General features: G+C 45.3%; 7 protein-coding genes across 18 annotated transcripts; 4 read left to right on the top strand and 3 right to left on the bottom strand.

Moving 5' to 3' along the window:
* Window positions 1-132454: 132454 nt before the first annotated feature.
* On the top strand, window positions 132455-165271 carry ctxn1 (cortexin 1). 4 transcript variants are annotated; one of them, XM_043721046.2, is made up of 3 exons: window positions 132456-133185; window positions 133613-133716; window positions 157724-165271. In XM_043721046.2, exon 3 carries the CDS (start codon window positions 157839-157841, stop codon window positions 158118-158120), a length of 282 nt encoding a protein of 93 aa, XP_043576981.1. In that variant the 5' UTR covers window positions 132456-133185; window positions 133613-133716; window positions 157724-157838; the 3' UTR covers window positions 158121-165271. The 4 variants fall into 4 exon arrangements, with proteins under 4 accessions (XP_043576984.1, XP_043576981.1, XP_043576982.1 ...); XM_043721049.2 differs by lacking the exon at window positions 133613-133716 and having other exon boundaries at window positions 132455-133185; XM_043721047.2 differs by lacking the exon at window positions 132456-133185 and having other exon boundaries at window positions 133554-133716.
* A 21854-nt stretch (window positions 165272-187125) lies between these two features.
* On the bottom strand, window positions 187126-627854 carry fbn3 (fibrillin 3). The gene is made up of 65 exons (XM_087976092.1): window positions 627506-627854; window positions 441476-441558; window positions 440213-440311; window positions 435105-435200; window positions 434067-434162; window positions 388619-388816; window positions 371426-371551; window positions 343748-343873; window positions 334403-334555; window positions 331784-332047; window positions 329738-329881; window positions 316422-316541; window positions 314474-314599; window positions 307381-307503; window positions 305415-305537; window positions 304285-304437; window positions 301510-301563; window positions 300645-300770; window positions 298820-298945; window positions 298225-298344; window positions 291691-291828; window positions 289372-289422; window positions 288365-288490; window positions 284838-285065; window positions 283446-283571; window positions 283025-283153; window positions 280741-280866; window positions 279066-279191; window positions 277875-277997; window positions 275191-275316; window positions 274265-274390; window positions 272494-272616; window positions 271275-271397; window positions 268663-268788; window positions 267992-268114; window positions 261237-261359; window positions 259796-259957; window positions 258882-258950; window positions 258678-258803; window positions 256232-256357; window positions 253386-253535; window positions 251424-251495; window positions 250345-250470; window positions 250094-250219; window positions 249316-249441; window positions 248588-248704; window positions 245994-246122; window positions 233142-233261; window positions 228124-228249; window positions 226053-226205; window positions 224334-224399; window positions 222725-222850; window positions 219942-220061; window positions 219522-219644; window positions 217546-217677; window positions 215215-215340; window positions 210537-210743; window positions 208573-208698; window positions 207111-207233; window positions 203100-203216; window positions 199778-199906; window positions 195710-195829; window positions 194522-194753; window positions 192277-192448; window positions 187126-190856 (listed from the first exon to the last, which is right to left on the bottom strand). Exons 1-65 carry the CDS (start codon window positions 627679-627681, stop codon window positions 190482-190484), a joined length of 8697 nt encoding a protein of 2898 aa, XP_087832218.1. The 5' UTR covers window positions 627682-627854; the 3' UTR covers window positions 187126-190481.
* Window positions 627855-858786: 230932 nt separating this feature from the next.
* On the top strand, window positions 858787-927655 carry LOC122565553 (ceramide synthase 2-like). 7 transcript variants are annotated; one of them, XM_087976237.1, is made up of 12 exons: window positions 858820-858877; window positions 859458-859503; window positions 889574-889747; window positions 902248-902365; window positions 906552-906670; window positions 912551-912608; window positions 914791-914841; window positions 915975-916067; window positions 921049-921177; window positions 922543-922649; window positions 924040-924196; window positions 925569-927655. In XM_087976237.1, exons 3-12 carry the CDS (start codon window positions 889575-889577, stop codon window positions 925740-925742), a joined length of 1179 nt encoding a protein of 392 aa, XP_087832363.1. In that variant the 5' UTR covers window positions 858820-858877; window positions 859458-859503; window position 889574; the 3' UTR covers window positions 925743-927655. The 7 variants fall into 7 exon arrangements, with proteins under 7 accessions (XP_087832362.1, XP_087832363.1, XP_087832360.1 ...); XM_087976232.1 differs by lacking the exons at window positions 858820-858877; window positions 859458-859503 and adding exons at window positions 859549-859581; window positions 862295-862398; XM_087976236.1 differs by lacking the exon at window positions 859458-859503 and having other exon boundaries at window positions 858787-858877; window positions 925569-927654.
* An 11843-nt stretch (window positions 927656-939498) lies between these two features.
* On the bottom strand, window positions 939499-948878 carry LOC122565269 (kelch-like protein 23). The gene is given in 4 exon segments (XM_043721050.2): window positions 939499-940477; window positions 940955-941366; window positions 947689-948211; window positions 948214-948878. Coding segments are annotated over 4 exon segments (1641 nt in total). The 5' UTR covers window positions 948601-948878; the 3' UTR covers window positions 939499-940158.
* Window positions 948879-958954: 10076 nt separating this feature from the next.
* Window positions 958955-986446, top strand: LOC122565270 (CDC42 small effector protein 2-like). Of its 2 annotated transcripts, none has more exons than XM_087976091.1 (5): window positions 958955-959168; window positions 973918-974192; window positions 977766-977870; window positions 981290-981434; window positions 986191-986446. In XM_087976091.1, the coding sequence occupies exons 2-4, from the start codon at window positions 974139-974141 to the stop codon at window positions 981389-981391; spliced, it is 261 nt and encodes an 86-aa protein (XP_087832217.1). In that variant the 5' UTR covers window positions 958955-959168; window positions 973918-974138; the 3' UTR covers window positions 981392-981434; window positions 986191-986446. The 2 variants fall into 2 exon arrangements, with proteins under 2 accessions (XP_087832217.1, XP_043576987.1); XM_043721052.2 differs by lacking the exon at window positions 958955-959168 and adding an exon at window positions 972908-972928.
* Window positions 986447-997082: 10636 nt separating this feature from the next.
* On the bottom strand, window positions 997083-1003756 carry lsm7 (LSM7 homolog, U6 small nuclear RNA and mRNA degradation associated). The gene is made up of 4 exons (XM_043721057.2): window positions 1003733-1003756; window positions 1003290-1003380; window positions 1002560-1002631; window positions 997083-997930 (listed from the first exon to the last, which is right to left on the bottom strand). Exons 1-4 carry the CDS (start codon window positions 1003739-1003741, stop codon window positions 997788-997790), a joined length of 315 nt encoding a protein of 104 aa, XP_043576992.1. The 5' UTR covers window positions 1003742-1003756; the 3' UTR covers window positions 997083-997787.
* A 190-nt stretch (window positions 1003757-1003946) lies between these two features.
* On the top strand, window positions 1003947-1050801 carry sppl2b (signal peptide peptidase like 2B). Of its 2 annotated transcripts, none has more exons than XR_015751845.1 (16): window positions 1003947-1004068; window positions 1005487-1005606; window positions 1009889-1010071; window positions 1012995-1013084; window positions 1019935-1020074; window positions 1020872-1021011; window positions 1021723-1021819; window positions 1021950-1022060; window positions 1026796-1026877; window positions 1029513-1029587; window positions 1031522-1031584; window positions 1034162-1034261; window positions 1034925-1035002; window positions 1042100-1042322; window positions 1044171-1044230; window positions 1047594-1047672. XR_015751845.1 is itself a non-coding variant. In XM_043721053.2 (16 exons), exons 1-16 carry the CDS (start codon window positions 1003958-1003960, stop codon window positions 1047789-1047791), a joined length of 1809 nt encoding a protein of 602 aa, XP_043576988.2. In that variant the 5' UTR covers window positions 1003947-1003957; the 3' UTR covers window positions 1047792-1050801. The 2 variants fall into 2 exon arrangements, 1 of the variants encoding a protein (XP_043576988.2); XM_043721053.2 differs by having other exon boundaries at window positions 1042100-1042260; window positions 1047594-1050801.
* Window positions 1050802-1059662: the final 8861 nt, after the last annotated feature.

Here is a 1059662-nt window from a genome sequence, read left to right as displayed (position 1 = left end):
ATATTCCTCCAAACTCTTCCTATTCATATACCCATCCAAATGTTGCAATTGTACCAGCCTCCACCACTTCCTCTGGGAGCTCATTCCATACACGTACCACCCTCTGAGTGAACAGTTGCCCCTTAGGTCTCTTTTATATCTTTCCCCTCTCACCCTAAACCTATGTCCTCTAGTTCTGGACACCCCCACTCCAGGAAAAAGACTTTGTATATTTACCCTATCCATGCCCCTCATGATTCCGTAAACCTCTATAGGGTCACCCCTCAGCCTCCGACGCTCCAGGGAAAACAGCCTCAGCCTGTTCAGCCTCTCTCCCTACAGCTCACATCCTCCAACTCTGGCAACATCCTTGTAAATCTTTTCTGAACCCTTTCAAGTTTCAGAACATCTTTCCGATAGAAGGAGACCAGAATTGCATGCAATATTCCAACAGTGGTCTAACCAAGGTCCTGTACAGCCGCAACATGACCTCCCAACTCCTGTACTCAATACTCTGACCAATAAAGGAAAGCATACCAAACGCCGCCTTCATTATCCTATCTACCTGCGACTCCACTTTCAAGGAGCTATGAACTTGCACTCCAGGGTCTGTTTGTTCCCTAGGACCTTACCATTAAGTGTATAGGTCATGCTAAATTTGCTTTCCCAAAATGCAGCACCTCGCAATTATCTGAATTAAACCCCATCTGCCACTTCTCAGCCCATTGGCCCATCTGATCAAGATCCCATTGTAATCTGAGGTAACCTTCTTCACTGTCCACTCCACCTCTAATTTTGGTGTCATCTGAAAATTTACTAACTATACCTCTTATGCTCACATCCAAATCATTTATATGAATGACGAAAAGTAGTGGACTCAGCACTGATTCTTGTAGTACTCCACTGGTCACAGGCCTCCAGTCTGAGAAACAACCCTCCACCACCACCCTCTGTCTTCTACCTTTGGGCCAGTTCTGTATCCAAATGGTTAGTTCTCCCTGTATTCCGTGAGATTTAACCTTGCTCACCAGTCTCCCACAGGGAACTTTGTCGAACGCCTTACTGAAGTCCATATAGATCACATCTACCGGTCTGCCCTCATCAATCCTCTTTGTTACTTCTTCAAAAAACTCAATCAAGTTTGTGAGACATGATTTCCCATGCACAAAGCCATGTTGGCTATCCCTAACCAGTCCTTGCCTTTCCAAATACATGTACATCCTGTACTTCAGGATTCCCTCCAACAACTTGCCCACCACCAACGTCATGCTCACTGGTCTATAGTTCCCTGGCTTGTCCTTCTTAAACAGAGGCACCACATTAGCCAACCGCCAGTCTTCTGGCACCTCACCTGTGACTATCGGTGATACAAATATCTCAGTAAGAGGCCCAGCAATCACTTCCCTAGCTTCCCACAGAGTTGTAGGGTACACCTGATCAGGTCCTGGGGATTTATCCATCTTCATACGTTTCAAGACATCCAACACTTCCTTTCCTGTAATATGGACATAGATAAGCTGCAGAGCTGGGCTGAGAGGTGGCAAATGGAGTTTAATGCGGACAAGTGTGAGGTGATTCACTTTGGTCGGAGTAACCGGAATGCAAAGTATTGGGCTAATGGTAAGATTTTTGGTAGTGTGGATGAGCAGAGAGATCTCGGTGTCCAGGTACACAGATCCTTGAAGGTTGACAGGGTTGTTAAGAAGGCATACAGTGTTTTAGCTTTTATTAATAGAGGGATTGAGTTCCAGAACCATGAGGTTATGCTACAGCTGTACAAAACTCTGGTGTGGCCGCACTTGGAGGTCTGGTCACCACATTATAAGAAGGATGTGGAAGCTTTGGAAAGGGTGCAGAGGAGATTTACTAGGATGTTGCCTGGTATGGAGGGAAGGTCTTACGAGGAAAGGTTGAGGGACTTGAGGCTGATTTCGTTGGAGAGGTGACTTAATAGAGACATATAAGATAATTAGAGGGTTAGATAGGGTGGACAGGGAGAGCCTTTTTCCAAGTATGGTGACGGCGAGCACGACAGGGCATAGCTTTAAATTGAGGGGTGATAGATATAGGGCAGATGTCAGAGGTAGTTTCTTTACTCGGAGAGTAGTAAGGTTATGGAATGCTTTGCCTGCAATGTTAGTAGATTCGCCAACTTTAAGTGCATTTAAGTCATCATTGGACAAGCATATGGACGTACATGGAATAGTGTAGGTTAGATGGGCTTCAGATTGGTGTGACAGGTTGGCGCAACATCGAGGGCCGAAGGACCTGTACTGCACTGTAATTTTCTATGTTCTATGGACATTTTTCAAGATGTCACCATCTATTTCTCTGCATTGTATATCCTCCATATCCTTTTCCACAGTAAACACTGATGCAAAATACTCGTTTAGTATCTCCCCCAGTTCCTGCGGCTCCACACAAAGGCCGCCTTGCTGATCTTTGAGGGGCCCTATTCTCTCCCCAGTTACACTTTTGTCCTTAATGTATTTGTAAAAACCCTTTGCATTCTCCTTAATTCTATTTGCCAAATCTATCTCATGTCTCCTTTTTGCCCTATCTGATCTCATTAAGATTTTCTGAATGTCTTGCTATGATCTCCTTAATAGTCGATTTTGAATTTTCCCTATGATCGATGTAAGAGTAATAAGCCTTTTACTTGTTCCTTTCTGTTTCCCTCCTTTTTTGAATTGAGTCTCATTTGCTGTTTCCAAACTGATAGGACCTTTTCAGAATCTGGGGAGTTTTGAAAATTAAAACCAAAGCATCTACTATCTCAGCAGTCACTTGTTTTAAAAATGTATGATGAAATCCAATAGGGCCAAGACACTTATCATTTTATCAGTTCTAATAATTTTCTCAGTACTCTTTCATTGATTGTTTTCTATTCTTGCTCCTTTTCTCTTTGATTGACAATTATTTCTAGGGTCAAAAAGTGTGATGCTGGAAAAGCACAGCCGGTCAGGCAGCATCTGAGGAGCAGGATAGTTGACGTTTCTAGCATAAGCTTTTCATCAGGAATGCTTTTCTTGAAATGTTGACTCTTCTGCTCCTCGGATGCTGCCTTGACCTGCTGTGCTTTTCCAGCGCCATACTTTTTGACTCTGATCTCCAGAATCTGCAGTCCTCACTTTCTCCTAATTATTTCTAGGGTATTATTTGTTTCCTCTATAGAGAACACAAATGTCAACAATCTGTTTAGTTCATCTGCTATTTCCTAATTTTCCATTATTAATTAGATTCTCTCTGGAAGACCACATTCACTTTACTTATTATATTTGCCTTTTTAGTTTGAGACTTAATGCAAAATGTTTGATTCTTAATCCTCTGTATTGAAAGAAAATGGTACAATGTTTCATACTACTGTCTGGTTTTTACACCTGGCTTAGCATCAGCGCATGGAGTGATCTCTAACTGGATGAGGGGCTAAGGAGGACACTGACAGAACAGTTGGCTCTGTAGAGGTGATTCAAGGTGTTAGAGTCATAGAGATGTACAGCACGGAAACAGATCCTTCGGTCCAACCTGTCCATGCTGATCAGACATCCCAACCCAATCTAGTCCCACCTGACAGTACCCGGCCCATATCCCTCCAAACCCTTCCTAATCATATATCCATCCAAATGCCTCTTAAATGTTGCAATTGTACCAGCTTCCACCACTTTATCTGGCAGCTCATTCCATATACATACCACCCTCTGAAAAAGTTTCCCCTTATGTCTCTTTTATATCTTTCCCCTCTCACCCTAAACCTATGCCCTTTAGTTCTGGACTCCCTGACCCCAGGAAAAAGGCTTTGTCTATTTATCCTATCCATGTCCCTCATGATTTTATAAACCTCTACAAGGGCACCCCTTAGCCTCCGACGCTCCAAGGAAAACAGCCCTAGCTTATTCGACTCCTCTCTATAGCTCAAATCCTCCAACCGTGGCAACATTCTTGTAAAACATTTTCTGAACCCTTTCAAGTTTCACAACATCTTTCTAATAGGAAGGAAACCAGAATTGCACACAAAATTCCAACAGTGGCCGAATCAAGGCTCTGTGCAGCCACAACATGACCTCCCAACTCCTGTACTCAATACTCTCACCAATAAAGGTCTCCTGAATGGGATTTGTGGCACATGCATACACTTCAAGTGCTGGCTACACTGGCTGTTATTTTGATGTTATTATGTGATACTATCTAGCCACCTCATCTTCAGTATTTTTTCAAAAGTCTCTGAGTCATGTTGTATTTGTTCTGCTATAAGTGAAGAACACTTGGCTGTGTTCCAATTCTCATTTTCCTCAATTACATGAAGGATGTATGAAAAGTGACTTTTTGTTGCTGCCCTTTGTAGTTACTTACTGAAAGGTGAGTAGCAGCTGAATCACTGCAGAATGTAGATAAGGCAGGATTGAAGCATCTGGTGAATACATGATCAAATATCTTCAACCCTAAGAGGACAAGGACTCTGACATTCGTAGGCTTTGTGCCTTTTTATAGCACTGTGCCTTTTTGTCTCCTGAATGGGATAGGTGGCACATGCATACACTTCCAGTGCTGCTACACTGCGTGTCATTTTGATGAGGGGGTCAATGAACAGAGTCGCACACAGTCCATGATCAATAGCAGCATATGATGCAGATTTAATGTCAATGCATTAATTTTAGAACTCAGTGATTGAACTAAAACCTTTTAACCTTCACGTCCCTACCCCCACACCCATTCAGTGTGACTTAGATAGATCTGCAAATAAGTGTTTGGTTTCTAGAGTTAGTTAAAGTTCAGGGTGTGGTGTGGCACCTTCTGAAGGACTTCTTACTGACTTCAAGGTTTCCACTCAGGTACTTGTTCCTAGGCACGGGTGCACTATTTTCCAATCCCCCCTTAACCTATACCACAACAGGACGAGCCAGCCTAGGTGATACAGAACAAGGAAAAAATGACGAGCTCCCTGTCAGAGACTCCATCAGCTCAGGGGGTTGAGGGAACAATTCACCCATCTGAATCTTAGTAAGGAACAGTTCTCAAATATTTCTGCTTTATTAAGAAGGTCCTATCTCAGCCATGAGTACAGCGTTTGAGAAGGGCTGGGCTGGCATTGCCAGGTCCTGCAAAGGTCGCTGTGTCCATACGTTTTATCCAACTGGTGTTTGAACAGGCAGTGTTTGAACTACTTTTGTCTCTGGCATTGGCTGCAGTCTGCCTTACACAGTGCAGATCCCACCTCTAACCTATCCTCTGAAGTACTCACAATGTTCATGTAGAGTCATAGAGCTGTACAGCATGCAAACAGACCCTTTGGTCCAACTTGTCCATACCAACCAGATATCCTAAATTAATGTTGTCCCATTTGCCAGCACTTAGACCATATTCCTCTAAATCCTTCCTCTCCATATAGCCTTTTAAATGTTGTAATTGTACCAGTCTCCACCACTTCTTCTGGCAGCTCGTTTTGTACGTACACGACCCTCTGTGTGAAAAGGTTGCTCCTTAGGTGCCTTTTATATCTTTCCCCTCTCACCCTAAACCTATGCCCTCTAGTTCTGGACTCCCCCACTCCAGGGAAATGACCTTGTCTATTTATCCTGTCCATGCCCCTCATGATTTTATAAACCACTCTAAGGTCATCCCTCAGCCTCTGACGCCCGAGGGAAAACAGCCCCAGCCTATTCAGCCACTCCGTATAGCTCAACTCCTCCAACCCTGGCAACATCTTTGTATATTTTTCTGAACCTTTTCTGAGCTAGTACTGTGAATGTGAAAACGTGACATAAGAACCATGAGCAGGAGTCAGCAATTCAGCTCCTGGAGCCTGCTCCTCCATTTAATACAGCCATGGCTAATCGCATCCCAACCTTGACTTCCTGCCTAATCCCCATAACCCTTTAACTGTATACTAATTTAAAAACTGTCTAACTCCTCCTTAAACTTATTCAGTATCCCAGCATCCATTGCACTGTGGTCTAGTGAATTCTGCAGATTCAAAACTTTTTGAGTGATGTAATTCCTCCTCTTCTCTGTTTTAAATCTGCCACTACTTAGCCTAAAGTTATGACCCCTCTTCATTCTAGATTGTCCCAGAAGAGGAAACATCCTCACTACATTAACTTTGTCAGTCCCCTTTAGCATCTAAATATACCTCCATTAGATCTCATCTCATCCTCCTAAACTCTAGTCAGTATAGGCCCAAAGTGCTCAATTTCTGAAGAGAAGTCTTTTGTTCCTGGAGTTAATTTAGTGAACCTTCTGTGAACTGGCACCAAAGCAATTACATCCTTCATCAAGGGGTACAAACTGTATGGAGTACTCCAGTTGCAGTCTTACCAATGTCTTGCACAGTTACAACAACACCTCCTGCTGTTTATATTCCATTCCTTTCGCAGTAAATGCTGAAATTCTATTTGCCTGACTTGCTACATGTTGTATCTGTATACTGGCAGCCTGTAGTTCATGCACCCGGATATCTCTGCACCAAAACATTTTGAAGTTTCTCTCCATTTAAATCTTCAGACAGGAACTTAGTTTCACTGTCTTCCTCTCCTGGCTCTTTTACTACTGCCATTCCCGAGTCTCTGCAAGGAAAGCAGCAGAAGGATAAAATAGTATTGAAGGGAATATGGGGAAGCAAGCGATTTCTATTTAGACCATCTGAAACTTGTAAAGAAGAGATTCTGGAACAGAAGAAAGTGAAATGTGAGGAGGAATATACTTGACTAAGTGAAAACTGTTAGCCTCACCACTGGCCACAGTCTTAGTCATGGCTATTGTAATGATAATGACCATTTTGATGGAGATAACGATGTCCCTATATTAACTGTCTGTATTTCTGCAGACTGCTCATGTTCTATTCAGCTTACTTTCCTGCCTATCTTTGTGTCATTAGCAAATGTAACAACCATTCATCTGATTACTTCATCCAAGTCATTGATTTAGAAAATAAGTGGTTGAGAGCCTGGTACTGATCTCTGTTTCCTTCCATTTATCACATATTGCTGATCTGGAAATGACCCATTTATGCCTAGACAGTCTCCTGAATAGATTCCCTACAGTGTGGAAACAGGCCCTTCAGCTCCACAAGTCCACACCAACCCTCTGAAGAGTGACCCATTTCCCTTTGACTAATGCACCTAACACTATGGACAATTTAGCATGGCTAATTCACCTAACTTGCACATCTTTGGACTGTGGGAGGAAACCAGAGTACCAGGAGGAGACACACGCAGACACGGCGAGAATGTACAAACTCCACACAGATAATCGCCCAAGGCTGGAATTGAACCTGGGTCCCTGGTACTGCGAGGCAGCAGTGCTAACCACTGAGCCACCAAATCTTTTGTTTCGTGTAGTAATCTTTAATGTGGCAACTTATCCAATGCCTTCTGGAAATCTAAGTACACCACATTCACAGGTTTCCCTCACCTTCATTGCTTGATATTTCACCAAAGAACCACAATAAATTGGTCAATAATGCTTTCTTTTTCACAAAACCAGTTGACTAAGTCTGATTCCATTGAGATTTTGATTTCCCTGCTATAATCTTCCTAAAAATAGATTCCAGCACTTACCTAAAAACAAATTTTTTAATTAACTAACCTGTAGTTTCCTGCTCTGTCTCCCCCTTTTGAAAAGAGGAGTAATATTTGCTTTTTTTCCCAATCTGATGGGATTTTTCTAAAATCTCGGATATTTTGGAAAATCAAGACTAATTCATTTATTATTTCAACAGCCCCTTCTTTTACCCCCAGTTAAAATCCTTCAAGAGCAGATTCGTCATCTTTTAATTCTAATGATTTTCTCAGTTTTCTGTCCCTGGTGATTGTATTGTCATTCCTTATATTATTAATTCCCCTGACTCGGTCTCTGAGCATTGGTCATTCACTTTTTTCTTTTTGCATTAACTGTACGCACACTGTCTGTTTTTATATTTCAGGCTAGCTTTCTATGCTCCTCTAATTTCTTCTTCATTATTCTTTCTCATTGTTTGCAGTTTTTTTTTAATATTCTGTCCAATCTTCTGACCTGTTACTACTCAGTGCAGAATTATATGCTGTTTCTTTCAATTTGATATGATCTTTAACATCCAAGTGTGAAGACCATTTGAGCGGTTTTATCACTGGACTGTTAATCCAGAGCCACAGCGATGTGGTTAACCTTTAACTGCCCTCTGGGGAATTAAGAACGAGCAATAAATATCGGCCTAGCCAGTGAAGCCCTCATCCTGTGAATGAAAAAGTATTTAAATTTCTAAGGAAAACTTAACTTTAGTGACCTTATAGAGGTTTACAAAATTAAGAGGGGCATGGATAGGGTAAATAGGCAAAGTCTTTTCCCTGGGGTCGGGGAGTCCAGAACTAGAGGGCATACATTTAGGGTGAGAGGGGAAAGATATAAAAGAGACCTAAGGAGCAACTTTTTCTCACAGAGGGTGGTACGTGTTTGGAATGAGCTGCCAGAGGAGATGGTGGAGGCTGGTACAATTGCAACATTTAAGAGGCATTTGGATGGGTATATGAATAGGAAGGGTTTGGAGGGATAGGGGCCGGATGCTGGCAGGTGGGACTAGATTGGGTTGGGATATCTGGTCAGAATGGACAGGTTGGACCGAAGGGTCTGTTTCCATGCTGTACATCTCTATGACTCTATAATTGTGAGTGCTCACAATCTTACATGCTTGCGCTGGTTAGTTGTGCTTTTTTAGATCTGTCTGACAGGCTATCAATGAACTAAATCTCTTGCTTCTGGGGCAGCCTGGTTAGCACTGCTGCCTCACAGCACCAGAGACCCTTGGAGAAAGTGAGGACTGAAGATGTTGGAGATCAGAGTCAAAAGGTGTGGTGCTGGAAAAGCACAGCAGGTTAGACAGCATCTGAGGAGCAGGAGAGTCGACCTTTCGGGCATAAGCCTTTCATCAGGAATGTAGGGGGGCTTCCAAGGGGGCTGTGAGATAAATAGGAGGGAGGTGGGGCTGGGGGGGAAGGTAGCTTGGAAGTTGATAGGAAGATGAAGGTGGAGGCTGATGGTGATAGGCCGGAACGGAGGGTGGACCAGATAGGTGGGAAGGAAGATGGAGGGGTAGGACAGTTCAAAAGGGTGGTGCCGAGTTTGAGGGTTGGATCTAGGATGAGGTGGGGAGAGGGGAGATGAGGAAACCAGTGAAGTTGACGTTGATGCCATGCAGTTGGAGGGTCCCAAGGCAGAAGGTGAGGTGTTCTTCTTCCAGGCATCAGGTGGCTTGGATTTGGTGGTGGAGTAGGCCCAGGACTTGAATGTCCTTGGCGGCGTGAGAGGGAGATTTGAAGTCATCGACCACAGGGTGGTGGGGTTGTTTGGTGTGTGTGTCCCGGAGATATTCTCTGAAATGTTCCGTAAGTAGAGGAGACCACATCAGGAGCAACAGACACAGTAGTTGAGGTGTTGGATGTACAGGAAAGTCTCTGCTGGATGTGGAAGGATCCTTTGGGGCCTTGGATGGAGGTGAGGGGGGAGGTGTAGGCACACAGGCTTTACACCTCATGCGGAGGCAAGGGAAGATGCCGGGAGTGGAGGGTGTGTTGGTCAGGGGCGTGGATCTATCGAGAGAGTTGTGGAGGGAATGGTCTCTGCAGTGCTTTGACCATTCCCTGCAGAGAGGGTGGGGTCTGACTATTGGTGGTTGACATAAGTTGATGAACTGTTCGATCTTTGCATGGGAGTACAAGGTGGCACCGATACAATCATCAATATAGCTGAGTAAAAGGTGGGGAATAGTGCCAGTTCTACAGAGCTATGAAAGTTGAACTATTCCATGTATCCGATGAAGAGGCAGACATAGCTGGGGTCCATGTGGGTGCCCATGGCTACCCCTTTGGTTTGAAGAAAGTGGGAATATTCGCAAGAGAAGTTGTTGAGGTCCAGTTCAGCCAATTGAATGAGTGTGTCAGTGGCGAGGTACTGGTTGGGTCAGCAGGAGAGGAAGAAATGGAGCCCTTCATCATGGCGGATGGACGTGTACAGGGACTGGATGTCCATGGTGAAGATGAGGCGTTGGGAGCCGGGGAATAAAAGGTCATGGTGGAGGTGGAGGGTGTGCGTGATGTCCTGAATGTATGTGGGGAGTTCCTGGACTAAGGGGGACAGGACATTGTCAAAGTATGCAGAGATAAGTTCGGTGGGGCAGGAGCAGGTGGAGACGACGGGTTGACTGGGGCGGTCAGGTTTGTGAATTTTGGGTGAGAGGTAGAACCGGGCGGTGTGGAGGTCCCAGACTATGAGGTTGGAGGCTTTGGATGGGAGATTCCCCCGAGGGGATGAGGCTGTGGATGGTATGGGAGATGATAGTTTAGTGTTGGGCGGTGAGGTCGTGGTCGAGGGGGCAGTAGGACGAGATGTCCGTGAGTTGGTGCCTGACTTCAGCGGTGTACAACTTAGTCCAACCTGGCATCGCCATCTTCAACTGTCCTACCTGTCCACCTTCCTTCCCATCTATTCACTGCACCCTCCACTCCGACCTATCACCATCACCCCCCACTTGCCTCTATCTATAGCCTTCCATGCCACCTTATCCCCTCAGTCTCTGCCCCCTCCTATTTATCTCTCAGCACAGCCCCCCACCACATTCCTGATAAAGGGCTTATGCCCAAAATGTTGACTCTCGGATGCTGCCTGACCTCCTGTGCTTTTCCACTGCCATACATTTTGATCTTGATTCCACCCTTGGGCGACTGTGTGGAGTTTGCACACTCTCTCCATGTCTGCGTGGGTTTCCTCCCACAGTACAAAGATATGCAGGTTCAGTGGACTGGCCATGCTAAATTGCCCATAGCGTCCAGTAATGTGCAGGCTAGGTGGGTTACCATGGGATGACTTAATGGGCTGAATGGCCTGCTTCCATGCTGTCGTGATTCTTTGACTCTATTCTGCAATTAGAACCTAGCATCCAGACCAATGCACTGGACAAAGATATACCACTGCATTTCAGGATTACTCTTTAATATTTCATCTAAAAGGTGGAATGTTGTTATCTGCCATTTCCCAGTGGTCATTGCAGTATTTGTGTATAAAGTTATTCCAAATCACTGTACTTTCAGAAAGCAACACAAATTTGTTAAGTTAGCTATAGCTGCCCCACCTTAATGTGCCCCTGTAAGTATCAGAAAATGTTAAAGCAGTTCAATACTTTTCAGTTACAAACTTGACTGTTATGTGCTGTAAAGCAAAACATCATATGCAATTTCTATTCACTGGTTTAAAAAATGGATATTTGACATGGACCCCAAAAAGCTAATGGATCATCAGGAACCTCAGGGACTGTTTGTGGGCTTGACCTTTACTGACACACAATCCATCTGTCTCGAGACGACGAGTATATCTCAGGAATCAAAGCCACTGCAGTGCTTTGAGGAATCACTTTTCACTCAATGACTTTGATTTGGGTCTCTTAATACTGAAAAATGTCTCAAGAAGCTTCCTGTGAAATCTTGCCACTTATATTAATTAGGAGACATTCAGTTCTGATAAAAGTCTCAATCTCTATTAGTCCCCCTTGTCCGTAGTTTGACAGTTATGTTAAAAATTTAAAATGCTTGAGAATTTGTGTCCGTACTGATGTCTAATGATACATGGTTTAATTGCTCCAGGAAAATACTTTATTAATTTAGCTCCCTGCTGGGAAGTACTGAGAGTTGTATAAATTGCCACAATATGTAGATTTGTGATATTTTAGGATTTTTTAAAAATTAATCATTTTCCTTAATTTGTTACAATCGATTTTCTTATTTAGATGAATTAAGATTTCAGCAGTTTTTATTTGTAATGCCTATTTGATTCTGGAAGAGGAAAAATCTAATTATTCTCTTTCAACATTGAACTTAGCTTCATTTTAGTTCTCAATTAATCCATATGAATCTTGCATCAAAAACAGAAAATGCTGCAAATTCTCAGCAGTTCTTGCATTATCTATGGATGCAGAAACAGGGTTAACCATTCAAGGCAATAATCTTTCATCACAAGTAGAAAGGTTTGGGATATGAACATGTTTTAACCAAGTGCAGATATAGAGCAAGGGAATGGAGGAAAGGAATAAGTGATCTCATGTTTGAAGATGCAAAGGAATGCTTGTACTTGGCAAAAGGAAATTGTAATAGACAAGTAAAGAAATAAAAGGAGGATCTAGAGGTGATGAAAATAGCAGTAGCAAAATTCTTACTTCTGTGTCCATTCAAAATGGGACTGATGTTTGCGACCTGAAATTGTTGAATGTAGTGTCGAGTTGGGTCGATAAAAATGTATAATTAAAAGATGAAATGTTATTCCTGAAGTTTACATTGAGATACATTGGAACAGGGTAAGAAGCTGAGGACGGAGATCAGATTGCATGGGAATGGATAGTCATTATTCTGATAGGTAACTCGAAACTTGGAATCATTTTTGAGGACTAAATAGAAGTGCTCAGCAAATGCACCTTATCAGTAGAGTGTCTCCTTTTAAAAGCAGACAGTACCGTATATTAAATTGAAATAAAAGTATAAGTTAATCATTGTTTCACTTGGAGTCCCAGACAGTGGGAATGGAAGGTCTGGCAAAGTACTGCTGGAAAGGGAAGGGGTATTAGAGGTGACTGAAAAGTAGACTATTGTGTTGTGGAAAGAATATTTCTTTTGAAATGGTGGTGGGCACCAAACGGCAGTTGGAAAACGATGGGTGTGAAAGTTGGTCAGGTTGAAGCTTTGGAGAAAATGAACCATTTTGTGATTCTGTGAGGGAGGGGAAGGGGTGAAAGCAGGGATATAAGAAACAGAATAGACATAGAAGCCATGTCAGAAATACTACCATGGAAGGTAGCATCATTAGAGCAGATGCAATGGATACAGAGAAACTATTAAATGGAATAGAATCCATTCTGAAAAAGGTTTAGGAGGAATAGTAATCAAGGTAGCCATAGGAGTCAATAGATATCGGTTGGCAATCTTTTCTTGGAAAATGTAGATAGAAAAAATGTGGGAGGGAAGAGTTGGCGATGAGCAATGAATGTAATGGTGGAGTGGAAACGCACTGGAGAAAGAGCGGACTGCGATGGAAGTGGAAAAAACAATATTTCACCTGTCCCAAGGAAAGTCAGATATGGCTGGGACCCAGTACAACAGCAAAATACTGTAGGTGCTGAAAATGTGAAACAAAATAAAATAAATGTGGGGAGGGACAGAGTTAATCTTTAATGTCTGAGACTTTTAAGCAGAATGCATCAATATTTTCCGTTAGGAAATTGATGATTGAAGGAGCTCCCAGTGAGGGTGAGCTTTCAGTAAATATGGGTTGGGAGCTGGAGTTCCCCTTCACTCCACGGTCTACATTCAGGTTTGAAAATTGACCAAACATGCTTCCCTTGTACGTAGCTGGCTTACCCAAGGTTTGGTTTCATTGACTTTAGCTGCCTTCAGGAAGGTGGCAGCAGGGTAGGTAGGAAGTGATTGGGCTCCTGAGCCCAGATGCTTCTGATCACCAGGTCTGCCACATCCTTCTTTTTTAAACTTTTTCATTTATTTATGGTTAACATAAAAATTCATCTTTCCTTCTTTTCTTGGCTTTGATGGAGGAAGGATGATTTGGGAGGCTGTTGCAGTGGTGAAGGTGGTGTGGTCCGTTCCTCATGGCCATTGCAGCCACATCCTGGTGGGTCCTATGGAGCGATGGACTACTTCAGCATCTTCAGCGGGAAGGGTTCAGCCCAGGATTCCAAATCCTGGGATTCCTTGAGGCAGCTTCAGATGTGTCTTCCGTCCCGGGATTCCAACAGCCAGAGATTTGGCAGCTCCCATGTTGCTTTCTGCAGCAGTGGAGAATGTGGTTCCTGTCTTTTCCTTCGCCTTGGGAACCCATGAGCTGTGAATTGAACAAAGATTGACTTTGGCTTAATTTTTTTATATATGATTTCTGTTGTTAATATAGGTATGTCAACTTAAATATTTTTAGATTAGATTACTTACAGTGTGAAAAGAGGCCCTTCGGCCCAACAAGTCCACACCGGCCCGCTGAAGCGCAACCCACCCAGACTCATCCCCCTACACTTACCCCTGCACCTAACACTACAGGCAATTCAGCATGGCCAATTCACCTGACCTGCACATTTTTGGACTGTGGGAGGAAACCGGAGCACCCGGAGGAAACCCACGCAGACACGGGGAGAACGTGCAAACTCCATACAGTCAGTCGCCCGAGGCGGGAATTGAACCCAGGTCTCTGGTGCTGTGAGGCAGCAGTGCTAGCCACTGTGCCGCCCACTTATTTTATTTTTCATTTTTGTTTTCACTGCATTTTTTGTAGAACTACAGGTGACAATAAATTACTATTCTAGGTGAAAATAAGTTTGAAATAGAGGCCTCAGACAGACATCAAGTTCCTTATTTACTTATGAAAATGATATGTTATTTGTTCTAAGTGTTACCTGTGACAACAATTTTGTGTCCTTCAACAATATGGAGCCATCTGCACTGTTTGGTAGGTATTTGTGTACTTGCAGTTCACTTTAATAGGCCAGATATCACCTTCTAATATGGATGCTGTACGGCATCTGAACTATACTGAGCAACAGAAAAAACCTTGTTTCTTCAAAATTTATTGTTAGAAGTCTCAACCCTCAGAGTCAAATTTTAATCCTAGAATCTGAACTCTGTAAATGAAGAGATCTGTCAACGTTTACAGTTACATTGTTAAAGTTTAAATTTAATGAGATTGTTTGCTAATTTATGTACTGAATATTATAGGCAGCCGCAGAAAATTGAAAGTCTTGCTTTCCTTAATTGACATGAAAACCTCAAGCAACTCTCTTTGTTCCAACAAGGATGTTGCCAGGGTTAGAGGATTTGAGCTACAGGGAGAGGCTGAACAGGCTGGGGCTGTTTTCCCTGGAGCGTCGGAGGTTAAGGGGTGACCTTATAGAACTTTACAAAATTATGAGGGGCATTTCACACAGAGGGTGGTACATCTATGGAATGAGCTGCCACAGAATGTGGTGGAGGCTGGTACAATTGCAACATTTAAGAGGCATTTGGATGGGTATATGAATAGGAAGGGTTTGGAGGGATAAGGGCCAGGTGTTGGCAGGTGGGACGAGATTGGGTTGGGATATCTGATTGGCATGGATGGGTTGGACTGAAGGGTTTGTTTCCATGCTGTACATCTCTATGACTCTAAGAGACACCATGCAAAATTATTTATGCTGCATTTATTAAAGCAGCTTCATTTATAACATGGCATGAGAATGACTGAAGAAGGTGTACTTTTTACTGCTAAAAATAGGAACAGGAGGCGGCTGTTCAGTCCCTTGAGCCATTTGATAGGATTATGGCTGATCTGACACTCCTTATGTCCACTTTCCTGCCCTTTACCCATAACCCATAGATTCTGCTACTGATCCAGAATCAATGTCTCTCGGCTATAAATATACAAACGGACTCTGACCTCTTGGCTCTCTGTGCCAAGGAGTTCTAAAGTTTGTCAGTACTCAGAAAGCAGAAATGACCTGGGCAGCAGGCTGCTTACTTTGTGGAGCTGATCAAGTTTCCAGTGATTCCCATCAATTCTCTGCCAACTGTCAAAGAATGAATATTACAACAGGCCATTCAGCCCAACAGGTCCATAATGGTCCCATCTCTCTAACTACAAATGGGACCTGTCCCAGTGACAAGTGACATTTGGTACATCATCGATATATAGGTGAGCATATTGAAATTATATTTTAAAATCAAGGGATATGGGGATTAGCTGGGAAATTGGAGTTGAAACAGATTGTCTTAGATAATTAATAATGGAGCAGGCTCAAGGAGAGGTATAGCCCATTACTGCTCCTCCTTATGTTTCTGTTACAGGAACGTATCATGAGATGTGTTTACTCACTGCAACAGGGATACCTGTAGACAGGCAATTTAAAACTGCAACAAAACCAAAAAACTGCAGACATTGAAAGTCTGAAATTACACACGAACTGCTGGAGAAACTCAGCAGGTCTGGCAGCAGCTGTGGAGAGAAAAACAGAATTTATGTTTCGAATTAGTATGACTTTTGCAGTTTCAAAGAAGAGTCCTTTCTGACTCGAAACATTAACTCTGTTTCTCTCTCCACAGGTTTGGCAGCATCTGTTTTTGATTTACTTTAGAACTTAAATAGTCCAAAAGCAAAGACTTTAGGATTTTTCACTCTTAAAAAAGCTGGAACCTCCTCAACACTGAAATGGTTACAGACAGAGCGATGGCTCTGGAAAACGTTTGCACTCTACCATGCTCTTCCAGGTGGAGTCTTTGGCTGAGGATATTGAACTGCCATAGATATACTGGAGCTGTGCTGGAAAGGAAGGACTGTAAAACTGGACATTATTTCTTATTTTTCTGCCTTTATATTTTTCCGACAACTGAATAGAAGATGAAGTTCTATTTAATTAATTTCTTCTTGTTGATTTTGTAATCCAAAATGACGCTGGTTTACGGAGTTAAAACACTTCTCAGCGTATTTTCTCAAATTCATAAAGCAATAAAATAATTCATTAATTCATTCAACGGGCCACAGACCAAAATATTGTTAGGATCACTGCTGTGCCTTTGTGAATATAAATGCTGCAATTTTAAAGTTGTACTCCAGTTCTGGAAAAATGGTATATCTGGGCAGTTGTGGCTGTAATCATGACGGTCTTATTCTACAAAAGGGAAATTTCATATTGATGCGATTGAAGCATTCTTCTGATATTACAAAGACTTGGTTTGCACAATGCTGAGAATGTTATCTCTCCTTTAGATAGTCCTGCTCCTGATCATGGAGTGTCTGTTGCTGATATTGTGTGGAAAGTTAATCCATTTTCTGCTGTTTTCCCTCTCCACGTGCCCAACTTTCAACGAGAATAAGTTTCTTTAGATGAGATTCCCTACAGTATGGAAACAGGTCCTTCAGCCCAACAAGTTCACACCCACCCTCCGAAGAATAACCTACCCCGATCTGATATTTACCTCTGATGAATGCACTTAACACTATGGGCAAATTAGCATGGCCAATTCACATCTTTGCATTGTGGGAGGAAACCCACACAGACACAGAGAGAATGTGAAAACTCCACCACACAGTCACCCGAGATCGTCCAGGAATCGAACCCGGATCCCTGGCATTGTGAGGCAGCAGTGCTAACCACTGAGCCACCATGCCGCCAACAAGTCTCAAGCAACACTCTGTGTTAGATATGCAGATATCAGTATGATGTTTCTGGAGCAGTCCCATCAATGATGCCTACATAAGATCCTGTGAATCCGCTGAGAAGAAAGACACACCAACTCCAGCGTCCTTGACCAGGCCAATATCCCCAGCATTGAGGCACTGAACTGCTCCCCTACCCCGCCTTCATTGGCGCTGCTGGGCTGAGCACATCGTCCGCATGACCAACACAAGACTCCCCAAGTTGGTGCTCTACTCCCAGTTCTGAAACAGCAAGCGAGCCCCAGGTGGACAGGGGAAGTGCTTCAGGGATCCCCTCAAGGCCTCACTGGTGAAATGCAGCATTCCCACAGACACTGGGGAATCACTGGCCCGAGATCGTCCAAAATGGAGGAGAAGGCATCGAGCACCTTGAGACTTGCCGTCCAGAAAAAGTAGAAAAACAATGAAAGGAGTGTGCTGCCATACTAATGCCCCACCCAGCCCTTCCCGTGACCACCGCCTACCCCACGTGTAACAGAGCCTGTAGTAGCTGTATCAGTCTGTACAGTCGCCTACAGACTCACCCTGAGAATGGAAGAGTCATCCTCAATGGCAAGGGACTGCCAATGAATGAGTGAATATTTTGTTAACTGTTACAGTTTGATTTTTGTTTCCTGGCAGTTTCTAATGGTGATTTGTGGTATACCCAGTGTGATTGTGTGTACTCTATTAAGGTGATATTTGCTTTGATGGTACTTTTAGTTATTTTCCCTTTTCCCTCAAACTCACCTGCTTTGCAAAATGCAAGTGCCTTTCATGAGACACAGCAGCTGAAACTAGCCACTGGGGAGAAAGAGAAAGATTGATTTATAACCATCAGGATCAAGGCCCTCACATGAGGGAGGAACTTGAGAATTCCAAGTCAGTTATCTGAGCTTCAAAGGTGAGTATGATCCTGGAAGGCATTAAAGAAACTGGTCATCATCAGCCCCATGAGAACTGGATGAAGTAAGTGAGATTCTATGTGGGATTGTTCAAAAGAATTCATTCTGAATCATGTTTAAAAGAATTTCTTTCCAAGGCTGTAACTAATTGAAGATTTGAAAGAAGTTGTCTGTTCATTCTTTACCTTTGACAATCAAAAAGCATTTTCACAAGTTTTCTTGGTGATATTATTCTATTGTAAAGTGTGGAGACATGGGAGGTGAACCTGCATATTAGCTACAAAACAGACTTGACTACCAGAAAGCATTGATCAGATAGAAAATGATAGCACTTTGAGGAGAAAGGAGGGGGTTAATTTTACTAATGTGAGCTGTTCGTTGGACTTGTTTTTCATACCCGTTGTTTCAAGCAGTGACAGACCCACTGTGTATTTTCAGCATTTCATATGTCTTGAATTCCCAGTTATTATTTTATCTATAAATAGGATTATTTTGAGCTGGGTATGTCTTGCTGATGTCCTACTGGGACAAGTACTGACTTTTTGCTTTTTGCAAACAGCACGGACAGAGAGATTGTGAACAAATGGAACCCCATGAAGAACAGTGTGTGCTGAGATGACAAAAATAATTCTAAGGTAGAGGCAGCACAAAGTTGAGTATTAATAAATGTAAAGGATTGCAAGTAATAATAAATATTCTGTGAGATTCTGACATGGCAGCTGCTAAGCGCAAAATGTTTTACCAGACATTTTCACAGTGTGAATGCATGATTGCTGAGAAAATGAGAATATTAAGTGAACATATAGGCATACAATGAAGAGCTGCACTTGAAGTGCAGATCAGGAAGAATCGAGATTACAATTTTGTTGTACAGTATTTCTTCGTCCGTTGAGCGTCAGCTTAGCTTAGTAAGGCTTTGTTTCGAAGCTTGTGTTTGTATGACCCTACAGATTTAAGCACATGATTCTGACTCACAGTTGAGAGTGTAGTTCTTTCGAAAATGAAACCAACTAATCAAAATAATTTGTTAAAAAAAATTTTTTAAGTAATCTTTTTAATTGGCGCAATATTCCCTTCTTCTTGCAGATCAGATGAAATTCTGGTGTATAAGGCAGGAGACAGCCCTCAAACAATTGCACCTAACCAGTTTCCCTCCTTGTTGTTAGTAGGACCTTGCTGTGCTCACATTGTCTGCTGATTTTGTTTATCAGATAACTGTGACTACACCTCAGCAGTGATTAATTCGCTGCAAAAAAAATTAATTGGTTGCAACGTGCCTTGGGATGGTCTGACGTGTGAAAGGTGCTACATTATCTGCAAATCTTTTTGTTTATGCTTTCCTACAGAAGATTTTATATAGATTAAATTCAAATAATTGATTCTTGTATATAAGGTCCAGATTTTGAAATGTTCAAATATTAATTGTAATGCTTATTCAATTAGAAACTGGCTGATGGACAGCAATTGTTGGGTTTGACTTCCATTTAAAACTTGTGGATGTGAGACATTTCAGCGAAACTAAATTTGCCTTTGGGTTTCTCTCCCCGTCTTTCCTGATAAGGCTCTTACTGGGAAATAATTCAACATGAACAAAGAGACCTTGGAGTGCAGGTTCATAGTTCCTTGAAAGTGGAGTCGCATGTAGACAGGGTATTGAAGGAGATGTTTGCTTTAATGGTCAATGCATTGAGTACAGAAGTTGGAAGGTCAAGTTGCAGCTGTACAGGACATTGGTTAGGCCACTTTCGGAATACTGTGTTAAGTTCCAGTCTCCCTGCTATAGGAAGGTTGTTATGAAACTTGAAAGGGTTCAGAAAAGATTTACAAAGATGTTGCCAGGTTTGGAGGGTTCGATCTATAGGGAGAGGTCGAATAGGTTGGGGCTATTTTCTCTAAAGTGTTGGAGGCTGAGGGGTGACTTTCTAGAGGTTTATAAAATCATGAGAGCCATGGACACGGTCTTTTCCCTGGGGTGAGGGAGTCCAAAATTAGAGGGCATAGATTTAAGGTGAGAGGGGAAAGATTTAAAAGGGGCCTAAGGGCAACATTTTCATGCAGAGGGTGGTGTATTTATGGAGTGAACTGCCAGAGGAAGTGGTGGAGGTTGGTATAATGACAACATTTAAAAGACATCTGGATAGGTACATGAATAGGAAGGACTTAGAGGGATATGGGCCGAATGCTGGCATGGACGAGTTAGATTGAAGGGTCTGTTTCCGTGCTGTACATCTCTATGACTCTATGATTATGTGCTTTAGTCCTTTGGCAACAATTGTGCACAGTGAGCCTTAACATTGAATGTCTGTAGGCTATTGAACCATGTAGGGCATCATACCCAGCTATTTTTCATCATGTCTCACAAACTTGAGTGTTTTGAAGAAGTAACATAGAGGATTGATGAGTGCAGAGCAGTAGATGTGATCTATATAGACTTCAGTAAGGTGTTCGACAAGGTTCCCCATTAGAGACTGGTTGGCATGGTTAGATCTCATGGAATACAGGGAGAACTAGCCATTTGGATACAGAACTAGCTCAAAGGTAGAAGACAGAGGGTGGTGGTGGAGGGTTGATTTTCAGACTGGAGGCCTGTGACCAGTGGCATGCCACAAGGATCGGTGCTGAGTCCACTTCTTTTCAATCATTTATATAAATGATTTGGATGTGAGCATAAGAGGTACAGTTAACAAGTTTGCAGTTGACACCAAAATTAGAGGTGTAGTGGACAGCGAAGAAGGTTACCACAGATTACAACAGGATCTTGATCAGATGGACAATGGGCTGAGTAGTGGCAGATGGAGTTTAGATAAATGTGAGGTGCCTCATTTTAGGAAAACAAATCTTAGCAGGACTTATACACTTAATGGTAAGGTCCTAGAGTGTGTTGCTGAACAAAGAGACCTTGGAGTGCAGATTCATAGCTCCTTGAAAATGGAGTCGCAGGTAGATAGGATAGTGAAGAAGGTATTTGGTATGCTTTCCTTTATTGGTCAGAGTATTGAGTATAGGGGTTGGGAAGTCATGTTGCGGCTGTACAGGACCTTGGTTAGGCCACTGTTGGAATATTGTGTGCAATTCTGGTCTCCTTCCTATTGGAAAGATGTTATGAAACTTGAAAGGGTTCAGAAAAGATTTACAAGGATGTTGCCAGGGTTGGAGGATTTGACCTATAGGGAGAAGTTGAATAGGCTGGGGCTGTTTTCCCTGGAGCGTCAGAGGCTGAGGGGTGACCTTATAGAGGTTTATAAAATCATGAGGGGCATGGATAGGATAAGTAGACAATGTCTTTTCCCTGGGGTGGGGGAGTCCAGAACTAGGGGGCATAGGTTTAGGGTGAGAGGGGAAAGATATAAAAGGGACCTAAGGGGCAACCTTTTCATGCAGGAGGTGGTACGTGTATGGAATGAGCTGTCAGAGGATGTGGTGGAGGCTGGTACAATTGCAACATTTAAAAGGCATTTGGATGGGTATATGAATAGGAAGGCTTTGGAGGGATACGGGTCGGGTGCTGGCAGGTGGGATTAAATTGGGTTGGACCGAAGAGTCTGTTTTGGAGCTGTACATCTCTCTGACTCTATCTGGCAGTATTAGAGTTTTAGAATTAGATTTCCTACAGAGTGGAAACAGGCCCTGCTGTTCAACAAGTCCACACTGACCCATTCTTCTATCCTATATTTCCCCCTAATAATCTATACTATACATTCCTGAAGAAGGGCCTGTGCCCGAAACGTCGAATCTCCTGTTCCCTGGATGCTGCCTGACCTGCTGTGCTGTTCCAGCAATAAAGTTTCAACTTTGATCTCCAGACCTCACTTTCTCCCCAATCTATACTATGGGCAAGTTAGCATAGCCAATTCACCTGACCTGCACACCTTTGGACTGTGGGAGGAAACCAGAGCACCCGGGGTACCCCATGCAGACATGGGGAGAATGTGCAAACTCCACACAGACAGTCACCTGAGGAGGGAATCGAACCCAGGTCCCTGGTGCTGAGAGACAGTAGTGTGAGCCACTGAGCCACTGTGCTACCCCTTGATCAACATGTGACATGATCAACTTGCAGTAGGAGTTGTCGGATAGCAATTGGACTTAGAAAGCTGAACTGATCGTCATCTTCCCATGTCCTAGGAATGTAGCTGAGATCATTAGATACTGGACACAGGGCCTGGGATCTGTAGGACTCAGAGTTGAAAAATGTGGTTGATGTTTCAGGACATCTTGAAACGTTGACTCTCCTGCTCCTCGGATGCTGCCTGACCTGCTGTGCTTTTCCAGCGCCACCCTTTCCAGTGCCAGCACTGTATTGAATAATCAGACCGCAGAGGAGACAAAAGCAAAACACTATGGACATTGGAAATGTTAATTCTGTTCTCTTCTCAATTCACTGCCTGAGCTGCTGATTATTTCCAACATTTTCTGATTGTTTTTCAGGCAAAACATTTTGTTACCTTGTCAGGATGTACTGATAAACTAGTTACAATTCTCCCTCTTGTGGAACTCAGAAGCTGCTCATAAATCAGCAGTGGGTTGACGATCTACTAAAGGTCTCTTTAGTTCATTTGGAAGGTTCCCATCCAAATAATGATGAGAATACATGGATCCAAATGAAGAAAATCATTGGATGGTCAGTGTGGTTCACAGAATCCCCACAGTGTGGAAACAGGCCCTTCGGCCCAACAAGTCCACACCGACCCTCTGAAGAGTAACCCATCCAGACCCATTCCTCCTACCCTATATTTACCCCTGACTAATGCACCTAGCCTACACATCCCTGAATACTGTGGGCAATTTAGTACAGCCACTTCACCTGAGCTGCACATCTTTGGACTGTGGGAGGTAAATGGAGCACCCGGAGGAAACCCACGCAGACACTGGGAGAATGTGCAAAAACCAGACAGACAGATGCCTGAGGCTGGAATCAAACCTGGGTCCCTGGCACTGTGAGGCTGCAGTGCTAACCACTGAGCCTTACCCATAAAGTAGAATGTGTAAAGGGAAATAAATTATCAAAACCCGATGGACAAACAATGCCCAGACTCTGCAAGTCAGTATTGGTCAATGCCAAAACTGGATAATGCTGAAGGTAGATGGGGAGAAACTAACTAAAATGATCTACCATTACATGTGGGCGGCACGGTGGCACAGTGGTTAGCACTGCTGCCTCACAGCGCCAGAGACCCGGGTTCAATTCCCGACTCAGGCGACTGACTGTGTGGAGGTTGCACACTCTCCCCGTGTCTGCGTGGGTTTCCTCCGGGTGCTCCGGTTTCCTCCCACAGTCCAAAAGATGTGCGGGTCAGGTGAATTGGCCATGCTAAATTGCCCATAGTGTTAGGTTAAAGGGGTAAATGAGGGGTATGGGTGGGTTGCGCTTCGGCGGGTCGGTGTGGACTTGTTGGGCCGAAGGGCCTGTTTCCACACTGTAAGTAATCTAATCTAATATGTTTATTTTAAGTAATTCACAGGTTGTGGATATAACTGGAAAGGTGACATCAGCACGAGGAATCAATGAGATGCTGTGTGCCATCAGCAACAACAGAGCTGTATTCAACCACAACTTTTACCTCATGGCCTGGCACATCCCCCACTCTGCCTAAGGACTTGGCCAGCCTGGGCAGTGGTGGTACCACCAAGCGACTCTTGATAATGATCATTGGAGTTCTTCAGACAATGTATAAGGTGTCACATTGTTATCTTCAACGCTTCTTCCAAATGGAATTCGAGGGGAGCACTGATTTATCAGTTGAAGGAGGGTGGCAGGTTAATCATCAATAAGATTTTTTTTCAAAAATTTACTTGATCCATAAAAATATTTTAATACACACGGTCATTGAAGCAGTTCTTTCGGTGCAGTAGCATCTGGAGAAACAAACATTGGAGTTTGATTCTATCCAACAAAACACATCAAAGGCACTTTTTACTTGCACAAGACTACATTTACATGCATTTGAGGCACTGGGAGAGTCTGATAACTGAATGGACCCCCATTTACCTTCAGCAGAAAGACCTCAGATGGTGGTGTTTCCCTACTGCGCCTTGGCAGCAACTGCCCTATGCTTTCGTGTGTCCCTCAGCAGGTGGTCCTGGACCCTGGACTGTGCCAGTCTGCAACACTTGGTCGAGGTCAACTCCTTGCTCTGGAAGACCAACACGTTTTGGGTACACCAAAGAGTGTCTTTCACTGAGTTGATGATCCTCCAGGAGCATTGAAGCCTGTCTTGGTGTGCATCCCATAGAGCACAGAGTCCTGCATCTTTCTTTCCTCAGGTTGATCTGATGCCATGAGACTTCATGAAGTCTGAAGTCAGTATTGCCGATACCTGGGGCAACTCTTTCCTGTCTGTATGTGACTGTGCTATCACTCTGGTGGGTCTGAATTGCCAGTGAGATAAGGCATTTGTGCACTTGGTGACGGAAGAGTCTGCAATGTTGAAATGAAAGACATGGTTCTAAGAGTATAGTTGTCAGGCTGTTATTTGAATCATCTGTGAATCAGCTCTCATCTTTGGCACAATCCCCAAATGTTAGTCAGGAAGATTCTGCAGGTTTGGACGGGTGACTTTGTCAAGTCTGAATCCTGTGCTTTGGTTGGTGCTGGGTGATCTGTTCACTTTTCTTATTATACTTCCCATAGCTGTTTGATACATCTCAATGATTTGCTTGTCAGTTTCAGAGAGCTGTTAAGAGTTGATAAATATAAATGTGTCTGGTGTCACGTCAGTAAATTCCCTTAACAAAAAGACAGTAGTGAACCAGATAGGTTTTATAACATTCCAGTAGTTTATAGTCTCCATTACTGACAGTAGCTTTTTATTCTAGATTTATCTAATGAATTAACTGAACTTAAAATCTTCAATTGCCGTGACTGCAAATCATTTGTGAGGCACTTGCCTACTGTTTCAGTAATCTTTCCACCATGCGCCTTGTGATGAAGCTTGTATAATATATTATTATTTCTGAACTTGTATTCTTAACTAGAGGCATGTAGGATTTTTGTTTTTTTTCTGTGAAGCATTTTTTTTAAGAATTAGAAAGTAGTTATTTTAACAGTAGACCAAAGCAGCATTTTCAAGAAATCATGCTTTTTTTCCCATTCATTCACAGGATGAGGGCATCACTAGCTCGGTATTCATTGCCCATCCCTAATGTCAGGAGGGCAGTTAAAGTCAGCCATATTGCTGTGGGTCTGGAGTCACACATAGGCCTAGACCAGGTAAAGGATGTTAGTGAACCAGATAGGGTTTTCCTGACAATTAGCAATGGATTCATAATCATCATTAGATTTTTAATTCCAGGTTTTCATTGAATTCAAATTCTACCATCTGCAGTGGCAGAATTTGAACACAGGCCCCCAGAATCTTACTTGGGTCCCTAGATAATAATTCCAGCAATAATACCACTAGGCCATCTCCTCCTCTAGTTTATATGATGAGAGAAGCTACAGCTGAAATGTCTATCCTAAGCTCAGCTTTTATAAGTCACAGCGAGACCAGAAACAGTGACATTGTCAGAAAAAAAATCCAAGCTAGCAAAAAGGCTGTTTAGCTGGCTGGAAGCAATCAAAGCAGCAATTTTTCCTTCAGATTCAGTCAGAGAAGTGAGTTGGTTATCCTGTGGCTGTGCCTCTTGAGGGGAGACAGAAAAAATCATTTTGGGCAAACGTGCAGACATTCACTGAAATGAAATGCTCATGATGTCATCAGATAAGACAGTAATTTAACTTCACTGGGGTTGAATGGATATTGCTGGTTAAAAGATTAAATCTTTCTTTTTGAAATTTTGGATAAGACCTTTCCCACTTTGAATTTTTATTTTCTTTTTGTATAATAAATTTTGATGTTCATTAAAAGTACATCAACAGCCTCTTGTGAATATATTCAGTATCTGATCATTATATTAACCAAATTGCAAAAATGAAAAAAATTTTGGTCATTAAGTTAGGTTTTATTCTGGAATCTGACTTGTCCTTTATTACCATCAGGTAGAATCTAAACACTACTCCACTCATAATATTAACAATACCACTCTCTGGTTCCAATCCTCAATGACCCATCTTCCAAGCAAGAAACTCAGTTCATCAAAATCCTCTCTGCTGCACTTAAACTGCTGACTGTCACTAGAGTTACAGAGTCCAATGGTGCTGCCCACCTCACACCCGTGGCCAGGCTTCATATTGAGTCTAGACAGTAGTGACAGTTATTCCCGTATTCCAGGTGCACCTGTTTACAGTAGGGTTCAGATTTCTGGATTCCTGTTCACACTCGTGTTCAGATTTCTGGATTCCTGTACACACTCTTGATTCCTGTACACAGTGGGGTTCAAGTTTCTGTGCTCCGCTTTATGCTGGAATTCTAGTTCCTAATATTCTTGCTCACGTTCGAGTTTAAGTTCCCCATGTTCCTATTTGTGCTGGGATACAGGATTCCGGAACTTCTGCTCACGTTGGAATACAAGTTCCCAGGGTTCCTGTTCATTCTCAGATTCTAGATCCCTGGGTTCCTGTTCTCAGGTACAGGTTACCTGGGTTCTTGTTCATTCTCAGATACAAGTTCCCAGGGTTCCTGTACATTCTCAGATACAAGTTTTCAGGGTTCCTGTTCATTCTCAGATTAAAGTTCCCAGGGTTCCTGTTCATTCTCAGATACAAGTTCCCAGGGTTCCTGTTCATTCTCAGATACAAGTTCCCAGGGTTCCTGTTCATTCTCAGATACAAGTTCCCTGGGTTCCTCTTTGAATTAAGGCATAGGTTTCCAGATTCTTCTTGCTAGGGTCCAGGTTGCCTGTCATCAATTAAATGTCCTTCCTTTATTTTGGCAGTGAACCCAGAGAGTGTCAGCGGGGTACTCAGTAATGGCGGGACCCCAATGTCCAGTCTGATTGTCCGAAACTGGCATCCACTTGTAAGTACTTCCAGAGTACAGAACCTTTCTTCCAGCCTGAGCCTGTTGTGGCTTTGAGCAGCCAACCAGTCAAGCTCTGACTGGAGTTTATTTTTCATTTGACTCTCTTGCTTTATTCCTCGGCTCATTGTTTTTGGCGATGAGAAAACTCGAGAATTCCATTAGAAGATTGATGAATTTTTGTGCAGTTTTTATGATGACTGCCCAGCTACTTCACACTGCTGTCTGTAATGGATATTTTTACATTTTAATAGAAAAACTCTGAAGACAAGTCCTGCCTGAGCATCAAGTTATCTTTCAGTTGATTTATGAAATAATAATTACTTTGATTGGTGTAAGTATTGTAAATGAATCTCCACAAGGTCATTTCCTCAGCAAACGGTAAAAGCCTGATTGTACAACCTGTCGATGAATATTGGATGAGCTCTGTGCCCATTTGAAGTTTCATCCTTAGGTGTGATGAAACAGCTGACTGATGTAACATATCTATATTCACTGTTGTATACGGAGGACAGACCATGGACACTTGGGACAGGCAAGCCAATGCCTCAGGAATCATTGCCTTTCCATTTTAATTTTCCTATTTTTCTGTCATTAGCATTTAAATCCTCTCAATTAAACTGCATCAATTTTGCCCTGCATAAGAATATGCAAAATTGTGTTTAGGAACAAGTAAAACATGGAATATTAAATAACATTATAGGTTATAATTCCTATGCTTTCAGTATCCTTAAGGAGAAAGTGAGGTCTGCAGATGCTGGAGATCAAAGTTGAAACTTTATTGCTGGAACAGCACAGCAGGTCAGGCAGCATCCAGGGAACAGGAGATTCGACGTTTCGGGCACAGGCCCTTCTTCCTGAAGAAGGGCCTGTGCCCGAAACTTCGAATCTCCTGTTCCCTGGATGCTGCCTGACCTGCTGTGCTGTTCCAGCAATAAAGTTTCAACTTTCAGTATCCTTACCCTAAATGTTGCTGCTTGTGTTCAGCAAGTTTTTATATTGCAATCCAAACAGAAAACCAGATCCCTAAAAAATGTGAATCTGTACAAGAGGATTGCCCCGAGAGGAGACTTGAGAATGTCTGATGGAAAAGCTCATGTACACTTGCTCAGATGCAGATGGACAAGTATTTTCAGCATTTTTTGTTTTGATCTCAGTACCAGGCACGAAGTAATTAATTTTTTCAGTGCCTTGTTGGTGTCCATGGAATATGATGCAAAGAAAAGAATATTATTGTCAAATGGAATTATAGATATATATGAACATTTAAAATGTAATGTTTCTAAATTAAGTCTTAAACTAAAGTCATAGTCTCAATAGTTTGAGAATTTGGTTACTCAGTTAGATTTTGGATTCTGCAGATAGTAGGAAAACAGGTTGCAGAACAACAATGGTGACCAATGAGTACATCATATTAGCAAAAATATAACATGAGCTGTTCTGGGAGATGCCAGTGAAGAAGTAGCAAAGTGGTTATGTTACTGATTTAATGATCAAGAAATTGGATTCATGACCAGCACACATCAATTCACATCCTACCAAGGCAGGTGGAGAATTTAAATTTAATTGACTATTGAATTGTGAAAGTAACTCACCTCCTGACACCCTAAAGTCTGTCTACGATCTACAAGACAGAAGTCAGGAATGGGATGAAATACTCCCCACTTATGTGGATGGGTGCAGCTCCAACAGAAAGCAGCCCACTTGATTGTAACCACATCCACAAGCATCTGCTCCCTCCACCACTGACACACAGTAGCAGCAGTTTGTAACATCTACAAGGTGCACTGCAGAAATTCACCAAGTCTCCTTCAATAGCACTTTCCAAACGTACAACCACTACCATCTGGAAGGGCAAAGACAGGAGATATATGGAAACACCACTGCCTGCTAATTCCTGTCCAAGTCACTCACCATCCAGACTTCAAACTACATCATCATTCCTTCAGTGTTGATGGGCCATAATCATGGAACAGCCTCCCTAAGAGCATTGTGGGTCTACCTACAGTGCAGGGACTGCCGTAGTTTAAGAAGGTAGCTCATTACCACCTTCTCAAGAGCAACTAGGGACTTGCAATAATTTCTGGCTCAGGCAGTATTGCCCATTTCCCATGAACTCATAAAAACAAGTGGAACGCGAAAGCTAGCAATCAGCAATGTAGGCATTAAAAAGATTGGATTACTGTAAAAATTCATCTGATTCATAAATATCTTCAGGCCTATATTTGATGCCAGATCAACAGCAATATGCTTCACTATTAACTGCCCTTTGAAAAGGCCTAACAAACCCATCCTCACATTCTCGAGGAATTAGAGATGATGTGAATGAACTGACAAAGGCTTTTTCCTATTTTTGGAAGTGGGTACACTCTCCTGGAGGTACATTATGGGCTGAATCTTAAAGATCTTTGGCAAAATCTGTTAATTAGTTTGGAGGATTCTCACAATGAAGCCCAGTGAGCAGTCTTGCCTTATATTATCAAATGCCCCTCATTAATGACCCATCCAGCACTGACAGCATCCCTCACATCCAGCCTCACGTTAACACACGCCAGTTCTAGAGCAACTCATCATTTAGTGGATATCCACTAAAAGGTCAGCATCACTGGCACTGGTGCCATCTTTGAAAGGGTGCTGGGCACCTAGACAGGTTTTGGCAATATAATAACAAAGTGGCATAGAACTAGGTTGCACACAACATATAGTTGTCATGACTGACACTCCCTCACACACATACAACCCCATTCTCTAATCCCTGTTGCCTCCCCACCTCACCTCACCACCTCATCCCTCACCACCAAGCCACACACTTTATCTGTGGTTAGATACATCCCATCATAAACAGCCAGTCTGAGTTCTGGTATATTTTCCCCGATGGGCCAGAGGTCATCTGCGCTTTGTCATTGTCCAATGGGCGAAGATCACAGACAAGTGGGCATTCGGTCAAATCTAACATTGAACATTTGGCATTGACATCTTTTTGAAACTCTGCAGGAATGGCTAAACCTGTAAGAAAGATAATAGCGCTGACGATTAGAGAAGTTGATGCAGCAAGTGGAAAACTGTAGAATGAAATGAAAAGTGGGCATCATTAAGAATGAGACATTCCATTGTCAAGGTCACCAGCCATTCTGAAGAACAAGATGGACATTTTGGAACTGTGCAATAGTCAAAGTTCTCCACAGAAAGGATATAGAGAACAGTTGCCTATTCTGATGCTGAAGAGTCTGCTAAAATGGCTCACAGCATCTCAAGCAGACAATGTTCCCATCACTGGTCCAATCCTGCAAAAAAGGGAATCACTTTGGCAAAAGTTTGCACCCCTGTCATTCACCTGAGGTGACGGATGGCCGAACCAATTCAAGACAAGGTACAGCAACACCTTCTACACAGTAAACAGTGAGGGTGTGGCAGCCACAGCAGCAATAATAGATGATTGTCTACAAAATGGTATTGCCCACATCTTAGAGTCGTAGAGATGTCCAGCATGGAAACAGACTCTTCAGTCCAACTCATCCACGCCGAGCAGATATCCTAACCTAATCTAGTCCCATTTGCCATCACTTGGCCCATATCCATCTAAACCCTTCCTGTTCAGAAACCCATCCAGATACCCTTTAAATCTTGTAATTGTACCAGCCTCCATCTGGCAGCTCATTCCATGCAAGTACCACCCTCTGTGTGAAAAAGTTGCCCCTTAGGTCTCTTTTATATCTTTTCCCTCTCACCCTAAACCTATGCCCTCTAGATCTGGACCCTCCCATCACAGGATAAAGATTTTGTCTATTTATCCTATCCATGCCCCTGAAGATTTTATAAACCTCTATAAGGTCATTCCTCAGCCTCACGCTCCAGGGAAAATAGCCCCAGCCTATTCAGCATATAGCTCAAATCCTCTAACCCTGGCAACATCCTTGTAAACTTTTTCTGAACCCTTTCAAGTTTCACAACATCCTTCCAATTGAATGAACCTATGCCAAGGGAGGTTTTTTACTGTGAGTGAACCTGGACTTTTTGATCATCTTTTGCTGATCACTCTTTTAATGTGTCATGACAAAGTGTGTAATGCTGGAAAGTGAAGCTGAAGGTGTCACTGCAATGGATGGCTCCAGGAAGCTGCCTTGTCTTGTGATAGGACGGTCAAAGAAGCCATGTTGCTTTGCAAATGTCAAGAAGATATCCACAGTATGAGGCTAACAAACCACCTGGATGACCTCCAGCACTTTTGAGGCATAGATTAGAAAAGTAGACAAAATGGAAGTAAAGAAGGATTATCACCATTACAGATAACTGCCCCCTTCTGTCTCCAAGAGGGTCAAACCTACGTCCTTGCATCTCAACACCACTGCCAATGTTCAGAAAAGGATGTTGGTCTGATTAGGAACCTGATCACGAACCACAGCCAATGACAGTTGATGCCTCAGGCTATCAACGCCATTGATTAGAAACAGGAGTAGAATCAGAATTCTACAGGCCTTTTTCATGATGAAGAAGGGATGGAGGGTGATGATGGAAACCAACTCTTTCCACCATGCAGGGTTTAAACAGCTCTCTCCAGCTGAGAAATTCACCAAATGAGGAAGCCCAGGCTGAGGCAAACCAAGCTGATAATGAGGCTCTTTTCACTTGCCTGGACCTAGACCCCAGACACAACCACAGCAACCAATGCTCAAGACAGATGACGCCTAAGCTGCATATAGGGATAAAAGATGAAGTAATCATGCTGTTGTGTCTGATGGCTGTAATGACATGGCAGACTGGATCACCTATGCTAAGTTGAAAACTATTTCTGCGATTTTCCAGAGCCAACTCCGAATGCTTTAATCTTTTTCACATGTACACCAATGTGAACAAATTGAAAAGTAAAGCACGTATATACTTCTTTGCTGTGTTTTCCCTGTTTTTGACGTTGAGCACATTTGTGGACAAAAATCAGATTGACATCAGGGCCTCCTTGAAAATCTCGAAGCTTTGCTCAACACAAGTTGACGGAGAGGCCTGCTGTGATTCGACTTGTCACGATTTTACTGTATTTCCTGTTTCGGCTCAGCACCTTTTTGGTTGTACCTTTGTGAAGGACCTGGGGATATTTATATTGCAGCTTTGCAAATAAATGAGAGCTGTTGCTGTTTCTGTGGAATAAGAGTGAATGGCTCTCACTGTGCCTCAGGGAGAATGCTGCAATCTCCACAAGTTACAGTGACTGCCAACAGCTGGAATGGGCTCTGGATGGAAGCCACATAAAGCACTGTTCAAAATCCTTACACCCGTACTTTTAAACTAATTAGATCATTTAATCTGTCACCATAAATTCTGTTTTTGATGTAGGAGGGGTCAAGTTGGTCTTTGACAGTCTTATTCAGCAAATAGACTGGCAATATACTACAGATGGAGTTAAGGAGACTGAAAAGATCGGTTAAGTGTTAGGGGATATTGTGCTGAGTGAGCTTAACAGGCAACTCGTCTCGCAGCGAGTTGTCACTGTTCAAGGACTGCCTTGGGTCTAGCTGGCTCTGCAAACTGTCAGTGATTTATTATGAAGAAAAATAACAGATGTTCAGTAAATCTTCTTTTTACTAAAGGAAAAACACAGAGACTTTTGTCATAAATGAGCAATCATACTGGATGGCGTGACGCGACAATTCCAAGGCTAACATGAGACAACATCTGGTTTCGAACATATGAGAGTGAACCCTGATCAACATTGGGATGCAGACATGATTCTTGATGACACACTGTATTTGCAAAGCTGGATCGTGTGAAGGAACAATTATGGTCTGTGCTGAGGTGTTATATTCTCTCTACTGTCTTTTTCCCTCATGTGATTCAGTACGATTATTAAATGTCACTGCTGTATATATTACAGTCAGAAACTGCACATCATTTGAACATCAGCATCTTCAAATACACTTTGCACAAAATTAACTAAAATGTGAAAGAGCACTTCTTTGTGAAGTACTATGCTAACAGGAATGGGCCAGTCCTTTAGTCAGTTATGAATCACAGCTGAATGCCTGAATTGCCAACATTATCCGATATGTTCGATAGATTGCCATTTACTTTGCATTCCTGCTCAAAACGGGATCTACAGTGTGAGTTACATGATCGCTCTGAACCACAGGAACCTGACCAGCAGAGGGTCAAAACTTAATGTAGAGAAAGCTAACGAAAATGTGTGGCCTTGACCTTTGAAGGAAGGTCAATTGACATGTGTACTGCTCTCTACCAGTCCCCAGCATGTTCAATGAATTATTCGAAGGAAGTTATATCCATCTGCAGTCTTTTCTTGACCAGTTAAATATTTGACACTAACAGAAACCCATCATTGTGCTTAAACATCTTAAAACTACTGATAAATCCGTAGTTGCCTGACAGCTTCCTGTTGTCCAATATAGGATACAGATATAGAAGATAGGAGAAGGAATAGCCCCTCTAGCCTTCAATATCATCATGGCTGATAATCTTCTCAGTCCCCTATTCCCACTTTCTCCCCTTTGAACTCCTGAGCCCAAAGAACCAGATCTAACTCTTTCTTGAAAACATTCAGATTCGTTGGCCTCAACCACTTTCTGAGGCCGAGTGGTCCTCAGGATCACCACCTTTGGGTGAAGAAATGTCTCATCATCTCAGTTCTAACTGGCCTCCCTGTAACTTTAGACTGTGACCCTCCTGGTTCTGTCCTCAAATTGGGAACATTCTTCCTGCATTTCCTCTCTAATCATGTTAGAATTCTATAAGTTTCTATTAGATGCCCCTTCATTCTTCTAAACTTCAGTGAATATAGTCCTAACTAATCCAATTTCTTTTCATACATCAGCTCTACCATCCCAGGAATTAATCTGGTAAACAATTGTTGCATTTCCTCCATCACCAGAATATCCTTCCACCAAAATTGCACACACTACTCCAGGTATGTTCTAACCAAGACTCTGCACAATTGCAGCAAGACATTTCTGTTCCGGTCATCTCATTATAAAGGCCAACAGACCGTTTGCCTTCTGAACTGCCTGCTGCACCTGCAACACCTCCTTACCCAATCCCATTCAAATAATCATCTGCCATCCTGTTGTTGCAACCAAAGTGGATCATTTCCCATTTAACCACATTGTGCTCCATCTGCCATGTGTTTGCTCACTCCCTCAACTTGTACAAATCACAACAGAGCATCTCTGCATCCTCCTCCCAGTTCACCCTCCCACCCAACTTTGTGTCCTCTGCAAAATTGGAGATACTATATTTAGGTACCTCATCTAAATTATTAACATAGTTTATGAATAGCTAGGGCCCAAGCACTGATCCCTGTGGTACCCCATCAGTCACTGCCTGCCACTCCAAAAATGACATGTTTATTCCTACTCTTTTGATGTCTGCCAGCCAGTTCTCTGTCAATGACAGTACGTTACTTCCAATTCCATGTGCCTTAATTTTACATGCTAATGCACTCTCCTTGTTGCTGCCTGTCCTGTTTACTTCAATCCTGAGCAATGAAGTACAGGGCTCAAGTATATGTTGGAATACTACTGGAGTGTTACCCAGCCAGAGGGTCAATAACCAGGGGGCACAGATTTAAGACCATATGAAGTAGGAGCAGAACTAGGCCACTCAGCCCATCAATATTGCTCCACCATTCAACGAGATCATGGCTGGTCTGATAGTCCTCAATTTAAGGTAAGAGGTAGAAGGATAACAGGCGATTTGAGGAGAACTCTTTTCATTCAGAGAGTTGTCAGAGTCTAGAACTCATTGCCTGAAAAAATGGTTGAGTTGGAATTTCTCGTAACATTTAAACAGCATTCACTGTAGATAATCACTTGCATTGCTTTCGCCTCCAGATCTATGGGCCAAAGCTGGAAAATCAGATTAGCATAATCAGATCTTCATTGATTGGCATGGTCACAACGGGACAAATGGTCACCTTCCACACTCCAATCATTGTCTATGATTCTACAGCAAGACAGCTTACTGACCCCTGGTGAACTTCTAAAAACTGAAAGAACTGTGGATGCTGTTTTTTTTTATTCCTGATAAAGTTTTCTCTGCTTGTCCAATTCGCACCATCCTATCTGGTAAAACTTTGACTTGCAAGGTTCTAAGAAGACAAATAGAAAGTCTCCCAACCTTGAGAATGAACCAATTGCTAGGCAGTTGCCAGTATTGAAAACAAAGAGATGCTCCCTGCCTCCACCCTTCCTAGGAATGACACCATTGATCAGTTCAACGCACTGTTCAGCTGCAGGGAATATTTGTTTTCTCTCTCTCAAACTCCTCTCATTAAAATCGGCAAGGTCACATTTTAATCAAGTGGCAATATAATCAGACCTTAAACTAAAAACCTTTGACCAGTCAGTGAAGGAGCCTGCATCACTCAAGCAGGAGATAGATTCTAATTTCAGCAATTTCTTCAGCTCTCCATCCTGTGGTTGCATTATGTTGATATGGTAATGACATCAGTACAGTTAGTGAGTCATTCGTTTAATGAGCCACTAATGAAACAATTCAAATCTTTAACTTTTAAAAATCCAGTATTTTTTGTTCCCAATTTTCTTTTTGTTTGAAGATGTTGACTTTTTCTGAGTTCACTCCCTCAGGCTCTCATTGGGATGCAGTTCCCTTCATCCTGCCCCTTGCTGGGGTTAATTCCCTGAGTGGGTCTGCTATTGTTGGTCGCTTTGAGAGTTTGTGTTGCATCTCTGGACTTTGCGATTGGGAACTTCTTCACCACTTGGATTATCTTAGATTTGTGTGTTAGGTTTGTGAACGCTAGAAAATGTTAAATGCACATCAGTCGATGAAACAAAATTCATTTTCAATCCAGAGAGGAATCTGCGAGCGAGTTCTCTGTTACTGCAATTTGTTCTCGGAGGGTGAATGGAATCAATTAATTTACACTTCAGTGTTAAAGTAGCAATGTTTATTTTCTAAACGTAACATGAACGACAACACTACCCTTGTTGTTATGGAGCTTACCACTCTTTAGCATTCCTGGGTGGTCTCAAAACTACAGATTTTGTTTGGAGTGAAGGGAGTTGGGCATTTTCTCCTTAGTGCTCTCTCAGTGTCAGTAATCCTTGTATTTTCAGAATTGCTGTCGTAACAAACAAGTTGTTTTGCCTGAACTAATTGTAGACACTCTGCTCCGTCCTGGACAGTATTCCACTTTGCCTCTCTTTCCAGCAATCCCCTGCAAAACCCCTCCAAATATAAATGAGACAATTCAGTTCTTCTGAGAGTTACTGTGAAACATTGAGTATCTTCCAACTTCTTGAGGTAAAAGTTTGCTGCCTCAGGCTTTAGGGCTGAAAGTCATTGATCATGATCTCGCTCTGCAAGAAACTTTACTTCAATATTGTTTTCCAACTTATTTGTATTTGTCCCCTTGTTGGTCCATTGTTTTCTTTAAAACATTTGAAATCCTTCGTGAGCCATTCCTTTTCACAACATCGGGTACTCATAAAACAAAATAACTACATGACTCCACCCCACAAACACTGCTACTAGCTCTTGTACTCAGTTACATTAAAACCAGAGATAACACACACGCAAATCTCACAGCTGGGCAAAACGTTAACATTGACAGACAATATAGGGGGAAAGAGAATAGGAAAGAACATAGGAAAAGGATGTTGTAAACACCACTGTCCTGTGTGATATACATAGATTCGCCGACAAGGTACTGAAGAAAGAAAACCCATAAATGACCCCTCAATATATATTTCACAACTGAAGATTTTGCCTGAGGTTTATTTGTGAAATAGCTCCACAGAAGCTGTTATCCTGTCACCAAGTCACTCTTTATTTACATGTGGAGATTCCTGGATACTGATCCAGCTCCCTCAGAGTCAGCTCAGAGTAAGCAAAACCCCTGACACTCCTGTTTCTATCTGTCAGCCAGGGCTCCCTGACTGGACCAGGTTAACAGCCCCAATCAGGGAACTCATACTCAATGACGTCCACCTGGCTAACCCTGTTACAGTCACCATATTCCCCCCCACCGCTGAGTCTAGGGACATAGGCCAGTTCTTTTTTTTTAACCTCCTTCTGGGGTATTTTAGCACTGGGTCAGTTTCCTCCAGTTCTGGCTCTGATAAGGACTGCGTGTAACACACAGTAGCTCGCATCTTGCACTCAGAATATCTCGGAAGAAATCCAATCTCTTCTTCAGACGGCAAAGGCGTCGAGGCAGTGAACTCTGCCGTGTCCATCTCAGATTCCGAGGGATCTTTAACACTTGACCAAGGGGAAGAACCCATGGTTTCTGGAACAGTCAAAAAGGCTGGAGAGGAGCTGGGCATGTTCTACTTCTGTACCGTTGGCATGTTTGTAGCTTCGTATAGTCCTCATGCTTGTTCAGGACCATCACACCACTGCCTGAACTTTATACATCACTGGACCTAACCTCACATTGGCCATGCAGGGCCATTCCCATGGTTCCTACACTAGCTTTGTCACCTGAAGGAAACTGTTTCTCTTACTTAGTGAAGTCTTGTGTCCAGCATTGGTGTTCCTGATGCCAGTTCATCCCCCCCTCCAAGGTCCAGGAAGATCATATTGAACCTGGTGCAGAGTGTTCTCCCCATTAGCGACTCTGCTGGAGCTATCCTTGCAGTTGCATGAGGGGTGATCCAATAATCAAATAGGAACTGGGACAGTTTGGTATCCTGTGCAGCTTTAGGTTGTTTCTTTAAGCCTGCCTTCAAAGTTTGGACTGAACTGTCTATCAGAGTATTGGATAATGGATGGTATGGAGCTGGCCTTTGACTTTAGGAAATACTCAAGTTTTATGCTAGTAAATGATGGTCTGTTACCTGTGACCGGGAGTCTGAGTATTGCAAAAGATGCATGCAGTTTTTCTATCATTGTCCCCATGTGTGATGAATGAACTGTATGCATATCCAAGCAGTTTGAGTGACTAAGAACAATGAGCCAATGAAAGGATCTGCATAGTCGATGTACAACCAAGTCCAGGGTTTACCCAGCTATTCCCAGAATGTGACGCTGCTATTGGTGGTAATTTTTGTCCTTGTTGGCACTTTGGGCACTGCCCAACCAATGCAGCTATGTCTGCATCCAAACCTGGCCACCAGATGTAACTTCTCACCAACATCTTCATTTTGGAAACCCCTGGATGACCCTGCTCGAGTTCAGCCAGTGACCTTTACTCAGAATAATCACTATTGCTCCCTATAATAATATGCCAGTCTCACTGGGTCCAAAAAGGTTTCAATTCTGGTTGTGATGGCCCTTTGGTTTCCATCATTACCACCAGCTGTTTCAGTTTTTGCCAGTTTCAGGTCTTTCTGTGTACAAAGGTTGTGAGAGTCAGTGGGTTTATAGCAAATATTTGTGGCCAGTATATTCCCAGACATGGAAATAGAGAAGTCGAGGAAGGGAAGGGAGCAGTCAGAGATGGACCTGGTGAAGGTGAGAGCAGGGTGGAAATTGGAAGTGAAATTGATACACTTTTCCAATTCCAGACCAAAGTGGGAAACAGCACTGATGATGTTATTGATATGCCAGAGAAAGAATTGTGGGTGGGGGCTGGAATAGGACTGGAACAAGGAATGTTCCATTTTAAACCCACCAACTCCCACAGATGCCTGGGCTATACATCCTCACACCCTGCTTCCTGTAAAGACTATTCCATTCTCCCAGTTCCTCTGTCTCTGCAAATGTTCCAATGATGCTAACTTCAATGAGAGAGCCTCCAAAATGTGCACCTTCTTCCTCAACCCAGGATTTCCCAGCACATTGTTGACTTGGCTCTCAACTAGGTCTGACGCAGCTCCCACCCTTTGGCTCTCACATCCTCTCTTCCCTCCCTCCCCAGTGATAAGAGTTCCCCTTGTTCTTACCTACCATCCCACCAGCATCCACATCCAGAGGGTCATCAGCTGTCATTTCCACTACCTTCACCCAGTTGCCACCACCAGACACACATTCCCCTCCCCTCCCTTGTCCGCTTTCTGCAGGGATCATTCCCTCTTGGACACCCTGGCCGATTCCTCCTTCATTCCCAATGTCCCCGCCCCCTCCCCAACAGCCCCACAGCACCTTCCCCTGCAACCACCGAAAGTGTAACACCTGTCCATTTACCTCCTCCCTCCTCAGTATCCAAGGGCCAAAACATACCTTCCAGGTGAAGCAACGCTTTACCTGCACTTCTCATAATCTAGTCTACTGCATTCGCTGCTTACAATGGGATCTCCTCTACACTGGGGAAATGAAGTGTAGACTGGGTGACTGCTCGCAGAACATCTACAGTCTGCCTGCAAAAAGACCCTGAACTTCCAGTTACCTGCCACTTTAATACCCCACCCCATTCCCTGGTCAACATCTCTGTCCCAGGCTTGCTGCGGTGCTCCAGTGAAGCTCAGCTTAGTGAAGAACAGCACCTCATTTTCCACTTGGGGACCCTGCAGCCCTCCAGATTTAATATCGATTTCAATAACTTGAAAAAAGAACAAAGAAAATTACAGCACAGGAACAGGCCCTCGGGCCCTCCCAGTCTGCGCCAATCCAGACCTGTCGCCTATTTCCAAGGATCTGTATCCCTCTGCTTCCTGCCCATTCATGTATCTGTCTAGATAAATCACAAATGACGCTACCATGCCCGACACTACCACCTCCTCTGGCAATGCTGGCATCACCCTCTACATAAAGAACTTTCCATGCATATTTTCCTTAAACTTTTCCCCTCTTACCTTGAACTCCTGACCCCTAGTAATTGAGTCCCCCACTCTGCAAAAAAGCTTCTTGCTATCCACCTCACATGATTTTGTGGACCTCAATCAGATCCCCCCTCAACCTTTGTCTTTCTAATGAAAATAATCCTAATCTACTCAACCTCTCTTCATAGCTAGCACCCTCCATACCAGGCAACATCCTGGTGAACCTCTTCTGCACCCTCTCCAAAGCATTCACCAGCTTCTGGTAATGTGGTGCCCAGAACTTCCCACAGTATTCCAAATGTGGCCGAACCAAAGTCCTGTACAATTGTAACATGACCTGCCAACTCTTGTTCGCCATACCCCATCCAATGAATGCCATATGCCCTCTTGACCACTCTATCGACCTGCATTGCCACCTTCATGGTACAATGGACCTGGACACCAGGTCTCTCAGTACATCAATTTTCCCCAGGGCTTTTCCATTCACCATATAGTTCACTCTAGAGTTGGATCTTCTAAAATGCATCATCTCCCATTTGCCCAGATTGAAATCCATCTGCCGTTTCTCCACCCAACTCTCCAACCTATCTATATTCTGCTGCATTCCCTGGCAGTCCCCTTCACTATCATCTACTCCACCAACTTTAGTGTCAACTAAACATGCTAATCAGACCACCTATACTTTCCTCCAGATCATTTATGTATGTCACAAACAACAGTGGTCCCAATACGGATCACTGTGGAACACCACTGGTCACTGTTCTCTACTTTGAGAATCTTCCTTCCACTACTACTATGTCTCCTGTTGCTGAGCCAGTTCTTTATCCATCTAGCTGGTATTCCCTGGACCCCATGCGACTTCACTTTCTCCCTCAGCCTACCATGGGAACATTAGGGCTTGAACTCTCCCATATCCTTGTCCCCACCCCCACACACCATGCCTTGTTATTATGCAGTCTGCTATTACTCATAGCCCATTGTTAGCTACTAACAGTCTCCATTAATAGTTATTCACCTTCCCAACCAGATTGTTATCTGCTCCTTTGTCTGTCCAACTGTTTTTCTATTTCTTTGAGCTCTATCCCCACCTATCATTTATTCCTTAACCCCTCCCACCACCCTATCTTCTGCATAAAAACCCACATTTCTCTAGCTATCATCAGGTCTGAGGAAGGATCACCATACTCAAAATGTCAACTCTGAATTCTCTCCACAGATGCTGCCAGTCCTGTTGAACTTTTGCAGCAATTTCTGTTTTTGTTTCTGATTTACAATATCTGCATTTCTTTCAGTTTTTATCTCGCTTGGGATCATGGTGTGCCAACACCTTAGAGGATGATAATTATTTCATCACTTCCCTGAAAACTATGGCTTGGCTATGGAACCATTTCCAAGGCTGACCCCTTTTTAAGAGTTGATGCAAAGGTGCCACGATGGAAGCCAGGTATCAACTTTCCGTAATAATTCACCAGCCCGAGGAATAACCCAAGCTCTCGGACAGACATGTCAACTCTGTAGTCCACATAGGTCATTTGGAATGTGCTTGGAACACACATTTTTCCTTTCTAAGGTGTACGCCCACTGGGGAGAAATGTTTAAGAACTATGTCCAAGTTCTCTAAGTGTTCCTTACCAGCCTTCCCTGTTCTTAGCATGTCATTTAGATAGATGGTGACCTGGGGTAGACCTTGTAAAATGTTCTCCATTGTCCATTGAAAAATTGCACAGGCTGATGATAGCCCAAGTGGCAGTCTCGCAAATTGGTACAATCCCTAATGGGTATTAATTGTAGCATACGTCTGGGAATCCTCATCTCACTGCAATTGCAGGTACGCATGGCTCAAATCCAGCTTCGTAAAGGACTACTCCCCCCTGATATCTGTTGCTGGCAAGCTGTTCCATGCCCCTACTACTCTCTGAGTAAAGAAACTACCCCTGATATCTGTCCTAGATCTGTCACTCCTCAATTTAAAGCTACATTTCCCTCATGTTAGCCTTCACCATCTGAGAAAGAAAGCTCTCACTGTCCACCCTATCTAACCCTCTGATTATCTTTTATGTCTCAACCTTCTTCTCTCCAACGAAAACAGCCTCAGTTCCCTCAGCCTTTCCTCATAAGATCTTCCTTCCATACCAGGCAACTTCCTAGTAAATCTCCTCTGAACCCTTTCCAAAGCTTCCACATCCTTCCTATAATGTGGTGACCAGAACTGTACATAATACTTCACATACAGCCTTACCAGTGTCTCATACAGCTGAAGCATGACCTCTTGGCTCCAAAACACTATCTCCCTACCAATAAATGCCAACACGCCTTCTTAATGACTTCTTAACACCCCATATCAACCTGGGTGGCAACTTTCAGAGATTTATGCACCTGGACACCGAGATCTCTCTGTTCATCTACACTGCCAAGAATGTTACCATTAGCCCAGTACTCTGCATTCCTGTTATTTCTTCCGAAGTGAACTACCTTGCACTTTTCCACTTTAAACTCCATTTGCGACCTCTCAACCCAGCTCTGCATCTTATCTATGTCCCTCTGTAACCCACAATATCCTTCGGCACTATCCACAGCTCTGTCTACTTTAGCATAATCTGCAAATTTACTAACCCATCCTTCTATGCCCACATCCAGATCATTTATAAAAATGACAAACCGCAGTGGCCCCAGAACAGATCCTTGTGGCACCCCACTGGTAACTGAGCTCCAGGATGAACATTTCCCATCAACCATCATCCTCTGTCTTCTTTCAGCTTGCCAATTTCTGATCGAAACCGCTAAATCAACTTCAATCCCGAAACTCCGTATTTTGTGCAATAGCCTACCGTGTGGAACTTTATCAAATGCCTCAGTGAAGTCCATACACCCCACATCAACCACTTTACCTTCACTCACCTGTTTTGTCACCTTCTCAAAGAACATGACCTACCCTTCACATAACTGTGTTGACTATCCCTAATCAAATTATTCCTTTCCAGGTGATTATAAATCCTATCTCTTATAATATTTTCCAACACCTTACCCACAACCGAAGTAAGGCTCACTGGTCTATAATTTCCAGGATTGTCCAGGCTCCCCTTCTTAAACAAGGAACAATATTTGCTATCCTCCAATCTTCTCGCACTACTCCTGTCCACAATGACAACGTAAAGATAAAGCCAAAGACTATGCAACGCCCTCCCTGGCTTCCCAGAGAATCCAAGGATAAATCTCATCTGGCCCAGGGGTCTTATCTATTTTCAGATCTTCCAAAATTGCTAAATCCTCCTCTTTGTCAACCACAATCCCATCTAATCTAGTAACCTGTATCTCCATATTCTCACTAACATTGCCCTTTTCCAATGTGAATACTGATTAAAAGTATTCATTAAGCACTTCCCCAACATTTTTAGATTCCACATGCGGCTTTCCACTACTACCTTTGATTGGCTCTAATCTTACTCCGAGGAGAAAGTGAGGTCTGCAGATGCTGGAGATCAAAGTTGAAACTTTATTGCTGGAACAGCACAGCAGGTCAGGCAGCATCCAGGGAACAGGAGATTCGACGTTTCGGGCACAGGCCCTTCTTCTGTGCCTGATTCCTGAAGAAGGGCCTGTGCCCGAAACGTCGAATCTCCTGTTCCCTGGATGCTGCCTGACCTGCTGTGCTGTTCCAGCAATAAAGTTTCAACTCTAATCTTACTCCAGTCATTCCTTTATTCCTGATATACCTATAGAAGGCCTTAGGGTTTTCCTTGATCCTGTCTGCCAACAAATTCTAATGTCCCTGCCTGGCACTTCTTAGCCCTCTCTTTAGGTCTTTCCTAGCTAACTTATAACTCTCAAGCCCCCTAACTGAGCCTTCATGTTTCATCCTCACCTATGCCGTCTTCTTCCTCTTGACAAGTGTTTCAATTTTTTAATTAAACCATGTCTCCCTCTCTCGACAACTACTTCCCTACCTGATAGGTATATTAGCAAGTTTTAAGAAGATTTGTATCTCAGGTTGAGGTTCTGCATGTAAATTTGCTCGCTGAGCTGGAAGGTTCATTTTCAGAGGTTTCGTCACCATACTAGGTAACATCATCAGCGAGCCTTCAGTGAAGCACTGGTGGTATGGCCCACTTTTTAGTTATGTGTTTAGGTTTCCTTGGTTTGATGATGTCATTTCCTGTGGTGATGTCAATTCCTATTCTTTTCCTCAGTGAATGGTAAATGACCTCACCAACACACTGAAACAGTATCTAATGAACTTGAAAGACCCTATACAGACAACAAGTAAAACTAATGTCATTTACAAAATACCTTGCAAGAACTGTAACAAACACTACATTGGACATGCTGAAAACTAGCCACTATGATACATGAACATCAACTAGCCACAAAAAGACATGACCCATTCTCACTAGTATCTTAAGGAAGGATGCCACTTTGACTGAGACAACACATCCATCCTAGGACAAGCCAAACAGAGACATGCGTGAGAATTCCTGGAAGCATGGCACTCCAACCGGAACTCTATCAACAAATACATTGACTTGGATCCCATTTACCACCACCTGAGGAAAAGAACAGGAAATGGCAGCACCACAGGAAATGACATCACCAACCCAAGGATACCTAAACACATAAATAAAAAGCCAGCCATACCGCCAGTGCTTCACCAGAGGATCACTGATGATGTTACCTAGTACGGTGACAAAACGTCTGAAAACGAACCTTCCAGCTCAGCGAGCGAACTTATATCCACATCCTGAAAGGTATATACTTATCAAGGACCACAGTAGCTGTTCCATGAATAAGCTCCACATTTCACGTGTGTCTATCCCCTGCAGTTTCCTTCCCAACCTATGCATCCTAAATCTTGCCTAATCGCATCATAATTGCTTTTCCCTCCATTATACCTCTATTCCTGTGGTATATACCTATCCCTGCCCATTGCTGTTGTAAAACATAATTGAATTGTGGTCACTGTCACTGAAGTGCTATCTCCAAATCTAACACCTAGCTGGGTTCACTCCCCACTACCAAATCCAATATGGCATCACCCCTTGTTGGCCTGTCTACATACTGTGTCAGAAAATCTTCCTGCACATATTGAACAAAAACTGACCCATCTAAACGAATTGAACTTTGGTATTTCCAGTCAATATTCGGGAAGTTAAAGTCCCCCATAACAACTATCCTGTTATTCTCGCTCCTATCGAGAATCATCTTTGCTATCCTTTCCTCTACATCTCTGGAACAATTTGGAGGCCTATAGAAAACTCCCAACAGGGTGCCCTCTCCTTTCCTGTTTCTAATCTCAGCCCAAACTACCTCAGTGGATGAGTCCTCAAACTTCATCTCAGCTGCTGTCATACTACCCTTGATTGACAATGCCACCCCCCACCCCCTTTTACCACCTTCTCTGTTCTTGCTGAAACATCTAAATCCTGGAATCTGCAACAACCATTCCTGTCCCTACTCTAGTCATGTCTCTGAAATGGCCACAACATTGAAATCCCAGGTACCACTAGAATAAGTGGATGCTGCAAGTTCACCCACCTTATTCCGGATGCTCCTGGTGTTGAAGTACACACATTTCAAACCAATATCCTGATTGCCGGTGCCCTCTCGTGACCTTGTAAACCTATCCCTGACCTTACTACTCTTAATCTCCAATACACTAGAATTACAATTCAGTTTTCCATCCCCCTGATGCATTAGTTTAAACCCTCCCCACTCCCCACCAAAGAGCATTAGCAAATTTCTCCCCCCCAAGATATTGATACCCCTCTGGTTCAGGTGAAGGCCATCCTGTTTGTAGAGGTCCCACCTTCCCCAGAAAGAGCTCCAATTATCCAAGAATCCAAAACCCTCCCTCCTGCACCATCCCTGTAGCCACGTGTTCAGCTCTGCTGTCTCCCTGTTCCTCTTTTCACTAGCACGTGGCACAGGCAACAAACAGAAATAACATGCAAGTTGGCCTTGGCTCCATTAATTGTATCTCGGCATTCCTGAAAAACTTACAGGTATTTAGTTCGGAATTCACTTAGGCAGTCATTTTCTATTCGAAAAATGTTGAGCCAATTCAGGTGATTCTTTCTCAACATATCTTTCCCCATCGAGCTTGGGCCTGAGCCTTTTACTGCAGTCAATGGGAACTGAACCAGCTGCTTCTTATAGGAGACCAGAACTGAAGTCGTACTCTTAATCTATAAAGGTGTCCCAGTATAGGTTCTCACTCTAGCCGAGGTCTTGTGTAGACTTAAGGGTTGGAATACAGAGCAAATTTTGTTAAAGACCAGTTCTGTGATTACTGAAGCGGCCGCACAGGTTACAACCTCCATTAGAATTGGGTGACCATTTAATTAGACATTTATTTTGATTGGTTCTGTGTGGATGTTGCTAAGCAATTTAACTGTTCCAAACAGCTATGGGGGACTTTCCAGGGAGTGGGTTCTCCTGGACACTGGCCTATGAGTTCCCTTATTCCATTTAGGTCGAGTGGGACTGTTTGCTACCTCGAGTCCACATATCAGCAGCAACTACAATGGCTTGCCGGCCCAGATCCTGAAGAAAATGTTAACCATTTGGCCGAGGTTTGGCTTTGTTTTGGGGTTTTGCTGTGGGCTGGATATGTCCTGAATGAGGCAATACAATTTCCTAATTTCATGTGGTGTTCCGCTCGCTCAGTTGGATTGGCTAAGTTGTCCACGTCCTCCGGAATACGCTCCATTTTCCAATGATGAAGCCAGTTGTAGTCCCTATTTGAAGTCCAGTTGGGCTTCAGCACTTTTGCATGGTTAGACCATGAATCCCACATAACAAAGTCTCTCAGCATCTTATTAAAGGGTAAAGCAAAGTCACATGACTTTGCCAGTCTTAGTCAAGTCAAAAATCCTGATATGCGTTCCCCGGTTCTTGAATTGCTAAATAAAACCAGTAGTGTCTCAGACTAAGATGAGGCTTGTGATTGTAATATTCCTTAGCTAAATCCATCAACTCTTGAAAGGTTTTACTATCTGGTGCCCGAGATGGAAGATGAGGTGTTGTTCCTTCAATTTGTGGTCAATGGAGAAGGACAGGGATGGTCATGTCAGAAAGACAGTGGCAAGGGGGAGTTCAACACCTTTAAACCGTGAACCATTTCTTCCCTTTCTTTTCACTTGTTATCATGTTCCCTCTGCCCCTCTTCCTATCCCAGTTACTGTCCTTCCATACTGGCAGGAGACACACCATTGTTCTGCCATACTCACATACCAATCACTTAATCTGAACTATCAACATCTTTTCTCCACCAGCAACCTACACCCACTACACCCAGCTCCCCACACCCCCCAAGCCCCCCATGACCCCCCCACACCCACTCCCAAACTATAGCATAAATGCTGTCCCCTCCACACTTTACTCGAAATGTTAGCTTGCTCTCTCTCCATGGATGCTGTCTGACCTGCTGTGATCTCCAGCATTTGTTGTTTTCAGTACAGATTCCAGCATCTGCAGAGAATATAGGCTCATTTCAGTCAGCCTCCATTCTCATCCCAGGAACCTGAGTAAGTATCTCATTCATTTATCAATGAGACCAGAGCCGTACATAGAATGCCAAGTTTAGTTTTACCAAGGCATTATCTCTTTGTGCAAAGCTGCATTATCGATGTACTTCAACACCTTTAGAATATAAGTGAAAACTTTGTAAACCAGTTTCAGTTCACTTTTCTTGTCAGTGAAGATTTCCTGCTGTGTTTTTGCACCACTGGAATGGTCATTTCCAAGTTTTACATAATACATTTTTGCTCTTCTATTAGTCAGTCATGTGATGCTATTTGGGGGGCAGGAGTTGACAATGCTAACTTTATTGACCAATGGCATCATAGGATATAGTTAAGGCACAAAAATAAGCCAATTGGCCCCACAGGACCACACATGTGTTGATGTTCCACTGTGACTCCTCCCATCTTTTGCCATAAATCTACCATTGCAACTCTCTACTTCCTTATTCCTCATATACTTCCCAGCTCCCCTTTACCCACAGACTCATAAATGCAATTAACCCTCGGTTCTTCCCATGCTTTAGGCCTGTTCCCACCCCAAATCAAAGTACGTGTTGGAATCTATATTACCCTTCAACACTGGTCACTACGGCACTGCTGTTAGGAGGACCTTGCTGTACACAAATTATCATTTGCCACAATATTAACATTATGACTGTGAGAATACGTCAGAAAATATTTCTTTGGTTGTAAAGCTGTCGACTTCTCCCTGAGGTTGTGAAACACAATGTACAAATGCAAGGTCTTTTATTCTTTTTTTATTTGTAGGAAGCGCATTAGTTGATTTGCAGTACTATCCTAGAATGACTCATAGGCTGAGGATACTGGGGGCCTTGCCAACCTTTTATTACAAGTTGGCTGCAGGTGTCCTTACTGCAGATGGTAAGGCTCTGTAATTGGTTTTTATTGGATTTGGAGAAAGCTTTGGGGGGGGGGGGGGGGGGGGGGAGCTGACTCTCATTAGGTCTTAGCTGGACCAAGATGTAGCCTGATGATTCTCGATCTTCCTGGTTTCCCCGCGGATATCATTTTAACCATGAAATATTGTATTTGAGGCATTTTAAGGAGTTATTATCTTAAGGAGGTGCAAAAATAACTCTCCCAAAATTCTTTCTCAAAACTACATCTGAAACAAAACTCAGAAATATTTCAAACATTCGGAATACAGAAATTATGTGGTAAACACTGCAAAACAAAACAAACCTTTGTGTCACTTTTACAAACTCCTCCACTCAGGACATTCTATTCCATATAGTTGAACAAGGGCGAAGGGAAGTTGTTGTATTGAGCTGACTGTTTGTTTACATAATTTTACTACAAATCTGGGCCATTTAGCAGGCTGAGATATCAAATGGGCAAGAGCACATTGTCTCTCAGAATCTAGAAGTCACTTACTTGCAGCTCAGTAGGAATTTGGAAGGATGCTACTCTCCTGATTCCTTCTTCCTCTCTCCTCCTCCCCCATCTCATTCTTCACTTTTCCATCTCTACTCCTAATTCTCTGATGCTGCCTCTTTTCCCCAATATCCTTCTCGCCCTCTCCACTTGCCCCCTCACTTGCCCCAGTCCCTGTCTTCCATCTGTCCTCCTTGTCCTCACCCCTCTTCTCCTTGCCCTCACCCTTCACCTCCTCCTCTTTACTTAGTCTTACCCTCCCTGTCCCCGTTCCACCTTCCCTACCCTCTCCTCACATCTCTCCCATTGTACACTTGTTATCACATATCCTCGGAATCAGCTACAAATTTACTCAGAGTAGAATCCCTGAGTTAAAACATTGTTAAATATCAATATATTGAGTAAGAGTGGTTTTTGCACCACTCCCTGTGTGTTACCCCACACAACCGCCTGGCAGATAGCATTCTGCCAGGATAAACAGTGTACACAGGTAGATCTCCTGTGTGAGCATGCACTGGAAAACGTCGTTTTGGCTGCATCTTGAGTTCACACTTCCATCTGGCTGATATGTTGCCAGGAACCTACATTTGGACAATGAATGTCCAGACTGTGTTCGAGCTGTTTACTCATGAAAAAAGAAAACAGCAGTGTCATCTGTCAGCTCAGCCTGTGGAGGGCTGGAGACAGTTCCATCCATTACTCAGGCTGCAGGCTGCCCTGCCTGGGTGATGCATCACATGCTGATTCTCGCTTCACAGCAGCCTCCAGAGTACAGGCAGAGCCTGTGCCTGCATTGGGAACTGTAAATCAGTTGACAGCAATACTTTATCAATGCTGCACTGTTTGTCTTCTCCCTCCTTCTGGGACACCCCAAGGGACAGCTTCTGGGATCTAATTAATAAAGAGGAAGATGAAGTTCAGGATCAGGACAAAGGCTGTGGAGAGGAACTCAGGTATTTCTGTGATTGCAGCATCATCAGCTTTCATTCAATGTGTCCTCCCAGGATGAGAATGAGGAGGAAGTTGAAAAAGGGTAGAAGGTGTCACTTACTAGCACCCTGGGACATCCTCTGCTCTGGCAGCTATAACAGTCTCTGGTGCAGAACAGCACTTTGTCCAGGGACCTCAGGGATTGGTGTCTGCTCTCTATCTATCTCTACTTCCTTTTACAGGCTCCTGTAAGAGAGGAGCAGTGTATCTGTGATTGTGCAGCCCTGAATTTGAGTGATGTTTGCCATAGCTGAATAGTTGGAGCAGTGTAAAGACAGAAAGAAGTGAGTGTGACGTCGGTAGTATTGGCAAGTTGCACGTGTCTAGGGCGTGAATGTTTTTGTAGAATCCAGAAGTGCTATCACATACAACCAGACGGCTTTTCCCACCACCAACTCAGCTGTGGCAACTTTCACCTCTTTGTTACCATTATTAAATCACTGGTGTTTCCAATCGTTCAATTTACCAGCAGAGTCCATTAAAGGCAATGGATACAATTATTGCACAATCATTGCATTGCATTGTTATTACAGATAACACCAAAAGTTCGGGAGAGAGTTAAATCGAAATGGATTTGGAGGTGAGGTGAGGTGAGGTACCTCTGCTCTGCAGTGCCTACCTATCTCTAAAAGCATAAAGAGTATCAGTGGATACCACATGCACCCTCTCCATTAACCCCCAGGCAAAATGTAGCTGTTGAAGAGCGGCAGTCAGCAACGATAACATCACCGTGGCCCCCACACCCTCACCCGCCTACTGCCTGGAGGCAACGTGAATGGTTAAATGCAAGCCTCAATTGCCAGAGAGTGCTGCATGCTGAATGGTGCCAGAAGCACAGAAAATGGTTGGAGATGTTCTGGGAATGGGATGTATGGTGGAAAAGCATTCACTCACCTTGACCAGCCTGGGAGATTATTGTGTTTGCTCCTTCAGGGCACCACGTTCCCTTTGTCTCTTCAGACATTCCTGCAATCTTTCACAATGGCCTCCTTTTAATGGGCAGTGAGTCTTTAAGTGGAGCCAGTATCATGTGATCATCCTCGTGCTACTGGGTCCTTTGTATGTAGAAAGGGTACAGACAGCTGGAATGATAGAGAAGCAAAGCTCAAGGCTCTCAGGCCAATACTGAGATCATGCAGGGAAGCTGGGCAAACTGATATTTCATCCACCACCTCAATCTACTTGGAGTGGGCAGGTCACCTATCATGACTCCAGTACCAACCATCAACTGAACTAATTCTTCATCCTAAAATCTCAGCTAGACATATCCCCACACCCTCAACAAACATTCCAGCTGTAGTGATTATTATGAGGTTGCCCATGGACATCATAGAATATGAATTCACTGATTGGGGCTGTTAATCTGGTCCAATCAGGGAGCTCTGGCTGACAGATAAGAACAGGAGTGTCGGGGGTCATTAGGGCCGACTGCCTGCCCCTCTTCCGCGGTTACGTTAGAGCCCGGGTGTCCTTGGAGAAGGAGCACGCGGTGTCCACCAACACCCTGGAGTTGTTCAGGGAGAGGTGGGCGCCGCAGGGAGTGGAGTGCATCATTTCTCCCTCCAATTCTATTTTGATTTAGTCCCTACCCTCCCCTTCACTGTTTTGATCACACAGCACTGCCCTTTGATGTGAGGGGCAGTGCTTGTCACTGGCCACCCGGGTGTTTTCCTATCTTCCTGGTGGTGGAAATTGAATAAAGATTCGTGCACTTTGTGTCTCTCACTGTGTCTCACACCTGCACACACACACACCATGGGTGCTGGGGATAAAATAAACACTACCGCACTTAGGTGGTAGTGTGGGGGTTAAAAAGAAAAAAAGAAAGAAAAAAAAATAAAAAAAAAATAAAAAAAAGAAAAAGAAAAAAAAAAAATAAACACAAAAAAAAAAGAACAGGAGTGTCGGGGGTCATTAGGGCCGACTGCCTGCCCCTCTTCCGCAGTTACGTTAGAGCCCGGGTGTCCTTGGAGAAGGAGCACGCGGTGTCCACCAACACCCTGGAGTTGTTCAGGGAGAGGTGGGCGCCGCAGGGAGTGGAGTGCATCATTTCTCCCTCCAACTCTATTTTGATTTAGTCCCTACCCTCCCCTTCACTGTTTTGATCACACAGCACTGTCCCTTGATGTGAAGGGCAGTGCTTGTCACTGGCCACCCGGGTGTTTTCCTATCTTCCTGGTGGTGGAAATTGAATAAAGATTGGTGCACTTTGTGTCTTTCACTGTGTCTCACACCTGCACACACACACCATGGGTGCTGGGGAAAAAATAAGCACTACCGCACTTAGGTGGTAGTGTGGGGGTTAAAGGGGGAAAAAAAAAGAAAAAGAAAAAAAAATAAATAAACAGGAGTATTCCCCCAGCCATTCGTATTCCTGGAAAGGCTGGGGGGAGGGACCCCGGACCCCATGACCACCGAGGCGGGCGGGGAGGGGAAGGCCCATAAATCCCCCCCGGTCTCTCTGGGGAAGAGGCACCGGCCCTTGGAGGGGAGGGACTCTCCTGCAGCGCGCCGGCGGGAGTGAGTGACTGTCTGTGTGATGATGATGATGATGATGATGATGATGATGATGATGATGATGATGATGATGATGATGATGATGATGATGATGATGATGATGATGATGATGATGATGATGATGATGATGATGATGATGATGATGATGATGATGATGATGATGATGATGATGATGATGATGATGATGATGATGATGATGATGATGATGATGATGATGATGATGATGATGATGATGATGATGATGATGATGATGATGATGATGATGATGATGATGATGATGATGATGATGATGATGATGATGATGATGATGATGATGATGATGATGATGATGATGATGATGATGATGATGATGATGATGATGATGATGATGATGATGATGATGATGATGATGATGATGATGATGATGATGATGATGATGATGATGATGATGATGATGATGATGATGATGATGATGATGATGATGATGATGATGATGATGATGATGATGATGATGATGATGATGATGATGATGATGATGATGATGATGATGATGATGATGATGATGATGATGATGATGATGATGATGATGATGATGATGATGATGATGATGATGATGATGATGATGATGATGATGATGATGATGATGATGATGATGATGATGATGATGATGATGATGATGATGATGATGATGATGATGATGATGATGATGATGATGATGATGATGATGATGATGATGATGATGATGATGATGATGATGATGATGATGATGATGATGATGATGATGATGATGATGATGATGATGATGATGATGATGATGATGATGATGATGATGATGATGATGATGATGATGATGATGATGATGATGATGATGATGATGATGATGATGATGATGATGATGATGATGATGATGATGATGATGATGATGATGATGATGATGATGATGATGATGATGATGATGATGATGATGATGATGATGATGATGATGATGATGATGATGAAGATGAAGAAGAAGAAGAAGAAGAAGAAGAAGAAGAAGAAGAAGAAGAAGAAGAAGAAGAAGAAGAAGAAGAAGAAGAAGAAGAAGAAGAAGAAGAAGAAGAAGAAGAAGAAGAAGAAGAAGAAGAAGAAGAAGAAGAAGAAGAAGAAGAAGAAGAAGAAGAAGAAGAAGAAGAAGAAGAAGAAGAAGAAGAAGAAGAAGAAGAAGAAGAAGAAGAAGAAGAAGAAGAAGAAGAAGAAGAAGACGACTTTGTGGTCTGGCTCCTGGTCTTGGAGCTGCGGCCTAGGCCTCGCCACTGCAGGTCTCTGGGGCTCTGCCCGGACCTGTCTCGGCTGTTGCTGCTTGGGGCCTGCCTCAAATACAGTCTGGGACTTGCCTTGGGGCCCCTCGCGGGACCTCCACCGCTGCTGCTGTGGTCTGAGGCCTGCCTCCGCAACTGCTGCCTGGGACTCGCCTTGGGCCCATCTCCACCACTACTGCCTGGGACTCGACTTTGGGGCTGCCTGGGACTTGCCTCGGGGACTCTCCCCAACAGATCTGCCCCCACCACTGCGACCGAGGGCTTACCTTGGACTCGCCCGAGGTCCGCTTCTGCCACCGCTGTTGCCTGAGACAGGTCTCCGCTGTCGCTGCCTGGGACTTGCCTTTGGCGACTCGCCTCGGGCCCCTCCACCACTGCTGCTACCAGGGGCCCACCTCCACCGCTGCCTGGGGCAGAAGTACAAAGCGGCAGAATATGGCGAGCCCCAAAGTCGCCGGGCCCAGCCGCACCTACGCCGGGGTAGCCGCTGCCTTGGGCTCGGCTCCCACAACCCCGGTCTCTAACATGAGCCCCTTCAGGCACCTCACCAAACGCCTGGGGGTCAAGGCCTATCCCCACCCCAACATGACCATCGAGGCCTGCAGCAAGGCCATGGCTAGTGTGGTCGGCCCACTGGCTATCGTCGCTGCGGCCCGCATGTACGGGAAGGCCGTATTTTTCTTAAAGACAGAGCAGGCGGTCCACCTGGCCGTGGAGAGGGGGCTCGCTGTGGGCGGGACACATTTGCCCGTCGACCCTCTGGAGGTTACGGCCCAGAGGGTCGTGATCTCTAACGTCCCGCCCTTCATTGCCAGCGAGCTCCTTCTCCCCCACCTCACCACCCTGGGGGAAATCCGGTCGGGTGTCCAGCCGCTCCTGCTCGGTCTGAAGGACCCTGCCCTCCGACACGTTTACTCCTTCCGACGCCAGGTGTTTATTTGCCTGGCCCGGGAGGAGGTCACCGAGGGCAATTTCACTGTCCTCCATGAGGGCGCGGCCTATCGCGCCTTCTGGACGGCGGACGGCGTGCGGTGCCACCTGTGCCGCGAGGTGGGGCACATTAGAAAAAACTGCCCCACCCAGAAAGCCGCCCAGCCCACGCCAACGGCTGATGGTGGTGCCGCCGCACCCACTCCCCCTCCCCCGAAGTCAACACCACAGGCCCCGGCACCGGAGGCTAAGCCGGGGGCTTCCAATGCTCCAGCCTCTGGCAGGGAGGGGGGTGAGCGTCCGGCAGGCCAGAAGGCGCAGAAGAAGACGTGGCGCGTCAAGGCCGCCCACGGGGAGACCACCCTATCCCCTTCCCCGACACCCAGCCCACGACCTACCCCGCCCCGGCACGACAATGCCCCTGCGGCCGTGCCAGCGTCGCCCCGGCGCGGGAACCCTGACCCCCACACTCCTGAACCCTTACCTGATCCTAACCCAGCTGACCCCACATCCACCCCCCACCCCGATGGAGAAACCCCTCGGGCCTTGACGCCCGACCTTGGCGCCGTGACACCTGGCCCGGGGGCCCCTGAGCCTGAGCCCGAGCCCTGCCCAACCCAGCCACGCCCTGGCACTAACCTGGGGGAGGCCACCGCTGGCCCGCCTCCTACAGCGACCGTGTCTCCGGGCTCCGGAGGGGGAACCGGGCCCCTGCCCCGCCCGCCCTCACCTGATAAACCCAGGGCGGGACAGGAAGTGACACGGCTGGCCCTCCCCACCTTGGCCACGCCCCCTGTCTTCCCCCAGCCGTTCGTATTCCTGGAAAGGCTGGGGGGAGGGACCCCGGGCCCCGTGACCACCGAGGCGGGCGGGGAGGGGAAGGCCCATAAATCCCCCCCGGTCTCTCTGGGGAAGAGGCACCGGCCCTCGGAGGGGAGGGACTCTCCTGCAGCGCGCCGGCGGGAGTGAGTAACTGTCTGTGTGCTGGGACTCTCCTCCGCTATCGCCGAAGGAAGGAAGGAAGGAAGGAAGAAAAAAAAGAAAGAAAAGAAAGAAAGAAAAGAAGAAGAAGAAGAAGAAGAGAGGCAGGAGGTGGGAGCCTTTTTGGTCTGGCTCCTGGTCTTGGAGCTGTGGCCTAGGCCTCGCCACTGCAGGTCTCTGGGGCTCTGCCCGGACCTGTCTCGGCTGTTGCTGCTTGGGGCCTGCCTCCAATACAGCCTGGGACTTGCCTTGGGGCCCCTCCCGGGACCTCCACCGCTGCTGCTGTGGTCTGAGGCCTGCCTCCGCAACTGCTGCCTGGGACTCGGCTTGGGGCTGCCTGGGACTTGCCTTGGGGACCCTCCCCAACAGGTCTGCCCCCACCACTGCAACCGAGGGGACTTCCCAGGACTCGCCAGAGGCCTGCCTCCACCGCTGCTGCCTGGGACTCGCCTTGGGCCCATCTCCACCACTACTGCCTGGGACTTGCCTCGGGGACTCTCCCCAACAGGTCTGCCCCCACCACTGCGACCGAGGGCTTACCTTGGACTCGCCCGAGGTCCGCTTCTGCCACCGCTGTCGCTGCCTGGGACTTGCCTCTGGCGACTCGCCTCGGGCCCCTCCACCACTGCTGCTACCAGGGGCCCACCTCCACCGCTGCCTGGGGCCGAAGTACAAAGCGGCAGAATATGGCGAGCCCCAAAGTCGCCGGGCCCAGCCGCACCTACGCCGGGGTAGCCGCTGCCTTGGGCCCGGCTCCCACAACCCCGGCTGCGACGTCGACCCCCTTCAGGCACCTGACCAAACGCCTGGGGGTCAAGGCCTATCCCCACCCCAACATGACCATCGAGGCCTGCAGCAAGGCCATGGCTAGTGTGGTCGGCCCACTGGCCATCGTCGCTGCGGCCCGCATGTACGGGAAGGCCGTATTTTTCCTGAGGACCGAGCAGGCGGTCCACCTGGCCGTGGAGAGGGGGCTCACTGTGGGCGGGACACATTTGCCCGTCGACCCTCTGGAGGTTACGGCCCAGAGGGTCGTGATCTCTAACGTCCCGCCCTTCATTGCCAGCGAGCTCCTCCTCCCCCACCTCAACACCCTGGGGGAGATCCGGTCGGGTGTCCAGCCGCTCCTGCTCGGTCTGAAGGACCCTGCCCTCCGACACGTTTACTCCTTCCGGCGCCAGGTGTTCATTTGCCTGGCCCGGGAGGAGGTCACCGAGGGCTCATTTACTGTCCTCCATGAGGGCGCGGCCTATCGCGCCTTCTGGACGGCGGACGGCGTGCGGTGCCACCTGTGCCGCGAGGTAGGGCACATACGAAAAAACTGCCCCGCCCAGAAAGCCGCCCAGCCCACACCAATGGCTGACGGTGGTGCCGCCGCACCCACTCCCCCTCCCCCGAAGTCAACACCACAGGCCCCGGCACCGGAGGCTAAGCCAGAGGCTCCCAATGCTCCAGCCTCTGGCAGGGAGGGGGGTGAGCGTCCGGCAGGCCAGAAGGCGCAGAGAAAGACGCGACGCGTCAAGCCCGCCCATGGGGAGACCACCCTATCCCCTTCCCCGGAACCTAGCCCACGACCTACCCCGCCCCGGCACGACAATGCCCCTGCGGCCGTGCCAGCGTCGCCCCGGCGCGGGACCCCTGACCCTCAAACCCCCGAACCTGTACCTGACCCTGACCCCAATGACACTACACCCACTCCCCACCCCGATGGAGAAACCCCTCGGGCTTTAACACCTGGCCCGGGGGCCCCCGAGCCCGAGCCCTGCCCAACCCAGCCACGCCCTGGCACTAACCTGGGGGAGGCCACCGCTGTTCCGCCTCCTGCAACGGCCGTGTCTCCGGGCCCCGGAGAGGGAACTAGGCCCCTGCCCCGCCCACCCTCACCTGATAAACCGGGGGTGGGGAAGGAAGTGACACGGCTGGCCCTCCCCACCCTGGCCACGCCCCCTGTCTTCCCCCAGCCATTCGTATTCCGGGAAAGGCTGGGGGGAGGGACCCCGGGCCCCATGACCACCGAGGCGGGCGGGGAGGGGAAGGCCCAGAAATCCCCCCCGGTCTCTCTGGGGAAGAGGCACCGGCCCTTGGAGGGGAGGGACTCTCCTGCAGCGCGCCGGCGGCGCTGCCCCTCTCCGGGGGACGAGCCAACGGTGCCCCTCGACTGTCCCGCACCGCGGCCCGACTCGCCCAAACCCCTGGGGGCTACAGCAGGGCCTCCTGCTGCCTTGACTCCTCCGGCCCCTGGGGAGGACCTCGATGACCACGAGGGCCGTGGTGCGGGCGACGACGGAGGACCCTCTGCTGGGTCGTCGAGCGGTGGAGGGGAGGAGGGTGTTATCCTCGCTCCTCCCTCCCAGACTGTTTTTCCGGGGGCCTTGGCCCTGGGGGATGACCTTTTCCTGGGGGATGACCTTTTCCCCGAGGAGCCAGGCGTCCCGGTGTCGGGAGAGGAGCGGGGCCCCGAGCCTCTGCCGCCCGACGACCCGAACTCGGGGCGTTCCGGGAAGGGGTGCGTCGAGGAAGGTACCGCCGGTGACCCTGGGGGTGGGGTCGCCGGGGGTTTGAGGCCGGTTGGCGGCGCCGGACCAGCCCCCATTCTCTCGGTGGGGGAGGGGTCGGTGACCGAGGGCGACCTCCCGGAGGAGGGTTCGGGATCGGTGGCGGACACCGGGGACGACGCGGACTCCGTCTGCAGTGACTTTTTTGAGTCCCGGGTGCCCCCCACCGATCTCTCCCTCATCCCCCTCGAGGAACTCCGGGAATTTGTCGAGGAAACTCGGAGTCGCCGGGATAGAGCCCAACTGGCGCTCGACCGCTGGAGCTCTTTTGAGAAAGTTTACTGGTCGGCCCTCGCTGCCCGCCAGGCGCCTGGGCTCGATGTCAATGAGCGAAAGCGAGTCAGGAACTTCCTGGGAGCACTCCTGGTGAGGGCGAGGGACTTCAGTGCCCCTCCCTCGTCCTCCCTGTAAATATATACACGGGTTTGTTAATTGTACTGGTGGTGGTTGCACAACGCTTCCGACATGGAGACAACTATAGCCAGCCTCAACATCAACGGCAGCAGGGAGTCGCAGCGCAGATTCCAGACCCTCTCGGTCCTTCGGGACGGGAGGTATGCGGTGTGCTTCCTGCAAGAAACCCACACTACCCCGGGAGACGAAGCCACCTGGCTCCTGGAGTGGCGAGGGGGGGTCTACATGAGTCACCTCACCCGCAGATCTGGCGGGGTGGCTATCCTGTTGGCCCCGCATTTTCAGCCGGAGATCTTGGGGGTCAGGGAGCCAGTGCCAGGCCGTTTGCTTCACCTGACGGTTCGGCTGGGGGGCGCGGTGCTTCACTTGGTGAACGTCTACGCTCCCCCGGCCGGGCCGAGGCAAGCGAGCTTCTTCCAAGAAGTGTCCGCTCATCTCGCTTCCATCGACGAGGGCCAGTGCGTCGTCCTCGGGGGAGATTTTAATTGCGTCCTCGAGGGCAGGGACCACGGCGGTGCCCGCACTGACCGCGCGTCAGGGAAGAGGTTGGGGGACTTGGTCAAGTCCTTCGACCTGGTGGACGTCTGGCGGAATCTCCATCCCGACTCCATCGCCTTCACCTTCGTGAGGCCTGGGGTCGGAGTGTCCAGAATCGACCGCCTGTACGTTTCGCGGGCGTACGCCTCCTGTTTCCCGAAGGCCTCCATGCGGCAGGTGTCGTGCACGGACCACCACCTGGTGTGGGCGGAACTCCTTCCGTTCGGCGCCAGGCTCGGCTCCGCGTACTGGCACTTTAACAACCTGCTGCTGGAGGACGAGCGGTTCCGGGACTCGTTTCGTCGCTTCTGGGCCGGCTGGAGAAGGAAGCGGGGAAGCTTCCCCTCCCTGAGGCTATGGTGGGACGTGGGCAAGGCTCACGTCCGCGTCTTCTGTCAGGAGTACGCGAGGGGGTCGACGAAGAGGCGGAAATCCAGGATCGGGGAGTTGGAGAGGGAGTTGCTCGACCTGGAGTCACGCCTCGGTCAGCCCGACGCGGACCCGGCCCTGCGCGGGGTGTACGAAGAGAAGAAGGCCGCGCTCCGGGACCTGCAGCTCGTCGGGGCTCGGGGCGCGTACGTGAGGTCGCGGATCCAGCTCCTCCAGGACCTGGACCGCGGCTCCCCCTTCTTCTACTCGCTGGAAAAAAGGCGTGGCACCCGTCAGCAGCTCCTTGTGCTGCTGGCCGACGACGGGTCCCTCGTCTCGGATCCGGAGGGCGTCAGGGCCCACGTCCGAAACTATTACACAGCCCTGTTCTCTCCGGATCCGTCCAGCGAGGATGCTCGCAGAGTTCTGTGGGAGGACCTGCCGCAGCTCGGCCCGGAGGACGCCGGAAGGCTCGACGCTCCCGTCACTTTGGAGGAGCTGACCGGCGCCCTCGACCGGCTCTCGAGGGGCAAAACCCCGGGGCTGGACGGGCTGACTGTGGAGTTCTTCAGGGCGTTCTGGGACGTCCTGGGGAGCGACTACGCACAGGTCCTGGGGGAGTGTTTAAATGCCGGACAGCTGCCCCTTTCTTGGCGCAGGGCGGTCATCGTCCTGCTGCCAAAGAAGGGGGACCTTCGTTCCTTAAAGAACTGGCGTCCGGTCTCCCTCCTCGGCACGGATTACAAAATCTTCGCCAGGGTGTTGTCTTCTCGCCTGGCCTCCGTGCTGGCCCACATGATCCACCCGGACCAGTCCTACACGGTCCCGGGCCGGAGGATACACGATAACGTCCACCTGGTCCGGGACCTGATCCATTTCTGTCGACGGGCTGGTCTGCCGAGCGCCTTCCTGTCTCTCGACCAGGAGAAGGCGTTCGACAGGGTCGATCACGAGTACCTGCTCGGGACTCTGCGGGCATTCGGGTTCGGGGCGCAGTTCGTCGCCCGGATCCGACTTTTGTACGCCGCCGCAGAGTGTCTGGTTAAAGTTAACGGGTCCCTGACGGCGCCCCTTCGCTTCGGGAGAGGAGTGCGTCAAGGCTGCCCCCTGTCCGGCCAGCTGTATTCCCTGTGCGTGGAGCCTTTCCTGCGCCTCTTGCGGAGGAGGTTGTCGGGGCTGGTTCTGCGCGGCGCGGGCACGGGGGTGGTCCTCTCGGCCTACGCCGACGACGTGCTCCTCACTTTCACCGACCCGGCTGACCTGGGGAGGATGCGCGAGTGCCAGGCCGTGTACTCGGCGGCGTCTTCCGCCAGGATCAACTGGGCCAAATGTTCCGGACTACTGGTCGGCCCGTGGCGGGTGGACTCTCTGCCGGAGGAGTTACGGGGGTTCAGCTGGAGTACCACCCATCTCCTCTACCTGGGGGTCTACCTCAGCCCGGCTGAGGAATCCTGGCCGGCCAACTGGCAGGAGCTGGAGGCCAAAGTCTCGGCTCGCCTAGGCCGCTGGACAGGACTGCTCCGAGTGCTATCTTACAGGAGTCGAGTGCTGGTCATAAACCAGCTGGTGGCCGCCATGCTGTGGTACCGGCTGGTCACTTTGGTCCCTCCTCTTGGCTTTGTCGCTGGCATCCAGAGAACGTTGGTCGATTTCTTCTGGGACAAAAAGATGCACTGGGTCGCCGCGCAGGCTCTGAGTCTCCCTATTGAGGAGGGCGGTCAGTCGCTGGTGTGCGCCCGCACCCAGGTCGCGACGTTCCGCCTTCAGACCTTGCGGCGATACCTTTACGTCGAGCCTCCTCCTAGATGGTGCGCCCTGGCGACGTATTTTTTCCGCCAGGTGCGTAACCTCAACTACGACACGCAGCTCCTGTTCGTCGACCGTGACGGTTTGCAGGTCGCCCTCAAGACGCTGCCTGTCTTTTACCAGGACCTGATCACTGTCTGGAACATGGTCGAATCGCGTCGCGCCTACCCTCCGGCTGGAGTAGCGGCTGTCGTCAGGGAGCCGTTGCTCAGGAATCCGCACCTCCGTACTCGCGGGTTCGAGTGGCTGTCGGAGGAGAGGGCCGCGGCGGCGAGGGTGACCAGGGTCGGGGACGTGCTGGGTGCCGGGGGCCTGGGCTGGACGCTGCCGCAGGACATAGCAGGCAGGGCGGCGGTAGACGTCCAGTACGTGGCCACCGCCATCCGACGCCTCAAAACGGCGGTGCTCGGACCCGACGTAGTACACCAGTTGGAGGACGCTCAGGCGTGCGGTGGGATCCCGTCCGAGCTCACCCCAGCCCGGACGGAATTTCACATTGGCCCCAAGGTCCCGTACTTCCCGCGGGAGCCTGTGCCCCACAACCTGAGCCGCCTCCGAAATTTTAACTTTGTTTCGTTTAGGGAGGTGAACAGGAGAGCCCTGTACAGACTGCTGCTGCACACCGTCCACCTCTTCTCCCTCATCCACCGTCCGGACACGCCTTGGCGTGCCCATTTGCCACCGGGCGGTGGGGATCCCCAGTGGAGGGCTCTCTACGCGGGAGTCCTCCCCCTTTCTCTCGGGGATCTGGGGTGGAGGGTGCTGCACGCAGCAGTCCCCTGCAACCGCAGATTGCGGTGGTTCACGGACTCCCAGCCCAACTGCTTGTTCTGTGGCGCTGTGGAGTCCGTGGACCACGTGTATATTGGGTGTGGGCGTTTGCACTCCCTTTTTGATTTCCTTAAAAACCTTCTCCTCTGTTTTTGGCTGCACTTCAGTCCCACGCTCCTGATCTTTGGGCACCCGGTACGGAGGAAGGAGGGCAGGTCTGAAGACCTCCTCGTGGGTCTGCTCCTGGGCCTGGCCAAGCTGGCCATCAACAGGTCCAGGCAGCGGGCCGTGGAGGGGGTCGTTAGGGCCGACTGCCTGCCCCTCTTCCGCGGTTACGTTAGAGCCCGGGTGTCCTTGGAGAAGGAGCACGCGGTGTCCACCAACACCCTGGAGTTGTTCAGGGAGAGGTGGGCGCCGCAGGGAGTGGAGTGCATCATTTCTCCCTCCAACTCTATTTTGATTTAGTCCCTACCCTCCCCTTCACTGTTTTGATCACACAGCACTGCCCTTTGATGTGAAGGGCAGTGTTTGTCACTGGCCACCCGGGTGTTTTCCTATATTCCTGGTGGTGGAAATTGAATAAAGATTGGTGCACTTTGTGTCTTTCACTGTGTCTCACACCTGCACACACACACCATGGGTGCTGGGGAAAAAATAAGCACTACCGCACTTAGGTGGTAGTGTGGGGGTTAAAGGGGAAAAAAAAAAAAAAAAGAAAAAAAAAAAAAAAAAAAAAAAAAAAAATAAATCCCCCCCGGTCTCTCTGGGGAAGAGGCACCGGCCCTTGGAGGGGAGGGACTCTCCTGCAGCGCGCCGGCGGGAGTGAGTGACTGTCTGTGTGCTGGGACTCTCCTCTGCTATTGCCTCACACAGGAAGGGAGAAAGGAGGAGGAGAAGAAGAAGAAGAAGAAGGAGAAGAAGAAGAAGGAGAAAGGCAGGAGGTGGGAGCCTTTTTGGTCTGGCTCCTGGTCTTGGAGCTGCGGCCTAGGCCTCGCCACCGCAGGTCTCTGGGGCTCTGCCCGGACCTGTCTCGGCTGTTGCTGCTTGGGGCCTGCCTCCAATACAGTCTGGGACTTGCCTTGGGGCCCCTCGCGGGACCTCCACCGCTGCTGCTGTGGTCTGAGGCCTGCCTCCGCAACTGCTGCCTGGGACTCGGCTTGGGGCTGCCTGGGACTTGCCTTGGGGACTCTCTCCAACAGGTCTGCCCCCACCACTGCAACCGAGGGGACTTCCCAGGACTCGCCAGAGGCCTGCCTCCACCGCTGCTGCCTGGGACTCGCCTTGGGCCCATCTCCACCACTACTGCCTGGGACTTGCCTCGGGGACTCTCCCCAACAGGTCTGCCCCCACCACTGCGACCGAGGGCTTACCTTGGACTCGCCCGAGGTCCGCTTCTGCCACCGCTGTCGCTGCCTGGGACTTGCCTCTGGCGACTCGCCTCGGGCCCCTCCACCACTGCTGCTACCAGGGGCCCACCTCCACCGCTGCCTGGGGCCGAAGTACAAAGCGGCAGAATATGGCGAGCCCCAAAGTCGCCGGGCCCAGCCGCACCTACGCCGGGGTAGCCGCTGCCTTGGGCCCGGCTCCCACAACCCCGGCTGCGACGTCGACCCCCTTCAGGCACCTGACCAAACGCCTGGGGGTCAAGGCCTATCCCCACCCCAACATGACCATCGAGGCCTGCAGCAAGGCCATGGCTAGTGTGGTCGGCCCACTGGCCATCGTCGCTGCGGCCCGCATGTACGGGAAGGCCGTATTTTTCCTGAGGACCGAGCAGGCGGTCCACCTGGCCGTGGAGAGGGGGCTCGCTGTGGGCGGGACACATTTGCCCGTCGACCCTCTGGAGGTTACGGCCCAGAGGGTCGTGATCTCTAACGTCCCGCCCTTCATTGCCAGCGAGCTCCTCCTCCCCCACCTCAACACCCTGGGGGAGATCCGGTCGGGTGTCCAGCCGCTCCTGCTCGGTCTGAAGGACCCTGCCCTCCGACACGTTTACTCCTTCCGGCGCCAGGTGTTCATTTGCCTGGCCCGGGAGGAGGTCACCGAGGGCTCATTTACTGTCCTCCATGAGGGCGCGGCCTATCGCGCCTTCTGGACGGCAGACGGCGTGCGGTGCCACCTGTGCCGCGAGGTAGGGCACATACGAAAAAACTGCCCCGCCCAGAAAGCCGCCCAGCCCACACCAATGGCTGACGGTGGTGCCGCCGCACCCACTCCCCCTCCCCCGAAGTCAACACCACAGGCCCCGGCACCGGAGGCTAAGCCAGAGGCTCCCAATGCTCCAGCCTCTGGCAGGGAGGGGGGTGAGCGTCCGGCAGGCCAGAAGGCGCAGAGAAAGACGCGACGCGTCAAGCCCGCCCATGGGGAGACCACCCTATCCCCTTCCCCGGAACCTAGCCCACGACCTACCCCGCCCCGGCACGACAATGCCCCTGCGGCCGTGCCAGCGTCGCCCCGGCGCGGGACCCCTGACCCTCAAACCCCCGAACCTGTACCTGACCCTGACCCCAATGACACTACACCCACTCCCCACCCCGATGGAGAAACCCCTCGGGCTTTAACACCTGGCCCGGGGGCCCCCGAGCCCGAGCCCTGCCCAACCCAGCCACGCCCTGGCACTAACCTGGGGGAGGCCACCGCTGTTCCGCCTCCTGCAACGGCCGTGTCTCCGGGCCCCGGAGAGGGAACTAGGCCCCTGCCCCGCCCACCCTCACCTGATAAACCGGGGGTGGGGAAGGAAGTGACACGGCTGGCCCTCCCCACCCTGGCCACGCCCCCTGTCTTCCCCCAGCCATTCGTATTCCGGGAAAGGCTGGGGGGAGGGACCCCGGGCCCCATGACCACCGAGGCGGGCGGGGAGGGGAAGGCCCAGAAATCCCCCCCGGTCTCTCTGGGGAAGAGGCACCGGCCCTTGGAGGGGAGGGACTCTCCTGCAGCGCGCCGGCGGCGCTGCCCCTCTCCGGGGGACGAGCCAACGGTGCCCCTCGACTGTCCCGCACCGCGGCCCGACTCGCCCAAACCCCTGGGGGCTACAGCAGGGCCTCCTGCTGCCTTGACTCCTCCGGCCCCTGGGGAGGACCTCGATGACCACGAGGGCCGTGGTGCGGGCGACGACGGAGGACCCTCTGCTGGGTCGTCGAGCGGTGGAGGGGAGGAGGGTGTTATCCTCGCTCCTCCCTCCCAGACTGTTTTTCCGGGGGCCTTGGCCCTGGGGGATGACCTTTTCCTGGGGGATGACCTTTTCCCCGAGGAGCCAGGCGTCCCGGTGTCGGGAGAGGAGCGGGGCCCCGAGCCTCTGCCGCCCGACGACCCGAACTCGGGGCGTTCCGGGAAGGGGTGCGTCGAGGAAGGTACCGCCGGTGACCCTGGGGGTGGGGTCGCCGGGGGTTTGAGGCCGGTTGGCGGCGCCGGACCAGCCCCCATTCTCTCGGTGGGGGAGGGGTCGGTGACCGAGGGCGACCTCCCGGAGGAGGGTTCGGGATCGGTGGCGGACACCGGGGACGACGCGGACTCCGTCTGCAGTGACTTTTTTGAGTCCCGGGTGCCCCCCACCGATCTCTCCCTCATCCCCCTCGAGGAACTCCGGGAATTTGTCGAGGAAACTCGGAGTCGCCGGGATAGAGCCCAACTGGCGCTCGACCGCTGGAGCTCTTTTGAGAAAGTTTACTGGTCGGCCCTCGCTGCCCGCCAGGCGCCTGGGCTCGATGTCAATGAGCGAAAGCGAGTCAGGAACTTCCTGGGAGCACTCCTGGTGAGGGCGAGGGACTTCAGTGCCCCTCCCTCGTCCTCCCTGTAAATATATACACGGGTTTGTTAATTGTACTGGTGGTGGTTGCACAACGCTTCCGACATGGAGACAACTATAGCCAGCCTCAACATCAACGGCAGCAGGGAGTCGCAGCGCAGATTCCAGACCCTCTCGGTCCTTCGGGACGGGAGGTATGCGGTGTGCTTCCTGCAAGAAACCCACACTACCCCGGGAGACGAAGCCACCTGGCTCCTGGAGTGGCGAGGGGGGGTCTACATGAGTCACCTCACCCGCAGATCTGGCGGGGTGGCTATCCTGTTGGCCCCGCATTTTCAGCCGGAGATCTTGGGGGTCAGGGAGCCAGTGCCAGGCCGTTTGCTTCACCTGACGGTTCGGCTGGGGGGCGCGGTGCTTCACTTGGTGAACGTCTACGCTCCCCCGGCCGGGCCGAGGCAAGCGAGCTTCTTCCAAGAAGTGTCCGCTCATCTCGCTTCCATCGACGAGGGCCAGTGCGTCGTCCTCGGGGGAGATTTTAATTGCGTCCTCGAGGGCAGGGACCACGGCGGTGCCCGCACTGACCGCGCGTCAGGGAAGAGGTTGGGGGACTTGGTCAAGTCCTTCGACCTGGTGGACGTCTGGCGGAATCTCCATCCCGACTCCATCGCCTTCACCTTCGTGAGGCCTGGGGTCGGAGTGTCCAGGATCGACCGCCTGTACGTTTCGCGGGCGTACGCCTCCTGTTTCCCGAAGGCCTCCATGCGGCAGGTGTCGTGCACGGACCACCACCTGGTGTGGGCGGAACTCCTTCCGTTCGGCGCCAGGCTCGGCTCCGCGTACTGGCACTTTAACAACCTGCTGCTGGAGGACGAGCGGTTCCGGGACTCGTTTCGTCGCTTCTGGGCCGGCTGGAGAAGGAAGCGGGGAAGCTTCCCCTCCCTGAGGCTATGGTGGGACGTGGGCAAGGCTCACGTCCGCGTCTTCTGTCAGGAGTACGCGAGGGGGTCGACGAAGAGGCGGAAATCCAGGATCGGGGAGTTGGAGAGGGAGTTGCTCGACCTGGAGTCACGCCTCGGTCAGCCCGACGCGGACCCGGCCCTGCGCGGGGTGTACGAAGAGAAGAAGGCCGCGCTCCGGGACCTGCAGCTCGTCGGGGCTCGGGGCGCGTACGTGAGGTCGCGGATCCAGCTCCTCCAGGACCTGGACCGCGGCTCCCCCTTCTTCTACTCGCTGGAAAAAAGGCGTGGCACCCGTCAGCAGCTCCTTGTGCTGCTGGCCGACGACGGGTCCCTCGTCTCGGATCCGGAGGGCGTCAGGGCCCACGTCCGAAACTATTACACAGCCCTGTTCTCTCCGGACCCGTCCAGCGAGGATGCTCGCAGAGTTCTGTGGGAGGACCTGCCGCAGCTCGGCCCGGAGGACGCCGGAAGGCTCGACGCTCCCGTCACTTTGGAGGAGCTGACCGGCGCCCTCGACCGGCTCTCGAGGGGCAAAACCCCGGGGCTGGACGGGCTGACTGTGGAGTTCTTCAGGGCGTTCTGGGACGTCCTGGGGAGCGACTACGCACAGGTCCTGGGGGAGTGTTTAAATGCCGGACAGCTGCCCCTTTCTTGGCGCAGGGCGGTCATCGTCCTGCTGCCAAAGAAGGGGGACCTTCGATCCTTAAAGAACTGGCGTCCGGTCTCCCTCCTCGGCACGGATTACAAAATCTTCGCCAGGGTGTTGTCTTCTCGCCTGGCCTCCGTGCTGGCCCACATGATCCACCCGGACCAGTCCTACACGGTCCCGGGCCGGAGGATACACGATAACGTCCACCTGGTCCGGGACCTGATCCATTTCTGTCGACGGGCTGGTCTGCCGAGCGCCTTCCTGTCTCTCGACCAGGAGAAGGCGTTCGACAGGGTCGATCACGAGTACCTGCTCGGGACTCTGCGGGCATTCGGGTTCGGGGCGCAGTTCGTCGCCCGGATCCGACTTTTGTACGCCGCCGCAGAGTGTCTGGTTAAAGTTAACGGGTCCCTGACGGCGCCCCTTCGCTTCGGGAGAGGAGTGCGTCAAGGCTGCCCCCTGTCCGGCCAGCTGTATTCCCTGTGCGTGGAGCCTTTCCTGCGCCTCTTGCGGAGGAGGTTGTCGGGGCTGGTTCTGCGCGGCGCGGGCACGGGGGTGGTCCTCTCGGCCTACGCCGACGACGTGCTCCTCACTTTCACCGACCCGGCTGACCTGGGGAGGATGCGCGAGTGCCAGGCCGTGTACTCGGCGGCGTCTTCCGCCAGGATCAACTGGGCCAAATGTTCCGGACTACTGGTCGGCCCGTGGCGGGTGGACTCTCTGCCGGAGGAGTTACGGGGGTTCAGCTGGAGTACCACCCATCTCCTCTACCTGGGGGTCTACCTCAGCCCGGCTGAGGAATCCTGGCCGGCCAACTGGCAGGAGCTGGAGGCCAAAGTCTCGGCTCGCCTAGGCCGCTGGACAGGACTGCTCCGAGTGCTATCTTACAGGAGTCGAGTGCTGGTCATAAACCAGCTGGTGGCCGCCATGCTGTGGTACCGGCTGGTCACTTTGGTCCCTCCTCTTGGCTTTGTCGCTGGCATCCAGAGAACGTTGGTCGATTTCTTCTGGGACAAAAAGATGCACTGGGTCGCCGCGCAGGCTCTGAGTCTCCCTATTGAGGAGGGCGGTCAGTCGCTGGTGTGCGCCCGCACCCAGGTCGCGACGTTCCGCCTTCAGACCTTGCGGCGATACCTTTACGTCGAGCCTCCTCCTAGATGGTGCGCCCTGGCGACGTATTTTTTCCGCCAGGTGCGTAACCTCAACTACGACACGCAGCTCCTGTTCGTCGACCGTGACGGTTTGCAGGTCGCCCTCAAGACGCTGCCTGTCTTTTACCAGGACCTGATCACTGTCTGGAACATGGTCGAATCGCGTCGCGCCTACCCTCCGGCTGGAGTAGCGGCTGTCGTCAGGGAGCCGTTGCTCAGGAATCCGCACCTCCGTACTCGCGGGTTCGAGTGGCTGTCGGAGGAGAGGGCCGCGGCGGCGAGGGTGACCAGGGTCGGGGACGTGCTGGGTGCCGGGGGCCTGGGCTGGACGCTGCCGCAGGACATAGCAGGCAGGGCGGCGGTAGACGTCCAGTACGTGGCCACCGCCATCCGACGCCTCAAAACGGCGGTGCTCGGACCCGACGTAGTACACCAGTTGGAGGACGCTCAGGTGTGCGGTGGGATCCCGTCCGAGCTCACCCCAGCCCGGACGGAATTTCACATTGGCCCCAAGGTCCCGTACTTCCCGCGGGAGCCTGTGCCCCACAACCTGAGCCGCCTCCGAAATTTTAACTTTGTTTCGTTTAGGGAGGTGAACAGGAGAGCCCTGTACAGACTGCTGCTGCACACCGTCCACCTCTTCTCCCTCATCCACCGTCCGGACACGCCTTGGCGTGCCCATTTGCCACCGGGCGGTGGGGATCCCCAGTGGAGGGCTCTCTACGCGGGAGTCCTCCCCCTTTCTCTCGGGGATCTGGGGTGGAGGGTGCTGCACGCAGCAGTCCCCTGCAACCGCAGATTGCGGTGGTTCACGGACTCCCAGCCCAACTGCTTGTTCTGTGGCGCTGTGGAGTCCGTGGACCACGTGTATATTGGGTGTGGGCGTTTGCACTCCCTTTTTGATTTTCTGAAAAACCTTCTCCTCTGTTTTTGGCTGCACTTCAGTCCCACGCTCCTGATCTTTGGGCACCCGGTACGGAGGAAGGAGGGCAGGTCTGAAGACCTCCTCGTGGGTCTGCTCCTGGGCCTGGCCAAACTGGCCATCAACAGGTCCAGGTAGCGGGCCGTGGAGGGGGTCGTTAGGGCCGACTGCCTGCCCCTCTTCCGCGGTTACGTTAGAGCCCGGGTGTCCTTGGAGAAGGAGCACGCGGCGTCGACCAACACCCTGGAGTTGTTCAGGGAGAGGTGGGCGCCGCAGGGAGTGGAGTGCATCATTTCTCCCTCCAATTCTATTTTGATTTAGTCCCTACCCTCCCCTTCACTGTTTTGATCACACAGCACTGTCCTTTGATGTGAAGGGCAGTGTTTGTCACTGGCCACCCGGGTGTTTTCCTGTCTTCCTGGTGGTGGAAACTGAATAAAGATTCGTGCACTTTGTGTCTTTCACAGTGTCTTACACCTGCACACACACACCATGGGTGCTGGGGATAAAATAAGCACTACCGCACTTAGGCGGTAGTGTGGGGGTTAAATAAAAAAGAAAAAAAAAAAAGAAAAAGAAAAAAAAAAAAAAAAAAAGAAAAAAAATAAATCCCCCCCGGTCTCTCTGGGGAAGAGGCACCGGCCCTTGGAGGGGAGGGACTCTCCTGCAGCGCGCCGGCGGGAGTGAGTGACTGTCTGTGTGCTGGGACTCTCCTCCGCTATCGCCGAAGGAAGGAAGGAAAAAAAAATAAAAAAAAATAAACCCCCTAGATGCCTGCCCCTCTTCCGCGGTTATGTTAGGAAAAAAAAAAAAAGAACAGGAGTGTCGGGGGTCATTAGGGCCGACTGCCTGCCCCTCTTCCGCGGTTACGTTAGAGCCCGGGTGTCTCTGGAGAAGGAGCACGCGGTCTCCACCAACACCCTGGAGTTGTTCAGGGAGAGGTGGGCACTGCAGGGAGTGGAGTGCATTATTTCCCCCTCCAACTCTATTTTGATTTAATCCCTGCCCTCCCCTTCACTGTTTGGTCACACAGCATTGCCCTTTGATGTGAAGGGCACTGCTTGTCACTGGCCACTCAGGTGTTTCCTTTCTTCCTGGTGGTGGAAACTGTGCACCTTGTGTCTTTTACTGTGTCTCACACCTGCACACACGCAACATGGGTGCTGGGGAAAAAAATAAGCACTACCGCAGTTAAGCGGGAGTGTGGGGGTAAATATATAAAAAAAGAGAAAAAAAACAGAAACAAACAGGAGTGTCAGAGGTTCTGCTCACTCTGAGATAAAAAAGAGAAAATAAAAAAGAACTGGGCAGCCAGCAGCCCAGGGGACTCAACATTGAGTTCTCCAATTTCAAATAACCTCTCTTTCCATCCCCCCAACTCCTTTCCCAGCCCTTTCCCCTTCCTTCCATTCCTCTGACTGACCCTTCCTTCCAGCTACCAACCAGATTCATTCCTCCCATCCCCCAACCAGGTTGTACCCTCTACCTGTGCTTACCTACCCCTACCTCACCACTCCACCCCTCTCCCCACTCAAAACCCTCTCCCACGCTCCTCTTTATCTGCAGCTCCCCTTTACACCCACCCCCGGTCCTGAAACATTGTCTTCTCCGCCTCCTGATGCTGCCTGGCTTACTGTGTTCATCCAGCCTCCTGCTTGTCTACCTTGATTCCAGTATCTGCAGGGTTTTTTTGTCTCTCAACATTAAGTCCAGAACGCTGTAAAGTTCCTAGTCTGAAGATAAGATATTGTTCCTCCAGTTTGTGCCGTGATTCACTGGATCACTGCAGCATGCCGAGGACGAACATGTTGGCATGTGAGCAGGAGGTTGTGTTAAAACAAGTGGCTACAGGAAGGTCAGGGTCTTGCTTGCGCACAAATTTTATACAGATGTTCCACAAAGTGGTCACCCAGTCTGCGTTAGGTTTATTCAGTTATAGAGTAGGCCACATTGAGTGCAGCGAGTACAAAACACAAGATATGGAGGAGGTACAGGTGAAATGTGGCTTCATTTGGAAAGACTGTTTAGGCCCATGGATGGTGAGGAGGGAGGAGATGAAAGGGCAGAGTGTTGCACCTTATAGAGGTGCTCTGGCACTTCTATGATTGCGTGAAGCCATGAAAAGGCTGAAGTTTAAATGAAATGACCACTGATGCTGTTTTTATCTCAGCTGATGGTGTTACTGGACAAGTCAGATCCCTCAGCTGAAATCTGGCTTGGAGATCATATTTGTTTTTATTAACAAATGATCTTTCTCTGAGACAGAAACACACACGTGACAGATTTGGTTTTAACAATAAAACAGAGGATAAAATAGAATAAAGCAAGTTTTTATACAGAAAACATTTTGAAAAAGTTTGAAACACAGAAATATGCAGTCCCATCTAACTCAGCACCACCATGCAATAGTTTGTGGGCGGCACGGTGGCACAGTGGTTAGCACTGCTGCCTCACAGCGCCAGAGACCCGGGTTCAATTCCCGACTCAGGCGACTGACTGTGTGGAGTTTGCACATTCTCCCTGTGTCTGCGTGGGTTTCCTCCAGGTGCTCTGGTTTCCTCCCACAATCCAAAAAATGTGCAGGTTAGGTGAATTGACCATGCTAAATTGTCCGTAGTATTAGGTGAAGGGGTAAATGTAGGAGTATGGGTCTGGGTGGTATACGCTTCGGCGGGTCGGTGTGGACTTGTTGGGCTGAAGGGCCTGTTTCCACACTGTAAGTAATCTATTATCAAGTAATCTATCTAATCTATCTATTATCAGTACTCAAACACTAGACAGAATTCCTTTTCTATTACATCTATAGATTTGACTGAATTGTTTCTTTCAATTTCTGGTCTTAAGTTTGATAGTCTCTTCTTTAAGTATTCACACAATTGTGCTTAGATTTTCTCAGCTTTGAATAACACCTTTAGTCTTGTAACCAAACACTTCTGGTCTGGAATGAACTCCTTTCTTTGGGGAAACTGTTTCACATATGCACTTTCAACCAGAACCTCTGCAAACTGAAACCAAAAGCTTTCCAAGCAATGCGTTTTTCTTCCAAGCGGAAAAAACCCTGACTTTCTAACTGAAAGCAACCTAATATTCTTCAATGTTTACTCTACCCACTCATAAACCTCTCACATCACAAATTCCCATTATCAGCCCAGGAAGTCTCTCTCCCTCATACTGTTTTTAAAAAAGATCTTGGGTCCAGAAATACTGATCATTACGCTCCTTGATATTACAGATCAAAATCCATATGCCATTAGTTCAAAATCTGACCTCCAAACTAAATACTAAAGTGTATTAAAAAAATAAGCCATACATTAAAATGCTGAGGAGAGTTCCAGATTTCCTCACATTCATCCTGAAGAAAAAGATAGAAGAACTGGAAAAATAGGCAAGAAACCAATAACTCCTACAGACTAGATTAGTAATGCTAGCAGTGAACGCATCCGAAAAACTGAGAGTATGAGTAGATCCAAAGGATCTCAGTAAAGCGTGAAAGAAATCTCACTACCTCATGCCAGACACTGAAGAAAACTTGTCTCAAATTGTCAAGGCAAAGGTAGTTATTGGCAAATGAAGCTGGATGATCACTGCAATTTTCTGATTACATTCTGGACACCATTTGGGAGATTCAGACAGTTGTGCATATATAATGAGAATTATAAGAATAATTATCATTATTTATGAAAGAAATCGGAGTAACTTTTGGCACCTTATACAGCTTGAATTACCAATAATCAAGACTACACATACATTATTCTCCCTTCATTTTCGTCAATTAAAGTGTGTTTTATGCAACAAAGTATGGTGCAAAAAAAAGGTTTGATTTCTGAATTATTTTGTTATTAATTGGTTGAACAGATTGTGAAGAAACACCTTAAACTTTTTCAAGATGCTTAGAATATTTCAAATGCATGTTCGGATCAGATTTTGAAACATTGATATTAAACAAAATGCTGGTTCTGTAAGGTGCCATTTCTACGTCTGATCCATAAAAATTCTGGGTCAAGCACTAAAGAGCATTTGAATACTTGTTAAAGTCATAGGTTTTAGCAATTGTTTTTGCACATTTAGCTGTTGTGGAGGTCTTTAAGAATATCTGAATCGAGCACTAAATGATTCATCAGTTTGTTTTTTTTAAAGTTTAACATTTGATATGTTAAACAATAGCCTACAAATTATATTTTATTTAATACACACTATACCTAGTGTTATGAAAACACTAGGGCAGCACAGTAGCTAGCACAGCTGCCTCACAGCACCAGGGACCCAGGTTTGATTCCACCCTCTGGCTGTGTAAAGTTTGCACATTCTCCCCATGTCTGTGTGAGTTTCCACCGGCTGTACCAGTTTCCTTCCACAGTCCGGAGATGTGCAGGTACACTGGCTTGGCCATGAGATATTGTCCATGGTGTCTAGGGATGTACAGGCTACGTGGATTTCCCATGGGAGAATGCAGGGTTACAGGAATAAGATATGGGGTTGGTCTGTTCTTTGGAGGGTTGGTATGGACCTGATGGGTCGAATAGCCTGCTTCCACACAATAGGGATTCTATGATTCTATTTGGGAACTTGGATTCAAAAGGGGATGAAAAAGAATTTCGGTTTTCACTTCTGTGAAGGTGACATTGTTTGAATTGGAAAGTCATTTGGAGCAACGAACCAAGGACAGCCTTTTCAAGAAAGCATGTGACTTCAACAAAGTCATGTGATCAGCTCCCTGGGAACTTCATTACTGAATGTTTTCAAAGTTGAGTTTTATGATCTATAGAAGCAGATGGCCAGGGACCACTAGCAGATTGAGGTCAGAAGAAGTGAAGTCATATCATAGGCAGGTTTCAGTATAATAGACATTTCCAAGCTGTGACAATGTAGTTTGCACAAGCCTTTGGCCTGGATTGAAGGTTTTAGTTTTTGTAGTCAAACGAGAAGGGCTGGGAAGGGCCCTGAGTTTGTCTTAAGGTTCAATAAGAAAAATTCATGAATTAACCCACACTTTTTAAGGAGGGAAACACATCTGATGAATATGCAGAAAGTCTGAAATGAAATCTTTATAACCTCATCAGTTAACGGAGTAAGAATGGAAGTGGTACTTCTCTGAGGTTACACATCTGTGGAGGATGTTGTTGGGAAAAAAGTGTTGAATTTTTTTTTGCTGTTTCTGATAAGATACTTCTAAATTGACTTATATAAATATATATTTAGAACTTTTTTCTTTTAACATAATAAACCTGTTGTCTAAGAGTCTGTTGGTAGCCTCAAATGTAGATGTTCGATGGCTGACCAAATTGCCAAATGCAAACTTTTGATTTAGCATTTCAGCTTTCAGTTTGGGATCTGACTTTATCCAGTATTGCCATCAGCTATGATCATAATACATGCTGTTTGGTATTTCCACTGCTTCAGAAGAGTATCAATGCTGACAGGATGAGATAACCACTGATCTTTCTGCAGTGGAAGCTATTGTGGATGATCTGTTAGTCTATGGATGTCAAGACACAATGGAAGAGGCCATCATGATGAGAATCTAGAGTGACTGCTGGAGAGAGCTCATCAGATTAACCTAAAGCTGACCAAGAAAGAGATGCAATTGAAGATGCCTGAAGTCAGGTACATTAGTCATCTACTGACAGAAAATGGACTGTGTCTGGATCCTGACAAGGTGAGAGCAATAACAGAGATGCAGCAACTAACAGATGTGCAAGCAGTACAGTGATCTGCGAACTATTTAGCAAGGTCCTTGCCTAATTTGTTATCAGAGTGTGAACTTCTATTCAAGTTCACTGCCAAGGATATATTGGGTATTGGGATATATACCAGGACACAGCTTTCATTAGAATCAAACAACTAATAATGACAATGTCAGAGCTGAGGTAATGTTGGTGTGTCACCAGACCATTGGGGCTGCTCTCTCATTAGAGAGAAGGAACTGGTGGCGATTTAACCTGAGGGCCACCAGACCTCAGGCAAGGGAAGAGGTTAGAGAGCCCTTCATGGTAACCTCAAACTGGTGATGGGAAGTTAACCCACGCTGTTGGCATCACACTGCTCTGTAAATTATCCATACTAGCTATCAAAGAACTGAGTTTAGCCTGAAGAAAACAAGAGAAGTGTTTGGCTGGCCAAACATGAGCAATGATAGTAATGACCACTCCAGATAGTGCAATCTTTGGAATGAATATAGAGCTAAGTGAGCTAAAGGATCAATTACAATGCATGACATCTCAGACCGTGGATGAACCTTTGCAGTAGGTCTCTTTGCTCTTGCAGGAATGGATTATATTGCCACCGTTAAGTACTATTCTGAGCATCAGGACAGAGAGCCGCTGGTGTTAATGACAACCAGTGAATTTGCAGAATGCCTGAAAGCTCACTTTGATTGGTAAACCCATATCAGACATTGTGACAAATGGCAGTGACCCTCAATTCATGTATGAAGTATTCAGCCAATTCATAAAGGATTGGAAAATTTAATACCACATATCATCTCCACAATATCCCCAGTCAAATGGAAAGGCTGAGGCAGCTGTTAGGATCGCCAAAGGGACTATAAAGAAATTAAATACAATCAATGGAAACACTTTGTGCAGACAGTCAGGACTCTGTCTTGGTAAATTCAGGAACTCAACACAGCACTTTCAAAAACTACATAGTTCAAAAGTAAGGACCATTTTTTAAGGAGAGGAGAATGATTTAAAAAGGACCTGAGAGGAAAAGTTTTCATACAGGGTGGCCCGTGTGTGGAATGAACTGCCAGAGAAAGTGGTAGATGCAAGTACACTCACAACCTTTAAAAGACATTTGGATAGGTATATGAATAGGAAAGGTTTAGAGAGATATGGACAAAATGCTGGCAAATGAGACTAGGTTAGTTTGGGTAACTTGGTCAGGGCATGGATGAATTGGACCGAAAGGTCTGTTTCTGTGCTGTATGACTCTATGACTCTATACCCAAACATTTTACGATATCAAGTTCTTTAAAGATTCCCTGAGCTGTAATTTAGGTCCTTTACTAGTGCAGGCCCTATCTTGCATTCACTCCTGTTGTTCACAGAATGTGGTATCTCAGAGTCTCAGTGGTTAGTCAGGTAATGAGTGAGAGGTACAGGTAGTGTCAATTCACAGTTTGGGGGGGGGGGCAGGGGGCGGGGGGCAACACACACAACCGAAGAGCTTGGTGGCAGCAAGATGCAGAAAAATCTCTGGGCCTAAAGATGGTCATGTTAGCAAACATTATGGGTTCAAATGTCATGCAATTAAATCTCCATGCACACATCAAACAAAGTTTTTTTAAAATGCGTAGTGTGGGCAGACCCGGTGACATAATTTAGTTGCTCCTGCTGTTTGAAACATATGCTGAGGCAAATAACAAAGCTGTAAAGAGGATCTGAGCTGGACCTAACAAGTAACTTATCTTGTCTGAATCTGCAGTGGTGTTATTTTCCACTTTCAGGGTCTAATGGGGCAGTGCAGCTTTGGATAGCTCCTTCGAGCATTCTCCAGGGGTTTGGTCCCTGGGGAAATGTCCTTCATACAGTGATCGATGTTGGACAGAGCAAATCCTGTGACCAATTTGCAATTTAACCTTTATTTTTTCTTATGGGAAAGAGCCCTTCATCAGGATTCCTGATGAAGGGTCTTGCCTGAAATGTTGATTCTCCTGCTCCTCGGATGCTGCCTGGCCTGCTGTGCTTTTCCAGCACTACACTTTTTGACTCTGATCTCCAGCATCTGCAGTCCTCATTTTCTCCTCTTTTAAGCCCATTGTGCATCATTCATTACATTCTGTGGAGACAAATTCTTCCAGCAGATTTTTTTCTGTTACCAGAGGCAGTGAGTTTATCCAGCACAGTACTGTGTCCTGAATGTGATGGGAGTCTGTCAATCAATCCATCACATAAGGTCTAGTGTTTACTATCTGTATGGTCTGAGTGCTCTGTTACCTGCACAGTTCCTACCTGTTCATGATTATGTCATCATTATAAAGATTTGTCTCCAAATATCAATCACACCTAGAACAGAATCCGAATTAGAGCATCTATAGTACAGACAATGTCGGCATTGTGACTGGGCAGATGAGCAACAATTTAAGTTTGAGCCCATTATGTTTTTAATTAATTTTTTGGCGTAGCTCTGCTCCATTTATCTTTGAGATATTTCACAATATCTTTCTCCTTACTCAAGTGTTTCACCACAGGACAGTCCAACAACTATTAGAAGATGATTAGTTTTCATTTCAGATGATTTCCTCCACTTATATAATGAAATGGCTGCCTGGTCAGCTGCTTCGATTTACACCAGAACATTTTCTCTTCAGAATCCATAAAATGTGTGCCTCACAGAGAATTTGTGCCGTCAGTACAGGGGAGAGCTCATTTGTTCAGGGATTGGCTGACTGTTAGCTTTTCACCTTTGAAAAGTAACTCTAATGTGGCTTGAGCTTTCTTCCTGAGTTGATGGAACGTAAGTATTCAAACCGGGGTCTCTGATTCCTAAAATGATCTTCCAAGGCCACGAGATTTTCTGTACTTACTAACACATTTATCTGTTACTGGATAACTAGGAAAATGTTTTCTGTATTGAAAGCAGTTTTCCTTTTGGGAACTGTGACAGTTTCTTTAGGATAGAGGATCACTGGGAGATTTTCTCCCCTCATTGTTCTGAGAGTGCGGCTGCTGCTGGTCAAATCCAAGGTAGATAGGCAGGAGGCTGGAAGAACACAGCAAGCCAGGCAGCATCAGGAGGTGGAGAAGTCAATGTTTCAGGTGTAACCCTTCTCCAACCCTCTGGATGCCCTGAAAAAGTGGTGATGGGATGATAAACAACAGAGTGCACAGCCTTTGTGGCATTCCAGTTGAGTTCTTCACATCCAGGGGGTTTTTGCTCACATCAAGCCTCCTCATTTTCACTCTTCTTATTCAGGACGAAAAGTCCACCCTCAATTCATTGACTGTTTGATTGCTGTCACATAGAACATCTACTAAGATACAGTGAAGGGTGTTGTTTTGCGTGCTATACAGGCAGATTGTACCATACAAAGTGCATCAGGGTAGCAGAACAGAGTGCAGAATATAGTGTTACATTTGCAGAGAAGGTGCAGAGAGAGAGAGAGAGAGAGAGATCAGAATTAACATTCGATAGGTCCGTTGAAAAGTCTGATAACAGCGGGGAAGAGGCTGTTCTTGAATTTGTTCATATGTGTATTCAAACTTTTGTATCTTCTGCTCAAGGAAGAGGGTGGAAGAGAGTCCAACCAGGATGGGAGGGGTCTTTGATTATGTTGGTTGTTTTCCCAAGGCAGCAGAAAGTATAGATGGAGTCAATGGATGAAGGTTGGTTTGCTTGATGGACTGGGCTGCGTTCACAACTCTCTCTGTAATTTCTTCCAGTCTTGGAAAGAGTAGTTTCCAAACCACGCTGTGATGCATCTAGATAGGATGCTTTCTATGGTGCATCTATAAAAATTGGTAAGAGTCCTTGTGGACATGCTGAATTTCCTTAGCCTCCTGAGGAAGGAGAGTTATTGTTGTGCTTTCTTGACCCGAGCATTCAGAAATATAATAATTATAACTATTTTCAAGGTAAATCATGCTTTGGAAACTCTCCTTGACCATCATATGGAAAATCCTGACAACCATTCTCTCAACCGCTGACATTCGGTGACTGTAGACTTTCAAGGGAAATCTTGGGCATGATTTTCACTGTCAGGCCAATCCAGGAAAGCTCTCAAGAACAAGACCAGGAGATCTGCATTGCGTTCGTCGATCACTCAGTAAATCATGAGGTTGGTTGATTATGCTCCAAAGATTTGTCTTTGATCTTATCTTGAAAGGAAGGGCATCAGATGGAAAGAATCAAATTGCCTGTGGACTGGCATCTGTGATCTTGGGAACCTCTGGAAGAGGCTGCGATGGATCACCCATTCAGGACTTTTGGCTGAAGATTGTTCCGATAATCAGCAATGGTTTCATGATGGTTATTAAACTTAATTCCAGATATTTATTGAATTCAAATTCCACCATTTGTCATGGCAAGATTCAAACCTAGGTCCCCTGAGTTTCTGGATTAATAGTCTAGCGATAATACCAGTAGGCCATCTACTCCCACATACATTGACTGTGGAAGTGGTGCCCATCTTGTTTCTACTGTCAAAGTGTCATTTTGAAAAGCAGATAGTGAAGTTTCCATGATCATTGACCTCGTGAAATGATACATAGTCATTCCAACCTCATAAGGACCACATACCTCAACATCAATAAATATTTGTACTTTCTTCACCTCATTGCCATTTCAGAGTTACCATCCTCCAGACTAATTTGATAGGTTAACACCATTTTAAAATGAGCACTACACAGGATTATACAATGACAGCCAATGTCTTTCAGGCATTTACTGTCAACATTTTTGGGCGATGTTAGTAGATGGCTCTAACAATTGAACTTTCAAAGTTTGGGGAGACAAACTGATGAGCTTGTTATTTTTCTCTGCTTCTATCTGAACAGCAGTTTTGAGTTGCTCCCTCTTGTGATATTAAAAGGAGCTACTATGTTCCTTGATGTTCTATCATTCTTATCTGTTGATTCATCTTGTTTTTCTTCGATGCATATTTCTAGTGTTTGATGAGTTTTAAAATAACGCAGCTAATAGTGGTGAGGATCCAGTAGAGTCTGATTCTGTGACACAAACAAAAATCACTTTCTAGAGACCTTAATGTGGAGACAGACTCTAACCTCACATCTTTAATACATTGCCTGAGCTGAGACATCAACTTTTTTTTATAAAATCTAAAGTTTTCTCAAGAATGTGACTTAAAATAAGTTCTGGAATTTACATATTAATGAACCGAAACCTGCAACTCATTCTAAAAGATGAAAGACTTAACAGCAATCTAGGTTTGCTCAATATATCATTTCAATTGCATGACACTGTGATCTTTGGCTATAAATTCTGTGTCTTATGATCCTGCCCCACTAGTTAGCTGATGAAGGAGCAGCACTCAAAGCTAGTATTTCCAAATAAACCTTTAGGACTATAACCTGGTGTTGTGTCATTTTTAACTAGAGACCTTGAGGTTAGGGAAAAAGACTAGATGCATTTTATGCTTCTTATAGTTATCCCAGATTGCAAAATGCTAGTACCTGGAAATCAAATATGAATGAGATGCAGCATGGTTATGATATACCCTCTAATTGAATGTCCTGCCAATGTTTACTCTGACCTTCACAGGTGCTAAGTGGCTAGATTGAAGGTCAGGCAGAGCAGGAAATGGCTAAGGAATAACAAGAGTCAAAGCCTTCCCGGGGGAAAGGAACTGGAGGGTGGGGCGCTGAGACAGTGAGATTAACTTTGAAGGAATGTTTATGCCAGTGAGCAGGATAGGAACCCTCTTAAACACCTTGAAGTGGGTGTCAGAGATTAATGTTTAATTATCAGAACACAGTACCTTTAAGATGGTGGCAGAAGGGGTTCAGTCAGTTCCAGTTAATTGCCTTCATTATTAGGTTACTCATAAAAGTTGAAAAGATCAAATACTGATTAATGCAGCGATCTGAACCCTACATACAACAAATGAATTCGGAGCATTAATAGACCATTTGTAATAAAGGTGGTAAAAACAATGACTGCAGATGCTGGAAACCAGATTCTGGATTAGTGGTGCTGGAAGAGCACAGCAATTCAGGCAGCATCCGAGGACAGGCAAAATCGACGTTTCGGGCAAAAGCCCTTCATCAGGAATAAAGGCAGAGAGCCTGAAGCATGGAGAGATAAGCTAGAGGAGGGTGGGGGTGGGGAGAGAGTAGCATAGAGTACAATAGGTCAGTGGGGAAGGAGATGAAGGTGATAGGTCAGGGAAGAGAGGGTGGAGTGGATAGGTGGAAAAGGAGCTAGGCAGGTCGGACAAGTCCGGACAAGTCGAGTTGCTGGAGGTTAGAAACTAGGATGAGGTGGGGGAAGGGGAAATGAGGAAACTGTTGAAATCCACATTGATGCCCTGGGGTTGAAGTGTTCCGAGGCGGAAGATGAGGCGTTCTTCCTCCAGGCGTCTGGTGGTGAGGGAGCGGCGGTGGAGGAGGCCCAGCACCTCCATATCCTCGGCAGAGTGGGAGGGGGAGTTGAAATGTTGAGCCACTGGGCGATTTGGTTGATTGATGCGGGTGTCTCTGAGATGTTCCCTAAAGCGCTCTGCTAGGAGGCGCCCAGTCTCCCCAATGTAGAGGAGACCGCATCGGGAGCAACGGATACAATAGATGATATTAGTGGATGTGCAGGTAAAAGTTTGATGGATGTGGAAGGCTCCTTTAGGGCCTTGGATGGAGGTGAGGGAGGAGGTGTGGGCACAGGTTTTACAGTTCCTGCGGTGGCAGGGGAAAGTGCCAGGATGGGAGGGTGGGTCGTAGGGGGGCGTGGACCTGACCAGGTAGTCACGGAGGGAACGGTCTTTGCGGAAGGCGGAGAGGGGTGGGGATGGAAATATATCCCTGGTGGTGGGGTCTGTTTGGAGGTGGCGGAAGTGTCGGCGGATGATTTGGTTTATGCGAAGGTTGGTAGGGTGGAAGGTGAGCACCAGGGGCGTTCTGTCCTTGTTGCGGTTGGAGGGGTTGGGTCTGAGGGCGGAGGTGCGGGATGTGGATGAGATGCGTTGGAGGGCATCTTTAACCACGTGGGAAGGGAAATTGCGGTCTCTAAAGAAGGAGGCCATCTGGTGTGTTCTATGGTGGAACCGCTCCTCCTGGGAGCAGATACGGCGGAGGCGGAGGAATTGGGAATACGGGATGGCATTTTTGCAAGAGGTAGGGTGGGAAGAGGTGTAATCCAGGTAGCTGTGGGAGTCGGTGGGTTTGTAGAAAATGTCAGTGTCAAGTCGGTGGTCACTGATGGAGATGGAGAGGTCCAGGAAGGGGAGGGAGGTGTCAGAGATGGTCCAGGTAAATTTAAGGTCCACGCCCCCCTACGACCCACCCTCCCATCCTGGCACTTTCCCCTGCCACCGCAGGAACTGTAAAACCTGTGCCCACACCTCCTCCCTCACCTCCATCCAAGGCCCTAAAGGAGCCTTCCACATCCATCAAACTTTTACCTGCACATCCACTAATATCATCTATTGTATCCGTTGCTCCCGATGCGGTCTCCTCTACATTGGGGAGACTGGGCGCCTCCTAGCAGAGCGCTTTAGGGAACATCTCAGAGACACCCGCATCAATCAACCAAATCGCCCAGTGGCTCAACATTTCAACTCCCCCTCCCACTCTGCCGAGGATATGGAGGTGCTGGGCCTCCTCCACCGCCGCTCCCTCACCACCAGACGCCTGGAGGAAGAACGCCTCATCTTCCGCCTCGGAACACTTCAACCCCAGGGCATCAATGTGGATTTCAACAGTTTCCTCATTTCCCCTTCCCCCACCTCATCCTAGTTTCTAACCTCCAGCAACTCGACTTGTCCGGACTTGTCCGACCTGCCTAGCTCCTTTTCCACCTATCCACTCCACCCTCTCTTCCCTGACCTATCACCTTCATCTCCTTCCCCACTGACCTATTGTACTCTATGCTACTCTCTCCCCACCCCCACCCTCCTCTAGCTTATCTCTCCATGCTTCAGGCTCTCTGCCTTTATTCCTGATGAAGGGCTTTTGCCCGAAACGTCGATTTTGCCTGTCCTCGGATGCTGCCTGAATTGCTGTGCTCTTCCAGCATTTGTAATAAAGGCCAGCATCTATTAGCCTTCCTGAATAGTTGCTCAACCTTTCAGAACACATAGATCCCTCTGAATCTTAGACTTCTGCAGTCATTCCCCATTTAAGTCAGTGATCTCCAACCTTGATAAGCACAAGATCACTTTTTGAATGTAAGTGCAACCTGGGATGTACTCCTAAGAAAATATGGAATAAACACTTTATTCTTAGTGCTACATAAATCTAAAACCAAGTGTATGTAATTTTTATTGTGTCCTCTATTCACCAAGTGTCCGTGTGACACCAGTGACTGCACATTACCTACCAGTGCATTGAAGTTTGGATTGTGGTTGGAACCTGCCAGTTGTATATTAATATCTGTAAGGAGAGTGTAATTGGATTTGAATCTCTTCATTTGGAGAATGCTGTCACATAAGATACATGGAGTCAAACTAAGCTTTTACTTTAAAAACACAGAATGATACGAGTGGGCATTTTATTCTCTATATAAGTGCTTCAAAATCACTGTTCCTTGATATGATTTTGCAAGTAATTATCACAAAATCAACTCCACTGCTTTGTAAACCAAACAGCTGATGGAATTTGGTAGCCAGCCCACCAATGTCTACTTGAGGGAATGGATTGGCAACAAACCTGATGACCTGCTCCATTATATCTAATTCCTGAAATTGCCTATTAAATTTCCCTGCTAGTGTCCTTGGGTGTGCACAGAGATTTTCTGACTGGAACCATTTTTTTGTCTTAGATTTTTCTTCATCTAGCATTTTCTTCAGACTTAGGAAGTGTTTCATTTTTATGTTTTATTTGGGAGGACCACAGTCTGCCTTCACACATTAGTTCCTCATACAGTTCCTGTTTATTTATTTACACTGCTACCACAGACAGTTTAAACTTAAATGCATTCATTGCATTGATTATCTGTGTTAAGTCTCTGTGCTTTCACTACATGTTCAGTTCTGACATTATGTCTGAAAGGAACCTAAAGCTGAGCAACCATACATTGCCTGACAGCTCACTGCACGTTTGATTCCTTGAAATAGGTAAAGTGACAATTTCAGGCATCAGATCTAAAAACCTTTACAGGATCTTCCCTTGACTTAACCACCCCACATCTGCATGGAGGATTTGTTCACTCCAGGCAGTACTAAGTTTGTCAGGTAAGGATTTTAAAACATGATGCTGAAGAGTTCTTGAACAAATCTAATTTGTAATCTTAACTACTTTCGTTAGATGAGGAAAATCCATAACCTTAATCACTAATGCTTGATGGTGGACTATTGCCATTCCAATTAACTACCAATTGCCAGTTGATAAGAGAGGAGATATCAGGATCATTTCTCCAAAGTGCAACAAATCCTACACTTGTGTCTTGTATAGCTGGTGCACTATCCATTAAGACAGAAACCAGTTTCTTGATTGGAATGTTTTTTTCAATCATATACCTTTTGAACTTGTAGATGTCCCGACCCTTTGTTCTCTCTTTAAGGGACAAGAGGCTGAGAAGATCTTTCTTTAGTTTTTATGTCCTTAAAAACCATAGCACAGAAACCATCAGCTGGGTAGTGTCAGTCATGTTGGTGGAGTCATTAAACCGCAGTGAGCAGCTTTTCAGGTTGGATTTTGGATGTGGGATACATCGTCATTCCATGTAATTTTTCTTCCGCTTGCATGGACCTATCAAGTAAGCAGCCAAAGAAAACAAATTGCAGGTCTACAGAGAATGGGCAGAGAAGTGGAAATAACTGAGCTACTCTTGCAGAGAGTCCACATTGACATGATGGGCTGAATAATCTCCTCTGTTTCTAGTAAAGTCATATACTGCCTTCACACATTAGTTCCTAATATAGTTCCTGTGTATTTATTTGCATTGCTAACACTAAGCATACTTTATTCTGCAATGATAGACCACCTGAACCAAATTGAAACATGGTGGAATAACCTGGCAAAGCCAGCACAACTTCCGGAAGTGGATGGAGTTCATGCAGCGACATGACAATTGATGGGAATGTGGTGAGGAAACCTGGGCGATTGATGAAATCAACTATCATAGACTCTGATTATGTTTTGTGTTGGATTTGATACCCTGGTTTATTTATTCTTCCTGTCAAAGTGAATAATGTCACATTTTTCCATATTATGTGCCATCTTCTGGAATTTTGCCCATTCACTTATCCTATATCTGCCTGCATCCTTGTAATGTCAGGTTCGCAACAGCCTTCCTACCAATCTTTATGCCATCTTCAAACTTAGCCACTATGCCTTCAATCTAGATATCTATATCATTCACATCAAGGGCCCTGAGAATCTGAAAAGGTCCCATTTATGCCGACGCTGTTTTCTGCCAGCCAGCTTATCTTCTATCCATGCTAATACATTGCACCCTACCGTATGCAACTTTGTGCAACAACCCTTCATGTGGAAACTTGTTGAATGCCTTCTGTAAATCTAAATAGAGTACATCCACTGGCTTAGCTTTATCCACAATGCATGTTACTCCTTTGTAAAATTCCAAAAAGTTAGTTAAACAAGATTGGCCTTTCACAAAACCATGCTGATACTCCCTGAGGATTGGATGTCTAGTTATGACCTCCGTGATGACCAATTCTGACAGCTTTTCCATTATGGATGTCAAGCAATCTGACCTATAGTTTCCTATTTTCTACCTTCCTCCCTTTTTTTGAGTATTTGCTATTTGACAGTCTGATAGTATCTTTTCAGGATCTACTGAGTTTTGGAAAATTACCACCAATGGTGCCTCATTAGCCGTCTCTTTTAAGGCCCGACAATGAAATCCATTATCACCTGGAGACTTATCAACCTGAGGCTCCATCAGATTGGTCAGTATCACCTCTTGAGTGATTATAATTTCACCAAACTCTTCTCTTCCTTCAGTACCAGATTCCCAGGCATTAATGAATTGTTTCTTTTATCCTCTATTATAAAGACAGAAAGAAAATATTTAGTCATTACATCTGCTGTTTATTTATTAACAATATTAAATCCCCATTGTTAGCCTCTAGAGGACCAATACTCACTTGACTTATCTTTGCCTTTTTGGTACATATCAAAACACTTGCTATCCATTTTTACAATTCTAGCAAGCTTTCTCTTATGCTCAAATGTGTTAGTCCTGATCTTTTATTCATTCCCTGTCATTCTTCATGTTCTTATCAGTCATCTGACTTGCTACTCACCTTTGCACAATTACATTGTAGTCCTTCTACAGGTAAGTGCTCAGCTTGATTAATAGGGATTGTTTATAACCAGTATTCTGTAAAATGATAATGACAATCCTAGGACTGGCCAAATTTCATCCATGTAATAAATAGCACAGTCTGCATGGAGGTGCTGGAGGTACAGAGCTACATTGGATTTCTCTCTCATATTATAATAATTGGAAATCCAAATTATTCATCTAATTAGCACGTTACATAAGAATTTTTTTGCTGAAGCTAATTCGCATATTTGTTCAAATTCACTTTAAATCCTCTGCGAGTTCAGTTTATTAGAACATTATGCAATAGGGAGTGAGTGTTTCATGGAAAGAATGATCAGGAACAAAGGCAAATCGGGGAATTAATGATGGCAGGTGGAGCAGTAGGTACGCCTTGCTAGAGAGGAGCCAGCATGCATAAAACATTGTGTTCCTGTGGCAGATTCTGCTTCTGTCAAAAAAGTATACCCTTGTCTGTGTTTGAAGTCTGTGCCTGCTACTCAGCATTTCTGCACTCAATCCCAATCCATATTTATGCACACTGCTGTGTTTGTAGTGTTAAGTGTTGAGAGATTATGCAGTTTTAAGTGTTCTGTTGACGAGGCAGAAAGCCTCTAGTTACACTGCTCCTCATGACTCCTCCTGACTTTGGCTGCACTTATCAAAAGTGAATGAGGATGCAGTGTTCAATCTAGAGTCGAGGAGATACCCCTGAGGGAAGGATTTTCCTCTGCAATGCTGGAGATTAATGGTAATAAATACCAAACTTATGATCACACATGGTGATCGTAGAGTCTGAGTAATCACCCTAACTATCTATTGGCCATTCACCCTCTGACATCTCACTTACCAAGGAGTGTCCAGCCCAGCCTCAGTGTAACCCCCCAGCTCACACTTTACAAAACCTAACTCACTCAACACAACAGCTAACTCACTTAACCTGCTAACCCAGTGCCAATGGCACCTTAAACTGTCTAATATTATTTGGTTTCATCACCAGGCCTTGTAGTCTATACCAACATTTGTCAGGCTTCAAGAAAAGGTAATATTTCTGTGAATAGTTTTATATTTATTTTACAGTAATTTAAATCTATCTTCTTTCTTTAACTGACCTTGAAGAAATGATTTGAGTGTACTTTCCTTATCCTGTTTAATATTCAATATCATTCAGTCAGAGTGCCCCTGAAGTGACTTCCTCGCCAAATTGCCTTGCTGGGATCTCTCTAATCTTCTATCCCTGCTCATCCCCTTTGGACAATTACCTTACTGTCATTATAGATGTAGAAATCTGCTCGCTTGAGTTTTGCTGAGCATGAAACACAGCACAGATTAGCAATTAATACATTTATCAAAAGCTGACCTGCAGAATCAAAAGCAAGACATTGTGTTTTAAATAATAAAAGAGAAATGGGGGAGAGATATAGAAAGTGAGAAAAGTAGAAATGGTAAAGTGTTCTGGGTCTACAAGGGGGTACAAAAGGAGAAAACTGCAAAAGGACAAATTGGATTTCTGGAGAATGTTGTCAGATAAAGCAATGGTCAGTTTGCTCACTCGGCCTCAACACAGGGTTGATTCCTGTCCTGGTTGAGATAGGCCTGAGGTCTGCTTCATATCCAAGCCCTCAGAATGAAAGGCAATGGTAAATCATCTCTCGATGGACCAAACAGCCAAGGAAATGGTTCAGGATGACACATCAGCAGTTACTAAGCTAAGGACATACCTTCAGGCAAAACACAAATGAATTAATGACTTGCCAGATAATGATTAAATTAACCAATGCAAGACAATTGAGTGCTTCCAGTGTGAGTTATTTCAAACAATTTGGTTGGATATTTACTTCATATATTCTTACAAGTATACTATAAAAAACATACGCAGAAATACAGCATTGTAGATCATAGACCCATTTGACCCATTGTGACTGTGCAATGTTTGAAAGATCTATCCGATTTATACCATTCTCATCCATTTACCTCTGAACTCTGCAAATCCTTTGGCTTCAAATTCTTCTTAAATTCCATTTTGAATCTGATGCCAGCACCCTTTCTGGCAGTGCTTTTGAGATTGCAACAACTTACTGCATAAACAATTTCTTATTTCTCCTCTGGGTGTTTTGACAATCAGCTTAAATCTGTGATTGTTCACCTTCTTGTTACTGATCCTTACTTACTCTGTCAAAACCTTTTGAACACCTCATTCTCCTTATCTAAACATTTCACTTCATACTTGTTGAATATCAATTGTATCTGTAAAGTGCTTGCCAACTTCTCCAATCGTTTATCTGAGGACTTTTGTCTGTTTTTACTTCTAGAGTTAAGTATTTGAATATACCCCTGATTCCCGATGAAGGGCTAATGCCCAAAACGTCGATTCTCCTGCTCCTCGGAAACTGCCTGACCTGCTCTGCTTTTCCAGCACTACGCTCTTGACTCTGATCTCCAGCATCCGCAGGCCTCACTTTCTCCCAGCCTCCAATCTTCCACTTTACAAAAATCACAGTCATCTAAACCTCTGTTGCTCGTACCTTAACACCATTGTATTGTGCATAATGGCCTACATTGGGTCCACACCCAGAAACACCTCACTTTACAATTTCAATCCTTGTTTTGCAATCTGTCCATGGTCTCACTCATCTCTCTCATTAATTACCTCCATCCTTCAGAATAATTTGAAATTTCTGGTCTCTTGTGCATCCCCGATTTTAGTTACTCTGCCATCATTAGCCATACTTACAGCTGCCTAAACCCCTAAGAATTCCCTCCAAAAATCCTGCATTTTATATGAATGAGGAGGCCTGACTCCACCCAAATCCCAGCTGATAGGTCAAGAGCAAACTCGTTTTGGACCGTTAATTAGCTCAGGGACAAGACTTGCACCTCCCATCTGAGACAAAGTCCAGTTTCTGAGTGTTGCTGACCAAGGACTCTGCAGACCCAGTAACGCCACCAGGAGCAGTGGCCACTGCTGGGATTGCAGACAGAAGGAGTGACACATGCACAAAGATAAGTACAGGGTTGTGCTGGGCTTGCAAGGTCTGACAAAGAAAGATGGAATGTCGGTGTCGATGGCAGGGTCTGCATTTACTGCTCATCCTTGATTGCTGACAAAAAGATGGAGATGGGCCCACTTCTTGGATTACTGTCATTTACATGGTAAAGATACTGACACAGTGCTGTTTGTGAGGGTGTTCCGGGATTTTCAGTGCTGATGAGGGAAAATAATATATTTCCAAGTCAGGCACCCACTGCCCTCTCCACTGGCACAGTGTGGTTAGTTGCTGCTATGCGTCTGGTGGATGGGAGACACTGTCACTGTGGTGTCGGTGATAGATGGAGTGAACGCTTAAGGTAGAGAAGAGTTTTCTAATCCAGTGAGCAACTTTGGCTTGGACGTTGTCAAGATTTTAATGTATTTTTTGAGATGCACTCCTGAGGAGTGTTGCTGAACAAAGAGACCTTGGAGTGCAGCTCATAGCTCCTTCAACATAGAGTCACAGGTAGAAGGATAGTGAAGGAGGTGTTTTGTATTCTTGCCTTTATTGGACAGTGCATTGAATGTAGGAACTGGGAGGTCATGTTGTGGCTATACGGGACATTGGTTAGTCCACTTTTGGATTACTGTGTGCAATTCTGGCCTCCCTCCTAAGGGAAGGATGTTGTGAAACTTGAAAAGGTTCAGAAAAGATTTACAATGGTGTTGCCAGAGTTGGAGGAATTGAGCTATTGGGAGAGGCTGAAAAGGCTAAAGCTGTTTTCCCTGGAATGTCAGAGGCTGAGGGGTGACCTTATCAAACTTTCTAAAATCATGAGAGTCATGAATAGGGTAAGTAGCCAAGGTCTTTTCTCTGGGGTAGGGGAGTCCAAAATGAGAGGGCATAGGTTTAAGATCAGAGGGGAAATGGACCTAAGGGGCAACTTTTTCACCCAGAGAGTGAGCTGCCAGTGGAAATGGTGAAGACAGGTACAATTATAACATTGAAGAAACATCTGGATGGGTATATGAATAGGAGGCGCTGACAGAGGTATGGCCAAATGCTGGCAAATGGGACTAAGCTAATTTAGGATGTCTGGTTGATATGGATAAGTTGGACCAATGGGTCTTTTTCAATGCTATACAGTCTTTTGACTCTGCAACCAGCGGGCTGCTCTCTCATTTGATAGAGATGACTGGTGTGAGTTTAGTCTGAGGTTTTCTATCCTTAGGCATTGGGAGAGGTTGAGAAGAAGAGTCCCTGATGGTAACCTTAGTCAGTGCAGGAATTGAACCCACGTTGCTGCTGTCACTCTGCATTGCAAAACAGCTATCTAGCCAACTGAGCTAGCCAGAAACCCTTTTGAGTAGACTGTCTAATTTGGAGATAATCATTTTCTGGCATTTATTGCATTTAATTTATAAATGTTACTTGCCACTTGTCCATCACTAGCCTGAATTCTGTCCAGGCCTTGCTGAATGCAGGCATGGACTGCTTCAGCATCTGAGGAATTGTGAATGTGACTGAACATTGGCCACCAGACTGGCCAGTTCCTGAGGAATAAATTAAGCTTTTGCATATGAGTAGGTATGGGGAGTGCACAATGGGGGGACCTTGCAAAGCAATGAACTGGGTTTCTGTGGTGTTCTGGTCGTGCTGTGAAATAGGCGTGGGCTGGTGGGGCAAGCTGTCTGGCAGCAACAGGGAACCTCACCATGACTGTCCAGTGAAACTTGCTCCATATATCATGCCTATTCTTCCCAGGTGGAAAGTTAAAGTTTCAGAAGGTTAGTGCTATGGATTCTATTGACTCAACTAATAAACCTGTGATACGGATTAGGGATTGGGTGGGGGAAGTGCAGAACGTCCTTGGGCACACAATCTCTCCCCTCTCTCTCTCTGTCTCTTTCCCCATGAACTGTAAAAGTAGCACACATGTACACACAGTCAGAAAACAGAGTTAGCACAAAAAAAGGAAAAAAATGCATCCTGGGAATGTCTGATATGGATGGTAGGATGAACGACCAAATTACACCATGGTCCCCCATCACTAGCCATCCACATGCAACCTCGTTTCTGACCTTAGGTAGATGGAAGACAGTTGAAGAAGTAGCTGAATATGGTTGGTGCTAATGCATTATCCTGAGGAACTCCTTCCATCACTACCTGGGGATGAGATGATTCACGGCCAACGAAACATAACTATCTTCATTTTCATTATTTCCTGGAAGCAATTTTGATACTCACCTGGCCAACTTCACATTCTCTGTACTCTAAAATATCAGTTTATTAAAGCTCTTCTGTCTGTATCTTATTCTGCATTACATCTCACGCATCACTCTTCCTGTCCCCATTGGGCTAAGTTGTCCTCTGCTTCTCCAGCAGCTCAGACTTTAAGATCTCATCCTTATATTTAAATCTTTCATGGCCTCACTTCTTGTCGTCTGTGTAACTTTCAATATCCACTACAATCTCACCCTTTCATCAATGATAGCCTTTTTACACATTCACTCCATCACTGGTGACCGTAACTTCAGTTGCCTGGACCCTGTAATTTGAAATTCACTTATTGATCTCTTCTATCACTTGCCCTGTCAGACTATTCTCAACATCAAGCTTTTGATAACCTTTTCCAATGCCTACTTTATTTTATCTTGGTCTTATCTTTTGTCTGGTTATGCCTGCAAAGTGCTGTAAGATATCTTGCTACATTAAAGATGCTGTATAATTGTGAGATGCTGTTTTTGTAAATCAGATGATCCTTCTTAATTTTTGGTGCAGTGAGACATTTAAACATCTCCATGTGTTGTGACTTACCAAGTGCTTTTTAATTAAAGTTTTTAATCCCATTGAATGCTCTGTTGCACCATGCTAGAGAAACGTGTGCATGGTTCAGTTAATACACACAATCCCTATTAGCTCCAGTTTTACATTAACACAACTCACAATAAACAATTCAGAGGTGAGGTTGCTCAAATCACATTTACTGAGGGCGTGACAGTGATGAATAAAACACTGGATACTCTCTAATATTGGCAGATCTGTGGAGATGAAATCTCCCTACAGTTAAATAGATTCTGTAGAGAGAAGGGTCAACAACTTTCCAACATTGACCTGACATCTTCTGGAATTAAAGAGTATTGGAGATGGCTGCTTGACCCACAGTCATAAATCAATCAGCTAACAAAGCATCTGTTTGCTGATTTATGTGGGGTGTTGGTTGGCCAAGGATAGGGATGTTTCTCACATTCTCACATTCTGATCATTTAAACTGAACTATCAACATCTTTTCTCCACCAACACTCGACACTCCACCACCCCACACCACCCCTCCAAATACAGCATAAATGCTGATCTCTCCACACTTCACTTCAGCTCTGATGAAGATTCATCTGGACTCGAAATGTTAGCTTGCGCTCTCTCTATGAATACTCTCTGTTGTTGTGATCTATAGCATTTGTTGTTTTCAACAGGGATAGTTAGTGGTAGGAACTCCTGTGATGAAATTACCAGGATAACATTGGACCATAATTAGGAAACATGAAGTTCAGGCTTCATGGGAGACATAAAGGATTTCTGGCCACTACAACAGAATGAGGCCAACCTAGCAGCAGAAAGAGTTCGATCCCAAGTGCTGGCCAATTCGTAAGAGTAGCTACTCTCAAGCTGTGGGTCATGACTCCAACTGAGGTTACAGTAACAACAACAGGCGCCATGATCATCCCCTTCTCTCTGACAGCACCCTACCCCATTGCTAAGGCTCAGGTGACATCCAGACCTGTCCTTGGGGTGCTCATTTCTCAGCCTCTGTCTCTCTACCTCTCTCTCTTCCCCCCCTCTCCCCCTCCCAAGATGCAGATTAAGCTGATCGTGATGGTAGATGAGCAGGAATCTGGAAGAACACAGCTAGCCAGCCAGCATCAGGAGGTGGAGAAGTCAACATTTTGGGTGTACCCCTTTTTCAGGACTGAGGGTGGGTGTAAGGGGAGCTGCAATAAAGGGTGTGGGGAGACAGGGTGGTGAGGTGGGGAATAGGTGAAGGCAGGTAAAGGGTACAATCTGGTTGGTGAATGGGAGAAATGAATCCAGTTGGTGGCTAGAAGGAAGGGTCGATCAGAGGAATGGAAGAGAGAAGGGGAGGAGCTGGGAAGGAAGTCGGGGGGTGGGAAGGGAAGTTATTTGAAATTGGAGAACTCAATGTTGTGTCATCAAGGCTGTAGGTTAACCAGGTGGAAGATGAGTTGCGCCAATCTCCCCACTGACCCCCCAACCCCCCAGGTACCTTCCACTGTAACCAGAAAAGATACAAAACCTGCTGGTGCACCACCCCCCTCACCTCCATCCTGGACCCCAAACAGCCCTTCCAGGTGAGACAGAGGCTCACCTCCTTCTCCTCCAATCTGCTTCACTGTATCCGGTGTTTCCGATGTGGTCTTCTCTACATCGGGGAGACTGAACATAAACTTAGGGAACATTCCGCTGAGCATCTCAGCTGGGCCCAAAGATGCTGACCTGACCTCCCTGGCCCACCCATTTTAATTTCCCTTCCCACGCTCTCTCCAACATGACCATGCTTGACCTCCTCCATTGCTGCAATGAAACACACCACAAATCGCAGGAACAACACCTCATCTTCCGCCTGGGCAGCCTACAGCCTACTCAACATTGAGCTTTCCAATTTCAAATAACCTCTCTTCCCATCCCCTGACTCCCTTCCCAGCCCCTCCCTCTCCCTTCCATTCCCTTTAGCCACCAACCTGATTCATTCCTCCCACCCACCAACCAGGTTGCAGCCTTTACCTGTCTTCACCTATCCCCACCTCACCACCCTGATCCCCCCACTCCCTTTATCTGCAGCTCCCCCTACACCCACCCCCAGTTTTGAAGAAGGGTTACACTGAATCATTGACTTCTCCATCTCCTGATGCTGCCTGGCTTGCTGTGTTCTTACAGCCTCCTGCTTTTCTACCTTGGTATCCAGTATGTGCAGTTTACTTGTCTCTAAGCAGGTCAAGCCTGTGGCTGCTTCATTCTGAGTATTGAAGCCCAGTCTTGATTATGCACTTGATGGTAGTGCCTCCTTGCTGAACTTTGACCTTCTGAATTCTCATTTTGGAGTTGCATTATGATCTAGTTTCCAACATCAACCCACTCAGGATTCTCAACTTGGGCATTCAGTGCTTTCTGGCCAAGGTTCACGATTTGAAGCAGTTCAGATGAAATAGTGGTCATGTCAATAAATTGAGTTATAACATTTTCACAAAGTATTTTCAAATTACAGCTGAAGTTTCTCTTTATATTTTCATATTTATCATATGTTGATCTCTGATATGCAAAGTTGTGGTTATGTAGTAAATCACTTTAAATTTGCTTTGTTTGCATTATCATAGAACATACAAAAACCAGCACAGTAAAGGCCCTTCGGTCCTCGATGTTGTGCCAGCCTTTTGATTCTACTCTAAGATCAGACTAACCTACATACCCTTCATTGTACTATCTTCCGTGTGCCTATTCAAGATAGCTTAAATGTCCCTAACGTATCTGACTTTATTATTACCGCTGGCAGTGAATTCCAGGCACCCGCCACTCTCTGTGTCAAGAACCTACCTTTGACATCTCCCTTAAACCTTCCTCCAATCACTTTAAAACTATGCCCCCTCGTGATAAACATTTCCGCCATGGGAAAGAGTGTCCACTCTATCTATGCCTCTCAACATCTTGTACACCGCCATCAAGTCACCTCTCATCTTTCTTTGCTCCAATGAGAAAAGCCCTAGCTCCCTCAACCTTTCTTCATAAGACCTGCCCTCCAGTCCGGGCAGCATCTGGTAAATCTCCTCTGCACCCTCTCCAAAGCTTTCACATCTTTCCTATAATGAGGTGACCAGAAACTGAGCACACTCTGAGTTCATGTTAATTTTTGAGTGTTAATGGAAGATGCCTTGGGAAATTTTATCCAAGAGGATCCGGATAAGTTGTAGAAAGTGCCATATAAAATGGAATGAGAAACTGAAAAAGATCCAGAACAATACTTTGGCTCAGCACAGTTAACCCAAGCAGTCCTACCAGGTCAGGTTGTCAATGACTAACATCAGGAAGCAAACTTTATATTAAGGGCAATCAACAGATAGATGGATGGTTGAGGCCAGAACATTGGATTCAGGCAGGGAACAGTATGATGGTGCAGTGGTATGTCTGGTGCTCAGAAATGTGTTTTCCACCCAAGTCTTACAAATGGTGAGAGCAGTTCATTGAAGCAAATCATAGAATCCCTGCAGTGTGGAACCATTTGGCCCAACAAGTCCACACCGACACTCTGAAGAGTATCTCACCCAGACCCATTCCCCTATTACTCTACAATTACCCCTGACTCATGCACCAACCCTACACACCCCTGAGCACTATGGGCAATTTAGCATGGCCAATTCACCTAACCTGCACATCTTTGGACTGTGGGAGGAAACCGGAGCTCCTTGAGGAAACCCACACTGACACGGGGAAAATGTACAAATGCCACACAGACAGTTGCCCATGGGTGGAATTGAACCTGGGTCACTGGTGCTGTGTGGCAACAGTGCTAACTACTGAGCCATCATGCCACCAACTCTCCAGGAGACTGTAATCATGGCTTCCCTTTGTTACCATCACTTGAATGCCCCATCCCTAACTCACGGTAATAAGTGCAACTGGAAAACTGCACTTAGTGAACAGTATATCACCTAGGCATTTTCCAAGCATCACTTTTCAACATGTTGATGGGAGATGTTTTTTGGACATTGAGTTCCTGGTGCCTGCGGGACCACTACATTAGCCGTGGAAGCAGTTTTAACAGATCGTCACTGGGCTCTGTGCCGTCTTAAATATTTACCAGATCAAAATAGGCTGATGCCTCTCGGTGCCTGTAAAATAATTGCAAAGCTCAACCTTCTCTGGGTAGCTTGAGATTCCTAGCTGGCAGTGTAATGCAGGGTGTGAGATGAGAAGGTTATGAGGTCAAGGCCCACACTGCAGACTGAAGCTAACACTCCCAATGCAGTATTGAGTGAGTTGCTGCACTTACAGTGGTGTAGTTTTATTGCATTTGAGATTCCTCTGCTTCCTAAGGTGGACATTAAAGATTTATCCCTCAACCAAGATCATTAAAACAAAAGCAAAATCCTACTTTCTGAGTCATGAAAGGCAGGTGCAGTTTACATTTCTTCAACTCTGTGAAACCGTGTTCCTCTCCAACTGTCCCACATTACAGCACATCCGATGGTAGATGGATTCTATGAAAAGGCTGGATTGAGGTTTTGGGTTCCAGATTGCAATCCTGTCAACGTTTTGTTAACACAGCAAGTATTTGAAAGCATTGACCTTTTAACCACTGGAATGAGGATCATTTAAAACTATTTTTTGTGCTAATTAGGAGTGGTTCAGCAAGTGGGAATGATTGGCAGTTGCTAACATTTAAAAAGCACTGCAGTATAATAAAAAGCAGCTTGTACATAATCAGATGTTGCTGCTGGAGAGACATTCACTGCCGTCTGTTGATTGGTGCCTTTTGCATTCGTGACAAACAATTGCTTTTCATTTCCAAAGTGTGTGACAGTGGCATGTGAGGCAAAGGATGGGAGTGTTAAAGATCGGCAAACAAAAAGAGATGAAAACATCTCATGATTCAACATTTATTATTTGGCTGGAAATTTCAGGTCATTTAAATGAAGGTCAAGTTATCATCAAGACCAACAGTCCTGACACACAGGATTGATTATTTTCAGTGTCTCCGGGCTAGGATGGGACCTCATTTTGACTTTCATCAAATTCTAAATGAAGGATTAGATTTATCTTCTAAAATTGGAATCTAACTGCCTTCTATTTTTAATTTAGTCAACGCATTTAAACTCAGTGTCGCTGCATCATTCAAAATGGCCAGCCCGTGGAATCCCTACAGTGTGGAAACAGGCCATTCGGCCCAACAAATCTACACTGACCCTCAGTTGGTCTAACGTTAGAAACTCTAATACATTCATGCCTCTTAGTCACAAGTCCTGCATATGATTTCCATCACATGCCAATGAAAATCTCTAAAAATGGGCTTGGCTGATAGTGTCCTGAACACCAGCAGTAATTCCTGCAGGGAATCTCTCCCAAATCCTGTTGAAACTCTGATGGAAGGTCAACAGAACCTGTTGGAACTGTGTGAACAGTTGTATCTGTCAGTTGTCTGGGGTTTACATGAACTGATGGTCTGTTCAATTCAGACAGAGACGGAAAAAGAATGTGAGCTGGTCTTTTACAGTATTTTACATTGTTTTAGGTGAATGCTTCTTGACCTTATTGTGGGAGATCCTATCAGTGATACTTAAGCACTGCTCATCCTGATATACTCACTGGATCGTGAATTGTAGCTGAAAAGAGTGAAGGGTTTGATTGTGTAATTATTCATTGAGTATCTGTTGTAGTTCCCTAATTTACATTAAAATAAAAGAATCAGATATTTGATTGGTAATAAATAATGCCGTTCCTTCACCTTTGCCGGGTCAAAATCTTGAAATTCCCTTCCTAAGGGCATTGTGGGTCAACTCCCACCAGGTCGACTGCAGCAGTTCAAGAAGGCAGCTCACCATCACTTTCTCAAGGGATGGGCAATAAATGCTGGCCTAGCCAGTGAAACCCACATCCCACAAATGAATCAAACAAAAAAATTGCAAGGTGGAGTAAAGTTAATATCACTGGAGTAGCAATCTAGAACCCCAGGCCAATAAATGGGCAACATGTTTTGAATCCCATGAATCAAATTAAGAGGCAGGTTTGGATTAGGCGCCTAATGATGACCAGTGTTGAGTGTCATAAAAACTCTTCTGGTTCACGAATGCCCTTGAGAAAGGTGACAGCTTAGCAGGTCTGACGACCTTTGACTCCAGACCCATGGCAATGTGCTTGACTCTCAGTTTGCCCTCTGAGCAATTAGGGTTGGATGACAAATGCTGGCACAAATAGTGAGACCTACATTCTGTGAATGAGTTACAAAATGGTAATGGTAATGGTAATCACTGATAGAAATCTTTCAGATGTTAGACTACCTTGTAACAATCTGAGGTTTAATTGGTTGAATGGAGCAATGCAATATGTTAAACATGTACAGTTATCCCGGATTGTCTGTCTCTCACAAGAAAAGAGGATACAGTCTGACCATAATAAATAGTGGGGCTTTGTTAGTCCTCAGCCAAGAACTGAGAACTAATTTGGTTCTTATTTTCTCTTTCGATAACCATTAGTCTGGGAATGTACCAGCTTTCTATGCTGGCCTCTCTATGTCAAAAGTCACCTCACAAAGAATCAGTGCTCTGAAAGCTTGTGATTATAAATAAATCTGTTGAACTATAACCCGGTGTCATGTGACTTTTGACTTTGTCCACCCCAGTCCAACACCGGCATCTCCACATCATGGCCTCTGTATGGTTTGTAGAAGTGCTGGAGAAATGCGACTGAAAGTTTATTGAATATTCCTCAATTTGAAAATGGAGATGGCTGGGGGATGCCAAAACAACAACACCAACTGGCTTGCCAGTCTTGCAATCCTTGAAGGCACCACTCATTTTGGGAAGTTTCAGATTCACAGCTTGTCCACCTGTATAACAGGCAGAATGTTAGTCTCATACAGGGACTTGTTGAAGGTAAGTTTAGGAGGTCGACTGAGATTTTCCAGTTTCCAGAGATGATGAATGAAACACTTCCACTATTTGAGAATGAACTGCTGCTGTGCTCCAGGTCCCCCTTGAGCTGCCTGGGTAGGGGACAAACCAAAGATCACCATGTGCAGGTATTGTTCCCCCCACCACATCTCCGACAAGCGCTGAGCAGAGCTGAATTCACAGCTTGATCAGGCAAACTTCCTGTTTCTCTTTCACTTACTTTGTACTGCAGCTGCTTTGAAGATCCATGGCATCTGACTGACTGTCCAGCTTCGAGAGCTTGCCTGGCACCTGGAACCCTGTGTCCATGCCAATTGAGGACTCACTCTTGTGAAAATCTTAACTTTAACCAGCCTCCTACAGGGGACAATTGGATGACCATAATTGCTGTTGTCCGTGTTGTGACTGGAATGTCTGAGTATGGGTAGTTTGGAAAAGCACAGCAGGTCAGGCAACATCCGAGGAACAGGAGAATCGATGTGTCGGGTATAAGCCCTTTATCAGGATTCCTGATCTCCAGCATCTGCAGGCCTCATTTTCTCCTATGGGTAGTTTGGGCCTTGGATGTTTTAAGATATTGAAGTCGTGGCTAGGATTTGATCTGTGTGAACAGAAATTTTAAGAATGATATCATTAAGCTACGTTCCAACTTCTGTTTTATAGGAGCTGCATTTGCTGTGGCACTGTAATATTTCCTCGCATTAGTTTTTTTCTCATGAACGGTTATAAAATGTTTATGTTATAAAAACCCAGTGAAGTAGTGTAACCCTACATTCAGGGAGGACAGATCACAAACAATTTCCAGTTAGCATTCTGTGGTTTAATTAACATAAAATGATTCATGAAGTATTAATCCATATAAGAATTAAGATCATCAAATGAAAAAAAGGCCATGATTTAATGTAAAAAACCCAGACGCTATGTTACTGGGATACAGTTCAAAAACCTCTTAATCAATTAATAGACAAGATTTGGATCAATTCCTAAACCACACTGTTATAATACAGATTTTATGAACTAGACAATTTTTGACCTGATTTTATTCATGACAGTCAGATATTTCCAAACTTTCATCACAGCTTGTCTTCCAAACTGGATTTATATTAAAGATGAGCTAATTTTTGTCTATTAAAATGATTTGAAAATTACTTTGGTTTCCCAGATTATTCCTTTTCAGCTTTTCTCCTGGTTCTCCTGTACTTCACTGTCCTGCCTTTAGGAGGGTTCCATGTTTACAGAATGGACAGACACGCTTCCTTCTGGGTTGTAAATCTTAATTGTTCCACAACGTTCCAATTTTGTCAAAAGGAGAAAGTCTAAAGATTTAAAGGCATTGGTTAACCACAAGTGCTTTCCTTCCTTATTTTAGTTAGATGTAAACCATCCTGGTCTGTTCTTTCAGTTCTTTAATTCATTTTCTGTGGGATGCGGGCATCACTGGCTGGGCCATTTCTAGTTGCCCTTGAGAAGTTGGTGGTGATTTGCCTTGAACCACTGCTGTCCAGCCACCTGCTGTGATTTGACCCTAATGCCCTCAGAGAGGGAATTCCAGGATTTTGACCCAATGACAGTGAAGGGCAGTGATATATTTCCAAGTCAGGACAGTGAGTGGCTTGGAGGGGAACTTGCACGTGGTGGTGTTCCCACCCCCATGTGCTGTCCTTGTCCTCCTAGATGGAAGTGGTCACAGGTTTGGAAGGTGCTGTCTGAGGATTTTTGGTGAATTTCTGCAGTGCATCTTGTAGATAATACACACTGCTGCTACTGAATGTCAGTGGTGGAGGGAGTGGATGCTTGTGAATGTGGTGCCAATCAAGCAAGCTGCTACGTCCAGGATGGTGTCAAGCTTCTTGAGTTTTGTTAGAGCCGAACCCATCCAGGCAAATGTGGAGTATTCCATCACATTCCTGACTTGTGTCTTATAGATGGTGGACAGGCTATTAAGGGTCTGGAGGTGAGTTACTCACTGCAGTATTCCCAGCCTCTAACCTGCTCTTGTAGCCACTGTGTTTGCGGGAATGGTCCAGTTGAGTTTCTGGTCAATGATAACCCCCAAGATGTTGATAGTAGGGGATTCAACGATGACAACACCATGAATGTTGAGGGGTGGTGGTTAGATTGTCTCTTATTCGAGATTGTCATTGCCTGCCATTTGCGTGATGTGAATGTTACTTGCCACTTGCCAGCCTAAGCCTGGATATTGTCCAGATTTTCTTGCATTTGAGCATAGTGCTGCTTTAGTATTTGAGGAGTGGTGCTGAACACTGAGCAATCATTGGCGAACATTCCCATTTCTGACCTTATGATGGAGGGAAGATCATTGATGAAGCAGCTGAAGTTGGTTGGGCCTAGGACACTACCCTGAGCAACTCTTGCAGAGATGTCTGGAGCCGAGCTAACCAACCTCCAAAAATCACGAACATCCTCCTATGTGTCAGGTATGACTCCACATCAGAAGAGAGCTTGCTCCCTGTAACCCATCGATTCTAAATTTGCCACTCTCAGTCAAATCCAGCCTCAATGTCAAGAGGTGTCACTCTCACCTCACCTCTAGAATTCAACTCTTGTGTCCATGTTTGAATCAAGACTGTAATGAGATCATGAGCTGTGTGGCCCTGGATGTCACTGAGCAGGTTATTGTTGAGCAGGAGCAGGTAGATGCCAGTCCTATAACTATACTGTAAGCACTTGGCTCGGGGAGCAGCAAGGTCTGGAGCACAAGCCTTTAGTACTAACACCGGAATGTTGTCAAGGCCAATAGCATTTACAGTATCCAGTGTCTCCAACTGTTTCTCGATATCACGTGGAGTGAAAAGAATTGGCTGAAGACTGATTCTTTAATGCTGGGGACCACTGGAGCAAGCCGAGATGGATCATCCACTCAGCACTTCTGACTGAAGATTGCTGCGAATGCTTCAGCCTTATCTTTTGCATTGATGCACTGAGCTCTTCCATCACTGAGAATGGGTATAGTTGTGAGCCTCCTCCTCTAGTGAGTTGTTTAATTGTCCACCACCATTCAGGGCTGGATGTGACAGGACTGCAGAGCTTAGGTCTGAACCATTGGAAGTGGGATCGCTTACCTCTGTCTTTCACTTGCTGCTTATGCTGTTTGGCGTGCAGGTAGTCCTGTTTGGTAGCCTCACCAGGTTGACCCCCTGTTTTTAGGTATGCCTGCTGGTGCTCCTGGCATGCCCTTCTGCACTCTCCATTGAACTAGGGTTGGTCCTTTGGCTCAATGGTAATGATCGAGTGGGGAATATGCTGGGCCGTGAGGTTACAGATTATACTGGAGTACAATTCTGCTGTTGATGACCTATGGTGTCTCATGGATGCCCAGTCTTGATCTGTTCGAGGATCTGTCCCATTTAGCACAGTGATAGTGCCACACAACATGACGGAGGTTATTCTCAATGTGAAGGCAGGACTTTGTCTCCAAAAGGACCGTGCGCTCTTACCAATACTGTCATGGTCAGATGCATCTGCAACCGGCAGATTGGTTGGAAGGAGGTCAAGTATGCTTTTCCCTCTTGTTGGTTCCCTCATCACCTGCTGCAGATCCAGCCACATCTGACATAACATTAGTGACACCATTTTCCTTGGCCAGAACGGAGATGATTAGTTGGTTTCCCTGTCAACCACACCTGAAAAACATGTGGCTGAGATTGACATCATGTGGGAGGGCATGGCATAGTTTGGGAGGGTTTGGGAGGCTGGGGTCAGTGTGGGAAAGTGGAGTACAGTATGGAGTGGCAAGTAATAATATGGAAAAGCTGTGTCAGTGTGTGAGAGCAGGATTAAGCTACAGGGGTCAGTGTAGTAGACTAGGGTTATAGTGTGGTAGAAAGGAGTCATAGTGTGAGAGGGTTGGGTATTGTGTATAAGGGCAGGCCATGGGATGATAGGTTCAGTGGGGGCGTGGGAATTCAGTATGGGACACCGGGGGAGTAGAGTGGAAGGGTAGGATCAGTACAGCAGGACGGGTTATTTTGTGTCTTTGGACAGATTTCAAAAAGGAATCATACCTTTAATTTGGCTAAATGACATCACGACTTGTATAAGATGTCACCGTCTTACTCTTTGTATACTCAGCAGTTGGCAGTAGTCAGCCAGGAAATAATGTTAATTATGTTTAATAGAGTTAAACTATGGATGTAATATAATAGTGATCTAAGTGGGTTTCCTCCGGGTGCTCCGGTTTCCTCCCACAGTCCAAAGATGTGCAGGTCAGGTGAATTGGCCATGCTAAATTGCCCGTAGTGTTAGGTAAGGGGTAAATGTAGGGATATGGGTGGGTTACGCTTCGGCGGGTCGGTGTGGACTTGTTGGGCCGAAGGGCCTGTTTCCACACTGTAATGTAATCTAAAATCTAAGTAGGCATATAACCAAGCAGTGTATATAAGCCTGAAACATAATATTAGTGCGTATCATCCAATGTTAATAAACTTCCAGAAATCCATCTCAATATAAACTCAAATCTCTGTAGTATATGTTATGTGGGCTAATAGGTACAGCATGGTGGCAGCAAGTGAGTCCCAGAAGATGATGACAGCCAATGGGTTCTCGAGGCTGGTAACAGAAATCTGATCCCAACAACTGAAAGAAGGTTTCAACAGTGGCAGTTGCAAGAAGTTATTTTCCTAACATTTATCCATCATATGTTGGAGCTCAGAGCTGAAGTTCACAATTGACAACCAAGCTTGGAGTGTATAATTGTATTGAAGTAAGAGATACTTGAGAATATTCTCTCTTCAAAAAGAAAAGGAGGCCTCCGCTGATCGAATTTAAAAATAACAGTAGTTTTACAGGTACTGAAGGACAGCTCCAATATAAGAAAGCATTCTAGAGCAAAATACAGTGAAAAAACTCTGGAGAAAATGTTCTCTGCAACAAAAAGACCTTATCGGTGTCCGGACATTGGTCAATTTCACCATCTTGTTCTCGGAAAAGGCACCAAAACAAAAACAAAGGTGTGTATGATGTTGCCACATTTCTTTGGCGTGAAAGGCACTTGTAGGCACAAGCCAGCTACCTTAACAAAGCAACTTTTAAAATTACAACAAGAAAACGGGAATTGAAGCCAACAAAAAGCCGAATCATTATAGTGCAATGTTGATCCTGTGTATATTCGCAAGGTTTGAACAGCACAAAGTAGCATGGTAAGAATGGAAAGTAAACATCTGCACATGGCTAGCATTCCAGCAACATTCTGTCAGAATTTCAGTTACTCGAAGAAAGAATAAATCTTCACCTTGTAAATCAACAGATAACTGATGAAGAAAGGCAGATCGTCAAATTTCTTATTGATTTGGGAAACAAATAATTGCAAAGAATCTCCATTATTTTGAGTGAGGGCCATAAAGATCTTCCTGATGAAGAGTTTATGCTCAAAATGTTGACTCTCCTGCTCCTTGGATGCTGCCTGTCTGACTGTGTTTTTCCAGCACCAAAGTTTTGGACTCTGGTTTCCAGCATCTACAGCCCTCACTTTCTCCCACCATAAAGATCCTGACAACATTTTCCAGATTTTACAAGATCAACTTAAGGTCCAAGTTCAACTTTAGGATTCACAGGCCTGTGCACACGTCATACTGCCAACAGCCAGGGTGAAAATATCAAAGATTTTATAGTCAGATGTTGATGAAAAAATATAGAATGTGATGCCCAAATTGGTGCTCAGCATTTCATGATACGTGCAAATTATGTTCCACAAGAGGACATTGGGCTAAAATGTGTAAGAAATCCAATTGTATGGAGAAACCCAAAGTGCAACACAATTCTCAACAGCAGCCTGTAAAAAAGGGTCAACCCCAGAACAATACCAAGGATGTTTCCAAACTCTCATCCATGGCATGCAAACACATCAGTGAAGAAGGGCTTATGCCCGAAACGTCGATTCTCCTGTTCCCTGGATGCTGCCTGACCTGCTGCACTTTTCCAGCAACACATTTTCAACTTGTGAAATATGTCAACTCCAATAATCTCAACAGTCAAGAGAATTTCTCATTCCACACAAATTCCTTTCTGAGCCCTGATGCAAAATTGCAACTGATGTCTCAGGATGTCTCAGGATGCCACTACCCTGGTGACTGACCAACTAATTCACTGAATTCCCTTTTGTGAGGCAACTTAAAGATATCTTGAGCTCTTTGGTGTTCCTTGGCAAACTGTGTCCAACACCAATGCATAATACACTAGTGCAGGGATTTGGGGAAATGCACTGACATAGATAGAGAACTGTCTGGCAGACAGGGAAAGAAAAGAATAGGAATAAATGGGTACTTTTCTGAGTGACCAGTGGGATGCTGCAGGGATTAGTGTTTGAACCCCAGCTATTGACAGTAAACAGTAATGATTTCAATGAGGGAACTAAATATAGTGTCTTGAAGTTTGCAGATGTCACTGGATGGGACGGTGAAGTGTGAGGAGGATGTTGAGATGTTTCAGTATGATTTGGAATCTGATTTCAATAAAAATCAGGCAGAAGAGTCTGATGATGATCATGAAACCATTGTCAATTGTTGGAAAAAAAACACTTGGTTCACTAACGTCCTTTAGGGAAGAAAACCATCATTTCTACCTGGTCTGGCCTCCATGTGACTCCAGACCCACAGCAATGTAGTTAACTTTTAACTGCCCTCTGGGATTAGGCAATAAATGCTGGCCTAGCTAGTGATGCTCACATCCCACGAATGAATGAAAAAATAATTTCCTCACTATCCTCAATCTAATGGTGTTGCAGAATACACTGTTCATATAGTTAAGTTCATGGTCATTAGATGCCAAGCTGCTGGCTGACAGTTTCCATTTAGTATGCTAAATCTATGCAGTACTCTTCAAGGCAATGATTCTGATAAAGAATCACCAGACCTGAAAGGTTAATTCTGCTTTCTTCCCACAGATGCTGCCAGACCTGTTGAGTTTCTCCAGCAATTTCTGATTCTGTTTTAGATCTTCAGCATCCACAGTTCTTTGTTTTATTTTAATGGCTTACCCTTATCAGAAATTATCATATTTGGAAGAGAGGTCCACATAGTTCTTCCATCATATATTCTTGCCACCCAGTGAATGTGCACATTCCTTTGTTGGAAAGAATGGTACAGCAGAGGAGAACCTGAGGACTGCAGATGCGGGAGATCAGAGTCCAAGAGAGTGGTACTGGAAAAGCACAGCTGCTCAGGCAGCATCCGTGGAGCAGGAGGATCAACATTTCGAGCATAAGCCCTTCATCAGGAATGGTACAATGGCATGGTCAATGAGCATGCAGCAGCCAGTTGAACCAGCTACTTGAACCAGAATAATGTCTCAGCACTCAAGATCTTTGTACAAATGATGTTATGATGTCACTCTAACCTAGCCCAGTTTGAATGATGTTACCTCTAACAATGGTCAAATCCTGAAATGAAACAGATGATACATCTAAGTGTGATCAAACATCTGCCATACAAAATGATGACTTTGATTCTGGAAGTATCACACCAGACAACAGCCAGACATTATAATACATGGGAGCAGGGTTCAGTAGTCCAGTTGACTGGATGGTTGCTTTGCAATACAGAGTCACTCCAATAGCATGGTTCGATTCCTGCTGAGTTTACTATGAAGGCCTTTCCTTCTCAACCTCTCCCCAGCCTGAGGGTATGGTGACCCTCAGATTAAACCACCACCAGTTACCTCTCTGTAATGAGAAAGCAGCCCCATGGTCTGGTAGGACAATGCTAACTTTACTTTTTACTTTACACATGCTATCCATCCATTCACAATGACAGGACCACCACAACATGAAGCTATGCTGCCTAAACTTGATAGTTCTATATGGAATAAACCTGACCTTGTTGAACATCTACCAAAGCATTATCTGAACATATAAAGATAATGCACTGATATGCACTCTTGAATATTTATCAGAACAGGTTTCTTATTCTTCAAAGGGAAAAAGGGGATGTTGTATTATTGCACTGATCTCTAAAAGACATTGTATCTTCAAGGCATGCATCACAACATGTGATGCTCTAACATAAGAAGTCTCCATCTTATTCTCTATACCTTTAGTCAGTTAGTTACTTGACAACCAGCTAGCTGGACAGTCTGCTTGTAAGATTCTTATAAGAATCGTCCAAATAAGCATATAACACAGACTGTGGAAGTCAAAAATATCATGTTAGTGTACACAGTTGTTAATAACCTTCCAAGTATGTGTCTTAATATGAATGCGAATCACTACGGTATAGTGGGATAACATATAGAAAACCTGAAGTACATCAGGGTATAGTGTGGGATGGCAGATTGGCTGTGAAAAGCAAAATATAATGTGGAAGAGAAGATTAGTGTATAGCGTGGGAGATATAACAAAATAAGATTAGTGTGGGAGGGTGTGGCTCAGGATGAAAGAATAATTCACATACCTATATATGGTCAGTTCTGCTATATCTGTTCTCATGCAATCCTGTGTTATAAGAAGATCACACAATAGCAGCGCCACTTAAACTAATGGGGCCTGAATCGCATTATAACCAATACACACTTTAAATGTTTGCACTGTAGAAACATTGTCCCCAATTCATCACTTGCATTATAGTGAATTTGCTTTAACAAAACGTGTATTGTAGCAGAACCATCTGTAAATGGTTAAGTTGGCATTGGCCTGCCACTGTTCATTGCTCCTGTCCTAGGTGTGGTAGATGGTGACACTGTGCAATAAACTCTTCTAGTTCCTAGCAATAATGTGTCTTCTCAACCCACAACAAAATTTTCCAGAAATTAGTAAATAAATCTATTTAGCACCATCTGGTAAGGTGATAAGCATGTGTCCGTAGCAGAAGTTCACTTCAACAATGTATGCTTGGTGTAATGATGCCGTGAGTGTTAATTTCTACTGTTGACCTCCTGCTGCTGAGAGAACAAGTCCTGGGGCATTCAGTAGAAGGTTATCCATGTTGACTCATGCTACCTTCCAGAGAACTTCCTTGCTCAATGTCTGTAATATCTTGCCAATAAATTATGTGAGATGGAATTTTCCCTTTCAACCCTCTTTTGCTTTTATTTTATCAATACTACATGGTGAGTGCTCTTCTCAATTTTACTTTCTTGGTCCTTTCAACTTCCAATTGACTCACTGCCATCTGAACTTCAACCTGAGGAGTGGAACTTCAGAAAAGGTGTCTGTCAGTGGCTGCAGCTTCTGCAACTGGAACTGCAAGATTCAGGAGAATGTGGAAGGACAAGGGCTGGTGGGTAAGGAACTGGGAAGTAGAAGAAAGCTGCTGACAACGTTAACTTGGAGTCATAAGCCTTCAGTGTGATTCAATGAACAATGTGGGATATAGTGATCAGTATGTTAACAATACCTAGCTTTACCTTATCACCACCTCTGTCCACCACTTCACTGTCGCAGATTTGTCAGACTGATCGATGTCCAGAACTGGATAAGCAGAAAATTTCTTCAAGTAAATACTATAAAAATAGCAGTCATCATTCATACCTTCTTCCAGATAACGTGGTTCCTAGACTTTGATTCCATCCTTCTTCTTGGCAACTGTCTGAGTCCGAATCAGACTTTTCAAATCTCGGTGTTGCTTTGGTCCAAGATGAGCATCTAATCATATATTTAGTTCATTAGCAAGGCCTACTGTCACTTCAGTAACACCAACCCCTACCTTAGCTCATCTGCTGCTGAAACCCACATTCATGTCATTTTTACCTGCGTGCTTGACTATTTCAGTGTTCTCCTGGTTGACCTCAGTCCCATGGTGTCTCTTACTGTGACAGTACAAGGGACAGAGTGGAGCAGGGCGGTGTTCTGTTTGTTTCCTGGACTTGTTCTCAGCCTCGCTTGAATAACCCACTTCCCCCAGGTTTAGATTCGTGCTGAGTTATGCGAATTAAGTTCTTTTTCCCAAGAGTCCTCTCAGGTCTCGGTATTAATTATTTTAATTTATTCTCGTTGCCTCCTATCTTCACGTTTCTGCCACAGGGCCAGGTTTGATAGATTTGATTGAGGTATTTAAAATTATTAGGCAAGAGAGGGAAAGAGTTCTTTTAGCAGAAGGATCGAGAACCAGAGGGCAGAGATTTACGGTAATTGGCAAAAGAAGCATTGAAGACATGCAAAAACCTTTTCCAGCCAGTAGCTGAGATCTGAAATGCATTGCCTGAGAGTGAAGCAGGTTCAATCAAGTCATTTAAGAGGGAATTGAATTGTGAAAAGGAGAATGTGCAGGGCTGGGGAATGGTGTAAGGCAAATTACTCCTTTGAAGAATCAGTGCTGATATGATGATTCAAATGGTCTCTTTTTGTGTTGAGGAAGGGTCACTGGACCCGAAACGTTCACTCTGATTTCTGTCCATGGAATGCTGCCAGAACTGCTGAGCTTTTCCAGCGATTTCTGTTGTTGTTTGTGGACATTTTCTGTGCCTAGCTACTCAGAACTCTTTCTCGGTTTGTTCTACAGGCCATGACCCTTTTCTGCTAGTCACACATCACAGGGAATCACAGACATGGTGCTTGTCATCCTTGATATAGGAGGCTGGTGAGTTTATAACTTGAACTGAGAAAATAACCCTAACTCCTAATAGCTGTAATAGCAGCGAAGTCAGCTCTTCACCAGTTCTTTAATTGGCTGCTGTCCCAGCCCTGTTCTCCTTTGAGCACATTTCTCTCCCTGACTGAGACGATTTTTGTGCAACATCCAACAATATTGTAACCGTTCCTAGTTTTTAAAAAGACCTTCCCATGATCCATCAAACCCCTAGGTGGGTGGTTGGCAGTGGCTATGCCTTTGGATGGTGTAAAATAATTGCAATTGCATCAACCATTCAATAGTTACCTCTCCTTGATGAAGATTGGACACTGCAGGCCGCATATCACCCATTTTGGATTTGTAGCCAAAGTCAGAATTATTTGCAATAGCTATCTTTTTATCACAGAGGTTAGCATTTATAACCTCAGACTTTTCCTTGCTATTCACCTCCGTTCAGTCCTTTATGGGTGCCTCTCATCTTCCAATTCTGGAAAGAGTTTCTATTCAAAACGTTAACTTGTCTTTCTCGTCCTGCATCAGTGACACACTTTCACTTGCTTGTTTTATTTTTTGACTATAATCTGATCAGACCTGATGGGGTAATGTACTCTCCTATCATTCTATAGTAAGTATATTTTGTGAAATAAAATGGGCAGAAGATACAATTAAAATGAAGAAGACGTACTTTGGAGTAGCGGATTTTGGCTCGGTATCATTGTTGTTTGTAAGTCGGCTCTTCCTGAATGTGTAATGAAGGGGGTGAAACAATAGATTGAGAAGCAGTGAGTGGGTGAGTCACCCTGGAGCTTCCACAATCTGGTTCTGATGGCTTGGCAGAGGCCAGGCTGCTTGTTGAACTAGAATCTGCTTTCTGTAATACTTTTAGTCCATTGCTTAAAATGCTTGTATCAAATTGTGGTGTAGCTCACTTTGGCAAGTCTGTTAACCCAGTGATGTGTTAATGGCTTCAGTAGAGTAGCATATACAGGATTTAATGCAAACACATTAATAAATGTATTTTTACTGCTTTGTCCACAGAATGGACTGGTTCACTTACACATAATTACCTCTCTAAAAGAGCTAAAGAAAAACAAAGAGGAACACTACTCCACAATGAATAAGAATAGGGAGAGAAAATAATAACAACACTGTATTCTAGGCAGATAGAATTCAAGATAACGGCTTGTAAGAATTCTTCAGCTTGCTATTCAGTGGATGATTTGCAGAATTTGACAACAAAATGTCGGTTGAGGTAATGCCCTGACGTTCCCTTCGCAGATGTTCCTCATCTGGTAACAATTATGCAATTCAGGAAAGTGAAATTCAACAACAAACCATTTAAATTGGTGGGAGGAGCTCTGTGAACGAGCTGATTTCATCTGAATTTATCTCTCCATTTATGTGTAAAATAATGGAATTAGCATCAACCATGCTGTCATAACATTCAAAACAGAAAAAAATCATGACATGAGCATCAGGACATGAGAAAGTTCCAGACCTTATTAGCACTTAATTAATAAAAGGATAAATAATATAACAGGTGCGTAATAGACCTCTGCTGGGTGAGGTGAGAGGTGGCCACTGAATGGGGTTGCTAGGCAGCCTAACAAGCAATCTGCTCTTGGCATGTCTGTCACAGAGGTATAGTACAACCATTGTCAGCCCTTAGAAGCAGGCAACCCACATGGGACCTGGAGGCTAAAGAGAGCCCCATCTGGCTCATAATAAATAAATTAACACAGAGAAAATGGTTTCTCTATGCTTTGCGCAGGCTGTGGGACAGCAGGATACTTTTAGCCCTTCTCAGATGCTAAATATTACAAAATAAGAGAATCTACATAATTTACCATTACGCAAGCAATAACACTTTGTCAATTACATATTTTTTTCTGCAGTGGGGTGCAGACTTTAAAAGTTTAATAACTCCTCATTTAAGATTATTGCATAAACAGTTCAGTTTACTGGTACTGTACCTTACTGTGTTTGAAAATTTATTAACATGGTTACATATAATATGAAAATGATACATATGTTACCAATATTGTGTACTGCATGGCACTGCCTGTAGATTACAGTCACCATGGCACATGACAAACAGTGCTGTTGATGCAAGGTTGCTTTATACTGTATCTAACCTGTGCTCTCCTTGACTTTGAGGAATTCAATGAGACTTTGACAGTACATTTTAAAGGACAGTCATCTTGTTTTTGAGTCAGAAGGCTGTTGCTTGAAGTTCCACTCCGGGATTTGAGCACAGTGAACAAGGGCTTACAATCCAGTGTCGGACCTCAGTACAGGCAGAGTGCAGCACTGTTGGAAGCACTGTCTTTCGGATGAGACGGTAAACGAAGACCCTTGTCTGCTCAGGTGAATGTAGAATGTCTCACGGCACTAACACAAAGAAGAGTAGTGAAGTTATCCCTGGTGTCATGACAAGATTAATCACTCAATCAACATCGAGAACGCAGATGGCCTGGCTATTATCACACTGTCATTTGTGGGAGCTTTCTGTAGGCAGACTGAGTGTATGAAAATCAATCACAAGTCATTACACTTCAAAGGTATTTCATTGGAAGTGTTGGAAGACACCTGTGGCCATGAAAGTTGCTATATGAATGCAAGTCTTTTCACTGATGTAAATACACCCATGCTGTACAAGAGCTATGAGTGCTTGATGAAGGAGGGAGTTGCTCTGGGGTTGAGGCTGTCCTGTTGATGTTCTGAGTAAACACTTTAATGACACCTCAGCCCCAACACTAACATCCCTCATGTTATCTTGTCCCTAGTGTCAACATCCCTCATTCCAATCCCAAAACTACCATCCAACATCCCAGCTCCAATATTAACCTCCTTCACTCTAATAAACACTATTTCATAAAATAATAAAAGCATAACAGGTCAGAGCAAGAGTAGGCCATTCAGTCCTTTGTGTCTGCTTTGCCACTCAGTTAGATAATTTTAAATGATCTAACTTTGACATTAAGAATAAAACTAAAATGGAATAAATTGCTGATATCTGAGTAGCTGGTGGTGAGGGGTACATCAGCTCTTGGATCACAGCCTAGTTCTGGAGCAGCAGCTGGTGTGAACAAACGGATTGCCTGGCTGCTAACACCCTGTTTAATTGCTAGAAGCAGTGGGACTCATGTATAATGAGAGTGTCACACTGCTCAGTATGAGAAGACCCACTTGTAGAATCTCAACCGCTCTTGTGGTGGCAATTGGCTTGGATGAGTTTTATTTTCTATTTTTAGTCAGTGATGATTCCCACTGTATTTCGGCTTCTGAAAGCAGAGACTTGCACTTGAGAGGAGAGTTTTAGAGAGATGCGTCTGTGGAGCTGGTATGTAAAACTGTACCACTGCCATTTTGGAAACTGTTTTAACCTAATTTTCCAATTTGGAAACTGATTGCATCAGATGATATGTTGAAATTAGCCTGCCTGATATTATCCTTTATTGAAACTAGTATTATATATAATCCCATCTATTTCATGACTGGTAAATCAGGTTTCAAAAGCCATTTCTGTGTGGAATTACTTTGGACATTAAATATCAGGGTGTCAGATGCTCTTGTGGTTTTGACTCAAGCTCCAGCAGCATTTGGCCTGAGCCTGATAGAAATAACCTTTATCAGGACCATTGTGGGGGACAAATCAGCCAGAAATAATTTGATGAAAATAAAACACTTGCATTTCCACTGATGATAAGTAGGATGAACTTTCTTAAGGATGCTTTCTTCCTTAACCTTCATCATCATTTGTCCACCTCATAAACATAATGTTGAAAAGCTAAGTGGACAATATAATGGAAATGACACTGAACAGTCTATGTCTAAGATATAAATGGTTTATCCACGTGCATGCAAGGAGCAGCTCAAAGGCTCTCCACTGAGTTACAAATAGTCATGATGTTTATACACAAAATACAGTTACATGCCTCATTCCAGGTGGTCAATCTACTTACTACTAGCCTTGGTACAAAGTCACATGTTCTAACTGCGAACAAAATGTTCAAACTTGGCTGTTCAGAGTCTGAACAGACTTAAACTAGACAAAGCTTGACTTGAATTAAGTGAAACAAACTTATTCAAAAGCTAAATATATGCTCCTGAGATGAAGAGAAACTAAACATATTTTCCAACTAATATTATATTGTAACTTAAATGCCTAACTTTAGCTATCACTAAACATCATGTAATGTCCTGTTAGTCAAAAGGTGCAAACTCAAACCCTGAGAGTTACCCCAATCAGTTTCCTGGTCCATTAAGTAATGGGTTATTGCCTGGTAGCCACCACAGGCCTTTGAGTTATGACCCCATTACCTCTCGGAGTCCTATATATCTAAATGCATCCGATCTCAACAAATTACGGGCTCAGTATCTGCTTTTCCTTCATTAGTGCTAAGCTTTCTCTGGCTTTTGAAACAGAAATTAACCAATGACACATCAAACTAAAATGTAGTTAATTAAAATGAAGATACCAGTTGCAAGGTTTTCTTGAAGGAAAGGAGGAGAAATTTGTTTCTCTCCAGGAAATAAATAACAGGAATCCATCAAACACTAACACAGGTAATAAATTTAAAAAAGAAGAGTTTCTAGTATAAGACAGGAAAAATAAAGATGATGTAGTGATGTAGAGGTCCTGAATTGTTAGATTTCTGACCTGAGCCCAAGGTGTTTAATGATTGACTTGTAATCTGTAGATATTTTTGAGTTCTTGGTGAATGATTGTTTTCACAATTTGCTGTTTCTTTTGGTGCTGCCTCCCAAGAGGATGAACAGGAAGCAATGAGAAAGAGAAAGAGAGAGAGAGAGACAGAGGGAATAAAAGTCTTCTGTTTCTGTTGTGAGCCAATCATTTCTTCTTGTTGCTCTGCTGCCCAAAAGCAGCTAGTGAAATATGACATGCTTTTTATTCTCAAGTCTGACTCCATTGTCTTTCCAAGTTGGACAACTACAGACAACCTTGGATGTCCAACATGTCATTTATCATACAAATGTGAATCAAAACAGGAGATGTGAGTTTCTTGATGCTGACTCAATTGCCTGATTTCAATGCATTTAGATAAAATAGTAAATTCAGAGTAGATGGTCTTGTTTGTTTTATATTGGTCTCCTGGACTTGCCTCAATCAATGGTCAACTGTTCACTGAAGTTGTCTGAAGATCAATATTTGTCCCTTCTTTGAAATAATTTTAGTCATAAAGTCATAGAGTCATAGAGATGTGCAGCACGGAAACAGACCCTTCAGTCCAACCCATCCAAGCTGACCAGATAGCCTAAATTAATCTACTCCAATTTTCCAGCACTTGCCCCATATTCCTCTAAACCCTTCCTATTCACATACCCTTCCAGATGTATTTTAAATGCTGTAATTGTATCAGCCCCCACCACTTCCACCGGCAGCTCATTTCATACAGACACCACCCTCTGTGTGAAAAAGTTGCCCCCTTCATTTCTGAAGGTCAATCCACAATTAGCACTATCTTGATGGAGATTGTAAATCTGTCAGTCATTGGGGCATATGGTTTACAACATTTCTTGAAAAGGCCTTTGCGTAAGTACAATGCTAAAAAGTGCACATTTGATGTAACGCAGTGAACATAAGTGCATGTGAATTCAAAGCAGGGGTAGGCAATTTGGGCCCTTGACTCTGCTCTGCCATTTGGTAAGATCATGGCTGATTGTAACCTCTAATTTCCTGTATACCCCTATACCCTTTGACTCTAAAACACCTAAATCATTCTTAGAAATACAAAAATATAATCATAACTCTGCATCTAGTATTTTCTTGGGAAAAAGAATTCCACAGACTTACAACCTTCTACTCTCTGTCTTAAGTGGGAGAGAACTTATTTTTAAATTGTGTCCCCGGTTCAATATATTCTCCCAAAAGTAGAAGCATCCTTTCAGCTTCCAAACGATCAAGTTCCCTTTGGATCTTATATGTTTGCACAAGCTCAGTTCTCATTCTTTTAGCCTCTAATAGTATTTACCCAAACTGACCAACCTTTCATCCCAGAAGTCAGTCAAGACTTCTCAGTGCTGCTTCAATGCAATTATATCTTTTCTCAGTTATAGAATGTACATGTACTCCAGATCTGCAGTCACCAATACTCTATACAACTGCAACAAAACATATCTACTTTTATATGTCATTCCATTTGCGTAAATGACAACATTCAATTGCTTTCCTAATTACTTGCTTTACCTGCATGCTAACATTTTTATGATACATGTACCAGATACCCACCTCAGACTTCTGCAATCTTTTTTTACAATTAAACATCACTTTGCTATTCTTCTTTCCAAAGTGGGCAAATTGACATTTTCCCACATTATACTTCAAATTTTGCACTTTGTTACATCTTGCTCATGCACACATGATCCATTTATCTCTCCTATCTGTCATACCTTCTTAAGCAGTCACATGTTCAAGTCAACAGAATGCAGGCACAAGAGATTGAGATTATTTGGTTCAGGTACTTGATAAGTGTCATATGGTCTGAAGGTTCCACCATTGAGAGTCCAGAATGGGAAGCAGGACAGCCATCTTTGGTTTCTGTGGCTTCCTGACACTGTATGACTACCTCCAGGATGTTAACTCATTTTCACTCATAATCACTTAAACCTGTAAGGGTAATTTAAATGCAAAGCATGTGATGATTTTCTCGTACATTCGTGCTGCCTCTGGGTGTCTTTATTCCTGATATTATCATTGCAGAACTAGTTCATGTCTGTCTTGTTCTTATTGTTCTTGAGTCTTTATCAATATAAGGAATTTCAAGGAATTTTCCCTTTAAACTAAAGATAGTGGTTCTATTAAGAATGTTAACTGAGCCCTAATAAGGGGCTTGGATTATGTCTTTTCTGAATGACGCCCTATTTGGATCTCTTAAGATTTCAACTTCAACTTTAAAAAAAATGTTTAGACACAAAGTGATCTCAGCGTATGAATCTCACTACAATCTCTGGACTTCACAGTTCCAAACATGGTAGGTAACAGTCAGCAGTTGAAAGATATGCCTTTACCTTAGTTGTGTGCATTTTATGTGAACTATTATTGATGTGAATTACAATCAGTGCGAAAAGATTGAAATCAGAGCATGATCTAATGCAAATTTAATCAAGAAAACTCTGTGGGTGGCACTGTTCATTTGTAAAAGAATTTGGTACCAGTTGTGAGATTGTCTTGTAGCCCTGTAAGCAAAATGTAGCCAGTTTTGGTGTGGACCAGTTTGTGATGGTAAGATGTGGAATACGGAGGACATCAGGATGAAGGGAGAATTTTGACCAAACACATTATCACTCTGTGTCGTGTTGAACTTATTAAAAATAATGACAGTTTTAACTAAACAAGGATGCAGACATGTCAGGATATATCATTAAGGCAGTGACCCAGACAAATTACACTATCAGACACTCTTCCCACAACAACTTCCAAGGATAAAATTAGCTTCGGATGTGTGTAAATGGCTTTCTTTCTGCCCTGTCAGGACACGGATATTGTATCCATCGTTTGATTGCACCTCCACCACCTCCTCCTCCCAACAGAAAGCATAAAATGACAGTGTGCATACAGTTTTACAAGGCCATGCTTATTGGAGAATGTAGGGAAGCTGCAGAAGGGCATGGATAGTGGGTAATGAAGTGGCAGATGGAATACAATGTGGGGAAGTGAGAGGCTATGCGCTTTGGTAGGAATAATAGAAGCATAGACTATTTTCTAAATAGGGAAAGGCTTCAGAAATCTGAATCATAAAAGCATTTAAGAGTCCTAGTTCAGGATTCTCTTAAGGTTCACAAGCAGGTTCAGTTGGCAGTTGGCATGATAGAAACCCTACAGTGTAGAAGCAGGCCATTACACCCATCGAGTCCAGACTGACTGTCCAAAGAACATCCCACCTACCCCCACCCCACTCCCCCACTGGGAGTCCACACTGGGCCTCATGCCAAGGCTGGGATTCTGCACTGGGCTTCACATCGAGGCCGGGAGTCCATTTGTTGCATTTTAGTAAAACAAACAAGGGCAGGACTTAAATTAATGGTAGGGCCCTGGGTAGTGTTGTAGAACAGAGAGCTCTAGGAGTTCAGGTACAGTATACTTTGAAATTTGTGTTACTTGTAGGTAGGGTGGTTAAGAAGGTGTTTAGCACACTTGCCTTCATTACTCAGATCTTTGAGTATAGGAGTTGGGGTGTCATGTTGCGGTTGTACAGGATGTTAGTGAGACTTCTTCTGGAGCACTGCGTGAGGTTCTGGCCACCCAGGTAGAGGAAGGATATTATTAAATCGGAGAGGGTTCAGAGAAGATTTACCAGGATGTTGCTGGAAATGGAGCATATGAGATATAAAAATAGGCTGGATCTTTTTTTCACTGGAGTGTAAGAGGTTAAGGGGTGACCTTAGAGAAGTTTATAAAATAATAAGGTGTTTCGATAAGGTCAATAGCAAAGGTCTTTTCCATAAGGTGGGGGAGTTCAAAACTAGGGGGCATATTTGTAAAAGGAGGACAGAGATTTACAATGGACATGGGAGGCAACGTTTTTACACAGAGAGTGGTTAGTGTGTGGATTGAATTGCCAGAGGAAATGGTGAATGCAGGTACAGTTACAACATTTAAAAGACATTTGGATAAGTTCATGAACAGGAAAGATTTAGGGGGGATATGGGTCAGAAACAGGCAGGTGGGTCTAGTACAGTTTGGAAACATGGTCAGCATGGACCGGTTGGACCGAAGATTCTGTTTCTATACTGTATGACCCTATGATTCTGTGGCTCTATGGCTAGCATATATGATTAGAGATGTATTGCTGACATTGGTCAGATTGCATTTGGAAAATTGTGAGTAGTTTGGGCCCTATATCTAAGGAAGGATGTGCTGACCTTATAGAGGATCCAAAGAAGGTTTACAAAAATGATCCCAGGAATGAAGGGCCTGTCATTACGAGGAGTGGTTGAGGACTCAGGGTTTGTACTCGATGGAGTTCAGAAGCATGAGGTGGGATTGACTGAAGCTTAAACTGAGAGACCTGGATAGAATGGATATGGAGAAGATATTTCCACTAGTCAGGGAGACTAGGACCTAAGGGAACAGCCTCAGAGTGAAGGGGGCAACCCTTTAGAAATGAGATGTGGAGGAATTTCTTCAGCCAGAGGGTGACTAATCTGTGGAACTCATTGCCGCACTTGGCTTGGAGGCCAAGCCATTGAGTGCATTAAGACAGGAGTAGATAGGTTCTTGATTAGTAAAAGGATCAAGGGTTACAGGGAGCAGGCAAGGGAATGGGATTGAGAAGCATATCAGCCATGATCGAATAGTGAAGCTGACTCGATAGGCCAAGTGGTCTAATTCTGCTCCTATATCTTATGGTTAGTTTGAAAGGCTCTGAAACCCAGTCAGATGACTCAGTTTGAAGTATTATCCTTTATGCCGGGAGTCAGAATAGCATAGCCAGTAGGACACCACTGTGGCAGCCAAGGAAGTGTTACTTGGCCATTCACAGGAAATTGTGCAAAAAGAATTTGTTCAGCAGTTTGAACACCCAAGAATGAGCTCCTGAATGTGGGTCGAAATAAGCAGCCAGTGTTGTAAGGGTATGCTATTGCTGGGTGACTCAAAAAAGATTGTCCACATGAGATGGAACTTTCATCCAAAGCTTGTTTCCTTATCATTCATAATTGGAGTAGAGTCAAAAGAGTAGATTAGATTATCTACAGTATGGAAACAGGCCCTTCGGCCCAACAAGTCCATACCGACCCTCCGAAGAGTAACCCACCCAGACCCAGTCCCCATGTGTACCCCTGACTAATGCACTTAACACTATGAGCAATTTAGCATGCCCAATTCACCTAACCTGCACATCTTTGGATTGTGGGAGGAAACCAGAGCACCCAGAGGAAACCCATGCAGACACGGGGAGAATGTGCAAACTCCACACAGAGAGTTGCCCGAAACTGGAATCAAACCCGGGTCCCTGGTGCTGTGAGGCAGCCATGCTCACCGCTGAGCTGCCCCAAAGAAGTTGATATGAAGTCAAAAATTCACCACTGAGTCTGCATCAACCATCCCAACCAGACCTAATCCCCTACCCCCACATTTCCCATGGCTAATTCACCTCAGCTGCACATCTCTAGTTGCTATGGACAAGTAAGCATGACCAATCTCCCAACCTGCATATCTTTGGATTATGGGAGGAAACCACAGCACCCAGTGGAAACCCACATAGACACAGGGAGATTTTGACAAATTCTATTAAGACAGTCTGGAATTGAAACTGGGTTCCTGGTGCTGTGAGACACCATGGCAAACCACTGAGTTACCACATCAGCTCATGTAGAGGATAGTGAGACCTCCTCTTTAAGAAGGGCTTCCTGAAGAAGGGCTTATGCCCGAAACGTCGATTCTCCTGTTCCCTGGATGCTGCCTGACCTGCTGCGCTTTTCCAGCAACACATTTCCAGCTCTGATCTCCAGCATCTGCAGACCTCACTTTCTCCTCCTCTTTAAGAATCTTACACAGAAGATATCATATAGTCTCAACAAGAATGGTCCTCTCATTTACCTATTGGGGAAGAAAAATCATTGGGTGAGGAACAGATTCAAAAATGATTTGTTATAAGTTATAACTTAATGTTATTATGATCTCAGACGGCCAGTTTATTTTATGAGCCCAGGCGTTAACACCAACTTTATGTTATGATCTTGTTAGGGACAGTAACTTTTATTTTTAAAGTAGACAGGAGATGAGATCCATGGCACTTACCAAGAGAACAAAGCCACAAGATTTAAACAAACAATAAGATTTTACTGTATAAGTTAGAAGATTAATACAATCCATAATACATGCACAAATTATTTTCAACATTCAAAATGACATGTATAACATACCATGACTGAACACTCCTCAGCAGACATCAAACAGCAAATGAGATCAAGACAGATTCCATGGATTTATCAGCCACTCCTCCCAGATGTTAATGCTATGCTAAGTTATCACATCTCATTAAACTTCACAAAAGATGTCAGTTCTTCACTTTTGCTGATCTGGCCACGAATCTCCTTCTCAAGATCGTTCCGTTACAGACTGCCTCAGTGTTTGTGATTGTTGACTCTCCTTTCCCGGGTCTGCATCTCCCTGAACTCTGATAACTGAACTCTAGTACTTATTCACTGGCATAACTCCAGCCTTTTGTTGACAGCGAGGTTCACCATGTTAGTTCTGGGCCTTGGGTTTTCCCTGTACTCTATAATCTTGCTAAGTTATATCAAACAAACACAGTTTGTGGGCTTTTCAATCCCCGCTTTCAGCTGTACTGACCCATAAGTGACACTCTGATTCTTATGTGCAAGCACAACTCTCAGGACTGCAACACGTAGCTGCCTGCTTAATCTTATAATTTGGCTTCAATTACAATGGAACAGTTTGGGGATTGTTGAACTGCTCTTGAGACTTAACTCACTAAGTCACCTACATAGAACCAATGTAATTCAGCTGCCTTTCCCGCAAATAATACAGCTAAAAACCCAAAACTCTCAACATCTCTCAATCTCCCAAATATTTAATGATTTTTAGTCCCTTTTAGCCATCTGATCTAGTCTGGTCCACTGATCCCCAAACTGACCTGAGTGACCTTTCAAAAACCTTGCAATAAATCTCTCTTCCATTGCCGGGCAGAATTGAATATTGCCACTTACTAATTTATGGAACAGGTTGTTCCATAAATGTTACTAGTCGTAGATTGGTAGCTTTCACTATACAAAAAGTAGATAATTAGAGGATTTTATCGCAATGTTGGATGCCCCATCCCAGCAAACTCACACATTGTATTATGTTTAGAGTGAGATAACTCTGCATCATTTCTGAAGCAGGAACTGCAGAGGAAGGATGTCAGAATGTGTTTACCAGTGGATAATGCTAGCTTTGGCAGCAACCAACAAAAGTCAAGATAAAACAACAGAACATCTGTGTGATGGGGTTGAACACCCAGAAAAATTGCCTGCTGTCACAATTATGAAGAATTACTAGAACTGGCCTGACACTAAATGCGAACTCAAAATGTGTCAAAAATTAAGAACATGGCAATTACAAAAGGTAATACAATATCAACAGCTTTAGATCACTGAGCTGTGTTTGTAAACTGTTTTTTTGTTTCAGTATTCTGAGGTCTCATTTGGGTTTTGTGTTTTGTGGATGCTGTAACATAACAGGTTTTAACCTGGTCCTCTCTCTCCTCTAAGGAAATCCCCCTGTGGTAAGAAGAATCCTCACCACTGTTCATCGTGCAGGAGAAGTTATCTGGTAGGTTTGATTCAACCATCCTCTTTCCTGATAGGGATCTACAGGGCCTGCTAGTCCTAGTCTGGGAGAGGAAAACCACTTGGTACCCTACCAAGAACAGGCTCTTTAAAGTAGATGTAGTATATTGCATGATAGCAATCACATACACTTACACTGATTTGAGAGATATTGTTACAAAGATAATGAGCAGTAAAATTGATGTTTCGGGCAAAAGCCCCGGTATTCCTGATGAAGGACTTTTGCCCGAAACGTCGATTTTCCTGTTCCTCGGATGCTGCCTGAACTGCTGTGCTTTTCCAGCACCACTCACATCTAGACTCTGGTTTCCAGCATCTGCAATCATTGTTTTTACTTACAAAGATAATGAGGAAGTCTCAAATAGTAGGCATCACTCTTCCAAGATCTGAAGCCTTTTATCCCCCAAGACTGTGTAGCATCCTTGTAGTGGGTGGTGTTTAAGGGAGTCCTCAGTATTAACTCTTCAAGGCCTAACACTTTCTAAAGCACATTGGTTAACCAAATGGCTGTTAGAAAAATCCAGCAGTTTCATGGTCACCTTTGTTGAAAGTAGCTTTTTTTTAACTGACTGAGACTTTGAAAAAATGAATTTTAATTTCCCACCTGCTATGATGGGGGATTTGAATTCTCAGCCCAGATTTCCTAGTTGAGGTATTTGAATTACTATCTCAGTTACATAACCACAAGGATGTGGGTCACTGCTTATACTGTTACACTCCAAATGCATCTAAACACACATTTATGGGCGGCACAGTGGCACAGTGGTTAGCATTGCTGCCTCACAGCGCCAGAGACCTGGGTTCAATTCCCGCCTCAGGCGACTGACTGTGTGGAGTCTGCACATTCTCCCCGTGTCTGTGTGGGTTGCCTCTGGGTGCTCTGGTTTCCTCCCACAGTCCATTGATGTGCAGGTTAGGTGAATTGGCCACGCTAAATTGCCTGTAGTGTTAGGTGAAAGGGTAAATGTAGGGGAAGGGTCTGGATGGGTTGAGCTTCGGTGGGTCGGTGTGGACTTGTTGGTCCGAAGGGTCTCTTTCCACACTGTAAGTAATCTAATAGTCCAAAATCACCTCAATGGATAACCAAGTGATTTTATATTTTATTGATGATCAGACTGTAACTTTATGGAGCATGTTCTCAATCCACATTCATATTGTATCCAGTGACTGATGGTGATGGCAATATCAATGTTATCCATCAAAGTTATAGCATGCAGACATTCTGGCTGCGAATTGGACAGGGTTGGAAAACAGATGAGAAGATTGTGATGTGAGGTTTCCCTGTGTCTGGTGCATCTGCAATCATTGTTTTTACCTCGTTGATTTTAACCCTACTGCGAATCCTCTTGCAAGGATGCCTGCCTTGAAGAAGTTTTCCTCCTCTCTCTACAAGAATCTCAGGGAGTCCCTCTCCCACTGCAACTCCCAGGTCATTTCTATGCTACTTTCTCCCCACCCCTACCCTCCTCTAGCTTATCTCTCCATGCTTCAGGCTCTCTGCCTTTATTCCTGATGAAGGGCTTTTGCCCGAAACGTCGATTTTGCTGCTCGTCGGATGCTGCCTGAATTGCTGTGCTCTTCCAGCACCACTGATCCAGATACTTCTGATGCAGGTAACTCATAAATTTCATTCTGCGATCTAACTTTATTGGGCCAATAGGTGCTAAGCATGCTGAAAGGGAGCTGAATATCTGACAGAAGGCACAGAATTACAGAGTCATAGAGTCATAGAGATGTACAGCATGGAAACAGACCCTTCGGTCCAACTCGTCCAAGCTGACCAGATATCCTAATCTAATCTAACCTAGTCCCATTTTCCAGCCCTTGGCCCATATTCCTTTAAATCATTCCTATTCATATACACATCCGGATGCCTTTTAAATGTTGTAATTATACCAGCTTACACCACTTTCTCTGACAGTTCATTCCATACACACATCACCCTCTGTATGAAAAAGTTGCCCCTTAGGTCTCTTTTATATCTTTCTCCTCTCACCCTAAACCTATGCCCTCTAGTTCTGGACTCCCCCATCCCAGGGAAAAGACTTTGTCTATTTATCCTATCCATGCACCCCACTATTTTATAAACCTGTATAAGGTCACCCCTCAGCCTCTGATGCTCCAGGGAAAACAGCCCCAGCCTGTTCAGCGTCTCCCTATAGCTCAAATCCTCCATCCCTAGCAACATCCTTGTAAATCTTTTCTGAACCCTTTCAAGTTTCACAACACCCTTCCCATAGGAAGGAGACCAGACTTGCATTCAATATTCCAGAAGTGGTCTAACCAATGTCCTGTACAGCTACAGCATGACCTCCCAACTCCTGTACTCAATATTCTGACCAATAAAGGAATGCATACCAAACATCTTTTTCACTATCCTATCTATCTGCGACTCCACTTTCAAGGAGCTATGAACCTGCACTCCAAGGTCTCTTTGTTCAGCAACACTCCCTAGGACCTTACCATTAAGTGTATAAGTCCTGCTATGATTTGCTTTTCAAAATGCAGCACCTCTCATTTACCTTAATTAAACTCCATCTGCCATTCCTCAGCCCATTGGCCCATCTGATCAAGATCCCATTGTACTCTGAGGTAACCTTCTTCGCTGTCCACTACACCTCCAATTTTGGTGTCATCTGCAAACTTACTAACTGTACCTCTTATGCTTACATCCAAATCATTTATATAAATGATGAAAAGTAGTGGACCCAGCACCGATCCTTGTGGCATTCCACTGGTCACGGGCCTCCAGTCTGAAAAACAACCCTCCACCACCATCCTCTGTCTGCTACCTTTGAACCAGTTCTGTGTCCAAATGGCTAGTTCTCCCTGTATTCCGTGAGATCTAACCTTGCAAAACGGTTTCCTATGGGGAACCTTGTCGAACGCCTTGCTGAAGCCCTCATCATCCTCTTTGTTACTTCTTTAAAAAACTCAATCAAGTTTGTGAGACATGATTTCCCATGCACAAGCCATATTGACTATCTCCAATCAGTCCTTCCCTTTCCAAATACATGCAAATCCTGTCCCTCAGGATTCCCTCCAACAACTTGCCCACCACCAACATCAGGCTCACCAATCTATAGTTCCCTGACTTTTCTTTACCTTTCTTAAACTGTGGCACCATGTCAGCCAACCTCCAGTCTTCTGTGACTATCGATGATACGAATGTCTCAGCAACGGACCCAGCAATCACTTCCTAGCTTCTAGGGTGTGTTCTAGGGCACACCTGATCAGGTCCTGGGAATTTATCCACTTTTATGCATTTCAAGACATCCAACACTTCCTCCTCTGTAATATGAATATTTTTCAAGATATCACCATCTACTTCCCCACCTTCTATATCTTCCTTGTCCTTCTCCACAGTAAACACTGATGCAAATACTCGTTTAGTATCTCCCCCATCTCCTGCGGCTCCACGCAAAGGCTGCCTTGCTGATCTTTGAGGGCCCTATTCTCTCCCTAGTTGCCCTTTTGTCCTTAATGTATTTATAAAAACCCTTTGGATTCTCCTTAACCCTATTTGCCAAAGCTATCTCATGTCCCCTTTTTGCCCTCCTGGTTTCCTTCTTAAGTATACTCCTATTGTATTTATACTCTTCTAAGGATTCTCTTAATCTCTCCTGTTTATGCCTGACATATGCTTCTTTTGTTTTCTTAAGCAAAACCTCAATTTCTTTAGTCACCCAGCATTGCCTCCATCTACCAGCCTTTCCTTTCACCCTAACAGGAATATTGTGTCTGGATTCTCGTTATCTCATTTCTGAAGGCTTCCCATTTTCCAGCCATCCGTTTACCTGCGAACATCTGTGCCCAATCAGCTTTTGAAAGTTCTTGCCTAATACCGTCAAAATTGGTCTTTCTCCAATTTAGAACTTCAACTTTTAGTTCCAGTTTATCTTTTTCCATCACTATTTTAAAACTAATAGAATTATGGTCATTGGCCCCAAAGTGCTCCCCCACCTCAGTCACCTGCCCTGCCTTATTTCTCAAGAGTAGGTCACGTTTTGTACCTTCTCTGGTAGGTACATCCACATACTGAATGAGAAATGTTTCTTGTACACTCTTAGCAAATTCCTCTCCAACTAAACCCTTAACACAATGGCAGTCCCAGTCTATGTTTGGAAAGTTAAAATCCCTGACCATAACCATCATATTGTGAGGAGCTACAACAATTTGAGACTAGCCTGCAGGATTTAAAGCCAGCCCTCACTTGGTACAGCCATTAATTCAAATAACTGCATCAGATGACCCACAATGATCTTGAAGGTAGAGGGGAGGAGAGATGTCTTTTATCCATGGGGTCAGGAGATCCTCCAGATAAACTTTATGGCGTCAATGGTGGCTGGATTACTGTGACAGTCCATGCTCAGGATCAAGGCCTGAGAACCTAAATAAAGGTCAATCACCTCACATAAGCAATTGAGATCGGAGATTGTTGTCACTTAAATTACTTAGGATATAACCAAAGGTTGGAGAGTTTTTTTTTACTGAATTGTCTGTTATAAGGTATAAAGGAACATTTCTCCACTCTAACTAGTGTGTCACAGTCAAACTGCTATCTACTTACTGTCACGTGCAGGACAATGCTCTGAGGTGGGACAAATCTCTGTGCAGTCATGCCTTAATCCCTCAGACATTTGGATAAATACTTGAATAATAAAGGTTTGGAGGGATATAGGCCAAGTGCAGGCTGGTGGGACTAATTTAATTTGGGTTTAAGGTCAGCATAGACCAGATAGGCTGAAGAGTTTCTGTGCTATGTGGCTCTATGACTCTATCTATGACTCTAATATAGCATCAAATGTCATATTCTATTAACTGCACCTAATGCAGTGCTCAATATATGCCTCATCACTCACCCACCAACAACCTTTATCTTACAGGAGTTAGCTATAATTCTTAAGGCTAAGAGGATCAAAGGGTCTGGGAAAGTGGCGGGAACAGGCCACTGAGTTGGATGATCTGCCATGATCATAATGAATGGTGGAGGAGGCTTGAAGGTCTTACCTCTGCCCCTATTTTCTATGTTGCCAAACATAACTTATATCTAATATTCATGGCTTCACCTCCCCCTCACACACTTAGCATTACTGTAAACCTCACACCCACATCTCTCGGCAGCCAGTGAAATATGACAGCCCCACCATTCACAAAGATTGCACCACACATATTGACCCTCATCTGCTTCTCTTGAAAGGCTGTGCAGACATGGTGTCTGCAGTGGCTCTCCGAATAAACAATGATTCTCCCCTGTACATTCTTCCTTTGAATGTAATAATCTAATTCTCTTGAGAATGCTTCAACCGAACATTCTCCACACACTTTCAGGCAGTGTATTCCAGACTGTAAACCATTCTTCTCCATGCCATCACTCCTTTGCTCATTGCCTTAAATACGTATCCTCTTGTCCTCAATCCTTTCACGAGTGGGAGTGGTTTCTCCTTATTTAATCTGTCCAGACCCCTCAGTGGCCTTCTCTTTACAAACGAAAAATGTTCTAATTTCTCTAATTACTGAACAGCTGAAGATTCTCACCCTGGAATCAGTCTCATGAATCTCTTTTGCACTCTCTCTAGAGCTTTCACTTCTTTCCTGAAGTTCACTGTTAAGAACTGGAGATAAAGATGCCTTATACAAGACTAACATAACTTCCTTGCTCTTCTACTTGGTAGGTCTATAGGTAGAGCCAGTGTCAGTTCAGGGAAAGGCACATAGAAGACAGGCACTACAAGGATGATTAGGTTGTGTTTCATGCAGAGTGGCATGTTTTGACATAGTTTAGAATGTTATTTTGTAATGACTTTTATTTATACATTGTAGTCAGGAAGTTTGGTCAGTGACAGAGGGAAGATAAGCTACTAAAATGGAATGTGAATGTTGAAAATTTGAAAAACAGTACAGGAATTACTGGAGAAATCCAGAGGAAACACAATTAACATTACGAATGCAGTGAACTAGCAAGATCTACTGAGTTTCTCCAGCAATTTTTACATTTAGACTTATAGAATCAGAACCTTTGGACCAACTAATCCATGCTGACCATATTCTCAAACTAACTAGTCTCACCTGCCTGCATTTGGTCCATATCCCTCCAAACCTTTCCTATTTACATACTTTTCCAAAGGTATTTTAAATGCTGTAACTGTACCTGCATCCACCACTTCCTCTGACAGTTCGTTCCACACAAGGACCACTCTTTGAGTAAAAACATTGCCCCTCATGTCCTTTTTAAAACTTTCTCCTCTCAAAATTGTGCCCCCTAATTTTGAACTCCCCCACCTGAGGGAAAAGGCCCTTGCTATTCACCTTATTTTACCCCAATGATTCTATAAACCTCGATAAGGTCACCACAAACCTCATATTCTCCAGTGAACGAAGACCCAGTCTATCCAGTCTATTTTTATACCTTAAATCCTCCATCCCTGGCAACACCTTGGGTAAATATTTTCTGACCCCTTTCCAATTTAATAATATCCTTCCTATTTGTTGTTGAGGGAAAGCTAGTGTTGGATGAATGGGGAATTAGGGTTCTGCTTACTGGTTTTGTAGAGCAATGATTGATCATGGACAGACTGGGTAGAAAGGAGCTTTGTTGTTAGTATCACCTGCATCCCAACCACCCACTTCCTCCTCTTCCTCAGATGCTCGCTGTACCAAGCAATGGTAAGGTGTCTTTATTTACGATGTTGGGTTGCGCAGCATACAACAGGTGACCACAGCTTGAACCATGCTCTGTAGAACCATTCCTGATGAAATGCTTACGTCGGAAATGTCGATTCTCCTGTTCCTCGGATGATGCCTGACCTGTTATGCTTTTCTAGCACCACACTCTCGATCCATGCTCTGTAGAGCTAAGTATTGCTGGTCTTCAATAATAAGCACTCCATCAATCAACACATTGATTTGGACGCCATTTACCAGCTTCTCAGAAAAAGAACCAGAAGTGATATCACCCACCACAACAGACCAAGGCATATAAATAGCAATCGGGACAGAACACCAGCACTTTTTCGGAGGCTCACTGATGATGTTACCCAGCATGATGACAAAACAGCTGAGAACAAACCCAGCTCAGCGAACAAACTTACGCCCTGATCCATGACCTGAGCTACAAATCTTCTCAAAAATTGCAAATTGCTGGTCTTATCTAAAATTGTATAAGATTCCCAGTAGTCTGCTCTATCACATGAATGGTTTCCCCTGTGCGCATCTTGTTGATTTCTGTGTGCCTTGTGCACTGCAGTCGTTCACCACATCTTCAAAGAATGGCCCTTGTCACCAAATAGCTACTCCTGGTTTATCATGTGGCTCCAAATGCAGAAGAAAGAGCAGCTGGATGTTGACAGATTGGAATCCCTTATTGGTTGTGATGTGTTGACAAATGGTGGATATAAAGCAATATGCACCTAGACCATGATCTCCTCAGCATGGTAAAGCTGCATCGTCAGTCCACACTGGCAGGAGAGAATGAAATGTATTCAGCTGTCTCTGTACTTTAATGACCTCCCTTTATCCAGCAGTGGATGGCAAGCTGGCCCACTCCAGTCTGAAAGGAGCCACATCCATGATCAAAAGCAGCTTTAGAGTCACTGAAAATAAAATCTGATCTGAAGTTGCTGCTTTAGCTGCTGGAAGATTTTAGCATAGGTGTCCCTTAGGGTAATGGAGGGGGTTTAACAGACTTGCTATGATCGCTGCATCACTCAGCTGAAATTAACCTGGTGGAGGCAGATGGCGAGGGGGTGTGAGGTTAAGACAGGGTTTTAGCTTGGATATTACTACAGATGGCAAGGCTGGTGACAAATTGATGTGACAAGCTTATTTATGTCACAGTCTACCCACTATTCATTCTTCCATTCAATTCTCCCTACATGTGTGATTATGTCCTCACCAAAGTCACACCCAGTATCATTGGTACCAGAGTTGTACACATATACCACAGAAAACATTTTGGAAACAAAATTCCACTCATGGCACTGAACGAGGAGGCTCAATTGCCTAATGGTATTATCGCTGGACTAGTAATCCAGACTTGGGTATTGTTTGGCAATATAGGTTTGAATTGATTGTTGTAAAATCTATCTGGTCAACTGGACGAGTGGGCCAAAGGGTCTGTTTCCATGCTGTACATCTCTATGTCTCTATGACTCTAATACCTTTTAGGGAAGGAAAGCCACCAACTTGAGCTGGTCTGACCTACATGTGATTCCAGACCCACAGCAACATGGTTGACTCATAACCTCCCTCTGAAATAGCCTAGCAAACCACTCAGTTGTATTAATTGCTGGAAGTCTCAAAGGAGAAAGGAAACCTGATGGAACACCTGGCATCAACAAAGGCGTAGGAAATAACAATGGCAAACACAGTTCTGTCAGCCCCACAAGTCCTCCTTACCAACATCTGGAGACTGATACCAAAGTTAGGAGAGATGCTTCTCAGACAAATCAAGCAACAATCTGACATAGTCACACTCATGGAATCTTAAGAAAACAGACAAACATACTTGACCTTATCCTCACTAATCTATCTATCACAGATGTATTTGCCTATGACAGTATCAGTAAGAGTGACCACTGCACAGTCCTTGTGGAGGCACAGACCTATCTTCACATTGTGAATACCTAATGTTTTGTTGTGTGGCACTATCACCATGCTAAATGGCTAGAGTTAGAACAGATCTTTTGAAGCTTTTGCAACAATCTTCAGCAAGAAGTGCCAGGGCAACTAATGCATCTCTGCCTCCTCTGGAGTTCTGCAGGATTACAGACGCCAGTCCCCAGTCAATTTGATTCACCCCACATGGTATTAGGAAGCATTTGGAGGCATTGCATTCTGCAAAGGCTAGGGCCCTAACAACAATTCAGCAATAGCAGAATATGGGTAATTTAGCACGACCAATCCACCTGACTTGCATATCTTTGGACTGTGGGAGGAAACCAGAGCACCCAGTGAAACCCATTCAGACATGGGGAGAACATGCAAACTCCACATATACAGTCACCCGAGGCTGGAATTGAACCCAGGTCTCTGGGCTTGTACTCTAGAACTGGCTGCTTCCCTAGCCAAACTCTTCCAGTACAACTACAACACTGGCATCTACCTGACAATGTGGAAAATTGTCCAGGTATGTCACGTTCACAGATAGAAAGACAAGTAAATTGTGCAGTTTCTACATAAACTCTATTACCAATTTTCAAAACCTTTTTAGTATAGTACTATAGTATGAAATATTTTTGTGAAATAATACTCATCAGACTCATCAGTCTGCACCATCATTAGTAAAGTGATGGAAGGTGCCATCAACAGTGTCATCAAACAACACTTGCTTAACAATAACTTACTCAGTAATGTTCAGTTTGGGTTCTGCCAGGGTCACTCAGCTCCTGACCTCGTTACAGTCCTGGTTCAAACATGAACAAGAGAGCTGAATTCCAGAGGTGAGTTGAGAACGAGAACATCAAAGATACATTTGACTGAGTATGACATCAAGGAATACAAGCAAAACTGAAATCAATAGGAATCAGGGCAAACTCTCTACTGGTTGGAGTCAAACCTGGCACAAAAGAAAATGTTGTGACTGTCGGAAGTCACCTCAGCTCCAGAAATCAGAGTCATAGAGTCATACAGCACGGAAATAGATGCTTCGGTCCAACCTGTCCATGCCGACCATAATCCCAAAATAAACTAGTCCCACCTGCCTGCACTTGACCCATATCCCTCCGATCATTTCTTATTCATGTCCTTATCTAAATGCTTTTTAAACATTATAAATACACCCACATCAACCACATCTCTACAGGGTTTCCTCACGGCAGTTGCTTCATCAAAGACCTTCCCCCCTCATAAGGTCAGAAGTGGAGATGGTTGTTTATGATTGCACATTGTTCAGACCCAGGTGTGACTCTTCAGATACTGAAGCAGTCCATGTTCAAATGCAGCAAAACCTTGACAATACCCAGGCTTGGGATGAAAAGTGGCAAGTAATGTTCATGCCATTCACTGCCAGGGAATTACCATCTTCAAAAAGAGAGAATCTAACCATTGACATTCAATGTCATTTCCATCACTGAATCCCCCACTATTGACCTCTTTGGGGTGACTATCGATCAGAAGCTGAACTGGGCTAGCCATTTTAGATACAAGAGCAGGTTAGAGGCTTGGAATACTGCAGCCAGTAAGTCACGTCCTGTCTCCCCAACAGTTGCCCACCATCTACAAAGCACAAGTCAGGGGTGTGATGGTATACTCCTCACTTTCCCACTCAATAAACTTGACACCATGCAGGACAAAGCAGCTCAATTTGCACCACATCTACAAAACTTCACTCCCTCCACCAGTAGCAGCAGTGTGTGCCATCTACAAAATGCACTGCAGAAATTTATCAAGGTTCCTTATACAGCACCTTCCACACCTACAATCTCTACCATCTAGAAGGAAAAGGACAGCAGACATATCAGAATACCACCCCCTGTAAGTTCCCCTCTAAACTTTTCACCATCCTGACTTGTAAGTATATTATTGTTTATTCAGTGTCGCTGTTTCAAAGTCCTGGATCTCACTCCCTTGTGGCATTGTGGGTCTACCTACAGCAGATGGACTGCAGTGGTTCAAGAAGGCAGCTCACCACCACCTTCTCGAGGGCAACAAGGGACAGGCGATAAATGCTGGGCCAGGAGCTATGCCCACTTCCCATTCCAGACTATTAAAAAAAAATGTATTAAGGAGCTGAATTTTGAGGCTTCTTATAAGCAAATTGATTCTCAGATAATATTTGGGTGACACAAAAGTGAAATATTGCTGTTGTCGGAAATAAAACTTAGCTGCTCAGGCAGCCTCTGTGGAGAGATTAAGATGTCTATTTTTCAGGCTCATGAAAGAAGCATATCTGGAAGCTGCCATAACTACTGATTATTTCCAACATTATTATTACTTGTACAATACAGCTTGTGTTTACCGTAGCCCTGTAGTCCAGATGTCTTTTTTTTTAAACTTTGTGATGTTTGTAATGTTAAATATTTGTAGCCTTACTACGGTCAGTGCTCCAATGTGTCAGAAGGATTTTCTTTCGAGCTTGCAGCACAGAACCCGAGACCGGGACGTGGATTAAAACAGAGACTGAGACAGGAAGTCTGGCAGTGCAGATACCGAGACACAGACTGGGATATAGAGACTGCAACACACACTGACACACAGAGATCGATAGGCAAAAGCCTGTTACACAGAGACTGGCGCAGAGACCGGAGCCTGAGGCTGACACACCGAGAACCTGTAGAGTTTGGTTTTGGGTGGGGGCGATCGCTTCTGCTTGCTGATGCTTTTTGCAGATAAACCACAAATCAGGGTCTGCCGGGTTCAACAGTTTCTAGAATCGAACGAGCAGGAATGAGCCAGACGGGGTATAAACCGCTGGAAATCCTTATTGTGAGTAAAGCTGCCTGGCCATTACCTCGGGCACAGCCCCTGGATTCGGGGCTTGTTTCCGTGTGTGTGTGTGACTGACCGGGGCTGGCGTCTGGAGCCTGATCGCCTGTTTTCCTTTAGATGACAATTAACTTGGTGCGCTGAAGCAATGCTTTCTCATCCTGAGTGAGGCGGTGTCTTCGCCCCACACAGTGTTGCCATCTGGCGATTCCTCATTGTGGCTGTCATCAAAACTTATTGATGAAGTGCAAAAGGTGATTAAGGTGAGATTTTTCATTGCTAACTTCCTCTGCCCGGGATACTTCCAACAGCAACTACAAGTTGACTACCTTGGCGCTTACTTCCACCCTTTTGGGGAATGCTGCTGATGTTAAGTCCATAAGACCATAAGTCATGAGTTTTACCCTGTCCTTTGCAGCACATCACTGTAGGATTGGATTCAATGGAACTCATAGCAACCAGTTCTCAGGGTGGGAGTGGTGGTAGCACAGGGGAATGAGAGTTGCTGTTACTAACCTGCAAAGGCTGGGGAGGGCTGAGCAACAGAAATCTCAGTCAGAGTGACATGAGATGACATCATTAGCGGTCAGTAGGAAACCTGAGTGGGCTATAATCGTGGTCTGATTCTGAGCTTGTTGCTTCTTGCTCACTGTTGTATACTCCCTGGAACGCTGCGTCTGGTTTTATTAGGTCACTCCAGCTCCCTCTCGGGTCACAGCGTGGACCGGTCAAGGCTGTTGCTGTACGCAATCCGTCGCTGCAAATTTTAACAACCGCAGATTGTTAATAACCAGGTGAGTTTATCGAGCAACATTCTGCTATCGCTTTGACTCGCCTCCTCCCCACAATTGTTGGAGGCCGCTTATTCTGTTGTAACAAGCTTTTAAAATGTAAATATTGTACGTTTTGTTCCTTCTACGCCCTGTTTCCATAAACACTAAAACGACAGAGGCGGGGGGGGGGGGGGGGGAATACCCTCACGGTGACGCTTAATTGTCAAAAATACAGTTTTTTGTGATCAGAGCTTGTTGCCTGCTTTGTAACCATGACAACTCATTAAAACTCAGCCCAGTCCGAAGTCTCAGGTAAGTTGATCTACAGTCACTAGCCGTTAACTCCTTGGACTGTAATAAAGGCCATTCCCAATTTTTAATCCTCACTGTTAGCTCTAACCCACACTGTCGTTTACCTGTTGGACTATAAACTGATGTTGTGTGATTTTTAACTGTTGTTTATGCTCTTTATGAAACCAGTGGCCAGCTTCCAATAAATCTGGAATACCCTGTAACCCAACAGGTTGGTTTTCACAGACAGAAAGTAAATCTCTGGAATTATAAACCAATTTAGAAAACATTGATTCTCTTTTCCTTTCCTCCTGCATTTGGATGCCTAGCCATGCTAAATCCGACCTTTCTGCCTCATCAGATTTTTTAATGTTTTGCTTTGGGATATGTGAATAGGCTTTTTTCAGATTCTTGGGGCCGGTTTTGTTCAAATTTGAAATCACTGAATATTTGCTCTTATTTAACAGGGAGCGCTTTGGTCTTTTAAAATGTTCACTGACTATTGGGACTGAATTCTTGATAACTAATGTGGTATTTTCCATTTGCAAAGACACCTTTAGTTTGATGTGAAATGTGCTAATGTCCAGAGGAGATGGAATTGGTTCTTGTAAATATGAGCCTGCGGGGGTGCCTGTGTAATGTCATCAAAAGGATTGGATCTCTCATTTATCCTGAGGTATATTATCTCAGCCAAGGCATTAGAGGGGGCAAGAAGAAGGAAAATTAAAGAGGTTCCTGCTCCAGATTGCTTCCCAGTGACCTTTTACTGAGAATTAACTTAGGTGGGGGTTGAGTAACGACTGGCAGAATAGTTTGTTGATATTTTCTCCAGACCTCACACATAAACAATTACTTGAACATAGGGCTGCAGGATAATGGCATGGGTCTGATGGGCTGAATGATCATCTTCTCTGGTATATTTTATTTTGACAATACCAACACTGCTTGTGCCTTATAGATAGAAAATCAGCATCTTTGTAGGTGGCGGGGGAAGGGCATAGAGAAACAAAGCATGAGGCTAAGGTTAGAAATAAATGCGCAGCTGTTGTCTCTTGTCTGTTATCTCTTTCTCAATGAAATGTCTGGAGCACAGAAGTACAAATAGAATATTGTGAGGGAAATCTAAAAAAACCAAAGGTTTTAATTATTGACTTTAGAAATATAAGCGCTATGCTGGAATTATTAAATTGTAATGTTGAGGCAGTGAATCTCAAAAATACTCAGCTTGTAGACTGCCTTGATGCTTATTGGATGGGTGATCTATTTCCTTCCCTTTGATGTATGATCAGTGCCTGTAAACCTTATTTAGCCTCTATTTTAATATCATTGTGAAGTTAGTAACCCTGCTGAGGTCAGCGCTGATATATCGCCATTAAGACTGCTGACTGAAGTTATCCTGCCACTCGTTAGTTTGTGTGATTTAAATATCTTGGAGCGTTAAAAGATCTTTTCCTTCAGTTCCACCGCCAGTGGACAGCAAGGTGCAAGTGAAAAGTTTTGCCTTGTGCAATCAATGGGAAAGGTGAGATTTTAAAGACCAGCTTTTATGAGTGAGCAATGATTTGATTCTGAGGGTTGGTGTGTGAGATTGCCCATTATAATCACAGTCACAAAGTGTAGAGCTGATTATATTCACCTTGGAATAAATGTGTTATAATTATAGAAAGTTATGTAATTTGAAATATTTCCATTATTGGGAGTATGGAGTGAGTAACAAGATAGGATTTTAGATTCTTCAACTGCATGTACTTTCTGAATTCTAGGATTAAGGGTTCAGGCTTGTAATCTCTCCCTATTATTCAGATTGGAAGCAGTCAGCTTTTTTTTCCTCTCGTCTGCTGTAAAGGTACATCAGCTTCCCAGATCTTGTCTGTGGTGCTGTGCCTGGAAGTTTCAGGAGTAAGGGAGTGAATGGTCAATTTCAACATCTGTGATGCTATCTCCAGTTCAAAGGCAAGTAGCCAAAGCTTAAACATTTCACATCTTGTCAGCTGAACATATTATAGTGTGATGTTCATGAAGGGTGCGATAACGTGCAGTCTTGCAGTTGATTATGGAGGAGTGAATTAGTCTGTGCTGCTGCTCGAAACAAAATCCAAAGTATATATTTTTTTCTTTTATGGAGGCATGTACCTTTTTATGTTGTATATTTCAGTCTCTGCCCGGTTTTTGCTTTCACTAGAGAAAAATTAGCACGAGGAATGATGCTTTGCCACCTACGTCCATTAGCTCGCCAAAAAGAGGGGCAGAATGCAATGCAAAAGATTCATCTGCCTTTCCTAGCTGAGCTTCATAGTCGAGGCCAGGAATTAAATTGCGACTCCACCTCCACCTTTATTCTGAAGCCAGCTGTTGACATTCCAAGGTGGCATTGAGTTAGCTAAAGACAGAAGAGTTTCAGGGAACATGTGTAAGATGTTGGACTGAAGAGATCAAGGGGTAAGGTTAATGCTTAGTTATTCAGGCTGGGCAGTCTGTTGATTGGTATTTCATGGAGATCTTTGTTGATCCTAATCTTCTTAACTGTATAAGTACATGATCCAGACTTACGAACTGATGAAACAATATTGAACTTTGCTGGTAATGCCCAATCTGGGGCAAAGAATTACAATGAAGTTTGTAAACAAAACTGAACAAGATTTAGATTAGCTAGCAGGTGGCATGTGCAGTTCAAAGTACTGAAAGTAGCCTGTGAATACTGGTCTAATTTTGAATTATCGGTATATTATTTGCATAGATTAATGGCATTTAGGGGAGGGGGAGTGACTTTAAGATTTGTTGTTAACTTCAGATTACAGAATTTGACAGGTTTTGGAAGATCAGTAAAAAGAAAACATTAAAGGATAAGATTCTAAATGTAATACAAAAGCTGGGTCTTCAGTGTAGATGCATAGCAGCATACAGAGATAAGGCTTGGTTAATTTCTTGATTTTAAGGGGAGAAACTTTAAGGGATTGTGAAACTTAATTGCTAGAATAATCTGTATTTACCAGAGGAGAAACAAATATGCAAATAATGATACAACTTGCAGATTTATTAAGGCATTTGAGCAACTATTATGAATGGAGTCATGGCAGGTATTAATTAGTAAGTGAAACATCAATATTGTTGTAAAATGTAGTTTTTCATTTATCCTCTTGTGATCATTTTTCTTAACTCTTCAGTTTCTTTTCTACAACTCCGACCTTTTAAAAAGAACACAGAACAAAATCTATTTCAAGGTCTGATTTCTGGAAATATTCCTTACTTCCAGTTATCCCAACAGGTCTTGATAGGGGCATCATATCACAATGATAGCTTTGATGATAAATTGAATTTAAATTTTCCTTAAAGCTATCATTGTTTCATTGTCTGCTTAAAGAAATCCATAAAGTAAATACAGTCTGTTCTACTATAATGCAATAATTGTGTTCTCGTGCAACTTCATTTTATAGAAAATTGTGCAATAGGACCTAAGGGAAAAACAAGGGTGGGGTGAACCTCCAAAAATATCAGTAAAAATTGCAACAAAATAATGGTTAGCCTAACACGCAGGAATTGCAAAACCTGCAGCCACACCTCCCCCCTCACCTCCATCCAAGGCCCCAAAGGAGCCTTCCACATCCATCAAAATTTCACCTGCACTTCCTCACACGTCATTTATTGTATCCGTTGCTCCCAGTGTGGTTTCCTGTACATTGGGGAGACCAGATGCCTTCTTCACAGAGCGCTTTAGAGAACATCTCTGGGATACCTGCACCGATCAACCCCACTGCCCTGTGGCCGAACATTTCAACTCCCCCTCCCACTCTGCCGAGGACATGCAGGTCCTGGGCCTCCTCCATCGCCACTCCCTTACCACCCAACGCCTGGAGGAAGAACGCCTCATCTTCTGCCTCGGGACCCTTCAACCCCATGGCATTTATTTGGACTTCACCAGTTTCTTCATTTCCCCTCCCCCCACCTTACCCCAGTTCCAAAGTTCCAGCTCAGCACCATCCTCTTAACCTGTCCTATCTGTCAATCGTCCTTTCCACCTATCCACTCCACCCTCCTCTCCGACCTATCACCTTTACCCCCACCTCCATTCACCTATTGCACTCTCAGCTACCTTCTCCCCAGCCCCACCCCCCCTCCCATTTATCTCTCCATCCCCGAGGCTCCCAGCCTCATTCCTGATGAAGGGCTTTTGCCCGAAACGTTGATTCTCCTGCTCCTCAGATGCTGCCTGACCTGCTGTACTTTTCCAGCACCATTCTAATCTTGTCTCTGATTTCCAGCATCTGCAGTACCCACTTCTGCACAAACGATAGCACAGTCTAAGTAAATGTTAAAATCATACATTTTAATGAAATAATACAGCAAATGTAACACTTTAAGGGGTTCTGAGTTTGCTGAGTTACAGTATTAAGTCAGGGGCTGAGGGTTATCATCAGCATCATCAATACTTTCAGGGGTAGTTCTGGGTGCAGAGTTATGACAAAAGAAAATATGCAGACCAGTTTGGCTTACATCAGTGGTGGGCAAATTATTGGGAGAGGATTCTGAGATACAGTATTTTTAATTGTTTGGAAAAGCATAGCTTGATTAGAGATAGTCGGCATGACTTTATGAGGGGCAGGTCATGCCTCACAAGCCTTATTGAATTCTTTGAGGATGTAACAAATCACATTGATGAAGGGAGAACAATAGATGTAGTGTATATGGATTTTAACAAGGCTCCCCATGGATAAGGTTCCCCATGGTACGCTCATTCAGAAAGTAAGGAGGCATGGGATACAGGGTAATCTGGCTGTCTAGATACAGAATTGGCTGGTCCATAGAAGACAGTGTGGTAGTTGACGCAAGACATTCAGTCTAGAGTTTGGTGACCAGTAGTGTTCCGCAGGGACCTGCTCTGGGACCTCTGCTCTTCGTGATTTTTTATAAATGACTTGGATGAGGAAGTGGAAGGCTGGGTTAAGTTTGCTAATGACTGAAAGGTTGATGGAGTTGTGGATAGTGTGGAGGACAGTTGTAGATTGCAACAAGACATTAATAGGATGCAGAACTGGGCTAAGAAGTGGCAGATGGAGTTCAATCTGGATAAATGTGAAGTGACTCATTTTGGAAGGTCGAATTTGACTGCAGAATATAGAGTTAAAGGCAGGATTCTTGGCAGCAAGGAGGAACAGAGGCACCTTGGGGTTCATGTCCCAAGGTCCCTCAAAGTTGCGATCCAAGTTGATAGAGTTGTTAAGAAAGCTTATGGTGTGTTGGCTTTCGTTAGCAGGGGATTGTGTTTCAGAGCTGTGAGGTTTTTGCTGCAGCTCTATAGAGCCCTAGTTAGACTGCACTTGGAATATTGTGAACAGTTCTGGTCACCTCATTATGGAAGGATGTGGAAGCTTTAGAGAGAGCAGGGAGGAAATTTAGATTTAGATTAGATTCCCTACAGTGTGGAAATAGGCCCTTCGGCCCAACAAGTCCACACCGACCCTCCGAAGAGCAACCCACCCAGACACATTTACCCCTGCACCGAACACTAGGAGCAATTTAGCATGGCCAATTCACCTAACATGCACATTTTTGGACTTTGGGAGGAAACCAGAGACCCGGAGAAACCCTCGCAGACACGGGGAGAATGTGCAAACTCCACACAGACAGTTGCCCGAGGCAGGAATTGAACCCGGGTCCCTGGCAGCAGTGCTAATCATTGAGCCACCGTGCCACTCCAAATTTGCCAGGATGCTGCCTGGACTGGAGGGCATGTCTGATGAAGAAAGGTTGAGGGAGCCAGGGCTTTTCTCATTGGAGTGAGGAAGGATGAGAGGCGACTAGATAGAGTTTAACAAGATGATGAGCGGCATAGGTAGAGTCAGATACTTTTCCCAGGGCGGAAATGGCTATCACAAGGGAGCATCGTTTTAAGGTGATTGGAGGACAGTTTAGGGCAGATGCCAGAGTGCTGGGTGCATGGAATGCACTGCCAGCAGTGGTAGTAGAGTCAGATACATTAAGGACATTTTAAGTGACTCTTGTTTAGGCACATGGATGATAGTAAAATGTAGGGTATATAAGTTTTTGATCTTAGAGTAGGACAAAAGGTTGGCATAACGTCAAGGGCCAAAGGGCCTGTACGGTGTTGTACTGTTCTATGTTCTATTTAGCCCTGAAGTGGAAGATATGGTTCATTGTTCTCAGACTGTTTCTTGGGGATCAGCTTAAAAGAAAGCTGCTTTGCCATCTTTCTTTAATGAAGAAGCTGTTCACTGGGTGCCAGATAAGATGCTGTTCACTGGGTGCCAGATAAGATGCTATGCGAGGACCTGATATCCTGCTGCGTTCTTCATTATAATCATTGTCTTCTAAGAGCTGCAACTGCTTCTCAACTTCCCTCAGGATAGAAGCCAAAACCGAAGTGGAACGTTCACGTGGTGTTACATCCTGGACTTCATTGTCTTCATCTCCAGCTTTCATTTCCCCAGCAGCAACATGTTGTAGGTCAGTCTCTGCTTCTTCAAAGCTACTTGCTTTGCAAGAGCGACATAATGGTCTTTGATCACTGAAAGCTCCTCTGATAGTTAAAAGCCTTTAAAATCATCAAGGAAATCTAGGAGAAGCTTCTACCAAACTGCATGCAAGCAGTCATTACTGACATTACCCAGGCCTCCACAATTATGTCACAAGCACTCTTAATGTTAAAGCTCTTCCAAAATTGAAGAACACTGTCATCATTACCTCCCATCTGTAGCTGCAATCAGCTTCCAAAATAATAATCTTTAAACGCTGCTATTGCACCCTGGTCTGTGTGTTGAATGAGAGAGGTTGTGTTCGGAGGTAGAAATAGCACTTTGATGTTTTCAGGAAGCTCACCAATGGCTTGGTGCATTGTCCAGAATGAGACGAATCCTGAAACCCAAATTCTTTCTCCTGCAATAATTTCTAAAAACATCCTCGAAACATCAACAATAAGATCAGAAAAATTTTGCCTTGTCATCCAAACTCTTTTGCTTGACTATAAATAAACGCCTAGACTGGACTGAAGGTAACCAGGGATGGAATCACATAATAGCCAAAGGGAGTCCACGTTTTTAAAAAAATCGTTTCCCAAATCACCAATAGCGTTGTGGCCAAATCATGTGGATGAAACATGCATTACAGGAAAGCAACCTGTAGAAATAAAATCTGAAAATAATAATTCTTGATGTTGATCTTCTTCATATTTTAACCTCAACCATGTGTTACAGAAAAGTCTTGATTTCAAAGAGTATCACAGCCTACCTTATCATGGGCTCAGCTAACATATGTATAGCTTTGAATGAGAGTCAGCAGATGGTGATCAGGAGCCCGGTACTGGCTGTTTGTTCACTTCTCGTGCTCAGGATGTTCAGGCTGTTCAGACCTGATCAAATACACCCCAGAACTTTGTGGGAAGCTAGAGGAGAAATGGCTGGGCCCCTTGCTGAGATATTTGTATCATTGACAACCACATGTGAGGTGACAGAAGACTGGAGTTGGCTAATGTGATGCGATTATTTAAAAAAGGTGGAAAGAAAAGCCAAACTATAGACCAGTTAGCCTGATATCAGTGGAAGACAAGTTGTTGGAGGATTCTGAGGGAGAGGATTTACATGTATTTGAAAAGGCAAGGACTGATTAGGTATAGTTAACATGGCTTTGTACATGGGAAAGCATGCCTCACTAACTTGATGAAGTTGTCTAGTGTGACTCGAGTGTGGTCTAGTATGAAAAAAACTCAAGCAGCTACTTGGTCCAGAAAGTGTAGTATTTAAAATTAAAGTTGGACTACAAGCAACTCAAGAACACAAGTTGTCACACAAGATGGCAGATAACTTATACTAATTTCATGATTTGGAGATGCCAGTGTTGGACTTGGGTGTACAAAGTTAAAAATCACACAACACCCCCGTTATAGTCCAACAGGTTTAACTGGAAGCACTAGCTTTCAGAGCAACGCTTCTTCAACCACCTGATGAAGGAACAGCGCTCCGAAAGCTAGTGCTTCCAATTAAACCTGTTGGACTATAACCTGGTGTTGTGTGATTTTTAACTTTATACAAATTTAACAATCATAAATTCTTTGTCTTGAGTGTGAATGTATTTTGACCTGAATCTTCTTCAATGGCAGAATTAGTCAAATTAGTTAAAATCAAGAAACTGCTTGACTGGTAAGAAACTAGTCATGGAACAACAGATTAAAGAGCATTTTCTTAAAGAACAACTGGTCTTGGAGCATCTGGTCAAAGGATAACTAGTAGAAGATTAGTTATGTTGGCATTAGAAATTTCTTTCCTGCTGTTGATTATAGACAGTGGCCGTATTTGTTTCCACCAAACACAACAGGAGCAGAAGAATGTGTCATCATTTATTGATATTATGCAGAAGATGACAAGACAAAATGTTTTGAAGGGGAGCTACATCCTACTTTGGGAAGGTGCTGGAACTAATTGTACACGAAATTGGGTGGAAAAAGGTCTCTGAACTATAGAGCTGTAGGATAGGAAGCGTGTTGAGGTTGTCTCATGTTGTCCCTGATATCTCGGTGGTGGAACTGGACAAATGGAGGACAAATGCAAGCAACTGTGAGGCTCTCCAGATAAATTGTGGGAAAACAGTGACAGTATAAAGCTTTGACATTCAATGCCAGGAACCAATGCCACAGGACTGGATGCAATGCCATGGGAAGCTTAATTACCTCACCCAAGTGGTCAAGGTCAGTGAATAAATCTTCAAATGCTAGATTCTACAAATGTCCTCACAAGTGCTCAATGCATCATGCCCCCATCTATCAAACATGACTCATGACTACCATTATTAGCTGCACTTCTCCCTCATTTATATGACACCTAATGCACACATCTCACTCTACAATATTCAACTATGATAACCAATTGCTCAAAAACATTGCACCATACTCATTGACAGGTTTCCTTCTCTTTTGCAGGGCAAGATGATGCACAACTGGAGGCATCTAACTAGTGGGAGTTGAGCATGTCCTCACCAGATGTAGGAGTCAGCGATCACTGTCACTGGAGCAGCCACAGAGGAGGCTATGGTCAGAGGTGTGGCTGAAACAATTGAAGCTGATGGGATGTTCATGTGAAATTTTCCTTAACTCCCAACACCTCTGTATCTCACAACCACTTTTGATTTCAAAGGCATGGATGACCCAAATGTTCACCCCTTGGTTCCTGTCCTTCTGTCACCATAGCCTTTACCTTGTCACTCCAGAACTGCAACCTGGCTGTACATTGATAGAATAGCAAGAATTGGGAGAGCAAGAAGACATTGGTGAAGAAAAACATGTTTTCTATCAAACTCACAGCTGCTCGTTGATACTGTGATACTGACACTGAGCCTAATTTAGAGAATATCATAGAGGCAGTCTGCACATGGCTTAGGTAATCTGTAGTTTTGCCAAGGGACCAGGGAAGCACAAGTGTCAGGAGGGCAAAGGTGTGTTCAGGTTCTCCTAGAGGGGAGGACTCAGCTGAGCACTTCAATAGGCAGTCAACAGGGGGATAGTGAGTACTGCAGATGCTGGAGATCAGAGTCAAGATTAGAGTGGTGCTGGAAAAGCACAGCAGGTCAGGCAGCATCTGAGGAGCAGGAAAATCGACGTTTCGGGCAAAAGCCCTTCATTAGGAATCAGGTCAACAGAAGCAGGCTAAAGGCTGTCCACAGTGAAGCCTACCAGAAAGGTTACAGTCACTATTAAGGAGCATGGATGAATCTAGCACCAACTTTGCTTTGAGCTTGGACCACACCTTTTCCATTCTCGAAGTGTTGCCCAACTCTATTACCACTGCTCTGGACCTATCATAATGTAATGAATGATGGCCAAACTTAGACAGTTGTTATCATGGCTGCTGTTCAAGGAGCTGGCAGAATCTGTCAATTTTTCCTCGCGAGAGCAAAGATGATCGAGGCATCATTCCATTTAGCAGGAAGTTGCTGCCCTCTGTCAGCTGGAAGGTTTCATCCTCCTGCGAATGCCATTTCATTCATGCACTTGGTACAGCCGTTCGGCCAAGCAAGTGGTTCATTTTCTGATGTTGCACGTGTTTGGCTGCCGAAGTCATGCTCCAAGACTTTCTAAGGCCCCCACTGCCTCTGAAATTCAGCTATTTCCCACCTCTCATTGCATCTGAAAAATCAGATTGGCCAAAGCTCACAGAAAGCATGAGATGGAGCTGTTGGTGTTTTGATGCAATATGACATGATTTAATTCATAAATTCAATTTGGAATGCTTATCTTGTGGCAGCTTTTATATTTGTACTATGGCTACGATGGTCAATAACAGAGAAAATATGAGATCTGTGATATTGGTGAATGAGATATTAGCCTGTTTACTGATATTGCAAACAAATGAGTTGATTATTCAGCCTGAATGCAAAAGGGCTGTGTTGCAGATGGAGTATAATATGTGAAAATGTGAAGTTGTTCACTTTGGCAGGAAGAAAAAAGCAGAGCATTACTTAGACAGAGATGACTACAGAATTCTGATGTGCAGAGGGATCTAGGTGTTCCAGTTCATGATCACAAAAAAATTAGTGTATAGGTATAGCAAGTAAGTAGACTAATGGCATGCTATTATTTATTAGGAGAGGAATTAAACATAAAAATAAGGAGGTAATGCTTCAGTTGTACAGGTTACTGGTGAGACCACATCTACAATGCTGTGAACTGTTTTGGTCACCTTATTTAGGAAAACATGTAAATGCATTGAAGGTGAATCAGAAGAAATTTATCTGATTTTTACCTAGAACAAGGCATTTATTATATGAGGAAAGATTATTTGGGCTGGAATTATTTTCACTGGAATTTAGAAGGGTGAGGGTGTTTTGAATGAAATTAATAAGATCTTGAATGGTCTTGACAAGGTGGACATGGAAAGGATGTTAGGAACAGAGGAATGTAGGAACAGAAGCAGGCAGTTCACGATTTTCCTGCTCCTCAGATGCTGCCTGACCTGCTGTGCTTTTCCAGCTCCACTCTAATCTAGACTCTGATCTCCAGCATCTGCAGTCCTCACTTTTGCCTAGTTCAGTCTTATCAGCCTGCTCTGCCATTTGAAATGATCAATATGACAATACAATTTAAGTGTTCAATACTTTTTACCCACACTATCCCCATAACCTTTATGGTAATCAGTAACTGATCAGTCTTTAAGTTAAATATAGATAAAAGACTAAGCTTCCACAGCCCTCAGGCATAGAGAATTCCAAAGACTCGCCGGTCCCTGTGTCAAAAAAAATTCCTTATCTCAGTCCTAAATGACATCCCCCTTATTTTTAAATTCTGGACTTCTCAACCAGAGAAAATATTTTGCCTGCCTCTACTCTGTCTCTTTATGGAAATATTTTATAGGTTTACTTGCGATCAACTCTCATTCTTCAAAACTCGAAAGAATATACACTCCGTTTGCCCAATCTCTCTTGATAGGACAGTCCTACCAACCCAGGAACAAGTCTGGTGAACCTTTATGCACTCCCTCTGGGACAACAAGATATTTACACAGATAAGGCAATCAAAACTGTACACATTAGCCCATGTCTGGTTAAACCAAGTTTCTGTACAACTGAAGCAAGGCTTCACTACTCCTATACTCAGATCTTCTTGCAATAAAAGCTAACATTTAATTAGCCTTGCTAAATATCTTGCTCCACCTACATGTTAGCCTGTAATGCCTTATTGACAAGGATACCTAGGTTTGTTTGTACATCTACACTTTCCAACTTCTTTAATTCTAACCTCTTACCATTAAGGAAATTCTGTGCACATCTATACCTCTTAGTTGTTGGGATTCTGTACCTTAAATCTATATCTATACCTATCTAAAGTTAGTAACCTCACATTTTTCCACATTATATTCCATCTACCATTGTCACTCATTAAACCTGTTCAAATCCTCCTAAAGTGACTGTACATATTCTGCACAACATACATTCCTGCTTAGCCTTGTATCATGTATAAATTTGGAAATATTATATTTCCGGATCATTGATAGATAGGCCAAAATACTGATTCTCCACTAGGCACAGCTTGCCAATGTATTAACAACTTATTTATTCCTACCTTAGGTTTACTCTATTAGAGTGAGCACGACCCAGGGGAAACAGTTCCGAAAATTAGGGGTTGCATTTTTACAACACAGTTAAGGGAGAAAAGAGTTGTATGACTATGGAATTCTGGTTTGGAAGATGGTGGAGGTGGGTTTTTTACGGCGGATACAGGTAGATTCATGGACGAAAGAGAATTAAAGATAGTCAGGAATAGATGGGAATATGGAATTCAGAGCACAAACAGATCAACCATGTTCTTATTTAATGGCAGAGCAGGCTTGAAGGGCCAAATGACCCACTCCTGCTTCTAACTTGTCTGATCGTATGAATGTTACCACTGAAGCATTATCACTGACAGGAGGTGACAGGGGTTTGTGAGTAGGTACATAAAATAATAAATGGTTAAACAGTTATAGAGTCCTACAGCATGGTGACAGGCCCTTTGACCCAACCTGGTCCACGCCGACCAATCCACGCTAACCCCATTTCCCTGCAATTGGCCTATATCCTTCTAATCCTTCCTATCCATGTATTTGTCCAAATGCCTTTTAAATATTTTAATGTACACGCCTCAACCACATCTGCGTACCATCCTCTGTGTAAAACAGTTACCCCTTTTATTCTTTCCTCTCTAACCTTAAACTGATGCCCTCTGGTCCTTGATTCCCCAACCCTGGGAAAAAGACTGAGTGCATTCGCCCTATCCATGCCTGTCATGATCTTGTATACTTCTACATGGTTCCCTCCTCAATCTCCTACACTCTTTAAAAGTCTTTTAAAAAAAAGTCCTAGCTTGTCCAATCTCTCCCTATAACTTAGACCATTGAGTCCAGGCAACATCCTTGTAAATTTCTTTTGCAGTCTTTCCAATTTAATAACATCCTTCCTATAACAAGGTGACCAGAATTGAACACAATACACCAAGTGCAGCCTCACCAACGTCCTATACAACTGCAACATAACTTCTCAACTTCTATACTCAGTGCTCTGACTGATAAAGGCAGTGTGCCAACATCCTTCTTCACTGCCCTGTCTATCCGTGACTTCACTTTCAGAGAACTGTAAACCTGAACTCCTCATGATCTCCCACGCACAAAGCCATGATGACTACTCCGAATCAAACCCTGTCTTTCCAAATGCATGTATATCTGATCCCTCAGAATCTTCTCAAGTAACTTACCTACCACAGATGTTAGTCTTACTGGTCTGTAGTTCCCAGGCTTTTCTTTGCAGCCCTTCTTGAATAATGACACAACATTCACTACCCTCCAGTCTTCCAGGACCTCACCCCTGGCTAACGATGATGCAAAAATATCAGCCAGGGTCCCCACAATTTCTTTTCTAGCCTCTTGCAGTGTTCTTGGGTATATCTGGTCAGGACTAGGAGATTTATTCACCTTCATACATTCTCATAGCTCCTCTACTGCGATATGGACTGTCCTCAAGATATCACTACTAATGGGCCCAAGTTGCCAAGTCTTCATGTCTTTCTTCACGATAAACATAGAGGAGAAATATTCATCGAGATCCTCACCCACCTCCTGCGGTTCTAAAGATACATGTCCACTTTGGATCTTGAGGGGCCGTATTCTCTAGTTATTCTTTTTCCTTTAATGTACTTAAGAACCTCTTTGGATTCACCCTAATCTCCTCAGCCAAGGCTATCTCGTGCCCCGTTTTCGTCCTCCTGATTTCCTTCTTCAAGAAGCTTCTGTATTCCCTGTATACCTCCAGGGATTCCAGTTAATCAATAATTACAGGTCTTGCCATTAATATGGCATGATGTGGAGGTGCCGGTATTGGACTGGGGTGGACAAAGTTAAAAATCACACAACATTAGGTTATAGTCCAAAAGGTTTATTTGGAAGTACTAAGTTGCAATTAATGTTTAAAACAGATAAGAAAAAAATGCTACAGAAAAGTAACTTTCTTTTTGGAAAGACATTAGTCGTATTATGTATGATATGGAAGCAATTGCTCCTATACATTTACTCATTATTTGTTTTCATCTTTGATAACAAACTACAGAGCGAAAAGAAATGTCTCAGTATTTTAGTTTTACTAAATACACTTGTTAACATATAAGCTGAAATCATTTTAATAGCTTAAACAGGTACTTCTTACACTATATTTACAAACCACTTAATGAGCATAACCAGCAGCATGTGACACTGATGTGGAGTGGTCTATAGAGGGAATTGTAAAATAATTTGAGTCTTGCAAAAAACAGATTTATAATTCTATTATGTATGTAGATCTAATCTGTTTTTAAAATGGATACGAAGAGCTGTACAAAATGGTTTCCAGAAGTCATGTGACTATTCTTATGGATTCAGTGGGAATTGGGACCTGACTGTACTAACCTCAAAAAGAACCACAACAGACCTTTTGAAATTCAAATGAACACGGCCAAGGATAAACAGAAACTCCTTTCATTAATTTCCCTGGAGGTGCTAAGAGCTTTGCCTTGCTTACATACACTCCAGTCCCATGCAGGACAATGGGCAAATTGCTTTGCCTATCACAAGTTTTACAGGAAGAAACATCCAATCCAGTGGCTGTGACTGTTAAATTGTTAATGACCTCAACTTAAAAAACACAATAGAATTTTATATGCTTCAGATCTAGACTAACGTAGCACCCAATGTAGAAGCAGAATGCAATAGTTGTGCATTAGCATCCAATGCAAGTTTTGAACTATAGAGAGCTCTGTCTGACAGTAACCATTTTGTGCACTGTCCTTTGGAGCAACATTTTGAAGGAGTCACTGCTTCTCAACAGGGGGCCAGAAGGAAGTATTCAGGCCTGCAATACTAAACCAGACTATGGAACCTCAATCTTCAACATAGAAAGAGACTCTTGGACAAAGCCAGCTCTGCAACAATAGTAGAGACCGACCTCATTTTAATTTTCATGTGTCACTTTTATCCTTACTTAGTTTAAATCTTTATCTCAATATTTTAGCTAATTATATCAGCAGTTTTTAATTAAATATCTTTCAGCCATAGCTGTGTAGTAAACACTAACCTTTTACTATATTTAAAGCATTAAGCTGTCCTGCTGGTTATTTGTAAATTGAAACACTCACAAGCTAACATGGGGCTATATATGACCTTATACAAAATCTTTAATTCTTGGACAACACTTGGGGTATGATTGTGACAGATTCAGTAATAAGAATATAACTAGAATGAAATAGCCGATTCCACTCAGAAAATCTCCACACAGTCTGACAGGAGAAATTGAAATTGCTGTGAATCAGCCTGTGTGCTGAACCAAGATATGCTGATGACAATTTGCTGCCTAAATTTCAAATCCACTTTTTTTTAGTTATTGACCCACCTGCTGTACAATGCTAACATTTACATTTTTTGAAGTTATAAATAAATCACTTTGTCACTCTCTACAAACATTTACCAGCTACCCTACCTCCTGCACATCTTAATTTAATTCACCATAGACCATGCTCCCCAGATTTCAGTCACCATGTGCTGTGTATTCCTACTTCAGAGGTCTTGCGGGTCTTCATCTCCACCCTGTAGCCTCTATGTGACCCAGGAATAAGGACCGTATTGGTCTGTTACACTGTGTTACCTCACCACAGGCAAATAATTCTCTTTCATGCATCGGTGACTCACTTGTACAGAATCACCACACTATCATAATGTACTTGACAGCTCAATGCAGAACTTGGCAAATAATTGAAGGACAGACAGACATCTCCTGCCTGCCTTCAAATAATGACAACCCCTGGCAGGGTTCTGTCTAGATTTCAATAACCTTATCTCAACCTCCATTATTTTTGTGATGATTCAATTACTTCTCATATCCAAAATGGAATTAAAATGGATTAATCAGTCCGGTCTGTCTTAACTAGGTACCCACCAGTTATATCAACTATTGGAAAGCTTTACGATGGCTGATATTGGATTGATATTGCCTGTTAGCAGTGTTGTCACACAGCACTCACCTTCAGCCCAGTCCCTTTGCTGTCTGTGTTGCAGGGAGCTACACCCAAGGGTACTGAACTGGCCATTCAGAAGTGTTCAAGATGTTCAGATAGTCCAGTTAAGACTGAGTGATCAAGAATATTATTTGCAGAGGTCAAGACATCACATGCAATCAGATCATCTCTAGTGTTCTGTCTCAGTGCCTAGGTTTGATGAAAGTTAAAAATCACACAACACCAGGTTATAATCCAACAGGTTTATTTGGAAGCACTAGCTTTCTGAGCGCTGCTCCTTCATCAAATAGCTGTTGGACTATAACCTGGTGTTGTGTGATTTTTAACTTTGTCCATCCCAGTCCAACACTGGCACCTCCATATCATAGGTTTGAAGAGTTAGTGGCTGTTTCTCACTAGATATACTTAACACCGTGGCAGTAACCAGTGTTTTTCTCCCACGCCATCTTAAACCCATTCATGATGCAACTTAAAGCACAAAAATGAGTGAAGTCAGCCCCGAAGTCTTGCAGATGCTGATTACCCAGTACCATCAGATTGCCTGAATTACCTTTCTTCATCCACTTCAGGTTCTATCCAACATGGTTATTTTCAAATTTATATCTGATGTGCATGCTATGCTGCAAATTTTATTTCCCTGTCACATTTCTGGTGAGTGCTATTGCATTAACCTTGGCATTTGTTTTGACTTTATTTCAGCACATTAAATCCTTCTATGCAATCATTTGGCACTTTGATAACAAGTTACCCCTGATATTATTCAGTTGATGAATCAGAATCCCATTTTCAGCTTTGTAAATGAGTAGCTATTTTCTTTATATTACATCTGTTTTATCTCTTGCTACAGCAAATCATTGATTTTAAAATTTTTGTTCTTGTTTTGAATGTATTGCAGTGGTCTCACCTTTTTCTACTTCTCTAACCTTCTCCAACCCTAAAACAAACCACAATCTGGTTCATTCTTCTAGTTCTGGCCATCGTGTAACCCCAGTTTTAGTCACTTTACCATTACCCATATCTTCAGCCACCTGCGTGCTAAGCTGTTGACTTACAATGCTTCTCCACCTTTTTATATTTCTCTCCTTGCTTAAAATGTTCCTGTACAGTGTACAGTTTTCATCATTTGACAAACTCCTGGTGACATGCCAAATAGTTCCACATCTGAGATGGTATCAAATTTTATTGTGAAGGGACCTGGTAAATCTTCAGGTTATAAAAGCCACTATAGATATCAAACCTTTTAACAGCTTAATTCCTTGTTTCCTTTGGAGTAGTTTTTCAGATTCACCAATTCTGGATGTCTGGAATTATATTTATCCAAAAGATCAATCTTAGTCACTTCCTTTCAAGTCTGAACAGTTTGTGACAACAGTTGTCCTTCATTATTCCTGTGATTCACATCCTTCTGTTTATCAGTGGTTTTGATTGTATGGGGTGGGCAGATAGGATGCATCTACTCATGTTTAGGACCCTGTATGTTCAGGTCCTACCCAACCTGTAGCCCTTCCACCACAATGTGGGAGTGTCAGATTTTCAGTCCCAGCTCCTCTAAGAGGCACTTCTTTCTGTTCCACAGCAAATACCTTATTCATCTACGGTTTTACTCTCAAGTCCTCATTTGCCAAGTTAAAACTGTGTTTCACAATCCATCAGAACACTTCACTTTCCTCCAATGATATAGCAAGTATTTTACTTTAATGAAGGTCAGTTTGTACTGGCTGTCTGACAGTTAATGTGCTGTTTGATCTCTCAGTCTATGTTATTTTAATTGGTTTGCCTAAAGGTTCTGAGGGCAGATGGATATTGATGCTCTTTTCTCCAGGGTTCTGTCTGTATCACAAACTGAGAGGTTCAGTGTGTGACACTCACTCTATTCTTGGACCCTCTTTTTAAAAGACTGGAAGGCATCAGACACACACTTACTGAAAGTTCTCATGCCTGCAATCTGCAATTAGGAATGCAGATGGTATGTAATCCAAAGAAGGATTGGGGTGTATGAGTAAGGAAGTTTTCCTGCAATTATAAAGGCCATAGTGAGACTCTACTTGGAGTACAGTGTACAGTTTTCATCTTAAACAGGGAGGGAGATACTTGCCTTAGAATTGAAGATGTAATGAAGATTCACTAGCTTGATTTGTGGGATATTGAGTGGAATTGGCTAATTTTCTGGGGTGTGGAAAAATGAGTGGTGATTTAATCAAAATATATTATCTTTTTAAGGGGCTTGATGGGTCAGATGGTCAGAAAGTATACTCTCCAGCTTTGAGTCTAGGACTCGGGTCACAGTTTTACCATTAGACTTTACACATGGAGGATTAAGTTGAGATGAAATTTCTTTTCTACAAAGGTTTGGATCTTTGGATTATCCACCCCAGTCACCTGAGTCATTTCGGATATATCAAACAGAGATTAATAGATCTTTGGTACTAGGTGAGATGGACACAGTATGGCAAAGTAGAGTCGAGGTGGAAGTTTAGCCACAATCTTATTAAAGGATGGAGCAGGTTCGAAGGGCAAAATGGCCAACACCTGAACTGGTTCATGTGTTCTATTCACTTATACAACATTGACTTGGATCTTTAGGTGGGCCCTGTAATGGTCGCTTTGTCTGCAGGTGTTCAGTGAGAGTGGGTGTCAGATCAGTGGAACTTTGTGTGGGAGACAATATTGATGGCAGAGTTTTAGACAAGTTGTAATTTGCTTAGCATAGAACCCAGAAGCCTGGAGAAAACTGGAAATCTAATTCCCTTTTCTGCTGCTTTTGAAAGGCTGAATGGTATAGGAGAAGATGAGGAATTGATAAGATTCTGATGGTGTGCCAGTGAAATGTCAATGGTATGTGAAAAGATCTAAGATGGCGCTGAAACTAGGAGACTTTTTGCAAGTTCTCTTCAGCAGATCTTATCCTCACATTTCTTACAATCGTTATCTGTATGTCCTTGTTTGTTATGATCTGCTTGTACTGCTTACAAAACAAAACTTTTCACTGCACTTAGGTTCATGTGACAACAATAAACCAAATCAAATCAAAACTGACTCAATCTGCACCAGCAGTAGATAGATTCAGTCAAATGGGTACAGGTTTTGGGTGGGTGAATGGAGTGTTATTGGGAAGTCACTGAGGTGAATGAAGTGAAGATTGGGGAAAGGGATGTTGTTGTAGAACTTATATTGTTAACATGATATGTAAGGTGGATTCTATGGAAACAAAGCAGGGTGAATGAAGTCTTGATGGGAAGATGGGAAAGAGGGAGAATGAGCTGGATTGATGGGAGAGGTAGGGTGAATAATTGATTGAGTGTGGGACACTGATTGATGAATGCTAAGAGGAGTGTGATGAAACATTGAGATTTAAGATTTTTAATCTATTAATGCTCTTACCAACAATAGCTGCACACGCTGGAAAAAGACAAGCATGTGACATTGTGTACTCGGAACATCTCAACCTCATAGTTGATGTACTGGTGCTAATTTCAAAATTGCCTCCCTCCTGAACAGTCTGTTTTTCAATACATTGGTGTGTTATCTTTAAGGAACAATGATGCTAATATTAACCAAATCATGAAAACTCCCAGTAAGAGCTTGAAGAAGGAGCTTGGATTGGATCAGTCAGTGCCAATACTTCAGACTGGGGGACATAGACATTTTGGAAGATGTAGGGATTGCTGTACACTCTGCACTGGTTCATGTGTTCTATTCACTTATACAACATTGACTTGGACTCTCTGTCTGGTGAAGGCTCTTCACATTAATGCAGAGTCCTGAGGGCAGGTTATAAAGAAAAAGAAGGAAGCAATAACCAGACACTAATGTTGGATGACATTTGCACTCTGAAGATATGTTGTAAAACAAAGCACTGCAGGGAGAAGCTGTAACAATCCAAATGTATGGTTGCAGGTTGCATTCAAATGAGTGAGGCCCAGTGTATAATAAGTATGTAGAACCACAGAATGGACATCAGAGGCCAGAAACAGAGTGTGATCCGCATTGGATTAGGTCAGAGCATTGTTCGGGATTGAGTTTTAAGGTTTGAGAAATTTGGCTTGAGCAGTAGGGTAAAATGAATGTTATCAGATTGTCAGTCTGTTGGACGCAACACATGATTTCATGAACAGCAAAGAATGTGAAAGTTCAGTAACGATGATTTACCAAGTGACTGATTTGATTCAACTCTTTTCACATTGCTGGCCAGGACCTATTTTGAACCCATAGTGTTTTGTTGATGAAAATTCATTAAAAATTGTTAAAATTAATGACATCTAAATAATGGGGCAAAAAAAATCATTTTGAAAACTGGCTCGCATCTTGATTTCAGAAATTTCGTAATGTCCAGTCCCACATTGGAGAAATATGGCCAAATTCAGCCATGATCCATGAATCCGAAACATTTCCATGATTTAGATACACATTGCACCACTTAACAATGCCTTGAGAAAGTTTTTTAAAACTACATGATGCAAGATTCCAATACTGACCTTTATTAACTTCTTAAATATGTAGTAACAGAATAAAAGACTGCCTCCTGGATTAAGATATTTCAGCAGCAATGATTATTTAAAGATTTACATATTGACCAATTGCCTATATTTTTGGGCAAATGGTCATGGTTTATTTAAGCTTACCTGTAACAAGGCAATTTTGTATTCGTTGCCTCATAATTAGAGATGGGTTTTTTTTATTAAATTCTTTGACAAGGTTATTTGTACCTGATTTATTGATGTCATGACACCATAAAATGAGCAGTATAATTTTAGGACAAGAGATGATTCAACATTTGAGTTTATTTTGACATTTAATTAGATCATGGCTAATCCATACCTCAATGATATGATCACTGTTACTGACTCCCGGCAAATGCAATTTTAAATGATATAGAGGTCAGGCTTGGCTGTGAAGCCCTCAACTGTCAAAAGTCTTCTACGTTCATAAGAATTGGTGGCAGCAGGAGGCCATTTGGACACTGAAACCTGGTCCACTATCCATTAAGGATCATGTTTGATCTTACTGTGGTCTTAACTCCACTTTCTCACCTGTCACCCTATCCCTCACCTTTTTGTAGATCTAGAATCAGTCCTTACTTAGACTTTAATATTTTCAATAATCCAGACTCCACTCGTCTCTGGGGAAGAGAATTCCAAGTGTTAATGACCCTCTAAGAAGCTGCTTTTCTCCCCACTATGACTCCATTTTGAAGCTTGAAATTGCTGCAGCCTCTAATTGCGAGAGCAGGAGTCTGTTTTGGGGTTGGGGGGGGGAGCATTGCTGTTCTAACTCGGTCAGAACTCTACCACAGAGCATGTGACTGCAAAGTTTCAGCTCACGACCCTGCTTGGGGTTCCAACCTCTGTTTGGGAAGCTGTGCCGGACAAGAAGAAATTCCTTCTCGTCTCTCTGTCTGAAATGGGAGAGCCTTTGTTTTAGGAAAGATAACATCCTTTCAGCATCTACCCTGTCAGACACCCCCTGATATTTCAATAACATCATCTTTCATTTTCTAAACCTGGATGAACTAAAGACTTACAGTACTCAACCTTTTCTGATAGGAGAGTCCTGTTATCCCACAATCAGACTAGTGAAATCTCTCTGAAGTGATTCCAAAATAAAGGATAACTAAGGAGACCTAAAGTTAATGTGTTGACTAATCAATTGAAGACTAAGTGAGTGCGATACAGAGATTGTTGACAGCACTATATGCCAGCAAAAAGAAGGGTAAAATGGACAAGAACAAAAACCAAGCATGACTAACAACAGTTGCTTACTCCTTCTCATTTTCTATGCATGCTGAGTTTGTACTGTCTTTTCAATTCTATCCCAAAGTTGCATGGAATCCTCAATTCTTAAAACAAAACTCCTTTAATTCTTTCACTTAGAAGGTTTTAGCACAGAAGAGACCTATTTTAGACAACAAAATCTATTCACCAAACTACAAACACATTTTAATTAACAATGTCTTTAAGTAATAAAGTTTAAAAAAATCACACAACACCAGGTTATAGTCCAGCACGTATATTTGGAAGTACTGGCTTTCGGAGCACTGCTCCTTATCAGGTAGCAGTGAAACAAGATCATAAGACACAGATTTTATAGCAAAAGATTACAGTGTCATGCAACTGAAATATATTGAACAAGGAGAAAGTGAGGACTGCAGATGCTGGAGCTCAGAGTCGAGAGTGTGGTGCTAGAAAAGCAGAGCAGGTCAGGCAGCATTTGGGGAGCAGGAGAATTCCTGATGAAGGGCTTATGCCCGAAACGTTGATTTTCCTACTCCTTGGATGCTGCCTGACCTGCTGTGCTTTTCCAGCATCAGACTCTCGACTCTGATGTATTGAACAAACTTAGATTGCTGCTAAGTCTTTCATCTTTTAGAATGGGTTGCAAAAACCACTGAAGTGTTCCCTGACTGGGAGGGAACACCCCTGTCTGGCGATTGTTGAGCATTGTCCATTCATCTGATGTCATAGCGTCTGTTTGGTCTCAGTTGGTGAACACTTCAGTGGTTAGGGACATTTGGCTTTGGATGTTCAGATGACCATCCTTCAAGGCAGACTTCGGGATTGGGACCTTGGGTTCATGTCACACAACAGGTGACCCCCACTACACTATACACTCTCTACTCTCTCTATCTCTCTCTCTCACACACACACACACTCTTATATCCTCACGCAATCACTGCAGACTTTCTTTCATACACTCACTTTACATACACACACATCCTCTCACAGACTTATACTCTATCACATCCACTCACACTCAGGCACAACTTACATGCACACTCTCTCTCTCTCTCTCTCTCTCTCTCTCTCTCTCTCTCTCTCTCTCTCTCTCTCTCTCATGCACATACACACACCAATAAGTCAATGAGATGAATTTGCACTTGCAGAATTATATTTGCAGATACATTCTATTTTACTTAAAAAGCACACAACCTGCAGGCAGTCAATGCAGGCAGACAATCCATGGAATATTTTATAAATTCCTACTTGGAAATCGAACCAAATCTGACTCAAGATTGGGATACAGACAGTCTCTAACCTCACACCTTTAATGCATTGTCTGAGCTGAGATGTCACCTTTTTTTTAATAAAACCTTATGTTATCTCGAAAATGTGACTTAAAAGAAGTTCTGGGATTTCCATATTAATGAACCGAAACCTGCAACCCATTCTAAAAGATGAAAGACTTAACAGCAATCTAGGTTTGTTCAATATATTGTTTCACTTGCATGACACTGTAACCGTTTGCTCCAAATCCTGTGTCTTATGATCTTGTTTCACAGTTACCTGATGAAGGGGCAGCACCCTGAAAGCTAGTGCTTCCAAATAAACTTGTTGGAATATAGCCTGGTGTTGTGTGATTTTTAACTTTGTCTGCCCTAGTGCAACACCAACTCCTCCACATCATTTCAATGAATAAACTGTGTTCACCAGTACATTAATACTGCATGTATTCTGATAAATAGAACTTGCAGAATTTCATCAAACCATGCATGTTGATATCCACTCATGCATCTGATTTCCAAACAATACTTTCCTTCAGTTTCTAAGTAAAGATTGTAGGAGGATACACGCGACACTTTCCCCAGTAGAATTCTACAATTCGATAATGGTGCATTTTAAACCAAAATAGAATCTGACTGTCACAAATTAGCATAAGGCTCTGGAGAACTAGCATTTGTGGGGAGTACTGTATGAATTATCAATGGGCTAACTGTTTATTGTTTTGCAGAGGGAGTAAATAGCTCAACTTGCTGGTGTGACCTTGACAGACTGATGACGAATAAAGCATCTACTTTTCGCGTTTTGAAGAGCTAATTAACAGCCCAGCAGGAGTACGCCTGGCGATGAATGATGTTACCACAATGAATGACATGTCTACGGTCGATGATGAACTATTGGCTTCAACAACTATGGATCTCAATGGGGACCCCAACTACTCAGTGCCTATGGGAGCTGAGCAAAAAACTGTATTTGCATTTGTAATTTTCTTATTGGTTTTCCTGATAATCCTGGTGGTTAGGTGTTTTCGGATATTGCTGGACCCCTACAGCAGGATGCCTGCTTCATCATGGTCTGATGGCAAAGACGGGCTGGAGAGGGGACAGTTCGACTATGCCTTGGTGTGAAGTCAGGAATGATTTCTGAAACCTTTGCCTCTGCTCAGCTGCTAATTCTCTTTTCTGTTTTAGTTTACAAATAATTGGCTTCTTAATGTTTTGAAGGTACATTCTGGTCAAGATACAATCTGTTCCTTGAGCTTGCATTATTATCTAGGCACAGTCTCTTTCTTGGTCTTGCTAGCAGTGTTTTAAATCACTGGTACATGTGGTATAATGCAACATGAGTGACATTGTTAAATCAGCTTGCAGCTCTTGAATGGCAGAGTGTCTACTGTCCAGCTCTGGAACCTGGGGCTGTTGCAAACCAGTGACTGTACCCCTTTATTGGTTGTGTTTGGAATCATTTTCTCATTAGTGATTACAAAGAAGAATTTCAATTAACTTGAACAGGGCATAGGGTTGTTTGTAATAACTCAAAAAAAGTAGAATGGGAATTCTCATTAGTGAAAGAACAGAGGAAAGCAGAGCAAAATATGCAGAAAGAGATAAAGAAATGGAGGGATCCAGAAAGACAGTGGGTGAAGTTGCTAATTAATTTCAGAACCGAGCTCTCTCAGAGCCAGGAGAAAAGCAAGCGATGTCAAATTCTTAGATTGCTTTGCTAGCCAAAATGTTAGTATGATTAATGTTAAATTTGAAGAGGTTCTGAGTTTCCAGTTTTTAAAAGCTCCTTTGATCATTCAGTTTTGCCATAAATTGGTGTATCAATTGATCGAGACGACATGCCCGGCAAGCTGCAGAGCACAAGGACACACTTCCTGGAATTTTCTGGAAGATTGGATTTTTAATGGCATTCATGGAGCATAAATATCGCTGGCAAAGCCAGCATTTATTGTCCATCTCCATGGTCATCAAGAAGCTTGCTGCTTTCTTGAACTACAGTAATTCTTGTGGTATAGGCACATACCCATAGTGCAATTGGGGAGGGAGTTCCAGGATTTGACCCAATTATGAAGTTAAGGCAACATTGTCCCAATTAGAACTTTCAGAATTTCAGTAAGCCGGCCATGTTGATATCCACTCATGCATCTGATTTCCAAACAATACTTTCCTTCAGTTTCTAAGTAAAGATTGTAGGAGGGTGCACGCGACACTTTCCCCAGTAGAATTCTACAATTCGATAATGGTGCATTTTAAACCAAAATAGAATCTGACTGACTGCCACAAATTAGCATAAAGCTCTGGAGAAGTTGCATTTGTGGGGAGTACTATTTAAATTATCTCGAGGAAAATTGGTTTGGAGGTTTGGAGGAAAAAGCTGCTTTGATCAGGATAATTGTTGTATTTTGGATCTTCTCCCATCCAGGGAAGTGGAGAATATTCCATCACTCTCTTAAATGAAACCATGTGGAGTGGTGGACAAGCACTGGGATGTTGGAAGATGCAGTACATCCAATAGATGTCTCAGCCTCTGACCTGCTTTTGTAGCCACAGTATTTATATGGCTGGTATTGTTACATTTCTGGTCACTGGTGACCCAGGATATTGATTGGGTGGGTTGTGGTGGAGGGATGGAGGGTAGAGGTGTGTCAATGATGGTAATACCATTGACTGTACAAGGCGTTGGTGAGATTCTCTCTTGTTGGAGATAATGTTTTATACAAGTGCCAGGTAATGATTATTTGCCACTATCAGCCCATTCCTAAATGTTCTCCATATCTTGCTGCATATGGACATGGATTATTTCAATATCCAAGGAGTTGTGAATGGCATTGAACACTGTGCAAGCATCATACACATATTTATTTCTAACCTTGGAGGGAAGGCCATTGATTGAACAGCTGAAGATGATAGAGCTTAGGATAGTACTCTGAGGAGCTTTAAGGGCTCTTATGGTGCAGTGGTTGTGTCCTTACATCTGAGCTGGAAAGCCTGGGTTCAAGGCCACCTGCTCCTGAAGTGTGTGATAACTTGTCTTGAACAGATAGATTAAAAAATATCTACTCTGAGCAACTTCTGCAGGGGCTTCCTGAGATTGAGATGATTGGCCTCCAACAGCCATCTTCCTCTGTACGACTCGAATCAGTGGAGAATTATTTCTGATTCACACTGATTTCACTGCTGTTAAGACTTTGATACCACAAATTGTCAAATACTTCCTTGATATACCCTCACTTTATCTCTGGAATACAATTCTTTTGTTCATGTGCTGACTATGTTTTCAGTGAGGTCTGGAGCCAAGTGGTTTCCCTGGAAGACCCAACAGCATCAGTGAATCAGTTATTGCTGAGTAAATGCCATTGAGTAGCTCTGTTAATGATACGTTACGTCATTTTGCTGGTGATTGAGAATAGACTGACAGAGCAAAATTAGCTGGATTGGATTTCTTCTGCTTTTTGTGGCAAGGATGTACCTAGGCAATGTTTGCACATTGCCAGTTGATGCCAATGTTATAGTTGTACTGGAACAGCTTGGCTAAGGATGTGATGAGGTCTGCAGAACAAGCCTCAGTATATCTTTAAAGTAAGATTCCAAATTCCCTGACCTTACTGAGAAGATCTTTGCATTGACTCAAAAGAGTCATTTACATTTCAATTTAGATTAGAATGAACTGTGTTTAGAATATATAGAACTAATATTGGTTAGTTCCAGTCTTATGGTTCTTAGTGGCTGTTTAGACAAGTATTATCCTTATGCTTTCTGGAGTGAAACACAAGGTCATGTAGTCCAGTCTTAAAAACAATGGTTCAGAAATCTCAAACTACATTGTGCATGTGTGCACTCATTGATTTTCTGTTAAGTCTAACTCCAGTTTATTTTATCAGAACCCTCTCATTGTTGGTCTGAAGTGAAATGTTTAACCAAATTATGTACGCAATGAACTTAGCGTAGGACAATAACTCAGTGGTTAGTACTGCTGCTTCACAGCATCAGGAGCCCAAGTTCAATTCCATTCTTGGGTGACTGCATGGAGTTTGCACATTCTCCCTGAGTTTGCTCCGATTTCCTCCCACAGTCCAGAGATGTGCGAGTTAAATGGATTGGTCATGCTAAATTGCCCACAGTGCGCAGGTTGGGTGGATTAGCCATGGAAAATGTAGGGATGGGGTGGGTCTGGGTGGGCTGCTGTTTGGATGGTTGGGATCAGCTGAATGGCCTGCTTCCATAATGTAGGCTGTAGCCATTTGTTAAAACAAAACCAATTTTCACATTTTTGCATCAATAGGAACAGTAGTGAGATGTTCAGAGTTTGCATCCATTGTGCCATTAAATTTGATCGTGACTGATTTGTCGTTTAAATTCATTTACCTGATATTGCTCCATATTCACTGTTGTCATTTTCTAATCTCAGTCTAGAAAACTTCATCTGATCCAAAAATGGCCGTAGATGCTGGTAGTGCATTCTCCATTCCCACTGCCCAGTTGCTTTTACACGAAAACATTCATTCTGATTCAGTTCCTAATGGGGTGCTGTATTTTAAGATTATATTGCCTTGGTCTGGATTCCCTCATCAGATAGGGATGCGGAGGAAGTGAAACCTAATGAAGGGGATGGTGGCAGTATGGATAGACATTAGTTAAAAGACAGGAAAGCGGTTATCAGAAGTTAATGTTGGGTGAGTTTCTCTCTCTCCCTCTCTGGTTTCCACTGCAGAATCCTATCAATATCTTGTTTCAATTCCAGACCAGACAACTGGATGTAAATTTCCTCCGAAAGGAACTATGTTAAGGGAGAATAGGACATACCATTCCCATTCCTACATCATGTATGTCTATTGCTCAAACATCGATATATATAACAATGACAGACAAGTTAAGACTTACCTGTTTATTTCAGCTGTCCTACACACTTGTGATGCCCTTTACCCCACCTAAGAGCCATGTGCTCTGAGAGAGGAATAAAACCAGATTAAAAATGCAACAAATAGAGGGAAAAGCAGTGAAAAATTTCTCTCCATCTCTCTTAGACATCATCCCCAAACATTTACTTGCCTCACCATTGATAGTCAGTAGCAGCAGAGTGTACCATCTACAAGCTGTATTGCAGAAATTCACCAAATGTCATTAGACAGTATCTTCCAAACCAACAACCAACATTATGTGAGTTTGTCTACACCAAACAGAATATAGCAGTTCAAGAATGCAGCATCTCGAGGGCAATTAGTGATAGGTAATAGATACTGGCTCAGCTAACAACACGCACACCTTATTGAATGAATTTTAAAATATACTGATTGGCAATCTGACAGAATTCCTCATTTTGTGCATAGTTGAGGTTCCAGTGCACTCTTGGCTGGGTTTGGAAACCAAGAACAACATTAATACAAAGCACAGGAATATATATTGATTAGTTATGGCTCTGGGTCCACTCTACAAGATTCTTTATAGCCATTAGGGAATGGCACAGCTTTCAAATTAATTCTTAGATTGAACAGAACTATTAGGAGTACTGTTTGTGATCTGCTCAGCAGACTGTTACCGTGCATTAATGTCTGTTTCTGGGCAATTGGATTCCTTGATTTAAATTTATTGATTCAGTTTGTGCACAAGCAATTGCATTGTATGAAATCAATAAGTGTCGGATGCTCCTTATAAAAGGAAATGATTAACTTAGTTAAACTAATTAAGAGTTGAGAGGGGATGTCCAGCCTCTTAATCTCTAGCCACATAGCTATCTAATTCCCTCTGGGATAATTTTAAGCTCAGAATGACCAGACGGAATGACAGGGATGGGTGAATCCACACTCTGGGGTGCTCCTTAATTCTGAAGAAGGGCCTGTGCCCGAAACGTCGAATCTCCTGTTCCCTGGATGCTGCCTGACCTGCTGTGCTGTTCCAGCAATAAAGTTTCAACCCTGCTCCTTAATTCTAACAGGGTTAATTTGAGTCACTAGAGTCAACACAGATCTCAGCTGAGATATGAGATGACTCTTATTAAATCTATGTTTTATTCAAATCCCATCGCCCTGCTGATGTTGGAGGTCACCTCTTCCCCCAACAAGTATTTGTTTATTATTGTTAGAATATGGACGGCATGGTGGCTCAGTGGTTAGCACTGCTGCTTCACAGCGCCCAGGTTCGATTCCAGCTTCGGGCGAGTGTCTGTGTGGAGTTTGCACATTCTCCCTGTGTCTACGTGGGTTTCCTCCGGGTGCTGCGGTTTCCTCCCACAGTCCAAAGATGTGCAGGTCAGGTGGATTGGCCATGCTAAATTACCCATAGTGTTAGGTGCCTTAGTCAGAGGGAATTGGGTCTGGGTGGGTTACTCTTCAGAGGGTCAGTGTGGACTTGTTGGGCCGAAGGGTCTGTTTCCACACTGTAGGGAATCAAATCTAATTTGATTGTTAGCACATTGATTGTTTGGAATATGAATGATATTGTTTCACAGCACAATAAAAATCAAAAAACGAAGAGGTACAAACCTGTGTTCAGCTTTACTATCCAGTGATATAGTGGTTATAATTGTTCTTACAGTTTACAAGCTGAGGACTAAAAGTGAATTTTCTTTATATAAAGATCCAATTCAAACATAACTCTGAGCCACTGTAATCTTAACCCTCACCTAAATCTATCATCCTAAATCTAATCCAACCCTTAACCCTAAATACTACAAAACAATAGTCTTAACAGCCTCAAACTTATCTGTAATGGAAGTTCCATCACTAATTATAACCCTGCCTCCAATCTGAACCCCTGCCATATTCCCACCCATTCCCAATATGAGCCTTCACTCTGGTCTTCTCCAGCTCTAATACAATCTCCATCCACAAATCTAATTCCCAAATTTAACCCTGGCTATAAATTCAACTTTAGTAATAACAATGAAGCCAAACATAATGGCTGTTCCTTGATGTTGCATTGTTGTTTCCAGGCTGGGTTCAACAGTGGTCCAGGAGATGTGTTGATCCACTTGGGGGGTGACAATGAGCTGCAATTTGGATCGTTAACTGCCTCACAGAGGGGAGATAGGTTGGGTTACTCTGACTGAATTGCAGAGAGCTGTGGCTCAGTTGGTAACATTCTCACTTCTAAACCATGAGGTTGTAAGTTCAAAGTCCAAAGTGTAAAGTTATGCTTGGATATGGTACTGAGAAGATACACTGCACTGTCGACGATGCAATCTATTTTTGGATGAGCTGCTAAGAAACAGCCTCATCTACTCTCTTGGGTAGATGGAAAAGATCTCATCACACATTTTCAAAGAATAGCAAGGAGACAGCCTTGTACCCTAGTATTTATCCATCAACACCATAAACAAAAATCAGCTGATCTTATTACCACATTACTGGTTGTGGGAATTTGCTGTGTGCAAATTAAATGCCACATCGCAACAGTGACCACTCTTCAAAAGTACTTTGTTGACTGTAATGACCTGTAGAATGATCTATGTTTGTAAAAGCATTGAATGAATATGAATCTCTCTTTCTTTTGTTGGCATTGGTTAATGTGCCTTCAGGTGCTAAGACTCTGAGTTTTAGAATCCCTCTGTTTGCGTGTACACCTCACTCTCTCCTTTTAGCGTCCTCTGTAAAGCCTTCCTTTTTGACCAAGCTTTAGTCAACTGCCCTGATACTTCCGTACGTGGCTTGGAGTCAGATTTAGCTTTTAACTATCCTGTGAAGTATCTTGGAATGTTTTATTTATTATGTGCTACAAAAATGTTTATGTAAACTGATGGGTGATTTTGGGTATTGATGGATGGGAGATGGAAAGGCATTTTTTGCTTCTTGCTATTTGAGAACATCGAGTAGTTGGTGCCTCCCCCAACCCATGACTCCCACTGATACATTAGACTTAGCTGTAAAGAACAATTAATTAGGATTTTCTCTTACACTTCTCCCATTCTGACATTCAAAACTTAATTCTTATCATTTAAAATCATGCTTCTCTTGTATGTAAATTAGCTCGCTGAGCTTGAAGGCTTGTTTTCAGATGTTTTATCACCATATTAGGTAACATCACCAGTGAGAGTCTCTGGTGAAGCGTTGGTGGTATGTCCCACCTCTCTATTTATAGGTCTTGGTTTCTTCAGGTGGGTGATGTCATTTCCAGGTCTTTTTTTCAAGGGAAGGTAGATAGGATCTAAATCAATGTATTTATTGATGAACTTCTGATTAGAATGCCGTGCCTCTAAGAATTCTTGTGCGTGTCTTTGTTTTGCCTGTCCTAGGATGTGTGTGTTGTCCCCACCTTAAGAAACCAAGACCTATAAATAGAGAGGCAGGACATACCACCAATGCTTCACCGGCAACTCTCACTGATGATGCTACCTAGTATGGTGACAAAATATCTGAAAACAAACCTTCCAGCTCAGCGAGTTAGCTTACATACTTATCATTCACCTGAGCTACAAATCTTCTCAAAAATCATTAATGCTTCTCTTGTGTTAAATCAGACACCTATTATGAAAACAGGAAATGCTTGGCTTTCAATGACTGGAATAGAAGTTACTTGTTAAACTCTAATTTGTGTGTTTGACTTTATATAAGTGAGGTGATGGTTTTTGTCGTGTTAGTATTGTAATATTGACTCTGTTCTTGTATTAGGTTCCAGGCTGGCCTCTATCCAAAGGTGCATGTTTTGCTCTACTCTGTATAGCGTCATTTCTTGCACAAAATCTTTTGTAACTGTCTAAAATATACTGTTGCCAATGCAGATTGTAATGGAGCTCTGTGTCTATCTGTCAACCAGGGTGAAAGCTTAGCCAGATTCTATAACATGCTTGAATTCTAGTAACAACCTCTGGCAAGAGGGATAGTTATAGATGGTAAATTGTATACACTGTATTCTGTGTGCTTGTGACTATTGTCAACTGTGTGTTTTAGTGTAGCAAAAACAACACACTGTAACCCTCTAGAAACACACACACACATAGAGACCATGTTATCTGAGGATATAAAACTAGATTCAGTTAATTATGCCACCTCAGTGTTCCAACTTTCTACTTCAGTGCGCTATCAGTTGGTTTGAGTTATTCAGCTACTGATTGATGCTGGGTCTGCCCAGGTAGAACAGAAAGAGCCGATGGGATTGAACAGTCAGTGATTCTGCTCTACCTGCTGCGTCCAGGGGCTGAAGGATACCCATCTAGGTGACAGCAGGCAATTCCACTTTATATTGGAGACATTTCACACGATAGAACTGTTCTGTGACAGATCCCCCATCTATGATTTCCACATGGCAACTAGAAGTTGAAAACAAAATCCATTGAGGAAGCAGTCTGGTCCTCAGCTCTGAAATCATGCTATTGAAACAAATAAGTTAATGTCTCCATAAAGCTGAGAGACATCAGATATCATTAATCTTAGTGTTTTTCAGGTCTGCTATACATGGCATAATCTATCTGCTGATATATGGTTTTAGGAAAGATGAGTGTAAACCATATGAAGATAGTTGGAATTCAAGTAAAAGCTGATTTTACGAATTAATAGACTAGCATTTTGAATATCAAACTAATTATAAATAGAGTCCCTTCTATAATCGATCTTGTTTAACAAGTATTATTAGACTGGTCGAAGATCATGAAGAAGATTTGATTTATTAACATGGGAGTCTTGGTTTTACTTCTCCTTGCTTAGTTCCTGAATAACCAGGGCATCAGGAGTAGTATTCTTGATGTTAGGGAACAAACATATTTCATGTTGGAAAAGCTCTGCAGGTCTGGCAGTACCTGTAGAGAGAAATCAAACATAGCGTTTCAGGTCCAGTGACCCTTCCGCAGAACAGGTTCCTCAGATCAATTCTGAGGAAGTGCCACTCAATGTGAGGCATTAACTCTGATTTCTCTCCACAGCTGCTAGCAGACCTGCTGAGCTTTTCCAATAATTTCAGTTTTTGTCTCTAATTTTCAGCATCAGCAGTTCTTTCTGTTTTTATATTTAATGATGGTCCTTTTAACCAGGTTAAGACCGCCTTAAATCTGGGAATGGGATTAATAATTTTGAAAGCTCTCTTTATGAGGTTTAGGAGTCTCCGAGGTTGTTGCTGTGATGGAATCAATTGTGATTTTTCTTTGGTTTGATCATTGAAAGGTTTTTCCAATTAAACCTGCACAAAATTTACATATCCCTCCAATCTCACTAAATATTAAGAAAAACTAACAGTAAATGCCCTGGAATTTGCACAGTTTTGAAACCAGTGGTCAATTTCCTTTTCTTTCACTTGTGGGTTGTGGGTGTTGCTGGCTGTTAACTCACCCGTCCTCTGAGAAGGTGGTGATTGTACAAAAGACCACTTTGTAGCCATATTGTTTTTAAAATTGTCAGTGTCATGTTATGGAAATACTGAGATAAAACAGTTTTTTTACGAAAGAGAGGCAGATTCTCCTAAGGGCCCGGCAAGGCCTTGGACGAGCTGTGAATTTGTTCCCCTGCTAATATTTATTCACACGCTCTTGCTCCCTTCTCACTGCATTGAAATGAATATTTCTCTCAAAGTCTCCTGCTCCATCTCATTCTTCCTCAGAGCTTCAAACTGTGGAACTCCTTTCTCAGTCTTTGGGTCATCCTAGTCTGCAGGCTCCCAAAACTCGAATTTACTACCTGTTGCTATGCTGGGTGTCCTCTTTAACCTTGGTGTTCTGTTCTTCATCTGACTTCTGTGTAGCAATGTCAACAAACAAAGTTTCCAATTAACATGATTTTCTAAATCATGGGAAACTCTGCATCGGATCAGTCAGGATAAAGAGCAGCAGTATGGGATGGTGAACCAGAGAGCACTCTTAGACCATGATTTGGAGGTGCCGGTGTTGGACTGGGATGTACAAAGTTTAAAACAATCACACAACACCAGGTTATAGTCTAACAGGTTTATTTGGAAGCATTAGCTTTCGGAGCGCTGCTCCTTCATCAGGTGGTTGTGGAGTATAAGATCATAGGACACAGAATTTATAGCAAAAGGTTACAGTGTGATGTAACTGAAATTATATATTGAAAAAGACCTGGATTATTTGTTAAGTCTCTCATAAGATTCTCTTAAGTCTTCATAAGTCTCTAAAATTCTGTGTCCTACGATCTTATACTCCACAACCAACTGATGAAGGAGGAGTGCTCTGAAAGCTAGTGCTTCCAAGTAAACATGTTGGAGTATAACCTGGTGCTGTCTGACTTTTAACTCTTAGACCAGACACATTGGCTACCACTGTTCTCTGTAAGCTGTGTGTGTGGCTATGCAGAGCAAGATAATGTTCCTTTAGCTATCAATGTTCAAGGGACCACACAGTCAGTCATCCAGAGCAGGCATGTTACAGGCAATACTGACATCTGCCCCGTGATCAGCCTCAGAATAGCTACAGTGTAGCTGCAATCTAAGACCATTCTGAGTGTAGATATTTTTCCCAATCAACCTATTCAGAGATGTTATTACATGACTCTGCAGCAGGCAGGACTTGAACCAAGACCTCCCCTGTGAATGTGCATCCAATGATCAGGCTTAAATCAGGTACTGTGTAAGCTTCCAATAACTTGTGTTTATGATTTAGGGATCAGTCTTAAATTACAATTTTTGCAAATTTATTTTGACAGTATGGATTGATGATGTTCCATCTCAAATTGCAGCAAGCAGCTTTGCATAGTTAAATTATCGTCACAATGCTGTTGTGAACTAAGGCAATGGATGATTAACTTTGGAAGATAATAAATGACCGAGTTATGGCAGCCACTGTATGGATGTCACGACTGTGCTCACCCAGTACCAGATCATTAATTTACACCACACGTGCATGCCACAGATGAAAAATCGTTAATTTTAAAGGAAAAGCAGGTGTTCATGGGATAAATGATGTTGAAAATGTTCAGAGTCTGGATGGTTTTGTATGGGTATGTGACAAAAGAGTCAGCAAAGGCTGTTATGACTTAGTGGTAGGGTCCCATCCTCTGAAATAGGAGGTCTGGATTCAAGTCCCATCCGCTCCAATGTTGTGTAATAATGTCCCTGAAAAGTTTGATTAGAAAGTATGTGTGAAGAGTTGATGTGTATTTTTGAACAATTAAATGAGGGAGGAAAACCGCTCATGCTCACTTACACCCGCAATCTGTTGTGTAAAGCTGGGGAGATGGCATAATGCCACTGAATGAAGCGGCCTGCCTTTTGGGTGTTGCTGCATTCATTGTGAGGTTCAGTACTGCTCTGAAATGTTACCAGTTTAATGACATTTGGCACAGGGTGATTTTGTTGTAATTGTGTTCCCTTTGTGACTAGAACCATCCATTGGAACACACTGTGGATATGAGTGCTGTATGGATTAGGGTTTATTTAAACCTAGTTTGTGTGCACATGGGAATGGGTGATGTGTTGTATTTCTAGTCCTTAAATAAAATTGTACACATTTAAAAATGCTGGTGTTTCCTGATTTTTGTTTGTGAGCAGCTGAATTTTCTCTAACTAAATTTTTAAAAACTATTATTTTAATTCCTGCAACCTCAGTTTGTGAATCAAAGCAAGAGTGCAATTAGGCTACGTCATGGCCCTGTTACCTGTAGCTTGTTCATTTACCATTATCACAACCATTGAAATTTCCATTGGACAGTGTCAGGGTTTGGAAGGGAATGCTTACATTATATTAGTAAATTGAAGTCACCATAACCTTAGCAGACCATAGGGTTGCTCTCTCATTAGAGAGAGAGAGAGAGAGAGAGAGAGGATTACTGGAGGTCTAACATGAGGATCATCAGACCTCAGGCCAGGGGAAACGTTGAGTAGAACAATCCTTAATATTAACCTCAGGCAGTGCGGGAGTGGCATCCATGCTGTTGCCATCACTCTGCATTGTAAACTAGCCATCCAGCCAACTGAGCTGAAAATGTGTTGCTGGAAAAGCGCAGCAGGTCAGGCAGCATCCAAGGAACAGGAGAATCGACGTTTCAGGCTTTTATGCCCGAAACGTCGATTCTCCTGTTCCTTGGATGCTGCCTGACCTGCTGCGCTTTTCCAGCAACACATTTTCAGCTCTGATCTCCAGCATCTGCAGTCCTCACGTTCTCCTCCATCCAGCCAACTGAGCTAACTGACCCCCTTACAGAATACAAGACTGAGGTTGTGGCAATATTCCAATAATACTGGGGTACCACAGACAGTACTGGGGTATTGCAATGAAAGTACAGGTCCTCAGTAATGCTGGAGTAACACTTTGGAAGATACACCCAGACCTAACAGTTGAGAACAGTTGTGTTACTTAGGGGAAAGTGGGGTAAAACAATGTCAGCTGTGATTCAGTCTATCATTCTTACCTCTCAATCAGGAGACTGAGTTCAAACCTCACTCCAGAGCCTTAAGCACATGCTGATACTACAGCAGGAGAACAGCACTGTCTGGAAGCCAAGATGGCACATTGAAGTCCTGCATATCTCAATTGGTGAATGTAAAAGATCATATGGCACTATTCCTGGCAAATATTTATTCCTCATTTAACATCAAAACACGCATCTTGCTGCTTGTGAGAGCTTACTGTGTGCAAACTGACTGTCACATTTTTTATATTACACAGTAATGTCGACATTTCAAAGTACTGAAGTAAAAACAAATTACTGTGGGTGCTGGCAATCTGAAATAGGAACAAAGAACTGGAGAAACTCAGCAGCTATCACAGCATCTGTTGAGAACCAGCTAATGTTTCAAATCCGACACGAAATGTAGACATTATTGTAATATAAGAAATGTGACAGCCAATTTGCACACATTCCTGATTGAGATGTGAGAGCAACAGACTGAATCACACCTGATACTCTCTTACCCCACTACTGTGTGGCAATTTTTACAAATTGCTCAGCTGTTAGTTCCAGGTGTAGCTCCCAAGTAGTTACCCCAGGTTCTCAAGTAAACTTCTAAGTAAGAGTTCTTGTTTATTTTAGAAAACATGTCAAGCGGAAAAGGAGAGACTATGAAAGAAGCACAAAGACTGAGAGACCTTAACATCACCTTCACTGCCTCCCTTCCCACACCCCCTTGGTTTTACCATGCCCTAGTGATCTCCATTACTGCTCCATATTCTGGTACCCTCAGTACTAATAGCATCTCCTGTACTCCCCATTGGTCCCTGCTCATGGGCCCTTCCTTAAATGGTGCCGTAAGGTCAGGCTAAATATCCCTGGATTATCTAATTAAGTAATGAAAAGACAAGATCACCAGCCAATTAGGAACAGCAGGTAGGCAGTTGAAGCTGGACATCCAATAGGATGCTAATAAATGGAAGGTGCCTGCAGTTGTTGGTAAAGGAGACAGTGTTTGTCTCTGCCTTGATTTGCACTCTCTGTACTGTTATAACTTTGGCTGCAGTTTCCACATCACCTATCGTGTGGGAAATCCCTCCTCAGGACGGACTGCAGCTGTGGACAGGTAAGCTGAGTGTAATAGGGAGCCTCAAAGTCATCCTGGAGCACCAAGTCTTATGGTGAGGTAGTTGCATCTAGCAGCTCCCAACACCGTAGATGGCTTGTGGGATCATGGGAAATTCAATTCTGCCTCAGATCATTGGCTTTTCAATGCTCTTAGAGTCACAGAGATATACAGCATTGAAACAGACCCTTCAGTCTAACTTGTCCATGCTGACCAGCTATCCTAAATGAATGTGGGTCCCTTCACCAGCATTTGGCCCATACCCCTCTAAAGCCTTCAGATTCATGTACCCATCATGTTGTAACTGTACCAGCCTCAACCACTAAGAGGTTACACCCAGCTTGTGAGTAGGTGGTCATTTCACAACCAAACTTGTCTCCAGGAAAATGACCTGGGGACTGGATACTGCCAACAAACTAGCAGGCTGTATGGAGCTATACATTTGCCTGTCTCCATTTGCACCACCATATTGTGGTGAAGATCCTGCTTTAGAGCACAAAGTTTACACTGAGCCTACAGCAAAGAGGGAGAGCTGCACTGTTGGAGGTGACATCTTTCAGATGCAATGTTAAACTAAAGTCTTGTTTGCCCTCTTGAGTCAGAGTAGAAACTTAGTGTAGATTATGTAAAAAGACCGAAGAGGTAGGTTTTGAAGTGCAGCTTAGAGGCCAGCAGAGAGCTTTAGCAACAGAATTTGACAGAATACTGCTGAGGATCAGAGCAAATCAAACTCTACCCCAGTGGAGCCAGCTGAAAGATTCACCCTCCACAGTCCAGCTGCAGTAGAAGCATGTTGTGTTAGTATTCCAGTGCCTAACCCCTCACCTGCCACATACATTACACACAATCTGCTGCATATCTTAATATCATGATGTGGAGGTGTTGGACTGGGAGGGACAAGGTCAGATGTCAGATGACACCAGGTTATAGTCCAACAGGTTTATTTGAAATCCCAAGCTGTCGGAGCTTTCATCAGGTCACCTGACAAAGGGGCAATGCTCTGAAAGCTTGGGATTTCAAAGAAACCTGTTGGACTATAATCTGGTCCATAAAACATAGGAGTGGAAGTAAGGCCATTTGGCCCATCGAGTCCACTTTTTAAAATTTAATTTAATCATGACTGATGGGCATTTCAACTCCTCTTGCCTGCACTCTCCTCATAGCCCTTAATTCCTTGTGAGATTAAGAATTTATTAATCTCTACCTTGAAGACGTTTAATTTCCCGGCCTCCACTACGCTCCGTGGCAATGAATTCCACAGGCCCACCACTCTCTGGCTGAAGAAATGTCTCCTCATTTCCGTTCTAAATCGACGCCCTCTAATTCGAAGGCTGTGCCCACTTCCTTAACTTTCTTATCCCTATGCCAACTAGCACATGGCTCAGGCAGTAATCCAGAGATTATGGCCCTCAAGGACCTCGTGCTTGATAATCTCCAAACAGGTTCTTCTTAGCCTTGCCAATGTTGTTAGTGCCGACATGGACCACACCAACTGGATCTTCTCCCTCCCACTCCAATATTCATTCAAGCTGGCCAGAGATGTCCTGCACCCTTGCACCGGGCAGGCAACATGCCATGCAGGGCTCCCGATCCGGCTCACAAAGGATACTATCTGTCCCCCTAATTATAGAATCCCCTATAACAACTACTTGTCTTATTACTCTCCCCTCTTTAATGGCCTTCTGCACCATGGTAGTGTGGTCAGCTGGCTCATCCTGTCCTCGGCCATTTTCCTCATCCGTACAGGGAGCAAGAATCTCATACCTGTTGGACAACGTCAAGGGCTGAGGCTCCTCCACTCCTGAACTCAGAATCCTCTTACCTCCCTCACTTACAGTCACACCCTGTTGTCTCTGATCACTAATTGAATTGAATTACTTAATCTACCGGGTGTGACTGCCTCCTGAAACAAAACGTCCCAGTAACTCTCCCCTTCCCGGATGTGCCGCAATGGTTTGCCGCTCAGATTCCAGATCATCAATTCTGATCCGGAAGTCTTGCAGCAACAAACACTTGCTGCAGATGTGGTCACTGCCGTTCACAATGGGATTAGCCTGCTCCCACAACATACAGCTACAACACATCACCTGTCTAGCTATCTCTGCTTATTTAATTAATTTATACAAATGTATGAGTTAAATAATTTGTTGTACTTCTCTGTGATTTAATTAAACTAACCAACTAACAATAAACTTTTAATTCATCACACAATACATAAGACATATCAATTGAAACGCCTTGCCTTAGCAACACCTGAGAGTCCTTTTTATTTTGTTAGAGGAGGAGGGTGGGTGGGAGACACTATACATATAGTGTTTCGGGATTCAGCTACTGTCAAGATATAAACCCAGCAGCCCTCGGGCCCTCACTGTGGCCTCTCCCTCAACTGCCCCTTTAAAAAATGGTTCTCACCCTCTCCCTTCCCGGCTGACATCTGAGCATATCTTAATGTGTGAGAGTAAAAGAAGATAAGATCTCAAAGTCAACTATATGAGGTGGAGTCCAATTAAAGACTTTCATCTATGGTTTATCAAGTCAGAGATTTTGATCATTAAAAGTCTGAGTAAAAGCCTGGTTAACCTTATGAAAACTGAATTTGCAAGATACAGTCACTGCAGATCATTGGCCTTTATTACACACTTTACATTATAGGAGCTGTTGTTATAAAATTACTTATCATTCAACACAAATCATTGGAGGTTTGCTAAAATGCTTAAAATTACAGAAGTACTGTAGATAATTTCAGTTGATGGCCTTTAGATGGCAGAAAAAAAGCAATTTATTGTATAATTTCAGTGCTAAGGAAAAGCCAAGCACGGTGTCACAATGTTCTTTCTCCCCAGCTGCTGCCAGACTCATTGAGTATTTTTGTTTCAGATTTCCAGAGGTGTAGTATTCTGTTTTTATTATCTTGTACAATCGGGTTGTCAAAACAGGTTATCAGGGTGGACTGGAATCTACAATACTTCTAGGAGGTGTACAAAGAGGTTTAATGGATCACGTAGAATCTCAGATACAATGGAGGTGGTTAGTGGGTTCACTCATCCTCTGTCAGTGCAAGGGTTACATTCACTTTAATTCCATTAACCTGCAGAACCCTCAATATTGACAGTTTACAATTGGTTTTAGCAGTGTGAGGCAATCAAGGATTGGGGGATACCTATTCATCCCAAGAGAATAAGGTGCCCTTCCACATACTCCACACTCCTCAGCAGAGTGAGTAGATGGTGGATAAGATTCTGGTGTGATCTGCCCCATTACTACCTTCTACAATGTTGTTTTTAGATGTGGTTAGAGTGTATGAGGTGCAGGATTGTTTTCAAGCTATCGAAAAGTGATACCTAAATCTCCTGTTCATGCTTATTTCACAAACAGTTTAATCCATGCAGGGTTAGAATTTGAAGTTGAGTACTCCGATGGTAAGGACAATCTGTGTCTCCTTACCACAGGCAGTAAGTGACTCTGTCCAAAAGGAAAATGTCAGTGTCCCAGGCATAACAACCTGACTCAGCCTCTTTATCCAATAAAACTGGACTGTGGAGAGATTGAGCTGAGATTAACCAGTTTCCTGTCAATGAATCCCAACTAATCAGTGAAAAAATGAAGTGGGATTTGGTGCAAATTGGACCCGTCTGGTGTTTAAGAAATTGTGTTGGTTTGTTTGAAATCAGAGAGAAGCTGAGGGATCCCACAGATGCACTTCACGTTAGTTAGTTATTGGGGTATCAGAGCTAAAGAATCTGGCAGCAGATGAGAGGCGATTGATCCAGCCCAGACTGACATCTTTCTTTCTGATGGGACTCCTTGGGAATCTCTGTACTGTGGGCCTCTGGACATGATACAATGTGACAGGGACGTTGATATTGGTCAGCCTGTAGCAGGGATCTGTAGGATGGTGCAGAGTGGGTTCTGGGTAGATGTGATTAAGGAAATATCCAGCTCTTGGTTTCAGCCTGGCACTTTCCCAACTGTCTGATCCAAGGGCAGATTCCATATGAATTTCCTGGGTTCCTGGAATCTTAATTGATGGTGTTTGCCAGAACACAGAAAGGGCATTCCATCACACCATTGCTGGAATAGTCAATATCTTCGAGAATACCATTGACATAGTGCTGAGGATATGCCTTTCATTGCTGAACTGATGTTGGAAGAGTACACTGGCTTTCTGCAGTGCCACTTACTACCCTGCTCACAACATATATTTAAATGTTTTGCCCTGTTACTAATATGATCAATTATATACTTTATCTAATTTGTTTCAGAATTACTGATTTATTATAAAAAGACTTATTCAACACAGATGCAAAGGTGATAAACAGTTTGAAATGTTGAAGTATAAAGATTAATCCTTCTAAATAACTGTGTGTGTATACACACACTCACACACAAAATGTCTAATTCTTGAGGAAGAAAAAATATAAGATATGAAATGTTCCAGATAGCTTCAGTGTGGCATCCTAGCACACATACATGGGTGTCACTAGGCAATTGTCAATGGAATCTTTTCAGAAGCAGGAGTTGCCAAGCAGAATTCTGTCAGAAGCTTTTTCAGGGTAAGTGCTGCATCATTTGTTTCAGTTCCCAAAAGACTTTTCACAAACATATGGGAAATGGTGAGCTTCTCTCTTAGCAGCCTACACCCCACTGCCTTTCTCAACTACATCCCAAACCCAAAACTCCTGACAACCATAAATGCAAAAACATGTAACTGCTCAATAAACAAGTCTAAGCAGTTCCATAGCTTATAAGGCTGTGATTATTTACTTAGCTTAATTGTCTCACCCAGTCAGTGATCTCAAAAAAGTCCAAGGTGTCCTCCTAGTAACTGCTTCCTTTGTACAGATTTGCTCACATCCATTCAAAGCTGTTTATTTTTAGACGCATTGAGTCACAATTTCTCCCTTGTGTTTAATCTGTGACACATTGTGAGGAGATTGAACATTTTCAATATCAGAGGGTCTGCATCCAGGGCCTCTGAACTATTCTGCTGTCATTGACAATGATGGCTGCCTGCATTCACAATGTCTGCCTCCTCCCAACTAATTCCTGCATGAGGCCACAGTACAGTATTGGAGAATCTTGGACCTTGCTATCTGGCCAGTGTCTGAGCTGTTTGTGTTTTGCAAGGCACAGGAAGAGAAAGAAGGAGACAGCACAAATAACTCACTAGTGGAAAGACTATACCTGAAACCATATCGAGAACCATGAATTTGCCATAACATTCAAAGTTTAAGAAATCCCAGCTTCCATATGCTGGTAATATGAATCTAAATCTAAAAGGGTCAGTGGCAGGAGATGGGTTTATTGAAGTGGGACAGTGATCTATTTAATCAGTTGTGGAATGATAAAGAGATCAGAGGGTTTCATGGGAAAGTGAGTGACTGGGGAGTTCAATTTAATGATGTGCTGGTTAAGGTTGGGGCAGTGAGAAAGGAAATGATCTTAATTTTGTGGGTGAGTTTTAAACAGGAGTTGGGGGATTAGGCAAAGAGCTACTTAGCTTTAGAAACGTGAAGTCAATAGAGCAGTGCAGATGTCAGAGCAAATCATGAGGTTTTTTTCCTTTTTACACTGACAGTGTAAGCGAACAATTTGAAAGACACTTGGAACTGAAACTTGGGATTGAAGAAGGAAATGCTGTGAATATGGCAGAAGGTCAGGAGATGAATTAGATTAACTGAGGTATGGAATTAGTAGAGAAGCTTTGAATCACTCCATATTGCAAATGCTTCGATTTTACTTTCATATTATTCATAATGTCACTGGAGAGAATAGGTAAAAGCTGTCACTGTGCTGCTGCAAAATTCTGCAGCAAAATCTATCCATTTCCATAAGAGAGCTGGAAAGTGATTTGGCCTCTAGTGGACAAAGGGAGTGCCTTCTCCTCTGAAATTAGTCCCATAGTGTGTGAGTTTTAATTTGACCCCAATCCCTCAGATTGCTTGTCCAGCCCATAGGGCATATATTGGAGCGATGTTTTTGTTGCTTCTTGCTAATTGGCACAAAGTAATGATGATTAGTGGCACTATGCTGCATTGCTGCAAGTAATTATATGCACTGATCTGGCAATTTCCTTGGTCTGAATTTATTTTTGAAGGGAAAACACTGAATCATAGGAATAGTATAATAAGAACAATCAAATTCCTATGACGTTCAGCATCTCCAAAGTCTTTTGTGTTGGTGAGTCAGAGAAAGAGGCTTCACAAGTCTAGTTCAGAATTCTGTAAGAAAATGTTGACAATCCTTCACTGTTTCATTTGCAGCATCATGGAGAGAAAGAAGAGACTGGAGAGAAAGGGCAAGAAAGGTATAGAGGAATGAGACAGGGACAGGAAGACGTGAAATAAAGGATTGTCACTGTATTAGGGGAAAAGATAACTGTCACAGTCATTGAGTTTTACAGCACAGAAAGAGGTGCTTTGGACCACCATGTCCATATTGGTCATCAAACACCTATTTACTTCTAATCTCATTTTCCAGCACTTGTATGCTACGGCATTTCAAATGTTCATCTAAATAATTCAAATGTTACAATGACTTCTGCTTCTACCACCTCGTGAGTTCCAGATAGCCCCCACATCCCCTGTGGGTGTGAAACCCCCTCCAGACCTCCATCCCTTGATCATAAATCTATGCCCCTGGTTACTGATTCCTTTATGAAGGGAAGAAATTAATTTCTATCACCCTCATAATTTTGTACCCTATCAGCCTTCCCTGCTCGAAGGAAGATAACTCAGCCTGTCTAGTCTACCTTCACAGCTGAAATGCTTCAGCCAAGACAATATTCTGGTTGATCTCCTCTGCATCCTCTCTAGAAAATCACATCTTTTTATACAGCTCCATCATGCTCTTGTATTCAATGCCTTGATTAATAAAAATCAGTATCCCCATGCATCTTAGCTAAGTTATCCAGTCGTCCTGCTGCCTTCAAGGATCTGAGGACATGTAGCCAAGGCCCTCTGTTCACTTGTACTTGCTAGGGTTCTACATTCATCACATATTCCTTTGCCTTGTTAGTCATCTCAGCATATCTCATCTCAGCATATCTCATCTCAGCATATCTCATCTCAGCATATCTCATCTCAGCATATCTCATCTCAGCATATCTCATCTGTCCCTTTTCAGGATCAGATTTCATTTGCCACTATTCTGTCTACCTGATCAGTCCTATAGTCAACGGCTTTCCTCTCCAATATTTACCATACTACAAATTTGTTTGTCATTTGCAAACTTGCTGATAAACCTTCCTACATTCATGTCAAGATCATTAATGTACACTGCAATCAACAAGGGACGCAGCACCAAACCCTGCAGTACCTCACTGTACACAGACTTTCAGTCACAAAAAGCAACCTTTGACTATCATCCCCAGCGCCTGCCACTATGCCAATTTTGGATCCAATTTACCAAATGACCTTGAATCCCATTGGCTCTGACCTTTGTGACCAGTCTCTATATAAGACCTTGTCAAATGCCTTACTGATGTCCATGTAGACAAATCAACTGCATTACCTTCATCTGCAGACCCACTTTCCTCCTTAAAAAATATTCAATAACATTCAACAGAAGCATGCTGACTTTCCTTGATTAATCCTTACCTCTCCAAGTGGCAATTAACTCTGTCCCTTAGATTATTTTTCCAACAGCTTCCCCGCCACATATGTTAGACTCACTGGCGTGGGGTTTCCCGGTTTACTGTATGACCCTTCCTGAATAATAGTTCCACATGGACTGTGCTCCAGCTCTATGGCATGTCTCCTGTGGCCAGAGAGGATTTAAAACTAACTTCAAAGCCTCTGCAATCTCTTTCCATGCTTTCCACAGTAGCTTTGGATACAACTCATCGAGGCCTGGGTTTTATGCACTTTTTAATCTGTTAAAACCACTAATATCTCAATGCTAATTTGTTCAAGTATATCACAGTCTTCCTCCTTGGTTTCTAGATCTACATCATCCTTCTCCACTGTGAATACACAAATGCTCCCTATCTCTCCCTGACTGTGCAATGATCTATAATATCCACCCAGCAATGTGTTTGCTCTCTTTATTGAAGGAGGTTAATCCTGTTCTGGTTCAGGTACAATTCTACAATTCTCCCCAGGAATGGTCCCAGTGATCCAGGAATTTTGAGCCCTCCCTCCTGCACTAACTCTTCAGCCATACATTTGAGCCTATTCCCTTACTCACTAGCAAATGGCAGTGGGAGCAACCCTTGAGGTTGTGCTTATCAATCTGGTATCTTGCTTTCCAAATTCTTGTTGCGGGACTTCATCCCTCTTTCTACATATGTTGTTGGGGTCCTGTGTAAACCATGATCTCTGATTGTTTGCCTTTCCCTGGAGAATGTCCTGCAGTAACTCAATGACACCATTGGAATCCCCCGGCCCCATCCTGGAGTTATGTTACAGCCATGGAAACATCTGTCTATAGTCCTCACTACTGAGTCTCCTACTACTTTTTCTCTTTCTCCTGCCCCCCTTGTGTACTCTGGTTGCACTGCTCTGCCCATCACTCTCTCCATTTTATAACACAGAAAATCTGTTTTTGAGTGAGTTGTAATCTGGGGCTTTCCTGTCTGCCTGCCTCCCTACTAGTGACTGGTGGTCACTATTCCCTCTCGGACTGCTCTTCCTTAAGCAGTAGGCTAATTATTCAGGAATTGCTGAAGATAGATTGAAGGACAGGTTATGCCTTGCTTACCCGTACTGAAGGATGGAGATGATGTACTGGCCTATCACTGAGAAGGAGATTGTAAACTGATTTATAAATGTTTACCTAGGAATGCTTAAGTCAGTTTAGTATTGGAATAATTATTTTATCTTGAAGTGTTATCATGCAGTACACCCACCCATTTAATTTCCTTGCACGATCCATACATATGTTAACACATTCATTTAATCTTCTTCTATTGCCTACAATAACTCACCCATTTGGATTCCTCCCACAACCCAGCTACGTTCTATACCATTTATTTAATCCTCTTGTGGCTCATGTGCACAGTACTTGTCATAGAGTCTAGGCCACCATTTAATAGAGAAAATGAAATGTAAAATATTAGGACAGAAAGCAGGAGAAACATTCATCTGGCAGATGATTTTGAGACTATGGAATGTACAAGTGAACTTGATGACTGAAGCAAAGGTCATATCAAATTTTAAGAAAGCTGAGTGAGAAGGTAGAACTGGCTAAAGGAATATGAGAATACCCTGACTGTGTGAGATTAGGGCTACAGTTCATGTGGAGGAAGACCCTGACAGGGCTGAACAACACCTATCATAACATCTATACATTTCTATGTAACTTCTTTGAACAGCTCGATGCCATTGAAATGCTTAACAATCTGAGGGAGCTTTATGAATACACAAAGCCCAAAGAAAATAAAATTAAACTTCAGAATATTAATTCATCCTTAGATCTCCAGTAGGTAAACCCAGTCTGCTGGGCTGTGCAGACAGTACCTCCCATCTCAGTCACTGCAGGATGGCAAATATCATTCCACTGCAGTGCTTAATAGATAAAATGGGAAATGTAAAGAACATAGCTTTCATGATTGGGCGGCAGTTTAATGTTCTCGATTCATTTGGTTTTATTGTAAATTCACTCTTAAATTAATCATTTGTTCTGTTGAGAATCTTATTGCCGAATTTTCACTGTTCTTACAGGTGATTAGAGTCATAGAGTCATAGTGGTGTACAGCATGGGAACAGACCCTTCAGTCCAACTTGTCCATGCCAACCAGATATTCTATATTAATCTTGTCACATTTGCAAGAATTTGGCCCATATCCCTCTAAACCCTTCCTATTCATGTACCCATCCAGGTATCATTTAAATGTTACTATTGTACCAGCCTCCACTACTTCCTCTGGCAGCCCATTCCATACATACACCACCCTCTGCATGAAAAAGTTGCCATTTGTAGCTTCCTCTCATGTTAAACCTATGCCCTCTATTTTTGAACTCACCCACCCCGGGGAAAATTTCTTGGTTATGTACGCTATCCATGCCCCTCACGATTTTATAAACTTCTATAAGGTTAGCCCTCAGCCGCCAATGCTCCAGGGAAAACAGCCCCAGCCTATTCAGCCTCTCCCTATAGCTAAATGGATTAATGGAAGGACAAACCCCAATCCCACCTCTAGGAACCTGAAAGCAAATACACTTCTTGTTGTGCTTCCCAAATGGTAGGGTCCACATTAATGGGTGGCACGGTAGCTCAGTGGTTAGCACTGCTGCCTCACAGCACCAGGATCTCAGGTTCGATTCCAGCCTCGGATGACTGTGTGGAGTTTACACATTCTCTCTGTATCTGCGTGGGTTTTCTCTGGATGCTCCGGTTCCCAAAGATGTGCAGGTCAAGTGAATTGGCCATGCTAAATTACCCATTGTATTAGGTGCTCTAGTCAGAGGGAAATGGGTCTGGGTGGGTTACTCTTCAGGGGGTCGTTGTGGACTGGTTGGGCTGAAAGGCCTCCTTCCATACTGTAGGGAATCTAATAATTAATTTCCCACCTAAGGGCCTCAGTGAATGGTGGGGTGACAAGGCCCACCTATACAATAACTTAGATTCCTCTCATTATTCCTTATGTTCTAACCCATTCATTTAATCCCCTCCTGCAGCTCATGTGTGCTGTACACTATCAGAGTCTAAACCACCATTTAATAGATATGGACATAATTTGGGTGGAAGAACAGGAGAGGACACAGGATACCACACCAGGTTTCTGCTCCGTGATCGAGGCAAGTGGAAGTGTGATGGTTCTTGAGCAAGTAAAATTCTGGGAGTGTGGGAATAAAGAACAAAACGGAAGACTTATGATTGAGTAGGACAGGAAAGATGAAATGACAGAAGGCTTAATGCTGTAAAGCCAAAGGAAGTGCAATAGGACAACTAAAGAAATGCAAGATTTGCCTGGAGGAGGTGTGAATGGCAGGAGAGCTGACCCAAATACAAAGTGAAAGAAATAAGAGAGAAGTGAAAGAAAACCAAGTCTGTGAAAATAAAATTGAGGCAGAAATTATTCACTAAAATTGTTGTACCTTTAAATTATATTGAAACTGATTTGTTGGCAATATTAGTCAGGGCCGTGGGAACCTTTATGGGCACTCGTGGGGCCCCGGGAGGAGGAGACTGGAAGGAAAGGAATATGGGTACTGTAGGGGGTACTCCCAGGGATGGGAGCCTCAGTGGAGGTGTGATGAGTAAGACAGAATAAAGTAGTAAGACATTATATAATTTAAATAACTTGAATGTAATTTAAGCTAGTATTTATTCAATATGTAATTTAGTTTTAGTTAAGTAGATAGGTTTGTTTTGGGAGAATAGTGGGTTGTTTAGTAACAGTGGTACTATGTTATGACCTTGTTCTTTGTACTATTTTTCTGTTCTGACGTTTTTTTTTCTTTATATATAAATGTTTTTTTAAAGTTTTTCAATAAAAATATTTATAAAAACAAATAGTTGTACCTGACATGAATTCTGACTCAATGTTGAGTACAATTCTGTATAGTTCTCAAACAAAAACAGAAGTTGCTGGAAAAGCTCAGCAGGTCTGGCAGCATCTGGGCAGAGAAATCAATGTGAATGTTTTGGGTCCAGTGACCATTCCTCTGTATGGTTCTGTTTGATTTTCTCAGGTCAAATCCTGGCCATTAACCTTGAGGCTGGGAGGCCCATGTTACAGACACGAGTGAGGACAGGAATTCCCATTTCTGAGCGCTTTCTTACCCAGATGTAAACAACCTGTAACAAGGAGCAATGTATTAGACCAGAACACATTCTCTCCTCACATTTTTATACCATTATGCAAATCAAACATTTGTACTCTTCAGAAGTTAGAATTAACAGATGGAGAAATAGTTCCATTCGTTCTGAGGGGGAGGAGCATTCTGATTTATGGGTTAATAATGCACACTCCTTGGAAGTCTGTCAGGATGGGCAGTTTGCCCTTTTTGACTGCACTCCTTTTTTATTTCAACTAATTATCCTGACAGATCTAAATAAAGGGTATGTATTATAAACCTATAAATCAGAATGCTCCTTTTACAGTCAGTACAGAATTATTTCTAATCCATTGATTCTAACTTTTGAACAGTACAAATGTTTGAATGGTATAACTATGTGAGAGAAAGGATGTGGTACTGAAATTCACTATCACACTTATTACTTTGGTCTGTCAGGAAAAAAAGTGTGGCAGTGACTCTCAGTAACAAGTAATTAGGAAGGAATTTCAGCTCTGGATCTCCACAATGTTCTCTGCTGATGAATACACGTGTGGATATTGGATTCAGATAGGATTGGGTTTCTCTTTAAAGCTGATGTTATAGCTTGCTTGATATAAATTCATGTCACAAAGAGTAGCTTAGTTTTTAGATCTATATCCCTGCACAATTCAACATTCACTGGCAGTGAGAGAAGACTGGGGAATAGCCTGCAGTTTCTGAAATCTGACCTGAAACTAAAGCTGAGCTGAAATAATCAGGTGACCATGCACAGCAGAGATTGAATTAACTCTGTGCTATCTCATCCAAATGTTTAAGCCAGAAATGCATTCTCATGCACCTGGTCACTTATCCAGCTAACATGTTCCTGTCTATCGTGGTATGTTCTGAATGACCTGTTTGGAATTTTTACACTGGTTTGTTTTGTATATTGTGAATGCTAATCTCACATCAGGATTTTAAGAAAAGCAACATCCAGCTTCTTACATGACAGAAGATGTGGTGGTTAAGAGATCTTCACGTTAGATAACTATTCTTTTTCATTTAAAGAGAGAATACCTCTACCTGGTAATCCTATATCCAGACAAATTCACTGATGCACTGTATCCTAAGGACACTCCAGTGTGGGGAGTAATCCAATCTGAACTTCTGAGTTTCTCTTGATAAAAGGCCTCCCTCAGAATATGGAATGTTACAACTTGTGTCTCTGAAGTGCCCTCCATGCCTTTCCCACAACTTTTTCCACAGCTTCCCGTTCAGAATCTCCTAATTCCCGACATTGGACCCGCCCTGGATTCCAACAAGCAGAAGTGGGGCCCCAGTTGAAGAGGTTTAATAAGAGTCTACCTCCATCACTTTAGGAATTTGATGTGGAGGATGTTGTGCGGGTTACTGTAACAGTATTATTTAAGTAGATTCATGGACACCACTTTAAACACTTGTGGTGTCAATAAGTGCGTTTCACACAGATATGGGGATATGAAAGGATCCTCTTCTACTGCTGGAAAGAGTTTTTTTATTTGGTCATGGATGTAGCCATTGCTGGCTATTTATTATCCATCTCCGATAGTCCTCAAAGGCTGTGGAGAAGCATCTTCTTGAACTGTAGCAGTTCATAGACTTACCCACAGAGCTGATGTAAATGAAGCTAACTTATTACTCATAAGTTCTCCTGAATTTCTGATTGTGCTTCCAGGCACTTGCTACTGTTGTTCAGCCACTCATCTTGGAGGACAGGAATTCCCATTTCTGAGCACTTCTTACCCAGATGTAAACAACCTCAGCTCTCCCAGCTTTGAAGAGAGAATGAGGATCTAATCTGCCATCTTGTTTACTGCTCCTTTTGGGCAGTTTTTGCAAATCAGAGAACCTTGGGTCAATCTGGGCTGAGGCACAATGGTCATCAAAAGGCTAGGCAGAGTATGATTGATGGGACTAGTTGCACCCATCTATAGTTATGTCCACGTGCCTTTTAAGAGGGAACTCCTGTATCTGCCCAATGTCTTCAGTAAACAATGGGCATGGGACTGGAGGGCATTGGGGACATTATTAATTTGGAGCTCCTGTTTGTGTATCTTTAAATGTATTTTTTTCTCATATACATTGAATTATGACTGATGTCACATCATTTCACAAAATTCCGGTCCAACCTTCAACTGGAAGTAAAATGAGTCAAGTGGAACTTTGTGACTCCCCACCATACCAGTGTACTTTTGTTTTAATTGGATAAATATTTCTGGATGTTCTGATCCTGAGAGAATGTATTTGCACAGTAGGCAGTGTTAAGGTGAATCTATTGCGTATAAAGGTTCCCACAAGCTGTGAAACATGAGCAATTAAATAAATCTGTGCTTGCGTAGAAATTGCGTCTGAAGTGTTCTTTTCTAGTCTCGGGTTGTGTTCACTATTCACACATACAAATTGTTCAAGTTTAAATAATGATCTTTGCAGCTAATTGCCGAGATGTACTTTCCCATCAGCAGTACCTGGAATTGGTTAACACGTGACCCTTTATTCACTCAGAGAGACTTTGCTCTTTGGATGTCAAAAGTTGCAATAAACTTTTGTTATATTTAATGCTGAGTTTGGTAACTTTTTAGATGCGTTGATACATGCATTATAGTTTCTACCCTGCTGCAGGTTTAAAATAATTATTGCTTTCATAGTTTACATGTTAGCTTAGACAGCCACAGATATTGGAATGTGGTTTTAAACTATTGTTTGATAGTGAACGGCCTGATTTTTCACACTTAGTTCCCTAGACCACAAACCAACAGGCAGAGCTCCACTGTCATTGCTTTGAAGAGACAACGAGGATCTAATCTGCCATCTTGTTTACTACTCCTTTGGGGCAATCTTTGCACAGGCACACCCATGAAGGGGTCAAGCATAATGTGTTCTTGAAATTCTCTTGGAGTTGCAGCCAAAGCCACCCTCCATAACACTGTTTCCCAGTGTCTCCTTATACAATTTTGGGAACCCAGAAGTGATGGGATTGTGTCCCACTGGATCTGAGGTACTTTGTATCTCCAAACCACCTTGCCTGCCAAACCAGATTGCAGGTCAGGCCTAGGTGTACATGTAATATGATCATAAACAATCACTACTTATTGGCAATGATTTTATGGAGTTTTGTAGGTACAAGGGAAAAGAAAGGGCAATCTAACTATCTCCACTTGGCATTCAATGGGCTTCCCATGACTGAGCCCACTATCAGCATTCTGGGAGTTACCAGTGACTAGAAATTAAAATGCACCAGTCATATAAATATTGCAGTGTGAAAAACTAAAAATAAATGAAGCATGCTGCACAGCATCATTAGATTTGTAAGTGCCTCAGATAATCTGTAGGACTAATAAAGGCTTTAACTGTTAACTTTCACACTTACTGTCTTGACCAGAATCCAATGACCCCATTTTCTAGAAAGAACTCATTCAGTGGGTGAGGCCATGATCAAGCGGACCAGGACTTTTTTTTTCAATTGAATGTGCTGCTCCGATTACTGTCAAAGTTCGCATGCAAATTACAGCCATTCAGGTGAACTACTAGAGAACGCCTAGTGCTTGTTGGGTTCAAAGTCAGCAACTTTCAGGAAGGTGGGGAGAAAATTGGCAGATAAAGAAAAGCAAGCATTTCCTTGTTAGTATTGAATAAAATTTATACCCTTTTCCCAAAACCCCTCATTAAAAGTTACTAAAGCTTTGCTAGGGAGCTTTACTGTAGCAACTGGAACCCGTGATAATGGACTGCTGATGTACAACTCCGATAGGATGGCAAAATGAAGGTAAACCCGCCCCACAGGAGCCTGTGATGGAGGATCAGCCTCAGGCCCTTTGGGTGACACTATCATCTTGCTCTTTTGTGTAAAAACATCACCTGAGTCAGCTCCAGGCAAAATCACAGCGGAGGCTTAGAATGTAACCCAAAATAATCCATTTTATTGCCGAGAATGTTTCTCGGTACAAATCCAATTCCCCAGATATATATTATGTGCTGAATTCCACCCCCCCCCCCCCCAAACCCCATGCATCAATAACAACACCAGAACACAGAGGAAAGGCTGACTTGGGCTTGTAGTATAACAGTACTTCATTGTTTGGCAGTCCGGGCTTCACATCGTTAGTACAAAGTTCATCTCAAAAAGTCAGGATGGTCAATTCAACAGATGTCGAGGGTCCAGTGTTCAGGCAGAATTATTATATTCATAACCCTCTTTTCTTTGCAGTAGAAAAATCTGTATACAGTATTACAAGTTTACAATAAAAAAATTGTTTTTCAAGTTTGTCACTAAATGATTACAGTATAAACACGTCCTCTATTTTACATGAAGTGGCAGTTTACAAAAAAAAGCTACAAGATATGAGCTCACAAAAAAAAACAAACAGTACAAAATGTCGGTTATACATAAATATAAAATGGGATGGACAGTGCAGGAACCCTGAATTTTGATACTAGCACCATTGTATTGATCAATTGCACTACTGAACAAAAGCACTTCAGGTAGTCTGAGGTTGAACAGGTAAATCTTTTAACATTAGCACCTTTATGAAACAGTAACTTGCCTGCACTATGCAATGTCCATGTGGAACCATTTAAAGAAGATAAGACAAACTTATTGTTTATTGAATAATCAAAGAAAGCATACTGAGGGACAATAGCTTGGAGGATGTCCAAATCTTCCAGTTGCAGTGTGCCCTGACACAATCATTGTGAAGAATTTCTTCAACTTGTACTATTAAACTCCATTACATTTAAACTTTTTGTTCCAATTCTGCCACACACAGCAACCAATGGAACCCTCTGTATTTTTGAATGCAAATTGAAAAAAAAGCTTATTAGCATTGTACTTCTTGTTATAACCATGAAAGAAAAGAGTCAACACTTGCAGGATGGGTCAAATGGTTATCTTCTGTGAAATTCTGTGAAAGCACACACATTTTAATGTGGAACAGCTGCATTATTAACTATCTGAAAGATATGCCATTTTTGGGGGTTTTACTCCCTGACAGGACAATGCTTTGATTCAGGTCATTAAAAATAATATCAACTAGGAGATGTACTTATTAAACACATCTCAGAAACAGTAAACATAACACAAATGCATGAGTAAAATCAACTGGCACTTGCACTGGCTCTGTCAAACAAACATTAGCAATGTGGTAATGAATTTTCTTTGGTTTATGTGCCCTTATTTGGGGCAAAGATAGGAATAGGTAATTGAGGAAAATTACTTTCTAACTCTGAATCTGTGTTATAAAATGGTGAAATGCTGGGAAATTGACACCCTTAGAATCTCACCCATTAATACCTGGCTCTAGATTCTTTGCTTTGTCTCAATCATCGTAGTTAGAGATAATTATCAAATACGAAAAAAGAAAGGGTTGTCCTGTGGTTTTCCTTTCAGAAGAACCTGAATGTTTAGTGCACTGTCAAAACCGAGGATGTGGGGTTGATGAGGAGTTTTTTTCTTCATGAACTACTTTGCAGATTAGTGGCATATAACTGTCACAACCATCTGGGTGACTCTATCATTTACAGAACTTAATCTAGTGTTCATATCTCATGCAGTGCTTTATGAGAATCGAAGCAGAGAACCAAATTTATCTTCCACCTGCTTTGTGGAGTAGTATCAGGATACACCAAATTTCAAAGATAATATTCCATGTGCTTCTCACTGTCAGATAGGAAAGGGACAATCCTTTTGGGCACTAGGAGGATGGGGGGGGGGGGGGTCAGTGCTGTCAACCGTTACGAACGAGCATAAGGAACCAATCCTGTCAGCATTGATGGGGAGTAATGCCTTCTTGTGAAACTACAGTTAAAAATAAATTTTCTCTGTGTTAAAACTATTTGCTTGCACTCACTCAGAGTTGGTGGGCTTTGGTGGGTTTTTTTTATTGAGGTCCCAAGTGAGGTGGCTGCACCTTCGACTGGAATGCCTACACTTAGGATTATGTTCTCATCTTAGGGTTTATGGAAAACAGCAAGTTTGACTGGAGCAGCAAATACACCCAAGCCAAACTTGCACAATGCACACGGAAGTGATACAGAGAGACTCAGTTGTCTGAGATCCACATGAAAACTGCATCTGGGTAGCACACCAGCACATGGATAAGATTCTTAAACTTAGGTTATTGCAGCAATTTCTGAAGATTGCTTTTATCGCTGATGGTGTTGATAGGAAGAGAGTTTCTCCCAAAATGTGGATAGAGTTAATACAAAAAAGGATGGTGGGATATATTGCTATGCCTACTCAACAAGTGTTTCCATGGATACTTGGAAAAGCTCCTATGGTAACACACACACACATATACAAAGTTTCTTTTAACCCCTGACAATGTAATAATCCTTAATTCTTGATCCCAACTCATTGAAACCTAATAAGCACTACCTGCACAATGGATTGATTACTGCTGTTTGCCTTATTAAAAGGGGAAGAACATGCTTTAAAAAAGCTTTATGCCACCTACCTGCTGCACTAATCAGAATTGTAAGGAATGAGCTGGAAATATCTCCCTTCCTTTGTTCTCATCCTAACTTCACAGGTCAGGTTCCTCACTAACTCATTGATTGGTTTTACTCAAAGAACGTTATTACAAAATGGCTGTCCATGCTGTATCTTCCTAAGTCAACATTTTTTCAACTGATTACTTTGGACAGAGATTCCTGGTTAACTAAATGATTCCAAAGTCAGAAGTGAATGATTCAGAACAATGCAAATTGTACAAAATAAATTTCTCCACAATTCAACAGTACTCAGGTCAGAACAATTAGCAACAGGGTATCCCTCAGGACAGAACAGGTCAGTCCCTGAAAGAGGGCCTGTTAAATGGTTAAAAAAATCAAGATTCCTTCAGTTTTTCAATTCAACCTCTAATGGCAGTATTTATTAATATAATCCCAAATTAGAATTTATTTCTCCCCTAAATGCAAAGCAAATTCCCCTTCATTGCTGATTCTACATCACTAATTCCTTCAAATCCATTAATGCCCTTGTCCTCGCTGATCTGCTGTCTCCCAATTTATTTTGCTCTAATAAGAGGGGACTCCTTTACGATATACATTCCAATTTGAATCACTGTACTACAAAATAAATCTGGTTAAGCACATGGAATTTTCAACCTTTAAATATTAATTAGTCCTTTTCAATTGGTGTCAATCATCAGCTGTAAGTGTGACAACAGTGACACACTCCAGAAAATGCCATTCAATCCCCAATACATAGCCTGAATGAAAAGGACTATTATGTAAAGATTTTGTTGAGCTGACACAGCCCAGTATCCCATCATCAAGTTTAGTGTTGAGAGGTTGGTGCTGAGGTGCTGTTTAAAATGGTGGAGGCCTTTTCCCCACCAAGGGTGACAGGAGAAGAACATTAAAGAAGATGAATCTGAAGTTTCATGTGGAGGGCCTCGCCGAGATCACCCACGAGGTAGTCAACGTCATTCTCATCTTCCAGTTTCAGGAGATCCTTCTTCCTGTACAGAGGCATACTGGAAATCTCGAGCATGTACTTCCCTCGCATGGCCTTTTTACGGCTTAGATGGAGGTAACTGAGTCCGTTTTTCTGATGAATTCGGAAGAAGTTGGCTTCATTCCCACTGGAGATGATGTAACGCACGTGGTTTTCCAGAGTCTCAATGGCCGGAAGGAATTCCATGATGTGATCATGGATTCCCATGTCGGAGATATTCACATTCAATGGGATTGGTGCATCAATGTCCAAACTAGCCAGACTAATCTTGAGATCCTGTCATGAAAATAAAAGCTCAGTGAGCTTGTTTCAGGACCTACTTTTGACATTTCCATTAAATAACTAATCAATGAAAACCTGTCATGTTCAAAACCTGTTGCATTGTTTAAGCTTACCTTCTTGTTACAGTCCTCAGTATCACAAATCCACCTCCCAAACATAATGCTTAACCCTATCTATCAATTAGGAGAAAGTGCAGACTGCAGATGCTGGAGATCAGAGTCGAGAGTGCGGTGCTGGAAAAGCGCAGCAGGTCTGGCAAGATCGAGGAGCAGGAGAATTGATGTTTCAGGCAAGAGTTCTTCATCAGGAAATGATGAAGGGCTCTTGCCCGAAACGTCGATTCCCCTGCTCCTCGGATGCTGCCTGACCTGCTGTGCTTTTCCAGCACCGCACCCTATTTCCCTGTTGAATCAATCATTATTTTTCTCTTCAAAAGGACATCTGGTTGTTTCAATATCTTTATCTACGTACATATTCCAGGAAACAAATCTCCTTTGAGTAAGAACATAAGAGCATAAGAACCAGGAGCATGAGTCGGCCATCTGACCCATTGAGCCTGCTTGGCCATTCAATAAGATCATGGCTGACTTTTCGTGGACTCAGCCCCACTTATCTGCTTGCTCATTGTAACCCTTAATTCCTTTACTGTTCTAGCTTCGCTTTAAAAACATTCAACGAGGTAGCCTCAACTGCTTCACTGGGCAGGGAATCCCACAGATTCACAATCCTTAGGATGAAGGAGTTCCTCCTCAACTCAGTCCCAAATCTGCTCCCCTTTATTTTGACGTTACGTCCTAGTTATAGCTTCACCCACCAGTGGAAACAACTTCCCTGCTTCTATCTTATCTATTCCTTTCATAATTGTATATGTTTCTATAGGATCCCTGATTTCCCTTTTTATTCATCATTTTTAGATTGTGCCCCCTGGTATGTGCATGCTTCAAAGTGATCAATTTTCTAATTTACCTTCAAAATCTGGACAATTTCAATTCAAACTTTGAGAGATTTCCTTTCCAAATGAAGTAAAACGTCTTTAACCGTAATTGCTACTTTTCAGTGCTGATTTCCTGATTGATTTGGGAATCTAACAGTTAGAAATTATTTCCACACCAGTGTCATATGAGATGAGACAGGATACCAGGGGATCGGTGTTGACCTATTCAGGCAGCCATTATCTAAAGAAGAGTAGTTTCTATGCTTCTTGAAGCACTGCCATCAAAAAGCTGATTAATGACCCATTCATCCCATTTACTGTTTTGGGGATTTCACCAGATACAACAATGACTGCTGCATAACAAATAACTACAATCCACAATTAGTCATTTTATGTGAAGTACAGTGAGATGTTACTGAGCCACACTATACACAAACATATGCCATTCCTATTTTGGTCTTGAGCAATTCCCGAAATTACCTCATGTGACACAGTGCCATTTGTGCTTCTCCGATGCCTGCCTCTCTTGGGGTAGCCATTGATCTTGCATTCATAGCATGTCTCAGGGGACAGCACATTCTCTGCATCACCCTCTTCCTCCTCCAAAGGTAGATATTGACCATTCCCGAACCCCATTCCTGATATACAGTGTCTGAACAAGGAATCAACAGCAATACAGACGCAAGGAAATATTTAGCACAAATACTTTCATGACAATTACAAAAACTGTATTTTGAAGTATCTTGGATATATCATTCTGTACTTGGGTATGTAAACCTCTCCTTATCCAGTTGCACTCTTATGTATAGTTTGGTGGGACACAATGACCTTCTCATTCCTCTGGAGTGCTTTACACTCCCATTGAAGCCCATCCCTCCCATATGCTCATTTTCCAATATAATGTCTAGAATATAAAATCATTCCATCCACTTCTGTCTGTAATATTCTGCTTTCTTCTTCATTTCAGATTTTGAGTAAGATATTTCAGAACGGAAAAAATGGAGATGGAGGCAATTACAGATTTGAGGATCTTAGAGAGGAAAAGGCTGTTAGAGATCACAGAGAAGAATTTTAGGGAGGGATGTAAGGAAATCATTGTGAAAGGATGAGAAACTAGAATTACTAGGAGAAAGTGAGGACTGCAGATGCTGGAGATCAGAGCTTAAAAATGTGTTGCTAGAGGAAGACGACTCATCTTCTGCCTAGGAACCCTAGGATGAATGCGGATTTCTCCAGCTTCCTCATTTCCCCTCCCCCCACCTTATCTCAGTCCCAACCCACGGACTCAGCACCGCCTGCTTGACCTGCAATCTTCTTCCCGACCTCTCCGCCCCCACCCCCTCTCCGGCCTATCATCCTCACCTTAACCTCCTTCCACCTTTCGCATTCCCAACGCCCCTACCCCAAGTCCCTCCTCCCTACCTTTTACTTAGCCTGCTTGGCACACCCTCCTCATTCCTGAAGAAAGGCTTATGCCCGAAACGTCGATTCTCCTTCTCCTTGGATGCTGCCTGACCTGCTGCGCTTTTCCAGCAACACATTTTTAAACTAGAATTACTGACAATGTCAAATTGTACGAGGGCTGAACAAGGAGTAGATTGAGGGGATGGATAAAATTAACTTTGAGTTGGAAAAGGGTGAGCTAAGTCAGAAATCACAAAACAGTGCTTTACATTCAAGGCAATTTATTTAATAAGTTATTCCTCTTATTGAAGGGTGAAAACAAATGATGTTACAGGGAATGCAACTCTGCATGTCACACCCTCAAAGAAGCCAGAGGTCTGGCAGTCAGCATCTTCTTGCTAAACCAGATATTTTATCAGATGGTAACAATAGGACTATTGCTATAAAGCTCCTTCAACTAACTCTGCACTGTTTTCCATTATATGCCCATATTGATTTTAGGCCATCAATAAAACCTTGCGTTTGTGTAGCAACTTTAACATTGTATACTGTCCAATAGGGCTTCACAAGAATGCAATTAGTCAAAAAGGTATTGACAATGATTCAAGGAAGGCAACATTAGCATAGATGACGTATTTGGTTTTAAGGGGTCGGGAGAAATGTAAAAAGGTTTAGAGAAGAAATTGTAGGTGTTATGGTCTAGATGACTAATGTGTAATGGTTTTAGTGCAGGTTTTCTATCCTTTTTAAACCTAAGCACTGTGTTTGTTGCTTTTCCTCACTTGTGCCTAATAACTTCTGCTTAATATTATCCAACATGTGTCCTGTGTACAAACTGGCACCCTCAATGAGGATATGGCTATTTGATTAGAACTTTTACAACTTCCTCGGCCATTTATGATCTTGTATTCCGACAAGAACGGAGTTTTGTGAGGGCAAAGTGAAGAAGAAGATGGTGTTCCTGCACAATGACACGGAGATAGTTATTCACAAAGAATGGGATTCACAGGACGTGTTTAAATAAAACAGGCCCCTAAGGGAATTCACTTGTTAGAGAGGGTGAAGAGTTATTTATACATAGCCATGGATAGGACAGTGATAGCAGCATTGAAAGAAAAATTGTCCAAAGAATTTGATTGAGCTCAATTTATTTTCTATTTTGGGAAATCCTTGTTGACTGTCCAAATCTTTTGTCCCTTTGCATTTAACCTGAGACTAGAAATTTCTTGAACCATTTAAATTTTGGGCTTTATTATTCAACAGTACAACAGCACACTAGCTCTCCTTCCCGTCTTGAGTCCATCATTGACCTGTCACTTACCCTTGACCCACCCTGAAGTAGCCCCCAGGGCAGCCGCAGAGGTAACCACCGTCTGTGTTGGAGCAGCCATACGTGCAGGGGTTTCCAGAGACTGAGCATTCGTTCACATCCTGACATCCCCCAGAATACTGGTCAAAATCAAACCCAGACGGACAGAGGCATTTGTAGCTGCCTAGAGTGTTATAACAGGAGGCAGCTCCACAGGCAGTGGGATTGCTGCACTCATTCTCATCTGCAAAACAGTCAAAGGGAGATTAGCAATGCAACATCTTCAATAATATTCACACTTGCTTCCCTGAAAGTACTGACACTTCCTGCGATATGGTCCCATGGACATATCTATGATCCTTCATTCCTGGCACACTGGGGTAGATACTTAGCCATCCTGTATTAGCGACATGGTCAATAGTATATGACGACCCTGAATGCATTCATGAATTCTCTTTTTTTTTTGATTTTCAAGCCGGAATTGTGATTTGATTTGATTTGTTATTGTCACACGTACTGGGATAATGTGAAAAGTGAAGTTGGAATTTTAATCGACTCCTCCCGAGCCCATGGACACTGGAGGCCAATTGCCATGCTCCCGATGCTGCCTTGACAAAGGCTGGCTGTCTCAGTACAAACCTAATACTGAGTGAGGGAACTTCCTGAACAACCCAGTACCTCAAAGGGCGCAGCATTTTCCACTTGTCTCGAGTTACATTTGAGCCAGTTTCTTTCTGTGTAATTATTCAACAAATTAAATCCTGAACTTCACTTCAACAATGGGTAATTGCTGAAGTTGATTTCTGAAGCTAAATTGTCCTGAATGAGAATCATCATAATTATTCTAAAATTGCAACTCCGATGAATTAATTTTCAATCTTTATTTCAATTTTTTCTCTTTTCCCCTCTATCCTGCCATACTGCACACGATTCCCTGAGGTTGAAGGGGAGGTAACCCGCTCACATTCAGACATTACCTCATTCCATTTTACCAAGATTAGAGAGTCGCTCCTTAGGCATAAATCTAAAGTTAACAATGTGTTCCAGAGCTGTCCAACAGCTGACACTCATTTGCTGCTAACTATTGCTGTACCAACCCTGTATTATTGACAAGTAAAACAGGACTTGCACTGACTCCCTCACTTTCAATAACACTGAAGTTTCCCAGATCTCCTGAGGTATAAGAACTCGAATACTCGCCGACACACTGGTTCCACTGGTAGTGTTGCATGTAGCCTTGAGGGCAGCTGCATCTATATCCACCCAGCATATTCTGGCAGCCGTGCTGACATCGATGGTTCCCATCACACTCATCAATATCTGGGGGTTAGAGAGTAAGGAAAGCAAACTGAGTTGGTGAGATGTTAGATGCGACCTGACATTAAGAGAAGATGAAACAGAGCTACTTCTGGATGTAGAGTTATTTACAGGGATCAAACATGAAGTCTCAAGATCACTAGAAACTTACAAGACTTGGGACTTGAGCCTGAACCAGAAATCCATTCAACCTAAAATGGGTCACGTATGGTCCTTAACCCATAATAGGAGCAATTGGCTTTGACACACCTTTATGCTACAATCATTAGTTCATAATTCTCCTTATATACAGATGAGCAAAAGTATGTCTGATGTTCTGTTGAATCTGGTTCAAAACTAGTGACTGTAATCAACTTTGTCTGTAATCTTGGCATGAACTAATGAATGGGAAGAATTTGCTTTGGAACCCATTGTCACTGGGTTTCCATTGTCCTGACCTGTGATAAGGTCTGGCAGAACTGGAGAGAGAACTGGAACCTGTGACAGAGTCAGGGTGAGGGTTGATGCCCTTTCAGTGGCAAAAATGGGGATTCTGAAACTTCTCAACCTAAAAATACATCAAGGCATGAACAGACAGCAATAAAATAAATCTCAGGATAACTAAAACAGCAGAGGCTGCTAAAACGTTTTAGTAAAAAAAGACTGTAAGAGACAATTCTGGTATTGAACATTTAACCTCCCAACAAGACTATTAACAGCATCTCTGTGTGGATTTAAAACCGACTCCAGTTTGGCTTGGATGAATAATGGTGACTTGATCCTTTCAGCAGTTGGTACAATTTTCAATTCTTGTGCAAAAGTCTTCAAGCTTTCTTTTCCTGCAGGACTATGGGGGGAAATATTAGAAACTGGATAGCTTTTCAAAAGATCTGGAACAGGCATGGATGGCTGAATGGCTTCCTTCTTGCTTTGTAATTCTATGGCTTGATTCATGCTGTTGCTTTGTATGATTTCATTCTTGGCCAGATTTAAGGACAAGTCTATTGTTTTCAGGGTCACGGGAGTCTTGGATGATTCTTCTAGCCTCTCCAGAAGATAAGACATATGCTGATCCTTCCTCTGAAAGGAAGTTGGTGGAGACTGAAACACAGTTACCCATTCTGCAAGGCAGCTACCCAGGAACCATTTCTCCACGTTCCCCTCTCTCCACTTTCTCTCTGCCATTTACATCAATTCAGGAATGTAACCAATGAACATGCACATGAGGAACATGTTCCTGCTTATCCTGATGACCGTCCACCTTCTTGCTTATCAACAACCACCCTACATTTGCCTTAATAGTTTTCAAAGACTGTGCTGCCTTCATCTTTTGAGAAAGAGATCCAAAATCTCACAACACTCAAAGAAAATAAATTCACCTCATCTGTTTTAAACATTATTTTTTTAATTGCTAGTGACCGCTAATTCTAGATTCTCCCACAAGATGATATATCTTTTCCACATCCACAGGTCAAGTCCCCTCAGGTTCATATAATATTTCAATCAAGTCGCCTCTTAATTATTCTAAACTCACATGATACAAACCTAGCCTGTCCAACTCACACATTCCAGATATTAGCCCCGTGATTCTCTGAACTGCTTCCAATACATCTACATCCTTCCTGAAATAAAGACAGCAATATTGTAGACGAATCAGATGTGGTCTCATGTTTGCATTCAATTTCCCTCACAACAATGATGATGTTCTATCAGCTTTTCTAATTACTTGCTGTACCTGCATACTAATCTTTTGCAATTGTTTTTGTTCTTCGTACCAAAATGGACAATGACATTTTTCTGTTTATACTCCATTTGCCAGATCTTTGTCAACTCACTTGTCTACATTCCTTTTGAGCAGATTTAGACCCACACCTTCTGTCCCTTCAGATTAGTTTCCCTACAGTGTGGATAAAGGCCCTTTGGCCCAATAAGTCCACACCGACCCTCCAAAGAGTAACCCACTCAGACCCATTTCCCTCTGACTAATGCACCTAACACTATGGGCAATTTAGGTCACCTGACCTGCACATCTTTGGACTGTGGGAGGAAACCCACGCAGACACAGGGAGAATGTGCAAACTCCACAGTTGCCCTAGGCTGGAATCAAACCTGGGTCCCTGGTGCTGTGAGGCAGCAGTGCTAACCACTGAGCCATTCAAGTTTTTCATATAAATTGTAAAAACTCAGTTCTGAGAAAGGATCACTGGACCCGAAACGTTAACTCTGATTTCTCTCCACAGATGCTGCCAGAACTGCTGAGCTTTACCTGCAATTCCTGATTGAATATGAGTTTCCTTTTGCTAAGCCATATTATCTCTGCCTGATTATCTTGAATTTTTCCAAGTGCCCGGATAATAACATCTTCAAATTAGCTTCTAACATTTTTGTTAAACCAGATGTAAAGCTAGCTAGCCTGTCATTGGGTCTCTGTCTCTCTCCGTTTCTGAATAAAGGAATAACACACTATTTTCCAATCTAACTGAGTCTTCCAGGAGAAAGTGAGGACTGCTGATGCTGAAGATCAGAATCGAGAGTGTAGTGCTGGAAAAGCACAGCAGGTCAGGCAGCATCTGAGGAGCAGGAGAATCGACGTTTCGGGCATAAGCCCTTCATCAGGAATGGTTTATGCCCAAAATTTCGATTCTCCTGCTCCCTGGATGCTGCCTGACTGGCTGTGCTTTTTTTTAGCACTACACTAACTGAGCATTCCCCAAATCTAAGGAATTTGAGAATTAAAACCAATGCATCAACCATCTCACTATCTAGTTCCAATGTTATAGAACATAGAACATTATAGCGAAGTACAGGCCCTTCGGCCCTCGATGTTGCACCGCCCTGTCATGCTAATCTGAAGCCCATCCCACTACACTATTCCATATACGTCCATTTGCCTGTCCAATGACGACTTAAATGCACTTATACTTAGTGAATCTACTGCCGATGCAGGCAAAGCATTCCATACCCTTACTACTCTCTGAGTAAAGAAACTACCTTTGACATCTGTCTTATACCTATCTCCCCTCACTTTAAAGTTGTGTCCCCTTGTGTTTGCTGTCCCCATACTTGGAAAAAGGCTCTCCCTGTCCACCCTATCTAACCCTCTGATTATCTTGTATGGCTCTATTAAGTCACCTCTCAACATTCTCTCCAACAAGAATAGCCTCAAGGCCCTCAGCCTTTCCTCGTAAGACATTCCTTCCACACCAGGCAACATACTAGTAAATCTCCTCTGCACCCTTTCCAAAGCTTCCACATCCTTCTTATAATGCGGTGACCAGAACTGTACACAATACTCCAAGTGTGGCTGGACCAGAGCCTTGTACAGCTGTAGCATAACCTCCTGGCTCTGGAACTCAATCCCTCTATTAATAAAGGCCAAAACACTATATGCCTTCTTAACAACCCTGTCAATCTGGGTGGCAACTTTCAGGGATCTGTGTACATGGACACAGAGATCTCTCTGCTCATCTGCACTCCCAAGAATCCAACCATTAGCCCAGTATTTTGCATTACGATTACTCCGGCCAAAGTGTATCACCTCACACTTGTCCACATTAAACTCCATTTGCCACCTCTCAGCCCAGCTCTGCATCCTATCTATGTCTCTCTGCAACCTTCTACATCCTTCATCACTATCCATAACTCCACTGACCTTAGTGTCGTCCGCAAATTTACTAACCCACCCTTCTAAGCCCTCACCCAGTTTTTTAATTCAGGCGCACCAACGTTGGACTATCTATATTGCACATTATGGGGACTACAATCCTTGACTCTTTTTACCATCTCCTAATAAATCATTGAGACTTGCTTCATTCTATAAACGTCTTAAAGGGAGAGGTGGAGTGAGGTGCCACTTTTTAAACATCAACAAGGACAGTGTCTATTTCATTATTATAGTCTTTCTTCAGGCCCTGTGATAGAAAATGTTTTCTCTTCAGTTCAGTGCACTGTAAACATTTTAACTCTTCTTACCTTCACAGTTAAAACCGGTGCCATCCAATGAGAATCCCTTCTGGCAGTCACAGCTGAAACTTCCTGGTGTATTTTGGCATGTGCCCTTTGAACCACAGATTGTGGGCTGACCCATGCACTCATTATTGTCTGTTGTCAAGATATGATAAAGTTACTTTACTAAGAGGGCTCAGTGCAGAACATCAAATTACATCAAATATTCATGATGGTTGGGAATAGGGAATGTGGTGAGGAGAGATGTGAATCAAAGCCAAGTTGACCGAGTCATCAATCGCTGTCCACACAAGTGCCTCTCATGGAGTTCAGTGGTCAGGAGCAGGGACTATGGTTATTTTGTTCACAGAGGCAAAGTGGCAAACTTCATCATGCTCATTTCAATCCCAGCTTGAACCAGCTAACCTACCAGAGCTCGGCAAATAGACCTGGGATGAAACTACTTTGCGTGAGGCAAACAGTGAATCCACTCAGGCACCAGGCAGAGGGAAGTGGACTGATCTAATCACACATACTAGCCAGCGGGCATTCACACAACACACACTGGGCAGTGAGCATACCCACCCAGCTCACATTGGGCAGTGAGCATACACCCACAACACACTGGGCAATGAGCATACCCACCCAACACACACTGGGCAGTGATCATACCTACCCAATACACACTGGGCAGTGATCATACACCCAACACACACTTGGCAGTGAGCATATCCACCCAACACACACTGGACAGTGAGCAAACATCCACAACACACTGGGCAATGAGCATACCCACCCAACACACACTGGGCAGTGATCACACCCACTCACACACACTGTGCTGTGAGCGAACATCCAACACACGCTGAGCAGTGAGCATACACCCAAAACACAGTGAACAGTGAGCATACACCCAACACACACTGGGCAGTGAGCATACCCACCCAACACACACTGGGCAATGAGCATATACCCACAACACCCTGGGCAGTGAGCATACACCCAATACACAATGGGCTGTGAGCGTACCCACGCAATACACACTCGGCTGTGAGCATACCCACCCAACACACACTGGGCAGTGAGCATACCCACCCAACACACACTGGGCAGGGAGCATACACCCAACACACACTGGGCAGTGAGCATAGACCCATCACACTGGGAAGTGAGCATACACCCAATACACACTGGGCAGTGAACATACACCCAACATACACTGGGCTGTGAGCGTACACCCTACACACACTGGGCAGTGAGCTTACACCCAACACACTGGGCAGTTAGCATTCCCACCCAATACACACTAGGCAGTGATCATACCCACCCAACACATACTGGGCAATGGGCATACACCAACACACACCGGGCAGTGAGCATATACCCAACATACTCTGGGCATTGAGCATACCCACCCAATACACACTGGGCAGTGAGCATACACGCAACACACACACCCGGCAGTGAGCATACACCAACACACACTGGGCAGTGAGCATACACCCAATACACACTGGGCAGCGAGCATACACCCAACACACACACCCGGCGGTGAGCATATACGCATCACACTGGGAAGTGAGCACAGCCACTCAACACACACTGGGCAGTGAGCATAGCCACTCAACACACACTGGGCAGTGAGCATAGCCACTCAACACACACTGGGCAGTGAGCATACACCCAACACACTGGGCAGTGAGCATAGCCACCCAACACACACCGGACAGTGAGCATACATCCAACACACTGGGCAGTGAAGATACATCCAACACACACTGGGCAGTGAGCATAGCCACCCAATACACACTGGACAGTGAGCATACACCCAACACACTGGGCAGTGAACATACACCCAATACACACTGGGCAGTGAGCATACACCCAACACACACACCCGGCGGTGAGCATACACCCATCACACTGGGCAGTGAGCATAGCCACTCAACACACACTGGGCAGTGACCATACACCCAACACACACTGGGCAGTGAGCATACACCCAACACACACTGGGCAGTGAGCATAGCCACTCAACACACACTGGACAGTGAGCATACACCCAACACACTGGGCAGTGAAGATACATCCAACTCACATCTGGGCAGTGAGCATACACCCAGTAAGCATTGGGCAGTGGGCATACCCACCCAATACACACTGGGCAGTGAGCATAGCCACCCAACACACACTGGACAGTGAGCATACACCCAACACACTGGGCAGTGAAGATACATCCAACACACACTGGGCAGTGAACATACACCCAACACACACACCCGACGGTGAGCATACACCCATCACACTGGGCAGTGACCATACACCCAACACACACTGGGCAGTGAGCATACACCCAACACACACTGGGCAGTGAGCATACACCCAACACACACTGGGCAGTGAGCATATACCCAACACACTGGGCAGTGAAGATACATCCAACTCACACTGGGCAGTGAGCATACACCCAGTAAGCATTGGGCAGTGGGCATACCCACCCAATACACACTGGGTTGTGAGCATTCCCACCCAATACACACTGGGCAGTGAGCATACACCCAACACATACAGGACAGGGAGCATAGCCACCCAACACACACTGGACAGTGAGCATACACCCAACACACACTGGGCAGTGAGCATAGCCACTCAACACACACTGGGCAGTGAGAATACCCAACCAACACACACTGGGCAGTGAGCATAGCCACCCAACACACACTGGGCAGTGAGCATAGCCATCCAACACACACTGGGCAGTGAGCATAGCCATCCAACACACACTGGGCAGTGAGCATAGCCATCCAACACACACTGGGCAGTGAACATACACCCAACACATACTGGGCAATGAGCATACACCCAATACACACTGGGCTGTCAGCATACCCACCCAATACACACTGGGCAGTGAGCATACACCCAACACACACTGGGCAGTGAGCATACCCACCCAACACACACTGGGCAGTGAGCATACACCCAATACACACTGGGCAGTGAGCATACACTCAACACACTGGGCAGTGAGAATACCCACCCAACACACTGGGCAGTGAATATCACCACTGAATATACACTAGGCAGGGAATATCATACTGCACAGGGCATTACCTACCCAATGTAGAGGCCCACTCTCTTTGTGGAGAATCCTAGATTCTGAAGCAGAATTCCCGATCATGTCAATGGTTTGGGTCATGAATTGAGTTACACAGCAACTGAGTTAACCCAAACAGGCAAGTAAGAGTCAACTCTGAACAATTCTAACTGACTCAAACAGGAATCAATGCAGAATTGGAAAGATTATGGAATTTAAAGTTACCCTTTGCAAGTGTTCACATTTACTCACCGATGCACGATGTGTGGTGTTGTGTGAAACCAGGTGGACATTTGCAAGCAAAGGATCCAATCGTGTTAACACACAGGAACTGACAGTTATGCTGTTTCGTTGAACATTCATCAAGATCTAAGGAAGTAAAAGAGAAAAAAGGAACAATCAGAAGGGACATGAAATAGAAATCATTCCAGAGAGATAAGAAATAGGAATAATGCTGGGGAACGATTAACGGGAGTAACACTTTAGGATGTGAAATGGCAATATTCCGAGCAAGGGGATTGTGAGTTTTGGTTTTAAAGGACAGTGAAAACCAGGGGATTTTTTGAAGCACCTTTTCTCGAATAAATTTCATAATCTTAGTGCTTCAGTATTAGAAGGATTTTCACCCTGCATTCAGGCAGCTGCCTGGCTTTGTTGATTAAATCTCTGAAAATAATAAGCGGGTGAGTGCAGGTCCAAGACTCCCAAACTTTGGACAGGGTTCGAGTTTATAAAATCATTTTTTTCCTAAATAGGATAATCTACGTAGAACAGGTTGTTGGAGGAGGGAGCTGATAGAGATTGATATCACTAAGGGAGCTCAATCAAATTCTATTGGGAAACCAATTGAACTTGAAAATTCTATCTGAGGACACAAAGTGGAATTCTCAAAAACAAAACAGAGATTTTCATTTCACCCTTGCACCAGGTTGAAATACATCTTAAATACAATTTAAATGCATCTGTCAATTTCAGAAGGTCCTTCTCTGTCTCCAATAGGGATGATCCTCAACCACAAAACAATCTGTGTGGGTAGAATTGAGGAACCGCAAAGGTTTAAAAAAACGCCATAGTTTTAGAGTAATGTACGAACCTCCAAACAGCAGTTAGGAGCTGGGGTGCAAGATACATCAGTAGATAGAAAAGATATGTAGGAAAGGCAAAGTTATGGGGCTTTTCAAAATGCAGGTGGACTGGGAACATCAGATTGGTAGTAGATCGCAAGAAAAGAAATTTGTGGAATGTCTACGAGATGGACTTTTGGAGCAGCTTGTGATGGAGCCCACTAGACAACAGGCAATACTGGATTTAGTGTTGTGCAGTGAGGCAAACTTGACAAGGGAGCTTAAGGTGAAGTAACCCGTGGAAGCAGTGATCATAATATGATAGAATTTTCTCTGTAATTTGAGAGGGAGAAGTTGGAATCATAAGTAACGGTATTCCAGCTGAATAAAGGCAACTACAGAGGCGTGAGAGAGGAGCGGGGAAGAGTTGACTGGGAGAGAAACCCAACAGGAAAGACAGTGGAACAGCAATGGCAGGAGATTCTGGGAGTAATTCAGAAGACACAGCAGAGATTCATCCTGAGGAAAAAGGAGCATGGTACAGGGAGGATGAGGCAACCACGGCTGACTAGGGAAGTCAAGGACAGCATAAAAGTAAAAGCGAAAGCATATAATGTGGTGAAGAGCAGTGGGAAACCAGAGGATTGGGAAGCTAATAAAGACCAAGAGAGAGCAACAAGAAAAAATGAGGGAGGGGATTAAATATGAGGGTAAGCTAGCCAGTAATATAAAGGAAGACTGTAAGAGTTTCTTTAAGGGTAAAAGAGGGGCAAAAGTGGACATTGGGCCACTGGAAAATGATGCTGGAGAGATAGCAGTGGGGAAATAAAGAAATTGCTGAGGAACTGAATAATTTCTTCGCATCAATCTTCATGGTGGAAGACATGAGTAATATCCCAAAAATTCAACAGAATGAGGAGTCAGAGCGGAATATGGCGGCCATCACTGAGGAGAAGGTACTAGAAAAGTTAATGGCCTGAAAGTGGCTAAATCACCTGGACCAGGAGGACTATACCCCAGAGTTCTAAGGGAGTCAGCTGAAGAAATAGTGGAGGTGTGAGTGGTGACCTTGCAGGAATCACTAGGATCAGGGAGGGTCCCAGAGGACTGGAAAATCGCTTACGTGACAACCCTGTTTAAAAAGGGAATAAGGCAAAAGATGGAAAATTACCTACCGATGAGCCTAACCTCGGTTGTGGCTAAGATCCTGAAATCCGTTGTGTAGGACGAGATTTCTGAACACTTGGAAGTGCATGGTAAAATAGGGCAAAGTCAGCATGGTTTCATCAAGGGGAGATCATGCCTGACAAATCTGCTGGAGTCTTTGAGGAGGTAACGAGCAGGTTAGACCAAGGTGAGCCAAAGGATATTATTTACCCATTCTTCAAGAAGGCCTTTGACAAGGTGCCGCACAGGAGGCCGCTGAGTAAGATAAGGGGCCATGGTGTTAGAGGCAAGGTGTTAGTGTGAATAGAAGCTGGGCTATCTGACAGAAAGCAGAGAGTGGAGGTAAAAGAGTCTGTCTCAGAGGACAGCCGGTGACAAGTAGTGTTCTGCAAGGCTCAGTGTTGGGACCACTTCTTTTCACTTTATACGTTAACATTCTTCTAGATGAAGAAACTGAGGGCATTCTGGCTACATTTGCATAAAGAGGGACAGGTAGCATTGAGGAGGCGGGAAGGCTGCAGAAGGACATGGACAGGTTGGGAGAGTGGGCAAAGAAGTGGCAGATAGACTATAATGTGGGAAAATGTGAGGTCATGCACTTTGATAGGAAGAATAGAGGTGTTGAATCCTCTTTCCTCCTGGTAATTGTTGGAAGTTGCTGGTTGGGCATGTGTACTGTGCATGTTTCAACTCAACAATTAGGTGACTGCCATTTGTTGGTTCAGTTTTCAAGGCAAAGCCTGAACGAATCAGAGTCAATTTGCTGGTTTAAAATTTAAACAAATTTAGCAGTTTGGGAGTCTTGGACCTGCACTCACCCGCTTATACTTGATGGAGTTTAGAAAGATGAGGGGAGATCTGATTGAAACATACAGAATACTGAATGGCCCGGACAGAGTAGATGTTGGGAAGATATTTCCATTGGTAGGGGAGGCAATAGCCTAGTGGTATTGTCACTGGAATCTTAACCCAGAGACCCAGGTAATGAATCCTGCCAATTTAATAAATATCTGGAATCAAGAGTCTATGATGACCAGGAATCCATTGTTGATTGTTGGAAAAACCCATCTGGTTCACTAATGTTTTTTAGGGAAGGAAACTGCTGTCCTTACCTGGTCCAGACCCACAGGCCCACTGGGATGGGCAATAAATTTTAATTATCCAGTGACATATTCATCCCGTGAATGAGTGAAAAAAAGAAGAGATTGGGACCCGAGGGCATAGTCTAAGAGTAAAGGGAAGACCTTTTAGAATGGAGATAAGAAGAAACTTCTTCATCCAGAGAGTGGAGAGTCTATGCAATTCACTGCCACAGAAGGCTGTGGAAGCAAGATCACTGAGTGTGTTTAAGACTGAGATAGATAAGTTCTTGAGTATCAAGGGGATCAAAGGTTGCGGGAAGAAAGTGGGAGAATGGGTTGAGAAACGTATCAGCCATGATTGAACAGCATAGCAGATCTGATGGGCTGAATGGTCTAATTTCTGCTCCTATGTCTCATGGTCTTAAAATGTTTGGATATCAGTTGTTTCTATCTCTTCGCTGAAATCCCCTGTAGAACCAGGTGCTGGGAGATGAAGTTATTCTGTCCGCAGTCACTCATAACTTAGGAAATACCAATTAATGCTCAAAAAGATGCCACAAATCGAATCCCAATAATAGTCAGGTAATCTGTTTATTTCTTTATATTAGTTGAGGGGTAAGCATTAACCAGGTTACGGTGGATAAATGTTATGGCTCTCTTCAAAGTAATTCCATGGGATCTTTTATTTTACTCAAGAGAATATACAGGAATTCATTAACTGCCTTATTCAAAAGATGTAAACCCTAAGCAATGCAGCACTTCCTAATTACTGTAATGTGATCATCAGCCTAGATTTTCAGAGATTTAAGTCTCTAGACTGGGACTTGAATCTTTAACCTTCTTACTTGGTGGAAAAGAACACTTTTGTTTGAGCCCCTTGTCATACATAGGTGTTTTGCAATGACCCACCAAGCAGAATACTTCTGATTTACGGCTCCCCAGCTCCTTACCTTTACACGTCTTTCCATCTTCCTGCAGAATGTAGCCTCGTGGACATGAGCATTGGTAGCTACCTTCTGTGTTCTTGCAGATGAAGTTGCATGGTTTGGGTGACAGCGCACATTCATCAAGATCTGCAAGGAAGCAATGGGGACGAAAGTGTTAATGCTGTGAGTTACGTTTTGTAATCCCATATAGCCAGGTTAATGGGATTGCGGTTAGTGTGCCAGTTCTAGGTAGCCATTGAGTGTATTGCTCCAGACAATCTATTGGAAGCCCTCACTGCTGCTGTATCTGTTTAGGAAGAAGCAATGGAGTACAGAACAGCATTAACTAGGAATTGAATCAAGTTTTTTCTCCACTGTTTTTTTTACTGGAATTACCAAATAGAAAAGTACTGATCGTGTTTCATTTCCTTCTTAGTGATCATCACTCGAGTTCTCATTCAATCACCCAAAGTTGTTCCCACTGCAAATGATGAACATGACATACTGGTTTCCATTAAACCTTATTCTTGGGGTCCCTTTCTCAATAACTGCTAGGTGTCTGTGGAGGCAAAATCCCAGGTAATTATTGAAACCTGTTCCAAAACTGTAGAAGCTTATTGAGGTCACTTTTAAACGTGCCTTGTATGGGTGGCACGGTGGTTTAGTTGTCAGCACTGCTGTCTCACAGCACCAGGGACCGGAGTATAATTCCAGCCTGAGGTGACTGTCTATGTGGAGCTTGCACATTTTTCCCGTGTCTGCGTGGGTTTCCTCCAGGTGCTCCAGTTTCCTCCCACAATCCAAAGATGTGCAGGTCAGGTGATTGGCTGTGCTAAATTGCCTGTAGTGTTCAGGGATGTGTAGGTTAGGTGCATGCGTTAGGGGTAAATGTAGGGGAATGGATCTGTGCGGGATACTCTTTGGAGGGTCAATATGGACTTGTTGGGCCCAAGGGCCTGTTTCCACACAGTAGGGATTCTAAATCTAATAGGCAATTCATCGCTTACTTCTTGCTCTCTGACACATCTGACCTTGCTTTTTTTTATTTTATTGATGTTATAGTAGTCAATGTTTCTCAGAACTTTCTCTCTTTTGATCTTCCTGAGCTCCAAATGCCCCAATTCAAGTCCACCATTCCTGTTCCTTGCATCCTCACTGTGCTCAAATGATCAGTCTCCCTCAAACCCTAATCCATTATATTCTAGGATCTGAAAGCTTGGGCGTGTCTTACCCCTTCTCCCTCCACCCCTAATCTGAAGCTTTTTAAAATCTAAACTTGGTAATTTGACCTCTGTTTCCCAACTTGCCTCAGTTTCTCTCCTATAATTTCCGACCTTAGTGACGTCCAGAATGTTAGCCTTGAGCTGTCACTTGGATGTCTAAATTCAAAAACAGAATGTACTTTTCCTTAAAAAACAATGCTAACAATGTGTGTACAAGAAGTTTGTAGTTTGTACTCTGAAAGGGTGACAGAAAGAGTTCTCACCAACACAGGAGGTTGCTGTTAGATCAGTGGTGTATCCAATATTACAGAAACAGCGGAAGGAGCCCATGGTGTTGATGCACTGTCCGTTCTTACACAGGTTCGGTACTACTCTACATTCATCGATATCTGAAATGTATAAGAAATATCTGTAACTGTATGCTATTGTGAATATCTAATTCATCGTTCATCTGTTTTAAGAATACAAACTCAGTTTCAGGAATATATCTTATGGTTTTAGTTTTAAAAAAGTCAGCATAGGAGAGAGCTGTAAAACAGTAGCTGGACCTACTTTGGAAAGAGCTGGAAATGTGACGTCAACAATGATCGCCACAGGGGCATTCCAGAGAAACTTGGAACTAAATTAGTTGAAAAGCATGCAAAGAACCCTGAAAGGTTGAAAAACCCATTTACTTCATCAGATCAATGAAGAAACTTTATATGAGGGATAATTACTCTAAAGGTTAGTTCGCACTCAGCCCAGAGCAGGATATAACATTATGAAACTTTCCTGAGCGGGAAGGCAATGGCCTCATGGTATTATTGCGAGGCTATTATCTAGAGAGCCAGGTCATTTTTAAATTCTGTCACAGCTGATGGCGGAATTTGAATTCAGTAATAATGTGGAATTAAGAGGCTAATGATAACCATGAAATTGTTGCTGATTGTTGCAAAACCCCATCTGGTTCCCTAATGTCTGTTAGGGAAGGAAATTTTCAGTCCTTATCTGGTCTGGCCTACATGTGACTTCAGACCCATAGCAACGTGGATGAATCTTAACTGCCCTCTTGGTATTTAGGGCTGAAAATGTGTTGCTGGAAAAGCGCAGCAGGTCAGGCAGCATCCAGGGAACAGGAGAATCGACGTTTCGGGCATAAGCCCTTCTTCAGGAATTAGCCCTTCCTGAAGAAGGGCTTATGCCCGAAACGTCGATTCTCCTGTTCCCTGGATGCTGCCTGACCTGCTGCGCTTTTCCAGCAACACATTTTCAGCTCTGATCTCCAGCATCTGCAGACCTCACTTTCTCCTCTTGGTATTTAGGGAAAAGTAATAAATGGTGGCCTAGCCAGCGATGCCCACATCCCATGAACAAACAAAAACAATCCAGTAAATCCAGAGATACAGAACTTCTGAACTGTAATAGGCTCAGGGAAAAGGACTCAACTTTATAACAAACTTTGTGTGAGCCTTTAACATGGGCTGGAGTAAAACAGCATCACGTTCCTGGAAAAGTATTCCACAATGGCAAAATACATTCAATTCTTCATTGTATTGTTGATCTATAACTTCACCTGTGATACTGATGCATGGTCCTATGCACTCATCTCCCTCTACAAATAAATGCTTGTCAGACAATGTTGTATCAATAGCAGGACTGGTGTCCTCCAGGGCCGTACCAAAGTGTCGGTTAGAACAAATCCACCAAGAGATAATGGAGTACAGTCAGTCCACATGCTGTGCAACAGAACGTACTGTGGATACTGTCATCGGACTGAAACATGCTAACAGGAAATTCCTTGCAGGGGATTAATGTAGTCTGGAAAGACACCTCGAGGTTCTGGTGAATCTTACCTTTTCCATGCTGGCATCACCTTTGCATGGTGCCAGTGGTAATAGACTCAAACAAGTGTTTTTGACAAATGTGACATTCAAACTGAATGAGGGCAATCACAATGCAGTGAGGGACTGATAAGGTGGCTCATGGAGCACTTTCTTACCAGTAAACAGTTGGGAGTCGACTGACACAACCAATACACAGAGGAGGTCATTTTCCTACCACGTGCATCTGACCAGAAGCCACATCCATTAAAAACACATTTTGGAAATGTAGGTACGTGATTTTCTGATTGTTAACTTGAAATCACACACATTAAGTTCCAGCGGGCTCAGCTGGTGCAAAGTTGGAAAATTACTCAAATGGCATCTACTTTTGAAAGACCGAGAGGATCTGAATAGATCTGCTTTACCTCTACCATCTGTGGCATATCCAGGTCCATGTGGGCACATCTTTTTGTAACGGGCAGTGCCTGGCAGTGGGCATAGCTCACACTGGTTACCCCATCCTCTGCCTCCATTGCAGCAGCACTCTGACTTGGTGACCAGGTTGCGGTTGGTGGATGACATTTGGCACATGGTTTGCAAAACTTCAATGAAACAGAATCCCTGACGATTATCTATATTAGAAGAAAGAACGTTAGGTTGGATTACAGAGGGGATCAACAGACAACAGGATAGGAATCACAATTTTATTGTTAAAAATTGTTAAACATAAGAAAAATGATCATGTATTTGTCATCTTATTTAATTTCTTCTTCCTGTTATTCTAACTTCTAAAACCATGAAATATCTATGACTATCTGATATGGGACTGAGTTATAAATACCCCAGTGTGGGGTGATCGACCAGGGAACTGGAAGTCAACAACTTCAGAAGAAGTGGAGATGGACTTTGAGAAAGAGGAAGATCAGTATCTATGTTTTTAATTATAATTGAACTTTCCAGGGTCTGATGCATATTCAGAGAATACCATAAATGCAAAGTCAAATTAGTCATTTTAACCTGACAATTCTTTTCACGTAATTAAATATTCAACATAGAGTCATAGAGCATAGAAACAGGCCCTTTGGTACAACTGGTCCAACCAGCCTGCGTTTGGCCCATATCCCTCCAAATCTTTCCTGTTCATGCACTTATCCAAATGTCTTTTAAACTTTGTAACTGTATTGCATCCAATACCTCCTCTGTAAGTTCATTCCACACAGATACCACTCTCTGTGTAAAAAAGTCACCTTTCATGTCCTTTTAGGAGATAGTAAGGACTGCAGATGCTGGAGAGGTCAGAGTTGATAAAATGTGGCACAGCAGGTCAGGCAGTACCTGAGGAGCAATGTCCTTTTGAAATCTTTGGCCTCTCACCTTCAAAGTACGCCCCCTAGTTTTGAACCCACATCTTAGGGAAAAGATGTCTGCTATTCACCTTATCTATGCCCCTCATGATTTTATAAACCTCTATAAGGTCACCCCTCAATCACCTACACTCCAGTGAAAAATCATGAATGGAGATTTACACACACCCACAAAAACACCAAAAACTATACACCCACAGTGTGACTCAACCCAAAACATACACCCACAGTGTGACCCAATCCAAACTATACACCCACAGTGTGACCCAACCCAAACTATACACCCACAGTGTGACCCAACCCAAAATATACACCCACAGTGTGACCCAACCCAAAACATACACCCGCAGTGTGACCCAATCCAAAACATACACCCGCAGTGTGACCCAATCCAAAACATACACCCGCAGTGTGACCCAATCCAAAACATACACCCGCAGTGTGACCCAATCCAAAACATACACCCACAGTGTGACCCAATCCAAAACACGCACCCACAGTGTGACCCAATCCAAAACATACACCCGCAGTGTGACCCAATCCAAAACATACACCCACAGTGTGACCCAATCCAAAACATACACACACAGTGTGACCCAATCCAAACTATACACCCACAGTGTGACCCAATCCAAAACATACACCCACAGTGTGAACCAACCCAAACTATACACCGCAGTGTGACCCAACCCAAACTATACACCCACAGTGTGACCCAATCCAAAACATACACCCACAGTGTGAACCAACCCAAACTATACACCCGCAGTGTGACCCAACACAAACTATACACCCACAGTGTGACCCAACTCAAAACATACAACCACAGTGTGACCCAATCCAAAACATACACCCACAGTGTGACTCAATCCAAAACAAAGACCCACAGTGTGACCCAACCCAAAACATACACCCGCAGTGTGACCCAATCCAAAACATACACCCACAGTGTGACCCAATCCAAAACATACACCCACAGTGTGACCCAACCCAAAACATACACCCACAGTGTGACCCAATCCAAAACATACACCCGCAGTGTGACACAACCCAAACTATACACCCACAGTGTGACCCAACCCAAAACATACACCCACAGTGTGACCCAATCCAAAACATACACCCGCAGTGTGACACAACCCAAAATATACACCTGCAGTGTGACCCAATCCAAAACATACACCGGCAGTGTGACCCAACCCAAACTATACACCCACAGTGTGACCCAACCCAAAACATACACCCACAGTGTGACCCAATCCAAAACATACACCCGCAGTGTGACACAACCCAAAATATACACTCGCAGTGTGACCCAACCCAAAACATACACCCACAGTGTGACCCAACCCAAAATATACACCCACAGTGTGACCCAACCCAAAACATACACGCGCAGTGTGACCCAACCCAAACTATACACCAACTGTGTGACCCAACCCAAAACATACATCCACAGTGTGACTCAACCCAAAATATACACCAACAGTGTGACCCAACCCAAAACAAAGACCCACAGTGTGACCCAACCCAAAATATACACCCACAGTGTGACCAACCCAAAAATACACCAACAGTGTGACCCAACCCAAAACATACACCCACAGTGTGAGCCAACCCGAAATATACACCCACAGTGTGATCCAACCCAAAACATACACCTACAGTGTGATCCAACCCAAAACATACACCCGCAGTGTGACCCAACCCGAAATATACACCCACAGTGTGATCCAACCCGAAATATACACCCACAGTGTGATCAACCCAAAACATACACCTACAGTGTGATCCAACCCAAAATATACACCTACAGTGTAACGCAACCCAAAATATACACCCGCAGTGTGACCCAATCCAAAATGTACACCCACAGTGTGACCCAACCCAAAACATACACCCAATGTGACCCAACCCGAAATATACACCCACAGGGTGACCCAACCCAAAACACACACCCGCAGTGTGACCCAACCCAAAACACACACCCGCAGTGTGACCCAACCCAAACTATACACCCACAGTGTGACCCAACCCAAAATATATACCCACAGTGTGACCCAACCCAGAATATACACCCACAGTGTGACCCAACCCAAAATATACAGCCACAGTGTGACCCAACTCAAAATATACACCCACAGTATAACCCAATCCAAAACATACACGGGATGAGGGACTTGGGGGAGGGGCATTGGGAATGCGATAGGTGGAAGGAGGTTAAGGTGAGGGTGATAGGCCGGAGAGGGGGTGGGGGCGGAGAGGTCAGGAAGAAAATTACAGGTCAAGAAGGCGGTGCTGAGTCTGAGGGTTGGGACTGAGATAACGTGGGGGGAGGGGAAATGAGGAATCTTGAGAAATCTGCATTCATCCCTTGTGGTTGGAGGGTTCCTAGGCGGAAGATGAGGCGCTCTTCCTCCAGGCGTCCTGTTGCCATGGTCTGGCGATGGAGGAGGCCAAGGACCTGCATGTCCTTGGTGGAGTGGGAGGGGGAGTTAAAGTGTTCAGCCACGGGGCGGTTGGGTTGGTTGGTCTGGGTGTCCCAGAGATGTTCTCTGAAACATTCCGCAAGTAGGCGGCCTGTCTCCCCAATGTAGAGGAGGCCACATCGGATGCAGTAAATGATGTGTGTGGAGGTGCAGGTGAATTTGTGACAGATATGTAAGGATCCCTTGGGGCCTTGGAGGGAAGTGAGGGGGGAGGTGTGGGCGCAAGTTTTGCATTTCTTCCAAGGCACACCTCCCCCTTCACTTCCCTCCAAGGCACACCTCCTCCCTCACTTCCCTCCAAGACCCTCCCGCAACCTTTTCTTAGTCCCAACCCTCGGACCTAGCACCGCCTTCTTGACCTGCAATGTTCTTCTCGACCTCTCCGCCCCCACTCCCTCTCCGGCCTATCACCCTCACCTTAACCTCCTTCCACCTATCGCATTCCCAACGCCCCTCCCCCAAGTCCTTCCTCCCTACCTTTTATCTTTAGCCTGCTTGGTACACCTTCCTCATTCCTGAAGAAGGGCTTATGCCCGAAACGTCGATTCTCTTGCTCCTTGGATGCTGCCTGACCTGCTGCGCTTTTCCAGCAACACATTTTTCAGCTCTGATCTCCAGCATCTGCAGTCCTCACTTTCTCCAAAAAATATACCCGCAGTGTGACCCAACCCAAAACATACACCCATAGATGCAGAAGGATTCAGCCCCTGAAATGCATTTTCTTGCCATTGGGATGGATGGTGTCAGTAATTCTGCTCAGTGAGTCTATGGGAAGTGCACTCTGATTCTGGTTCTCCAAGCTAGCCTGTAGCAAATGAATCCAGCTCAGTTCAGAACGAAATCCCATCCTCAATATTTAACCACGTCACCTTTTAGCTCTTTGGCATAATGCATGACTATAAGCAGTCAAAAGGGAGTTAAGGTATGAGTGATTCAACTGTTCAAATGGTAAACGGGCAGGTTTTGTGTTGCTGCTTTGGCAAATGCCAATCACCAGAATAAAGCAGAACAGTCCAGGTTTCACTCGGTATATCTAAATATTGGGCACTGAATGGGAATACAAGCTGGGAAATCATTGCTCAATATCTCAGTCAGTCTGTTCACTCTGTGTAGTATTTGATTTTATGATCCATCACCTCTCTTGCCGCTCCTGATAATTCCCTGCAATATTCCTGAGACAATCAAATTTCATGTTAATTAGCAACAAGTTCCCAATGGAGCTTGTGGATGCTTCGAGGTTCCCCACTTACCCAGACATTCTGTAGCTGATGGACCTTCCAAGAATCCTTCGTTGCAGTCACATCGGTAGCTGCCGACTGTGTTGATACATCGGCCATTCTGACATATCCCTGGTTTAGTGCGACACTCGTTTTCATCTGAGAATGTTCCAATAGAAGTTTAACCATGTGTGAGGATGAAAGAACTGCATTTACAGAAAGCATCTAATCCAGTCTCGCAGCAACTCTTCATTTAATGCATAGTTACTGTTGTTATGTTGACCATTTTACACGCAGATTGGTTTGAGGGGTACTCATTGGTATGTTAGTCATGACATTGGGAGCACTCACTGCTGAGAAATCTTTATGGACATAAGTGACAGACAGGGCTTTGCTTAATCTAAAAGAAATGTCTGACAATAGAACACTCTATGAGTACTGCACTGAGTGTCAGTCTGGATTATGTTCACAAGTCTTGGTCTGGGGTTAGAACCAACAAACATTACGCAGTAGCATCAGTGCTACAATTGAGCAAATTTGAAATTTAGACTTTCCTTGAAACCAAATTTAGATTAAACGCACAGAGCAATTTCTCTGCTGAACATTTCTGTTTGTCAGTTAAGATGATTTGTAATTTAATTTCTTTTTAGCCTTAACAGGTTGGGAACATGTTTGGTACAAGATCATTCTCTCTTAACTACAACGCCCAAAACATCAGAATATTCCAAAGTTAAGCACCAACATTTTATGGTGACATTTATCATGAATGAAATCAGAAGTATGTAAAGACAAGATACACCACATTTTGAGAATTAAAATGAGTTCACACTTCCCACATCATAAATTTCACACACGCAGAATCATTTGTTTGCACTAACTGGTCCAAATTAGTTAGGGAGTTTCTGGTCAGACTTCTGCCCAGTAACTCAGCCTTCACTGACTACGTCACTTGAAGGTTGGAGGGGAGTGGACGTAATGCCAGGCGTGCCACCCAATTTCTCTTGGTGTGGTTCTTTATTGCCAGAATCACGCAGAGTTTGAAGACCATGCACCCCATCATGTCTATAACTGGCTTTCCAAATGAACATCTCAATTAATGCCATCCTCCTGCCTGCTTCCTATCTTTGCAGATTGTTCCTTTTCAAATAACTGTCTCATTTCCTGTTGAATGCCTCAATAGACCTACCTCCACTACATCCTGCATTCAAAACCCTAATCATCTCTTGTGTGAAAAAGATTTTCTTCACATTGCTAATCTGCTCTCAATCCTTTCATGAGAAACATTTGCTGACTCCCATCCCATCCCATCCATTCTGTATAGATCTCTTTTAATAAATCACAGGAAATTGTAGCTATGTTTTAATCAATCTGTTTGGAGATGTTCTTATGCACCAATGGAGCAGGTGGGACTTGAACGAGTGCCTCCTAGGTCAGAGATAGGACATGCTCCTCAGGAGATTGTGTGTTTTGTTAGCTGCTGTCTGAACCTGTTCTGCTACCTTCAATGACCTATGCACATATACACCAAGCTTCCCTCTCCCTCTGCACCCACGTTAGAGAGTTCCATTATTTTATCTTATTGCTGTTATAACCTCCCAACACCGAGGTCTGGAGGGAAAGGGCGGCAGTAATCACCATGACAGTGGTGATAGAACCCTATTGCATTGGTTGGAAGAAGAAAGTGGATTGTTGCTCTCCCTTCTCTCTGTACCAACCTCAATCATTAACCTGCTGAAGAGTCTAGACCAGTCCAAGGCCTGCAGTAAAAAAAAACAATGTGTGAGGTGTAGATCCTTCTTCTTATCCTATACAGTGGTACAGTTAGATGTTTTGCACACCTCGGGGACACACAGGTGCCTCCTGGCTCAGAGAGTAGGAACACTACTATTGCAATGGCTCAGTGGTATTGATGCAAGACTATTAACCCAGAGACCCAGATAATGTTCTAGAGGGGCTCTGGTTTGAATTCCACAATGGCAGTTGGTGACATTTGAATCCAATAAAATTCTGGAGTTAAAAGTCTAATGATGGCCATAATGCCATTGTCAATTGTTAGAAAAACCCATCTGGTACACCATCGTTTAGGGACGGAAACTGCTGCACTTACCTCCTCTGACCTACATGTGACTCCAGGCCCACAGCAATGCGGTTGACTCTTAACTGACCTCAGGGCAATTAGGGATGGGCAATAAATGTTGGCCTAGCTAGCAAAGTCCACACCCCACGAATGAATAAAAAAAACAAGACAAACAGGCATACTCTAGAGAGACAAGTAGACACACGCACTCAAATATTTGCATACATACTGAGAGAGACAAGCGAATGCAGACACACACATTCAGGCAGGAAGATAGGAAGATTTACCCATGCAGCCCTCTCCATCTGGTCTTCGCATCATTCCAGGTGGGCAGATGCACATGAAAGTGCCAATCAAGTTCTTGCATATCATTCCCCGGGATTCACAGTCATGAAATCCTTCTGAACACTCATCCAAATCTGTAATTAGGGATTAGCACAAGTCAGCAGTGCATAAACCTCCCTCTTAGAACCCCAACACTCCTGCATCAACTCTCCACCCATTGACAGTAACATACACTTATGGTTGAATTGCTGTACAGTGTACCAGTTGTATCAAGAATTGCCAAGGGTTTGGGACAATATTGGAATGTTGAGTGTTTGTGAATAAACTAGTAAACTACACAAGAACGGAAATGAACCACTCAGATAACTAAAGTTCTTGTGCACTCCTGCCTGTGAAGTTACAAACAACAAGCTCAGTCAGTGATTTACATCTGAAACAGGCTAACAATTATATATTTAATCATCCCTATGTGAATGACCGCTCTATCTTAAGAGAGCTGAATTTGTCAGTCGTAACTTAATTCAGTCAGCTGCGCAGGCTTTTACCAGGTTTGGGTCAGGTTATGAACTTGCAAAATGTTTATTGGGCTGTTTAGATTGAATTTATGTTGCATTACATTGGACATGCAATTGGTCACTTCACAGATGGGGCAGATCACCCCACAGCTGGGGCATATCACCCAAAAGCTGGGGCAGATCACTCTACAGCTGGGGCAGATCACTCCACAGCTGGGGCAGATCACTCTACAGCAGGGGCAGATCACCCAAAAGCTGGGGCATATCACCCAAAAGCTGGGGCATATCACCCAAAAGCTGGGGCAGATCACTCCACAGCTGGGGCAGATCACTCCACAGCAGGGGCAGATCACTCCACAGCAGGGGCAGATCACTCCACAGCTGGGGCAGATCACTCCACAGCTGGGGCAGATCACTCCACAGCAGGGGCAGATCACCCCACAGCTGGGGCAGATCACCCCACAGCAGGGGCAGATCACCCCACAGCAGGGGCAGATCACCCCACAGCTGGGGCAGATCACCCCACAGCGGGGGCAGATCACCCCACAGCAGTTGCGTATCACCCCACAGCTGGGGCATATTACTCCACAGCAGGGGCATATCACCCCACAGCAGGGGCATATCTCCACAGCTGGGGCAGATCACTCCACAGCAGCTGCGTATCACCCCACAGCTGGGGCATATCACTCCACAGCAGCTGCGTATCACCCCACAGCAGGGGCATATTACTCCACAGCAGGGGCATATTACTCCACAGCTGGGGCAGATCACCCCATAGCAGCTGCATATCACCCCACAGCTGGGGCATATTACTCCACAGCAGGGGCATATCACCACAGCTGGGGCATATCACTCCACAGCAGGGGCATATCACCACAGCTGGGGCATATCACTCCACAGCAGGGGCAGATCACTCCACAGCTGGGGCAGATCACTCCACAGCTGGGGCAGATCACTCCACAGCTGGGGCAGATCACCCAAAAGCAGGGGCAGATCACTCCACAGCTGGGGCATATTACTCAACGACAGGGGCATATCACCCTACAGCTGGGACAGACCACTCCACCATTGACAATGGATTCAATTGGTTGTGGATCACTGCACAGCTGTGAATTAATAATTGCGTACACATCTGGAATTGGTTACTCCATAGCCGGTTTTGCTAGCTGTACCAGAGATTTGGTGCATTTTCCTGTCTATTCCTGATATAACTGCCTGAGCATTCATTCTATCTGTCTGGTGTTAAAATAATTCACGTCATTGTCTTTCTAATCTATGAAAACAAATTTCTACAAACAAATGTCAGCATTAACAATTGATGCCTGCAAATCTGTTAAATCGCTGACACTTTATTTCGGCAAAAATGGATTTCCAATTAAATATAAAGCGAGTTTAGAGAAGGCTGATATTTGATCTCTGTTCCGTGCTGTAGTGGAGTTCAGCATATTCATGCCTTCACTTACCTTTGCACATCTTGCGGTCAGCTCTCAGAGTGTAACCTCCAGGACAAGTGCACTCGTATGAACCATAGGTGTTGATGCAGCGAAATGCACACAATAGGGGATTGAGGGAGCACTCGTTAATATCTAAAAATACAAACAAAACATTGTACATCACACTTCCTAATCATCGATCTGAAGTCTCTTATGCCAGCTCTTGGGCTGGTTTACATATCCAAGGTGCCCACCTAATGCACCTCTGCAGAGGATGAAATTTTCTGGGATTTGTTGTTTGAAAATTAGTCGTCACCATGACCAGTTTCAAACTGAATCTCATCAGTATCTGCTACAAAACTAACTTTTACCAGCACCTGCTCCAAAGCAACACCATCAATTTCACCGCAGAAACGTTGTGCAATTGAGTCAGTAAAATATTTGGCTTACCTTCGCAAGTCATCATCGGACCAGGTTCAAATCCATCATCGCACGCACACTCAAACCCTCCAATGACATTGCTGCAAGTTCCATTGCCACATGGGTTACCAATGGTGCATTCATCAGTATCTAGACACAAAGGTCACACTCAGTCTTTCATAATGACATATCTCAGAGTTCGACTAGAAAGACCCTCTACATTCTGTTTATGTGCAACTCCTGACCTGAAGGTTCATTCAACAATGCACAGTCACTACTGCCAGAGGGACCAGTCAAGATTTACCTAGAGCTCAGAGTTGCTCCAATGTGGCTTAATATCCTTCTGAAGGAACAGTTGGCAAAGAAATAGAGAGAACGGCAGATTGAGGGAGAAGCCAGAAAAGTAAGGATTGGCAAGAGACCAGAGAAATAAGGAACTAGGGAGAGACCAACAGAATAAAAGAAATATTAGGAGAAAAATAGAGCACAAAGAAGAGAAGTAGGAAGCTATGAATAGTGTTGCAAATTCAACGTTTATAAAATTTTTACAGTCCAGGACTGACTCCATAAGTTGGGGTATATGAAGGAATGAACAGGTCATGTGAAATGCTTTTGGTTCTACCTGACAACAATCTTGAGTAGGCGAAAGTGAGGACTGCAGATGCTGGAGATTAGAGTCAAGACTAGAGTGGGGCTAGAAAAGTACATCAGTCAGACAGCATCAGAGGAGCAGGAAAATCAACGTTCCAGGCAGGAGCCCATCATCAGGCCTTCATTCCTGATGAAGGGCTCCTGCCTGAAACATCAATTTTCCTGCCCCTTGGATGCTGCCTGACCTGCTGTGCTTTTCCAGCACCACTCTAATCTTGACAACAACCTTGAGTGTCTGTGTTGTTACAGATACCTGCGGACAATAGCAAGGACATTTGTGATGACTATGAGTGGACTCAAAGTCTAATAGGAGGTGTTAGGATTGTCAGCCATTAGGAGCTGAACATAGGTATGAACTGGTTCCTAGAGAATGAAGTGTCTATTTGGAAGACAGAGTAAAGGATGGAAAGAAAGTTTTAATCATTGTACAAGATAAATGAATGAAATTTCTTTTGTAGATTAGAGCATAAGTTGTGTACAAAAGTAATGTTTTAGTCATTGTTGTTTTTAGCTTGTTTGTTACAGCAAAGACATCAAACTTGACACCTTCGAGAGTGATTCTTCCAGACATTCACTGGAAATTCAAAGATCCTTTAAGAAAATATTAGTCTCTACCGGGAAATCATCAAAAGGGATAAAATAAGAACTCAAGAGTAAAGAAACAGGCATACACCAATAGAGTGGGGAAGTAGGGAACTACCAGAGGGAATCAGGGGTTATCAGGGATGGCTGGCAATGTGGAATTCAGAGCACATACAGATTAGCCATGATCGTATTGAATAGCAGAGCAGGCAAACATGTCTACAAGTGATCTACATCTGCTCCTATTTCATATGCTTATAGGTATTTCAGCCTCAATTTCCCAGTGAGGACCCTTCTACTGTCTCCCACTTTCCATACAGAACTGGAACAGGTTTTCCGGTTTATAGACTCTATGGTGCTACTTGATGGAGGTAACCAGGGTCTAGAAGCTGGGAAGCCAGAGAGACCCTGTGTCGACCTTTTCCTGAAGGCCCACCCTATTAAGTGTCTGAGAGACACTTAACTGGACATGACCAGCACTTTGCTGGGATCAAAAAGCCCAAGAATGGAAGTCCATTTTGCTGAAGGCTGCTGCACAGCAGTGGCATGGGGGGTGAGGTTTTGGGGGGGGGGGGCAGGCTAGAGACACTGGGGAAGCAGGGGGACTGGGAGGAGCAGGGGGACTGATGGGTAGTGACATTGGAGGGGATAGTGGGACTGGGTGAAGCAGTGGCACTGGGGGATAGTGGCATTGGGGGTGACAGTGAGACTGGGAGGAATAGTGGCACTGAGGGGTACACACTGAGGCTGAATGCACTGGACCCCAGGCGAGTGGTGTCACGTGGATGCTACAGGGTGGCAATCACAGAGAGGAGGGGTTCAACAGTGGCTCTCCTCAGGCTTCCCTTCCTCTGCCAGGTGCTGAAGTGGGATGAGGGCCTAAAGGGGTAGGTAATTGCCCAGCTTCGTGCCTCAGGTCGCAGGAAGGAACGATGATCGCCCATGGGCCTTACTGCTGCAGATGTAATCAGGGTAGAGGCAAGATGCTGGAGGGATCGACGTCTACAACTCTCCTGCCCAATGAAATACCCCGTGCCAGCAATTCCATGAGCAGGGATAATGTGTAATGGATGGCTTTGCGTCCAGAAGAGTCTACACTAGTCCCCATTGCACATTGATACTTCACAACCCATTCAGCATTTCATGAATTTTACTCTCAACATCAGATAGCTGGTGTAGCAGACAGGCTAGATATATTATTGACAGCTCTTATACCCAGTCACAGTATTGGGGTGAGCCCTACGCCTGAGAACTCCTCATCTTATTAATGATCCCAACAACCTGCTGGTTGCAGAGCAGCAGAACTCCCGTTTACCTGGGCCATGTCGAGATGTTTAGTTTTATCTTGTTTCTCTATTTCTTCCTGATGCATGCTAATATTTTCCTCTTCACATGTTTAACTACCATTTTAATGCTGTGATTATCTCAGATTATTGGACCCCGTGTTAGTGGATTCCATTTTTAAGAGACCTTCTTGTGAAAACATTCCCAAAACCTTTTGTGCTTCATCTCTAATTCTCAATTCGTGCTGTATTACACAGATTTTCTTCAAATGAGACCCATCTCTTCAAGAAACTCACCAACACAGTTGACTCCAGTAAAATCTAGGCTATATCCAAATGGACATTCACATCGGAAAGAACCATCAGTGTTTATACAGTGCCCGTTAACGCAGATTCCAGGGTTCTCGACACACTCATTCACATCTTTAAGAGGAAATCAAAACAAAAAATCAGGAGCTCCATATTTAATCAGTCAACATAATGCAACATTTATCTTGGTATAGCTTTTGGAATACAGTAAAGAACAGCCGAAGATAGAATTTTTTAGATTAGATTAGATTACTTACAGCGTGGAAACAGGCCCTTCGGCCCTACAAGTCCACACCGACCCGCCCCCACCCAGACCCATTCCCCTGCATTTACCCCTGCACCTAACACTACAGGCAATTTAGCATGGCCAATTCACCTGACCTGCACATTTTTTTTGGACTGTGGGAGGAAACCGGAGCACCTGGAGGAAACCCACGCAGACACGTGGAGAATGTGCAAACTCCACACAGTCAGTCGCCTGAACCACTGTGCCACCGTGCCGCCCACTAATATTGTGACTTGTCTCACTACATAGATTGGGATTGGAAAACTTGAATGATTTCAGTGATGTTTAACCATATCAGAAATGGGTAGCATAGACAAGCTTTGCTTGAAATATCTAGGAATATCTAAAGTACATTGGTGTCCTTATGGCAGTGTAATGTATTGAGCAGGAGATAACTTGTCCTTTTAGAGTAATCTTTCAAACTTCACATTATACTGTTTACTGTCATTCTGGAAACAAAAACTTTGGTTTGGAAAAGTACTTACTCAGAGACAAGAGGACTTTTTCTTGCTGAGTTTACAATGCAAGCACACAGATCATCTCACTACACCCTAACCCCTGCCTTGGATGATTTATATCCTCTATCGGGTACTTTACAACGAGATCTACAGGTTGGGTTTAGATGAGATTAGATTCCCTACAGTGTGGAAACAGGCCCTTCGGCCCAACAAGTCCACACCAACCCTCCGAAGAGCAACCCACCCAGACCCATCTTCCTCTAACTAATGTACCTAACACTATGGGCAATTTAGCATGGCCAATCCACCTAACCTGCACATCTTTATGACTGTGGGAGGAAACCAGAGCACCTGGAGGAAACCAATGTAGACACGGGGAGAATATGCAAACTCCACACAGACGGTCGCCCGAGGTTAGAATCGAACCTGGGACCCTGGAGCTGTGAGGCAGCAGTGCTAACCACTGAGCAAGTTCTTTTGCTATTCACAACTGTTTGATAGTCTCTCCTCTTTCAAGGCAATAGTTTCTGATAGGCTCTGCTGCATAAATATCAATAAAAATGGCTTGCATCCAGTTTGAAGTTTACAAAAATCTAAGTGAAAATGAGTTAGAAAGTCATTAACAAATGGAAATCACAAGACAAATAAATGGAATTGAAGGTTCAGGATTGTCTGTTGATTTCAATGTGATGTGAAGGAGACTGTTTTTGTGATGTATAAGTGAAAGTAGGATTTATACTTATTCTGGTCTTTCATATCTTAGATTTTTGATTTTCTTTACTATTGTTTAATGATGTTTATTCTATTTACAAAGCTGGATTTGGTAAACACATAGTTACTGAAAGATGGGTACCTTCGCGGGTATCACCGATGCCAGGGATCGCACCGTGACCGTAAGGACACAGCTCCTGGAAAGCAACTGAGAAGAAAAATAAACTCAGTAAAAGCAGAAACAATAAATGTCTGTCTCTATGTTAGCAGAAATAATGTGTGATTCTACAGAATGGCACACTGAGAATAAATACACGTGAATTACAGCAACTGAACCTGTTAGACCCACAAACAATGGAGGAATTTGCAGAGTATATTTTCTAAAAATTAAAAGTCTGTATTAATTTCCTTTTCTGTATTTTTAAATTTAACACTGATATTTGTACATTCGTGAAAAAATGTTCTTTCCGTCAATCCAATAAGCACCTTTATATTATTCGGAAATCTTTGTGTTTCTCAGTCACTGATTATTTAAAGGATGGGAACATAGGAAAAGGAGTCACCACTTGGTCCTTTAGACCTGTTCTACCATTCGATGACATATTAGCTGATGTGATCTAACTCCATATACTTGCCTTTGTCTCTTATCTCTTTATATCTTTGGTTAATAAATATTAGCAATCACAAATTGATCAGGCATCTACTATAATTTGTGGAAGAGCATTCCAAACTTGTGTCACCTTTTGTAAGTAAAAGTGTTTCCTAATTTGACTCCTGAATGCCCTGGCTGTAATCCCTGGAGTATGTTTCCTGGTCCTAGATTCCCCTGTCAGTAGAAGCAGTTTCCTTTGGTGATTTGCTGTTATTCCCGTTACTTTCCATTTGTTCTAACCATCTCAAGGGCCTTTTCAAAATGCCTCTTGCGTGTCCATACAATTAATATTCATCCTACATACACCCTTTCAAAACATCCAGTTAAGTTTGTCAGGTGAGTTCTACCCGTTACAAATCCATGCTGATTTTCTCTGTACTCCTGAAAACTTTGAAGGTTTCTTAATTATAAACTTTAATAATTTTGTGACAACCAGTTGATAAAGCTACCTAGTTTGTAATTTCCTGGCAAGGGTTCCCTTGCTCATCTATTTCAAATAACAGGGTGATTTGCAATTTCCTATTCAAAAGCAAAGATTCCCAAATGCAGTAAACTTTGGAAGATTATCATTAGGGCAACTGAAATTATTTCACCTACTGATCCTTTAAAATCTATAAAATGGCTTCATCTTTCTCTCTCTTTTTCTCTATCCTTTGGTCAGGTTAATCAGTCGGCCCAATAACATTGCTTTTAAAAAGGATGTGAATGATTCATTACACTGGGCCTTCCTGAATTTTCATTCATTATGGAATTTCCTTGGAGTTATACAATCACGTGGAAACTATGATTCGGAGATGCCAGTGTTGGACTGGGGTGTACAAAGTTAAAAATCACACAACACCAGGTTATAGTTCAACAGGTTTAATTGGAAGCACACTAGCTTTCGGAGCGACGGTCCTTCATCAGGTGGTAGTCAGGTGACTCACCTGATGTAGGAGCGTCGCTCCGAAAGCTAGTGTGCTTCCAATTAAACCTGTTGGACTATAACCTGGTGTTGTGTGATTTTTAATGGGGAAACTAGGTTTCCATAGCATGTCTGTGAAGCTATGGTTGTGAGGTGTGAGTGGCTGTTAGGAAATTCCAGGCTTATATTTCAGATGATAAAATCCAATATTGTCCTGTTAACATGTAAGAGGCACATGCCTGCATTTCTCAAACCCTTAACAACACTGCTATTATAATTTAACTGACAGCAAAATGGAAATCTACCTTCTTCTTCCTGAGGGCAAAGTTCACATGGGTCGCCCCAGCCCTCCCCTGGCATCTTGCTACAGCAGCAGCGGGCTTTGGTTGTATTGAAGGCCTTGGGTACCGAACACTTGCCGTTATCAAACCTGGTGAAGCAGAAGCTCTGCCTGGTATCTGAAAGGTTAGAATTTAATAAATAATAAATCTACAATGAAATATTCAACAATTCACAGGTTGCACTGACACACAGCTGAAGGTAGATTGACCTTTGCTCAACAATCACAAATTTTCATTTCAAATGAACTGGTGTTATTGAAATGAACCGTAGCTTTCCTTCATCTAAATTTGAGTGACGTAACAAGCAGTTTGCTACCATGATCTGCTAATGTTCCTGTGTCTAAGTTGTTAGAAACTTAGGGGAGGGAGTTCTATTCTCAAAGCAGTGGATCAGGATCAGTGACAAAACACAATGTGAAGAATGCTGCATTTCTGGGATTTACAGAGAAGGGATGGGCAGCCAGGAGTTCACTATTTAAATATTTGAATGAGGCTCTCAGTCTCTGATTAACCTGTTTCACAGTGTTCCAGTGGGTGGCCGGGTTTCCCAGCCTGCAAGGGTTAAGGATAGTTTCAGAGAGAAAGTAAGGAATGAAAACCCTCCGGGTTCTGGATGTCAGACCCTCACCCAGCCCCACCATGATGGAATAGACCCATCCTATTCTGCTGCCTGCTCCGAAACTCTCTCTGTCCAATCAGGGTGACGTTTGAGAGGAGAACCTGACAGGGCTGAAAGAGGCACGATGAAAGTTTAAAATGTTTCCCATTCAAAGTCCATCACCACGCTTCTGTAACCTGTCCTTGTTCATATCTAGACCCAAATGTCTAACTGTGTTGGGGAAAGGGTGAGGGGTGGTGGTATGGTATCTCAACTAACACTCAACCAAGATATAGAATTGTAGCATCAAACATTAGTGGTGGGTAAGAGCACTAAAGAGATTGATTTTGTCCAAGTGGCCTGATTTTGCTGCAGGAGCCTGAGACTAGTTTTCATCCCTTGTATCAAGTTCAAGTGTGGCTGAGCTTAGCAAAGCCTCAGGAGGAACATCGGAACAGGAGTAGGCCATTCAGCCCCTTGAGCCTGTTCCGCCATTCAATGAGATCTGCCTTTGGCCCATATCCCTTAAAACCTTTGCTTAACAGATAATTATCTATTGCAGATTTAAAATGAACAACTAATTCAGCATCCACTGCTGTGTATAAAAGGGAGTTCTAAACGGTCTGCTTTCTCAGATGAAGCCAGGAATTCTAACCAGTATACATTTCAGAGACCCAACAGAACCCACAAACATGAGGAGGAAGTTTGGGTTCTACCTAGTATCTAGTTTTGTAAAAGGCAATGCTTTGACATGAACTCCGATGACATCTTCCCCACCAACATTCTAGGATGCAAATCATCTTATCTTCGTGACGTTTCTACTTTCATTCCCATTTTATAATTTTATGTTGGTTTTTATTTAATATTTATCTTCAGTTATTACTTTTTCCTCATCCTTCTCAGATAATCCTACAGTCCCGTTGCTAATCTCCTAAAGTATCATAGAATCAGAAAATCCCTATGGTGGGGAAAGAGGCCAGCTGGCCCATAGAGTCAGTACCGACTCTCTGAAAAACATCCCACCCAGATCTACTCCCCCGCCCTTTCCCCTTAACCTTCGCATGGGTTTTATTTCCTCATCGTGGCCAACCCAGCGAGACTGCACATCCCTTGTACTCCTGCAGTTTCTGATTCTACACTCTCTTCATGCAGACCTTCAATCAGGTGCACACCATCTTCAAGGCATTCCCACAAGGAATGTAATATTTTCTGGCTAGATAAGAAAACTCTCTCAGTCAATTGATCAGATATGATTCTGTTCTGGTGTGTTTAACACACACACACACACACACTTCATTGTAGCACACTTGCTATATAAATGCCACGTATCAGGCTATGCACATGTTACTTAAATAAAACGTGTACCCAAAGGGGGTGACCTCGTATTGGAATGCACTTTGTCCAAGTTGTGGAGGTTTAGATCTCAGGCTCACTTACCGAAGCATCTCCTTCCATTTTCCGACAGAACAAATCCTAGGGCACAGTTACACTGGAAACTTCCAGGTGTATTCGTACAGAAGCCAAACAGACAGATGTTAGGATCCTCCTCACACTCATTAATATCTGTAAACAATAAGATAGCAAATCAGGAGCAGCATCCTCCAATCTGTTACAGGAGTGGTACATTTGTAATGTCATAGGATTGTTAATCCAGACAGGGCAGAGGGCGAAATTGGAATTCAATGGCTAAATCTGTATTACAAAGCTGGCCGAATGCTGACCGTCATAAAAACCCATCTGGTTCACTAGGAAAGAGAATCTGCCATTCATACCTGGCTTATATGTGACTCCAAACTCATACTTTAATTACCCTCTGGGCAATAAATGCTGGCTTGGCCAGCGACACCCACACACCATGAGTGAATAATTACTTTCAGCCAATTTCTGTATTGCAATAGAAGACTAAACAACTAACTCACTGAGTTCGCATGTGCAGGCTTAATAATGTTGGGCACAAACCGCTTTTCGTTTATCTGGATGCTTTTCATCTAATCAGTTTGTATGGACAATTAGAACCCCTCCTGGGAGGCACTTCCTGCCCACTGACCTGTGATGATTCAGATTTATGTAAATAATGGGCAGCAACAGCACTGTTTCTGTTGCACTTTGCCCATCATGGAGCAGTCCACACATTTACTTGTATTCAAAAGGAATACCTATTTGGAATGTATGAAGAACACACAAACAGGTAGACCCATATCACAGGGAGAGGCAGTGGGTGTGAACTCTGTATCACAGGGAGAGACAGTGTGTGTGAATCCTTTATCACAGGGAGAGGCAGTAGGTGTGAACTCCATGTCACAGGGAGAGACAGTGAGTGTGAACCCCATATGACAAGGAGAGACAGTGAATATGAACTCCATGTCACAGGAAGAGGCAGTGGGTGTGAACTCCATGTCATAGGGATAGGCAGTGAGTATGAACTCCATATCACAGGGAGAAAAAGTGAGTGTGAACTCCATGTCACAGGGGGAGACAGTGAGTGTGAACTCTATATCACAGAAAGAGGCAGTGAGTGTGAACACTATATCACAGGGAGAGGCAGTGGGTGTGAACTCCATGTCATAGGGAGAAAAAGTGAGTGTGAACTCCATTTCACAAGGAGAGACAGTGGGTGTGAACTCTATATTACAGGGAGAAAAAATGAGTGTGAACTCCATGTCACAGGGGGAGACAGTGGGTGTGAACTCATGTCAGAGGGGGAGGCAGTGAGTGTGAACTCCATTTCACAAGGAGAGACAGTGGCTGCGAACTCTATGCCACAGGGAGAGGCAGTGGGTGTGAACTCCATGTCACAGAGAGATACAGTGAGTGTGAACTCCACGTCACAGGGAGAGGCAGTGGGTGTGAACTCTATGTCACAGGGAGAGAGAGTGGGTGTGAAGTCCATATCACAAGGAGAGGCAGTGGGTGTGAACTCCATATCACAAGGAGAGGCAGTGGGTGTAAACTCTATATCACAGGGAGACACAGTGAGTGTGAACTACATGTCATAGGAAGAGGCAGTGGGTGTAAACTCTTTATCACAGGGAGACACAGTGAATGTGAACTCCATATCACAGCGAGAGGCAGTGAGTATTAACACCATATCAGAGGGAGAGGCAGTGAGTATTAACACCATATCACAGGGAGAGGCAGTGGGTGTGAACTCCATGTCACAGGGAGATGCAGTGATTGTGAACTCCATATCACAGGGAGAGGCAGTGGGTGTGAACTCTATGTCACAGGGAGAGGCAGTGGGTGTGAACTCCATATCACAGGGAGATGCAGTGAGTGTGAACTCCATATCACGGGGAGAGGTAGTGAGTGTGAACTCCATATTACAAGGAGAAGCAGTGGGTGTGAACTCCATGTCACAGGGAGACACAGTGAGTGTGAACTACATGCCACAGTGAGAGACAGTGAGTGTGAACTCTATGTCACAGGGAGAGGCAGTGGGTGTGAACTCCATGTCACAGGGAGAGGCAGAGAGTGTGAACTCCATGTCACAGGGAGAGACAGTGAGTGTGAACTCTATGTCACAGGGAGAGGCAGTGGGTGTGAACTCCATATCACAGGGAGATGCAGTGAGTGTGAACTCCATATCACGGGGAGAGGTAGTGAGTGTGAACTCCATATTACAAGGAGAAGCAGTGGGTGTGAACTCCATGTCACAGGGAGACACAGTGAGTGTGAACTACATGCCACAGTGAGAGACAGTGAGTGTGAACTCTATGTCACAGGGAGAGGCAGTGGGTGTGAACTCCATGTCACAGGGAGAGGCAGAGAGTGTGAACTACATGTCATAGGGATAGGCAGTGAGTGTGAACTCCATGTCAGAAGGAGAGGCAGTGAGTGTGAACTCTATGTCACAGGAAGAGGCAGTGGGTGTGAACTCCATGTCACAGGGAGAGGCAGTGTCTGTGAACTCCATGTCACAGGGAGAGGTAGTGGGTGTGAACTCCATATCACAAGGAGAAGCAGTGGGTGTGAACTCCATGTCACAGGGAGACACAGTGAGTGTGAACTACATGCCACAGTGGGAGACAGTGAGTGTGAACTCCATGTCACAGTGAGAGACAGTAAGTGTGAACACCATGTCACAGGGGAGGCAGTGGGTGTGAACTCCAAATCACAGCGAGAGACAGTGGGTGTGAACTTCATGTCACAGGGAGAGGCAGTGGGTGTGAACTCTATATCACAGCGAGAGGCAGTGGGTGTGAACTCCATATCACAGCGAGAGACAGTGGGTGTGAACTCCATGTCACAGGGAGAGGCAGTGGGTGTGAACTCTATAGCACAGGGAGACACAGTGAGTGTGAACTCCATGTCACAGGGGAGGCAAGGGGTGTGAACTCCAAATCACAGGGAGAGACAGTGAGTGTGAATTCTGTATCACAGGGAGAGGCAGTGGGTGTGAACCTCATGTCACAGGGGGATGCAGTGAGTGTGAACCCCATATCACAGGGGAATGCAGTGAGTGTGAACTCCATGTCACAGGGAGAGGCAGTGAGTGAGAACTCTATATCACAGAGAGAGGCAGTGAGTGTGAACTCCATATCACAGGGAGATGCAGTGGGTGTGAACTTCATGTCACAGGGAGATGCAGTGGGTGTGAACTTCATGTCACAGGGAGAGGCAGTGGGTGTGAACTCCATGTCACAGAGAGAGGCAGTGAGTGTGAACTCAATGTCGCAGGGAGAGGCAGTGGCTGTGAATTCCATGTCACAGGGGAGGCAGTGAGTGTGAACTCCATGTCACAGAGAGAGGCAGTGAGTGTGAATTCTATATCACAGGGAGAGGCAGTGGGTGTGAACCTCATGTCACAGGGAGAGACAGTGAGTGTGAACTCCATATCACAGGAAGAGACAGTGAATATGAACTCTGTATCACGGGGAGAAAAAATGAGTGTGAACTCCATATTCCAGGGAGAAGCAGTGAGTGTGAACTTCATGTCACAGGGAGAGGCAGTGGGTGTGAACCTCATGTCACAGGGAGAGACAGTGAGTGTGAACTCCATATCACAGGAAGAGACAGTGAATATGAACTCTGTATCACGGGGAGAAAAAATGAGTGTGAACTCCATATTCCAGGGAGAAGCAGTGAGTGTGAACTTCATGTCACAGGGAGAGGCAGTGGGTGTGAACTCTATATCACAGGGAGAGGCAGTGGGTCTGAACTCCATGTCACAGGGGTAGGCAGTGAGTGTGAACTCCATATTATGGGGAGAGGTAGTGAGTGTGAACTCTATATCACAAGGAGAGGCAGTGGGTGTGAATTCTATATCACAAGGAGAGGCAGTGGGTGTGAACTCTATATCACAGGGAGACACAGTGGGTGTGAACTCTATATCACAGGGAGAAAAAGTGAGTGTGAACTTCATGTCACTGGGAGAGGCAGTGGGTGTGAACTTCATGTCACAGGGAGAAAAAGTGAGTGTGAACTCCATGTCACAGGGAGAGGCAGTGAGTGTGAACTTCATGTCACAGGGAGAAAAAGTGGGTGTGAACACCATACCACAGGGAGAGGTAGTGGCTTTGAACACCATATCAAGGGGGAGACAATGGGTGTGAACTCTATATCACAGAGAGAGACAGTGAGTGTGAACGCTATATCACAGAGAGAGTCAGTGAGTGTAAACACTATATCACAGGAAGAGGCAGTGGGTGTGAACTCCATGTCATAGGGATAGGCAGTGAGTGTGAACTCCATTTCACAAGGAGAGACTGTGAGTGTGAACTCTATGTCACAGGGAGAGGCAGTGGGTGTGAACTCCATGTCACAGGGAGAGGCAGTGAGTGTGAACTCCACATCACAAGGAGTGGCAGTGGGTGTGAACTCCATGTCACCGGGAGAGGCAGTGGGTGTGAATTAAATTGAATTAAATTAGCTTTAGTGCCACATGTACTCAAATGAGTACAGAGAAAAATTTATAAGTTGCCACTTACAGCACCCTCATTTGTACAAAGGGACCTAGGTACTATCCTTAGCCACAGAGTAAAGAAATGAAGGAAACAAAGTTATATTACAGCGATACACAGAAAATCAAGAAGCAAAGTTAAAAAGACAATCATCACAGTCATCCCAGAAAGGCAGTGAATGGGGAGCCGCATGTCAAGGAAGAAAATTGAAAGTCTGTTCCCAGTGAAGAACAAGGGGTAGTACATGTAGATGAGGAGGGGTAAACTGAAAGGGAGACATCTTCTTTGAAGACATTATTTTAATCTCAAATCACAAAGGTGGCTGGCAAATGAATCTAAATGAACAACAATAATTCAGAAAGTCACCTCAGATTCCACCGCACTGTGGGATGAAAATGTTAGCTCTGGGATTCGATTCAGTACCAAGAACAATGCTCTGAGATCTGCCTGCCTTTGTTCTCTGCCTCTAGACCCTTTTTATAGAGAACTGATCTGTCACTTCAAATTCTATGATACATGATAGTAACTCAGCATTATTCCATTCATTATATTTACCGATGCAGTGGTCGTTCTGTACTTCGTAACCAGGAGGACAAATACACCGGAAAGAACCATCTAGATTCTGGCAGGTCCCAGGGGCACAGGTGCCAGGGAAGCTGATGCATTCATTGATATCTAACAGAAGAGGGAAAGAACAAAGATAAATTAGACTTCAGTCACAGGCAGACAACAGTGCAACCTCTCTGTTTATTTCAACGCTCCTTGAGAAATCTGCTGATTAACCACACCACATATAAACGGTTTCAAAATAATTAAAATGCTTAATACATTTCCTGTTTTTGATGATATTAGCTTTTTTAATATAGGTATTTTTATTGAAAGAAAAAAGAGATTTTTAAAACTTTTTTACAAAATTACAAAGTAATACAAACAAATATAAACATTAATATACAATTAAATACATATATTAAAAAAAGAAATGAATTATAGCCAAAACACAACAAAAGAAAAAAAAGGAAAAAAAAACCTCAGCTAACTACTAATCTATCCTACAAACAACCAAAGCATAAAATAAGACATCTTACATTACTAGTAAGAAATAAGTAATAATTAAGTAATTAAATATGTACTCAAAATGGATTAACATCAAATCACAATAAAACCCGTAGTTACACAGGATTCCCCCCCCAGGGGGGAGGGGGCCCCCGGACCAGCCAGAACCACTATCACAGCTAGACAAAAGCCCTTGACAATATGGCTGAAATATCTGTGTCTGTATAGTTCAAAAAGGGCTGCCATATTTTATAGAATTCAGTTTTTTGGTGCACCATATTTGTGAGGAAGTCAAGGGGGATATATTCCATGATTAACCTGTGCCAATTCAAAAGTCCCGGAGGGCCCTCAGCCACCCAACTGACTAAGATATTTTTTCTTGCACAAAAAGAGAGAATGGAGAATAATTTCTTCCCATGCATATCCAAGGAGAGCAGATTTGAAAAGCCCAGGAGAAGAGACACTGGATCCAATCCAATCTCTGTTCCCAAGATTTCTGTAAGAGCATTCGCTACTGTGTCCCCGTATTTGCAGATCTTGTGACATGTCCATAAACAGTGCGTGAAAGTGCCCATTTCTATTTTACATTCAGGACACATTGGGGATGTTCCTACCCTAAATTTTGCCAGTCGTTCCGGTGCTACATGAGCCCTATGGAGTATCTTTAATTGAATAGCTTGAGCCCTATTACAAATAGAGATCTTTCTGGCATTTTCCCAGATGTCCTCCCACATTTCTGAAGGGATTTCTAACCCCAATTCCTGGTTCCATATTTTAAACAGTCATTCCATGTCTTTCGATACCTCGTTCTGTAATGAGTGAAAGAGAATACTGAACGAGGGTGGACCTATTGGCCATAGAACTCTTCTCTCCCTATCCGATTTGCAGGGACTGTCTAATAATGTTGTCTTCTTCTGTATATAATCTCGTATTTGGAAATACCGAAAAAGGTCTCCCTTATGCAGTCCAAACCTCTGGTGCAGCTGCTCAAAAGACATCATAGCCTCCCCATCGAACAGGTCCCCTAAGCAAGAGACACCTCTGGACCTCCAGGTTTTAAATGTAGCATCTGTCTGCCCTGGCTGAAAATCCCATGCTCCCACTATAGGAGTATAAGGAGAGGTTTTTTGTCAGTTACCCTCAGTTTGCCACATTATCCTCCAGGCTTTAATTGTATTTAATATAATAGGGCTTTTACAATAGTCCATAATAGCTCTCATCTTAACTACAAATAAAAGATTGATGAGGGGACACTTTGCCTGGGAGATCTTGATGTCTAACCAGATTGATTGTGGGTCACAAGAGACCCAATCAGCTACATAGAAAGCTCAACTGATTCCTCCTAAAGTCTGGAAACTCCAGTCCTCCCCTTGCCTGTGGAAGCTGCAGCTTCTCTAATTTGATAAGGGGCTGTCTATGATTCCAAATAAATGAACCAAGCCAGCCGTGTAGCTTACGTAACATCAGTCTTGGCAACATCAAAGGGAGCATTCTCATAGGATATAAGAGACGAGGCAGAATATTCATTTTAACTAGAGCTACTCTGCCTAACCAGGATATTGGGAGATCTCCTCAGCGTTGTAGGTCCTGCCTTATTTTCTCAAGTAGGCGTATAAAATTGGCTTTATACAACTGACCAAATACTGGAGTGATAAAAATACCTAAGTATAGAAAACTTTCCAGTGACCACTGAAAGGGAAGGCAAGATCTGTCCGATAAATTGGATATACAGGCAAGACCACCCAATGGCATGGCCTCCGATTTCGTAAAATTGATTTTGTAGCCTGAGAACGTACTAAATAGATTAATTATTTGAATTAAGTCGGGTACGGATATTAGAGGATTACTTAAAAACAGGAGGACATCATCTGCATAGAGAGTGATCTTATGTTTACCCAAACCAACCCTTGGAGCCACTATGTTAGAGTCGGTTTGTATAGCTTCCGCTAGATGTTCAATTATTAGCGTGAATAATAACGGTGAGAGAGGACATCCCTGACGACAGCCTCTACCGACACTGAAGCTATCCGAACCTAAATCATTGGTAATCACGGCTGCCTTAGGATCATTGAATAATATTGAGACCCATTTAGAAAATACCTCTCCCAACACCAAACCTTTCCAGTGTGTAAAAAAGATATTCAACCTGATCAAATGCTTTCTCTGCATCCAAGGAGACAACTATCCCCGGTATTCTTTCCTGTTGACAGGCTTGAATCATATTTAAGACCCTTCTAATGTTGTTAGATGATCTATGACCCTTGATGAACCCTGTCTTGTCCTCTTTTTTGATATATGGTAAGCCCCTCTCCAATCTTAATGCTAACGTTTTAAAAAGGATTTTAAAATCTACATTTAGCAAGGATTTTGGTCTATATGATGAGCAATCTTCTGGGGCCTTTCCTTTTTTAAGAGTGATAGAAATATTTGCTTCTCTCAACGAAGACGGGAGACAGCCCTGACTGTGTGAGTAATTATACATGTCTAGAAGTGGACCAGCCAGTTCCTTTATGAATTCTTTATAAAATTCAACCTTGAATCCATCTGGTCCAGTTGCTTGGCCACTCTGAAGCTCTCTAATTGCATCAAGTACTTCCTGGGTTATCAGGGGAGCATTCAGGATCGACACCTGCTCCGAGTTTAAGTCCGAAAATGCCACGTTTTTAAAGAAAGCCTCCATCTTCTTAGTTCTATCCTCACAGTCCTGTGATTTATAAGTTCAAAATAGAACTTTCTAAAGGCTGTATTGATCCTTTTACGATCACAAGTCAGAGTACCAGCACTTTCCCTAATGGACGTAATAGCTTGAGAAGCCTTTTTTTCCCCAAAGGTATCTACCAGGCTTGTCACCATATTCATATAGTCTTTGCTTTGCAAATAATATTTCCCTCTTTGCTGTTTGGGTAAGTGCGGTATTCAAGGCTGTCCTAAGGGCTGTGATTCTTTGTAGCTTAGCAATAGAGGGCCTATCAACAAATGCTGTCTCAGCTGCCTTCAAGCCAGCCTCAAGCTGGCACTGTTGTTCTCCCTTTTGTCTTTTCTGGGTCGTGGAATATGAGATGATCAAACCTCGCGCGTAAGCCGTAATGGTCTCCCGCATCATCGACAGGTTACTGGCCGTACCTAAATTAATTTCCAAAATCGTTTTGAGTCCTTGAGAGAAATATTTTATAAATTTGCTATCCTACTTTAAAAAGGGATCCATATGCCAATGTCGGGGGCTTGTCCCATCGTCCCGAGTCTTAACTTCCATATATACTAGGGCATGATCAGAAATTAAAAATGTGTTGCTGGAAAAGCGCAGCAGGTCAGGCAGCATCAAAGGAGCAGGAGAATCGACATTTCGGGCATAAGCCCTTCTTCAGGAATGAGGAAGGTGTGCCAAGCAGGCTAAGATAAAAGGTAGAGAGGAGGGACTTGGGGGAGGGGCGTTGGGAATACGATAGGTGGAAGGAGGTTAAGGTGAGGGTGATAGGCCGGAGAGGGGGTGGGGGCGGAGAGGTCGGGAAGAAGATTGCAGGTCAAGAAGGCGGTGCTGAGTCTGAGGGTTGGGACTGAGAAAAGATGGGGGGAGGGGAACTGAGAAAGCTGGAGAAATCTGCATTCATCCCTTGTGGTTGGAGGGTTCCTAGGCGGAAGATGAGGCGCTCTTCCTCCAGGCGTCGTGTTGCCATGGTCTGGCGATGGAGGAGGCCAAGGACCTGCATGTCCTTGGCAGAGTGGGAGGGGGAGTTAAAGTGTTCAGCCACGGGGCGGTTGGGTTAGTTGGTGCGGGTGTCCCAGAGGTGTTCTCTGAAATGTTCGCAAGTAGGCAGCCTGTCTCCCCAATATATAGGAGGCCACATCGGGTGCAGCGGATGCAGTAAATGATGTGTGTGGAGGTGCAGGTGAATTTCTGATGGATATCCCTTGGGGCCTTGGAGGGATTTGGCGTTTAGCCTCAGTAATATAAAGATCGGTGCGCCAAACTATCACTGCGCCTCCCTTGTCTGCTGGTTTGATGGTGAGGTTGGGGTTGGAGCGGAGGGAGTGGAGGGCTGCAGGTTGCAAGGGTGAGAGGTTGGAGTGGGTGAGAGGGGTAGCAGCAGTTGATCCTTATATTGCTGAGGCTAAACGCCAGCTTGTGGACACCTCCTCCTACTGCCCCCTTGACCATGACCCCATCTCCCACCACCAAACCATCATCTCCCAGACCATCCATAACCTCATCACCTCAGGGGATCTCCCATCCACCGCCTCCAACCTCATAGTCCCACAACCCCGCACCGCCCGTTTCTACCTCCTGCCCAAAATGCACAAACCTGACTGCCCCGGCCGACCCATTGTCTCAGCCTGCTCCTGCCCCACTGAACTCATTTCTGCACACCTCGACACGGTCCTGTCCCCCTTAGTCCAAGAACTCCCCACCTACGTTCGGGACACCACCCACGCCCTCCACCTCCTCCATGATTTTCGCTTTCCCGGCCCCCAACGCCTTATCTTCACCATGACATCCAGTCCCTATATACCTGCATCCCCCATCACGAACGCCTCAAAGCCCTCCACTTCTTCCTTTCCCGCCATACCAACCAGTACCCTTCCACTGACACCCTCCTTCGACTGACTGAACTGGTCCTCATTCTGAACAACTTCTCTTTCCAATCCTCCCACTTCCTCCAAACCAAAGAGTAGCCATGGGCACCCGCATGGGCCCCAGCCATGCCTGCCTCTTTGTTGGATATGTGGAACAGTCCATCTTCCGCAGCTACACTGGCACCACCCCCCACCTTTTCTTCCGCTACGTCGATGATTGTATCAGCGCTACCTCATGCTCCCATGAGGAGGTTGAACAGTTCATCCACTTTACTAACAGCTTCCACCCTGACCTCAAATTTACCTGGACCGTCTCAGACACCTCCCTCCCCTTCCTAGATCTCTCCATTTCTATCATCTCGGACGACCGACTAAACACGGACGTTTACTATAAACCGACTGACTCCCACAGTACCTAGATTACACCTCCTCCCACCCTGTCCCCTGTAAAAATGCCATCCCATATTCCCAATTCCTTCACCTTCGCCGCATCTGCTCCCAGGAGGACCAATTCCAATACCAAACAACCCAGATGGCCTCCTTCTCCAAAGACCGCAATTCCCCCTCAGACGTGGTTGACGATGCTCTCCACTGCATCTCCTCCACTTCCCGCTCCTCTGCCCTTGAACCCCACCCCTCCAATCGCCACCAGGACAGAACCCCACTGGTCCTCACCTACCACCCCACCAACCTCCAGATACATCATATCATCCTTCGTTATTTCCGCCACCTCCAAACAGGCCCCACCACCTAGGATATATTTCCCTCCCCACCCCTATCAGCGTTCCGGAAAGACCACTCCCTCCGCAACTCCCTCGTCAGATCCACACTCCCCACCAACCCAACCTCCACTCCCGGCACCTTCCCCTGGAACCGCAAGAAATGCAAAACTTGCGCCCACACCTCCCCCCTCACTTCCCTCCAAGGTCCCAAGGGATCCTTCCATATCCATCAGAAATATCCATTTTTCATCTGGCTTAAGATTTTAAAAGGAAGATTCTTCCAAATGAGGATGACTACTCCCTACGTTTTGAGCTAAAAGATTAAAAAAAAGGCCTGGTCATATCCACACTGTTTAATTTTAAGTGCTCTTTGTCAAGTAGAGGTGTCTCCTGTAAAAGAACTATATCAACACTTTCTTTTTTGAGGTTTGATAGTATCTTCTTCCTTTTGATTGGTGAATTACTCCCCTTGACATTCCAGGTGCACCACCTAAGTGAATAGCTAGCCATGATCGTCCAGGTAGGCCCAAGACCCCCCATGAGGAAGAACCCCACCAAAAATGCCCTGAGTAAAGACCATGGAAAATTCACAAAACCAAAAATTCTTTAAGACACTTACACGAATACAATTAAAAACTATTCCGAAGTAAAAAAAATACAAAACACATTTGAAAGGAGAGTTTCCCCCTTGCTGCCACGGGGCATAACTACCTATCAGTAACCCCACCATAACCTCTTCTAACTAGTGCCCCGCCCTCGACCCAGGCATTATAAAATGGAGTAGACAAATTCAAGTGTTCTATAAATCCAAAGTTAAAAGTGAGTGACCCACCCCCGCTCCCCCCTCCACACCAACACCTAGATGTGTTTAGCAAACATAATACAAAATATGAATATATAAAACTACAAAGTTACAATCCTGGCAATTATTAGAAAACTAAATCAGAAGAAGAGAACCTCGTCCTAAAAAAAAGGTCAAAACAAGCCCCCCTCCCACACAAATTAAATAAGCCGCACGGCCTGTAAAAAGAGAACTCACATAGTGAATAACAAATAAGCCCTCCTCCCTGTCCCCCGGAAAAGGTAATAAACAAAAAAGGGATGGAGAAGGTAAGAAGGGGTAAACCAAGAGGGGGAAGCAAAGCAAAATCGCTATCCATATGATTGGAACCTTACAGTCTATTTAAGAGAGTGCAAAAATTCTTTCGCCTTTTCCAGAGATCCAAAGTTGTATACGAATCCTTCGTGGCTGAAGCGCAGCGTTGCTGGGTAACGCAAGGAATATTGGATATTTAGGTCTCTTAAGTGCTTCTTCACCCCATCAAATTCCCTCCTCTTGCGGACCACGGCTGGTGACAAATCCTGGAATAACATAATTCTGGAACCCTTGTGCATCATGGCCTGGGGATCCTGCCCCAGGACTCTAGAGGCTTCCAGGAGCATCTGCTTCTCTTTATAGCATTGGAGCCAGAGCAGAACCGGGCGGGGCGCTGGTCTGGCCTGGGCCTGCGTATTGCAACCTGGTGGGCCCACTCCACCCGTACCTGGCCTAATCCGGACTCCAACTTTAAAATTTCAGGGAGCCATTGCTCCAAACAAACTGCGGGCTGGCCTTTCTCTTCCCATTCAGGAAGGCCCAGCAACCGAATATTTTTTCGATGACCCCGATTATCGAGGTTGTCGATGTGTTCTTCTAAGGTTTGGACTCGCTGCTCAAGGGCCCAGACCCGGCCCATGGCCGACTCTACAGCAGCTTCCGAGGTCGCGGCCTTTTGCTCCGCCCTCCAACGCATTTTTCGAGTGTTTCAATTTCTCTGCAGCATGATCGAGAAGGACTCCCACCTGGTCCTGGATTCTTCGATGAAGGCGTCAATCCTCTCCTGCAGCCTGTTGATCCCGGAGATCAAGCTCGCCTCTGCAGGTTAAGTCTCCTGAGGCGGCTGGGGACATTTCCGCTGTTGCTGGAGGGGGAGGGGTCCCTGCCTGTTGCGAACTTTGGGAATTTTTGCCCTTAGTCATTTGAAGAACAGCACCAAACTGTTCAAGTTTGATGCAAAATGACTAAGTGTGCTGGGCAAAAGCTATTTTAAATGAATTAAAGTTGTGGTGAAGGCGGGTGCACCACTTTGCCTGAGTCTTAGGCAGAGCAGTACAGACTCAGACTTGCTGGGTCGCTGCCATCTTGAATCTCCATGATATTAGCTTTAACAGAACGGTAACGTGAACACATTAGTATTGCAATAATCTCCTTTGTTCACTATTTCAGAAAAAAAAGCTCGCTAAATTTATGTTCATATCCTCTGACATTAAGTTTGCTATATAAAATCCTACAGCATTATAATCTTCTCTCATCTACTCATTTATCAAATGCTATTATCTGTGACTTTTAATACAATTATTGGATGTTACTGGTTTGGCCAGTATTTATTATCCATCCTTAATTGTCCTGGAGATAGTGATGGTGAGCTGCAGTTCATGTAGTAGAGAGACACTGACAGAACTGATAGCAATGGAATACCAGGATTTTGATCCATGAAAGAAAGGTGACATATTTCCAGGTCAGGATGGGTGCAAGGTTTGGAGGGGAATTTTGATGGAGTTTCAATGCATGAAATTATAGGTTAAAAAAACACTGGCACATAAGAAAACCACAAGTGCAACTAAAGAAAAACTCTTGACAATCCATCACATACCAACTATACAACACACTTTAGTCCCCATGCTATCCAAATGCCCATCCTGGTAGTTCTCTCCAATCTCTGCATTTAATCAAGGCCTCAAATACATTGAACATTTTAAGAAAATTACATTAAAGATTGCATGCCTGTCGAATAGATTTCTTCGTCGAGAAAGTTTTATATGCACAACTTCCTGATATAGCCAAGGACCAAGCATTAGTGTACGTACTTTCCAGACAAAGACAGTTGGTTTGAAATGGTTGTGATTCATCACCAAACAACAGCAGTTCCTGAAATCGAGACCTCAGGCCAAAAACAGGACCACCTACATTCAGCTGCTATGCTGTAGCTCAGTGTGATCCTGTGACTGCAAAGGGTGAGCAGTTAGAGTGACATACAGTTCGGCTGCCAGCTGGCTTACAGACAGTATTTGCTCCTGATAAACATTGAGCTGTGCTAGAAACCACATAAGGGTGTATTTGGCTCTCATGTGTTTTTTAATTCACTCGTGGGACATGGACGTCACTAGCTGGGCAGCTTTTATCGCCTGTCCCTAGTTGTCCTTGAAATGGTGAGCTGTCTTCTTGAACCACTGCAGTCCACCGGCTGTGGGTTGACCCACAATTCCCACAATAGGGAGGGAATTCCAGAATTTTAACAGTGAAAGAAAGATTATAAATTTTCAAGTCAGGACGGTGAGAGGCTTGGAGGGGAGTTTGCAGGGGGTGGTGTTCCCATCTATCTGGTGCCCTTGTCCTCTGAAAAAAAATGGTCATGGGTTTGGAAGGTACTAGCTTAGGATCTTTGGTGAATTGCTGCAGCGCACCTTGTAGATAGTACACACTGCTGCTACTGAGCATTGGTGGTGTAGGGAGTGGATGCGTGTGGATGTGATGCCAATTAAGTGGGCTGCTTTGTCCTGGATGGTGTCAAGCTTCTGCGTTTAATCAAGGCCTCAAATACAGTTGGGGCTGCACTCATCCAGGCTATTGGGGAGTATTCCATCACACTCTGTCTTTTGCTTTGTTGATGGTGGACAGACTTTGGAGAATCAGGAGAGTTAATCATCTCTCACCTGCTCTTATTGCCATTGTATTTATGCGGTGGGTCCAGCTGAGTTTCTGGTCAATGGTAACCCCTAGGATGTTGATAGTGGGGGATTCAGTGACCATTGAATGTCAAGGGGTGGTGCTTAGATTGTCTCTTATTGGAGATGGTCGTTGCCTGATATTTGTGTGATGCGAATGTCAGCCTAAGCCTGGATATTGTCTAGATTTTGTTGCATTTGAACATGGACTGCTTCAGTATCTGAGAAGTTGCAAATGGTGCTAACATTGTGCAACCAGCAGTAAACGTCCCTACTTCTGACTTTATGATGGAGGGAAGGTCATTGATGAAGCAGCTGAAGATGGTAGGGCCTAGGACATGGTTGGCCCTGAAGAACTCCTGCAGAGATGTCCTGGAGCTGAGATGACAGACCACCAACAACCATGAGCATCTTGCTGTGTGCCAGGTATGACTCCAATCAGTGGAGAGGTTGCCCCTGATTCCCATTTATTCCCATTTAGCTAGGGCTTCTTGGTACTGCACTCAATCGAATGTGGCCTTGATGTCTAGGGCTGTCTCCCTCACCTCACCTCTGGAAATCAGCTCTTTTGTCCATGTTTGAACCAAGGCTGTAATAAGGTCAGGAGCTAAGTGACCCTGGCGGAACCCAAACTGGGCGTCACTGAGCAGGTTATTGCTGAGTAGGTGCTGCTTGATAGCAGTGTTGATGACACCTTCCATCACAGCTTGGCTAGGAGAGTGGCAAATTCTGTAGTAACATTGTCAGGGCCCATAGGCTTTGCAGTATCCAGCCTCCAAGCATACCTTAAACTGACATAGAGTGAATTGAATTGGCTGAAGACTGGTATCTGTAATGGTAGGGACAACAGGTGGAGGCTGAGATGGATCATCCATTTGGCAATTCTGGAGGAAGATTGTTGGGAATGCTTTAGCCTTACCTTTTGCACTGATGTGCTGGGTTCTTCAATTATTGAGGATGGGGATATTTTTAGGTACGCCTGTTGTCGCTCCTGGCATGTCCTCCTGCGATCTCTATTAAAGCATGATTGATCCCCTGGCTTGATGGTAATGGTTGAGTGGGGGATATGCTGGGCCATGAGCTTACAGATTGTGCTGGAGTACAATTCTGCTGTTGATGACCCACAGCACCTCATGGATGCCCAGCCTTGGCTGGCTAGATCTGTTTCAAGTCTGTCCTATTTAGCACGGTGCTAGTGCCACACAACCAGGAGGTTATTCTCAATGTGAAGGTGGGACTTAATTTCCACAGTGATTGTGTGGTGATCACTCTTACGATACCATCACGGACACATGCTTCTGTAGATTAGTAAGGATGAGGTCAAGCATGTTTTTCCCTCTTGTTGGTTCCCTCACCACCTACTGCAGACCCCTTCTAGCAGCTACATCGTTTAGGGCCCGGCCAGCTTGATCAGTAATAGATAAAATGTGGAGCTGGAAAGGCACACCAGGTCAGGCAGCATTGGAGGCGCAGGAATATCGACGTTTCAGGTCAGGACCCTTCATCGTGATTCGAAATGAGGTCCTGACCTGAAATGTCGACTTTCTTGCTCCTTCGGTGCTGCCTGACCTGCTGTGCCTTTCCAGGTCCACATTTTATCGACTCTTATTTCCAGCATCTACAGTCCTTACTATCTCCAGCTGGATCAGTAGTGATGCTGCCAAACCGCTCTTGGTGGTGGACATTGAAATCCCCCACCCAGAGTACATTTTATGCCCTTGCCACACTCAGTGCTTTCTCCAAGTGCTGCTCAACATGGAGGAGTACCGATTCATTGACCAAGGAAGGACTGTATGTGGTAATCAAAAGGAGGTTTTCTTCATAGAATCCCTACTGTGTGGAAACTGGCCCTTTGGCCCAACATGTCCACACCGACCCTCCGAAGAATATCCCACCCAAACCCATTCCCCAACACTTATCCCTATATATCCCTGAACACTATGGGCAATTTAGGATGGCCAATTCATGTAACCTACATTTCTTTGGATTGTGGGAGGAAACCCAGGCAGACACCGGGAGAACATGCAAAGTCCACACAGTCGCCTGAGGCCGGAATCGAACCCGGGTCCCTGGAGCTGTGAGGCAGCAGTGCTAACCACTGAGCCACCGTGCCATTTCTTGCACATGTTTAACTTGAAGCCATGAGACATCATGTGATCCAGAGTCAATGTTGAGGACTCCCAGGACAACTCTCTCCTTACTGTCTATCACTGTGCCACCACCTCTGCTAGGTCGCACTGGCTGGTGGGACAGGACATATCTAGGGATGGTGATGGTGGTGTCTGGGACATTATAAGGTATGATTCCGTGTGTATGACATGGCAGCCTGTTGCTTGACTAATCTGTGAGACAGCTCTCCCAATTTTGGCACTAGCCCCCAGATGTAAGTAAGAAGGACTTCGCAGGGTTGATCGGTCTGTTTCTGCTATTTTCTATTCCTGTGCCTAGGTGGTCTATCCAGTTTCATTTCTTTGTTGAGTTGTAGGGTTCACCGCATTGATAAAGATGTGCAGGTTAGATGGATTGGCAATGCTAAATTTTCAAAATTTGAGAGAAGATTTGTAGCTCGGGTGCTCGTTGCTGTGGTTCTGTTCGCCGAGCTGGAAGTTTTTGTTGCAAACGTTTCGTCCCCTGTCTAGGTGACATCCTCAGTGCTTGGGAGCCTCCTGTGAAGCGCTTCTGTGGTGTTTCCTCCAGCATTTATAGTGGCCTGTCCCTGCCGCTTCCGGTTGTCAGTTTCAGCTGTCCGCTGTAGTGGCCGGTATATTGGGTCCAGGTCCAGGACAAACTCCATCAACAAACACATCGACCTGGACCCAATATACCGGCCACTACAGTGGACAGCTGAAACTGACAACCGGAAGTGGCAGGGACAGGCCACTATAAATGCCGGAGGAAACACCACAGAAGCGCTTCACAGGAGGCTCCCAAGCACTGAGGATGTCACCTAGACAGGGGACGAAACGTTTGCAACAAAAACTTCCAGCTCGGTGAACAGAACCACAGCAATGCTAAATTGCCCATAGTGTCCAGCGATGTGTAGGCTAGGTAGATTCGCGTTGGGAAATGCAGGGTTACAGGGATAGGCTAGGGAGGGATGCTCTTCGGAGGGTCAGTATGGACTTGTTGGGCCAAATAGCCTGTTTCCACACTGTATGGATTCTAAGATAATAGAGACAATAAAAGCTATCAGAGGAAGATCTGACTGAGTTATTTAGTCACTGTGATGTAGGGAAATGGCAGACATGAAACGTAGCTGATGAAGTTCTATTCCGACCAAGCACTGTTTACTCACCAACACAATTCTTCCCATCGGGTGGCAGCTCATAGCCATCCTGACACAGGCACTGGAAGGAGCCGATACTGTTTATACACTGCCCATTTCGACAGACCTGACCAATCTGAGTCGAGCACTCATCGATATCTAAAAAGAGGAGAAAAGAAAATGATATTCTCCTTTAAAATGGGAATTTTTAAACTGATTATGAAACTGAGCAATGTGAAGAAACAGGAATTTTAAAAAAATTCTGAGGGGACTAAAATATAAAAACAATATCATTACCAAGATGGAAGAAACATTTTGGGATTATATTAGACAAAAGTAAAATGTCGACAATTGGCTGCCTTTTAAAATCTAATTGTTGCCCTAATCCTGCCCAATCCCATCTCACTCCCTACTCTTTCCAACCATGCTCCTGCATTGTGAAACTAGCTCTCTCACAACTTATATTGCTCCACAGGAAAAAAGATGGTGTTAATTATACAGGAAATAATTACACAGTGATCTTTCTATGTATACAGCAATAGGTAACATGAATGATGTGTATGGTAAGCTCATACCCATTCTGGTAGCAGGATGTTTGAGCAACAAGGTCCAAGGTACAGCGAAACAACAGCAGGCCATTCAACCCCTCAAGACTAATGTGCCACACAAACAGAAAATTCCAGAATGTCTCAGCAGGTCTGGCAGAAGTACTTGCAGATCTGCTGAGTTTCTTCAGCATTTTCTGTTTTCTTTCAGATTTCCAGCACATAGAGTCATAGAGATGTACAGCATGGAAACAGACCCTTCGGACCAACCCGTCCATGCCGACCAGATATCCCAACCCAATCTAGTCCCACATGCCAGCACCCGGCCCATATCCCTCCAAACCCTTCCTATTCATATACCCATCCAAATGCCTCTTAAATGTTGCAATTGTACCAGCCTCCACCACATTCTGTGGCAGCTCATTCCATACACGTACCACCCTCTGCGTGAAAATGTTGCCCCTTAGGTCTCTTTTATATCTTTCCCCTCTCACCCTAAACCTATGCCCTCTAGTTCTGGACTCCCCGACCCCAGGGAAAAGACTTTGTCTATTTATCCTATCCATGCCCCTCATAATTTTGTAAACCTCTATAAGGTCATCCCTCAGCTTCCGACGCTCCAGGGAAAACAGCCCCAGCCTGTTCAGCCTTTCCCTGTAGCTCAGATCCTCCAACCCTGGCAACATCCTTGTAAATCTTTTCTGAACCCTTTCAAGTTTCACAACATCTTTCCGATAGGAAGGACACCAGAATTGCACGCAATACTCCAACAGTGGCTTAACCAATGTCCTGTACAGTCGCAACATGACCTTCCAACTCCTGTACTCAATACTCTGACAATAAAAGAAAGCATACCAAATGCCTTCTTCACTATCCTATCTACCTGCGACTCCACTTTCAAGGAGCTATGAACCTGCACTCCAAGGTCTCTTTGTTCAGCAACACTCCCTAGGACCTTACCATTAAGTGTATAAGTCCTGCTAAGATTTGCTTTCCCAAATGCAGCACCTCACATTTATCTGAATTAAACACATGTAGTGCTTTGTTTGTATTTGAGCCTGTTCTGCCATTCAATAAGACCATGATGATATGATCTAAATCCATATACCTACCCGCCTTCATCCTATAACCTTTAATACCCTTCATTAACAAAAATCTATCAAGCTCAGATTAAAGATGAACAATTGATATCACACCAATTGTTAACTGCCAAAGAAAATATAAAACCTCTACAAATATTTGTGAGGAGATGTGTTTCCGAATTTCAGTCCTGAAAAATCTTGCTCTGGCTCCTTGCAATGTTACCCTTGGAGTCCAGGGTATCATTCTGACCAAGCTCCTTGGCACTCTGTCTTCCTCAAATAGTGCTCAAAAGTTCTCACGTACTCTCAATGTTACCTGACTAGGAGCTTATATTACTGAACAGCAAATTCAACCCCTTTGTATTTTGTTTAAACACCTTTCTTATTATTTGATGACTATTTATATAATTTTAACATATCTGTACTCCCCACTGTACTTTGACTCTCTACTCCTTCTTGCTTTTGGAAAATACCGTTCTAATCTTTTCAGATTTCACATTTGCTTACATTGAAATCTATTTGTCACAGTCATGTCCATGCACAAACCTCGGAAGATCTCTTTGTACTTTTATGCTTCCACCTGTACTACTAACAATGCCAACTATTTGTGTCTTCCACAAATCTGGATATGTTGCTTTCTATTCCATTACTTAAATCAGTGAATTATCGAGGCCTTGCAGAATAGAGTATCTGCCCAAATCTCATGGGCAATTTCACCACTATCAGTTTTCCAGGGGCTCCTCATTTTTCTAACATAATTGTAAAAACGTTGTTTGTTGAATTTGATGTATCTTTGATATTTGAAATTTAACTTGTGGTGTATGCTGATCTGTGCCATGCTAATGGATGATCCATGAATTTTGTTTTAGGGGCCCTGGGCTCTAATGGGAGATTCCTGGGCTCTATTTCGATACTGTAACAGAATGAAGATTTAGTATGAGGCTAGGTGGTGTTTAGTGTTCAGGAGTATTCACCAGACTGACGTTGTTTCCCTTACCCATGCAATCGTTGTTGTGGGTGAGGTCAAATCCAGGGAAACAGAGGCAGTTGTAAGATCCAACGGTGTTCTTGCAGGTTCCATTCCCACAGGGCTGCCGGTCACACTCATCGATATCTACAACACAAACACACAGCTGGCTCACTCACCGTCTGACACTCGATGAGCAGACGGGCTCTCAATGATGCTATCAGCCGGCATATTTGCAGAGTAGAGACATTGTCATGTAACACAGGATGGGTGGCCAAATGCATAATTTTGAGTTGTCCCCCATTACATGCTGGATAAGGAAAGCCTCAGCCAGTCTGTCCACCCATCAGAGCACACCCCCATGGAAGGTGTTATCTCCCGCTCCCCCTCTCTCCAGTGAAACTCTTTCCTGGCTCATCCTCCAAAACTCCAACCCCAAAGCCCCGTCCTCCAATTCCCTGTCTTACCAAATCCTCAGACTCACCTCTAAATCCACCATCTTCTCCTTGGCACTGTCTGTATTCTGAGCAGCAGCAGATTTCAGGCTGTGTGGACCAGCTATCAGAGTTCAAGGCCTTTCCCTAACAGATAGAAATCCCATCCTTATCTGGTTACGGCTGACCCCCAACTTGTGATCACAGCGGGGCAGCCTGCTTTCTGGAAGCTATTCAACTTTTCAACCAGGAAGACAAGCAGCATGACCTTTAACCCATGTTAGATCCAGTCCTCTGAGCAAATGAAGATGTGAAATTTCTCACCCATGCACATTGTCTGGTCAGCTGTTGCTTTGAACCCATTGTGACAAAGACACCGATAACTTCCTTCTGTGTCAATACACTCTCCGTGGCTACACACATTGGGGATCTCCTGGCACTCATTACGATCTGTTAGAAAAAGACATTGGAAGAAAGGATTTTAAACCACATCTGCAGAATGAGGAGCTACAAACCACACACAGGGCAGGAGATCTGTCCAGCCTATCCATATGGACTGGGAGGTCTGTACTTATTATCCACACAGATGAGGAGGATTGTACACAACCATCCAGAGGGACAGGAGTCTAGATTAGAGTGGTGCTGGAAAAGCACAGCAGGTCAGGCAGCATCCGAGGAGTAGGAAACTCGACGTTTCAGGCAAAAGCCCCATCCCTGATGAAGGATCTGCTGTGCTTTTCCAGCACCACTCTAATCTGGACTCTGATCTCCAGCATCTGCAGTCCTCACTTTCGGCATCCAGAGGGACAGGCTGGATTAAGCACTCCTTTCCCCAACCACCTGCCAACAGACTGAACTCGCCCTGATAGAGTGACAGAGAAAAATATCTCAGTAATAAGTTCAAGAAGTATGAGGTGCACTGGGGGCACTCTAACCTCTAGATAAATGAAACACGATGAGATCCTACATTTTCACACCCAATGTCATTTCCTATTTAGCATTTTGAAAACCAGCTGTAGAACTGGAGGGATCGGCAACATTCTTCAACAGACGTTGACAACTAGTGGGCAAAATATCAGAGAAAATATCAGACACTACTCACCCACACAGGCTCCACTCAGTGACAGTTTAAAGCCCGGGGAGCACTCACAGCGGTAACTGCCTGGGATGTTGATACAGTCGGCATTCCGCTGACACAGGTTATCTCCATTGGTGCACTCATCAATATCTAACCCAAAACAACAGGCAAAGAGAGGGTTTCAATATTCTTCATTAGAATGTCAGGACATAGCTTGTCAATATGGCAAAATGAATGTATTAGAAGAGGAACGCAGTGATAAGATAACTGCCTACCTTCACAGATCAGGAACACATTGTTGTAGCTGAAGCCCATTGGACACTCACAGCGGAAATTACCGATTTGGTTGATACAGACGCCATTCGCACAAATGCCTGGGATTTCCCGACACTCGTCAATATCTGCACATGAAACATACATATAAGCTGAAAATTATCCCTAACCTTGCTCAATTACAATCCTGTAAACAACAGGCTTCCAAATCCACCGCGTCCACTACGCTGACAGGTTATGTGGCTCAGCCCAATTCCCGTCAAAAAATAATTGAAATCAATCTGCCTTTTTGTTGAAAAAGAACAATTTTCCTTTAAGAACTCCATTCTAATTTAACCTTAAAGATGTTGAGCAAATTTATTTTCACACTGATCTGCCTTTTTATAATTAATATTTCATGCCCAAAATTCGGAAATGCTTTGTTGATTATATTTAGAATGCTTGAGTAGAGTACCTGAAGGGTTATTTAAAACTCCATTTGATGTGTATCGAATCAAAGCAGCGCTCTGAAAGCTCGTGATTTCAAATAAACCTGTTGGACTATAACCTCACGTAGTGTGACTTCTGACTTTGCCCAAACCAGTCCTACACTGGCATCTCCACATCAAATTAAACTTAACTGAGAACCGGGGACTCACAAACAGACTGCAGGTAATGCTTGCCTCAGGGGTGTTTTTTATAAAAAGAGGACATTGCTGCACATTACAACAGGCATTGTTATGAGCCTATGAACCCATTGATTGCATTCTCTATGATATACCTGCCTTGTATTGGAAAGAGGAAGAACCGAGATGATAGAACATTAAGAAGCGACTGACTGAAAGAGTATGGCACAGAGTGGCCAGATTCTAACAATCCCTTCGACATTAGATCCCAACCTAACAATATGGACTGATTTGTGAGTTAACTTGCTCAGACTCCATTGCAAATATCAACAAATAATATTCCTGATATATCTTCCAGTTACTTTTAATATCAAAAACATGATGGAACTAATTTCAGTTTGCATTGTCCATGACTATTCCAGAGGTGCAGCAACAGTTACAGATCCTGACCGTGGAAAAAAGCAATGGATACTCACCAACTGGTTTGCCCGTATGGATATCAATGATGAAGCCAGGAGCCTGATTCCCACACAGGAGTTGATAGTGAGCTGAAGGAGAAATTTCAGTCAGTCATCATTTTACCCCATCATTTACAGTCAGCATACACTTAGCACTACACCTCATGTGCATGTTGAAAAGGTAGTTTCATAATAGACAATGCACAATCAACATTCACCTCTGATCCTGTCATTACTTTTCACCTCATTTTATCCCAGAGGGAGTCATTACATAAAATCATCAACAGCGTTTACCACGTCCAAATGACCACTGTCCATCAACTGACCATCATTGCCTACAGACAGTCACTGCCTACTGACCATCCACTGGCCACACACTGACCGTCACCATCCACCCACTGACTGTCACTGTCCACTGACCATCACTGTACACGCATTAACTATCACTGCCTGCCCACAGGTCATCACTGCCACTAACCATCCACAGCCCATCCACTGCCTGTCACTATCCACCCACTGACCATTACCACCATCCAGACTGTCACTGACCACTGAACATCACTGACCATCCACTGACAGTGATTGCCCATTGACCATCACTGCCCACCCACTGATAATCACTGCCCACCCATTTACCACCACCATCTATTGACCGTCACTTCTCACTCACTGTCATTGCCCACTGACAATCAGTGCCCACCCACTGACCCTCACAGTCCACCCACTGGCTGTCACTGCCCACTCAGCATCAGTACTCGCCAAAAGACACTCACTGTCCACCCACTAACCATCACTATCCACCCACTGACCCTCACTGTCCACCCACTGAATGTTACTGCCCACTCACTGACCATCACCAGCATCCAGACTGTCACTGGCAATTGACAAACACTGTTTGCCCACTGACCATCACAGTCCATCCACTGACCATCACTGCCCATTGCCCATCACTGCTCACCCACTAACCATCCACTGACCATCACTAACCACCCACTGACCGTCACTTCCACCCACTGACCATCACTGGCCACCCACTGACCCTCACAGCTCATTGACTGTTACCATCCACTCACTGACCATCCACTGCCCATCCACTGACTATCACTGCCCACCCACTGATTGTCACTGCCCATGTACTCATCCTCACCGTCCACCCACTGACTGCCACTGCCCACTGACCGGCACTGTCCACCCACTGACCATCACCACCATTCAGACTGTCACTGCCCACTGGACACACGCACTGACCATCCACTGACAGTGATTGCCCATTGACCATCGCTGCCTGCCCAATGACCACCATCACCTATTGACCATCCATACTCATCCACTGACTGTCACCATCCATCCACTGACTGTCACTGCCCACTGACCATCAGTGCCCACCCACTGACCTTCATAGACCACCCACTCACTGTCACTGACCACCCACTGACCACCCACTAACCCTCATAGTCCACCCACTTACTGTCACTGACCATCCACTAACTGTCACTGCCCACTGAGCATCAATACTCAGCAAATGACACTCACTATCCACCCACTAACCATCACTGCCCACCCACTGAACGTTACTGTCCACTGACCATCACTGCCTACCCACTGACCCTCACTGCCCACCCACTGACCCTCACGGCCCACCCACTGACCATCACTGTTCACCCACTGACCATCACTGACCACCCACTGACAATCACTGACCCATCCCAATGACCGTAACCATCCACCCACTGACCTTAACTACGCACCCACTGACTGTCACTGACCCCTCCCATTGACTGTCACCACTCACTGACTGTAACCAAGCACTAACCATCACTGCCCACTGACCATAACCATCCACTCAATGACCATCACTGTGCACTCACTGACCATCCCTGCCCACCCACTGACCGTTACCATCCAGTAGCGGGCTTTTGTTAAAATATAGATTTTAAACCTATGCCCCTGACTCCACAGCATGATATCTGTTCCACTCACATGTAGCTGGCGTGGGGCAGGGCTCACATGGCTTATTCCATCCCTTGCCCACGTTGTATGAGCAGCAGCACATCTTCTTGGTCATGTTGAAGGAGAGTTCATTCTCACATGTATCATTGAAGTTGCGGTAACAGACACTCTTCCGCATATCTGCCACAATTCAGAACAGAAAGACGTTTAAATGTGCCTGATAAATATAAACCTCACTCACAGTCACAACCACTCCATTGAATGCAGCTTATATACAAACAGACCAGCTGAAACCAATATTCTAAACTGATTGACAGGTATAACGCCCGGCAATGAGATAATAGTGATTTTCACATGGTCAGGGCGGAGGGGACTGCAGTAAGGTGTGGCTGAAAAATAGAATTGATTCCATGGTTACACCTTTCCATCCTTCTCTCCTTCTTTATGAAGCCTGTTAAAAACGTACCTCTTTGTTCTAGTTTTGGTTGCCTGTCTTAATATTTTCTTTCGTAAGCTGGTGTCAGATTCGAGTTTGTTGACCCGAATGTGTTGGGTCAGTTTTGCGACATTATTAATAAAGGTTATTGCTGTCACTGTCTCAATGGGCCTTCACCCTCAACACAAGCCTTTACTCAAGCCATTTCCTGAGGTCAGGCTCAATTGATTTTCCTTAGACATGTAAACTTGAATCATATCATGAAGGAGGCCACTTGATCCATTCTATCCACACTAGCTTTCTGCACATCATTCTTTCGTAGGAACACTGTGAATTTTGTTTCTTCAGCATCACTCATATTCTCTGCTCCTTTGGTAAAGCTGCTGGAAAACAAGTTTTCTAACTTTCTACCGTCACGTTTATTCATTTAAAACACCCTGTCTTGGAATGTATGGGAACTAACCGACACTTACAATGAAAACCCACAACCGACAGTTTATGTCTCTGTCTGACTTTGCTGCTGGCCCAGAGCCATATAAAATTGGGAAGAGGAAATTCTGTCCTAAAACTGCTTAGAATGGAAAATCCGAGCACCACATCTGTGGTACATTCTATATGGAAATGGATGTATAGTTGTTTATAAGAGATAGCCAAATGGGAGTACCTGCTAGATGGGAGAGCTTGTCAGATAGAAGTGCCCACTGTAAGTGAAAATGATATACAAATCTGCACTATTTAAGACTGTTCAACATCAAATAAAATCAGAACCATATTGGAATGAGTGCTCTATGTTAATGAAAACTATATAGGGCTGTCCATTTTATAGCAATGATAGACATTTCCCTCTTTCTACCTCCTACCGTCTCTCTCCTTCTTCTCGCTCCTCAACCTCTACTCCCCTCTTCCTCTTAGTGCAGAAATGATTGCTTTAATACTTTATATAAGTGAATGCTATGAATGAGCACTCATTGATATTGCATGCTATATATAATTGAACATTATTATGTAAGAGTGAGCATTATATATGTGGACAATATAAAAATGCCTACAATATCCAAGTTCACACTATAGAGGGGAACCTTGATTACCCAAATACCAATTATCTGAAAATCGGATTATCTGAAGGAGATCTCGAGGTCCCGACAGAAATATTACATCAAACTAGTGTGTCCAACACTGATCGTGTCTTTTGTTTACAGTGATTAAAAGTGCTGCCAAGAACAGTCCTGGACTGATGGGAGCACAGGCACCGTCTCTAAATGACTGACCTCCCACCCTCCCTCTCTCTCTTCCCACACTTTTCCTGGAGTTCTACATAGGGGTGTACCCTAACCCCCCTTCCCCAGATAATCTCTCCAATGTTGTCCTGTACGGGGCAAGGGTGGAACCTGTCAAAACGTTACAGTAAAATTGTGTGTGTGTGTGTGCACGCGCATGCACTATTTAAAGATTTCCCCCCCGCAAAAGGCAGTAGCAGCAGCAGCAGTCTTGTTGTTGGTGTCCAGTCCAGCTGCCCTGGAGAGGGGTGGGGGCGGAAGGGGGTGGGGCCCATGGGGATCACATGGTGGTTGGGGGCGGGGCAGTGTTGGGGCAGATGGGAGAGCGCTGTGTTGGGGTGGATGGGAGCGGTGTTGGGGGAGGTCGGACGGGGTGACGATCTTGGTGGTAGGTTGGGGGCAATGTTGGATGGGGTTGGGGGCGGGCGAGCCCCCAGAGGAATGGCACTGAATCGATTAACTGAATAATCAATTATCCGAACGAAATAGTGCCCACCCATCTCGTTCGGATAACCGAGGTTTCTCTGTATATGACTGAGCATTCCAGGTAAATGAAAGGGGTGTGTCGGTTGTATACAAGTGAATGCTGGGTAGGAAGCAGCACCGTACTGGAGGGTTCACATGACACACAAAAAATGGACAACATGTACTTGTAAAGTGTGCATCATGCACCAGGTCACTTTTTATACAGGTATGTATTACCTGTGAAAAATGGCAGACTGTCCTTTTATAATTGCGATCATTAGGTATTAATAATGTCAACAGCAAGCTGATTTATATGGAACAAAGAGATGTGGTTAGCTTGAGTTAATGATATACTGCAGCTCCCCTGTGTCTGGATTTATAATACATTAGTGGTTTTTGAGAAGACTCTCTTTCGAAGAGGTCTGATAGATTACAGAGATGTTGACCCATTATAATTTATATAGTTTTAGCACTTGAAGCACTATCTTGTATGGTACAGAATTTATACCATAGTTCCATACTTAGTTCCATACTTGTTTTGAATTGCATACTGAGTATGTCATTGCTGTTGCTGTGCATGAAGCTGATCCAAAATCTCTTAAAGGTTTGATTCTTGTCAGTTATCGTATTTCTTACAAATCATCATATTTTCTGTAATATCTGAACATGGGGCACAATGCTGAGCTCCAGTCTCTTACCCATACAATTGTTTCCTCCATTGACTTGCATGTACTCCGGAGGGCAGACACAGGTATAGTTGCCCAAAGTATTGTAGCATGTTCCAGGTCCACAGATTCCAATGTGAGTGGTGCATTCATCGATATCTGAATAAAGATATCCATTAAAATCAATCAAATCCCATTAACAGAAGACAACCAGAGAGAAGAGCTTTATGAAATGTAATAGATTAGATTAGATTACTTACAGTGTGGAAACAGGCCCTTCGGCCCAACAAGTCCACACCGACCCGCCGAAGCGCAACCCACCCATTCCCCTACATTTACCCCTTTACCTAACACTACGGGAAATTTAGCATGGCCAATTCACCTGACCTGCACATCTTTGGACTGTGGGAGGAAACTGGAGCACCCGGAGGAAACCCACGCAGACACGGGGAGAATGTGCAAACTCCACACAGTTAGTCGCCTGAGTCGGGAATTGAACCCGGGTCTCTGGCGCTATGAGGCAGCAGTGCTAACCACTGTGCCACCATGCCACCCACGTGTGGTGTATATGGTTTTCAAAATGTAGTAAGTCAAGTGTAAGAGAGATAATTGTCAAACATGTAGATAATGTGGCCAAGAGAATAGAAAAAGGAACGTAATGAATTTGTGGTAAAAGATCGCTTCTTAGAACAGACATGGTATTCCACAGGCCATTCGTATCTACTCTACGTAACAAGTTTGAAGCAATTTTTAGAAATTGAAGGATTACTGTTGAAATGCACTGCAAGACATGTTTCTGTTGGTGTGTTACAAATATGTGGAACATTGTGACAGATTCCAGCAAGCTGTAAGCAGGTCAACAAAGATTGGCACATACATGTAGTTACCCTTCAATGCGATTAGTACACTTTGAAGTAGTGATGCGGGAATGAGATACATCTGAAAATGTTAAGATTTAAAATGGAGCTGTAGAGTGGACGTTTCTTAATTTGGAGATGCACAGGTTATTAAAAGTACATTAGGTAAGGCTGTAAAATGAACCTGAAACATTAGAATAACGAAGCAAAGTTCTGTTGAATCCATAGGATATTATTATGATATAAAATTAATGGAAGAGATGCAGCATTGATTCATTAGACCAGTTCAGTGACACCTTTGAAGAAATAGTACTTTCTTCAAGCTTTGAAAAGATTTGGCAGTAATCTGAGATGGGGTTTTAAAGTTTAAGGAAAAGACTAAGGTAAATAGTGACTGTAGTCAGGAAGACAGATAAGAGGACTAACATTTAAGATGGACATGAAATGAATTCATGATATTTTTAAAAAAATTACAAAGGGTAGTCTTAATGTGAATGACAGTACCACAAGCTATTGTTGGATCAGAGGCCATCACCCTCCTTTAAAAAGCTTTTGAAAGTAAAAAACATTCATTTATTTTCAAAATTTGTGCTCATCTGGAGACTGAGAATCAGGAAAAAGAGATAACTAAAGTCTCTTAGGAACGTGAGCTTAGGAATAGACAGGATAGAAGAGATTAGAGCAAATAAATTAACAAGTACAGAGAATGGAACGGAAGAGGGAGAGTGTTCAGAAGGGACAGATAGACAAGAAAGTTCAGGTCAAGAGACAGGGAGAAATGCAGAGACATAGGTTTACAGTAAGAGATCAAGAGAGTTTGGGTGAGATTGGAAAATAGGGAAAACAGACTGAGGTTAAAATGAGACTGGGGAAAACAGGAAGGGTAAGATAGGAGAGAGAGTAGGAAATTGGAGCAATGGATTTAAAATATCTACATTCTTTTACCTTTAGTTAAATGGTGTACTTAGCTCCATATACAAACTCAAGTCAGACTTATCAGTCCAGGAGATATAAGAACATAAGGCATAAGAGGAGAAATTAGGCCATTCAGCCCATCGAGTCTGCTCCGCCATTCAATCATGGCTGCAAAATCTCTCAAACTCCATTCTCCTGCTTTCTCCCCGTAGCCCTTGATCCCCTTGATACCCAAGAACCTATCTATCTGAGTATTAAATATACTCAATGACCTGGCCTCTGTAGCCTTCTGTGGCAATGAATTCCACAGATTCCCCACTCTCTGGCTGCAGAAGGTTCTCCTTATCTCCATTCTAAAAGGTCTTCCTAAGGCTGTGCCCTCAGGCCCTAGTCTCTCTTACCAATGGAAACATCTTCCCAATATCTACTCTGTCCAGGTAATTCAGTATTCTGTATGTTTCAATTAGATCCCCCCTCATCCTTCTAAACTTTGAGTATAAACTCAGACTCCTCAAACATTTCTCATATGTTAAACTGTTCATTCCTGGGACCATTCTCGTGTAAATCTCCCCTGGCTAACAGTTAAAGCTATGGATAGACAGAAATACATTCAAAGTGATAGACATGCAGATTTCTACAGTAACTGCAGCCTCCTTTCTATTTCAAGAACCTGAAGTCGAGGTTCAGGGTCATCAGTCCGTTCTCACCTTCACATATACGAGTGTCCTCATTCAGGTAATATCCAGCTGGACATTCACACTGGAAGCTGCCAAATGTGTTCACACAGTTTCCACCCTGACATAGGCCTGGTAACTCCTGACACTCATCAATATCTGAAAAAGACAATCAGTAGTCACACTGCAGTCTACATTTGTTCTGTTCCTAAACGTACTCAGTTAAATGCAACATACCTTCCAGAATGACAGTGATAGGATTGGGTCGGAAACCTTCCCCTCCTGGACATAGAGTCTTGTATTCAGCTGCAAGAGAATCCATATAGTAAACATACATTTTTAGAGTCTTTATATCAGCTAATAGAATGTTTATCACCTGACACAAAACATTTTCTTCATTACAAATTCTATCACACCCCAAATCCTCAATTCGCATCTCATCCTTTACTCCATCTCTAGCCTTCCATCCTTCTCTTAGTTCCAGCCTGCAAATTTACTGTCATCAACCTTTCTTATTTTTCTCTACTGTGATGATGCAATATCGTTGCTCAGTTAGGATTCCCTTCATTTTTTGAAAAACTTAAGTAATTGAAATGTAAAAGGTACAGGGCCCCTATATTACACCAGCCCTTTATCTCAGACTGCTTTCTGCTATCCTAGGGCCAGTCTGACTGAATTCAGTAAAGAAAACTGAGATCCAAATGATGTCTTGTTGCTAAGAAGATGCTAACTCCTGCCTGGTGACTGCAGGACATAATGCAGGACCCAAAATATCCCTGAAATCAAACACTGGGATAGCATAGGTCTGTAATAAACATTCTACTGTGATCAGACACTCAAATAGAACAAAGAGTGAAGAATCTGGGCAGCTTGGTATTGTTGCAGTTGGTATGGTAAAACCTCAGCATCATGCAAAACGCATGACTTGTTACAAACACAGAAATATTTAATCTGCTCCTTACTGGGATGTAATTCCAGGAAAATCCTTCTTGGCTCTCTTTGAACTATTGTGCAAGAGGACACTTCATGAAATGTTAGATCTTCCCTTCTTGACTATCCAATTAACTCTGCCCTTGTCTTCATGATCACTCCAATTTGATCACCCAATCAAAGCATGGTCAAAGTATCTGAGACACATCAGCTGCACTTACTGGAGTTGACTAGAGGGCAGAATTCACAAGGGTTTCCCCAAGCCCTTCCCAGCGAGCAACAGCATGAGGCTCGAGTGACACCAACACCGATCTCTGCACTGCATGAAATCCCGCCATCTCCCCTTGGCAAGGTTTCCAGGAAGCAATTACCCACACGGGTATCTGTAAGAAAGCAAAGCAGAAATTATGAATTCATGTTGGGACTGAAACTGTGTACAGAGGCTACCATAAAATGATCAATACGAACATCTCAGAATGCAAAGGCAACACAAAATAAAACAGGACTGTCCAACAAGGTATTTATAACTCCTTGTGAATATACAACATGCACAACCTTCCACATTGCTGTCATTTTAAGTGATTGTTACAGAGACGTGTATGAGGCCACCTATTAGGAATTCAGAGAAGCACTTGGTGGAAATACTCAGCAGGTTTGGCAGCATCTGTGGAGAGAGAAAAACGCATTTATGGGTTCAATTTTATGGTGGAGTGAATAAAAGGAAACAAAACTGGGGAGAGATTGAACGCAGATTGAGTCTAGACAGCTGTAAAGGGGTAAGCCAAAAGATGAAGTTCTGTTCCTGGAGATTCCCTGGAAAATTGCGGCTAAGAATGGGAATGGGAAGATCCGAGTGGGTGAAAGGTAGAGAGTTAAAGTGACAAGTGAGTGGAAGCTCAGAGTGACATTTACAGAAATGATAAGAAATGGTCGTCCAATCTGCGTTTGGTTTCCTCAATTGTGTGTCAGTCTGTCACTAAATACAGCTCTAGTGAGGTGGAGGGGATAATTATTTCAGTGGATGGAGGAGGATGAGTCACTGGGCAGAGGAGGATGCATAAATATTTTGGAAATTTACTTATGGGAGGGGAAGTTTCGAACTTTCCCAGTGCAGATTAAAAAGTGACAGTTCCTGACAGTAAAAGGCATATATGGGGTGTGGATGGAGATTAACAGGGTGGTAGATTTAACAGTACAGAAGATACAAAGACTGAGGAAGGATCTGCAAAGATGAGGGATGCAGGCTGTTAAATGCCCTGGGTACCACTCTATCATTGAGAGATGGAGGACTGGATTTTATGTCTTCCAATTCATGGCATAATGGAAATTCTGTAATATTGCCCATGTTTAGTGCCAGAGCAGTTGGAATTTACAGTCAGCAAAGCTTAGCAAATCACAGCCCTGGGTGAGTTAGCTGAGGGTTTAAAGGGTTGTACATTCCCCATTTATATCAACATAATTATACCGAGAAAAGTCCTGTCAATTAGATTTCAATGATTAAGTGGCAGGAGATTCATTGCTGCTGTTGGTCTCTGTCTCCCTGACTGAAACCTGTGCTCTCACCAGCTGCTTGCCATTTTCTGCAGTTCAGTGTTTCTGTTTCCATGGAATCATTAATTGCTACTGTCATTGAATCATTCCAAACGTAGAACTAGGACTCACCCACACAGCCAACCCCTGTAGGATTCAGCTCGAAATCTGTCGGGCAGTTACACAGGTAGCTCCCAGGGGTGTTCACACAGAGGCCATTGATGCAGTTTACAGGGTCAGCACATTCATTGATATCTGTGAACGTAAACTCAGTGAGTCATTAAACAATGAATCATCTAACTCATTGAACAACTGATTATCAATCATTAAAACCATCACCAATCAGGTCCTGAAACACATTCCTTTGCTTCTCAGCAACACTTAAATTTGAAAGAATTCATAAAAGATTTACAAGGATGCAGCCAGGTTGGAGGTTTGAGCTATAGGGAGAGACTGTATAGGCTGGGGATAGGCGTCGGAGGCTGAGGGGTGACCTTATAGAGGTTTATAAAGTCATGAGGGGCATGGATAGGATGAATGGTCAAGGTCTTTTCCCCAGGGTAGGGGCGTCCAAACTTGAGGGCATAGGTTTAAGGTGAGAGGGGAAAGATTTAAAAGGAACATGACAGGCAACCTTTTCCTGCAGAGGGTAGTGCATCTATGGAATGAGTTGCCAGAGGAAGTGGTGGAGGCTGGTTGGAGTGTAACATTTAAAAGGAATTTGGATGGGCATATGAATTAGAAGAGTTGAGGGGTGTGGGCCAAATGCTGTCAAAAGGAAGTAGGTCAGATTTGGCTATTTGGACAGCATGGACGAGTTGGACCGAAAGGTCTGTTCCTGTGCTGTACAACTTTATGACTCTAACACATGCTCCGTTATATCATTATTTATTATTTAATAATAGATCTTAGTTATGTACAGCAAAGGATGAGCCCATTCAGCCATCATGTAGATTGTCCTGTGGTTGGTATCTCTTTTAGATACTTGACAGACATAGATTGCATTTGGGCTTAGTTTTTTTATATATGTTTATTGAAAAATTTTTACTCTTTTACAAAAAAAAAGTTATAAAAGTACAAAAATACAGAAAAGTACAAATAATACCACATTATTATGTTACAGTAATGTTAACAATAAACTATGTCGTACTCTTTGGGATACAATCATCTCCTATTTACTTAATCCAAGTTAAAATAAACTCAAATTAAGTGAAATAGTATTAAATTAAGTTACAATCCAATGAGATTCAATTACATTACATTACACTACTCTACTCAACTCGCTGCACCTCCGCCTTCGAGCTTACTTTCACAATCAGGACTCCCGCCCACCTTCCGAGGACTCCTTCGCCCACCTCCACACACTGCATCCACCTGGACACCCCGCGCTGGCCTATTACCCGCCCTCGACCACTTCATTTCCAACTGCCGCCGGGACATTAACCGCCTCAACCTGTCTACCCCCCTGCCCCGCTCCAACCTCTCACCCTCACAATGCGCAGCCCTCCAATCCCTCTGCTCCAATCCCGACCTCACCATCAAGCCAGCAGATAAAGGGGGCACAGTGGTAGTCTGGCGCACTGACCTCTACACCGCTGAAGCCAGACGCCAACTCGAGGACACCTCTTCCTACCGCCCCCTCGACCATGACCCCACACCCCATCACCAAACCATCATCTCCCAGACCATACAGAACCTCATCACCTCAGGAGATCTCCCACCCACAGCTTCCAACCTCATAGTCCTGGAACCCCGCACTGCCCGGTTCTACCTCCTTCCCAAGATCCACAAGCCTGACCACCTTGGCCGACCCATTGTCTCAGCATGCTCCTGCCCCACTGAACTCATCTCTACCTACCTCGACACTGTCCTATCCCCCCCTAGTCCAGGAACTCCCCACATACATTCGAGACACCACCCACACCCTCCACCAAGACTTCCGTTTCCCCGGCCCCCAACGCCTCATCTTCACCATGGATATCCAGTCCCTCTACACCTCCATCCGCCATGACCGGGGCCTCCAAGCCCTCCGTTTCTTCCTCTCCCAATGTCCCCAACAGTACCCTTCCACTGACACCCTCATTTGTTTGGCCGAACCGGTCCTCACCCGTAACAATTTCTCCTTCGAATCCTCCCACTTCCTCCATACCAAAGGGGTAGCCATGGGCACACATAAGGGCCCCAGCTATGCCTGACTCTTTGTTGACTACGTAGAACAGTCCATCTTCTGTAATTACACCGGCACCACTCCCCACCTCTTGCCCCGCTACATTGATGACTGCATTGGCGCCATCTCGTGCTCCCGCGAAGAGGTTGAGCAATTCATCAACTTCACCAATACATTCCACCCTGACCTTAAATTTACCTGGACCATCTCTGACACCTCCCTCCCCTTCCTGGACCTCTCCATCTCCATTAATGATGACCGACTTGACACTAACATTTTTTATAAACCCACCAACTCCCACAGTTACCTGGATTACAACTCTTCCCACCCCACCTCCTGCAAAAATGCCATCCTGTATTCCCAATTCCTCCGCCTCTGGTGTATCTGCTCCCAGGAGGACCAGTTCCACCACAGATCACACCAGATGGCCTTCTTCTTTAGAGATTGCAATTTCCCTTCCCACTTGGTTAAAGATGCCCTCCAACGCATCTCGTCCACATCCCGCACCTCCGCCCTCAGACGCCACCCCTCCAACCGTAACAAGGACAGAACCCCCCCCCGGTGCTCACCTTCCACCCTACCAAACTTCGCATAAGCCAAATCATCCGCCGACATTTCCGCCACCTCCAAACGGACCTCACCACCAGGGATATATTTCCCTCCCCACCCCCTTCTGCCTTCCGCAAAGACCGTTCCCTCCGTGACTACCTGGTCAGGTCCACGCCCCCCAACAATCCACCCTCCCATCCTGGCACCTTCCCCTGCCACCGCAGGAGTTGCAAAACCTGCGCCCACACCTCCTCCCTCACCTCCATCCAAGGCCCCAAAGGAGTCTTCCACATCCATCAAAGTTTTACCTGCACATCCACCAATATCATTTATTGCTCCCGATGCGGTCTCCTCTACATTGGGGAGACTGGACGTCTCCTAGCAGAGTGCTTTAGGGAACATCTTTGGGACACCCGCACCAATCAACCACACTGCCCTATGGCCCAACATTTCAACTCCCCCTCCCACTCTGCCGAGGACATGGAGGTCCTGGGCCTCCTTCACTGTCGCTCTCTCACCACCCGACGCCTAGAGGAAGAACACCTCATCTTCCGCCTTGGAACACTTCAACCCCAGGGCATCAATGTGGACTTCACCAGTTTCCTCATTTCCCCTTCCCCCACCTCACCCCAGCTCCAAACTTCCAGCTCAGCACTGTCCCCATGACTTGTCTTACCTGCCTATCTTCCTTTCCACCTATCCACTCCACCCTCCCCCCTGACCTATCACCTTCATCCCCTCCCCCACTCACCTATTGTACTCTATGCTACTTTCTCCCCATCCCCACCCTCCTCTCATTTATCTCTCCACCCTTCAGGCACTCTGCCTGTATTCCTAATGAAGGGCTTTTGCCCGAAACGTTGATTTTCCTGCTCCTCGGATGCTGCCTGAATTGCTGTGCTTTTCCACTCTAATCTAAATTCATGTATTTGTTCCACTACCCTTGGTCTTAACATCCAAATACACTGCCACGTGGTCCGAAACAGATATGTTCCCAAACCTGCAGGCCAACACCAAGTCCAAACAAACCGATGAAACAAAGGACATATCAATTCTTGTGTGGCACGTGTGCGGGTTGGAGTAAAAGTAAAATCCCTCCCATTAGGGTGGGGACACCTCCACACATCCACTAGCCCCAACTCCTTACACAAGTCCACTAACTGCCTAGACTACAGAGGTGTACCCGACAGACCCCTTGGCATCCTGTCTACCCCAGGATCCATGAGACGATTAAATCTCCTCCTATAATCACATGGTGCACCTCAACAGCCATTAACTTAGAGACTGCGTCAAATAAAAATTTGAGAGGACGCACCGGGGTGACAGTAAACATTCAGGATGCCATACTCTTCCCTGTGTACCAGAGCCTTGAGAATGATGAACCGTACATACTCATCCTTGGTTTGATCTATCACCTGAAATGGGAGGTTCCCTCATACCAGCATGGCCACTCCTCTGCTTTTGGAGTTGAAGATGGAGAAGAGTACCCTATTGTATCACCCCTGCTGTTACCTCAGATGTTCCCTATCAGTTAAATGTGTCTCTTACAACAGAGCGATGTCAACCCTTTCCTTCTTAAGGTTTGAAAGCACCTTTTTTCTTTTAAAGGGGGAATGACTCCCCTTTATATTCCAGGTGCACCACTTGAACAGATCGCTAGCCATGACCGCACACTACAACCCACGGTCCTCCAAGAGGAAGAAGCCCATTCAATGTGCGGCAAGTGGAAAAAAACAGACTTTATCAAATCTGAAAACTATTCCTACAAACACTACTAAAACTAAGAAACTGACCACTACTCCTAACTTGAACGAATAAACACAAAAAACCAATCTCCAGACATCTCCCCTCTTGCCCATAGGAGGCATTCACTCCCAACCTTCCAGCCGTTCTGGCACCTTCCAGTTAAGGCCATGCCCCAAACCCAGGCAATGGGAAAAAACATGTTATTTATACTCCTGCAAGTTAACAATGGACTCCCTCCCTTCCCCCTCCCCCTCCATATCTCAACTCCACACAACCTTACACCAAAGAAGTAACTACCCCTCACCCAGAAAAACAGAACAGTAAGATAACAGATACCTACCAAACAGTTACAATATGAAACAAACCAGATTTTACACCAAAGCCTATAAGGCCTGAAACTACGAAATGGAAAAGAACAAAAAAAATTTTTAAAATTATGCCATTGTCCATACACATATTTTCCTCTTTCCCCTCGGTCCAAGTCTATTATTTCAGTGAGTTTCCAAATTCTTTTGCTTTTTCTGCCGAGTTGAAGTTATAGACAGATTCCCCCATAATTAAAACGTGGTACTGCCAGGTACCTCAGAGAATATTGAATATTTCAGTCTCTTAATTTTTTTCTTAACATCATCAAAAGTCTTCCTCTTCTTAATTATGGCACCAGAGAAGTCTTGAAAAAACATAATTCTCGAACCTTTATATACAGAGCCTATGGATCTCTTCCCAGTCTTCTGGATGTTTCTATTATTAACTTCTTTTCATTATAGTGCTGGAGTCGCCCTAGGACCGGGTAGGGATGCTGACTCGACCCAGACCTACACATCACGATGCAGTGGGCCCGCTCCACATTCACCCAGCCCAACTCAATCTCCAGGCCCAACAACTCCGGGAGCCAGTTCTCCAGGAGCTCTGCCAGATTCTCGCCTTCCTCATGCTCCGGAAGACCTATGACACGTAAGTTTTTTTCTCCGACCTCGATTTTCAAGGTTGTCAACCTGTTCCAGCAAGGCCTGAACCTGGCCTTCCAAGGTTCGGACCCACCCCATCTCTGTCACAGTCTCCGAGGTCGTGACCCTTTGATTGACCGCTTCCATGTGCCAATCCAGAGCCCGGATCTCCTGCTCATGCTTTGTCAGCATGGCAGTAATCGGCTCCATTGCTGTTTCGATTTTTTTCACGGAATTTTGCAAACTCTGTGAGTAGATGCTGCTGCCCGGCCGAGCTTAAAGGCGCTGCCACGGGTGTCGGGTATACCCACCACGGTAAGGGGAGAGCTCTGCCTGCTGCACTCTCCTATGTCCCTTTCGTTTAGTCATTTTCCTTTTGACTCCAGAACCTCCAAATCCAAACTTAAAAGGTTTTCGGTGCTCTGCCTGCTTTATACACAATTTTCCTCAGCGGTGGCTCTTGGCGGGGGGGTTGGGGGTGGTGGTGGAGAGGTTGCCCAGTTGGAGGGAGGGGGTGGCGGTGGAGTAGGAGCCCACCTTGCCTGGGGTACGGCACAGAGCCCAACACAGCAGACTTTTCAGACTGCCGCTATCGTGAAACTTGCACTTGCGCCTAGTTAACACTATAATGGTTTTATTACTCCATACTCCTTTGCTCAACTGCAGTTGAATGTGTGAGTGGACAGGCACATCAGCTGTTCTGGGCTTCAGTATTTCATTCCAACTTGACTATCAGCTATACAAAAACATGCTCCAAGCTTGGCTGCCTCTTTGACTGTTCATCCCATTTCAGTATGACGCTGATGGGTCACACATAAGTTATCAGACGGGAAACCTGATCCTTAGATTATAGTTCCAGACTCTAAGCTTTCATCCTTGAAGCCTATTCTTCTCTTTCTTGTGGGAAAATCCTACATTACAAGATAGCTAAAGTAACTGTGTTTGAATCATTTTTCTGACTGACCTATGTATTTTCTATAATTCATGCAGTGCTTTCAAGGTGACTTATTAGATCAGTGGTGGTGGAGAATGGGAGGAAAAGGCATGTATGGCCAGATCATTTATAAGAAAGCTCAAAAGATAGATCAGAGTCATGAATTATTGACGGTCAGCGTGTGTGTAATAGTACCTGTACTCTGCTAATACAAGATTTACAGATATTTTATAAAGAATTTATTGTTTTGTTCTAATTGTCAATAAATCACAAAAAAAAAACTTGTTTACAGAACACATTTCTGGGCTATTTTAATCAGCTTGTTCAGACGTGCTGTGACACACCTCTGGGGCAGGAGGGATTTGATCCAGGACCATCTGTCATGGGAGGCAGGGGTCCTACTAATGTGCCACTGACTAAATGTGGCACAGAATTATCAAAGTAAGTCAGGGTTATTAATGAGACTAACTGTAGCATCAACCATTAAAGGCAATGTATGAATAGGACTGATTACTGCATTTATCCATTGTCAGTTTGAGCTCACCTGTGCAATTGCCTCCACTTCTGTCAAGTTCGTAACCATCATCACAAACACAGCGGAACATTCCGGGTAGGTTCTGGCAAGTTCCAAAAACACAAATATTCTGGAAGGTGCACTCATCAATATCTGAAGAAACATACAGGGATTTATTAATAAGACAGTGAGAGGCAAGGGCTGATGCATCCACTATGTACTGAGTCATATCAAAGATAATGCAGTAGGGGTCTGAGATGCACAGGGTCCCTGAAGACATATTGTGTTATTTACCATCAGATGTGCTCAGTAAACTGTTGCCAACAAATTCTTGGACTGAGTACAGTTCATCGACACTCTTAGGCATCTCTAGATAAAAGATCAAACCACCAGCAAGAAAAATAGAAACTACGACAAATACCCATGATGTATTAGTATACTCAGTTCCTGTTTCAAGTGGGTATCTTTTAATTTGGTAAATGTCTGTCAAGCTTAATAATCAGGTCTATACAGTTATTGAACAAACAAAGGGGAAGCCAAAATCACCCGAGGGGAAAAATCAAAGTTACTGCCAGGATTTGGTGAGTCTGACTTGGACCATCTCCATGACTGACTGTTAATACTGTTGTGAGAAAAGTGAACGTATCTCATTGGAATGTAAGTGCTGTGGCTTCCTAAAAAAGCCTTTCATCAAACCTCACCTTGGCAGGCCTTGCTATCCTCGGTCGGTGTGAATCCCATTTCGCATTCACAACGATAACCCCCAGGAGCATTCAGACACTGCCCGTTCTCACACAGGTTCACATTTTCAGCACATTCATCAACATCTGCAAAGGAAAACATGTCGTCTAGTCAGTAGTACAGCATGAGCAGCACTGATACCATCATACTCCAGGAGCAAGGCCAGCTAATATGAGGTGACATACGTCCAGCGAATAAACACTGGATAAAGTAGGTTATACAGAAAGTGCTCCCTCATCATCCCAGCTACAACATTATTATTAATCTTCTGAAGTCACCCTCACATGAAGGGTAATACTCAGCACGTTGTTATGTGACCTGAAGTTAAACCCATTTTGCTCATTCATGTAGCATGAGCTTTCAGTGTTGGAAGATCCTTGCTGTTGATATTGACCTTGTTTCATGGATACTGTGGACCTGGGGCAGCTTCAGTGGAGATACAATTCCATTAAAGATGCGACAACTCAATTCTGATTCCACTTGATTGCTGGGAAGTTGCTGTCCTGAGTGGCGCTAGGAAAACAATTGCAACACAAAAGATTCTCTTCTGTCTAAAGTTTATGGGCTCCCTCTTTGCAGTCTGCTTAAAAACAGTTTTCAGTAAGATGGCAAGTTCCAAAACCACAAATATTCTGGAAGGTGCACTCATCAATATCTGAAGAAAGCACACAGGGATTTATTAATAAGACAGTGAGGGGCAAGTGCTGATGCATCCACTATGTACTGAGTCATATCAAAGATAATGCAGTCCACACTTTATGGGCTCCCTCTGTGCAGCCTGCTTAAAAGCAGTTTTCAGTAAGATGGCATCACCTTCAATCAGGTCAAATGCATTGATTAGCAGATGTATGGGTATGGGAAATGAAAACTCAGCACACTTCATGTTCAAAGGAATGGTAGAATCTAAAAAGTACAGCCATCACATTTACAAAATTCATCAGTGAGAGGATTGAGTATTGGAGTTGAGAGGTCATGTTACGGTTGTACAGGACACTAGTTAGACCCCTCTTAGAATACTGTGTTTGATTCTGTTCTCTCTCTTAACTTGAAAGGGTTCAGAAAAGATTTACAAGGATGTTGCCACGATAGGAGGATTTGAGCTTTGGGGTGTGGCTGAATAGGCTGGAGCTGTTTTCTCTGGAGCATCGGAGAGAAAGTGAGGTCTGCAGATGCTGGAGATCAAAGTTGAAACTTTATTGCTGGAACAGCACAGCAGGTCAGGCAGCATCCAGGGAACAGGAGATTCGACGTTTCGGGCACAGGTTTCCTGAAGAAGGGCCTGTGCCCGAAACGTCGAATCTCCTGTTCCCTGGATGCTGCCTGACCTGCTGTGCTGTTCCAGCAATAAAGTTTCAACTGGAGCATCGGAGGCTTGGGTGGGGAAGGGGGGGTGTGGTAACTTATAGAAGTTTATAAAATCATGAGGGGCATGGATAGAGTGAATAGTAAAGGTCTTTTTCCCAGGGTAGGGGAGTCCAAAACTAGGGACATAGCTTTAAGGTGGGAGGGAAATATTTAAAAGGAACCTAAGGGGCAACTTTATCGTGCAGAGGGTGGCGCATGTATGGAATGAGCTGTCAGAGGAAGTGGTGGAGGGTGGTTATGATTACAACACTTAAAAGACATCTGGGTGGGTATACGGATTGGAAGGAGCTAGAAGGATATGGGCCAAATGCTGGCAAGTAGGACTAGATTAATTTAGGATATCTGGTCTGCATGGGCGAGTTGGACCGAAAGGTCTGTTTCCGTGCTGTATATCTCTATGGCTATGACTGAACTAGAGGGCATAGGTTTAGGGTGAGAGGGAAAAGATATTAAAAAGACGTAAAGTGCAACTTCTTCATGCAGAGGGTGGTGCATGTATGGAATGAGCTGCCAGAGGAAGTGGTGGAGGCTGGTACAATTGCAACATTTAAAAGGCATCGTGATGAGTATATGAATAGGAAGGGTTTAGAGGGATATGGGCCAAGTGCTGAGAAATGGGACGAGACTGGGTTGGGATATCTGGTCAGCATGGACGAGTTAGAAGAGAGTCTGTTTTCGTGCTGTGCATCTCTATGACTCTATAACTGGCAAATGGCATGTCTTTGTGGTGCTGTATTGGCTGCTCATTGAGAAGAGCACAGTGCCTCTATCAGCTAGACTGCCTTTGAAAGGTAGGAGTTTGGCAGGATCAGATATGCTAAGACTACTCTCGAAGGGTGAGTGATCTACAAATGCGCAAAATGGGTTGAGGCAATAGGGAATGGAGAGTTACATAATCAAACCAGTCACAACCAATCTTATTTGGCTTGACAAAGGCTTTTCTAGATGGCTGTACATGAATAGCCTGGTTGGTAATTATGCCTATAGAGAGGAAGAAATTTTTGGAAGTTAAAGAGTCACAGGCTCTAATGACAGCACCAGAAAGGAGAGATGGAAAAGGAGACACAAAGTTACATGAACCCTGCCCAGTTTTAATAAAAAATGATCAGACTAGTCACTGACTATTCAGAAGATGGAACAGCAAATGCTCCCAGGTTGGCTGCACGAGTCCAGTTCATCTCTCTGTTACTTGCTGGGGACCCATTACCTGAGCAGCTGAAGCCATCACCACTGAAGCCATCCTTACAGGTGCAGCGATACGAGCCTGGTGTGTTCATACAGTTGGCACTGGGATTACACTGGTGTTCCTCAGTGGCACATTCATCCAGATCTGCAATGGGAAGATCAAAGGCTATCAGCGATCATATTCCCCAACTGCATACAAATCTCTCATTCATCCGGGGTGTCTCCGGGCAACCACCTAATGGGCGGAGCTGGAATCTTCATAGCTGGTGCCTTTACCTTCACTGGGTGCCTCCATTTCAATGATACGGTGAGCGAAGCCAAGTATGTTAATGCCCCCAAAATGTTATTGTTGATCTAATCTTCAGGTTTGATTTTTAAATATTTTTTACATCAAATAAGTTGAACAACAAACGAATGTTTAGAAATGCAAATATTTACAGGCACCTGGGCTGACACTCCTTTTCTGGGGTGCTGAGACCAATTATTGAATCTCAAAAATTGTGACAGTCTGTGATGGCAGAGTCTTTGGGTGGTGGGGGAGGTCACACTTGGGGCCTTCATAGTCCAATGCTGATCCATCATGCTGGGGTCCTAGGAGAGGCATCAGCCTGATGGATAGACAGCAGGAGGGGAATACAGAGTGGTCAGGAGGGATGGTGGGAGTGGAGGATAAAGAGAGATTTCCATTGTTTTGATCACAGGGATCCACACAGACATGGTGTGATAGTGTAATAAATCTCAGCACCTAGTACACAAATCAGAAAGCAATCTCACCAAACTCTAATGGTTAGAGTCTTACTCATTAAACAACAGCCCTCTAAACACAAGATCAGAGTTACCTCCTGCATAGTTAACTTGAGTAACAGTCTGTAACCATTATTAAACTGGCATTTAGCCTCTGTAAATTCAGTTCTTTTTGACTGTAAAGCAGCCTTCTATTCACCCTCACTGACTCACCGTAACAGCAATGGGTACCATCTAAAAGAAGCACTGCAGCAAAATACTAAGGTTTCTTCAACAGCATCTCCCAAATCTATGACCTCTATCACCTAGAAAGTTAAAGATCACCAGCACACAGGAACACCACCATCTGCAACTTTCTTCCAAGATACACAGCACCTTGGCTTGGAAAACTGTGTTTAAAGAGGCTGCGTCTCTTTGATTTTCTTTCCTTCTTAATGAAGTTGATTTCCCCATTTCAACGGAAACCAATGTCAGCCCTAATGCACTGACATACTCACCGATGCACTCCAGTCCATCTCCAATCCATCCATCACGACACTTGCACTTGAAGCTGCCTGGCACATTCACACAAGAGGCGTGCATGTCGCAGTTGTGAGCTCCAACTTCACACTCATCAATATCTGAAAAAGTGGAAGAAGCTTTGAGCGATGAAGCTGTAGTGGTACTAACAGATCTGGAACATTCCAAATTACAGAATTGTACAATGTAAGTTATCTCCAAATATAAAGATGAAGGAGCCATACTTTGTAGAAATTCATTTGCTTCAATTGTAGAATGATCTGCACAATGCATTAACATTGTTAGCTACTGTGTGAAAAATACTCTGGTTAAAATCCTGCTTCATTAGTTCTTCCATATTAAGCGTGGATATCATTTTTTGAAATGGTACAACTTCTAGAGGTGTTAATGTCATGGTAGTCACCTAACGTGCTGGGACTTGGAACAAGGTGGTCAGGAAATGGAATGAATGCTGGAGGACTGGACACAATGTGGCATAATGCTCATTAGAAGATTAAAATAATAGAATTTTACAACTCAGTGTGTGCGGCTCTTTGCTAGAATAAGCCAAAAGTGATCCCACCTCTCCACTCACTTCCTCTCACCCTGGAATCTTTGCTTCAACTATGTAGTCATTTCCCCTCAAAAGATCTCTGCTTCATCTCAATCTTGGGGATCATTCCATATTTCAAATATCTAAAGACATTTTCCTAGCCACCTATTTATTGACAATTTAAAATAAATGAATGTTTGTTACAACAGATGAAATAGTCATTTTCTGGTCCAATGTTGAAAATTTCTATTTCTCAAGTATCTTCTCACAGCTACAGAACCCTGACATCATTGTCAAGATTGAAGCTGTGCTGTCTTTGGCTTCAATGCCCTGCCAACTAGGGATATTCACAAAGCAAATGTTGAATTTATATAGCATCTTACATTACCTCAGAATTGCCCACACGTTTTACCAATTGTGTATATTTGAATTGTAATGATAAGGTGCTTTGCAGGAAATATGAAAAGGGAAGAGGAAAGCAAGTTAAGAGGACAGGACCATTTTCTCTGATTTGAATGCTAATGCTGGGTTTGCAATGACTTTGCAACCTAGTCCACTTCTGTTTAAATGAGCAAGTTCTAAAAATCCCACTACAGTATAGTGGCGGGTAATTTTAACAGTCTGAACATTCCCTGGGGAAAGAGGGAACACTCTCCTCTGGCTTCAGGACAACTGTTAGAGAGCATGTGGTCAACTACTTTTAATAGGCCCTAAATCAAAAATCTCATTACAGGACACCTCAGAATGGTTCTTACAGGAAGTGCAAGGTTTCACCATAAGACCATAAGACATTTGAACAGAATTAGGCCAATAGCCAATCAAATTTGTTCCCTGTAACCCTCGATTGCCTTCTAATTAAGAACCTATTTATCTCTGTCTTAAATACACTCAATGACTTTGCTTCCACAGCCTTCTGCAGCAATGAGTTCCACAGATAGTCCACTATAGCTTTAAATTCAGGGGTGATAGATACAGGACAGATGTCGGAAGTAGGTTCTTTACTCAGAGAGTAGCAAGTGCGTGGAATACCTGCCTGCAACAGGCTGAAGGGCCTTTACTGCACTGTAATGTTCTTTGTTTAATGTTCTATGTATTCCTTCTCATCTCATTTCTAAATCCTGAACAAAGAGCCTTTGATTGGATGACAGTCCAGAGAATGGGATTGAACATCAATGGAAGGTCTGCAGGAGAACAAGGTGAATAATGAACATTCCCACCTGTGCATCCTGTTGTTCCTTTCTTTACAAAGTATCCCAGCTGGCAATGACAGATAAAAGAGCCTTTGGTGTTCTCACAGTCGCCGTGGAGACAGATGTTAGGGTTCAGGTCACATTCATTAACATCTGGAAGGGAAGTTGAAGATGAGAGATTTATTTTCCACATTAAATAATGAAATTGGAGCTCGCCAGAATAGAAGTCTGAGGTCTAAGGTTCAGTCTGTGCTAGCACGACAGGGGGCTGTAGGAGAAGGGCAACTTAAGCTCAAATATTGCACTTTAAAGTTTCAGACGGTTGTAAATGAGCCATACAGTGGTTATTTCCCATCGTTATCATAGTAGGTGCAGTGCCAAAACTGCTGGCTGCCTTTCTCCCCGCATTCACCTTTGGATCTGCCCTTCGCTCTACTCAAACTTTCACCCACTCTCACGGCTGGACCCATTTCATGTCCCCTCCTCCCACCAACTAGTAGCTTCATCCTTCCTCTCACTCATCACTGGTTCTCTCTCTCTTCCCATGAATCACCATCACATGCTCCCACATGAATTGTGTTTGCCCCTCTTCCCATGAATCTCTCTGTTCTTGCCTCCTGAGGCATTTGGAAACCCTAAAACTCCATTGATTTGGTAGGAGGCATTGAGGGTCTGTGTAAAATTAAATGTTAGCAAGATCCCATTTGGAGCGAGCAACTGCCCTCAGCATGTGATTCAGATCATATGATCTGGCCTGGTTCACTGTTGCCTGGTAACTGGACTATAAAAGGAAGCAGGAGTGACAATGTAATTAAGGTAGTACATAAAATATTATCAATGATTCTGAAATCTTGTCTTATTATCTCCAAATGCTGACACACCATTCTTGACTTATAGGGAGCTCCGGCTAATCATGTAAAGTTTTAACAAAAGCGATGGACTTCAGTTCTCACCCAGACAGGTCCTCATGTCCATCGAAGCCATAAACCCATCAAAGCAGAGGCAGCGATATTCCCCAGGGATGTTGGTACACTGTCCACCCTCACAAATATCAGGATTCTCCTCACATTCATCAATATCTGAACAAAACAAAATCAATAAGTCACCAAAAATATTCAATTTTACACATAGCTCTCCCACTGAAACCTTTAACTTTTAGTCAGACCTTCGCCTGTCATGAAATAAATCTGTGCACCACAGTTAGTGGGAGCAGTGCTGTTGTAAGGAGCTGACTAGTTTTTATTCAAGGAAACAGTCAGTCTGCATGAGGTGCTTCATTTATTGTTTTGTGTGCTGGAAGTTGGACTGCGGAAACATCCAAGGACCAAGGGTTAGCGAGCAGAAAGACATGGGAACAGAAGGTGGCCATTTAACTGTTTGAGCCTGTTGTGTTGTTCAATGGTTGACCTGTGACCTAACTCCTAATACACACTTTTTCCCACAACCTTGCTGCCTTTGGTGTACAAAAGTTACAGGATTTAAAGATAACAATCTGACTCTTCAGAAAAAAAAACTTATTGAATAGTGAGTCAATAAAATGTGGCGCTGAGTCCTGACATGTATTTCTTATGGGATGGTAGGCCTCACTGGTTAAGCCAGCATTTGTCGCCAATTATTAAATGCTGTTGAGAAGGTGATGAACCACCATGGTCTAGTCCATGGAGTGGAGGAATATTCACAGAACGTTTAAGGAGTGGATTCTAGGATATTGGTCCAGCAGCAGTGAGTGAAAAGTGAAAAAGTTCCAAGTTGTACTGATGTGCAATGAAGGCCTTCTAGGTGGACATGTTCTTATGTGTCCAATGCCCTTGTTGGAGATGCTTTTAAAGGTGTCTCAATGTGAAGCTTAGTGTTCTTGCAGATAGCACATACTGGTGCCACATTGCATCGGTGGTGGAGGGAGCGAATGGTAGTGTATGAGGTGTTGATCAAGTGGGCTGCTTTGTCTTTGATGGTCTTGGATGATGTGGAGCTCCTGCCTTCCAGACAAGTGGACAATATTCGAGCATACTTGTGCCTTGTAGATGCTGGGCAGGCTTTGGGAAGTCAGGAGGTGAGTTATTCACCATGGATTTCCCAGCCTCTGAATTGCTGTTGCAGTCACAGCATTTATGTAGCTGATCCAGTTCAGTTTCTGATCAATACTAACTTCCAGGATGTTGACAGTGGGGAATTTAGTGGCGGCAATATGATTCAATGTCAAGGAGAGATGGTTAGGTATTTTCTTAATGGAGACAGTATTTGTGCAATTCTTGTACTTGTGTGGTATGAATGTTGATTGTTACTAATCAACCTGAACTTAAATGTTGTCTAGTTTTTTACACATTGGGCACAGCTGCTTCAGGACCAATAAGGTGCTTATGGTACTGAACACTGTGCCATCTTCAGTGAGTATCCCCACTTCTAAACTACAGATGAAGTGAAAGTCATTAATAGAACAGCTGAAGGTACACGTTGCCCAGGATACTACCCTGAGGAACTTTGACCATGATGTCCAGCGACTGAGGTGATTGCCCTCCAACAACTACAACCATCTTTCCTTTATGACTCCAAGTGGTAAGATATTTCCCGCAATTCCCATTGACAACTTCACAAGGGCTCCTTGATACCACACTTGGTCAATTGCTATCTTGATGGGCAGACACTCCAACCAACCCTCCAGAAGTAGATGCTTTTGTCTGTGTTCGGATCAAAGCTATAGCAGGTGGCCCTGGCAGAACCCAAACTGAGCATTGATATCAAGATTATTGCTGAATAAGTGCCACTTGATTGCACTCTCCACAATACCTTCTAACACAGTGATAATGGTTGACTACAGATTGAAGGAGCAGTAATGTGTCTGATCATGTTTGGCCTTTTTGTAGACAGGTTATACCTTGGCAATGACCCATATCATTGGGTCAATGGTGAGTCTTGTAGTTGTACTGGAAGAACTTGATTAGGGACATGGCAAGTTCTGGAGCACAAGGATTCAGTACTATTGCCAGAATGTTGTCAGGATACATAACTTTTACTGTAACAAGTTTGCTCAGTTGTTCCTTGATGCCACAGAGAGTGAATCAATTGACTGGAGACTGGCATCTTTGATGCTAGGTACCTCAGGAGGAGGCCCGAGATGGATCACCCACTGGGCACTTCTGGCTGAAGATGGCTGCAAATATTTCAGCTTTATCTTTGTCCTGATGTGTGGGCTCCCGCATCGTTGAGAATGGGGCCTCAGATTAATTGCCTGCCACTATTCATGCCTGGGACCATTTAGTTCCACCTATTGCATGATGCTTGTTATGTTTAGCATCCACGTGATCCTGTGTTGCAGTTTCAACAGGCTGCCATCTCATTCCGAGAATACGCTTGATGCTGCTCATGGCATGGCATCCTCTACTCTTCAGTTGACCACATGGCAATGGTTGAGTAAGGAATGTGATGAGCCTTGAGGTTAAAGATTGTGAGTGAATACAATTCTAACAGCTTCATGGATGTTCAGTTATAATAAGAATCAGAATCCCAATCAGAAATGCAGGAGAAATTGTACAAGTTTCCTTTAGCCTCAGGCCTGATATTCAAAGTTGTAGTTATCACCAGGTCTGTTCACTGTGCAACAGGATGTGGTCAATGTTAAGGATTGCATGTTGCCTACCTGCACATGTCCTTTTGTCAGGCATCAGTGCATAGCCCTCACTGCAGCTGCACTCATAGCTTCCCTCGGAGTTTGTGCAGTGTGTATCACATCCACCGTTCATAATTGTACATTCATCAATATCTGAAAGAAGAAAAAGACAACTGAGAGCTAGGCCTTTGTGTAACTGAAACACACTTTCATAATCACACAGCCATCCATTAAAATCAAAATCATGATCTTCTGCAGTAATGTGGCCACGATTTGTATGTGGACTGGTGCAAGAATATTTGTGCCCTTGTGTTGCAATAGTAATGTCCCTTTCTCTGAGCTAGATAATCGAGGTGTGTCACTGCACATCTGAACAGGTCGATTCATAATAGCTATTAAATCCTCTAGAAAGGATACAATGAAGGGTCAGCTGTTTAACACCATGCCTGAGGGATCAACATTCAGGGGAAGGGCTAAGTTGCAGTTTCGGTTTATTTGCTGGAAAACAGATGATTTTTAGGGTGATGTTTTCCAAATTAACAAAAGGAGTTGATAAATTCAATTAAATCAAAAGCTACTATAAATCCTACAAAATTTAGAAGGAGATGGGATCATTTGGAGACTTTTTACTGCACATGATAGTCAGATCATGGACCAAGTTACCACAGTTGGAGCTTCAGCCAAAAGCTTGTGTAAATGGGAAGAAAAGTACAGTTGGATTTGTTTCTGGACAGAGATGAGAAGGGTTTATTGTGCTGAGGGATTTGGCGAGATGCTGGGATTGAGGAACAGTATGGTGAGAGCTGGTGCAATAATTCAACTCTTTTGCTCATATTTGGATTGAAGATGAGGTCTGGAGCTGAGTGGCCCTGCCAGAACTCAAATGGAGCATCAGTGAACAGCTTATTGGTGAGTAAGTGCTGTCAGACAGCATTGTCCATGAGACCTCCCAGCAATTTGCTGACAATTGAAAGCAGACTGGTGGGATGGTAATTGGCCACAGTTATCTGACAGATTTCCCATTACCCACTATATTTGACCACAGGCTTGTAACAGTTTACTTGTCCGAAAAGGATGAATAAACATCTGAACAGGTTAAATGATATTCACAGAGAATATATAAGGTGCGAGTTTCATCTGTATTTTGCACTGCACTGATTAATGTCAACTGTACAGCTAATTTAGCCACTGATTGTTTAAGAGTAAGGAAGCAGCTCTTACCCACACAGCCCTGTCTGTCCGCTGTGCCCTGATATCCTGAGTCACAAGCACACTGGTAAGTCCCAATCATATTCACACAGCGGCCATTCTTGCACAAGTTGTCACTCAGTGAGCACTCATTGATATCTGTATCAGGGAAGAAAGTTGTGAGTGTTTGACAGTCACACAGAAACTAAACAACTGACAGCACATTAAACTCAAAACATCCCAGATTACTTCTGAGGCCTTCAGGATTAATAAAGATGGTGGGGTCAATGGGAATTCAATGGGGAGAATGCTCCACTAACGGTGCACTAATGTCCTTCAGAAAAATCTGCCATCCTTATTTGGTCTGGTCTACTTGTGACTCCAGAGCCACAGCAATGTGGGCATTTCAGAATGGGCAATAAATGCTGGTTTATCCAGAGTCATGAACCAAAAAAAGACCAAGAAGAAAAACTGCATGGATATAAAAACAATTCTACGTTATTTTCATCTTGCTTGACCACTTTAATTTATTAATTGTAAAAGTATTGGAGATGGCTCTTTGGCTGACAGTTAATTTAAATATAATATAAAATAATCGCTTTACTTGGTGTGGGAAGGTGAGTTGTCACCAAAATGGATGGATTGACCAACCAATGGCAGGATAAAAAGGGATGGGGTGGTTGAAAGACAAATATGCTGAGATAGCGAGAATTGGTGACCCCTGATCCGTCTGACCTGAGAGATGGTGGTGAAGATCAGCCAGTCTCTAGCTTGTTGGGGACATGTTGTGGGATCCATCAGGGCTGCACCTGTTTCCTTGTGAATTAATCAACTTTCGATAAGTATTTTCCCTGCTTCCCAGGTCGCTCTGCAAAGTCTCAAACTCGATGTTAGAGTTAGAGATTTTGGACGATTCCAATTCACTCATCGACCCAGGAATTGTTAGAGAGAAAAATCCTAGTCTCAGTAACCCCTCACCTCAACCTTTTAACTACCTCACAACAACCCAACCTGACCCTGCACATGAATCTCAACCTTATCCCCTGACTTCCTCCACATGCCTAGTTCCCACTAACTGATTTCACCAGTAAGCCCTAACTCCTTTCCCCCCAGCCCCAGCTACCACATGATCACCTCCTAACCTGATCTGATTAGGTCTCACGACATGACTCTCTCCCCCAAGCCCGACACCCTAACTACCCACTGTCCCAACCTGCCTTCATTACCTACTCCCCACCCACAGCCTGCAACAGCTCTCCAGCCCTATCTGGTTGCTTCTAAGCTCACCTTCCCCCCACCATCCCAATCTTACCATCCAACCCCAGGTTCCACTCTACCCCTACATTCACAAATCCAATCATTAATATACTGAAACGTTATGCCAAAACTTTCTAAAATATGAAAGCTGGTCTTGTAAAGAGGGGACCTGGTTTGTTATTCCTGTGAGAAAGCAGCTCAGTGGAAGAACAATTCAGAAGGAGCCAGGACCAGACGAGATAGCCAAACGTGTGGAGCTCTGTTCGTGTGCGGTAAAATGGGAGTGAAGCAGCAATTTAACTATGATCAGAGAATCCAGGTCAATTTTTGTTTAAAGAAAGTTGAACCTTGCTTTGACTGGCTTAATATTCTATAAGTCGCTGCACAGACTTACACAGTACAAACACAGCATCTACTGACTGTCTTAAAAGAGATTTGTAAAACCACTTACCCACACAGCCATCTCCCTCGATGGTCAACTCATGACCTGGTGGGCAAATACACTCATAGCTGCCATCAGTGTTTACACAGGTTCCTCCCCGACACAGCAAGGGGTCTCTCTCACACTCGTCAATATCTGGATGATGAACAGAAAGGTTATGTAAATATAACCTCATGTCAACATCTAGAGCATGAGCCAATGCAATGTGGGTTTATTTCTTGGGTTAACAGTAGCAGTAGTGAGCATGCAGCACTCAGTATGATACTAAAGATGATTGAATTGCTGTTTAATCTGTCTAATTGTGTTTACACAGAGACAAGTATATTGATCCTTTCATAAACATGTAATGCACTAAACACTGCATACATAAACAATCCCTAAATACTAAGTTGAAGAGTGCTTTAGGGCTGACTTGGCATTATGGGTGGCATTTGTGGAGCGCTCTGTGCAGAGATATGGATGTTTGTGAGAGGGTCTGACTTGGGAACAGTGTAAGTGGGAGGCCTACAAGTGAGTCAATGACTAGTAGAGTGATTGCCACTTGCTCTGTGTCCTTTGTGAAATACAAATTGCAACTTCCTAAGGACTGTGGGACCTACAGAACAGTGGCAGACCTGTGGCATGATGTGAAGTCTGCAGTGCAATGAAAGTCTCTCTCTGATGCTAATGGTACATCTCTTTCACACCTCTAATTATGGCTCAGGCAATGTAAATTATGGAAAGTTCTTTAAATCTCAATGTCTACTGTGTGGAATTTATTAAGTGTTCTACAGCAGCTTCCAACTCCAGTGAATAAAGGATTGCTTGGCACAGATCAGCCTCTGCTAGCAAAGCAACATATGGAAACCATTAAAACAGGCCACCACAAAGACTGCTGAGGCCATTCCAATAAGGAGAGCTGGGCTTCACTATGTACTTCCTGTTCTGGAATGTCTGTGTAGATACAAGGTCAGATTACATCCATATCAAAAGGACCCAAAGCAGATCCTGGGTGGGGGCATTCCAAATTTAAACAATGTCATGTTGCAGTGCCAAATTCATTTCTGCACAGCTCATCATCCATTCAAGTTATTCAAAGCAAGAGACCACATGAATCGCATTGTACATTTTTTGCCTGACCCCCTTTGTGAAAAGTGGGGGGGAGCAGAGGCAGTGGGAGCACCAAGACTAATGGTGGTCCTTGAGAGTAATTATAGGCAGCGTAGGACCATGAGAGACACTGGGGTGAAGGGTCAGGCTATGGAGGCAATTGGACAAGGTAGGAAGTAACTTTGGAAAAATCTGGTAGGCGTCTTTACTCCTGAGAAGATGAAGACACAGCACAGGTCTGTAGGAGGGAGATGATCAGTGAGTTACAATCCTCAACTACAGTACCAGAAGGCCAGCCTGCACTGTTGCTGGGCATAAGGTGTTGGTTAGACCTCCATTGGTCAGTAAGTCACAGGAGTGATGTCACAGCACTGGGGAAGGGTCATAGGGGCACAATAGTTAGCTTGGTGTGACACAAAAAAACTAAGCAAGAAAATTTGAGATATATTAATTAATGTTTGAATAGGCCTGAATGGATTTACAAACTAATCCAGACAGGTTGTCCATTATGCTGGGATTCAAATTCCAAAGAAGGCAGATTTAAAATTAGGAATGTAAGAGTAAGGAGTAAAGCAGGGAAGCATCTTTTTCGCCTAAGGGTCGTTGAGTTGTGGAATAACTTATCAAGGAAGGCCGTTGAAGCGGAGAGGATCAGGCTGCTGAGTTTTGGCTGAAAGAATATAAATGGTGGGAAGACACGGTTGAAGTAGATAATGAGGAGGTGAATAGATGGAGATGATCCATTGACGATGGACTGACTTGTTCGGCTGATGCATCTTCCCGTTTCTTCATATTCTTCAGCTCTGATGTATTTAAAGTGTGGTGTTTCATTCAGTCGATTCACTTGGAGATAGTGAGGACTGCAGATGCTGGAATGTCAGAATTGATAAAGTGTGGAGCTGGTAAAAGCACAGCAGGTCAAGCAGCATCAGGGGAGCAGGAGCAGGAGAGTCAACATTTCAAGTCTGGTCCTGATGAAAGGGCCCAGCCTGAAACATCGACTCTCCTGACCCTGTTCCTCTGATACTGTTTGACCTGCTGTGCTTTTTCCAACTCCACACTTTATTGATTCAGACCATTCAGCCTTCACTGCTGTCTTCAGTCGGAGCTATGCTGTGATTCACTTTGCCTTGTTTGTGTCATTTAGTTCATGAAAACCCAGTCATAGACTGTCAACAGTGATCAGCCAGTAATGATCACTTACCCATGCAGTTCTTCATCATCATAAAACCACTTTCATATCCTTCAAAGCATTCACATTCAAAACTGCCTGGTGTGTTCACACACATGCCGTGGCCGCAGAGGTCCGGTGAAATACGGCATTCATTGATATCTACAAAAATGAGAGGACAATTAGACAGTGAATGTGTGACTGAGCAGGAAAGAGGGGAAAAAGAAAACAAAAAAGGAACAGAGTTAAATAGAAAAGGAACAAGAGATAAAGAGGATACAGATGAACAGAATTAGACAGATGATAAGAAATGCAGGACAGACAGTCAAAGAAACTATTGACCAGTAAATGAGACAGAGACAGATGCAAATAGAAAAGAAAGATAAACAGAAGATAACGCTACCTAAATCTGTCTCAAACAACGAGCTAGCCTGTACCTCCTAGTGTTTTCTACCTGTACAGTTCCTTTCCTCCATGTTTAGGGCAAATCCACTCTCGCAGCGACATTTAAAGCTTCCAACTGTGTTCCGGCATGTTCCATATGTACACAGACTGGAGAATACCTTACATTCGTTGATATCTGGAAGAGAGTAAGACGATCAGTACAGTCATTATAAGCACTATGTAAATCAGAGGTGGGAAATTTTCCATCTGAAGCCGTCCAATCGAGAAAAGAACCTGACATTGGAGGGCGGTGAGCTGTTTATATGGATACAGACCGGATCCAAACACAGGCAGTGGGAATTGAACATATTTAAATGATCAACACCAGGAGGACAGGAAGGAAGAGAATGGTCATGCTTCACCTGTGACTGGAGTGGGGCATTGGGACCAACGGTGGCGAACCCTTGTCCATAACTGGAGAAGCTGGGCTGATTCTGTTTAATCTGGATTCACTTCCCTTGTCATTATAGGAAATAGCTGGGACGGCCAAACGTCTGATCAGAAAGCATCTGGGTAAGATGGCTTTCTCCTCAAAGGGAGTGGAATGACTGAGTCTATAAACAGCTGTGGTGAAGCCACATCCCTTAAAAATAAACTTGCAACTGAGACAAATGCTGCCACGCCAATATTTACAGCCATTTAACTCCAGATCAGAATCATCATTTTTTGGGTGAAAGGCTCTTCATTTGTAGAGCATGTTGTTGTTATCTCCTGAAATGCTTTGAAAACGTGGCATCCTCCCATTTACCTGCTCAGATTTTCTCCTGGTACACGTACCTCTGTCTTTTCTATTCCTCTCATGGCAACCCACCTGGTTCTGAGTATAAATTGTTACTATTGAGTTTTCATTTATAAGAGAGCCAGAGAGAGAGAGAGAGAGAGAGAGAGAGCAGGAGAATACAATGGCAGCACAAATATCCCAGCATTCTTAGCACTGGTGAAATGTCTCTGTTTTGAATCAATGCTTTAATTACAAAAATCTATCTAACACCAACACATTGATGAAACATGCTGCCCTTGATGCGGATCAGCTGTACCAGCTGGAGAATTACTTCTGGAATTGTACATCAGAAGCACATCCAAGATTTGGAATAACAGTAATATGGGATATGTTTTCCTAGAGTTTGTAATTGTTCCCGTATTTTTTGAAACATTTGAAAGAGAAGTGCCCGTGACATTTCCCACAGCTTGTTCATGAATATGGCTATTTTCATATCCAGTCCTCTGAAACCTGTTTCGGCCAGAACTGGAAGCTACATTGTTATAGGTAACTGCTTACATAGGTATGTTCACTCTTAGATGTTGACATAAATGCTTATTCAAAAATCATGACAACAAATCCTGAGGAGAATGCCTGGACATGCAATGTGTAATTTGAAATAGTTATTCGTTGAACCATTACCCTTGTAGAATGGTCTGCCTGTCAGAACATCACCCCTGTTGGCAAATCCTGGTCCCCTGGGGCAAATAGCCTCATATTCCCGTGTGCCAGGCTGTGGGCATTCCTCGCAGTCTCCACCCCAGGCACGGCCAATCGAACAGCAGCAAGTGTCAATACGGAACCGGCTCGCCATTGGCTGTGTGCACTCGTCCTCCTCCCACTTCAGGTAGCAGTGTTCCAGACGAACATCTGGAGGGAATAGACAATATGGAGTTAGCCCCAAGGCATTGCACAGCAATAATACTCCACAATAGAGTAACATTACTGACAGCTATGCTCCACATTTTGCTCAGACTAAATTTAAACACAAATTTAGACAGAAAAGGGACAGACAGTGCTGGAAATAATCAGTATACACATTAGTGCCTGAAAGATGCATCTACTGTCTATCATTTTAAAAAAATCACTGCTCTCCTAGTTTAGGTAGCACTGATCTAGCCACACTTCTGCTCTGATCACATGACTATTCATCAAAGCTCAACTTTGCGAAAAGTTTTTTCGATTCTGGTTGGGGTTTTATCAGATAGCAATTGCAATTCCAAGTAACGATCTTTTAATTGGCTTCATCAGAGATTAGAATTGAAAAATGTGTTGATGGAAAATTTGTGATGGATATGGAAGGATCCCTTAGGTCTTTCCATATCCGTCACAAACTCACCTGCACCTCCACACACATCATTTACTGCATCCGCTGCATCCAATGTGGCCTCCTCTACATTGGGGAGACAGGCCACCTACTAATGGAAAATTTCAGAGAACATCTCTGGGACACCTGCACCAACCAACCCAATCGCCCCGTGGCTGAACACTTTAACTCCCCCTCCCACTCCGCCATGGACATGCAGGTCTTTGGCCTCCTCCATCGCCAGACCATGGCAACATGACGCCTGGAGGAAGAGCGCCTCATCTTCCACCTAGGAACCCTCCAACCACAAGGGATGAATGCAGATTTCTCCAGCTTCCTCATTTCCCCTCCCCCCACCTTATCTCAGTCCCAACCCTTGGACTCAGCACCTCCTTCTTGACCTGCAATCTTCTTCCCGACCTCTCCGCCCCCATCCCCTCTCCGGCCTATCATCTTCACCTTAACCTCCTTCCACCTATTGCATTCCCAATGCCCCTCCCCGAAGTCCCTCCTCCCTACCTTTTATCCTAGCCTGCTTGGCACACCTCCCTCATTCCTGAAGAAGGGCTTATGCCCGAAACGTCGATTCTCCTGCTCCTTTGATGCTGCCTGACCTGCTGCGCTTTTCCAGCAACACATTTTTCAGCTCTGATCTCCAGCATCTGCAGTCCTTACTTTCTCCTCCTTCATCAGAGATTATCAAAGGATTGGAGCTGGTGCATAATGAAGTACTGATTTTGACATCTTCCACAGACTTGCTGCATCTAAGTGTAATGTGAAGCTGAGTCAATCCCAGGTTGGGATGGCGTTTACTGAGGGTCACAGATTTCTTCAGTGGGTCTCTATGAGACTGACCAGGCTAACTCTTGAACTCCTCGTCTTTGAATAGATAAAGCATGATGTCCCAGAAGAGAGTGGACTATGTTCCCTCTAGCTTTCCCTGCTCCTGTGTGAGCCTGTGAAGTCCATGTGAGACAATGCCTTCTCAAACCAATGTGCCCACATGCCAATTGGCACACGCACTGTAGGCACGGACCCTCCAAGTGAATGTGTGGACAGAGAACTTTGGTTGAGAGTGTGATCCAAGTGTGGGAATTGGTTCCTTTCCTTTCCTTCATGCTACTACTTTTCCTCAATATAAAGGGGTCACTCAACACAGACACTGGCAAACAGAGGACATGGTGCTTCCCACAGCAAAATGAATGGCTTCCAATAACAGACTCCCTTAGGATCATAGACCCTTATAACAAAAGGAGGAGGCCATTTATCTCATTATCGCTCTAACAGGTTTCCTAAAACCTGTGTAATTTTGTCTCACATCTCCACAAATTAGCCTTCTTCAAGTATTTGTTCTTTAAAACTTTGGATAGAATTTACTCTGCTACCCATAGTATAACAACTTCATCAGATGAACGAAATCATCTACACTTCCCACCTTTATCATTATTTTAAACTTATGATCGACCACCCAGAGGCAACAGTCTCTCACTCCTTGCTCTATCTCAGTTCTACGTAATTGTGAGTACTCTATTAGGTCTCCCCATTTCCTCTCAGTTCAAAGGACAGGAATCCCAACTTCCCATATCTCGACACTGACCAAGGTTTTTTTTCCATCCTTTCATCTGATAAACTACCTGCACTTTTTCAAATTCCTTAACATTCTGATGCCCAGAATCATATACAATACTCTGAGTCCTAACCGGAGGTTTGTAAAGGTTTAACATAATTTCTTTGCTTTTGCATTCAATTCCCTATTTATTAAGCCATATAGCCTTATTAAACTCACCTTATCACCTTGCCGTGTCACTGTTAATAACTTAAAGAATAATGAAAACAGGTAGGTTCTTGTGTTTGCACTGTGTTGATGATGGTTTTCCCCATGTTGATTCTCCAATCTTCACATTTAACCACCTTAATTTTCAAACTCCATGTATCTACAATCTGTATGTTATCCTGAAGTCTACAACTGTTGTTTTATTTGCTCTATTGCCAAGCTTTGCATCAAAGAACTGTTAGATTACTTAGGCAGTAAACATTTAGACCAGTAGTTTTTATCAAGAATAACATTAGGCTGATTGGCCTATCATGTATCTAATTTGGAAACCTCCCATCCTGCGGTATCAGTCCCATACCAAAGGAGGAATGAAGGATCAGGGACAGAGCTTCTGCTACCTCTACCTAGTATCCCTCAGCAACCTAAGGTGCATCCCATCTACTAGGCAACTTGTTCATTTTAAATGACCAACTTATTTAGCACCTCCTTTCTCTCTATTTTATTCTATCCAATGGAGTTGGGCAGGTTTTGAAAGGCTTAAGGCTCACGGTATATCAGTAAAATCATGAACTATAATACTTTTAAGAGGTAACATTTTGAAATCCACTCCTCCATTCAAACATATGCCCTCAAAATAACAACTATGCCAATTTATGCCCTACCTCCCACCCTTACCTTGAAATTTCAATAGATTTCACTTGAAGCCATTTGACTATGTGCAATGAAACAATGTGAATTTGACAGCAGAGATCAAGGAATCAGAGGGTCAATAAAGCAGGGGCTCAGGTGTTCAAAAAAATAATGGTTCTTTCAGCTCAGCTGGGAGAGCATCTCTTTAACACCTCATCCAAAAGATGATCTTTTCAACAGTGCAGCTCTCCATCAATACTGTGTTGAAGTGCTTGGAAATCAAAGCCAATTGGGATCACATCGCTAGAGTCGAACATAAACCTGGAATCGTCTGATGAGGAGGTAAGAGTGTTGTCCATTATGCCATGGCCAATGCCAAAGCAGGGAACAACATGCTATGTCATTATTGACGAAAAGCAAACACTCTCCCACGGAGGTCCCTCAGTGATCTGTTCTTACCCACACAGGTTCTCCCAGTCCCATCCAGAGTCAGTCCTTCAGGGCAGTCACACTTGAATGAGCCTTGTGTATTCACACACCGTCCATTTGTGCAAACACCAGGGAATACATCACACTCATTCACATCTGGTGGAAAAAGAAACATCATATGTTATTCATTTCACAATGATAAAACAAGCAAAATAGGTTAATGTTATTGGTACATTTCGAGGAAGTTAGAGTGCAAACATGCAGAGATAAAAGGACGAAGCAATTTGAATATTAGATCTTATGTTTGATAGAAGAGTTAACTCAATAATGATATCAGATGCCTACATTTAATCAGAAAATTTGTATTTCAGTTTGGTAGAAGTGCAACAGGGTTCACCAAATCTAAATGGAATCATGTTAGATATAACTTACAACTACAATTGTAATATGTTTGAGTAAATATTTGGAACAATTGCAGATTAGTACTCCCGGAAATGCTGAAAGCCACAATTTTGTTTTTTTGGTAGCTAAAACACCTTTGGTCATCTTTGCAGAGATATATATATCATCCGGCTGATCAATGTCACCTTTATTTGCACTCGTTACATAAAATCTTTCTTGTTATTTCCCTAAGTATGCCACTAACTGATTTGATGCTTTGTCCACAAGTTCTTTATAGTTTATAGTTCTTTTATAGTTTGACTTAAGAGTCATATTCTGGGTTCACTTTCTATAAACCCTAAATAATCTGTTAGGTCTTTACAAAATCACTTCTGGAACACCTCCCAAGCCAAACAGCATAATAGTCACGTTAACTTCCCAATTCAACAGTAAGCCCTTATAGGCTTGCATAAACTCATCCGTAATAGTCTACACACACTATTGTGTAAGTTATGATGTCAATGGAAATAAGAATGGATATTAACTATATACTATAGTAATGTAAATCTATGAGCTGAGTTCATGTCATTCTTTGAGTCCATTCTAGGTGATTTAATCCTTGTTTTAGTTGGAATGATTGAAGAGTCTGAGCTGACCTTCACAAGTAACGCCTTTCACTCTGGCATAGCCTCTGGGGCAGGTGGGATCTGCAAAAGAAACATAAATTTGGTTCATTAATTCAGCTCTTGGCAGTTTATCTTCTGAACCTTTAACAGACATACATAACAGCAAATAATCAAACCCACAGGCCTAATTTTTGCAAGATTCTAATTATGATGCTGTTAGATCTAAGAATTGAATAATTCTGGGTTTTCACTTCACCTGGTGAAATCTTTTACTTGAGTGGTGTGCTGACTTGACAATATATCACACAAGAGTCTCTGTGAAAGTGCTGATCCAGCACATATTCGAACAAAGCAAATTAGGTACAAGGCAGGAGAATCACATCTTTGGAGAAATTTGTATCGTGTATTATTTATGGAAGCGAGAGACCATAACAATAATTACTGTTGATAGTTGCACCTATTTTCAATATGCCAGTAGAACCATTGTAAATTAATTTTACCGGTGGATATACAGATGTATTAACGATGTATTAACATTTCCTGGCACGAGCATCTTCTGCCTGAAATGCATGCTGCAAATTTGTGTGCTCATATCCCAGAATCGTGTGTCCATTAAAACAAATGGTTCTTAGATTGTGTAGCTAACCTGGATCAAATTTCTTGGAGAAAAGGGCATTTCCCTCTCTTTTCCCCTCTCAGGCAGCAATCTGTCGCTGCCTTCAGCCCATCTCCAATTCTGCTGTGCCCTTGCCCATCTACTCAAACTAGGCACCAGTTAATAAACAACAATCATGTGTCTGCCCACTTGGCACTCCAAATATGTAGGGCCACGGTTTCTCTTTCATTCTTTCTCCCTAATAAAGAGAAAATAATGGAAAACTGTGATCTCTCTAAACACGTTCTGCCCCTTCAATTACAAGTACCTGAACCCTACTTATACAATGAATGCCAACTTAGCACTCACCCTTTCCTTAATGTTTCAAATAAGGGTGAGAATGGTGCGGGGATAATGTCACTGAACTACTAATCCAGTGACCCTGGCTAATGCCGTGGGAACATGAGTTCAGTTCTCAGACTGGAACCTGGAATTTGTGTTTAAAAATAGAAAGGATTACCCATTTAAATCAGAGACAAGGAAACATCTTTATATCTCAGCAGTCTGTGAATCTTCAGAACACTTGTCGTAAAAAAAACATTAGAAGCAAAGTCTTGAATTTTTTCTGGCTGAGGTGGATAAATTTTGGTCAGATAGGGGATGCAACATTATCAGGGTTAGGCTGGGTATGTGGATTTGAGGTTACAATCAGATCAGTTATGATCTTACTGAGTGGTAGAGCGGTCCTGAGGAGCTGAATAGCCTACAACTGCTCCCTGACCAAATTTCATATGGCAGCAAATGAAAAACTCAACTCACAAAACCAGAATTAAGCTCATGGCAGTAATAGTGACCACTAATTGTTGTAAAAACCCATCTTGTTCACTAACGTCCTTTACAGGGAGAAACTGCTGCCCTTACCTGCTTTGGCTTCTACGTGAATCCAGACCCACAGCAATGTGGTTAATTGTTAATCTCTCTCTGAAAATGGCCAGTGAGCCATTCCGTTCAGGGATAATTAGTGATGGGCACTAAATAGGAGATAGTGAGGACTGTAGATGCTGGTGTAGTCAGTGTCAATAAAGTGTGGTGCTGGAAAAATCACAGCAGGTCAGAAAGCATCCAAAGAGCAAGAGAGGCAACATTTCAGGCATAATCCTTCATCAGGACTGGGGTGGGGGAAGGGGCTGAGAAATAAATAGGGGAAAGCAGGGTGGGGCTGGGGGACAGGTAGCTGGGAGGGCGATAGTTGGGTAAAGGTAGGAGGTGATTGTGATAGGTCGGTGGGAAGGAAGATGAATAGGTTGGTCACGTCAAGACGGTGGAGGTGAGTCAGGGTTGGATCTGGGATGAGGTGGGGGAGGGGAGGTTTGGAAACTGGTGAATTCAGTGTTAGGTCGTGTGGTTGTAGGCTCCCAGGGTGGAAGATGAGGTGTTCCCCGTCTAGTTTGTGTGTGGCCTTGTTTAGGCGGTGGACAAAGCCCAGAATGGGCATGTCTTGGGGGGTGTGGGAGGGGGAGGTGAAATGGATGATTACAGGAAGGTGGACAGAATTAAAAGAAAAACAAATTAGGACAAGCATGCAACTGAGAAGTTGAATGATAAAACGTACCACGGTGCTGGGTCTTGCTGTTTAGTTTCAATCCAGTGCTAAAGTCCAGGCTTTGGAAAAGTGATATCACCATTACACCACCCTCCCAGTGTTCATGCCCCTACCACCACCCGCCAATAAACCCCTCGGTCTCAGTGAGTACCCAGCTCGCAGTGTTCACAGGGACTGCCCCAGGCTGCTCCCAAGGTGGCACAGCACTCCGACTTCAGTGTTGCTCCATTGATGTTCACCTCGCAACGCCCATCCTGAATATTCAGCCAGCACGTCCCCTTCATACTGTCTGTTGGGGGAAAAAAAACAGGATTTATCACAGACACCAGTGAACCCACAGACACCAGTGAACCCACAGACACCAGTGAACCCACAGACAGACCCAGTGAACCCACAGACACCAGAGAACAGACAGACACCACTGAACCCACAGGCACCAGTGAACCCACAGACACCAGAGAACAGACAGACACCACTGAACACACAGGCACCAGTGAACAGACAGACACCAGTGAACCCACAGACACCAGTGAACCCACAGACACCAGTGAACCCACAGACACCAGTGAACAGACAGACACCAGTGAACCCACAGACACCAGTGAACCCACAGGCACCAGAAAACAGACAGACACCACTGAACACACAGACACCAGAGAACAGACAGACACCACTGAACACACAGACACCAGAGAACCCACAGACACCAGAGAACACACAGACACCAGTGAACCCACAGACACCAGTGAACCCACAGATACCAGAGAACAGACAGACACCAGTGAACCCACAGACACCAGAGAACAGACAGACACCAGTGAACCCACAGACACCAGAGAACAGACAGACACCAGTGAACACACGGACACCAGTGAACACACAGGCACCAGTGTACACACAGACACCAGTGAACACACAGACACCAGTGAACACACAGACACCAGTGAACACACGGACACCAGTGAACACACGGACACCAGTGAACACACAGACACCAGTGAACACACAGACACCAGTGAACACACGGACACCAGTGTACACACAGACACCAGTGAACCCACAGACACCAGAGAACAGACAGACACCAGTGAACACACAGACACCAGTGAACACACAGACACCAGTGAACACACGGACACCAGAGAACAGACAGACACCAGTGAACACACGGACACCAGTGAACACACAGGCACCAGTGTACACACAGACACCAGTGAACACACAGACACCAGTGAACACACAGGCACCAGTGTACACACAGACACCAGTGAACACACAGACACCAGTGAACACACAGACACCAGTGAACACACGGACACCAGTGAACACACAGGCACCAGTGTACACACAGACACCAGTGAACACACAGACACCAGTGAACACACAGACACCAGTGAACACACGGACACCAGTGAACACACGGACACCAGTGAACACACGGACACCAGTGTACACACAGACACCAGAGAACACACAGACACCAGTGAACCCACGGACACCAGTGAACACACAGGCACCAGTGAACACACGGACACCAGTGAACACACGGACACCAGTGAACACACAGACACCAGTGAACACACGGACACCAGTGAACACACAGGCACCAGTGTACACACAGACACCAGTGAACACACAGACACCAGTGAACACACAGACACCAGTGAACACACAGACACCAGTGAACCCACGGACACCAGTGAACACACAGACACCAGTGTACACACGGACACCAGTGAACACACGGGCACCAGTGAACACACAGACACCAGTGTACACACAGGCAGCAGTGAACACACAGACACCAGTGAACACACAGACACCAGGGCAGCCTCCTACTTAGTGCCTGCCTCAGACATATTGTGAAATGGAGAGAGTGGAGTGGAGTGGATTGAGAGCCCCATCCAGAAACCATCAGCCAACAGGACCAAGCTGACACCTGATTTGTCTCAAGTAGCTCCATTCCATTGATAAACATCTACTTCTAGCCAGTTGCCATGACAGTGCTCTGCCTCAGTGACTCAGTTGGAATCTGACAGCCTTTAGTCCCAGTGTTTCACACATGGAAAAGCTGGTATGTGGAGCCGCATACTTACATAGAACATAGAACAGTACAGCACAGAACAGGCCCTTCAGCCCACGATGTTGTGCCAACCACTGATCCTCATTACATTTTTTTTAGATTAGATTATATTACAGTGTGGAAACAGGCCCCCAAGTCCACACCGACCCGCCGAAGCGCAACCCACCCATACCCCTACATTTACCCCTTACCTAACACTACGGGCAATTTAGCATGGCCAATTCACCTGACCTGCACATCTTTGGACTGTGGGAGGAAACCGGAGCACCCGGAGAAAACCCACGCAGGCACGGTGGCACAGTGGTTAGCACTGCTGCCTCACAGCGCCAGAGACCCGGGTTCAATTCCCGCCTCAGGCGACTGACTGTGTGGAGTTTGCACATTCTCCCCGTGTCTGCGTGGGTTTCCTCTGGGTGCTCCGATTTCCTCCCACAGTCCAAAAGATGTGCAGGTCAGGTGAATTGGCCGTGCTAAATTGCCCATAGTGTTAGGTAAGGGGTAAATGTAGGGGTATGGGTGGGTTACGCTTCGGCGGGTTGGTGTGGACTTGTTGGGCCAGAAGGGCCTGTTTCCACACTGTAATGTAATCTAATCTAAAAACGTGCAAACTCCACACAGTCAGTTGCCTGAGTCGGGAATTGAACCCGGGTCTCCGGTGCTGTGAGGCCGCAGTGCTAACCACTGTGCCACTGTGCCGCTCATGTATGCACCCTCAAATTTCTGTGACCATATGTATGTCCAGTAGACTCTTAAACGTCCCCAATGACCTTGCTTCTACAACTGCTGCTGGCAATGCATTCCATGCCCTCACAACTCTCTGTATAAAGAACCCGCCTCTGACATCCCCTCTATACTTTCCTCCAATCAGCTTAAAACTATGACCCCTCGTGTTAGTAATTTCTGCCCTGGGAAATAGTCTCTGGCTATCGACTCTATCTATGCCTCTCATTATCTTGTATACCTCAATTATGTCCCCTCTCCTCCTCCTTTTCTCCAATGAAAAAGTTCGAGCTCAGTCAACCTCTCTTCATAAGATAAGCCCTCCAGTCCAGGCAACATCCTGGTAAACCTCCTCTGAACCCTCTCCAAAGCATCCACATCTTTCCTATAATAGGGCGACCAGAACTGGGCGCAGTTTTCCAAGTGCGGTCTAACCAAAGTTTTATAGAGCTGCAACAAGATCTCCCGACTCTTAAACTCAATCCCTCTGTTAATGAAAGCCAAAATACCATATGCTTTCTTAACAACCCTGTCCACTTGGGTGGCCATTTTAAGGGATCTATGTACCTGCACACCAAGATCCCTCTGTTCCTCCACACTGCCAAGAATCCTATCCTTAAATCTGTACTCAGCTTTCAAATTCGACCTTCCAAAATGCATCACCTCGCATTTATCCAGGTTGAACTCCATTTGCCACCTCTCAGCCCATCTCTGCATCCTGTCAATGTCCCGCTGCAGCCTACAACAGCCCTCTATACTGTCAACGACACCTTCAACCTTTGTGTCGTCTGCAAACTTGCTGACCCATCCTTCAATCCCCTCATCCAAGTCATTAATAAAAATTATAAACAGTAGAGGCCCAAGGACAGAGCCCTGTGGAACACCACTCACCACAGACTTCCAGGCAGAATATTTTCCTTCTACTACCACTCGCTGTCTTCTGTTGGCCAGCCAATTCTGTATCCAGACAGCTAAGTTCCCCTGTATCCCATTCCTCCTGACCTTCTGAATGAGCCTACCATGGGGAACCTTATCAAATGCCTTGCTGAAGTCCGTATACACCACATCCACAGCTCGACCCTCATCAACTTTTCTAGTCACATCCTCAAAGAACTCGATAAGGTTTGTGAGGCATGACCTGCCCCTCACAAAGCCGTATTGACTGTATTTAATCAAGCCATGCTCTTCCAGATGGTCATAAATCCTATCCCTCAGAATCCTTTCTAACACTTTGCAGATGACAGACGTGAGACTGACTGGTCTGTAATTGCCGGGGATTTCCCTATTTCCTTTCTTGAAGAGAGGAATTACATTTGCCTCTCTTCAGTCCTCAGGTACGACTCCAGTGGAGAGCGAGGATGCAAAGATCTTCACAAGTGGCGAAGCAATTGCATTTCTCGTTTCCCAAAGCAGCCGAGGACAAATCTGGTCCGGGCCTGGCGACTTGTCAATCTTGATGTTGGAAATCATATTGCAGCCTGTAAAAATTAATCTGGTTCTTCAGTATTACTTTATTTTTAAAATTCAACAATCAGCAGACGTGCTAAACACATGCTGCAATGGTTTGCTTCCTGGTGACTAGTGGAAAGCTAAATTCTCTGCCTGTCTCCACTCTGTCGCTAAAAGTTTAAATACAGGAATATGATCACAGAAAAATTGAAGATGTTGAGCATAAACATGTAAACATCCTAACACTACGGAACACAACAGTAATTGGAGGGCTATGCTGAATTAAAAATTAGAACCCAGATATAATTTTATTCCAAATTTAGGGCTCACTGCTGGTTCAGTGAGCTTGGCAAGTGATTGGCTCAGCCTGAAGTGGAAGGTGATAGTCCAGGTGTTATTGCTGGACTATTATTCCTGAGACTCAGATAATATCCTGGGGACATGGGCTTGAATCCCACCATGGCTGATGGTGGAATTTGAATTGAATAAAAATCTGGCATTCTGCATCTAACGATGACCATGAATTGCTGATTGTCAGGAAAAGCCATCTGGTTCACTAATGTCCTTTAGAGAAGGAATCTGCCATCCTTACCTGGTCTGGCCTACATGTGACTACAAATCTATAGCAACATGGTTGACCTTTAACTACCCTTTGGACAATTAGGGATGGGCAATAAATGCTGGCCTGGCCAGAGGTGCCCACATCCCTGTGAATGAATTAAAAAAGACTTCCAAGATAATTCCAGACTCATGCTCCAATTTCTGTTGAGTTCACTGGAACTGAAATTGGTGCAGGCCTTTCCTGGATTGGGAAGTGTGTGCTGTGGGAAATAGGGGATGAAGAGAGGATCAGACTGCCAGTCTCTGTGCTCACACATTGGGCTGGGTACAGGGGGGTACCTGCTCTCTCAGGATCCTATACCAAGTTGGGAGGCACAGTGGTTCATGGTTAGCACTGTTGCCTCACAGTACCAGGGTCCCAGGTTAGATTCCAGCCTCGGGTGACTGACTGTGTGGAGTTTGCACATTCTTCCTGTGTCTGCCTGGGTTTCCTCCGGGTGCTCCGGTTTCCTCCCACAGTCCAAAAATGTGCATGTCAGGTGAATTGGCCATGCTAAATTGCCAATTGTGTTAGGTACGTTAGTCAGAGGGAAATGGGTCTGGGAGGGTTGCTCTTCGGAGGGTCGGTGTGGACTGGTTGGGCCAAGGGACCTGTTTCCACACTGTAGGTAATCTGACTGTCTGGAGAGATGGGGAGAAATCTGAGCCATAAGAAAGGACAGCACTGGCCATGCAGTGAATGTGAGCTCTGCATTAGCAACCAGTGTCACAGGGCTCGAGCAAATCGCAGTTAGATTCTGTCGACATCCCAGTCTGCTCCATGTTTATTGGAAGGTTGAGGATTGTTGGGCAAGATGATATCTGCAGAATCTCTGCTATCATATTGCAGAAAGCTACAGGAGTACAGACAAAGATCAAGCCAGTTTGTTCACAACTTTGGTGTCACATTGGAGGTCCTGACTTAGTCTTCATGCCAACATCAAGAATGCTAATTTCCACCTCCAACATATGACCCACTTCACTCCTGCCTCAGCTTAGCTAGTGCTGAAAAGCATTACTAACATCTTTGTTAGCTCTAGACGTGACTGTTGCAATGAACTCCCGGCTGGACTCCAACATGAGACAAACTTGAGATTATCTAAAACTTTGCTGCCTGTTTTATCCTGCATGAAGTTGCATTTCCCATCAGCCCTATGCTCACTTACCTACATTGGCTTCAGTCAAGCATTATCTTGATTTTATGATTCTCATATTTGTTATCAAATCACATCCTGCCTTCACCTCTCCATACCTCTGTAACCATTGCCTGTCCCATAAACCTCCCAGAGTTTTGTACTTCTGTCAATTCTGAACTCGACACCTGAGATTTTAATTGCTCCACCTCTGGTAACCAGGCCTTCAGTTGCCTCAGGCCCCCAAGTTCCTCCTACATTCATTGCTTCTCTTTTCTCACTTTTCTCCTTTAATACACTCCTTCAAACTTCCCTCCTTTGACCAAACTTCAGTTCATCGCGTACAATATCTCCTCATGTGGCTGAATGGCATATTCCATTTTAGAATGCTTCTGTGAACAAACTTCAGACATCTTAGTATGTCAAAGATATTATACAAATTGTTGTTGTAGATGCTGCTAGATGCTTGGAAATGGCCCATTCACAGGCAGACCAATTTATAAAAATAAAACAGAGCTCACCCCCAGATTAAGTCCTGAGTAAAAATAGCTCAGTCAACAACACAGCTCAAGCAAATAGGGTCATTAGTGATAAAGAGAAGGTGCCTGGGTTACTCCCTCATCATCAGGCAGCCTCTTGCTTTGTAGGTAAGAAACTGTTTAGATTGTGATGCCCAATACAATGATACATCTTGACTTACCGATACAGATGGTTCTGGTTGGATCCAATTTGCTGCCAAGTGAACATTCACAGATGAACGAGCCTGCCATGTTCCTGCAGTAACCATTCACACATGGGCTGGATTCACACTCATTCACATCTGGAAATACAGAGGCGACATTACTCATTACTCGTCCCCATCTGAAGATACAGCCATTACAGATAGCATGACCATGCTTACACTTTGTCATCAAAGGACCTCCATTGAACACTGATAATAACAGAGTCTCACCCGGTATCACCCAGTATTTGTTCAATTCAGCCCAACCCACCTAGAAGGAACAGCTTTATAAACCAGTAGTAGTGTTGCGTGGGGGAAAGGAACCAACTTTTGAAAAGCTATTACATCTCTTGGATATCTGGTGGAGTGTCCATTTGAAGGGTACAACTGCTTTAATGAAGACAATAGAGTCGTATAAAAATCGCCATTTTCCAATCTTCCCTCAGTGGGATGCTCTTCTCAGTATAACTGTGGCAATAAATTCAACTTCTTTGTGAACAAAGAATTTCTGGCAAATTGGCAAAAAAGTACTGCTCAACATTCAGGCCAAGTGATGCGATGTCGAGATTCTCACCTTCACAGGTCTCGGTATCAGGTTTGAAGATGTAACCTGTGGGGCAAGTGCATGTGTAGCTGCCTGGAGTGTTACGACACAGTCCATTATCACACAGAAGCATGTTGACTGAGCACTCGTCAATATCTGGAGAAAGAAGCATTTATTTGCAATAAGTCATTCTTGAAAACATTAGAAGTTGCAGATTACACATTGTTCCAGCAATTGTTTAATTGTCCCTTAGCCTGCTTAGGCAGGCAAATCTCAGATGTACTAGATTTACCCCAACCTGCCAGTAGTCTCTCACATAATGTCTAGTCATTCATGCCTTCCTCATCCATCCATTCATTTTCCGTCCTCTGCGCCCTTGTTCAGCCTGTCTGCACGCTCCTCCCTCTCTATTAATCAAACCATCCTTCTCTCCTGCGCACAATGGCCTAATATTTCATTGGATGACCCCAAATAGTCCCAGGGACAGGACAAAGAACTGAAATGTGCTTGTCACATCGTTGTGTTTTTACAGTAGATGTTCTCATGGAGACTTGTAGCTACTGTCTATTCTTATTAGCAGGCCTTCTGGCTATCATGGGCTGAATGTCATCTCCTCCGCCCAATAAAAATAGCCAGGAATTGCATTCTGTACACAATCTACTGGAATGTAACCCTTGTCCATTCCTGGACAAATAAACTGAAACTCAGGTATTGAACCAAAAAAATGGTTTGCTTTCCAAATGAGATTAACCAACAGCAAAGCAGCATAAAACAGTGAAATGTATGTTACTTGTACTAACAAGTAACATTCACACCACACAAAAGCCAGGCATTGACCATCTCCAATAGGAGACAATCTAACCCATGCCCCTTGACATATAATAGTGTTATCATCCCTGAATCCCCCACCATCAACATTCTTGGGGTGGACTAGCCACATAAACAGTCACTCCCTGACTCCCAAAACCTGTCCGCCATCTACAAGGCACAAGTCAGGAGTGTGTTAGAATACTCCCCCCTCCCTGGATGGGTACAGCTCCAACCATACCCAAGAAGCTCAACATCATCCAAGACAAAGCAATCCGCTTGAATGGTACCACATCCACTCCCTCCATCACCGACGACCAGTAGCAGCAGTGTGTACCATCTACACAATACACTGCAGAAACTCACTAAAGATCCTTAAGCAGCATCTTCCAAACCTCTGCACACTTCCATCTAGAAGGACATGGGCAGCAGATACAGAGGAACCTCGATTATCCAGGTTTTGATTATCCAAATTTCAGATTATCCCGCAAGATCGCAAGGTCCCGATGTTTGACTAAACTACATTATCTGGCATTTGATTATCCAGCATTCGGTTAACTGAACGAAATACTCCCCACCCATGTCCTTCAGATAATCAAGGTTCCTCCGTATATGGGAACACCGCCACCTTCAAATCCCCCTCCAAACTATCCACCATCCTGACTTGGAAATATATCACCGTTCCTTCACTGTCACGAGGTCAAAATCCTGGAATTCCCTCCCTAAAGGCATTGTGGGTCAACCCACAGCATCTGGACTGCAGCAGTTCAAGAAAGCAGCTCACCACCACCTTCTCAAAGGCAACTAGGGACAGACAATAAATGCTGGCTCAGCCAATGATACCCATGTCACACGAGTGAATTAAAAAAAAAACTATCTCTGCCTTCAAATCATTAAATGATGGAAATGCTGGTTGGTTTTAGAGACTGTGAATTTTTGTATAAGATTGAATAATACATCGTGGATCAGGATGCCTCATGCTAATCGATAGAAATAATTGTTGAACGGATTCTTTCTTCACGTTGGGATAACACAGACTCACACTCACCGACACAATTCTTGCCACTGATGTCAGACTCATAGCCAATATTACAGATACAGCGGTAACTGCCGCGCAGGTTCTCACAATTCCCATTGGCACAGATATCGGGATCAAGAGCACACTCATTGATATCTGTGAGCAAAAGAAAATACAAACTAACCAATGTTTGACTGACCTCTCTCCACATTTTCAAAAGGTATACTTAAGCAACACATTATTTGTACATCAGTACTTATTGTTAACTGGTTCACAATGATTCTGTCAATCAAATTCCTTCCTTATTGTTGGGTACAATAATTAGTTGGTTTGCTGTAAATTTTGTTTCATAACTTGTAATATGTTTTACTGCTTCCAATAAACTAATGCATGGAGCTAATCAATTGCTAAAGACTGATTGATCTTTCAACAATTATCTATAACATTACAGGGCTAATAGGGGATTACAGCCTCTATTTCCTAGCCCTGCAATGTAGGAACTATATTCTGTCTGTTTTTTAGTGGAACAATAAATAAGCTGGTTTGGTTAGTGGAGTTCTGAAGATATACTACCTATTTATTTATTACAAATAAGTTATAACATTTTGGATCTTTCACGCTTTACAGAGAGTTAATGAGAATAGAATTAAGCAGTTTCATGTATTGTATGGAAAATAATCCACAGAATCTGTTACAGAAGGACATTAGTCAAGATGTCAACTCAGACAGGATATGCAACAGTAATCTGTCTTTTATTCACTCAGACCCACAAGTAAAATCTGTTTCTGATGAGACTTGTGTAAAAGGAAAGTGAAACGTAATGGAATTTAGTTTTCACACAGTGAAGGATCAGTTCAAAGTTTCTCTAGTAACACAAACTGGTTCTTTTCCCTACCTCGTCCATCAGCTGTGATCCCGATGCCACTGCTGCACAAAGCCTGGAACTCAGCTGTGAAAACAACAGGGAGAATGAAACATAACCGACACACAGTGCTCAGAATCACAACCATCCACCACAGAACCTAACACAGGGACTGACTTACTGGACAGCATTACCAGCGGGGATTATTGCTTGCAGAGAACTCTGGCAATAAAAATCAAGGACCATGATCTCTCCAGCGGCCCCCCCTGAAAATGCTTGTCCTTACCAAATCATGAATTACCAGCCAACTTAATAGCACAGAATGCACAATAAGTTCAATAGCTTTGATGTGCTTTGGGTGGTCCTGAGGACCCAGTAAGTGCTCCAGTCACTATAGGGGATCAACAGTACAACCAAGAAGGTCCAAACCAACGGGATATAACGGAGCAAAAGAGTTCCGATGATAGGTCATTAATATGAAGCATTTAATGCTATTTCTCTTTCCACAGATGCTGTCTGATGAACTGAGTATTTCCACCTATTAGGAACAACGTATGACTTTATTTTATTTATTTTATATTGTTCAATTTTGTGTTCAGAAAGGGGAGGTATGACTTAGTTTCATTTTAAAGTATTCTCGTGGCCTGGTTCAGAGGAGGCTGGGGAAGTTTGTTTGTTTATCATGGGAATATGAATAGGAAGGATTTAGAGGGATATGGGTCAACTGCTGGCAAATGGGATGAGATCAGATTGGGATTTCTGGTCGGTACCGAGGATTTGGACTGCAGAGTCTGTTTCTGTGCTGTATGACTATTTCCTGTATGACTCCACTGCATTTTAATGAAGTTTTATATTCTTTGGAGTGGAGATGGGAGTAAAGTTTAATGTGTTAAAAAATGAAAAATAAACTTTGCTGCTGTTAGTTTCACTCAAACAGAGCAGTCAGCAGTCTGTTGGTATGTGGGTGTGCTAGAAAGTGAAGGTTGAAGGGTTAACCTCTCTAGAAGCTGTTTGGCAAAAATTGCTAGAAATTAAGTTTAGACAACACATGTTTTACTCCAAAGGTAAAACACTAGTGAGTTTAGTTTGCAGTACAAGTATCTCAGGGAGAGGTACCAGCTGAAGGAAAAAGTACCTAGAGCAAGAATGAAAAGTCACCGAAAGGAATCTGATTGCAGCTGTACCAGTCCTATACCTGGGTGAGAATCCTTAGTGCAAAGGTAATGGGGATAATTCTTTGCTGAGGTGTGGGTGTTTGTGAGGAAATTGCTGGGATATAACAGTTTGTGAGTTTAAATCTTTTTCTGATGCCTACATGCCTAGTGCATGTTACTTCTTGGTTGTTTAATAACTATTTTATTCCTAGTGTTAAAAGTACACAGGGAATTCCTGTGGATTCCTGAGAATGTATTCAATTACTAAGCTGCACAGTTAAAATGAAAGGAAAAACAAAGGTAGGGCCTGTCTATGCAGGTATGGCTCAGACCAGAACTGAACTGTCCATCATTAATATCAGCTGAGATTGTAATCTAGCACATTTTAAAATTTCCCCTCAGTACATATGCATAAAACATTTCACTGAGACAGTTACACTTTACCAAGTTGCAAACAGCTGACTTAAACTATTCGAAGAGCTAACTTTGCCCAATATCAATATTATCAATATTAAAACAATTGCATTTATATGGCAACTTTCACAATGTCAAGCTACACCAAAGTGTTTTGCAGAAATAAAGAAGGTATTAAAGTGTGAATACTGCAAATCTGGGCACAGCAAAACCCCACAAAAAGACAAGTGTTAATGGCCAGTTAATTTATTGTGTTGACTGAGAGGTAAACACTGGCCAGGATTAACAGAACAGGGGTTAATAACACTGTGAAATTACTTGAAGACTCACTTTGACAGAAGCCAGTCCAGACCTCTGAACAGATAACTGTTTATTTAACTGCTCAAAGTGAACTTTACTCTTAGGGTCACCTTTGAAACTGCTAAATGCTAATCACCATTTCCCTAGATAGACAGTCTGTGCTAACTAGAAATGGTGACTCCTTTCTCCGGGTCAAAATCTTATTATTTCATTATCAATTCTTCTGAGTGATTCCATCATGTAATAAATTCAGTTTTATCATCTTGAAAGAATTTTGACACATATTAATCATTTTACTCCCTCCCTCGTGACCCAGGAAATAATTCAAAATCATACCCATAAGATCATAAGAATAGGAGTAAGTGGGCAATTCAGATCACTGAAACTGCTTCGCCATTCATTAAGGTCATGGCAGATTGTGGTCTCAACTTCATTTACCTTACCTGTCACCCATTACCCTTGATTCCTTTTATTCTAATTTATTGTTGCAACCTGCTCACAACCTGTCTTTTTGAGAGATCAGCTGAATGGTACTTTTCACACAAGTGGCACAAAGCTACTGGAGCTGTCCTCTCAACTATGTCTCTCTGTACTCTAGTCAATGGGACTGACCAGCCAGCAGGAGGAGCTCATACCCTTCTCTGCGGCTTCTCCCTCAGTAAATCCTGTCTCAGACGGGTGAAATGGAAATATGCCTACACTGAATTTCTTCAGAGAATATAGCTATTCATGAGTCTACGGACTGTTTGGATGTAGCAACAGATCAGTTTTTTCTGAAAATTGCAGAAGAAAGAATATTATTGTCTTGAAAATGTCAGTAAAATATAGATGCAAGGTAAGCTGCCAACTGCTAAGAGGAGGATGTGACACTCAGTTTGAGTTCTGCTCACCCACAACCCAATATTTATATGATCGCCACATGCAGAGAAGAGCACCCTACCTGAAGTCCTGGCTGGGCAGGGCTGGCAGGGCTCTCCAAAGCCATGGTCTGGACTGGCACAACAACACTCTGATTTGGTCACGGCTCCAGAGAAAGGTCGGGTACAGGTGCCCTTTTTGATGGCTCCGTAGCAAGTGCTCCGCATATGGGTATCTGAAAGGAATGAAAACACGTCACTGGTCGGTGTGGAACTGAAGTAGGATCACTTCCTTTACGGTGCTGCCAACATTTCACTACAAAGCAACTGCTTGCATTTCTACAGGGCCTTTAGTGGATTAATGTATCTGTGTGTGTGTGTGTGTGTGAGAACACTTGGGCAATGGAGTGGATTATCACAAGAGTTTTCAATGAGAGGAGGAAGGTGAATTGGTGGAGATGTTTAGGAGGAACGTGGCATCTTTGGATTCATGAATAGACAACTGTTAACGCTGAGGCAAATGAAGGAGAGAGGCACAAGAAGCCAGAGACAGAGGAATGGAAGTTGAGAGATGTAGGAGGTTACCAAGATGGGGAAAGCTGAGACCATGGAGGTCTCATACATTTATATTAAAAACCTTCAGTGTAGAAAAATATCACAGGGGGCATAATCATAAGTAAACAGATGCTGAGAAAAGAAATGAGGCCAGATGAATAAACATAAACTAGGTTTTTGAAAATGTCTTATAGGCAATTTGAATCTGGAGAGACAGGAGTGTTTAGGAAGGGAATTCAAAAGGTCTCTGAATGGGCAGCTGCTAAAGTGAGTCAAAGTAAGGTGGTGACCCACAAGGGGACAGTCAAAGGGATAGAAGGTTTGAGGAGGGGATGTAAGGCTGAATGAGGTTACAGGGATAGAGAGATGGAGGTCAATTTTCAGTGATAGGAAACAGTTTAGAGATAAGTTAAAGTGCTGATAAACCTCTCCAAAATTCTGAAATAGTAAACAAGTTTGAGTCAACACTTCAAGCTGGGCTGATTATTGAAAGTAGTAAAACAAGCATTTTCGGTGGAAGACAGTGTTTGGCAGAATGGAGATCCACACACATGCATATATCCGTACAGACTAAGGAAAACAGGTGCTACAGCCACCTTTAATAGTAATTGCAATAGAGAATCTCCGTCCTGGTTAGTTATGAGTTGAAGTTACTCACCAACACAGACACGTCCATCCACTCCAATAGCCAGACCTGGAGGGCACTCACACCTGAAGGAACCTTCTGAGTTAATGCAGCGGCCATTCATGCAGATACCAGGTGTCTGACATTCGTCAATATCTGACAATAGGAAAGAAGATCACCAGGTGGCAAAAACGTGATGTAAATGAATTTGCAAATATTGAGGAGAAGAACAAAGAATCCAATTTGAACCTGTGGCACTTTCTCCTAAATGTCTACTAAGTTTACCCAGCACTGCACTGTGCCAGAGAATAGTAAGGAGTCAGGCTGAACTGAGCTAGGGCAGAAGTGAGAGCAGTCCAACTGTTCTCAGCCACATTGGGGAAAGGGAAAATTCCTGTCAGGAATCATACCCCTGACACTATCCAGGAATAATGTTCTAAAATCCCCCTGTGAATGTTAGTGAGCAGACTCAGCTCAGATACCTCCAGAGCCCTTCATTTGACTGACATATTCTGGCTAGACTGATAAAGAATGACCAATCAGGTAAGGTATCAGATTACCTCAGTTATGGAATTACCTCTTTAACTAGGTGAAAGTGAAGAATGCAGAAGCTGGAGATTTGAATCAAGATTAAAGTGGTGCTGGAAAAGCACTGCAGGTCAGGCAGCATCCGAGGAGCAGGAAAATCGACATTTCGGGCAGGAGCCCTTCATCTGAAGCCCTCAAGCACCACTCTAATCTTGACTCTACCTCTTTAACTGTCAGCAGCTTTTGGAGAGGGTACGTGGGCAAAACACTCTCAGATATCAATTTTATTCTTGATGTGGAGGTGTCAGTGTTGGGCAGGGGTGGACAAAGTTAAAAATCACACAACACCAGGTTATAGTCCAACAGGTTTATTTGGAAGGACAAGCATTTGGAGCATTGCTCCTTCTAGGTAATCAGTCCATGTGACATTTTATAAATTCCTATTTTGGATATAGAATCAGTCTGACTCAAGGGTTGGGATACCGACAGACTCACACCAGACAGACTCACATTTTCTGAGCTGAGATGTCACCTTTTCTTAATGTTAATAAAACCTTAAGTTATGTCAGAAAAGTGACTTGAAATAAGTTCTAGGATTTGCATATTAATCAATTGAAACCTGTATCCCCATTCTAAGTGATTAAAGACTTAACAGCAATTTAGGTTTGGTCAATGCATTGCATCAGTTTTCTGACACTTTGACCTTTTACTATAAATTCTGTGTTCTATGATCCTGCCTCATTAGCTACCTGACAAAGGAGCAGCACTCCGAAAGCTTATACTTCTGAATAGACCTGTTGGACCTTAACCTGGTGTTGTGTGATTTTTAACTTTATTTTTATTCTGGCCTTCTAAATTTAGCCATACAACAAAGTATGTAAATAGAACAAAGTTGTTTGGGTGGATTTGAACTCATCCCACAATATCAATTAATCAGCTGCAATATTAAACAACAACCTGACCATTATAGAGCACCAAGAGCCCAGTTCTGAAGGAATCAGAGCTTCCTACTGCCTCAACTAGAGATTAATGTGGGTAGGAAATGGAAAATAACTGAAGAAAAATGAGATAGTTTGTACTCTTGAATATAATACCACTGTATCTGTTGTAACATCTGTCCTTCTAACCAGCTCCATCAAAAATTCATCAATAGTTGTTCATCACATTGCTGTTTATTGATCTTGCTGAGCACAAACTGTTTTGGCATCTGTTTACAGATTAGTAGTCACAACATTTCAAAATAACTGATGTATGCTAGACACCTATAAGCATTCCTGAATACGCAACAAGTCAGTGTAAATACTCAGGCAATGGATAGGGTTTTTCTGTGGTGTCCTGGTACATTTATTAGAGTAATTGGAAACTGATCCTTATTCATACAGTAACTTCCAATTAATAGATCTAAATCAATACAGTATTATGGATTCGCGGATCCTTAATCACACAGTAATATCCTTTAGCTCATCCTTACCCACACAGTAACGGCCATTAGGAGCTAGGATAAAGCCATTCTTGCAAATACACTTGAAGCTGCCATCCTCGTTGATGCACATTCCATTCAGGCACATGTTGGTAGTAGCACATTCATCATGATCTAGGGGTGAGATTCAGGTTTGTGAGTCTTAACAATTAACTTTAGAAAATTCAAAGGCAATACATGGGTTTTAGAAGCTCGAATATTTCCGGAAACATGGAAGGTGAGAATTGCATGAGTTAAAATATTTTTACTCAAGTTTTCTCAGGACCTCATAGTTTCCAATAGCTACAGATTGGAAAGGGATTTCTAGTTTCAGAAGAATGACAAAGAAGTGCTCAAAGCAACACTGACCACTGTAACGTTGTAATATACAGTAGTAACGATTCTCTCCAGGCCATTCCTCTAGTAGCCTAATTATTCTATCAACACTTATATCTCCAGTGCCCTCTCATGAATTTGCACTTCATGGGTACAGTAACTATCCCATTCTCCTTGAAGCTTAACAATTCCATCAAAGACCATTCCTTCAGATCGCAACTTTCAAAGTTAAATGGCATCTCGAAATTTCCTAATGTCCGATTCGATTCCATACTTTGAAACGTATACTATTTTGGTTTAACAGTAAAATGTTGGGTTTAACATGACAGTAATATACAGGATTTGAATGGAGAGTAGTGTACTGGGTTTGAAATAATATTAATGTACTGAGTTTAAAATGACAGTAATATACTGTGTTTGACAATGCAATAATTAATGAACTAGATTTCAAAGGACAGTAATATGTTGGGTTTGAAATGGCAGTACTGTACTGGGTTTGACAATGCAATAATTAATAGACTAAATTTGAAATGACAGTAATGTACAGGGTTTCAAATCATTGCAATATACTGGGTTTGACAATACAATAACTAAAATACAAATTTGAAAGGACAGTAATATGCTCGGTTTTACAATGCAATAATGATTATATTGGATTTGAAAGGACAGTAATATACGAGGTTTGAAATGACAGTAATATACAGGATTTGAAATGATAATAATGCACTGGATTTGACAAGACAATAACTAAAATACTGCATTTGAAAGGACAGTAATATGCTGGGTTTTACAATGCAATAATTAATATATTGGATTGAAGGGGCAGTAATATGCTCGGTTTGAAATGCCAGTAATATTCTGGGTTTGACAAAACAATAAGTAATATACAGGATTGAAATGACTGCATAAAGCCATAGAGATGTAGAGCACTGAAGCAGATTCTTCAGTCCAACTCCTCCATGCCAACCAGATATCCCAAAACAATCGATGTCCCATTTGCCAGCACTTGGTCCATATTCCTCCAAACCCTTCCTATTCATATACCCATCCAGATGCCTTTTAAATGTTGTAATTGTACCAGCCTCCACCACATCCTCTGCAGCTCATTCCATACACACACCACCCTCTGCATGAATAAGTTGCCACTTGGGTCCCTTTTATATCTTTCTTTTCTGATCCTAAACCTATGCTTTTTAGTTCTGGACCTCCCCACCCCAGGGTAAAGACCTTGTCTATTTATCCTATCCATGCCCCTCATGATTTTATAAACTCTATACGTGGCATTATATAGGTGGCACGGTGGCTCAGTGGTTAGCACTGTTGCCTCACAGCACCAGGGACTCAGATTCAATTCCAGCCTCAGCCAACTGTCTGTGTGGAGTTTGCACATTCTCCCCGTGTCTGTGCAGGTTTCCTCTGGGTGCTCCGGTTTCCTCCCACAATCCAAAGATGTGCAGGTTAGGTTAATTGGCCATTCGAAATTGCCCATAGTGTTCAGGGATGTGCAGGTTAGGGGTACATATAGGTTAGTAGAATGGATGTGGTGGGTTATTCTTCGGAGGGTTGATGTGGACTTGTTCGATTGAAGGACCTGTTTCCACACTGTGGGGATTCTATAAATTGTACCCCTCAGCCTTTGACGCTCCAGGGAAAACAGCCCCAGCCTGTTTAGCCTCTCCCTGTAGCTCAAATCCTCCAACCCTGACAACATCCTTGCAAATCATTCCTGAACCCTTTCAAGTTTCACAACATCTTTCCGATAGGAAGGAGACCAGAATTGCACACAATATTCCAACAGTGGCCTAACCAATGTCCTGTACAGCTGCAACATGACCTCCCAACTCCTGTACTCAATACTCTGACCAATAAAGGAAAGCATACCAAACGCCTTCTTCACTATCTTATCTACCTGCGACTCCACTTTCAGGGAGCTGTGAACTTACACTCCAAAGTCTCTTTGTTCAGCAACACTCCCCAGGACCTTACCATTAAGACTATAAGTCCTGCTAAGATTTGCTTTCCCAAAATGCAGCACCTCACATTTATCTAAATTAAACTCCATCTGCCATTTCTCAACCCATTGGCCCATCGGATCAAGATCCCATTGTAGTCTGAGGTAACTTTCTTTGCTGTCCACTACACCTCCAATTTTGGTGTCATCTGCAAACTTACTAACTATACCTCCTATGTTCACATCCAAATCATTTATATCAATGATGAAAAATAGTGGACCCAGCACCAATCCTTGTGGCCTCCACTGGTCACAGGCCTCCAGTCTGAAAAGCAACCCTCCACCACCACCCTCTGTCTTCCACCGTGGAGCCAGTTCTGTATCCAAATGGCTAGTTCTTCTTGTACTCCACGAGATCTAACCTTGCTAACCAGTCTGCCATGGGGAACCTTTTCAAACGCTTTACTGAAGTCCATATAGATCACGTCCACCGCTCTGCCTCATTAATCCTCTTTGTTACTTCTTCAAGAAAATCAATCAAGTTTGTGAGACATGATTTCCCACGCACAAAACCATGTTGGCTATTCCTAATCAGTCCTAACCTCTCCAAATACACATAAATTGTGTCCCTCAGGATTCCCTCCAACAACTTGCCCACCACCGATATCAGGCTCACCAGTCTGTAGTTCCCTGGCTTGTCCTTACCACCTTTCCTAAACAGTGGTACCATGCCACCTCACCTGTGACTATCGATGATACAAATATCTCAGTGAGAGGCCAAGCAATCACTTCCCTAGCTTCCCACTGAGTTCTCGGGTACACCTGATCAGGTCCTGGGGATTTATCCACTTTTATGCATTTCAATACATCCAGCACCTCCTCCTGTGTTACATGGACATTTTTCAAGATGTCACCATCTATTTCCCCACATTCTATATGTTCTTTCTCCTTCTCCACAGAACACACTGATACAAAATACTCGTTTAGTATCTGCCCCATCTCCTGCGGCTCCACACAAAGGCCACCTTGCTGATCTTTGAGGGGCCCTATTCTCTCCCTAGTTACCCTTTTGTCCTGAATGTATTTGTAAAAACTCTTTGGATTCTCCTTAATTCTATTTGCCAAAGCTATCTCAAGCCCTCTTTTTGCCTGGTTTCCCTCTTAAGTATACTCCTACTGACTTTTATACTCTTCTAAGGATTCACTCAATCTCTCTGGTCAGCAAGGTTAGATCTCGTGGAATACAAGAAGCACCTTTCATATGCTTCTTTCTTTTTCCTAACCAAACCCTCAATTTCTTTGGTCATCCAGCATTCCCTACACCTACCAGCCTTTCCTTTCACCCTAACAGGAATATACTTTCTCTGGACTCTCGTTATTTCATTTCTGAAGGATTCCCATTTTCCAGCTGTCCCTTTACCTGCAAACATCTGTCCCCCAAGCAGCTTTTGAAAGTTCTTGCCTAATACCATCAAAATTAGCCTTCCTCCAATTTAGAACTTCAACTTTTACATCTGGTCTATTCTTTTCCATCACTATTTTAAAACTAATAGAATTATGGTCATTGGCCCCAAAGCACTCCCCCACTGACACCTCAGTCACCTGCCCTGCCTTATTTCCCAAGAGTAGGTCAAGTTTTGCACCTTCTCTAGTAGGTACATTCACATACTGAATCAGAAATTTTTCTTGTCCACACTTAACAAATTCCTCTCCATCTAAAACTCTGAACGCTATGGCAGTCCCAGTCTATGTTTGGAAAGTTAAAAATCCTCAATCATAACCACCCTATTATTCTTACAGATAGCTGAGATCTCCTTACAAATTTGTTTCTCAATTTCCCCCTGACTATTATGGGGTCTCTAATACAATCCCAATAAGGTGATCATCCCTTTCTTATCTCTCGGTTCCCCACAAATAACCTCCCTGGGTGTATTTCCGAGAAGATCCTCCCTCAGTACAGCTGTAATGCTATCCCTTATCAAAAACGCCACTCCTCCTCCTCTCTTGCCTCCCTTTCTGTCCTTCCTGTAGCATTTGTATCATGGAACATAAAGCTGCCAGTCCTGTCCATCCCTGAGTCACATTTCTGTAATTGCTATGATATTTCTAACATGCCCTGAATTCATCTGCCTTCCCTGTTAAGCCTCTTGCATTGAAGTAAATGCACTTTAATTTATCAGTCCTACGTTGTTCTCTGCTTTGTCCCTGCCCCCTGACTGTTTGACTCGCTTTTTTTATCAACTGTACCTGTCCCAGATTAATCTCTTTCCTCACTATCTCCCTGTGTCCCAACCCTCACCTTACTAGTTTAAATCTTCCCAAGCAGCTCTAGCAAATTTCCCTGCCAGTATATTGGTCCCCTTCCAATTCAGATACAATCCGTCCTTCTTGCACAGATCACTTTTACCCCAGATGAAATTCCAATGATCCAAAAATGTGAACCCTTCTCCCATGCAGCAGCTCCTCAGCCATGCATTAATCTGCTCTATCTTCATATTCCTACCCTCACTAGCTCATAGCAAGGGGAGTAATCTAGATATTACTACTCTCGAGGACCTCCTTTTTAAATTCCTGCCTAATTTTCTATATTCTCCCTTCAGAATCTCATCCTTTTTCCTTCCCATGTCATTGGTTCCAATGTGTACAATGACCTCCTGCTGGTTCCTTTCACCTTTGAGAACATTCTGCACCCTCTCTGAGACATCTTTGATCCTGGCACCAGGGAGGCAACACACCATTCTGATTTTCGCTGTTGCCCGCAGAAACATCTGTCTGTGCCTCTGACTACAGTCAATCACTTGGAACCTGACATGCCCCTCATTACATTAGAACCTGTCTTGATACCAGAAATGCTGTTCGTGCTAAATTCCCCTGAGAATCCATCACCCCCTACATTTACCAAAACAGCATACTTGTTTGAGATGTGGCTAGCCACAGGAGACTCCTGCACTACCTGCCTACCTCTCATACCTTTCCTGGAGTTAACCCATCTATGTGACTGTGTCTGTGGTTTTTCTCCTTTCTTGTAACTGCCATCCATCACATCTCCTTGCTCTTATAAATTTCTCATTGCCCCTAAATGTCGCTCCAACCAATCTATTCGATCTGATAGGATTTGCAACCAAAGATATTTATTGCATATATAATCCCCAGTAACATGTCAACTCTCTCTAAACTCGCACATCCGATAAGAAGAGCATATCACTCTACTAATGGCCATTTTTGCTTCTTCACAATCTATAGATCCCGAAAAAAGCACTGTCTTATTGCTCTACGAAACACTTCTCTTGTCGAACTTAATACTTATGGCTTATATTTTTAAAATTTAATCAAGAGACAGATCTCAATAAAACATATAATCAAGAAGAACCTACTCTACTCCCTATTGTCGATTTATAGCAAGGCTACACTTAAAATTCTGCACTTATCTGCTTCTGTGCTGTGACTTCTCCCAAACAGGTTCTCCAAGGTCAGTTGTGAATTTCACTGTTTGTTAAGTTTTCCCAGACGCACTTTGATGTCCAGCGATACATGAATTCAAACAGCAAAGGCAGTAACTGCGCACATTCACTGCTGTGTCAATTTTCTTTCTCTCTCCCTCTCTCCTTCACTGACCATGTGCTGCCTATTGTCTATCCTCCTTCCTTTTAAAAATGTCATTGTTTTGACTTTTTTCTCCAAAGTTTCAAAACAGCATATAAAATGTTAGCTCCTGGAACATGAGGCAATCACCTCCAACACCTAAAGTACCTCAAAAAAGGAGCAACTCTCACAGCCACAAATTTTTCCCATCCTCCGTCTTGGATTACCCAAGTTTACTGATTTTGAAATGACAGTAATGTACTGGGTTTAGAAGGGCAGTAAGATACTGAGGTTGAAATGGCACTGACACTGAGTTTAACATGCAGGTTTCAGACATCATTTTTATTTTCCACAGAGTTCTCATGCTGACATCTGTCCTTGGCCTGCTGCATTACACCAATAAAACACAAAGCATACTTCAGAAACAACATTTTTTCTTTCTATGAGTTACTTTACAGCATTTTGGAGTCAGCACCGAGTTCAACAATTTTAGGTAGGAACCTCATTTGGCTTTCGTTTCTTGCAAATTTTGCTTTTTCTCTTTTGTTTTCTCTTATTTTTGATCATCTCTTGTTTCCATTGTTTCTTTAGTTGCCAATCATTATCGTTCAGTTCTGTAAGACTAGCTCATTCCATTTTTCCTGTTTTCCACCCTGTTACAGAACTTCCTTTTGTCCCACTCCCACATTTCCTCAAAATCCATTACATCCCCAGCTCTTCCCAGTTTTGATGAAAGACCACTGACCTGAAATGTTAACTCCATTTCTCTCTCCACAGATGTTATCTGATGTCCCTGCTGAGTTTTCCACCGTTATCTGTTTTGATTACTAGTCGAATCTTAATTCCTGCTGTGAGTATCAAGGAGGTTGTGATAACCCCTTTAATGCCCACAGAGAATTGCTTATTAACCTCTCTATGGAGGTCATTAAGTACGTGTTCCTTTGATGACAGGCAATGGCTTGCCAAACTGGAACTCCTCGCATGAACCCTTTATAAAGCAGATCCAGGGATGGGTCAGCAGAACTGTTTATCACATCTTAGACTAGTCTACATATGCCATGAGTATTGGCTCTATTTTGGTGTTCAACAATAAATGATGTTACTTCCCAGTCAGACTCCCTGAGTTATTACAGAGATGCTCACCTGTTTGGCCTGTGCATATTATTTGTAACTAAAGGTGTTTGAAATTGGCTCCCATTGTTTGTAGACTGATTAGTGTGGGTAAAGCATACTTACCAATGCAGTTCTTTCCATTGGGGGTAAGCTCGAAGCCAGCATTGCAGATACACTGGAAGCTTCCATCAGTGTTAACGCATCGGCCGTTCCTGCATAAGACACCGTTCTGGATACACTCATCGATATCTAGAGAGTGTAAAAGAAGCGGATTATTGGGATGTTAGCCAACCAGCCACCAAATACACACCTGACCAACTTGAGTTGATGTTCCACACATTGCACTGCTCCTGCCATTTGGTCTGGCCCAAGATGTGAAGGAACCATATTCCTGAAGAAAAGTTCACTGTTGGCCCTGCTGTACCAGAGGTCTTCTTCTGATGGAAATTACATTATCAGAGAGAGATTTGTAAAGGATCATATCATCATAGACAGGCCTTTAAGCGACTGATTTGACATACACTGGATTCCAGGCAAAACATGTGAAGCCCCCCCAGCATCCAGAAGTATTGCTCAGGGATGGTTGTTCACTTAAGTCGAGGTGTGGACAGGTTCAACTTTCAAGCTGCTAACAAAAGCCATTTGTGCTGCTTTGCGAGTATCACCTCTAGTTTGAAGATAAAACCAATAAACAAATGCAACTGTGATGCAAGACCCATGGTAACATTACCACATGGCTAACCCCAATGGCACTCTGAGAGTACCCTTGTCTATGTTGATCTCTTTGATTATCTGGTTCACATGTTATCTGAAAATTGACATAGGAGGATGCTCAATAGAATATTGACCCTCATTTCAATGCAGACACGCTTCAAGTTCAACATAATTTCAATCAGAACAAATCCGATTGCCTTTACAGCATGAGATGGCAGTGCTGGTTAGTTTTGACATTGATTCTGGTAACTCTCTGATGGCAACAATGAAATATGAACCATCACCACCAAGTCTTCTCTCTTGCCTCCAGTTCCTGGGTTTGGGTCCAGCCCAAACAGATGCTGCAATCTCTTGCCAACATCCGTTTGGATTTCTAAGTAGATTAGAGAAGGGCAAAGTGAACTCTCAGTGGGCAGTAATCTAAACAGCCCAGACCACAGCAGTTAGAAATTCAGAGTGAAACAACGTTTGTTTTAGTTTGCTGCATCTGGTGTTTTGATGTATTGGTTCCATTCTCACGTCTCTTTCTGAAGCAATGGGGACAAACGTTTTGTGCAATCACTGGGCTCAAGCCCAGGACAGTTACAGCACCACCCACACAATCTGCACCCTCCCAAATTACCCACATGCTGCTAATGTCCACATGTTGTTTTTCATGGAACATCCGAGTCTCATCCCAGCAGCCACTTCCCACCCGTCCCGGGCAGTAAATGAAATTGGCAACATTTCAAATCAGGAATCGCCTCGCCCGATTTCTGCAGCAACGGGTGAATTTCAAACGTATCCAGTCTCCCACCCACATAATATCCACCTTGAGTTAAAATCATGCCAAAATGTTTCTCAGGTTTTGCAAATCTCCAATTTCTTTCACTTAACCATTGGCATTGTGTTTTCAGCTGTCTAGGTCCTGAAGTCTGGAATATGTGCTGCAAAATTTGATGACCTCGCTATCTCTCCTTAAACTACTCCTAAAAACTGTCTCTTAACCAATCTTATTCTACCACGCCCCCCGCCCACCCTCCCCCAACTCTAACATCTTCTTTTGTGGCTATTGTCCACTTTCCTCCTCTTTGTGAAGCATCTTGGGAAAGTTTACTACTTAAAGGTGCCATATAATTTCAAGTACTCATTGTTACGTGAAAGACAGAAGGGAAGGAAGACACTTGATTTGTGCCGCATTTGTTAAGGTAGAGATGCAATGCTTTTACAAGAAACTACATTAATATTCAGATAATAATGAGATGAACATGGCAGCTGAGAGTTTTGAGATTGAACAGATTGCATTCACTCATTAAATAACAAACAGAGTTTGGAAAAAGAGAAGGTTATGAGCTTTGACTTCCTTGCATGAACTCACCAATACAGGCTTGCTTGGTGGCAGTACTCTGGAAACCATCATGACACTTGCAGTGATAGGCACCAGGGGTGTTAATGCAGTCCCCATTCACACAAGGACTGCTGGAACATTCATCAACATCTGAGTAAAAGTAAACAGAAAACAATAATATGTTAAAATTAACTCTCTTACTGAATTGAGGGAATGCAGTAGCATAGGAAATCTTGGCTCTCTAATTACTGAGACTGACTACTCACTAATTGGGACATGTTTCAGTAAAATGACGGCCATGAATGATTAGAGAGTTTGTAGGCGATCCTGCAGAGCTGGAGCCTCATGTTGTGGTCACTCAAAAAGTTATAACCAACCCTTAGCCATGTTGTATTTAATCGGATAATTGCAAAGGAGCTCAAAGCTCCTATTTCCTGACGTCCTTTAGTGGCTTGGGTTCTGTGGATACCTCATGTCCGGAGCATCTTAACATTCATTCTGAAATAAACCCATGGCTGTTCACAATTCAGCTTTACACAGTCACACTCCAAATCATATATCCATCCATAGACTGTCTTCTTAATTCAGAAGTTTTAAAATTAAATTTCAATCCAGGAGATAAAGAGACAGAACTTAAAATTTGACAGTTAATTATTAATAAGTACAAACCTACTGTTGCTCTTATTACAGGCATTGTGACAGACATTGAAAGAAATAAAGAAAAGGAGATAGGCATTTTGCTCACCATCCCACTCCTCCCAAAGTTCATGCACTCTATAATCTATCAAAGCCTACCTCATTACATTTCCTGGCACAGCCCATGTATACTTTATTATGCACTCTATTTCAGCTGATTAATTTCCTCTCACAACTCATTTACTCTCTACTCTATCATAGACTCTATTTCATCCACCAAATCTCATCTGTCAGATCATGGACATTCCACATCATCATCTTCCAATCACATGCACACTTTACTCTCTCACAATCCAGTTATGACTCATTCATTTAATCCCCTTCCACAGACAGTGTATAAAGTAACCTATCATGAATTCTCTCTGAACTATACTTACCATTCAAATTCCAGAAAGAACTAGCTTACCATTGATTTTAACAGCCTGGTCAGGATTCACCTGATTTGTTGGGCCGGGAGGGGTGGTGGTGGTGGTGGTGGTGGGGAAATAGAACTGAGGAGTATAAGGTGGAGAGGGAAATTACAGTCAGTTGCACAATCCAAACTCGCAGACTCAATTTCCAGTGGAGAGAGATTTACATAAAAACTCCCTGTTTGCCAAAGAGATCAATGTTCAGCTTTTCTGGCTGCTAGTGACCAATTGTGGACTGAGGGCCGGAAGGCACAGGATTTTGGAGTGAAAGATCAATTCCATAATTTGCAGCTTTGTGTAGGTAACACAACTTCCAAAATTACACTCAATGCACACCACCCTGCACCCCACACCTCAGGTATATTACAGATCCATGCACCTAACACAATACTCCCAATATACACTGTATTCCCACACATAAAATTATACTCGACGCACACTTCCTGCACCCCACACCTCAGATATATTATAGATCCATGCACAGAACACAATGCTCCCAATATACACTGTATTCCCACACACGTACTACAACCTACAGACATCTTGCTGTCTTCAGTCGTACAGAAATCGTTATGCTGCAACTTGGCAATTGTCTTTCAGACTAAGCCCCCACCTCATTCCAATCAGGATACGTAAGTCAGTTGTTTTTTTGAAGGATTACCTTTGGCTCCATATTGAGTTTGCTTTAATGCATTCAGACATGAAATTTGGTTTGAGCCTATTTAAAGAGTCTTTCCTTTGACATGCAGTCACTTCCATTTTAAACTTTGTTTTCTGCCAATTGTGGGTTTCATCTTTCATGCTGCACCTTATTGATGAGATACAGCCACTATCTGGGAGTAGGGCTGTTCATAGAGTCATAGAGATGTACAGCATGGAAACAGACCCTTCGGTCCAATCCGTCCATGCCGACCAGATATCCCAACCCAATCTAGTCCCACCTGCCAGCACCCAGCCCATATCCCTCCAAACCCTTCCTATTCATATACCCATCCAAATGCCTCTTATATGTTGCAATTGTACCAGCCTCCACCACTTCCTCTGGCAGCTCTTTCCATACCCGTACCACCCTCTGTGTGAAAATGTTGCCCCTTAGGTCTCTTCTATATCTCGCCCCTCTCATCCTAAACCTATGTCCTCTAGTTCTGGACTCCCCCACCCCAGGGAAAAGACTTTGCCTATCTATGCCCCTTATAATTTTGTAAACCTCTATAAGGTCACCCCTCAGCCTCCGACGCTCTAGGGAAAACAGCCCCAGCCTGTTCAGCCTCTCCCTATAGCTCAAATCCTCCAACCCTGGCAACATCCTTGTAAATCTTTTCTGAATCCTTTCAAGTTTCACAACATCTTTCTGGTAGGAAGGAGACCAGAATTGCACGCAAAATTCTAACAGTGGCTTAACCAATGTTCTGTACAGCCACAACATGACCTCCCAACTCCTGTACTCAGTACTCTGACCAATAAAGGACCAATACTAAATGCCTTCTTCACTATCCTATCTATCTGCAACTCCACTTTCAAGGAGCTATGAACCTGCACTCCAAGGTCTCTTTGTTCAGCAACACTCCCTAGGACCTTACCATTAAGTGTATAAGTCCTGCTAAGATTTGCTTTCCCAAAATGCAGCATCTCGCATTTATCTGAATTAAACTCCATCTGCCACTTCTCAGCCCATTGGCCCATCTGGTCCAGATCCTGTTGTAATCTGGGGTAACCTTCGCTGTCCACTACACCTCCAATTTTGGTGTCAGCTACAAACTTACTAACTATACCTTTTATGCTCGCATTTATGTAAATGACAAAAAGTAGAGGGCCCAGCATCGATCCTTGTGGCACTCCATTGGTCACAGGCCTCCAGTCTGAAAAACAACTCTCCACCACCACCCCCTGTCTTCTACCTTTGAGCCAGTTCTGTATCCAAATGGCTAGTTCTCCCTGTACTCCGTGAGATCTAACCTTGCTAACCAGTCTCCCATGGGGAACCTTGTCGAATGCCTTACTGAAGTCCATATTGATCACGTCTACTGCTCTGCCTCATCAATCCTCTTTGTTACTTCCTCAAAAAACTCAATCAAGTTTGTGAGACATGATTTCCCACGCACAAAACCATGTTGACTACCCCTAATCAGTCCTTGCCTTTCCAAATACATGTACATCCTGTCCCTCAGGATTCCCTCCAACAACTTGCCCACCACTGAGATCAGGATCACTGGTCTATAGTTCCCTAGCTTGTCTTTACCACCCTTTTTAAACAGTGGCACCACGTTTGCCAACCTTCAGTCTTCCGGCACCTCACCTGTGACTATAGATGATACAAATATCTCAGCAAGAGATATCACTTCTCTAGCTTCCCACAGAGTTCTAGGATACACCTGATCAGGTCCTGGGGATTTATCCACCTTTAACCGTTTCAAGACATCCAGCACTTCCTCCTCTGTAATCTGGACATTTTGTAAGATGTCACCATCTATTTCCCTACAGTCTATATCTTCCATATCCTTTTCCACAGTAAATACTGATGCAAGATACTCATTTAGTATCTCCCCCATTTTCTGCGGCTCCACACAAAGGCTGCCCTGCTGATCTTTGAGGGGCCCTATTCTCTCCCTAGTTACCCTTTTGTCTTGAATGTATTTGTAAAAACTCTTTGGATTCTCCTTAATTCTATTTGCCAAAGCTATCTCAAGCCCTCTTTTTGCCTGGTTTCCCTCTTAAGTATACTCCTACTGACTTTTATACTCTTCTAAGGATTCACTCGATCTATTCTGTCTATACCTTTCATATGCTTCCTTCTTTTTCTTAACCAAACCCTCAATTTCTTTAGTCATCCAGCATTCCCTATACCTACCAGCCTTTCCTTTCACCCTGACAGGAATATACTTTCTCTGGATTCTCATGATCTCATTTCTGAAGGCTTCCCATTTTCCAGCCGTCCCTTTACCTGTGAACATCTGCCTCCAATCAGCTTTTGAAAGTTCTTGCCTAATACCATCAAAATTGGCCTTTCTCCAATTTAGAACTTCAACTTTTACATCTGGTCTATTCTTTTCCATCACTATTTTAAAACTAATAGAATTATGGTCGCTGGCCCCAAAGCGCTCCCCCACTGACACCTCAGTCACCTGCCCTGCCTTATTTCCCAAGAGTAGGTCAAGTTTTGCACCGTCTCTATTAGGTACATCCACATACTGAATCAGAAAATCATCTTGTACACACTTAACAAACTCCTCTCCATCTAAACCCTTAACACTATGGCAGTCCCAGTCTATGTTTGGAAAGTTAAAATTCTCTACCATAACCACCCTATTATTCTTACAGATAACTGAGATCTCCTTACAAGTTTGTTTCTCAATTTCCCTCTAACTGTTAGGGGGTCTATAATACAATCCCAATGAGGTTATCATCCCTTTCTTATTTCTCAGTTCCACCCAAATAACTTCCCTGGATGTATTTCTGGGAATATCCTCCCCCAGCACTGTAATGCTTTCCCTAATCAAAAATGCCACTCCCCCTCCTCTCTTGCCTCCCTTTCTATCCTTCCTGTAGCATTTGTATCCTGGAACATTAAGCTGCCAGTCCTGCCCATCCCTGAGCCATGTTTCTGTAATTGCTATGATATCCCAGTCCCATGTTCCTAACCATGCCCTGAGTTCATCTGCCTTCCCTGTTAGGCCCTTTGCATTGAAATAAATGCTGTTTAATTTATTAGTCCTACCTTATCCCTGCCTGCCCTGACTGTTTGACTCGCGTCTGTTCTCACCTGTACCAGTCTCAGATTGATCTCTTTCCTCACTGTCTCCCTGGGTCCCACCTCCCCACTCCCCCCCCCCTTACTAGTTTAAATCCTCCTGAGCAGCTCTAGCAAATTTCCCTGCCAGTATATTAGTCCCCTTCCAATTTAGGTGCAATCTGTCCTTCTTGTAGAGGTCACATCTACCCCAAAAGAGATTCCAATGATCCAAAAATGTGAATCCTTCTCCCATACACCAGCTCCTCAGCCATGTTCTCCTATTCCTGCCCTCACTAGCACGTAGCACCAGGAGTAATCCAGATATTACTACTCTTGAGGACCTCCTTTTTAAATTCCTGGCTAACTCTCTGTAATCTCCCTTCAGAATGTCAACCTTTTCCCTTCCTCTGTCGTTGGTTCCAATGTGGACAATGACCTCTTGCTGGCCCCTCTTCCCCCGTGAGAACATTCTGCACCCTCTCTGAGACACCCTTGATCCTGGCAACACACCATTCTGCTTTTTTGCTGCTAGCTACATAAACATCTGTCTGTACCTCGGACTAGAGAATCCCCTAACACAATTGATCTCTTGGAACCCGATGTATCCCTCGTTGCATTAGAGCCAGTCTCGATACCTTTTTCAGTCCTGTGGCATTCTTCAGTCACTTAGCTCAATGGCACTGAGTATGAGTGCAGGAGTTGGAACTGCCCTGCTCTCTCTACAATCAGCCTACAATCAAGGTGTATGGTGGCTCAGTGGTTAGCACTGATGTTTCACAGCACCAGGGGCCTGGGTTCGATCCCATTCTTGGGTGACTGTCTGTTTGCACGTTCTCCCAGTATCTGAGTTGGTTTCCTCTCACAGTCCAAAGATGTGCAGGTTAGATGAATTGGCCATGCTTAATTGCCCGTAGTGTTCAGGAATGTGTAGGTTAGGTACATTAGTCAGGGGTAAATGCAGAGTAATAGGGTAGGAGAATGCATCTGGGTGGGTTAGCCTTCAGAGGGCCAGTGTGAACTTGTTGGGCCAAATGGCCTGTTTCCACAATGTAGGGATTCTAAACCCTAAATCCTTATGGCTGTGCACAGGCCTGGAGTTTTGACACATAGGATCTCCATCATGGCAAAAATGGCAGACAACCTCAAAATCTGAAGATCTGCTTCCAAACACGGCACTTCCTAATTTTGTGAGGGCAGGAATGTGTCCGGTTGATATCTCATGCATGTGCTTGTCATGGAGGCAGCTGACCATTTAAATCAGCAGCTGCTTTGGATTTTGACAGCCTAGGAGTGTGACATCTTCAGTGTACAGACTAGACCTGGTAAGAGCAGGCCTGGAATTGTTACCTTTCTTTAAGAGGTGAGGTACATCTTTGGGTATGATCCCAGGACACTGTTGGGAGCAAGACAGGTGCTCTTTGAGAGGTAAGAGGCCCTTTAGAATTGTTAAAATGGCATGTAAGAAGTGGATAAACCTGTTCAAACTAATTGGAAGTGACAACAGACTTGTCAAAATCAAAGATCAAAAATGACTGTCAAGAAGGCCAGTCAAAACCAATCATTGAAACAGTCAAAGGCAACTCTCGGAAGGACCTGTCAGAAGTGGTATGAGAAATTGTTATAAGTGTCAATAAGAATTTCAAAATGATTTATCAAAAAACGTTGTAAAGCCACCGAGGCATTTAATAGTCGTGCCCTTTACATCTTTGAAAATAAGTGCCTGAAGTGTTAAAAACATTGTTTGCTATTTCATTCTGTTTGTGGCGTAAGCCTGAAGGTTTCCTTTACACAATTTGTGCTACACGACTACACAACCATTCATTATCACAGTAGGGCACCTGTTCTTTCAGTTTGATTGACAACTACAAGTTGTCTTAAACTCTTTGATTAGGACTATGCATTCCAAAGCTTGTTGTTATAAGGGACCTTGCATTTAAATGAAATATGTGTTGTGAAAGCTACTCCTGAAGATGAGGAATAGTAATTGCTGCAAAGTAGTTTTAATGAATAAGTTGTCTTTTTCTCTATATAATGAAGTTTGCAATTAAACTTAAAACTTTACTGCATAGAACTTTATCTTATCTCATCTCTGCATGAGTCTTGAGTACCGCCCAAGGTGGGTACAGGTTAAGTTGGTATGGTAGGGTATAAATGGCAAAGGGTGATGATTGAGGGGGCATGGGTTTTGACATCAGAAGGGTTATGGGCTTAGGTTAACATGGCAGGTATGGAGGCAGTGGAGGACTGCCTGGAGGGTATGAGGGGCTATAAAGGATGAGTATATGGCATGAGGTGATATGGGGTTGTTTGAGGGGATGTGAAAATAAGAAATTAAGAACTAGGAGCAGGAGTAGGCCATCCGGCCCTTCGAGCCTGCTGTGCCATTCAATAAGATCATGGCTGATCTTTTTGTGGTCTCAGCTCCACTTACCCGCCCTCTCACCATGACCCTTAATTCCTTCATTGTTCAAAAAAGATCTATCTTCGCTTTAAAACATTTACTGAAGTAGGGTCAACTACTTCACTGGGGAGGGAATTCCATAAATTCACAATCCTCTGGGTCAGGAAGTTCCTTCTCAGTTCAGTCCTGAATCTGCTCCCCCTAATTTTGAGGCTATGTCCTCTTGTCCTAGTTTCACCTGCCAGTGGAAACACCCTCTCTATTTCTATCTCATCTATTCCCTTCATAATTTTACATGTTTCTTTCAGATCCCCCACTCACTCTTCTGAATTCCAATGAATATAATCTCAGTCTACTCAGTCACTCCTCATAAATCAACCCCCTCAACTCCGGAATCAACCTAGTGAACCCCCTCTGCACCCCCTCCAGTGCCATTACATCCTTTCTCAGGTAAGGAGACCAAAACTGCCCACAGTACTCCAGGTGTGGCCTTACCAGTACTCTCTACAGCTGCAATATAACCTCCCTGCTTTTAAACTCAATCCCTTTAACAATGACGGACAAAATTCCATTTGCCTTTTTAATTACTTATTGCACCTGCAGACCAACCTTCTGTGATTCATGTACAAGTACACCCAGATCCCTCTGCACAGCAGCATGCTGCAACTTTTTACCATTCAAGTAATCATCCTTTTTTCTGTTACTTCTACCAAAATAGATGACTTCACATTTATTAACATTGTATTCCATCTGCTAGACTTTTGCCCACTCACTCAATGTATCAATGTTCCTCTGCAAAGTATCACAGTCCTCTGCACACTTTGGTTTGCCACTCATCTTAGTGTCAGCTGTAAACTTTGACACACTACATGGGGTCCCCAACTCCAAATCATCTACATAAATTGTGAATAATTGTGATCCCAACACTGATCCCTGAGGCACACCACTAGTTAATGATTAGGCGAAAGTGAGGACTGCAGATGCTGGAGATCAGAGTCAAGATTAAAGTGGTGCTGGAAAAGCATAGCAGGTCTGGCAGCATCCGAGGAGCAGGGAAATCGACCTTTCGGGCAAAAGCCCCTCATCAGGAATCAGTTACTGATTGCCAACCAGAATTGCACTCATTTATCCCTACTCTTTCTGTTTGTCAACCTATCCTCCATCCATGCTAATACTTTACCCATAACGCCATGCACCTTTATCTTATGCAGCAGCCTAAGGCATGGCACCTTGTTGAAGGTCTTTTGGAAATCTAGGTACACCACATCCATTGGGTCCCCGTTGTCCATCTTGCTCATAATGTCTTCATAGAATTCCAAAAGATTTGTTAAGCATGACCTGCCCTTCATGAATCAATGTTGCGTCTGCACAAAGGGACAATTTCTATCTAGATGCCTTGCTATTTCTTCCTTGATAGTAGACTCAAGCATCTTCCCCACTACAGAGGTTAAGCTAACCAGTCTATAATTCCCCACCTTTTGTCTACCCCCCTGGAATATATCTTTGCTGGGCACTTTGAAAAATCGCTTTGATAGTCTTCCACTGCTTATCAATTGTCCCACCATAAAGTCTTTGTTTTCAGTCTACTTTAGCCAAGTCTTCCCTCATCCTACTGTAGTCTCCCTTGTTTAAGCACAGGACCCTGGTATTAAATTTTATTTTCATAACTCTCCATCTGTATTTGAAATTGAATCATACTGTGATCATTCCTTCCAAGAGGATTCCTAACAATGAGGTCATTACTTATTTCTGTCTCATTCCACAGAACCAGATCTAGGATAGCTTGCTACCTCGTCCATTCCATTACATACTGTTCAAGAAAACTATCACGGATACACTCAACTCCTCCTCCTCAAGGCTACCCTGACTGAGCTGGTTCAACCAATCGACATGTGGATTAAAATGCCCCATGATAATAGCTGTACCATTTTTACAGGCATTAGTTATTTCTTTATTTCCCACCCCAATGTGATGCTATTATTTGGTGGCCTATAGACTACGCCTATCAGTGACATTTTCTTCTTAAAATTTCTCTCAAATGGGTTCAATCTTATTCTGCATCGAACCTGTATCATCTCACAGCACCACCCTGATGTCATCCTTGAATATCTGAGTCAGACCACCTCTCTTACCTTCCTGTCTTACCTTCAGAATAGTCTGATGCCCCTGAATATTTAACTCCCAGTTGTGACCATCCTATAACCATGTCTCTGTAATGGCTAGTAAATAAGACCATAAGACACAGGAGTGGAAGTTAGGCCATTTGGCCCATCGAGTCCACTCCGCCATTCAATCATGGCTGATGGGCATTTCAACTCCACTTACCCGCATTCTCCCCGTAGCCCTTAATTCCTTGTGACATCAAGAATTTATCAATCTAAATCATATTCATTCGCAATGATTTGTGCTGCTAACTCACTGACCTTGTTATGAATGCTATGAGCATTCAGGTAAAGTGCCATTATGCTAGCTTTTTTACTCTCATGATTTTCAACATCTCTAATAATACCGCCTGAGTTATCCTTCCTTTTTACTTCTTTCACAGTCTGCCTTGTAGTTAAACTCTCCTGCACACATGCTAACCTGTTGTTTACGCTTTTATTTACCATCATACTTCCTGTCATTTTTCCTTTCCCCTCCCCCCGACTCACTAGTTTAACGTCTTGTTGACCACCCTATTTATTCTTTTCGCCAGAACACTGGTTCCAGATTGGTTCAGGTAGAGACTGTCCCAACGGTACAGACCCCGCTGGTTCCAAAACTGATTCCAAGCCCCATGAAATGGAACCCCTCTTTCCCACACCACTCCCTTAGCCACGTGTTTACTTCTCTAATTTTCTTATCCCTAAAATAATTTGCACGTGGTTTGGATAGTAATCCAGAGATTATGACCCTTCAGGACCTGTTCCTTAATTTTGTTCTTAGTGCTTGATAATCTTCCTAGCCTTGCCTATGTTGTTAGTCCCACCATGGACCACAACAATTGGATCTTCTCCCTCCCGCTCCAATATCCTTTCAAGCCGGTAGGAGATGTCCTGCACCCTGGCACTGGGCAGGCAACACACCATTTGGGACTCCCAATCCGGCTCGCAAAGGATACTTTCTATCCCCCGAATGTGAGGGCTGAGGGTGTAGAGTCATTCTCTACTTTATACTTCTGTCTTAAATTTTCGGCAGGTCTAACCCAGCCAGGTTCTGTGCCCTCCTCACTATATCTCACGGTTGCCTGCCCTGATTTCTAATGCAACATGTCAGCCTAGACAATGATGTTGAGCTGATATCTTTATACAACAGTTTGTACAGCCAGCGCTATGCATCTGACTCATGGTTGAAAGAATGGGCTTCAGAATCCTCAGAGTTTGGTCCTTACCTCAATCCTCCCTTTGATTACACTGAATAATTTTGCCTGGTGTGTCATCAAAGGGTATTACAGCACGAAGGATGGCCATTGGCCTAATATGCCAGTTCTGGCTCTTTCAAATAGCTATCCAATTAGTCATCTTCCCCAGCACTTTTCCCAGGCACCTTTAATTGTTGTCCTTTGCAATCATGAATTTAAATCTCTAGCGGGCCTGCAGACTGTTTGGTACGTGGAGCTGGTTGGAACTTTCTCAGTGCAGTGAGTTGCATAGTGGGTGACCAATTGTAATAATTATAAACCAATTAAAATTAGTTAAAGTCAGCTAGAATTTACAGAACATGTTTATATTGATAGAAGGCTGAGTTCCTTTCAGTCTGTGAAAAGTACTATCGCTTGTTTGCAGCTGAGCCAGTGAGAATGAAACAGGAAATTCCAATCAGGCTGGTTTCGATTAACACTGTTTTCTGAAGGGACAAACTGTTTAGCATGTGCACAGGGCTGGTAATTTAATCTCACTCTGTATATGAACTTGATCAAACCAGTCAGAGATCAGACATCCAGACCACGCACACACTGGCCTCTAAGGGGTGAAAATATAAACAAGGAATACAAAAGGGAGACAGAAATTAAGAGTCACTTGAGGAGTCTTAAGAGACAGTTTGAATATTGTAGTAGATTGAATAAGAGAAAGCACTGATAAATGAATGCTTCATCTGTGTTGGACACTGCACTGCAAATGGGTGTGACCTATCATCATGCATACCCAAAAAAATGAGAACATCAAAAATAATTAATTATTCATTTCTCCCAAAGGTGCCATGCCCTTGCTTCCTGCCAAGCATCCCTCCCACTAGGACATATTGGAAGAATAGTGCTGTGCCTTAGTCTGCCCCAGCTAATGGGATATGCAGACTAACTAGTTCATTCCCAGGCTCTACGTTCCATCAAGGCCCAACCTACACTATTCTGTCAGAAAGAAAGACTTCCATTCATCAAGCTGTTATAAAACCTCAGGATATCCTTTAGGTTTTACAGTCAATCAAGTACTTCTGAAGTGTTGCCACTATTTTCAGGTTGCAGAGACTTCAATCGACCATCCCTTTTGAGTCACTGTAAGCCCAGGTAATTATCCTATACTGAGGGTTACAAGCCATAGCCCACGTGGGATTTAGAGAATTTTTCGGTGGTGATGGCAGAAGAATTCAAGGGACAATGACTGCTTATAAGTGGAGGTCATTTGGCAAGCAGACTTTTATTTCCTTCAGAGCTCTCACGAGGAAGGCAACAAAAAATCACCAGGTCTATTTGTTTTCTCTACAGTCGTATCATTTCATTGCTCAATGAATTTGAAAATAGGAGGCTCCTACTAGCAAACAAAGAGGCAAGTACAAGATAGTGAGTCATCCAGTGAGAAGTCCAAATCTTAGACATATCACTATTTCCAATTGCCTTCGATTACTGAGTTACACTGCTGGAAAGTTGGGTAAGCTGGCTTAGCTCCAACAGCCCAATGACTAAATAGATTGCTGACACTCAGTGTGCCAGTTTGTATGTGAATAGTACGTCCTTGGGTCAGATACAAAAGGAGGGTGATAGCCATGATCAGCTACTGCAGTCAGTTATTGTCCCAGAACTTCCAGGATTCCCAACCAGAGTCAGCATCCAGGATACAGTAAACCTAGTAAGAATCATTACATGGTAATACCAAAAATCAGCACCAAGTATATTATATCGCAATGTGAGTTAGTATCTGAGGAACTGTATCCCAATGAGAGTCAATATCAGAGGAACTGTACCCCAAAATGAATCAATATCAGATGAATTGTATCGAAATGTGAATTAGTATCTAAGGTAGTCTACCCCAATGTGAGTCAGTATCTGAGGAACAGTACCCCAATATGAGACAATATCTGAGGAATTGTATCCCAATGAGAGACAGTATCTGAGGACCTATACCTCAATGTGAAACAGTATCTGAGGACCTGTAGCCCAATGTGAGATAGTATCAGAGGAACTGTACCTCAAATTGAGACAGTATCTGAGGAACTGTACCTCAATGTGAAACAGAATCTGAGGAACTGTATCCCAATGTAAGACAATATCTGAGGAACTATAGTCCAATGAGAGACAGTACCTGCAGCACTGTGCCCCAGTGTGAGACAGTATCTGCAGTACTGTACCCAATGTGAGACAGTATCTGTGGAACTGTAGCCCAATGAGAGACAGTATCTGCAGTACTGTACCCCAATGTGAGACAGTATCTGCAGCACTGTGCCCCAGTGTGAGACAGTATCTGCAGTACTGTACCCCAATGTAAGACAATATCTGAGGAACTGTAGCCCAATGAGAGACAGTATCTGCAGTACTGTACCCCAATGTGAGACAGTATCTGCAGCACTGTGCCCCAGTGTGAGACAGTATCTGCAGCACTGTGCCCCAATGTGAGACAGTATCTGTGGAACTGTAGCCCAATGAGAGACAGTATCTGCAGTACTGTACCTCAATGTCAGACAGTATCAGAGGAACTGTAGCCCAGTTGGAAGTACAGTGTTTGGAATCTGTGTCCAATTGTGAGTCAGCAGCTGGGAAAAATTATATCCCAGCAAGAGTCAGAATTCAGGATACTGTACTCCATCAACTCAATGCTCAGGGGACTACACCACCATGATAGTCTGTTATTTCAGGAGAGATGTGAAAATAAAAAAAGAAATGCAGAGTAAAAATCTCTCCCAAATGTAGTCTACTCACCAATACACTCTCTACGCACATCCTGTTTGAAACCCATGTTACATTCACAGCGGTAACTGGATGGGGTGGGAATACAACGTCCGTTCAGACACAGGTTGGTGAAATGCTTGCAGACATCAATTGTCTGATTCAGGGTGGCTGTACCTGGGAAAAGGTTCAAAAAAGCACAGGTTTACTTATAGGAACATGGGAACCAGAGTAAGCCATTCAGCCTCTTGAGCCTCTTCTACCATTCAATGGGATCATATCCCTTAATGTCTTTGTTTAACAAAATATTGTCCTATTGTTAGATTTTAAATTAACAACTGATCCAACATCCAGTGTCATTTTGAGGAAGAGAGTTCCAAATATCTGCCACCCTTTGTAACATCTGTCCTGAACAGTCTGGCCCTAACGTTTAGACTACACCCCTTAGATTTAGAATCCCTAACCAGTGGAAATAGTTTATCTTTATCTACCCTGAAGTTTCCTTTTAATATCTTGAAGACGTCAATCAGGTTATAGCCACGGTGGCTCAGTGGTTAGCACTGCTACCTCACAGTGCCAGGGACCTGGGTTCGATTCCTGCCTCGGGTGACTGTCTGTGTGGAGGTTGCACATTCTCCTAGTGTCTGCATGAGTTTTCCTCCACACTCCAAAGATGTGTAGGTTAGGTGAATTGGCCAAGCTAAATTGCCTGTCATGCTAGGTGCATTAAGTCAAGGGTAAATATAGGGAATGGGTCTGGGTGGGTTACTCTTCAGAGGGTTGGTGTGGACTTGTTGGGCCAAAGGGCCTGTTTCCATACCGTAGGGAATCTAAATTGCAGAGAAACCATTTTATAATTTGTATAATATCTCCTTATAACCTAACCCCTGAAGTCTAGGTATCATTGTAGTAAACCTACATTGGACTCCATTCAAGGCCAACAGACCCTTCCTAAAGTGCCCAGATCTATTCACAGAACTCCAAACGGGGTTTGTAAAGGGTTTTGTATTGCCGCAGCATAACTTCTGCACACTGGGTACTTCAGTCCTTTGGACATAAAGATCAGTATTGCATTCACTTTTGTAATTACTTGCTCATGACATTTTAAAGATGACCTGAACCCTGAATTTGTTTGGACATCTGCTGTATTTAACTCTATTCATTCAGAAAGTACCGTGATCTATCCTTTATTATAGTTGCTAATCGGTCAGTTACAGATTTTTAAACCAATGGGTTAAATGTCCTTTAGTGACTTGGCATATATAGAAATATTTACCATTCCTTCATAGTATAAAAAGCCAAGCTACTTGTGTAATCTATGGACTTAAACCTTTAAGTGCCTTACCCCACACAGTTTTCCTTTGCTTGCATCATTTACAAATTTTTAAAATCCACCTGTGTTCATATCCTGGAACTCTTTCCCTATTAAACTGCAGTTGTTCAAGAAGGTGGGTTACTATCACTTTTTTAAGAGAAATTAAATCCAGCTATAAATTCCCATGAACTATTTCTTGTTACACACATCTGTTCTTCCCCCTCACCGTCCTTATGAAATGTTCAAGGCCAAGCCTTAACACCTCCTAACTTAGTTACTGAGCAATTCACAGAAACCATACACAAGGAACGGTTGAATATCAAGCTTTTAAGGCTATCGTCCTCACAGCACAGCTCATTTAACATTGATATATTTATGTCATCAGATACCTTGTACAGATTGACTAAGTTGGAGTGCAGGTCAGAGACAGGGCTCTGATATCTCTATAATGGTTCTCCCACTGGCAGTCCAGCTGGGGAAGGGGTAGGGGTAGGACTGTAGAATGAACCATGGGTTTTGATTTTTTCCCTCGGTAACTTTCTTGATATTTCTTGTTTTAGTTTCCAAATCTTCGCAGCTGAAAACACTTGCTTGCATCCCATCAACCCATGATCCTTATCATGGAAGAGATCAACCTTTAACACAGCTGAGAACCTCATTCACTACAGAACACGCTAAAACTGTGAACCACACATTGCAGGAGATATGATTACTTTAAGTTTGCGTGATATGATCTTTCATACTTCAGTTAATTTAATACTTACCAATGCCAGGCCCAGTCCCAGGTAGTCCTGAGAAACCTGTTCCAATTCCACCTGGTCCAATCCCACTAGGCCCAACCCCGTTAGGTCCAAGTCCACCAGGTCCGACTCCACCAGGTCCGACACCACCAGGGCTAACTCCACCAGGCCCAACTCCACCAGGGCCAAGGCCATTTGGCCCAATTCCACCAGAAAATCCTGGAAATCCTATGCCAGGGTAACCCGGTCCAAAGGGAACACCCTCAATGCACAGTCTGCGATATTCATCTGAAAGGATAATATTGAGAGCATCACGTGAGATACTGGACAGAGCAGAAGCAAAACTTATGAAATACCACTTTTTGTTTTTCTAGCATGTAACTGTGGACAAGAGCAGTTGGAATTTAGTAACAGAGTAGTCTTCCTCTTCACTCATACCTTCATGCCTGAATTCTCAATATTTAAGGTATCTGTAATGGTTTCTCTTGGATAGGCTGAGTGAGGGACTGGGAACTGATTCTGTTGAAAGAACGGTTTTCAGTTGTCTCTGGTTTCTCCTCTGCTGGTTTGGTGAGTATTGCTGGAGCAAGACTGTGGACCAAGATTCATAGACACACCTTGTCATGTATTCCACTCCTGCCTGGATTCTTCTGTTGAGGTCCAGAAAGCCTGATCCACAAATAGGCAGTGGCACTTAAACGATGACATGATGATTGATCATCCCATTCCACATTTCTTCCCCTTTACAAACAACTGGATGGCCAGAATGTAACAGGTCTCTGAGGCAAATGCAACAAATACAGGAGGATATGGGGGAAGTTGGGTGTCGAATGGAGGGAAGTGATGGATGTCTTGTCTATCATGCTGGATCATGTGGATTTGATCAGAAACCGGGAAGATTTGTTTTACACTATATACCCTTTAAACTTCTCCTTAGAAATGTGTTCACATGGATCTGTTGGTACGAATTGGCCATAGGAAACAATTCTTGTACCCAATGGTGAAAGTCCAGGTAATATCGATAATTAAGGGAAATTCTCAGCACATAAGTGTGCCATTCAGCTCCACTGGTCTGTCCTGGTGTTAATGCACCATACAATCCTCTTCCCACCCCATTTCGTCAAACCTATCACCACAACCTTCCATTCTGTTCTTCCGCAGATATTTCTCCTGTTTCCCTATAAATACATATTTGCTATTGACCTCAACTACTGGGAAGTTACACATCTTGAGTAAAGAGGCTTCTGCTGAATTCCCCATTGGATTGATTAATGGCTTTGTTGTATGATCCTCACTTTTCCCACAAGTGCAAAACGTTTCCATACTCTGCTCTATCAAAACCCTTCATACTCTCAGTCTTCTCTTTCCTAGAGACCTATGGTCGTTCAGTATTTGCTGACAAGTATAATCTCTCAGTTCTGGTGTCTGTAAATGTTTGATCTCAGGCCTCACTGAGATTAGACTGGTGAGCTGCAGATATCTGTTGGAACATCCCCAGAGAATTTGTCAGTGGAGGGACTTCAAAGCCCAGTGCTGGCCACGTTTAGGGCAATCTGGATGGCAAACAGGTGCAAGGCCCCAGGTGTATGAACCATTTTAAGTGCGGATCCTCACTGCCTTTATTTTCTCATACCAATATAGTGAACAGTGACCTTTAAGTTTTTATGCAGCACATTCTTCCTGCAATTTAGAAGTCTGGTTAATGCTCATAAAAACAGATACAAGCCCAAAACATTTCTGGGCTATTAATCTCACTGAAGCAGCCATTCACCCCAACCACAATAACCTCACAAACTCTTAACATTCGCCTGTATCTGTGTTTTGTTTTTGTCACTGTTTACCTATTATTTACTAACTATGCTGCTTAACTCTGTAATCTGCCTGTATTGTTCGCAAGACAAAGCTTTTCACTGTGCCCCAGTACACGTGACAATAAATTCAATTCAATTCAATTCAATTCAGCAACCAACTCCCAAGCAGAGGCAGAGTTATTATTGGTTTTGGTTTTTGATTGGTTTATTCCACTGAAAAAATTGTTTTGATCGACTTTTTTTAGTCAAAATGATGTTTGAACCAACCTGCAGATTGTGTTGGACAATGAATTTTTTTTTGAATGAAATGGAAGCTTGAACCAAACAGGATTTTGACTATTCCAAAGATGGAATTCTGAGACTCCTGGGAACTACTGTGCTTTCCATATATGGTGAAATGCAAACAAATGAAGTAAATATATTCAACAGCCCATCAGAATACAAAGTATTCAGTATCCTGCCCCCATTATATTGCATCCATGAAAATTTGTCCTTTCAAAAGGTCAAAGTACAAACTTTGCTATGATGTTTAGAATCATCACTTGTGTACTTGATTGGCTGTTTTAAAAAATTTGTTTATGGGATATGAAGGTCACTGTCTAGACTAGCATTTATTGTCCATCCCTAATTGACCAGAGTGCAGTTAAGAGTCATTTGCTAGAGATTTGGAATCACATGTAGGTTAGATTGGGTAAGGACGCAGATTTTGTTTCCTACAGGACATTAGTGAACTAGATAGGTCTTCACAATAATTGAGAGTGATTATGTGATCGTCATTTTATTTTCTTACAGACTTTTATTGATTCCCAATGTTTATACCAACTTCACTTACCAGACCCTCTGACAGGACACATCTCTGGAGTGTGTCCTGCTGACCAACAACGCCCAGAATCACAGCAGCACTGCATCTTAGTGTAATGTCCATGTAGGTCTCCAGCACATCGACCACTCAGCAGACTGGAGAAACAGGTCCCAGATCGCTGGTCTGGAAAACAGAAGGAGGTTCACACCAGGTGTCATTATTGCATGTGCATATTACAATGCCACCCACAACCAGCTTGCTGTTGAGATAGTTTGACAACACCATCCCCTTTCCCTTAGGTCAGAGGGGTCTTTTTAGTTTACAATGGTAATGGAAAACCATTGGTGAGTCTTAACAAGAAGTGTTTGTCTTAAAGAATACGTAATTTATTGCATGATAACAGTCAGATACAAGTTACGTTAGTAAGTCATATATCGTCACGGTGACTGTGAGGCAACCTAGATTATACATCTGCCATCTTCCAAATCCAGCCCTGCCTCACCCCACCCAGTCCTAATGATAACACTAGACTGGGTGGAGCTTAATGCTGTCTCCAATACTAACTCTTTGAGAACTATTATCTATACAATATACCTGGGCAGGGTTCAACCATTCAGAAATTCCATTTCTCTGATAGATTGTCATAAAGTAACATACCTGGTCAAAAAGCAGTTTGTTTAAAGACAAATCATGAGACAGTGACATCTCTCTCTGGCTCTCAGTTCCGCAGACTTCCCAAGATTTCTAAAGGAATTGTTGTGGTTGAACGTGTCTGTTGGATGTTTTATCTCCTTGCTTACTTTCCAAGTTAAAAAGTAATTCTTTCTTCTTTGGATCCCTATACACAGTGTTCAGATTCAGTCCCTACTCTCACACTACAGGCCATTTCCAAGTCAAGTCCCATTATGCTCATCATCCCCTCATTGTTCCTGCATGTGACCTCTCTTTATATGTGACCCTTGACTGAGTATTGTCAAGCTGATTGACCATGGAAGTTGCAACAGTAAACCAGTTAATCTGATCTTCCCCAACAGCCATACTTGCTCACTTCCAGAGGAGGGTTGCTGGTGGTCAGGAGCACCACCCCCGACTGGATTTCTGTTTCCTGATCAAAGGAGCATCTGGGCCAATTTCAGCAGCAATACTGTCACCCACTCAGCATTGCTTACACTTAAGGTGGCTTTGGGATCTTCATGACTGGTGCCTGACTAGACAGCAATCCTGGAAAGATAGCTCACTGATGTTTGTTTTACATTTCACACAAGGTATGAAGGTACTGTGGATGCTGGAAATCGGAATCAAAAACTTAAAACGTTGAAAACAATCAGCAAATGAACTGATGACTCGAAACACTGACTATTTCACTCTCTATAGCTGTTGCCTCATCTGCTGTGCATTTCCAGGATTCACCACCTATTCCCTTGGTTTAATTTACAGCAATGTTACAGAGTCATAGAATCATAGAGATGTACAGCATGGAAATGGACCCTTCAGTCCATTTCGTCCATGCCAACCAGATATCTTAACCTAATCTAGTCCCATTTGCCAGCACTTGGCCAAAAGTCCCTCTCAACTCTTTCTATTCATGTACAACCAAATGCCTTTTAAATGTTGTAATTGTACCAGCCTCCACCATTTCGTCTGGCAGCTCATTCCATACACGTACCACCCTCTGCTTGAAAACATTGCCCCTTAGGTTCCTTTTATATCTTTTCCCTCTATGCCTTCGAGTTTTGGACTCCCCTTTCCAGGGAAAAAGACCTTAGCTATTCACCCTATCCATGCCCCTCATGATTTCATAACCCACGTTTTAGATTTCCTCTTCATATTACTTGAATTTTTCATGTCCCTCAATAAGTATCTTTAATTTCATATTCTCTTCACTTTTTACTGTTTGAGCTTCTCGATCTTTCCTCTCAGCTCGATCCTAAATATTGATTCCACACGTTTAATTCGCTTCAAAAATATCTTCTCTGTGTGCAAAGCACACTCCTCATCTCTGTGTCTGTTTAACCCAAATTTTTATCTACAAATCACCACACAATTCTGTCCCTGGAAACCTTCCCGCCATTCAGTGTGCAGGGGTCCTGACTTCAATTGCGCCTGACAAACAAGCCATTGTAAACTGTCTTGGATTAATTTATTCCAGATGGCAAAACAGGAAAACACATCCAATTTCAGCTCCACTGTTTCACAGCTATGATTAGCTCTGTTCCCATAATTTAGGTGCACTTTCCTAGTTACCCTGAGAACTTCCAGGAATATTTCAAGCGATTCATTTCATTTTCTTGTAGCCTTTTGGGCCTTGACTGTCCTTTAATTCATAAATTATTAACTGTGGAACTGTGCCACGTTGAACACTTTCCAACTTACACACAAACAAACTTGCACAGTGAGAATTGGCAGTCCGTTGCAGTGCCGTGTCTTGAGCATAGGAAGACACTGGTAGCAAGAATCTGGCTTCGTTTTCTCAATTTTCTCACAAATTAGCTGTGCTGTTCCTTACCCTTTGGGGTGCAACTGAACGTGTACAGTGCTCACGTTTGCGAATGATATTGAATGTACGTGTTTACGCATACATGTGCCTCAATGTATATACCTACATACATGCGCAGCATCAACTGCACGTACGCTATGGTACACAATTAAAGCTTGATGTATTGTATCTAGACTGGTCTCCCTGCAATAGGAAGTATATTATTAACCTAGAGAGGATTCTGAAGAGATTTACCAAGAGGTTGCTGGAATCTGAGAATTTGAGTTATAAGGAGCGTAAGAGGTTGAAGGGTTACCTTACAGAGGCTTATATAATCATGAGAGATATAGATAAGGTAAATAGTATATCTTTAAGGTGGGAGGAGAAAAGTTTAAAAATGCCACAGAGGAGATTTATTTACACAGAGAGTGGTTCATTCATTCCTGAAGAAGGGCCTGTGCCCGAAACGTCGAATCTCCTGTTCCCTGGATGCTGCCTGACCTGCTGTGCTGTTCCAGCAATAAAGTTTCAACTTTGATCTCCAGCATCTGCAGACCTCACTTTCTCCTCATGTGTGGAATGCACTTCCAGAGTTTGGATAAGTACATGGATAAAAAATGTTTGGAGGGATAGGGCCAAACACAGGAAGGTGGGACTAGTTTCGTTTGGGATTATGGTCAGCATGAACTGGTAGGACCGGAAGGGCTGTTTCTGTGAAGCATGACTCTATGACTCTGTAGCTGTACATACATATACCTGTACAAAGATGTCTGCATATATATGACCATATGTATATGCCTTTCACCATATATAGTGGAAAAGTACACGTAGGCAGCGACATCCAGGCCTATTGATATCTGTGTGCGCATTGCTGTACAAATATTCAGCAGTTCCCAAATATATACATATAGTTACCTATATACACAAGTGATTCTAAGTACCTGCCAATTCCACAAAAGACTATATGTCCACTCTCAAAAGTGTATGGCACAGATTGCACATACAAAGCAAAGTTGAGTGACAGTGTACCAATAGAAAGTGTGAACAGCTAAAAGAGAGACTAACTTAGTGAGTTTTGAGAAGATTTGTAGCTCAGGTAGGTTTGCTCGCTGCGCTGGAAGGTTCATTTCCAAATGTTTCTTACCCTACTAGGTAACATCTTCAGTAGGCCTCTGGGCGTAGCACTGTTGATAATTCCTGCTTTCTATTTATATGTTTGCGTTTCTTTGGGTTGGTGATTTAATTTCTTGTGTGACATCATTTCCTGTGGTGATGTCATTTTCTCTTTTTCTCAGAGGGTGGTAGATGGGTAGGAGAGACTAACTATAGTTAGATACATAATTGGAGAAAGGATTCACTATTTAGTACCACTAGTTAGAAGGTAAATGTGAACAAATGCACATGGACCTGTGCATGTGTCAAAACAAAAATACATGTGTACATGCAGCACAGCTGTGGTGACACATGAGACAACATGGGAGGGTGAGGTTTGAATATAGACAGATTAAATGAAATTGGCTTAAAAGCATTAACTTAGTTTCATCTCAGTGACTGATGTATTGAACAGAAAATTAGACTGTATGAATTTTGAACATTTTTATAGAGGTGTTCATAATCTTTATACTGATTATGAATATTTTTTATTGTCCAAAATAGCTCAATATTCTATGATTGGAGATTCAAAAAAAGGGTATTTGACAACGAACCCCATCTCACACTGCACGTTACACAGTGTTCCCGATTTAAATGTTACATTTTTAGTCTGATTACTTCTTTCTGAGTATTGATTTAATCATTGTAATTGGGTAAACTGTGAACTTATGAAGGAAAAACGTGTATCTGGGAGGAGAAACACAGAAAAGCTTTGATGCAATGTACTGAAGGCAAAATGTCGAGGGATCTTTCCTTCTGAATTAACCCCTTCCACTTGCTTTTAAAGAATTCTCACAAAAGGTCTTTGTGGGGCTCCTTTGAATTTCTACATTACAGTCTTTTAATTCTTACTCACTACTCCTTTTGGGTATTTAGATTAGTTTTAAGGTTTTAAGCCAATCACTTGACAGTTTGCATATTCCTGGCACTGTTTGTGCATGTCAGAGCAAATGTGCACCAACTGAGCTCCTTCCTATGACAACAACTGAAAATGAAACTCTGCTACTTGAAAGATATCTCTGTAGAAAACCTCCGGAAATTCTATGCTGCCCAACAATTAATGATCTGAAGCCCAGAAATCCTGCACATGCCCTGGATGGGATAGCAATGCATGGGTGGAGCTTCTTTCCATTGCTGTGCCCTATTGGTCATTCCCTCCTGAATCCGACTAAATGGAGCTACTCAACTATTTTTGATGTGACCTGCAAAATGGGGCTATTGTTGTTTGTAACGTAGGCAGTAGAGGCCCAAAATAAGATGAAAAATAAAAGACTACTTTTCTAAAGCTTTCTCTTTAAAAGTCTAATGTGAAAACCAGAGGAAAGGTATCAGGATCTCTATAGAAATCTTCTCTTATGCTTGATTGACGAATAAATGCATCTCCCATTGATGTATAGACCAGAGATCTTACCAATTTCTTTATCTACTCAGGAACAGCACAACATAGAAGTCTGAGGACACACAGACCATGGAGGTTCATTGCTGGTGGTGAAGAATAAAGTGTACTTGTATGGTATCCTTTACATCCTTTCAATGTCCCAAAGGGTTACACAACCAATAACATCCTTTTAAAATTCAGTCATAGCTGTAATGTAGAAAATATATCACGACTGCACAAATGGCAATGTGATAAAAGACCAGATTACTTGTTTTAGTGATGTTGGTTAAGAGAAAAACTTGTTTAGGAAGTCAGGAGATTTCCTGTTCACTCTTTTTGGATAATTGCACAGCATCTGTTATGTCCACCAAACACTGAGCAGAGCCTCAGTAATTAGTTCTGTTCAATGGCAGCTCACAAACATTTGGCCATTCCATCAGTACTAGTTTCAGGTTAGCTTTAACCCAAAACCAAATCAAACCAAAAAGCTGTGGAGGCTGGAAATCTGAAATAAAGATATTGCTGGAGAAACTCAACAGGCCTGGCAGCATCTGTGGAGAGAGAAACAGAGTTAACATTTTGAGTCCGCTCTGGTGTTCTGTTTTGAACCCAAATCCAATTTAGGTGTGAAAGTGATGCCAACGTTAAATAATTTTTAATCAACTTACTCAGACATGTCATGACACACTTCCAAAATAGAGTCAAAACCTGTGGCCCTGGAAAAGCATAGCTGGTCAGGCACTATCCGAGGAGCGGGAGAGTAATATTTCGAGCATAAGCTCTTCATCAGGAATGTTGTCACTTTCTCCATACTTCCAGAACATTCCAGGTCTTCTGGCTCAGAGACAGGGACACTACCACTCTGCTATAAGAATCAGCCTCATAGCTATGCATCTGAAGACACATTTAGTCCAGACCAAGTAAGGAACAGCAGATTTCCAGAGGACATTGGTGAACCCAGTCAATTATTATAACGACCGGGAGTTGTTGCATGGTCACTATTAAGTAAGCTTGTTTAGCTTGTAGAACATGTCCACTAGGGCTTTAGTTGAATTCAGATTTCATCGCCTGTCATGGTGGGATTTGAACCAATGACTCCACATCTGATGTCATGCATGGCCTGTAGGAGGAGACAAGGTTTTCTACTCAACTTTCAAAAGGAACATATGTACTAGCTCCGTATGGGTCAATAGAAACTCCACAGTAGTCTACCCTTTCTACAAGTCACTAGACAGGGCCAAGGCATGGCAAAGACAAAGGAGGATTAGTGGCAGCAAGCTACCTCTAGTAGAGGTGGAAAATACCACAAGGTGAGGTCATCTGGAAACATACCACATGTGATAGTTCAGTATCACATTGAGGACAGTGACAGCTCAGGTTTTGTGGCACAACTCTAGCACCCCCAGCTCTGAGTCAGACACTTCTCCTTTTCAAAAAAATCCCCTCTATTGTTGTCTGATTATTTCTCATTGTGCAAAGCTACGTTAGATTAAACAAAAGTTTGTCGCACAGCCACAGGGGTATCTTCATGGTCAGATTTGTCCCTCATGTTCAAGTTGATGAATTCCCAATACATGGAGATGTGTGATGATTGGTGATTCACAGATCTCCTCACTCCCGGCTTCTGAAAAACCCTTCCAGTTTCCAGCATCTGCACTGTTTTGCTTTTGTTCAAAGATATTTGATTGGACTGAGACATCTGGTAACAAGTAAAAGTTACAATCCCTGGAGTATTTCAAAAAACGCTTTTGTTCTGATTCATGAACTCTGTGGTATTGCACATTTATGCTGACATCAGAATCTCCAAACCTTCTGAAGACATTGTACTCTGATGGTGTACAGGAATGTGCACTGTTAGTTTACAGGAACAGCAGAAGTACTGATATCATTTCACAAGGGTAATTTGTGATAGGCTGGCTCACATGAGAGTACTGACACCCCTTCTGGTTCTGGCATTGAACAAAGAATTATAATCAGAGTAAAGTTTTACTGGCATTCTGACTGAACTAATTTTGATGCTAGGTACTCAACAGTCACAGCAAGGATTCCTTCCCAGGACAATTAATCCGTTGTTGGATAAGTGGTCACTTTACCTTTTGAAGGCTGTAGCACTGAACCTGGTGTGTGTGTGTGTGTGTGTGTGTGTGTGTGTGTGTGTGTGTGTGTGTGTGTGTGTGTGTGTGTGTGTGTGTGTGTGTGTGTGTGTGTGTGTGTGTGTGTGTGTGTGTGTGTGTGTGATTGCTGTCCAAGCTCCTGATCACAGCTAACTATTTACATTGAGGGTGGCAGCCAGTATCAGGGGAGTGGGTAATAGTTCATATCCAAACCTCTGACCAGGGCCAAGTGCAGGGCCCTCTACCTCACAGGAAGACCATATCGAAAGCTCCACACCTTAGCAAGAGGCCACACGTCTGCAGACACATACTCTCAGCCTGAGGTGATGCCCTGGTCATGAGGATAGACCAATATCGATGGAACCATGCTGTAGCATGAGTCAAGGCCCAGAGAACCGTTTATATTCCATGGAGATAAGACAGCAGAAAAAATATATGCACTGATAGTTAATATTTTTAAAACATCAAAAACTGCTCCTGCAGGATCTCCTTATTCCGAGAATCCACAATTCATTCATCGACATTGTCTTTTCCCCAAGTTTGTTTGGAATAATGTACAAAAGATCAAAGGAGGCAGGGTCAGTGAGATAATCTGCTCTGTACATAAACAGAGTGTTTAATTTGGAACTATATTTCTGTGAAGTGTAACAATGAGTGCTTATGTGTGGTGGAAAGAGAACAAGTTATGGACTGCTCGCATCATTGGTATTTTCAAAGGTAGGCCCAGAGCCAAACTCCCATTCCAGTGCTGGCAGAAATATTTGGAACAAAAGCCTTGTTCAAACTCAAACCTGCAAAGTATTTGTTTTTGGCTCACTTTGAAATAATCATGTTGGAAAGTTTCAATCCTTGCGCTGGCACAGTGTATTTCCTGAGCACTGTTAGCAGCTACAGGCCGAATCACCAGATTTAAATAGAGAACACACATGAATTTAAACAAAGTACAACCTTGAAGCTCCAGAGTTAGAAATGACTGGCACAATGGCTTTATGTTTGGTAAATTACCAGTCCTGGTTTAAGCTGGAATGGAAAGTGTACAAATACTTTCAACACTGGGGTCAATGACCCTGTTGTGCTACTGGTCTAAGAATTAACCATGTCTTACTTGTGTCTTGGTGAACTTTGCTCTCACTCATCTGCTCCTTTTCTCACCTTCGGTTACAATCATTTTAAATCTCTATTTCTCCTACACCACCATTAGCAACACTTTGTATTTTTTCTGGGCACCCACAAAATCTGTTTCACTCCCTCCCCCACACCACCCACTTCCTAGCAGTAGCATAAAAAACATTTTCCAACCCTGTCAGTTCTGAACAGGAGTTATCCCAATCTTGAAATGTTAATTCTGTTTCTCTCTTCACGGATGGCTGCTAGATCTGCTGAGTTTCCTCAGCACTTTCTGTTGTTGGAGATCTGTTAATGTTGTACCACTGTTTACGTGAGAGGATTTGAATGATTATAGCCTAAAGGAGAAAGTGAGAGCTGCAGATGCTGGTGAAGTCAAAGTTGATAAAGTGTGGCGCTGGAAAAAGCACAGCAGGTCAGGCAGCAAACCTCAAATTCACCTAGACCACCTCCCACCCCTTCCTGGACCTTTCCGTCTCTGTCTCTGGCTACTGACTTAAGACTGACATTTACTTCAAACCCAGTGACCCCCACAGCTACCTTGACTACACCTCCTCCCATTCCCCCCCCGTAAAGCCTTCCCCTAGCCACACCCCCATCCCCCATTTATTTCTCAGCCCCCTCCCCACTCTTGATGAAGGGTTATACCCGAAACATCGACTCTCTTGCTCCTCAGATGCTGCCTGACCTGCTGTGCTTTTTCTAGCACCACACTTTATCGACTCTGATTATAACCTAGAACCCTTGCCCTGTGACTGCAAGTTGTCATGTTTCTATATCCATAAATGCTCTTTCACACGACTGAACACTTTTTCTCCCCAACACCAAAGCACCGTGGTTTTTTAAAAAATCTATGACCACCACTGACATTCTCCAATTGGTTAAGTTACATGTAAAGCCCGGGAAAGGCAATGCAGATCCTCAATGATAATCAGATGTCCATTAAGTAAACCTCGTTGAAATTTTCAGCTCATTGATCCAATACTAATGCCAATCCAAAATGAGAGTGATAATTCTGTTCTAAGGAAGATAACAGAAGAATACCTCATTTGACACTGACAGGAATTGGCTTCCAACAATGATTGGTGAACCAACGGGACAGACTTTGTTGGAAAATCAATCAGACTTACCAATACACCGAGAGCCATCCAGGCTTGTGACAAAGTCACGGGGACAGGTGCAGACGTAGCTACCAACCGTGTTTGAGCATTCACCCCCATCACAGACTCCAGAAATGGTGCTGCATTCATCAACATCTGGAATGTGAAAGAAAGATCAAAGTATGAACAAACAGCTGGAAAATCATGGACAGAAGGCTGAAGGTGTTGGATATTCATTTAAGGCTTTGAATCCCAAAGAACCATTTCGAAATGTACCAACATGAGACACTGCTCGGTATGTTCAGAATCACAGCATTATTACCTTAGAGATGAAGTCGCTCACTCCTTTCTGAGCATTTTGACTTAGTGCCAAACTCCTGTTTGTTGTCCGTAATCGTGAACATAGTTTTAAATAATCATCCAGTGTCCTCTTGAATGTATCAATTCAACTTACTTTTACCTCATTTACAGGTAGAATTAGCCACTGTGTGAGAAAGTTCCTTCAAGTCACATATTTGCTTCATTTGCAAAGTACTTTAAAACTGTACCTTTTCGTTCTAAATCATTCCATGATCATGATCAGTTTCTCCCTGTCTACTCTGCCCAGATCATCCTCATGAGTTTGAAAATTTGATGAAGATATGCGACAAAAACATAGAAATTTCAAGGCCCAGTGTCAGGCAGGTCAGTGGGATGAGATTCAAAAGTCTCACTCCATTCTGAGGAAAACCAGAATTTCAGCTATTACATCAAGGCCCTGGCAACGATGTGGCCACTCCTCCATGACAGAGTGACCATGCCTTCTAGTGACCCAATGGTGATCTGCCGGACAATGTCAGATCATAAAAAGTGATAAGGAAAATCCAGGGAACTGTAGACCGATGAGCCTAATGTCAGTGGTGAGTAAGTTGGTGGGTAGGTTCTGAGGGACAGGATCTTTGCAAAGGCCAGGACTGATTACAGATGGTGAACTTGGCTTTGTGCGTGGGAAATCATATCTCACTAATTTGATTGAGTCTCTTGAAGAAGTGACAAAGAAGATTCATCAAGACAGAACAGTTGATGTTGTCTATATGGACGTCAGCAAGGCATTCAACAAGGTTTCTCTCGGTAGATGCATTAGTAAGATTAGATCGCATGGGATCGAGGGAACTAACCAACTGGATACAAAATTGGTTTGAAGGTAGGAGACAGAGGGTGGTGGCAGAGGGTTCTTTTTGGATTAGAGGTCTGCAACCAGTGATGTGCTGCAAGGAACGGTGCTGGGTCCACTGCTCTTCATCATTAAATGAATGATTTAGATGTGAAAATAGGGCATATGTTAGTACGCTTGCAGATTATACCAAAATTGATGGTGTAGTGGACAGCGAAGAAGGTTAGCTCAGAGTAAAATGGGACCTTGATCAGATGGGCCAATGGACCAAGGAGTGGCAGATGGAGTTTAATTCAGATAAATGGTGAGGTGTTGCATTTTGGTGAGGTAAACCAGGGCAGGACTTATACAGTTAATGGTAGAGGAGAAAGTGAGGACTGCAGATGCTGGAGATCAGAGCTGAAAATGTGTTGCTGGAAAAGTGCAACAGGTCAGGCAGCATCCAAGGAGCAGGAGAATCGACGTTTCGGGCATGAGCCCTTCTTCAGGAATTCCTGAAGAAGGGCTCATGCCCAAAATGTCGATTCTCCTGCTCCTTGGATGCTGCCTGACCACTTAATGGTAGAGCCCTGGGAAATGTAACTGAACAAAGAGATCTTGAGGTTTAGGTGCATAGTTCCTTGAAAGTGGAATTGCAGGTAGACAGGGTGGTGAAGAAGGTATTTAGCACACTTGCCTTCCTTAATCAGTGCATTGAGTATTGAAGTTGGGAGGTCATGTTGAGGCTGTACAGGACATTGGTTAGGCCACTCTTAGAAAACTGTGTTCAATTCTGGTCTCCCTGTGGTAAGTCGAAGTAATGAGCAGGTTAGACCAAGGAGAGCCAGTTGATGTTATTGATCTGGACATCAAGAAGACCGGTGGCAAGGTGCCGCACAGGAGGCTACTGAGTAACATAAGGGCCCATGGTGTTAGTAGCAAGATGCTAGCCTGGATAGAAACCCAGCTGTCTGGCAGAAAGCAGAGAGTGGCAATAAAAGGATCCTTCTCAGGGAGGCAACCGGTGACTGGTGGCCTTCCGGAAGGCTCAGTGTTGGGACCACAACTTTTCACTTTATACATTAATGATCTAGATGAAGGAATTGAGGGCCTTCTGGGTAAGTTTGCAGATGATACAAAGATAGATGGAGGGGCAGGCAGCATTGAGGATGGGGGGTGGGGGCCTGCAGGTTAAGAGAACAAAGAAAATTTACAGCCCAGCAACAGGCCCTTCGGCCCCCCAAGCCTGAGCCGATCCAAATCTACTCTCTAAACCTGTCGCCCAATTCCTAAGCATCTGTATCCCTCTGCTCCCTACCCACTCATGCATCTGTCCAGACGCATCTTAAATGAATCTACCGTGCCTGCCTCTACCGCCTCTGCTGGCAATGCTTTCCAGATGCCCACCACCCTCTGTGTGAAGTATTTGCCGCGTGTATCCCCATTAAACTTTCCACCTCTTACCTTGAAAGTGTGACCGCTCGTTACTGAATCCTTCACCCTGGGAAAAAGCTTGTCTCTATCCACCCTATCTATACCCTTCATGATTTTGTAAACCTCCATCAGGTCCCCCCTCAATCTCCTTTTTTCTAGTGAAAACAAACCTAACCTACTCAAACTCTCTTCATAGTTAGCACCTTCCATACCAGGCAACATCCTCGTAAACCTTCTCTGCACCCTCTCCAAAGCGTCCACATCCTTTTGGTAATGTGGCGACCAGAACTGTACACAGTATTCTAAATGCGGCCAAACCAATGTCTTGTACAATTTTAACATGACTTGCCAGCTCTTATACTCAATACCCCGTCCAATGAAGGCAAACATACTATATGCCTTCTCGACCACTCTATCCATCTGTGCAGCAACCTTCAGGGTACAATGAACCTGCACTCCCAGGTCTCTCTGCCCATCAAATTTTCCCAAGGCTCTTCCATTCATTGTATAATTTGCTTTAGAATTAGTCTTGCCTAAATGCATCACCTCACATTTGTCTGGATTGAAATCCATCTGCCACTTTTCCACCCAACTCTCCATTCTATCTATATCCTGCTGTATTCTTTGACAGGCCCTTATGCTTTCTGCTACTCCACAAATCTTCATGTCTTTGGCAAACCTGCTGATCATACCACCAGTGCCCTCTTCCAGATCATTTATGTATATTACAAACAACAATGGCCCCAACACTGACCCCTGTGGAACTCCACTGGTCACCTTCCTCCATTTTGAGAAACTCCCTTCAACTACTACTCTCTGTCTCCTGTTGCTCAACCAGTTCTTTATCCACCGAGCTAGAACACCCTGCACACCATGTGACTTCACTTTCTCCACTAGTTTACCATGGGGAACCTTATTAAACGCCTTACTAAAGTCCTTGTATATGACATCAACAGCCCTTCCTTCATCTATCAACTTGGTCACTTCCTCGAAGAACTCTATTAAGTTGGTAAGGCACGATCTACCCTGCACAAAACCATGTTGCCTGTCACTAATAAGCCCATTCTTTTCTAAATATAAATAGATCCTATCCCTCAGTACACTCTTCAGCAACTTTCCCACCTCTGACATCAGGCTCACTGGTCTCGTTACCCGGAATATCCCTACTACCCTTCTTGTACTGGGGGACAACATGAGCAACCTTCCAGTCCTCTGGCACCTCACCTGTATTTAAGGATGCCACAAAGATATCTGTCAGGGCCCCTCCTTGCCTCCCTCAGCAACCTGGGATCGATCCCATCCAGTCCTGGGGATTCATCCACCTTAATAACCTCTAGCCTACCCAACACATCTTCCCTACTTATGTCAATATGATCCAGACTAATCAAACTTCTATCTCTAACCTCAAGATTCATCATGTTCCTCTCCTCAGTGAACACTGATGCAAAGTAATCATTCAGAATCTCACCCATTCTCTCAGGTTCATCACACAGCCTTCCTGCATTATACTTTAGTAAACCAATCCTTTCTCTAGTTACCTGCTTGCTTCTTATATAAGAATAAAATGCTTTGGGATTCTCCTTAATTCTACTCAGTAAAGCTATCTCATGACCCCTTTTAGCCCGCTTTATTCCTCGTTTAAGACTTGTCCTACTCTTCTGATATTCCTCCAAGGCCTGTTCTGTTCTTAGCTGCCTGGACCTTATGTACGCTTCCCCTTTCCTCTTGGCTAGTCCTTCGATTTCTCCTGTCATCCACAATTCACGAATCTTGGCCTTCCTATCCTTTGCCTTCAACGGGATATGCCTATCCTACACTATCTTTAACCTATCTTTGAAAGCCTCCCACATCTCAAATGTGGGCTTTCCTGCAAATAGCTTTCCTGCAAATGTGTCCAACCCACATTTACGAGCTCCTGCCTGATTTTGATATAATTGGCCTTGGCCCAATTTAGTACTCTTCTCTTAGGACCACTCTCATCTTTATCTACGAGTATTCTAAAACTTACAGAATTGTATCCACTGTTCCCAAAGAAATCCCCCACCACAACAGTACATCTCTATGACTCTAAGACTCTATTCTAAGGCTATGCTCCCGGGTCCTAGTCTCCCTTACCAATGGAAACATCTTCCCAACATCTACTCTGTCCAGATTATTCAGTATACTGTATGTTTCAATTAGAAAACCCCTCATCCTTCTAAACTCCATCAAGTATAAACCCAGAGTCCTCAAACATTCTTCATATGTCAAGCTTTCATTCCTGGGACCATTCTCGTGAATCTCTCTGAACATGCTCCAGGGCCAGTACATCCTTCCTGACCTGGCTCATTCCCCAACACCAGGTCCAATATGGCCCCTTCCCTTGTCGGACTATTTACATACTCTCTAGAAAACTTTCCTGGACGCTTCTTACAAATTCTACTCCATCCAGACTTTTGACGCTAAGTGTATCCCAGTCAATGGTGGGAAAATTACAATCTCCCATCACCACTACCCTATTGCCTCTATATCTTTCCATAATCTGTTTACCTGTTTGTTCTTCTACCTCATGCTCACTGTTGGGAGGTCTGTAATACAGCCCCAACAATGTAACTGCACCCTTCTTATTTCTCAGCTTCAACCATAATGCCTCACTACCCAAGCCCTCCATAATGTCCTCCTTTAGCACAGCCGTGATATCATCCCTGACCAGCAATGCAACTCCACCCCCACCTTTTACTTCCCTCCCTGTCCTGTCTGAATGAGCAAAGAAGTGGCAGAGTACAACATAGGAAGGTGTGAGGTCATGTACTTTGGTAGGAAGAACAGAGGCATGGACTATTTTCTAAAAGGAGAAAAAATTCAGAAGTCTGAAGTGCAAAGAGACTTGGGACTTCTAGTCCAGGATTTTCTCAAGGTAAACTTGCAGATTGAGTCAGTAGTTAAAAAGGCATATGCAATGATGACATTTATTTTGACAAGACTTGATTATAAAAGCTGGGATGTACTTCTGAGGGTCTATAAGGCTCTAGTCAGACCACATTTAGAGTATTGTGCACAGTTTGGGCCCCATATCTCAGGAAGGATGTACTGGCCCTGGAGCATGTTCAGAGAGATTCACGAGAATGGTCCCAGGAATGAAAGCTTAACATATGAAGAATGTTTGAGGACTCTGAGTTTATACTTGATGGAGTTTAGAAGGATGAGGGGTTTTCTCCTTGAAACGTACAGTACACTGAATAACCTGGACAGAGTAGATGTTGGGAAGATGTTTCCATTGGTAAGAGAGACTAGGACCCGGGGGCATAGCCTTAGAATAGAGTCTTAGAGTCATAGAGATGTACCGCACGGAACAGACCCTTCGGTCCAACTCGTCCATGCCGACCAGGTATTCCAACGCAATCTAGTCCCACCTGCCCATATCCTTTCACACCCTTCCTATTCATATACCCATCCAGAAGCCTATTAAATGTTGCAATTGTACCAGCCTCCACCACTTCCTCTGGTAGCTCATTCCATACACGTACCACCCTCTGCGTGAAAACATTGCCCCTTAGGTCTCTTTTATATCTTTCCCCTCTCACCTTAAACCTATGCCCTCTAGTTCTGGACTCCCCCAACCCAGGGAAAAGACTTTGCCTATTTATTCTATCCATGCCCCTCATGGTTTTATAAGGTAAAGGGAAGACCTTTGAGAACAGAGATAAGGAGAAATTTCTTCAGCTAGAGAGTGGGGAATCTACGGAATTCATTGCCACGGAGGCTGTGGAGGCCAGATCGCTGAGTTTATGTAAGACAGAGATAGACAGGTCCTTGAGTATCAAAGGATTAGATAACTCAGCCAATCGGGTCAGCTCTGCCATTCAATCATGGCTGATAGGTTTCTCAAACCCATTCTCCCACTTTCTCTCCATAACTCTGGAGAGAAAGTGGGAGAATGGGTTTGAGAAACCTATCAGCCATGATTGAATGGCAGAGCTGACCCGATTGGCTGAGTTATCTAATTTCTGCTCCTATGAATTATGGTTTTATGGAAAGATGTTGTTAAACTTGAAAGGGTTCAGAAAAGATTTACAAGTATGTTGCTGGGATTGGAGGGTTTGAGCTATAGGGAGAGGCTGAATAACCTGCGGCCAGTTTCGCTGGAGCATCAGAGGCTGAGGGGTGACCTTATGGAGATTTGTAAAATCATGAGGGACATGGATAGGGTAAATAGACAAGGTGATTTACCCAGGGTAAGAGAGTCCAAAACTAGAGAGCATAGATTTATGGTGAGAGGGGAAAGATTTAAAAGGGACCTAAGGGGCAACATTTTCACACAGAGGGTGGCGTGTGCATGGAACGAGCTGTCAGAGGAGGTGGTGAAGGCTGGTACAATGACAACCTTTAAAAGGCATCTGGATGGGTACGTGAATAGGAAGGATTTAGAGGGATATGGGTCAAATGATGGCAAATGGAACCAGAATGGATTGGGATATCTGGTCGGTGTGGACAATTTGGATCGAAGGCTGTTTCTGTGCTGTACATCTCTATGACCCTATCAAAACAAATGTTAAATGAAACACCTTTACTCCAGAACAGCGACTCTTGTTGTAAGATCAATTGGCTTTAACTTTTGCATCTATTGCTTGCACCTATCATGCAGACATGTACCTTCTTACTCACTCTCATGCACTTGTGACAATTAGACACTCCTCATTAAAATTACCGACCCTTTGAGTGACACACTCACCCTAACCTCTTTATTCTCATCCTGATAACATCATCATCAAAACCAAACCACCCTCAATCCCATCCTCACACCCACATCCTCTGTTACTCTTTGAAGAGGTGACAAGTAGGTTAGACCAGGGAAACCCAGTGGATGTGGTCTATCTAGACTTCCAAAAGGCCTTTGATAAGGTGCCACACGGGAGGCTGCTGAGCAAGGTGAGGGCCCATGGTGTTCGAGGTGAGCTACTGGTATGGATTGAGGATTGGCTCTCTGACAGAAGGCAGAGAGTTGGGATAAAAGGTTCTTTTTCGGAATGGCAGCCGGTGACAGGCGGTGTCCCGCAGGGTTCAGTTTTGGAGCCGCAGCTGTTCATGTTATATATTAATGATCTGAATGGACTGTGGGTATTCTAGCAAAGTTTGCCGATGATACGAAGTTAGGTGGACAGGCAGGTAGTACTGAGGAAGTGGGGAGGCTGCAGAAGGATCTAGACAGTTTGGGAGAGTGGTCCAGGAAATGGCTGATGGAATTTAACGTGAGCAAGTGCGAGGTCTTGCACTTTGGAAAAAAGAATACAAGCATGGACTGCTTTCTAAACAGTGAGAAAATTCATAAAGCCAAAGTACAAAGGGATCTGGAAGTGCAAGTCGAGGATTCTCTAAAGGTAAACATACAGGTTGAGTCTGTGATTAAGAAAGCGAATGCCATGTTGTAATTTATCTCAAGAGGGCTGGAATATAAAAACACCGTTGTGCTACTGAGACTTTATAAAGCTCTGGTTAGGCCCTATTTGGAGTACTGTGTCCAGTTTTGGTCCCCACACCTCAGGAAGGACATACTGGCACTAGGGCGTGTCCAGTGGAGATTCACACGGTTGATCCCTGGAATGGTAGGTCTAACATACGAGGAACGGCTGAGGATCCTGGGATTGTATTCATTGGAATTTAGAAGATTAAGGGGAGATCTAATAGAAACTTACAAGATAATACATGGCTTAGAAAGGGTGGACACTAGGAAATTGTTTCCGTTAGGCGAGGAGACTAGGACCCGTGGACACAGCCTTAGAATTAGAGGGGGTAAATTCAGAACAGAAATGCGGAGACATTTCTTCAGCCAGAGGGGTGGGCCTGTGGAATTCATTGCTGCGGAGTGCAGTGGAGGCCGGGACGCTAAATGTCTTCAAGGCAGAGATTGATAAATTCTTGATGTCACAAGGAATTAAGGGCTACGGGGAGAATGCAGGTAAGTGGAGTTGAAATGCCCATCAGCCATGATTGAATGGCGGAGTGGACTCGATGGGCCGAATGGCCTTACTTCCACTCCTATGTCTTATGGTCTTATGGTCTTACTCCTCACCCATTTTACCCTCAAACCAACCTAATTTAAAACAAAATAAATCGATCCAATGCAATATCACAAGACATCCATTTACTCACTAAGAAATGTTCCGTGTAACATGATTGCATCGTAATGCTGGGGGGTAAAGAATTCTGAGAAAGAGTTTAATATTCAATTTCAATCATGCTGATCAACCTGCTTTATTGTTTAGAAGTGGGATCAAATTTCTGGGTGATGTCTCTCAGGACACACCGGGTAAGTAGATGTTGGACCTGCAGAACCGCAGAGATAGACTTCTCTTTAAAGATACACTGAAACAAAAGAATTTTATGTTAAATCCTCAGGAGCCCAGATGAGTGATATTAAGCACTTGTACATTTAGGTAAAAAGAAACTCCAGTTCAGCAAATGTGCACAATACAAGTGCTTGTGTAAATGCAAACTCTGAGTTTGTCGGGTGGCAACAGACTTAAATTTACTGAACGGAAATGACAGAGACCTAATTACGGAAATGGTGCTAGGTGGTTTACCTGTATAGTCTGAGACCTACACTGCTCATTTATGTACGTTTGCCAACTGTGGTATTCATGGAGGCTTGGTCATGTGGTATCTGCAAATAATATTACATTTATTGTGTCGAGATTCTGTTTGTGAATCTGTGTTGGTGGCTAGAGTAAAGGATGTTCTTGGAAGGCAAACCTGGAGTAAGTGAAGATGGGAAAACGAGGACTGGGAAGAAAAGTTGGGGAAGATCAGAATATAACAATATACAAATTAGGAGCAGAACAGCCATTTGGCTCTCTCTCACGCTCTCCAATTCAATAGGATCATGGCTGATCTAATGGTGCTCTCAACTCCACATTTCCAACTCAACTTTTAACCATTGATTGCTTGTTGGTCAAGAAATTCTCTACCTCTGCCGTAAAAGTATACAATGGCCCTCGCATCCACAACTCTCTCTGCAAGAGAGTTTCAAAGACTCTGAGAAAATCTCCTCCCCATCTCCATCTTATATAGGAGACCCCTACTTTATAAACTCTGTCCCCGAGTTCTAGTCTCTCCATTAAGGGGAAGGTCCCCTTCAGCATCCATCCTGTGAAGTGTCATCAGGGTCTTCCTTGTTTCAGTAAGATCAATTGTCAATCTTCTTAAGATAACCCCTTATGAGAAACTTTAATTGTATAAATGATTGCTGAAATTGCACTGACAACCAGTAGTAATATTGATACATTCAGATGCCCTTCATAACTAAAAATAATCCTGATCACTTACTGATCACCCCTAACTGTTGGTAATATGTGCAATGCCCTGCTATTGTACTTTTAATTAGTAACCATCCTTTACACACACTGTATCTATAACTGTGGTCAAGCTACAGATTCAATTCCTTTGAATAGGCTTCTTCTCTCTCTTTATCTTCTGATTCAGGTTAAAATGTTAACTCTGAAATGGGATTATCGGAGATCAAAATTGTTGGAGATACTTGTGAATGTCAAAACCAGGCAGCACTGTACTGACCAAACCAATGAGGGCACTGAGCTCAGTATTGGAGCCAATCATCCTCAAGTCAGTTCAGCACCAACATTTCCAAACCACCCCCTGGGCTCACTCGCTATAAACAGGACCTTCCGGGATTGAAATTGCAGCACATCTGGAGGTTAGTCAGTGCCACAGAGCCTGTGATTGCACTGGTGCTCACTTTGCATCTCCTCAAATCATCCTTCAGTTATTTAACTCACTCCCTATCCAACAATGCTTCTTATTATTTTCCTCCTTGGTTCTTCCAATGTAAATTGACCTTTGTCCCACATCCCTGATTTGCTCAGCAGTGGAAACAATCTTTCACTATCTACCCCCAGTCACGTTCACAAATTTGATTCATTCCTTTACTGGTGGCACCTTCCTCAACATTGCCCCTCACTCTTCATGTTTCTGCTAAGCCTCACTGGAAATGCTGGGCCTCCTATTCTTCATCCATCCATTACCCCAAACACAGTAACCTTCCCATCAGTCTCTCTCTCATTTCCCCAAATACACTCAACAGGCTTCCTCTCTCCAATTACCCTTCATCCTCCTGATAGTCACTGCTTGTGTTTCTCAGAGAGACACAAGATGATATTTAATAGCAATGATGGAGCCTCGCCAGCTGACTGGAGGGATGAAGAAAGGCATATAGTGCCTTGTTTCTGAATTGAGTGCCAGTGGCACCTGGCAGGGTAGTACTGGGCCTTTGCAGTGGTCAATGACAGGAAACCCTGCCAGCACCACACTCTCGACTCTGAATCTCCAGCATCTGCAGTCCTCATTTTCTTCCACTTTATTTACACGTGCACGGTACTGGATACTGACCCAGTTAGCTCAGAGCAGGGTCTAGAATGAGGAGAACCCCGACACTCCTGCCCCCAAAGCCAATGGTGGCTGCTATTGGTAATGCCACCAAACTCATAGGTGAGTAACAGCAGGAGGAAGTTGAGGGGTGGAAGCAGATGGGAGGAAGTAGGAGAGGTTGTTAGGAAGGGGTGGGAGAGGATTACTCTCAGCAGCCATCCCGTTATCTTCCTTCCTCCTGCTGGTTCCACTGATGGGTCACTGATTAGCACTCACCATCAGAAGTCTGCAAGCAACCCTGTGATGATTTGGAAGTTGAGCTTCCTGCATGGCAAGCCCCCCCCCACCACACACACACACCCCCATCAGCTGTTGGGTTCATACCAGGAGCAGCACAGTGAGGCCCTTCAGTGGATATTAGTTGTCCTTGAAAGGCCAAAATTGGCTGTGTGCCAGAAAGACTTTCCTCACAGGATCCCCAGGCACAGACTTCATCAGAAGCCCAAATTAGGTATGTAGTGGAGTCCAATCTGCCACCCTTCCCTCTAATTAACTGTCCCCTTAATCCTGCTACCATAGCCACAAGACTGATAGGACTGACAGTCAATTGGTAGAGAGTGAAATAACTCCACAAAAGCCAGTCACTCTTTATTTATGTGTCGAGACTGTGGTGCTGGAAAAGCACAGCAGATCAGGCAGCATCCGAGGAGCAGGAGAATCGACGTTTTGGGCATAAGCACTTCATCAGGAAAGGGCTGATGCCTGAAATATTGACTCTCCTGCTGCTCGGATGCTGCCTGACCTGCTGTGTTTTTCCAGCACCACACTCTCGACTCTGACTCTCCAGCATCTGCAGTCCTCATTTCCTACTACTTTATTTACACGTGCACGGTACTGGATACTGACGCAGTTAGCTCAGAGCAAGGTCTAGAATGAGGAGAACCCCGACACTCCTGTTTTTATCTATCAGCCAGGGATCCCTGATTGGACCAGGTTAACAGCCCCAGTCAGGGAACTCCTATGAGGTCCATTTGGCTAACCTCGTAACATTCACAACAGAGAGAATTCCAAAATGGGAGTTAGAGTCTTTGCTCAAACATTGTTCTCTGGAGTTGCAGCCACAGTATGAAAATAGCTTCGCTCCTCAGAAATGTTAAAAAGAACAGCTAATATTTATGGACAGAGGACACAATTAAGCCATGTTGCCCCTTGAGCCTGGCTCACCATTATATCTTCACTTCTGAGTTCAACTGCACTTACTCTCAATTGTTTCCTACTTCTTGTAAACCAACTCAGGCAAAGAATGTAGCAATTTCAGCCTTTAACATTTCATTTCACCAATATCCAATCGCTCTGGGGAGGTTATTCTAGATTTCCACCATCCTAAGTGTAAGAAATGCACACTTATACTCTCCATAGCAGAAAATTTAAGATTGTACCCTCTCGGTCTAGATTCTTTCCCACTGAAAATTGTTCTGCTATCTCTATTGTACTGAATTCTTTTATAATTATGATTTGGAAGTGCCGGTGTTGGACTGGGGTGTACAAAGTTGAAAATCACACAGCACCAGGTTATAGTCCAACAGGTTTATTTGGAAGCACTAGCTTTTAGAGCGCTGTTCCTTCATCAGGTGGTTGTGGAGTATAAGATCGTAGGACACAGAATTTATAGCAACAGTTTACAGTGTGATGTAACTGAAATTATGTATTGAAAAAGACCTGGATTGTTTCTCATTTTTTAGAATGGGCATGTTGGTTTCAGTTCTTTCATATGTAAATTCCAGAACTTTCTTAAAGTTACATTCTCAAGTGAATTTTAACAATTGGTGCCATGTTGGCCCAGATAAGGCATTGAAGGTGTGAGGCTGTCTGTGCCCCAATGTTCTGCATTGCAAGATTATGTAAATCCCTTTTTAGATTAGAATCAGTCTGAACGGGCTGGGGCACAGACAGCTCATACCTTCAATGCCTTATCTAGGCCAACATGGCACCTATTGTTAAAGCTGACTTGAGAATGTAATTTTAAGAAAGTTCTGGGATTTACATATGAAAGAACTGAAACCAACTTGCCCATTCTAAAAGATGAGAAACTTAACAAACAATCCAGATCTTTTTCAATTTATAATTTCAGTTACATCACACTGTAAACTGTTGCTATAAATTCTGTGGCCTACGATCGTATACTCCACAACCACCTGATAAAGGAGCAACACTCCGAAAGCTAGTGCTTCCAAATAAATCTGTTGGACTATAATCTGGTGCGATGTGATTTTTAACTTTATAATTATGAAACCCCTTGATTAGATCACTATTCAATCATCTAAACTGAGAGGAATACAAGCCAAGTTTCTGCAATCATTATCCAACCTCTTTCATTCTCGTGAATCTGCTGAGTCCTTTGAAGGACAAAGTTCATTGCTTAAGACTGAACACAATATCCCAGATGAGGTCTGAACAAGCTCTGTACATTTTCTTAGAATCAAATCAAACTGACTGCTTTGAAAACCTCAGCTTTCCCATAAAAACCTTCCAGCCTCCAAGGCAAGCTTTGTCCTAAAACGATGTGGTTGTTTGGTGATGATGCAATGATCCAGCAGTGTTTTTGATGCCTGAACTGTTTGTGCATGTGCACATGTTTTAAATATCAACTTGAAACACAAGAGAGCAGATGTCAATCACCCAGCTGCTATTCTAAATGACAGACATTTCTTATAATGTGTAGACTTATGCAAGTACTCCCTAAAGTGACTGTTTTTAATCACTACTTCAAACTTACACAAACAAACATTTTTAGTTCGAGCTTTCAATATATCCCGGTTCTAACAGGCTGGCATGCTTGATACATTTGTTCTTGCTTTTGACATAATTCTTGGTCAAACGCCAAAAATAATGTACTTTGTTTCTCCCCTGAACATTTAACTTAATTGAAACTGATTCCAATCATCGCTTTGCTCATTTGCCAGAGACTGGTCCGCATAGATACCATCTCAAGTCAAAGCCAATGCAAACATGAATACATCCCGTGTACTGTCCACTTATGGAACTGACTCTGTGTGTGCCCCCATCTCTCCTCACACCAACCTCCCACCCTCCCCAACAGTGATTCCTCAGCCATTAAAATTGCTGAAAACTCTCAGCATTTTGGCTGCCCTCTAACTGTTTGTGCTGTCGTATTTCTCACCCAGACTCTTACTTTCACATGTTAATCTGCTACTAATTGTTTCCCTAAGTGGCTCCATTCAACATCTCCTTGTTCAGTGTTGACAATCCTGGCACAATGTGCTGAATTGGGATTCCTACATACAGCTTCTTACAGTTTGCTCGATGTGACAACAAAGGGCACTCAAAGCATACTTTCAACTACACTATTTAAACAAGTCTGGAGGTTTGAGTTATAGGGAGAAGCTGAATAAGCTGAGGCTATTTTCACTGGAACGTCGGAGGCTGAGGGGTGACCTTATTGAGGTTTAGAAAATCGTGAGGCACCTAGATAGGGCAAAGAGCCAAAATCTTTTCCCTCGGATTGGGGAGTCCAAGACTAGAGGCATAGGTTTAGGCTGAGAGGGGAGAGATTTAGAAAGGACCTAAGAGGCAACTTTTTCACAGAGTAAGTGATGCATGTATGGAATGAGCTGCCAGAGGCGGGTACAATTACATTTTGAAAGCACCTGGATGGGTATACGAATAGGAAGGGTTTAGAGGGATATGGGCCAAATGCAGGCAAATGGGACTAGGTCAGACTGGCATGTCTAGTCGCATGGACGAGTTGGAACAAAGGGTCTGACTCTTTGACTCTGTGATTCACACGTAACCAAGCAGACCATTCCCCATTTGCACCACTGTCTTGGAAACCAATTACCAGATGTTCATTCATAACTTGTTGTATTGTGCAATGGAAGACAAATAGTAAAAGAGAACAAATATACATCATGTCCTAATCATTTTGCATTCCATAAATTAAATTTATTCCATACATTTTAAGGGCAGCTGCTGCTCTTCAGGAAAACATTGCAGCCAAACTAAAAACAACAAGTATAAATGAGATAAGTGAGATAATGACTTAAATGCTTTTTGGTGGTGTTTAATGAGGAAGAAGTTTGTTTAAACATCAACACCATGCTGTTGTTTAGATAGTGTTGGGGTTCTACACCCACCAATAGACCAGTTACGGTCTGGATTAGCTGCTCAAGGTCGGAGAGAGCGTTGAACTCATGACATTCTGACTCAAGCATAGTCATGTTATCAACTTGAGTCAAACTCACATGGAAGGGTGAAGGGTGAGGATGTGTGTGGCCACACTTATTATTGCGAATTAAAATACTCTGGAATCAGCTGCGATTATGACCAAGAGACTGAGTATTCAGCTGTGTCAGAAACTATTCCATTTTACTCATGAGTAACTTGGCATTGATGGAACTGTCAGCAGAAACCCATTTACTCATGTCACTGAAAGAGAAGGGGAGAGAAAGAGAAAAGTAAATCATAAAACTTGGCACTCTGTGAGTTACTTGGACATGTAGTGGCTGTTGGATAGGTGAATTATGGAGATAAGATTAATAGCAAACATGCAGAAACTCTGGAGACGACATCATTTCCTTAGTCACTGGATCAGATCACACTGAACCCAAACTGGATGGTGATCTTTGTTGTTATGAATAGAAAACTTATAACTAAAGGTTATGTTCTCAGTTTAAAGAGGTTGACTATTTAAGATTGGGATAAGCTAACATTCCTTCACTCAAAGGATTATGAATCTTTTGAGGACAGCAGATGTTCAGTTATTGACTATGTCCAAGAGTAAGATCAATAGATTTTCGGGTGTTCAGAGAATAGGGCTGCTATGAAGATAGAACAGGAGATGAAATTAAAGTATAAAATCAGCCATGATCCTATTAAATGGCAAAGCAGGATCAAAGGATGTACAACCTACTCTTGCTGCTGTTTCCACTGTTTAATACTGCCACAGATTTACTCATCAGACATAGGACTCAGCTGACTACTCAAATACACAGTGGAACTGCAACAACACTCTTTAAATATTGTTTATGCTCCAGGAAACTCAACAGTTTTGATCAGAAATTGTGAAAAGTAAGAACAAGAGAGCAGACAATAATTAAATATTTGCTTCTGCAACTCTTTTACACATCTCCACGTCTCCTATTAAGCTTCCTTCACACACGTTAGGCTTAGGGTTAATGACACATAAATTCTCTGCTTTGCGGAAATTACTTTTCCAGCCCTGACACAGTCACTCTGCCAAAAACATACTTTAGAGTCAATGTCCCAGACACCATCATCAAAGGCCTTGGGTATGTCCTAGCAGACTGATACAGTCAGAAGGAAGTCCTCACATGCATCAGGTCAAACATGGGGCAAGGAAACCTCTTACTGATCAACTAAGGATTTTGTTGACGTTTAGCTGTTGTATTCTGTGTGGAGAACTTCAAGTGAGGTATGCCCGGCAGCAGAAGATGGTTCCTGAGGATTGGCAACTTCATCATTAGTTGGGTTCGGCACCAGTGTTGGGTGGCAGAAGGGCATCACAGTGACAATGATGAGGTGGGCCCAGCAGTGAGAGATACAATTCTGACATTGAGGAGTCTGGTGCAGGCAGTAGCAGAGCAGAATCAGCCCAGTGGTGAAAAGTGGCGCCTGAAGAATGTCTACTTCAACACTGCTTGGGTCTGGTGTAGACTGCGGTGAGATGGTGGAGAAGGCACAGGTGTCATTGATGAGAAGCTTGTTCAGGACTGACAGGCTCTCTTTAGGCCATATCTTTCCATTTCTTTTCTCATTCTTAAAACTATTCAAAATGACACTGGATCGTGGAAAAGCTTTCTCATTATAAAATCCATGTCATAGGGTCATAGAGATGTACAGCATGGAAACAGACCCTTCGGTCCAACCTGTCCATGCCGACCAGATATCTCAACCCAATCTAGTCCCACCTGCCAGCACCCGGCCCATATCCCTCCAAACCCTTCCTATTCATATACCCATCCAAATGCCTCTTAAATGTTGTAATTGTATCAGCCTCCACCACTTCCTCTGGCAGCTCATTTCATACACGTACCACCCTCTGTGTGAAAAAATTGCCCCTTAGGTCTCTTTTATATCTCGCCCCTCTCACCCTAAACCTATGCCCTCTCGTTCTGGACTCCCCACGCCAGGGAAAAGACTTTGTCTATTTATCCTATCCATGCCTCTCATAAGTTTGTAAGCCTCTATAAGGTCGCCCCTCAGCCTCCGATGCTCCAGTGAAAACAGCCCCAGCCTGTTCAGCCTCTCCCTATAGCTCAAATCCTCCAACCCTGGCAACATCCTTGGAAATCTTTTTTGAACCCTTTCAAGTTTCACAACACCTTTCCGATAGGAGGGAGACCAGAATTGCACGCAATATTCCAACTGTGGTCTAACCAATGTCCTGTGCAGTCACAACATGACCTCCCAACTCCTGTACTCAATACTCTGATCAATAAAGGAAAGCCTACCAAATGCCTTCTTCACTATCCTATCTACGTGCAACTCCACTTTCAAGGAGCTATGAACCTACACTCCAAGGTCTCTTTATTCAGCAACACTCCTGAAAACCTCACCATTAAGCGTATAAGTCCTGCTAAGATTTGCTTTCTCAAAATGCAGCACCTCGCATACCAAGGGAACTTCAAACAGCAATCCTTCAAAAGGAACGATGCAGTTCAAAACAAACTGGACCATGATCTGCTTTCGTTAAAGAGGTAACGAGGATTTGACTATCCTTCTTCATAGATAGCCATCTCCTGTAGATTATGTCTAAAGTTACAGACAGGCTTCCGTTTTACTATTCTAGTAATATACAGTAACAATTAAAAACCCCACAGCAGCCTCTGGTCTGCATTTGTTCATGGTTGATGTTATAGTGTGTGTTGAATGTTACAGTTTGAGGACAGCCTTTAGATACATCTGTGTTGCAGAAAGATCCTTGATTGTTCTGACTGGCAGAAGCCAGTCAAACCAGCAAAGTCACCATTAAAATGGAAACAAAACAAAAGTCTATCAGTAAGCTTGCAGATCCAAGAACCGTGAAATCAATTGCTTCACTACCAACATCAGCATTACTTGTATCATTCAACCTAATAACTTGAACGTTCTACTATCTAATCTTCCCAGAGACTGAATTATGTATCTTTGTAATGGGTTATCATTTTACTCAGTTCACATTTCTAATCTGTGTGTTGCATTTAATTAACTTTTCCCATATTTAGTAAATAACAAACTCAGCTTCTCTTTAAGTAATTTGCCCCTTTTTAAAACACAAATATATTTGGATTTGGAAATTAGCCAGAGTGAATAAAAAAGAATATCCTGTGCTATAATCCAGTATCCTGCCTGGTTGCCATACACTTTGGATCATTGGTACCTTTGTTTTCTTTCTTTTCCATTCATTTCTGAAATCTGCCAAAAGTCTGCATTTTAAGATGATTATCCTCTCTGCACCCCAGATTATTTCCACCACCATCATGCTCAATACGATCTAATTTTCCTTCTTTAGACAAACTGCCCACTTTCAATTCTCACTCGCAAATTTCCCTATCCTCATCTCCTGGCCTCATTTTTTAAAAAAAATCTTCATCTCCAAATGTCGCTGTCTTATCCACGAACTGCGACCTTGAGTCTTACTGCCTGCCCTTTTCCTCACGTCCACATTCCCCATCCTTCTCCAAATCCCTGTCATTCTCCATCTCTTATTTGTTTCTAGTCCTGAAGTAGGTCCATCCTAGTCATTGATTCTAAAACAGCAATTTTCAAAAGCTTGGCAGGCACACAATAAGCTGTTCAGGGTCAGGAAACATACTTGACTAAATTTTCATCTTCTCAATTGTTTGTGAACATCACAATGAGTCAAAACTTTGAACATTTTAGTGCTGTCCCAGTCCATTCTTCACCTGTAAAAGTCTCTCCTGTTCCCTTTTGGAAGGCACCGACTATAGTTGAATTACGGTATCTGGATTAAAGGTCCCTGAGCTCTTGTTCTTAATATGTACAATTCTCTGAGCACCAACTCTTAGCTGAATACAGTTTGCTAGGTGTTGATGCTGGTTGCAGTATAGTTCCCTGGGTATCTGTCATGATTTTAAAATCTTTTTTTAACAGGGTGTGGGCATCACTGGCTAGGCCAGCATTTGTTGCTCATTCCTAATTGCACTGGAGAAAGTGGTAGTGAGTGGCCTTGTTGAACTGCTGCAGCGTATGCTGGGTTTTGGTTAGCTAGCTGCTTACTGTGATGGGGATATGTTTCGCAGACCCCAATTATTGCTGAATTCCCTGTGGTGACAACAAAACATGACTCTTGAACTCAGTGAGCACACCGTTCTTCGGGACATTATAAAACCTTGACCGTGTCATATTAAGCCTGTTGTTGTCCTGACCTTGAGGAGGGCCACACAGACTCTCAAACTGTTTTTGCCACTGCAGCCAAATTAAACCATATTTCAAAAAGAGAGCAGAATTAAAAGTTTTGAGTTGCACAATTACACTCCGTTGAAAGCCTCTTCCTAATGTTGCTTCCTCAGCAAATAAATAACCCAGCTGCAACTGAAGAACCTGTGCACTTTGGATAAACGGCTGATGACAGGATCTTGGCCTACTTTCAGCATTCCAGACTGTGTAATTATCATCCTAAATTATAAAGATATATTACATAATTATTATCAAACTGGAAATGGATGGAATCCAAATTAATATGTAAAACGTCTAGTCACTTTTAGCAACTATTTTTATCCTTGGATCTTTCAGTGATCAGGTTCCAGTCTTAATGCAATAATGACCACCTACTGCCAAGGATCCTACATCAAATGTTCTGGCTGAGGTGCAGTTTGCATGCCAACTGTCATAGTTCAGACCACGTCTATGTCCGCTGCAATTGCAATTCATCACGATCAGTATCTGCTGTGTGAAATTGCTGCTGGAAACCTCATCTGTGCCCATCTTATTTATCGAATTCCACTGTCTCTCTGTCTAATTTCCCATCTTTTACTGTCTGGAAAATTGAGGCCCTCCAAAAGCCTGCTACCAATCTGTTAACTCGCACCAAATTCTATCCGTTCATCAGCCCTGTGCTGACTCATGCCAAATCCGAGTTAAGCAACATGCTGACTTTAAACTCCTCATCCCTGTTTTCAAATCCCTCTTTGGCCTCACTGTTCCCTATGTTCTCCACTCCAATCTTCTCCAGCCGCACAAAGTATCTCCTGCCCCTTGAGCATGTCAAAAGTTTATTGTTGCATGATTGGCATCTGTGCCTTTGGCTGAAGACGCCTTAAACACTGAAATTCCATCCCTACATCTTTCACTTTTCTTTCCATTTCTAATACACTCCTTAAACCCTATCTTCTTGACAAGGCTTCAGTCTGTGAATTTTTAAGGCAATGCATTTAAGTTAAGACAAGCAAGGCAAGGGAATACACAATAAATAAAAAGATACTGAGAAGTACAGAGGGACCTTTGAATGAAAGATCGCCGATCCATCAATGCAGCAGTTAGGTGGTTAAGAAAGCATAAAGGAAATTTCCCTTTAATAGCTGAGATATTACATATATCAGCAAGCTGATAAATCTAGAACTGTATAAAATGCTGGTCAGATTGCAGATAGAATACTGTACAGTTCTGGTCACATATTACAAGAGGGATATGATTGCATTTGAAGGAATACAGAAGAGATTTATATGCATACTGCCAATAATGGAGCAATGATTAAATAGGCTGGAGTGGGTTCTTTGGAACAGAGGAGACTGAGTTATCATTGAGGTCAAGATAGAGTGGATAGCAAAAGGACATGTTTCCTGAGGAGGCAGTTTTAAATTAGCTCACAGAAGATTACAGGAGACTTGAGAAGAAGGTTTTGTCTAAATGTCACTACCTGAAAGGGCGGTTGAAACAGAAACCTTTATTGCTTTTTATATCGGGTTAGATAAGTACTTGGGTATGTAGTGGAAGTGCTGTTATCTCCAAAATTATGGAACATGAGTCTGAAAGTTGGATTAAACAGATTGTTCTTTGCTGGCAGGCACAGATGGAATTGGCTGAATGACCTCTCTCCATGACATTAATGTTCTGTTTTCTCCATGTGGCTCAGTGTCAAACATTTGCTCTTTAAGGTGTTTATGAAGCATCTTGGAATACCTTATTATGTTAAAAGGCCACATGAATACAAATTGTTGTTGTTGCTCCAGTCTTAAATTAGAAGGGGCATGTGGGTACTTGGCCAAATGCAGCAGATTGAGGGTGAGGGAGGGTGGGTATGTGTGTGTGTGTGTGTGTGTGTGTGTGTGAGACTGACGAAGGGAAACATTCTGAAATAACTCTACAGAGGCCAGTATCCCATCACCAATTCACCCTTTATTTACACATGGAACGTCTTTTGACACGGATCCAGTTTCCTCAGAGCCAGCTCTGAGTGAACAAAATCTCTGACACTCTGTTTATATCTGTCAGCCAGGGCTCCCTAATTGGATCAGATTAACAGCTCCAAACAGGCAACTCATATTCTATGAGGTCCACCTGGCTGATTTTGTTACAATTACAACACATTCATCTACAATTCAATATTCAGCTTATGATCTGTCTAAATTGTTATTCTGTGAGATTTTGGAGTGTGGATGGAGAGCGGAAGTACTCATTAAGTAGTGATTGTTTAGTCTGTGTAACTCAGCCAACTTCAGTTCTTGTATGGAATTAGATTCTGGTCTAGTCCATTCCAAATTCATCTTAGTCAACAAAGGCTATTGACATGATCTGAAGTGAATGTGAATTGTATTATCTGTTTCTCTGCTAACAACATCTTCCACACATTAAGTACTATAGGCTCAGAGGCAATCTTTCATGCCCCAAATCACAAGTAATGGCAAAGTCAAGTCGTTTTTCTCAGTGAATTTCAGTAATGTGCCCTCTTCTCTTCTGGCTTTACTTCACCATAGTTGGCAAATCTTGTAGAGATTTAAATACAAACACTGACGTTGAAGAAGCCTTGACTATGTTTCATTTGTTGACAGGGTAATACTAAGAAAAAGTGAGGACTGCAGATGCTGGAGATCAGAGCTGAAAAATGTGTTGCTGGAAAAGCGCAGCAGGTCAGGCAGCATCCAAGGAGCAGGAGAATCGACGTTTCGGGCAGGAGCCCTTCTTCAGGAATGAGGAAAGTGTGCGAAGCAGGCTAAGATAAAAGGTAGGGAGGAGGTGCCAAGCAACCTCCTCCCTACCTTTTATCTTAGCCTGCTTGGCACACTTTCCTCATTCCTGAAGAAGGGCTCATGCCCGAAACATCGATTCTCCTGCTCCTTGGATGCTGCCTGAACTGCTGCGCTTTTCCAGCAACACATTTTCAGGGTAATACTAATCCCAGGCTCTAGGTCTAATCTTATTGTTAGACGCGTTTTGACTATCTGTTGAGTACACATTTTTTGACATTAGTGACAAAAATGTCTTTGGTAAATTTAACAGTAAACCAAAACATTACAAGGAATTTCTTAAAGTAATTAATGATGAAAGATTTCAATGAAAATGTTGAATGAATATATAGATAGGGTTAAGTGATCCTCCAATCAACAGATCAGATCTATACAATACAGCTCAGGAACAGACCCACCCGCCCACCTATCTTGCACTGATTCCTAATCCGTATTTAGACCCAATGCTGACTGCCCATGCAGTGGTATCTATCCCGTTGTTTGTCTCATCTTCATATGTCTATCAAGATATACCTTGTTAATATGCCTGCTTCCAACGTCACCACTGGCCGTGTTTTCCAGGCACTTACCACCCTGGGTGAAATGATTAAATGATTTTCCCCACACTGATTCTGTTTCTCCCTGAAACATTCCCCCTCTCACCTTGAACCTGTGCCTTCTTGTAGTTGACCTTTCCACTCTGGGAAAAAGTCTCTTGACAATCCACCGTGTCTACTATTCTCATAATATTGTAGACCTCTACTAGATCGCCCCTTCAGACTCCCATCTTTCCAGTGAAAACGATCCGAGTTTATCCAACCTCTCCTCATAACTAAAACCCTCCAGACCAAATAACATCCTGGTAAACCTTCTCTGCACCCTCTCCACCCTCACCAGAATCGCATGCAATATTCCAAATGTGGCCTGACTAACGTTTTATACTTGCCAACATTTGGATTCAATGCCCTGGCTGATGATGGCAAACATGCGGCATGCCTTCTTGACCACCTCATCCATCTGTGTTGCCACTTTCAGGGATCTTTGGACCCGTACATCCAGATCCCTCTGTATGTCAATGCTCCTAAGTGTTCTGCTATTTATTTTATAATTCATATCTGAATTTGGATGTTAAGGAGTTAATTTGCTCTGCTGACCTGTAGGAAATTGGATGCTCTGGGGGTAGGGTGGTATGCCTCTGTCTTAGAGTGGGATGTCTCTGTCTTACAAGTAGAATGTAAGGAATTTACATTCCCATTCCACGCCATTGAGAGCCATTTGCATGGCCATTTCCTAGCTATTCAGAGTAAGAGAATTACATTATCCTCCCCTATTCAGAAATCAATACGAACATTGCAATTAAAATTCTGACTACTCCCTGCAATTAAGAAATGATTCACAACAGATCTGACCATTACGGGATGATTTACAATATATTATTTCTGGAGATGATGTGATCACTGCATTGAGCCTTGAGTGCCATGTGACTGTGGGGGATTGGCTGGGGATCGTCTGGTAGGTATTACTGACTATAATGTGAAACTCTTGTACTGTATAAAGGAAGGATTGTTGCTTTTGTTCAGAGAGATCCCTTGACATGGTTTCATAAGTTTTGCGAAGAGTGTTAAGGGTTCCTCCACAGCTTGTACTTGCTTAATAAATTTTGACTGTTCACAAAAGTTGGCATATTGCAATTACATCAAGTATGTAAAAATCTCAAGAAAAACAACCTAACAGAATTTGATCTTCCAAAATGCATCATTGTGCATTTGGCTGAATTAAATTCTATCTGCGATTTCACTGCCCAAATCTGCAATCTATATGCATCCTACTATATCCTTTGACAATCCTCCTCATCATCTGCAACCAGATACTTTAAATGAAAAAGTGCAAATAATGTGAGTGATGGTCCTCTAGAGAGGATTCTGGGTATTAATAATGGAAGTAAGGAGATGGCAGGTGAACTTGCCAGAATGGCTGCAGCTCCAACAACACTGAAGAAGTTTGACACCATTCAGGACAAAGTAGCCCTTTTGTTTGGTTCTGCATCTGAAAGCATTAACTCTCTCCACCATGGACACACACTGAAATTTATTTTTCTGTTGTTTCATCTTGTGTTTGTCAATCATACCTGTTACTACTTCTGACTCGATAGATTTCTGTCTATTGGAAGAATAGTTTGGTTGTGGAATGGACTGGACTACCTTCCATGTGTTCAGTTGGTATATTTCTCCACTCAAGGATTGCCTTTATACAAGACTTTGCTGAATTTGCCTCATTTTGGAGATTTTCACAGTCACGTCTACTTGCTACAAACTCACTATTGTCTTTGACATCAGCTGATCGAACTTCTAGTAGTCAGAATAGTAACAAATGGTGACAAGACAATTTGATCCTGGGATCGTGAAGTGGTTTCCTCTATTGTCTATTTGGGATGTCATAAACAGCTCTTTAGCATTCTTAGCTTACTATTCATTACAAATACAGAACTGGTTAACGTGGTCCTTAGTCTTCTTGCTAATATGTAGCCTGGAGAGCAATTCACTTACTTTTCTCAGACTCGACTCAATTCCTTGATGGCTAGCATGGACATGCTTTAGTGTATCTTCTCAATCTCTGAAAAATAATGGCGTATTTCCTGGCACACAATGCAATGCTGGGCTGTCACATCATTGCTGTACGCCTACTATTCAACATCACTACTTCCTACAGCAATGGGACGATTTCCTCCTGTTGTGTAGTTTGCTTGATTTAAGTAAGGCACTTGTCTTTCAGATTCAGTGTCTCTGGTGAGTTGGTTTTTCTTGTTTTTTTAAAATTCATTCATGGAATGAGGGCATTACTAGCTCGGCTAGCATTTAATGTCCACCCCAAATTGTCCAGAAGTCAGAGTCAACCACATTTCTGTGGGTCTGGGGTCACGTGCTGGACCAGGTAAGGATGGCAGGTTTTCATCCCTAAAGTATATTACTGACCTAGATGGATTTTACAATAATTAGCAGTGTTACAATGGTCACCATTAGGCTAGCATTTCATTCTATAATTTTATTGGGTTCAGATACTACCATCTGCCATGGTAGGATTCAAACCCTTGTCCCCAGAACATTAGCCTGGGGTCTTGGATTATTTGTTCAGTTATGGTGGACAGCTTTGTGGAGCCAGGAGTTGAGTTACCCACTGTAGGACGTTTAACCTCTGACCTACTGTTAAAGCTACAATCTTTATACGGCTGGTCCAGTTCCATTTCCGATCAATGATAACCCTCAGGAAGTTGATAGTGAGGTTATTTAGACATGGTAATGCTTTGGAAGATCAAGGAGCCATTTTTAATTTCTCTCGGTTATTACCTGGCACTAATGTGGCATGAATGATCCTTGCCAGTTATCAGCATAGGGCTAGATATTATCCAGGTTTTGTTCTTTTACACAGACTGTGGGAGGATCATGTGTTGGCATGAATTGGCACTAAGTTAGCATAAAGTTATAAAAAGACATGGGGATGAATTTGGGAAAAGGTTGGCATAGAAGGCATGAGGTACTATTGGGGAGGGTTGGGGGGGGCATGAATTGGCATTGAAGGTATGAGGAGCCATGAAGGTGGGTAGAGCTGGAGTTGGCATGGAAGGGACATGAGGAATGACAGTGGGTCGAGTTAAAAGACCTATCATTCAACCACCCATCATGAACAAATTCCCAGATCACCAAGCTGGGCCGTTTAACCAGTCAGCCTCATGACTTGGCAGCACCTCTGGCTGTGAAGCTGTTTAAGAGGGCAACAGGGTTGAGAGTGTGGTGCTGGAAAAGCACAACGGGTCAGGCAACATCTGAGGAGCAGGAGAATCGACGTTTTGGGCAAAAGCCTTTCATCAGGAATGAGGCATCAAAGGGCAACAGGCTCAATTCTAGTCAGTGCCCGCTACACACCCTCCCCCAACTTCACCAAGAAGAAAGATCCCATTATTCAGGGCTATTTGATCAGTGGCAGGCACAATGAGCTGGGAGACGTCCTGATTCTGTACACAGGCTTAGGGGAGAGCTGAAACCCTGAGCCAAGGCTCAACAAGAAAATCAGAAAAGAGACGTATTGACTGAGGAAAACATTGCAGCGCTGGGAAGAGAGGATGTCTCAGTGGGGGCAAAGACAGAATCAATTTGGCTAGAGCTGGGGAACAAAGATAGTTCATGTCATTACTCAATGTCATCCATAGACTAGCAACTAGTGGGAAAAAAAATCAAAGATTACATTTTTGTGGAAAGTAAAGAGAGTGCAAGAATTATAGAGTAATTGGGGGATTTTAATTATCCAAACATAGATTGGGGTGGTAACTTGTCAGAAAAGCAAAGAGGGATAAGAGTTCCTATAATGTGCTCAGCAATATTTTTGAAAAAGCAGTTTGTTTCCAGTCCAACCAAAAAGGGAGACATTGTTGACATGGTTCCGAAGAATGAGGTGAACCAAAGAGATCAAACGTTAGTAGAGGTACATTTAGGAGGTGATGGTCATAATGTTTCAACCGACTATGGAAAGGACAAAGAACAATCCAGTATAAGGGTAATTAACTGGGAGAATGTCAACTTCAATGGGGAATGATCTGAACCAGATATAATGGAATCAAACATTGGCAGAAAAAATAGTCACTGAACAATGGGCTACCTTGAAATAAGAAATAATTCTGGCACACTTAAGGTACTTAAGGCAAAAGGTAGTAAAGAAACACACAGCTCCCTGGGAGAAGAAAAAGATCAAAATTAAGATGAATAAACAACTGGGACAGCACCCTGAATGTATAAGATGGGGAATTGAGAAAGTAAATAAGACAAACAAAGGGAAAATAGATAAGCTAACAGAAATTAGATTTAGAATTTGAGTTAGGTTTGGTGTACTCAAGTACAGGGATACATCAGGCAGAAGTGGGTAATGCAGATGCTGGAGTTTAGAGTCAAGATTAGAGTGGTACTGGAAAAGCATTGCAGGTCAGGCAGCATCCAAGGAGCAGGAAAATCATCAGGATGAAGGGCTTTTGCTCAAAACATCGATTTTCCTGCTTCTCGGATGCTGCCTGACCTGCTGTGCTTTTTGAGCACCACTCTAATCTTGACTACAGGGATACATGAGGACAGTGAAAATTTTATAATGTCGCCATTTCCGGCACCATCTTAGATATAAAGGCATCTAGGTACAAACTCTTAGGTGTAAATTAGAAAAATAAAGAAATAAAGGTAAAAGTTCTGCATTACAGACCTTCTAAAGCAGGGAGACCATGCTGAATGTCACCTCAAGCCCAGGAGTCTGCACTGATAAAGGAAATCCCAAAGTCTTCTCTCAGTATTTGAAGAGTAAAATGTGGGTAAAATGGGGAATGTGGATGATTAGGAACCAAAAAGTGAAATTTATGATGAAGACAAGGGTATGGAGAAGATATTAAATGAATACAGTGTATTTACCAAAGAGGATCAGCATGTAAACAGCAAATTACTTCCTTAAGCACACATGCTTCAGGAAGGGATGATCGGATGGATAGATTGATACTTTTATAGCAAGAAAGATAGGATACGTGGGTTTATGACATCAAGTTTCACCAACCTTCACACTTTTGTGTGTTCTCACTCTGCTTGTGTCCAGCTGGACATTTGCATTCGTAGGATCCCACGGTGTTGATGCAGTTTCCTCCCTGACAGAGGCCTGGGATTGCCTGGCACTCATCCACATCTGCCGAACAAAACAGTCAACTTTAACTCACTGTTCAAGCTGGAAGGATGTTCAAGGCTTCTTCTATCTCAACACAGGCTCTGCACAGCCTGTGGAGGTAGATTTAGAGTAATCCAATTTCCAACCCAGATCTACAATCACCTGTAAGATTTATGATGAAGATTTAAGAAACAGAGACAGTCCGTTTGGCTGATCAAGTCTGCTCCACTATTAACTGAGATCAGCTGAACTAATTATCCATAACTCCACTTCCCGATTTACCCGTGTGCACAGACTCTATATCTGTAGCCCCTCAAACACTGACTCTGTATTCACTGTCCCTGACTACCCCGTGTACACTGACTCTGTATTCACTGTACCTGATTAACTGTGTACACTGACTCTGTATTCACTGTCCCTGATTGCCTGTGTACACTAAATCAGTATTTCCTGTCCCTGATTATCCATGTACACAGACTCTGTCTTTCCTGTCCCTGGTTACCCGTGTACCATGACTCTGTATTTCCTGTGCGTGATTACCCATGTACACAGATTCTGTATTTCATGTCCCTGATTACCCGTGTACACTGACACTGTATTTACTGTTCCTGATGAGCCGAGTACACTGACTCTGCATTTCCTGTCCCTGAATACCCACATATACTGACTCTGTATTTACTGTCCTGATTACCCGTGTACACTGACTTTGTATTTCCTGTCCCTGATTACCCATGTACACTGACTCTGTATTTACTGTCCCTGATTACCTGTATACACTGACTCTGTATTTACTGTCCCTGATTACTCGTGTACACTGACTATATATCCTGTGCCTGATTACCCATAGACGCTGACACTGTATTACCAGTCCCTGATTACCCATGTACACTGTCTCTGTATTTACTGTCCCTGATTATCCATGTACACTGACACTGTATTTACTGTCTTAGATTACCCGTGTACACTGACTCTGTATTTACTGTCCCTGATTATCCGTGTACACTGACTCGGTATTTATTGTCCCTGATTATCCGTGTACACTGACACTGTATTTACTTTCCCTAATTGCCCGTGTATACTGACTCTGTATTACCTGTCCCTGAATACCCATGTACACAGACTCTGTATTTCTTGTACCTGATTATCCGTGTACACTGACACTGTATTTACTTTCCATGATTACCCGTGTACACTGACTCTGTATTTACTGTCCATGACTAGCCGTGTACACTGACTCTGTATTACCAGTCCCTGATTACCCGTGTACACTATCTCTGTATTTACTGTCCCTGACTACCCGTGTACACTGACTCTGTATTACATGTCCTTGATTACCCGTGTACACTGACTCTGTATTACCAGTCCGTGATTACCCGTGTACACTGACTCAGTATTATCTATCCCTGATTACCCATGTACACAGACCCTGTATTTCTTGTCCCTGATTACCCGTGTACACAGACTCTGTATTTACTATCCCTGATTATCCGTGTCCACTGACACTGTATTTACTGTCTTTGATTGCCCGTGTACACTGACTCTGTATTATCTGTCCCTGATTACCCGTGTACACTGACTCTATATTTCCTGTCACTGATTACCCGTGTACACTGACTCTGTATTTACTGTCCTGATAGCCCGTGTACACTGACTCTGTATTTCTTGTCCCTGATTATCCATGTACACTGACTCTGTATTTACTGTCCCTGATTATCCGTGTACACTGACACTGTATTTACTGTCCCTGATTACCCGTGTACACTATCTCTGTAATTACTGTCCCTGACGACCCGTGTACACTGACTCTATATTACCTGTCCCTGATTACCCATGTACGCTGACTCTGTATTTCCTGTCCCTGATAACCCGTGTACACTGACACTGTATTTTCTGTCCCTGGGGTACCCGTGCACACTGACTCTGTGTTACATGTCCTTGATTACCCGTGTACACAGACTCTGTATTTACTGTCCCTGATTACCCGTGTACACTGACTCTTTAGTCACTGTCCCTGATTAACTGTGTACACTGACTCTGTATTCACTGTCCCTGATTATCTGTGTACACTAACCAGTATTTCCTGTCCCTGATTATCCATGTACACTCACTCTGTCTTTCCTGTCCCTGGTTACCCGTGTACCATGACTCTGTATTTCCTGTGCGTGATTACCCATGTACACAGACTCTGTATTTCCTGTCCCTGATAACCCGTGTACACTGACACTGTATTTTCTGTCCCTGGGGTACCCGTGCACACTGACTCTGTGTTACATGTCCTTGATTACCCGTGTACACAGACTCTGTATTTACTGTCCCTGATTACACATGTACACTGACTCTTTAGTCACTGTCCCTGATTAACTGTGTACACTGACTCTGTATTCACTGTCCCTGATTACCTGTGTACACTAACCAGTATTTCCTGTCCCTGATTATCCATGTACACTCACTCTGTCTTTCCTGTCCCTGGTTACCCGTGTACCATGACTCTGTATTTCCTGTGCGTGATTACCCATGTACACAGACTCTGTATTTCATGTCCCTGATTACCCGTGTACACTGACACTGTATTTACTGTTCCTGATTAGCCATGTACAGACTCTGCAATTCCTGTCCTTGATTACTCACGTATACTGACTCTGTATTTACTGTCCTGATTACCCGTGTACACTGACTCTGTATTTCTTGTCCCTGATTACCCATGTACACTGACTCTGTATTTACTGTCCCTGATTACCTGTATACACTGACTCTGTATTTACTGTCCCTGATTACTCGTGTACACTGACTATATATCCTGTGCCTGATTACCCATATACACTGACACTGTATTACCAGTCCCTGATTACCCATGTACACTGTCTCTGAATTTACTGTCCCTGATTATCCGTGTACAATGACACTGTATTTACTGTCTTTGATTACCCGTGTACACTGACTCTGTATTTACTGTCCCTGATTATCCGTGTACACTGACTCGGTATTTATTGTCCCTGATTATCCGTGTACACTGACACTGTATTTACTTTCCCTAATTGCCCGTGTATACTAACTCTGTATTACCTGTCCCTGAATACCCATGTACACAGACTCTGTATTTCATGTCCCTGATTACCCGTGTACACTGACACTGTATTTACTGTTCCTGATTAGCCATGTACAGACTCTGCAATTCCTGTCCTTGATTACTCACGTATACTGACTCTGTATTTACTGTCCTGATTACCCGTGTACACTGACTCTGTATTTCTTGTCCCTGATTACCCATGTACACTGACTCTGTATTTACTGTCCCTGATTACCTGTATACACTGACTCTGTATTTACTGTCCCTGATTACTCGTGTACACTGACTATATATCCTGTGCCTGATTACCCATATACACTGACACTGTATTACCAGTCCCTGATTACCCATGTACACTGTCTCTGAATTTACTGTCCCTGATTATCCGTGTACAATGACACTGTATTTACTGTCTTTGATTACCCGTGTACACTGACTCTGTATTTACTGTCCCTGATTATCCGTGTACACTGACTCGGTATTTATTGTCCCTGATTATCCGTGTACACTGACACTGTATTTACTTTCCCTAATTGCCCGTGTATACTAACTCTGTATTACCTGTCCCTGAATACCCATGTACACAGACTCTGTATTTCTTGTACCTGATTATCCATGTACACTGACACAGTATTTACTGTCTTTGATTACCCGTGTACACTGACTCTGTATTACCTGTCCCTGAAAACCCGTGTACACTGACACTGTATTTTCCGTCCCTGACTACCCGTGTACACTGACTCTGTATTACATGTCCTTGATTACCCGTGTACACTGACTCTGTATTACCAGTCCCTGATTACCCGTGTACAGACTCTGTATTATCTATCCCTGATTACCCATGTACACAGACTCTGTATTTCTTGTCCTTGATTACCCGTGTACACTGACACTGTATTTACTATCTTTGATTACCCATGTACACTGAATCTGTATTTACTGTCCCTGACTAGCCGTGTACACTGACTCTGTATTACCAGTCCCTGATTACCCGTGTACACTGACTCTGTATTTCCTGTCCCTGTTTAGGCGTGTACGCTGACTCTGTTTTTACTGTCCCTGATTACTCATGTATATTGGCTCTGTATTTCCTGTCCCTGATTTCCGTGTACGCTGATTCTGTATTACCTGTCCCTGATTATCCATCTACACTGACTCTGTATTTCCTGTCCCTGATTACCCGTGTACACTGACTCTGTATTACCTGTCCCTGATTATCCGTCTACACTGATTCTGTATTTACTGTCCTGATTACCCGTGTACACTGAATATGTATTTACTTTATTTCATTACTCATGTACACTGACTCTGTATTTACTGTCCCTGATTACCCGTGTGCGCTGACTCTGTGATTACTGACCCTAATTACCCGTGTACACTGACTCTGTATTACCTATCTCTGATTACCCATGTACACAGACTCTGTATTATCTGTCCCTGATTACCCATGTACACTGACTCTGTATTTACTATCCATGATTACCATTGTACACTTACTCTGTATTTCCTGTCCCTGATTATCCGTGTACACTGACACTGTATTTACTGTCCCTGATTACCCGTGTATACTGACTCTGTATTATCTGTCCCTGATTATCCGTGTACACTGACACTGTATTTACTGTCCCTGATTATCCATGTACACTGACTCTGTATTTACTGTCCCTGATTATCTGTGTACACTGACACTGTATTTACTGCCTTTGCTTACCCGTGTACACTGACTCTGTATTTACTGTCCATGACTACCCGTGTACACTGACTCTGTATTACCTGTCCCTGATTTCCCATGTACACAGACTCTGTATTTCCTGTCCCTGATTATCCATGTTCACTGACACACTATTTACTGTTCCTGATTAGCCGTGTACACTGACTCTATATTACCAGTCCTTGATTACCCATGTACACAGACTCTGTATTTACTGTCCCTGATTGCCCATGTACACTGACTCTTTATTTACTGTCCCTGATTGCCCATGTACACTGACTCTTTATTCACTGTCCCTGATAAACTGTGTACACTGACTCTGTATTCACTGTCCCTGATTACCTGTGTACACTAACTCAGTATTTCCTGTCCCTGATTATCCATGTACACAGACTCTGTCTTTCCTGTCCCTGGTTACCCGTGTACCATGACTCTGTATTTCCTGTGCGTGATTACCCATGTACACAGACTCTGTATTTCATGTCCCTGATTACCTGTGTACACTGACGCTGTATTTCCTGTCCCTGATAACCCGTGTACACTGACACTGTATTTTCTGTCCCTGGGTACCTGTGTACACTGACTCTGTATTACATGTCCTTGATTACACTTATACACTGACTCTATATTACCAGTCCTTGATTACCCGTGTACACAGACTCTGTATTACCAGTCCCTGATTACCCGTGTACACTGACTCTGTATTTACTCTCCCTGATTAAACATGTATTTTGACACTGTATTTACTGTCTTAGATTACCTGTGCACACTGACTCTGTATTTACTGTCCCTGATTACCCGTGTACACTGACTCTGTATTTCCTGTCCCTGATTACCCATGTACACTGACTCTGTATTTACTGTCCCTGATTAAACGTGCACACTGACACTGTATTTACTGTCCCTGATTACCCGTGTACACTATCTCTGTAATTACTGTCCCTGACTACCCGTGTACACTGACTCTGTATTACCTGTCCCTGATAACCCGTGTACACTGACACTGTATTTTCTGTCCCTGGGTACCCGTGTACACTGACTCTGCATTACATGTCCTTGGTTACCCGTGTACACTGACTCTATATTACCAGTCCTTGATTACCCGTGTACACAGACTCTGTATTTACTGTCCCTGATTACCCGTGTACACTGACACTGTATTTACTGTTCCTGATTAGCCATGTACAGACTCTGCAATTCCTGTCCTTGATTACTCACGTATACTGACTCTGTATTTACTGTCCTGATTACCCGTGTACACTGACTTTGTATTTCCTGTCCCTGATTACCCATGTACACTGACTCTGTATTTACTGTCCCTGATTACCTGTATACACTGACTCTGTATTTACTGTCCCTGATTACTCGTGTACACTGACTATATATCCTGTGCCTGATTACCCATAGACGCTGACACTGTATTACCAGTCCCTGATTACCCATGTACACTGTCTCTGTATTTACTGTCCCTGATTATCCATGTACACTGACACTGTATTTACTGTCTTAGATTACCCGTGTACACTGACTCTGTATTTACTGTCCCTGATTATCCGTGTACACTGACTCGGTATTTATTGTCCCTGATTATCCGTGTACACTGACACTGTATTTACTTTCCCTAATTGCCCGTGTATACTAACTCTGTATTACCTGTCCCTGAATACCCATGTACACAGACTCTGTATTTCTTGTACCTGATTATCCGTGTACACTGACACAGTATTTACTGTCTTTGATTACCCGTGTACACTGACTCTGTATTACCTGTCCCTGAAAACCCGTGTACACTGACACTGTATTTTCCGTCCCTGACTACCCGTGTACACTGACTCTGTATTACATGTCCTTGATTACCCGTGTACACTGACTCTGTATTACCAGTCCCTGATTACCCGTGTACAGACTCTGTATTATCTATCCCTGATTACCCATGTACACAGACTCTGTATTTCTTGTCCTTGATTACCCGTGTACACTGACACTGTATTTACTATCTTTGATTACCCATGTACACTGAATCTGTATTTACTGTCCCTGACTAGCCGTGTACACTGACTCTGTATTACCAGTCCCTGATTACCCGTGTACACTGACTCTGTATTTCCTGTCCCTGTTTAGGCGTGTACGCTGACTCTGTTTTTACTGTCCCTGATTACTCATGTATATTGGCTCTGTATTTCCTGTCCCTGATTTCCGTGTACGCTGATTCTGTATTACCTGTCCCTGATTATCCATCTACACTGACTCTGTATTTCCTGTCCCTGATTACCCGTGTACACTGACTCTGTATTACCTGTCCCTGATTATCCGTCTACACTGATTCTGTATTTACTGTCCTGATTACCCGTGTACACTGAATATGTATTTACTTTATTTCATTACTCATGTACACTGACTCTGTATTTACTGTCCCTGATTACCCGTGTGCGCTGACTCTGTGATTACTGACCCTAATTACCCGTGTACACTGACTCTGTATTACCTATCTCTGATTACCCATGTACACAGACTCTGTATTATCTGTCCCTGATTACCCATGTACACTGACTCTGTATTTACTATCCATGATTACCATTGTACACTTACTCTGTATTTCCTGTCCCTGATTACCCGTGTACACTGACACTGTATTTACTGTCCCTGATTACCCGTGTATACTGACTCTGTATTATCTGTCCCTGATTATCCGTGTACACTGACACTGTATTTACTGTCCCTGATTATCCATGTACACTGACTCTGTATTTACTGTCCCTGATTATCTGTGTACACTGACACTGTATTTACTGCCTTTGCTTACCCGTGTACACTGACTCTGTATTTACTGTCCATGACTACCCGTGTACACTGACTCTGTATTACCTGTCCCTGATTTCCCATGTACACAGACTCTGTATTTCCTGTCCCTGATTATCCATGTTCACTGACACACTATTTACTGTTCCTGATTAGCCGTGTACACTGACTCTATATTACCAGTCCTTGATTACCCATGTACACAGACTCTGTATTTACTGTCCCTGATTGCCCATGTACACTGACTCTTTATTTACTGTCCCTGATTGCCCATGTACACTGACTCTTTATTCACTGTCCCTGATAAACTGTGTACACTGACTCTGTATTCACTGTCCCTGATTACCTGTGTACACTAACTCAGTATTTCCTGTCCCTGATTATCCATGTACACAGACTCTGTCTTTCCTGTCCCTGGTTACCCGTGTACCATGACTCTGTATTTCCTGTGCGTGATTACCCATGTACACAGACTCTGTATTTCATGTCCCTGATTACCTGTGTACACTGACGCTGTATTTCCTGTCCCTGATAACCCGTGTACACTGACACTGTATTTTCTGTCCCTGGGTACCTGTGTACACTGACTCTGTATTACATGTCCTTGATTACACTTATACACTGACTCTATATTACCAGTCCTTGATTACCCGTGTACACAGACTCTGTATTACCAGTCCCTGATTACCCGTGTACACTGACTCTGTATTTACTCTCCCTGATTAAACATGTATTTTGACACTGTATTTACTGTCTTAGATTACCTGTGTACACTGACTCTGTATTTACTGTCCCTGATTACCCGTGTACACTGACTCTGTATTTCCTGTCCCTGATTACCCATGTACACTGACTCTGTATTTACTGTCCCTGATTAAACGTGCACACTGACACTGTATTTACTGTCCCTGATTACCCGTGTACACTATCTCTGTAATTACTGTCCCTGACTACCCGTGTACACTGACTCTGTATTACCTGTCCCTGATAACCCGTGTACACTGACACTGTATTTTCTGTCCCTGGGTACCCGTGTACACTGACTCTGCATTACATGTCCTTGGTTACCCGTGTACACTGACTCTATATTACCAGTCCTTGATTACCCGTGTACACAGACTCTGTATTTACTGTCCCTGATTACCCGTGTACACTGACTCTTTAGTCACTGTCCCTGATTAACTGTGTACACTGACTCTGTATTCACTGTCCCTGATTACCTGTGTACACTAACCAGTATTTCCTGTCCCTGATTATCCATGTACACTCACTCTGTCTTTCCTGTCCCTGGTTACCCGTGTACCATGACTCTGTATTTCCTGTGCGTGATTACCCATGTACACAGACTCTGAATTTCATGTCCCTGATTACCTGTGTACACTGACACTGTATTTACTGTTCCTGATTAGCCATGTACAGACTCTGCAATTCCTGTCCTTGATTACTCACGTATACTGATTCTGTATTTACTGTCCTGATTACCCGTGTACACTGACTCTGTATTTCTTGTCCCTGATTACCCATGTACACTGACTCTGTATTTACTGTCCCTGATTACCTGTATACACTGACTCTGTATTTACTGTCCCTGATTACTCGTGTACACTGACTATATATCCTGTGCCTGATTACCCATATACACTGACACTGTATTACCAGTCCCTGATTACCCATGTACACTGTCTCTGAATTTACTGTCCCTGATTATCCGTGTACAATGACACTGTATTTACTGTCTTTGATTACCCGTGTACACTGACTCTGTATTTACTGTCCCTGATTATCCGTGTACACTGACTCGGTATTTATTGTCCCTGATTATCCGTGTACACTGACACTGTATTTTCTGTCCCTGGGTACCCGTGTACACTGACTCTGCATTACATGTCCTTGATTACCCGTGTACACTGACTCTATATTACCAGTCCTTGATTACCCATGTACACAGACTCTGTATTCACTGTCCCTGATTACCTGTGTACACTAACTCAGTATTTCCTGTCCCTGATTATCCATGTACACAGACTCTGTCTTTCCTGTCCCTGGTTACCCGTGTACCATGACTCTGTATTTCCTGTGTGTGATTACCCATGTACACAGACTCTGTATTTCATGTCCCTGATTACCTGTGTACACTGACGCTGTATTTACTGTTCCTGATTACCCGTGTACACTGACTCTGTATTTCCTGTCCCTGATTACCCATGTACACTGACTCTGTATTTACTCTCCCTGATTACCTGTATACACTGACTCTGTATTTCCTGTCCCTGATTACTTGTGTACACTGACTATATATCCTGTGCCTGATTACCCATATACACTGACACTGTATTACCATTCCCTGATTACCCATGTACACTGTCTCTGTATTTACTGTCCCTGATTATCCGTGTACACTGACAATGTATTTACTTTACTTCATTACTCGTGTACACTGAATCTGTATTTACTGTCCCTGATTACCTGTGCACACTGACTCTGTATTTCGTGTCCCTGATTACCCATGTACGCTGACTCTGTTTTTACTGACCCTAATTACCCGTGTACACTGACTCTGTATTACCAGTCATTGATTACCCAAATACACAGACTCTGTATTTCCTGTCCCTGATTACCTGTGTACACTGACTCTGTATTGACTTTCCCTGATAACCCGTGTACACTAACTCTGTAATTACTGTCTCTGATTATCCGTCTACTCTGATCTTGTATCTACTGTCCCTGATTACCCATGTACACTGACTCTGTATTTCCTGTCCCTGGTTACCTGTGTACACTGACTCTGTATTACTGTCTCTGATTATCCGTCTACACTGAATCTGTATCTACTGTCCCTGATTGCCCATGTACACTGACTCTGTATTTCCTGTCCCTGATAACCCGTGTACACTGACACTGTATTTTCTGTCCCTGGTTACCCGTGTACACTGACTCTGTATTTCCTGTCCCGGTTTAGCTGTGTACGCTGACTCTGTTTTTACTGTCCCTGATTACTCATGTACATTGGCTCTGTATTTCCTGTCCATGATTACCCGTGTACACTGTCTCTGTACTTACTGTATCTGATTATCCGTGTACGCTTACTCTGTATTTACTGTTCTGATTACCCGTGTAAACTGACTCTGTATTTCCTGTCCCTGATTACCCGCCTACACTGACTCTGTATTTCCTGTCCATGATTACCCGTGTTCACTGACTCTGTATTTACTCTCCCTGATTAAACATGTATTTTGACACTGTATTTACTGTCTTAGATTACCTGTGTACACTGACTCTGTATTTACTGTTCTGATTACCCGTGTACACTGACTCTGTATTTCCTGTCCCTGATTACCCGCCTACACTGACTCTGTATTTCCTGTCCATGATTACCAGTGTACACTGCCTCTGTATTTACTTTACTTCATTACTCGTGTACACTGCCTCTGTATTTACTGTCGGTGATGACCCATGTACATTGACTCTGTATTACCTGTCCCTGATTACCCGTGCACACTGACTCCGTATTTCCTGTCTTTCATTACCCGTGTACACTGACTCTGTATTTACTGTCCTTGATTACCTGTTTATACTGTCTCTGTATTTCCTGTCCCTGATTACCCGTGTACACTGACTCTGTATTACCAGTCCCTGATTACCCGTGTACACTGACTCTGTCTTACCTGTCCCTGATTACCCATGTACACTGACTCTGTATTTACTGTCCTTGATTACCTGTATATACTGTCTCTGTATTTCCTGTCCCTGATTACCCGTCTACACTGACTCTGTATTACCAATCGTTGATTACCCATGTACACAGACTCTGTATTAGCTATCCCTGATTACCCATGTACACAGACTCTGTATTTCCTGTCCCTGATTACCCATGTACACTGACACTGTATTTACTGTCCCTGATTATCCATGTACACTGACTCTGTATTTCCTGTCCCTGATTATCTGTGTACACTGACACTGTATTTACTGCCTTTGATTACCCGTGTACACTGACTCTGTATTTACTGTCCCTGATTATCCATGTACACTGACTCTGTATTACCTGTCCCTGATTTCCCATGTACACAGACTCTGTATTTCCTGTCCCTGATTATCCATGTTCACTGACACACTATTTACTGTTCCTGATTAGCCGTGTACACTGACTCTGTATTTCCTGTCCCTGATTACCTGTGTACACTGACACTGTATTTACTGTTCCGGATTTGCCGTGTACACTGACATTATATTTACTGTCCCTGATTACCCTTGTACACTGACAATGTATTTACTGTCCCTGATTATCCATGTACACTGACACTGTATTTACTGTCTTTGATTACAAGTGTACACTGACTCTGTATTCCTGAAGAAGGGCTTATGCCCGAAACGTCGATTCTCCTGTTCCCTGGATGCTGCCTGACCTGCTGCGCTTTTCCAGCAACACATTTTCAGCTCTGTATTTACTGTCCCTGCTGACTCGTGTACACTTACTCTGTATTACCAGTACCTGATTACCTGTGTACACTGACTCTGTATTGACTTTCCCTGATAACCCGTGTGCACTAACTCTGTAATTACTGTCTCTGATTATCCGTCTACACTGACTCTGTATCTACTGTCCCTGATTGCCCATGTACATTGACTCTGTATGTCCTGTCCCTGATAACCCGTGTACACTGACACTCTATTTTCTGTCCCTGGTTACCCGTGTACACTGACTCTGTGTTACATGTCCTTGATTACCCGTGTTCACTGACTCAGTATTTCCTGTCCCTGTTTAGCCGTGTACGCTGACTCTGTTTTTACTGTCCCTGATTACTCATATACATTGGCTCTGTATTTCCTATCCCTGATTACCGTGTACGCTGATTCTGTATTACCTGTCTCTGATTATCCGTCTACACTGACTCTGTATTTCCTGTCCCTGATTACTCGTGTACACTGACTCTGTATTACCTGTCCCTGATTATCCGTCTACACTGACTCTGTATTTACTGTCCCTGATTACTCGTGTACACTGACTCTGTATTTCCTGTCCCTGATTACCCGTGTTCACTGAATCTGTATTTACTTTACTTCATTACTCGTGTACACTGAATCTGTATTACATGTCCTTCATTACCCATGTACACTGACTCTGTATTACATGTCCTTGATTACCCGTGTACACTGACTCTGTATTTCCTGTCCCTGTTTAGCCGTGTACGCTGACTCTGTTTTTACTGTCCCTGATTACTTGTGTACATTGGCTCTGTATTTCCTGTCCATGATTACCCGTGTACACTGTGTTTGCACTTACTGTCTCTGATTACCCGTGTACGCTGACTCTGTATTTATTGTCCTGATTACCCGTGTACACTGACTCTGTATTTACTGTCCCTGATTACTCGTGTCCACTGACTCTGTATTTCCTGTCCCTGATTACCCGCCTACACTGACTCTGTATTTCCTGTCCATGATTACCAGTGTACACTGCCTCTGTATTTACTTTACTTCATTACTCGTGTACACTGCCTCTGTATTTACTGTCGGTGATGACCCGTGTACATTGACTCTGTCTTACCTGTCCCTGATTACCCGTGTACACTGACTCTGTATTTCCTGTCCCTGATTACCCGTGTACACTGACTCTGTATTTACTGTCCCTGATTACCCATGTACACTGACTCTGTATTTCCTGTCACTGATTACCCGTGTACACTGACAATGTATTTACTGATCCTGATTATCCGTCTACACTGTCTCTGTATTTCCTGTCACTGATTACCCTTGTACACTGAAACTGTATTTACTTTACTTCATTACTCGTGTACACTTAATCTGTATTTACTTTAGTTCATTACTTTGTACACTGACTCTGTATTTCCTGTGAGGGGAAAGTGAGGTCTGCAGATGCTGGAGATCAGAGCTGGAAATGTGTTGCTGGAAAAGCGCAGCAGGTCAGGCAGCATCCAGGGAACAGGAGAATCGACGTTTCGGGCATACCCGTGTACATTGACTCTGTATTTCCTGTCCCTGATTACCCACGTACACAGACTCTGTATTTCCTGAAGAAGGGCTTATGCCCGAAACGTCGATTCTCCTGTTCCCTGGATGCTGCCTGACCTGCTGCGCTTTTCCAGCAACACATTTCCAGCTCTGTATTTCCTGTCCCTGATTACCCGTATACACTGACTCTGTCTTTACTGTTACTGATTACCTGTGCACACTAACTCTGTATTTCCTGTCCCTGATTACCCATGTACGCTGACTCTGTTTTTACTGACCCTAATTACCCGTGTACACTTTCTCTGTATTACCAGTCATTGTTTACCCATGTACACAGACTCTCTATTTCCTGTCCCTGATTACCCGTGTACACTGAATCTGTATTGACTTTCCCTGATAACCCGTGTACACTAACTCTGTAATTACTGTCTCTGATTATCCGTCTACACTGACTCTGTATCTCCTGTCCCTGATTACCCATGTACATTGACTCTGTATTTCCTGTCCCTGACAAGCCGTGTACACTGACACTGTATTTTCTGTCCCTGGTTACCCGTGTACACTGACTCTGTATTTCCTGTCACTGATTACCCGTGTACACTGACAATGTATTTACTGATCCTGATTATCCGTCTACACTGTCTCTGTATTTCCTGTCACTGATTACCCTTGTACACTGAAACTGTATTTACTTTACTTCATTACTCGTGTACACTTAATCTGTATTTACTTTAGTTCATTACTTGTGTACACTGACTCTGTATTTCCTGTGAGGGGAAAGTGAGGTCTGCAGATGCTGGAGATCAGAGCTGGAAATGTGTTGCTGGAAAAGCGCAGCAGGTCAGGCAGCATCCAGGGAACAGGAGAATCGACGTTTCGGGCATACCCGTGTACATTGACTCTGTATTTCCTGTCCCTGATTACCCACGTACACAGACTCTGTATTTCCTGAAGAAGGGCTTATGCCCGAAACGTCGATTCTCCTGTTCCCTGGATGCTGCCTGACCTGCTGCGCTTTTCCAGCAACACATTTCCAGCTCTGTATTTCCTGTCCCTGATTACCCGTATACACTGACTCTGTCTTTACTGTTACTGATTACCTGTGCACACTAACTCTGTATTTCCTGTCCCTGATTACCCATGTACGCTGACTCTGTTTTTACCGACCCTAATTACCCGTGTACACTTACTCTGTATTACCAGTCATTGTTTACCCATGTACACAGACTCTCTATTTCCTGTCCCTGATTACCCGTGTACACTGAATCTGTATTGACTTTCCCTGATAACCCGTGTACACTAACTCTGTAATTACTGTCTCTGATTATCCGTCTACACTGACTCTGTATCTCCTGTCCCTGATTACCCATGTACATTGACTCTGTATTTCCTGTCCCTGACAAGCCGTGTACACCGACACTGTATTTTCTGTCCCTGGTTACCCGTGTACACTGACTCTGTATTACATGTCCTTGATTACCCGTGTTCACTGACTCTGTATTACATGTCCTTGTTTAGCTGTGTTCGCTGGCTCTGTATTTCCTGTCCATAATTACCCGTGTACACTGTCTCTGTACTTACTGTCTCTGATTACCCTCGTATACTGACTCTGTATTTACTGTACTGATTACCCGTGTATGCTGACTCTGTATTTACTGTCCTGATTACCCGTGTACACTGACTCTGTATTTCCTGTACCTCATTACCCGTGTTCACTGACTCTGTATTCACTGTCCCTGATTACCCGTGTACACTGACTCTGTATTTCCTGTCCCTGATTACTCGTGTACACTGACTCTGTATTTCCTGTCCCTGATTACCCGTGTACACTGACACTGTATTTACTGTCCCTGATAACCCCGATACACTAACTGTGTATTTACTGTCTCTGATCGAGTACACTGCCTCTGTATTTCCTGACCCTCATTACCCGTGTACACTGACACTGTATTTACAGTCCCTGATAACTCGTATACACTAACTCTGTATTTACTGTCTCTGAGTATTTGAGTATACTGACTCTGTATTAACTGTCCCTGATTACCCGTGTACACTGACACTGTATTTACTGTCCCTGACTACCCGTGTACACTGACTCTGTATTTCCTGTCCCTGATTACTCATGTGCACTGACTCTGTATTTCCTGTCCCTGATTACCCGTGTACACTGACTCTGTATTACCTGTCCCTGATTATCCGTGCACACTGACTTTGTATTTACTGTCCATTATTATCCGTGTACACAGTCTTTGTATTTCCTGTCCCTGATTATCCGTGTACACTGACTCAGTATTTGCTGTCCCTGAACACCCGTGTACACTGACTCTGTATTTCCTGTCCCTCATTATCCGTGTACACTGACTCTGTATTCATTGTCCTTGATTACCTGTATCTCCTGACTCTGTATTTCCTGTCCCTGATTACCCGTGTACACTGACACTTTATTTACTGTCCCTGATAACCAGTATACACTAACTCTGTATTTACTGTCTCTGAGTATTCGAGTACACTGACTCTGTATTTACTAACCCTGATTACCCGTGTGCACTGACTCTATTAACTGTCCCTGATTACCTGTGTACGCTGACTCTGTATTAACTGTCCCTGATTACCTGTATATACTGACTCGGTATTTCCTGTCCCTGATTACCCGTGTACACTGACTCTGTGTTACCAGTCCCTGATTGCCCATGTATACTATCTCTGTATTTACTGTCCCTGACAACCCGTGTATACTGACTCTGTATTTCCTGTCCCTAATTACCCGTGTACATTGACCCTGCATTTCCTGTCCCTGATGAAGTGTGTACACTAACTCTGTATTTACTGTACCTGATTACCTGTGTACACTGACTCTGTATTACCTGTCACTGATTACTCGTGTACACTGAATCTGTATTTACTTTACTTCATTACTCGTGCACACTGACTCTGTATTTACTGTCCCTGATAACCCGTGTACATTGACTCTGGCTATATTCTCCCTGATAACCCGTATACACTAACTCTGTATTTACTGTTTTTGATTACCCATGTACACTGACTCTGTATTTCCTGTCCCTGATTACCCGTGTACGCTGACTCTGTATTACCTGTCCCTGATTACCCATGTACACTGACTCTGTATTTACTGTACCTGATTACCTGTGTACACTGACTCTGTATTTCCTGTCCCTTATTACCCGTGTACACTGACTCTGTATTCACTGTCCTTGATTATTTGTATATGCTGACTCGGTATGTCCTGTCCCTGATTACCCATGTACACTGACTCTGTATTACCAGTCTCTGATTACCCATGTACACTATCTCTGTATTTACTGGTCCACCCTGTGCACAGGGTTTCCAATGATAGCCGCATCAGGCAGAGAAAAGGCATGATCTCTTTGGTCACACCTTCTTGCAGTGGGATTGTGAACCTTTCAAGTGAACCCATCGAGATAAGCTCAGAGAGAAAGGGAGGACCGAGTTTGGGCAAGAAACCAACAATAACAGAAAACAATCGCAGAAAGAAAGTTCAATAAACGACGGTTCTCACCTTGACAAGCACCACTGCGAATGTTGGGGATGAAACCACGGCGACAGGGATGAGGCTGAGCCGGACACATCTCACATGGATGACCCCATGCCCGACCAATGGTGGCACAGCAGAGAGTTTTGGTACAGACAATGCCACTCAGTTGTCCTTGGCACATTTGATTATTGACTTGAGTGAAGCATGGTCCAGTCCGGTAATCTGTAGAAGAGAACGAATCTGGTTAGTTATCACTACTCACTGGTCCCAGCAGAGTACGCAACATCGTTTAATTATGCTCCCCAAGTTAAATAATTGAATGCTGATTTTCAGGGTTGGCATTGTTTGTCAGAGCCCTGCCAACTACGATGAAATTCCAGTTGAATATTATGGACTGTAACAACTACATCCATCGGTAGTTAGATTTTTGATAGACAAGAGAATCAAGGGTTATGGAGATCAGGCAGAATAAGGTCGTAAGCAGGTCAGCCACAATCTTCTCTAATGGTGGATCAGAGCTGAGGAGCCAGATGACCTAATCTTGCTCCTAATGTATCATTCGGGCTTAAGCTCCCACCAATAATATAAACACAGATATCCTCTGTGAGGTTTTTAAACAGAGGCTTCATCCTACTGAAGATTGTGGGCTCCAAATGACATCACTCATTGACTCAAAGAGTCAGAGTCATACAGCACAGAAACAGACCCTTCGGCCCAACTCTTCCATGCTGACCATTCAGGTTTCCTAAACTGAATGCCATTTGCCAGCACTTGGCCCATATCCCTCCAGATGCCTTTTAAAGGCTGTAATTGTACCAGCTTCCACCACTTCCTCTGGTAGCTCATTCCATACACGCACCACCCTCTGCGTGAAAAAAGTTGCCCCTTGGGTCCCTTTTAAATCTTTCCCTTCTCACCTTAAACTTATGCCCTCTAGTCTCTCCAGCCTAATTGATATATTGTAAAATGTCAATTGGTCTGTTATTTTAGCAGAAGGTACAGCTGTGTTAAAATGCACCAGAGACAGTCACCACTGGCATTGCATTCAGTTACATCTCATCGTTCATTTGGTTAAATTAACTCCAATAACATATTGGGTAACTGACAGGAAATTAAATAGATGCAAAATTATCTCAGTACTTCTCCATGAATCTTTCATAGCCCACACACCCAGAGTAGATTTATCATGAAGCTTAGTTTTAATGTGCCTCAATAAAAATTTTATGTAAACACAATGTGGCAAACATATCACTCGTTTCAGGTGAAATTTTATAACCCAAACAAATTCACAATCAATTAACTAACTAATCCCTGACAATGTGGGACATGATTGAGAGACACACACACACGCGTCAAATACAGCAAGACAGCTGAACTGTGTTCAGTGATCTGCTTTACAAAGCATTATCACAGCGTAAATTAAATAAATTCCCCATTTGCTGCATTGTGTCTTACATTTAGGCGAGAAAATCACTTCTTTGCAGTAAAGTACTGAAACTCTTTTAACATCAGAAATGGTTCCATCACCTTAGCAACAACACTCACTCTGAGGAAGGGTTACTGGACCTGAAACATAAACTATGCATTATCTCCATTGATGCTGCTAGACCTGTTGAGTTTCTCCAGGAATTTCTGTTTTTGTTTCAGGTTTCCAGCATCCACAGTTTTTTGTTTCATATTATTTTATTGCTTGAAAGTCATGATTGAACCAGTTAACATTAGTTTTGATATTCAGCATGCAGTGTTTAGGGTTCTTATGGAATCTACTTTGGAAGCTGTTATAGAATGAATCCAGATTTAACGACTGAGGAACTGAATTCAGGCTCATGTGTCTCAGCTAGGCTTTGATGTTAGACAGTGGAGTGGAAGCTGCCCGTCATGAAGGGCAGCCTTTATACAAAATGTTCGGTTAACATACTAACTACGTTGGGATCATTATAATTGGAATGAAGAGAAAGTGCAAACACAAAGTTGAACCATAGAGAAAGATGTAGGATGGAGTAGTTGAATAATGGATGAAGGTCTTCAGCCATGGGGATAAAAAGAGATGAAGATCCAAAAAAAATTAATGGATGAAAATCTGCAAAGTTTAGGAGATGCAGATTCTGATTGTGGAGCTGGATGCAATGCCAAGGATGATGGGAGAAAGTGAGGACTGCAGGTGCTGAGAATCAGAGTCGGAAAGTGTAGCACTGGAATGGCCCAGCAGGTCAGGCAGCATCCAAGCAGCAGGAGAATTGACATTTCTAGTGTAAGGTCTTCATCAGAAATGTGATTCCTGATGAATGGCTTATGCTTGAAACATTGACTCTCCTGCTCCTCAGATGCTGCCTGACCTGCTGGGCCATTCCAGTGCTACACTTTTTGTCTCCGAAGGAGTCAAAAATGCATAAGGATGAGGACATTGAAGGTGTTAAGGGATGTGGACCCTGGCTTGGTAAGGGATGAGATCAAGAGATGACTGGAGTCACATGTGGGTCAGACCAGGTAAAGATGGCAGTTTTCTTCCCTAATGGACATTAATGAACCAGATGAGTTTTTTCTGCCAACTGACAATTGGTTGAAGTGATTCTTCTTCCAAGGGAAGGGGATGGTAAAGTTAGTCTTTTTGGAGAAAAGTCCAGAAGTCTCTGCAGAGAAAGAGAGCGCAAAAGGTGATGTGTTGTTATAACTAGTACTGTGTATCACTGTTACAGTTTACATAACTACCTGGAATTTCATTAACTGGTTGAAAACTATCAGGGCTTGTGTGAGTGTTCACACAGTCATGATCAGACATGACCTGGTAGCAACTTCCTTCTCTTCACCACCATTGTGACCCACCTTTCCATCTCCTGAGCACACAAGCAGCTCCCAGTTGTTCATCCAGACCGTTTGTTTGATAACTGATGGCTTGGTAGTGGACTCCCCAACAACCTGAAATTTGCTCCATCAGCTTTGAGAAACATCTGACCCGATGACAGAAAGCAGACAAAGTACAAATGACACTCTGTCCTCTCGTTATTATCCCTCACAAGTGAAGAGCATCTCTACTGGGTGAGGTGCCAGAGACCCTCCACAATCCCATCAGGAACCTGTCTCCTCAGGACAGTAGGGAAATAGCAAAAGAGATTGCTCTCCGAATGTCTGATGATATCAAATGAGACAAACAGCAGCTGTACCTTGGTGAAGTTGGTGATATGTGCACAATCTCTACTGCAACTTAATAATGTCCAACATTAGAACCCTTTTAATTATAGGACCACGTGCACAAAGATTTATTTTCAATATCAGTTAGTTACTTGATCAAGTCCTTTTAAACTTAAGAGGACTTTTGACCAGATACATAAAGAAAAGGTATTCCACTGCATAATGAATTTCCAGATCACCACTGAAAGATCAGACAGGGTGATTAAAATACTGTTTTTTTCAGTAAAACTGTCAGGCTACGGAAATCTCTGCCAGAAACAGATGCTGGGATCCAAATCCATGATGGCTTTTAAAAGAATGGAGCACAAATCCATACAAGACGATGCAGTGGCTCAATGGTTAGCATTGCTGCCTCACAGCACCAGGGACCCAGGTTCAATTCCACCTGAGGGTGATTGTGTGGAGTTTGCGCATTCTCCCCGTGTCTGTGTGGGTTTCCTCCCACAATGATGTGAGATTAGGTGGATTGTCCATAGATGTGTAGGCTAGCTTCTCTTGCCATGAGAAGGGTAGGGTAGGAGAAGGATTTGCGTGGAATGCTGTGTGGAGTGGATGGGCTGAATGGCCTGCTCCACACTGTATAGAGATTCTAAGGACCTGATTGATTCAATGAGGACCAAGGTGTCATTGAAATCTATGTTCCAACAACAATACAACTCTTCAAATGGTAAGGAGCCCTCTTTACAGCTCACCAACTTGTGCTAATCTTCACACTTGGGAATGACGTATGAGAACAGTCAATGTTAACACCTTTCAACAACTGAAAATTCCTTTTTTGGAAAACTTCAACCCTGGAATGCAACTCTCCAAAGTCTTGTAGACCCTCTGTGATTTGGACATCTGGAATCTATCAATCGTCTGGAATCCTAGAAGTTTGCTCCCCCCGAGGCAGGGCTACAACATATACACAGATGTCTGACTCTTTCTCAGGAACAGCCACCTTCAACTGAAGTTATTTGTTTATTTTACTTAACGGGATCCTGACTTCAAATTCCTTTATTAGTCTTTGATTGAAGGACTTGGAACACTGAGTTTCCTTACAGGCCCCATGTATTGTCTCTTTTTTAAAATGGCTGAGAACACATATTTATAATGGTAACTTATACCAGCTCCAAATTCCTGACAAATCTTAGTTCCAATCTATATTTCACCCACAGACACAAGTAGCGATAAAAATCACTCTCAGCATCTTCCATAATCTTTCTCCAATGAAGGAAACAATACCGTGTCCTCACACTCACGTGTTAATCTCATGTACTGCCATCCAATTCCTGAATTTTATTGATTCACATTTCTGGCTGTCCCTTCACACATCGAACTCCAAAGACAAGCCTTCCCAAAGTGGGAGTCGGGTCCTCAAAACCGGGTCATGAGCAGAAATCTTGGGGTCAACAGGTCTCAGGCAGCACTGAACCCACTTCCTGAAAATACTAAGTGCTGGGGATCACAGCGGGTCATGCAGCAGGCATGGAGAGAAAGCAAGCTAACGTTTCGAGTCTAGACGACTCCTCATCAGAGCTCTGGAAGACTCTGCAAGAGTCATCTCGAGTTGAAGAGTTAGCTTGCTGTCTCTCCAAGGAAGCTGCCTGACCCACCGTGATCATTTTCTGTACAGATTCCAGCATCTGCAGTAATTTACTCCTGATCCCCTCCTCTTCCACTCCTCAACTGTTCCCCTCGGTCCTGTCACGCTACTCAAAAAGCGGGCCACAAAATTTCCCAAACCTCAAATTTTAATCACAATGGTCATAAAGTTGGGAAGCATTGCCATAAAGTCTGGAATCCCCAAACTCAGTCTCGCAATCTCTCACCCTCCTTTATCCCAAACCTTTGAATATAACTCTTGTAGAGAATTTTTATTCACTTTACATCGTGCATCTTCACAGCACCCCAAGGTATGTTTATACAATTGAAGGCACCACATTAATATAAGATGTTGTTGTATTAATGTGCTATTTGTAAAGGTGAGTTTCCTTAAGCATTCAGAGGTTTCTGTGATGTTATTTGAATGCCTATTTAGTTTTCCTATAATACAGGGTTGAATGGTAGTTCCATTTTTAATAGGGAAGGATGGGCTTGTTGGGCCTGCTCACATTGAGCTCAGCAGGTCAATGTGAAGTCATTAATTTTCGCAAAGCTACGCTGCCAATAAAAGGGTTGCATTTCATGGAATTTACGACTTCTGGCAGATTCTCACTCATAACGAAATTCACAATGAATCATGCCATGATGTCACCAGCGTGGTATTCAAACACAGCATTCTCCTTGTTGAACAAAATCACATAAAATGTATCGCATTGAAATAAATTCCCATTGTTATACAATAACTCTTTAAATGCTGATAAAAAAGATAGCCCTTATTAAACCATAAGATTCCAAAATTTGATATTCAAGCATTTTTTTAACCCCTGGATTAGGGTGAAGGACCCACTGCACTTTTTCATGCTGAAAATGTTAGCAGCAACTCAAGGAAATCAGTCTTTTCTGCATCAGAATCTAAATTCCATAAGGACCTTAATGGTCAATCAAAATGAATCAATTTACTATTTTAAATATGCATTGTGTCACTCTCCCTAACGTACCCAGGTGCACGCAAGCAGTCACACGCCAACTGCTTCCCTAATTTGCTCGAACCACTGTTTCTCATTTTAGTTCCATTAAAGACGAGTTCAAAGTGTTTTCTTTTCCTCATTCTTGGAACAGGAAATTATTGGAAGGCCATTAGGACTAGGAACCTTGCCCTGTGAAAGGAGGACCATATATTAAGCTGTGACCCCTATCCCAGAAATCGTTTTATAAAGTCAATGTTCACCCGATTCAGAACACCAATCCCATGTAGAGACGGCTTCACTGCATCCAGTTATTCTTTCCAGCACAGAATAATTTCCAAAACATCGAGCAAGATATTAATATTAAGATCTGATTTACTTCCATTTTTCAGCAATTCATTCTTTACATTTTCACCGGGCTGCAGATGAACTATAACTTCTAGTTTTCCATGAGAAAGTTGCTTTCTTGGTTTCACAATTCAATTAGATCAAAGAGGCTGCTCGCAACTTCCATATATGGTCACTTTGACAATGTAACGGTCACACCCAGCCTCGTCACTCATTTAACACAGAGGAGTCCATTCATCCCTATAGCTCCTCTTTGAAGAAGCGATCCAATTAGCCTTATGATCGTACCCTTTCTGTGTTGCTCAATATAGCCCTGCATATTGCATCTGGTTCTTTTGCCTTATGTAATGTTTTCTTTCATTGCTGAACCCCCTACAATTGGAAGCATTTTCTTTTTACTTACTGTCTGAAAAGTCTTAATCATTTTAAACAAAAATTTCCCAAACATTAAAGAGGATCAATTGTTCCCCTAATCCTTCCAGCCCCAGCCTGACACCCTCCCAGCCACAGCCCTTGCCCCTGTCACTCCCCCAGCCCCTGCACCCATCACTCTCCCAGCCCCTGACCGCATCACTCTCCCAGCCCCTGACCCCATCACTCCCGCAGCCCCTGACCCGATCACTCCCCCAGCCCTTGACCCCGTCACTCCCCCAGACCCTGACCCCGTCACTTCCCCAGCTCCTGCCCCCATCACTCCCCCAGCCCCTGACCCCATCACTCCCCCAGCACCTGACCCCGTCACTCCCCCAGCCCCTGACCCCGTCACTCCCCCAGCCCCTGACCCCATCACGCCCTCAGCGCCTGACCTCATCACTCCCCCAGCCCCTGCCCCCGTCACTCCCCAAGCTCCTGCCCCCATCACTCCCCCAGCCCCTGACCCCGTCACTCTCCCAGCTCCTGACCCCATCACTCCCCATCCCCTGACCCCATCACTCCCCCAGCCCCTGACCCCATCACTCTCCCAGCCCATGCCTCCGTCACTCCCCCAGCCCCTGACCCCGTCACTCCATCAGCTCCTGACCCCATCACTCCCCATCCCCTGACCCCATCACTCCCCCAGCCCCTGCCCCTGTCACTCCCCCAGCCCCTGATCCCATCACTCCCCCAGCCCCTGCCCCGTCACTCCCTCCGCCCCTGCCCCCATCACTCCCCCAGCCCGACCCCATCATTCCCCCAGCCCCTGGCCCCGTCACTCCCCCTGCTCCTGCCCCCATCACTCCCCCAGCCCGACCCCATCACTCCCCCAGCTCCTGCTCCCGTCACTCCCCCAGCCCCTGACCTGATCACTCCCCCAGCCCCTGACTCCATCACTCGCCCAGCCTCTGCCCCCGTCACTCCCCCAGCTCCTGACCCCGTCACTCCCACAGCTCCTGCCCCCGTCACTCACCCAGCTCCTGCATCGTCACTCCCCCAGCCCCTGCTCCTGTCACTCCCCCAGCCCCTGCCCCCGTCACTCCCCCAGCCCCTGCTCCTGTCACTCCCCCAGCCCCTGACCCCTTCACTCCCCCAGCCCCTGACCCCATCACTCCAACAGCCCCTGCCACTCCCCTAGCCCCTGACCCGATCACTCCCCCAGCTCCTGACCCCGTCACTCCCCAGCCCCTGACCCCATCACTACCCCTGCCCCTGACCCCATCACTCCCCCAGCCCCTGACCCGATCACTCCCCAGCTCCTGCCCGTCACTCCTCCAGCCCCTGACCCTGTCACTCTCCCAGCCCCTGACCCCTTCACTCTCCCAGCCCCTGACCCCTTCACTCCCCCAGCCCCTGACCCCGTTACTCCACCAGCTCCTGCCCCCACCACTCCCCCAGCCCCTGACCCTGTCATTCCCCCAGCCCCTGACGCCGTCACTCCCCCAGCCCCGGACCCCATCACTCCCCCAGCCCCGGACCCCATCAGTCCCCCAGCCCCTGACCCGATCACTCCCCTAGCTCCTGCCTCCATCACTCCCTCAGCCCCTGACCCCATGACTCCTCCAGCCCCTGACCTGATCACTCCCCCAGCCCCTGCTCCTGTCACTCCCCCAGCTCCTGCCCCCATCACTCCCCCAGCCCCTGACCCCGTCACTCCCCCAGCCCCTGACTCCGTCACTGCCCCAGCCCCTGCCCCCGCCACTCCCTCAGCCACTCCCACAGCCCCTGAACCCGTACCTCCCACAGCCCCTGCCCCCGTCACTCCCTCAGCCACGGCCCCTGCCCCTGTCACTCCCTCAGCCCAAGCCCCTTCCCCGTCACTCCCCCAACCCCTGCCCCTGTCCCTGTCCCTATCCCTGAACTCTTTGTGCAAGCCTCAAAATTGAGGCTGGGTAAAGAGGTAATCCTTAAGTGGTCACCTAAAGGCCTTAACTGGAGCCAGGGGAGGTGTGCCTATGTCCCCTCCCCTCATAAAAGGGCAGGTTGCAGTGGTGGGTCATGAGGGCCAGCCTGGGAATTTTACAGGCCTCAAACCTGGCAGCGGCTTCCCACAAAGCAATGGTCTATGTCTCACTGAGAGGTTTTATAATTCACTCAACACAGAAATATTCATCTAATTTCTCTGCTATTGATACTATAGTGCTAGGTCCTCTTGTGGCACAATGGTAGTGTCCCTACCCCTGGACCAGGAAACCCGTGCTCATATCCTACTTGCTCCAGAGGTGTGTAATAACAGGTTGATTAGCGAAAAAATAATGTTAGAGTACTAAGTTCGCAAATACAAAGTACTGTGCTCAATGGCCCTGATTACCCTCGTTAAATTGCCGGTGATAGGTCTCTTTCGTTGACCTCTGATTACTCTGACGAGTGCTATATATTTCTATTGTTGACAGCTTCATTGTGCTACTGACCAATGCTTAATCTTTACAGCTGGCCCATGGTTTGCCTGCACTACTGGCCTGCACTTTTTCTATCCTAGCACCTGTGGTTACTTCATCATTGTAACATATTCCATTGACATTGTTCAATTAGTTCACAGTTGCCACTGTTGAAGTTATTCAAGCTTACTCAGTCCTGTTAATCTATTGTTGCCCATTGTTCTAATAACCCCCATGTTTGACAGTCTCATGATCTGTGTTGTCCATTTCCTGTGTTGTCACTCTGTTCTCTAGACTGAGCGTTACCCTGGTCCTTTGACTTATGGCCACTGACACACATGACACTTCCAGCGTTACACTGTCCCTTAATCAATGATTATTCTGTACACTGACCTATGATTACAACGTTACCATGTTGAGACATAATTGTTTTAATGAACTGCGACTGATTGGCAAGTTACAATGATTAAGAGTCATAATGTTCCATTGCCTTAATTTGCCATGCTATCTGTTTCTTTTCCATAAAAAGTAATCATTCAAATCTTAACTTGGTCAAGACAGTCATTCTTCCAAGTTACATGCAAGGTGGGCATTAGTCAAAAGCCAACTCCACTGTATCAAAGAATCGCTACAGTATGCAACCAGGCCCTTCAGCCCAGCAAGTCCACACAGACCCTCTGAAGAGTATTCCACTCAGACCCATTCCCCTACTACTCTACATTTCCCCTGACTAATGCACCTAACCGACACATCGCTGAACACTACGGGCAATTTAGCACGGCTAGTTCATCTGACCTGCACATCTTTGGATTGTGGGAGGAAACCGGAGCACCCGGGTGAAACCCGTGCAGACACAGGGAGAATGTGCAAACTCCATACATACAGTCGCCGAGGCTGGAATCAAACCCAGGACCCTGGCATTGTGAGGTAGCAGTGCTAACCGCTGAGTCAACGTACCACCACTACTGTGTGTATACTGATGTCAGTACTGTGTCAATAATGTAAAGAACGAACCAACCGGGATGTGAATTAATGAACTGCACTGAACTTCAGGAAGGTAATTAGCTATAGTTCACAAGAAACCAGAGGTATGTCCGTTAGAGAGAAACACGCTCCACATCAGCCTCAGGCCATAATTGAGTATAGCCAGTCCACATCACTGGCATCATTCTAACCCAGTCTCTAGTTATCTAGCTAACTGATCCCTGAAACATTGAAAATAAATGAAAGATCATTACCTATTACCAGCTAAGGTTAGAGAATAACAAACTCACTGAGAAACGAATTACATTGCTTTTTGTTTACTCAGTCACAGGTTAAAAGCATAAGTATTTTCAGGAATAATTTCAGATTTTTCCCTGAGAAATAAAAGCTTAAATTAATTATTGAAATATTAATTATGAGTTTGTTCTTCTTTTAGTATCAGTGAAAGAAGAAATTAAACTGGATGTGATGCCTGACCATAAATTTAAGATTTATCTGGCTGAGGACCAGTAGCACTTTTTTAAAGTGGACAGGGTGCGTGATCCCAGGTACTGACCAGGAGATTCCATGATTTTGTTGAAACAGCAATAAAATTTGCTCTACAAATTTCAACCCAGTGTACAATTTATATTCTGGAATTAACTCAAGGTAAATATGAGAAAAATAAGAAAAACTGAATGACACACTGTGGTCACCAAAGAGTGCATCAAACACTAAGTGCGATGAAGAAAGATCTGCTGGATTCTCAGTGACTCCTCGGTTATTAATGACATGGTAGGACACCAAATCTCATAAAAAATTTACAAGGGATTTTAATTGTTTACTGCTAAAGGTTGAGATTCAGAACTCTCTCAAAAATAACTTTGTCTCAAAGTATCTCAACAATTCCTCATGTTCTGGGAGTTTACTCTCCCAATTAGAAATGTACTCCCCCTGGGTTCTGGACATTGCACTCCAGCAGGCGCAATTTCAACCTTTCCCAGAGTGTTAGCTTCCCCCACATATCTCCAAGCTCTACCCTTGCTCAACTGCACAAAGCAAATACCCCCTGTGCACTTCCTTCATCTTTGCTCTCAGGTGCACTGAGCTGTTATTGGTACTTAGCATCTTCTAACTCCCCACGGCTCCCAAGGACATATCTGGGCGTTACCCCAGCACTTAGTCACACCTCCCTAGACTTCTCCTCAGCTCACAGCTAGCTACAGCAGCATCTTTTCAAGATGGAGTACCTCCGCTCCTAAGTATTTGATTAAAATCCCAAAAGTAACAACTTTCTCCTCTGACTACCTCCGCCCAACTAAACCTTGACTATTCAGTGACCCTTGAAACTGTTCTGAGTGAACCATTGAAAATCCTAAACAAGCTCCGCCTTTATTATTGAATATAGCCAATATTTTGAACAGTCAAATGTTGCAATTTGTGAGAACTGTCTGATTTCATAATGTTCCAATATTCACAGATTGCCGATTGGTTCCATGCAAAATTGTTACAAAAAGATACAATACTTTTAATACTGATTTACTATTCTAAAATATTAACCTGAAGGAAATTATGAGTTTCTATTTATTTTCAATGTTTCCAAGAGAATGGTTAGCACAGTTGGTTAAACGACGAGAGATTAGTGAATAATAATGCCAATCCCTGAACTGGCTGTGGTTGTTCATGGAGGGCTCTGAGTCCTTGCCTTTCCCCATGCTCAGTGTGGAGTGCAGCCCTGCAGAGTATATAATTGCTTGTCTCTCTTTCTCTCTCTAATAGTTGCTAATGATCAATGTGGAGAAATAATCTGCTCACTGACCCTCAGTTTGGGTTCCAACAGAGTCACTCAACTCCTTCCCTTATTACAACCTTGGTCCAACTATAGACAAAAGAGCTAAATTCCAATGAGGAAGTTAACTTGACCACCCTTGACAGCAAGGTGACCAAGTATGGCACCAAGGACCTCAAGCTGAATTAGAGGCAATGGGAACTGGGGAGAAAGCTTCTACCTGGTTGGGGTCACTTCAAGAACAAAGGAAAATGGTTATGGTTGTTGAAGGTCAATCATCTCAGCAGTATTATGTTACTGTAGATATTCCACAAGTAGGTGTCCTATGTCCAACCATCTTCACTTGTTTCATTAACAATCTTCCCTTCAACATAAGGTCAGAGTGGAGTTGTTCAATGATGATTGCACCATGTTCAGTGCCATTCATGATTCCTCAGACATTGAGGCAGTCCAAATCCAGATGCAGCAATGTGGTCAACATTCAGGATTGGGTTAATAAGAAGCAAGAGCATTTTGTCAGGCAATGGCCAGCTTCAACAAAAGACAATCTAACCACCACCCTTGATATTCAATAATATTCAATATAATCTTCCACCATCAAAATCCTGGGGTTACCATCAACGAGAAATATAACAAGACTGATGATATCCATACAGTTTCTATAAGAGCAGGACAGAGATGAGAAATCATGCAGTGAGAAACTCACCTCCTAACTCTGCAACTCTGTCCAACGTCTACAAGTCAGGAGTATGATGGAATCCTCCCCACTTGCCTGCAAGAGTGCAGCTCCAACAACACTCAAGAAGCTAGACACCGTGCAGCACAAAGCAGCCCGCTTGATAAGCAGCTCATCAAACACCTTCAATATTCACTCCCTCTACCACCAACACTCAGTGGCAGCAGGACGTACTGTCTCCAAGAGGCACTACAGAAATTCACTAAATCTCCTTTGACACCACCTCAGAATCAATGACTTCCACCTTCTAGAAGGACAAGGACATCAGGTTCATTGGTCGCAACTGCAAGTCCCTCTCTAAGCCAGGATGTCTCCCTTTTGAGACAAAAATGATTTCTTTCCCTCCAGCAGAGGATTGTTAGTCTGTGGAATTCTCTTCCACAGGAAGTAGGGGAGGTTATGTCTTTGAAATTGTTCAAGGCACATTTAGAAAAATCTGTGATGGGACAATGGAATTAAGGGCTATGGATGACAGACAGAAAGTGGGGCTGAGACCACAATCAGATGGGTCATGATTCTGTCGAATGGTGCAGTGGGTGCAAAGACCCATTTGGCCTACCCCCACTCCTAATTCCAATGTTCTTCAGCCAGACACCATCCTGACTCGGAATAATACAACTGTACCTTCACTATCTCTCAATCAAAATCCTAGAACGTCCTTCCTAACAGTACGTACTCTCAGTGAATTGCAGGTCTTTAAGAAGGCAGCTCACCACCACCTTTTAAAGGGATGAGCAATAAATGCTACCTCACCAGTGACATGTCATGAAATAATGTTTTAAAAAGTTACCTGAATGTCAGTAAATCCTTTATTTTTATACCAATTGCCGAAAGTATGGTCTCATGATCGATTTTACAATGATAGGATTAAACTGAAATTGAGAAGGGAGTCAAACTGGTCTCTCAGGCCAGGTACAGAGTTTGATTTGATATGAGGTAAATATTTTGGACTAAACGATCAGCAGGGCGATCCACAAGTTAATGAAATGGTAAGTGCATTGCTCAAGAGAGATAACAGACTGTCAGTGCAGTTTGTTGCATTTCCGGACAGTGTGGTAATTAAAGGTTATGGCTAAATGCTGAGTAGATGGCCCTAAGATCTAACAAATCGAGGCGGGTTTTTGCCTAAGGTCTATTTCCTGTTTCTAAAAATTCCTCTGTGGTTCATCACCCATATTGGTTTTCTCAAATCAACTGAAGAAGACAGGATTGGTCAGTACTATTTAATTCCCTGCCAAGCAGCTGGTTTACATTTACTATGGAAAGGCAGCCACCACAAATTATCCTTTCATGTTGTTGTAGTGGGATCACCATATTAGCGTTACCAATCCACCATCACATGACAGGAACTTGGGAATTTCTAACTAAAGGTCGGAAGCATTTGCAGCATCTTCCAATGTTACATTGGCAGAAAGCAAGGTCAGATGGGAGAGTGTATCACTTCGCCATGCTATGTTATACAGTCGTGTGCCCAGTTTGCACGTGGGTACTTGGGAATCCAGATGTGGCTGATTTGTAAATTTGAAGTGAATAACAGTCACTGTTGGGTCTGTGACTCAGTCATCATTGGGATTGTGTATAACTGAGCACTTTAACATTTCTAGGAGAAAGTGAGGACTGCAGATACTGGAGATCAGAGCTGAAAAATGTGTTGCTGGAAAAGCGCAGCAGGTCAGGCAGCATCAAAGGAGCAGGAGAATCGACGTTTCGGGCATAAGCCCTTCTTCAGGAATGAGGAAGGTGTGCCAAGCAGGCTAAGATAAAAGGTAGAGAGGAGGGACTTGGGGGAGGGGCGTTGGGAATACGATAGGTGGAAGGAGGTTAAGGTGAGGGTGATAGGCCGGAGAGGAGGTGGGGGCGGAGAGGTCGGGAAGAAGATTGCAGGTCAAGAAGGCGGTGCTGAGTCCGTGGGTTGGGACTGAGATAAGGTGGGGGGAGGGGAAATGAGGAAGCTGGAGAAATCTGCATTCATCCCTTGTGGTTGGAGGGTTCCTAGGCGGAAGATGAGGCGCTCTTCCTCCAGGCGTCATGTTGCCAGGGTCTGGCGATGGAAGAGGCCAAGGACCTGCATGTCCTTGGCAGAGTGGGAGGGGAATTAAAGTGTTTAGCCACGGGTCAGTTGGGTTGGTTGGTGCGGGTGTCCCAGAGGTGTTCTCTGAAACGTTCCGCAAGTAGGGGGCCTGTCTCCCCAATGTAGAGGAGGCCACATCGGGTGCAGCGGATGCAGTAAATGATGTGTGTGGAGGTGCAGGTGAATTTCTGACGGATATGGAAGGATTCCTTGGGGCCTTGGAGAGAAGTAAGGGGGGAGGTGTGGGCGCAAGTTTTGCATTTCTTGTGGTTGCAGGGGAAGGTGCCGGGAGTGGAGGTTGGGTTGGTGGGGGGTGTGGATCTGACAAGGGAGTTGCGGAGGGAGTGGTCTTTCTGGAAAGCTGACAGGGGTGGGGAGGGAAATATATCCTTGGTGGTGGGATCTGTTTGGAGGTGGCGTAAATGACGAAGGATGATATGATGTATCTGGAGGTTGGTGGGGTGGTAGGTGAGGACCAGTGGGGTTCTGTCCTGGTGGCGATTGGAGGGGTAGGGTTCAAGGGTGGAGGATCGGGTAGTGGAGGAGATGCGGTGGAGAGCATCGTCAACCACGTCTGAGGGGAAATTGCGGTCTTTGAAGGAGGCCATCTGGGTTGTTCGGTATTGGAATTGGTCCTCCTGGGAGCAGATGCGGCAGAGGCGAAGGAATTGGGAATATGGGATGACATTTTTACAGGGGGCAGGGTGGGAGGAGGTATAATCGAGGTAGCTGTGGGAGTCAGTCGGTTTATCGTAAATGTCCGTGTTGAGTCGGTCGCCCGAGATAGAGATGGAGAGGTCTAGGAAGGGGAGGGAGGAGTCTGAGACGGTCCAGGTAAATTTGAGGTCGGGGTAGAAGGTGTTAGTAAAGTGGATGAACTGTTCAACCTCCTCGTGGGAGCACGAGGTAGCGCCGATATAGTCATCGATGTAGCGGAGGAGAAGGTGGGGGGTGGTGCCAGTGTAGCTGCGGAAGATGGACTGTTCCACATATCCTACGAAGAGGCAGGCATAGCTGGGGCCCATGCGGGTGGCGGCTACTCCTTTGGTTTGGAGGAAATGGGAGGATTGGAAAGAGAAGTTGTTCAGAGTGAGAACCAGTTCAGTCAGTCGAAGGAGGGTGTCAGTAGAAGGGTACTGGTTGGTACGGCGGGAAAGGAAGAAGCGGAGGGCTTTGAGTCCTTCGTGATGGGGGATGGAGGTGTACAGGGACTGGATGTCCATGGTGAAGATAAGGCGTTGGGGCCGGGAATGCGAAAATCATGGAGGAGGTGGAGGGCGTGGGTGGTGTCCCGAACGTAGGTGGGGAGTTCTTGGACTAAGGGGGTCAGGACCGTGTCGAGGTATGCAGAGATGAGTTCGGTGGGGCAGGAGCAGGCTGTGACAATGGGTCGGCCGGGGCAGTCAGGTTTGTGGATTTTGGGCAGGAGGTAGAAACGGGCGGTGCGGGGTTATGGGACTATGAGGTTGGAGGCGGTGGATGGGAGATCCCCTGGGGTGATGAGGTTATGGATGGTCTGGGAGATGATGGTGCACTTTTCGGTAACACGGTGAGACTGAAAGCAAAATGTGCATGTGTACCTTCTCAATATTTTTAATTGATTCTCTGCTAAATTACACAACATGGGTGATAATGTGGAGTCCAAAACCATCAACAAGACTATAAGCTGGTCAGCTCGATCAGGCACATTAAGCACTTCAGGCCAACAGAATAAAGCAAACCCACCCACTAAGGAGAAGCTCCAATCGGACATACAATGGAAAATCATAGAATCCCCACAGTATGGAAACAGGCCATTCAGCCCAATGAGTCCACACTGATACTCCAAAGAGGATCCCATTCTGAACCCATTCCCCTATCCTATACTACACACTTCCAATAGCTGGTGGGCTTTTGCCCGAAACGTCGATTCTCCTGCTCCTCGGATGCTGCCTGACCTGCTGTGCTTTTCCAGCACCACACTTACGACTCTGACCTCCAGCACCTGTAGTCCTCACTTTCCCCTATAGCTAACACACCTAACCTACACATCCCTGAATACTATATGCAATTTAGCATGTCCAATCCAACTAACCTGCACATCTTCAGATCTTAGTGGGAAACCAGAGCACCCAGTCAAAACCCAAACAGGTATGGGGAGAATGTGCAAACTCCACACAGACAGTCACCCGAGACTGGAATTGTACCCAGGTTCCTGGTGCTGTGAGGCAGCAGTGCTAACCACTGAGCCATGAAAAGGCAGAACTGTATCAAACTATGCTGCAGGTAGACAGCAGGGCATGTTCTCATTGTGCAAACCAACTTTTTTTCACCAATTCCTGCAATTAAGTTAAACACAATGTCATATGTTAAAATAGCATTCCAGTATTTAGGTGCTGATAGATAATTGATTGGAGAAAATGAGGACTGCAGATGCTGGAGATCAGAGTCGAAGAGTGTGGTGCTGGAAAAGCGCAGCAGGTCAGGCAGCATCCGTGGAGCAGGAGAATCGGCATTTCGAACATATGGGAAGGCTATGTGACTGTCTCTACTGACCAGCACATTATACAACTGGTGTACTGCAGCATTAAGTGGCAAAGTAAATTGTTCAGTATGTTGCAGTTCTAGCAAATGCAGAAATGGAAGATGCAAAACAGGTTTCAAATAGCAAACTCTGCCCTACATCACTTTTATATGACATGAAAGAAGATTTAAATAATTTTGTCTCAGGGGTTGCAAAATTCAATTTTTTTCTGGCCACTTATCATTTAATTGAATGTAGGATCAAATAACTGCCTCATTATAATGCCTCATCTGTCTATTGCTCTCTCTGCAGTGCTGGGACTAGCAGCGTCTGCTTTGAACTGTAATAATTCTTGGGCAATGGAGAGAAAGCTGTTAGTAAGTGTCAATCAATTTCTCATCGACTGTACCAAGATTAGTCGGCACAGATTGTATTAAAGCTGCAATGTAAACCGATTCGGATTCAGGAACAGAGTCAAGGAACAAGGTCGAAATCACCACATGAAAAGTGGCCATTCGGCACAACCAGTCAGTGCTGCTGCTTACCCTCCACATGCACAGCGTTTCCATTCTGACGTGGCCCCTAGCTCAGGAAGTACAGAGAGAAGTGGGAAAGTAAAATACAAATCCAGCCAGAGAGGAGGAGATGGCGGGGGGGGTGGGGGGGGGGGTGCGTGGGGAGAGAGAAAGAGAAAGGGAGAGAGAGAAAGGGAGAGAGAAAGAGAAAGAAAAGCTGAAACAGGAATGGAATCAGATATTTCAGTCATAAAAATTCTTGGCCGATTGAGCGACATGTGAGGAAACACCTGCCAATTTCTCATTTGCAGTACCAGTATTAACCTGCATAACTTGTATTAAAGCTGCAAAGCAAATCAACTGGGATTCAGGCTTGGAGAACTTTTCTTCAGGAGCTGAGTAGCGTGGACTTGCCAAACGCTTGTAGATCTTATTGACATCTTTCAGCTGTTTCTCATCGGTTTGGACATAGTTCAGTGAAGTATGAAATATCAGGTTAACACAGCTCTTATACCTCAATGCTGCGATACATCTCAACATGCTTTCAATAGTTTTTTTGTTTATGCTGCTGGCGGAGTTGTAGGTCAGAAGGGCTGATGGGAAGGATTGAAGTGGGCAAGGGAAGTTGTATAGGGCCGGGGTGTGGGGTAGGAAATGTTTTCCAGGGTTGGGGAGGTGAGGGAGGCAAGAGGGAAGGTGGGGAGGTGGGGGTGGGGGAGGCGGGAAACATACTGCGGAAGAGGGGCTAGAGGTTGATTGTGAAAATGACAGCACCCTTTGATTGGTGGGTCTGGGGAAAGCATTTCTGTTCCTCTTGGCCCACAAGACATGCTGGGGAAAAAAAACCTTGCATGCTAGCCTCGGCTCTCACATCTCCTCCAGCTGCTGGGTTTCCGTAGCTCTGGCAACTCAGGTATTAAGACTAAACTCTGGGAATATGCGAGGCAGACACTCCCATGAAGATATTTAATTAACAAACCCAGCTTTGGAGAGCAGATTATTTGTATGTCTTTCTCTGTTAAAACTGCAAGTCAAAAGCAGAGTGGAGTTGGGTTTCGAATTTTTGAAACTGTAAACACCCCAGCACCACTTCTACACTGGTCAGTCCTTGGGCCCCATTTGTACAGCCTGTCAAAGGGCTTATAATCGAATGAGTTTTGTCATCTGATTTTATACTGTGTCACAAAAATGCATTCAAGAAACAGATACTGCAGAAAGGGTTCAATTAAGGTGATGTTTATCAGAGAATGCTCAAAGTAATGAAAAGACCAGAAGAATGATTTTGAACGCACTGGAAAATCGAATCAGCGTTGAAGTTGAAAGGAAGCAAATGAGATTACAATTCAAGTCAGTTCAATGATACTTAACCTGAATAAATGGAGGCTATTCGCATGTTAGGAGGGCTATTCTGACAGAAGGTTTGATGGACAGTTATATTTATTGAGGAGATCTGGGCATATTGCAGTTAGCTGCATAAATTATTTATGTCTAACATGCATCAATCCTTTAAACAATACTATTGGGTTGTATCCCGATTGCACATTTTGTTTTGTGACCAAATTACTACCATCCCACTAATTTCTCTAACACTGAAATGTTCATAAACAATCCCTGAGATGTTTGTCAAAGGTTTTATGGAAGTTTATGTACAGTCTTCCATCTTCATTATCACCTCTTGTAAGAACTGAATCCATTCAGACAATTGCCTTTTGTGAATCTAACCAAACATACAAATGCCCAGCAGCTGATGCAGAGTTAGCCAGCATAAATCTGAGTAAATATTCCATGAACAACACAAATAGCAATAGGAAAAGTGAAAGCACTGCAGTGTGTCTGGCGTTGTGTTGTTTATGTCTGTATGTCAATATGGTTTTAAGACATTATCACTGCCTCAGAGCATGTGATCAGAGTGTGTAAAGATCTCAAACTCCATCTTATCTCAAATCACTTGAAACACGACACTCTACTGGAAGCATGCTCCTCTGTTGTAAGCTACTAGTTTAATACTAGGCCATAGATACTATGTACTTGAGGAGTATAATAGTTAGTTGTAATAAAGATCTGTCAGATTATTCAATACCATGACATCCATGCCCAGTTTCTTATGTTACTGGAGATAACATCAGAATTGCAGCATCAGGTAAAATTTACAACTTTTCTTCCCTAAAGGACATTAGTGAACCAGATGCAACAATTGACTATGGATTCATGGTCATCATTAGACTCTTTAATTCCAGATTTTTAAAACTGAATTCATATTCCACCATCTGCCATGGCAGGATTCAAACCCAAGTCCCCTGAACATTATCTGGGTCTCTGGATTAACAGTCCTGTGATAATACCACTCGACCATTCCCTCCTCCTGATGGTCTAAGACTGCAAACAGACTGAGGACCATCTTACAATGCAGGACCCCACTGTCTTCCCATGAACATCCTTGGCTTCTTAAAATCTACTGGCTTTTAATATCAACACTCAGTATGAACTGATCATTCCTCTCCTTCAGCAAACATCTCTCAATAGAAACTTGTTGAAGCTTAGCTGCTGCTGTGACTTTATTTCAGGACAGGACAGGGAGGTAGATACCGAGTCTACTTCGGCCAGGAGGGGGATTGAACACCATGCTGTAAGTATCATTCTGAATTGCAGACTAGCTATCTAGTCAACTGAGGTAACCATCTTATTTCTCATATTTTCTTCCTTGTCTTTTCAACTTACTTTCTAGGTCTTGGTTAAGTTTTTCACTTCAAATCAAGGCAAACTTTAGCGTGGGAAATGTACACAATTACCGATTAAATTACACATTTGTCCAAATAAACTGTTAAATGCAAAAACAAAAGGCTTGTACTGATGAACTCCTGGCTTAAGTATCCCATTATTGCTGGACAATTGAATTATTCCCAACTGTCAGTTTTGAGCAGTTTTTATTGGGAGCAGTTTTGCAGTTTGGAGAAAGCAGGATTGTTCACATTGACCAGCAAGACTGAAAGTCGGCAATGTTCCTGTTCAGATTCTGGTGTTTATTTGTCCAAATGGTGGAACTTCACAGAATTACACTCTCTGTGGAAACATTAGTGAATTGCACACTCAAGATTTCTTACAGTGGTTTTCATAGAGGAAATTAAAGTCACTTCCTGTTCAGGGAGGGCTGCGGGTGTTTTGTTGGCTGTGGTTTCTCCAGGAGGAGAGGTTGCTGCTGTGGGAGTTGGAGACTGCTCACGGTGCAGTGGGCCAGTGCTGGCAGCTGAGGAACCCAGTTTTTAGAATTGAAGGAAAGAAAAAAGCAAAATGGAAAAGAAGACCACTTGCTCTTCGATGAAATGTTATCTCAAGTTTTTTTACAGTTATAGTAAAATATAGTAAGGTGATTGCCAGTATTGTAAACTTGGCATTATGCCTCCATACAGATTGGAATCCAATTGACAAAACCTTCTGTTTGCACAAATAAATAATAGAATTTGAAAATGAGCACAGCTAACTCCCAGTTTTGGTGATCATTGAGAAAAGTCGCATTATTTTATTTTTTATTTTAAAAATGTACTTTATTAATAAAAGTATCTTTTACATACATACATAGTCACTGTAGCAGCTCAGTTCTGTACAGTAATGTATGAAGAAACAAACATTGGAGTGTGACTCTATCCAGCAAACAAACCCAAGGCATTTTTTATTTGTACAAGATTATATTTACATATATTTGAGGCACCGGGAGGGTCTGATAACTGAATGGATCCCCAGTTAACTTCGGCAGAAAGACCTTAGACTGTGGTCATTCCCCACTGCGCATTAGCGGCAGCTGCTCCAACCTTTCATGCACCGGCCTTGGACCTTAGAATGTGCCCATCTGCAACACTCAGTTGAGGTCAACCCCTTGCTCTGGAAGACGAACACGTTTCAGCCAGACCAAAGAGCATTTTTCACTGAGTTGATAATTCTCCAGATGCAGTCAGTATTAGTCTTGGTGAACTGTCCCATTACTCCCAACCTGAATAGTCACTTTTAATAAAAGCACTCGCTGACATTAGTGAGTTGAAAACAGTCCTGGCTGTCCATCAATAACCAACTTACACACAGCAACATTTCACATACAACAGTGAGAGGAGGAACAGAGTGCACTCGGAGCTCACAACTTTCTACTCATTGCCTGATTGGCTCCTGGTCCTTATAATTTAAAACTCCTCTCTTTTTGTTCAAACTTTTCCACGGCCTTGCCCATACTTGTGACTCCTTCCCCCTTATCACCCAATTATCCCATTTTTTGTTGTCCATGGCCATGTTTACTTCAATGTCTAGCATCACTGAGTTTGTTTTACACGGCAAAGCACAGACAGAAGGTTAAAGGAATGCACCTAAGAATGGTACTCTCATACTTATGGCAGAACCACACATGAGGACAGCACAGAGATAACATTAGTGATGACCCTTCAAGACCTCTGCATTTCTCCAATTCTGGATTCTTTTGGAGTTATGGAAAAGGCTGAATAGGCTGGGGCTGTTTTTTCTACAACATCAGAGGCTGAGGGGTGACCTTATAGAGGTTTATAAAACCATGAGGGGCATGGTTAGGGTGAATATCCAAGGTGTTTTTCCCAGGAAAGGGGAGTCAAAAACTAGAGGGCGTAGGTTTAAGGTGAGAGGGGTAAGATTTAAAAGGGACCTAAGAGGCAATGTTTTCATACAGACGGTGGTACGTGTATGGAATGGGCTGCCAAAGGAAGCAGTGGAGGCTGGTACAATTACATAATTTAAATGGCATCTGGATTAGGAAGGGTTTAGAGGGATATGGGCCAAATGTTGGCAAATGGGACTAGATTAATTTAGGATAACTGGTTGGCATGGATGAGTTGGACTGAAGGGTCTGTTTCCATGCTCTGCACCTCTATTATCTCCAGTTTCCTTTGTCACACTGTGGGAAGCTGTGCCTTGAGCTCACATGGCCTGAAGCTCTCCAGTTCCTTCCCTAACCTCTCTTTCCTCTTTTAAGATTCTTTAAAAACCAATTGCTTGATCAAACTGTCGCTTGACTGTGTTTAATCTGTCACTGTATGGTGCAGTGTCATGTTTTACTGAATAATGCTCCTGTATGATGTCTTGGATGTTAAAGGCACCACATAAATGCAAGCTGCTGCTATATCTGTCATAATTCAAAATAAAGTTAAATTCAGCCACCATGTCTACACATAAAGAGGAGCTCTCTTTAACAACTCACCCAATATTTATCATTCAGTCAACATTTAAATGTGAACACATCATCTCTACTTTCACTCTTTCACCCCTTTTTAAAATAAATTCTGTTCACCCCATCCTAGCTCTCATCGCAACTCCTTTCATTTCTCCCTGGAGTTTCTCATTGAGATATTGACTTCCTCCGTCAGCCATTGCATCAAGCAACTTCTCCTATTCTATGATTTGAACTTCCATCTCAATGCATCATGCTCTCTCTCCTGAAGTGACTGCCCTCTTAATCTTCTCTTCATTATTGTCTCTGTGTAAACTTCCCCACAGTCATTGTCCTGATTATGCACATCTCACATGACCTCACTATTTCCACAGTGTCAGTCACAGATTTGACCATTTCTGATCACTTTACCGGACTGCTCCTCAGCCAGATTCACCTGCCCCTCCTCAATCCTGCAAGGTCTTCCCCCTGCAGGAGAAAAACACGATCTTCAAATTCACTTAATATCTACAACTTCAGACTCCCTACCATCCAGAACTTGGCTCTCCGTAGAAAACACTGCTGCACCTTCCAACCTGCTGAATCGAGTGATGAAGGCAATGTCAATAGAGCTTTTAGGGCAATTGGATAAACACCTGAATAAAAGCATATTGCAGGACTCTGAGGAAAGGAGGTTGTTGTTGTAGAGAGCCACATGACAGGCCAAGTGGCCTCTATCCACGTATTATATCCTATATGGCATGAATCTTAACTTTATTTAGCTAAATTAGAGTTTTGTTAAGTTTGTTGGAGGACTTTTTGCCTGGGGGTCTAACATACAATAAATCCTTGGTATCCATGGCAGAAAGTAAGTAGCAACAAAATGCAACATTCACAGGCAAAGTTGCATATCTGTGATTTTTAACCTATTTTGAACCTGTGTACTCACGAATTTCATTACTCACAGGGATCCTCAGAAATGGACCCCTCAGACACATGGAGAAATGACTCTATGTTCTTGCTGTATCTTACTAAGTTCTAACTATCCACCATTCGCTACTTACCTTGCCCCTATAACATCCGTCTCATCCAATCTAAGCCCCACTCTCACCACAAGCCATGTCCAGAACAATTTGCCACTTTGGATCTCTTGGAACAGATGGTGTCTGTGCTGTTTTTAAAAGGTCGTTGTGCACCCAGGCAAGCACTGCAATTCCATAACTGTCTCACATGGCTCCTGACATTTGCTCTGGTCATGGTAGACAGGGGATAATCGGCACCTTGCTTTGTAGGCAGGGTCCCGGAGATCCTTCTGGATAGGGTGGTGCACTAGCAGGACATCCTCTTTTTCCAGAACCAGCAAAGGACACATACACACACACACACACACACACACACACACACACACACACACACACACACACACACACACACACACACACACACACACACACACACACACACACACACACACCAAGCCCAGCCGCGCCCTGAGGGTGCCACCTCGGTCAGTGCACTCTCAGCTGTCACACAGCAATGTAGGAAGAAGATAATGACCACCAGTTTACATGGCACCACCTCACACTCACTCCATCTCTGCTACTGTGCCCACCTCCCACGAAGGCTCATGATCTACTATTCTCAGAGTTACCTGCAACACCTTCAAAATCCTACCCTTGATTTAGAATCCTTTCTAGGCTTTGCTCCTTCCTATCTCTGTACTTTCTTATCTCCCTATATTCCTCAAAGATGTCAGCACTCCTCCAATTCTAGCCTCTTAAGTATTCCTGTTTTCAATTGGTCTGCCAATTCCTCCCTAAATGTTTCTGCTTCTTTATTTCTCTTTCCTCCAATGAGTTGCCCTTCACATCCATTTCTTTACCCACGTTTTTGATCATTTACCCTAATATCTCTGGTTGTGGCCTATGTTTCTTCCTTACGTGGCTTGTTCATCCTAATCTCTGTCTAACACATCATATTCATGTGAACATTGAGATGTCTTACTATGTTAAAAACCTCGGCGTAAATGTAAGTTATTGAAGTAGAAACAGATTGGTCACCTTGATGTTGCCATTTGTGAGAATTTGCATTGCATAAGTGGGCGCTCTTGTGTTTTCCCAGACTGCACTTCAAAAGGTACTTCTCTAGTTATTAGGTACTTTGTGAAATCCCAAGGTAGTGAGAGGTCCTATAAAAATACAGGTCTCTTTTTCTATCCAGATTTGTTATAAATGCTTTCATCCAATTGGGCTTCACTGTGAATCCAATGAGTTAGGCATACCCACAGCCACAGCCTCATACTATGGAGAGCCTCAGGGAAGGTGGTGAGATGAGAGCGGGCAGTGCAATACAATCATAAAACACACTAACGAGCCCTCAATATAAAGAGAGCTCAGTGTTGCAGCTGGAATATGTGAGGTTTCCACTGGATATTTATCCTGATCAGGTGACTCCAAAAATAATTGTAACCATTACTACGCACTCCAAGAGTTATTTAGATTGAGTGATTGTTACAGTGATCGCCAAGCCATCAAATTACCGCTAATTAGTAACACTGGGGGTCAGTAATTACTCAGTATTTCACAGTCAAATGCATTTGAAAGATCATCAAGCCTTGTCACCATAGAAACCACCAGCCCTTCTCTCCACAGCTCTGGTGTGGCTTCTCGCAATGAAAAGTTCCAAAGGTGAGTTTATTAAGTCTTTACTGAATTTCAAATGAAAATACAATATAATGGTAACTCATAACTGAATTTACTTCCTTGCTTACAAACAAAATTAAACAACATGCCAGCCTCGAGTGACTGTCTTGTGGAGTTTGCACATTCTCCCCATGTCTACATGGGTTTCCTCTGGGTGCTCCAGTTTCCCACAGTCCAAAGATGTGCGGTTTAGGTGAATTAGCCATGCTAAATTGCCCATAGTGTTCAGGGATGTGTAGGTTAGGTGCATTAGTCAGGGGAAATGCAGAGTAATAGAGTAAAGGAATGGGTCTGGGTAGGAGAATGGGTCTGGTAAGATACTCTTCGGAGGGTCAGTGTGGACTTGTTGAGCTGAAGGACCTGTTTCTATACTGTAGGGATTCTATATCAAGATTATTTGTGATCCAACGAGAGTTCATTTGGTTTCTGCTCACCAATGTTGAATTTAGCACTTCTCAGTTTGAATGGTGGCAGAGTGGAAAGGTGCTTCCAAACATTGTGTCAAACCAGTGTCGATCCACCCAATGTCTCGGCCTGGCACTCTGCTTAGATCCCTGCTCTAACACAGAGACTTAATCTACTAAAGTTTCTTTTATGTCTGAAGAAGGGTAACTGGACCCGAAACATTAACTCTGCTTTCTCTCCACAGATGCTGCTAGGCCTGCTGAGCGTTTTTGTTTTTGTTTCCAGCATCCGCATTCTTTCAGTTTTTCTTTCAAATCTGTTTCATGCCTAGACCTGATCTCTGATGATTTGACAATGTCTCAATGCACACTGGTTCCATAAAACATTTTGTTCAGTGAACATAAGCTTCTAGATGTTTGATTCTAAGTACATGTCAGTACAAAAGGACAGAGCATGACAGAGCTGGGGCCTCTGAGCTTAGACGGCTGGTGTGAGGTGCAGAAATGATACTCTTGATGCAGGTTCAAGCCCATATCAGGTGAAGTGGTGCTTGGGCTTTCTTTGCATGCTTTGCATTCATATTGTATGTAACATCATATATTTGCAACCCTTGAACAACAAGATGGTTAAAATGAAAAAAGAGAGATGTGAAGCCATGGTGCAGATTAGTGTACCTGGCTTATCTTCTCGACAATAAAGCCTCAGCAGAGGCCATTTTCTTATCTATGTGGTCTCTGTTTAAGAGTTGAGAGAAGCTGCAATGGGAGTGCTTTGGCCAAGAAGGGGTTAAGAGCCACAATATATGCAACAGCACAATTCCAACATATTTCTGCACATTGTGCAAAAATTGCTGCCCCAGGAGCCTTGATGGTTTGGCCACATTTTGAAACAATTACTCCTGATTACCAACCCTCAATTTAAACCACATCTGCATCATTCTTCACTCGGTAATCGGTTTAAATGTAGCTTCACATCAAAGTTATTTCTGAAAGGTTTGAAATCTGAGGGGAACTCCTGTACCTTGAAGGCATTCCACGTACTTTCAGCAACATTCCACTTCCTATAGCAATCCCCCACTGCAAACACGGAAAAGTGGAGGTGCTCTAATTCTGTTTCTCATTCCCTGAAATCTGATCAACATTCTATTTCTTTTTCAAGTCACCCCCACTCCAAAACTGGTGTGATATTGGAACTATGCTCCCAGGTTTGGTTCCTGCTTTTTAGTTAACTGATCTCAGTTGGAAACACTACAATTGCCTTTCATACTGTTGCTTTAAAAGTGAAGCTGGAAAATGCAAGTGCGTTGGGAGTATGGGGTAAGAGTATCAGATGACAACAGCTATGGTTCTGGCTGCTTAATATTCACTCGTTAGGCCAATGACAGCACAGGAAGAAAAACCGATCAATCAAGCTAATGGAGGAAATCAATGTCTGAGGAATCATACTGCAAGTAAGACTTGGTGCCCTGCACAGTTTAATGGCCAACTTATTGAATCCAATGTGACTCTCAAAAATGAAGGGCAGAAAAATTGAGTGCTACAGAAAAGAAAGAAAATGAAATTGAAGGGAAAGGCATTTTTGTCAGTAACAAATAATTCTACACTTACTTAGGTCATGATATGTTCAGCCTGAGAGGTTTCAGCAGAGGTAAAGGGGCAGGGAGAACTGTGAGAGTTACTGTGAAACTAGAGTTCAGCCAGATTGAAAGGAGCAGTGAGGAAGCAAGCAAGTCACTGTGAAACGAGCAGAGCCAGTGAGAGTTCAGCAGGAATAAAGAGCAGAAAGCGTGTGAAAGAGTCACTGCTAATTTTCTCTTCAGTGATCTCTGCAAAGTAAGCCAAAAGCATGAATTCACATGAGTATTTCCTCATGTTCAAAATCTACAGCACAGAAACAGACCTTTCGGTCCGACCAATCCATGCCCACCATAATCCCAAACTAAACTTGGGGTTATTTATTAATAATTATGAGGTTTTATGATTAGTAAGGTTTATTAACAACAGTAAAGATTATCAATAGAAGCATGATTTTTTAAATTATAAGTTAATTAAGAAAAATAAATTAATTAACACATAATAAAGGTGGCAGGACAGATGACGTGTGCTGCAGCGGTTCAAGAAGGCAGCTCACAACCACCTCCTCAATGGTACCTAGGAATGGGCAAGACATGCTGGCCCACCTAGTGATGCCCACATCCAATGAATGAATGAATGAATAAAATATAAAACATACAAATTAGGATCAGGAGTAGGTCATTTGGTCTGAGTAGCCTGCTGTTTGATTTAATAAGATCATGGGTAATCTAACTGTTGCCTGAGCTGTGATCTAAATATTGGAGGATGTTTAACATTTCCAAAAGACAGAAAGCTAGAAAAATGTGGTGGGGTTGCTCTGTTAATTAAGGATAACAGTACTACAGACAAGAGAGATAACCTTAGCTCAAAAGAGTAAGATGTGGAATCAATTTATGTAGAGATGGGAAAATCAAGGAGGTCACTTCTGAGAGTAAACTTATAAGCACCTGACAGCAATGACATTATATAACAAATTATACAGAAAGACACAAGAAATATAAGAAGGATGTCGCAATAATCATGGGTGAATCAAATTGGCAAATCAGTTGTCAGGAAAATCAGTTATGGAGTCATAGAGATGTACAGCACGGAAACAGACCCTTCGGTCCAACTCATCCATGCTGACCAGATATCCTAAATTAATCTAGTCCCATTTGCCAGCACTTGGCCCATATCCCTCTAAATCCTTCCTATTCATATACCCATCTGGATACCTTTTATATGCTGCAATTGTACCAGCCTCCACCATTTCCTCTGGCAACTCATTCCATATACGTACCACCCTCTGTGTGAAACATTGTCCCTTAGGTCCCTTTTAAATCCTTCCCCTCTCACCCTAAACCTATGCCCTCTAGTCCTGGACTCCCTGACCTCAGGGAAAAGACCATGTCTATTTACCCTACCTATACCCCTCATAATGTTATAAACCTCTATAAGGTCACCCCTCAGCCTCTGACAGTCCAGGGAAAACAGCCCCAGCCTATTCAATTTCTCTCTTTAGCTCAAATCCTCTAACCCTGGCAACATCCTTATAAATCTTTTTTGAACCCTTTCAAGTTTTGCAACATCCTTCTGATAGGAGGGAGACCAGAATTGCACATAATACTCCAAAAGTGGCCTAACCAATGTCCTGTACAGCCTCAACATGACCTCCCAACTCCTGTACTCAATGCTCTGTCTAATAAAGGAAAGCATACCAAATGCCTTCTTCACTATCCTATCTACCTGCGACTCCACTTTCAAGGAGCTGTGAACCTGCACTCCAAGGTCTCTTTGTTCAGCAACACTCCTTTGGACCTTACCATTAAGTATATACATGCTGCTCTGATTTGTCTTTCTAAAATGCAGCACCTCACATTTACCTGAATTACCTAAATTTTCATCCATTATATTTAGGACATAGAGAGCAGGCAATCTAGACTTGGTAATGTTTAAGGAGACAGGATCAATAATTTCATGATGAAGGATCTACTAGGGTAACGACGATCATAACTTAATAAAATTTCGTATTCGATTTGAAGGCAGAAGCATGGGTGTAATTCTAAACTGTGCTTTGTGGTTAGCATGACTGCCTCATAGTACCTGGGACCTGGGTTCAATTTCACCCTCGGGTGACTGTCTGTATGGATTTTGTACATTCTCCCCATGTATGTGTGTGTTTGTGCGCTATGGTTTCCTCCCACTGTCTAAAGATGTGTAGGTTAGGTGTCTTAGCCATGGGAAATGCATGGTTACAGGGAGGGGGTGGGTCTGGGGAGGATCCCCTGCAGAGGGTTGGTGTGGGCTCACTGGGCAAATTGCCTGCTTCTACCTTAAAGGGATTTTATAAGAAGACTGGAAAACTATATTGAAAAGTAGGACAGCAGAGTTGCAATGGAAGAATTTTAGGAGATATTAATAACTCTCAGCAAAGAGTTATCCTAGTGAGAAAGACTCTATGAGAAGGATGGCTAAATAAATATAAGCATAAGTATCAAATTGTAGGAAATATGATATAATTCTACAAATTTGTCAACCATCATCTAACTGGTATATTTACCATGACAAAGCCACTACCAATCAGAGTCCATTATCAACTAATCAGCACTCTCTTCTCATTCGATGTAAACTGTTCTTCCCATTTACATTGGTATTCCTGGGAAAGCCCTGATAAAAATGCAAGACAAAAAGCTTTGACAAAATGTGTATTTTTTTGTAACAATATTCAGCATATGGATAGGTTAAATGAATGGGGAAAATTTTGGCAAATGGTGCATAATGATGACAAGGAGAACAGAAAAGTGTATGTTATTTAAATGGCAAGAGACTGCAGAACTCAATGCTACAGTGCACTCTGGGTATCCGGGTACATGAATTGTTCTAATTGCCATAAGTTAGCATGGCAATTAGAACAAATGGTTAGGAATGCAAATAGAAGTTGGCATTTATTGCAAGCAGATGGAATATAAAAGTAGGGAAGTTTTATTACAGCTCGACTGGGCCTTGGTGAGGCCACATCTTGAGTACTGTGTACAGTTTTGCTCTTTTCACTTCAAAAAGGATATGATTCCATTATTAGTAGTTCAGAGAAGGTTCGTTTAACTCATTCCTGGGATGAAAAGCTTGTCCTATGAAAAAATGTTGAACACACTGAGCCAGCACTCATTGGAGTTTAGAAGACTGACAAGTGATCTTATTGAAATGTATAGGTTCTGAAGGGCAATTGCAAAATTTGATACCATGATGGTGTTTCCACTTGAGGGAGAGACAAGAACCAGGGTATACAGATTATAGATCTTCCTTTTAAGATGGCGATGAGGAGAGCGTTAGTCTCTCAAAAGGTCATTTGTCTGTGGTATTCTCTTCACCAGAAAGCAGTAATGGCTTGAAGTTTTTCAATGAATATCAGAGTTAGATAGACTTTTGATCGACAATGGAATCGAGGGTTATGGAATTCAGGCAGGAAATTGATGTTGAGACCACAACCAGCTCAGCCATACCTAATCACAAAGCATAAAGGGCCAATCAGCCTACTCTAGTCATTGATTATGTAGGTAGGTTCCCAGATATCAAGGGATTATGGGGATAGTGCGAATAATGTGGAAGAGGCGGATCAGACGTAAGGAGGGGAGGCTCAAGGGGCCAAATGGCTTTGTCTCGCTCTAATTTCCGACAAAGAATTAACGACTAATGCTTCAGATGACAATTCATACACTGCTTTTTTTTTAAGTGTCCATCAGTGAATGTTTCATTCTTGAAGCTACATCTATTCCATATTCATATAAACTGTTACTATTCTACAATATTCTGTTGGTATAAACTGAGCCCCAGAAAGTAACAGCCTCACATCACTTCCATCTGGCCATCTCAATTCTTGGTGCTTTCTTTTCTTATCCAGGACTCTGTTTCTATACAGTGTCCAATTCTACTCAGGCTCATTCCAGATCCCACTCACTGGTGTTGAATTTCCACATGGGGTGGAATCATCAACTCCAGGTACAAATTTGCTTGTTTTAAGAAGTAGCTTTCCACCAAGTCCCATGTCATGCCCACCAGACCCCTGAAGTTTACACATTAGCACATCTCCAAATGAAAAACCTGCCATGTACCAATAGGGATGTGTTTTAAAAGTGAACTTTTGAAAATTATATAACTTCAAAAAATTTGAGGTTTCCAAGATTGGTGCAGTTTGATTAATACTGCTGAGATTAGAGCTGAACAAGGAGGAAAAGGTATACTAGCATTTAGATAGCGCCATTCTAGAGTTTGTTCCAGCCAATGAGATACAGTTGGTGTGTAACATTTGTTGCATCATAGGTTATTAATAAAAAAAAGCATTTTTAATTCAGTGTTAATCTATCACCTGTTGAGTAACCAGATTTTAAATGACTGAAAATAAAAAAATTGAATATAATAATTGCTAATTATATTAAATTATCGTAATCAACTTTTGTAAACTAAAATAAAAACTACATTCAAAAGAGAAATACAACTGTTGTCACTTTTTGCCTAAAACATTTAGCTAATTTTTTGGAGACTCCATGAAGAATTGTGAACACCTTTATGAATTCATCCAGGAGGCATGACCAGTTTTGTGAATGGGAAGGTGTGAAACATGATTTTTCTTATTTTATTCCTAAGACTGATGAAATTTGAACTGTATTTCCACTTAAAAGTTTGTCAATTTGGGAGGAATAGTGCAGAAAAAAATCTGTACCACCATACAGAAAGTCTTATTGTATGTATCATGTACAAGTACCTTATTAAAACAAATAAACTTAATTAAGGATCTAAGCTCACCGACAACAGACTTCTGACAAGGAGATAGTTGTGTGTGTCTTGGCTTATGGTGTCACCGTGTACCACTATATGTCTCAACTATGTCTCAGAACTCTGTCTTTCCACATAGAGAGTGGTCAAAGACAGAGTCCCCAGTGACCAAAAGAAAATAAGCCTTTCTTTTTCCTGAAATGTTTGGAAAGAGCGTGCAGTGATTTTAAGTAAACATTGTTTTATTGAACCCTTATGTGTACAAAAGGGACAAAACTATTCATGATTCATTTTCCAGCTGGTTAACATTGTAGTGCTCATGGGGACTGTTGCAATTTTAATATAACTGCCATTTTTAAAACAGTCAGTCTAGATTATGTGTTCCAACTACTGGGGGCAAGAATTGTTGGGTGGGTAGCAACATCATTATGGCCTTCATTAAACCATTTTTGTAAAATCAATTCATTAAATTCCATTGGTCAAACTTCATTCACCACATCCCATTCTCTAAACTGCATTCATTAAAACCTTGTTTATTAAACAAAATAGCTTTTGTCATGTTCATGAAATAGCATTCAATAAATTCCATTTATTAAATGGACTTTATTAAACAGCATTAATGAATTGACCTTCACTAAATCACAATTTCCATGTATGGCATGTAGTAAGCAATGTTTATTAAATACAGTTGATTAAATCCATCCCTCTTTTCATTAACTTCAGTGCATTAATGACCTGCATTAAATGGTATTAATTAAACAAATCACGTTTATTGATTGACAATCATTAAATTGCATTCATTAAAAATCTTATTATCTTGCTCAATTATATTGTATTTCTTAAAAAGCGAACATTAATCTGTGTTCAATAAAATGCTTATTAAATAGTGCCCATCAATTAACCTTCATCAAATTCTGAATATTAAACAGCCTTCATGAAAAGCCCTGCTCATTAGATGGTCTCGGTAAGGGGCATGCTTTAAAATGGATTCATTAAGGCAGCTTCCAATCATTAAAAGACCTTCATTAAATCTCATTAATTAAATTAATTAATTCAGCAGCTTTCAATAAATAGTGTTGATTAACTGACTTTCAATAAATGACTCTCATTAAATCCCATGAACCAAACAGAATTTATCAGAAAGCTTATTAAACAATATTAAACAATATTCAGTAAACTATGTCATTATGTGGCTTTCATTAAACCATGTTTATTAAATAGTGCATATTAATTACATTTGTTACAATGTTTACAATAATGTTATATTAATATCTATTTAACAATATGCATTGAACTGAATTTATTAAGTTCTTGTGGTTCTGTTCGCCGAGCTAGGAATTTGTGTTGCAGACGTTTCGTCCCCTGTCTAGGTGACATCCTCAGTGCTTGGGAGCCTCCTGTGAAGCGCTTCTGTGATGTTTCCTCTGGCATTTATAGTGATTTGTATCTGCCGCTTCTGGTTGTCAGTTCCAGCTGTCCGCTGCAGTGGTCGGTATATTGGGTCCAGGTTGATGTGCTTATTGATTGAATCTGTGGATGAGTGCCATGCCTCTAGGAATTCCCTGGTTGTTCTCTGTTTGGCTTGTCCTATAATAGTAGTGTTGTCCCAGTCGAATTCATGTTGCTTGTCATCTGAGTGTGCGGCTACTAAGGATAGCTGGTCGTGTCGTTTCGTGGCTAGTTGGTGTTCATGGATGCGGATCATTAGCTGTCTTCCTGTTTGTCCTATGTAGTGTTTTGTGCAGCCCTTGCATGGGATTTTGTACACTACATTGGTTTTGCTCATATTGGGTATCGGGTCCTTCGTTCTGGTGAGCTGTTGTCTGAGAGTGGCTGTTGGTTTGTGTGCTGTTATGAGTCCTAGTGGTCGCAGTTTCTGGCTGTCAGTTCAGAAATGCTCTTGATGTATGGTAGTGTGGCTAGTCCTTTGGGTTGCGGCATGTCCTCGTTCCGTTGTCTTTCCCTTAGGCATCTGTTGATTAAATTGCGGGGCTTTCCGTTTTTGGCGAATACATTGTATAGGTGTTTTTCTTTCTCTTTTTGCAGTTCTGGTGTACTGCAGTGTGTTGTGGCCCTTTTGAACAGTGTCTTGATGCAACTTCTTTTGTGTGTATTGGGGTGGTTGCTTTCGTAGTTCAGGTCTTGGTCTGTCTGTGTGGCTTTCCTGTACTTGTACCATCACATCTAGGAATGGGAGCTGGTTGTCCTTTTCTTCCTCTCTAGTGAATCAGATTCCTGTGAGTGTGGCGTTGATGATCCAGAGTGTGTTCTCTATTTCTGTGTTTTTAATGATTATAAAGGTGTCATCCACATATCTGACCCAGAGTTTGGGTTGAATTTGCAGTAAGACTGTTTGTTCTAATCTTTGCATTACCGCTTCTGCTATGAGTCCAGAGATGGGTGAGCCCATGGGTGTGCCGTTGACTTGTTTATATATTTGGTTGTTGAATGTGAAGTGTGTTGTGAGGCACAGGTCCAGTAGTTTGAGTATGCCATCTTTGTTGATAGGTTCAACGTCCTGTTGTCTGTTCTGTATGTCCAGCAGGTTGGCTATTGTTTCTCTGTCGACAGAGGTGAACAGTGCTGTTACATCGAATGAGACCATAGTTTCTTCCTTGTCTATGTGTATATTTCTGATGATGTCCAAGAATTCCTGTGTTGACTCTATAAAGTGTCTGGATCCGCTGATCAGGTGTTTCAGTTTCTGCTGTAGTTCTTTAGCCAGTTTGTGTGATGGTGTCCCTGGTAGTGATACTATGGGTCTGAGTGGGGCGTCTGGTTTGTGCACTTTAGGTAGTCCATAGAATCTGGGGGTGTTGTTGCTTTCAGGTTTCATTCTTTGTAGGTCAGACCTGGTTATCTGTCCGTTTTTTTGTAGGTTCCTCAGTGTGTTGTTTATCCTATTGGTGAGCTGTGGGGTGGGGTCAAACTCCCTCTTTTGGTAGGTGTTGGTATCTGCAAGTAGTTGTTGCGCTTTTTGGATGTACTCTGCTTTGTCCAGGATGACCGTCATTCTGCCTTTGTCTGCTGGTAGTATGATTATGTTCTTATCATTTCTTAGTGATTTTAGTGCTTCCCTCTAAAGCAGAACTAGAGTCAATGGGAATCAGAAGGAAAACTCTCTGCTGGTTAGGGTCATATCTGGAAGAGTGGAAGATGTTTGTGGTTGTTTGAGGTCAGATATCACTGCAGGAATGCCTCAGGATAGTGTCCTCGGACCAACAATCTTCATCTGCTTCATCAATGACTTTGAACCCATCATAAGGTCAGAATGAGCATCTTCAGTGATGTTTGTACAATATTCATCATTTGCAGCTCTTCAGTCTACGTTCAAATGCAGCAAGACCTGGACAATATTCAGGTTTGGGCTAACAAGAGGCAAGTAGCACATCACACAATTGCTAGGCAATAACCACCTCCAATGTGAAAAAATCTAATCATTGCCCCTTGACACTCATGGCATTACCATTGCTGAATCCCCCACCAGCAACATCCAGGCTGTTACCAATGACCAGAAACTGAACTGGACCAGCTATATAAATATTGTGGCTATAAGACCAAACCAGAGGCTAGGAACCATGTAGAAAATAACTCACCTTCTGATTCCCCAACGCCAGTCATTTATCTACAAGGCACAATTCAGGAGTGTGATGGAATACTCCCCACTTGCTTAGATGGCTACAACTCCAACAGCACTCAAGAAGCTTCACACCATCCAGGACAAAGCAGACTGCTTCAGTACCTTCTCAACTGACGTTTAGTAGCAGCAGTGTGTACCATCATTAAGATATGCCAAGAGTCCTTAGCACCTCCCAAATTCATGATCATTACCATCTAGAAGGTCAAGGGCAGCAGATATATGTGAACACCACCACCTGCAAGATTGCCTCTAAGCCACTCACCATCCTGCCCTGGAAATATATTGCCGTTCCTTCAGTGTCAGTGGGCCAAACTTCTGAAACTCTCTCCTTAATGGCACTGTTACCCACAGCAAATGGACTGCAGTTGTTGAAGAAGGCAGCTCACTGCCATCTTTTCAAAGGCTACTAGGGATGGGCAATAAATACTGGCCCAACCAGTGACACCTACATTCCATGAATTAATAAAAATCCCCATGAGCTCAAATCAGGCCTTAGTTAAATCTCTCATCCACAAGGTAACAGTCTCACTGGAAAATCTTTCCTCATGAAGTGTCAGCATAGAATATGTGTTCTAGACCAGGGAATGGGACTTGAACCCATGACTCTCAGTTGCAAGAGGCAAACATTACCCACTGATCTGAAGCTGACACTTTGGTGATTATTTCTAGCAATAATCTAAATGTCAACATCATAACAATCAGAGATAATTTCCATGAATATGGATAATGGCATTAAGACAGATGGTTAATACAACACCTCATCTCTCCTAAATATTCTTAAAGTACTTCAGATACAAAAATCTACTCTGTTCATTTGTTGTTTTATGAATATACAGAGATGGATGTAATGCCCTCCTATAGTGAAAACAGACAGTGATGATGGTTTGTCAGTACTGACTACAACTATTGCATATCCCGAAACTGTCCCTGTGCAGTGTCTGTAGCTAAGGAACCTGACAGCTTTGAGCAATATCTGCTATTTCCGCAGAAATAGTATAAGCTGAGTGCAGTGACAGATGGTGCCCGCTGTGTCTTCACATCGACACTAAAGGGAATTTGCTGAGAACTTTATGCGAAAACCTTTTACGTATAAATTGAGTTCCTCAGACTCTCAAAAACACCTTGGCTATAAAAAATTATGATAGGCTTGAATTTCGAAAGACAATTTTAATTACCTAACCAGATTGATTTTCATGGGGAGCAAACTCTGAGTCCCTACACACTCAAAAATCATTTCCTCAACCTATATCTTGCACCGTATTTTACAAATTAATAAACTAAGGAAAATTACTTGTCAATAAACAAACCTCAATAAACAAATAAGATGAAGCCTTTCTTAAAAGAATAGGCAAACAAGAGCCATGTAAATGTATTAAGATATATTAAGACCACAAGATATATTAAGATAATATATTAAGATCACAAGATATATTAAGCTCATATAGTCAGATCACAAGTTATATGAATGGAACTCGAGCAGCAGAGATAAACAGCAACATGTTTGAAGTGATGACTAGTGCCTCATCCCATGCACTCAGCCCTCAATCTGATCTTTGGTAATTCCTTGGGAGAACAGATTGATCTTTGCTGGCAGCTGGGGACATGTGAGCTTTGTCAGTGGGCCTGACAATAGATTAGATAGGGCCTGGCTCTATTGTAATCTATAGCAGAATGCCAGAGATTGTGCAGTAAGTTCCCAGTCTGTAGCTGCAGTAACAGGTTTTAACTAGACTGGACTGCACATTCCCTACATTTATTTCTGGAACAACAAGCAAAACCGATTCGTTTGTTATCAGCAACTTCATTTCTGGAACTCGGTCAATTGTTTTGGCACAAACTGAATGAAAAGACCCTGATCCCTGTCTATGTGTAGTCTGGGTGGAGGAATACACTGATACATGGATCTGTTATTTCAGCCTGAATCTGTCTTTGCTTTAAAACTAAGAGGTCATGTTGTGGACATTGGATAGGCCACTTTTGGAATACTGTGTTCAATTCTGGTCTCCCTGCTATAGGAAAGATGTTGTTCAACTTAAAAGAGTGCAGAAAAGATTAACAAGGATGTTCCCAGGGTTGGAGGTTTTGAGCTTTTGGGAGAGGCTGATTAAGCTATTTCCCTGGAGTGTCGGATGCTGGGGGTGACCGTATAAAAAGTTTCTAAAATCATGAGGGGCATGAATAGGGTAAATAATCAGGTCGTTTCCTCAGGGTCGGGGTGTCTAAAACTAGAGGGCATGGATTTAAGATGAGAGGGGAAAGATTTAAAAGGGATCTAAGGAGCAACTTTTTCACACAGAGGGTGGTGTGTGTATGGAATGAGCTGCCAGAGGAAGTGGTGGAGAGTTGTACAATTACAACATTTAAAAGGCATCTGGATGGGTACATGAATTGGGAGGGTTTGGAGGGATATGGGCCAAATGCTGGCAAATGGGTTTAGGGTTAATTTAGGATATCTGTTCTGAATAGACGAGTTGAACGTAAGTGTCTGTTTCCATGCTGTACATCTCTATGACTCTATCACCCCAATAGTGACATGAACCTATAAGGCAGGCAGGATTCAATCTCAGTGAAACCCTAGTGGCCATGCGCAAACAATTTGCTTCAATGGGGTATTGCTACAAAGCCTGAACAATCATGCTAATTCTAAGTACATTAATTCTGTCCCCCAACCTATCTGTGAGAGCATCATGGCTGTCCCGCTATGAAGAAGCTTGTACTCTCAGTATGGTGTACTAAAGCAGGACATAGCTACACCCTGAAAATTGTTTGTGATCCTCCAGACCAAGGGGTTGACCCTGACCGAGTGTTGCAGACTGGCACACTCCCAAGTCCAGGACCACGAGTTGAGGGATGTATTAAAGCTCAAGGCAGCTGCCACCAAGGTGCAGTGGAGAAAGTTGAAGGTTGTTTGCCAAAATATAGTGAGGTTCTGTTAAGTTTCGAGATATCCTTGTAGCCTTAATGGGAATATAGTTTCCTTTCGCCATTAGAAAATGTCCTTTTTGTTGCAACATGGATTAAAGCTGTGATGAGGAATGTCCAAATTTCACAGTAGTTTCTGTAGTCTGTATAGACCTGTGTTGTATTTGTTTTTTTATTTATAGATAATTTATCAATAAAGTATATTTTTCAAATGAAAAAGACTCGGAAATTGATTTTTTGCCAGTGCTATTCTGTTGCTCGTTAGTTCTTGCTGCAATGCTTCAGAGGACAAGGCGAGACTGGACAGCGGGATACAATTCCCATCGACTGGAATGTCTGCAGATCTGTTTTCACTAACATAATAAGCCCATGAAATAAATCTTGGTCCCTGGTGTAAGCTTTACCAGAGTAATAATCACTGGTGTCAATCTCACTCAGAAATAGTTTCTGGAAACAGACTCACAGGAGTAATAAATAGTCCCTCACATGTGTCCTACCAGAGTAATAGTCCTTCGCCTCTATCCTGCCAGAGTAATGGTCTCTAGCCTATATCTTGCCAGAGTAATGGTCCCTCACCTGTGTCCTGCCAGAGTAATAGTTTCTCACCTGTGTCCTGCCAGAGTAATAGTCTCTTGCCTGTGTCCTGCCAGAGTAATAATCCCTAGCCTATATCCTATCAGAGTAATAGTCCCTAGCCTTATATCCTGCCAGAGTAATAGTGTCTCATCTGTGTCCTGCTATAGTAATAGTCTCTTCCCTGTGTCTTGCCAGAGTAATAGTTCCTAGCCTGTGTCCTGCCAGAGTAACAGTCTTTGGAGTGGGCCCCAAAAGGTATCAATGCTAGTGCAGAACAGAACAAATTCGCAGAGCCATTCCTGCCGAGGCATTAGTGCCCCAGGTCACTGATAAACACTTTCAAAGAGGCAGCTGAAACAGAATCTGTAGCTTCAGTAAAACAATGGGGGCTGTGTCTCACCTGAAACTCAAAGGCACAAGCAAGTACTTACTGCAGACAAATGAAGCCAGTCCTGGCGCTGCTGTAACACAATCACATGCTTCTCTCCTGTAAATTACCATCAGAAACCACTGGGTATCAGAGCCCGAGTGCTGACCAAATGATGCTAACCCTGTGGGCTTCAAATGTGTTTATTCTACACTCGTGTATCCCCCCTTCACATTATGGACAGGACACCAGGCAGACCAACTTATGAAAGGTAAATGCAGCCACCATTTAGTGCAGTGGCAACCCTACAGTTTAATGAGTATTAGCAGGAATCTAATGGATGGGTGAAATGGTCAAAACCTGTATTTCTTAAATAGGAGTGGTGGCTATATCGTGTTAATAGCGTCCACCATAAAATTACTATTTTTGTGCAGGTTTGTTATTTGAAAGCAGCAGACTTTCAATCCTGCTCACCCCGGATTATACTAATGAAATAAGAGCAGTATTATTAAATTAATTATTCAGCAGCCTCGAGTGCTCACTATTCTAGATTTAAGTGAAGCAGTAGTGGGGAACAGTAAATGTTTTAGAGATTAAATTTGCATATTCAGATGAGGCTGAGGCCTGAGGGAATGAGAAGAGACTATCACCCAATTGCAAGCAGTTAAAATAATTCTTATTTCAGGCTGCAATGAAAATTAAATTAAGAGCTATATATATATATATATATAGAGAGAGAGAGAGAGCACCTTCCACTGGATATCTCAGCACTTTACAGGCAATAAATGACTTTTTGAAGTCTGATCTCTGTGGCATTATAGGAAAAACAGCAGCCAAGTAACACACAGCAAGCTTCAACAAACAACAAAATGAAAATCTTGCTTTTGTGCGATGTTGTTTAGGGGATAAATATTGTCCAGGCTATTGGGAATAACATCCCTGCTCCTCAAAGAATCTGAATATTTTACATCCTCCAGTTCAGGTCAGTGGGGCCTGGTTTAATGTCTCATTCGGAAGACAGACCTCTGACAGAACAGCTTTCCCTCTGTGCTTTACTATGGTGTCAGCTTTGGTCTTTATGCTCAAGGGGGCCAGAAAAACAGCACTGAGCTGGGTAGCAGATTCATACGAGAGAGATCTGGCCAGGGACAACTCTGCAGACAGCAGGCCTCGGGGAGAGAAGCAAATGGCCACCAGGATACTTTGAATCTTCACGTGATATGTGTGGGCACCCTCTGAAAGCCAAGGAGTGGTGACCATAAGACCATAAGACATAGGAGCAGAAATTAGACCATTCAGCCCATCGAGTGTGCTCCACCAATCAATCGTGGCTGATAGGTTTCTCAACCCCATTCTCCCACTTTCTCACCGTAACCTTGATCCCCTTGATACTCACAAACCTATCTGTCTCAGTCTTAAATATACTCAATGATCTGGCCTCTACAGCCTTCTGTGGCAGTGAATTCCATAGATTCTCCACTCAATGGCTGAAGAAGTTTCTCCTTACCTCTGTTCTAAAACGTCTTCCCTTTACTCTAAGGCTGTGCCCTCGGGTCCTAGTCTCCCATACCAATGGAAACATCTTCCCAACATCCACTCCAGGCCATTCAGTATTCTGTAAGTTACAATTAGATCCCCTCTCATCCTTCTAAACTCCATCTAGTATAGACCCATAGTCCTCAAACGTTCCTCATAATTTAAGCTTTTCAAAGCTGGGACCATTCTCGTGAGCCTCCTCTGAACACGCTCCAGGGTTGGTACATCCTTCCTGAAAAATGGGGCCCTAAAATGCTATCCTCAGTAAATGTCAACTCATCCAAAACTGTTTTCTTTTCTCCTATCTTGCACTAAGTCTTGCTCACCTATGGCTCTAATTCCTTAGCGCTTGATCAGATGGGCCAATGGGCTGAGGAGTGGCAGATGGAGTTTAATTCAGATAAATGCGAAGTGCTGCATTTTGGGAAAGCAAATCTTAGCAGGACTTATACACTTAATGGTAAGGTCCTAGGGAGTGTTGCTGAACAAAGAGACCTTGGAGTGCAGGTTCATAGCTCCTTGAAAGTGGAGTCGCAGATAGATAGGATAGTGAAGAAGGCATTTGGTATGCTTTTCTTTATTGGTCAGAGTATTGAGTACAGGAGTTGGGAGGTAATGTTGCGGCTGTACAGGACATTGGTTAGGCCACTGTTGGAATATTGCGTGCAATTCTGGTTTCCTTCCTATCGGAAAGGTGTTGTGAAACTTGAAAGTGTTCAGAAAAGATTTACAAGGATGTTGCCAGGATTGGAGGATTTGAGCTATGGGGAGAGGCTGAACAGGTTGGGGCTGTTTTCCCTGGAGCGTTGGAGGTTGAGGGTGACTGTATAGAGGTTTATAAAATTATGAGGGGCATGGATAGGATAAATAAACAAAGTCTTTTCCCTGGGGTGGGGGAGTCCAGAACTAGAGGGTATAGGTTTCGGATGAAAGGGGAAAGATATAAAAGGGACCTAAGGGGCAACTTTTTCACACAGAGGGTGGCACGTGTATGGAATGAGCTGCCAGAGGAAGTGGTGCAGGCTGGTACAATTGCAACATTTAAATGGCATTTGGATGGGTATATGAATAGGAAGGGTTTGGAGGGATATGGGCCGGGTGCTGGCAGGTGGGACGAGATTGGGTTGGGATATCTGGTCAGCATGGATGGGTTGAACTGAAGGGTCTGTTTCTATGCTGTACATCTCTATCATTCTATGACTATGACTCCAATGTAAATTCTTCCATTTAAATTGCCCAGTGCCTCCACCAGGCAACATACCTTACCTTTCCCAAGTTTCTCCTTTTGTGTGTACAGCCGGTTTCAAAACAGTTTCTACCCTACTGTTGTTAGAATACTGAATGGACTCACAAACTCTTAACATTCACCTGTATCTGTGTTTTTGTTTTTGCCACTGTTTACCTATTTTTTACTATCTATGCTACTTAACTCTGTGATCTGCCTGTATTGCTCACAAGACAAAGCTTTTCACTGTGCCTCGGTACACGTGACAATAAATTCAATTCAATTCAAGTCAGTTCTAATAAAACGCGATGGTTGCGTTATCATGCGATCTCACGTTAGAAGAAAATTGTGCAAAAGCCATTTAAATGAATGGGGCCAAAATCGCGTTAGAGCCAATTCAGGTAAGGAAAGTTCACCTTCTACAAATAATGGTCTAAATTCTTCAATCACATTAAAGCCAGTTTGAGTTGAAGAAACAGATGTTATAGCAGAACAGACTGTATTATAGAGTCATGGAGATGTACAGCATTGAAACAAACCCTTCGGTCCAACCCGTCCATGCCGACCAGATATCCCAACCCAATCTAGTCCCACCTGCCAGCACCCAGCCCATATCCCTCCAAACCCTTCCTATTCATATACCCATCCAAATGCTTCTTAAATGTTGCAATTGTACCAGCCTCCACCACATCCTCTGGCAGCTCATTCCATACCTGTACCACCCTCTGTGTGAAAAAGTTGCCCCTTAGGTCTCTTTTATATTCTGTTCTTTCACAGGATGTGGTGGACGTGGCTGGGCCAAGATTTATGGCTCATCCCTGGAGAAGGTGTTGGTGAGCTACCTTTTTGAACAACAGTGGTCCATGTGGGGTCGGTGCATCCATAAGGTTGACAACAAGGAAGGCACATCCAGAAAACCAACCTAGCAACAGCTCCAAAGATATAGTTTCAGGTTAGAGTGATGATGTTCCCATATTACGGCTGCCATGTCCTTCGAGGTGGTTGACATTGTGGCTTTGGCAGGCACTGTGAGATGCTGTATTGTATCTTCAATACAGATACGCACAGTGGCCAATATACATCAGTACTGACTGGTCCCCACTGCCCTCCCTAAACTCCGTGCCTTTCATTTACTCTCTCCTCTTTTAACACCATGTTTAAAACTATGCTTGAGGTGGCACGTTGGCTCAGTGGTTAGCACTGCTCTCACAGCGCCAGGAACCTGGGTTCAATTCCTGCCTCAGGCGACTGTCTGTGTGGAGTTCGCACATTCTCTCCATATCTGTGTGGATTTCCTCCACATGGTCCGGTTTCCTCCCACAATCCAAAGATGTGCAGGTCAGGTTAATTGGCCATGCTAAATTTCCCGTAGTGTTAGGTGCATTAGTCAGGGGTAAATATAGGGTAAGGGAATGGGTCTGGGTGGGTTACTCTTCGGAGGGTTAGTGTGGACTTGTTGGGCCAAAGGGCCTGTTTCCATATGTAGGGAATCTAATCTAAAAATTGACTCTTTAACCAAAGGTTGTACTGGCAGTGAAAATCTGTCTTTGCCTTGTTAGCAGATAGCAGACAAATGAACATCATTATGATTCACAATGGGGCAGTTGCTAAGCTGCAGGAGATCACTGCATCATTTGCACAGGATGTCAGTGCAAGAAAAGTAATATAGGAAGCTATTCCACCTATCTCCTCCCCTCTCCACCAGCAATCAAGAATATTGAATGTTTCTTTTGTGTGGACAGATGATCTCAAACACTGAAATGGGCTAAATGCAACTACTTGATCCAACTCCTTCTCACTGTGAAGTTCAGTAACTGCTCTACAGCTGGATTTGTTTCTTTGGTATTAATTCAGCTCCCTCACATGATTAAACTCAGCCATCCCCATCAGGCTGCAATATGTGTGAATCAATTCCCATTAATGGTGAGCCTGTTCCCTCACATGACTGGGATCAGTAACTTCCACAAACCAGTACGTTATGTCATTGACCATTGCTGCTGATGTTAACCCAGCCCTACCACATTGTAAGACTTAAGAATTGGTCCCCACCTACACTTTGTGTAACAAACAATACATTGTAATGCTAATACATTCACTCACTATACTGAACTTAATATTCCCTTTCAGCCTGCACTATGTCATTGACTCCTCATTTATTGATATTATTCCAACTAATCCAGCACTGTTGACCTCTTATTTTTTTTTCCAGTGTTTAAACTGTACTTCAACTGATAACAGTATTATACAAGCAATGCTATTCATACCCAGGTGCAAGGAAAACCTCACTCTTCTGTTGATTTTTCACTGTCCAATGTCAAAGTTTGTGTGAGAGAACGGTGCAGGTGCCATCAATGTTAGGAACCCTATGGTTATTTTATCACTGATGCTTGCCTGGTCCAGTTTAAGAATGGCTACACTTAGCAGCTCAATTATATTCTATTACCTTCTCATTTTTTTTTACAACTTAGCTGTAAACAAAAAGGTACACCCATCGGTGACTGGTCTCAAAATATTAACTCTATTTTTCGCTCTCTGCAGATGCTGCCATACCTGCTGAATTTCTCCAGCAATTTCTCCGCAATTCTTTATTTTTATTTTTTTGACAGCTAGGAATTTTTTTTCTCTCTTCGCCTTTTCTGAGTTTATTTTCCACTTCCGTTTTATTTGCTTTGTAATTTTGGTCTTTACCACAACAGTGACTGCCTTTAAAAGTGCTTTGATAGCTGTAGAGCACTTTGGGTTGTCTCATGGTCACGTGAGTTGCTGCGCAAATGTAGATTTTAAAATTATTTACGTTTCTTGTTCCTTTCAGGGCATATACATAATATTCAAGCATCACATTTACACTATTAATGCATTTTCACATCTGTCCACATCCATGCGACATTTTCACATCACTGTATCATAGTCACCCACGTCCATCTATCACCTTCATACGGGACACTAATTTCAGTAAAAAAGCCCACCCTAGAAAATAGCCCACCCAGAAAATTTTTGAACATGATTTTCAATCAGACAGCGTTGAAGTTGACCCTGACCACTTGGAACCTGTGGTGATTCCAATGTAAATATTTAGGAACAAAATTCACATGGTGTTAAAGATTAATTCCTGGCATGTAGTCCACAACCCTAGAACTGAGCCATCCCTCAGACATTGCCTTACCTCGTTCACACTGTGGCCCAGTGAACCCGTACACACACGCACAGCGACTCGGTCCAATGCATCGCCCTCCATTCTGGCAGCCATTCTTACACACAGCTAATGATGGAAAGAAAAGATGTCACCCTTTGGCAATGTGCCCACATCATTGGTTTGAACAAAGACACAATAGCAATTCTTTTCTTAAAGCTATTTAAAATGCAATAAATATGGTTTGGATTAAATATGATATTTAGCGGAAACAAATGTAGCCGTTACAGATTCCCAGCACAAGTCAGTGTGAAATAGTCCTGAAACGTATCCTTCACAAGCCAGATTCTTGTATGAATCATGGCTTCCTGGAAACTTCCAACTTTGTTCAGCAACAGACATGCCAAATAATGTCAAATGTGACAGACAGATTGTCAGGGAGATAAGTTAAAGTATGTCTTCAAATGCCTTCCATATGGGTTACATCAATGGTTAATGATACAGGCCTGCCACTAGGGATATTACAGTCACTAGAATGTTCACCCCAGGCTTTATTTATATTATTAATCTATTCTTGAAATTATTGGTAATCCTTGTGTTTATTTTGGCAGAAATTCTTTTTTTTTGAGTGATGCTAATTGTTTTATATGACAGGTAATGATCAGTGTGACTACTAAATATTAAAGCCAGTAATCAAGGATAACCACTCGCCTAGATAGTTGAACTTACGAATTTATTGTATGAACAAAGACTACCACAACTCTTCTACTGGACATTGATATAAAACAGGCATTCGGTGCAGAAAGAACAATGAAACTGCAATCAACCCACTGAACATTTAACAGTACAAGAGGTGGTCTTGTATCACTGCTGTACAGTTATAATCTTGCATGATTAGCTACAGGCTGATGCTGTTTCCTAAATAGTTTTACTCAATGAATGCACTGAAATTACGTGCAGCTCTGGAGTGGAAAACATTTGCCCTGATTAACATCTCTCAAAGCCCTCAGCCCTCCGTGTACTGAGATCTAAGGTAAAGTCTATTTGTAGTCGTGTGGTGTTGATACTCACGTTGCCCACAGTGCGTCCCAGTGTATCCTTTCTGGCAAATACAGCTGTCATCTGAGCAAGAGCCACCATTCATACATCTGACATTACACTGCTGGACTGCAAGGAGAACAAAGCAGGTCAGCTGTCTGTACCTACAACATGGAGAAAGTGAGGACTGCAGATGCTGGACATCAGAGCTGAAAATGTGTTGCTGGAAAAGCGCAGCAGGTCAGGCAGCATCCAAGGAGCAGGAGAATCGACATTTCGGGCATAAACCCTTCTTCAGGAATCTTCAGGAATTCCTGAAGAAGGGCTCATGCCCGAAATGTCGATTCTACTGCTCCTTGGATGATGCCTGACCTGCTGCGCTTTTCCAGCAACACATTTTCAGCTCTGTACCTACAACATCACAAACTCAACTCTGTCTTCTTCACTTATGGTTTGGCTGCGGCTGCACTTAAATGTGGTTCAAAGGCTGTGCTATCAACATATACAGTAAGGCCCAAAACCCCATTCCCTTTATTACAGACTGTTCTTATACAGAAGACAGGCTTAAATAAATGCTCAGGTCCTGACTCTGATTTCTCACTCTATATCTGACTGTGTGCCATCTATTCTTCAAAGTGATTCCCCTGGAAATTGATTTTCTACAATTGTAATTGAGATGCATTTATTTTAAAAAGGGTTTTGTTAGAAGTACAGAAAAGTATTATTAAAGGTGGTTTAATATTGCATGGAACAGAAGAAGATTACTTTTGCTCGAAATAACTTTAAGACAACCCATTTAAGAGGGAGATCACTCCTTTGCCCTTGTTCATATGGTTTTCCAATTTGAATTAGCTTCTGGGTGGGAATGGGGCTGAAAGGAGATCCTCAGTGTTGCAGAAAGAATGGTGAAGATCATTCACCTGCACCAATTTGAGTTACAAAATTCACAACCAACCGTGGTATTCATGGATCAGTTTGTTTCTGCACCTTTTGTGCTTCTGATTAGAGTGTAGCAGAAACTTTCATCTCTAACTTTGGCCAAAATGCAGAGCGGCCCATCTAACAGAGAAGCATGGGATATTAGTATCATTTCCCCTTTGTTTCAAATTAATCTAATAACAGTTGTGAATGTTCCATAATTGGCACATTATCTGCCCCATGCAGTCCTTCTCACCATATTCTCCCAGGTGACACTTAGCACATTAAAGATCAAAGACAGGAGCTCAACCTGCTGTCTCCTCCAATTTGGGAGATGACAGCAAGAGAAAGGGAATAGAAATCAATTTAAACAAGGCAAGATAAAGTTAATGGTGCTGGGCTTGGATCCTGCTTTGACCTGACCATTCAAAACTACTCATTGACATTGGCAGCAATGAGCTGTCTCCTTTCTCAACCAGCTCACACCTTTGCGTAAATTTCTTGGAATTATTATTTCAAAGGTTAAGGGAGAACGTGTGGTGTGAGAAGCCTGATGATGGACGGATGGGGAAGGGGGTGGGTGGAAATTTGTAGCAAGCAGATGGACGAAACATTAACATACTTGTAATTCCTTGTGAGCGTAGTATGGCTGCCAGCTGTGATAACAGAAGAGAGAAGCAGCCTCAAATCATTTAGACATATAACAATATGACCATTGCCCTCCCTCGATAGGAGAATGTTACTGGATTTGTTTCTTTTTCCAGAGCCAACAATGAGCAAAGATTCAATTGGTAAACAGTCTCATCGAGTGCTGAGCCATTCTATCACTACAAAATCTTACAAAATTGTCAAAAATATTTACCTGTGTTTGTTTATTTTTTATGTAAAATTAGAAGCCACCAGATCACCACACTAACAAAAGGGGAACCATTTGCAAATGTATTTTATCTTTTTTTTCATGTTCCAGCTATTTAAAAATTACTAAGATTTATTTGCCCCAATCTTTTACAGTCTTGGTGAAAACTGAATGAAATGCCAAAAATGATCTGTAGTTTCCCCAAATATTCTCTTGATCTTCTGATGAAGACCAAAACTACACCAAAGTTGCATAGCAATTCTACCCCAAAATGTATTATTCCCAGACATTAATCGTACTTTATCATGTTTGAAATAATAACTAAACATTATATCTAAATGACCAAAACAAATGACTATTATTAATTGAAGAACAGGAAATTTTGCTGCAGAAAAGGGCTTTCAAATGAGAGACATTCTCAATGAATTAATGTGTCTTGCCCTTGGCTCTCAACTTTGTCCTGTTCTGATTTCCACAATTACTGTGGTCTTCCTAATGGGGCTATGAGAGGCATGGTATAGATGTCAGACTGCAGTCATGAAATATGCAACACTTATATTTACAGTGTAAAATAATATTCAAAGTGACCTCCAAATGGCTAGCTTGCTTACAAATGTATTTACAGTTTCAAATAGACCAGTATCAATTGTGGTTCAGTGGGGACCTCTGAAACAAAGAAGTTGAGAGACACTTGAGCACAGAAGTCGAGGATGCAATGCCAGCTCATGACTAACTGAGTGCTACATCTTCTTTTGGATGTGATGGAAGAAAACTGGGCTTCTGTCTGCCTTCACATATGGTCTTAAAAGATTGCAAGGCACTGTTCTGAAGAAGATTTTTCCCTGGCGCTCTGCTGAATATTTCTGAAACAACGTCACTGAAACGGTTGAGCCAGTCATAATCCCTGGTTTGTTTGCTGAACCGTGGGCTGTCCTGTTTCTTACACTACAACAGTGTCTACATTACGTCACTTCAAATATACTTCACTGGCTGAAAAACACTTTCAAACAGCCTGAGGTTCTCAAAACACAAACTACATGGACACTTTCTTTCATCCTGTGAAATACAATCTCTCAAAATGGCTTTCAAATGTCATCCCCAGGAACAACCATCTTAGCCTAGGTACTCACTCCACCATTGCTGTTGTAACCTCCTTTTCCCTCTGCGATTCCTCACTTCCAGCCACTTTCTCCTCTCACTTCCCATGCAGCCTCTTTCTCCCCCACCGCAACCACTCCCCTACCTTATAGTCACCTATTCCCATAACCCGATTCTCCACTCACAGCTTCCTTCCCTCACTCCAGAATTTCAGCCTGCTTCTCCCTCCCTAAACTCTCCAGAAGCCTCCACTGCCCTTTGGGCCCTTCTGGCTGACATTCCCAACACAAATTCAGCAGACAGAATTCCCAGATCCAGTAAAAAGCCCTTCCAGCTTTAGTTGAGGGACACTCCACCTAAAGCTCCTCCTCCCATCCCTAGCCAAAGGCAGCTCTTGGTGCCCCATCCTGACTAGCTCTCAACCCCTTGTTTCTGGCTTTTGGTTCCTAAGGCCTATATCTTTGCTGCCAGTCATGGCTGTAGGCCCTTGGTCTCAGCTCTCAGCCTCCCATTCCACCAGCGATTCCCCTGGCAACTCCCCCAATGAGTTCCCTGGCAATTAGCCTGGGGATTCCCCCAGTGACTTCCCCAGCAACTCCCCCAACGATTCCCCTAGCAACTCCCCCAGCGACACCCCCGGCAACTCCCCGACGATGAATTGCTCACTGCTCCTCTTCACTGGTGAACCTATCAGCAGCAAGCATGGGAGAGAACCTGACCATGATTGGAGGAGCCATTCCTCCAATTGGCTTAGAAAAAAAAGACACTGAGAACCAGGAGGAAAACTAGTTTCTCCAAACTTGACTGACAGAGAAATTTAATTCCAAGGCTCTGGAGCTTAGATATGGCATATGATAACGAGGAAGGGGAGTAAACTATTAAACTAGCAAGATTTTATCTTTCCCCTGGCATTAACTAGAAAGTGAAACTTATCTTGTGAGGGATCGTTACCTGCCCTATAAATCTTTGATATATACATGTCAATGTAAGACTAACAGAAAAAACAATCCAGAAAATAGGATAAGAAACTAAAATAAAGCAAAGAACTGCATATTCTGAAGATCTGAAACAAAAACTGAAATTGTTGGAGGAACTCAGCAGGTCTGGCAGCGCCTCTGGACCGGCAACAGAGAAGGGTCACTGGACTTGGGACATTGACTCTGCTTTCTCTGCTTGGATGCTACCAGACTTGCTGAGTTTCTCCAGACATTTGTTTAGGATAAGAAACTAGGAGATTTCATGGGCTGATCGACAAGTGGAGTCATCAATCCCAAATTACCAAATCCAGGCTTTTATATCCTGGCACCTAAAAAAAAGCAGCCAGTCACCTGACAACATTCTGTATAATATCCAAATACCTTCTGTGGAAAATTGAAATTGAGTCTGATTCCTGGAAAGGTGAAGTCAGGAACAACCCAATTTGTTACTGGCACAAAATTTTTGATGTAGCAATCCGCTATTACTCATACATTCTGCTCCAACACAGCCTGTCCATGCAAAGCTACTGATAAGAGTCGAGAGTGTGGTGCTGGAAAAGCACAGCAAGTCATTCAGCATCCGAAGAGCAGGAGAATCGACGTTTCAGGCATAAGCCCTTCATCAGGAATGAGGCTTGTGGGTAGGGGGGGTTGAGAGATAAATGGGAGGGGGTGGGGTTGGAGGGAAGTTATCTGAGAGTGTGATAGGTAGCTGAAAGTGAGGGAGAAGATACGGATAACCCAATCACTGCTTACCAATGAGAGAATCACTTGTGATCATACCTAAAGCTGCAAGGATTGGTAGGATCTACCATCAGATCTTGTTCCTGAGTTTCTATGCACTTAGACTTTGCTATATTAATCCTCCTGAGTTTATGGTCCCAATTTTAATTTCTACTTTAACTGAGTTGTTGTGCCATTGTTAATTAGGGGGACAGGCTTAGACATTGGCCATGTCCCTCTCAGTTAAAATTGAACCTGGAATAAAAAGATGAAATATTCCCCCATCTGTTGGATGTAACATTGCAATACATGTTGAAGTTCAATAGGTGATGTGAGGAAGATTGACTTTGCATTATTTCATGTTGTGCCTGGCTTGAGAATGTTCATTGGGCCAACATGGATACAGTTGTACCCTGCATCTAACTTGTATTGCATTTGATATGATGGTGTTTGATAGGCCAATGTGGAGATTTCATTATTCTATATCTAACCATTAAATTGATTAGATGAAGGACTTTGGTGCCTGCATGTTATCACATTGTCCATACAGTCAATGTTATGCCACTTACTTGAACCAGATCCACAACCTGGGGAGAGTTGCCCATTGGCACAGGTGCACATGTTTGGTCTGGAGCAGAATCCATCGCCACACGTGTTCCGACAAATTGCTAAATAATTACAGAAGGAAACACACTTTAAAAACTGTTGATTTAATGTAAAGCAAACAAAGATATAACTGGCTATCATTAGGTCATCTTTAACTTGGTTGAAACCAAGACTCATTCATGACAATCGCTGTTATATTGACAGTCAAATTGTGGATATGTTGATGGTTGATAACACCATGATAAATTTACTATGACCCTACACTGCTATGTCAGCAATGATATTGTGCTGTTATGCAGTGAGTGACAGTCTTTCTCAGTTTGAAACAGTTTAACATGGTCAAGAATTAGCTTTCTATGTCCTTGTCACAAGAATCCTTCACTTTCCACTGACCGTCAACACCCGTTTCTTTTCCTGGTTAAAGCTTATCAACTCCTAAAAATTGCAGTTCACCTCAAATGAGAGAAGATGGAAATAAAATTACTCAGAACAAGTACAATCGGTCCAGTTAGATAGACAAGAGAAACAATCTAAATGGAAGAGGGAAAAGAGTGGAAGTATGGAGAAGCAAAAGTAAATATTTTTATTTTCATTTTAAGTGACTAAGTTTGTGTGTTAATGATGAGAATATCTGAAATCTAAGAAGCTATCTGATGACAAGAGTAACATCTGGCTCTGTCAGATTGTGTGAAATGGAATTTTATTTTAAACATTAGCTGGCCAAGGACTCGTTTAGATTCACAGCCAAGTCAAGTCGATCAATTGACTGGCTGCATTCACATCACTCCCACCTTCAATAGTTAATTAGTAATTTATTTTTCGATTTTTAATATTTCTGAAACTATTAAACAAGAACATTCACAGGATGTAAGTGAAACATGATAATCATTCAAGTTACTGAAACTTTCTTCACAGGTTGCTGGCAGCGTTCAGGACATTTATCTTCAATTCCTGGAGTTTCCAGGACAATCCTGGAGGCTTGGCAACTCAACAGGATAGTCCAAGAGCCAATGTCAGCTGCAAAACTGAGACTAGGTGGAAAAATTCTGGGTTATTTTTGGAATATGGTCGTCAATCACTGCATCAGGAACTCAGTCTCAAACCAACTCCAAAAATGGTCTACAACTATGATAGACTGGAATTAGCTTTGAAGAGAAAAAGCACAGAACCCAAAGAGGCCCAGATTAAAATATGTTTCCCCGGTGGGTAGTGCTGGCAATACTTACGCACAATACATTGGTTGCCACCAGGCAATGTTTTCCATCCAGGACAACAGTAGGAATGGAATCGAGATCCACAAACATTTGGCCTGAAAGAAAATGAGAGATATCAGTTACAGAGCTTCCTGTGACCTTGATGATCCCTGTAGTGCTAGCTCAACTCAAACTTACAGTTAATAGTGGAGCAGACATTTAGACTAGGGTGATTGCAGTTACTCTATATGAACGCTGCTTGCTTAAAGTATCATGGTTATAATATCGTAATATAAATGGAAAAGGTTCTGCCCTGCAAAATGCAGTTTGGTCCCTTTTATACCAAACTATTTGAAAGGTTCATTTCAAGTATTTCCTCATACATGGAAAATACTGTTGAATAACTGTATAAGATTATGCAAATGTGCAAAATTGCAGTAAGATCACAATTTACTTCAAGAATAAATATGCTCAAATCATGGTAGCCATAGTTTAAAAAGCTTTTGTTTTCCATTTTGAATGTAATTGCTGGAGACTTGCCTGTTCTGGTCTGCATTCACTTAGAAAATATTCTTTGGTCAATAAAAGATGTATCTGGGTAATTCATTGCCTCTCATTTAGACGTCTCATCCTCAAATGCTTTGAGAATAAGGGAACTCAAATATGAGCTAACACATAGAGTCATAGAGATGTACAGCATGGAAACAAACCCTTCGGTCCAATCCGTCCATGCCGACCAGATATCCCAACCCAATCTAGTCCCACCTGCCAGCACCCGGCCCATATCCCTCCAAACCCTTCCTATTCATATGCCCATACAAATGCCTCTTAAATGTTGCAATTGTACCAGCCTCCACCACATCCTCCGGCTGCACATTCCATACCCGTACCACCCTCTGTGTGAAAAAGTTGCCCCTTAGGTTTCTTTTATATCTTTCCCCTCTTGCCCTAAACCTATGCCCTCCAGTTCTGGACTTGAGAATTCCTATTGATAGGAACAATACAGTGCGTTTGACACTTAAGTCCAATTGCCAATGTTATAATGGATCTTAGTGGCTCTCTTTCTGATCGGGCATTCTACACGAAGCAGAAGATAAAATAACGATACCCCATAAAGAGAATCTTTCAGTTACTTCAGGAACCTACTGTCAGTACAGTCAAAGTGATATTGGCACAACATTCAATTATGTGCCTGGATAATTCCCTCGATTGCTATTAGAAGCTTCCTGTCAGGTGATATGATCTAATTGGAACAGTGAACTGTCTCATTTCCCTGTTCCACTCCTCCACTAGTCACAACCAAGTCTGTATTTAAAAAGGTAGTATTGGCAATAGTTTGGCTGTAACTATCTGACTGTATATGGCTCAGTATAAGAAACAAGTCAGCCAGGTTCTTTAAATAACAAGAACTAGATTATTGCAAACAGTACTCACTTCAGCTTGATGCAAAGATTGTTAACAAGCTTTATAAACTGTGCAGATATATACAATTAAACCCCCCCCCCACACACACACACGTATAATCTTATTATTGCAGAGTATTATCTTAAAAGTACATTGTCCAATTGACAGTTAAAGTCAAGAAAATGAATGATTTGCAGATTGTCCCAAATGTTGGTCTGTAGCTGAAATCACTTAGTGCACAAACTGAAGGCATTTGGACTTCCTGGATCAGATATATCTGGCTGGATTTGCGTTTTTTGGAGGCAGTAGTAGTAGAATCTGAATTCTCCTTTAGAACCCTCTGCTTATGGTGATAAAGAATAGCAGTGGGTTTTCAACTCACACTTTGGTGTTAGTGAAAAAAAGAGAAGACAAAAGTTGTTGCTCCAATTACAAGTTATCTCAGACTGCGTCCAAATCCAACACTACTTCAACCACAAACGGAGTTATGTGACCTCTCTCAATATTTTGCAGATTTGGTGACTCCATCCAGGCAACTTGTCCCTTGCAAGTGCAACATTATTGCTGCTGTGGCCAATCTCATCAATTGTAAAGTATTCTAAAACATTCTGTATAATATATATATATAATATATAAACAGTCAATAATAATATAAATAAATATCTTGAATAACACATCTTCAGGGTCTGTTTCCATGCTGTACATCTCTACGACTCTATAACTCTATGAGTTGAAGTAACTTTTCCCAAAATCTGCACTTAGTTGGATCAGGTCCATAAAGAATCTAAGTTATCAATAGACAACTGGAGCCAAGAACTGGTGGTCTGTAAGAGTCATAGAGATGTACAGCATGGAAACAGACCCTTCGGTCCAACCTGTCCATGCCGACCAGATATCCCAACCCAATCTAGTCCCACCTGCCAGCACCCGGCCCATATCCCTCCAAACCCTTCCTATTCATATACCCATCCAAATGCCTCTTAAATGTTGCAATTGTACCAGCCTCCACCACATCTCTGCCAGCTCATTCCATACATGTGCCACACTCTGTGTGAAAACGTTGCCCGTTAGGTCTCTTTTATACCTTTCCCCTCTCACCCTAAACCTATGCCCTCTAGTTCTGGACTACCCCACTCCAGGGGTCTATTTATCCTATCCATGCCTCTCATAACTTTATAAACCTCTACAAGGTCACCCCTCAGCCTCCGACGCTCCAGTGAGAACAGCCCCAGCCTGTTCAGCCCCTCCCTATAGCTCAAATCCACCAACCCTGGCAACATCCTTGTAAATCTTTTCTGAACCCTTTCAAGTTTCACAACATCTTTCTGATAGGAAGGAGACCAGAATTGCATACAATATTCCAATAGTGGCCTAACCAATGTCCTGTACAGCCGCAACATGACCTCCCAACTCCTGTACTCAATACTCTGACCAATAAAGGGAAAGCATACCAAACACCTTCTTCACTATCCTATCTACCTGCGACTCCACTTTCAAGGAGCTATGAACCTGCACTCCAAGTTCTCTTTGTTCAGCAACACTCCCTAGGACCTTACCATTAAGTGTATAAGTCCTGCTAAGATTTGCTTTCCCAAAATGCAGCACCTCGCATTTATCTGAATTAAACTCCATCTGCCACTTCTCAGCCCATTGGCCCACCTGGTCTAGATCCTGTTGTAATCTGAGGTAACCCTCTTGGCTGTCCACTGCACCTCCAATTTTGGTGTCATCTGCAAACTTACTAACTATACCTCTTATGCTCGCATCAAATCATTTATGTAAATGACAAAAAGTAGAGGACCCAGCACCGATCCTTGTGGCACTCTACTGGTCACAGGCCTCCAGTCTGAAAAACAACCCTCCAACACCACCCTCTGTCTTCTATCTTTGAGCCAGTTCTATATCCAAATGGCTCATTCTCCTTGTATTCCATGAGGTCTAACCTTGCTAATCAGTCTCCTATGGGGAACCTTGTCGAACGCCTTACTAAAATCCATATAGATCACATCTACTGCTCTGCCCTCATCAATCTTCTTTGTTACTTCTTCAAAAAACTCAATCAAGTTTGTGAGACATGATTTCCCATGCACAAAGCCTTGTTGACTATCCCTAATCAGTCCTTGCCTTTCCAAATACACGTACATCCTGTCCCCCCGGATTCCCTCCAACAACTTGCCCACCAGAATTTGACAACTTTGGTGAGATCTATTGATATTAAATTTTACATGTAAATAGTTCAAACAAAAATGGTGAAAATTTCCTCCCATCTGACTTAACAAATAATGCAAGTGAAATTATCAGCCCGTGCTGTGATTATGAATGTGCTAGTGTTCAATAGAGAGACAGTAAGGTAGATTCTCCTCCAGGAGGGCATGAGGCTGATGGGAAATGTATTTCAGGGTTGGTTTAAACAGTTTCACATATTTCTTATGTCTGCATGTAACAGTGGATCACGAGCAATACTTACAGAAGGACACATACTTCGCATCACCCCTTCGCCCTCCATTATGCAAGCACTGGGAATAAGTAGAACTGAGTTGATACGAATATCAGAGTTGGACCGAACAATTAAAGTAATAAGGCTGTTTTATCATAGCGTCACATCCACACTTGCCAACTTTTGTTCGTGTTTCTTAATGAATTCCTGGCTTGATGTGCTCACTACAGTTTCCATTGCACCATCAGCTACTAGGCTCTGTGTTCTGGAGTACCATCCTTGAACCTTCTCGACTTCTTTTATGATGCTATTTAAAACATTCTGCTCTGACCAAACTTCTGGCTACCTGTCCTATTATGATTCGGTTTTCCATTTTCTCACTGTAGTCACTAAGACATATACACTGACTCCCCTCCCCAGATAATTCTCCCATGAAGCAACTTGGGATGTCTTACTATATTAAAGGCACTACATAGGCATAAGTTGTTGTTGTTCCTGAGGAACTGATTTGTACTAATATCAGTTTAAAACTCAGTCACCGAAAGATAAAGATCCCAAAAGGAAATCCCAATCTTCCGCCCCAAACTCTTTATACTGACGTCCATTGGATCTGACTGCTTTATAAGCAAATCATTCCAATATAAACTCCAGATCCAAAGATAGCATGTTCTCTAATCATCTGTTTTAACAGAAGCTCACTGCTCTAAATCCATTTTAATAGTTGAACTATGATTAGATAAAATAGACATTCTTATTATTGTATGGTTTTATTCAGCTTGAATTACTAACTGATGACCGATTAAAGATGATAAATTAATCAGTGCGCACTAGCCTGCAACAGGAACAGGATAGGAATTAAAGGTTCGGGAGCATTTATCCATCAAGATATCAGTTGCCTGAGAATGGCTAAGAACTGCACAGCAGGATATCCTCATGATTAGAAAGATAGGATGAACCGAATCAAGTAGTAATTAAGTGGCATCAAGTTGAGCTGTAAAAGACTAAATTGTATGAAAAAAACTGAAGTAAGGCATGTTAAATTCCTGAAAAATAATTATTTTCAGTAGAAGAGAGTATTTTCAGTGTTAAATTTCGAACATTGTAAGGGCAGAGAAGAGGAAGCTACAGTGAGATGTAATTCCTGAGTTTCGGATGAATGAAGACAGGTGAGTTCTAATACAGACTAATCACCGCTTTGTCAATCACCTATCACAGTGTGATACCCCCTGAATAAATTAGTATAATCACTAATCTCACACGAACAGGACAGAGGTAAACACGGGCCTTAAATGCAGCTGAGAACTGACACCCATTCTAAGTTAATTTCTCCAAAAATAATGCGGTTTTGAGGGTTTATAGACATTGGTGTCCAAACAGGAACCTGTTAAACTAAGATTTCGTTGATTAGGATTTGGTCCCAAGGTAATTGAAAAATGCTTAAAGCATGTTTGAATATCCGGACTTTGTTCCTGAAGTAAATCTCAGAGGCTAAACCAGTGCCATGTTAAGGTAGACTATTAGTTGTTTCTTATTCTGTGCTTTGTGCGAAAGGAGAAGCAGTGAGGAATTTTGATGATTTATTGCCGAACTGGAGGCAAAGAACTTTGACTCCATTGATGTTTAAGGGCCCTAAAGCTGAAGATTAGAAAATATAATTAGGTACCAATGAAACATAAATGCCTAATCATCTGGTTTCATTTGGGTTAAGGGCTCAATATCAAGAGGACAATAATTCACTTGAGGTCTAGCTCCTGCTCTGGCTCCTAATGTCTATCTATCACACCATAGAATCATTGAATCAGAGAATCCTGACAGTGCAGAGGCAGGCCATTCAGCCCATCAAGTCCACACCAACCCTCCGATGCGTATCCCACCTATACCCAGTACCCCTAATTTATCCCTGTAACCCCACATTAATCATGGTTAACCCACCTAGTCTGCACATCCCTGGACACTATGGGGCAATTTAGCATGGCCAATCCACCTAACCTACACATCTTTGAACATGAATGCATTGAGATTGGCATCCCCTCAAATTCCTTCCTCACTAGACCTGTGGGATTGTGCTTTCGTAACAGTCAAAGCTTTCTTAAGGGAAATGAAAAGAACAGAATGAATCCAGAACAACAGAAGACACACACTGTCCCACCGTACAATATCAGACACTCACACGTATGACTGAGACCACATTCAAACCCTCTATCCTTCAACTCTTTTCCTGAATCTGTACCCCGGTGACCGGGTGCAATTCACAGCATCCAGACTGTGACTGGGGTACAGTTCTCTGTGCACTGACTGTGACTGGGGTACAGTTCTCTGGGCACTGACTGTGACTGGGGTACAGTTCTCTGGGCACTGACTGTGACTGGGGTACAGTTCTCTGGGCACTGACTGTGACTGGGGTACAGTTCTCTGGGCACTGACTGTGACCGGGGTACAGTTCTCTGGGCACTGACTGTGACTGGGGTACAGTTTTCTGGGCACTGACTGTGACTGGGGTACAGTTTGCTGGGCACTGACTGTGACTGAGGTACTTTTTGCTGTGCACTGACTGTGACTGGGGTACAGTTCGCTGTGTACTGACTGTGACTGGGGTACAGTTTGCTAGGCACTGACTGTGACTGGGGTACAGTTGTCTGGGCACTGACTGTGACTGGGTTACACTTTGCTGGGCACTGAGTGTGACTGAGGTACCGTTTGCTGGGCACTGACTGTGACTGGGGTACAGTTCTCTGTGCACAGACTGTGATGGGTACAGTTTGCTGGGCACTGACTGTGATTGGGGTACAGTTTGCTGGGCACTGACTGTCACTGGGGTACAGTTCTCTGTGCTCTGAATGTGACTGGGGTACAGTTTGCTGGGCACTGACTGTGACTGGGGTACAGTTCTCTGGGCACTGACTGTGACTGGGGTACAGTTCTCTGTGCACTGACTGTGACTGGGGTACAGTTCTGTGGGTACTGACTTAGACCGGGGTACAGTTTTCTGTGCACTGACTGTGACGGATCCAGATTGCTGGGCACTGACTGTGACTGGGGTACAGTTTGCTGGGCACTGACTGTCACTGGGGTACAGTTCTCTGTGCCCTGAATGTGACTGGGGTACAGTTTGCTGGGCACTGGCTGTGACTGGGGTACAGTTTGCTGGGTACTGACTGTGACTGGGGTACAGTTCTCTGTGCACTGACTGTGACTGGGGTACAGTTTGCTGGGCACTGACTGAGACCAGGGTACAGTTCTCTGAGCACTGACTGTGACTGCGGTACAGTTTCTGGGCACTGACTGTGACTGTGGTACAGTTCTCTGGGCACTGACTGTGACTGGGGAACAGTTCTCTGTGCACTGACTGTGACCGGGTTACAGTTCTCTGTGCACTGACTGTGACTGCGGTACAGTTTCTGGGCACTGACTGTGACTGCGGTGCAGTTTGCTGGGCACTGACTGTGACTGGGATACAGTCCTCTTTGCACTGACTGTGAATGGGGTACAGTTTTCTGTGCACTGACTGTGACGGGTACAGATTGCTGGGCACTGACTGAGACTGGGGTACAGTTCTCTGTGCTCTGAATGTGAGTGGGGTTCAGATTGCTGGGCACTGACTAAGACTGGGGTACAGTTCTCTGTGCTCTGAATGTGAGTGGGGTACAGTTTGCTGGGCACTGACTGTGACATGGTACAGTTTGCTGGGTACTGACAGTTACTGGGGTACAGTTCTCTGTGCAGTGATTGTGACTGGGGTACAGTTTGCTGGGCACTGATTTAGACCGGGGTACAGTTCTCTGGGCACTGACTGTGACTGGGGTACAGTTTGCTGGTAACTGACTGTGACGGGTACAGACTGCTGGGCACTGACTGTGACTGGGGTACAGTCCTCTGTGCATTGACTGTGACTGGGGTACAGTTTGCTGGGCACTGACTGTGACTGGGGTATAGTTCTCTGTGCACTGTCTGTGACTGGGTTACAGTTCTCAGTGCACTGACAGTAACTGGGCTACAGTTCTCTGGATACTGACTGTAACTGGGGTACAGTTCTCTGTGCGCTGACTGTGACTGGGCTACAGTTCTCTGTGCACTGACTGTGACTGGGGTACAATTTGCTGGGCACTGACTGAGACCGGGGTACAGTTCTCTGTGCACTGACTGTGACAGGGGTCCAGTTCTCTGGGCACTGACTGTGACTGGGGTACAGTTCTCTGTGCACTGACTGTGACTGGGGTCCAGTTCTCTGGGCACTGACTGTGACTGGGGTACAGTCCTCTGTGCACTGACTGTGACTGGGCTACAGTTCTCTGTGTACTGACTGTGACTATGGTATAGGTCTCTGGGCACTGACTGTGACTGGGGTACAGTTCTCTGGGCACTGACTGTGACTGGGTTACAGTTTGCTGGGCACTGATTGTGACTGGGCTACAGTTCTCTGGATACTGACTGTGACTGGGGTACAGTTCTCTGTGCGCTGACTGTGACTGGGCTAAGGTTCTCTATGCACTGACTGTGACTGGGGTACAGTTCTCTATGCTCTGAATGTGACATGGGTACAGTTTGCTGGGCACTGACTGTGACTGGGGTACAGTTCTCTGTGCACTGATTGTGACTGCGGTACAGTTTGCTGGGCACTGACTGACACCAGGGTACAGTTCTCTGTGCACTGACTGTGACTGGGGTCCAGTTCTCTGGGCGCTGACTGTGACTGTGGTACAGTTCTCTGTGCACTGACTGTGACCGGGTTACAGTTCTCTGTGCACTGACTGTGACTGAGGTCCAGTTTCCTGGTCACTGACTGTGACTGGGGTACAGTCCTCTGTGCACTGACTGTGACTGGGATACAGTTTGCTGGGCACTGACTGTGACTGGGGTACAGTTCTCTATGCTCTGAATGTGACAGGGGTACAGTTTGCTGGCACTGACTGTGACTGGGGTACAGTTTGCTGGGTACTGACTGTGACTGTGGTACAGTTCTCTGTGCACTGATTGTGACTGCGGTACAGTTTGCTGGGCACTGACTGACACCAGGGTACAGTTCTCTGTGCACTGACTGTGACTGGGGTCCAGTTCTCTGGGCGCTGACTGTGACTGGGGTACAGTTCTCTGTGCACTGACTGTGACCGGGTTACAGTTCTCTGTGCACTGACTGTGACTGAGGTCCAGTTTCCTGGTCACTGACTGTGACTGGGGTATAGCTCTCTGTGCACTGTCTGTGACCGGGTTACAGTTCTCGGGGCACTGACTGTGACTGGGTTACAGTTCTGTGGGTACTGACTGTGACTGGGGTACAGTTCTCTGTTCACTGACTGTGACTGGTGTATAGTTCTCTGGGCACTGACTGCGACTGGGGTACAGATCTCCGTGCACTGACTGTAACTGGGGTACAGTTCTCTGTGCACTGACTGTGACCGGGTTATAGTTCTCTGTGCACTGACCGTGACTGGGCTACAGTTCTCTGGGTACTGACTGTGACCGGGGTATAGTTCTCTCTGCACTGACTGTGACTGGGGTCCAGTTCTCTGGGCACTGACTGTGACTGGGGTACAGTTCTCTGTGGACTGACTGTGACCGGGGTACAGTTTGCTGTGCACTGACTATGACTTGGGTACAGTTTGCTGGGCACTGACTATGACAGGGGTACAGTTTGCTGGGCATTGACTGTGACAGGGGTACAGTTCTCTGTGCACTGATTGTGATTGAGGTACAGTTTGCTGGGCACTGACTGTGACTGGGGTACAATTCTCTGTTTACTGACTGTGACTGGGGTATAGTTCTCTGTGCACTGACTGTGGTTGGGGTACAGTTCTCTGTGTACTGACTGTGACTGGGGTACAGTTTTCTGGGCACTGACTGTGACTGGGGTACAATTCTCTGTGTACTGACTGTGACTGTGGTCTCGTTCTCTGTGCACTGACTGTGACTGGGGTACAGTTCTCTGTGCACTGACTGTGACTGGGGTACAGTTTGCTGGGCACTGACCCTGTGATTGGGGTACAGTTTGCTGGGCACTGACTGTCACTGGGGTACTGTTTGCTGGGCACTGACTGTGACTGGGGTACAGTTCTCTGTGTACTGACTGTGACTGGGGTACAGTTTGCTGGGCACTGACTGTGACTGGGGTATAGTTGTCTGGGCACTGACTGTTACTGGGGTATAGTTGTTTGTGCATGACTGTGACTGGGGTATAGTTCTCTGTGCACTGACTGTGACTGGGGTATAGTTCTCTGGGCACTGACTGTGACTGAGGTACAGTTCTCTGGGCACTGACTGTGACAGGGGTACAGTTCTCTGTGCTCTGAATGTGACTGGGGTAGAGTTCTCTGTGTACTGACTGTGACTGGGTTACAGTTTGCTGTACACTGACATTGACTGGGGTAACAATTTGCTGGGCACTGACTGTGATTGGGTTACAGTTCTCTGTGCACTGACTATGACGGGTACAGATTGCTGGGCACTGACTGTGACTGGGGTACAGTTTGCTGGGCACTGACTGCGACTGGGGTACAGTTTGCTGGGCACTGACTGTGACTGGGGTACAGTTCTCTGTGTACTGACTGTGACTGGGGTACAGTTCTCTGTGCACTGACTGCGACTGGGGTACAGTTTGCTGGGCACTGACTGTGACTGGGGTATAGTTGTCTGGGCACTGACAGTGACTGGGGTACAGTTCTCTCTGCACTGAGTGTCACCTGGGTACAGTTCTCTGTGCACTGACTGTGACTGGGGTACAGTTCTCTGTGCACTGACTGTGACTGGGGTACAGTTGGCTGGGCACTGACTGTGACTGGGGTACAGTTCTCTGTGCACTGACTGCGACTGGGGTACAGTTTGCTGGGCACTGACTGTGACTGGGGTATAGTTGTCTGGGCACTGACAGTGACTGGGGTACAGTTCTCTCTGCACTGAATGTGACTGGGGTAGAGTCCTCTGTGCACTGACTTTGACTGAGGTACAGTTTGCTGGCACTGACTGTGACTGGTGTATAGTTCTCTGGGCACTGACTGTGACTGGGGTACAGTTCTCTGTGCACTGACTGTGACGGGTACAGATTGCTGGGCACTGACTGTGACTGGGGTACAGTTTGCTGGGCTCTGACTGAGAACGGGGTACAGTTCTCTGTGCACTGACTGTGACTTGGCTACAGTTCTCTGTGCACTGACTGTGACTGGGGTACAGTTCTCTGTGTACTGACTGTGACTGGGGTACAGTTTGCTGGGCACTGACTGAGAACGGGGTACAGTTCGCTGTGCACTGACTGTGACTGGGCTACAGTTTTCTGTGCACTGAATGTGACAGGGGCACAGTTTGCTGGGCACTGAATGAGACCGGGGTACAGTTCTCTGTGCACTGACTGTGACTGGGGTACAGTCCTCTGTGCACTGACTGTGACTGAGGTACAGTTTGCTGGGCACTGACTGTGACTGGGGTATAGTTCTCTGTGCACTGTCTGTGACCGGGTTACAATTATTGGTGCCCTGACTGTGACTGGGCTACAGTTCTCTGGGTACTGACTTTGACTGAGGTACAGTTTTCTGGGCACTGACTGTGACTGGTGTATAGTTCTCTGCGCACTGACTGTGACTGGGGTGCAGTTCTCTGGGCACTGACTGTGACCAGGATACAGTTCTCTGTGCACTGACTGGGACTGGGGTACAGTTTGCTGGGCACTGACTGTGACTGGTGTATAGTTCCTCTGGGCACTGACTGTGACTGGGGTACAGTTCTCTGTGCACTGACTGTGACCTGTACAGTTTGCTGGACACTGACCCTGTGACTGGGGTACAGTTTGCTGTGTACTGACTGTGACTGGGGTACAGTTTGCTAGGCACTGACTGTGACTGGGGTACAATTCTCTCTGTACTGACTGTGACTGTGGTACAGTTCTCTGGGCACTGACTGTGATTTGGGTACAGTTTTCTGGGCATTGACTGTGACTGAGGTGCTTTTTGCTGTGCACTGACTGTGACTGGGGTACAGTTCTCTGTGTACGGACTGTGACTGGGGTACCGTTTGCTGGGCACTGACTGTGACTGGGGTACAGTTCTCTGTGCACTGACTGTGATGGGTACAGTTTGCTGGGCACTGACTGTGATTGGGGTACAGTTTGCTGGGCACTGACTGTCACTGGGGTACAGTTCTCTGTGCTCTGAATGTGACTGGGGTACAGTTTGCTGGGCACTGACTGTGACTGGGGTACAGTTCTCTGGGCACTGACTGTGACTGGGGTACAGTTCTCTGTGCACTGACTGTGACTGTGGTACAGTTCTGTGCGTACTGACTTCGACCGGGGTACAGTTCTCTGTGCACTGACTGTGACGTGTACAGATTGCTGGGCACTGACTGTCACTGGGGTACAGTTCTCTGTGCACTGACTGTGACTGTGGTACAGTTTGCTGGGCACTGACTGAGATCAGGGTACAGTTCTCTGTGCACTGACTGTGACTGCGGTACAGTTTCTGGGCACTGACTGTGACTGGGGTACAGTTCTCTGTGCACTGACTGTGACCGGGTTACAGTTCTCTGTGCACTGACTGTGACTGCGGTACAGTTTCTGGGCACTGACTGTGACTGCGGTGCAGTTCTCTGTGCACTGACTGTGACTGGGATACAGTTTGCTGGGCACTCACTGTAAATGGGGTACAGTCCTCTATGCACTGACTGTGACCCGGTTACAGATCTCTGTGCACTGACTGTGACTGGAGTACAGTTCTCTGGGCACTGACGGTGACTGCGGTGCAGTTTGCTGTGCACTGACTGTGACCCGGTTACAGATCTCTTTGCACTGACTGTGACTGGGGTACAGTTCTCTGGGCACTGACTATGACTGCTGTGCAGTTTGCTGGGCACTGACTGTGACTGGGGTACAGTTTGCTGGGCACTGACTGTGAATGGGGTACAGTTCTCTGTGCACTGACTGTGACGGGTACAGCTTGCTGGGCACTGACAGAGACTGGGGTTCACTTTGCTGGGCAATGACTGTCACTGGGGATTAGTTCTCTGTGCTCTGAATGTGACTGGGGTACAGTTTGCTGGGCACTGACTGTGACTGGGGTACAGTTTGCTGGGTACTGACTGTGACTGGGGTACAGTTCTTGGTGCAGTGATTGTGACTGGGGTACAGTTTGCTGGGCACTGCCCCTGTGACCGGGGTACAGGTCTCTGGGTACTGAGTGTGACTGGGGTACAGTTTGCTGGGCACTGACTGTGACGGGGGTACTGTTCTCTGCGCACTGACTGTGACGGGTACAGATTGCTGGGCACTGACTGTGATTCGGGTACAGTTTGCTGGGCACTGACTGAGAACGGGGTACAGTTCTCTGTGCACTGACTGTGACTGGGCAACAGTTCTCTGTGCACTGACTGTGACTGGGCTACAGTTCTCTGTGCACTGACTGTGACTGGGAAACAGTTCTCTGTGCACTGACTGTGACTGGGCTACAGTTCTCTGTGCACTGACTGTGACTGGGTTACAGTTCTCTGTGCACTGAATGTGACTGGGGTAGAGTCCTCTGTGCACTGACTTTGACTGAGGTACAGTTTGCTGGGCACTGACTGTGACTGGTGTATAGTTCTCTGGGCACTGACTGTGACTGGGGTACAGTTCTCTGTGCACTGACTGTGACGGGTACAGATTGCTGGGCACTGACTGTGACTGGGGTACAGTTTGCTGGCTTGACTGAAAACGGGGTACAGTTCTCTGTGCACTGACTGTGACTTGGCTACAGTTCTCTGTGCACTGACTGTGACTGGGCTACAGTTCTCTGTGTACTGACTGTGACTGGGGTACAGTTTGCTGGGCACTGACTGAGAACGGGGTTCAGTTCGCTGTGCACTGACTGTGACTGGGCTACAGTTTTCTGTGCACTGAATGTGACTGGGGCACAGTTTGCTGGTCACTGAATGAGACCGGGGTACAGTTCTCTGTGCACTGACTGTGACTGGGGTACAGTCCTCTGTGCACTGACTGTGACTGAGGTACAGTTTGCTGGGCACTGACTGTGACTGGGGTATAGTTCTCTGTGCACTGTCTGTGACCGGGTTACAATTATCGGTGCACTGACTGTGACTGGGCTACAGTTCTCTGGGTACTGACTGTGACTGGGGTACAGTTCTCTGTGCACTGACTGTGACTGTGGTATAGTTCTCTGTGCACTGACTTTGACTGAGGTACAGTTTGCTGGGCACTGACTGTGACTGGGGTATAGTTCCTCTGGGCACTGACTGTGACTGTGGTACAGTTCTCTGTGCACTGACTGTGACTGGGGTACAGTTCTCTGTGTACTGACTGTGACTATGGTATAGGTCTCTGGGCACTGACTGTGACTGGGGTACAGTTCTCTGTGCACTGACTGTGACCTGTACAGTTTGCTGGGCACTGACCCTGTGACTGGGGTACAGTTTGCTGTGTACTGACTGTGACTGGGGTAGAGTTTGCTGGGCACTGACTGTGACTGGGGTACAGTTCTCTGTGCTCTGAATGTGACTGGGGTACAGTTTGCTGGTCACTGACTGTGACTGGGGTACAGTTCTCTGTGCTCTGAATGTGAGTGGGATACAGTTTGCTGGGCACTGACTGAGACTGGGGTACAGTTCTCTGTGCTCTGAATGTGAGTGGGGTACAGTTTGCTGGGCACTGACTGTGACATGGTACAGTTTGCTGGGTACTGACTGTGACTGGGGTACAGTTTTCTGTGTACTGACTGTGACTGGGGTACAGTTCTCTTTGCACTGACTGTGACTGGGGTACAATTCTCTCTGTACTGACTGTGACTGTGGCATAGTTCTCTGGGCACTGACTGGGATTTGGGTACAGTCTTCTGGGCATTGACTGTCACTGAGGTACTTTTTGCTGTGCACTGACTGTGACTGGGGTACAGTTCTCTGGGCACTGACTGTGACTGGGGTAGCGTTTGCTGGGCACTGACTGTGACTGGGGTACAGTTCTCTGTGCTCTGAATGTGACTGGGGTACAGTTTGCTGGTCACTGACTGTGACTGGGGTACAGTTCTCTGGGCACTGACTTAGACCGGGGTACAGTTCTCTGTGCACTGACTGTGACGGGTACAGATTGCTGGGCACTGACTGTGACTGAGGAACAGTTTGCAGGGCACTGACTGTCACTGGGGTACAGTTCTCTGTGCACTGAATGTGACTGTGGTACAGTTTGCTGGGCACTGACTGAGATCAGGGTACAGTTCTCTGTGCACTGACTGTGACTGCGGTACAGTTTCTGGGCACTGACTGTGACTGGGGTACAGTTCTCTGGGCACTGACTGTGACTGGGGTACAGTTCTCTGTGCACTGACTGTGACTGCGGTACAGTTTCTGGGCACTGACTGTGACTGCGGTGCAGTTCTCTGTGCACTGACTGTGACTGGGATACAGTTTGCTGGGCACTGACTGTGAATGGGGTACCGTTCTCTGTGCACTGACTGACGCGTACAGATTGCTGGGCACTGATTGAGACTGGGGTACAGTTCTCCGTGCTCTGAATGTGAGTGGGGTACAGTTTGCTGGGCACTGACTGTGACATGGTACAGTTTGCTGGGTACTGACAGTTACTGGGGTGCAGTTCTCTGTGCAGTGATTGTGACTGGGGTAGAGTTTGCTGGGCACTGACTGTGACTGGGGTACAGTTCTCTGGGCACTGACTGTGACTGGGGTACAGTTTGCTGGGCACTGACTGTGACTGGGGTACAGTTTGCTGGGCACTGACTGTGGCTGGGGTAAAGTTTGCTGGTAACTGACTGTGACGGGTACAGACTGCTGGGCACTGACTGTGACTGGGGTACAGTTTGCTGGGCACTGACTGAGAACGGGGTACAGTTATCCGTGCACTGACTGTGACTGGGGTACAGTTCTCTGGGTACTGACTGTGACTGGGGTACAGTCCTCTGTGCATTGACTGTGACTGGGGTACAGTTTGCTGGGCACTGACTGTGACTGGGGTATAGTTCTCTGTGCACTGTTTGTGACCGGGTTACAGTTCTCGGTGCACTGACTGTGACTGGGCTACAGTTCTCTTGATACTGACTGTGACTGGGGTACAGTTCTCTGTGCGCTGACTGTGACTGGGGTACAGTTTGCTTGTTTCTGACTGAGACCGGGGTACAGTTCTCTGTGCACTGACTGTGACTGGGGTCCAGTTCTCTGGGCACTGACTGTGACTGGGGTACAGTTCTCTGGGCACTGACTGTGACCGGGTTACAGTTATCTGTGCACTGAGTGTGACAGGGGTACAGTTCTCTGGGCACTGACTGTGACTGCGGTGCAGTTTGCTGTGCACTGACTGTGACTGGGGTGCAGGTTGCTGGGCACTGACTGTGAATGGGGTTCAGTTCTCTGTGCACTGACTGTGACGGGTACAGATTGCTGGGCACTGACTGAGACTGGGGTACAGTTTGCTGGGCACTGACTGTGACTGGGGTACAGTTCTCTGTGCACTGACTGTGACTGGGGTACAGTTCTCTGGGCACTGACTGTGACTGGGGTACAGTTTGCTGGGCACTGACTGTGACTGGGGTACAGTTTGCTGGGCACTGACTGTGGCTGGGGTAATGTTTGCTGGTAACTGACTGTGACGGGTACAGACTGCTGGGCACTGACTGTGACTGGGGTACAGTTTGCTGGGCACTGACTGTGACTGGGGTACAGTTCTCTGTGCACTGACTGGGATTGGGGTATAGTTCTGTGTGCACTGACTTTGACTGAGGTACAGTTTGCTGGGCACTGACTGTGACTGTGGTACAGTTCTCTGGGTGCAGACTGTTACTGGGCTACAGTTCTCAGTGCACTGACTGGGATTGGGGTATAGTTTCGTGTGCACTGACTTTGACTGAGGTACAGTTTGCTGGGCACTGACTGTGACTGGTGTATAGTTCTCTGGGTATGACTGTGACTGGGGTATAGTCCTCTGTGCACTGACTTTGACTGAGGTACAGTTTGCTGGGCACTGACTGTGACTGGTGCATAGTTCTCTGGGCATTGACTGTGACTGGGGTACAGTTCTCTGTGCACTGACTGTGACGGGTACAGATTGCTGGGCACTGACTGTGACTGGGGTACAGTTTGCTGGGCTCTGACTGAGAACGGGGTACAGTTCTCTGTGCACTGACTGTGACATGGCTACAGTTCTCTGTGCACTGACTGTGACTGGGCTACAGTTCTCTGTGTACTGACTGTGACTGGGGTACAGTTTGCTGGGCACTGACTGAGAACGGGGTACAGTTAGCTGTGCGCTGACTGTGACTGGGCTGCAGTTCTCTGTGCACTGACTGTGACTGGGGTACAGTGTGCTGGGCACTGACTGAGACCGGGGTACAGTCCTCTGTGCACTGACTGTGACTGGGGTACAGTTTGCTGGGCACTGACTGTGACTGGGGTATAGTTCTCCGTGTACTGTCTGTGACCAGTTTACAATTATCGGTGCACTGACTGTGACTGGGCTACAGTTCACTGGGTACTGACTGTGACTGGGGTACAGTTCTCTGTGCACTGATTGGGACTGGGGTATAGTTCTCTGTGCACTGACTTTGACTGAGGTACAGTTTGCTGGGCACTGACTGTGACTGGTGTATAGTTCTCTATGCACTGACTGTGACTGGGGTACAGTTCTCTGTGCACTGACTGTGACTGGGGTATAGTTCTCTGTGCACTGACTGTGACTGGGGTACGGTTTGCTGGGTACTGACTGTGACTGCGATACAGTTCTCTGTGCGCTGACAGTGACTGGGGTACAGTTCTCTGTGCACAGACTGTGACTGGGGTACAGTTTGCTGGGTACTGACTGTGACTGGGGTACAGTTCTCTGTGCGCTGACAGTGACTGGGGTACAGTTCTCTGTGCACAGACTGTGACTGGGGTACAGTTCTCTGGGCACTGACTGTGACTGGGGTACAGTTCTCTGTGCTCTGACTGTGACTGGGTTACAGTTCTCTGTGCACTGACTGTGACTGAGGAACAGTTCTCTGGGCACTGACTGTGACTGCGGTGCAGTTTGCTGGGCACTGACTGTGACTGGGGGACAGTTTGCTGGGCACTGACTGTGACTGGGGTACAGTTCTCTGCGCACTGACTGTGACTGGGGTACTGTTTGCACAGCACTGACTGAGACCGGGGTACAGTTCTCTGGGTACTGACTGTGACTGGGGTACAGTCCTCTGTGCACAGACTGTGACTGGGGTACAGTTTGCTGTGCACTGACTGTGACTGGGGTATTGTTCTCTGTGCACTGACTGTGACCGGGTTACAGTTCTCGGTGCACTGACTGGGACTGGGCGACAGTTCTCCGGGTACTGACTGTGACTGGGGTGCAGTTCTCTGTGCGCTGACTGTGACTGGCGTACAGTTTGCTGGGCACTGACTGAGACCGGGGTACAGTTCTCTGTGCACTGACTGTGACTGGGGTCCAGTTCTCGGTGCAGTGATTGTGACTGGGGTACAGTTTGCTCATCACTGACTGAGACCGGGGTACAGTTCTCTGTGCACTGACTGTGAATGGGGTGCAGTTCTCTGTGCACTGACTGTGACGGGTACAGATTGCTGGGCACAGACTGAGACTGGGGTACAGTTCTCTGTGCTCTGAATGTGAGTGGGGTACAGATTGCTGGGCACTGACTGAGACTGGGGTACAGTTCTCTGTGCTCTGAATGTGAGTGGGTACAGTTTGCTGGGCACTGACTGTGACATGGTACACTTTGCTGGGTACTGACAGTTACTGGGGTACAGTTCTCTGTGCAGTGATTGTGACTGGGGAACAGTTTGCTGGGCACTGACCTAGACCGGGGTACAGTTCACTGGGCACTGACTGTGACTGGGGTACAGTTTGCTGGGCACTGACTGTGACTGGGGTACAATTTGCTGGGCACTGACTGTGACTGGGGTACAGTTCTCTGCGCACTGACTGTGACAGGTACAGGTTGCTGGGCACTGACTGTGACTGGGGTACAGTTTGCTGGGCACTGACTGTGACTGCGATACAGTTCTCCGTGCACTGACTGTGACTGGGCTACAGTTCTCTGTGTACTGACTGTGACTGGGGTGCAGTTCTCCGTGCACTGACTGTGACTGCGGTCCAGTTCTCTGGGCACTGACTGTGACTGGGGTACAGTTCTCTGTGCACTGACTGTGACTGGGGTACAGTTCTCTGGGTACTGACTGTGACTGGGGTACAGTTCTCGGTGCACTGACTGTGACTGGGGTACAGTTTGCTCGTCACTGACTGAGACCGGGGTACAGTTCTCTGTGCACTGACTGTGACTGGGGTACAGTTCTCTCGGTATTGACTGTGACTGGGGTACAGTCCTCTGTGCACTGACTGAGACTGGGGTACAGTTTGCTGGGCACTGACTGTGACTGGGGTACAGATTGCTGGGCACTAACTGTGAATGGCGTGCAGTTCTCTGTGCACTGACTGTGATGGGTACAGATTGCTGGGCACTGACTGAGACTGGGGTACAGTTCTCTGTGCTCTGAATGTGAGTGGGGTACAGATTGCTGGGCACTGACTGAGACATGGTACAGTTTGCTGGGTACTGACAGTTACTGGGGTACAGTTCTCTGTGCAGTGATTGTGACTGGGGTACAGTTTGCTGGGCACTGACTTAGACCGGGGTACAGTTCTCTGGGCACTGATTGTGACTGGGGTACAGTTTGCTGGGCACTGACTGTGACTGGGGTACAGTTTGCTGGGCACTGACTGTGACTGGGGTACAGTTCACTGCGCACTGACTGTGACTGGTACAGGTTGCTGGTCACTGACTGAGACTGGGGTACAGTTCTCTGTGCTCTGAATGTGAGTGGGGTACAGTTTGCTGTGCACTGACTGTGACATGGTACAGTTTGCTGTGTACTGACAGTTACTGGGGTACAGTTATCTGTGCAGTGATTGTGACTGGGGTACAGTTTGCTCGTCACTGACAGAGACCGGGGTACAGTTCTCTGTGCAATGACTGTGACTGGGGTACAGTTCTCTGGGTACTGATTGTGACTGGGGTACAGTCCTCTGTGCACTGACTGTGACTGGGGTACAGTTTGCTGGGCACTGACTGTGACTGGGGTATAGTTCTCTGTGCACTGTCTGTGACCGGGTTACAGTTCTCGTTGCACTGACTGGGACTGGGCTACAGTTCTCTGGGTACTGACTGTGACTGGGGTACAGTTCTCTGTGTGCTGACTGTGACTGGGGTACAGTTTGCTGGGCACTGACTTAGACCGGGGTACAGTTCTCTGGGCACTGACTGTGACTGTGGTACAGTTTGCTGGGCACTGACTGTGACTGGGGAACAGTTTTCTGGGCACTGACTGTGACTGGGGTACAGTTCTCCGTGCACTGACTGTGACTGGGCTACTGTTCTCTGTGCACTGACTGTGACTGGGCAAAGTTCTCTGGATACTGACTGTGACTGGGGTACAGTTCTCTGTGCGCTGGCTGTGACTGGGGTACAGTGAGCTGGGCACTGACTGAGACCAGGGTACAGTTCTCTGTGCACTGACTGTGACTGGGGTCCAGTTCTCTGGGCACTGACTGTGACAGGGTTACAGTTCTCTGTGCACTGACTGTGACCGGGTTACAGTTCACCGTGCACTGACTGTGACCGGGTTACAGTTCTCCGTGCACTGACTGAGACTGGGGTACAGTTCTCTGGGCACTGACTGTGACGGGTACAGATTGCTGGGCACTGATTGTGACTGGGGTAGAGTTCTCTGTGCACTGACTGTGACTGGGGTACAGTTTGCTCGGCACTGACTGAGACCGGGGTACAGTCCTCTGGGCACTGACTGTGACTGGGGTACAGTTTGCTGGGCACTGACTGTGACTGGGGTATAGTTCTCTGTGCACTGTCTGTGACCGGGTTACAGTTCTCGGTGCACTGACTGGGACTGGGCTACAGTTCTCTGGGTACTGACTGTGACTGGGTACAGTTCTCTGTGCACTGACTGTGACTGGGGTCCAGTTCTCCGTGCAGTGATTGTGACTGGGGTACAGTTTGCTCATCACTGACTGAGCCCGGTGTACAGTTCTCTGTGCACTGACTGTGACTGGGGTACAGTTCTCTGGGTACTGACTGTGACTGGGGTACAGTTTGCTGGGCACTGACTGAGACCGGGGTACAGTTCTCTGTGCACTGACTGTGACTGGGGTCCAGTTCTCCGTGCAGTGATTGTGACTGGGGTACAGTTTGCTCATCACTGACTGAGCCCGGTGTACAGTTCTCTGTGCACTGACTGTGACTGGGGTACAGTTCTCTGGGTACTGACTGTGACTGGGGTACAGTTTGCTGGGCACTGACTGTGACTGAGGTACAGTTCTCTGTGCACTGTCTGTGACCGGGTTACAGTTGTCGGTGCACTGACTGGGACTGGGTTACAGTTCTCTGGGTACTGACTGTGACTGGGGTACAGTTCTCTGTGCACTGAATGTGAGTGGGGCACAGATTGCTGGGCACTGACTGAGACCGGGGTACAGTTCTCTGTGCTCTGAATGTGAGTGGGGTACAGTTTGCTGGGCACTGACTGTGACATGGTACAGTTTGCTGGGTACTGACAGTTACTGGGGTACAGTTCTCTGTGCAGTGATTGTGACTGGGGTACAGTTTGCTGGGCACTGACTTAGACCGGGGTACAGTTCTCTGGGCACTGACTGTGACTGGGGTACAGTTTGCTGGGCACTGACTGTGACTGGGGTACAGTTCTCTGTGCACTGACTGTGACTGGGTTACAGTTCTCTGTGCACTGACTGTGACCGGGTTACAGTTCTCTGTGCACTGACTGTGACTGGGGTACAGTTCTCTGGGCACTGACTGTGACTGCGGTGCAGTTTGCTGGGCACTGACTGTGACTGGGGTACAGTTTGCTGGGCACTGACTGTGAATGGGGTACAGTTCTCTGTGCACTGACTGTGATGGGTACAGATTGCTGGGCACTGACTGAGACTGGGGTAGAGTTCTCTGTGCTCTGAATGTGTGTGGGGTACAGAATGCTGGGCACTGACTGTGACTGGGGGAGAGTTCTCTGTGCACTGACTGTGACTGGGGTAAAGTTTGCTCGGCACTGACTGAGACCGGGGTACAGTTCACTGGGTACTCACTGTGACTGGGGTACAGTCCTCTGTGTACTGACTTTGACTGAGGTACAGTTTGCTGGGCACTGACTGTGACTGGGGTATAGTTCTCTGTGCACTGTCTGTGACCGGGTTACAGTTCTCGGTGCACTGACTGGGACTGGGCTACAGTTCTCTGGGTATTGACTGTGACGGGGGTACAGTTCTCTGTGCGCTGACTGTGACTGGCGTACAGTTTGCTGGGCACTGACTGAGACCGGGGTACAGTTCTCTGTGCACTGACTGTGACTGGGGTCCAGTTCTCTGTGCAGTGATTGTGACTGGGGTACAGTTTGCTCATCACTGACTGAGACCGGGGTACAGTTCTCTGTGCACTGACTGTGACTGGGGTCCAGTTCTCTGGGTACTGACTGTGACTGGGTTACAGTTTTCTGTGCACTGACTGACACTGGGGTACAGTTTGCTGGGCACTGACTGTGACTGGGGTATAGTTCTCTGTGCACTGTCTGTGACCGGGTTACAGTTCTCTGTGCACTGACTGTGACCGGGTTACAGTTCTCTGTGCATTGACTGTGACTGCGGTACAGTTCTCTGGGCACTGACTGTGACTGCGGTGCAATTTGCTGGGCACTGACTCTGACTTGGGTACAGTTTGCTGGGCACTGACTGTGAATGGGTTACAGTTCTCTGTGCACTGACTGTGACGGGTACAGATTGCTGGGCACTGACTGAGACTGGGGTACAGTTCTCTGTGCTCTGAATGTGAGTGGGGTACAGTTTGCTGGGTACTGACTGTGACATGGTACAGTTTGCTGGGTACTGACAGTTACTGGGGTACACTTCTCTGTGCAGTGATTGAGACTGGGGTACAGATTGCTGGGCACTGACTGAGACTGGGGTACAGTTCTCTGTGCTCTGAATGTGAGTGGGGTACAGAATGCTGGGCACTGACTGAGACTGGGGTACAGTTCTCTGTGCTCTGAATGTGAGTGGGGTACAGTTTGCTGGGTACTGACAGTTACTGGGGCACAGTTCTATGTGCAGTGATTGTGACTGGGGTACGGTTTGCTGGGCACTGACTTAGACCGGGGTACAGTTCTCTGGGCACTGACTGTGTCTGGGGTACAGTTTGCTGGGCACTGACTGTGAGTGGGGTACAGTTCTCTGGGCACTGACTGTGTCTGGGGTACAGTTTGCTGGGCACTGACTGTGACTGGGGTACAGTTCTCTGGGCACTGACTGTGACTGGGTTACAGTTCTCTGCGCACTGACTGTGACCGGGTTACAGTTCTCTGTGCACTGACTGTGACTGGGGTACAGTTCTCTGGGCACTGACTGTGACTGCGGTGCAGTTTGCTGGGCACTGACTGTGAATGGGGTACAGTTTGCTGGGCACTGACTGTGAATGGGGTACAGTTCTCTGTGCACTGACTGTGACGGGTACAGATTGCTGGGCACTGACTGAGACTGGGCAGAGTTCTGTGTGCTCTGAATGTGTGTGGGGTACAGAATGCTGGGCACTGACTGTGACTGGGGTAGAGTTCTCTGGGTACTGACTGTGACTGGGGTACAGTTTGCTGGGCACTGACTGTGACTGAGGTACAGTTCTCTGGGTACTGACTGTGACTGGGGTACAGTTCTCTGTGCACTGAATGTGAGTGGGGCACAGATTGCTGGGCACTGACTGAGACCGGGGTACAGTTCTCTGTGCTCTGAATGTGAGTGGGGTACAGTTTGCTGGGCACTGACTGTGACATGGTACAGTTTGCTGGGTACTGACAGTTACTGGGGTACAGTTCTCTGTGCAGTGATTGAGACTGGGGTACAGTTTGCTGGGCACTGACTTAGACCGCGGTACAGTTCTCTGGGCACTGACTGTGACTGGGGTACAGTTTGCTGGGCACTGACTGTGACTGGGGTACAGTTCTCTGTGCACTGACTGTGTTTGGGTTACAGTTCTCTGTGCACTGACTGGGACTGGGCTACAGTTCTCTGGGTACTGACTGTGACTGGGGTACAGTTCTCTGTGTGCTGACTGTGACTGGCGTACAGTTTGCTGGGCACTGACTGAGACTGGGGTACAGTTCTCTGTGCACTGACTGTGACTGGGTTACAGTTCTCTGTGCACTGACTGTGACCGGGTTACAGTTCTCTGGGTACTGACTGTGACTGGGGTACAGTTCTCTGGGCACTGACTGTGACTGCGGTGTAGTTTGCTGGGCACTGACTGTGACTGGGGTACAGTTTGCTGGGCACTGACTGTGAATGGGGTACAGTTCCCTGTGCACTGACTGTGACTGGGGTACAGTTTGCTGGGCACTGACTGTGACTGGGGTAGAGTTCTCTGTGCACTGACTGTGACTGGGGTACAGTTTGCTCGGCACTGACTGAGACCGGGGTACAGTTCTCTGGGTACTGACTGTGACTGGGGTACAGTCCTCTGTGTACTGACTTTGACTGAGGTACAGTTTGCTGGGCACTGACTGTGACTGGGGTATAGTTCTCTGTGCACTGTCTGTGACCGGGTTACAGTTCTCGGTGCACTGACTGGGACTGGGCTACAGTTCTCTGGGTACTGACTGTGACTGGGGTACAGTTCTCTGTGTGCTGACTGTGACTGGCGTACAGTTTGCTGGGCACTGACTGAGACCGGGGTACAGTTCTCTGTGCACTGACTGTGACTGGGGTACAGTTTGCTCGTCACTGACTGAGACCAGGTACAGTTCTCTCTGCATTCCTGAAGAAGGGCTAATGCCCGAAACGTCGATTCTACTGTTCCCTTGATGCTGCCTGACCTGCTGCTCTTTTCCAGCAAAACATTTCCATCTCTGATCTCCAGCATCTGCAGACCTCAATTTCTCCTCACAGTTCTCTGTGCACTGACTGTGACTGGGGTACAGTTCTCTGGGTACTGACTGTAATTGGGGTACAGTCCTCTGTGCACTGACTGTGACTGGGGTACAGTTTGCTGGGCACTGACTGTGACTGCGGTATAGTTCTCTGTGCACTGTCTGTGACCAGGTTACAGTTCTCGGTGCACTTACTGGGACTGGGCTACAGTTCTCTGGGTACTGACTGTGACTGGGGTACAGTTCTCTGTGCGATGACTGTGACTGGGGTACATTTTGCTGGTCACTGACTGAGACCGGGGTACAGTTCTCTGTGCACTGACTGTGACTGGGGTCCAGTTCTCTGGGCACTGACTGTGACTGGGGTACAGTTCTCTGTGCACTGACTGTGACCAGGTTTAAGTTCTCTGTGCATTGACTGTGACTGCGGTACAGTTCTCTGGGCACTGACTGTGACTGCGGTGCAGTTTGCTGGGCACTGACTCTGACTGGGGTACAGTTTGCTGGGCACTGACTGTGAATGGGGTACTGTTCTCTGTGCACTGACTGTGACGGGTACATATTGCTGGGCACTGACTGAGACTGGGGTACAGTTCTCTGTGCTCTGAATGTCAGTTGTGTACAGATTGCTGGGCACTGACTGAGACCGGGGTACAGTTCTCTGTGCTCTGAATGTGAGTGGGGTACAGTTTGCTGGGCACTGACTGTGACATGGTACAGTTTGCTGGGTACTGACAGTTACTGGGGTACACTTCTCTGTGCAGTGATTGTGACTGGGGTACAGTTTGCTGGGCACTGACTTAGACCGGGGTACAGTTCTATGGGCACTGACTGTGACTGGGGTACAGTTTGCTGGGCACTGACTGAGACTGGGGTACAGTTTGCTGGGCACTGACTGTGACTGGGGTACAGTTCTCTGCGCACTGACTGTGACTGCGAAATAGTTCTCCGTGCACTGTCTGTGACTGGGCTACAGTTCTCTGTGCACTGACTATGACTGGGGTACAGTTCTCTGGGCACTGACTGTGACTGGGGTACAGTTCTCTGGGCACTGACTGTGACTGGGGTATAGTTTGCTCGTCACTGACTGAGACCGGGGTACAGTTCTCTGTGCACTGACTGTGACTGGGGTACAGTTCTCTGGGTACTGAATGTGACTGGGGTACAGTCCTCTGTGCACTGACTGAGACTGGGGTACAGTTTACTGGGCACTGACTGTGACTGGGGTACAGTTTGCTGGGCACTGACTGTGACTGGGGTATAGTTCTCTGTGCACTCTCTGTGACCGGGTTACAGTTCTTGGTGCACTGACTGTGAATGGGCTACAGTTCTCTGGATACTGACTGTGACTGGGGTACAGTTCTCTGTGCACTGTCTGTGACCGGGTTACAGTTCTCGGTGCACTGACTGGGACTCGGCTACAGTTCTCTGGGTACTGACTGTGACTGAGGTACAGTTCTCTGTGCACTGAATGTGAGTGGGGTACAGATTGCTGGGCACTGACTGAGACCGGGGTACAGTTCCCTGTGCTCTGAATGTGAGTGGGGTACAGTTTGCTGGGCACTGACTGTGACATGGTGCAGTTTGCTGGGTACTGACAGTTACTGGGGTACAGTTCTCTGTGCAGTGATTGTGACTGGGGTACAGTTTGCTGGGCACTGACTTAGACCGGGGTACAGTTCTCTGGGTACTGACTGTGACTGGGGTCCAGTCCTCTGTGTACTGACTTTGACTGAGGTACAGTTTGCTGGGCATTGACTGTGACTGGGGTATAGTTCTCTGTGCACTGTCTGTGACCGGGTTACAGTTCTCAGTGCACTGACTGTGACTGGGGTACAGTTATCAGTGCGCTGACTGTGACTGGCGTACAGTTTGCTGGGCACTGACTGAGACCGGGGTACAGTTTGCTGGGCACTGACTGTGACTGGGGTACAGTTTGCTCGTCACTGACAGTGACTGCGGTGCAGTTTGCTGGGCACTGACTGTGACTGGGGTACTGTTTGCTGGGCACTGACTGTGAATGGGGTACAGTTCTCTGGGCACTGACTGTGACTGCGGTGCAGTTTGCTGGGCACTGACTGTGAATGGGGTACAGTTTGCTGGGCACTGACTGTGAATGGGGTACAGTTCTCTGTGCACTGACTGTGACGGGTACAGATTGCTGGGCACTGACTGAGACTGGGCAGAGTTCTGTGTGCTCTGAATGTGTGTGGGGTACAGAATGCTGGGCACTGACTGTGACTGGGGTAGAGTTCTCTGGGTACTGACTGTGACTGGGGTACAGTTTGCTGGGCACTGACTGTGACTGAGGTACAGTTCTCTGTGCACTCTCTGTGACCGGGTTACAGTTCTCGGTGCACTGACTGGGACTGGGTTACAGTTCTCTGGATACTGACTGTGACTGGGGTACAGTTCTCTGTGCACTGAATGTGAGTGGGGCACAGATTGCTGGGCACTGACTGAGACCGGGGTACAGTTCTCTGTGCTCTGAATGTGAGTGGGGTACAGTTTGCTGGGCACTGACTGTGACATGGTACAGTTTGCTGGGTACTGACAGTTACTGGGGTACAGTTCTCTGTGCAGTGATTGAGACTGGGGTACAGTTTGCTGGGCACTGACTTAGACCGGGGTACAGTTCTCTGGGCACTGACTGTGACTGGGGTACAGTTTGCTGGGCACTGACTGTGACTGGGGTACAGTTCTCTGTGCACTGACTGTGACTGGGTTACAGTTCTCTGTGCACTGACTGTGACCGGGTTACAGTTCTCTGTGCACTGACTGTGACTGGGGTACAGTTCTCTGGGCACTGACTGTGACTGCGGTGCAGTTTGCTGGGCACTGACTGTGACTGGGGTACAGTTTGCTGGGCACTGACTGTGAATGGGGTATAGTTCCCTGTGCACTGACTGTGACTGGGGTACAGTTTGCTGGGCACTGACTGTGACTGGGGTAGAGTTCTCTGTGCACTGACTGTGACTGGGGTACAGTTTGCTCGGCACTGACTGAGACCGGGGTACAGTTCTCTGGGTACTGACTGTGACTGGGGTACAGTCCTCTGTGTACTGACTTTGACTGAGGTACAGTTTGCTGGGCACTGACTGTGACTGGGGTATAGTTCTCTGTGCACTGTCTGTGACCGGGTTACAGTTCTCGGTGCACTGACTGGGACTGGGCTACAGTTCTCTGGGTACTGACTGTGACTGGGGTACAGTTCTCTGTGTGCTGACTGTGACTGAGGTACAGTTTGCTGGGCACTGACTGAGACCGGGGTACAGTTCTCTGTGCACTGACTGTGACTGGGGTACAGTTTGCTCGTCACTGACTGAGACCGGGTACAGTTCTCTGTGCATTCCTGAAGAAGGGCTAATGCCCGAAACGTCGATTCTGCTGTTCCCTTGATGCTGCCTGACCTGCTGCGCTTTTCCAGCAACACATTTCCATCTCTGATCTCCAGCATCTGCAGACCTCAATTTCTCCTCACAGTTCTCTGTGCACTGACTGTGACTGGGGTACAGTTCTCTGGGTACTGACTGTAATTGGGGTACAGTCCTCTGTGCACTGACTGTGACTGGGGTACAGTTTGCTGGGCACTGACTGTGACTGCGGTATAGTTCTCTGTGCACTGTCTGTGACCGGGTTACAGTTCTCGGTGCACTTACTGGGACTGGGCTACAGTTCTCTGGGTACTGACTGTGACTGGGGTACAGTTCTCTGTGCGATGACTGTGACTGGGGTACATTTTGCTGGTCACTGACTGAGACCGGGGTACAGTTCTCTGGGCACTGACTGTGACTGGGGTACAGTTCTCTGTGCACTGACTGTGACCGGGTTTAAGTTCTCTGTGCATTGACTGTGACTGCGGTACAGTTCTCTGGGCACTGACTGTGACTGCGGTGCAGTTTGCTGGGCACTGACTCTGACTGGGGTACTGTTTGCTGGGCACTGACTGTGAATGGGGTACAGTTCTCTGTGCACTGACTGTGACGGGTACAGATTGCTGGGCACTGACTGAGACTGGGGTAGAGTTCTCTGTGCTCTGAATGTGTGTGGGGTACAGAATGCTGGGCACTGACTGAGACCGGGGTAGAGTTCTCTGGGTACTGACTGTGACTGGGGTACAGTCCTCTGTGCACTGACTGTGACTGGGGTAATGTTTGCTGGGCACTGACTGTGACTGGGGTATAGTTCTCTGTGCACTGTCTGTGACCGGGTTACAGTTCTCGGTGCACTTACTGGGACTGGGCTACAGTTCGCTGGGTACTGACTGTGACTGGGGTACAGTTCTGTGTGCACTGACTGTGACTGGGGTCCAGTTCTCTGGGCACTGACTGTGACTGGGGTACAGTTCTCTGGGCACTGACTGTGACCGGGTTCCAGTTCTCTGTGCATTGACTGTGACTGCGGTACAGTTCTCTGGGCACTGACTGTGACTGCGGTGCGGTTTGCTGGGCACTGACTCTGACTGGGGTACAGTTTGCTGGGCACTGACTGTGAATGGGGTACAGTTCTTTGTGCACTGACTGTGACGGGTACAGATTGCTGGGCACTGACTGAGACTGGGGTACAGTTCTCTGTGCTTTGAATGTGAGTGGGGTACAGATTGCTGGGCACTGACTGAGACTGGGGTACAGTTCTCTGTGCTCTGAATGTGAGTGGGGTACAGCGTGCTGGGCACTGACTGTGACATGGTACACTTTGCTGGGTACTGACAGTTACTGGGGTACAGTTCTCTGTGCAGTGATTGTGACTGGGGTACAGTTTGCTGGGCACTGACTTAGACTGGGGTACAGTTCTCTGGGCACTGATTGTGACTGGGGTACAGTTTGCTGGGCACTGACTGTGACTGGGGTACAGTTTGCTGGGCACTGACTGTGACTGGGGTGCAGTTCTCTGGGCACTGACTTTGACTGGTGTACAGCTCTCTGTGTACTGACTGTGACAGGCGTACAGTTCTCTGGGCACTGACTGTGACTGGGGTACAGTTCTCTGTGCACTGACTGTGACTGGGGTACAGTTTGCTCGTCACTGACTGAGACCGGGGTACAGTTCTCTGTGCTCTGAATGTGAGTGGGGTACAATTTGCTGGGCACTGACTGTGACATGGTACAGTTTGCTGGGTACTGACAGTTACTGGGGTACAGTTCTCTGTGCAGTGATTGTGACTGGGGTACAATTTGCTCGTCACTGACAGAGACCGGGGTACAGTTCTCTGCGCAATGACTGTGACTGGGGTACAGTTCTCTGGGTACTGATTGTGACTGGGGTACAGTCCTCTGTGCACTGACTGTGACTGGGCTGCAGTTTTCTGGGCACTGACTGTGACTGGTGTATAGTTCTCTGTGCACTGACTGTGACTGGGGTACAGTTCTCTGGGTACTGACGGTGACTGGGGTGCAGTCCTCTGTGCACTGACTGTGACTGGGGTACAGTTCTCTGGGTACTGACAGTTACTGGGGTACAGTTCTCTGTGCAGTGATTGTGACTGGAGTACAGTTTGCTCGTCACTGACAGAGACCGGGGTACAGTTCTCTGCACAATGACTGTGACTGGGGTACAGTTCTCTGGGTACTGATTGTGACTGGGGTACAGTTCTCTGTGCGCTGACTGTGACTGGGGTACAGTTTGCTGGGCACTGACTTAGACCGGGGTACAGTTCTCTGGGCACTGACTGTGACTGTGGTACAGTTTGCTGGGCACTGACTGTGACTGGGGTACAGTTCTCGGTGCACTGACTGTGACTGGGCTACAGTTCTCTGTGTACTGACTGTGACTGGGGTGCAGTCCTCCGTGCACTGACTGTGACTGGGGTCCAGTTCTCTGGGCACTGACTGTGACTGGGGTACAGTTCTCTGTGCACTGACTGTGACTGGGCTACAGTTTGCTGGGCACTGACTGAGACCGGGTACAGTTCTCTGTGCACTGACTGTGACTGGGGTACAGTTCTCTGGGTACTGACGGTGACTGGGGTGCAGTCCTCCGTGCACTGACTGTGACTGGGGTCCAGTTCTCTGGGCACTGACTGTGACTGGGGTACAGTTCTCTGTGCACTGACTGTGACTGGGGTACAGTTTGCTCGTCACTGACAGAGACCGGGGTACAGTTCTCTGCGCAATGACTGTGACTGGGGTACAGTTCGCTGGGTACTGACTGTGACTGGGGTACAGTCCTCTGTGTACTGACTTTGACTGAGGTACAGTTTGCTGGGCACTGACTGTGACTGGGGTATAGTTCTCTGTGCACTGTCTGTGACCGGGTTACTGTTCTCGGTGCACTGACTGCGACTGGGCTACAGTTCTCTGGGTACTGACTGTGACTGGGGTACAGTTCTCTGTGTGCTGACTGTGACTGAGGTACAGTTTGCTGGGCACTGACTGAGACCGGGGTACAGTTCTCTGTGCACTGACTGTGACTGGGGTACAGTTTGCTCGTCACTGACTGAGACCGGGTACAGTTCTCTGTGCATTCCTGAAGAAGGGCTAATGCCCGAAACGTCGATTCTGCTGTTCCCTTGATGCTGCCTGACCTGCTGCGCTTTTCCAGCAACACATTTCCATCTCTGATCTCCAGCATCTGCAGACCTCAATTTCTCCTCACAGTTCTCTGTGCACTGACTGTGACTGGGGTACAGTTCTCTGGGTACTGACTGTAATTGGGGTACAGTCCTCTGTGCACTGACTGTGACTGGGGTACAGTTTGCTGGGCACTGACTGTGACTGCGGTATAGTTCTCTGTGCACTGTCTGTGACCGGGTTACAGTTCTCGGTGCACTTACTGGGACTGGGCTACAGTTCTCTGGGTACTGACTGTGACTGGGGTACAGTTCTCTGTGCGATGACTGTGACTGGGGTACATTTTGCTGGTCACTGACTGAGACCGGGGTACAGTTCTCTGGGCACTGACTGTGACTGGGGTACAGTTCTCTGTGCACTGACTGTGACCGGGTTTAAGTTCTCTGTGCATTGACTGTGACTGCGGTACAGTTCTCTGGGCACTGACTGTGACTGCGGTGCAGTTTGCTGGGCACTGACTCTGACTGGGGTACAGTTTGCTGGGCACTGACTGTGAATGGGGTACAGTTCTCTGTGCACTGACTGTGACGGGTACAGATTGCTGGGCACTGACTGAGACTGGGGTAGAGTTCTCTGTGCTCTGAATGTGTGTGGGGTACAGAATGCTGGGCACTGACTGTGACTGGGGTAGAGTTCTCTGGGTACTGACTGTGACTGGGGTACAGTCCTCTGTGCACTGACTGTGACTGGGGTACAGTTTGCTGGGCACTGACTGTGACTGGGGTATAGTTCTCTGTGCACTGTCTGTGACCGGGTTACAGTTCTCGGTGCACTTACTGGGACTGGGCTACAGTTCGCTGGGTACTGACTGTGACTGGGGTACAGTTCTGTGTGCACTGACTGTGACTGGGGTCCAGTTCTCTGGGCACTGACTGTGACTGGGGTACAGTTCTCTGGGCACTGACTGTGACCGGGTTCCAGTTCTCTGTGCATTGACTGTGACTGCGGTACAGTTCTCTGGGCACTGACTGTGACTGCGGTGCGGTTTGCTGGGCACTGACTCTGACTGGGGTACAGTTTGCTGGGCACTGACTGTGAATGGGGTACAGTTCTCTGTGCACTGACTGTGACGGGTACAGATTGCTGGGCACTGACTGAGACTGGGGTACAGTTCTCTGTGCTTTGAATGTGAGTGGGGTACAGATTGCTGGGCACTGACTGAGACTGGGGTACAGTTCTCTGTGCTCTGAATGTGAGTGGGGTACAGCGTGCTGGGCACTGACTGTGACATGGTACACTTTGCTGGGTACTGACAGTTACTGGGGTACAGTTCTCTGTGCAGTGATTGTGACTGGGGTACAGTTTGCTGGGCACTGACTTAGACCGGGGTACAGTTCTCTGGGCACTGATTGTGACTGGGGTACAGTTTGCTGGGCACTGACTGTGACTGGGGTACAGTTTGCTGGGCACTGACTGTGACTGGGGTGCAGTTCTCCGTGCACTGACTGTGACTGGGGTCCAGTTCTCTGGGCACTGACTTTGACTGGGGTACAGTTCTCTCTGCACTGACTGTGACAGGCGTACAGTTCTCTGGGCACTGACTGTGACAGGCGTACAGTTCTCTGGGCACTGACTTTGACTGGGGTACAGTTCTCTCTGCACTGACTGTGACAGGCGTACAGTTCTCTGGGCACTGACTGTGACTGGGGTACAGTTCTCTGTGCACTGACTGAGACCGGGGTACAGTTCTCTGTGCTCTGAATGTGAGTGGGGTACAATTTGCTGGGCACTGACTGTGACATGGTACAGTTTGCTGGGTACTGACAGTTACTGGGGTACAGTTCTCTGTGCAGTGATTGTGACTGGGGTACAATTTGCTCGTCACTGACAGAGACCGGGGTACAGTTCTCTGCGCAATGACTGTGACTGGGGTACAGTTCTCTGGGTACTGATTGTGACTGGGGTACAGTCCTCTGTGCACTGACTGTGACTGGGCTACAGTTTTCTGGGCACTGACTGTGACTGGGGTATAGTTCTCTGTGCACTGACTGTGACTGGGGTACAGTTTTCTGGGCACTGACTGTGACTGTGGTATAGTTCTCTGTGCACTGACTGTGACTGGGGTACAGTTCTCTGGGTACTGACGGTGACTGGGGTGCAGTCCTCTGTGCACTGACTGTGACTGGGGTACAGTTCTCTGGGCACTGACTGTGACTGGGGTACAGTTCTCTGTGCACTGACTGTGACTGGGGTACAGTTTGCTCGTCACTGACTGAGACCGGGGTACAGTTCTCTGTGCTCTGAATGTGAGTGGGGTACAATTTGCTGGGCACTGACTGTGACATGGTACAGTTTGCTGGGTACTGACAGTTACTGGGGTACAGTTCTCTGTGCAGTGATTGTGACTGGGGTACAATTTGCTCGTCACTGACAGAGACCGGGGTACAGTTCTCTGCGCAATGACTGTGACTGGGGTACAGTTCTCTGGGTACTGATTGTGACTGGGGTACAGTCCTCTGTGCACTGACTGTGACTGGGCTACAGTTTTCTGGGCACTGACTGTGACTGGGGTATAGTTCTCTGTGCACTGACTGTGACTGGGGTACAGTTTTCTGGGCACTGACTGTGACTGTGGTATAGTTCTCTGTGCACTGACTGTGACTGGGGTACAGTTCTCTGGGTACTGACGGTGACTGGGGTGCAGTCCTCTGTGCACTGACTGTGACTGGGGTACAGTTCTCTGGGCACTGACTGTGACTGGGGTACAGTTCTCTGTGCACTGACTGTGACTGTGGTACAGTTTCCTCGTCACTGACTGAGACCGGGGTACAGTTCTCTGTGCACTGACTGTGACTGGGGTACAGTTTGCTCGTCACTGACTGAGACCGGGGTACACTTCTCTGTGCACTGACTGTGACTGGGGTACAGTTCTCTGGGTACTGACTGTGACTGGGGTACAGTTCCCTGTGCACTGACTGTGACTGGGGTACAGTTTGCTGGGCACTGACTGTGACTGGGGTGCAGTTCTCCGTGCACTGACTGTGACTGGGGTCCAGTTCTCTGGGCACTGACTGTAACTGGGGGACAGTTCTCTGTGCACTGACTGTGACAGGCGTACAGTTCTCTGGGCACTGACTGTGACTGGGGTACAGTTCTCTGTGCACTGACTGTGACTGGGGTACAGTTTGCTCATCACTGACTGAGACCGGGGTACAGTTCTCTGTGCTCTGAATGTGAGTGGGGTACAGTTTGCTGGGCACTGACTGTGACATGGTACAGTTTGCTGGGTACTGACAGTTACTGGGGTACAGTTCTCTGTGCAGTGATTGTGACTGGGGTACAGTTTGCACGTCACTGACAGAGACCGGGGTACAGTTCTCTGCACAATGACTGTGACTGGGGTACAGTTCTCTGGGTACTGATTGTGACTGGGGTACAGTTCTCTGTGCGCTGACTGTGACTGGGGTACAGTTTGCTGGGCACTGACTTAGACCGGGGTACAGTTCTCTGGGCACTGACTGTGACTGTGGTACAGTTTGCTGGGCACTGACTGTGACTGGGGTACAGTTCTCGGTGCACTGACTGTGACTGGGCTACAGTTCTCTGTGTACTGACTGTGACTGGGGTGCAGTCCTCCGTGCACTGACTGTGACTGGGGTCCAGTTCTCTGGGCACTGACTGTGACTGGGGTACAGTTCTCTGTGCACTGACTGTGACTGGGCTACAGTTTGCTGGGCACTGACTGAGACCGGGTACAGTTCTCTGTGCACTGACTGTGACTGGGGTACAGTTCTCTGGGTACTGACGGTGACTGGGGTGCAGTCCTCCGTGCACTGACTGTGACTGGGGTCCAGTTCTCTGGGCACTGACTGTGACTGGGGTACAGTTCTCTGTGCACTGACTGTGACTGTGGTACAGTTTGCTCGTCACTGACTGAGACCGGGGTACAGTTCTCTGTGCACTGACTGTGACTGGGGTACAGTCTGCTCGTCACTGACTGAGACCGGGGTACAGTTCTCTGTGCACTGACTGTGACTGGGGTACAGTTCTCTGGGTACTGACTGTGACTGGGGTACAGTCCCCTGTGCACTGACTGTGACTGGGGTACAGTTTGCTGGGCACTGACTGTGACTGGGGTACAGTTCTCTGGGCACTGACTGTGACTGGGGTACAGTTCCCTGTGCACTGACTGTGACAGGCGTACAGTTCTCTGGGCACTGACTGTGACTGGGGTACAGTTCTCTGTGCACTGACTGTGACTGGGGGACAGTTTGCTCGTCACTGACTGAGACCGGGGTACAGTTCTCTGTGCTCTGAATGTGAGTGGGGTACAGTTTGCTGGGCACTGACGGTGACATGGTACAGTTTGCTGGGTACTGACAGTTACTGGGGTACAGTTCTCTGTGCAGTGATTGTGACTGGGGTACAGTTTGCTCGTCACTGACAGAGACCGGGGTACAGTTCTCTGCGCAATGACTGTGACTGGGTTACAGTTCTCTGGGTACTGACTGTGACTGGGGTACAGTCCTCTGTGTACTGACTTGGACTGAGGTACAGTTTGCTGGGCACTGACTGTGACTGGGGTATAGTTCTCTGTGCACTGTCTGTGACCGGGTTACAGTTCTCGGTGCACTGACTGGGGCTGGGCTACAATTCTCTGGGTACTGACTGTGACTGGGGTACAGTTTTCTGGGCACTGACTGTGACTGTGGTATAGTTCTCTGTGCACTGACTGTGACTGGGGTACAGTTCTCTGGGTACTGACGGTGACTGGGGTGCAGTCCTCTGTGCACTGACTGTGACTGGGGTACAGTTCTCTGGGCACTGACTGTGACTGGGGTACAGTTCTCTGTGCACTGACTGTGACTGTGGTACAGTTTCCTCGTCACTGACTGAGACCGGGGTACAGTTCTCTGTGCACTGACTGTGACTGGGGTACAGTTTGCTCGTCACTGACTGAGACCGGGGTACACTTCTCTGTGCACTGACTGTGACTGGGGTACAGTTCTCTGGGTACTGACTGTGACTGGGGTACAGTTCCCTGTGCACTGACTGTGACTGGGGTACAGTTTGCTGGGCACTGACTGTGACTGGGGTGCAGTTCTCCGTGCACTGACTGTGACTGGGGTCCAGTTCTCTGGGCACTGACTGTAACTGGGGGACAGTTCTCTGTGCACTGACTGTGACAGGCGTACAGTTCTCTGGGCACTGACTGTGACTGGGGTACAGTTCTCTGTGCACTGACTGTGACTGGGGTACAGTTTGCTCATCACTGACTGAGACCGGGGTACAGTTCTCTGTGCTCTGAATGTGAGTGGGGTACAGTTTGCTGGGCACTGACTGTGACATGGTACAGTTTGCTGGGTACTGACAGTTACTGGGGTACAGTTCTCTGTGCAGTGATTGTGACTGGGGTACAGTTTGCACGTCACTGACAGAGACCGGGGTACAGTTCTCTGCACAATGACTGTGACTGGGGTACAGTTCTCTGGGTACTGATTGTGACTGGGGTACAGTTCTCTGTGCGCTGACTGTGACTGGGGTACAGTTTGCTGGGCACTGACTTAGACCGGGGTACAGTTCTCTGGGCACTGACTGTGACTGTGGTACAGTTTGCTGGGCACTGACTGTGACTGGGGTACAGTTCTCGGTGCACTGACTGTGACTGGGCTACAGTTCTCTGTGTACTGACTGTGACTGGGGTGCAGTCCTCCGTGCACTGACTGTGACTGGGGTCCAGTTCTCTGGGCACTGACTGTGACTGGGGTACAGTTCTCTGTGCACTGACTGTGACTGGGCTACAGTTTGCTGGGCACTGACTGAGACCGGGTACAGTTCTCTGTGCACTGACTGTGACTGGGGTACAGTTCTCTGGGTACTGACGGTGACTGGGGTGCAGTCCTCCGTGCACTGACTGTGACTGGGGTCCAGTTCTCTGGGCACTGACTGTGACTGGGGTACAGTTCTCTGTGCACTGACTGTGACTGTGGTACAGTTTGCTCGTCACTGACTGAGACCGGGGTACAGTTCTCTGTGCACTGACTGTGACTGGGGTACAGTCTGCTCGTCACTGACTGAGACCGGGGTACAGTTCTCTGTGCACTGACTGTGACTGGGGTACAGTTCTCTGGGTACTGACTGTGACTGGGGTACAGTCCCCTGTGCACTGACTGTGACTGGGGTACAGTTTGCTGGGCACTGACTGTGACTGGGGTACAGTTCTCTGGGCACTGACTGTGACTGGGGTACAGTTCCCTGTGCACTGACTGTGACAGGCGTACAGTTCTCTGGGCACTGACTGTGACTGGGGTACAGTTCTCTGTGCACTGACTGTGACTGGGGGACAGTTTGCTCGTCACTGACTGAGACCGGGGTACAGTTCTCTGTGCTCTGAATGTGAGTGGGGTACAGTTTGCTGGGCACTGACGGTGACATGGTACAGTTTGCTGGGTACTGACAGTTACTGGGGTACAGTTCTCTGTGCAGTGATTGTGACTGGGGTACAGTTTGCTCGTCACTGACAGAGACCGGGGTACAGTTCTCTGCGCAATGACTGTGACTGGGTTACAGTTCTCTGGGTACTGACTGTGACTGGGGTACAGTCCTCTGTGTACTGACTTGGACTGAGGTACAGTTTGCTGGGCACTGACTGTGACTGGGGTATAGTTCTCTGTGCACTGTCTGTGACCGGGTTACAGTTCTCGGTGCACTGACTGGGGCTGGGCTACAATTCTCTGGGTACTGACTGTGACTGGGGTACAGTTCTCTGTGCACTGACTGTGACTGGGGTACAGTTTGCTGGGCACTGACTGTGAATGGGGTACAGTTCTCTGTGCACTGGCTGTGACTGTGGTACAGAGTGCTGGGCACTGACTGTGACTGGGGTACAGTTTGCAGGGCACTGACTGTGACTGGGGTACAGTTCTCTGTGCACAGACTGTGACTGGGCTACAGTTCTCTGTGTACTAACTGTGACTGGGGTGCAGTCCTCCGTGCACTGACTGTGACTGGGGTCCAGTTCTCTGGGCACTGACTGTGACTGGGTTACAGTTCTCTGTGCACTGACTGTGACTGGGGTACAGTTCTCTGGGTACTGACTGTGACTGGGGAGCAGTCCTCCGTGCACTGACTGTTACTGGGGTCCAGTTCTCTGGGCACTGACTGTGACTGGGGTACAGTTCTCTGTGCACTGACTGTGACTGTGGTACAGTTTGCTCGTCACTGACTGAGACCGGGGTACAGTTCTCTGTGCACTGACTGTGACTGGGGTACAGTTCTCTGGGTACTGACTGTGACTGGGGTACAGTCCTCTGTGCACTGACTGTGACTGGGGTACAGTACTCTGGGCACTGACTGTGAATGGGGTACAGTTCTCTGTGCACTGACTGTGACGGGTACAGATTGCTGGGCACTGACTGAGACTGGGGTAGAGTTCTCTGTGCTCTGAATGTGTGTGGGGTACAGATTGCTGGGCACTGACTGTGACTGGGCAGAGTTCTCTGTGCACTGACTGTGACTGGGGTACAGTCCTCTGTGTACTGACTTTGACTGAGGTACAGTTTGCTGGGCACTGACTGTGACTGGGGTATAGTTCTCTATGCACTGTCTGTGACCGGGTTACAGTTCTCGGTGCACTGACTGGGACTGGGCTACAGTTCTCTGGGTACTGACTGTGACTGGGGTACAGTTCTCTGTGCGCTGACTGTGACTGGGGTACAGTTTGCTGGGCACTGACTGAGACTGGGGTACAGTTCTCTGGGTACTGACTGTGACTGGGGTACAGTCCTCTGTGTACTGACTTGGACTGAGGTACAGTTTGCTGGGCACTGACTGTGACTGGGGTATAGTTCTCTGTGCACTGTCTGTGACCGGGTTACAGTTCTCTGTGCACTGACTGGGGCTGGGCTACAGTTCTCTGGGTACTGACTGTGACTGGGGTACAGTTCTCTGTGCGCTGACTGTGACTGGGTTACTGTTTGCTGGGCACTGACTGTGAATGGGGTACAGTTCTCTGTGCACTGACTGTGACGGGTACAGATTGCTGGGCACTGACTGAGACTGGGGTAGAGTTCTCTGTGCTCTGAATGTGTGTGGGGTACAGATTGCTGGGCACTGACTGTGACTGGGGTAGAGTTCTCTGTGCACTGACTGTGACTGGGGTACAGTCCTCTGTGTCCTGACTTTGACTGAGGTATAGTTTGCTGGGCACTGACTGACTGGGGTATAGTTCTCTGTGCACTGTCTGTGACCGGGTTACCGTTCTCGGTTCACTGACTGGGACTGGGCTACAGTTCTCTGGGTAATGACTGTGACTGGCGTACAGTTCTCTGTGCGCTGACTGTGACTGGGGAACAGTTTGCTGGGCACTGACTGAGACCGGGGTACAGTTCTCTGTGCACTGACTTTGACTGGGGTCCAGTTCTCTGTGCAGTGATTGTGACTGGGGTACAGTTCTCTGTGCACTGTCTGTGACCGGGTTACAGTTCTCTGTGCAATGACTGTGACTGGGGTACAGTTGTCTGGGTACTGACTGTGACTGGCGTACAGTTTTCTGTGCACTGACTGTGACTGGGGTACAGTTCTCTGGGCACTGACTGTGACTGGGGTACAGTTCTCTGTGCACTGACTGTGACTGGGGTACAGTTTGCTCGTCACTGAGACCGGGGTACAGTTCTCTGTGCACTGACTGTGACTGGGGTACAGTTCTCTGGGTACTGACTGTGACTGGGGTACACTCCTCTGTGCACTGACTGTGACTGGGGTACAGTTTGCTGGGCACTGACTGTGACTTGGGTACAGTTCTCTGTGCACTCTCTGTGACCGGGTTACAGTTCTCGGTGCACTGACTGTGAATGGGCTACAGTTCTCTGGATACTGACTGTGACTGGGGTACAGTTCTCTGTGCGCTGGCTGTGACTGGGGTACAGTTTGCTGGGCACTGACTGAGACCAGGGTACAGATCTCTGTGCACTGACTGTGACTGGGGTCCAGTTCTCTGGGCACTGATTGTGACTGGGGTACAGTTCTCTGTGCACTGACTGTGACCGGGTTATAGTTCTCTGTGCACTGACTGAGACTGGGGTACAGTTCTCTGGGTACTGTGACTGCGGTGCAGTTTGCTGGGCACTGACTTTGACTGAGGTACAGTTTGCTGGGCACTGCCTGTGACTGGGGTATAGTTCTCTGTGCACTGACTGTGACCGGGTTACCGTTCTCGGTGCACTGACTGGGACTGGGCTACAGTTCTCTGGGTACTGACTGTGACTGGGGTACAGTTCTCTGTGCGCTGACTGTGACTGGGGTACAGTTTGCTGGGCATTGACTGAGACCGGGGTACAGTTCTCTGTGCACTGACTGTGACTGGGGTCTAGTTCTCTGTGCAGTGATTGTGACTGGGGTACAGTTTGCTCGTCACTGACTGAGACCGGGGTACAGTTCTCTGTGCACTGACTGTGACTGGGGTACAGTTCTCTGGGTACTGACTGTGACTGGGGTACAGTCCCCTGTGCACTGACTGTGACTGGGGTACAGTTTGCTGGGCACTGACCGTGACTGGGGTGCAGTTCTCCGTGCACTGACTGTGACTGGGGTGCAGTTCTCCGTGCACTGACTGTGACTGGGGTCCAGTTCTCCGTGCATGACTGTGACTGGGGTCCAGTTCTCTGGGCACTGACTGTGACTGGGGTACAGTTCTCTGTGCACTGACTGTGACTGGGCTACAGTTCTCTGTTTACTGACTGTGACTGGGGTGCAGTCCTCCGTGCACTGACTGTGACTGGGGTCCAGTTCTCTGGGCACTGACTGTGACTGGGGTACAGTTCTCTGTGCACTGACTGTGACTGGGGTACAGTTCTCTGGGTACTGACGGTGACTGGGGTGCAGTCCTCCGTGCACTGACTGTGACTGGGGTCCAGTTCTCTGGGCACTGACTGTGACTGGGGTACAGTTCTCTGTGCACTGACTGTGACGGGTACAGATTGCTGGGCACTGACTGAGACTGGGGTAGAGTTCTCTGTGCACTGACTGTGACTGTGGTACAGTTTGCTCGTCACTGACTGAGACCGGGGTACAGTTCACTGTGCACTGACTGTGACTGGGGTACAGTTCTCTGGGTACTGACTGTGACTGGGGTACAGTCCTCTGTGCACTGACTGTGACTGGGGTACAGTTCTCTGGGCACTGACTGTGAATGGGGTACAGTTCTCTGTGCACTGACTGTGATGGGTCCAGATTGCTGGGCACTGACTGAGACTGGGGTAGAGTTCTCTGTGCTCTGAATGTGTGTGGGGTACAGATTGTTGGGCACTGACTGTGACTGGGGCAGAGTTCTCTGTGCACTGACTGTGACTGGGGTACAGTCCTCTGTGTACTGACTTTGACTGAGGTACAGTTTGCTGGGCACTGACTGTGACTGGGGTATAGTTCTCTGTGCACGGTCTGTGACCGGGTTACAGTTCTCGGTGCACTGACTGGGGCTGGGCTACAGTTCTCTGGGTACTGACTGTGACTGGGGTACAGTTCTCTGTGCGCTGACTGTGACTGGGTTACTGTTTGCTGGGCACTGACTGTGAATGGGGTACAGTTCTCTGTGCACTGACTGTGACGGGTACAGATTGCTGGCCACTGACTGAGACTGGGGTAGAGTTCTCTGTGCTCTGAATGTGTGTGGGGTACAGATTGCTGGGCACTGACTGTGACTGGGGTAGAGTTCTCTGTGCACTGACTGTGACTGGGGTACAGTTCTCTGTGTACTGACTTTGACTGAGGTACAGTTTGCTGGGCACTGACTGTGACTGGGGTATAGTTCTCTGTGCACTGTCTGTGACCGGGTTATCGTTCTCGGTGCACTGACTGGGACTGGGCTACAGTTCTCTGGGTACTGACTGTGACTGGGGTACAGTTCTCTGTGCGCTGACTGTGACTGGGGTACAGTTTGCTGGGCACTGACTGAGACCGGGGTACAGTTCTCTGTGCACTGACTGTGACTGGGGTCCAGTTCTCTGGGCACTGACTGTGACTGGGGTACAGTTCTCTGTGCACTGAATGTGACCGGGTTATAGTTCTCTGTGCACTGACTGTGACTGTGGTCCAGTTCTCTGGGTACTGTGACTGCGGTGCAGTTTGCTGGGCACTGACTGTGACTGGGGTACAGTTTGCTGGCCACTGACTGTGACTGGGGTACAGTTCTCTGGGTACTGACTGTGACTGGGGTACACTCCTCTGTGCACTGACTGTGACTGGGGTACAGTTTGCTGGGCACTGACTGTGACTTGGGTACAGTTCTCTGTGCACTCTCTGTGACTGGGTTACAGTTCTCGGTGCACTGACTGTGAATGGGCTACAGTTCTCTGGATACTGACTGTGACTGGGGTACAGTTCTCTGTGCGCTGGCTGTGACTGGGGTACAGTTTGCTGGGCACTGACTGAGACCAGGGTACAGATCTCTGTGCACTGACTGTGACTGGGGTCCAGTTCTCTGGGCACTGACTGTGACTGGGGTACAGTTCTCTGTGCACTGAATGTGACCGGGTTATAGTTCTCTGTGCACTGACTGTGACTGGGGTACAGTTCTCTGGGTACTGTGACTGCGGTGCAGTTTGCTGGGCACTGACTGTGACTGGGGTACAGTTTGCTGGCCACTGACTGTGACTGGGGTACAGTTCTCTGTGCACTGACTGTGACGGGTACAGTTTGCTGGGCACTGGCTGTGACTGGGGTACAGTTTGCTCGTCACTGACTGTGACCGGGGTACAGTTCTCTGTGCTCTGAATGTGAGTGGGGTACAGTCCTCTGTGTACTGACTTTGACTGAGGTACAGTTTGCTGGGCACTGACTGTGACTGGGGTATAGTTCTCTGTGCACTGTCTGTGACCGGGTTACCGTTCTCGGTGCACTGACTGGGACTGGGCTACAGTTCTCTGGGTACTGACTGTGACTGGGGTACAGTTCTCTGTGCGCTGACTGTGACTGGGGTACAGTTTGCTGGGCACTGACTGAGACCGGGGTACAGTTCTCTGTGCACTGACTGTGACTGGGGTCTAGTTCTCTGTGCAGTGATTGTGACTGGGGTACAGTTTGCTCGTCACTGACTGAGACCGGGGTACAGTTCTCTGTGCACTGACTGTGACTGTGGTACAGTTCTCTGGGTACTGACTGTGACTGGGGTACAGTTTCCTGTGCACTGACTGTGACTGGGGTACAGTTCTCTGGGCACTGACTGTGACTGGGGTATAGTTCTCTCTGCACTGACTGTGACTGGGGTACAGTTTGCTCGTCACTGATTGAGACCGGGGTACAGTTCTCTGTGCACTGACTGTGACTGGGGTCCAGTTCTCTGTGCAGTGATTGTGACTGGGGTACAGTTCTCTGTGCACTGTCTGTGACCGGGTTACAGTTCTCTGTGCACTGACTGTGACTGGGGTACAGTTCTCTGGGTACTGACTGTGACTGGCGTACAGTTTTCTGTGCACTGACTGTGACTGGGGTACAGTTCTCTGGGCACTGACTGTGACTGGGGTACAGTTCTCTGTGCACTGACTGTGACTGGGGTACAGTTTGCTCGTCACTGAGACCGGGGTACAGTTCTCTGTGCACTGACTGTGACTGGGGTACAGTTCGCTGGGTACTGACTGTGACTGGGGTACACTCCTCTGTGCACTGACTGTGACTGGGGTACAGTTTGCTGGGCACTGACTGTGACTTGGGTACAGTTCTCTGTGCACTCTCTGTGACCGGGTTACAGTTCTCGGTGCACTGACTGTGAATGGGCTACAGTTCTCTGGATACTGACTGTGACTGGGGTACAGTTCTCTGTGCACTGGCTGTGACTGGGGTACAGTTTGCTGGGCACAGACTGAGACCAGGGTACAGATCTCTGTGCACTGACTGTGACTGGGGTACAGTTCTCTGGGCACTGACTGTGACTGGGGTACAGTTCTCTGTGCACTGACTGTGACTGGGGTACAGTTCTCTGGGTACTGTGACTGCGGTGCAGTTTGCTGGGCACTGACTTTGACTGAGGTACAGTTTGCTGGGCACTGACTGTGACTGGGGTATAGTTCTCTGTGCACTGACTGTGACCGGGTCACCGTTCTCGGTGCACTGACTGGGACTGGGCTATAGTTCTCTGGGTACTGACTGTGACTGGGGTACAGTTCTCTGTGCGCTGACTGTGACTGGGGTACAGTTTGCTGGGCACTGACTGAGACCGGGGTACAGTTCTCTGTGCACTGACTGTGACTGGGGTCTAGTTCTCTGTGCAGTGATTGTGACTGGGGTACAGTTTGCTCGTCACTGACTGAGACCGGGGTACTGTTCTCTGTGCACTGACTGTGACTGGGGTACAGTTCTCTGGGTACTGACTGTGACTGGGGTACAGTCCCCTGTGCACTGACTGTAACTGGGGTACAGTTTGCTGGGCACTGACCGTGACTGGGGGGCAGTTCTCCGTGCACTGACTGTGACTGGGGTGCAGTTCTCCGTGCACTGACTGTGACTGGGGTCCAGTTCTCCGTGCATGACTGTGACTGGGGTCCAGTTCTCTGGGCACTGACTGTGACTGGGGTACAGTTCTCTGTGCACTGACTGTGACTGGGCTACAGTTCTCTGTTTACTGACTGTGACTGGGGTGCAGTCCTCCGTGCACTGACTGTGACTGGGGTCCAGTTCTCTGGGCACTGACTGTAACTGGGGTACAGTTCTCTGTGCACTGACTGTGACTGGGGTACAGTTCTCTGGGTACCGACGGTGACTGGGGTGCAGTCCTCCGTGCACTGACTGTGACTGGGGTCCAGTTCTCTGGGCACTGACTGTGACTGGGGTACAGTTCTCTGTGCACTGACTGTGACTGTGGTACAGTTTGCTCGTCACTGACTGAGACCGGGGTACAGTTCACTGTGCACTGACTGTGACTGGGGGACAGTTCTCTGGGTACTGACTGTGACTGGGGTACAGTCCTCTGTGCACTGACTGTGACTGGGGTACAGTTCTCTGGGCACTGACTGTGAATGGGGTACAGTTCTCTGTGCACTGACTGTGACGGGTACAGATTGCTGGCCACTGACTGAGACTGGGGTAGAGTTCTCTGTGCTCTGAATGTGTGTGGGGTACAGATTGCTGGGCACTGACTGTGACTGGGGCAGAGTTCTCTGTGCACTGACTGTGACTGGGGTACAGTCCTCTGTGTACTGACTTTGACTGAGGTACAGTTTGCTGGGCACTGACTGTGACTGGGGTATAGTTCTCTGTGCACTGTCTGTGACCGGGTTACAGTTCTCGGTGCACTGACTGGGGCTGGGCTACAGTTCTCTGGGTACTGACTGTGACTGGGGTACAGTTCTCTGTGCGCTGACTGTGACTGGGTTACTGATTGCTGGGCACTGACTGTGAATGGGGTACAGTTCTCTGTGCACTGACTGTGACGGGTACAGATTGCTGGGCACTGACTGAGACTGGGGTAGAGTTCTCTGTGCTCTGAATGTGTGTGGGGTACAGATTGCTGGGCACTGACTGTGACTGGGGTAGAGTTCTCTGTGCACTGACTGTGACTGGGGTACAGTTCTCTGTGTACTGACTTTGACTGAGGTACAGTTTGCTGGGCACTGACTGTGACTGGGGTATAGTTCTCTGTGCACTGTCTGTGACCGGGTTACCGTTCTCGGTGCACTGACTGGGACTGGGCTACAGTTCTCTGGGTACTGACTGTGACTGGGGTACAGTTCTCTGGGTACTGTGACTGCGGTGCAGTTTGCTGGGCACTGACTTTGACTGAGGTACAGTTTGCTGGGCACTGACTGTGACTGGGGTATAGTTCTCTGTGCACTGACTGTGACCGGGTTACCGTTCTCGGTGCACTGACTGGGACTGGGCTACAGTTCTCTGGGTACTGACTGTGACTGGGGTACAATTCTCTGTGCGCTGACTGTGACTGGGGTACAGTTTGCTGGGCACTGACTGAGACCGGGGTACAGTTCTCTGGGTACTGACTGTGACTGGGGTACAGTTCTCTGGGTACTGACTGTGACTGGGGTACAGTTTGCTGGGCACTGACCGTGACTGGGGTGCAGTTCTCCGTGCACTGACTGTGACTGGGGTGCAGTTCTCCGTGCACTGACTGTGACTGGGGTCCAGTTCTCCGTGCACTGACTGTGACTGGGGTCCAGTTCTCTGGGCACTGACTGTGACTGGGGTACAGTTCTCTGTGCACTGACTGTGACTGGGCTACAGTTCTCTGTTTACTGACTGTGACTGGGGTGCAGTCCTCCGTGCACTGACTGTGACTGGGGTCCAGTTCTCTGGGCACTGACTGTGACTGGGGTACAGTTCTCTGTGCACTGACTGTGACTGGGGTACAGTTCTCTGGGTACCGACGGTGACTGGGGTGCAGTCCTCCGTGCACTGACTGTGACTGGGGTCCAGTTCTCTGGGCACTGACTGTGACTGGGGTACAGTTCTCTGTGCACTGACTGTGACTGTGGTACAGTTTGCTCGTCACTGACTGAGACCGGGGTACAGTTCACTGTGCACTGACTGTGACTGGGGTACAGTTCTCTGGGTACTGACTGTGACTGGGGTACAGTCCTCTGTGCACTGACTGTGACTGGGGTACAGTTCTCTGGGCACTGACTGTGAATGGGATACAGTTCTCTGTGCACTGACTGTGACGGGTCCAGATTGCTGGGCACTGACTGAGACTGGGGTAGAGTTCTCTGTGCTCTGAATGTGTGTGGGGTACAGATTGCTGGGCACTGACTGTGACTGGGGTAGAGTTCTCTGTGCACTGACTGTGACTGGGGTACAGTCCTCTGTGTACTGACTTTGACTGAGGTAGAGTTTGCTGGGCACTGACTGTGACTGGGGTATAGTTCTCTGTGCACTGTCTGTGACCGGGTTACAGTTCTCGGTGCACTGACTGGGGCTGGGCTACAGTTCTCTGGGTACTGACTGTGACTGGGGTACAGTTCTCTGTGCGCTGACTGTGACTGGGTTACTGTTTGCTGGGCACTGACTGTGAATGGGGTACAGTTCTCTGTGCACTGACTGTGACGGGTACAGATTGCTGGCCACTGACTGAGACTGGGGTAGAGTTCTCTGTGCTCTGAATGTGTGTGGGGTACAGATTGCTGGGCACTGACTGTGACTGGGGTAGAGTTCTCTGTGCACTGACTGTGACTGGGGTACAGTTCTCTGTGTACTGACTTTGACTGAGGTACAGTTTGCTGGGCACTGACTGTGACTGGGGTATAGTTCTCTGTGCACTGTCTGTGACCGGGTTACCGTTCTCGGTGCACTGACTGGGACTGGGCTACAGTTCTCTGGGTACTGACTGTGACTGGGGTACAGTTCTCTGTGCGCTGACTGTGACTGGGGTACAGTTTGCTGGGCACTGACTGAGATCGGGGTACAGTTCTCTGTGCACTGACTGTGACTGGGGTCCAGTTCTCTGTGCAGTGATTGTGACTGGGGTACAGTTCTCTGTGCACTGTCTGTGACCGGGTTACAGTTCTCTGTGCACTGACTGTGACTGTGGTCCAGTTCTCTGGGTACTGACTGTGACTGGGGTACAGTTTTCTGTGCACTGACTGTGACTGGGGTACAGTTCTCTGGGCACTGACTGTGACTGGGGTACAGTTCTCTGTGCACTGACTGTGACTGGGGTACAGTTTGCTCGTCACTGACTGAGACCGGGGTACAGTTCTCTGTGCACTGACTGTGACTGGGGTACAGTTCTCTGGGTACTGACTGTGACTGGGGTACACTCCTCTGTGCACTGACTGTGACTGGGGTACAGTTTGCTGGGCACTGACTGTGACTTGGGTACAGTTCTCTGTGCACTCTCTGTGACTGGGTTACAGTTCTCGGTGCACTGACTGTGAATGGGCTACAGTTCTCTGGATACTGACTGTGACTGGGGTACAGTTCTCTGTGCGCTGGCTGTGACTGGGGTACAGTTTGCTGGGCACTGACTGAGACCAGGGTACAGATCTCTGTGCACTGACTGTGACTGGGGTCCAGTTCTCTGGGCACTGACTGTGACTGGGGTACAGTTCTCTGTGCACTGAATGTGACCGGGTTATAGTTCTCTGTGCACTGACTGTGACTGGGGTACAGTTCTCTGGGTACTGTGACTGCGGTGCAGTTTGCTGGGCACTGACTGTGACTGGGGTACAGTTTGCTGGCCACTGACTGTGACTGGGGTACAGTTCTCTGTGCACTGACTGTGACGGGTACAGTTTGCTGGGCACTGGCTGTGACTGGGGTACAGTTTGCTCGTCACTGACTGTGACCGGGGTACAGTTCTCTGTGCTCTGAATGTGAGTGGGGTACAGTCCTCTGTGTACTGACTTTGACTGAGGTACAGTTTGCTGGGCACTGACTGTGACTGGGGTATAGTTCTCTGTGCACTGTCTGTGACCGGGTTACCGTTCTCGGTGCACTGACTGGGACTGGGCTACAGTTCTCTGGGTACTGACTGTGACTGGGGTACAGTTCTCTGTGCGCTGACTGTGACTGGGGTACAGTTTGCTGGGCACTGACTGAGACCGGGGTACAGTTCTCTGTGCACTGACTGTGACTGGGGTCTAGTTCTCTGTGCAGTGATTGTGACTGGGGTACAGTTTGCTCGTCACTGACTGAGACCGGGGTACAGTTCTCTGTGCACTGACTGTGACTGTGGTACAGTTCTCTGGGTACTGACTGTGACTGGGGTACAGTTTCCTGTGCACTGACTGTGACTGGGGTACAGTTCTCTGGGCACTGACTGTGACTGGGGTATAGTTCTCTCTGCACTGACTGTGACTGGGGTACAGTTTGCTCGTCACTGATTGAGACCGGGGTACAGTTCTCTGTGCACTGACTGTGACTGGGGTCCAGTTCTCTGTGCAGTGATTGTGACTGGGGTACAGTTCTCTGTGCACTGTCTGTGACCGGGTTACAGTTCTCTGTGCACTGACTGTGACTGGGGTACAGTTCTCTGGGTACTGACTGTGACTGGCGTACAGTTTTCTGTGCACTGACTGTGACTGGGGTACAGTTCTCTGGGCACTGACTGTGACTGGGGTACAGTTCTCTGTGCACTGACTGTGACTGGGGTACAGTTTGCTCGTCACTGAGACCGGGGTACAGTTCTGTGTGCACTGACTGTGACTGGGGTACAGTTCGCTGGGTACTGACTGTGACTGGGGTACACTCCTCTGTGCACTGACTGTGACTGGGGTACAGTTTGCTGGGCACTGACTGTGACTTGGGTACAGTTCTCTGTGCACTCTCTGTGACCGGGTTACAGTTCTCGGTGCACTGACTGTGAATGGGCTACAGTTCTCTGGATACTGACTGTGACTGGGGTACAGTTCTCTGTGCACTGGCTGTGACTGGGGTACAGTTTGCTGGGCACAGACTGAGACCAGGGTACAGATCTCTGTGCACTGACTGTGACTGGGGTACAGTTCTCTGGGCACTGACTGTGACTGGGGTACAGTTCTCTGTGCACTGACTGTGACTGGGGTACAGTTCTCTGGGTACTGTGACTGCGGTGCAGTTTGCTGGGCACTGACTTTGACTGAGGTACAGTTTGCTGGGCACTGACTGTGACTGGGGTATAGTTCTCTGTGCACTGACTGTGACCGGGTCACCGTTCTCGGTGCACTGACTGGGGCTGGGCTATAGTTCTCTGGGTACTGACTGTGACTGGGGTACAGTTCTCTGTGCGCTGACTGTGACTGGGGTACAGTTTGCTGGGCACTGACTGAGACCGGGGTACAGTTCTCTGTGCACTGACTGTGACTGGGGTCTAGTTCTCTGTGCAGTGATTGTGACTGGGGTACAGTTTGCTCGTCACTGACTGAGACCGGGGTACTGTTCTCTGTGCACTGACTGTGACTGGGGTACAGTTCTCTGGGTACTGACTGTGACTGGGGTACAGTCCCCTGTGCACTGACTGTAACTGGGGTACAGTTTGCTGGGCACTGACCGTGACTGGGGGGCAGTTCTCCGTGCACTGACTGTGACTGGGGTGCAGTTCTCCGTGCACTGACTGTGACTGGGGTCCAGTTCTCCGTGCATGACTGTGACTGGGGTCCAGTTCTCTGGGCACTGACTGTGACTGGGGTACAGTTCTCTGTGCACTGACTGTGACTGGGCTACAGTTCTCTGTTTACTGACTGTGACTGGGGTGCAGTCCTCCGTGCACTGACTGTGACTGGGGTCCAGTTCTCTGGGCACTGACTGTAACTGGGGTACAGTTCTCTGTGCACTGACTGTGACTGGGGTACAGTTCTCTGGGTACCGACGGTGACTGGGGTGCAGTCCTCCGTGCACTGACTGTGACTGGGGTCCAGTTCTCTGGGCACTGACTGTGACTGGGGTACAGTTCTCTGTGCACTGACTGTGACTGTGGTACAGTTTGCTCGTCACTGACTGAGACCGGGGTACAGTTCACTGTGCACTGACTGTGACTGGGGGACAGTTCTCTGGGTACTGACTGTGACTGGGGTACAGTCCTCTGTGCACTGACTGTGACTGGGGTACAGTTCTCTGGGCACTGACTGTGAATGGGGTACAGTTCTCTGTGCACTGACTGTGACGGGTACAGATTGCTGGCCACTGACTGAGACTGGGGTAGAGTTCTCTGTGCTCTGAATGTGTGTGGGGTACAGATTGCTGGGCACTGACTGTGACTGGGGCAGAGTTCTCTGTGCACTGACTGTGACTGGGGTACAGTCCTCTGTGTACTGACTTTGACTGAGGTACAGTTTGCTGGGCACTGACTGTGACTGGGGTATAGTTCTCTGTGCACTGTCTGTGACCGGGTTACAGTTCTCGGTGCACTGACTGGGGCTGGGCTACAGTTCTCTGGGTACTGACTGTGACTGGGGTACAGTTCTCTGTGCGCTGACTGTGACTGGGTTACTGATTGCTGGGCACTGACTGTGAATGGGGTACAGTTCTCTGTGCACTGACTGTGACGGGTACAGATTGCTGGGCACTGACTGAGACTGGGGTAGAGTTCTCTGTGCTCTGAATGTGTGTGGGGTACAGATTGCTGGGCACTGACTGTGACTGGGGTAGAGTTCTCTGTGCACTGACTGTGACTGGGGTACAGTTCTCTGTGTACTGACTTTGACTGAGGTACAGTTTGCTGGGCACTGACTGTGACTGGGGTATAGTTCTCTGTGCACTGTCTGTGACCGGGTTACCGTTCTCGGTGCACTGACTGGGACTGGGCTACAGTTCTCTGGGTACTGACTGTGACTGGGGTACAGTTCTCTGGGTACTGTGACTGCGGTGCAGTTTGCTGGGCACTGACTTTGACTGAGGTACAGTTTGCTGGGCACTGACTGTGACTGGGCTATAGTTCTCTGTGCACTGACTGTGACCGGGTTACCGTTCTCGGTGCACTGACTGGGACTGGGCTACAGTTCTCTGGGTACTGACTGTGACTGGGGTACAATTCTCTGTGCGCTGACTGTGACTGGGGTACAGTTTGCTGGGCACTGACTGAGACCGGGGTACAGTTCTCTGTGCACTGACTGTGACTGGGGTACAGTTCTCTGGGTACTGACTGTGACTGGGGTACAGTCCCCTGTGCACTGACTGTGACTGGGGTACAGTTTGCTGGGCACTGACCGTGACTGGGGTGCAGTTCTCCGTGCACTGACTGTGACTGGGGTGCAGTTCTCCGTGCACTGACTGTGACTGGGGTCCAGTTCTCCGTGCACTGACTGTGACTGGGGTCCAGTTCTCTGGGCACTGACTGTGACTGGGGTACAGTTCTCTGTGCACTGACTGTGACTGGGCTACAGTTCTCTGTTTACTGACTGTGACTGGGGTGCAGTCCTCCGTGCACTGACTGTGACTGGGGTCCAGTTCTCTGGGCACTGACTGTGACTGGGGTACAGTTCTCTGTGCACTGACTGTGACTGGGGTACAGTTCTCTGGGTACCGACGGTGACTGGGGTGCAGTCCTCCGTGCACTGACTGTGACTGGGGTCCAGTTCTCTGGGCACTGACTGTGACTGGGGTACAGTTCTCTGTGCACTGACTGTGACTGTGGTACAGTTTGCTCGTCACTGACTGAGACCGGGGTACAGTTCACTGTGCACTGACTGTGACTGGGGTACAGTTCTCTGGGTACTGACTGTGACTGGGGTACAGTCCTCTGTGCACTGACTGTGACTGGGGTACAGTTCTCTGGGCACTGACTGTGAATGGGATACAGTTCTCTGTGCACTGACTGTGACGGGTCCAGATTGCTGGGCACTGACTGAGACTGGGGTAGAGTTCTCTGTGCTCTGAATGTGTGTGGGGTACAGATTGCTGGGCACTGACTGTGACTGGGGCAGAGTTCTCTGTGCACTGACTGTGACTGGGGTACAGTCCTCTGTGTACTGACTTTGACTGAGGTAGAGTTTGCTGGGCACTGACTGTGACTGGGGTATAGTTCTCTGTGCACTGTCTGTGACCGGGTTACAGTTCTCGGTGCACTGACTGGGGCTGGGCTACAGTTCTCTGGGTACTGACTGTGACTGGGGTACAGTTCTCTGTGCGCTGACTGTGACTGGGTTACTGTTTGCTGGGCACTGACTGTGAATGGGGTACAGTTCTCTGTGCACTGACTGTGACGGGTACAGATTGCTGGCCACTGACTGAGACTGGGGTAGAGTTCTCTGTGCTCTGAATGTGTGTGGGGTACAGATTGCTGGGCACTGACTGTGACTGGGGTAGAGTTCTCTGTGCACTGACTGTGACTGGGGTACAGTTCTCTGTGTACTGACTTTGACTGAGGTACAGTTTGCTGGGCACTGACTGTGACTGGGGTATAGTTCTCTGTGCACTGTCTGTGACCGGGTTACCGTTCTCGGTGCACTGACTGGGACTGGGCTACAGTTCTCTGGGTACTGACTGTGACTGGGGTACAGTTCTCTGTGCGCTGACTGTGACTGGGGTACAGTTTGCTGGGCACTGACTGAGATCGGGGTACAGTTCTCTGTGCACTGACTGTGACTGGGGTCCAGTTCTCTGTGCAGTGATTGTGACTGGGGTACAGTTCTCTGTGCACTGTCTGTGACCGGGTTACAGTTCTCTGTGCACTGACTGTGACTGTGGTCCAGTTCTCTGGGTACTGACTGTGACTGGGGTACAGTTTTCTGTGCACTGACTGTGACTGGGGTACAGTTCTCTGGGCACTGACTGTGACTGGGGTACAGTTCTCTGTGCACTGACTGTGACTGGGGTACAGTCCTCTGTGTACTGACTTTGACTGAGGTACAGTTTGCTGGGCACTGACTGTGACTGGGGTATAGTTCTCTGTGCACTGTCTGTGACCGGGTTACAGTTCTCGGTGCACTGACTGGGGCTGGGCTACAGTTCTCTGGGTACTGACTGTGACTGGGGTACAGTTCTCTGTGCGCTGACTGTGACTGGGTTACTGATTGCTGGGCACTGACTGTGAATGGGGTACAGTTCTCTGTGCACTGACTGTGACGGGTACAGATTGCTGGGCACTGACTGAGACTGGGGTAGAGTTCTCTGTGCTATGAATGTGTGTGGGGTACAGATTGCTGGGCACTGACTGTGACTGGGGTAGAGTTCTCTGTGCACTGACTGTGACTGGGGTACAGTTCTCTGTGTACTGACTTTGACTGAGGTACAGTTTGCTGGGCACTGACTGTGACTGGGGTATAGTTCTCTGTGCACTGTCTGTGACCGGGTTACCGTTCTCGGTGCACTGACTGGGACTGGGCTACAGTTCTCTGGGTACTGACTGTGACTGGGGTACAGTTCTCTGGGTACTGTGACTGCGGTGCAGTTTGCTGGGCACTGACTTTGACTGAGGTACAGTTTGCTGGGCACTGACTGTGACTGGGGTATAGTTCTCTGTGCACTGACTGTGACCGGGTTACCGTTCTCGGTGCACTGACTGGGACTGGGCTACAGTTCTCTGGGTACTGACTGTGACTGGGGTACAATTCTCTGTGCGCTGACTGTGACTGGGGTACAGTTTGCTGGGCACTGACTGAGACCGGGGTACAGTTCTCTGTGCACTGACTGTGACTGGGGTACAGTTCTCTGGGTACTGACTGTGACTGGGGTACAGTCCCCTGTGCACTGACTGTGACTGGGGTACAGTTTGCTGGGCACTGACCGTGACTGGGGTGCAGTTCTCCGTGCACTGACTGTGACTGGGGTGCAGTTCTCCGTGCACTGACTGTGACTGGGGTCCAGTTCTCCGTGCACTGACTGTGACTGGGGTCCAGTTCTCTGGGCACTGACTGTGACTGGGGTACAGTTCTCTGTGCACTGACTGTGACTGGGCTACAGTTCTCTGTTTACTGACTGTGACTGGGGTGCAGTCCTCCGTGCACTGACTGTGACTGGGGTCCAGTTCTCTGGGCACTGACTGTGACTGGGGTACAGTTCTCTGTGCACTGACTGTGACTGGGGTACAGTTCTCTGGGTACCGACGGTGACTGGGGTGCAGTCCTCCGTGCACTGACTGTGACTGGGGTCCAGTTCTCTGGGCACTGACTGTGACTGGGGTACAGTTCTCTGTGCACTGACTGTGACTGTGGTACAGTTTGCTCGTCACTGACTGAGACCGGGGTACAGTTCACTGTGCACTGACTGTGACTGGGGTACAGTTCTCTGGGTACTGACTGTGACTGGGGTACAGTCCTCTGTGCACTGACTGTGACTGGGGTACAGTTCTCTGGGCACTGACTGTGAATGGGATACAGTTCTCTGTGCACTGACTGTGACGGGTCCAGATTGCTGGGCACTGACTGAGACTGGGGTAGAGTTCTCTGTGCTCTGAATGTGTGTGGGGTACAGATTGCTGGGCACTGACTGTGACTGGGGCAGAGTTCTCTGTGCACTGACTGTGACTGGGGTACAGTCCTCTGTGTACTGACTTTGACTGAGGTAGAGTTTGCTGGGCACTGACTGTGACTGGGGTATAGTTCTCTGTGCACTGTCTGTGACCGGGTTACAGTTCTCGGTGCACTGACTGGGGCTGGGCTACAGTTCTCTGGGTACTGACTGTGACTGGGGTACAGTTCTCTGTGCGCTGACTGTGACTGGGTTACTGTTTGCTGGGCACTGACTGTGAATGGGGTACAGTTCTCTGTGCACTGACTGTGACGGGTACAGATTGCTGGCCACTGACTGAGACTGGGGTAGAGTTCTCTGTGCTCTGAATGTGTGTGGGGTACAGATTGCTGGGCACTGACTGTGACTGGGGTAGAGTTCTCTGTGCACTGACTGTGACTGGGGTACAGTTCTCTGTGTACTGACTTTGACTGAGGTACAGTTTGCTGGGCACTGACTGTGACTGGGGTATAGTTCTCTGTGCACTGTCTGTGACCGGGTTACCGTTCTCGGTGCACTGACTGGGACTGGGCTACAGTTCTCTGGGTACTGACTGTGACTGGGGTACAGTTCTCTGTGCGCTGACTGTGACTGGGGTACAGTTTGCTGGGCACTGACTGAGATCGGGGTACAGTTCTCTGTGCACTGACTGTGACTGGGGTCCAGTTCTCTGTGCAGTGATTGTGACTGGGGTACAGTTCTCTGTGCACTGTCTGTGACCGGGTTACAGTTCTCTGTGCACTGACTGTGACTGTGGTCCAGTTCTCTGGGTACTGACTGTGACTGGGGTACAGTTTTCTGTGCACTGACTGTGACTGGGGTACAGTTCTCTGGGCACTGACTGTGACTGGGGTACAGTTCTCTGTGCACTGACTGTGACTGGGGTACAGTTTGCTCGTCACTGACTGAGACCGGGGTACAGTTCTCTGTGCACTGACTGTGACTGGGGTACAGTTCTCTGGGTACTGACTGTGACTGGGGTACACTCCTCTGTGCACTGACTGTGACTGGGGTACAGTTTGCTGGGCACTGACTGTGACTTGGGTACAGTTCTCTGTGCACTCTCTGTGACTGGGTTACAGTTCTCGGTGCACTGACTGTGAATGGGCTACAGTTCTCTGGATACTGACTGTGACTGGGGTACAGTTCTCTGTGCGCTGGCTGTGACTGGGGTACAGTTTGCTGGGCACTGACTGAGACCAGGGTACAGATCTCTGTGCACTGACTGTGACTGGGGTCCAGTTCTCTGGGCACTGACTGTGACTGGGGTACAGTTCTCTGTGCACTGACTGTGACCGGGTTATAGTTCTCTGTGCACTGACTGTGACTGGGGTACAGTTCTCTGGGTACTGTGACTGCGGTGCAGTTTGCTGGGCACTGACTGTGACTGGGGTACAGTTTGCTGGCCACTGACTGTGACTGGGGTACAGTTGTCTGTGCACTGACTGTGACGGGTACAGTTTGCTGGGCACTGGCTGTGACTGGGGTACAGTTTGCTCGTCACTGACTGTGACCGGGGTACAGTTCTCTGTGCTCTGAATGTGAGTGGGGTACAGTCCTCTGTGTACTGACTTTGACTGAGGTACAGTTTGCTGGGCACTGACTGTGACTGGGGTATAGTTCTCTGTGCACTGTCTGTGACCGGGTTACCGTTCTCGGTGCACTGACTGGGACTGGGCTACAGTTCTCTGGGTACTGACTGTGACTGGGGTACAGTTCTCTGTGCGCTGACTGTGACTGGGGTACAGTTTGCTGGGCACTGACTGAGACCGGGGTACAGTTCTCTGTGCACTGACTGTGACTGGGGTCTAGTTCTCTGTGCAGTGATTGTGACTGGGGTACAGTTTGCTCGTCACTGACTGAGACCGGGGTACAGTTCTCTGTGCACTGACTGTGACTGGGGTACAGTTCTCTGTGCACTGACTGTGACTGGGGTACAGTTCTCTGGGTACTGACTGTGACTGGGGTACAGTTTCCTGTGCACTGACTGTGACTGGGGTACAGTTCTCTGTGCACTGACTGTGACTGGGGTACAGTTTGCTCGTCACTGACTGAGACCGGGGTACAGTTCTCTGTGCACTGACTGTGACTGGGGTACAGTTCTCTGGGTACTGACTGTGACTGGGGTACAGTCCCCTGTGCACTGACTGTGACTGGGGTACAGTTTGCTGGGCACTGACTGTGACTGGGGTGCAGTTCTCCGTGCACTGACTGTGACTGGGGTGCAGTTCTCCGGGCACTGACTGTGACTGGGGTCCAGTTCTCCGTGCACTGACTGTGACTGGGGTCCAGTTCTCTGTGCACTGACTGTGACTGGGGTACAGTTCTCTGTGCACTGACTGTGACTGGGCTACAGTTCTCTGTGTACTGACTGTGACTGGGGTGCAGTCCTCCGTGCACTGACTGTGACTGGAGTCCAGTTCTCTGGGCACTGACTGTGACTGGGGTACAGTTCTCTGTGCACTGACTGTGACTGGGGTACAGTTCTCTGGGTACTGACTGTGACTGGGGTGCAGTCCTCCGTGCACTGACTGTGACTGCGGTCCAGTTCTCTGGGCACTGACTGTGACTTGGGTACAGTTCTCTGTGCACTGACTGTGACTGTGGTACAGTTTGCTCGTCACTGACTGAGACCGGGGTACAGTTCTCTGTGCACTGACTGTGACTGGGGTACAGTCCTCTGGGTACTGACTGTGACTGGGGTACAGTCCTCTGTGCACTGACTGTGACTGGGGTACAGTTGGTGGGCACTGACTGTGACTGGGGTATTGTTCTCTATGCACTCTCTGTGACCGGGTTACAGTTCTCGGTGCACTGACTGTGACTGGGCAACAGTTCTCTGGATACCGACTGTGACTGGGGTACAGTTCTCTGTGCGCTGGCTGTGACTGGAGTACAGTTTGCTGGGTACTGACTGAGACCAGGGTACAGTTCTCTGTGCACTGATTGTGACTGGGGTCCAGTTCTCTGGGCACTGACTGTGACTGGGTTCCAGTTCTCTGTGCACTGACTGTGACCGGGTTACAGTTCTCTGTGCACTGACTGTGACTGGGGTACAGTTCTCTGGGCACTGACTGTGACTGCGGTGCAGTTTGCTGGGCACTGACTGTGACTGGGGTACAGTTTGCTTGCCACTGACTGTGAATGGGGTACAGTTCTCTGTGCACTGACTGTGACGGGTACAGATTGCTGGGCACTGACTGAAACTGGGGTAGAGTTCTCTGTGCTCTGAATGTGTGTGGGGTACAGAATGCTGGGCACTGACTGTGACTGGGGTAGAGTTCTCTGTGCACTGACTGTGACTGGGTTACAGTTCTCTGTGCGCTGACTGTGACTGGGTTACTGTTTGCTGGGCACTGACTGTGAATGGGGTACAGTTCTCTGTGCACTGACTGTGACGGGTACAGATTGCTGGCCATTGACTGAGACTGGGGTAGAGTTCTCTGTGCTCTGAATGTGTGTGGGGTACAGATTGCTGGGCACTGACTGTGACTGGGGTAGAGTTCTCTGTGCGCTGACTGTGACTGGGTTACTGTTTGCTGGGCACTGACTGTGAATGGGGTACAGTTCTCTGTGCACTGACTGTGACGGGTACAGATTGCTGGCCACTGACTGAGACTGGGGTAGAGTTATCTGTGCTCTGAATGTGTGTGGGGTACAGATTGCTGGGCACTGACTGTGACTGGGGTAGAGTTCTCTGTGCACTGACTGTGACTGGGGTACAGTCCTCTGTGTACTGACTTTGACTGAGGTACAGTTTGCTGGGCACTGACTGTGACTGGGGTATAGTTCTCTGTGCACTGTCTGTGACCGGGTTACCGTTCTCGGTGCACTGACTGGGACTGGGCTACAGTTCTCTGGGTACTGACTGTGACTGGGGTACAGTTCTCTGTGCGCTGACTGTGACTGGGGTGCAGTCCTCCGTGCACTGACTGTGACTGGGGTCCAGTTCTCTGGGCACTGACTGTGACTGGTGTACAGTTCTCTGTGCACTGACTGTGACTGGGCAACAGTTTGCTTGGCACTGACTGAGACCAGGGTACAGTTCTCTGTGCACTGACTGTGACTGGGGTCCAGTTCTCTGGGCACTGACTGTGACTGGGGTACAGTTCTCTGTGCACTGACTGTGACTGTGGTACAGTTTGGTCGTCACTGACTGAGACCGGGGTACAGTTCTCTGTGCACTGACTGTGACTGGGGTACAGTTCTCTGGGTACTGACTGTGACTGGGGTACACTCCTCTGTGCACTGACTGTGACTGGGGTACAGTTTGCTGGGCACTGACTGTGACTTGGGTATAGTTCTCTGTGCACTCTCTGTGACCGGGTTACAGTTCTCGGTGCACTGACTGTGAATGGGCTACAGTTCTCTGGATACTGACTGTGACCGGGGTACAGTTCTCTGTGCACTGACTGTGACTGGGGTACAGTCCTCTGGGTACTGACTGTGACTGGGGTACAGTCCTCTGTGCACTGACTGTGACTGGGGTACAGTTGGTGGGCACTGACTGTGACTGGGGTATAGTTCTCTATGCACTCTCTGTGACCGGGTTACAGTTCTCGGTGCACTGACTGTGACTGGGCAACAGTTCTCTGGATACCGACTGTGACTGGGGTACAGTTCTCTGTGCGCTGGCTGTGACTGGGGTACAGTTTGCTGGGTACTGACGGAGACCAGGGTACAGTTCTCTGTGCACTGACTGTGACTGGGGTCCAGTTCTCTGGGCACTGACTGTGACTGGGTTCCAGTTCTCTGTGCACTGACTGTGACCGGGTTACAGTTCTCTGTGCACTGACTGTGACTGGGGTACAGTTCTCTGGGCACTGACTGTGACTGCGGTGCAGTTTGCTGGGCACTGACTGTGACTGGGGTACAGTTTGCTTGCCACTGACTGTGAATGGGGTACAGTTCTCTGTGCACTGACTGTGACGGGTACAGATTGCTGGGCACTGACTGAAACTGGGGTAGAGTTCTCTGTGCTCTGAATGTGTGTGGGGTACAGAATGCTGGGCACTGACTGTGACTGGGGTAGAGTTCTCTGTGCACTGATTGTGACTGGGGTACAGTTCTCTGTGCGCTGACTGTGACTGGGTTACTGTTATCTGGGCACTGACTGTGAATGGGGTACAGTTCTCTGTGCACTGACTCTGACGGGTACAGATTGCTGGGCACTGACTGAGACTGGGGTAGAGTTCTCTGTGCTCTGAATGTGTGTGGGGTACAGATTGCTGGGCACTGACTGTGACTGGGGTAGAGTTCTCTGTGCACTGACTGTGACTGGGGTACAGTCCTCTGTGTACTGACTTTGACTGAGGTACAGTTTGCTGGGCACTGACTGTGACTGGGGTATAGTTCTCTGTGCGCTGACTGTGACTGGGGTACAGTTTGCTGGGCACTGACTGAGATCGGGGTACAGTTCTCTGTGCACTGACTGTGACTGGGGTCCAGTTCTCTGTGCAGTGATTGTGACTGGGGTACAGTTCTCTGTGCACTGTCTGTGACCGGGTTACAGTTCTCTGTGCACTGACTGTGACTGTGGTCCAGTTCTCTGGGTACTGACTGTGACTGGGGTACAGTTTTCTGTGCACTGACTGCGACTGGGGTACAGTTCTCTGGGCACTGACTGTGACTGGGGTACAGTTCTCTGTGCACTGACTGTGACTGGGGTACAGTTTGCTCGTCACTGACTGAGACCGGGGTACAGTTCTCTGTGCACTGACTGTGACTGGGGTACAGTTCTCTGGGTACTGACTGTGACTGGGGTACACTCCTCTGTGCACTGACTGTGACTGGGGTACAGTTTGCTGGGCACTGACTGTGACTTGGGTACAGTTCTCTGTGCACTCTCTGTGACTGGGTTACAGTTCTCGGTGCACTGACTGTGAATGGGCTACAGTTCTCTGGATACTGACTGTGACTGGGGTACAGTTCTCTGTGCGCTGGCTGTGACTGGGGTACAGTTTGCTGGGCACTGACTGAGACCAGGGTACAGATCTCTGTGCACTGACTGTGACTGGGGTCCAGTTCTCTGGGCACTGACTGTGACTGGGGTACAGTTCTCTGTGCACTGACTGTGACCGGGTTATAGTTCTCTGTGCACTGACTGTGACTGGGGTACAGTTCTCTGGGTACTGTGACTGCGGTGCAGTTTGCTGGGCACTGACTGTGACTGGGGTACAGTTTGCTGGCCACTGACTGTGACTGGGGTACAGTTCTCTGTGCACTGACTGTGACGGGTACAGTTTGCTGGGCACTGGCTGTGACTGGGGTACAGTTTGCTCGTCACTGACTGTGACCGGGGTACAGTTCTCTGTGCTCTGAATGTGAGTGGGGTACAGTCCTCTGTGTACTGACTTTGACTGAGGTACAGTTTGCTGGGCACTGACTGTGACTGGGGTATAGTTCTCTGTGCACTGTCTGTGACCGGGTTACCGTTCTCGGTGCACTGACTGGGACTGGGCTACAGTTCTCTGGGTACTGACTGTGACTGGGGTACAGTTCTCTGTGCGCTGACTGTGACTGGGGTACAGTTTGCTGGGCACTGACTGAGACCGGGGTACAGTTCTCTGTGCACTGACTGTGACTGGGGTCTAGTTCTCTGTGCAGTGATTGTGACTGGGGTACAGTTTGCTCGTCACTGACTGAGACCGGGGTACAGTTCTCTGTGCACTGACTGTGACTGGGGTACAGTTCTCTGTGCACTGACTGTGACTGGGGTACAGTTCTCTGGGTACTGACTGTGACTGGGGTACAGTTTCCTGTGCACTGACTGTGACTGGGGTACAGTTCTCTGTGCACTGACTGTGACTGGGGTACAGTTTGCTCGTCACTGACTGAGACCGGGGTACAGTTCTCTGTGCACTGACTGTGACTGGGGTACAGTTCTCTGGGTACTGACTGTGACTGGGGTACAGTCCCCTGTGCACTGACTGTGACTGGGGTACAGTTTGCTGGGCACTGACTGTGACTGGGGTGCAGTTCTCCGTGCACTGACTGTGACTGGGGTGCAGTTCTCCGGGCACTGACTGTGACTGGGGTCCAGTTCTCCGTGCACTGACTGTGACTGGGGTCCAGTTCTCTGTGCACTGACTGTGACTGGGGTACAGTTCTCTGTGCACTGACTGTGACTGGGCTACAGTTCTCTGTGTACTGACTGTGACTGGGGTGCAGTCCTCCGTGCACTGACTGTGACTGGAGTCCAGTTCTCTGGGCACTGACTGTGACTGGGGTACAGTTCTCTGTGCACTGACTGTGACTGGGGTACAGTTCTCTGGGTACTGACTGTGACTGGGGTGCAGTCCTCCGTGCACTGACTGTGACTGCGGTCCAGTTCTCTGGGCACTGACTGTGACTTGGGTACAGTTCTCTGTGCACTGACTGTGACTGTGGTACAGTTTGCTCGTCACTGACTGAGACCGGGGTACAGTTCTCTGTGCACTGACTGTGACTGGGGTACAGTCCTCTGGGTACTGACTGTGACTGGGGTACAGTCCTCTGTGCACTGACTGTGACTGGGGTACAGTTGGTGGGCACTGACTGTGACTGGGGTATAGTTCTCTATGCACTCTCTGTGACCGGGTTACAGTTCTCGGTGCACTGACTGTGACTGGGCAACAGTTCTCTGGATACCGACTGTGACTGGGGTACAGTTCTCTGTGCGCTGGCTGTGACTGGAGTACAGTTTGCTGGGCACTGACTGAGACCAGGGTACAGTTCTCTGTGCACTGATTGTGACTGGGGTCCAGTTCTCTGGGCACTGACTGTGACTGGGTTCCAGTTCTCTGTGCAGTGACTGTGACCGGGTTACAGTTCTCTGTGCACTGACTGTGACTGGGGTACAGTTCTCTGGGCACTATCTGTGACTGCGGTGCAGTTTGCTGGGCACTGACTGTGACTGGGGTACAGTTTGCTTGCCACTGACTGTGAATGGGGTACAGTTCTCTGTGCACTGACTGTGACGGGTACAGATTGCTGGGCACTGACTGAAACTGGGGTAGAGTTCTCTGTGCTCTGAATGTGTGTGGGGTACAGAATGCTGGGCACTGACTGTGACTGGGGTAGAGTTCTCTGTGCACTGACTGTGACTGGGGTACAGTTCTCTGTGCGCTGACTGTGACTGGGTTACTGTTTGCTGGGCACTGACTGTGAATGGGGTACAGTTCTCTGTGCACTGACTGTGACGGGTACAGATTGCTGGCCATTGACTGAGACTGGGGTAGAGTTCTCTGTGCTCTGAATGTGTGTGGGGTACAGATTGCTGGGCACTGACTGTGACTGGGGTAGAGTTCTCTGTGCGCTGACTGTGACTGGGTTACTGTTTGCTGGGCACTGACTGTGAATGGGGTACAGTTCTCTGTGCACTGACTGTGACGGGTACAGATTGCTGGCCACTGACTGAGACTGGGGTAGAGTTATCTGTGCTCTGAATGTGTGTGGGGTACAGATTGCTGGGCACTGACTGTGACTGGGGTAGAGTTCTCTGTGCACTGACTGTGACTGGGGTACAGTCCTCTGTGTACTGACTTTGACTGAGGTACAGTTTGCTGGGCACTGACTGTGACTGGGGTATAGTTCTCTGTGCACTGTCTGTGACCGGGTTACCGTTCTCGGTGCACTGACTGGGACTGGGCTACAGTTCTCTGGGTACTGACTGTGACTGGGGTACAGTTCTCTGTGCGCTGACTGTGACTGGGGTGCAGTCCTCCGTGCACTGACTGTGACTGGGGTCCAGTTCTCTGGGCACTGACTGTGACTGGTGTACAGTTCTCTGTGCACTGACTGTGACTGGGCAACAGTTTGCTGGGCACTGACTGAGACCGGGGTACAGTTCTCTGTGCACTGACTGTGACTGGGGTCCAGTTCTCTGGGCACTGACTGTGACTGGGGTACAGTTCTCTGTGCACTGACTGTGACTGTGGTACAGTTTGGTCGTCACTGACTGAGACCGGGGTACAGTTCTCTGTGCACTGACTGTGACTGGGGTACAGTTCTCTGGGTACTGACTGTGACTGGGGTACACTCCTCTGTGCACTGACTGTGACTGGGGTACAGTTTGCTGGGCACTGACTGTGACTTGGGTATAGTTCTCTGTGCACTCTCTGTGACCGGGTTACAGTTCTCGGTGCACTGACTGTGAATGGGCTACAGTTCTCTGGATACTGACTGTGACCGGGGTACAGTTCTCTGTGCACTGACTGTGACTGGGGTACAGTCCTCTGGGTACTGACTGTGACTGGGGTACAGTCCTCTGTGCACTGACTGTGACTGGGGTACAGTTGGTGGGCACTGACTGTGACTGGGGTATAGTTCTCTATGCACTCTCTGTGACCGGGTTACAGTTCTCGGTGCACTGACTGTGACTGGGCAACAGTTCTCTGGATACCGACTGTGACTGGGGTACAGTTCTCTGTGCGCTGGCTGTGACTGGGGTACAGTTTGCTGGGTACTGACGGAGACCAGGGTACAGTTCTCTGTGCACTGACTGTGACTGGGGTCCAGTTCTCTGGGCACTGACTGTGACTGGGTTCCAGTTCTCTGTGCACTGACTGTGACCGGTTTACTGTTCTCTGTGCACTGACTGTGACTGGGGTACAGTTCTCTGGGCACTGACTGTGACTGCGGTGCAGTTTGCTGGGCACTGACTGTGACTGGGGTACAGTTTGCTTGCCACTGACTGTGAATGGGGTACAGTTCTCTGTGCACTGACTGTGACGGGTACAGATTGCTGGGCACTGACTGAAACTGGGGTAGAGTTCTCTGTGCTCTGAATGTGTGTGGGGTACAGAATGCTGGGCACTGACTGTGACTGGGGTAGAGTTCTCTGTGCACTGATTGTGACTGGGGTACAGTTCTCTGTGCGCTGACTGTGACTGGGTTACTGTTATCTGGGCACTGACTGTGAATGGGGTACAGTTCTCTGTGCACTGACTCTGACGGGTACAGATTGCTGGGCACTGACTGAGACTGGGGTAGAGTTCTCTGTGCTCTGAATGTGTGTGGGGTACAGATTGCTGGGCACTGACTGTGACTGGGGTAGAGTTCTCTGTGCACTGACTGTGACTGGGGTACAGTCCTCTGTGTACTGACTTTGACTGAGGTACAGTTTGCTGGGCACTGACTGTGACTGGGGTATAGTTCTCTGTGCACTGTCTGTGACCGGGTTACCGTTCTCGGTGCACTGACTGGGACTGGGCTACAATTCTCTGGGTACTGACTGTGACTGGGGTACAGTTCTCTGTGCGCTGACTGTGACTGGGGTACAGTTTGCTGGGCACTGACTGAGACCGGGGTACAGTTCTCTGGGTACTGACTGTGACTGGGGTACAGTCCTCTGTGTACTGACTTGGACTGAGGTACAGTTTGCTGCGCACTGACTGTGACTGGGGTATAGTTCTCTGTGCACTGTCTGTGACCGGGTTACAGTTCTCGGTGCACTGACTGGGGCTGGGCTACACTTCTCTGGGTACTGACTGTGACTGGGGTACAGTTCTCTGTGCGCTGACTGTGACTGGGTTACTGTTTGCTGGGCACTGACTGTGAATGGGGTACAGTTCTCTGTGCACTGACTGTGACGGGTACAGATTGCTGGGCACTGACTGAGACTGGGGTAGAATTCTCTGTGCTCTGAATGTGTGTGGGGTACAGATTGCTGGGCACTGACTGTGACTGGGGTAGAGTTCTCTGTGCACTGACTGTGACTGGGGTACAGTCCTCTGTGTACTGACATTGACTGAGGTACAGTTTGCTGGGCACTGACTGTGACTGGGGTATAGTTCTCTGTGCACTGTCTGTGACCGGGTTACCGTTCTCGGTGCACAGACTGGGATTGGGCTACAGTTCTCTGGGTACTGACTGTGACTGGGGTACAGTTCTCTGTGCGCTGACTGTGACTGGGGTACAGTTTGCTGGGCACTGACTGAGACCGGGGTACAGTTCTCTGGGTACTGACTGTGACTGGGGTACAGTCCTCTGTGTACTGACTTGGACTGAGGTACAGTTTGCTGGGCACTGACTGTGACTGGGGTATAGTTCTCTGTGCACTGTCTGTGACCGGGTTACAGTTCTCGGTGCACTGACTGGGGCTGGGCTACAGTTCTCTAGGTACTGACTGTGACTGGGGTACAGTTCTCTGTGCGCTGACTGTGACTGGGTTACTGTTTGCTGGGCACTGACTGTGAATGGGGTACAGTTCTCTGTGCACTGACTGTGACGGGTACAGATTGCTGGCCACTGACTGAGACTGGGGTAGAGTTCTCTGTGCTCTGAATGTGTATGGGGTACCGATTGCTGGGCACTGACTGTGACTGGGGTAGAGTTCTCTGTGCACTGACTGTGACTGGGGTACAGTCCTCTGTGTACTGACTTTGACTGAGGTACAGTTTGCTGGGTACTGACTGTGACTGGGGTACAGTTCTCTGTGCACTGTCTGTGACCGGTTTACCGTTCTCGGTGCACTGACTGGGACTGGGCTACAGTTCTCTGGGTACTGACTGTGACTGGGGTACAGTTCTCTGTGCGCTGACTGTGACTGGCGTGCAGTCCTCCGTGCACTGACTGTGACTGGGGTCCAGTTCTCTGGGCACTGACTGTGACTGGGGTACAGTTCTCTGTGCACTGACTGTGACTGGGCAACAGTTTGTTGGGCACTGACTGAGACCGGGGTACAGTTCTCTGTGCACTGACTGTGACTGGGGTACAGTTCTCTGGGTACTGACGGTGACTGGGGTGCAGTCCTCCGTGCACTGACTGTGACTGGGGTCCAGTTCTCTGGGCACTGACTGTGACCGGGGTACAGTTCTCTGTGCACTGACTGTGACTGGGGTACAGTTCTCTGGGTACTGACTGTGACTGGGGTACACTCCTCTGTGCACTGACTGTGACTGGGGTACAGTTTGCTGGGCACTGACTGTGACTTGGGTACAGTTCTCTGTGCACTCTCTGTGACCGGGTTACAGTTCTCGGTGCACTGACTGTGAATGGGCTACAGTTCTCTGGATACTGACTGTGACTGGGGTACAGTTCTCTGTGCGCTGGCTGTGACTGGGGTACAGTTTGCTGGGCACTGACTGAGACCAGGGTACAGATCTCTGTGCACTGACTGTGACTGGGGTCCAGTTCTCTGGGCACTGACTGTGACTGGGGTACAGTTCTCTGTGCACTGACTGTGACCGGGTTATAGTTCTCTGTGCACTGACTGTGACTGGGGTACAGTTCTCTGGGTACTGTGACTGCGGTGCAGTTTGCTGGGCACTGACTGTGACTGGGGTACAGTTTGCTGGCCACTGACTGTGACTGGGGTACAGTTCTCTGTGCACTGACTGTGACGGGTACAGTTTGCTGGGCACTGGCTGTGACTGGGTTACAGTTTGCTCGTCACTGACTGAGACTGGGGTACAGTTCTATGTGCTCTGAATGTGAGTGGGGTACAGTCCTCTGTGTACTGACTTTGACTGAGGTACAGTTTGCTGGGCACTGACTGTGACTGGGGTATAGTTCTCTGTGCACTGTCCGTGACCGGGTTACCGTTCTCGGTGCACTGACTGGGACTGGGCTACAGTTCTCTGGGTACTGACTGTGACTGGGGTACAGTTCTCAGTGCTCTGACTGTGACTGGGGTACAGTTTGCTGGGCACTGACTGAGACCGGGGTACAGTTTGCTCGTCACTGACTGAGACCAGTGTACAGTTCTCCGTGCACTGACTGTGACTGGGGGACAGTTTGCTGGGTACTGACAGTTACTGGGGTACAGTTCTCTGTGCAGTGATTGTGACTGGGGTACAGTTTGCTCGTCACTGACAGAGACCGGGGTACAGTTCTCTGCGCAATGACTGTGACTGGGGTACAGTTCTCTGGGTACTGATTGTGACTGGGGTACAGTTCTCTGTGCGCTGACTGTGACTGGGGTACAGTTTGCTGGGCACTGACTTAGATCGGGGTACAGTTCTCTGGGCACTGACTGTGACTGTGGTACAGTTTGCTGGGCACTGACTGTGACTGGGGTACAGTTCTCTGTGCACTGACTGTGACTGGGCTACAGTTCCCTGTGTACTGACTGTGACTGGGGTGCAGTCCTCCGTGCACTGACTGTGACTGGGGTCCAGTTCTCTGGGCACTGACTGTGACTGGGGTACAGTTCTCTGTGCACTGACTGTGACTGGGCTACAGTTTGCTGGGCACTGACTGAGACCGGGGTACAGTTCTCTGTGCACTGACTGTGACTGGCGTACAGTTCTCTGGGTACTGACGGTGACTGGGGTGCAGTCCTCCGTGCACTGACTGTGACTGGGGTCCAGTTCTCTGGGCACTGACTGTGACTGGGGTACAGTTCTCTGTGCACTGACTGTGACTGTGGTACAGTTTGCTCGTCACTGACTGAGACCGGGGTACAGTTCTCTGTGCACTGACTGTGACTGGGGTACAGTTCTCTGGGTACTGACTGTGACTGGGGTACACTCCTCTGTGCACTGACTGTGACTGGGGTACAGTTTGCTGGGCACTGACTGTGACTTGGGGACAGTTCTCTGTGCACTCTCTGTGACCGGGTTACAGTTCTCGGTGCACTGATTGTGAATGGGCTACAGTTCTCTGGATACTGACTGTGACTGGGGTACAGTTCTCTGTGCACTGACTGTGACTGGCGTACAGTTCTCTGGGTACTGACGGTGACTGGGGTACAGTCCTCCGTGCACTGACTGTGACTGGGGTCCAGTTCTCTGGGCACTGACTGTGACTGTGGTACAGTTTGCTCGTCACTGACTGAGACCGGGGTACAGTTCTCTGTGCACTGACTGTGACTGGGGTACAGTTCTCTGGGTACTGACTGTGACTGGGGTACAGTCCCCTGTGCACTGACTGTGACTGGGGTACAGTTTGCTGGGCACTGACTGTGACTGGGGTGCAGTTCTCCGTGCACTGACTGTGACTGGGGTCCAGTTCTCTGGGCACTGACTGTGACAGGCGTACCGTTCTCTGGGCACTGACTGTGACTGGGGTACAGTTCTCTGTGCACTGACTGTGACTGGGGTACAGTTTGCTCGTCACTGACTGAGACCGGGGTACAGTTCTCTGTGCTCTGAATGTGAGTGGGGTACAGTTTGCTGGGCACTGACTGTGACATGTTACAGTTTGCTGGGTACTGACTGTGACTGGGGTACAGTTCTCTGTGCAGTGATTGTGACTGGGGTACAGTTTGCTCGTCACTGACTGAGACCGGGGTACAGTTCTCTGCGCAATGACTGTGACTGGGGTAGAGTTCTCTGTGCTCTGAATGTGTGTGGGGTACAGATTGCTGGGCACTGACTGTGACTGGGGTAGAGTTCTCTGTGCACTGACTGTGACTGGGGTACAGTTCTCTGTGTACTGACTTTGACTGAGGTACAGTTTGCTGGGCACTGACTGTGACTGGGGTATAGTTCTCTGTGCACTGTCTGTGACCGGGTTACCGTTCTCGGTGCACTGACTGGGACTGGGCTACAGTTCTATGGGTACTGACTGTGACTGGGGTACAGTTCTCTGTGCACTGACTGTGACTGGGGTCCAGTTCTCTGTGCAGTGATTGTGACTGGGGTACAGTTCTCTGTGCACTGACTGTGACCGGGTTACAGTTCTCTGTGCACTGACTGTGACTGGGGTACAGTTGTCTGGGTACTGACTGTGACAGGCGTACAGTTTTCTGTGCACTGACTGTGACTGGGGTACAGTTCTCTGGGCACTGACTGTGACTGGGGTACAGTTCTCTGTGCACTGACTGTGACTGGGGTACAGTTTGCTCATCACTGAGACCGGGGTACAGTTCTCTGTGCACTGACTGTGACTGGGGTACAGTTCTCTGGGTACTGACTGTGACTGGGGTACACTCCTCTGTGCACTGACTGTGACTGGGGTACAGTTTGCTGGGCACTGACTGTGACTTGGGTACAGTTTTCTGTGCCCTCTCTGTGACCGGGTTACAGTTCTCGGTGCACTGACTGTGAATGGGCTACAGTTCTCTGGATACTGACTGTGACTGGGGTACAGTTCTCTGTGCGCTGGCTGTGGCTGGGGTACAGTTTGCTGGGCACTGACTGAGACCAGGGTACAGTTCTCTGTGCTCTGAATGTGAGTGGGGTACAGTTTGCTGGGCACTGACTGTGACATGGTACAGTTTGCTGGGTGCTGACAGTTACTGGGTACTGTTCTCTGTGCAGTGATTGTGACTGGGGTACAGTTTGCTCGTCACTGACTGAGACCGGGGTACAGTTCTCTGTGCACTGACTGTGACTGGGGTCCAGTTCTCTGTGCAGTGATTGTGACTGGGGTACTGTTGTCTGTGCACTGTCTGTGACCGGGTTACAGTTCTCTGTGCACTAACTGTGACTGGGGTACAGTTCTCTGGGTACTGACTGTGACTGGGGTACAGTTTTCTGTGCACTGACTGTGACTGGGGTACAGTTCTCTGGGCACTGACAGTGACTGGGGTACAGTTCTCTGTGCACTGACTGTGACTGGGGTACAGTTTGCTCGTCACTGACTGAGACCGGGGTACAGTTCTCTGTGCACTGACTGTGACTGGGGTACTGTTCTCTGGGCACTGACTGTGAATGGGGTACAGTTTGCTGGGCACTGACTGTGACATGGTACAGTTTGCTGGGTACTGACAGTTACTGGGTACAGTTCTCTGTGCAGTGATTGTGACTGGGGTACAGTTTGCTCGTCACTGACTGAGACCGGGGTACAGTTCTCTGTGCACTGACTGTGACTGGGGTCCAGTTCTCTGTGCAGTGATTGTGACTGGGGTACAGTTCTCTGTGCACTGTCTGTGACCGGGTTACAGTTCTCTGTGCACTGACTGTGACTGGGGTACAGTTCTCTGGGTACTGACTGTGACTGGGGTACAGTTTTCTGTGCACTGACTGTGACTGGGGTACAGTCCTCTGGGCACTGACTGTGACTGGGGTACAGTTCTCTGTGCACTGACTGTGACTGGGGTACAGTTTGCTCGTCACTGACTGAGACCGGGGTACAGTTCTCTGTGCACTGACTGTGACTGGGGTACAGTTCTCTGGGTACTGACTGTGACCGGGGTACAGTTCTCTGCGCAATGACTGTGACTGGGGTACAGTTCTCTGGGTACTGATTGTGACTGGGGTACAGTTCTGTGTGCGCTGACTGTGACTGGGGTACAGTTTGCTGGGCACTGACTTAGACCGGGGTACAGTTCTCTGTGCACTGACTGTGACTGGGCTACAGTTTGCTGGGCACTGACTGAGACCGGGGTACAGTTCTCTGTGCACTGACTGTGACTGGGGTACAGTTCTCTGGGTACTGACGGTGACTGGGGTGCAGTCCTCCGTGCACTGACTGTGACTGGGGTCCAGTTCTCTGGGCACTGACTGTGACTGGGGTACAGTTCTCTGTGCACTGACTGTGACTGCGGTGCAGTTTGCTCGTCACTGACTGAGACCGGGGTACAGTTCTCTGTGCACTGACTGTGACTGGGGTACAGTTCTCTGGGTACTGACTGTGACTGGGGTACAGTCCCCTGTGCACTGACTGTGACTGGGGTACAGTTTGCTGGGCACTGACTGTGACTGAGGTGCAGTTCTCCGTGCACTGACTGTGACTGGGGTCCAGTTCTCTGTGCACTGACTGTGACTGGGGTACAGTTTGCTCGTCACTGACTGAGACCGGGGTACAGTTCTCTGTGCTCTGAATGTGAGTGGGGTACAGTTTGCTGGGCACTGACTGTGACATGGTACAGTTTGCTGGGTACTGACTGTGACTGGGGTACAGTTCTCTGTGCAGTGATTGTGACTGGGGTACAGTTTGCTCGTCACTGACTGAGACCGGGGTACAGTTCTCTGCGCAATGACTGTGACTGGGGTACAGTTCTCTGGGTACTGATTGTGACTGGGGTACAGTTCTCTGTGCACTGACTGTGACTGGGGTACAGTTCTCTGGGTACTGACTGTGACTGGGGTACAGTCCCCTGTGCACTGACTGTGACTGGGGTACAGTTTGCTGGGCACTGACTGTGACTGGGGTGCAGTTCTCCATGCACTGACTGTGACTGGGGTATAGTTTTCTGGGCACTGACTTTGACTGGGGTACAGTTCTCTAGGCACTGACTTTGACTGGGGTACAGTTCTCTGGGCACTGACTGTGACTGGGGTACAGTTCTCTGTGCACTGACTGTGACATGGTACAGTTTGCTGGGCACTGACTGTGACATGGTACAGTTTGCTGGGTACTGACAGTTACTGGGTACAGTTCTCTGTGCACTGACTGTGACTGGGGTACAGTTCTCTGGGTACTGGCTGTGACTGGGGTACAGTCCTCTGTGCACTGACTGTGACTGGCGTACAGTTCTCTGGGCACTGACTGTGAATGGGGTACAGTTCTCTGTGCACTGACTGTGACGGGTACAGATTGCTGGGCACTGACTGAGACTGGGGTAGAGTTCTCTGTGCTCTGAATGTGTGTGGGGTACAGATTGCTGGGCACTGACTGTGACTGGCGCAGAGTTCTCTGTGCACTGACTGTGACTGGGGTACAGTCCTCTGTGTACTGACTTTGACTGAGGTACAGTTTGCTGGGCACTGACTGTGACTGGGGTATAGTTCTCTGTGCACTGTCTGTGACCGGGTTACCGTTCTCGGTGCACTGACTGGGACTGGGCTACAGTTCTCTGGGTACTGACTGTGACTGGGGTACAGTTCTCTGTGCGCTGACTGTGACTGGGGTACAGATTGCTGGGCACTGACTGAGACCGGGGTACAGTTCTCTGGGTACTGACTGTGACTGGGGTACAGTCCTCTGTGTACTGACTTGGACTGAGGTACAGTTTGCTGGGCACTGACTGTGACTGGGGTATAGTTCTCTGTGCACTGTCTGTGACCGGGTTACAGTTCTCGGTGCACTGACTGGGGCTCGGCTACAGTTCTCTGGGTACTGACTGTGACTGGGGTACAGTTCTCTGTGCGCTGACTGTGACTGGGTTACTGTTTGCTGGGCACTGACTGTGACTGGGGTACAGTTCTCTGTGCACTGACTGTGACTGGGGGACAGTTTGCTCGTCACTGACTGAGACCGGGGTACAGTTCTCTGGGTACTGACTGTGACTGGGGTACAATTTGCTGGGTACTGACAGTTACTGGGGTACAGTTCTCGGTGCAGTGATTGTGACTGGGGTACAGTTTGCTCGTCACTGACAGAGACCGGGGTACAGTTCTCTGCGCAATGACTGTGACTGGGGAACAGTTCTCTGTGTACTGATTGTGACTGGGGTACAGTTCTCTGTGCGCTGACTGTGACTGGGGTACAGTTTGCTGGGCACTGACTTAGACCGGGGTACAGTTCTCTGGGCACTGACTGTGACTGTGGTACAGTTTGCTGGGCACTGACTGTGACTGGGGTACAGTTCTCTGTGCACTGACTGTGACTGGGCTACAGTTCTCTGTGTACTGACTGTGACTGGGGTGCAGTCCTCCGTGTCTGGGGTCCAGTTCTCTGGGCACTGACTGTGACTGGGGTACAGTTCTCTGTGCACTGACTGTGACTGGGCAGCAGTTTGCTGGGCACTGACTGAGACTGGGGTACAGTTCTCTGTGCACTGACTGTGACTGGGGTACAGTTCTCTGGGTACTGATGGTGACTGGGGTGCAGTCCTCCGTGCACTGACTGTGACTGGGGTCCAGTTCTCTGGGCACTGACTGTGACTGGGGTACAGTTCTCTGTGCACTGACTGTGACTGTGGTACAGTTTGCTCGTCACTGACTGAGACCGGGGTACAGTTCTCTGTGCACTGACTGTGACTGGGTTACAGTTTGCTCGTCACTGACTGAGACCGGGGTACAGTTCTCTGTGCACTGACTGTGACTGGGGTACAGTTCTCTGGGTACTGACTGTGACTGGGGTACAGTCCCCTGTGCACTGACTGTGACTGGGGTACAGTTTGCTGGGCACTGACTGTGACTGGGGTGCAGTTCTCCGTGCACTGACTGTGACTGGGGTCCAGTTCTCTGGGCACTGACTGTGACTGGGGCACAGTTCTCTGTGCAATGACTGTGACTGGGGTACAGTTCTCTGGGTACTGATTGTGACTGGGGTACAGTTCTCTGTGCACTGACTGTGACTGGGGTACAGTTCTCTGGGTACTGACTGTGACTGGGGTACAGTCCCCTGTGCACTGACTGTGACTGGGGTACAGTTTGCTGGGCACTGACTGTGACTGGGGTGCAGTTCTCCGTGCACTGACTGTGACTGGGGTCCAGTTCTCTGGGCACTGACTTTGACTGGGGTACAGTTCTCTGTGCACTGACTGTGACAGGCGTACAGTTTGCTCGTCACTGACTGAGACCGGGGTACAGTTCTCTGTGCTCTGAATGTGAGTGGGGTACAGTTTGCTGGGCACTGACTGTGACTGGGGTACAGTTTGCTCGTCACTGACAGAGACCGGGGTACAGTTCTCTGCGCAATGACTGTGACTGGGGTACAGTTCTCTGGGTACTGATTGTGACTGGGGTACAGTCCTCTGTGCACTGACTGTGACTGGGGTACAGTTTTCTGGGCACTGACTGTGACTGGGGTATAGTTCTCTGTGCACTGACTGTGACTGGGGTACAGTTCTCTGGGTACTGACAGTGACTGGGGTGCAGTCCTCCGTGCACTGACTGTGACTGGGGTCCAGTTCTCTGGGCACTGACTGTGACTGGGGTACAGTTCTCTGTGCACTGACTGTGACTGAGGTACAGTTTGCTCGTCACTGACTGAGACCGGGGTACAGTTCTCTGTGCACTGACTGTGACTGGGGTACAGTTTGCTCGTCACTGACTGAGACCGGGGTACAGTTCTCTGTGCTCTGAATGTGAGTGGGGTACAGTTTGCTGGGCACTGACTGTGACATGGTACAGTTTGCTGGGTACTGACTGTGACTGGGGTACAGTTTTCTGTGCACTGACTGTGACTGGGGTACAGTTTGCTCGTCACTGACAGAGACCGGGGTACAGTTCTCTGCGCAATGACTGTGACTGGGGTACAGTTCTCTGGGTACTGATTGTGACTGGGGTACAGTTCTCTGTGCACTGACTGTGACTGTGGTACAGTTCTCTGGGTACTGACTGTGACTGGGGTACAGTCCCCTGTGCACTGACTGTGACTGGGGTACAGTTTGCAGTGCACTGACTGAGACTGGGGTGCAGTTCTCTGGGCACTGACTTTGACTGGGGTACAGTTCTCTGTGCACTGACTGTGACAGGCGTACAGTTTGCTCGTCACTGACTGAGACCGGGGTACAGTTCTCTGTGCTCTGAATGTGAGTGGGGTACAGTTTGCTGGGCACTGACTGTGACATGGTACAGTTTGCTGGGTACTGACAGTTACTGGGTACAGTTCTCTGTGCAGTGATTGTGACTGGGGTACAGTTTGCTCGTCACTGACAGAGACCGGGGTACAGTTCTCTGCGCAATGACTGTGACTGGGGTACAGTTCTCTGGGTACTGATTGTGACTGGGGTACAGTCCTCTGTGCACTGACTGTGACTGGGGTACAGTTTTCTGGGCACTGACTGTGACTGGGGTATAGTTCTCTGTGCACTGACTGTGACTGGGGTACAGTTCTCTGGGTACTGACGGTGACTGGGGTGCAGTCCTCCGTGCACTGACTGTGACTGGGGTACAGTTCTCTGTGCACTGACTGTGACTGGGGTACAGTTCTCTGTGCACTGACAGTGACTGAGGTACAGTTTGCTCGTCACTGACTGAGACCGGGGTACAGTTCTCTGTGCACTGACTGTGACTGGGGTACAGTTTGCTCGTCACTGACTGAGACCGGGGTACAGTTCTCTGTGCACTGACTGTGACTGGGGTACAGTTCTCTGGGTACTGACTGTGACTGGGGTACAGTTCCCTGTGCACTGACTGTGACTGGGGTACAGTTTGCTGGGCACTGACTGTGACTGGGGTGCAGTTCTCCGTGCACTGACTGTGACTGGGGTACAGTTCTCTGGGCACTGACTGTGACTGGGGTACAGTTCTCTGTGCACTGACTGTGACAGGCGCACAGTTCTCTGGGCACTGACTGTGACTGGGGTACAGTTCTCTGTGCACTGACTGTGACATGGTACAGTTTGCTGGGTACTGACAGTTACTGGTTTACAGTTCTCTGTGCAGTGATTGTGACTGGGGTACAGTTTGCTCGTCACTAACAGAGACCGGGGTACAGTTCCCTGCGCAATGACTGTGACTGGGGTACAGTTCTCTGGGTACTGATTGTGACTGGGGTACAGTCCTCTGTGCACTGACTGTGACTGGGGTACAGTTTGCTGGGCACTGACTGTGACTGGGGTATAGTTCTCTGTGCACTGTCTGTGACCGGGTTACAGTTCTCGGTGCACAGACTGGGACTGGGCTAAAGTTCTCTGGGTACTGACTGTGACTGGGGTACAGTTCTCTGTGCGCTGACTGTGACTGGGGTACAGTTTGCTGGGCACTGACTTAGACCGGGGTACAGTTCTCTGGGCACTGGCTGTGACTGTGGTACAGAGTGCTGGGCACTGACTGTGACTGGGGTACAGTTTGCTGGGCACTGACTGTGACTGGGGTACAGTTCTCTGCGCACTGACTGTGACTGGGCTACAGTTCTCTGTGTACTGACTGTGACTGGGGTGCAGTCCTCCGTGCACTGACTGTGACTGGGGTCCAGTTCTCTGGGCACTGACTGTGACTGGGGTACAGTTCTCTGTGCACTGACTGTGACTGGGGTACAGTTCTCTGGGTACTGACTGTGACTGTGGTGCAGTCCTCCGTGCACTGACTGTGACTGGGGTACAGTTCTCTGGGGACTGACTGTGACTGGGGTACAGTTCTCTGTGCACTGACTGTGACTGTGGTACAGTTTGCTCGTCACTGACTGAGACCGGGGTACAGTTCTCTGTGCACTGACTGTGACTGGGGTACAGTTCTCTGGGTACTGACTGTGACTGGGGTACAGTCCTCTGTGCACTGACTGTGACTGGGGTACAGTTTGCTGGGCACTGACTGTGACTGGGGTCCAGTTCTCTGTGCACTGACTGTGACTGGGGTACAGTTTGCTCGTCACTGACTGAGACCGGGGTACAGTTCTCTGTGCACTGACTGTGACTGGGGTACAGTTCTCTGGGTACTGACTGTGACTGGGGTACAGTCCCCTGGGTACTGACTGAGACCAGGGTACAGTTCTCTGTGCACTGACTGTGACTGGGTTCCAGTTCTCTGTGCACTGACTGTGACCGGGTTACAGTTCTCTGTGCACTGACTGTGACTGGGGTACAGTTCTCTGGGCACTGACTGTGACTGCGGTGCAGTTTGCTAGGCACTGACTGTGACCGAGGTACAGTTCTCTGGGCACTGACTGTGACTGGGGTACAGTTCTCTGTGCACTGACTGTGACATGGTACAATTTGCTGGGTACTGACAGTTACTGGGGTACAGTTCTCTGTGCAGTGATTGTGACTGGGGTACAGTTCTCTGTGCAGTGATTGTGACTGGGGTACAGTTTGCTCGTCACTGACAGAGACCGGGGTACAGTTCTCTGCGCAATGACTGTGACTGGGGTACAGTTCTCTGGGTACTGATTGTGACTGGGGTACAGTTCTCTGTGCGCTGACTGTGACTGGGGTACAGTTTGCTGGGCACTGACTTAGACCGGGGTACAGTTCTCTGGGCACTGACTGTGACTGTGGTACAGTTTTCTGGGCACTGACTGTGACTGGGGTACAGTTTGCTGGGCACTGACTGTGACTGGGGTGCAGTTCTCCGTGTACTGACTGTGACTGGGGCCCAGTTCTCTGGGCACTGACTGTGACTGGGCTACGGTTTGCTGGGCACTGACTGAGACCGGGGTACAGTTCTCTGTGCACTGACTGTGACTGGGGTACAGTTCTCTGGGTACTGACGGTGACTGGGGTGCAGTTCTCTGTGCACTGACTGTGACTGTGGTACAGTTTGCTCGTCACTGACTGAGACCGGGGTACAGTTCTCTGTGTACTGACTGTGACTGGGCTACAGTTTGCTCGTCACTGACTGAGACCGGGGTACAGTTCTCTGTGCACTGACTGTGACTGGGGTACAGTTCTCTGGGTACTGACTGTGACTGGGGTACAGTCCCCTGTGCACTGACTGTGACTGGGGTACAGTTTGCTGGGCACTGACTGTGACTGGGGTGCAGTTCTCCGTGCACTGCCTGTGACTGGGGTCCAGTTCTCTGGGCACTGACTGTGACTGGGGTACAGTTCTCTGTGCACTGACTGTGACAGGCGTACAGTTCTCTGGGCACTGACTGTGACTGGGGTACAGTTCTCTGTGCACTGACTGTGACTGGGGTACAGTTTGCTCGTCACTGACTGAGACCGGGGTACAGTTCTCTGTGCTCTGAATGTGAGTGGGGTACAGTTTGCTGGGCACTGACTGTGACATGGTACAGTTTGCTGGGTACTGACAGTTACTGGGGTACAGTTCTCTGTGCAGTGATTGTGACTGGGGTACAGTTTGCTCGTCACTGACAGAGACCGGGGTACAGTTCTCTGCGCAATGACTGTGACTGGGGTACAGTTCTCTGGGTACTGATTGTGACTGGGGTACAGTTCTCTGTGCACTGACTGTGACTGGGGTACAGTTCTCTGGGCACTGACTGTGACTGGGGTACAGTCCCCTGTGCACTGACTGTGACTGGGGTACAGTTTGCTGGGCACTGACTTAGACCGGGGTACAGTTCTCTGGGCACTGGCTGTGACGGTGGTACAGAGTGCTGGGCACTGACTGTGACTGGGGTACAGTTTGCTGGGCACTGACTGTGACTGGGGTACAGTTCTCTGTGCACTGACTGTGACTGGGCTACAGTTCTCTGTGTACTGACTGTGACTGGGGAGCAGTCCTCCGTGCACTGACTGTGACTGGGGTCCAGTTCTCTGGGCACTGACTGTGACTGGGGTACAGTTCTCTGGGTACTGACTGTGACTGGGGTGCAGTCCTCCGTGCACTGACTGTGACTGGGGTACAGTTCTCTGTGCACTGACTGTGACTGTGGTACAGATTGCTCGTCACTGACTGAGACCGGGGTACAGTTCTCTGTGCACTGACTGTGACTGGGGTACAGTTCTCTGGGTACTGACTGTGACTGGGGTACAGTCCTCTGTGCACTGACTGTGACTGGGGTACAGTTTGCTGGGCACTGACTGTGACTGGGGTATAGTTCTCTATGCACTCTCTGTGACCGGGTTACAGTTCTCGGTGCACTGACTGTGACTGGGCAACCGTTCTCTGGATACTGACTGTGACTGGGGTACAGTTCTCTGTGCGCTGGCTGTGACTGGGGGACAGTTTGCTGGGTACTGACTGAGACCAGAGTACAGTTCTCTGTGCACTGACTGTGACTGGGGTCCAGTTCTCTGGGCACTGACTGTGACTGGGTTCCAGTTCTCTGTGCACTGACTGTGACCGGGTTACAGTTCTCTGTGCATTGACTGTGACTGGGGTACAGTTCTCTGGGCACTGACTGTGACTGCAGTGCAGTTTGCTGGGCACTGACTGTGACTGGAGTACAGTTTGCTGGCCACTGACTGTGAATGGTGTACAGTTCTCTGTGCACTGACTGTGACGGGTACAGATTGCTGGGCACTGACTGAGACTGGGGTAGAGTTCTCTGTGCTCTGAATGTGACTGGGATTCAGTTTTCTTGGCACTGACTGAGACCGGGGTACAGTTCTCTGGGTACTGACTGTGACTGGGGTACAGTCCTCTGTGTACTGACTTGGACTGGGGTACAGTTCTCTGGGTACTGACTGTGACCGGGGTACAGTTCTCTGCGCAATGACTGTGACTGGGGTACAGTTCTCGGGGTACTGATTGTGACTGGGGTACAGTTCTCTGTGCGCTGACTGTGACTGGGGTACAGTTTGCTGGGTACTGACTTAGACCGGGGTACAGTTCTCTGGGCACTGACTGTGACTGTGGTACAGTTTGCTGGGCACTGACTGTGACTGGGGTACAGTTTGCTGGGCACTGACTGTGACTGGGGTATAGTTCTCTGTGCACTGACTGTGACTGGGGTACAGTTTGCTCGTCACTGACTGAGACCGGGGTACAGTTCTCTGTGCACTGACTGTGACTGGGGTACAGTTCTCTGGGTACTGACTGTGACTGGGGTACAGTCCCCTGGGTACTGACTGAGACCAGGGTACAGTTCTCTGTGCACTGACTGTGACTGGGTTCCAGTTCTCTGTGCACTGACTGTGACCGGGTTACAGTTCTCTGTGCACTGACTGTGACTGGGGTACAGTTCTCTGGGCACTGACTGTGACTGCGGTGCAGTTTGCTAGGCACTGACTGTGACCGAGGTACAGTTCTCTGGGCACTGACTGTGACTGGGGTACAGTTCTCTGTGCACTGACTGTGACATGGTACAATTTGCTGGGTACTGACAGTTACTGGGGTACAGTTCTCTGTGCAGTGATTGTGACTGGGGTACAGTTTGCTCGTCACTGACAGAGACCGGGGTACAGTTCTCTGCGCAATGACTGTGACTGGGGTACAGTTCTCTGGGTACTGATTGTGACTGGGGTACAGTTCTCTGTGCGCTGACTGTGACTGGGGTACAGTTTGCTGGGCACTGACTTAGACCGGGGTACAGTTCTCTGGGCACTGACTGTGACTGTGGTACAGTTTGCTGGGCACTGACTGTGACTGGGGTACAGTTTGCTGGGCACTGACTGTGACTGGGGTGCAGTTCTCCGTGTACTGACTGTGACTGGGGTCCAGTTCTCTGGGCACTGACTGTGACTGGGCTACGGTTTGCTGGGCACTGACTGAGACCGGGGTACAGTTCTCTGTGCACTGACTGTGACTGGGGTACAGTTCTCTGGGTACTGACGGTGACTGGGGTGCAGTTCTCTGTGCACTGACTGTGACTGTGGTACAGTTTGCTCGTCACTGACTGAGACCGGGGTACAGTTCTCTGTGTACTGACTGTGACTGGGCTACAGTTTGCTCGTCACTGACTGAGACCGGGGTACAGTTCTCTGTGCACTGACTGTGACTGGGGTACAGTTCTCTGGGTACTGACTGTGACTGGGGTACAGTCCCCTGTGCACTGACTGTGACTGGGGTACAGTTTGCTGGGCACTGACTGTGACTGGGGTGCAGTTCTCCGTGCACTGCCTGTGACTGGGGTCCAGTTCTCTGGGCACTGACTGTGACTGGGGTACAGTTCTCTGTGCACTGACTGTGACAGGCGTACAGTTCTCTGGGCACTGACTGTGACTGGGGTACAGTTCTCTGTGCACTGACTGTGACTGGGGTACAGTTTGCTCGTCACTGACTGAGACCGGGGTACAGTTCTCTGTGCTCTGAATGTGAGTGGGGTACAGTTTGCTGGGCACTGACTGTGACATGGTACAGTTTGCTGGGTACTGACAGTTACTGGGGTACAGTTCTCTGTGCAGTGATTGTGACTGGGGTACAGTTTGCTCGTCACTGACAGAGACCGGGGTACAGTTCTCTGCGCAATGACTGTGACTGGGGTACAGTTCTCTGGGTACTGATTGTGACTGGGGTACAGTTCTCTGTGCACTGACTGTGACTGGGGTACAGTTCTCTGGGCACTGACTGTGACTGGGGTACAGTCCCCTGTGCACTGACTGTGACTGGGGTACAGTTTGCTGGGCACTGACTTAGACCGGGGTACAGTTCTCTGGGCACTGGCTGTGACGGTGGTACAGAGTGCTGGGCACTGACTGTGACTGGGGTACAGTTTGCTGGGCACTGACTGTGACTGGGGTACAGTTCTCTGTGCACTGACTGTGACTGGGCTACAGTTCTCTGTGTACTGACTGTGACTGGGGAGCAGTCCTCCGTGCACTGACTGTGACTGGGGTCCAGTTCTCTGGGCACTGACTGTGACTGGGGTACAGTTCTCTGGGTACTGACTGTGACTGGGGTGCAGTCCTCCGTGCACTGACTGTGACTGGGGTACAGTTCTCTGTGCACTGACTGTGACTGTGGTCCAGATTGCTCGTCACTGACTGAGACCGGGGTACAGTTCTCTGTGCACTGACTGTGACTGGGGTACAGTTCTCTGGGTACTGACTGTGACTGGGGTACAGTCCTCTGTGCACTGACTGTGACTGGGGTACAGTTTGCTGGGCACTGACTGTGACTGGGGTATAGTTCTCTATGCACTCTCTGTGACCGGGTTACAGTTCTCGGTGCACTGACTGTGACTGGGCAACCGTTCTCTGGATACTGACTGTGACTGGGGTACAGTTCTCTGTGCGCTGGCTGTGACTGGGGGACAGTTTGCTGGGTACTGACTGAGACCAGAGTACAGTTCTCTGTGCACTGACTGTGACTGGGGTCCAGTTCTCTGGGCACTGACTGTGACTGGGTTCCAGTTCTCTGTGCACTGACTGTGACCGGGTTACAGTTCTCTGTGCATTGACTGTGACTGGGGTACAGTTCTCTGGGCACTGACTGTGACTGCAGTGCAGTTTGCTGGGCACTGACTGTGACTGGAGTACAGTTTGCTGGCCACTGACTGTGAATGGTGTACAGTTCTCTGTGCACTGACTGTGACGGGTACAGATTGCTGGGCACTGACTGAGACTGGGGTAGAGTTCTCTGTGCTCTGAATGTGACTGGGATTCAGTTTTCTTGGCACTGACTGAGACCGGGGTACAGTTCTCTGGGTACTGACTGTGACTGGGGTACAGTCCTCTGTGTACTGACTTGGACTGGGGTACAGTTCTCTGGGTACTGACTGTGACCGGGGTACAGTTCTCTGCGCAATGACTGTGACTGGGGTACAGTTCTCGGGGTACTGATTGTGACTGGGGTACAGTTCTCTGTGCGCTGACTGTGACTGGGGTACAGTTTGCTGGGTACTGACTTAGACCGGGGTACAGTTCTCTGGGCACTGACTGTGACTGTGGTACAGTTTGCTGGGCACTGACTGTGACTGGGGTACAGTTTGCTGGGCACTGACTGTGACTGGGGTATAGTTCTCTGTGCACTGACTGTGACTGGGGTACAGTTTGCTCGTCACTGACTGAGACCGGGGTACAGTTCTCTGTGCACTGACTGTGACTGGGGTACAGTTCTCTGGGTACTGACTGTGACTGGGGTACAGTCCCCTGGGTACTGACTGAGACCAGGGTACAGTTCTCTGTGCACTGACTGTGACTGGGTTCCAGTTCTCTGTGCACTGACTGTGACCGGGTTACAGTTCTCTGTGCACTGACTGTGACTGGGGTACAGTTCTCTGGGCACTGACTGTGACTGCGGTGCAGTTTGCTAGGCACTGACTGTGACCGAGGTACAGTTCTCTGGGCACTGACTGTGACTGGGGTACAGTTCTCTGTGCACTGACTGTGACATGGTACAATTTGCTGGGTACTGACAGTTACTGGGGTACAGTTCTCTGTGCAGTGATTGTGACTGGGGTACAGTTCTCTGTGCAGTGATTGTGACTGGGGTACAGTTTGCTCGTCACTGACAGAGACCGGGGTACAGTTCTCTGCGCAATGACTGTGACTGGGGTACAGTTCTCTGGGTACTGATTGTGACTGGGGTACAGTTCTCTGTGCGCTGACTGTGACTGGGGTACAGTTTGCTGGGCACTGACTTAGACCGGGGTACAGTTCTCTGGGCACTGACTGTGACTGTGGTACAGTTTGCTGGGCACTGACTGTGACTGGGGTACAGTTTGCTGGGCACTGACTGTGACTGGGGTGCAGTTCTCCGTGTACTGACTGTGACTGGGGTACAGTTCTCTGGGTACTGACGGTGACTGGGGTGCAGTTCTCTGTGCACTGACTGTGACTGTGGTACAGTTTGCTCGTCACTGACTGAGACCGGGGTACAGTTCTCTGTGTACTGACTGTGACTGGGGTACAGTTTGCTCGTCACTGACTGAGACCGGGGTACAGTTCTCTGTGCACTGACTGTGACTGGGGTACAGTTCTCTGGGTACTGACTGTGACTGGGGTACAGTCCCCTGTGCACTGACTGTGACTGGGGTACAGTTTGCTGGGCACTGACTGTGACTGGGGTGCAGTTCTCCGTGCACTGCCTGTGACTGGGGTCCAGTTCTCTGGGCACTGACTGTGACTGGGGTACAGTTCTCTGTGCACTGACTGTGACAGGCGTACAGTTCTCTGGGCACTGACTGTGACTGGGGTACAGTTCTCTGTGCACTGACTGTGACTGGGGTACAGTTTGCTCGTCACTGACTGAGACCGGGGTACAGTTCTCTGTGCTCTGAATGTGAGTGGGGTACAGTTTGCTGGGCACTGACTGTGACATGGTACAGTTTGCTGGGTACTGACAGTTACTGGGGTACAGTTCTCTGTGCAGTGATTGTGACTGGGGTACAGTTTGCTCGTCACTGACAGAGACCGGGGTACAGTTCTCTGCGCAATGACTGTGACTGGGGTACAGTTCTCTGGGTACTGATTGTGACTGGGGTACAGTTCTCTGTGCACTGACTGTGACTGGGGTACAGTTCTCTGGGCACTGACTGTGACTGGGGTACAGTCCCCTGTGCACTGACTGTGACTGGGGTACAGTTTGCTGGGCACTGACTTAGACCGGGGTACAGTTCTCTGGGCACTGGCTGTGACGGTGGTACAGAGTGCTGGGCACTGACTGTGACTGGGGTACAGTTTGCTGGGCACTGACTGTGACTGGGGTACAGTTCTCTGTGCACTGACTGTGACTGGGCTACAGTTCTCTGTGTACTGACTGTGACTGGGGAGCAGTCCTCCGTGCACTGACTGTGACTGCGGTCCAGTTCTCTGGGCACTGACTGTGACTGGGGTACAGTTCTCTGGGTACTGACTGTGACTGGGGTGCAGTCCTCCGTGCACTGACTGTGACTGGGGTACAGTTCTCTGTGCACTGACTGTGACTGTGGTACAGATTGCTCGTCACTGACTGAGACCGGGGTACAGTTCTCTGTGCACTGACTGTGACTGGGGTACAGTTCTCTGGGTACTGACTGTGACTGGGGTACAGTCCTCTGTGCACTGACTGTGACTGGGGTACAGTTTGCTGGGCACTGACTGTGACTGGGGTATAGTTCTCTATGCACTCTCTGTGACCGGGTTACAGTTCTCGGTGCACTGACTGTGACTGGGCAACCGTTCTCTGGATACTGACTGTGACTGGGGTACAGTTCTCTGTGCGCTGGCTGTGACTGGGGGACAGTTTGCTGGGTACTGACTGAGACCAGAGTACAGTTCTCTGTGCACTGACTGTGACTGGGGTCCAGTTCTCTGGGCACTGACTGTGACTGGGTTCCAGTTCTCTGTGCACTGACTGTGACCGGGTTACAGTTCTCTGTGCATTGACTGTGACTGGGGTACAGTTCTCTGGGCACTGACTGTGACTGCAGTGCAGTTTGCTGGGCACTGACTGTGACTGGAGTACAGTTTGCTGGCCACTGACTGTGAATGGTGTACAGTTCTCTGTGCACTGACTGTGACGGGTACAGATTGCTGGGCACTGACTGAGACTGGGGTAGAGTTCTCTGTGCTCTGAATGTGACTGGGATTCAGTTTTCTTGGCACTGACTGAGACCGGGGTACAGTTCTCTGGGTACTGACTGTGACTGGGGTACAGTCCTCTGTGTACTGACTTGGACTGGGGTACAGTTCTCTGGGTACTGACTGTGACCGGGGTACAGTTCTCTGCGCAATGACTGTGACTGGGGTACAGTTCTTGGGGTACTGATTGTGACTGGGGTACAGTTCTCTGTGCGCTGACTGTGACTGGGGTACAGTTTGCTGGGTACTGACTTAGACCGGGGTACAGTTCTCTGGGCACTGACTGTGACTGTGGTACAGTTTGCTGGGCACTGACTGTGACTGGGGTACAGTTCTCTGTGCACTGACTGTGACTGGGCTACAGTTCTCTGTGCACTGACTGTGACTGGGCTACAGTTTGCTGGGCACTGACTGAGACCGGGTACAGTTCTCTGTGCACTGACTGTGACTGGGGTATAGTTCTCTGGGTACTGACGGTGACTGGGGTGCAGTCCTCCGTGCACTGACTGTGACCGGGGTCCAGTTCTCTGGGCACTGACTGTGACTGGGGTACAGTTCTCTGTGCACTGACTGTGACTGTGGTACAGTTTGCTCGTCACAGACTGAGACCGGGGTACAGTTCTCTGTGCACTGACTGTGACTGGGGTACAGTTTGCTCGTCACTGACTGAGACCGGGGTACAGTTCTCTGTGCACTGACTGTGACTGGGGTACAGTTTGCTGGACACTGACTGTGACTGTGGTATAGTTCTCTGTGCACTGTCTGTGACCGGGTTACAGTTCTCTGTGTACTGACTGTGACTGGGGTGCAGTTCTCCGTGCACTGACTGTGACTGGGGTCCAGTTCTCTGGGCACTGACTGTGACTGGGGTACAGTTCTCTGTGCACTGACTGTGACCGGGTTACAGTTCTCCGTGCACTGACTGTGAATGGGGTACAGTTTGCTCGTCACTGACTGAGACCGGGGTACAGTTCTCTGTGCACTGTGACTGGGGTACAGTTCTCTGGGTACTGACTGTGACTGGGGTACAGTCCTCTGTGCACTGACTGTGACCGGGTTACAGTTCTCTGTGCACTGACTGTGAATGGGGTACACTTTGCTGGGCACTGACTGTGACTGGGGTATAGTTCTCTGTGCACTGTCTGTGACCGGGTTACAGTTCTCTGTGCACTGACTGTGAATGGGGTACAGTTTGCTGGGTACTGACTGAGACTGGGGTAGAGTTCTCTGTGCTCTGAATGTGAGTGGGGTACAGTTTTCTTGGCACTGACTGAGACCGGGGTACAGTTCTCTGGGTACTGACTGTGACTGGGGTACAGTCCTCTGTGCACTGACTTGGACTGAGGTACAGTTTGCTGGGCACTGACTGTGACTGGGGTATAGTTCTCTGTGCACTGTCTGTGACCGGGTTACAGTTCTCGGTGCACTGACTGGGGCTGGGCTACAGTTCTCTGGGTACTGACTGTGACTGGGGTAGGGTTCTCTGTGCTCTGAATGTGTGTGGGGTACAGATTGCTGGGCACTGACTGTGACTGGGGTAGAGTTCTCTGTGCACTGACTGTGACTGGGGTACAGTCCTCTGTGTACTGACTTTGACTGAGGTACAGTTTGCTGGGCACTGACTGTGACTGGGGTATAGTTCTCTGTGCACTGTCTGTGACCGGGTTACCGTTCTCGGTGCACTGACTGGGACTGGGCTACAGTTCTCTGGGTACTGACTGTGACTGGGGTACAGTTCTCTGTGCGCTGACTGTGACTGGGGTACAGTTTGCTGGGCACTGACTGAGACCGGGGTACAGCTCTCTGTGCACTGACTGTGACTGGGGTCCAGTTCTCTGTGCAGTGATTGTGACTGGGGTACAGTTCTCTGTGCACTGTCTGTGACCGGGGTACAGTTCTCTGTGCAGTGACTGTGACTGGGGTACAGTTTGCTCGGCACTGACTGAGACCGGGGTACAGTTCTCTGGGTACTGACTGTGACTGGGGTACAGTCCTCTGTGCACTGACTTTGACTGGGGTACAGTTTGCTGGGCACTGACTGTGACTGGTGTATAGTTCTCTGGGCACTGACTGTGACTGGGGTACATCTCTCTGTGCACTGACTGTGATGGGTACAGATTGCTGGGATGAAACTTTATTGCTGGAACAGCACAGCAGGTCAGGCAGCATCCAGGGAACAGGTTATTCGACGTTTCGGGCACAGGCTGGGCACTGACTGTGACTGGGGTACAGTTTGCAGGGCACTGACTGCCACTGGGGTACAGTTCTCTGTGCCCTGAATGTGACTGGGGTACAGTTCTCGGTGCACTGACTGGGACTGGGCTACAGTTCTCTGGGTACTGACTGTGACTGGGGTACAGTTCTCTGTGCGCTGACTGTTACTGAGGTACAGTTTGCTGGGCACTGACTGAGACGAGGGTACAGTTCTCTGTGCACTGACTGTGACTGGGGTCCAGTTCTCTGGGCACTGACTGTGACTGGGGTACAGTTTGCTGGGCACTGACAGTGACTGGGGTACAGGTCTCTGCGCACTGACTGTGACAGGTACAGATTGCTAGGCACTGACTATGACTGGGTTACAGTTTGCTGGGCACTGACTGAGAACGGGGTACAGTTCTCCGTGCACTGACTGTGACTGGGCTACAGTTCTCTGTGTACTGACTGTGACTGGGGTGCAGTCCTCTGTGCACTGACTGTGACTGGGGTACAGTTTGCTGGACACTGACTGTGACTGTGGTATAGTTCTCTGTGCACTGTCTGTGACCGGGTTACAGTTCTCTGTGTACTGACTGTGACTGGGGTGCAGTTCTCCGTGCACTGACTGTGACTGGGGTCCAGTTCTCTGGGCACTGACTGTGACTGGGGTCCAGTTCTCTGTGCACTGACTGTGACCGGGTTACAGTTCTCTGTGCACTGACTGTGAATGGGGTACAGTTTGCTCGTCACTGACTGAGACCGGGGTACAGTTCTCTGTGCACTGTGACTGGGGTACAGTTCTCTGGGTACTGACTGTGACTGGGGTACAGTCCTCTGTGCACTGACTGTGACCGGGTTACAGTTCTCTGTGCACTGACTGTGAATGGGGTACAGTTTGCTGGGCACTGACTGTGACGGGTACAGATTGCTGGGTACTGACTGAGACTGGGGTAGAGTTCTCTGTGCTCTGAATGTGAGTGGGGTACAGTTTTCTTGGCACTGACTGAGACCGGGGTACAGTTCTCTGGGTACTGACTGTGACTGGGGTACAGTCCTCTGTGTATTGACTTGGACTGAGGTACAGTTTGCTGGGCACTGACTGTGACTGGGGTATAGTTCTCTGTGCACTGTCTGTGACCGGGTTACAGTTCTCGGTGCACTGACTGGGGCTGGGCTACAGTTCTCTGGGTACTGACTGTGACTGGGGTAGGGTTCTCTGTGCTCTGAATGTGTGTCGGGTACAGATTGCTGGGCACTGACTGTGACTGGGGTAGAGTTCTCTGTGCACTGACTGTGACTGGGGTACAGTCCTCTGTGTACTGACTTTGACTGAGGTACAGTTTGCTGGGCACTGACTGTGACTGGGGTATAGTTCTCTGTGCACTGTCTGTGACCGGGTTACCGTTCTCGGTGCACTGACTGGGACTGGGCTGCAGTTCTCTGGGTACTGACTGTGACTGGGGTACAGTTCTCTGGGCACTGACTGTGACTGCGGTGCAGTTTGCTGAGCACTGACTGTGACTGGGGTACAGTTTGCTGGGCACTGACTGTGACGGGTAAAGATTGCTGGGTACTGACTGAGACTGGGGTACAGTTCTCTGTGCTCTGAATGTGAGTGGGGTACAGTTTGCTGGACACTGACTGAGACTGGGGTACAGTTCTCTGTGCTCTGAATGTGAGTGGGGTACAGTTTGCTGGGCACTGACTGTGACTGGGGTACAGTTCTCTGTGCACTGACTTTGACTGAGGTACAGGTTGCTGGGCACTGACTGTGACTGGGGTACAGTTCTCTGGGCACTGACTGTGACTGGGGTACAGTTCTCTGTGCACTGACTGTGACGGGTACAGATTGCCGGGCACTGACTGTGACTGGGGTGCAGTTTGCTGGGCACTGACTGAGAACGGGGTACAGTTTGCTGCGCAGTGACTGTGAATGGGGTACAGTTCTCTGTGCACTGACTGTGTCGGGTACAGATTGCTGGGCACTGACTGAGACTGGGGTACAGTTATCTGTGCTCTGAATGTGAGTGGGGTTCAGATTGCTGGGCACTGACTAAGACTTGGGTACAGTTCTCTGTGCTCTGAATGTGAGTTGGGTACAGTTTGCTGGGCACTGACTGTGACTGGGGTACAGTTCTCTGGGCACTGACTGTGACTGGGGTACAGTTTTCTGGGTACTGACTGTGACGGGTACAGATTGCCGGGTACTGACTGTGACTGGGGTACAGTTTGCTGGGCACTGACTGAGAACGGGGTACAGTTTGCTGGGCACTGACTGTGACTGGGGTACAGTTTGCTGGGCACTGACTGTGACTGGGCGACAGTTCATTGTGTACTGACTGTGACTGGGGTGCAGTTCTCCGTGCACTGACTGTGACTGGGGTCCAGTTCTCTGGGCACTGACTGTGACTGTGGTACAGTCCTCTGTGCACTGACTGTGACTGGGGTACAGTTTGTTGGACATTGACTGTGACTGTGGTATAGTTCTCTGTGCACTGTCTGTGACCGGGTTACAGTTCTCGGTGCACTGACTGGGACTGGGCTACAGTTCTCTGTGTACTGACTGTGACTGGGGTGCAGTTCTCCGTGCACTGACTGTGACTGGGGTGCAGTTCTCTGGGCACTGACTGTGACTGGGGTACCATTCTCTGTGCACTGATAATTGAATGGGGTACAGTTTGCTCGTCACTGACTGAGACCGGGGTACAGTTCTCTGTGCACTGACTGTGACTGGGGTACAGTTCTCTGGGTACTGACTGTGACTGGCGGACAGTCCCCTGTGCACTGACTGTGACTGGGGTACAGTTTGCTGGGCACTGACTGAGACCAGGGTACAGTTCTCTGTGCACTGACTGTGACTGGGGTCCAGTTCTCTGGGCACTGACTGTGACTGGGGAACAGTTCTCTGTGCACTGACTGTGACGGGTACAGATTGCCGGGCACTGACTGTGACTGGGGTACAGTTTGCTGGGCACTGACTGAGAACGGGGTACAGTTTGCTGAGCAGTGACTGTGAATGGGGTACAGTTCTCTGTGCACTGACTGTGACGGGTACAGATTGCTGGGCACTGACTGAGACTGGGGTACAGTTCTCTGTGCTCTGAATGTGAGTGGGGTTCAGATTGCTGCGCACTGACTAAGACTGGGGTACAGTTCTCTGTGCTCTGAATGTGAGTGGGGTACAGTTTGCTGGGCACTGACTGTGACTGGGGTACATTTCTCTGGGCACTGACTGTGACTGGGGTACAGTTCTCTGTGCACTGACTGTGACGGGTACAGATTGCCGGGCACTGACTGTGACTGGGGTACAGTTTGCTGGGCACTGACTGAGAACGGGGTACAGTTTGCTGGGCACTGACTGTGACTGGGGTACAGTTTGCTGGGCACTGACTGTGACTGGGATACAGTTCTCCGTGCACTGACTGTGACTGGGGTCCACCTCTCTGGGCACTGACTGTGACTGTGGTACAGTCCTCTGTGCACTGACTATGACTGGGGTACATTTTGCTGGACACTGACTGTGACTGTGGTATAGTTCTCTGTGCACTGTCTGTGACCGGGTTACAGTTCTCGGTGCACTGACTGGGACTGGGCTACAGTTCTCTGTGTACTGACTGTGACTGGGGTGCAGTTCTCCGTGCACTGACTGTGACTGGGGTCCAGTTCTCTGGGCACTGACTGTGACTGGGGTACCATTCTCTGTGCACTGACTGTGAATGGGGTACAGTTTGCTCGTCACTGACTGAGACCGGGGTACAGTTCTCTGTGCACTGACTGTGACTGGGGTACAGTTCTCTGGGTACTGACTGTGACTGGGGTACAGTCCTCTGTGCACTGACTGTGAGTGGGGTACAGTTTGCTGGGCACTGACTGAGACCAGGGTACAGTTCTCTGTGCACTGACTGTGACTGGGGTCCAGTTCTCTGGGCACTGACTGTGACTGGGGTACAATTCTCTGTGCACTGACTGCGACCGGGTTACAGTTCTCTGTGCACTGACTGTGAATGGGGTACAGTTTGCTCGTCACTGACTGAGACCGGGGTACAGTTCTCTGTGCACTGTGACTGGGGTACAGTTCTCTGGGTACTGACTGTGACTGGGGTACAGTCCTCTGTGCACTGACTGTGACCGGGTTACAGTTCTCTGTGCACTGACTGTGACTGGGGTACAGTTATCTGGGCACTGACTGTGACTGCGGTGCAGTTTGCTGGGCACTGACTGTGACTGGGCTACAGTTTGCTGGGCACTGACTGTGAATGGGGTACAGTTCTCTGTGCACTGACTGTGACGGGCACAGATTGCTGGGCACTGACTGAGACTGGGGTACAGTTCTCTGTGCTCTGAATGTGAGTGGGGTACAGATTGCTGGGCACTGACTGAGACTGGGGTACAGTTCTCTGTGCTCTGAATGTGAGTGGGGTACAGTTTGCTGGGCACTGACTGTTACTGGGGTACAGTTCTCTGTGCACTGACTGTGACTGGGGTACAGTTTGCTCGGCACTGACTGAGACCGGGGTACAGTTCTCTGGGCACTGACTGTGACTGGGGTACAGTCCTCTGTGTACTGACTTGGACTGAGGTACAGTTTGCTGGGCACTGACTGTGACTGGGGTATAGTTCTCTGTGCACTGTCTGTGACCGGGTTACAGTTCTCGGTGCACTGACTGGGGCTGGGCTACAGTTCTCTGGGCACTGACTGTGACTGGGGTACAGTCCTCTGTGTACTGACTTAGACTGAGGTACAGTTTGCTGGGCACTGACTGTGACTGGGGTACAGTTCTCTGGGCACTGACTGTGACTGGGGTACAGTCCTCTGTGTACTGACTTGGACTGAGGTACAGTTTGCTGGGCACTGACTGTGACTGGGGGATAGTTCTCTGTGCACTGTCTGTGACCGGGTTACAGTTCTCGGTGCACTGACTGGGGCTGGGCTACAGTTCTCTGGGCACTGACTGTGACTGGGGTACAGTCCTCTGTGTACTGACTTTGACTGAGGTACAGTTTGCTGGGCACTGACTGTGACTGGGGTACAGTTCTCTGGGCACTGACTGTGACTGGGGTACAGTTCTCTGTGCACTGACTGTGACGGGTACAGATTGCCGGGCACTGACTGTGACTGGGGTCCAGTTCTCTGGGCACTGACTGTGACTGGGGTACAGTTCTCTGTGCACTGACTGTGACGGGTACAGATTGCTGGGCACTGACTGTGACTGGGCTACAGTTCTCTGTGCACTGACTGTGACTGGGCTACAGTTCACTGTCCACTGACTGTGACTGGGGTACAGTTCTCTGGGCACTGACTGTGACTGGGGTACAGTTCTCTGTGCACTGACTGTGAATGCGGTACAGTTTGCTCGTCACTGACTGAGACCGGGGTACAGTTCTCTGTGCACTGACTGTGACTGGGGTACAGTTCTCTGGGTACTGACTGTGACTGGGGTACAGTCCTCTGTGCACTGACTGTGACTGGTGTACAGTTTGCTGGGCACTGACTGTGACTGTGGTATAGTTCTCTGTGCACTGTCTGTGACTGGGGTACAGTTTGCTGGGCACTGACTGAGACCATGGTACAGTTCTCTGTGCACTGACTGTGACTGGGGTCCAGTTCTCTGGGTACTGACTGTGACTGAGGTACAGTCCTCTGTGCACTGACTGTGACCGGGTTACAGTTCTCTGTGCACTACTGTGACTGGGGTACAGTTATCTGGGCACTGACTGTGACTGCGATGCAGTTTGCTGAGCACTGACTGTGACTGGGGTACAGTTTGCTGGGCACTGACTGTGAATGGGGTACAGTTCTCTGTGCACTGACTGTGACGGGTACAGATTGTTGGGCACTGACTGAGACTGGGGTACAGTTCTCTGTGCTCTGAATGTGAGTGGGGTACAGATTGCTGGGCACTGACTGAGACTGGGGTACAGTTCTCTGTGCTCTGAATGTGAGTGGGGTACAGTTTGCTGGGCACTGACTGTGACTGGGGTACAGTTCTCTGTGCACTGACTGTGACTGAGGTACAGGTTGCTGGGCACTGACTGTGACTGGGGTACAGTTCTCTGGGCACTGACTGTGACTGGGGTACAGTTCTCTGTGCACTGACTGTGACGGGTACAGATTGCCACGCACTGACTGTGACTGGGGTACAGTTTGCTGGGCACTGACTGTGACTGGGCTACAGTTCATTGTATACTGACTGTGACTGGGGTGCAGTTCTCCGTGCACTGACTGTGACTGGGGTCCAGTTCTCTGGGCACTGACTGTGACTGTGGTACAGTCCTCTGTGCACTGACTGTGACTGGGGTACAGTTTGCTGGGCACTGACTGTGACTGTGGTATAGTTCTCTGTGCACTGTCTGTGACCGGGTTACAGTTCTCGGTGCACTGACTGGGACTGGGCTACAGTTCTCTGTGCACTGACTGTGACTGGGGTGCAGTTCCACGTGCACTGACTGTGACTGGGGTCCGGTTCTCTGGGCACTGACTGTGACTGGGGTACAGTTCTCTGTGCACTGACTGTGAATGGGGTACAGTTTGCTCGTCACTGACTGAGACCGGGGTACAGTTCTCTGTGCACTGACTGTGACTGGGGTACAGTTCTCTGGGTACTGACTGTGACTGGGGTACAGTCCTCTGTGCACTGACTGTGACTGGGGTACAGTTTGCTGGGCACTGACTGTGACTGTGGTATAGTTCTCTGTGCACTGTCTGTGACCGGGTTACAGTTCTCGGTTCACTGACTGGGACTGGGCTACTGTTCTCTGGATACTGACTGTGACTGGGGTACAGTTCTCTGTGCGCTGACTGTGACTGGGGTACGGTTTGCTGGGCACTGACTGAGACCAGGGTACAGTTCTCTGTGCACTGACTGTGACTGCGGTCCTGTTCTCTGGGCACTGACTGTGACTGGGGTACAGTTCTCTGTGCACTGACTGTGACCGGGTTACAGTTCTCTGTGCACTGACTGTGAATGGGGTACAGTTTGCTCGTCACTGACTGAGACCGGGGTACAGTTCTCTGGATACTGACTGTGACTGGGGTACAGTTCTCTGTGCGCTGACTGTGACTGGGGTACAGTTTGCTGGGCACTGACTGAGACCAGGGTACAGTTCTCTGTGCACTGACTGTGACCGGGTTACAGTTCTCGGTTCACTGACTGGGACTGGGCTACTGTTCTCTGGATACTGACTGTGACTGCGGTCCAGTTCTCTGTGCACTGACTGTGACTGGGGTACAGTTCTCTGGGTACTGACTGTGACTGGGGTACAGTCCTCTGTGCACTGACTGTGACTGGGGTACAGTTTGCTGGGCACTGACTGTGACTGTGGTATAGTTCTCTGTGCACTGTCTGTGACTGGGTTACAGTTCTCGGTTCACTGACTGGGACTGGGCTACTGTTCTCTGGATACTGACTGTGACTGGGGTACAGTTCTCTGTGCGCTGACTGTGACTGGGGTACAGTTTGCTGGGCACTGGCTGAGACCAGGGTACAGTTCTCTGTGCACTGACTGTGACTGGGGTCCAGTTCTCTGTGCACTTTGACTGGGGTACAGTTATCTGGGCACTGACTGTGACTGCGGTGCAGTTTGCTGGGCACTGACTGTGACTGGGCTACAGTTTGCTGGGCACTGACTGTGAATGGGGTACAGTCCTCTGTGCACTGACTGTGACCGGGTTACAGTTCTCTGTGCACTGACTGTGACTGGGGTACAGTTATCTGGGCACTGACTGTGACTGCGGTACAGTTCTCTGTGCACTGACTGTGACGGGTACAGATTGCTGGGCACTGACTGAGACTGGGGTACAGTTCTCTGTGCTCTGAATGTGAGTGGGGTACAGTTTGCTGGGCACTGACTGTGACTGGGGTACAGTTCTCTGTGCACTGACTGTGACTGGGGTACAGTTTGCTCGGCACTGACTGAGACCGGGGTACAGTTCTCTGGGCACTGACTGTGACTGGGGTACAGTCCTCTGTGCACTGACTTTGACTGAGGTACAGTTTGCTGGGCACTGACTGTGACTGGGGTCAAGTTCTCTGGGCACTGACTGTGACTGGGGTACAGTTCTCTGTGATCTGACTGTGACGGGTACAGATTGCCGGGCACTGACTGTGACTGGGTTACAGTTTGCTGGGCACTGACTGAGAACGGGGTACAGTTTGCTGGGCACTGACTGTGACTGGGGTACAGTTTGCTGGGCACTGACTGAGAACGGGGTACAGTTTGCTGGGCACTGACTGTGACTGGGCTACAGTTCTCTGTGCACTGACTGTGACTGGGCTACAGTTCACTGTGTACTGACTGTGACTGGGGTGCAGTTCTCCGTGCACTGACTGTGACTGGGGTCCAGTTCTCTGGGCACTGACTGTGACTGTGGTACAGTTCTCTGTGCACTGACTGTGACTGGGGTACATTTCTCTGGGTACTGACTGTGACTGGGGTACAGTCCTCTGTGCACTGACTGTGACTGGGGTACAGTTTGCCGGGCACTGACTGTGACTGTGTTAGAGTTCTCTGTGCACTGTCTGTGACCGGGTTACAGTCCTCAGTGCACTGACTGTGACTGGGCTACAGTTCTCTGGGTACTGACTGTGACTGGGGTACAGTTCTCTGTGCGCTGACTGGGATTGGGGTATAGTTCTGTGTGCACTGACTTTGACTGAGGTACAGTTGCTGGGCACTGACTGTGACTGTTGTATAGTTCTCTGGGCACTGACTGTGACTGGGGTACAGTTCTCTGTGCACTGACTGTGACTGGGGTACAGTTATCTGGGCACTGACTGTGACTGCGGTGCAGTTTGCTGGGCACTGACTGTGACTGGGCTACAGATTGCTGGGCACTGACTGTGAATGGGGTACAGTCCTCTGTGCACTGACTGTGACCGGGTTACAGTTCTCTGTGCACTGACTGTGACTGGGCTACAGTTATCTGGGCACTGACTGTGACTGCGGTACAGTTCTCTGTGCACTGACTGTGACGGGTACAGATTGCTGGGCACTGACTGAGACTGGGGTACAGTTCTCTGTGCTCTGAATGTGAGTGGGGTAGAGATTGCTGGGCACTGACTGAGACTTGTGTACAGTTCTCTGTGCTCTGAATGTGAGTGGGGTACAGTTTGCTGGGCACTGACTGTGACTGGGGTACAGTTCTCTGTGCACTGACTGTGACTGGGGTACAGTTTGCTCGGCACTGACTGAGACCGGGGTACAGTTCTCTGGGCACTGGCTGTGACTGGGGTACAGTCCTCCGTGCACTGACTTTGACTGAGGTACAGTTTGCTGGGCACTGACTGTGACTGGGGTACAGTTCTCTGGGCACTGACTGTGACTGGGGTTCAGTTTGCCGGGCACTGACTGTGACTGTATTAGAGTTCTCTGTGCACTGTCTGTGACCGGGTTACAGTTCTCGGTGCACTGACTGTGACTGGGCTACAGTTCTCTGGGTACTGACTGTGACTGGGGTACAGTTCTCTGTGCGCTGACTGGGATTGGGGTATAGTTCTGTGTGCACTGACTTTGACTGAGGTACAGTTTGCTGGGCACTGACTGTGACTGTTGTATAGTTCTCTGGGCACTGACTGTGACTGGGGTACAGTTCTCTGGGTACTGACTGTGACTGGGGTACAGTTCTCTGTGCGCTGACTGGGATTGGGGTATAGTTCTGTGTGCACTGACTTTGACTGAGGTACAGTTTGCTGGGCACTGACTGTGACTGTTGTATAGTTCTCTGGGCACTGACTGTGACTGGGGTACAGTTCTCTGTGCACTGACTGGGATTGGGTATAGTTCTGTGTGCACTGACTTTGACTGAGGTACAGTTTGCTGGGCACTGACTGTGACGGGTACAGATTGCTGGGCACTGACTGAGACTGGGGTACAGTTCTCTGTGCTCTGAATGTGAGTGGGGTACAGATTGCCGGGCACTGACTGTGACTGGGGTACAGTTTGCTGGGCACTGACTGCGAACGGGGTACAGTTTGCTGGGCACTGACTGTCACTGGGGTACAGTTTGCTGGGCACTGACTGAGAACGGGGTACAGTTTGCTGGGCACTGACTGTGACTGGGCTACAGTTCTCTGTGCACTGACTGTGACTGGGCTACAGTTCACTGTGTACTGACTGTGACTGGGGTGCAGTTCTCCGTGCACTGACTGTGACTGGGGTCCAGTTCTCTGGGCACTGACTGGGATTGGGTATAGTTCTGTGTGCACTGACTTTGACTGAGGTACAGTTTGCTGGGCACTGACTGTGACTGGTGTATAGTTCTCTGGGTACTGACTGTGACTGGGATATAATCCTCTGTGCACTGACTGTGACTGAGGTACAGTTTTCTGGGCACTGACTGTGACTGTAGTACAATTCTCTGTGTACTGACTGTGACTGTGGTATAGTTCTCTGGGCACTGACTGTGACTGGGGTACAGTTCTCTGTGCACTGACTGTGACGTGTACAGTTTGCTGGGCACTACCCTGTGATTGGGTTTACATTTCTCTGTGTACTGACTGTGACTGGGGTCCAGTTCTCTGGGCACTGACTGTGACTGGGTTACAGTTCTCTGTGCACTGACTGTGACCGGGTTACAGTTTGCTGTGCACTGACTGTGAATGGGGTACAGTTTGCTCGTCACTGACTGAGACCGGGGTACAGTTCTCTGTGCACTGTGACTGGGGTACAGTTCTCTGGGTACTGACTGTGACTGGGGTACAGTCCTCTGTGCACTGACTGTGACCGGGCTACAGTTCTCTGTGCACTGACTGTGACTGGGGTACATTTATCTGGGCACTGACTGTGACTGCGGTGCAGTCTGCTGGGCACTGACTGTGACTGGGCTACAGTTTGCTGGGCACTGACTGTGAATGGGGTACAGTTCTCTGTGCACTGACTGTGACGGGTACAGATTGCTGGGCACAGACTGAGACTGGGGTACAGTTCTCTGTGCTCTGAATGTGAGTGGGGTACAGATTGCTGGGCACTGACTGAGACTGGGGTACAGTTCTCTGTGCTCTGAATGTGAGTGGGGTACAGTTTGCAGGGCACTGACTGTGACTGGGGTACAGTTCTCTGTGCACTGACTGTGACTGGGGTACAGTTTGCTCGGCAGTGACTGAGACCGGGGTACAGTTATCTGGGCACTGACTGTGACTGGGGTACAGTCCTCTGTGCACTGACGTTGACTGAGGTACAGTTTGCTGGGCACTGACTGTGACTGGGGTACAGTTCTCTGGGCACTGACTGTGACTGGGGTACAGTTCTCTGTGCACTGACTGTGACGGGTACAGATTGCCGGGCACTGACTGTGACTGGGGTACAGTTTGCTGGGCACTGACTGAGAACGAGGTACAGTTTGCTGGGCACTGACTGTGACTGGGGTACAGTTTGCTGGGCACTGACTGAGAACGGGGTACAGTTTGCTTGGCACTGACTGTGACTGGGCTACAGTTCTCTGTGCACTGACTGTGACTGGGCTACAGTTCACTGTGTACTGACTGTGACTGGGGTGCAGTTCTCCGTGCACTGACTGTGACTGGGGTCCAGTTCGCTGGGCACTGACTGTGACTGTGACTGTGGTACAGTTCTCTGTGCACTGACTGTGACTGGGGTACATTTCTCTGGGTACTGACTGTGACTGGGGTACAGTCCTCTGTGCACTGACTGTGACTGGGGTACAGTTTGCCGGGCACTGACTGTGACTGTGTTAGAGTTCTCTGTGCACTGTCTGTGACCGGGTTACAGTTCTCGGTGCACTGACTGTGACTGGGCTACAGTTCTCTGGGTACTGACTGTGACTGGGGTACAGTTCTCTGTGCGCTGACTGGGATTGGGGTATAGTTCTGTGTGCACTGACTTTGACTGAGGTACAGTTTGCTGGGCACTGACTGCGACTGTTGTATAGTTCTCTGGGCACTGACTGTGACTGGGGTACAGTTCTCTGGTACTGACTGTGACTGGGGTACAGTTCTCTGTGCACTGACTGGGATTGGGTATAGTTCTGTGTGCACTGACTTTGACTGAGGTACAGTTTGCTGGGCACTGACTGTGACTGGTGTATAGTTCTCTGGGTACTGACTGTGACTGGGACATAATCCTCTGTGCACTGACTGTGACTGAGGTACAGTTTTCTGGGCACTGACTGTGACTGGAGTACAATTCTCTGTTTACTGACTGTGACTGTGGTATAGTTCTCTGGGCACTGACTGTGACTGGGGTACAGTTCTCTGTGCACTGACTGTGACGTGTACAGTTTGCTGGGCACTGACACTGTGACTGGGGTACATTTCTCTGTGTACTGACTGTGACTGAGGTACAGTTTGCTGTGCACTGACTGTGACTGGGGTACAGTTCGCTGTGTACTGACTGTGACTGGGGTACATTCTGCTAGGCACTGACTGTGACTGGGGTACAGTTCTCTGGGCACTGACTGTGACTGGGTTACAGTTTGCTGGGGACTGACTGTGACTGGGATACCGTTTGCTGGGCACTGACTGTGACTGGTGTACAGTTCTCTGTGCACTGACTGTGACGGGTACAGTTTGCTGGGCACTGACTGTGACGGGTACAGTTTGCTGGGCACTGACTGTCACTGGGGTACAGTTCTCTGTGCACTGAATGTGAGTGGGGAACAGCTTGCTGGGCACTGACTGTGACTGTGGTACAGTTCTCTGGGCACTGACTGTGACTGCGGTACAGTTCTCTGTGCACTGACTGTGACTGGGGTACAGTTCTCGGTGCACTGACTGGGACTGGGCTACAGTTCTCTGAGTACTGACTGTGACTGGGGTGCAGTTCTCCGTGCACTGACTGTGACTGGGGTACCGTTCTCTGTGCACTGACTGTGAATGGGGTACAGTTTGCTCGTCACTGACTGTGACTGGGGGACAGTTCTCTGGGTACTGACTGTGACTGGGGTACAGTCCTCTGTGCACTGACTGTGACTGGGGTACAGTTTGCTGGGCACTGACTGTGACTGTGGTATAGTTCTCTGTGCACTGTCTGTGACCGGGTTACTGTTCTCGGTGCACTGACTGGGACTGGGCTACAGTTCTCTGAGTACTGACTGTGACTGGGGTACAGTTCTCTGTGCACTGACTGTGACCGGGTTACAGTTCTCTGTGCATTGACTGTGAATGGGGTACAGTTTGCTCGTCACTGACTGAGACCGGGGTACAGTTCTCTGTGCACTGTGACTGGGGTACAGTTCTCTGGGTACTGACTGTGACTGGGGTACAGTCCTCTGTGCACTGACTGTGACCGGGTTACAGTTCCCTGTGCACTGACTGTGACTGGGGTACAGTTATCTGTGCACTGACTGTGACTGCGGTGCAGTTTGCTGGGCACTGACTGTGACTGGGCTACAGTTTGCTGGGCACTGACTGTGAATGGGGTACAGTTGTCTGTGCAGTGACTGTGACGGGTACAGATTGCTGGGCACTGACTGAGACTGGGGTACAGTTCTCTGGGCACTGACTTTGACTGAGGTACAGTTCTCTGGGCACTGACTGTGACTGGGGTACAGTTCTCTGTGCACTGACTGTGACGGGTACAGATTGCCGGGCACTGACTGTGACTGGGGTACAGTTTGCTGGGCACTGACTGAGAACGGGGTACAGATTGCTGGGCACTGATTGTGACTGGGGTACAGTTTGCTGGGCCCTGACTGAGAACGGGGTACAGTTTGCTGGGCACTGACTGTGACTGGGGTCCAGTTCTCTGGACACTGACTGTGACTGTGGTACAGTTCTCTGTGCACTGACTGTGACTGGGGTACATTTCTCTGGGTACTGACTGTGACTGGGGTACAGTCCTCTGTGCACTGACTGTGACTGGGGTACAGTTTGCCGGGCACTGACTGTGACTGTGTTAGAATTCTCTGTGCACTGTCTGTGACCGGGTTACAGTTCTCGGTGCACTGACTGTGACTGGGCTACAGTTCTCTGGGTACTGACTGTGACTGGGGTACAGTTCTCTGTGCGCTGACTGGGATTGGGGTATAGTTCTGTGTGCACTGACTTTGACTGAGGTACAGTTTGCTGGGCACTGACTGTGACTGTTGTATAGTTCTCTGGGCACTGACTGTGACTGGGGTACAGTTCTCTGGGTACTGACTGTGACTGGGGTACAGTTCTCTGTGCACTGACTGGGATTGGGTATAGTTCTGTGTGCACTGACTTTGACTGAGGTACAGTTTGCTGGGCACTGACTGTGACCGGGGTACAGTTCTCTGGGTACTGACTGTGACTGGGATATAATCCTCTGTGCACTGACTGTGACTGAGGTACAGTTTGCTGGGCACTGACTGTGACTGAGGTACAGTTTGCTGTGCACTGACTGTGACTGGGGTACAGTTCTCTGTGTACTGACTCTGACTGGGGTACAGTTCTCTGTGCACTGACTGTGACTGGGGTACTGTTCTCTGGGCACTGACTGTGACTGGGGTACAGTTCTCTGTGCACTGACTGTGACTGGGATACAGTTCTGTAGGTACTGACTGTGACTGGGGTACAGTTCTCTGTGCACTGACTGTGACTGGGGTACAGTTCTCTGTGTACTGACTGTGACTGAGGTATAGTTCTCTGTGCACTGACTGTGATTGGGGTACAGTTCTCAGTGCACTGACTGTGACTGGGGTATAGTTCTCTGTGCACTGACTGTGACTGGGGTACAGTTCTCTGTGTACTGACTGTGACTGGGGTACAGTTTTCTGGGCACTGACTGTGACTGGGGTACAGTTTGCTGGGCACTGACTGTGACTGGGGTACAGTTCTCTGTGTACTGACTGTGACTGGGGTACAGTTCTCTTTGCACTGACTGTGACTGAGGTACAGTTTTCTGGGCACTGACTGTGACTGGAGTACAATTCTCTGTTTACTGACTGTGACTGTGGTATAGTTCTCTGGGCACTGACTGTGACTGGGGTACAGTTCTCTGAGCACTGACTGTGACGTGTACAGTTTGCTGGGCACTGACCCTGTGACTGGGGTACATTTCTCTGTTTACTGACTGTGACTGGGGTACAGTTTGCTGGGCACTGACTGTGACTGAGGTACAGTTTGCTGTGCACTGACTGTGACTGGGGTACAGTTCGCTGTGTACTGACTGTGACTGGGGTACATTTTGCTCGGCACTGACTGTGACTGGGGTACAGTTCTCTGGGCACTGACTGTGACGGGTACAGTTTGCTGGGCACTGACTGTGACGGGTACAGTTGGCTGGGCACTGACTGTCACTGGGGTACAGTTCTCTGTGCTCTGAATGTGAGTGGGGAACAGCTTGCTGGGCACTGACTGTGACTGTGGTACAGTTCTCTGGGCACTGACTGTGACTGCGGTACAGTTCTCTGTGCACTGACTGTGACTGGGGTACAGTTCTCGGTGCACTGACTGGGACTGGGCTACAGTTCTCTGAGTACTGACTGTGACTGGGGTGCAGTTCTCCGTGCACTGACTGTGACTGGGGTCCAGTTCTCTGGGCACTGACTGTGATTGGGGTCCAGTTCTCTGGACACTGACTGTGAATGGGTTACAGTTTGCTGGGGACTGACTGTGACTGGGATACCGTTTGCTGGGCACTGACTGTGACTGGTGTACAGTTCTCTGTGCACTGACTGTGACGGGTACAGTTTGCTGGGCACTGACTGTGACGGGTACAGTTGGCTGGGCACTGACTGTCACTGGGGTACAGTTCTCTGTGCTCTGAATGTGAGTGGGGAACAGCTTGCTGGGCACTGACTGTGACTGTGGTACAGTTCTCTGGGCACTGACTGTGACTGCGGTACAGTTCTCTGTGCACTGACTGTGACTGGGGTACAGTTCTCGGTGCACTGACTGGGACTGGGCTACAGTTCTCTGAGTACTGACTGTGACTGGGGTGCAGTTCTCCGTGCACTGACTGTGACTGGGGTCCAGTTCTCTGGGCACTGACTGTGATTGGGGTCCAGTTCTCTGGACACTGACTGTGACTGTGGTACAGTTCTCTGTGCACTGACTGTGACTGGGGTACATTTCTCTGGGTACTGACTGTGACTGGGGTACAGTCCTCTGTGCACTGACTGTGACTGGGGTACAGTTTGCCGGGCACTGACTGTGACTGTGTTAGAATTCTCTGTGCACTGTCTGTGACCGGGTTACAGTTCTCGGTGCACTGACTGTGACTGGGCTACAGTTCTCTGGGTACTGACTGTGACTGGGGTACAGTTCTCTGTGCGCTGACTGGGATTGGGGTATAGTTCTGTGTGCACTGACTTTGACTGAGGTACAGTTTGCTGGGCACTGACTGTGACTGTTGTATAGTTCTCTGGGCACTGACTGTGACTGGGGTACAGTTCTCTGGGTACTGACTGTGACTGGGGTACAGTTCTCTGTGCACTGACTGGGATTGGGTATAGTTCTGTGTGCACTGACTTTGACTGAGGTACAGTTTGCTGGGCACTGACTGTGACCGGGGTACAGTTCTCTGGGTACTGACTGTGACTGGGATATAATCCTCTGTGCACTGACTGTGACTGAGGTACAGTTTGCTGGGCACTGACTGTGACTGAGGTACAGTTTGCTGTGCACTGACTGTGACTGGGGTACAGTTCTCTGTGTACTGACTCTGACTGGGGTACAGTTCTCTGTGCACTGACTGTGACTGGGGTACTGTTCTCTGGGCACTGACTGTGACTGGGGTACAGTTCTCTGTGCACTGACTGTGACTGGGATACAGTTCTGTAGGTACTGACTGTGACTGGGGTACAGTTCTCTGTGCACTGACTGTGACTGGGGTACAGTTCTCTGTGTACTGACTGTGACTGAGGTATAGTTCTCTGTGCACTGACTGTGATTGGGGTACAGTTCTCAGTGCACTGACTGTGACTGGGGTATAGTTCTCTGTGCACTGACTGTGACTGGGGTACAGTTCTCTGTGTACTGACTGTGACTGGGGTACAGTTTTCTGGGCACTGACTGTGACTGGGGTACAGTTTGCTGGGCACTGACTGTGACTGGGGTACAGTTCTCTGTGTACTGACTGTGACTGGGGTACAGTTCTCTTTGCACTGACTGTGACTGAGGTACAGTTTTCTGGGCACTGACTGTGACTGGAGTACAATTCTCTGTTTACTGACTGTGACTGTGGTATAGTTCTCTGGGCACTGACTGTGACTGGGGTACAGTTCTCTGAGCACTGACTGTGACGTGTACAGTTTGCTGGGCACTGACCCTGTGACTGGGGTACATTTCTCTGTTTACTGACTGTGACTGGGGTACAGTTTGCTGGGCACTGACTGTGACTGAGGTACAGTTTGCTGTGCACTGACTGTGACTGGGGTACAGTTCGCTGTGTACTGACTGTGACTGGGGTACATTTTGCTCGGCACTGACTGTGACTGGGGTACAGTTCTCTGGGCACTGACTGTGAATGGGTTACAGTTTGCTGGGGACTGACTGTGACTGGGATACCGTTTGCTGGGCACTGACTGTGACTGGTGTACAGTTCTCTGTGCACTGACTGTGACGGGTACAGTTTGCTGGGCACTGACTGTGACGGGTACAGTTGGCTGGGCACTGACTGTCACTGGGGTACAGTTCTCTGTGCTCTGAATGTGAGTGGGGAACAGCTTGCTGGGCACTGACTGTGACTGTGGTACAGTTCTCTGGGCACTGACTGTGACTGCGGTACAGTTCTCTGTGCACTGACTGTGACTGGGGTACAGTTCTCGGTGCACTGACTGGGACTGGGCTACAGTTCTCTGAGTACTGACTGTGACTGGGGTGCAGTTCTCCGTGCACTGACTGTGACTGGGGTCCAGTTCTCTGGGCACTGACTGTGATTGGGGTCCAGTTCTCTGGACACTGACTGTGACTGTGGTACAGTTCTCTGTGCACTGACTGTGACTGGGGTACATTTCTCTGGGTACTGACTGTGACTGGGGTACAGTCCTCTGTGCACTGACTGTGACTGGGGTACAGTTTGCCGGGCACTGACTGTGACTGTGTTAGAATTCTCTGTGCACTGTCTGTGACCGGGTTACAGTTCTCGGTGCACTGACTGTGACTGGGCTACAGTTCTCTGGGTACTGACTGTGACTGGGGTACAGTTCTCTGTGCGCTGACTGGGATTGGGGTATAGTTCTGTGTGCACTGACTTTGACTGAGGTACAGTTTGCTGGGCACTGACTGTGACTGTTGTATAGTTCTCTGGGCACTGACTGTGACTGGGGTACAGTTCTCTGGGTACTGACTGTGACTGGGGTACAGTTCTCTGTGCACTGACTGGGATTGGGTATAGTTCTGTGTGCACTGACTTTGACTGAGGTACAGTTTGCTGGGCACTGACTGTGACCGGGGTACAGTTCTCTGGGTACTGACTGTGACTGGGATATAATCCTCTGTGCACTGACTGTGACTGAGGTACAGTTTGCTGGGCACTGACTGTGACTGAGGTACAGTTTGCTGTGCACTGACTGTGACTGGGGTACAGTTCTCTGTGTACTGACTCTGACTGGGGTACAGTTCTCTGTGCACTGACTGTGACTGGGGTACTGTTCTCTGGGCACTGACTGTGACTGGGGTACAGTTCTCTGTGCACTGACTGTGACTGGGATACAGTTCTGTAGGTACTGACTGTGACTGGGGTACAGTTCTCTGTGCACTGACTGTGACTGGGGTACAGTTCTCTGTGTACTGACTGTGACTGAGGTATAGTTCTCTGTGCACTGACTGTGATTGGGGTACAGTTCTCAGTGCACTGACTGTGACTGGGGTATAGTTCTCTGTGCACTGACTGTGACTGGGGTACAGTTCTCTGTGTACTGACTGTGACTGGGGTACAGTTTTCTGGGCACTGACTGTGACTGGGGTACAGTTTGCTGGGCACTGACTGTGACTGGGGTACAGTTCTCTGTGTACTGACTGTGACTGGGGTACAGTTCTCTTTGCACTGACTGTGACTGAGGTACAGTTTTCTGGGCACTGACTGTGACTGGAGTACAATTCTCTGTTTACTGACTGTGACTGTGGTATAGTTCTCTGGGCACTGACTGTGACTGGGGTACAGTTCTCTGAGCACTGACTGTGACGTGTACAGTTTGCTGGGCACTGACCCTGTGACTGGGGTACATTTCTCTGTTTACTGACTGTGACTGGGGTACAGTTTGCTGGGCACTGACTGTGACTGAGGTACAGTTTGCTGTGCACTGACTGTGACTGGGGTACAGTTCGCTGTGTACTGACTGTGACTGGGGTACATTTTGCTCGGCACTGACTGTGACTGGGGTACAGTTCTCTGGGCACTGACTGTGAATGGGTTACAGTTTGCTGGGGACTGACTGTGACTGGGATACCGTTTGCTGGGCACTGACTGTGACTGGTGTACAGTTCTCTGTGCACTGACTGTGACGGGTACAGTTTGCTGGGCACTGACTGTGACGGGTACAGTTGGCTGGGCACTGACTGTCACTGGGGTACAGTTCTCTGTGCTCTGAATGTGAGTGGGGAACAGCTTGCTGGGCACTGACTGTGACTGTGGTACAGTTCTCTGGGCACTGACTGTGACTGCGGTACAGTTCTCTGTGCACTGACTGTGACTGGGGTACAGTTCTCGGTGCACTGACTGGGACTGGGCTACAGTTCTCTGAGTACTGACTGTGACTGGGGTGCAGTTCTCCGTGCACTGACTGTGACTGGGGTCCAGTTCTCTGGGCACTGACTGTGATTGGGGTACCGTTCTCTGTGCACTGACTGTGAATGGGGTACAGTTTGCTCGTCACTGACTGAGACCGGGGTACAGTTCTCTGTGCACTGACTGTGACTGGGGTACAGTTCTCTGGGTACTGACTGTGACTGGGGTACAGTCCTCTGTGCACTGACTGTGACTGGGGTACAGTTTGCTGGGCACTGACTGTGACTGTGGTATAGTTCTCTGTGCACTGTCTGTGACCGGGTTACAGTTCTCGGTTCACTGACTGGGACTGGGCTACAGTTCTCTGGATACTGACTGTGACTGGGGTACAGTTCTCTGTGCGCTGACTGTGACTGGGGTTCAGTTTGCTGGGCACTGACTGAGACCAGGGTACAGTTCTCTGTGCACTGACTGTGACTGGGGTCCAGTTCTCTGGGCACTGACTGTGACTGGGGTACAGTTCTCTGTGCACTGACTGTGACCGGGTTACAGTTCTCTGTGCACTGACTGTGAATGGGGTACAGTTTGCTCGTCACTGACTGAGACCGGGGTACAGTTCTCTGTGCACTGTGACTGGGGTACAGTTCTCTGGGTACTGACTGTGACTGGGGTACAGTCCTCTGTGCACTGACTGTGACCGGGTTACAGTTCTCTGTGCACTGACTGTGACTGGGGTACAGTTATCTGGGCACTGACTGTGACAGGTGTACCGTTCTCTGTGCACTGACTGTGAATGGGGTACAGTTTGCTCGTCACTGACTGAGACCGGGGTACAGTTCTCTGTGCACTGACTGTGACTGGGGTACAGTTCTCTGGGTACTGACTGTGACTGGGGTACAGTCCTCTGTGCACTGACTGTGACTGGGGTACAGTTTGCTGGGCACTGACTGTGACTGTGGTATAGTTCTCTGTGCACTGTCTGTGACCGGGTTACAGTTCTCGGTTCACTGACTGGGACTGGGCTACAGTTCTCTGGATACTGACTGTGACTGGGGTACAGTTCTCTGTGCGCTGACTGTGACTGGGGTACAGTTTCCTGGGCACTGACTGAGACCAGGGTACAGTTCTCTGTGCACTGACTGTGACAGGGGTCCAGTTCTCTGGGCACTGACTGTGACTGGGGTACAGTTCTCTGTGCACTGACTGTGACCGGGTTACAGTTCTCTGTGCACTGACTGTGAATGGGGTGCAGTTTGCTCGTCACTGACTGTGACCGGGTTACAGTTCTCTGTGCACTGACTGTGACTGGGGTACAGTTATCTGTGCACTGACTGTGACTGCGGTGCAGTTTGCTGGGCACTGACTGTGACTGGGCTACAGTTTGCTGGGCACTGACTGTGAATGGGGTACAGTTCTCTGTGCACTGACTGTGACGGGTACAGATTGCTGGGCACTGACTGAGACTGGGGTACAGTTCTCTGTGCTCTGAATGTGAGTGGGGTATAGATTGCTGGGCACTGACTGAGACTGGGGTACAGTTCTCTGGGCACTGACTTTGACTGAGGTACAGTTTGCTGGGCACTGACTGTGACTGGGGTACAGTTCTCTGGGCACTGACTGTGACTGGGGTACAGTTCTCTGTGCACTGACTGTGACGGGTACAGATTGCCGGGCACTGACTGTGACTGGGGTACAGTTTGCTGGCCACTGACTGAGAACGGGGTACAGTTTGCTGGGCACTGACTGTGACTGGGGTACAGTTTGCTGGGCACTGACCGAGAACGGGGTACAGTTTGCTGGGCACTGACTGTGACTGGGCTACAGTTCTCTGTGCACTGACTGTGACTGTGGTACAGTTCTCTGTGCACTGACTGTGACTGGGGTCCAGTTCTCTGGGCACTGACTGTGACTGTGGTACAGTTCTCTGTGCACTGACTGTGACTGGGGTACATTTCTCTGGGTACTGACTGTGACTGGGGTACAGTCCTCTGTGCACTGACTGTGACTGGGGTACAGTTTGCCGGGCACTGACTGTGACTGTGTTAGAGTTCTCTGTGCACTGTCTGTGACCGGGTTACAGTTCTCTGTGCACTGACTGTGACTGGGCTAGGGGTTCTCTGGGTACCGACTGTGACTGGGGTACAGTTCTCTGTGCGCTGACTGGGATTGGGGTATAGTTCTGTGTGCACTGACTTTGACTGAGGTACAGTTTGCTGGGCACTGACTGTGACTGTTGTATAGTTCTCTGGGCACTGACTGTGACTGGGGTACAGTTCTCTGGGTACTGACTGTGACTGGGGTACAGTTCTCTGTGCACTGACTGGGATTGGGTATAGTTCTGTGTGCACTGACTTTGACTGAGGTACAGTTTGCTGGGCACTGACTGTGACTGGTGTATAGTTCTCTGGGTACTGACTGTGACTGGGATATAATCCTCTGTGCACTGACTGTGACTGAGGTACAGTTTTCTGGGCACTGACTGTGACTGGGGTACAATTCTCTGTGTACTGACTGTGACTGTGGTATAGTTCTCTGGGCACTGACTGTGAATGGGGTACAGTTCTCTGTGCACTGACACGGACTGGGGTACAGTTCTCTGTGTACTGACTGTGACTGGGGTACAGTTTGCTAGGCACCGACTGTGACTGGGGTATAGTTCTCTGGGCACTGACTGTTACTGGGTTACAGTTTCCTGGGCACTGACTGTGACTGGGGTACCGTTTGCTGGGCACTGACAGTGACTGGGGTACAGTTTGCTGGGCACTGACTGTCACTGGGGTACAGTTCTCTGCTCTGAATGTGACTGGGGTACGGTTTGCTGGGCACTGACTCTGATTGGGGTACAGTTTGCTGGGCACTGACTGTGACTGGGGTACAGTTCTCTGTGCACTGACTGTGACTGGGGTAGAGTTTGCTGGGCACTGACTGTGACCGGGGTACAGTTCTCTGTGTACTGACTCTGACTGGGGTACAGTTCTCTGTGCACTGACTGTGACTGGGGTACTGTTCTCTGGGCACTGACTGTGACTGGGGTACAGTTCTCTGTGCACTGACTGTGACTGGGATACAGTTCTGTAGGTACTGACTGTGACTGGGGTACAGTTCTCTGTGCACTGACTGTGACTGGGGTACAGTTCTCTGTGTACTGACTGTGACTGAGGTATAGTTCTCTGTGCACTGACTGTGATTGGGGTACAGTTCTCAGTGCACTGACTGTGACTGGGGTATAGTTCTCTGTGCACTGACTGTGACTGGGGTACAGTTCTCTGTGTACTGACTGTGACTGGGGTACAGTTTTCTGGGCACTGACTGTGACTGGGGTACAGTTTGCTGGGCACTGACTGTGACTGGGGTACAGTTCTCTGTGTACTGACTGTGACTGGGGTACAGTTTTCTGGGCACTGACTGTGACTGGGGTACAGTTTTCTGGGCACTGACTGTGACTGGGGTACAGTTTGCTGGGCACTGACTGTGACTGGGGTACAGTTCTCTGTGTACTGACTGTGACTGGGGTACAGTTCTCTTTGCACTGACTGTGACTGAGGTACAGTTTTCTGGGCACTGACTGTGACTGGAGTACAATTCTCTGTTTACTGACTGTGACTGTGGTATAGTTCTCTGGGCACTGACTGTGACTGGGGTACAGTTCTCTGAGCACTGACTGTGACGTGTACAGTTTGCTGGGCACTGACCCTGTGACTGGGGTACATTTCTCTGTTTACTGACTGTGACTGGGGTACAGTTTGCTGGGCACTGACTGTGACTGAGGTACAGTTTGCTGTGCACTGACTGTGACTGGGGTACAGTTCGCTGTGTACTGACTGTGACTGGGGTACATTTTGCTCGGCACTGACTGTGACTGGGGTACAGTTCTCTGGGCACTGACTGTGACTGGGTTACAGTTTGCTGGGGACTGACTGTGACTGGGATACCGTTTGCTGGGCACTGACTGTGACTGGTGTACAGTTCTCTGTGCACTGACTGTGACGGGTACAGTTTGCTGGGCACTGACTGACGGGTACAGTTGGCTGGGCACTGACTGTCACTGGGGTACAGTTCTCTGTGCTCTGAATGTGAGTGGGGAACAGCTTGCTGGGCACTGACTGTGACTGTGGTACAGTTCTCTGGGCACTGACTGTGACTGCGGTACAGTTCTCTGTGCACTGACTGTGACTGGGGTACAGTTCTCGGTGCACTGACTGGGACTGGGCTACAGTTCTCTGAGTACTGACTGTGACTGGGGTGCAGTTCTCTGGGCACTGACTGTGACTGGGATACAGTTCTCTGGGCACTGACTGTGACTGGGGTACCGTTCTCCGTGCACTGACTGTGACTGGGGTCCAGTTCTCTGGGCACTGACTGTGACTGGGGTACCGTTATCTGTGCACTGACTGTGAATGGGGTACAGTTCTCTGGGCACTGACTGTGACTGGGGTACCGTTATCTGTGCACTGACTGTGACTGCGGTGCAGTTTGCTGGGCACTGACTGTGACTGGGCTACAGTTTGCTGGGCACTGACTGTGAATGGGGTACAGTTCTCTGTGCACTGACTGTGACGGGTACAGATTGCTGGGCACTGACTGAGACTGGGGTACAGTTCTCTGTGCTCTGAATGTGAGTGGGGTATAGATTGCTGGGCACTGACTGAGACTGGGGTACAGTTCTCTGGGCACTGACTTTGACTGAGGTACAGTTTGCTGGGCACTGACTGTGACTGGGGTACAGTTCTCTGGGCACTGACTGTGACTGGGGTACAGTTCTCTGTGCACTGACTGTGACGGGTACAGATTGCCGGGCACTGACTGTGACTGGGGTACAGTTTGCTGGGCACTGACTGAGAACGGGGTACAGTTTGCTGGGCACTGACTGTGACTGGGGTACAGTTTGCTGGGCACTGACCGAGAACGGGGTACAGTTTGCTGGGCACTGACTGTGACTGGGCTACAGTTCTCTGTGCACTGACTGTGACTGTGGTACAGTTCTCTGTGCACTGACTGTGACTGGGGTCCAGTTCTCTGGGCACTGACTGTGACTGTGGTACAGTTCTCTGTGCACTGACTGTGACTGGGGTACATTTCTCTGGGTACTGACTGTGACTGGGGTACAGTCCTCTGTGCACTGACTGTGACTGGGGTACAGTTTGCCGGGCACTGACTGTGACTGTGTTAGAGTTCTCTGTGCACTGTCTGTGACCGGGTTACAGTTCTCGGTGCACTGACTGTGACTGGGCTAGGGGTTCTCTGGGTACCGACTGTGACTGGGGTACAGTTCTCTGTGCGCTGACTGGGATTGGGGTATAGTTCTGTGTGCACTGACTTTGACTGAGGTACAGTTTGCTGGGCACTGACTGTGACTGTTGTATAGTTCTCTGGGCACTGACTGTGACTGGGGTACAGTTCTCTGGGTACTGACTGTGACTGGGGTACAGTTCTCTGTGCACTGACTGGGATTGGGTATAGTTCTGTGTGCACTGACTTTGACTGAGGTACAGTTTGCTGGGCACTGACTGTGACTGGTGTATAGTTCTCTGGGTACTGACTGTGACTGGGATATAATCCTCTGTGCACTGACTGTGACTGAGGTACAGTTTTCTGGGCACTGACTGTGACTGGGGTACAATTCTCTGTGTACTGACTGTGACTGTGGTATAGTTCTCTGGGCACTGACTGTGAATGGGGTACAGTTCTCTGTGCACTGACACGGACTGGGGTACAGTTCTCTGTGTACTGACTGTGACTGGGGTACAGTTTGCTAGGCACCGACTGTGACTGGGGTATAGTTCTCTGGGCACTGACTGTTACTGGGTTACAGTTTGCTGGGCACTGACTGTGACTGGGGTACCGTTTGCTGGGCACTGACAGTGACTGGGGTACAGTTTGCTGGGCACTGACTGTCACTGGGGTACAGTTCTCTGCTCTGAATGTGACTGGGGTACGGTTTGCTGGGCACTGACTCTGATTGGGGTACAGTTTGCTGGGCACTGACTGTGACTGGGGTACAGTTCTCTGTGCACTGACTGTGACTGGGGTAGAGTTTGCTGGGCACTGACTGTGACCGGGGTACAGTTCTCTGTGTACTGACTCTGACTGGGGTACAGTTCTGTAGGTACTGACTGTGACTGGGGTACAGTTCTCTGTGCACTGACTGTGACTGGGGTACAGTTCTCTGTGTACTGACTGTGACTGAGGTATAGTTCTCTGTGCACTGACTGTGATTGGGGTACAGTTCTCAGTGCACTGACTGTGACTGGGGTATAGTTCTCTGTGCACTGACTGTGACTGGGGTACAGTTCTCTGTGTACTGACTGTGACTGGGGTACAGTTTTCTGGGCACTGACTGTGACTGGGGTACAGTTTGCTGGGCACTGACTGTGACTGGGGTACAGTTCTCTGGGTACTGACTGTGACTGGGATATAATCCTCTGTGCACTGACTGTGACTGAGGTACAGTTTTCTGGGCACTGACTGTGACTGGAGTACAATTCTCTGTTTACTGACTGTGACTGTGGTATAGTTCTCTGGGCACTGACTGTGACTGGGGTACAGTTCTCTGAGCACTGACTGTGACGTGTACAGTTTGCTGGGCACTGACCCTGTGACTGGGGTACATTTCTCTGTTTACTGACTGTGACTGGGGTACAGTTTGCTGGGCACTGACTGTGACTGAGGTACAGTTTGCTGTGCACTGACTGTGACTGGGGTACAGTTCGCTGTGTACTGACTGTGACTGGGGTACATTTTGCTAGGCACTGACTGTGACTGGGGTACAGTTCTCTGGGCACTGACTGTGACTGGGTTACAGTTTGCTGGGGACTGACTGTGACTGGGATACCGTTTGCTGGGCACTGACTGTGACTGGTGTACAGTTCTCTGTGCACTGACTGTGACGGGTACAGTTTGCTGGGCACTGACTGTGACGGGTACAGTTGGCTGGGCACTGACTGTCACTGGGGTACAGTTCTCTGTGCTCTGAATGTGAGTGGGGAACAGCTTGCTGGGCACTGACTGTGACTGTGGTACAGTTCTCTGGGCACTGACTGTGACTGCGGTACAGTTCTCTGTGCACTGACTGTGACTGGGGTACAGTTCTCGGTGCACTGACTGGGACTGGGCTACAGTTCTCTGAGTACTGACTGTGACTGGGGTGCAGTTCTCCGTGCACTGACTGTGACTGGGGTCCAGTTCTCTGGGCACTGACTGTGACTGGGGTACCGTTCTCTGTGCACTGACTGTGAATGGGGTACAGTTTGCTCGTCACTGACTGAGACCGGGGTACAGTTCTCTGTGCACTGACTGTGACTGGGGTACAGTTCTCTGGGTACTGACTGTGACTGGGGTACAGTCCTCTGTGCACTGACTGTGACTGGGGTACAGTTTGCTGGGCACTGACTGTGACTGTGGTATAGTTCTCTGTGCACTGTCTGTGACCGGGTTACAGTTCTCGGTTCACTGACTGGGACTGGGCTACAGTTCTCTGGATACTGACTGTGACTGGGGTACAGTTCTCTGTGCGCTGACTGTGACTGGGGTTCAGTTTGCTGGGCACTGACTGAGACCAGGGTACAGTTCTCTGTGCACTGACTGTGACTGGGGTCCAGTTCTCTGGGCACTGACTGTGACTGGGGTACAGTTCTCTGTGCACTGACTGTGACCGGGTTACAGTTCTCTGTGCACTGACTGTGAATGGGGTACAGTTTGCTCGTCACTGACTGAGACCGGGGTACAGTTCTCTGTGCACTGTGACTGGGGTACAGTTCTCTGGGTACTGACTGTGACTGGGGTACAGTCCTCTGTGCACTGACTGTGACCGGGTTACAGTTCTCTGTGCACTGACTGTGACTGGGGTACAGTTATCTGGGCACTGACTGTGACTGAGGTACCGTTCTCTGTGCACTGACTGTGAATGGGGTACAGTTTGCTCGTCACTGACTGAGACCGGGGTACAGTTCTCTGTGCACTGACTGTGACTGGGGTACAGTTCTCTGGGTACTGACTGTGACTGGGGTACAGTCCTCTGTGCACTGACTGTGACTGGGGTACAGTTTGCTGGGCACTGACTGTGACTGTGGTATAGTTCTCTGTGCACTGTCTGTGACCGGGTTACAGTTCTCGGTTCACTGACTGGGACTGGGCTACAGTTCTCTGGATACTGACTGTGACTGGGGTACAGTTCTCTGTGCGCTGACTGTGACTGGGGTACAGTTTGCTGGGCACTGACTGAGACCAGGGTACAGTTCTCTGTGCACTGACTGTGACTGGGGTCCAGTTCTCTGGGCACTGACTGTGACTGGGGTACAGTTCTCTGTGCACTGACTGTGACCGGGTTACAGTTCTCTGTGCACTGACTGTGAATGGGGTGCAGTTTGCTCGTCACTGACTGAGACTGGGGTACAGTTCTCTGTGCACTGTGACTGGGGTACAGTTCTCTGGGTACTGACTGTGACTGGGGTACAGTCCTCTGTGCACTGACTGTGACCGGGTTACAGTTCTCTGTGCACTGACTGTGACTGGGGTACAGTTATCTGTGCACTGACTGTGACTGCGGTGCAGTTTGCTGGGCACTGACTGTGACTGGGCTACAGTTTGCTGGGCACTGACTGTGAATGGGGTACAGTTCTCTGTGCACTGACTGTGACGGGTACAGATTGCTGGGCACTGACTGAGACTGGGGTACAGTTCTCTGTGCTCTGAATGTGAGTGGGGTATAGATTGCTGGGCACTGACTGAGACTGGGGTACAGTTCTCTGGGCACTGACTTTGACTGAGGTACAGTTTGCTGGGCACTGACTGTGACTGGGGTACAGATCTCTGGGCACTGACTGTGACTGGGGTACAGTTCTCTGTGCACTGACTGTGACGGGTACAGATTGCCGGGCACTGACTGTGACTGGGGTACAGTTTGCTGGGCACTGACTGAGAACGGGGTACAGTTTGCTGGGCTCTGACTGTGACTGGGGTACAGTTTGCTGGGCACTGACCGAGAACGGGGTACAGTTTGCTGGGCACTGACTGTGACTGGGGTAGAGTTTGCTGGGCACTGACTGTGACCGGGGTACAGTTCTCTGTGTACTGACTCTGACTGGGGTACAGTTCTCTGTGCACTGACTGTGACTGGGGTACTGTTCTCTGGGCACTGACTGTGATTGGGGTACAGTTCTCTGTGCACTGACTGTGACTGGGATACAGTTCTGTAGGTACTGACTGTGACTGGGGTACAGTTCTCTGTGCACTGACTGTGACTGGGGTACAGTTCTCTGTGTACTGACTGTGACTGAGGTATAGTTCTCTGTGCACTGACTGTGATTGGGGTACAGTTCTCAGTGCACTGACTGTGACTGGGGTATAGTTCTCTGTGCACTGACTGTGACTGGGGTACAGTTCTCTGTGTACTGACTGTGACTGGGGTACAGTTTTCTGGGCACTGACTGTGACTGGGGTACAGTTTGCTGGGCACTGACTGTGACTGGGGTACAGTTCTCTGTGTACTGACTGTGACTGGGGTACAGTTCTCTTTGCACTGACTGTGACTGAGGTACAGTTTTCTGGGCACTGACTGTGACTGGAGTACAATTCTCTGTTTACTGACTGTGACTGTGGTATAGTTCTCTGGGCACTGACTGTGACTGGGGTACAGTTCTCTGAGCACTGACTGTGACGTGTACAGTTTGCTGGGCACTGACCCTGTGACTGGGGTACATTTCTCTGTTTACTGACTGTGACTGGGGTACAGTTTGCTGGGCACTGACTGTGACTGAGGTACAGTTTGCTGTGCACTGACTGTGACTGGGGTACAGTTCGCTGTGTACTGACTGTGACTGGGGTACATTTTGCTAGGCACTGACTGTGACTGGGGTACAGTTCTCTGGGTACTGACTGTGACTGGGTTACAGTTTGCTGGGGACTGACTGTGACTGGGATACCGTTTGCTGGGCACTGACTGTGACTGGTGTACAGTTCTCTGTGCACTGACTGTGACGGGTACAGTTTGCTGGGCACTGACTGTGACGGGTACAGTTGGCTGGGCACTGACTGTCACTGGGGTACAGTTCTCTGTGCTCTGAATGTGAGTGGGGAACAGCTTGCTGGGCACTGACTGTGACTGTGGTACAGTTCTCTGGGCACTGACTGTGACTGCGGTACAGTTCTCTGTGCACTGACTGTGACTGGGGTACAGTTCTCGGTGCACTGACTGGGACTGGGCTACAGTTCTCTGAGTACTGACTGTGACTGGGGTGCAGTTCTCCGTGCACTGACTGTGACTGGGGTACCGTTCTCTGGGCACTGACTGTGACTGGGGTACCGTTCTCTGTGCACTGACTGTGAATGGGGTACAGTTCTCTGGGTACTGACTGTGACTGGGGTACAGTCCTCTGTGCACTGACTGTGACTGGGGTACAGTTTGCTGGGCACTGACTGTGACTGTGGTATAGTTCTCTGTGCACTGGCTGTGACCGGGTTACAGTTCTCGGTTCACTGACTGGGACTGGGCTACAGTTCTCTGGATACTGACTGTGACTGGGGTACAGTTCTCTGTGCGCTGACTGTGACTGGGGTACAGTTTGCTGGGCACTGACTGAGACCAGGGTACAGTTCTCTGTGCACTGACTGTGACTGGGGTCCAGTTCTCTGGGCACTGACTGTGACTGGGGTACAGTTCTCTGTGCACTGACTGTGACCGGGTTACAGTTCTCTGTGCACTGACTGTGAATGGGGTACAGTTTGCTCGTCACTGACTGAGACCGGGGTACAGTTCTCTGTGCACTGTGACTGGGGTACAGTTCTCTGGGTACTGACTGTGACTGGGGTACAGTCCTCTGTGCACTGACTGTGACCGGGTTACAGTTCTCTGTGCACTGACTGTGACTGGGGTACAGTTATCTGGGCACTGACTGTGACTGGGGTACCGTTCTCTGTGCACTGACTGTGAATGGGGTACAGTTTGCTCGTCACTGACTGAGACCGGGCTACAGTTCTCTGGATACTGACTGTGACTGGGGTACAGTTCTCTGGTACTGACTGTGACTGGGGTACAGTTCTCTGGTACTGACTGTGACTGGGGTACAGTTCTCTGTGCACTGACTGGGATTGGGTATAGTTCTGTGTGCACTGACTTTGACTGAGGTACAGTTTGCTGGGCACTGACTGTGACTGGTGTATAGTTCTCTGGGTACTGACTGTGACTGGGATATAATCCTCTGTGCACTGACTGTGACTGAGGTACAGTTTTCTGGGCACTGAATGTGACTGGAGTACAATTCTCTGTTTACTGACTGTGACTGTGGTATAGTTCTCTGGGCACTGACTGTGACTGGGGTACAGTTCTCTGTGCACTGACTGTGACGTGTACAGTTTGCTGGGCACTGACACTGTGACTGGGGTACATTTCTCTGTGTACTGACTGTGACTGGGGTACAGTTTGCTGGCACTGACTGTGACTGAGGTACAGTTTGCTGTGCACTGACTGTGACTGGGGTACTGTTCGCTGTGTACTGACTGTGACTGTGGTACATTTTGCTAGGCACTGACTGTGACTGGGGTACAGTTCTCTGGGCACTGACTGTGACTGGGTTACAGTTTGCTGGGGACTGACTGTGACTGGGATACCGTTTGCTGGCCACTGACTGTGACTGGTGTACAGTTCTCTGTGCACTGACTGTGACGGGTACAGTTTGCTGGGCACTGACTGTGACGGGTACAGTTTGCTGGGCACTGACTGTCACTGGGGTACAGTTCTCTGTGCACTGAATGTGAGTGGGGAACAGCTTGCTGGGCACTGACTGTGACTGTGGTACAGTTCTCTGGGCACTGACTGTGACTGCGGTACAGTTCTCTGTGCACTGACTGTGACTGGGGTACAGTTCTCGGTGCACTGACTGGGACTGGGCTACAGTTCTCTGAGTACTGACTGTGACTGGGGTGCAGTTCTCCGTGCACTGACTGTGACTGGGGTCCAGTTCTCTGGGCACTGACTGTGACTGGGGTACCGTTCTCTGTGCACTGACTGTGAATGGGGTACAGTTTGCTCGTCACTGACTGTGACTGGGGTACAGTTCTCTGGGTACTGACTGTGACTGGGGTACAGTCCTCTGTGCACTGACTGTGACTGGGGTACAGTTTGCTGGGCACTGACTGTGACTGTGGTATAGTTCTCTGTGCACTGTCTGTGACCGGGTTACTGTTCTCGGTTCACTGACTGGGACTGGGCTACAGTTCTCTGGATACTGACTGTGACTGGGGTACAGTTCTCTGTGCGCTGACTGTGACTGGGGTACAGTTTGCTGGGCACTGACTGAGACCAGGGTACAGTTCTCTGTGCACTGACTGTGACTGGGGTACAGTTTGCTGGGCACTGACTGTGACTGTGGTATAGTTCTCTGTGCACTGTCTGTGACCGGGTTACTGTTCTCGGTTCACTGACTGGGACTGGGCTACAGTTCTCTGGATACTGACTGTGACTGGGGTACAGTTCTCTGTGCGCTGACTGTGACTGGGGTACAGTTTGCTGGGCATTGACTGAGACCAGGGTACAGTTCTCTGTGCACTGACTGTGACTGGGGTCCAGTTCTCTGGGCACTGACTGTGACTGGGGTACAGTTCTCTGTGCACTGACTGTGACCGGGTTACAGTTGTCTGTGCATTGACTGTGAATGGGGTACAGTTTGCTCGTCACTGACTGAGACCGGGGTACAGTTCTCTGTGCACTGTGACTGGGGTACAGTTCTCTGGGTACTGACTGTGACTGGGGTACAGTCCTCTGTGCACTGACTGTGACCGGGTTACAGTTCTCTGTGCACTGACTGTGACTGGGGTACAGTTATCTGTGCACTGACTGTGACTGCGGTGCAGTTTGCTGGGCACTGACTGTGACTGGGCTACAGTTTGCTGGGCACTGACTGTGAATGGGGTACAGTTCTCTGTGCAGTGACTGTGACGGGTACAGATTGCTGGGCACTGACTGAGACTGGGGTACAGTTCTCTGGGCACTGACTTTGACTGAGGTACAGTTCTCTGGGCACTGACTGTGACTGGGGTACAGTTCTCTGTGCACTGACTGTGACGGGTACAGATTGCCGGGCACTGACTGTGACTGGGGTACAGTTTGCTGGGCACTGACTGAGAACGGGGTACAGATTGCAGGGCACTGATTGTGACTGGGGTACAGTTTGCTGGGCCCTGACTGAGAACGGGGTACAGTTTGCTGGGCACTGACTGTGACTGGGGTCCAGTTCTCTGGGCACTGACTGTGACTGTGGTACAGTTCTCTGTGCACTGACTGTGACTGGGGTACATTTCTCTGGGTACTGACTGTGACTGGGGTACAGTCCTCTGTGCACTGACTGTGACTGGGGTACAGTTTGCCGGGCACTGACTGTGACTGTGTTAGAATTCTCTGTGCACTGTCTGTGACCGGGTTACAGTTCTCGGTGCACTGACTGTGACTGGGCTACAGTTCTCTGGGTACTGACTGTGACTGGGGTACAGTTCTCTGTGCGCTGACTGGGATTGGGGTATAGTTCTGTGTGCACTGACTTTGACTGAGGTACAGTTTGCTGGGCACTGACTGTGATTGTTGTATAGTTCTCTGGGCACTGTCTATGACTGGGGTACAGTTCTCTGGGTACTGACTGTGACTGGGGTACAGTTCTCTGTGCACTGACTGGGATTGGGTATAGTTCTGTGTGCACTGACTTTGACTGAGGTACAGTTTGCTGGGCACTGACTGTGACTGGTGTATAGTTCTCTGGGTACTGACTGTGACTGGGATATAATCCTCTGTGCACTGACTGTGACTGAGGTACAGTTTTCTGGGCACTGACTGTGACTGGAGTACAATTCTCTGTTTACTGACTGTGACTGTGGTATAGTTCTCTGGGCACTGACTGTGACTGGGGTACAGTTCTCTGAGCACTGACTGTGACGTGTACAGTTTGCTGGGCACTGACCCTGTGACTGGGGTACATTTCTCTGTTTACTGACTGTGACTGGGGTACAGTTTGCTGGGCACTGACTGTGACTGAGGTACAGTTTGCTGTGCACTGACTGTGACTGGGGTACAGTTCGCTGTGTACTGACTGTGACTGGGGTACATTTTGCTAGGCACTGACTGTGACTGGGGTACAGTTCTCTGGGCACTGACTGTGACTGGGTTACAGTTTGCTGGGGACTGACTGTGACTGGGATACCGTTTGCTGGGCACTGACTGTGACTGGTGTACAGTTCTCTGTGCACTGACTGTGACGGGTACAGTTTGCTGGGCACTGACTGTGACGGGTACAGTTGGCTGGGCACTGACTGTCACTGGGGTACAGTTCTCTGTGCTCTGAATGTGAGTGGGGAACAGCTTGCTGGGCACTGACTGTGACTGTGGTACAGTTCTCTGGGCACTGACTGTGACTGCGGTACAGTTCTCTGTGCACTGACTGTGACTGGGGTACAGTTCTCGGTGCACTGACTGGGACTGGGCTACAGTTCTCTGAGTACTGACTGTGACTGGGGTGCAGTTCTCCGTGCACTGACTGTGACTGGGGTCCAGTTCTCTGGGCACTGACTGTGACTGGGGTACCGTTCTCTGTGCACTGACTGTGAATGGGGTACAGTTTGCTCGTCACTGACTGAGACCGGGGTACAGTTCTCTGTGCACTGACTGTGACTGGGGTACAGTTCTCTGGGTACTGACTGTGACTGGGGTACAGTCCTCTGTGCACTGACTGTGACTGGGGTACAGTTTGCTGGGCACTGACTGTGACTGTGGTATAGTTCTCTGTGCACTGTCTGTGACCGGGTTACAGTTCTCGGTTCACTGACTGGGACTGGGCTACAGTTCTCTGGGTACTGACTGTGACTGGGGTACAGTTCTCTGTGCGCTGACTGTGACTGGGGTTCAGTTTGCTGGGCACTGACTGAGACCAGGGTACAGTTCTCTGTGCACTGACTGTGACTGGGGTCCAGTTCTCTGGGCACTGACTGTGACTGGGGTACAGTTCTCTGTGCACTGACTGTGACCGGGTTACAGTTCTCTGTGCACTGACTGTGAATGGGGTACAGTTTGCTCGTCACTGACTGAGACCGGGGTACAGTTCTCTGTGCACTGTGACTGGGGTACAGTTCTCTGGGTACTGACTGTGACTGGGGTACAGTCCTCTGTGCACTGACTGTGACCGGGTTACAGTTCTCTGTGCACTGACTGTGACTGGGGTACAGTTATCTGGGCACTGACTGTGACTGGGGTACCGTTCTCTGTGCACTGACTGTGAATGGGGTACAGTTTGCTCGTCACTGACTGAGACCGGGGTACAGTTCTCTGTGCACTGACTGTGACTGGGGTACAGTTCTCTGGGTACTGACTGTGACTGGGGTACAGTCCTCTGTGCACTGACTGTGACTGGGGTACAGTTTGCTGGGCACTGACTGTGACTGTGGTATAGTTCTCTGTGCACTGTCTGTGACCGGGTTACAGTTCTCGGTTCACTGACTGGGACTGGGCTACAGTTCTCTGGATACTGACTGTGACTGAGGTACAGTTCTCTGTGCGCTGACTGTGACTGGGGTACAGTTTGCTGGGCACTGACTGAGACCAGGGTACAGTTCTCTGTGCACTGACTGTGACTGGGGTCCAGTTCTCTGGGCACTGACTGTGACTGGGGTACAGTTCTCTGTGCACTGACTGTGACCAGGTTACAGTTCTCTGTGCACTGACTGTGAATGGGGTGCAGTTTACTCGTCACTGACTGAGACTGGGGTACAGTTCTCTGTGCACTGTGACTGGGGTACAGTTCTCTGGGTACTGACTGTGACTGGGGTAGAGTCCTCTGTGCACTGACTGTGACCGGGTTACAGTTCTCTGTGCACTGACTGTGACTGGGGTACAGTTATCTGTGCACTGACTGTGACTGCGGTGCAGTTTGCTGGGCACTGACTGTGACTGGGCTACAGTTTGCTGGGCATTGACTGTGAATGGGGTACAGTTCTCTGTGCACTGACTGTGACGGGTACAGATTGCTGGGCACTGACTGAGACTGGGGTACAGTTCTCTGTGCTCTGAATGTGAGTGGGGTATAGATTGCTGGGCACTGACTGAGACTGGGGTACAGTTCTCTGGGCACTGACTTTGACTGAGGTACAGTTTGCTGGGCACTGACTGTGACTGGGGTACAGTTCTCTGGGCACTGACTGTGACTGGGGTACAGTTCTCTGTGCACTGACTGTGACGGGTACAGATTGCCGGGCACTGACTGTGACTGGGGTACAGTTTGCTGGCCACTGACTGAGAACGGGGTACAGTTTGCTGGGCACTGACTGTGACTGGGGTACAGTTTGCTGGGCACTGACCGAGAACGGGGTACAGTTTGCTGGGCACTGACTGTGACTGGGCTACAGTTCTCTGTGCACTGACTGTGACTGTGGTACAGTTCTCTGTGCACTGACTGTGACTGGGGTCCAGTTCTCTGGGCACTGACTGTGACTGTGGTACAGTTCTCTGTGCACTGACTGTGACTGGGGTACATTTCTCTGGGTACTGACTGTGACTGGGGTACAGTCCTCTGTGCACTGACTGTGACTGGGGTACAGTTTGCCGGGCACTGACTGTGACTGTGTTAGAGTTCTCTGTGCACTGTCTGTGACCGGGTTACAGTTCTCTGTGCACTGACTGTGACTGGGCTAGGGGTTCTCTGGGTACCGACTGTGACTGGGGTACAGTTCTCTGTGCGCTGACTGGGATTGGGGTATAGTTCTGTGTGCACTGACTTTGACTGAGGTACAGTTTGCTGGGCACTGACTGTGACTGTTGTATAGTTCTCTGGGCACTGACTGTGACTGGGGTACAGTTCTCTGGGTACTGACTGTGACTGGGGTACAGTTCTTTGTGCGCTGACTGGGATTGGGGTATAGTTCTGTGTGCACTGACTTTGACTGAGGTACAGTTGCTGGGCACTGACTGTGACTGGTGTATAGTTCTCTGGGTACTGACTGTGACTGGGATATAATCCTCTGTGCACTGACTGTGACTGAGGTACAGTTTTCTGGGCACTGACTGTGACTGGGGTACAATTCTCTGTGTACTGACTGTGACTGTGGTATAGTTCTCTGGGCACTGACTGTGAATGGGGTACAGTTCTCTGTGCACTGACACGGACTGGGGTACAGTTCTCTGTGTACTGACTGTGACTGGGGTACAGTTTGCTAGGCACCGACTGTGACTGGGGTATAGTTCTCTGGGCACTGACTGTTACTGGGTTACAGTTTGCTGGGCACTGACTGTGACTGGGGTACCGTTTGCTGGGCACTGACAGTGACTGGGGTACAGTTTGCTGGGCACTGACTGTCACTGGGGTACAGTTCTCTGCTCTGAATGTGACTGGGGTACGGTTTGCTGGGCACTGACTCTGATTGGGGTACAGTTTGCTGGGCACTGACTGTGACTGGGGTACAGTTCTCTGTGCACTGACTGTGACTGGGGTAGAGTTTGCTGGGCACTGACTGTGACCGGGGTACAGTTCTCTGTGTACTGACTCTGACTGGGGTACAGTTCTCTGTGCACTGACTGTGACTGGGGTACTGTTCTCTGGGCACTGACTGTGACTGGGGTAGAGTTTGCTGGGCACTGACTGTGACCGGGGTACAGTTCTCTGTGTACTGACTCTGACTGGGGTACAGTTCTCTGTGCACTGACTGTGACTGGGGTACTGTTCTCTGGGCACTGACTGTGACTGGGGTACAGTTCTCTGTGCACTGACTGTGACTGGGATACAGTTCTGTAGGTACTGACTGTGACTGGGGTACAGTTCTCTGTGCACTGACTGTGACTGGGGTACAGTTCTCTGTGTACTGACTGTGACTGAGGTATAGTTCTCTGTGCACTGACTGTGATTGGGGTACAGTTCTCAGTGCACTGACTGTGACTGGGGTATAGTTCTCTGTGCACTGACTGTGACTGGGGTACAGTTCTCTGTGTACTGACTGTGACTGGGGTACAGTTTTCTGGGCACTGAATGTGAGTGGGGAACAGCTTGCTGGGCACTGACTGTGACTGTGGTACAGTTCTCTGGGCACTGACTGTGACTGCGGTACAGTTCTCTGGGTACTGACTGTGACTGGGGTACAGTTCTCGGTGCACTGACTGGGACTGGGCTACAGTTCTCTGAGTACTGACTGTGACTGGGGTGCAGTTCTCCGTGCACTGACTGTGACTGGGGTCCAGTTCTCTGGGCACTGACTGTGACTGGGGTACCGTTCTCTGTGCACTGACTGTGAATGGGGTACAGTTTGCTCGTCACTGACTGTGACTGGGGGACAGTTCTCTGGGTACTGACTGTGACTGGGGTACAGTCCTCTGTGCACTGACTGTGACTGGGGTACAGTTTGCTGGGCACTGACTGTGACTGTGGTATAGTTCTCTGTGCACTGTCTGTGACCGGGTTACTGTTCTCGGTTCACTGACTGGGACTGGGCTACAGTTCTCTGGATACTGACTGTGACTGGGGTACAGTTCTCTGTGCGCTGACTGTGACTGGGGTACAGTTTGCTGGGCATTGACTGTGACCAGGGTACAGTTCTCTGTGCACTGACTGTGACTGGGGTCCAGTTCTCTGGGCACTGACTGTGACTGGGGTACAGTTATCTGTGCACTGACTGTGACTGCGGTGCAGTTTGCTGGGCACTGACTGTGACTGGGCTACAGTTTGCTGGGCACTGACTGTGAATGGGGTACAGTTCTCTGTGCAGTGACTGTGACGGGTACAGATTGCTGGGCACGGACTGTGACTGGGGTACAGTTTTCTGGGCACTGACTTTGACTGAGGTACAGTTCTCTGGGCACTGACTGTGACTGGGGTACAGTTCTCTGTGCACTGACTGTGACGGGTACAGATTGCCGGGCACTGACTGTGACTGGGGTACAGTTTGCTGGGCACTGACTGAGAACGGGGTACAGATTGCTGGGCACTGATTGTGACTGGGGTACAGTTTGCTGGGCCCTGACTGAGAACGGGGTACAGTTTGCTGGGCACTGACTGTGACTGGGGTCCAGTTCTCTGGGCACTGACTGTGACTGTGGTACAGTTCTCTGTGCACTGACTGTGACTGGGGTACAGTTTGCTGGGCACTGACTGTGACTGAGGTACAGTTTGCTGTGCACTGACTGTGACTGGGGTACAGTTCGCTGTGTACTGACTGTGACTGGGGTACATTTTGCTAGGCACTGACTGTGACTGGGGTACAGTTCTCTGGGCACTGACTGTGAATGGGTTACAGTTTGCTGGGGACTGACTGTGACTGGGATACCGTTTGCTGGGCACTGACTGTGACTGGTGTACAGTTCTCTGTGCACTGACTGTGACGGGTACAGTTTGCTGGGCACTGACTGTGACGGGTACAGTTGGCTGGGCACTGACTGTCACTGGGGTACAGTTCTCTGTGCTCTGAATGTGAGTGGGGAACAGCTTGCTGGGCACTGACTGTGACTGTGGTACAGTTCTCTGGGCACTGACTGTGACTGCGGTACAGTTCTCTGTGCACTGACTGTGACTGGGGTACAGTTCTCGGTGCACTGACTGGGACTGGGCTACAGTTCTCTGAGTACTGACTGTGACTGGGGTGCAGTTCTCCGTGCACTGACTGTGACTGGGGTACAGTTCTCTGTGCACTGACTGTGACTGGGGTAGAGTTTGCTGGGCACTGACTGTGACCGGGGTACAGTTCTCTGTGTACTGACTCTGACTGGGGTACAGTTCTCTGTGCACTGACTGTGACTGGGGTACTGTTCTCTGGGCACTGACTGTGACTGGGGTACAGTTCTCTGTGCACTGACTGTGACTGGGATACAGTTCTGTAGGTACTGACTGTGACTGGGGTACAGTTCTCTGTGCACTGACTGTGACTGGGGTACAGTTCTCTGTGTACTGACTGTGACTGAGGTATAGTTCTCTGTGCACTGACTGTGATTGGGGTACAGTTCTCAGTGCACTGACTGTGACTGGGGTATAGTTCTCTGTGCACTGACTGTGACTGGGGTACAGTTCTCTGTGTACTGACTGTGACTGGGGTACAGTTTTCTGGGCACTGAATGTGAGTGGGGAACAGCTTGCTGGGCACTGACTGTGACTGTGGTACAGTTCTCTGGGCACTGACTGTGACTGCGGTACAGTTCTCTGGGTACTGACTGTGACTGGGGTACAGTTCTCGGTGCACTGACTGGGACTGGGCTACAGTTCTCTGAGTACTGACTGTGACTGGGGTGCAGTTCTCCGTGCACTGACTGTGACTGGGGTCCAGTTCTCTGGGCACTGACTGTGACTGGGGTACCGTTCTCTGTGCACTGACTGTGAATGGGGTACAGTTTGCTCGTCACTGACTGTGACTGGGGGACAGTTCTCTGGGTACTGACTGTGACTGGGGTACAGTCCTCTGTGCACTGACTGTGACTGGGGTACAGTTTGCTGGGCACTGACTGTGACTGTGGTATAGTTCTCTGTGCACTGTCTGTGACCGGGTTACTGTTCTCGGTTCACTGACTGGGACTGGGCTACAGTTCTCTGGATACTGACTGTGACTGGGGTACAGTTCTCTGTGCGCTGACTGTGACTGGGGTACAGTTTGCTGGGCATTGACTGTGACCAGGGTACAGTTCTCTGTGCACTGACTGTGACTGGGGTCCAGTTCTCTGGGCACTGACTGTGACTGGGGTACAGTTATCTGTGCACTGACTGTGACTGCGGTGCAGTTTGCTGGGCACTGACTGTGACTGGGCTACAGTTTGCTGGGCATTGACTGTGAATGGGGTACAGTTCTCTGTGCACTGACTGTGACGGGTACAGATTGCTGGGCACTGACTGAGACTGGGGTACAGTTCTCTGTGCTCTGAATGTGAGTGGGGTATAGATTGCTGGGCACTGACTGAGACTGGGGTACAGTTCTCTGGGCACTGACTTTGACTGAGGTACAGTTTGCTGGGCACTGACTGTGACTGGGGTACAGTTCTCTGGGCACTGACTGTGACTGGGGTACAGTTCTCTGTGCACTGACTGTGACGGGTACAGATTGCCGGGCACTGACTGTGACTGGGGTACAGTTTGCTGGCCACTGACTGAGAACGGGGTACAGTTTGCTGGGCACTGACTGTGACTGGGGTACAGTTTGCTGGGCACTGACCGAGAACGGGGTACAGTTTGCTGGGCACTGACTGTGACTGGGCTACAGTTCTCTGTGCACTGACTGTGACTGTGGTACAGTTCTCTGTGCACTGACTGTGACTGGGGTCCAGTTCTCTGGGCACTGACTGTGACTGTGGTACAGTTCTCTGTGCACTGACTGTGACTGGGGTACATTTCTCTGGGTACTGACTGTGACTGGGGTACAGTCCTCTGTGCACTGACTGTGACTGGGGTACAGTTTGCCGGGCACTGACTGTGACTGTGTTAGAGTTCTCTGTGCACTGTCTGTGACCGGGTTACAGTTCTCTGTGCACTGACTGTGACTGGGCTAGGGGTTCTCTGGGTACCGACTGTGACTGGGGTACAGTTCTCTGTGCGCTGACTGGGATTGGGGTATAGTTCTGTGTGCACTGACTTTGACTGAGGTACAGTTTGCTGGGCACTGACTGTGACTGTTGTATAGTTCTCTGGGCACTGACTGTGACTGGGGTACAGTTCTCTGGGTACTGACTGTGACTGGGGTACAGTTCTTTGTGCGCTGACTGGGATTGGGGTATAGTTCTGTGTGCACTGACTTTGACTGAGGTACAGTTGCTGGGCACTGACTGTGACTGGTGTATAGTTCTCTGGGTACTGACTGTGACTGGGATATAATCCTCTGTGCACTGACTGTGACTGAGGTACAGTTTTCTGGGCACTGACTGTGACTGGGGTACAATTCTCTGTGTACTGACTGTGACTGTGGTATAGTTCTCTGGGCACTGACTGTGAATGGGGTACAGTTCTCTGTGCACTGACACGGACTGGGGTACAGTTCTCTGTGTACTGACTGTGACTGGGGTACAGTTTGCTAGGCACCGACTGTGACTGGGGTATAGTTCTCTGGGCACTGACTGTTACTGGGTTACAGTTTGCTGGGCACTGACTGTGACTGGGGTACCGTTTGCTGGGCACTGACAGTGACTGGGGTACAGTTTGCTGGGCACTGACTGTCACTGGGGTACAGTTCTCTGCTCTGAATGTGACTGGGGTACGGTTTGCTGGGCACTGACTCTGATTGGGGTACAGTTTGCTGGGCACTGACTGTGACTGGGGTACAGTTCTCTGTGCACTGACTGTGACTGGGGTAGAGTTTGCTGGGCACTGACTGTGACCGGGGTACAGTTCTCTGTGTACTGACTCTGACTGGGGTACAGTTCTCTGTGCACTGACTGTGACTGGGGTACTGTTCTCTGGGCACTGACTGTGACTGGGGTACAGTTCTCTGTGCACTGACTGTGACTGGGATACAGTTCTGTAGGTACTGACTGTGACTGGGGTACAGTTCTCTGTGCACTGACTGTGACTGGGGTACAGTTCTCTGTGTACTGACTGTGACTGAGGTATAGTTCTCTGTGCACTGACTGTGATTGGGGTACAGTTCTCAGTGCACTGACTGTGACTGGGGTATAGTTCTCTGTGCACTGACTGTGACTGGGGTACAGTTCTCTGTGTACTGACTGTGACTGGGGTACAGTTTTCTGGGCACTGAATGTGAGTGGGGAACAGCTTGCTGGGCACTGACTGTGACTGTGGTACAGTTCTCTGGGCACTGACTGTGACTGCGGTACAGTTCTCTGGGTACTGACTGTGACTGGGGTACAGTTCTCGGTGCACTGACTGGGACTGGGCTACAGTTCTCTGAGTACTGACTGTGACTGGGGTGCAGTTCTCCGTGCACTGACTGTGACTGGGGTCCAGTTCTCTGGGCACTGACTGTGACTGGGGTACCGTTCTCTGTGCACTGACTGTGAATGGGGTACAGTTTGCTCGTCACTGACTGTGACTGGGGGACAGTTCTCTGGGTACTGACTGTGACTGGGGTACAGTCCTCTGTGCACTGACTGTGACTGGGGTACAGTTTGCTGGGCACTGACTGTGACTGTGGTATAGTTCTCTGTGCACTGTCTGTGACCGGGTTACTGTTCTCGGTTCACTGACTGGGACTGGGCTACAGTTCTCTGGATACTGACTGTGACTGGGGTACAGTTCTCTGTGCGCTGACTGTGACTGGGGTACAGTTTGCTGGGCATTGACTGTGACCAGGGTACAGTTCTCTGTGCACTGACTGTGACTGGGGTCCAGTTCTCTGGGCACTGACTGTGACTGGGGTACAGTTATCTGTGCACTGACTGTGACTGCGGTGCAGTTTGCTGGGCACTGACTGTGACTGGGCTACAGTTTGCTGGGCACTGACTGTGAATGGGGTACAGTTCTCTGTGCAGTGACTGTGACGGGTACAGATTGCTGGGCACGGACTGTGACTGGGGTACAGTTTTCTGGGCACTGACTTTGACTGAGGTACAGTTCTCTGGGCACTGACTGTGACTGGGGTACAGTTCTCTGTGCACTGACTGTGACGGGTACAGATTGCCGGGCACTGACTGTGACTGGGGTACAGTTTGCTGGGCACTGACTGAGAACGGGGTACAGATTGCTGGGCACTGATTGTGACTGGGGTACAGTTTGCTGGGCCCTGACTGAGAACGGGGTACAGTTTGCTGGGCACTGACTGTGACTGGGGTCCAGTTCTCTGGGCACTGACTGTGACTGTGGTACAGTTCTCTGTGCACTGACTGTGACTGGGGTACAGTTTGCTGGGCACTGACTGTGACTGAGGTACAGTTTGCTGTGCACTGACTGTGACTGGGGTACAGTTCGCTGTGTACTGACTGTGACTGGGGTACATTTTGCTAGGCACTGACTGTGACTGGGGTACAGTTCTCTGGGCACTGACTGTGACTGGGTTACAGTTTGCTGGGGACTGACTGTGACTGGGATACCGTTTGCTGGGCACTGACTGTGACTGGTGTACAGTTCTCTGTGCACTGACTGTGACGGGTACAGTTTGCTGGGCACTGACTGTGACGGGTACAGTTGGCTGGGCACTGACTGTCACTGGGGTACAGTTCTCTGTGCTCTGAATGTGAGTGGGGAACAGCTTGCTGGGCACTGACTGTGACTGTGGTACAGTTCTCTGGGCACTGACTGTGACTGCGGTACAGTTCTCTGTGCACTGACTGTGACTGGGGTACAGTTCTCGGTGCACTGACTGGGACTGGGCTACAGTTCTCTGAGTACTGACTGTGACTGGGGTGCAGTTCTCCGTGCACTGACTGTGACTGGGGTACAGTTCTCTGTGCACTGACTGTGACTGGGGTAGAGTTTGCTGGGCACTGACTGTGACCGGGGTACAGTTCTCTGTGTACTGACTCTGACTGGGGTACAGTTCTCTGTGCACTGACTGTGACTGGGGTACTGTTCTCTGGGCACTGACTGTGACTGGGGTACAGTTCTCTGTGCACTGACTGTGACTGGGATACAGTTCTGTAGGTACTGACTGTGACTGGGGTACAGTTCTCTGTGCACTGACTGTGACTGGGGTACAGTTCTCTGTGTACTGACTGTGACTGAGGTATAGTTCTCTGTGCACTGACTGTGATTGGGGTACAGTTCTCAGTGCACTGACTGTGACTGGGGTATAGTTCTCTGTGCACTGACTGTGACTGGGGTACAGTTCTCTGTGTACTGACTGTGACTGGGGTACAGTTTTCTGGGCACTGAATGTGAGTGGGGAACAGCTTGCTGGGCACTGACTGTGACTGTGGTACAGTTCTCTGGGCACTGACTGTGACTGCGGTACAGTTCTCTGGGTACTGACTGTGACTGGGGTACAGTTCTCGGTGCACTGACTGGGACTGGGCTACAGTTCTCTGAGTACTGACTGTGACTGGGGTGCAGTTCTCCGTGCACTGACTGTGACTGGGGTCCAGTTCTCTGGGCACTGACTGTGACTGGGGTACCGTTCTCTGTGCACTGACTGTGAATGGGGTACAGTTTGCTCGTCACTGACTGTGACTGGGGGACAGTTCTCTGGGTACTGACTGTGACTGGGGTACAGTCCTCTGTGCACTGACTGTGACTGGGGTACAGTTTGCTGGGCACTGACTGTGACTGTGGTATAGTTCTCTGTGCACTGTCTGTGACCGGGTTACTGTTCTCGGTTCACTGACTGGGACTGGGCTACAGTTCTCTGGATACTGACTGTGACTGGGGTACAGTTCTCTGTGCGCTGACTGTGACTGGGGTACAGTTTGCTGGGCATTGACTGTGACCAGGGTACAGTTCTCTGTGCACTGACTGTGACTGGGGTCCAGTTCTCTGGGCACTGACTGTGACTGGGGTACAGTTATCTGTGCACTGACTGTGACTGCGGTGCAGTTTGCTGGGCACTGACTGTGACTGGGCTACAGTTTGCTGGGCATTGACTGTGAATGGGGTACAGTTCTCTGTGCACTGACTGTGACGGGTACAGATTGCTGGGCACTGACTGAGACTGGGGTACAGTTCTCTGTGCTCTGAATGTGAGTGGGGTATAGATTGCTGGGCACTGACTGAGACTGGGGTACAGTTCTCTGGGCACTGACTTTGACTGAGGTACAGTTTGCTGGGCACTGACTGTGACTGGGGTACAGTTCTCTGGGCACTGACTGTGACTGGGGTACAGTTCTCTGTGCACTGACTGTGACGGGTACAGATTGCCGGGCACTGACTGTGACTGGGGTACAGTTTGCTGGCCACTGACTGAGAACGGGGTACAGTTTGCTGGGCACTGACTGTGACTGGGGTACAGTTTGCTGGGCACTGACCGAGAACGGGGTACAGTTTGCTGGGCACTGACTGTGACTGGGCTACAGTTCTCTGTGCACTGACTGTGACTGTGGTACAGTTCTCTGTGCACTGACTGTGACTGGGGTCCAGTTCTCTGGGCACTGACTGTGACTGTGGTACAGTTCTCTGTGCACTGACTGTGACTGGGGTACATTTCTCTGGGTACTGACTGTGACTGGGGTACAGTCCTCTGTGCACTGACTGTGACTGGGGTACAGTTTGCCGGGCACTGACTGTGACTGTGTTAGAGTTCTCTGTGCACTGTCTGTGACCGGGTTACAGTTCTCTGTGCACTGACTGTGACTGGGCTAGGGGTTCTCTGGGTACCGACTGTGACTGGGGTACAGTTCTCTGTGCGCTGACTGGGATTGGGGTATAGTTCTGTGTGCACTGACTTTGACTGAGGTACAGTTTGCTGGGCACTGACTGTGACTGTTGTATAGTTCTCTGGGCACTGACTGTGACTGGGGTACAGTTCTCTGGGTACTGACTGTGACTGGGGTACAGTTCTTTGTGCGCTGACTGGGATTGGGGTATAGTTCTGTGTGCACTGACTTTGACTGAGGTACAGTTGCTGGGCACTGACTGTGACTGGTGTATAGTTCTCTGGGTACTGACTGTGACTGGGATATAATCCTCTGTGCACTGACTGTGACTGAGGTACAGTTTTCTGGGCACTGACTGTGACTGGGGTACAATTCTCTGTGTACTGACTGTGACTGTGGTATAGTTCTCTGGGCACTGACTGTGAATGGGGTACAGTTCTCTGTGCACTGACACGGACTGGGGTACAGTTCTCTGTGTACTGACTGTGACTGGGGTACAGTTTGCTAGGCACCGACTGTGACTGGGGTATAGTTCTCTGGGCACTGACTGTTACTGGGTTACAGTTTGCTGGGCACTGACTGTGACTGGGGTACCGTTTGCTGGGCACTGACAGTGACTGGGGTACAGTTTGCTGGGCACTGACTGTCACTGGGGTACAGTTCTCTGCTCTGAATGTGACTGGGGTACGGTTTGCTGGGCACTGACTCTGATTGGGGTACAGTTTGCTGGGCACTGACTGAGACCAGGGTACAGTTCTCTGTGCACTGACTGTGACTGGGGTACAGTTTGCTGGGCACTGACTGTGACTGTGGTATAGTTCTCTGTGCACTGTCTGTGACCGGGTTACTGTTCTCGGTTCACTGACTGGGACTGGGCTACAGTTCTCTGGATACTGACTGTGACTGGGGTACAGTTCTCTGTGCGCTGACTGTGACTGGGGTACAGTTTGCTGGGCATTGACTGAGACCAGGGTACAGTTCTCTGTGCACTGACTGTGACTGGGGTCCAGTTCTCTGGGCACTGACTGTGACTGGGGTACAGTTCTCTGTGCACTGACTGTGACCGGGTTACAGTTGTCTGTGCATTGACTGTGAATGGGGTACAGTTTGCTCGTCACTGACTGAGACCGGGGTACAGTTCTCTGTGCACTGTGACTGGGGTACAGTTCTCTGGGTACTGACTGTGACTGGGGTACAGTCCTCTGTGCACTGACTGTGACCGGGTTACAGTTCTCTGTGCACTGACTGTGACTGGGGTACAGTTATCTGTGCACTGACTGTGACTGCGGTGCAGTTTGCTGGGCACTGACTGTGACTGGGCTACAGTTTGCTGGGCACTGACTGTGAATGGGGTACAGTTCTCTGTGCAGTGACTGTGACGGGTACAGATTGCTGGGCACTGACTGAGACTGGGGTACAGTTCTCTGGGCACTGACTTTGACTGAGGTACAGTTCTCTGGGCACTGACTGTGACTGGGGTACAGTTCTCTGTGCACTGACTGTGACGGGTACAGATTGCCGGGCACTGACTGTGACTGGGGTACAGTTTGCTGGGCACTGACTGAGAACGGGGTACAGATTGCAGGGCACTGATTGTGACTGGGGTACAGTTTGCTGGGCCCTGACTGAGAACGGGGTACAGTTTGCTGGGCACTGACTGTGACTGGGGTCCAGTTCTCTGGGCACTGACTGTGACTGTGGTACAGTTCTCTGTGCACTGACTGTGACTGGGGTACATTTCTCTGGGTACTGACTGTGACTGGGGTACAGTCCTCTGTGCACTGACTGTGACTGGGGTACAGTTTGCCGGGCACTGACTGTGACTGTGTTAGAATTCTCTGTGCACTGTCTGTGACCGGGTTACAGTTCTCGGTGCACTGACTGTGACTGGGCTACAGTTCTCTGGGTACTGACTGTGACTGGGGTACAGTTCTCTGTGCGCTGACTGGGATTGGGGTATAGTTCTGTGTGCACTGACTTTGACTGAGGTACAGTTTGCTGGGCACTGACTGTGATTGTTGTATAGTTCTCTGGGCACTGTCTATGACTGGGGTACAGTTCTCTGGGTACTGACTGTGACTGGGGTACAGTTCTCTGTGCACTGACTGGGATTGGGTATAGTTCTGTGTGCACTGACTTTGACTGAGGTACAGTTTGCTGGGCACTGACTGTGACTGGTGTATAGTTCTCTGGGTACTGACTGTGACTGGGATATAATCCTCTGTGCACTGACTGTGACTGAGGTACAGTTTTCTGGGCACTGACTGTGACTGGAGTACAATTCTCTGTTTACTGACTGTGACTGTGGTATAGTTCTCTGGGCACTGACTGTGACTGGGGTACAGTTCTCTGAGCACTGACTGTGACGTGTACAGTTTGCTGGGCACTGACCCTGTGACTGGGGTACATTTCTCTGTTTACTGACTGTGACTGGGGTACAGTTTGCTGGGCACTGACTGTGACTGAGGTACAGTTTGCTGTGCACTGACTGTGACTGGGGTACAGTTCGCTGTGTACTGACTGTGACTGGGGTACATTTTGCTAGGCACTGACTGTGACTGGGGTACAGTTCTCTGGGCACTGACTGTGACTGGGTTACAGTTTGCTGGGGACTGACTGTGACTGGGATACCGTTTGCTGGGCACTGACTGTGACGGGTACAGTTGGCTGGGCACTGACTGTCACTGGGGTACAGTTCTCTGTGCTCTGAATGTGAGTGGGGAACAGCTTGCTGGGCACTGACTGTGACTGTGGTACAGTTCTCTGGGCACTGACTGTGACTGCGGTACAGTTCTCTGTGCACTGACTGTGACTGGGGTACAGTTCTCGGTGCACTGACTGGGACTGGGCTACAGTTCTCTGAGTACTGACTGTGACTGGGGTGCAGTTCTCCGTGCACTGACTGTGACTGGGGTCCAGTTCTCTGGGCACTGACTGTGACTGGGGTACCGTTCTCTGTGCACTGACTGTGAATGGGGTACAGTTTGCTCGTCACTGACTGAGACCGGGGTACAGTTCTCTGTGCACTGACTGTGACTGGGGTACAGTTCTCTGGGTACTGACTGTGACTGGGGTACAGTCCTCTGTGCACTGACTGTGACTGGGGTACAGTTTGCTGGGCACTGACTGTGACTGTGGTATAGTTCTCTGTGCACTGTCTGTGACCGGGTTACAGTTCTCGGTTCACTGACTGGGACTGGTCTACAGTTCTCTGGGTACTGACTGTGACTGGGGTACAGTTCTCTGTGCGCTGACTGTGACTGGGGTTCAGTTTGCTGGGCACTGACTGAGACCAGGGTACAGTTCTCTGTGCACTGACTGTGACTGGGGTCCAGTTCTCTGGGCACTGACTGTGACTGGGGTACAGTTCTCTGTGCACTGACTGTGACCGGGTTACAGTTCTCTGTGCACTGACTGTGAATGGGGTACAGTTTGCTCGTCACTGACTGAGACCGGGGTACAGTTCTCTGTGCACTGTGACTGGGGTACAGTTCTCTGGGTACTGACTGTGACTGGGGTACAGTCCTCTGTGCACTGACTGTGACCGGGTTACAGTTCTCTGTGCACTGACTGTGACTGGGGTACAGTTATCTGGGCACTGACTGTGACTGGGGTACCGTTCTCTGTGCACTGACTGTGAATGGGGTACAGTTTGCTCGTCACTGACTGAGACCGGGGTACAGTTCTCTGTGCACTGTCTGTGACTGGGGTACAGTTCTCTGGGTACTGACTGTGACTGGGGTACAGTCCTCTGTGCACTGACTGTGACTGGGGTACAGTTTGCTGGGCACTGACTGTGACTGTGGTATAGTTCTCTGTGCACTGTCTGTGACCGGGTTACAGTTCTCGGTTCACTGACTGGGACTGGGCTACAGTTCTCTGGATACTGACTGTGACTGAGGTACAGTTCTCTGTGCGCTGACTGTGACTGGGGTACAGTTTGCTGGGCACTGACTGAGACCAGGGTACAGTTCTCTGTGCACTGACTGTGACTGGGGTCCAGTTCTCTGGGCACTGACTGTGACTGGGGTACAGTTCTCTGTGCACTGACTGTGACCAGGTTACAGTTCTCTGTGCACTGACTGTGAATGGGGTGCAGTTTACTCGTCACTGACTGAGACTGGGGTACAGTTCTCTGTGCACTGTGACTGGGGTACAGTTCTCTGGGTACTGACTGTGACTGGGGTAGAGTCCTCTGTGCACTGACTGTGACCGGGTTACAGTTCTCTGTGCACTGACTGTGACTGGGGTACAGTTATCTGTGCACTGACTGTGACTGCGGTGCAGTTTGCTGGGCACTGACTGTGACTGGGCTACAGTTTGCTGGGCATTGACTGTGAATGGGGTACAGTTCTCTGTGCACTGACTGTGACGGGTACAGATTGCTGGGCACTGACTGAGACTGGGGTACAGTTCTCTGTGCTCTGAATGTGAGTGGGGTATAGATTGCTGGGCACTGACTGAGACTGGGGTACAGTTCTCTGGGCACTGACTTTGACTGAGGTACAGTTTGCTGGGCACTGACTGTGACTGGGGTACAGTTCTCTGGGCACTGACTGTGACTGGGGTACAGTTCTCTGTGCACTGACTGTGACGGGTACAGATTGCCGGGCACTGACTGTGACTGGGGTACAGTTTGCTGGCCACTGACTGAGAACGGGGTACAGTTTGCTGGGCACTGACTGTGACTGGGGTACAGTTTGCTGGGCACTGACCGAGAACGGGGTACAGTTTGCTGGGCACTGACTGTGACTGGGCTACAGTTCTCTGTGCACTGACTGTGACTGTGGTACAGTTCTCTGTGCACTGACTGTGACTGGGGTCCAGTTCTCTGGGCACTGACTGTGACTGTGGTACAGTTCTCTGTGCACTGACTGTGACTGGGGTACATTTCTCTGGGTACTGACTGTGACTGGGGTACAGTCCTCTGTGCACTGACTGTGACTGGGGTACAGTTTGCCGGGCACTGACTGTGACTGTGTTAGAGTTCTCTGTGCACTGTCTGTGACCGGGTTACAGTTCTCTGTGCACTGACTGTGACTGGGCTAGGGGTTCTCTGGGTACCGACTGTGACTGGGGTACAGTTCTCTGTGCGCTGACTGGGATTGGGGTATAGTTCTGTGTGCACTGACTTTGACTGAGGTACAGTTTGCTGGGCACTGACTGTGACTGTTGTATAGTTCTCTGGGCACTGACTGTGACTGGGGTACAGTTCTCTGGGTACTGACTGTGACTGGGGTACAGTTCTTTGTGCGCTGACTGGGATTGGGGTATAGTTCTGTGTGCACTGACTTTGACTGAGGTACAGTTGCTGGGCACTGACTGTGACTGGTGTATAGTTCTCTGGGCACTGACTGTGACTGGGGTATAATCCTCTGTGCACTGACTGTGACTGAGGTACAGTTTTCTGGGCACTGACTGTGACTGGGGTACAATTCTCTGTGTACTGACTGTGACTGTGGTATAGTTCTCTGGGCACTGACTGTGAATGGGGTACAGTTCTCTGTGCACTGACACGGACTGGGGTACAGTTCTCTGTGTACTGACTGTGACTGGGGTACAGTTTGCTAGGCACCGACTGTGACTGGGGTATAGTTCTCTGGGCACTGACTGTTACTGGGTTACAGTTTGCTGGGCACTGACTGTGACTGGGGTACCGTTTGCTGGGCACTGACAGTGACTGGGGTACAGTTTGCTGGGCACTGACTGTCACTGGGGTACAGTTCTCTGCTCTGAATGTGACTGGGGTACGGTTTGCTGGGCACTGACTCTGATTGGGGTACAGTTTGCTGGGCACTGACTGTGACTGGGGTACAGTTCTCTGTGCACTGACTGTGACTGGGGTAGAGTTTGCTGGGCACTGACTGTGACCGGGGTACAGTTCTCTGTGTACTGACTCTGACTGGGGTACAGTTCTCTGTGCACTGACTGTGACTGGGGTACTGTTCTCTGGGCACTGACTGTGACTGGGGTACAGTTCTCTGTGCACTGACTGTGACTGGGATACAGTTCTGTAGGTACTGACTGTGACTGGGGTACAGTTCTCTGTGCACTGACTGTGACTGGGGTACAGTTCTCTGTGTACTGACTGTGACTGAGGTATAGTTCTCTGTGCACTGACTGTGATTGGGGTACAGTTCTCAGTGCACTGACTGTGACTGGGGTATAGTTCTCTGTGCACTGACTGTGACTGGGGTACAGTTCTCTGTGTACTGACTGTGACTGGGGTACAGTTTTCTGGGCACTGAATGTGAGTGGGGAACAGCTTGCTGGGCACTGACTGTGACTGTGGTACAGTTCTCTGGGCACTGACTGTGACTGCGGTACAGTTCTCTGGGTACTGACTGTGACTGGGGTACAGTTCTCGGTGCACTGACTGGGACTGGGCTACAGTTCTCTGAGTACTGACTGTGACTGGGGTGCAGTTCTCCGTGCACTGACTGTGACTGGGGTCCAGTTCTCTGGGCACTGACTGTGACTGGGGTACCGTTCTCTGTGCACTGACTGTGAATGGGGTACAGTTTGCTCGTCACTGACTGTGACTGGGGGACAGTTCTCTGGGTACTGACTGTGACTGGGGTACAGTCCTCTGTGCACTGACTGTGACTGGGGTACAGTTTGCTGGGCACTGACTGTGACTGTGGTATAGTTCTCTGTGCACTGTCTGTGACCGGGTTACTGTTCTCGGTTCACTGACTGGGACTGGGCTACAGTTCTCTGGATACTGACTGTGACTGGGGTACAGTTCTCTGTGCGCTGACTGTGACTGGGGTACAGTTTGCTGGGCATTGACTGTGACCAGGGTACAGTTCTCTGTGCACTGACTGTGACTGGGGTCCAGTTCTCTGGGCACTGACTGTGACTGGGGTACAGTTATCTGTGCACTGACTGTGACTGCGGTGCAGTTTGCTGGGCACTGACTGTGACTGGGCTACAGTTTGCTGGGCACTGACTGTGAATGGGGTACAGTTCTCTGTGCAGTGACTGTGACGGGTACAGATTGCTGGGCACGGACTGTGACTGGGGTACAGTTTTCTGGGCACTGACTTTGACTGAGGTACAGTTCTCTGGGCACTGACTGTGACTGGGGTACAGTTCTCTGTGCACTGACTGTGACGGGTACAGATTGCCGGGCACTGACTGTGACTGGGGTACAGTTTGCTGGGCACTGACTGAGAACGGGGTACAGATTGCTGGGCACTGATTGTGACTGGGGTACAGTTTGCTGGGCCCTGACTGAGAACGGGGTACAGTTTGCTGGGCACTGACTGTGACTGGGGTCCAGTTCTCTGGGCACTGACTGTGACTGTGGTACAGTTCTCTGTGCACTGACTGTGACTGGGGTACAGTTTGCTGGGCACTGACTGTGACTGAGGTACAGTTTGCTGTGCACTGACTGTGACTGGGGTACAGTTCGCTGTGTACTGACTGTGACTGGGGTACATTTTGCTAGGCACTGACTGTGACTGGGGTACAGTTCTCTGGGCACTGACTGTGACTGGGTTACAGTTTGCTGGGGACTGACTGTGACTGGGATACCGTTTGCTGGGCACTGACTGTGACTGGTGTACAGTTCTCTGTGCACTGACTGTGACGGGTACAGTTTGCTGGGCACTGACTGTGACGGGTACAGTTGGCTGGGCACTGACTGTCACTGGGGTACAGTTCTCTGTGCTCTGAATGTGAGTGGGGAACAGCTTGCTGGGCACTGACTGTGACTGTGGTACAGTTCTCTGGGCACTGACTGTGACTGCGGTACAGTTCTCTGTGCACTGACTGTGACTGGGGTACAGTTCTCGGTGCACTGACTGGGACTGGGCTACAGTTCTCTGAGTACTGACTGTGACTGGGGTGCAGTTCTCCGTGCACTGACTGTGACTGGGGTACAGTTCTCTGTGCACTGACTGTGACTGGGGTAGAGTTTGCTGGGCACTGACTGTGACCGGGGTACAGTTCTCTGTGTACTGACTCTGACTGGGGTACAGTTCTCTGTGCACTGACTGTGACTGGGGTACTGTTCTCTGGGCACTGACTGTGACTGGGGTACAGTTCTCTGTGCACTGACTGTGACTGGGATACAGTTCTGTAGGTACTGACTGTGACTGGGGTACAGTTCTCTGTGCACTGACTGTGACTGGGGTACAGTTCTCTGTGTACTGACTGTGACTGAGGTATAGTTCTCTGTGCACTGACTGTGATTGGGGTACAGTTCTCAGTGCACTGACTGTGACTGGGGTATAGTTCTCTGTGCACTGACTGTGACTGGGGTACAGTTCTCTGTGTACTGACTGTGACTGGGGTACAGTTTTCTGGGCACTGAATGTGAGTGGGGAACAGCTTGCTGGGCACTGACTGTGACTGTGGTACAGTTCTCTGGGCACTGACTGTGACTGCGGTACAGTTCTCTGGGTACTGACTGTGACTGGGGTACAGTTCTCGGTGCACTGACTGGGACTGGGCTACAGTTCTCTGAGTACTGACTGTGACTGGGGTGCAGTTCTCCGTGCACTGACTGTGACTGGGGTCCAGTTCTCTGGGCACTGACTGTGACTGGGGTACCGTTCTCTGTGCACTGACTGTGAATGGGGTACAGTTTGCTCGTCACTGACTGTGACTGGGGGACAGTTCTCTGGGTACTGACTGTGACTGGGGTACAGTCCTCTGTGCACTGACTGTGACTGGGGTACAGTTTGCTGGGCACTGACTGTGACTGTGGTATAGTTCTCTGTGCACTGTCTGTGACCGGGTTACTGTTCTCGGTTCACTGACTGGGACTGGGCTACAGTTCTCTGGATACTGACTGTGACTGGGGTACAGTTCTCTGTGCGCTGACTGTGACTGGGGTACAGTTTGCTGGGCATTGACTGTGACCAGGGTACAGTTCTCTGTGCACTGACTGTGACTGGGGTCCAGTTCTCTGGGCACTGACTGTGACTGGGGTACAGTTATCTGTGCACTGACTGTGACTGCGGTGCAGTTTGCTGGGCACTGACTGTGACTGGGCTACAGTTTGCTGGGCATTGACTGTGAATGGGGTACAGTTCTCTGTGCACTGACTGTGACGGGTACAGATTGCTGGGCACTGACTGAGACTGGGGTACAGTTCTCTGTGCTCTGAATGTGAGTGGGGTATAGATTGCTGGGCACTGACTGAGACTGGGGTACAGTTCTCTGGGCACTGACTTTGACTGAGGTACAGTTTGCTGGGCACTGACTGTGACTGGGGTACAGTTCTCTGGGCACTGACTGTGACTGGGGTACAGTTCTCTGTGCACTGACTGTGACGGGTACAGATTGCCGGGCACTGACTGTGACTGGGGTACAGTTTGCTGGCCACTGACTGAGAACGGGGTACAGTTTGCTGGGCACTGACTGTGACTGGGGTACAGTTTGCTGGGCACTGACCGAGAACGGGGTACAGTTTGCTGGGCACTGACTGTGACTGGGCTACAGTTCTCTGTGCACTGACTGTGACTGTGGTACAGTTCTCTGTGCACTGACTGTGACTGGGGTCCAGTTCTCTGGGCACTGACTGTGACTGTGGTACAGTTCTCTGTGCACTGACTGTGACTGGGGTACATTTCTCTGGGTACTGACTGTGACTGGGGTACAGTCCTCTGTGCACTGACTGTGACTGGGGTACAGTTTGCCGGGCACTGACTGTGACTGTGTTAGAGTTCTCTGTGCACTGTCTGTGACCGGGTTACAGTTCTCTGTGCACTGACTGTGACTGGGCTAGGGGTTCTCTGGGTACCGACTGTGACTGGGGTACAGTTCTCTGTGCGCTGACTGGGATTGGGGTATAGTTCTGTGTGCACTGACTTTGACTGAGGTACAGTTTGCTGGGCACTGACTGTGACTGTTGTATAGTTCTCTGGGCACTGACTGTGACTGGGGTACAGTTCTCTGGGTACTGACTGTGACTGGGGTACAGTTCTTTGTGCGCTGACTGGGATTGGGGTATAGTTCTGTGTGCACTGACTTTGACTGAGGTACAGTTGCTGGGCACTGACTGTGACTGGTGTATAGTTCTCTGGGTACTGACTGTGACTGGGATATAATCCTCTGTGCACTGACTGTGACTGAGGTACAGTTTTCTGGGCACTGACTGTGACTGGGGTACAATTCTCTGTGTACTGACTGTGACTGTGGTATAGTTCTCTGGGCACTGACTGTGAATGGGGTACAGTTCTCTGTGCACTGACACGGACTGGGGTACAGTTCTCTGTGTACTGACTGTGACTGGGGTACAGTTTGCTAGGCACCGACTGTGACTGGGGTATAGTTCTCTGGGCACTGACTGTTACTGGGTTACAGTTTGCTGGGCACTGACTGTGACTGGGGTACCGTTTGCTGGGCACTGACAGTGACTGGGGTACAGTTTGCTGGGCACTGACTGTCACTGGGGTACAGTTCTCTGCTCTGAATGTGACTGGGGTACGGTTTGCTGGGCACTGACTCTGATTGGGGTACAGTTTGCTGGGCACTGACTGTGACTGGGGTACAGTTCTCTGTGCACTGACTGTGACTGGGGTAGAGTTTGCTGGGCACTGACTGTGACCGGGGTACAGTTCTCTGTGTACTGACTCTGACTGGGGTACAGTTCTCTGTGCACTGACTGTGACTGGGGTACTGTTCTCTGGGCACTGACTGTGACTGGGGTACAGTTCTCTGTGCACTGACTGTGACTGGGATACAGTTCTGTAGGTACTGACTGTGACTGGGGTACAGTTCTCTGTGCACTGACTGTGACTGGGGTACAGTTCTCTGTGTACTGACTGTGACTGAGGTATAGTTCTCTGTGCACTGACTGTGATTGGGGTACAGTTCTCAGTGCACTGACTGTGACTGGGGTATAGTTCTCTGTGCACTGACTGTGACTGGGGTACAGTTCTCTGTGTACTGACTGTGACTGGGGTACAGTTTTCTGGGCACTGAATGTGAGTGGGGAACAGCTTGCTGGGCACTGACTGTGACTGTGGTACAGTTCTCTGGGCACTGACTGTGACTGCGGTACAGTTCTCTGGGTACTGACTGTGACTGGGGTACAGTTCTCGGTGCACTGACTGGGACTGGGCTACAGTTCTCTGAGTACTGACTGTGACTGGGGTGCAGTTCTCCGTGCACTGACTGTGACTGGGGTCCAGTTCTCTGGGCACTGACTGTGACTGGGGTACCGTTCTCTGTGCACTGACTGTGAATGGGGTACAGTTTGCTCGTCACTGACTGTGACTGGGGGACAGTTCTCTGGGTACTGACTGTGACTGGGGTACAGTCCTCTGTGCACTGACTGTGACTGGGGTACAGTTTGCTGGGCACTGACTGTGACTGTGGTATAGTTCTCTGTGCACTGTCTGTGACCGGGTTACTGTTCTCGGTTCACTGACTGGGACTGGGCTACAGTTCTCTGGATACTGACTGTGACTGGGGTACAGTTCTCTGTGCGCTGACTGTGACTGGGGTACAGTTTGCTGGGCATTGACTGTGACCAGGGTACAGTTCTCTGTGCACTGACTGTGACTGGGGTCCAGTTCTCTGGGCACTGACTGTGACTGGGGTACAGTTATCTGTGCACTGACTGTGACTGCGGTGCAGTTTGCTGGGCACTGACTGTGACTGGGCTACAGTTTGCTGGGCACTGACTGTGAATGGGGTACAGTTCTCTGTGCAGTGACTGTGACGGGTACAGATTGCTGGGCACGGACTGTGACTGGGGTACAGTTTTCTGGGCACTGACTTTGACTGAGGTACAGTTCTCTGGGCACTGACTGTGACTGGGGTACAGTTCTCTGTGCACTGACTGTGACGGGTACAGATTGCCGGGCACTGACTGTGACTGGGGTACAGTTTGCTGGGCACTGACTGAGAACGGGGTACAGATTGCTGGGCACTGATTGTGACTGGGGTACAGTTTGCTGGGCCCTGACTGAGAACGGGGTACAGTTTGCTGGGCACTGACTGTGACTGGGGTCCAGTTCTCTGGGCACTGACTGTGACTGTGGTACAGTTCTCTGTGCACTGACTGTGACTGGGGTACAGTTTGCTGGGCACTGACTGTGACTGAGGTACAGTTTGCTGTGCACTGACTGTGACTGGGGTACAGTTCGCTGTGTACTGACTGTGACTGGGGTACATTTTGCTAGGCACTGACTGTGACTGGGGTACAGTTCTCTGGGCACTGACTGTGACTGGGTTACAGTTTGCTGGGGACTGACTGTGACTGGGATACCGTTTGCTGGGCACTGACTGTGACTGGTGTACAGTTCTCTGTGCACTGACTGTGACGGGTACAGTTTGCTGGGCACTGACTGTGACGGGTACAGTTGGCTGGGCACTGACTGTCACTGGGGTACAGTTCTCTGTGCTCTGAATGTGAGTGGGGAACAGCTTGCTGGGCACTGACTGTGACTGTGGTACAGTTCTCTGGGCACTGACTGTGACTGCGGTACAGTTCTCTGTGCACTGACTGTGACTGGGGTACAGTTCTCGGTGCACTGACTGGGACTGGGCTACAGTTCTCTGAGTACTGACTGTGACTGGGGTGCAGTTCTCCGTGCACTGACTGTGACTGGGGTACAGTTCTCTGTGCACTGACTGTGACTGGGGTAGAGTTTGCTGGGCACTGACTGTGACCGGGGTACAGTTCTCTGTGTACTGACTCTGACTGGGGTACAGTTCTCTGTGCACTGACTGTGACTGGGGTACTGTTCTCTGGGCACTGACTGTGACTGGGGTACAGTTCTCTGTGCACTGACTGTGACTGGGATACAGTTCTGTAGGTACTGACTGTGACTGGGGTACAGTTCTCTGTGCACTGACTGTGACTGGGGTACAGTTCTCTGTGTACTGACTGTGACTGAGGTATAGTTCTCTGTGCACTGACTGTGATTGGGGTACAGTTCTCAGTGCACTGACTGTGACTGGGGTATAGTTCTCTGTGCACTGACTGTGACTGGGGTACAGTTCTCTGTGTACTGACTGTGACTGGGGTACAGTTTTCTGGGCACTGAATGTGAGTGGGGAACAGCTTGCTGGGCACTGACTGTGACTGTGGTACAGTTCTCTGGGCACTGACTGTGACTGCGGTACAGTTCTCTGGGTACTGACTGTGACTGGGGTACAGTTCTCGGTGCACTGACTGGGACTGGGCTACAGTTCTCTGAGTACTGACTGTGACTGGGGTGCAGTTCTCCGTGCACTGACTGTGACTGGGGTCCAGTTCTCTGGGCACTGACTGTGACTGGGGTACCGTTCTCTGTGCACTGACTGTGAATGGGGTACAGTTTGCTCGTCACTGACTGTGACTGGGGGACAGTTCTCTGGGTACTGACTGTGACTGGGGTACAGTCCTCTGTGCACTGACTGTGACTGGGGTACAGTTTGCTGGGCACTGACTGTGACTGTGGTATAGTTCTCTGTGCACTGTCTGTGACCGGGTTACTGTTCTCGGTTCACTGACTGGGACTGGGCTACAGTTCTCTGGATACTGACTGTGACTGGGGTACAGTTCTCTGTGCGCTGACTGTGACTGGGGTACAGTTTGCTGGGCATTGACTGTGACCAGGGTACAGTTCTCTGTGCACTGACTGTGACTGGGGTCCAGTTCTCTGGGCACTGACTGTGACTGGGGTACAGTTATCTGTGCACTGACTGTGACTGCGGTGCAGTTTGCTGGGCACTGACTGTGACTGGGCTACAGTTTGCTGGGCACTGACTGTGAATGGGGTACAGTTCTCTGTGCAGTGACTGTGACGGGTACAGATTGCTGGGCACGGACTGTGACTGGGGTACAGTTTTCTGGGCACTGACTTTGACTGAGGTACAGTTCTCTGGGCACTGACTGTGACTGGGGTACAGTTCTCTGTGCACTGACTGTGACGGGTACAGATTGCCGGGCACTGACTGTGACTGGGGTACAGTTTGCTGGGCACTGACTGAGAACGGGGTACAGATTGCTGGGCACTGATTGTGACTGGGGTACAGTTTGCTGGGCCCTGACTGAGAACGGGGTACAGTTTGCTGGGCACTGACTGTGACTGGGGTCCAGTTCTCTGGGCACTGACTGTGACTGTGGTACAGTTCTCTGTGCACTGACTGTGACTGGGGTACATTTCTCTGGGTACTGACTGTGACTGGGGTACAGTCCTCTGTGCACTGACTGTGACTGGGGTACAGTTTGCCGGGCACTGACTGTGACTGTGTTAGAATTCTCTGTGCACTGTCTGTGACCGGGTTACAGTTCTCGGTGCACTGACTGTGACTGGGCTACAGTTCTCTGGGTACTGACTGTGACTGGGGTACAGTTCTCTGTGCGCTGACTGGGATTGGGGTATAGTTCTGTGTGCACTGACTTTGACTGAGGTACAGTTTGCTGGGCACTGACTGTGACTGTTGTATAGTTCTGTGGGCACTGACTGTGACTGGGGTACAGTTCTCTGGGTACTGACTGTGACTCGGGTACAGTTCTCTGTGCACTGACTGGGATTGGGTATAGTTCTGTGTGCACTGACTTTGACTGAGGTACAGTTTGCTGGGCACTGACTGTGACTGGTGTATAGTTCTCTGGGTACTGACTGTGACTGGGATATAATCCTCTGTGCACTGACTGTGACTGAGGTACAGTTTTCTGGGCACTGACTGTGACTGGAGTACAATTCTCTGTTTACTGACTGTGACTGTGGTATAGTTCTCTGGGCACTGACTGTGACTGGGGTACAGTTCTCTGAGCACTGACTGTGACGTGTACAGTTTGCTGGGCACTGACCCTGTGACTGGGGTACATTTCTCTGTTTACTGACTGTGACTGGGGTACAGTTTGCTGGGCACTGACTGTGACTGAGGTACAGTTTGCTGTGCACTGACTGTGACTGGGGTACAGTTCGCTGTGTACTGACTGTGACTGGGGTACATTTTGCTAGGCACTGACTGTGACTGGGGTACAGTTCTCTGGGCACTGACTGTGACTGGGTTACAGTTTGCTGGGGACTGACTGTGACTGGGATACCGTTTGCTGGGCACTGACTGTGACTGGTGTACAGTTCTCTGTGCACTGACTGTGACGGGTACAGTTTGCTGGGCACTGACTGTGACGGGTACAGTTGGCTGGGCACTGACTGTCACTGGGGTACAGTTCTCTGTGCTCTGAATGTGAGTGGGGAACAGCTTGCTGGGCACTGACTGTGACTGTGGTACAGTTCTCTGGGCACTGACTGTGACTGCGGTACAGTTCTCTGTGCACTGACTGTGACTGGGGTACAGTTCTCGGTGCACTGACTGGGACTGGGCTACAGTTCTCTGAGTACTGACTGTGACTGGGGTGCAGTTCTCCGTGCACTGACTGTGACTGGGGTCCAGTTCTCTGGGCACTGACTGTGACTGGGGTACTGTTCTCTGTGCACTGACTGTGAATGGGGTACAGTTTGCTCGTCACTGACTGAGACCGGGGTACAGTTCTCTGTGCACTGACTGTGACTGGGGTACAGTTCTCTGGGTACTGACTGTGACTGGGGTACAGTTCTCTGTGCGCTGACTGTGACTGGGGTTCAGTTTGCTGGGCACTGACTGAGACCAGGGTACAGTTCTCTGTGCACTGACTGTGACTGGGGTCCAGTTCTCTGGGCACTGACTGTGACTGGGGTACAGTTCTCTGTGCACTGACTGTGACCGGGTTACAGTTCTCTGTGCACTGACTGTGAATGGGGTACAGTTTGCTCGTCACTGACTGAGACCGGGGTACAGTTCTCTGTGCACTGTGACTGGGGTACAGTTCTCTGGGTACTGACTGTGACTGGGGTACAGTCCTCTGTGCACTGACTGTGACCGGGTTACAGTTCTCTGTGCACTGACTGTGACTGGGGTACAGTTATCTGGGCACTGACTGTGACTGGGGTACCGTTCTCTGTGCACTGACTGTGAATGGGGTACAGTTTGCTCGTCACTGACTGAGACCGGGGTACAGTTCTCTGTGCACTGACTGTGACTGGGGTACAGTTCTCTGGGTACTGACTGTGACTGGGGTACAGTCCTCTGTGCACTGACTGTGACTGGGGTACAGTTTGCTGGGCACTGACTGTGACTGTGGTATAGTTCTCTGTGCACTGTCTGTGACCGGGTTACAGTTCTCGGTTCACTGACTGGGACTGGGCTACAGTTCTCTGGATACTGACTGTGATTGGGGTACAGTTCTTTGTCGCTGACTGTGACTGGGGTACAGTTTGCTGGGCACTGACTGAGACCAGGGTACAGTTCTCTGTGCACTGACTGTGACTGGGGTCCAGTTCTCTGGGCACTGACTGTGACTGGGGTACAGTTCTCTGTGCACTGACTGTGACCGGGTTACAGTTCTCTGTGCACTGACTGTGAATGGGGTGCAGTTTGCTCGTCACTGACTGAGACTGGGGTACAGTTCTCTGTGCACTGTGACTGGGGTACAGTTCTCTGGGTACTGACTGTGACTGGGGTACAGTCCTCTGTGCACTGACTGTGACCGGGTTACAGTTCTCTGTGCACTGACTGTGACTGGGGTACAGTTATCTGTGCACTGACTGTGACTGCGGTGCAGTTTGCTGGGCACTGACTGTGACTGGGCTACAGTTTGCTGGGCACTGACTGTGAATGGGGTACAGTTCTCTGTGCACTGACTGTGACGGGTACAGATTGCTGGGCACTGACTGAGACTGGGGTACAGTTCTCTGTGCTCTGAATGTGAGTGGGGTATAGATTGCTGGGCACTGACTGAGACTGGGGTACAGTTCTCTGGGCACTGACTTTGACTGAGGTACAGTTTGCTGGGCACTGACTGTGACTGGGGTACAGTTCTCTGTGCACTGACTGTGACGGGTACAGATTGCCGGGCACTGACTGTGACTGGGGTACAGTTTGCTGGGCACTGACTGAGAACGGGGTACAGTTTGCTGGGCACTGACTGTGACTGGGGTACAGTTTGCTGGGCACTGACCGAGAACGGGGTACAGTTTGCTGGGCACTGACTGTGACTGGGCTACAGTTCTCTGTGCACTGACTGTGACTGTGGTACAGTTCTCTGTGCACTGACTGTGACTGGGGTCCAGTTCTCTGGGCACTGACTGTGACTGTGGTACAGTTCTCTGTGCACTGACTGTGACTGGGGTACATTTCTCTGGGTACTGACTGTGACTGGGGTACAGTCCTCTGTGCACTGACTGTGACTGGGGTACAGTTTGCCGGGCACTGACTGTGACTGTGTTAGAGTTCTCTGTGCACTGTCTGTGACCGGGTTACAGTTCTCGGTGCACTGACTGTGACTGGGCTAGGGGTTCTCTGGGTACTGACTGTGACTGGGGTACAGTTCTCTGTGCGCTGACTGGGATTGGGGTATAGTTCTGTGTGCACTGACTTTGACTGAGGTACAGTTTGCTGGGCACTGACTGTGACTGTTGTATAGTTCTCTGGGCACTGACTGTGACTGGGGTACAGTTCTCTGGGTACTGACTGTGACTGGGGTACAGTTCTCTGTGCACTGACTGGGATTGGGTATAGTTCTGTGTGCACTGACTTTGACTGAGGTACAGTTTGCTGGGCACTGACTGTGACTGGTGTATAGTTCTCTGGGTACTGACTGTGACTGGGATATAATCCTCTGTGCACTGACTGTGACTGAGGTACAGTTTTCTGGGCACTGACTGTGACTGGGGTACAATTCTCTGTGTACTGACTGTGACTGTGGTATAGTTCTCTGGGCACTGACTGTGAATGGGGTACAGTTCTCTGTGCACTGACACGGACTGGGGTACAGTTCTCTGTGTACTGACTGTGACTGGGGTACAGTTTGCTAGGCACCGACTGTGACTGGGGTATAGTTCTCTGGGCACTGACTGTTACTGGGTTACAGTTTGCTGGGCACTGACTGTGACTGGGGTACCGTTTGCTGGGCACTGACAGTGACTGGGGTACAGTTTGCTGGGCACTGACTGTCACTGGGGTACAGTTCTCTGCTCTGAATGTGACTGGGGTACGGTTTGCTGGGCACTGACTCTGATTGGGGTACAGTTTGCTGGGCACTGACTGTGACTGGGGTACAGTTCTCTGTGCACTGATTGTGACTGGGGTAGAGTTTGCTGGGCACTGACTGTGACCGGGGTACAGTTCTCTGTGTACTGACTCTGACTGGGGTACAGTTCTCTGTGCACTGACTGTGACTGGGGTACTGTTCTCTGGGCACTGACTGTGACGGGGGAACAGTTCTCTGTGCACTGACTGTGACTGGGATACAGTTCTGTAGGTACTGACTGTGACTGGGGTACAGTTCTCTGTGCACTGACTGTGACTGGGGTACAGTTCTCTGTGTACTGACTGTGACTGAGGTATAGTTCTCTGTGCACTGACTGTGACTGGGGTACAGTTCTCTGTGCACTGACTGTGACTGGGGTACAGTTCTCTGTGTACTGACTGTGACTGGGGTACAGTTTTCTGGGCACTGACTGTGACTGGGGTACAGTTTGCTGGGCACTGACTGTGACTGGGGTACAGTTCTCTGTGTACTGACTGTGACTGGGGTACAGTTCTCTTTGCACTGACTGTGACTGAGGTACAGTTTTCTGGGCACTGACTGTGACTGGAGTACAATTCTCTGTTTACTGACTGTGACTGTGGTATAGTTCTCTGGGCACTGACTGTGACTGGGGTACAGTTCTCTGAGCACTGACTGTGACGGGGGAACAGTTCTCTGTGCACTGACTGTGACTGGGATACAGTTCTGTGGGTACTGACTGTGACTGGGGTACAGTTCTCTGTGCACTGACTGTGACTGGGGTACAGTTCTCTGTGTACTGACTGTGACTGAGGTATAGTTCTCTGTGCACTGACTGTGATTGGGGTACAGTTCTCAGTGCACTGACTGTGACTGGGGTATAGTTCTCTGTGCACTGACTGTGACTGGGGTACAGTTCTCTGTGTACTGACTGTGACTGGGGTACAGTTTTCTGGGCACTGACTGTGACTGGGGTACAGTTTGCTGGGCACTGACTGTGACTGGGGTACAGTTCTTTGTGTACTGACTGTGACTGGGGTACAGTTTTCTGGGCACTGACTGTGACTGGAGTACAATTCTCTGTTTACTGACTGTGACTGTGGTATAGTTCTCTGGGCACTGACTGTGACTGGGGTACAGTTCTCTGAGCACTGACTGTGACGTGTACAGTTTGCTGGGCACTGACCCTGTGACTGGGGTACATTTCTCTGTTTACTGACTGTGACTGGGGTACAGTTTGCTGTGCACTGACTGTGACTGGGGTACAGTTCGCTGTGTACTGACTGTGACTGGGGTACATTTTGCTAGGCACTGACTGTGACTGGGGTACAGTTCTCTGGGCACTGACTGTGACTGGGTTACAGTTTGCTGGGGACTGACTGTGACTGGGATACCGTTTGCTGGGCACTGACTGTGACTGGTGTACAGTTCTCTGTGCACTGACTGTGACGGGTACAGTTGGCTGGGCACTGACTGTCACTGGGGTACAGTTCTCTGTGCTCTGAATGTGAGTGGGGAACAGCTTGCTGGGCACTGACTGTGACTGTGGTACAGTTCTTTGGGCACTGACTGTGACTGCGGTACAGTTCTCTGTGCACTGACTGTGACTGGGGTACAGTTCTCGGTGCACTGACTGGGACTGGGCTACAGTTCTCTGAGTACTGACTGTGACTGGGGTGCAGTTCTCCGTGCACTGACTGTGACTGGGGTCCAGTTCTCTGGGCACTGACTGTGACTGGGGTACCGTTCTCTGTGCACTGACTGTGAATGGGGTACAGTTTGCTCGTCACTGACTGAGACCGGGGTACAGTTCTCTGTGCACTGACTGTGACTGGGGGACAGTTCTCTGGGTACTGACTGTGACTGGGGTACAGTCCTCTGTGCACTGACTGTGACTGGGGTACAGTTTGCTGGGCACTGACTGTGACTGTGGTATAGTTCTCTGTGCACTGTCTGTGACCGGGTTACAGTTCTCGGTTCACTGACTGTGACTGGGCTACAGTTCTCTGGATACTGACTGTGACTGGGGTACAGTTCTCTGTGCGCTGACTGTGACTGGGGTACAGTTCTCTGTGCACTGACTGTGACCAGGTTACAGTTCTCTGTGCACTGACTGTGAATGGGGTGCAGTTTGCTCGTCACTGACTGAGACTGGGGTACAGTTCTCTGTGCACTGTGACTGGGGTACAGTTCTCTGGGTACTGACTGTGACTGGGGTACAGTCCTCTGTGCACTGACTGTGACCGGGTTACAGTTCTCTGTGCACTGACTGTGACTGGGGTACAGTTATCTGTGCACTGACTGTGACTGCGGTGCAGTTTGCTGGGCACTGACTGTGACTGGGCTACAGTTTGCTGGGCACTGACTGTGAATGGGGTACAGTTCTCTGTGCACTGACTGTGACGGGTACAGATTGCTGGGCACTGACTGAGACTGGGGTACAGTTCTCTGTGCTCTGAATGTGAGTGGGGTATAGATTGCTGGGCACTGACTGAGACTGGGGTACAGTTCTCTGGGCACTGACTTTGACTGAGGTACAGTTTGCTGGGCACTGACTATGACTGGGGTACAGTTCTCTGGGCACTGACTGTGACTGGGGTACAGTTCTCTGTGCACTGACTGAGAACGGGGTACAGTTTGCTGGGCACTGACTGTGACTGGGGTACAGTTTGCTGGGCACTGACTGAGAACGGGGTACAGTTTGCTGGGCACTGACTGTGACTGGGGTACAGTTTGCTGGGCACTGACCGAGAACGGGGTACAGTTTGCTGGGCACTGACTGTGACTGGGGTAGAGTTTGCTGGGCACTGACTGTGACCGGGGTACAGTTCTCTGTGTACTGACTCTGACTGGGGTACAGTTCTCTGTGCACTGACTGTGACTGGGGTACTGTTCTCTGGGCACTGACTGTGACTGGGGTACAGTTCTCTGTGCACTGACTGTGACTGGGATACAGTTCTGTAGGTACTGACTGTGACTGGGGTACAGTTCTCTGTGCACTGACTGTGACTGGGGTACAGTTCTCTGTGTACTGACTGTGAGTGAGGTATAGTTCTCTGTGCACTGACTGTGATTGGGGTACAGTTCTCTGGGTACTGACTGTGACTGGGGTATAGTTCTCTGTGCACTGACTGTGACTGGGGTACAGTTCTCTGTGTACTGACTGTGACTGGGGTACAGTTTTCTGGGCACTGACTGTGACTGGGGTACAGTTTGCTGGGCACTGACTGTGACTGGGGTACAGTTCTCTGTGTACTGACTGTGACTGGGGTTCAGTTCTCTTTGCACTGACTGTGACTGAGGTACAGTTTTCTGGGCACTGACTGTGACTGGAGTACAATTCTCTGTTTACTGACTGTGACTGTGGTATAGTTCTCTGGGCACTGACTGTGACTGGGGTACAGTTCTCTGAGCACTGACTGTGACGTGTACAGTTTGCTGGGCACTGACCCTGTGACTGGGGTACATTTCTCTGTTTACTGACTGTGACTGGGGTACAGTTTGCTGGGCACTGACTGTGACTGAGGTACAGTTTGCTGTGCACTGACTGTGACTGGGGTACAGTTCGCTGTGTACTGACTGTGACTGGGGTACATTTTGCTAGGCACTGACTGTGACTGGGGTACAGTTCTCTGGGCACTGACTGTGACTGGGTTACAGTTTGCTGGGGACTGACTGTGACTGGGATACCGTTTGCTGGGCACTGACTGTGACTGGTGTACAGTTCTCTGGGCACTGACTGTGACTGGGGTACAGTTCTCTGTGCACTGACTGTGACGGGTACAGATTGCCGGGCACTGACTGTGACTGGGGTACAGTTTGCTGGGCACTGACTGAGAACGGGGTACAGTTTGCTGGGCACTGACTGTGACTGGGGTACAGTTTGCTGGGCACTGACCGAGAACGGGGTACAGTTTGCTGGGCACTGACTGTGACTGGGGTAGAGTTTGCTGGGCACTGACTGTGACCGGGGTACAGTTCTCTGTGTACTGACTCTGACTGGGGTACAGTTCTCTGTGCACTGACTGTGACTGGGGTACTGTTCTCTGGGCACTGACTGTGACTGGGGTACAGTTCTCTGTGCACTGACTGTGACTGGGATACAGTTCTGTAGGTACTGACTGTGACTGGGGTACAGTTCTCTGTGCACTGACTGTGACTGGGGTACAGTTCTCTGTGTACTGACTGTGAGTGAGGTATATTTCTCTGTGCACTGACTGTGATTGGGGTACAGTTCTCAGTGCACTGACTGTGACTGGGGTATAGTTCTCTGTGCACTGACTGTGACTGGGGTACAGTTCTCTGTGTACTGACTGTGACTGGGGTACGGTTTTCTGGGCACTGACTGTGACTGGGGTACAGTTCTCTGTGTACTGACTGTGACTGGGGTACAGTTCTCTTTGCACTGACTGTGACTGAGGTACAGTTTTCTGGGCACTGACTGTGACTGGAGTACAATTCTCTGTTTACTGACTGTGACTGTGGTATAGTTCTCTGGGCACTGACTGTGACTGGGGTACAGTTCTCTGAGCACTGACTGTAACGTGTACAGTTTGCTGGGCACTGACCCTGTGACTGGGGTACATTTCTCTGTTTACTGACTGTGACTGGGATACAGTTTGCTGGGCACTGACTGTGACTGAGGTACAGTTTGCTGTGCACTGACTGTGACTGGGGTACAGTTCACTGTGTACTGACTGTGACTGGGGTACATTTTGCTAGGCACTGACTGTGACTGGGGTACAGTTCTCTGGGCACTGACTGTGACTGGGTTACAGTTTGCTGGGGACTGACTGTGACTGGGATACCGTTTGCTGGGCACTGACTGTGACTGGTGTACAGTTCTCTGTGCACTGACTGTGACGGGTACAGTTTGCTGGGCACTGACTGTGACGGGTACAGTTGGCTGGGCACTGACTGTCACTGGGGTACAGTTCTCTGTGCTCTGAATGTGAGTGGGGAAAAGCTTGCTGGGCACTGACTGTGACTGTGGTACAGTTCTCTGGGCACTGACTGTGACTGCGGTACAGTTCTCTGTGCACTGACTGTGACTGGGGTACAGTTCTCGGTGCACTGACTGGGACTGGGCTACAGTTCTCTGAGTACTGACTGTGACTGGGGTGCAGTTCTCCGTGCACTGACGGTGACTGGGGTCCAGTTCTCTGGGCACTGACTGTGAATGGGGTACCGTTCTCTGTGCACTGACTGTGAATGGGGTACAGTTCTCTGGGTACTGACTGTGACTGGGGTACAGTCCTCTGTGCACTGACTGTGACTGGGGTACAGTTTGCTAGGCACTGACTGTGACTGTGGTATAGTTCTCTGTGCACTGTCTGTGACCGGGTTACAGTTCTCGGTTCACTGACTGGGACTGGGCTACAGTTCTCTGGATACTGACTGTGACTGGGGTACAGTTCTCTGTGCGCTGACTGTGACTGGGGTACAGTTTGCTGGGCACTGACTGAGACCAGGGTACAGTTCTCTGTGCACTGACTGTGACTGGGGTACAGTTCTCTGGGCACTGACTGTGACTGGGGTACAGTTCTCTGTGCACTGACTGTGACCGGGTTACAGTTCTCTGTGCACTGACTGTGAATGGGGTACAGTTTGCTCGTCACTGACTGAGACCGGGGTACAGTTCTCTGTGCACTGTGACTGGGGTACAGTTCTCTGGGTACTGACTGTGACTGGGGTACAGTCCTCTGTGCACTGACTGTGACCGGGTTACAGTTCTCTGTGCACTGACTGTGACTGGGGTACAGTTATCTGGGCACTGACTGTGACTGGGGTACCGTTCTCTGTGCACTGACTGTGAATGGGGTACAGTTTGCTTGTCACTGACTGAGACCGGGGTACAGTTCTCTGTGCACTGACTGTGACTGGGGTACAGTTCTCTGGGTACTGACTGTGACTGGGGTACAGTCCTCTGTGCACTGACTGTGACTGGGGTACAGTTTGCTGGGCACTGACTGTGACTGTGGTATAGTTCTCTGTGCACTGTCTGTGACCGGGTTACAGTTCTCGGTTCACTGACTGGGACTGGGCTACAGTTCTCTGGATACTGACTGTGACTGGGGTACAGTTCTCTGTGCGCTGACTGTGACTGGGGTACAGTTTGCTGGGCACTGACTGAGACCAGGGTACAGTTCTCTGTGCACTGACTGTGACTGGGGTCCAGTTCTCTGGGCACTGACTGTGACTGGTGTAAAGTTCTCTGTGCACTGACTGTGACCGGGTTACAGTTCTCTGTGCACTGACTGTGAATGGGGTGCAGTTTGCTCGTCACTGACTGAGACTGGGGTACAGTTCTCTGTGCACTGTGACTGGGGTACAGTTCTCTGGGTACTGACTGTGACTGGGGTACAGTCCTCTGTGCACTGACTGTGACCGGGTTACAGTTCTCTGTGCACTGACTGTGACTGGGGTACAGTTATCTGTGCACTGACTGTGACTGCGGTGCAGTTTGCTGGGCACTGACTGTGACTGGGCTACAGTTTGCTGGGCACTGACTGTGAATGGGGTACAGTTCTCTGTGCACTGACTGTGACGGGTACAGATTGCTGGGCACTGACTGAGACTGGGGTACAGTTCTCTGTGCTCTGAATGTGAGTGGGGTATAGATTGCTGGGCACTGACTGAGACTGGGGTACACTTCTCTGGGCACTGACTTTGACTGAGGTACAGTTTGCTGGGCACTGACTGTGACTGTGGTATAGTTCTCTGGGCACTGACTGTGAATGGGGTACAGTTCTCTGTGCACTGACACGGACTGGGGTACAGTTCTCTGTGTACTGACTGTGACTGGGGTACAGTTTGCTAGGCACCGACTGTGACTGGGGTATAGTTCTCTGGGCACTGACTGTTACTGGGTTACAGTTTGCTGGGCACTGACTGTGACTGGGGTACCGTTTGCTGGGCACTGACAGTGACTGGGATACAGTTTGCTGGGCACTGACTGTCACTGGGGTACAGTTCTCTGCTCTGAATGTGACTGGGGTACGGTTTGCTGGGCACTGACTCTGATTGGGGTACAGTTTGCTGGGCACTGACTGTGACTGGGGTACAGTTCTCTGTGCACTGACTGTGACTGGGGTAGAGTTTGCTGGGCACTGACTGTGACCGGGGTACAGTTCTCTGTGTACTGACTCTGACTGGGGTACAGTTCTCTGTGCACTGACTGTGACTGGGGTACTGTTCTCTGGGCACTGACTGTGACTGGGGTACAGTTCTCTGTGCACTGACTGTGACTGGGATACAGTTCTGTAGGTACTGACTGTGACTGGGGTACAGTTCTCTGTGCACTGACTGTGACTGGGGTACAGTTCTCTGTGTACTGACTGTGACTGAGGTATAGTTCTCTGTGCACTGACTGTGATTGGGGTACAGTTCTCAGTGCACTGACTGTGACTGGGGTATAGTTCTCTGTGCACTGACTGTGACTGGGGTACAGTTCTCTGTGTACTGACTGTGACTGGGGTACAGTTTTCTGGGCACTGACTGTGACTGGGGTACAGTTTGCTGGGCACTGACTGTGACTGGGGTACAGTTCTCTGTGTACTGACTGTGACTGGGGTACAGTTCTCTTTGCACTGACTGTGACTGAGGTACAGTTTTCTGGGCACTGACTGTGACTGGAGTACAATTCTCTGTTTACTGACTGTGACTGTGGTATAGTTCTCTGGGCACTGACTGTGACTGGGGTACAGTTCTCTGAGCACTGACTGTAACGTGTACAGTTTGCTGGGCACTGACCCTGTGACTGGGGTACATTTCTCTGTTTACTGACTGTGACTGGGGTACAATTTGCTGGGCACTGACTGTGACTGAGGTATAGTTTGCTGTGCACTGACTGTGACTGGGGTACAGTTCGCTGTGTACTGACTGTGACTGGGGTACATTTTGCTAGGCACTGACTGTGACTGGGGTACAGTTCTCTGGGCACTGACTGTGACTGGGTTACAGTTTGCTGGGGACTGACTGTGACTGGGATACCGTTTGCTGGGCACTGACTGTGACTGGTGTACAGTTCTCTGTGCACTGACTGTGACGGGTACAGTTTGCTGGGCACTGACTGTGACGGGTACAGTTGGCTGGGCACTGACTGTCACTGGGGTACAGTTCTCTGTGCTCTGAATGTGAGTGGGGAACAGCTTGCTGGGCACTGACTGTGACTGTGGTACAGTTCTCTGGGCACTGACTGTGACTGCGGTACAGTTCTCTGTGCACTGACTGTGACTGGGGTACAGTTCTCGGTGCACTGACTGGGACTGGGCTACAGTTCTCTGAGTACTGACTGTGACTGGGGTGCAGTTCTCCGTGCACTGACTGTGACTGGGGTCCAGTTCTCTGGGCACTGACTGTGACTGGGGTACTGTTCTCTGTGCACTGACTGTGAATGGGGTACAGTTTGCTCGTCACTGACTGAGACCGGGGTACAGTTCTCTGTGCACTGACTGTGACTGGGGTACAGTTCTCTGGGTACTGACTGTGACTGGGGTACAGTCCTCTGTGCACTGACTGTGACTGGGGTACAGTTTGCTGGGCACTGACTGTGACTGTGGTATAGTTCTCTGTGCACTGTCTGTGACCGGGTTACAGTTCTCGGTTCACTGACTGGGACTGGGCTACAGTTCTCTGGATACTGACTCTGACTGGGGTACAGTTCTCTGTGCGCTGACTGTGACTGGGGTACAGTTTGCTGGGCACTGACTGAGACCAGGGTACAGTTCTCTGTGCACTGACTGTGACTGGGGTACAGTTCTCTGGGCACTGACTGTGACTGGGGTACAGTTCTCTGTGCACTGACTGTGACCGGGTTACAGTTCTCTGTGCACTGACTGTGAATGGGGTACAGTTTGCTCGTCACTGACTGAGACCGGGGTACAGTTCTCTGTGCACTGTGACTGGGGTACAGTTCTCTGGGTACTGACTGTGACTGGGGTACAGTCCTCTGTGCACTGACTGTGACCGGGTTACAGTTCTCTGTGCACTGACTGTGACTGGGGTACAGTTCTCTGTGCACTGACTGTGAATGGGATACAGTTTGCTCGTCACTGACTGAGACCGGGGTACAGTTCTCTGTGCACTGACTGTGACTGGGGTACAGTTCTCTGGGTACTGACTGTGACTGGGGTACAGTCCTCTGTGCACTGACTGTGACTGGGGTACAGTTTGCTGGGCACTGACTGTGACTGTGGTATAGTTCTCTGTGCACTGTCTGTGACCGGGTTACAGTTCTCGGTTCACTGACTGGGACTGGGCTACAGTTCTCTGGATACTGACTGTGACTGGGGTACAGTTCTCTGTGCGCTGACTGTGACTGGGGTACAGTTTGCTGGGCACTGACTGAGACCAGGGTACAGTTCTCTGTGCACTGACTGTGACTGGGGTCCAGTTCTCTGGGCACTGACTGTGACAGGGGTACAGTTCTCTGTGCACTGACTGTGACCGGGTTACAGTTCTCTGTGCACTGACTGTGAATGGGGTACAGTTTGCTCGTCACTGACTGAGACCGGGGTACAGTTCTCTGTGCACTGTGACTGGGGTACAGTTCTCTGGGTACTGACTGTGACTGGGGTACAGTCCTCTGTGCACTGACTGTGACCGGGTTACAGTTCTCTGTGCACTGACTGTGACTGGGGTACAGTTATCTGGGCACTGACTGTGACTGGGGTACCGTTCTCTGTGCACTGACTGTGAATGGGGTACAGTTTGCTCGTCACTGACTGAGACCGGGGTACAGTTCTCTGTGCACTGACTGTGACTGGGGTACAGTTCTCTGGGTACTGACTGTGACTGGGGTACAGTCCTCTGTGCACTGACTGTGACTGGGGTACAGTTTGCTGGGCACTGACTGTGACTGTGGTATAGTTCTCTGTGCACTGTCTGTGACCGGGTTACAGTTCTCGGTTCACTGACTGGGACTGGGCTACAGTTCTCTGGATACTGACTGTGACTGGGGTACAGTTCTCTGTGCGCTGACTGTGACTGGGGTACAGTTTGCTGGGCACTGACTGAGACCAGGGTACAGTTCTCTGTGCACTGACTGTGACTGGGGTCCAGTTCTCTGGGCACTGACTGTGACTGGGGTACAGTTCTCTGTGCACTGACTGTGACCGGGTTACAGTTCTCTGTGCACTGACTGTGAATGGGGTGCAGTTTGCTCGTCACTGACTGAGACTGGGGTACAGTTCTCTGTGCACTGTGACTGGGGTACAGTTCTCTGGGTACTGACTGTGACTGGGGTACAGTCCACTGTGCACTGACTGTGACCGGCTTACAGTTCTCTGTGCACTGACTGTGACTGGGGTACAGTTATCTGTGCACTGACTGTGACTGCGGTGCAGTTTGCTGGGCACTGACTGTGACTGGGGTACAGTTCTCTGTGCACTGACTGTGACTGGGATGCAGTTCTGTAGGTACTGACTGTGACTGGGGTACAGCTCTCTGTGCACTGACTGTGACTGGGGTACAGTTCTCTGTGTACTGACTGTGACTGAGGTATAGTTCTCTGTGCACTGACTGTGATTGGGGTACAGTTCTCAGTGCACTGACTGTGACTGGGGTATAGTTCTCTGTGCACTGACTGTGACTGGGGTACAGTTCTCTGTGTACTGACTGTGACTGGGGTACAGATTGCTGGGCACTGACTGAGACTGGGGTACAGTTCTCTGTGCTCTGAATGTGAGTGGGGTATAGATTGCTGGGCACTGACTGAGACTGGGGTACAGTTCTCTGGGCACTGACTTTGACTGAGGTACAGTTTGCTGGGCACTGACTGTGACTGGGGTACAGTTCTCTGGGCACTGACTGTGACTGGGGTACAGTTCTCTGTGCACTGACTGTGACGGGTACAGATTGCCGGGCACTGACTGTGACTGGGGTACAGTTTGCTGGGCACTGACTGAGAACGGGGTACAGTTTGCTGGGCACTGACTGTGACTGGGGTACAGTTTGCTGGGCACTGACCGAGAACGGGGTACAGTTTGCTGGGCACTGACTGTGACTGGGGTAGAGTTTGCTGGGCACTGACTGTGACCGGGGTACAGTTCTCTGTGTACTGACTCTGACTGGGGTACAGTTCTCTGTGCACTGACTGTGACTGGGGTACTGTTCTCTGGGCACTGACTGTGACTGGGGTACAGTTCTCTGTGCACTGACTGTGACTGGGATACAGTTCTGTAGGTACTGACTGTGACTGGGGTACAGTTCTCTGTGCACTGACTGTGACTGGGGTACAGTTCTCTGTGTACTGACTGTGACTGAGGTATAGTTCTCTGTGCACTGACTGTGATTGGGGTACAGTTCTCAGTGCACTGACTGTGACTGGGGTATAGTTCTCTGTGCACTGACTGTGACTGGGGTACAGTTCTCTGTGTACTGACTGTGACTGGGGTACAGTTTGCTGGGCACTGACTGTGACTGGGGTACAGTTCTCTGTGTACTGACTGTGACTCGGGTACAGTTCTCTTTGCACTGACTGTGACTGAGGTACAGTTCTCTGTGCACTGACTGTGACTGGGGTACAGTTCTCTGTGTACTGACTGTGAGTGAGGTATAGTTCTCTGTGCACTGACTGTGATTGGGGTACAGTTCTCAGTGCACTGACTGTGACTGGGGTATAGTTCTCTGTGCACTGACTGTGACTGGGGTACAGTTTTCTGGGCACTGACTGTGACTGGGGTACAGTTTGCTGGGCACTGACTGTGACTGGGGTACAGTTCTCTGTGTACTGACTGTGACTGGGGTACAGTTCTCTTTGCACTGACTGTGACTGAGGTACAGTTTTCTGGGCACTGACTGTGACTGGAGTACAATTCTCTGTTTACTGACTGTGACTGTGGTATAGTTCTCTGGGCACTGACTGTGACTGGGGTACAGTTCTCTGAGCACTGACTGTGACGTGTACAGTTTGCTGGGCACTGACCCTGTGACTGGGGTACATTTCTCTGTTTACTGACTGTGACTGGGGTACAGTTTGCTGGGCACTGACTGTGACTGAGGTACAGTTTGCTGTGCACTGACTGTGACTGGGGTACAGTTCGCTGTGTACTGACTGTGACTGGGGTACATTTTGCTAGGCACTGACTGTGACTGGGGTACAGTTCTCTGGGCACTGACTGTGACTGGGTTACAGTTTGCTGGGGACTGACTGTGACTGGGATACCGTTTGCTGGGCACTGACTGTGACTGGTGTACAGTTCTCTGTGCACTGACTGTGACGGGTACAGTTTGCTGGGCACTGACTGTGACGGGTACAGTTGGCTGGGCACTGACTGTCACTGGGGTACAGTTCTCTGTGCTCTGAATGTGAGTGGGGAACAGCTTGCTGGGCACTGACTGTGACTGTGGTACAGTTCTCTGGGCACTGACTGTGACTGCGGTACAGTTCTCTGTGCACTGACTGTGACTGGGGTACAGTTCTCGGTGCACTGACTGGGACTGGGCTACAGTTCTCTGAGTACTGACTGTGACTGGGGTGCAGTTCTCCGTGCACTGACTGTGACTGGGGTCCAGTTCTCCGTGCACTGACTGTGACTGGGGTACAGTTATCTGGGCACTGACTGTGACTGGGGTACCGTTCTCTGTGCACTGACTGTGAATGGGGTACAGTTTGCTCGTCACTGACTGAGACCGGGGTACAGTTCTCTGTGCACTGACTGTGACTGGGGTACAGTTCTCTGGGTACTGACTGTGACTGGGGTACAGTCCTCTGTGCACTGACTGTGACTGGGGTACAGTTTGCTGGGCACTGACTGTGACTGTGGTATAGTTCTCTGTGCACTGTCTGTGACCGGGTTACAGTTCTCGGTTCACTGACTGGGACTGGGCTACAGTTCTCTGGATACTGACTGTGACTGGGGTACAGTTCTCTGTGCGCTGACTGTGACTGGGGTACAGTTTGCTGGGCACTGACTGAGACCAGGGTACAGTTCTCTGTGCACTGACTGTGACTGGGGTCCAGTTCTCTGGGCACTGACTGTGACTGGGGTACAGTTCTCTGTGCACTGACTGTGACCGGGTTACAGTTCTCTATGCACTGACTGTGAATGGGGTACAGTTTGCTCGTCACTGACTGAGACCGGGGTACAGTTCTCTGTGCACTGTGACTGGGGTACAGTTCTCTGGGTACTGACTGTGACTGGGGTACAGTCCTCTGTGCACTGACTGTGACCGGGTTACAGTTCTCTGTGCACTGACTGTGACTGGGGTACAGTTATCTGGGCACTGACTGTGACTGGGGTACCGTTCTCTGTGCACTGACTGTGAATGGGGTACAGTTTGCTCGTCACTGACTGAGACCGGGGTACAGTTCTCTGTGCACTGACTGTGACTGGGGTACAGTTCTCTGGGTACTGACTGTGACTGGGGTACAGTCCTCTGTGCACTGACTGTGACTGGGGTACAGTTTGCTGGGCACTGACTGTGACTGTGGTATAGTTCTCTGTGCACTGTCTGTGACCGGATTACAGTTCTCGGTTCACTGACTGGGACTGGGCTACAGTTCTCTGGATACTGACTGTGACTGGGGTACAGTTCTCTGTGCGCTGACTGTGACTGGGGTACAGTTTGCTGGGCACTGACTGAGACCAGGGTACAGTTCTCTGTGCACTGACTGTGACTGGGGTCCAGTTCTCTGGGCACTGACTGTGACTGGGGTACAGTTCTCTGTGCACTGACTGTGACCGGGTTACAGTTCTCTGTGCACTGACTGTGAATGGGGTGCAGTTTGCTCGTCACTGACTGAGACTGGGGTACAGTTCTCTGTGCACTGTGACTGGGGTACAGTTCTCTGGGTACTGACTGTGACTGGGGTACAGTCCTCTGTGCACTGACTGTGACCGGGTTACAGTTCTCTGTGCACTGACTGTGACTGGGGTACAGTTATCTGTGCACTGACTGTGACTGCGGTGCAGTTTGCTGGGCACTGACTGTGACTGGGCTACAGTTTGCTGGGCACTGACTGTGAACGGGGTACAGTTTGCTGGGCACTGACTGTGACTGGGGTACAGTTTGCTGGGCACTGACCGAGAACGGGGTACAGTTTGCTGGGCACTGACTGTGACTGGGGTAGAGTTTGCTGGGCACTGACTGTGACCGGGGTACAGTTCTCTGTGTACTGACTCTGACTGGGGTACAGTTCTCTGTGCACTGACTGTGACTGGGGTACTGTTCTCTGGGCACTGACTGTGACTGGGGTACAGTTCTCTGTGCACTGACTGTGACTGGGATACAGTTCTGTAGGTACTGACTGTGACTGGGGTACAGTTCTCTGTGCACTGACTGTGACTGGGGTACAGTTCTCTGTGTACTGACTGTGACTGAGGTATAGTTCTCTGTGCACTGACTGTGATTGGGGTACAGTTCTCAGTGCACTGACTGTGACTGGGGTATAGTTCTCTGTGCACTGACTGTGACTGGGGTACAGTTCTCTGTGTACTGACTGTGACTGGGGTACAGTTTGCTGGGCACTGACTGTGACTGGGGTACAGTTCTCTGTGTACTGACTGTGACTCGGGTACAGTTCTCTTTGCACTGACTGTGACTGAGGTACAGTTCTCTGTGCACTGACTGTGACTGGGGTACAGTTCTCTGTGTACTGACTGTGAGTGAGGTATAGTTCTCTGTGCACTGACTGTGATTGGGGTACAGTTCTCAGTGCACTGACTGTGACTGGGGTATAGTTCTCTGTGCACTGACTGTGACTGGGGTACAGTTTTCTGGGCACTGACTGTGACTGGGGTACAGTTTGCTGGGCACTGACTGTGACTGGGGTACAGTTCTCTGTGTACTGACTGTGACTGGGGTACAGTTCTCTTTGCACTGACTGTGACTGAGGTACAGTTTTCTGGGCACTGACTGTGACTGGAGTACAATTCTCTGTTTACTGACTGTGACTGTGGTATAGTTCTCTGGGCACTGACTGTGACTGGGGTACAGTTCTCTGAGCACTGACTGTGACGTGTACAGTTTGCTGGGCACTGACCCTGTGACTGGGGTACATTTCTCTGTTTACTGACTGTGACTGGGGTACAGTTTGCTGGGCACTGACTGTGACTGAGGTACAGTTTGCTGTGCACTGACTGTGACTGGGGTACAGTTCGCTGTGTACTGACTGTGACTGGGGTACATTTTGCTAGGCACTGACTGTGACTGGGGTACAGTTCTCTGGGCACTGACTGTGACTGGGTTACAGTTTGCTGGGGACTGACTGTGACTGGGATACCGTTTGCTGGGCACTGACTGTGACTGGTGTACAGTTCTCTGTGCACTGACTGTGACGGGTACAGTTTGCTGGGCACTGACTGTGACGGGTACAGTTGGCTGGGCACTGACTGTCACTGGGGTACAGTTCTCTGTGCTCTGAATGTGAGTGGGGAACAGCTTGCTGGGCACTGACTGTGACTGTGGTACAGTTCTCTGGGCACTGACTGTGACTGCGGTACAGTTCTCTGTGCACTGACTGTGACTGGGGTACAGTTCTCGGTGCACTGACTGGGACTGGGCTACAGTTCTCTGAGTACTGACTGTGACTGGGGTGCAGTTCTCCGTGCACTGACTGTGACTGGGGTCCAGTTCTCCGTGCACTGACTGTGACTGGGGTACAGTTATCTGGGCACTGACTGTGACTGGGGTACCGTTCTCTGTGCACTGACTGTGAATGGGGTACAGTTTGCTCGTCACTGACTGAGACCGGGGTACAGTTCTCTGTGCACTGACTGTGACTGGGGTACAGTTCTCTGGGTACTGACTGTGACTGGGGTACAGTCCTCTGTGCACTGACTGTGACTGGGGTACAGTTTGCTGGGCACTGACTGTGACTGTGGTATAGTTCTCTGTGCACTGTCTGTGACCGGGTTACAGTTCTCGGTTCACTGACTGGGACTGGGCTACAGTTCTCTGGATACTGACTGTGACTGGGGTACAGTTCTCTGTGCGCTGACTGTGACTGGGGTACAGTTTGCTGGGCACTGACTGAGACCAGGGTACAGTTCTCTGTGCACTGACTGTGACTGGGGTCCAGTTCTCTGGGCACTGACTGTGACTGGGGTACAGTTCTCTGTGCACTGACTGTGACCGGGTTACAGTTCTCTATGCACTGACTGTGAATGGGGTACAGTTTGCTCGTCACTGACTGAGACCGGGGTACAGTTCTCTGTGCACTGTGACTGGGGTACAGTTCTCTGGGTACTGACTGTGACTGGGGTACAGTCCTCTGTGCACTGACTGTGACCGGGTTACAGTTCTCTGTGCACTGACTGTGACTGGGGTACAGTTATCTGGGCACTGACTGTGACTGGGGTACCGTTCTCTGTGCACTGACTGTGAATGGGGTACAGTTTGCTCGTCACTGACTGAGACCGGGGTACAGTTCTCTGTGCACTGACTGTGACTGGGGTACAGTTCTCTGGGTACTGACTGTGACTGGGGTACAGTCCTCTGTGCACTGACTGTGACTGGGGTACAGTTTGCTGGGCACTGACTGTGACTGTGGTATAGTTCTCTGTGCACTGTCTGTGACCGGATTACAGTTCTCGGTTCACTGACTGGGACTGGGCTACAGTTCTCTGGATACTGACTGTGACTGGGGTACAGTTCTCTGTGCGCTGACTGTGACTGGGGTACAGTTTGCTGGGCACTGACTGAGACCAGGGTACAGTTCTCTGTGCACTGACTGTGACTGGGGTCCAGTTCTCTGGGCACTGACTGTGACTGGGGTACAGTTCTCTGTGCACTGACTGTGACCGGGTTACAGTTCTCTGTGCACTGACTGTGAATGGGGTGCAGTTTGCTCGTCACTGACTGAGACTGGGGTACAGTTCTCTGTGCACTGTGACTGGGGTACAGTTCTCTGGGTACTGACTGTGACTGGGGTACAGTCCTCTGTGCACTGACTGTGACCGGGTTACAGTTCTCTGTGCACTGACTGTGACTGGGGTACAGTTATCTGTGCACTGACTGTGACTGCGGTGCAGTTTGCTGGGCACTGACTGTGACTGGGCTACAGTTTGCTGGGCACTGACTGTGAATGGGGTACAGTTCTCTGTGCACTGACTGTGACGGGTTCAGATTGCTGGGCACTGACTGAGACTGGGGTACAGTTCACTGTGCTCTGAATGTGAGTGGGGTATAGATTGCTGGGCACTGACTGAGACTGGGGTACAGTTCTCTGGGCACTGACTTTGACTGAGGTACAGTTTGCTGGGCACTGACTGTGACTGGGGTACAGTTCTCTGGGAACTGACTGTGACTGGGGTACAGTTCTCTGTGCACTGACTGTGACGGGTACAGATTGCCGGGCACTGACTGTGACTGGGGTACAGTTTGCTGGGCACTGACTGAGAACGGGGTACAGTTTGCTGGGCACTGACTGTGACTGGGGTACAGTTTGCTGGGCACTGACCGAGAACGGGGTACAGTTTGCTGAGCACTGACTGTGACTGGGGTAGAGTTTGCTGGGCACTGACTGTGACCGGGGTACAGTTCTCTGTGTACTGACACTGACTGGGGTACAGTTCTCTGTGCACTGACTGTGACTGGGGTACTGTTCTCTGGGCACTGACTGTGACTGGGGTACAGTTCTCTGTGCACTGACTGTGACTGGGATACAGTTCTGTAGGTACTGACTGTGACTGGGGTACAGTTCTCTGTGCACTGACTGTGACTGGGGTACAGTTCTCTGTGTACTGACTGTGACTGAGGTATAGTTCTCTGTGCACTGACTGTGATTGGGGTACAGTTCTCAGTGCACTGACTGTGACTGGGGTATAGTTCTCTGTGCACTGACTGTGACTGGGGTACAGTTCTCTGTGTACTGACTGTGACTGGGGTACAGATTGCTGGGCACTGACTGAGACTTGGGTACAGTTCTCTGTGCTCTGAATGTGAGTGGGGTATAGATTGCTGGGCACTGACTGAGACTGGGGTACAGTTCTCTGGGCACTGACTTTGACTGAGGTACAGTTTGCTGGGCACTGACTGTGACTGGGGTACAGTTCTCTGGGCACTGACTGTGACTGAGGTACAGTTCTCTGTGCACTGACTGTGACGGGTACAGATTGCCGGGCACTGACTGTGACTGGGGTACAGTTTGCTGGGCACTGACTGAGAACGGGGTACAGTTTGCTGGGCACTGACTGTGACTGGGGTACAGTTTGCTGGGCACTGACCGAGAACGGGGTACAGTTTGCTGGGCACTGACTGTGACTGGGGTAGAGTTTGCTGGGCACTGACTGTGACCGGGGTACAGTTCTCTGTGTACTGACTCTGACTGGGGTACAGTTCTCTGTGCACTGACTGTGACTGGGGTACTGTTCTCTGGGCACTGACTGTGACTGGGGTACAGTTCTCTGTGCACTGACTGTGACTGGGATACAGTTCTGTAGGTACTGACTGTGACTGGGGTACAGTTCTCTGTGCACTGACTGTGACTGGGGTACAGTTCTCTGTGTACTGACTGTGAGTGAGGTATAGTTCTCTGTGCACTGACTGTGATTGGGGTACAGTTCTCAGTGCACTGACTGTGACTGGGGTATAGTTCTCTGTGCACTGACTGTGACTGGGGTACAGTTCTCTGTGTACTGACTGTGACTGGGGTACAGTTTTCTGGGCACTGACTGTGACTGGGGTACAGTTTGCTGGGCACTGACTGTGACTGGGGTACAGTTCTCTGTGTACTGACTGTGACTGGGGTACAGTTCCCTTTGCACTGACTGTGACTGAGGTACAGTTTTCTGGGCACTGACTGTGACTGGAGTACAATTCTCTGTTTACTGACTGTGACTGTGGTATAGTTCTCTGGGCACTGACTGTGACTGGGGTACAGTTCTCTGAGCACTGACTGTGACGTGTACAGTTTGCTGGGCACTGACCCTGTGACTGGGGTACATTTCTCTGTTTACTGACTGTGACTGGGGTACAGTTTGCTGGGCACTGACTGTGACTGAGGTACAGTTTGCTGTGCACTGACTGTGACTGGGGTACAGTTCGCTGTGTACTGACTGTGACTGGGGTACATTTTGCTAGGCACTGACTGTGACTGGGGTACAGTTCTCTGGGCACTGACTGTGACTGGGTTACAGTTTGCTGGGGACTGACTGTGACTGGGATACCATTTGCTGGGCACTGACTGTGACTGGTGTACAGTTCTCTGTGCACTGACTGTGACGGGTACAGTTTGCTGGGCACTGACTGTGACGGGTACAGTTGGCTGGGCACTGACTGTCACTGGGGTACAGTTCTCTGTGCTCTGAATGTGAGTGGGGAACAGCTTGCTGGGCACTGACTGTGACTGTGGTACAGTTCTCTGGGCACTGACTGTGACTGCGGTACAGTTCTCTGTGCACTGACTGTGACTGGGGTACAGTTCTCGGTGCACTGACTGGGACTGGGCTACAGTTCTCTGAGTACTGACTGTGACTGGGGTGCAGTTCTCCGTGCACTGACTGTGACTGGGGTCCAGTTCTCTGGGCACTGACTGTGAATGGGGTACAGTTTGCTCGTCACTGACTGAGACCGGGGTACAGTTCTCTGTGCACTGACTGTGACTGGGGTACAGTTCTCTGGGTACTGACTGTGACTGGGGTACAGTCCTCTGTGCTCTGAATGTGAGTGGGGAACAGCTTGCTGGGCACTGACTGTGACTGTGGTACAGTTCTCTGGGCACTGACTGTGACTGCGGTACAGTTCTCTGTGCACTGACTGTGACTGGGGTACAGTTCTCGGTGCACTGACTGGGACTGGGCTACAGTTCTCTGAGTACTGACTGTGACTGGGGTGCAGTTCTCCGTGCACTGACTGTGACTGGGGTCCAGTTCTCCGTGCACTGACTGTGACTGGGGTACAGTTATCTGGGCACTGACTGTGACTGGGGTACCGTTCTCTGTGCACTGACTGTGAATGGGGTACAGTTTGCTCGTCACTGACTGTGACTGGGGTACAGTTCTCTGTGCACTGACTGTGACTGGGGTACAGTTCTCTGGGTACTGACTGTGACTGGGGTACAGTCCTCTGTGCACTGACTGTGACTGGGGTACAGTTTGCTGGGCACTGACTGTGACTGTGGTATAGTTCTCTGTGCACTGTCTGTGACCGGGTTACAGTTCTCGGTTCACTGACTGGGACTGGGCTACAGTTCTCTGGATACTGACTGTGACTGGGGTACAGTTCTCTGTGCGCTGACTGTGACTGGGGTACAGTTTGCTGGGCACTGACTGAGACCAGGGTACAGTTCTCTGTGCACTGACTGTGACTGGGGTCCAGTTCTCTGGGCACTGACTGTGACTGGGGTACAGTTCTCTGTGCACTGACTGTGACCGGGTTACAGTTCTCTATGCACTGACTGTGAATGGGGTACAGTTTGCTCGTCACTGACTGAGACCGGGGTACAGTTCTCTGTGCACTGTGACTGGGGTACAGTTCTCTGGGTACTGACTGTGACTGGGGTACAGTCCTCTGTGCACTGACTGTGACCGGGTTACAGTTCTCTGTGCACTGACTGTGACTGGGGTACAGTTATCTGGGCACTGACTGTGACTGGGGTACCGTTCTCTGTGCACTGACTGTGAATGGGGTACAGTTTGCTCGTCACTGACTGAGACCGGGGTACAGTTCTCTGTGCACTGACTGTGACTGGGGTACAGTTCTCTGGGTACTGACTGTGACTGGGGTACAGTCCTCTGTGCACTGACTGTGACTGGGGTACAGTTTGCTGGGCACTGACTGTGACTGTGGTATAGTTCTCTGTGCACTGTCTGTGACCGGGTTACAGTTCTCGGTTCACTGACTGGGACTGGGCTACAGTTCTCTGGATACTGACTGTGACTGGGGTACAGTTCTCTGTGCGCTGACTGTGACTGGGGTACAGTTTGCTGGGCACTGACTGAGACCAGGGTACAGTTCTCTGTGCACTGACTGTGACTGGGGTCCAGTTCTCTGGGCACTGACTGTGACTGGGGTACAGTTCTCTGTGCACTGACTGTGACCGGGTTACAGTTCTCTGTGCACTGACTGTGAATGGGGTGCAGTTTGCTCGTCACTGACTGAGACTGGGGTACAGTTCTCTGTGCACTGTGACTGGGGTACAGTTCTCTGGGTACTGACTTTGACTGGGGTACAGTCCTCTGTGCACTGACTGTGACCGGGTTACAGTTCTCTGTGCACTGACTGTGACTGGGGTACAGTTATCTGTGCACTGACTGTGACTGCGGTGCAGTTTGCTGGGCACTGACTGTGACTGGGCTACAGTTTGCTGGGCACTGACTGTGAATGGGGTACAGTTCTCTGTGCACTGACTGTGACGGGTACAGATTGCTGGGCACTGACTGAGACTGGGGTACAGTTCTCTGGGCACTGACTTTGACTGAGGTACAGTTTGCTGGGCACTGACTGTGACTGGGGTACAGTTCTCTGGGCACTGACTGTGACTGAGGTACAGTTCTCTGTGCACTGACTGTGACGGGTACAGATTGCCGGGCACTGACTGTGACTGGGGTACAGTTTGCTGGGCACTGACTGAGAACGGGGTACAGTTTGCTGGGCACTGACTGTGACTGGGGTACAGTTTGCTGGGCACTGACCGAGAACGGGGTACAGTTTGCTGGGCACTGACTGTGACTGGGGTAGAGTTTGCTGGGCACTGACTGTGACCGGGGTACAGTTCTCTGTGTACTGACTCTGACTGGGGTACAGTTCTCTGTGCACTGACTGTGACTGGGGTACTGTTCTCTGGGCACTGACTGTGACTGGGGTACAGTTCTCTGTGCACTGACTGTGACTGGGATACAGTTCTGTAGGTACTGACTGTGACTGGGGTACAGTTCTCTGTGCACTGACTGTGACTGGGGTACAGTTCTCTGTGTACTGACTGTGAGTGAGGTATAGTTCTCTGTGCACTGACTGTGATTGGGGTACAGTTCTCAGTGCACTGACTGTGACTGGGGTATAGTTCTCTGTGCACTGACTGTGACTGGGGTACAGTTCTCTGTGTACTGACTGTGACTGGGGTACAGTTTTCTGGGCACTGACTGTGACTGGGGTACAGTTTGCTGGGCACTGACTGTGACTGGGGTACAGTTCTCTGTGTACTGACTGTGACTGGGGTACAGTTCCCTTTGCACTGACTGTGACTGAGGTACAGTTTTCTGGGCACTGACTGTGACTGGAGTACAATTCTCTGTTTACTGACTGTGACTGTGGTATAGTTCTCTGGGCACTGACTGTGACTGGGGTACAGTTCTCTGAGCACTGACTGTGACGTGTACAGTTTGCTGGGCACTGACCCTGTGACTGGGGTACATTTCTCTGTTTACTGACTGTGACTGGGGTACAGTTTGCTGGGCACTGACTGTGACTGAGGTACAGTTTGCTGTGCACTGACTGTGACTGGGGTACAGTTCGCTGTGTACTGACTGTGACTGGGGTACATTTTGCTAGGCACTGACTGTGACTGGGGTACAGTTCTCTGGGCACTGACTGTGACTGGGTTACAGTTTGCTGGGGACCGACTGTGACTGGGATACCATTTGCTGGGCACTGACTGTGACTGGTGTACAGTTCTCTGTGCACTGACTGTGACGGGTACAGTTTGCTGGGCACTGACTGTGACGGGTACAGTTGGCTGGGCACTGACTGTCACTGGGGTACAGTTCTCTGTGCTCTGAATGTGAGTGGGGAACAGCTTGCTGGGCACTGACTGTGACTGTGGTACAGTTCTCTGGGCACTGACTGTGACTGCGGTACAGTTCTCTGTGCACTGACTGTGACTGGGGTACAGTTCTCGGTGCACTGACTGGGACTGGGCTACAGTTCTCTGAGTACTGACTGTGACTGGGGTGCAGTTCTCCGTGCACTGACTGTGACTGGGGTCCAGTTCTCTGGGCACTGACTGTGAATGGGGTACAGTTTGCTCGTCACTGACTGAGACCGGGGTACAGTTCTCTGTGCACTGACTGTGACTGGGGTACAGTTCTCTGGGTACTGACTGTGACTGGGGTACAGTCCTCTGTGCTCTGAATGTGAGTGGGGAACAGCTTGCTGGGCACTGACTGTGACTGTGGTACAGTTCTCTGGGCACTGACTGTGACTGCGGTACAGTTCTCTGTGCACTGACTGTGACTGGGGTACAGTTCTCGGTGCACTGACTGGGACTGGGCTACAGTTCTCTGAGTACTGACTGTGACTGGGGTGCAGTTCTCCGTGCACTGACTGTGACTGGGGTCCAGTTCTCCGTGCACTGACTGTGACTGGGGTACAGTTATCTGGGCACTGACTGTGACTGGGGTACCGTTCTCTGTGCACTGACTGTGAATGGGGTACAGTTTGCTCGTCACTGACTGTGACTGGGGTACAGTTCTCTGTGCACTGACTGTGACTGGGGTACAGTTCTCTGGGTACTGACTGTGACTGGGGTACAGTCCTCTGTGCACTGACTGTGACTGGGGTACAGTTTGCTGGGCACTGACTGTGACTGTGGTATAGTTCTCTGTGCACTGTCTGTGACCGGGTTACAGTTCTCGGTTCACTGACTGGGACTGGGCTACAGTTCTCTGGATACTGACTGTGACTGGGGTACAGTTCTCTGTGCGCTGACTGTGACTGGGGTACAGTTTGCTGGGCACTGACTGAGACCAGGGTACAGTTCTCTGTGCACTGACTGTGACTGGGGTCCAGTTCTCTGGGCACTGACTGTGACTGGGGTACAGTTCTCTGTGCACTGACTGTGACCGGGTTACAGTTCTCTATGCACTGACTGTGAATGGGGTACAGTTTGCTCGTCACTGACTGAGACCGGGGTACAGTTCTCTGTGCACTGTGACTGGGGTACAGTTCTCTGGGTACTGACTGTGACTGGGGTACAGTCCTCTGTGCACTGACTGTGACCGGGTTACAGTTCTCTGTGCACTGACTGTGACTGGGGTACAGTTATCTGGGCACTGACTGTGACTGGGGTACCGTTCTCTGTGCACTGACTGTGAATGGGGTACAGTTTGCTCGTCACTGACTGAGACCGGGGTACAGTTCTCTGTGCACTGACTGTGACTGGGGTACAGTTCTCTGGGTACTGACTGTGACTGGGGTACAGTCCTCTGTGCACTGACTGTGACTGGGGTACAGTTTGCTGGGCACTGACTGTGACTGTGGTATAGTTCTCTGTGCACTGTCTGTGACCGGGTTACAGTTCTCGGTTCACTGACTGGGACTGGGCTACAGTTCTCTGGATACTGACTGTGACTGGGGTACAGTTCTCTGTGCGCTGACTGTGACTGGGGTACAGTTTGCTGGGCACTGACTGAGACCAGGGTACAGTTCTCTGTGCACTGACTGTGACTGGGGTCCAGTTCTCTGGGCACTGACTGTGACTGGGGTACAGTTCTCTGTGCACTGACTGTGACCGGGTTACAGTTCTCTGTGCACTGACTGTGAATGGGGTGCAGTTTGCTCGTCACTGACTGAGACTGGGGTACAGTTCTCTGTGCACTGTGACTGGGGTACAGTTCTCTGGGTACTGACTTTGACTGGGGTACAGTCCTCTGTGCACTGACTGTGACCGGGTTACAGTTCTCTGTGCACTGACTGTGACTGGGGTACAGTTATCTGTGCACTGACTGTGACTGCGGTGCAGTTTGCTGGGCACTGACTGTGACTGGGCTACAGTTTGCTGGGCACTGACTGTGAATGGGGTACAGTTCTCTGTGCACTGACTGTGACGGGTACAGATTGCTGGGCACTGACTGAGACTGGGGTACAGTTCTCTGTGCTCTGAATGTGAGTGGAGTATAGATTGCTGGGCACTGACTGAGACTGGGGTACAGTTCTCTGGGCACTGACTTTGACTGAGGTACAGTTTGCTGGGCACTGACTGTGACTGGAGTACAGTTCTCTGGGCACTGACTGTGACTGGGGTACAGTTCTCTGTGCACTGACTGTGACGGGTACAGATTGCCGGGCACTGACTGTGACTGGGGTACAGTTTGCTGGGCACTGACTGAGAACGGGGTACAGTTTGCTGGGCACTGACTGTGACTGGGGTACAGTTTGCTGGGCACTGACCGAGAACGGGGTACAGTTTGCTGGGCACTGACTGTGACTGGGCTACAGTTCTCTGTGCACTGACTGTGACTGGGCTACAGTTCACTGTGTACTGACTGTGACTGGGGTGCAGTTCTCCGTGCACTGACTGTGACTGGGGTCCAGTTCTCTGGGCACTGACTGTGACTGTGGTACAGTTCTCTGTGCACTGACTGTGACTGGGGTACATTTCTCTGGGTACTGACTGTGACTGGGGTACAGTCCTCTGTGCACTGACTGTGACTGGGGTACAGTTTGCCGTGCACTGACTGTGACTGTGTTAGAGTTCTCTGTGCACTGTCTGTGACCGGGTTACAGTTCTCGGTGCACTGACTGTGACTGGGCTAGGGGTTCTCTGGGTACTGACTGTGACTGGGGTACAGTTCTCTGTGCGCTGACTGGGATTGGGGTATAGTTCTGTGTGCACTGACTTTGACTGAGGTACAGTTTGCTGGGCACTGACTGTGACTGTTGTATAGTTCTCTGGGCACTGACTGTGACTGGGGTACAGTTCTCTGGGTACTGACTGTGACTGGGGTACAGTTCTCTGTGCACTGACTGGGATTGGGTATAGTTCTGTGTGCACTGACTTTGACTGAGGTACAGTTTGCTGGGCACTGACTGTGACTGGTGTATAGTTCTCTGGGTACTGACTGTGACTGGGATATAATCCTCTGTGCACTGACTGTGACTGAGGTACAGTTTTCTGGGCACTGACTGTGACTGGGGTACAATTCTCTGTGTACTGACTGTGACTGTGGTATAGTTCTCTGGGCACTGACTGTGAATGGGGTACAGTTCTCTGTGCACTGACACGGACTGGGGTACAGTTCTCTGTGTACTGACTGTGACTGGGGTACAGTTTGCTAGGCACCGACTGTGACTGGGGTATAGTTCTCTGGGCACTGACTGTTACTGGGTTACAGTTTGCTGGGCACTGACTGTGACTGGGGTACCGTTTGCTGGGCACTGACAGTGACTGGGGTACAGTTTGCTGGGCACTGACTGTCACTGGGGTACAGTTCTCTGCTCTGAATGTGACTGGGGTACGGTTTGCTGGGCACTGACTCTGATTGGGGTACAGTTTGCTGGGCACTGACTGTGACTGGGGTACAGTTCTCTGGGTACTGACTGTGACTGGGGTACAGTCCTCTGTGCACTGACTGTGACTGGGGTACAGTTTGCTGGGCACTGACTGTGACTGTGGTATAGTTCTCTGTGCACTGTCTGTGACCGGGTTACAGTTCTCGGTTCACTGACTGGGACTGGGCTACAGTTCTCTGGATACTGACTGTGACTGGGGTACAGTTCTCTGTGCGCTGACTGTGACTGGGGTAGAGTTTGCTGGGCACTGACTGTGACCGGGGTACAGTTCTCTGTGTACTGACTCTGACTGGGGTACAGTTCTCTGTGCACTGACTGTGACTGGGATACAGTTCTGTAGGTACTGACTGTGACTGGGGTACAGTTCTCTGTGCACTGACTGTGACTGGGGTACAGTTCTCTGTGTACTGACTGTGACTGAGGTATAGTTCTCTGTGCACTGACTGTGATTGGGGTACAGTTCTCAGTGCACTGACTGTGACTGGGGTATAGTTCTCTGTGCACTGACTGTGACTGGGGTACAGTTCTCTGTGTACTGACTGTGACTGGGGTACAGTTTTCTGGGCACTGACTGTGACTGGGGTACAGTTTGCTGGGCACTGACTGTGACTGGGGTACAGTTCTCTGTGTACTGACTGTGACTGGGGTACAGTTCTCTTTGCACTGACTGTGACTGGGGTACAGTTCTCTGTGCACTGACTGTGACTGGGGTACAGCTTGCTGGGCACTGACTGTGACTGGGGTACAGTTCTCTGTGTACTGACTGTGAGTGGGGTACAGTTCTCTGTGCACTGACTGTGACTGGGGTACAGTTCTCTGTGCACTGACTGTGACTGGGGTACAGTTTGCTGGTCACTGACTGTGACTGGGGTACATTTCTGTTCATGGGATACCATTCTCTAAACATGGAACATATTTCTGAGTTTACTGTTTTCCCCAACAAATGTCCATTCTCCATATACCTGGACCAAAAAATGCTCTTAACGTAGACACAAGACGTTTCCAGTCATGGTTGACTTTACTTGTGATGGTTTAATTTGTCAAATTTGTCATTTTGTCTTGTCGCGGTCTCCTCGGCTACAGAGCCTGGGCTACAAACGATTTCATAAACCTTTGTATGTTCGAATCTGTCTTTGAGCCCTCCCATTCTTATTTCGTTACAATCAGTAGGAACTGGGAAGTTCATAGTGACTACTAATATCCTTGTTTAATAACATATAACATCTAGAAGCACTGGATTGTCTTCTTCCTTTGACTTCTTCCCAATTAGGGACAGTGACAAGTGAAGCTCACTCAATTTGGTGAGGCTTCATCAAATGAGAATCAAATCAGAACTGCACCTCAAGCATGGAGAGACGAGCACTGTCTCAGGGTCAGGGGCGATGACAGGACATCTTTAGATGTGAAGTACAGTATTCTGAGGCTCAATTACAGCACTTCATACCATTCAAACCTTTTCTCTTCAGCTAGTTACAGAGAAATTTCAACATTAATGTGATAAAAACATTGACGGTGACTAAAATCAATCATGTTTTGACTCCATGAAACTGAATGGACTGCCTTCATTTATGTTGGCAAGTGCCTAAGAATGAATCATGGAGAGATTTTCCGTGACAATTTCCTTCACCACTCTTCTTTCCTCTCCTGTGAGCATCAGCTTCCACTGGGGTACAATCTCCAAGTGATTACACTGACTGAGTGTGGTTCCTGGGACAACAACATTGAATGAATGTGGCACACTTCCAGGATAATGACTCTGGTTGGCGTACAGTTCCTGGCACAGACTCTGACTGGAGTACAAATCACTGGCACTGACTCTGACCAAGGTACAGTTCACTGGGTCCTGACTCTGACCAGGGTACAATTCACTGGGTCCTGACTTTGACCAAGGTACAGTTCACTAGGTCCTCACTCTGATCAGGGTGCAGTTCACTGCGTCCTGACTCTGACCAGGGTACAGTTCACTGGGTCCTGACTCTGACCGGGGTACAGTTCACTGGGTCCTGACTCTGACCAGGGTACAGTTCACTGGGTCCTGACTCTGACCGGGGTACAGTTCACTAGGTCCTGACTCTGACCGGGGTACAGTTCACTGGGTCCTTACTCTGACCAGGGTACAGTTCACTGGGTCCTGACTCTGACCGGGGTACAGTTCACTGGGTCCTTACTCTGACCAGGGTACAGTTCACTAGGTCCTGACTCTGACCGGGGAACAGTTCACTGGGTCCTGACTCTGACCGGGGTACGGTTCACTGGGTCCTGACTCTGACCGGGGTACAGTTCACTGGGTCCTGACTCTGACCGGGGTACAGTTCGCTGGGTCCTGACTCTGACCGGGGTACAGTTCACTAGGTCCTGACTCTGACCGGGGTACAGTTCACTGGGTCCTGATTCTGACCGGGGTATAGTTCACTGGGCTCAAAAATGTGTTGCTGGAAAAGCGCAGCAGGTCAGGCAGCATCAAAGGAGAAGGAGAATCGACGTTTCGGGCATAAGCCCTTCTGCCCGAAACGTCGATTCTCCTGTTCCTTTGATGCTGCCTGACCTGCTGCACTTTTCCAGCAACACATTTTTAAGCTCTGATCCCCAGCATCTGCAGTCCTCACTTTCTCCTAGTTGATTTTTACAGTTCTTTGGGTCCTGACTCTGAATGGGGTACAGTTCACAGGGTCCTGACTCTGACCGGGGTACAGTTCATTGGGTCCTGACTCTGACCGGGCAACAGTTCACTAGGTCCTGACTCTGACCCGGGTACATTTCACTGGGTCCTGACTCTGACCGGGTTACTGTTTGCTGGGTCCTGACACTGAGCAGGGTACGGTTCACTGGGTCCTGACTCTGACCGGGGTACAGTTCATTGGGTCCTGACTCTGACCAGGGTACAGTTCATTGGGTCCTGACTCTGACCGGGGTACGGTTCACTGGGTCCTGACTCTGACCGGGGTACAGTTCACTGGGTCCTGACTCTGACCGGGGTACAGTTCACTGGGTCCTGACTCTGACCCGGGTACATTTCACTGGGTCCTGACTCTGACCAGGGTACAGTTCACTGGGTCCTGACTGTGACTGGGGTACAGTTCACTGGGTCCTGACTCTGACAGGATACAGGAGAAAGTGAGGTCTGCAGATGCTGGAGATCAAAGTTGAAACTTTATTGCTGGAACAGCACAGCAGGTCAGGCAGCATCCAGGGAACAGGAGATTCGACGTTTCGGGCACAGGCCCTTCTTCATTCCTGAAGAAGGGCCTGTGCCCGAAACGTCGAATCTCCTGTTCCCTGGATGCTGCCTGACCTGCTGTGCTGTTCCAGCAATAAAGTTTCAACTCTGACAGGATACATTTCACTGGGTCCTGACTCTGACCAGGATACATTTCACTGGGTCCTGACTCTGACCAGGGTACTGTTCATTGGGTCCTGACTCTGACCAGGATACATTTCACTGGGTCCTGACTCTGACCCGGGTACATTTCACTGGGTCCTGACTGTGACTGGGGTACAGTTCACTGGGTCCTGACTCTGACCAGGATACATTTCACTGGGTCCTGACTCTGACCAGGATACATTTCACTGGGTCCTGACTCTGACCAGGGTACTGTTCATTGAGTCCTGACTCTGATCAGGATACATTTCACTGGGTCCTGACTCTGACCAGGATACTTTTCACTGGGTCCTGACTCAGACCGGGGTACAGTTCATTAGGTCCTGACTCTGACCGGGTTACTATTCGCTGGGTCCTGACACTGACCAGGGCACAGATCACTAGGCGTTGACTGTAACTGGGGTACAGTTCTGTTCCTGGGATACCATTCTATAAACATGGAACATTTTTCTGAGTTTACCCCTTTTTCCAGCAATTCTTCATAAACTTGGAAAGTTCTTTCCAAACACCAAGCTTAACAGCAGAGCAGTGTGAGGCAAGAAGTGACCGCACAGTTCTGCCCGAGTAAATTGTTGAGCCACATCTGAAGTTCCCTCATTCATCAGAATAAGTGACCAAGAACAGGAATCTTACCTGATTGTGCCTACCTTAACCTATGTTCATCAACACTAATCTTAGCTTCCATCACTAGACATCCTAATTGCAACCAAACAAGGAATCTAGACCCTTCCTGATTTGCAATAGCTACTGACTGAGCTGGAGATGCTAAATAAAAAACTCAATCAAACAGAGTTAAAAATGCCTGGTTTTGAAGGTTTGAAGAACACAAACACTTCCTGTTGTTCACCACCATTTGTTGAAACAAACCCACAATTTGAAATACCAATACTAATTGCTGTCTCCTCTCCCCCTGAGCTTATGTTGCAATACGGATTTGTTTAAAAGCGCAGCTGTTGACCAACAAACAATGACATTAATTTTGCCTCACAGTGGTTGAAAGTCACATCTGCAAGTGATAAATATAAATAAAATCTATTGTACCATCCTTTAAATCTGAAATTACACCTCCATTCCTACAGAACACCAGAAATGACTATGCTGCCGATCAGATAGGTCATACCGAGGGAACATTCACATCTTTATTTCTTTCCAACATAAACGAGCATTCCATTGAAACAGACAAAGAGATAAAGGGCTGCAAGTACTGTCCTCCAATACTCAACTTCTCTTCCCAATTCTGCCAATTGAAGCCAGATAGAACTTTTAATTCAAGCAGGAAATTAGCATGGATTGATTTCATTCACAATGAAATAGACCAGGTAGATTTCAAAAGACTAAACCTACGTTTTAACCAGTCCTTCATCGTTCGGTTTATATGTTGGAATCATGCTAATGGTTAATCTGCTACCTTGTGTTCTGTTTGTGTCAGTGGATGAAGCCCAAGCTGGTCACTTTATTCTGGCCAGTGAAATCTAGTCCTGCAATAAACAGAGGGTCAAATCGATAGGTGTGAATGGATAGGTTTCTGCTAAGTTACTCCACTGTGTTACGCAAATCTTTTGTTCAAAAGATTAAATGAAAGGGGTGTGATTTCAAGATTCGGCAAATTGTGCATTGCTTGTGGAAACGGCAGCCTGTGGAAGGAGTGGAGGCTGCGGAAGGAATGTTAGGGCACTTTTTAAAAGGGCTTTGGAGGTTAATGGTCATTGGACAAATGACTTTATTCTTGCTTCATACTCTCTTCAGTTATTATGTTTATACAGACAATATATAATTTGGAGAGATCGATAATTTGCACTATAATGGCCTTAAAATCTCAGTAATACAAAAATTAAAATGAAAAATTGTAACAGTGCATATTCTTCACATTCTTTGTCGTCTCTGATCCTTTCACAGGATGCAAGCATTGCTGGATAGGCCAGCATTCACTGAGTATTTCCAATTATCCTTGAAAGGTAATGGTCGGTTGACTCCTTGAACTGCTGCTGTCCATGTGGTGCAACTGCATTCACAGTGCTGTGGGGAAGCAATTCAGGATTTGATCCATCAACAATGATGGAACAACGATATGGTTCCAAGTCAGGATGGTTGTGGTTTGGAGGGGAAGTTGTAAACGATGGCTTCCCCATACATTGCAACTATGGGAATGGCAATATTACGTTTCTTTTTCCCTAACCATTAGACTAGCATCATACCTATTTTGAGACAAGCTGACCGAGATAGAGAGCTCATTGTGTGAGTTATCAGAAGAACTTTGGGTCACCTCGCGAGCATCCATATTGAACAGAAATATCAAAGACAAAGCTTAATGCAGTGAAATTCTCTGTATTTAAATTATCCAAGTAATGCTCTCAGTCATTACAGACTCCTCTAAATAATGAAGTGGTTTACAGAACTGCAGTAAACAGTGATTTCTGTAACAGAAAGCTATGTTCTCCTCACTACCAAATTGCAACAGTAACATCTATTTATACGAAAACGATGTGATTCCTAATGTTGTATTGTAAACAGATCCTGACACAGTTCTAGAAAGAATCAGTGGGAAACCCCTAAGGGGAAGGCAGTCTCTGCTGCCTTGTGCTTGATCTGCAGGGAGAGTAATTCCACTGTGGTTTAACCAAGGTCCACTGGAGCAAATTTCCAAGTGAATGTGTAAGCTTTAAACACACAACGCTCTCTCCTGACCAAGAAAATCAGAACAGGGCAGAAATAATGTCTTATTGAGCTATTGTCAGACCCTTTGCCAGAAAAATGATTTGAATTGCATTTATATGCACACTTCGGTCTCAAAACATGACTTTGCACATTCCAAACCAGGTTAAAAAATGTATCGTACAATATAAAAAGGCTCCTTTTTTAAAAAACTTGAGTTAACTAGTAATCCAAAGAGACATTGATCTTTTGATTTGGTCATGTCAAAAATAGATTTATTTCTGTGGTGTAAGGACAATATTACTGGATGCTGTTGTATTTTACAAATCAAGAAGAAAGGTTTGTTGCAGTGATTGTCAGAGAGAGAGGGAACATGACACTAAGCAGTTTGAATGCAATGGGAGGAATCTCACATAAGCTGCATTTGCAATCATGGATTGTCTTTAATATAGAGGCTCTTGATTAGTAACAGGATCAAGGGGAGAGAATGGAACTGAGAAACCCATCAGATTGAATGGAGGAGCAGGCTCGATGGGCCGAGTGGCCTAAATCTGCTCCTACATCTTATGGTCTCATGGATTTACTTTAGTCAGAAATGTACCACAAATTATTACCAAATGTTTCGTTGGGTTGCCAATAGAGCCATGGCTTTTCCTCTGGACGCATTTTCAGGCAAAACTCCTTCCGCTTTGCACAATAGAGGAACCTTGTTTTCGGATCGGGGGTTGTAAGCTCCACTCTCTGTAACGTTCAAAGGCAACTAACTACAATTGCTCACCCAGGAGAATGCATTATTCATGACCCTTCGGTCTGAACTGAGGGTCTCAGTGACGTATACCATTCATCTCAACTGACACTCAAAGTTAATTGTATCGGAATTACAAAACCTTCCTGGGAAATCAACTCAAGGCGCTGTGGCAGACTGGTCACTAGCAACACACCGTGCTCATTGTCCTGTCACAGTCGAAGCTGTTGCAGCCTACCAGGTCAGTTGGACGGAGAAGGGCTCTTCCCTTTCTCCACTTTAACAAAAATGCAGACTTCTGTGAAATCTTCACACAAGTTAATTCAAGTCCTGCATATTGTCACACCTTTGAGATTTACACAGGATCAAGGCTAACCATTTTGGCATTTGACAGAAATTATTGTCAAAGATAGGTTTGGATCAACTCACCCCCCGACAGTCATCTTATTTCATCGCATTGTTTTACAGTTTTAATACAACCCAACTCATCGATATTGGCCGTTTGGAACTTGCATTCATCAGATCTGAGCCCTGGGAAGTTACAATCCAAACCCAATGAATTGCACGAGGAAAGCAATGAAACTACAGTATAGAATGTGATCCCGTAACAATGATAAAAAAGAAATTGTGGCATCCCGCGTAATGAAAGGAAGGAATTTGCTTTATCCTGCCAGTTCAAAAAGCATTGCCGCTGATTAGAATAGATATCCTGAGGCGTTTGGAGCTGAGTTCGGCTCCTTGTCTTTACAATCTGGGGCTCTGGGCTGAGAAGTGCATGGAAGACAATTCACACAATTCCACTTAAAAGTTCAAATGCAAACTTTTCTTTCGCATACAAGTGGATCCTTTAATCTCCCCACCCCATTAGCTGCTGACATTTTCCCAGTCCGGGACAGAGTTCTCTCAGCTTCTCCCCCCCCCCCCCCCCCCCCCACTCCCTTTGAGATCCCTGTCTCCTTCCCCAAGTCACATTCCACACAAGACAAAAGAAACGCGGTGTCCCCTTCAGGAGCCCAGCCCCAAAAAAAAACCGTGGTCTGGACTTCAAATCAAAGCCTCTCGTTATCCAGCGATCCACCCCCCTCCCCCCGTAAGGCCCTCGACCACCAAACATCCCAAACCTCCAGTTTAACTGTACTCCCAAACACGGCAAACAAAAAAATAACCCAAAACCTTACAAAAGCTGAAGAAGATTGAGAGCGGCTGTGGAAGGGGAGAGCAGATCACTGAGTGACTAAAACATTGGGTGCATTACACTGGGCTGTACCTCCTCACAAAACCGGCCCGTTTCAACTTCAGATGCTCAGTGAGCACTGTTTAAAGTCTGACACAGTTAGAATTACACACCGTTTAGAATGAGGACAATTCTCCACCAGGGCCACATTTCAAATGAAATCGACCCCAATTCTCTCCTATGAGATATTTGCAGATCGTTTTCGGATTTTGGTTTTTTTTTCGCAAATGAAGGACTGAAGTTTACCCTCTCAAGTTGTCTTGACCTCGCCTCCTGACCCGCGCTTGCAAATCTCTGTCCCCGGCTCCCGTGAAGCGCGGTGCTCCGAAATGGCTCTCTTGTTGGCTCAGTGCATCTTCAAGGGAAGGCGAGATCAGAGCCGTGCATCCCAGTACAAACTTGGCTATCCACCATACCCCCATGTTGCGACCTCCTAGAGGACTGCTTCACACTCCTGTACTGAGCAAAGCCCACCCCCTCCCCCACGATCCACTCCAATTGGGCTGGAAACAGAGAGAGAGATTAAAGAGTTGACTCTCTAACACTCCCACTCCCCTCTCTCACGTCTGAGACAGGCAGGAGGCGATTCCGCGGAGTGGAGGGGGGCAAGGCACTGGCTACACCAGGGTGTTAAACAAAGAGGCAAAAGTTTATCATCTGCCGAGCAGCAGCAGGACATCTGCTTTCAATCAGGAACACCGAAGAGAATTCCTTCAGGGTCGGCAGATCCTGAACAGCCCCAGAGCCCTTTGTTTGCTGGGGGAATCTGGGCCGGGGAGGGAATAAAATCCGAACCCGAGGAGGAGGGCAGCTGGATCCAAACTGGGCAAGGAGGCGGTCCCTTTGTCGGCATTCATGAGGGGCTAGAGAGAGAAACCCGTCGCATTCCGAAACCAAACGCTTCTCACTGCTTCCATGGGGTCTGAAATGCACAAGCCAGGGGCTGAGCACTTTCCAGCTGCAAGGTCTCCACTTGTCCATTCCAAATCAATCTCAAACTCTCACAGCAATCCGGTATTTTACCAATAAAATCCGACTTCAAATAATACATAGCACGTTAAAAACTGGAAATGGGTGCAAAACGCATCAGAATAACAACAGTTCAGACTGAATCAGTCTTTGGGCTGCTGGACGCTACACTCCCAGCCAAAAAAAGTCCACATTTAACAGATGATCACAGAATACATCAGTAAAAATCCCTCTTCCAATGAAGACATATAACCTAACCAAACAATAATTTGTTTTCCAATCATCTAATTCCAATCCAAACCCAAATTCCTATACGTTTTCCGGCTTCAGAAACCTAAATCTAACAGTGCTCTTACTTCAGAACCTAATATTGAAATTCCTTCTTCCAGGTGAATGTTTCCTGAGTCATTCAGACATTTGGACATGTACTGTATGTGACAGAGCTTGTAACAATTCACCAGTAGGTCACTCACAGACGGGGTCATGACATTGACAATGTTCCATTCTCATCAGGCCCCTAACACTGGGCAAGCCCAAACCAACTGATGTGGTGCATTATAGAGTCATTCTGATGAAGGGCTTTTGCCCGAAACGTTAATTTTCCTGCTCCAAGGATTCTGCCTGACTTGCTGTGCTTTTCTAGCACCACTCTAATCTTGACTCTGACCTCCAGCATCTGCAGTCCTCACTTTCGCCTGCATCATAGAGGTAGCAACTATCTTTATTCAATAAACCCAGTTCCACCTCTGTTCTCAGTTCTTCCCCTTTCATGACAACTTTTGTTCAAACAATCCTTCTTTCCTTACTGATTTCATGCACCTGTTTCAGAATAATATTGTTGAGATGAGTTCATATATATGATTAGAAGCTGCATAGCTGTGAGTGAACGTTGTGGTGAGGAGATGGGTGACAATGATTGATCAAAGCAATGGAAGTCTGTTGGGACTAAAGGCTTTTTTTTATCATGGTTAGAAATATTAATAGTTACAGTGATTTTAGGTTGGAGAAATTATCTTTCCAAGAGTCTATGCGAATCTTCAAAACTCAATGCACTTTTTTACAGGCAGAAGCCAAACTGATGGATTCAATGTATGCATGCTGTCATTGTTACTGGGAAGAGACTCATGAATATGCTGTCTAAGGTGTCTGGATGGGTATATGAATTGGAAGAGTTTAGAGGGATATGGACCAAGTGCTGGCAAGTGGGACCACGTTAAGCTGGGATATCTGGTCGGCATGGACGAGTTGGACCGAAAGGTCTGTTTCTGTGCTGTACATCCCTATGACTCTATGACTTCAGATGAAATGGTCTCATTTCAATTCAATCCTTTAATGTGTGCCTCAGATTTGTTCACAGTTCTAGTTTTAATAGGTAGCTTGTAGAGATTCCAAAACTTGGAAAACCTATCAGCTACATGGAAAGGGTAAATGCATATCCTGCATCACTTGTGGGTTGGAAGAATCAAGCATTCTTTCCTCTGGCCCACCAAGCAAATCTGTTCACCTCCATATCCCAAAACAGTGAGCTCACCTGCTCAGCCTGCAATTCCTCCTCACATCCCATAAATCCTTGATCTGTCCTTCCATTCACCCTCGGCCCCATGACTTCCTCCTCGATGACTTTCAGTCCACTGTTTGTGGCTACTCATGAAATGGATTTCAAAAATGGAAGAGAGCTTTCCCCTAACAGTTGAAAACAGATTTATGATCACCATTAGAGGATTAATGCCAGATTTATTTTTATTTAATACAAATTCCACCATGGCGGGATTCAAATCTGGGTACCCAGAATATTATCAGCGTCCCTGGATTAACAGTCCAATGATAATACCACTGCACCACCACATCCCCATTGCTATTAACATAATTACTGGAAGTGACCAGCAAATGGGATGGACTCAAGGTATCTCATTAATACTGTTATTGGAAGTGACCAGGAAGGAATAGATACAAAGTGCCCATGTTACCATCATCACTGGGAGTGGCCAGGATGGCATAGATTCCAGATATTTCAGAACTTCACAAGCTCCCTCATTCAAGAGTTTAATATTCATCATCTCTGCTCAAACAATGATCAACCTGATTGCATGAATCATACAGCAAATTAACATTTTCAATTGGGCATATCTTTAGAAAGAATCAGTTTCCTGATAAAATGGCAGCAACACAAACTGATGAAGTGAATATCATAGAATCCCAACAATGTGGAAGCAGACCATTTGGTCCATGGAGTCTAAACTGAAGAGCATCCCATTCAGACTCCCTCCCTACTCTATCCCTGTAACCCTGCATTTCCCATGGCTAATCTACCTAGGCTGCACATGTCTGCACACTATGTGCAACTTTGCATGGCCAATTCACCTAACCTGCACATCTTTGGACTGTGGGAGGAAACTGAAGCACCCAGAGGAAGCCCATGCAGAAACAGGAAGAATGTGCAAACTCCACACAGACAGTCACCCAAGGCTGGAATCAACCTGGGCCCCTGGTGATGTGAGGCAGCAGTGCTAGTGTGAGGCAATTCACTCCCTAAAGATATTGTAGGTCAAGATGCAATACATGGACTGCAGCAGTTTGAGAAGGCAGCTCACTACCACCTTCTCAAGAACAACCAGGCTATAAATGCCAGTCCAGTCAGCAATGCCCATGTCCCATGAATGAATACAAAAATCCAAGGAGCAGGCCAGGCTCTCAGAGAGCACTTATCATCACACGTAACTGGATAGACTGGACTGTAACACAATGGTCTGGCAAACTGCAAGTCCCAAGCTCCCCATCCATTTTTCACTTCTAAATCCGTTGCTTTAATTGTGTGCCCATGATGCCTTTGAGGGATAAATTAGATCATCCTTAAAAACAAATATGTGGATCACAATGCACTATTAACCCATGCTCATTCATTGAAATGTGGCCAGCAGGTCAACTTCACGTTGCTTGCTCACTGGACTGACTTTTAATTACAAACGGGGCCAAATGTGGTCTTCATTGCTTTCCAGGATCATTAGGGGCCGCAAAATTATAATTTCTTGGCACCACTTGAAGGTAGTATTTTAAAGGGAAGGTGCATTGTGGCTGAAACATGTATTGAGGGTCATGAGGGGAGGGAATCTGTCCTGCGAATGTCCTGGTTGAGATGGTGGAGAGGAGGAGCAATCTATGATTCTGACACAATCCTCCAGACACATGGTCAAAGGCAGTGGAGGAAGATAGTCACACAGGTCAATGCACTGATTTAAGTCTTACAATCTGGAGACATTGCCACAAGCTGTTCAATAATCTCACACACATGGTTAAGATCAGGAATGCATCCTCAATTGCTCTAAAGTTCAAATAGTCTACCAACTGCATCACTTAATTCATCACTCTTCATCACTTGCATACAAACAATATCTGTCAATCAGTATTCAACACTCATAGTTTCACCTGACCCTCACAACATTTAGCACTCCTGCTAGTCTTACACACACATCTCACAGTTAGATTAGATTACATTACATTACAGTGTGGAAACAGGCCCTTTGGCCCAACAAGTCCACACCGACCCGCCGAAGCACAACCCACCCAGACCCATTCCCCTACATTTACCCTTTACCTAACACTACAATTAGCAATTTAGCGTGGCCAATTCACCTAACCTGCACATCTTTGGACTGTGGGAGGAAACCGGAGCACCCGGAGGAAACCCACGCAGACACGGGGAGAATGTGCAAACTCCACACAGTCAGTCACCTGAGGCGGGAATTGAACCCAGGTCTCTGGCGCTGTGAGGCAGCAGTGCTAACCACTGTGCCACCGTGCCGCCCATAAACCACTGTGCCACCGTGCCGTTCACACATATTGATCAGTTATACAACAATGACAGCCATATTATCACCCAAACAGATCATATAACACTCATTGACATGGTTCCTTCTCTGTTGCAGGACAAAGTGGCATATAGGCAGAGTCACTGGCAGGTAGTGCTCATGTGAATGTCCTGACTGTCCTGGAGGAGAGGTGCTAGCCATTATTAAAACAGCCATTGGTACAGCTGTGCTCCTGGCTTTCTCCCTCATCCCGTAAGCTTTTATCATTTACAAGCTGGAGATGGTCACTTTTATCCATTTTGCCCCTCTTTTCTCAACACACCTTGCCCTGCCCTAGTGCCACTTTCCTTTCAACAACCCAAAAGATGAAGCCTAGTCAGCCAGTGGTGGAATGCCAATAACGCAGTGGGAATGAAGTCATAACACGGTCATGATATTTCACACTTGCAGCCACCAGCTCAGATACTGGCACCACCAACAATAACTTAGGGGGTAGGTTAGAAGTCACACCTGTATATAGTGGGACAACTGAGATGAGTAAGAAACAGCCAGGATAAGGGATACAGTTAGTGCAAGGACCACTTAGCCAAAAGGCAGAGAACTCATGTAAGGATTTCAACAGGGCAACCTACAGAAAATGTACATACAACACAATGCTTAATGCTTTTTGAACACTGCCAGAAAGTCTGAGAACATGGAACATGACAGCGCAGTACAGGGCCTTCAGACCGCAATATTGCACCGACCTTTGAAACTAATCTGAAGCCCATCGAACTTGCACTATTCCATTATCATCCATATGTTTATCCAATGATCATCCAATGGTTTTCAGGAGTTTAAGATGTCCAAATGTGCTCTTCAGGCAATAAAGCACTTTTGAAGTGTAGCTATGCTTATGGTACAATGTTCAGGTCTTTCACTGCTAGGGGTTGACAAAGTCAAAAATCATACAACACCAGGTTATAGTCCAACAGGTTTATTTGGAAGCTTTTGGAGTGCTGTTCCTTCCTCATGTAACTAGTGGGGCAGGATCATAGGACACAGAATTAATAGTAAAAGATCAGAGTGTCATACATCTGATGCAATGTATTGAACAAACCTAGATCGCTGTCAAGTCTTTAATCACTCAAAATGGGGTGGAGGTTTCGATTGATTAATATGAATATTGTCTGGGCTGAGATGTCATTTCTGTATAAAACCTTCCGTTTCACGGGCGGCACGGTGGCACAGTGGTTAGAGACCCGGGTTCAATTCCCACCTCAGGCGACTGACTGTGTGGAGTTGACACATTCTCCCCGTGTCTGCGTGGGTTTCCTCCGGGTGCTCCGGTTTCCTCCCACAGTCCAAAGATGTGCAGGTCAGGTGAATTGGCCATGCTAAATTGTCCGTAGTGTTAGGTAAGGGGTAAATGTAGGGGCATGGGTCGGTTGCGCTTCAGTGGGTCGGTGTGGACTTGTTGGGCCTGTTTCCAAAAAATAGGTTAGTATAGTCCACAGCCTGGTGTTCTAGATCCAGAGCTGCTCAAGGTCTCATTCAGAGGCCATTAATTGTCTTCTGCTGAAAGTTAGCAGCCTTTACCAGCCATGCCGCAGTCCCCAGAAGGGCAAAGGCCATATTGAAGACAGGTACCACAGGAATGCAGAAAGGCAATTACTTTATATTGACTGCATGATTTCATTGCTATTTTGATATGGAATGTTTATTCTTGAGGGCTTAAAGGTTTTGCATTGCCACCCCATCAGATTCTGTGAAGGTTCATTACAGAAGGACGGGAAAGTACGAGACTTTTGATAAATGGGGAAATGGGGGTTGCAGTCACTGGTATCATGCTTAAATTAGATTTTCACTGACACACCCAGGCAAACAGAGTTATCATAGACTTAGACTCTCGGTTGTCTCCTCTCTCCTCTTCCTGCTCCTGCACATCCCTTCCTCAAGCAGCTTTCTCCTGCTCTGTATGATCTCTGTTCATTCTTCCCAGGAATGCTGTACTCCAGGATGAATGCCCACTACTTCACCCAAATGGTTAGGCCAAGAGGCTTGAACTCTGTGAAAAAGGCTTTCGATACCTGCTATACTACTCTTGTAGATTTTGCAAATTGAAAGAACTAGATAAAGCACAAAAAAACTTGTAGCATCAACTAAAAGAATTCAGCCAGTGACTGACTAATGAGTAGCTGAAGACAAAGGAGGTCTTTAATGCTGGCAAATGTGTTTCAGTTGTTCAAGATCAATGAATATGTTGGATGGAATATTGGGCTATAAAATGACACCACTCTTATGCCAAGATTGCACCTTGATCAGATTACATTACCTACAGTATGGAAACAGGCCCTTCAGCCCAACAAGTCTACACCAACCCTCCGAAGAGTAATCAACTCAGACCCATTCCCCTATATTTACCTTGAACACTGTGGACAGTTTAGCACGGCCAAATTAGCACCTGATCTGCATATCTTTGGACTGTGGGAGGAAACTGGAGCACCCAGAGGAAACCCACACAGACATGAGGAGAGAACTCTGTACGCAAACTCCACACAGACCGTCACCTGAGGCAAGAATCAAACCTGGATCCCTGGCACAGTGAGGCAGCAGTGTTAACCATTGAACCACCATGCTGCCCATAATGACATCACAAACTGCCTGTTGTGCATTACTTCCGAGGAGGTTACCTGTGTGTATGATTATTTACTCAGCAAGCTGAGGTATGTCATGATTTGCAGCAGATGTGTGCATGAAATGACCTGATGGCACTTTGGGACCAGAATGACACCTATAGAACCCAAACAACCAATATGACCCGATCAGAAATTGCACCCATTGGCTCTTTTACCATTTCCGTGTGCAGTTATAATGCCTCCTTTCTTTTCCTCTCGTTCCTTTCTGTTTCATTTCTTTCGCCTCTCCTTTGTCACTTTGCCCTGATTTCCAGGATTTTCTGTCTGTTACTTTTCTTGTTACACACTCTGCTCTCCTGTTTATTTCCTCTACCTTCCCACTTTCTCCTGTCATTCTCCTTCAGTCATACCTCTCCTTTGTCTCTCTCTTTCTCCCGGTGTCTCTGTTTTTATGTCTCCTTCTCCCCTCCTTATTTTTCTGCTGTCCTTGCCCCATCTTCCTCTCCATCTCGCTCTCTGCCATTTTGTGTCTTCTTCCTCTTTTTGTATCTGCTGGATGTCCTAAATTGATTGTAAAATAAACCCAAAAGTGCTGCAAGTTTTGTGTGAAGTTAAACAAGAGTTTGGTCTTTGTAAGTTTTTTTTTCAGCTCAGACACATAAAGAATGCAGCTGCTTCTCTTGAGCTACTCAGTGTAATTTTTCACAGATTGGAATGGCATTCCTGCAAGTCACCAGACTAAAGAGGAAGTGAGTGCAGGCCTGTGGAGAAGGTGCAATTCTTACTGAGCTGTCAGCAAATGTTAAGCCGATGATCCCAGGCTGTTCCAGGAATGTCAGGGAACCAGCATGTGATAAAGTATAATCCGACTCTCACTTTCCGCAACACTCCCAGAGCAGCAAAGATGCCTGTGGAGGACTGACATCTGACATTCCTGGTTGCTTGCTGCAAAAGTGCTGGCCTTTCCACCAAAATGTGCTATTGCACCCAGTTGTTCACAACTTCTGAACAACTCCCACAGGGTGCAGTTGCCACAGTTCAATGGGACAGAGACCACACATTCATTGTTAGTACTTGCTGTGCTCACATTTCCAATTCCAGAAAGTTGCTGTTTTCCTGTACTTTTGTATAAAACTGAAGAACAATAAAACGGAACAGCAGCAAAACTACAGAACAAAGAAAAAAAAGCTGACACATTAATCGTTTGCAAATAAATAGCTAACCAAACACAATAATGTCATGATCCAATAATAACTCAGTCATTCCCAGGAAAATGGGTGCCTGCTGATGATCCTGCACTTAATGATGTCCTCTGACCTCATAGTTTGATCATATACTAAAGCTCTGGTCAATTGTATGAACTAGGGGCAGCATGGTGGCTTATTGGTTAGCACTGCTGTCTCACAGTGCCAGGGACCCAGGTTAGATTCCAGCACTGGGTGACTGTCCGTGGAGTTTGCACATTGTGCCTGTGTGGGTTTCTGCTAGGTGCTCCGGTTTCCTTTAGCAGTGGCAAGTTGTGCAGGTTAGATTGATTGAGTTAAATTGTCCCTAGTGACTAGGGATGTGCAAGCAAGGTGGGTTAACTATGGGAAATGCAGGATTGGAAGCCTGGGTCTGGGTGATATGCTGTTTGGAGGGTCATTGTGGGCTGAATAGCCTCTTTCCACAGTGTAGGGATTCTATGAACCTTCCTGTCTGATCATGGGTTTCTTTTTCAGTCCAGCCACATGCTTAAGTCAGTTCAGGCACTAACTCCTTTCTGCTCTAGCCATTAATTCATTTGCCATTTCACACGTCCCTCTCTGGTGATATGCTGCTTTCTGTCTTGTTAGGTGCTCCTTTGGAAGAGACATAAATAAGTTTATGATGTCCTTAAATAACATCCAAAAATGCAAAAATTTTCATGATGAATGTAGATGCCACTCAGCTCTAACTCACCTCCTTAACACTTCCGCATTCATTCATATCAAGTTTTGGATGGACAGAAATCTCCTCAAATGAAATGTTATCTTTGCTTGCCATCACAAATTCGATTACCCAGCCATTGATTCCATTTTTTTCACTGACAATCATCTGAAGCTGAGCCAGACTGTTCACAACACTAGTGGCAATAGCCAGTGATGCCCACAACCCTTAGATGTGTCGATAACATAGTTCTAATGAGTTTTTTTTAATAGGAGCTGGGTGATGTAGAGAGACAGGGAGGAAATTCCGGACCTTAGGATTTTGGAAGCTGGAGGCCTGTTGTAGGTCATTGTTAAACAACATTTGATAGCTTTGTTGTCAACATTGTCATCACCTTACTGATGATTGAGTGTAGACAGTTGGGGCAGTAACTGACTGGGTTGGATCTGACCTGCTCTTTATGGACTGTAAATGTGTGGGCAACTTCCACATTCTCAGGTGTATGTCAGTAATGAAGCTGTACTGAAATAGCTTGACTATGGGCATGGCTAGTTCTGGAGCACACACCTTCAATTTGATTTCCAGAACGTTGTTTGGGCTGTTAGCTTTTTGCAGCAAGTAATACACAGAGCTAAGTGATCCCACAACCAGTGGAGTAGCACTAAGCTCTGCAATCACTCCAGTTGTGAATGGTGGTGGACAATAAACAGGGGAAGGTGATGGTCTAGTGATATTATTCCGAGACTATTAACATAGAGACCTAATTGATGCTCTGGGATACTGCGTTCAAATCCTGCTATGGCAGATGGGAGGATTGAGAGTCCAATGATGACTATGTAATTATTGCTGGAAAAACCCATCTACTTCATTAATTCGTGAAGGAAATCTACCATCCTTACCTGGAGTGATTTAGATGTGACTCCAGACAAACAGCATTGTTGTTGAGCTTACTGGGATTTAATAAAAGCTGGTCTAGCCAATGATGCCAATATCCTGTGAATTAATTCTTTTAAAGGCGAGAGGAAGTGTCTCCACAAATATCCCCATCCTCAATAGTGGAAGAGCCCAGTACATCAGGTTAAGACATTTGCAACAATCTTCAGGCAGCAGCGCCAAGTGATGATCTGTTTCAACCTCCTCCAGTGGTCTTAGCATCACAGATACCAGTCTCCAGACAATATGATTCACTCGACGTGATATCAAGGAACAGTTGGAGTCACTGGATTCTGCAAAGGTAATTGGCCCTGACAACATTCCAACAATAACACTGAAGATATATGCACCAGAACTTGCTGCACCCCTAGCATGGCTACAATACTGGTATCTACCCAACAATGTGGAAAATGTCCAAGTATGTCCTGTGCAAAAAAAGGGACAAATCCAACCCAAACAATTACTGGCCTGTCAGTCTACTCTCGATCATCAAGCAGCACCTGTTCAGCAATAACCTGCTCAGTGATGCCCAGTTTGGGTTCTGCCAGGGCCACACAGCTCCTGACCTCTTTACTGTTTTGTTCCAAACATGGACAAAACAGCTGAATTCCAGAGGTGAGATGTAAGTGATAGCCCTTGACATCAAGACTGCATTTGACTAAGTGTGATATCAAGGCATTCATAGAGTCATAGAAACAGACTCTTCAGTCCAACCTGTCCAAGCCACCAGGTAAACTAAATTAATCTAGTCCCATTTGCCAACATTTGGCCCATATCCCTCTAAACACTTCTTATTCTGGTACCCATCCAGATGCCTTTTGAATGTTGTAACTGTGCCAGCCTCCACACAAGCAAAACTGGAGTCAATGGGAAACAGGGTAAAACCCTATATTGGTTGGAGCCAGACCTGGCACATAGGAAAATGATGGTTGTTGTTGGAAGACAGCCACCCCAGCTCCAAGACATCACTGCAGGAGTTCCTCAGGGTAGTGTCCTAGAGCCCACCATCTTTTGCGGCTTCATCAATGACCTTCCCTCCATCATAAGGTCAGAACTGGGGATATTTTCCAATGATCAGTACTCACGACTCTTCAGATACTGAAGCAGTCCATGTTTGAGTGCAACATGATCTGGACAATATCCAGTTTGGGCTGAAAGGGGGCAAGTAACATTTGCGCCACACAAATGCTAAACTATGATCATCTTCAATAAAAGACAATCTAACCCCCGCCCTTGACGTTCAATGGTGAACTGAATCCCCTATTATCAACATCCCTGGGAGTTACCATTGACCAGAAACTCAACTCCATTCACCACATAAACAAAGTGGCTACAAGAGCAGGTTAGTGGCGAGGAATACTGCAGCAGATAACTCACCACCTGACTGCCTTTACAAATGGAGATTAATTTAGGTAAATGTGAAATACTGCATTTTGGAAAGGCAAATGGGGCAGCTAATGGTAGGACCCTGGGGAATGTTGCCGAACAAAGAGACCTTGGAGTGCAGGTTTGTAGTTCCTTGAAGGTAGATTCACCAGTAGACAGGTTAGGGAAGAAGGCGTTCAGTATACTTGCCTTTATTGGTCAGTGCATTGAGTATAGGAGTTGGGACGTCATGTTGCGGCTGAGCAGGCCATTGGTTAGGCCCCTTTTGGTTTTGCATTTAATTTGGGTCTCCCTGCTATAGGAAAGATGTTCTTAAATTTGAAAGGATTCAGAAAAGATTTACAAAGATGTTGCCAGGGTTGGAGAGTTTGAGTTATAGGGAGAGGCTAAATAGGCTGGAGCTATTTTCCCTGGAGCTTTAGAAGCAGAGGAGTAACTTTACAGAGACTTATAAAATCATTAGGGGCATAGATAGGGCAAATACACAAGGTCTTTTCCCCAGGCAGAAGTGGGTACTGCAGATGCTGGAGATTAGGGTGGTGCTGGAAAAGAACAGCAGGTCTGGCAGCATCCGAGGAGCAGGAAAATCGATGTTTTGGGCAAAAGCCCTTCACCAGGAAGGTCTTTTCCCCAGGTTAGGGGAGTCCAGAACTAGAAGGCATAGGATTAAGGTGAGAGGAGAAAGATTTAAAAGGGACCTAACGGGCAACTTTTTCATGCAGAGGGTGGTGCGTGTATGGAATGAGCTGCCAGAGGAAGTGGTGGAGCTTGATACAGTTATAAGATTTCAAAGGCATCTGGATGGGTATATGAACAGGAAGGGTTTAGAGGGATATGGGCTAAATACTGGCAAGTAGGACTAGATTAATTTGGGATTTCTGGTCGGCATGGATGAGTTGGACTGAAGGGTCTGTTTATGTCTTGTACATTCTACGACTGTTGCTTCTGTGTCACATCACTCCCAGTTTGGCACAGACTTACAGATGTTAGCCAGGAGGGCTGTTAAGAGTTGAGAGAGACGTCTATGTGTGTGCCATTGTCGTTTCCAGTGCCTTAGTCAAGACTGGGTGGTCCGTCTGGTTTCATTTCTTTTATTCAACTTTGTAGCAGTTGATACAGCTGAGAGGTTGCTAGGCCATTCAAGGGCATTCAAAGTCAACCACATTAACATCAGTCATTATCCACTCTGCCTGCAGGGCTCTGTGCCAGTCTGATTAGAACATAAGCTACAGCAATGTAAGGGGAAAATCTCCCTGTGAAGACAAACACAACAGCCTCCATTTGATCTCTTGCTGCCAGTCAAAATGAGATATTGAAATATGAGCAGAGGAGAGATGCACTTGAGGATGAGTACTTTGCATAAACTTACAGTCATTGGGAAAGTTTATCCTGAATTCTCCAATGCAAGTTTATCCTGAATTCACCAATGCAAGATTATCCCTGAATTCCCCAGTGCAAGTTTGTCCTGAATTCCCCAGTGCAGGTGTATCCCTGAATTTCCCAGTGCAAGTTTATCCTGAATTCCCCAATGCAAGTTTATCCTGAATTCACCAATGCAAGATTATCCCTGAATTCCCCAGTGCAAGTTTGTCCTGAATTCCCCAGTGCAGGTGTATCCCTGAATTTCCCAGTGCAAGTTTATCCTGAATTCCCCAATGCAAGTTTATCCTGAATTCACCAATGCAAGATTATCCCTGAATTTCCCAGTGCAAGTTTGTCCTGAATTCCACAGTGCAAGCTTGTGCTGAATTCCCCAGGGCAAGTTTATCGTGATTTCTCCAGTGCAAGTTTATCCTGAACACCCCAGTGCAAGATTATCCCTGAATTCTCCAGAGCAAGTTTGTCCTGAATTCCATAGTGCAAGTTTATCCCTGAATTCCCCAGTGCAAGTTTGTGCTGAATTCCCCTATGCAGGTTTATCCTGAATTCCCCAGTGCAGGTTTGTGCTGAATTCCTCAGTGCACATTTATCCTGAATTTCCCAGTGCAAGTTTGTCCTGAATTCCGCAGTGCAAGCTTGTGCTGAATTCCCCAGGGCAAGTTTATCGTGATTTCTCCAGTGCAAGTTTATCCTGAACACCCCAGTGCAAGATTATCCCTGAATTCTCCAGAGCAAGTTTGTCCTGAATTCCATAGTGCAAGTTTATCCCTGAATTCCCCAGTGCAAGTTTGTGCTGAATTCCCCTATGCAGGTTTATCCTGAATTCCCCAGTGCAAGTTTGTCCTGAATTCCCCAATGCAAGTTTATCACTGAATTCCTCAATGCAAGGTTAACATGGAATTTCTCAATGCAAGTTTATCCCTGAATACACCAGTGCAAGTTTACCCTGAATTCCTCCGTGCAAGTTTATCTCTGCATTCCCCAGTGCAAATTTATCCCAGATTTCCCCAGTGCACGTTTGTCCTGAATTCTCCAGTTCATGTTTATCACTGAATTCCCCAGTGCAAGATTGTGCAAAATTCCCCAGTGCAAGTTTATCCTGAATTCCCCAATGCAAGCTTGTCCCTGAATTCCCGAGTGCAAGTTTGTCCTGAATTCCCCAATGCCAGTTTATCCTGATTTCCCCAATGCAAGTTTATCCTGAACACCCCAGTGCAAGATTATCCCTGAATTCCTCAGTGCAAGTCGATCCATGAATTCCCCAGTGCAAGTTTGTGCTGAATTCCCCAGTGTACTTTTATCCTGACTTCCCCAGTGCAAGTTTATCCCTGAATTACCCAGTGCAAGTTTATCCTTAAATTCCCCAGTGCAAGTTTGTCCTGAATTCCCCAGTGCAGGATTATCCATGAATTCCCCAGAGCAAGGTTATCCCTGAATTCCCCAAAGCAAGTTTATCCTGAATTCCCCAATGCAAGTTTGTGCTGAATTCCTCAGTGCAAGTTTTTCCTGAATTTCCCAGTGCAAGTTTATCCTGAATTACCCAGTGCAGGTGTATCCCTGAATTTCCCACTGCAATTTTATCCAGAATTCCCCAATGCAAGTATATCTCTGAATTCCCCAGTGCAAGTTTATCCTTAATTCCACAGTGCAAGTTATTCCCTGTATTTCCCAGTACACGTTTAATCCTGCATTCCCCAGTGCACATTTGTCCTGAATTCTCCAATTCATGTTTATCCTGAAGTCCCCAGTGCAACTTTATCCCTGAATTCCTGAGTGCAAGTTTGTCCTGAATTCCCCAAGGCCAGTTTATCCTGATTTCCCCAATGCAAGTTTATCCTGAACACCCCAGTGCAAGATTATCCCTGAATTCTACCCTGCAAGTTTGTGCTTAATTCTCCATTGCACATTTATCCTGAATTCCCCAGTGCAGGTTTATCCCTGAATTCCCCAGTGCAAGTTTGTGCTGAAATCCCCAGTGCACGTTTATCCTGAATTTCCCCAGGGCAAGTTTATCCCTGAATTCCCCAGTGCAAGTTTATCCTGAACACCCCAGTGCAAGTTTATCCCTGAATTCCCCAGTGCAGGTTTGTGCTGAATTCCCCAGTGCACGTTTATCCCTGAATTCCCCAGAGCAATTTAGTGCTGAATTCCCCTGTGCATGTTTATGCTGAATTCCCCAGTGCAAGTTTAACCCTGAATTCTCCAGTGCAGGTTTGTCCTGAATTCCCCAGTGCAAGTTTATCCCTGAATTCCCCAGTGCAAGTTTGTGCTGAATTCCCCAGTGCACGTTTATCCTGAATTCCCCAGTGCAAGTCGGTCCATGAATTCCCCAGTGCAAGTTTGTGCTGAATTCCCCAGTGTACTTTTATCCTGAATTCCCCAGTGCAAGTTTATCCCTGAATTACCCAATGCACGTTTATCCTGAATTCTCCAGTTCATGTTTATCACTGAATTCCCCAGTGCAAGTTTGTGCTGAATTCCCCAGTGCAAGTTTATCCCTGAATTCCCCAGTGCAAGTTTGTCTTGTATTCCCCAGTGCAGGATTATCGATGAATTCCCCAGTGCAAGGTGATCCCTGAATTCCCCAAAGCAAGTTTATCCTGAATTCCACAATGCAAGTTTATCCCTGAATTCCCCAGCACAAATTTGTCGTAAATTCCCCAGTGCAAGTTTGTCCTGAATTCCACGGTGCAAGTATATCCTGAATTCCCAAATGCAAGTTTGTTATGAATTCCCAAGTGCAAGCTCATCCCTGAATACCCCAATGCAATTTTATCCCTGAATTCCCGAGTGCAAGTTAGTCCTGAAGTCCCCAATGCCTGTTTATCCTGATTTCCCCAATGCAAGTTTATCCTGAACATCCCAGTGCAAGTTTATCCTGAATTCCCCAGTGCAAGTTGGTGCTGAATTCCCCAGTGCAAGTTTATCCCTGAATTCCCCAGTGCAAGTTTGTGCTGAATTCCCCAGTGCACATTTATCCTGAATTTCCCAGTGCAAGTTTGTGCTGAATTCCCCAGTGCAAGTTTATCCCTGAATTCCCCAGTGCAAGTTTGTCCTGTATTCCCCAGTGCAAGATTATCCATGAATTCCCCAGTGCAAGGTGATCCCTGAATTCCCCAAAGCAAATTTATCCTGAATTCCACAATGCAAGATTATCCCTAAAATCCCCAGTGCATGTTTATCCTGAATTCCACAATGCAGGTGTATCCCTGAATTCCCCAGTGCCAGTTTATCCTGAATTCCACAGTGCAAGTTTATCCATGAATTCCCCAGTGCAAGTTTATCCTGAATTCCCCAGTGCAAGTTAATCCCTGCATTCCCCAGTGCAAATTTATATCAGGTTTCCCCATTGCACGTTTGTCCTGAATTCTCCAGTTCATGTTTATCACTGAATTCCCCAGTGCAAGTTTGTCCTGAATTCCCCAGTGCACGTTTATCCCTGAATTCCCCAGTGCAAGTTTGTGCTGAACTCTCCAGTGCACGTTTGTCCTGACTTCCCCAGTGCAAGTTTGTTTTGAATTACCCAGTGCACGTTTATCCTGAATTCCCTGATGCAAGTTTATCCCTGAATTCCCCAATGCAAGTTTATACCTGAATTCCCCAGTGCAAGTTTGTCCTGAATTCCCCAATGCCAGTTTATCCTGATTTCCCCAATGCAAGTTTATCCTGAACACCCCAGTGCAAGATTATCCCTGAATTCCCCAGTGCAAGTTTGTGCTGAATTCCCCAGTGCACGTTTATCCTGAATTCCCCAGTGCAAGTCGGTCCATGAATTCCCCAGTGCAAGTTTGTGCTGAATTCCCCAGTGTACTTTTATCCTGAATTCCCCAGTGCAAGTTTATCCCTGAATTACCCAATGCAAGTTTATCCCTAAATTCCCCAGTGCAAGTTTGTCCTGAATTCCCCAGTGCAGGATTATCCATGAATTCCCCAGTGCAAGGTTATCCCTGAATTCCCCAAAGCAAGTTTATCCTGAATTCCCCAATGCAAGTTTGTGCTGAATTCCTCAGTGCAAGATTGTCCTGAATTTCCCAGTGCAATTTTATCCTGAATTACCCAGGGCAGGTGTATCCCTGAATTTCCCACTGCAATTTTATCCAGAATTCCCCAATGCAAGTATATCCCTGAATTCTCCAGTGCAAGTTTTTCCTAAATTCCCCAGTGCAAGTTTATCCCTGAAATCCCCAGAGCAAGTTTGTGCTGAATTCCCCAGTGCACATTTATCCTGAATTCTCCAGTGCATGTTTGTCCTGAATTCCCCAGTGCAAGTTTATCTCTGACTTCCCCACTGCAAGTTTGTGCTGAATTCCCCAGTGCACACTTATCCTGAATTTCCCAGTGCAAGTTTGTGCTGAATTCCCCAGTGCAAGGTTATCCCTGAATTCCCCTGTGCAAGTTTGTCCTGTATTCCCCAGTGCAAGATTATCCATGAATTCCCCAGTGCAAGCTTGTCCCTGAATTCCCGAGTGCAAGTTTGTCCTGAATTCCCCAATGCCAGTTTTTCCTGATTTCCCCTATGCAAGTTTATCCTGAACACCCCAGTGCAAGATTATCCCTGAATTCTCCAGTGCACGTTTGTCCTGAATTCCCAAGTGCAAGTTTATCCCTGAATTCCCCAGTGCAAGTTTGTGCTGAATTTCCCAGTGCACGTTTGTCCTGAATTCCCCAGTGCAAGTCGATCCATGAATTCCCCAGTGCAAGTTTGTGTTGAATTCCCCAGTGTACTTTTATCCTGAATTCCCCAGTGCAAGTTTATCCCTGAATTACCCAATGCAAGTTTATCCCTAAATTCCCCAGTGCAAGTTTGTCCTGAATTCCCCAGTGCAGGATTATCCATGAATTCCCCAGTGCAAGGTTATCCCTGAATTCCCCAAAGCAAGTTTGTGCTGAATTGCTCAGTGCAAGTTTGTCCTGAATTTCCCAGTGCAAGTTTATCCTGAATTCCCGAGTGCAAGTTAGTCCTGAAGTCCCCAATGCCTGTTTATCCTGATTTCCCCAATGCAAGTTTATCCTGAACACCCCAGTGCAAGTTTATCCCTGAATTCTCCAGTGCACGTTTGTCCTGAATTCCCAAGTGCAAGTTTATCCCTGAATTCCCCAGTGCAAGTTTGTGCTGAATTCCCCAGTGCACGTTTATCCTGAATTCCCCAGTGCAAGTCGGTCCATGAATTCCCCAGTGCAAGTTTGTGCTGAATTCCCCAGTGTACTTTTATCCTGAATTCCCCAGTGCAAGTTTATCCCTGAATTACCCAATGCAAGTTTATCCCTAAATTCCCCAGTGCAAGTTTGTCCTGAATTCCCCAGTGCAGGATTATCCATGAATTCCCCAGTGCAAGGTTATCCCTGAATTCCCCAAAGCAAGTTTATCCTGAATTCCCCAATGCAAGTTTGTGCTGAATTCCTCAGTGCAAGTTTGTCCTGAATTTCCCAGTGCACGTTTATCCTGAATTACCCAGGGCAGGTGTATCCCTGAATTTCCCACTGCAATTTTATCCAGAATTCCCCAATGCAAGTATATCCCTGAATTCTCCAGTGCAAGTTTTTCCTGAATTCCCCAGTGCAAGTTTATCCCTGAAATCCCCAGAGCAAGTTTGTGCTGAATTCCCCAGTGCACATTTATCCTGAATTCTCCAGTGCAAGTTTGTCCTGAATTCCCCAGTGCAAGTTTATCCCTGAATTCCCCAGTGCAAGTTTGTGCTGAATTCCCCAGTGCACACTTATCCTGAATTTCCCAGTGCAAGTTTGTGCTGAATTCCCCAGTGCAAGTTTATCCCTGAATTCCCCTGTGCAAGTTTGTCCTGTATTCCCCAGTGCAAGATTATCCATGAATTCCCTAGTGCAAGCTTGTCCCTGAATTCCCGAGTGCCAGTTTGTCCTGAATTCCCCAATGCCAGTTTATCCTGATTTCCCCAATGCAAGTTTATCCTGAACACCCCAGTGCAAGATTATTCCTGAATTCTCCAGTGCACGTTTGTCCTGAATTCCCAAATGCAAGTTTATCCCTGAATTCCCCAGTGCAAGTTTGTGCTGAATTTCCCAGTGCACGTTTATCCTGAATTCCCCAGTGCAAGTCGATCCATGAATTCCCCAGTGCAGGTTTGTGCTGAATTCCCCAGTATACGTTTATCCTGAATTCCCCAGTGCAAGTTTATCCCTGAATTACCCAATGCAAGTTTATCCCTAAATTCCCCAGTGCAAGTTTGTCCTGAATTCCCCAGTGCAGGATTATCCATGAATTCCCCAGTGCAAGGTTATCCCTGAATTCCCCAAAGCAAGTTTATCCTGAATTCCCCAATGCAAGTTTGTGCTGAATTCCTCAGTGCAAGTTTGTCCTGAATTTCCCAGTGCACGTTTATCCTGAATTACCCAGGGCAGGTGTATCCCTGAATTTCCCACTGCAATTTTATCCAGAATTCCCCAATGCAAGTATATCCCTGAATTCTCCAGTGCAAGTTTTTCCTGAATTCCCCAGTGCAAGTTTATCCCTGAAATCCCCAGAGCAAGTTTGTGCTGAATTCCCCAGTGCACATTTATCCTGAATTCTCCAGTGCAAGTTTGTCCTGAATTCCCCAGTGCAAGTTTATCCCTGAATTCCCCAGTGCAAGTTTGTGCTGAATTCCCCAGTGCACACTTATCCTGAATTTCCCAGTGCAAGTTTGTGCTGAATTCCCCAGTGCAAGTTTATCCCTGAATTCCCCTGTGCAAGTTTGTCCTGTATTCCCCAGTGCAAGATTATCCATGAATTCCCTAGTGCAAGCTTGTCCCTGAATTCCCGAGTGCCAGTTTGTCCTGAATTCCCCAATGCCAGTTTATCCTGATTTCCCCAATGCAAGTTTATCCTGAACACCCCAGTGCAAGATTATTCCTGAATTCTCCAGTGCACGTTTGTCCTGAATTCCCAAATGCAAGTTTATCCCTGAATTCCCCAGTGCAAGTTTGTGCTGAATTTCCCAGTGCACGTTTATCCTGAATTCCCCAGTGCAAGTCGATCCATGAATTCCCCAGTGCAGGTTTGTGCTGAATTCCCCAGTATACTTTTATCCTGAATTCCCCAGTGCAAGTTTATCCCTGAATTACCCAATGCAAGTTTATCCCTAAATTCCCCAGTGCAAGTTTGTCCTGAATTCCCCAGTGCAGGATTATCCATGAATTCCCCAGTGCAAGGTTATCCCTGAATTCCCCAAAGCAAGTTTGTGCTGAATTGCTCAGTGCAAGTTTGTCCTGAATTTCCCAGTGCAAGTTTATCCTGAATTACCCAATGCAGGTGTATCCCTCAATTTCCCACTGCAATTTTATCCAGAATTCCCCAATGCAAGTATATCCCTAAATTCCCCAATGCAAGTTTATCCTGAATTCCACAGAGCAAGTTAATCCCTGTATTTCCCAGTGCATGTTTAACCCTGCATTCCCCAGTGCACATTTGTCCTGAATTCTCCAATTCATGTTTATCACTTAATTCCCCAGTGCAAGCTTGTGCTGAAATTCCCAGTGCAAGTTTATCCTGAAGTCCCCAGTGCAAGTTTATCACTGAATTCCTGAGTGCAAGTTTGACCTGAATTCTTCAAGGCCAGTTTATCCTGATTTCCCCAATGCAAGTTTATCCTGAACACCCCAGTGCAAGATTATCCCTGAATTCTCCAGTGCACATTTGTCCTGAATTCCCCAGTGCAAGTTTATCCCTGAATTCCCCACTGCAATTTTGTGCTGAATTCTCCATTGCACGTTTATCCTGAATTCCCCAGTGCAAGTTTATCCCTGAATTCCCCAGTGCAAGTTTGTGCTGAATTCCCCAGTGCACGTTTATCCTGAATTCCCCAAGGCAAGTTTATCCCTGAATTCCCCAGTGCAAGTTTATCCTGAACACCCCAGTGCAAGTTTATCCCTGTATTCCCCAGTGCAGGTTTGTCCTGAATTCCCCAGTGCAAGTTTATCCCAGAATTCCCCAGAGCAATTTTGTGCTGAATTCCCCTGTGCATGTTTATGCTGAATTCCCCAGTGCAAGTTTAACCCTGAATTCTCCAGTGCAGGTTTGTCCTGAATTCCCCAGTGCAAGTTTATCCCTGAATTCCCCAATGCAAGTTTGTGCTGAATTCCCCAGTGCACGTTTTTCCTGAATTCCCAAGTGCAAGCTCATCCCTGAATACCCCAATGCAATTTTATCCCTGCATTTGCGAGTGCAAGTTAGTCCTGAAGTCCCCAATGCCAGTTTATCCTGATTTCCCCAATGCAAGTTTATCCTGAACACCCCAGTGCAAGATTATCCCTGAATTCTCCAGTGCACGTTTGTCCTGAATAACCCAGTGCAAGTTTATCCCTGAATTCCCCAGAGCACGTTTGTGCTGAATTCCCCAGTGCACGTTTATCCTGAATTTCCCAGTGCAAGTTTATCCTGAATTCCCCAGTGCAAGTTTATCCCTGAATTCCCCACTGCAAGTTTGTGCTGAATTCCCCAGTGCACATTTATCCTGAATTCTCCAGTGCAAGTTTGTCCTGAATTCCCCAGTGCAAGTTTATCCCTGAATTCCCCAGTGCAAGTTTGTGCTGAATTCCCCAGTGCACATTTATCCTGAATTTCCCAGTTCAAGTTTGTGCTGAGTTCCTCAGTGCACGTTAATCCTGAATTTCCCAGTGCAAGTTTATCCCTGAATTCCCCAGTGCAAGTTTGTGCTGAATTCCCCAGTGCACGTTTTTCCTGAATTCCCAAGTGCAAGCTCATCCCTGAATACCCCAATGCAATTTTATCCCTGCATTCCCGAGTGCAAGTTAGTCCTGAAGTCCCCAATGCCAGTTTATCCTGATTTCCCCAATGCAGGTTTATCCTGAACACCCCAGTGCAAGATTATCCCTGAATTCTCCAGTGCAAGTTTTTCCTGAATTCCCTGATGCAAGTTTATCCCTGAAATCCCCAGTGCAAGTTTGTGTTGAATTCCCCAGTGCACATTTATCGTGAATTCTCCAGTGCAAGTTTGTCCTGAATTCCCCAGTGCAAGTTTATCCCTGAATTCCCCAGTGCAAGTTTGTGCTGAATTCCCCAGTGCACATTTATCCTGAATTTCCCAGTGCAAGTTTGTCCTGAATTCCTCAGTGCAAGTTAACCCTGAATTCCCCAGTGCAAGTTTGTGCTGAATTCCCCAGTGCACATTTATCCTGAATTTCCCAGTGCAAGTTTGTGCTGAATTCCGCAGTGCAAGTTTATCACTGAATTCCCCAGTGCAAGTTTGTCCTGTATTCCCCAGTGCAGGATTATCGATGATTTCCCCAGTGCAAGGTGATCCCTGAATTCCCCAAAGCAAATTTATCCTGAATTCTACAATGCAAGATTATCCCTGAAATCCCCAGTGCATGTTTATCCTGAATTCCACAATGCAGGTATATCCCTGAATTTCCCAGTGCAAATATGTCCTGAATTCCCCAGTGTAAGCTTGTGCTGAATTCCCCAGGGCAAGTTTATACCTGAATTCCCCAGTGCCAGTTTATCCTGAATTCCCCAGTGCAAGTTTATCCGTGAATTCCCCAGTGCAAGTTTATCCTGAATTCCCCAGTGCAAGTTAATCCCTGCATTCCCCAGTGCAAATTTATATCAGGTTTCCCCATTGCACGTTTGTCCTGAATTCTCCAGTTCATGTTTATCACTGAATTCCCCAGTGCAAGTTTGTGCTGAATTCCCCTGTGCAAGTTTATCCTGAATTCCACAATACAAGCTTATCCCTGAATTCCCGAGTGCAAGTTTGTCCTGAATTCCTCAATGCCAGTTTATCCTGATTTCCCCAATGCAAGTTTATCCTGAACACCCCAGTGCAAGATTATCCCTGAATTCTCCAGTGCAAGTTTGTCCTGAATTCCCCAGTGCAAGTATATCCCTGAATTCTCCAGTGCAAGTTTGTCCTGAATTCCCCAGTGCACGTTTATCCCTGAATTCCCAGTGCAAGTTTATCCCTGAATTCCCCAATGCAAGTTTGTGTTGAATTCCCCAGTGCACATTTATCCTGAATTTCCCAGTGCAAGTTTGTGCTGAATTCCCCAGTGCAAGTTTATCACTGAATTCCCCAGTGCAAGTTTGTCCTGTATTCCCCAGTGCAGGATTATCGATGATTTCCCCAGTGCAAGGTGATCCCTGAATTCCCCAAAGCAAATTTATCCTGAATTCCACAATGCAAGATTATCCCTGAAATCCCCAGTGCATGTTTATCCTGAATTCCACAATGCAGGTATATCCCTGAATTTCCCAGTGCAAATATGTCCTGAATTCCCCAGTGCAAGCTTGTGCTGAATTCCCCAGGGCAAGTTTATCCCTGAATTCCCCAGTGCAAGTTTATCCTGAATTACCCAGTGCAAGTTTATCCATGAATTCCCCAGTGCAAGTTTATCCTGAATTCCCCAGTGCAAGTTAATCCCTGCATTCCCCAGTGCAAATTTATATCAGGTTTCCCCATTGCACGTTTGTCCTGAATTCTCCAGTTCATGTTTATCACTGAATTCCCCAGTGCAAGTTTGTGCTGAATTCCCCTGTGCAAGTTTATCCTGAATTCCACAATTCAAGCTTATCCCTGAATTCCAGAGTGCAAGTTTGTCCTGAATTCCTCAATGCCAGTTTATCCTGATTTCCCCAATGCAAGTTTATCCTGAACACCCCAGTGCAAGATTATCCCTGAATTCTCCAGTGCAAGTTTGTCCTGAATTCCCCAGTGCAAGTATATCCCTGAATTCTCCAGTGCAAGTTTGTCCTGAATTCCCCAGTGCACATTTATCCCTGAATTCCCCAGTGCAAGTTTGTGCTGAATTACCCAGTGCACATTTATCCTGAATTCCCTGATGCAAGTTTATCCCTGAATTCCCCAATGCAAGTTTATACGTGAATTCCCCAGTGCAAGTTTGTCCTGAATTCCCCAGTGCAAGTTTATCCCTGAATTCCCCAGTGCACGTTTATCCTGACTTCCCCAGTGCAAGCTCATCCCTGAATACCCCAATGCAATTTTATCCCTGCATTCCCGAGTGCAAGTTAGTCCTGAAGTCCCGAATGCCAGTTTATCCTGATTTCCCCAATGCAGGTTTATCCTGAACACCCCAGTGCAAGATTATCCCTGAATTCTCCAGTGCAAGTTTTTCCTGAATTCCCTGATGCAAGTTTATCCCTGAAATCCCCAGTGCAAGTTTGTGTTGAATTCCCCAGTGCACATTTATCCTGAACTCTCCAGTGCAAGTTTGTCCTGAATTCCCCAGTGCAAGTTTATCCCTGAATTCCCCAGTGCAAGTTTGTGCTGAATTCCCCAGTGCACATTTATCCTGAATTTCCCAGTGCAAGTTTGTGCTGAATTCCTCAGTGCACGTTAATCCTGAATTTCCCAGTGCAAGTTTATCCCTGAATTCCCCAGTGCAAGTTTGTGCTGAATTCCCCAGCACACGTTTTTCCTGAATTCCCAAGTGCAAGCTCATCCCTGAATACCCCAATGCAATTTTATCCCTGAATTCCCGAGTGCAAGTTAGTCCTGAAGTCCCCAATGCCAATTTATCCTGATTTCCCCAATGCAGGTTTATCCTGAACACCCCAGTGCAACTTTATCCCTGAATTCTCCAGTGCAAGTTTTTCCTGAATTCCCCAGTGCAAGTGTATCCCTGAAATCCCTAGTGTAAGTTTGTGCTGAATTCCCCAGTGCACATTTATCCTGAATTCTCCACTGCAAGTTTTTCCTGAGTTCCCTGATGCAAGTTTATCCCTGAAATCCCCAGTGCAAGTTTGTGTTGAATTCCCCAGTGCACATTTATCCTGAATTCTCCAGTGCAAGTTTGTGCTGAATTCCCCAGTGCAAGTTTATCACTGAATTCCCCAGTGCAAGTTTGTCCTGTATTCCCCAGTGCAGGATTATCGATGATTTCCCCAGTGCAAGGTGATCCCTGAATTCCCCAAAGCAAATTTATCCTGAATTCCACAATGCAAGATTATCCCTAAAATCCCCAGTGCATGTTTATCCTGAATTCCCTGATGCAAGTTTATCCCTGAATTCCCCAATGCAAGTTTATACCTGAATTCCCCAGTGCAAGTTTGTCCTGAATTCCCCAGTGCAACTTTATCCCTGAATTCCCCAGTGCAAGTTTGTGCTGAATTCCCCAGTGCACGTTTATCCTGACTTCCCCAGTGCAAGTTTGTGCTGAATTACCCAGTGCACGTTTGTGCTGAATTCCCCAGTGCAAGTCTATCCCTGAATTCCACAGTGCAAGTTTGTGCTGAATTCCCCAAGGCAAGTTTATCCCTGAATTCCCCAGTGCAAGTTTGTCTTGTATTCCCCAGTGCGTGATTATCGATGAATTACCCAGTGCAAGGTGATCCCTGAATTCCCCAAAGCAAGTTTATCCTGAATTCCACAATGCAAGATTATCCCTGAAATCCCTAGTGCATGTTTATCCTGAATTCCACAATGCAGGTATATCCCCGAATTTCCCAGTGCAAGTTTGTCCTGAATTCCCCAGTGCAAGCTTGTGCTGAATTCCCCAGGGCAACTTTATCCTGAATTCCCCAATGCACGTTTATCCCTGAATTCCGCTATGCAAGTTTATCCCTGAATTCCCCAGTGCACGTTTATCCTGAACTCCACAGTGCAAGTTTATCCCTGAATACACCAGTGCAAGTTTATCCTGAATTCCCCAGTGCAAGTTAATCCCTGCACTCCCCAGTGCAAGATTATCCCTGCATTCCCCAGCGCACGATTCTCCTAAATTCACCAGTTCATGTTTAGCACTGAATTCCCTAGTGCAAGTTTGTGCTGAATTCCCCAGTGCACGTTTATCCTGAATTCCCCAGTGCAAGTTTATCCCTGAATTCCCCAATGCAAGCTTATCCCTGAATTCCCAAAAGCAAGTTTATCCTGAATTCCACAATGCATGATTATCCCTGAAATCCCCAGTGCATGTTTATCCTGAATTCCACAATGCAGGTGTATCCCTGAATTTCCCAGAGCAAGTTTGTCCTGAATTCCCCAGTGCAAGCTTGTGCTGAATTCCCCTGTGCAAGTTTATCCTGAATTCCCCAGTGCAAGTTTATCTCTGAATTCCTCAGTCCATGTTTGTCCTGAATTCCCCAGTGCAAGTTTGTCCTGAATTCCCCAGTGCAAGTTTATCGCTGAATTCCTCAGTGCAAGTTTGTCCTGAATTCCCCAGTGCAAGTTTATCCCTGAATTCCTCAGTCCATGTTTGTCGTGAATTCCCCAGTGCAAGTTTGTCCTGAATTCCCCAGTGCAAGTTTATCCCTGAATTCCTCAGTCCATGTTTGTCCTGAATTCCCCAGTGCAAGTTTGTCCTGAATTCTCCAGTTCATGTTTATCACTGAATTCCCCAGTGCAAGATTGTGCAAAATTCCCCAGTGCAAGTTTATCCTGAATTCCCCAATGCCAGTTTATCCCTGAATTCCCGAGTGCAAGTTTGTCCTGAATTCCCCAATGCCAGTTTATCCTGATTTCTCCAATGCAAGTTTGTCCTGAACACCCCAGTGCAAGTTTATCCCTGAATTCTCCAGTGCACGTTTGTTCTGAATTCCCCAGTGCAAGTTTATCCCTGAATTCCCCAGTGCAAGTTTGTGCTGAATTTCCCAATGCACGTTTATCCCTCAATTCCCCTGTGCAAGTTTATCCCTGAATTCCCCAGAGCAAGTTTGTGCTGAATTCCCCAGTGCACGTTTATCCTGAATTCCCCAGTGCAAGTTTATCCCTGAAATCCCCAGTGCAAGTTTGTGCTGAATTCCCGAGTACATGTTTATCCTGAATTCCCCAGTGCAAGTTTATTCCTGAATTCCCCGATGCAAGTTTATCCCTGAAGTCCCCAGTGCAAATTTGTGCTGAATTCCCCAATGCAAGTTTATCCTGAATTCCCCAGTGCAAGTTTATCCCTGAATTCCCCAGAGGTTGTTTGTGCTGAATTCCCCAGTGCATGTTTATCCTGAATTCCCCAGTGCAAGCTTATCCCTGAATTCCCCAATGCAAGTTTATCCCTGAATTCCACAATGCAAGTTTATCCTGTATTCCTCAGTGCAAGTTTATCCTGAATTCCCCAGTGGAAGTTTGTGCTGAATTCCCCTGTGCAAGTTTATCCTGACTTGCCTAGCGCAGGTTTGTTCTGAATTCCCTAGTGCAGGTTTATCCCAGATTTCCCAAGTGCAAGTTTGTCCCTCAATTCCCCACTGCATGTTTATCCCTGAAGTCCACTGTGCAATTTGGTGCTGTATATCCCAGTGCAGGTTTATCCCTCAATTCCCCAGTGCAAGATTATCCCTGAATTCCCCAGTGCAAGTTTGTCCTGAATTCCCCAGCACAAGTTTATCCTTGAATTCACCAGTTCAAGATTATACCTGAAAACCCCAGTGTTAAGTATGTCCTGAATTCCCCAGTGCAAGTTTGTCCTAAATTCCCGAGTGCAGGGTTATGCTGAATTTCCCAATGCAAGTTTATCCCTGAATTCTTCAGTGCAAGGTTGTCCTGAATTCCCCAGTGCAAGTTTATCCCTGAATTCCTCAGTCCATGTTTGCCCTGAATTCCCCAGTGCAAGTTTGTCCTGAATTCTCCAGTTCATGTTAATTACTGAATTCCCCAGTGCAAGTTTGTGCTGAATTCCCCAATGCACGTTTATCCCTCAATTCCCCAGTGCAAGTTTATCCCTGAATTCCCCAGAGCAAGTTTGTGCTGAATTCCCCAGTGCACGTTTATCCTGAATTCCCCAGTGCAAGTTTATCCCTGAAATCCCCAGTGCAAGTTTGTGCTGAATTCCCGAGTACATGTTTATCCTGAATTCCCCAGTGCAAGTTTATCCCTGAATTCCCCGATGCAAGTTTATCCCTGAAGTCCCCAGTGCAAATTTGTGCTGAATTCCCCAATGCAAGTTTATCCTGAATTCCCCAGTGCAAGTTTATCCCTGAATTCCCCAGAGCTTGTTTGTGCTGAAATCCCCAGTGCATGTTTATCCTGAATTCCCCAGTGCAAGCTTATCCCTGAATTCCCCAATGCAAGTTTATCCCTGAATTCCACAATGCAAGTTTATCCTGAATTCCTCAGTGCAAGTGTATCCTGAATTCCCCAGTGCAAGTTTATCCCTGAATTCCCCAGTGCACGTTTGTGCTGAATTCCCCAGTGTACGTTTATCCTGAATTCCCCAAGGCAAGTTTATCCCTGAATTCCCCAGTGCAAGTTTATCCTGAACACCCCAGTGCAAGTTTATCCCTGAATTCCCCAGTGCAGGTTTGTCCTGAATTCCGCACTGCAAGTTTATCTCTGAATTCCCCAGAGCAATTTTGTGCTGAATTCCCCTATGCATGTTTATGCTGAATTCCCCAGTGCAAGTTTAACCCTGAATTCTCCAGTGCAGGTTTGTCCTGAATTCCCCAGTGCAAGTTTATCCCTGAATTCCCCAGTGCAAGTTTGTGCTGAATTCCCCAGTGCACGTTTTTCCTGAATTCCCAAGTGCAAGCTCATCCCTGAATACCCCAATGCAATTTTATCCCTGCATTCCCGAGTGCAAGTTAGTCCTGAAGTCCCCAATGCCAGTTTATCCTGATTTCCCCAATGCAGGTTTATCCTGAACACCCCAGTGCAAGATTTTCCCTGAATTCTCCAGTGCAAGTATTTCCTGAATTCCCCAGTGCAAGTTTATCCCTGAAATCCCCAGTGCAAGTTTGTGCTGAATTCTCCAGTGCACATTTATCGTGAATTCTCCAGTGCAAGTTTGTCCTGAATTCCCCAGTGCAAGTTTATCCGTGAATTCCCCAGTGCAAGTTTGTGCTGAATTCCCCAGTGCACATTTATCCTGAATTTCCCAGTTCAAGTTTGTGCTGAGTTCCTCAGTGCACGTTAATCCTGAATTTCCCAGTGCAAGTTTATCCCTGAATTCCCCAGTGCAAGTTTGTGCTGAATTCCCCAGTGCACGTTTTTCCTGAATTCCCAAGTGCAAGCTCATCCCTGAATACCCCAATGCAATTTTATCCCTGCATTCGCGAGTTAAAGTTAGTCCTGAAGTCCCCAATGCCAGTTTATCCTGATTTCCCCAATGCAGGTTTATCCTGAACACCCCAGTGCAAGATTATCCCTGAATTCTCCAGTGCAAGTTTTTCCTGAATTCCCTGATGCAAGTTTATCCCTGAAATCCCCAGTGCAAGTTTGTGTTGAATTCCCCAGTGCACATTTATCCTGAATTCTCCAGTGCAAGTTTATCCGTGAATTCCCCAGTGCAAGTTTATCCTGAATTCCCTAGTGCAAGTTTATCCCTGCATTCCCCAGTGCAAATTTATCCTGAATTCCCCAGTGCAAGTTTATCCCTGCATTCCCCAGTGCAAATTTATATCAGGTTTCCCCATTGCACGTTTGTCCTGAATTCTCCAGTTCATGTGTATCACTGAATTCCCCAGTGCAAGTTTGTGCTGACTTCCCCTGTGCAAGTTTATCCTGAATTCCACAATTCAAGCTTATCCCTGAATTCCCGAGTGCAAGTTTGTCCTGAATTCCTCAATGCCAGTTTATCCTGATTTCCCCAATGCAAGTTTATCCTGAACACCCCAGTGCAAGATAATCCCTGAATTCTCCAGTACAAGTTTGTCCTGAATTCCCCAGTGCAAGTATATCCCTGAATTCTCCAGTGCAAGTTTGTCCTGAATTCCCCAGTGCACGTTTATCCCTGAATTCCGCAGTGCAAGTTTATGCTGAATTACCCAGTGCACATTTATCCTGAATTCCCTGATGCAAGTTTATCCCTGAATTCCCCAATGCAAGTTTATACCTGAATTCCCCAGTGCAAGTTTGTCCTGAATTCCCCAGTGCAGGTTTATCCCTGAATTCCCCAGTGCAAATGTTTGTGCTGAATTCCCCAGTGCACGTTTATCCTGACTTCCCCAGTGCAAGCTCATCCCTGAATACCCCAATGCAATTTTATCCCTCCATTCCCGAGTGCAAGTTAGTCCTGAAGTCCCCAATGCCAGTTTATCCTGATTTCCCCAATGCAAGTTTATCCTGAACACCCCAGTGCAAGATTATCCCTGAATTCTCCAGTGCAAGTTTTTCCTGAATTCCCTGATGCAAGTTTATCCCTGAAATCCCCAGTGCAAGTTTGTGTTGAATTCCCCAGTGCACATTTATCCTGAATTCTCCAGTGCAAGTTTGTCCTGAATTCCCCAGTGCAAGTTTATCCCTGAATTCCCCAGTGCAAGTTTGTGCTGAATTCCCCAGTGCACATATATCCTGAATTTCCCAGTGCAAGTTTGTACTGAATTCCCCAGTGCAAGCTTGTGCTGAATTCCCCAGGGCAAGTTTAGGCCTGAATTCCCCAGTGCAAGTTTATCCGTGAATTCCCCAGTGCAAGTTTATCCTGAATTCCCCAGTGCAAGTTTATCCCTGCATTCCCCAGTGTAAATTTATATCAGGTTTCCCCATTGCACGTTTGTCCTGAATTCTCCAGTTCATGTTTATCACTGAATTCCCCAGTGCAAGTTTGTGCTGAATTTCCCTGTGCAAGTTTATCCTGAATTCCACAATTCAAGCTTATCCCTGAATGCCCGAGTGCAAGTTTGTCCTGAATTCCTCAATGCCAGTTTATCCTGATTTCCCCAATGCAAGTTTATCCTGAACACCCCAGTGCAAGATAATCCCTGAATTCTCCAGTACAAGTTTGTCCTGAATTCCCCAGTGCAAGTATATCCCTGAATTCTCCAGTGCAAGTTTGTCCTGAATTCCCCAGTGCACGTTTATCCCTGAATTCCGCAGTGCAAGTTTATGCTGAATTACCCAGTGCACATTTATCCTGAATTCCCTGATGCAAGTTTATCCCTGAATTCCCCAATGCAAGTTTATACCTGAATTCCCCAGTGCAAGTTTGTCCTGAATTCCCCAGTGCAGGTTTATCCCTGAATTCCCCAGTGCAAATGTTTGTGCTGAATTCCCCAGTGCACGTTTATCCTGACTTCCCCAGTGCAAGCTCATCCCTGAATACCCCAATGCAATTTTATCCCTGCATTCCCGAGTGCAAGTTAGTCCTGAAGTCCCCAATGCCAGTTTATCCTGATTTCCCCAATGCAAGTTTATCCTGAACACCCCAGTGCAAGATTATCCCTGAATTCTCCAGTGCAAGTTTTTCCTGAATTCCCTGATGCAAGTTTATCCCTGAAATCCCCAGTGCAAGTTTGTGTTGAATTCCCCAGTGCACATTTATCCTGAATTCTCCAGTGCAAGTTCCCCAGTGCAAGCTTGTGCTGAATTCCCCAGGGCAAGTTTAGGCCTGAATTCCCCAGTGCAAGTTTATCCGTGAATTCCCCAGTGCAAGTTTATCCTGAATTCCCCAGTGCAAGTTTATCCCTGCATTCCCCAGTGTAAATTTATATCAGGTTTCCCCATTGCACGTTTGTCCTGAATTCTCCAGTTCATGTTTATCACTGAATTCCCCAGTGCAAGTTTGTGCTGAATTTCCCTGTGCAAGTTTATCCTGAATTCCACAATTCAAGCTTATCCCTGAATGCCCGAGTGCAAGTTTGTCCTGAATTCCTCAATGCCAGTTTATCCTGATTTCCCCAATGCAAGTTTATCCTGAACACCCCAGTGCAAGATAATCCCTGAATTCTCCAGTACAAGTTTGTCCTGAATTCCCCAGTGCAAGTATATCCCTGAATTCCCCAGTGCAAGTTTGTCCTGAATTCCCCAGTGCACGTTTATCCCTGAATTCCGCAGTGCAAGTTTATGCTGAATTACCCAGTGCACATTTATCCTGAATTCCCTGATGCAAGTTTATCCCTGAATTCCCCAATGCAAGTTTATACCTGAATTCCCCAGTGCAAGTTTGTCCTGAATTTCCCAGTGCAGGTTTATCCCTGAATTCCCCAGTGCAAAAGTTTGTGCTGAATTCCCCAGTGCACGTTTATCCTGACTTCCCCAGTGCAAGCTCATCCCTGAATACCCCAATGCAATTTTATCCCTGCATTCCCGAGTGCAAGTTAGTCCTGAAGTCCCCAATGCCAGTTTATCCTGATTTCCCCAATGCAAGTTTATCCTGAACACCCCAGTGCAAGATTATCCCTGAATTCTCCAGTGCAAGTTTTTCCTGAATTCCCTGATGCAAGTTTATCCCTGAAATCCCCAGTGCAAGTTTGTGTTGAATTCCCCAGTGCACATTTATCCTGAATTCTCCAGTGCAAGTTTGTCCTGAATTCCCCAGTGCAAGTTTATCCCTGAATTCCCCAGTGCAAGTTTGTGCTGAATTCCCCAGTGCACATATATCCTGAATTTCCCAGTGCAAGTTTGTCCTGAATTCCCCAGTGCAAGCTTGTGCTGAATTCCCCAGGGCAAGTTTAGGCCTGAATTCCCCAGTGCAAGTTTATCCGTGAATTCCCCAGTGCAAGTTTATCCTGAATTCCCCAGTGCAAGTTTATCCCTGCATTCCCCAGTGTAAATTTATATCAGGTTTCCCCATTGCACGTTTGTCCTGAATTCTCCAGTTCATGTTTATCACTGAATTCCCCAGTGCAAGTTTGTGCTGAATTTCCCTGTGCAAGTTTATCCTGAATTCCACAATTCAAGCTTATCCCTGAATGCCCGGGTGCAAGTTTGTCCTGAATTCCTCAATGCCAGTTTATCCTGATTTCCCCAATGCAAGTTTATCCTGAACACCCCAGTGCAAGATAATCCCTGAATTCTCCAGTACAAGTTTGTCCTGAATTCCCCAGTGCAAGTATATCCCTGAATTCTCCAGTGCAAGTTTGTCCTGAATTCCCCAGTGCACGTTTATCCCTGAATTCCCCAGTGCAAGTTTGTGCTGAATTACCCAGTGCACATTTATCCTGAATTCCCTGATGCAAGTTTATCCCTGAATTCCCCAATGCAAGTTTATACTTGAATTCCCCAGTGCAAGTTTGTCCTGAATTCCCCAGTGCAAGTTTATCCCTGAATACCCCAGTGCAAGTTTGTGCTGAATTCCCCAGTGCACATTTATCCTGAATTTCCCAATGCAAGTTTGTGCTGAATGCCTCAGTGCACGTTTATCCTGAATTTCCCAGTGCAAGTTTATCCCTGAATTCCCCAGTGCAAGTTTGTGCTGAATTCCCCAGTGCACGTTTTTCCTGAATTCCCAAGTGCAAGCTCATCCCTGAATACCCCAATGCAATTTTATCCCTGCATTCCCGAGTGCAAGTTAGTCCTGAAGTCCCCAATGCCAGTTTATCCTGATTTCCCCAATGCAAGTTTATCCTGAACACCCCAGTGCAAGATTATCCCTGAATTCTCCAGTGCAAGTTTTTCCTGAATTCCCCAGTGCAAGTTTATCCCTGAATTCCCCAGTGCACGTTTGTGTTGAATTCCCCAGTGCACATTTATCCTGAATTCTCCAGTGCAAGTTTGTCCTGAATTGCCCAGTGCAAGTTTATCCCTGAATTCCCCAGTGCAAGTTTGTGCTGAATTCCCCAGTGCACATTTATCCTGAATTTCCCAGTGCAAGTTTGTGCTGAATTCCCCAGTGCAAGTTTATCACTGAATTCCCCATTGCAAGTTTGTCCTGTATTCCCCAGTGCAGGATTATCGATGATTTCCCCAGTGCAAGGTGATCCCTGAATTCCCCAAAGCAAATTTATCCTGAATTCCACAATGCAAGATTATCCCTGAAATCCCCAGTGCATGTTTATCCTTAATTCCACAATGCAGGTATATCCCTGAATTTCCCAGTGCAAATATGTCCTGAATTCCCCAGTGCAAGCTTGTGCTGAATTCCCCAGGGCAAATTTATACCTGAATTCCCCAGTGCCAGTTTATCCTGAATTCCACAGTGCTAGTTTATCCGTGAATTCCCCAGTGAAAGTTTATCCTGAATTCCCCAGTGCAAGTTAATCCCTGCATTCCCCAGTGCAAATTTATATCAGGTTTCCCCATTGCACGTTTGTCCTGAATTCTCCAGTTCATGTTCATCACTGAATTCCCCAGTGCAAGTTTGTGCTGAATTCCCCTGTGCAAGTTTATCCTGAATTCCACAATTCAAGCTTATCCCTGAATTCCCGAGTGCAAGTTTGTCCTGAATTCCTCAATGCCAGTTTATCCTGATTTCCCCAATGCAAGTTTATCCTGAACACCCCAGTGCAAGATTATCCCTGAATTCTCCAGTGCAAGTTTGTCCTGAATTCCCCAGTGCAAGATTATCCCTGAATTCTCCAGTGCAAGTTTGTCCTGAATTCCCCAGTGCAAGTATATCCCTGAATTCTCCAGTGCAAGTTTGTCCTGAATTCCCCAGTGCACGTTTATCCCTGAATTCCCCAGTGCAAGTTTGTGCTGAATTACCCAGTGCACATTTATCCTGAATTCCGTGATGCAAGTTTATCCCTGAATTCCCCAATGCAAGTTTATACCTGAATTCCCCAGTGCAAGTTTGTCCTGAATTCCCCAGTGCAAGTTTATCCCTGAATTCCCCAGTGCAAGTTTGTGCTGAATTCCCCAGTGCACATTTATCCTGAATTTCCCAGTGCAAGTTTGTGCTGAATGCCTCAGTGCACGTTAATCCTGAATTTCCCAGTGCAAGTTTATCCCTGAATTCCCCAGTGCAAGTTTGTGCTGAATTCCCCAGTGCACGTTTTTCCTGAATTCCCAAGTGCAAGCTCATCCCTGAATACCCCAATGCTATTTTATCCCTGCATTCCCAAGTGCAAGTTAGTCCTGAAGTCCCCAATGCCAGTTTTTCCTGATTTCCCCAATGCAGGTTTATCCTGAACACCCCAGTGCAAGATTATCCCTGAATTCTCCAGTGCAAGTTTTTCCTGAATTCCCCAGTGCAAGTTTATCCCTGAATTCCCCAGTGCACGTTTGTGTTGAATTCCCCAGTGCACATTTATCCTGAATTCTCCAGTGCAAGTTTGTCCTGAATTCCCCAGTGCAAGTTTATCCTGAATTCCCCAGTGCAAGTTTATCCCTGCATTCCCCAGTGCACATTTATCCTGAATTTCCCAGTGCAAGTTTGTGCTGAATCCCCAAGTGCAAGTTTATCACTGAATTCCCCAGTGCAAGTTTGTCCTGTATTCTCCAGTGCAGGATTATCGATGATTTCCCCAGTGCAAGGTGATCCCTGAATTCCCCAAAGCAAATTTATCCTGAATTCCACAATGCAAGATTATCCCTGAAATCCCTAGTGCATGTTTATCCTTAATTCCACAATGCAGGTATATCCCTGAATTTCCCAGTGCAAATATGTCCTGAATTCCCTAGTGCAAGTTTATCACTGAATTCTCCAGTGCAAGTTTGTCCTGAATTCCCCAGTGCACGTTTATCCCTGAATTCCCCAGTGCAAGTTTGTGCTGAATTACCCAGTGCACATTTATCCTGAATTCCCCGATGCAAGTTTATCCCTGAATTCCCCAATGCAAGTTTATACCTGAATTCCCCTGTGCAAGTTTGTCCTGAATTCCCCAGTGCAAGTTTATCCCTGAATTCCCCAGTGCAAGTTTGTGCTGAATTCCCCAGTGCACGTTTATCCTGACTTCCCCAGTGCAAGTTTGTGCTGAATTACCCAGTGCACGTTTGTGCAGAATTCCCCAGTGCAAGTCTATCCCTGAATTCCACAGTGCAAGATTGTGCTGAATTCCCCAGTGCAAGTTTATCCCTGAATTCCCCAGTGCAAGTTTGTCTTGTATTCCCCAGTGCATGATTATCAATGAATTCCCCAGTGCAAGGTGATCCCTGAATTCCCCAAAGCAAGTTTATCCTGAATTCCACAATGCAAGATTATCCCTGAAATCCCTAGTGCATGTTTATCCTGAATTCCACAATGCAGGTGTATCCCTGAATTTCCCAGTGCAAGTTTGTCCTGAATTCCCCAGTGCAAGCTTGTGCTGAATTCCCCAGGGCACCTTTATCCTGAATTCCCCAATGCAGGTTTATCCCTGAATTCCGCTATGCAAGTTTATCCCTGAATTCCCCAGTGCACGTTTATCCTGAATTCCACAGTGCAAGTTTATCCCTGAGTACACCAGTGCAAGTTTATCCTGAATTCCCCAGTGCAAGTTAATCCCTGCACTCCCCAGTGCAAGATTATCTCTGCATTCCCCAGCGCACGATTCTCCTAAATTCACCAGTTCATGTTTAGCACTGAATTCCCCAGTGCAAGTTTGTGCTGAATTCCCCAGTGCACGTTTATCCTCAATTCCCCAGTGCAAGTCTATCCCTGAATTCCTGAGTGCAAGTTTGTGCTGAATTCCCCAGTGCACGTTTATCCTGAATTCCCCAGTGCAAGTTTATCCCTGAATTCCCAAAAGCAAGTTTATCCTGAATTCCACAATGCATGATTATCCCTGAAATCCCCAGTGCATGTTTATCCTGAATTCCACAATGCAGGTGTATCCCTGAATTTCCCAGAGCAAGTTTGTCCTGAATTCCCCAGAGCAAGCTTGTGCTGAATTCCCCTGTGCAAGTTTATACCTGAATTCCCCAGTGCAAGTTTATCTCTGAATTCCTCAGTCCATGTTGTCCTGAATTCCCCAGTGCAAGTTTGTCCTGAATTCCCCAGTGCAAGTTTATCGCTGAATTCCTCAGTGCAAGTTTGTCCTGAATTCCCCAGTGCAAGTTTATCCCTGAATTCCTCAGTCCATGTTTGTCGTGAATTCCCCAGTGCAAGTTTGTCCTGAATTCCCCAGTGCAGGGTTATGCTGAATTTCCCAATGCAAGTTTATCCCTGAATTCCTCAGTGCAAGTTTGTCCTGAATTCCCCAGTGCAAGTTTATCCCTGAATTCCTCAGTCCATGTTTGTCCTGAATTCCCCAGTGCAAGTTTGTCCTGAATTCTCCAGTTCATGTTTATCACTGAATTCCCCAGTGCAAGATTGTGCTGAATTCCCCAGTGCAAGTTTATCCTGAATTCCCCAGTGCAAGTTAATCCCTGCATTCCCCAGTGCAAATTTATATCAGGTTTCCCCATTGCACATTTGTCCTGAATTCTCCAGTTCATGTTCATCACTGAATTCCCCAGTGCAAGTTTGTGCTGAATTCCCCTGTGCAAGTTTATCCTGAATTCTACAATTCAAGCTTATCCCTGAATTCCCGAGTGCACGTTTGTCCTGAATTACTCAATGCTAGTTTATCCTGATTTGCCCAATGCAAGTTTATCCTGAACACCCCAGTGCAAGATTATCCCTGAATTCTCCAGTGCAAGTTTGTCCTGAATTCCCCAGTGCAAGTTTATCCTTGAATTCTCCAGTGCAAGTTTGTCCTGAATTCCCCAGTGCACGTTTATCCCTGAATTCCCCAGTGCAAGTTTGTGCTGAATTCCCCAGTGCATGTTTTTCCTGAATTCCCAAGTGCAAGCTCATCCCTGAATACCCCAATGCAATTTTATCCCTGCATTCCCGAGTGCAAGTTAGTCCTGAAGTCCACAATGCCAGTTTATCCTGATTTCCCCAATGCAGGTTTATCCTGAACACCCCAGTGCAACTTTATCCCTGAATTCTCCAGTGCAAGTTTTTCCTGAATTCCCCAGTGCAAGTTTATCCCTGAAATCCCCAGTGCAAGTTTGTGCTGAATTCCCCAGTGCACATTTATCCTGAATTTCCCAGTGCAAGTTTGTGCTGAATTCCCCAGTGCACGTTTATCACTGAATTCCCCAGTGCAAGATTATCCCTGAATTCTCCAGTGCAAGTTTTTCCTGAATTCCCCAGTGCAAGTTTATCCCTGAATTCCCCAGTGCACGTTTGTGTTGAATTCCCCAGTGCACATTTATCCTGAATTCCCCAGAGCAAGTTTATCCTGAATTCCCCAGTGCAGGTTTATCCCTGCATTCCCCAGTGCACATTTATCCTGAATTTCCCAGTGCAAGTTTGTGCTGAATTCCCCAGTGCAAGTTTATCACTGAATTCCCCAGTGCAAGTTTGTCCTGTATTCTCCAGTGCAGGATTATCGATGATTTCCCCAGTGCAAGGTGATCCCTGAATTCCCCAAAGCAAATTTATCCTTAATTCCACAATGCAGGTATATCCCTGAATATCCCAGTGCAAATATGTCCTGAATTCCCCAGTGCAAGCTTGTGCTGAATTCCCCAGGGCAAGTTTATACCTGAATTCCCCAGTGCCAGTTTATCCTGAATTCCACAGTGCAAGTTTATCCCTGAATTCCCCAGTGCAAGTTTATCCTGAATTCCCCAGTGCAAGTTAATCCCTGCATTCCCCAGTGCAAATTTATATCAGGTTTCCCCATTGCACGTTTGTCCTGAATTCTCCAGTTCATGTTCATCACTGAATTCCCCAGTGCAAGTTTGTGCTGAATTTCCCTGTGCAAGTTTATCCTGAATTCCACAATTCAAGCTTAAGCCTGAATTCCCGAGTGCAAGTTTGTCCTGAATTCCTCAATGCCAGTTTATCCTGATTTCCCCAATGCAAGTTTATCCTGAACACCCCAGTGCAAGATTATCCCTGAATTCTCCAGTGCAAGTTTATACCTGAATTCCCCAGTGCAAGTTTGTCCTGAATTCCCCAGTGCAGGTTTATCCCTGAATTCCCCAGTGCAAAAGTTTGCACTGAATTCCCCAGTGCACGTTTATCCTGACTTCCCCAGTGCAAGCTCATCCCTGAATACCCCAATGCAATTTTATCCCTGCATTCCCGAGTGCAAGTTAGTCCTGAAGTCCCCAATGCCAGTTTATCCTGATTTCCCCAATGCAAGTTTATCCTGAACACCCCAGTGCAAGATTATCCCTGAATTCTCCAGTGCAAGTTTTTCCTGAATTCCCTGATGCAAGTTTATCCCTGAAATCCCCAGTGCAAGTTTGTGTTGAATTCCCCAGTGCACATTTATCCTGAATTCTCCAGTGCAAGTTTGTCCTGAATTCCCCAGTGCAAGTTTATCCCTGAATTCCCCAGTGCAAGTTTGTGCTGAATTCCCCAGTGCACATTTATCCTGAATTTCCCAGTGCAAGATTGTCCTGAATTCCCCAGTGCAAGCTTGTGCTGAATTCCCCAGGGCAAGTTTATGCCTGAATTCCCCAGTGCAAGTTTATCCGTGAATTCCCCAGTGCAAGTTTATCCTGAATTCCCCAGTGCAAGTTTATCCCTGCATTCCCCAGTGTAAATTTATATCAGGTTTCCCCATTGCACGTTTGTCCTGAATTCTCCAGTTCATGTTTATCACTGAATTCCCCAGTGCAAGTTTGTGCTGAATTTCCCTGTGCAAGTTTATCCTGAATTCCACAATTCAAGCTTATCCCTGAATGCCCGAGTGCAAGTTTGTCCTGAATTCCTCAATGCCAGTTTATCCTGATTTCCCCAATGCAAGTTTATCCTGAACATCCCAGTGCAAGATTATCCCTGAATTCTCCAGTGCAAGTTTGTCCTGAATTCCCCAGTGCAAGTATAACCCTGAATTCTCCAGTGCAAGTTTGTCCTGAATTCCCCAGTGCACGTTTATCCCTGAATTCCCCAGTGCAAGTTTGTGCTGAATTACCCAATGCACATTTATCCTGAATTCCCTGATGCAAGTTTATCCCTGAATTCCCCAATGCAAGTTTATACCTGAATTCCCCAGTGCAAGTTTGTCCTGAATTCCCCAGTGCAAGTTTATCCCTGAATTCCCCAGTGCAAGTTTGTGCTGAATTCCCCAGTGCACATTTATCCTGAATTTCCCAGTGCAAGTTTGTGCTGAATGCCTCAGTGCACGTTAATCCTGAATTTCCCAGTGCAAGTTTATCCCTGAATTCCCCAGTGCACGTTTTTCCTGAATTCCCAAGTGCAAGCTCATCCCTGAATACCCCAATGCAATTTTATCCCTGCATTCCCGAGTGCAAGTTAGTCCTGAAGTACCCAATGCCAGTTTATCCTGATTTCCCCAATGCAAGTTTATCCTGAACACCCCAGCGCAAGATTATCCCTGAATTCTCCAGTGCAAGTTTTTCCTGAATTCCCCAGTGCAAGTTTATCCCTGAATTCCCCAGTGCACATTTGTGTTGAATTCCCCAGTGCACATTTATCCTGAATTCTCCAGTGCAAGTTTGTCCTGAATTGCCCAGTGCAAGTTTATCCCTGAATTCCCCAGTGCAAGTTTGTGCTGAATTCCCCAGTGCACATTTATCCTGAATTTCCCAGTGCAAGTTTGTGCTGAATTCCCCAGTGCAAGTTTATCACTGAATTCCACAATTCAAGCTTATCCCTGAATTACCGAGTGCAAGTTTGTGCTGAATTCCCCAGTGCACATTTATCCTGAATTTCCCAGTGCAAGTTTGTGCTGAATTCCCCAGTGCAAGTTTATCCCTGAATTCCCCAGTGCAAGTTTGTGCTGAATTCCCCAGTGCACATTTATCCTGAATTTCCCAGTGCAAGTTTGTGCTGAATTCCCCTGTGCAAGTTTATCCTGAATTCCACAATTCAAGCTTATCCCTGAATTCCCGAGTGCAAGTTTGTCCTGAATTCCTCAATGCCAGTTTATCCTGATTTCCCCAATGCAAGTTTATCCTGAACACCCCAGTGCAAGATTATCCCTGAATTCTCCAGTGCAAGTTTGTCCTGAATTCCCCAGTGCAAGATTATCCCTGAATTCTCCAGTGCAAGTTTGTCCTGAATTCCCCAGTGCAAGTATATCCCTGAATTCTCCAGTGCAAGTTTGTCCTGAATTCCCCAGTGCAAGTTTATCCCTGAATTCCCCAGTGCAAGTTTGTCCTGAATTCCTCAATGCCAGTTTATCCTGATTTCCCCAATGCAAGTTTATCCTGAACACCCCAGTGCAAGATTATCCCTGAATTCTCCAGTGCAAGTTTGTCCTGAATTCCCCAGTGCAAGTATATCCCTGAATTCTCCAGTGCAAGTTTGTCCTGAATTCCCCAGTGCACGTTTATCCCTGAATTCCCCAGTGCAAGTTTGTGCTGAATTACCCAATGCACATTTATCCTGAATTCCCTGATGCAAGTTTATCCCTGAATTCCCCAATGCAAGTTTATACCTGAATTCCCCAGTGCAAGTTTGTCCTGAATTCCCCAGTGCAAGTTTATCCCTGAATTCCCCAGTGCAAGTTTGTGCTGAATTCCCCAGTGCACATTTATCCTGAATTTCCCAGTGCAAGTTTGTGCTGAATGCCTCAGTGCACGTTAATCCTGAATTTCCCAGTGCAAGTTTATCCCTGAATTCCCCAGTGCACGTTTTTCCTGAATTCCCAAGTGCAAGCTCATCCCTGAATACCCCAATGCAATTTTATCCCTGCATTCCCAAGTGCAAGTTAGTCCTGAAGTACCCAATGCCAGTTTATCCTGATTTCCCCAATGCAAGTTTATCCTGAACACCCCAGTGCAAGATTATCCCTGAATTCTCCAGTGCAAGTTTGTCCTGAATTCCCCAGTGCAAGTTTATCGCTGAATTCCCCAGTGCAAGTTTGTGCTGAATTCCCCAGTGCAACTTTATCCCTGAATTCCCCAGTGCAAGTTTGTGCTGAATTCCCCAGTGCACATTTATCCTGAATTCCCCGATGCAGGTTTATCCCTGAATTCCCCAATGCAAGTTTATACCTGAATTCCCCAGTGCAAGTTTGTCCTGAATTCCCCAGTGCAACTTTATCCCTGAATTCCCCAGTGCAAGTTTGTGCTGAATTCCCCAGTGCACATTTATCCTGACTTCCCCAGTGCAAGTTTGTGCTGAATTACCCAGTGCACGTTTGTGCAGAATTCCCCAGTGCAAGTCTATCCCTGAATTCCCCAGTGCAAGTTTGTGCTGAATTCCCCAGTGTTAGCTTATCCCTGAATTCCCCAGTGCAAGTTTGTCTTGTATTCCCCAGTGCATGATTATCGATGAATTCCCCAGTGCAAGGTGATCCCTGAATTCCCCAAAGCAAGTTTATCCTGAATTCCACAATGCAAGATTATCCCTGAAATCCCTAGTGCATGTTTATCCTGAATTCCACAATGCAGGTGTATCCCTGAATTTCCCAGTGCAAGTTTGTCCTGAATTCCCCAGTGCAAGCTTGTGCTGAATTTCCCAGGGCACCTTTATCCTGAATTCCCCAATGCAAGTTTATCCCTGAATTCCGCAATGCAAGTTTATCCCTGAATTCCCCAGTGCACGTTTATCCTGAATTCCACAGTGCAAGTTTATCCCTGAGTACACCAGTGCAAGTTTATCCTGAATTCCCCAGTGCAAGTTAATCCCTGCACTCCCCAGTGCAAGATTATCCCTGCATTCCCCAGCGCACAATTCTCCTAAATTCACCAGTTCATGTTTAGCACTGAATTCCCCAGTGCAAGTTTGTGCTGAATTCCCCAGTGCACGTTTATCCTCAATTCCCCAGTGCAAGTCTATCCCAGAATTCCTGAGTGCAAGTTTGTGCTGAATTCCCCAGTGCACGTTTATCCTGAATTCCCCAGTGCAAGTTTATCCCTGAATTCCCCAATGCAAGTTTATCCCTGAATTCCCAAAAGCAAGTTTATCCTGAATTCCACAATGCATGATTATCCCTGAATTCCCCAGTGCATGTTTATCCTGAATTCCACAATGCAGGTGTATCCCTGAATTTCCCAGAGCAAGTTTGTCCTGAATTCCCCAGTGCAAGCTTTTGCTGAATTCCCCTGTGCAAGTTTATACCTGAATTCCCCAGTGCAAGTTTGTGCTGAATTCCCCAGTGCACGTTTATCCTGAATTCCCCAGTGCACGTCTATCCCTGAATTCCTGAGTGCAAGTTTGTGCTGAATTCCCCAGTGCACTTTTATCCTGAATTCCCCAGTGCAAGTTTATCCCTGAATTCCCCAATGCAAGTTTATCCCTGAATTCCCAAAAGCAAGTTTATCCTGAATTCCACAATGCATGATTATCCCTGAAATCCCCAGTGCATGTTTATCCTGAATTCCACAATGCAAGTGTATCCCTGAATTTCCCAGAGCAAGTTTGTCCTGAATTCCCCAGTGCAAGCTTGTGCTGAATTCCCCTGTGCAAGTTTATACCTGAATTCCCCAGTGCAAGTTTATCTCTGAACTCCTCAGTCCATGTTTGTCCTGAATTCCCCAGTGCAAGTTTGTCCTGAATTCCCCAGTGCAAGTTTATCGCTGAATTCCTCAGTGCAAGTTTGTCCTGAATTCCCCAGTGCAAGTTTATCCCTGAATTCCTCAGTCCATGTTTGTCGTGAATTCCCCAGTGCAAGTTTGTCCTGAATTCCCCAGTGCAGGGTTATGCTGAATTTCCCAATGCAAGTTTATCCCTGAATTCCTCAGTGCAAGTTTGTCCTGAATTCCCCAGTGCAAGTTTATCCCTGAATTCCTCAGTCCATGTTTGTCCTGAATTCCCCAGTGCAAGTTTGTCCTGAATTCTCCAGTTCATGTTTATCACTGAATTCCCCAGTGCAAGATTGTGCTGAATTCCCCAGTGCAAGTTTATCCTGAATTCCCCAATGCCAGTTTATCCCTGAATTCCCGAGTGCAAGTTTGTCCTGAATTCCCCAATGCCAATTTATCCTGATTTCTCCAATGCAAGTTTGTCCTGAACACCCCAGTGCAAGTTTATCCCTGAATTCCCCAGTGCAGGTTTTTGTCCTGAATTCCCCAGTGCAAGTTTATCCCTGAATTCCCCAGAGCAATTTTGTGCTGAATTCCCCTATGCATGTTTATGCTGAATTCCCCAGTGCAAGTTTAACCCTGAATTCTCCAGTGCAGGTTTGTCCTGAATTCCCCAGTGCAAGTTTGTGCTGAATTCTCCAATGCACGTTTTTCCTGAATTCCCAAGTGCAAGCTCATCCCTGAATACCCCAATGCAATTTTATCCCTGCATTCCCGAGTGCAAGTTAGTCCTGAAGTCCCCAATGCCAGTTTATCCTGATTTCCCCAATGCAGGTTTATCCTGAACACCCCAGTGCAAGATTTTCCCTGAATTCTCCAGTGCAAGTATTTCCTGAATTCCCCAGTGCAAGTTTATCCCTGAAATCCCCAGTGCAAGTTTGTGCTGAATTCCCCAGTGCACATTTATCGTGAATTCTCCAGTGCAAGTTTATCCTGAATTCCCCAGTCCAAGTTTATCCGTGAATTCCCCAGTGCAAGTTTGTGCTGAATTCCCCAGTGCACATTTATCCTGAATTTCCCAGTTCAAGTTTGTGCTGAGTTCCTCAGTGCACGTTAATCCTGAATTTCACAGTGCTAGTTTATCCCTGAATTCCCCAGTGCAAGTTTGTGCTGAATTCCCCAGTGCATGTTTTTCCTGAATTCCCAAGTGCAAGCTCATCCCTGAATACCCCAATGCAATTTTATCCCTGCATTCGCGAGTACAAGTTAGTCCTGAAGTCCCCAATGCCAGTTTATCCTGATTTCCCCAATGCAGGTTTATCCTGAACACCCCAGTGCAAGATTATCCCTGAATTCTCCAGTGCAAGTTTTTCCTGAATTCCCTGATGCAAGTTTATCCCTGAAATCCCCAGTGCAAGTTTGTGTTGAATTCCCCAATGCACATTTATCCTGAATTCTCCAGTGCAAGTTTATCCGTGAATTCCCCAGTGCAAGTTTATCCTGAATTCCCCAGTGCAAGTTTATCCCTGCATTCCCCAGTGCAAATTTATCCTGAATTCCCCAGTGCAAGTTTATCCCTGCATTCCCCAGTGCAAATTTATATCAGGTTTCCCCATTGCACGTTTGTCCTGAATTCTCCAGTTCATGTGTATCACTGAATTCCCCAGTGCAAGTTTGTGCTGAATTCCCCTGTGCAAGTTTATCCTGAATTCCACAATTCAAGCTTATCCCTGAATTCCCGAGTGCAAGTTTGTCCTGAATTCCTCAATGCCAGTTTATCCTGATTTCCCCAATGCAAGTTTATCCTGAACACCCCAGTGCAAGTATATCCCTGAATTCTCCAGTGCAAGTTTGTCCTGAATTCCCCAGTGCACGTTTATCCCTGAATTCCCCAGTGCAAGTTTATGCTGAATTGCCCAGTGCACATTTATCCTGAATTCCCTGATGCAAGTTAATCCCTGAATTCCCCAATGCAAGTTTATACCTGAATTCCCCAGTGCAAGTTTGTCCTGAATTCCCCAGTGCAGGTTTATCCCTGAATTCCCCAGTGCAAAAGTTTGTGCTGAATTCCCCAGTGCACGTTTATCCTGACTTCCCCAGTGCAAGCTCATCCATGAATACCCCAATGCAATTTTATCCCTGCATTCCCGAGTGCAAGTTAGTCCTGAAGTCCCCAATGCCAGTTTATCCTGATTTCCCCAATGCAAGTTTATCCTGAACACCCCAGTGCAAGATTATCCCTGAATTCTCCAGTGCAAGTTTTTCCTGAATTCCCTGATGCAAGTTTATCCCTGAAATCCCCAGTGCAAGTTTGTGTTGAATTCCTCAGTGCACATTTATCCTGAATTCTCCAGTGCAAGTTTGTCCTGAATTCCCCAGTGCAAGTTTATCCCTGAATTCCCCAGTGCAAGTTTGTGCTGAATTCCCCAGTGCACATTTATCCTGAATTTCCCAGTGCAAGTTTGTCCTGAATTCCCCAGTGCAAGCTTGTGCTGAATTCCCCAAGGCAAGTTTATACCTGAATTCCCCAGTGCAAGTTTATCCGTGAATTCCCCAGTGCAAGTTTATCCTGAATTCCCCAGTGCAAGTTTATCCCTGCATTCCCCAGTGTAAATTTATACCAGGTTTCCCCATTGCACGTTTGTCCTGAATTCTCCAGTTCATGTTTATCACTGAATTCCCCAGTGCAAGTTTGTGCTGAATTTCCCTGTGCAAGTTTATCCTGAATTCCACAATTCAAGCTTATCCCTGAATGCCCGAGTGCAAGTTTGTCCTGAATTCCTCAATGCCAGTTTATCCTGATTTCCCCAATGCAAGTTTATCCTGAACACCCCAGTGCAAGATTATCCCTGAATTCTCCAGTGCAAGTTTGTCCTGAATTCCCCAGTGCAAGTATATCCCTGAATTCTCCAGTGCAAGTTTGTCCTGAATTCCCCAGTGCACGTTTATCCCTGAATTCCCCAGTGCAAGTTTGTGCTGAATTACCCAGTGCACATTTATCCTGAATTCCCTGATGCAAGTTTATCCCTGAATTCCCCAATGCAAGATTATACCTGAATTCCCCAGTGCAAGTTTGTCCTGAATTCCCCAGTGCAAGTTTATCCCTGAATTCCCCAGTGCAAGTTTGTGCTGAATTCCCCAGTGCACATTTATCCTGAATTTCCCAGTGCAAGTTTGTGCTGAATGCCTCAGTGCACGTTAATCCTGAATTTCCCAGTGCAGGTTTATCCCTGAATTCCCCAGTGCAAGTTTGTGCTGAATTCCCCAGTGCACATTCTTCCTGAATTCCCAAGTGCAAGCTCATCCCTGAATACCCCAATGCTATTTTTCCCTGCATTCCCGAGTGCAAGTTAGTCCTGAAGTCCCCAATGCCAGTTTATCCTGATTTCCCCAATGCAGGTTTATCCTGAACACCCCAGTGCAAGATTATCCCTGAATTCTCCAGTGCAAGTTTTTCCTGAATTCCCCAGTGCAAGTTTATCCCTGAATTCCCCAGTGCACGCTTGTGTTGAATTCCCCAATGCACATTTATCCTGAATTCTCCAGTGCAAGTTTGTCCTGAATTCCCCAGTGCAAGTTTATCCTGAATTCCCCAGTGCAAGTTTATCTCTGCATTCCCCAGTGCACATTTATCCTGAATTTCCCAGTGCAAGTTTGTGCTGAATTCCCCAGTGCAAGTTTATCACTGAATTCCCCAGTGCAAGTTTGTCCTGTATTCCCCAGTGCAGGATTATCGATGATTTCCCCAGTGCAAGGTGATCCCTGAATTCCCCAAAGCAAAGTTATCCTGAATTCCACAATGCAAGATTATCCCTGAAATCCCCAGTGCATGTTTATCCTTAATTCCACAATGCAGGTGTATCCCTGAATTTCCCAGAGCAAGTTTGTCCTGAATTCCCCAGTGCAAGCTTTTGCTGAATTCCCCTGTGCAAGTTTATACCTGAATTCCCCAGTGCAAGTTTGTGCTGAATTCCCCAGTGCACGTTTATCCTGAATTCCCCAGTGCACGTCTATCCCTGAATTCCTGAGTGCAAGTTTGTGCTGAATTCCCCAGTGCACTTTTATCCTGAATTCCCCAGTGCAAGTTTATCCCTGAATTCCCCAATGCAAGTTTATCCCTGAATTCCCAAAAGCAAGTTTATCCTGAATTCCACAATGCATGATTATCCCTGAAATCCCCAGTGCATGTTTATCCTGAATTCCACAATGCAAGTGTATCCCTGAATTTCCCAGAGCAAGTTTGTCCTGAATTCCCCAGTGCAAGCTTGTGCTGAATTCCCCTGTGCAAGTTTATACCTGAATTCCCCAGTGCAAGTTTATCTCTGAACTCCTCAGTCCATGTTTGTCCTGAATTCCCCAGTGCAAGTTTGTCCTGAATTCCCCAGTGCAAGTTTATCGCTGAATTCCTCAGTGCAAGTTTGTCCTGAATTCCCCAGTGCAAGTTTATCCCTGAATTCCTCAGTCCATGTTTGTCGTGAATTCCCCAGTGCAAGTTTGTCCTGAATTCCCCAGTGCAGGGTTATGCTGAATTTCCCAATGCAAGTTTATCCCTGAATTCCTCAGTGCAAGTTTGTCCTGAATTCCCCAGTGCAAGTTTATCCCTGAATTCCTCAGTCCATGTTTGTCCTGAATTCCCCAGTGCAAGTTTGTCCTGAATTCTCCAGTTCATGTTTATCACTGAATTCCCCAGTGCAAGATTGTGCTGAATTCCCCAGTGCAAGTTTATCCTGAATTCCCCAATGCCAGTTTATCCCTGAATTCCCGAGTGCAAGTTTGTCCTGAATTCCCCAATGCCAATTTATCCTGATTTCTCCAATGCAAGTTTGTCCTGAACACCCCAGTGCAAGTTTATCCCTGAATTCCCCAGTGCAGGTTTTTGTCCTGAATTCCCCAGTGCAAGTTTATCCCTGAATTCCCCAGAGCAATTTTGTGCTGAATTCCCCTATGCATGTTTATGCTGAATTCCCCAGTGCAAGTTTAACCCTGAATTCTCCAGTGCAGGTTTGTCCTGAATTCCCCAGTGCAAGTTTGTGCTGAATTCTCCAATGCACGTTTTTCCTGAATTCCCAAGTGCAAGCTCATCCCTGAATACCCCAATGCAATTTTATCCCTGCATTCCCGAGTGCAAGTTAGTCCTGAAGTCCCCAATGCCAGTTTATCCTGATTTCCCCAATGCAGGTTTATCCTGAACACCCCAGTGCAAGATTTTCCCTGAATTCTCCAGTGCAAGTATTTCCTGAATTCCCCAGTGCAAGTTTATCCCTGAAATCCCCAGTGCAAGTTTGTGCTGAATTCCCCAGTGCACATTTATCGTGAATTCTCCAGTGCAAGTTTATCCTGAATTCCCCAGTCCAAGTTTATCCGTGAATTCCCCAGTGCAAGTTTGTGCTGAATTCCCCAGTGCACATTTATCCTGAATTTCCCAGTTCAAGTTTGTGCTGAGTTCCTCAGTGCACGTTAATCCTGAATTTCACAGTGCTAGTTTATCCCTGAATTCCCCAGTGCAAGTTTGTGCTGAATTCCCCAGTGCATGTTTTTCCTGAATTCCCAAGTGCAAGCTCATCCCTGAATACCCCAATGCAATTTTATCCCTGCATTCGCGAGTACAAGTTAGTCCTGAAGTCCCCAATGCCAGTTTATCCTGATTTCCCCAATGCAGGTTTATCCTGAACACCCCAGTGCAAGATTATCCCTGAATTCTCCAGTGCAAGTTTTTCCTGAATTCCCTGATGCAAGTTTATCCCTGAAATCCCCAGTGCAAGTTTGTGTTGAATTCCCCAATGCACATTTATCCTGAATTCTCCAGTGCAAGTTTATCCGTGAATTCCCCAGTGCAAGTTTATCCTGAATTCCCCAGTGCAAGTTTATCCCTGCATTCCCCAGTGCAAATTTATCCTGAATTCCCCAGTGCAAGTTTATCCCTGCATTCCCCAGTGCAAATTTATATCAGGTTTCCCCATTGCACGTTTGTCCTGAATTCTCCAGTTCATGTGTATCACTGAATTCCCCAGTGCAAGTTTGTGCTGAATTCCCCTGTGCAAGTTTATCCTGAATTCCACAATTCAAGCTTATCCCTGAATTCCCGAGTGCAAGTTTGTCCTGAATTCCTCAATGCCAGTTTATCCTGATTTCCCCAATGCAAGTTTATCCTGAACACCCCAGTGCAAGTATATCCCTGAATTCTCCAGTGCAAGTTTGTCCTGAATTCCCCAGTGCACGTTTATCCCTGAATTCCCCAGTGCAAGTTTATGCTGAATTGCCCAGTGCACATTTATCCTGAATTCCCTGATGCAAGTTAATCCCTGAATTCCCCAATGCAAGTTTATACCTGAATTCCCCAGTGCAAGTTTGTCCTGAATTCCCCAGTGCAGGTTTATCCCTGAATTCCCCAGTGCAAAAGTTTGTGCTGAATTCCCCAGTGCACGTTTATCCTGACTTCCCCAGTGCAAGCTCATCCATGAATACCCCAATGCAATTTTATCCCTGCATTCCCGAGTGCAAGTTAGTCCTGAAGTCCCCAATGCCAGTTTATCCTGATTTCCCCAATGCAAGTTTATCCTGAACACCCCAGTGCAAGATTATCCCTGAATTCTCCAGTGCAAGTTTTTCCTGAATTCCCTGATGCAAGTTTATCCCTGAAATCCCCAGTGCAAGTTTGTGTTGAATTCCCCAGTGCACATTTATCCTGAATTCTCCAGTGCAAGTTTGTCCTGAATTCCCCAGTGCAAGTTTATCCCTGAATTCCCCAGTGCAAGTTTGTGCTGAATTCCCCAGTGCACATTTATCCTGAATTTCCCAGTGCAAGTTTGTCCTGAATTCCCCAGTGCAAGCTTGTGCTGAATTCCCCAAGGCAAGTTTATACCTGAATTCCCCAGTGCAAGTTTATCCGTGAATTCCCCAGTGCAAGTTTATCCTGAATTCCCCAGTGCAAGTTTATCCCTGCATTCCCCAGTGTAAATTTATACCAGGTTTCCCCATTGCACGTTTGTCCTGAATTCACCAGTTCATGTTTATCACTGAATTCCCCAGTGCAAGTTTGTGCTGAATTTCCCTGTGCAAGTTTATCCTGAATTCCACAATTCAAGCTTATCCCTGAATGCCCGAGTGCAAGTTTGTCCTGAATTCCTCAATGCCAGTTTATCCTGATTTCCCCAATGCAAGTTTATCCTGAACACCCCAGTGCAAGATTATCCCTGAATTCTCCAGTGCAAGTTTGTCCTGAATTCCCCAGTGCAAGTATATCCCTGAATTCTCCAGTGCAAGTTTGTCCTGAATTCCCCAGTGCACGTTTATCCCTGAATTCCCCAGTGCAAGTTTGTGCTGAATTACCCAGTGCACATTTATCCTGAATTCCCTGATGCAAGTTTATCCCTGAATTCCCCAATGCAAGATTATACCTGAATTCCCCAGTGCAAGTTTGTCCTGAATTCCCCAGTGCAAGTTTATCCCTGAATTCCCCAGTGCAAGTTTGTGCTGAATTCCCCAGTGCACATTTATCCTGAATTTCCCAGTGCAAGTTTGTGCTGAATGCCTCAGTGCACGTTAATCCTGAATTTCCCAGTGCAAGTTTATCCCTGAATTCCCCAGTGCAAGTTTGTGCTGAATTCCCCAGTGCACATTCTTCCTGAATTCCCAAGTGCAAGCTCATCCCTGAATACCCCAATGCTATTTTATCCCTGCATTCCCGAGTGCAAGTTAGTCCTGAAGTCCCCAATGCCAGTTTATCCTGATTTCCCCAATGCAGGTTTATCCTGAACACCCCAGTGCAAGATTATCCCTGAATTCTCCAGTGCAAGTTTTTCCTGAATTCCCCAGTGCAAGTTTATCCCTGAATTCCCCAGTGCACGTTTGTGTTGAATTCCCCAGTGCACATTTATCCTGAATTCTCCAGTGCAAGTTTGTCCTGAATTCCCCAGTGCAAGTTTATCCTGAATTCCCCAGTGCAAGTTTATCTCTGCATTCCCCAGTGCACATTTATCCTGAATTTCCCAGTGCAAGTTTGTGCTGAATTCCCCAGTGCAAGTTTATCACTGAATTCCCCAGTGCAAGTTTGTCCTGTATTCCCCAGTGCAGGATTATCGATGATTTCCCCAGTGCAAGGTGATCCCTGAATTCCCCAAAGCAAAGTTATCCTGAATTCCACAATGCAAGATTATCCCTGAAATCCCCAGTGCATGTTTATCCTTAATTCCACAATGCAGGTATATCCCTGAATTTCCCAGTGCAAATATGTCCTGAATTCCCCAGTGCAAGCTTGTGCTGAATTCCCCAGGGCAAGTTTATACCTGAATTCCCCAGTGCCAGTTTATCCTGAATTCCACAGTGCAAGTTTATCCGTGAATTCCCTAGTGCAAGTTTATCCTGAATTCCCCAGTGCAAGTTAATCCCTGCATTCCCCAGTGCAAATTTATATCAGGTTTCCCCATTGCACGTTTGCCCTGAATTCTCCAGTTCATGTTCATCACTGAATTCCCCAGTGCAAGTTTGTGCTGAATTCCCCTGTGCAAGTTTAACCTGAATTCCACAATTCAAGCTTATCCCTGAATTCCCGAGTGCAAGTTTGTCCTGAATTCCTCAATGCCAGTTTATCCTGATTTCCCCAATACAGGTTTATCCTGAACACCCCAGTGCAAGATTATCCCTGAATTCTCCAGTGCAAGTTTGTCCTGAATTCCCCAGTGCACGTTTATCCCTGAATTCCCCAGTGCAAGTTTGTGCTGAATTACCCAGTGCACATTTATCCTGAATTCCCCGATGCAAGTTTATCCCTGAATTCCCCAATGCAAGTTTATACCTGAATTCCCCAGTGCAAGTTTGTCCTGAATTCCCCAGTGCAAGTTTATCCCTGAATTCCCCAGTGCAAGTTTGTGCTGAATTCCCCAGTGCACGTTTATCCTGACTTCCCCAGTGCAAGTTTGTGCTGAATTACCCAGTGCACATTTGTGCAGAATTCCCCAGTGCAGGTCTATCCCTGAATTCCACAGTGCAAGATTGTGCTGAATTCCCCAGTGCAAGTTTATCCCTGAATTCCCCAGTGCAAGTTTGTCTTGTATTCCCCAGTGCATGATTATCGATGAATTCCCCAGTGCAAGGTGATCCCTGAATTCCCCAAAGCAAGTTTATCCTGAATTCCACAATGCAAGATTATCCCTGAAATCCCTAGTGCATGTTTATCCTGAATTCCACAATGCAGGTGTATCCCTGAATTTCCCAGTGCAAGTTTGTCCTGAATTCCCCAGCGCAAGCTTGTGCTGAATTCCCCAGGGCACCTTTATCCTGAATTCCCCAATGCAAGTTTATCCCTGAATTCCGCAATGCAAGTTTATCCCTGAATTCCCCAGTGCACGTTTATCCTGAATTCCACAGTGCAAGTTTATCCCTGAATACACCAGTGCAAGTTTATCCTGAATTCCCCAGTGCAAGTTAATCCCTGCACTCCCCAGTGCAAGATTATCCCTGCATTCCCCAGCGCACGATTCTCCTAAATTCACCAGTTCATGTTTAGCACTGAATTCCCCAGTGCAAGTTTGTGCTGAATTCCCCAGTGCACGTTTATCCTGAATTCCCCAGTGCAAGTTTATCCCTGAATTCCCCAATGCAAGTTTATCCCTGAATTCCCAAAAACAAGTTTATCCTGAATTCCACAATGCATGATTATCCCTGAAATCCCCAGTGCATGTTTATCCTGAATTCCACAATGCAGGTGTATCCCTGAATTTCCCAGAGCAAGTTTGTCCTGAATTCCCCAGTGCAAGCTTGTGCTGAATTCCCCTGTGCAAGTTTACACCTGAATTCCCCAGTGCAAGTTTGTGCTGAATTCCCCAGTGCACGTTTATCCTGAATTCCCCAGTGCAAGTCTATCCCTGAATTCCTGAGTGCAAGTTTGTGCTGAATTCCCCAGTGCACGTTTATCCTGAATTCCCCAGTGCAAGTTTATCCCTGAATTCCCCAATGCAAGTTTATCCCTGAATTCCCAAAAGCAAGTTTATCCTGAATTCCACAATGCATGATTATCCCTGAAATCCCCAGTGCATGTTTATCCTGAATTCCACAATGCAGGTGTATCCCTGAATTTCCCAGAGCAAGTTTGTCCTGAATTCCCCAGTGCAAGCTTGTGCTGAATTCCCCTGTGCAAGTTTATACCTGAATTCCCCAGTGCAAGTTTATCTCTGAATTCCTCAGTCCATGTTGTCCTGAATTCCCCAGTGCAAGTTTGTCCTGAATTCCCCAGTGCAAGTTTATCGCTGAATTCCTCAGTGCAAGTTTGTCCTGAATTCCCCAGTGCAGGTTTATCCCTGAATTCCTCAGTCCATGTTTGTCGTGAATTCCCCAGTGCAAGTTTGTCCTGAATTCCCCAGTGCAGGGTTATGCTGAATTTCCCAATGCAAGTTTATCCCTGAATTCCTCAGTGCAAGTTTGTCCTGAATTCCCCAGTGCAAGTTTATCCCTGAATTCCTCAGTCCATGTTTGTCCTGAATTCCCCAGTGCAAGTTTGTCCTGAATTCTCCAGTTCATGTTTATCACTGAATTCCCCAGTGCAAGATTGTGCTGAATTCCCCAGTGCAAGTTTATCCTGAATTCCCCAATGCCAGTTTATCCCTGAATTCCCGAGTGCAAGTTTGTCCTGAATTCCCCAATGCCAGTTTATCCTGATTTCTCCAATGCAAGTTTGTCCTGAACACCCCAGTGCAAGTTTATCCCTGAATTCTCCAGTGCACGTTTGTTCTGAATTCCCCAGTGCAAGTTTATCCCTGAATTTCCCATTGCAAGTTTGTGCTGAATTTCCCAATGCACGTTTATCCCTCAATTCCCCTGTGCAAGTTTATCCCTGAATTCCCCAGAGCAAGTTTGTGCTGAATTCCCCAGTGCACATTTATCCTGAATTCCCCAGTGCAAGTTTATCCCTGAAATCCCCAGTGCAAGTTTGTGCTGAATTCCCGAGTACATGTTTATCCTGAATTCCCCAGTGCAAGTTTATCCCTGAATTCCCTGATGCAAGTTTATCCCTGAAGTCCCCAGTGCAAATTTTTCTGAATTCCCCAATGCAAGTTTATCCTGAATTCCCCAGTGCAAGTTTATCCCTGAATTCCCCAGAGCTTGTTTGTGCTGAATTCCCCAGTGCACGTTTATCCTGAATTCCCCAAAGCAAGTTTATCCTGAATTCCACAATGCAAGATTATCCCTGAAATCCCCAGTGCATGTTTATCCTGAATTCCACAATGCAGGTGTATCCCTGAATTTCCCAGTGCAAGTTTGTCCTGAATTCCTCAGTGCAAGCTTGTGCTGAATTCCCCAGGGCAAGTTTATCCTGAATTCCCCAATGCAAGTTTATCCCTGAATTCCGCAATGCAAGTTTATCCGTGAATTCCCCAATGCAAGTTTATACCTGAATTCCCCAGTGCAAGTTTATCCTGAATTCCACAGGGCAAGTTTATCCCTGAATACACCAGTGCAAGTTTATCCTGAATTCCCCAGTGCAAGTTAATCCCTGCATTCCCCAGTGCATATTTATATCAGATTTCCCCAGTGCACGTTTGTCCTGAATTCTCCAGTTCATGTTTATCACTGAATTCCCCAGTGCAAGTTTGTGCTGAATTCCCCCGTGCAAGTTTATCCTGAATTCCACAATTCAAGCTTATCCCTGAATTCCCGAGTGCAAGTTTGTCCTGAATTCCACAGTGCAAGTTTATCCCTGAATACACCAGTGCAAGTTTATCCTGAACACCCCAGTGCAAGATTATCCCTGAATTCTCCAGTGCAAGTTTGTCCTGAATTCCCCAGTGCAAGTTTATCCCTGAATTCTCCAGTGCAAGTTTGTCCTGAATTCCCCAGTGCAAGTTTATCCCTGAATTCCCCAGTGCAAGTTTGTGTCGAATTACCCAATGCACGTTTATCCTGAATTCCCCAGTGCAAGTCTATCCCTGAATTCCCCAGTGCAAGTTTGTGCTGAATTACCCAGTGCAGGTTTGTCCTGAACTCCCCAGTGCAAGTTTATCCCTGAATTGCCTAGAGAACATTTGTGCTGAATTCCCCCGTACATGTTTATTCTGAATTCACCAGTGGAAGTTAATCCCTGCATTCCCCAGTGCAGGTTTCTCCCTGCATTCCCCAGTGCACGTTTGTCCTGAATTCTCCAGTTCATGTTGATCACTGAATTCCTCAGTGCAAGTTTGTGCTGAATTCCCCAGTGCAAGTTTGTCCTGAATTCCCCAATGCCAGTTTATCCTGATTTCCCCAATGCAAGTTTATCCTGAACACCCCAGTGCAAGATTATCCCTGAATTCTCCAGTGCACGTTTGTCCTGAATTCCCCAGTGCAAGTTTATCCCTGAATTCCCCAGAGCAAGTTTGTGCTGAATTCCCCAGTGCACGTTTATCCTGAATTCCCCAGTGCAAGTTTATCCCTGAAATCCCTAGTGCAAGTTTGTGCTGAATTCCCGAGTGCATGTTTATCCTGAATTCCCCAGTGCAAGTTTATCCCTGAATTCCCCGATGCAAGTTTATCCCGGAATTCCCCAGTGCAAGTTTGTGCTGAATACCCCAATGCAAGTTTATCCTGGTTTCCCCAGTGCAAGTTTATCCTGAATACCCCAGTGCAAGTTTGTCCCTGAATTCCCCAGTGCAGGTTTGTCCTGAATTCCCCAGTGCAAGCTTGTGCTGAATTCCCCTGTGCAAGTTTATACCTGAATTCCCCAGTGCAAGTTTATCTCTGAATTCCTCAGTCCATGTTGTCCTGAATTCCCCAGTGCAAGTTTGTCCTGAATTCCCCAGTGCAAGTTTATCGCTGAATTCCTCAGTGCAAGTTTGTCCTGAATTCCCCAGTGCAGGTTTATCCCTGAATTCCTCAGTCCATGTTTGTCGTGAATTCCCCAGTGCAGGGTTATGCTGAATTTCCCAATGCAAGTTTATCCCTGAATTCCTCAGTGCAAGTTTGTCCTGAATTCCCCAGTGCAAGTTTATCCCTGAATTCCTCAGTCCATGTTTGTCCTGAATTCCCCAGTGCAAGTTTGTCCTGAATTCTCCAGTTCATGTTTATCACTGAATTCCCCAGTGCAAGATTGTGCTGAATTCCCCAGTGCAAGTTTATCCTGAATTCCCCAATGCCAGTTTATCCCTGAATTCCCGAGTGCAAGTTTGTCCTGAATTCCCCAATGCCACTTTATCCTGATTTCTCCAATGCAAGTTTGTCCTGAACACCCCAGTGCAAGTTTATCCCTGAATTCTCCAGTGCACGTTTGTTCTGAATTCCCTAGTGCAAGTTTATCCCTGAATTTCCCAGTGCAAGTTTGTCCTGAATTCCTCAGTGCAAGCTTGTGCTGAATTCCCCAGGGCAAGTTTATCCTGAATTCCCCAATGCAAGTTTATCCCTGAATTCCGCAATGCAAGTTTATCCGTGAATTCCCCAATGCAAGTTTATACCTGAATTCCCCAGTGCAAGTTTATCCTGAATTCCACAGGGCAAGTTTATCCCTGAATACACCAGTGCAAGTTTATCCTGAATTCCCCAGTGCAAGTTAATCCCTGCATTCCCCAGTGCATATTTATATCAGATTTCCCCAGTGCACGTTTGTCCTGAATTCTCCAGTTCATGTTTATCACTGAATTCCCCAGTGCAAGTTTGTGCTGAATTCCCCCGTGCAAGTTTATCCTGAATTCCACAATTCAAGCTTATCCCTGAATTCCCGAGTGCAAGTTTGTCCTGAATTCCACAGTGCAAGTTTATCCCTGAATACACCAGTGCAAGTTTATCCTGAACACCCCAGTGCAAGTTTATCCCTGAAATCCCTAGTGCAAGTTTGTGCTGAATTCCCGAGTGCATGTTTATCCTGAATTCCCCAGTGCAAGTTTATCCCTGAATTCCCCGATGCAAGTTTATCCCGGAATTCCCCAGTGCAAGTTTGTGCTGAATACCCCAATGCAAGTTTATCCTGGTTTCCCCAGTGCAAGTTTATCCTGAATACCCCAGTGCAAGTTTGTCCTGAATTCCCCAGTGCAAGTTTATCGCTGAATTCCTCAGTGCAAGTTTGTCCTGAATTCCCCAGTGCAGGTTTATCCCTGAATTCCTCAGTCCATGTTTGTCGTGAATTCCCCAGTGCAAGTTTGTCCTGAATTCCCCAGTGCAGGGTTATACTGAATTTCCCAATGCAAGTTTATCCCTGAATTCCTCAGTGCAAGTTTGTCCTGAATTCCCCAGTGCAAGTTTATCCCTGAATTCCTCAGTCCATGTTTGTCCTGAATTCCCCAGTGCAAGTTTGTCCTGAATTCTCCAGTTCATGTTTATCACTGAATTCCCCAGTGCAAGATTGTGCTGAATTCCCCAGTGCAAGTTTATCCTGAATTCCCCAATGCCAGTTTATCCCTGAATTCCCGAGTGCAAGTTTGTCCTGAATTCCCCAATGCCACTTTATCCTGATTTCTCCAATGCAAGTTTGTCCTGAACACCCCAGTGCAAGTTTATCCCTGAATTCTCCAGTGCACGTTTGTTCTGAATTCCCTAGTGCAAGTTTATCCCTGAATTTCCCATTGCAAGTTTGTGCTGAATTTCCCAATGCACGTTTATCCCTCAATTCCCCTGTGCAAGTTTATCCCTGAATTCCCCAGCGCAAGTTTGTGCTGAATTCCCCAGTGCACATTTATCCTGAATTCCCCAGTGCAAGTTTATCCCTGAAATCCCCAGTGCAAGTTTGTGCTGAATTCCCCAGTGCAAGTTTATCCCTGAATTCCCCAGTGCAAGTTTGTCTTGTATTCCCCAGTGCATGATTATCGATGAATTCCCCAGTGCAAGGTGATCCCTGAATTCCCCAAAGCAAGTTTATCCTGAATTCCACAATGCAAGATTATCCCTGAAATCCCTAGTGCATGTTTATCCTGAATTCCACAATGCAGGTGTATCCCTGAATTTCCCAGTGCAAGTTTGTCCTGAATTCCCCAGCGCAAGCTTGTGCTGAATTCCCCAGGGCACCTTTATCCTGAATTCCCCAATGCAAGTTTATCCCTGAATTCCGCAATGCAAGTTTATCCCTGAATTCCCCAGTGCACGTTTATCCTGAATTCCACAGGGCAAGTTTATCCCTGAATACACCAGTGCAAGTTTATCCTGAATTCCCCAGTGCAAGTTAATCCCTGCACTCCCCAGCGCAAGATTATCCCTGCATTCCCCAGCGCACGATTCTCCTAAATTCACCAGTTCATGTTTAGCACTGAATTCCCCAGTGCAAGTTTGTGCTGAATTCCCCAGTGCACGTTTATCCTGAATTCCCCAGTGCAAGTTTATCCCTGAATTCCCCAATGCAAGTTTATCCCTGAATTCCCAAAAGCAAGTTTATCCTGAATTCCACAATGCATGATTATCCCTGAAATCCCCAGTGCATGTTTATCCTGAATTCCACAATGCAGGTGTATCCCTGAATTTCCCAGAGCAAGTTTGTCCTGAATTCCCCAGTGCAAGCTTGTGCTGAATTCCCCTGTGCAAGTTTATACCTGAATTCCCCAGTGCAAGTTTATCTCTGAATTCCTCAGTCCATGTTGTCCTGAATTCCCCAGTGCAAGTTTGTCCTGAATTCCCCAGTGCAAGTTTATCGCTGAATTCCTCAGTGCAAGTTTGTCCTGAATTCCCCAGTGCAGGTTTATCCCTGAATTCCTCAGTCCATGTTTGTCGTGAATTCCCCAGTGCAAGTTTGTCCTGAATTCCCCAGTGCAGGGTTATGCTGAATTTCCCAATGCAAGTTTATCCCTGAATTCCTCAGTGCAAGTTTGTCCTGAATTCCCCAGTGCAAGTTTATCCCTGAATTCCTCAGTCCATGTTTGTCCTGAATTCCCCAGTGCAAGTTTGTCCTGAATTCTCCAGTTCATGTTTATCACTGAATTCCCCAGTGCAAGATTGTGCTGAATTCCCCAGTGCAAGTTTATCCTGAATTCCCCAATGCCAGTTTATCCCTGAATTCCCGAGTGCAAGTTTGTCCTGAATTCCCCAATGCCAGTTTATCCTGATTTCTCCAATGCAAGTTTGTCCTGAACACCCCAGTGCAAGTTTATCCCTGAATTCTCCAGTGCACGTTTGTTCTGAATTCCCCAGTGCAAGTTTATCCCTGAATTTCCCATTGCAAGTTTGTGCTGAATTTCCCAATGCACGTTTATCCCTCAATTCCCCTGTGCAAGTTTATCCCTGAATTCCCCAGAGCAAGTTTGTGCTGAATTCCCCAGTGCACATTTATCCTGAATTCCCCAGTGCAAGTTTATCCCTGAAATCCCCAGTGCAAGTTTGTGCTGAATTCCCGAGTACATGTTTATCCTGAATTCCCCAGTGCAAGTTTATCCCTGAATTCCCCGATGCAAGTTTATCCCTGAAGTCCCCAGTGCAAATTTTTCTGAATTCCCCAATGCAAGTTTATCCTGAATTCCCCAGTGCAAGTTTATCCCTGAATTCCCCAGAGCTTGTTTGTGCTGAATTCCCCAGTGCACGTTTATCCTGAATTCCCCAAAGCAAGTTTATCCTGAATTCCACAATGCAAGATTATCCCTGAAATCCCCAGTGCATGTTTATCCTGAATTCCACAATGCAGGTGTATCCCTGAATTTCCCAGTGCAAGTTTGTCCTGAATTCCTCAGTGCAAGCTTGTGCTGAATTCCCCAGGGCAAGTTTATCCTGAATTCCCCAATGCAAGTTTATCCCTGAATTCCGCAATGCAAGTTTATCCGTGAATTCCCCAATGCAAGTTTATACCTGAATTCCCCAGTGCAAGTTTATCCTGAATTCCACAGGGCAAGTTTATCCCTGAATACACCAGTGCAAGTTTATCCTGAATTCCCCAGTGCAAGTTAATCCCTGCATTCCCCAGTGCATATTTATATCAGATTTCCCCAGTGCACGTTTGTCCTGAATTCTCCAGTTCATGTTTATCACTGAATTCCCCAGTGCAAGTTTGTGCTGAATTCCCCCGTGCAAGTTTATCCTGAATTCCACAATTCAAGCTTATCCCTGAATTCCCGAGTGCAAGTTTGTCCTGAATTCCACAGTGCAAGTTTATCCCTGAATACACCAGTGCAAGTTTATCCTGAACACCCCAGTGCAAGATTATCCCTGAATTCTCCAGTGCAAGTTTGTCCTGAATTCCCCAGTGCAAGTTTATCCCTGAATTCTCCAGTGCAAGTTTGTCCTGAATTCCCCAGTGCAAGTTTATCCCTGAATTCCCCAGTGCAAGTTTGTGTCGAATTACCCAATGCACGTTTATCCTGAATTCCCCAGTGCAAGTCTATCCCTGAATTCCCCAGTGCAAGTTTGTGCTGAATTACCCAGTGCAGGTTTGTCCTGAACTCCCCAGTGCAAGTTTATCCCTGAATTGCCTAGAGAACATTTGTGCTGAATTCCCCCGTACATGTTTATTCTGAATTCACCAGTGGAAGTTAATCCCTGCATTCCCCAGTGCAGGTTTCTCCCTGCATTCCCCAGTGCACGTTTGTCCTGAATTCTCCAGTTCATGTTGATCACTGAATTCCTCAGTGCAAGTTTGTGCTGAATTCCCCAGTGCAAGTTTGTCCTGAATTCCCCAATGCCAGTTTATCCTGATTTCCCCAATGCAAGTTTATCCTGAACACCCCAGTGCAAGATTATCCCTGAATTCTCCAGTGCACGTTTGTCCTGAATTCCCCAGTGCAAGTTTATCCCTGAATTCCCCAGAGCAAGTTTGTGCTGAATTCCCCAGTGCACGTTTATCCTGAATTCCCCAGTGCAAGTTTATCCCTGAAATCCCTAGTGCAAGTTTGTGCTGAATTCCCGAGTGCATGTTTATCCTGAATTCCCCAGTGCAAGTTTATCCCTGAATTCCCCGATGCAAGTTTATCCCGGAATTCCCCAGTGCAAGTTTGTGCTGAATACCCCAATGCAAGTTTATCCTGGTTTCCCCAGTGCAAGTTTATCCTGAATACCCCAGTGCAAGTTTGTCCCTGAATTCCCCAGTGCAGGTTTGTCCTGAATTCCCCAGTGCAAGCTTGTGCTGAATTCCCCTGTGCAAGTTTATACCTGAATTCCCCAGTGCAAGTTTATCTCTGAATTCCTCAGTCCATGTTGTCCTGAATTCCCCAGTGCAAGTTTGTCCTGAATTCCCCAGTGCAAGTTTATCGCTGAATTCCTCAGTGCAAGTTTGTCCTGAATTCCCCAGTGCAGGTTTATCCCTGAATTCCTCAGTCCATGTTTGTCGTGAATTCCCCAGTGCAAGTTTGTCCTGAATTCCCCAGTGCAGGGTTATGCTGAATTTCCCAATGCAAGTTTATCCCTGAATTCCTCAGTGCAAGTTTGTCCTGAATTCCCCAGTGCAAGTTTATCCCTGAATTCCTCAGTCCATGTTTGTCCTGAATTCCCCAGTGCAAGTTTGTCCTGAATTCTCCAGTTCATGTTTATCACTGAATTCCCCAGTGCAAGATTGTGCTGAATTCCCCAGTGCAAGTTTATCCTGAATTCCCCAATGCCAGTTTATCCCTGAATTCCCGAGTGCAAGTTTGTCCTGAATTCCCCAATGCCACTTTATCCTGATTTCTCCAATGCAAGTTTGTCCTGAACACCCCAGTGCAAGTTTATCCCTGAATTCTCCAGTGCACGTTTGTTCTGAATTCCCTAGTGCAAGTTTATCCCTGAATTTCCCATTGCAAGTTTGTGCTGAATTTCCCAATGCACGTTTATCCCTCAATTCCCCTGTGCAAGTTTATCCCTGAATTCCCCAGCGCAAGTTTGTGCTGAATTCCCCAGTGCACATTTATCCTGAATTCCCCAGTGCAAGTTTATCCCTGAAATCCCCAGTGCAAGTTTGTGCTGAATTCCCCAGTGCAAGTTTATCCCTGAATTCCCCAGTGCAAGTTTGTCTTGTATTCCCCAGTGCATGATTATCGATGAATTCCCCAGTGCAAGGTGATCCCTGAATTCCCCAAAGCAAGTTTATCCTGAATTCCACAATGCAAGATTATCCCTGAAATCCCTAGTGCATGTTTATCCTGAATTCCACAATGCAGGTGTATCCCTGAATTTCCCAGTGCAAGTTTGTCCTGAATTCCCCAGCGCAAGCTTGTGCTGAATTCCCCAGGGCACCTTTATCCTGAATTCCCCAATGCAAGTTTATCCCTGAATTCCGCAATGCAAGTTTATCCCTGAATTCCCCAGTGCACGTTTATCCTGAATTCCACAGTGCAAGTTTATCCCTGAATACACCAGTGCAAGTTTATCCTGAATTCCCCAGTGCAAGTTAATCCCTGCACTCCCCAGCGCAAGATTATCCCTGCATTCCCCAGCGCACGATTCTCCTAAATTCACCAGTTCATGTTTAGCACTGAATTCCCCAGTGCAAGTTTGTGCTGAATTCCCCAGTGCACGTTTATCCTGAATTCCCCAGTGCAAGTTTATCCCTGAATTCCCCAATGCAAGTTTATCCCTGAATTCCCAAAAACAAGTTTATCCTGAATTCCACAATGCATGATTATCCCTGAAATCCCCAGTGCATGTTTATCCTGAATTCCACAATGCAGGTGTATCCCTGAATTTCCCAGAGCAAGTTTGTCCTGAATTCCCCAGTGCAAGCTTGTGCTGAATTCCCCTGTGCAAGTTTACACCTGAATTCCCTAGTGCAAGTTTGTGCTGAATTCCCCAGTGCACGTTTATCCTGAATTCCCCAGTGCAAGTCTATCCCTGAATTCCTGAGTGCAAGTTTGTGCTGAATTCCCCAGTGCACGTTTATCCTGAATTCCCCAGTGCAAGTTTATTCCTGAATTCCCCAATGCAAGTTTATCTCTGAATTCCCAAAAGCAAGTTTATCCTGAATTCCACAATGCATGATTATCCCTGAAATCCCCAGTGCATGTTTATCCTGAATTCCACAATGCAGGTGTATCCCTGAATTTCCCAGAGCAAGTTTGTCCTGAATTCCCCAGTGCAAGCTTGTGCTGAATTCCCCTGTGCAAGTTTATACCTGAATTCCCCAGTGCAAGTTTATCTCTGAATTCCTCAGTCCATGTTGTCCTGAATTCCCCAGTGCAAGTTTGTCCTGAATTCCCCAGTGCAAGTTTATCGCTGAATTCCTCAGTGCAAGTTTGTCCTGAATTCCCCAGTGCAGGTTTATCCCTGAATTCCTCAGTCCATGTTTGTCGTGAATTCCCCAGTGCAAGTTTGTCCTGAATTCCCCAGTGCAGGGTTATGCTGAATTTCCCAATGCAAGTTTATCCCTGAATTCCTCAGTGCAAGTTTGTCCTGAATTCCCCAGTGCAAGTTTATCCCTGAATTCCTCAGTCCATGTTTGTCCTGAATTCCCCAGTGCAAGTTTGTCCTGAATTCTCCAGTTCATGTTTATCACTGAATTCCCCAGTGCAAGATTGTGCTGAATTCCCCAGTGCAAGTTTATCCTGAATTCCCCAATGCCAGTTTATCCCTGAATTCCCGAGTGCAAGTTTGTCCTGAATTCCCCAATGCCAGTTTATCCTGATTTCTCCAATGCAAGTTTGTCCTGAACACCCCAGTGCAAGTTTATCCCTGAATTCTCCAGTGCACGTTTGTTCTGAATTCCCCAGTGCAAGTTTATCCCTGAATTTCCCATTGCAAGTTTGTGCTGAATTTCCCAATGCACGTTTATCCCTCAATTCCCCTGTGCAAGTTTATCCCTGAATTCCCCAGAGCAAGTTTGTGCTGAATTCCCCAGTGCACATTTATCCTGAATTCCCCAGTGCAAGTTTATCCCTGAAATCCCCAGTGCAAGTTTGTGCTGAATTCCCGAGTACATGTTTATCCTGAATTCCCCAGTGCAAGTTTATCCCTGAATTCCCCGATGCAAGTTTATCCCTGAAGTCCCCAGTGCAAATTTTTCTGAATTCCCCAATGCAAGTTTATCCTGAATTCCCCAGTGCAAGTTTATCCCTGAATTCCCCAGAGCTTGTTTGTGCTGAATTCCCCAGTGCACGTTTATCCTGAATTCCCCAGTGCAAGTCTATCCCTGAATTCCTGAGTCCAAGCTTGTGCTGAATTCCCCAGTGCACGTTTATCCTGAATTCCCCAGTGCAAGTTTATCCCTGAATTCCCCAATGCAAGTTTATCCCTGAATTCCCCAAAGCAAGTTTATCCTGAATTCCACAATGCAAGATTATCCCTGAAATCCCCAGTGCATGTTTATCCTGAATTCCACAATGCAGGTGTATCCCTGAATTTCCCAGTGCAAGTTTGTCCTGAATTCCTCAGTGCAAGCTTGTGCTGAATTCCCCAGGGCAAGTTTATCCTGAATTCCCCAATGCAAGTTTATCCCTGAATTCCGCAATGCAAGTTTATCCGTGAATTCCCCAATGCAAGTTTATACCTGAATTCCCCAGTGCAAGTTTATCCTGAATTCCACAGGGCAAGTTTATCCCTGAATACACCAGTGCAAGTTTATCCTGAATTCCCCAGTGCAAGTTAATCCCTGCATTCCCCAGTGCATATTTATATCAGATTTCCCCAGTGCACGTTTGTCCTGAATTCTCCAGTTCATGTTTATCACTGAATTCCCCAGTGCAAGTTTGTGCTGAATTCCCCCGTGCAAGTTTATCCTGAATTCCACAATTCAAGCTTATCCCTGAATTCCCGAGTGCAAGTTTGTCCTGAATTCCACAGTGCAAGTTTATCCCTGAATACACCAGTGCAAGTTTATCCTGAACACCCCAGTGCAAGATTATCCCTGAATTCTCCAGTGCAAGTTTGTCCTGAATTCCCCAGTGCAAGTTTATCCCTGAATTCTCCAGTGCAAGTTTGTCCTGAATTCCCCAGTGCAAGTTTATCCCTGAATTCCCCAGTGCAAGTTTGTGTCGAATTACCCAATGCACGTTTATCCTGAATTCCCCAGTGCAAGTCTATCCCTGAATTCCCCAGTGCAAGTTTGTGCTGAATTACCCAGTGCAGGTTTGTCCTGAACTCCCCAGTGCAAGTTTATCCCTGAATTGCCTAGAGAACATTTGTGCTGAATTCCCCCGTACATGTTTATTCTGAATTCACCAGTGGAAGTTAATCCCTGCATTCCCCAGTGCAGGTTTCTCCCTGCATTCCCCAGTGCACGTTTGTCCTGAATTCTCCAGTTCATGTTGATCACTGAATTCCTCAGTGCAAGTTTGTGCTGAATTCCCCAGTGCAAGTTTGTCCTGAATTCCCCAATGCCAGTTTATCCTGATTTCCCCAATGCAAGTTTATCCTGAACACCCCAGTGCAAGATTATCCCTGAATTCTCCAGTGCACGTTTGTCCTGAATTCCCCAGTGCAAGTTTATCCCTGAATTCCCCAGAGCAAGTTTGTGCTGAATTCCCCAGTGCACGTTTATCCTGAATTCCCCAGTGCAAGTTTATCCCTGAAATCCCTAGTGCAAGTTTGTGCTGAATTCCCGAGTGCATGTTTATCCTGAATTCCCCAGTGCAAGTTTATCCCTGAATTCCCCGATGCAAGTTTATCCCGGAATTCCCCAGTGCAAGTTTGTGCTGAATACCCCAATGCAAGTTTATCCTGGTTTCCCCAGTGCAAGTTTATCCTGAATACCCCAGTGCAAGTTTGTCCCTGAATTCCCCAGTGCAGGTTTGTCCTGAATTCCCCAGTGCAAGTTTATCCCTGAATTCCCCAGAGCTTGTTTGTGCTGAATTCCCCAGTGCATGTTTATCCTGAATTCCCCAGTGCAGGCATATCCCTGAATTCCCCAATGCAAGTTTATCCCTGAATTCCACAATGCAAGTTTATCCTGAATTCACCAGTGGAAGTTTGTGCTGAATTCCCCTGTGCAAGTTTATCCTGACTTGCCTAGCTCAAGTTTGTTCTGAATTCCCCAGTGCATGTTTATCCCTGAAGTCCACTGTGCAATTTTGTGCTGTATATCCCAGTGCAAGTTTATCCCTCAATTCCCCAGTGCAAGTTTGTCCTGAATTCCCCAGCACATGATTATCCCTGAATTCACCAGTTCAAGATTATACCTGAAATCCCCAGTATTAAGTATGTCATGAAATCCCCAGTGCAAGTTTATCCAGAATTCCCCAGTTCATGTTTCTCCCTGAATTCCCGAATGCAAGTTTATCCCTGAATTCCTCAGTGCATGTTTGTCCTGAGTTCCCCAGTGCAGGTTTGTGCTGAATTCCCCAGTGCAAGTTTATGCCTGAATTCACCAATGCAAGTTTGTGCTGAATTCCCCAGTGCAAGTTTATCCCTGAATTCCTCAGTCCATGTTTGTCCTGAATTCCCCAGTGCAAGTTTGTCCTGAATTCCCCAGTGCAAGTTTATCCCTGAATTCCTCAGTCCATGTTTGTCCTGAATTCCCCAGTGCAAGTTTGTCCTGAATTCCCCAGTGCAAGTTTATCCCTGAATTCCTCAGTCCATGTTTGTCCTGAATTCCCCAGTGCAAGTTTGTCCTGAATTCCCCAGTGCAAGTTTATCCCTGAATTCCTCAGTCCATGTTTGTCCTGAATTCCCCAGTGCAAGTTTGTCCTGAATTCCCCAGTGCAAGTTTATCCCTGAATTTCCCGGTGCAAGTTTGTCCTGAATTCCCCAGTGCAAGCTTGTGCTGAATTCCCCAGGGCACGTTTATCGTGAATTCCCCAATGCAAGTTTATCCTGAATTCCCCAGTGCTGGTTTTTTCCCTGAATTCCCCAGTGCAGGTTTGTCCTGTATTCCCCAGTGCAGTATTATGCATGAATTCCCCAGTACAAGGTTATCCCTGAATTCCCCAATGCAAGTTTGTCCTGAATTCCCCAGTGCAGGTGTATCCCTGAATTTCCCAGTGCAAGTTTGTGCTGAATTCCCCAGTGCAGGTGTATCCCTGAATTTCCCGGTGCAAGTTTATCCCTGAATTCCCCAGTGCAAGTTTGTGCTGAATTCCCCAGTGCACGCTTATCCTGAATTCCCCAGTGCACGTTTATCCTGAATTCCCCAGTGCAAGTTTTTCCCTGAAATCCCCAGTGCAAGTTTGTGCTGAATTCCCGAGTGCATGTTTATCCTGAATTCCCCAGTGCAAGTTTATCCCTGAATTCCCCGATGCAGTTTATCCCTGAATTCCCCAGTGCAAGTTTGTGCTGAATTTCCCAATGCAAGTTTATCCTGGTTTCCCCAGTGCAGGTTTATCCTGAATACCCCAGTGCAAGTTTATCCCTGAATTCCCCAGTGCAGGTTTGTCCTGAATTCCCCAGTGCAAGTTTATCCCTGAATTCCCCAGTGCAAGTTTGTGCTGAATTTCCCAATGCAAGTTTATCCTGGTTTCCCCAGTGCAAGTTTATCCTGAATACCCCAGTGCAAGTTTATCCCTGAATTACCCAGTGCAGGTTTGTCCTGAATTCCCCAGTGCAAGTTTATCCCTGAATTCCCCAGTGCAAGTTTGTGCTGAATTCCCCAGTGCACGCTTATCCTGAATTCCCCAGTGCAAGTTTATCCCTGAATTCCCCAGTGCAGGTTTGTCCTGAATTCCCCAGTGCAAGTTTATCCCTGAATTCCCCAGAGCTTGTTTGTGCTGAATTCCCCAGTGCATGTTTATCCTGAATTCCCCAGTGCAATCTTATCCCTGAATTCCCCAATGCAAGTTTATCCCTGAATTCCACAATGCAAGTTTATCCTGAATTTCCCAGTGGAAGTTTGTGCTGAATTCCCCTGTGCAAGTTTATCCTGACTTGCCTAGCGCAAGTTTGTTCTGAATTCCCTTGTGCAGGTTTATCCCAGATTTCCCAAGTGCAACTTTGTGCCTGAATTCCCCAGTGCATGTTTATCCCTGAAGTCCACTGTGCAATTTTGTGCAGTATATCCCAGTGCAAGTTTATCCCTCAATTCCCCAGTACAAGATTATCCCTGAATTCCCCAGTGCATGTTTGTCCTGAATTCCCCAGCACATGATTATCCCTGAATTCACCAGTTCAAGATTATACCTGAAATCCCCAGTATTAAGTATGTCATGAAATCCCCAGTGCAAGTTTATCCAGAATTCCCCAGTTCATGTTTCTCCCTGACTTCCCGAATGCAAGTTTATCCCTGAGTTCCCCAGTGCAGGTTTGTGCTGAATTCCCCAGTGCACGTTTATGCCTAAATTCACCAATGCAAGTTTGTCCTGAATTCCCCAGTGCAAGTTTATCCCTGAATTCCTCAGTCCATGTTTGTCCTGAATTCCCCAGTGCAAGTTTGTCCTGAATTCCCCAGTGCAAGTTTATCCCTGAATTCCTCAGTCCATGTTTGTCCTGAATTCCCCAGTGCAAGTTTGTCCTGAATTCCCCAGTGCAGGTTTATCCCTGAATTTCCCAGTGCAAGTTTGTCCTGAATTCCACAGTGCAGTTGTATCCCTGAATTTCCCGGTGCAAATTTGTCCTGAATTCCCCAGTGCAAGCTTGTGCTGAATTCCCCAGGGCAAGTTTATCCTGAATTCCCCAATGCATGTTTATCCTGAATTCCGCAATGCAAGTTTATCCGGACATCACCAATGCACGTTTATCCCTGAATTCCCCAGTGCAAGTTTATCCTGAATTCCACAGTGCAAGTTTATCCCTGAATGCACCAGTGCAAGTTTGTCCTGAATTCCCCAGTGCACGTTAATCCCTGCATTCCCCAGTGCAAGTCTCTCCCTGCATTCCCCAGTGCACGTTTGTCCTGAATTCTCCAGTTCATGTTTATCACTGAATTCCTCAGTGCAAGTTTGTGCTGAATTCCCCAGTGCAAGTTTGTCCTGAATTCCCCAATGCCAGTTTTTCCTGATTTCCCCAATGCAAGTTTATCCTGAACACCCCAGTGCAAGATTATCCCTGAATTCTCCAGTGCACGTTTGTCCTGAATAACCCAGTGCAAGTTTATTCCTGAAATCCCCAGTGCACGTTTGTCCTGAATTCTCCAGTTCATGTTTATCACTGAATTCCCCAGTGCAAGTTTGTCCTGAATTCCGCAATGCCAGTTTATCCTGATTTCCCCAATGCAAGTTTATCCTGAACACCCCAGTGCAAGATTATCCCTGAATTCTCCAGTGCACGTTTGTCCTGAATTCCCCAGTGCAAGTTTATCCCTGAATTCCCCAGTGCAAGTTTGTGCTGAATTCCCCAGTGCACGCTTATCCTGAATTCCCCAGTGCAAGTTTATCCCTGAATTCCACAGAGCAAGTTTGTGCTGAATTCCCAAGTGCACGTTTATCCTGAATTCCCCAGTGCAAGTTTTTCCGTGAAATCCCCAGTGCAAGTTTGTGCTGAATTCCCGAGTGCATGTTTATCCTGAATTCCCCAGTGCTAGTTTATCCCTGAATTCCCCGATGCAAGTTTATCCCTGAATTCCCCAGTGCAAGTTTGTGCTGAATACCCCAAGTGCAAGTTTGTCCCTGAATTCCCCAGTGCAGGTTTGTCCTGAATTCCCCAGTGCAAGTTTATCCCTGAATTCCCCAGAGCTTGTTTGTGCTGAATTCCCCAGTGCATGTTTATCCTGAATTCCCCAGTGCAGGCTTATCCCTGAATTCCTCAATGCAAGTTTATCCCTGAATTCCACAATGCAAGTTTATCCTGAATTCCCCAGTGGAAGTTTGTGCTGAATTCCCCTGTGCAAGTTTATCCTGACTTGCCTAGCGCAAGTTTGTTCTGAATTCCCCAGTGCATGTTTATCCCTGAAGTCCACTGTGCAATTTTGTGCTGTATATCCCAGTGCAAGTTTATCCCTCAATTCCCCAGTGCAAGATTATCCCTGAATTCCCCAGTGCAAGTTTGTCCTGAATTCCCCAGCACATGATTATCCCTGAATTCACCAGTTCAAGATTATACCTGAAATCCCCAGTGTTAAGTATGTCATGAAATCCCCAGTGCAAGTTTATCCAGAATTCCCCAGTTCATGTTTCTCCCTGAATTCCCGAATGCAAGTTTATCCCTGAATTCCTCAGTGCATGTTTGTCCTGAATTCCCCAGTGCAGGTTTGTGCTGAATTCCCCAGTGCACGTTTATGCCAAAATTCCCCAGTGCAAGTTTGCCCTGAATTCCCCAGTGCAAGTTTATCCCTGAATTCCTCAGTCCATGTTTGTCCTGAATTCCCCAGTGCAAGTTTGTCCTGAATTCCCCAGTGCAAGTTTATCCCTGAATTCCTCAGTCCATGTTTGTCCTGAATTCCCCAGTGCAAGTTTGTCCTGAATTCCCCAGTGCAAGTTTATCCCTGAATTCCTCAGTCCATGTTTGTCCTGAATTCCCCAGTGCAAGTTTGTCCTGAATTCCCCAGTGCAAGTTTATCCTGAATTCCCCAGTGCAGGTTTTTTCCCTGAATTCCCCAGTGCAGGTTTGTCCTGTATTCCCCAGTGCAGTATTATGCATGAATTCCCCAGTGCAAGGTTATCCCTGAATTCCCCAATGCAAGTTTGTCCTGAATTCCCCAGTGCAGGTGTATCCCTGAATTTCCCAGTGCAAGTTTGTGCTGAATTCCCCAGTGCAGGTGTGTCCCTGAATTTCCCGGTGCAAGTTTATCCCTGAATTCCCCAGTGCAAGTTTGTGCTGAATTCCCCAGTGCACGCTTATCCTGAATTCCCCAGTGCAAGTTTATCCCTGAATTCCCCAGAGCAAGTTTGTGCTGAATTCACCAGTGCACGTTTATCCTGAATTCCCCAGTGCAGGTTTTTCCCTGAAATCCCCAGTGCAAGTTTGTGCTGAATTCCCGAGTGCATGTTTATCCTGAATTCCCCAGTGCAGGTTTATCCCTGAATTCCCCGATGCAAGTTTATCCCTGAATTCCCCGATGCAAGTTTATCCCTGAATTCCCCAGTGCAAGTTTGTGCTGAATTTCCCAATGCAAGTTTATCCTGGTTTCCCCAGTGCAAGTTTATCCTGAATACCCCAGTGCAAGTTTATCCCTGAATTCCCCAGTGCAGGTTTGTCCTGAATTCCCCAGTGCAAGTTTATTGCTGAATTCCCCAGTGCAAGTTTGTGCTGAATTTCCCAATGCAAGTTTATCCTGGTATCCCCAGTGCAAGTTTATCCTGAATACCCAGTGCAAGTTTATCCCTGAATTCCCCAGTGCAGGTTTGTCCTGAATTCCCCAGTGCAAGTTTATCCCTGAATTCCCCAGTGCAAGTTTGTGCTGAATTCCCCAGTGCACGCTTATCCTGAATTCCCCAGTGCAAGTTTATCCCTGAATTCCCCAGAGCAAGTTTGTGCTGAATTCCCCAGTGCACGTTTATCCTGAATTCCCCATTGCAAGTTTTTCCCTGAAATCCTCAGTGCAAGTTTGTGCTGAATTCCCGAGTGCATGTTTATCCTGAATTCCCCAGTGCAAGTTTATCCCTGAATTCCCCGATGCAAGTTTATCCCTGAATTCCCCAGTGCAAGTTTGTGCTGAATTCCCCAATGCAAGTTTATCCTGAATTCCCCAGTGCAAGTTTATCCTGACTTGCCTAGCGCAAGTTTGTTCTGAATTCCCTAGTGCAGGTTTATCCCAGATTTCCCAAGTGCAACTTTGTCCCAGAATTCCCCAGTGCATGTTTATCCCTGAAGTCCACTGTGCACTTTTGTGCTGTATATCCCAGTGCAGGTTTATCCCTCAATTCCCCAGTGCAAGATTATCCCTGAATTCCCCAGTGCAAGTTTGTCCTGAATTCCCCAGCACATGATTATCCCTGAATTCACCAGTTCAAGATTATACCTGAAATCCCCAGTATTAAGTATGTCATGAAATCCCCAGTGCAAGTTTATCCAGAATTCCCCAGTTCATGTTTCTCCCTGACTTCCCGAATGCAAGTTTATCCCTGAATTCCTCAGTGCATGTTTGTCCTGAGTTCCCCAGTGCAGGTTTGTGCTGAATTCCGCAGTGCAAGTTTATACCTAAATTCCCCAATGCAAGTTTGTCCTGAATTCCCCAGTGCAAGTTTATCCCTGAATTCCTCAGTCCATGTTTGTCCTGAATTCCCCAGTGCAAGTTTGTCCTGAATTCCCCAGTGCAAGTTTATCCCTGAATTCCTCAGTCCATGTTTGTCCTGAATTCCCCAGTGCAAGTTTGTCCTGAATTCCCCAGTGCAGGGTTATGCTGAATTCACCAGTGCAAGTTCATTCCTGAATTCCCCAGTGCAGATTTGTCATGAATTCCCCAGTGCAGGTTTATCCCTGAATTCCCCAGAGCAAGTTTGTGCTGAATTCCCCAGTGCAAGTTTATCCCTGAATTCCCCAGTGCAAGTTTGTGCTGAATTCCCCAGTACAAGTTTATCCCTGAATTCCACAATGCAAGTTTATCCTGAATTCACCAATGCAAGTTTATATTTGAATTCCCCAGTGCAAGTCTGTCCTGAATTCCCCAGTGCAAGTTTGTCCTGAATTCCACAGTGCAAGTTTATCCTGAATTCACAAGTGCAAGTTTGTTATGAATTCGCAAGTGCAAGCTCATCCCTGAACACCCCGATGCAAGTTTATCCTGAATTCCCCAGTGCAAGTTTATCCTGAATTCCCCAGTGAACGTTTGTCCTGAATTCCCCAATGCAAGTTTCTCCTGAATTCCCCAGTGCAGGTTTGTCCTGTATTCCCCAGTGCAGTATTATGCATGAATTCCCCAGTGCAAGGTTATCCCTGAATTCCCCAGTGCAAGTTTATCCTGAATTCCCAATGCAAGTTTGTCCTGAATTCCCCAGTGCAGGTGTATCCCTGAATTTCCCAGTGCAAGTTTGTCCTGAATACCCCAGTGCAGGTGTATCCCTGAATTTCCCGGTGCAACTTTATCCCTGAATTCCCCAGTGCAAGTTTGTGCTGAATTCCCCAGTGCACGCTTATCCTGAATTCCCCAGTGCAAGTTTATCCCGAATTCCCCAGAGCAAGTTTATCCTGAATTCCCCAGTGCAAGTTTTCCCCTGAATTCCCCAGTGCAAGTTTGTGCTGAATTTCCGAGTGCATGTTTATTCTGAATTCACCAGTGCAAGTTTATCCCTGAATTCCCCGATGCAAGTTTATCCCTGAATTCCCCAGTGCAAGTTTGTGCTGAATTCCCCAATGCAAGTTTATCCTGACTTGCCTAGCGCAAGTTTATCCTGAATACCCCAGTGCAAGTTTATCCCTGAATTCCCCAGTGCAGGTTTGTCCTGAATTCCCCAGTGCAAGTTTATCCCTGAATTCCCCAGAGCTTGTTTGTGCTGAATTCCCCAGTGCATGTTTATCCTGAATTCCCCAGTGCAAGCTTATCCCTGAATTCCCAAATGCAAGTTTATCCCTGAATTCCACAATGCAAGTTTATCCTGAATTCCCCAGTGGAAGTTTGTGCTGAATTCCCCTGTGCAAGTTTATCCTGACTTGCCTAGCTCAAGTTTGTTCTGAATTCCCCAGTGCATGTTTATCCCTGAATTCCCCAGTGCAGGTTTGTCCTGAATTCCCCAGTTCATGTTTCTCCCTGAATTCCCGAATGCAAGTTTATCCCTGAATTCCCCAGTGCAGGTTAGTGCAGGTTTGTCCTGAATTCCCCAGTGCAAGTTTATCCCTGAATTCCCCAGAGCTTGTTTGTGCTGAATTCCCCAGTGCATGTTTATCATGAATTCCCCAGTGCAAGCTTATCCCTGAATTCCCCAATGCAAGTTTATCCCTGAATTCCACAATGCAAGTTTATCCTGAATTCCCCAGTGGAAGTTTGTGCTGAATTCCCCTGTGCAAGTTTATCCTGACTTGTCTAGCGCAAGTTTGTTCTGAATTCCCTAGTGCAGGTTTATCCCAGATTTCCCAAGTGCAACTTTGTCCCTGAATTCCCCAGTGCATGTTTATCCCTGAAGTCCACTGTGCAATTTTGTGCTGTATATCCCAGTGCAAGTTTATCCCTCAATTCCCCAGTGCAAGATTATCCCTGAATTCCCCAGTGCAAGTTTGTCCTGAATTCCCCAGCACATGATTATCCCTGAATTCACCAGTTCAAGATTATACCTGAAATCCCCAGTATTAAGTATGTCATGAAATCCCCAGTGCAAGTTTATCCAGAATTCCCCAGTTCATGTTTCTCCCTGAATTCCCGAATGCAAGTTTATCTCTGAATTCCTCAGTGCATGTTTGTCCTGAATTCCCCAGTGCAGGTTTGTGCTGAATTCCCCAGTGCAGGTTTATGCCTAAATTCACCAATGCAAGTTTGTCCTGAATTCCCCAGGGCAAGTTTATCCCTGAATTCCTCAGTCAATGTTTGTCCTGAATTCCCCAGTCCATGTTTGTCCTGAATTCCCCAGTGCAAGTTTGTCCTGAATTCCCCAGTGCAAGTTTATCCCTGAATTCCTCAGTCCATGTTTGTCCTGAATTCCCCAGTGCAAATTTGTCCTGAATTCCCCAGTGCAGGGTTATGCTGAATTCACCAGTGGAAGTTCATCCCTGAATTCCCCAGTGCAGATTTGTCATGAATTCCCCAGTGCAGGTTTATCCCTGAATTCCCCAGAGCAAGTTTGTGCTGAATTCCCCAGTGCATGTTTGTCCTCAATTCCCCAGTGCAAGTTTGTGCTGAATTCCCCAGTACAAGTTTATCCCTGAATTCCACAATGCAAGTTTATCCTGAATTCACCAATGCAAGTTTATATTTGAATTCCCCAGTGCAAGTTTGTCCTGAATTCCACAGTGCAAGTTTATCCTGAATTCACAAGTGCAAGTTTGTTATGAATTCGCAAGTGCAAGCTCATCCCTGAACACCCCGATGCAAGTTTATCCTGAATTCCCCAGTGCAAGTTTATCCTGAATTCCCCAGTGAACGTTTGTCCTGAATTCCCCAATGCAAGTTTCTCCTGAATTCCCCAGTGCAGGTTTGTCCTGTATTCCCCAGTGCAGTATTATGCATGAATTCCCCAGTGCAAGGTTATCCCTGAATTCCCCAGTGCAAGTTTATCCTGAATTCCCAATGCAAGTTTGTCCTGAATTCCCCAGTGCAGGTGTATCCCTGAATTTCCCAGTGCAAGTTTGTCCTGAATACCCCAGTGCAGGTGTATCCCTGAATTTCCCGGTGCAAGTTTATCCCTGAATTCCCCAGTGCAAGTTTGTGCTGAATTCCCCAGTGCACGCTTATCCTGAATTCCCCAGTGCAAGTTTATCCCTGAATTCCCCAGAGCAAGTTTATCCCTGCATTCCCCAGTGCACGTTTGTCCTGAATTCTCCAGTTCATGTTTATCATTGAATTCCTCAGTGCAAGTTTGTGCTGAATTCCCCAATGCAAGTTTCTCCTGAATTCCCCAATGCTAATTTATCCTGATTTCCCCAATGCAAGTTTAACCTGAACACCCCAGTGCAAGATTATCCCTGAATTCTGCAGTGCATGTTTGTCCTGAATAACCCAGTGCAAGTTTATCCCTGAATTCCCCAGAGCACATTTGTGCTGAATTCCCCAGTGCACGTTTATCCTGAATTCCCCAGTGCAAGTTTATCCCTGAATTCCCCAGAGCAAGTTTGTGCTGAATTCCCCAGTGCAAGTTTATCCCTGAATTCCCCAGTGCAAGTTTGTGCTGAATTCCCGAGTGCATGTTTATCCTGAATTCCCCAGTGCAAGTTTATCCCTGAATTCCCCGATGCAAGTTTATCCCTGAATTCCCCAGTGCAAGTTTGTGCTGAATTCCCCAATGCAAGTTTATCCTGGTTTCCCCAGTGCAAGTTTATCCTGAATACCCCAGTGCAAGTTTATCCCTGAATTCCCCAGTGCAGGTTTGTCCTGAATTCCCCAATGCAAGTTTATCCCTGAATTCCCCAGAGCTTGTTTGTGCTGAATTCCCCAGTGCATGTTTATCATGAATTCCCCAGTGCAAGCTTATCCCTGAATTCCCCAATGCAAGTTTATCCCTGAATTCCACAATGCAAGTTTATCCTGAATTCCCCAGTGGAAGTTTGTGCTGAATTCCCCTGTGCAAGTTTATCCTGACTTGCCTAGCGCAAGTTTGTTCTGAATTCCCTAGTGCAGGTTTATCCCAGATTTCCCAAGTGCAACTTTGTCCCTGAATTCCCCAGTGCAAGATTATCCCTGAATCCCCCAGTGCAAGTTTGTCCTGAATTCCCCAGCACATGATTATCCCTGAATTCACCAGTTCAAGACTATACCTGAAATCCCCAGTGTTAAGTATGTCATGAAATCCCCAGTGCAAGTTTATCCAGAATTCCCCAGTTCATGTTTCTCCCTGAATTCCCGAATGCAAGTTTATCCCTGAATTCCTCAGTGCATGTTTGTCCTGAATTCCCCAGTGCAGGTTTGTGCTGAATTCCCCAGTGCAAGTTTATGCCTAAATTCACCAATGCAAGTTTGTTATGAATTCGCAAGTGCAAGCTCATCCCTGAACACCCCAATGCAAGTTTATCCTGAATTCCCCAGTGCAAGTTTATCCTGAATTCCCCAGTGCATGTTTATCCTGAATTCCCCAATGCAAGTTTATCCTGAATTCCGCAATGCAAGTTTATCTGGAAATCTCCAATGCAGGTTTATCCCTGAATTCCCCAGTGCAAGTTTGTCCTGACTTCAACAGTGCAAGTTAATCCCTGCATTCCCCAGTGCAAGTTTCTCCCTGCATTCCCCAGTGCATGTTTGTCCTGAATTCTCCAGTTCATGTTTATCACTGAATTCCCCAGTGCAAGTTTGTGCTGAATTCCCCAGTGCAAGTTTATCCTGAATTCCCCAGTGAATGTTTGTCCTGAATTCCCCAATGCAAGTTTCTCCTGAATTCCCCAGTGCAGGTTTATCCATGAATTCCCCAGTGCAAGTTTATCCCTGAATTCCCCAAAGCAAGTTTATCCTGAGTTCTCCCAAGCAAGCTTGTGCTGAATTCCCCAGTGCATGTTTATCCTGAATTCCCCAGTGCAAGTTTGTCCTGAATTCCCCAGCACATGATTATCCCTGAATTCACCAGTTCAAGATTATACCTGAAATCCCCAGTATTAAGTATATCATGAAATCCCCAGTGCAAGTTTATCCAGAATTCCCCAGTTCATGTTTCTCCCTGAATTCCCGAATGCAAGTTTATCCCTGAATTCCTCAGTGCATGTTTGTCCTGAATTCCCCAGTGCAAGTTTGTCCTGAATTCCCCAGTGCAAGTTTATCACTGAATTCCTCAGTCCATGTTTGTCCTGAATTCCCCAGTGCAAGTTTGTCCTGAATTCCCCAGTGCAAGTTTATCCCTGAATTCCTCAGTCCATGTTTGTCCTGAATTCCTCAGTGCAAGTTTGTCCTGAATTCCCCAGTGCAGGGTTATGCTGAATTCACCAGTGGAAGTTCATCCCTGAATTCCCCAGTGCAGATTTGTCATGAATTCCCCAGTGTAGGTTTATCCCTGAATTCCCCAGAGCAAGTTTGTGCTGAATTCCCCAGTGCATGTTTGTCCTCAATTCCCTAGTGCAAGTTTGTGCTGAATTCCCCAGTACAAGTTTATCCCTGAATTCCACAATGCAAGTTTATCCTGAATTCACCAATGCAAATTTATATTTGAATTCCCCAGTGCAAATCTGTCCTGAATTCCCCAGTGCAAGTTTGTCCTGAATTCCACAGTGCAAGTTTATCCTGAATTCACAAGTGCAAGTTTGTTATGAATTCGCAAGTGCAAGCTCATCCCTGAACACCCCAATGCAAGTTTATCCTGAATTCCCCAGTGCAAGTTTATCCTGAATTCCCCAGTGAACATTTGTCCTGAATTCCCCAATGCAAGTTTCTCCTGAATTCCCCAGTGCAGGTTTATCCATTAATTCCCCAGTGCAAGTTTATCCCTGAATTCCACAGTGCAAGTTTATCCTGAGTTCTCCCAAGCAAGTTTGTGCTGAATTCCCCAGTGCATGTTTATCCTGAATTCCCCAATGCAAGTTTATCCTGAATTCCGCAATGCAAGTTTATCTGGAAATCTCCAATGCAGGTTTATCCCTGAATTCCCCAGTGCAAGTTTGTCCTGAATTCAACAGTGCAAGTTAATCCCTGCATTCCCCAGTGCAAGTTTCTCCCTGCATTCCCCAGAGCATGTTTGTCCTGAATTCTCCAGTTCATGTTTATCACTGAATTCCCCAGTGCAAGTTTGTGCTGAATTCCCCAGTGCAAGTTTATCCTGAATTCCCCAGTGAATGTTTGTCCTGAATTCCCCAATGCAAGTTTCTCCTGAATTCCCCAGTGTAGGTTTATCCATGAATTCCCCAGTGCAAGTTTATCCCTGAATTCCCCAAAGCAAGTTTACCCTGAGTTCTCCCAAGCAAGCTTGTGCTGAATTCCCCAGTGCATGTTTATCCTGAATTCCGCAATGCAAGTTTATCCAGACATCCCCAATGCACGTTTATCCCTGAATTCCCCAGTGCAAGTTTATCCTGAATTCCACAGTGCAAGTTTATCCCTGAATACACCAGTGCAAGTTTGTCCTGAATTCCCCAGTGCAAGTTAATCCCTGCATTCCCCAGTGCAAGTTTCTCCCTGCATTCCCCAGTGCATGTTTGTCCTGAATTCTCCAGTTCATGTTTATCACTGAATTCCTCAGTGCAAGTTTGTGCTGAATTCCCCAGTGCAAGTTTGTCCTGAATTCCCCAATGCCAGTTTTTCCTGATTTCCCCAATGCAAGTTTATCCTGAACACCCCAGTGCAATATTATCCCTGAATTCTCCAGTGCACGTTTGTCCTGAACAACCCAGTGCAAGTTTATCCCTGAATTCCCCAGTGCAAGTTTGTGCTGAATTCCCCAGTGCACGTTTATCCTGAATTCCCCAGTGCAAGTTTATCCCTGAATTCCCCAGAGCAAGTTTGTGCTGAATTCCCCAGTGCACGTTTATCCTGAATTCCCCAGTGCAAGTTTATCCCTGATTTCCCCAGTGCAACTTTGTGCTGAATTCCCGAGTGCATGTTTATCCTGAATTCCCCAGTGCAAGTTTATCCCTGAATTCCCCGATGCAAGTTTATCCCTGAACTCCCCAGTGCAAGTTTGTGTTGAATTCCCCAGTGCAAGTTTATCCCTGAATTCCCGAGAGCTTGTTTGTGCTGAATTCCCCAGTGCATGTTTATCATGAATTCCCCAGTGCAAGCTTATCCCTGAATTCCCCAATGCAAGTTTATCCTGAATTCCCCAGTACAAGTTTATCCTGACTTGCCCAATGCAAGTTTATCCTGAATTCCGCAATGCAAGTTTATCTGGAAATCTCCAATGCAGGTTTATCCCTGAATTCCTCAGTGCAAGTTTGTCCTGACTTCAACAGTGCAAGTTAATCCCTGCATTCCCCAGTGCAAGTTTCTCCCTGCATTCCCCAGTGCATGTTTGTCCTGAATTCTCCAGTTCATGTTTATCACTGAATTCCCCAGTGCAAGTTTGTGCTGAATTCCCCAGTGCAAGTTTATCCTGAATTCCCCAGTGAATGTTTGTCCTGAATTCCCCAATGCAAGTTTCTCCTGAATTCCCCAGTGCAGGTTTATCCATGAATTCCCCAGTGCAAGTTTATCCCTGAATTCCCCAAAGCAAGTTTATCCTGAGTTCTCCCAAGCAAGCTTGTGCTGAATTCCCCAGTGCATGTTTATCCTGAATTCCCCAGTGCAAGTTTGTCCTGAATTCCCCAGCACATGATTATCCCTGAATTCACCAGTTCAAGATTATACCTGAAATCCCCAGTATTAAGTATATCATGAAATCCCCAGTGCAAGTTTATCCAGAATTCCCCAGTTCATGTTTCTCCCTGAATTCCCGAATGCAAGTTTATCCCTGAATTCCTCAGTGCATGTTTGTCCTGAATTCCCCAGTGCAAGTTTGTCCTGAATTCCCCAGTGCAAGTTTATCACTGAATTCCTCAGTCCATGTTTGTCCTGAATTCCCCAGTGCAAGTTTGTCCTGAATTCCCCAGTGCAAGTTTATCCCTGAATTCCTCAGTCCATGTTTGTCCTGAATTCCTCAGTGCAAGTTTGTCCTGAATTCCCCAGTGCAGGGTTATGCTGAATTCCCCAGTGGAAGTTCATCCCTGAATTCCCCAGTGCAGATTTGTCATGAATTCCCCAGTGCAGGTTTATCCCTGAATTCCCTAGAGCAAGTTTGTGCTGAATTCCCCAGTGCATGTTTGTCCTGAATTCCCCAGTGCAAGTTTATCCCTGAATTCCTCAGTCCATGTTTGTCCTGAATTCCCCAGTGCAAGTTTGTCCTGAATTCCCCAGTGCAGGGTTATGCTGAATTCACCAGTGGAAGTTCATCCCTGAATTCCCCAGTGCAGATTTGTCATGAATTCCCCAGTGCAGGTTTATCCCTGAATTCCCCAGAGCAAGTTTGTGCTGAATTCCCCAGTGCATGTTTGTCCTCAATTCCCTAGTGCAAGTTTGTGCTGAATTCCCCAGTACAAGTTTATCCCTGAATTCCACAATGCAAGTTTATCCTGAATTCACCAATGCAAGTTTATATTTGAATTCCCCAGTGCAAGTCTGTCCTGAATTCCCCAGTGCAAGTTTGTCCTGAATTCCACAGTGCAAGTTTATCCTGAATTCACAAGTGCAAGTTTGTTATGAATTCGCAAGTGCAAGCTCATCCCTGAACACCCCAATGCAAGTTTATCCTGAATTCCCCAGTGCAAGTTTATCCTGAATTCCCCAGTGAACATTTGTCCTGAATTCCCCAATGCAAGTTTCTCCTGAATTCCCCAGTGCAGGTTTATCCATGAATTCCCCAGTGCAAGTTTATCCCTGAATTCCCCAAAGCAAGTTTATCCTGAGTTCTCCCAAGCAAGTTTGTGCTGAATTCCCCAGTGCATGTTTATCCTGAATTCCCCAATGCAAGTTTATCCTGAATTCCGCAATGCAAGTTTATCTGGAAATCTCCAATGTAGGTTTATCCCTGAATTCCCCAGTGCAAGTTTGTCCTGAATTCAACAGTGCAAGTTAATCCCTGCATTCCCCAGTGCAAGTTTGTGCTGAATTCCCCAGTGCAAGTTTATCCTGAATTCCCCAGTGAATGTTTGTCCTGAATTCCCCAATGCAAGTTTCTCCTGAATTCCCCAGTGTAGTTTTATCCATGAATTCCCCAGTGCAGGTTTATCCCTGACTTCCCCAAAGCAAGTTTACCCTGAGTTCTCCCAAGCAAGCTTGTGCTGAATTCCCCAGTGCATGTTTATCCTGAATTCCGCAATGCAAGTTTATCCAGACATCCCCAATGCACGTTTATCCCTGAATTCCCCAGTGCAAGTTTATCCTGAATTCCACAGTGCAAGTTTATCCCCGAATACACCAGTGCAAGTTTGTCCTGAATTCCCCAGTGCAAGTTAATCCCTGCATTCCCCAGTGCAGGTTTCTCCCTGCATTCCCCAGTGCACGTTTGTCCTGAATTCTCCAGTTCATGTTTATCATTGAATTCCACAGTGCAAGTTTGTGCTGAATTCCCCAATGCAAGTTTGTCCTGAATTCCCCAATGCCAGTTTATCCTGATTTCCCCAATGCAAGTTTATCCTGAACACCCCAGTGCAAGATTATCCCTGAATTCTCCAGTGCACGTTTGTCCTGAATAACCCAGTGCAAGTTTATCCCTGAATTCCCCAGTGCAAGTTTCTGCTGAATTCCCCAGTGCACGTTTATCCTGAATTCCCCAGTGCAAGTTTATCCCTGAATTCCCCAGTGCAAGTTTGTGCTGAATTCCCCAGTGCACGTTTATCCTGAATTCCCCAGTGCAAGTTTACCCCTGAAATTCCCAGTGCAAGTTTGTGCTGAATTCCCGAGTGCATGTTTATCCTGAATTCCCCAGTGCAAGTTTATCCCTGAATTCCCCGATGCAAGTTTATCCCTGAATTCCCCAGTGCAAGTTTGTGCTGAATTCCCCAATGCAAGTTTATCCCTGAATTCCCGAGAGCTTGTTTGTGCTGAATTCCCCAGTGCATGTTTATCATGAATTCCCCAGTGCAAGCTTATCCCTGAATTCCCCAATGCAAGTTTATCCTGACTTGCCTAGTGCAAGTTTGTTCTGAATTCCCTAGTGCAGGTTTATCCCAGATTTCCCAAGTGCAACTTTGTCCCTGAATTCCCCAGTGCATGTTTATCCCTGAAGTCCACTGTGCAATTTTGTGCTGTATATCCCAGTGCAAGTTTATCCCTCAATTCCCCAGTGCCAGATTATCCCTGAATTCCCCAGTGCAAGTTTGTCCTGAATTCCCCAGCACACGATTATGCCTGAATTCACCAGTTCAAGATTATACCTGAAATCCCCAGTATTAAGTATGTCATGAAATCCCCAGTGCAAGTTTATCCAGAATTCCCCAGTTCATGGTTCTCCCTGAATTCCCGAATGCAAGTTTATCCCTGAATTCCTCAGTGCAAGTTTGTCCTGAATTCAACAGTGCAAGTTAATCCCTGCATTCCCCAGTGCAGATTTGTCATGAATTCCCCAGTGCAGGTTTATCCCTGAATTCCCCAGAGCAAGTTTGTGCTGAATTCTCCAGTGCACGTTTGTCCTCAATTCCCGAGTGCAAGTTTGTGCTGAATTCCCCAGTACAAGTTTATCCCTGAATTCCACAATGCAAGTTTATCCTGAATTCACCAATGCAAGTTTATATTTGAATTCCCCAGTGCAAGTCTGTCCTGAATTCCCCAGTGCAAGTTTGTCCTGAATTCCACAGTGCAAGTTTATCCTGAATTCACAAGTGCAAGTTTGTTATGAATTCGCAAGTGCAAGCTCATCCCTGAACACCCCAATGCAAGTTTATCCTGAATTCCCCAGTGCATGTTTATCCTGAATTCCCCAATGAACATTTGTCCTGAATTCCCCAATGCAAGTTTCTCCTGAATTCCCCAGTGCAGGTTTATCCATGAATTCCCCAGTGCAGGTTTATCCCTGACTTCCCCAAAGCAAGTTTACCCTGAGTTCTCCCAAGCAAGCTTGTGCTGAATTCCCCAGTGCATGTTTATCCTGAATTCCGCAATGCAAGTTTATCCAGACATCCCCAATGCACGTTTATCCCTGAATTCCCCAGTGCAAGTTTATCCTGAATTCCACAGTGCAAGTTTATCCCCGAATACACCAGTGCAAGTTTGTCCTGAATTCCCCAGTGCAAGTTAATCCCTGCATTCCCCAGTGCAGGTTTCTCCCTGCATTCCCCAGTGCACGTTTGTCCTGAATTCTCCAGTTCATGTTTATCATTGAATTCCACAGTGCAAGTTTGTGCTGAATTCCCCAATGCAAGTTTGTCCTGAATTCCCCAATGCCAGTTTATCCTGATTTCCCCAATGCAAGTTTATCCTGAACACCCCAGTGCAAGATTATCCCTGAATTCTCCAGTGCACGTTTGTCCTGAATAACCCAGTGCAAGTTTATCCCTGAATTCCCCAGTGCAAGTTTCTGCTGAATTCCCCAGTGCACGTTTATCCTGAATTCCCCAGTGCAAGTTTATCCCTGAATTCCCCAGTGCAAGTTTGTGCTGAATTCCCCAGTGCACGTTTATCCTGAATTCCCCAGTGCAAGTTTACCCCTGAAATTCCCAGTGCAAGTTTGTGCTGAATTCCCGAGTGCATGTTTATCCTGAATTCCCCAGTGCAAGTTTATCCCTGAATTCCCCGATGCAAGTTTATCCCTGAATTCCCCAGTGCAAGTTTGTGCTGAATTCCCCAATGCAAGTTTATCCCTGAATTCCCGAGAGCTTGTTTGTGCTGAATTCCCCAGTGCATGTTTATCATGAATTCCCCAGTGCAAGCTTATCCCTGAATTCCCCAATGCAAGTTTATCCTGACTTGCCTAGTGCAAGTTTGTTCTGAATTCCCTAGTGCAGGTTTATCCCAGATTTCCCAAGTGCAACTTTGTCCCTGAATTCCCCAGTGCATGTTTATCCCTGAAGTCCACTGTGCAATTTTGTGCTGTATATCCCAGTGCAAGTTTATCCCTCAATTCCCCAGTGCCAGATTATCCCTGAATTCCCCAGTGCAAGTTTGTCCTGAATTCCCCAGCACACGATTATGCCTGAATTCACCAGTTCAAGATTATACCTGAAATCCCCAGTATTAAGTATGTCATGAAATCCCCAGTGCAAGTTTATCCAGAATTCCCCAGTTCATGGTTCTCCCTGAATTCCCGAATGCAAGTTTATCCCTGAATTCCTCAGTGCAAGTTTGTCCTGAATTCAACAGTGCAAGTTAATCCCTGCATTCCCCAGTGCAGATTTGTCATGAATTCCCCAGTGCAGGTTTATCCCTGAATTCCCCAGAGCAAGTTTGTGCTGAATTCTCCAGTGCACGTTTGTCCTCAATTCCCGAGTGCAAGTTTGTGCTGAATTCCCCAGTACAAGTTTATCCCTGAATTCCACAATGCAAGTTTATCCTGAATTCACCAATGCAAGTTTATATTTGAATTCCCCAGTGCAAGTCTGTCCTGAATTCCCCAGTGCAAGTTTGTCCTGAATTCCACAGTGCAAGTTTATCCTGAATTCACAAGTGCAAGTTTGTTATGAATTCGCAAGTGCAAGCTCATCCCTGAACACCCCAATGCAAGTTTATCCTGAATTCCCCAGTGCATGTTTATCCTGAATTCCCCAATGAACATTTGTCCTGAATTCCCCAATGCAAGTTTCTCCTGAATTCCCCAGTGCAGGTTTATCCATGAATTCCCCAGTGCAAGTTTATCCCTGAATTCCCCAAAGCAAGTTTATCCTGAGTTCTCCCAAGCAAGTTTGTGCTGAATTCCCCAGTGCATGTTTATCCTGAATTCCCCAATGCAAGTTTATCCTGAATTCCGCAATGCAAGTTTATCTGGAAATCTCCAATGCAGGTTTATCCCTGAATTCCCCAGTGCAAGTTTGTCCTGAATTCAACAGTGCAAGTTAATCCCTGCATTCCCCAGTGCAAGTTTCTCCCTGCATTCCCCAGAGCATGTTTGTCCTGAATTCTCCAGTTCATGTTTATCACTGAATTCCCCAGTGCAAGTTTGTGCTGAATTCCCCAGTGCAAGTTTATCCTGAATTCCCCAGTGAATGTTTGTCCTGAATTCCCCAATGCAAGTTTCTCCTGAATTCCCCAGTGTAGGTTTATCCATGAATTCCCCAGTGCAAGTTTATCCCTGAATTCCCCAAAGCAAGTTTACCCTGAGTTCTCCCAAGCAAGCTTGTGCTGAATTCCCCAGTGCATGTTTATCCTGAATTCCGCAATGCAAGTTTATCCGGACATCCCCAATGCACGTTTATCACTGAATTCCCCAGTGCAAGTTTATCCTGAATTCCACAGTGCAAGTTTATCCCTGAATACACCAGTGCAAGTTTGTCCTGAATTCCCCAGTGCAAGTTAATCCCTGCATTCCCCAGTGCAAGTTTCTCCCTGCATTCCCCAGTGCACGTTTGTCCTGAATTCTCCAGTTCATGTTTATCACTGAATTCCCCAGTGCAAGTTTGTCCTGAATTCCACAGTGCAAGTTTATCCTGAATTCACAAGTGCAAGTTTGTTATGAATTCGCAAGTGCAAGCTCATCCCTGAACACCCCAATGCAAGTTTATCCTGAATTCCCCAGTGCAAGTTTATCCTGAATTTCCCAGTGAACGTTTGTCCTGAATTCCCCAATGCAAGTTTCTCCTGAATGCCCCAGTGCAGGTTTATGCATGAATACCCCAGTGCAAGTTTATCCCTGAATTCCACAAAGCAAGTTTATCCTGAGTTCTCCCAAGCAAGTTTGTGCTGAATTCCCCAGTGCATGTTTATCCTGAATTCCCCAATGCAAGTTTATCCTGAATTCCGCAATGCAAGTTTATCTGGAAATCTCCAATGCAGGATTATCCCTGAATTCCCCAGTGCAAGTTTGTCCTGAATTCAACAGTGCAAGTTAATCCCTGCATTCCCCAGTGCAAGTTTCTCCCTGCATTCCCCAGAGCATGTTTGTCCTGAATTCTCCAGTTCATGTTTATCACTGAATTCCCCAGTGCAAGTTTGTGCTGAATTCCCCAGTGCAAGTTTATCCTGAATTCCCCAGTGAATGTTTGTCCTGAATTCCCCAATGCAAGTTTCTCCTGAATTCCCCAGTGTAGGTTTATCCATGAATTCCCCAGTGCAAGTTTATCCCTGAATTCCCCAAAGCAAGTTTACCCTGAGTTCTCCCAAGCAAGCTTGTGCTGAATTCCCCAGTGCATGTTTATCCTGAATTCCGCAATGCAAGTTTATCCGGACATCCCCAATGCACGTTTATCCCTGAATTCCCCAGTGCAAGTTTATCCTGAATTCCACAGTGCAAGTTTATCCCTGAATACACCAGTGCAAGTTTGTCCTGAATTCCCCAGTGCAAGTTAATCCCTGCATTCCCCAGTGCAAGTTTCTCCCTGCATTCCCCAGTGCACGTTTGTCCTGAATTCTCCAGTTCATGTTTATCACTGAATTCCCCAGTGCAAGTTTGTCCTGAATTCCACAGTGCAAGTTTATCCTGAATTCACAAGTGCAAGTTTGTTATGAATTCGCAAGTGCAAGCTCATCCCTGAACACCCCAATGCAAGTTTATCCTGAATTCCCCAGTGCAAGTTTATCCTGAATTTCCCAGTGAACGTTTGTCCTGAATTCCCCAATGCAAGTTTCTCCTGAATGCCCCAGTGCAGGTTTATGCATGAATACCCCAGTGCAAGTTTATCCCTGAATTCCACAAAGCAAGTTTATCCTGAGTTCTCCCAAGCAAGTTTGTGCTGAATTCCCCAGTGCATGTTTATCCTGAATTCCCCAATGCAAGTTTATCCTGAATTCCGCAATGCAAGTTTATCTGGAAATCTCCAATGCAGGATTATCCCTGAATTCCCCAGTGCAAGTTTGTCCTGAATTCAACAGTGCAAGTTAATCCCTGCATTCGCCAGTGCAAGTTTCTCCTTGCATTCCCCAGTGCATGTCTGTCCTGAATTCTCCAGTACATGTTTATCACTGAATTCCCCAGTGCAAGTTTGTGCTGAATTCCCCAGTGCAAGTTTATCCTGAATTCCCCAGTGAATGTTTGTCCTGAATTCCCCAATGCAAGTTTCTCCTGAATTCCCCAGTGCAGGTTTATCCATGAATTCCCCAGTGCAAGTTTATCCCTGAATTCCCCAAAGCAAGTTTATCCTGAGTTCTCCCAAGCAAGCTTGTGCTGAATTCCCCAGTGCATGTTTATCCTGAATTCCCCAGTGCAAGTTTGTCCTGAATTCCCCAGCACATGATTATCCCTGAATTCACCAGTTCAAGATTATACCTGAAATCCCCAGTATTAAGTATATCATGACATCCCCAGTGCAAGTTTATCCAGAATTCCCCTGTTCATGTTTCTCCCTGAATTCCCGAATGCAAGTTTATCCCTGAATTCCTCAGTGCATGTTTGTCCTGAATTCCCCAGTGCAAGTTTGTCCTGAATTCCCCAGTGCAAGTTTATCACTGAATTCCTCAGTCCATGTTTGTCCTGAATTCCCCAGTGCAAGTTTGTCCTGAATTCCCCAGTGCAAGTTTATCCCTGAATTCCTCAGTCCATGTTTGTCCTGAATTCCTCAGTGCAAGTTTGTCCTGAATTCCCCAGTGCAGGGTTATGCTGAATTCCCCAGTGGAAGTTCATCCCTGAATTCCCCAGTGCAGATTTGTCATGAATTCCCCAGTGCAGGTTTATCCCTGAATTCCCTAGAGCAAGTTTGTGCTGAATTCCCCAGTGCATGTTTGTCCTGAATTCCCCAGTGCAAGTTTATCCCTGAATTCCTCAGTCCATGTTTGTCCTGAATTCCCCAGTGCAAGTTTGTCCTGAATTCCCCAGTGCATGGTTATGCTGAATTCACCAGTGGAAGTTCATCACTGAATTCCCCAGTGCAGATTTGTCATGAATTCCCCAGTGCAGGTTTATCCCTGAATTCCCCAGAGCAAGTTTGTGCTGAATTCCCCAGTGCATGTTTGTCCTCAATTCCCTAGTGCAAGTTTGTGCTGAATTCCCCAGTACAAGTTTATCCCTGAATTCCACAATGCAAGTTTATCCTGAATTCACCAATGCAAGTTTATATTTGAATTCCCCAGTGCAAGTCTGTCCTGAATTCCCCAGTGCAAGTTTGTCCTGAATTCCACAGTGCAAGTTTATCCTGAATTCACAAGTGCAAGTTTGTTATGAATTCGCAAGTGCAAGCTCATCCCTGAACACCCCAATGCAAGTTTATCCTGAATTCCCCAAAGCAAGTTTATCCTGAGTTCTCCCAAGCAAGCTTGTGCTGAATTCCCCAGTGCATGTTTATCCTGAATTCCCCAGTGCAAGTTTGTCCTGAATTCCCCAGCACATGATTTTCCCTGAATTCACCAGTTCAAGATTATACCTGAAATCCCCAGTATTAAGTATGTCATGAAATCCCCAGTGCAAGTTTATCCAGAATTCCCCAGTTCATGTTTCTCCCTGAATTCCTGAATGCAAGTTTATCCCTGAATTCCTCAGTGCATGTTTGTCCTGAATTCCCCAGTGCAGGTTTGTGCTGAATTCCCCAGTGCAAGTTTATGCCTAAATTCACCAATGCAAGTTTGTCCTGAATTCCCCAGTGCAAGTTTATCCCTGAATTCCTCAGTCCATGTTTGTCCTGAATTCCCCAGTGCAAGTTTGTCCTGAATTCCCCAGTGCAAGTTTATCCCTGAATTCCTCAGTCCATGTTTGTCCTGAATTCCCCAGTGCAAGTTTGTCCTGAAATCCCCAGTGCAGGGTTATGCTGAATTCACTAGTGGAAGTTCATCCCTGAATTCCCCAGTGCAGATTTGTCATGAATTCCCTTGTGCAGGTTTATCCCTGAATTCCCCAGAGCAGGTTTGTGCTGAATTCCCCAGTGCAAGTTTGTGCTGAATTCCCCAGTACAAGTTTATCCCTGAATTCCACAATGCAAGTTTATCCTGAATTCACCAATGCAAGTTTATATTTGAATTCCCCAGTGCAAGTCTGTCCTGAATTCCCCAGTGCAAGTTTGTCCTGAATTCCACAGTGCAAGTTTATCCTGAATTCACAAGTGCAAGTTTGTTATGAATTCGCAAGTGCAAGCTCATCCCTGAACACCCCAGTGCAAGTTTGTCCTGAATTCAACAGTGCAAGTTAATTCCTGCATTCCCCAGTGCAAGTTTCTCCCTGCATTCCCCAGTGCATGTTTGTCCTGAATTCTCCAGTTCATGTTTATCACTGAATTCCCCAGTGCAAGTTTGTGCTGAATTCCCCAGTGCAAGTTTATCCTGAATTCCCCAGTGAACGTTTGTCCTGAATTCCCCAATGCAAGTTTCTCCTGAATTAGCCAGTGCAGGTTTATCCATGAATTCCCCAGTGCAGGTTTATCCCTGAATTCCCCAAAGCAAGTTTATCCTGAGTTCTCCCAAGCAAGCTTGTGCTGAATTCCCCAGTGCATGTTTATCCTGAATTCCCCAGTGCATGTTTGTCCTGAATTCCCCAGCACTTGATTATCCCTGAATTCACAAGTTCAAGATTATACCTGAAATCCCCAGTATTAAGTATATCATGAAATCCCCAGTGCAAGTTTATCCAGAATTCCCCAGTTCATGTTTCTCCCTGAATTCCCGAATGCAAGTTTATCCCTGAATTCCTCAGTGCAAGTTTGTCCTGAATTCAACAGTGCAAGTTAATCCCTGCATTCCCCAGTGCAAGTTTCTCCCTGCATTCCCCAGTGCATGTTTGTCCTGAATTCTCCAGTTCATGTTTATCACTGAATTCCCCAGTGCAAGTTTGTGCTGAATTCCCCAGTGCAAGTTTATCCTGAATTCCCCAGTGAACGTTTGTCCTGAATTCCCCAATGCAAGTTTCTCCTGAATTCCCCAGTGCAGGTTTATCCATGAATTCCCCAGTGCAAGTTTATCTCTGAATTCCCCAAAGCAAGTTTATCCTGAGTTCTCCCAAGCAAGTTTGTGCTGAATTCCCCAGTGCATGTTTATCCTGAATTCCCCAATGCAAGTTTATCCTGAATTCCCCAATGCAAGTTTATCTGGAAATCTCCAATGCAGGTTTGTCCCTGAATTCCCCACTGCAAGTTTGTCCTGACTTCAACAGTGCAAGTTAATCCCTGCATTCCCCAGTGCAAGTTTCTCCCTGCATTCCCCAGTGCATGTTTGTCCTGAATTCTCCAGTTCATGTTTATCACTGAATTCCCCAGTGCAAGTTTGTGCTGAATTCCCCAGTGCAAGTTTATCCTGAATTCCCCAGTGAACGTTTGTCCTGAATTCCCCAATGCAAGTTTCTCCTGAATTAGCCAGTGCAGGTTTACCCATGAATTCCCCAGTGCAAGTTTATCCCTGAATTCCCCAAAGCAAGTTTATCCTGAGTTCTCCCAAGCAAGCTTGTGCTGAATTCCCCAGTGCATGTTTATCCTGAATTCCCCAGTGCAAGTTTGTCCTGAATTCCCCAGCACATGATTATCCCTGAATTCACCAGTTCAAGATTATACCTGAAATCCCCAGTATTAAGTATGTCATGAAATCCCCAGTGCAAGTTTATCCAGAATTCCCCAGTTCATGTTTCTCCCTGAATTCCCCAATGCAAGTTTATCCCTGAATTCCTCAGTGCATGTTTGTCCTGAATTCCCCAGTGCAGGTTTGTGCTGAATTCCCCAGTGCAAGTTTATGCCTAAATTCACCAATGCAAGTTTGTCCTGAATTCCCCAGTGCAAGTTTATCCCTGAATTCCTCAGTCCATGTTTGTCCTGAATTCCCCAGTGCAAGTTTGTCCTGAATTCCCCAGTGCAAGTTTATCCCTGAATTCCTCAGTCCATGTTTGTCCTGAATTCCCCAGTGCAAGTTTGTCCTGAAATCCCCAGTGCAGGGTTATGCTGAATTCACTAGTGGAAGTTCATCCCTGAATTCCCCAGTGCAGATTTGTCATGAATTCCCTTGTGCAGGTTTATCCCTGAATTCCCCAGAGCAGGTTTGTGCTGAATTCCCCAGTGCAAGTTTGTGCTGAATTCCCCAGTACAAGTTTATCCCTGAATTCCACAATGCAAGTTTATCCTGAATTCACCAATGCAAGTTTATATTTGAATTCCCCAGTGCAAGTCTGTCCTGAATTCCCCAGTGCAAGTTTGTCCTGAATTCCACAGTGCAAGTTTATCCTGAATTCACAAGTGCAAGTTTGTTATGAATTCGCAAGTGCAAGCTCATCCCTGAACACCCCAGTGCAAGTTTATCCTGAATTCCCCAGTTCATGTTTCTCCTGAATTCCCGAATGCAAGTTTATCCCTGAATTCCTCAGTGCAAGTTTGTCCTGAATTCAACAGTGCAAGTTAATCCCTGCATTCCCCAGTGCAAGTTTCTCCCTGCATTCCCCGGTGCATGTTTGTCCTGAATTCTCCAGTTCATGTTTATCACTGAATTCCCCAGTGCAAGTTTGTGCTGAATTCCCCAGTGCAAGTTTATCCTGAAGTCCCCAGTGAATGTTTGTCCTGAATTCCCCAATGCAAGTTTCTCCTGAATTCCCCAGTGCAGGTTTATCCATGAATTCCCCAGTGCAAGTTTATCCCTGAATTCCCCAAAGCAAGTTTATCCTGAGTTCTCCCAAGCAAGCTTGTGCTGAATTCCCCAGTGCATGTTTATCCTGAATTCCCCAGTGCAAGTTTGTCCTGAATTCCCCAGCACATGATTATCCCTGAATTCACCAGTTCAAGATTATACCTGAAATCCCCAGTATTAAGTATGTCATGAAATCCCCAGTGCAAGTTTATCCAGAATTCCCCAGTTCATGTTTCTCCCTGAATTCCCGAATGCAAGTTTATCCCTGAATTCCTCAGTGCATGTTTGTCCTGAATTCCCCAGTGCAGGTTTGTGCTGAATTCCCCAGTGCAAGTTTATGCCTACATTCACCAATGCAAGTTTGTCCTGAATTCCCCAGTGCAAGTTTATCCCTGAATTCCTCAGTCCATGTTTGTCCTGAATTCCCCAGTGCAAGTTTGTGCTGAATTCCCCAGTGCAAGTTTATCCCTGAATTCCTCAGTCCACGTTTGTCCTGAATTCCCCAGTGCAAGTTTGTCCTGAATTCCCCAGTGCAGGTGTATCCCTGAATTTCCCAGTGCAAGTTTGTCCTGAATTCCACAGTGCAGTTGTATCCCTGAATTTCCCGGTGCAAGTTTGTCCTGAATTCCCCAGTGCAAGCTTGTGCTGAATTCCCCAGGGCAAGTTTATCCTGAATTCCCCAATGCAAGTTTATCCTGAATTCCGCAATGCAAGTTTATCCGGACATCCCCAATGCACGTTTATCCCTGAATTCACCAGTGCAGGTTTATCCTGAATTCCACAGTGCAAGTTTATCCCTGAATACACCAGTGCAAGTTTGTCCTGAATTCCCCAGTGCAAGTTAATCCCTGCATTCCCCAGTGCACGTTTCTGCCTGCATTCCCCAGTGCACGTTTGTCCTGAATTCTCCAATTCATGTTTATCTCTGAATTCCTCAGTGCAAGTTTGTGCTGAATTCCCCAGTGCAAGTTTATCCTGAATTCCCCAGTGAACGTTTGTCCTGAATTCACCAATGCAAGTTTCTCCTGAATTCCCCAGTGCAGGTTTATCCATGAATTCCCCAGTGCAAGTTTATCCCTGAATTACACAAAGCAAGTTTATCCTGAGTTCTCCCAAGCAAGCTTGTGCTGAATTCCCCAGTGCATGTTTATCCTGAATTCCCCAATGCAAGTTTATCCTGAATTCCGCAATGCAAGTTTATCTGGAAATCTCCAATGCAGGTTTATCCCTGAATTCCCCAGTGCAAGTTTGTCCTGAATTCAACAGTGCACGTTAATCCCAGCATTCCCCAGTGCAAGTTTCTCCCTGCATTCCCCAGTGCATGTTTGTCCTGAATTCTCCAGTTCATGTTTATCACTGAATTCCCCAGTGCAAGTTTTTGCTGAATTCCCCAGTGCAAGTTTATCCTGAATTGCCCAGTGAATGTTTGTCCTGAATTCCCCAATGCAAGTTTCTCCTGAATTCCCTAGTGCAGGTTTATCCATGAATTCCCCAGTGCAAGTTTATCCCTGAATTCCCCAAAGCAAGTTTATCCTGAGTTCTCCCAAGCAAGCTTGTGCTGAATTCCCCAGTGCATGTTTATCCTGAATTCCCCAGTGCAAGTTTGTCCTGAATTCCCCAGCACATGATTATCCCTGAATTCACCAGTTCAAGATTATACCTGAAATCCCCAGTATTAAGTATGTCATGAAATCCCCAGTGCAAGTTTATCCAGAATTCCCCAGTTCATGTTTCTCCCTGAATTCCCGAATGCAAGTTTATCCCTGAATTCCTCAGTGCATGTTTGTCCTGAATTCCCCAGTGCAGGTTTATCCTGAATTCCCCAGTGCAAGCTTATCCCTGAATTCCCCATTGCAAGTTTATTCCTGAATTCCACAATGCAAGTTTATCCTGAATTCCTCAGTGCAAGTTTATCCTGAATTCCCCAGTGGAAGTTTGTGCTGAATTCCCCTGTGCAAGTTTATCCTGACTTGCCTAGCGCAGGTTTGTTCTGAATTCCCTAGTGCAGGTTTATCCCAGATTTCCCAAGTGCAACTTTGTCCCTGAATTCCCCAGTGCATGTTTATCCCTGAAGTCCACTGTGCAATTTTGTGCTGTATATCCCAGTGCAAGTTTATCCCTCAATTCCCCAGTGCAAGATTATCCCTGAATTCCCCAGTGCACGTTTATCCCTGAATTCACCAGTTCAAGATTATACCTGAAATCCCCAGTGTTAAGTATGTCATGAAATCCCCAGTGCAAGTTTATCCAGAATTCCCCAGTTCACGTTTCTCCCTGAATTCCCGAATGCAAGTTTATACCTTAATTCCTCAGTGCATGTTTGTCCTGAATTCCCCAGTGCAGATTTGTGCTGAATTCCCCAGTGCACGTTTATGCATAAATTCCCCAATGCAAGTTTGTCCTGAATTACCCAGTGCAAGTTTATCCCTGAATTCCTCAGTGCAAGTTTGTCCTGAATTCCCCAGTGCAAGTTTATCCCTGAATTCTTCAGTCCATGTTTGTCCTGAATTCCCCAGTGCAAGTTTGTCCTGAATTACCCAGTTCAGGGTTATGCTGAATTCCCCAATGCAAGTTTATCCCTGAATTCCTCAGTGCAAGTTTGTCCTGAATTCCCCAGTGCAAGTATTTCCCTGAATTCCTCAGTCCATGTTTGTCCTGAATTCCCCAGTGCAAGTTTGTCCTGAATTCTCCAGTGCAGGTTTATGCTGAATTCCCCAGTGCAATTTTATCCCAGAATTTCCCAATGCACGTTTATTCCTGAATTCCCCAGTGCAAGTTTGTCCTGAATTCCCCAGTGCAAGTTTATCCCTGAATTCCACAATGCAAGTTTATCCTGAATTCCCCAATGGAAGTTTACATCTGAATTCCCCAGTGCAAGTTTATCCCTGAATTCCCCAGTGCAAATTTGTCCTAAATTCCCCAGTGCAAGTTTGTCCTGAATTCCCAAAAGTAAGTTTATCCTGAATTCCGCAATGCAAGTTTATCTGGAAATCTCCAATGCAGGTTTATCCTGAATTCCCCAGTGCAAGTTTGCCCTGAATTCAACAGTGCAAGTTAATCCCTGCATTCCCCAGTGCAAGTTTCTCCCTGCATTCCCCAGTGCATGTTTGTCCTGAATTCTCCAGTTCATGTTTATCACTGAATTCCCCAGTGCAAGTTTGTGCTGAATTCCCCAGTGCAAGTTTATCCTGAATTCCCCAGTGAACGTTTGTCCTGAATTCCCCAATGCAAGTTTCTCCTGAATTCCCTAGTGCAGGTTTATCCATGAATTCCCCAGTGCAAGTTTATCCCTGAATTCCCCAAAGTAAGTTTATCCTGAATTCCGCAATGCAAGTTTATCTGGAAATCTCCAATGCAGGTTTATCCTGAATTCCCCAGTGCAAGTTTGCCCTGAATTCAACAGTGCAAGTTAATCCCTGCATTCCCCAGTGCAAGTTTCTCCCTGCATTCCCCAGTGCATGTTTGTCCTGAATTCTCCAGTTCATGTTTATCACTGAATTCCCCAGTGCAAGTTTGTGCTGAATTCCCCAGTGCAAGTTTATCCTGAATTCCCCAGTGAACGTTTGTCCTGAATTCCCCAATGCAAGTTTCTCCTGAATTCCCTAGTGCAGGTTTATCCATGAATTCCCCAGTGCAAGTTTATCCCTGAATTCCCCAAAGCAAGTTTATCCTGAGTTCTCCCAAGCAAGCTTGTGCTGAATTCCCCAGTGCATGTTTATCCTGAATTCCCCAGTGCAAGTTTGTCCTGAATTCCCCAGCACATGATTATCCCTGAATTCACCAGTTCAAGATTATACCTGAAATCCCCAGTATTAAGTATGTCATGAAATCCCCAGTGCAAGTTTATCCAGAATTCCCCAGTTCATGTTTCTCCCTGAATTCCCGAATGCAAGTTTATCCCTGAATTCCTCAGTGCATGTTTGTCCTGAATTCCCCAGTGCAGGTTTGTGCTGAATTCCCCAGTGCAAGTTTATGCCTAAATTCACCAATGCAAGTTTGTCCTGAATTCCCCAGTGCAAGGTTATCCCTGAATTCCTCAGTCCATGTTTGTCCTGAATTCCCCAGTGCAAATTTGTCCTGAATTCCCCAGTGCAAGTTTATCCCTGAATTCCTCAGTCCATGTTTGTCCTGAATTCCCCAGTGCAAGTTTGTCCTGAATTCCCCAGTGCAGGTGTATCCCTGAATTTCCCAGTGCAAGTTTGTCCTGAATTCCTCAGTGCAGTTGTATCCCTGAATTTCCCGGTGTAAGTTTGTCCTGAATTCCCCAGTGCAAGCTTGTGCTGAAATCCCCAGGGCAAGTTTATCCTGAATTCCCCAGTGCAAGTTTATCCTGAATTCCACAGTGCATGTTTATCCCTGAATACACCAGTGCAAGTTTGTCCTGAATTCCCCAGTGCAAGTTTATCCCTGAATTCACCAGTTCAAGATTATACCTGAAATCCCAAGTATTAAGTATGTCATGAAATCCCCAGTGCAAGTTTATCCCTGAATTCCCAGTGCAAATTTGTCCTGAATTCCCCAGTGCAAGTTAGTCCTGCATTCCCCAGTGCAAGTTTATCCCTGAATTCCCAGTGCAAATTTGTCCTGAAATCCCCAGTCCAAGTTTATCCCTGAATTCCCCAATGCAAGTTTGTCCTGAATTCCCCAGTTCAGGGTTATGCTGAATTCCCCAATGCAAGTTTATCCCTGAATTCCTCAGTGCAAGTTTGTCCTGAATTCCCCAGTGCAAGTATTTCCCTGAATTCCTCAGTCCATGTTTGTCCTGAATTCCCCAGTGCAAGTTTGTCCTGAATTCTCCAGTGCAGGTTTATGCTGAATTGCCCAGTGCAATTTTATCCCAGAATTCCCCAATGCACGTTTATTCCTGAATTCCCCAGTGCAAGTTTGTCCTGAATTCCCCAGGGCAAGTTTATCCCTGAATTCCACAATGCAAGTTTATCCTGAATTCCCCAATGGAAGTTTACATCTGAATTCCCCAGTGCAAGTTTATCCCTGAATTCCCCAGTGCACGTTTATTCCTGAATTCCCTAGTGCAGGTTTATCCATGAATTCCCCAGTGCAAGTTTATCCCTGAATTCCCCAAAGCAAGTTTATCCTGAGTTCTCCCAAGCAGGTTTGTGCTGAATTCCCCAGTGCATGTTTATCCTGAATTCCCCAATGCAAGTTTATCCTGAATTCCGCAATGCAAGTTTATCTGGAAATCTCCAATGCAGGTTTATCCCTGAATTCCCCAGTGCAAGTTTGTCCTGAATTCAACAGTGCAAGTTAATCCCTGCATTCCCCAGTGCAAGTTTCTCCCTGCATTCCCCAGTGCATGTTTGTCCTGAATTCTCCAGTTCATGTTTATCACTGAATTCCCCAGTGCAAGTTTGTGCTGAATTCCCCAGTGCAAGTTTATCCTGAATTCCCCAGTGAATGTTTGTCCTGAATTCCCCAATGCAAGTTTCTCCTGAATTCCCCAGTGCAGGTTTATCCATGAATTCCCCAGTGCAAGTTTATCCCTGAATTCCCCAAAGCAAGTTTATCCTGAGTTCTCCCAAGCAAGCTTGTGCTGAATTCCCCAGTGCATGTTTATCCTGAATTCCCCAGTGCAAGTTTGTCCTGAATTCCCCAGCACATGATTATCCCTGAATTCACCAGTTCAAGATTATACCTGAAATCCCCAGTATTAAGTATGTCATGAAATCCCCAGTGCAAGTTTATCCAGAATTCCCCAGTTCATGGTTCTCCCTGAATTCCCCAGCACATGATTATCCCTGAATTCCTCAGTACATGTTTGTCCTGAATTCCCCAGTGCAGGTTTGTGCTGAATTCCCCAGTGCAAGTTTATGCCTAAATTCCCCAATGCAAGTTTGTCCTGAATTCCCCAGTGCAAGTTTATTCCTGAATTCCTCAGTCCATGTTTGTCCTGAATTCCCCAGTGCAAGTTTGTCCTGAATTCCCCAGTGCAAGTTTATCCCTGAATTCCTCAGTCCATGTTTGTCCTGAATTCCCCAGTGCAAGTTTGTCCTGAATTCCCCAGTGCAGGTGTATCCCTGAATTTCCCAGTGCAAGTTTGTCCTGAATTCCACAGTGCAGTTGTATCCCTGAATTTCCCGGTGCAAGTTTGTCCTGAATTCCCCAGTGCAAGCTTGTGCTGAATTCCCCAGGGCAAGTTTATCCTGAATTCCCCAATGCAAGTTTATCCTGAATTCCCCAGTGGAAGTTTGTGCTGAATTCCCCTGTGCAAGTTTATCCTGACTTGCCTAGCGCGTTTGTTCTGAATTCCCTAGTGCAGGTTGATCCCAGTTTTCCCAAGTGCAACTTTGTCCCTGAATTCCCCAGTGCATGTTTATCCCTGAAGTCCACTGTGCAATTTTGTGCTGTATATCCCAGTGCACGTTTATCCCTCAATTCCCCAGTGCAAGATTATCCCTGAATTCCCCAGTGCAAGTTTGTCCTGAATTCCCCAGCACATGATTATCCCTGAATTCACCAGTTCAAGATTATACCTGAAATCCCCAGTATTAAGTATGTCATGAAATCCCCAGTGCAAGTTTATCCAGAATTCCCCAGTTCATGGTTCTCCCTGAATTCCCGAATGCAAGTTTATCTCTGAATTCCTCAGTGCATGTTTGTCCTGAATTCCCCAGTGCAGGTTTGTGCTGAATTCCCCAGTGCAAGTTTATGCCTAAATTCACCAATGCAAGTTTGTCCTGAATTCCCCAGTGCAAGTTTATCCCTGAATTCCTCAGTCCATGTTTGTCCTGAATTCCCCATTGCAAGTTTGTCCTGAATTCCCCAGTGCAAGTTTATCCCTGAATTCCTCAGTCCATGTTTGTCCTGAATTCCCCAGTGCAAGTTTGTCCTGAATTCCCCAGTGCAGGGTTATGCTGAATTCACCAGTGGAAGTTCATCCCTGAATTCCCCAGTGCAGATTTGTCATGAATTCCCCAGTGCAGGTTTATCCCTGAATTCCCCAGAGCAAGTTTGTGCTGAATTCCCCAGTGCATGTTTGTCCTCAATTCCCCAGTGCAAGTTTGTGCTGAATTCCCCAGTACAAGTTTATCCCTGAATTCCACAATGCAAGTTTATCCTGAATTCACCAATGCAAGTTTATATTTGAATTCCCCAGTGCAAGTCTGTCCTGAATTCCCCAGTGCAAGTTTGTCCTGAATTCCCCAGTGCAAGTTTATCCTGTATTCACAAATGCAAGTTCGTTATGAATTCGCAAGTGCAAGCTCATCCCTGAACACCCTAATGCAAGTTTATCCTGAATTCCCCAGTGCAAGTTTATCCTGAATTTCCCAGTGAACGTTTGTCCTGAATTCCCCAATGCAAGTTTCTCCTGAAATCCCCAGTGCAGGTTTATCCATGAATTCCCCAGTGCAAGTTTATCCCTGAATTCCCCAAAGCAAGTTTATCCTGAGTTCTCCCAAGCAAGTTTGTGCTGAATTCCCCAGTGCATGTTTATCCTGAATTCCCCAATGCAAGTTTATCCTGAATTCCGCAATGCAAGTTTATCTGGAAATCTCCAATGCAGGTTTATCCCTGAATTCCCCAGTGCAAGTTTGTCCTGAATTCAACAGTGCAAGTTAATCCCTGCATTCCCCAGTGCAAGTTTCTCCCTGCATTCCCCAGTGCATGTTTGTCCTGAATTCTTCAGTTCATGTTTATCACTGAATTCCCCAGTGCAAGTTTGTGCTGAATTCCCCAGTGCAAGTTTATCCTGAATTCCCCAGTGAACGTTTGTCCTGAATTTCACAATGCAAGTTTCCACTGAATTCCCAATGCCAGTTTATCCTGAATTCCCCAATGCAAGTTTATCCTGAACACCCCAGTGCAAGATTATCCCTGAATTCTCCAGTGCACGTTTGTCCTGAATTCCCCAATGCAAGTTTATCCCTGAATTCCCCAGTGCAAGTTAGTGCTGAATTCCCCAGTGCACGTTTATCCTGAATTCCCCAGTGCAAGTTTATCCCTGAATTCCACAGAGCAAGTTTGTGCTGAATTCCCCAGTGCACGTTTATCCTGAATTCCCCAGTGCAAGTTTACCCCTGAAATCCCCAGTGCAAGTTTGTGCTGAATTCCGAGTGCATGTTTATCCTGCATTCCCCAGTGCAAGTTTATCCCTGAATTCCCCGATGCAAGTTAATCCCTGAATTCCCCAGTGCAAGTTTGTGCTGAATTCCCCAATGCAAGTTTATCCTGGTTTTCCCAGTGCACGTTTATCCTGAATACCCCAGTGCAGGTTTATCCCTGAATTCCTCAGTGCAGGTTTGTCCTGAATTCCGCAGTGCAAGTTTATCCCTGAATTCCCCAGAGCTTGTTTGTGCTGAATTCCCCAGTGCATGTTTATCCTGAATTCCCCAGTGCAAGCTTATCCCTGAATTCCCCATTGCAAGTTTATTCCTGAATTCCACAATGCAAGTTTATCCTGAATTCCTCAGTGCAAGTTTATCCTGAATTCCCCAGTGGAAGTTTGTGCTGAATTCCCCTGTGCAAGTTTATCCTGACTTGCCTAGCGCAGGTTTGTTCTGAATTCCCTAGTGCAGGTTTATCCCAGATTTCCCAAGTGCAACTTTGTCCCTGAATTCCCCAGTGCATGTTTCTCCCTGAAGTCCACTGTGCAATTTTGTGCTGTATATCCCAGTGCAAGTTTATCCCTCAATTCCCCAGTGCAAGATCATCCCTGAATTCCCCAGTGCACGTTTATCCCTGAATTCACCAGTTCAAGATTATACCTGAAATCCCCAGTGTTAAGTATGTCATGAAATCCCCAGTGCAAGTTTATCCAGAATTCCCCAGTTCACGTTTCTCCCTGAATTCCCGAATGCAAGTTTATACCTTAATTCCTCAGTGCATGTTTGTCCTGAATTCCCCAGTGCAGGTTTGTGCTGAATTCCCCAGTGCACGTTTATGCCTAAATTCCCCAATGCAAGTTTGTCCTGAATTACCCAGTGCAAGTTTATCCCTGAATTCCTCAGTGCAAGTTTGTCCTGAATTCCCCAGTGCAAGTTTATCCCTGAATTCTTCAGTCCATGTTTGTCCTGAATTCCCCAGTGCAAGTTTGTCCTGAATTCCCCAGTTCAGGATTATGCTGAATTCCCCAATGCAAGTTTATCCCTGAATTCCTCAGTGCAAGTTTGTCCTGAATTCCCCAGTGCAAGTATTTCCCTGAATTGCTCAGTCCATGTTTGTCCTGAATTCCCCAGTGCAAGTTTGTCCTGAATTCTCCAGTGCAGGTTTATGCTGAATTCCCCAGTGCAATTTTATCCCAGAATTCCCCAATGCACGTTTATTCCTGAATTCCCCAGTGCAAGTTTGTCCTGAATTCCCCAGTGCAAGTTTATCCCTGAATTCCACAATGCAAGTTTATCCTGAATTCCCCAATGGAAGTTTACATCTGAATTCCCCAGTGCAAGTTTATCCCTGAATTCCCCAGTGCAAATTTGTCCTAAATTCCCCAGTGCAAGTTTGTCCTGAATTCCCAAAAGTAAGTTTATCCTGAATTCCGCAATGCAAGTTTATCTGGAAATCTCCAATGCAGGTTTATCCTGAATTCCCCAGTGCAAGTTTGCCCTGAATTCAACAGTGCAAGTTAATCCCTGCATTCCCCAGTGCAAGTTTCTCCCTGCATTCCCCAGTGCATGTTTGTCCTGAATTCTCCAGTTCATGTTTATCACTGAATTCCCCAGTGCAAGTTTGTGCTGAATTCCCCAGTGCAAGTTTATCCTGAATTCCCCAGTGAACGTTTGTCCTGAATTCCCCAATGCAAGTTTCTCCTGAATTCCCTAGTGCAGGTTTATCCATGAATTCCCCAGTGCAAGTTTATCCCTGAATTCCCCAAAGTAAGTTTATCCTGAATTCCGCAATGCAAGTTTATCTGGAAATCTCCAATGCAGGTTTATCCTGAATTCCCCAGTGCAAGTTTGCCCTGAATTCAACAGTGCAAGTTAATCCCTGCATTCCCCAGTGCAAGTTTCTCCCTGCATTCCCCAGTGCATGTTTGTCCTGAATTCTCCAGTTCATGTTTATCACTGAATTCCCCAGTGCAAGTTTGTGCTGAATTCCCCAGTGCAAGTTTATCCTGAATTCCCCAGTGAACGTTTGTCCTGAATTCCCCAATGCAAGTTTCTCCTGAATTCCCTAGTGCAGGTTTATCCATGAATTCCCCAGTGCAAGTTTATCCCTGAATTCCCCAAAGCAAGTTTATCCTGAGTTCTCCCAAGCAAGCTTGTGCTGAATTCCCCAGTGCATGTTTATCCTGAATTCCCCAGTGCAAGTTTGTCCTGAATTCCCCAGCACATGATTATCCCTGAATTCACCAGTTCAAGATTATACCTGAAATCCCCAGTATTAAGTATGTCATGAAATCCCCAGTGCAAGTTTATCCAGAATTCCCCAGTTCATGTTTCTCCCTGAATTCCCGAATGCAAGTTTATCCCTGAATTCCTCAGTGCATGTTTGTCCTGAATTCCCCAGTGCAGGTTTGTGCTGAATTCCCCAGTGCAAGTTTATGCCTAAATTCACCAATGCAAGTTTGTCCTGAATTCCCCAGTGCAAGGTTATCCCTGAATTCCTCAGTCCATGTTTGTCCTGAATTCCCCAGTGCAAATTTGTCCTGAATTCCCCAGTGCAAGTTTATCCCTGAATTCCTCAGTCCATGTTTGTCCTGAATTCCCCAGTGCAAGTTTGTCCTGAATTCCCCAGTGCAGGTGTATCCCTGAATTTCCCAGTGCAAGTTTGTCCTGAATTCCTCAGTGCAGTTGTATCCCTGAATTTCCCGGTGTAAGTTTGTCCTGAATTCCCCAGTGCAAGCTTGTGCTGAAATCCCCAGGGCAAGTTTATCCTGAATTCCCCAGTGCAAGTTTATCCTGAATTCCACAGTGCATGTTTATCCCTGAATACACCAGTGCAAGTTTGTCCTGAATTCCCCAGTGCAAGTTTATCCCTGAATTCACCAGTTCAAGATTATACCTGAAATCCCAAGTATTAAGTATGTCATGAAATCCCCAGTGCAAGTTTATCCCTGAATTCCCAGTGCAAATTTGTCCTGAATTCCCCAGTGCAAGTTAGTCCTGCATTCCCCAGTGCAAGTTTATCCCTGAATTCCCAGTGCAAATTTGTCCTGAAATCCCCAGTCCAAGTTTATCCCTGAATTCCCCAATGCAAGTTTGTCCTGAATTCCCCAGTTCAGGGTTATGCTGAATTCCCCAATGCAAGTTTATCCCTGAATTCCTCAGTGCAAGTTTGTCCTGAATTCCCCAGTGCAAGTATTTCCCTGAATTCCTCAGTCCATGTTTGTCCTGAATTCCCCAGTGCAAGTTTGTCCTGAATTCTCCAGTGCAGGTTTATGCTGAATTGCCCAGTGCAATTTTATCCCAGAATTCCCCAATGCACGTTTATTCCTGAATTCCCCAGTGCAAGTTTGTCCTGAATTCCCCAGGGCAAGTTTATCCCTGAATTCCACAATGCAAGTTTATCCTGAATTCCCCAATGGAAGTTTACATCTGAATTCCCCAGTGCAAGTTTATCCCTGAATTCCCCAGTGCACGTTTATTCCTGAATTCCCTAGTGCAGGTTTATCCATGAATTCCCCAGTGCAAGTTTATCCCTGAATTCCCCAAAGCAAGTTTATCCTGAGTTCTCCCAAGCAGGTTTGTGCTGAATTCCCCAGTGCATGTTTATCCTGAATTCCCCAATGCAAGTTTATCCTGAATTCCGCAATGCAAGTTTATCTGGAAATCTCCAATGCAGGTTTATCCCTGAATTCCCCAGTGCAAGTTTGTCCTGAATTCAACAGTGCAAGTTAATCCCTGCATTCCCCAGTGCAAGTTTCTCCCTGCATTCCCCAGTGCATGTTTGTCCTGAATTCTCCAGTTCATGTTTATCACTGAATTCCCCAGTGCAAGTTTGTGCTGAATTCCCCAGTGCAAGTTTATCCTGAATTCCCCAGTGAATGTTTGTCCTGAATTCCCCAATGCAAGTTTCTCCTGAATTCCCCAGTGCAGGTTTATCCATGAATTCCCCAGTGCAAGTTTATCCCTGAATTCCCCAAAGCAAGTTTATCCTGAGTTCTCCCAAGCAAGCTTGTGCTGAATTCCCCAGTGCATGTTTATCCTGAATTCCCCAGTGCAAGTTTGTCCTGAATTCCCCAGCACATGATTATCCCTGAATTCACCAGTTCAAGATTATACCTGAAATCCCCAGTATTAAGTATGTCATGAAATCCCCAGTGCAAGTTTATCCAGAATTCCCCAGTTCATGGTTCTCCCTGAATTCCCCAGCACATGATTATCCCTGAATTCCTCAGTACATGTTTGTCCTGAATTCCCCAGTGCAGGTTTGTGCTGAATTCCCCAGTGCAAGTTTATGCCTAAATTCCCCAATGCAAGTTTGTCCTGAATTCCCCAGTGCAAGTTTATTCCTGAATTCCTCAGTCCATGTTTGTCCTGAATTCCCCAGTGCAAGTTTGTCCTGAATTCCCCAGTGCAAGTTTATCCCTGAATTCCTCAGTCCATGTTTGTCCTGAATTCCCCAGTGCAAGTTTGTCCTGAATTCCCCAGTGCAGGTGTATCCCTGAATTTCCCAGTGCAAGTTTGTCCTGAATTCCACAGTGCAGTTGTATCCCTGAATTTCCCGGTGCAAGTTTGTCCTGAATTCCCCAGTGCAAGCTTGTGCTGAATTCCCCAGGGCAAGTTTATCCTGAATTCCCCAATGCAAGTTTATCCTGAATTCCCCAGTGGAAGTTTGTGCTGAATTCCCCTGTGCAAGTTTATCCTGACTTGCCTAGCGCGTTTGTTCTGAATTCCCTAGTGCAGGTTGATCCCAGTTTTCCCAAGTGCAACTTTGTCCCTGAATTCCCCAGTGCATGTTTATCCCTGAAGTCCACTGTGCAATTTTGTGCTGTATATCCCAGTGCACGTTTATCCCTCAATTCCCCAGTGCAAGATTATCCCTGAATTCCCCAGTGCAAGTTTGTCCTGAATTCCCCAGCACATGATTATCCCTGAATTCACCAGTTCAAGATTATACCTGAAATCCCCAGTATTAAGTATGTCATGAAATCCCCAGTGCAAGTTTATCCAGAATTCCCCAGTTCATGGTTCTCCCTGAATTCCCGAATGCAAGTTTATCTCTGAATTCCTCAGTGCATGTTTGTCCTGAATTCCCCAGTGCAGGTTTGTGCTGAATTCCCCAGTGCAAGTTTATGCCTAAATTCACCAATGCAAGTTTGTCCTGAATTCCCCAGTGCAAGTTTATCCCTGAATTCCTCAGTCCATGTTTGTCCTGAATTCCCCATTGCAAGTTTGTCCTGAATTCCCCAGTGCAAGTTTATCCCTGAATTCCTCAGTCCATGTTTGTCCTGAATTCCCCAGTGCAAGTTTGTCCTGAATTCCCCAGTGCAGGGTTATGCTGAATTCACCAGTGGAAGTTCATCCCTGAATTCCCCAGTGCAGATTTGTCATGAATTCCCCAGTGCAGGTTTATCCCTGAATTCCCCAGAGCAAGTTTGTGCTGAATTCCCCAGTGCATGTTTGTCCTCAATTCCCCAGTGCAAGTTTGTGCTGAATTCCCCAGTACAAGTTTATCCCTGAATTCCACAATGCAAGTTTATCCTGAATTCACCAATGCAAGTTTATATTTGAATTCCCCAGTGCAAGTCTGTCCTGAATTCCCCAGTGCAAGTTTGTCCTGAATTCCCCAGTGCAAGTTTATCCTGTATTCACAAATGCAAGTTCGTTATGAATTCGCAAGTGCAAGCTCATCCCTGAACACCCTAATGCAAGTTTATCCTGAATTCCCCAGTGCAAGTTTATCCTGAATTTCCCAGTGAACGTTTGTCCTGAATTCCCCAATGCAAGTTTCTCCTGAAATCCCCAGTGCAGGTTTATCCATGAATTCCCCAGTGCAAGTTTATCCCTGAATTCCCCAAAGCAAGTTTATCCTGAGTTCTCCCAAGCAAGTTTGTGCTGAATTCCCCAGTGCATGTTTATCCTGAATTCCCCAATGCAAGTTTATCCTGAATTCCGCAATGCAAGTTTATCTGGAAATCTCCAATGCAGGTTTATCCCTGAATTCCCCAGTGCAAGTTTGTCCTGAATTCAACAGTGCAAGTTAATCCCTGCATTCCCCAGTGCAAGTTTCTCCCTGCATTCCCCAGTGCATGTTTGTCCTGAATTCTTCAGTTCATGTTTATCACTGAATTCCCCAGTGCAAGTTTGTGCTGAATTCCCCAGTGCAAGTTTATCCTGAATTCCCCAGTGAACGTTTGTCCTGAATTTCACAATGCAAGTTTCCACTGAATTCCCAATGCCAGTTTATCCTGAATTCCCCAATGCAAGTTTATCCTGAACACCCCAGTGCAAGATTATCCCTGAATTCTCCAGTGCACGTTTGTCCTGAATTCCCCAATGCAAGTTTATCCCTGAATTCCCCAGTGCAAGTTAGTGCTGAATTCCCCAGTGCACGTTTATCCTGAATTCCCCAGTGCAAGTTTATCCCTGAATTCCACAGAGCAAGTTTGTGCTGAATTCCCCAGTGCACGTTTATCCTGAATTCCCCAGTGCAAGTTTACCCCTGAAATCCCCAGTGCAAGTTTGTGCTGAATTCCGAGTGCATGTTTATCCTGCATTCCCCAGTGCAAGTTTATCCCTGAATTCCCCGATGCAAGTTAATCCCTGAATTCCCCAGTGCAAGTTTGTGCTGAATTCCCCAATGCAAGTTTATCCTGGTTTTCCCAGTGCACGTTTATCCTGAATACCCCAGTGCAGGTTTATCCCTGAATTCCTCAGTGCAGGTTTGTCCTGAATTCCGCAGTGCAAGTTTATCCCTGAATTCCCCAGAGCTTGTTTGTGCTGAATTCCCCAGTGCATGTTTATCCTGAATTCCCCAGTGCAAGCTTATCCCTGAATTCCCCATTGCAAGTTTATTCCTGAATTCCACAATGCAAGTTTATCCTGAATTCCTCAGTGCACGTTTATCCTGAATTCCCCAGTGGAAGTTTGTGCTGAATTCCCCTGTGCAAGTTTATCCTGACTTGCCTAGCGCAGGTTTGTTCTGAATTCCCTAGTGCAGGTTTATCCCAGATTTCCCAAGTGCAACTTTGTCCCTGAATTCCCCAGTGCATGTTTCTCCCTGAAGTCCACTGTGCAATTTTGTGCTGTATATCCCAGTGCAAGTTTATCCCTCAATTCCCCAGTGCAAGATCATCCCTGAATTCCCCAGTGCACGTTTATCCCTGAATTCACCAGTTCAAGATTATACCTGAAATCCCCAGTGTTAAGTATGTCATGAAATCCCCAGTGCAAGTTTATCCAGAATTCCCCAGTTCACGTTTCTCCCTGAATTCCCGAATGCAAGTTTATACCTTAATTCCTCAGTGCATGTTTGTCCTGAATTCCCCAGTGCAGGTTTGTGCTGAATTCCCCAGTGCACGTTTATGCCTAAATTCCCCAATGCAAGTTTGTCCTGAATTACCCAGTGCAAGTTTATCCCTGAATTCCTCAGTGCAAGTTTGTCCTGAATTCCCCAGTGCAAGTTTATCCCTGAATTCTTCAGTCCATGTTTGTCCTGAATTCCCCAGTGCAAGTTTGTCCTGAATTCCCCAGTTCAGGGTTATGCTGAATTCCCCAATGCAAGTTTATCCCTGAATTCCTCAGTGCAAGTTTGTCCTGAATTCCCCAGTGCAAGTATTTCCCTGAATTGCTCAGTCCATGTTTGTCCTGAATTCCCCAGTGCAAGTTTGTCCTGAATTCTCCAGTGCAGGTTTATGCTGAATTCCCCAGTGCAATTTTATCCCAGAATTCCCCAATGCACGTTTATTCCTGAATTCCCCAGTGCAAGTTTGTCCTGAATTCCCCAGTGCAAGTTTATCCCTGAATTCCACAATGCAAGTTTATCCTGAATTCCCCAATGGAAGTTTACATCTGAATTCCCCAGTGCAAGTTTATCCCTGAATTCCCCAGTGCAAATTTGTCCTAAATTCCCCAGTGCAAGTTTGTCCTGAATTCCCAAAAGTAAGTTTATCCTGAATTCCGCAATGCAAGTTTATCTGGAAATCTCCAATGCAGGTTTATCCTGAATTCCCCAGTGCAAGTTTGCCCTGAATTCAACAGTGCAAGTTAATCCCTGCATTCCCCAGTGCAAGTTTCTCCCTGCATTCCCCAGTGCATGTTTGTCCTGAATTCTCCAGTTCATGTTTATCACTGAATTCCCCAGTGCAAGTTTGTGCTGAATTCCCCAGTGCAAGTTTATCCTGAATTCCCCAGTGAACGTTTGTCCTGAATTCCCCAATGCAAGTTTCTCCTGAATTCCCTAGTGCAGGTTTATCCATGAATTCCCCAGTGCAAGTTTATCCCTGAATTCCCCAAAGCAAGTTTATCCTGAGTTCTCCCAAGCAAGCTTGTGCTGAATTCCCCAGTGCATGTTTATCCTGAATTCCCCAGTGCAAGTTTGTCCTGAATTCCCCAGCACATGATTATCCCTGAATTCACCAGTTCAAGATTATACCTGAAATCCCCAGTATTAAGTATGTCATGAAATCCCCAGTGCAAGTTTATCCAGAATTCCCCAGTTCATGTTTCTCCCTGAATTCCCGAATGCAAGTTTATCCCTGAATTCCTCAGTGCATGTTTGTCCTGAATTCCCCAGTGCAGGTTTGTGCTGAATTCCCCAGTGCAAGTTTATGCCTAAATTCACCAATGCAAGTTTGTCCTGAATTCCCCAGTGCAAGGTTATCCCTGAATTCCTCAGTCCATGTTTGTCCTGAATTCCCCAGTGCAAATTTGTCCTGAATTCCCCAGTGCAAGTTTATCCCTGAATTCCTCAGTCCATGTTTGTCCTGAATTCCCCAGTGCAAGTTTGTCCTGAATTCCCCAGTGCAGGTGTATCCCTGAATTTCCCAGTGCAAGTTTGTCCTGAATTCCTCAGTGCAGTTGTATCCCTGAATTTCCCGGTGTAAGTTTGTCCTGAATTCCCCAGTGCAAGCTTGTGCTGAAATCCCCAGGGCAAGTTTATCCTGAATTCCCCAGTGCAGGTTTATCCTGAATTCCACAGTGCATGTTTATCCCTGAATACACCAGTGCAAGTTTGTCCTGAATTCCCCAGTGCAAGTTTATCCCTGAATTCACCAGTTCAAGATTATACCTGAAATCCCAAGTATTAAGTATGTCATGAAATCCCCAGTGCAAGTTTATCCCTGAATTCCCAGTGCAAATTTGTCCTGAATTCCCCAGTGCAAGTTAGTCCTGCATTCCCCAGTGCAAGTTTATCCCTGAATTCCCAGTGCAAATTTGTCCTGAAATCCCCAGTCCAAGTTTATCCCTGAATTCCCCAATGCAAGTTTGTCCTGAATTCCCCAATCCAAGTTGATCCCTGAATTCCCCAGTGCACGTTTGTTCTGAATTCCCCAGTGCAAGTTTATCCAGAATTCCCCAGTGCAAGTTTGTCCTGAATTCCCTAGTGCAAGTTTATCCCTGAATTCCCCAGTGTAAGTTTGTCCGAAATTCCCAGTGCAAGTTTGTCCTGAATTCTCCAGTGCAAGTTTATCCCTGAATTCCCCAGTGCAAGTTTGTCCTGAATTCCCCAGTCCAAGTTTATCCCTGAATTCCCCAGTGCAAGTTTGTTCTGAATTCCCTAGTGCTAGTTTATCCCTGAATTCCCCAGTGCAGGTTTGTCCTGAATTCCCCAGCGCAAGGTTATCCTGAATGCCTCAGTGCAAGTTTATCTCTGAATTCCCCAGTGCAAGTTTATCCTGAATTCCCCAGTGCAAGTTTATCCCTGAATTCCCCAGTGCACATTTATCCTGAATTCCCCAGTGCAAGTTTATCCTGAATTCCCCAGTGCAAGTTTATCCCTGAATTCCCCAGTGCACATTTATCCTGAATTCCTCAGTGCAAGTTTATCTCTGAATTCCCCAGTGCAAGTTTATACTGAATTCCCCAGTGCAAGTTTATCCCTGAATTCCCCAGTGCACATTTATCCTGAATTCCCCAGTGCAATTTTGTGCTGAATTCCCCAGTGCAAGTTATCCTGAATTCCCCAGTGCAAGTTTGTGCTGAATTCCCCAGTGCACATTTATCCTGAATTCCCCAGTGCAAGTTTATCCTGAATTCCCCAGTGCAAGTTTATCCCTGAATTCCCCAGTGCACATTTATCCTGAATTCCTCAGTGCAAGTTTATCTCTGAATTCCCCAGTGCAAGTTTATACTGAATTCCCCAGTGCAAGTTTATCCCTGAATTCCCCAGTGCACATTTATCCTGAATTCCCCAGTGCAATTTTGTGCTGAATTCCCCAGTGCAAGTTTATCTTGGATTCCCTAGTGCACGTTTGTTCTGAATCCTTCAGTGTAAGTCTATCCTGAATTCCCCAGTGCAAGTTTATCCCTGAATTCCCCAGTGCAAATTTGTCCTGAATTCCCCGGTGCAAGTTTATCGCTGAATTCCCAGTGCAAATTTGTCCTGAATTCCCCAGTGCAAGTTTGTCCTGAATTCCCCAGTGCAACTATTTCCCTGAATTCCCCAGTGTAATTTGTCTTGAATTCCCCAGTGCAAATTTGTACTGAATACCCCGGTATAATTTTATCCCTGAATTCCCAGTGCAAGTTAATCCCTGAATTCCCCACTGCAAATTTGCCCTGAATTCCCCAGTGCAAATTTGTACTGAATTCCCCGGTTCAAGTTTATTGCTGAATTCCCAGTGCAAGTTTATCCCTGACTTCCCCAGTGCAAATTTGTCCTGAATTCCCCAGTGCAAATTTGTACTGAATTCCCTGGTGCACGTTTATCGCTGAATTCCCCAGTGCAAGGTTTATCCTGAATTCTCCAGTGCAAATTTGTACTGAAATCCCCGGTGCAAGTTTATCCCTGAATTCCCAGTGCAAGTTTATCCCTGAATTCCTCAGTGCAAATTTGTCCTGAATTCCCCAGTGCATATTTGTACTGAATTCCCCGGTTCACGTTTATTGCTGAATTCCCAATGCAAGTTTATCCCTGAATTCCCCAGTGCAAGTTTGTCCTGAATTCCTGAGTGCAAGTTAATCCCTGCATTCCCCAGTGCAAGTTTCTCCCTGCATTCCCCAGTGCATGTTTGTCCTGAATTCTCCAGTTCATGTTTATCACTGAATTCCCCAGTGCAAGTTTGTGCTGAATTCCCCAGTGCAAGTTTATCCTGAATTCCCCAGTGAACGTTTGTCCTGAATTCCCCAATGCAAGTTTCTCCTGAATTCCCTAGTGCAGGTTTATCCATGAATTCCCCAGTGCAAGTTTATCCCTGAATTCCCCAAAGCAAGTTTATCCTGAGTTCTCCCAAGCAAGCTTGTGCTGAATTCCCCAGTGCATGTTTATCCTGAATTCCCCAGTGCAAGTTTGTCCTGAATTCCCCAGCACATGATTATCCCTGAATTCACCAGTTCAAGATTATACCTGAAATCCCCAGTATTAAGTATGTCATGAAATCCCCAGTGCAAGTTTATCCAGAATTCCCCAGTTCATGTTTCTCCCTGAATTCCCGAATGCAAGTTTATCCCTGAATTCCTCAGTGCATGTTTGTCCTGAATTCCCCAGTGCAGGTTTGTGCTGAATTCCCCAGTGCAAGTTTATGCCTAAATTCACCAATGCAAGTTTGTCCTGAATTCCCCAGTGCAAGGTTATCCCTGAATTCCTCAGTCCATGTTTGTCCTGAATTCCCCAGTGCAAATTTGTCCTGAATTCCCCAGTGCAAGTTTATCCCTGAATTCCTCAGTCCATGTTTGTCCTGAATTCCCCAGTGCAAGTTTGTCCTGAATTCCCCAGTGCAGGTGTATCCCTGAATTTCCCAGTGCAAGTTTGTCCTGAATTCCTCAGTGCAGTTGTATCCCTGAATTTCCCGGTGTAAGTTTGTCCTGAATTCCCCAGTGCAAGCTTGTGCTGAAATCCCCAGGGCAAGTTTATCCTGAATTCCCCAGTGCAAGTTTATCCTGAATTCCACAGTGCATGTTTATCCCTGAATACACCAGTGCAAGTTTGTCCTGAATTCCCCAGTGCAAGTTTATCCCTGAATTCACCAGTTCAAGATTATACCTGAAATCCCAAGTATTAAGTATGTCATGAAATCCCCAGTGCAAGTTTATCCCTGAATTCCCAGTGCAAATTTGTCCTGAATTCCCCAGTGCAAGTTAGTCCTGCATTCCCCAGTGCAAGTTTATCCCTGAATTCCCAGTGCAAATTTGTCCTGAAATCCCCAGTCCAAGTTTATCCCTGAATTCCCCAATGCAAGTTTGTCCTGAATTCCCCAATCCAAGTTGATCCCTGAATTCCCCAGTGCACGTTTGTTCTGAATTCCCCAGTGCAAGTTTATCCAGAATTCCCCAGTGCAAGTTTGTCCTGAATTCCCTAGTGCAAGTTTATCCCTGAATTCCCCAGTGTAAGTTTGTCCGAAATTCCCAGTGCAAGTTTGTCCTGAATTCTCCAGTGCAAGTTTATCCCTGAATTCCCCAGTGCAAGTTTGTCCTGAATTCCCCAGTCCAAGTTTATCCCTGAATTCCCCAGTGCAAGTTTGTTCTGAATTCCCTAGTGCTAGTTTATCCCTGAATTCCCCAGTGCAGGTTTGTCCTGAATTCCCCAGCGCAAGGTTATCCTGAATGCCTCAGTGCAAGTTTATCTCTGAATTCCCCAGTGCAAGTTTATCCTGAATTCCCCAGTGCAAGTTTATCCCTGAATTCCCCAGTGCACATTTATCCTGAATTCCCCAGTGCAAGTTTATCCTGAATTCCCCAGTGCAAGTTTATCCCTGAATTCCCCAGTGCACATTTATCCTGAATTCCTCAGTGCAAGTTTATCTCTGAATTCCCCAGTGCAAGTTTATACTGAATTCCCCAGTGCAAGTTTATCCCTGAATTCCCCAGTGCACATTTATCCTGAATTCCCCAGTGCAATTTTGTGCTGAATTCCCCAGTGCAAGTTATCCTGAATTCCCCAGTGCAAGTTTGTGCTGAATTCCCCAGTGCACATTTATCCTGAATTCCCCAGTGCAAGTTTATCCTGAATTCCCCAGTGCAAGTTTATCCCTGAATTCCCCAGTGCACATTTATCCTGAATTCCTCAGTGCAAGTTTATCTCTGAATTCCCCAGTGCAAGTTTATACTGAATTCCCCAGTGCAAGTTTATCCCTGAATTCCCCAGTGCACATTTATCCTGAATTCCCCAGTGCAATTTTGTGCTGAATTCCCCAGTGCAAGTTTATCTTGGATTCCCTAGTGCACGTTTGTTCTGAATCCTTCAGTGTAAGTCTATCCTGAATTCCCCAGTGCAAGTTTATCCCTGAATTCCCCAGTGCAAATTTGTCCTGAATTCCCCGGTGCAAGTTTATCGCTGAATTCCCAGTGCAAATTTGTCCTGAATTCCCCAGTGCAAGTTTGTCCTGAATTCCCCAGTGCAACTATTTCCCTGAATTCCCCAGTGTAATTTGTCTTGAATTCCCCAGTGCAAATTTGTACTGAATACCCCGGTATAATTTTATCCCTGAATTCCCAGTGCAAGTTAATCCCTGAATTCCCCACTGCAAATTTGCCCTGAATTCCCCAGTGCAAATTTGTACTGAATTCCCCGGTTCAAGTTTATTGCTGAATTCCCAGTGCAAGTTTATCCCTGACTTCCCCAGTGCAAATTTGTCCTGAATTCCCCAGTGCAAATTTGTACTGAATTCCCTGGTGCACGTTTATCGCTGAATTCCCCAGTGCAAGGTTTATCCTGAATTCTCCAGTGCAAATTTGTACTGAAATCCCCGGTGCAAGTTTATCCCTGAATTCCCAGTGCACGTTTATCCCTGAATTCCTCAGTGCAAATTTGTCCTGAATTCCCCAGTGCATATTTGTACTGAATTCCCCGGTTCACGTTTATTGCTGAATTCCCAATGCAAGTTTATCCCTGAATTCCCCAGTGCAAGTTTGTCCTGAATTCCTGAGTGCAAGTTTATCCCTGAATTCCCCAGTGCAAGTTTATCTTGAATTACCAGTCCAAGTTTATCCCTGAATTCCCCAATGCAAGTTTGTCCTGAATTACCCAATCCAAGTTGATCCCTGAATTCCCCAGTGCAAGTTTGTCCTGAATTCCTCAGTGCAAGTTTATCCCTGATTTCCCCAGTGCAAGTTTATCCTGAATCCCCCAATGCAAGTTTATCCTGAATTCCCAATGCAAGTTTGTGCTGGTTTCCCCAGTGCAATTTTGTCCCTGAATTCCCCAGTGCAAATTTATCCTTAATTCCCCAGTGTAAGTTTGTACTGAATTACCCAGTGCAAGTTTATTCTGATTTCCCCAGTACAAGTTTATCCCTGAATTCCCCAGTGCAAGTTTGTCCTGAATTCTCCAGTGCAGGTTTATGCTGAATTGCCCAGTGCAATTTTATCCCAGAATTCCCCAATGCACGTTTATTCCTGAATTCCCCAGTGCAAGTTTGTCCTGAATTCCCCAGGGCAAGTTTATCCCTGAATTCCACAATGCAAGTTTATCCTGAATTCCCCAATGGAAGTTTACATCTGAATTCCCCAGTGCAAGTTTATCCCTGAATTCCCCAGTGCACGTTTATTCCTGAATTCCCTAGTGCAGGTTTATCCATGAATTCCCCAGTGCAAGTTTATCCCTGAATTCCCCAAAGCAAGTTTATCCTGAGTTCTCCCAAGCAGGTTTGTGCTGAATTCCCCAGTGCATGTTTATCCTGAATTCCCCAATGCAAGTTTATCCTGAATTCCGCAATGCAAGTTTATCTGGAAATCTCCAATGCAGGTTTATCCCTGAATTCCCCAGTGCAAGTTTGTCCTGAATTCAACAGTGCAAGTTAATCCCTGCATTCCCCAGTGCAAGTTTCTCCCTGCATTCCCCAGTGCATGTTTGTCCTGAATTCTCCAGTTCATGTTTATCACTGAATTCCCCAGTGCAAGTTTGTGCTGAATTCCCCAGTGCAAGTTTATCCTGAATTCCCCAGTGAATGTTTGTCCTGAATTCCCCAATGCAAGTTTCTCCTGAATTCCCCAGTGCAGGTTTATCCATGAATTCCCCAGTGCAAGTTTATCCCTGAATTCCCCAAAGCAAGTTTATCCTGAGTTCTCCCAAGCAAGCTTGTGCTGAATTCCCCAGTGCATGTTTATCCTGAATTCCCCAGTGCAAGTTTGTCCTGAATTCCCCAGCACATGATTATCCCTGAATTCACCAGTTCAAGATTATACCTGAAATCCCCAGTATTAAGTATGTCATGAAATCCCCAGTGCAAGTTTATCCAGAATTCCCCAGTTCATGGTTCTCCCTGAATTCCCCAGCACATGATTATCCCTGAATTCCTCAGTACATGTTTGTCCTGAATTCCCCAGTGCAGGTTTGTGCTGAATTCCCCAGTGCAAGTTTATGCCTAAATTCCCCAATGCAAGTTTGTCCTGAATTCCCCAGTGCAAGTTTATTCCTGAATTCCTCAGTCCATGTTTGTCCTGAATTCCCCAGTGCAAGTTTGTCCTGAATTCCCCAGTGCAAGTTTATCCCTGAATTCCTCAGTCCATGTTTGTCCTGAATTCCCCAGTGCAAGTTTGTCCTGAATTCCCCAGTGCAGGTGTATCCCTGAATTTCCCAGTGCAAGTTTGTCCTGAATTCCACAGTGCAGTTGTATCCCTGAATTTCCCGGTGCAAGTTTGTCCTGAATTCCCCAGTGCAAGCTTGTGCTGAATTCCCCAGGGCAAGTTTATCCTGAATTCCCCAATGCAAGTTTATCCTGAATTCCCCAGTGGAAGTTTGTGCTGAATTCCCCTGTGCAAGTTTATCCTGACTTGCCTAGCGCGTTTGTTCTGAATTCCCTAGTGCAGGTTGATCCCAGTTTTCCCAAGTGCAACTTTGTCCCTGAATTCCCCAGTGCATGTTTATCCCTGAAGTCCACTGTGCAATTTTGTGCTGTATATCCCAGTGCACGTTTATCCCTCAATTCCCCAGTGCAAGATTATCCCTGAATTCCCCAGTGCAAGTTTGTCCTGAATTCCCCAGCACATGATTATCCCTGAATTCACCAGTTCAAGATTATACCTGAAATCCCCAGTATTAAGTATGTCATGAAATCCCCAGTGCAAGTTTATCCAGAATTCCCCAGTTCATGGTTCTCCCTGAATTCCCGAATGCAAGTTTATCTCTGAATTCCTCAGTGCATGTTTGTCCTGAATTCCCCAGTGCAGGTTTGTGCTGAATTCCCCAGTGCAAGTTTATGCCTAAATTCACCAATGCAAGTTTGTCCTGAATTCCTCAGTGCAAGTTTATCCCTGAATTCCTCAGTCCATGTTTGTCCTGAATTCCCCATTGCAAGTTTGTCCTGAATTCCCCAGTGCAAGTTTATCCCTGAATTCCTCAGTCCATGTTTGTCCTGAATTCCCCAGTGCAAGTTTGTCCTGAATTCCCCAGTGCAGGGTTATGCTGAATTCACCAGTGGAAGTTCATCCCTGAATTCCCCAGTGCAGATTTGTCATGAATTCCCCAGTGCAGGTTTATCCCTGAATTCCCCAGAGCAAGTTTGTGCTGAATTCCCCAGTGCATGTTTGTCCTCAATTCCCCAGTGCAAGTTTGTGCTGAATTCCCCAGTACAAGTTTATCCCTGAATTCCACAATGCAAGTTTATCCTGAATTCACCAATGCAAGTTTATATTTGAATTCCCCAGTGCAAGTCTGTCCTGAATTCCCCAGTGCAAGTTTGTCCTGAATTCCCCAGTGCAAGTTTATCCTGTATTCACAAATGCAAGTTCGTTATGAATTCGCAAGTGCAAGCTCATCCCTGAACACCCTAATGCAAGTTTATCCTGAATTCCCCAGTGCAAGTTTATCCTGAATTTCCCAGTGAACGTTTGTCCTGAATTCCCCAATGCAAGTTTCTCCTGAAATCCCCAGTGCAGGTTTATCCATGAATTCCCCAGTGCAAGTTTATCCCTGAATTCCCCAAAGCAAGTTTATCCTGAGTTCTCCCAAGCAAGTTTGTGCTGAATTCCCCAGTGCATGTTTATCCTGAATTCCCCAATGCAAGTTTATCCTGAATTCCGCAATGCAAGTTTATCTGGAAATCTCCAATGCAGGTTTATCCCTGAATTCCCCAGTGCAAGTTTGTCCTGAATTCAACAGTGCAAGTTAATCCCTGCATTCCCCAGTGCAAGTTTCTCCCTGCATTCCCCAGTGCATGTTTGTCCTGAATTCTTCAGTTCATGTTTATCACTGAATTCCCCAGTGCAAGTTTGTGCTGAATTCCCCAGTGCAAGTTTATCCTGAATTCCCCAGTGAACGTTTGTCCTGAATTTCACAATGCAAGTTTCCACTGAATTCCCAATGCCAGTTTATCCTGAATTCCCCAATGCAAGTTTATCCTGAACACCCCAGTGCAAGATTATCCCTGAATTCTCCAGTGCACGTTTGTCCTGAATTCCCCAATGCAAGTTTATCCCTGAATTCCCCAGTGCAAGTTAGTGCTGAATTCCCCAGTGCACGTTTATCCTGAATTCCCCAGTGCAAGTTTATCCCTGAATTCCACAGAGCAAGTTTGTGCTGAATTCCCCAGTGCACGTTTATCCTGAATTCCCCAGTGCAAGTTTACCCCTGAAATCCCCAGTGCAAGTTTGTGCTGAATTCCGAGTGCATGTTTATCCTGCATTCCCCAGTGCAAGTTTATCCCTGAATTCCCCGATGCAAGTTAATCCCTGAATTCCCCAGTGCAAGTTTGTGCTGAATTCCCCAATGCAAGTTTATCCTGGTTTTCCCAGTGCACGTTTATCCTGAATACCCCAGTGCAGGTTTATCCCTGAATTCCTCAGTGCAGGTTTGTCCTGAATTCCGCAGTGCAAGTTTATCCCTGAATTCCCCAGAGCTTGTTTGTGCTGAATTCCCCAGTGCATGTTTATCCTGAATTCCCCAGTGCAAGCTTATCCCTGAATTCCCCATTGCAAGTTTATTCCTGAATTCCACAATGCAAGTTTATCCTGAATTCCTCAGTGCACGTTTATCCTGAATTCCCCAGTGGAAGTTTGTGCTGAATTCCCCTGTGCAAGTTTATCCTGACTTGCCTAGCGCAGGTTTGTTCTGAATTCCCTAGTGCAGGTTTATCCCAGATTTCCCAAGTGCAACTTTGTCCCTGAATTCCCCAGTGCATGTTTCTCCCTGAAGTCCACTGTGCAATTTTGTGCTGTATATCCCAGTGCAAGTTTATCCCTCAATTCCCCAGTGCAAGATCATCCCTGAATTCCCCAGTGCACGTTTATCCCTGAATTCACCAGTTCAAGATTATACCTGAAATCCCCAGTGTTAAGTATGTCATGAAATCCCCAGTGCAAGTTTATCCAGAATTCCCCAGTTCACGTTTCTCCCTGAATTCCCGAATGCAAGTTTATACCTTAATTCCTCAGTGCATGTTTGTCCTGAATTCCCCAGTGCAGGTTTGTGCTGAATTCCCCAGTGCACGTTTATGCCTAAATTCCCCAATGCAAGTTTGTCCTGAATTACCCAGTGCAAGTTTATCCCTGAATTCCTCAGTGCAAGTTTGTCCTGAATTCCCCAGTGCAAGTTTATCCCTGAATTCTTCAGTCCATGTTTGTCCTGAATTCCCCAGTGCAAGTTTGTCCTGAATTCCCCAGTTCAGGGTTATGCTGAATTCCCCAATGCAAGTTTATCCCTGAATTCCTCAGTGCAAGTTTGTCCTGAATTCCCCAGTGCAAGTATTTCCCTGAATTGCTCAGTCCATGTTTGTCCTGAATTCCCCAGTGCAAGTTTGTCCTGAATTCTCCAGTGCAGGTTTATGCTGAATTCCCCAGTGCAATTTTATCCCAGAATTCCCCAATGCACGTTTATTCCTGAATTCCCCAGTGCAAGTTTGTCCTGAATTCCCCAGTGCAAGTTTATCCCTGAATTCCACAATGCAAGTTTATCCTGAATTCCCCAATGGAAGTTTACATCTGAATTCCCCAGTGCAAGTTTATCCCTGAATTCCCCAGTGCAAATTTGTCCTAAATTCCCCAGTGCAAGTTTGTCCTGAATTCCCAAAAGTAAGTTTATCCTGAATTCCGCAATGCAAGTTTATCTGGAAATCTCCAATGCAGGTTTATCCTGAATTCCCCAGTGCAAGTTTGCCCTGAATTCAACAGTGCAAGTTAATCCCTGCATTCCCCAGTGCAAGTTTCTCCCTGCATTCCCCAGTGCATGTTTGTCCTGAATTCTCCAGTTCATGTTTATCACTGAATTCCCCAGTGCAAGTTTGTGCTGAATTCCCCAGTGCAAGTTTATCCTGAATTCCCCAGTGAACGTTTGTCCTGAATTCCCCAATGCAAGTTTCTCCTGAATTCCCTAGTGCAGGTTTATCCATGAATTCCCCAGTGCAAGTTTATCCCTGAATTCCCCAAAGCAAGTTTATCCTGAGTTCTCCCAAGCAAGCTTGTGCTGAATTCCCCAGTGCATGTTTATCCTGAATTCCCCAGTGCAAGTTTGTCCTGAATTCCCCAGCACATGATTATCCCTGAATTCACCAGTTCAAGATTATACCTGAAATCCCCAGTATTAAGTATGTCATGAAATCCCCAGTGCAAGTTTATCCAGAATTCCCCAGTTCATGTTTCTCCCTGAATTCCCGAATGCAAGTTTATCCCTGAATTCCTCAGTGCATGTTTGTCCTGAATTCCCCAGTGCAGGTTTGTGCTGAATTCCCCAGTGCAAGTTTATGCCTAAATTCACCAATGCAAGTTTGTCCTGAATTCCCCAGTGCAAGGTTATCCCTGAATTCCTCAGTCCATGTTTGTCCTGAATTCCCCAGTGCAAATTTGTCCTGAATTCCCCAGTGCAAGTTTATCCCTGAATTCCTCAGTCCATGTTTGTCCTGAATTCCCCAGTGCAAGTTTGTCCTGAATTCCCCAGTGCAGGTGTATCCCTGAATTTCCCAGTGCAAGTTTGTCCTGAATTCCTCAGTGCAGTTGTATCCCTGAATTTCCCGGTGTAAGTTTGTCCTGAATTCCCCAGTGCAAGCTTGTGCTGAAATCCCCAGGGCAAGTTTATCCTGAATTCCCCAGTGCAAGTTTATCCTGAATTCCACAGTGCATGTTTATCCCTGAATACACCAGTGCAAGTTTGTCCTGAATTCCCCAGTGCAAGTTTATCCCTGAATTCACCAGTTCAAGATTATACCTGAAATCCCAAGTATTAAGTATGTCATGAAATCCCCAGTGCAAGTTTATCCCTGAATTCCCAGTGCAAATTTGTCCTGAATTCCCCAGTGCAAGTTAGTCCTGCATTCCCCAGTGCAAGTTTATCCCTGAATTCCCAGTGCAAATTTGTCCTGAAATCCCCAGTCCAAGTTTATCCCTGAATTCCCCAATGCAAGTTTGTCCTGAATTCCCCAATCCAAGTTGATCCCTGAATTCCCCAGTGCACGTTTGTTCTGAATTCCCCAGTGCAAGTTTATCCAGAATTCCCCAGTGCAAGTTTGTCCTGAATTCCCTAGTGCAAGTTTATCCCTGAATTCCCCAGTGTAAGTTTGTCCGAAATTCCCAGTGCAAGTTTGTCCTGAATTCTCCAGTGCAAGTTTATCCCTGAATTCCCCAGTGCAAGTTTGTCCTGAATTCCCCAGTCCAAGTTTATCCCTGAATTCCCCAGTGCAAGTTTGTTCTGAATTCCCTAGTGCTAGTTTATCCCTGAATTCCCCAGTGCAGGTTTGTCCTGAATTCCCCAGCGCAAGGTTATCCTGAATGCCTCAGTGCAAGTTTATCTCTGAATTCCCCAGTGCAAGTTTATCCTGAATTCCCCAGTGCAAGTTTATCCCTGAATTCCCCAGTGCACATTTATCCTGAATTCCCCAGTGCAAGTTTATCCTGAATTCCCCAGTGCAAGTTTATCCCTGAATTCCCCAGTGCACATTTATCCTGAATTCCTCAGTGCAAGTTTATCTCTGAATTCCCCAGTGCAAGTTTATACTGAATTCCCCAGTGCAAGTTTATCCCTGAATTCCCCAGTGCACATTTATCCTGAATTCCCCAGTGCAATTTTGTGCTGAATTCCCCAGTGCAAGTTATCCTGAATTCCCCAGTGCAAGTTTGTGCTGAATTCCCCAGTGCACATTTATCCTGAATTCCCCAGTGCAAGTTTATCCTGAATTCCCCAGTGCAAGTTTATCCCTGAATTCCCCAGTGCACATTTATCCTGAATTCCTCAGTGCAAGTTTATCTCTGAATTCCCCAGTGCAAGTTTATACTGAATTCCCCAGTGCAAGTTTATCCCTGAATTCCCCAGTGCACATTTATCCTGAATTCCCCAGTGCAATTTTGTGCTGAATTCCCCAGTGCAAGTTTATCTTGGATTCCCTAGTGCACGTTTGTTCTGAATCCTTCAGTGTAAGTCTATCCTGAATTCCCCAGTGCAAGTTTATCCCTGAATTCCCCAGTGCAAATTTGTCCTGAATTCCCCGGTGCAAGTTTATCGCTGAATTCCCAGTGCAAATTTGTCCTGAATTCCCCAGTGCAAGTTTGTCCTGAATTCCCCAGTGCAACTATTTCCCTGAATTCCCCAGTGTAATTTGTCTTGAATTCCCCAGTGCAAATTTGTACTGAATACCCCGGTATAATTTTATCCCTGAATTCCCAGTGCAAGTTAATCCCTGAATTCCCCACTGCAAATTTGCCCTGAATTCCCCAGTGCAAATTTGTACTGAATTCCCCGGTTCAAGTTTATTGCTGAATTCCCAGTGCAAGTTTATCCCTGACTTCCCCAGTGCAAATTTGTCCTGAATTCCCCAGTGCAAATTTGTACTGAATTCCCTGGTGCACGTTTATCGCTGAATTCCCCAGTGCAAGGTTTATCCTGAATTCTCCAGTGCAAATTTGTACTGAAATCCCCGGTGCAAGTTTATCCCTGAATTCCCAGTGCAAGTTTATCCCTGAATTCCTCAGTGCAAATTTGTCCTGAATTCCCCAGTGCATATTTGTACTGAATTCCCCGGTTCACGTTTATTGCTGAATTCCCAATGCAAGTTTATCCCTGAATTCCCCAGTGCAAGTTTGTCCTGAATTCCTGAGTGCAAGTTAATCCCTGCATTCCCCAGTGCAAGTTTCTCCCTGCATTCCCCAGTGCATGTTTGTCCTGAATTCTCCAGTTCATGTTTATCACTGAATTCCCCAGTGCAAGTTTGTGCTGAATTCCCCAGTGCAAGTTTATCCTGAATTCCCCAGTGAACGTTTGTCCTGAATTCCCCAATGCAAGTTTCTCCTGAATTCCCTAGTGCAGGTTTATCCATGAATTCCCCAGTGCAAGTTTATCCCTGAATTCCCCAAAGCAAGTTTATCCTGAGTTCTCCCAAGCAAGCTTGTGCTGAATTCCCCAGTGCATGTTTATCCTGAATTCCCCAGTGCAAGTTTGTCCTGAATTCCCCAGCACATGATTATCCCTGAATTCACCAGTTCAAGATTATACCTGAAATCCCCAGTATTAAGTATGTCATGAAATCCCCAGTGCAAGTTTATCCAGAATTCCCCAGTTCATGTTTCTCCCTGAATTCCCGAATGCAAGTTTATCCCTGAATTCCTCAGTGCATGTTTGTCCTGAATTCCCCAGTGCAGGTTTGTGCTGAATTCCCCAGTGCAAGTTTATGCCTAAATTCACCAATGCAAGTTTGTCCTGAATTCCCCAGTGCAAGGTTATCCCTGAATTCCTCAGTCCATGTTTGTCCTGAATTCCCCAGTGCAAATTTGTCCTGAATTCCCCAGTGCAAGTTTATCCCTGAATTCCTCAGTCCATGTTTGTCCTGAATTCCCCAGTGCAAGTTTGTCCTGAATTCCCCAGTGCAGGTGTATCCCTGAATTTCCCAGTGCAAGTTTGTCCTGAATTCCTCAGTGCAGTTGTATCCCTGAATTTCCCGGTGTAAGTTTGTCCTGAATTCCCCAGTGCAAGCTTGTGCTGAAATCCCCAGGGCAAGTTTATCCTGAATTCCCCAGTGCAAGTTTATCCTGAATTCCACAGTGCATGTTTATCCCTGAATACACCAGTGCAAGTTTGTCCTGAATTCCCCAGTGCAAGTTTATCCCTGAATTCACCAGTTCAAGATTATACCTGAAATCCCAAGTATTAAGTATGTCATGAAATCCCCAGTGCAAGTTTATCCCTGAATTCCCAGTGCAAATTTGTCCTGAATTCCCCAGTGCAAGTTAGTCCTGCATTCCCCAGTGCAAGTTTATCCCTGAATTCCCAGTGCAAATTTGTCCTGAAATCCCCAGTCCAAGTTTATCCCTGAATTCCCCAATGCAAGTTTGTCCTGAATTCCCCAATCCAAGTTGATCCCTGAATTCCCCAGTGCACGTTTGTTCTGAATTCCCCAGTGCAAGTTTATCCAGAATTCCCCAGTGCAAGTTTGTCCTGAATTCCCTAGTGCAAGTTTATCCCTGAATTCCCCAGTGTAAGTTTGTCCGAAATTCCCAGTGCAAGTTTGTCCTGAATTCTCCAGTGCAAGTTTATCCCTGAATTCCCCAGTGCAAGTTTGTCCTGAATTCCCCAGTCCAAGTTTATCCCTGAATTCCCCAGTGCAAGTTTGTTCTGAATTCCCTAGTGCTAGTTTATCCCTGAATTCCCCAGTGCAGGTTTGTCCTGAATTCCCCAGCGCAAGGTTATCCTGAATGCCTCAGTGCAAGTTTATCTCTGAATTCCCCAGTGCAAGTTTATCCTGAATTCCCCAGTGCAAGTTTATCCCTGAATTCCCCAGTGCACATTTATCCTGAATTCCCCAGTGCAAGTTTATCCTGAATTCCCCAGTGCAAGTTTATCCCTGAATTCCCCAGTGCACATTTATCCTGAATTCCTCAGTGCAAGTTTATCTCTGAATTCCCCAGTGCAAGTTTATACTGAATTCCCCAGTGCAAGTTTATCCCTGAATTCCCCAGTGCACATTTATCCTGAATTCCCCAGTGCAATTTTGTGCTGAATTCCCCAGTGCAAGTTATCCTGAATTCCCCAGTGCAAGTTTGTGCTGAATTCCCCAGTGCACATTTATCCTGAATTCCCCAGTGCAAGTTTATCCTGAATTCCCCAGTGCAAGTTTATCCCTGAATTCCCCAGTGCACATTTATCCTGAATTCCTCAGTGCAAGTTTATCTCTGAATTCCCCAGTGCAAGTTTATACTGAATTCCCCAGTGCAAGTTTATCCCTGAATTCCCCAGTGCACATTTATCCTGAATTCCCCAGTGCAATTTTGTGCTGAATTCCCCAGTGCAAGTTTATCTTGGATTCCCTAGTGCACGTTTGTTCTGAATCCTTCAGTGTAAGTCTATCCTGAATTCCCCAGTGCAAGTTTATCCCTGAATTCCCCAGTGCAAATTTGTCCTGAATTCCCCGGTGCAAGTTTATCGCTGAATTCCCAGTGCAAATTTGTCCTGAATTCCCCAGTGCAAGTTTGTCCTGAATTCCCCAGTGCAACTATTTCCCTGAATTCCCCAGTGTAATTTGTCTTGAATTCCCCAGTGCAAATTTGTACTGAATACCCCGGTATAATTTTATCCCTGAATTCCCAGTGCAAGTTAATCCCTGAATTCCCCACTGCAAATTTGCCCTGAATTCCCCAGTGCAAATTTGTACTGAATTCCCCGGTTCAAGTTTATTGCTGAATTCCCAGTGCAAGTTTATCCCTGACTTCCCCAGTGCAAATTTGTCCTGAATTCCCCAGTGCAAATTTGTACTGAATTCCCTGGTGCACGTTTATCGCTGAATTCCCCAGTGCAAGGTTTATCCTGAATTCTCCAGTGCAAATTTGTACTGAAATCCCCGGTGCAAGTTTATCCCTGAATTCCCAGTGCAAGTTTATCCCTGAATTCCTCAGTGCAAATTTGTCCTGAATTCCCCAGTGCATATTTGTACTGAATTCCCCGGTTCACGTTTATTGCTGAATTCCCAATGCAAGTTTATCCCTGAATTCCCCAGTGCAAGTTTGTCCTGAATTCCTGAGTGCAAGTTTATCCCTGAATTCCCCAGTGCAAGTTTATCTTGAATTACCAGTCCAAGTTTATCCCTGAATTCCCCAATGCAAGTTTGTCCTGAATTACCCAATCCAAGTTGATCCCTGAATTCCCCAGTGCAAGTTTGTCCTGAATTCCTCAGTGCAAGTTTATCCCTGATTTCCCCAGTGCAAGTTTATCCTGAATCCCCCAATGCAAGTTTATCCTGAATTCCCAATGCAAGTTTGTGCTGGTTTCCCCAGTGCAATTTTGTCCCTGAATTCCCCAGTGCAAATTTATCCTTAATTCCCCAGTGTAAGTTTGTACTGAATTACCCAGTGCAAGTTTATTCTGATTTCCCCAGTACAAGTTTATCCCTGAATTCCCTAGTGCAAGTTTATCCTTTATTCCCCTGTGTAGTCTTATCCCTGAATTCCCCAGTGCACATTTATCCTGAATTCGCCAATGCAAGTTTGTCCCTGAATTCCTCAATGCATTTTTTCCTGAATTCCCCATGCAAGTTTATCCCTGAATTCCTCAGTGCAAGTTTGTCCTCAATTCCCCAGAATTGAAAAATGTGGTGCTGAAAAAATACAGAAGGCCAGGCAGCATCCGAGGAGCAGGAGAATCGACCTTTTGGGCATAAGCCCTTCTTTAGGATAAATGTGCACTGGGGAATTCAGAACAAACTTGCACTGGGGAATTCAGGATAAATGTGCACTGGGGAATTCAGGATAAACATGCACTGGAGAATTCAGAACAAACTTGCACTGGGGAATTCAGGGATAAACTTGCACTGGAGTTGTCGGGGATAAACTTGCACTGGGGAATTCAGGACAAACTTGCAGTGGAGAATTCTGGATAAACATGCACTGGGGAATTCATCCCTGAATTCCCCAATGCAAGTTTATTCCTGACTTCCCCAGTGCAAATTTGTCCTGAATTCCGCAGTGCAAGTTTATCCCCGAATTCCCCAGTGCAAGTTTATCCCTGCATTCCCCAGTGTAAGTTTGTCCTGAATTCCCAGTGCAAGTTTATCCTGAATTCCCCTGTGCAAATTTCTGAAGAAGGGCTTATGCCCAAAACATCAGTTCTCCTGTTCCCTGAATGCTGCCTGACCTGCTGCGCTTCTCCAGCAACACATTTTCAGCTTTATCCCTGAATACCCCAGTGCAATTTTGTCCTTTATTCCTCAGTGCAAGTTTGTCCTGAATTCCCCAGTGCAAGTTTATCCCTGAATTCCCCAGTGCAAGTTTATCCTGAATTCCTCAGTGCAAGTTTATCCAGAATTCCCCAGTGCAAGTTTATCCTGAATTCCCTTGTGCTAGTTTATCCCTGATTTCCCCAGTGCAAGATTATCCTGTCTTCCCTCGTGCAAGTTTATCCCTGAATTCCCCAGTGCAATTTTGTGCTGAATTCCACAGTGCAAGTTTATCTTGGATTCCCCAGTGCATGTTTGTGCTGAATCCTTCAGTGTAAGTCTATCCTGCATTCCCCAGTGCAAGTTTATCCCTGAATTCCCAGTGCAAATTTGTCCTGAAATCCCCAGTCCAAGTTTATCCCTGAATTCCCAGTGCAAATTTGTCCTGAAATCCCCAGTCCAAGTTTATCCCTGAATTCCCCAATGCAAGTTTGTCCTGAATTCCCCAATCCAAGTTGATCCCTGAATTCCCCAGTGCACGTTTGTTCTGAATTCCTCAGTGCAAGTTTATCCTTGATTTCCCCAGTGCAAGCTTATCCTGAATCCCCCAATGCAAGTTTATCCTAAATTCCAAATGCAAGTTTGTGCTAGTTTCCCCAGTGTAATTTTCTCCCTGAATTCCCCAGTGCAAATTTATCCTTAATTCCCCAGTGCAAGTTTGTGCTGAATTCCCCAGTGCAAGTTTATGCTGAATTCCCCAGTGCAAGTTTATTCTGAATTCCCCAGTACAAGTTTATCCCTGAATTCCCAGTACAAGTTTATCCCTGAATTCCCCAGTGCAAATTTGTCCTGAATTCCCCAGTGTAAGTTTATCGCTGAATTCCCCAGTGCAAGTTTATCCTGAATTCCCAGTACAAGTTTTCCCTGAATTCCCCAGTGCAAGTTTGTCCAGAATTCCCCAATGCAAGTTTATCCCTGAATTCCCCATGCAGATTTGTTCTGAATTCCCCAGTGCATGTTTGTTGTCAATTCCCCAGTGCAAGTTTGTCCTGAATTCCCCAATGCAAGTTTCTCCTGAATTCCCCAATGCAAGTTTATCCTTGAATTCCCCAGTGCAACTTTGTCCTGAATTCCCCAATGCAAGTTTATCCTGAATCTCCCAGTGCAAGTTTGTCCTGAATTCCCCAGTGTTACATTTGTCTTGAATTCCCCAGTGTTAAGTTTTTCCCGAATATCCCAGTGCAAGTTTGTGCTGGATTCCCCAGTGTTATGTTTGTCCTGAATTCCCCAGTGCAAGTTTGTGCTGGGTTCCCCAGTGTTAAGTTTGTCCTGAATTCCCCAGTGCAAGTTTGTGCTGGCATCTTTGCTACCAATCTACCCTCCCCGGTTTATTGGAGCTCGGGTCAGCTGATGACATCATGATGCTTCCAGGGTCAGGTTTCAGCAATACAGTGGGACCCTGAATGTCATTGAGAGATCCAACATCTGACTGTCCTCATCATCTGGTTAGAATTTACCTCGTCGTTCGTGGAAACCTCCAGACTTCACAAAGTGATAGGCTGGGGACGAAAATCCAGTTCAAGGATCAGCTTTGAAAGGGATCCGCTCTCTGCTTACACTGGTGGAGAACAATTTTGAGGCCTGAAGTTTGTGCCTAATGAGATGGATGATGCTCGACATATTTCTCAGGCCTAGTTCTTTATTGTTGTGAAGAGCTCAACATCATGTGGATGACCAGTTTGGTGAAGGTTATAATTGCCTTGACAACAATCTCAAGCACAGCCCAAAACCAACCCCCATCCTACATTCCATTGACTCTCCCGGCAAAGAGCAAGCTGTTCCACTTTCTGTATGCATTCCATGGTTAGTCTGCCCAGTCAGTGCTGAACCCTGGACTGTTGTCGATATGTTTCTTGATCATGCTTGCTAAGGTATAACTGACAGTGCTGGGAATGAACGGGTCAGTATGTTGAAAGCATACCTGTAGCCTAATGTTTTCAAGGCTGGCCTGGCCCTCATCTAATGATAATGGGGAGGGTCAGTGACAAGAAAATGAAAAGCAGGATTGTATCTTTCAAAGGAGAGCAGCTCTTTTTCGAGCGTTGTGAGTGCAGTCACATTACAAACCAATTAGATTCCTGAGCAGTGGAATTTCAACCCTCTCCCCACCCCTCACCCTTTCCTTCTGCCCACATCCCCCACAGGTTTCAAACAGGAACAGCTCTGCAATCTAACGAGGGGGCAGGCGACTGCCATTCCAAATGTACTTAGGAGTCACCAATTAGATTGGCGACGTAGGCTTGCAGAGACTATGCGGAGAGGAATGGTTGCTGCTTCACAGCTTCCCTTCCAGAAAGCAAACATTGAACATAAATCAGGAGCAAAAGCCCAGCTGTTTAGGAAAAGCTGACGTCACATTTCAGACAGCACTAATGGGGCTTTGATGTGTTGGGCTTTGTGGGACCCACTGATGACTGACGCTCTCAGGCTCATAATTAGCAAGCAGCCAAAGGAGTCTCCTGCCCGGTAAGGCAGAGAGGTCTGAGTTTGTACAATCTCAGCAACAGGAGGACTGCAGGAGACAGCAGGTCAGCAGCAGCTCTGTTTGCCTGTCTGACCCTGAGGCTGGCTAGCAAATCTGCTTTTTAATTTTGTGTTGCGGGGGAGATTAAGTGAATTATAGGACTATTTACTTTGATGGCTCACTCATGAAAACAGGTACTGTGTGTATCACAGGACAGAATCTAAAGCATCTGCTCCATGCCCTCAGGATTGTCTGAAGAAAAAATAAATAATCTAAATGTGCATTAAAGCTTTCAAATCTGGGTAATAAATCAAGAGCCCTAATTTAAAGTGACATTATGGTTTTTGCTGACCCGTATATGTTGGTAAAACTGTTCCAACAACTTATTTTCACATTATGAAACTCCAAAAATATAAACCTGCATGTTTCAATGTTCTGAACCTTATTGCTCAATTTTAACTTGCTTTGGTCTCTCTTAAGAAAACTGCCGAGAAGGTTTAGAAAATATTGACAGCTCTTTAATTTAATAACTTCCCATATGTGGTATTATAGTCATAAGTAAAAGAGAATCATCGGGCGTCAGGTACCAGTCATCTCAGGCTTCTGAAGCAGACAGCAGAGGCCAAGTGAGGACAGCCCCTCAGTGTAACAGGCCCGAAAGTTCAGACAAGGCCCTGACTGTCTATGCAACAGAATGATTAAGATCCCAGGGTGCTCATCATAAAGAGCTGGTATCCTGCCTTTAAAATTCCCACAAGAAATACTCAAAGAGTATCCTGGTTTCCCGAAGACCCTGATCTAAATGAGATGTGGTACCTCACTGGAGGACTGTGATTATGAGCTTTCAAATAAACAGTGACAGTACTGTACCAAGAGGGCTTTAGGAAACCTCAAGTATGCTGAATAGGCCCAATGTGAAACAGAGTGGAATAAATGACGGCACCAGACTGCAGTCATCCACCCTTCGCTGCTTTTACGACACAGCAGGTAGTTTATTGTGGGCAAGAAGGTGCTGTCTCAGTCATTATGAATCAGGAAATCTAATAGGAGGCAACTTCACTCAGTTCGCCCCAGCTCTTGCTAGAAAAACATTCCAGAAAACAAGCTGTGGGGACTGAGCCACTAATACTTTAACCCTCTGTAACTCACTCACACCACCCTGCTTGGAGTAGCGTGTACAATTACAGGCATCCTGCTGTCTGCAGAATTGAACAGAGTCCAAAGGCAAACAACAGTTTAATGCTTGTCTCTTGAAATTACACTGTGGAACATTAGTGTAAGAATGCTTTAATATTCTGTTGAAATTTCCCCTGTGCACTACCTTAATGGAGGATGTAATCAGTTCAATCTCAATGGTTAACGCTTGTTACGAGACCAACATAAAATTGCAGACAAATGTACCAAGTGTTCTCCAGCTAAAATTCCACAGCACAGTTTCAAGGTTCCACTTTATAAAGAGAGTCTTGCAGATCCAAAATTGTTTTATGAAGAGCAGGTGTTCCAGGTTCATAAAATGTTGAAAAGAATGCATGAGATAGTTTGATTGAAGCAGAACTATGGGTGGCATGGTGGCACGGTGGTTAGCACTGCTGCCTCACAGCGCCGGAGACCCGGGTTCAATTCCCGCCTCAGGCGACTGACTGTGTGGAGTTTGCACGTTCTCCCCGTGTCTGCGTGGGTTTCCTCTGGGTGCTCCGGTTTCCTCCCACAGTCCAAAGATGTGCAGGTCAGGTGAATTGGCCATGCTAAATTGCCCATAGTGTTCGGTAAGGGGTAAATGTAGGGGTATGGGTGGGTTGCGCTTCGGCGGGGCGGTGTGGACTTGTTGGGCCGAAGGGCCTGTTTCCACATTGTAAGTAATCTAAAACGGGTTAAGGGAAAAATGAGAAGATTTGAATTGAAATGGAAATCGAAGAGTCATGTTTCTTCATTGTGTGTCCCCAGTTTCAATCACGCCACCAGTGGCGGCCTTGGCCCTAAAATTTTTAATTGCAACCAGCTTTAACGCTTTCTCGTCCAGCGCGGTGCACTTTAAACCCTATCCCAGTGTCCATGCTATTGATCCCCTGTCCTACCAGGTCTTTGTATGACTTGGCATCAAATTTTGTTTGATAATGTTACTATGAATCATTTTTGGATGTTTTACTATAATGGAAGTGTTGTATAATGTCATGTTGTTATTATTAACAATTGCTGAATTAGCACAATTAAGCCAGGGTTGCTATTACGTTGAAAAAAAGCCGGATAAAATATGATTAAAATAGAACAGAAAACTGTGAGTCTGTAGCCAGATGTAACTAAATTCTGTACCAAAGTGAAGGCACAATCAGAGTTTGGACCAGGCAGGAGGTTACTGTGGAAATTGACCGGACAGTGCTCGCTTTGGTAACATATATGGTAGTGACCACAAGTTTGAGATCCTCACAGAGAGAGGGCACGTGTGTCAGGGAGCAGAATGAAGGGGCATTAAGAAAAATTAAGACATTAAAAAGGAGCGATTCAAAAGAAATGATGAATGGGATGACAACAGTTTATAGATCTGAATGGTTTTGTATTTCTATTTGTATCTGAAATTACAAACAGATGCTGATTGCTGATTTCTCTGGCCGTGATCAAGATAATTTTGGGATGTGAGAGTTTCCAGTCAAATGAAGATTCTTGTTGAAATCTTTTCCCTTCAGGTTTTATCTTCAGCACAGTGTATCTGAGCTGTTGTTCTAATTTATTTCCCACTACAGGCTCCCACTTAACACCTCAGCAGTGCACAGCATATTCTGGCTCTTACATGAGGGTAAGATATGCACTCGTGAGCCTAATACCAATCCGCTGACTCATTTAAAGTCCAGAAACCATCTGAGTTCAGTTAAGTTTTATATCCTAATATTATGCACACTGGCAAAAGGAGAAAGGACATTTTGTTTCAGACATTTCCCAATCAAAGTCCTGAATCTCACTTTTTCTAATCATAATTCAATCTAGCTTTAATCAATTTGTTTGATTCCCCTTCTCCCCTTCCCCCACCCCAACACGACCTATTCCCTCTGATTTCCTGAAGCCACTCTGGCTGTAGTTCAGTTCCACAGATACTAACTATCCCCAATACCTTAGTGAGTCACCGTCTCTCCCATGCGTGCCCAGAACAGTACTTGAAATTTGTATGGCGACGCAGAACTTAAATATTGCTGAGAAAAAAAGATATTGTGCTGAAGCTGTTTGCCTTGCATTCACCAAGACACATGTAAGAATGCTAAATTTTAAACAATCACAACAATTTATACAACAAGAGAAAAGCCATGCTAATTGACTGCAAGCCATCTGTGATTAGCCAAGACATTACCATAAATAAGCTCCTGAAGTTCCCAGGTAATTCAAAATAGGTGCAGGGCTTGAATACAGTCCTTTCTCCTCCTCATTTGACATAACTTGCCCTTTCTGTTCTTTCTCTTCCCCCTCCCTTTTCTTCCTGCTTTTGCTGTATCCTCTCTGTCTCCAGTTTCTTTCTCATTCCTTCTTTATCCATTCTTTTAGGACGCCCACCACCCCCCCACCCCCTTCCTTCTTGCCTCCTGTTTCTTGCCCCTCTCTCTTTGTTCCTGCACACCTTGCTCCTCCAGTATCGAACCATTGAACTACACTGAACCAAAGACACCTTCATGTTACTTGATCTTGACCAGGCAGAGGTAAAGATTTTGTACTGTCTTCAGCACCTACAGTCTTTTTGTTTTAAGAGAATGGGAACAGACGGAGTTGCATCTTACCAACACAAATGAACCACGTTATGATCGTATTTGATTATCTTAAGTTGGTTGTTATTAAGAAGGAAAGAGAGGATATGGCAAAAGCAGGAAGAAAAGGGAGGGATAAAGAGAAAGAACAGAAAGGGCAAGTTATGTCAAATAAGGAGAACAAAAGACATTTGAGGGAAGATGAAAGAAAAGGAAGTGTAAAAAGGAATACAAATAAAAAAGAAAGATGGGTTAGGGGGTTTGAGAGAGGTACAAAAAAACATGAAAGATAGGTTGGAGGGGAGAGAGAGAGGGTAACAGACTCCGGTAATCTGTCAATGCCTATTTCACCATCAATCCTGCTGTATCTCTATCCCTCTTCACCTTGCTGTATCTCTGTCCCTCTCCACCTTGCTGTATCTCGTGTCCCTCTTCACCTTGCTATATCTCTGTCTCACTGCAAGTTGCTGTATCTCTGTCCCTTTTCACCTTGCTGTATCTCTGTCTCTCTTCAGCTTGCTTTATCTCTGTCCCTCTTCATATTGCTCTATCTTTGTCCGTCTCCACCTTGCTGCATCTCCGTCCCTCTCCACCTTGCTGCATCTCCGTCCCTCTCCACCTTGCTGTATCTCTGTCCCTCTTCACCTTGCTGTATCTCTGTCGCTCTTCACCTTGCTGTATCTCTTCCCTCTTCACCTTGCTGTATCTCTGTCCCTCTCCACCTTGCTGTATCTCTGTCGCTCTTCACCTTGCTGTATCTCTGTCGCTCTTCACCTTGCTGTATCTCTTCCCTCTTCACCTTGCTGTATCTCTGTCCCTCTCCACCTTGCTGTATCTCTGTTCCTCTCCACCTTGCTGTATCTCTGTCCATCTTCACCTTGCACTATCTCTGTCCCTCTTCACCTTGCTGTATCTCTGTTCCAGGAGAAAGTGAGGACTGCAGATGCTGGAGATCAGAGCAGAAAATAAGTTGCTGGAAAAGTGCAGCAGGTCAGGCAGCATCCAAGGAACAGGAGAATCGACGTTTCGGGCAAACGCCCTCATTCCTAAAGAAGAGCTTATGCCCAAAACGTCGATTCTCCTGTTCCTTGGATGTTGCCTGACCTGCTGCGCTTTTCCAGCAACACATTTTCAGCTCTGCATCTCTGTTCCACTTTACCTTGCGGTATCTCTGTCCCTCTGCACCTTGATGTGTCTCTGTCCATCTTCACCTTGCAGTATCTCTGTCTTTCTGCACCTTGTTGTATCTCTGTCCCTCTACACCTTGCTGTACCTCTATCTCTCTCCACCTTGCTTTACCTCTGTCTCTCTTTACCTTGCTGTATCTCAGTCCCTCTTCACCTTGCTGTATCTCAGTCCCTCTTCACCTTGCTGTATCTCTGTCCCTCTTCACCTTGCGGGATTAATGTCCCTCTTCACCTTGCTGTATCTCTGTCCCTCTTCACCTTGCTGAATCTCTGTCCCTCTGAACCTGGCTGTGTCTCTCTAGCTCTTCACCTCGTTATATCTCTGTCCTTCTGCACCTTGCTCTATCGCTATCCCTCTTCACCTTGCTGTTCTCTGTCCCACTACACCTTGCTGTATCTCTGTCCCTCTTCACTTGCTGTATGTCTGTCCATCTTCACCTTGCTGTATCTCGGTCCCTCTCCACCTTGCTGAATCTCTGTCCCTCTCCACCTTGCTATATCTATGTCCCTCTTCATCGTGCTGTATCTCGTGTCCCTCTCCACCTTGCCATAACACTGCCCCTCTTCACCTTGCTATATCTCTGTCCCTATTCACTTGCTGTATCTCTGTCCCACTTCTTCCTGTATCACTGTCCCTCTTCACCTTGCAGTATCTCATGTCCCTCACCGCTTTGCAGTATCTCAGTCTCTCTTCACCTTGCTGTATCTTTGTCCTTCTGCACCTTGCTGTATCTCGAGTCCCTCTGCACCTTGCTGTATCTCTGTCCCACTTCACCTTGCCATATCTCTGTCCCACTTCACCTTGCTGTATCTCTGTCCCTCTTCACCTTGCTGTATCTCAGTCCCACTTCATCTTGCTGTATCTCTGTCCCACTTCATCTTGCTATATCTCTGTTCCTCTTCACCTTGCTATATCTCTGTCCCTCTTCATCGTGCTGTATTTCTGTCCCTCTTCACCTTGCTGTATCTCTGCCCCTCTGTACCTTGCTGTATCTCTGTCCCTGTTCACTTGGCTGTATCTCTGTCCCTCTTCACCTTTTTGTATCTCTGTCCGTCTTCACCTTGCTGTATCTCTGTCCCTCTGTACCTTGCTGTATCTCTGTTCTTCATCACCTTGCTCTATCTCTGTCCCTCTTCACCTTCTTGTATCTCTGTCCCTCATCACCTTGCTGTATCTCTCTCTGTCTTCACCTTGCTGTATCTATGTCCCTCTTCACCTTGCTGTATCTCTGTCTGTCTTCACCTTGCTGTATCTCTGTCTGTCTTCACCTTGCTGTATCTCTGTCTGTCTTCACCTTGCTGTATCTCTGTCTGTCTTCACCTTGCTGTATCTCTGTCCCACTTCACCTTGCTGTATCTCTGTCCCACTTCACCTTGCTGTATCTCTGTCCCACTTCACCTTGCTGTATCTCTGTCTGTCTTCACCTTGCTGTATCGCTGTCCCTCTTCACCTTGCTGTATCTCTGTCCCTCTGCACCTTGCTGTATCTCAGTTCCTCCCAACCTTGCGTATCTCGTGTCCCTCTTCACCTTGCTATATCTCGTGTCCCTCTCCACCTTGCCGTAACACTGCCCCTCTTCACCTTGCTGTATCTCTGTCGCTCTTCACCTTGCTGTATCTCTTCCCTCTTCACCTTGCTGTATCTCTGTCCCTCTCCACCTTGCTGTATCTCTGTTCCTCTCCACCTTGCTGTATCTCTGTCCATCTTCACCTTGCACTATCTCTGTCCCTCTTCACCTTGCTGTATCTCTGTTCCAGGAGAAAGTGAGGACTGCAGATGCTGGAGATCAGAGCAGAAAATAAGTTGCTGGAAAAGCGCAGCAGGTCAGGCAGCATCCAAGGAACAGGAGAATCGACGTTTCGGGCAAACGCCCTCATTCCTAAAGAAGAGCTTATGCCCAAAACGTCGATTCTCCTGTTCCTTGGATGTTGCCTGACCTGCTGCGCTTTTCCAGCAACACATTTTCAGCTCTGCATCTCTGTTCCACTTTACCTTGCGGTATCTCTGTCCCTCTGCACCTTGATGTGTCTCTGTCCATCTTCACCTTGCAGTATCTCTGTCTTTCTGCACCTTGTTGTATCTCTGTCCCTCTACACCTTGCTGTACCTCTATCTCTCTCCACCTTGCTTTACCTCTGTCTCTCTTTACCTTGCTGTATCTCAGTCCCTCTTCACCTTGCTGTATCTCAGTCCCTCTTCACCTTGCTGTATCTCTGTCCCTCTTCACCTTGCGGGATTAATGTCCCTCTTCACCTTGCTGTATCTCTGTCCCTCTTCACCTTGCTGAATCTCTGTCCCTCTGAACCTGGCTGTGTCTCTCTAGCTCTTCACCTCGTTATATCTCTGTCCTTCTGCACCTTGCTCTATCGCTATCCCTCTTCACCTTGCTGTTCTCTGTCCCACTACACCTTGCTGTATCTCTGTCCCTCTTCACTTGCTGTATGTCTGTCCATCTTCACCTTGCTGTATCTCGGTCCCTCTCCACCTTGCTGAATCTCTGTCCCTCTCCACCTTGCTATATCTATGTCCCTCTTCATCGTGCTGTATCTCGTGTCCCTCTCCACCTTGCCATAACACTGCCCCTCTTCACCTTGCTATATCTCTGTCCCTATTCACTTGCTGTATCTCTGTCCCACTTCTTCCTGTATCACTGTCCCTCTTCACCTTGCAGTATCTCATGTCCCTCACCGCTTTGCAGTATCTCAGTCTCTCTTCACCTTGCTGTATCTTTGTCCTTCTGCACCTTGCTGTATCTCGAGTCCCTCTGCACCTTGCTGTATCTCTGTCCCACTTCACCTTGCCATATCTCTGTCCCACTTCACCTTGCTGTATCTCTGTCCCTCTTCACCTTGCTGTATCTCAGTCCCACTTCATCTTGCTGTATCTCTGTCCCACTTCATCTTGCTATATCTCTGTTCCTCTTCACCTTGCTATATCACTGTCCCTCTTCATCGTGCTGTATTTCTGTCCCTCTTCACCTTGCTGTATCTCTGCCCCTCTGTACCTTGCTGTATCTCTGTCCCTGTTCACTTGGCTGTATCTCTGTCCCTCTTCACCTTTTTGTATCTCTGTCCGTCTTCACCTTGCTGTATCTCTGTCCCTCTGTACCTTGCTGTATCTCTGTTCTTCATCACCTTGCTCTATCTCTGTCCCTCTTCACCTTCTTGTATCTCTGTCCCTCATCACCTTGCTGTATCTCTCTCTGTCTTCACCTTGCTGTATCTCTGTCCCTCTTCACCTTGCTGTATCTCTGTCTGTCTTCACCTTGCTGTATCTCTGTCTGTCTTCACCTTGCTGTATCTCTGTCTGTCTTCACCTTGCTGTATCTCTGTCCCACTTCACCTTGCTGTATCTCTGTCCCACTTCACCTTGCTGTATCTCTGTCCCACTTCACCTTGCTGTATCTCTGTCTGTCTTCACCTTGCTGTATCTCTGTCTGTCTTCACCTTGCTGTATCGCTGTCCCTCTTCACCTTGCTGTATCTCTGTCCCTCTGCACCTTGCTGTATCTCAGTTCCTCCCAACCTTGCGTATCTCGTGTCCCTCTTCACCTTGCTATATCTCGTGTCCCTCTCCACCTTGCCGTAACACTGCCCCTCTTCACCTTGCTGTATCTCTGTCGCTCTTCACCTTGCTGTATCTCTTCCCTCTTCACCTTGCTGTATCTCTGTCCCTCTCCACCTTGCTGTATCTCTGTTCCTCTCCACCTTGCTGTATCTCTGTCCATCTTCACCTTGCACTATCTCTGTCCCTCTTCACCTTGCTGTATCTCTGTTCCAGGAGAAAGTGAGGACTGCAGATGCTGGAGATCAGAGCAGAAAATAAGTTGCTGGAAAAGCGCAGCAGGTCAGGCAGCATCCAAGGAACAGGAGAATCGACGTTTCGGGCAAACGCCCTCATTCCTAAAGAAGAGCTTATGCCCAAAACGTCGATTCTCCTGTTCCTTGGATGTTGCCTGACCTGCTGCGCTTTTCCAGCAACACATTTTCAGCTCTGCATCTCTGTTCCACTTTACCTTGCGGTATCTCTGTCCCTCTGCACCTTGATGTGTCTCTGTCCATCTTCACCTTGCAGTATCTCTGTCTTTCTGCACCTTGTTGTATCTCTGTCCCTCTTCACCTTGCTGTACCTCTATCTCTCTCCACCTTGCTTTACCTCTGTCCCTCTTTACCTTGCTGTATCTCAGTCCCTCTTCACCTTGCTGTATCTCTGTCCCTCTTCACCTTGCGGGATTAATGTCCTCTTCACCTTGCGGGATTAATGTCCCTCTTCACCTTTCTGTATCTCTGTCCCTCTTCACCTTGCTGAATCTCTGTCCCTCTTCACCTTGCTGAATTTCTGTCCCTCTGAACCTTGCTGTGTCTCTCTAGCTCTTCACCTCGCTATATCTCTGTCCTTCTGCACTTTGCTCTATCGCTATCCCTCTTCACCTTGTTGTTTCTCTGTCCCTCTTCACCTTGCTGTATCTCTGTCCCACTACACCTTGCTGTATCTCTGTCCCTCTTCACCTTGCTGTATCTCTGTCCCTCTTCACCTTGCGGGATTAATGTCCCTCTTCACCTTGCTGTATCTCTGTCCCTCTTCACCTTGCTGAATCTCTGTCCCTCTGAACCTGGCTGTGTCTCTCTAGCTCTTCACCTCGTTATATCTCTGTCCTTCTGCACCTTGCTCTATCGCTATCCCTCTTCACCTTGCTGTTCTCTGTCCCACTACACCTTGCTGTATCTCTGTCCCTCTTCACTTGCTGTATGTCTGTCCATCTTCACCTTGCTGTATCTCGGTCCCTCTCCACCTTGCTGAATCTCTGTCCCTCTCCACCTTGCTATATCTATGTCCCTCTTCATCGTGCTGTATCTCGTGTCCCTCTCCACCTTGCCATAACACTGCCCCTCTTCACCTTGCTATATCTCTGTCCCTATTCACTTGCTGTATCTCTGTCCCACTTCTTCCTGTATCACTGTCCCTCTTCACCTTGCAGTATCTCATGTCCCTCACCGCTTTGCAGTATCTCAGTCTCTCTTCACCTTGCTGTATCTTTGTCCTTCTGCACCTTGCTGTATCTCGAGTCCCTCTGCACCTTGCTGTATCTCTGTCCCACTTCACCTTGCCATATCTCTGTCCCACTTCACCTTGCTGTATCTCTGTCCCTCTTCACCTTGCTGTATCTCAGTCCCACTTCATCTTGCTGTATCTCTGTCCCACTTCATCTTGCTATATCTCTGTTCCTCTTCACCTTGCTATATCTCTGTCCCTCTTCATCGTGCTGTATTTCTGTCCCTCTTCACCTTGCTGTATCTCTGCCCCTCTGTACCTTGCTGTATCTCTGTCCCTGTTCACTTGGCTGTATCTCTGTCCCTCTTCACCTTTTTGTATCTCTGTCCGTCTTCACCTTGCTGTATCTCTGTCCCTCTGTACCTTGCTGTATCTCTGTTCTTCATCACCTTGCTCTATCTCTGTCCCTCTTCACCTTCTTGTATCTCTGTCCCTCATCACCTTGCTGTATCTCTCTCTGTCTTCACCTTGCTGTATCTCTGTCCCTCTTCACCTTGCTGTATCTCTGTCTGTCTTCACCTTGCTGTATCTCTGTCTGTCTTCACCTTGCTGTATCTCTGTCTGTCTTCACCTTGCTGTATCTCTGTCCCACTTCACCTTGCTGTATCTCTGTCCCACTTCACCTTGCTGTATCTCTGTCCCACTTCACCTTGCTGTATCTCTGTCTGTCTTCACCTTGCTGTATCTCTGTCTGTCTTCACCTTGCTGTATCGCTGTCCCTCTTCACCTTGCTGTATCTCTGTCCCTCTGCACCTTGCTGTATCTCAGTTCCTCCCAACCTTGCGTATCTCGTGTCCCTCTTCACCTTGCTATATCTCGTGTCCCTCTCCACCTTGCCGTAACACTGCCCCTCTTCACCTTGCTGTATCTCTGTCGCTCTTCACCTTGCTGTATCTCTTCCCTCTTCACCTTGCTGTATCTCTGTTCCTCTCCACCTTGCTGTATCTCTGTCCATCTTCACCTTGCACTATCTCTGTCCCTCTTCACCTTGCTGTATCTCTGTTCCAGGAGAAAGTGAGGACTGCAGATGCTGGAGATCAGAGCAGAAAATAAGTTGCTGGAAAAGCGCAGCAGGTCAGGCAGCATCCAAGGAACAGGAGAATCGACGTTTCGGGCAAACGCCTTCATTCCTAAAGAAGAGCTTATGCCCAAAACGTCGATTCTCCTGTTCCTTGGATGTTGCCTGACCTGCTGCGCTTTTCCAGCAACACATTTTCAGCTCTGCATCTCTGTTCCACTTTACCTTGCGGTATCTCTGTCCCTCTGCACCTTGATGTGTCTCTGTCCATCTTCACCTTGCAGTATCTCTGTCTTTCTGCACCTTGTTGTATCTCTGTCCCTCTTCACCTTGCTGTACCTCTATCTCTCTCCACCTTGCTTTACCTCTGTCCCTCTTTACCTTGCTGTATCTCAGTCCCTCTTCACCTTGCTGTATCTCTGTCCCTCTTCACCTTGCGGGATTAATGTCCTCTTCACCTTGCGGGATTAATGTCCCTCTTCACCTTTCTGTATCTCTGTCCCTCTTCACCTTGCTGAATCTCTGTCCCTCTTCACCTTGCTGAATTTCTGTCCCTCTGAACCTTGCTGTGTCTCTCTAGCTCTTCACCTCGCTATATCTCTGTCCTTCTGCACTTTGCTCTATCGCTATCCCTCTTCACCTTGTTGTTTCTCTGTCCCTCTTCACCTTGCTGTATCTCTGTCCCACTACACCTTGCTGTATCTCTGTCCCTCTTCACTTGCTGTATGTCTGTCCCTCTCCACCTTGCTGTATCTCTGTCCATCTTCACCTTGCTGTATCTCGGTCCCTCTGCACCTTGCTGTATCTCGGTCCCTCTCCACCTTGCTATATCTATGTCCCTCTTCATCGTGCTGTATCTCGTGTCCCTCTCCACCGGGCCTGTGCCCGAAACGTCGAATCTCCTGTTCCCTGGATGCTGGCTGACCTGCTGTGCTGTTCCAGCAATAAAGTTTCAACTCTGTCCCTCTTCACCTTCTTGTATCTCTGTCCCTCTTCACCTTGCTGTATCTTTGTCTGTCTTCACCTTGCTGTATCTCTGTCCCACTTCACCTTGCTGTATCTCTGTCCCACTTCACCTTGCTGTATCTCTGTCCCACTTCACCTTGCTGTATCTCTGTCTGTCTTCACCTTGCTGTATCGCTGTCCCTCTTCACCTTGCTGTATCTCTGTCCCTCTGCACCTTGCTGTATCTCTGTCCCTCCCAACCTTGCGTATCTCGTGTCCCTCTTCACCTTGCTATATCTCGTGTCCCTCTCCACCTTGCCGTAACACTGCCCCTCTTCACCTTGCTATATCTCTGTCCCTCTTCACCTTGCTGTATCTCTGTCCCTCTTCACCTTGCTATATCTCTGTCCCTCTTCACCTTGCTGTATCTCTGTCCCTCTTCACCTTGCCGTGTCTCATGTCCCTCTCCATCTTGCTGTATCTCTGTCCCTCTCCACCTTGCTGTATCTCTGTCCCTCTTCACCTTACCGTGTCTCATGTCCCTCTTCACCTTGCTGTATCTCGTGTCCCTCTCCACCTTGCCTTAACACTGCCCCTCTTCACCTTGCTATATCTCTGTCCCTATTCACTTGCTGTATCTCTGTCCCACTTCTTCCTGTATCACTGTCCCTCTTCACCTTGCAGTATCTCATGTCCCACACCACTTTGCAGTATCTCTGTCCCTCTTCACCTTGCGGTATTAATGTCACTCTTCACATTGCGGTATCTTTGTCCCTCTTCACTTTGCTGTATCTCAGGTCCCTCTGCACCTTGCTGTATCTCGAGTCCCTCTGCACCTTGCTGTGTCTCTGTTCCTCTTCACCTTGCTGTATGTCTGTCCCTCTTCACCTTGCTGTATCTCTGTCCCTCTTCACCTTGCTGTATCTCTGTCCCTTTTCACCTTGCTGTATCTCTGTCCCACTTCCCCTTACTGTCTCTCTGTCCCTCTTCACCTTGCTATATTTCTGTCCCTCTTCACCTTGCTGTATCTCTGTCCCACTTCACCTTGCTGTATCTCTGTACCTCTTCACTTGCTATATCTCTATCGCTTTGCACCTTGCTGTATCTCTGTTCCACTTGACCTTGCCGTATCTCTGTCCCGCTTCAGCTTGCATTATCTCTGTCCCTCTTCACCTTGCCGTATCTCTGTCCCTCCCCATCTTGCTGTATATCTGTCCCTCTTCACCTTGCCGTATCTCTGTCCCTCCCCACCTTGCTGTATCTCTGTCCATCTTCAGCTTGCTGTATCTCTGTCCCACTTCACCTTGCTGTATTTTTGTCCCTCTTCACCTTGCTGTATCTCTGTCCCTTTGTACCTTGCTGTCTCTCTGTCCCTCATCTCCTTGCACTATCTCTGTCCCTCTTCACCTTCTTGTATCTCTGTCCCTCTTCACCTTGCTGTATCTCTGTCTGTCTTCACCTTGCTGTATCTCTGTCTGTCTTCACCTTGCTGTATCTCTGTCCCACTTCACCTTGCTGTATCTCTGTCCCACTTCACCTTGCTGTATCTCTGTCTGTCTTCACCTTGCTGTATCTCTGTCTGTCTTCACCTTGCTGTATCGCTGTCCCTCTTCACCTTGCTGTATCTCTGTCCCTCTGCACCTTGCTGTATCTCAGTCCCTCCCAACCTTGCGTATCTCGTGTCCCTCTTCACCTTGCTATATCTCGTGTCCCTCTCCACCTTGCCGTAACACTGCCCCTCTTCACCTTGCTATATCTCTGTCCCTCTTCACCTTGCTGTATCTCTGTCCCCCTTCACCTTGCTGTATCTCTGTCCCTCTTCACCTTGCAGTATCTCATGTCCCTCACCACTTTGCAGTAACTCTGTCCCTCTTCACCTTGCGGTATTAATGTCACTCTTCACATTGCGGTATCTCTGTCCCTCTTCACTTTGCTGTATCTTTGTCCTTCTGCACCTTGCTGTATCTCGAGTCCCTCTGCACCTTGCTGTATTGCTGTCCCACTTCACCTTGCCGTATCTCTGTCCCACTTCTCCTTGCTGTATCTCTGTCCCTCTTCATCTTGCTGTATCTCAGTCCCACTTCATCTTGCTGTATCTCTGTCCCACTTCATCTTGCTATATCTCTGTCCCTCTTCATCGTGCTGTATTTCTGTCCCTCTTCACCTTGCTGTATCTCTGTCCCTCTGTACCTTGCTGTATCTCTGTCCCTCATCACCTTGCTATATCTCTGTCCCTCTTCATCGTGCTGTATTTCTGTCCCTCTTCACCTTGCTGTATCTCTGTCCCTCTGTACCTTGCTGTCTCTCTGTCCCTCATCACCTTGCTCTATCTCTGTTCCTCTTCACCTTGCTGTATCTCTGTCTGTCTTCACCTTGCTGTATCTCTGTCTGTCTTCACCTTGCTGTATCGCTGTCCCTCTTCACCTTGCTGTATCTCTGTCCCTCTGCACATTGCTGTATCTCAGTCCCTCCCAACCTTGCGTATCTCGTGTCCCTCTTCACCTTGCTATATCTCGTGTCCCTCTCCACCTTGCTGTAACACTGCCCCTCTTCACCTTGCTATATCTCTGTCCCTCTTCACCTTGCTGTATCTATGTCTGTCTTCACCTTGCTGTATCTCTGTCTGTCTTCACCTTGCTGTATCTCTGTCCCACTTCACCTTGCTGTAGCTCTGTCCCTCTGCACCTTGCTGTATCTCAGTCCCTCCCAATCTTGCGTATCTCGTGTCCCTCTTCACCTTGCTATATCTCGTGTCCCTCTCCACCTTGCCGTAACACTGCCCCTCTTCACCTTGCTATATCTCTGTCCCTCTTCACCTTGCTGTATCTCTGTCCCTCTTCACCTTGCTGTATCTCTGTCCCTCTTCACCTTGCCGTGTCTCATGTCCCTCTCCATCTTGCTCTATCTCTGTCCCTCTCCACCTTGCTGTATCTCGTGTCCCTCTCTACCTTGCCTTAACACTGCCCCTCTTCACCTTGCTATATCTCTGTCCCTATTCACTTGCTGTATCTCTGTCCCACTTCTTCCTGTGTCACTGTCCCTCTTCACCTTGCAGTATCTCATGTCCCTCACCACTTTGCAGTATCTCAGTCTCTCTTCACCTTGCTGTATCTTTGTCCTTCTGCACCTTGCTGTATCTCGAGTCCCTCTCCACCTTGCTGTATCTCTGTCCCTCTTCACCTTACCGTGTCTCATGTCCCTCTTCACCTTGCTGTATCTCGTGTCCCTCTCCACCTTGCCTTAACACTGCCCCTCTTCACCTTGCTATATCTCTGTCCCTATTCACTTGCTGTATCTCTGTCCCACTTCTTCCTGTATCACTGTCCCTCTTCACCTTGCAGTATCTCATGTCCCACACCACTTTGCAGTATCTCTGTCCCTCTTCACCTTGCGGTATTAATGTCACTCTTCACATTGCGGTATCTTTGTCCCTCTTCACTTTGCTGTATCTCAGGTCCCTCTGCACCTTGCTGTATCTCGAGTCCCTCTGCACCTTGCTGTGTCTCTGTTCCTCTTCACCTTGCTGTATGTCTGTCCCTCTTCACCTTGCTGTATCTCTGTCCCTCTTCACCTTGCTGTATCTCTGTCCCTTTTCACCTTGCTGTATCTCTGTCCCACTTCCCCTTACTGTCTCTCTGTCCCTCTTCACCTTGCTATATTTCTGTCCCTCTTCACCTTGCTGTATCTCTGTCCCACTTCACCTTGCTGTATCTCTGTACCTCTTCACTTGCTATATCTCTATCGCTTTGCACCTTGCTGTATCTCTGTTCCACTTGACCTTGCCGTATCTCTGTCCCGCTTCAGCTTGCATTATCTCTGTCCCTCTTCACCTTGCCGTATCTCTGTCCCTCCCCATCTTGCTGTATATCTGTCCCTCTTCACCTTGCCGTATCTCTGTCCCTCCCCACCTTGCTGTATCTCTGTCCATCTTCAGCTTGCTGTATCTCTGTCCCACTTCACCTTGCTGTATTTTTGTCCCTCTTCACCTTGCTGTATCTCTGTCCCTTTGTACCTTGCTGTCTCTCTGTCCCTCATCTCCTTGCACTATCTCTGTCCCTCTTCACCTTCTTGTATCTCTGTCCCTCTTCACCTTGCTGTATCTCTGTCTGTCTTCACCTTGCTGTATCTCTGTCTGTCTTCACCTTGCTGTATCTCTGTCCCACTTCACCTTGCTGTATCTCTGTCCCACTTCACCTTGCTGTATCTCTGTCTGTCTTCACCTTGCTGTATCTCTGTCTGTCTTCACCTTGCTGTATCGCTGTCCCTCTTCACCTTGCTGTATCTCTGTCCCTCTGCACCTTGCTGTATCTCAGTCCCTCCCAACCTTGCGTATCTCGTGTCCCTCTTCACCTTGCTATATCTCGTGTCCCTCTCCACCTTGCCGTAACACTGCCCCTCTTCACCTTGCTATATCTCTGTCCCTCTTCACCTTGCTGTATCTCTGTCCCCCTTCACCTTGCTGTATCTCTGTCCCTCTTCACCTTGCAGTATCTCATGTCCCTCACCACTTTGCAGTAACTCTGTCCCTCTTCACCTTGCGGTATTAATGTCACTCTTCACATTGCGGTATCTCTGTCCCTCTTCACTTTGCTGTATCTTTGTCCTTCTGCACCTTGCTGTATCTCGAGTCCCTCTGCACCTTGCTGTATCGCTGTCCCACTTCACCTTGCCGTATCTCTGTCCCACTTCTCCTTGCTGTATCTCTGTCCCTCTTCATCTTGCTGTATCTCAGTCCCACTTCATCTTGCTGTATCTCTGTCCCACTTCATCTTGCTATATCTCTGTCCCTCTTCATCGTGCTGTATTTCTGTCCCTCTTCACCTTGCTGTATCTCTGTCCCTCTGTACCTTGCTGTATCTCTGTCCCTCATCACCTTGCTATATCTCTGTCCCTCTTCATCGTGCTGTATTTCTGTCCCTCTTCACCTTGCTGTATCTCTGTCCCTCTGTACCTTGCTGTCTCTCTGTCCCTCATCACCTTGCTCTATCTCTGTTCCTCTTCACCTTGCTGTATCTCTGTCTGTCTTCACCTTGCTGTATCTCTGTCTGTCTTCACCTTGCTGTATCGCTGTCCCTCTTCACCTTGCTGTATCTCTGTCCCTCTGCACATTGCTGTATCTCAGTCCCTCCCAACCTTGCGTATCTCGTGTCCCTCTTCACCTTGCTATATCTCGTGTCCCTCTCCACCTTGCTGTAACACTGCCCCTCTTCACCTTGCTATATCTCTGTCCCTCTTCACCTTGCTGTATCTATGTCTGTCTTCACCTTGCTGTATCTCTGTCTGTCTTCACCTTGCTGTATCTCTGTCCCACTTCACCTTGCTGTAGCTCTGTCCCTCTGCACCTTGCTGTATCTCAGTCCCTCCCAATCTTGCGTATCTCGTGTCCCTCTTCACCTTGCTATATCTCGTGTCCCTCTCCACCTTGCCGTAACACTGCCCCTCTTCACCTTGCTATATCTCTGTCCCTCTTCACCTTGCTGTATCTCTGTCCCTCTTCACCTTGCTGTATCTCTGTCCCTCTTCACCTTGCCGTGTCTCATGTCCCTCTCCATCTTGCTCTATCTCTGTCCCTCTCCACCTTGCTGTATCTCGTGTCCCTCTCTACCTTGCCTTAACACTGCCCCTCTTCACCTTGCTATATCTCTGTCCCTATTCACTTGCTGTATCTCTGTCCCACTTCTTCCTGTGTCACTGTCCCTCTTCACCTTGCAGTATCTCATGTCCCTCACCACTTTGTAGTATCTCTGTCCCTCTTCACCTTGCGGTATTAATGTCACTCTTCACATTGCGGTATCTTTGTCCCTCTTCACTTTGCTGTATCTCAGGTCCCTCTGCACCTTGCTGTATCTCGAGTCCCTCTGCACCTTGCTGTGTCTCTGTTCCTCTTCACCTTGCTGTATGTCTGTCCCTCATGGGCCCCAGCTATGCCTGCCTCTTCGTAGGGTACACCCGCATGGGCCCCAGCTATGCCTGCCTCTTCGTAGGGTATGTGGAACAATCCATCTTCCGCAACTACACTGGCCCCACCCATCTTTTCCTTCGCTACATTGATGACTGTATCGGCGCTACCTCGTGCTCCCACGAGGAGGTTGAACAGTTCATCCACTACACTAACACCTTCCACCCCGACCTCAAATTCACCTGGACAGTCTCGGACTCCTCCCTCCCCTTCCTAGACCTTTCTGTTTCTATCTCAGGCGACCGAATCAACACGGACATCTACTACAAACCAACCGACTCCCACAGCTACCTGGACTACACCTCCTCCCATCCTGCCCCCTGTAAAAACGCCATCCCATTCTCCCAATTCCTTCGTCTCCGCCGCATCTGCTCCCAGGAGGACCAGTTCAAAATACGTACAACACAGATGGCCTCCTTCTTCAAGGACCGCAATTTCCCCCCCGACATGGTCGACAGTGCCCTCCACCGCATCTCCTCCACTTCCCGCTCCTCCGCCCTTGAGCCCCGCCCCTCCAACCGCCTCCAGGACAGAACCCCACTGGTCCTCACCTACCACCCCACCAATCTCCATGTACAGCGCATCATCCGCCGTCACTTCCGCCACCTCCAAACAGACCCCAGCACCAAGGATATATTTCCCTCCCCTCCCCTATCAGCTTTCCGTAGAGACCACTTCCTCCGCGACTCCCTTGTCAGATCCACACCCCCCACCGACCCAACCTCCACTCCCGGCACCTTCCCTTGCAACCGCAGGAGGTGCAACACTTGCGCCCACACCTCCCCCCTCACTTCTCTCCAAGGCCCCAAAGGAAAATTCCATATCCGCCACAGATTCACCTGCACCTCCACCCACATCATCTACTGCATCCGCTGCAGCCGGTGTGGCCTCCTCTATATTGGGGAGACAGGCCGCCTACTTGCCGAGCGATTCAGAGAGCACCTCTGGGCCACCCGGACGAACCAACCCAACCACTCTGTAGCACAGCATTTCAACTCCCCCTCCCACTCCACCGAGGATATGCAGGTCATTGGACTCATCCACCGCCAAACCACAACAACCCGACGGTCGGAGGAGGAGCGTCTTATCTTCCGACTGGGAACCCTCCAACCGCAGGGGATGAACTTGGACTTCACCAGTTTCTTCATCCCCCCTCCCCCCACCTTGTCTCAGCCGGATCCCTCCAGTCCGGCACCGCCTTCCTGACCTGCAGTCTTCTTCTTGACCTCTCCGCCTCCATCCTACTCCGACCTATCACCCTCACCTTGACCTCTTTCCACCTATCAAATTTCCAACGCCCCTCCTCCAAGTCCCTCCTCCCTACCTTTTATCTTCTCCTGCTGAACACTCTCTGCTCATTCCTGAAGAAGGGCCTGTGCCCGAAACGTCGAATCTCCTGTTCCCTGGATGCTGCCTGACCTGCTGTGCTGTTCCAGCAATAAAGTTTCAACGTATGTCTGTCCCTCTTCACCTTGCTGTATCTCTGTCCCTTTTCACCTTGCTGTATCTCTGTCCCACTTCCCCTTACTGTATCTCTGTCCCTCTTCACCTTGCTGTATCTCTGTCCCACTTCACCTTGCTGTATCTCTGTCCCACTTCACCTTGCTGTATCTCTGTACCTCTTCACTTGCTATATCTCTATCGCTTTGCACCTTGCTGTATCTCTGTTCCACTTGACCTTGCCGTATCTCTGTCCCTCTTCAGCTTGCTTTATCTCTGTCCCTCTTCACCTTGCCGTATCTCTGTCCCTCCCCACCTTGCTGTATATCTGTCCCTCTTCACCTTGCCGTATCTCTGTCCCTCTTCACCTTGCGGGATTAATGTCCCTCTTCACCTTTCTGTATCTCTGTCCCTCTTCACCTTGCTGAATCTCTGTCCCTCTGAACCTTGCTGTGTCTCTCTAGCTCTTCACCTCGCTATATCTCTGTCCTTCTGCACTTTGCTCTATCGCTATCCCTCTTCACCTTGTTGTTTCTCTGTCCCTCTTCACTTGCTGTATGTCTGTCCCTCTCCACCTTGCTGTATCTCTGTCCCACTTCACCTTGCTGTATCTCTGTCTGTCTTCACCTTGCTGTATCTCTGTCTGTCTTCACCTTGCTGTATCGCTGTCCCTCTTCACCTTGCTGTATCTCTGTCCCTCTGCACCTTGCTGTATCTCAGTTCCTCCCAACCTTGCGTATCTCGTGTCCCTCTTCACCTTGCTATATCTCGTGTCCCTCTCCACCTTGCCGTAACACTGCCCCTCTTCACCTTGCTGTATCTCTGTCGCTCTTCACCTTGCTGTATCTCTTCCCTCTTCACCTTGCTGTATCTCTGTTCCTCTCCACCTTGCTGTATCTCTGTCCATCTTCACCTTGCACTATCTCTGTCCCTCTTCACCTTGCTGTATCTCTGTTCCAGGAGAAAGTGAGGACTGCAGATGCTGGAGATCAGAGCAGAAAATAAGTTGCTGGAAAAGCGCAGCAGGTCAGGCAGCATCCAAGGAACAGGAGAATCGACGTTTCGGGCAAACGCCTTCATTCCTAAAGAAGAGCTTATGCCCAAAACGTCGATTCTCCTGTTCCTTGGATGTTGCCTGACCTGCTGCGCTTTTCCAGCAACACATTTTCAGCTCTGCATCTCTGTTCCACTTTACCTTGCGGTATCTCTGTCCCTCTGCACCTTGATGTGTCTCTGTCCATCTTCACCTTGCAGTATCTCTGTCTTTCTGCACCTTGTTGTATCTCTGTCCCTCTTCACCTTGCTGTACCTCTATCTCTCTCCACCTTGCTTTACCTCTGTCCCTCTTTACCTTGCTGTATCTCAGTCCCTCTTCACCTTGCTGTATCTCTGTCCCTCTTCACCTTGCGGGATTAATGTCCTCTTCACCTTGCGGGATTAATGTCCCTCTTCACCTTTCTGTATCTCTGTCCCTCTTCACCTTGCTGAATCTCTGTCCCTCTTCACCTTGCTGAATTTCTGTCCCTCTGAACCTTGCTGTGTCTCTCTAGCTCTTCACCTCGCTATATCTCTGTCCTTCTGCACTTTGCTCTATCGCTATCCCTCTTCACCTTGTTGTTTCTCTGTCCCTCTTCACCTTGCTGTATCTCTGTCCCACTACACCTTGCTGTATCTCTGTCCCTCTTCACTTGCTGTATGTCTGTCCCTCTCCACCTTGCTGTATCTCTGTCCATCTTCACCTTGCTGTATCTCGGTCCCTCTGCACCTTGCTGTATCTCGGTCCCTCTCCACCTTGCTATATCTATGTCCCTCTTCATCGTGCTGTATCTCGTGTCCCTCTCCACCGGGCCTGTGCCCGAAACGTCGAATCTCCTGTTCCCTGGATGCTGGCTGACCTGCTGTGCTGTTCCAGCAATAAAGTTTCAACTCTGTCCCTCTTCACCTTCTTGTATCTCTGTCCCTCTTCACCTTGCTGTATCTTTGTCTGTCTTCACCTTGCTGTATCTCTGTCCCACTTCACCTTGCTGTATCTCTGTCCCACTTCACCTTGCTGTATCTCTGTCTGTCTTCACCTTGCTGTATCGCTGTCCCTCTTCACCTTGCTGTATCTCTGTCCCTCTGCACCTTGCTGTATCTCAGTCCCTCCCAACCTTGCGTATCTCGTGTCCCTCTTCACCTTGCTATATCTCGTGTCCCTCTCCACCTTGCCGTAACACTGCCCCTCTTCACCTTGCTATATCTCTGTCCCTCTTCACCTTGCTGTATCTCTGTCCCTCTTCACCTTGCTATATCTCTGTCCCTCTTCACCTTGCTGTATCTCTGTCCCTCTTCACCTTGCCGTGTCTCATGTCCCTCTCCATCTTGCTCTATCTCTGTCCCTCTCCACCTTGCTGTATCTCTGTCCCTCTTCACCTTACCGTGTCTCATGTCCCTCTTCACCTTGCTGTATCTCGTGTCCCTCTCCACCTTGCCTTAACACTGCCCCTCTTCACCTTGCTATATCTCTGTCCCTATTCACTTGCTGTATCTCTGTCCCACTTCTTCCTGTATCACTGTCCCTCTTCACCTTGCAGTATCTCATGTCCCACACCACTTTGCAGTATCTCTGTCCCTCTTCACCTTGCGGTATTAATGTCACTCTTCACATTGCGGTATCTTTGTCCCTCTTCACTTTGCTGTATCTCAGGTCCCTCTGCACCTTGCTGTATCTCGAGTCCCTCTGCACCTTGCTGTGTCTCTGTTCCTCTTCACCTTGCTGTATGTCTGTCCCTCTTCACCTTGCTGTATCTCTGTCCCTCTTCACCTTGCTGTATCTCTGTCCCTTTTCACCTTGCTGTATCTCTGTCCCACTTCCCCTTACTGTCTCTCTGTCCCTCTTCACCTTGCTATATTTCTGTCCCTCTTCACCTTGCTGTATCTCTGTCCCACTTCACCTTGCTGTATCTCTGTACCTCTTCACTTGCTATATCTCTATCGCTTTGCACCTTGCTGTATCTCTGTTCCACTTGACCTTGCCGTATCTCTGTCCCGCTTCAGCTTGCATTATCTCTGTCCCTCTTCACCTTGCCGTATCTCTGTCCCTCCCCATCTTGCTGTATATCTGTCCCTCTTCACCTTGCCGTATCTCTGTCCCTCCCCACCTTGCTGTATCTCTGTCCATCTTCAGCTTGCTGTATCTCTGTCCCACTTCACCTTGCTGTATTTTTGTCCCTCTTCACCTTGCTGTATCTCTGTCCCTTTGTACCTTGCTGTCTCTCTGTCCCTCATCTCCTTGCACTATCTCTGTCCCTCTTCACCTTCTTGTATCTCTGTCCCTCTTCACCTTGCTGTATCTCTGTCTGTCTTCACCTTGCTGTATCTCTGTCTGTCTTCACCTTGCTGTATCTCTGTCCCACTTCACCTTGCTGTATCTCTGTCCCACTTCACCTTGCTGTATCTCTGTCTGTCTTCACCTTGCTGTATCTCTGTCTGTCTTCACCTTGCTGTATCGCTGTCCCTCTTCACCTTGCTGTATCTCTGTCCCTCTGCACCTTGCTGTATCTCAGTCCCTCCCAACCTTGCGTATCTCGTGTCCCTCTTCACCTTGCTATATCTCGTGTCCCTCTCCACCTTGCCGTAACACTGCCCCTCTTCACCTTGCTATATCTCTGTCCCTCTTCACCTTGCTGTATCTCTGTCCCCCTTCACCTTGCTGTATCTCTGTCCCTCTTCACCTTGCAGTATCTCATGTCCCTCACCACTTTGCAGTAACTCTGTCCCTCTTCACCTTGCGGTATTAATGTCACTCTTCACATTGCGGTATCTCTGTCCCTCTTCACTTTGCTGTATCTTTGTCCTTCTGCACCTTGCTGTATCTCGAGTCCCTCTGCACCTTGCTGTATCGCTGTCCCACTTCACCTTGCCGTATCTCTGTCCCACTTCTCCTTGCTGTATCTCTGTCCCTCTTCATCTTGCTGTATCTCAGTCCCACTTCATCTTGCTGTATCTCTGTCCCACTTCATCTTGCTATATCTCTGTCCCTCTTCATCGTGCTGTATTTCTGTCCCTCTTCACCTTGCTGTATCTCTGTCCCTCTGTACCTTGCTGTATCTCTGTCCCTCATCACCTTGCTATATCTCTGTCCCTCTTCATCGTGCTGTATTTCTGTCCCTCTTCACCTTGCTGTATCTCTGTCCCTCTGTACCTTGCTGTCTCTCTGTCCCTCATCACCTTGCTCTATCTCTGTTCCTCTTCACCTTGCTGTATCTCTGTCTGTCTTCACCTTGCTGTATCTCTGTCTGTCTTCACCTTGCTGTATCGCTGTCCCTCTTCACCTTGCTGTATCTCTGTCCCTCTGCACATTGCTGTATCTCAGTCCCTCCCAACCTTGCGTATCTCGTGTCCCTCTTCACCTTGCTATATCTCGTGTCCCTCTCCACCTTGCTGTAACACTGCCCCTCTTCACCTTGCTATATCTCTGTCCCTCTTCACCTTGCTGTATCTATGTCTGTCTTCACCTTGCTGTATCTCTGTCTGTCTTCACCTTGCTGTATCTCTGTCCCACTTCACCTTGCTGTAGCTCTGTCCCTCTGCACCTTGCTGTATCTCAGTCCCTCCCAATCTTGCGTATCTCGTGTCCCTCTTCACCTTGCTATATCTCGTGTCCCTCTCCACCTTGCCGTAACACTGCCCCTCTTCACCTTGCTATATCTCTGTCCCTCTTCACCTTGCTGTATCTCTGTCCCTCTTCACCTTGCTGTATCTCTGTCCCTCTTCACCTTGCCGTGTCTCATGTCCCTCTCCATCTTGCTCTATCTCTGTCCCTCTCCACCTTGCTGTATCTCGTGTCCCTCTCTACCTTGCCTTAACACTGCCCCTCTTCACCTTGCTATATCTCTGTCCCTATTCACTTGCTGTATCTCTGTCCCACTTCTTCCTGTGTCACTGTCCCTCTTCACCTTGCAGTATCTCATGTCCCTCACCACTTTGTAGTATCTCTGTCCCTCTTCACCTTGCGGTATTAATGTCACTCTTCACATTGCGGTATCTTTGTCCCTCTTCACTTTGCTGTATCTCAGGTCCCTCTGCACCTTGCTGTATCTCGAGTCCCTCTGCACCTTGCTGTGTCTCTGTTCCTCTTCACCTTGCTGTATGTCTGTCCCTCATGGGCCCCAGCTATGCCTGCCTCTTCGTAGGGTACACCCGCATGGGCCCCAGCTATGCCTGCCTCTTCGTAGGGTATGTGGAACAATCCATCTTCCGCAACTACACTGGCCCCACCCATCTTTTCCTTCGCTACATTGATGACTGTATCGGCGCTACCTCGTGCTCCCACGAGGAGGTTGAACAGTTCATCCACTACACTAACACCTTCCACCCCGACCTCAAATTCACCTGGACAGTCTCGGACTCCTCCCTCCCCTTCCTAGACCTTTCTGTTTCTATCTCAGGCGACCGAATCAACACGGACATCTACTACAAACCAACCGACTCCCACAGCTACCTGGACTACACCTCCTCCCATCCTGCCCCCTGTAAAAACGCCATCCCATTCTCCCAATTCCTTCGTCTCCGCCGCATCTGCTCCCAGGAGGACCAGTTCAAAATACGTACAACACAGATGGCCTCCTTCTTCAAGGACCGCAATTTCCCCCCCGACATGGTCGACAGTGCCCTCCACCGCATCTCCTCCACTTCCCGCTCCTCCGCCCTTGAGCCCCGCCCCTCCAACCGCCTCCAGGACAGAACCCCACTGGTCCTCACCTACCACCCCACCAATCTCCATGTACAGCGCATCATCCGCCGTCACTTCCGCCACCTCCAAACAGACCCCAGCACCAAGGATATATTTCCCTCCCCTCCCCTATCAGCTTTCCGTAGAGACCACTTCCTCCGCGACTCCCTTGTCAGATCCACACCCCCCACCGACCCAACCTCCACTCCCTGCACCTTCCCTTGCAACCGCAGGAGGTGCAACACTTGCGCCCACACCTCCCCCCTCACTTCTCTCCAAGGCCCCAAAGGAAAATTCCATATCCGCCACAGATTCACCTGCACCTCCACCCACATCATCTACTGCATCCGCTGCAGCCGGTGTGGCCTCCTCTATATTGGGGAGACAGGCCGCCTACTTGCCGAGCGATTCAGAGAGCACCTCTGGGCCACCCGGACGAACCAACCCAACCACTCTGTAGCACAGCATTTCAACTCCCCCTCCCACTCCACCGAGGATATGCAGGTCATTGGACTCATCCACCGCCAAACCACAACAACCCGACGGTCGGAGGAGGAGCGTCTTATCTTCCGACTGGGAACCCTCCAACCGCAGGGGATGAACTTGGACTTCACCAGTTTCTTCATCCCCCCTCCCCCCACCTTGTCTCAGCCGGATCCCTCCAGTCCGGCACCGCCTTCCTGACCTGCAGTCTTCTTCTTGACCTCTCCGCCTCCATCCTACTCCGACCTATCACCCTCACCTTGACCTCTTTCCACCTATCAAATTTCCAACGCCCCTCCTCCAAGTCCCTCCTCCCTACCTTTTATCTTCTCCTGCTGAACACTCTCTGCTCATTCCTGAAGAAGGGCCTGTGCCCGAAACGTCGAATCTCCTGTTCCCTGGATGCTGCCTGACCTGCTGTGCTGTTCCAGCAATAAAGTTTCAACGTATGTCTGTCCCTCTTCACCTTGCTGTATCTCTGTCCCTTTTCACCTTGCTGTATCTCTGTCCCACTTCCCCTTACTGTATCTCTGTCCCTCTTCACCTTGCTGTATCTCTGTCCCACTTCACCTTGCTGTATCTCTGTCCCACTTCACCTTGCTGTATCTCTGTACCTCTTCACTTGCTATATCTCTATCGCTTTGCACCTTGCTGTATCTCTGTTCCACTTGACCTTGCCGTATCTCTGTCCCTCTTCAGCTTGCTTTATCTCTGTCCCTCTTCACCTTGCCGTATCTCTGTCCCTCCCCACCTTGCTGTATATCTGTCCCTCTTCACCTTGCCGTATCTCTGTCCCTCTTCACCTTGCGGGATTAATGTCCCTCTTCACCTTTCTGTATCTCTGTCCCTCTTCACCTTGCTGAATCTCTGTCCCTCTGAACCTTGCTGTGTCTCTCTAGCTCTTCACCTCGCTATATCTCTGTCCTTCTGCACTTTGCTCTATCGCTATCCCTCTTCACCTTGTTGTTTCTCTGTCCCTCTTCACTTGCTGTATGTCTGTCCCTCTCCACCTTGCTGTATCTCTGTCCATCTTCACCTTGCTGTATCTCGGTCCCTCTCCACCTTGCTTTATCTCGGTCCCTCTCCACCTTGCTATATCAATGTCCCTCTTCATCGTGCTGTATCTCGTGTCCCTCTCCACCTTGCCGTAACACTACCCCTCTTCACCTTGCTATATCTCTGTCCCTATTCACTTGCTGTATATCTGTCCCACTTCTTCCTGTATCACTGTCCCTCTTCACCTTGCAGTATCTCATGTCCCTCACCGCTTTGCAGTATCTCAGTCCCTCTTCACCTTGCGGTATTAATGTAACTCTTCACGTTGCGGTATCTCTGTCCCTCTTCACTTTGCTGTATCTTTGTCCTTCTGCACCTTGCTGTATCTCGAGTCCCTCTGCACCTTGCTGTATCTCTGTCCCACTTCACCTTGCCGTATCTCTGTCCCACTTCACCATGCTGTATCTCTGTCCCTCTTCACCTTGCTGTATCTCAGTCCCACTTCATCTTGCTGTATCTCTGTCCCACTTCATCTTGCTATATCTCTGTTCCTCTTCACCTTGCTATATCTCTGTCCCTCTTCATCGTGCTGTATTTCTGTCCCTCTGTACCTTGCTGTATCTCTGTCCCTGTTCACCTTGATATATCTCTGTCCCTCTTCATCGTGCTGTATTTTTGTCCCTCTTCACCTTGCTGTATCTCTGTCCCTCTGTACCTTGCTGTCTCTCTGTCCCTCATCACCTTGCTCTATCTCTGTCCCACTTCACCTTCTTGTATCTCTGTCCCTCTTCACCTTGCTGTATCTCTGTCTGTCTTCACCTTGCTGTATCTCTGTCTGTCTTCACCTTGCTGTATCTCTGTCCCTCTGCACCTTGCTTTATCTCTGTCCCTCTTCAAATACTGTATCTTACGTCCCTCTTCAACTTGCACTGTCTCGTGTCCCTCTTCGCATTGCTGTATCTCTGTCCCACTTCACCTTGCTGTATCTCTGTCCCTCTTCACCTTGCTGTATCTCTGTCCCTCTGCACCTTGCTGTATCTCAGTCCCTCCCAACCTTGCGTATCTCGTGTCCCTCTTCACCTTGCTATATCTCGTGTCCCTCTCCACCTTGCCGTAACACTGCCCCTCTTCACCTTGCTATATCTCTGTCCCTCTTCACCTTGCTGTATCTCTGTCCCTCTTCACCTTGCTGTATCTCTGTCCCTCTTCACCTTGCCGTGTCTCATGTCCCTCTCCATCTTGCTCTATCTCTGTCCCTCTCCACCTTGCTGTATCTCTGTCCCTCTTCACCTTGCCGTGTCTCATGTCCCTCTTCACCTTGCTGTATCTCGTGTCCCTCTCCACCTTGCCATAACACTGCCCCTCTTCACCTTGCTATATCTCTGTCCCTATTCACTTGCTGTATCTCTGTCCCACTTCTTCCTGTATCACTGTCCCTCTTCACCTTGCAGTATCTCATGTCCCTCACCACTTTGCAGTATCTCTGTCCCTCTTCACCTTGCGGTATTCATGTCACTCTTCACATTGCGGTATCTTTGTCCCTCTTCACTTTGCTGTATCTCAGGTCCCTCTGCACCTTGCTGTATCTCGAGTCCCTCTGCACCTTGCTGTGTCTCTGTTCCTCTTCACCTTGCTGTATGTCTGTCCCTCTTCACCTTGCTGTATCTCTGTCCCTCTTCACCTTGCTGTATCTCTGTCCCTTTTCACCTTGCTGTATCTCTGTCCCACTTCCCCTTACTGTATCTCTGTCCCTCTCCATCTTGCTCTATCTCTGTCCCTCTCCACCTTGCTGTATCTCTGTCCCTCTTCACCTTGCCGTGTCTCATGTCCCTCTTCACCTTGCTGTATCTCGTGTCCCTCTCCACCTTGCCTTAACACTGCCCCTCTTCACCTTGCTATATCTCTGTCCCTATTCACTTGCTGTATCTCTGTCCCACTTCTTCCTGTGTCACTGTCCCTCTTCACCTTGCAGTATCTCATGTCCCACACCACTTTGCAGTATCTCTGTCCCTCTTCACCTTGCGGTATTAATGTCACTCTTCACATTGCGGTATCTTTGTCCCTCTTCACTTTGCTGTATCTCAGGTCCCTCTGCACCTTGCGGTATCTCGAGTCCCTCTGCACCTTGCTGTGTCTCTGTTCCTCTTCACCTTGCTGTATGTCTGTCCCTCTTCACCTTGCTGTATCTCTGTCCCTTTTCACCTTGCTGTATCTCTGTCCCACTTCCCCTTGCTGTATCTCTGTCCCTCTTCACCTTGCTGTATCTCTGTCCCACTTCACCTTGCTGTATCTCTGTACCTCTTCACTTGCTATATCTCTATCACTCTGCACCTTGCTGTATCTCTGTTCCACTTGACCTTGCCGTATCTCTGTCCCTCTTCAGCTTGCATTATCTCTGTCCCTCTTCACCTTGCCGTATCTCTATCCCTCCCCACCTTGCTGTATATCTGTCCCTCTTCACCTTGCCGTATCTCTGTCCCTCCCCACCTTGCTGTATCTCTGTCCCTCTTCAGCTTGCTTTATCTCTGTCCCTCTTCACCTTGCCGTATCTCTATCCCTCCCCACCTTGCTGTATATCTGTCCCTCTTCACCTTGCTGTATCTCTGTCCCTCTTCAGCTTGCTTTATCTCTGTCCCACTTCACCTTGCTGTATCTCTGTCCCTCTGCACCTTGCTTTATCTCTGTCCCTCTTCAAATACTGTATCTTACGTCCCTCTTCAACTTGCTCTGTCTCTGTCCCTCTTCGCATTGCTGTATCTCTGTCCGTCTTCACCTTGCTCTATCTCTGTCCCTCTTAACCTTGTTGTATCTCTGTCCCTCTGAACCTTGCTGTGTCTCTGTCCCACTTCACCTTTTTGTATCTCTGTCTATCTTCACCTTGCTGTATCTCTGTCTGTCTTCACCTTGCTGTATCTCTGTCCCTCTTCACCTTGATGTATCTAGTGTCGCTCTTCACCTTGTTCGATCTCTGTCCCTCTCCACCTTGCTGTATCTCTGTCCCTCTTCACCTTGCTGTATCTCTGTCCCTCTTCACCTTGCTGTATCTTGGGCCCTCTGCACCTTGCTGTCTTTCTGTCCCTCTTCACCTTGCTGTATCTCTGTCTGACTACACCTTGGTGTATCTCTGTCCCTCCCCTTCATGCAGTATCTCATGTCCCTCACCACTTTGCAGTATCTCAGTCCCTCTTCACCTTTCGGTATTAATGTCCCTCTTCACATTGCGGTATCTCAGGTCCCTCTGCACCTTGCTGTGTCTCTGTTCCTCTTTACCTTGCCATTTCTCTGTCCCTCCCCACCTTGCTTTATCTCTATCCCTCTTCATCTTGCTGTATCTCTGTCCATCTTCACCTTGCTGTATCTCTGTCCCTCTTCACCTTGCTGTATCTCTGTCCATCTCCACCTTGCTGTATCTCTGTCCTTCTTCACCTTGCTGTATCTCTGTCCCTCTTCACCTTGCTGTATCTCTATCCATCTCCACCTTGCTGTATCTCTGTCCATCTCCACCTTGCTGTATCTCTGTCCTTCTTCACCTTGCTGTATCTCTGTCCCTCTTCACCTTGCTGTATCTCTATCCATCTCCACCTTGCTGTATCTCTGTCCATCTCCACCTTGCTGTATCTCTGTCCATCTCCACCTTGCTGTATCTCTGTCCTTCTTCACCTCGCTGTATCTCAGTCCCTCTTCGCCTTGCTGTATCTCTGTCCTTCTTCGCCTTGCTGTATCTCTATCCATCTCCACCTTGCTGTATCTCTGTCCTTCTTCACCTTGCTGTATCTGTGTCCCTCTGCACCTTGCTGTATCTCTGTCCATCTCCACCTTGCTGTATCTCTGTCCCTCTTCACCTTGCTGTATCTCTGTCCTTCTTCACCTTGCTGTATCTCTGTCCCTCTTCACCTTGCTGTATCTCTGTCCATCTCCACCTTGCTGTATCTCTGTCCTTCTTCACCTCGCTGTATCTCAGTCCCTCTTCGCCTTGCTGTATCTCTGTCCTTCTTCGCCTTGCTGTATCTCTGTCCCTCTTCACCTTGCTGTATCTCTGTCCATCTCCACCTTGCTGTATCTCTGTCCTTCTTCACCTTGCTGTATCTCTGTCCCTCTTCACCTTGCTGTATCTCTGACCATCTCCACCTTGCTGTATCTCTGTCCTTCTTCACCTCGCTGTATCTCAGTCCCTCTTCGCCTTGCTGTATCTCTGTCCTTCTTCACCTTGCTGTATCTCTGTCCCTCTTCACCTTGCTGTATCTCTGTCCCTCTTCACCTTGCTGTATCTCTGTCCATCTCCACCTTGCTGTATCTCTGTCCTTCTTCACCTCGCTGTATCTCAGTCCCTCTTCGCCTTGCTGTATCTCTGTCCTTCTTCACCTTGCTGTATCTCTGTCCATCTCCACCTTGCTGTATCTCTGTCCTTCTTCACCTTGCTGTATCTCTGTCCCTCTTCACCTTGCTGTATCTCTGTCCATCTCCACCTTGCTGTATCTCTGTCCTTCTTCACCTTGCTGTATCTCTGTCCCTCTTCACCTTGCTGTATCTCTGTCCATCTCCACCTTGCTGTATCTCTGTCCTTCTTCACCTCGCTGTATCTCAGTCCCTCTTCACCTTGCTGTATCTCTGTCCTTCTTCACCTTGCTGTATCTCTGTCCATCTCCACCTTGCTGTATCTCTGTCCCTCTTCACCTTGCTAAATCTCTGTCCATCTCCACCTTGCTGTATCTCTGTCCTTCTTCACCTTGCTGTATCTCTGTCCCTCTTCACCTTGCTGTATCTCTGTCCATCTCCACCTTGCTGTATCTCTGTCCCTCTTCACCTTGCTGTATCTCTGTCCATCTCCACCTTGCTGTATCTCAGTCCCTCTTCACCTTGCTGTATCGCTGTCCTTCTTCACCTTGCTGTATCTCTGTCCCTCTTCACCTTGCTGTATCTCTGTCCATCTCCACCTTGCTGTATCTCTGTCCTTCTTCACCTCGCTGTATCTCTGTCCTTCTTCACCTTGCTGTATCTCTGTCCCTCTTCACCTTGCTGTATCTCTGTCCATCTCCACCTTGCTGTATCTCTGTCCTTCTTCACCTCGCTGTATCTCTGTCCCTCTGCACCTTGCTGTATCTGTGTCTCTTTTCACCTCGCTGTATCTCTGTCCCTCTTCGCATTGCTTTATCTCTGTCCCTCTTCACCTTGCTGTGTTCTGTCTCTCTTCACCTTGCTGTATCTCTGTCCATCTCCACCTTGCTGTATCTCTGTCCCTCTTCACCTTGCTAAATCTCTGTCCATCTCCACCTTGCTGTATCTCTGTCCATCTCCACCTTGCTGTATCTCTGTCCTTCTTCACCTTGCTGTATCTCTGTCCCTCTTCACCTTGCTGTATCTCTATCCATCTCCACCTTGCTGTATCTCTGTCCATCTCCACCTTGCTGTATCTCTGTCCATCTCCACCTTGCTGTATCTCTGTCCTTCTTCACCTCGCTGTATCTCAGTCCCTCTTCGCCTTGCTGTATCTCTGTCCTTCTTCGCCTTGCTGTATCTCTATCCATCTCCACCTTGCTGTATCTCTGTCCTTCTTCACCTTGCTGTATCTGTGTCCCTCTGCACCTTGCTGTATCTCTGTCCATCTCCACCTTGCTGTATCTCTGTCCCTCTTCACCTTGCTGTATCTCTGTCCTTCTTCACCTTGCTGTATCTCTGTCCCTCTTCACCTTGCTGTATCTCTGTCTGTCTTCACCTTGCTGTATCTCTGTCCCTCTTCACCTTGATGTATCTAGTGTCGCTCTTCACCTTGTTCGATCTCTGTCCCTCTCCACCTTGCTGTATCTCTGTCCCTCTTCACCTTGCTCTATCTCTGTCCCTCTTAACCTTGTTGTATCTCTGTCCCTCTGAACCTTGCTGTGTCTCTGTCCCACTTCACCTTTTTGTATCTCTGTCTATCTTCACCTTGCTGTATCTCTGTCTGTCTTCACCTTGCTGTATCTCTGTCCCTCTTCACCTTGATGTATCTAGTGTCGCTCTTCACCTTGTTCGATCTCTGTCCCTCTCCACCTTGCTGTATCTCTGTCCCTCTTCACCTTGCTGTATCTCTGTCCCTCTTCACCTTGCTGTATCTTGGGCCCTCTGCACCTTGCTGTCTTTCTGTCCCTCTTCACCTTGCTGTATCTCTGTCTGACTACACCTTGGTGTATCTCTGTCCCTCCCCTTCATGCAGTATCTCATGTCCCTCACCACTTTGCAGTATCTCAGTCCCTCTTCACCTTTCGGTATTAATGTCCCTCTTCACATTGCGGTATCTCAGGTCCCTCTGCACCTTGCTGTGTCTCTGTTCCTCTTTACCTTGCCATTTCTCTGTCCCTCCCCACCTTGCTTTATCTCTATCCCTCTTCATCTTGCTGTATCTCTGTCCATCTTCACCTTGCTGTATCTCTGTCCCTCTTCACCTTGCTGTATCTCTGTCCATCTCCACCTTGCTGTATCTCTGTCCTTCTTCACCTTGCTGTATCTCTGTCCCTCTTCACCTTGCTGTATCTCTATCCATCTCCACCTTGCTGTATCTCTGTCCATCTCCACCTTGCTGTATCTCTGTCCTTCTTCACCTTGCTGTATCTCTGTCCCTCTTCACCTTGCTGTATCTCTATCCATCTCCACCTTGCTGTATCTCTGTCCATCTCCACCTTGCTGTATCTCTGTCCATCTCCACCTTGCTGTATCTCTGTCCTTCTTCACCTCGCTGTATCTCAGTCCCTCTTCGCCTTGCTGTATCTCTGTCCTTCTTCGCCTTGCTGTATCTCTATCCATCTCCACCTTGCTGTATCTCTGTCCTTCTTCACCTTGCTGTATCTGTGTCCCTCTGCACCTTGCTGTATCTCTGTCCATCTCCACCTTGCTGTATCTCTGTCCCTCTTCACCTTGCTGTATCTCTGTCCTTCTTCACCTTGCTGTATCTCTGTCCCTCTTCACCTTGCTGTATCTCTGTCCATCTCCACCTTGCTGTATCTCTGTCCTTCTTCACCTCGCTGTATCTCAGTCCCTCTTCGCCTTGCTGTATCTCTGTCCTTCTTCGCCTTGCTGTATCTCTGTCCCTCTTCACCTTGCTGTATCTCTGTCCATCTCCACCTTGCTGTATCTCTGTCCTTCTTCACCTTGCTGTATCTCTGTCCCTCTTCACCTTGCTGTATCTCTGACCATCTCCACCTTGCTGTATCTCTGTCCTTCTTCACCTCGCTGTATCTCAGTCCCTCTTCGCCTTGCTGTATCTCTGTCCTTCTTCACCTTGCTGTATCTCTGTCCCTCTTCACCTTGCTGTATCTCTGTCCCTCTTCACCTTGCTGTATCTCTGTCCATCTCCACCTTGCTGTATCTCTGTCCTTCTTCACCTCGCTGTATCTCAGTCCCTCTTCGCCTTGCTGTATCTCTGTCCTTCTTCACCTTGCTGTATCTCTGTCCATCTCCACCTTGCTGTATCTCTGTCCTTCTTCACCTTGCTGTATCTCTGTCCCTCTTCACCTTGCTGTATCTCTGTCCATCTCCACCTTGCTGTATCTCTGTCCTTCTTCACCTTGCTGTATCTCTGTCCCTCTTCACCTTGCTGTATCTCTGTCCATCTCCACCTTGCTGTATCTCTGTCCTTCTTCACCTCGCTGTATCTCAGTCCCTCTTCACCTTGCTGTATCTCTGTCCTTCTTCACCTTGCTGTATCTCTGTCCATCTCCACCTTGCTGTATCTCTGTCCCTCTTCACCTTGCTAAATCTCTGTCCATCTCCACCTTGCTGTATCTCTGTCCTTCTTCACCTTGCTGTATCTCTGTCCCTCTTCACCTTGCTGTATCTCTGTCCATCTCCACCTTGCTGTATCTCTGTCCCTCTTCACCTTGCTGTATCTCTGTCCATCTCCACCTTGCTGTATCTCAGTCCCTCTTCACCTTGCTGTATCGCTGTCCTTCTTCACCTTGCTGTATCTCTGTCCCTCTTCACCTTGCTGTATCTCTGTCCATCTCCACCTTGCTGTATCTCTGTCCTTCTTCACCTCGCTGTATCTCAGTCCCTCTTCGCCTTGCTGTATCTCTGTCCTTCTTCACCTTGCTGTATCTCTGTCCCTCTTCACCTTGCTGTATCTCTGTCCATCTCCACCTTGCTGTATCTCTGTCCTTCTTCACCTCGCTGTATCTCTGTCCCTCTGCACCTTGCTGTATCTGTGTCTCTTTTCACCTCGCTGTATCTCTGTCCCTCTTCGCATTGCTTTATCTCTGTCCCTCTTCACCTTGCTGTGTTCTGTCTCTCTTCACCTTGCTGTATCTCTGTCCATCTCCACCTTGCTGTATCTCTGTCCCTCTTCACCTTGCTAAATCTCTGTCCATCTCCACCTTGCTGTATCTCAGTCCCTCTTCACCTTGCTGTATCGCTGTCCTTCTTCACCTTGCTGTATCTCTGTCCCTCTTCACCTTGCTGTATCTCTGTCCATCTCCACCTTGCTGTATCTCTGTCCTTCTTCACCTCGCTGTATCTCAGTCCCTCTTCGCCTTGCTGTATCTCTGTCCTTCTTCACCTTGCTGTATCTCTGTCCCTCTGCACCTTGCTGTATCTCTGTCCATCTCCACCTTGCTGTATCTCTGTCCTTCTTCACCTCGCTGTATCTCTGTCCCTCTGCACCTTGCTGTATCTGTGTCTCTTTTCACCTCACTGTATCTCTGTCCCTCTTCGCATTGCTTTATCTCTGTCCCTCTTCACCTTGCTGTGTTCTGTCTCTCTTCACCTTGCTTTCTTTTTGCATTTACCGCTGGATATGTTTTCACCTCGCAGCATTGTCTCGACACCTCTCACCCGTGCTGTACTCTGGAGAAATCATCACAAATACTACAATGATTCAATGAGACCCCATGATCGTCACTTTCCCGGGGTAATAAATATGGCTAGCCACAACAAAGAATGAAGTTTTGTTTCCTTAGGCCTCTTAATCTTGCAGCGCCTGTTTTATGGACCTGGGACAAGTGGGGTGGAAGCTCTGGGCCATTTCCTCCTATTTCCTCCAGGAACTAATGGTCAATGATGCTTCAACGAGAAATGGGGGTCGATGGAGCTTGGAAGTTTGCAGGTTATGGTTGTTTGGGTGTTGGAATTAAAGGGACACAAGATTTTCCCTTTTATTCAGGTTGTTGATGGTTTTTCTTTGTTGGAAAATTGAATTTCCACTGGCAAAAGCAGCTGAACTGTCAGCACTGGTGATGTCTTTTCATGGAGTCTGCAGCATTCAAGACTGTAGTGATAGGAATGAGGTTGGCCGAATGGATCTCATTGAATATGAGTTCCCTGGTTGGACCTGTTACCCTAGGCCAATCAGGGAGCCCTAGTTGACAGATATAAACAGGGGTCTCTCACTGGCCACCCGGGTGTTTTCCTATCTTTCTGGTGGTGGAATTTGAATAAAGATTTGTACACTTTGTGTCTTTCACTGTGTCTCACACCTGCACACACACACACACACCATGGGTGCTGGGAAAAAAAAAACAGGGGATCTTTGATTTAGTCCCTACCCTCCCCTTCACTGTTTTGATCACACAGCACTGTCCCTTGATGTGAAGGGCAGTGTTTGTCACTGCCCACTCAGGTGTTTTCCTATCTTCCTGGTGGTGGAAATTGAATAAAGATTTGTGCACTTTGTGTCTTTCACTGTGTCTCACACCTGCGCACACACACACCATGGGTTCTGGGGATAAAATAAGCACTACCGCACTTAGGTGGTAGTGTGGGGGTTAAAATAAAAAAAAAGAAACAGGGAGAGTGGAGTGCATCATTTCTCCCTCAAAAAAAAAACAAAAAAAAAACAGGGGTCTCTCACTGGTCACCCGGGTGTTTTCCTATCTTTCTGGTGGTGGAATTTGAATAAAGATTTGTACACTTTGTGTCTTTCACTGTGTCTCACACCTGCACACACACACCATGGGTGCTGGGAAAAAAAAACAGGGGATCTTTGATTTAGTCCCTACCCTCCCCTTCACTGTTTTGATCACACAGCACTGCCCTTTGATGTGAAGGGCAGTGTTTGTCACTGCCCACTCAGGTGTTTTCCTATCTTCCTGGTGGTGGAAATTGAATAAAGATTTGTGCACTTTGTGTCTTTCACTGTGTCTCACACCTGCACACACACACCAAAAAAAGAAAAAAAAAAGAAAAAAAAGAAACAGGAGTGTTTTCTCTAAAAAAAATAAACAGGAGCTCAGTTTGTCTCACACCTGCACACACATACCATGGGTGTTGGAGAAAGAATAAGCACTACCGCACTTAGGTAAAAAAAAACAAACAAAAAAAAATAAACAGGGGTCTCTTTGATTTAATCCCTGCCCTCCCCTTCACTGTTTGATCACACAACATTGCCCTTTGATGTGAAGGGCACTGCTTGTCACTGGCCACCCGGGTGTTTCCTTTCTTCCTGGTGGTGGAAACCGAATAAAGATTTGTGCACCTTGTGTCTCTCACTGTGTCTCACACCTGCACCAAAAAAAAAGAAAAAAAAAAGGAAAAAAAACAGAAATGTCACAGGCTCTGTTCATTCTGAGAGCTGGCTTTTGAGGGAGCTGGACCAGTGTGGAGCGAAGGGAAGGGCTCTAAAAGAGAAAAAAAATAAACAGGGGCCTCCAGGGAGAGGTGAGCACCTCAGGGAGTGGAGTGTATTATTTCCCCCTCCAACTCTATTTTGATTTAATCCCTGCCCTCCCCTTCACTGTTTGATCACACAGCATTGCCCTTTGATGTGAAGGGCAGTGCTTGTCACTGGCCACTCGGGTGTTTCCTTTCTTCCTGGCGGTGGAAACTGAATAAAGTTTTATACACCTTGTGTCTTTCACTGTATATCACATCTTAAAAGAATGAAAAAACTAAACAGGAGTGTCAGGGATTCGCTTCACTCTCAGGACTGACTCTGAGCTGACCGGTCAGAGTACATGTACTATGCACGTGGGAATAAAGAGTGACTTGGTGTCAGGGTACCAGCCTCCGTGGACATACTTCAGTGGCAACAAGGGAAAACAGTACGCTTCTGAAAAATTTGCTTGCAACTGTCATCTTTGAATTAGTGTAAGCATTTCTGGCATCATGCTTTTATTTGGGAAGCTGGATATGTTCGATCCTGCTGTCAAAGGCTGGGCCCAGTATGTGGAAAGAATGCATTATGTTTTCTGGACAAATGACATTGGGGTAGATGAAAAACAACAAGTAATTCTTCTGACAGTTTGCCGACCTGCTGCATTTTCGGTTATTAGGAGCCTAAATTTTGCCTGAGACACCAGATACTAAAACCTTTCGAGAGCTATTTAGTTAGGGAATACTACAGCCCTAAACCTCCTCTAATTCTGACATGCTATTGGTTTTACTTGGCAGTTTGAGAGCCAGGGAATCTATATCGGGATTTTTGAGTAGGTTACGATGACTGGCAGAAGCTTGTGATTTTGGGTTAACCCTGAATGAGATGCTGAGAGACCGTTCAGTATGTGGGGTTAATGATGTAACCATGCAAAAGCGCCGACTAGTTGAAGCCCAGCTGGACTCCAGACAGGCACTACAGCTGGCTTTATCATTAGAAAATGCACCAAGTAGAGCAAGTGAGCTACAGGGTATTCCAATGGAAGTGAACACACTCACCTATCCAGCTGAGCTTGGGGAATATCACTTGAACGTAGGCAATCACAGAGCCTCATGCAAGGTATGTTCTGAGCAGAGGGAACTGTAGATCAGCCCACAGCAAAACCCCAAAACAAAGCCAAGCTTCGGCCAAATTGACAAAATGTTCTTCAGGATCTGGGTCAACAAGCCATTGTAGTTGCTGCTGACATGAAGACTCAAGACAGCAAAGAAGGCCTATGAAGTAAGACAGCTCATAGACTGGTATCCAGGAGAGTGCATTCCCTGGAAAGTTCACTTACATCTGGTTGGAACTGTTACTTTGACTAGCAGCATCCAAATCAGAACCAATCAAAATAAATTTCTGTTTAAATGGTCACCTGTTCAATACCGGTACAGCTGTATCAGTAGTTGCGGAACCAGTCTTTAACAAGACTCGCTCTGGACTTCAACTGTTAAGTTTGTGGAAGATCTCAGCCAGACTGAGAACATACACAGGGGAAACGTTACAGATTAAGGGTACAACTTTGGTTCCGGTCTCCTTCGAGAAGCAGATGGCGTAGTTACCACTGATCGTAATCAAAGACTTGGGCCCAAGCTTCTCGGGGTGGAATTGGTTGAAAGGATTCACCTTAATTGGCTCAACATTTTACAATTAGGCAATGGCTGTCAGATTGAAGTCCTAATTAAATGCACAGATGTTTTTCAGGAAGGTCTAGGGACTGTCAAAGGAGCCAAGACCACCTTGAATGTTGTCCAGGAAGCAATTCTGTGTTTCTGTAAGGTCCCCCCAGTGTCATTTGCCTTATGGGCAAAAGCAGAGGAAGAAATCAGGAGGCTGGAAAGCAAAGGAGTCATCAAACTCCAATCCAGTTTGCGGAATGGGCAGTGCCAGTTTTACTGATTGTGAAGGCTGACGGGTCAATTTGCATTTATGGGGATTTTAAGCAAATGGTGAACCTCTTTTCACAGCTGGATAAACACCCAATCCCTCACATAAAGAACTTATATGCAAAACTAGCTGGGGGGGGATCTGTCCTTCACAAATTTGGACTTGAACCATGCATACCTGCAGTTTTAATGAGATGAGGAGTCCCCTAAGTAGGCCACAATTAACACCCATAAGTGTTTTGTACCAATATAAAAGACTGTCACTTCGGGTATCATCAGCTTGCACCCTCTTCCAGCAGACAATGGAAAACTTTTTCTAAGGGCTACCCCGGGTTGCCATTTATCTGGATGATGTACTAATAACTGGAAAGACCAATTAAGGCCACTTGGAGAATTTGGACATGGTGCTTAAATGTTTCTCCCAGGCAGATGTATGCCTTAGAAGGGAAAAATGTGTGTTAAAGCATCCCAAGCGACTTACTCAGGCTATAGAGCTGACAAGACCAGGTTACACCCATTGGAAAAAAAAGTGAAGACAATTAAAGGGGCTCTAGCTCCTACATCTCCACCAGAGCTTAGGTCTTTCTTTGGGTTGGTGAATTATTACTGAAATTCTTACATAACCTGGCCGCTATCTTGGCAAGCTTACACCTGCTATTGAAAATGGCTCAGCCTTGAAAATGAAAAATAGCCAAGAAGTAGCCTTTAGGGAAGTGGAAAAGCAGCTATCGTCATTTAAGGTGTTGGCCCACTACAATCCCAAGTGAGATGTGGTGCTGACATGTGACGCTTCCCTGTGCAGTGTTGGCTCACCAGTGGCCCAATGGAGAGGAATGCCCAATAGCGTATGCTTCCCGGACTTTGGCTGATGCCAAACGCAAATACATGCAGATAGAGAAAGAAGGTTTGGCGGTCATCTTTGCTGTGAGAAAGTTCCACTAATACTTTTACGAATGTAACTTTGTAATAGTAACAGACCACAAACCTCTGCAGGTGCTACTTAAAGAAGGCTAGGTCATGTCGCCCATAACTTCTGGTTGAATTGAGCAGTGGGCCCTTATTCTCAGTGTGCACAATTACAAGTTGGAACACCATGCAGGAGGCCAAGTCACAAAAGCGGACACCGTGAACTGCCTCCCACTGGCAGATAGACCAATGGTGGTGCATTCCCTGGAAGTGTCCATTCTGGTTTTAAACATTCTGGACCCCTTCCAGTCACCACTGACGATATCAGACTGTGGATGCAAAAACATCTGGTCCTGGCAAAAACAGCTGGTGGTGATGGAGGAAACAAAAAGTCCACACAACCAGAATTAAATACCTTTCTAGGCCCAATGAGACCAGATCACCATAAAGGGACAGCATTTTATTATTGGGAGCTTCAAACTAAAGAGGTTGTCAAGGAGTTCTGTCCAGTATCCAGGATTGGATGCTGACGTAGCCGTGTTGTCAGGACGATGTCCAAAGTGCCAACAAGGACAAACATTACTGCCAGCAGCTCCCCACATTCATGGGAGTAGCTGGGTAAACCCTCAATTCAGTTACACAATGATTATGCAGGTCCTTCTGTGGGTTCAATCTTCCTGGTTATTGGGGATGCCCAGTCAAACTGGTTGGATGTGCATAAAGTTCATTCAGCAAACCCAGGGATGATGATTGAAAAGTTGCAAGCACCTTTTACAATACACGGATTCCAGAAGTATTGGTCACGGGTGATGGAGTGTCATTTACCAGCTGGGAACTTGAGTGTTTCCTAAAGTCGAATGGCATTCAGCATGTTCCGACAGCTCCATACCATCCATCGTCCAGTAGCATGATGGAAACAACAGTCTGAACATTGAAGGCAGGCGAACCAAACAGCCTACAGCCTCACTCAATACCACCAAACTGTTCCAGTTCCTGCTGATTATAGGACCACCCCTCACACAACTACAAGGATAGCTCCAGCAGAGTCGCTAATGAGGGGAAGACGCCGCAGCAGGTTGAAACAGATCTTCCCGGACACTGAGGGGAAGAGAGTGAAATGGCATCAGGAATGCCAATACCAGCCATTTGCCTCCTCTAAGAGAGAGAGACAATTTACTTCAGGTGACAGAGTTTGGTGTCGAAACCACAGAAATGGCCCTGCATGGATACAAGCAATGTCAACACAAGGTCAGGTCCAGTGACGTACAAAGTTCAGGTAGGTGAGGCGGTCCTGAACAAACATGCAGACCATATGAAAGCTGCTACCTCGCAAACGGGGCAGGAGCAAAACCTGCCCCCTCAGAACTGGCAGAAAGGCTGTCAGAAACCGTGGGCTCTCCCCCTCCATTGAGCATCAACGAAACCTCAGAGTTCGACGTGGATCAGCCATATCACAGCCTTGACACCGTTACCACCCGAAGAAGAGGAGGAATGTTTTCTGAGCTGCTCCAGGTGCAAGAGACAGGCTACAGTCCAGTACATGCCACCTGTGCCCCAGTCAGAGTAATCGGACCTGGGGCGAAAATATCCCAGGAGAAGCGACTAGAAAAAATACAGGCCTATATCCCTGGAGTTGGGCAGGAAGGGATATAGTGATCGGAACGGGTTTGGCCAGGTGGATCTCATTAAGTATTGGGGCTGTTAACCTAGGCCAATCAGGGAGCCCTGGCTGACTGGTACAAACAGAAGCCTCAGGGATTCTCCTCACTTTAGGGACTGGCTCTGAGCTAGCAGGTCAGAGTCCATGTACTGTGTGCGTGTAAATAAAGGGTGTCTTGGTAATGGGATGCTGGCCTCCGTCAAGTTATTTCATTGACTATGCAGCCCAGCTGACCTGTTCTTGTGCTCATGCTGCACAAGAGTCCCCTTCTATTCTGCTTCATCCAAACTCGAATGCATATACTTCTAATACACCCAACAAGAGTTGCATAATGTAGCTTAGTGTCATGAAGAGACATGGCAGCCTCACAGAGGTACTGTGTCTTGTAAATTGCATGGAAAATGTTTGGCATTGCAGATTGGTCACATTGGGCAAAACAGGGCTCCCTGAAGACTTGTTCCTGACCCAAAACCTTCCACCTAATTCTTTCTTAAAACAAACAGCAATGATGATTTGAAAAGCCAATAGTCCATTGTAAATGTTTTACCAGACGGCAAGGCTTACAAGTTGTTCCACAGGGAGAGCTGTCTGCTCAAAAGAACATGTCATTAATTTCAGTTTGTAGTGTTTTGGAGAAGGCTGGTACTGGAAAGTAGACACACATTCCTGGGAAATGTTGTAACATTTACTCACAGAACCAACACATCGACAAAATCTACTTTTGAAGTGGGGACGGCAAAGTTTTGGCTGAAATGTGTACGTTTCATGTTTGAACTTCACAGATCACAATACGCACATGTACCTGGCCACTCCAAATTAATTCCAGGCTGCATTCTGTGAATTGTATCAGTGAGATTCAATTTATTGCCATGGAACTGGAACAAGACCCACTAAGATTTACATATCCTGCATAACAAGTGTGTATCCTGCTGAAACACTAACAGTAAAACATGCCCTGCATACACATGATAAACACCCCAGAGTACAGTGTACACAATACATGCATGATAAATACACACACTATCATGTACCCTTCCTACATATCACAGAAACATAAAACGGTTATGGCATAGTTGGAGTCCATTCAACCCATCATGTCCACAATGACTTTTCAAGTATACATCATTGCCTACTGACAATTGCCTACTATTTCCCCTTTGCGTATTATTTCTATTCAAATATTCATCCAAAACCCTCTGGAATATCTGAATTAAACCTCCTTCCACCACATGTCCATGCAGTATATTCTGTACCCTAATTACTTATTGTGTGACGGAGGGTTTTTCTTTCCTCATATATGCTCCTTTTGCAAATCACTTTAAATCTGAGCCCTCTTGTTCTTGATCCTTTCACAAGTGAGAACAGATTCTCTCTACCCACTTTATCCAACCCCCTTACGTTCTAAAAGGTTTTATCAGATCTCCTTTTAGCTTTCTTGTTTCCAAAGACAACAGTTCCAATTTCTTCAATCTCTCATTATAACTAACATTTCTCATCCCTGGAGCCATTCTTTGTAAATCGTTTCAGCACCCTCTCCAATGCATTCATATCTCTTCCATAATGCAGCGCTCACAATTGTATATAGCATTCTAGCTGAGGTCTAACAAGTGTCTCATACAAATTCAATATCAACCTCTTTGCTTTTGTACTCTAAGCTTTATTAATAAAATCTAGGATATTGTATGTTTTATTAATTGCTGTCTCAACCTGTCCTGCCTCTTGTTAGTGATCTGTGCATAATGAAGCCCACTCCCTCTGCTCCTGCATTCCCTTTAGAATTGTACCCCACTTCTCATGTTGTCTGACAATGTTCTTCTTACCAAAATGTGTTACTTCACACTTCACTGCATTGAACCCCATCTGCCACCTATCTACCCACTCCACCAACTTGTCTATGTCTTTTTGGAATTCTACACAATCATCCTCACAGGTCACAATTCTTCAAAATGGCATACCATCTGCAGACTTGGAAATTGTCCCCTGCATACCAAGATCCAGACCAAATATAAGCAAGGATCTCAATACTGACATGTAAGAAACTCCCCTACAAATCTTCCTCTAGGCTGAGAAATATTCATTGACCATTGCTCTCTGTTTGCTATCACTCTATCAATTTTGAATCACATTGCTAACATTCCTTGTGTTTCATGACCTATAACTTTCTTCAAAAGTCTGTTGTGTGACACTGTATCAAACACTTTCCAAACATCCATGTATATCACATCAACAGGATTCCTCTCATTGAATCTTTATGTTACCATGTGCATGCATACACACGACAGTCAATTCTGCTATAACATGGTAGTTCCATCCTCATGCAATCCCCCGTTATAAGAAAATCGTGTAATAGCAGCACCATTTAAACTGATGGGGCCAGAGTTGCGTTATAACCAATAAATACTTTAATACTTGGTGCTTTAGAAACAGTGTCCCCAATTTGTCAATCATGTTATAGAGAATTTGCATTAATGAAATGTGCGTTTTAGCAGAAAGTCCTATACTGTAAATTATTCATGCACACATGCTGATCACTGTATATATTTTGTACACACATATCAAACACATATGGTAATGTAAAACCTCCAATCACATATGACAATGGACACTAGTTATCAAAAATTCCACCCATACAGATTCACCTAGTTAATGAACATGACTGAGCAGAAACAAATCCTAGTTTACGTGTACTGACCTTGGTAAATGGGTCCTGAAGAAGGGCTTATGCCCGAAACGTCGATTCTCCTGTTCCTTGGATGCTGCCTGACCTGCTGCGCTTTTCCAGCAACACATTTTCAGCTCTGACCTCCAGCATCTGCAGCCCTCACTTTCTCTCATAAGTGTAGGCAGGCCTACACTACAATATCTTTATTGGATGCCAATCCCCAGGGATCTGGTGTTGTAATATGGGAATCAGGCAAGTATGTTAACTGATGGAATTAGGGATTACTGTCAGTCTATGCTGGTAGCAGTCTCAGCTGCGTCAACAGACTTCAATGGGTTCAATTTCTACTCCACAGATTTAAACACACTCACCTGGTGTGGTACTGAGGGACTGTGGAGCTGCTGTATTTCCAAAGAGGTGATAAACTTTGCTTGTCTACTCTCTTATGTGTACATAAAAGATCCCATGGCATTTTTCAAAGAAAGGGAGGGGTGTTATCTCCAGTGTCCGAGCCAATATTTATCTCTGAGAAACAATCTGGCCATTATCACATTGTCATCTGTGTGAGTTTGTTGTGTATGAAATCTTTGTTGTGTTTCCCTGCGTTACACTTGACTTCACTGACTTCTCAGGTTCTTCACTGTCTGTAAAGTGCTGTGAGACATCTTGAGTTCATGAAATATGCTCCATCAAGTCTTTTTCAAGAGTTCTGGGGATCTGGTGTGGTATGCTGGAGATCAGGCATGATAATGTGAGGATGAGATGTGTTAATTAGGCAATTGAGGATGATATTGAGGGGTCCAACATGGGTAATTTAGAGATTAGGTTTGGACAATCTCAAGATCAAGTATGGCTAATGAAGGGGCATCATCATTTTTGTACAGATACTTTTATCCGAATATTTCCAGCATTTTCTAGCATCCTGCATTGTTCCCAATTTTGTCCGTGCATTGCACAAAACACAAGGGAAAATTACTCCTGGCTGCATTCTCCATGACAACACTTCAATCAATCAGAGTCAACTTGCCAAACAGTCAGCTCCAGTTTCTTATGCAGTATTAGTTGTTGCTCCCAATTGAAACTTGACATTCAAGCATCTGTCCTGATGAGTGCAAATGTAAAATTTCAACTGCATGTCTCTTTTTCAATGATGTTCAAATCTAGCCATCACTTCTCTTCAAAACCCAATGGGTTATATGCCTACATAACGGCTAGGTGCCAAACTTCAACAAGAGTTGAGCATTGTAGTCCATAAACTCTCTATTTGTCTAGGACTTCCACTAATGCCCTTAGCAATTAAAAAGTGAAACCTGAAATGGAATCACAAACTGTGAATCATGAATCAAAATCTAAACCAGTCTTGTACAATGCACTGATGTACATGGAACAATGTGCTCAGACAGATGTGTATATGATGATGTCTGTACAGGATGCAGTTAAGAACTCCTACAGATCCAACATTTTTTGATTAGCTTTGGAATGTCTTCACCTAGGCAAAATATTTTGGGCAAGTCTTCAATAAAATTATCTTGAGTGCTATCTGATGGGTTGATCTCATGTATAGATGCCTTTAAGGCAGGAAACTGATGTTGTGTGAATTACAGAAGAATGCTCACCCAATGATCTGTATCAATAGCTCATGCGTCAGGACTTTAACAGTTCATATTGTGCTGAGCCAAGGGAAGATGAAAGTCAGCAAAGAAACAGATGGACACATTGCAGAGGAGAATTGTGTTGCCAGAAACAGAGACATAGGTTAACTTAAACACTAAAAAAGAGAATGAATAGAAATCACTGACTGGAGGTGAATAAATTCGAAACAAGAAACAAAATAATGTATGACATTAATTAGCATATGTAATAAGTATGAAAAGTTGTCAAAGGAATTTACAATGGATTAATTAGGGAGTAAATAATTGAGGTGTTTAAGCACATGTAAAGGAATTAATAGGATAGTTAGAGAGTAACTATCTCCTCTGATAGAAGAGTCCAGAATGAGGGAACATGATCTTCACAACTAAGCTAGACTAGTCAGGGATAATGTCAGGCAGTACGCTAATTAGGATGGTCGAAATTGGGAATATTACCTAAGAGCTGTTGAGGCTGTGGTCAATTTTAAAAATTGAGAATGCAAACTATTTGTGAGGGGTTATGGTTTCAGAACCAAGATGGGTAGATGGGACCTGGGTGCAGATCATCCATGAACCAGCTGAACAATGGAACAGGCTTCATGAACTGAATGGCCTGCTCCTGTTTCTGTGTTGATGACATTGCCTGATGTCCACAATGTGACAGTTAGAAACCACCTTGGCATTTCCCCTCAAAACCTACAAAGTACAAATATGGAGCAAGTCTGAGAAGATTGAGCATCAAATCTATCACCTTTCCCAGACCATACTAAATTACTTCTTCCTTTGAAGTTCACTATAAAATTTGAAGATGCCACAAGACTCAAGCACAAAGAGATACCACTATTAAAGCTAGCTGCAAGTATTACCATTATTCATTCACTGAGCTCTTTCAGAAACACAATTGGAACATGAATATTGAAGGTTACCACATTTTATTACATTTCAAGAATCTCACTATTAGTTTTCTATCAAGATTCCTCTGTCCATCATATTGAAATGCTTTAATAATCTTTGCAGCTGAACAGTGATTTCACTGGCTCTAGACTGCACCAAGAAGAGATGTTCTGCAAGTTTATGTTGCAGTTATACCAAACAAAATATTCAACATTGATTAACAAGGGTATGTTAGTTTATGAGGCAGGGTGCGAATGTGTGAATAAATTTCATACGTTTCAGCTATCTGAGACAATCTCAGGTATTTTGAACAATAGATCACAAAGAAACAGTCTACACGTGTCTGGCTAATGGGCAGTAAACAGAGATCCGGAATAAATAGCCATTTCAGGTTGGAAGTTTAAAACTACAAGGGTATCAAAGGGTCAGTGCTTGAGCCTCAGCTAGTTACAATCTCAGTCATGACTTAAATGAAGCGACCAAGTGCAATGTATCTAAATTTGCTCATGTTACAAAGCTTCGTGGAAAAGTAAGTTGTGAGGAGAGCACAAAGAGGCTGTAAGGGAGTTTAGGACATGTGAGTTGACAATAACATTGCAATGAAATATATTGTGAGAGAAATGTGAAGTTAACCAAGTTGGAAGGAAAAATAGAAAAACAAAATACTTTTAAATGGAAAAGTTTGGTATTCAGAGAAAATTGGTTATTTTTGCACACAATCACAATAAGTTTACATGCAGATCCAGCAAACAATTAGGATTATAAATTATATGCTAGCCGGAAGTGCATAATGATTGGAGTACAAAAATGAGGAAGTCTTACTGTAATTACATGGGACATGGTGAGATCATAGCTAGTGTATTGTGCACAGCTTTGCTCTCCTTTGCGAAGAAAGGATATGCTTGAAGGAGTGCCACAGTGGTTCACTAAGACTAATTCCTGGGATCAGGAGATTGACCCATGAAAAGGTTTGGAATAGACTAGGCTTTTGTTTGCAAGAATTTAGAAGACTGAGCATTGAACAAATGTAAAATTCTTAACTTTAGATAATGATGGAAGGATGTTTCCTCTGATTGAGAAGTCTAGTATGAAGGGCTAAGGTCTCCAAATAATGAGTCAATTATTTAGGATGAAGAAAAGGAGAAATGTCTTCACTTGAATAGCAGTGGGTAGATTGCTTACAGCACAGAAGTAGGCCATCAAGCCCATCAAGTCCGTATCAGCTCCATTTCCTCTAATTAATTTTCTTTTGCATGGACCTCTGTGCACTGTGCACGACAATGGATCCCAAAAGGAGAAGCCAGTGCATTGACACAATCAGCAGGCGTGGAATCTCTGAGCTGCTGCACAGTGGCAAGGGCCTGCTGCCTAAAGGGAACATTGGCTGGCTCTCTGCAACAGCAATCCAACTGGCCCTGGCCCTCTCCTTAAGATCCAGCAATTTGTTTTCCCTCAAGTAATAATCTCATTCCAATTTGAAAATCATGATTGAATCTGCCTCCACCAAACTCCGTGAAAAAACATTCCCAATCATTACCACACGCTGTCAAAAAAGTTTTTTCCTCATGTCACTTTTGGATTTTTTTTAGCAAACACCTAAAATCTGTAGATTCTGGTTCTAAACCATTTTGCTAAGAAGGGGGCAGTTTCTCTCTAAGTAATCTATCGCGATCATTCACAATTTTGAACATTTATATCGATTTTCCTGTCAATCTTTAAATAAAGTAGGTGCCCTTTTCCTGGGATGGGGTTTTCAAGACAAGGAGACATTTTTAAGGGGAGAGAAGAGAGATTTTAAAAAATCAATGTGAGGCAGATTTTTTACACAGAGGGTGGTTTGCGTGTGGAATAAGCTTCCTGAGGAAGTGTGGATGTGGGTACAATTACAATGTTTAAAAGACATTTAGATATGTACATGAACAGGAAAAGTTTGGAGGTCTATGGGGCCAGGAGCAGGCTGGTGGTACTATTTTAGTTTGGGATTATGCTTGGCATGTACTGGTTGGTCTGACGGGTCTGTTTCTGTGCTGTATGACTCTATGATCCTATGACAATCCAAGGTTCCCCAATCTTTCTATGAAACTGAAATTCCATTTTCCCAGAACCATTCTTGTACCTCTTTTCTATGCTATCTCTAAGGCTTGCATTTCCTTTGCAAAGCATGCTACTGAACAAAGAGACCTTGGAGTGCAGGTTCATTGATCCGTGAAAGTGGAGTCGCAGGTAGATAGGATAGTGAAGAAGGCATTTGGTATGCTTTCATTTATTGGTCAGTGCATTGAGTACGGGAGTTGGGAGGTCATGTTGTGGCCACTTTTGGAATATTGCGCTCAATTCTGGTCTCCCTTCTAATGGAAGGATGTTGTGAAACTTGAAAAAGTTCAGCAAAGAATTACCAGGATGTTGTCAGAGTTGGAGAGTTGAATAGACTAGGGCTATTTTCTCCAAAGCATCAGAGATTGAGGAGTGACTATATAAAGGTTTATAAAATCGAGAGGGGCATGGATGGGGTAAATAAACAACGTCTTTTTCCCAGAGTTGGGGTGCCAAAAACTAGAGGGCATAAGTTTAAGTTGAGAGGGTAAACATTAAAAAGGGATCTAAGGGGCAACTTTTTCACGCTGAGGGTGGTGTGTGTATAGAATGAGTTGCCAGAGGAGGTGGTGGAGGCTGGTACAATTTCAACATTTAAATGGCATCTGGATGGATATATGAATAGAAAGGGTTTATAAGGATATGGGCCAAGTGCTGACAAAGGGACTAGATTTATCGAGGATATCTGGTCAGTATGGACAGGTTGGACTGAATGGTCTGTTTCCGTGTTATATATCTCTTTGATTCTATGACTCTATATGCTCAGAATTGGATGGAGACTGAACCAAAGTTTTGTAAAGGTTCATATTAACCTCCTCACTAAAGTTGCTCCTACTTCTGTGTGCTCACAGCTTAGTAACGGCTTTCCGTCACATGAATACGGACCATAACCACTCAAACACATCAAAGGTGAAGGAAGGAACACTAGCAAAAGAGCCAAGCACATAAAAATAATCACAAAAATAATCCAGAGGATCAAAATCATTTTTGAAATAAATCTTAAAGTACAATGAAGTGCAGAGTCAGTGTAAGAAGATGGTAGGTTTATTGGTTCTCACGCTTCAGTTAATCAGGGTCCTCAACTGAAGAGATTGCAGAAAGTGTGTCAGACAATAGTATTCCAATACATTCTGACAGGTGTTACAGGGTCAGGTCAGATCTGTGCACTTTCCTCAGTAATCCTTTTAAATTAGCGGTAAAGTACGCAGATTGAGTAATGGTCTTTTTGTTTCAAGTGCACGTAATAGGGATAGTTTGGACTGTGAGCACTGTCAGTGGATTCAGGGATAGTTTGAGACTGAATGGATGGCATCAGGAAGGCAGTTTTTTGTTGACTTCAAGCTTCAGTATAAGCCAGTTGCTCCAGATAAGGTGAGCAACCCTTTCTTATTTCTCAGTTCCACCTAAATAACTCCCCTGGACATATTCCCAGGAATATCCTCCCTACGTACAGCTCTAATGCTATCCTTTTTCAAAAACGCCATTCCCCTCCTCCTGTCTTATCCCCCTTTCTTTCTTTCCTGTAGCATTTGTATCCTGGAACATTAAGCTGCCAGTCCTGTCCATCCCTGAGTCACATTTCTGTAATTGCTATAATGTCCCAGTCCCATGTTCCTAACCACGCCCTGAGTTCATCTGCCTTCCCTGTTAGGCCCCTTGCATTGAAATAAATGCAGTTTAATTTATCAGTCCTACCTTGTTCTCTGCTTTGTCCCTGCCTGCCCTGATTGTTTGACTCGCTTCTTTTCCCAACTGTACCAGTCTCAGATTGATCTCTTTCCTCACTATCCCCCTGGTTCATACCCCTCCAGCTTACCAGTTCAAATCCTCTTGTGCAGCTCTAGCAAATCTCTCTGCCAGTGTATTAGTCCATTTCCAATTCAGGTGCAATTAGTCCTTCTTATACAGGTCTCTTCTACACCAGAAGAGATTCCAGTGATCCAAAAATGTGAACCCTTCTCCCCTGCACCAGCTCTTCAGCCACGCATTCATCTGCTCTATCCTCCTACTCCTACCCTGACTAGTTCATAGCACTGGGAGTAATCTAGATATTACTACCCTTGAGGACCTCCTTTTTAAATTTCTGCCTAATATTTCTATATTCTCCCTTCAGAATATCATCCTTTTCCTTTCCTATGTCATTAGTTCCAATGTGCACAATGACCTCCTGCTGGACCCACTCCCTTTTGAGAACATTCTGCACCCTCTCTGAGACATCCTTGACCCTGGCACCAGGGAGACAATACACCACACTGATTTCTTGCTGTCGACCACAGAAACATCTATCTGTGCCTCTGACTAAATGGTCCCCTATCCCAAGTGATCACTTGGAACCTGATGTACCCCTCATTGTATTCAAGCTTGTCTCACTACAATCCCTTGAGAGTCCATCACCCCCTACATTTTCCAAAGCAGCATACTTGTTTGTGATGGGGATAGCCACAGGAGACTCCTGCACTACCTGCCTACCCCTCCTATCTTTCCTGGAGGTAACCCATCTACCTGACTGTAGTGGTTTTTCTCCCTTTCTGCAACCACCATCCATCACACTCCTTAACTGCTGTAAATTCCTCATTGCCTCTAACTGCTGCTTCAACCGATCCATGCAATTTGAGATGATTCACAACCAAACACACTTCCTGCAAACATAATTATCAGTAACAAGGAAACTCTTCCTAATCTCCCACATCCAACAGGAAGAGCACATCACTCTACCAAAGGCCATCTTTGTTCCTTCACAATCTATAGACCCAGAAAATAACACAGTCTTACTGCTCTAAAAAAACACTGCTCCAGACTAACTTAGTACCTCTGTTTTGCATTTTTAAAATTTAATCAAGAAACAGATCTCAATAAAACATATATTCAAAAAATAATCCATTCTACTCTCTATGGTAGATTTATGGCAAGGTTACACTTAAAAATTATGCATTTATCTGTTCCCATGCTGTAAGCTCTCCCATACAGGCTCCTCCAAGTCAGCTGTGAACTTTGCTGTTTTAATTTTTCCTAGACGCACTCCGATGTTCAGAGATACTTGAACTCAAACAGAAAATGCAGTAACTGTTCAGATCAACTGCTGGGTCACACAGCAGTGTAGGTTTCTTTCTCTGATCATTGGTCTCTACCTTTGTCAGCTTTCCTCCTTTTTAAAATTATTTTGATGTTTATTCCCCCAAACTTCCAAAACAGTATCGCATTGTATAATACAGTAATTACCACTCCTGAAATTTGAGGAAATCACCTCCAACATCTAAAATATCTCAAAAAAGGAGCAGCTCTTACAGTCACAATTTTTTTCCATTCTCCATCTTGGATTACCCAGAATACTTTTATTCTCTCACTTTATCTTATCAAACTCATCACATTAACCACCTAAGGCATCTCTTATGTCCAATTCCTGTCCCATCTTACCACATGCTGTTCCCAATAACTTGCCATTCAGCAGATATTCCAAAACTCACAGTATTCCTTGCACCTATGCCATCTTTAAAACCCTGTCATGCACACAGACTCACGCTGCCATTCTGGAGCTGCCCTGACATTTGCAAGACAATACGCGCGTAATATGATGCTCATATCTCTGTCTGAGGAGACAAAACACAAAAAGAGAAGGTAATGCTATGCAAAGCAAGAGACGCTGTGGGGACGCTCTGAGTCCAGGTAGATAGTGATTCAAAAGCCCAGAGGTACAGCCTGGCCCAGTCCATGTTCTGGGTCTCAATACTAATGAGATGAGTTGGGCTTTAACAAGATATTTAACAAGCAAACTTCCTCTTAATCAGCAGCTTGCTCCTGCCTTACACACCTCACCACTTGGAAAAAGTACAAAGCATGGAGGAAGATGCTCCCGATGTAGTCTTTTCCAACTAGGGGTCACAAATATTACCACAATCCACATCACTCAGTCCCTAATAAGATTCTGCCCATTGTTACAAATGTTTTGTAGCACAACAGCTATCCTGCATACAACAGAATTTCATAAATAACACGAGAAGTTAGATCAATCAATCTAATTTTAATGGCCTTAAAGATTGTGAGATGTTGACCAAGACACTGGGAGAACATCTGCCTCAAAATTCACAAAGAATTTGATTTTAACATCTCAAAACAAACATACCACATCCATAATGAAAGGCAGTACTGGATCATTATTGCTCAAAGTCCCCATGTAACAGAGAGCTGATGAGATGCTAACCAAATTAAATTGATTCACTTTAAAAATAAACTTCTAGACTTTCCAAATTGTGAGTCAAATTCCAGAGTGCTTTTAAACTTCATACTTACCTCAGCTGAATAAACAGGCAGTGGAAACATGACAAATATGGTGCTTGCTGAAGTGAAAATGAATGTTGTGAAATGAACAATAAATGAAGTGGGAGAAGAATATTCTCCCTGGAGCGTGCTTCATGAACCTGATATTCTGTGAAACTCACAGAGCATGCAAAATGAGTGCAACACTGGGAACAGTTTAACTAAAATTTAGAGCCTCCTTATTCCTGTATTCCTGAGATTATATCACATGAGCTCTGTAAATCAAGATATAACCCAGGTCCCATTTTATCATATCAGTGTGGATCAGGCATAAATCACAACATTTACAGAACAGAACATCTGTTCAGCACACATTGTTTCTGTTGTTTCTTTCTCTCCAATTCGTCTCCTCTTTTCTTTTCCCAAGATACTGGCTTTCTCTATGCTATAGATTCTCCTCAAAGATACACTGGGATATAAGTTCACTTTGAATGTTCTGTGTCTCACTGGTGTGCGAGTTAGAACATAGAACATAGAACAATACAGCACAGAACAGGCCCTTCGGCCCATGATGTTGTGCCGAACATTTGTCCTAGCAAATGTCCTCAAGTTCACCCTGAATGTACTGTCTCTCACTGGTGTACAGGTTCACCCTGACATTATTGGGAAGAATTCTATAGGGATCTGAGCAACGTGGTCTTTGCCAAGATTTGTCGCAGAATTGGATGAGGAAACTAGTGAGTGCCTTCTCAATGTTGGGAGCATTTCGCTGTGTCTTTTCTGACTATGCTGAGCAGTGAAGTGAGTTTCTCACTAGGTAACAGCGTGTTGCCAATTAAGGGGCATTCTTGCTTGTTAAATGTCTTAATAACGGTCCAACTCGCCTCATTAATAATCAGCTGCCTATCTTACTGAATGTGCCAAACTGACTAAACTTCAAGAAATCTAACATAAGAACCTTGACACAACTCACACTTAACCAAAAGAAAACCTGAGGCCATTGTGTCTCATTGGGTTAGAGGCTCACATAAAGGTACCGATTCTCATTTGGGCACAGTTTCACCCTGAAGATATTGACTAGTGCTTGAGTATAATGTTACGACTCTGACTGGAGAGTTTGCTGGAAACCAAGCCCCAATACTCCACATTCATATAAACGTTTTAATTCATTTCCCAAAGTGGCCAAATCATTTCCTGTTATTACTGTTATCCAGAACAATGGAGACTTTCCCCAGGTTTCTTTAATAAACTCAGAATTAATCTGTTTATTGTAAACAATACTTATTCCTGAAATAGCAAAAACTGGTTAAAAACTAACCTATTCTAGACCCCAGACTGTTCCACAAGGGAAAACATTCTCTCTGCATTGACCTTATCAAGTCTTCTAGGATCTTATATTTCAATAAGGTTCCCTCTCTTTCTCTGAACTCCAATGGATTAAAATTACAAACTACTCAACCTCTCCTCATAAGAAAGTTCTTCATGACCCAAGTAAAACTCATGAACCTTCTCTGGACTACCTCCAATGCCAGTATATCTTTCCTTAGACAAGGGGAGCAAAACTATTCACTGTATTAGTGTCTGGAGCCTTGTATAGTTTTAGCAAGACTTCACTCCATTTCCTTTGAAATAAGGGCCAACATTCCATTTGTCTTCCCTATTACCCACTGTGAAATTTCCTGTGAAATTGCATAATCTCACATTTTTTAACATTATATTCCATTTGCCAAGTTCATGTCTATACTCACTTAACCTATCTATACCCCTCTGCACACTATGCCATCTTCTCTATCTGCTTCCCGACTTATTTATGTGTCATCCATAAACATATCAATAGTGCATTCACTTCACTCAACTAAATCATTAATATATTGTAATTAATTGTGGGTCTGGCACTGATCCCTGTGGTACTGTTCTAGTTACATGTTAACATCATGAAAATATACCTTTATCCCAACTCTCTTGTATTTGTCAGCTCATCCTCTACCCATGTTAATATATTACCCCGAACACAATGGTTTCTTATCTTATTAAGCAGTTTTATTTTGGTGTGTGGTACCTCATCAAATATCTTTTGCAAATCCAAATATATTACATCTATCCTCTTTATCTATCTTGCATTTCACCCCCTCAAGAAATTATAATACATTTGTCAGTCATGATTCCCTCTTCATGAAGCCATGAGTCTTCTGGATTGTATTACATAGTTCTAAATACTGTACTTTGACGCTAACATTTTCCTAAGGACAGATGTTAAGCTAACTGTCCCATAGTTTCCTAATTTGTCTCCTTCCCCTTTTTAATAAGGGTATTACATTGTCAGATTTCAATCCTCTGGGAATTTTCTTGAATCTAAGGATTCTTGGAAGAATATTATCCAGCACTCTACAATCTCTGCTGCCTTCTTTCAAATCCTAGGCTACAGCCAATTGGATCCAGGGAAGCTATCAGTCTTTCGCCCCATTTTCTCTCGTGATGGTTTTCATACTTATTTCCTTTATCTTTTGGAGAGAACCAGAAGACACTGATTTAAAGAAATTCGCAGAAGAACCAGAGATGATATAGAGAAAAATTCTTTTAGTCAATGAATGTTAAGGTTCTGGAACGTACTGCCTGAGATTGTGCTGGATGCAGATGAAAGCCGAAGATAGCTTTCTAAATGGAATTGGATAATTCTGTCAAGAAAAAACAAATGCCTAGTCACAGGAAATATGCAGGAGAGTGTGATTAGCAGGCACACGTTCAGAGAGAAAGCAGGGACAAGGTAACCAGGCCAAATGGCTCCTTTTCTGTTCCATCAATTCCATATATCTTCTATAATTCTACTTTGTGCAGCTTAACTCACCGATATAAAGTGTGCGTGGACCAAGTGGGAAACACTAAATTAAATGTCCACATTTTTTGATGCAATTCAGCTTTCTTTTGCCCATTTGCTTAACTCTAACACCCTCCAATTGTCACCTCTCTTTTGTTCAACCGCTAGAACTGCAAAAAGTTCTGCACAACTTCAACAGACATTGAAGCAAAGGTATAAATGCAAACAGCTAGAACAGGAACACTGTACAAAGGAACATATAGAGCCTCAGCAGGGTTCCCACAAACAAATAGTGATCTGTGACCTATGACCTTTGACCTATCATTCCTTCTTAAACTGTCAAAAAATATCAGTCAGCAGGGAAAACATTTTTATCCCTCTTGAAAACTGTAAGTAGTTAAGTGAAACTTCATTGATCTATCTCTGGGGGCATTCAGCATTCTATCCATCCCATTTGGGAACCAGTTGTACATCATTATTTAATTCCCTATCTTTCTTCTTTTTTTTGGCTAATAAGGCCATTTGTCAGGACATCCATGAGATACATTTAAAAGGCAGAAAAACTGAAATATTTGTTCGAGTTGGACTCTTGCCTTTTAATGTTTCTCACATATGGAAAATTGCTGATACATGGCTTTTGCCAAAACGAAAATTCTCATATCTGAAATACTAATGGTCTAACATAGACTCTATCCACCCAATGTAAATCAGGCTGGTGGGCAATTTCACTGGGACAGCATCATACCCTCTCCAGTTCCAATGCTTTCCCATTGGTTGTACAGCTGCAACCAGAGTGTTTAACAGATGACAGAGGCATCCACAAATGACATTAAGAACCTACTGTAAATGTGGCATCATGCTCTAATGAGGCCCTTGGGACCTGGTTGCAATTCTGACAGCTTTCTAATTACAACAAAAGCAAAACCAAAATGCACGATATGGATAACCGGAAATAAAAACTGGAAAAACTCAGCAGGTCTAGCAATGTCTGTGTAGATGCAAGCAAAATTTATGTTTCGAATCTAGTATGGCTCGTCTTTAGAACTGAAGGGTGGTGGACAAGAAGGGGGCTTTATGCTGTAGGAAATGTCGGGGAAGAGGAGGTGGAGCAGGAAGGAAGGTCAGGGGAATCAGTCACTGAACAGAAGGCAAAGGGAGTGGTATTGCTTCTCTATCACACAACTGCTTCAGCCTTTTATTCTGGAACACCTTCCTCTGACCTTCCCTTCTGTTCTACTTGCTTCTCATCTTTTCCTACAGTATAAACTCCAGCACTTTTTAAATCTTGCTTCAGTTTCAAACAAGAGTCTGTATTGGACTCAAAACATAATCTCTGTTTCTCTCTCCATAGATGCGGCCAGACCTGCTGAGTTTCTCCAGCAATTTCTGTTTGTACTCTTGATGAGACTGACCTTGTAGAAAATGGATCTGGGGCCTGAGAGATCCAGAAAGAGCAAGGATCTTCATTACTTTTCATTTATCAGAGAGAGCTGTGGTGCTCAATTCATACATCAGATGACAGCACACTTGAGTGGTCATTTTGATCTTTTTTACTGATTAGATTCCGTACAGTGTGGAAACAGGCCCTTCGGCCCAACAAGTCTACGCCGACCATCCAAAGAGTAACCCACCCAGACCCATTTCCGTCTGACTAATGCCCCTAACACTATGGGCATGGCCAATTCACCTGGCCTGCACATCTTTGGACTGTGGGAGGAAACCCATACAGACACGAGGAGAATGTGCGAATGTGCAATCTCCACACAGACAGTCACCCGAGGCTGGAATCGAACCTGGGACCCTGGGCCACTGTGCTGCTCAGCGGTTAGCACTGCTGCCTCACAGAACCAAGGTCCCAAGTTCAACTCCAGCTTTGGGTGACTGGCTGTGTGGAGTTGACCAAGAAAGATTTGGATTAAATGGAAAAGAACAAACATTCTTTCTTGAAATTATAACAACAGCATGTATATTTTATTCTTCTTTGAGAGAGTGAACAGGGCTGGCAAGGTTAACATTTATTATCCATTCCCAGTTGCCTTGTGCATCACCTTGTGGTGTAGAGACTATGAAGGGAGTTCAAGGGTTTTGATGAAGTGACTCTGAACAAATGATGGTATATGGATAACTGATTCTAAGTTAGAATAATGTATGACTTGAGGATGTTGTATGTGGGTAACATCAATCCCAAAGTGATCTAGTGTGGATTGGGATATTCACCTTTCTAGTTAACAAGAATTTTATTGTAAATATTATATGTAGCTAAATTGCAGCTTACAATAACACTGTATGTCAGTACAGAGAATGCTAAAAGCACACTAGCTCCACACAACCCCCCCATCCCCACCCTTTCCCGGTCTGTCTCCTACAAGCTCCTTTTCTTTATTCTGACCACATCTATATGACATCATCATAGTGGGTGGTAATATTGCAGTTAGTCACCCTCTCATTGCCATCAAAACAAAGAAAAACTTGCAGCTGCTGATGCTCCCATGTGTCTGCTATCCTTGCCCTCCCAAGTACTAAGGTTGCAAATTTAGAATATTATTTTAAGGGAGTTTGGCAAGTTGTTGCAATGCAAGTCACTGCTGCTGCTGTGCAACAGGTTCTGGATTAGATTCCCCTACAGTGTGGATACAGGCCCTTCGGCCCAACAAGTCCACAACGACCCTCCGAAAAGCAATCCACCCAGACCCATCTCCCTCTGACTAATGCACCGAACACAACAGGCAATTTAGCATGGCCAATTCACCTGACCTGCACATCTTTGGACTGTGGGAGGAAACCGGAGCACCCGGAGGAAGCCCACGCAGACACGGGGAGAAGGTGCAAACTACACACAGCTAGTTGCCCGAGGCAGGAATTGAACCCGGGTCCCTGACGCTGTGAGGCAGCAGAGCTTACCACTGAGCCAGTGAGAGGGCAGAATGTTTAAGGTGGTGGATAAGGTAAATTGGGTTACTTTGTCCTGGATGGTGTTGAGCTCCCTCAGCACTTTTGGAGCTGCACTCATGCAGGCCAGCAGAGAGTGTTTTGTTACTGTCCTGACCTGTTCCTTGTGGTAGATGGTATAGGAGAAAGTGAGGACTGCAGATGCTGGAGATCAGAGCTGAAAATGTGTTGCTGGAAAAGCGCAGCAGATCAAGCAGCATCCAAGGAGCAGGAGAATCGATGTTTCGGGCATGAGTCCTTCTTCAGGAGTTCCTGAAAAAGGACTCATGCCCGAAACGTCGATTCTCCTGCTCCTTGGATGCTGCCTGACCTGCTGCGCTTTTCCAGCAACACATTTTCAGATCAGGGTAGATGGCATAGGTCACTCACCACAGAATTTACATGCTCTGATCTGCTCTTGTAGTCATTAATATATTGATGATTAGGACCTTTTTTAATGAAATAACATAATCCAACGTGCTTCATAGATTGTTGCAATGTCACATAAGCCACTGAACCATAGAAGGCAATGTTAGGATAGATCATCAAAATAAGAAGGTCTTAAGGTTCATCTAAAAGATGGAGAATAGGTGATAGAAGAGAGGTTTGGGGGGGAATTCCAGTGATTAGTGAACTGGCAGCTAAAGGCAACCCTAGCAATGGTGTAGTGATTAAAATCAGAATGTTCGTGAGGCCAGAAATGTATGAGTAAAGATATTACAAAGTTATAGAGTCATAGAATTATACATCACAGGAACAGACCTTTGTTCATGTTGATCACGTCTCCAAACTGCTCTAATCCCATTTGCCAGCATTTGGCCCATATCTCTCTAAACCCTTCCTATCCATATACCCATCCAGATGCCTTTTAAATGTTGCAATTGCAATATTCACCACTTCGTCTAGCAGCTCATTCCATACATTTACCATCCTCTTAGGTCCCTTTTAAATCTTTCCCCTCTTACCTTAAACATATGCCCTCCAGTTTTGGACTCCCCTTTTTCCCAGTTTTGGGTAAAAGAGCTTGGCTATTCACCTTGTCCATGCCCCTCATAAGTGGCAGGTGGACTTTAATTTAGATAAATGCAAGCTGTTGCATTTTGGTAAGGCAAACCAGGGCAGGACTTTCACAGTTAATGGTTGAGGTCTGGGGAGTGTTACTGCACAAAGAGGTGCATGTGTATAGTTCATTGAAAGTGGAGTCGCAAGTCAACAGGGTGTTGAAGAAGGCTTTTGGTACAAATGCCTTCATTGGTCAGTGCATTGAATATAAGAGTTGGGACGTCATGTTGCGGCTGTACAGGACATTGGTTAGGCCACTTTTACAACACTGCATGCAATTCTAGTCTCCCTGCTATACGAAAGACGTTGTTAAACTTGAAAGGATCAGAAAAGATTTACAAGGATGTTGCCGGCGTTGGAGGATTTGAGCTATCGAGTGAGGCTGACTAGGCTGGGTTTTTTTCCCTGGAGTGTCAGAGGCTGAGAGGTGACCTTTATAAAATCATCAATCCCCAAAGCCCTATCATTAACTGTACAAGTCCTGCCCTGGTTTGCCTTACCAAAATGCAACACCTCACATTTATCTAAATTAAATTCCATCTGCCTCTCCTTGGCCCATTGGCCCATCTGATCAAGATCCCATTGGAAGAGATCAACAGAGGTAAGGAAGGGCTTGAAAATAAGAAACAGTATTTGAAAATCACAGGGTTGGTTAATGAGGAGGTAGATCGGTGAGCACAGGGTTGAAGTATGAGTGGAAATGATTGAGAGGTAGGAGAGGGACAGCAGAGGTTTGGGTGAAAGTGAGGGATTGGTCATTCAGGAATGCAATGGAATGTGAACATTGTGGCAAAGGTGAGGGTTTCAGTCAAAGGTGTGAAATCAGTTGTTGTTACAGAGATGGAAATCTGATGCTGTTGGGGAAAACAAAGAAAATTGAAACAAAACATTTGATGAAACTTTACAAACCTGCATTCACGACATTGTCCACAGCTTTAGAATCAGACAGAAACTGAAAACAATCTTCCAGGAAAACGGCCAGAGGAGAGAAGGATGGACACAGCCACACGATCAAAGTAGTGCTGCCAACACTCCAGGATTTCTCTGGAGTCTCCTGACACAAAGGATTAATTCCTGCTGCAACAACTCTGAATAAAAAATAACCATTGGAGTTTTGAAAACGGTGCAGTTTTTGTGAACACTTTGTTTATTGGTCTAAAAAAAATTGGAGAACAAGAGTCTGTTGGGTGGATAAGACTGTTAGATGTGAGTGATAAAACCACCAGCCATGCATTCAGCCAGAGTTGGCAGCAGAATCTAAGGCAGCCTGGCAGCAGGGTAAGATCTTTCCAGGAGAGGCCTGGAAACAGGAGCAGCCTGAGGCTCAGGATCGCCTGGGAGAGATGCCTTGATTAGAAGAGTCTGAAACCTATAATCCAGACAGTTAAATGATAAAGGGTCTGTACCAAGTCTCATTATTAACAAAGGGGAGGCATTTACTTCAAGAAAAAAAAGTTAAAAGACACAAAATCAAGGTTGGAAAAAGCATAGAGCAGATGTGTGCCTGCTGCAAAGAAGGAAGTTAATTGGACACTGGCTACCATCTGTAAGAGGAGTTGTATCAAAACTCATTCATTATGAGTTAAATAGACTCTCCTGGGTCAGCGGTTTGCACTAACCTAGTTCTAATATAACCTTGCAAAGCTTTTTCTTGTGGAGACCAGACCTAAGAGACAGCCAACTGTTCAGACATTGTTCAGCTTGTAGTTAATTGGCAATTCCCTTTTAAATTTCAGAGATTAATGACTCAAAATCCTTGGAAATCCCAAATAGTCATTGTTCAGAATATGAAAAAAGAACATTCCTGCATCTTTAAGGATCCAAGAGGCTGTTTTAAAATTTTTGGAACTTTTCGATATTCCTGATGAACATTATGACACCAGTACCTTTAACTTTGGAAAATATCCCAAACTGCTTCAGAGGCTCAAAGGGAGATAGAAAAGTTACTGAACCAAAAAAAGGGTAATCAAATGGGGAGAATTTGGAATGAACCTACATTTACAGAGGTTTACATGTAGGAGACGGATCAGGGAAGCATTGGAATTGTCATGGCAGAGGTACAGATTCAGTGCAGGGTGGATTGGCATTGCTACATTAAGTTACATTGCAGAGGTAAAAGGAGTTGGTCTTTATCATGGAGACTCACTGGGATCAGAAACTTAGCTCTACATTGAATGAGACAACAAAGCTGCAAGCAGTATAGTTAAGATCAAGACAAAAGTTACTGTGTGTCTTCATAAATTATTTTCAATTTTAGTGTTACTATCTTTTATTTACCTGCATAAGATAAAAGATACAATATCAGTGTTTTATTTTTTACCAAACTGCCTATTATTCATTTCTGATAGAGGGCTTATGCCCGAAACATTGACTCTACTGCTCCTCGGATGCTGCCTGACCTGCTGTGCTTTTCCAGCACCACATTTTTTGACTCTGACTCTCCAGCAACTGCAGTCCTCACTTTCTCTCATTATTCATTTACTATTTCATATGTTGAATTTTAAACATGATTTGGAGATGCCGATGTTGGACTGGGGTGTACAAAGTTAAAAATCACACAACACCAAGTTATAGTCCAACAGGTTTAATTGGAAGCATATGATGAAGGAGCAGCGCTCCGAAAGCTAGTGTGCTTCCAATTAAACCTGTTGGACTATAACCTGGTGTTGTGTGATTTTTAACTTTGAATTTTAAATGTTGTGAGGTTCTGTCACTTTTAAGAATTGAAGTGTCACCTTACAGAAGGTGTGCTGACAGTCCCGCACCTGGACACAACGACCAAATCCAGTTTGCTACTAAGGTGCCAAACTCTCAAGGCAAGAAAGAAACATTCTCGATGGTTTAGTCAGTCAGGGCTCAGTTTAAAGAGTGGTATAATATATAAAAGGTTGAAGTAGCCCAGAACACGACCAACAATGTAACAAGACAAAGAAAGTGAGATGTACCCCAGTCTTTGTCCCTGTCCAAGGACCCAACTACTTTGCAACCTTATGACACACCCAAGGAGAGTTGATTTGATGATTAATTGTCAGTCATACTGCCAGTATTTTATTACAGGAATCCAGAAGGAGCACAACTCATAATTAGCTCAAAGTGAATGGGTTCCCACAATAAAACCCACTGGCTGGTTATTCCACTTAAAGCAAGTTTTGGAAAATTCCAGTTGGAATGATGGAAATCTTTAACTTACTGTTGTTACTTTCAATGTATTGTTAGCAATTTCAAATTGATTAACACTAATAGAACCCTCTGTCTGAAATGGTGACATGAGAAACCAATTACTTGGTAAATCACCGAGCTTAACTTCAATTCCTCAGTCATTGACGTCTCAATGCATAAACGTCTGTCTCATATTTATTTCCACACACAAACGTATGGATGGTGCAGAATGTTTACTCTAGTTATGTGAGGGTGCTGGATGTTTAGAAACAGAATGATTCACGTGGGACAGTCTTGCATGCTAAATATGGCCTTTTAGAGTATCAAATAGCACGGAAGCAAAACTGGATAGTGAAGAGGTGCAAAGCCTTTCTTGGCCCAGATCTGGTGGTCGCTTGGGAAGAGGTTGCTCCTCCTTTGCAACACCTGGGTCTGAGTGAGAGATTCATGGCGCCACCTTCTCTGACATCTTCGAGAATGACTGCCCGCCACTGAGCAAGGCAGCTTCGAAATACCAGTGCTTGTCTTGGTGTACAATGGCCCTTTAACTCTGCAACGGGCACCTGGGAAGACAGTCTTTCAGTGGATATCCATTGAGCAGTAACTGTTCCAGGAACGGTGCCTGGTAAGATGTAACTAGAATTGGAGGAGGAAGGGAGGAACATTATAGGGGAGGAGTGAGATTTAATGAGGTGAGTTTCGTGAGCTATTGTGTGAAATCTTGTTAGGTCTCATGGTGAAAAACCATCCAAAAGATTCTTAGATAAGATTCAGTCAAGAGGGAGAGAACCAGACAGAGTTATCAACAGAGAGAGAGAGAGAGAGAGCCATCCATACACACACACACAGAAACGCACTCACACACATACTCAAAGACATGGAGAGATAAAAACAGAAAAAGTGATGGAGAGGCAGACAGAGAGAGTCAGACGGAGATAGATAGAAAAAAGACACCAGATGAAAGAACAGCACACACAGATGGGAAGAGAGACATACTCAGAAACACACAGAGAGACAAAGAGACAGATTGAGAGGGAGAGACACATTGTACTGTTGTTTTTTTGGCTCTTAACCTGGACATTTATAAGAAACCAGAATTCTACCCAGATTGAATTTATTTTTTCTGCAACACAAAACATGTTGAAAGCGAATTCCTTTCAGCAGCTGTCTTCATGCTGGGTCTCCTAGAGCTCTATCTGAGTTCAGTAAAATACATGTGTGCACCAGCTAGTGTGCTTCATCCTACAGTCAATCTGATCTCATTAAAGATAAGCCACTGCTTCCAATCACACTTCCTTAGTTCATTACCTTTGTAGCCAAGTGTTCAAAGTGATGGACTATACATTCAGCGATTCCATCTGTGCAAAAGGTGTATAAAATAAAATTTAACCTATAATACAGCTGTATGTCTAGCCAGGTGTCACAGTTCCTGAGTACACAGCCCAGACTGCAGTGGCAGTCTGCTGAAACAAGTCTGTTTTCTACCGAGACATTACAGCTTTGACAGAAATCACCCTTTTATTTGCCAGACAGACAAGGCTTCATGGGTCAGAAGGTAAGTCAGTCGGTTAGCCAAGTGTGGAGGAAAGTATGCTGGTTTCATATTAAATCTCTGCCCCCAACACATAAACCCCTCTCCCTTATGACCAATTCCTGGTCTGTATGCAATCCTTTTCTCTTTGAAACATTTGTTCTTTTATTTATATTTTTAAAACATGATTATTTGATTACACATTAAGATGGGTAATCTGACTAACAATGATTTCTAATGATCTGATTACTTATATATTTCCGGACTTAATTCCATTAATCTCCTTTCAATGATTGATAATGCAAAGTAATTATATGAAGCAAACTGGTAGAGATGGAAATATTTGGACAATTTCTGGCTTGAAAAGGGCTTACCATGTGAGTTATTGGAATTGAAAAGTCAAAAGTTAAGGTGTATGGTTGTTCACCACATAGTTACAAGAAGTCAAATGACTTTATGGAGAGAAGGCTTTAATTGCTGGATAAACTTGTTTGGAAGTGAACCCGTACTGAAGGTTATCTAGAAATAGCCTCTGAACTGGTGTTACTTTCTTTCCATTTTACCTATCTCCAACTCGAAGATTCTGTTTCTTCTGAAAACTAGACAAAAAAACCCTGTGGCAGAACCAACAAAGATTCTTTCTCTCTCTCAGCTGGAATTCAGTGGGGACCTAACAAAGTCAAATATCATGGTTTTTAACTGACTGTCTCCTGAAATCAAGCCTAATTTTAAGATCTATTGATTCAGCTGCTTTCATCATTTCAACCTCATGGACAGTGAATCAATTGGTGAGAGGTTTTTCCATTTTATCCTTTGAATTTGGATCTTTGCCCATTGTCGTGTTTGTCTTTCCTTATTTTTTAAACAACCCATATCATTCTGCAAGGTTAGATTGCCTTGTCTATTGTGTGTGTATTTGAGATTAAGGGGATATAGTTTAACTCTTCTTAATAGCTTAGTTGTCAACCAGTTTTGCCACTTATTGTAAGAATATGTTTGCTTATAATAAACAAATTATCTTTAAGTTAATTAAAAATGCCTTGTCAATGTTTATTTTATTCTTGACTGTATGACAAAAGATAAACACATTTACCATTTTGGTGATGAGATAAAATGTTTAGACTTTACATGTGGCTTGTGAAGACTTGGGGTTTGACTAACAGTACACTCCTCCCTTCAGAGTACAAATCCATGCTGCCACACTCATTAAATGCATAATTGTATCAACAAGTCTCCTCGGCGAAAAGGTAAAGTGTTTGGTTTATATTACAGATCACCAGAAAAGGGAATCAAGGATTGGGGCGAGGTCCCGAGAGTTCAGAAAGATATGCAATATCTTCAGGTCTATAATACTGGATGGATTGGAATATAAGTATTGTCCATAGTCAGAATGGGGACCACTCTGTTAAATGCATCCAGGACTGCTGCTGAGGTCAGTATGTTTCTAGTTAAACAAGAAAGGTGTGATACTTGATACTGGTGTGTCAGCCTTGCCTTACTGTGAGGGTAATTCTGTAGGAGGTGCATTGAAACCCATCCCCTGAGATTCAAGGCTAAAAGTTTGTAAAGTTGCCATAGTTTAACCAGACATTAGGGTTGCTCTCTCATTAGAGAGAGGTGACTGGTAGTGGTTTAACTTGCAGGTCACCACACCTCAGACAAAAAAAGAGGTTGAGAAGGAGAATCCTTCATAGTAACCTCAGCCAGTGTGAGAATTGAATCCATTCTGTTGGAATTCCACTACATTGTAAGCCAACTGAGTTAACCAACCCCATTCAAGCGTATAATGTGAGCTGACACAATTGCAACATTGAGGGAATGTAGCACTATCAGATATACTGCCTTTCAGGTGCAATGTTAAACCAATTCCTTGATGTATCCTTGCATGGAGATAAAAGATCCCACAGCACTATTTGAAGGAAAATGTAGCGATTGGAACCAGGTGGACAACATTGACTACAAGGTCCTTAATTGAGGCTGTTAACCTCAGCCAAACAGGTAGCTCTGGCTGACCAATATAAACAGGGGATTAAGAAATAAAAAAGAAGAAGAAAAAAAAAAAAAATAATAAAAAAAAATAAACAGGAGCATCTGGCCATAAACAGCTCATAAAGATAAAAAAAAAAAAACAGGGGATTTAGAATCTCCTGACTTCTGGGGACTGACTCCGAGCTGGCTGGCCACAGCCAGTGTACTGTTCACAAGTAAACAGAGTGACTTGGTGACGGGACACTGGTCTCTATGCAGTTATTTCAAAAAACAATTTAATTTTTCCAGGTTATCTTGGTCAATTTGTAGCCCTCAGTCAACCTCTGGTGTGGAATATTCCCCTCCCTGGGGTGACAAGTGTAAAACGTTAACTGGTGAGAGACAGAAATCAGAGCCATATCACTGTATGAATATGATGTGGAGGTGCCGGTGTTGGACTGGAATGGTCAAAGTTTAAAAGCACACGACACCAGGTTATAGTCCAACAGGTTTATTTGAAAGTACAAGCTTTCAAAGCACTGCTCCTTTGTCAGGTAGCTAGCTATAACCTGGTGTCAAGTGAGGTTTAACATAGTACGAACATGAATTAGGACCAAAGCAGGACATGTGACCCCTCGAGCTTACTCTGCCATTCAATAAGGTCACGGCTGATCTGTTTGTCTTTTGGATTCCACATTCCCATCTAACTCCACAAACTCCAATTCCATTCCCTAAAAACAATCTCTCAAACTCTGCCTTAAAAAAGACCATCACCTTCTAAGGCAAAGAGTGCCAAAATCACACAACCTTCTGAGAGAAAAAAAGATTTCTCCCCATCTCTGACCTAAAAAGGTAACTCCTGAATTTTAAACCGTGCTGCCTAATTATGATCTTACCCACAAGGTGAGGCATCCTATCGACATCCATCCTGTTCAGGATTTAATAAACTTCAATCAAGTCACCTCTCTCTTCCAAACCCCAGTGGAAACAAACCCAGTCGGCCCGACATTTCGTCATAAGACAGACAACTCTTTCATTCAGTAAAATCTGTCTGAACTGTGTCCAATTCATTTACATCCTTCCCTAAATAAGGACACTCAAAACTGTACTCCCCAATGGTTTCATGATGCCCTGTATAACTAAAGCATTGCAAGCTTATTTTTTTATTTCAATCTCTTTAACACTAAAGGAAAGCAATCCATTATCCTTCTTAATTATTTGCAACCTAACGTTATGTGATACATACACTGGAATGGGTATGACATGATGGCATCTTGATTCTATTCAGCAGGAAGAGGATGCCCCCCTCTTTATGTGCTCCAGTTTGGCCACTTCTTCAGGGCATAGGCTGTGGGGCGAAGGAAAAAAAAAGGTATTTCTTGTTGGCATCTCCTGTGTTGCAGGAGTGACCAATTCAGGCTGAGCGGAAGGTCCTGATTTGCAGCATCTGAACTGGTGTCTAACTGGCCTTTAAGCACCTAGTGTACACCTGATCAGCTCCTGGGATTTATCCACTTTTATGCATTTCAAGACATTCAGCACCTCCTCCTCTGTAATATGGACATTTTTCAAGATGTCACCATCTATTTCCCTACATTCTTTCGCTTCCATGTCCTTCTCCACAGTAAACACCAATGCAGAATACTTGTTGAGTATCTCCTTCATCTCCTGCAGCTTCTCATAAAGGCTGCTTTGCTGATCTTTGAGGGGCCCTATTCTCCCCGAGTCACCCTTTTGTCCTTAATGTATTTGTAAAAACACTTTGGATTCTCCTTAACCTTATTTGCCAAATCTATTTCATGTCCCCTTTTTGCCCTCCTGATTTCCCTCTTAAGTATACTCCTACTGCCTTTATATTCTTTCTACCCTTTCTATTCACCTATATGCTTTTATACTCTGCTAGTGTCAGACAGTTTGAACCCAGGAAGTCCAGCCAGTGGAGAGAATTCCCAGTTTCTCCCTGTACGATTTGCCAAGTGTGAATTCACACAACATTTCACTCTCAAACTGAATGACCTGGGAAGCATGTGATCAGGAGAGATACTGCACCCCTGGTATTGGTAGAAATTACACTATCCAACATATTCAACGCCACACATTAGCCTCTAAAGGGAAAGTTCTGTCCCTGAAAATGCTTAACTCATCATTTAACACCTTGTTGTTTGTGGGAACTTGATGTGTGCAAATCCACAGCCACATTTTCTAGAATGAACAAGTTGTTGCATTTCAGAAGTACATCATTGGCTGCAAAGGTGCCCTGAGATGACAAAAGATGCTCAAGAAATTGATGTCGTTTGTCTATAAAGGTATATCATACATTGCTCAGGAGCAGGAAGCTAGCTCCAGTTTTGGTGCCCAATAGTGTCCCTTTGAATGGCTCCTTCTTTTGGCTTGGCATCTATTTTTAACAAAACCACAGTGAAGAGCCTTGAGATCTTTTGTTACATTAAAGGTGCTACTTCATTTTAGGTTATAATTGTTCTTGTCGAAAAGTAGGAAAGAGTTGCAGCAGGAAAGTCAATATTTCGGGCGTAAGCTCTTCATCATTCCTCCTTCTCGGATGCTGCCTGACCTGCTATGCTTTTCCAGTGCCACATTTTTCAACTCTGATCTCCAGCCTCTGCAGTCCTCATTGTCTCCTTTTAATTGTTATTGTCCATCGTGCTACAATCATCAGTGGTCAGCTAATTCAACCCAGGGCAGGGCTCAAAGGCCCAGGAGCACTTTGCATTGAATCAGTCCCTAACTGGGCAACGCAACTGAGTTCAGAACATTTGGGAACCAATTTACAATTGGATTACACCAAGGAATGTTGTCTTGTAAGAAAGGAATCACTACAGATACCATCTATCAATCCAGACTCTGCATGCCAAACACAAGTACGCTTTCCATGTATTGAACACAGGAACAGTATTTGTAGTGTTATTTGGATTGAGTTCTGGGATACTAATAAATATTAGTGTGAAGTTTCAATCGCAGGATCTTGTTGAAAATGGGTTATTTATATATCTTGGCAGACCCTGGTTTACAGAGAAAATAAACCAGATTTTCATTGACGCAGCCAAAGTTTCAGAGGGATGTGCAGACAAATATTTCTCTGCCCCATAAGCGATAACACAAAAGAGAGCTGAAGAGGCTGAGAGAGATCTTGGCTATGATACTCGTTTTGCTGTGGGCTGTGCTGGATATCTTGCCACAGTCACTTCCTGGTTAGTGCAGGCTGCTTCTCAGACATAAATATTGGCTTACTGAAGTCCTTGAATGAATGAGGCAAACCCCAGATGTTTTTTATTCTCCACTTTGTTTCCTGCACATTGGTGTGTTCAGTGCAGGCTGAATTCCACCTGGTGCGATATCTGAATCACTCTTCAATGTTAATCTCGGGAGGGCTCTACCAATAGCTAGCTCCCCCCATTTCTCCGCACACTCCATTTCCTCATTTATCCATTGATTTTCTTGGAGTTTCATGGGCAACTAGTTCTTTCTGTGTTTAACTTGTTGATTGGGTAGAAATTAATCAGATGGTTGGTAAATCCACTGGTTTTTGAGTATGGGGCATCGCAAACATATGATCCCTCCATCCATTGCAGGGCATGGGGGCTTATTTACAGGACTTAGACTTGCTATCCACAAACAAACATTTGCTAAATTGGTCCTTGCACCAATGACAGGGGGATGACGTCAAGGATTCTACTCCCTGAGGAAGACTGCTGAGTTGCCCCTCATCTTGGGGATGCTCCTTGTGAGGCTGTAGCCATCACTATATCTGCAGGGCTTCAGAAAGCATTGACCCTTCAATGTACCACTGAGCATCCTCTTTGACAAAGCTTCCAGAATCACAGCTATTCATTTGTGGATCTGTTTGCTCCTTTGGAATGTGCCATGATGGAAACTCAACCTTCAATGTTACAGCACAGCGTCATCATAACAATGCTGATTGGAATTCGAGAAACTCCCACAGTCTAAATATACAATATGCTCTGCTCTCTCTCTGTCTAAATTATTTGGATTATTTGTATCAACACTTCTTTCCAACTCTTCCCCACATTATTCTCTTTTTGACAGTTACAATATCCACATGTTGCATTTTCTATCAATGGATTTCCTCCTTCACAAGCATAAGGATTCATTCCACCAGAGACTTGTGCTACTGCAGAGTAGTTACTGTCTGAAGTGGACAAGCTGTCAGTGCCTCAACTGTGGCCTATTTTTGTGCCTAGCCTCACAGACTAGTTCAGAAACAGCCTGATATAGCCATACACATAGCCTCATTCATTACATAGAATATCCCATCCAACACCATCACCAGGGCAGGACAGACTCAGGGGAGGGCCCTTGACATCAGGGCTGCATTTGATTGCAGCCGGATTCAAGGATCTCAAACAAAATTGGAGTCAATGGGAATCGTGGGGAAATCTCTTCATTGGCAACATAACCGACACAAAGTAAGGTGGTTTTGGTAGTCAGAGATCAAGGATCTTATCTGAAGGATATCTCTGCAGAGTCCTCAGTGTCCTAGGGCCAAATGCTGCTTCATGAATGACTTTTCCTCCATCATAAGGAGAGAAAAAGGAATGTTTGCTGATGATTGAGCAATGTTCGGCACTATTTTCATCTCCTTATATACCGAGCAGTCCAGGTCCAAATGCAGCAAGACCCGGACAATATCAAGATTTGGTTTTTATAAGTGGCAAGTAACCTTCACGCCCCACAAGTGCCAGGCTATAACCCTCTCCAACAAGAGGCAATCTTACCATCAGCCCTTGACATTCAATGGCATTACTGTCACAGAATTCGCCTTACTGCCGTCCACTCCCCCAACCCCACCCTATTAAAAAGACATCTTGGAAGTTATCATTGACCAGAAACTGAACTAGATTAGCCATTTAAATACTATGGCTACAAGAGCAGGTCAGAGGCTGGGAAGACTGCAGGAAATAACTCACCTCCTGACTCGGCGAAGTGTGTCCATGATCTACAAGGCACAAGTCAGGAGTGTGATAGAACACTCCCCACTTGACCGGATGGGTGCAGCGCCAACAATACTCAAGAACCTCAACACCATTCAGGACAAAGCAGCCTACCCAATTGGCACCACATCCACAAGCATCCATTCCATCCACTAAGGACACTAGGTAGCAGCAGTGTACTACCTACAAGTGTACTGCAGATACTCACTAAAGATTCTTAGACAGCACCTTCCATGCCCGTGAACACTACCATCTCGAAGGATAAGGGATGTGAATGCATGGGATTGCCAACACCTAAAATTCCTCTCCACATGACTCACCATCCTGACTTGAAAATATATCACTGCACATTCAGGTGGACTGCAGCAGCGAAGGCAGCTTATTGCCACCTTCTCAAGAGCAATAAAGGATGGACCATAAATACTAGCCCAGCCAGTGAAGGCCACATTCCCTGAATGAGATTTTAAAAAAGTAAAAGTCACATAAAGATGTAGACACGTGTGCAGAGAGACAGGCGCAAATGCACTTGAGCACAGAAAAATCCATGAGTATACATATAAGCTCAGCAAACACTCATGTGCAGGAAAGCATGATAGATACAAAAAACATGTAGCCACACATTTACAGACATAAAGATACACACGCTGTAAACTGGTAAAACCGTTACAGCAAGGAGACACTGCAGCCTCACATTGAAATACCCGGTGGAAAAGTGAGCACTGTGCAGGTCAGATTACACAGAAAGAATTTGTAAGTCCGATATCCAGTGACTGTAAGAAGGGCTTTGTAATTTTTTTTACGTTTGGAAAGTAGCCTAGCCAAACAAAAAAGTTCGTGAGACTCTCAGCCAATTCAATCTTGGCTCCTGGCCCACATGTTTAGTTTTCCATTTTATACCCACTAAGGGTTCAAGTAATTTCTGTCAACATAAGTTCAGGCCATGTGGTGACAGGCTGAAGTCTTGGCTACAGTATAAACATGACTGGTCTTCTGTCCTTCAGAATCTGACTGGGTCCTTACGCTGGCCATCACATGAATGGACACATGGGTTAATTCTCTATGGCAGGCTAGTACAGAGCTGCAAAGACACTGACCTTAGCCTCCTGTTAACTGCATTTGGTTCTTTGTAGATTTAAGCTTCCCAACATGGCCTCTGACCACAGTGGGTCAGGATCAGTTCAAACTAGCCTAGCTCTGATAAGCAGCTACTTTAATTGTTGATTTGAAACTGCACAGCCTGAGAAGACACTGGGCTTAGTTTTCTTTCAGTCTGTAATTGGCTCAATGTTAAATATGCAATGTGTTGCAAGCAATGTGTGTTCAATGGCTCCCACAGACTGCACACAAAGCAGAGGTTGTAGTTACATGACTATGGCAAGCCAGCCAGGACACTAACAGCACAATTGCATTTCTCTACATATCCCCCTTTTGATTAAAAAAAATTGCATTCATGGAAAAAGTATATTTTAGCCAGTTGCACCTCCATCAGTTTCTGTATGATTTAAAAATGATTGCACACATCATTTTTAAATCATACAGGTCTCTTATTGATAGCATGCCTGTTGTCATTGTCTTTTCCACAGGTATCTGCTCCTTCCTAGGGTGAGAGAGTTTTCTTTAGTCATTCATGGGATGAGGGCATCACTGGCTAGGTCAGTATTTATTGCCCATCCCTAGTTGCCCAGATGGCAGTTGTGTCAACCACATTGCTGTTGGTCTGGAGTCACATGTAGACCAGACCAGGTAAGGATGGCTGCTTCCTCCCCTAAAGGACATTAGTGAACCAAATGGATTTTTCCTACAATCGACAATGGATTCATGGTCATCATCAGATTCTTAATTCCAGATATTTATTGGATTCAAATTCCATCATTTGCTGTGGCAGGATTTGAATCCGAGTCCCCAGAATGTTATCTGGTTATCTGGATTAACAGTCCAGCAATAATAACATGAGGCGTCATAGAGTCACAGAGATGTACAGCACGGAAACAGACCATTCAATCCAACCCGTTCATGCTGACCAGATATCCTAAATTACTCTAGTCCCATTTGCCAGCACTTGGCCCATATCCCTCTGAACCCTTTCTACTCATACACCCATCCAGATGCCTTTTAAATGTTGTCATTGTACCAGCCTCCGCCACTTCCTCTGGCAGCTCATTCCATACATGCATCACCCTCTGTGTGAAAAAGTTGCCCCTTGGGGTTCTTTCATATCTTTCCCCTCTCACCTTAAACCTATGCCCTCTAGCTTTGGACTCCCCAACTCCAGGGAAAGACTGTGTCTATTTAACCTATCCATGCACCTCATGATTTTATAATCTCTATGTGGTCACCCCTCAGCCTCCGACACTCCAGGGAAAACAGCCCCAGCCTATTCAGCCTCTCCCTGTAGCTCAAACCCTCCAACCCTGGCAACATCCTTGTAAATCTTTCCTGAAACCCTTTCAAGTTTCACAACATCCTTCCTATAGCAGTGAGACCAGAATTGAATGTAGTATTCCAAAAGTGGCCTAATCAATGTCCTGGAAAGCCACAACATGACCTCCCAACTCCTATACTCAATACTCTGACCAATAAAGGAAAGCATACCAAACGCCTTCTTCACTATCCTATCTCCCTGCGACTCCACTTTCAAGGAGCTATAAACATGCACTCCTAGGTCTCTTTGTTCAGTAATACTCCCCAGTACCTTTCCATTAAGTGTATAAGTCCTGCCTGATTTGCTTTTCCAAAATGCAGCACCTCACATTTATCTAAATTAAACTCCATCTGCCACTCCTCAGTCTATTGGCTCATCTGATCAAAGTCTTGTTGAACTCTGAGGTAACCCTCTTCGCTGTCCACTACACCTTCAATTTTGGTGTCATCTGCAAACTTACTAACTATACCTCTTATGCTCACATCCAAATCATTTGTTTAAGTGACAAAAAGCAGTTGATCCTTGTGGCACACCACTGGTCACAGGCCTCCAGTCTTAAAAGGAACCCTTCACCAACATCCTCTGCCTTCTATCTTCGAGCCAGTTCTGTATCCAAATGGCTGGTTCTCCCTGTATTCCATGATGATCTAACCATGTGATGTTTCTTCGCTGGGGAGTCTGATTCCTGTGGTGATTGCTGTTGCCATGGTAACTTATTGCTCAGGAATGGCAGCCATTTGGGATGGATTGTCATCCTGTAGGCTGTACAGGGATGGTGAGCTCATTTCTTGCTGATCCATCATCTTCAGTGAAGACACAACGTCTTTATCAGTATGTAGCTGTCTGCAGGTAGGACGATAAATCCAACCATTCTGTCCCAGCTTAACTGGGAAGGGTGCACTGATAATTATAGGTGGAGGAAAATTGACATTTCGGGCAGGAGCCCTTCATCAGGAAAGTCCCTGATGAAGAGCTCCTGCCCGAAACGTCGATTTTCCTGCTCCTTCGATGCTGCCTGACCTGCTGTACTTTTCCAGCACCACTCTAATCTTGACTCTAATCTCCAGCATCTGCACCCTCACTTTCACAGTAACTATAATTATGTCCCACAGTTCAACAGGCTAACATAAAATGTATGCAATCCCAGTGAGACTATCAAAATGGCCCATTTGCCTAACCAATTGTTATTCAGGACAAAAGTAACTCACACCCCCCAAGTTCCACCTTTACTAAAAGTAATCCTATTTACTGTAACAAATTTCACTTGAACGATTGTCAAGGAAAAGAAGAATTATTAATTTAATTTATTATTGTACATGACTCAACTACACCCCTTTACGATCCCTAAATACGCACACTGTTCACAATTAAGATAGGCAAAAGACAGATGTTCTGACATATTATAGGGGATGGAGAAAATAGATCGGGAACAATATTTTGAAGATCAAAATGTACAGATCTCAAGGTAGGCTAGATTGTCTCACAATTTCTTTTGATTTCAACAATAATGACAATTTGTTGTCTGTGACACGATAGTTGTTCTTCACATTGATAATGGATTGTGTGGATTTAGATCTTTTCTTGTTCGAACATTTTTTTTACCCTTTCTTGACCTTTCTAAGAAAGAAGAGTGAGAGAGAGAGTGAGATGTTTTCAGGTTGTTGGCTCTGGATGTCTCTCCTGCCCTACACTTATAGCAAACTGCAGCTCAAAGAATCATCACCAGACTGTCATTCCTCAACTCAGAGTCTTTCGGTACCATTACGTCTCAAATTTGCAATTTCATTGCTTCCAGAAGCACCATTTCCTTGCATGAATGAAAATGTGCCCCACTTGATTTTTCCAAGTTGCAAAATTTCTTAGAATTTCAGCCACATAGCAATGCCTGACTTCCATTTCAGGTTATAAGCCAAAAAAGAAAAATATATGATCCCTTGTAGTTCATACTCATTGCATATAATTGAGGTGACAACTGATTGGCATGGGTCCCAAGTTGCCACATTGGCTGACTTCTGTTTTGATTGTTAAAGGTTTGCACTCTGACTGGATCCTCGGCATTCAGCTATAGCACAGACTTGGCATTTTAATCAAATTTAATTTGCCTTTCTGTCATTTCACCTTGACTTTGTCATTTGTGCTTGCTATTATTTCTAGCTTCTGTAGCCTTTCGCTATTGGAAGGGTAGTTTGGATGCAATGTGTCTGGTCTGGACGACTTTCCATGTCTTCAGTGGGGTGTATTTCTCCACTCGGAAATTGCCTTGTACAAATCTGTGCTCAATTTCTTTGTGATCCCTTCACTGACACCTCCACCTTTCCACTTGACAGGGGATAGTGTGGTGATGACGTACAGTGTTGAATTTCTCAATCCTTTATGAAATGGCTGAAATCACCACTTGTGAATTGAGGGTAATTGTCAGTCAGTACAATGTCTGTAAGGCATTCAATAATCTCACTGGTAATCATTGACATCAGTTGGTCCAACTCTGTGCTGTCAGAATAGTTAGCAATTCCTGCGAGCACTATACCAAGCTTTGTCCATAGTCTATCTGGGGCGTCATGTGTCATAAATGGCTCTTCACTTTACTCAGCTTGATATTCATTACTAGCACTGTACTGATCTTTAATCTCATAACTCACATTTCGCTTGTAAAGCACTTCTTTTACTGTTCTCAAACTAGATTCAATTCCTTTATGGCACGCAAGGATGTGACAGAGTATATCTTTACTCATCTCCTTTGAAATAACAGTCCGATTTCCTTTTATACAAGTTGCCATCTTAGGCTATCATGTTGTCTCTTTACGGCCAATTCTCTCTTAAAGCAATGGGATCAAGCCACCCTTTCATCACTACTTCCTGCAGCACATGGAGAGTTGGATCTTATTACATAATTTGTTTGGTTTAAGCAAAGCGCTTTTGCCTTTCAGATTCGCTGGGGAGGCTCCGACAGGGGACTAAGTGATGTGGGCTACAGTGAGATTTGTGGCAGAATTGGGACATAAAGTGTTGAGGCCCACCTCGAGGTTGGGAGCATCTCGCTCCGACATTTACACTTTTCACGAGTGGTGAGGTGAATTTCTCACTCGGCAACAGCCAGTTGCTAGCTAAAGTGGATTATTACTTGTTAAATCCCTTTTTGGCAGGCCAACGTACCTCCATATCCAGCTTCCTATCTTTTCCTAACCATCAAACCAGCCATACTTTGAGGAAATCACCACGGAAACCAGACTGGACACTGAGCCCATTCAGCTCCCACACGCTCCAAACAATCTCTATGTCGCTAAGGATCAAACAGCATCTCAGGATACAATCAACGGGCATCAGTCCAATCAATTGACACATACCCCATTGTCATTGGCATCAGCCATCTGCCAACTCCACATGGCACCTCATGAACACTGTGCTGGCTATTCATCTAAATGTCTTTTAAATGTTGTAACTGTAACTGCATCCACCACTTCCTCTGGCAGTTCATTCCACACTTGAGCCACTCTCTGCGTAAAAATGTTGCCCCTCACGCCCTCTTTAGATCCTTCTCCTCACACCTTAAAAATGTGCCTCCTAAATTTGAACTCCCCCACCCTAGGGAAAGGACTCCTGTCATTCACCTTATCTGCGCCTCTCATGATTTTATAATACGGTCACCCCTTAACTTCCCACGCTCCAGTGAAAAACGTCCCGGCCTTTCCAGTCTATTTTTATATCTCAAACATTCCATTCCCAGCAACACTCTAGTAAATCTTTCCTGAACCTTCTCCAGCTTAATACTATCCTTCCTATACCTGGATGACGAGAACTGCACATAATACTCCGGAAGAGGTCTCACCAACATCCTGTACAACCTTAACATGATGCCTCAACTCTTATACTCAAAGGTCTGAGCAAAGAAGGCAAGAGTGCCTACCCTGTCTACCTGTGATGCAACTTTCAAAGAATTCTGTACCTGAGCCCCTAGGTCTCTCTATGCCATGCCAGTAATTTTGATACCATTGGATTCAAAGTTCTGGCCCTCTGAATGATTGTATTTGATGTCCCATAATAGCAGACAGACCGGCCTGGCACAGTAAACCAAGAGCATGTCTCTGATATCAGTCCAGGGGATTGGCCATGGTCATGTATTGGTTCAAGGCGGTCTAGGGCAGGGGGTCTACAGTTAGGGAGCTGGATCATAGCTCTTATAGTGGACCCCAATCTGTGGAACTTCAGCTGTGGCCATGAAATAACGCCTAATACTTTCACAGTACCATCTGAGACTACACAGAGAAACTAACAATCTGATGAAAGGATAATCAGTAACCTTTATTGAAAAGTGTAAAATTAATGCCAGTCCATTTTCGCTGTTGTTTACAGATAAAGTTCCTGATTGCAAACACTCCAGGGTCCTGTCCTGCCTGGAGCTCAGCAATTGCCTGGACTCTAGTAATCCTTTCAGTACCATGGCCTGGGATGTGCCAGCTACAGAGTTGTCAGAATGAGATGCTCACCAGATAGTGTACCCTCACTGTCAACAACCCGTGCTCCCACTGAGGGGTCAGTATTGGAGCTAATGGGAGGTGCGGGAGGCAGCTGAGCCAATGTTTCCTCTGGGGGTCTCGGCACTCTCCTCCTCAGAGCTTGCAGAGATGGTTTTTGGAGGAGCTGGGTGTTTCATTGTGGAGATGGTGGCTGTGAAATAATGGAGAGAGCAGGCATCACAGCCAGTGGTTGGACATGGAGTTCAATGAATGAGACTGACCACAGCGTTACTGTGGGAGTTACCGTGGAGTGAAGAATGGTGTTTACTTGGTCAATAGAACATGAATGTTTCTGTGAGGAGCTGGATACTCTCCGCAATGGAATTAGCAACATAATGTCAGGCACCCCTCCATCCAAATAGGCCCTCTCTGTGGTGTTCTGGATTGTCTCCTGTTGTAGTGAGAGAAAGGGAGCAATTGAATGAGATGAATGTCAGTGGCATGGCTGTTAGTGCCAGTGCAGATGGGTGAAAGGTGGTGAGGTGTTCCGAGGCAGTAAGGAGACAGCACATGGATGAAGTGCCAGTTGGTATGAGAAGCTGGAGAGCGAGGGTGCTGTGCAGAGAGCATGCAGGGTCAGTGGTGTAGGAGATTAGGGAGTCTGAAAGGGGACAAGGGAAGATGTGGCAGACAATAGTGAGAGTGTGAGGCCATGGGATTTGGTGGGAGGTGGGCACAGTTGCAGGGATGGAGTGAGTGTGAGATAGCAGATAAAAGAGAAAGACACTTACCCTGGCAGAGTGGAGAGGGTCATTCACCTTCTAACAGCATTGTTGGCAGTTCCTCTGGATCATGGAGATGGCGCTGGCTTGGGTGGCAAGCTCTGGTGACAAGATTTCCTCTGCCTCCCTCCAGGAAGAGGACGGCCCTCCTTTGTGCCAAGTCATCGTGATTCCTGTTGGAGAATCACGGTGCCACATTCAGCTTTTTCTGACATCGTCCAGGAACATCCTTGAGTAAGGAAGGCAGCTTCAGGACAGGAATACTCGATAGAGTGCACTGTGGCCCTGCAAAGATGGCACAGGTACAAGGAATGCTGGTCTTTTGAATGGTAATTGCTGAGCGGTGAGTTATTCCAGGAATGGTGCATGGGGAAGTTGGGGCCGGAATTGGATGTGAGGGACACCATTGGGCCAGAGTAGGTAGTTAATGAGATCAGTTGGATAGGGTGCAACAAGAAAACTTCAAAGTTTCACGGTGAATAACCTTCCAAAAAATTCATTACAACTCACTCAGTGGTTAGCACTGCTGTCTCACAGCGCTAGAGACCCAGGTTCGATTCCAGCCTCAGGCGACTGTCTGTGTGAAGTTTGCACTTTTTCCCAGTGTCTGCGTGGGTTTCCTCCGGGTGCTCCGGTTTCATTCCACAGTCTAGAGATGTGCAGGTTAAGTGAATTGGCAATGCTAAATTGTCCAGGGTGTTAGGCACATTAGTCAGAGGGAAATGGGTCTGGGTGGGTTACTCTTCGGAGGGTCGGTGTGGACTTGTTGGGCAGAAGGGCCTGTTTCCACACTGTAGGGGATCTAATCTAAACTCGCACCTAGCCAGGGAATATTGAACTGTTGCTTCCCATTGAATCTGGAATGTATTACACTCTGTCCTAACAACCTCAACTGGTTTCATAGGGAGTGCTGCTCTCGACAGGATGTCAGCATTATAAACCTCTGCCCCTTGACTCTATCTTACATCCAGCTGATATCTGAGCAGGTGAAAAACATTTTGTGCAGATTGTTTGGAATGGCGAGAATCAGCTTGAGGAAGATTCTTTAAGGAAGTAGCTTGCGGTCAGATTTTATCAGAAGGTGATTAAAATGCTCACAATAGCCAACCACTCTTCCTCCATCTTTGTTCTGCTTGCTTTCATGCCGTGAATGCAAATGCATTGGTTGTCATGGCTTCATAAGGGTTGTTGAAACTTTATTGCTGGAACAGCACAGCAGGTCAGGCAGCATCCAGGGAACAGGAGATTCGACGTTTCGGGCACAGGCCCTTCTTCAGGCCCTCCTGTTCCCTGGATGCTGCCTGACCTGCTGTGCTGTTCCAGCAATAAAGTTTCAACTTTGATCTCCAGCATCTGCAGACCTCACTTTCCCTTCATAAGGGTTGTGCCAAGTCCTGTTGTGTCAAACTGCAATGGCCTCAGCATTGCCATTGTCATGATCAGTTGCCTGATTTTTGTGAAAACTGCTTTTTTTCCAATGCCTCTGTACTGCCTATGTTTGTCCTTACCAGTGAGCTTGAGTAAAGGTCCACATTCCCATGATAAATTAGGCAAGACCTTTGCCAAGTAAGTCACAAATCCAACAAATTGTTCCATTGCTTTCACATGTGTTTGTTGCTGCAACTCTACTCCAGCTCTCACCTTGTCGGATTCAAGCAAACTCCTTTCCCTGGCAGTACATGACCTAACTACTTGACTTCACACATCGTCACTTGCATCTTTACTTATTCAGCGAGAGGTTGGTGAGCTTGGTTGAGCTCTCTTCACAATCACACCAGGAGAAGGTGGCACACAATGCCAGGGAGATGGCTCAGACAGGAGGGAGAATGCCACATCCCATCAGCCATACTGCAACAAAAGAGTTGGCATTTGACATCCCTAATAGTATAGGCACAGGTGGAGTGGTGATGAAGACAGGAATATCTATCAGAGGTGGTGAAAATCTATTGAATTCTGTAGATGAAGGGGATAGAGTGCATTTCTGCCCATGTGACAGCCTGGCAAAACGTTTGCTGCATTGGGATGTCTCAACTGTGCAGGGTCCTCATGATCCTGTTCTGTCTCCGTCCATGACAGTTGTAGAGGCAGAACATGACAATGTCAGAGAGACTTCACCAGGAAACTCACATGAAGATTGAAGCAGCAGTGCCAACTCCTTCCCTCACTCAGACACACCTTACACCAACAGGCACATAAACACTGGTGGGTCCTGTATGTAAGTACTGGGTGAAGAGCACGGTACTCCCCTGAGCCCGAAGTGAGGCCGGGGGGTTGGGCGGTGTGGTGGGGAACAGACATGTCCTTGCTCAGCTGAGTGCAGAGGGAGGGGCCTTAGGAGACACAAGCTGATACAGATTTCTCTTCATCAACAGTAGGAAGAGTGTACCCATGAGTTGGAATGCCCCGATGGGCTCATCGTTCATGAGTCCCATTTTGGGTCAGGGATTTGAAGGTCTGGGAGGAATGATCAAGGCGAGTTCAGATACAGCAACAAAGCATTCAGGAAGATTGCACTGATATGTTCACAATGTATGTGACATTCTGCAGCTTTGACTGCCCTGTAGCTCTGATGCATAAGATGCATGGCATGGATTCCAGTTGGGTGCCAATGTTCATGGTGCCCTCCAGCTTTCCAAAAAGCCATCAAAGGGTGGAAAGACTCCCTGATGCCCATTCTGGGCTGGTTACTACATAGGGGAAAGTAAGGACTGCAGATGCTGGAGAGTCAGAGTTGAGAGTGTGTTGCTGGAAAAGAACTGTAGGTCCGAGGAGCAGGAGAGTCGACGTTTCAGGCATAAGCCCTCCAAAGGGAATGTAAGTACATAGTCTGGTCAGTCACTTGGTTAATGTGCAAGAGTTCACCATTAACAGGAAACATCTGTCAAGCGTGGAGCTGGCAGGTGATGGGCTGACCAGACTCAGAGTAGATTTTAAGTTGTTCACATACCAGCTGCAACTTTCCCCTGATTTATAACTATGAGTAAACTGCAACAAATATTGATTTGTTTGTTAAGGCACTTTTGGACAATTCAGAGGTGATTATTAAGTGATTATAAAACCACAAGTGTTTTATTTCCTTTGAGTGACAACATTTTAAACTGATTAAATAACCTAAAGCCCAACCTTATCTTTATCTGTTTAACCTCATGTACCCTGAGCTAGAACTGTATATCATCCCAGTGAGCATTTGCTGCCACCTGCTGGTCAGAAGGACACTGCAGTTTTGTTATTGTGGGTGAGGTTGCTCATCCTGTGTGCGGTCATTTGTCTGGTGTGCCTCTGCTTTAAAAGTTTACACATAGTCATCGTGGGGATATCTGAGCAAAAGAAAATATGAAAACAGACTTACCTATTTCAAACCTGAGAGGTTGACCTGAAGTCAGGGTCAATGTATTCCAGTTTAACTGAATAGAATCTACAGAACAGAAGAAAGTGCTTTGGCCCACCATACCTTTACCGACTCTTTGTAGGAGACTATAGAAACAGGATTTAGCCATTCATTCCATCAAACCTACTCTGCCATTCAAACAGATCATGGCTGAATATCCAACTCAATGCCACTTACCCACATTATCTCCACATCTCACAATTATTTGGAGTTTCCTCATTGCTCACATTTACATCATCAGCAAAGACGGAAGAATTACATTTAGTCCTTGCATCCAGGTCATTTATATAGATTGTGAAGAGATGTGATCCTTGCAGCATCCCACTAATAACATCCTGCCAACTACAGAACCATCTATTAATCCTGACTCTCCACTTTTAATGTACCAGTTTGGTATGCTTTCCTTTATTGGTCAGAGTATTGTGCACAGGAGTTGGGAGGTCATGTTGCGGCTGTACAGCACATTGGTTAGGTCACTGTTGGCATGATGCATGCAATTCTGGTCTCCTTCCTATCGGAAAGATGTTGTGAAATTTGAAAGGGTTCAGAAAAGATTTACAAGGATGTTGCCACGGTTGGAAGATTTGAGCTATAGGGAGAGGTTGAATAAGCGAGGGCTGTTCTCCCTGGAGCGTTGGAGGCTGAGGGGTGACCTTATAGAGGTTTATAAAATCATGAAGGGCTTGGATAGGATAAATAGACAAAGTCTTGTCCCTGGGATGGGGGAGTCCAGAACTAGAGGACATAGGTTTAGGGTGAGAGGGGAAAGATATAAAAGGGACCTAAGGGACAACTTTTTCACTCAGAGGTTGGTACGTGTATAGAATGAGCTGCCAGAGGAAGTGGTGGAGTCTAGTACAATTGCAACATTTCAAAGGCACTTGGATGGTTATATGAATAGGAAGGGTTTCGAGGGATATGGGCCGGGTGCTGGCAAGTGGGACTAGATTGGTTTTGGATATCTGGTCGGCATGGATGAGTTGGATCGAAGGGTCTGTTTCCATGCTGTATATTTCTATGACTCTATGACTCAATTCATTCTAAAATGTTATTACTAATTCCTCACGCTCTATTTATATTTATTAACTTCCAATGCTGTACCTTATCAAAAACATCATGAAAATTTAATACATCACATTCACGGGTTCTTCCTTATCACCCTCAAAAGAAAGTCCAACAGGAATCCCTTTTCATGAATCCCACGTTGCCTCTGCCCAATCCGACCATTACTGTATTTCCCAAGTGTCCAGTTATCCTATCTGCTCTAACAGATTCTAACATTTTTTGAGAGCTCCTTCAAACTGACAACTCTGCAATTCTCCGAGTCTTCTTTTTCCTCCCTTTTTAAAGGGTGTGGTTACATTTGCTACTCTCCAGATTGCAGGAATCTATCCAGAATCAAGAGTAATTTGATGGATAATCATTAATGCGCCCACTGTCCCTATAGTCACCCACTTTACCCCACTATACCCACTGGGGTATAGCTCATCTGGTTTAGCAGAGTTAACAAGTGTGGCGCTGGAAAAGTACAGCAGGTTTAGGCAGCATCCGAACAGCAGAAGAGTCGATGTCTCGGACATATGCCCTTCATCAGGAATGTGACGAAAATTCCTAATGAAGAGCTTAAGCCCAAAACATCAACTGTCTTGCTCCTTGAATGCTGCCTGACCAGCTGTGCTTTTCCAGCTCCACACATTTTGACTCTGATCTCCAGCATCTGCAGTCCTCACTTTCGCCTGGTTTAAGAGAGTTATCAACTTTCCTGACTTAGTAAACATTTCAGGAAGTACTTGTTCATTAATATTGGTTCAGTTCACTTCCTCAGTTTCACAAGTCCCTTGGTTGCTTACTGTCTCATATATCTTCTGTATATTCAAATAATACAAGTAATTATTTAGCTTTTCCTCTGTCTTGCTAGTCTGCACTATAAATTCTCTCCTGACTCTACCTGTGTGACGTTACTATAGCTTTAAAAAGTGCAGTTTGTCCTGGCATTTTTTATGAAGGTCAAGACAGAGGTGTACAGCGGTGCCAATAAAGTAGACATTATGTGAGACCTTGGGGTTTCTTTTTAAGTTGGAACAATAGAAGGAGCCTGAATGGGTGGGTCAAGCTCCCACAGAACCAGGATTTTTAGTTTTAGCCTTTAGTAACAGCTGCTGGAGTCTTGAAGCTGGATATGGAAGCTCTTATTCCTATCTCTGTTGCAACTAAAAGCTGGGGTTCTCTGCCTGCTGCTAGAATTGCATGTAAGACAATCTATTTTACTGAATTTGCCTTTGCCAAGGGTGTGTTCATGGGATGTTACTATATTGGAACAGTTAGTTAGTGGTCATTAATATTAATATCATTTTAGCAAACATTTTAATAGAATTATGGTTAAGCCAATTCTTTTCTTTTTATTTTATCTTTTTTTTAACTGTACAGTGAAAATAACGTGTTTTTTTTCAAGCCTAGTAGTTTGACCAATCAAATTGCATCTGGAATGCAACAGCTTATACTTACCTTTAAAATAAGAAAACATTAGGGTCTAGGCCTTCTCCTTATTATATTTTGTGGGGGTTTTGTCTGGCCCATAACAACCTGTAATGGATTTACATTTGTCCAAGCTAACCTTTCCTCTTTCATATTCCTAAAGAAGAATTTACAGCCTGTCTTTATGTTCCTTGGTAGTCTGCACTCATAATCACTTTCCTCTCTCTTTATCACTTTCCTGACCTCCTTTGCCGGCTTCTACATTTGTCCCAATACTGAGGCTTACCACTTTTTCTGACATCTGTATAAACCACTTCCTTTGGTCTAATGCAATTGTTAACATTTTTTGTTAACCACATAATTGATTCAATTTTCCCATAGGGTGTTTGTGCCCTAGAGGAATCTGTTGTAGACTGTGTTATATTTCACGGTCAGCGTGCCAGTAAACCTGTAATAGACATGTAATGATATCATCACAGTATCGCAGGGTGTGACCTAAAGGGTGTAAAGATTTCATACTTCATCTTACTTTGGACCACTTGAAGAACCATGCTATACTAGAAACATGCTGTCCTGTTGTAACTAATACCTTTTTTAAAATTATTTTTATTAAAAACTTTTTCAAATCTTTTACGAAAACAACTATATATATAAAACAAAACCAGAATACAAAAGGATAGAGATGGTACAACCGTGTTATATCACAATACTATTAATAATAAACTACCTACTATTCCACAAGAACAAACATATCTACTTAAACTAAACTACAATCAAATTAAATAAAAGTTAAATTAAGTTGAATTCAAGTTAAATTAAATTAAATTACATCACATTACTTTCTTTTATTTCACTCACCGCACCTCCACTGAAGCTCCCATCCCTGAGAGCACTGGTCATTGTACCTATATTTTCCCAGTTTCCCCATCCCAGGGCCCCACGGGGCTGCCCAATCTAACTCCCATGGCTATACCACAGCCCTGGTTAATATTGCCAATATGTCTGCAACTATATGATTTAGAAAGGGCCGCCACATCTTGAAGAACTGCTCTGTATTGTGGTGCAGTTTTGTATTGTGGTACCATATTTGTAAGGTAGTCTTGGGGGAGATGCTCCATCACCAGCCAGTGCCATCCCATAAGACCTGGGCGTTTTTCCAACATCCAATTCATTAGAATGTTCTTCCTTGCACAGGGGTAAGAATGTTACACAACCTCTTCCAGACAGCAAGTTTGGCAACTCCAGGAGAAGAAATACCGGATCCACCTTGACCTCAATTCCCAGGGTTTCCTTCAACTCCCTTACTATGCCACTCCAGTATCTCCAGATCTTGTAACATGACCAAAAGCAGTGTGTAAGAGTGCCTATACTAATGTTACATTTGGGATATCCTAGAGATACTCCTCTTTTGAACTTAGCTAGCCTCTCTGGTGCCATATGAACCCTGTGTAAAATCTTCAATTGCATGGCCTGTGCTTTGTTACATATTGAGATTTTCTTTACATTTTCCCATATAGCTTCCCATGTTTCCAATGAAATATCCTCACTAGTTCTTGATTCCAAGTCCTACGTAGTCTCTCCATATCTCCTAAGGCACGCCCTTTCTGTAAATGATACAAAGTACTAACCTAAAGAGCACCCATGCAATGGAGCACTCTTTTCTCCATGTGTGACTTGTAAGGCTGAGCCAGGAGCGTAGTCCTCCTCTATATATAATCCCTTAGCTGAAAATATCGGAAAAGGTGCCTATTAGACAATCCATATTTCTGACTTAGTTGACTAAATGATATCAAGACCTCCCCTCGAATAAATCTCCCAAACAAGAGATACCCTTATTCTCCCATGCCTTAAAGCCGGAGTCTTTAACTAATTGCCCCAGGTTTAAATCCTGGGGCTCTCCACAATGGGGTAAATGGTGAGGTCTGAAGCCAATTGCCCTCATTTTGCCTCATTATCCTCCAAGCTCTCACCATTTTCAAAATGATTGGGCTCTTACACCTGCTCGGTCACGGATTTCACCTTATCCATAAATAATAGATTAACTAGGGACATCTCGACTGCAAAGCTTCAGCGTCAAGCCAAATCAGTAACTAATACCTGCATGTTAACCCAGACATTCATGTGTCTCAGGAACATAATATTGTACATAACGTTTGGTTGGAACAAATACATATTTTACAATACCATTATATCCAAATCAAATTTCTATCATAAGGGTTAATATGTTAATTGTCACGTCACTTCCACCCTGCTGGAAGTAAACTCACACATTAAATCATGGTCATATTTCTTTAAATACTACCTATTGCCTAACTACCATCAAATGTTCTATTGTATTTTCTCAATCTACCATATCCAACTTGCTGCTAGGGTTATAGAGCTGTCCAGCATGGAAACAGGCCCTTCAGTCCAACCTGTCCATGCTGACCAGATATCTGAAATAAATCTAGTTCCCTTTAACAGCATTTGGCCCATATCCCTCTAAACCCTTCCTATTCACCCAGGTGTCTTTTAAATGTTGTAATTATACCAGCCTCCACCACTTCCTTTGGCAGCTCATTCCATACCACCCTCTGTGGGAAAAAGTTGCCCCCTAGGTCCTTCTTAAATCTTTCCCCTCTCACCTTAAATCAATGCCCTCTAGTTTTGGACTCCGTTACTCTGGGGAAAACACTTTGGCTCTTCACCCTATCTGTGTCTCTCATGATTTTATAAACCTCTATAAGGTCACCCCTCAGCCTCCGACGCTCCAAGGTAAACAGCCCCAGCCTGTTCAGCCTCTCCCTATAGCTCAAATCCTCCAACCCTGGCAACATCCTTGTAAATCTTTTCTCAGCTTCACAACATCCTTCCTGTAGTAGGGAGACCAGAACAGAGTGCAATATTCCAAAATTGGCCTAACCAATGTCCTGTACAGCCACAACATAAACTCCCAACTCCTACACTCAATGCACTGACCAATAAAGGTAAGCATACTTTCTTCACTATCCTAGCTACCTCTCCTCATACATTAACAATTTCCTCTGTCAGATTAAAGTCTCTAGTTTCAGAAAGTACTATATCACATTCAAATTTTGTGTGAAATTTTATCATAATAGATTAGTTTTGCTAAAGTGTGGAAACAGGCCCTTCGGCCCAACAAGTCCACACCACCCCTCCGAAGTGTAATCCACCCAGACCCATTCCCTCTGAATGATGCACCTAACACTATGGGAAATTTAACACGGCCAGTTCACTTAACCTGCACATCTTTGGACTGTGGGAGAAAACCAGAGGAAACCCACGCAGACACAGAGAGAATATGCAAACTCCACACAGACAGTCACCCGAGGCTGGAATCAGACCTGCGTCCCTGGTGCTATAAGGCAGCAGTGCTAACCACTGAGCCACTGTGCCATAATATAGTCACCATTTCCCAAATGCTACTTTGCAGTAAGGTTACTATTCCTTTCTCATTACAAAATAATGATTCTAAAACAGCCTGATTGCTATCAAGTTAGTCTTATTTTCCTACATTTTCTCATAGCCCTGCAAATCTTTTCTGCATTGACATTTTACCCAATTCCCTTTTGATTTCCCCCACCCTTCCAAGGGGTGCATTTCCAGACACTGACAACTTATCTGGAGTGCAATTGCAAGGGTCTTTAAGGTAATGATCAAGTTACCACAGACCTACTGGGCCACAGCCTGCTTTCTCATTAGAGAGAGTGCCTGATTTAACCTGAGGGTCACCACACCTCAGGCAAGGGCAGTTACCTTTGCCAGTGTGAGAATTGTACCCACGCTGTTGGTGTCACACTGCATTGCAAACCAGCTGGTAAGCCAACCAACCCCGAGTGGTCTTTATGGGAGAATGTTCATGAGTGAATGTACTCAGGCTGGAACCTACTTCATACAATGACAAATTCAGTGGGGACAGAAAGGCACATCATCACCCCGAGGTAGTGTGGAGTTGTGGCTGGGGTTTGTGACCTCCATGACACACACATCACCTTTAGACCCAAGTTGCCTTATGGTCACAGAGACACAGTTTCAGGCGCTTTTCAAAGTTGCTGGTAAACCTCTGCCAGAGGAAGTTGCAGAGGGAGTAATTTCTTGAAGTCAAATCAGACTGAGGCCTGTCTTCCCCCTGAGCGTTCTCAGCAGAGAGAGCATGCTGTTTGGTCAGACAGTGGGGATAGGAAGGCCCTGGAAAACATTACTAGGCCGGCCACACATCCCTGGCATGACGATGACACCATTCCCCAGAATTTGATCGGAGTCACAATAATGTCCACCCTTCCAATGATGCAGCTTCTCTAAGGGAGTAAATTCGCACCTGAGGGTTCTCCACTGAAACTCGGAGAAGGATTACACAAAACAATCCTGTCATTTTGTTATTTCTGAAGCTCTTTAAGTGGAATGAGTGAGAAAAGTGTCCGTTCTTTATCTGTGAGGATGCTTTCATTTAAGATTGCTTCATGTGAGAAGAGCCTGCCCTCTTGTGGTTTGTCCGTGAATTGATGACGGAGCATTTGCGCTCAGCCTTCGACATTTCACATTAGCTCCAATTTTAGAGAGAAAAGTTCAGGCATTAACTGGAAACTTGGTGAAGCAAGTAGGTTGAAAGAACATCTTAAAGGAGTAGAAAAGATAAAGAAGTTTAGGGAGAGAATCCCAGAGTTTGAGCGCTGAAGGTACAATCATTAATGATAGGGTGAAGGTTAAAAAGACAGATGATATGTTGGCCTTTAATGTTGGCAAGACAATTAGAGTACAGGAATGGAGAATCTCACCAAACTTGTACAGGGTTTTGGTGAGACAACATCTGTAATACAGCGTACAATTTTGGGACTCCATATTTAAACAAGGCTATACTTGCTTTGGAGGCAGTACAATTAAAGTTTAGTCCCTTCACTCCTGAAAGATGCTGGGTAAATTGAGCCAATATTTTCTGCAGTTTAGAAGAACGACAGGCAACCTTATTGATATCTGTACAAGATGATGAAGGGACCAGAGCAAAATATTGCGTCGCTGGAAATCCAAAATAAAAACAGAAATTACTGGAGAAACTCAGCAGGTCTGGCAGAATGTGTGGAGATAGAGACAGAGTTTATGCTTTGAGTCCAATATGACATTACTGGAACTGAGGAGAGATTTGGAAAAGTGATGGGATTTATACTGTGGGAAGGAGAAAGTAGTACAGAAACAAAGGTAAAAGGAATGATAAGGTTAGAGAATGGGGGAAAGTAAAGTTCACGGGACTCACAGAACAATAGGTAAAGGGAGTGGTATGTTGGAGAGAAGAGTGTAAGTCTGGAGTAGGTAGCAACTATAGATGTTAATCACAGAAAAGGTTGGCTCTGTTAAAAGCAAAACCAAGAAAACCAAACACTGGAGAGCGGTGACAGGGAAAACAACTTGAAGGATAGGGCTCATGCTGGTTGAACTCAAAGGTGAGCCCAGAAGGTTTATGTACCTAAATGAAAAATGAGGTGCTGTTCCTCCAGCTGGCATGAACACCACTGGAGACTGCAGCAGGTCTCAGACTGAAATGTGAACAATGAGATTCTATTTTAAAAAGGCAGATGACTGGAAGTTATAGAGTCATAGAGATTTACAGCATGGAAACAGACCCTTCGGTCCAACCTGTCCATGCCGACCAGATATCCCAACCCAATCTAGTCCCACCTGTCAGCACCCGACCCATATCCCTCCAAACCCTTCCTCCTCATATACCCATCCAAATGTCTCTTAAATGTTGCAATTGTACCAGTCTCCACCACTTCCTCTGGCAGCTCATTCCATATACACACCACCCTCTGTGTGAAAAAGTTGCACTTTAAGTCTCTTTTATATCTTTCCCATCTCACCCTAAACCTATGCCCTCTAGTAGTGGACTCCCCGACCCCAGGGAAAAGACTTTGCCTATATACCCTATCCATGCCCTTCATAATTTTGTAATTTGGAGATGCTGGTGTTGGACTGGGGTGTACAAAGTTAAAAAAATCACACAACTCTAGGTTATAATCCAACGGGTTTAATTGGAAGCACTAGCTTTCGGAGTGTCGCTCCTTCATCAGGTGATTGTGGTGGACACAATTGTAAGACACAGAATTTATAGCAAATATGTGTGATGTAACTGAAATTATACATTGAAAAATATCTTGATTGTCTGTTGAGTCTTTCATCTGTTAGAATATCATGATAGTTTCACTTCTTTCATGTGTAAATCACAAAACCTTTTTTTAATAGTTGCATTCTCAGGTTAACTGTAACAATTGGTGATAGCTAGACAATATGTTGAAGGTGTTGGCCCCCTGTGTTCTCTGTCTGTGCATTGATGTTTAGATTGATTCTAATCTAAAAAGTCAGATAACAGAGTTTTACATGAATTCATGCAGTTTTTTGAGCTAAGTACAATGTAACTCTGCAAGTACAAACTCACCCCCCAAAATATTTGTGTGCATGTGGGTCTTTGTGTCTGTCTGTCTGTGTGTCTGTCTGGGTCGGGGGTTGTGAGTGTGAGAGAGAGTGAATATGTGTGTGTAGTGAGTGGAGAGTATCTTAAGTCTGTGAGGGGGTGCATGTGTGAGTATGGGAGTGTGTGTGTCTGAGTCTGAGGTGGGGGGTTGTGAGATTCTGTGACAGAGAGTGTATATGTGTGTGTGCATGAGTGTAGAGTGGTCGAAGTCTCTGAGAGGATGCCTGTGTGAATGTGGGAGTGTGTGTGTCTGTAAGGATGTGTGTGAGTGTCTGTGTATATGTGTGTCCGTGTGTATGTGTGTGTATAGGAGTGCCTGTGTGTGTGTCTGTGTGTGTGTATAGTGCAATGGTGGTCACCTGTAGTGTGACATGAACCCAATGTCCCGGTTGAGGCCCTCCCTATGGGTATAAAACTTAGCTATCAGCCTCTGCTCAGCCACTTTTCTCTGCTGCCTGATCCGAAGTCCACCTTGGAGGATGGTCACCCTAAGGTCTGAGGTCGAATGTCCTGGACCGCTGAAGTGTTCCCCAACTGGGAGGGAACACTCCTGTCTGTTGATTGTTGTACGGTGCCCATTCATCCGTTGCCATAGTCTTTGCTCGGTTTCCCCAATGTACCATGCCTCTGGGCATCCTTGCCTGCAACATATAAGATAAAGAACGTTGGCTGAGTCACATGAGTACCTGCCACGTACATGGTGGGAGGTGTCCCCACATGTAATGGTGGTATCCACATCCACACTCTGACACGTCTTGCAGCAGCTACCGTGACAGGGTTGTATGGAATTGTCCTGAAAGCTGGGCAGCTTGCTATGAACAATGATCTGTTTGAGGTTTGGCAGTTGTTTAAAGGCAAGTAGTGGAGGTGTGGGGAAGGTCTTGGTGAGGTGCTCATCCTCATTGATAATGTGTTGCAGGTCACAAAGAACAGAGCGTAGTGTTTCAGCTCCTGGGAAATACTGGACAACGAAGGGTACCCTGTCAGTTGCAGCCCGTGTCTGTCTCCTGAGGAGGTCATTCTGGTTCCTTGCTGTGGCACGTTGGAACTGGCGGTCGATGAGTTGAGCATCATATTCCGTTCTTGTGAGGGCATCCCTGAGTACTTCCAGGTGCCCGTCATGTTCCTCCTCATCTGAACAGATCCGGTGTACACGTAGGGCTTGTCCACAGGGAATGGCTGTTTTAATATGTTTTGAGTGGAAGCTGAAGAAGTGTAACATCGTGAGGTTATCTGTGGGTTTGCGGTAGAGTGTGGTGCTGAGGTGTCCATCCTTGATGAAGATGCATGTGTCCAAGAATGAGACAGATAGTCGAGAGTAGTCCATGGTGAGTTTGATGGTGGGGTGAAACTTGTTGATGTCACTGTGTAGTTTTATCAGTGACTCCTCGCCATGGGTCCAGAGGAAGAAAATGTCGTCAATGTACCTGGTGTACAATGTTGGTTGGAGATCCTGCATAGAGAAGTCTTGTTTGAACCTGTGCATAAAAATGTTGGCATCTTGGGATGCAAATTTGGTCCCCATGGGTGTTCCATGTGTCTGGATGAAGAACTGGTTGTCAAAGGTGAAGACGTTGTGATCGAGGATAAAGCGGATTAGTTGTAGGATGGTGTTTGGAGACTGGCAGTTGTTGGTATTGAGTACTGAGGCTGTTGCCGCGATGCCATCATTGTGGGGGATGCTGGTGTAGAGTGTGACAAGGAATGTTCCCGGGCTCGACTGGTCAGTGGGTGCTGGGTTTCTGTAAGAAATCTGTAGTGTCGCGACAGAAGCTGGGGATCCCCTGTACAATAGGTTTCAAGATGCCTTCAACATAGCTGGAGAGATTCTCACACAGGGTCCCATTGCCCGACATGATGGGACGTCCCGGTGTGTTGGCTTTGTGTACCTTTGGAAGGCAGTAGAAGTCGCCTGCATGAGAAGTACGTGGGATGAGGGCACGCAGGGAACTCTGAAGGACTGGATCCAAAGTCCTGATCAATGTGTTTAATTCACAGGCGTGTTCTTTGGTCGGATCAGCTGGTAGTTGCCGGTAGTGTTCCTGGTTGTTCAGTTGTCGGTACACTTCCTTGCAGTAATCTGTTCTATTCTGAATGACAATCATTCCTCCTTTATCTGCTGCTTTGATGACAATGTTATGATTGGTTTTGAGAGCATGGATGGCATTGCATTGTGAACGGGTGATGTTTTGGGTACGGCTGACGAATCTGGCATTTATTTCCTGACGGTTTGAGCATACATGTCAAGCCCAGGGCAGCGGCCCTCCGGTGGGGTCCAAGTTGACACCCTCTTTGGTTGCTCCTCCACAGATCCCTGTGATGACTGTTCCAGTTCATTAGTGAGCTCATTGGAATCACTGCTGGCACCTTGAAAGAATTCCTGCAGTCTCATTCGTCATAATTTTGTAAACCTCCATAAGGTCACCCCTCAGCCTCTGACACTCCAGGGAAAACAGTACCAGCCTGTTCAGCATCTCCCCATAGCTCAGATCCTCCAACCCTGGCAACATCCTTGTAAATCTTTTCTGAACCCTTTCAGGTTGCACAACATCTTTCCGATAGGAAGGAGACCAGAATTGCACACAATATTCCAAAAGTGGCCTGTACAGCCGCAGCATCACCTCCCAACTCCTGTACTCAATACTCTGACCAATAAAGGAAAGCATACCGAATGCCACCTTCACTATCCTATCTATCTGCGACTCCACTTTCAAGGAACTATGAACCTGCACTCCAAGGTCTCTTTGTTCAGTAACACTCCCTGGGAACTTGCCATTAACTGTATATGTCCTGCTAAGATTTGCTTTCCCAAAATGCAGCACCTCGCATTTATCTGAATTAAACTCCATCTGCCACTTCTCTGCCCATCGGCCCATCTGGTCCAGATCCTGTTGTAATCTGAGATAACCCTCTTCGCGTCTACTACACCTCCAATTTTGGTGTCATCTGCAAACTTACTAACTGTACCTCTTATGCTCCACATCCAAATCATTTATGTAAATGACAAAAAGTAGAGGGCCCAGCACCGATCCTTGTGGCACTCCACTGGTCACAGGCCTCCAGTCTGAAAAACAACCCTCCACCACCACCCTCTGTCTTCTACCTTTGAGCCAGTTCTGCATCCAACTGGCTAATTCAATATATTCCATGAGATCTAATCTTGCTAATCAGTCTACCATGGGGAACCTTGGCGAACACCTTGCTGAAGTCCATATAGATCACATCTACTTCTCTGCCCTCATCAATCCTCTTTGTTACTTCCTCAAAAAACTCAATCACATTTGTGAGACATGACTTCCCACACACAAAGCCACGTCAGTCCTTGCCTTTTCAAATACATGTCCATCCAGTCCTCAAGATTCCCTCCAACAACTTGCCCACCACCGACATCAGGCTCACTGGTCTGTGGTTCCCTGGCTTGTCCTTACCACCTTTCTTAAACAGTGGCACCACGTTAGCCAACCTCCAGTCTTGTGGCACCTCACCTGTGACTATCGATGATACAAATATCTCAGCAAGAGGCCCAGCAATCACTTCTCTAGCTTCCCACAGAGTTACAGGGTACACCTGATCAGGTCCTGGGGATTTATCCACCTTTATGCATTTCAAGACATCCAGCACTTCCTCCTCTGTAATATGGACATTTTTCAAGATGTCACCATCTATTTCCCTACAGTCTATATCTTCCATGTCCTTTTCCACAGTAAATACTGATGCAAAATGCTCATTTAGTGTCTCCCCCATTTTCTGTGGCTCCACACAAAGGGTGCCTTGCTGATCTTTGAGGGGCCCTATTCTCTCCCTAGTTACCCTTTTGTCCTTAATATATTTGTAAAAACACTTTGGATTCTCCTTAATTCTATTTGCCAAAGCTATCTCATGTCCCCTTTTTTTGCCCTCCTGATTTCCCTCTTAAGTATACTCCTACTGCCTTTATACTCCTCTAAGGATTCACTTGACCTGTCTTGTCTATACCTGACATGTGCTTCCTTCTTTTTCTCAACCAAACCCTCAATTTCTTTAGTCATCCAGCATACCCTACACCTACCAGCCTTTCCTTTCACCCTAACAGGAATATAATTTCTCTGGATTCTCGTTATCTCATTTCTGCAGGCTTCCCATTTTCCAGCCGTCCCTTTACCTGCAAACTCAGGATCATGCTTGTGAATTGAGTTGAGGGGTTCTGTAAAGCATTTTCTCACTCTGTGTTTGGATGCCCAGTGTAGAGTAGACCATACCATTACCACATCAGTGAACTCTAATCTGCAATCTTCAGTATAGGAGCTTTTACGACTGGTGGACACTGTGCTGACTGGACACTGTGATCAACACCATAACAGCATATTGATCTGATTGGTAAATTTCTGAATTAGTTTATTGTTCCTGCACCTTTAAATAGGGAAGGAGGAGGCCCTTCCAATGATCTGATTACAGTTAACAGCAACTGCTTCATCCTAAACAAATACAAAGTGTTGGAGAAACTCCACAGGTCTGACAGTATTCGTGAAGAGAAAGCAGAGTTAACATTTTGAGTCTCGAAGCTACTGCCAGATTTGCTGAGTTTCACCAGAATTCAGTGCGTTTTTACTGCAACTGCTGCAGTTTTCACAATCTCACCACTCTCCCTGGGTGAAGTCTTTCACCAAATTCCCTATGGGATTTATCGGTCATTACTTTGTACTAATATCCCCTGATTTTGAACTCCCCACAATTGGAAGCTGCTTCCCTGTCTCTGTCCTATCAAATACTAATATAATCTTTAAGACCTCAGTCAGGTTACCTCTTCCCCTGCTGTGAATCTCTACTGGTCTCTGTCAGCAAACCTGACTGCTGTTTGTTTACACAATGTTGCATGTTGACACCACCACCTCCCTGTTGGTGCTGACATTGTTTTACTGCCCATCCCCCACTCTGTACCCTCCTGCTTCAATTCATTTTACCTCCAGCGACCTGCTGCTTTTAAACAATGGGACACAAAACTATTCACTTCTCTGAAACCACATTCCTGTCTCATGACTGCTGCTGGAGGAACAACATGTCATCTTCCACATAGTTACTTCATTGCAGTCCCCAGGACTCATAGAGTCATAGAGTCACAGAGTCATAGAGATGTACAGCACAGAAATGGACCCTTCAGTCCAACTCATTCATATCGACCAGATATCCCAACCCAATCTCGTCTCACGTACGAGCACCCGGCCCATATCCCTCCAAACCCTTCCTATTCATATACCCATGCAGATGCCTTTTAAATGTTGCAATTGTACCAGCCTCTACCACTTCCTCTGGCAGCTCATTCCATATACGTACCACCTTCTGTGTGAAAAAGTTGCCCCTTAGGTCTCTTTTATATCTTTCCCCTCTCACCCCAAACTTATGCCCTCTAGTTCTGTACTCCCCCAATCCAGGGAAAAGATTTTGTCTATTTATCAATTATTGCCTCTCATGATTGTATAAACCTTTATAAGGTCACCCCTCAGCCTCTGATACTCCAGGGAAAACAGCCCAAGCCTGTTCAGCCTCTCCCTATAGCTCAAATCCTCCAACCCCTGGCAACATCCTTGTAAATCTTTTCTGAAACCTTTCAAGTTTCATAACATCCTTCTAATAGGAAGGAGACCAGAATTGCACGCAATATTCCAACAGTGGCCTAACCAATGTCCTATACAGCCACAACATGACTTCCCAACTCCTGTACTCAATACTCTGACCAATAAAGGAAAGCATACCAAATGCCTTTTTCACTATCCTATCTACCTGCGACTGATTCCATGTTCAAGGAGCTATGAACCTGCACTCCAAGGTCTCTTTGTTCAGCAACACTCCTTAGGACTTTACCAATAAGTGTATAAGCTGAAAATGTGTTGCTGGAAAAGCGCAGCAGGTCAGGCAGCATCCAAGGAGCAGGAGAATCGACGTTTCAGGCATGAGCCCTTCCTGAAGAAGGGCTCATGCCCAAAACATCGATTCTCCTGCTTCTTGGATGCTGCCTGACCTGCTGCGCTTTTCCAGCAACACATTTTCAGCTCTGATCTCCAGCATCTGCAGTCCTCACTTTCTTCTCCAATAAGTGTATAAGTCTTGCTAAGATTTGCTCACATCCAAATCATTTATATAAATGATGAAAAGTAGTGGACCCAGCACTGATCCATGTGGCACTCCACTGGTCACAGGCCTCCAGTCTGAAAGACAACCCTCCACTTTTGAGCCAGTTCTGTATCCAAATGGTTAGTTCTCCTTGTATTCCATGAGATCTAACCTTGCTAACCGGTCTCCCATGGGGAACCTTGTCAAACACCTTACTGAAATCCATATAGATCACATCCCTCATTAATCTGCCCTCATTAATCCTCTTTGTTATTTCATAAAAAAACTCAATCAAGTTTGTGAGACATGATTTCCCACACACAAAGCCATGCTGACTATCCCTAATCAGTCCTTTGCCTTTCCAAATACATGTACATCCTGTCCCTCAGGATTCCCTCCAACAACTTGCCCACCAACAACGTCAGGCTCACTGGTCTATAGTTCCCTGTCTTGTCCTTACCACCCTTCTTAAACACTGGCACCACGTGAGTCAACCTCCAGTCTTGCGGCACCTCACCTGTGACTATCGATGATACAAATATCTCAGCAAGGGGCCCAGCAATCACTTTCCTAGCTTCCCACAGAGTTCCAGGGTACATCTGATCAGGTCCTGGGAATTTATCCACTTTTATGCATTTCAAGAGGTCCAGCACCTCCTCCTCTGTAATATGGGCATTTTTCACAATGTCACCATCTATTTCCCTACATTCTATATCTTCTAACACTGATGCAAAATACTCTTAAGTCATAGAAATGTACAGCACGGAAACACACCATTAAGTCTAACTCCTTCATGCCGACATGATATCCTAACCTAATCTTGTCCCATTTGCCACCATGTGGTCCATATCCCTCTAAATCCTTCCAAATCACATTCCCATTCAAATGCCTTTTAAATGTAATTGTGCCAGCTTCCACCATTTCCTCTGGCAGCTCAATCCAAACAAGCACTAGCCTCTGTGTGAAAAAGTTGCCCTTCTCGGTCCTTTTTATATCTTTCCCCTCGCACCCTAAACCTATGCCCTCTAGTTTTGGACTCCCCCACCCCAGGAAAAAGACTTTGTCTATTTACCCTATCCATGCCCCTCATGATTTAAAAACCTCTATAAGATCACCCTTTAGTTTCTGACACTCTAGGGAAAACAGCCCCAGGCTATTCAGTTCAAACCCTCCAAACTTGACAACATCCTTGTAAATCTTTTCTGAACCATCTCAAGTTTCACAACATCCTTCATTGAGGGAGACCAGAATTACACACAATATTCCAGAAGTGGCCTAACCAATGTCATGTACAGCCACAACATGACCTCCCAACTCTTATATTCAATGCTCTGACCAATAAAGGCACGCATACCAAATACCTTATTTACTAATTCTTCCCAGTTCTGAGGAAAGGTCACCAGACCTGAAATGTTAACTCTGATTTATCTTCATGGATGTTGCCTGACCTGCTGAACTTTTCCAGCAACTTCTGATTTTGTGTATTCTTCACTATCCTATCTACGTGCAACTCCACTTTCAAGGAGCTATGAACTTGCACTCCAAGATCTCTTTGTTCAGCAACACTCCCGAGGACCTTACCATTAAGTGTATAAGTCCCACTCAGATTTGCTTTCCCAAAATGCAGCACCTCGCATTTATCCGAATTAAGCTCCATCTGCCACTCCTCAGACCATTGGCCCATCTGATCGAGATCCCGTTGTAATCTGAGGTAACCTTCTTCGCTGTCCACTACATCTCCAATTTTGGTGTCATCTGCAAACTTACTAACCATAGCTCCTATGTTCATATCCAAATCATTTATATAAATGATGAAAATTAGTGAACTCAGCAGTGATTCATGTGGCACACTGCTGGTCACAGGTCTCCAGTCTGAAAAGCAACCCTCCACCACCACCAACTGTGCCAGTTCTGTATCCAATTGGCTAATTCTCATTGAGTTTAATCATTTCTGAACATGAACACTTTCCTCCATGTTTGGTACTCAGCTTCGTATTCCCTGCTCCTGTAATGTATGGGTTGGCCCCAGCACAGCCAATCCATTTGCAATTTGGACCCTATCAGATAAGCTATTATCCTATTGAATGATGGAGCAGGCTCAATGGACCGAATGGCCTTTGCCATTCCTTATGTATATGTTCTCAGGTTTTGTGACAGTGTAGAAGAATGGAAAACCCACAGAATCATCACTTTGAACTTCCTTTCAGTATCACCCTCTTAGCTGGAGATCAGTAATAGAATAGGACAGGGCTTGGTGGGGTTAGCATAAGGGGCATGAGATAGAAGGAGCGTGCTGAGTGTGGAACACATGTGTAAAGTTGAAGAGCAGTGAATCAGGAATGACAACTACGTTTCATGGAGCAGGAATGGGATAATGGGGAAAAGTGAACAGCTGAGTGAGTGACATTCCTATTCAATGTTCACGGAGATTAAAAAGGCCACACATCTTGGATTTGGTTCTGGGTAACGAACCAGGCCAGGTGTTAGAATTAGAGGTAGGTGAGCACTTTGGGGACAGTGACCACAATTCGGTGACTTTTACTCTAGTGATGGAGAAGGATAAGTGTGCACTGCAGGGCAAGAGTTATAGCTGGGGGCAGGGAAATTATGATGCGGTGAGGCATGACTTGGGATGCATGGCTTGGAAAAGTAGGCTTCAAGGCAAGGGTGTAATTGATATGTGGAGCTTGTTCAAGGAGCAACTATTGAGTGTCCTTGATAAGTATGTACCTGTCAGGCAGGGAGGAAAGGGTCTTGTGAGGGAGCCGTGGTTTAATAAGGAATTGGAATCCCTTATTAAATGGAAGAGGGCGGCCTATGTAAAGATGAGGCGTGAAGGTTCAATTGGGGTGATTGAGAGTTATAAGGTAGCCAGGAAGGACCTGAAGAGAGAGCTAAGAGCAGCAAGGAGGGGACATGAAAGGTCCTTAGTTGGTAGGATTAGGGAAAACCCTAAGACTTTCTATAGGTATGTCAGGAATAAAAGAATGACTAGGGTAGGAATAGGTCCAGTCAAGGATAGTAGTGGGAAGTTGCGTGTGGAGGCTGAAGAGATTGGAGAGACACTGAATGAATACTTTTCATCAGTATTCACTCAGGAACGGGACATTGTTGCCGATGTGAATACTGAGTCACAATTAAGTAGAATGAATGGCTTTGAGGTATGTAGGGAAGAGGTGTTGGAAATTCTGGAAAGGGTGAAAATAGATAAGTCCCCTGGGCCTGATGGCATTTATCCTAGGATTCTCTGGGAAGCAAGGGAGGAGATTGCAGAGCCATTGGCCTTGATTTTTATGTCCTCGTTGTCTACAGGAGTAGTGCCAGAAGACTGGAGGCTAGCAAATGTGGTTCCCTTGTTCAAGAAGGGGAGTAGGGATAACCCTAGCAACTATAGGCCGGTGAGTCTCACTTCTGTTGTGGGCAAAGTCTTAGAGAGAATTGTAAGTGATAGGATTTATGAACATCTGGATAGGAATAATGTGATCAAGGATAGTCAGCATGGTTTTGTGAAGGGCAGGTCGTGCCTCACAAACCTTATTGAATTCTTTGAGAAGGTGACTAAGGAGGTGGACGAGGGGAAAGCGGTAGATGTGGTGTATATGGATTTTAGTAAGGCGTTTGATAAGTTTCCCCATGGTAGGCTACTTCAAAAAATACGGAGGTATGGCATTGATGGTGAGTTGCAGGTTTGGATTAGGAATTGGCTGGCTGGAAGAAGACAGAGGGCAGTAGTTGATGGTAAAGGTTCATCTTGGAGTGCCGTTACTAGCGGTGTTCCGCAAGGATCTGTTTTGGGACCATTGCTGTTTGTCATTTCTATAAATGACCTGGAGGAGGGGCTAGAAGGTTGGGTGAGCAAGTTTGCGGATGATACGAAAGTCGGAGGAGTTGTTGACAGTGAGGAAGGATGTGACAGGTTCCAGCGGGATATAGATAAGCTGCAGAACTGGGCAGAAAGGTGGCAAATGGAGTTCAATGTAGCTAAGTGTGAGGTGATTCACTTTGGTAAGAGTAACAAAAAGATGGGGTACTGGGCTAATGGTCGGATACTTGGTAGTGTGGATGAGCAGAGGGATCTTGGTGTCCATGTACACAGATCTTTGAAAGTTGCCACCCAGGTAAATAGTGTGGTGAAGAAGGCATATGGCGTACTGGCTTTTATTGGTAGAGGAATTGAGTTCCGGAGTCCTGAGATCACGTTGCAGTTGTATAAGACTCTGGTGCGGCAGCATCTGGAGTATTGTGCGCAGTTTTGGTCGCCATACTATAGGAAGGATGTGGAGGCACTGGAACGGGTGCAGAGGAGGTTTACCAGGATGTTGCCTGGTATGGTAGAAAGATCGTATGAGGAAAGGCTGAGGCACTTGGGGTTGTTTTCATTGGAGAAAAGAAGGTTTAGGGGTGACTTGATAGAGGTGTACAAGATGATTAGGGGTTTAGATAGGGTTGACTGTGAGAACCTTTTTCCACGTATGGAGTCAGCTATTACGAGGGGGCATAGCTTTAAATTAAGGGGTGGTAGGTATAGGACAGATGTTAGGGGTAGGTTCTTTACTCAGCAAGTCGTGAGTTCATGGAATGCCCTGCCAGTAGCAGTGGTGGACTCTCCCTCTTTATGGGCATTTAGGCGGGCATTGGATAGGCATATGGAGGATAGTGGGCTAGTGTAGGTTAGGTGGGCTTGGATCGGCGCAACATCAAGGGCCAAAGGGCCTGTACTGCGCTGTATTCTTCTATGTTCTATGTTCTATCCATAAACAGGGTCAGAGCAGTCAATAATTGAGGCCCACATTCCAGACAGACTCACTTTTTAGTCCAACTTTGTGATGACCTTGGTTGACTTCAACCAGGTATGAAGTAAAACTGGTGCAATTGGCCTCAGTACCATATCAGCTTGGGGAGAATGATCCTAGGGCCCCAGCTCAATAACAGAGCTGCAAAGTGGATGCATATGGATTTGAGAACAGGACAGGATTTTGCTGCAGTACCTCCTCAGTTCCTCACTGCAGTCCCACACATGAAAATGGTGTCTGGAGTACCTGCAGCCTGATCCCCAACAACAGTCAGCAAAATCTGAGAGGAACCTGGACAGGAGTGGGAAGGAGGAAAATACCTTCTTATCCACTTACAGGGTACAACTGTATGTTGGTGTTATCCCCAGTCTCACAGCACAGGAGTGTTTTCATTTGTTCACATTGAATAATGGAACAGATTTGATGGGTTGAATTGTCTATTTCTACTTCTACATCTTACAATATGTGGGTGATGCTGTCCAGACCAACATTTATTTACCAATCCCTAATTGTCCAGGGGGAAGATAAGAGTCAACCAGATTGCTATGGGCCTATAGTCATGTGTAGGCCAGACCAGGTAGGGATGGCAGATTAAAGGATAATAATGAATGAGGAGTTCTACAAAGATTCACAATGCTTAAATGGTCAACATTAGGTCAGCTTTTCATTCCAGACCATTTGTTGAATGTCATATTGCTGTTCCCTGTGTCCCAAGGAATCCCTTCCTATTGGTGTACCGCTCAGTCTTAAGGTACAGGTGTGTGTTGGTGTACCGCTCAGTGTCAAGTTACAGGTGTGTGTTGGTGTACCCATGTCCCAAGATACAGCTGTGTGTTCATGTATCCCTCAGTCCCAAAGTACAGGTATTGATTTGTGTACCCCTCAGTCTCAAGGTACAGGTGTGTGTTAGTGTACTGTGTCCCAAGGTACAGGTATTGGTTTATGTACCTCTCAGTCTCAAGGTACATGTATGTGTTGGTGTACCCCACAGTCTCCAGGTACAGATGTGTGTTGGTGTACCTCAGTGTTCCAAAATCGAAGGGCAGTTATGTACGTTCTAACCAGATTAGAAGTGTGAACGCTTGTTTCTCTCTCTCTCTCTCTGTGCACGTATGAGGCCAGAGCTCCTGAATGCCCGAAGCATTTCTGTAGTGTGTTCCACGTGTATGTCTGTACTGCCGGGTACAGGTAAATGTCAGTGTTTTCCCAGTCCCAGCTGTATCCGTTAGATAATGATTGGGAATTGCATGTCTCCTCCCCCCGTTAGTGGGCGGTTGGGAGTTACAGAGTTCGCACTAGGTGGCAGCTCGAGTTTAGCTCAGTATTGTCCAGGCTGTTTTCCTACCTGCAGTCCCGTTTGCAGCCTTCTGATTTTATTCCGCCCTCTCGATTGTAGAAAGCAGTCCGTGTCCTGAAGTTACATCAGCGGCAGGTCAGTAAGAAATTTCATCTCACCAGTTCAGACCGTAACCTGTTTGTTTTGGTGACTTGGGAAACAGTTGGAGCCGGGGAGAGTTCGCCTGAGATGGGGAGGGTGTGTGTGAAAAGAGAGGAACAAAAAAATCGAAAAAAGGTTAAATCGAGGTACAGAGGGAAATGATCGACACGAGTGAGGAGAGAACAGCAGAGAGAGTGGGGAAAATAGAATGAGCAAGCAAGGAAGGAGTTTCAGGTGGGAAATAGTTTTGTTTAGTTCTTTCTAACTTTTATGTGCGTTGTGAATATTTTCCCCCTTGTATTTATTTAGTTTTAATACCAAGGTGAGTATCATTTTCAGTACTGTACCTAAAGTTCTGGGGAATTAACCCTCTGCTCAACCCTGAGTTTGAATTGTATATTTAAAATGCCCCTTTTGGAAGCATTGGGGTTTCCTACCTGGTGAACTAACAGACAAACTATGTCTGATTCCCTTTCAACCTTGTAGCTTGCACTCCCACTTTATAGAACATCCGCGCTGTTCCTAATATTAAAGTGAAATGGTTAGATACAAGAGTTGCTTTTTTTTCCTGCAGAGGCAGCATGCTCTGAGGCAGCATTGGTGTGCCCTGGAGTCCCAAGGTACGGGTGTGTTGATGTAGCCATCAATCGAAGGGCAGTTACGTATGTTATGAGGTACATTCTAACCAGAATACAAAGGTGAACACATTTCTCTCTCTGCCGGTATGAGGCCAGAGCTCTTGAAAGCTGACTGGTTGGTTGAGGAGCAAAAGGCACTTTGCTATCACTCAGTTAAGAAGGTTGTATACATGTCTCTGACTTATTCTCCTTTTCAAATACACACATCTAGAAATAAGGTGTTTCCTATTTTTTTTTAAATCCATGATAGAGGTGTCAAGAAAAAGGATCCAATTTCAGGGAAGGGGGGTAGCTTTGACCCTGGGGAAGGGGAAACTGGCCAAAGTTGCTTGCATAAAGCCCCAACTGAAGACTTTGAGGAGTAAGCCTAATCACGGATAGTGCCCTTTGGCACTCCAGGGATATCAGTTGTCCTAGTTGAGTCCTTCTGAATTGTGGGTAGGCCCTATCTCATGATGAAGAGATACTGGCTCACAATGATGGTCTGACAGAAGATTGATGTTGAAGGCTGGTCATGTAGCTGTTTTCTACTGAACCTGTTTAGAGATGTTATGTGCTGTGGCACAGTGGCTAACACTGCTGCCTCACAGTGCCAGGGACCTGGGTATGATCCCACCCTCTGGTAACTGTCTGTGTGGGGTTTGCACATTCTGGTGTCTGCGAGGGCTTCCTCCCACAGTCCAAAGATTGCAGGTTAGGTGGATTGGCCATGAGAAATGCAGGGGTATGGGGATGGGTTGGTGTGGAGTAGATGGGCCTGAATGGCTTGCTTCCACACTGTGTCTGGATTCTATGATACACTCTGGAGCATGTGAGATTTGAACCTGAGTTGTAAATTTGCCATTTCATGTTGAACTTGGGCTCCCCTGTGATATTGCTCTATTGGGTGAACCAAATTGTCAGGGGCTTTGTGTGAAAACCTGTGTTGCTCATAACATAGGAGGGCACCTATCCCTTTAAAACTGTTCCATTGCTAAATTCGATAGAGGCTGCTCTATACCTTAATTCTATTGACCATTTGCTATGATTTTAATAATTCACAGTAACCTACCTCTTTCTTTTTCCAAAGCAGCACCTGAATACAAATATAGCTCTATTGTAGTGCCCCTCTCCTTGCCTCAACAGCTTTGAGGGAAAAATGATTTTTTTCCACAACCTTTGTTTGAGGTCTATCTGCCATTCCTAAATCACCTAGCTCTAGAACTGAAAAGTGTGGCACTGGAAAAGCACAGCAGGTCAGGCAGCATCTGGGAGGCAGGAGAATTGACATTTTAGACATGTTCTCCTTCCTGAAGGAGGGATTGTGAGTGCTGCAGATGCTGGAGATCATTCCTGATGAAGGGCTTATGCCTGAAACGTTGATTCTGGATGCTGCCTGACCTGCGCTTTTCCAGCACCACACTTTTCGACTCTGATCTCCAGCATCTGCAGTCCTCGCTTTCTCCTAGGTCTAGAACTGCCCACTAAGAGGTTTTTTTCTTGCTAGGCTTATCAACTCTAACTCCATTAACCCCTCTAATCACTGGCACTTAATTAGGTCACCCCTTCCCTTTCAATGTTCAGGGAATGGTCTGTGCAATTTGTGGAATTAACCCTTTTTAGATGTCTGTGTGCTGAGTGACAGCTTAAGCCTGATGTCTGATCTGCTTGTTAGATTTAATCATTTTGTAAGAGTGATTATTTACATTGACATTAGCTCAACTGATAGACTGCTGGACAATGGAAGCAAATTCAATCCCTGAGTCTTGGTACTGTGTCTCTGACTGGTTTGACCAAAATATGCTCATGATTAGATCAGACAAGCTGGTAGATGCAAGAAACCAGTTCAGGTAGCCAAGTCACTCCTGATCCCTGCAGGGCTAATGCCCCAATGCTTATCCCACATGAACAATCATTGGAAAGTGAACTCAGTCTCTAGTGGGCTGTTTGTTATTCTGAAAACTTTCAATTATTCTGAACCACTCTAAATTTGGGTCAAAGCAGTCAATGTTGTGTTTGAGAGAGAGAATTCCACAATAGGCAGACAATTTAAGGGTCAAAGAATTTAAGATCATGGCACGTAATTCTTTTCTTCAATGTCAAGGTCCTTGTTAACTAAAAACAACTTCTGGATGAGACATTCCATTGTTTTAATTAAACACTGCACTGCTGAATGGATATTTGGCATCCTGATAATGAAATCTTTGTGCTGTCTTTTCAACACGCTCAAATGCAAGAAGCTTTTCCAGAATACATTGCCTACCTAGGGTGTGTTGTGTTTTACATGTTAACGTGCTGAAGGTTTGGATTGTGCACTAGTGTGTGCTGCTTGGTATGAGGCTACCCTTCATCAGTTCCCGATAGCTTAGTAGCATCCAGGGGTGGTAGAGATGAGATGCTACACACAGTCTCCAGAGTTGAGTCTGACCCACTATGAGGGGAGCTCTCAGCAGTTAGAAATTAAAAATTAAAACAAAACTGTCTGCCTGTTCCAGTTATCCAGATGATTAAAGATTTCAAGTGCTCAGTTCTGATGTAGCTACATTTATTCCTCCAATAGCAGATTAGTGGACTGCTAATCTCATAAATTGAATTTCTGCTGTAAGTAAGCAGCTCTTGCCATACTTTTACAAAATCCTCAAAGAATCTCTGAGGAACAGGCAATTTGAGATGTGGTAAGTCACTATATAAATGCAGAGTTTTTGTGACACAAGTCATTGTCAATGCATAGCACAGAAATGTTGCCAGTTGTTATTAAACAGGTTTTGTCATTATTTTTAAACCATGGTCACAGATCACTCCTTGTTTTACTTGGGGAATGGAGAGGAATTTGATCAAGTCTGCAGACGTTAGAGACAAGTCCGTCAGGGAACCACTTCACAAGCACAGAATCAGCTTGTAGGTATTGCATCTTTTAATGGGGTGAGCTGTTATTCAGTAATTCATGGTGTGCTCCTGCTCCAAGGGCACCAGCAAAATAGTAATGGTGCCTCATTTAATGTTGAAGACATCCAGCATTTAACATTGAGGAAAGGAGACCTATCCAGATTGTCTGCCCCAATGCACTTGAGTTTGTGTCAAGTGGCAAGGAAGATTGAATCTGTATTCAAACTGTGTGCTGTCTTTTATATAATTGTGGATGGGAAATACCATTAAATTTGTTTGTTCATTCAGTGTTTCCTGCACTCAGTACCTAGATAAGGCTGTGCAGGAGAAAATCTTTCCTTGCCAGGGAAGAGCTTGGGAAGTGGACTTTGCTGGAAGATTTAATTTTGGCAGAATTATCAGCAATTGAGGAGGGGGAGGAGAAATGAAGGCTAGCAGGCTTCTATTGGACCAATCCAGTCAACCCTTGAGTAATACTGATGTTAGATGAAGTCTAAAAGGAGTGATATTGAACTTCCTGTTAATACTTGTCTCCAAACTTGCATTTAAATCAATGCAAATCTGGAGGTGCACTTCATTTGGCTGAATTATTATATCCCATTTTGCACAAAATCTTTGTACAATCTAACCTCCATTTTAGTGCTTTGAATGGTCTAGAAAAACTAAGTGTGGAGAAGGTGGGAACATTTTTACAGTGGATACAGTTTGAAGGCTAATGGATCACCAAGTTGCTTCCCTGTAGACCCTTGTCTGTTAATGGATAGTTGGAGCAAGATTAGATTAGATTACATTACAGTGTGGAAACAGGCCCTTCGGCCCAACAAGTCCACACCGACCCGCCAAAGCGCAACCCACCCATACCCCTACATTTACCTCTTACCTAACACTACGGGCAATTTAGCATGGCCAATTCACCTGACCTGCACATCTTTGGACTGTGGGAGGAAACCGGAGCACCCGGAGGAAACCCACGCAGACACTGGGAGAACGTGCAAACTCCACACAGTCAGTCGCCTGAGGCGGAAATTGAACCCGGGTCTCAGGCGCTGTGAGGCAGCAGTGCTAACCACCGTGCCACCCACATACAGCGGGGATCGAAACAGCATTTTCACAAGCTGAGTCGTTGGAGTTGATCAACAGAAATGGCAACGGTGAGATTCGAACCCACGCCCCTGTCGAGACTGGAGCCTTAATCCAGCGCCTTAGACCGCTCGGCCACACTCCCAGCCTTTAAACTTCCAAGTTTAAAGGTTGATCAATAGCCAGTTGCAAAGCATGGGTGGCAGGGTGTAGAGAATCAGGATCTAGCAAAAGGTGGAGCCCCTATGCCATTGAAGGTCTCTCAAACCTAATTCACAGCACCCTATGATGTGGTGAGCAAGGAGCACCATTCACTTAGTCCTATTACAGCAAAATTCCTTCTGTGGAATAAGCAGCTGCTTTGCTGTGAAGTTGAGTAGAAGGCTGCAGTAGGGTCATGCCCTGGATTAACATCCCAATCTAGCAATGCCCCACCAGGCTCTCACCCTCTGAACGACACTATACCCAGGCCACTCTATGGGATGTCATGACCACTGTCTCCAATTATCACAGTTGGACTTTAATGTTCCCTCTTGTTATGCTGCTTTTTCTTGTCTCTTTCCCCATTTTCCACACCCTCAGCCCAGTCCGCTCCTCCATCCTGTAGCCTCAGGTGCTATCCATGTGGAATACTCCAGGAGTTAGCTCTGAGTCAGTGCAATTAAATCCTCTTGCAACAAAGATAACTAGTTTCTATTCAGCAGATGGGGAATCATAAGAGAAAAGGAAATGAAATTCCTAAAATGATTCAAGACTTCCTTGAGTTTGCAAGCCAATAAGGAGAGATGATGCATCTAGCTTAACGAGTCAAAGTTTAAGGAGTTGAATGTGGTTGGAGCAACTAATTATATGGTGAAGTTTAAAATCCCAATAGGAAAGACTTAATTTTTTTTTGCAAGGTCAATGCAATAACTGAAGGAGCAGGGGAAATTGGCACTCAGACCCTAGACTATTGGAATGTGAGACTACTTGTAGAGTCATTAATGAAGGGGGTATTGCATCAATGTAAAGGAATGAGACAATAGGGTGAATACAGTGCAGTTCATTACAATGCTGTCTGGCATGAGGAAATGCAAAAGACAGACTTGGAAATATTAGGAAGAACATTAGTGTCTTTGAAGGCGTTTGGAATTATGAAGGGATGGAGTAGAGTACATAGAGGAACAGAATGCTTCCAATTGTTGAAGGGCCTAGAATGAGGGGATAGATAAAAGGTTAAATCTAAGCAAACTAAGGTGGAGAATAGGAAAAAGATTTTCCTGCTGTGGATTACGTTAGCACAGCTGGTTGAAGCAGAGATTATGTAAATTATTTAAGTTCTAATGAGTTACCAGACTCAATTTACTCTGCTTTCTTCTCGCAGATGCTGACAAACTTAAGTTTGCCAGCAATTTGTTTTTGTTTCAGATCTCCAGGAGTATAGGAGTTGGGAGGTCATGTTGTGGCTGTACAGGGAGAAAGTGAGGACTGCAGATGCTGGAGACCAGAGTTGAAAAGTGTGGTGCTGGAAAAGCGCAGCAGCCAGGCAGCATCCGAGGAGCAGGAGAATCGATGTTTCGGGCATAAGCCGCCGCCTTCCTGAAGAAGGGCTTATGCCCGAAACATCGATTCTCCTGCTCCTCGGATGCTGCCTGGCCTGCTGTGCTTTTCCAGCACCACACGTTTCAACTGTGGCTGTACAGGGCATTGGTTAGGCCACTTCAGGAATACTATGTTCAGTTCTGGTCTCCCTGCTATAGGAAAAATCTAAGTCTTTTCTGCACCCTTTCAAGTTTCACAACAGGGAATTTGCTGGGCTTGAAGGATTTGAGCTCGAGGGAGAGACTGAATAGGCTGGGGTTACTTTTGCTGGAGCTTGGGAGGCTGGGTTGGGGGAGGGGGGGTTGGGGTGTCCTCAGGTTTATAAAATCTTGAGTATGGATAGGGTGAATAGCCAAGGTCGCCTTCCCAGAGTAGGGGAGGGTATAGGTTTTAAGATGAGGGAAAAAGATTTTAAAAGGATCTGAAGGGGGACTTTTTACAGAGGGTGGTGCATGGATGGAATGACCTGCCAGGAGAAGTAGTGGAGGCAGATACAATTACAGCATTTGGATGGATATATGAATAGGAAAGATTTAGAGGGATATGGGCCAAATGCTGGAAAATGGGATTAGATCTGTTTAGGATATCTGGTCGGTACAGACGAGTTGGACCAAATGGTCTGTTTCTGTGCAGTGTAACTCTTGACTCTATCTGCAGTTTTGTCTGTAATGAGAATAAGCGAATATGGTCACAGGTTGGAAGTAAACCCTGAGGAATGTTGTACTGTTTGTGTGGAGGTGAAGTAAAAATGGTTTGGCTGAATGAGCACCACCTGTGTAATTCTATTGAATGATGTTTGAGAAAAGTGTAAGGGACAAATACCATTTAGATGACACATTTTGTAAATAGGGGAAGTCTGTATCCATCAACTAGGAAGTAACTGAAATGCTGTGAAAATCTGTCTTTTCTCTCTGGTTGCCTGTAAATTTGTAAGTTTGTTCTTACTGTTCACTTGAGTAATGTAAATATCATCTAAACAGCAAAGCACTTAGAATTACACAATCAAGCAGAGCTTCAGGAAAGGGAACTTGTACCTGAAAAATGTATTAGAATTCCTTTGAGGAAATAACAGGCGGGACAATGGAACATATTTACAAACAACATTCAATAGTGTAGCACACATTGGGCTTCTTAATAAGAGCCCATTGTATTGGAGGTTGCACATTAGCATGGATGGAGGATTGGCTAATCCTAATAAGACAGTTAGGATAAGAAAAGCATTCTAGAGAGATGATTTGGAGATGCCGGTGTTGGACTGGGGTGTACAAAGTTAAAAATCTCAGGTTAATAACACCAGGTTATAGTCCAACAGGTTTAATTGGAAGCACACTAGCTTTCGGAGCGACGCTCCTTCATCAGGTGATAGTCACCTGATGAAGGAGCGATCACCTGATGGAGCGTCGCTCCGAAAGCGAGTGTGCTTCGAATTAAGCCTGTTGGACTATAACCTGGTGTTGTGAGATTTTTAACATTCTAGAGAGAGGTTGCAAGATTGATCCTGGACATGGAGGGGTTTTCTTATGATGTGGGGTTGAACAAATGGGCCTGTACTGTAATAGAGGAGATTCTTTGAAACACGGTTATTTGGGGGCTTGACAGTAGATACGGAACGTCGATTTTGCCTGTCCTCGGATGCTGCCTGAATTGCTGTGCTCTTCCAGCACCACTGATCCAGAATCTGGTTTCCAGCATCTGCAGTCATTGTTTTTACCTAGTAGATACGGAACAGTTGTTTTCCTCCTGTGGGGAAACTATCTAGAAGCCAGAGGGTAAAATGCTCAAGTGAGGGGTCACCCATTTCAGAATGAGTTGAGGAAGAATTTCTTTCAGAGTTTAATAAAATCTGTGGAATTCTTGACAGAGTTGTTCAGGCTGGGTTATGTGTATTCATGGCTGCAATAGACCAGATATTCAATAAGGGAATCTTGGGTTATGGGAATAAGGCAGGAAAGTAGAATCGAGAATAATCCGATCAGCCATGATCTTGTTAAAGGTACTGAATGACCTCCTTCTGTTCCTGTATTTTATAGCCTTGAGATGTGGAGGATTAGAAGGAGTCATTAATAACAATTCATCAGTAATCCTGGTACCTGTGGAAAGCTGAGTAATTGTAGAGCAGGCCAAATGTCCTTTCCTGGAGATTCCCTGCTGTCTAGTCCCCAGTGTTGTCTTCTGTCAGCATGTGCTATTACTAATCTTCACAAAGTGTATGCAAACTCTTCAAATTGAAAATAGAGGGCATTAATAGTCTAAATGCTAAACCAATACCAAAATCCACAAAAGGAGACTTGACTTCTTGATGATTTTTAGAATTTTAAAAACTGAATTCAAAATGTCAAGCAGGAATGGTGTATTAGTCATTCAAATTGCAACACTGGCTGTACTTGCACCAAAAACATGGTTGCACGACATGTCTGAGTTTGTTTGTACCTTTGCCTCTTGCTTCAAGAGTATGTTAGTTGAAGTCCTGTGTTTCCATTGGTTCAGTGAATACTTGCCTTTCTTAAGGGCATTAGTTGGGTTGTTTGCACAATATTCAGTTCTACATGCAGCTTAAGACTGCTGTCCACTAACATTGGCTGTGCCCTGATTTTCACAGAAGTTTATAGGGAATGTATACACGTTGTTCATGGGCAATGGTTGAAACTTTATTGCTGGAACAGCACAGCAGGTCAGGCAGCATCCAGGGAACAGGAGATTCGACGTTTTGGGCAGCTTTGATCTCCAGCATCTGCAGACCTCACTTTCTCCTCGATGATGGGCAATGGCCATTGTGAGCAAGTGTAGTGATCTGCCTCCTACTGCAATGATTTGAGGAAGTTCATTGTTATGGCAATTTGGTATCAACAAGGAGTGCTGCCATTGCAGGATTATCATTATCTTAAAATCTGGGGGGAGAAAAACCGAATAAGCACACAAGGAAGGTTGAAACTTCAGTTTGGTGGAAGTGAACAAGTTTTAACTTTTGTTAAACTAAATTAAAAGTAAAATGTCCCCAGGTGCTTCACAGGACTGATTTTATACAATTGAGTGTTTTCTGACCAGAGGTGGGGCAGGTGACCAAAATTTAGTCAGATGCAATTTCAGAAGCACCACGAAGGGGAGGAAAGGCCCAAATGGTTCACTTAATCCACACAAATCCCCTTATTCTCTACCTGAACTCTGATCATCTTCACATCCTTCTATTCACTTGACTTTTATTCATGTAGTGTCCTTTCACTGCTATCTTACTGAAGTATTGGGCATTGGGGGGGGGGGGGGCTTTGGAGGAGGAAGAGGTGTGCAGATGCAATTTAGAGTCGTAGTCATAGAGATGTACAGCATGGAAACAGAAACTTCAGTCCAACCCATCCATGCCAACCAGATATCCCAATCCAATCTAGTCCCACCTGCCAGCATCCAGCCCATGTCCCTCCAAATCCTTCCTATTCCTACACCCATCCAAATGCCTCTTAAATGTTGCAATTGTACCAGCCTCCTCCACTTCGTCTGGCAGCTCATTCCATACCCGTACCACCCTCTGTGTGAAAACGTTGCCCTGGAGGTGCCTTTTATATCTTCCTCTCTCACCCTAAACCTATGCCCTCTAGTTCTGGACACCCCCAGCCCCCCCCCCCTCCCCCCCCCCCCCCCCCCCCCCAAGGAAAAAGCTTTGCCTATTTACCCTCATAATTTGTAAACCTCTAAGGTCACCCCTCAGCCTCCGACACTCCAGGGAAAACCGCCCCAGCCTGTTCAGCCTCTCCCTATAGCTCAAATACTCCAACCCTAGCAATATCCTTGTAAATCTTTTCTGAACCCTTTCAGGTTTCACAACATCTTTCCAATAGGAAGGAGACCAGAATTGCATGCAATATTCCAACAGTGGCCTAACCAATGTCCTGTACAGCCGCAACATGACCTCCCAACTCCTGTACTCAGTACTCTGACCAATAAAGGAAAGCATACCAAACACCACCTTCACTATCCTATCTACTTGCGACTACACGTTCAAGTAGCTATGAACCTGAACTCCAAGTTCAGCAACACTCCTAGGACCTTACCATTAAGTGTATAAGTCCTGCTAAGATTTGCTTTCCCAAAATGCAGCACCTCTCATTTATCTGAATTAAACTCCATCTGCCACTTAGCCCATCTGGTCAAGATCCTGTTTTAATCTGAGGTAACCCTCTTCACTGTCCACTACACCTCCCATTTTGGTGTCATCTGCAAACTTACTAACTGAACCTCTTATGCTCGCATCCAAATAATTTATGTAAATGACAAAAAGTAGAGGGCCCAGCACCGATCCTTGTGGCACTCCACTGGTCACAGGCCTCCAGTCTGAAAAACAACCCTCCACCACCATCCGCTGTCTTCTACCTTTGAGCCAGTTCTGTATCCAAATGGCTAGTTCTCCCTGTATTCCATGAGATCTAACCTTGCTAATCAGTCTCCCATGGGGAACCTTGTCGAATGCCTTACTGAGGTCCACATAGATCACATCTACTGCTCTGCCCTCATCAATCTTCTTTGTTACTACTTCAAAAAAAACTCAATCAAGTTTGTGAGACGTGACTTCCCATGCACAAAGCCGTGCTGACTATCCCTAATCAGTCCTTGCCTTTTCAAATACATGTGCATCCTGTCCCTCTGGATTCCCTCCAACAACTTGCCCACCACCGAGATCAAGCTCACTGGTCTATAGTTTGATAAATGAGAGATGTTGGACTTTGGTGAGGCAAGGACCTATACACTTTAATTATCAAGTCCTGGGGAGTGTTGCAGTACAGAGACCTTGGGGTGTAGGTTCATAGTTCCTTGAAAATGAAGTCACAGGTGGATAGGTTAGTGAAGGTGTCTGGTATGCTTGACCTTTATTGGTCAGAGAATAGAGTATAGAAGTTGGGATATCGTGTTAACAGCTGTATAGGACATTGGTAAGGCCACTTTTGGAATACTATGTTCAATTCGGGTCTCACTGTTATAGGAAGCATGCTGTGAAACCTGAAAGGGTTCAGAAAAGATTAACAAGGATGCTGCTGGGATTGGAGGTTTGAGCTATAGGAAGTGGCTGAGTTGGCTGGGGCTGTTTTTCCTTGGAGTGTCAGAGCTGAGAGGTGACCTGAAAAAGGTTGATAAAATCGTGAGGGGCATGGATCGGGTGAATAGCTCATTCCCTAGGCTAGGGAAGTCCAGAAGTAGAGGGCATAGGTTTAGGTTGGGGGTAAACAATTTAAGAAGGACCTAAGGGGCAACTTTTTCATGCAGAGGATGTGGTGAAGACTACTATTACATTTAAAAGCCATATGGATGGGGATATGAATAGGAAGGGTTTACAGGGATATGGACCAAATGCTGGCAAATGGGACTAGATCAGTTTAGGATATCTGGTTGGTATGGATGTGTTGGACTGAAGGGTCTGTTTCTGTGCTGAATAACTCTGACAGTGGTTCTAAGGAAAGATCACTCAACCTGAAACTTAGCTCTGATTCCTCTCCACAAATATTGCCAGACATTTAGTGAGCAAAATTAGGGCGCATGGTATTGGGGGCAAAGTACTAACTTGGATTGAAAGTTGGTTGGCTGACAGGAAATAAAGTAGTGATAAATGGCTCCATTTCAGAATGGCAGGCAGTGACCAGTGGGGCACCGCAGGGATCAGTGCTGGGACTGCAGCTTTTACAATCTATATTAATGATATAGAAGATGGTATTAGTAATAACATTAGCAAATTTGCTGATGATACTAAGCTGGGTGGCAGGGTGAAATGTGAGGAGGATAGGAGATTACAGGGTGACCTGGACAGGTTAGGTGAGTGGTCAGATCCTTGGCAGATGCAGTTTAATGTGGATAAATGTATGGTTATCCACTTTGGCAAGAACAGGAAGGCAGATTACTCTAGAGTTTTGTTTACTGTTCAGTGCTTCAAATGTTAAGTGGTGTGCAAGCAGAGGGTTAAACTGCAGAGGAGCTTCAGGAAGGCAGAGCTGCATCCAATTGTCATTTTTGTTTTCATTTTATCCTTTTTTATTTCCCTGTGGTTATAACCACTCATCCCCACTCAGCCTTCCTTTTTCCAGTTTAAAAATCTCACAACACCAGGATGTAGTCCAACAGGTTTGCACTAATACTTCCAAATAAACCTGTTGGACTAAACCTGGTGTTGAGATTTTTAACTGCTCCAGTCCAACACCAGCACCTCCAAATCATTCCCTTTTTCCAGGTAATCACTGGGTGTGACCATTGCTTGCTCAATGCCTGATCCAGTAAGTTAGAAACAAATGAGTACATCTGATACTTCCTGGTGAGTTGGTAGCTTTGCATGAATAATCATTATTGTTTGTTTTTAGCATGAGAATGGCAGCCTTAGATACTTATGTACAACAGTGTTTAAAAGGAGGTAGCATTGAGATTTAAGTAAACAGTGTGAACAATGCATGTTGTTCAAAAGTAACAATCAATTAAGATGCAAGACCTTTCTAAATCATTCAGCTTTTACTAAAGCTGCATGAATTGAATTTCAATTGCATTCTGCTCTTCAGCCCCTCCTACCCAATTGTAGTTGGATCCTATAATCGTGTTGGAAGTTACCTTAGCGAGAGCCAAGTCCCACAAGTTTGAAAAGAGGTTGAGAGAGAAGGCAGTAAATCATCAAACAATGGTTCAGGGACACAGTTTGGAGATTCCAGCTGGAAGCTGAAAGAAAAGCCTCTGGAGAACTTGCCAATCTTTTTCAGTTGTTCCCAGAACCTCTTGTGCAGAAGTTGGTGTGAGTGTCCAAATGTCAAGACTGAGGATTAAAGGAAGAGGAAGTACATAATGTCAGAGTTTTCAGATAGGAGAAGTTGAGATGGTCCTCAGTGTGGCAGGTTCCAGCGTTTCATTTTAAATTGTTTCAGTCTCTGTTCTGTCTTCCAGGTTGTTTCATTATTTGACAACTTTCATGTGCAATAAAACAGGTAGTTCCCCATTTCACCGAGAATGAGGCAGAAAAATGGGGCTTGTCACAAAAAGAACTTGCCTTTATAGCACCTTTCATAAGCTTTAGATAGATCAAACTCTTTGGAAGTGGGCAAAAGTGAGGACTGCAGATGCTGGAAACTGGAGTTTGGTGATGGGGTGGAGTCATGGTCGAGGGGGCGGTAGGAGGAGGTGTCTTTGTGTTGGCGTTTTGGCTTCAGCGGTGTAGAGGTCAGTGCGCCAGACTACCACCGCCCCCTTTATCTGCTGGTTTGATGGTGATGTCGGGATTGGAGCAGAGGGAATGGTGGGTTGCGCATTGAGGGTGAGGTGTTGGAGTGGAGGGGAGGGGGGTAGACAGTTTGAGGCGGTTAATTTCTCGGCAGTTGGAAATGAAACTCCAATCCTGACCTCACCATCAGGCCAGCAGATAAAGGGGGTGCAGTGGTAGTCTGGTGCATTGACCTCTACACCGCTGAAGCCAGATGCCAACTCGAGGACATCTCCTCCTACCGCTCCTTTGACAATGACCCCACCCCCATCACCAAACCATCATCTCCCAGACCATACAGAAGCTCATCACCTCAGGAGATCTCCCACCCACAGCTTCCAACCTCATAGTCCGGGAACCCCGCACTGCCCAGTTCTACCTCCTTCCCAAGATCCACAAGCCTGACCACCCTGGCCGACCCATTGTCTCAGCATGCTTCTGCCCCACCGAACTCCCCTCCACCTACCTCGACACTGTCCTATTCCCCATATATGTTCGAGACACCACCCATGCCCTCCACCTCCTCCAAGACTTCAGTTTCCCTGGCCCAATGCCTCATCTTCACCATGGACATCCCAATCCCTCTACACCTCCATCTGCCAAGACCAGGGCCTCCAAGCCCTTCGTTTCTTTCTCTCCAGATGTCCCCAACAGTACCCTTCCACTGACACCCATTCGTTTGGCCGAACTGGTCCTCACCCTGAACAATTTCTTCTTTGAATCCTCCCACTTCCTCCAGACCAAAGAGGTAGCCATGGGCACCCGTATGGGCCCCAGCTATGCCTGTCTTTGTCTGCTACATAGAACAGTCCATCTTCCATAGTCACACCGGTACCACTCCCCACCTCTTCCTCTGCTATATTGAAGACTGCATTGGCGCCACCTTGTGCTCCCGCGAGGAGGTTGAGCAGTTCATCGACTTCACCAACATATTCCACCCCGACCTTTAAATTCATCTGGACCATTTCTGACACCTCCTTCCTCTTCCTGGACCCCTCCATCTCCATTAAAGTCTCTGACTTGACACTGATATTTTTTCACAAACCCACTGACTCCCACAGCTACCTGGATTATACCTCTTCCCACCCTACCTCCTGCAAAAATGCCATCCTGTATTCCCAATTCCTCCGCCTCTGTGGTATCTGTTCCCAGGAGGACCAGTTCCACCACACAACACACCAGATGGCCTCCTCCTTTAGAGATCGCAATTTCCCTTCCCACATGGTTGAAGATGCACTCCAATGCATCTCATCCACATCCTGCACCTCAGACCCCACCCCTCCAACTGTAACAAGGACAGAACCCCCTTGATCTCCAGCATCTGCAGTCCTCACTTTCCCCTACCTGCCAATCTCCCTTCCCACCTATCTGTTCTACCATCCTCTCTGACCTATCACCTCCATCCCCACCCCCTGACTAATGCACCTAACCTCCACCTCCCTGAACAACAGGGGCAATTTAGCATGGCCAATCCATCTAACCTGCATATCTTTGGATTGTGGGAGGAAACCAGAGCACCTGGAGGAAACCCACACAGACATGAGGGGATCTTACAAACTCCACACAGACAGTTGTCTGAGGCTGGGATCGATTCTGGGTCCATGGTGCTGTGAGGCAGCAGTGCTAACCACTGAGCCACCATACTATCCAATGTAGTGCCCTTGTGAGAATGCTACTGAGACAATGCATTACTTCCTGTGACACAATATCACATGATCTTGCTCTCCACCTGAGTAAAATGAAATCTCTGTAAAAGTCTCAATTTGTTTAGCTTACTTCAGGAAACTCAATGTTTTGTAGTCACACAGTGAGACTAATGAAGTGTGACGGTGATTGTCCTGTTTGAAACCTGTATTTTTTCTAAATGGACTGTTTGTCAATAATTGAAGAGCACTTTTCTGACTACATTAAAGTGTTTCAAGTTTACAACTCAACAGTGTGTTCAACACGAGGACTGTATTGAACTGCAGCTTGATGTCTCTACTGGGTGTGTGTCCCACCATAGAGGTCATGTGACTGGCAGACTCAGACATTTTGTATGTGATTGCATTTCAATCCAAACATCCTCTTTCTGATACAAGGAAAAACCACTTGCCACTTATCGTTTTTAGTTACCCAAGTTCTCAACCATATGCAACTGTTATCATGCCTTAAAAGTTGATTTCAATCCATCTGTGTATGCATTGTTCACAACCTTTTATCATGCTAGTGTCTCTTAATGGTCTGTGGTGTTGTTGTTGGCTGTTCATTTAGGTAATGTTTTACCAGGGAGCTGTGCTTCTGGGTGAGTGGTTGCAGGTAGCTGATATTGTTCTGATCCGCTGTTGGATTGCTGTGGATCTGATGGTTGATGTGTTCGGTTAGATGGTGCATTAACCTCTTCCTGATTAGTCAACTGCAGTCAGGCTAATGTGCCTGTGCTTGCAACAGCATCTGGTCACTTATTTGTACCATGCCCAATCAAGGTGGGAAATACACTATGCAGATCCCAAGCTGCCACTTCTACTGGCTTTAGTTGACATTGAGATGGCTCAGTGGTTAGCACCACTGTCTCAATGCCAAAACCTGGCCTTCCGTGATTGTCTGTCTGCAAACGATTGTCCAGTCCCTGGTCTTGTATCAAAACTTGCCCTAGAGGTTATTTTTACCTGCATTGGGTAGGAATTTTCCCACCTGGTCCACGATTCCCATAAATCATTGGAGTTGTTTCTGAGCAGCAGAAATTTCCTGTTTGACTCCTGTCTTCTGCAGGTTTGCTGTACTCCCTCCTTCGAACAGCATGACTCAATGTTGGTTTTGAAAATTCACACTGCCATTAAATGTAGCAACTTTAATGTTTCTAAGATACTCTGCACCCTTTCTTCCTATTGTGTTTTTAATGGGCCAATGGCTGAGAATATTATGTGGCAAATGCTGAGATTCCAAAAGGCAGACAAATGAAACTATGGCTTCCGGAAGGGAATATGGAGGTGGTTAGTCATTGAGCATATCTCATTGTAATACCTTGTTCAAATTTGTGTTTATGCAAATAATAGTGGGTTCATTCAGTTTAAAAACCATAGCAGGGGACCACTTGGGTCAGTTTTGAGAGAAGGGAAGTAACCCTTTGAAACCGAGACTCCGTCTCACTTTGTACCTTTTTTTTAAATTAGGTATGGGACTTTGCTAAGTGTGATCAAGCAGATGGGATTAGCATCTGCTTTCAGTGTGATGTGATAGACAGTGTTTTATTTCTCCATGCCTGAGTTTTTTAAATTTGATATTCAAATTTATTTTCTGGTTCCTGTTTGACTGTTTCCACTTTAAAGAAGAGATTTGTGCAGTGTGTCTGTGTATTTAGCAGTGAACGTGGCTGGTTTTGTTTTGCCTTTGTCTTAACATTGCTTGAAGTTGAGTCTTTTAACTTGGTCAGAGTCCTCCTGAGTGTTGATGTTTTGATAGTTGAAGGCTACAGGATAATAACCATTCAAGGTCATGTGACCATACAGGCTCCTACATCCAATTTAAATGGTGTTCATCTGCATTAATGTTGGCCCACTCCAATATTGATTATCATTGTCTATGATTTGCCCTCAAGTAGTTTTATAAAGTTGCATTTAAAGTTGGATACCTTGTGTTTTATGAATGCAATTTTGTTTTGTGGTCCACTGTCATAAAATGACTTTTATTGTAGCCCTTAGCTTGTAACAGTGTAGGCCTGGTAGAACAAGTTGCTCACCAGAGTGAAGTTCATGTCTCCTGCAATACTGTTTGCATTTCTAGGTTAGTCTGGTGGCTGGGTCATTTTCAAAGTCTGTGTGCTACTCCCTTGTTCCCAGACTTTCTCCCTCTTCTGCAGGTGAAATGCTGAGCTGGCCACCACCTTGATGCACTACATCTCTCAGCTACTGCTAGGCTTCTCTTAAGACAGTGTTTACTGCTGACCATGGTTTGCTATCATTTTAGTAATATTGTATCTGGGTGATTTAAAAAGTGCACCCCTGTTCATGAACATCTATCTTTTATTAAGTAAACAGACTACGAGCACAAACGAGTACAAGATGTATCTGGAAGCCTATGTTCTACTGTCCAGTTCCATGTGCTTTTATATCATAGCCTAGAAACTGAACATGTGCATAATGGTACGTTGAACCTGTTACTCCAGAAATATGATCAGGATATTAGATTAGATTACTTAGTGTGGAAACAGGCCCTTCGGCCCAACAAGTCCACACCGACCCGCCGAAGCGCAACCCACCCATACCCCTACATTTACCCCTAACCTAACACTACGGGCAATTTAGCATGGCCAATTCACCTGACCTGCACATCTTTTGGATTGTGGGAGGAAACCGGAGCACCCGGAGGAAACCCACGCAGACACGGGGAGAACGTGCAAACTCCACACAGTCAGTCGCCTGAGGCGGGAATTGAACCCGGATCTCTGGTGCTGTGAGGCAGCAGTGCTAACCACTGTGCTTTTAATTGATTTCAAAAAATCTTTGTTCATTCAGTGTTTTCACATTCCAATTTTGGAAGGAAATGGTCCAAGCTTGGTTTATTGGTTCTCCTCCACTCCCAATAGTTTCTAGGACCTTTCTTTGTCCACTACAATAAAGGACAAGTAACCAGTTCTGACCAAAAGTTTAGAGTGCTTTTTAATTAGAGGTTTCTGAAATGAGCATTAAAGTGATCTAAATGATTCTTTGCCCTCAGTTTAGTACCTTTTTTTGTTTGTTTGGCTTTGTTATTTAAGGGCTTGTTTTATTCAAATGTTATTGTAAGGCTTAATGAATTAGTGATCCCCTTTGCCTCATTTTAACACAAATCTTTATACAAAAACTGAAATAAAACCAGATGGAAAATGGCTGGGCTTTATACCCTCAACAAATATGGGGAGACGCAAGTGGGAAGAAAGAGTAAGAGATAATTTCAATTTGGGAAAGTCTGTCTTTTGTGTTGTCTACTTTGGTGGCAGAGCAGCTTTGGGGAGTGAGTTATCTGTTTGAGAGTGAGGAGTTGAGTTGGGAGGTCCTCCTGTGTACATCTCTTTTTGGATGAAAGATGGATTCAATTTAGTTTTAGTACCAATCCCCAGTTGCCTGGTGACATTATATGCTGAAAACTGCTTAGACTGTGTACCAGAACAAATCCAGAGAGACCCCAACTTCAAGAGGGGTAGGAGAATGGGATCTGGAATGCCACTGTGTTGATCTTTTGATAGGAGAACCTGTTGTTGTGTTTGGGTTTTCATGTATTGGGATATAGCCTGTCCTTTTTCAGTCTAAGATCAACTAGCTTCTACAAGATTCTTAACTGAACCCAGCTACTTTGTTATAGTTCAAAGGTTGTTGGGGTGGTGCCTTGACTACTGCAATGTTGTGATTTCTGCTTGTTGTGTTAACCCTGCTGGTTAAAGACTTTCCTAGCTGGGGATGGAAACAGGGTTTGGCCCTAGCACAGAGATTCGAAACTGATCTTGCATTGTTTTGGCCTGGAGTTTGTGAAAAATGCTTTCTAATTGGAAAAGAAAACAGCCGGTAGTTTAGACTGATCGCCAATCTGCTCCCTCTTTAAAAATAACCTTGCTTTCAATATACCATAAGACATAGGAGTGGAAGTAAGGTCATTCGGCCCATCGAGTCCACTCCGCCATTCAATCATGGCTGGGTATTTCAACTCCACTTACCCGCATTCTCCCCATAGCCCTTAATTCCTTGTGACATCAAGAATTTATCAATTTCTGCCTTGAAGACATTTAGCGTCCCAGCCTCCACTGCACTCTGCGGCAATGAATTCCACAATGAATCCCAGATTCTGCATTAGCACAGAGCCTTAGCCTGATCACATCTTGGGAAGTAAACCAAACTAATGGACATTATAAATGAATGGCCTTTTGTCTAGCTCATGTTGGTTATCCACACATCTGCTTTTCTGGTAAATACTCCCTCACCTCAGCTCTGAACTGAAGAGTGATGGACTAAGTCAGTGCCCAAAGAGCTGCATTTCCACAAAGAGGAGAGGGCACAGAGTGTTTGGATAAAAACATTAATTCTTGCTGCACCATAAGTTGGCAAGGCCAAAGTTTCCTGTAAAACTGGCATCTTCTCCACTTAACAATGGGATATTTTGTTTCACAGGGAACTGACTGGCCTCATTTGGGATTTGAGAAACTTCTTGCAATCAGGAATTTGGCAACACACGATGGATATAAGATTTTTAAAATGTGTGGAGTTGGGTTTCCTTCTGAAACTCTGCAAGTCTGATAGCAACCATTGGAAGAAAGCAGAGTTAATGTTTCAGGTCTGGTGATTCTTCAGAACAGTTCTGCTTTCTTCTCACAGATGTTGCCAGAGTTTGTTTCTCCATTTTGTTTTTCTTTCAGATCTCCAGCATCTTAGTCATAGGCATACAGATGTATAGTGCAGAAACAGACCTTTTGCTCCAACTTGTCCACGCCAACCTAAACTAATCTAGTCCCATTTGGCCCATATTCCTGTAAACCGACCTATTCATAGACCCATCCAGATGCCTGTTAAATATTGTATCAGTTTCTGCCACCATCTGGCAGCTCATTCCACACACACTCCAACCTCCATGAAAAAATTGCTCCTTAGGTCCCTTTTAAATCTTTCTCCTCTCACCTTAATCCTACGCCCTCTAGTTTTGGACTTCCCCACCCTGGGGGAAAAGACCTTGTCTATTTACCCTATGCATGCCCCTCATGATTATATAAACCTTTAAGCTCAGCCCTCAATCTCCGCTCCAGGGAAAATAGCCCCAGCCTATTCAGCCTCTCCTGATGGCTCAGACCTTCCAACCCTCGCAACATCCTTGTAAATCTTTCCTGAACCCTTTCAAGTTTCACAATATCCTTCCTGTAGCAGGGACATCAGAATTGCATGCAGTATTCCAAAAGTGACCTAATCAATGTGCTGTACAGCTGCAAGATGACCTCTCAACCCCTATACCCAATGCACTGACCAAATGAGGCAAAATACAAAACACTTTTTTTGTCACTATTCTATCTACCCATACTCCAAGGTCTCTTTGTTCAGCAACACTCCCATGACCTTACTAGTAAGTGTATAAGTCCTGCCCTGATTTGCCTTACCAGCATGCACCTAATGTTTATCTAAATTAAACTCCATCTGCCACTCCTTGGCCCATTTGATCAAGATTCCATTGTATTCTGAAGTAACCACCTTCACTGTCCACGATACCTCCAATGTTGGTGTCATCTGCAAATCTATTAACCATACCTCGTGTTCACCTCAAATCATTTATATAAATGACAAAAATCAGCACACCCAGCACCAATCCTTACAGCACACCACTGGTTCTTTGAGTTACTTTGGGTTTCCTCCTAACTTTCTGCTGTAGGCTGGGTGCATGACACATTTCTCAGGACTGTTCACATTCTAAAGCATTCGAAGTGTTAATTGTATATAAACTGTTTAATTATACACAGTGAAAGCTATTAATTGGTGTTTTACTTGAGCATATAATGCAATCTAGTGACTAATGTATTACCTAACGTGAAAGGTCTCAGGGAAGAGAATGAAACTCTGGTTAGGAGGTGAATGCTTGTACTGTAAGTGGTACAAGCCTGAAGTAAAGGTTGACTTCAGTAATATTCTTCACAAATTGACTTTAACGGAATCAAATTTTTAATTTAAACTTTGCTATTCAATCTTTGTTATCTGTAACAAAAAGGATTGATTCTCCAATGGAGAAGGCCACCTTTTAAAGACCAACATTCTAATTGACAATACAGCAATCCCTGTTCTTCTGCAACAGAAAATTGGATAATGTTCAATTCTTCTTTAATCAGAGAGTTAGGCAGCATGGAAGCATCCTTTGGGATGACGAGTCCATGTTGACCATAATCCTGAACTAAACTAGCCCCACCTGTTTGTACTTGGCCCACGTCTCTCCAAATGTTTCTTCTTCATCTAATTATCCAAATGTCTTTTAAATATAACTACTGTATTTTGTGCCTAAACCTCTAGGTCTCTCTATCCCAAATTACCCAAGGCCCTACTTTTAATTGTAAGGCCTTTCCTTTTTCATTATCAAAATGCAATACCTACATTAATCCAAATTAAACTCCATCTGCCACTCTTCTGCCCATAGACCTAATTGATCAAGAACTCTTTGTAATTTTAGAGAGAACTATTCCCAACCTTTATTTTAACTGGAGAAATAAATTCTGCCTCAGTTATCAACAGAACTGCTTAAGGAAGGTGAAAAGGCTTGGCCTATGAGGAAGGTTTCAAGGAATAGCTGAAGGGAGGAAAGAAGTACGATGGTTTAGGAAGAGAATTCCAGAAGTTAGTGACTAAGATACAGGTACCCTACCAAGAGAGTCCATTTTCTTAAACTCACCAGACACTAGAATCTGAGGACTACAGATTTCTAGCGAGGTTGAAAAGCAGGTAGAGGTCTAATACCTCCAAACCTGGCAGTGGATTCATTACTTAGAACGGTTCTAGTTCTTCCATTTCTAAAAACAAAACTCAGCCACAAAAAACTATGATCCACTTCACCTAAGTCTGGTCCTTTGGCTTGTATGGCATGATGGATTAGTGACTGGGTTTGGGTCCTGTATCTGATGCTGTAAATATCATAGTTCAAGACCTATTTATATAAGGAATGGGACCAAATCACTTCCTCCTTGTTTCATACAAAAGCAAGTTATGAATTGAGACCTTATTTTGACCTTATTTTCCGTTGGACAGAAGCTCTCGATGAATCCAACATTATGCGGAATTCCTGTTATCGCAAGCTATTTTCATTCAATTTTAAACCACCAAGTCTGACTCCATCTCTGGTCCCAGGATTGCAATTTCACTATCTTTTAGGATTAAATTTCCTTCTGTTGCTTTTCACTAGTTATCATACTGTGTATATATTCTACTCAACTTTACTAACCCTAACCCAATCACAGGAACAATTTTTTTTGGATACGTGCAGGAAATTGCAAAACAAATGAGTCTAGGCACTAAATATTACACAGCGTTCAACTCACTTGTCTATCAGTTACAAGTAGCAAAGTGAAAATGATCAGCTGGTGTAAACATCAGTCCCATCCTACTATTGCGCAAACTGCCATTTGTCAGGCGCCCCCACCATGGAATAGGGGTAAATTTTTTTTTTTTGCCTATGTGCGCCAGAGAACACTACTTGCTGATCTATTAGAGGATCTATGCAACCTTCCTGAAGTTCAGATTGTCATCCTTAGTAGGATATATTTCTAGGGGTTTCATTAAGTAATCTCCTAACTCCAAAGGCCTACCAAATTAAACAGTCTCTTTCTCATCTCCAGTACTTTTATAACTACCTTGTAATCAAATTTGAATAAAAAAGACTAGTCACTTTTGTAAATGCATGGAGTTTTAAATGTGACAATTATGTTGACTACAGTACAGTCCTGGAGGATTGGCAGCCCCATACTCCAAGGACAATCTCGGGAGATAATGGCTGCTGGAATGAGGTTAGGCCGAGGATAGTGTGTGGGAGAGGAAAGTGCCAGTGTCTTGACTGGAACAAATAAGGATCTAGGAGGTACCTTTTTCTGCTTTGAGTTATTGTACGGATTCGCTGGCTGAAAAATGTTTTTCAGTCTAAAATACTCAGCTGTGCTGGCTGATTTTTGAGCTGGAATAATGCCAAAATCAAATTCCTATTTGAACAACGCTGATAAAGTTTCATCAGGTGGACTTTGGGCATCTTGAATATGACTGAGATGTCCCACTTCATGCCATTAGCCCCTTACACAATTTCTAAATGTTGCATCTCTGACCTGCTCAAGTTTTACTCAAAATGTCCTTATCTCTGAGGAACTGCTGCAAGTGAAGTGTTAGATTTTCTAACCAGGTTAGAGATGCTGTGACACAGGTTGAGCTGTGAACCCAGGCCTCTTGGCTCGGAGATAGGGGCACTACCACTGCATCACCCGACCCTTACAGTGAAATGTTGTCAATTGGCAGCAACAAGGTTTCTCTGTAGCACAGTTTTAATGTGCTATCACTAAAGGTGCTGGTGTAATCTTTAGTCCCTCGTAGATAATTTGTACCTGCCTGCTCTACACTTAACTCTGTGATAAGGAGATAAAGTCTGATAATTGGATGTGGAGTTTGAATCATTTTGAATTTTGATCCATCTTTCTCCTTGTGTTGTCTGCAGGTGTGGTTTAAACTCAGCAATATTATCAAATCTTGCACTTTCATCATTGTTATTGAAAGTGGTTTTGATTCCAGTTCATGCTATCAGCGTCCATGTTTTGATTCCTTTCTGGCTGCATTCGCAGAGATGTATAATCACGGCTGCCCTGAACACTTTGCTTATTTTTCCTCTTTATTGCAGCATGTTATTGAAGTAAGAGTTTTAAAACTTTGTCACTTTTTTGAGGGTTTAAATAGTAATCCAAATACTGGCTCCTTTTGAGTTGAGCTGAGGAATATTGTGGGATTGATTAACATACTGGGAGTATGTTGGAGAATGCCAAACAATGGAAAGGAAAATAAACTTAGAACAATACAGCACAGAACAGGCCCTTCGGCCCACAATGTTGTGCCGAACATTTGTCCTAGGTTAAGCACCCATCCATGTACCTATCCAATTGCCGCTTAAAGGTCACCAAAGATTCTGACTCTGCCACTCCCACAGGCAGCGCATTCCATGCCCCCACCACTCTCTGGGTAAAGAACCTACCCCTGAATCCCCCCTATACCTTCCGCCCTTTGCCTTAAATTTATGTCCCCTTGTAACACTGTTGTACCTGGGGAAAAAGTCTCTGACTGTCTACTCTATCTATTCCCCTGATCATCATATAAACCTCTTATCAAGTCACCCCTCATCCTTCGCCGTTCCAATGAGAAAAGGCCTAGCACACTCAACCTATCCTCGTACGACCTATTCTCCATTCCAGGCAACATCCTGGTAAAATTCCTCTGCACCCTCTCCAAAGCTTCCACATCTTTCCTAAAATGAGGCGAACAGAACTGCACACAGTACTCCAAATGTGGCCTTACCAAGGTCCTATACAGCTGCAACATCACTTCACGACTCTTGAATTCAATCCCTCTGCTAATGAACGCTAATATACCATAGGCCTTCTTACAAGCTCTATCCACCTGAGTGGCAACTTTCAAAGATCTATGAACATAGACTCCAGGATCCCTCTGCTCCTCCATCTTACTAAGAACCCTACCGTTAACCCTGTGTTCCGCATTCTTATTTGTCCTTCCAAAATGGACAACCTCACACTTGACAGGGTTGAACTCCATCTGCCACTTCTCAGCCCAGCTCTGCATCATATCTAAGTCCCTTTGCAGCTGACAACAACCCTCTCACTATCCACAACTCTACCAATCTTCGTATCCTCTGCAAATTTACTGACCCACCCTTTGACTCCCTCTTCCAAGTCATTAATAAAAATTACAAACAGAGATGATCTGATCCCTGAACTGATCCCTGCGGAACTCCACTTGTAACTGGGCTCCAGGCTGAATATTTACCATCTACCACCACTCTGACTTCGACCGGTTAGCCAGTTCTCTATCCAACTGGCCAAACTTCCCACTATCCCATGTCTCCTGACTTTCCGCATAAGCCTACCATGGGGAACCTTATCAAATGCCTTACTAAAATCCACTGCTCAACCCTCATCCACATGCTTGGTCACCACCTCAAAGAATTCAATAAGACTTGTAAGGCAAGACCTACCCCCCTCAAATCCGTGCTGGCTGTCCCTAATCAAGCAGTGTCTTTTCAGATACTCAAATCCTATCCCTCAGTACCCTTTCCATTACTTTGCCTACCACTGAAGTAAGACTAACTGGCTTGTAATTTCTGGGGTTATCCCTATTCCCTTTTTTGAACAGGGGCACAACATTCGCCACTCTCCAGTCCCCTGGCACCACCCCAGTTGACAGTGAAGACGAAAAGATCATTGCCAACAGTTCTGCAATTTCCTCTCTCGCTTCCCACATAATCCTAGGATATATCCCGTCAGGCCCAGGGTACTTGTCTATCCTCAAGTCTTTCAAAATGCCCAATACATCATCCTTCCTAACAACTATCTCCTCTAGCTTACCAGTCCATTTTATACTCTCCTCTTCGACAATACGGTCCCTCTCATTCGTAAATACTGAAGAAAAGTACTCATTCAAGACCTCTCCTATCTCTTCTGACTCAATACACAGTCTCCCACTACTGTCCTTGATCGGACCTACCCTCGTTCTCGTCATTCTCCTGTTTCTCATACGCATAAAAGGCCTTGGGGTTATCCTTGATCCTACCCGCCAAAGATTTTTCATGCCCTCTCTTAGATCTCCTAATCCCTTTCTTCAGATCCCTCTCGGCTATCCTGTATCCCTCCAACGCTCTGTCTGAACCTTGTTTCCTCAACCTTATGTAAGCCTCCTCTTTCCTCCTTACAAGACATTCAACCTCCCTCGTCAACCAAGCTTCCCTCACACGACCATCTCTTTCCTGCCTGACAGGTACGTACATATCAAGAACATGTCGTATCTGTTTCTTGAAAAAGTTTCACATTTCAACAACTTCCTTCCCTGACAGCCTGTGCTCCCAATTTATGCTCCTCAGATCCTGTCTTGCAGCATCGTATTTACCCTTCCCCCAATTGTAAAACCTGCCCTGTTGCATGCACCTATCTCTCTCCATAACCAAGGTGAAAGTCACAGAATTGTGGTCACCATCACCAAAATGCTCACCCACTAACAAGCCCATCACTTGTCCCGGTTCGTTACCAAGTACCAAATCCAATATGGCCTCCCCTCTGGTCGGGCAATCTACATAGAGTTAGAAAAGCTTCCTGGACACACTGCACAAACACCACCCCATCCAATCTACTTGATCTAAAGAGCTTCTAATCAATATTTTGGATGTTGAAATCACCCATGACTACAACCCTGTGGCTTCTGCACCTTTCCAAAATCTGTTTCCCAATCTGTTTCTCCACATCTCTGCTACTGGGGGGCCTATAGTAAACACCCAACAAGGTGACTGCTCCTTTCCTATTTCTGACTTCAGCCCATACTACCTCCAAAGGCAGATCCCCCTCAAACTGCCTTTCTGCAGCCGTTATACCATTTCTAATTAGCAACGCCACCCCCTTCCTTTTTTTTAAACCACCCCTCCCCCCCCCCCCCCCCCCCCAAATCTTACTGAAACCTCTGTAACCAGGAAATTCCAACAACCATTCCTGGCCACAACATCATAGTCCCAAGTACCGATCCACGCCTTAAGTTCACCCACCTTATTTCTGATACTCCTTGCGTTGAAGTATACACACTTGAGCCCATCTGTGTCCGCAAGTATTCCCTGTCAGTGCTACCTTCTCCACAGCCTCCCTACATTCTTGGACATCCTGAAAAATAGCTAACCTCTTTGCTGGACTACAAGTCCGGATCCCATCCCCCTGCCAAATTAGTTTAAACCCCCCCGAAGAGTGCTAGCAAACCTACCCCCCAGGATATTGGTGCCTTTCTGGTTCAGGTGCAACCCGTCCTGCTTGTACAGGTCCCACTTTCCCCAGAATACAGTCCAATTGTCCAAATACCTGAAGCCTTCCCTCCTACACCATCCTTGCAGCCATGTGTTCAGCTGCACTTCTCAAATTAATAAGGTGTGCTTTAGCATGTTTATAGCTGCAAGAGATTACAAATGTACAAACTGGAATGCAGAAGTTATTTGTTTGTGGTGTGAAGGGGGAGGTACGTTCTGAACAATGTTTTGTCAAATGAAGAAAAGTGCAGTTTTACGTCTAAGTGACAAAGCGAACGGCCTAAGTATAGCTGTGTTTGGAGAAAGTGACCCTTTTTGTTTTGGGCTTGGCATAGAGGAAATTGAGGTTTGGTGACCTTGTCCTGATTAAATGGAAGGAAAAATTGTACTTGCTCGTGTAGTAGCAATGGAAAATATTTAAATGAGATGCAAAGGCAACACATCAACAATCTTTAAAGAGCGAGTGGGCTGCTGTGAAATCGGGAGATAATGTACCACCTTTTATTTCATTGTGTGAATTACGTTCTGTAGTTCCGTCATTATTTATGTATAAATACCACTGCCTTTTTGTTTAGAGCGTAATAATAGCACTAAACAAATGATTGGCTAATTTGTTTTAGTCATTGATTTGAAGAATATTAGGTTGTAGGAAGAACGTGTACTTAAATTTTTTTCATTCTGTGAGCAGGCAGGTGGGGCTTTATTTTAGTACCTCATTAAAAAGGTGATCTTTTTGGCAATGCCATAATCCTTCAGTTCTGCACTTTGTGTCAGCTTGGATTAGTTCCAGCATGTCATGCCTGAACCCACAAGCTTCTGTATTAAAGGAGAAGAACAAACATTTTTGGATCTAAATTTTGAACAGAACTGACTTGCATCTTCAAAGATTGCTGAACTCAGTGGCACGTGGAAGTTTTCTCAGTTATTTTCCAGAATCCCAACTAATGGACCATTGGGCCTAGCTGCACCTTCAATGTGATTCTTATTTGCAGTTTTGTGTGCAAAATAATTTGGGTTTTCATTTTGACAGCAGGACAAACTAAATTGCATGTGCAATCTGAAAACCTTTTTATTTAAAATTCCCAAACCCATTAGAGGTGTCTTTTGTTGCTTTTTTCTCAACTCAGGTTTTTTTGGTACAAAGTAGTTCAAAGTTATTCTTAGTTTTTCTTTTGTAGATTTGTATGTATGCACACCTATCTCTGTATGATGGTACCACTTATCAGTCTTCATAACCCTGCCTGATTCCCTTTTCCGTTCTGTACTGGGTGCTTGAGCTGTTTGTAGTTCCTGCCTGGTTGACATGCCTTACTCTGCACAGATCAAAGGAATGGTTGAGGCAAAGACAATTCCATTCTTTAAGCTACTGTATGTTTAAAGGGCGAAAGCAGATAGGCTACAGGAAACCAACAGAGTATTTTGAATTGTTCTAGTAGAGAACTAGCACAAACCTGATAGGTCAAATAACCTTTTTCACACTAAAGCTTCATTAGTCGTATCTGGGCTGCAGCCCTTGACTGAGAGTGGCTCATTGCCATATCCTGCATTATACTTGCCCACTGAGCCATTGAACGGGAAATAAGAGTCTCTCCTTCCTGTGTCTCCCAATATTTAATCAATGGAGCAGTGAAGTATCATGAGCATGAGTTAAGTCTGAAATGTTATTTCCTCCTCAGCTGCAATGTTTCAACAGCAGATATTGTGATGCTGTGAAATAAATGTGGACGAGAACTGGTTCAGCAAGAAACCAATAGAAAGTGACCTGTAATTAATTACTGTAAAGAAAAACATTGGTGTGGGTGGGAATGGGGAACTGAATATTGTACTTAGGCCTGACTGAATGAATAAACATGCTTTAATTGACCTTGGGTTTGTTGTAAGTGGGTTGAGCATGGGTTCATTGTGTGTGTCTCAAAACTCAAATTCTTAAAAACAACATCTGAAATTGCTGGAAAAACTCAGGTCAGGCAGCATCTGTGGAAAGAAAGCAGAGTAAACCTTTTTCAGTTCTGGAAGATTCTGAAGACGGGTCACTAGACCTGAAACACTAACTGTTTTCTTGCCACAGATGCCCGACCTGAGTGAAATTGCTGGAAAAACTCAGGTCTCACATCTGTGGGGCGAAAGTAGAGTTAACGTTGAAGATCCAGTGACCCTTCAAAATCTTCTGGAACTGAAAGGCTTACTCTGCTCCCTCTCCACAGGTGCTGCCTGGTTGGAGTTTTTCAAGCAATTTGATTTTGTTTCTGATTTCCAGCATCCACAGTTCTCTTTTGTTTTAAAAAATGTTTAAACATTTTCGCCTGGGTTTTTAACTTTCTCCCATCTCCTTCAGACACTGCCTCAGTTAGGTTATCGTGCCATGGTGCCAGTCTCTCTGGCACTTGAGCAAGGTTTCAGTCTTCACTCTTGATAGTTGAGGGGCATCACTGTGGGATGGCCCAAAGCCTAGTCAGCTGTTGGTGCAAATCTCCCCAATAGCGTTCCTCAACTGGGATTTCTTTTAGTTGGTGAACCCCAAATAACATTCAGGTGTGGCGGAGAGTGAACTCACTAGTTCTGGGATATGCAGTTATGGTTCATTGTGGCAAGGGTTTAACTATTAAAGATTTGCTCTCTCTACTCAGTATTTACATCATCGTAGGCAATGTGAACATTTGCCATGTCCATGTTCTTTAAATCAGAGTGACTGTACTGGAAGCTAAACCATTGGAGAGAAATAGTATCTTTAAACTATGAATATTTAAAAGAAATAATTGCATTTATTTAGCATCCTTCATGACAACTTCATCTCAAAGCAATTTATAGCCAATTGAAGTCCTTCCTGAAATGTAGTCATTGTTGTAAATGCAGGAAATGTAAAAGCCAATTTGCAATGTAGTGGTGAACTAACTGTCTTTTGTTTGTAACGTTGGTTGAGATACATATTCATCAGGACAGTGGGAATGACTCCCCTGCTCCTTAAAATAATTCTGCAGGATCATTTTGCATTCACCTGAGGTAAGCAAGATTGGGCCCCTGTTTTAATAATGCATGATGACACCTCTGAAAGTGTAGCACTCAAGTAGTGTGCTGGAGTGTCAATGCTGCTTCTGCTGAAGTCCTGAAATGTCTCCTTGCATAGTTTCATTAGTATGGAACAAATAGGATGAAAATATAAGATCAGTTTATCTCTGGAAAAGTAACTTATATAAAATAAATCTCTCCTAAACTAATGTCTAGCGCCATCACCCAGATATGTAGCCAGGAATTTTGCTTGTATATTGTAGAATCCCTACAGTGTGGAAGCAGGCCATTCAGTCCAGTCCATGTCCACCTCTGAACAGCATTCCATCCAGACCCACTCCCCTATCCCCTATCCCTGTAACCCTGCATTTCCTATGGCTAATCCACTGAGCCTGCACGTCCCTGAACGCAATGGGCAATTTAGCATGGCCAATTCACCTAACCTGCACATCTTTGGACTGTGGGAGGAAACCCACTCAGACACAGGGAACATACAAACTCCACAGATCAGTCAAATGAGACTGGAATCAAAGCCGGGTTCCTTGTGCTGTGAGGCAGCAACGCTAACCACTGAGCCACCCTGTCCTTAGTGTTTGGCACTCTCTTGTGGTCTACTTGAGAGTGAGCTCCTTATACTTCAACATGAGTAGGATTCTGCCCTGTATTCAGACTCCAATACAAACTGATTCACACTTACTTCAAAAATCTAAGACAGATTGAGGTGGATTCCAGGGAAGTGTAAGACAGTGAACTGGAAGGAGTTAGTGTTGACCGCCTGTTTTTTTTTGTCTCTAGGATGTCGTCTTTCCTGGACAAGTGGCTGTGGCATCATGAATATTGGCTTCCTCCAGGAATCACATGGAAAGATATGGAAGATTCAGATCATGACCGATATCCACGGCCTCGTGACCTTTTCATCTCGATCCCATACGCGTTTGTGTTTATCGCTGTCCGTTATCTGTTTGAAAGGTATCACTAATATGCAATATTTTCATTCATTTTGGCCTGTCCTCATGTTTAAAACCAGATTTGGCCTCAGCTGGGCTATTAAGTCCAGTTCTGGGCACTACACTTTAGGGTGGGTATGAATATATTGGAGAGAGTGCAGAAGAATTTACGAAAATTGTTCCTGGGATGAGGCATTGATTGATTGGAGATGTTGGGACTATCTCAGTGTTATGAAATTGTGGGTGTACTATACCTTTTTTAAGAGCATTGAAAAGCTATCAAGCACTTAAAGAAGAACAGAGTAAATTTAAAATGTAACAGTTAATTGAAACAACTAGCTAAGAGCTGTGTTGCCAGGATACACAAACTCAGATTTGGTCAATCTGTTTAAATTATGCCCCAATTTACCAAAATCCAATCAAATATGGGGAAAAAAGTTTTGATGATGCTAAATCAATTAAATGATCTGTGTTTTGGGGTATAAATGTCAGATTTTGAACAGTTAGAATGGTAAAGAGCAGATAACACCAACAACTAGAGAGACAGCTTGCAGAAAGATCTGCTGTCTTAAAGGTACCTTTTACCTATTGAAGACCAGGGACGCAGAATCCCTGAAAAGACAGAGGAAAATCTAGAGGACACTTGGCAAAGCTGACTGGTTTTTGAAACATGGTTTGTTTTGTCAATCATAATTCAGATTTTTATCCAATCAGTATTACAGAGGGGGAGGTGGTAGAAAGGTTTGAAAAAGGAGTTATAGTTAATATTTTGTTAGACTTAAAGAATAAAGTTCTTAAACTTTTATTTTCAATTGTGACCTTTAGGATACTACTTTGCCCCTTGAATTTTAACAGATTGTTCCTGCATGGAGTGAATCTTATCTGTGTTGCTGGTTTAAATTAGCAGAGGTGTTTAACCCCATGTCATAACACCAGGAAGGAGAGGGCTGAGAGGAGACCTGATGGAAGTTTTGGAAATCCTGAGCGATCAGGATAGAGTAAATAACGTGAAACCTTTGGCTGTCCGGAAAGGATTAAGAGGGCAGAGGTTTAAAGTAATAAGTAAAAAGGATGTGAGGAAAACCTTTCTCATGCAATGAATGGTTAGGCTCTAGAATGCATTGCCTGTGTGAGAGGGGGGGGCAGGTTCAATCAAGGCATTCAAAAGGGAATTAGGTGGTTAAAAATGGAATATTGTATAGGATTTACTCACTGGATGAGATGTTTGCTTGGAGAGCCAGTGTGTGCACAGAATGGGCTGCTTCCTGTGTTGTAATAATTGAGTCCACAGAAGAACCCCACGAGAAGGCTAGGATAGGATACACCATAGTCCTTTTTTTTAATGAAGATGCAGGGAAGCAGAAGCAGTGTGGAATCGAGCATTTTCATCTTGGGAGAAACATCAGTTATAGTTGTGTTGGATAGCGTTTGGTTCAAGTTCCACCTAAAATACTTTAACACTAAACCTAGACTGAGACTCCTGTGTAGTGGAGATTTGTTGATGGCCTCTCATATCTAGGCTCCACAATCACCAGCAATCTGTCTCACGATGTTGGAATCAATGCATACATTGCAGAAGCTGAACACCAAACTGAGGGTCTCCTAAGCCTGCATCCTCTACGCACTCTTTGATCTGCTGTGATGAGACCTGGACAATGTAGTCATGATTCGGAGATGCCGGTGTTGGACTGGGGTGTACAAAGTTAAAAATCACACACCAGGTTATAGTCCAATTAAGCCTGTTGGACTATGACCTGGTGTTGTGTGATTTTTAACTTTGGACAATGTAGGACAGGCAGAACGAATGGTTCTTATCTTTCGCAGCCAAGTGTTGCCAAAAGATGCCCAGGATTAAGTTGCCAACTGAGGTCCTGGAGGGTGATAATTCCATCAGTAAACACACTCTTGTTAATACAATGATTTCTAGTTTGGCCATGTTCATCTGATGACGGGTATGTCCTCAAAATCCCCTATAGTGAACTGGCCACTTGGGTGTTCATACCTTTTTTGCTATAAGGACACCTGTAACTCCGATGTGAAGTTTGCAGCTACAGACACTGACAGCTGGAAGGCAGTTACTGTCTGGCTGGTCAAGGAGTCCTGTACCTTTTTAACACCATGTCTTCCTCCCGCATATATGACACTCTGCCATGCCAGAGTAGAGCACTCTGGCTGCACCAAGCAATGCTTAATAGAACTGGCCACCACAGTGATCATCTCGGGATAGAAAGCTGCAACCTGTATACAAATACTAGGCCTTTATTATCTTGGATATTTGGTTTAGTTGCTGCTTTACTACTCCATCCAGTGACTATGACACACACTTCCGTCCCATACAGCACTAGTTAAAATTTCATTTGAATAATTAATGCCTTGTTAGTGAGAATTTGCAAGTACGTTGACCCAAACAAATAATTCATGCACTATAATTTAAAGGCTTATCTGGAGTTATTTTGTTTAACTGGCTGAATCCAATATTGCAAATGGTATATTAAGCACACAGTCAAGAGTTCAATCTATACTGAGCTGTTATTGAGAGATCACTCCTGGAGATGAAGCTTTAGGAATCCAATGATGGTCTAAGTGAATAACATAAGCCATATCAAAGACACAGTCAGCCTCCACTGCACAGATTGAGTGTTTATTCAGATTAAACACACAGTCATCAAGGTCATAGAGATGTACAGCATGGAAACTGGTCCAACCCGTCCATACTGACCAAATATCCTTACCCAATCTAGTCCCAACGGCCCATATCCCTCCCGACCCTCCCTATTCATATACCCATTCAAATGCCTTTTAAATGTTGCAATTGGACCAGCCTCCACCACTTCATCTGGCAGCTCATTCCATACACGTACCACCCTCCGTGAAAAAGTTGCCCCTTGGGTCCCTTTTTTATATCTTTCCCCTCTCACCCTAAACCTATGCCCTGTAGTTCTGGACTCCCCGACCCCAGGGAAAAGACTTTGTCTATTTATCCTATCCATGCCCCTCATAACTTTGTAAACTTCTGAGGTCACTCCTCAGCCTCTGACGCTCCAGGGAAAACAACCCTATCCTGTTCAGCCTCTCCCTATAGCTCAAATCCGCTAACCCTGGCAACATCCTTGTAACTCTTTTCTGAACCCTTTCAAGCTTCACAACATCTTTCCAATAGGAAGGAGACCAGAATTGCACACGGTATTCCAACAGTGGCCTAACCAACGTCCTGTACAGCCGCAACATGACCTCCCAACTCCGTACTCAATACTCTGACCAATAAAGGAAAGCATACCAAATACCACCTTCACTATCATGTCTACCTGTGACTCCACTTTCAAGTAGCTATGAACCTGCACTCCCAAGGTCTCTTTGTTCAGCAACACTCCCTCGGACCTTACCATTAAGTGTATAGGTCCTGCTAAGATTTGCTTTCCCAAAATGCAGCACCTCACATTTATCTGAATTAAACTCCATCTGCCTCTTCTCAGCCCATTGGCCCATCTGGTCAAGATCCTGTTGTAATCTGAGGTAACATTCTTCACTGTCCACTACACCTCCAATTTTGGTGTCATCTGCAAACTTACTAACTGTACCTCTTATGCTCGCATCCAAATCATTTATGTAAATGACAAAAAGTAGAGGGCCCAGCACCGATCCTTGTGGCACACTACTGGTCACAGGCCTCCAGTCTGGAAAAACAACCCTCCACCACCACCACCCTCTCTGTCTTCTACCTTTTGAGCCGGTTCTGTATCCAAATGGCTAGTTCTCCCTGTATTCCATGAGATCTAACCTTGCTAATCAGTCTCCCTTGGGAACCTTGTCGAACACCTTACTGAAGTCCATATAGATCACATCTACCGCTCTGCCCTCATCAATCCTCTGAGTTTTTTGAAGTAGTAACAATCAAGTTTGTGAGACATGATTTCCCACGCACAAAGCCATGTTGACTATCCCTAATCAGTCCTTGCCTTTCCACATGTACATCCTGTCCCTCAGGATTTCCTCCAACAACTTGCCCACCACCGACATCAGGCTCACTGGTCTATAATTCCCTGGCTTGTCCTTACCTCCCTTCTTAAACAGTAGCACCACGTTAACCAACCACCAGTCTTCTGGCACCTCACCTGTGACTATAGATGATACAAATATCTCAGCAAGAGATATCACTTCTCTAGCTTCCCACAGAGTTCTCGGGTACACCTGATCAAGTCCTGGGGATGTATTCACCTTTACACGTTTCAAGATATCCAGCACTTCCTCCACTGTAATCTGGACATTTCTGCAAGGTGTCACCATCTATTTCACTACTTTCTATATCTTCCATGTCCTTTTCCACAGTAAATACTGATGCAAAATACTCGTTTAGTATCTCCCCCATCTCCGGCTCCACACAGAGGCTGCCTTGCTGATCTTTGAGGGGCCCTATTCTCTCCCTGGTCACCCTTTTGCCCTTAATGTATTTGTAAAAACCCTTTTGGATTCTCCTTAATTCTATTTGCCAAAGCTATCTCGCGTCCCTTTTTTGCCCTCCTGATTTCCCTCTTAAGTATACTCCTACTTCCTTTATACTCTTTTAAAGGTTTCACTCGATCTATCCTGTCTATACCTTACATATGCTTCCTTCTTTTTCTTAACCAAACCCTCGATTTCTTTAGTCATCCAGTATTCCCTATACCTACCAGCCTTTCCTTTCACCCTGACAGGAATATACTTTCTCTGGATTCTTGTTATCTCATTTCTGAAAGCTTCCCACTTTCCAGCTGTCCTTTTACCTGTGAACATCTGCCCCAATTTTGAACATTTTTGGCTAATTCCATCTAAATTGGCCTTTCTCCAATTTAAAACTTCAACTTCTAGATCTGGTCTATCCTTTTCCATCACTATTTTAAATCTAATAGAATTATGGTCATTGGCCCCAAAGTGCCCCCCCACTGACACCTCAGTCACCTGCCCTGCCTTATTTCCCAAGAGTAGGTCAAGTTTTGCACCTTCTCTAGTAGGGACATCCACATACTGAATCAGAAAATTGTTTTGTACACACTTAACATTCCTCACCATCTAACCTTTAACACTATGGCAGACCCAGTCGATGTTTGGAAAGTTAAAATCCCCTACCATAACTACCCTATTATTCTTACAGATAGCTGAGATCTCCTTCCAAGTTTGTTTCTCAATTTCCCTGCCTTCCCTGTTAGGCCCCTTGCATTGAAATAAATGCTGTTTAATTTATTAGTCTACCTTGTCCCTGCCTGCCCTGACTGTTTGTTTGACTCACTTCTGTTCTCAACTATACCAGTCTCAGATTGATCTCTTTCCTCACTATCTCCCTGGGTGCTACCCTGCCACCTTACTAGTTTAAATCCTCCTGAACAGCTCTAGCAAATTTCCTTGCCAGTATATTAGTCCCCTTCCAATTTCGGTGCAATCCGTCCTTCTTGTCCAGGTCACTTCTACCCCAATGGTCCAAAAATGTGAATCCTTCTCCCATATACCAGCTCCTCAGCCATGCATTCATCTGCTCTATCCTCCTATTCCTGCCCTCACTAGCTCATAGCACTCTGTAATCTTCCTTCAGAACCTCCACCTTTTCCCATCCTATATCATTGGTTCCAATGTGGACAATGACCTCTTGCTGGCCCCTCTCCCCCGTGAGAACATTCTGCACCCTCTCGGAGAAATCCTTGATCCTGGCACCAGGGAAGCAACACACCATTCTGATTTTTCACTGCTGGCCACAGAAATGTTTGTCTACCTCTGATTAGAGAGTCCCCTGAAACAATTGATCTCTTGGAACCCGACGTACCCTTGTTGCATTAGAGCCAGTCTCAATACCAGAAACTTGGCTGTTTGTGCTACATTCCCCTGAGAATCCATCACCCCCTACATTTCCAAAACAGCATACCTGTTTGAAATGAGAAATCCCTTTCTCTCCTTCCCCCCTCTCTCCCCTCCTTCCCCCCCCCCTCTCTCCCCTCCTTCCCCCCCCCTCTCTCCCCTCCTTCTCCCCCCCTCCCCTCCTTCCCCCCCCTCTCTCCCCTCCTTCCCCCCCCTCTCTCCCCTCCTTCCCCCCCCTCTCTCCCCTCCTTCCCCCCCTCTCTCCCCTCCTTCCCCCCCCTCTCTCCCCTCCTTCCCCCCCTCTCTCCCCTCCTCCCCCCCCTCTCTCCCCTCCTCCCCCCCCCCTCCTTCCCCCCCCCCCCTCCTTCCCCCCCCTCCCCTCCTTCCCCCCCCTCCCCTCCTTCCCCCCCCTCCCCTCCTTCCCCCCCCTCCCCTCCTTCCCCCCCCCCCTCCTTCCCCCCCCCTCCTTCCCCCCCCCCTCCTTCCCCCCCCCCCTCCTTCCCCCCCCCTCCTTCCCCCCCCTCCTTCCCCCCCCCTCTCTCCCCTCCTTCCCCCCCCTCTCTCCCCTCCTTCCCCCCCCTCTCTCCCCTCCTTCCCCCCCTCTCTCCCCTCCTTCCCCCCCTCTCTCCCCTCCTTCCCCCCCTCTCTCCCCTCCTTCCCCCCCTCTCTCCCCTCCTTCCCCCCCTCTCTCCCCTCCTTCCCCCCCCTCTCTCCCCTCCTTCCCCCCCCCCTCTCTCCCCTCCTTCCCCCCCCTCTCTCCCCTCCTTCCCCCCCCTCTCTCCCCTCCTTCCCCCCCCTCTCTCCCCTCCTTCCCCCCCCTCTCTCCCCTCCTTCCCCCCCCTCTCTCCCCTCCTTACCCCCCCTCTCTCCCCTCCTTCCCCCCCCTCTCTCCCCTCCTTCCCCCCCCTCTCTCCCCTCCTTCCCCCCCCCTCTCCCCTCCTTCCCCCCCTCTCTCCCCTCCTTCCCCCCCTCTCTCCCCTCCTTCCCCCCCCCTCTCTCCCCTCCTTCCCCCCCCTCTCTCCCCTCCTTCCCCCCCCTCTCTCCCCTCCTTCCCCCCCTCTCTCCCCTCCTTCCCCCCCTCTCTCCCCTCCTTCCCCCCCCCTCTCCCCTCCTTCCCCCCCCTCTCTCCCCTCCTTCCCCCCCCCTCACCTCCTTCCCCCCCCCCTCACCTCCTTCCCCCCCCTCACCTCCTTCCCCCCCCCCTCACCTCCTTTCCCCCCCCTCACCTCCTTCCCCCCCCCTCACCTCCTTCCCCCCCCCTCACCTCCTTCCCCCCCCCTCACCTCCTTCCCCCCCCCTCACCTCCTTCCCCCCCCCTCACCTCCTTCCCCCCCCCTCACCTCCTTCCCCCCCCTCACCTCCTTCCCCCCCCTCACCTCCTTCCCCCCCCTCACCTCCTTCCCCCCCCTCACCTCCTTCCCCCCCCTCACCTCCTTCCGCCCCCTCACCTCCTTCCGCCCCCTCACCTCCTTCCGCCCCCTCACCTCCTTCCCCCCGCCCCCTCACCTCCTTCCCCCCGCCCCCTCACCTCCTTCCCCCCGCCCCCTCACCTCCTTCCCCCCGCCCCCTCACCTCCTTCCCCCCGCCCCCTCACCTCCTTCCCCCCGCCCCCTCACCTCCTTCCCCCCGCCCCCTCACCTCCTTCCCCCCGCCCCCTCACCTCCTTCCCCCCGCCCCCTCACCTCCTTCCCCCCGCCCCCTCACCTCCTTCCCCCCGCCCCCTCACCTCCTTCCCCCCGCCCCCTCACCTCCTTCCCCCCGCCCCCTCACCTCCTTCCCCCCGCCCCCTCACCTCCTTCCCCCCGCCCCCTCACCTCCTTCCCCCCGCCCCCTCACCTCCTTCCCCCCGCCCCCTCACCTCCTTCCCCCCGCCCCCTCACCTCCTTCCCCCCGCCCCCTCACCTCCTTCCCCCCGCCCCCTCACCTCCTTCCCCCCGCCCCCTCACCTCCTTCCCCCCGCCCCCTCACCTCCTCCCCCCGCCCCCTCACCTCCTTCCCCCCGCCCCCTCACCTCCTTCCCCCCGCCCCCTCACCTCCTTCCCCCCGCCCCCTCACCTCCTTCCCCCCGCCCCCTCACCTCCTTCCCCCCGCCCCCTCACCTCCTTCCCCCCGCCCCCTCACCTCCTTCCCCCCGCCCCCTCACCTCCTTCCCCCCGCCCCCTCACCTCCTTCCCCCCGCCCCCTCACCTCCTTCCCCCCGCCCCCTCACCTCCTTCCCCCCGCCCCCTCACCTCCTTCCCCCCGCCCCCTCACCTCCTTCCCCCCGCCCCCTCACCTCCTTCCCCCCGCCCCCTCACCTCCTTCCCCCCGCCCCCTCACCTCCTTCCCCCCGCCCCCTCACCTCCTTCCCCCCGCCCCCTCACCTCCTTCCCCCCGCCCCCTCACCTCCTTCCCCCCGCCCCCTCACCTCCTTCCCCCCGCCCCCTCACCTCCTTCCCCCCGCCCCCTCACCTCCTTCCCCCCGCCCCCTCACCTCCTTCCCCCCGCCCCCTCACCTCCTTCCCCCCGCCCCCTCACCTCCTTCCCCCCGCCCCCTCACCTCCTTCCCCCCGCCCCCTCACCTCCTTCCCCCCGCCCCCTCACCTCCTTCCCCCCGCCCCCTCCCCCCCGCCCCCTCCCCCCCGCCCCCTCGCCCCCCCGCCCCCTCCCCCCCGCCCCCTCCCCCCCGCCCCCTCCCCCCCGCCCCCTCCCCCCCGCCCCCTCCCCCCCGCCCCCTCCCCCCCGCCCCCCTCTCCCCCGCCCCCCTCTCCCCCGCCCCCCTCTCCCCCGCCCCCCTCTCCCCCGCCCCCCTCTCCCCCGCCCCCCTCTCCCCCGCCCCCCTCTCCCCCGCCCCCCTCTCCCCCGCCCCCCTCTCCCCCGCCCCCCTCTCCCCCGCCCCCCTCTCCCCCGCCCCCCTCTCCCCCGCCCCCCTCTCCCCCGCCCCCCTCTCCCCCGCCCCCCTCTCCCCCGCCCCCCTCTCCCCCGCCCCCCTCTCCCCCGCCCCCCTCTCCCCCGCCCCCCTCTCCCCCGCCCCCCTCTCCCCCGCCCCCCTCTCCCCCGCCCCCCTCTCCCCCGCCCCCCTCTCCCCCGCCCCCCTCTCCCCCGCCCCCCTCTCCCCCGCCCCCCTCTCCCCCGCCCCCCTCTCCCCCGCCCCCCTCTCCCCCGCCCCCCTCTCCCCCGCCCCCCTCTCCCCCGCCCCCCTCTCCCCCGCCCCCCTCTCCCCCGCCCCCCTCTCCCCCGCCCCCCTCTCCCCCGCCCCCCTCTCCCCCGCCCCCCTCTCCCCCGCCCCCCTCTCCCCCGCCCCCCTCTCCCCCGCCCCCCTCTCCCCCGCCCCCCTCTCCCCCGCCCCCCTCTCCCCCGCCCCCCTCTCCCCCGCCCCCCTCTCCCCCGCCCCCCTCTCCCCCGCCCCCCTCTCCCCCGCCCCCCTCTCCCCCGCCCCCCTCTCCCCCGCCCCCCTCTCCCCCGCCCCCCTCTCCCCCGCCCCCCCTCTCCCCCGCCCCCCTCTCCCCCGCCCCCCTCTCCCCCGCCCCCCTCTCCCCCGCCCCCCTCTCCCCCGCCCCCCTCTCCCCCGCCCCCCTCTCCCCCGCCCCCCTCTCCCCCGCCCCCCCCTCCCCCGCCCCCCCCTCCCCCGCCCCCCCCTCCCCCGCCCCCCCTCTCCCCCGCCCCCCCTCTCCCCCGCCCCCCCTCTCCCCCGCCCCCCCTCTCCCCCGCCCCCCCTCTCCCCCGCCCCCCCTCTCCCCCGCCCCCCCTCTCCCCCGCCCCCCCTCTCCCCCGCCCCCCCTCTCCCCCGCCCCCCCTCTCCCCCGCCCCCCCTCTCCCCCGCCCCCCCTCTCCCCCGCCCCCCCTCTCCCCCGCCCCCCCTCTCCCCCGCCCCCCCTCTCCCCCGCCCCCCCTCTCCCCCGCCCCCCCTCTCCCCCGCCCCCCCTCTCCCCCGCCCCCCCTCTCCCCCGCCCCCCCTCTCCCCCGCCCCCCCCCTCCCCCGCCCCCCCTCTCCCCCGCCCCCCCTCTCCCCCGCCCCCCCCCTCCCCCGCCCCCCCCCTCCCCCGCCCCCCCCTCTCCCCCGCCCCCCCTCTCCCCCGCCCCCCCTCTCCCCCGCCCCCCCTCTCCCCCGCCCCCCCTCTCCCCCGCCCCCCCCTCTCCCGCCCCCCCCCTCCCCCGCCCCCCCCCTCCCCCGCCCCCCCTCTCCCCCGCCCCCCCTCTCCCCCGCCCCCCCTCTCCCCCGCCCCCCCTCTCCCCCGCCCCCCCTCTCCCCCGCCCCCCCTCTCCCCCGCCCCCCCTCTCCCCCGCCCCCCCCCTCCCCCGCCCCCCCCTCCCCCGCCCCCCCTCTCCCCCGCCCCCCCTCTCCCCCGCCCCCCCTCTCCCCCGCCCCCCCTCTCCCCCGCCCCCCCTCCTTCCCCCCCCCGCCTCCCCTCCTTCCCCCCCCCCGCCTCCCCTCCTTCCCCCCCCCGCCTCCCCTCTCCTCCCCTCTCTCCCCCCCCCCCGCCCCCACTTATTTGCTTCTGTGCTGTGAACTTCATCCAAACAGTTCCTCAGAGGTCAGTTGTGAATTTCACTGTTTGTTAATTTTGCCAGATGCACTCAAGTCCAGCGATACATGAATTCAAACAGCAAAGGCAGTAACTGTGTAGGTTCATTGCTGTGTCAGGTTCTCTCCCTCTCTCCCCTGCACTGTCCTCACCATGTGCTTCCTTTGTCTGTTTTTCTCCCTTTTTAAAACTGCTGTTGTTTTGACTTTTTTTTTCCCCCCCCAAGTTCCAAAACTGTGCAACAGCAGATAAAACAGTAATTGCTGCTCCTGGAATTCGAGAAAGTCACCTCCAGCACCTAAAATACCTCAAAAAAAAAAGCAGCTGTTACAGCCAGAAATTTTTCCTGTCCTCCATTGATTAACCAGAACCCTCCTATACTAATGTTTACAGATTTGCTATTTATACATGGTGAGTTGCAATGAGGCTGCAAAGGAATATGGGTGGATCAATGGATGGTCAAAAGCATTGCTGATGGAATGCATCAATTGGAGAAGTACAAAGTGGGAAAGTAGAAGATATTCCAATGATGGAGTGAAACATTGGTATTCAAAAGGATCTGGGTGTCCCTGTGCACAACTCAGTAAGCTAACTTCAGGTACAGTGAACAATTAGGAAAGCAAATGATTTATAACTACTTTAACCAAGGGATTGGAGTATGAGTAAAAGAAATCTTGCCTCAGTTGTGCAGGACTGATCAGACCTAGAGCGCACAACAGCAGGAACAAAAAGCAGAAGTTGCTGGAAAAGCTCAGCAGGTCCAGTAGCATCTATGGAGAGAAATCAGTTAACACTGTCTGGTAACCCCTCAAACCTAGAGTACGGTGTATTTTACATCCCTCTGGCAATGCATGCTTCCCTAGTCTTGAAGGAACGAACCAAAGTTCTGTAGATTCTTCAAGTAGAGAGTTTGCCTATAATTTATTCGAAGTTAGAATGAAAGGTGATTTATTGAAACATCAGACACTGAGCTCTTGTTCAATGGAGCTGAGGAACTATTGACTTTAATCTGGGTTATCAGGACAGCTGACATTGAGGATGTCATTTCTGGATAGAATGAAAAATAATTCCAGGATTGCATCCCAACACTGCACACCAGGGAATGATCTGTATCACAGTCAGCTCTGTGGTAGCTGAGTTTAGAGTCAGTCATAGAGCTGTACAGCATGAAAACAGACCCTTCAGTCTAACTTGTCCATGTTGACCAGATATCCTAACTTAATCTAGGCCCATCATTTGGCCCGTGTCCGTCAACCTTTCCTATTCATACGCCCATCCAGATGCCTTTTAAATGATGTAATTGTACCAGCTTCCACCACTTCCTCGGGCAGCTCATTCCATACACACATCGTTCTCTGCATGACAAAGGTGCCCCTTGGGTCCCTTTTAAATCTTTCCCCTCTCACCTTAAACTTATGCCCTCTGGTTATGAACTCCCCCGCCCTAGGGAAGAGACCTTGTCTATTTACCCTATCCATGCACCTCATGATTTTATAAACCTCTATAAGGTCACCCCTCAGCCTCTGAAGCTCCAGAAAAAACAGCCCCAGCCTTTTCAGCCTCTCCCTATAGCTCAAGCCTTCCAACGCTTGCAAATATTTTGAGCCTTCTCAAGTTTCACAACATCCTTCCAATGGGAGGGAGACCAGAAAAGACTGCATTCATATGGCACTTACCACAACCCCTCAACACCTTGCAGTGCTTTACAGAAAATGCAGCTTTATTTTTGATGCGTACTCACTGCCAAAGCTGTTGGACAGGATAGACACTGGGAGGATGTTCTCCTTGGTTGGAGAATCTGGAACTAGGCATTTCATTCTAAAATAAGCAATTGGCCATTTTAGAGTTAAGATAAAGAATATCCTCACTCAAAGGACTGTGAATCTTTTATCAATTCTCCATCGCAAGACACAGTCATTAAATGGTAAGTTTGGGATGAATAAATTTTTGAAGGTTTAGGAAATGGAGATATTGTGGGATGGTTAAGCTAAGGTAGGACAGCAGCCATGGTCCTACTGAATGTTGAAATGTGATCTCATTGGCCTACTCCTGCTCTTATGTTCATTGCTCTTCTATTGTGAGGCACTTTCTATTGTTCCAACACAAGTGACCCTGCATTCTGCTGTGGATATCTGCTAAACTGTTAGTAACTGAAGCTATTGCATTGATAAGTCTCACCTTTTGCCACATCCAGGTTGATTGCTTTGCCTCTGAGCAAGCAGATGGGTGTGAAGGAGAAACCCAGAAGGAAAGCCTCTCCTAAGCCAACCTTGGAGAAGGTGTACACGTCACAGAGCACATGTCCGAAAGAGGTGGGCAAGTTTTTTTATTCATTCTAACCTGGGCACTGGGTTGGGAAGGGCTTGCAGTTTGACGAAGCAATTCTCTATTCTACACTTCCAAAAATCTTCAAAGCAAAGAACAGTTTTTATATCAGATAACCAGAATAGGGATGTGTACCCTGATTAATGACAAATGGATTAGTAGACAGAGGAAAATGGTTACCTCTGATATCATTGTGGGCTCTTAGATGTTACTTGGAATCTCCATCTCTCAAAAGTAGAAATGTTTTTGTTTTACTATCCAGAAGACTGACTATAAAGAAGAAAAATAAGCTGTTAGTACAATATCTGCCTTGTGCAATATTTCTGTTTTTGAAGAAAACCAAATGTAAGGCAGTGACATTGACCCTGAGCTCTGAAAGGCCACATTCCTCCTGTAATGTGGGAAGCAGGAGACTTCGGAGCACAGCAATGCTGCTGTAAGGCAGACCACTGGGGGAACTGAGAAACATCAGGGAACATGCAAGGATAGAAAGCGCTAGAGAAATTCTGGTCCTGTAGCATCTAGAAAAGTAGTTAATATTTTGAGTTCAGGGACTTTGTCAGCATTCTGGCAACATGGACCATTTGAGCAAAAATGGCACCATGGATGCATGGCTCTCAAAAAGGATCTAACAATACAACTAAGAAATCCATTCGTACTGTACAGGCCTGAGTGCTCATTGACTCGAGTAAATAGGCTGCAAATAGCCTCTTGGTAAGTTTCTTTTGTGGAAAATGTATAGAAGGTGCATCGAGAGGTGTGTTTGTTGCAATGTTTTGCTTAGAGCAGCAGAAGCGTTGACCGTATGGCTGCTGTACTTGAGTGGCTTCTACTATTTAGCACTTGTCACCGTGTCTGACTGGGGGCGATTTCAAAGCCGAGCTCTGTTTGCTAAATTATTCACCTGTGTCCCTGGCTAGTAACCTGATCCAACTGGAGACTCAACTGTACAGAAGAGGGAGAGTATTTAAGTCTGGCATTTTGCCACCTGTGTTGTGCAGTATCTGAATGGCTTTGACTTTTGTGGTCTTGTCTGCTTTTGAACCGATCTATTTTTGTTAACGAATTGCCAGATGTCATGCTCTCTGGGCCCAGGATTGGTATTGGATCCCTGGGGTGTTGGAATTCCAATATAGGCAGCTCTTAACGTAGTGTTGCAGCTCAGTGCTCCCTACAAAGGAATAATTGCTAGAAGTTCCTGCTTGCCTCTAGCTGTCGATCTTGTGATGACCTCAAACAAATATTTATTCAACTTTTGGCTGTGTGCCAGAGTGGCCCTACTGAGGATCTGAATGTTCTTCAGGATGAGACACATCTCCCAGAGCCACTTGGAGTCAGATTAACAAATCGGGAGTAGAAATAGCAAAGGAATAAAAGCTTTTTTTGAGGAAAACAGCACTAAAATAAAATAAAATAAAATCAAGAACTGCAAGTGCTGGAGATCTGAAATAAGAACTGAAATGGCAGGTGAAGTTCAGGTTTGGCAGCATCCATGCAAAGAAAGTGGGGTTAATGTTTTGAGCCCAGTGGCCCTCCTGCTGGGGCAGGGCTAATAGGTGGAAGGAATGCTGGATGACGAGAGAAATTGAGGTTTTGGTCAAGAATAAGGAAGCATTTGTCAGATACAGACAAAAATCGAGTGATTCCCTAGACTATAAGTGTATACTTGAGGGAAATCAGGAAGGCAAAAAGGGGATGTGAGCTAGCTTTGTGCTAAGGAGAATCCAAAGGGAGCCTACGAACTAATTAAGGACAAGGGAGAGAATGGGGCCTGAAAGATCAGCAACATCGTTTGTGTGTGGAATGGAAGATATTAAATGAGTATGTTGCATCGGTGTTTACTGTGGAGAAGCACATGGAAAATGGAGCATGTGGGAAATAAATGGGGACATCTTGAAAAATCTCCATTACAGAGGAGGAACTGCTGGAGGTCTTGAAATGGGTAAAGGTGGATAAATCCCCAGAACCTGATCAGATGTACCCTAGAACCCGGTGGGAAGCTAGGGATGTGATTGCTGGGTATCTTGTTGAGATATTTGGATCATGGATAGTCACAGGTGAAGTACCAGAAGACTTGAAGGTTAGTTAATATGGTGCCACTATTTAAGAAAGGTGGTAAGGAAAAGCCAGGGAACTGTACACTGGTGAGTCTGACATCTGTGGTGGGCAAGTTGTTGGAGGAAATCCTGAGGGAAAGGATTCAAATGTATTTGGAAAGGCAAGGACTGATTAAGGATAGTCAACACTGCTGTGTGTGTAGAAAATGTCTCACTAACCTGGTTTGTTTTTTAAGTGAAAAAAGAGGATTGAGGGCAGAGTGGTGGATGTGAACTATTGGATTTCAGTAAGGTGTTCAACAAGGTTCCTCATGGTAGACTGGCTAGCAAGGTTAGATCACACCGAATGCAAGGAGAACTAGCCATTTGGATACAGAACTGGCTGAAAGGCAGACAGGGCGATGGAGGGTTGCTTTTCAGACTCGAGGCCTGTGATCTGTGGTATGCCACAAGAATCAGTGGGTCCACTACTTTTCATTTTTATGTAAATGATTTGAATGTGAACATTGTTAGTAAGTTTGCAGATGATGCCAAAATTGGAGGTGAAGGTTATCTCACTACAACAGGTCAGCCAATGGGTTGAGTAGCGGCAGATGGAGTTTAATTTTGATAAATGATGTGCTGCATGTTGGAAAGGCAAATCAGGACAGACTTGTAAATGAAATAGTAAGGTCCTTGGGGATGTTGTCCAGATTTAGTGGTGCTGGAAAAGCACAGCAGGTCAGGCAGCATCCAAGAATGTGCCTGACCTGTGCTTTTCCAGCACCATTCTAATCTAAACTCTGATCTCCAGCATCTGCAGTCCTCACTTTTGCCTCCTTGGGAATCTTGCTGAATGAAGAGACCTTGGAGTGCAGGTTCATAGTTCCTTGAAAGTGGAGTTGCAAGTAGATAGACAAATTGAGAAGGCATTTGGTATGCTTGCCTTTGGTCAGTGCATTGAGTATAGGGGTTAGGAGGTCATGTTGCAGCTGTACAGTGCATTGGTTCGGCCACTTTTGGAATATGGATGCAGTTCTGGCCCCCTCTGCTGCAGGAAGAATGTTGTGAAACTTGAAAGGGTTTAGAAAAGATTTACAAGGATGTTGCCAGGGTTGGAGGATTTGAGCTACAGGAAGAGGCTGAATAGGCTGGGTCTGTTTTCCCTGGAGCATCAGAGGCTGAGGGGTGACCTTATAGAGGTTTATACAATCATGAGGGGCATGGTTAGAGTAAATTCCCTGGTGTGGGAGAGTCCAGAACTAGAGGGTGTAGGTTTAAAGTGAGTGGGGAAAGATTTAAAAGGGACCCAAGGAGCAGTCTTTTCTGAGAGTGGTGCATGTATGGAATGAGCTGCCAGAGGATGTGGTACACTTAGACATTTAAAAGGTATCTGGATGGGTACATGAGAAGGAAGCGTATAGAGGGATATGGGTCAAATGCTGCAAGTGGGACTAGATTTATTCTGGTTGGCATAGACAAGTTGGACCGAAGGGTCTGTTTCTGTGTCAAATCTCTGATTCCTCTACAGAACTTAGCAGAACTCTGCTTGCTTCTCTTGTGCTGCCAGACCTGAGGTTCTTTAGCAATTTGTTTTTGCTTTATCAGAAAAGATTTGTAGTGAATTTGGGAGTAGTAGTAATTTTAATTTGTCCTTCATTAGAGAAACACAGCTCTTCCTGAACCATCAAACAGTCAGGTCTGTATAGGTATTTTAAATCGACCTGTTTAGAGATGTTGTTCTGCAACTTTGGAGCAGATGAGACTTGAACACAGACCTCCTGGTCTAGAGGTAGGGACACCAATGCACCACAGGACCCCCCTTGGCACTTTAAGTTAATTTGTGAGATCACCCTTGATGTTTGAGTTAGCATGCCACATCCCGTTGGAAAAATGGTTACCCAACACAAGAACACTCCTACGCTGTCTGTCAACACACGTGAATGCATTTCTGAACTTTGCTTTCCCACCCGATGGTGATGAAAATGAGGGGCAAAGAAACTAAGTTCCAGTTTGTTCCGAGTGGCCACGTTATCTGTCTGAAGCCACATGGCAGTGCAGAGTAGTAACTGCTTACCTGTACAGCCTGTGGTCATGCAGCAAGGTTAATCAGTGTGTTTTATTCTGTTTATGATAGAATGAACTCCTTGCCCTTTCCAAGCAGTGTGACCTCTCTGTCCAGGAGTTAAAGGTTTGGTTTCGGCACCGAAGAAATCAGGACCGACCCAGCATCTCTCAGAAATTCTGTGAAGCCAGGTGAGAATGACGTTGAGACAGTTTAAACCGAGTGGCAATAGATTTGTCCGAATATCAGACATAGACATGGCTCAGATACATCAGCTTTGAATAACAGATCTGTAATCATTCCGGAGTGGGAGTGCTCCCTTTCCTTTGCCTGGATGCATATCTTTCTGCACATTTCAGAGTAATTCTCAAACACAGTTAGGAAGGAGGTGGTCACTTGGGCTAAATGCACCATCTCTGGGAGTACGTTGCCTGATAAGAGACCAAGCTATGTGACTGACTATATCCAGTTTCCTCTGTGTTCAGAGTTAGTGGTTAGAATTTGACTTGTCGCTCGTGGAGGGAAGGCAGTGATCCTATCTCCCAATGCTACGGGATTGCTCATCTCCATCCCTGCCTCCACCACTACTGCTGAAACCCTTCAGCCATCAGATGCTGAGTTGAGATCACCCCTGACCGCTCTCTGGCTCAGGTAGATCTTGACCAGACTTCCCCAAAACTTCTCATTTGATGGAATGGATCTATTCAAAATACGCTGTACCCAAGAACTTGTCTGGCAGCAATCAATCCAAGTTGTATATATGTGTTTTTGGAATCTTGATAGATTTATTCCAAGATTTGACTCCCATTGTAGAAAGAAGAGACGTTTCCAGCATTTCCTCGCAGTGGAGGATTGGATTGAGAAACAAGGGAAGGACTGTATCCTCTATTAGAATGCCTAGTTCAAATGGATGATTACATTTTAATGTGTTTTTACAGAGCAAGATTAAATGAGCAATATGAACAATGTGTTCTGTAGGAGTTTGCTCTAATTTGGTCTCTTCAGTGTAATCTCTCAGGCCTTTATCATTGATTTCTGTTTCATACCCCTTTTTTGGGGTGGGGGGGGGGGGTGTTGTGGCTCCACGGGGGTGTAAGTGTTGAATGGGAGGTCTGCTTTCCCTGGGGAATACTAGGGGGATACTTCTGAGAAAGCTTGCAGATGTAATGCTATATGCAACAGACAAGCAGAGGAAATCTGACGCCATGACATGTGGGTGTGGGGTGAGCAGGGTCATGAGGACGGTCAGCTCCTGGGCTGTGTGAAGAGTGGGTGTGGGGACTGTAGGGGTGAGAGCATGATGGAAACAGGAATAGAAATGAAGCAGAATTAGTGAGGGAGTGGGGTTGGCTGGTGGAGTGGGCACAGGATAAATGGGAAGAGGGTTATTGGCTGAGAAAAGTAGGATGGCTAGGGTCACCAGAGAATGGTAGGTTGCAGAGGTGTGCATGAGGGGCAAGGAGTGCTGATTGGATAGGACAGTGGAGGAAGGGATGATGTGTGTACAGTCTTAGGTGATGGATGCTGCCAAGGTGGGGAGCATTCTGAACAGGGTTGCTGTGTTAAGTGGAGGGTGCGGGGAAGCTGAGCATGGAAAGGCAGCAGCAATATGGGAGGGGGACCTGAGTGGGGAGTGGCAGGCCCTTGGGAGTGACTGTCTATAAACTGATCCTAAAATTAATGTTTCTCAATGTCATACTGTTCCTTATTCTGCTTCACATTCTTTAAACTGGGCCATATGTAAAGTGAAAAGCTCCTATTATTGGAGAGAGTTCCTCCGAATATTTCATGATGGGAATTTCTTCCAACTGGATTGTATGATTTAAGTCACAAAGGGGTAAGAAAATTGTAGATTTCCATCCTGGTGGTTGTAACCTGAAAATCCATGCAACCACAGTAACAAGATGCTATATTTGACCTCAGCCTGTTGTCTCCTCAAGGATTCTGGCACCCGATCACTGACCATCACAGATGCAGAAGTCTCAACACCAGGTTAGGGTCCAACAGGTTTATTTTAAATCAAGCTTTCGGAGCACTGCTCCTTCATCACCTGACGAAGCCTAATGTCATGTGACTGACCATGTCTCCCCCAGTCCATTACTGGCACCTCCTCATCATAGATTGGTGATGCCAATGCTGAAAAATGTGCCAGTATCTGGATGACCTGACGGAAGGGTGATACAGTGGCTCAGTGGTTAGCACTGCAGCCTCACAGCGCCAGGGACCCGGGTTCAATTCCACCCTCTGGTGACTGTGCAAAATCCATACATTCTCCCTGTGTCTGCGTGGGTTTCCTCCGGGTGCTCCAGTATCCTCCCACAGTCCAAAGATGTGCAAGTCAGGTGGATTGGCCATGCTAAATTGCCTGTAGTATTAGGTGCATTAATCAGGGGGAAATGGGTCTAGCTGGGTTACTCTTTGGAGGGTCAGTGTGGACTTGTTGGGCCAAATGGCCTGTTTCACACTGTAGGGAATCTAATCTTGGGGGGGGGGGGGGGAAGGGCTATCCTGAGCAGGATCCTGGGGATACTAGCTGACCATGAAGCTAAGCCCTGTAGGACCTTGGTATTAGGGGGAATTGTAGCCAGAGGCAGCCAATTTTTATTTTTAAAGTCCAGCCGATTCCTCCAAATTGAGGATGATGACCAGGTTCTATTTTTGGGAAGTCTGTGCAAGGCAGACTCTGGGTACGATGACTGGTTGCCTTGGCAGTAATTGCTGTTCAAGGGGCCAGCAGCTTCCTTTTGCAGCAAGTGCTTCATTTGCAGGAACTGTTTTGGCTTTGCTGTGAAGTGGCTGCACTGGGATGCTTTGTGCTTAGATAGACTTGGTTAAAAATCTCAACCACCAGGTTATAGTCCAACATGTTTAGATTAGATTAGACTAGACTACTTAGTGTGGAAACAGGCCCTTTGGCCCAACAAGTCCACACCGACCCTCCGAAGCACAACCCACCCAGACCCATACCCCTACATTTACCCCTTCACCTAACACGGGCAGTTTAGCATGGCCAATTCACCTAACTTGCATACTTTTGGATTGTGGAAGGAAACCGGAGCACACGGAGGAAACCCACACAGACACGGGGAGAATGTGCAAACTCCACACAGTCGATTGATGTGGGAATTGAACCTGGGTCTCTGGCGCTGAGAGGCAGCAGTGCTAACCACTGTGCCACCCACTTTGGAAGTACTACTTTTCAGAGTGTTGCTCCTTCGACAGATAGTTACCTGACGAAGGAGCAATGCTCTGAGAGCTAGTACTTCCAAATAAACTGGTTAGACTATAACATGGTGTTGTGATTTTAACTTTGTCCACCCAAGCACCTTCCCATCATAGACCTGGACATTGCTGGGTATTCTCAGTGGATGAATAAAAGATGCAAACATATTGCATATTGCCTTTTGTGTTGTGAAGCCAGCCTTGCTGCCTCACCAAGGAGGGAGGGAGGTAAAAACAATGACTGCAGATTCTGGATTAGTGGGGCTGGAAGAGCACGCAGTTCAGGCAGCATCCAAAGAGCAATAAAAGGAGGGAGGGAGTCTGTGTGCCACCTGATAAACTTCAATCCATTGTCAATTTTTTGCATTTGACGACTTGCCACTGCTAAGTAAAACAAATTTGTTTCAGAGAATACGATATCTTTGCAATTTCCAGGCACCTCACTTGGGTCCAAAGCCTCTTGGGGGAATTTGGGAAATTTCAGCTCAACTAACCCTCGATTTCTACAATGAGTGGATTTTATTCTCCTGTTTAGCTTGAGCCAGCCGCCTCTTAACATTACACAAGTTCTAATGAAACTCCTTCACCTCCAGTTGACAGTCCTGGTATCTTATCTTATCTCGTGATTAAATTCCTACCTCCTGGTATCCCAGTGAATGAATGTTGGTTTAATTTTCACTGTTAATAAGGCCATAAAAATCTTTCCACAATACAATCTGCCCCTTAACCATTTCCTTGTCTGAAGTTTTAATGTACAGTTTTGTTCAATTTTTTTGTTCATAAAACCTGGAAAATTTTTTCTGCAAGTCTTTATTTATTTTGGAGGCCGGGACGCTAAATGTCTTCAAGGCAGAGATTGATAAATTCTTGATGTCACAAGGAATTAAGGGCTACGGGGAGAATGCGGGTAAGTGGAGTTGAAATGCCCATCAGCCATGATTGAATGGCGGAGTGGACTCGATGGGCCGAATGGCCTTACTTCCCCTCCTATGTCTTATGGTCTTACGGTCTTATGGTCTTATTTGAGCACTTGAATGTTGTATTTGATCATTTGATTTTCTGTTTACTCCTCTCTTTTCTTCCCACTGAATTGCACTCCTTGCTGTTTCTCCCAAGGTGTATTTATCTCTCCTATTAAATTACAATGACTAGTTTCAACAACCTCTTCCAGTGCTCTGTTTACCCAATCTGTTGTTGTCCTGTTGGCTGTATATCCAGGTTCATTCCCCACACCAACCCCCTGCAAAACTACCAGGTCTCAGGACAACTCCCAATGCTACCACAATCCCAGTTTTCCACCCTTTGTGATCTCTGTCTGCCACTCCTCCTCAAACCTCCACATGTGTCACTATCTTTTAGTAATACCTCTTGCCATATCCATTTGACAAGTAAATGAATCTAGAAGGATAATGGAAATAGTTTTCATGGGAAGATTGACAATCTGTGACCTCCATTCTTAAGGATTGGGCGCAAAGTTGGCAAGGATATAAAAGGGTCTGGGGGAGGGTGGGGGGGGAGAGAATTGTCAGTGATTTTATGATATGTTTTCAGTGACATGGAGATGCAAGTGGGGGAAGAAATCAAATTCAGTCTCTGTATTACATCCTGTGAGTTCAGATTTGCCCCATCAAGTTAGTGACTATATTTGACCAATTCCACCTTAGAAAATGCTAGATGGCTGCCTTCCAAGATTACAATTTCCCTTTCCACACGGTTGACCGTTGCCCTCCAGCGTACCTCCTCCACTTCCCGCACCTCCGCCCTTGAACCCCACCCTCCCGACACAACCCCCTGGTCCTCACCTTCCACCCCACCAACCTCCCAGATACATCACATCATCCTCCGCCATCTACAAACTGACCCCACCACCAGATATATTTATTTTTCCCTCCCCACCTCTCGGTATTCCAGAGAGACCATTCCCTCTGCCTCGTTAGATCCATGTCTCCCCCCCCCCGCCCCCAGCCCACACTCCACTCCTGGCACCTTGCCCTGCCATCACAGGAAGTGCAAAACCTGCTCTCGCACCATTCCCCTCACCTCCAGCCTAGGCCCCAAAGTATCCTTCCACTTCTGACAGATGTACCTGTACTTCCACCAATGTCATCTATTGGATCTGTTGTACCCAATGTGGTCGTCTCTACAGTGGGGAGACAGTATGTCTACTTGCGGATTGTTTCAGAGCATCTCTGGGACATATGCACCAACCAACCCCACTGCCCCATGGCTGAGCACTTCAACTCCACCTCCCACTCCAAGGACATGCAGGTCCTGGGCCACCTCCATTGCCAAACCCTAACCACCCAACGCCTGGAGGAAGAACTCCTCATATTCTGCCTTGGGACCCTGCAAGCATACGGGATCAATCTGGATTTTACCAGTTTCCTCATTTCTCCCCTCTCTTCTCCCCACCACCACATTATCCCAGTTCTAAGCCTACAACTCTGCACTGCCCTCCTGACCTGTCAACCTATCACCTTCTCCCTCACCATCTACCTATCGCATTCTCAGCTACCTCTTCTTCCTCCCCCTTTTCTCTCCCCGCACCATCTCTCTTCTTTTTCCCCCCCCCCTCCCCTGGCCCACAAGCCTCATTCCTGATGAAGGGCCTATGCCCGAAGTAGTGATTCTCCTTGGATGCTACCTTAACCTATGCTTTTCTAGCACCCCACATTCTTGACTAAGGACTGTATTTGCCTTGGCTTGTGCAGTATCGGCAGTGAAACTGTCTGCTTAATGTTTATTTGTAAAAGTTTAACACCCATGCAAATGGGCTTTTTCTTTTGCTCTTGGCGTCTCGTGCTTGAGTCCCAGCCTGAAATCACTTAATTGTTTCTCCTCTGTTGCAGTTGGAGGTTTGCGTTTTACCTGCTTGCTTTTGTTGCTGGTCTCTGTGTGCTCCTTGATGTAAGTATAAATCCTACTGTTTGGCAGCATTGTTGGAGAGAGGCCCAAGCTTTAAAGGGCTTGGCAGGCAGTTCCCAATTCTGTCCTTGCACCCCCTTGTGCTAGAATTGCTATGGAGACCAGGGTGACTTCTGGTTATTTATGTAGTGTGACAGAGCACAACAGTCAGCTGTGTCCCAGCAAAACACCGAATGTTTCAAAGCAGAATGTTCAAGAAGTCAGTGACAGGCTTTTAGTACTACCGTTTGGAACTTGAAGCATTTTATCATGTTGCGTTTTACTATAGTTTTTACTGTATGTAATTCAGTTCAAAGTTCTAATTTAGTTCCTCGATAACAGATGTTTTGTATTAGGCTCGGATAAAGCTAACCATGTTGGCTTTCATGAGCAGGGCAGATGATTTGAATGCATTGATTTTTAATAGATTTTTCTCCTCCCAATTTGTGTTCATTTTTTTTTAAGAAAATCACTCCGCTTGTGATTTTGTTGAATGGGATATAACTCTGCTGGTATTGTCTGCCTTCAAACATGTTTTCCTCCAAGGTTTTGCCACTTTTTCCACCTCACACTCTTACCAGTCAACCTCATGTACACCACGCATTGTTGAATGAAGGGAGAGCATGGTACAAGAGCATGCAGACTGTTATCTCCAGTTGAACTCTGACGCAGCATCAAGGGTTGTTATCTGTTAATGACCACTTGAGTCTGTGAAAAGATGCTATAGCATTCTGTCTGGCCCATTTTATTACGATGTCACAAACCATGGTGGTGTACTACAATGAAACAAAACACGTGAAAACAGGACAGTTAAGGCATTTTATATGCTTGCCTTCAATGTTTAGACCTTTTGAGAAAAGGAGTTGGGATGTCATGCTGAGGCTGTACAGGATATTGGTGAGGCCTCTTCTGGAGTACTATATCCAGTTCTTGTTGCCCTGTTATAGGAAACATTATCAAATGAGGACATTCAGAAAAGATTTACCAGGGGATGTTGCTGGGTATGGAAGGTTTGAGTTATAGGGATAGGCTGGGACTTTTTTCTCTGGGGTGTAAGAGGTCGAGGGTTTCTTTAGAGGTTTAGAAAATCTTGAAGCGCATAGACAAGATGGGTGGCAGGTATCTTTCTCCTATGATAGGGGATTTCAATACTAGGGGCATATTTTTAAGGTGAGAGGAGAGATTTTGAAGAAGGACATGAGGGGCAACCTTTTTTACACAGTAGTTAATGCTTGGAAAGAGCTTCCAGAGGAGGCAATGACTGCAGTTACAATGTTTAAAAGACACTTGGATAGGTACATGAATAAGGAATGTTTGGAGGGATATGGGCCAACCACAGGCAGGTGGGACCAGTTTGGTTTGAGATTATGGTCCGCATGGCCTGGTTGGACCAATGGGTCTGTTTCTGTACTCTGGCTACATGCAGCTGGGATCAACTCAATCATCTGTCATGAAAAATGATATTATTGTAAGTATTTCACCAGATATTTATAATGCATGGTACGCATCCATCCACAATGGGAGCACACTGCAGTGTGAAGCTACACAGCCATGTCACGATAATTCTATCAGAAATAGATCCTGTTATGTTGTACATCTGCCAATTTGTTTCATGTAAAAGATAATATGCTGATTTACATTTTCAGTAGAGGTTTCCTGTTTTTCAAGGGGAGAAAGGTATTGTTGAATTATTGCACGGATCTCAAAGACTTTTTAAGAATGCTAGATGAAATCGTGACATTTGACATTCTAGTACAAGTCTTCCTCTGGGTTTGTTGAACAAATTAGCTACACACCAGACAAAAGGATGAGGGTATGTTGTTTTTTCCCCAGTATAATCATGTGCAGCACCATATTGTGAAAGGAATCTTCAAGGTTCCAGCATTAGCCCAGTTGGCTGTAACAGGTTCTTAAACTTCACTTGTTAGGTTATTGAGCAGGAAGGTGTCTGTCAAAGTAAAAGATGTGGCTGTGATGAGCCATCCAGAATGGATTGTAGAAATTCCTAGAATTTTCAACACTGAAATGGGTCATTTCACTCAAGTGTGTAACTCTTTGGCCCCGGGCCAATAAACTGGCTCTAATTGTACACAATTGCCCACTTACCATATCCATTTATCAACATTTCCTCCATCCAACTGTTCAATCTAGCAGTCAATTATTGCAATGTTGTCTTTTGTTACAGAAACCGTGGTTTTGGGATCAAAAGGAATGCTGGAAAGGATACCCTCAGCAAGTATGTACTGCCTGCTTTTCCAAAGCAAATTGTTCAACCCAAAGAGTGATGATTAAATTGGTGCCCCCCATCCTCTCATAGGCCGCCCATCCCCTGGCAATGTTCTCAGCATGTTCAGTTGGTATTGTTGATCCATATTGTGTAAGTTAGTGGATGTTGAGTTTACACTGTGTGCTGTGCTAATTACATTGCATCTCGATTCTGGAGTACAATGTATACGCTGACTGATTCAACCTTAGAAGTGTTGCAGAGTCACAAAAGTGACCACCTAACTCTAAAAGGTTGGGTTGTGGTGAAGATTGGAGAAAGTTTCTGAAGTGATTGCGGCTGTTTAGAATGGTTATGGGTCTGATTTTTAAAGAAACAATGTACAGGTCATTAGTTTTGATCACCATAATTCTACAACACTTAGTGAGATGGTCAGAAAATTATTGGTAGTGACAACCCAAACCACTTTCCATTTTATGGAAATGACCTGGCACCCAGTCTGGCTCACTCCAACTCACCCTGATTTAAAGCAATGAGTGCTCTCTGGAGAATGCCTCTTCTTTTTGGAAAGAGGGATTGAAATTGGTCAAGAAAAGTTTGTGAGAAACTGGAATTATTTGAAAGCGAGGATCCTGTGAATGAAGGACAATGGATGATTGTGATTTGAAATGCTTTTGGAGCATGATGGGAGCCAATGATCCCAAAGGAAATTGGGCACAAACCAACTTAAGACTTATGGGCATCTAGTGAGGGAATGGGATTGATTGGATTACTGCAGTGGAGGGCTAGCATGGATTTGACAGGCTGCGCAGTAACTATTTCTGCCATAATAATTTGGAGAAGCTGGGATGGTTTCTAGCGCTCTCCAATCTATCATCTAATCCATTAAACAGAAAACATGAAAACCCCATAATTCCTGCCTCATCCCTCAGCTCAGTCATAGGGCAATCCCAGTTGGTCAATGCTTTCTAATTACTTTCTTCCCCTTCAGGGGATAAAGTCCAATTGTTTTGTATTTTAGTTTTGTTTTCTCATTTGCATTCTATTTCTAAAGAATACTTTGTGCTGCTTCCCTTGCTGTCATCTTGATTTCTGTTTTCTTAACTTCTGAAAGCATAAAAAGTGAAGCTATTGTTCTGTTTCAGGTGTTGCTGCCCTCCCAATACTGGTACTACATGATAGAACTGGCTTTCTACTGGTCCCTCCTCTTCAGAGTCTCATGGGATGTGAAGAGGAAAGTAAGTGATTTCCTGAGCTATTACCAATCAACATTAATATTGTATTAACATTTATACAGCTACCTTAATGTAATAGATACCCCAAGGCAGAGGTAAAGATGGTGCTACACCTGTCCCTCACTCACCAGCCTGAGCACAGCAGGGGAGGAGTTTCCCCATAGCCCCAGCACCTGGTCCATGGCTCTTGGCGGAAATTGGTGAGGAAGCAGTGTTTGTGGTAGAGCTGCTGCTTCCCAATAATTTAGAGGGAGAAATCTAGTCATGCAGGATGCGATGTCAGTTGGCGAGACTATGGGTATTGAAAGAAGTGCTATCTACCAGTATCAGCTTGCTGCGATGGTCATCAGGTTGGTGAGCTTTGAGGAAATGTGAAATGGTGGAGGCATGGTCTTTGCTCATAGACTTAATCTGAGCTTGAACAGGATCTGCGATTGAGAGAGAATTATTTAGCATTCCATTGTCTCTACGTTTTGATTCTTATGCGACCTAGGGGGGTAAGATCCCAATCGTTTGAGTTGCTTTTGTGGCAAATGGTCACTATGGTTTGTGAAAACCTTTTTTTTGGAAGCGAATATTTGAAATTTCATGGCATGATTAGTTTCTATAGACCAAAAACCCCGAGGAAGCCAATTGAATGAAGTGACCTATCAATATCCCAATTCAGCATCAGATTACACACAGGATGGAGCCAGTGACTGGAACAAAGTTTCACCTTTTTACCACTGACTGCACAGTCCAAATGACTGTGTTGCTGAAGTCAACCATTCTAAGATTGCAGTTGATCTCACGTTCAAAATCTCATTGAGGCTTCAAATCCCAATATTCTAATCAGTCCAAGATATTTAAGGCAACTTCTGTGGATGAGCTGTTGATCCGGGGTTTATGGCTAGTCTACAGTGGTGGGGATCACAGCAGATCAGGCAGCATCCATGGAGAGCAAGGAAGCTATTGTTCTGCATCTTGATGACTCTTCAGAGCTCATAATCTTGACTCAGTTAGCTTGCTGTCCATGGATGCTACCTGGTCTGCTGTGATCACTATTTGTTTTCATTACAGGTTTTGGCATCTGCAGTAACTTGCTCTTACATTTGAGCTAGATATGCTTCTGAAACTTAAACAAAATCGTGGCTATCATCAATACTCTTTAATTGTTGCAAAGCCAACAGTTGAACTTGGTATAGATATACACTGCTGTTAAGGGGGAAGTTTTAGGATTTTGACTCTGACAGTGACAACAGCAAAGTCATTCCAAGACCGTATGGTGTGGAGCTTGAAAGGAAACTTGCAGACAGTGGTGTTCCCATGTATCTGTTACTCTTCTTCTAGGTAGTAGAGATGCTGTTTGGAAGGTGCTATCTAAGGAACTCCGAGTTGCTGCACTGCATCTTGCACACTACTGGCAGCAGTGGAGTGAATGGAAGTGTTAGTTGGGGTGCCAATCAAGTGGCTGCTTTGTCCTGGATGGTGTTAAGCTGCTTTTGTTGGCACTGCACTCAACCAGGCAAGAGAATAATATTCCATCACAGTCCTGATTTGTGCCTCCCAGATAGGGATTTTAAGTCAGACGGCAAGTTAATTACCCAACCGATGACCTGTTTCTGTAGTCACTGTATTTGTATAGCTACGCCAGTTCACTTCTCTGGCATGGGCTCAGTGGTTAGCACTGCTGCCTCACAGCGCCAGGGCCCCAGGTTTGATTCCAACCTCAGGCGACTGTCTGTGTGGAGTTTGCACATTCTCCCTGTGTCTGCGTGGGTTTCCTCCGGGTGCTCCAGTTCCCTCCCACAGTCCAAAGATGTGCAAGCCAGGTGAATTGGCCATGTTAAATTGCCCATAGTTAGGTGGATTAGTCAGAGGAAATGGGTCTGGGTGGGTTACTCTTCGGAGGGTCGGTGTGGACTTGGTGGGCCGAGGGTTCTGTTTCCACACTGGAGGGAATCTAATCTTTCTGGTGAATGGCGGTTGAAAGTGGGGATATCAGCAATGGTAATGTCTTTGTTAGAAGATGATTGTTGGATTCTCTCTCGCTGGAAATGGTCATTAACTGGCAATTCTGTGGCACAAATGTCATGTGCTACTTGTTGGCCCAAACCTAGGTATTGTCCATGTCCTGCTGCATATGGATATGGACTTGTTTTGACCAGAGATCTATGACTAACAGTGTTCTGTTGTTTTATATATAAATAAAAATGACTTAGAGGAGAATGATAGTCTGATTAGTAAGTTTGTAGATGACAAAGATTGGGGGAGCTGCAGACAGTGAGGAGCTTTGCCAGAGGATAAAGCAAGATGTAGATAGGTTGGAGACTTGGGCAGAGAAATGGCAAATGGAGTTTAATCCAGACAAATGCAAAATGATGTGTTTTGGAAAATGTAATGCAGGAGAGAAGAGTGTGGTAAATGGCAGAATTCTTGGCATCAACATAGAGGCATTTAGGTGTACTGTTCTACAGTTCTCTGGATAAGGTGGTAGTCAAGGTGGTGTATGGTATGCTTCCCTTCATTGGGGCAGAGTATAAACATTATCAAGTCATGTTGCAGCTGTATAAACTTCATTTTGGCCACATTTGGAACATTGTGTACAGTTCTGGTTGCCACAAGAAGGATGTGGAGGCTTTGGAGAGGGTACAGATATGGTTTACCAGGATGTTGTGTTGTTTGGAGGGTATTAGCTATGAGAAGATTGGTCAAAGATGTCTTGTTTACACTTGAATGTCAAAGAATAAGGGGTGAACTGGCAGTTTTGTAAACTTCTCAAAAGATAGAACGGATAGTCAGCCTTTTTTCCCCAGGGTAGAAATGAGTACTAGGGTAAATTTTAAAGGAGATGAGAGGCAAGTATTTTAGTGATAAGTGCCTGGAATGTGCTGCCACAGGAGGTGGTGGGGGTGGATCCAATGGCAATGTTTGAGGCATCTTGACAGATACACGAATAGTCAAAGTGTGGTGCTGGAAGAGCACAGCTGGTCAGGCAGCATCCTAGGACGAAGGGCTTATGCCCGAAACGTCAACTCTCCGGCTCCTCAATGCTACTTGACCTGTAATGCTTTTCTCGCACCACACTTTTTGACTCTGATCTCCATCTGAAGTCCTCCCTTTCACTGAAATACATGAATAGGCAGGGAATAGAGGGATACAGACTCCAGATCGGCAAAAGACTTGTAGTTAGAAAGGTATGTGTTAGTGCATTCTTAATTGGCCAAAGGGCTGTTGCTGTGCTGTACTGTTCATTGCTTGATGTCAGGAGTCACATGCTGAGAAACATTTGGCAATCATTGATGAACATCTGCACTTCTAATCTTTTTATGATGGAGGGAAGGTTATCAGAGTAACTGAACATGGTTGGGCTGAGGACATGACTGGAGGAGTTCTTCAAGGTAATATTTTGGAGCTAAGCTGATTAACTGACAGCCAACAACCACAGCTCCCTTCCTTTGGTGCTAGGAGTGACTCTGACCAGCAGAGTATATCCCTGGACTTCTGCTGAAATGACATCAGGAATTGCATAGGTCTGGCAGAACACTAAACTGCTCACTGGCCTTCAGTTTTTAAGGGTATCTTGATACCACTGGTGACACCTTCTATCACATTTGAGTGTAAACTGATGGGGTAGTAATGGTTGCATTGGAATTGTGCTGCTGCTTGTAGACACATCTGGGCAATCTCTGACATCTATCCAAGATGTGAGAGAATGGTGTAACTGTACTGGGATAATGTAGCTGCGGGCACAGCTCGCTGTGGAGTACAATGACTTTATAGGGTCAGAGGTCCATTCTGAAGATTTCCCAGGGCATCTCCCTCCTGACTGTACACCAGGTTGACATTAGTAGATTTGTCTGATCAGTAGGGCAAGACACAGCTAGGGATGGTGACAGTGAGGTCTTGAACATAGTTACTGTTTTAGCTGTTACTTGACTAGCTTGAGAGACCGTTCTCTCCATTTAGGAAGAGGTTGTTGAAAAAATATCCCAGATGTTAGTGGGGATGACTATGCGAGGTCAGCAGGCACCATTGGCATTTCTGATGCCGTGGTCAATGCTGGCTGTCTAGCCAATGTTTTGTTTTTATCTGACTTTGTAACTATTAGATATAACTAGCTTGCTGGGCATTTAGGAGTCAACCATGTTGCTTTGTGGGGATTTGAGTCTCATGTAGGTCTGAATGGATATGTTATCTCATGTATGACATGGAGAACAGAGTTCTCCAATTTCAAATAACCTCCCTCCTCCTACCTGATTCCCTCCTTAGCCCCTCCCCCTCCTTCCACTGCTCCCTGCTACCAACTGGATTCATATCTCCCATTGACCAACCAAGTCATACCCTCTACATGTCTTCACTTATCCCCACTTCACTGTCCTACCCCCACCTCCCCTTTATCTGCAGCTCCCCCACACCAATCCTGAGGAAGGGGTACATCTGAAACATTGACTTCTGCACCACCTGATGCCACTTGGTTTGTTGTGTTCTTCCAGCCTCCTGCCTGTCCACTTTGGATTCCAGCATCCACGGCTTGTTTTTTGTTTCATGCCCCTGTGATTAGACACTATATAAATGTGGGCTTAAAAATAAACTAACTCCATGTTTGCAGCTGTACCAAGTGAGTGTGCTCCTGTTCATTTTTGCTTTACATTTTAAGCAGGTTCACCAAGGATCTGCTAAACGGTTCTTGGTCTGGAATAGTAATTCTGTATTTCCCTGCATGGCTGCTGCCAAGCTGAAGTATATCAGCATTTCCCACCTTTTTTTTGATGGAAATTATACAAACTCATTTGAACAGATATGCTGGTAACAGAGCAGCCCGAAGCTCTGGGAAATGTACATGCTCTAGGGATGACTGATTCTAGTTGTCAGGAGAGATGGAGTATCTCTGACTGGTCAGATTGACAATCACTGAAAGCAATGGACTGTTTTTAACTTGATTCTAAGACCCCCATCTGAGTGGGTGTGCTCTCACCTTAAATTTAAATCTCTTCTGTTGCAGGACTTCAAGGAGCAGATCATTCATCACATTGCCACAATCTTTCTGATTGGTTTCTCCTATTGTGCAAACTATATACGGGTGGGGACACTGGTGATGCTGGTCCATGATGCATCAGACTATATTATGGAGGTGAGCTTTTGACCTGTCAGCATGGGCAAGTGTCATATTCAAGCTTCCTGGTTCCTTTGTGGATTATTGAACCACCAATGGCATGTTGGCATTCATTGCTAAAGGAATGGAATATAAAAGTTGGGATGTGTTGCTTCTGTACAATGTATTAGTGAGATCACACCTGTAAGATTGTGTAGAGTTTTGATCCCCTTACTTGAGGGGTTTATGATTTACTTTGGAGACAGTTCAGAGGAGGTTCTTGAGGTTGATTCCTGAGATGAGGAGTTGGCCTTATGAAGAGTTTGAGTTTAGGCCTACATTCTGGAATTTGAAAGAATAGATTTGATTGAAGTATAAAGGATGCTAAAGAGGATTGACAAAGTAGATTTACAGAGAATGTTTCCTCTTCTGGGGGAATCTAGAATGAATTCATAGATTTGGAAAAAAAGAGTAGCAAACTTTTAATAAAAATGAGAAGTTACTTTATTTGTGGAGTTGACCATACCAGAGGACAGTAGATGCTGTGACACTGAATAAATTTTTACGGAGTGAGACTGATTTTTAATTAAAACACTTGAAGGTTATGAGGAGTGGGCAGGAAAGTGGAGTTGAGGCTGTGAGGAGATCAGTCATGCTTATACTAAATGGAGCAGCAGGCTTCAGAGGCTGATTGGCCAACTCCTCCTCCCAGTTCAAATATTCTTATCTCCTAGAAGAGAATATATTTGTTTGGATCACCAGTTTGTGCTGAATTGATTGATCCCAAGGGTGGGTTGGTGGGTTGTAGGAGAAGGTAGCTACAGTTTGCTCATACCCATGTCTACCATGCAGTGCTCAATATTTGCTGTTTCTCAGGCCCCTATTGTCACCAGAAACCTTTTTCTGCACTCGCTGTAGTTCAGTAATATCCTTTCTACAACAGGGTGACCAGAACTGCATATAGTACTCCAAGCGTGGCCTTGGCAATGTCTAGTACAGCTGCAACAAGGTGTCCCAACTCCTATACGTGATGCTCTGACTGATGAAAGCAAGCATGCTGAAAACTGCCTTCACCACATTCTGTGTGGCTCCCCTTTCAAGGAACTCCACACCTGTACCCCTCTATCTTTGTTCTCCTCTTTTATCAAGTGGCCATGATAAGAGGGTATGAGATTGGAAACTCCTCTCTGGATCAAACAGACATTACAAGGAGTCCAGTTCAGTCGCAAAGGTTGGACAGGGAGGGGCATGGAGTCAGTGGCTAAGGAATAGTTTGTGGTAGGGACTGAAGACCAACCTGCAGACTAGAATCTACAAAATCAAGGTGGAGGAGGAATGTGGAAATAAATCCTAACGTTGAGGCTAGTTTCAATGAATTCATTCTTCCACTTCTGTTTTTTGCAGTGTGCAAAAATGTTGAACTATGCAGGATGGCGCAGGAGTTGTGACGTGCTGTTTGCAGTCTTTGCTGTTGTCTTCCTTATTACACGACTTATCATCTTTCCAAATGTGTGAGTGTTTCTTTTGTTTAGTGTGTGATGTGTTTTCATGTTGGGTAATTTGGGATTGTCAACTAGGGTTCAGAGTGTCAATGAGGGATGCAGCTTATCATTCACAATAAAAACTCCTCTACTACAAAACCAAGCTGATTTATCTACCATTGTATGGGACACTAGACATGACACACACACACACACACACTTCATGCTGACCTCTGCCTGCAGGTGCCTTCTTGCTAGAAATTACTTGGTCTATGGCCAGGATGCAAAACCAAATTAGGAAAAGAGCCCAGAAAATAGATTAACATTTCTGACCAGCATTATTCAAGGTCAGGTGAAATACAACACAGACACATGTCTCCATTGGCTTATTGCTCAATAGATAACTATTTAAGGACTAACTCAAATTGAAGTGCAAATCATAATAAATCCCCTAAGTGCTAATTAGCTACTTCTCTGAAATGACCCAATCTTGAAAGATTAAACAAAAAACAGAAATATTAAAAGGTGTGGCAGTATCTGTGGAGAGAAGACCAGAGCTAATGCCTTAGGTAAAGGTCTTTCATCAAAGATGCCCGTGCTGCTCATTTACTGCCTTTGACGGTGGTTAGTGCAGGAGGAGGGTATAAGTTGTTCCTTCGAGGGTCCAATAGCACTGAAGTCTCAAGTGGTGCTGTGGAGTGTAATGGCGAGGGAAGCTTAGTGATGCCACCATCAGTCCCTTGATGGTACAGCAACTATTTGGACACCACTAGATGGCACAGTTCCTTTGTACAATATTAATTTTCATTTGATTATGGGTGCTATAGACTTTGAGAGCCATAGTGCCACTAGGAAAAGGGTTTTTTTTTTTGCCTTAATTCATCCATAATATAAATCTATATTTTAGGGGTAGTGGGTATTTTTGGAAACTGTTCAGGTGTTGACAAATGCATTAGATAGAGGTTAGACAGGTAAACGTTATTGAAACAGTTCTGTTCTGGAAACTATCAGTTTACAAACTTTAATGTGATTAGGTGTCTGGCCCTTAACTCTCCATTTAATACTTGGCCATGTGGGAGTAAAATTTAATAAGGAACTGCAGATGTTAACTCTGAACTACATAGCACTCAACTGCAGTATATCCAGTTATACCTTTAGTGCATGTTTGGCTCTACAGAGTCCCCACAGCCACTTTTTAACCCCTTCCCTAACCAACATTCTTTTTAATACACGGACCTTCGTATTAGCCTGTGACACTAAAGAGGTATAGTTTTTAAGGCAAGACTAAACAATATTATGCCCATGAATCATGAGCCAACAGATGGGAAGAGTTGGATTTCTCAATCTTTTTGCTTGTTTGACACACACTTTCCCTGCTGCCCATCTGTTTTTGCTAACTGTTGAAAACTATTGTTTGCAGGGTAATTTACACCACCTTCTACCACTCCATGGAGATTTTCCAGCCCTTCTTTGGTTACTATTTTTTCAATCTTCTTCTGATGGTCCTGCAGCTGTTGCATATATTTTGGGCATACCTTATTCTGCGAATGGTAGCCAAGTTCATATTTCTTGGTAAGGTAAGGATGTGCAACATTTGAAATGTATTAGAAATATGAAGTGGACTTTTGCTGGTGACAGCAACACAACTGGGGCTGGTAAACTGACTTTGGTCTGTTTCACAACAGGATCTTGAACTCCACACAAAGGGCTCAGCTGTTCATCAACTTGAACCATAGTTTGGAGAAGGTGCTTGACCCTACCTTCAAAGTATTGCCTCATATCAACATTGGGTTAGGTGATCCTGTGACTGTTCAAACCTTCAGGTCCTCATTGATGTTAACCACAGATCAGCAAAAGGCCCTAGTGAGAGTTATGTTAGCAATTTTGACAGAGTATTCATAAATTGCCATTGGGCTAGGATGTGCTGTCATCTAGAATTGTAATGCCAGGGAAGGTCACTAAATAAGATTTAGGTGACTTAAGTTTTTTTTAGACTTGGCACAGCATTCATGACATGCAGATTTATTTCCCTCCTCCACCCTATATCCAGTTCAATACTGCATTTTAAAACAATTTTTCCAAATGGTACAGCATCCTTAGTCCATCATTTTTATGTCACCCACCTCTGGATACTAATTAGTGGCAAATATCAGGTCTTCACTCCTGCACAAAATGAACTGAAATCCCTAGGAACCATAGCAGGAAACGGTAAAACTGCAACTTGAATAATTTGGCACTAGATGTCCACCTGCCTTTTCTTTTCCTAACTCTTGAGCTTCTGTACATTTCCAGTACTTTTTTTCTTCCTCTCCTGTTGGATTTAAGGCTGATTAGCTGAGCTTGTACTGTTCAGAACTGTTCCCGTTGTTATAGGAGTGATTTATATCTGCCTCCAATTCTAAACTTTGTTTCCCACACACTTAATCTTGCAACTATCTAAATGATGCCTTCCTATTCAATGATAAAACTAAGAATAATGCACTGAGGCTTGCTTTGACCCTTGTATTCTGAGCTGAGTAGAGGCAACTTTCCAGGGTTGCAAGGAACTTGCCTTTTTAAATCCAGGAGGTCGTTCTTGAGACTTTAAGGTTCTCTCAGAAATTGCAGATTGTATCAGAGAGATCTCAAAGATCTCTTCTTGGTTGAATAATACTCCATGTTTAGTACACAACACTATCCTGTTGGATTCCCTGAAGGGAAGGAACAGATCGTTCTCTCACCAAAAGAGAAGAGTAATAGGAATGTCTCCACTCCACTGCTGTTCCTTTTCCCTCCTGAGATGTTTTCAGGGTGGAAATAGGAAGACTGACAGTATGATGTGGACATTCCAGAAAGACTGTGGAAGAGGGACGTTGGGTGGGGTTTGGGATCTTGCACGAGTAGCCTAGGTGATAGAGTTTGAAAATGTAGAATCTCCCTCTGAAATGTTTATTTTTGCATCTCTTTTAGATTGATAAGGATGAAAGGAGTGATGATGAAGAAAGTGATGGGACAGAGGAGGAGGAAGATGAGAGAATGGAAACAAAGTCTGCATCATCCAATCACAATGGTGTGCTAAATAACATGACAAATGGGATGAAGGGCAAATCAAATGAAAGGAACAAATTGCCCAAAGCCAGGTAGCAACATCGCTAAGGATGGATTGGGAGCTGTTACTCAAATATTACTCTGCTTTTTGCTGATGAACATTAACATCTGCCAGTTTTGAGATCCACCCTATACATTGTGAAAAGTTTCTCCGAGCTGCAGAATCAACAAGCCAGCGACAATGGGCCCATCTCCTTCATGAACTTTGTTAAACCTCTCATTTTTCATTGGTCTTCTGTCTCCTATCAAAACTTGCCTAACACCATGTTCTCAATTCACTGTTGAAACCTTCATATGGATGGAAAATTTGGGAACTGATCTAAGTAACCTTTTGATATTGAAATAGTTATTTAAACATTTTTATAGAACTGAACAGTTTTTAAAAAAAACTTTGCTTTCCTCCTGACTCTTGTATTCCAGCCCATTGTGTGATCAATTCCCTTGGACCTTCCTGTGTAATTCTCAAAATGGACACTAGATGGCGCGCGTCTATAGTCTGGGGGGATTCTTTGGACAAGTTTGAATAGCTGAGGGGGGTACTCCATGAGACACTAAGGCATGAAAATCCAGATCCCAATTTAAACTATTTTTGTCTTAAGCTAAATAATTGCAATGTTTGGTGTTACAATTTATTTTTATTCAGGAGGCAGAACTGATGAATTTATTTGGTGTTTGAATGGTTAATATTTAACATCACATTTTGTGTATCATTGGGCTGAAAAAAGGCGTGCTAAAATTTGAATTTAGCTTTGGATTTAAGAGTAGTTTTTGTTTCGTTTAGTTTTCTGTGATGCAGTTTGGAAATGATCAAAGTTCTGTGATACAACTGAGATCCATTTTGCAACACTTTTGCACTTGGGTTAGCATGTCCTCACAAAGGAAAGATGTGTGCTTTGACAGTTTTAATTCTTGCAATTCTCCACATTCACCCAACACAATGGTTTAGGTTGTAGAGAGCCTGAAATGTGTCAGCACCAGAGGGATCATGATCCCTGACTTCCAGTGCACTGTGGGTAAGATGGCATCACATGGAGGTTACTTTGACTCATCAAAAAGATTAGAATATTACAACATTAGAATTCCAGTTTCTGTGGCATTATCACAATGTACGTGAGTCTGCCTCCAGAAATTGCAAGATTCAGCTAAGAACAGTAATTCATGTTTGTGAAATGATGCAGTAACACAAGATGTCTTCCAGAAATGAAATTTTAAGATGGGGTATGATAGATCACTATCCCATGGCATGTAAGTGTAGGACATCTGAGTATACCTGCTGTTTGGTTTCTCAGATCTAATCCTCAAATTGGACATCAAGATGGAAATTTCATCAGTTTCTGCATGTTTTGTATGTAACGTGCATAATGGTGTGGGAGAGGACAATGGGCTCAAGGAGAATCATGTTTTAAGTTTGGAAACCCCTGTGACTTTATGATCAATTTTATAAAATTAAATATAATCTGAATTTAGAACAGTAGATGGCTTGTTGCAGGACAGTTTGAAAGAAACTTTTATTTTGCAATTATGAACAAATCCAAGAACTGCATGAAATATAACACATGACTGAAATGATCCTATGGATTTTCTCATTTTGTTAGGTTGCTCATGCACTTCCTTGTTCATGTTTGTTTAATCTTTTTTGGAGTTAAATTTAATCAAGACTGAGTGACTTTGTACAAATGACAGTCTTGGTTACAGTTTTTGTAAATATAAAGCCAATCTCAGTACACTACTTAGACTTAATTACTGGAACTGATTGACATAGTGTCTGACTCTGTCATTTGATCATCACAAGTCTTGTTTTGAAATTTCTGAATAAATTAAAACTTTTACATTTGTTTTTTTTCATTGGTAACACTGAACATGTTGAGTTTGTCAGCTATATAGTCACTGTCCAGGTGTATTTTGGTTAGTGAATGACTGATCATACATTGCCTGGAGCTAATCTTTAGACCGTTTGGGATCAGTTCAAATATTAGGAGAAAGTGAGGACTGGAGATCAGAGCTTAAAAATGTGTTGCTGGAAAAGTGCAGCAGGTCAGGCAGCATCAAAGGAATAGGAGAATCGACGTTTCGGGCATAAGCCCTTCAGGAATCCGAGGAATCGGTTTCCTGAAGAAGGGCTGATGCCCGAAACGTTAATTTGCCTGCTCCTTTGATGCTGCCTGACCTGCTGCACTTTTCCAGCAACACATTTAAGATCACTTTAAATATTGTCTAGACCAATAAAAGGGGTGAACTGAAACTGACATTTTGCACTTTTTTCATTAATTGTGGAATGCAGATGGATTTGAAGTATTGTCACTGTAGGTAATTACAGCAACCAGTTTATGGAGGGTGAACTTAAACAGAAAGAATGTTCATGACAAGTATATAGTCTGTTTAGTCTTTGAGGAATAGTAGCCAGCACACTGGGAGAATGCTTTGAATTGAGTCATGGATTTTTGTTTTAAATTTAGTAGGCTCAGACCTTTTTTAAAAAAATGTTTTATCAGAAGGGCAGCATCTCTAGTGCAGTGCTCCCTCGGTAATGCACATGAATGTCAATGTGGACTGTGCCTTTAATCCCTGGAGGGGACAGGAGACTGCATCACAAAACTGCTCCTAATGGCCCCGATTGGAAATTCTCATCTAGGTACATTTGAATAAAGTCAAGATGACCTCAACAGTTTGTAACACTGCAGCATGAGCATCCAGTAATCAGGAAAATCTAGTTTAAGGTCACTTTGCTACTCCCGAACAGCACTGTGTGATATATACATGTGACTGATTTTCTATTTGAGATATCTTACTTCCATGGGAGTCTGGCAGGTAGCCAATAGCATTGCAATTAAAATAAAACTTCAAACAGTTCAAACACTTGGATTACAGTGTTTGCCAACTGGGAGGACTATATTTCTCTGGCACTTTGAATGTGTACGAGGAAAAGAAAAGATTTGATGTCATGGAGGAAATGTCTCATTGCTTTCCCTTAACTCTGGTTCTTGCATCAGCCCAGAGATTTTTGCAATGTTTCTGGATCTCTCATTTTACAGTCACAACATGCTAAATGGCAGAATTCAAACAATTATTTATAAGGGTTTGGTCAGATTGTTACTTGACTAACAATGTGGAGATATTAATCCAAATCCCACTGACAACTGGGAAATTTAAATGATCAATTAGAGTACAAAACTGACTGCAGTCATGGTGATGACAAAACTGCCAAGTTATCATTTAATGAGTTGGATGGATTTTAATGCTTCTTTTAAGGGAAGGAAATCTATTGTCTTCCTCTATTGCCCTAAATGTGATGAAACCATAGTAATTGCAATGTGATTGATTCCTAGCTGCTTTGAGATGGCCACTCTGTTTAGATATCAGTCAAGCAACATAATTTTGAAAGAATGGCTCTTTCAGCCAATATACTGTACTAGCATTCTCTTACTAACACTGGGTATATGTTGTCCTACTAGGTGCGCTGTTGTACTGTCATGGGCTGTCCATGGAAGTCTTTAATGTTGACTTCAGGCCTAGTCTCCTAACACCAGGTCAAAAATGGGCAAAGAAAACTGATTCCCACCTAGTACCCTCCCTTAGTCAGTGAATCACTGCATCTCAATGTTGAACACTGCTTGGGAGAAGCACAGAAGACAATAAAAGCACCATGTTCTGTGATTGAAGGGCTTCAATCTGCATCACCAAGGGTAGTTCAGAACCGATAGGCTTATGCCTGAAATGTCAACTCTCCTGTTCTTGGATGCTGCTTGATGTGCTGAGAAAGCACAGCAGAACACTGTGACTCTCCAGCATCTGCAGTCCTCACTTTCTCCTAGTTTAGGACTATGGGACAGACTGAGTCTGAGAGACCTGGTGAGAGTATCCTCACCATTTCACCTATCACTACTGCCCCTATCTATAAAAATGGTAAGAATGACTACTGCATAGTCCTTATGGAGATGAAGTCCTTCATTGTGTTGTGATATTACCACCATGAAAAATGGAATAGATTCAGAACATATCCATCTAATGCTATAGATCATCAGAATCAGCATAAATGTATTCCACCATAATCTTAACCTTGTGGCTTGCATTTCCCTCACTCTACCATTATCACCAGGCCAGAGGATCAATTATATTTTAGTGAGGAATGTACATGGCAGGAATGGCAATTGCCATACTTAGAGGTGTCAACATAGTAAAACTAAAACACAGGATTATCATATGATGAACTGCAGAAGTGCAGTGCTATTGATTGAACTAAATCCCATAACCAACAAATCAGATCAAAACTTGGGATATCCTATCACAGAAATACTATGATGCATTCAGACTAATGTGCCTATACTAGCTGTATTATGTAATGCCAATCTTTGCCTTTTCCCCATATCCCTACATACCATCCCCATCAAAACAAAAACCCTCCAGTCCCCTTTTGGATGCCTCCATTCAACCTGCATCACTATTTTTCCAGGTTGTGCATTCTATACCTAACTACTGTGTAGGAGTACTTTTTGACACCCCACTCTTGCTTCGTTTGCACAGCACTTTTTAAGTCTATGCGCTCTCATTCTTTTTTTCACCCTATCTAGTCTGTCCAGCCCCCTCATGATTTTAGAAACCTTAGTCCGATCTCTTTGCTCTCTGATGGTGGACGACTACGCAATTAATGAGCGGAAAATCATCATCAGTGATGGCAGCCCTGTACCTCAGTGCAAAGACAAGGTCGAAATTTTCACAATCATCTTTAACGAGCAAGACAGTATTGGTCACTGCCCTAAGGTTTCAGCCTCATGGATGCCAGTCTTTAGTCAATTTGATAGACAGTTCTTGATACTGCATGGAGTGAGAGTCCACTGAGGGGAAAGAATAAATCTGAACCCCAGCTGCAGCAATGAAGACTTGAGAAGCAGAACCAGCTGTGTGCCTAGCAAAGCTGCTTCAGTATTGATACAACACAAGAATCTACCAGACATATGCAAAGTTGCCAAGGTTGTGGTCCACAAAGAGCAGGACAAATCCAATCAGCTATGACCCCATCAGTCTACTCTCTCACATCAGCAAAGTGATGGAATATGTCATTGACAGTGCCATCAGTGCTATCATCTCCAGACCTCTCAACAGATATTGTCTGATCAACCTGCTCAGAGATGTTGTTACATACTTCAGGTTGATGGCACCGGAACTTGGGTCTCCTAGCTCGTAGGTAGGGACAGCACCACTGGAAGGAATTTGCAAGTTATGGTGTATCTGCTGTCCTTGTCCTTCAAAATGGTAGTGGTTGTGGGTTTGGAAGGCACTTGAGTTTCTTCAGTGCATCTTGTAGATAGTCATTAGCATCAGTGTATACTGTCAGTAGTGGAGGAACTGGACGTGGTGCCAATCAAGAAGGCTGCTTTGTCTTGGATAGTGTTAATCATTGATATATTGTAGCTGCATTCATTGAGGCAAGTTGGGAATATTCCATCACACTCCTAACTTGTGCCTTGCCAAGGTGGACAGGCTCTGGGAAGACTCAAGATGAGTTACTTGCTGCCTCTGACCGGTTCTTGTAGCCACATGGCTGACCAGTTCAGTTTGAGGGCAACGGTAACATTAGGATGTTGATCGTGAGAGGGATTCAGAGATGGTAATGCCATTGAATTCCAATGGGCCATGTACGGATTCTCTCTTGTTGGAGATGGTCACTTGTGTGGCATAAATGTTACTTTTGCCATTTGTCAGCCCAAATCTGGAAATTGTCCGGGACTTGCTGTGTTTGAACATGACTCATCAGGTACTGAAGTAGTCTATGAGTGATGCTGAACATTGTGTAAACATCAGTGAACATCCCCACCTCTAACCTTATGAAGGTGGGAAGGTCATTGAAAATGGTTGGGTGTTCGACACTACTCTGAGGAACTCCTGCAGAAATGTGCTGGTGCTGAGATGACTGACTTCCCAATCCTAGGAACATCTTCCTTTTGTGCCAGGTATGACCCCAACTAGCAGGGAGTATTCCCTCAATTCCATTAACTCAAATTTTGCTACAGCTCCTTGAAGCCATACACAGTCAAATGATGCCTAGGGCAATCACTCATTCTCATCTCACCTCTGGAAATCAGCTTTGTTGTCCATGTCTGAACGAAGGCTGTAATCCGAACAGAAACTCAGTAGCACTGGAGAAACCAAAACTGAACATAAGGAACTAGGTTATTGCTAAGCAAGTGCTGTTTGACATGTGGTGATATCAATCAGAGTTAGGAACAAGTAATGCCATCAGTATTTATATTCATTTGATGCAAGCCTCAGCAGTGACTAATATTTAAATTAGTTTGTGGGAATGTGTTTGTCACTGATTGGATTAAAATTTATTTCCCATCCCTAACTGCCCTGGAGAGGATGTTAGTGAACTGCTACCAAACTGATTGCTGGGACGGCAGGACTGATGTCTGAAGGGAGACTGGATCTGTTCGGGCTATAAACACTGGAGTTTAGAAGAATGAAGGGGGATCTCATAGAAACCTATAAAATTCTACAAGGACAAGACAGGCTAAACACAGAAAGATGGCCAGGAAGTCCAGAACCAGGGGTCACAATTGAAGGGTATGGGTAGGCCATTTAGGACTGAGATGAGGAGACATTTCTTCACCCACAGAGTGGTGTGCCTATGGAATGCTCCACCACAGAAAGCAGTGCAGGCCAAGACATTGAATATTTTAAAAAAGGAGTTAGATATAGTTCTTAGGCTTAAAAGAATCAAAGGGTATGGAGAGAAAGTGGGAACATGGTACTTAGGTGGACAATCGGCCATGATCATATTAAATGGCAGGGAAAGCACAAAGGGCTGAATCACCTACTTTTGCTCCTATGTTTTATGTTTCTAATTGGCTAAGATTTGTCCTCCTTTTACTGTATTGGATCTATCTGGGAAATTCTCCACATTGGCATCGATCCAACAACTGTACTGGAACAGTTTGGGTAGGGCTGTGACAAGTTCTGGAGCTAACTCTTCAGTACAGTCGCTGGACAGTTGTCAGGATTCTTTCCCTTCACAGTATCCAGTGCCTCCAGCTATTTCTTTATCACATGGAGTGAATTAAATTGGCTGAACAAGCTTCTGTGATGCTGGGGATCTCTGGAGAAGTGCTTTTCCTTTACTGTCATGGAGTCAGATTTCTGGACCTCCCTTCCTAACAGAGCCATGTATGTACACCTACACTATATGGACTGCAACAATTTGAGAATTTTCCAAGGTAGTTAGGGATGGGCAACAAATGTTGAACTTGCCAGTGACTGCCACATCCATGGAAGTTTTTTTAAAAATCCTATTATTTATTTGGCTCTAAATAGTGAAGGAAAGAAACAGAAACAAGCTGCTAACAGAGCAGCTCAGCATAATTTTTGTTGAAAGACTGTCAGTGCATCCAAGTACTCATCCAAGTCTGTACCACCAATTTACAAAGCCAATATATGCTTGTATTGAAACAGACTAATACTCCCAAATCTGCACCAATGTTAGGTAGTACCCACTGAGATGTGTAGCAGCATTGAACATGGTTAGGAAAACAGGATTTAGGAAGTCAATTGACTCTTTATTCCACTTGTCGAACTCTGTAATGATTTTAAGTAACAACCCAGTTTGGTGAACTGGTTGTTTTTTATTTAATATGATAAGGGCTGTTACATGCTAATGTCTGAGTAGTAGTGTCATAGCACATTATAGTTTGGACGCAATATCCATGTAAATACCCCCTGGTCAATGCAATACCTAAAACCTTGACAAATTTCTATGCTCAGGAAACCCTTCTTGCATCTTTTTCACAGAAAAGCCTATGGTGACAGATTTAATGTAATCATTCCTGAGCTAGTATTTAAACACACCAGTTACAAAACTTGTCATTGAACCATCTGTGTCAACCCTAGCTACATCCAACTTTCAAACAATTGGCTTACTATGCTCCATCCCTGGTACAGGGCGTCAACATTCCCATGCCAACCAGTGCTGGGCTCAACATTTGAGCATTTTGTCTGGGATTCAAGACACTGTTAGTTTTTGTATCCTCTGGAAGTTGTTTATCATCTTCTTCCCACAGTAAGTTGTCTGTTCTCACACTTTACTGCACTACTGATGAAGTTTGCTTTTTCACCATTTTGGCTTCTTCTACACATTTCAGCCAATAAAGCATTTGATCAATGGAGTCCCAAACCACAATCTCCTACCTTGTCACCAGTTACTCAGAGTACAATCACAACAGGGAAAAAAAAGGATAAATGCAACAATAACATTTCAAAAACTAAATTCACAGCCAGTCATAACATCTATTTTATTATTTATTAAAAATTAAGCATCAACTGTTATACCAGAGGTGACGAGCTGGCAGGAACAAGTACTGACTCTTACCAAGTTGTAGTTTGGTGGCCCCAGGAGTAACAAAAGCACAAAGCTCTACTCAGAGACAAAGACTGGATTATGGTCTCTATATTTGGGAATTTAGCTCTGACAAATATTGTCAATTCCCACCCAAACCATCAGCAGGAAGATGCACACCCATGAATCATAGCTCAGGCGAGGACTATCAGAGGTGTCGTACGTGGGTGTCATAGAGTCACAGAGATGTACAGCATGGAAACAGACCCTTCGATCCAACTCATCCATGCCAACCAGATATCCCAACCCAATCTAGTCCCACCTGCCAGCACCTAGCTCACATCCCTCCAAACCCTTCCTATTCATATACCCATCTATCTAAATGGTGCAGTTGTACTAACCTCCATCACTTGCTCTGGCAGCTCATTCCATACACATACCACCCCTTGCGTGAAAACGTTGCCCTTAGGTCTCTTTTACATCTTTCCCCTCTAACCCTAAACCTATCCTGGGGACTAAACTGATATTGCTCACTGATGGCATTTCAGGGTCTAGTATCAACAGTTGAGCTAATGTCAAATGCTGAATGTCATTGTCTAGTGTTTCACATGAATAATATAGTGACATATAGATTCAGCAGTGGCCTTCAAATAAGGGAGAGGCTGAACAGGCTGGACTGTTTTCCCTGAAGCATCGAAGGCTGAGGGGTGACCTTATAGAGGTTGATAAAAGCATGAGGGACATAGATAGGGTAAACAGACAAGGTCTTTTCTCTGGGGTGGTGGAGTCCAAAACTAGAGGGCATAGGTTTAGGGTGAGAGGAGAAAGATTTAAAAGGGACCTGAGGAGCAACTTTTTTTATGCAGAGGGTGGTGCGTGTACGGAATGAGCTGCCAGAGGAAGTGGTAGAGGGTGGTTCAATTACAACATTTAAAAAGCATCTGGATGGATATACGAATAGGTAGGGTATAGAGAGATATGGGCCAAGTGCTGGTAAATGGGACTAAATTAATTTAGGATATCAGGTCAGTACAGATGAGTTGGACCAAGGGGTCTGTTTCCATGCTATAAATGTCTATGACTTACTGAAGAAGGAAACAATTGTAAGGGTTTGGAGAATGAAGGGTGGAGTGGGACAAATTTGGAAGAAATGGCACACATTCAAAAAGCTGAATGGTCTCCTATGCTACATAACTCTATCATTCTATGATTGCAGTGTTGGGGAGTTAATATAGTATTAGTACTGACTTCTAATTACAAAAATGAACATATGCTGACCATTCAATTTTCCCATGAGAAATTTATTGGACTGCAGGTAAAAAAAAATGTCCAGGATAGATGTCCAGAGGAGATTTCTGTCACAGCAATGGGAGCTGATTGTCAGAATTCTCCCGGGGATTTCTAGTATTTTTCTCTACCTGTTGCAGTGAAGCCACAAATTTCTTTGATGCCCAGTGCTGGATGTCAATCTCCTCCCAGTTAGTTCCCCAACTCAACACAACATGGGAGCATTTCTACTTAGTGATCCATTTGGAGCAGATGCATGCTCTTCAGTGGCTGACACAAGTCGAAGGATCAAATTAGTATAATGACTCCATATGCTTCTAGAAACTCAACACTTGGTACCTTATTGTCTACCAACAATAACTGATAACTCATGCCAAACAGAAGTCCTCACATTCAATGCCACAACTGGAGAAAGCAAACTTAGACATATCCAGCCTACAGGCATTGCTGGTTGGTATAGTAGTTATTGCCCATCCCTAGTTGCCTCGAGAAAGTAGCCATGAATACTTTCTTGAACCTCTGCAGTCCATTTCGTTCAGGTAAACCCACAATGCTGTGAGGGAGTTTCAGGATGTTGACCAACAACACTGAAGGAGTTGCAACATATTTCCAAGTCAGAATGGTGACTGTTTGGAAGAGACCTTGCAGGCGATGGTGTTTTAAAATTCTCCTTCTATATAGTAGCATTCATGGATTTGGAAGATGCTAAGGAGCCTTGGTAAATTTCTGCAGAGCATCTTGTAGCTGTTACACACTACTTGCTACTGTATGTTAATGATCGAGGGAGCAAATTCTTGAGGATATGGTACCAAACATGTATGCTGAATTGTCCTGGATGGTATCAAGCTTCCTAAGTGCTGTTGGAGTTGCACTCATCTCGGCAGGTGGGGAGTACTCCATCAGATTCTTTACTTGTGCTTTGCAGCGAATGAATAGGAGGCGAGTTACTCGCTGCAGGATTTCTAATTTCTGACCTTTAGCCTCAGTATTTATATGGTTAATCTAGTCCAGTTTTTGGTCAATGGTAACCATCACAATGTTGATATGGGGGATTCAATAATCTCTCTCATCTGAGATAGTAATTACCTGGCACTTATATGGCATGAATATTACTTGCCATTTGTCAGACGATTCCTGGATGATGTCCAGTTCTTGTTCCGTTTGCATAAGGACTGCCTCACAAATGGTGCTGAATATTGTGCAGTCATCACCAATCATTGCCTCTTCTGACCATATGATGGAGGGAAGGCCATAGATGAAGCAATGAAGATGTTTGGGCCTGAGGAACTCCTGCAGAGATGTCCTGAAGCTGAAACGACTGAACTTCAACAACCATGACCATATTCCTTTCTGTAAAAATAATTCTACCTAGCAGAGCTTGGGTTCTCAATTACTCTAATTTTGCTAATGCTCCTTGATGCCACAAAAGATCAAATGTGGTCTTACTATCAAGGACACTCACTCTAACCTTCCCTCTGAAGTTCAGTTCTTTTGAATTAAATTGAATTGAATTTATTGTCACGGGCACCAAGGCACAGTGATAAGCTTTGTCTTGTGAGCCATACAGGCAGATCACAGAGTTAAGTAGCATAGATAAGTGAATAATTAATGTTTGAACCAAGATTTTAAATAGGTCAGCAGGTCTAAATTTAAAATTGAAATGCTAAAAAAGAAATTTGACAATGCAAGACAAAATCAAAACTTTCTGGTGCTACGCAGCAAGACTGTGAGTACACGAGTGATAAGGCAAGTTAACATTTCAGGCACCAGCTTCAAGCATGGACTTGACTCCACCCTGAAGACTTTTTTGTGGTTTTCTTCTATTGCTAAAAGAGTTGCAGTGCATGTCTAGGATTTCCTGTTAGTATAGTGAAGTGACATTAGATTAAATGATCTTGGTAGTTTTGAGAGCATCCAGGTGTTTGTGAGCAGAGATGACTCATAAGTAGCCTTTATTTAACCACAACTGTGTGTGGCAATGAAGGGAGGAGCTTGTGGTTGTTCTGAATTATGTCTCATGAGCATCCTGTGTTTTTAAATGCTTCCTCATCTTGAGCTACACAGACCCAAAGCTCTGGAATTCCCTCCTTAAATCTCCCCACTGGTTTATTCACCTTTAAAACACTCTTTAGAGCAAAGATTTTTGACCAGAATAGCTCATCATGTGGCTCAAGTCCAATTCTGTTTGATACTGCTCTTGAGAAGCATGTTGAGACACTTTATATTAAACGTGCTAAGCAAATTAAAGTTGTGATTGTAGCAACTGGGGTGGAGTGGTAAGTACAGAGTGATATAGGATAATAAATTTGCGCAATATCCCTACTGAATTTCCCACTTAATTTATTCAAAGAATCCGATTTCCTGACTTTCTCACCAGTATTTATGATTGTATGCGTGTTCTCCTGAATCTTCCACCATGTTACACTGATGCTGCAAATAGTGGCAGAAAAGCCCAAAGTTGTTTTCAGTCCAGAATATACACTCAAGGTCAGAAAGAAAACCAATAAACTGATCAATTGTTACTGAAGGAAAGTCCATTGCTCTGCTCTGCTCTGCTGCAGATCAGTACAAACAAGTAGGGTTCTAGATAAATTATTTTAATGATAAATAACTTCTAGACAAATAACTTTAATGTCCAATATCTACCAAGCATGGGAAAATGACTGCTGAACCAAGGAAGGGTAAAACAGCAGAGGGGAAGCTGGGTAGGAGGAGGAATTCTGTTGCATGTTGTCTAGGTCACTGCAATGCCAATAACAGGGTGGAGTTAATGGGTGTAGCAGATGCATAAGGGGTCACAGTCACAGGGTCAGGTGATGCTTGAAGAACTGCAAAAGGAGACATTTAGCAGATCTGGAAGCATCCATGGAAAGAAACAGAGTTAATGTTTCAAGTCCAGCATGATTTTTCTTCGAAACCAAACTTGTTACAAAATAGGATACAGGTAATAGAATGGAGGTTGAGCAAGTTTTGAGAAGATTTATAGCTCCGGTTGAGGTTCTAGATGTAGGTTTGCTCACTGAGCTGGAAGATTTGTTTTCAGAAGTTTTGTCACCATACTAGGCAACATCTTCAGTGAGCCTCTGGATGAAGCATTGGTGGTATAACCCGCATTCTATTTATGGGTTCGGGTTCCCTTGGGTTGGTGATGGCATTTCCTAGTGGTGACATCATTATCTATGGTAATGACATTGCCTGTTCTTTTTCTCAGGGGGTGGTAAATGGGATCCAGTCAGTGTGTTTGTTGATAGAGTTCCGGTTAGAATGCCATGCTTCTAGGAATTCTCGTGCGTTCTCTGTATGTCTTGTCCTAGGATGGATGTGTTGTCCTAGTCGAAGTGCTGTCCTTCCTCATCTGTATGTAAGGATACTAGTGAGAGTGGGTCATGTCTTTTTTGTGACTAGTTGATGTTCATGTATTCTAGTGGTTAGTTTTTTGCCTATTTGTCCAAAGTAGTGTTTGTTACAGTTCTTGCAAGGTATTTTGTAAATGATAACAGTTTTCCTTGTTGACTGTATTGGGTCTTTCAAGTTCATTAGCTGCTGTTTTAGTGTGTTGGTGGGTTTGCAGGCTACCAAGATGCCAAGGGGTCTGAGTAGTGTAGCAGTCATTTCCGAGATGCCTTTAATGTAGGGGAGAGTGACTAAGGTTTCTGGGCGTGGTCTGTCTGCTTGTTTGGGTTTGTTGCTCAGAAATCAGCGACTGTGTTCATTGGGTCGCCATTCTTTTCAAAATATTCAAAAGTTTTCAGAATATTCAAAAAGAACGGGTATCCAATGAACAGTGTCCACTGATTTCTGAGCAACAAACCCAAACAAGCAGACAAAATACGCCCAGAAATCCTAGCCACTCTCCCTTACATCAAAGACATCTCGGAAATGACTACCAGAGTACTCAGACCTCTTGGCATCGTGGTAGCCCACAAACCCACCCACACATTAAAACAGTAGCTAATGAACTTGAAAGACCCTATACAGAAAACAAGCAAAACTAACATCATTTACAAAATACCATGCAAGAACTGTAACAAACATACATTGGACAAACAGGCAAAAAACTAGCCACTAGGATACATGAACATCAACTAGTCACATGACCCACTCTCACTAGTATCCTTACATAAGGATGAGGAAGGACACCACTTCGACTGGGACAACACATCCATCCTAGGACAAGTCAAACAGAGAACAAATGAGAATTCCTAGAAACTTGGCATTCCAACCAGAACTCTATCAACAAACACATTGACTTGGATCCCATTTACCACCCGCTGAGAAAAAGAACAGAAAATGACATAATCATAGAAAATGCCATGACCAACACATAAACAGAAAGCAGGCTATACCACCAATGATTAATCGGGGGGGCCCACTGAAGATGTTACCTTGTATGGTGATGAAACATCTGAAAATGAACCTTCCAGCTCAGCGAGCAAACCTACATCCAGTTGAGGTTGTGCTAGGGTTTATATAGGGTGATAATAATTAAGTCTGGAAGCAAGAAAAGCCTAAATGTGGGAGAAAAAAAGACATTTAGCTCAGTCAAGGAGACCAGATTAATAGCCACAAAAGGACTGGCTGTGAGTCAGAGATTCACATTAATGCACTGATGGTTTACCTAGGTGATGAGTCTCAGGCTATCTTTCAATAGGACATTTGATGAGGTGGCAATTATGATTCCAGATTTTGTCCAGGGTAACCAGAAAGCAATTGTGATTGCAGTCTCTCCTTAGCTGGGAAAGCTGGCACCTTGATTCCCTAATCCTGATGCTACTCTCAAAAGGGTGGCAGATACAGGGGCAGCAACACAAGTGACTCATTCTCTTAAACTGTATCTGATTAAATTCCAGATCTCACATTGAACTTTCGGATAGACACACAGCCTCGAATAGGGAGTGGGCAGGGCACAGTTGCATCCACTACCTGACATGTTTCTGTATAGGGGTCAAAGAGAATCATGTTTGGGATGGACGTGTTCCCCCTCCTCTCGCCAAGGACAAAGATCCTTCCATTAACAGTTGTGCAACCGCTGAAAAACTTTTCATTGAAGCATTCCTCGTCAACTGGAGTCCATTCGTCAGTGTCTATGTCCAGACGGAATGTTTGACCTCCCACAACGTACACTGCACCGTTCAGAATGGTGGCACAGAGATCATATCTTAAACAAGTAAAGAAAACACCAGTGTCAGTGACAGTGCTGCTGATTTGTGTTTCATTCTGAGATATCTGATACACTGCAGCTTCATTACACCCTTTAACATCTCATCACAGGCAAAGCTCACCTTAAACAGGAACATCGTGAACTTACATAGAAAATGCTGAAAAAAAACCTCAGCAAGTCAAATGAAAATGCACAGAGACAATCCCAATTAGTATTTTAGATGTGACCTTTTGGGCAAGTTGGTCAAATTTTAAAGTAGGAACAATGAAAGGAGGTCTCTGACAGGATGAAATTTAAATAATAAAAGGGCTTATGAGGCAAAACAAAGTAGTTAGGGGACAAGAACCAAAAGATAGATCGAAAGAGGCTTCGCTTAAACATGACCAATTTAAGCTGAAAGCCAGAGTAGCTGAAGACATGTACGTAGCTGCAAAATAGTGTCAAACACCCTCGTGAAAATAAAACAGGACCTACCGAGGAAGAGGGGAGAAGGAGATCATGTCCCAAACATCATTGTCCACATTCAGATGCTGCACCCCACTGTAAACGTCACCATTTTCATCCAGTCCACACAAAACATATATATTGGTGCCAGCACTGACCACTGCAGCCCTCTCCACGGACCGCATCATGGGCGCTGTTTTTTCCCACTCTGTCGCCATCAATGGAAGACGCTCAACATCAGCGATGACCGCCTCATCAGTGCTCCCTCCTAGTACATACAGGTACATCCCAACACCGACTGCACAATGCCAGTTGCGAGATTGCTTCATTGACGGTCCTTCCATCCAACTGTCTTCACAATAGTTATAAACCAGCACCCAGTCCACACAGTACCACACCACACTTTCTCGAAAGTATCCGCCTGTCACAAAGATGAAATTCCCTGTCATAGAAACATGCAAAGAACAGCTTAATCTTAGAGTGAAAACCTATTGAGATCAGAGCTTGTTCAGATTTAAAATATTTAACCTCTCAGACTTTAGCCAATAATATATAAACAAATCCATTTGAAGCAAATTATTAACATCACAAGAATCTGTAGCTTTAAAACTTGCAACTTCTTAGAATTCAATTCCATTTTCACTGTTAACTAATAGCCCTCCAAAGCAACTGTGTTTTAGGTTTAAAGGCCATGATTTCTTATATTTACTTCATGGGTTCTTGGTTACACAGCAATAATAGTCATAGAGATAGCATTGCCCATTTATAGAGTCACAGAGATACACATCACGGAAACAACTTTGGTCCAACCCGTCCCTGCTGACCAGATATCCCAACCCAATCTAGTACTACCTGCCATCCTTGGCCCATATCCCTCTAAACCCTTCCTATTCATATACACATCCAGATGCCTTTTAAATGTTGCAATTGTATTAGCCTTCACCACTTCCTCTGGCAGCTCATTCCATACATGTATCACTGTGTGTGTGAAAGAATTGCCCCTTAGGCCTCTTTTATATCTTTCCCCTCTCACCCTAAATCTATGCCCTCTAGTTCTGGACTCCCCCACCCCAGGGAAAACACTTTGCCTATTTATCCTATCCATGCCCCTCATGATTTTGTAAACCTCTACATGGTCACCCCTCAGCCTCCAACACATCAGGGAAAACAGCCGCAGCCTATTCAACCTCTCCCTATAGATCAAATCCTCCAACTCTGGCAACATCCTCGTAAACCTTTTCTGAACCCTTTCAAGTTTCACAACACCTTTCTGATAGGAAGGAGACCAGAATTGCACGCAATATTCCAACAGTGGCCTATCCAATGTCCTGTACAGTCGCAACATGACCTCCCAACTCCTGTACCCAATACTCTGACCAATAAAGGAAAGCATACCAAACGCCTTCTTCACTATCCTATCTACCTGCGACTCCACTTTCAAGGAGCTATGAACCTGCACTCCAAGGTCTCTTTGTTCAGCAACACTCCTTAGGACCTTACCATTAAGTGTATAAGTCCTGCTAAGATTTGCTTTCCCAAAATGCAGCACCTCATATTTATGTATATTAAACTCCATCTGTCTTTTCTCAGCCCATTGGCCCATCTGATCAAGATCCCATTATAATCTGAGATAACCTCTTCACTGTCCACTACACCTCCAATTTTGGTGTCATCTGCAAACTTACTAACTATACCTCTTATGCTCACATCCAAATCATTTATATAAATGATGAAAAGTAGTGGACCCAGCACCAATCCTTGTGGCACTCCAGTCTGAAAAACAACCCTTCACCACCACCCTCTGTCTTCTACCTTTGAGCCAGTTCTGTATCCAAATGGCTAGTTCTCCCCGTATTCTGTGAGATCTAACCAGTCTCCCACGGGGAACCTTGTCGAATGTCTTATTGAAGTCCATACAGATCACGTCCACCGTTCTGCCCTCATCAATCTTCTTTGTTATTTCTTCAAAAAACTCAGTCAAGTTTGTGAGACATGATTTCCCACACACAAAGCCATGTTGACTATCCCTAATCAGTCCTTGCCTTTCCAAATACATGTACATCCTGTCCCTCAGGATTCCCTCCAACAACTTATCCACTGCCATTTTTGTCATTGAGAATATCATTTCATAGGTCACTCCTATCTTGAAGTTGATCAATAAAGCCTTATCTGTTATTCAGTTATTTTGCAGAAAATTGTCTCTCAATCAGTTCCGACTTAACTAATAAAATACATTTCAAAGAACTGCTTAACAGTTGCATGTATCATTTTCTGACTGACTGTAATGTGATGTGTGATGTGGATTGCTCTGACGAGCTGCGGGTATTGTAATCCCACAGAATCATTATGTGAACAATCACTCATGATCCAATTTACTTACACACACACACACACACAGAATTAGTCAATGGTAATTAAAATTTGAGAACATCTCAAGATTCAGCAGAAGCTTTGAACTCAAATTCAGACATCAAATACAATCAAAGGTCAATGCAGAGGAAATTTCTGCAAATATCTGTAATATTTAATAACTATCTTTATGGCAGAGTTGTGTTTTTTCATCCAGGATTGAATAATACTCTGTGGCCTATGTTATGGCATAAATTAAACTTTTAAAGTGAGGAAGAATTTTAATTTAGAATCATTTCATAACTTCAGTGTCCCAAAGCACTTCACAGCCACTGTTGAAGTGTAATCATTGTTGTAATGAAGACATTGCAGCAAGCAATTTGCAAATAGCAAGATTCCACAAACAGAAAAGTGATCATGATAAATCTTATTACCTTTTAGTGCTGATTGCGGGATTAGTATTGACGATAACACCAATAATAACCCTCCCGATATTCTTAAAATAGTATAGTGGAATCTTTTACATGCATCTGAAAGAGCAGGTCTAATGTCTCATTTGAAAGATAGTTCTTCTGACTGTTGCACTCTATCAGCACCATCAAAGGAAATTGGTTCCCAGTATGGGGTGTGAATCTACAATCTTCTTGACGAAGGTGCTCTGAAAGCTATTACTTTGAAATAAACCGGTTAGTCTATAACCTGATATTGTGTGATTTTTAATTTTGTCCGCCCCAGTCCAACACCTGCACCTCCACATTATCAGTAATAGGTTTGCTATTACTGAGTCACAGCTAACACATAATACACTGAGAGACAGCTAAACAGAGAACACAAATGGTTTGGACAAATTACATATGATTTATTTTGTCATACACATGATTTATGAATTTGAAGAAAGTGATTTAAATGTTTGGTTTTGTCTGAATTACACAATCTGGATTAGCCTCCTGTGATTCATTCACATATAGCAAATCAGATATTTGATTGACTACCTAACAAAGCAGCACCTCAACCAAATACTACAGCTATGCTCAAGATATGTAACAGCTTTGGCACATGATGTAATTGACAGATTACATATTTACAAGTGATAGCTTAGTCAGCTGTTTTGGAATGGAAAGTGATGTCAATAATATGGGTTCAAGTCTTCCTTGAAGGACATTTGCCTGAGAGGTGGTGATCCTTAGATTTAAACCACCAGTCATCGTCCTTGAATGAAAGAAGAAGGGAGCAGCTCTATAGTCTGGTAAGACTATGACAACTTTACAACTTTATTACAGATGTGGTTAAACACCTGAATTCCTACATAAAGTATAAAAGCCATTTATCTTTCTTTCCTTTAATGAATCTAAAAGCAAACATCAATCATGTTATAAAGGCAGAAGTGACCCTAGGTCACTAGTCTGATGTTTCCATCTTCCTACTGGGGGAAATTGTTCACCGAACTTTTGGAGTTGCGCTCAAATCCGACAGTTAAAGGTAAAATTCCCTGTGTGACATGTGCAGACATAAATCAGGATAAAAATGAATGAGAGGTAGGTGCATTTCTGAAGAAGAAATAATAGGTGAGGTCAGTCTGACAAAAGGCCCAAAGGTCTTTTTTGTTCAAATTATGTATCAACTATTATCCCCCCCAACACACTTCCAAACCTGTTACTCTTAATGTTGTAGGTGACAAAATGGCTTTTATTTATATTACTGTCACCAAATCCTGACATATTTTTTCACATTTGTTCACACTATTAAAAGCTAATGAGCCAAAAATGATCTGACACTTTAAGTACCTGGGGTTGAATGGTGAAGTTCAATTAAAACCTTAACTTTAATTTCTGAGATCTGTTGTGACTGAATACATTTTATTTTCCTATTTTGGACTATAAACTGAAATGGAAGTTGGACAGTGTTAGGTAAAATACCATGAGTTTTGCAACTTGGAAAAATCAAGTAGTATGCATTTTTAGCTGTGCAACAAAATGTTGCTTTTGCAGCATTCAGATTGTCACATTGTTGAGTCAGAGTTGCACCAGGAGTTTTTGAGTTAAGGATTTACTGCCTGACGTGGGCCCTTGGATTGATGACTGCAGTTTGCTACAGACTGGAAGGAAAGGTACAGCTAGAAACATCCAGAGCTTGCAAGAAGAAAATATTATTCTCCGTCTCTCCATGTGAGTGAAAAGACAAATAAAAAAAAAACCAAAAGAAATAATTCTGGTATGAGACCTAATCCCCCGATCAACTATTGAGTAGAAAAACATTCTAAAATTCAAAGGTCTGTAAGAGACAATTCAACTCATCCTTCTGATCTAAACTTTTGATTTTTAGAATTTTGTATTCCCTGTCTATATTTTCCACACTTATTTGCTGCCTGTCTTATTTGAAAATAAGTGTATGTATATTTAGGGTATACATTTATAATGAATAGTTTAACTCAAGTAGTAGGAGGTTAGTTATCCTTCGTTTCACTCTGCCACGTATTAAAGAATAAATGTATTTACGATAAATTACTTTGTTGTGAATAATGAATCTTGGTGTGAATTGCTTTTGTCCTAAATCGCAGTCAGTCAGAAATTGATTGCCATTGTGTTTTGAGGTATTTACACATTTGTGATGGCAGGTGGAATAGTGGAGCTTCATAATTGGTGCGCTGTTCCCAGTCAATTAATATCAATGTGCTCAATCTAAACTAATCTGGTAGGCTTTCCTCTGACTCCTGAATGTAAAGGTTATAGGTGAATTATGTCTGGGGACTGGACCCTCAGCTGTAAAAAATTCACACTTAATTCTGGCGATACTAAGGCTTTAAGAGATGTATTTTGTCCTTATTTTTGTACTGAAGAAAGGATGAGACAGAGATGTGGGCAGTCTGCTCCAAAGCCAGTGAAGCAAACAGCTTATGAGGCCTTGAGTTTTTCAAAAAAAAGTTGGAAAAATAGAAGCAGCCTGAATGGGCGAGGTCAAGCTCCCACAGAATCACCAAAGAGTGGAAGCAGGCCATTCAGCCCATCAAGTCCAAATCTACCTTCAAAGAGCATCCCACCCTCTAGACCTCTATCCCTGCATTCCCCGTGGCTAATCCACCTAGCCTGCACATCCCCGGACTGTGGGAGGAAATGAGAGAATGCAGAAGAAACCCACTCAGACACAAACCAGGATTTCTTTTAGGTTTAGCCTTCAGTAGCAGTTGCTGGGGTCTTGAGGCTGGATGTGGAAGCTCTTATTCCTTTCTTTGTTACAGCTAAAAGCTGGAGTTTTCTTCCTGCTTCTAGAATTTCATGTAAGACAATCTATATTACTGAATTTACCTTTGCCAAGGGTATGTTTATGGAATATTGTTATATTGGAACATGTAATTAGTAGTAGTTAATACATATTATTTTGTAAAGCATTTCAATAGAGTTACAGTTAATCCAATTCTTCCCTTTTAATTTTGTCTGTATTTTAATTATAGTCATGGAGTCATAGAGATGTACAGCAAGGAAACAGACTCTTTGATCCAACCCACTCTTGCCGACCAGATATTCTAAATTAATCTAGTTCCATTTGCCAGCATTTGGCCCATTTCCCTCTAAACCCTTCCTATTCATAAACCCATCCAGATGCCTTTTAAATGTTATTTTACCAGCCTCCATCACTTCTTCTGGCAACTCGTTCCATCCACGTACCACCGTCTGCGTGAAAACAATTGCCCCTTAGGTCCCTTTTAGATCTTTCTCCTGTCCCCTTAAACCCAAGCCCTCGAGTTTTGGACTCCCCCCATCCCAAGGAAAAGACCTTGTCTATTCACCATATTCATGCCCCTCATGTTTATAAACCTCTATAAGATCACCCCTCAGCCTCCGACATAATAGGGAAAGTAGAGCCTATTCAGACTCTCCCTATACCACAAACCCTCCAACCCTGGGAACACCCTGAAAATCTTTTCATAGTATATGAATCAAAAGTGTTTTATTTCTAACCTGGTAGTTTGACCAATCGAATTGCACTAGAACACAATGCTTACACTTACCTTTAAAATTAAAAAAAACTTGGGGGTCTAGACTATCTTCTTAATATATTTTGAGGGAGTTTAGTCTATTCCATAACGTAACACTCCTCTGAGGTTTTGTTTGAGTATTACCTGCATTGAACAAGGACTGCTCTTCACCCAGGAATGTTTATACAGTTAACTTTATATTTAGCAAATGCAGAAAGCTTCCTCTGATTTTGATTCAGACCCTAGGTGCTTGGAACACAAGATTTTCCAGCAATGGCAAGTATTATCTTGATGGGTACTGAAATGCGTTTTTAATTCAGCCTACAAACAGAATATTGTATTTGTTGGCAGTCATGTTTATAAACGACTCTCCCCACCAACTCTAAAACTGTGCCAAGTGGCTGACTTGACCTTCTGTGCTATAATTTGCACATGGTGTTACCTACTGTTGCTACGGCATATTGGGTGAGGTTTCTGCGTCGGAGAGGAGAGCAGGCTTGCCAAGTGCTCGTTTGAGGATGAAACTGAAATAGTTCCTGCTGTTCTTGCTCATGTTTGCCCCCCAGAACATACATGGTCTCATAAGTCCTGCTGGTCTGGGACTGGCCCATGGTCCAATTCTGGGGAAGGCTGTGATTTAATATTCTCAGGAGTCTGCTGTGAGGGTCAGCCTGCAAGCCGCACTTGGAGCGTTTTACCACCAGATCGAGGAAAGACAGGGTCAGGAAGGGGGCCCTGACCAAGGCCAGCAGCTCCAGAAAATGACCTTCCCTGCTGTTGTGGTGACACACCCACTTCATCACGGCTTCAAATACCTGGTCTTCTTTGGCCACGTACAGGTGGTCACTGGCCAAAAGCTCGGCCAAAACCTCTTTCGGAAGCTGCAGGAACTCTTCCTCCTCGGTCATGAAGGCGGCCAGGTGGGTGAGGGCCACCCCGCGGGCGGCCGCTGCTAGCCCGGGGCGGGGCAGGCCAGGCGCTGAGCCAAGGCCAAGGCCCCCGCGCAGTTCCCCACCCTGAGCTCCCGCTGCAGGAAAGCGGCGCACAGCAGCTTGACCCGGTCAAAGAGCAGGAAATCGGCCGCCTCCAGCAAAGCCTCCACATTGCGCCGGTCCACACTCACTCGGCCCCGAGCGGCAAAGCCCAGCAGCAGCTGGAAGACCTCGGGATCCAGGCCCCACAACACGATGTGATTCTGCGAGCTCTCCCTGGTACCACCCCCGAACAAGGCTCGGAAATACTCGCTGGTCGAGGCCAGCAGCCGCCTATTGACATGGAACAGCCTCTGGCCAACTTCAAGCACAGTGTCAGCGGCATGATCCTTGTCTTTGAAGCTGGTCTCCTCGGAGGCCATTTCCCCCTGATTCCCGGGAGAAGTTGCAAGCCAGAGCTATATCTGGTGTCCTGGCCTATTTTAATAAACCAATGAGGGTAACACCGAAGACCTTTTAAAGGACACCACTGATACTGTCCAATCAAACTGGAAGCAGCTCAGTATTGATCTAAAATATTTCCCAACAAAAGCAAAGCGAACCTACCCAAGCAAATTAATGTGGTGCCTATAACTTAAGATACATTGCAGTGCCCACTCATCACAAAAGACCACAAATATGCCAGCAGGTCTTCCCTTAGGCCACTGTGAGGAAAACATAGGAGACAGGCAGACAGCCAACTCAACCAAACTTTCAATGTGAAAAGTTGGCAAGCACATCTAAGCAAAATATATCTTCAGTTTGTTCCACCACAGTAACTTAGTGTAAATCACTGGCCAGTGTAATGAACAGATCACACACTACATCAAATACCACAGTGGCCAACTCTTAAGAAACAAAATAAAGGACACTCAACAGTGGGGTCAATCTCATGGCTGCTGCTTGCAGTTCATTCGTGTTCCAACTTGCCTCGTTTGCACTTTTGTCTTCAAACCAATATCCCCTGACATTGTTTGTAACTGGTCCAGTACCAGGAGTGCATTTATTGAGGTAAAATTATGCTGTACACCAAACACCACAAACTTGATGGGCTGAATGGTCTCTTTTTGCACTGCAGTGATTCTATGATTCACCCATCACTCTAATGCAGTGATTTACTGCATTAATGTCATGCTGCAGCATACATATTCAAGACAAGTTACTGATGCCCAAAGATGTACAATTTTGGGTCTTTTCCAAAACTCTTATCTAGAATACCTAGAACTAAGAATTACCTATAGTCATCCCATTTCTGGAAGAGTTCTTTTTGCAAAAATATATTTTATTCATGAAAACATGGTCTTGCTCTTCTGCGATTTATTTTAGTTCCTGAGCCCAGTTAAAACTAATTCCAGATACACATCAGTCTGTAAGTCACCAGTGGATCCAAGCAGGACATGGTAAGATTGTCCACATATATGGAGACTTTGACTTGAATGTCTCCAATACCCAATAGTTTCACCATTATGTCCACATTTTTCGCTATGGACTCAACAAAGGGAAATGCGAGAGAGGTCAGCTTGATTAGAAAACTTCCAAATTTCCTAGGATAGTATTCCAGTAATAACAACTGACCTTACACATCTCATCCTTGAAATAGTGTATCTAATGTAAACAATATCCTTACATGTACGATCTCTGAGATTTTGTGTCCATGAGTGTAACTGGGTGGAAGCAATCTTTGGTTTGAACGTTCAATGATTGTGTAAGGAAGGCAGGATTATATTCTTTAAAGTAATCATTGCCACAGATATTGTTACATGTTTTCCTTTAAAATTATGCAAGGTTGGATTTTCCTAACTTAGCTTACAGCAGGATGGTAAAGAGCACATAATCAGCATTACTCAGTTGACTAACATTGAAAAATTGTCTTTAAGCACAGGCCTTCTCTATGATGAAATGTCAGAAGAAATGGAATACTTGATTTCATTACCTCTTCTCCCATCCACCTCTACTGAAAATATTTTAGTTGATTCTCTTTTGTGGTCAGATTAATTTCAAGTGTGATACCTATATTTTGAGGGAAATAGATCAATTTGTGCCTTTAATCTGGGTTAGTGCAATGCAACAAACTAGCCATGCTGGGCACACATAGGAAGCTATATCATCCGAAACTTTATCAGCTCCAGCCAAAGTAATGGTTCACTAAGAACTGCAGAAGCTTAAATTGGTAAGGGGTTAAAGGTTACCTAGGATGATTAAACTGTATTCTGTGTATCTATATAACACAAGGTACTCCCACACTAATTTTTCCCAAGCAAATATTTCTTCAAATACAATTTCCCAAAGGAATTCCAGGCAGCACAGTCTCAATCCACTTAAATTCTCATGGTAGAAAATAAACTGTTTTGTATACTTGGAAGCTAAGAAACTAAAGGCATGAATTAAAAGAGGAATTAATCCTGTATATCATATATTATATATACTTAGACATACAGAAACAAGTATGTCAACTTACATCAGTTTATAGGATTTGACTGCTCGTTTTTTCCTATTTTACAGTTTTTTCCTACTGTTGTTGTTATTCAGGGTGGATTTATATTTGAATTGATGTGTTATCAGATTGTTTATTCAACATCAAGCTTTAGATGAATCATAATTCTGGGAGTTGAGAATGTTGGGAATATTGGAATGATTACCTTCTGTTCCACCTCCATCTCCTTCCCAGTCACTGTCTCAGGCTGAGCCAGACTGTTTCCAAACTGGTTTCCTGATAGACCTCAAGTGGATCTTCTTACCCCATTTTCTTTCCATCGCCAAGACCATTGAAGTCAGTTTATAACAATGCCCACCTCTACCCCATCTCAGTCTTAGGCCATTGGAACCTTCAAACATGCTGGCACTGTCAGAATTTGAGGCCCTCAACTTAATATCAATTCATTACAGTAAATCTTTTATTGGAATACAGCAGAGATCATGGAGGAATACAGCATGGAAACAGACCTTTTGGTCCAACTTGTCCATGCTAATCAGCTTTCCCAAATTAAACTTGTCCCAATTGCCTGCATTTGACCTATATCCTTCTAAACCTTTCCTCTTCATGTATCTGTCCAAATGCCTTTTAAATGTTGTCCTTGTAACTGCATTACTTATATATTCATTTAGAATCTCAACCACGTCCTGTGGTATTTAAGGGGTTCTATTCTATTCCTAATTGCTCTTTTGTCCTAAATACAAATTAATGCTAATGAAAGGAAATGGAAACTGGTTAAATTAAAATAGCATCGTCTGGGGTGATAATGCAATCCATCCCTTGAGGTGCCCACCAGTCTCTAACTGCTCCTATTTTGTGCTGGTGAGCTTCTTTTCTCGGGACACCCGAGTGCGGCTGTAACAATGAAAGTGTGACAGACAGTCAAGAACAACGACCCCCTTTGTGGCCCGCTGTCTGAACCTGTTAATGGCCACTATGGCCAGGCCCAGGAGCAGTCCCACAAGAAGGCACTTTGATTTGTCTTCCCCTCCCCACACAGGATCAGCATATTAGTTTCTAATTGCTCCCTTTAGTGAAGAGACATTTGAGAGGAAACTTAATAAAATTGTGCCTTCTTGTGGGACTAGTCCTGGGCCTGGCCATAGTGGCCATTAACAGGTCCAGACAGCAGTCCACAAAGGGGGTCGCACTTTCATGGTTACATCCGCATCAGGTGTCCCTAGAAAAGAAGCATGCAGGCCTCACCAGCACAATAGGGGCAATTAGAGACTGGTGGGCACCACAAGGGGTGGAGTGCATCATCACCCCAGATGATGCTATTTTAATTTAACCAGTTTCCATTTCCTTATACAAGTTTCATTAGCATTAATTTGTAGCTTATTTGGGGCAAAAGAACAATTAGGAATAATTAATGCAGTTATAATGACAACATTTAAAAGATAAATGAAGAGGAAAGGTTTAGAAGCATATAGGGCACACACCCTTAATATAAATTAATGCTAATGAAACGTATATAAGGAAATAGAAACTGGTTAAATTAAAATAGCATCATCTGGGGTGACCTGAACAGGGTAGACAGGAACAAATTGTCTTCATTGGTGGAAAGGGGAAGAATCAATGGCAACAAGAGGAAAAATAATTTTAATTTCACACATAAATAGTTAGGATCTGGAATGCACTGCCTAAGAGGGTGGTGAAGGCAGATTCAATTTAAAAGGAATTGAATAATTATCTGAGGAGAATAAAATTATGCGGGGCTATAGGAAAAGGGCAAGAGAGTGGGCTAGTTGATCACTAGCCAGCTATAAAGTGTAAGTGTAGCATAATCAGCCAGAGAGAATCCTTTTATGTTATAACCATTCTAAGATCACCTTCACCACAAATTTCACTTCTGTAACATTTTATGGAACACCTTGCACCCGCTATTCTGCAGCCTATATCCTCAACTATGCCTTTGGTACACCTGGATTTGATCATTCCAACAATCTCCTGGTTAGCTCCCACATTCCACCTTTTGCAGGCTTGAGGTCATTCAAACGTCTGCTACCCATGTGTTAACTCAGACTGAGTCCCAATCATGAATCACTCCATTGCTCCTAGTTATGTAATACCCCAATGTTAAAATTCCCGTCCTTGTTTCCAGATCACTCTATGTACTTTAATCCTATCTCTTTCTAATCTCTTACAAATTCATAAGTTTCTAAAGCGTGTTTGGAAGGCAGAGACAGGTTACAAAATAGACAAGGGGGTTTAGCAGTCTTAAACGGTGCATAATTCAATGCAGAAACAAAAAGAAAAGCCAAGAGCCTAGAATGGCAAGTCAGAATATGACAATACAACTATTACTGAAACATGGCTGAAACAAAGGCAAGAATGATAGTCACACAGTTTTCAGACAACATGTAGAGGAAGCTAAAAGAGAAAGGGGCCACAATGGTGATTGAAGGAAAAATTCTAGCTTTGACTAGGGATACCTGTAGAAGAAGCAACTAATTAGGTCATATGGATAAGCTGAAGAACAACAAGGGGTTAATCACACTACTAGAAGTGAACAATAGATCTACCCCCACCCTGCCACAAGCAGTCAGATGGTGATAGATGAGCATGTATGTAGGCAAATCACTTAGAGATGCAGGAACATCCGGACAATGGTACTGCAGTATTTCAATAACACTATCCTAATTTTAATTGCATTATCATTAATATGAAAAGCACAATTCTCAAAATAAATATAGAAGAGTTTTAGCGAGTTTTGAGAAGCTTAGTAGCTCAGGTTGAGGCTGTGGATGTAGGTTTGCTCGCTGAGCTGGAAGGTTTGTTTTCAAACATTTTATAACCATACTAGTTTACATCATCAGTGAGCCACCAGATGAAGCACTGGTGGCATAGCCCGCTTTCTATTTACGTGTTTAGGTTTCCTTGGGCTGGTGGTGTCATTTCCTTTGACTATGTAATTTCCTGTTCTTTTTCTAAGGGGGTGGGAAATGGAATCCAAGTCAATGTATTTGTTGATAGAGTTTTGGTTGCAATGCCATGTTCCTAGGAATTCTCGTGTGTGTCTCTGTTCGGCTTGTTCTAGGATGGATGTGTTGTGCCAGTTGAAGTGGTGTCCTTCCTCATCCTTCCGTTAGGATACTAGTGAGGGTGGGTCATGTCTTTTTGCAGCTAGTTGATGTTCATGTATCCTGGTGGCGAGTTTTCTGCCTGTTTGTCCAATGTAGTGTTTGTCACAGTTCTTGCAAGGTATTTTTATAAATTTTGTAAACCGGAACTCTATCAACAAACAAATTGACTTGGATTGCATTTACCACTCACTGTGAAAAAGAACAGGAAATGACATTGCCACAGGAAATGAGGTCACCACAGGAAATGACATCACCAACACAAGGAAACCTAAACACATAAATAGAAAGCGGGCTATACCACCAGTGCTTCATTTGGAGGCTCACTGATGATGCTACCTGGTTTGGTGACGAAACATCCAAAAAATGAGCCTTCCAGCTCAGCGAGCAAACCCAGATCCAATGAAGAGTATTTTAGCCAGAATGTAATAAGTCCAGAAAGAAGCAGTTCTGCTCTTTGTTTTAGGGAACGCATTGGTGGAAGTGTTCATAATTCAATTAGATTTAGGGGTGTTATGGTAAAGGACAATGTTCTATTAAGTATAATAATTCTAAACTTATGAAAAACTAATTTTACTAAATGGAGATGTGATTCAGCTAGGGGAGATTAGAAACAACTACCTGAACAGAATTCAGTGCCAGATTAATGGGAGACAATCCAGGGAGAAATAGTGAAGGTTCAAGCCAGTATGTTCTCTGGAAGAAAAAAGGTGACAACTATAATATCAGAACACCTAAAGACATAAAGAAATGGATAAAAATAGGAACCAGAAGGAAGCTTGTAACAGACAGTTCAGTCTCAAAACCTCTCAAAACAACTGAAAGATCTAAAGCATAAAAATTGAAGGGGTGCAATTAAAAAGGCAATTAGAATCATAGAGTCATAGAGATGCATAGCACAGAAACAGACCCTACGGTCCAACTAGTCAATGCCAACCAGATATCCCAAACCAATCTAGTCCCACCTGCCAGTACCTGGCCGATATCCCTCCAAACCCTTCCTGTTCGTATACCCCTTCACATGCCTTTTAAATGTTGCAATCATACTAGCCTCCACCACTTCCTCTGGCAGCTCATTTCACACATGCATCACCCTCTGCGTGAAAATGTTGCCCCTTAGGTCTCTTTTATGTCTTTCCTCTCTCACCCTAAACCTATGCCCTCTAGTTCTCAACTTCCCCACCCCAGGGAAGAGACTTTGTCTATTTATCCTATCCATGCCCCCCCATGATTTTATAAACCACTATAAGGTCACCCCTCAGTCTCAAACGCTCCAGGAAAAACAGTCCCAGCCTATTCAACTTCTCCCTATAGCTCAAATCCTCCAAGACTGGTTCTTTCTGAACCCTTTCAAGTTTCACAATATTTTTCCGATAGGATGGAGACCAGAATTCAGCGCAGTATTCCAAAAGTGGCCTAACCAATGTCTTGTACAGCCACAACATGACCTCCCAACTCCTGTACTCAATACTCTGACTAAAGGAAAGCATACCGAACGCCTTCTTTACTATCCTAGCTACCTGCAACTCCACTTTCAAGGAGCAATGAACCTGCACGCCAAGGTCTCTTTGTTCAGCAACACCCCCGAGGACCTTACCATTAAGTGTATAAGTCCTGCTAAGATTTGCTTTCCCAAAATGCAATAGCAAAGCAAGAGAAAACAATGAAATAAAATTGATAAGTAAGATCATGAAAACCCAAAGAACTTTATATACATTGATAAAATGAAAGAGAATAACCAAGAGTAATATTTGTTACAGACCATATGGCTAAGATAAAGATAAACTAACTAATGTGTTTAGGCAGAGTTGAAACTTTATTGCTGGAACAGCACAGCAGGTCAGGCAGCATCCAGGGAACAGGAGATTCGACGTTTCGGGCACAGGCCCTCCTGAAGAAGGGCCTGTGCCCGAAACGTCGAATCTCCTGTTCCCTGGATGCTGCCTGACCTGCTGTGCTGTTCCAGCAATAAAGTTTCAACTTTGATCTCCAGCATCTGCAGACCTCACTTTCTCCCTGTTTAGGCAGAGGACATGACATGGTTCATAATGAATATTTTATGTCTATTTTCATAAAAGAGAATGATGCAAGCATTGTAATTGGGGAGTGGTGAAACAATTTTAGATGAAATAACAGTGACAGGGAGTTCTAATATTTAATATTTAAAAAGGGAGAAAAGGATAGACCAAATAATTATAAGTGAGTCAGCCTGACAGCTGTCAGAAAATTATTGGAAAAATAATGAGGGACAAAATCAAAACGAAATCCTCATTTAGAAAGATACAGATGAATCAAAAGCAATCAACATGGATTTGTTAAGGGAATGTCTGATTCACATGATTTTTTTTTGCAAATAGTAAGTAATAAGGAGAGTCAATCAGACAATGCATATGATAAAGTTCAAATGGATCCTACCAAAATTTTTGATAGGGTGATAAAAGTAAAAGCTCATGAGATCCAAAGTGGCAAGTTACATCCAAACTTGGCTCAGTGACAAGAAGGTGTTACAACACAGAGCTAAACCAATCTGTTCATTAAACCAAACAACAGGAAAAGTTTGCCTCAACTCATAACGTGTTAAATATGAATGACAGAGAACTCCCAAATTCCACTATTTAAACAAAATATCATCAATTTATTTTCTAACTTTAAAAGTGAACATTAAAACAAAAACTATTTACAAACCTCAGCCCCCTTTCTCTTAACTGCTTACTACCTGCCTCCAACTCTATAACAATACGCTGTTCCAATAAGACACTTATTAAAATTACATCAACTTAATTTCAAAACCACACAGTCTCTGTCTTCTACAGTGTCTTCACTCTTCCAATTGCTGATCTCCCTAGGTTGTCTTTTTTCTTTTTTACTGTATGTTTCAAATGAAAAGGTACCTTTGATAGACAGTGTTTTCTAATTTCTTTGAGACCAAGATGTTAGATGGACATCTAGCGCTCCAGAAGTTCTCTCTCTACGGCAGTTGCTCTCTGACCAGTTTTCCAAATATCTGCATTCTTATATGCCCCAACATTGGATTGTCTCACTGGTTTAATGTTGGCAAACAATAAATTAAAACTTGTTTGGGTTTTAGTATCCTGGGACAAAATTTAAACTGATTGGTTTAGATTACTTACAGTGTGGAGACAGGCCTTTCGGCCCAACAAGTCCGTACCAACGCTCCGGACAGCAACCCACCCAGACCCATTCCCCTACATTTACCCCTTCACCTAACACTACAAGAAATTTAGCATGGCCAATTCACCTAACCTGCACATTTTTGGACTGTGGGAGGAAACCCACGCAGACATGGGGAGAACGTGCAAACTCCACACAGATAGTTGCCTGAGGTGGGAATTGAACCCGGGTCTCTGGCGCTGTGAGCCAGCAGTGCTATCCACTGTGCCACCATGCCACCTGTTAAATTTGAATTGTTGTCAAAAGAGTAACCAAAACTCAGGTATTCTTTTCATAGCCAAATGTTACATATTTTCAATTTTCCATTACACTCTAGGACTGCCATTTAGTCATATACACAGGTGCTTGTAATCTCTCAATTCAGAACAGCATTCTCTTTCTTAAAGGTACAGTACACACCTTCAACTTCATAACAAATGGTAATGGTCAGTGGCTAGTTGTGTTACTGTAAGGCTGTTTCCAGCAAAAATCCATTGGACTCAATACTAAGTCCTTGGTATTTTTTTAAAGAGTAATTATCACTGGTTTGGACTTGAAAGAGTAACACGTGCAGATGATACGAGCATTTTCCAATAGTTGATAATGAAAAAAAGTACTGCAAGCATTTATCAGAAATCTAATCAGGTGGTGAGAACAGTGATAAACAGTACTCAACCTGGAGCAGTATGAGGCTAAAAGGTCAAGAACATATACAATAAATTGTAGGATATTAAGAGGTTTTGAGGAACAAAAAAGCCTTGGCATTGCATTTCCAGAGATTCCTTAAAGTGGCTGTACAAGCAATTGCATGGTCAAGTGATGTTCAGGATACTTGCCTTTTTAAGTAGAGACAACACAAAATTAGAGTAGGGAAGTTTTGCTGTAACTGCAGAAACACTAATTAGGTGTGCTGCATGCAATTCTACTCACCACACCATAGATAAAATAATGATGGATGGGGTACAGAGCAGATTTAATAGCATGTTGTCTGGACTGGAGAATTTTATTTATGAGTAAAGATTGAATAGGCTCATGTTATTTTCCTTGGAACAGAGAAGCTGCAATGTGACCGAGTGTCTGGGTAGAGTGGATTGGTGTGGGCTCTATTCGGATTGGTTAAGGGATCCAATACTAGGTAGCATACATAGAAAATAACAGGTTTAAAGACGTTTTGAGGGAAACTTTAATCTGTAATTCATTGCCTGAAAGGGTATTTTAGGCAGAAACCTTCATGATGAAGCAAATGCAACCTGCAATGGCCTCTTTAGGTGCTTTAACTTTCTTTTGATGACTTTCCATCATGCCTTCCTGAATTCTAGTATCTTGGGCAGTCCCAATTTAAACTGCTCCACTATTGGTGGCTATACCTTGCACTCCACACAGCGGAATTCCCTTCCTATATCTCTTGACCTCATTTAGCGACTCTTTAAAACCTATCTCGTTGGCTAAATCTTTGATGTTCTCATCTAACACCTCCTTATATGGTTTGGTATTAATCTCTGCAAAGTAACATGGGATGTGTTAGTCCTTCACAGACATTGTGAACGCATTGAGCTCAATTTGAGGTATCTTGTAATCAATCCGTTCAGAAATGTTCTTACACACCTCTAGGCTGGAAGAGATTTGAACATGGGACTCCTGGGGCAGATGTAAGGATATTACCACAAGGGCACTTTAATATGGTGCTGAGAAGCAGCCTCTCACCCTTTGAAGTCAGAGCCAGCAGCTTCCAGCCTGCGGGGAGGGTGCTTTCGGCGATTGGGATGCTGCAGCCACAATTTAGGCCCATGGCTCAGCCCCCAACTCTCGGGGAAAGTCCGCAGCGAGGTTTCCACAGCAACCGAAGGGGGCGGGGAAACCGTGATTGACGGAGAGCCCACCAATCAGAGGAAGGCACATCCCGCCAGTAGGGGGCGGAGCCAACTGGGCGGCAGCGACCGTTAGCCAGAGCTGGCCCTACCCCTCCCCCACTGGACCGAGGCCTATCCACTCCCACCCCTCCCCCACTGTACCCAGGCCTATCCAGTCCGACCGTTAGCGAGGGCCAGTCCCACCCCTCCCCCACTCGAAGCTGTTCTGCTCCTCCCCCACTGCGGCCGAGGTCTATCCTGTCAGTTAGTTAACTGGGGCCTGTCCCATCTTGTCCCTCCCCCACTGGAGCCGGGGCCTGTCCTGTCCATCCGTTAGCCGGGGCCTGTCGCACTGCCAGAAGATTGTCACTGAGGTGTGTGTATAATTAATTACTATGTCTCTGTCTGGGAAATGGCAAATGGCAAATGGGGATAATTTTACTGCTCAGGTCAGTTGGGGAGCAACTGCGTTTCCTGATTTATTCTGGCTGCAGATCAGAAGAATCTAGCATAAAATAAGGCCTTGGTTAAATTGTGATCGAGTCAAGTTTGCTTGTAATTTAACAGCTTTTTGAGTCTTTTATATAAAGAGGATTCTAATGGGCGATAGAATGCGCAATAGAATTTTCTTCTCTCCTTGATAAGTTCTTACTTCCTCTTTTTCAGGATTTTTTCTTTCACGACTGTGTTTTTCAGATACTTGGTAGTCTTATGCTATCTCAATGAATTGTGTGATTGTGGTTACAAAAAGGGGCAACACAGATGAGATGCATTCAATCTGGATAGGGATCAGGAGCAGGATTTTAGCATTTGGAAGCATTGGAAAGCGTGAGGAGGGTGGTGTAGAACTTCAGAATGACAGCTCAAATGGTAGAGTACTCGCTTAGCATGTGATGGGTAGTGGGATCAGTGTCAATGTTCTCAACTGTATGACTGGCTCCTTGGGTTGAAAAATGTGGTGCTGGAAAAACACAGCAGGCAGGCAGCGTCCGAGGAGCAGGAGAATCGACGTTTCGGGCATAAGCCCTTCGTCAGGAATCCTTAAGCAGCCATGCAATGTAGGGGAAATGTTGGCCAGAAAGCCCAGGATCAAATTCACATTCAAATTCAAAATCCATTCCTTGTCTGAACATGTTGATGAAAAATATCGACAATCATTGCTTAGGGATGTGTAGTGAATTGTGTAGTGTTGGGAAAAAGTTGGACCCGTTCGAGATATGTAGCAGAAGTTTTAAATGAGTATTTTGCATCCATATTCATTATAGAAAAGAGCAGTGTAAGTCCAGAAATCAAGGTGGAGACCTGTGATATACTTGAATAAATTAGCATTGAGAGGGAGGAGGTATAAGCAGTTTTAGTGGAGGAAGTCATAGAGATGGGAGGAGAAAGTGAGGACTGCAGATGCTGGAGATCAGAGCTGAAAATGTGTTGCTGGAAAAGCACAGCAAATGATAGGCAGAAATGGAGTTCAGAGACAGTTGGGCAGAGAAAGGAATGGGTTATAGTCAGGCTAGGAGAATCCATAGCTGTCACTGGGGACCATAAGTAGCTGACAACAGTTGATTGTGGCAGCAGCGCTTTGATGGTAATGCTAATGATAATGTGTTCAGGGTTGGGGGAACGACATCGAACAAGGTGCTCAGGCACTAAAATTATTGAATTCAATATAGAGTTGTGAAGGCTGCAGGATCCCCAAGCAGCAAATGAGATTCTGTTCTTCCAGCTTGCATTGAGCTTTGCTAAAGCCCTGAAGCAAGCCTGAGACAGATGTTGACCAGGGCACACAGTGTATTGAAGAGGCAGGCAACAGGAAGCTCAGGGTCATTTTCGTGGACAGAACACACATGTTCTGCAAAGTGGTCACTCAGACTGTGTTTTATGTCCCCAATGTACAGACCACACTGAGTGGTGAATACAGTAGACTAGATTGAATGATGTGCAGGTAAATTACTGCTTCATCTGGAAGATGTGGATACTAAGCAGGGAGGAAGTAAACAGGCAGGTGTTACACCTTCTGCAATTTCATCAGAAGGTGTCGTGGGGGTGTGAGGAGTCATTGGGAGAGGAGTACAGGAGTTGGGAGGTCATGTTGCGGCTGTACAGGACATTGGTTAGGCCACTGTTGGAATATTGCGTGCAATTCTGGTCTTCTTCCTATCGGAAGGATGTTGTGAAACTTGAAAGGGTTCAGAAAGGATTTACAATGATGTTGCCAGTGTTGGAAGATTTGAGCTATAGGGAGAGGATGAACAGGCTGGGGCTGTTTTCCCTGGAGAGTCAGAGGTTGAGGGGTGACCTTAGAGGTTTACAAAATTATGAGAGGCATGGATAGGGTAAATAGGCAAAGTCTTTTCCCTGGGGTCGGGGAGTCCAGAACTAGAGGGCATAGGTTAAGGGCGAGAGGGGAAAGACATAAAAGAGACCTACACAGAGGGTGGTACGTGTATGGAATGAGCTGCCAGAGGATGCAGTGGAGGCTAGTACAATTGCAACATTTAAGAGGCATCTGGATGGGCATATGAATAGGAAGGGTTTGGAGGGATATGGGCCGGGTGCTGGCAGGTGGGACTAGATTGGGTTGGGATATCTGGTCGGCATGGATGGGTTGAACCGAAGGGTCTGATTCCATGCTGTACATCTCTCTGACTCTATGACAAAGGTATCCTGGAGGGAACAATCCCTATAGAAGGCTGCCAAGGGAGGGTAGAGAACATGTGTCTGGTGGTGGCATCCTGTTGGAGATGATGAAAATGGGGGCAAATGATCCTTTGTATGTGGATGCTGGTGAGGTGGTAACTGAGGACTAGGGGACCCTATGGTTACAGAGGGAGTCAAGAGAAGGGGCGAAGACTGAAGTGCAACAGATGAATCAGAAACAGCTGATGGCTCTATCAATCACAGTGGTGAAGAATCCTCTGTTGAGGAAGAAGGTGGACATTTCAGAAGCTACCTTGCAGAAGCTGGCACTGACAGAACAGATGCGATGGGGACAAAGGAACCAAGAAAATGGAATAGAGTCTTTAGAGGAAGTAGGGTGTAAGGGTTTATAGTCCAGGTAACTGTGGGAGTCAGTGGGTTATACTGGATATTGGTGGCCAGCCTTTCCCCAGGAATGGAAACAGTAATGCTGAGGAAGGAATTAGAAATGGACCAGATTGGAAATTTGAAGTGAAATTGATAAATTTTTCCAATTCTGGACAACAGATGACAACAGCACCGATGATGTCATTGAGAGAAAGCGTTGCAAAGAGTTAAAGGAGAACTTGTTCAAAGTTTGTATGAGCTTGGCCGCGCGGTGGAGGATCGGGGAAGTTCAGGCCTTTTTTCCCACAAAGAAGCAGCGAGCCCAGAGACCATCCCGATAGGGGATGGATATATAAAGGGATTGCATGTTCTTGCTGAAAAGGAGGTGCTCAGAGCACACAAACTGGAAATTCTGAAACTGGTGTTAACCATTAAAAGAATCCCAGATATAAGAGGTAAGGGGAGAAAAAAACTGAGCCAAAGTTGAAGATATGAGTTCTGTGTGGCAGGAGCAGGCAGAAACAATGGGTCTGCCCAGGCAATCCTGTTTGTGGTCTTTGGGAAGGATGTAGGGCTATGTGGGTTTAGAGGAACTATGAGCTTGGAGGTAATGGGAAGGAGACCACCAGATTCAATGAGATTAGTGACCATTGTGGACACAATAGCCAGGTCTTCAATGGTCACATTATGGGTCTGGGGAGATAGGAGGTGGTATTCGATGGCTATTCCTCAGCACCTCATTTTCTGTTTGAGAATCCTGCAACCTTCAGAGCTCAAAATCAAGTTCAATAATTTTAGGGCCTGAGCCATCTTCTTTGATGTCCTCCCAACCCGCACACACCAGGCCTTGTCATCACATGGGCTGTTAAACAACCATTCCTGAAGAAGGGCTTATGCCTGAAACGTCAATCCTCCTGCTCCTCGGATGCTGCTTGGCCTGCTGTGTTTTTCCAGCACCACATTTTTCAACTCTGGTCTCCAGCATCTGCAGTCCTCACTTTCTCCCTGTTAAACAACCAACCCACTGTCAGCTACTCATGGTCCCCATTAACAGCTATCTATTCTCCCCAGGCTGACCATGACCGACCATGACCCATTCCTTTCTCTGCCCATCTGTTGTTTTCGCTCTCTGAGCCCCATTTCCAACTAATCGATAACTCCTCTCCCCTCCCCCACCTCATCTTCAGCATATATACCAACATTTTCCGAGCTACAATCAGTTTTGAAGAAGGGTGACTGGACGTGAAAGGTTAAAATCTGCTTTCTCTCTACAGATGATGCCTTACCTGCTGAGCTCCTCTAACAATTTCTGCATTCATTTAAGATTTACAGTATCCACAGTTCTTAGGTTTTCTTGATTTGATTCATTATCATTGTCACAAGCACCGAGATAGTGAAATGTATTATCTTGCGTGCTAACCAGACAAATCATACCTTACATAAATACAACAGGCCAACAGAACAGAATGCAGAATATAGTGTTACAGCGACAGGAAGGTGCAGAGAAAGATCAATTCTAATATGAGAGATCTGTTCCGAAGTCTGATAAAACGGGGAAGAAGCTGTTCTTAAATCTGTTGTTATGTATTTTCAAATGTATCTTCTGCCAGATGGAAGATAGTATAAGAGCTTATAACCAGTCTGGGAGGAGTCTTTGATTATGTTGATTGCTTTCCCGAGGCAGCAGGAAGTGTAAACGGAACTTGTACTTGTTTAGTTTATTTCAGATCCTAACCACTTACTGCATGAAAAAGCTTTTTCTCATATTGTTTTTGCATTTTTTTGTAAATTACTTTATGTCAGTGCCCTTTCTTCTCTATCTTTTTACAGATGAGAACAGTTTCTTCCTATCTACACTGTGATTTTCAACACCTCTTTCAAATCTCCTCTTCACCTCGTCTTCTCTAAGGAAATAAATCCCAATTTCTCCAATTCTTCATAGCAGAAGTTTTCCATCCTTGGAAATTCTTGTAAATCTCTTCTACGCTCTCTCTAATAGGTTCACACCCATCCTAAGGTGTGATGCCCAGAACTGTACATAATATTTCAATTTAGGTCCAAATAATGTCTTACACAGGTTCAGCATAGCCTCGTTGTACTCTACCACAATTAATAAAGCCCAGGATACTATATGCTTAATAGATCATTCTCTCCACCTGTAATAACTTATGCACATATACACCCAGAACCCTCTGTTGCTGCACACACTCTCTAGTCATAGTACCCTTCTTTTTACAGTGTTATCACGTCACACTTCTCCACACTGAACCTTATTTGCCACCTAACTGCCTCATCCACCAACTTGATAATGTCCATAAGATCATATGATGTGGGGCAAAGGTAAACCATTTGGCCTGTCAACTTAGTGAGATCATGGCTGATCTGACAATCCTCAATTTCACTTTCCTGCCTTTTCACAATAATCCCAGATCTCCTTACTGATAAATAGTCAATCAGTTCATCGGTCCTTCTTTCAGTTCATCAGGTGAGACTGTCTATTTCAGCCTTGAATATTCTTTAGGACACAGCCTCAACAGCTCTCTACAGTTAAAAATCTCATTGATTCACTTCTCTCTTTAATGGGCAAGTCCTTACTCAGATTTTGAAAAATGCAATTCAGGAGAGCTCATCCAGAATTTGAACCCAGGATCTATTGTGTACTCATTCACAAAGTCAAAGTCATAGACTTTTACAGCATGGAAAGAGGCCCTTTGGCCCATTGTGTCCTGAAGAAGGGCTTATGCCCGAAACGTCGATTCTCCTGTTCCTTGGATGCTGCCTGACCTGCGCTTTTCCAGCAACACAGTTTCAGCACAGAAGTCATAGAGATGTACAGCATGGAAACTCCAAACCCTTCCTATTCACATACCCATCCAAATGCCTTTTAAATGTTGTAATTGTACCAGCCTCCACCACTTCCTCTGGCAGCCTATTCCATACACATTTGATTTAAATTTTTGAGGAGGTGATGAGGTGTGTCGATGAGGATAGTGCAATTGATATAGTCTACATGGACTTTAGTAAGGCTTTTGACAAGGTCTCACAAAGCGAACTGGCTAATAAATTAAGAGCCCATGGAAGGCAGTGTGGTAAATTGGATCCAAAATTGGCTTAGTTGCAGAAATCAAGGGTGATAGTCTAAGGGTGTTTTTGTGACTGGAAGACTGTGTTCAGTGCGTACCACACAGTTTGGTGCTGAGTCCCTTGCTTTTTTAAAGTGTACGTTAATTGATGGAGGAAATATGATCAGTGATTTAGCTAATGACTTAAAAATTAGTGGTGTGGTAAATAGCGACGAGGAAAGCCTTAGATCACAGGAATATAAAGACAATCTAATCAGATGGGCTGAACACTGGCAAATGGGACTTAATCCTGAAAAGTATCAAGTGATGCATGTTGGGAGGACTAAAAAGACAAGGGAAAACACATTGATTGTTAGAACCCTAGCAAATACAAAGGATCAGTGGAACCTTGGTGTGCATTTCCATTGGATATTTAAGGGCAGTGGGACAGGTACATAGGTGGTTAAGAAGTCATATGGGATATTTGCTTTATCAGTTATGTCATTAAATACAAGAGTGAAGAGATTATGATAGAGCAGTAGTGTTAGTTAGGCCACAACTGGGGTACTGGGTGCAGTTCTGATCGCCTCATTATATGAAGGATGTGATTGCATTAGAGAGCATGCAGAGAGATTCACCCGGATGTTGCTTCGGCTGGTGTGATTCAACTATGAAGAGAGACTGCATAGGTTGGGGTTACTTTCTTTAGAACAGAGAAGGCTAAATGAGGATTAAGGTGTACAAAGCTCTGAGTGGCACAGACAGTGTAGTTAGGGACAAACATTTCTCCCTAGAGAGTCAGTAGCCAGTGGGCACAGTTTGAAGGTAAGGAGCAGGAGAATTAGAAGCCATTTGAGGAAAATGAAGGTTGTGGGTATCTGGAACTTGCTGCTGAAAGTGTGGTAGAGGCAAAAACCGTGAAGACATTAAGAACTATTTAAAGGAAAACTTGAATTGCCATAGTGTACAAGGTTATAGACCTAGTGCTGGAAAATGCAGTTACAGTAGTTTGATGACAGACATGGACACAATGGGCCAAAGGGCCTCTTTCCATGCTGTAAAAGTCTATGACTTTGACTTTGTGAATGAGTACACAATAGATCCTGGGTTCAAATTCTGGATGAGCTCTCCTGAATTGCATTTTTCAAAATCTGAGTAAGGACTTGCCCATTAAAGAGAGAAGTGAATCAATGAGATTTTTAACTGTAGAGAGCTGTTGAGGCTGTGTCCTAAAGAATATTCAAGGCTGAAATAGACAGTCTCACCTGATGAACTGAAAGAAGGACCGATGAACTGATTGACTATTTATCAGTAAGGAGATCTGGGATTATTGTGAAAAGGCAGGAAAGTGAAATTGAGGATTGTCAGATCAGCCATGATCTCACTAAGTTGACAGGCCAAATGGTTTACCTTTGCCCCACATCATATGATCTTATGGACATTATCAAGTTGGTGGATGAGGCAGTTAGGTGGCAAATAAGGTTCAGTGTGGAGAAGTGTGACGTGATAACACTGTAAAAAGAAGGGTACTATGACTAGAGAGTGTGTGCAGCAACAGAGGGTTCTGGGTGTATATGTGCATAAGTTATTACAGGTGGAGAGAATGATCTATTAAGCATATAGTATCCTGGGCTTTATTAATTGTGGTAGAGTACAACGAGGCTATGCTGAACCTGTGTAAGACATTATTTGGACCTAAATTGAAATATTATGTACAGTTCTGGGCATCACACCTTAGGATGGGTGTGAACCTATTAGAGAGAGCGTAGAAGAGATTTACAAGAATTTCCAAGGATGGAAAACTTCTGCTATGAAGAATTGGAGAAATTGGGATTTATTTCCTTAGAGAAGACGAGGTGAAGAGGAGATTTGAAAGAGGTGTTGAAAATCACAGTGTAGATAGGAAGAAACTGTTCTCATCTGTAAAAAGATAGAGAAGAAAGGGCACTGACATAAAGTAATTTACAAAAAAATGCAAAAACAATATGAGAAAAAGCTTTTTCATGCAGTAAGTGGTTAGGATCTGAAATAAACTAAACAAGTACAAGTTCCGTTTACACTTCCTGCTGCCTCGGGAAAGCAATCAACATAATCAAAGACTCCTCCCAGACTGGTTATAAGCTCTTATACTATCTTCCATCTGGCAGAAGATACATTTGAAAATACATAACAACAGATTTAAGAACAGCTTCTTCCCCGTTTTATCAGACTTCGGAACAGATCTCTCATATTAGAATTGATCTTTCTCTGCACCTTCCTGTCGCTGTAACACTATATTCTGCATTCTGTTCTGTTGGCCTGTTGTATTTATGTAAGGTATGATTTGTCTGGTTAGCACGCAAGATAATACATTTCACTATCTCGGTGCTTGTGACAATGATAATGAATCAAATCAAGAAAACCTAAGAACTGTGGATACTGTAAATCTTAAATGAATGCAGAAATTGTTAGAGGAGCTCAGCAGGTAAGGCATCATCTGTAGAGAGAAAGCAGATTTTAACCTTTCACGTCCAGTCACCCTTCTTCAAAACTGATTGTAGCTCGGAAAATGTTGGTATATATGCTGAAGATGAGGTGGGGGAGGGGAGAGGAGTTATCGATTAGTTGGAAATGGGGCTCAGAGAGCGAAAACAACAGATGGGCAGAGAAAGGAATGGGTCATGGTCGGTCATGGTCAGCCTGGGGAGAATAGATAGCTGTTAATGGGGACCATGAGTAGCTGACAGTGGGTTGGTTGTTTAACAGGGAGAAAGTGAGGACTGCAGATGCTGGAGACCAGAGTTGAAAAATGTGGTGCTGGAAAAACACAGCAGGCCAAGCAGCATCCGAGGAGCAGGAGGATTGACGTTTCAGGCATAAGCCCTTCTTCAGGAATGGTTGTTTAACAGCCCATGTGATGACAAGGCCTGGTGTGTGCGGGTTGGGAGGACATCAAAGAAGATGCTCAGGCCCTAAAATTATTGAACTTGATTTTGAGCTCTGAAGGTTGCAGGATTCTCAAACAGAAAATGAGGTGCTGAGGAATAGCCATCGAATACCACCTCCTATCTCCCCAGACCCATAATGTGACCATTGAAGACCTGGCTATTGTGTCCACAATGGTCACTAATCTCATTGAATCTGGTGGTCTCCTTCCCATTACCTCCAAGCTCATAGTTCCTCTAAACCCACATAGCCCTACATCCTTCCCAAAGACCACAAACAGGATTGCCTGGGCAGACCCATTGTTTCTGCCTGCTCCTGCCACACAGAACTCATATCTTCAACTTTGGCTCAGTTTTTTTCTCCCCTTACCTCTTATATCTGGGATTCTTTTAATGGTTAACACCAGTTTCAGAATTTCCAGTTTGTGTGCTCTGAGCACCTCCTTTTCAGCAAGAACATGCAATCCCTTTATATATCCATCCCCTATCGGGATGGTCTCTGGGCTCGCTGCTTCTTTGTGGGAAAAAAGGCCTGAACTTCCCCGATCCTCCACCGCGCGGCCAAGCTCATACAAACTTTGAACAAGTTCTCCTTTAACTCTCTGCAACGCTTTCTCTCAATGACATCATCGGTGCTGTTGTCATCTGTTGTCCAGAATTGGAAAACTTTATCAATTTCACTTCAAATTTCCAACCTGGTCCATTTCTAACTCCTTCCTCCCTTCCTCAGCATCACTGTTTCCTGGGGAAAGGCTGGCCACCAATATCCAGTATAACCCACTGACTCCCACAGTTACCTGGACTATAAATCCTTACAGCTGAAAATGTGAAAAAGCGCAGCAGGTCAGGCAGCATCCAGGGAACAGGAGAATCGCCGTTTTCGGCATAAGCCCTTCTTCAGGAATTCCTGAAGAAGGGCTTATGCCCGAAACGTCGATTCTCCTGTTCCCTGAATGCTGCCTGACCTGCGCTTTTCCAGCAACACATTTTCAGCTCTGATCGCCAGCATCTGCAGACCTCACTTTCTCCTCCATAAATCCTTACACCCTACTTCCTCTAAAGACTCTATTCCATTTTCTTGGTTCCTTTGTTCCCATCGCATCTGTTCTGACAGTGCCAGCTTCTGCAAGGGAGCTTCTGAAATGTCCACCTTCTTCCTCAACAGAGGATTCTTCACCACTGTGATTGATAGAGCCATCAGCTGTTTCTGATTCATCTGTTGCACTTCAGTCTTCGTCCCTTCTCTTGACTCCCTCTGTAACCATAGGGTCCCCTAGTCCTCAGTTACCACCTCACCAGCATCCACATACAAAGGATCATTAGCCCCCATTTTCATCATCTCCAACAGGATGCCACCACCAGACACATGTTCTCTACCCTCCCTTGGCAGCCTTCTGTAGGGATTGTTCCCTCCAGGATACCTTTGTCATAGAGTCAGAGAGAGATGTACAGCATGGAAACAGATCCTTCGGTTCCACCCATCCATACCGACCAGATATCCCAACCCAATCTAGTCCCACCTGCCAGCACCCGGCCCATATCCCTTCAAACCCTTCCTATTCATATGCCCACCCAGATGCTTCTTAAATGTTGCAATTGTACTAGCCTCCACTGCATCCTGTGGCAGCTCATTCCATACACGTACCACCCTCTGTGTAGGTCTCTTTTATGTCTTTCCACTCTCGCCCTAAACCTATGCCCTCTAGTTCTGGACTCCCCGACCCCAGGGAAAAGACTTTGCCTATTTACCCTATCCATGCCCCTCATAATTTTGTAAACCTCTATAAGGTCACCCCTCAACCTCTGACTCTCCAGGGAAAACAGCCCCAGCCTGTTCATCCTCTCCCTATAGCTCAAATCCTCCAACCCTGGCAACATCATTGTAAATCCTTTCTGAACCCTTTCAAGTTTCACAACATCGTTCCGATAGGAAGAAGACCAGAATTGCACGCAATATTCCAACAGTGGCCTAACCAATGTCCTGTACAGCTGCAACATGACCTCCCAACTCCTGTACTCCTCTCCCAATGACTCCTCACACCCCCACGACACCTTCTGATGAAATTGCAGAAGGTGTAACACCTGCCTGTTTACTTCCTCCCTGCTTAGTATCCACATCTTCCAGATGAAGCAGTAATTTACCTGCACATCATTCAATCTAGTCTACTGTATTCACCACTCAGTGTGGTCTGTACATTGGGGACATAAAACACAGTCTGAGTGACCACTTTGCAGAACATGTGTGTTCTGTCCACGAAAATGACCCTGAGCTTCCTGTTGCCTGCCTCTTCAATACACTGTGTGCCCTGGTCAACATCTGTCTCAGGCTTGCTTCAGGGCTTTAGCAAAGCTCAATGCAAGCTGGAAGAACAGAATCTCATTTGCTGCTTGGGGATCCTGCAGCCTTCACAACTCTATATTGAATTCAATAATTTTAGTGCCTGAGCACCTTGTTCGATGTCGTTCCCCCAACCCTGAACACATTATCATTAGCATTACCATCAAAGCGCTGCTGCCACAATCAACTGTTGTCAGCTACTTATGGTCCCCAGTGACAGCTATGGATTCTCCTAGCCTGACTATAACCCATTCCTTTCTCTGCCCAACTGTCTCTGAACTCCATTTCTGCCTATCATTTACTCATCCCCTCCCCCACCTCATCTTCAGCATTATTACCAACATTTTTCCTAGCCACAATCAGTTCTGAAGAGGGGTCACTGGACTCCAAATGTTAACATTGTTTTCTCGTCACAAATGCTGTCAGACCTGCTGAGTTTCTCCATCTGTTTTTGCTTCTGAAATGTACTGCCTGTGAATGTGGTAAAGGCAGGTTCAATCAAGACTTTGAAAAGTACTTAGACTGTTAAATGCAAAAGAACGATGTTCGTTTCACTTGATATTGCAAATGTGGTGATTCAGCCTGTCATAATCCTATGATTCTGAGTGTGCTTGAACCATGGTTACTTATCTGTCCCCTTTCTTTCCAAGTCTGCACAAATTGTAAAGACTCTGTAATTTCATCAAATGAGGTAAACTGACTCAGCACACGCCAGAAATGTACCCTGTGCCCTTTCTGATCTTTAAGGTTTAATTCCTCATTGTCCAGATTGACTGAGCCATTGAAGTGCCTAACAACACGTGGAACTTATATAAATAGATTGGTAACTTGCAGAGAACTTGGATTAATTAATTACCATTATTGCTGTGTCTGATCAGTGCGGTACCATATAATGGAAATATACAAATTTCTCAAAATGGAATGATATCATGTCAAGCCTTATTATACTGAGTTTGAGATTGCTTCTGTGTGGCACCAAATCTGTGGTTAAAATTGAATCAGGTTATGTGCTGAGTGACTTTGCATCACTGAGGATATCCTACCTGTGTCTCGATCAGAAGGTTTTAAGGATATTTTGCCTATGTTGGAATCAGTAAAGCATTGCTCAAATTAATGAAATAAAGTGGCCTGAATTTGGAACATAACAAATATCAGAAGGAAAGTACAAGCCTGTACACATGTACAAAGCAAGGAGACAAGTTGCTGATAGAGCTATCTTCTGTTTCTAGTGTTTTCTGTTTTAGTTTTAGATTTCCTGTACGTTTTTTAAAAAAATTATCTCAAAAATCCAGTTCATTTTGTGTACAATACTCATCTCCATGGTAGCAGAAATTTACATAAGTAGAAAATTGAATTGCAATAAGAGTTTCATTCAAAATGACCCACTTTTAATTCTGGTGTTGACAGAGTCAACTTTTATTTCAATTCCTCGGATCGCATTTCTAGAGGAAAATTTCAGTAATAGAATAACATACAGGTTGGAAAAAGCACACACTGTCATCGACGAGGCCACATTGTAAACAGAGTATCGGTTTCAATTTGGCTTACAGTACAAATACTGCAACCCCTGTGCCTTCTACTCTGTCAGCCATTTATAAATGAACAGATGTTCCCACATACGTATGTGCAACACTAGAAATTTCCAGAAAGTTCCCAATGACTCAGTGAGTTTATCTAATGACGTGGAAAACTGCTAGATTCCTTTCACAGTCTATTGGGTTAATCAATCTCTAGCATAATGGCAATAAGGGTGTTACAGTGAACATATAGTTCATCAGTTATGAACGGAGAAAAGAAGCAAGGTTTACTTGCCTGATCACTATCACTGACCAGAATGAAGAGTGACTGTTCTTTAGGGACAGTATCACAATAAAAAGGTTCTGTATCCTAGTAAAAAATGTCCCCAGAAAGTATTATCCTAGTAAAGAAGCATACAGGACAGTCAACAAATAGGATTCATTGTCTTAGTTTGAGAAAATTGGTGATAAAGTATTTTTAAAAATTGCATATGTTGTTGCAGCATGTTTTCAAGAAGGAGTTAGATATAGTTCTTAAGCCTAAAGGGACCAAAGGCTATCGGGTGAAAGTGGGAGCTGGGGGAACTGAGTAGGATGAGCAGCCTACTCGTTTTGAATGGCGGAGCAGGCTCAATAGGCTGAATGGCTTACTCCTGTTCCTATTTTCTGTGTTTCAGTGTCCATGTTTATGACAAAACCAATAGTTTTTAAAAACTGAAAACTCCCAACTTTAGTTTTTATCTGGTGTTCCAGAGTACAGTCTTGTCAGTGTGAAATGACTCAATAATCTGGTTATGATCTCACAGAATAGACATGTTTGCTGATAGCTTCAGAATGATGGAATCTTAAATTGTATTAAGACCTTACTCTAATTTGTTGGAGCAGCTGACTTGATGGGTGTGATTCAGCAAAAAAAACCTAACTTTGCGTAGTGTTACAAATAAATTATGAAAAAATTGAATAATCTGCAATTAATGTGTTCTGGGGTTCAGCATTGTTTAATATTGTGAATCGTATGGTTCTTTTACAGAAAATATGGTTTTCAATATTCCAACATTTACCACAAATGTCTGACTAACTGGATAAAGAGTACTTTGTAGAGACACTGACACATTCTGTGAATGTCTGAGTAATGCGGAATGTTACCAAAATATTTCCCAGTGGAAAATACAGCTTCCCATGGATTCTGCAATCAGATAAAAATCCAACTGCCTAGGGGTTCTCCAGAATCCTGTCGGACAATCAGAGGGACAACATTCATTTGGATCTGTAAGCTGCGTTGCTTAGTTAGATTAAGGTATTGTGTAGAGTGTCTGCAAGTGAGATGTACGGGTGGAAGCTAACATCATTTTTCTGACAGTGATGCTGTTCAGATAAATTTGATGGAATTCACAAGTAAAACCACTATTTATTAATTATTCACTGTTAACTTTAATATTTAGATTTTCTTTTACGGCTACTTTTTCTCACCTAAAGGAGTGACTCTCTCAGGGATTTGCTTCCTAAGAACTGGGGATTTGTTCCCTATGTTTTCACTCATTTATTTCCATATGTGCTGACTGTAACTGAAGTTTTTATTTCCTGGATAGTGATTCTCAGTGGAAGTTGTGACCCTTGATACAACTTTCCTAAGAGCTGTGTTCCTCTGTGCTGATTCTCAGTGGGGTTCAGGTTCTCTGTGTTGGCTGTCACTGGAGTGTGGGTTCCAGTGGATGTTTACTTTGATTAAGATACACGTTCCACATTACAGACTCTCACTAATTCCCTCTGCGCCAAAGTTCACTGAAGTTTGGTTCCCTGTGTGTTCTCCAAGGGATACAAGATTTTAAAAAAATTTACTTACCCTGATGTTTGGATTCCCTGGGCATTGCTCATACTCTTTTTAAGTAATGTTCCCAGCCACTGATTCTTACAGATTGGGAACTTCAGAACTGAGCTAATGTCACACACCTGGGTCCTACCAGTAGTAAGATCATTCTTAACTAAACAGGAGTCAAACTATATTTTCATCCTTCCAATTTCACAGACAGCAAGACCAGTTATAGTTCCTCTTGTGCTCTGGTGTCTCACGTTAGCTAGCTCAGCATAATTAAGATTGAAGTTAGAACCTTGCTGCACTACTTGATACGTTTGTGTTTTAAAGTTTTAAAGTTAATGTAGAAATTGTGTGGTGTTGGGTGCTTGATTATATGAGAGAAAATGCAAAACGAAAACTAGGTAATACATTACTAATGCAAATATTTAATTTGTTTCTGCAGCTTGATTACAGCAACACTGGCAATACACACCAAAAATATCAGTAGGAGAAACTATTGCTGTTGGAATACTGATAACCAAGAGATTACTGAACGTGAAATTTACAGCGCAAGTACCTGAGTGTTCCGCAACATTCACATCACCTGCCCAGATTTCTTTAGGACGTATTAACATAACCAAAGAGATCTTGGATTTATCAAACTCACCAAAATAGTTTGTAACAATGAGTGAATTCTGGTTATGTTTTAACTGCTGTATTGCAGAACAACCACAGCCAGTAAGTGTATTATTAAATAAATGAATTCTATACTATTAACTGTTTACTGAAATGATTATAGTACAGAGGCATACTGAAGGACTTCAGTGGGATGTTCTGTACTTAGAAAAGAGAAGAGGCAGAAATTAAAATGAAATATATGCTCTTAACTTTGTTATGTGGGATGTTCTTTGATATTTGCAGTTATGTCATTTTTAGGGATATTAAGACATCTAAAATGCAAATAATGTCTACAAGCTTGTTTTGGAATGGAGGAAATATGAATAGAAGTCGATCATTTAGCCTCTAAGTCTGCTTCACATTCCAACTAGTTTATAGTTGATCTTACATCTTGATGCCATTTTGTTATTCCTATATCCTGGGATATAGAGTCATAGAGATGTACAGCATTGAAACAGACCCTTTGGTCCATCCCGTCCATGCCGACCAGATATCCCAACCCAATCTAGTCCCACTTGCCAGCACCTGACCCATATCCCTCCAAATCCTTCCTATTCATATACCCATCCAAATGCCTCATAAATGTTGCAATTGTACCAGCCTCCATCACATCCTCTGGCAGCTCATTCCATACACGTACCACCCTCTGCGTGAAAAAGTTGCCCCTTAGGTCTCTTTTGTATCTTTCCCCTCTCACCCTAAACCTATGCCCTCTAGTTCTGGACTCCCCGACCCCAGGGAAAAGACTTTGTCTATTTATCCTATCCATGCCCCTCATAATTTTGTAAACCTCGATAAGGTCACCCCTCAGCCTCCGACACTCCAGGGAAAACAACCCCAGCCTGTTCAGCCTCTCCTTGTAGCTCAGATCCTCCAACCCTGGCGACATCCTTGTAAACCTTTTCTGAACCCTTTCAAGTTTCACAACATCTTTCCGATAGGAAGGAGACCAGAATTGCACGCAATATTCCAACAATAGCCTGACCAATGTCCTGTACAGCCGCAACATGACCTCCCAACTCCTGTACCCAATACTCTGACCAATAAAGGAAAGCATACCAAACGCCTTCTTCACTATCCTATCTACCTGCGACCCCACTTTCAAGGAGCTATGAACCTGCACTCCAAGGTCTCTTTGTTCAGCAACACTCCCTAGGACCTTACCAATAAGTGTATAAGTCCTGCTAAGATTTGCTTTCCCAAAATGCAGCACCTCGCTTTTATCTAAATTAAACTCCATCTGCCACTTCTCAGCCCATTGGCCCATCTGGTCCAGATCCTGTTATAATCTGAGGTAACCCTCTTCGCTGTCCACTACAACTCCAATTTTGGTGTCATCTGCAAACTTACTAACTGTACCTCTTATGCTTACATCCAAATCATTTATGTAAATGACAAACAGTAGAGGGCCCAGCACCGATCCTTGTGGCACTCCACTGGTCACAGGCCTCCAGTCTGAAAAACAACCCTCCACCACCACCCTCTGTCTTCTACCTTTGAGCCAGTTCTGTATCCAAATGGCTAGTTCTCCCTGTATTCCATGAGATCTAACCTTGCTAATCAGTCTCCCATGGAGAACTTTGTCGAACGCCTTACTGAAGTCCATATAGCTCACATATATCGCTCTGCCCTCATCAATCCATTTTGTTACTTCCTCAAAAAACTCAATCAAGTTTGTGAGACATGATTTCCCACGCACAAAGCCATGTTGACTATCCCTAATCAGTCCTTGCCTTTCCAAATACATGTACATCTTGTCCCTCAGGATTCCCTCCAACAACTTGCCCACCACCGAGGTCAGGCTCACTGGCTTGTCCTTACCACCCTTCTTAAACAGTGGCACCATGTTTGCCAACCTCCAGTCTTCTGGCACCTCACCTGTGACTATCGATGATACAAATATCTTTAATATCTAAAAATATACTCAAATGACTGAGATTCCACAGCCATCTAACATAGAGAATTCCAAAGATCTGCCACTCTAAGTGAAGAAATTCCTCCTCGTGTCAGTCATGAATGACCTATTTCTTATTTTGAGACTGTATTTCCTGGTTTTAGACCCCTCCAGTTGAAAAGCATGGCGCTGGAAAAGTACAGCAGGTAAGGCAGCATCCAAGGAACAGGAGATTCGACGTTTTGGGCATAAGCCCTTCGTTAAGAATGTTGTGTGCTGTGCTTTTCCAGCGCCACACTTTTCAACTCTGATCGCCAGCATCTGCAGTCCTCACTTTCTCCTTTAGACCCCTCCAAACAGGGGAAGCACTTGTCTTGAAAATTCCCAGTTGTGTCCTGTAAGAATTTTGTATGCTTCAATGAGATCACATTCCATACTTTTAACTCTGGAGAATATGAGTTCAATCTCCTCGGTTGTTAAAAGCCAATATTGTCATCCCCAAAGATAATCCTAGTGAGCCTTTGTTGCACTCCCTGTACGGTGTATTCTTGGGTGAGATGACCAATGTTGTACACAGTATTTCAGGTTAAGCCTCACCAAGGCTCTATATAATTGGATCATGACTTCTTTTCTCCTGTACTCAAATAATCTTGCAATAAAGACTAGTGTACTACTTACATTTGTATATTAGCTTTCATGTATTTATAAACAAGAACACCCAGGTCCCTTTCACATCCTAATCTCTCATATATGAGAAATACTCTGTATTCTGTTTGTCTTGCTAAAGTGGATAACTTCATATTTTTGACATTATATTTTGTTTACAATGTTTGTGCCCATTCACCTAGCCTGTCAAAATTCCCTAGAAGCCTGTTTGGATCCTCCTTACAACTCTTATTCCATCCTAGTTTTGTGTGATCAGCAAACTTTGTCCCCGATCTAAATCATTGATGTAGATTGTGAATAGCTGTACTCGAGCACTGATCACTGTTGTACCATACCATTCGTATCCTGCTGATTTGTAATTAGGAGCTGTTTATTTCTAATGTCTGTTCTCAGTCCATTAACCAGTTCTCAATCTATGGCAAAGTATTACTGCTAATTCCATGTGGTATGATTTTGCTTACTAACTTTTGTGGAACCCTATTGAAAATCTTATGAAAATCCAAATACATTTCGTCCACTGGTTCGCCCTTCTCTATTCTGTCATGTATGTCCTCAAAAAAACAAAGTTTTTTTAAGCCTGATTTTCCTTTCTTATATTCATGTTGATACTGCTTAGTTAGACTATTAGGTTTCAAGTGTCCAGCTGTCACATTCTTTATAATAGATTCTACATTTTCGCTACTACTAATGTCAGGCGAACAGGTGTGCAGTTATCCATTCTCTCTCTTCCTTCAGTCTTAAATAGTGGGATTGCATTGTTATCTTCTAGACTGCAGAAACCATTCCAGAATGTACAGAAGTTTGGAAAATGATTATTGACACTTCCACTATTTCCAAAGCCAGTAGCTCATTCTATATAAAGTATTTTCTACGCAGACTAGACTGTTAATATAGTAATCATATTTCGATAGGGTAGATCTTTCACCATGAGAACATTCTTAGTAGTTGATTGCTTTAACTAACCTGCTGAATATTCGTGATAATCTATGCAATATCACCATTTTACCAGTGACATATCTATTTATTAAAGTAGTGCAGGACGTCATTCCTGATCTTGACATCTCTTTTGACAGAAAAGGCGAAGGCGGATAGACAGGAGTATGATCGGAGAGCCAACAAATTTTGTTCACACGTCACACATGGGGGCCGGAGATATGTTTGGGGATCGAATGAGCTCCGTAAGTATCTCTAACATAGTATTCTTACACAGCCCTTAGTCGTATAACCTTATCTTAATTGTCCTATTTACATACCTGACCTTATCTTGACTTGTCTGCAACTTTTGCCATCTTTGATTTCACTATTCACCCCAAAGTGCCTCTATTGTCATTCAAGTAGGTGCAACTGCTTTTGCCAGATTCTAGTTGTAACTGGAATTGTACCTAGCTTGTTTCCTTGCTCCCGCAGTGCTATCTGTGGTGTCCCCCAAGAGTCTATCTTTAGTCCACTGTAATGTCTCATATACTTGCTGCTCCTTGGCAGCATCATTCAAAACCATAGTGTTAGTTTCCACATGTAAGCTCTACCTCACCACTACGTCGCTTGATGACTCCACTGTTGCAAAATTATCTGATTGCTTATCCCACCTACCGGATTGGGTATGGTAGAAACATAGAATCGTACAGCACAGAAAAGGGCCTTCAGCCCATCAAATCTATACCACCAAAAAACATACTAGTAACTATGCTAGGCCCACTTTTCTACACTTGAATGACATGACACTTCAAGTACTCACCCAAGTCCTTTTTTAAAGATTGAGGTTTCGAGGCTCAACTATCCTCCCAAATGTATTCCAGACCCTTATCACCTGTTTTTTCCTGAAATCCCCTTTAATCCTCTTGCCTATCACTTAAAAATTATAAGCAGAAATTTCCTCTTATTAAATATTGAAGGAGAATAAATGCGTTATTTCTGGTTCCTGTTCCAAGCCCAACTGTAAATGTTCTAGAGGACTTTGAGCTGGCAGAGATTGCGCAGGCAGATAGAGAGAGAGACAGTACTGCAGTGGAATAGCCAAGTCTAAAAGTAAAGACTTGAATGCGTATTTCACTAGCAGATGAGCAGAGAAAGGTGTGAAATCGATCAGTGTTTTTGGAGATGGAAATACATGGTTACTGCTGGCATGAATATGTAGTTGGAAGTTCATTTCTAGCTAAAATAGTGGCTTTATTACTCTCCTCGAGATCAAATCAGTCTCTTAGCATTTGGCTGATCACCCACATTCTATCGTACGTAAACTTGAACACATCCAAAACTCTGCCTGTCTTAACTTGTTTCAAGTTCCATTCAACTGTCACCCCTATGCTTTCTGACCTACATTGGTTCCCTGTCATTTTTTTATTTTAAAATTCTCATCCCTGTTTTCAAATCATTTGCACCATCTCAATCACCATATCTCTGTAACACCTGCAGTTCCAAACCATCGAAGGTACCTGCAATCATCTACTTCTGGTCTACTGAGAAATTCCGACTTTAATCGCATCACCATTTGTAGTTACACATTCACTTGCCTGGACTCTGAACTCTGGAAATTCCTCTCTATATCTTTCCACCTGTATTTATACCTCTGTCTCTAATATCTCCTGATGTGACTTGGTGTTAAACTTTGCTTTATAATGCTTCTGAGAAGCACCTTAGGATGTATTATTATGTTAAAGGTGCTACATAAATATAAGATAATCTTGTCCTATTGCTTCAATCTTAGCACTTTGTTTTGTTCTCGATCATTATCCAAAGTGTTCAGTTTTAATCTTTACTCCCTATATGTCCTTTCACACTTGCTTCTTCACTTGTCCTCTTTTTATAAGTACATCAGGGGCTTATACAAAATGTAAAAATCTGATTTCCTTCAGATCTTCCTTTTCTTGCTGCTTTACTTATGAATAGTTGAGATCCCCTATGATTCAGTTTGTTCTATTCATTTCATATGTACCTATATATTTTACTTTCCAGTTAATTCCTGCCATCCTGTGCTCTGTATTGTATCCTGAATAGTGGCTGATTCCTTCATTTCTCTTATATAGATTCTGTTTCAGACTCTTTCTTAGTTATGCTGTGTCTTCCTTCTGCCATTGTATTTGATCAATATAGCAACTCACTCCTTTATTCTGTTATTTATCATTTCTAAATGCATTAAAGTCTGAAATATTTAACTTCTAATCCTGTCCTGTCTATAGCCTTGTTTTCGTTATCCTTATATTTACAGTACTTCTTCACTTTTAATTATTGACTCGTTGCCCTTGTCACTGATATGTTGTTATGTAGTAAATATAATATGATGTCATTTTTCATTAGCAGTTTTATATGTGCCATGTACTTTGGTATTATTTCACATAATCTTTTCTATTCTGAGTATTTGTTATTTTTATCTCTTTTTATATCCTGTCCTTTGCTCTCATCTCAATTTTTTCTTATCTTTAGGTTAACATTACATTTGGTTGAATCCTTCCCTCCCTCCTTTATTAGTTTACAGCCCTGTCAACAAATCTGTCAATTTATGCTCTCTTTACTGAGCACATATTACAATACAAATAGCCCAGAGCAAGCACAACCATTTGAATGTAACAGACCATCCAAAGTGGTTTCCAGAGGAGTGAAGAAAAATTAAATGCCAAACTGAAAGACAGAGATATTACAAAAAGTGACCTAAAGTTTGCTTTGAGGATGGGAGTGTCAGAGGCTTATTAATTCAAGAATGTGAGGTCCAAAGCAGCTGACTGCATGGCTTTTAGGATTGGAGCAGAGGGAGGGCATGACATGCAATAGTTAGACCAGCCGAGAGTTTATGAAGGAAAGGCAACAACCTCAGAACTCCCACCACCTTGAAGTTTTGTTCCCATCTACAGTTCATGTGTCAAAGTTGCCAATGCAAGTAAAAAATTCTGTTATTTACACCATGCCTGTAGATTTTCAGGCATGAAATGTGCAGCCACTGCACAGGTGCAGGGAGAACTCTTGAGTAGCCTCCTTTCTGATCCTGAAATGTTGTAATGGCTCCACCTAGTTGTAATGGTGCGAACCACCAGATTTATAAATAAAACAGGCTTTCTATTCTATTGTGCTTGTCTCTCCTCCCCTTTTCTGACTTAATGGTGACTTAATTGTTGGAGTACACTTCTAGTACTACCTAATATGATGTGAGTTCATGTGAGTTCAAAACATTAGTACATCTATTCAGCTCCTACACTTAAAACTGATGTCTGTATAGTTCAGCAAGGGTCACTGGAGGATGACCGTGGACGATTAATTTTGTTATGCTCAGTCAGAGGTTACTGAGGTCAATTATAGTACCTCAAATAATGTGGTATAGGTTGTGGATTGAGCCTGGTATCTCAATCTCTCCCCAACCTTCACTGCAGAAAGTAGTAAATGAGTCGTCAACAGATTGACTGACTGACTGACTTACTGAGGAAGTGAAAAGTTAGATCTATTCCTATATATTAAAAAAAAAGTATTTGAATTTTGAGCAAGCTAATGTGAAGAAGTGCAGTATAGAATATTAGAATAAATTAGAATAAAAACTGCGAATAATAAGTTTTGATAGTGCAATGTTACATTAACCAAGTTCCCATTACTTACTGTTTTTTTTCTGACACAGATGATTGATGTACATGGCCAAATGCAATCTAAAGGTGGCTACAGTGACACAGTGCCAATTAGTATTCAAACAATGCAACTTATCGATACTGCAGCGGCATAGTGTTATTTGACTAACTAGTTGCATAACTCGGGTAAATCCATTAGTAAGTATTGGTGTTACTGTGGTCTTGGTTATTTTCTCAAATAAAATTATGAACAAATATCACTATTATTTGGTGCTGAATTACAGAACTTGGGTCAATCCTTTGAAAAATATCACTATCTGCTTAAATAACAATTGTTCTCTTTTCTGTGCTTCACTGCTGAAAGTGCTGATTCTTGTTAAGATACAATTCATCAGGCACCAACTACTCCCCTGAATGATCAATCTTCATCAATTCAAGTTGAGTCCTAGTAAAGTATTGCAACATGGGGAGGGGATGGCTATTGAGTCTAGCTTTGTCCATGAATCCTAGCTTTGTTACAGTACAGAAAAAGGCCATTTGGCCTATCATGTCTGCGCCTGCTTTCTGAATGAACAGTGCATCTAATGCCAATCTTGATCCTTTTCCCCATAGTCCTGTATCTTCTTCCTTTTCAATCATAATCCAATCTCCATTTAATTTCCTTAATTGAACCTGCCTGCACCACTTTCTCGGGCAATACATTCCAGACACTAACTACTTGCTGGGTGAAAAAATTTCTCCTCAATTTTCTTAGCTTGTTTTGCCAATTTCCTTATACCTGTGCTCTCTTGAGCTCGATCCTGCCACTGGTAGGAATACATTTTCCCAACTATTCTGTTCAAACCCTTCTTGATTTTGAATATCTTCATTAATTCTTCTCTCAAAACAGTCCAAACATCTCTGGAAGTGGCCTAACCAAAGTCCTGTACAACCGCAACATGAACTCTCAACTCCTATACTCAATTCTCTGACCAATAAAGGAACGTACTAAATGCCACCTTATGCATTTTGTTTTGTCATAATTTATGAGCATGCTTTGGTATGAACACTTATCAATCCGAATTTCTGTAATAACTTCACCTATTCAATTTTGCTATATCAACTGTCACAATGATGTTGAAAGTCATGACCACTAAGTGGCTGTGTATAAAGAATTGCTGGAGTCTCAAAACTCTATTGGTAACATACTTATATGAAAAGGAAGTTTCATTAACTGATTACAGCTAATAGCACAAATAGTTTACTTGCATAAATTAATATTTTGATGTTTTTGTACTATTTCAGATATGTACAGTATCCAATAAGTTAACTTGTCTGTGTGCAATAGTACATTGTATTTATACATATACATTGTACATTGACTCAGTATTTATTACTGAGTCAGTAACGACTTTAGTACTTATGTAAAGATTTGTCCACCGGTTAAAAGAAAATTTAGTTTTATAATTTGCCTAATTTTGATTTGCATACGTTACATGTATTGAGCAGTTTCAGAAGGTCAAACTTATTTACCTGATTTGGTTTATATCCAAAAGTTAAAGCATAATTTTAAGATTATTCTGTTAGGATCAGTACAACAGTGATCTTGTAATTATCTTGCAAATCTCCAAATCCATTTTCTGCTCCCTCTTTGTTGTAATCATTATGCTAGTTACTTTGCAGCACCATGGCTGACCACATATAAGAAAGGAATTTATTTTTCTTGTCACAAACTCAACAATGAAGATGTGACCTCTGTATTTCCTGATAGCTCAGTGTGTTTGTTCATTGATGGCTACAAACAAGAAATATCTGGTATCGGGTTCCACTCCTAATCTGTGCAACTAACTTATCATAGCTGACCATTAGAATTCAGCCAGCATAATCACAATAGGGAAAGAAAAGAAGTCAGTCAGAGATTCTCCTCTTGATTGCTACCAAGATTCTGTAATGTGACCATCTTTCTCCAACGCTTCTCCTCCATTGTCCAGCTGACGGACAATGCCTAGACAATCTTTATCTATCTGATCTTGGCTAGACAATTTCCATCAATATATCTCTTTGTGTCTCTTCACCATTTTTTTCTGAAGACTTCAATGGATATATTGATTGGCTCCCATTTCTCCTCTATAGATTGCCACTAAGTGACAGCATTCAAAACACAATATCAGCTCCCACATCAACACTGGCCATAGGCCAACTCACCACCATCTTTCTCTACCTCTCCACTATCTGTATGCACTTCAGGAATGCCTTTGACAAGGTTCCACATGGGGGCTGCTCTGGAAGGTTAGATCGCATAGAATCCAGGGGCAGCTGGTAAATTAGATACACAATTGGCTTGATGGTTGGAAGCAGAGGGTAATAGTGAAAGGATGCATGTCGGACTGGAAGCCATGACTATTGAAGTGCTGTAAGGATCGGTGGTAGATCCATTGCTGTTTGTTATCTGTATTAGTGATTTGGATGAGAAGGTATAAGGCATGATTAGTAAGTTTGCTGATGACACTAAAATAGGCAGCATCGTGGACAGTAAGGAAGGTTATCAGAAATTGCAGGAGGACCTTGATCAGCTGGAGAAGTGGGCTAAGAAATGGCCATTGGAGTTTAATATAGATGCATGTGAGGTCTTGCATTTTGGAAAGTCAAATCAAATTAGGAGTTTGATGGTGAGTGGTAGGGCCTTAAAGAATGTAGTGGAACAGAGGGACCTTTTGAGTTCAGGTGCGTGGTTTTCTGAAGTTAGACAGGGCGGTAAAGAAAGCTTTTGGCACACTGGCCTTCATTAGTCAGGGCATTGAGAAGAGAAATTGGGAAGTTATGTTGCAGTTGTACGGGATGTTGGTGAGGCCACAGTTGGAGTATCGTGTTCAGTTTTGGTCACCTTCCTATAGTAAGGATGTTATTAAATTGGAAAGAGTGCAGAAGAAATTTACAAGGAAGTTGCCAGGACTCAACAGTTTGAGTGAAAGGGAGAGATTGGACAAGCTAGGACGTCTTTCTTTACAGCATAGGGACTGAGGGAGGGTCTTATAAAAGTGTGTAAGATCATGACAGGCACGGATAGGGTGAATGCACTCAGTCTTTTTCCCAGGGTTGGAGAATTGAGGACTAAGGGTATCAGTTTAAGGTTAAAGGGGAAAGGATAAAAGGGAACCTGAGGGGCAACTTTTTTTACACAGAGGGCTGGTACGCATATGGAGTGAGCTGCTGGCAGAAGTTATTGAGGTGGACACATTAACAGCATCTAAAAGACATTTGGACAAATACGTGGATAGGAAAGGTTTAGAAGGATATGGGCCAAATGCAGAGAAATGGTGTTAGTGTAGGTGGACATTTTGGTCAGCATGGTTTTGGCCATAGGGCCTGTTTCCATGCCGTAGAACTCTATGGCTCAGATTACTTGATTGTTATCCTGGTGAGCCAACATTTCCTGTCGATAACTATTGGCAATATTAGAGCAATTGGTCTTTGACTGATGTCACATTTCATGGCATGGTGGCACAGTGGTTAGCACTGCTGTCTCACAGCACCAGGGTCCCAGGTTCGATTCCAGCCTCAGGCAACCGTCTGTCTGGAGTTTTCACATTCTCCCCGTGCCTGCGTGGGTTTCCTCCCACAGTCCAAAGATGTGCAGGTCAGGTAAATTGTCCATAGTGTTAGGTGCATTAGTCAGAGGGAAATGGGTCTGGGTGGGTTACTCTTTGGAGGGTCGGTGTGGACTTGTTGGGGTGAAGGGCCTGTTTCCCCACTGTACGGAATCTAATCTAATTACCTTTTCATAGAATTTCCATCCATTTCCTTCCCTGGCAATGTATGAAGATACTTGATACTTTGATATCCTGACTAACATTGAGTTATGTTTCCAATCCCATATCCTCTACCTTACTAATATCACCTCCTTCCACTTTGTAAAATGACCCCACTCTACCCTCGCCTTTGCCTGTCTGCTGTTCAAGCCCTCAATAATTTTGTTAGCTCCAAAATCGACTATTCCATTCCTCAGTCTCTCATCTTCTATCCTACATAAATGTTAGCTTATTCCTAAACCTTGATGCTCATAACCTAACTTGCACCAAGTCCCACTTACGTCTTGCCATGTGTCTCTAAATGGTAATGGCATGTCCATGATTTGAAAATTCTCATCCTTGTGTTCAAATCTCTTAACTTCTTCCAGACCTACAAACCTCTGGCAATTTGTTTTCCTCCAATTCCGACCTTTAGCGTGATCTTCAACTTCATGTGCCTCACCATAGGGGGTTGTGCCTTCAACTATCCAATCTCTGGACTTGAATGCCTATCCATTTCTTTCTCACCATCTGTCTTTCTCTTCTTTTAAAGGAGATGTCTGAGGAATTTTTTTCTTTACACAGGAAGGGAGGTGCCTGGGACACGTTGCCATGGGAGGATGTAGAAGCAGATACATGAGCAAGTTTAAGAAGTATTTAGACATGACCAGGCAGAGAGTAGAGGGATATGGACCATATGCATGCTGATGGGATTAATTTTGAATGGCATGGTGGTCAACACAGACATGGTAGGCCAAAGGGCCTTATCCTGTGCTGCAATGTTCTATGTTAATTGAAATTTTTATTACTAACCAGACTTTAGGTCATCTGTCCTTCTTTGGCTTTGTGTTAGTTTTTGGGAGGTTTTACTTTGTTAAAGATGCTATATAAATGTGAATTACTGTTGTAATAACTTCCTGCAGGAAGATGTTTGTGTAATTGCATCAGGCAAGGACAGAGTCATCAAATACCCTACATGTCTTTTTTCGTGTTTTGTGGGCATTAGTCAGTCTAATCAAAATTTTTTTTTTCTGATGTCGTTTTAAACATTTCTATAATTTCTTTATCTAACCCAGGTGTATCTTACACAGCTAGTATCTGATCAAGCTGTATCTGACTGGCATCTAAACTGCTATGTTTGACCCTCGTCTTAAAATAAATTATGAATTGTTTCTTTTCTCTTTCAGATTCCTCTGTCTTCCTTAAAGTATTCATCTGAATCATTGCCTCTCCCTGTCAACTAAGCCAAGATGAAGTTTTTGCTTTGAGTATTAAAGGACTTTGCATTGTGTTAAAGGTGACCACATTCCTTCCAGAGAAACCTGTTGCTCCTCTTACCAGCTTAGATGTACAGAGAAACCGCTCCTTGTATTTCTTGAACTGAACTGTATGTTTTTTTTGTAAGATTGCCTGAATCAATAAAATTGAAGATGTTTTTGGCAATGCTTGGTTTATCTTTTGACTTCTAATAAATCCTGGATTGAATGTTCACACACAAAGGAGAAAAACAGCTTTTCATCAGAGTACACATGTCTGTTTTTGGAGTAATGCTTAATTGTTGTGTACAGTGGTTCTCATTATATGGATAGACTTCCTTTTGAAGCTATCAGATTCTGGATTTCAGTGTGGATTTGCAATTTTTCTGAGATGCAGAAGTTCAGGTGACTTAATGAGAGGAAATAAGCATTTCAATTATATCTTCTTTTTAAATAACCCTCTTTTTCACTCCCTGTCCACTCATGAAAGTGCTACCTGTCACTGAGTTACAGTTCCCCAGTGCTCGGGTACACATTCCTGTGGCACAAATATTCCTTGGGGTACAGTTCCCAACTTGCCAGTTACCCTTCAATAGCTCAAACTGGTAACTAGTTTCTTGAGACTTGGGGAGGGTTGTGGCCCATTGGAATGCAGAGAACCTTCTGGCCACTCCACTGCCAATTCTGTTCCTGCCTCACATCCACATGTATACTTTAGAGCAGGGATTACCAGACATAGGTCCTAAGCAGATGTGCAAATGATTTCCCTCCCTACCTTAGCAGCACAGACATGAAGTGTGGTACAACTGATTCTTTTTCAGTCTTCTGTACTGAACGGGATAGGTGTGCTCACTAAGTTTATTAATTTACTATTGATCACCAAGGGTAAGTCACTAATGAGAGTGGTTGAGATGTAGCAGATGTGGAGTATGAATGTAACCTCAGAATATTCATTGAAAAATAACATTGCTGAAAAGGAGTGGAAAACACAGTCGACCTCAGCAATTACTATAACTGCCTCTGCACGGACTACCTAAGGAGTAAAACCTTGCTAAGTTTCTACAAGAGCTTTTGGTTGGATAATAGTTAACCTAACAGTGGAATCACTTGTATGGCTGAGTTCAGAGCATTATAATTTTTAAATTAGATGCAGTGCATTGCTATAGATATCAAGTTCTGCTTTAAAACAGCATACAAAAGTTTTTTTTTCATTCCTGAACTAATCTGCTTGCAAATTCAGTTTGACTGAGCCCAATAAAACCTGCTTTACCCTCAATCTGCTGTGTCTGTTGCGTGACCAGCAGTTCGCTGGCTGTGATGGGAGTACGTGAATCGCATTAAATCTCTGATTCTATGGCATACGAAACTTGTGGGATCTGTGTATAACCTCCCAACTAGAGTAAAACCTGAACAAAGACAGAAATGTCACACGGCCTGGATAGTTTATTAAGCTCAAATGGATGAGTGTAGAGTGAAGCTGCATGAAGAAATTAACCAGATAGAGGAGGAATGGAAATAGTTTACATTTGAGATCGAGATTGATAGGAAAGGTAAGCACTGGGATTATGGTTTGAGTTATGAGCCTTTCTTTTTGTAAATAGATGAAAACACATTGAAACCTTAATAAAATAATGTCTATTTTTAAAATGTTGGTATTTCTCTATTGGCTAAAAATGTTAGAAAATTTCTGACCGGTAATTATGGATAAGACTGTATTTCATGTATAAATTTTGCTTTGTAGTAGTTTTAATTAGATTTATATGATCACTGCTGGCTTATTGATTTTAAATCATACATTCCCCCTCCACTGTTAAAATAATTAAAGCATTTTAATAAATTAAAGCCAGAACATGACAAGAGTATTTGGATCAGATTATTTATATAAATGTCCGTACTTGTGCTAGGAAGAGTCATTAGAATTGTACAGTATGGAAACAGACCGTTCAATCCAACTCATCCATGCTGACCAGATATCCTAAATAAAGTTAATCCCATTTGCCAGCATTTGGTCCATATCCCTCTCAACCCTTCTGATTCATGTACGCATTCAGATGCCTTTTAAATGTTGTAATTGTACCAGCCTTCACCACTTCCTCCAGAATCTTACATACACACCCTCTGTGTGAAAAAAAATGCTCTCTAGCTTTAGAGTTCCCCCACCCTGTGAAAAGATCTTGTCTATTTACCCTATCCATGCCCTATGATTTAATAAACCCCTTTAAGGTTACCCCTCAGCTCCAGGGAAAATAGCCGCAACCTATTCAGCGTCTCCCTATAGCTTCAAACCTGACAACATCCTTGTAAATCTTTTCTGAACCCTTTCAAGTTTCATAACATCCTTCCTATAGGAAGGAGACAAGAATTGCATGCAGTATTCTAAAAGTTACCTAACCAATATCCTGTACAGCCACAACATGACCTCCCAACTCCTGTGCACAATGCACTGACCATTAAGGCAAGCATACCAAACACACCTTTTTCATTATCCTGTCTACCTGGAACTCTACTGTCAAGGAAACATGAACCTGAACTCCAAGGTTTCTTTGCCCCAAGACCTTACCATTAAGTGTATAAGTTTTGCCAGGACACCAGATAGGATGTCAAAGTGTTTTGCCAAGCAAATTGTTGCTGTCTTCAAGTACAAACTAGAGTTGTTCAAAATAGGATGTTGTGAAACTTTAAAGGGTTCAGAAAAAAAAATTATGAGAGTGTTGCCTGGGTTGGAGGATTTGAGCTATAGAGAGAGGCTGAATAGGCTGGGACAGTTTTCTGTGGAGCGTTGGAGACTGAGGGGTGACCTTATAGATGTTTATAAAATCATGGGGGGCATGGATAGGATAAACAGACAAAGTCTCTTCCCTGGGGTGGGGGAGTCCAGAACTAGAGGGCATATAGGTTTAGGGTGAGAGGGGAAAGATATAAAAGAGAGCTAAGGGGCAACTTTTTCATGCAGAGAATGGGGCGTGCATGGAATGAGCTGCCAGAGGAAGTAGTGGAGGCTAGTACAATTGCAACATTTAAAAGGCATCTGGATGGATATATGAGCAGGAAGGATTTGGGGGGATATGAGCTGGATGCTGGCAGGTGGGACTAGATGGGTTGAGATATCTGGTCAGCATGGACGAGTTGGACTGAAGGGTCTGTTTCCATGCTGTACATCTCTATGACTCTAAAATGGATACTGCCATAAAGCCTTGTCCTAAACAGGACCTATTTACCATACCACTACTGCTGTTTGAAGCCAATATTTTGTAATCCCTAAACCCACTTGTTTAACTTCAGATAGAACTGACCATGTGTAATCAGTGTATTTTTAACTGTAAAATATCTGGGGCAATTTGCACAATTCAACCTTCATTCTCAGAACTTCTTTATTATTACAAATAGTCTCAGAATTTCATTGAATTCAGAAATCGGAGCAGAAAGACACTGATGGCAATAGACAAGAGCATCACTGCTATTGTTTGTGTGGAAGTTTGGAGAGGTACATTAAGTAACTAGAACGATTCCCCTCAGGCATTATAGTCTTTACCAGTCATCTTTCAGTGTCTTATTGTGGGAAAAAAAACAATTCAGTCTGACAGTTTGGGATTTTAATAAGTCAAAGCGATTGTAGAAGTGTTAGAAGGTGATATTAGGCCAGATGAACAAAGGACCAAAGGATGACCATGGAGTGTTGTAAAAGAGGAAAATAAGACGGAGAGGCATATGGAGTGAATTCCAGACCTTAGAGTTCAGGCCTTGTATTGTCTAGGAGACAATTGATTGTGTGCTCAATGGAATGTGCTGAATTGAACCAAGCAACTGAAAAAAAATGACCAACTGTACACCTGGCCTTTCCTTTCACCATATGTGGAATGTTTTAAAACTGAATTACTAAGTTGGTAAAGGTTGAATCTAGGTGCTGGGAAGACGCACTGGGTGAATTTTCATTAAAACGAAGAACTGGATGTTGGAAATCTGCAAATATTAGAGAAACTCAGCAGGTCTGATAGCATCTGTTGAGAAAAACATCATTAACATTGAGTCCAATAACCCTTTGTCAGAACACTGAACATAGCTGGGTAAGGGTGATCTTTATGCTGATTACGTGTGTGTGTGTGTGTTTTTGGGGTGGCGGGGAGGCTAGAATGGAAGGTAATGAATAGAGTACACAAAGACAGGACATTGAGACAGATACAGGGAGAAAGGGATCAGCAAGCAGAGATTGCTGATGATAAACCAAAAGAGATAGATGAATGCTAGCCACAGTACTAACAAGTGTAAATTGTTAAAAATGGGTTGGCTGTACTGGGAGCAACTCATTCAAGGCAGGACTTAGAGGTATGGAGGGAGGGTTAAAACAAAAGAGATTGCTAGGAATGGTAATAACCTGGAAGTTGCTGCTTATCAGATTGGTAAAAGAGATGACAGATGATTTCAAAAGATGGTTAGATATTCACATTATACATTAATAACCTGGACAAGGGAACTGAGGGCACTGTTGTGGGCTCTGAGATATGGGCTATTAGACTTGAAAGGATTGAGGTTAGTAAGGAGGACATGTTAACAATTCTAGAAGGTGTGAAAGTAGATAAGTCCCTTGGGCCGGATGGGACTTTTCCAAGAATTCTCTGGGAAGTTAGGGAGGAGATGGCATCTGCAGTCCTCACTTTCTCCTCCTTCATCTGCCACTTCTTGGCCCATTGGCCCATCTGGTCAAGATCCTGTTGTAATCTGAGGTAACCCTCTTCGCTGTCCACTACACCTCCAATTTTGGTGTCATCTGCAAACTTACTAACTGTACCTCTTATGCTCACATCCAAATCATTTATGTGAATGACAAAAGTAGAGAACACAGCACTGATCCTTGTGGCACTCCACTGGTCACAGGCCCCAGTCTGAAATACAACTCTTCACCACCAACCTCTGTCTTCTACCTTTGTGCCAGTTCAATTTCCAATTGGCTATTTCTCCCTGTACTCCATGAGATCTAACCTTGCTAACCAGTCTCCCATGGGGTACCTTGTCAAATGCCTTACTAAAGTCCATATAGATCACATCTACCGCTCTGCCCTCATCAATCCTCTTTGTTACTTCTTCAAAGAACTCAATCAAGTTTGTGAGTTATTAATGAACATCATTTCTGACCTTTAGGATGACAAAAGATTGTTGAAGCAGATGAAGGAGGATGCTACTTCTGAGGAATTCCTGTTGCAATAGTCCTTGCGAAGGATGTAAGTATTTAATTGGAAATATAAACTGGAAATGGAAGATTGGATTCCTTCTTTTAACATAAAAGTTTGAGAAAAAATTGAATTGTTTAATTGTTGATTGATCAATAATATCCAAGTTTTGGAAGAAGTTAGAAGGACACTTTTTGTGAGATAAATTGGCACCAAGTGTCTGGGTTGAGAAAAGAAGAAACTGCCTAGCAGCAGGTTTTGATGACGTTCTAAGCAGCAGTTTATCACAGTACTTAAGGGACAGAGAGCATTGGACTCTTAGATCTCTAAAAGAATGCAAACAATCCCCCATCCCATCCACCTCAGCAATTTGGCTTTGTAACATTTGGATCAAGATTGTAATAACGTCAAGAGCCAAGCAGCCCTAAAGGATCCCAAGCTGAGTTGCAGTGAGCAAGTTATTGTTGTAGTGTTGATGATGAGATGCTGTGGGGTGGTAATTGACTAGATTGGATTTATTCAGCAAAGACTTGAGCAACCTTCTGTATCAGGTAATTGGATGCCAATTTTTGTGGCTTTACTGCCCATAAGACCATAAGACATAGGAGCAGAAGGTAGGCCATTCAGCCCATCGTGTCTGCTGCATTATTCAGTCATGGCTGATAAAGCTTCTCAACCCCAATCTCCCACTTTTTCCACGTAACCCTTGATCCCCTTGACAATCAAGAACCTGTATTTCTCAGTCTTAAATGTACTCAGTGATCTGGCCTTCACAGCCTTCTGTGGCAGTGAATTGCAAAGACTCTCCACTTACTGTCTGAAGAAGTTTCTCCTTATTTCCATTCTAAGAGGTCTTCCCTATACTCTAGGGCTGTACCCTCTGGTCCCAATCTCTTCTACCAATGGAAACATCTTCCTGAAATCCATTCTGTCCATGCCATTCAGTATTCTGTAAATTTCAATTAGATACCCCATATCCTTCTAAACTCCATCGAGTATAGTCCTAGAATCCTCAAACATTCCTCATATGTAAAGTTTTTCATTTCTGAGTCCATTCTCATGAACCTTTTCTGAACCAGCTCCAGGGCCAGTACATCCCTCATGAGATATAGGGCCCAAACCTGTGCACAATACTCTAAATGTGGTCTGACCAGAGCCTTATAGAGCCTCAGAAGTACATCCCTGCTTTTATGTTCAAGTTCTCTCAAAATAAATGCCAACATTGTACTTGCCTTCCTAACTACTGACTCAACCTGCAAGTTTACCTTGAGACGATCCTGGACTAGAACTCCCAAGTCTCCTTACACTTCAGACTTCTGAATATTTAGAAAATAGTCCTTGTTTTACTTTTCTTACCAAAGTGCATGACTTTACACTTTCCGACATTGTAGTCCATCTGCCACTTTTTTGCCTACTCTCCTAACCTGTCCAAATCCTTCTGCAATCTCCCCATCACCTTAATACTACCTGTCCCTCTACTATCTTTTTATCATCTGCAAACATGGCCAAAATGCCCTCAGTTCATTCATCTCAATCATTAATGTATAAAGTGCAAAGTTGTGGTCTCAACACTGAACCTTGCAGAACACAACTTGTCACCAGCTGCCATCCTGAGAAAGAACTTTGTATCCCCACTCTCTGCTTTCTTCCAGACAGCTAATCTTGTATCCATGCAAGCACCTTGCCTCTAACACCTTGGCCTCTTGTCTTACTCAGCAGCTTCCTGTGCGGCACCTTGTCAAAGGCCTTCTTGAAGTCCATGTAGATAACATTCATTGGGTCTCCGTGGTCTAACCTGCTCATTACCTCCTCAAAGAATTCTAGCAGATTTGTCAGGCAAGACCGGCCCTTGGTGAAACCATGCTGACTTTGCCCCATATACTTCCAAGTATTCAGAAATCTCATCCTTCACAATGGATTCCAAAATCTTATCACGGCCGAGGGTAGGCTAATCAGTCTGTAATTTTCCGTCTTTTGCCTTACTCGCTTTTTAAACAAGGGTGTCACATTAGCAATTTTCCAGTCCTCTGGGACTTTCCTTGAGTCTAGAGATTCCTGAAAGATCGCGAATGCCTCCACTATCTCCTCAGCTATCTCCTTTAGAACTCTGGGGTGTTGTCCATCTGGTCCAGGTGGTTTATTCACTTTCAGATTTTTCAGTTTCTCTAGCACCTCCTCCTCGGTGATGGCCACCATACACAGCTCTGCCCCTAACTGTCTTGAATGTTTGGGGTATTACTCGTATCTTTTATCGTGAAGACTGATGTGAAGTAATCATTCAGTTCCTCAGCCATTTCCTTGTTTCTCCACCATTATCTCTCCAACATAATTTTCCAGCGGTCTAATGTCCACTTTTGCCTCTCTTTTACCCTTTACATATCTAAAGAAACTCTTACGTTGTCCTTTAAATTACTGAATGACTTACCCTCATATTTAATCTTCTCCCTTGTTATTTCCATTTTTGTTGCCCTCTGTTGGTCTTTGTAAGCTTCCCAATCCCTCTGGTTTCCCACTGCCCTTTGCCATGTTATATGCTTTCTCTTTTGCTTTTATGCTATCCCTGACTTCCCTGATCAGACGTGGCTGGCTCAAACTCCCTGTACCATGCTTCATTTTTCTAGGGAGGAATTTTTTCTGTGTCTCCTGAACTACTTCCAGAAACTCCTGCCAATGCTGTTCCACTGTCTTTCCTGCTAGGCTCCTCTCTTAGTCAATTCTGCCCAGGTCCTCGCTCATACTTCTGTTGTTGCCTTTATTCATCTGTAATACCATTTTCTCTGATTCTATCTTCTCCCTCTGAAAATGCATAGTAATTTCAATCATATTATGACCACTGCCTCCTAAGAGTTTCTTCATCTTAAGCTCCCTCATCAAGTCTGCTTCATTGCACAAATTCAGTCGTCTGTTCCCTAGTGGGCTCCACCCCAAGCTGCTCCAAAAAGCCATCTTGTAGACAGTCTACAAATTCCTTCTCTTGCGATCTACTACCAACCTGATTTTTGCAATCCATTAAAATCCCCCATGATCACTGCAACGTTGCCTTTCCTACACATCGTTTCTATCTTCTGGTATATCTTGCACCCCAGCCCCTGACTACTATTGGAGGCCTGTACATAACCCCATCTATGATGTTTTTACCATTGCAGTTCCTCAATTCTACTCACGCAGATTCTACACCATCTGATCCCACTTCATTTCTTACTTATAAGGCAGACCCACCCCCTCTGCCCATCTGGCTCTTTTCAATAAGATGTATATCCTTGGATATTCAGCTTCCAATACTGATCCTCTTGCAATCATGTCTCTGTGATGCCTATGTCATACCTGCCAATTTCAGTCTGCACAAGTTCATTTACTTTACTCCTTATACTGCGTGCATTTAGATGTAACACCTTTAGTCCTGTATTAACAATTCCTGTCCTCATTCTCATTCGTTTGTCCAGTGTGCTTGATGTTTGATTGCTAACTCTTTCAAGACAATGTGTCTTATTTGTCTGTGTGCTGGAAACTTTAATAACTTCTCATGTTCTCTTTCCCTGTCATTTCTTTCATATTTTTCCACCCAGTTGAATCCACCCCTACAGATGTTAACCTTCTGCTTTGTCTCTCCCACTGGGGGATATTTTATAACCCCCCCCCCCCAACTTTCTAGCTTAGTCTTGTTGACCAACCTATCTACCCTTTTCATTAGAACATTGGTCCCAGCTCAGTTCAGGTGGAGACCCTCCCAGCGGTACAGATCCCTCCTGTTCCAATACTGATTCCAGGGCCCCGTGAGAAAGGAACTTCTCTTTCCCACACCACTCTTTGAACATCATGTTTACTTCCCTTATTCTCATGTTGCTATGCCAAATTGTAAGTGGCTAGGACAGTAATCCAGAGATTATAATCCTTTTCTTTAATTTGGCTCCTGATAATCCCTGAACGGATCCTCTTTCCTAGTCTTGCTTAGGTTGTTTGCTCTGACGTGGACTGCAACAACTGGATCCTCCCCCTCCCTCTCCAATATCCTTTCAAGTTGGTCAGAGATATTGGGCAGGCAACATACCATGCAGGATTCTTGATCCTGCTTGCAAAGGATACTACCTATTCCCCTACAGCTATCACTTGTCTTTTTGCTCCCCCCTCTTGAATGGCCTCCTGTACCATGATACAGTGGTCAGCTGGCTAATCCTCCCTGCAGGTCCTGTTCAGATCTTTTTTTAATATATATTACCTCTATTCCTGATGAAGGGCTTTTGCCCGAAATGTCAATTTTCCTGCTCCTTGGATGCTGCCTGACTTGCTGTGCTTTTCCAGCACCACTCTAATCTAGAATCTGGTTTCCAGCATCTACAGTCCTTGTTTTTACCTAATCCTCCCTGCAGTTCTTTTCCTGATCCACACATGAATATCTCATATCTGTTGGACAAGGTCAACACCTGAGAATTCCTGACTGCAAGAGCCCGCTACCTGCCTCACTTGCAGTCACACCCTGCTGTCCCTGGCCCCTGTCCAAATTTGAAGTACTTAATCCACCAGATATGACGGCCTCCTGAAGCAAAGCATCCAGAACAGCTTGGCTAGGAGCACAGTTAGTTCAGGAACACCAGTCTTCAGTACTATTACCAGAATATTTTGGGGCCAATCGTCTTTCCAGTATTCAGGGCCTTCAGCTGCTTCTTGATATCACATGAAATGTAATGAGTTGGCTGAAATTTGTAACAGTGATGTCAGGAGATGATGAAGGAGATTTAATCATCCACTTAGCATTTCCACAAGTGATTGCAAATGCTTCAGCTTTGTCGATCTTCTGCCTACACTCAGCTGTATTAGCTAATTCCTTTCCTGTCCTTTTTTTTTAAAAAAACAGATTTATAGAACCAGTGATTTACTATTTCATACCATTCATAAAATATTAATCACACTAGTGCACATTTACCTTGCATGTAAAGCAAAGTGTAGCAAACTTGACAGGAATTGAGCACTGCATATCCAAACCTGTTTACACTACAAAATCTTGGTGTTCAAAATTGTAATTGTCTTGCTTGTTGCTGGATTTAAATGTTATTGGACATTTCTAACTAATAGATTTGCTGAAAGGCAAGCTTGCAATGGATTGTTAACATTTCAACTTTACACATTGACCTAAACACTGTACATAAATCGACTGATTAGATCAAATACTGCATACCTTGACACGTCTCCTTTATAACAGTAGTTCTAAAGTTCTCAGAAATAACTTTAAAAGATGAGCTCAAATCTGTGGAAATGAACATTTAATTTATACCCACTTGTAGTTTGCATTCATAAAATATTAAATTGTAGTCTTTTAAGTGAAACGACAAATACAATGTTGTGAGAATGAATTTGAAAGATCTTTGCAACACAGTTAAAATTATGGATGTGCTCCTAAAACATAACCTTATCTGTCTCTTCAGCTGCAGGGGGAGCAGAGTTTTGTCTAGCATTGTATTTTTAAAAATTTAACAGCACTTCCAAATCTAGTTCATTTTAAAAATGTCACAATGGATAATTGTTGCATCACATTTTATAATAAAAAAGGTATAAGAAAATTGAGCATAATCAATGCAAGAGGTAACTTTGCAACCCAAGTTACTGCCTTATACAGTACTGTTCTATTGAATCAAAGTCAAATAAAGCAGACCCAGCAGAAACTACTGGAAAAAAAAAAGTTTATTGTACAAGAAAGACTTTGTCATCCACATCCAACTTCAAAAAGTAAACTAATCCAATCTCTGAAGGGACTTATATTAAACCAATTTATATGCAGGACTCCAACCTAAGCTATGTGATGTTATTCACAGTCAAAAGGAATAACTGTTCAACACTGATTTCATTTAAAAAACAAAAGGGTAAAAGTTGCTTCAGAAAATAAAACTCCAGAAACAATTTTACATAAACAAATTGAGTATAAAAATGCAGGTTTCTAAATCAGCTGTTTTTTTTTAAAAAAAATTAACCACCACTAGAGATTACTGCTGGGGAGATTCAGCTGAAGTCTGAATGAAGTGACTGCTTCCACTAGAATGATTCTAGTGGACAGTTCAGCAGGTTTACTGGCACTGGTCAATTCCTAGAATCTTGTTCTATTGTGTTACAGACTGTTGCCATGTATAAATGTACTGTGCCTGGCAATACACCTGTGCAGTACAGCTAGTACTGCAATACAGAATGGTTGCATAGATGGCAATAAGTTCACAACTGATCTGCAAAAAGAATTAAAAACAAAGGTGTAAAGACTTGCTTGCCATCTAACAAATCATAAATATCCTCCAGTGCTGCTGGTGATATTACAAGTGCCCACTTGGATAAAACCAACTAAATTGGAATCCTGAGATATTGTGATGATACATTTTCAAATTAACCATCTTGTTGTTGTATGAAAGGGTTTGGAATAGCCTCCATCCCATCCTGTGGGCAAATCAGAACAACTGATGTTCCTCTGCATACAACCAAGCCAAGCTGTCGTGTGTCTTCAGTCAATTTGTATTGGTCATCTGGATCTGAAATTAGTAAAGTTTGCAAAAAATAAAATTAGACTTGGATTACATAATGTAAAACTACATGGAACATGCTAAGTGGAATAAAAGAAGAAAACGTTTATATTTTAATTATACAATAAAGATTTACTTGAAGGACCAACTTATTTAGTATCGTGGACATTAAATTAAATCATGTCTCAAAATGGTATACAGCAAAATCTGGCACTTAGCTTTGGTAAATAGGGTTAAGGAGCATCCAAAGGGATTTAGTAAATACATTAAGGAGAAAAGGGTACCGACGGAGAGAATAGGGCCTCAAAAGATCAGCAAGGCAGCTTATGTGCGGAACTGCCGGAAATGGGGAAAGATACTAAACAAGTATTTTGCATCAGTGTTTGCTGTGGAGAAGGACATGGAAGATACAAAATGTGAGGAAGTAGATGGTGGTGACATCTTGAAAAATGTCCATATAAGGAGGTGGCGCTGCTGGAGGTCTTAAATGCACAAAAGCTGGAAAAATCCCCAGGACCTGATCAGGTGTACCCTAGAACTCTTGGAAGCTGGGGAAGTGATTGCTGGGCCCCTTGCTGAGATAGTTGGATCATCGATAGCCAAAACGTGAGGTGCTGGAACACTGAGGGTTGGCTAATGCAGTGCCACTATTGAAGAAAGGTGATAAAGGAAAAGCCAGGGAACAAAAGGCTGATGAGCCTGACATCGGTGATGGGCAAATTGTTGCCAAGGGAATTTTGAGGGGCAGGATTAACATATATCTGGATAGGCAAGGACTGATTAGGGATAGTCAGCATGGCTGTGTGTGCGGGAGATCGTCTCACTAACTTGATTTAGGTTTTTGAAGAAGTAACGAAAAGGATTAATGAGGGCAGAGCGATGGATGTGACCTATATGGACTTCAGTAAGGTGTTTGACAAGGTTCCTCACAGTAGACTGGTTAGCAAGGTTAGATCACATGGAATACAGGAATAACTAGCCATTTGGATATTGAACCAGATCGAAGTTAGAAGACAGAGGATAATGGTGAAGGGTTGCTTTTCAGATTGGAGGCCTGTGACCAGTGGTGAGCCACAAGGGTCAGTGCTGGGTTCACTGCTTTTCATCATTTATATAAATGTTTTGGATGTGAACATAAGAGGTATAGTTAGTAAGTCTGCAGATGACACCAAAATTGGAGGTGAAGTGGATAGTGAAGAAGGTTGCTTCAGAGTACAACAACATGATCAAATGGGCTGAGGACCAGCAGATGGAATTTAATTTAGATAAAAGCAAGGTGCTGCATTTTGGCAAGGCAAATCAGGGCAGGACTTATACACTTAATGGTAAAGTCCTGGGGACTGTTGTTGAACAAAGATCTTGGAGTGCAAGTTCATAGCTCCTTGAAAGTGCAGTTTCGGGTAGATAGGGTAGTGAAGAAGGTGTTTAGTATGCTTTCCTTTATTAGTCACAGCACTGAGTTTGGGAATTGGGAGGTTATGTTGCAGCTGTACAGGACATTGGATAGGCCACTTTTGGAATACTGTGTGCAATTCTGGTCTCCTTCCCAGAGGAAAGATGCTGTGAAACGTGGAAGGGTTCAGAAAAGATTCACAAAGATATTGCCAGGGTTGAAGAGTTTGAGCTATAGGGAAGAGGCTGAATAGACTGGGGCTGCACTCCCTGGAGCGTCAGAGGTTTATGAAATCATGAGGGGCATGGATTGGGTAAATAGAACTAGGTCTTTTCTCTGGATTGGGGTTGGGGTGGGGGTGGAGGAAAGAGTCCAGAACTAGAAGGCATAGGTTTGGGGTGAGAGGGGAAAAGATTCATTAGGGATCTAAGGGGCAACTTTTTTCATGCAAAGGGTGGTGTGTGTTTGGAATGAGCTAGCACAGAAAATGGAGGTGGCTGGTACAATTGCAACATTTCAAAAAGCATCTGGATGGGTACATGAATAAGAAGGGTTTAGAGGGATATGGGTCAAGTGCTGGCAAATGGGACTAGATTATCTAGTCGTCACGGAGGCCTTAGTGATGGCACAGACGTATGATTCTGAGTTAAGCTTCCAATCAAACATGAAAAGATCAGTCAGATTCAGCCTCAGCTAGCAAGAGAGGAATGGAGCTGGTGGCTAAGAAATGGAATTTGGAACATGGCCAAAATACAAACGTTTTGGCATTTTTAACATGAGGAAATTTCCACTCATTATTTAAAAAGAACGGGTTAAATGGACTTGGAGTGGGATTACTGCGAGTTCAGCGAGGTAGGGAAGGAGATGCTTGCTTTCTTTTTCCTAGTCAGTTGCCAGAGGACAAGGAGTTGAAAAGCTGTAAAAAGAATACAGAGTTTTAAAAGAAAAAGCGGCACCATAGGAGAACTAAGTTCATTAATCCTAAACCTTCAAATGACCTGGATGAACAGACATAGCAAGTATCACTAGTTGCAGAAAACTGACTCACTGCACTGCATCCATGAGGCTGCAAGTCACACAGACCGCATGTTCAGAGAGGCAGTAAGAGTGCAGGTTAGAGGCATGCAGGCAGATAGGGAATGTTTGACTACCAGACAGTCCAAGAGAACCAGGAAGATGGTACAAGAATCAGCTTTCAATTTTGATAATGGCAAGGACAATGGGTTTTCAGGGATGTGTTGCAAGTGCCGAGCCTATGGCAACATGAGTGAGCCAACTGTTTAAGAGGGAAGGAAGAAATAGGGGAAGAGCAGCAGTGATAGGAAATTCATTTGTCGGGAGAACAGAGGCATTTCTGCAGCTATGTGATTCCAACAGTATATTTTGCCGCCAAAACGTTAGGATCAAGAATGTTGCAAAGTAATTGCAGGACATTCTTCCTGAGGGTACCATCAGCCAGAGATCATGGTCCACCTTGGTATTTACTATATAGATATGAAAGGTGATGTAGTCCTGCAGTCAGAATTTAGAAATCTAAAAAAAAAGCAAGCAGGATTTCAAAAATAGTCAACTCCAGATCACAACCAGGACCAAACACCAGTGAATACAGAAGGAGGAGGATAAAATAGTGCAGAAGCAATAACTTCATATACCTGAGATATTGGCTCTGGGTAAAATAGCTCCTGTTCAAGCCCAACAGATTGCACCTGAACACAGCTGGGACTGAGTTCCTTGCAGGACATTCTGTTTGCGCTGCTGGGGAAAGTTTATGTTTACTATGCAGGAGTGTGAGAACCAGGACAGAATCTTAGTGGGTGCACAAAATACTGGGAGAGACAAATAGTAGTATACAGAATGACAAGTTAATATTTGGATTAAGGGAGAAATTACAACTGTGTGCATATGAATGGATGAAGTAAATAAGATTGGCGAGTTACAGGTGTATTGCCTCATTGAGTTATAATGCTGTGACAAAGTGGGTTCAAGAAAGATAGGGAAAAAAAGGAAAGCAATGGTCACCTTGGCAAAGGACAGCAGCATGGGAGAAAGAAGCTTCAAGGGCAGAATTGATTTGGCGACAGCAAAGTGGCAAGGTGAGTCCATTACACTGCTTGGTATAATCTACAGACCAATTGCCACGTGAACAAGGTGGCTCAGTGGTTAGCACTGCTGCCTCACAGCACCAGGGACCTGTGTTTGATTCCAGCCTTGGGCAACTGTCTGTGGAGTTTGCACATTTTCCCAGTGTCTTCGTGGGTTTCCTCCGGGTGCTCCGATTTCCTCCCACAGTCCAAAGATGCGCAGTTCAGGTGGATTGGCTATGCTAAAATTGCCCATAGTGCTACATGTATTAGTCAGAGGGAAATGGGTCTTGGTGGGTTACTCTTCGGAGGACTTGTTGGGCTAAAAGGCCTGTTTCCACACTGTAGCGATTCTAATCTAATTAGTGGAAAGGATGTCGGAGGAACAAATCGGCAAGGAAATTACAGAATGCTCCAAGCAAAGAATAGTTATAACAGGAGACTTCAATTACTCCAATGTAGAATGGAATAGTAATGTTAAGGACTGAGAAGGGCAAACATTCTTAGTTTGCATTTAGAAGAACTTCCTACAGCAGTATATATCCAGTGTAACAAGAAAGAAGGCACCACTGGACTTAGTTCTTAGGAAAGAAGTGGGCCAAATAGATCACGTTTCAGTGGGAAACATTTAAAGGTACAGTGATCATAAGGTTTGGGATGACTGTGGAAATGACAATGCAGATGAAGAATAATTAGCTGGAGAGAGAGCCAACTTCAATGGGGCAAGAACAGAGATGTGATGGTTAGGCTAGACCAAAAGGCTTGCATGAAAAACTGCACATTAGCAATGGGCTACCTTCAAAAAAAAAGAAAGGGTTCAAACACTAGATATATTTCCTCAAGAAATGTAGGGCAAAAAAAAAATTCTAGAGCTCCCTGGATGAAAACGATGATATAAAATAAGGAAAAGAAAGAAGTGTTTATGATAGGCATCAGGAAGAAAATACAATTGAAAATGGAGTACAAAGCATTTAGAAGGGAGGATAAAAAGCAAGAGAAAGAGCAGTTACACAAAAGGTTTGGCCAAAATCAAAATCATTTCAATTTTAATCAGAAAAGTGAAAGTCACTTTACAAAAACAGGAGTACAATCCATTTCAAAATTTTGTATTATAGATTATCCATCAAGAAAGTTATTAAAACCAAGAACATATTTGGGACTTACCTCTCACATACTCTATTGTTCCATCCAATACAAGATTGAGAAGTGGATCAAATCCTTTTAAAATTCCACTGGCTGCCAAAGCACAGAAACACATTTCACTAAATTTCAAGTTAACTCCAGCATCAGACATTGTACAAATCGAATCAAAACATACACTGCCTCAAGAAAGACTCTTGCTATCTTCCTTTCAAGGCCCAATCTTTCCAAAGTTGACTTCAGTAACAATCAATGAAAGACAGTTCTGATACAGTACAGCTTCAGCTTTCAGTTAAAGTCATTTCATCTTACAATCTAAACAGTGAAGAAATAATACAACTCTTCAGCAACTAAGTACACAATTCCCAACTCATTCTCTTGGAGCTGAAGAGTTCACAATAGCTACTTTGAGTAGCTGAAATAAAATTAAAAATTATTTTAAAAAGGTGAACAGTCTACATTATTTCACAAGCAATGAAATTCAATTTGTATCATAGCTCTTTCGTCTTTCCCAAACAGAGTCATTCAGCACTTCGGTCCAATCAGTCCATGCCGACCATAACCCCGAACTAAACTAGTCCCAACAGCCTGCTCCTAGCCCGTATGCCTCCAAACCTTTCCCAAACTTAGCCATATTTGTCCAAACAGCCTGCCTACTTCCTTAGGGAAAAATGACAGAATCATTCCAGCTGTTGCAGCCTCAGGTAAACGTCAACATTATGTTACTTATATAAACAAAATCAACAAAGCCTACCTTCCCGTCCGCCTTGAAATTTCACACGGATTGTTTTGTCTATGTACTTGGAGAGGTCGAGAATGCTCTCCTTCTTTTTCTTCTCCTTATCCTGAATTCAAAAGGAACAAAAAAAGAGAAGGCAAGGAAAGTTAGAATCCGGTTCTCGCAATCCCGAGTTTCTCGTGATCGGTCCCTAAGCCTCCGATAACCCCACGTTTCCATGATAACTGAACCAAGACGCTCCCGCTCAGGACTGGGACAAGGCTTTGAGAAATTGAAAGAAGAAGTCAAACCAGCGAATTGGGGATTGTAACACAACCCGGGTCTGGGCCTCGAATTTCACGAGCCCGAATAAGTATTTGGACTGAGATAATAAATATAACCAGGGCCGGCCGCGGATTTCAACTTCAATCTCAAAGCCCGGGGCCTGTCCACGACAGTCCCCAACCACACACACTCACCGCCATCATCGCGCCCACGACCTCTGACCTCCCAACCCCATGACCTTTAACCCCGACCGCCGACCCCAGTTCCTGCTCATACACCCCCCTCCCCCTCCCCCACCCTCTCCCCCTCGGGCCGGGGCCGTGTGGGTTTCTCGTCAAAACAGAAAATAATCGGCCGATCACCGCCGGTTTTCATCAAGATGGGCTCCCCCCCTATTTTTCTGTGTTTGGATTGTCCCGATGCTGAGTGGACGCTACCATTGTGGCGGCTGGAGGGGTCCAGCCTTCATCCGAAAGATGGCGCTGGGAGTGAGGCTGTTGTTGCTGCTGCTTGTCCTTCAGCTCAGTCAGGTATCAGCCCCGGGAGCCTCTCACCCCGGGACCGGGCCGACAGCCTGTCTCACCCCCGCCTCACACTCCAACCTCCACCCCCCTCACAGACAACCCCTTCACTCCCTCAAACCGACCGGCCACTCCCCCCCCCCCCCCCCCCTCCCTCCAGGACAACTCTACCCCCCCCCCCCGCCCCGGACACTCTCTCCCCCCCCGCCCCCCGGACACTCCCTCCCCCCCCCCCCCCCCCCGGACACTCTCTCCCCCCCCGCCCCCCGGACACTCCCTCCCCCCCCCCCCCCCCCCGGACACTCTCTTCCTCCCCCCCCCCCCCGGACACTCTCTTCCCCCCCACCGGACAATTCCCCCCCCCCCGCCCCCCCGACAACTCTCTCTCCTTCCCCCCCCCTCCCCCCCTCCGGACAACTCTCTTCTTTCCCCCCGGACAACTCCCCCCCCCCCCCCCGGACAACTCCTCTCTCCCCCCCCCCCCCCCCGATAACTCCTCCCCCCCCCCCCCCGGACAACTCTCTTTCCCCCCACCCGGACAACCCTCTCCCCCCCCCCCCCCCCCGGACAACCCTTTTCCCCCCCCCGGGACAACTCTCTTTCCCCCCCCCCGGGACAACTCTCTTTCCCCCCCCCCCCCCCCCGGACAACTCCCTGCAATCCAACGCCCCCTGCATCCCCATCCCTCGCAATACCCCCATTAATCTCTTCACTCCCTACTGCAATCCCACGCTTAAACCCCCATACCCCATAATCCCACATCCCCAACCCCCACAATCCCCCACCTCCTGCAATCTCCCCCATGCCCCCCGCATTGCCCCATCCCCCCTGCTATTCAGCGCCCCCCCCTGTAATTCCCCATTCCCCGTCCAAATCCTATCCCATTCCTATTCATATCCAACTACTACCCCATCCCTATTTGTCTCCAAATCCTCGCTGTAACCCTATTCCCCACAAACTTTGTCCGCCACCTAACACCCATGTCCTGACCCTTGGGGCCCCTTACCACGCCATCCTATATCCTGCCAGCTTAGCCCTCTCCCCTTCGCACCCTGCCCCTTATCTCTTCCCTGTGTCACTACGTGATGCAGTGTATGCGTAACTGCAATCACTGTCCTTCAAAAAGAACAGTCCCTGTACCAGCTGTCAATTCCAATACGTGGTTCAAATGTGTCACTTGTGACAGAACATTCCCTTTCCTTAAATCCAGAAAACTTAGATCTCAGTTTGTTGTCAGTGAATTAAGTAATTAACAATGATCAAAATGGAAATGAAGAGGGTAATTGGACACTTTGTTAGTCATCTTGTGCAAAATATGGTGTGTTAATTTAGGAGATGATTTATTTGTGGGTTTAGGTATCGTGTGCTGACATTGTTTATATGTTCCTGAGTTGCTTTACTGATGCAGTTTACCCTGACACACACAGGTGCTGTCTGAGTATGGAATGGTCCACGTCCTATCCGATAAGGAACATGGAAATACAAAAGATTACTGCATCCAGTTTAATCCCTACTGGGCCTATTTGCCGCATGATCTCAGTAAGGCGGTAAGTGTATGTCACAGAATATTTTTGCAAGTGCATTGCAGCAATGCTCATTTAGAATATGAGCAATCATGCATATCTGGAACTCAGCCTGGCTACTCATTCCAGGTAGGGTTCATATGCCTTTGAAAACCTCCCAAGGAGGGATGCTGGACAGGGAGTGTAACCTCTCAAAACCCAAAGCTGCAAGTAAAGCCTCGAATTGCACTATTCCATTTCCTGACTTAGAACATTGCAGTCGAAGGTATGTCTGCAATGTCAGAATGGGCTTAGATGATTTGTAAGGAATAAAGTCGTGTTTTGGGAATGTTAATGGCAATGTAAAATATTTTGAGGTTTTTGTTTTTTAAAAAAATCAAAATTGAATGTAAAAAATATATAGATGTGCTGGTTGTCTTTCTATTCTCTGCTCTCACATTAAAATGTTTCGGATATGCCAGTTGGATGCCACCAGGAAGCAACCTTGTTCTTTCACTGTATCGCCTCTGTCACCTGTCTGCTGACATGTCTATTTAGTCTGATCTTCCATTTAGCATATTTCTGTGTTGATGATAAGCATCTGGGCTACCTGGGCCCAGTAGTTTTCAGCATGAAGCTGGATAGAAGAAGGAATGGGAAACCTCAGTAGTGTCCAGTTATCTCCTATGATGGATGAGATTAGGTGTTCATTCAAGTGGATAGTTTTTGCTTGAAGTATAAGCCAAATTAGTACTTACAATGATCAGTTGTTTATGATTTTCAATTCAATAAACATTGCTTTGTGGCAATGTTCACAGTTTATGATATGTCCTTTTTATTGAAAAAATGTTCCATCTGCCGGTTTGCATTCTGGATATAAACGTCAACAGTCTATTCACCTGTATGATGATGTTCTATACCTGTTCATAATACTTCAATAATTTATGGACCTGGAATACCAAGATTCTTTTGACCTGTACTATTTCTAGCTTTTCATTATTTCAGTAAATACCTTGATCTTTCTTTTTTGTTTTGGTTTATAATGAATGGATGGTTTCATTCTTGCTTGCCAATATCAAAATCCACTTGGCACAGTTTTACCCATTCATTTCATCTACTCATTTCTTTGTAATATTATGTTATGACATGGAGACAGCCAGCCAAATCATCCCTATCCCTGTATTCGCAACACAGTAAAATTAAAATAGTCAATGACCCTCAATTGACCCCAATGGTTCCTAACCAGACTTTTTGAATAATCACAGTATCAGATACTAGGTTTAAAGCTTAAGCCAAACATGTCACAATTTATTAATAATACAGTAGCTCTACAGAACAAATTCAAACCCCACAAGGTAATCTAATTAATATCAATGATTTAAACCTAATCTTCTTTGATTCTAGTCCCTCACTTAAAGACAGACAGACACAGTTAATAGATACATCAAAAAGAGGAAAAAATAAGAGTTGTAACTGGCCAGTTCATTGAAGCAGCCTCCACAATCGAACATCACAGGCACATGGGATTGTATTTTGCTCGATTTCTGAAGACATTGATGCATGCAGATAGCTTTCAATAGGCTCCGAGGAGTATTTATTTTAATTCTGATAACTATAAAATTCTATTATCTGAGGTTTTAATGTGAGATGACAATCAGCAAGCAATCAAATCATCCTGTAACTGTGGTAGCTAAAGTCCTTCTGACTTAAATACTGTTCAAAACCAGTTTGAACTCTGGTTTTTCTTTGTTGGGCTGATTGTCTATGAGGCCTCTATTATCACACAAATATCTGCCATGCGTTTGAGCGTAATGCCTCTCTGGGGTCCAAATGTTTATACAGCACTTTTAACAAGAATCAACCCACAATTAACTTTTAGACCTGGCCTCGTAAACCAGTGAGAGTTTGTTTGCTCTTTCTTTTTATAAAAAGCTGCTGCTCACAGTCCAACAATCACCTTCAGCTCTCAGGTGTCAGCTTTCAGCTCACAACTTCAAACCTATAATGTTAAATAAAAGCAGGTCTTGACAATTAACCTTCTATCTTCAATGTTGTCTATACTTGGTTGATCAGAAAATTCAGTTATTTGGCTTTGTCTGACCACCTCCTTATTTGACAAAAAACAGTTGTTTAGTTTATCGTGGTTGATTTATAATTCATCCCTTTGCTCGTTTCTCCACTTTAAGCACTGTGTAGAACTCAATCACATTCTGATTGCCATTAGATAAATGTTTATGTGCTGTTAGACTGTTAACTAAAATCTGGTTTTACTGAATCCAAATTGCCCTGCATTTTCTCATTTTGCTGCAGAAAACTGCTGTAATTGCAATTGTGAAATTTTGACATGCTACTCTACTTATTCCAAGCTATGTGAAAATGAAAGCTACTATGTTTGTCTATCTGAACACTTGTACGTTCTACTATATCATAGCTGCTACCAGAGGGCCTAGACACAACATACACTTTAGTCATGAACCCTTTTCTATTTGTTAAATCTAGTCATAAAGTCTCCACTGCTTGCTTATCTCCTATCAGGTGATGTTGCTGAGATGGCAGTGGGTAGTTTTGGCGATAGAGGGGGTATGTACTTGCAAGCTCATTCCAGGATTGAATACAATACCCAAACCTGGCTTAAGCTTGGCGGAACCAGGAAGTGCAAGTGAAATAATGTTTGGAAGTGCTGTTTATAGTGGGGAACAAAGACCATGGTTTCAGTCTTCCTTATATTTAGTTTCATTGCAATGCTAGATATCAGATGTACAGTGTGATATATCAGACAGAAAAATATCAGAGTCTAAATTGTGGAGTCAGCTAATTTCAGTGGGAGCAACAATTGAGGTGTTAAGTTCACTTTGGCATTTTGTGAAAATGAGTCAACCTTGTCCTTTATTATTCAGTGAACCTCTGGGCAGAAATAGAGTATGTTGGGTCTTGTGTTGGGACAGGATCAAACTAGAATTAAACTTAGTTACAGTGATGTCCACAATGAAATTGTTCATGAAACTCATTGCTTCCTTAGACGCTCTGACTATGTGGTCAAATTCCAACCCCCAACTCAATTTACAAGTTTGATGTCAATACCACTGTTGTAGGTCAGAGCTCAAACAACGATGAGACACAATACAGGAAAGAGAATGAGTGCTAGTTGCATGGTGTAAAGACAACCATCTCTCCCTCAATGTCAGTAAAAAAAAAAGGAGCTAGTCGTTGACTTTAGGAAGTGGAGTGGAGAACATGTGTTGTTTGCATTGATGCTGCTGAGGCAGATGGTTGAGAGCATTGAGTTCTTGGGAGTGATGATTACAACAATCTGTCTGGTCCATCCACGTTTATGTGACAGTCAAGAAAGCACAACAACGTCTCTACTTTCTCAGGAGACTAAGGAAATTCAGCATGTCCCCAAGGACTGTTACAGACTTTTATAGATGCACCATAGAAAGTATCCTATCTGGATGCATCACAGCATGGTATAGCATTAACTCTTTGAAGACTGCAAGAATCTACAAAGAGTCATGAACATAGCCCAGTCCATCACGCAAACCAGCCTTCCATCCAATGACTCCACCTATACTTCCCACTGCCTCAGGAAAGCAACTGACATAATGAAAGACCCCTCCCACCCTGGTTATACTCTCTTCCACACTCTTCCGTCAGGCAGAAGATGTAAACGTTTGAATATACTTATAAACAGATTCAAGTACAGCTTCTTTCCCGCTGTTATCAGACTTTGGATGGACCTCTGAAATACAAATTCTCATACCTCTGCAGCTGTGACACTATATTCTGCACTCTGTTCTGTTATCCTAATGCACTCTATATGATCTGCCTATATAGCACACAAAACGACACTTTTCACTGTATCACGGTACATTTGATAACAATAAATCAAACAATAAAGCAATTTTGTAGGCTCACATGTGAAGAACAACTATTTGAGCAAAGTGCCAATAGTATCTAGTTTCCATAGGAATATGTCCCTGGCAAAGAGTCTGTGCCTTAAAAAGTGAAGGACACAATTGCCAGAGATTGTCCTTTATAAACTTTTTTTGTCAATGCAGAGTGTAACATATTATGATTCTGTTGCATTCAGCATGAGAAATTAGTCTATATGCTTCACTTTTATTGTATTGTGTACATTGGCAGTATTTTTAAATACGTAATATTTAATTTAAATACTAAGTTCAAAGACTGCAAAGTTCCAGTTGTACCTGAAATTTTTGTTTATATGCATTTTGTCATCTAAGGTTTTGATTTACTAAAAGTAATTATGAAAATATCTCACCCAGTCAGTTTAAACTACACCTAAAATTATATTATTCCCTCTTAGTCTCTCTTGCAGCTCCAGGACCTGACATCCTCTGACCTGTGCACACCTTCAGATGTGCCCTTACAAGGATTTAGCAATAGAATTGCCATGGTGATGCGTGGGAACTGTACATTCTATGAGAAAGTAAGGCTTGCTCAGATCAATGGAGCCAAAGGGTTGCTCATCGTCAGCAGGCAGAGTCTGGTAAGAAACATTGGGCAGAATGTTTTCTGGTTAAGCTGGTTATGGCTGTATTTGTGACTTTACACCCGTGTTAGCTAAGGTTGTATTAGAGGCTGAATGTAGCTACCATTCGTGTTAGCTATTGTGTTATGTAAGTCTAGCAAAATTCACTCTAACAATGTGAAACATGGATGAAGCATGAACAGGTTAAGCTAAATGACTTTTTCTATGTATATTCTATGTAATTTATGCAGCAGTTTCATATAGTGAGACCCACAAACAGACATAGTGTGAAGCTGAGACTCTCAGCAGACTTATCATAAAGTCATAGAGATGTATGATGTATTACCTGCTCCAAATTACCTGCTGTACATGACTTAAATACAACAGGCTTAAGTTTTTTTTTGACAAAATTCATTATATGATAGTGACTAAATTCAGCTATCTTGAAAGATACTTCACTGGTACCAAAGACGGGTTGGCAATAATTTTCTCTGTGATGTTGCTGTGCTTTCTATGCATGAGTGTTTTCTTGAGCCCCACCATATTGCCTGGGAACCCTCCAACCACAAGGGATGAACTCAGATTTCTCCAGTTTCCTCATTTCCCCTTTTCCTCATTTCCCCTGCCCCCCACCTTGTCTCAGTCAAATCCCTCGAACTCAGCACCGCCTTCCTAACCTGCAATCTTCTTCCTGACCTCTCCGCCCCCACCCCACTCCGGCCTATCACCCTCACCTTGACCTCCCTCCACCTATCGCATTTCCAACGCCCCTCCCCCAAGTCCTTCCTCCCTACCTTTTATCTTAGCCTGCTGGACACACTTTCCTCATTCCTGAAGAAGGGCTTATGCCCGAAACGTCGATTCTCCTGTTCCTTGGATGCTGCCTGACCTGCTGCGCTTTTCCAGCAACACATTTTCAGCCCCCACCATATTGACTTAATGATTCTTGCCCTTATCCTTTGTGGGCCATTGCTGTATCCCAACCTTGTTGATCGCTGCCAACTGAATCTCTCTGCATAATGCCCTGAATACTGAATACCTCTTCTGAATACTGGATCTTTACCCTTGCTTCCTTTGCTCTACTAACAGACTGTGTACTTTCAGTTATCCACTTGTTCCTGCATCCTTTGCTTTCAGCATTTCTGCTCCTACCATGACGGTTCATCAATCAAGTTTTGTAGCCGTCATCTTTCCACTTCCTAAAATGTGTACAGATCTCTGTGAATGTAAGGGATGTTACTGAAATGTCACTTGCCATTCTCTATCTGTCTCAGGAAAATAAAGCTCTTTGTTTTCTGTACAAGCTCTACGGTGTACTTTTATCCACGGAAGCTGCTGTGTCTTCCTGGTAGCAATGGTAATACTGGTCATGAGTATAAATTGCATTGACCTACCCTACAGTTTACTTCAAAATTAATGGACGTTGAATTATTTTCTCAGAATTTTAAATATTTCATTACAGAATTTATAACATCTGAGCATTGATCATTTGCAACTTCTATTTTTGATCAAAAAAAAACAAACATTAGTAATGTATTAATGAATATATATAATATGTCATTTGCAAACAGAATACAGTTTTCAAAGAAGAATATAATTCTTACAATGCATTCAACATGTAGAGACCAATCAATAATCATTGTTTCCCTTTGGGGTGTAACTCATTTTTAGAATGTGTGAGTTGTTAAACATCCAGACTTTGGAAGCCGTGCCTTGCTTCAGGAGAATACTCCAGATGTGGGACAAAGGTTGCAGTATAAAAGGGTTTAATTGAAAGCTACCTAAATTTCATTAAAACTCTTGCATGTACCTGTGCTTCGGTCAAACTAAACCACTATCTGCTGTTGCTCTGAAGAGTCAACACTTAGGCTTGAAATTGTCAATGTAAACAGCTTTCTCACCACTGCAGTTGTAGGCTATGGACAATAGGTGGTTCAGTCAACCAATTACAATTTCTGAAGCCCAGCCATGTCTGCCTTTTTGTCTGCTCTTTGGGATAATTTGTTTTTTTACAAACTTTTTTCTGTTTATCTTATTTATATAATTTGACTTTACTTTTGCCCTTTCCTGTTTTCAATCATTTGTACACTTCGTTCCATACTTACCTAATTTAAGATCACTCACTGTTTTAATGGGGCCTACTGTTTCCTGTTTATTAGCCCCAGCCTTGCCCTTTTCTTTCAGGCTCTTCCCCTCTCTCAGGTAAGTACTTTTAGTTGTTTACCTGGCAAGTTTTAAGTGTTTTTTCTTGACTACTTGTAGTGAAATTTTCCTTAATTTCCTGACTCATGGCTCCTCAACATTATTTCCTGCTTTGTTTTCTAGCCTGATCCAAAGGCTTATGTCTGGATGATCTTCCTAATCCAATAATGTGATCTCTGATCTAATTTCCCTGTTTTTGCGTCTGTGGTAGGGTTGTCATTCTCTTCTTATTTTGTTTTGGGTCCTCAACCCACAAGGATTTTCTGGTTGTTTGATGTTCTTCCTTACTTGAGTGCAATAGGTTACTTCCTGCTCTGCTGAAAATAGCCCGCTAAGTCTGCTTGTAGGGATTTTGATACCTCGCTTGTATAACTTTGCTTCTTGTGACTCCAGTCATTTGGATTTTTCAATAGTCTCAATATCTTTTAGAAGTAGCACTAGTTATCCTCTTAATAGCCTCATAAGCAGTACCACAGGAAATCCACTTGTAAATGTAATAAATGGTCTCTCTGTTATCCCACAGATTATCATTGCCTATTAGTGAATTTAAATGACGCGATGGCCTTAGATTAAAAACCATGTACTGTTTATTCAGATACTGCCTCAGGATTTTTACTGTCTCCTCTTACATTTTTCAAAACTGTTCAATAAATGCATAATGAAACAGTGGGATTAAAGACACATCAATGTAAACTGCCGTGTTTGATTACTGTATGATTGTTTCTGTTCTGCTGCGCAGGTGCCTCCAGGTGGAAACGGGAGTCAGTATGAGGAAATTGATATTCCCGTTGCGCTCCTCAGTTACGATGACATGCTTGATATATCAAAGGTAAAGCTTCTCATGTGTCCCTGTTCGTGGGTGGGGTGCTTTTAGAGATATTTACTACAGTTCAGGGTGGATCAAACACTGCAGCTTTCACTTAAATAGAGCGGCAGAATTGAGTGAGGGAAAAGAAAGAAGTACGTGAAACCTGGTAGTCCAGAATCCCCAATCCCCAAACATGGTTGATACTGAATAACTTGTTTTGAAGTAATATGTTTTTTAAGCTGTTTTTACAGTCTTTTTGTTTTGCTGCTCCTTCTATACCAATGGCACTAGTTTGCACCACCTGTGATGCCAAGGTGTTGGCAGTGTGTTGAACTTACATGGGACCTCTCCTCAGGCAGCATCTACTCCCAGTCAGTCACTTTCTAGCAAGGATCTCTGGATAATGACTGGGAGCAGGAAACTTGGTTGATTGTTCCTTTCTGACTCAAAGGCAATGAGGCTGTAGTCCCCTCCCACCTATCCATGTTAGTTGCAGTTATCCCTCGAATATTCTGAAGTCGAGGGAAACAAAAGATTAGTGAGGACACCGGCTTGCATTTACTTTGTGTCTTTCATGTTGTAAAGAGTTTCACAGCACTTTACAAGTGGGGTTCAAGAGTATGGTGCTGGAAAAGCACAACAGATCAGGCAGCATCCGAGGAGCAGAAGTATCAGCCTTTCAAACATAAGCCCCTCATCAGGAATCAGTTAACATTTCGGATCCAGAAGAAGGATCAGTGGATCCGAAGCATTAATTCGGGTTGTTAGATCTGCTGCCAGGTCTGCTGAGATTTTCCAGCAATTTGTTTTTGTTTCAATTGTGAGGTGTCTGAAACTTGACTTGTGGGCTTGACACTTTTCAGGATAAAGTTTAAAACTGCCAGAGTTATTTGGAAATGTCCTCGGACACTTTTCGGTGAGGACCTCACACCCTTTGGGACTGTTAAAAGTAGACATGAACGTGCAGAAAACACGTATAATCTCATTGGAACTTTGAAACTCATGAGAATTGTTAATTTTTGATGATATTTAAATCTCCTGGCCTTTCCATTTCTTTGAAAAATAGCCTGAAGTTCAAAACAACAATCAGTGCTCACTATTTCACGATTCGGAAGGTGCCTGCCCTGCTGTGTTTTTCCAGCACCACATTTTTCAACTCACTATTTCAGTCTCCACATAAGCCTGGGGACACAACCTTTTGAAATCATAACGGTGTACCTATTGGTTCACAGTTTAATTCAGAGTTTCAGAGGATTGTAATGCTTTTTGTCCAGGATTATTTTGATAAGGGATTAAAGGAATTTAAAGGTAATGATTTGTTAAAAATCAATGTTTTATTTTTCTTAAATTTAGTGAAGTCATTAATAGATTTCTATAGGCCTCTGAATAGTTCCAGAGATGTGGAGGAAAGGATAGCAAAGATAATCCTGAATAGGAGCGAGAGTAACAGGGTAGTTGTTGTAGGGCACTTTAACATTCAAAATATTGACTGAAAATACTATAGTTCAAGTACTTTAGTTGACTCAGTATTTGTCCAATGCATGCAGGATAGTTTCCTGACACAGCATGTAGACAAGCCAACAAGGTGCGAGACCACATTGGATTTGGTACTGGGTAATGAACCTGGTCAGGTGTTAGATTTGGAGGTAGGTGAGCACTTCGGTGATAGTGACCACCACAATTTGGTTTTGTTTACTTTAGTGATGCAAAGGGATAGGTATATAACACAGGGCAAGAGTTATTGCTGGGGGAAAGGCAATTATGATGCAATTAGGCAAGATTTAGGATGCATAGGATGGGGAAAGAAACTGCAGGGGATGGGCACAATTGAAATGTGGAGCTTATTCAAGGAACAGCTACTGCATGTCCTTGATAAATATGTACCTGTCAGACATGGAGGAAGTGATCAAGCGAGGGAGCTATGGTTTAATAAAGAAGTTGAATCTCTTGTAAAGAGGAAGAAGAAGGCTTATGTTAGGATGAGAGATGAAGGCTCAGTTAGGGTGCTTGAGAGTTAGAAGTTAGCCAGGAAAGACCTAAAGAGAGAGCTAAGAAGAGCTAGGAAGGGACATGAGAAATTGTTGGCAAGTAGGATCAAAGAAAACCCTAAAGCTTTCTATACGTATATCAGGATTAAAAGAATGACCAGTGAAAGGTGAGTGCCAATCAAGGATAGTAGTGGGAAGTTGTGCACAGAGTCTGAGGAGATAGGGAAAGCACTAAATGAATATTTTTAGTCAGTATTCACACTGCAAAAAGACAACGTTGTCAAGGAGAATACTGAGATACAGGTTACTAGACTAGACTGGATTGATGTGCGCAAAGAGGACATGTTAGCAATTCTGGGAAGTGTGAAAATAGATAGGTCCTCTGGGCCGAATGTGATTTATCTTTGGATTCTCTGGGAAGCCATGGAGGAGATTGCAGAGCCTTTGGCTTTGATCTTTATGTCACCATTATCTGCAGGAATAGTGCCTGAAGACTGTAGTAAAGCAAATGTCCCCTTGTTCAAGAAGGGGAGTAGAGACAACCCTTGTAATTATAGACCAGTGAGCCTTAGTTTGGTTGTGGGTAATATGTTGGAAAAAGTTATAAGACATGGGGTTTATAATCATCTAGAGAGGAATAAGTTGATTAGGGATAGTCAACAAGGTTTTGTAAAGGATAGGTAGTGCCTCACAAACGTTACTGGGTTTTTTGAGATGGTGACCAAACAGGTGGATGAGGGTAAAGCAGTTGATGTGGTATATATGGATTTCAGTAAGGTGTTTGATAAGGTTCCCCACAGTAGGCTATTGTACAAAATATAGAGCCATTGGACTGAGAGTGATTTAACTGTTTGGATCATAAGTTGGCTAGCTGAAAGAAGACAGAGGGTGGTGGTTGATGGGAAATGTTCATCCTGGAGTTCAGTTACTAGTGGTGTACCGTTAGTTGGGGTCACTGCTATTTGGCTTCTTTATAAATGACCTGGATGAGGGCATAGAAGGATGGGTTAGTAAATTTATGGATGACCCTAAGGTCGGTGGATTTGTGGATAGTGCTGAAGGATGTTGCAGGTTACAGAGGGACATAGATAACCTGCAGAGCTGGGGTGAGAGGTGGCAAATGGAGTTTAATGTGGAAAATGTGAGGTGATTCACTTTGGAAGGAACGGCAGAAATAAGGAGTACTAGGCTAATGGTAAAATTCTTGGTTATGTAGATGAGCAGAGAGGTCTCAGTCTCCATGTACATAGATCTCTGAAAGTTGCCACCCAGGTTGATAGCGTTGTTAAGAAGGTGTATGGTGTGTTAGCTTTTATTGGTGGAGGGATTGAGTTTTGGAGCCACGAGGTCATGCTGCAGGTGTACAAAACTCTGGTGCGGCTGCACTTGGAGTATTGCGTACAGTTCTGGTCACCACATTATAGGAAGGATGTGGAAGCTTTGGAAAGGATTCAGAGGCGATTTACTAGAATGTTGCCTGGTATGGAGGGAAGGTCTTATGAGGAAAGGCTGAGGGACGTGAAGCTGTTTTTGTTAAAGAGAAGGTTGAAAGGTGACTTAATTGAGACATAGAAGATAATCAGAGGATTAGATAGGATGGACAGTGAGAGCCTTTTTCCTTAGCTGGTGATGGCTAACATGAGGGGACATAACAATAAATTGAGGGGTGATAGATATTGGACAGATGTCAGAGGTAGTTTCTTTACTCAGAGAGTAGTAGGGCTGGGGAATGCACTGCCTGCAACAATAGTAGACTCGCCAACTTTAAGGGCATTTAAATGGTCATTGGATAAACATATGGATGAAAATAGAATAGTGATAGGATGGATGGGCTTCAGATTGGTTCCACAGATTGGCACAACATCAAGGGCTGAAGGGCATGTACTGCACTCTAATGTTCTATGTTCTAGATGCATAGACCTTTATGTTATGTCTCTGCATATATACTGTGGTCTGCCCATCTTGCGTACTGATTGAGGTGGAATGGAGGGTGTGTGAACAAAAGATGGCGCAGGGTAATGTGAGTTGTCATAGGAGTTGTATAGGGATGTGGGGTCAACAGAAGAGTATAAATAGGAGAGTGTGAGGTGGCATGCGCGAGTGACCAAGAACATGAGTTGATGTAGGTTGGTACAAATGACGCATGTAAGAAGAGAGTTGATAGCTTTTTTTTTGTTCTATTATTTTCATAACAACTGGGGCAAAGATCCAGAGCACCAAGGCTGACCTTTCAAACAACCAGCTTCTGTGCTGGTGGATGCCCCTGAACTATTTACCAAGATGGTTTACTTGATTCATGTCGACAATTGATCAGGTTTGTGGCCCTGGAAATTTTCCAGACTTGCATTCACAAATCAGGAATGAAAATTCAGGGATATTTTACCATTTTGTAGTACAGCAGTGAAGCTATCCCTGCTATCTTGGCCACTAATTATCCCTCAACCAACATTGAAATATATCTGATCATTATCATATTGCCTTTTACCAGACTTTGCTCTGCACACATTGGCTATTGTGGTTCCTACATGTAATAATGACTGTACCTCAAAAAATCCTTCAAACCCTTTGAGATGTCCAGCGGTCACGAGAAGTGCTACAGAAAGTGCAGCTTTCTTTATGGTCAAACACAATTGGACATGAGCTATGCAAGAAGATAAGAGGACAAATGATTTAAAGCTTGGTCAGAGAGTGTTAAGAAATATCACAGAAAGGGCAACAAAACAAGGAGAAGTGGAGTGATTAATGGAAGGAATTCCAGAGCTTGGGGGCCTTGATTTCTGAAGGCAGTGATACCATTATTGAGAAGAAAATGCTGAATAGGGGCTAGAATTGATGAGCACCAGGACTTCTGAGGATTGTTGAGCTGGAGAAAATTAGAGATTCGGAGAGTTCAGACCATGGAGAGATTTGAAAACTTCAGTGAGAATTTTAAAGTGGAAGGAGACAGCCTTGATGAAGAAGTGAACATTAAAGGATAACACTCAGTCTGAATGTAGAGAAATGTGAAGGTCACTTACCCTAAAGTTATTGTTCCTTTCCTTTGTCCACTAGAAAACTGTACCTAGCCAGTACCAGAAGCTGCTATTGGTAGTACGGTCAGTACTGGGGATGTATCATTTCACATACAGTGGGTTAATGTACAAGTATAGTATACTGCATTCTCATTAGTTTATTTTAATGTGATGCATTAGTTTACATAGAACCAGCTTGTGTCCTTGTGAAGAGCAGGAGAATGGATTGAGATCTGTGAGTAATTTGATGTATCATAAACTACAGGTTTCCCAAGTTCTGTAGAATAATTCCAGCTAAGCTGTGCCACTGTCTTTCCTCTAGTAGAAAAAAAATTGCCAGCTAGACATTCTGGGATTGTACAGGGCTGTCAAAACTTGTTGGCAACATTAGCAGCTGATATGTTGGTTTGTCATGTAGAATTCTGGAGATCAGCTGGATTAGTCTGGTCTAATTTAGTTGATTTGGTTATTCTCCTAAAGGTTCTGGAGATGGCTGTAAAACAGTTTGTTTAGTCTATCTGAAGCATTGACTAAAAGCTCTACTTGAAATGAAACTAAGAAAACAAATAAATTCATTGACTTAAGGTATAATTAAAATATTTTATGGTATGTCTCAATCAAGTGCTCCACAGAGAGCGGGCATGGACTTACTGGGCCAAAGAGCTTCCTTCTGTGCAGTAAAGTACACTGTGGGACAGGGCCATCCAGGCAGTATGCAGCATCCCTCACCTGCTACTGTTATCATCCTGTGGTACAGCTCTGGCATCTCAGCCCTATCTCAAGTTGTATTTTTTGCTTGCTGGTTTTGATCAGTTTGAATGTTGTCAGCCAGTTAGTTAAGTGATAATTTTATTTCAGTTGTATTGTGTTAGCAGATGAATCCTAACTTTCAATAGTAGGATCTGCTGATATCAATGGCTTCCCTTTATGCAAATAAATGAAAACAGAGGATTAAGCTTGTCATGAGATGGCTGATATTCAGTGATACACAAAGGTGGCCGCAGTGACACAATATTGTCAAACCCAGTGCTGATCATTTACAGGTCATAAAGTCACAGAGATGTACAGCATTGAAACAGATGCTTTGGTCCAACTCGTCCATGCTGACCAGATATCCTAAATTAATCAAGTCCCATTTGCCAAGCGTTTGGCCCATGTCTCTCTAAACCCTTCCTATTCACATACCCATCCAGATGTCTTTTAAATGTTGCAATTATACCAGCCTCCACCACTTCCTCTGGCAGCTCGTTCCATACACTGCACCACTCTTTGCGTGAAAAACATTGCCCCTTAAGTCCCTTTTATATCTTTCCACTCACACCCTAAAAATATGCCCTCTAGTTCTGGATTCCCCAACTCAGGGAAAAGACTTTGCCTATTTACCCTATCCATGCCCTTCATGATTTTATAAGCTTCGATAAGGTCCCCCCTCAGCTTTTGACGCTCCAGGGAAAACAGCCTCAGCCTCTCCTTATAGCTAAAACCCTCCAACCCTGGAAACCTCCTTGTAAATCTTTTCTGAACCCTTTCAAGTTTTACAACATTCTTCCTATAGGAGGGAGACCAGAATTGCACACAGTATTCCAAAAGTGACCTCATCAGGGACCTGTACAGCTGCAACATGACTACCCAACTCTATACTCGATGCTCTGACCAATAAAGGAAAGCAAAGCAAACGCCTGTTAAACACCATCTTATTAGAACAGTATCAAAAACTTAATATTCAAAATGTCTCAATTTTTACCACTTCTGTTAACATGGTGTGTAACTAAGCCTTGTCACGGCCAATATTGTCTGATGTGTAACGTTCCAATTGGCAGAATTAAATGAACAACATTTATGTTGTAACAAAATGCTTTATTTTCTTAACAGACTTTTGGAAAATCAATCAAAGTAGCAATGTACGCCCCAAACGAACCATTCCTGGACTATAACATGGTGGTTATCTTCGTCATGGCAGTCGGGACAGTAGCAATTGGTGGATACTGGGCAGGAAGCAAAGATGTGAAAAGGTAGGTGGGTGTGCTGCGTGGAAATAAGCAAATTGTATGTGATGTTTTATGTGATTGATAGTTGTCAGTGCTCCTTCAGTCACCTCAGTCAAATCTGCCAGAGGAGCATTTGCAATACAAATCCACTTTTTGGGATATTTTATATATATATAAAGTTGTTTTTTATTCATTTGTTGATGTGGGCTGCAATTCTATTTTCCCTCATCTATCTAATGCTATGATTCACTCGTGATCAGGGTGTGATCTTGAGGTTGGCTGTGTTGACTGACTTTACCATCGGCAGCAGAAACCATATTCACATCAACAAACCCTGTCCTCTGAATTCAGGCTTCAAATTTCTTTGAGAAACTTTGGATGCAGGCCAAAATTCCTTTCCTATTGTCTGTTCTACAGGAACTGAGAGCTTTTCATAAACAAAATTAAGAGAGCAGTGTTTTGGTCACTATTTGCTCTTGTTTTTTTTATTCTCCCAGTGTTGCACTACATCGTAAGGCACATGGGAATACCTGCGAGTTCTCTTCCAAGTTGCACTCCATGTTGACTTTCCATCATAATTGCTGGATCAAAATCCTGCACTGCACTCCCTCACTGCATTGTGCGAGCACTTACACCACATGGACTGCAGCGCTTCAAAGAAACAGCTCACCACCAGTTTCTCCAGAGTGGCTACGGATAGGGAGAAAATGCCAGTGTTGTCACACTTTAAAAGTTTATATCAAATAAATATCTGGCAATTATATAAATGTTTTTGCTCTCATGAGAAATGTGGTATTTTAATATTTTTCTTCCTGTTTAAGGCGCTACATGAAACACAAGCATGATGGGGCAGACAAACAGGATGATGAAACTGTCGATGTTACACCAATCATGATCTGTATTTTTGTGGTTATGTGCTGCTCAATGTTGGTGCTCCTTTACTATTTCTACCATCAGCTAGGTACGTCACTGCTACCGAATGTTCAAATATCTGGGAGTGAGCTGGATGGCAAGAAGTCATGTGCCAGAGTTTGTTACATTTTTCAACATTTCTTACTGTGGGTGGATGGTTGAAATATTTTAACATAGTATCATATGTTGCTGAGGCAGAACTTCCACATTTGACTTGTACAGAGATGCTGTTTGGCTTAGTGAGTGTAACTGAGTCAAACTTTACAACAAGTTTCCAGGTTCAATCCATTTGTTAATCCAACCATTCATCAAAACCTTTCTGCCTCTGTTGTTCTCACCCAAACAGTAGTATACTTCCATTCGCATTAGGATCTTTGGATAAAGAGAGGAAAAAGAAATTAACCATGATTCCAGACCCTGACCCATAGATTCTTACTAAGAATTGCAGACATCAGGCTACTGTAAGATTGGACTCCAGTGTGATGTCGTCAACAGTTAATATGCTGATGCTGACTGTCTAGATTCCTATGCAGAACAGATTAAATGCTCTTCAGTATTTGTCATCTAGAACTAAAAGTCTGTATTTTCAGGAGGAGAAAATTTGCAAAAAACAACAATAAATTTCTGGGTTAAAATTAGTTGCTCAGTTTCAAGTATGATGTTTGAGGGAAGCGATTTGTAAACTGCTATGACACTTGTGAATATTCAAAAGTCATATCAGCTAAGCATCTTCTCTCATTGTTTCTTGTTTCAAATCCAGTGTACGTAATCATAGGAATTTTCTGCCTTGCCTCTTCCATTGGACTTTATAGCTGCCTGTCTCCATTTGTAGGGAGAATTCCTTTCTGTGAATGCAGGTATGATGTAACTTAAAATATACTCTTTGTAAATTAATGTAAAAGCTAAGTTTAAAACAACATTGAAACTGGAATTTTCTCCTAGTCTTTCGACTGATTTTACCCTGAACCTTTCTCCTCTTCTAATCAGGATTCCAGACTTACCATGTAGTCACAAGCGTCCCCAAGTACGGATGTTGGTTCTTGGCATGTTTTGTGTCTCAGTTAGTTGTGTGTGGGCAGCATTCAGAAATGAAGACAAGTAAGTAACATTGTCATGTTAATGAGCTTACAGTTTATATGTATGTTTGCTTTTAGTCAACTGTATCCATTGCTCAGTGTAATCTACACCCAAAGAGACCAAATGCAGATTAGGTAGCTGCTTTGCCATGCATCAGTCTGTTCACAGCTGTTGACACAGGCTGTGGCTCACTTGCCATTTTAATTGCTCATTCTACTGACTCTGACTTTTGTTTAGGTCTTCTGTTCTGTCTGAGTAGCGATTGTCAAAAATTCAAGGTAACTTTAATAACTGCAAACCTTTAATTGGCATGTAGGTTAACATGAAGGACTAACCTTTCCCACCCTTGTTGGAATCTGCATTATAAAATTTGGCCAGCTTTCCCTCTCATTCTTAGCTTTTTCCATTTCCTTTTTACTCAAGGTAGCCCCCCCCACCTACTGACTTAGTTTTTCATATGACTTTTCTTCCCATATTTAAAAACATTTTATCATTACCATCCTCCCATCTTAGAACATTAAACAATACAGCATAGGACAGGTCATTGGCCCTCAATGTTGTGCCAGCCTTTTATCCTACTCTAAGATCAGACTAACCTACGTACCCTTCATTATACTATCTTCCACGTGCCTATCCAAAAATTGTGTAAATGTCCCTAATGTATCTGACTCTACTACCACTGCTGGCAGTGCATTCCACGCATCCATCACTCTCTGAAGAAAGAACCTACTTCTGACATCTCCCCTAAATCTTCCTCCAATCACCTTAAAATTATGACCATTCGTGATAGACATTTCCGCCATGGGAAAAAGTCTCTGGCTATCCACTCTATCTATGCCTCTCAACATCTTGTACATATCTATCAAGTTACCTCTCATCCTTCACTCCAATGAGGAAAGCCCTCGCTCCCTCAACCTTTCTTCATAAGACATGTACTCCAGTCCAGGCAGTATCTCCAGTAAATCTCCTCTGTACCCTGTCCAAAGCTTCCACATATTTCCTATAATGAGGTGACCAGAACTGAACACAATATTCCAAGTGTGGTCTAACCAGGGCTGTGTAGAGCTTGGATATATTCCATCTGGCCCAGGGGACTTATCTATCCTTATGTTTTTCAAAATTGTCAGCACATCCTCCTTTCTGACATCAACCGGTTTAGTATGTCAGTCTGTTTCATGTTGTCCTTACAAACGTCAAGGTCCCACTCAATAGTGAGTACTGAAGCAAATTATTCATTAAGGACCTTCGCTACTTCCTTCGACTCCAGGCACAAGTTCCCTCCACTATTGCTGATTGTCCCTACCCTTGCACTGGCCATACTCTTGTTCCTCACATAAGTGTGGAATGTCTTAGGGTTTCCTTAATCCTACCAGTTAAAACTTTTTCATGCCCTCTTCTACCTCTCCTAATTCCATTCTTCAGTTCTTTCCTGGCTACCTTGTAATCCTCTAAAGCCCTGTCTGACCCTTGCCTGTTCGACCTTAAGTAAGTTTCCTTTTTCCTCTTAACTAGATGTTCCACATCCCTTGTCATCCAAGATTCTTTCAACCTTCCATCCTTTCCTTGTCTCAGTGGGACAAACCTGTCTAGCATGATCAGCAAGTGCTTCCTAAAAACCTCCACATTTCTGTTTTGCATTTCCCTGAAAACATCCGATTCCAGTTTGGGTGCCCCAGTTCTTTCCTAGGAGCATTGTAATTCCCCCTCCCCCAATTAAATACTTTCCCATACTGTCTGCTGCCATCCCTAGTAAAGGTCAGCAGGTTGTGATCACTATCACCAAACTGCTTTCCCACCAAGAGATCAAATACCTGGAAAAATAACTCCCAATTACGTGACTGCTCCTTTCCTGTTTCTGACTTCCACCCATACTGACTCTGTAGACAAACCCTCCTCAATGACCTTCTTTTCTGCAGCTGTGATACTATCCCTGATTAGCAATGCCACTCCTCCAGCTCTTTTACACTCTGCTACCCCCCACCCCTGACCACCACAACCACCATCCTCACCACTCCTTTTGAAGCATCTAAACCCTGGAATAGCCAACAACCATTCCTGTCCCTGTGATAGCCAAGTCTCCATAATGGCTACAACATCATCATTCCAAATACTGATCCATGATTCAAAATCTTCTGATTTTCTTTTGAGCATGTTGCCTGCTTTTGCTTTTTCTGTTAGAATCATAGTCATATAGCATGGACACAAACCATTTGGTCCAATTATTCCATGCCGAACATGCTCCCAAGTCAAACTAGACCCACATGTCTGCATTTAGAATTAGAACCCCTACAGTGTGGAAACAGGCCCTTCGGCCCAACAAGTCCACACCGACACTCCAAAGAGTATCCAACCCAGACCCATTACTCTATATTTTCCCCTGACTAATGCACCTCACCTACACATCCCTGAAAACTATGGGCAATTTAGCTTGGCCAATTCACCTAACCTGCACATCTTTGGATTGTGGGAGGAAACCGGAGCACCCGGAGGAAACCTGCACAGACACGGGGAGAATGTGCAAACTCCTCGAAGACAGTCGCCCGCGGCTGGAATTGAACCCGGGTTCCTGGCGCTGTGAGGCAGCAGTGCTGACCACTGAACCACCGTGCTGGATTTGTCCCATATCCCTCCAAACCTTTCCTATTCATTTATTGATCCAAATGTCTTGTAAATGTTATAACTGTACCTGCATCCACCATTTCCCCAGGCAGTTCATTCCACACACTAACCACTCTGTGTGTAGAAAAAAATACTTGTCCCTCATGCCCTTTTCAAATCTTTTTTCTCTCACCTTAAAAAAAAATGCCCCTCGTTTTGAATTCCCCCACCATAGGGAAACGACCTTTTGCTCTTTGCCTTATTTATGCCCCTCATGATTTTATGACCTCCTATAAGGTCACCCTTTGACTCTTTTGCTCCGGTGGGAAAAGTCCCAGCTTTTCCTATTTTTATAACTCAATCCCTCCACTCCTGGCAACATCCTGGTAAATCTTTTCTGAACTCTCTCCAATTTAATGATATCCTTCCTGTAACAGGGTGACCAGAACTCCACACACAACACCAGAAGAGGCCTCATCAACGTCCTGTACGACCTCAACATGACATCCCAACTCCAATACTCAGAGGTCTGAGTAATGAAGGCAAGCATGCTAAATGCCTTCTTAACCATCCTGTCTGCCTGTGATGCAAATTTCAAAGAATTATGTACCTGAACTATTAAGTCTCTGTTCTGCAACACTGCTCAGGGCCCTACCATTGATTGTATAAGTCCTCTCCTTTTTTTTTTTACCAAATTTATCCAAATTAAACTTCAACTGCCACACCTCAGCCCATTGACTCAAATGACCAAAATCGCTTTGTAATCTTAGATATTCTTCCTCACTATCAACTAAGCCACCAACTTTGGTGTAATCTGTAAACTTACTAACCATGCGTCCTATATTCTCATCCAAATCATTTATATAAATGACAACCAAAAGTGGACCCAGTGCCATTCGTTTCGGAGCACTGCTGGTCTCAGGTCTCCAGTCTGCAAAACAACCCTCCACCACAGCCTCGTCCGGCAGCTACTATTAGGACAATTTTGTACCCAATTGGCATGTTCACTCTGAATCTGATTACTAATTAGTCTACTATGTTGAACCTTGTCAAAGGCTTTTCTAAAGTCTAATTAAACAATGTCTACCGCTCTGCACTCATCAGTCTTTTTGGTTACTTCCTCAAAAAACTCAATCAAGTTTGTGAGACATGATTTTCCTTGCACAAAACATACTGACTATCTCTAATCATTCCTTATCTCTCCAAATGCCCGTAAATCCTGTCTTTCAGAATCACCTCCAACAACTTACCCACCACTAATGTCAGGCTCACTGGCCTGTAGTTCCCAGGCTTCTCCTCACAGCCTTTCTTAAATAAAGGCACAACATTAGGCACCCTCCAGTCCTCCAACACCTCACCCATGGTTATAGATGATACATATATCTCTGCTAGGGGCCCTGCAATTTCTTCCCTGACTTCCCACAATGTCCTACTCCTATTCAAATGTTGAATATTCAAGTTCTGATAAAATTAGCTAATTTGTTTCCTACACAAATTGCTTCAGACTGCTAGCATTTACAAGTTTTAGCTTTTTGTTAATCTTTGAGTTAAACTATTATTGCTTGTCCCTGTTTGCGTAACTGATTTTGAAATTACGTGGTGTGAATATTTGTGTTTTAATTCTTATCCCAATATGTGAGCGTTCTTAGCTGTGTAAAGGTGATTTTAAACCACTCCTGCACAAGGGCTTTCATGTATTGAGTGTTTATCTCCTATTTGCATCATGTTTTTACATTTAAAATTGCAATATTCAGATTTATACACTGGTGTTCAATGTCTAATATGTATGCCCAAATTCTCACCCTAGTTTATTCACCGATTACCACACTATATCAATTACCCACTTGTGTTGATTTGTGCTATTTTAAGAGCAGAGTGCAAACATGCAGATGTTTTTTCATAATTAGGTATTTCACAATTTCTGATTTTATTTGTTTAATCTTAAGTAAAAACTGAATTATTTAAAACTCCTGCTTTCAAAATTTACTTGAAAGGTACCAAAAATGTCTTTAAATGGACATTCTGAATAAATGGTTTATACTAATAAATCTTCAGAATAAGCCATCATTATTACGATGTATCATGGTGCATTGCTACATTTTTGGGTCAATGATTTATTGCACAGTCTTTGAGATACTGAATGGATTCTGTTTCACAGATGGGCCTGGGTTTTGCAAGATACTCTGGGAATTGCCTTTTGCCTTTACATGTTGAAAACAATCCGACTCCCAACTTTTAAGGTACTGTGTCTTGAGTTCTGTTGCATGAATACTAACTGGTTATGATATAATATTTACATTTAAAGTTTGGATAGTTAGAATCAAAACTGTATCAGCTGGTCTATATGTGACCCATTGACAGTGATGTCCAGACTGGCTGAAAGGATATCTATAACAACAATCTCCTGGCTGCTTATGCATTATCAGAATGTATTTTCCCTCATGCAATTTACTTTTTAGATACTTCAGTTTCATTATTGGTGGTGGGGGACTTTCATGGACTTCTTACATATTGTCTCCACATCTTTTACATTGTATTTCAGTTATGAGGTCGCGACTTGTTTCAGCTTATCCTAGCCAGTCAGATTGGTTGAGTTTTGGGGGGATAAAGCTGAGTTTTGGGGGGATAAAGCTGAGTTATTAATCTGTACAGTGTCTCAAGAAGGTCAGAAGTGGAGTATACGCTGATGATTGCACAATGTCAGCACCATTCATAACACCTCAGGCACTGGAGCAGTCCATGTCCAATGTAGCAAGGTCTGGACAACATTAAGGCTCTGGATGATAAGTGACAATTAACTTCTCAAGTGCTTGGCAATTACTATCTCAAGTAGGAAAATCCAACCACCGCCACTTGATATTCAATTGTATTACCATTGCTGAATTCTCCACTATCAACATCCCAGGCATTCTCAGTGAACAGAAACTGAATTGGATGAGCTGTACAGGTATCTTGGCTACAAGAACAGGTCAGAGACTAGTTATTCTGCAGTGAGTAACTTACTGTCTCAATTCCAAAAACCTATCCATCATCTACAAGACACAAGTTTGATGGAATACTGTCCACTTTCCTTGATGAATGCACTTCCAAAAACACTCAAAAGCTCAATAACATTGAGGACAAAGCAGCTTGCTTGATCGGCAGCCCACAAGAGCAGCAGACACAGGATCACTGTTGCCTGGAAATTCCCCTCTGGCTTGGAACTAGATCACTGCTTCTTCACTTGCTGGTTTGAAGACTAGAACTTCTTTCCTAACTGCACTGTGTTCTTGGAATATGTGCTGTAGCGGTTTGAGAATGTGGTTTACTACCATCTTTTCCAGAGCAATAAAGAATGAGCAATAAATTATGGCCTAATCGGTGACAAACACTTCCCATGAATTTAAAAGAAGTCCGAAATTCTTGGTCTCCTTTTTGTTAAATAGATTTTTTTTTCTCATTGACAGTTCCTCCATAGTTCTCTTGAGGGAATTCCAAGTGTTCACATCATTTTCAGAGAATAAACTTTCTCTACGTCAATCCAAAATGTCTGACAATTTAGTCAGTAGGGCATTTTCCTCACATCCATTCTGTTGAGCGCTTTAAGATGTTTTTATTTCAACGAGATCACCTCTTATTCTACACATCTTCTAGCCTGGGATTCCAACGGCCCGAGATTCGGCAGCTGCCATGTTGCTTTCTGCAGCGGTGAACCATGTGGTCTTTTCCTCCGCCTTGGGAACCCATGAGTCGTGAATTGAACAAAGATGGACTTTGTCTTAATTTTACTTTATATATGATTTCTGTTATTAATATAGGTGCTGGAGTATGGCAACTTAAAACACTTTTCACTACATTTTGTTTTGTACAAATACAAGTGACAATAAATTACCTATCCTGTTGTGTAAACTCTAGGATCTGATCAATCGATCAACCTGATCTCAGAAAATCCTCTCGTCCCAGAAATCAGTCCTTGAATGAATCTCTGTTGCATGCTCTTCGAGTCATGATATCCTGTTAACATTTGCTTTTGTAATTGCTTGCTATACCTGCATGTTAACTGTTGTGATTCCATATTTGCTATCAGATTTTCAGAAACTCTTTTAAATATTCTGCAAATAAAGTGTGATATCAGGATCTGGAACATTTACTTCTCTTATAAAAACAGAAAATGCAGGTAATAATCAGCAAGTTAAGCAGCATCCATTGACAGAGATAATATTTCAGATTGAATTTCTGATGAAAGATCTATCAGTTTAAATCTATTAAAAGCCTGTTACATGTTGCAGTAATTTACACTTACACTGCTAGGTGGCGCTAACTGCAAATTCTCGGCCAGTGCTGACCTGTTAACATTGAAGGTCAGCGTCCCTGTGTATCCAACACTATTGCTTATGCTCCCACACTTTGCCATACTTAACCGTGGATAGTTGGAATGCCTCATCTCTGGCAAGTGTGCACTTACTTTAGACCAATCTGTTGTCACATATATAAAGAAACATATAACAATGACAGTAACACTTTAAAAATTCAGCCAGGGAGCTGTGACCCAGTGGAAAGCTGAGATCTGAAATGTAATTAATAAAGGAAGGATAAACTTATTATCTAATTAAAATTCTGTAACCCACAGTCACTTGTTACACCACAAAACACTCCATATTTCTTTGAATTTGTTGACAGCAGTTTGATCCATGCTGATAGGTTGGACTGGCAGAGAAGAAGGCTACTGATTTGACATATTAATATTTTAATTGATTTCAATATTAACTACTTATAGATTCTTCTGATGTTTATATTTAACTTTAAGCATAAATTTTTTGGACCTTAATGGTGTTTGTATTGAACTTTAGTATTAACTGTTTCTGGACTTTAATGGTATTCTCTTGTTTTAACCAGGCTTGCACATTACTGCTGACGGTTCTCTTTGTCTATGATATATTTTTTGTCTCCGTCACACCATACCTTACACAGGTAAGCTGAAAAATGGGTTGCCTGCAGAATCTTTAATATTTCAGTAGCAAAGATAAATTACTTTGCAATTTGTTTTTGAGACTAACTGAGATTTTGACTTTGATTCTGCATACAACTCTATATTAAACTATGTAAATAAGTAGGTTACTATTGGTTAATGGTATTCAGGAACCAAATTTTGGCAGTCACCAATTGGTGCAATGGATTAAATACTGGCCTCTATCTCTGACTTTTGGGATCTAATCCAGCCTAGACAAATAGTCAAAAACATTTCTGTCTGCTGACTATAGGGACCCTCTATGAAATTATTGCCTAATTAAAGTGGGCAAGAAAGGCAAAAAGCTTTATCAGAACAGGAATAGGCCATTTAGCACCTCAAGCCTGCTCCACCATTTAGAGATTGCTGTGCCCATCTCCATTTACCTGTCTGTGCCCAACTCCATTTACCTGTCTTTGGCCCATACCTCTTAATGCCTTTGTTTAACAAAAACATGCCTCAAATTTAAAATTAACAACGGTTCTCTTATCCACTGCCATTGTGGAAGAGAGTTACAAATATTTATCATCCTTTTGTGTGTAGAAGTGCTTCCTAATATCTCTCCTGAACAGTCTGGCCGTAATTCTCAAACCTTGCCACCTAATTCTAGAATTTTCAACCATTGGAAATAGGGTAGATAAAGATTAACTATCTCTTCCTGTTAATATCTTGAAGACATCGATCAGATCATCCGTAACTTTCTTAATTTTAGAGAAAACAGCCCTTATCTCTCCTCAACTTAACCCGGAAATCCAGGTGTCATTCATATAAATCTACGTTGTACTCCAAAAGGCTAATATATCCTTCTCCATCTGGTCATGGTACTCCAAATGGGGTCTATTCAGGGTTTTGTATAGCTGCAGCATAACTTCTGCATATTTGGGGCGGCATGGTGGCTCAGTGGTTAGTACTACTGCCTCACAGCACCAGGGTCCCAGGTTTGATTCCAGCCTCGGGCGAGTGTCTGTGTGGAGTTTGCACATTCTCCCCATGTCTGCGTGGGTTTTCTCCGGATGCTCCGGTTTCTTCCCGCAGTCCAAAGATGTGCAGGTCAGGTGAATTGGCTATGGTAAATTGCCCATAGTGTTAGGTGCATTAGTCAGAGGGAAATGGGTCTGGGTGGGTTACTCTTCGGAGGGTCAGTGTGGACTTGTTGGACTGAAGGGCCTATTTCCACACTGTAGGGAATCTAATCTTGTTCTCCAGTCCTATAGATACAAAGTCTAGTTTTCTGATTATTGTTTGGACCTGTTTGTGACATTTTCAAGATCCATGCACCTGAACCCCCAAGCCTGTTTGGACATCTGCTGTTTTTAACTCCATACCGTTTAGAAAGTACCCTGGTCTCTCCTCTTTCAGTCCAAAAGGAATATGTGATAGTGACTAATTATGTTTGCGGCAATTTGTCCTTTCTTATTTGATGACAAAGCCATATCTTCTGCTTTCATTAAAAGAGAGAGCTTGAGTAGTTTTCATGTGACTGCACATGAGCCTCTTTTTAATTCATTTAATTGTGAAATATGAAGAACTATAATTTGACACAATGCCACCACCTTTTGCCCTAACTCTTTTAACTTGTGCGATATGTTTGAATCCTAAATTACACCAGTTAAAAGCATCCTGCACTTATAAAGGATTTTGTATTGCTCCAGATTTAAAGAAAATATTAGAAAAGTTGTGTGTAAAAGAAGCAGCTGAACAATGTTAAGTCATGAGCAAGATAATTCTGGATGCAGTGAGTGGCTGTAAACTGCTGGGAGTGGAGTGGAGTGGAGAATATTATCACCTCACTCTGTGATTTCTTGGCCAATTTGTTTTTCAAGATTTCTAAAGGGCACTGAAATAATTTTTGCAATGAAGCCATATTTCCTAAGAGTGATGAGTTTGTGTGTTTCAGAGCGGGGAGAGTATCATGATGGAGGTTGCTGCTGGTCCTTCTGATTTCTCCACTCAAGAGAAGGTACAGCTGAAAGCATGCTGCTATGTTACTTATTAAAGCCTGCAGTAGCCTTTGCAGCGTTTCTATCAGCAAATAATTAAAATACTTTAATTTTTTTTTGTGTTCTGTTCTCTCTTCCTTTTGGTTGCCCTATAAGCTACACTGTGGCATCTGTTTATTGTTAACTGTGTGACCTATTTCTCCAGAACGCTTGCATTTCTTGGTTTTCTTTCCTGATTTATGTCTGCTGATTTTATTCTTTGCAACTGTTTTGCAGTATCTTTGAAATATTATGCAAGTATAAGTTATTGAGAGCAGGGGACCACGCACTTGGGATTCTCCTGCTTGAAGTTTTTAACCACTTGACTCCCTTATTTTGTTGCCATCATTTTTATTCTAAGGCTTAAGTATTAAATCCATAAGGTACTCAATCTGTTTTTAAAATTACACTCCTGTTCGAGCAAAGCACTGGAGCGTGAATTGGAACTGGGTTTTTAACTGCATTAAACAGTAATTCTGTTGGCTGCGCTCTTCTCCTGCATGTTTCAATCAGACTTTGGACGCATTCCTGGGCTATTTCAGGAATTCTGCCAGATACGATAAACAGGCTTATCAGTCTCCTTGACAGATCCAAGTGCTATTCTCCTTGAATGTGAGTTGCAACCAAGAAAGAGCTGAATGAAATAGTATCCTTTTTAATTCAGGGCCTGCACAAAAACGTAAAAAGAGGAGTGAGAAAAGTAACCTGGTACATTCAGTCTTTCAGGCCTGTTTTCCCCTCATAATAGAAGAGTGTGATCCAGATTTTTCCAGTGTTATTACGGCCACTTTTCTGCTAGAGGTTTGGACACCACTTAGGACACAGAACATTACAGCGCAGTACAGACCCTTCGGCCCTCAGTGATTCCACAGGTCGGTGCAACAATCTGAAGCCCATCTAACCTACGCTATTCCATTCTTGTCCATATGCCTATCCAATGACCATTTAAAAGCCCTTAAAGTTGGTGAGTCTACTACTGTTGCAGGCAGTGCGTTCCATGCCCCTACTACTCTCTGAGTAAAGAAACTACCTTTGTCATTTGTCCGATATCTATCACTTCTCAATTTAAAGCTATGTACCCTCATGCTAGCCATCGCCATCTGAGGAAAAAGGCTCTCACTGTCCAACCTAGCTAACCCTCTGATTATCTTATATGTCTCAAATAAGTCACCTCTCAACCTTCTTCTCTAACGAAAACAGCTTCAAGTCCCTCAGCCTTTCCTCCATACCAGGCAACATCCTAGTAAATCTCCTCAGAACCCTTTCCAAAGCTTCTACATCCTTTCTATAATGCGGTGACCAGAACTATAGGCAATACTCCAAATGTGGCCGTACCAAAGTTTTTTCCAACTGCAGCATGATCTCATGATTCCAAAACTCAATCCTTCTACTAATAAAAGCTAACACACCATATGCCTCCTAATAAAACAATGAGATCCCATTCCCAGAATTTAAGATGGAGCTATAGAAAGACCCTCAAGCAGGAGGAATTAACAGTTACATCCCAGGGAGACACGAGCAGTTCTGGTACTTCTATCTTTTGGATCTGTAATTTTCCCTGCAGTTTTACTTCAGTCTTCCTCTTCTGATTTCTCATTTGAATTTGGTTTTATAGTTGGTACCTTTCGGTTGCCCACCTACGTTGTTTATTTATTTGTAAACCTGGAAGTGAACATTGGAAAAGTGAGCTGATTGCACCAGTTATTAAAACTCCATTTAGACCTATTCTTATTCACCATCCATATGGATACATTCAAAATTAGGTCAATTAATTCCTGAAGAAGGGCTTATGCCCGAAACGTTGATTCTCCTGCTCCTTGGATGCTGCCTGACCTACTGCGCTTTTCCAGCAACACATTTTTCAGCTCGGATCTCCAGCATCTGCAGTCCTCACTTTCTCGTAGTCAATTAATCCAACCATGGTCATGCAGCATAACTCCAAAATGCTGAGGTCAACAGCTGCCCTGGAAAGAGAAGCTAACTGCAGAGGCATTGATCAAACATGAGGCCTTTCTGGTCTGAGTGGCTCAGCTATTCACTGAACAAATATGTTCAGCTATTGATGTGCTGGTGGCTTAGCATATTTTGCCTTTGGTTTCTGTGTTTAGATGCAGTAAACTAGCTAATTTCAAAAGATTTTTACAGTTTATTAATTATGAGCCTATTAAGATCTTGTACTGCTTTTTTAATGGTTACCAATCAATTATCTATTTCTCAAGAGTATTTGCTTTAGAGCAGATTTCTTGATAGGTGTGTTGATGCTTTGTGGGAATGGCAAGATAAAAGGGACATTACATTTGTCTTTGGATATTGATATTTAACAATAATCTTCTATAACCATTTAGATTCATTTTAAATCTGTCCGAGTCCGGTACTTATATATATCATTGTGTTATCATGTTTCACTACTGTAAATGAACTTGACACCTTTTAAAGTGTAATCAAATGTAAGAGTCTGGTTATGTGGAAAACAGAATCAAAGTAGATCAAACTTTTCTATCTGATGTAATCAAATTAAACCACTTGCCTTCCTGGTGAGACTTCTCTTTTGTTCGCAGCTTCCAATGGTTCTAAAGGTGCCCCGCTTGAATTCATCACCTCTGGCATTGTGTGACCGGCCATTCTCCCTTCTTGGCTTTGGTGATGTCTTAATACCAGGTAAACAAATTCTCAGCATATTCATCTGCTATACTCCTTTACCCTAAAACTAGATATATTCAAATGTTTGATTAATCAATTATAAGAAACTATTGAATTATTTAGGAATTTTTAATTTGTTGGAAATTAGCTTTCCTTTGTATTAGAGCTACTGACTGTTATGTATTTCCCTGGCTACACAAGATTAACATTACTCTTTGTAGGGCGTTCAAAGTTAAAAATCACACAACACGAGATTATAGTCCAACAGGTTTAATTGGAAGCACTACCTTTCAGAGTGCTGCTCCTTCATCAAGTGGACAACCACCTGATGAAGGAGCATCGCTGTGAAAGCTAGTGCTTCCAATTAAACCTGTTGGACTATAACCTGGTGTTGTGTGATTCTTAACTTTGTACACCCGAATCCAATCACCGGCATCTCCATATCGTCTCTGTAGGGCTTCGGTCTTAAATAGCTAAAAGATGTCAGTCCCAGTGGAATGCCAGCACCAAGCTTATCAGTCTGTATTAAATTTTTTAAAGATTGTTTTCAAAACAGTTGAGGATAAGACCATTGTGTAGGGCCTTCATTTCTGAAATTCTGTTGGATCATTGATGTAAATTGCAATTTCCTTGTCTTATTCCATTGGCAACAACTTCCTTTTTTTTTGATTTTCTTTTCAGGAATGTTGGTGGCATATTGTCACAGGTTTGACATTCAGGCACAGACCCCACGAATTTATTTTGTGGCTTGCACAATTGGTAAGTGCCAACATTTTCTTTAGCAACAGAAGTTTCAGCATATGTGTATATTTTATATATGTGCTACACACATTTAAAGTGAAAAGTTTTGGTTACAGGGAATACAAAGAATTAGCTGCAAAGGGGATGGGACTAATTTTGTCCCTCTTTGAAAGAATTGATGCAGGTATGATGAGCTGAATGGCTGCCTGTGCTGCAGATTCAACGATTCTATAAGTAGGTGCACTGTTACTGTCAAACAATTTGTAATTATCATAGCTTCAGCAAGAATTGCCTTATTATGCAACATTGAAATTTTTACCAGCTGAACTCTTTAACTACATGGAATTATATGGTTGGTGATGTAAAATCCAATGCATAATAAAACTTTGAAACAATTATTACATGCACCATACGTAATAGAGTCATAGAGATGTACAGCATGGAAACAGACCCTTTGATCCAACCCGTCCATGCCGACCAGATATCCCAACTCAATCTAGTCCCACCTGCTAGCACCCGGCCCATATCCCCCGAACCCTTCCTATTCATATACCCATCTAAATGCTTTTAAATGTTACAATTGTACTAGCCTCCACTACTACTTCTGGCAGCTCATTTCATACATGTACCACCCTCTGCATGAAAAAGTTGTCCCTTAGGTCCCTTTTATATCTTTCCCCTCTCACCCTAAACCTATGCCCACTCGTTCTGGACTCCCCCTCCCCAGGAAAAAGCCTTTGTCTATTTATCCTATCCGTGCCCCTCATAATTTTGTAAACCTCTATAAGGTCGTCCCTCTGACGCTTCAGGGAAAACAACCCCAGCCTGTTCAGCCTCTCGCTGTAGCTCAAATTGTCTAACCCTGTAAATCTGTTCTGAACCCTTTCAAGTTTCACAACATCTCTCCAATAGGAAGGAGACCAGAATTGCACGCAATATTCCAGCAGTGGCTTAACCAATGTCCTGTACAGCCGCAACATGACCTCCCAACTCCTATACTCAATACTCTGACCAATAAAGGAAAGCATACCAAACTCCGCCTTCACTATCCTAGCTACCTGCGACTCCACTTTCAAGGAGCTATGAACCTGCACTCCAAGGTCTCTTTGTTCAGCAACACTCTCTAGGATCTTACCATTAAGTGTATAAGTCCTGCTAAGATTTGCTTTCCCAAAATGCAGCACCTCGCATTTATCTGAATTAAACTCCGTCTGCCACTTCTCAGCCCATTGGCCCATCTGATCAAGATCCTGTTGTAATCTGAGGTAACCTTCTTCACTGTCCACTACACCTCCATGTAGAGAAATATTTTGCTCTTGATTAACATAATAAATAATTCGGTAGAAAATTGTAACATTTCCTTTTAATGTTGTATATCTGGAATACACGTGAAAACTATCAAGTTATTGACCATACTAACCTGTAGAGGGAAAACAAACCCAAGAATGCATAAAATGCTGAAATGAATGGCGTAACCATTAGCATCAGAAAGACAAATGGAAGGTTAATGCTTCAAGTTCAGACTCTTGTCAAAACTGAAGAGTTTGAGAAGACCCTTTATTTCTGATCAAACCTCAGTGAGGGGACATGTAAAAAGATAATTAAGACTTTGTACCGATTTAGTTACTTGTGTAGGAGGCAGTTAATGGATTTAATTGCTTATAATAATGGCATTTAAGAAGTCGAAGAGCCTGAATGAGTTGAGAATTATTAGATCAGACATGACCTTATTGAATGGTAGAACAGAATGGGCTGAATGGCCTATTTCTGCTCCTATGTGTTGTAGCAAGCCTTTTGGCTGACCAAATTGATGAATCAGCCATGCTTCCCAAATGTAAAGGTAAACAGAATGGGATTATCCAAAGGAAAGTTAGAGCTAGAGCCTGAATTTAGAGTAACAGAGATACACAGCATGGAAACAGATCCTTCAGTCTAACTAGTCCATGCCGACCAGATATCCTAAATTAATCTAGTCCTATTTGCCAGCAGTTGGCCTATATCCCTCTAAACCTTTCCTATTCATGTATTCATTCAGGTGCCTCTTAAATGCTGTAATTGCACCAGCCTCCATCATTTCCTCTGGTAGCTCATTCCAAACACGCACTACTCTTTGTGTGAAAAAGTTGCCCCTTAGGCCCCTATTAAATCTTTCCCCTCTCACCCTAAACCTATGACCTCCAGTTCCACACTCCCCCAACTCAGGGAAAAGACTTTGTCTATGTTCCCTAACCATGCCCCTCATGATTTTATAAACCTCTATAAGGTCACCCCTCAGCCTCTGATGCTCCAGGGAAAACAGCCCCAGCCTATTCAGTCTCTCTCTGTAGCTCAAACCCTCCAACCCTGGCAACATCTGTGGCTTCACTGGAGGCTCACTGATAATGTTATCTAGTATGGTGACGAAACGTTTGAAAGCAAACCTTCCAGTTCAGTGAGCAAGCTTACATCCAGATCCTTGTAAATTTTTTCAGAACTCTTTCAAGTTTCACAACATCCTTCCTGTAGCAGGGAGACCAGAATTGCACAAAATATTCCAAAAGTGGCCGAACCAATGTCCTGTGCAGCTGCAACATGATCTCCCAACTCCTGTATTTAATGTTCTGATCAATAAAGGAAAGCTTACTAAACATCATCTTCACTATTCTATCTACCTAAGGCTTCACTTTCAAGGAATAACAAAGCTGCACTCCAAGGTCTCTTTGTTCAGCAACAGTCCCCAGGACTTCACCATTAAGTATAAAAGTGCTGCCCTGATTTGCCTTTCCAAAATGCAGCACCTCACATTTATCGAAATTAAATTCCATTTGCCACTCCTCGGCCCATTGGCCATCTGATCAAGGTCCTGTTATACTCTCAGGTAACCTTCTTTACTGTTCACTACACCTCCAATTTTGGTGTCATTTGCAAACTTACTAATTATACCTCCTCCGTTCATATCTAAATCATTTATATAAATGGCGAAAAGCAGTGGACCCAGCGCCGATCCTTGTGGCACATCACTGATCATAGGCCTCCAGTCTGAAAAGCAAACCTCCACCACCACGCTATGTCTTCTACCATCGAGCCAGTTCTGTGTCCAAATGGACAGTTCTCCCTGTATTCCATGTGATCTTACCTTGCTAACCAGTCTATCATGAGGAACCTTGTCAAACGCCTTACTGAAGTCCATATGGATCATGTCCACCACTCTACCCTCGTCAATCCCCTTCGTTACGTCTTCAAAAAACTCAAATCAAGTCAGTGAGACATGATTTCCCACAGACAAAGCAAGGTTGACTATCTCTAATCAGTCCTTGCCTATCTAAATATATGTAAGTCCTGTTCATGATTCCCTCCAACAACTTGCACTAATGTCAGGCTCAGCAATCTGTAGTTCCCTGGCATTTCCTTACCACCTATCTTAAATAGAGGCACCACGTGAGCCAACCTCCAGTGTTCCGGCATCTCACCTGTGGCTATCGATGATCCAGATATCTCAGCAAGGGGACTACCCGTCACTTCCCCAGCTTCCCACAGAGTTCTAGGGACACCTGATCAGGTCCTGGGGATTTATTCACCTTTATGCGTTTTAAGACATCCAGCACCACCACCACCTGTGTAATATGGACATTTTTCAAGATGTCATCACCTATTTCCCCACATTCTCTATCTTCCACCTCCTTCTCCACAGTAAACACTGATGCAAAATACTCGTTTACTATCTCTCCCATCTCATGCGTTCCATACTAAGGCTGCCTTGCTGATCTTTGAGGGATCCTATTCTCTCCCAATTACCCTTCTGTCCTTAATGTATTTATAATATCCCTTTGGATTCTCCTTAACCTTATCTCCTTAACCCTCTTAAGTCTCCTCCTTCTGCCTATCTATTCCTGCTGTCTATATCTGACATACGCTGCTTTATTTTTCTTGACCAAAACCTCAATTTCTCTAGTTATCCAGCATTCCATACACATGGCAGCCTTGCCGTTCACCCTAACAAGAACTTACAGTTTCTGGGCTCTTGTTATCTCATTTGTGAAGGCTTTCCATTTTCCAGCTGTCCCGTTACCTGCAAACATTGCACCCAATCAACTTTTGAACGTACTTGTCTAATACCATCAAAATTGGCCTTCCACCAATTTAGAACTTTAACTTTTAGATCCAGCATAACTTTTTCCATCACTATTTTAAAACTAATAGAATTATGGTTGCTGGCCCCAAAGTGCTCCCCCACTGACATCTCAGTCACCTGCCCTGCCTTATTCCAAGAGTAGGTCAAGTTTTGCACCTTCTCTAATAGGCACATCCACATGCTTTTTCAGAAAATTTTCTTGTACACACTTAACAAATTCCTCTCCATCTAAATTCTTAGACTGGTATTACCATATTATTATGTTTGGAAAGTTAAAATCCCCTACCATTACCACCCTTTTATTCTTACAGATAAATGAGATCTCCTTACAAATTTGTTTCTGAATTTCCTACTGACTATTGGTGGTCTTTAGTACAATCCCAATAAGCTAATCATTCCTTTCTTATTTTTCAGTTCCTCCCAAATAACTCTCTTGGATGCATTCCCAGGAATATCCTCCCTAAGTACAGCCGTAATGTTAACTCTTATCAAAAATGCCACTCCCCCTCCTCTCTTGCCCTCCTTTCTATCCTCCTTATTGCATTGGTTTCCTGGAACATTAAGCTGCCAGTCCTGTCCATCTCTGAGCCACGTTTCTGTAATTGCTATGATATGCCAGTTTCATGTTCCTAACCATGCCCTGAGTTCATCTGCCTTCCCTGTTAGGCCTTGTGCATTCAAATAAATGCACTTTAATTTTACCTTGTTTTCTGCTTTGTTCCTGCTTGCCCAGACTGTTTGACTTGCTCCTTTTCTCAACTTCACCAGTCTCAGACTGATCTCTTTCCTCACTATCTCCCTGGGTCCCACCTCCCCAACCTTATTAATTTAAATCCCCCCAAGCATCTCTAGCAAAACTCGTTGCCAGTATATTAGTCCCCTTCCAATTTAGGTGCAATCCATCCTCCTTGTACAGATTCCAATTATCCAAAAATGTGAATCCTTCTCCCATACACCAGCTCCTCAGCCATGCATTCATCTGCTCTATCCTCCTATTCCTACCATCATTAACTCGTTGCACTGGGAGTAATCCAGATATTACCACCCTTGAGGACCTTTTTAAGCTCCTGCTTAACTTCCTATATTTTCCCTTCCGAATCTCTTCCTTTTTCCTTCCTATGAGGTTAGTTCCAATGTGTGCAACAACCTCCTGCTGGTTCCACTCCCCTTTGAGAATATTCTGCATTGTCTCTAAAATATCCTTGATCCTGGCATCAGAGAGACAACACACCATTGTAATTTCTTGCTGTCGGCCGCAGAAATGTCTGTCTGTGCCACTGACTGGAGAGTCCCCTATCTCAATCGATCGCTTGGAACTTGATGCACCCCTCATTACATTAGAGCCAGTCTCAGTACCAGAAACTTGGCTGTTTGTGCTACATTCCCTTGAGAGTCCATCACCCCTTAAATTTTCCAAAACAGCATACTTGTTTGAGATGGGGATAGCCATAGGAGACTCCCGCACTATCTGCCTCCCTCGCCTACCTTTCCTGGCAGTAACTCATCTACCTGAACTGTAGCTGTGGTTTTTCTCCCATCTAATAACTGTCATCCATCACATCCCCAGCTCCTGTAAATACTTTATTGCCTCTAACAGCCGCTCCAACTGACCCGTGTGATCTGATAAGATTTACATTGGCAGGTAGGGCATTCCATGCTCTTACCACTGTCTGAGTAAAGAACCTGACTGTAACATCTGTCTTAAATCTATCACCCCTCAATTTGTAGTTATGCCCCCTTGTACAAGCTGACATCATCATCCTAGGAAAAAGACTTTCACTGTCAACCCTATCTAATCCTCTGATCATCTTGTATGTCTCTATCAAATCCCCTCTTAGCCGCCTTCTTTCCAATGAGGACAGACCCAACTCTCTCAGCTTTTCCTCGTAAGACCTCTTAAATGAATGCTTTTAATATTTAATTACACTAATCTAGAGTCTGCCTCATTTCCCTCCAGGACTTTGTACACACTGCTGTGAATCTTAACTTCAACAACATCAGACAACATTGAAGAAAAATTTAAAAACAGCAAAATACACAGCTGTTACATAATCATCAGTAATATGGAAATTCTCCCTAATCCCCCACATTCGACAGGCAGAGCAGATCGCTCTACTAAAGACATCTTTGCACCTTAACAATCTACAGAAAATAGTATAGTCATACTGCTCTCAAAAAAAAACACTGCTGCAGGCTAACATGTACCTATGTTTTATATTTTAAAATTTTAATCAGGAGACAGATCTCAATAAAACATATAACTAAAAAGAACCCACTCTACTCACTATTTTAAAAAAGACAGCAAAGTTACACTTTGAAACCATGTGAGCTCTCCCACATAGTTCCATTCAAGGTCAGCTGTGTATTTTGCTGTTTTTAAATTTTTCTTCAATGTTGTCTGATGTTGTTGAAGTTAAGATTCACAGCAGTGTGTACAAAGTCCTGGAGGGAAATGAGGCAGACTCTAGATTAGTGTAATTAAATATTAAAAGCATTCATTTAAGAGGTCTTAAGAGGAAAAGCTGAGAGAGTTGGGTCTGTCCTCATTGGAAAGAAGGCGGCTAAGAGGGGATTTGATAGAGACATACAAGATGATCAGAGGATTAGATAGGGTTGACAGTGAAAGTCTTTTTCCTAGGATGATGATGTCAGCTTGTACAAGGGGGCATAACTACAAATTGAGGGGTGATAGATTTAAGACAGATGTTACAGTCAGGTTCTTTACTCAGACAGTGGTAAGAGCATGGAATGCCCTACCTGCCAATGTAGTCAACTCAGCCACATTAGGAAGATTTAAACAATCCTTGGATAAGTACATGGATGATTATGGGATAGTGTAGGGGGAACGAGCTGAGAATAGTTCACAGGTGGGCACAACATCGAGGGCCAGAGGGCCTGTTCTGCGCTGTATTGTTCTATGTTCTAAGAGAGTACTGTACAGTGAGTTTTTCAAGGTTTTACGCTCATCTTTCATGTTTATACAAGTGTCTATTCTTTTCCACAGCTTATGGCATTGGACTTCTCATTACCTTTCTTGCCCTGGCACTAATGCAGACGGGTCAACCAGCGCTCCTTTACCTGGTCCCGTGCACTCTGATCACTAGCATCTGTGTGGCTTGCTGGCGCAAGGAGGTGACAATGTTCTGGAATGGAAGTGGATTTGCGGTGAATACCAGTTTGATATGAGTGAATAGAAGATATTTATTTTTCAAAGTAATAACAATAAAGTTAAGTAAATTTGCAGTTTTTCCAACATACTGGTCCATCTTGAGATTGGCATGAACAGGTTTAACCATGTTGTATTGGGATCGCCTGAAACCTTGATATAACCTTGAGAAAAATCTATTTATGATTAAACATCACGTTGTTGAAGTGTCAGTTTAATTCAAAGTCTGATTGACCTCTGAAGTAAGTAAGACTAACATGTTTATTGGAAACTGTGTTTTGATATCTTGAGTTACTGTTCATTTTATGCTGATTGAGCTAGAGTCTGAGGGTTGGAAGTGGGAATTTGTTTTGCTTCTATCCCCATTGTTAGCATGAAGTACTCCCCAGTAAGGTATAATGTGGACCAGATACAGAATAAAAACTCTCTACAACCCTAATTAGCTCACAAATCAAGTACAGCACTACATTGTAAAATCTCCATGTCCCAACCTTTAATTTTGAAAAGAATATAGTTCATGATACCATTGAGCTATTCCATTATTAACATTGTATGGTATTGGTTGAGCAGACCTTTGTTGTAGTTAATGTTTGATTTGTTTTATAAATAGTTTAACTTCATTTTTATCAGTTTGTCCTTTTTGAAATACAATTCTAATAGTTGTACTGATTTGTTGATATTGTATGTCTATGTTCCTGTTTCTCGAGATTAATTGTTAATTGTTACTGTTGTCACCTGCCGAAGAGCAGTCTTACAGTCCATTTGTCGATTGTCAAGCAACCATATAGTGAAAGCTGTCCTTGGTGAGGAAATCAGCAGGGTCTCTTAAGGCGAAGCCAGGTGTAAAATATCACACATTTGAAGTTCCCATGACCGTCTAATGACTGGCCTTGCATGGATTTCCAATGTCTTGCTCAACCACTGAGCTTGGCTCACTTGCAAAACATCTCACTCCGGCCATTCAAAGTTAAAGCCGTAATGATGTTTGTAGTTCGTATCAAGCAATAGAATGCGGATTGGGTCAGTTGCATTGTATTAACTGGTTGAACTTTCATCTGTGCACATTTGGGGATTCTTTGAAGTTTAAATCTGCCAATCTGCATTTAAAGACATTAGACTATCTTTGTTGTATGTGTTCCATTAGGGAATTTGTATGCACTCCATTTTGTTCATGCGGGAACTTGAGGTGATTCTGGATTTCTAAATAGTTTGGCTTGGTGATTCTTAAAAGTGATGAATTTTTTTTGTATGTGTTAAATGCCTGTTTATCAAAAAAGGCTGCTCTCTGCCCCCAAGATTTCGTAATTCACTTTCAAATGATTTATAATTTATGTTCAAAAGTTTTGAGCATATCCCATTTCCATCCTTGGAAGTCAACACGTGCCCAGCCCTTTCACAGAATGTGGATTCTGCTTGTTTACTGCCTGAGGGGCCAGTTGAACTGTAAAAGCTGTCCTAATTGTCCATTTATTGTAAGTGATACTTGGCAGTAAGTATGACTGAACGTCCCCGCCTTACCGGAGCTACTGAGGTCAGCTGTAGTGCTGCATTGTGCATCTGCCTGATTGAATCTGAATTTGGTCTGCTGTCTTTTAGGCCTTGGCTCCTGTACTTTTAATGTGGACTCCCAAAACAGGCCCTGGACAGTATGCTGTTTATTTTTGAAACAAAAGACAGAAGGCCAAAAGGCTTGTAAATTTTTCTTGATTAGAAAATTGAGGGGGCTATAAATTGGGAGATAGAGAATCTTGACAATAGACCTGAGGGGTAGAGCCTGCCTGCTGTTGGACATTGTCTCCATCACTATTAGGTGCTTTATTGTATTTGGTGAGAAGGAAAGGGAGCTTTTTTTTTGAAAGTGCATATAACGTTTAAAAATATTATCTCTCTCTTTTAAACCAAATTTCAGACCAGTTCACAAGATGTTGCCTTGAGTGTTTCTTCACCACCTGCAACTGCGTCCAAACTGGTAAGTTGGTTACAAGTCACACTGGCCAAGAAAATTTGTATAAAGTTAATGCATTGATGGAATTCACTTCAAGTGGAAGCAACATATGAAATATCCCTTCTGCTAGTAATTCGTAAACTGATGCTGGATTATATAAAGTGAAAACCAAGAACTTTGGATACTGGAAATCTGAAATAAAAATAGTGAGTACTGGAAAAACTCAACAGGTTTGGCAGTGTCTGTGGAGAGCAAAACAGTTAATGTTTCAAATCCAATGTGATCCTTCGGAACTGATGGGATGGGGAAAGTGAAGGTTTTTATGCTGTAAAATTTGGAAGGGGAGAAGTGAGTAGAGCAGATAGTGTAGGTGCCCCAGAAATAATCCTGGGAATCTGATGTTCTGTAATGAATTATGATCTAGGAGGAGACTGAAGAAGTGTCTGAGAGTTGGCTTCCAGTCTCTACATGGTAGAGGTGCCAGAGCAGATGGCAACATCACCACCCTTGTCAGCAAGTTTGGAAACAAAGTCAGGGTTGGACCTGAGAGAACAGAGTGCAACATGTTCAGAGAAAGACAGGTTAGTGAAGGGAGCAGAGAAATTAAAGTGGCCATTGTCACAGCAACAGCTTTGCAGAGCACCTGCTCCTTACCTTCAAAAGTAACCAATATTCAAGTCTTGAAGACTTATACAGCATGGAAACATACCTTTGATTCCAACCAGTCCATGCCAACCATAATCCCAAACTAAACTAGACCCACTTGCCTGCGTTTGGCCTATATCCTTACAAACATTTCTTATTCGTATACTTATCCAAATATCTTTTAAATGCTGTAACTGTACCTGCATCCACCACTTCCTCTGGAAGTTTATTCCACATATGACCACACAGATCACCCCTTAACCTCCTGTGCTCCAGTGAAAAAGTCCCAACCTTTCCAGCCTATTTGTATAACTCAAGCCCTCTATTCCTGGCAACATCCTGGTAAATCTTTTCTGAATTCTCTCTAGCTTAATAATATTCTTCCTATAACAGGACGACTGGCCACTGTTTGAGAAAGGTGGTAAAGAAAAGCCAGGGAACTATAGTCCAGTGAGCCTGACGTCGGTGATGGGCAAGTTGTTGGAGGGAATCCTGAGGGACAGGAGGTACATGTATTTGGAAAGCAAGGACTGATTAGGGATAATCAACATGGCTTTGTGTGTGGGAAATCATGTCTCACAAACTTGATTTAGTTTTTTGAAGAAGTAACAAAGAGGATTGATGAGGCCAGAGTGGTAGATGTGATCTATATGGACTTCGGTAAGGTGTTCGACAAGGTTCCCCATGGCAGACTGATTAGCAAGGTTAGATCTCATGGAGTACAGGGAGAAATAGCCAATTGGAAATTGAACTGGCACAAAGGTAGAAGACAGAGGATGGTGGTGGAGGGTTGTTTTTCAGACAGGAGGCCTGTGATCAGTGGAATGCCACAAGGATCGGTGCTGGATCCAGTACTTTTTGTCATTTATATAAATGATTTTGATGTGAGGATAAGAGGTATAGTTAGTACGTTTGCAGATGACACCAAAATTGGAGGTGTAGTGGACAACGAAGAAGGTTACCTCAGATTACAACGGGATCTTGATCAGATGGGCCAATGGGCTGAGAAGTGGCAGATGGAGTTTAATTTAGATAAATATGAAATGCTGCATCTTGGGAAAGCAAATCTTAACAAGACTTGTACACATAAATGATAAGGTCCTAGGGAGTGTAGCTCAACAAAGAGACCTTGGAGTGCAGGTTCATAACTCCTTGAAAGTGGAGTCGCAGGTAGATAGGATAGTGAAGAAGGTGTTTGGTATGCTTTCCTTTATTGGTCAGAATATTGAGTACAGGAGTTGAGAGGTCATGTTGTGGCTGTACAGGACATTGGTTAGGCCACTGTTGGAATATTGCATGCAGTTCTGGTCTCCTTCCTATTGGAAAGATGTTGTGAAACTTGAAAGGGTTCAGAACAGATTTGCCAGGGTTGGAGGATTTGAGCTATAGGGAGAGGTTGAATAGGTTGAGGCTGTTTTTCCTGGAGCGTCAGAGGTTTATAAAATCATGAGGGGCATGGATAGGATAAATAGAAAAAGTCTTTTCCCTGGGTTAGGGGAGTCCAGAACTCGAGGGCATAGGTTTAGGGTGAGAGGGGAAAGATATAAAAGAAACCTAAGGGGCAATGTTTTCACTCAGAGGGTGGTATGTGTATGGAATGAGCTGGCAGAGGAAGTGGTGGTGGCTTGTACAATTGCAGCATTTGAAAGGCATCTGGATGGGTATATGAATAGGAAGGGTTTGGAGGGATGTGGGCCGGATGCTGGCAGGTGGGCCTTGATTGGGTTGGGATATCTAGTCGGCATGCACGAGTTGGACCGAAGGGTCTGTTTCCATGCTGTACATCTCGATGAGTCTATGGCTGGAACTGGACACACAACTCCGAAAAAGCCTCAGCAACATCCTATTCAACTTCTTCATGATGTCCGAACTCCTATATTCGAGTTAGCATCTATTTCCTTTTGCTTTCGGGAATCTTTATCACCTGTTCCACTTGCTCTTTTTTCAACCATTTTTATGGCATAGAACTCCTCCTCAAATGGCACTAGATTTATTTAGGATATCTGGCCAGCATGGACAAGTTGGACGACACGGTCTGTTTCAATGCTGTACATCTCTATGACTATGACTCTCTCCCTGTTCTCCAGTCCTGCTTTCCTGGCACTATGTCCCCACTTACATTGTGCAAACTACTTCTTTACCACTGGGAGGGTTGTAGAAATGGCCTCGTCCGTGTTAATGGAATTGGTGTGTGTAGTGTAAATATGGGTAGCTGGCACAAGAACAAACAATCTGAGCGATTTTATTTGACCTGGAGGTATTGTACGTCAGTGAGTGCAGGGAACACGGTGCAAGTTAATACACTGGCAGCTGAGTTTTGGATGATCTTCAAGTAGTTGTGGAACAATGTCAGACATTAGTACAGGAGTGGAAATAGGTATCTTAGAAGTGGTGCCAATGAAGTATGTTTATTACTGAGCTGTGGTCACTGTTGACATGTATTGAGCCAGTTGTACCGTCCCATTAAACTACTGACCTAGAATATATCAGCGAGTTTGGCATAGATTGAGTCATGATACCTAATACTTTCTGGCCTGTACAACCTTAAACTTTACAACTTTAAAGTTGGAAGTGTTTATCCCCTGAGCAATTGAAGAGGTTAAATTAGTTTACATAATTTTGGTTTGCTGTGGCTTCAGTGTCTGCATTGTGTAGTGACCCACAGTTGTGCATCTGATTACAGTTAGTTGACTTAGAATGGTGTCGCACTGACCATTACTTTTATTCGTTTGAATGTTGCAGGAAGAACTCTCTCCACAGCCGATATCTTTGGCTTCTGACAGCTGTGCACAGCCTTGTGATCAGTCCACTCTGACAACTTCCCACCACGAGGAGGAAACTCTGACCAATCCACCAGCAGAATTCACAGGATCTGCCAATGAAAATGAAGCTACATCCAGTGAGAACTTTTTGCCAAAAGATATGATCTGCCAGTCGTAATGCTGATTATTTACCTGTATACAATTTTTAAAGATGCTGATAATGGGTTTATATAAAATTGAATTGCTCTTTATTGCACGTGTTAACTGAATCACATAGTGGAATGCCAGTTGAGTATGTTTTTTAAACTGTTGAACAACTCTCAAATTCTCCAGGCCAATTTGTAGTGACCTCCTTCCTCAAACTGTTCTCAATCCCACACCAGCAGGGTGAAGTATGCAACAATCCCAACTCAAATTTCAATCTGCATTTTCCAACTGTATGGTGATCACCCTTGCTCTCATTTATCAAACTATTTGCACTTTCTTGTCATTAGTGCTAGTTATAGAATGAACTCCCTCAATCTTCCCTTAATGTCAAACTATCAATCCCCATCATGAAATGGTCTTCATTCTTAGAAGAGCTAAATGTTTGTACTTTAGGATGATTTGTTGGAAAAAACTTGAATGTATCTCACTCTGGGAGCTTCTGGGTATTATCAGTTCAACTAGTAATATGCAGGTTTGAGAGTCATTGCACAAATATAGAGGTACTAACCAACTTTATTCTTTACCATAAATGTCAAACTACTGACTTCTGAGGAGATTTGTGGTTATGTCCTTAAAGTGTTAAGTAAGACTCCACAAATAAGGTCTGATATTTTGTACATTTCTAATTGACATCTCAGTGGGGAAATGCCTGTGACCATCACTGCACCATTAACTGGACAGACTAAATGTTCAGAATTTAGTCATCAGTGATGTTATCATTTAGATATCATCTAAACGAAGTACGTATCAGTGTTTTAATGATTTCTAATGACAGAAGCCATACGTCTAAAAGTCGTGCTTGTGACACAAACATGGGACCAGTAAAGTGTTTGTTCCATCGAGTCCAGAGTGCATTAACAGAGCATTGAGGTAGAACAAAATTTAAGTTTAGAACTTGATAGATTAGGTTGCCATTGCCACATGACCTCTTTAGAAGCATTTGTTTAAAGTCTTGCTCATTTCCTTGCTTTCCCAAAATGTGACTGTAGAAGGCAATTATCTTGAAGTTGCCAGCCATCCTTAAGTCTCTCATCCGAACAACATTTCTTGAGTTCATTCATTCAGGTGTATTCTGCCTGAAGACAAACTCTTGGCTTGTTGTTGACTGATGCTTCATCTTTGGCCATTTATCTTTCCAGTGTTTGTCAGTGATGGTTTGTCATTGCCTTGCACTCTCATCGTAGGGTGAGGATGCAGGTCTCAATCCACCACAGCCAGATTGGAAATTGAACCCACAGTGTTGGTGTTAATATGAATCATGTGCTAGCCATGTAAGCTGACTAGCTCCTAAACTCAGTTGTGACTGTATCTGACATCTAACCTGGAGGCAATTGTAGGAACAGTTGAAATGAGTTGCAATTCATCCTGTGTTAAATTAATTCAACACTTAGCTTGCATTATTTATGTTGTTCCACATGTTGATGAAGAAACAGAAACTGCCCCTGTGCTTACATACTTTGATAGCTCAGCAAATGTGTCTGCTAATCTCTTTTTGAATTACAGCCTCACATGCTATAAAAACACACATTAGTAAGAATTTTGGCTGAATGCTTAAAAAGGTTGATTCTTCTCAGCAATCTGGTGTGGAGCGCCTCGTGCTTAACATTCATAAATTAAACCAGAATAGTAAATGTTGTCAGTGGCCATCTTACTGCAAAGTTAGATGAAATGCTGAATGAATGATTGACCTTGAGCACAAACCATGAACTCTAATTCAAATCATCCCCCAAATTAAAAATAACATAGATTCCTATAATGTGTTCGGATCATTAGTATTTTTAAATTCTGCATGGAAATACCTTACCTGTGAACACTTTTTGAAGCAGCTAACATTTCTCCAATTTTGTTAAAAGCCTTCATTTGATTTTTACAATCTGCAACAAAAGCAAGAATTTATATTGCAGATCAATGGCTCAATCTAAGGTTAATGCCAATACACTGGAATTAATTTATTGCCCCGTTTTAGTGGAAGTATTGCAGCAAAACATTTTTAACTTCACCTCCCTCCCAAGTGTTTTTCTCTTTCTCCTGAAAATGCTGACTTTCACATAATTATGGATTCCCCATATGGGTAACCCCATTCAGGTGGCTATTCAAATGTGTGCCACACTGCGACTGCTGTCAGTTGACTGGGGGCATCAGATCAAAACCTGACCCTGTCCTTTGAAGACACACCTTCCTTCAGAACAGCCTGGATATTGATTGAATGGGAGTCCTGTCCGATATTTTATTATGTTAAACAGTTGAACATACAAGTAGTCCTTGGCATACTCGAGTCTATTTGCAAATCGATTTGTGTGCTGATGGGAAGACATGCAGGACAATATAAAATAGTCATTTGTAAGTTCGTATGTTTGTATGCCGTATCTTTAAAATTACACCCCTGTGTGGGATTGTGTTGTCATGTATGAGTATTCATAATTTGGATGTTGTAAATCAGGGAGCCCCTATATGTTGATCTTGCACCTCTGCTGGTATCAAACTCAATTCAACACTGGCATCTCTTAGCTTCTTAATGCCCCATGACTACCTGAGATTTCCCATCAAAAATAATGTACAACTATTATTGGATCACTGGTAGAAATGTTTTAAAGAATGCTTGGAACTTCGGGTTGTTGGAAAAAAAAACAATTTCTAAAAACAATAAGCATGTTTAATTGTGCTCCTGAAATGTACCTTTTATTAGCAGAAAGCATATTCAAGATAGTTGGATAGGATTTTACAATATTTGGATTCTGATTGGAGTGAATTTAATAGGCCTTTTCCCAATTTAAACTATCTCAGGCTTGTTTATTTTCAGTCTTTGTCATCACTCAAATAGGCAATTGGGAATTACAGCAAACTTTGTTTTAACCGGCACTTTATCAACCGGCATTCTTGATAAACCGGAAAACATTGTATACCTCAAATACCGCGATATATCGTGATATCCAAGTATTTATGTTGTAAATAAAGTATCACAGTGATGTGTCTACCCTCTGCATTATGTTTCTATTATTTACTGTGTGTTTTTACATGTTTTGATGCTTTTACATAGTTTTTTTGAGGGTTGTTGATTCTTTGCTTAATCATGGTTTACTGCGGTTATGCATAGCTCCTTGATTATCCAGAATATTTGATCAACAGGTACACTGGTCCCATAGGTGCCGGTTACTAAAAAGTTTGCTGTATAATGAACTGTCTTAACCCCATGTGGAAGTGTTACCTTTAGTTGCTGAATGCAAATCTTCTTTTCTGTTCCTGTGAGGTAGAGCTAGTGGATGTGCAGTAACAGTTGGTACCTAATGTAGAATTGCATTGGAATTGCATTGCATTCAGCTCAGTGGCAAACCATTTGGCTCAACTAGACCATGCCAATATTTGTACTACACTCAAGACTCCTACTGCCTTTCCTTATCTAACTATCAGTAGAACTCTATTTCCTTTCCCTTACAGCTTTATCTAGCCTTATTTTAAATGCATTGATACTTTTCATCTGAAACCACTCCCTGCAATAGAGTGTTCCCTATTCCCACCATTCTAGATTTGTATTCAGAATCCCTTATTTAATTTCTTGGTCTCTAACTTTGATCTTCCCCACAACCAAAAACATTTTCTGTAAACTCAATCAAAAACTAATAATTTTCAAACCTTCTAATGGGACATCTCTGCCTCCTCTTTTCAAGAGAACAGTGACCCACCTGTTTGACCTATTTTGATAGGTACAAATTTCTGGTGTCATCTTTATCAGTCTTTTCTGCATTGTTTCCAACACTCCTATAGAATATTTTTTAATCATATGGTGATCAGAAGTGTATGAAGTACTCCTTCTGGTGTGGTCTGACCAAGGTTCGATTCAAATTTAGGAGAGTTTTACTTTTCAAATCTATCTCTCTAGAATTAACTCTCAAGCTTTCCATACCTGAGCTTTAGTTTTAAAGGCTAAGATATTATTTTAAACTTATTCATTTGCAATGCAATTACTTTCAAACCTCGTGGGGGAATGTTGTGAATGAGTACAACATATAACCAGAGACTTTTCAGTTGGGGCTAATCTGCCCACCAGTACTTCGAATAATTCATTGTTATAATTTTTCCGCAACGAGTGCTGGTGTGATTTATCATGTAAAAATTGGCCGTCAGCCATGTCCACATGCTTTGACTGAATAAGAATAATCTCAGCTATTTCAATTTTACATTTTTTTTTTGATTGAAAGAAGGTGTGAGTTTTCTTTTCTTGTCGGTGGTCTCTTTGACTATCACTACTCAGTATTTTTGAAAAAGATGATATACCAGTAGTTTTCAAATGAAACACAAGTCCTATTAAACTTCGTTCTGTACTCAGCCCTGCCAATTCCCAATCTTAAACCACTTGGAATAATCTTAAACCACTGAGGTAGGCTATTCAGCCTGTTATGTCAGCTTAGTGAAAGAACTGGCCAATTAAACCCAAGCTTCTGTTTTTTCCCACTTGCCATTCAACAAGTGCTCTGCCCAGATGTAAATCCTCCTATCCCCAGGTTAGCTCAGTGATGGTTTGCCATTACCTTCCACACTCAGGAACACAGGTCTGAAGTCTATCTCAGCTGGAGCTGGAATCAAGCCCACACTGTTGGTGTAATTCTAAACCACACAATAGCCATCACAGCTAACCACCCCCTTTTTCTCCATAAGCCTGTGAATCTGTTCACGTCAAATGTATATCCAGTTGCCTTGAGAGGGATAATGTAGAACCTGACGCCAACACCCTTTCTGGTAGTGAGTTGCAGAACCGCAACAGGCTCCTTGTTTGATTTTTAAAAATCTCCTAATTTGTCTTTTTTGGTTCTTTTACCAACTATTTTAGATCCGTCCTTTCTGGTGACTACCCCATTTCTGCAAGAAAATAGGCTTTTCCTGCAACATTTAAAGATTTTTCAATCTCCATCCCTTAATTCAATTGCATTTGCTACTTTCTCCCTCATTCGCACTTAGATTACGCTGTCTCTATGTTGTTCCTCCCTAAGTGCTTCACTTTCTCAAATACTGCATTAAATTGCATGTTCATACCATGTAACCAATCTGTCAATTTAAATTCCGTACCTTTTACCAAATCCCTCTACAGTCTATCATTGTAGGCTTTTCCAATCTCTCCACTTTTCAACCTCATTTTTCTCTTTTACGATGTTTCTTAAAATCTTCCTTTTGGACAAGGTTTACATTTGATTTCACGTAGTATTTTGTCATTTTTACATAATGCCTTTGGGAAGCACCATGGCAGGATTTATTGGGTTTAAAATGCTATGTAAATACGGGTTGTGATTTGTCATCCTGAAGTTTGTCACTATCCTTCCTTCCACTTACTACGTTGTCAAGTTTTGTAATATCCATAATATTGTAATATTTCCTTTCTATGTTGTCTGCTAGTCTTTTCTCACCCATTCTCTTTGGTTCCTGCTAGTCTTTTCTCACCCATTCTCTCTGTTTTCTGCTAATATTACCTTACCGTTTCCTCTGAGGCCATCTGGGTTTTTCCTGGCTTTTGGTGACGTTCTGTGTCTGATGTGTGTTACTTTTTGTTTTATTTTTACCTTTGCTTCCTTGTCATGCGAGGAGCTGAAGTTTCCAGTGTCTCACCTTTCTCTTTAAGAGAGGATACTTGACGTATTCCTGTACTATCTGCACCTTCCTTTCTCATTTATTGTTTTCCCAACTAATCCGTTCTTGCACTTGAACTGTGCTAGATTTCTCTCCTATCACTGAAACTGGCTCTCTTCATTTTTCACTATTGATTATTCTTTATTTTTTCAATAATTTGAATTTTACTATGATTGTTATTTTCCAGATATTCTCCCACTAAAACAAATCCTAATTTGTTCTCTACAACTAGATTCAGCATCTCTCCCTTCCTTGTTGGTTTAACAGCACTAATTAAGAACATTCTCCTGTGCATATTTTAGAAATATTTTGCCCCCTTTGATTTTTGCTTTTCTTTTCTTTCCCTATATTAGGCTTTTGGAGTCCTAAATGATATCCAATTATTTTTATTTATTTGCAGTCATTCAGTAGTGTAGAGCTTGAGTATTCTTAGGTTGAGTGGGGGAGGGTAGACATTTCTCTAAAATTTGCTTCTCCATCTCCTCAGTGTTTGGGGGTTTAGAGTGAGCATGCAGCATCTAACAAGCTCCCTTTCTGTTCCTTGGCTGTAATCAAAATAGAAGAGAGTGAGGACTGGAGATCAGAGTCGAAAAATGTGGTGCTGGAAAAGCACAGCAGGTCAGACAGCATCTGAGGAGCTGGAAAATCGACATTTCAGGCATAAGTCCTTCATGAGGAATCTGGGGGTCGGGGGAAGGTGACAAGGAAGGTGATAAGTAGATGCAAGGTGAAAGTGAGGACTGCAGATGCTGGAGATTAGAGTCAAGATTAGAGTGGTGCTGGAAATGCACAGCAAGTCAGGCAGCTTCCGAGGTGCAGGAAAATTGACTATTCAGGCAGGAGCCCTTCATCAGGAATGAGGCGAGAAGCCTCAGGTGTGGAGAGATAAATGGGAGGGGGGTGGGGCTGGGGGGAAGGTAGCTGGGAGCGCAATAAGTGGATGGAGGAAAGGGGAAAGGTGGTAGGTCAGAGAGGAGGGTGGAGTGGATAGGTGGGAAGGAAGATTGACAGGTAGGACAGGTCATGAGGATGGTGCTGAGCTGGAAGTTTGGAGCTTGGGTAAGGTGGGGGAGAAGGAAAATGAGGAAACTGGTGAAGTCCACATTGTTGCCTTGGAGTTGAAGGGTTCTGAGGCGGATGTTGGGGCGTTCTTCCTCCAGGTGTCGGATGGTGAGGGAGTGGCAGTGGAGGAGGCCCAGGACCTGCATGTCCTCGGCAGAGTGGTGGGGGGGGGGGGGGCGTTGATATGTTCAGCCACAGGGCAGTGGGGTTGATGGGTGCAGGTGTCATGGAGATGTTCCCTGAAGCGCTCTGTGAGAAGGCTCCCCAGTGTAAAGGAGACCGCATCGGGAGCAACAGATGCAAGTGCAGGTGAAACTTTGTTGGATGTGGAAGGCTCCTTTGGGGCCTTGGATGGAGGTGAGGCAGTAGATGCAGATGGGGGGTGATGGCAATACATAGGAGCAGAGAGTAGAGCGGATAGGTGGGAAGGAAGATGAGACCGGTAGGACAGTTCAAGAGGGCAATGATGATTTTCTCCTCAATACGTTATAGTTCGGAATATTTAGTGCCTGTTCCTTTTCATATTTAAACCAGGACCCCATTATTGCCAGTGCATCATAGCCCCATGCAGCAACTTGGTACCCATAACTCATTAACCTTGTTTGTAGTATACCTCACAAAAACAATAGTAACTGTAACACAATTGTTTTTTCTTTCTTCTCCCAACTACTTTTTCTACACTATTCCTTGTTCTGTTCAGGTGCAATCCAGCTGGTTTGTATAGATTTTTACCTGTCCTGGAAGTGTTCCTCGTGTCCCACCCTTGTTCACCATTTCTCCAGTCATTTTTGCACCATATTATTTTCTTATTTCTGTACAATGAGAGTACTCCAGAAGTGAATACCTTTAATCTTGCTCTTATTCCTGAGAGAGTGTGTGTAAGAGCTCAACCCTTTTCCTTATCTATGTTAGTTCCAATGGGGACTATAACCTCTGTGTTCTTATCTATTAGCAGAACATTCTGCACCCATTCAGTGATATCCCTTCCCTTGGCATCATCTAAATGGGAACTCATCCCTGTGGTTACTTCTGTGATTAAGTCACTTGTAACAATTGCAGATCTGTACTTCATTTTACTCCCCTGTGAAGCCAAGTCATCCAGAGGTCTATGAATTTGCTTCTGATTACACCTCCATGCACCCTTGCTAATATCCAACACTGAGGACAGGTATGTGTGTACCACATTCCCAGGGAACAATCTGCTCTCTCACCTCTAAAATTATTTTAATTTTAGTAACATCAAGCACCACTATTTGTAATTTGTGAGACAAAAGCTGTAAAAAAATGTAAAGTATTTGTTGATATCAATGACAACGTTTGTCTGATATCAATCAGATAAAACTAGTCGCATTCACTAACCCATCCAAACGTGAGAGGATTGGTCATTTCTCTAACAACCTTGACCCTCTCTCATATTCCCATGATTTCACTTCTGGGTTACTCATTACAGAGAAAACATGCCTTTCTGCTATTTCTCAATGGGAGATTTTGAGCCTGTGGTGAGTTAGTTTGTTAAACCCGAGTAATGGAACTGAATCTGTCTCCCTTTTGAACTAACATTTTAAGTTGGGAAGTAAATAAAAGTTATGAGGAAATGCCAGTAAATGTGGATTAAAGAGCTTCACTTAATGAATATTAATTTTAAAAATCAGGCTGACTGCTTTTGTCCTGTAAGGAGAACATTTTTAATTGAACTATTCAGGAAGCTGTATTCAGGTGCACCTGATATTTTCTTAAACTGGAATCATTCATGGAGATACAATATTATGGAAATTCCTAGAAGATTTAACATTGTTTGACATCACTCAACAGCTTGAAATGTTTAAACCAAAAACTGAAGAACATTCTTCTTGGTAGGATGTGGGGATATTCCAACTAAATATGTTGGGAATCCTGAAAACTGTCAAATATTTAATGACATAAAATGTCAGGCAATAAAACTTTCACTGATGTGATTTGTGTAACTGCAGCAAGAATAATCAATTTTAATGCAACTGGGTTTGCATGCAACTGATAGCATCAAAATAAGTATCATCAACTGTAACTAAATTTCAAAGAAGTGAATGAGTATAACTTGTCAGTTTAAGGAAGTATGCAGGTGTCAGGGTTTTATACGACACTGTTGTGTCATGGATGTGTTAAAACAGGAAATCTCTCAGGAGAGGGTGCAGCAGAGATTTACCAGGATGTTGCTGAGTGTGGAAGGTTTGAGTAATGAAGAAAGGCTGGATAGGCTGACACCTTTTCACTGAAGCGTAGGAGGCTGCGAGGTCATAGAGATACATAGCACAGAAACAGACTCTTTGGTCAACTCGTCCATGCCGACCAAATATCCCAACCTAATCTAGTCCCATTTGCCAGCAGTTGGCCCATATTCCTCCAAACCCTTCCTATTCATTTTAAATGTTGCAATAGTACCAGCCTCCTCCACTTTCTCAAGCAGCTCATTCTATACACGCACCATCCTCTGTGAAAAAGTTGCCCCTTAGGTCCTTTTGTATCTTTTCACCTCTCACTCCAAATGTATGCCCTCTAGTTCTGGACTCCCCACCCCAGGAAAAAGATTTTGTCTATTAACCCTATCCATGCCCCTCATGATTTTAGAAACCTCTATAACTCCTCAGTTTCCAATGCTTCAGGGAAAACAGCCTTAGCCATTTCAGCCTCTCTCTATAGCTCAAATCCTCCAACCCTGGCAACATCTTTGTAAATCTTTTTTGAACACTTTCAAGCTTCATGACATCCTTCTGATAGGAAGGAGAACAGAATTGCACGCAATATTCCAAAAGTGGCCTAACCAATATACTGTGCAGCTGCAACATGACCTCCCAACTCCTGTACTCAATACTCTGACCAATAAAGGAAAGCATACCAAACACCTCCTTCACTATCCTATCTACCTATGACTACTTTCAAGGAGCTATGAACCTACACTCCAATGTCTCCTTGTCCAGTAACACTCCCGAGGACCTTACCATTAAGTGTATAAGTCCTGCTCTAATTTTCCTTTCCAAAATGCATCACTTTGCATTTATCTAAACTCCATCAGCTCCTCCTCATCTGATCAAGATCCCATTGTAATCTGAGGTAACCTTCGCTGTCCACTACACCTCCAATTTTGGTGTTATCTGCAAACTTACTAACTGTACCTCTTATGATCCCATCCAAATCATTTACATAAATGATGTAAAGTAGTGAACCCAGCACTGCCACCCTCTGTCTTAAACCTTCAAACCAGTTCTGTATCCAAATGGGTAGTTCTCCTTGTACTCCATGAGATCTAACCTTGCTAACCAGTCTCTCATGGGGGACGTTGTCAAATGCCTTTCTGAAGTCCATATAGATCACGTCCACGCCCTACCCACATCAATCCTCTTTGTTACTTCTTCAAAAAACTGAATCAAGTTCATCCAACGACAGGTTCACCAGTCTATAGTTCCCTGTCTTGTCCTTACCAACTTTCTTAAATAGTGGCACCATGTTAGCCAACTCCCAATCTTCTGGCACCTCTCCTGTGACTATCAATGATACAAATATCTCAGCAAGGGGCCCAGCAGTCACTTCTCTAGCTTGCTACAGAGTTCTAGGGTACACCTGATCAGGTCCTGGGGGATTTATCCACCTTTACCCGTTTCAAGACTTCCAGCACTTCCTCCTCTGTAATACAGACATTTTACAAGGTGTCACCATCTATTTCGCTACTTTCTATATCTTTCATGTCCTTTTCCACAGTAAATACTGATGCAAAATACTCGTTTAGTATCTTCCCCCATCTCCTGTGGCTCCACACAAAGGCCGCCATGCTGATCTTTGAGGGGCCCTATTCTCTCCCTGGTCACCCTTTTGTCCTTATTTGTAAAAACCCTTTTGGATTCTCCTTAATTCTATTTGCCAAAACTATCTCATGTCCCCTTTTTGCCCTCCTGATTTCCCTCTTAAGTATACTCCTACTTTCTTTACACTCAAATGAGGATTCACTTTACCTCACATATGCTTCCTTCTTTTTCTTCACCAAATCCTCAATTTCTTTAGTCATCCAACATTGCCTACCTCTACCAGCCTTTCCTTTCACCCTAACAGGAATATACTGTCTCGACTCTCATGATCTCATTTCTGAAGGCTTCCCATTTTCCAGCTGTCCCTTTACCTGCGAACATCTGTCCCCAATCAGCTTTTGAACGTTCTTGCCTAATACCATCAAAATTAGCCTTGCTCCAATTTAGAACTTCAACTTTTAGAGCTGGTCTATCCTTTTCCATCACTATATTAAATCTAATAGAATTATGGTCACTGGCATCAAAGTGCCCCCCCACTGACAACTCAGTCACCTGCCCTGCCTTAGTTCCCAAGAGTAGGTCAGGTTTTGCACCTTCTCTAGGAGGTACATCCACATACTGAATCAGCAAAGTTTCTTGTACACGCTTAACAAATTCCTCTCCATCTAAAGCCTTAACACTATGGCAGTCCCAGTCTATGTTTGGAAAGTTAAAATCCCCTGCCATAACCACCCTATTAATCTTATAGATAACTGAAATCTTCTTACAAATTTATTTCTCAATTTCCCGCTGACTAACAAGGAGTCTTTAATATGCTCCCTCTAGGGTGATCATCCCTTATTTCTCAGTTCCACTCAAATAACTTCCCTGAATGTATTTCCAGGAATATCCTCCCGACGTACAGCTGTACCGTTATCCCTTATCAAAAATGCCACTGCCCCTCCTCTCTTGCTTCCCTTTCTATCCTTCCTGTAGCATTTGTATCCTGGAACATTAAGCTGCCAGTCCTGTCCATTCCTGATCCACATTTCTGTAATTGCTTTGATATCCCAGTCCCATGTTCCTAACCATGCCCAGAATTCATCCACCTTCCCTGTTAGGCCTCTTGCATTAAAGTAAATACAGTTTAATTTATCAGTCCCACCTTTTTCTCTGCTTTGTTCCTGCCTGCCCTGACTGTTTGACTCGCTTCTTTTCTCAACTGTACCGGTCTCGGACTGATCTCTTTCTTCACTATCTCCCTGGGTCCCATGCCCCCCCCCCACCTTACTAGTTTAAAGTGTGGAGCAGGCTCACTGGATCACAACACGCAGATCCAGGCTGGAAAAGTGCCCCATGTGGTCCTAGTGCAGCTCCTGTATTATAAAGAAAAACAGTTAATAGTGGAA

Source organism: Chiloscyllium plagiosum, unplaced genomic scaffold (assembly GCF_037043375.1).
Source record: "Chiloscyllium plagiosum isolate Xiang-an unplaced genomic scaffold, Cpla_swu_hap1 HiC_scaffold_28, whole genome shotgun sequence".
In the NCBI taxonomy this organism is placed as follows: Eukaryota; Metazoa; Chordata; class Chondrichthyes; order Orectolobiformes; family Hemiscylliidae; genus Chiloscyllium; species Chiloscyllium plagiosum.
Note: the sequence above shows the minus strand (reverse complement) of the source record. Positions and strands in the feature narration are given on the sequence as shown.

Bases quoted from the DNA above. Each gene is read 5' to 3' on its own strand.
- ctxn1 (XM_043721049.2), top strand. From the start codon at position 157,839: ATGAATGATGTTACCACAATGAATGACATGTCTACGGTCGATGATGAA.
- sppl2b (XM_043721053.2), top strand. From the start codon at position 1,003,958: ATGCTGAGTGGACGCTACCATTGTGGCGGCTGGAGGGGTCCAGCCTTC. The intron at 1,005,607-1,009,888 runs GTAAGTGTATGT...ATTCCCTCTTAG, and splicing joins CGCATGATCTCAGTAAGGCG to TCTCTCTTGCAGCTCCAGGA. The intron at 1,013,085-1,019,934 runs GTAAAGCTTCTC...TTTTCTTAACAG, and splicing joins ACATGCTTGATATATCAAAG to ACTTTTGGAAAATCAATCAA.
- LOC122565553 (XM_087976232.1), top strand. From the start codon at position 862,319: ATGGAGAGGAATTTGATCAAGTCTGCAGACGTTAGAGACAAGTCCGTC. The intron at 922,650-924,039 runs GTGAGTGTTTCT...TATTGTTTGCAG, and splicing joins CTTATCATCTTTCCAAATGT to GGTAATTTACACCACCTTCT. The intron at 924,197-925,568 runs GTAAGGATGTGC...CATCTCTTTTAG, and splicing joins AGTTCATATTTCTTGGTAAG to ATTGATAAGGATGAAAGGAG.
- lsm7 (XM_043721057.2), bottom strand. The intron at 1,002,632-1,003,289 runs GTAGGCTTTGTT...GTGCTTTGGCAG, and splicing joins ATTTCAAGGCGGACGGGAAG to CCAGTGGAATTTTAAAAGGA. The intron at 997,931-1,002,559 runs GTAAGTCCCAAA...TACTAATTTCAG, and splicing joins AACAATAGAGTATGTGAGAG to ATCCAGATGACCAATACAAA.
- LOC122565270 (XM_087976091.1), top strand. From the start codon at position 974,139: ATGAGTGAATTCTGGTTATGTTTTAACTGCTGTATTGCAGAACAACCA. The intron at 974,193-977,765 runs GTAAGTGTATTA...CTCTTTTGACAG, and splicing joins TTGCAGAACAACCACAGCCA to AAAAGGCGAAGGCGGATAGA. The intron at 977,871-981,289 runs GTAAGTATCTCT...TTTCTGACACAG, and splicing joins TTGGGGATCGAATGAGCTCC to ATGATTGATGTACATGGCCA.
- fbn3 (XM_087976092.1), bottom strand. From the start codon at position 627,681: ATGGGGGTATGGTGGATAGCCAAGTTTGTACTGGGATGCACGGCTCTG. The intron at 253,536-256,231 runs GTAAGAGACTGG...GAATTGTGGCAG, and splicing joins TGGAGGAAACAATTGTATGG to ATATGCGGAAGAGTGTCTGT. The intron at 194,754-195,709 runs GCGAGTATTCGA...ACTGTTTTGCAG, and splicing joins CCAGTGGAACCAGTGTGTCG to ATGAGAATGAGTGCAGCAAT.